Source organism: Falco peregrinus, chromosome 3, assembly GCF_023634155.1.
Source record: "Falco peregrinus isolate bFalPer1 chromosome 3, bFalPer1.pri, whole genome shotgun sequence".
Lineage (NCBI taxonomy): Eukaryota > Metazoa > Chordata > Aves > Falconiformes > Falconidae > Falco > Falco peregrinus.
In genome coordinates this window covers 72892376-74045808 of record NC_073723.1, presented here as the reverse complement: position 1 = coordinate 74045808, position 1153433 = coordinate 72892376, and the positions used below count along the sequence as shown (strand labels likewise).

The window sequence follows — 1153433 nt, the reverse complement described above, 5'->3', positions numbered from 1 at the left end:
AAAAGGTCCAGGTGCTAGAGGTTTGAGGAATAAACCCAAACCCTGGTTATTTTCTGTTCTATTTGTGTTTCTTATATTGACAATTTTTTGCATCAAAGTTACAGGTTAGATTGCCAGGGATTGTCATGCTCAGAATCTTGACAAAAGTAAGATGCAAACTCAGGAATTTACTGTTGGAATAATTAAATACTAATATTCAAAATATTAAAATACTAAACCATTAACACACTAAAATAAAATGAAAATAAAGTCTAATGAAATAAATATTATTAGTCTTTTTGCAATGATGCTAACGTTTATAGTTCTGATTATATTACAGTCAAAATGATATCTATGATATTTCAAGTATTTCCTTCTTTCTATGACATTACTCTCACCCCTGACTCCTCTGAGTCCCTAAGGCCAATGCCTAAAGTTTTGGGGAGGAAAGCCGTTAGCCCAAGAAATCAGCATCCCTAGTTCTTTGCCAGGAGCAGTGTGCTGGTGATGGTGGTATTGTCTTCCTCCTGACATTAGGATCTGCTTAGAGCAACTTTCTGTGTTTACTAACCTGCTCTACACCTTGCTCTATATTAATTGTTCTGAAAGTCCAGGTTACAGCCAGATTTTGTATATTCTTATGTATTTTAAGTATGTTGAATACTTGTCCTTTTTTTTCTTTGTTATGACTAAAGCAGGTTTTACTCAGCTCCCAAGGTGACATTCCTGTGATGAGTAATTGCTGGTCGTAGGTCAGTTGCTTGTAGACCTGAGTCTACAGTGTCATCTTCTCCCTGTATTTTCAGGATGTCTGCTATCATCCCATGTTTTTACTCCTCTATGCTGCATTTTATTCCATGACAATGGATCCTTCATTCCACATGAGTAATTATCTGTTATTACTGGATATTAATTACAAACTGTTGAACAAAAGCAACTACGCAAAGTCAAGCAAAAGCTAGAACAGAGGAGGGTAACAATTACCTGGTCATTAAATGAGCTAAAACCATTGCAAGCTAAAACCAAATCTCTAGACAGGCTACAACAAGTCAAGGCAAAGCCTGACAGGACCTGAGGTCTAAAAGAGGACTGCGGCTTCTTACGAGTAATAGCAGCTCCAGATTTACTGGGCTAAAAGGGTGCACTGAATAATAAAAAGGGAGCTGCTCACAACTGTTGAGCAGAAGAGTTCAGAATAGATATTGAACAGTAGTGCAACCACTACTTACATCTCTTGGAGCACTCAGTGAATCATGGTTTGAAAAAGCCACCTGGGAGAACAAGCACGGGATACACACTGGACTCTCTCTAGCTCCTTCTGGAGTATGATTTCTTCAAGACCATTCTGGTTTGAGGCAAGCAGTACACAAACTGAATAAACTCATGATTTTTGAAACATTTTCTCGTCCATGAACGTGTGTCCACCAAGAGCTCGTAGCGTCTTCATCTTGTATTTATTTATTTAGGTTACTAGCCTAGACTGTGTATTTAGCTTGTATAAGGAAAACAATGTGATTTCTGCTGCTCAGAAATTACTCCGGAGAGATTTCATTGTCTTGTAACACAGGATTATCATTGTTCTTAGCTTTCTGTGCCACGTACAAAATGGTTGAATCCTACCTCATTGTTCCTTATGCCCTTCCTGTACACAGAACAACCTTACAAACATGTGGTGTACTCTGCAGGATGGGGCAGAAGTGCCATTAAAACTTTGTGGAAACAGACACTATGATTTCATGTGTAAAACTCTAAGAGCTTTCCTGGTGCCATATATATTTCATTTTAAAACTATTAACAACATAGCTAATTACTTCACAACACATAGTGCATAAAACAGAATCTATGCCTCAAAACAGAAATGGAAGTGCATTTTATGACTAGTATTTAGCTTGTTTGATTAAAGCCAAGCTGTTCTTTAATTTTTGTGTCCACACAGTTCTATTTGGCCCAAGCAGGAATGCAGAAGTGTGCAGAACAGGCTTGCCAGGGCTCTGATAAAATATGTACTTGCTCATTTGATTCCTGGACTGCTGATTCAATGTCTTTGGAAACTCCTTCTGACAGCAAGCATCTTACTAAACATGTTTAAATGTATCTTGTGTATACAGATGGGTCCAGTGTATCCAACAACAACAGAAAAATAAATCCATCTACTGAGAATTGGTCACATAACTTGAACATGAATACTTAGTTGTTATTCAGTGTTTTACATCTGTGTGCTTTTGCAGAAATATTAACCACATTTCTCACTGTGGAAACTGAATCACAAAATGATAAACAAGTCATGCAGTGTCAACACACTAAGACATTTGGTAAAGTTTTTGGGACAAGCACCAGGTTTTACCCTCTGCTATGAGAACCCAGTAAGACAAAAATTGTCACTAAAGTTTCTGTAATTGTTTCTCTGAAACAGAGAAATGAAACAACAGTGATGTTTCATTCCATCCAGGAAAATACCTTAACCTGTTGACCATGCTGACTTTGGTTGACAGCATTCCTGCAGATTTCTTGTTCCTATCTTTTCAAGTACAAGAAGCATAGAAGCTTTAGGAAGAAAACTGGAAAAAAACCCTTGTAACTAGCAAACCCATAAAATATTATTTTAAGTATGTCCATGGTTAAAACATTTTTACATCAGACTCATGAGTCCTTTTCTATGTCAGAATAAGTTTTGTAAGCACTTCTATGTATGATATCACAATATTTTATGATTTATTCTAGAACACATTGACGTGAACAGAAAGGCCCTCAAGTTTCCTACAGGTAAAGAGAAGATTTTTGTTTGACCTATAAAAACAACTCCTTAGCAGACATATAGGTTGCTTGCTCAGACAAAATGCTTGAACACAAATCTAAAAATAACATAAAGCTACTGGAAAGAAAAAAAATCTTTTCAACATAAAAGGTTATTTATAGATCCCACCTGGGATTAGCAAAGAATTTCTTTCACATGTGAATCAAATGAAAGAAGAATGGAAAGTAATTAAAATATGATATATTACATAGAAAGAAGTTTAGAAGCATATCTGAAGCCTACCTATGTGAAAGACAAGGAGAAAACTGACACAAAAAATGCCTGTAAATGTGAACCTTGCAAGTAACCACATGTTACTACTGCAAAAACATAATTTACATTCAACATCTGGATTTTGTGAACTGCCTTCAAAATAAAAAAGAATAATAATATGAAGTGGTGAAGTATAGTCTGGAGCTGCAATTCCATATCTCATTTTTCTTAACTTCTTTTTGGCTTTCCAAGAGAATGCTCTTCACTGCAATGCTAACATCAGTGCAATTAATTACGCAAATGAAACTCTTCCTACAGGAGTGAATCCTGTTGAAAAATCAGTGTATTTTTAAACTTGTTCAGTGCTTTCATATAAAGAATGAAAATTTCTGGACATACAGAAAGCATTCTTTCTGATAAGAAACTAAATGCTAAAGACTTCTTAATTTAGGGCTCTTTATAGTGACTGAAATTATCAAGTCCCTGTTAAAGGACATATTTTGCATATAAGTAAAACAATGATGGTGCACTGTATGATCACAGCTCATTCGACCTCTGATGGTTTTCACAGTTATATACACAATGACTACACAGCATGTGACTGGACTGCTCTAGTCAAGAATATGGGCATTCTGTCTGGAAGTAGAGGCTACTTACACTCCTAACAAAAGTTATGTAGTGGGAAGAGATTCTATTTTGTCAGAAGAGTAAGTAATGTAATATCACACAATACCAAGCTATATAAGCCCTGCAGCACAATACCTACACAGAGATATAAATGTGTTTTTTTGATCAAATTTCCATTCTGTACTAAGACTTAGTCTAAAATTGGCATTTGAAAGCAGACCAAACAATAAGACGGCTCCAGAATCCAGGATTTGGAAGAAAAAAAGAGTTTATAAATATTGTATGTACAGTGGATAGTCTGGCATATTTCTTCATAAGACACAAAAAGTTAAGAAAAATGGGGTTTTATCCTTCAGGTAATGATCCATAATTTTCATATACTATCTCTTTATTTTCTGTTTTTTCTTCATAGATATATTCTCTGATACAGAAATGGGGAACTGAGCAAAAAATGGTGTATACTGTTACTTTCTTTTTTTTTAATACAAGTAAAATTAAATAAGAAGAACATACCCTTTTTGGACACTTTTCCCCTAACTTTTGTCTTTTCCACAATGGCGAGATTTAATGGGCCTGGAAACATTCTGTACAGTAGTTTAGGAATTCTTTTAATATAAAAAAAGACAGAAACTGTGTTTTGTGCCAAATATGCTATACACATTTGATTTTTTTTTAGATTAATCTGTAAATAAAATATTTGTATGAGACTGTTTTAGTATAATGCTTTATTTGTGGTTACTTTATAGCAAGAAAACATCTAATTTGGGAAGAAATGAAAAACATTATCGTGGTAAGGTTTTCTTCATTAGAGTGTTTACAACTGCAGTTACAATTTCTTTTCACACTACAAGTTAATGTCAGGCTCAACCACCTTCTTTCATAAGGTGTAATATCTTGGTCTGTGGCTGACAGAACTAGCATCAATGATTAAGATACTACACCATGTTATATCTATACTGCACCTCTCAGAGAACCATACCTGCTTTCTAGACCACTTATGTCTAAACCCAAAGGTTAACTTTGTGGAGGTCTCTTGATGTCCTGGCTCCACCATAGCTCCTAGAGGTCTTATTTACTCCAGTTACCATTGCAAATGCAGATGGGGAAAACAAAGATTTTACAGTGGACCCAGACTGTCCAGCAGAGGTATCCAGAAAAGCATTTTTGGTGGAGGCTTCCTTGAGCTGGTACCAGAGGGTCTCCAGCCCTCTGAGTATTTAAGCAGTAATGAAAACAGAAGCCTACTGTGGCCTTAGAACCACCTTCCAGACTACGTAAAGAAAAAGTATATACATCCATAAATCATAGTGAAAGAAAGAGAAAGGTCTGAACCGATGTATATAAAGGTTCATACAAAATAGGCAGAATACATACCCCTTCATCCTACAGAAATCATGCAAAAATGACCTATTCCATGAGAAAGTATCCATGCCCTGCCCTATGAGAAAATAAAGGTTTTACCATTCAGGAGATCCATAAGTTCAATTTTCTTTTTATGGAGAAAACTCCAGTCTCACAGGTTCAAAATATCTTTTGGAGCCAAAGGAAGTACACACATTGTATTTATGCTACTATTAATTGTTCTCATCTGGACGTAAAAATAGTGGTCTAATTATGTCTGCAGCAATTGTCAGTCTGTGGTGGGTTGACCCTGGCTGGGCAGCAGGTGCCCACCAAGCCACTCTATCACTCCGCTTTTCAGCTGGGCAGGGGAGAGAAAATCTAACAAAAAGCTCATGGCTCAAGATAGGGACAGGGAGATAACTCAGTAATTACTGTCACAGGCAAAATAGACTGGACTTGAGGAAAATTAATTTATTGCCAATCAAATCAGCGTAAGGTAGTGAAAAATAAAAAAAAAATCTTGAAACATCTCCCTACACCCTTCCCTTCTTCCTGGGCTTAACTTCTCTCCCAGTTTCTCTACCTCCTTCCCCTAGTGACACAGAGGGGTGGAGAATGGGGTTTGTAGTCAGTTCTTCACACATTGTTTCTACTGCTCCTTCCTTCTCAGGGGGAGGGCTCCTCATGCTTTTCCCTTGCTCCAGCATTGGGTCCCTCCCACCAGAGACAGTTCTCCATGAACTGCTGCAACCTGTGTCCTTCCCATGGGCTGCAGTTCTTCAGGAACAGACTGCTCTCGCGTGAGTCCCCCATGGAGTCACAAGTCCTACCAGCAAACCTGCTCCAGCATGGGCTCCTCTCTCCACAGCTCCTGACAGGAGCCTGCTCCAGCGCCAGTTTCCCACAGGGTCACAGCCCCCTTTTGGGTGCATCCTCCTGCTCTGGCATGGGCTTCTCCACAGGCTGCAGCTGGATATCTGCTCCACCGTGGACCCTGATGGGCCGAGGGGGACAGCCTGCCTCACCACAGTCTTCATCAAGGACTGCAAAGGAACCTCTGCTCCAGTATCTGGAGCATCTCCTAACGCTCCCTTTTCACTGACCTGGGTGTCTGCAGAGTTGTTGCTGTCATGTAGTCTCACTCATGTCTCTGACTGCAGTTGCTGCTGTGCAGCAACTTTCCCCCCTTCTTGGATACATTACTCCAGATGTGCTACCGCTGTTAATGATGGGCTCAATCTTGGTCAGCAGTGGGTCTCTCTTGGAGCTGCTGGCATTGGCTTTATGAGACATAGGGGAAGCTTCCAGCAGCTTCTCACAGAAGCCACCCCTGCAGCACCCCCACTACCAAACCTTGCCATGCAAACACAATGCAAGGTCACAGAATTTTCTGCTAAGGAACATTTGTAGTATTTAGTAAATCAAGTGAGCACAATAGTATTTACTGTATAAGGATATTATTATAGAAGCAAATAGTTGAGAAATAAATAGAAACATTGATTTTTTTTTTGATGTTTTTTCTATAGCATGAAAGGAGACTTCAGCTGAGGAGAGGTATTGAAATTCTATGGAGACTGTGCTATACAGTGACAGAAACAGGACTAGTGCTGTTCAGTTTAGCAGAGACATGCCTGTTTACTTCAGAACGAAATGGCCATTGGTATTGTTTCATGCAAATTTACTGATACTTGTTTGTATAAAGAAAAGGAAGAAGGACATAAATAAAAGACTATTATTTACTATTATTAGCATAATATTACGAAGAACAACATGTAGTGGGACTGATCATAGCCTTTTTATTAGCACACATTTCAGAGATATCCCAAATTATCTTTTAGTTGGTTTCCTTATTAATTCAGCTAGAGAAGACACATCATTACAAGATTAAAATGGCATTATTATTGCTGGGTGATATGAAGCTTACTGGAAACAATAGTTGTTGTGACAACAATCACTGAAAAAGAAAATTAAATATGTCTAAAAGTACTACTGATAAGGCTGTAATCAGAATTCTCTTTTTAATCTACATTATAATAAGTGTTTTTTTCTTTCATGTTGCTAAATCATATAAATATTAGACTAAATTGCACCAGCATTAGTGCATTACTGCAGTGCTTCACTTAAATGAAAGTAGGAAATATTACTAATTTTCCAAATATGGTATATCAGATGACTCTTGGATATATTTATCCACATGATTCATGAAAAAGAAAGTTGTTTCCAGCACATAAGAACGATACAGACAAAGAAATATTTTGCATTGCAAATAAAAAAGATGAAAATACCAAACACTTCCATCAGACTGACTGTAAAATCATGACTGCAAAGTATGATATGCATTAAGCATAATTATATACAAATGCATACTTTGAAAATGAACATCAAAAGTGTGTTTATATTGCAGTGAAATTAAGCACATGTCCCAGTTAATATTAATAACTTCCTTGTTAGACGAGAGTGTTTTTATTTTAAGAGCATTTTATTGTGCAGTCTTACCCACTGAACTGGATTCTCTGTTATTACAGCTCTTACACCAAAGCCATATAAGCAGACCAATGTTGTGGTCAAAAAAGCCTTCCTGGTTTATCTGCCACTGCCACTTCAAAATGGGGTATTACAGAATTATATATGTGGTCTTAAAACAAGGTCCTCTTATGTGCACTATTCTAGCTGATAGGCACCTGTAGAATGTGAGGAATACATGCATCAGAAAATGGAATAAAATCAATCAGTGGGACAGTAAAGTAGAAGTTGAAAGTACTGAGGAAAATGATGGAGGAAAGGTGCTTTATGATACAGAAAGTTTGGAGTTAAGCATTAACACACCATTCACAAAGTAGTTTTCTCTATTTATTAAATGGAATTATAGATTTAAATAGGAAAAATGAATTTGTGGGACTACACATTTAATCAACTGGGCAAAAGCTGCTGAGTGGAGATCAGAGAAGCACCAAATGCAAGAAACACAATAGGAATGTGAGAAGTCAGCTAATTCACACTAGACTGGCTAAAAACCATGCAGGGATGCTGAGGCTGTGTTTTTAGAAAGAGTTGATGATTCCTGGACAACTAACGATTCCTGGGCCAAGCTGTGCAATAATTGCCCAAGGAGAAATATTTCACCTGGTTCTGAGTCAGTCCATAGGAAAGTGTCATAATGTTGTTGTCAAAGAGCCACTCTGCCATATTAGATACCACATACTTTGTCTCAACAGTTTTGTGTGAATAACAAGAGCTGAAAAATCCTCTACTGTCATGTGATATTTAAAAAAGGGAACAACATAAAAGTGAGAGAGCTACTTAAAAAGAAACTAAAAGGAGCAGCTAAAGAAATCTTAACTGGAAGTCTGGGAATAATTTTGGAGCCTCATGTTGGAGGTACTAGATAAATGCATACATTTTCAGAGATTTTAGAAAGAGCAAAAAAAAGTCAGCATGGGTAAACAGCAGAGCACAGAAGTCTATTAAAAATAACAAGACATCCTTCAAAAATATGAAGTTTGATCTAAATAAAAATCCAGAAAAGAACATGAAATTTGGTAACTTAAATGTAAAAACATAGTAAAAGCAGACAAAAAAAAAAAAAAAGTAACAAACAAAACCAAAACCTAAAATCTTATCAGGAGCAGAAAGTCTGTCACATAGTCTAAAAGCCCAACAGACAGTCAAGGCATACAAAGAGTGCTTGGATGAGATGACAACCTAGTAGAAGAACTAAATTACTATTTTGAATCTCTCTACATCAGCTAGCTGTTTGAAGATTTTTTTTTTTAAGCCAGAACTGTTTTTCACAGAGAAAGCAAAGGAAAATACAAATATCAGATTTAAATGTCAGGAGTATAGCTTATAGGACAACTTGACAAAATGAATGATTTTATATCACCAAAGTCAAATGCATTCTTCCAAGAGCTCTGCTGAAATTTGAGGAAGAGATGGCTGAACTATGGATTGAAGTACGTAACTTCACTCTTAAAATTGTCTTGCTACCAGACGACCAGAAGGAGACTTCCTCTGGAGATCTAGGACACTACAGATCGATAAGCCCATACTCTGAATGAAAGCAATAGACAATAAGACAATTGTCTGGCTCTGGAGGCTCTACAGAGACTCTTAAGGAAACTAAGCAGCCATGGTATAAGAAAGAGTTCAACCTGGAAAAATAACTAGCCATAAATTAGGAGACAGTGGAAAAAATGATTATTTTTCACAGAGAGGTGACCAGTGGAATTCTGGATTAACAGTCATGAAAAGGAGATGGAAAAGTGACAAAGTTTGCTTATCGTACTGATTTATTCTGGATCTTGAAAAGAAGAGCTGGCTGCAGAGAATTGCAGAAGGACTACACAGCACTGAGGGACTGGATGATAAACTGGAAGATGGAATTTAATGCAAACAAAGGTGAAGTGAAGCGCATATGAAAAAACAAATCTAATTTTATGAAGTTCCATAACGATGGGTTCTAAGATGACTGTTCTCACTCAGGAATGAGATCATTGATTATAATCGATCGTTTCACAAAACCATCACTTCATTGTTCAGTAAAAGCTAAACCCCCAAATGTTAGGAATTAATAGGTAAAGAATAGAAAACTAGACAGAAAATGTTAGTATGCTACTATATAAATCTCCAGTGCACCTGCACTTGAGTGTTGTGTACATTTGACTCTCCCATCTGGAAGCAGATACAACAGGAAGTCAGGAAAATGTACAAAAACCCCAGCAACAAATGATGGCAGAGTGAAGTCTATTCAAAATTGCGGAACAGTTTCCAAGTGACAAAATGCTAAATAAACTAGGGAGGTATGATGGGATCTCTAAGCTGGGAAGTGGTGCAGTGTAGGGACCGCTTCCCCTTCAGTCCTAGAACTATATGTAATCAAACAAAACCAGCAAATGACAGGTTCAAATAAAGAAAAAAAGACTGATCTTAACAAAATATATAAATTAGCTGTGGTAACACCCAAGGTGAAAGGCAGTGGGTCTCAACTGTTTGTTTGAATGCAGAAAGCATTGGTAGGAGATACAGAAGAAAATGTCACTGGAGTCTGTAAGGCATAGAGATACCACATCTACCTCCAAAGGTTTCTTAAGTATATAGTTGTTGGGTGTGGGGTGAATGTTCAGGGGAATTTCACAATATACTTGTCATCTTCCTCCAGTTTTTTCCAGGCATCTGCTTTTGCCTACTGTCAGAGACAGGATACGGGATCAGACAGGCTTTTGGTCTGATCTAGCACAGCTGTTCACATGTTCTTATTGATAAAACTCACTGTTCTGTATTATGAAAAATAAAAATATTTGATTTTTTTAAACTATCCACATAATAGTCAAGAGTATATGCTAAACTTCTTTGCAAGTGAGCTTGAAAGCCCTTCTCTTGATCACATCATATACCAAATGCAAGAGTTTTGTAGTTGCTGTCTTGACTACAGAGCGCTGCTATATATTAAGATTACTATAAGAGCTTAAAAGTGTGCTCATTGTTATGGAAATCTTTAAAACTTAGGAAAGTTTCTAAACGGATTCTAAAGGGTTTATCTTTTAAAGTATTTGCAGGTCTGTTTTGGTGAATAGTCAGTATATTTAAAAAAAAGTGAAAAGAAACAAGACTTTGCAGAAGCTTTATAATGAACTTTGCAGAAAAAAGTTTTTTATGTATTAACCCACTCATTCAGCTACATGAGGGTCAAGCAAGATCAGACTTCTATAGCACAGGTGCCAATTAGAAGTGATCATGTCACTGCATCATAATTAGTTACGATTTATCTGTTGAACGTTAATAATTGACTATATGTGTCCTCCTGATCTGGAACAATTGTAATGCCAAATGTTTTCATTTAGGTCTGCCTATGCAGGTAGCAGTTGTGTGACATTACCTACATACACGTCAGAAAATAGCTTTATTTTTAGATAAAGTTTCAGAAAAGAGAAATTTTCTGCGATCAAAAATAGCTTATGTTTGTGACATTAATTTCTCATTTTAGTAACCCATAAAAAAGCTCCCTTTCATCTTTCATGTTTGGCCAGGTGACAGTTCCCTGATGCAATATAGTAGATCCCATATTTTTAAGGAGAGGTAGTGCACCAGAAGATGAAAATTCAGTTCAGTGGTCCTATTGTAATGAGGAAAATGTTTCAAGGCAATAGAATTATTACTTATATGAAACTCCTTGTACATACAGATCAGTATTTAAATTTTTAAAATGAATTCTCTAAAATTTTCCAATTGCATGAAAAGGTCTGCTTTTAAGTGACATCATTAAAGATGATTTTATATATGAAAGAGGGGACTGTAAGGATAGGACCAGTGTCAATGAGGGATTTTAATTACATAGTTATTGACTGGAAAACAGTTATGCAAAATCCAAAGCAGACAGTGCAAGACAGGATACTACTGAGCTTGTTGAACTGTCTGCATGGGAAAAAGTCGTTCTGTCATAATTTCAGGGAACAAAACTACACATAAAACTTGTAAAATATTTAAAAAAAAATATATAGCATGGGAAGTCTTGGCAGTTATAAAGGTTGGGTGGGTAATATTCTCCTGGAGAAGATTCTAGCTGCCTGTCACAGGCTGATGTTTTCTGAAAAACTTCTTGACTTCCAGATAACACCTTTAATATCTTCATCACGTATGCCCAGTAAAGCTAATAGTTTTCAAGTAATATTCTCTAGGGCATTTGCAGCATGGACAACAATAAGTCTGGAAGTTTTGCTTTGCCAGCTGATGAGAAAGTAACTCAGAAAACTGTGCTAGAATGAAACAATGTAAGCCTCTTGGTTGACCCATAGTCTCCATTCTGCAACAAATCTCTTCTCAGCCATAGAAAACACTATTGTCTGCAGAAAACAAAAACATTTAAGATATTGGAAAGAAATATCAAATAGGAACATGCAAAGAAAAAGTTAAGGGTTTCCAGAAGTTATCTGGAAATCAAGATTACATTAAATAGCAAATTAGCATGAATGGTCACTCAAGCCATCCTTACTACCAGCCACTGTCAATCACTGTACCCCCAGTTTAGATTTGAGAGCAAGAAGTGCTTTTGAACCTGTCATTGGAATGTGAGGTCAAGAAGAATTGTCACAGAGATAGAAAGGGTATAATCTCCAGCAGTGAAGGGGGAAGACAAGGAACTGCAAGTTGTAGGATAGGAATACTATCGTGGCTTGCTGGAGTGTTTTAAACTTTGCATGAATTCTGTCTATTTTTGCTTTGTATTTTATAGATAGCATGCACCCAACAAAGCTTCAAAATGGCAGTTCTCTCACCATTGGGAACATATATCTCTAGGTTTGGTTTCTCATAGCCTGCATTGAAATAAACCAGTGTGTTTCAGATGTTTCTGGATTGGCACTTTCTTTTTGTTGTTAGGAAGTCTGATGGGGTGTGACATTTCCAAAGAGATTTTGTTTGGATGTTCTCCAATGCAGAGATGAGCTCTACTGATACACACTGGGAAATAATCCGAGAAATGGCTGCAGAGTCTACAACTGAAATCCATCTCAGCTAAATCTAAACAGGGGGGAGCGTTACAGGGGTCAAATGTAGTTATGTAGTATGTAAAGAGTAGAATGAGCAAATAATTGAAAGGCTTTTCAAAAATATATAAACAGTCTGGTAGAAAGACAGACTGAGGAGGGTTTATACAAATAAGCAGAAGAAAGTTAAAAGGATAATTAGAGGAGCAAAGAAATAATATTGAATGTCAAGTTGTATGGAATATTTCAATTAAGGGCTCTTCAACTATATCTGTAATAGAGACATAGGTTCAAAGGTTAAGTTGTCCCATTAAAAACAATGATAGGGGATTGAAGACAGGGCACAAGGAAATGGCAATTTGTTAAATATTATTTAGCTTCTGTTATTACAGCTGAAGAAGAAGATGGAAAACTGCTTGGGAGAAGAATTGCATATCTTAAAAAGGTAGGTCAGCTCATAATAAGGTGCAGGTAAAATTGGAACTAAATGAGTCATTTGGCTGCAAACGTACATTTCCCTGGTGTCACAGAAGGAGATGTAGGAGATACAGGAAATACTTTCTAATTAGTTATAAGTTAGGGAGATTCTAGCTTATTATCAACATTTTTTTGTACATAACCCTTACCCCAGGTCTCATATAGCACTGCTGTAGCACAAATACCTTTACAATCATTTTCCTCGTGATTTACAATTGATTTCCTCAGCTCATCATGGGCTCTTATAAAGGGAAGCAGTAGAAATTATCCAGGTTAGTGGCATATTAATACACCAAAATATACCACTCAGATCCAGGGGAGGAAAGATGCAACAGAAAAGCAGAACCAGTCCAAACCAGTACTGAAGAACCATATGGAAATAAATTTGGGAAAATCTAAGATTCTTACAAAATATCCAGAAATATATTTCCTCAGATCATATACCAGCACTGTAAAGAAATATTAAAGCTTTGAGCTGGAAGAGTATCACTACATATAAATGAATACACTAACAAACTCAATTCATAAACTCTGAGTAAAATTCGAGTATCATATTCAAAAGAACCGGAAATGTTCATATGGCATAAGTTTTAAAATAACACTACAGAACAAAAGCAGCATACACACAGTATAATGAGAAGAATCAGAATATTCTTACAACAGAAACAAATAGGAATAATATACAATGCACAGTGACTATAAAGTCTAAAATACAAGATGAAGTTTCTGTGATTAAATCCTTCTCGAAAATAGAAGTTCAGGACCTTTTATTTCCAAAATTCCCTGTTCACTATTCTCTTAAAGATGGGCGTACAGTCAAAAGTATCTCCTATTAAAACAGTGGCAATTGAGAGTGACTACCTGGCAATTTGACTGGGTAATCTTTCTAAACATTATTTTTTACAGTGAAGGGTCAGGCCTGTGGAGACTTTCACAGCCTTGATTTGGCATTTTCACTTTTAATTGCTTACAGGCAAGATTGGCTTGATCAGCCTCTTCTCTATGAGAGCTATTATCAGCTAAACCAGTTTTCTTTGGTGATTTTCATCTCCTTTTTGTATCTTTCCACCAGCGGAAGCTATGAGCTAAAACACAGGAGAGAGGAGTCTTTAGGATGCAAAATGAAAAATGGATGGCTGAAAAGCTGTCCAGAAACCAATCTTCCCCTAATTATAGGAGTCTAGACAACTAAAATAACAGATACAGCTGTGAATTGGAGAAAGAGTAACAGTCTTTTTCGCAGACACTATGGAAAAACTTTCCATTAGCCAGTTTTGGGGCTTTGGGGTGAGCTCTAGAGGTCTCTCAGAACAGGAAGCTTTTTTATCATTTGATTTTTCCCTTTGTAAAAGATCACAAAACAGAGAGCCACATTAAGAATATCAAGCTTCATTATTGACTAAAACTCTTCATGTCTCAGATGCAATACCAATAGATTAATTTTCACTTCAGTCCTCACAACTATATATCTCTTGCATATTCCCTGCCAACTCTACAGCAAAATATACCTGCTTCATCATGAGACTTGATTATTGCAATTTCCTCTTTAAAAAGCTCTCATCAGATTTGTCACATCATCTCTGAATATAAGAACTCAGCTGCTATGCTGTTTTGATGAATTTAAAGTATATTGTGCTTATCCTCACTTTCATACAGTAACTGCCTCTTAAACAGCTGATTTACTACAAAATGCCACTATTTTTTAAAGCTCTTAGTAATGTGGGCCCTGGCTCTGTTCTTGAATCTCATTTTGACAGGTATCTGTGCTGTGTGTAGCTCCTATTATTTAAATACCATACTGTCACTTCTTTGGAAGATGGATGTCTTTTGCACTGTTTGCTTCAAATTTAAGGTGGTTCTAAATTATGTCGTGGTGTATATTTTTATGTCTTTATGTTATTTTCAACATTTTACAAATGCCCTGATGGAATGATGGGAAAGATATCAATAAATTGTTGTTATTACCATGGTAGCAATCATTTTTGTTATTTCAGTACTTTGGGCGCAAAATACATAGTCACCAATAACCTGTTATATCTATTACACCTATACAAAAAGTTTCTGTATTTTAACAAAATTCTCAATAGGAACAATATATGCTAAAAGGTAAGACTTGAGACTTAAATCAGATTAAAGCACAATTCTGCTTTTATCATAAAAGGAGAGGGAAAAAAAGCCCTTGAATTATTTTCCTTTTTCTTGCTACATATCTCAAGCTATTACTGCCAACCCATCAAATGAAAACTGCATCTTCTAGAAGCTAAAATTGAGAACACTACAAGTCATGTTGCAGTTGACATGAAAACAACCATTGCTGGCATATCTTGTATTTTTACAGCTGACTATTCTCTCCCTGACATTTTTAGTAAAGTTGAGCAATATCCAGATTCCAGCCTTGATACCAGTCGGCACAGCAACATTCATCTTAAGATGACATCTGTTGAGAATTTTTCAATAACTTAATGGTTATAAAGCATGTGAGGTGGGGGATAATAGAGGGATTATGACATAAAAATGCTAAAGCCCTTGTGGGGGAACTGCTGCACATAAAGTTTTGATTTGGTAATTCAAACTAATGCAGTTTGTAGTCCTCTAGAGAGAGGGCAATAATGGTGCACAATATGCTCTTGAACACTGATGCATAACACATTGTGCTAGAGCCAAAAGGCACTGTACAAAATCATTACGGTGCAGAGAGAAGTAGCAACTTTGGGAGTTGCTTTCACAAAGATCCAAATGCACAGGTAACAAACAATGCTGTTCTCTTTCCTATGTTCCTTAATCTATTCACTTAAGTATCCTAGGAAAACGTGGCATTTAGTGTTAACAGGGTAAAATTATAAAGCTAATAGTACAAAGATCAGTGTCAGGCAGTACATATAGGCTTAATTTTTTTTTTTTTTTTCAGAAGATGGGTTGAGCAAGATTAAAATTTAGGATTGTTTGTCTTGAACGTAATGAAATAAGGAAGGTAAGGATTTGGGCAAAGCTAGAAAACAGACAAAATTAAAGACCTCTCTACTCATAATAGAGCAAAATTTATCAATAATAATATTTTACTGAGGATAAAAGCGAGTAAAGAGAAATACTTAAAATGGAATACAGAATTATTACATAATTTATAAAAATCTTGTGCAAGGTATGAAGGATAGACTTTTTTTTCCTTTTGCCTATTTTATTATTGTTGCAATTGGTTTATTTAATTTACATTGCATTTGCTGCTAGATGTAATGTGGAACATAACATTTAGATGAGAACACAATTTTTTGATTACTCGTCCACGACTTCTGGCAGTGTGAATTTAAGGTGACAAAACCAATCTGTTTGAATGATAAATTTTCTGTACTAGGACAAAGCTAAATAAATAATAAACACTTTACCATATTAAAAAATTTTTGAGAAAATGTATGTATAGATGACTTTTCAGTTCATAAGAACCCTATGAAGTTTGGATGACTCCATCATTCACTTCCTGTAAATACAGTGATACCTTTTTGGATTTTCTAATATGAGACAAAAGTTTAAGAAAAAGATCTTGTCATTTAAAATACAGTTCTCCATAGAAATCATTTAAGAGAAATAAGAACTTTTGTGACCACATAGATGGTGATTCATTTCATCTCCCTTTTGTCACCCGAAAATCAGTTTTCTAGTGCAAACTGGTATATTTGTCTCACCATACCTAATGGCACCAACACATGTAAAAACGACAACCAATTGCATCCCAATATGCTTGTCCAACTCAATGGGACCAGTCAGCCTCACCAGGGCCTACCTCTCTTGACTGTCTTTAAAGAAGTAGCCCAGAGAACTAGCTTACCTAATTCTGACCCACAAAGATGGGTGGAAATTCGGTTTTAATGACCCAGTAGGGAAGCTGTGGAAAAAATGGAGAGATTCACACTCCTGCATGCAGTCCTCTAGTCATTTCAGACAGCAATGGTAAATTTTGGCTTTCTGCTGCTGCTCCAGACAGTTGTGGTTTTCTTGTAAGCCCTACATCATAGCCGCCATCCCTGCACCGATGTGCCCAGCAACTGAGGGTTTGTAAAAGGAGTTAGATGCTGTTGCTACTCCCTTTTTCATTCATCACAGGTCTGCGGATCCTTTGCAATAAGGGGAAAACCGGTCTGTCCTCAGCAAGGGATCAGGCTCTGAGGCCCTGCCTAACTTTGAGTATAATGTCTAGTACTACAGCATTAGAAAGAATCCAGTGGATCTGTGCCAGGAAAGCCTTGCACTTCACTGTGGCCTGATCTCTACTGCATGAGAGCCTGTTCCTCCTTCAGCATGCTCCTGAGCCATACAGGTCTGTGAAAAAGTACATCATACCTCATTGTGCTCAAGAGACTCGTGCTTTGCGTACAGTGTTAATGTCTTGTTGGTATCCCAGAGCATACAGCAGCCAGCGTCTCCTCTTTTGCCATTCGGCTATACTCTGACATATTTTTTCCTCACATATAGCTGGTGAGAGTAACAATTTTTCAGGGTGTTTTCCTTTCCAGTTTCTCCCATCTTTTCCATTAGGAGTGTGATCCAAGATTTGTTAAGCGAATGAAAGGTTTTCCATTTAAAGTCAAAGTCTTAAATCAAGCTGTTTGCTGGGAATTTTCTTTTTCAGCTGAGGTGTTTTTAAGTTTAATCATGCCTCTGGGAGCAAGAAGCTAGCAGACGTATATCCTCAGAAATGGAGGTGTTTCTTGTTAGGGTATTATCCAACAATACAGCCAAAAAGGATTTGGGGCTCACAAAATCAGTGTTCTAATCAGCTTTATGAAGAAAACCAGAACTGATTTGGAGTAAATTCAGTCTGGGTTGAAATGTACTTGTTTGAATGTGTCTCACATAGCTTCTTCCCAGCAGGATCTATGTTGGGTCATGTACTGCCCATCACAAACAATGTGCTCTGTTATCATGAGCTTACTTCTCATCTAGAGCAGAACAGTACTAGCACATTTGTCTGGTAAAGTATAGATCTTTGTGACTCTGAAGTCATGACATTTGAGACATTTCTTGAAGGCACAGTTCACCCTTTGCTATCTTGAAGCACCTGGAAAGCTGTAGGAACATAGGATGTTGCAAACCTGTGAATGGTGGACAGTATTTCCTCACTCATGCCTGGTACACAAGTGGCAAAGGTAAGGTTTCATACCCACTGTTTCCCTCTTGTTCATGAGGACAGAACTCCAGGCAACAACTGCAGTCCTTCTCTAGGCCTTAGCCCATATGTAGTGTGCATGCAAACCAGAGGGTGGAGCTTGGACAGTGTACATGCTACCCCAATCATTCAGCAAGATAAGTGATTTAGCCCCAAAAGAATAACTTCCCTTTTATCCATTTTTCCCAGCCTACAGGTTTTGGGACATCTATCTGATGTCATGGATAAGATTCATATTATCTTTGTAAATAAATCCTTGTGATACAAATTATGATTTTTAAAAAAAATATTTTGTGACACATCTAGCAGTTAAAAGACTCAAAAGTCTGCTTCATGCTCTAAAATATAATGGAGGAAATTACATGGAATATATGTAAATCTTTTTATGTTTTCTTTATATATGGTATCGTAATCCCTAGAATGAGAATCTGCTGCATTGTTCCATTGCCAAAGTGATGTCTACAAATGAGGGCTCAGGGAATTGCTGCAGGCTTTCTGATGAACTGAGCCAACAAGCCACTGTGGACACAAGCCTGAGTTTTTGAATGAAGAAAGAAGAGGATTTACACATGCAAAGATATTTGTCTCTCTTCCCTTTCAGATTTCCAACAAACAGCCCCTCCTTTCATTTACTGGCAATAATTGGAAATAAAATGGAAAACCTAAAAATACTTGCATGCTCCAACACTTCTCCATCTTTTCCAGCTACATAATTTGTTCTTGTAAGAGATTGTCTTTGCAGTTGTCACTGATTAGTTAATTAATGCAATAACTTGAAAATTCATTATTTTAACCATCCTATAAACACTTCTAAAAATATTTAAATGCCATTTTGCAGGCAAATTAGTTGTGAAACTATCAGTTCAACTTTCAGTTAAAATTTTGTACAAATAAATATATTCTATATGCTATGCTTTTCAAAGAATGTTTGATCTAATAGCTTCTAAAGACGGAATCTTGTTTGATTTCCTCGTTGTTTAATACCTAAAAGAATAGTCTGAAAAAAGGCAAGAGATGTATTAGTTTGCTGAGCTACTTAGCATTAGAAGACTCAGTATTTTGTGAATTACAGAACAAGATTCAGTTTAAAGGATGATTATTTTTTTCCCACCGATTGCCTCCCTGCTTGAAAATATTAAATGGCCTTAAAGTACCAAGGAGTTTTAAGAATTTTAAATGAATTTTAAATATGTAAGCCTTTTTAATGGAAAAAAGGAATAAATTCAGTATACACACATATTCAAAACCAGCTATTTAATGAGTGTTATAACATATCTTATACATATTAGTGTTATATTATGATTTGAATTACACGGGAAAAAACAAAGAAAATAAAATAGGACTGTCTCTCTCCCTAGACACCTTCTGTCTGTGTATAGCCACCTTATGTGCAAAGATTTGAAATATGTGGCTCTATGGCACTTTGCACCCCTTATCTTTCCTCATGGAATTTGATAGTATATATTTAGATGCTCAGATACCAGCACAGAGGAGAAAACTTTCCTGAATAGATTTCTATAACTGTTTGTATACATACAGCCATCTACAGATGCTATCCACAGATTTTAAGAAATAATTATTTAACGTTAAGGCACAGCAGTCAGCAATAGCTAGGGAACTTTCAAGATCATGACTGCTGAAATAATTTCTTGTACACTATAAACAGTATTTAGGTGCTTCTGAAAGAATAAGAGATAAAACATTTATTGCAATTTTACATCACTTTCATGGTGGTTTTTGAAATGAAGTGCTACCTATGCTCTAGATTCCTTCCAGTTAACCATAATGAAGAATTCCTTTTCAGAAATGCGTATTTTATTATGCAATAAAGCTATATTTCCTGAAAAATCATTTGTTACTAACAGCTGTGCTTTGCTAGTCCACTGTCTGAGGTGAATCCAAGATCAGTTATGGTTTGAACATAATTGTGAAGTGTAAAAGTAACTGTTTTTTTAAAAGCAGGGTTCTTGCTGTAGTTAATATTCATGGCTTTATAACTGAGGTGGTATATTAAGAAAAGTTTGTAGTTAAAACTTTGCAATGGAAAATGTTCCCCAAGTCAGAAAGCAGGACCCACTCTATCAAGTTATAATTAAGCAACAATCCCAAGAAACGCAGTCATTACCAGCATTTAATGACTACTTTGTTGGTTAACAGCTCAACGTGAAGTTGAGGATTGTTAACACTCTATCAAACTTCTTGTTAAGTGTGCTAAGTTTTTATTTAAACACACTTGGATCGCAGCTGGAAAGCTGTGGGGGGAATAGGGTGTTCCCGAGTGGCTAATGACCAATTTTTTTCCATCACTCAGAACACAGGGCACATTCCTTTATGTTTATATAATAGCTGTTAACTACAGATGGCTGGTGCCACCCGATTTTGGTACTTTGTGTGACCTTAGCCATCTACTGTATGTTGATGTCCTTTTGCTGCTGGGCTTTTGTGAAATAACAGAATTTTATCTTAGAGTCTTTTGGAGAATCCAGCCAACAAGACATAATAACTATCACAGAAATTAATAGTAAGACAAAAAGTGTAAGTAGCTTTCCAAAAGCTATGACAGTCTCTGATGAGGTCAAAAGAAGCTGCAGCATAATCACTTCCGAAAATTATGGAAGTATCGTGCAACTTCCTTGAACTTGTATGAATGAAGCAGCAATATTTTACCTGAAAAAGATTCACCTAATCTCCCATTGGCAGTAATCAACAGTAAGTACAATTTTAATTGGAATCAGGTTTATTCTGATGGGCTAGAAAAATAACTATTTCACTTTGTTGGGTGGGATGACTGGAAATTAATCTTGCAAAGTCTACTGAGATAATTCAGCCTAGGAACATCAGCTGAAAAGCAAAGTCATACCTCTGAATTAACTGCAATTTTTCTTCTGAACTGCCTACAACAATCAACCATTTTCCTTTGTTGCATGCAGTAGCAGAAGTGCTGCTATATTTATGGTTTACCATGACTTCCTGGACAGGTAGCAGCATTTTCACTGCAACTGAAGAAGCCTTAAATCAGTGGCATGGGTCAAACTTACCAAAAAGCAACAAGGTAGAGGGTAACAGAAGCGATGTCATGCATGGGTTTGTTGACTTTGTTGAAACACCCACGACAGTCATGGAGTCAGACAAATTCCGCCTAATCAACCCGATAACTTATTATCAAAAGGATCTATTTCTTTGTCACGTCTGTCAGAGTAATCCGGAATTCATTATCATATTAATGTCCTGACTGGGCTCCTCTGAACCTCTGAGTTTTGTTTGTTGAAGAGCTTCCTGGGGCGTTTGGAGAAACAAAGCGCACTCTCTGGAACATGAGGCATTCAGAGCAGCGTACAGATGGGCCCAGGCTCTTTGTTCCTCTCTGCCTGGGAGGCTGTTATGGGAAGCAGCCAACCTGCAGTCTGTCACAGTGAACATTGTCAAGTCATTGTGTACTTTTAATTGTTACTATGTACATGGAATCTGAAAGGTCGCTCTGGATATATAGTACAAGTGCACAGAGCCCTTTGCCAGACCAAACAGCTGTCCTGTGGTGTTCCCATATTCAGCTCCAGTCACCTTTCCCTCATTGAAGGATCCTTCTGACAGAGCAATTAAAACATACGATTTATTTACTAAACAGTCAATAAGGAAATCTTAGAAGTGCACTCTTTCACCACTTCACTGTTTCCCATGTGGCTGTCTTAACAGGTCCTTTTATATTTAAGCAATTATTTCTGCCCCAATGATATTACAGACCCGGCAAGATTAATTAAAGAGCCGACAGCAAAGTACAATAACAACCTCAAAATACAATCAAAGAGGTCAAATTGTATACCAAATTCTGCTCTTAGACATTCCTAGATAAAATAAAGCTCCCTAAGTTTGTCTGGCCTGCAAGAGATGAACTACATTCTTTTCTTTATTAAAGATATGTGAATATTTCTTTAGAAGACCTTGTGCAGATTCTCATTTTTATCTGCAGTATAAAAGAATCAGTCTTAAAGGAAAACTTAATTGTATATGGTGTGAATAATCCTTGGCTGTAGAAGCACTACTCACCAGGGAGTCTACAAGCCATGTTCAGTCTAGATATGCTAATATTTGTTTTCCCATCATGCACCTCAGCTTTTGTTTAGGAAAATATGAATGCTTGCTAACCACAGCTGAACACTAACATGATGGTATTTCTAAATCTTTGCTAAGTAAATGTGGCTTAGCAGTATTGTTATGTAAGTGGATTCAATAATTAATAAATAAAAAATATTAGGTTTAAGACACAAATGCGAAGAGATTTCCAGTTTCTGACCACTCTGCTTATCTCAGATGTGCACGATATGAAGAAGCCATACAAAATGCATTGTGAAGACCATGGACATTCTCATATGGCCATGCCATATTGAAACTTGATAATGAATAATTTGCATGCTGCGTATATGTAAAAAATAATGTGTGTATATAAATTCATATTTATACATGTGTATATGTGGGGGGAAATACTACATTTAATGTCCTTAAAATAGAATTTAACATTAAAAAATGAGAGATAATGAATATAGATAAACTTTAATCCAGCTTCTAAAGTATTATATAGAGAGTTCATCATGATTAATGGTACTATATAAAATTCTGAGGGCATTGCACTGCTGAAAATGTACATGTAATTGTATATCAACCAGGTATTCTTTAATTTGGTACTGATTTCCAGTTCTTTTTGGGGGTGAGGTCCTTTTCCTCTCTCTCTTCCCTGTTTGTTTTCTCTGCTGGTTTCCCCTGTTTGTTTTCCCTGTTCCTTACCCTTATCTTCACCTTATCCTTTTTTTTTTTTGCCTTGAACATAGAACACCAGAATATCTGGTTTAGTATTGTAGCAACATATGATAATGAATATAACCTTCAGAATTTTCCAATATCTATTTCAGAAATCCATTTACGACAATGAGATATATTTTTATGATATTATTGTTAGTTTTGTTATTAGTATTATTGTTATTCTCCAGTGCTTCCTAATGATCCTAGTTATAGAAGTGAAAACAGTGAGACTTACACAATTAAATTTGTGAAATTTATTATGATGAAAGCCTTTCCAGCTAACGTTACTAACATCCATTTAGCTAACTGCATATCTGAGTCACTCTTTGTTTACATGCATAATTGTATATATTCAGTGTTTGTTTAGGTATCAGTAACAGCTCAGCTTCATTCCTTTCCTGCACCCGTTGGATGAAGATCACTAGCAGATCACCTCAGCTTGAAAATCCTTTTCATTTCTCTGAAAAAGACTGAAAACTCTTGCTTTCCTGACTTAGGATATAAAACAATTGGTCTGTGACTCAGATCGCTGCAGGTAATTTACTAGTATCACAGAGAAAGAATGAAACCTCCTATAGAATCTCCAACACTAAGTGCTACAATGATCTCCCAAACTGGGGTTTACACCTTAGTTTACCGTAATTCTTACTCCAGTTGCATAAACAAATGTTTCCGAATAAAGACAAAATACTGTACTCCTCAAAATGGGATTGTGCCCGAGTACTCTAAAGAAATCTTTAGGTGGCCATAAATAAGCCTATGTTTTGTTTAGAAGTTCTCAGTGTTGATCAAGACAGCTCTGCAGGCACAGAAGTCTGCAAAGGACAATGCAAAGCAGGCTAAACCAGAACCTTATGCAATGGCTGAAGAGTGTTTTTTAGTGATGCGTTGGTACTCAATGCACTTTTTACAGACTTACCTGGGACTATTTGCTTAACATTTCGCTTTTTCACAAAACAGAAGCAGAGAGAAGTTTGGCAAACAGCAACTACACACATCATGAGAAACAATTCCATGTTGTGGCTGTTTTGTTTCACCTTAACTTTTCCCCAGAAAACTCCTGTGGGTGAAAACTTACGGTGAGCAAATGCATGCTGAGGTTGATACACCTAGGGCTCAGTCCGTAGGACACCTTACTCAGTGGAAATAAGACATTTCACTTCTGTGGAAAAGTCCTAATAGTCCTAATTGTTTTTTTCCATTTTTTGGAACATATTTTGTGGTAGTCTAGAACCATTTCAGATCACCCGGTTTTCTTGGGAGGCTTGATAAAAGTCAATAAAGAACACTTGTGCTTAGACTATAATGGTACCTGCTACAATAGCCTGTTTATACATTAGCATAGCCTTAAATTCATGTTGGGACTGCTCTGTTGTTGGAAGCTCATAACTATGTTCTTTAGCATTTTTTTACAAATGGCTTTTTTTTTTTTTTTCTTCCCCTCCCCCCAAATAACTGTACAAAGAATGAACACTATGAAACAGCTACCTGGAGGTCAGCAGCGGTACTGCTGATTTGCCATACTGCTTCACGGGAGGGTGTAAGTACTGAGGACGGATCCCTGGGTGTGCTGCTGACCACGGGCTGCCTCCTGCACCCCCCATTCTTCCCCTCTGTGCCTGCCCCCAGCGGACACTAGCACTCAGCTGGCACTCCACTGAGCCAGTCTGGGGGCAAACAGAATGCCAAAACCCTGAAGGAATAGGTTTCTTTCAGTTTACTCCACTGAGCTGTCCCTCCAGGGAGCTGGATGAGCACCACTGCCAGGGCAGGAGAGGAAACAGGCAGACATAGCCAGGGCCAGGAGGAAAAGCAGGAAAGAGGGAAGATCACTGTTTGGTGGCAGTCAGCTGTCAGATCAGATTAGCTGTATCATAAAACAGCGTGTTATGGCAGACCTCCAACTCCAACATAAACCTAAGGTTGCAACACTTGAATGGGATGAGGAAGCTTATTTGTATGCTCCCACATTTGGGACATGATTCCATCGTGTAGTGGATTAGTGAACTGATCTATGCATAAAGCAACACAAAGCAAACTAAAGCAAAATGTACAAAAAGGGTGGTTATCTTGAAAACCTTGGTTTTGAGATCCATTTTTCACTGCTACTTATGGTATTGGAGTGCCACAAGGGAAGAGAAAATGGGGATAGGGATGCCTTCAACCAGTGCTGCCACCTGAACACCATTACTGTAAAACCAAAGTCCAAGTCCATCTGCTGTTATAAACAAGTAGTGGTTTGGCTCATTGGTTAGGTATGTCAGTTGTATGACTGAGTATATTTCTTTGGTTAATGCATCAACAAATAGTTCACTTTATCTAAAATTTTACTATACTTGAAAAACAATTAATGAAATGGGCTGAATTTCTTAAAATGAAGTTAACTTTTAAAATTATTTCAGTTGAGAACAAATTATTTGTATGAACACTGATGGACATGCATGGTCATGATGATGGACATCAAATGATGATGGACATCAATTTTCTTAGTTCACTGACTAAATGATAGTCACCTTATGGATATACTATAACTCAATAGAGCAGACTCTATAATGTATATTTATTTAGTTAATGTCAAAATCAATATTAAAAGTTAACTAATTGTGCAAGATATTTTAAAATATCATCCAAATAGTACCATTGTAATACTCTACTCAAAATTGATTTTTTTCTCCTTTCTCATTCTCACTTTTATTTTAATAAATAAGGTACCAAATTACTCTGAAATTAACCTGATTTCCCAAGTACATGAGAAGGTTGTACACAATGCATTTGTTTCAAAAAGGGAAGAATTATATCTAAAAAAGTATAAGCAAAAAGCAGAGAATATGTTGGAATATGTTTGTAATGCTGATGCACACATGGAATAGCAAAGAAGTTATTGACCACTTTAGTGGTATGGCTTTTGAGGCACTAAAAAACCTCATCAGCCAGTAGCCCTTCACCAAACATTTCACATCTGCTTAGAATAGAGTCTAAAAGTTCTGAAGCTGGTATTGCTTGATCTTACAAAATACATGGGTATTTTTTCCATGTTCATGCTTAATCCCAACCTGTCTGGCTAGCAGTGCTATCACTTCAGTTCCACTGGTTTGGTCTCCTGTATCACAAATCTTCTATATCACAAATCTTCCTTTTGTCTTGTTCATTCTCCACATAAAGTAGTTTGCTTTTTCCCCCTTTTCAAATAGCCCACATCAAACATGGTCATCTCTCACTTTAGTTTTTCAGCTTCCCGCTTGCTCCCTACAGACAGAGCTGGATGTCCCTCCACATGTGCATCCACTTGGTGTGGAATTTACGATTATCCCACAGCAAGGCAAGGCGGGGTCAGTGGTGTTCCTGCGTGAAACCAGGAGAGGAAAGACAGCGACAACATGTGATGAACTTCTGGGACAAATTTCCTTTTCAAGGAAGCAGAAGAGGAGAGCGAGCTGTGTATTTTACTGTGCAAAGGAAAGACAAAGAACCCAGCTCTGGCTAGCTAAGAGTGAATGACAAAGAGGAGATAATCTAAGGTATATATTCCCCGTTAAATACTTCCCGTGTAGATATTGAGGAGAGATGGAAAATACCCAACCCATGAACAGATCAATAAACAATTCTGAAACTATGTTCCTGATTTTTCCTTACCCTTTTGTCACATTAGCCTTTTTGACTTTTGTTTTGTAAGAGTTTGGACTACAGTATACTAAAAATTAGGGGGGTGGGGGGCAGATCATTATGTATTCAGCGTACAGCTGCTTGTATTTTTATTCTACACAGTGGTTTAGATCCATGGTGGTAAAATAATAATATACAGACTTACACATTTTCAGTTAAAGATTAACAACCAGACTTAATAATTAGTGCAGAAAAGCTAAGGCAAATACATGGTGTAGAAATAGATCCGTCAAATACTCATCAATTACAGCAATTTACAGTTGAGGCATGTTCTGAACAAGTATGAAAGATTCTGATATTCATAACACTTTGTGTTGAATAACATTGAATCATATTACTTTACAAACATTTCTTACCAGGATTTCAGAGCTAAAATGTATCACTGTGACCCCTTTCCAGAAGACATTCTAAGCTATTGTATAATATAAAATATTGTACCATCCTGAAAGTATAAATAAATAAAAGAGATTTGTTATGCTAGTCACAATGCTAATGCACAATAGTCCCCACTTTTCAATTTACTGATTATTACTTTTCCAATTTATCTAATCTTGAAAATCAAAGATGAATTCTTTGCTGAGCATCCACCCTCTCATATTTTATTTAACTTCACTGTTTCTGCTTTGTGTCCGCCAGCTACTGTAGTTTCATTTCACTCTAATCCATTTGCTGCCTCAAAAAAAAAAAAAAAAAAAGAATAAGGAAAAAGAAAAAGTAGATAGATATAAAGACACAGAGAAAGAGAGAGGGGGAGAGAGAGAAAGAGAGAGAGAGGAAACTTACAATGGACAAAATATATCAATTAAAAATTAGGATAAAAATAGACTTTCATGTGCAGTGCATGTCCCTGAGCTAGATTAACATTGCTGTGAGCATGTTGCACTAGTCAGTTCATTGCCTGAGGAAAGTTTGCAGGCAAAATTCATCTGCACAGCTAGCACACTTGAAAGACTCAGGCATAGGGCTGTGTTCATGGCCTGACAACAACAAAACACCTGCTTGAAGTTGAGACAGAATAGCAAGCTGGATGGAGTTCAAAAGAATTGAATGATAATCACACCCTGATTAACAAAAAAGTGAATTACTGTAGTCCTTTGTCAATAGCTGGCCTATTTGCATACTATCTTGCAATGCCCAACAGGTTAGAACTTTTTAGTTACACATGGTCAAACATTAAAAAATGGAAGGAAAAAGCTTTACGCTGCTGTAAGTCAGACACATTGCATGCATATTGTGTGTGTTACATCTTCTTAATGCTATCTAGTCTGATGTTGGCAAGTGCAGGGAAAACTCCACCAACTGTCTTTCCTCCTTATCCCATTTCCCCACCTTCCGAAAACATACTAGGAAAACAACAAACACGGACTATAATTTTGTTTGGCTCAAGTGTTTTTAATGTATTTGACAACAAACAACTGTATATTAAACTGATTTGTTTCAGCAGATGAAAGTGAGTAATTTTAGATTCAGTCCATTAGAGCTACTCTTGGCTATGTGAGCTTTGTGAGGTTTATCAGCAAAAAAACCCCTGTAACAATCTACAATGCCAGAACATAAAACATGGAATGTACTACCTTAATTTCATACTGGATGCCTTTTGTTTCATAATTGAGTTTTCTGTGCATACCCTGGGTTTTATTTTAGATTAGTTTCAAAACCGAACGTTGTCATGATAAAATGAGCACTTCTATATTCATATCTTTACATTGCTAATAATGTAGTAAGGCATGACAAAGTGGAAATAGAAAACATAATAAAGCCAAATTAATACTGGTGCTTGTTGTTTTCCTTTATATTGCAATCTAATATTATTCCATATGTATTTATTTAAAAAAAAAATAATCTTTGTTTGCTGCACTAGAAGCAAAGTCCTGCTGGACCACATCTGTTGGACTTTATATCATGGACATTATTCAAATAACAGGCAAAGCACAGATTAGCAGTGGTGTATTTTACACATCACTTTCCCTGGCAACACCCCTCCTTTGTAGGAAAGAGTATGACAGGAAGTGACCTCATGGGATCATTTCCCTACTGTAGTTGAGATCAAATATGTCATTGTAAAAGTGTCACTTGTCTAGCTTGTTCTTAAAAACATTCACAGCTGAAAACTATAGCCACAGAAGATATTTTCAAAAAAACCCACCTAAATCTCCCTTATTCCATTTTAGATGCACTTTCATTTCTGCCTATAACTTCTTACACTCCTCATCTTGTACAAGGAAAAGAGATTATTCTGTTTCTTACTCCAGTAACCTATTTACTAGGAGATTAATGATTCGTCTCCACTTTCTTCTGCAGCCTGATGAAGACTAGTAGCTTCAGTCTTTCCCCATGGATGATGTCTTTAAAACCTCTAAATTCCATGTTTCTTTCCTGCATATGATCTCCAGCTGGTCCTTTTAGGGCTTAGAAGTAATAGAGTAGAAGGATGACTGCATGTGTCTTGTGGGATATTCTCCTTCCTTTTTCTTGTTTAATAATGATACAGTATTGCAATTCTGAACATAGACTAATATTGTTTTGCTGTCTACTGTGACATCAAACTTCTTTCTGCAAAATTTTTATGCAACCAGTTTTCTTTCCATATTGGTTTAACAATGAATAACTACCTCCCATGTTGTATAAATTAAAATCTATTCTTTTTTCCAGAGATTTTCTAGTGTTTCAAGACAATTTCACATTGTCTTCCTGTTCTCTGAAGCTTTCCTGGTTGCATTGTTTCCAGTCACTTAATAAGCCTTCCATCATCTACGTCACGAAAGGAAATCTTGAAGAGGACAACAGATGATCTGTTTGATTTTATCAGTGAACCATAATCTTTGATATCCTTTTTTTTACTAACACCATAGCATTGTTTTATAAAAGATGTCTTTCTAACTGGCTTAGGAAAATGCCATGGCCACAATGTTAAAGTTTTCTAATATAAAAAAATATGGCTACTGCTTCTGCTTTGTCTACAGGGCCTACTACTCTATAATAGAAGGAAATTATTTGCTGTTGACAAATCCACGCTGGCTGCTACTACGTTTTTTGTTAGCTTCCAGGCTACAAATAGTTTGTTGGATCATTTGGTTCAGTAGTTTTCTGAACATTGAAATTAAACTGGTTGATGTATAATTCTCTTGTTCCTCCTTTTAGAATGTCTGTCTCATTTTAGAGATGGGCAGTCCATCTGCACTGTTCCAGTCTTCAGTACTACTTCTATCCTTTATGTTCTCAGAGATCATTGCTAACAGCTCTCATACTGCTGTAGTTGAACTGTTCAGTAATTTATGATGAGGTATGTGGTCTGCATGGATTAAAGTATCTGATTTCACCAAGTATTGTCTGCTCCTGTCATAGGTTAATATAGTAGCCTTTGCTTGTTTTTTTATTAACTGTGTTTCATTGATTGCCACTCTCTTATTTCAGATTATTTTTTTAAGGGAGACTGAAGCAGCTAAGGTTTAGACACCATATAGTAACAGCCTTCCCTCATGGTCAAATGAAATCTTAGGTGATTTTCCTATTATTATTGGTATACATATACAACCATCACAATCTTAAATGTAACTTATTTTTTTCTCGTTCTTTAGTTTTTTAATTTTATATACTTGAGTTATCTTTTGTACTCATCCTTAGTAAACTGACATGTCTATTTTCTGCATACTACTTTACTATCTTTGAGGTTGATAAAGTATTCGTAATTTAGTCAGCTTAATCTCTTAATCATACTTCTCTTTTTTCTCTGCACTGGGATAGTTCTTACTTGTGCCATTACTATCAATAATAAATTTTAAAAAGTTTTCTTAAATGCTTTTTTTTTCTTTTCTTGCTTCCCATAAGAAATTCCCTAAAAACACTCTCTGAATTTACAGAGTGTATTGGGTCTGGCTGAGCCCCACAGCAGCCCTCATAGAGCTGTGCCTGTACTGGTAGCTGGAAAGGTGGTGATAACACAGCAGGGTTTTGGCTGCTGCTGAGCAGCGCTCGCACAGCACCAAGGCTATCTCTGCAACCTTCCTGCCACCCTCACCAGCAGGCTGGGGGTGGGCAAGATTTTGGGAGAGGACACAGCCAGGACAGCTGACCCAAACTGACCAATGGGATGTTTTGTACCATATGACATCTGCTGTGATATAAAAGCTGAAAGAAAGAAGGAAGAAGGAAGGGCACGTGTTATTTACAGTGTTTGTCTTCTGGAGCAACTGCTATATGTACTGAAGCCCTGCTTCCTGGAAAGTGGCTGAACATCACTTGCTGATGGGAAGTAGGGAATAACATCTTCTGTTTTCCTTTGTTTCCACGCACGCAGCTTTTGCTATTGCTTTATTAAACTGCCTTTATCTTGACACACAAGTTTTTTTCATCCTACTTTATTCACCCCTCTTCTGCTGAGAAGGGGAGTGATAGAGTGGCTTGGTGGGCACCTGGCTTCCAGCCAGGTTCAACCCACCACACAGAGGTCTGACTTCTTGCAGTCCATTTTTCCTTCTATGTTCTTTTCCTTTATGCTGTCTCTCCCTCCCTCCCTGCTACCCTCCTTCCTTTTCTTCAGGATCATAAGTGTATTCATTTTATGGTCACTCTAGCACAAGTTGATTTCTATCTGCCTATTCTCAATCATCTTCTTCTACTAGTTAATATCAGATATGGAATCTCCAGTTGTTTTTTACAAAATATCAAAATTTGACATAAAAATATCAAAAACGTCATGAATATACACTTAGAACTGGTTTTCAGTCTGTTATGATCCCCAAAGAGCACATACTCACATGCTCAAAGAATGGTCAGGGTTGGAAGGGACCTCTAGATATCATCTGGTCCAACCTTCTGCTAAAACAGGTTCACCAGGGCACCCTGCTGGCTCATGGGCAACATGCTGCCCACCAGCACTCCCAGGTCCCTCTCCGCAGAGCTGCCTCCCAGCAGGCCAGCCCCAGCCTGTGCTGGTGCATAGGGGTGTTCCTCCCCAGGTGCAGGACCCTGCACGTGCCTTTGTTGAACTTCATCAGGTTCCTCCCTGCACAACTCTCCGGTCTGTCCAGCTCTGGCTGAATGGCAGCGCAGCCTTCTGGTATGTCATCCACTCCTCCAAGTTCTGCATCATCAGCAAACTTGATGAGGGCACACTCTGTCGCTTCATCAATGTCAATGATAAGTTAAGCAAGACTGGACCCAGTACTGACCCCTAGGAACACCACTAACTACAGGCCTCCAGCTAGAGTCTGTGCAGCTACTCAGAACCCTGAGAGCTCTGCCATTCAGCCAGTTCTCAATCCACCTTACTGTCCTCTCACTTAACCCACACTGCCTGAGCTTACCTATGAGGATGTTATGGGAGACAGTGTCAAAAGCCTTGCTGAAATCAAGGTAGAAAACATCCACTGCTCTCCTCTCATCCACCCAGACAGTCATTCCATCATCAAAGGTCATTAGGTTAGTCAGGCATATTTTCCTTTTGGTGAACCCATGTTGATGACTTCTGATGACCTTCTTTTCCTCCACATGCTTCAAGATGACCTCCAGGACGGCCTGTTCCATCACCTTCCCAAGGGTGGAGAGTGGCTGACCGGTGAGTATTTTCCTTCGTCCTCCTTCTTGCCTTATTCAAAGATGGGAGTAACACTGGCTTTCCTCCAGTCATCAGCCACCTCACCTGTTCTCCATGACCTTTCAAAGAGAATGTCTGCCAGCTCCCTCAGCACTCAGGGATGCATCCCATGGGGGTCCATGAATTTGTGGGTGTCAAGTTTGCTTACGTGATCTCTAACATGATCCTCCTCAACCAAGGGAAAGCCTTCCTTTCTCCAGACTTTCTCTTTTGCCTCCAGGGTCTGGGATTCCTCAGGGCTGCCCTTGGCAGTAAAGACTGAAGCAAAGGCGGCATTCAGTAACTCCACCTTCTCTGTATCCTTCCTCCGCAGGACACCCATCTCATTCAGCAGCAGGCCCACATTTTCCCTAGCCATCCTTTTCCTGCTGATGTACTTGAAGAAGCCCTTATCATTGCCCTTGACCTCCCTTGCTAGATTTAATTCCAAACGGACCTTAGTCTTCTTTGTCACCTCCCTGCATGTTCTGACAGCATTCCTATATTCCTCCCAAGCAGCCTGCCCCTTTTTCCACATCCTGTAAACTTCCTTCTTCTGTTTGAGTTTTGCCAGAATCTCCATGCAGGTCTCCTGTCCCCTTTCTTTGATTTCTTGTTCGTAAGGATGCACCTATCTTGAGCTTAGAGGAAGTGGTTCTTGGATATTAGCCAGGTCTCTTGGACCCCTCCCTTCTAGAGCTGTAACCCACAGGATTCCTCCAAGTAGGTCCTTGAAGAGGCAAAAATTCTCTCCTGAAGTCCAGAGTTGCAATCCTACTTATTGCCCTGCTTTGTCCACGCAGGATCCTGAAGTCCACCATCTCATGGTCACTGCAACCAAGGTTGCCCCCAGCCTTCACATCTCAAACCAGTCCTTCTTTGTTTGTGAGTACAAGGTCCAGGCACCTTGCCACCTGTGTCAAAAGGTATCAATGTTCTGCAGGAACCTCCTGGACTGACACATTCTCCTTCCATCCAACAAATACTGATCTACTCCACAGTATAGCAGCTTCAACACTATAACATCTTCAACATGAGGCCACAGGAACATTCCCTTTCAGTGTGATGGTCCTGGTAAGTTCATAGGGAATGACTCTGTAGTCCTCAGCATGGGGAGAAAGTTAATCCAAGTTCTTTTTGACTATCTGGTAAGTATTATAATAATGATACTATCAGATTAGTGGTCAATCTCTTAAAAATCAGATGCTCCAATACTCAGCAGTGTAACTCCCATACCCATCATGGTTTTAGGCTAAGATGCGTATTTTCACAATGAAATATACAATTATTTATTGACCCATGACCTTCCCTGACTCATATGTTTGTCATGAACTTTATTAATCTTTAAATGGAGTCGTGGATGGAAGCTTTAATCCTGGAATTTGTCCTAGGAGATAGACAACACTCCTACAGTGTTGAATCTTGCCCGTTTGATGATGTCACTACTTCGTTCCTTCAGTTCAGAGGAACTATCAGCTTAATTTGAAAACAGCCAGTGAGAAAGTAAAATAAAATCTAACTTTAATTAAAAGTCTGGTTTTGTGATGTTAACTAAAGTTCAGAAATATTAGGGATGAAGTATCCGTATCCAGAAGAGTAGTATTCCACTGCTGTGCTTTAAAAAAAAACAAGATATTCAGATTTGACTTGAAAGCAGCTAAGGTGTCTAAATACCTTTAAAAGCCAGGCCTTATCTACAGTCATGGATCATACCCTTTTCATTAACCTCTGTCGTATCAATCTAGTTGTTCTGATCTCTCAGGAACCACTCTGTAGTTTCCACTGAATCACGTGTACTTCATCTTGGTACTAGAATGGAAAATCAAGAACTATCTATAGTGCATCACTTTTCAGTGTACCTAATATATATTTCGGTTTGACTAGGTGATAAGCTTTTTCATCTGCAGTAGCTAAAAATGAAAAAAAAACATCAAATGAGTCACTTTTAAAAGGTGTCATGGTTTAACAGTGGCCAGCAACCAAACACCACGCAGCCAGTCACTCACTCCCCTTCATCCAGAGGGATGGGGAGGACAACCAGAAAGGAAAGTAAAACTGAAGGGTTGAGATAAGAACAATGTAATAGGTAAAGTAAAAACTGCACATGCAAGCATAGCAAAACAAGGAATTCATTCACTACTGTCCATTGGCAGGCGGGTGTTCAGACAACTCCAGGAAAGCAGGGCTCCGTCACATGTTAATGGTTACTTGGGAAAACAAACACCATAATGCCGTAATATCCCCCCCTTCCTTCCTCTTCCCCCAGCTTATATACTCAGCATGTTGTCATATGGTATGGAATATCCCTTTGGCTAGTTTGGTCAGCTGTACTGGCTGTGTCCACTCCCATTTTCCTGTGCCCCCCCATCCCTCTCATTGGCAGGGCCCAAGAAACTGAAAAGACCTTGACTTAATATAAACATTACCCAGCAACAACCAAAAAACATCAGTATGCTATAAACATTGTTCTCCATCACATCCAAAACATAGCACCGTACCAACTACTAAGAAGAGAATTAACTCTATCCTAGCTGAAACCAGAACAAAAGGATTATATAAAATTCAGAAATAGAAAGTCCAACTACTCTGATGTATGGCAGGAAATACTTGTTTACATTTTTTCAGATGTCTGAGATTTTCTCCTTATTTTTTCCAGCCATAGTTTTGTTAGAGGTTAATAACATGCTGTTACAAAGAAGGTAGAAATCCATTATTTTTCATTTTTGTTTTGGCAATACTTTTTTGATTATTAGCAATTTTCACATAATATAGAACCATCTCATCAGATAATAGCGCAGGCCAGAGCCTTTTTTTTTGATACTGCTCTACAGTGTCAGTTTCAGAGCTCAGCCAAAGCTTCTGAACAACATTTTAATGGTAAATGTTCCTTGAGGACACGAACAAGTGAATATAGCACAGGTAGAGGAAGGCAAAGATGAGTGTCACAACTCCATAAATACCTAAATGCAGAGATTGCTCAGGTTTCATAGTTTGGGGAAGGAAGTCAATAAGGAAAGCTTGTGAGGAAGAGATGTCAATAAAGTGTTAGTGACTCCTTCCCCATAGCCATTATTGTCATGTAGCATTGACATTATTTAATGTAATTTAATTTAATGTCATTCCTACAGTATTTAATAATGGGTTGGAGGATAATGAAGATGTATCTACACATCTGTGTTGCTTCGGTGACAAGCTGGTCACAGGAAAGTGTGCTTGGAAACATCCAGTAGACATGTTAGTGCTGTTATATTGATTGTAGAGAACTATGTTTTGAATCTTAGCATATGAGGCCATTTAAAAACCAATGGTGTTGCACTGTAGCATAGGATTTCCAGACAGGACAAATAGGCTCACCAAACATACCTGTTCCATATCACATCAGGTCTCAAATATCCAGCAAACTCATCAGTTTTCCAGTTATTGTCTTCATATTGACATTCTAGATTGGATTTATAAAAGAACATATATTTCACATTTTGAGATGTTGAAGCAATAGTTTAAGCAATAAGAAAGAAAAAATGATAGAGCATTTACACTTGCATGTTTTGTGTAACTTCCCCTAGCTCTTGACCTATATAATTTTATTTTTAGGAACCTAAGTGACGATTTTCATCTGTTGGTGCCTTTTCCACAAGTTTTTTGCAATTCTTTAAACAAAATAAAACAAAACAGGCTTTGACAGTAAGACATGGCTCACATGCCTGTTGATTAGCTTCATGGTAAGATTTTCCTCCTCCCTGACCAAATCATCCTACTAATGCCACTTTCCTTGACATTATTTTGGAGTTTATAGAGCAACTGACTTACTGGCAATCAAATGTGTCTAAAATTGGTCATATCTACTGGACAACTTTTTTTATGAAATGTACCGAAACATCTATGTGCAAAAATATGCCTCAGGTGAAGAGGAGCCCCTTTGCTTCAGGAACCCTTTCAGGAGCTGAACTGCTGCTACAGCAACACACCCCTGTTCTCCAAATGCTGTGTATCTTTTATAACTACTGATAGCCCTAGAAAACCATGACAGTAGAAAATTCTGGAGAAAACATGGCTGCTGTGGGGCTACTAAATGATAGTACTGCCAGTATCACAACAGGCATTATTGCTAAACATTGCAAGGCCTAAGGAAAAAGAAGATACCTGTACACACTCTGATGTACACTCTCTTGAATAGTCATCTCACAGAATTGTTTCCAGTTTGCTTTCCTGGCCTGATTTATTTCCATTAAATACCAAAGGCTCAAGTATTCATGTGAGATGGCTTGCTTTGCAACATCTATTATTGGATTTTACTTGGAGCAGTGGCTGTGTTTATTCAAATGGGTTGGAATTATCCTAATGGATGTGACCCCTACTACCGGCATTATCAGATTCGTGTGTACACTATTTTTCCATCACTTGAAGCAAGTTATCCTTGTTTCCACTGCCTGCAAAAGGTTTTGATTTACAACCAGGCAGGTTTTTGCAGACATGATGGGTTTGCAGTACAATATCTGGATAATGTAATTTTCTATTAAATAGCTTGGCTGAGAGCTTGGTGGAATGATTCAAATAGGGCAGGCTGAAGATGAAGCTTTTAACTGGTCAGCTTTTCCTCAGTTTCATCAGTCTGCCAAAACATCTACATTTCCCATATGTAGCCATTTGGGCCATATAGCACACTACTTTGTGCCTGTTAATTTTAAACTGTTGATGCTCATTCCAGATTTCACCTGCACTCTGCAGTTTAACTTCTGTATTTTGAATATTTTGGCTTGGGGAGACAGAGATAGTCTAACCATGAAAACCTGGACACTTGAAGCACTGGCCATGAATATTTTTCAGACTGCACAGCTTATATGATCCCTTCTGCATCTGAATGGTATCTACTAATTGACTCTTCTCTTTTAGACACCCTAATCCTTGTGAATTTTCTTTTTTTTCCCGTAAATGGATGAATCAGTCACTCATGTAATAATATTCACAGTATGAAGGGGATAGCTCCTTTGAAGACCTTGATTCAGCATGAGTCTGTAGACAACTGTGTACTGCCTTGTCATGTTGAAGCTCAAGATCAATTTCACAGAGTCCAGAATGAGTTTTGTCCACACTGGACAAAGATCCAGTCCCGTTTTCTGCCAAGGTCCTTGCCTAGAGACCCAGATGGCGAGGCGTGTAAGGACTAGGCATGTAAGTAGAATATCAAGGAAAGTGTGTGTCAGAAAAGGCTGTGCTGGGAATGCAAGGTCTGACTGGGAAATTAAATTCTACTTTCTTCTGCACCAGGCCAGAGGCTGCAGCACAAACCTCCTGCTGCCACAGCAAATATTCTACCACGTAGACTATATGCCTTACTTAGGAACTCTGGATTACTGTAGCCAAATAAACACAGAGCCTGAATTTCCTTGACATAATGTGGACACCTACCTCATCTAAGCCTGGTCTGAGAACTCATATATTTAGTGTTCCAGTTGTGCAGAAAGACTTGAAATGCTCTTACCTATTCTTTTGGAAAAACACCAGAAGAGAATAAATAAATAGCTTCACTTCTGAGTGACACATATTTCTATACTATTACAGATTAATTTATTAAAATCAGTGAAATAATCTTCTTCCTCAGCAGGCATTCAATATAAATAGTATTCACATCTGTATGTTGGACTCCTGTTGGTTCATTAGGCACAAGTAAATGTATTTTGTTGATATTATTATGAATAAAAGGCTCATAATTACAATTGTGACATCTATGAAAATGCATGCAGGTGTTTAAGGCAGCTGATAACAGTTCATATATTAATGTACCATAACCGCATATCAATTCAGTAGTACGTCTCAACTCCAGCATGGACATGATCCCAGTTCCATATCAAACTATTAATTGCCTTTCTCAGTCCAAAAGCTTTACCCTTTTTTACCTTCTGCATCTGCTTGTCTACTTAAAGACAATCCCTACCCAGAGTTCTGTAATTGAGAAAGGTATCTGGAAAATAAAGTGTGAGTTTTGAGGAGATCTAGGAGATCAATCAGAATTTTCTAACCTGTTACAGAATTTTTTGATGAATTTCTCTATTAGAATTCTGAACAAGGTTTTCCCAGCTACTTCCATATGCTTTCTGGTCATAATACCCTTTCTGGAAACAAAGTAATGCTTATAATGGAGAAATGCATGACAGATTTTTTTAGGTGTTCAGTGTAAATTGCTGTGTGAGAATTATTCACTTGAATGAAGAAAATGCACTAATTTTCTTTATTTGGTTATATTCAGACTAAATTTACATTGTGAAGTTCCATCTATTTATGTCATGACTGAATTCTAACCTTTGCATGTGAAAACATATCAGCAGTCCAAGTAAACTTAGGAATTTTCTATCATCACATAGTAATAAACTACAAATAGTGCCACTACTGTGGAAATTTCTTCTACCATAGCATGACCATATTTACATGAATGCAAGAGTCTAAAACAGGGGTCCTCAAACTTTTTAACCAGGGGGCCAGCGTGCAGATGAAGTGGCAGGCAGCCATCTGCGGCTGCTGGGTTTTCCCCCCAACCCCTGGCAGGGGTGGGGTGGGGGGGTGGCGGGTTTTTCTGTAAATACTGGGGGCCGGATTGAGGGCCCTGGGGGGCCGTGTCTGGCCTGCGGGCTGCAGTTTGAGGACCCCTGGTCTAAAATGTATCACTACACCTCCTTACTAACTTTTTAGGTTTTGACACCTGAACCAAGAATAAACTGTTTTAACCAAACAGCTAGCAAAACCCACTCTTTTTTTGACAGACATAATACATAGGAGCTATACAGATAGTTTCACAGTTCTGGGAAACTATACAAAGTGATTTCATTCTTGAAATTTTTTATTCTAGACATGCAAAAGCTCTTAAGTTAACAACTGAAACGAAACAAGGTATAATGATAACACTGGCCCACAGATGTAATATTTCATAAGGAAGCTAATTGTTTTTCATTCTAATTTCTGTAGAAGAAAACAGGCTTAAAAAATGCAGGCAGTAGCACCAGACAATCATAGACAAGAGTCAAGTGAAAATAAATTGTTTTCCTTCAGATCAATTCTCACAGCCCATCCACATAATAAACAAGAAAAGCTGTAAAGAAGAACAGGAATCACTCCTGCCAGGAAAAGTAGTGTTTTCACACAATTTCCTTGCTGTTAGTCCTGCAGCAGAGGGAATTTTATATTTACTTATATCACAGTTAATATTCAGACAGTTGCAAAAGATGCCACTTGACCACCAGTACACACCTTGCACTTAAAAGGAAAGCATTCATAAGGAAAACAAATTAGTCACCATTTTTCCTAAAGGAACTGAATCAAACAAAAACAAAGATAGAAGTAAACCAATCTGGTTCTTCTGGGATTGATATAAATAAATAATAAAACCTCTCTCTCACTCTCTCTCTCTATCTCAATCTTTCTCTCATGCTACCTAGCTATTTCCTTAAGAGGTTTGTGCATCTGGTATTCTATTCTCAGTTTCATTGTACTTGACTTTAGAAAGCACTAACCAATCTAGGAAGAAAACATTTTAAAAGAGTTATTTATGCTCAAACTTCAGAGGATAAAGACAATGGGAAGTGCAAAAATCAACTCAAATATCTTCAGAAATAATTTAACTCTCATGTCACTGCTGACTGACAGCTCTAATAAATTCTTACATTTTGAGCAGACGTACATTTCACATGCATTTGCTCTCCAGTACTGAGCAGAGTGGAACATCTATTGTCAAATGCATAAAATAACATTAGAAATGCAAACTTAATGTAGCCAATGGTAATGTGTTATTTAAAACTTATGAGCCTGAATACGGGCTTATTTTCTCCAAATTGAAATTTATAGTTTCATTTTAAAGTGCTAACTTGAATATTGATAGGCTTTAGGCATGCTGTTATAAAATGGGAATGAAAAACAAAGCAAGTAACTATGAGGCATAAAGCTTCTATTATGGTAATATATGGAAACTTACATAAAAAGTGGATCCTAGTTACCTGTACTAATAGCAAAAAACATACAGGAAAATTTGCACAACTGGTATAGGGAAGTCATACTTTCCTGCAATATATGTCAAATCATTATATATTCTAGGTTCAGAATTACAATCTTTAAACATCAATGGCTAGAGCATAATTTTGAAAATGCAATTGCATCAGAAAGCAGGTGATAGTTTAATCTCTCGTTACTTTTGAAGCTTTCTTAGTATTTTTTCTCCAGTTCTACTCTGATTAGTAAAAATAAAGAACAGAGACTGTTTCTTAGGTGCTTTCTGGCACCAGTTTTTCATGATACTGCATGGTTTACATGGCTATAGGAAAGCTAATTAAATTTACATTAAACACAATTTTCCTTCAATTTCATAATAAAAAATACCTCTTTACTATACCTTGGTTTTACAGGTAGTCTAAACCACTGAAGTTTGTTTCCGCTTCATCTATTTAAACATATTTTTGAGCCATACACAGGTACTTCAAAATGATGCAGCATAGTTGCTCAGGGCATACAAAAATACTAACTTGAAATTCTATAGTACTTGTAATCTCTTAATGCAAATATTTTGCAAAGCAGTAAATAGCTTAAAAAATATCCCTGGTGGAAGTATTTATAATGGAAAATTCTTATGATGATTAAGAAAATTATGCTTAGGAGTTATCTAATTTTTCTAACAATCACAGGTTTTGGTCAGTTGCTGAATTAAGAAAAGAGTTTAGTCTCCGAAAGCCAATGCATTCAATTCAGTCCTGCAGGTGTGATTCTTCATAGTAAAAATGCTAACCTCCTTAAAATAAAAACTCAAATCCAATCCTTCATTTAGGCATTAGAAGAAGGTGTAGTAGGGCTAATCATGTGCTAAACACTCTACTCTCCCAATCAAAAGTGTTGCTGGAAGTAAATGCAGTAAAATTGTTCCATTGCTTTAGAAACAGCAGAAGCATCTCCATCATGCTGTGGTGTTTGGGTTTTTTTTTTAAATGAACCTCAAACATGTCCTCTACACAATGGAAAGGATCATTGGGTCAAAGAGTTTGCTTTCCATATCTTCTTCTTCAGTCTCCGTACAAGAAATAGCTTGTGACCGTCTTTCCCCCTTTTGTTTATGGATCTTCCTAACACTTTTCCAGGTTGCTTAAGTAGGCCTGTTTTCAGCTTCATAGGTCATTCCTGTGTGCTTTCTGAAGCGTGCCTTAGCTCTACTCCATAGTCAAGCTCCTTACTAGGAATATGCCTATACTTTTATCAGCTGCTATGTCAATCTATTGCCGTATTGGTTTGGGCAACACAGCTTTCTCCTTTCTCTGAGCTTGGTCACTGTTCAAGTTTGTGGTTTTTTTTTCGTTTGTTTGTTTGGGTTTTTTTTTTCATTAAGGAGGCAGATTTCATGAAACATAGGTAAGGACTTAGAAGACATTCTCTTAAACAGCCCAGCCCAAACAAAACCAATATTAGTGCATCAGCATCTACACGACGTAAATGATATGTGTGACGGAAGTACAACAGTCAAGTTCATTCTTTAGTTATGATTTGGATGTAGCTGGGCATCAGGTGTCTGCAAGCCCATTTGATTCACTTGAACCATTAATTCAGTCACCTGTATAAGTGAGATATCAGTCACCTGTCTAGATGGGGTAATTGACTGGGTAATTGAAACTAGGTAATAGGTGGAACATTTTGAATTAGGTATTCAACTGTTACAGAAATCAAGGTAGCAATTTTTGGTCAATTGTAGAAATTCCTCAGGACAGATCCTGCTGTGTCACATCTGATTAGTATACTTAAACGTTTTGATTATCATGTGGATGGAGTGTCCCGAAGGCTGCCCTCTGATTCCTGCTGCAGAAGTGATCAAATTGTACGTACATAAGACATAAAAACCTAAATATTCAATAGAAGCAGTTGCTGCATGAATGGCATCTAGAAGAGTCCTTTCCCTGTAGTTAAGATAATGTAACAGATATTTCGTATGTAGTTAAGACAGGGGGAGTGAAGTAGGGCCATAGTCGGTTGAGGAACCCTCCCAATCCAGCTAAAGATGCTCCACATGCAGTGGAGATTCTGTTTACCAAGGAACAGCTATCAAACATCCTGTTCAGGAGATTTGATTCCCCATATGAACATTACCCTATACCAAGGCTTATTATCTACTGTCTGTCATCTATTATGCTAGTAACACGTTAAGAAGGAAGGTATATTAATACTATGTTTTACAGTGTGGGTGCACACAAATCCCTCAACCAGTGTAACTTTAAGACCATAAGAACAACAATTACCATACATTTCCTTAGCACACAGCATGGATTCAAGGCCTTTTTATGGTTTAGGATAAGATTTCTCCAAATGTGGACTTACCCACGTTTGCCTCATCACTGGTCACATTTATTCCACCTAGTGATAACCTGAATTGTTTCTTATCGTTAAACTATTTCCACAAGTGGTTCTCAAATCATTTTACAAGATGTAATTCACTAAAGGGAAAGCTTGTGTAATGTTATGGTTGTGAAAATGCTTAATTTAGAAACATACACTTTATTAAGAAGCCAGGTGTCAAATCTATTAAGGTCTGCTCAAAATATGCTTTTCCCACAGTGATCATTTTGAAGAAGAAAATACAGACAGGAAGATACTCTAGGTAAAGACATCATGTTCAGGAAAGTAGTGATGAGTGTCTTTATTTTGTTCATGCCTTAGACATGCTTTAAATATTGCAGACTACGTCCAGTATCCTATCTTTATTTCTCAGAGCTGCCAGCTCAACTGAGCACCTTAAGGTAAATTATCAGATAGTTGTATAAGGTGCCTTACTGTATTCATTTATTGGCCTCCAAATCAATTAATCAGGTTCCTATCTGGGAATTTTATGAGAACGCGCTTTTTTTGTTGTTTCTTTTCCTCGTAATTTTTTTCCTTCTGGAGAAAAGAAGGCTCCAAGGAGACATTATATAAAGGGGACTTAGAAGATGGAGAAAGACTTTCTACCAAAGTCTTCTTTCTATCAAGGACGGGAAAAAGGGCCAACAGTTTTAAACTGAAAGAGAGCAGATTTAGATTGGACATAAGGAAGACATTTTTTATGATGAGGATGGTGAGACACTGGAACAGGTTGTCCAGGGTAGTTATGCATGCCTCATCACTGGAAGTGCTCAAAGCCAGGTTGGATGGGGCTTTGAGCAACCTGATCTAGTTGATCATCTTCAGGATTTAAATTATATGTGTAAATTTTTTTGTGCTTTGAGCAACCAGATCTAGTGAAAAATGTCCCTGCACGAGTCAGGGAGTTTGGACTAGATGATCTTTAAGGTTCCCTTGCAACACAAACCATTCTATGCTTCTATGAAATTTTTGTATGATGTTAAATCTTCACCTGGGACAACCAGGTGCTCTATTCACAGACCCTGCAAATGTAAGTACTCAGCTTCTCTCATTATTCCATGGAGTCTTCACAGATTTAAAAGGCTCCAGAGCTCTGAAAGGATGCTCTAGTAAGCTGAAAGTACCTAAGTGTGTTAGGTTTGTGGAAAGAAAACCTTTCTGCTAAGTGTTTGCCAGAATGTGATAGAAAATAGTGGGAAATTGTTCAAAGGGTCTAAGAGTTAGATGGAATAATTAGAGTTTATTGTTACTTTTCAGTTGAAGCATTTTACCCACAATATTATGTGTACTTTTTGGTCTGCTGAAACCTAAATTAGTAATTACAATGTTGCCACTTGGTTTCAGTGAGCTTTGATTTGACTGCTATTGCTGGGAGATCTTTATCACTCAGGCTGTATCTGATAGAACCCAGTGGAGACACCTTCTCTAGAATTTCAGATAAGAGAGCTAACATTTCTGTTTCTCCTTACCCTTTCTAGGTTGTTATCTTTTATTAGTACTGCACGGGCACTGTCAGAAACTCTGAACTTTAGCAGTGATCTATAGAAGCCCAGGGAAATGTCTGCTATCACCTTGGCTTGGTCTCTGCTTGCCATAGTTCCAACAGAATTCAGTCTTGTGTCAGGGCCAATAGTTCTCCTATTTTTGATACATAACATTGATTAAACAACCACTAAGCTAACAGCCTGAATCTTAGATTTTGAAAAGCATAGCTCGCTTGTACTGCAATATGTAAGGAATGTTTGGTTTTAACACTGATAGAGACAGATGCTATAAATAAGAACAGGTTCTAAGTGGGATTAAGAAGTTTGCTGCATTTTTAATTTCTAATTCTAGTTCATATAGAAAAAAAAAAAGAAAATTCCTTTGATAAAACCTTTTGAAAAATATGTTCTTTAAATAGCTAAAATACATATAATGCATACTTCGTAACAATGAATTAAAAAAAAAAAAATATTTGCTTACCCTAAGCCAATGGAAAACAAGCTAACTAACTCTAATACATTATAACTGTGATTTGTGTAGCTGGCTTCTTTCATGACCTACTGAAATATTTATAGTGGACAGAGAAAAGAGTCAGTCACAACTGCAAATTCCTGCAGCTGGGGACATCTCTGTCACTGTGGGCTTCACTGAGACAGCTCTGCCCTAATTTCATTTGACTTTGAATATGTGTAAATCACAAAGAAATGTGAACTGACTACAGACTGAGAAAATCAGCAAAGACAGAAAATCATTTCAGATCACAGTGTTATCAATATTTTACTTAGGATTAGATAATTTCTGCATAAATGTATAACTAGATTCAAGAAATTTATACAATTTTCTTAAAACAGTGATGAATACAAAAAAATACATGTAGAACTTAAGCATCGTGTTTGTTCATATTGATTCACATGACATGAAAGAAACAGTTGTCTAGATTTACCATGGGTGGACAACCTAAAGCTTTTATATGGGATGTTATAAATAATGTCTAAAAACATTTATAATATGTGCTGCTTCCTATCTGCTGTATACTAATATTTTGTGGAATCATACTTGGAATTCATTAACACTGACATGACTGTGACCTTGGATTCAATGATCAATGTCATGATACCATTAAAGTCCTCCTTGATACCCAGAAGCAAAGGGTATGCTTTGTTCCAGCCTCAATCATCTTCTGAAATCCCCATGGCAATGGCTCAAAAGTTTGGGGTCTTTTTATGTTTCTTTTAGTTTTAAAGGAAACAGGAAGTAGTCTACAACCTTGACCTTTGACAGGATGAGTTCCCAATTTGATTAGCTCAAGGCCAAATAAGGCCTCTTCATATCACAGTCTTATCTGGATATATTGTTCTGTAATAAATTTTCACTTGACTAGAGGAAAGCAAAATATCAAAAGCAAGCAAACAAAAATAATCAGCTATTATTCATCCTAATGGCCTAGGCTACCTGAAGGAGTGCTTATCTGTTGTGCTGGGCCACTTTGTGGATGTCAGCAATATCTGAGATGGAAGGGGTAGTACAGGAAAATATTTTAAGAAATGTCCAAAGGTTTTGATCAAATTAAAAAGTCTAAGGCATACTCAAGGCAATCAGCTTCAACACAGAAGTTCAAAATACAGAAAAGGAACAAGTTGGAGTGTGAATTTTTTGGTGGTTTTTTTTCTCTTCTTTTTTTCCTTTTTCTAAGGATGATTGCATATCTACTTAGCAAAAATGATCATTGTTTATCTTGTCATCTCTGCACACAAGGCATAGTGAACCTCCTAATACAAAATATCATAAATTAATAGGGAATTTTGCCATCATTCTTAGCCATCTGTCAGGTCTTATTTATATTTTAGAAGTGGTTGCATGTTTTCTCTCTCACAGCTTATTTTTATCATGGAATTTTTATTCTGTGGTAATATTTAATCTTTTCAATATTTTCTGTAAAAAGGTCAAAGAAATCCAGCTGTGTTGTCAAGGGGTAAGTGAATGCCAAGGCAGTGCTATGTGTGCCTCTGTATTACTTTTTTCTGTCTGTGTCTCAGCAAAAAAACCTCTGTGAATGGATACACAGAAATTGTGCTTAAGGAAAGCATTAGGTGTCTCCAGAAAACACTGCTGGGTTAAACCTCACATTAACTGTATGCAAAACTTTGATAAGTTAGAATTAATAGTTTCCAGTCAACTTTCAAAGAGGTAGTATCACAGAAGTTTTCCAATTAAAAAGAAAATTAATGCATACAGAAACCATTATAAATAGCATCAAATATAGCAAACCATATTTGAAATACTTTGATTAGATTTTAAACAAAACCTGTTGGTAGGAATTACTGATGATAAGATGTCCCTCAAAGTTCCTCTCTTAATCATGATTACATATATTCAAATATAAAGTGTTAACATAATATTTATATAGCCATATTTTAAGTACGTTACATTTAAACACGTTTTCCTCTCATGTTCTTTGGGAGCTGAAATCTCAGGCTCTGTATATTGTAGATTGTCGTTGCTTTAGAAATTGAGTAAAAAATCTCTCACCAAACAGCAGGCCAGCAGTCTTCACCGCTATTGGAACTCTCAAGTTTGCCCAGCTGGCCTTTACTTGCAGGCAAAAGCCAAACGTAACCTGAATTTTATGGCATGTAATGGAGGTCTCATGCTCACAACAGGCATCTCTTTCTGTCCTGCATGGAGCCACTGGGGAGTCTACAAATCTGGCTTTTGCTGATGTGATTAAAACTTTTCCTCCTTGCTCAGAGTTTGGTGGTGACTAGGCATGTCCTGTCAGATGGTTCAAGCACAATGAAATCTTATACAGTCTCAGAAGCAGCTACTGAGCCACTCCAGTAACTGTCATACAGCTATTTCTGGATCTGCCTGAGTCCTCCTAGCAGAGCAGAGCAGACCAGAGCAGCACTGCGCACCACATGTGTGCAGAGAAACAGAACATCCCGGCTGAATACTGTGTCTCTGCCCATTGCTTCACACACTCCCTTTCTTTGGGATCAGGCATATGGGTTACATTTCCATACAGTACCTTTCCTTACAATAATGCTGCAAAAAAAATAACAATGCCAGTGATGGGGATCCCTTTTGAAATGCAAGAAGCAATCTTTAACCATGAGCGTAAGCCAATTTAAAAACCCTCTCACTTCTTGCTTTTAAAGCAAACAAACAACAGATTATTTCCAGACCATTTTATTGCTTCTGTGAGAGTGGGCAATGTGACTTCCATCATCACCCATTTTTTTAATTTGTGATTTTGCTCTTTAAAAAAACCCTCTATTTTTTGTTCCAGAAAGACCCTTCTTTATGGGGATATGAGTCTGGATGGTGTAAAAAGCCTTGGTGCTGGAATGTCAATTAGCAAGTATAACTATTGGTTCAGCAACAGCACTGCAAACCTACTTGATGCCCAGAAGCAAGAGGTATCGCAAATAATATATTTGTCACAATATTGCCATGTGCAGAACACAGGAAAGGCAACCTAATCTCTGAGTTGCTTCAGCAGTAAACTATATTTTTCCTAAATCAATGCTCCCTGTGGAATCCTCTCTGTATTCCGTGTTGATTTGTTCAGCTTAGACTGTTTGAATTTCCTAATAATGACTGAATAGCGGATGAGTGTTTTTGATAACTTGCTTGAGAGTTATCTTGGCCGTGCTGGTTAGAAGTGTAACAGTCTTCTGAGCTGCACAACTTCTGAGTTCTGCACAACCAAATTTAGGATGACGATTGTGATGGTGACAATTTCTCAGCTAATCTTTTAAAGCTTTCTCTGAAAAAAAAAAATTGAAATCTAAATAAATAAATAAATAAATGAATAAAGGGAGGGAGGTGGGAAAAATAACAGCAGTGTTCAGGCCTGTAATCACAGCAGTGGCTGCCCCTGTCCGTGTCTAATGTAAGGGTTATGGAATATCATAATCCCTTCTCTGAGCTCCTTTACAGCAGCAATGATGACTAAATTTCTTGTGTCTTATCACACTGTCACAGACTGGAACTAGGAGAAGGAACTCTGAAGAAAACACAGCATGAAAACTAGAGACCAGATGATCAGATTAGCTGCTATTGGATTTGTTAGCAGTGCCACAATCTGACTGAAACAGGCTCGATTCCGAGGCCCACGGAGATTTAAACCATCAGCCCCCGCCCTTCCCTTATCCCTATCACACTATTATTTATTTTTTTAATATATATCCTCCTTCTCCACATAACACACATCCTTTTTCCCATTTTAAGTCATCTTCCAAAAGGATGAGGTTAAGAGTTAACACTTCACAGGTTCCAGTGCTATCAGATGAGTTGATGGATTTTGAGTAAGAGGATCCATCAAAAATACCACACAAAAAAATCCCCAAATAAGACTGAAAAGCAGCATTCCTTTACTATTTAGTGAGATTTTCTCCATTTTACAAGGCTTCTGCAATGGCACTTTACAGACATCTGTTACAACGTGTTCACTTGTGCTGCCTACATGATCCTTAATGTAGATCGCATACCACTCACAGTTGTACAGTGGGAAAAACACAGCGAGCATAGACCAGCCATGGTGGGTTAGATCCAGGCCCAGTGATAGTGGGTACAAATCTCACAGCAATTACATAAAAATTTAGTCTGATGATGTGTAGCAGTTACTGGTTTATATAACCAAATTGAATGTTATGTTGCTTACAGTAACAGTTCTTATGTTCATGTACATATAGTACACATTCAACTTTTGATCTCAATTTAAGTTGCAAAGGAAATCAACTAGAATGTTGTAGAGCATCCACTACAATATAGGAAATACAACATACAAAGGAGAGTTTAAGGAAATCTGCAAGAGGATGTACTTTCATAAAACATACAAAAACTTGTACAAAAGAAGCTTAACTGTACAGTCAAAGTGAAAAGCTTTGTGTACAAGAACAACAAAAGTAAGTGGAGTATTCAAGTCTTGAATTCTGCAAAGAGATATTCATAATACACAAAAAGGAACACCTGCCTAAGTGTTTGCACAGTTGGGGTTTTAGTTTTCAGTTTAAGATGCAAAACATGTTTCCATTCTTACTATTGCCAAATACAATATTTTCCAAATAAATCACCACAAAGAAACAAAGACATATTGAAGTCCAGCTCTGTAACTATTCTGATGAAATCCTGCACTCACTATAGTGGTAGTTAGATACATAAAAGAATTGCAGGGCCAGGATAATATTATAGTTGAGTGATAACTCCACTGTGTTTTAAATTAAGAATATTTGAGCACCCATAACTCTGAAACCTGTATTTCACTCTCCTTTGAAAATCAGTATGCTTCCTCAGTAGAATTCGTGGTTCCAATTTAAGGTCACTTCAACGAGGGTTCTCATGTTACAATGATACTATAAACTTCATGAGATATTCATTTATATAGATATGGATTTATTGAGAAGGCATTTCAAGGGTTTTGCTCTTTGAAGCTGTGACAGAAATAGATCCTTCATTTGCTTCCTGTCTTCTACCAAATATTCTTCACACCTAACAGTCAAAACACTAAGGAACTTTATGTGTATAATCTACAGCTTAGGCCCTTCTTGCTGTCTGTATTGATCCATGCAAAACTATTCATTCATTCATTCAAGATGATGTAATTTTTTTTTTTCAAGAGGGTTTCTTGATATGCTGATAAGACTTCACCTAAAATCATTGTCTTGACCATCATCCATCCTTGTGTATACAACCAGCACTTCCAGATACTTTGCTTCCATTAACCATTATTTACCCAATGACAGATAGGTGGGATAAAAACATTTTTAGATACCATAATGTCGAATAACCTAGCTGGAGTTCTTTTGAGTAAGCAATTGCTATTCTGGAAAGCCACTTCACACTTACTGTTTTACATTTCCATGACAGCTAATACCGTTTTTTTTGTAAATGTAAACTGTTTTGTTTTTTGAGATCAAGTAATATTCATACAGTCCTACAATGCAAGATGGTTTGAGCAAATGGGTAGATTGAATCACTTAGAAGCTTTGCTGGAACAGCATGTACTCACCATATTTACTAGAGATAAGAAATTTGCTTTTTCCCAGATCTTTGTCTTATTCTGGTATATTCTTTAGCCAAGCAATAGTGTCAGCATAGGATCTGGAGGACTAGATTTTAATATTTTTTTTTTTTTTATTTTAGATCTCTTTAGAAACTGTCATGCAACCTTATGTAAGCCAACCTTGTTCCTATATACAAATTACATTTGTGAAAACTTCCATAGTCCATCTGAAAACTGAAACAGTGCATCACAGCAAAGCCCTCCATAGCCCAAAGACCTACATTTATAGGTTGTTGAATCTGAAGTAAAACTTTCTAAGATTAAAATAAGCCCCAAATCTAGAAATTTCCAAATCTTACTACATGCTATCATGTTTAAAGCCTTATCTTTCCCAAACAGCTCACTCAAATTTACAATTAAACAAACTAGTTCTCAAATGTGCGATTTACATAACTATTAGTTTTTTAACTTTTTTTTTTTTCCCTAGAAAGTGTCTTCATTGTTTGACAATGCCTTAGCCAGACTGAAAACACAAAGACTGGATTTTAACAAAATAATGAAACATTTGGAGAAAGGCAAAAGTAGAAACCTTTGTCAGCCTTACCTGTCAAGTTATTAACTTTAAAATTTTAGGATTCTTTAGGATTAATTTTATATCGAAAACAAAATTTGATCAAGATTTGCATTGCTTATGTTAGTCTGCAATAATGTAAGGAACAGTTGCTTGATTTCTGCAACCTCCTTTTTATATCTGTGATGAATGTGGTAAAGAATACATGATTGCCCAAAAGAACACATGAAATAAAAAAAGGACACCTTTAAAAACTGAGGCTAAAGGGACATCACAGGAGAACTAATATCCTAAAAAGCTCCAAATACCACACATTCCCATATTTTAATATAGAAGATGTTAAAAAAATCCAAAACACTAATTGCACAGAGAAAATAAATAGTAATAAACTTTAAAATACTGCCTTTGTGATTAGTCTGTCCATCTCCTTTTAACCAGGATTAGATAGAGTCAAATATAATAAGAAACTTTGACCTTAGTATCTGTCACCTTGACCAAAACATATGTAAAGAAAAGAAATGCATGTACAAGATACTACTATTATGGTAGAGTAAAGCACGTAAGGTTTATATGGAGCTGTCTTCAATCAAAAGAGTAAATTTATTTGTCATGAAAAATAAGTAGATGAAACCATATTTAGCTCTATCCAATTGTTCATCCAAACTACAGAAGCCTAATGTTTTCACACTTGATATTTTCACAGTATACAGACTTTGGAAAACAACACAAATGCGGTATCACATATTAAAAGAGTAGTCACATATCGTCTTGTAAAGTCATAAGAAATATCCACAGCTGTTTTTTCTAACACAAAGTGAAATGAAGCCTAGCTCAAGCCATTGTAAACATATAAAAAAAATATCTGTAACCTAAAATTCGGAATGTGTAAAGTGTCATTACTCCAAGAGTGAACAGTGTTATTGTTCTATCATGCTTATCTTCCCTCTCATGGGAGCAGGTTGGAATTAGTTACAGGTCATAGAGCTACTTGAACTTGTAGTACCATCTCCCACATCTGAATAATAAGAATACCCTGACCACAGAGCTACTGAGTCAACCTCTTTAAGGTTCATTTTTTCTTGAATAAGTAAATAATGTTGAATTACATATAGAGAGTGAAAATTGAATTATTTATAGAAATAATTTCTTTAACAATAGATGTGAGAAATATCTTCTGTGTCTTTCAGCATAATGGAATAGCTATATTGAATATAGTGGCTGGAGCAGACATTAATTGCAGCGTGTCACAGTCACAGTCATTAGGCTAACTTCACGTTGGACTTCTTGGGCCTGAGAACAGTCCTCCTTGGACAGATTTTAGCTGTTACCTCTTTCTTAGGATGGAAGCACATATTTCCTCCTTTCCCGGGTTGTGTCCTGGACATCAGACTAGATAGATCTATCAAACTTCATCTCAGGAGGTTCAGCTGTGATTTCACAGGAGAAACACCAGTGAGCAGACTTTGTAACACTGTATTTTTATTAGATGAGGAGAAAAACTTTTTAGAGGAAACCAGCTGTTAAACAATGGATGAAACAGTATTCCTTTTTAGTTCATGCCATACTAGCCTGTATCCTGGCCACCTGCCAGCAGCTAGTAAGGTGCTTTCAAATGCCCTGTCCTCACCCCAAACTGGCTCAGAATCACTTTGCAGCTAATCAGTGTCCTTTAGTCTCTAGGACTTCACCTTCCATAAGGTAAAGCTTCTAGGCACCTACAGATGAAATAAACACGCCTGTAGCTAGTAAACTGGTCCACTGCCTTTTCAATACACTGACATTCTTCTCTGAGCATCCACCACAGCTTTTTATTTTTTGATAAATATTTTCATATAGAAAGTTCTTGTAGCCCACAGAAAGATAACTTTACAGTAACACACACTGCCACCACCACCACCACTCTTTCTGTCTACTATTATGACAAGGTCATAATGAGACTGAGGCACACAAAAAACCTCTAGCCCACTAACCTGTCCCTGCCAATAGCAATAAGTGGCTGGCTAGGGAGGAGCACAAAACCAAAATAAGTTTTTAAAGGTACATTAACAAGTGCTTTCTCAGCTTTCAAAAGCTTGCATTTTAGAGATTTCCTGAACCAGAAATGGTGTTCATGTATTTACTAACCCTCAAAGGATTTCTCTTTCATCAATTTTTCCAGTGACCCCTTGCATTTCACTAAACTTCCAGCACCCGCAACATCTAATTTATTCTCAGAGAGCACTACCTTTAGACCCCTGTAGACACCTATATTGAAAGTAGTAGTTTAAATTCTCTTTACAGTTTATAAAGAACGACTGTAAAGAACAGACTTAAAGGAAGTCTAGACAACTCAGAGTCAAGGTCTATGCTGTGAACATCTAAGTTAGCTAAGATGAATGCCAACCTTCCTGCCAGTTACAGTTCTACTGGGGCAGTGTCAGATATAGCAAAATTAATCAATCTTCACAACAGCTCCCAGTTCCCAATAAAATACAGGTTAAACTTCTAGAGAAGTCAATATGGAATTTCAAAGATATTTATAAATTCCATTGATTCAAAAACATAAAAGTCCCTCTTCTCTGAAATTATTGTCACTACATTAAAAAGATGGTATCGATGTTCACAAAATAAAATCTTCCTACAAGAAACCTCCAGTTGAATGGTCACAGCCTATGCCTCAATATTCAGTAATTTGTCATATGTTTTTATTTCCTTATATAAAAACAACAGCCTATTTTATCACATGTTCAGTTCAAACGATCACAACAGTACAACATATCAGTTACAGAAGAAGAGCTCTAATAGCATGTTCCCAATGTTTGGCTAGATTTACATAACCAATATAGGGGTTGCTAACATTGCCTGGACATCCATAAATTTGATTTTATAAGTGTATTTCTTCTAAAGAATAAGAAAAATATTATCCTGTAATATTTATCTATGTTAAAGTTTTTTACTTTCAAATTCAGTGCCTGGCAATCAATAAGGAATCCATTCTTCACTCCAGCAATGAAGAAACAGTTTCCTCATGTTAGAGCATAGTTCTACTTTTGCAGTTACTAGGCTGAGATAGCCAGGTTTGGCAGTGTCTGAACAAGGAAGTTAGTTTCTAAGTGGTGAACAAAGTTTATTTTTTCCAAGTTTTCAATTACAACTCAACCTGAGCAGGACATCTTTACTTAAATATCTTTTATTGGAAAATGTTCAAACAAAAAATCCCAGTGTTATTGTCCAAGTTTCTCTGAAAAATTTCTTGGCATGAGCTTCTGTTTAGTGAGCGTATGCAATATCCAGGTTACTACATGGTTATTACTGCTGGGGCTGTGGGGGAACCACCAGCCCTGGCTGCCCCTGCCCAGTCCCCTGGAGCTTCCCCCACCCCCACGGCCCAGGACCCTGTATCAGCCCCCCAGGCTGTCAGCCCCTGCCCCAGTGACACTGCAGCAGGGCCAGTCTCCAGCTGCCCGCAGCCCTGCCCTGCCCGGCCATGGGCCCTGCTGAGCCAAGCCCTCCCATGGGCCATGTCCCAGCCAGGCTCGGCCTGTCCCTGTCCCCAAGGATGTGTCCAGTGCCCGGGGCTGGGGCAGTGGGATGGGCCCTGGCTGCCAGGCCCTGCCCTGACAGGCCCCACAGACAGCCCCCACAGACAGCCCCCAGCTCCTACGAGGCACTGGCAATTATAATACCTAGTTTCAAGATTCTTCCCTAGTTAAATCCCCTAGTCCCTTTGATGTATATTTACAGGAATGGAACAGCCTGGCTAAGCAAAATTTTTAATCTTACTCCATAATTCCCTATTAATCTGTTCAGAAGGGAAGTTTAATTGAATATGGAGGTACTGTCTCAGGTGCCCAGGAATGCTCTAATACATCTGAAAAGATCATCAATATATTTTTAGATCCTCAATTTATAACATTCCTACTGTTGAATTGATTCAGCTCCTGAAATCTGGCTTTTGAGAGCTGGAAGACTGTACGTGCCCAACAGAAATGGTCAGCAGAGCTTTCCAAAAGCCACATGCCCTTTTCCAAGTAGTTTAAATGACTATGACCCATCACTGCCCTAGAAAGAAGCAAACCCACTTTTGTTTCTTTTTTTCCTCCTCTTTTTTACTTCACCCATAAGTTTCATGCAACAAGGCAACCAGATAAAATAATCTAAAGGAAGCGCAGAAGGGGAGAGACAGACCAAGGGAGAAAAAGAGAGAAAGTGAGATTAGATTGAAACTGAGAGACATTGGGAGAGAATGAGACAACAAAGGGAGAGATAAAGTAGACAAAAGAGAAAAGTAAGAAACATTGAAACGTGAGAGAGAAAAAGGGGAGGTGGGTGGGAGAAGTGAAAAAGAATCAGAGAAAGACAGAGAGTGAAATTGGGATAAAGGGGGAAAGAGACAGAGAGAGAAACAGAGCAAAAACAGGGAGATAAATATAATCAAGAGTCTATAACAATAATAACTAAAATTCAGGAAAAGATGCAAAATATGAAAAAGTAGAAAACATAATGAAGGCAATGTTAGTTGAAAATACTTCTGAAAAATATTTAGGCCACACCTTCAGTTTATTTATCTCTGTTCATCAGCCCATCTGTGTTCCTTATACACTTCAGAAAGACTTGTCTGCAAGGAAGTAGTCCTGGCTAAACCTTAAAGAGTACAACACTTATTTTTGCCCATTGCTCTCCTCCAAACCAGGTTGCTCAGGTTATTTTTAACAACATGAGGAGAAGTCCGTAATTTACCTCTCAACCTGCTGACTGCAAAGAGGGTTTTGTAAATTTTCAGCCAAAGGCATTTCTGAAAAGCTTGCATATATGATACACTTTATGCATTATAGTATTGCTATGGACATCTGTCAATTTTACAAGCTGACCTTTCAGGTTTCTGTTGCTTTTAACATGTAATAATAAATACATTAACAAGAAAATAGTAACAATTAATAAAAGTTAGAGCTGTTCAAGCTACTGGTAGTTATTGTGAGAGGTGGTAGAAAGAAAAATAATTGTGAGATTTTAATAAGTAAAACACCCCACACCTAACTCACAAACAAAAACAAATCTTATATGGAAGGAGCAACAGCACAATGAGTTGCCCACAGAAACTTTGTAAGTGGAAGTGCTTGCAATGAAATCTCACCTTTCCCCTGAAATCTCATCATATCTCTTCTGGAATGAGTATTCTCACTTCAGAAAAGTTTTGCTCTCATTTTTTTCACACAAACTTATTTCTGTGAAAACTTTAACAAATAAGAACGTATAAAGTAAGCTTAAGCGAGAAAGCCACACAGACTTGTCTTACTAGGGTGTTCTTTTGTCCATCAGAATTAGTACATGCCCACCTGAGAAGACTATCTTGGACAGCCTGCAGATCAGGCTATCCTGTAAATGCTATAAAATTTCTCTGTATGCCCAAAATACTAAAATCAGACAAAGAAGGAACACTTTATTCACTGTTTTAAAGGATCTCAATCTGTTTTTCTCTTACTGTATCCTGTGAGCTTCTGAGTAAGCAGTTTCTCATATTTTCTCCTTTGTAGCTGAATTTTGTAGCAGAACATAAGGTTTTGCCTATATGCAGTTCAAACATCAAATAAACTAAATGGGTTAGAAAGCAGTCTAATGAAAACTGTGATCCGTATTCGCTCTTCAGATTGAAGAGAAGAATCCACCAATTAGCTAAATTAGTTTTGATGGGTTCTCTGCCAGGGCTTCACCCATTTTGAAAACAACCTTGAAAATGTGAATTACAATCATTTGATCAGATCTTATATTAAGTTGTCTGCAGACTAACTAAAATAATAGATAAATGCTGCATCCATTGAAATCTACAGTAAGTCCCCAAAACCCCACCTGAAAGCTCTGGCAAGGGCACCTCATTCGTCTATCCTCAAATTTACCTTAAAACTTTAACTCATGTAGAAGAAATGGCTTAATTTATGTCAGATTTAGCTCTCATCCTAGCCAAGGAAAATATAAACTATTTCACTCCTGATCACTTTAGCCACAAGATCAATCTGATTTTCTTATTCCAAAACCCAAAACTACTCCTTTGCTTTTTTGGGAGACAAACTATTTCAAAGAAAACAACAAGCTAACAGATCTCCTGCTGATAATGTCTGAAACTAAATGCAGTTTTGGTGCAACTAGCTGCACAGAAACCAGTGGATACAGCATATCTCTGGCTGCTTATTTATTACTGAGCTTGTGTTCCTGAAGTATGAAGAAGAGCACAGGAGGTTACAAGTTTTTTTCTGTTACAGAAAAGTGCACTGTAAATTCTGTCTGGTTGTCTTGCACCAGATATACCACAAGCCATAGATTTTATGGGCCACTTATGTTTTTGAAACTATTTGAATTTTAGCTGTGCTCTCACCCATTCTTCTATCAGGTGGCCAAAAAGCAGACAGCTGCCAACTGTTGTTATATGCTCTGTGGCTTCTCCAGGTCACTTCTCATTGCATTAATTGCTAGCTCCCAGCCATGAAGGTGCAGTTGGTAGAAAAAGGATTAAAAAGACAGTAAAGAGGCTTATGGCTTCCCATCCCCATGGAAGTTGCACAAGGCACAATCAGCACAACTTCTGAAGCAGATCTGAAAGAGAGTGTCCAGGCTGTGAAAGCCTGTCAGAAATTAATTGTGTCTTGTCTGAGCTTAGAGTATGTAATTCAGATCTATCCTTGAGAAGGTGCTATCCTTTTGAAAGCAGCATCTGAAGTCCCAAGCCACATTCTGTCACAGAGAGTACATTCAGTTTAAATACTAGTTTCCTAAGAAACACAAGGAATTGTTTCATTAATTGTATTAGTATTAATTTTAATGCATTTCTTTATGAGGAAAACCATCAGCTTCTGAGTCTCCTCTTTGATAATGCTTCCTGTCAGTAATATCTTTGCTCACTGCTATTGTCACTGTATGTCCCAAATTCCCACATGTGTTCCAGTAGTACAGCCACCACTTTGCTACTTTGTGCTTCTTTAACGCAACAAACTGGTCAGTTCAACCATTTCTTGGCTGGTCTCCCTGAATAAGATTTAAAAGTATTTTGGTGAGGTTAAAGCATTCCCCAAAGGTTACATATTAGGCATAGCTCTTTATTGAGTGCCATGTGCACCTTATCTGTCCCTGGGCTGTTCAATCTGGTAATTAGGGTTAGAGGTACCCGCTCACTGTTGCTCTGTTCCTTCTTGCTTGTCTTGAGCTGTTGAACCTCCCAAGATGATATTCATAAAAGTCGTTGCACTTCCCCGCAGTGCTAGCAAGACATCATCTAGAAAGACATGTGAAACAAAGAACCATAGAACTAAGTAATTTCACTTAATAAATCTTCCTTGCACAATCCATTCGTAACTACTTGAAATTTGAAATCACCTACTTGACTGTCTAAGAAGATAGAGGCAATACAGTTTGATTTCCTTTCCGCCTGAGTCAAGTTTTTACTACAAATATTCAATTTTATGCTCTGGGTATCTATAGGAAATTCTATGTCTATGAACATACTGACCAGTAAACCTGTTTGCAACATTCTTTATGACAAACTAACATAAATGGACCATAAGAAGAGATGAAGTATGCAGAATTAAAATAAAATACTTGTGGAACTTTACTTTTTCAACTTTTACCTAGCCCTAACCTCACTTTGCCTTGATTATCACATTTTTTACCAACTATTTGATGAAATGAGTCATCAGTTACTCTTAATTAATTCCTAAATATATCTCATATTTCAGCTCAAATTCTGTCATTTAGTTCCTTTTTATTAACCATTAACATATAGAGATTGGATATGTCGTATACCCCATGGCTATAATATTTTCTACATGTTATCTTTAGACTAGTTAGTTTTTCAACAAGGTTTTAAAACATATTAAAGACTTTTGGTTTTTTGGCAGGTTTTCAAAGTTATGCAATGGTGAATGACTATTTTTGGGGTTGGGTTCTTTTCTTGCCCCTAGAAAGCCTCTGTGAACTGTTAAAACAGTGCCAAAGCTGAGTGAGCTCCAGTTGTCCCAACACTTGCCAAAATGTTTGTAGTGCACCAGCATCGTGAACTGAGAGAGATAGCCTCTCTCAGCAAAAACTACCATCTCAGCATAAGCAAGCTGATCGATAAGTTAATGGCATGAATCAATGAGAAAGATTTGGGAGAGATCTTAATTAAAGAAACAACTGCTGATACAAATTATGTTTCCAATGTATTGATGTAGCAGAGGGCATGAGGTTGAACGGAGATGAGTACTGATCAATGCCTTTAACATTTGCATTCCTTTTCATCAGAAACCAGCTCTCCACCCGTACGCATACAGGCGCACACACACACACACACACACATCTCGACCACCATCACCTCAGAAGGGCTTTGGTTTCTTTGTCTTTATTGATTCCTATAGCACTCCTCCAGAGGCTATTATGGTTTCCTCACTTTACAAGGTGAAATGAAGGTCTCCACAGACAGGATGATGTGCATTCCTTTAGACCTTCCTGGATACTTCTCAATACTTTAAACAGTAAGAAAAGCTTTGCCTCACTGTGATCATCATAACCTACAAGCTGTAATGTACAGATGTAATAAGGAAACCTAAGTATAACTTTGGCCACTTATAGTTACACCAAAAATAACGACAGCAATCCCTAACACAAAAGGACAAACATGTATTTGTGCATATATGTGTGTGCACCTGTGTGTATTCAAGATAGGAACAGACAAATAGATGGACAGAGGGAGAAAGAAATAGAAAAAGAGCATTCACCAGTGGTTGAACGGCACAAACATCCCAAGTCAATAGCTGGTTTCCCCAAGTGATTCAATCTGAGACACAGCTTAAAGAGACATCAATCTGTGATGTCAGCAATACTCAGCATATAGCTAATGGAGCTTCAAAAGATCAATATTCAAACCTGCCTTCTTTTCATGCTGGAAACTCACACTACTGCAACACCTCCTGCTAGATGCAAAATACATTTTATTTTAACCACTTTTATCACTGCTATTCACATTTTCTTTTAGATCAGATGTTGTTGTGTTTGTTTTGCCTTTTTTTTTTTTTTAATTTGGGAGGAGAAGAAGCTTTATTCCCCAGGATGCATAAAAGTAATTTAAACTTTAGCTCAGCTGGTAGCCATGTAATCCATCTTATTTTCCTGTCAGGTTTTATAATGAAGTCAAAAGCGATCCTAAACTGGTGACATAATAATCTAATGCTGTGTAGTAGTGATTATGTCAGATCCAAAAATACATTTTTACTGCATACACAAATTGAAGAAATAGAGCAATTTCAATTATCATCATCATAGTAACCCTGAGCAACAATAATAAAAATATCTGATAGGAGGAGAAAGAACTACGTTTATAGCTACTTAAATCATAACCAAGACTCAGTGAAAAGGCTAAAAATATGAAAAGACTGAAAAGTATCTTTTAATAAAATACCAATTTCCTGTGGCAGAATTGCTGGGTGTTTCATTAGTTGCTTTTAAGAGGCCATAGGAAAAGCATGGGAAACTAAAAGATTGAAGTCATTAGCGATATTAATATTATCACTGTTCTAAAATAATGTCCTATTTGAAGCTAAACTGTAGTATGCATCACATTTATTAGAAAATGGTTCTATTGACACATTGCAGTGTATATAAACTCTCTGAATCTATAATAAAATGATTTAAATATTTTGTGAGCCCACACTTCCAAATGTTAGTTCAAAGACTGTAGAATTGGAACCCCACTCTAATCAGGCCTTCCCATTTCCTCCTCCCACAAGAAATAAAAGAAAAACAAAACCAAGTCAAATTAAGTTGTTAAATGGTTTAAGGATTTGATATCTTTTGCTGTTAATTTAAAGGCCTGAGCTGCAGCTCATTTCTTTTCATCTTTATAGCAAAGCACAGGGTGACCCCAAGGGTCACTGAGGATTATCTCTGTGTCTTTCCATTCCATCTTACGTTATTAGTTTACACTGTAAATGAGAAACTGATGTCAGAAATATGCCAAACATTATTTATAAATATAGAAGAAGCCAGGGTGAAGTCTGATAGGTCTGTGGCTTAGCATGTAAAGGTCTCAACAGCAATTAGTAATTGAGATACATGCACCGTAAGGTGGAAACTGTCACCTGAAGAGCAGAAAATATTTTGTTAGATTGTTGGCAATTTATATGAAACACAGTTCTGAAATGTCAAACACTAACTAGATATGAAATGGATTGCTGACCCTGTAATTTTTTAAAAAATCAATTAAATTATTAGAGTAATTGCTACTCTTAAATTGACTCAAATTTAGTAAGAAGTCACTTTTTTTCTTTCCCATATATTTTCTTTAATCATAAAATACTGCTTTTTGGCAACTTTTATAATTAAGAGTTATAATTCTGCCAAAGTATTAGCCATACTAGTCACACTTGGACTTTTCGTTAATTAGCATTCAGGACAAATACCATACAACACAACACTGTTTCTCTATATTATCACAGAGGAGGGAAAATGGCCCTTTATATTAATCTTTGGAAGAACAGCCCCAAAATAGCCAAGGCAGAATTTAACATACAAAATCCTTCAAATAGTAACTGACTGTTAAGAAAGTGAGAGGGCAAAATAATTACAAGCAATGATACTTGAGGAGAAGAAATTGCTCTGGCATAGGAAAATCTACTGTACCTTTATCAGTGTTATTTAAAAGCCAATGCCTTTGTATCAGGGGCTTTATATGAAAGATATGCATTGAATATTTTCATGCTCATCACAAGTTACTAGAAAAATGTGTTTGATAAATACGTTATGTTTATGTGATATTGCCTTATACTGTATTACGCTAATAAATCAGAAAGCATGAAGGTCAAACATTTGAATAAAGATGCTGCCTTCGTAGCACGTCTTTCTTTTTAACTTAGTCTGTAATGAAGTTAGAAGTTAATGAAGTGCTGTGACACACAGAGGACACATACGCACACACAGACTTACACGGGGGCTGGACATCAAGGCAAATGCAGCAAGTGAGAGATGTCATATACCCTACTTTTATTAATGCAAAGAAACATGATGTATTGTCCATTACCACCAGGAAATAATAAAAAATTCCAACACCTAGAAACTTCGTTTATACCAAAAAAAAAATTAAATATCTCTAGCCAATCAGGTGACCAGGTCTTCCATTCAAATTTTGTTACAGTGTGTTTCTTTTATCATCCTTGTCTCTACCCTAGATCAATCTGCACATGAAGAGAGTAACAGAAGCCTCTGTTTAATAATTGCCTAGGACTTTTTAAGAAATCCTTGTTATACTTTGAATCTCATCTTACAGAACACGTAATGTATCATGTACAGAAATATTGTCCAAGTTTGTAGATTTGCAAGTTCATTTTGCTTTTTGTTTGTTCTAATGATTCATTCTCTCTCATTTCCCATCTCAATATGAATCTCTGTATTCCTGTATTGTAAAATGAGGAAAATAAAATAATTCCTAGTTCAGGATGAGCTCCAGGGGTAAGAATGAGCAACTGGGATTGGGGACAGAGAGAGCCAGAACTTCTTCACTCAGTTATGCTGCCAAAGCCAACGTCCCATGGCGCTACTGCTCAAGTATTCCTCAGTGTTTAACTGCACATTGTTCTCTCCAGCAGGGTCACAGCCATTCCCCTGGACTGTTAAGATAACTTTATAAAATCTCATTTTCCAGTTTTATTTTACAACTTTACTAAAGAGAAGTCAAAAAAGACATAAGGCATTGAAATAAAAAAAAAAAAAGAAAAAAAAGAAGTTGTTTGATTTGTTTTTGTGATGAAAAGATCACGGAATAGGTAAAAAGAAAAAAAAAAAAGACAAGTGTGCTCAAAATTAAAAGCTTCTGTGAAATCCATGAGGACTTCATGAAGTAATTTCATTTAGGGAGTGTGAAAGTAAGCGAAGATGAACTCTATTCAAGTCCTAAGATTTTAGCCTGAGATACTGCAGACATAGTTGGCAGAAAGATGAAAGTGGGGGTGGGCAGAAGGAGACTCAGAGTCATTGTTATCTACTGACTCTAAGTCTGCTGCATGGGTACTTCACCACCTAATTTTTAGGTGTCTCTTCCCAAATGTCCATGTGTGTGTATTGAGAACAAAGGTCATGTTTACTGTGCAGGGGAAAATGTGATTAAAACATCCAGCATACAGTTTAAGGCTAGACAAAAGATCATTTTAGGGATGGGAAAGTCCTGATTACCAGGAACTTGCACATTTTTACTCAATTTGCATATGATTCCCAGGATAACTGTCAGAGGAAAGCAAAATTATGAAGAGAACAGCAAGAATACCACCAGTTAAAAAACAACAACCAAACCCAAACAAAATGCAGCAACAAGTTGCTGGAAATTAGTGGTACTTAATTTAAATATCACTCTGAGGAACATTTAATATAAAAGTGTCTTCAATATACACCCATATGTCTCCCAATTACTTTTCAATTTGCACACTTATTGAGCTTTTGCCATAGTTTCTCCTTCGACATTCCCAGAAAACAAACTTGGCCCACTGTGAGATGGAATCCCATTTATTTCAACTGAGGCTATACACAAGACAAACAATTATAAATGATGGTTTCAAGATGCTGGGAGAAGATACAGGAGAATTTCTTTGCCTGATGTAATCACAACAGTAAGCACCAAAAGAAAAGAGCAAGTGCCTAGACACAGGGAAACAGAAAATTCAGTTCCTGTTCTTTATGTCTAAATTAAGGGTCAGCCCTCACTCACAGAGCTGAAGAAAAGTGGAGCAGGCCCTTCCCTATCCCTCATGACTTCAGTGAGCTCAATATACAATAGCAATATACAGGGCCATATTTGTAACCACAAAGTAAAATAAAAACACCTTATCAGTGGTATACAGTACTGTACAATTTGCCATCCTACAAATGAGGCTGAGGAGCACTCCCAGAGTAGATGGTTTTTCATGTAACATCTTATTACCTGTTACTTACATTGGTTTATGCAGCATGTTTCTTTATGCTCTTCAGGTAACCATAGTGAAAAGATGGCTCTTTACTCTGGCAAACTGCACTAAAAGTCCATCAAGGCATTGATGAGTTCACTGAGACTAAGTTAGAGACTTAATGTTTTTAAAGGACAGCCTTGGCAGCTGTAATACATGCTGCTAAGTTTCTGGAGCCCAGACTTTGCAAAGCGGATTATACATCTCTCCTATAGTCAGAGAAAGAACTATTTGAACAGTTGGTGGAATATCCAAGTCTTGTTCATTTGGATGGTCTTCTAGCCAAAGCAACCCCAACAAGCTTGAAAAAAATGATTGATTAGTGAAAAAAATTGCTTTCTATATGAACAGAGGCTCCTTGCCCCTCAGGATGAGTAACAAAAATCACTAGATTAAATGTCTACAAGTAGATGGCAGCACAACCAACCTGCCATGGCAGAAAGTAGGTTTCATCCATCTTTTCAGTATATAAAGATGCATAGAATTAAACCAGTTTCTCTAAGATCACATTTGAAATTGATTGTACTATGACTTAACTATCATATCAAGGAAAATGATGAGGGATCTCATGCTAGGCTATTATTGCATCAAAATTCACTGGAGGTACAAGGTTTCTTGCCTCATGCATTACGTCACACAGAATACTGTAAATGTCTGTCATTTATGTCATCCTTGTGTGTTACAGGCTTTTTTAAATGGCAAGAATATTTCTAGGAAAGCTTTTTAAAAGCCTCATTAAATTCAACATTAAATTGCTAATTTCTCTGCCTACGAACTTGTAAAATAAAATATAATTATTTAAAATGAAAAAAATCACAAAATGACATTTCTAAATGATCAAAAGCTACCATCTAAGCCATCTAGTGCATTTTTGAAATATTTTAGTCAGTTTAATTAATGGAATCTATCCTAGGTCTGCAACTATTCACTGCAGACTGTAAAGCAGTTAGCTACCCATTAACTATGTAGCATAGCATCATTACTTCTGAACATATGGAAAGATATTAGTTTATCTTTTCAGTGCATGCCTATGCACTGCATAGAAAAGAGAGACATACAGATGGTTGTTCACACCTACATTTACTTTCCTGGTACATAACATATACAGTATATCCCTCAGAAAGTTTCTGAATGTATTTAAATTGTTGAAAAGCTTTTCCTGTGTGAATCACTTTGCAAGATGTGAGCTGTGCATATTGATGGATGCAGTAAGTTCAGGCTGGCTACCACTATGCTATTAAACTAAGCAGAGCCAAAGCACAGGTTCAAACGCTCCCCAGACTGGTTTTCCCTTGGCTGGACTTGCATTTTTTCTGGACAGCACTCAGGCATACTTCAGATAACTGAATAATTAAGAAAATGTTACCAAGAAGCAGTATGGATAATGCTACTTTGCTTTTTGAGATGATGAGATATCAGCTGTGTGGACATGCGCTGTGCTGTGCCCCATGCCCTCAGGGATCTGAGAGCACACACCCAATCATTTTATTTACAAGCACAGAGAGCCCTTTGGGACAGTGCTAAGTACGGAAATTAAAATATCATCCACTTCTAAGGTGGGTAGTCTGACTCCTTTTCCTTTGGCTCATTGGCAAGGGGCTGTTCTAGAACTCCTTTGCTGTGAGCAAGGAAGGGACTGTTTAAGACGCTGCTTAGTAATAGTCAGCAAGTAGGCTTTGTGTGCTTACCTATTTGTTTCTGCAATAGTCACTCTGTAAAGTTACTTCTGTTTTTGTCTAGCATAGACTGAAGAAAAAGATGATTCCTGAATTTATTTTTAATGAAAGATGGGCTTTTTTCTTGGTGAACTTGTCAGAGGATGCCCTATTTTATTTCAGGTGTGCTCCAGAAAATGATCCATGTAACATATACTTATTTATCAATAAATTATAGGACATAAATATGTATGTGGCTATTGCTTTTTAATTGTTTAAGATACTGCATTATTTTTCCATTGGAACAGTGAATTAAAGCCACATTCTAGTAAAAATTAAATGCTCTAATAAAGTAGAATAGCAACAACTAATTAAAAAAACTTCTACCTAAATACACCCAAAATGAAGACATACAGAAAAATAATAAATCAATGCTGACACTAGAGCAGTAGGTATTTGATTTTAAATTTTGAACCACATACATAACTTATAAATTAATTCTTTCTTTTCCCTTGAACTCATTTAAATATTTTGAATGTCTTAAACATAAGTGTGCATTTCTGCAATTGACTACATATATATGTATATGTACTGTTTTTCAGACAGCAGTTGAAGAATTTTAGAGGTACCATATATCACATTACCAAAAACCTACGTGTCTTTTGTAACATGCATTTTTGGAACATGACTTTAAATGCTTTTATTTGCAGAAATTACTTGTATGTATACATGGAAAAAAAAGTAATAAATATTGTTAAAATTATCATCTCAGGGTTATTGGATTTTCCTTGGTGTTTGAAGGAGACAAAATAAGGCACTTTTAGTGAAAGAGTAAGTAATCAGCTCCAAATAGCCTATCAACATATCAGCCTAGCAAGGCACACAAAATGCAGGTCTGACTGAAATTGCTCAAACTACAAAGCTTTCTGACTGTCTCGAATGTAACAAAGGAGCATAAAAGGATTTTAAGCAACTGTGGTTCAGCTAATAATTCTCAAGGAGAATGCTGCATTCTGATTCTGAGACTGTAATAAGCATTTAACTGAGACAGATGTGAGTTCCTCCCTCCTGTTTGCCAGAGAATAACATGGATAAAGGTCTGGAAAGGCAGTAGGTATGTCTAGAGATTGGTAAAATAACTGTAGACTGTTGTTATTTCTCACTCTTCATTTCATGTTGATTTTTTTCAACAGTATAAAGTAAAACCAACATGACATGAAATACTATTGTACAGAATAAATATACTGCTCAAAGTGGAAGAGTTGTTCTTAAACAAGTTATATATTTAGCCATTATGATTCCTTAGAACTTTTCTTTCATGAATTAGCATCTTTAGTGTCTGATTTTATTGGGAACAGTCTGGGGACGCTTAATATGACAAAGTTTATTAAAGTCTGTGCTTTAAAAATGTTACTATACTTTGAAGTGTAAGGAACAAATATTCTCCCTCCCCTACCTCTGTAAGGAAAGTCATCCATAATGATGATCTGAATGACTAAAGAAAGCATATTCAAGGAGTATGGACTTTGAAATATTATTCTCTATTAAATCAGGGGCATTCTGTGACTTTTCATGTAATATTACTTATTCATAGTATTAGAGAAAAAAATTACAAGGTAGTCTATATTTTATCTTTTTGGCATAAAAGTGTGTCTAGATATCAGGAGAAAGCCCAGTTGGTTTTATGATTTATCAGCCTCAGTGTTTCAGTAAGGTGCCTACAAGACAATGGTATGACTTCAAATTTGTGCAAGCTGTCTATATATTATGCTGCTGTGAATAGATTTATTTTTTAGAAAAGGATATACTCCTACTTCCATTTAAAACAGAAACGAAGCTCATATTGATGTCTATTAGACACAGATTTGGATCAATGGCTGAGATTTTCAAAAGGATAAACCTGAATTTAAGCTTCTAAAAAATAATATTCAGTCATATAAACAAATGGCCTGATTTTCAGAACTACCAAGTACCCAAGAACTCTTGTTGAGATTAAATGTTTTGCAAATTCAATATTAAAAAAAAAAAACCAACAAACAAAACCTAACAGGTCAATTTTTTTTGTATATCTAAATATAGAATTTAAGAATCTAAATTTAGGCTCCAATTTTTAAAATTCTTGGCATAGGTTTTACAGACATACTTCACACACTATTCACACGACAGTTCAGAAGGTGAGATGAATATTATATCCTATATTCCAGTTCTAGATCTCTACACTAGTTTTTTCAGTCATGTCTGACAAATATATCTACTTGTGGCTGGCTTTAATACAAGTTATTCAAATAAGAATGCTGTAATAAATTAGTAAAAATTATAGTATTTTTCTGTATAAAACAAAATATTTCAATACTATTCCTCCAACTATACCAGCTTTTATCTCTGCATGTTACAAAATTATTTATTTGCTCCTCTAGTATTCTCATAAGTGTATAACCTATACAGTTTCCTTTATTTACACATATACCTAGCTGTCTATATTTAAATCAATATTAATATTGAAACCTATATTGGTATTGATACACACATGTATAGGCATTTTATGGAAAATATGAATTATCAGTGAATAACATTATATTCTCTGAAAGGTACTCTTTCCTGTATTTCAGATGGAAAATCTTCAGGAATCAAGAAGGACTAAAATGGTATAAAAGTATAGCCCAGAAATTATTTGCTTAATAAAGATAAAACTCCTGAAGTATGAACTATTTCAGTGAAAGTGTGGACATGTTTTGGCAAAATAAAGGAATCTGCAATTGTATATACACAAATAAATGTGTTGCAGTTGCTGTCCTCAGTTTCTTAAACATTTTCCTCCTGGCTAGAAAATTCCAAAGCCCTGTTTCCATGTGGTGATGAGTTCAGCTGTCTTTATGAGAAAGAGATTGATGCTGGGGCAAGAGTAAGAAACTTGCAGTGCCGAAAGATTATACTTGGAGAAAAAAAAACACCACTTGATTGTGAAGAACTGAGGAATTATTAGTTGAAAATTAGTGCAAACTTTTGTACTTTATGATCCCTCACATTTTATACTTTATTGATAATAGCAAAATTCTTAATGATGACTCATTCTTAGAAATGCAGAGTTTGCATGTGTAGCATATAGGTCGTACATTAAGAATGGGCTCAATATTTGCAGCAAATCCGTATTTGTAAATGTGTATCAACCCATGTGGCATTTTCTAATAACAACCGGAGAATGTGTATATAACAAGAGAATATTCAGAAGAATGTGGATACACTTAGTTGAAAAATTTTTCATACTTCAAGTGTCCATATCACGAACTCCAGTCTGAATGTTGAATTTAAACAATATTCTATATATGTGTTCTCAGTCATATGACCACTTTGCAATCCTTTTACAACAGAAGGATGGCTGAAGCTGGTTTTCATCAAAAGTATTTTAAATTGCCTTGTTAACCTAACAGTGAGATCTAGTGATTGCTCCTAAAACTTGGAAGTATAAATGTTCAAAATGTAGACCAAGACTATAAGAAACACTTGGGTCAGAAGTACGTTTTGATTAAAAAGTAAAGGTTCTGTGGGAAACACAATGTATTTGAGGCTGGATTTTTTTTCCTCAATTCATTGTCAATATATCATTTTGTTTCAGTTTCAGAAAACTGATTCAGTCTTGAGGGTTAGCCAAATGCTGGACTGATGAGTGACAGGTGATACTATGGAATGTCCATCCACAGATATGTACAGAATTTGACTGGACACAGCTTTGAGCCACCTGATCTATGTTGGCCCTTAGGCAATCTCCAGAGGTCCTTTGCAACCTAAATTATTCTGTGATTCTGTAACAACTCTTTCTTTAATATCAAAATTCCAATTCCAATTAATTATAGAGCAATTTGCAAAATTTATGTCTTTTCTGAATATGCTGTAGATTCTGGATCTAGCTATTTCTTTGATGTCTTTGCTCCCTACAAACAGAAAGGAAATAATATCTCGGGTAATGCTTTGAAGGTTTTTCGTCTTCTGTAAAGAAACGGCTTTATGAGAGTCTCTGGACAAGCTTCTCTGATGAGAGCAGAGACTGAATGAACAGCCTAAAGCAGCAATCAACTGAATCAACAACCTAATGGCAGCAATCAGTTCGCACAAGGGCATTTCTATAGCACAAAGAACACATAGATATGTAAAGATAAAGAAAAGGAGGACTCATCCTTTAGCACAGACTCCTGAGTAATACTTTCACTGAAAACCAGCAGGATCATTGCCATACGATAATAGGTTACACTCACACAATGTATTTAAAATGCCTACACTGCTCAGTGTATTTCATATTCCTTTTCTTCCATTTTCTTTATTCCGGAAACAAGACGACCAGAACATCAGTTCATCCAGAGAGTTGGAAGGGTTATTGTTGAAATGTTTAGGGCTCCAACACACCAGTTCATTACTGCAGTTTAGCCAAGTTAATGTATGTCAGCTGACCTTTGGAAACTCTTGTGTGTATTCCTAGACCACCAAAAATATGAGATATAACAAATTCCTATAATTTTCTTTCACTTATTTTTTAGCTAATACACTTCATCTCATATTTGCCACAGGCTGGGTGGGTATGATGACAATTACTGTGGTCACAGTTGATATATATCAGTTTATTAAGAGTGTGGATATGTCTGAATTCTGTGGGCAGAAAACAATCAATGACTCTAGGACTCAAGCAGGAGCCAGCTGTAACCTTTGGTTCAGTGTTTTGTAAAAATCACTTTGTTCCTACTTTAATTCTGTAACTTGAAATTGCGGATAGTATGGTACCATTTTCTTGCCAGTGGGAAATTTCAAAAGAAGGTACATTCCCTCATTTTTCAAACTGTTTGGAAGTAGGGTATGTCTACAACTATCTTTTTATAATTTGAGTAGAGCAGCATTTTCTGTTCAGGCTTTAAAGGCTGAATTTTGTTTAGCCACCTTCATGTGTTTCTCCCTATGCAGTAAATGCTTCCATTTTGGTGGAGGGAATTTCCATACATTCATGTTTCAAAACAAAAATGAAATGGAACCTTTGCTAATGCTAGAGAAGTATTTTCACATGTGCTTTAACCCACTCAATTACTTTTCAGTCAATGACTAAGTAAATCACCAGACAGATCACTAGGCTACTAGGTATCGATTTGCTTGCTAACCTAACTCATGGTAAATGAAGGCTGGCCTTGAGCTGGAGATCAGGGACTATTTTTTGCTGTACTTCTCTAGAGTCATGATCCATTCTTTGACCTTTAAAACGTAGCTCTAAAATAATATGTATATAATAAGTAAATATAAAATAAGTAAATACATAAATGCAATGGAAACTTATGAAAAGGATCATTGAGACAAACCAAAATTTGTAACCTGATAAAAGACTGGATTCTTATATTCTCTATGTGTCCAATATTGCAGGTTTTGCTGATGGAAAAGTCCCATCAACATTAGATCAAGCCTTATAATGGCACCATATTCGAAGTACTTAATTTGAGAGTCCTCTGGAGTCCCAATTCAGAGGTCACCCCTGCCATTTCAAAGGAGAATGCTACAGGGATGTCGACAGAGAATCCAACCTCAGCAACAGATTTTTAATGCTTTCTGCTAGTACATGTTTAATGTGTAGCCATAGCCTACAGAATTTTAAAATAAAACAAAACCACATATTGCACATCTAGAAGTAGAAATTTATTAATGGGATTTTCCCTGCATTTTTCCTGGTCTTCAGGCACTGGCAGCTGAGAAACATATACTATTCTTTTCAGCTGCATAACTATCCTGCTAGCGATTAATTACTTAGATACTTCTGAATAAATAGGATGTAAAGAAATACCTAACAAAAGCCTAATGCATCTCCAATGATGGAACCCTGTGCTATGCCTGAGATGAATATCCTTTTCAATTTTTTTTTTGAAAGACAAGCAGATTATTCAAAATTATGGCAATCAGATACTGGCAGAGAAGAAAAATAGTGATATGCTGAACAGAAACCACTTAAATGCTGTGAGTCTCGATAATATAATATTTCCACAACTGTTTCTGTTTAAAACTAATAAAAATAAACATAAAACATTCCCTTCTCCTCCTATCAAATTCATTACTTTGAGCGACAAAATGACAAAATGATTAGCTGTTAATAAGGCCCTGGTTTAAAAGATTGACTGACATTGCATTACTCATTTAATTTCCGCTTCTCCTAGGTTTTTTTTTCTTCCCCTTCCTCCAAGCACAGAGGGAATTAATATTATCACATCAAAGGCCTCCCTTTAAATGGGGGAGAAAAATCATTTAAAAGGACAGAGGCTGTGATTATTCAAACTAGGTTATTTGCACCTTGTATATATAACGATATCATGGTACAACTTCATTTTGTTCAAATTGCTGTCAGTCACTAATAGAAGAAATTTGCTTCCGTTTTATCAGTGCTATTGTGTTCAGTCAGATTTGTGGGTGTTGGACGGGGGGTTCAGGGTGGGCATTAAACATGAAATCTGATAAGAAGAATATGAGGAACGGGGAGTGAGGAAGGCACAGAGTGAAGGGAGACTGATTGTGAATCCAACATTCATAATGCAAGTGTTTTTCCCCTGCTCTCCCTTCATGGTTTTCTTCCCTCTGTGTGTGTGTTGTTTTTATTTAAAGACACAGATATAACACACTCTACAGTGCAAGAGTGAGCCCCTGCAGAATATGAGATTTAGCAATACAACTTTGTGGTCTAGTGTTTTATTTCCTTTCACTTTGATTCCTGACAGACAAATTATTCTAGGGATGATTTAACACCTAAAGATGTATGTCATATTCCATAAAATAGTTGTATCGGTGGGAAAAATTATGAGTGGCACAACCCTTGGCCTAGCAACGGCCAATGATCTATCAGCATTTAAGTCTTGGCAGATTGAATTATTCCCCTCTCTAACTGTAACTGTGTTAGGGCTTGCATGACAAACAGTCCACTTGTCAAATATTTATCCTTCCTCCTAAAAAAAAAAAAGGGGGGGGGGGGGGGAGATTGACCAGGAGAAGGAGGGGTAATATAAGTGGTAAAAGACCAACCACAGCATGAAATATGAAACATAAATCACTGGGGTCAGGGAGAGCAGGGGAACTTGGTTACTAAGGCTCCAGATGGATTAAATAACGCACGTCCTGAGGGAGGGTGGGAAAGCGAGCGCTAAAATAATAACAGAACAGAATGCTCCTATGTCGAAAGGTTTGAAGACAAGTCTTGTTAATTCAGAAAACAGCAGAGTTAAATTAGCCCAGGTCCCTGTGAAAAGTAGTGTTACATATTGTGCAGGAGAGATAAATTTTCACTCGCTCTCTCCAATACACTGGCCACTGACAGGTGACTGCTGTGAGTAGTTCATTAAAATGTCCAATTCATGGGAGACTTTCAAAATTTATAACGCTTCCTATAGACAACAGGGTCAAGTTCAATGAGAAAGGAAGAGAGCAAAGTAACTAAAGGAATTATTCACTAATTATGTCTAAAAAAACCTCTCGCAATTTTTTTTTTTTTTTAACAAGTATTAACTTACTTTTAATGCCTCCAGGTTTACAACTTTAAATCAGAAGGGAGATCAGAGTTCAACACACGTCCCTGTTTTGACTGTCCTCTGGATGGAAGATTTTTGAACATGTAAAACCATGTGCTATAGCCCTTAGTGTAAATGATTTTAGAAGACATAGGATCAGACTTCTAGCAGGGAATGTAACCGTGATGGTAATTTTAATTAGGGTTCATTTACCTGTAACCCCAGAATACACATTGAAGTTCAGTAATTGCAAGTGGGGTAGATAGTACTGCACATTATTAAAATTACCGGCCATCTGTGACAAGAACTCATTGCATGTAAATAACCTTATAGCATTATCTGGTATTAAATATCTTTTTCTAATGGAATACATGAAGCTAAATTGTTTTTCAGAATTTCAGCCTTAATAATTAAGCTATTCGAGAAATATTCTAAAATTTGGAAGATTATTTCCTTAGCCCAGGCTAAAAAGTCTTTCAGATATGAACCTGTATGTTCTACAGGATTTAGAGGAAGGACTGTAACAACAGCAGGAAAACAGTGCATGCTGTTTGTTTCCTTTTGAAAACCTTTCCAAATTTCTCTTTAGCTTGTGAAAAATATATTTCCCTATGCTAAACTGGGCATGCTCATCCATGCTGATGCATGAGTAGCACTTTTCCTGAAATTGCAGCTTTAGGCTGTTTTTTTCAGGTTTCCTGCATCTCATCATGCCTCTGCCATCTGCAAGGCCTTCTAGCATAGGGTTTAGTCTTGCTCTTAGTCCTTACATAGGTAATAATTATTGCTGTCAGTTTCTCCATTAGCTCAACCTGGAGTCCTAAGAAGACCAAACCCTAAAAAGCTATCTATAGAATGTTTTGAATTGTCACTATAAAAGGAATGCATTTTTGGCACTTCTGACTATGTGTTACCAGTATAAAACTGATCAACAACATGACTTTATTCTGAAAGAGAGAGAGTGATGGATTGTTAGAGCATGAACCGAAAAGCTGGGATGAAGAATGGGGTAATGGACTGGTTCAAGTGGGTGGAAGAGTCTTTTTTGTCAAGAGAACAGGAAAATGTGATAAATTGAAAATTATTAGGAATGAGATAGAAGAATAAAGTTAAAGGAAGGCTGAAGAAAGATCGCAAAGGAAATATGGAAGAGATTCACCGAAGATCTTGGAAAGGCAAAGACAAAATGTGGCTAGGCCTTTATGAAGGCTAAATTCAGCTAAGGACAAAGAGGTTAATTGTGAGTTGCTACCAGCATCAGGGAAAAGATTTCCAGAAATTTCCAGGGAAAGGTGAGCTACACTAAGGGAAAAGTTACGGAAGGAAGAAAATGAATAATCTCATGGTTAGGACTATGCAATAAAACTTGAGTGGATTTCAATTTGCAGATTAAGACAGCTAAATCTAGGTGTCTATATGTGAACTCATATATAGGTCTATATGTGATCTATATGCTATAGCTCCCCATGTACTCAGCTAAATAGGGTATACTCAATACAGTTAATGGAGACTGCAGAGGTACTTAGCTGAGCATGTACGGGTATCCCCTTCAGGGTGAGCTGATTAACTCTTGAGGCTCCATTGACTCACAGGTTGACACTGTCAAACCCTAGCTTCAGAGACTGTGACTGTGCTGTAGAGTTCCTCTATGTTCCTGGGCAAGAAATTTTAAAAGATTTTTTCATGAGATCACTATCTGCAATTCCTCAGGGGTTCTTGGTTAGATGATTGGAGACCCAAGGACTTAATTGGCATAAGCACTGAGAATTCACAGCTGCAAGTGCAGCCAACAAAAATCATCATTTCAGCTTACAAAAGGCTATCTAAAAATTCAGGCAACAGACCTTTCAAATTCAGCATCCGTATTTGGAAGTACCTTTGACATGAATCTCATTCCAATCCAGTTCCTTTTATAGGGGGATGAATTCCCTTGTGTTTGTTACATCCCTGTATAACAGAATGCTCAGCACTACAGATGAGACATGAAGGATGTTCATCATTGTGTGTTCAGAACAGCCTTGAATAGATAGGCATGTCCTGGAGACTAGACGCTGAATGGTGAGGGAAAAACAGTATAGAAAATAGTTATTTGTAAAAAAACATTATCAGTTTTATGAAGCAAAGGTCCTGTAGGAAAAAAATAAATAAATCTGATCATATTATTAACATCTTTATAATAATACATAACACTGACAGAGTAAATTAAGGTTGCATGAGCAATTTTCATTCTGGGTTTTTCTAATTTTAGAATGCTTGACTTTGCAACCTTAATAGCTTCTTTTAATATATTTTTATGTGCAATTATATAAAGTGCAGGACCTTTTGATTTATTGCAAATGAATATTCTTTGTCTGCTAGAGTAGTGTACATCATTAGTTCAAGTGGAAGAGCAGCATTTAGAATATATGTATTTAGACTGACATGTTATGGGTTTCTAAGGCCTATCTGACCATGTTAAAAAGGTCACGAAAACATGGGTGAGAAGAAAAAGGTGGATGTGATTCAAACAGCTAGCTTTTTTGATACATTTCTAAATTTGTTCATAACTATTCAGGGCATTGCTTTTAGAAATGAATTACCATGAAAGACTTTTAATTGTTATCTTATTAAAACATTACACATATTTTAAACCAGTTTCTGGAGGGGTTTTAGTTCTTTTAAGGTTGGCCCAATATAATGTTCAAACAGTTACCTAAATTGTATGAATAGTCTCATTAACTTCAAATGAAACTGAGTTAAAATTATCATTACTGCATTAGTGGAACAAGACTTTTTGATAGTTGTTTAAAAATAACATTTGTGAGATAAATCCCTGTATAGTGTCCCAGATCTTTTCATTTGTAGGTTCTCAGACAGCAAGGAAAGAATCAAATTTTTAAATCTCAGTAGCTTCCTTTGTCCCTTCATTTACTAAATGTTACTGAAAGCTCCTTATGGGTTTTTCCATAATTACTCCACTTGGGTATAGTATAGTTCCTTCTGTGATGTACATCATACTATCCTCACCATGCTCCACAGAATCCATCCACAAAGAGTAACTTTACTTCAGAAAGTGCTTACTCATGACACTAGTTCTCAGCAGCAAGTCTTACCCTTTATTTACCAGTGGGATTCCTGTGCTGTCAGAGGCAAAGTCTCAGGAAAGGAAATATGGCCCCCAAACTGTTCCATTACAATTTCGTCTCCCAAAGAAGGCCAGGGATAATGAATACCATCCCCATCACAATCACTATTCCACTCACGTTATAATGCATGGATCTATGATCTAAAAGCCTTTTATATCACTAATGAAAATAATTCAGGGGGAGAACAACGTTTATTCACCCTCTATAGGTACTTCACTTCAGCAAGACCACTTTGTGTGAACAGAATGAGGAGGGTTTTTACCTGGGAAGCTATTACCTTTATCCAGATGTACAAACATAAAAAACCCTATTTTTTTCAGATACTTCATTTTAGATCATTTTAGCACTCACGTGAACTGCAACATTTTTGTGTGGTTTCGTTCCAAACAGAACAAAAATTAGGCATTCAAAAAAATTTTACAAAATGGAAACTATCTCAGAAACGTAGAAACACTGAAATATTGCCTTCAATAAAGTTTTCTGTTTTATGTGAATATTAAATATACAGACTAAATTTATATATAAAATATAGAGACAAATATCAGTGCATATATATTTATAATATTAAAAGCTATGCAATAATCTGTTTCAGTGAAACACAGCAAAAAGTTTTTAAAAGTGCTCATTTTATCTAATGTAACACCAAGAGAAAAAAGTAACATTTTTTTTCCGTTTTCTATTTAAAAGTTGTGAAATTTACATACTTCCATCAAATATTTCAGTTTTATAAGCCTGCATCTTTCACTCAAAAACTGTTCAAACAGTATGCCAACTCTGGGAATGATTTTCTCATCCAAAGGGAGATAATAACCTGTTTTCACATTCATGTGGTCTTCACAGATTCTGTAACCTTTTTAAAATGAGAGAGATTGGAATTGACTCAGAAAGCAAGTAGAGTGTGAGAAGCACTTCCAGGGAAATTGAAAGACCACCTGTTAATGTCATGCTTTCTGAGGTGAGCAACAGTACAGACAATTTTTACAACTCTTTATCCAAAGTGCAGAAATAGCTACTAAGGATTGCTGTTGAGCATGATACCACTTTGCTGCTTCCTACAGAAAGAGAGGAATGAGGTATGGTTTTTTAATTTTGTTCAGTCATCACTAATATGTGAATAACAGGTATAGATCTCAAATATTTCAGAAATTTGAGAAATTGAGGTTCTTTCGATTTTTCTACAGCTATCTCAGTGTGGTGTGCTTTTTGTAGTAACTCTGGTGCCAAACATTCTTAAAAATACTCAGATTAATACATACATATTTGCTTTTGGTTGAATACCATTTATTCGTTATGCCAAATTTAAGACCAGCTGATTTTTTGGTAAGTAAACAAAACTCTTTTGGTTCAGATATTTATTTCCTTTGTACTTCCGGAAACATTTCTATCTGTAGTGGAAGTCAAAAGAACTTCTGACAGTTCAAAAGTAGCCAAACAAGAAAGACTCCAGCAGATGATATGATGGTGTTAACATCACTGGAATTATTCCTTCCAATTATACTATTCTCTGTTAAGAAGTTAATTAAAATGCAAATCATAAAAAAACCTTGAGCTTTTTATTGGTTTTTTGTTTGTTTGTTTGTTTGTTTTTTGTTACAATATCCACGGCAGCAAATATGAAAATGGTAACAGAAAACAGATAAAAGATTCTTTAGATTACACAATTCCCGTATTATTATTCATATATCCTCTGAAATCACACAGAAAAGCTCTGAGCATGTCTGAAGTTCACCTGACGGTTGGTGTCCCTCTACATTTTCCCCATCCAGCAGTGCCTTGGACAGCTGTGGAACTTTCCAGTGTTGCAAGCAATAAGGTTTCACAGGGAAAGGAGGTGGCTAATGTCAAATACAACAGTCTTTTTTTTTGTTTCATGGAGATAAAGTTCTGGAGCCTATTTTGTGCTTCTTACTGTTGTGCTTCTCACAAGAGTCACTTTTGGCATCCCTTGAATGAGCAGTGCCCCACTTCTACCCTATCTCCTGATTTTGCTGCCTATAGTTATTAGGTTGGCTCAGAGCTAGAGCTAGATGGAGCAGGAACAGCTTTTGTTTTGCAGGTTCTCTTCTCCATTTTAAGGCTCTGTCTGATCACTGTATTCTACTAACAAAAGTAGTAGGAAGGTCAGAGGTCAGTCTTACCAGCCTTGTCTGCCACAGGCTGCTATTCCTCAAAGAAAACTGTTTTCTTGAGTGTTTCAGGATTTATCCACAAAAGGAAAACACAGTTTCTGGAATTTCTTCCATCCTTGCATCCACTGCACAAAAAAAAGGAATTTTGTTGGTAATGCACAGATTACAAAAGACCCCTTATAGCTTTTCTGCTCCATAGAAGCATGTCAGAGAAAGAAATGAGAAACAATTATTCAGTGTGTTTCACAGCAAGACCTCAGATCCTATCACATCTTTTGAAGTCTGCAGCTTGCTGATGAAGCATGGTCCATTTTAGAGGAATGCAGTTCTGTAGGATGGTCCTAGCTATTAGTGGAAGAGTAGCACATACTGCCAAATTCAGAATTCTCTTGGTATGATTGCTATACAATTAACATACATTTATACCAGTCCTTGTTTGTTTGAGCTTTATTTGTAATAACAGCTGTATTTTACATCTGCCTTGAAAGTACTCTAATCAGATATTCACTGGAGCACAACCTGCAACAGCTTTGGTCTAGATGTTAAAACCGTACATTCAGAAAAGAAAGGTTACTATTTAGATAAGTTTATGCACACTCACATTGCTGAAAGAAATATTTATCCCAGGCAGGCATGTTCTTTTCACAAATAATTTCACAAGTCTCATTTTTTTAAAATACATTAACACAAAACATAAGTTCCTCAACAAAGAATATCTACATAGGAAGACTAAATTGCAGATCACCTTTGAGTGATCACATTTCTTTAATCCCTTTGTTTAAAAAACTGAAATTAACAGTTTTTTCTAGTCTAGGAAACTAACAAATAGCCGAATTACATATGGCTTTTCCTTCTGTCAAAAGAAATGCATGTACATATTAAAAATACCTAATGGGAATTTTAATGCAAGAATATAATTAATAAAAGGAATGATATTTGTATAAAACCAGTATTTATGCATCCTCAGTCAACTCTACAATATCTTTCATCCAACATTATAAAACCATTTATGTTCAATACTGATAAATGCACTACTTTTGTAAAGCTACATTTGAAGTAATATTTCAAAGCTGTACCTGGCAAAACAATAATAAATGCATTTTGATAAAATTTCAATTCTATTTTGGGGGATTTATTTCTAAAATGGTGGTATGCTCTCCACCTTATAAAAAATGTGTTCTGGCAGCATCTTCATCTGAATAGCAGCTTGAAAGGTTTTTGAAGTACTGCTGCTATGTCTGAAAGACTGTATCAGGACCTTGTTTGTCAGACTGCATGTTTGTCAACACTGATATATCAAAGAGGTCAGGTCAATAGCACTTCAGTATAAAGTGAGCAGGACAAAGTCAAATAGAAGCCCTGTGCCTTGTACCAAAATCAGATGGGAAAAAATGTAAAGTGCATTTAAAATGAACTGATTGTTTTTCTCTCTTCACTGAATGCAAGTGTATGTTTGTTGACCTGCATGGTGCTTTTTTAGATTAAGAAAATAAGGTAACTTTCAGCAGTATTAAAGTAGGAAAACATTAGAAGCAGAAGCAGAACATTTCAAAGTTTTGAAATCCTGTTCAGGTCTTCAAGCCTTGCAAGAAGATGTGGAAGTGCAGTGAGGTTGAAAGGAATGGGAGTGGAGGCCAAAATCACACTTCTTTCTGGCACAACATATTGCCAGACTGGATAATGCTCCCAAACAGACTCATGATCAAGTCTAGATGTCATATCCATCCCTCATTCAGGCATTAGCAATGCTGACTTTCTTTGCCCCTCTGTCTCTATGTGTCTCTTCAAAATCTGTCCTCATTTTAGGCTGTGATTACACACACCAGTCAAAGATGGTGCCTTTGATCAGTTATCATCTGCTTTTACAGATGGAGACAATGTGATTTGCCCAAGGCTGCAGAGCAAATCGGAAGCAGAGTCAGAAACAAAATCTGGATCTAGATTTAAAATAGATATGTTACCAGTAGACAAGCTGAGCAATAGACTTTGCATATTTATGCCATTTCAGCCAAATACTGCAAACATTATTTGATTTTCCAGCCTGAGAAATGTAATTACAACAATATGTTATTGATTTGCATGGTACATTCTGATGTTGATACTAAACACTTTACTGGAGAATGGATAATAGCATGACTGGGTAGATGGACAGCTGCCATAAACCAAAAAGGATGTGATGACATTTCTGCAAGGGAAACATCCCAGTGGATCAGAACTGATGTTTAGCAGTTTAAGCAAAAAGTCAAATGTTAGGACACTGAACTCAAAAGCCCCCACCTAGTACACTGTCACTCTGCCATCTGTCAGAGTGAGCTGGGCTAACACCAAAATAAAACAAACATTTACAGCTAATCTCTACTGAAGGTTTTAAAAACTATTCCAAGCAGTTATTTAGCTACAATCCAAGGACAGATCTTCACTACCACCAAATTAAGAGACTTTTTACACAGTGAGATCAAGATGGTTTTAGTTGGCTTAGCTGAAAAAGGAGTCCTCAGAGCACTATTATCTATGTTGGTTTTCTAATTCAAAAACAAAGCGAATGAAAGCCAGAGAAAGAATTTATTTTCAAAACAGGCGTGTATATGTGCTGAGGGCTGACACGGTTTTATCACCATTAAGAGAGCTGTCCTTAGATCAGCACTGCTTAGTCAGGAAAAGAAATCTGGCAATATATGGCATGCATATGTTTATATTTAGTGTACCTTAGCAGAGGGTTGACAAGATCTTCCCAGGAGGTTTACAACTTTGTGCCTACCACACCCCACCCCCCCCCCCTTTTTTCCCCCTTTCCTTGCTACATAAGGAACATTCTGTTTGGAGATATAAAATGGCAATCTCGGGTTTTAGGGTTTTTTTTTTCCTTCCCCCTAGGTTTTTGTGTTAAGGTCGACATTGCTTCAGAGTCCACCTATCACTTATAATCCAGTTGTTTCTAGTATTCATTATATTACTGCCTAGCAAAAAAAATTTTAAAAAAATCACCTTCCTTGACTCTATCTGTGAGTCCTACTGCTCATCATGAAGAAATTCAGAGCTGTTGAATGATGATAGGTTAGAGTGAATAAAAAAGTGCCTGCAACAACAACAAAATAATAAAAAAGGGGAAAAAAAGAAGTGGAGAAGAGGGTTTCTGAAGAATGTGGGAAAGATAAATAGGACTGATACTTTGTTTCATTGTCAGTAGCACTCTGGAGTTATTTGAAGCACTTATTTATGCACTGTAAGCAGAACAATACTGTAGAAGAAATGATTAAATACCAGCTCTCCGAGCAATAGACATCTCATTGTGGCAGGCCTAGACTCACCACTGGGTGGTTTTGATAAAGGCAATATGAGTTGATAACTGATACAGTTTGCCAGGGAGTCATCTGGGGATGCTGACAGCTACTATGCTTTAATAAAATCATTAGAATGTAAATGTTTTTATTGCAAAATAAAGAGCCTCCAGCAAAGTTGACACTATCGCTGCTCCCTCCACTGAATGAAAGCACCGATTAGCATTCAAATGATATAATGATAGTCTGGTTATCTTTATTAAAATTTTTCAAATCGAGTCTTCATTTTGCATGATTGAGTTTTAAACAAATGCAATATTCAGTAGGCTGGTGAGCTAGTCTGAACACTCTTGAAATAATTAAAGTGTGCCTTTTATTTTTTTAAACATGTGTTTCATAAGCAATGAATTGGATTTGCTATTTTAATATGACAATATCTAGTTAGCTTTGCATAAAATAGGGATGTTATAGCATAATTATTGAAAGGGTACAACTCTTAAACATATGTTTCATAAAGCTGAATTTAATTTTCTGGAATGTGACAATGCCAGTCAGCTACTGAAATAATATCAAAGGATGACTTGATTGTTTAGGTTAATTTCATGGAAAATCTTTACTATATCATAATTGATGGTAAATGATGTGCTTTGTGGTATTTATTTTCAGAGGAAACACAGAACTCATTTCGCATAATGTTCATCGATTCAGGGTTCAGACTTCACAGATGCAAGAAAATGAAGCATATTCTAAACAAATAGTTCAGACCTGGGTTTTCTGCAACATATGATCTAACACAAACTAGCAGAGGTTTTCAACTAACTAAGAAAAGCCTGAGGAAAACCGAAGAATAAATTAACTCGTCTAAGTCCATTAGATTGTACTCTACACAGGATCAATCAATCATTGATAAATATTTAGAAATCCCATAGGAGCTGATCTTCTTTTCAATACTTTTCAGCCTTGTCAACTTAGGCTAACCTTTTTCCTGGATTAACCAACCCTATAAAACATACTGTACTACAGATACCAATAAATATACAGTATTGTAAGCAAGTATGCTTTGGCTGGTTCTTGGTTATAAAGAATCCAGAGAATCAATGATGACATAAATGTTCCTTAAAAAATGTGTTCCTGAAATGGCTGTAGTATTGATTCCAACCTGAGACAGCTTCAGAGCTGATTTGTAAAATAAAAATAAAATCTGAATAGCTGACAAACTCTTATATCCATTGTTTGAGGAAGAAATGGGTGGTGTAGGTGCATTCTTACTTCTGAACTAGTCTTTTATTACAATGACTTTCTGAAGATGTCCGGGATGTTTTAGAAGATTCTAAAGAATCAGACATTTCACTGTTTACATTTCACGGAAGAAGTGCCAGGGAGTATCATCAAAAGGAGGAATATAAATACCTCTCTGTTAACAAAGCTAACGTGAGAAAACAGGAGTGTTAAAAAAATATCCTTTTAGCTCTTGTATATTAGAAAGTACTGGTACATAAAGCTGCATTTTTGCGTTATTGGAAAAAGACAACAAATAATTGAGGGGGTTTTTAGTGTTTGGTTTTTTTTTTTTTAAATTTGTGTGTGTTTTGTTGTTGTTGATATATGAGTTTGTGTAATAGAGACTTAAATGCAAAAATGGAATTTTACATGCACATCTATATAGACTCATTACACTAACCTGACTAAATGGGACCAGAATATCTTTAGTAGTAGCATCTAGGAGAGGACTAGGTACAGTTGTGGTACCTGCTGTTGAGGAAAACACCTCTCTTTCTACCCAAAGGATGTGGTTACCATCTAAAAGGACACAGGAAACAGTTCAGGCCAGAACATTCCTTCCCCTGAGCATCAGATTTCAGAACACTCTATAGAGCACCCTGCATCATCCTAAGAGAGGATGTACTGCTTTGTGCCTGGGGATTAATCCCAGAGAGAGAAAGCACTTCTCCTGTCTATTGCCAGTGCAGTCAGTCTGGTCCAAATGAGGGATACTGCAAAGGTCTTTGGAACTAACCTTCAACAAATGCCTTGTAGGCATTATTTAGAGTATTACTAGATTACTGAGCTGGAAGAAGAAAAGCTTTCCAGTTTATAGAATCTTACATTTCCACTCTTTTAATAACAACTTGTAAAAGTGAGAGCAAGACAGTAATGGATCTATGTAAAAGCCATTTCAACAGAGATTCTGTTGAATGACCAAGGGGAGTCTTCCCACAATCATCCACAAAATACTACTATGCACAAGTCTTCTTGTGGGGTAACTTACCATATTTGCACAATCACTTATGTTGGTACTGGGCGTATAACTCTTTTTTTTTTTTTAATTCTTTCAAATTTCTTCAAAAATAAACCAGATTTTTTTTTCAGGCAGAATTTTTTTCTTCACAGAAAAATACAAGTGCAAACCTGATACTTACACAAATTGGTTCATTTGGACAAGTATTTTACCAAAAGATTGATTTGGTTGTAACATGGAGTTTTATAAAACAGACCTAATCAGTGTGCCTGGTTATACTCAAGCTCTGAGAGGGGAAAAAGAAAAAAAGAAAAAATAAACATGGCTTTTTTTTTGTTATCCAGCCCAGGTATTATATTATTGATTCAGAGAGAAAATGTGCTGAGCAAGTGGTCCTGAATGGAACTGAAAGAAACCCTTGGGACCATTTATGAGATAGAATTTGAACTCAGTTAAAGAGCTATAGCACACACTGTTCTTCTTATTGACAGGGAAGGAGTTTACTCGTTTAGTAAAATCAACACAGTAACACCTGCCTTAGAGGTTTAGGAAAGAATACAACCCATATGAACTTAAGAGCTGGACAGACATGAGTGAAGCCTGAATAAATGTAGACCAGAGAGATAGACACGGATTTGGGTGGACATAGGCCTATACCAGGTAGAAAATCATAGAAGATTGGAGAATACTTTTAAACCCTCACAATATAATCATATGCAGCTCTGAAACAATTGTTTTCATTTCTTTACTGTCACAGAAGGAATAGTAGGGGAAAAAAATGTCTCCCTCCCATCATGCAAGTTTGTGCATGCATGTATGTTCACTCTTCATGGTGTGTATGCATAGTGACAAAGTGACAGAAAAAAGAAGAAAGGGGGAAAAAAATGACTATATGAATGGAAGACTACCTGAGTAAGAAAGTCTTTGGGAACTGTGACTTCCAAGAGGCACACACCTTTGTGGCTTTCTTATGGGCACTGCACTTCAGTGGATACTGGGGTGCTTTCAGAGTGCGATTGTTTGATTTCAAACATAAAGCGGTAGAACAACTGCTGCCTTTTGATGGCAGGAGATATTTTGTAAGCATGCAGGCCTGAGCAGCCAAAAATGAAGCTGTTAAAAATTTTCCATAGAAAAAAAGAGAAAGAAATAGAATAATAAAAAGAAAAAGACAAAGAAAACTCAGGGAGAGGATTTCCAGAAGAAAGAATAAGAAGAGCAAGACGGAGAGTAAGATTACTGTACAGTGTAAGAAAACTATGAATTTGCAAGAATATAAAAATATGGTAAAATGGTAAGGCAAATAATAGAAAATCAAGACTAAATTAGAGCATTAGAAAGGGATCAGTCCACTGATGTATTTCATAGTATTGTCAGTAGCACTATGACAGAACTTGCATCCTGACTTTTCAAAGTCTTTCCATGATAGATAGTATCAACCTCATGGAGGACAACACACAAACTGTGTATGTTTTTCAGATGCTAACACATGCTGGACAAAGTTCAACAGCTGCGTTCACAAGTGCGTGTTGAAAATGTGACTGCTGGCATATAGCGATTCAACTGTCTTGGAAACAACTGCAATATAGTTTTAACTGCCATCTTCTGCCTCCTCCCTATATTCTTCCTTCTGGCTCACAGAAGGTTATCAGACACACAAAATTCTCTGGACTTTAACTAAGAGAATAAAATATCTAATATAAATTACCTTTGACTGCTGAAAGACTTTATTTACAGCTGCTCAGAGCTGCATCTGGAGAGTTTAGGTAGAGGCTACGACTGCCAGATGGTGGCCAGACTTGCCCAATTAGCAATCTCTCTCATCCTGTGCCTGGCTTTGCAATGTTACTCCTCACATCACAGTTGTCTGACTCAAGCCAGTACCTCTATGCTCTAAAACAGTAAATACTAAAATAGTAGCAATGTTGTCAGGTGAGTCAACACAGAGCTCTGTAGGCTTGGCTCAGTCAGAAGATGCTCTTTGCTATGTTTTTTCTGTCTGTTGAAATTAATGATGTAGCTCTTGATCAGTGCAGCTTGTTGACAGTTAAGGCCTAATCCTAGACTGCTTTTCAAAGCAGTGGTATGTTTAAAAGAGTAGTGAGGGCTGGCCTGAGCGGACAGAAAAGTGAAAAAACAGAGAGAATGGGGGAAAAAAAGGGTTTTCTTAAATATATATTTAAGTTTCCAAGAAAATCAACAGTGAGGCTCGTGACATCAGGAAAACAAAGCATATTCAAGTCCAAAATTATCTGCTGAAATCTCTGCTACATATCAAATTATTAAAAAATTGTCATTTATAGTTGTAGCTGTGCTAAAGCACAACGTCTAGACCTACCTGCGCTTAGACTGCTACTTGTAGTTGGAAAAAAAATTAACAACCCAGGTTTTTCCAGTGCACAGTTCAGGAAAGGCAGAGATATACAGACTGAGTGAAAGTACATATCCTTATCAGATGTCCAGGAAACATTCCCTGTCCCACCTGAAGAAAGGACTGGTCTCATCCAAAAAGTCTAATTAAACTAGTTACATTAGTCTGGCTATGTTTCTCCAGGTGATTAGGAAGACAGGCTCTTGTATTACAGCAAGAAAGTGGAAAGAGATTGATGTTTGCATTTTGTTAGATAGAATTTCTTTTGGCTTTCTGACCTGCCCTTGGCCCAGAGCAGAGACTGGGAGAATGTTGGATTTAAGACACTTCTCTACAGTCAGGTCTCTGACATCACCTGAAAATCACTAAATCCTTGGCTGCATCATGTTGCCACCTCCTTTCAGGTGGAGAGGATAGAATAGAAAAGGGAAGGGTTGGTTTTATATGTATATGTTATATATGTATATGTAAGTGTGTGTGTATATATATAAAAACATGGGTGTACTGCAAACCCCATGAGGGGTATCCAGCATGTTATAGAATTCAGGTTTCCAACTCTTTTGTGCTGCAAGAGTGATTAAAAATGACTACTGATGGGGATTGAAGATATCTGCTCTCCTCTGAAAAGTCTGTCGCATACCAGCCTGTTATTATGCTCACATGAAAACCATATTCCTTCATCCACACCACCTTTATGACTGCTTTGATTACAGTTTTATAGACACAAGGCCCATAACTTTGCTTTGACCCTGAAGGACAAATAAATGCAAAATAAATCAATGTGAAATTCAGAGCGTGCCAGCAAGTTCCATCACACCGATTTGGAAAGCTCACCAAGTTTCAGCAAGTGCAATATATCAGTACACAATTGTACTCGTTCTATTATAAATTTACAATTAGTCACAACATTAGCTTTGAATTAATAAGAGATTAATATTTTTATTATTAAAATATATTTATTTTATATTTTATATATAAAATTAAAATATATTTATTATTTTTCTTCCTTTTTGTGTAGAAGCACTTTATTAGCACTTCTTTGCTTTTAACATAAATTATATTTTTAGAAATTGTGACCCAGGGAGAAAAATTTAGAACTGGAATGACCAGTTCAGAAAAGATAAACACCTAAAAAATTTGATCTGAACCTGATTAAAATACAAAAAAAAATGGGGAGCTTTAAAAACTGCTTCTGAGCCAAGGTTTTAATGTGTGTTACATATAACTGAACATGAAAGTGCTTGCTAAGAGCAACCATAGTTATTCACTGACATCACATAATTGATACCTAACCCAGGGACGTTATGCCCAGGAAAGAGGTGGGAATCATATACTTCTGAGGTCTAGATCTTTTCCTGCTTCTGTTCTGATTTGAAGTGTAGCCTTTTGCTGTTGCCCAAATTTGCTGCTCATGATAATGTCTTGGTCTGCATACTATGTGTTGTCACTTGACAAAATTGTTCTATGCCTCTTGTTTCTCCTTGCTCCCCATTTCCCTGGCCTGTAGGTAAGGGAATTACAACTTATTCCTATGCCCTGCAACCTGAGATTTAAGTATTATGAATGGTGATATAAAAGAGGATCTCATTCTCTTTTATTCCTCCCAGCATATGACCTCAATCTCTATCCCTTAGATAGCTGATTATCCAGATCCTCTGACTCTCTTATAATCCCTTTTCCTTCATTTCACTGAGACATGTCATGGAGTAAACCAGGATTTTCCTTAAGTGAGGTGAAATTATCTAGCTTTCTCAAATCACCAGTATTTATTCAGCAAGACTCTGGGTTGATGAAAACATGATTGTGATAAGCTGTGCTAAGGGTTCTGAATCAAGAGGTTTATTTACCTCATTTTTGTTCTAAGTAAAAACTTGTTTGGGTTTTTTTTTTTTTTTTTTTTAGTTACAGATATTTGAGGCTACTCATATACAGCTGTAAAAGACAGGAAAAATTAGCAAAGGACTTATTCTAAGTAGATGCCCTGGTTTTGGCTTGGATAGAGTTAATTTTCTTCTTAGTGGCTGGTGCAGTGCTGTGTTTTGGTTTTGTTATAAGAACAATGTTGATAGCACACTGATGTTTTTGGTTGTTGCTGGGTAATGTCTATACTAAGTCAAGGACTTCTTATTTTCTCAGGCCTTGCCAATGAGAACACTGGAAAGGCACAAGAAATCTGGAGGGGACACAGCCAGGAAAGCTGACCCAAACTAGCTGAAGAGGTATTCCATACCATGGGACATCATGCTGAGTATATAAGCTGGGAGAAGAAGAAGGGAGGGGTGTGTGTCATTCAGCGTTATGGTGTTTGTCATCCCAAGTAACCGTTATGCGTGATGGAGCCCGGCTTTCCTGGAGATGACTGAACACCTGCCTGCCCATGGGAAGTGGTGAATGAATTCCTTGTTTTGCTTTGCTTGTGTGCACAGCTTTTGCTTTACCTGTTAAACTGTCTTTATCTTAACCCATGAGTTTCTCACTTTTTACACTTACAATCCTCTCCCCCATCCCACTGTAGGGGGAATGAGCAAGTGGCTGTGTGGGGCTTGGTTGCCGGCCGGGGTTGAACCATGACAGTATATCAAGAGTGGGATTTGTTCTTCATGAGGGAAAGAAATACCACGGCTTGCAGGAAATTGATCAATGCCTTTTGAGACATATTGTGAACTTCTCTTCTTTCATCTTTACACATGGAAATAAAAGGACCTATCTGTTTCAGCTGGAGTTTTAGAGGTATGTTTTACAGCACTGATGGAGTTATTGGTCTCTGTGTTGGTAAGGAGGTGGATAATGATCTGAAAGTGTTTATTTTTACAATCAGCTTTTTGGGCAAACATCAGAAGTGGCCACAATCTCAAAACACAAGGTAGAACAACATAAATTGGTAGAAAAACACAGCATAATAGACCTTCTTATATTGTGCTCAAGGGGACTCCAGGGACCAGCCAATCCATACAAGAAGAATAGTGTGAGCTAGATGGGACCCAGTATGATTAATCACCAAAGCAATGCAGATTTAGCGCATTAGGTGAAAAGATAAATGTGTAAAACGCTGTGTCAGAACCCATGGAGTGGCCCACACGGTAATTCAGGGTCAGTAATTGAACTTCACTCTAATTATCCTGGGGAGATAATATTAACTTATAGTTGAGTGTGAAAGAGAGAGTCCATAATTCATCACTCGATGGGGCTGCTCATTGCATTGTGTTATTGAAATATGATGGCTCCATTTTTATCCTGTCATAATGACAACTGATGTGCTTATTTTCTTTCTCTGTGCCTCCAGGGGATGATGAAATAGTAAGCAAACATTCTTTCTGGTGAAAGAACAGCACTTTATCACACTGGCTTCAGCTCTAAAAAAGCATTCGCAAACTCAGAAACAATTTCTAGAACCAAGGCCAGGCATTTTCCCTTGAATTCATGTTGTAGACAGCTAACCTAAACAAAAGCCACTGGTTGTTCTTTTTATGAGATGCAATTTTTATTTCCCCAGTTATCAATCATTTCAATTTCTTAAATTTTTCAAGAACTTTCCTTTGCATTTTCAGTTTTCCTGGGACACAAACCCAGATGAAGTTAGTTGTGGCAGAGAGATTGCTGCACAGCAACAAGGGGTTCCATTTCACACCTACATAGCTTTCATTTTGTTCCTTTCAAAAATATCAGTGTTATCACCCTCAATGATTTTAAAATCAGATTCTGTTTGAGTTTGACTATATTTGGCATTTTAAAAGTATTTAAATTATGTCTGAGTCTGGAACTTCCTAGCGTTTGCAAACTTTTTCTCATCAAAGCAACCTACCAGACTACAAATCTATCAAGATTTAGGTCAGAGAAGTTTTCAACTGCAGATTTACTTTAGAGGTATAGAGCATATTACAAAACAAAACACTGGCTATTTCGTTCATATCACTGTATACCTTTTCCTAACTTATTTGAGCAGAAAAGTCAAGTTTACTGCACAGGAACCAAAGCTGTTTCATACTCATAATTACACATTTATTGTGTATGATTACATTAGGTTCTGACTTAATAGTCTGATGAGGCATTGAGAAGACATGGGTTCGACTGGACAAAGAGAAAGAAAATGTTTAGGAACTCTAATGAAAATGTCAGAAGAAATTAAAAGGAAGTGAAATTTAGAAAGAGAAATTCTTGTTACCAAATATGGAATGACAACTGCTGTGAGCACTGCTTACGTGACTTACAGTGCACTGATGACGCTGACAAGAGATTACGTGTTGAATTATAGACTACTGTAACATCATTTGTAATTGAAGACAAATAGATGTTTGACATAAACAAGATTCAGTTGGAATTTATAAGGTAAATTGCATTTAATACATAGATATGGAAACATCAGTAGATTTTAATGAAGGTTGTCTTTTTTTCTTCCTTAACTCTCAATGAAACAGTCTATGTCTTCGATTCACACTACAGTGTTGAAGGTGACTATTTTTCCTGACAATTTTCAGTGCAGGTTTGTACTCCCCGTGGAAGGCATTGAAGTTCTTCATATTGTTTTGGCTGGCAAAAATTACAAAGTCAAGAAGAAAATCTCAAGAACTCTCAAAAGCCATGCTCTGACTTAGTCTTTCCAGATGGACAAGACTGAAATGTGAGGGAGGATGGCTTGAGCACCTGGTTGCCACTCAGTGTCATCATAGTGAATAAGCAGAAAACTGTTTTTCCTTTACTCCCATGAAGCTGACGTCTGAACACTGTGCCAAGAGTCACTTGAAATGTATGCTGGTGGAAATAAAGTTGGCAATGTTGGGACATTGTTGACTATGAGGCAAATGTTAGATGGTAAGTAGAGAAACACAGCTGAATAGTATAAGACTTTGGAAAAAATTACCTTGCTTTACTGGAAGATAAAAAAGTGAAAGGAAGAAAGGGGTAATGTACGTCTACACATTGGCAGCTGCATTCACATTAATAGCTGGGCAAAGGTATTGAACATTATCCTGATGTATTCCAAGTATTTGATTCTCAGCACGTTTCTTGCTATGGTTTTGATACAGTTGAGATAGCTTTCTCTCAGAGAAAGCCCAGGTGCCATTCCAGGATGAGCCAAGGTCAGTAGTGCCCCCCCAATCTCCCAGTTATCCTGGACAACTCAAAGATTTCAGGGTGTGTGTAGGGGGATAGCAGAGGGAGGGTGAGGCAATAAGGGACCTCAGCCTCGTGTTTGTGAGCTGCAGAGAATTTCTGCGCACTTTTTGCTACTTTGTAGTAGTCTTTAACAAAAATGTGGAAGAAATGAGTAAAAGGTCTTTTCAAATTAAAAAAATCAAAATCCTGATATATGTCATTCTGACTCCAAATGCCTTAGCAGTACAAAGTTCAAATGTGTAAAGTGAAGGATGATTTTTGTTTTAGTCTGACTGTGGCAAAATGAAAACAGGGTGTTTGCTGAGCAATCTTTCAGTAAATGACTGAAATTTTAACACATGTAATCAACAGCAGTTTTCACTTCAGAACGGTGCAAAAGGATGTTAAGATGAATAACATCATGGAGTAGGTTGTCTTTTATGCCAGGTGCTACTTTGTTTCATATGCAACCCGTTTCTTTTTGGTATTTTATTGTCTTACACTAATTGTCACCAGTTATTTTACTTTAGTTTATTACAATACACAGGCCTTGAGCAGTCACTCCTTTAAAGACACCTTTCAATATAAACACTGATATTTGATCATCAAATCAATACACACAAAGTAGAAAGGACAGTCACTGTGAAACACAAGAAGACAGAACTGGCCCATGCTTATCAAAATGTCAGTGCTGTGTCCTAGTGGCAGGAAATACAACCATTATAGTAAAGGTGAAGATTTAGAAAGTGACTTTTCGACATTTAACACACCATGTGGACTCAGATTGCCCACAATATTTGCTATGCATAACACCAGAAAAAAAATAATGATTTTGACGACCAAGGTAATTATTTTCTCTAGATAGATTTTATTCTTAAATGTATATATTTTTCTTGAAATATTAAAAAATAAATATATGATACTTGACTATCCAAATGGGTCTTTTTAGCACTTTTTCTGTATTTCTTATAGTTGTTTTTAAACAGAAAAGCACCTTGTACATAAACCGTGCCTTTTTAATTTCCATATATTTTAATATCAAATTATTTTGGTAAAAGCTTTTTGACACTGTTTTATTATGCACATACTTTATGGGTGTGCAAAATTTGAACCTGTACAGTGAGGATATAAAAAGCTACAAATATATGTAAAAGAACACCTTAGTTCCCATAATCCAGTCCTGTTGGACTATCTAATTTGTGATCAGATGCTTTAAAGAAAAAGCACTAAGAGTAAACTTCCTTAAAGCTTTCCTAAGATTTCATATTAAGTTATGTATCCAGATATAATGGAACCTTTCTGAAGCATGAAATAATTGCACATAGCCTTATGTCAAATAAAAATGGTTAGAGTATTGAGTTAATTAAGCTACTGATCTGGACCAGCGGCTATGTTCATCATCTTAAGTTCCTGCTGTCTTTCAGAATAAGTGGGCTTCTGTGTATATCATCCATCTCTGGTATTTCAGGAGTCCTACAGTCAACATAAAAAAGTGAAAATAAAAGGTACAGCAGTATTTTCCACTAGTCTCCCAAACTAATCTCTTTTATCTTTTTTTTAAAAAAATGGCTACATTTACATTTACTGACTCTTGTATACAAGTCATAATGTCAAGAAATCCATTTGCTCTTTAATAAAACTTATCATAGTGTCTGAAGGCTTGATTTATGGACAGGTCTGTTGTCACCTTGACTGCCTGAACCCTTTTTTTTTTTTTTATTTTTTTATTGCAAGAGTTCCAAGACAGGTCATGATATTTATGCTAGGTCAGAATAATAATGTCACCAGGATCACGGTCCCTGACAATAGATTATTTGTCTCATTTAAATAATGAACGGCATTGGTGAAAATTGCAGACTGAAACTGTAACACACAAAGGACAGGACAACATGACTGTGCAGGATATGAAGAACCAGTATTGACACAAATCATGACCTTCTTGCTCCATTTTGCTAGCCAACTATCTTTTGTTATTGTTTTCAAAACAGTCTCCAGCAGTAACCAGGTGATCATGAGAAATAAAAATATTTTTCTTGTGCATGTTCTGACAAAAGAGTATTACTTCTAATAATTACAAGGGTGTACATGGTGCTGCTTTTCTCATGGCAGGGTAATTGACATGGTAAATATGCACATTATATACATATCAGATACATCAGAAATAATTTATAAGAAATAGTTTTCTCCTTGCTATCTGAAGAAAAGTCTTTTCAGCTCCTTCTTGAACTACTTCAGGTATCCAGATTCAAGGTATTTCAGATCACTGTGAAATTTAAAAGCATAAACAGTTACCCTTGTGTACACTTTAAGGATTGGAATATAATATCAGCATGCCAAAGCTTATTTTGCACAAAGGACACCTACCTGTTCAATGTCCAATTCATGAAATCCAGCAACCCAAGCTAGAACACTATTTTCCATCCACAATGAACGAGAAGAGGTAGGCACCTAAGAATGAAGTTTCTAACGTTGCATGGTGAGTAGGCAGGTGGTAAAGTCAGCTAATAGGAAGCACTGGCTTGATGCACCCCACATACTGAAGTCAAATGTCCTAATTTTGACAACTGCCTTGTGTACACCCATGCACAGGTGCCTCCATGTATGCACCACTCACACAGTAGTGACCTGCTGACCAGCTGCTGTGAGCCTAGGGCTCCTGCGGCAGCTTTCAGTGCTGCAGCCCTTTCATGGCATATCCTTAAACTGTTGCATTCTGCCTAAGATCACCAGTGCTCCTGCATTAGATGTTGTGTAACACCTCTTTAAAACCTGTGATACAGTGCAGTGCATACACACGGTGCTGAATGACTGGCAATATCTGTCATGTGACCTTTCCACACATGGCCATCTTTCCATTTGCCCCAGAGCATGCCATGTTTGTCTCAAGTCTTAAGATGTCACATAATAAGGTGATCTGGAAACAATGATGAGAGAAATGCTACACACTGCCCAGAGCTAGGCAATTGCACATGGTCCTGAGCTGCATGCCTCTAGAAACTGGGATTTATAGCTCAAAGACTTTGCTTGACATAGACATATAATTTTTTCCTTGCATATGGATAATTATATCCATATTTTCTTATGGAACATAGGTGGGTGAGCCTATGAACTCCTCAGAGCAAAGTGTTTTAACCTATCATGGTTAAGGAGTGAAATTTTCCAAAGAAGAACTAGGGTAATTAGTGTCTTTCAGAAGTAGTAAAAATTACCAGATGCTCCAAACATCCTATTTAAGCTGGGCCACAATGCATCAGGAACACAGCAAGCATGATACCAGAAGTAATATGTCAGATTATGCCTGTAAGAGGAAGCACTATAATATTTTCCAGTAAACTACTTAAACTGATGGAGAGCAAGCGTAGGAGCTAAACCAAAATTTTTTGGGGCAGCAAAGTCTTCTGAAAATTAATGCAGTATTTCAATATTGTAATGAGATTATAGTTATTACAGATACAACACTACCTATTAAGGCAACCACTCTTCCATTCAGCATTTAAGTGTTGTAACATGTAAGTAAAATGGGTCATCTGAGATTTTGGGTAGAAAGCCATACTACCTCATAAAATGAGGCAATAAGGTATGAAGCCTAACATCAACTTCAAAGTAACAAATTTGTCTGCAGATTTTCTCCAGAGGTGCACTCCTTCCCAGAACAAAAAAGGACCTCCCCAACCCGCACACCTAAAGATATGCATCAAACAAATCACATATTTACTATCTAGATGGCAGGTTTTGTCTTCATTCCTACCTAAATCTCTGATTGAATTTGCACTAGAGACTGAAAGATAAAGTTTTTGCCAAATGTACTTCTCAAAATACTCCATTTAATCTGTGTTTTTTTGAGTTAATACATTCTAGTGGGGATGATTTCTGTCTTCCAGAGGTCTCCAATAACACAGAAGGAAGGAGAGAAATCTAAGCCAAGAAATTTATCACAGTTCTGTCTTGGGAAGGCATGTGACAGTTTACTTCTAATGTGGACGACACATAAATTTTGAAGATTCAGAAAGACATGTGAAATAGGTCTGTGCACGACAATTCCAAGAGTAAGCAATCATGAAGAGGTATGAAGTTCATGGGGAACCTTGCATCCACCTTACATCTCTGTAACTCAAGACTTCACAAGCATGATATGCTATTTCCCACTTTCCTTGCTTTCTTTTTGAATAAAAGGGTAATTTTCACAGCATTTATTGAAAGAGTAGATGTTTCAAACCTGCATTTCATTTTTAACCAGTTGTAAGGAGGTTCCTTTAGATAATAAGTCAGTAATTCCTTCAGAAATCAATGGGAAATGCTCAGAGCTATTATTATCTTGACAGCATATTGCAAGATTAGTAGAACAATTTCACCATGTTTATAACTACCTCATGCTGGCATTTGATTCCCATTAGTCCTTAAAATGAAAACAAAGAAAAGTAGTTGCAGAATTGCTCTTAATATCTGTCTCTCAAGCACAAAGCATTCTATGAACTACACTATTATTTCCTTTAAACTAATGAGAAAGTTCCTGTTAAAGCAATGTAAAAGTTCAAATTAGTCTTAGGCAAATGGCATGAAAAAAAGTATGTGAAAAAAAAGTGATTCAGTTAACACTACACCTACAAAAAAGCACATGTGGATTAACTATATATGCCTGTGTTGTCATCCATATTTTATGGCTAAATTCCTAACCTTCAGGTACCTCATTTTGGGTGGAATTACACATTTATTTAGGATAATTAATATTAGTTATAGATCTGATTAGAAATGTGGAGACATGCAAACACTGACAGGGGGCCTAAATAATCTAATGTGATTTTCTGTTATTATTGCGAATCTTTTTATGTATAAGGAGCAAAGTGAGTGTGGAATTCTCTTTGCTTTAGAGAATCACAATAAAGAGTCCTTGAAGGCACCTCAGGAAGTCGTTGTATCCATTCACCTTGTCAACGCCAGGTTTAGCTACTCCTATATAATTTCTAAGAAATATTTGTCAAAATTGTTAATAAAATTTCCTCTACTGATGGATTTTCCAGAGGAGCCCAGTCTTTGCAGGTGCTTTGCTGCCATTGTCACAGAGAACTTTTCTTATCCCTGAATCCTCTTGCTGCAACTGAAGCTCATTCTTTGCACACTAACCCTCTTGCACAAAGTTAACAGGTCTATGCAACAGCTTTTCAAAATGTTCAAGACTGCTTTCATGCCATCCCTTCAGTGTTCTCTACTTTACAACTCTCTACCGTTTACCTTTTCCAGATCTCTGATTAGTGCTGTCACTCTCCTTTAGACTCCCTTCAACTTGGGATGCTTACATGGAAACTACTCAGAATGAGATTTCAGTATTAGCAGGTGCACCAGAAGGATTCTGTCAATTCTTTGGCCAGCTGCATTCCTATTAATGCATCTCAGAAGAGTATTTGCCTTTTTTTTGCACCAGCATAATATCATTGATTCATTTCCAGCATGTGACCTTTATAATACCTATATTTTTTTTTTTTGTGAAACAGCCCACACTACCATCCTGTATTTGAATAATTGCACTTTGGCTTAAAGCACAGTTCCTTGAAGTAATCCTTGTTGAATCCTGTTGTTTCAAGAATTTTTCTCTAATTTATCAAGAGTATTTTGAATTCTAATTCTGTTCTTCAAAATGCTTCATCCCTCCAGGTGGTATTAGCTGTAAGTATAAAGCATACTGTCTTCCACCACCCAGGTAATTAATAAAAATACTGAATTGCACTGAATTCAGAACAGATACCTGCAGAACTTCCCTTGTGGCAATGAAACACAGAAGCTCTCTGAGTACATTTTTCAACTGATTTGCGCCTACACTATAATAGTTTTTATTAAGTCCCATTTCTCCTGATTTAGCTTATTAGTGTGTCACAAAATACAGTGGGAAAATACTCAGAAAGGTCAAAACCAAATTCCTGACCTACAAGTCTGTCATCCTTTCATTAAATCTACATATATATATATATATAGGGCTAGAGTGTTTCTTTCCTTAGAAGTCCATGTTGGCTGCTATTTATCTCCTTATTGTCTTTCAGATGATTACAGATTGGTTGCCTTTGTGGTTTTTTTACAATAATAATTATATGTAGGTAACTGATGTGTACTTCCTGCTCTCTCTTTTCTTTTTTTTTAAAGAAATAAATCACTCTCAAATTTTTCAGTCTCAGAAATATCTGGTTAGGTTTTTTTGTGATTTCATTTGAAGATTATCAGATCCAAGAGTTGAAAATATCTGTCTTATCTAAGTACTCTTATTTATTCCTCCTTTGTTCTGGATTGACAATTGCTTTTCCTTTTTTTTTTTTTCAGAACAATTTTGCTAATAGCAAATGGTGGCTTATTTCTTTGATTTCTTATGAAGGTCCATAAGCCATTAAAATATTTGGCCTTCTAAGCATAATTTCTCTTCTTCTAAGCGTATCTTTCCCTCTCTATGAAGAAACTAACCAATGATATTCATAGTTTTCCTTTTACTATAAATATACTTTTTCCTCATTACCAATGCCATTTCTTGTAATTTGTACCTCATTTTGTGTTTGACATCTGGGATTTTGTCCCTATGTGTTTGCTCTGTGCTTTTAAACTTAGTAAGCTAAACTAGTTTTTGCATCCTGCGCATTTTCTCCATAATCTGAGATCAATAAAAACCTCACAGTTCAGAGGAGTTTCCCATCTGTCCATCTTTCCTTCGGTTAGTTTGTGCTTGTGTTCCTAAGAAAAGGCCAGCTGCACTGTACATCTTTTCTTACACTCACCTCCAATAGTTGTCAACCCTCTGAGTATATGTGTATTCCTGACAGCCTGATTTTTATTTAATTTACCCCCACCCCATGTCATTTTACCTCTTACCCCTATCAGGTCTTGAATACTTTTGGTTTATGGTTATTCACATTAAGATGACCTTTCACCTTTACATTCTTATCTGATGTCTCCAAGTTGGCTGGAATAATTTCTAACCTGCTGTATCACTTCCCCAACTCTTCCATTTCTTTTGAAAGCAAATTCTGTGCTCTGAATGATTTAGCCATTTCTTCACAGAAAGCCTTATCCACCTGAACTTCCTTACATTTTGGACTGTTGTAGATCCCAATCAGATAGCTCCATTGTTCTCTTCCCTGCCCATCTCTACTCAGAGATTTTCAGCAAGCTTTTCTCCTTTTATTTTCTGTCTCGGCAAGCGCATGCAGCCTTTATCTTCAAAGCAATACTCCTCCTTCTTTTCATTACCTGCCTTTCTTGTACACACTATTCCTCTTTCATATTAACATTCCAGTCATAGGAATTATCCTACCATGTCTTTATTATACCAATTAAGTCATAAACTTGACCATCTAGTAAGAATCTCAGCCCTTTTTTCTTCCCTATATTTCTTGCATTAATATACCTATAGCAGAATGTTTTGCTGACTCCATTCTAATTCTGATATCCTTATATTATCATAACAAAAGAGTCCTGTTCCCTTTCCCCAGTTATAAGGTTTCGTCCACATTATTGTTTCTTATTGTCGCTTGGCTATTGGCATTTTTCAGCTATCCCTTATATCTTTGTTAATCCTCATTTAAAGCCCTTCTAGCTGTTACTCCTCATTTAAAGCCCTTTTCATGACGTGGTTTCAAAGCTAAGTTTGGATGACAATAGGGTTTTATGCAAAGCAAATTATCAGTCAAAGTGATCCATTATTCCAGAAAGCATATTTTGATTATCTTTTTTTGGAGGTTATATATCTACTTTGGTTTGAGGCGAATACTCCCAAAGTTCTTTCATTCTGCTTTGTACCAGTTTTTAGAAAGAAATTCTACACCTTTTCTGTGTTCGATGCTTCAACTTCATACTGAAGTGCCTCCACACTGCTTGGACTTTCACTCTGTAGTTACTCCTCAATTCTTGCTTTTTAATTACTGAGTTGAGTCTCTTTTGACACCTAACTCTCAAATATCTCAGCATTATTTCCAAAGAAGACTGTGTCAATGTGAGGAATTTCTCCTTTTAAAGCTATACAAAGAGACCAAGTTCTCAGTTACACAGCTGCATAGCCATATTTAAAGAGAGAATACTTATGGATCTTCTATACCAATTACATTTGTATTATTATATATTCATTAAAGTATTTATCAATTGTGTCAATAAAAATACACATTTATATAGGTTGTTACAGCATACTTTTATGCTATAAATAAGTATTGCAACTGGCAAGTATTTTAAAAATTATTTTTCATTGTTGCTCCTTTGGTACCACATTTTCTTTACACAAACACATAGACAGAAAATTAGTAATTATTTTGCAAAACAAATAATAATTTACTCTTTAAAATGTCTCTATTGTACTAACTTGTCACTTAAATAATGTATCAGCAAATATGTACCAATACACAGCTATCCAAAAATACTGTGAAAGATTATTTTAAAAGTAAAGTGGATCACGTGGGTTTAGATTTTTAATAAACTTATCTTTTTCTCCAGGCATAAAATTTAAACAGCTTTCTAAATAGATGTCTTTGCAGAGATCAACAAGGATAATATATGCTATATACAGGCACTAGCCAAGTGAATATCACTAAGAAAAAATGGAAGAGGACAAGACAGAGTGCAAATAGCAATGTGTAACTGTGCAGCACCTGTTTTGATTTTGTTTATTCTTTTTGCCTTTGAATACAATCAAAGTGCTTCTTTTGTCTTTTTGTGTTTAAGATATTAAAGAACCAAATTAACCTTATGAGAAGCTATCACAAACCTGCATGTTGAAATATGCTGCAGCTGCAAAATGCTGTTTCACAGGGCTTATAAAATTAGTGACCTCTTTGGTAAAGTTAGTGACAAACACGGCTCGAAAACCAAACTTCTGCAGGAAAACCAGAAGTGACATGACAAAGGGCTGGCATAATGTCCAAGAAACCGTCTTTTATTGTATTTGATGTCTGTTCAGACATGTTTGACATGTCTGTTTTCACATCTCCTCTAATAGCAGCTGTGTTCTGATGAGGTATAACACCTTCAATTTCCAGCCTTTTATTTATTTTTCTTCTCACCAAAGTGAAAAAAATTATGACAATATAAAAGCATCCCCTCCATCCACTTAAACTGAGAGTCCAAATTTTACAGTCTTGACAGAAACTTCTGACAAAGTAATTAATGCTAAAGTAAATAGTTATCCAGAATGCCTGTCTGCAATAGGGATGCTCCCAATTGAGGCTTTTATTTACTTTACACTCATACCTACCTAACCTTCTTTAACCTACCCATCTATCAAGAAATTATACAGCTATGCATAGTGACTAGGCTTTAATCTAACAGGAATTTTGAAGCCCAGGAAAAAATGAAATTTATGTAACTTGCATTATGTTCTCATAAAGCTTGCAAATCAGTGAATGATGACACAGGTTTAACTGGTGAGTTTAAGGATCTGTTGTCACTTTGGAGTGTTAGTGCTTAAGTAAAATATCTGGTCATAGTGTCAGAACTTCCCAGGTTTCTTACCTGAATCAATTCCATCTTTCTGTATGTAATCCTGCTATGCAAATTTCTTTGTATAAAAAATTAAAAAGGACTTCCTAGTGCTGCTCTCTATGCAGGAAAAAAAGGCCATAGTAAAGGGAAGAATTTAACCAAATTCAATGAAGTCTTGAAAGTCTTGGGTATTTTCCTTCAAGCTGTATGATATTAGGAAAGTTTTGGTTGTCTGGTTGGTTCACGTTTGAGACTGCCCACTAAGGATTAAGCACTGTCAAAATGGAAAATAAAGCCAGTTTACTTCATTTTGCATGGAGCTTTTAAAGCTGTGGTCTAGGGAATGTGTTTTGTTAGCTTATAACCACCTGTCACTTCAAACTATATAAACCATTTGCTACGGAAAGCAATTAAACCAAAAATTCTCAGAGGATCATTTTAAGAAATGAATTATAAACAACAAGGGAAAGTTGATATAGACAAATATTATTTACATCATGAATCAAACTCACCTTATTTACAAATCTTAATACTGAAATTCTCTCAGATTTTACAGTTCTGATCAGATGCAGATATTATTTTGATTCTGAAATTATTTTTCTCAGTATATGTGTTCATTTATGGACATGCTTTTGTGACTTGAAAGAATGTGGTTATATATTTCCAGTTGGTTTTCTTTTCCATTTCTGTTGGCCTTTTACTTTGAAACAAGACAGGTCAAACTGGGAAATGATGAGTAATTCAAAACACTGAAATCAGAAGACAGTGAAAAGCCTAGATAGTTCTATTTCAGATAATTCAGGGTATTAGCTGTTTCCTCTCATTTAATAATTTGCAATTTTTTCCTTGGAAAGAGGCAGGAACTTATGTCCCTTCCCATTCTAGGATGACAGTTGTGAAAGTGTGACTTGAAAAAAAAAATAATGTGAAGATGTTTACATTGACATTTTTCTATTGAGATTAACAGACAAAGATGAACAATTTACATTAATACAGTAATGTGGTGACATTACCCCTAACATACGTAACACAACTGTTTTACATGGTTTGTTGCTTTGAGTTTACAGAAATAATTTTATCCTTAGATGATTTTGCTAGTGTGTTTGCTGGTATGCTTAGGTCTTACAGCAAACCAACCATTTCTAAAATAAATTTAAGACAACACCTTAATAATTTTATTTAAGTAGAAGAATTCTTTAGCTTCTTGGAATTTCGTAAAGTGTTTGTTGAAAAGACATATGAAAAGAAGCAAATAGGTTATGAAGAAAACAGTCTTCTCAGTACCATCATCAATATGCATGTTTAAGCTAATCACTTAATGTTCTCTTGATGTTTAGTTCCTTATGTTTATAAAGATGAGGGAGGCTTCACATTACACTTGGATTCTCTTCTACTCTTCCCATTCAGAGTCAGGTTTAGTTTGTTCCCTCTGACTGTGAAAATGTATAATAAACCCACCTTCTAGCACATTTCATTATTTTCAAGCTACATAATTTTTGCTATTAGTTTCAGTGAACGTCGCAATGATAGGTCATGCCAAAGTTCAAATAAATTTCTTCCCTTATTTAGGATTCCCAGCCAAGCCTTAGCTGTTAGGCATACATGTGGCACTTGTAAACAGAGGCAGAGCCACTCAGTGAATACCAATCGGTCTTACTGGGTTAGATATTTTTTCCTCCTATCAGTAAGTTTAGTCCTTCAGGCATGACAAGTCACATCAAGGGGTTTCATGTACTGCTTAAGCTCCTTAGGTCATTTAGATGTTCTTTCTACTACATTATCTTTTGACATGCACGTAGGGATAGCTTCTTCCCCTCACATCCCTCTATTCAAGTGAATATGGCTCACATTCAGCTTCTACCCATACTGTCATTAGAGGGATACTGGAGTTGCATGTTTGGTAGAGTCCTAACTTCTAACATGTCTAAAAATGTTAGAGATGACAGAAAAATGCCTCTTTTTGACCTCTGCAGCAAGCAGTTCAACCTTTTCTTAACAAAATGTGCTGGACTTCTAAAATTATAGAATTAATTGCCACGTTAAAAGTCACATCACCATCAGCTGAGTAGGATAATGTGTACAAGAAAATCAGATGTACCAGACTGAAAGTTTCAAAAATACCTATCTAAGTACTTGAGAATGAGGCAAAATGAGAAGAAGTGAGAAACATGTTGCTGGACAGAACATGAAGACTGGAAGTAAATATCACATAAAATGCAATTTAAAAATGAATGTGAAAACATTGCTCTATTCAGGATTCCATCGGTGATTCTATCCATTATTTTCTTTTTTTTACTGAAATAGTGGGCTTTACTAAACTGCATTGTGTGCAAGTCAACAGTATTTTTTATCAAAGAGCATGCCTGAGCAAAAAGAAACAATGGTGTGTCAGTGAAACTCTGATCTTTCTCCTATGCTCCATGCAGTTTTGTAAACCCTCTATGGCAAAAACTCTTTTTGTTCACTGTGCTTCCATGGTTAGGAAATTTAGAAAAACTGCATAACTATCATTTCTGTTCTTTCAGCTTCCCCCAAATCAGAGTATATATGTTTAGCAATGTGTAGCAAAATTAAAAAACAAAACAAAACAAAACAAAATACCCCCAAACAAACACAGAAAAAAAAAAGAAAGAAAAAAAAAGAAAAAAGAAAGGAGCAACTATGAAGGATCACAAGTATCTTGAAAAAATGTTTATCATTGTGTTAGGTTTGTAACTTACTACTATACAAGCCACTACTATGTCATGGTAATAAAACTGATGATGTAAACCTTGTTTAATAATTTGGTATTAGACACCCATTAATCTAGAAAATAATAATCATAAAAATAATGTGTTCAGGGTTCAATGAAAACAAACTTTTGTTTCTGATTGAACATAAAAAAAGATACTAGATTTAAAACTTCCAGTAGTACCATGTTCCCCTTTGAAAATTTATTTTTCAAATATTACTATTTTGAACATTTTCAAAAATATGTATATATATTCAATCTATATATAGTCTGGGAATAAGATGATTCAAAAAACATGGGACTGAGCAATGACCAATACACCAGCAGCAATATCTTAGAACATTCTGTATGGAAGGGCAATGTAATTTGTGTGAATTGCCTGGCAATACAACTTCAACTATAATTTCAATACTTTCCGTGTTAAAATTATTCTCTGTGCATAGGAAATTGGCCAGTTACATCTGACAGTTAAAACAGAAATCAAACTCTTTAGGTTCTACCTGCTCTATGTACAGAACACAGTCAGAAATTTCACAAATAGAAAGATTTTTTACAAAATATTTTGCAAATAGAATTTTCTAATCTGAATGCTGGTATAGAATATACCTTGATTCCTACCTGTATATTGTAAAGACAGAAAAAGAAAAAAATAAAAAACCACCAGCATATCATTTTGCCATAGTTTTGTGACTAAAAAAAATGCATATTTTAATATTCTGGAAAACAATTTAAATCATTTGAAGATGGTTTATTTGATGATGATTGTTAGATGCACGTGTAGGTCAGTGTGTTTGCTTGTCTACATGCACATGTACATGTGTGTGTGTTTGTGTGTGAATATATTTGCAAAGCAGGAAAACCTTTCCTTATATATTAGGGTTTTTTAATTCATGTTTGCAACAGAAGTGAAGGTATATGCCAGGATTTTTGAACTGTACTGGATTAATCTGGAAGTAAAATTCTTAGTGGTATCTGTGTACAGGAAACTCTGTTTCACACTGTGAGAGGGAAAGAAAAAAAAAAAAAAAAAGACAACTGTTAGCTCTGATCAGCTCTGCCATATTTTCCAGAAGTCCATGAACCAGAACAGCGGGTTAAAAGGAAGTTGACCTGACACATCCAGGTAGACTGAGAAACTGAGCTGAAAACATTTCATCTTGCAGCTGATGCTAGGTGAAGCATATATGACAAATTGTAATGGCTGCAGGGTAATGGATCACCTGTAAGGGCTCAGCATTCGCTTGCTAACTTGTTCACTCTCTCTCTCCTGCTTTCTCCCACATGCAGCAAGTAACTTTCCCTTCACGAGTCTTACGTCTGCAGGGAAAAATCACAACTTTGGCAAGTCATTCAGCACCCTCCAGAAATCAAGAGCACTGCGTCTTGACACGTATGTCTTCACAGCAGGACAGGCTGTGTGCTCAAGAGCCACAGCTGGTCTCTCATAAGCTCTCACTTGGTACAACACATGCCTGGCTGGCACTACTGATCATACCTCTAAAGAAAGTACTAACTGCAGCACTGTTAGGCCTGAGAAACCATTTCTACTGCTCTACCATCATGAGCTTTCAGTAGTTGTCATAGAAGAAGGTGCGTTCCCTAGAAATGAGGGAGTCCTAAAGAAAACTATGTATTCCTAAAATATAGCATTGTTTGGTTAGCCTGTGCTACCAGAGCTATACCCAGCTGGGTTCCAGCTCAAGGCTGAGCAGCTTACATGCTTTAGCATATAAATAGGTAAGCCAGACAGCAATATCAATCGCACACTCTTGTTCCTGGCTCAGTCTCTCGAACTGCCTGCCTCACAGCCTAGCTCCCTTTGGGTGCAATCTGTTGAGTCTGCCAGAGGGATGTCTGACATGGGGATCAGCCACAGAAAAGAACATCATATACAAGCAACTCAGAAATATTGCACCAGGTTTGCTTAGAGCCCCCTGAACTGTCATACCTACTTTAAATTTAGTGCTAGCTTCCACTTCTTATTATACCTAAAAACATAGCTTAAGTGCTGCAGTTTGCTGCATTTCCCTGTAATGGAAAGTATGGGTTTTCTGCACCGAAAGTCATAATTTATAGCAACTTAGTTAAACTGGGGTAGCTTAATGGGTAGCCATCCAAATAAACTTATCTGGTTTATCCCACACAACCATTTTCATATGGTACTATTTTAGAATAACAGATACATGTGAAATAAAGGCAAGTTAAGATTAAGCTCTGTAACAGTAACCACACACATAGTTTTCCTGGTTTTCCTAAGAAAGTAAGATTATGTAGAAAAAAATAAGGTTTTAAGAGATTCACATGGGTTCTTCTAAATAAGCAATTTTCAACAACACCAATAATATTTGCTGGTTTCCCTTCTTTTAACAACGTGGCTCCAGGTTTGTATTAAAGTTGTCCATGGAAATATTTCCCAGACAAAATGGGTTACAAACTAAGCATTTTCTTTTATCTGTAATAGTAGTTCCCTAACATAAAACAAAAAGTTCTGTGAGTATCTCATAAAGATGTTGAAACACATTCCAGGAATATTCTCCTTTTTTCCTCTCCTCACTTACTTTCTAGATATTGATTCTAAATGGCTATTGTGTGGATTATATTTTCTCTCTTATTTCCCAACAAATATATTTTCTATCTGCAAAACGTCATAGAGTAAATTAACTTTATTTTAAATCATAAATGAGGCTGTTTGTGGAGCTGGTAAGTTGTATGCAGTGCTAGTCACCATGAAACTAAATGACATGGCAGACATCCTCTGTTGACTTTCGCTACCTTGAAGCTTTTAATTTGACACAGCACAGGCTTTGCCTCTCACTTCCACCTATTCATAAAATCCATCAAAATTAGTGGTATTAGTCTGCTATAAAAGTGGTTTCAGTGAGACAAAATTATTTCCAGAATTTATAGTGAATAAGTTATGAAGAAAATTATTGTTCCAACAAAATGATTTTGTACTAGCTGAAAATGAATGCACAAGTAGCAACTGGAGATTCAGAAGAGAGGAAATACAATTTCAGGTTATCACTCATTGCTACTACCCTCTTTATCATCACATGCAGCCAAGTTGGAAAAAGATCTGCTTCCAGTATTTTCACATTATATATTGCAAATTTCCACATCATTTGCATCTGTAAAGAAAGCAAGAAGAAAAGCCCATCCAAGACAGAGTCAGTAACAAGACATATTTCCAATATTTAGATTTATTTCAGTTTAGACAATATTGGACTTCAACTCATAGTGAGCCTTTAGCCTAGGTAGTCAAATCTGGCATAAGTAGGTCATAAAGTAGGAGAAAATTACATTGATATTTGGATAATTAAAAGAAGCATAACTGAAATAAACCAACAGGAAGAGGTCAGGTTTTAGTAACCAGAAGATTAAAAAGAAAATCAGCAATCATTGGCTGTTGTTGAAGGTTAGGTTCATGCTGATTTACTAGGGCTGGCATTAGACCAACTATTTTACTTTACATTGGTCCTTAGTAGCATGTAGACAATCCTTATCAACTTCTGCAGGATCTGAAATGACAGCAAAGAGGAGAAATGCCTATCTTGGGTAACTGCTAACCACTGACAGTGTCATCACTAGCATCTATGTGTACCAATTTGACTTGAAGTATTGCATTGTGTTCCGAGGTTTTCAATCCTTTGATTTTAAGGAAGAATAGCCACCCTTACTCACACATTATGCTGTTCTCTCTGGTGAATAAGGTATTGATACTCCTGTCAGATAATATGCAGGATCTGAGAACAGAAAAAGGGAAGGCAACAACAGGCTTGTGATATTCTGTAGAGCAGTACTCCAGACTCCAGGAAGAATGGCAGCACAGCTTGGTTTTTTTTGTTTTTTTTTTATGATACAAAAGCCATTGCTGTGAAAAACAGTATGAATATGCTCTAATCAATTTCTTTGTCAAATTATTATTGCTTGGTGGAAACACAAGGCTGTAGCTGAAATATTTTGTTAAAATACTTTCAAATTGTGTCTTCATACAGAATTTCTGATGTCTGTCCTTGGTGTTTCCTTCTTATGCTGTCTTCTTTAAAACCTTTCTTTCCTGTTTTTTTTTTTTCTCTTCTCAATAGTATACATAATTTTTTACTGAATCAGTTTCTCCTTCCTATTAACTGATCAAGAATTTTTTTTAGATGGTGATGAAAGGTGGAGTAATGTAATTTTTACAATACCAGTTTGCTATGTGATATTGTGGTGGGTTGACCTTGGCTGGCTGTGCCCATCAAGCAGGTCTCTCACTTCGCCTCCTCCACACAACAGAAGGAGAAAATATGAAAAACTCAAGCACTGAGATGAGGACAGGAAGATCACTCACCAATTATCATCACAGGCTAAACAGACAACTTGTGGAAGAATACTTTTACTTAATGCCAATCAATAACAGAATAGGATAGTGAGAAATAAGAAAAAATTAAAAACACTTTCACCCCATCCTTCCTGTCTTTCCAAGCTCAGCTTCATTCTTCTTCTTCTGCCTTCCCCCATTCCTGCCCCAAGCAGTGCAGGGTGGATGTGGAATGGGGCCTGTGGTCAGTTCATAACACTTTGTCTCTACTGCTCCTTCCTCATGCTGTTCCCCTGTTCCAGCATGGAGTCACGCCCACAGGATACTTCCCACAGATCCTTCCCACAGGCTGCAGTTCTTCAGGAACGGCTCCAACATGGATCCTTTTTATGGGGTGCAGTCCTTTGGGCACAGGCTTCTCCTGTGTGGGCTCCTTTCCATGGTATGCAGCTCCTGCCAGGAGCCTGGTCCTGCATGGACCCTCCATGAGCTTCATCTTCCTTCAGGGCTTATTGATCTGCTCTGGTGTTGCATCCTCCATGGGCTGCAGTGTCCATTACTGCTCTGGTATGGTCCTTTCTATAGGTGGCAGGGCAACAACCTGCTTCACCATAGTCTTTAACAGGAATTACAGGGGAATCTCTGCTCTGGGGCCTGGAGGACCTCCTGCCCCTCCTTCTCTACTGATCTTGCTGTCTGTGGGGCTCACTCTTTCACATTGTGCTCACTCTTCTCTCTCACAGCTGCTGTGCAGTGTTTTTTACCCTTTCTTAAATACATTATCACAGAGATTCCAACAGCTTTGCTAATTCATTCAACTTTGGCCAGTGATGGGTCCATCTCTGAGCTGTCTAGAATGGACTCTGTTCAACATGGGGTCAGCTCCTGGTGTCTTCTCACAGATGCCAGCCCTGCAGCCCCCTAGGTACCAAAACCTTGCCACATAAACCCAATACAAATATGCATGACAGTTTTTGAAGGCTGTGGCTTGGTAATAAGGAAGAAGTGTGCCTGTTTGCCTTGTCCTGGCTGCTGAACTATAGGTCAGAGACAACCTGAGGACGCAGAGAACAAGGGAAAGAGAAAATGGCAACAAGACACAGCTGGGTGTTGCTTCTGTAGCACAAGGTGGGCAAAGCATGAGGTGGAGGCAGGCAGAAGCAGAAAGCAATGAGGTTTAAGTAATTCAGTATGAACTAGGAGATCTAAGCAGTGCAAGGACACTGATGTACAGACAGCCACCACAGCAAAGCATGGTGGATATCCAGGAGGCACTGCTAAGGATCCAGGACCAGTGCTAAGGTTTGTGCAGACCTGAACAATGCTGAGAACTGTTGATGGTTTAGGCAAGATTGGAGAGGACAACCTAACCCTTAAGTTAGTAGAAAGACAGCAGGATCATTCAAACTTTATGTGATCTTAGTCAAGAGTGATCAGCTGTTCGGCTTTAGAATTACCCTATTCAATTCACCATTTTTGTACCCTACTGAACCTAGCTTTGGGGATTCTAAGTCTTTAGTACGTTTGGTTCACTCATTTCTAGGAAAGTTGTGGGTTCCGTTAGGGAGATTAAAGTAGACTAAGGTCACAAAACCACGTGCTGTGATGCTGAAAAAATAGTCTTCATTTTATATTAGATTGTTTATTACTGAATCTCTTAGGATGTATTTTACAGCAGGATAAAAATAGATTCACTAAATTAAGAAACATAAAAGTAGATTGTAAACTGAGTTTCCCAATTTTCAGTTGTCAAACTATGAGAAATCCCAGGCCAAATGATCACTCAGCTTCAGTAGTTTAAATGATTGGCTATAGAGTATAATATAAGTGTTGCCAAGGGATTTTAAATATTACTTTATTAAAGAGAACATTACTGCTGATGTAACGATAAAACTAAACAAAACAAATTTTTAAAAATTCAACCCTTTGATAATTCTTACATTTTACGTGGGGTAGAACTGTTGTGCATATAACGCCAATTTATTCCTTGAAAAAGTAAAACAGTATTGAAGAGAAATTATATTGAGCACTTTTTCATTATTCTGCCTGTTGAATATCCTTGGCATGTTTCTTTCTCTCTGTTTTAGGAGTTTATGTACTTGAGTGTTCCAGATAAAGCACCTAAGTTCTTTGAAATCTGCATCTATCATAATGATTTTGAGCCTTTATGCTCTGGCTCAGCAATGAGGTGCTCAAAATCATTCAAGTAGACTTAGGTCATGTCAACACTAGGTTAACACATCCCACACACAATCCAAGAGAGCTTCAATACTGCTTACAAGTGGATATCTTGAACATCAGAACACAAGACATGTTCCTGAATATAAAACTTCTCTAGAATAACATAAATTCTGGATGTGATCTCAGAGAAAATATCTATAACTCTGCAAGTGGAACTAACACTAATGAGGATGATGGTTCATGTAGCTTGGAGGTGTTGCTGAAGTTAAAGTATATCTATGACTTGCATCAAAACTGCTTCCATAAAGAAAAAAAGATGGGTCACTGTCATAGAAGACTCTCTCCTGAGGGGAACAGAAGGCCCAGTATTCAGACCAGACCCACTTCTTAGGGAAGTCTGCTGCCTCCCTGGGGCCTGCGTTAAAGATGTGATAAGAAAGCTTTCTACTCTGGTATGGCCCTCAGATTACTATCCATTATTAATTTTTCAGGTAGGCAGTGATGAAGTAGCAACTAGAAGTCTGAGAGTAATCAAGAGAGAACTCAAGGCCTTGGGATGACTTGTTAAAGGATCAGGAGCACAGGTAGTATTCTCCTCTGTCCTTTCAGTTGCAGGGAATGATGAAGGAAAGAAGAGGAAGCGCCAGCAGATCAACACCTGGCTCCAAGCCTGGTGTCACCAGCAGAATTTTAGGTTTTTTGACCTTGCATCAGTTTACACAACAGCAGGCCTGCTGGTGACAAACAGTGTACACATATCTCAAAGAGGGAAAAGGATCTTTGCACAGGAATCAGCAGGACTCATTGAAAGAACTTTAAACTAGATTTGAAGGGGGAAAGGGATAAAGCCAGCCTCGCTAGAGAGAAACTTGGGGGCAACACACCAGTGTTTGAAGGATGATGTGTTAGCAAGGTCTGCCATCTCAGTGGAGGAAGGGGATGGAGATTCATGTGACAGCAAAGACTCAAGGGCTATTGACATGTTAGAAACCACAGAAACGTCTGAGGATGGTCACATAGAAATTAGGGTTTTGCCCTCAAAAAGATAGCAGGATAAATAGTCCAGCTGAAGTGCATCTACACCAGTGCACACAGCATGAACAACAAACAGCAGGAGCTGGAAGCCATTGTGGAGTAGGAAAACTATGATATAGTTGCCATCATGGAAACATGGTGGGGTGATTTGCATAACTGGACTGCTGCAATGAATGTCTATGAACTGTTCAGAAGGGATAGGCAAGGAAGGAGAAGCCATGGGGTAGCCCTGTATGCTAGGGAGTGTTTTGACTGTCTTGAAAATGGTGACAATAGGGTCAAATTTTTATGGTTAAGAATCAGGGGGAAGGCCAACAATTCAGATATCATGGTAGGTTTCTTTTATAGACCATCCAACCAGGATGAAGAGGCAGACAAAAGCCCAGCTAGAGATTAATCTGGCTACTGCAGTAAAAGACAATGAAAAAGGTTTCTATAAATACATTAGCAACAGAAAGGCTAAGGAGAATCTCCATCCTTTATTGGATGCAGGAGGAAACATAGTGACAAAGAAGGAGGACAAGGCTGAGGTTCTTAATGCCTTCTTTGCCTGTGTCTTTAATAATAAGACCAGTTGTTCTCTGGGTACCCACCCCCCTGAGCTGGAAGACAGGGACAGGGACCAGAATGAAGCCCCCATAATCCAAGGGGAAATCATCAGTGACCTACTACACCACTTAGACACACACAAGTCTATTGGGCTGGATGGGATTCGCCCAAGGGTACTAAAGAAGCTGGCAGAAGGGGTCACCAAGCTACTTTCAATCATTTATCAGAAGTCCTGGCTAACATGGAAGGTTCCAGAATCCTGGAGGTTAGCAGTTGTGATGCTCATCTACAAATAGGGCTGGAAGGATGATACACGGTACTACAGGCCTGTCAGCCTGACCTTGGTGCTGTGGAATGTTATGGAGCAGTTAGTCTTGAGTGCCATCACATGGCTTGTGCAGGACAACCAGGCAATCAGGCCTAGGCAGTATAGGTTTATGCTTGACTAACCTGATGTCCTTCTATGGCAAGGTGACCTGCTTAGTGGATGAGGTAAAGGCTGTGGATGTTGTCTGCCTAGACTTCAGTAAAGCCTTTGATACCATTCCCCACAGCATTCTCCTGGAGAAACTGGCTGCTCATGGCTTGAATGAGCATACTCTTTGCTGAGTAAAGAACTTGCTGGATGGCCAGGCCCAAAGAGTGGTGGTGTATGGAGTTAAATGCAGTTGGTGTTGTGACACCAGCTGTGACACCAGTCACAAGTGGTATTCCTTAGGTGTCAGTATTTGGGCCAATCTTTTTAATATCTTTATAAACATTCTGGACAAGAGGATCTGGTACACCCTCAGTAAGTTTGCACGTAACGCCAAGCTGGGTGGGCATGTTAATCTGTTTGAGGGCAGGAAGGCTCTGCAAAGGGATCTGGACAAGCTGGACTGATGGGCCAAGGCCAATTGCATGAGATTCAACAAGCCTAAGTTCCAGGTCTTGCATTTGAGTCACAACAACCCCACACAACGCTGCAGGCTTGGGGAAGAGAGGCTGGAAAGCTGCCTGAAGGAAAGGACCAGGGAGTGCTGGTTGACAGCCAGCTGAACATGAGCCAGCAGTGTGGCCAGGTGGCCAAGAAGGCCAACAGCATCCTGGCTTGTATCCAAAACAGTGTGGCCAGCAGGACAAGTGAAGCGATCGTCCCCCTGTACTTGGCACTGGTGAGGCCGCACATCAAATCCTGGGTTCAGTTCTGGGTCCCTCACTTCAGGAGGGATGCAGAGGTGCTGGAGCGTGTCCAGGGAAGGGCAACAAAACTAGTGAAGGGTCTAGAGCACAGGTCTTAGGAAGAGTGTCTGAGGGAACTGGGGTGATTTATTCTGGAGAGAAGGAGGCTGAAAGAGAGTGTAGATGTCGCACTCAGGGACATTGTTTAGTGGTGGACTTGGCAACGTTAGGTTGATGGTTGGCTTTGATGATCCAAAGGTCCTTTCCAACCTAAATGATTTTATGATTCTAGTTTCTAGATAATTGAGATTTATATGAGTAGGGGTGAAGATTAAAGCTCACCAGCTTTAGTTAGAAAAAGGCAGAAAAGGTAAAAGATGAATTACTGCAAATAAAAAAGAAAAATCTGCTGCTGTTTCACACATAAACTATTTTTAGTAGCCAAATCATGGTATTCACCATTTTAAAGTGAAGGAAGAAAGAAGGCATAAATGCTAACAACGTTGGGAACTGATCTCAGTATGATATGGATTTCAATAAATGAAAATAATAGCATTAAAATATGTTTGCATTCATAATATATAGGCTGAAATCAAATGCAGATAGAAGGCAGGGGCAGAACTTAAAATTCCCTTAATGGCAAGCCTTAGCTTACTGTGTTAAATGAGCTGCCTAAATACAGTACTTGTTTGTTTCAATGAAATATCAAAAGATAGTGACCCTGTGTGAACTCAAAGGCATTTTCCTGTTTTGCAATAGTACAGGCAGTAGTTTTTCCTAAATGGATGAGCTGGCCTCAAGACATAGAATGGTTGTCCAGAAAGAAGCATCATTTGGTAAGGAAGACCATGCAATGAAATGAAACATTTACTTCTTGCCTTCACTAAGAATCTTGTTCTGACATTTGCAACAGAAATGAAATTCAATCAATGTCAACCCCATTAGAAAACAAAGGAGTAGTAAATTTTCTGGAACCGCCAGTCATTTTAGGCACCTTTGTCAACAGAACTGTTAAGAGTAGTCACATTGATAATGTAAATAGAAAGATTATTTAAGTAAAAAAGGGGCAGAAGAGCTGAAAACTCAGATACCAGAGCCTAAACTTTTTCACATTAAAGGCATCAGTAAAGATAACTTTAACAGTAGCCATGTGAGGTTTACATTTTTTGGACAATCAGAGGACTTGTGCATCCAACAAACTGCTAAAGAAGTGACAAAAGTACTAATTATTATAGAAGTACTACCGGGAAGAAGTTTCAAGGACCAGGGGTGAAATGAATAGCCTTTACCGAAAAAGTTCTCCCAGTAAACTAGAGCCCTTATGGCATTTTTCAAGCAAATGATTTAGAGAGAATCTAAACAGAAAATGTGATTTATTACACATAATTTCTAGAAGGAAATACTAAAACAGGAGCAAGATGTGCAGGTGAGTTTTAGTGGGCATGGTGAAAGCAGGAGCAATCAGCGCACATATCAGAGGGTTATTTGAAATCAGGACTAACACTCCACATATCACGGTCACACCACATGCACATGACATTTAATATGTACTGTTGGCAGCTAGATAACCTCACAAGTGGTGGTTGAAAAGCCCATCTATGTTTAGGCTTTCTCTCATGGTTTGCATTTAAGTTGAGATTCCTGCAATACATGGTTACTCAGTCTCTCACTTTCTCAGAGACAAACTGGATAGCCAGTGTTTCATAACATGACTATTCTGTCAGATACACTTGATACACTTTCATTTTCCCCCAAAATGAAAACTAAAAATCAACAATAATGTCTTCATCACCAGCAGACAGCTGATTCAATAGTCCCAAAGTCCAACTAAACATGTGTTCCCCATTGATGGAATAAATCTATGGAAACATATAAAAATGGTGTTGAAGACCTAGCTCTTCTCACATATCCAACATATGTTTCCTGTACAAGGTGAAGTGGCTAAAGATGGAATTCTTGTTTGTGTCATAGCATTTTCCATGACATCCGTCTTAGAAAATGGCATCTTTTTCAGGTTGATATTATTTTCTTCTTAAACGTAGGAAAAACATATTCTGTAGCAACTCTACTGTCCAGTCACTGTTTAAAAAACTTTGAAGTGTTTTAAAGAGCATGATCAGCAGATACCAGGAGATCAATCAGTGATATTCTTCCTAAAATTTTAAAACTTTTTTTCCCCCCTGTAGTTAATAGAGAATGATCTTTCATTGTGGCAAAAAGAAATAACTAGAAAGATAAATCTGCATGACAGAATTATTCTTGTTTCACAGTGTAACATAATGAGAGTTGTTTCAAGCTGTTTTGTATGTTTTTGTGGGTAGTATTATTATTATTATTCATGGCTTTTGATCTTTTTCTCAAATGCCTTTTTTGTATTATCTGGCCATGAAGGAGGGAATAGCAAAATATCTGGAGAAACATCTCATGTTATCATTAGGTCAAAAATGCCAGAGGTGTGTGCATGGGTCTGTATGAGAAAAGTAAACTGGATACCAAACAGTACCTAATCTTATTCCATAGCTAAACGATTTTTTTCATTGGATTATATATAAAAAAATCCCTACAACAAAACCATTGTCATAATTATTGACAGGGTTAAAAAGCCCGGTGAGAGTACTGCCAGTCTGACCACAGAGAACTGAAAAAAAACCAACCAAAACAAACCAGAAGTATTTGAAACTGGTCTCTAGACCATAGGTAACCTAAATAATATTTTCTGTTGTTGTTTTAGATTGGTTAAATCTTGACATTTTATCATAATTTCCACATGAGATTGCCACCAATTTCCTAAAAGTGAACTTAAAATACATACGTATGTGTGTATATATATATGGATGTGTGTGTGTGTATATTTTCAGCTTTTATTTATCACAGAACACTTTTGTTGTATTATTTACTAGTCAAACCATATCATTAATTATTTTAGTAAAACCTTTATCTAAGGTTAGAATTTTCTCCTGACTTGTATTTCTTCCTATTTTACTGCCATAATTTATTCTTTGGTCTTATAGTAGCTTTGGGCATAAAAGTGTGAATTATCTGATTGAGACCCAGTAAAATATATCATGACTTTATGATTCAAAGTATCTAAGGAACTTCTTTGATTTTTCCCTCCACTGGGATTCCACTACACATGTGAACAACCTTGCTGCTGTAGAATGATGACAAACATTCCTGATGTGATTTGTCCAAAGCATCACTTTAGTTTATAAATAGTAATATACTGATCATACAATGATTTGTTCCTGTGAACAAAGCACTACTGTTCAAGATTCACAGAACTGTAGCTGCAGTTTCCCTTAACTGGCCAAGAAAACCGCCCTGGTTGCCTGAATGGGTCTTTACCATTACAATGTGGACTACATTACCAACCCCACCTGGGGAAAAGGATAGTCAAGTCAGGCTGTCCATATAAAATGGTATGGGTATGCAATATTGAAGGAGCTAGGTATGCCATAGATCAGGATCTTCCACCTCATTTAAATGCTGTCAACCAAAGAATAAATTTCAGCAACAGAATTCCTATTTCTTTGGCATATACAATAAGTTCTAAATGTTTTCTAAGGCTGTGGAGAAAATAAAAAAAAAAGAAGTGAAAAATAATTAAAAAAGAGATCTCTCTACTGGAAGAACAGCAAAATATAGTGCTAGAGGAGTAACAGGGTAAATTTAAAATTATTACTTGCAGTATTATTCATCACCACTTAATTGCTGCTAGTAAAATAATTGTGTATGGGATGATAGAAAATGAAATTATGAAAAGAGTTTAGTCTCTGAACACTACTGCTGTCAGAATGCCCTCTTTCAGTGCATATGTAATGTGTGTCTTCTAATGGAATTGTTTAGAAGACATACACGTGACAAGAAAAAGAAGTGTGGATGAAATGCATGTATATGCACATGAACACAAGAGATAATATAAATAGGTTTTGAATGTTAAAAAATGTGAAAGTTGAACAACACTGTAATAATGTTCAATCCAATAGAACTCCATGTGCATATTTATTTATGCACAAGCCTATTTGCAGATATTAGGCCTTATTCTGAAAAGTGGTATAATATGTTCTTATCTTCCCTATTTACCCTGTTAAGTGGGAACTTGCATATATATATGCTAATCTGTAGCATATATATTGCTATGTTTTTAAAATTAAATTGTAATTATTCAGCAAATTTAAATCATTGTGCAGATTTTGATAGACATAGAAGAAATAAATTTTAAAAAAACCATCTGAATATTAAAAATGTAAACAATCTGTTTATTTTTTCCTCATTAGCTGTGTGCTAGAAATAAGTGGCTGTAGCATTGCCTGGAAAAGAACCATATGTTTTAAAAAAATAAAAACATATCTTTCAGTATTATTTCTACTCTCAGAATAATTTGATGTTAAATGTTTTGAAATGCTAGAACAACTGTCCATTTGCAGACTCTGATCTGAAATACAGTATTTTCTGTACTTCTTTGGACAGACATGTAGAAAGTGGTTAGTATAATAAGAAAACAGTAAAGGGGGGGAGGGGGGGAAGCAAGCTATAAACAACAGCCCCAGAGGGAAATATGAGCAAAAACTGCTTGACATTCTTGAGAGTTTTCCAAAAACGTGGTGCAAGTTACATTGTGTGGGGTTTTTTTCCAAAATTCTGATATAATTACGGTCACCTTTCTTATTTCCTGCTCACTTAAAGAGAGGCTTTATAAACTGGATTATTGCTATTTCAGTTTGTGCTTGGTTTTTAAATGTACAGCATTTTCAGGTCTACATTTGAAGTATGGAAAAAGTACATATTTTCTGTATGATATGTTACAAGTATCCAGATACAATGGCAGTCTTGGGATTACTAAAGTTGAAATTTTAGACAGCAACACTCATTCTTGTGTATAACATTAAAAAAAAGGACAAATTAAGACACTTCAAAATTATTGGGCCATTCAGTAACATATAGGAAGGTGCAATTAATTTCTCTTATGCCTTCTGTGTAAACATGCACTCCAGAGTCATTAATAATGTGACTGATATGCTGAAGCTTGCCACAGTCACTGTGCAGCCAGAATCTTCATTTGCAAAAAGAATTTGCCTCCCATTGGTTATTTTAGTGTGGTTGAATGTATCTGGATGTAAACTGAGTACATTTTAATTAATCCATCTACATGATAGAAGCAAATCTCGAAAGATGTGAACAACAGATCCAGTTTGAATAGGTGTCTGGTTTCTGATAGTGTTGTAATAATCAGTGTGCAAAAGATTAGCAGAAACAAAAGGAAGCTACAAGGAGTAACAAGGAAGTTACATCCTTGACCTTCATTTAAACAGCTGAACCTGGGATGCCCATGTAAGCATCCCTGGCTGGTTTACCAGCTGCTGTAAACCAGCAACTCCACTGATTTCAAAGGCAATACATCTGTTTACGTTATCTGGCAGCCTCATTGACATAATCCAAAATTGCAGAGTGAGTAATCTGACACAAAACGTAGTATCAGAAATCATAGGCTTAGCATGATGGTATGGTCCCTTTAAAATCAGTGGTTAGACTCCCATTGAAATTATTAAGTATAAGTTTTCAAACTCAATCTTTAATTGAATTGCTACCATGAGAACTGCCAAGTCCAAACTTGGAGATTGTTTCTATAGCATTACAATTTAGACTTTCAAACATATTAGACCTGCTTACATGCAGACACAGACACCCACGTGAAAGTTTCAAATGCCCAAACAGAGGTATACTGAGCAATTTGTCTCTTGTTAAATAATAATAAAAAAATAATAAAAAAAGGCCTTGGTGAAAGAAAGCAGTTTTGTTTTGCTGACAAAACAAAAATTGGTATTTTCTCCTCTGCTTTTTCGCCTGTTCAACTCCATAAGCCTGGTTTTGCCCGAGCCTTATCTTACCACCAGTTGCTTTTCTCACTATTTCTTTCAGTCTCTGAATCAGAGTGATTTAGATTAACTTTAAAATAGCTTAAAACATTTCCTATATCCAAATAAAACTAGACACACTGAAAACTAGTTTTTAAGAAACTAACTAAATTAATTCAGTATGAGCTGAACTCACATTCATTCATCTCTTATCTGATTACTCATTAAGTTAGGCTGAAGTGTCATGAAATGTGCCCACTATATTGATAAATCAGCATTGCATCGTTTTAACTGAAGTCTCTTTTAAAGCTCACTGAAACTAGTGCAACTCTGAGAAGTCCAAATTGATCAATCCCAAAGAGATGCATAAAGGCACCTGTGTCAGCTATGTAGTGTAAAATCACTGTGAGTGAGATGTATCTGTTAACTTCGGACAACCACTGTATAGACTTTCACATCTCAGCCAGTTATCTAGATTCTCTTTGTAGTCAGTAAAGAGAGAGGCACTTTGAGGCCATGACTCATTTGGCTTATTTTAGATGCCTGACACAGGAGAGGGACTGTGCCCTAGAGACCTTTCTTTCCCTTCCTCAGTTACAAAGACAATCCATGTAAAAAGCTCAAATATAGATGCATTCTCAGTAGGTATCTAAATGTGAATAGATGAAGATATCCCTCTGAGTATAAATCAGGGTGTGGTTTCGCTGTCTTTATTATTTTGAGCTCTGCTTTACAGTATTTATTGCAGACAGTCCTTTCTAGGTGATGCTTAGTTTGACTGGAAGTAGCAAAATTTGGCTGTATAAATCTAGGTAGATATAGACAATGTTACCTAAAGCTAGACTCTGCTTTAGTGTACCTAAGTAATTTAGAGAACAGACAACATGCACTTATGTAAATGTAGCTGGATAAAAGACACTGTTTTCTTTGCTTTCTGAGATAGTTATTTAAATTTAACTTTCTGCTTTACATGCATATATAAATACTTGTATAAGCACGTTATGGTAGTGTCTACACAACTGTGATTGACAACCACCTTAAAATATTATAGGGAATAAATGGAAGTGTAAAGTATTTTAGAACAATTATTAAATTGTACTCTGGTCTTATATCTTACCCCTGCAAAATGAAACAGGTGAAATCATCTGTCATACACAGTCAACTTAAAAAAATCATTGTGTGTAAACTTTGTTGTACTTTCTCTTTTGTGATTCACATCACAAAACTGCTTCTATCAGGCTTTTGTGTGAAAAAAAATCTTGAAAGTTATTCCTACAAATTTAACCATTAATGTAAAGACAATAAAAGCAATTCAGAGCCTGGAAATGCCGTGCTTTATGCTACAGTACCCTAGCAGCTCAATCAAGAACATATCAGATCAGCTGCTTGCCTACTACTTTACTCAGGTTTATGATCATCTAAGTGGTTAGATTTTAATCTAGCGGTGGTGATATTTAAGGCTATAAATGAAACAGACCTTTTTTCCCTTAAAAATAAAACTTCATTGTGTATCATAGCTTTTATTATTTTATTGAAATACCATTTGGAAAACTTTCATTTGTTGCTGAAAAGCTCGTAAGTGAGATCAAGAAAGAAAGAACTCAGTCAGTTGTCAGCATGAATATGGAATTGAGAAGGCAACACCATGGCACTAGATTCACTGTGATCCTGGGTAATTATATGAAAGAGAGATGAAAAAATTAACCTATGTTCTTCTGCAGAAGTAGTTTTCTCCTGGTTTTGAAGCTAAAATCTACTCCTGCATTTAAAATCAGATATGATATTCTGTGTCAAATTCTACATCATGTAGGCAGGCAGATTTGTTGTATGTTGAAGGACAGTGAAAGCACAAGAATTTCTTTTGAGAATTTAGATCTTCTTGAGGAGAAACTTCACCATGGACGTGTTGCAGATAGTGTTGCATGGCCTGAATTGTGTCCAATTACTATAATGAAATCTGAAGCTCTGACTGATTTTGGGTCTCTTTTACTACTTACTCTCCACCTCAGACAAATACAAATAGCTTGGGTTTATTTTCATCTTTCAATAATGACTTTGCAAATGTGCCAGAAGGCTGTGCTACCATTCAGGGAAATCTGGACAGGCTAAAGAATTGTGTGGAGAGGAACCCAGTGTAATTCAACAAAGGCAAGTGCAGGGTCCTGCACCTGGGGAGGAACAAGCCCACGCACCAGCACAGGCTGGGGCTGACCTGCTGGGAGGCGGCTCTGTGGAGAGGGACCTGGGAGTGCTGGTGGGCAGCACATTGCCCATGAGCCAGCAGGGTGCCCTGGTGGCCAAAACCATCAATGGTATCCTGAGGGGCATTAGGAAGAGGGTGGCCAGGAGCTGGAGAGAGATGATCCTCCCCCTCTACTCTGCCCTGGTGAGGCCACATCTGGAGTGCTGTGTCCAGTGCTGGGCTGCCCAGTTCAAGAGAGACAGGGAACTAATGAAGATGGTCCAGCGGATCACTATGAAGATGAATAGGGTACTGGAGCATCTCCCTGATGAGGAAAGGCTGAGAGAGCTGGGACTGTTTAGCCTGGAGAAGAGAGACTGAGAGGGGATCTTATCAATGCACACAATATCTTAAGGGCGAGTGCCAAGAGGCTGGGGCCAGGCTCTTTTCAGTGGTGCCCAGCAACAGGACAAGGGACAATGGGAACAAACTGCAGCATGGGAAAGTTCCTCCTGAATATGAGGAAAAACTTCTTTACATTGAGGGTGACAGCATTCTGGAACAGGCTGCCCAGGGAGGTTGTAGAGTCTCCTCTGGAGACATTCAAAACCCACCTGGGTGTGATTCTGTGCAACCTGTTCTGGATGAACCTGCTTTAGCAGGGGATTGGACCAGATGATCTAGAGGTCCCTTCCAACCCTTACCATTCTGTGATTCTGTGCAAGGCCAATATTAATGTCATTCATAAATGCCATTCATATTTCTATAAATGAGATTGTCTATATGCTTGCATGATATGAACATTAAATGACAGACATTTTATCTGCACTTGACTTCAAATGCTTTGTTTTCAATTTTCAATGTCAGCAATGGTTAAGTGATGGTATAGGCCCTCTGGACTGCCAGATAATAAGGTACAAGCAGTATTTATGTATTGGTATTTATGAAGATCTTCAGATCTTTATGTGTGCAACACATAAAAGTGTACCAACAATCACTTCTTGGTAAAGAATTATACAAATTATAAATGATTTTCTATAGGAAATAACAAAATCAGCAAATGATAGACCTAGTTGGATGACTTTACCTGCCTCATTCCAGAAAGGTACGTGTACAATACTCTACTATTCACACTAGAAGAAAAGGCAAGAAGCATTCTCTTTGTAAATATTATATTGAGAAAGCAGATTTAGTTTTAATTTTGAATGACAAGTAAAGAAAGTTGTTTAATGCAAATCCTTTCCAAAGGAGAGCATACAACAAGACACAATTTATTATTCATCATCCACTTTCTGTACTTCATTTTATATATCTGCTATAGCGATTTTATGCTATTGTTTGGTCTAAAAATATGAGAAATTTAAATGTACTTGCAGGGATGAACCCCATCAATTTTAAAGCAATACTATTCAATTACTTATGTTGGTTTATATTTCTAAGGTTGCTCCTCATTGTATAACCACAGAACTTTCCATTTTACTACACCAGAGTACTGAGAATATTTTGCACAGAATTTGCAAAGGCACAGTTTGAAACCAGTAATTTAAAACCAGTAAGCTCCTGAAAGAGGAAAAAAATAGTTTTCCTCTTGTTTTCTGGGGATTCTTTGTTTAGATTTTTTGTTCAATATTTATGGAGCTCCTAGCATAATGTGGTCCTGATTTAGGACTAGTGCCCTAGAATTTGAAATAAATTTTGAAATAATACAAATAAATTGTCATTGCATCATATTTGGTAGAGAGAAAATGATTTTTACTTAGAAAAGGTGTAAAGCTTCCTACCTAGTAATAAAAGAGAAAGAAGAACCTCATTCTTCGCAGTGCTTTGTGCCCTTAGAGTATCCATGTCTCAGGTATCAAGGTCTGTCATGCATATAAGACTACAGCAAGGGCTCCCACAGGATAAACACTACTTAAAAATAAATTAAAAAAAAAAAGCTATCTAGAGGTAATTCTAATTATAGCAATGTGTACTGGAAATACCAATTTTACTACAATTCCCAGAATTCTTCAGAGGCTGGAATGTGTCTATGTTTGTCCAATAAGCAGAAAACATTACATTTTTATGGACAGATACTAAGGCTACTGTTTTTACATAAAAATATTTGTGGTGCCATATACCATACTCCATTTGACAGATACAGAAAGAAAAGCAAAATATTATGAAAATATACTACCAAATAAAAGAAAAAAGAGCACAGCCAAAACAGTCCCCTATTCTACTTGAATCACAGATTAGTACGGGAAAAAGCGACTGTGATAAATGAACCAGTTTTAATTAATCACTCTTTAGTTATATGGGTAGTCTGAAAAAGTGAATTAGCACTTCATATGAACCCTTGAGACATTTTTGCATCAGTAATGTAATCGAAAATAGAAAAAAATGGAGTGTATGTGCACATAATTTTATTTTTCTTAGACAAACATTTGAGTATTAACTTTCATGTATGTGCAGTCAAAGTGGTTGCAACTCTTTGATAAAGACCTTTTCTCTTCCTATGCAGACCTTTATTTTTATTCAGTTATTATTAGATTAAAATTTAGAAGGGACTACAAAACTCTTCTCTAGGATAACACTGCTTCTGCCAATGGCTGAAGATTCAAGCAAAAAAATTTAGTCTATGAAAGGCAGAAATGTGAATCTCCAAAGAATCTTCTTTTTCCTTCAAAATCCACTCATTAATAAAATGGAGGATTGAGCAAGGATTTTAAAAATTATTATTATTATTATTATTTATCATCTTTTTTGTCAAGAGACGATGATGTATTCTTTACTGAGTAATTTTGTCAGTGCTAAACAAAATAGTAGTTTATCTAAAAATCCTTCATAAGTTTTTTGAAACTACACAAATGTATATTTCAGATTTTTTTCTTACTTTAAACAGCAGAAAAAATTAAACAGTAAAACCTTCCTTTTTGCCTTTTACAAAATCAAGTGCTTGTATTTGAAGCCAAAATTAGCTAGTTGTCCCAACTAGATTTTTTTTAGTAATTTTTTATTTTGTTCATTTCATTCAATATGAGTAAATATGGCAGAATCTTGTATGAATTATTTGGTCTTTCCATTTCTACAGTTTCCATAATTAGTAGAAAAAATTGGGTTAGCTAGGAGTTGACAAGAGCAACAAACCATTTTGAAAATATGACTAGAAGTTCGTTAAGAAAAGTGTCTGTGATGATGGACCAAATATTAAGCAATGATGCATTGTGTCACAAAAATATGTCCTTACTTTCCTAGAAGAGTTGGTGTCTCTAACTTCTCAGAGTATTTTAGACCAGTACACTTGCTCTTTATCACACAAGTTCAACCATGGGGCAAATTGTCCTTAAAAAAAGACTCACCCGAGTACCAAAGAGATGTTCAGTCTTGAATACAGCTCACCTTTCTGTAACAAACCCCAAAATTTAACTCCACACAGTTATAATTTAATGTTCCAATTAATTATTTCACTAAGCTGGAAAGAAAAAATTGGAAAAAAAGGAAGATATTCAGCAAATTCAAGGTTTCTATGTTACACTGAATTCAAGACTCACCGGAATTTTTGTGGTAGCAATTGGTCTAGTTAGAAGATTTTTGATGTTCTAAAAGTTTATTTTATAGATTATTTACATGTATTTCCAGCTTTTAAAATAAATCATGTTTTATTTGTGTTGTAGGGTTAGTAAACTTTGATTTCTTGTGGTTTTTTTCTGCACACTGGAAATGTTTTCCATATAATTTTTGTGTGTTTACACTAGATATACCAAAATTCTATTTTTATACAAATTTTGTTTAAACTATTCTATATCTTCACCTACTGAATTGAAAAGCCTGCACATAATGACAAAATCTTTCACTATCATACAAGGCAAATGTGTTTTTTAAAGAAATCTTTCTTCTACAGGTCTTGCTTGCTGTTTTTTTTTAACCAACCAGAATACTAGTAACAACAACAAGAAAATACCTTATTCCTTAAAAATTCTCAAAATCCAGAATTTTGACTTAAAATATTACTGAAGGAATGATAAAGAAATTGTGGTGACAAACACATTTTCTACCAGGATTCACTCTAATTAGGGGAGGTTTAGATTGTATATTAGGAAAAATCTCTTCACCAAAAGGTTTATCAAGCACGGGACCAGGCTACCCAAGGAAGTGGTTGAGTCACCATCCCTGGAGGTATTTAAGATATGTAGATGAGGCACTTAGTAACCTGCTTTAGTGGTGGACTTGGCAGCACTAAGGTAATGGTTGGACTCAATGATCTTAAGAGTGTTTTCCAACTAAATGATTCTATGATTCATCACAGTACATGTTGACTAAAGCCATGTATTTCTACAATGATGTAACCCACTAGCTCAATGTCAGAATGGATTTGGATGCAATATAAAATGGCTTATGCTGTGAAGTTGCTTCTGCAACATAGGAAGGACAGTGTCACAGTGATTGATGATTGACCTTCCGTGCTGGACTGCTTTATATGTTTATGATGTAAGACTTTTGAAGGCTAGTGTTTCATTGCTGAAGTCCTGGCCTTTCAAATGTCTCATGGGGAAGCAGGGGAGCTTTATTGAGCCTTACCAACCAGGTATATTCACCAGTCTGCAGCAACAAAGATATTTATACTGTATTAATTCATCCAGTATAAATTCACAATATAAAATCAGTACTTAAAGCACATGCTTTATTAATTAGCTTCTAGTTAACTTTATTGTTTAATCAGTTACAAATACTTTAGCCCATCAAGATACAGTCCTGGCTCAGGGAGTATCCAATGCTTTCAGAGATCATAGTGAAGAAATCTGCCTGCAGTTTCCCTTGCTTTCTCTCTTTTCTCCTCCTTCCTTTGTATTCCCATAAAATGTTAATGTGATAATTTCACCAGCACAATTTCCTAATCAGTAAAATGTATCCTGAGACAGAGCTGCAGAGTTTGTCTGGTCTAAACAGTTTGCATAGCCTGAACTCTGCAGTCACACTGGGACTTTGCAATGTTGGGTTTGTTGGTTTATTTTGGCTCTGAGTTGATCATCACTGAATTCTGCCTTCTTATATTTTACAGTGGTGGGTTTCAGAATAGGACTTACTGTGACCCCACTGGAATTTCATATCCTTGCAGTCAAAGAAAAACCTCTGGCTTAAATAGGTGAGTTGTGACTGGTAGAGGGATGCAGATAGAGTTTTAGATCCCTCAGGTCCTACAAATAGGAGGGTTTTTTTTTTTTTTTTTAATCCTCTTTCCTGAGTAAGAAACCATGTCATGCTGTGTGTTTTGTTCCAGGAGTAGATGGGACGCTCTGGCTTTCTGTATGAATGGGGAATATGAGAAGAGGAAAAAGTGGCTGGATTAGATTTGGGCTGAGTAAATGTTGATCTTTCCTCACCTGCTCTGCACAAGTCTTCACCTCACTGAAACATTTTTATTAAATTTTAATCTAAAGCACAGAAAAGATTGTTGATTGTTGAAATGTCTAACCCTGCTCTAAGCTTCTCTGCTAGGCCAGATTATAGATGTTACCTGTGCCACACTGACATTTACTTTACTCTTTTATAGCCTAGATGTACTATGAATTGTCATAGAAGCCAAAAGAATAAAAAAATTGTGTGGTTATGTGTGACAAAACAAAGAGCCCAAGACTTTATTAGATGCTAAGAATTAACTGTGTTCAGAAGGTTCCCTCTGCATTTGTTGTTCCTGATGCCACTCTTCTGTGATATTGCAATTTGCTTATGGGAGGAGGGGGGAACTTGTGCTGAAACCCCAATTTAAGAGTCTGTCAAATATATTTTTGGGGGAGTGTAAGCTTGCATCTCACTCATGAGATCTTTGATCACAAATAGGTGGCCTGCCTCTTTTTTGAAAGTCATATACGATCAAAGAGATATTTTATTTAGAGATGCAAATGCTGCTGTCAAGCCCATGAAATACATACAAATGACAATTTTTACAGACCTGCATTGTACTTCAAAAGAGTGCTTTTTATTTAAAAGGTCATAACCATTTTGGTATCAGATACTGTTATTTGTGAGAGGAAGGTTCAGAAATCTTTTCTTCTTTTGGCTTAAACATCATATGAATATGTGTATTAAAGCAAAGCTGAATCTCTCAGAATGAGGAAATGAATTTTTTAACAGATGTTAAAAGGCTAATAAGTTCACAACTCTTAGCACCCAGTCAGAATGCCAGATTTTTATACTACAATAAAATTTTACCAGATTTCTGAAAGTATGTGATCTCTTGAAAAGAAAAATCATAAGAAACTTGGATCAGATGTCTATTATTTGAAAAACTTTACAGTCCACTAAAGAGTGCTTTTGGCAGGGAAGTAGGAAATGAGTTGGAAAGCATTAATAAACTTTCAGTATACTTGAAAACACCAGCTTATGGTACTTGATCTTTAAGTGAACTCCAGATTACTTCCATTTTTTGAAACCATAAGTAGTGCTTAGAGAGAAAGATAGTTTATCTAAGTAAAAAAACAGAAGGAGGGGAAAGAAAGTTTAGCTTGGACAAAAGCTAGAAAAGACAGAAAAAGTACTTATTTTTTGGCATTGAGTTTGATTAATACTTTAAGTGTTCCACAGAAAGAAACATAAAATTTCACTAGGATTCCATTTTAATTTCACTTACATGTTACTGAAGTCCATTTTACAATGGATTCATAACAAAATGTCATTAGTCTGGCACAGCAGCACAAGAAAGGTATGTCAACTAGTTGATAACAAGAAAAAGAGAGTGCATAAACTTTGGGGATCAAAGACTTGATTCCAGAACAGCAGTTTGTTCCTCTGGCTTGACAGGCACTGATTTGTTCAGGTATTAAGCCAGATCTACTTTGCTCCTCCATAAAAATGTTAAGTGGTTCAAATTCAGTACAAGGCTATGTAGAGCCAGGAAACCCCGGTGAAAATACTAGCCTCTGAAAAACACTGTTTCTAAAAAAGGTAGCAAACTTTGGAGATCAGCCAGAGACTTTTAAAAATTGGGAATTTCCAGAGCTCTTGCTTCTTTTCGCAAGAGGCTTGAAAGCTATTAATATAGATACGTGGGGTTTTTTTGTTTGTTTTTTAAAAGACCCAAACAATCTCACAAAAAAATCTCTCCTTTTATTTAACATACATTTCTCGAGACTTGACTGATTTTCCTAAAAGCTTTTTTTGGGGATAGGAGAGCATGTTTTATGTGAATTCAAGCACCTTAATTGAAAGGTGTCTATGAGTGTAATGAAGCCTTAATAATGCTGTGTTTTATCCAGAATGTTAATTAGGTGTTGTGTTGTATGGGTATTAACAAGAAATAAAAGCAAAAGTTTTAAAGAGTACATCTATAAATCCCCTGCCTTTCAACTTTCCTTCCTGTGATCTTTTTATCAGTTCTTCAGTCACATTAGAATTTTACAGGATCGAAAAGACTTGTGTTTATCATTAAAAACAAAACAAAAATAATTTTCTTGAGAACAACCTTTCTGGCTGACTATGTATGTCAATAATAAACAAGAATGAGATTAGGACAGCAGCTTGCTTTCCTTTTGCAAAGTGTCCTTAACTTAATGCAAATAAGACCATTCTCTGTGACTATGTCAAAGCAGCAGCCAAAGCAGATTTGAATAGATAAACTCTGTGCAGTAGAAGTACTTAGGTATAAATCTTTAAAATGCTAAAATAAACCACTTTTGTGTGTACCCTGATGCAATAGATATTAGCCTGCCTAGTAAATTAGATGCATATGACAATTTTCTGTACAGAGTAGGAGTTGCTTCAGGTGAACTCTGAAACATTTATAAAGGATTTGAAAAAACTTTCAGAAAATACTGTATCAGAGCTCCTCTGTTTTAAATGAGATGGGAATCCATTCTACTAGAAGGAATGATATACTGAACTAGTAATTTGCAATATTTGCAACATAGGAAAAGAAAGAAAAGCGTAGTGTAAAAGAGTTTTTAGGAGATGAAGAAAAATTAAGGGATGGTGGTGGTCACCATTTAGTCACTTCTTAGAGACTATTGCTTTTTGCTGTGAGCCTGAGGGGAGTCAGAGAAAATACTGAGCATTTTTTTCGACTATTCTTCAAATTTGTCCTGATAAAAAGATTACAGTCACCAGGGAGATATTTTGGTTAGCATGTTTCTTTTAAATTACAAGTTGCTTACTAAGGGTTTGAAATTTTGATTTTAAACTGATATAGGGAAAAGAGAGTTTTCATCTCAAATCAAGATTGTTAAAACATCGTATATCTGAAAACACAACTGTGGAGTGCAGACCATGCAGTTTTGTGTTTGTCCTCTGTGATTATTTATACTGTTACAGCAAACCACTGTCACAAAATTCTTGAGAGCTAGCATTTATGTGGGATTAAAAACCCTTATTTTTGCCTTGGCAAGGTCCTGCATGTTTAGTACCACTGAAGTCAATGGAAGAGCAGACTCCTAATGGACAAGTTGACAGTGACACATATGATTAGATAAAATGGTACAAAAATCTTTGGGACAGACAGGCAGGCAGGCAGACAATAGGGAGGGAGGGAGAGACTGACTTAAGAACGACTGCTATTGGAAAAAATACCAGTGGTTTAATTTGGATTATAATTATACCTGACATCTCTTCTTGCCATCTTAATAGCATTAGTGTAATTTTTTTCTGTGCCACTTTGTGAAAATCTGACTTTCCAAGGTTGTGTGTTCCTGAGGCATCGCTTACTAGAAGGCCAAAAATGTATGAATGTAAAAAAACAAAAAAGCCTCCATTTTTTTCTTCAGAATGATAACTGAACCCAGAGGTGACCCTTATACACAATTGCAGTTATTCAGGTCTAAAAAGCCAGCAAATTCCATGTAACTATATCTTCCAGCTTCAACAGTAGGGCAGACTGTCAGCTCCCTCATCTGTCAGCACTTGTTCAGGCGAGTAAATGAGGACTGGTGCATACTACCAATATCTATTTGCTACAGGATGTGCACTCAACAAAGTCACGAAAAGGAGTTTCAAGCAAGGGCCAAAAGCAATCAGTCATTTTCTCCTGTCAATGATAAGAAAAGTGACATAAAAGAGAGAGGTGCTTGTCCCAAAGGTGGTATCAGTAGCAAACTGTCACCAAATAAAAATAGTTAGAATCCTAATGACTATATTAATTCAATACAAATAAGCCAGGTTCTAGTTAGCCTAGCATTTCCTCTTGCTAGGCCTCAGACAGGAAAAACAGATGTTTTACTGCTCAGAGGACAAACTATGTGCAGCTTTGGGTGAAAAAAAGAAATGCTCAAATGGTGAGATGCTCAGCACCATTTTATCTCCTTGGAGCTGGAGTCCTTGAAAACCATGCTGTATCTCATCAAACTAGCAGAAATCTTCCTGACTTTTTCTTCTCCATGTTGTGAAAGACTCAGTTACAGCTAAAGTCCTGCCCATGCTCAGTATATATTTAATTCTTCACTGGTTTACCAGGCAATGGAGATCTGTGCCATCACCCAGGGAGACTGGAGGAGGGCAAGACAGTAGACAGGGTGCAATGCAGAGGAGCTCTGCTCAATGAGCAGTCTCTTCCAGCAGTGAAACTGGCTGCTCATTGAAAGCATGCCTTTATACCACCCAGCACTATAAGCTGAATCCCTCCACAGGGAATTAAAAATTAACAGTAAAAACTTACTGCTCTGACCTGATATGATTTTATAACAGTCTTTTATCATTCAAAAAGACCACAGAAGGTCCAATACAGTGGAAAATGAATTTAGAAGTCTTCAAATCAGGAGTGGATTTGTAGGGAATGACTGACTAAGACTCCACTGATCCTGCCTCATCTGACACATTGTATGACCCCAATCACGTTATGTACTGCTGTACATCTCTTCACATCAAGACTGAAGATGTATCTGGGTCTGTAAATTGACTGTGCTTTTCCAATGTCATATGAAATGCTTGATTCAACTTAATCAGGTGTGTGAAAAGGAAAGATGTCTTGATAGTTCTTTTCAAGCCTTTATCCATACAGTGTTATGTTCTAACATTTTAGAAACATTTTACATACATAAATATAAAAAGGAGTCTATTAATTCTATGACTTTTATTTACATATTTGCAATCCAAATACTAAATAAACCCATACGGTTTATGGCGATGTAATTCTTTCCAGAATAGTCCATTGTGATGTCACATGGAAGTGCCAAAACAACTATGCGTGAGCTAACAAAGTATTGAAAAAGCATGGAGCTAGATTAGTTCAGCCTGCTGCCCATATTAGTATATCTTGCATCTCTATCAGGCCAATCGTCCAAGGAACAGCACTGTGATACTGTGACTCCAGAGCTTTGCCATGGGGGTAGGTCACACTGTCTTTTAGTTGTGTACATTCAGACCTCTTCCCACAATACTTACTCATCAGCAGAGGATTAAAAATGAAACTTTTGCCTTTCCGTGTGCAAATATCCATAACCATTTTGTTTAAAGTGTAGAAAATATACCACCCAGAAATTGAAACGATTTTAAATATTTGAGTATTCTGCCCCGCCCCCCACCCGCCCCCCACCCCATTCCAAAATAATGATATCTTTCTATGCTAATTCTTAGTTAGAAATCAGTGAGTATTCTCATATTAAAGTCTGTCATAAAGGTGTTGTCTATACTGGTAATCTGTATCTGGAAACATGGTTTGATAAAATATATATGGGGGGAAAGGTTCTGTAGTTGACATTAAAACAAAAGATAAAAAAAAAACCCTCCAGTATATTCAAACTCCCCTTCTCCTAACACTTTTTCTTATGCTGTCTTTGGAACATTAAAAAAACCCAACACCAAAACATTCAAGTGATGCTTTCAGTAGTGGGTGCTCTATTGAACTTCCATTCCTCTTTCATTTTCCCCTGTCAGCTTCTTGCACTGATGTCAGTAATTTACCTTAGATTTGACTTGCTTCTCACCCTGCCTTTCTGAACTCTCACACAAAAGACATTTAGAAAGAGACTATGGTATAGTGATTTCATTCAACCTAGATGTTTGATTTCTGCAGCTCCTTCGGATCCAGCTTCCAAAGCTTCCACTCTTCAGACAGCTCAAAGAAAGGATGCTTTTACTTTACAGCCTGTTGCCATTGCCATGCTGAATATAGATGCTTCCTGTTGTGTTTCCCCTTTCAACCTACAGCACTTAGATGGCTCATAAACTACAGGCCTTTTGTATCCCCCAGGCTTTTCCTTCACAGGGAACTTTGTGGTTGACTTGTTGCCCTGATCTGAGATGTTGGCCACCTGAATATGGTAAGTAGCCCCGAAGAGGGGATGAAGGTTACTATTTAACTGTATTTCTCAAAACCTAGATCCTCCAGCGACAGAAATAAGCACCACCACAAGCATAGTACCACTCTTCATTCAAAATAAGTTGTTATATTTGGGGCACTCCATGTATGGTCTAGAGGAACCACATGAGAAAACAAGACCTGAGGCAGACTTTTGAAGGACCTTTTTCCCCCTCACTTTCTTTCTGCCAGACAGAAAGAAGCAGATGGGCAGCCATTTATCACACTGTCAAACCAGCAGATGTCTTCAGGATCTGCACTACTCTGGTGAAGTCACAGAAGATAAAAGGATCCTTTCAAGGTGGTAAATTCTTCAAGGTGTTAGAGGTTTGCCAATCACTTCATAGACTGGGCAATTCCCCTTTTAGGGGGTTGTGAGCAAATGAAGTGAAAGGGCAGACTTTGTGATCAATTAGTCTTATCATTTGCATAGTATAGCCAGCCACTTGGAATGAATTTTTTAAGACCTTTAGAAAGATATCCCCTTGAATCTACTGCAAAACTGATAAGTTAGTCCAGTAGTAACAGTTCCTACATAATTTCAGGTCTGATTATGTCTTCTTTTACTACCAAGAAATAGATCTTATTCTTTCTTCACTGGAATGAAGATCAATTTACTATTGTGTTTTCACATCTTATGTGGATAAGCGCAGGCTTAGCTCAGGTCACCTCTTAAATTTTCTCTTTGATAAGCTGAAAAGACTTCTGGAGTCTTTCAGCAGCAAGAATATTTTCCAGTCTTTAAATTATTTTCATGGCATGGCTCAATCCTCTCTGAAAGCTTTCCAGTTTATCAATATCCTTCTTCTGTTGTGGATGCAAGTAGTAAGTACATGGCTGCAGTAGTCAAACTACCAACATGAAATAATGAGGTAAACTTACCCACACGCAGTTATTGCAAATTCACCATTTATACATCAAAGAATTGCATGGAATTGTTTTGGCTACTATGTCACGTAAATGATCATCCTATTATTACCCACCATGATGCCTAATTTCTTTTTTGAGGTTGCTACTCTAGGAACAGATCTCACCATCCAGTATGACCTGAATTCTTCTTAGATATTTGAGTTTGTATTTTACCATACCAGAAAATATACTACAGATGGTTGTGGTCAAGTTACCAGCAAACCAGAGCACTCTGCCTAAGCAAGCTGTTCTCTTCATTATTATCAAACCTTCAGTTTTCATATTTGCAGTCGATACCAGGCATAACACTTCCTTTTCTAAGTATTTAAAGTAACCCCTAAATAGGATAGGGCAGGCACTAATCCCTGCAGTACTCCTCCAAAGATCCATGCAGTTAGTGATAAAAGCTGGACAACGGTTTCTTAAAGAAAATACTCTGCATTACCACGTAAGTGCAAAGACTATATACACATAACAACAGATTGTATTATCTTTACAGATTTTAAAAAAATGTCCCACCAAGATGTTATGAACAACTTTGAAGAAAAGGCAGCATGTCCCTGAAAGAAAATCATACAGAGAGGAATATCCACCAAAACCAACAATAGCAAATTGGTTCATGAGTTGAGCAGCACTGTGAATAATGCATAAAATGTTCTTGACAAATAGATGCCTAAAGATGTACTAGAGGCTATGAAGACCAGGGTAGGATATTAAGAAAAGAGGTACCTTCTGCAGTGAGGCTAAAAACATAGAGTAAGTGTGTTTGATCGCCTGATAACTAACCAGGGATACCTCACACACCTTCACTCACCAATGTCCAGATCAGCACTCAGTATGCTGATTTTTACAAATCAAGTTTATTAACATCTTAGAAAAAAGAGGATTAATTTTATGAATGTGTTTATGTCCTTTTTTCAATTAGCTTTTTTACTAATAAAATTAATCTAATTAATATTCATTGCTCTCATTTATTTATTTCTTTTTATAATTTATTAATTGTCTGGGGGATTGCCACATTTTTATAGCTGCTTTCACTTATCCTTTAAGCTAAGTTGCTGTTTGCTTTGAGGTTTCACAAGGTCGAATTTTTTGCTGATAACATTTTAGATAACTAGTTCAAAAATATTAAATAGTTTGCAATAATAATTTAGACTTTTCCAACTGAGTTCTGTCTCTGATTTGTCTCATAATTGTTTTCAGCTATGATAAACTGACTTTTTTAAGCACTAAGCGTATATCTCATTGGTATGTCTTTTATTCTGTTTGCATACAGTAGTGAAATCAACTTGTAATCATTTACACCTAAGAAACCCTAATTTTTAGTTCTGTGATCAGGTCGTTTTTATCTGTCAAGTCGAGGTATAAGGCAGAATTCCTTTGTGTAGGATGAAACACTCTCTAAGTTAAGAAATTGTCATCTATAATTTTTAGAAATCCCTAGGACGTTTCAGTAATGGCAGCCTGAGAAACCCCAGCATATGTTGGGCAGATTGAACTCCTCCCCACCCCCCTTCCCTTTCCCTGATAAAACAGTTTTTCTTCCTACACATTATAACTAGGTGCTGGAGGGCAATCCACAGTATGGAGGAGAAAGAATGTAAGAGGAAAAGAAGAAAGTAGATAGGTAGATTAATTATCCTGATAAATACTGAACCAGAAAAGGGGATGCTAGAAATGGTGATCAGCTCTGGTCCTAGATTTTTTGCCCCAGTGATCTTCTTCCTTTGCTTCCTCTGAAAACTTTTGGAAGCAGAGCACCCACATTTTGACAGCTGTAGCATACACATTGTCTATTTTTTGTCTCCTAAAGGTGGAAGGAACAGCAGTGTACCACCACAGAAGATATTCCAAACCATTGAAGCATCTGTCTTTAAAAAGCACATAAATAATACATTTGTTCTGAATGTATACATGTAATACTTTACTATATTGTCACATTGATTCACAATTCAAAATGGTTTGACTTAAGGTGATATCATTTAAATTGGAGCTGGGTGTTTTTCTTCCCCAGAATTGAAATTATCAGTAATGAAGAGAAGATGGTGTTTAATTGAAATTTAGGAACTTGGGGCCCAGACCTCATTCCAAACATGTCCTTTTCTATTCACAACAGCCTTTCATTTCACTCTTTGTTGTCTGTATCATTGCTTTTACCTTTGTTTCCGATATCACTTTACCTTCAAAATTGCATTTCTAAGTGTACTAACAAATTAGAGTTCTGGGGGTTTTAGTGGGTTTGGTTGGTTGGTTGGTTTGTTCTTGGTGGATAAACAATTATAAAAATAAAACAGGAAATAATAACCCAAAATAAAGAGAACAAATACATCAAATACCTACGGAATTCAAGTTGTCTAGGCCTGATTGATAAACTACATCTGTGTCTATTCAAAGATGTATAGGTGAAGCAGTGGTAATCACATTAATGAGATCTTGAAAATTTGTGAAGTATTGAAGTCATGAAGTATTGAAAGGCTGGAAAACTGAAAATAATACTTGGCATTGATTAAATAGATAAAGAAGATTAAGAAGCCATAACTCATTAAATTCCATTCATGGAGATGGGATTCATGGGATATCTGTCAGCTTGAAAGCACCTAGGAAAAGGAGTCAGCTAACATGGAGCTGACAGGAGCAAATTCAGTCAAGCCAACTTAATCTCTGTAAAAGCAGAAGAGATCTCTCAGTCAGAAGAGACAATGGACATCTCATATTTGGGCTTCAGTGAGGTTCTTACACAGTGTCTCATGTTGTTCTCGGAAACTGCCTTAAAAAACATAGCAGCACTATAGCTTCAACCTTAGTAGGATAAGTAGGTTGATGGCTGGAAAAGCTACCTCAATCAATAGTTCACTATCAAAGTAAAAGGTAGTAGGCTGTGCTGGTTTTGGCTGGGATAGAGTTAATTTTCTTCATAGTAGCTAGCATGGGGCTATGTTGTAGATTTGTGCTTGAAACAGTGTTGATGATACAGGGATGTTTTAGTCATTGCTGAGCAGTGCTCACACAGAGCCAAGGACTTTTCTGCTCCTCACACCATCCCACCAGTGAGCAGGAGGGGACACATCTGACCTCAACTGGCCAAAGGGATATTCCATACCATATGGTGTCATGCTCAGCATATAAAGTGGGGGAAGACAAAGGAAAGGAGGGACATTAGGAGTGATGGCAATCATCCTCCCAAGTAACCATTAGGCATGATGGAGCCCTGCTTTCCTGGAGGTGGCTGAACACCTGCCTGCTGGTGGGAAGTAGTGAATGAGTGCCTTGTTTTGCTTTCCTTGTTTGTGCAGCTTTTGCTTTGCCTGTTAAATTGTCTTTATCTCAACCCATGAGTTTTCTTACTTTCACCCTTCCAATTCTCTCCCACACCCCACAAGAAGGGGAGTGAGCGACCGGTTGTGTGGGGCTTAGTTGCCAGCTGGGGTTAAACCACAACATAGACCTATATAGTGGGCTATCCTGTACCTACTAATCCTGAATCCTTTCTTTAGCAATGCTGATGACAGAATAGACATAATCTTCTGATAATACCAGGCTCAGAGGGGTGAGGAATATGTTGGACAAAAAAGTTTGTAAGTAAATATGAAATAGCATATACTTCAGTAAGAACAAAGCTGTATACCACTGAAACCAAAAAACACCAAGTGATCTCTAGGAGATGCGCAATTCTGCATTGCACAAAGTGACTAAAACAGACCTTGCTTACCTTTGCTTGCTAGTTTTTTCTGGATTAGGCTCATGTCATGACACTGACCTGTGCAGATGAATAACAAGGAATTTGCTTCTTCATATTTCCTCCTAATTTATTTCTACTTCTATTTGAATAATCGAGACCCATTTTGGTGATTTATATCTCTAGAAGTAGGAGCGATTGTTATAAAAATTCTGTGTCCATTCCCTGAGAAACACTAAAATAAATCAAAAAATACAATCACAAATACAAAACTATATTGGCCAAGTTTGCATAAAAAGATTTATTTTGAAGTAAGCCACTTTCTTTTAAATGTTTGATGAGTGTTGCTGCAAGATGATGCCTATTTGGAAGCACATACTAAATATACTGAATATATATTGTGAAAGAAATATAGCTGTAGATAGTTTATCAAACCCATTAATTAGAAATAGAAACAGAGAAATTTGGAGACAGGATTTTTCCTAATAAAAAGAATCATCATTTGGGATTTATGAATAAATTTTAAGAATAAAAGGATGAAAATGATAGCTGTATTTGATAAATTAAACAGTTCTGCAATAATATCTACATAATTTTTAAAATATCAGGAAACCTGTGCCCTGTTGACATATTCCAAGAAAAAACAATATTCATTTCCTTTTCTTTTTATTAAACTTTTAGTTCTTGAACTGTGGACACAGATCATTTTACTGTTTATCAAAGGTCACATGAAATTGTGTGTGAAACTAAATGCATTGTACTGGCTTTAAATTTTCAATTAGAATGGTATGTTTAAATTGAAAAATAATATCTGAAGCATAAGATTAAATGGAGAAATGATAAACAGGCAAAAAAACTTGCTAATAAAATTATTAAATTAGTATCGAATTGTATATTCCTTGAACATTGCAAAGCTTGGTAAGTAAAGCAGTTGGTGAGGGTTGAGTAAGTCCTCCCTTATGTATATCAATTGGGCATATAGAGGGGGAAATTTCTAAGAAATGAGAAAAATCCAAAGAAAGAAGACATTAAAAAATTCTGCAAAAAGACAAGGTTGTGCAATTTTTTCTTCAAGTGAAAGTGTGAAAAGGTATTTACATAAGTAATAAAAAATAATAACTTTGCATAACTATTATATTACCGATCCATCACTGTGTAGAAAAGGGCATTAAAGTACTGTAGTTCTGAAAATATCATTTAGGATAGAGAAAATCCTCTATGATTTCAATTGCAAACGTATTGCACCAGTAGTTCTTTCTGAGACTTGAGACATAATGTGCACAGGATGCTTGCCATGTTGTATCTGAGAGATATGTTCTGACCTCCGAGTCCTTAATTGAGAAACTCCATGACAACTCTGACAGCAGACCTGCGTTCCACTCAAATGCAGGAAGTCTCACTCGGAAGCTTTACTGGAAGCAGACTTGACTATAAATGCAACAAATAATGTTACTGTTCAACATTTTAATTTCAGCTGACCCAAAGCAGTTGAGCATCTCCCACTCTTGGTGGCATTCGGAGTAATGTTCATTGCATATTGATGTTTAATGTATATTGATGTATAAAGGAATGATGTAGAAACTTACAAAGAAAATACCAGAACTTTGTGATATTATCAGTCTCCCGCAGTGACACTTCATGTTAATTTTATTCCATAACTGCAGTAGCCTAACCTCTACATCATAAACTGTTTTTAGTAGCCTTATGCTTAAAAAAAAAAAAAAAAAAAAGGCAAGAGTTTTGCGCTGTGATTGACAATGAATTTACTGTAGAACAGAAAGAGCTGGATCATGCTTGTTCTGCTATTGCTACTTGCCTCAAATCCCTCAGATTTCAGTGTTACCAATTTGTTTCTTCTCTAAACTGTGAGAGATCAGTGTAACAGCAGTGTGCATTTCCTAGAGAGCTCTTTCAAGACCTTTTCAGACTGTCCATCTCTTCTCTTACACCTTTCCCTTGCATGTTCAAGTCCAAATATTTTTCTTGACCTTTTGGCCTGTAGCTTCTTGCCACAAACTTTGTGGAGAAAACCTAGAGCTCTGGTTCCTTTTAACCATAGACATGATGTAATTCTGCCTACATTACTTCACTATTTTTTGCAGTATATGCATGTATATACATATTCTGCTTAACTAGTCATCTGGGGAAGGATGTGAGATCATTTTGTAAGATTGGACTAGAATGGAATTTAAGGTTCGTTTTTATAAGCTAATGGGCAGCTGCTGTTAACTCTGTATGAGGAACCAGTCCCCAGACATTTGTCTGAATTTCAAATCCTTGGGGTACAGTTTGAAATATCTATGTATATGCATATTTATATGACTGAAAAGGATAAAACAACAAAATAAAATGAAAGCTAAGACGGTATAGAAGTACACAGTGACTGCAAGCACTTCTGGACTTCCAAATATATCCATCGAGCCCATAGGCACCACAAGTCTGCAGGGGCCAGAATATTTGGGTATTATTAACATAACCATTCATTCCAGAAACTAGTCTTGGCTGTTATAAAATCAAGAAAAAGGGTTAAAATTTCAGAAGCCTCTTTAATTTGTGGATTTCAAAAAGAAATTCCAAAGTTTTAAATGACATTCATTTTAATGTCCCAAACAGGTGATAAGCCATAGTAGCAGCCTATTAGCCAGTTTTTTATAGCTACAGTCTTTATTGCACTCCTATTACTCACATGATTGCAGTACATGAAGAAGGCAATTGGTTTCACCTTATTTCTCAAGTAGAGGAAAGGAAGGTTGAGAAGCCATCATGCATTACAGTTAACATGGCCTTTCTCTGCTTCTAATCTCAATGATGCATGTGCTGAGAGCACTCATTTGTGTAACCAGTTCAGGCATTTCTCTGGTGGCTGGACAAGCAATACTGTAAGAATCCAAGTACTCTGCATGTGATAGGGCTCATAGATATCCATTGGTTGCAAGACATTGACCTTGTAGCTCTACATTTAGACAACACTCAACCAGACAACAATAATATAATTTCATTAAAAACACACTTAAATTTTCTGGGGTTTGTGTATCCAGAGGATTTTTGTTAGTGACAGAAATACAGTAGTTCCTTTTTCATTCTTCAATATCTCCTTTGCAGTCCAAGGGTCTATCAGGAAGACAATGTTCCTTTCAGAGATTTTTTGCCTTTATCAAGCCTTTCAGATGTTTGTAGTGGAGCTAAGATATGCTTTAAATAAGGAGTTCCAATAAGCTTCTTACAAAACAATTTTGACTTAAAAAAAATTACTTATGTGAAATAAATTAATTTTTAACCCCTACACATCTAATACATTTATATATTAGAAATTTTGTTGAATTTTCCAGTTTTTACTAGTAAAAATCTCTACGGTTGAGTGCAGAACTCATTTTTTTCCCCAGACCTTCATATTAATTATAAACTCTGTATAGGAAGTCCTAGGAGCCCTCATTCTAGCTTTTATTTAAATTTCCTCACAGCCATATTTTCTTTATGATAATTCTCAAGAATGTCTTAGTGAGGATATTACATTTTACAAAAGCTATTTTAACATGAGTGTAGGCAGCAATGATACACTTTATTCAAGCAAATTAAAAGAAGAAAGCCAAAATTTGCAAGTAGTCTTAATTTCATTTCACTTTTAAGTAGGAATCTCAGGAGTAAACAAGTTATTTCAGTAGAGCTGGCCTAAATTGAAAAGGCTCCATATGCTAATTTTAAAGGTGCTCAAAGTAACCAGACATAATTTCAACAAGTCTGTCATTAGCCCTGATTTGTTTCTCTTGGTTTCAACTGCCTCGATTAATTTCTCAGCCTGTCAACTTTTATATAAAACAAGTTTTGTCATAAGAAAATATATTTTCACCCTCCTTTTTCTTCACATACATGGGGTTGTGGCTGTTAGGATATTTTTTTCCTTAAGTCTTCTGAATTCTGTTCTAGTGTTCATTCAGGGAAACATGAGTTTCTCTTCTGGAAGCACATGACAGTTACAGAGTCAAAGCCTGTTATTGTTAGTATAAACACCTTGATTCTAGACCTCTCAATCAACAATATTTTAAAAGAAAATAAACTTTTAAGAGAGAAATTTATACAGCAATCCGGTCTTTATGTCCTTTCTCATAAGAGTGAAATAAACCATTTATCATTTTTTTCAGATCCACTTCACATTCTTTTATCCCCTCAGTTTTCCTTCGTTTGTACATATTCTTCATAACATATGGATGGATGGATGAATGATTAATATGCTGTATATTTTTCCTCTCAACAAGGATCAAGGAACTGGAATTCTTTTTTAAAGTTTAACCTATATTCCTCATGCTATGTTCTCTCAGTTCTAATTGTAATTTGCCTATATATTGAATAGGTAGTGTGCAACATTATTCCTGAAGATTTCTGACAAGGATAAACCTATTGTGCAAAACAACCCCCCAAACAGCAGGAAGAAACACATCTCTGGAAGCTTGCATAGAATGGACTGTGTTTTGAGAGCATAATTCAGGTCTACCAAGAAATTATTTTGCATCTATTCTTTTGAGCTTTTAAGCTTCCTTCATTGTTTCATGAGATTATCTGTGAAGACATTGCTGTGCTCTACCTTACTCCTGTTTAATCACCTACAGACCATTTTTTTCATATTTAGTTCAAAATTTGAAAAATTCATCATAACCTATCAACAGAAAAAAAGAGCTATAAGGGAAGGTGAGAAATTCAGAACCCACATTCTTAATAAAGGAAATAAAAAATCACAAGGTAAGATTGTTAAATGTGTTGTTTGAAAAACCCTACTCAGCCAATGGAAAAAATATGGAAAAAGATGTAATATTATCCAAAGAAATCTGTGTTGTCAAAATGTAAATAAATAATCAGCATAACACATTCACTTTACAGCCTCTTCCATCTGTACCATCAATACATAAATTCAAGATTAAACTCCTTTGTAATACCTGTGTTCACTAGAAGAGAAGCATTTCTTAATATCAAAGGAAAATTCATGTAGGCATTTTAACATATTTGGATGTAAAACAAAATTATTTTCAAGCATCCATAGTTATAATTATCATATAAAACTACATAAGGAACAGCTGATGAAAATTGTATAATATTTGACATTCAAACTCTTGAAAAAGAGGAGTTTTGAGATACACAGTCTAATGATTAATTAATTAAAGGTAATAATCTTTATGATCACATCTTTAAATGTATCAGTTACTGGCCTCAAAGTCTTCACATCGTCTTGGTACAGCTCATTACTATACAAAAATCTTAGGGAAATCTTAGGGGAAAAAAATGAGTCAAATTAAAGAAATATTTAGTCTCCATATGAAATCAATGTTTAGCTTTCATAATACATTTAAAATTTTAATTTAATTCTTTTTTTAATTGAAGATTTCTTTGGCTCCTAGAAAGAAAAAGGCAAGGGATTAAAATTTGGTGGATCCCATGTGTGTAATTTGTAAGGCTTAAGCCAATACCTAAAACTTTTTGAAAAAGTTTTGTAGTCAAGCAAGGAAGCTTGACCTTCCCTATATTGATTTCTATCATAACATTCTAAAACTTCTAAAGTATGACCTTTCCTTATTCAAAGTTAGAAATATTTTAAAACTGTCAACATTATACATGGCAAAATAACATTAGACATTGCAAAATAAGGTGCTCATCATTACATAAAAGTGGTACTGCAGAAGTAAGTGTATGAGAATGATGTTAACAATGTTATGTAAAGTGATGCTAGGAATGTGGAATAAGCATACATTTCTTATTGTTAGTTCCTGAAACATGGAAATAGTATAGCCGCATACAAGTTAACATAATGATTTTCTGGCTTGTGCCCTGTGGGAGGAAGTACCTTCTACAAGATTTGTGAAAACAGTTAGAGCCATTCTTGAAGGTTACTTGATCCAATCAAGGTATAAATCTTCTAGAACCTGAATTTTCTTTGACTTTCCTGACTACCTTCCCACACTTCTGTAAGTTTTAAAAAAAACACAGGCATTCACAAATAAGGTTATTTTTCTTCCATGAGGATTCCAGGTGGTTGCAGTATTACATATGTAAATACACTTCCACACCTTAAGCCTATAACTTCCAAACATCCAAGCACCTTCTCACATAGACCTTCTCATGTTCACTTCATGATCTCTACTTGTACATGGCTTTTTAAAATTCAGAGCAATAATGTAATCTTAGTAACTATAATTCCCAGGGTATCTGTAGGCTAGAACTACAGGTTCAGCCCTTAAGCTTGCTAAGAAAAGGTATTTTTTCTGATGCTTCTTAGTGCCTTGTGATTTGTCTTCACTGGAAACTTCTGTTACTGCTTGCACCTTCAATAGCACTTCTCAAGGCTATAGTGTGTAGTTCTCCCATCACAGAAGGACTCAAAGTTGTGAGATATTAGAAAAAGCAGTTGGCAGCACCTCATTTGTTCCATGGCAGGGGGTTTGTGCCATAGCAGCGTGCAATCAAATGCCTTTGATTGTTGTAATGGCTGAAAGCAGTTCCAGTTCCTACATGAGCGAAGAATAAATATTTACATTTTTAACAAATATCTCTTCTCAGTTTTCCTCCTTTGTCAGTGAATAAGAACATGTGAATACAGGTGATCTAAAAGTTTATTTCAAAAAGGTTGGGTACAACTATCCTAAACCACAAGGCTCTTCCCTTCCTACAGTTCTTTCAACCTGTGATTGAACGGGACAAAGCACAAAGCAATCTTGGAATAGTAAGCATAACTGCACCTATCATTTCATGGGATGGAAGTATATTTATGCATGAAAAAGTTTGAGGCGTACAGGCGAAACTGTCAAGGTGTGAATGTGCGCACAAGTGCTAAAGAAGGTGAACTGGTCTATTTGTTTTCTCAAGCTTTCCAGAGCTGTAATGATTACTTTTTCATCAAGACACCTTTATACTTGGGGTTGGAGAAAGTAATAAGAGACTACTGAGAACCTGTTAGGAAGCCCATGTTACATGGCTCTAGTATTTAGAATTGGTAATAGAATCATCAATGTTGGAAAAGACCTTTAAGAGCATTAAGCCCAACTGTTAACCCAGGACAGCCAAGTCCATCCCTAAACCATGTCCCTAAGCACCGCATCTACCCATTTTTTAAACACCTCTAGAGATGGTGATTCCACCACCTCCCTGGCCAGCCTGTTCCAATGCTTGACCACCCTTTCAGGGAAGACTTTTTTCCTAATATCCAGTCTAAACCTCCCCTAGTGCAACTAAAGGCTGTTTTATCTTCTCCTATTGCTTGTTATCTGGGAGAAAAGACCTACCCATACTTGCCTACAACCTCCTTTCATTTAGTTGTAGAGAGCAATAGGGTCTCTCCTGAGCTTCTTTCTCTCCAGGCTAAACCACCCAAGTTCACTCAGCCACTCCTCAGCAGTCTTGTGCTCTAGACCCTTCAAAAGTTTTGTTGCCCTTCTCTGGTCACACTCCAGCACCTCTACATCTACTCACTTCAGGAGGGGCCCAGAACAGAACACAGGATTTGAGGTGCAGCCTCACCAGTGCCGAGTGCAGGGGGACGATCACTGCCCTAGTCCTGCTGGCCACACTGTTTCTGATACAAACTGGGATGCTGTTGGCCTTCTTGGCCACCTGGGCACACTGCTGGCTCATGTTCAACTAGCTGTCAACCCTCACTCCCTGGTCCTTTTCCTTCAGGCAGCTTTCCAGCCACTCTGTCCCCAGCCTGCAACATTACACAGTGTTGCTTTTTCCTCCCAAGTGCAGGACCTGGCACTTCTTGTTGAACCTCATACAATTGGCCTCGCTGTCTATGCAAATAGTCATAAAATTATGAATGCATTTAAAAGTTTTATTCTCTATAAAAAACAGAGGACTATGAAATAAAGCTTACACAGACAACCTGAATGTTTACACAGACACTGAATATTGAGATTCACACCCATAGCCTTTGATTTCTATCTTAGATAAATGCTTCCAAGATGGTGTGAAAGAGGTTCTTCACCCAGGAGCATAAGCAAAATAGCTTAACATCCCTTTGCACCAGTTTGGAGTGGGCAGTATGCACCCTGGAAAAGAAAGAATGTCTTGGACAGAGAGGGTGTGTGTATGCAGTACATGTAAGTAGAGAGAGCAATGGGGATAAAACAGAATAAGACTTTCTCTGACGTGGAAAAAGTAGTAAAAGTTCAAAACTCTGAGTTTCAGGCTGAAAAAATGCTAAAAGGATCGGTTTACCTTAGAATGAGAGGCAGTACTCCAAAGCTGCTCCAAAAGGCAGTATTCCAAAGCAACAGTAGCAGGGGACAGCCTGTCATAGGAATGGAGAAGTTATCCTTCCAAAAAACATCTATTGGTTGGACCCAGTAGAGCATTCCTTACATACTTTAGTCTTAAAGAACCAACAGAAGTGATAGAAATAAACATCCCTTTTGTAATTTTAATTGTAGTTGCTAAGGAGCTGGGTACTAATTTTCTTTGAGGGCTGAAGGACCAGACATTTTCTTTCTCTTTTCTGTGAGGAACAGCTTGAAAAATCTTCCTGGGCCATTACCAGGTCTTGTATATGATACTTGTTAGAGAAGAGGTAAAAGAGTAATGTATATGAAAGAGTAACAGAGCTGAAGTAAGAACAAAAAAATTAAATCGAAGTCTAACTTGAAGGACAGGCTCCTTGATGACACGTGTCTTGAAAAGTCATAATAACCACAGTGGAGATTAAAGTCCCTCTTAAAACCAAACCATATACTGCAAAACTCAACTCCAAGAACATCAGCACTAAGCAACAGATATTAAACAGCATAAGATAACAACCTTTATTGAATCTGTAAGGTGCAGCAGGTTTCAGGAAGTGAATTTGGTAACATAATCCATCCATCTCCATATGTGTGGCTGGAAGGTAAAATACAGTTGCTCTACTCTGTAAAAAAATAATTTAACAATGAGATGGGTTAGTTTTATGAATCATGGAATCCTTTCCCACTAATTCATTACTCTACTCAGTGTGTATTAAAAACCAGTTTCCACAAAACAGAACTTTGCCTACATTTTGAAAGTCAAAACATTTCATTCCTAAGATTGGAATAATTTGATTTGTAGTGACAAAGATTTTATGTCGCTTTAGATTTATAAGTGAAACCAGCTGAATTAAATGATGTAAATTTGCAAACAGATCGACTCAAAGTAATTACTTCAGTGTGGCTCAGCATGGCCAGACTAGCTCTCCCGTGTGTTGAGTCTTATCGGATCCATGGGCATAGACCCCTGTAGAAAGACCTTTCAAAGTCAACGGGACTTTAGAGTCCACCCAAGCTGCTGATTTCTGACCTAAAAGACAAATCTTACACATACCAAAAAATGAGCTTAAAGTGAGAAAAGGTATCCCCATATGTCCTAAAGGACAAAGGAGAGGATATTTACATTAGGAAACTGTGGCAAGGGCTGAGGGCTGATGAGCACAAATCAGAGGAGCAGATAGATAAAAAGCACTTACAAATCTCAATAAATTATGGAAGAGGGAAAGAAGTTTTTGGACAACTCAAGGCATTCAAGCTCTAGCTGGCTATAAATAAGAGCAAACTACAGTTATGATCAATATAGTTTCTCTAAGAAGTTTCAGATGGCAGTTTGACAGTCTGTTTATCAAAAAAAAAAAAAAAAAAAGGGATTGATTACCACTATTCCAGAAGTCATTTATATTATGCTCCTTTTTGCTATTACAGTATTGCTTACATTTAATAATGCATTGAAACTTAGATTTAGTTTGGATATTTAAAGGGCGAATCATAGGTTAAGGTTTATTATCAAACATTTCACAAGTGGGATGCCATATATACAAATCTATTTTAGTAATTTCATGGAACGCTTAACCTCTCTGAAAAATACATGTTCTATGACTGAAAAAACCACAAAATTTGGAAAATCAGGTTTCTAAAGCATATTTAGTTACATCAGTTGGAATCATCAAAAATAGGGTTTAAAAGACATGCTGAAAAACCACTGCCATAAAGATTTAAGTCTGCCTAACTGGTAAGTCTAGACTCATTAAATGTCAAAATACTAACTGTCTCTTATTTTCAGAACACAGAATTGTATATTTTTCATGTCACAGATGCCAGAGGTGAAAAGCAATTCAATTCCAAGCTGGCATAATATTAAAAAGAACTGCTGCAGAAATTTCAGGAACAACAAACCCACTTCAGGCCTAAGGGAAAGCCTGCAGAGAAGTGTCCTAACTAAAATTTAAAAAGAGAGGCTTTGAACTACAACATGGAAACAAATATGGACATTTTCTGTGATCTCAAAAAACAAGGGAAAGAAAGAGAATAGATTATTCCAAAACAGAAATAAGGTCCTGGCACCTCAGCAATAAAAAGCTCACAGGACCAAATATGTTTAGTCTCTTCCCTTCATGTTTAGCTTCAGTTTTGCCTAAGAAAATGTTATCCTTTCAGATCAATAAATCTTGGTAATGGCCTCTGCAGAAGTCAATTTCCACTTTATTCTATACAGTAGGGAACACAGTATGAGAGACTCAAAGATTTATAAAGCATATTGTGGTGTTGGGAAGAACCGCAGGTTAAGTGCAGATCTTACCTCTTGAAACTTCAAAAGCCAGTGGAAGAGGAATAAGGGAAAATGAAGGCTAAAAGGAGATGCTGATCGAAAAGAGTAATTTAAGGTCTTTCTTAAACTGAAGGTCAAAAAAGCCTAACAGTGGTTCATTAGGAAAAGAGCCCTGAAGTGGGTTTAAAGCTGTGATAGTAATCTTTTTTTTTCTGTGCTTTTTCTTTTGTTTCCTCTTTTTTTCTTCTTCTTTTTCTTTTTCTTTTTTTTTTTTTTTTTTAATAGGAGTCTTTAAACACTGAGCAGTACTCCCAAGCCTTGGCAGTTACTGATAGGACAAAGACCAACAACCAGTCATGTAATTAATGACTTACCAACATGAAGTAAGGGCTTCACAATCTGACTTCAACTTAAATGGCACATGTTTACCTCCTCTGGTTTATCAGGGAGTATCTGAGGAAATGACCAACCATATTAACATCAGTAGAGAGAAATTCACAATACTGCCAATAAAACTGCCAAAATACAGTTTTAAGCCGACTGGCTGGGTGATGTAAGTTCTGACATATAAATCAAGCTTTAATGTTATCTGCCTCATCCTATATGTTGTTTTCATGTAAGGTGGAAAATGACATCACAGAACCACAGCAAAGTGTAGTCTTGGGTCACCCTACATATGGGGAGAATGGTCTTGTTGAGAGAGGATTAGCTTGGATGAGCAACTGTCTATACAATTTTACTGCAGCCTGGCTGACACAGTTCAGGCACAGTTGCACAATCTGTGTAAATGGATCCTTGCAGACATATTTGGAGTTTCTTCTGGGGCAGATCAGGGACAGTAAGCAGTACTTGTGAGGCCACACACTTCGGAGTGAGAAGAGAGTTTAGCTGTGTAAATGGACAGTGTGCCACCACACACTGGATCAGAGAAAAGATGCTGGTCATTTTATTTGCAAGTATAGGTGAGCTGTGTTGCCAAAGGAGTGAGGGTAGCATCAGATGGGTCAGCCAGAGTAAAAGCCTGGAGGCTTTAAATGGTATGTACTCAGAAGGAGACCACCTCTCTCCAGAAACCACACATAGAGCACCCTTCTAAAATTGCCACTTTGGGTATCTGAAGGTAGTTTTCTGGAGCTTTACTGAAAAGGCATCAACTACAAAGCTGAAGGCGGAGGCTTAGGTTTGTAGCTGGTCTGTGGCAGATTAAAACTAAAACAAATAATGCTACCTGAGCCCATCTGAATGTTGTCGCCTGCACTGAGGGTTAGTGAGGAGAAGTAACAGTGGTGGGCTCTTTATTTCTGTTTCTGTTGGCCATAATTTCCCACAAGAAGCAACAAAGCTTTTGAAAGGACTGTAGTGACCTGCACACCCCTGCTGGGGTCTTGCCTCTCCTCCCTCCCAGCAGTACATCAGGTGAGCCAGGTCAGAGCTAACAATGCAGGTAGCATACAGGGTAGTAGAAGGCCAAATAGGAATGGAAAGGCATGATTTTGTTGGCTTCCCAGATGGCACGTGATTGTCCTGATATGTTGAAGAGAAATCATTAACTTATTTCATTAAATTTACTCTAAGAGTTTAGAACTCACTATGCAAGTCTTATTCATGTGAAGGAACAGTTGCGCACATGAACAGTCCTGTTAAATTACTGATGGGTATATTCACATATGTGCAAGTTTATTCATATTGTCAGGCTCTTTTAAGCTATATTTGCATAGAGTATTATGAAGAATGTCTTTGCAATTCCCTAAAGGGAATACATGCACTTTCATTTTTGGTTTGCAGGCACACAAAAGGGAGTGAAAGAAACAGTTTTCTGTGGGAGAAAGTTATTATTTTACTTTTTAGTTTTTTAATCCAAGAGCACTTATCTTATTACTTCTTACTAATCCTAGATTCTTATTGCTGAGACAAAATTTTAATTGCCATCATACTTTAGCACTGTAGTATGACATGTATTTCCATAAAGGCATCATGAACCATTATTCCACAGAGCCATGGAAGGCTTCCTGATGGCTCTTCAGAACAGTTTTGTGGACCATGCTTAATACAGGCAGACTTTTTAGGAAAACCTCCAAGTATCCTGATGGACTATCCAAGGCAAAGGCAGCAAAGAACTGAAAAGACAAAAACGTTGTCTTACCTTTAAAAAAGTAAACAGACACTTTGGTTTTGTTTTTTTTCTGTCACAGGTAACTTAACCATGATCAACTGACTAAATACCACTGGCAAATTACAGCATTTTTTTTCCTAATTCACAGACAGTTTGTGATAGGATTGTGTAAACAATATTAGCTAGAAAGTGGAGAAGAAAAGATGTTTTAGAAACAATACCTCAATTTTACTCAAAAAGCAAAAGTTTTTCCTTTTTTTATTACTCGAAGAGAAGCTTGGAAGACTGCTAGTGGCTTTCAGAAAGTTATGAGCATTTGGAAACAAGAAGACAAAATTAAAAGAAAAAAATTGTCTCATGTACAGTATGAATTCAACCCTTTTTTATTAAAAAAGTAGTTATCATAACAATTTTCACCACTTGAGATATTACAACTTGCTTAACACTGAGCAGTGATGCAAGACAGGACATAAAGAAAAACACGAATGCAGTTAGTTTCAGAAATACTGTCTTACTGTTCTTGACATGCCACCATTATAGAGAATAGACAGACCCAGAGAAAGCATTCAATATAGAAGGACAAGGAAAAGAGTAAAGAAAACCAAAAAGCTATAGAAACCAATAAAGAAGTAGTTGAGAGAGATATACGGACACTAAATGATGAAAACAGGAATTAATCTTGTATTAGCTTACACATTTAGGAAACTAATAAAATGTTCTAAAGATGTCAGTCATACATGCCCACTTTTGCAATCACAGTCGGAAGGGGGATTGCACATCATTTTAATTGACGTTATGAAAGCAATATGTACATTAGTAATTTTGTTTATTACTGTACTGAAGTACACATTTATTTCTATACTGCATATAAGCCAAGAAGAGGTAAGACCCCTTCTGAGGTATGAACTGAACCATGCGTTATGTCCAGAGCTGAAGGCAGTCTCTTTATTCAAATGTTTGCAAAGACAGATGAAGAAGGATAAAACATACATAACAGTATAATCAGTATGATGGTGACTCATGTCAGCTAGCTAGCATACTTTTGGTGAAAAGAAGATGAATAATGAAAAGGGAACTAGTTAAATAAAACAGATTTAGACAGAAAAAGTGAGAAAATTGAAGAGGAAGATACAGAGATGAGGTGAGGAAATTGTCAGATTCTGAGTCTGAATAAGGGAGTAGGCAAACAGACAAACAATGCAAGAGAAGTTCTAGTCCAAACTGTAGTACTCATTTTGAGTACTTAGGAAATCCATAAAACTCTTATAGTTTCTGGGTGACTTTTCCTTATTTTTCCCCCCCCTGAATATTACAGGAGTGGAGGATATGTCATATGGATCCAATCACCTCCAGCAATGGTACCTTCCCTGTGCAGTGTAACACAGGAGAAAGCATAAGGAACAAGCCACAGCTGGTACTATTTTATCCTTCTCAGTGTTCAGTGCTATTCAGATAATTTTTAGGTCTTTTCACAATCTATATAGAAGTAAAAGGATTAAGGATTCTGGATTTCCCTTTCATAGAATCATTTCTAGAGGAATACAGGGATGATCATGTAGGTCCCCTGTAGAGCATTAGATCAAAAACCCATAAAGGGCACTGGCATTAGAAAAATACCTTGTAATGGGGAAAGAATAACTTGGGTTAAGGAGGAGAAGTAGGTGTCAGGTTTGCTTTCATCTACTTAATACCCCAAAGATTAAGGAGTATGCTTCCCCTTTAGAAGAAGTATAGAAAATTACAGTCCCTCAAGGAGATTCCCCTTGTGGAGTAACACAAGACGCCTTTTGCCTTCTCCTTTGTGAGGCTGGTGACAGCAGCACCAACTTAACTTATATTTTTTTGTTCTGCTATATCGTTCCACTATAAGAATTGTCCTCATCTATGTTCCATCCTAATTCTGTACTGCAAAAGAGCACTAAAAATATAAATTAATTGTTCTGTAAACTGTATTTTCAAAGAACCTCTGAATTTTACTGAATGCAGAGATATTTAAACGATGCAGTACTTTATCTACCCTTTTCTCTCTCTTCTACTTTTCCAGCAAATGAGAGAAGCAAGCAGTAGTTTCATTTGGCTTTAAAAATCACTTAGTTTCTAAAAAGTCAAAACAATGGAAACAAAGTCTGCTGGTCATGAAAAGTATATATAAAATGTGTTACAAAAAGTGTCTACTGCTCACTAGCTTACTTCCAGAAATAGCACAGAAGGCTGAACTGTCCCATTTTCTCACAGTTTTAATTCATTAATCGTGTAATTTTTCTTCTACTTTGAAAATTAACTTATTTCCTTTCCCACTTGTATTATGATGTCATACCACAAACTAGCTATGACAGAGCATCAACGAAATGATCAGATCACCTAATCTGTGATCTTGACAGCAGTGTGAAGAATGTTTTCACGATCCTCTGTTTCTACTTAATATGCAATGGGGATTGTCTGACATTTTGTAAATGGTATTATTTTGATTTCCAGAATTCTGTTCAGTGCTAGTATATCTGTCCCCAAACAATCAACAATACAGCTGTTTTTCCATTTGCATGTATATTCAGATGAAAATGTTTGATCTGGATGGTTTTGTAATCATTTTGCAGAGTCTGTTGATTTGGTTTTTGGTTTTTTTTTCCCCAAAGACATATGGCCAGAGAAAAATGAGTCAAGGAACCTAAATCTTTCGATGGTGTTTGTGCAAAGAAACTGGTTATCTTTCGTTGGACTATTTGAACACCATGTGCCACACTGAACATCACCTGCTTATTCTTCCTTGCTCTAACTTTGCAAACCACTATCTGCTTCAAACAGAAGGGGAGTATTGAGAAGCCCTGTATTTAGATTTCTTGTAATATGGTATATCAGCAGGAGCAGTTCCATCACTCAGCTGGAGCTCTGCCATTTCTTCAGTTGACATTAGCTGGAGAATTTCTTTTCTCGAGAGGCATAGAGTCTGAAAATTACTCTTTAGGTATGACCCTGATGTCATCAGTCTTCACTGAGGTGAAGTCACCACTGGTTAATTATAAAACGTGGATTGAAAAACTTCCTGACTTTAGACAAGACACACAGAAATATGATCCAAGTTTGGAGCATATGCTTCATCATTTCTAAAGAGTTTCAACAAAACTTTCATTTTATTTCTATTTTCAGCTTACTTAAACAGTGATATAGTCACACACATATTTTCTTTCTTTTCGGAAAAAAACTATTCCACTTCCAGAAGGAGGATTTGAAACATCTGCTCTCCCTGGAAAAGCATGTTTAAGAAAGTATGATTTTGCCTAATTTCACAGTCCATTGGTGATTGCCAGCACCTGCAATAAACACTGGACAATACGCTTATCTGCTCAATTTGATGAAACCAAATCAATCGAAAATCCAAATTGAGGTGCCATAGAGTCTTAAGTAGAAGTCTCCTGCTACCCTCACATGGCTCCCCATTCTGACTGATGCTTTGGGAATGTGAGGCAGGCAAGCTCACAGGTCGATGCTGAAAGGTATGACCCTGCTGGCCCCATATTTTGAAACATGCCAGAAGCCTGTGTACAAATAGCGCTCTTTTCCTCACTTCACAAATTTCAGCAGTTTAACAAGTCCCTGAAGTGAGGCGGAATGCAAAGCTTCATCCAAAGCATCACAACAAGGAGCTGGAAGCCCTCTGGAGATCTGCAGTCCGCCAGTGCCTCCACTCTGCTGATCTTGTCTAACTGTGCTGAATGAAGGTCAGCCTTTCAATTAACGCCTATTCCACTGTAGCAAATTGTTTTTGTTTTTTTTTTTTTACTGTATTGATATGATATAGAAGATTTCTTTTTATTATTAATAATTTAAAGGTTCTGTCTTTATTCCCTTATCCAATGGCCTGCTTTAAAGCATTAGTAGGGAATACTAAAAGGGCTACTTTCGCATGGGAGAGGCTGGTGTAAGAAAGAGTACCTATAATAAGGCTCAGCATGAGGCATAGGTAATCCCTAGGTATGTTGTGATATTTGATTTGATTTGTGGTCCTTTGCAAAAGAGGAAAAACATGCTTGAACCTGATAAATGTCCTGTAAGAGAAACAAAAATGTCTATTGGCCAGAGGACAAAATTACTCCCAAAGGGATATGTTGCTTTAAGAAGGAATATTTTCCATATCCAACTTCTTTCTATTAACAGGACAAGCTAAAGGAAGAGACAGAGAAAGGTCAGATTTAGATGATTCTTCAAGCTTCTTCTATTTAGTCTTTAATAATGCAGAATAATAATAAATTTTTATAAGGAACAAAATTTTCCCAGTAAAAACTTCATTAACTATCAGCAGGTTTAGAGTGGTTTAGTTAAAACACTTCTACCTTTATGTTTATCAAACATTTCAACAGAATTCAGAACTTTTTTAAAATGTCTTTTTTCATTATAAATTTTCCTGGGAAGAGTCTATATTTCCATTTATAGGTTGATAGCACCTAAAATTTTGGTATCCTGAACTTGCTTGTCTATAGTTAAATCATTGCTATGAACAGCACTGCAGTTAATACAGCATATTTTATGACTTCATTCTTCAAGGCTTGGACCAATATTGGCAGGGGATATCTTTAGTAAAGACAGTAGATGATGCTTTTCCAGTTCTATTTAACAAAAGGGATATTTCTTATCAGCACAAACTTTACTTAGCATTCAAACTCTTGCAATGTGCTGATCTTCTGAAAGAAAAAGGGAGGCCAACAACTTGAAAATTCTTAGCTTTGCTCCATGGGATTTTTTTGTTCTCCATTCCTTCCTGTTTGGCTTCAAGTACCTTGTAGTTTGTGTATATTAAGTCACTACATTTCTGGATGATAAGTACTGATGCATCCAATAGTGTAAATATTTTTTTTCCCCTAAGACAAGCCTTCTTGTCCACTAGCACAAACAATCCTTTTGATTTTTCAGTGTCTTTGCTCATATGGTCTTCAGTGCCCTCATCAAATAAGAATCCTAGGTTCTGCCTAAATCAGTTTCCCAGGTATTCTGATTTCTATTTAGGAAACCTTCAGCTGTATCTTTCACATGTAAAGAACCTCCCCACTATTTGCAGAAGTTTAAATCTATTGAGTGAAGATGGAACTAGCTAGATATCAGTAAGACTGATACAGTACAACAGAGACATCTCACATAGAATGTGAATAGGGTCCTGAAAGTGAGAAAGCCTTCTGAAGCTGACAAATGAAGGAAAAGTCTTGAAAGGCATCTTTATGATTTGCATAACTGAGCTATTTTGACTACCCATTAGTCAAACTTTAAAGTGGAGAACCATCTAGATGTTTTTAGTGCACAAATGTCATAACACAACTGGTGATAAGACAACATATCATAAAAGAATATAGGACTGACTGAAGAAGCCATGTACCTCAGAAGTGAGATGTCTAGTGTCCAGAAGAATGCCAGTCATGTCACCCCTACAGTAAACCAGTATATTTTCACCTTTTCATGAGCAAAATCAGGAACAACATATACCATGAATTATTTAACTAATAAATGTGTGTCTGTAGGAAAAGGCTAAAAAAAGGGAAGAAGTGCTTGAAAAATGACAACATAAAGATATCTTTCATATCTTGTTATGGCTTGAATACTTAAATCACTATGGGAAATGAAATGATACTGCTTGTCCTATCCTCCTGGTGAAAGTGGCTCACAGAAGGACTTCATCACACACACACACACACATAAATGCACAGAGAAGACTTGCACTAATCTTTCTTGTTATCGCCAGCACTGAAAACACTACTCTTCCTTTTATTCTCTTCGAAATATACTGCAAGCAGCTCCGAGCTTTTCTCATTAACCTTTCTTTTCTATACTTATCAGCATCTTTTCCACATTGTTGGGGCCATTTTCCAAACAATTGTTTGAGGGGAGGGGAAAAGCCAAAGCAATAATGGGCTCAGGGTCACAATTGAAACTGCTCCATATAATAAGAAAACCTGAAACAGTAAACTGAGAAAGAGAGAGGGAAGGAGAAGGATAGAAAAGAAAATGCTGACTTGGGTCAGGGGTCAGCTCTCTGATCTCATTGTCAGCGCCTCTGCCTTTTGCGTTATGGAATTTGTCTTTCATTACCCTGTCTGCCACTCCTGTCAATACACCCTGAAAAGACTCTTCAATAGGAAATTGTAAAGTTCTGGTTGAGGTAACAGGGGAAACTGCCTGCTGAAGCTGGCTTGTGACTCACTGCCACTTCCCGGGCCTCTGGTCTGGTGCCGATCTTTCCTCAGCATCACCCAACAGAGCATCAACCGCGACTGCGAGGGAAGGAGGGTTAAGCAGCACCCGCCCAGCAAAACAACACAGGCAGGGCATCCCCACTGCTTGAGGTAATGTGTAACTTTAATATGTGAGCCCCTTGGGTGCTACAAAGGTAAACAATGAGGGAACGTATATTAATAAATAAGGATATAAAAAACTAATTTGTTTCACCAAGAGAAAGAACATAATGCTCCTCTGAACCAGGGAACAGGGTAAAATGAAAGCTCTGAGTGTTTTACGTGTCATACACCATGAAGTTATCTAATAGTAGTTTAATCCTTCTAACTTCCTTCCTTTGGGGATTTCCATCACTGTTAAGAAAGTTACAATCACCCTGACATTTGTATTATATCAACCTATACTGAAGGTCTTTTCAGATGAGTAGTCAATTATCATTGGGCACTGCTGAATGTCCCAAGGAGGAAATTTATCCTCCGCTTGCATGCTCCAAGTGTCCAAACCAGATAATTTGGCCATTAATATCCCATTTTGAAATGTCATATTTTCCTTTCTATTCAGTTTATCCTTCATTTTTAGCTACACTCTATTTAAATTTATTTTATTTAAATTTCTTTTTTTTTCAAATTTGCAGTCTTTTCTTCCAAACAGGTATATTCTTCTCAAATTTGTGACTCAAATCCAAAACTAGTTATATGACTGGCGAACTTATAATACCCGTCATTGGAAAAATTCCCTTCAAATAAAGACCACACATCTACTCTTAGTTTCTGAATTTCTGGCAAACTGTACTTAAAGCCCCCCCCCCACCATTCCTGCCCCCCATCCCCCCACCCCTCCCATAAATAAATAAATAAATTATTCAGAGATGGTCTTTAGACAACAGTGAATTTCAAGATTTCAGTGTCCTTGCAGGTAAATGCAGACCTCTGAAGCCAAATTTTAGTCCCTGCACAGTTCTATTCAAAAATATACTAGGATATGTCTCTTTTAGCTGCAAAATCTAGAAACAATTGTCTAAGTTTACCAAAAAGAGCTGTGGCATGGCTTTTGAATCCAATCTTATACAAGAGGGGAAGGAAAGGGAAGGGAAGGGAAGGGAAGGGAAGGGAAGGGAAGGGAAGGCAAGGCAAGGCAAGGCAAGGCAAGGCAAGGCAAGGCAAGGCAAGGCAAGGCTCCAGCATGGTGCCCCTCCCACTGGAGACAGTCCTCCATGAGCTTCTCCAGCATGAGTCCTTCTCAACTGGCTGCAGTTCTTCACAAACAGATTCAGTATGGATCCTTTCCATGGGCTGCAGTCCTTCAAGAACAGACTGCTCCAGCACGGGTACTTCATGGAGTCACATATCCTGACAGCAAACTTGCTCCAGCATGGGCTTCCCGCAGGGCCACAGCCTCCTGTGGGTGCATCCCCCTGGTATGAGGTCTTCCAGGAGCTGCAGGTGGATGTCTGCTCCACCATGGACCTCAGTGGGCTGCAGGGGACAGCCTGCCTCACCATGGTCTTCACCAAGGCCTGCAGGGGAATCTCTGCTCCAGTGCCTGGAGCACCTTCTCCCTTCCTTCTTCACTGACCTGTGTGTCTGCAGAGTCATTGCTCTCACATAGTCACTCCTCTTTCCAGCTGCAGTTGTGCAGCAGTTTCTCCCCACCCCTGCCTTCTTAAATATGTTACCCCAGAGGTGTTACTACCATTGCTGGTGGGCTCAGCCTTGGCCAGCAGCGGGTCCACCTTTGAGCCATTGGCATTGGCTCTATTGGACATTTGAGGAACTTCCAGCAGCTTCTCACAGAAGACACCCCTGTGGCTTCCCTGCTACAAAACCTTGCCACACAAACCCAATACATTTGTTTATTTAGGAAGAGGAGTTAACAACCCTCAAAGGGCCATGGGAAACTCTCTGTGATGGGGAAATTGAGACTGGACTTTTTTCCCTAAAATTTACATGTTCTAGATCAAAGTGAAATTAATTTTGGACAGCTCTATAATCTTTGTTTTATGTGAAGTCAGGTTAGATAATCATAAATAATTTTGTATCCTAACAAACCCCTAAAAAGAATGGAGGACCTGATCCAGCCTGGAATTTTTGAAGTATGCCTTAGAAAGGAGAGCTCTCAGTTCTTTTTTGGACCCCTGAAAACCTTCTAATTGCTCCCCATCTCAGATGTATCCAATATGGACAACCATTTGTGCTTCAGAAATTAAGCCTCATAAAATAGTTGTGTAGTACTATCTCCTGTACTTACTAAGGTGTAGTTACTGGAGACTGCTCATAAGTAGGACATATTGTCCCACTTTCATGGTCGGGTGTATTTGGCAAAGCTCAGTATCTGAGGAGGCTTATATAATAAAGTCCCTCAGGGACACTGATGTAAAACAAATTAAACCAAGTTTCTGAGAAAAAGTAAATGGTACAAATCACACACAAGTCATCCCCCGTGCACCCCACCCCCCCCACCCACACCCCGACTAAGGCAAACTTGATTATCTGTTATGAAGTAGTACCAAACTTTGATACAAAGATGAACTTTGGAATGTGGAGATGTGGCTATTTCTTTTCTTGAGATACCCTTATGTGCTTGCATTTGTGTAGGGAAGTGTAGCATTTTATCTTAGAAAAAAGCATTTGACCCATTTATTTGTATCATACTGGTAGGTAAAAAGTCTAACTCAACTCAAAAGTCTAACTGTGCCATTTCAGTACACAAAAGTGAATTTTACTTACAGCAACCCCACTAGCCAATTTACCAACAGATGCTGTTTTACAGGGAGATCTATTAAATGAATTTGTCCTTCATTAAGAGACACTATGTTATAAAGTTTACCCCAATAGCTTTCTAAAGCACACTTGCTCCCAATTTGGTCGAAGTCCAGTCTTTGCTATAAAGTGCAAAATACTTGGCTGCTAACTAAAAATATATAGCAAGCAAGAAACACTTTTTAATTAATAGAAAAGAAGTAGTTGTATTATTAACAGTGGTACTGGGAAAAAGTCAGTTTTATTTTTCCTCCTATATTATTATTATATGTCTCCCACTGCTGGCATTTTCTTTGAAATAATCGTCCTTTTTCCAAAAGGTAATGGATACTTTTACCTTCCATACTTTCCCTTTATGAGCATTTATAAGCCTCACTGCACATACTTTATTCAACAGGTAAGGTTCTACCTTATAAAAAAGCAATTTAGCTTTATAGATTTGGCAATACTGAACACTTGGTTAAATGAAGGGTGCCTCATTTAAGAAATGGCATATCTGAAAGGGCCTGTTATCACAGTTTTAACTCAGTGTAAAACCACCATCCAGTACACTACTTTGATATGGATGGAAACTATTGCTTCTGGCATAGTCTCACATTGGTGAGTGCCTGGGAATCTTTGAGTATATGCTTCAATTTAGCTGGAAAAAAGTTGGTGTATATCTTCAGGATGAATTTTTTATTTGAAACTGTGTTCTTTTGTATAGGAAAACATTTGTACAGAAATTAGATACATTATTTACACAAGTTTTTAAGGTATATTGCTTTCCAAAATAGGAGACTTCAAAGGAAGCATTTCTAGAACAAGATTGAATCATAATGAAATTTTACCATATTAAATGTTATGCTTTCTGTATTCCATTCTTAATCAATCTAAAATTCAGACATCCCAAAATTGTTTTCATTTGAAAGACAAACAAGTCAGAAATAGCAGAAAGCTGTAATTAAATATTAGGTTTTATAATGTTAATGAGATTAATATTTTATAATAACCCCAGGTTATTTTATATTAATTTTAAGTTGGCAGAAAATAAAATATGCAAATACTAGGGCATTTGAGGGTCACTTTGTCAGCTATGCCTATCGTCATTTTTTATTAGAACATTAACTGATTGACTTTAAAAGATAATCTGTTCAACAGACCAAGAGTACTTTTGCACAATTTTAACCTTAAAAAAAGACTCTTATTTTCATTCAGCACACAGTACTTTGAGGTACCTTGTAAAATTCTGCTTTTTCCTGCTTGCTTTTTTTTTTCTTTTTTTTTTTTTTTTTCTTTTTTTTTGGCAGAGGGTAGTTTGAAATTACTGTAACTTTATTTTGGTTTTAGGGTTGGGGGCTTTTGGTTGGGTTTTTTTTGTTGTTTTTTTTTCCAGAATTAGGAGGTGGTTTTGTAGTGTGTTTGTTGCCTTGGGCTAGAACTTCTTTGTCTCTTAGTGATGATTTAATTCGAAAAGGAACAGATGATCTTAGATCTTAGCCTTCAAGGTAATAATCTCTCCCTATTTTTGAAATGTTCCCAAGATATCCAAATACCTTTCAGCTGATTTTTCCTGGTGATCCTTTAGCAGTAACAAAGTTGGAGAAGTTTCTTACAACTCTCTATTATTGTATTTTGTAAACAATCTATCTACTACTTCTTTAGAGCTGTTGTCACCCATAATCCTCTCTTGTGTACCATTGACAGAGTGACCTTCATACTCACTGGCTCATCCATCATACAATGAACTTTTCACTCCACACCATGCTCAACCCTTCCTAGTAAGGAAAACCTTTGTCCACATCCCACTTTGCCATTCACTAGCAATTCTGTACTTGTGTGAATGTGTATCAGAAATGAAAAAGAAGGAAGTGGAAAGAGATCACTAGTTCAGCACCTTTGAAAGTTAGTACAGATGGTTACCTTTAAAGCACATCTATCATTCTCATTCGAAGTTCTTTAGCTGATAAGCCACCCCCATTTGTGCTCCCCATTTGACAGAAGATACCTAGTGAATCAGTAACAGTGAAAAACTAATTGCCATTTGAGAAATGCACTTCCCCTGTATTGCAGGATGCTCTGTGCATTTGACTCACGTGTCCAAATTTAAGTATCCCACTGAAAAGAGTTTGCTTTTAAAATCACAAATAAGTCTTTAAACGAATCATACTGAAGAATACAGATAAAATGATATTTCTTATCTTTTGTAATTGGCAAAGTTTGTTTTCAAAGTTACTACACAGAATGCTATTAAGGACAGGGGATTAACCCTGTTCAGGCACAAGGTCTTGTGTGCTCTGGTACTAAAATGTTTCTGCCTTCTCTAGAGTACAGGTTAAAACCTTCAGTTTTGGTGCAGTTCTATTTGTATTTCATTCTTATTTTTCTCTCATTTTATTAATGAGGCACTTAACTAAAATCTAATCTCGGGTTTTTAAAATCACCTCTCCAACTACTTATTCCATATGGATATAGAAACAACACCATTTTGAGTGTATCAATAACTGTTTGGTGCCCCTGACAAAAAAAGAAAAAGCCTAAGAAATATTTATTCTTAAGTTAACACAATGACACCGAATAGGAAGAAGGTTATTGGTTTCCCATTACTTGTTATTGTTTTACCATTAGGGTTTTTATTTTATTTTTCTAGAGATTTTCAGAAAAGGTATAAAATAATATACCCTTACTTGTTCTTTTATATTATATATGAGAGAATAAATCATGGAGAGACCTGACGCTTAGAAAAAAGGAAGAGAATTATCGAGCTGTATTTAACTATGGCATGATATACAGCAAGCTGTATAGCTGATGTAGAAAACTAAGGATTGGCAGTGGTGTATCACTGAAATTGACAGATTATGAATGTAAGTAGACTTTGTTATGTTTAAAGTCTTCTTTCATTTGCTTCATGAAGAGACAGTTGGACTCCAAACTATTTAGTATTTCTTATTTTAATAATATTCTAGTAATATTCTATTTACTATTCTTTATTGCAATTATATGCCAGCAGGTATGCTCTAGAATTCCTATATACAAAATACTACAAATTACTACTTACAAAGAATTTCTCTGCTTTTATTAAAAAAACCCAACAACAAACAAACAAAGAAACAAAGAAATCCAACAATAACAAAAAAAAACCAAAACAACCCACCAAACCTTTTAGACTAAAATCCATGACTGGAAATCTAATTAGGGTCTAAATGCCCTGCAAAGTGGTTTCTTTTTTTTTTTTTTATTCATTGCAATTGAAAGAATATTTCTATTTTTTATTCTAGAATGTTGTTGTTTTGCTGATCCCAGAATCATGGAATTGAACTCTCAGAGATGTTTACATAACCAAAAATACAGACTGATGCAACTTGAGTAATTTGCATCAGAGAAAGTAAGTCATTACAACACAGAAGAAAGAAGTATCTAACTCAAAAATCATTCACTTGCCAAGGTTTGGCCAGAACTTACACTCAATCACTGATATTTTCTCCAGTTTTGCCTCATAGGTGCGTCTGTGAAGCTTCCAAACCTTTATCTCTCAGTTGCATAAATTTCATTGCCAGAAAGCTTTATAGTTTAGAACTTGTGCCTTTTAGTTTTAAATAGAGAGAAAATACAAGGAAGTAAAAGATATTTAATGTAAGCCCTAAGCAGCAGCAAGAGCAATACTAAACTGAAGTTGAATTTGAGTGTGTATGTTTGACAGAAGCTGATTTTTTTAAACTTTTTTTTAATGACACTCCTTCCTGTTTGGTTTGCTGTATATGGATGTCATTATATGATTTTGTCATATATGCCTGGGGAGAGCTCTTCCCTCCTGTTAAGGGTAAATATATAACCAGGTTTGCTACAAGTTCATAATAAACAATGGCAGAGATCTGCAGAGTGAGCTACACTAGGATAAGGAAAATTACCCAAAGTAAGCACCTCAAAACTACAAATGACTTTGAAACATCTCTTTAAATTGTAAATTTTTAGGGCTAACTTCCACTTTGGTAGGATGAAGCCTTTGCTGCCCACAGAACAAAAGGACCTCTTAGTTACAGTTGACCCCAGTGCAGAAGATATTCCTCATTTCTAAAGATTAGCTAAACAAGGTGCTGTCAAAGTGGGCATGATCTACAGGGCATCATGCAACTAGGAGGAGGTGCACAATACCTGTAAGAGTAGAGTTGTTGCTTCTCTTCAAGATGACAAGCACTTGTGCTCAACTGAATGTTCACTTGCCAGACTTTTGGGACCCTCCTGTCCAGCTCAGAGCCTCAATATACACAAGAAATCAATTTGTACCTCATCAATGTAGCTGTGAGGTTAGAAGTCGGGATTTTCTTCCCAATATGTTAATGCCACACTAAGAAATACCAGAAGTATTGTATATCACCTAAAGACCAGATTTCTTTTGCAATGTCTACAAACCCAACAGCTACTGAGAACCTTAGCGTAACTGTCAAAATTAATCTCTTTATAACTGACAGAAGTCAAAGAGGACTTTATCATTGGATTTCCATTCACTTACACAACCTGCACATGGGATGAGTAACAGACAGAAATAAAATATTGTTGCATTTCTAAAGGGAATGAGTGCAACAGGAGACCAGCTTTAAGTACGAAGGAAAACCTTTTGCAAGTAGAAAGCACAGTAGCAAACAGGTTGATTTAATACTGTTTTTGCTGTTTTTCTGCCTTGTCTCTCAATCTTAAGTCAGCTGAGCAGCAGCTTTCTTAGTGGGAAAAACAGGAGGAGGTCAGGCGGAATGACCTCCCTATTTTGTCTCCCAGTGGCCTGCCTCCCATTTACTACACCTTTTGACATCCCTAAGTAGATATCTCTTTAAGTGTTCAGTCAGTAAAACAAACTGAAATGCAGGCGAAGGAAAGGGGGATGGGGAAAGCAGTATACACTGTAGGGTTCAGATTGAATGTAAGGCGCACACAACCCGTAAATGCTGATTCTTACTTCTTCAGCCATGGATTAGAAGCAGTCTATTATTCCACATATTCAAAAAATCCTAATTTATAGTTTACTTCTAAACTACTGCAGTTTTCAAACTGTCACTGAGTGTCCCTTGGGAGATACAGGCCATATTCTAAAACAAGCTCCGGAGTTCATTTCACAGGCTCTATTCAGATTTGCTAATTCAGCAGTAGTATTTTGGAAGTTATTAAAATTGACTTGGCTAGTGAATGAAGAATGAGGGTTGTTGGTGTGTACTGTACTTAATGAATCCATGCAACGCATATATGAAAAATCAAACCATTGAGTAGTTCTGGAGGAACATATGTGAGATGTGTGACAATGGGATCTTATGGCTTAGAGAATATTACTTCAAGACTGTGGTGGAAAAGTTCCAGATGCTCTGTAAAACTTTTAAGAGCTTTTTTCAATTTATAAATTGCACATTTCATATCTCTTACTAGTATCCATTAATTAACCAGTTTAAATATTATGTTAAGAAAAGAAATGTTTAAATAAATATCAGATGCAACCCATGCACTTTAAATAATCAGGACCATGAATTTCAACATCCTTTACTGTTTGGAAATACCTGTTTTCATCTATAATTCCTGAAAAAGAAAGCTGAGAGATGTAATAGGGATTTAAGACTGCAATCATTGGTAAAGCATTTTACAAGAAAATGGTTTTAAAAGACTCAAATAGGACTATGAGCCATGCTCAACATCTCAAAAAGCTGATGAGCATTTAGATTTTCAGAATTCTTATTAGTTTCTTCTCTGATTGTCACGATGTTAAAACTATTCCAATTTCAATCAGTTCATTCCAACATCCATAAAAACTGGAAGTTTCAAGTATGCAAAATTTTTCATGGAAGAGTAAGGATTTTAGGAACATCAGACTCACATAGCTGTAATAGGGTACATATCTTTATTTCAAGTTTAATTAATTTGTGTGTGAATGAAATTTCTTTTTTTAAAATTTGAAAACTGAAATTGTCTTTCATTATCTTTTTCTCAATTTCCCTGTTCAGTTTCTCATCCTGCAGATTTTAAAGCAACTTCCTAGGTAGAAAAACTACTTTTTTCTAGTAATTTGTTATTCATTTTAACACAAATCAATTCCTACTCAGAAAAAATCTCTTGGTACAAAAATTATTAAGCTATTTTTTATATCAGTGAAATGTACCATTTTCTATTGCTACACATACCACCTGGTTTGTGAAAGTAGATATCACTACTGGGTCAGATGAAATAATTAAGAAATATATTTTTGGCAGCAAGTTGAGCAAATATGAACAAAATACAGAGATATCTGGCTTCAGATCTGCTAATATAAAAAAAAAAATCAGAAAAAGTCAACAGCATCAATGATACTTTTAAAGAAATAAATAATTCACAACCCAGACCTCTGCTAAAACATGTGCTAGCACATGGCACTGGCATGTACTGAGAGAATGCAAGGCATATTGTAGACCTGAAGATTTTATTTCCATTGAAATTAAATCTCTGGATAATGGATAATAACATAAAAAATGGGACAAAAGGTCCTACCCGACTCTGGTCAAAACATTTTAACAAACTTTATTTTTCAGATATATGCTTCTGTGGCAAAGCACAAGTATTTCTGCAATGACACATGTATTTATAAAGCTTTTGATGGGAAGATTCCTGAGTTTCATAGCTTTCTATTTAATCTGGATGTTTTAAAACAATCTTCTTCAGGGAAAACACAGCATTTTTATTTGCTTCATGAAATCAAGCAGCTGCATCAGCGTAATGCTCTCACCTATTAAGTCCTTCCAAAAGGAAAGGTATTTTCGCTCAGAATCGACACTGTGATGACACGGCTCCCTAAGTGGGGTTAATCAGGATCCCATGTGCAGGCATAAATAGTCCAGAACAGCCTCTCAATATGCAAACATTCCTCTAAAAGCAAAGACATTGAATTCTCATGGTTAGGCAGCTTGACAGCAGTCTCAATCTACATTTTATTCACCAGAAGATTCTTTCTCTTAGATGTATCCTTTCTGAAGAAAGGCAGAAGAATGGAGGAATCAGCCTCTGCATCCCTAAGAATTGTGTATGAAATTCTGAAATACTAGAGCATGCTATTGAAAATATGACAGGATACATAGTCTAGACACTGCAGATAAAATGGATCCCAAAGTATTTAAAATCCTTTTTATTAGGTACTGTCTTCCACTTTAGTTGTGTTAAAAGAGTGAATTTATGTTATATTAACTTTTCAAACTTTTGATGATGATCTGATCATAAAAATTTTGGTCTTTTTTTGCCCACATTTAACAAATGAAATTTCTTTGCACATTTAGGCAATTCTGTTGCACATTTAAAGAATGCTCTATTTTCTTTTAGGAGTAATTATTTTAAGTTTAGTTTACATAAAGGAGATGCTAGTAACATATTTCTCTCTTCAGTGGTTAACACATTTCTTAAACTGGCCTTCTGAACTTGACATTTTCTCTTCAAAATATCCCATTAATTCCTATTAGGGGGTTACTAGTAAAGAAAATTGCATGTTAACTTTTATCAATCTGTATGAATAAATGTTAACCATTCTCAGTTAAAAGCTCTCCTTTTAGCTCCACTCAAGTGAAAACACCTAAAGCAGTGCACACGTTGGCAAATCATTCAGAAGATTAATGCACTTAGGCCTGTACAAAGAGTCAGATATGTGTATTAGCATTATAGATTTTAATTTGAAATGATGTCAGTCTTCTCTCAGCTGCATTGTCGTGCAAGGACTGCCATCTGCTTATAATAATGAATCTGACAATCCACGTAAATGTGATTTGCTGCTCCTGTTGCCAACATAATGGCCTGGATATTGATCCTAATGGTGGAGCAGTTGCTGCCATTTCATTCAATAGAAGTGGGAGGACAGAGTGCAAGAGTGAAATTTCCAGGACTTCTGCTGGAATGACAGCTACAGAGCTGTGGGGTTTTGACTATGAGAGGAGATGTGGATATTCCTCAATCTTAGTTTTCTCCTGGAACCAACCATAGAACTCACGAGTTCAGAAATGAAACAAACAAAAGTGAGTATCTGTAAGGAAAAGGAGTTCACAACAAGAAAGAAATAAAATGAAAAACTCCCCCCCACACCCCATCCCCCACCATACAGATGTTCATTTTTGCTCCAGTTGTTAATGACAATCAGGATGATAATGGGGGGAGGGGGGAAGTGTTGTAATAATATCCACAGTGTAAGGCAAATCTGGAGCCTGGCAGTGACTTTCCTCTGCGCTGTGAGAAATGAGACATCTGAGGTGCAGCGTTTTGTATCTCTGTCTAATTTCTTCATGAGCACTTACACACTTGAAGAAAGGCATTTGATGGCAAAAGCTGAGTGCCATTCAGAAGTCACAGATCTCAGAGGGAACCTTCTCTCCAGCTAATAGTAAATGCAGAGATTTCATGCCTGTCATTTTTATCACCGCAGTGCAGAATTGCAGGTGTCCCTCAGGATGGCTTTCCTCCAGGAAATGGAACCCAGTTTCCTGGGAAGTGCTCAGACTCAGAGATGTCTAGAAGAAGAAAGGGGCTATTTCCCTAAGCTACAACAATTACTGTGTCTAAGTTGATTCTAACTCCACTGTTAATGTGATTTCTGCGGAGCCCGACGGTATTACAGTACCTTTATAAGAGGGTGCACAGCTGTTTCCATGACAGCCAGAAGAGGCAGGGATGGAAAATGCCATTTGAGATAGCTCAGAAGCGTTTGATTGGTACAAGACATAAGGTCAGCAGCTTTAAGGACTAAACTCCTGTAACACTCAGGCTGATGTTCTTTAAAAAGTGGAGTTCACAAGTATTGGCATGTTAATTATTAATAGATTTTAATGAAAGTAGTTAAAAGATACCATTAATTTTATCTCAGCCAGTTCCCAGACCAGGCAGTGTCAATGACCAAAATACTAATCTCCACAGCTATTTGAAGTGGTTGCTCACACCTACACTCATATTTTACAGCATACCCGTGTGATATATGAAGCAGCTTATATATAAATCCATTCCATAACCGTTCCTTTACTCTGAACAGCTTTAACTACTGATTTTTCAACTTTCATTTCTAACCTTGTAGATTGTTATATTTATAAATGGAACAGACACTGCTCATTTCAAGATATCCCCAGCAATCCATCATCTGCCTGTCATTTGATCTCCTAGGACTAGAATTTTGAAAAAGTGTTCTCAAAGTGTAAAACTGCCAACAAGTAAGAGCTGCAGCATGCGTATGATTTCTGTATTATTCTATCAACACTAACCACACTGCCTCTTGATTTAATATTGTAAATCTTAGAATACCTTGCATCCTCTGCCTTACTTGAAGGAATAGGCATTTATTGTTTATTTCACACAGAACAGTGCAGCAGTGAGTAAAAGCCCAGTAAGAGGCATAGAACCTATACGGAAAGGAAGGTAATGAAAGAAATAGAATAAAAGAAAAAAAAATTCCCAAACCCATGTCCAACAAGCTTACACAAACAGCATGGAAATTTACCAGATCAGCACAAAACTTACTCTCCTATCTTTTATCTGATGACTGGTGATAATGAAAAACACCAGTGATACTCAGTTGACAGCCGGAAAAACCCACCTGCCCTGAGGCAAGTAGGCAAACAGAATTTGGCAAAACCATAGAAAGGCATTATACTCAGATATGTATGTAAAACTGAGGTGACTTAGTACTAATGACAGGCTTTTGTGTGACTGACACAGTACATCTCAAACTGAAACACTTCTCAGAATGGGGGAGAAAACTGTTCTCCCACCTTCCTTCCTTTTATTCCCCTCCAGTGTTTCTGCTCAGGTAGCAGCAAACAAGCACCTCTAAACACAGGCCCTTAGGTCTGACACTCAGTCCGTTCACATAGTGAACTTTCCTTTTTCCATGCTGAAGACCTGCTTTCCCACAGATGTTCCCCAGTGGACTCTTCCTAGAGATGCATTTCTGCTAGTTTTCTTTTTCTGAGAAGAAAGTTCAGGTTAAAAAAAAACAAAAAAACAAACAAGTTAAAAGTAATATCACTCCAGAATTTTGCTGTGTGGAAATGGTTAGGTAAAACCTGTTTGCAATCAGAGTGGATGCTTTCAGAGGATGTGTATTGAATCTGGATGCCCTCTATCCTCTTTGCTTTCTTCTTCTTCACTGTTTAAGCTCCTATCAACTACCCAGTATAACTATCCAGATGCATATCTTTTATTTTGATACAACCTTCTAAACTCCTTTGTCATAGGAAGGAAAGCAACCGTTTTGGTGAGGTACAAATCAGTAGGAAGAAAACTTGTGTTCCAGTCCAGTTTATGAGGCTGTAGATGTGTAAACTGCAGAATCTCATGACCAGCTTGTTTGTATCTCAATAAAAATACTTTAGGAGGCACAGTTCTGGGAAAAAGGAACAACACGAAACCTGAAATAAATATCTTTAAATCTGAGGAAAGAAATATATTACTTTGAACATCTATATAATTTCTTTCAGATTATAGCAATAATGTTTGTATAAGCATGTGCATGTATATAAATAAATAAATAAATACTCTACATACATAGCCTACCTATATAGCAGATGCTAATTTATAGCTTGGGAGTATACGTAAAACTAGATAATCCAATTTCAGGAAAGAGCACTGTGAAAACTTTTAACATGGTGACAAGCACACATGACTTCTTCACATATTGCCAAATCTTCATTTCAGTCCAAAAGCAAATATTATTGGAGAAAGAATAAGTGTTCAGATGGGATTGGAACAAGTACATCTGTGCCAATGCAACAGGCACAAGTGATGTGCAACTCTAACTATGAAGATGGCCTACAAAATCTCTTCCAGATGACAACTGAATGTAGATTCACAGCAGCACATTGTCCACACTGAGGCAATACCCATAAGCATCCACATTTCTCAAACTTACTGTTTCAGGCAGCATCAGCATCATGTCCTTTTAAATTTTTTTCTGAGAAATGGAAGAACATCAAGAGACCTAGAATACTATCTTGCAAGTTAAAACAGAAACACAGATTTTCTACCTTATGTGCAGCAGGAGGGGGTCTGGACCTGTGTCAGATCTGAACTCTGCCAGCAGTCCCCTAAGGGGCCACAACTGAATAGACTTCATTTGTCTGACAAGAAAGGACTTCATTTTGGAGACACCTTTCAAGGCTTCTGTCCAGGAGAGTTATGAAAAAAATCAGTACATTTTTCAATTGTAATTGGCATTTTTTGTGATACATCAGTAAATACATGGTATATGACTATACCTCCAGAGCATCTCATCCAACCTTGCCTCTTCTTCAGTTTAGTAATACCCCCTTTTTAGTAATTACAGTTAAAAACACTGAGTGGGCAAGGCCCATTTTTGTTTACAAGTATAAGCAGCCAAGAAAGTCTTTCTGCAGGAAAAAAAAGGAAAAAAAAATGTTTGTCAGTGTTTCTTAATCAGCAGAAAGAGAGCAGCTGTCAGCCTGCCGGAATTCCGAATTTAGATGAGCTGTGAGGCCACACTTCTGCTACCCCACATCTGGTTTGGAAACAAAGAACAACCTGTCTTTGGTTGCTCTCATCTTGTAAGTACAACTACCGAACAGGTAATTAACATTCCATGATAAGGCCTTAGTTTTGCATATCTTCATTTCTACTGACTCTTCCACAGTGTCTTTTTTAATTTTATCCTTGGAAGAGGAAGAGTGGTCCTTCCCTTCCTCTCTAAAATGTTTAAAGATTAATTTTCTTTGTGAAGTACACGATAACTAATAGCAGTATTTTAAAGACATCTTTCAAAATCAAGAGGTCTTGGAATGTATTGGTGCTATATAGTGAGAGCAGTTTTACTCATTCATTGTTGTGCATGAGTTCAGTTGTGCTGTCTATAAACTGATGAATAGAGATTCACCTCCACATAGGAATGAGACTTCTTTTGCTCTCTGCTCCCCATTTCATCTACAACAAAGTCCAGGCACAGAAGTCATTCAGCACTGCTGTCTAAGGCCATGCAGTGAATACTGATCTTCATGGGTGGCAAACAGATGGAGAGGAGAGACTCTTGTCCTACTCCCTAGCTCGAACACCGCATAAGGCCAAGACAACCTGATCCTCTATGATTTCAGCCCATGAACTCATTCTGTGGACCATGGATTTTTGAAAGATTTTGAAATCCAAAACTGCAGCAGGCAGCACATATTAAGGTAAGACTACACTGTGCATAAGATAAAGGAAATAAAAATCATAAAACTGGATTTGTTCTTTATTTAAAACTCCTGATTGATTCATTTTTTTCATCTGGGATTTTGGGAAGTGAACCGAAGTACATCGACATATCACAGTTTTGTAAAGTGTTTCTTAACTCCTAGTAAGGAGACTTTGGTTATATATTTTCACATAAAAATGCTTAGAAAAAGGAAGATTCCTAGTGAGTCAGCCAACCGATGCTTCCCAGTTGTTTCTTTGTTTTATTTCACTTTTAAGTTTTTCACAGTCCTTTTCTGCTTAACTGTCAAGTGAAAGATAAGGCTGTCATACTCTGTGAATAACAAAAGAAATATAATTTTCCTACACTAAAGTGGAGTGGCCTTGTGCTACTGTTAAATTTGCCCAATAGCAGTTAGCTGCAGTAAACATTTTTATGGCAATAGCTGGCAAAGAGAAGAGAGCTTTCTGGGTTTTTTTGTTGCTGCATTTCTCCGAAACAATGGCAAGACTTGACATTGTCTATTCAGTGTAGAAGATAGGCTGTCAAGTAAAGCAAGACAAATGTGATGTCCTGACTGATTATTTCCTTAGATACTAAATCAATGAGCTTATTATCACAGCAATTACATTACTAATGTAAACAGATGCTATGTGTAGACAACTGGTTAACAATAAGGTAGGCAGAGTGTACTAATTTTTTTCTCTTACACAAAAAATTATTTGGAGCATGTTATATCACAAATAACATTTGATCTTCAGTTCATATGTATCAGTGAACTGGATATATGCTATATCACATGATTTTACATGTAGGAGATATGTACTGTAAAGAAGTAGTAATTTTTCACGTAATTAAAGTTGAACTTGTGTAATCTTTATTATTACCAACAATGTTTTATCTATATCATTCTATAAAATTCAGGGATTCTGAAATAAAAAAGCAACACTAAGGTTCTGCCTATAAATTAACTCTGCCAATTTAGTCTCAATGCAACATGTTATGTATTTTATAATTAAATCAAAGAAAAAAAGCAATATCCTGTATGTCTAAAACTATTTTCACATAGCTCAACTTGAACTTCCATATTTCGTAAATAGTTATCTCTAAATTTCTAAACCCTTCTCAGTTCTGGTCATTGTATATGTGCTTTAGAGAAATCTGGTATGCATAAAATAAATCATTATAAATATAGCAGCATTTATAATTATATGTCTTTATATTAGAAAGTAGTTCCTTCCTATAAAACAATTCAATCAGCTTTTAAGCTTCCTGGATACAATAGTGTATTCAGGATACATATAGTATTCAGCCCAAAATGTCATGAGAAATCAGAGTGAATTGGTGTGTGATTTCTCTAAGAAAGGACCATTAACCAGCATTCAAACCTGATGGCAGGGTACTTCTACACTATACTGTGTCCTTTTAATTCAAAAGAGTCTAGCATATACTAATAACGAAGATATGGAGCTAGTCTAGATAGAGATCATGTCAGAAAACATTGCTTCTCCAAGTGCAAAACTTTTTATGGGAATGCTGATCACTCCACAGAGCCCTCACCACCAAGAGTTTTGACTCCACTAAATGCAGACAGTGAGAAACTTCAGAAATACTTTGTTTCCCCGAATAGGATTAAAACCAAATAGCAGATAAAAAATTCCTGCAATTTCTCTTTTCATCACCGCTATTGAATATATGACCGTGAAAGAAGCAGTCGTATTTCTCTCTACTCTCCTATAGATAGCATTTACATGGAAAGGTTCCTGCTCATTATCACGTTAAATTATAAACCCCAGTTATTTTCTAAGGTGTTTTTGAAGCAGCAAGATCTTTTCTGAGCCATTTAGGAAGGCTCTTCAGAAAAACTGCACTGTTTTTATGTGCTTCATGTTCTATAAAAAGCTGAGTACTAATTGAAAATAACCAAAAAAGAAACGTTTCCCCAAAGGTCTAGGTTAAGTAAACCATGAGCTTGAACAGCAAAGAATGAGCCAAGAGTCCCTACTCCCAGTTTTAGCCACAGGAAATTTTCCTCTGTGAGCATCGTAATAACTTATTTTCATGAGATCTTGTAATGTTCTAACATGTTTGGAAGTAGATCATTTAAGATATTTGCATTCTACAGATCCTATATATATATATATATATATATATATATATATATATATATGTATATGTATATGTGTACCAACAACCTCAAAGTGCATTTTGCTGCTCTGGTGTCTGCTTCTATACCAATGGAGACAGGAGTACCGTCACTGCTGCATCACTGAAAAGAGTGGGTGCAAGGTTAACCTCTTAGCAACAACACACTCAAAAAGTTGTTTACAGGCAGCATATGATTCTTAGTCTTGTCACCAAACTGCCAAAATATATCTTCCTTGGAAAATGGTCAAAGCCATTTTTCATTCTTGGAGCCTGATTTCCATGACAGATATCAGTCCTGGCCATTTATAGTCATTTGTATATGTTGCGCTAAGTGTATCACCTTGCAGTTTTCATTCAGAAATAACCCATTTTTGTTAAGTTAAAAAAAATATCTCTGTAAAAAACCCATACAGATCAAGTAGAAAATGTTGATGTGTGAAGGAAAGCAAGGCTAAAATACAGTTTTATTATGGAATATCTAATAAATAAAAAAATAGCCTTAAATTGAAAAATTAGGAAAATTATAAACGTACTTATTTTTAGTAGCAAAAAAACCCTAACACCTTTGTATGCCTTTGAAAACATCAGGGAAGTTTCAGGTAAAAGACTGTATCAAAGATTACTCAGACTTTTCTCAAAATTAAAGAAAAAACAATTTGTGGAAGTTCAAAATTCATGAAGACTTCTCTATGCAATAAATAAACATTTTACAATATAATTTGCATTTATTACATGTGGCAGATACATTGCAGTTATATCTATTTTAATATCTGTTAGCTTTGGTACACAGTATTCGTCTCTGTCTTCAGACAGATGTTCTCTCCCTCCCTCCTGCAAAATTTAATTCTGTTGCTTTTGAAATACTAGAACAAAACAACTCCTTTTTAAAGATAATTTTTGATGAAAAATAATATGTCTTTGTTTAAAACCACAAACTAGGCATATCATTAGTTATGGTTTCTGTTCTTTGTGACTGAATATCTCATTGACTTTCCTTATACTGGTCTCTACTGTTGGGATGCACTGCTGATCCAAAACATGTATGAAGAAGATGACAGAGCTTTCAGTTCCTCAGTTTACTCAGAAAATAATGATCAGTTTGACTCAGATTACTAAGGAAATATTGGTGCAATATTTAGTTGTTACTTTGTTTTAAAATTCAGTGTAATTTGGAAATAAAATCTTGGGGGAGGGAGGTCAAACTCCTGCTCTCTCTTTCCTGGCATTTTTGAAGTCTTGAGAAAAATGTTCTGGACATGAATCTTCCCTTTAAGGTAAAGAACCACTGTTTTCAAGAAGAAATGTTTATAATTACTGGTAGTCATTATACCATATGCGTTATTCTTCATGCATATTTCAGGGTGCATTAATTTCTGATGTTATTATATAGGATACTATATGCTGCAGCCTTGTAACTTCGATGTTATGACAAGAGGGATAAATTATTCCATAAGAGCAAACTGAAATCAAAGAGTTTTGCCATATTCTAGCACATGTGGAATCTCTGTTGCTGTGTTTTCTTAATATATATTCATTTTACTAATGGTAAGCAGCAGCATCTTTATGTAAAAATATTAAAACAAACAAAAATCCCAATAATTTAAAACCCCCATAATTGTTACATCTCCCAAGAAAAGATGCCACATTTTATAGACACAGCTGACTGATATTTTTTAAGAAATGGCAGTATTTATTTATTACTTTTATCAGTAGTTAATAAATAAGATAAAGTTTTTTAGTTCTGTGGTTTTAATTTCTTTTAAAATCATGTATTATTACATTGAACGTAATAAATCAAATGTTTTGCTATCTCATCCACTATCCGAGCAGTTCTATTGATCGGTGATGAATGAGTCCCCAAATTGCCTACTGTGTGCTCTATTCATGCACACTGGAATGCTTGTTTTAGCTACGCTTATTGTGAGACCAAAAAAAAAAAAAAAAAAAAAAAAGACAGCAAAGCTGCAGGTGTGGGAAAATTAAGAAGCTTTGCCAAGGAAGGTCAGAACCTTGGATATGCTGAACAGCTCTAAAATACTCTTAGAGATTAACTTAAGGTGTGAGACAGCTGCCTTGCATTTTCTTACTGTATCTTAACCCAGACAATTGCGAATCAAAAACTAGAGGTCTTTTTAAAGTTGGATCACATACTGAAGAACAATAGGAAATCTTTACGTTGGCTCAGGCAAAAATGGTAGATATATAGAAAGGGGATATTTCCTTTCTTGCCTTGCATTGTACCTATGCTACTCAACAATGTGTTTATAAAAATAAGCAGAAGTCCATTTCCTCATGGCTGGTTTTCTACTTAGTTCTTTCACACTCTTCCAAAGGCTTTTAGCTCATCACCGCTCATGGCATTGTAACCTCAGTGCAGCACTGAACGCTCTTTGTGCTCAGAGATGACACACCAGGTCCTATAAATGACACAGAGCTGAGCAGGGTTTCAATCACATTTGCTTAAGTGTGCGCAATAGCAGACAATTGGCAGAGAAGCTGATTTTGAAGCATGGCTTCAAGATACCTAAAATATGTCTCACTTTGCCCTAAAGATAAATTCCATTTCAACTTTTTTAAAAGGACAGCATTTAGAAAATAAAACTGATTAAATAATATTCACCCTTTATTTTCCCGTGGTCAGCACAATTGGGCTTCTCTTTTGTGCTCACAGTCAGGAAAAACAAGTTGTTTCCATTGATACATATACAGGCAGGAAAAAAAAAAAAAAAAAGGTGGTGTGCTGTCTGTTTTCTAGGATGTATTTCTCACAGTTGTTGGAAAAAAAAAGGTATTCAGAGCAAAATGCTCTAACATGCATTTTAGAAACTGACTGTAGGAATCCTTGTTTAAAAATGTTGAATCTAAAATAAAAATAAAAATATAGATTAGCCATCTTTTTTTTTCCCAAAATGGCTGATTTTAACAAGAAGCAGTGATGGCTCATGGCTTCTGGAAACTTGGCTACTAATAGATCCTTAATACAGATTTTAGGCACCAGAACCTATCTCTCACCAGTCTTCTGCTTTCCACCATTATTTGTCCCTCTAAAATCTTAAGCAACTAGATTTAAACTTGTGTTTGATTTAAAATAGAATTTCTACACAGTATTCCTCTCACTCCAGTGTATTTTGGGTATGGAAATGATCCATACACTTTTGCATAACACATGGTTGTAGAGAGACTGAGAAAATGGTAGGGAGAGCTTGAAGCTCTTGAAAGGAAAAATATAAAAATATAACTATCAAAAAATATTATAAAGAAAATTAATTAAGATCACTTAAAAGTATAGAGTAACAATAGCAATAATGAAGCCTGGAGGAACTAAAATCAGGTCCTAGTGGTCAAAGTTTTGGATTAATTACAGTTTATTGCTGACAGATTTTCAGACTTTTTTGCATTTGTTTAAATATTTCTTTATGGAGCTAACCATCCCAATTACACATCCAGTACAATATGCATATACATTTGTTATAACATAAGCTTTAATTAAGACTAAATTCCCTTGCAGTATTCAGTAATCCAGTATTTTCTGACAAAAACTGCAGGGAAAAAAATTGAAAAACTTAAGTAAAGAGATTCTGTTTTTCATTTACATGGCATTTGCATTTCTAAAAAATTCAAAATGCTACAGTGTTTAGAAACTACATTTGGTGATCCATGTGTAACAGAATTCATGTTTTACATTATATATATAGTAACAAAAAATAATTCTAATATCACACACCATGCTTAGGAAAATACAGAATAGAAGTCAGAAACTCCTGAGTTTTACACCTGTCACTGGAGTTCTAACTTTTACAACTGAACATCTTGCCCGCTATCCTTGACAGGTTGAGGAGAGATTTGACTCCTATGCCTACCCTTCATATTTGCTCCAGCAAATGACAAACCAGACAGTAGGTGCTCATGGAGCCACAGTCACAAACAATGAAAGCCACTTCAAAAGACAGTCATGATACTGTATTTCCTACTGTTATTTCAGAATCCAGGTAAAACATGTTAAGTCCTAGCTCAAGGAACAGTGTTGCTTGACTTTCAAAGTCCAAAGTTTGATTTGTCCAAGCCTAGATTACCAGCAAAGCCTCCATGCACTTCCTACAGCAACCAAAAGGTGTTCACGGTCAGCCTACTGACCCTCTGATGACTAAAGGCAGGACTGATGCTGTGGAATCTTTTACCAGGTTGGCAGGTATGATGATCCTTGCTTTACACAACTTGCTTTGAGTCACTGGTTTGCCAAGGTGAAATAGTTCTTGTAAATAACTAATATTCTTAAAAACTTAGGTTTCACTTTCTGTTGATCAAGTATTCTGGCTGTCCGGCTTCTGAAGGAGATAATGAATCAGAACCAGCTAAAATTCTTATATTTTTATGTTATTGAAAAAGTGATTCCACTGTGGAACATTTAACAGTTAAGTTTAACCATGCACAGATGCAGCTGCTACTAAAACAAGGAAGAGAATTCATTCCAGATAGTCATTATGCTAGAGCTTTGAAGGCTAGGGAGGAAATGAGCGTAGAGCTTCTAATAAAGCATTTACAAGCCAGTTAGTTATGAATTTTGTGCATTTCTAGACTGGAAAGACTGGCTACTATAATAAGACATTCAAAACAGCTACACTGTATTATGCATACATAAAAATAACATGAAACTGCAGTTTTCACTGCAGTATTGTACGTCAGTATTTGATAAATAATATATTTAATATTTTATATTTAATATTTAATATGGTAAAGTTGTACATAGAAAGGCATATTCTGCTGCATTTACCAGGAAGGAATGGTTTTGCCACTCAGGGATGCATTATTTATTTATTGATCAGAAGAAGGGACACGTGAAACTGTGACTTTCTCAAATGATCCATTTTTGCTACCACAGACTGAGCGCTGGACAAATGATACCACCCTCTCTGAAATCAGCATGGGATAATTTAACGATAATTTCAAAAGATCCGTGGAAATGATCTTAAATTAGGAACTTTGCTCAACGTTCAGAGCAGTCTGCAGAGGATTAACTGAAACCTGAAGCAGTGAGTGCCAGTCGCAATGTCATGTGGATTCTGTGTACTCATTTCCATCCCAGACTGCTGAAACACAGAATACTATGGGCAACAAAGTCATTACCAAAATGATTTTAGATTTCCATAGCATTTGTCTCCAGTCAGAACCAGTGAACCTCTGAGTGAGTAATAGGAACACCAGTAAGTAGCCTTGCCCACAATACCAATGAATTTGCTTTAGTCTCAAAGACATCCACATTTTAATCCATATTCACACCATTTCAGACTTTTTATGAAGGCAATGGAACAAAAGGTCTTAACCTGAGAGACTATTTTTGTCACTTAGCCAGCCTGGCAAAGAAACTTGTTCTGTGTTAATTAATCTTACACCTGGAGCTGGAAGGAACAAATGGATATAAGTAGTTTTTTTTTTTCCATAGTATGCTCTTCAAGTATGCTTAAACAAGACAGAATAGTTCGCACATTTTAATTACTAAAAAATGAACAAGGATGGAGTCACACGCTTTAGAACCCTCAAAACCAACATATAAGTATTAAACAATTTCCTTGGTCTTAATACCCTGTATTGCCTTGATTCTTTCTCTTTTATTTTTTAAAGCCAAACTCAAAATGTTTTGTTGTGTTGATCTTATTTTCAGTGTAATTTACTTTCAAGCTGATTTCTGTTTTAAAGTTCTAACTTAGTGAAAAAGCAGCTACCACACAATAAAATCCTTGGGAAGAAATGTGATTTATGTAGATGAGTTTGTTAACAAAATTTACACATAAATGAGAACATTTTTTTCCATTCCGGTTGCTATTACAAAGAAACACTGGGAAGTAAATTATCTGTAGAAGAGTACAAGATAAAAAATGTATTAAAAGCTGTAAGAACGAAATTGAAATGTCAAACATAGTTACTTATAAAAAACAGGTGATAGGCTTCTTGTAAGCTACCTATTAAAAAGAGTAATCAAAGTAAACTAAAATTACTTTAGTTCTCCCACCAAACTGGTGGCTCAAATTCTCTGCAGGTTTATTGCCTGTTTGCAGAGTTTCATTCACTTTGAGGAAGTGCAGGCTTTCTGAAAGTTAAGGCTATATATGACAAGACTCTTTATTACCCACATACATAACATTTGAATTCTGCTACAGGTTTTCACAAAACCCAAATAAATGTTTCTTAGCACTAAGATTTTATGCATGCCATAACCATGATGTCCTGTAGCCTGCAGAAGAGGGAGATGTGGTGTAAATGGGGGTTTAAAATCTGCAAAAGCCCAGGAAGCCAAAACAGGGAGATGAGGATGTTGTGACTGAGGCTGCTCCTGGCTGCAGGACACTCTTTCCTCAGGCCCCCTCCCTCCCACACCCCCAGCCCACTTCCAAGCCACAGTCCCACCGCCCCTGATCGCCTTCTGGTGGGGTGGTGACGCCTCCTGCCCGGGACCTGCGGCCTCAGGACAATGGAGCTGGGAGCGTAAAGCATAGCGCTGTGACTGAAGCCTCCTCACTGGCAGGCCTTTTCAAGCCAAAGGGAAGTAGGACCACTTGAGCTGGACATGGCTGGCTTGTCAGTTCCTGACAACAAACTGTGTTTGGTACGCAGTGCATTCATGGGCAGTGTCATGCTTTTGTCCAGAGCCATGCCATCTTTCCCCGGGTCGGCTTCTGGCTTTTGCGGCCAGGCAACTGTGTTGGGAAATCCACCCAAGCAGAAAGGCCCCCCCTGGCTGGTGATTTCTCACATTTAATTACTTGATTTTCTTTTCCTGCAGTCAGGAAGAAAATGGAATTACATCACACGCCATGTAGCCTTGGAAAAGGACCGACTGTTTCTAATAGAGCCGCTGGTGACAGGCACAATACATGCGGTCCTTGTTTCACATTGGATATTAGATCCTCCAAACAAGTCTGAGTGCTCCTGCTCGGAGGATCCTCAATAGGGAACAAAGGGGACCAGGCTTCTCCTGTGTCACTCCCAGCACCCCACGAAAAGGAAATCTTCATTTAGGCACACTTCACCCTTTTTCATTCTTTCCAAGGACCTTCTGAGACTCAGCAAGTGGTTCTGAGACTACCAGTTTGCTACGCAGAACTTGTGCACTGTTATTCTAATCTGCCCATCAATACTTACTTAAATGCATACGTTGACCAGTTCACTTGACTGCATATGTGCCTGGCTGTAAATTTACAGTCATTGAGAAATATGCAATGGGCCTGAGATACTGGGCTGAGACTGTGCAGTAATGACAGTTTATGAAAAATTAGGTATGTTTCCCACAGGCAGACAGATAATATTACGGATCTTATGCAGATGCTCCAGTACTATTAATATTTGGAAAAAACCCCGCAACCAATCAAAAAAAACCCCCACAAGAATGACTATATTTCATCAGATCAGTGGTGTATCTCACTGTCTGTAATGGCAGTCTGTAATGGCAGTGTGTTAAAATGGCCAGGGAGAAGTATGGGTATGTAGAGAAATACCTCTCCAGAATACAGCATATGTGTTAAAAAACTACATAGTAGTTTATCTCTAGAATACCCTACTGTCTTGCAGTGATTGTGGCTTAATGATTTTGTGAACCAGAGTATTTAATAGCCTTGGATGGACTTCTCTCCTATTGATCTTGGCATTACAGGCACAATCAGGCATTGTCACACAAAACCTCTAAAAATATTTTCCCCACACAGCTCCCAGTTTCAGGGAAGATGCATGCCTGAGGAGCACCTGGGTACACCTTTCTTCCCAGCACACATTCATGCTCATCACTGTCAACATCGAAGTTCAGTGCCCGTGTTTCTAAACAGGTTTTCAAGGTCTGAGGAGAGGTTATATCTTCCAGATGCTAAAAAATGAATACATGGTCCTAAAAGAAGCTTTTCCCCAGCAATCAGATTTAAACTAATCCAACCATAGGAAAAATGTAGGCAAAACCCATCTGCGTTAACTGCTGGAGAAGTTCAGTATCCATGTTAAAACATTTCTCCTCTTCTCCTATGAATATCATTCTCTATGTGTGAACTACATAAGATGACAGTTGTCCCTTCATGCCGTATGTGGACAGGAGGCCACAGAGTTACCCTACACCAAAAAGCAGGACCAGATGCAATCACAGTCAACAGCAGGGTACAGAGGAACACTTGTGGCAAGCAGGCTTCAGACAGGGAGCATCATCAGGATAGGATATAAGGAAGAGCAGATGGCATCAGCTGATTTTACACATGAAATAAAAATCACTGGACCATCATCGCTTCCCAGATGATCCTGTAGATGAATTTTCCAGAGAACTTCTTACTAATGCTAAAGACATTAACACATAAATGTTGTATTATCCCAGTTATTTATTCCAAAAAACAATAGGCCTCTAGGACTGACAACATCTATGGTAGATACACTGTGTTCTTGCACTGAGAGAGGCAGAAGTCTCTAAGCTTTCACTGAGAACTTTTGGATTCAGTATTAGTGAGCAATGTAGTATGAGTCCATATGGCTGGTGAGGCCTGAGCTGGAATTCATAGACATCATTCACTGTACTGCAGGAGTCAGGTCTTATATATATTTTAAAATAGAGTTTGTTTTAATGGTATATTAAGCCACTGATGTCAATAATGAAAGAGAAGGGACAGATGTGCCTCAGCAGATCAACTAAGCTTTTTTAATGTTTTTAAATTATTTGTTCTGTTGTAGACCTACATTACCCAACAAAAGAAAAGCATATTTGACTGGTATAAATTCTAATTACTCGTACTAAAGTTAGCCAACAATACGAGTTTCTCTTTCCTACATGTATTTTGATATGCCTCTTAACATTTTCATTCTGAACTGGAATGAAACACATAATTTTGACATTTGAAAACCAGTGGCTGCTTTCATCACAACAATAAAATATCAAGTTTACAAAGAATATTTAAATTTTCAAAATAATAATTCTCTAGAAGATAATTACTACAAAAAGCAGTAGAAAAAACACATTAAAATAGAGGTTTAACAGGAATTTATTACTAAATGGGCTTAACATAAAAAATACATTTGCCAAAACCAGATGTTTTGCCTGAAAAGAAAAAGAAAACAAGAAATTTACTTTCTGGTCAGCTTGTCAGTAAGGAAGAGAAATCCCAGTATGTAAAACATACAGAATTGAACACAGAAGAGAAAGTACTGCACTTCAGATTGGTTCTCCACTCTAGGCTACCCACAATCCACCCAGCAAAAATGTACAAAAACCTGATCAGAGTGATTGACTAATGGACCTGGATGGCTGCACTGTTAATACACAGTCACTCTTGGCAGCTGAGGCAAAGCTGGACTGTAGGTATCTGTGTTACAAGACTGTGCCACCAAGAAACCTGGATTAATATAATGTACAAGTTTTAAGTCTAAATCATGTTTAACAGTATTCATGGGCAACTGCTTCTCCTGGTGCAAGTGATCGTTCAGTAGAGTGTGTAGTGGCTTGATAACCCACAGTTTTGAAACAGTTTAGGAGATGGCACTTCACCATATCTTAAAGGAGAAGTCTGTTGAATACAGTGGGCAAATCCTATAGAAAGGAATAAAGACTGCCCAGCAAAAGTGATGAAACCGCATTAGCTGTTTGGGGGAAAGGCTGAAGGTGGATAACTCCTGCACAGTGTGTCAGAGCAAAAACTGAAGATCATGTTCTCCCAGAAGGGAGATGGGTGCTGGATGAGCTGAAGAATTCCTTAATAAGAGAACTGATTAAAACTTGCTCTAGCTGCTCTCTCTACAAGCCTGTGCAACTCTAAGATACAACTCATAATCAGTTACCTTTATCTCCTGAAGATCCATGATTTTGACAACTCCTTCAGCTCAACATTCCCAAACTTTCTAGTCATTATATCAGACACGAGGCTAAGTTAATTCCTTACTTACATTTATTCTGTTTAATTTAAATTGATTTTTGTGACTGTGGTCTGTAATGTAGAGATACCATTAATAACCAAAAGTTGTACTAAAGAATCCAGTCTTGAGATTGTCACATACCTGGAAGCATCACCTAAGCCTCAGATTAAAAAAAAAAAAAAAAAAAAAAAAAAAAAATTGGCCTTACATGTGACAATCTTCCTGAATTATTTTAACATACATATTGCTAAGTCATGGTTTAGCCAATTTTTTTGTCCTCCTTAAGTAAGTGTTATTTTCACAGTAATGCATGACTTCAAAACAGCATCAAAGGGCACAGTACTTTCCTGACGTTTACTGTAAAGGTGAAATTGATATGTTTGAAATACCACAACTAAACACAGATACTGGGCTCAACACTAAATGAAGCCCACACATCCCAAATTAACAAAGGTAGCATAGGCTCCATGCTTGAGCCAGACAGAAACTCAAACTATGTTTCCTGACTACTTGTTTTAGGCAACACTCTTTTCCCATGATCACAGAACTCCGACTATTTTGATTCAGTATTCACATGTAAAGAACATTTGTTAATTGCCCATTTTAACACACAGTGAAATGTGCGAGCTCAACACTACTGAAGACTTAAAGCTGGTTTAACATGTATCAAGTGGGTGCATAGAAAAGGAAACTTCAAAACTGAGGGATTCTTTTAAGTGGTTTAAACTTATCCTCTAAGCCAACTTTGTTGCTAAAAAGCTGCAGAGGTTTAAAATAAAAATAACACATTCTTAGCCTGTTTGCATTTCCTATTTAAAGAGCTTGTTCATCTTTAATCTTAACTCTTTAGCTCCAGAACCTTGAATGGGGGAAAAGGACAGACACTATACCAGAATCCTCTGCTCTATCAACAGATACATGGGAATTAGAAAATAACCCTCTGCTCATTTGCCAATAGCCTTTGCAAGTCACCTAATTAGATGATTAAGTCATTAAAGGGATATGCGCATCTGAAAAGCCTCTAGTCAGCCTCTGAAATCAGAGGAGATAAAGACAAGACTCTTATTTCTTTTTTCTCTTACACTGAAAAGGTAATTAATCCATTTAACTCTGCCTAGCAGTGCTTTTCTATAGTGAAAAGGAGAGACAGAAGCAGGATAGCTTTTCAGAAACATGCTTTGAAACACCAGAATGACAAACGCCTCTTTCTTTTGCATGCCATGTGAAGAGGTTAGGCTTAGCCCCCAGTGGTCAAAATTATTTAGAGAAGAGATCAGCAGCAGTGTATGTAATGCTGAGTTTGGTATTTGGGACATTACTACCTGTCCATTTGAGTTTTTGCAGCTCTGTACAAAGTCTCTCTCCAGAGAGATAAATAAAATTCTGGAGAGAAAATTACTTTGCATCATTCACCTCCCCCTATACACGCCTCCCAGTATCAAACTTGGGTACTTGTCACTTGCAGGATAAAGGGTGACTTCCAAACAGTAACAACGATGTGCTGTGATTTCCAGGCCTCTACTGTGAAACTGGAAGTAGTGTGTTGGGAATGACACACAAACATGTGTGCTGCCCTAGCAACTAAAGAAAGCCATACATTTCAAGCTGCCAGCTACACTGCAGATAAACCAGAGCTTGCATGCTCAGAATTGGTAAGATCTCCCTCTGTGTAAGGCTTGAAGTTTAATTTCTGTTAACACATTTTCATATTTGCAACATGACACAACTATGAGAAATGAAGGGAAAATGGCACTACTCAGTCAGCAGCAAGAAACAGAGCTCAAAAACTCCTTAATCCATGATGCTGTTGTAGGGTCATGTCAGATCAGAGAGCACAACCCGTGTTGCAATATCTCAGCCTCACCACTTTAACGGCATGAGAGGATCTGAACACAGGTGACAGTGGACAGAGGTCTCACATTCTGCTTTGCAATTCATCTCTCTAGAATTAAAATTGTTGAATGAGGTAAACAAAGAAAGAATATTTCCATGAGCATGAAACAAGACACTTTTTCTCTCTTCACTACTCTAAAATTTTTCCTGGATCTGGCTATCGAAATCCCAGCAACAGGCAACATCAAACATGGAAAGAAAATTATTGTGTCTAATTGCCATTATCCCTCTAAAATCTGACATCTCTTAAGTAAAAAAAAATCTGGGTTTAGGCCACATTCTTACATTCTCACATAGTTTTTTACTTACAGTGCTCTAAGTTAAATTAGAACATTTTATGATTTCCACAATAATTTTTTGAGCAAGTTCAACACTGATCTATTCTGTTATTTTACTGTGTGTAACTCTGGTAGTGATTCAGTACTGTATCAAATGCAAGGAAAGACAGAGAAATCATTTTGAAAGATTTAGTACACATTTTAGCGTATATTTTACTAGCACATTTTGATTGAAATCTTTGGTGACATGTAACAGAGAAAAAAGACCTGATGTACGGACAGACAACACTTTCCAGGTTTTGTGACCAAACTATTGTGATGTGTCTCCATATATACATACTTTCTTAGGAGGAAAAGTGCAAAGAATGAATCAAAATCTTCATGAAATACTACAGATCGTTACAAATCCATGAATTGTCAAAGAAGTCCAAATATTTCATTTAAGAGTCAATTGGCACCTTGATATCAAATAGATACACTGCCAGGATGTGTTCCTTTAGGCAAAATGATTTTCAGTCATCCTTAGTTGACAGCAATTTAATAATAATACCAACATGAATTATTAATTTCTAACAATACTACAAATACCTTGAAAATTTCTTGTCAACCCTTGCCTAGAAGGCAATAAATGAAACTTTCCCCAGATAAACTGAAATATAGCTCTTAAGCCATTATTTTTTTCTGAAAAATGCAAATGGATGTAACAGCTTTAACTTAGCAAATGTTCTTTATTCTATTCATTCTTTAATAGTTTGTTCTCACTTAAATCCTTACAGTAGCTTTGCTTTTTCCTTTGTTTTTATAGTCTATATTTGGTATGCACAAAAGAAAATACCATCTTCTCACCTTTTATGATTACACAACAGTTTTCATTCTCTCCCACACTAATTAATGGGACTCACCATATTTTAAAGTCATGTTAATTTCAATTATAAAAACCGGGTCAAATGGCAAAGAAATATGTATCTTGAGAATGTCCTGGCCTAATAATTTTCCAGTTTCTTAAAAAAATTAACCTGTACAGGAATGGCCACATCATGAGTAGATCAAAAGGCATTGCATGTTATTTTAACAGAAAGGCCCTCAACAGACAAACACTAATCTCTATGCAAGTTCATTACAGTGTGAGAAACCAGGAAAAATAGCAACAGAATCAGTTTTTTAACTACATAAGCTATTCTTTTGAATTCTAATCTGATATATCAAAATTATTTCCCCTCATTATAGAAAGAGAAAACATTGCTTCAGAACTCAGTATATCCTAGCTTTGCAAGGAAGGGGAGCAAAGCTGAAAAACCTAAGGCTACAAACTCAGCCTTTAGCAAAAAAAACCCCTGCCAGTGTCTTACTTGAGTGGCCCTTGAGAAATCCATGAATAAACACTTTTTGCTCTTATACACAATATTTCCTTCCTTCTCTGTCACAATTTGAATTACATACTTTTGACTAAAGGCAATAACAATACCAGGAAAGGAAACACATTTCAAAGGACATCTAGATAGTAACCTCTCAGTGGTTGAAAACCTTCAGAAAAGGGTAACTTGCAAATGTAACTAGTACTATACCATTAGGCAAACTAATCCAAGCTATCTGTTGAAGTAAAGATATTTGGTATCTTGCTGAAAATTTCTAGTCGTTAGCATTCTATCTATACTGAAGAATTATTTTTGTCAGGATACTGTTGCATATTTAGTTATCCTAAACTACTGCTGAAACACTCTTAGTTGCAAACATTTCATGAAATAGTATTTCATTCAGAGGTGCTAAATAGGTACTTCTTCCATAAAATAGATTAGCCATTCATTGCTCAAGAAAATGTAAGACTATGTAGTGGAATGAAAGAAAAGAATGTAACGTAAACAGAAAAAGTTGTCAACAACTGTTGTTGCAAAATTGTTACACAGAAAAGAGACGATACTGTCAGTAATTAACAGGTAGGAATCAGCTTAAGATTAGAAAAACAAGATGACTATGAGGGCAGGAGAATTCTGGATGACAGCTAATTGAGCAGTGAGGACTTCAGGAAGTAACATATTTGTATAAAATCCACTTTTAGGGCTAAGGTAAAGATTTAATAACATATAGTACATCTATACATTCAGCGCAAAGAATAAGTGCTACCGAGTTAGCACTGAAAATTTCTCTTGTCATAGATTCCCTTCTTCCTTTTATATCTTGTCAGCCTACTGTTGCTGAAACCTTCTTAAAGGAATAGAAAGTTTCTATTCCCCCAGCCCTTTAATTTTTTTTTTTATTTTATTTTATTTTTTTTTTTTATTTTTTTTTTTTTTGCCCCAGCTGCTTCATTCATACCTCCTATACACTAAGGGCTCCCCCTGTACACAAATTCCCATAATGCAATCAGGTAGAGAAAAGACTACACACAGAAGCTCAAAGAGGGTTTTTTTTCAGTCAGTTCTATGTTAGGTCTTCAATGTTTGTTGTCTAAAGTTTTTTTGCTAGTACAAAACCATCTAAATACTGTCAAAACTGTAGTCTTCCTGGCTGGCACAGGTCATGAGAGCAAGTTTGATGTAAGTAAGCTTTAAGTATTGCAGTCAGAGCTAAACAGTAAAGCTTAACACTTTCCAATGCAAAATTATTTCCTGCATATTTTCCCACATGACCTTTTCCAGACTCAACAGTAGACAAGCACCAGGTCATGCTGTGAAGAAGCTTAAGATGTTAGTGCCCCACTGGTCTGTTCTTCCCCAACAGCAAAGTCAGCAAAAGGGCAAAGCTGACCAAGTAAGAAGTTTGGCTGCCTAGCGTCATCCCACCACCACTGGTGATGTAAGCCCTGAGATTTGCTGCTGATGCAGCTGAGGTGCAGATACATGTTCCCATTTTGTAGCCGGGGCAGTACCTCCCAGCTGGAGAACTCAGCTAGGGACTCAAAACTGCTGCCTATAAATTCATTACAGGTCGTCTTTCAATACCGTAACAGAAATCCTCAAGTTAACAAAATGGCCTTGCAAAGGAATTTTCAGAGCGCATTGCATCCTACTAAAAAGCATATCCATTGACTTTCAGTATTATATCATCACTCTGAAGTCAGTTGAATGATTCTCATAAAAGGCCAAATGCACAAATGTGAGACTTGCCAGGATTTACTTTAGGTATTTATGCACTATGAAACAGAGTTACCAATACCTGCTTTCCAAGACAATGTTTTGCTCTTTGGATTGCACGGGATATAATAGCGAGAATGAATGGAAAATTACAGGTTGTTTCTATCCCAGGATTTATCCCTACCCAATTGAATCTTGTTTTGCTCTACAGACAAAGCAGTAACTTGAAGAGAAATGACCAGAGCCTTTTGGAGCAAAGTAATGCTATCTCAAACAATCCTCTATCAGACCCTGGCATGCCCCCTCTGCTGTATTCTCTCCTGAATTCAGCAGGAGGCTTCCAACATGACAGCTGATCTACTAGACTTCCTACTGAACGAGCCAGAGCTTTGTATTGGAGAAGCCTCTTTAAAGGTAGCTGTGAGGAGCCTGCCAGCCATGAGCTGCATGCAGATGAAAGTGAATAATGCAACATGCAGCATGCAGCAATATTCTGCCAGTACTGATTCCATCTACACAACAAATACTCATCATGTGCACACAGACGGCAACCGAATCAATTATAATCTTTCAAGAAGGATAAAAACAAAGACCTATGTTTTCAAAGCAAATGTCACCAAAACAGCTAAAAAAGACAAAAGACAGATAAAAATATGAACAGAAAAGACCTCTTGATTACTCTTCTCATTGTAAACTGCATGGTGAGGGGATTTTTTTCTCCTGTTTGAAGAGTCACAATAAAAAGTCTGAAGTAAAAACAGTGTTTAAGTTTTCATCTTTGAAAGGTTCTACTCTCGGTAAGAAAAGAGCTGATAGTATTTTAACATATAGGGATCAAACTAGCAGTGCCACTTACTATCAGAAAATAAAATACATTTGAAGGATGCTATTTTCAAACTTTCCTGCCCTAACGAATAATGAGTTTTCTAGTGAATCTAGGGAAAGTAAGTACTGACTAATAAAACCAGAAATGCCAGATGACTCCTTCCTGGTGGGGAAAAATAATGCACTAGCCCACATTTACTGCTTTTCACCTATTTTTGAAAGCCAAGTTCCTTCGACATATAGTGGCAGTACAGCTTCTACCACTTAAATACATTTGATAATTGATATACAGAATACACATACAAAGTATGTGTTTATTGTACACTCTAAGGGGAAGAAAGCTTAGATACAGAATGCACAATCAAACATCTAAGACCTGCCGAATTAAAACATTGAGTCTCACAATTCTTTTATTATGTAGCATATTAAGTGGTGCTACAAACTGCTTACACTGAAGAAAAAAAATTCTACATTTTATCTTCAAGATTCCATTCTCACTTGCCTACATAGATTAAAATAAGCAAGCAAACATATACGCTAAAACACAGTTAAGTAATTAACTCAGTTCATACTTTCTACTCATTCCCTGCTCCCAAAGCAGTTACTGCTGCAACTGATAGCACCCTCTTTGGTTTGTGGAATGAATTAGGTGCTCCTTCAGAGGGAACCAAGACCACATCCAGGTTAGTTGTTATTTGAAGGTCTTGTGCCCCACAGTGGTCATGTCCATCTTAGACTAAAAGTTTGTCCTAGCTTAGAAGGAAATGTATTGTAGTCCTGTGTAAATACTGCTATTTGTTAATTTTATTCAGTGTGGAACTGAAGTAGTCAAGTTGGTGTTTGAATGTACTATTTATAAGCTTGTCAATCAACTTTTCTGCAATTCTAATCTAAATAAAAGACACCAAAAAATATAAGTAATGTTTCATTATTACCAAAATCATTATGCATCAAGTTCATTAATGAGACACGAAAGTCCTTTTCGCCATTTAAGACAAAGCTGATCAAAGTAAATTTTTACAGCTACACTTAGTTATTGATGAAATATTACGTTGCTGTGAGAAAAAAAACAGAAGTTGGACAAGTTTGAACTCTTTTCTACCAAACACCACCTCCCTTCGCAAAGACAATTTCGAGATGTCCAGATATGTCTAAAAAATCATACCAGAAATTGAAACACTTGTTTTTCTCAGTTTCAGTGAGATTACTGGAGCCCATCGGGCAGGATATGGCTGTGAATCATAGTCTTACAACATGAAAAATAAAAAGTAAGTCACAAAGACTAGAGCAGACATGCATTTTGAAAAATGCCTTTCATTATGCCATTTCCCTCTGATCTTTATTATATTTGCCTACACCTTAACAAAAGCCACAGAAATATGTGAAGTAATATGAATTCATGATGAAGGAGATGAGTGAATTTAACTGTGGCTGTTCACAACTGCAAAGAACAGTGTTCTTTTCTCCCTATTCAGTGCCTCTCTGGAATGGAAAAATCTGTCTCTAATTTTCCATTTACCTTCAGTGGTAGATTAGAAAACATTCCCAAGTGGAACTGTAAATCGTTGACTGCACTCCTTAAGAAAGCTAAGATTTTTGGTTTCTTTCAAAAAACAGTTACCCAAGTTTATAGTGCAGAGAATTGATTTTGTCACATTCTAGTATGTGCCTAATCTGAGGTATTTACTGGACGTGTAACAGGAATTAGCAAATTTCAAAATAATAATGAGCATTGGGTTCCTAACTGAATCAAATGTTCAGCTTCATGAAATTATTTTATAGGCTATAGCTTGCTAGCACTGCCAAAGGCTGCTTCTTTCCTCAAAGGCATCACACATACACACACTCCCTTTCCAGCAGAAATTTATAAGATTTGCTTGCACATAAGGAAGGGTCACTGTGCAATTTTCTTTTAATATAATTTGAAATCCTTCAAATATAACTTCTCATCACACTCTAGGGAACATAACAGTTTTGGCAAAGTCCAAAGAAAAGGTAGAGCTGAAGAAGAAAAAAAAAAAGAAAAAACAACCCAAACCCAAAACACTAATTTCTGCAAAGTGGTTTGCTGTGTTTTCTTCTAAAACGGCAGTAAGTACTACCAGGCTACTCTGAGATATTTGTTTTACAGTGAAAGAAACAAAGTTGTACAAATAAATACCCTGAGAATATTTTGGGTCAGAATTATTATTTGACATTCTTCCCAAATGCACACATTTAATTTTGGAATCATACCTCCTATACATTAATTTTTCCTTGCTTGTATACCAAAGCATAAGAATTACATAGTCATTCTAAAGCTCAAGTTATCACTATGCATAGAATTTAATAATATTGATTCATAAGAGACTTTATCTTACATTCACAAACTTATAAGGAAGCCTGTTATCTATTTTTGAATGTCTGTCCTGAGAGACATAAATACTATGTTTCAACAACACTTTACAGACAACCAGAAGTTGTTTATTCTAAATGATTTCCAAATAATCACTCAACAGCCAGCTAGTTATTCTAGGATAGAATGATGTAACTCACTATTTTTAGTGAGCATATCACTTAAGTGACTACGACCATCAGAACTCTCCCGGCAAGAGGGTGTGATGATTTGGTTATCTATCAGAAACTGCATTTTCAGCAGGTTAAAACTGAGAGAAAAGGTACAACCCAGCAAATATGGCTAAGTATCAAACTGGAGGCCGGAGTGTCCTGTCCTGTTCAGACTTCTTAAAAGAACAAGGAAGATCAAAGGAGATTTGGGATGCATACATGCTGGGCATCTTACATCTTTTGAACGCATAAGAATGCCCACGCTTTAGAAAATGCTGGTGCAGCTCATCCTGTTTAAGGCACGTATATGCTGCTGTCCACTCTTGGCATCCAAAAGCTCTGAATGCCTTTCCTCAGAAGTCATGTTTATTAAATAATTTGTCCAACAATCATGCTGTTGGGCTGTGAGATCATTTCCATGTGTTAGGGCTGCAGTACTGTTTTTGGAAAAATCTCTTGCATTTTTCCCCAACGTACACTACATACCACACAGAAAAATGTGATTTGTGTCCAGTTAGTGAGGAGGGTAGACTTTGTTGTTCCATCCTGTCCTGGTCTCTTTCAGCAGTTAAAGTGGAAAACCCACGGCAACTTCATTCCTACCTAGGTGTGGGTTTCCTCCTAAAAGAATCAGAACAGCTAAGAGGGTTGCTGTATGGTTAGGTCTCAATACAAAGGAATGTACCAGAAACTAAAACTGAAAGCATGTCACAGAACAGACTTCTCTGAGATGATAATTGTGAGTACCAGATGAGCACCTGGTCAGTTTGCTTACTTTAGGATCCTCTGAATCCATGCCTATTTTGCATACATCCCTAAAGTGGGAAAGATGTTGGTTATATGTATCCTTCTGCTTTGTAATGGTGCTGTAATGTGCAATAATCAAATTGCCAGTTATACCTGCTGACAGTTGCTTAAAATAGGAGATGAATGGACTTCTGGCAAGTAGGCTAGGTAATGGTCTGGTGTGTACATTTGAGAGAAATTTCAGGCAGCACAACTTTTTCTGCAGTTGCTTTGCATCACTGATTCTTACATACAGTATGCAAGAAAGCCAGCTAGATTACTAACTATTCCATCCAGAAATATTCGGTTCAGAAATCTATGTCTTTGGAGGAAAACTAAATTGCTAGTGACAAATATTAACTTTATCTGTCCTTTAACTCATCTTTGCTCTAACTCTTTTGATTGCTTTGTTTGTTGCATCTCCTGCAAGGAATACTAGTTCAGATTACTGCAGGGCTCTCCTTGCCTAATGATTTGCATAGCAGTTTGAGCTGGTTTGTAGACCTTTAGATGTTGTTTACAATATTCAATCTTTCAAGTAGAACCCAAAACTTTGCAAAAACATGCTTCAGAGCTGTAGTTTAGGAGAACATAAAACTACCACAAGCCCGTATGTGAGAACTGAGAGTCAAGCCAACAACAATGACAAAGAGCGTCAGGTAATATGATGCCAATATTTTTCTTGATGCAAGCACATATAACCTCTGGATCCTAGAATTATGTTCCATTTCCTATACTCCTGCTTTACATCTTTGTATGGGACAGTTAGTCAATGGTCTATAAACCATTAAAATGAGGGATAGTCAAACATTCAGGAAATGGATGGCATCTCATGCTAAACAGTAAAGACTGATCTTTCTGCAGGGTTTCAGGAGTTCCCAAGTCCTTTTGGAGCTAATTTGGACTTTTCCATTGGTGGAGACATGTTATTAAAATTTTAAACTCCTTCTTTCTGCACCCACTTTGTGTTCAGATGAATATAGGGGAGAAGGAGCACTACAATATTGAAGAAGCATCTTCCCCCACCCCACCTCAATCAACACACAACATCCTCTGCTTTGTTCTGCTTCTTTCCTAAAGATTCCTGAGATTCTGTGTGCTTTTTTTGTCTGTGGCTGAGCTCTTAACTGATCTTTCAGCAGAAAATATTTTGTCCTGTTGTTTTTCAGGGTGCCAGAGCCCATTTCACCTGGACCACACATGCATCATACAGAGCACTGCAAAACAGGAGAGTGGGGAAGAGCAATATAAACCTCAGGATGGGCAGCTGTTTCATCTCCATGAAGAAGTGTTTCAAAAATCTTTCCTGAAGGGAGAAACCCCAACTTTGTTCTCCTGGCTATAGGGAAGAAAACAGTGCTGGTGTAGAAGCCATGCCTCACTTGGAGGCTATTCTTCCCAAGAGACTGCCTCCGCAATGTGGTGTTTCTGACCACAGTCGATATCTCTCCTCGCCCACTCCAGTGAAAATGTGGACCCACTCCACTGTTTATTTACGGGATGTTGTGATGTTACATGACACAGTCAGTTTTAGAAATGCAGGATAAAATACTCAGAGCTTCCTTTTCATGTCTCCTTCCTTTGCAACATGTTTCCTTTCGCAGCAGGCAGAGTACAGAATGATAGCAGATCAGATACAAGAGCCAGGTGATCCCCTGGCTGATGAGGGGGTTTGCGTTGTCATTGCAAGCACTGATGAGTGACTGAATGCCTGGCATTTCAGAAAGAAGCCTGACTCTTATTTTCTTTCCTCACATTTGAAGGAACTTCACAGTATTTGACAGGTCTTAAAACTGTGCATATCTGCTGCCATGTAAGAAGCTTGCCTGTAATTTAGATAGATACAGTAGATAAATATTACCTCAGTGGGGTTTACTAGAAGTCTTTCTTAAATCAACAGCTATGCAGTGTAGTTAGAACTATATGCATGCAGAGCAATTTTAGGCTTTTTGACATCTTCACAAAGCCAGTGGTGGATACCCATTTTCAGACTCTGAGAATGATTACATGATATCTTGGCAGACCAAGATGACAGTATGCAGCTGGTAAGCTGTTTCTAGCTGTCATAATAGGTAGTGTTTGAAAAGGAAAAAACAAAGGCTTGCTTTAATGAGGCCTACAGCAGCAGCAAACTGAAGTTATAAACACATTTGCTGCTATTTTGAAATCTTCAGTGAACTTTTTTCTTACTTTACATTTCTTTTTTAAACACATTTTGCTGTCTGCCTTTAAAACTTCAGCCACTGCTGTATGCCCTCTTGTGTAAAACTTGCTGGGAGAGATTTAAGGGTTATTTTTTGTTTGTTTGTTTTTGGGGTGTTCTTTTTTATCTTTATCCCATGTCTGCTTTGAATTTTTCCTTGAAGAAAGAAACTGTTTCCTCTAAATACAACCATTTGGTTGAGTGTAAAAGTGTTAATTGGGGTATTTATTTACTCTGCCGAATTAAATTCCACAGCGATTCTAAACAGAGCTTCAGCAAATCCAGTATTTTTTCTTCTGAAAGCCTATGCAGGTGGCGTCAGTACTGGATATTCTGTTTACAAATCATTAATGAAGTGATTGTGGCTTTTTTCATTTGCTCACACTTTTGAACTGCTCAGAGCGACACATTCCTAAATAGGGAACACAAGAGTAGAGAGAAGCACACAATAGCCTTATTATGGGGGCCACACAAACACTGGTAGTGCTGAGGGTTTATATTAACCCAATCAATTAAAGATGTACGGAAAGAGTTCAGCTAGTAGGGGACTGGGAAAAAACGGTACACAGCAATGAGTTGCTAGGCATGCTAATCTGGACTCTGAAATTTTCACTTAGTGCTATATCTGAGCTTTCTTCCTGCACAATAAAAGGTCCTTTTCAAAGCTGAGAGTCCTTAGCAGTGCAACCATTGGAAGTCACTGCATTCTCTGAATGAAATAAATGCCTTGCTTTAATTTCTATAAGGCTTGTGTAAATTTCCTTCAGTACTAAACCATTAGAATTCTGAAGGAAAAATGCATATATTAGGCTATACTGTATCCCTATTGTGCACTAAACATCAACTCATGCTACTGATATGGAGTTTAAAAGCTTAAATAAAGTGCGGAGCTCCTGCTGGGCAAACAAGCTGAACTGGCCCAATGAAGTAACCTTTTTGTTAAGAATTCTCATTTGAATAAACAGCATGGTAGAACTGCTGAATGCAGATGGCTTAAGTGTTCGGGTTCTTCTGGAAGAAAAAATAAGTCTTAGTAGTTTTAGTCTTTCATGAACTAAATCATATTTTATGAAGGACAAGCTCTCCAATTTCTCACAGATTGTACAGTAGAAATGAAAAGAGTTAGTAGTTAACTGGCTTATTTTAAAGGCTGAATCAAGGCAAAGTAAATAAAGATTGTATTCTGTAATTCTCTTGCTGTATGCTTGTCTATGCAAATACACATACACACTCACGCTTAAAGACATGGCTCTAAAAACTATGTAGGGTTTCCAAGGAGTAAATGAAAGCTCTGTGTTTAGGTTTTGCACTGGTTTTGTGTTCTGCACTCATCTGTGGTACTTTTTGATTTGAATGCGATATCAGGAGCCTATCAAGAGCTATGAAAGAATTAGCACAGCACATAGTCAGTCTTAGAATGGATGCTTTGCTTCAACTTTTATTGCATTCCCTATCATTTGCTAGGTAGATATTTTCCCTCCTGTCAGCAGAGTGCTGGTCCTTTTTGCCTCCTTCATCTCTGAAAGTGAGCAGGTGGTGGGAAACTCTACTGATCATGCAAAGAGCTCATAGTCCCTTTTCGGATGGAACATAACAACTGAGAGATACAAACATTAATTTGGGATACCATTTAATGGGATGCCATTGTGCAAATGAAACTGAGAGTTGACTGCGCTCAGCTGTCCAATAGATACCCCATTCTCTGCATCTTTTATAGAAGGTGAATAAGCTATTAACTGTTGTGTGAAGCATCAATGAGTGGTTTCTACGGGCTTTTTCCTCTTGTACCCTAAGGACTGCATTGGTTTTAATTGTTAGTGTTGGATATAAATTTTTCTGAAGGGATATTTCTCTGATCTGAGATAATCTGAACAGAAGCTTTTGCAAGAAAGTGTTAAAGATATTGAGACGATTCTTTTGCTGCACAAAGTGACTAATAGGCAAATATAAAAGAATGAGGAGGGGGAAAACTAAAACATCTGTCAAAAACCTATCTTTGAAAGAGTCTATTGAATACAGGCAATGTCTTCTATTAAAAAAAATAAAGATGAGGAATTGTCAAAAGTTGTGGAGAAGAGAGGGAATATTGTCAAAAGTCAATCAGGTGAGCTGGTTACATTTATATCAGGAAAGACTTTCTAATAATCAACATCTGTAAAACCAGATGTCTGTGTGTTGGAAAAGAAGAACTGTGCACCAAAACTCTTAAGACAGAACTTTCCTCTGGCAGCTTTGTTGTCTTTTGGTCCCATAAAGATGAGGTAAATTTCTACTGTGTTGTAAATGGCACTAGTCTTTATTCATTAATTTTTCTGCTAATCTTACAGCATTTTAAATAGTTCTGTAGGTTTATGTATTTGAACTACATATTGAATGTATCCTTGGCTCTCCTTTTGTTTCTAATATATTTGTAAAAACATTTTTTTATTATCTTTTACGGCAGTGGCCAGCCTGAGTTCTAGCGGGGCTTTCACCTGTCTAATTTTCTCCCTGCATAATCTAATGACATCCTTATAGTCCTCCTGACTTGCCTGCCCCTTCTTCCAAAGGTGGTAAATTCTCTTTCTTTCCCCAAGTTCCAGCAGGCTGTTAAACTTCACAAGGTTCTTGTTAGCCCACTCTACCAAACTATGCAGGTGTTCCTGCAGGGTGGCTCTCCCTTCCAAAGTGTCCACTTCCCCACTCAATTTGGTATCATCAGCAAACTTTGTCAGGGTGCTTAAGCCCATCATCCAGATCACTTATGATGATATTAAACAGTGTTGGGCCCCATGCTGATCCCTGGGGGACTCTGCTTGTGACAGGTTGCCAGTGTGAGAAGAAGCTATCTACCACCATCCTCTGGGTGCAGCCTGTCAGCCAGCTCCCCACCCACCACCACACAGGTCACTTGTCTATAACATAACACGTCAGTTTCTCTAGGAGAAGGATGTAGGAAATCATACTGAAAGCTTTGGAGAAATCCAGGTAGACAATGCCCACTGCTTGCCCTACCTCAGCCAATCAGGTTACTTTGCTGTAGATGGCAATCATATTTGTCAAGCATGATTTGTGCTTGGTGAATCTGTGCTAGCTTTTCCCAATCACATGCTTCATGTGATATGTGATAGCCCCCAGGAGAATTTATTCCATAACTTTCCCAGGGACTGAAGTAAGACTGATGGGCCTACAACTTCCGGGTTCCTCCTTTAAGCCCTGCTTGAAGACAGGAGTGACATTAGCCTTCTTCCAGTATTCTGGGATGTCCCCCGATCTCCACGTTTTCTCAAAGATTATGGAGACCAGCCTAGCAATAATGGCAGACAGCTCTCTTAAAAGCCTTGGGTGAATGTTGTTAGGGCCCATCAATTTGTAGGGGTCAAGCTCCTGTAAGAGTTCATGTACCGACACTTCCTTCCTTCACTGATGGTGGGTCTGTATTTGCATCAATCTGGATTTTTGTTCCCAAGGCCCAGGGCCCAACAGTGCTGGTTAAGTCAGAAGTGAAGAAAGTGTTGAGAACCTCTGCCTTTTCAGCGTTGCTGGTGACTAATTCACCTCTCTTGTTTAACAGCAGGCCAGTATTTTCCTTCTGCTTTCACTCGTTGTCTATGTACCCGAAGGACCCTTTCTTGTAGTTTTTGACCTCTCTGGCCAATTTCAATTCAAGATAAGCTTTTGTTTTTTCTAACTGCATCTTTGCACACCCTGGCAGTGTCTTTGTAGTTCTCAATGGGTATTTGTCTGATTTTCCATCTCTGGTGTGCTTCTCTTTTGTTTTTGAGCAGGCTCAGAAGCTCACAGTTAAGCCAAGGGGATCTCTTCCTCTATCTACTTCCCTTACATTTAAAGGGGATAGTCTGGTTTTGTGCTTCCAGGACAGCGTTCTTGAAAAACTCCCAGAACTTGTCAGCCTCTTTATCCTCCATGGAAGCTTTTCACAGAATCCCTCGTAACTGATCTCTGAGTGAGATGAAGTTTGCTCTTCTAAAATCTAAAACATGTCTTAGTACTAACCTTCAGCATGCTCAGCAGGATCCCAAACTCCACAATATTGTGATCACTGCAGCCAAAGCTATCATAACTAAGATATTATAAAGGTTTTCTTGGTTTGTGACTAGCAAGTCCAGCAGCACCTCATTCCCGGTTTGCACATTTAACATCTGTATGAGGAAGCAGTTCTCTATGTATTCCAGGAGCTTGATGGATGACATGTGAGCTGCTGTATTGCTCTTCTAACAAATGTCTGGATAGTTGAAGACACCCATTAAGAGCTAGGTTCTGTTGACTTGAAGCTTGCTTAAGTGAACCGAATATTGCTTCATTGGCCTTATCCGTCTTGGTTTGGAGGTCAGTAGCAGATGCCTACTGTAAGATTGCCCTTGGAGATGACCTCTCTGGTCTTGACCCAGAGGCATTCGATAGGGCTTCCACAGTCACTGTAGCTGACTTCTATACATTCAAGGTTTTCCTTAACACAGAGCATGATGACTCCTCCTCTTCTTCCCTGTTTACAAAACAGCCTATAGCCATCCATCATGATCCTCCAGTCATGTGAGTTGTCCCACCATGTTTCAGTTATTCTTATGATATCATAACTTCCTGACTGGCCACAGGGCTCAATTCCTCCTGTTTGTTCCCTGGGCTGGGTGTATTGGTATACATACACTTGAGATGGTTGGTCTGATTCTTATCTTGGGAGGTAGCTAAGGAACATTTGTTGCTGCTCTGGTTGGCCTGATTTATTCCCCAGTTGGTTGCAATGGCATGAGTTTTGCCACTTTAGGCCCCCCCCCCAGAATCTTTCAGTTTAAAGCCTGCCTCACCAAGTTGGCCAGCCTGTTGCCAAAGATTGCCTTGCCTCTGGCTACTCACGTGACTGCAGAGGTCTTTCTAGATGCTGTCCTGCCCTTCTCATCTCCTGAACTGAAGGCAGCCCCAAACTCCTTCAAGTCTCAACATACCTTCATACAGGTATGGCATGCTGTAAGTCTACTGGCATATTTCATCCAAAAGTCTTTGTTCCCTGCTGCTTAGTGTGATTATGTCTTCCTATTTAACAGCACAAGACAGGTCTTAGACCTCTTGTTTTTTCACCTGTGCTTAGTAGGGGAGCAGAGCTATACAACTGTTCTCCTCCAAGTTCAGAACACACATTTTCTGAAATTTTGATTCATTTTGCATTTGCTTTAAAAGCCAGCAGTAACAAAGGTCTACAAAAGAACTGAGGTATTCAGACATTTAAGTGCTGTAGGGCAGAATGCAGATCATTGAGAGTCACTCTCACCTTCCTGCTAGCTCTGGAAGTATGCAGCATATGCTACACTTGAATTATGGAAATATGCACTGGAGGAGGACTCAAAACTCAAGTCTTTTCCCTTACAGATGGAAGTCCGAATCAGTAGGCAGCAGCCTTTCTCATGAATGTTCCCTTATCTGCTGGCCAAGGCACTTGCTTTGGAAGGTGCAAATTGAAACTCTTTCAGACAAAGCTTAAATTCCCCAAACAGAAGATACTCTAATCCCTGAGTTACTATATGTAGGTTGGTATATGTCTACCTCCATTATAAAACTAAAGAGCATTAAATTTGAGACACAATTCATCCTTTTTGGCATTTTCCTGGGAATATGTTGGTGACTCTGCTAACAAGCCTCAATATCTGAATACCATATTTAGACATTTCATTGGCCTAACACTAGTGCCTGATTCAGAGCTGTTTGCTTCACTATACATTAAAAGACATGTAAAACCAAGGTACCATGATACCTAATAATGTTTTATGGATCTATTTTCCCCACCTCAGGTTTGAATCCATCCAGACTAAAAAGCATAATGACTTAACTCTAATAACATATTGAGACATTTCAAGTAATTCAAAGAAATCTGAGAAATGCTAAGTCATTAAACTAAGGTCAAAGTTTCTGATACTAAGCCTATCCGGGGAAAAAAGAGCAGCTATTCAGTACCTCACTTATTTTCACAGTCTTTGGTTAAAAAAACCTAGCGAGAAGGAAGCAGAGCTCGATTTTGATGCTCAAGATGGGGGTGCTGGCATATTCCTTGTCCTAAGAGATGCTTTGATTAGACTGAGCCATCCAGAAGGTCCTACACAACATATCTCAGAGCTTTAACATGGTAGATACCTCTTTCATGTGAAAATTACGATTCTGCTGTCATCTTTTCCCTTATGTACCTTTTTTCTACTCTTCTTCCTGACCTCTATTTTTCTCTTTTTGCTCCCTAAATGTATCCCTCTCTTGTGTTGCTACCATAACTAAAAGGACACAGAAGGAAGTTGTCTGGCCATGCAAACAAATAACGAGGCTTTCAGATGTCAGTGCCTCAAGGACTGATACACAAAATGCCACTTGGGAGACAAAGGTAGCCTTTCAGAAGATTTCCCATACTGATACATACTGCCAGAGAACTGTGTGACAGCAGGACTCTTAGGTAGGGCAAGCATTGCTTCTCTCTAGTAAGAATTATTCACCGTTTGTTGCATGTGTCCAGAGGGACATAAATTGCTTGTTGCTGCGCACAATTCCGTATTTCTAACCACTCAACAACACTTCACATTTCTAATTCTTTCCCTGTTGCTCCCTCAAACATGGCTGCCACCACTTTCTAGCAGGCTCTTCACTGGTACATAATGCTAGAACATTTGATCTAAGAGGAACTATGTGCAAAGTAGAATAAATTTGGACAACTCCTTCAATGATAATAGATTTTACATACCCCCTTGGTATAAAAGTAAACTATATTGATCTGCTACAGAACTTGGGAAAAGTCAAGTATTATTACAACGTTATTATTATTGCAGAGAAAGTAAAAAGATTTAATCTTAAATATATTAACACAGAGAAAATGAAAAACTTTCTGAAAATGCTTTAACAGTTATTAATCACTACATATCAAACCATTCTACAGCAAAGGTGCACTTACAGACTTCCATGCCATCTTAACCTGGAATAAATTATGGAATGTGACACCAAATAATTGTTAATTAAAGTCATCTGACAAGTGGTCAGGACTGTTATGAGCAGGGTCAGATATCAAAGGAAAAAATGAAACACTTCACAAATCTGGCACTTTTGCAATTACATCTATGAGACTCTCCAGAATAACTGCCCTTTTCTTTCAATCCAGAAAAAATTTTAACAGGATAAGGAATGGAGTATCTGATCTTTCCACAATCATTACTGTGAAGACATTTTTCCATATGATTTGCATTGAGATGCAGCAAGGGCTCACTACAAATATTTAAACTAGGCAAAGCTTGGGTTCTATTACAGATTGAAAACTCTAACTTGTTCTTGAGACTGTGGACAATTTAGGGAGAGCCATATGATAATGAAAGAGGATATCATCCTTTCACCTATGAATGAAATGAAACACCTCCTTCAGTACTGTTGTCAGTCTACCAGCAGGATAATGGAGAATTTGCTGATGAATTAAATGCGGTTTGGAGATAAGCATGAAAATGTGCAGAGACAAAGAATATATGCCTAATAAAAGTTTTGGCATCATGTAGAAATTCAGGTCAAAATGGTAAATTAAATCTTCCTTGTTTAGGTTTAAATTTGACAAATATTCAAATCAATGATTTATTGAAAAATAATTTATTACTTAAGAGTTGTATTGAAATAATTATTAAAATGTGTTGCAGCACAAAAGCATGGGTTTGCTTCCAATGCAGCACAGATACTACGTCTGGGAAACTTCAAAAGAACTTTCCTTTCTTTAGTTTCACAATGTGGGGCAGGTGGGTCATTGAACTTCCATTCAGGAGAAAGAGACCAAAAAACTAAACACATACAGATGGAAGGAAGAAGCTCAGGAATGAGGTAGTGACACGAAAGTGGCAATTTATCTGGACACATGATGCTTTCTTGAATTCTGGCAAAAAATTGCATTAAAACGAAATGATATCAAAGGACGCTAAGGAAAGATTTGATTAAACCAATTAATTAGGTGAATAACACAGACCAAATCCTAAATTAATTTTAATAAGAAACTATTTTTTCTTATATGTTCAGAACATAATTCATATGTTGTGAAGAAGAGGAAATTCAAGAGGCCCTTGGAATTATTCACACAATGATAAAACAGAAGAAGAGACATGAAGTTGGATAACTTCATGTTATCAAACGGATACAACTCATTAAGTATTAAAACCTAAGCCAGTCTCCCAAACAACCTGGCAGAAGCCCTGTTACTTGACATATGTGCAGCTCAATTCCACCAAGTTCTCAGACCTGAGGAGCAATGCTGTCAGGCTTTCTGATGTATCTCTCTGCCAGCACACATACTCACCTTTAAAAATTACTTCGTACATTTGGCCTTGAAACTTCTCAGCCCAAAAGGAGATGGCCTTTAATATATAACTTGCTCTGGCTGACACGTGTTGCCTGGTATGAAATTAAGGAGTTCACTTTCCACCACCTACTTTTCTATTTCTGAAAACACTATCACTTGTTACCAAGCATCCCATAACTGTGTTTCTAACAAATATTACACTGATATTTCTGTCCAGCTACATGTCCTGCAGGGCTTCTGCAGTCTTCCGATCAGTAAAAATGTAATAACATTTTCACATAGTCAATATTTAATTCTGTAAATGCAACTGGTAGTTGTAATCTAGGTTATTAACCACAAGGTGATTTATGATGGAGGCAGACAGTGGAGGGGTGCAGAGCATGAGGAAGGTCCTCTGGTGACAATAAAAAAGTTATAAATTTCATAGCTCTGCCTGAGAAATGTATTTATATCCTATATTAAGTATAGCTTTTTATAAATTTTAATGATCCATGTTATTAATGGTGCTGTCATCATTACTGCCTGTGCAAGAGTACAGTCTTTTTTTCCCCTCTTATACTTTTCCATCAGCTGAAGGTCTTATATATTTTAAAAAGCTCTTATTAGCATTTTGCCAAAAAATCTTTAAGAGTTATAAGTCTATCTTTGTTTAGTTGAACTGCAAAGACTGAAAGGAATATTTTGCATAAAGTTTTAACGGCCAAGGCAAAGGTTGGGCTAATTGGACAGAAAACAATTGCTTCTCTATCATGTTTACAAAGCCTAAGTCAATATATAGGCATAAAAGAACCACCATATCAAAAAGATTAATTTATACATGAAAATTGTTCCTAAATAGTGTAGAATACAGCGTTGGGGAACTAGAAGATAGTTATATATCAAAGATCCAATATAAATATGTATGGTACCATGGACTTCATGCATGGTGAAAGACACAGAAGTAGTATTTACAAAACCCCACATTTTCACTTGTTTTAGATTATTTTAGAATGCTTTGTCACACTTGGCCAAGTTTGCCAAGAGAAGGTAATCTATGGCACTGCCTGATACCTGAACAACTTTCCCATTTATATGATCTTCATACAAGAATATTAGAAAGACAATAAGTAGTTTGGGAAAGGATCAACAGACAAAAATGAAGAAGAACAGAGCAGAAGTATCACCATTCCAGCTCTGAGCATTTCTCATTAGTCACCTCTAAAAGCAGAAGCAGACTCCTACAGCAGCCACCTGCTTTACCTCTCCCAGGGATGGAGGCAGGATTTGTAAGACTGTCAGAAGTCAGACAGCAGCCAACAGCCCTCCCACTATAGGAAGCCAACAGAATAAAAATGATACACAAACATCTTATCTGTGGACAACGAAGGAAGGGACAGAGTTCTGGCAGATTTGTTCAGTAGGGAAGAAACACAGCCACTTATGGTTGTGTATGTAAGTCACATAGGTCCACTGACTTATAAGCATAAGTATTTTTAATCATAAAATTGTGAAAATAAACCATAGCCTTATGGGCTATCAGACACTCTGATGCTTTGATGATAGCAGCTGTACAGTTCAGGTAGCCAAATATGTAATTGGAGCAAGGTCCTGTGGTGTCATATACCTGATGGTTAGTTTTAAAGTATTCACCAAAAAAGGAACAATGAGCACTATCATTGCAATCTCTAGGCAAATATAAGTACCTGCTATTTTATAGGTATTAGTATCAATTATATTTTTTTCAAGCATGAAGACAGATTTGCAACACTGAGCCACTATTTTCCACAATTATTCTTCTTTTATTTTTGGCCTCTATTTTGATGCAAACTGTTTCAAGTTGATACAGTAAAAGTGATTTTCCCCCTCGTCTTTCAGCTAGTTACCTTATTTCTGAGATAGAAAACATGAATATTGCTAATTAGTAAAGCCAACATTCCACTGCAAATAATGCATTTCACATTTGTAGCTCAACTTGAACTATTTTCTCACCTCAGTACCTATAAGTTATAGCCTAAATACTATTCTTTTCCTATTATAACTCTCTCTCAGATTGGCTTGAAGCGTTAGATACTGAGCCTAATTTGAGGTAAGCCGTGAGCAGAAAATGTAAATGCTAATCTGAATTCAAAGGATGAATAAGGAGTAAGACACTAGACAAAGTGATTTCAATGAAGACAGAAAAGAAAATTTAAAGACCACAATGGTAAAGCATCACTTGACTGATCTAAATACAAAGTTCCATCATCCAGAATCCTGGGAGAGTATTAGAGGCTTACTCCAAGTTTGCTTTCATAAGAGAGGAATTCCCATGCCATTCATAATCTAAGAAGAAACATCCTCTCAAGTGCTGAAATAAAAATCAGTCTTCTTGCAGCCTAGTTCTCTTCCTTTCTCAAGCAAACTCTGCTAACTGTATAATACTATTTTCCTGTAAACTCTTAAGGAAATTATTTCAAATACACTAGTATTTTCATTCACCAGAAATGCCTCTTAAAATCAGCTATTAAGTCCAAAGAATGAAAAGTGCAACTCATTTTTAATACAGACTTTTCCAGAATTCTTTCTGACAAATAGGACCTGCACGAGACTTAATATATGTTAATGCTTATCCCAGTTTCTGATGATTGTTTATAGTAATGTAATAAAGATGTCGAATACTATTTTGGGGAGACTGAATAACACTGATAGTTAATGACTAGGTCATAGGCAGGATGCCTCAGCTCATAGTATCTGTCACAGCAAGATTAAGTAGGAGAAAGACTATGAATTACTAAGGAATAAGTCTGTTGGTATACTTTTCTAAATCAAACTTTTTACAAAAAAGTTTACCTAAAAGTCCAAAAGCAGGCAATTGACTGGTTCTTAAGCAAAGTAAAAGGAATTTGGCATCAGTCTGGCTTAGAAAAAAACCCTAATTTGTTCTTCACGATAAGTCGCTTTCAGAACATAACACTATGCAGTGTAAGAATGCTAAATAGTGCTTTTCTGATTCATGAATGAAAAAAGCTTTTATTCAAGGTGATTACAGAGTACTCTATTGATTTAAGTAGTGGGTATTTACTCACTTTCCCTTATATGACTACAAAACGGGAGGTTTTCCCTCCAGCTAACAGCATGATCTCAAAATGTAAATGTACAGTTCCAGGACATCTGCACTTACTCATAGAGGCTACTATCTTATTTTATGGAGTAAGCAGGCAAAAGAACCAATATCATAGATAGAAAGCTGATGTGCTACTACCACTCACTCTGAAGTTAGATAAAGCAAAGCCAGGCAGGAGCGATGATTCAGCAATGGAAACAGGAATGTATCTTGGTGGGACCAGTTCATTCTACCTGAGTTTTGCGTTTTAGCTAACTTAAAATATAAGATGAGATACTGATTGATACACATTTGAAAGCTGAGGGGGGAAGAAGCAAAGAGAAAAATGTTTTCTCAGTTGAAACATCATATGAAGATATTCTAGAAAGAAAGCATCAAACTGTGAAAACAACAAAAAAGGAAATGTCAGGGAACCTCATTGTAATTCTAGAAGCCTTCTTTGAAAGCTTCTGGTAGCATTTTTAAAAGTTAGCCTAGACACACTCACCATCTCAACGAGAGGCAGGAGGCTTCTTATTCAGCAGACAGAGAAAGCAAAGAAAAAATGTGATCAGCAAAAGCTGACTTGCTTACTGGGAAGCTGCTGAAAGTACACAGTGGGAAGCATCAAGGAGAGTGTGACTTGAGCCGATTTATGAAGGAGTTTTCTGGGAAACAGGTGAACCTCTGATACTCAAAGCCATAACCTTTTTTTCCAGCCAGCCTTTACTCATAAAGCATAGGTGTTGGAGGAGGTTAGTGACACCCTCTCTCCTAACACTGTCTTGGTCACAACAGTGGTTCCTAAACACACTGGTCCACTGTAAACTATGCTTTTTGGTGATCACTGCATCCACTATCAAACTTGTTTCAAACACTTGCATGGCCTTGATGCAGAGCCAATACTATGGCCTCGTAGTTGGCTGGTAACCATAGGGCCACATCTGGAGGGGCCTCTGGCAGAGGACCCACCCAAGCTGTAAAAGACTTCCATTGCATAAGAGAATTGAAATCTGCACTTTCCTTCTCACTTCTTTCCACCGTTTTCCTGTACACTGTACCTATCCTGAAAGAAATGGAAACAAGATTCTTCACATTAGTGAAAAGCCTTGTCTGCTGTGGTTTTCTGTAGAATTCTCTTCCATTTTATCTGCTTCATCATTCCAGATAAAAAACATTTTTCTGCAGGGAATAGTTCTGTATTTGTTAAGAAAGCAGTTACATTATTTTGGGTATTGCCACAACCTAAAACATTATCAACATCTTTTTGAAATAATTTTACATATATGCATACGTTAAAAGCATACATATATTTTCAAGCTCCAAAGGACCTTCCTTTATGATAATGAAGATCTAGGGTGACTTCCAGAAACTACACAAGAAATAGATGAAAAGTGCCAGATCCCCCATTGGCAAGTGAAAAAGGACTGCCACAAATCTTCATCCTCCCATTAGAATGATGGAGGAGTTTCAAGACAAAAAAAGTATAAATGGACTGAACTAACTCATACACACTGAGGGCTGAGGTGAGTGAATACTTTTTATTGTTAATGTAATGGTTTGGAGGGTTTGTTTTCTTTTAAATAAGTAACTGGAAAGAATAGTGAAAATGACAAACACAAGAAAGAACCGACTATATTAATGGAAGAAGAAAGATCTGGAAAAGAAAAAGGCAGCCTGAACACAAAAACCTTGTGGTGGTCCAGAATGACCCTGTAGAATATGTGCTGAATCTCCCTTTGACTTTGGAGTCACATATTTGTGATATTCCAAGCAACAAGAAATGAAAAAGATTTTAAAACAACCAGTGGACATACAAACACATCAGCTGTCCACATGCCTACTATCATCTATTTTTTTCTCTGCATTTCTTGCTGAAATCCATTTAAGTTCCAATTCTGCAAATACATGCTTAACATTATGCAACTACTGAGATCCACTGGAGTCTGAAATGCTGTATTTTCAGATAAACTAAATTACTCATAGTAAAAGCAAGATCAGGACTTGCAGCTATAAGCTCTTTACAGCAGAAATCTTAAATAGCAACCCAGCCCTTGAAATTCTGTATTGACTCAAAGAGTGGGACTAGGATAACTCCTCCAAATTTCATTCCTACCATTTTTAAGCCCTACTTCATCCTAAGATGCATTTTATAAACAAAATAGCAATGATAAAAAATGGCTTTTGTGGGATGTTCAGCATCTCTTTCCTAATACCATTCTGCGCAGCTTCCAAGTGCGTTTAAGATTTACTGAGAATTTATCTACTGCTTCCACTTTACTGGTCACAAACATGTGACAGGCCTCTTACTGCCCAAACAGCAGAGTCTTCAGACAGAATGACCACTGCACAGGTGTGACAGACAGACCTCCTTTTCATACTCACAGAACCAGAAAAATGAGAGAGTAATAGAGATCACTGACTAGTGTAATTTCATTCATCTTCACTGTTCTGCCAGTAATAAGCAGTTGCTCTATAGACCTTTGTAGGAATCAATCAACACATTGGCAGTCCTGCAGTCTATCATCCAATTGAAAATTTTGTAGTTTAAATGAAAGGTGTCCCATGAATATCTGAGTTTAAATTTAACAGAATAATAGGAAAATGCAAGATGTGCAATTAAAATTCAAAATTTCTGCTAAATTTTAGTTTCCCAGATGTAATTTACAAATAAGAACTATAAGGGAATGTTATTTTCTTGTATTTTAGTACTTTTTATTCCACCAAGTGTTTTTTAAATTATTCTTTTACTTACACAATTTAGAGATTTACAATATGCTTAAATGTGTGCATTTTTAAAAATTGAAGCTAGTCAATACATCGATTCCAGTCATGGCTGTGACCCCATTCAAATCAAGTCAGACAATAAAAATACACCTGAATTCCAGGACAGATATGTCTGAACTCTCTACTGCTTCACATCTTTTTGTAACAGAGACCTCATTTTGCCTTATTTCAAGTAAGTATGAACAATTAGCTTTGTTATAATCATGAAACAGGAACGTTTCATCTTTACATAATCTGAATGTTCCAGGAAACATCACAGATGTGCAAAAAGAGATCTTAAAAATTTAGTTGTTTTTTTCTTGACTAATTTTTCTCTCTTTATGATATAAACATACTGAAAAAGACATATGCTGACTTTTTAAAGTCTAATCAACATTAACCTAAAGCTTCATAGAATATGCTTGTTCTTTGGATGTTTCAGTAGGAAAATAACTGGAGCTTGATTCTGCAAATCTATCCAATGCTACTAGGGTCAGAACACCGCAGTTCTGCAACCCTAATCATCCAAAACAAGGAAGCTACATAGGTTCAGCAAGGTAATAGTGCCTACTTGCCTCTTACCTGACATGCATGCATTCAGACCTAGGCATATTGCAAGCCATGGACAAAGACAGTGAGAAAACACTGAGATAAGCAACAATTCTAATCTAGCTATTAAAAGCAGTCAGTTTAAGCTCAAGTCAACCTTGCACTGATCTTAAAGGAACCTTGTGGTAAATAAATGTGGAATCTGATTCAGTTCCCACAGTAGAATAAGGTAGGGTATAATCTCTAAAATCAAGGGATTTATATGAATGGAAATGCAGTGCCTAAACATAAATAGATGTTTGAGAAAAATTTGTGAATGGACTCAGAAGATACATTATTTTGGCTACATTGAGTAAAATAAATGAATAAATTAATTAACTTACAGACATACTGTTAACTACATCCATTAAAACCTGACATCCTTAAAGTTTGTAGCAATGCATGGAATTTCGTGGGACTATTACAGGTTTACCTTCTGATATTCCTAGATATGCTCACCCAAATATGATCTCTGGAAAATTCAGTTTGCAAAGATGTAACAAACCTCATTTCCTCAGCAGCCTGTCTCTTCTGAGCATCCTTCAGCTCCTCACAACTTCTACATCAGAAGCCTGAACATATATTGTGCTTAGAGAGCAATTACTCAGGCTGTGGGAGCAGAGTTTAGGAGGCATGCCTATCTGGAGAAAGTGAGAAGGAGTATCAGAAGCTTGGCATGTGAACATAGCACATGAACAGGGAAAAGCATTGGTTTGGGACTCTTGGCTCAGAGTTTCTTCACTGGGTAAGGGCTTAAACCTCAGGACTAGATCAGGCTGTAAGCTAGTATTTGTCAGCAGCCAGTGCCAAATAAAACTGCTTTTGAAAGAAGTACCATTCTTTGCTTTTACTTTGTTGCCATTGATGTAAATAGCCCTTTTTAAGCCTCATCTGTGGGCAAACCACTCCTAGTTCTATAACTCATATTACTGCAAAATGAGTCAAAAATGGACACATTACTTCTGCCCATATCATTTAGCTTTTTAATATTTTCAGACCTCGGAAGCAGGTCTACAGTCCCTGCAATTCCAGCAGAGCAGTTTTGCAACTTTACCCATGGGTTGTGTTACACATATGAAGCCACACTGTTTGTATAAAGAGCAGAACTATGGAGGATAATCAGCTCTTCCATATGAAGATTCTGAACTTATCTTGAAGGCAGAATCCATTTTTCTAGCTTGACACCTCAGTTTGATTCTGCAATGGGACTTCTCCGGTAGAGTAACAACTCTTACCACCACAGGAACATAACAGCTATAGAAAGTCTCGTGCTGGATCAGCTGCAACAAGGAAGCTACTAACTGCAAAAGCAGCTCTGCTTCATAGTAGAAGAATCTGAATAAAATGTAGCTGTGATTTTTTTTCTCTGCAACCACTCTTTTAGACTTTTTTTTTTTTTCTGCAATTCTTCTACTGCAACAGTTGCAGGAGGGCCTGAATGAAAACTGGAATGTGAGCAGCAGGAGGACAACCCATTAAAACTGGCAGAAGCAGAGCCCCTGGGTGACTATCTGAATGTTTTATAATATCCACAAAATGAAAGAGGCATTTAGTACTATTATTTGTACCTATAATCAAAGCAATAGTAAATGTAACCAAATCAAATCTACATAACTGGTCCTGCCTATTAATCAAGACATTATTAGAATGCCCAATATACTTGTGAGAACATGCTGTCTTGATAATTATGATATTTGCTCCCTGGTATTAGATAATATAAGGAAATTAAATGGTTTGGAAACCATTGTCTTCCATGTGCTCTGTAGGTGTGTATAACACTGAGAAAAAAAATATTAACAGATCTCTAGTATTACAAGTGTAATTCTTTATTTGTCTTTGCAACACCATAACAATGATGTAGTTTATCAAAGTATATGAATAAACAAAGGAGCTCTTACAACATCATGGGCAGACTACATGTCAGAAATCATCTTTATTGATCACAAACACTGGAATAAAAGGGAAAGTCAGAAAAAGGTGTCATCTTAAAGGCATGTTTAAGCATTTTAAACTCTGAAAAACACCAGTGCTTGATTCTGATAATAACACATTCTTACTACTATGTAAAGTCTCAGGCAATTTTCATAAGAATTTAACAAAAGAATATAAAACCTGGTGTACTAGATCAAACCAGATGCACAAATTATATCTGGTCTCTCATTGGAACAAGAAATGGACGCCTAAGCACAACAGAATAGTGCCTGCACAGTAGTACTTCCCACAAATACCATTCCAGCTTTGAACAATTTTCAGCACGAGCCTTCTGAGCCACAGGTAGTATCCTTGTACTTAACAATCTTTTTCATTTTCATGCTCTTTTTCACCCTTTTTCATTCACTCAGCTGTTCAGATCTTGAATTCTTGCAAATAATTTAGCACTAATAGCTTCCTCAGGTTGAAGTTCCTCAGACTAGATATATCTTGTGACAATGTCACAGACATTTGCACCATTTGTTTTGAAAAGTCCTAGGCCACTTCATGCTCACAGCCCTAGATCTTGTATTGGAAGAATAGGCAAACAACCAAACCTTATTCACCTTCTCCAGGGTTTCACAGACATCCTTTGTATCAAAAGCTCCTTTTCTCTGGGCTGAAGAGTACCACCCAATTAAGCTGTTCTTTATGCAGAGCTATTCCATGTATTTGATCTTTTTTTTTGAAATGAAGAGGTGTGACAGAATTTGACTGTTCAGAGTGTTCCAGATGTAGAGTTTTGAAAGAAGATACAATGGACATCTGTGAAACCCTGGAGAATGTAAGGTTTGCTTATTTGCTTATTTTTTCAATACAAGATCTAGGGGTTGTCAGTGTAAAGTGGGTTGGGATCTCTCCAAAACCTGTGTATTTACACAATGGTGTAATGTTTTGTGTTTTACCTTGTGTTCTCTTTCTGGTAAGCCCTAACATTTGATTTGGACTTATTGCACTACTGAGCACTGAGCAGACTTTTCACAGAACTGTCTTAAATTAAAAATCTCCTTCTGGAGTGGTAACAGTCATCCCAGACCTGAGGATCACATTGCATGTAACCTTAGGACTTTTCATACTGTAAATTTTCCCTAAGAAGTGAGCTAGAGTGATAAAATTGCTACAAGCCATACTTTCTACGTCACTTAGCTTATTCCAATGGCTTCTGGAGGATATCCACATTTTTAATTAATTTCTATTATAAGGTATAGCTCATCAGAAATCTGCACCTGTTACCCTTAATGCACTTTGGAACTGGCTTTGTTTCTTAGTGGTGGTGAGGTGGGTAGCACATTAATTTAGTATTCCAGTCAGGGGTAAGAAAAGTGAATATAGGAGGATCAGATTTGGGCCTCATTCAGAGAAGACTGTTGTAGTGTGTGTCATGAGAAGACAGTGTCGTCTTCTGAGTATTCACTCAGCTGCTAGCATTGGTTATGGAGCACTTATGAACAAGATCTGCTTTTCAAGTAAAGAAACCTAGAGAGGAACACACAAGCAAAGCATTATGGACAAATACAGACTAAACATTGAATCTTAGCTTGAGGGTTTTTTCTGCTAAAAATTAGTAAGTCCAAACAAATTCTACAGCACTTGGAAATAATTTCTCTGCATTAGGCACTTTTAAGAAGAGTAATACTTGTAGAAGAGCATCCAAAATGTAAATAAATTACATTAGTTCTTTGCCAACGTTATTGTTTAAAAAATCTGAATTTGGGGGAAGTATTTTGAAAATCTGATAATCCTTATGTGCCTCACATACATGAGGTTACATGTTTGTGCTGTCTTGTTAAGACACAGGAGAGAGTGTATTTGCCCGTGTTAAATGCATCATTGAACTTTACCATCCTGCACTCTGCTCACACTACTCAGGCCTTTCTCCGGCTATTCTAGCTCCCCTCAGAACAGTTTCAAACCTCTGTTATTTTCTGACAAATGTCTAAGGTGAAAAATGCAAACACCTTCAAAAGATCTCTGAAATAATCATAATGACAAAACCAACAAGATAAAATGCTAAGATTTATTCCTTGGTCAGCAGTGGGTTAATATCCCATTTTGCACAGGACAAGAAAAACTTCTGAAAAGTTCGTTGTAAATATTCAAAAACATTTCCAAACCAACATGACTGCAATACACAGGGCACAGTACACAACTGTGTTCAGGCTCATTCATTGCTCAAGAACCAGAGAGGAATGCGCTAATGATATGACTGTATTTTTCTTGCTCCTAGAATAATTATTATAGCTGATAATAACTATTATAATTGCACCTGAGTAATTGTTGAGGTCAAAGACACATTAAGAAAGGCATTGTATGAACACAGAAAAGCTGCCCCTGTTTTAAACCGCTTACAATTAAATTAAACAAGATATATGAAAATGATGGGAAGGAATAAAATTCACAAACTGAACAGCATGATCACAACAAATGTCAATCCGTGACTGCTTTTCTTGGAGGGGATGTGAGGCTATTAAGGACAGGCATGGCATATGGAAAGAAAAGAAGAATGCAAACAGCAGAAAAGTTAGGACCAGTAGTGACTGAATGAAGCTGAAGTGAAGGACATGAAATCATTAAAAATAAGTTCAGCAAAGGGCAGGGACACCCAAATGAGAACTGCAAAAGGTTTGCTGTGGCTATGTTCATACACATACATTAGGATACTATAAATCTGCCCACTGTGAAAATGTCCCAAGATGAACAGCTCTCACACTTGTACCTCATGGGCCGTTTGGGCATGCCCAGCCTGGCACAGGCACGCTGCCCTATACTTGAAGGGCTCTACAGGCCCCTTGGGCTACCCCACGTTTGAGAGTCAGTCATGCCTTCTAGCAGAAACACAAAGGAAGGAAAAATATGAGCAAGGAACTAGGTAGCACGCATCCCTACCGTCTGTGCCTGCTGCATCCTGCATTCATCATATTGCACACTGCCTGCATCTACTTCCATACCCATCTTTTTTTCAAAAGCCAGGCATGCCCCAAGCAAAGGAGCAAATGGTGTCCGTGAGCAGTGAAGAGGCTGAGGCAAGTGGTCTGTGAGTGTTTGTTCAGTTATGTCCGTGCAAAATCAGAAAGGTACTAAGCAACAGTAGATAGACCATTTCAATAATGCCACCTTGCCAAGGCTGTCCTTCACAAAGTCACCAAAAAGGGCCCAGATGGCCCCATCTCCACCATGCAGTGATGTTTATGGCCTGGACAGAGACATTTTTAGTGCAAGTCAAATGCCAAGATTGCTTCTATGTCTTGGCCAGCTTCCTAAAAGACAATTTCTCAGACTCAACTTCTGACCTTGAGAAGCCAATCCTATAACAAAAGCATCAGCTTGAACCTAACCCTGCCACAGATGGCTGTGGGCTTTGCAATGTCTGAGGGACATACAGGCTTCACATCACAGGATTTTGAAACTTGTATATTGCAAGGATAGTCGTGGAACGTAAAGAGCCATACTGCTGTTCCATTTTTGTCTGGTTTGTGACTGTTCATATGCAGACCAGCCACTCAGATACACAGATCCAGTCAGGCCAGGCCAGCATCTATTGACAGTGGGACAGGAGAACTGCACATCTAAGCAGGCACCAGAAAACATGCTGTAGGGTAGCTGGCAGCAGGTATGACAGGTTCAGAGAAGCATGCACCAGAAATGTGGATTGGGCCCCAAGAAAGTGAACGTTATCTACCTTCATTGACTAAGCAAATTTTAATTGCCTGGCAACATTAGTGACAATGATCAGCTGTCAGCGTTGGAGCAGGAATTTCAGTGGTGCAAACACTTTGTACATGAAATGCAATGAGCTTAGGTGAGGAGGAAGGGGTGCAGCAATGTCAGAGAACTGTTCCTTCCAGCAGCTTTTTGCTTCTTATGATCCATAGCTGCAATCCACTTCTGCTTCAACCAGCTGCATACATCTTTCCAAGAAAAATTGTCTTTGGACCTCTTTGTGGTACATTTACTTTGCTGCAGTTGAGGCCACCAAGTGATGTCCAAGAAGGCAGGTGTTTTCTGGATCTAGAGAAGTGATGTGAAAACTGTAATGCCAGATGAATTGAATTTAACTATTTCTAAGTCTCTCAGGAGACCTCATCTTCAGAATGGGTAACAAAGGACTCAAAATTAATGTGATCATGTCTCTGCTCCACGAAAAAAACCCACACATTCCCTGCATGAATTTAAACAAGATGAGCTTTTCACACAATGGGTAAAAAAACATGGCATCCTGAAAATCAAGTTGTTTTAACAAGCCATCCAAATTTTCCTCTTGTATTTCTGTAATGTTCTGTCAAGTGGAAAACTAACTCCACTAAAATTCAGGCTTTAGGAAAGAATTAGGGAGGTAATGGTAGCTGAGAGGATAGCAGTCTTCTCCATTGTCAAAGGGACGCTTCTTGAGCATTTATGCATTACTCTAGCCAATGCCTGGATCTCCTTGAGGGAAAACAATGCACTTAACTTCAAGTGAGAATGAAATATCTTGAACTCATTTAGTCTGATAGAAACTTGTACATATATTACATCAGATTTCCTCAAGCTGTACACCATGGAGCAGAGGCATTCAGCAGGAAACCTCTCATGGTGATTCAACACAGACTGCTGTCTCTGCTTTGTAACTGCTGAGGTGGATTTAAGAAGCTGAGAATTAATGGGTTGTTTGTCTTAATATAAGAAAGAACTGTGAAAGAAATCCCTGAAAATGCTACAGAGAGGAAGTCTCTAAGACTAATTCTTGAGACTCAAAATTGTTCTGTGAAAAAGGCCTAAGAAACTTGTAGGAAAAAAAGATTTTCTAAATGCAATACCTCTAAATGGCTTGTTTCATTACAATAATGTCAAGGAGTCTTTTATATGTTTTGATTACCACACAGTCAAGTCTTAAGAAAAATAAAACCATAGATTGTACTACAGTGTAGGTATTATACTTTTTATTTATTTTTTTTGTAGTTAATTCGTAAATTAAACCACATCATTTTGGCTGTCTTTTTGCCCCATTAAATAAAAAAAAAAAAAATAGTGCTGTGGGGTTTTCTTTCTCCAGACAAAAACCACTGCTCTGAATTGTCAAAATTGCTTCTGTTCAATAATAAAGATTGAAATTACATTATTTTGCCATAACCCTTAATAGAATATAAATGGCATAATAAGAACACCACAACAACAATAATAATAATAATTTCACTGTCTTCAGGTGTCTTTTTTAGGTTTAAAAAATAATCCATTACTTTTTTCAGTCAAGATGCAGAATTTGGTATCTTTTGGGATTTGTTTGGGTTTTTTTTCTTTTTTTTTCTTTGACATGGTTAGTCTTAAGTGCCACTGAATTTAGCATTACATATTCAACAAACATTTATTGTTTTTATGAAAACTGTAATTCTTGGCAAATTTTCTTCAATTATATCAACCATAAACACATGTTATGTGGGTGTGTAGTTATTTGGCTCATTTGTAGACATGGGTAATAAAATATCTGTATTGCAATACCTCTTTGTGTGCAGAGTATTCATGTTATTTCTTCCATTGGAGTTTGCTCATTAATCATGGTGACAGCTGATACTTTTTTCACTGACATGAGATATACAGTTGTTAAAAAATTTGTTATAGAGCTTAATATTGTCATTTATGATATGTGCAAAATAGAGAGAATGGAAAAACTAATAAGAAAAATATTGATAGCAATAGTAGATGTTTTTTCTCTCAAAACAAGTGGAGACCTCTTTGAAAGGCACTAAGGTGTTAAATGCAAAGACCACAGACTTTTTAAAATGCATAATGCATGTGTACTCAAGAAATTACCCTCTTATAAACTCAAAATAATTTATATGACACAAGCTATCTTAAAGGTTGCGAAGAAGCAAAAGTTCTGTTCTAAATAGGGTAATGTGTACATAAAGAAGTGGAATAAGTAATGTAACCAAATATGCGATGTCTTAGGAAAATATAACGGCAACCGAAGTATCAGCTGACATCTGAAGAAAGGGGTGAGGCTGTAAGCTGCGATCTGGTAAGGACACACCAACCTTATGGAACAGAAATAAAAATCGTATCTGAAAACAGAGCTCCCCAACTGGACAAGAAGAAACAACCATAGAGATAAAATCTCAGATTAACCCAGTTTAGATTTCACTTTGACAGGATCCACCATATTAAAGGTATTATATAATAGCATTACAAGAAAATAATGATAAAACATTTGGAGGCAGTGACCTTCTTCAGGGACCTGAGGTGGATGAAAACCAAGAAAAGTTTATTAAAAAACCCTCAATGAGTTTAAAAGAGCAAAAGTAAACTGTCAAAGGAAGCCTCAACGTCAAATTGGGAAAAACCCTGGCTTCTCTACGGAAAGGGGAGAAAGCAAACCAGAAGTAGCCTCTTTTCTATTTCAGACAAGTGCTTGTCACATGTATACTTGGCCACCCCAGAAAGAATTCAGCCTTCCTGGGCTTCTTCTGTGCTAGTACAACTATACATTTTGGGTCAGAATATATTTCCTTGGACATTCATAACTAAATTCAAACTGTTGACAACTCTCCAGCTTGTATTTTCTTTATTTTTCATACACATTAAGGTGTTGTTCTATAAGGACTGTTAGGGATGCCTGGGAAAATTAGTAGCAGTTTATTTTGTACTTTCTGTCTTTGAAAGTACTACCAGAAGGTTTCACCTGTTGCATAAAAGACTATTTCAATGCATCATGACCAAAGGAGGAGAGAAAGTCCCTGTTAAAGGAGCCAAGAACAACATAATATGCAGAAAGCCCCAGAGAAATTGTGTGTGGGCTCTAGTGATCTGGTAAGTGTATCAATTAATCATTATCAATTTCCTTTAGTTAAGACAATAGAAAGTTACATGCCCTTGGTGGATATAATGTTTTGGTTTTGGGTTTGGGTTTTTTTAAAGAAAATTCATATGTGTAGAGAGAGTTTTGACAAGAGGCTCAGGAGAGACACATCTTTCCTGTATGTAACAATATATGTTATTGAAGTTGCTAGAAGACTCAGAATATAATTTTGTCCTTGAACATACATGCTATTGCTGTTTACTTAAATGAGAGATATGCAGCACATGCCAGTGATCAACCTTGGCATTTGCAGAGAACTCCATCTAGGAAACCAAATGCTTGTTTCATAGATATGCTGCAGTTATTATTGTTGGAGAGATGTAGACACCAGAAGATCATATATGCTCTTTTCATTTTGTGTATTTTAGAAGCATAACTGGTCCATGATGTGCTTGAAGAAGCCCTATTAATTCTTCCTAGCCTCTCCTGTATTGAATTCTCATAGCACCAACTCTTACACAAAAATCTCTGAATATAAACATCTTTTGTCTTTCAGGATGATACACTGGCTTTCAGAACACACACTTAAATTTCTAGGACAAAATGCAGATACACCATGTTCCTCAAACATGAAAAAATGAGGAGAGAACAATCAAATATAAATCTTATGAAAGTCACTGAAATATAGTTCTGAATTAATCTTCTTTTTTTTTTTTTTTTGTGAAAGTCCAAGGTATTATTCTATTACTGTGGCCTATTTAATTTGCCATAAAAATTCTGACTGCATCTCTATTTCATACTGGTTTAGAACACCTAAAATTAAAGGGTTTTTTTTCTTGTTTTATCAAATTCCACAGTCCATCAAGTTAATATATTAATTTGCCATAAGACACAGAATACAAACAGTCATGTGGGAAGAGACTGGAGAGTATGTACAAGCAATTCATTTTTGAAGGAGAAAGGTTTAATTCCCTGGAGATAGTAAAGCAGGTATTTTGCAAGTAGAGGCATACTATCACTTAAATCCTCAAATACTTTTGTCTATTGTTTTCAAAAGTAGAACATGCATTAGCCCGTATTAATTCAACCTCACTGTGACCCACAGTGACATATCACTGTCCTTAATCTTTATAAATGGCTTTTGCACTCTGCACCATCAAAAACTTTCTTTTTGCTGATCAATACAAAGTGTATTTGAAAAGAGCATTATCTGCCTTTGAAAGGGCCTTCTGGACAATCAATGGTCTTCAGAAGCAGATGCTGATCAAGCAAGCATAGGCAACATTGTAGAAAGCTAGTAAATATTGATCTCAACTCTGAAAAGGAAATTGCCTTGTAGTTGCAGTGTCTGACTTCATTTTGCCTATAAGTTTGCTAAATGTTGGATTGGCTGATCCAGTAAACAGTATGGTGCGTCATCACTGATCACTGAGCTTGTACGCACGACATGCCTTAGAAGTTTTATGTGGTCACAGAATGAGATTAGCTTTAAACTAGAGTTAAACTTGGAAAATGTTGATTTCTGTTGTAAAAAAAAAAATCACAGTACTCATTGTCTACATGATTTCACAGTGGACTGAAGCAAGGAAAACCAAAAGCCCTGACACAGGCATGGTTTTTTTGAATCTGTACTCCTTAAAAAAAAGATAATATCCAAAACAATCTGCTTAATCATTTTTATGTGTCAGGGAACCTCCTGAACTCAGTTGGTTTGACAAAGTTACAGACTCAATTAATTTCCGCCTACCCCCCCCCCCCCCTTCCCCCAGGATTTTATTGGTAGGACTTGGCATTTCTGATGGCAGAAACAGCATTTTACAGTAGGCCTAGATCCAGGCAGCACAACTCCACCAGTGCAGAGAGGAGACACAAAGGAACCTCAAGACATGATCTAATCTTCCATGCATTACAATAAAACTTGAATTTTTTCTAGATTTATGATGTTGTTTATGACAGAAATCTTGTTTAGTACTTCCAAATTGTGAGAGTCACATAATTAGCTGTCAGAAAAGTGCACTGACCATCATTCTGTAAAAGATATTTTAGCTTACAGCACCATATAAATCACAGAAGGTGTATGGTCATATCCTGTGTCACTGAAGTCAATAGGACTTAATTGATATGCAGTGGCCTATCTGATCATGCCTTCAGATTATTGTAGGAAAGACTGCTCCTCACAAAACGTAGGGCAAAAATACACTGATTTCAGGTCTAAGATTTAGAAGTAACTACACTGGTAGAAGTGCCACAGTTATATGATCAACTCTTCTCACTTGTCCAGTCAGCTTGCTTGCTCTGGAATAAGAACTAATCCCAAAATCTCAGCAGACAGAGGATGGACCACTTATCTTTGAGCCAGCCACGATGCTAGGCAGTAACAGGACAATACCGTAACACCATAAGCATTTTCTGCCAAAGTTATTCTTCATCATGGCTCCTTGCTGCAAGAATGGGATTGGACTGATGAAGTCTATGAACAACACAGATACACTTCGAAATTTACTCAGTGGCGTAGGGATGTGAAAGGCAATGGCTGTTCCTCTAGCCCAGTCTGAGGCTAGGGGAATTCACTGGCCTTCAGCTCTCTGCAAATAATCTTTATCAAAAAGGCCCAAATGGACTTTTCAGAGAACACGTGTCTTCTACTTAACAGGAAAAATAAATTTGAAATGCAAAGACTCCTATCACAAAAGTTTATGACAAAATATTTTAGTCATTACTTTTTAACAGATTTGCAGATTAGTTTCTAAACAACTGTGAAAGACCTTCATTTGGACTCTCAAATGAATAAAGATATATGTCATTCCATGGGTAAATATTTTTTTTAGAACATTAGAAAGGTTGAAGTAAAATTTGTTACACCAAGAATTACTTTGACTCCAGAGTTTAGACCTATATGACTTGAAAAATAATAATAGTAAAATAAATAGAAAGGAAAATCCATACTCTTCCAACCAAGTCTGAAACAACTTGGAGCCAAATTTTCTAGACTGAGCCTCTAATTTTGCACACACAAATACAGTAATTAGGCATGAAACTGCTCATGTACCTAAACTTCTTATAGTGTGGTATTTGATCTGTATTAGGAGGCAAATCAGGGAGCTGTTGTGAAGTTTTACAGCCACTATATACTTTGGAGGGTGGGAAGAGTATCCTGGGCTGTCCAGATCATAGATGAACAATGGATTTGAAATAGGGTTATTTCTAGAATGTACGTGGAGCATAAAATGTGACAGAACCATATTTCTCACTGTCAGTTTGTGGGCAGTTAAGAAGAGTGCTTCGTTTGGGTTGACAAGCCATATGTGATAAATAGTGCATAGTTTTGTAGGACTGTATTTTCTCAGCAAGAGGTGAAGGCTTTGTCTTATTTTGGAAATGAAGTGGAATGACTGTGTTTCTGCAGAATGGTGGTTGGATGCCAAGGAGTATGGGAAGAGTTGTTTGTGAAACTTCACATACACATCGTCACCATAATAATGTCAACCACTTTATAGCATTATTGGCATTATTTTGCAATAATACTCAGAACCCCATAGGAATGTAGACCACACTGTGGTCTACATTTGTTCCTGTGCTGAGCAAACACATAATGAAATTGGGTTCTTTACCTAGTGGGAAAGACTATTGTTGTATCTTTGCAGCTGACTCAATGTATTAAAAATATATTACCAGAGAAAGGTCCATATAACTGCATTTGCCAATTACATACTAACATACATGGCTTAATTTATGTCTCTTTTAGCGCTGGTACTCATGACTGACTTAATACATGTGAAGGAAGCCCATCAGAGGGCTCTTAAACTATTTTAGAATACTAATCAGTCCCTACACACTACAGCTTTTATGCTGTTTACAGTAGGCTACAAAGACAGAAGCAAGCTGCAAGTGCAAACCTCAGCCCTTAGTCCTGTACTGTTACTGGCACCCAGCAAATGCAAATTTAAGGGAATTATGTGCTTGCTGATAATCAACCGCATGACTACACAAACGCTTAAAATAATAGCTGTAAATAAAAAATACGGTAATTCCTATTGCACATCAACTGCTGCTTCTCCCTAAAAGACCTCATCTTTCTAACTAAGCAGCACTATTCAAAAAACCCTTAGTGATGTCAGCACATTCAGAAGAGCTTACACTGCGCAGGTCAGAGAGCATCTCCACCACATCTCAGGCCCTTGCTGCACTGGGGTGGAGGCACAGGGCCAGGGTGGTAACTCCTCAGTTCTTGGAAACTGAAAGGAACAAGTGACAGTGAAGTGCAGCACTGTATAAGAACAACTGAGAGGAAGACTGCATCAAATCCAGGTACTGAGGTGGTATTTAGATGATCAGTCACCAACAACATAACCGAAAGCATGATAGCACAAGGGAAAATTGCCAAAGAAAACCTGTTTAAAAAGAAAGGACATTTTTGGTTTATGCAGTGTAATATGTCCATTTTAAGGATAACATCATGTCTGCAAGCTCCTAATTAAGACTTCTATTTCTTTGATCCTGCACAAAGTAAAAAGTGAAGCTCAGCATAGTAACTTCTTGTTTTAAACTAAGCAATGGGAATTTTATCCCCTGACATAAACGACAAAATCCTCTAGGCTTTTGCAGCTTGGTGAAAACAGCCAAATCTGCATTCAACTTGTTTTTCACATTTCCATCATTGTGCACAATGAAGCTTTGCAGAGCCCAAGGGACATGTGTTTAGCTGCCATTCTGCAGCACTTGTAGCATTTTAACTTCAAGCCTCTGGGAAAAAGCCACATACCTATTACTATGGCTTTAGAGTTTAAATTGTTAGTTGATGTGTCCTGTTTATCAAATCCAAAAAGCAGTTTGTACCTGAAAAACAGACCTGGCCCTGCAAGCAGAGAGGTTTTGGCTGGTTTGTTTTTTAAATAAAAGCCTAAAGAAGTGGCACTCACAAGTAAGTAATCAAGCATGTGTCCATCTTCTCTGCCTCTGAGTTGTTTTATACTTGTATTGACTCGTTGACATTGCAAGTTTTGCAAGGTATGGGGCTCACCTAGCTGACCTTCTGTATGAAATATGTTTATGAGTGTAAAAACACAGGGTAATCTCTTCTTCATTCAGTGGGGTTTTGTTCACATGTTTGGTCAATGTAAAAAAACCACAACAAACTAACAAAAAAACACAACCAAAACACCTCACACACACACACACAATCCAAAAAACCCAAACAAACCACAAAACCAACAAAAAACCAAACCAACAAAAACCCAACCCCGGAACCCCTTTCCATCTTCTCATATAAATCTCATTACACATAATCAAAGAGAAGCAGCATTTTGCAAGTAGTAAGCCATTTCACATTCTCTAAAGCTGTTGACAAAGAAATATATATAAATCTTACACAGAAAATATACATTTAATTTGATGTATTGCTGCAGACCAGTGCATTTCTGTAGGTTAGGACAGGTGTGTTGCTGATTTTCATTAATATATATAATCTGCCATCCATTTATTGCATATAATATAAAAGAAATAGTACCTGACTTACAGTGCAAAGACAGTTAATATTACTTTTTAAAACTAAAGAAAGGCCTTCATAACTGAAAGGATTAACATTTTTCTGTTTAAAATGCCTCTTCTTGAAAAGAAGTCTATTCTTACGAATGAGTTTATGTTCGCCAGTTAGACTATTACCCAGGGAACAAATGTTTCCTTGTAAGCATGAGACAACTTGCAACTCTTACTTTCCATTATTCGAAATACCAAAATAAAAGTAAAATTGCTGCAATAAACTCAAAGAAAATCTTGATAGGCAAGCCTGTTATGCAATATGTATTCCCTTCGCTGTTCTTTCACTGGTGCCAAAAGCATGTCACCCAGGTAATTTGTTTCAGACCCTTAACAAGACTTAGAAGCAATTATTATGAAACACTGACACAACAGATCTCACCAACAATTGAAGTTTGACAGCTTGTGAGAAAAGTCTCATGTTTATGTCATTGGAGAGGTGATCCTTGTATGACCTTCTTTCTCACTGCTGTGAATGATAAACTATCGTTTTCCAGTGGTAGTTCACTATAGCTGAAGGCCCAAATGTACTGTACTTGTAAAGGAAAATTTCAGCTGTTTCTCTGAATCAAATAAAACTGGAAACTCCTTTGGTTCCTTTGACTGATCTAGTTTAGGCTTTATGATATGCTCTAACTGGGTAGGGAGCTAAAAGCCTAACCCATATCCACATTGTGCACTTTGCAAAGGACTATAGAACAAACATAGAGATAGATGTGCAGAGCTAATGCACATGTATGTTCTGATTGAAGATAGCTTCACATTTGCTTTTCTAAGCAAACTGAAAGAACTTACACTGAGAGAGGGAGAGAAAGAACACATTAATATCTATTGCAATATGTATTTGTCTTGTAGAGTAGAGCTTGGAGGGCTAATTTACTGCTTTACAATCATTCCAGCACCTGCAAGCACTCAGATCAACTACTCTTAATCCACATTTCAGAGACAATTGGAAGATGATGTGGTAGGCAGAACTACATACTCATGCTGCAAGAGTTCCTAAAAACTGGCCTGAATTGGTCAAAGTTGCCATGGAGCAATGGAATAGAAATAATCTTCAGGCAGTGAGTTTAAAGCTCCCTGCGCTCCCATGCTTTGTTTGAACATCACCAGACAAATACAGTACTTATTTCTTTGCTGCTATGCAGCTTCTTTACTGAAGATTATTTTCTAAAAAAAAACCTACCAAGACCACAAATAAACACCCACCCACTCCAAAAAAAACAAACAACCCACCCACAAAATTTCTGACAGTTTTATTTATCTGTGTACTCACATTTTAGCTTCTTGATGGAGATGGAAGACATACAGAACTTGTATCCCTTCCCTGGTGTACAGCTTAGTTCCATGTTATACTTCATGCTGTACCAATGCAAGCCTCATAAGAAATTCTCTACTACCTACTATTAAGTCACACATTGGCCAAACTACAGGTCTTCCTAAAAGAATACTTCACCTTAAGCTTTTGATCACTTGGTATGTTAAGCATATGCAAGTAGAATAGTGTACATTTTTGCTTAATAATTATAAAAAGAGTAAGACTTGCTACACATTTGCTCTAGGTTACAGATTTCAGATTAAAATATCTTTTCATTTGTGTATTCTGACAATTTGCTAGCCTTAAAAACTTTCTGCTTCAATGAATAAATTATGCAGCTGATAATTTATCACAGGTGTTACTTCATTGGTGTTTCCACAATAATACCAATCTAACCCATGTTCAGCAGCTTTAATAATAGCTTTAATCTCAAAAGGATTTCTGTTTACATCCAGGTTTTTATCTATATTTCTAAAAGAAGAACATGGCAGGAACTTCTCTCTTCGCGTCTCCAGAAAGGAGTAAAAGTGAGGTCATCATGAAGAGTAGATGACTTGTTTCTGAATCTTGGATGCTCCAAGCAGCACTTTTGTTTCTCATACCTGCATGCCCTTGTAGTGAACAATGGCAATCACATTTAACTTAACTGCTACCATAGGAAATCAAAATATGACATGGGCCAGCTGACACCAGAGCACCAGTTATAACATGATAAAATCCTTTTTTAACCCAATATTTAAACTCTGATTATTTTTCCTCTTGTCTAGGATTGCAGATCAGAAGACAGTCTAATTGCAATCTGCAAAGAAACCAGCTGTGGTCACATGTAGGATTTTTCAGTAGTACTATAAAAGCATAAATAAATAATAATAATGAATGGCCATATTTTTGTTCTAAATATTTGCTAGTTGCAGAGGGCAGAACCTTAACATGGACATACATCATCAGAATACATCATTATATATTAATTGTATAAAAGTTACATCTGGTAAATAAGTTTAAGAATTCTGTAAATACAGCATGCATTGACTGCATTTCACCACATCCTTAAAAGGCGATTAACATAAGTAAGATTGTATCTCAGCTGAGAGGCAACTTAACCAATACATCACTTGCAGGTCCTTCTCTGCTGGACCTGTGGGACAGCCTGACCTGCAGGACATTCAGCTACAGCCTGGATTCTAGGAGGTGGGATGGAGCAAGGATGTGAAGGACTTCACATGCTAGAAACGTGTTGGCATCCTCTGATCTTGCTGTGACACCTGGACATTCAGTCACAGAGCTGGCTTTAAATCAAATTATAATTCTGTGACATTCACCTCTTGCAACGATATGTTTACAGTGTGCTTAATGCAACCATTCTTGTTCACCCTGGAAAACTTAGCACATGTGAAATCTATACAGCCCACACTCCAACATGTTTCATTAGACCAGGCCATCTGTTAAACAGAGAGGCATGAACTTTCGGAGTTGTCTTCTGTTTCTCCTTTTGTTTACATTTATATGAATACAATTAGCAGGCTTTGCATTAGAGAAGAACGGATAAAGGCAACAACTCAGCCTGAATAAAGGTTATCTAATAACCTGTGAAGTAATGGTGTGTGTGCCTGTTGTATCAAGAAGCTTCTGAGAGAGTTGAAAAAAAAAAAAAAGTTTGACAGAACAGCAAATTGGTGCAAAATATTGTAAAGTAATTTTCACAAAAATACATGCTGTGGTACTTCAGTAACAGCCTGGCACACTTCAGTGGCATGTTGAAAAAAAAAAACAAAACCACTGTTAGGAATCTGAATACCATGAAATCTGGTGGATTTTATCCACTTATTTTAGATAGGTTGGTACATACTCATTCAAATCCCTGGTAAGAATGCCCACAAATGACACAACTTGTCAGATTTATTTGCATTCTTATCCCACTGACTGCAAGGTCCAAGTGTTTTATTTGGGTTGGGGTTTTTTGTGGGTTTTTGTTTTTTCATGTTTTTTCTTTGAAACAAACACACACACCACAAAAAAACCAAACTGCCTTCTGGGTTCAAAGATCTCTCTCCAGAAGTGATACATATTGAGACATCTCAACCATGCTGCCCTATGGACAGACAAAGAAAGTATCTTGGTCTTCCAGGGGCATTAGCAATTACATCTTTTATCACTAATTGAACTTTAAGCAGTTCAGGTTTCTGTGCCATTTGCAGTTGCTTCCTTGATCCTAGGTATTCTTTCACATGTGGAAAATTGCATCATAGTATCAAATCTGAAAAATAAGAGGTTGTGTTTTCTATTTTCCTTCCCCCTAAAGATACAAGTCATAACAGCAGACTTTCAACCTTAAGGTTAGAGCAAGAGTTGTATTCTTCTTGTGCAGCACCTAAACCAGGTGCTGGACACAGCAAAACTTCTGACATTTAGGAGTTAATATAGCTAGTGTGTGTGCATGCACTAATTATGGATCACAGCATGCACTAGGATGCTAAGGAAGTTCAAAGAGAATATTAGATCCCTGACTCCAGCAGATGCACAGCTCTGGGGTATAAGAAAAAATGTGTGAGCAAATCACACAAGCTTCCTGAGCAGCTAGAAACAAACCTGGAATCCTGCAGGGTATTGTTGGATTTGTAAAATTGACAATAGCCTCTGAACTTGTAATTTAGTCTTGTTTTTCCTTACTATTAAGATTATTGTTTCAGTTTACTGAGCTCATTAAAATGTAAGTAGGGAAGAATGCAGGGATTCTCTGCCAGTATTTATGCTATAAAATATTAACCTGTTGACACCTTGCATTAAAATGGATTCATTTTTAGATAGAGCATAGTAGTTCTATCACCTTTAGTCAGAATAGCATATAATGCTTACATGAAGTACCTTGAAACTCTTCCTTCAGTTTTGTGTACCCAAACTCAGTTTATACAATATTTAGAATACATTTAACACACAAACCTTGTTGTTTGAAGACAACCAGATCAGGCCATAGAGCTGGTGGCTGATGTTGCCTTACAGCTGTTCAGGCAGAGCAAGGCAGGATAATTAAGGTTAGAAATCCATAGTAAAGAGCTCTTTCATTCTATGCAAACCACAGATTTTAAGGCCAAAAGCAGTTATTTTGTTGTACTATCCAGTTAACCTTAAGATAACTTCATACAGTCAGTAACAGGGCAGACAGCTTTATTCCCCAGCTGCAGTGGCATAGAGCTCATTTGTAGGGCATCCATTATCAGCTGAGCAAAACTGACCTAACTAATAACAAGTCTGCCTTTCATCTTGTTTTCACTGTGTGCAGCAGTTAACACACCTTCCAGAAAGATGTCCAGTCTTGAGCTGAAGACACCATGAGAACTAAAGCCACAACATTACCCTAGTAATCCATTTCAAGGGTTTCTCAGACCTACTGTAAAATTGTGCGCTTCATTTCTCAGATGCCTCTGCCTTGCCTCAGCCTCCAGCTATTGCTTCTAATTATGCCTTTCTCTACTAGATTAAAAAGCCTTCGGTATCCCACACTACCTCTCCTGACATTACTTTTACAGTGAGATCAAACCACCTCTGACACTCTTAATACAATAAGCAGAATGATCTTTACACTTCTTGCAGTAAAATGCTTCCTCCTGGGCCTTCTGTGGGCCTTCTCTTCAATTTTGAGCATCCTTTAAAATGCGGATATTAAAATTGAGTGCATGGATATACCTACGTATTTGTTCATTACTTCCCTGTTATAATATTCAAGGAGCATAGTCTCCTTTTTTGCCTCAGCTTTGCCATTCAAACCCTCCATTGTTATGACTAGTTGCTTCTTACAGCGCAACTCTAACTACTGTAGCTGTACACAGTGCTCCTTGACATGTAATTTTTTATGTCCTTCCCACCCCTCATAACTTCATCTTTTTCATGAATGCATCAAGACCTAACCACCTAGCCCCAGAACTGTTAATCTCTCTGTTATTCCTGTCAGATTATATATTTTTTTCCAGATCAAAGTCTTGATTATTACTAGACATGGAATCTTTTCTAGATAACGGCCCACTCAACAATGATCTTCCACTGACATTTCTGGAATTTTAAAATCTGTGTAAACTAAACCCATATAACACAACTTAGCAAAGAACACTGGCAAAACATGACACATCCATGTAGCACAGTTTCTGCACCAATCAGGAACCTGGTTATCTTAGATGTCCTGTTTTGGCTCCTGATCATCACTACCATGTACTATACTCCACTGAGTACCACACAAATGCTTTTTGCCCATGTAGCACTTCACTTGATGTTACCTCTCACGTGGGTGTTGCTGGCAATACTCACAGAATCACAGAACCATTAAGATCAGAAAGGACCTCTGGAGGTTATCTAGTTCAACCCCACAGCTCAAAGCAGGGTCAGCTACAACAGGCTGCTCAGGATACTGGCAAGCTGCATTTTTTAATATTTACAAGGACAGAGAGTTCAGAGCCTCTGTGGGCAACCTGTTCCAGTGAACAATCACCCTGGCAGTACTTTTTTTTTCCTTATGTTTAAGTAGAATTTCCTGTGTTTCAGTTTGTGCCCATAACCTCTCAACCTTTTAGTAGATACCACCGAAAAGAGTCTGTCTGCTTTTTTCTTTACTCTCCCTTCTATCACACTGAGATTTACTCCTGAGCCTTCCCTTCTCTAGTCTAAATGATCCCAGCTCTCTCAGCCTCTCATATGTCAGAAGCTACAATCCCTTCAGGATCTTTGTAGCCCTTCACTTGCCCTGCTTCCTTCTGCATGCCTAAGTCTCTCTTGCATTGGGCAGCTCAGAGCCAGACACACCACTCCAGCTGGGTGAAAAGAATCACCACCCTCAAACCTGCTGGTGAAGCTCTCTCTAATGCAGCGTGGCTGCTGCTGACCACCTATGCCGCAAGGGCAATTTGCTGGCTCACATTCCACTTGGTGTCTACCAAGAGCCCTGAGCCTTTTCTGCGGAGCTGCTTCCCAGTCAGTCATCCCCAAGCCTGTTTGGGTGGGTGCCTGGGGTTTCTTTGCCACAGGGACAAGGCTTGGCATTTCCCTTTGTTTAGCTCTGGAGATTCCTGTTGTTCCACTTCAGCAACCTCTCAAGATCCCACTTAATGGCAGTGCAGCCATCTGGTGTATCAAGCATTCTACATTTGCAAATCTGCTGAGGGTGCACTCTGTCCCATCATCCTGGTTATTAAAAAAGATTCTAAACAGTACTGGCCTTAGTATCAACCCCTGGATTACAGAACCAGTGACAAGACTTCAGATGGACATCATGCCTGTGAGCCCAACCCTTCAAGCACAACAGTTCAGACTGTTTTCCCATCCACCTCAGTGTCCTTTTATCTAACTGCAATTCATCACTTTGTCAATGAGGAAGTCACAGGTGACAGCACTGAAAGTTTTATTGAAGTGAAGATAGCAGCTACTGCTGTCTGCTTACCCACCAAGTTAGTCAACTAATCACAGACTATCGGGTTGGTCAAGCGTGATTTCCCCTACTCACAATCACCTCTTGTCCCTCATATCCAGAAATACCTTCCAGAATTATTTCTGCATCATGTTGCACATAATCAGTGAGGCTGACTAGTCTGCAGTTCTCTGGATTCTCTTCCTTGTCACTCTTGAAGATAGAGATAGCATTTGCCATCTTCCAGTTGTCAGGAAACTCCTTCAGTCACTATGACCTTCCAAAGATAATCGAGTGGCCTCATCATGACATCAGACGCTTCTCTTGGCATTTGTGGATGCAACCTATTGGGTCTCATAGACTTGTTTCTGTTCCATTTATTTAGTGTACCCTAAGCTGATCATCCACCAAGGCTAAGGTTTCCTTTTTCCTGACTTGCACCAACAGCCTCAGGGACTGGGGATTCCTGAAAGCTAATTTTACCAGTAAAGAATGAGGCAAAAAAGTTATTGAGTACCTCAGTCTTCTCCATGCCCTTTGTTACAAAGATCATATGGAAGCTGATCACATCACAAGTTGAAGAAATTTGCCGTCTCCTTTTCCTCCTTAATTCACCAACCAACCAAATATAAAGCTTCATTTTAGTAAATCAGACTGTCTAACATGCCAGAAATTATGTCATAATTTAAAATTCCAAGTATTGTTTTCATTCTACTGATAGTCTGGCATGTTCTTAAAATGTAAAGAAAATGAAAATGGGGAATAACAGGGAAAAAAGAGTGGCATTATGTAAATGAATTACAGTATTTGGGAAGCAGTGTTCTGCATTTTAAATCATCACAAAGCTGTGAGGTAAGCAAGGAAGAAACAGCAGGATGGTTATGCTAACATAAACATTATATATTTAATTTTTAAAACAAAGATAAAATAGCATTTTATATTCTGTGTCTTGAACTATTAACACAAATAGACCCTCACAAGAAAGCATGATGGATTTGAATCTTAGAAACAGAAACACTTTTGAGTAACCCACACTGAAACTCTTAAAATCACGATAGGAGTATCGGAACCACCATATTGTCAGCCAACTGGTAGAGAATTTTCTTTCCAACTAAGAGCAGTAGTGGGCACTTGGTGGAGAATTAAGAGAGAAAGGCATGAAAGGCTGGACAGTTTCTAGCATGTCTGGACTAATCTTCCTTGAATGTATTCACTCCTTTCTAAATTCTTTGATTAGAGAGTCCATAGCATCCTTTTTTGTGTATGTGGCTTAAAACTGCTTTCTTTGGGTGCCCTCCAAACCTTGTACTGAAATACTTAAAGTTGTTTTCTATTCAGTCTTCTCCAAGTGATTCACAATTTTATCAATACCTACCATATCCCCTTGTAGCTACCTCTTTTCAAATCTGAAGGTAATAGTGTCTTTACTCTCAGAGAATTTGCTCCATTCCTCTGACCATTCTTGTTCCCTTGGTACAGAAACTAAAAATATGACAAAATTCAAAGCAAGGAAGATATACATATGAACAAGATGCACATCATGATTTGTACTATGTAATCTAAGCAGAATGAAACAAAACATCATGTTGTAAGCAGGGGTTCAGGTGTATTCCACTTTTTCAATTTTGCCTTCTGTCTTTTTGTCTTTATTAATTTTGCAAATAAATGAGTCCATGTGACTGCATTCCTCAATATCCTGGTACGCATACACAGTTGCTGTGAGAAGGGCATTGTTTTCTAAGTCCACCTAAAAGTGTAACGTCTGGCTCTAATTCACTATTCTCCCATGAAGGCCACAGGGAGGATTACATTTCTTTCTTCCCTATTCCCTCTTTCCTAGCTAATGTCTGCTGCTGTCACACACTGCTGATAGCAGCAGAGCGAGATGGGTAAACCAGATCAAAGAGAAATGTCAGCTCCAATTTTTGTCCATAGCATTGTAAAGTAACAAGGAGTTAAACAGAGTCATGCCATTTTTCAGCATTTACATTTCATAGCTGGTACTTCTTTCCCATACATCTTGCATTAAACAGCTTCATAATAAGTAAAACCCGAATTCCTTACCCTCCATAGCCTCATCAAGTTCAAAAAGGTCTGAAAGGAGGTAGCACGAAGCTGAGTTTGGCTCTCTGCTTCAGAACTGACATCCTGCAGCGGCAGCACACATAGGAAGAATCTCCTTTCCACTGTGGATTGCAATTGCAATTCTTGACTCAGCCTTTACACAGATTTACTCTGGAAATCAAATGGGAATTTATTGTACAGAACAAATGCAGAATATGCAGCAGTGACTTTCAGGTTAGATAACTGAATATAATCGGAGAAGGGAGTTTTGCCTTTCTCTACAGCCAAATCTGCATTCAGTGACGGAAAGGCTGTCCTAGTTGCAAAATACTCTGTTAAAAGGAGAATCTATCACCACAGCATTAAAAATGTTACTTGATATTCACACAGTGAATAACTTCAAAAGGAACAGTAAAGGAAAATGAAAACAACCTCAGCACCTACAGTATTTAATGGCAGTGGTACTCAACCTATGGAATTCATTCTTCAGAGGCCTGTATAGAGCTTTTATCATGGGTCTGAGTGAGAAATCGCATGACATGCTGGCTCAGTTCTGTTTCTTTTCAGCTATTCTGCAAACTTGTTGGATGATATCTTTCACCATTTCCTTCCATTTACGTATGTAAAGTTTCTTTTTTACTTCTTGTAAAAACATACAATCTACCCAATCAATTACTTTGCCCTGTGACACAAATTGCAGAGTGCCTTTGGATTTTCTTAACTGTTTTTGATGAATGCATTCATTCATAAATTTTAATAAAATCGCCACACACATTTTTGTATTTTTGACTTGTGTGCCTCTTTGTGATTTTAAATGGCTCTTCGGTTGTTAAAGGTCGAGTGCCATTGCTCTAAGGGGCACATTTTCATTTCAGTGCATGAAGAGTTATGCATGTCAATCTTTAATCAAGAGGAAAAGTCCTCCTAATGCTTTCTGCTCACAAGCTCAATGCAAAGCAAAAGACACTTAAAACAGAATAAAAGTTGCAAGTTTTTGTTAAAAAATCTATTTTGATGTTTTCATCTAGCAAATCATTAATAACTTTATGATTAATGCTGAATTATTTTATTCTCTGAAACCAATGTCATTGTTAACATGAGTAGTTCCTAGAGAAAAGCCTGTGTCACCTTGTCAAGAAATAGTTTTATCACAGAGGCAACTGTTTTAATAAATAAAATTAGAATGGCAGCTTCTGATGAAAAGTTACAAATTAAGTTATGCACATGGGAAGCAAGTCTAATTTCCAGGAAAAAATAGTAACACATTTAATTCTGGAATGTAATAAACCCATGCATTTGAAAGCAGCATTTCCCCCATGCAAAAACAATAAGGAAACAGAATCTTGATCAAACTGAGATTACAGCTATATATGCATGTAAAAGCCCTAACCCATACTGTTAGCAGTCCTGTTGATTTAAACAGACTGAACAGACTCAAGAAGTCCATTCTTTTTTTTCGTATTTTGCTTACGCTCATGTCTATAAATTCATACAATTTCTTATTTACCTAGGAAAGGAAGATATTTTCTGTAATGGATTCATAATCAAGAAAAGAAAAAATACTTTGCAATTCCAGTGGTGTTACTTAGGTTTGAAAACCCAAAGAAATGGAGTATGTAGTGATATTTTTTTCACTCTTATTTGACTGGTTTGATATCTGTTCTTTATACAAATTACCACAGAAAAAAAAATTTAAATTTGCTTTCTAGTGTACGAAATATATGAAAATATTAAAATGCATGGGGGTTTTGCAAGTATTTATAAGAAAATAACACAGAAAGTTTCTAAAAAAGAAAGACAAGAAAAATTGTTTTGAAATACAGCAGGAAATTTATTTGGACTACTGACCTAGGTTTTGTTCAGATCAGTTTTGTGAAGTTACATTTTCAGTGGGAAAAATAACAGAATGATTAGTGCAAAAGTCTCTCGGGCCTCTTATAATGTTACAGTAAGATCCCCCTTGTTTTAATAGCAAAACCTGTTTTATTCTCTGGAGTTTATTTTTCAACCGGAATCTTTGGAGAACTGAAGGCAGAACAAATTAGTAGATACGACTCTTCCAGCATTGTCTACCTACAGAAAACTAATTTCTGGCAGGCTTTCTGAACTCATAATTTTGTTCTGGAATAAAGTTACTAGTAAGAGTGAGGAGCGTTGACTGAGGATTTTTTTTCTACCCAGGTAGATGGATACACATTATGAAATTCACTTCCTTCAGAGCAGAAATTACACTTTATAGCATAGCAAATATTAAAGTTAGCACAGTGCAAACAATCTTTTTCAGACTGAAAATATTTAAGAAAAATACTATAATATTCCCTCATAAGAACATCAGTTTTGTTAAATATGTTTAATTGGTGAAGTCTTCTTCATGTTTCTTAACATTCTTCCTAAATATTTGATATCATATCATCAAATACAAGTATTGAATTAATTTTCTCCACTGATGCTTTTGCACTTCTGTGGGAACAAAATTATTTTTTTCAAGTGCCTCACACAGCTTCCGTTGGCTTTAGTTCCCTCTAAACGTTGCCAACTCAGGCTACACAGATTTGGATCCTTCCTTTTGTACCTGTTATTTTCAGGCTTAATCCTAATTTCAGTGTTACAAAATTCAGAGCTATAAATAATCAGTTCATACTTTAACGGCAGAGGACCTCTGTTAATCCTCCAAGAACCACATCTTTACATGCCTGAACATATCTTCATACCTTATTTCCTGTTGTCAAGCTGCAATACCCAACACACAAAACATGCATGCAAGAACAAGCAATAAATACTAGTTTGCTAAACCTCTCCCTCTCTCTCTGGTGGGAAATGCATGTGTCCCGACTGGATGTACATGTGTTTTCCCATGTGAGACTCCTCTCTCTTAACAACAAACAATGCATGGCTGTCACTGCCATTGAGCTGACTAATCCAGGCAGCGTAGAAAACGACTTATATATCACAAAACAATAGGACTAATTTGAGTGACAATCACTTAAGCAGAGCAGTCTCTTAAGCGACATACTGACACACCGAGTTCAAAAGTGAAACTTAGTACTGCTTAAAAATAAGTGAAGAGTAATGATAACACACCCGGGGGGTGGGGGGATGGGGAGGGTGGGGGGGTGGGGGGCACGACACACAGACACATCCCCCAGATAAGAGAAAATACTGGCAGGTATTATAATTGCAAAGAAAATCCTCATCAACAGTGCTTTCTTATTCTAAAGATTATTTTTTTTTTTTCGTTTTTGCTGTATGGCTAACATGCTGCATTTGTCCCTTGATTACATTTTCCTGATGAAGAAACTAGTTTGGCATTCCTGTTCAGGGCAGATATCCCTTCCCCGCAAGTGACAGAAGCCATCCCGCCGTTTCGGCACGCCTCGCATCAGAGGAGGACGAATACAAGCTTCTCCCGTTCCTGAGCTCTCACTTACAGCTGCGGGTTTAAGGCCACAGCTCACACAGTCACAGCCCATCCCGATTTGATCCCCTCTTACAGGGCCGGGTTCGGGGAGACGCAGGGTTCCACGGCGGCGATAAAGGCCTATTCAGCGTGCGGTCTGACCTGCGGAGACGTGCGGGCCTGCGGCCTTCAGTGGAGCTCTTGCACCCCCTACAGCCCAACCGCCCGCAGTTCAGGGGAACGGGGCGGGGGGGGGTAACATCCCAACAACAATACGAAGAGCTAATAAAAATAAAAATCCACCCTTTAATGACAGTTCCTCACACGATTCCTGTCATCCGGCTCAAGTATTATGAGCTTATACTCTTGTTCTAAACTAGCCGCCTGATAGAGGGGTATTCTCGAGGCAGAGGAGAGCAGGGAGGCAGAACGCCCGCGCCGCGGCTGCGCTCCCCGCCGCGGGGCTGAGGCCCGGCCCGGCCCCGCCAGCAGCCGCGCGGTCCAGCGGGCAGCGCCGCGGGGCTCCCGCCGCCAGGACGCCGCCCCGGGCGGCAGGGTGGCGTGCAGCTAACCCGTGCTGCCGAGAGCCAGGCCATAAACAGAAGGCCGTTCGCAGATTAATTAGTTAATATAGAGAGGTTCTAAGCCAGTGTGAAACAAACAAACCAACCCACCCACCCCTAAGAAAAACTGCCTAAACTAAGTTAGCAAGGCCTTCGTAAGGCCTGTGTGGAAAAAATACTGCCTGGCCAAGACCTGATCCTTAAACCGGTACCTCAGCAGAGTGGTCACACAAAGGACAGAGAGGCTGGTAAAAGCAACTCTTCTCCTCTCACTAAATCTAAAGTAAGCATGGGGTATGTTGTCTACAGGAGTGGAACATTTGCAAAGACACCGCAAGGCCCAGCTCAAGCTGAGCTGCCTGTAAGCTGGTGGCTGTGGGGGACCTCCCCGGCACACACAGAGCGATCCAGCCGCTCGCCGCTGGCCAGCGGGGAGGCTTGCGTTGGGCACCAAGGCTGACTGGGGAGCAGGGTGGCCTCACCGGTTTTAGCACAGCTCCAATTTAGCAGCTACCTTGCAGGCATCCTAAAGCCATTACATCTGTAGAAAAAAAATATTTTAGAACTGTTCTGGATCTTCATGGTTGCACCACATAGATCTTGTTTAACTCGGCTGCAGTCAAGTTACTAGAGACTGACACAGATCAATATAGAGAGTATTGTACAGAGATAACATTAAAGCGAAGGGGAAAGGAACATTCTCCGAGGGGAAAGTTCAGCGTGAGGGCCAGCTGCCATTTTTTAGGCAAGTTAGATTACAGGTCTTCCTATTTGCCTTGGGCACCTCCCATCCCTCACCTAAACAGTAAAGTCTCTGCCATATCCATTTATATATGGGGATATAATTCAGATCAGAACTTTAATTTTATACAGCCAATTAGCAAAATTAGTTTCTCTTTCGCAATCTCAGAACAAGTCATTACTCCTGTCTTCCCAAATCCATGGGTTTCCTATCTGTCTGGAAGAAGTCAGGTTGTAGGGAACATGAAAGAAAACGGAGAAGGTCTCTCCCTCATACTCACTTGTTTCCTGCAGTGGAGCAGCTTTTTGCTTCATGATGATGTAGGGAGGCTGAGAACCACCAGAACACATCTCCTGGTGAGACAGCTGTAGGCGAGATCCACCACACTCCCAAAACTGGGTCTGAATGGTATTATTGACTGATACAAACCAAACAGCCAGTAGAAACCATCAAAGTACTCCATCTTCTCCTTACAGTCACAAAGACTGGACTTCACATAACGATAGTAGAAGGTTTTTCTGCAGCTAAATGGTTCTACATACCAGGGCCTTGGTTAAAGCAGTATAATCAATCTTCTCATTAAAAAATCCAGGAATGAGAACATTACCATCTCTTATCCTTGGCTTACTAGTACACAAAAATGTATAAAGGATTCTATCCCTCAAGCAGGCCTCCTCAAGATAACATTTCTTAATTAACACCTTAATTAGCACTGAGAGGGTATGGCCTGTAGTTTATTGGATCTATTTAGCTCTCCAAGCAGCTGCATTGCTTTTAATCAGCAGCAATGTTTCTCAGAAAGCAGAAAAAGCACTCCTGTTCTGAATATGCTGCAATATGTTTAATCATTTATCTCGCCATCCAGCAAGGGGAATGCTATGTAAAGGCCTGCTTTATACCTGGGCTTTTTCTCTTCTGTGAATACCTGGAGTTTATGTTTTTCATGACTGATAGTAAGAAATTAATCTCAACAGCAAAGGCTTGGGAAAGTGAAAACTCTTGCCTCAGTTTCACTGCCTATCCAAAGGTTATAGGGATTAAGGGTAATGTTCATGTAGTGATAGGGTCTTTACATGCTCAGGTGAAGGCAAGGGCTCTTCAGTCACCTGATTAAAAAATGAACGAAACGGTTTGTAAAATAATAATGCAACACAGCTTTTGTTTAATTTTTGGTTATCTCCAAATTAAATGGTAGACACAGCAATAATGTGTTGTTGCTTATATGAGTAAGTTTTTATTACGATTTGGGCTGTTCACTGCAGAGAACAGGGGGCTGCTACTCTCAGCTAAGTGACTTCTGCTCTACACTTGCTAAAGCAGGATTTGCCTCCTTGCTGCTAGCTTTGACAGGCTATGCTAGTTCTTAAATTACAAGTGAAGTAGCATGCTGTTGGTGGGGTGGCCATTTTCAGCAGAACAAATTACAATCTAAGTCTGAAACATAGCTCTTCTGAAATCAAGCAATTTCAATGGGAACAGAACTGAACTGTATTCCTGCTGATAATTCAATGTAATGACAGTCCCTAATTTTCCCAACCACTAGAGCAGTAAGCATGTGCCCTGGTAATTGTCTACTTTTGCAGCCAAAAAATCCTCCAAAGTCAGCACAAGATGTGCATATACAGTATGCAAGAGAGTAGCAAACAGGAACCTGAGAAGTGCTGAAAACAATAAGAGGCTAAAAACACTAAATGAATTTTAAAAATGCTCAAGATACTATCCTCTTCTGTGGCTTTCCCAGACAAGGTGGCTAGTACCTCACTGGCAATAAAGCTCTGACAAGTGTTAAAATCTATCCAGTCATTTATGAAAAAAGTTTCATTTATATTATATTTCAGTATCATTCTTCTTTCACTTTGGTTTATGCCACTTTCATTCAGTTAGCAACTGTCCTGACCAAATCAGGGTAAATGACAGAAACCAGGTAACGATTTATAAGGTTGGGTTACTAATCCCGTAGGAGTCTTACTTCAGCTGCCGTGCTGAGAAATTACCTCTCAATAGACCCACATCAGAAATACTGAAAATGTGACAGAAAACACCAAGTAAGAGGGCAGAAAAGAACATTTGAAAAGAACATGTACTGCTAGGATTTCTGTAACTTTAATAGCTTTCCACCTCAATTTTGGCCATCGTGAACTCAAGCTAAGAGAAAAAAATATATCTTTTTAATGAGTTTTACAACATGCAAGTTGCTTTATAACATATTACATAATGATGTAAGTGCCATAAAGAAGGTTGTGTGCTGCTCAGTAAAACGTATTAGATCATCAATATTTCTGGTTTCGTACTGAGGAATTAGAAATAATGATGAAGATTAGGGTTACAAGAATTAAAAAAATCCTTTGAATTGAACCATTCAGCCATCCCCTGGGAAATACTAAGGAATTTGTAGGCTGAGAAAATAGGTAAGTTTATAGGTTCTCCTTAGGTGAAAGAAGTCATGTTAACATCATAAGTTTTATACAAAGTTTCCATATGCTGTAGTACCCTCTCTGCTTACACCCAGCTTGCTTTCCCTCACACCCTTATTGTGTAGCCCACTTGGAAGCAGATTTATTACAAATGATCCATCAACTGTTACACAGAAGGAGGTCAAGCATCTTTGAGTAGCGTGATCCAAAAAACGAACATCCATTAAATCCTCCTGCAAGTGACAGGCCAGGAGAGTTTGCATCAGTAAGCACAGAGGCAAAGGAGGTTTGCAGAAGAGCAACCCTTTCACTTAATGTCATGTTTCCTCAGTCATCCATACCCTGCCACACAGCCACTTCTGCAGATGTTCTGTATTCCTGGAGAGGAATGCAGACATCTTGAGACTCCTCACTTCCAAAATGTTTGGTGCTTTGTTTTGTCTTTTTTCCCTGTGTACAGACATGTACTTTCAACTTCTGAAATACCTGTAGGACCGCTATGTACGTTAGGCAATCCACAAGCTAGAAGACGATCTTTACTGAATGGGTCTAGGAAGGAGTCTTGTATAATTTTTTGTCTGATTAGAGAAATTCAGTATTTAGCTGCTTCTGAAAGGGCAACTCATCGCCTAACTGCCCAAATGCAGCTTCCAATCTGGCACTGTGTGAGCTAAATCCTGCTGGCTGTCAATAGGACATAGATTTCTGTTATTTTTTTCTAATGGAACTTAGGTTTTAATGATATTGTGTAAAAACTAAACAGTAATTCTAAAAGGACTGAAAATGAGAGATTAATTAGTTGGCTAAATGTAATGATTTTCATCATATAAAACTCAGCATATACTAATCATCAATTACCACTGTAGGCGCACAAAGGAAATGCTGTCTCTATCTATGGTCCAAGGTCAGGAACCATGGCAAAGTTATATCAGAAACTGTGCTTACTTTTATAGTTAGAAAGCAGTCTCAGACTACCACAAAGAAGTTTATGAAAGCATGTGAGGTATAACACAGCCTGATGAAATTGTTTGCCTCCATTGTTTTCATTTTAAATAACCACAATTTCCAAAATCCTAAACTTTGTTTGGAGTGAGAAAGTAAATCAGCATAAAATTTTTGAATTGCTGATTCATGTGGAAACATGGGAAGAAAGGTCTAAAGCTCTCATTGTCTATCAATGAACAATTAACTTGATCAGGCCTGGTAAATTTTCCTGTTTTGATAAGAGGCAAAAGTGGCTTTTTGCCGTCTTTGAAGCACTGTATGTTGTGAGTCTCTAATTTTTGTGATGAAAGATGCAAAGAAACTGCAGTAGGTAGAGAAGTCTGACTGATGCTGCAGAAGCCTAGGCGTCTAAAAACATCAACTTACAGAAGACCTAAGAGGTGCACAGGAGAAATAAACATTAAGTTAGGAATCAGAGAAATAAACCTCTTTGCTTTCAGCAGGGAGTGCAGTCTCCAGGCTGGTATTAAGCTCAGGAAGATAAGACTGCTATGGATATATTCCTCATACATAAAAATTAAAGGAAGCAGGAGAGTATTGAAATGGCTATTTAATATATAGTGTGATTATAAACTTTGCACCTGGACTCACACATTTTCCTTCCATAGGTATTTTGCCTAAATTAAATGCAATGTAACAGCTACATACTATACAAGCTTTCACTGTCTCATTTGGGAAAAGTGAAAAAAGATAAAATTTACAGTTTATTAGAAGAGTGAAAACTGACTGGATCATTAGACATCTTGAGTGATTCTCCGAACAGGAGCTGTTCCATACCTCTCCTGCTGGTCCTCAAGTCTCAATAAAGTGAAAATCTGAATAGGTTCTTAGATCTGGAATGATGCTGACATTCAGGTACTAAACTTGATGCTGACTTCATTAACATTATCTTAGACTTGTTCATTTTGTTTTCATTAAAATCAAGATCCTCTAACACTCCAATATTTTGTCTTGCTGTGAAGTAACTGCTAAGCAATATAGGTCAGGAGCAATGCATTATTAAAGTTGGGTGACATGTCATTTCTCACCTCATGGTTGTAACCACTTTTATGGATGTACTCTCAACTGCTAAAATCCCAAGGGTATTTATTAATGGTGTTTACCATAGACCTACACCGAAGCTTTTGTCAAATCAAGCGGTAGGTTGAGCAAATTTGTGAGTGAGCTGGAAAGTTCTTGCTCCTGTGAGCTTATCCATAAGATAATATTAAAACAGTTCCAAGTCTTCCTGTCAATTTTCAGTGAGTTTCAGAAATGACTCATTATCTCCAGATGTCTCAGGATTTAATTTTTTAATATACTCTACTAACTATTCAGTACTAGGTAAAAACAGAGATTCTTTAGGGTGAGCTGAATTGCTACCGTGGCCTCCACTGGCTATGCTGGCTGGACATGGGTTCACTAGGATAGGATCTTCAGACACCTGCAGCACACCTAGAAACCTTTTTTGTGGATTTTCCTTCCTACATTTAGGAATCTTAACCCAGAGCAAAGTCTCACTAGAGGAATCGCAGAGCAAGCTCAGCATGGCTGAAGTTATACACTCATCTTCCCAGTACGGCAATGACAGAAAAGCCTCTGAGAACCCAGTCTGACAAATTATATTCATATAGTTCAGACATGATACGTGGAATGGTCCTTGTTAGGGAGTCTTTCCTTCAAAGACTGCATCGTGCTTGAGACATGTTGCATGGAAATAGATTTAGTTCCATCTTGGGAGAGCCAGGAAATGAAACGTGACTCTGAGATTAGTGAATCCTGCAAGTTATATGGTCAGTGTTCTAGACAAGTCACCTCCTACTTTGCCAAATCCCAGTGGCACTAAAGCAAGTGCTGAAAGTGGAGAACATTCTAATCTGAGAATATGTCCTGTACCAGAAGAGAAGAAATGCAAAGCAGAAAATTCTGACAACAACAAATATCCAGAAATAGTTTTAATAGCTAATCAATTAAGTAGTACATGGAAAAGGTTTCTTTTTTTTTTTTTTTTTTTTAAATTGCTTCACTGTCTCTGTGATGAAATATCATGCTGCAGAGTTTGGGTGGCTTCCATCTCAGCAGAAGGGGAACCAATGTTCTCTGAGACAAGCTGGCTAGACTAGTCAGAAGGGCATCCAAAATGCAATATATGTACTTGATGTTTTTAAAGGACCATTTCACAAAGCTGAAAATAATTACAAGACATATCAGGCCAGAGAAAGAAATCAAAGAGAAAACATAAATGGCAGTTTGGAACTGTTTAAGAATGTTTTACTAGATGTCCAAAAAGCCACAATTCCGTATCTGACAGAAAAGGCTATATGGATTTAAAAAACAGCCTGGTTTAGTGGGGAAGTGAAGGCAGCTATAAGGAAAGGGAATAAAAAAATAATATAGAAACAAGATGAAAGTAAAAGGGAAGAGAAATAGAGAGCAATGAATATAAACTAGGAACTGTACAAACCTGAGAGAGAAGAAAAGAATAAAAAAAAATTAAAAACATATCAATGACCAAAAGAGCTAAGGACAAGACAGAAGAGCTTGTCTGAAAGTAGCTTAAGGAATGAAGGGAATCCTAGTAAAGGAACAGAGCCATTATCAGATGGTAATGGAAGGTGTGTAAATATTAATACAGCAATGCTCTGTGTTGTGAGGAGAAACAGGGTGAAGTATTAATCATCTCATGATCATGATCATGACATATTTCCCATTCTTGTAGTAATGCAAGAGAATACTAAAAGGCTTCTGAAGCTGGGCGTTTTGAGATGAGTAGCTCTAAATAATTTGCTTCCAATCATGTGGAAACATTAACTTTCTGGATTATTACTGTTGCTTTTCGGTTATCCCATATAATATTGAGGTTTTCCTGAAGGCTAGAAGAAAGCCAGTGAGGCACTGATATTTAAAAAGGGAAAATGGGATGATGCCAGTAACTGCAGGCCTGCTGTCATGATAACACTGGAAAAAGATGATGGGATGGCTGATAGGAGACTTGATGTATAAAGAATCAAAAGAAAGTAAAAAACCCCTACTCTCAGTCAATATGGGTGTACCAGAAATAGATCTTATCAAGCTAACTTAATATATTTTTAATAAGATTACAAATTTGGTTGCTAAAGATAATCAAGTTAATATAGAGTACGGAGATTTCAGTGAGGCATTCCACTTATTACCACACAACACTTTGATTAAGAAATGAGTGTGGTACAAAATCAACATGTAATATATTAAATGGATTAAAAACTGGCTAACAAGTAAGTCTCAAAGTATTTCTAAGCAGAAATTATCATCAAATATCTGTACTTCTAAATGGGGTCTGAAAAAATAGTTTTACACTTTATTCTATTTATGTTTTTATCAGTAGTAGAGAAGAAACTTTGAATAGTAACTGATAAAGTTTGCAGATGGCACAAAAGCAGCAGGTATAGGAGATAATAAAGAAGACAAGTCATTGCAGCAGAATTATCTAGATTGCTTGGCAATATGGGGTCATTTTAATGTAGCCAGTTGTAAAAACCTACATGTATTCACAAAGAGTGAAGGACATATTTATGGGATGGGGGACTATACTGTATAAATTAGTGTTGATGAAAAGGACTCCTGGGGTGAAGGCAAGGTCAATGGGAGATAATCAGCTGAACAAGAGTTCCCAGTATGATGCTGTACCAAGATGAACAGAAAGTTGATAACAGAGCACTCTTTGATCTACTAGACAAAAGCATAATAAGATCAAATGGCTAGAAGTCAAACCTTAGTAAATTCAGAGAAAAAAATGTATTTCCAGTAGTGAAAGTATGTATATCTATTGGAATGACTTGGTAAGGACTGATTCTCTAGCATATGGCATATGAGGTTTTAAAATTTTGTTTGGTGACTTCCTTTTTATTTTATTAGAAATTCCTGCCCCCCTCAAAAAAAAAAAAAAAAAAAAAAGGAGAAGCACCGCCAAATAGGGGTGATAGGAGTGATTCAGAGGCAGCTTATGTTGCACAAAAGACCATACAAAATCATCTCATTCAATATTATTTCTGAATTCTACATGTACTTGGCTAATTCCTTTATTCACTTTATAACAATGGTGAGGCTACTATCATTCTGGTCTGATTTACCTTTATGAGAAGGATTTTGTTCTTGTCAGGTAACAGTAGTTAATGCAGTTCTGAAAAACCACCATGGTTAATCACAAATACCATATTTTCAGACTTGGGTGGGGATTTGAAGTGTTGTCACAGGTGCTACAGGTGGCATTGTTCTAGCAATTCATTGCAGTAGAAATTGAAAACTAGATGAACTAGATGAACTTTGATGAACCAGATTTCATAAAAACCCTTATGGCCTCTTTTTTTTTGTTTGGTTTTTTTGGTACATTTTAAAAGCTTAGCACTAGGACTGAGGGGTTTAGTTGGCTTCTTTGATCTGCTTCTTCAGTTCAAGTCCCTCCCCAAGTGCTTGAATAATGTGTAGGACCTAAGCACAAGACTCACAAGTCTTTTTAGTGTGATTTTTCAGCTTTCAATTCACAAGCCTGGGCTGTGTGACAGCAGAAGACAACTCGCTACCTTACTCTCCAGCCAGGAAATCCTGGATGAGTTTGACTGTGAGCAGGTCTTCCCAGAAATGATAGGATCTTTCCACTCTCTGTCCAAGAGTGACAGACAAGAAGCTCCTCCTTAGTTCCTGAGAAATCACAGTGCCAGCCCTATTTAAAAGACAGCAGCTCACAATCTTTTAGCATGGCTTCATCTAGAAATTTGAATCAAAATCCAAATTAAGCTTTTCAAATAAGGAATAAAGTTTTAATCAGCCACAAGTACTTTAAGTATTATTAAAAATCATGACCTATTTCCGTTATTAAAAACAAGAGACTGAAAGCCTTTCAAAGTCGTATTTAAGCCTCCTGCTGACATTGCTATACTGAAATATGATGGGGGCTTTATTATGTTGCTTGGCTGTGTGTTATGGGGCATTGCTGACGTTCTCCGTAGCATATAAAATTGAGGAAACAACTAAGAAATGTTTTGGTTACCTCTCAGACTTGCAAAGAGAAAGTATTAAAAGTGAGCAATTTAAAAAGTAATTTTTTTTCTTAGAAACAAAATTAAAGTTCTGTTCAATCTGCTATTTTGGTCGTCTATCTCAATAGAAGGTGAGGGGAAATTTTATTTCTGATATCTGGAATCAATTTGAATAGAAAAAAAAAATCTAGAAGGAAAAAAGATAAACAATCCTGACATTTCAGTTAGCAATCAGATGTGACATAAACACCGAACAAGATTCTGGGAGTCTAACCATACCATGCCTTCCTCTAATACAAATGAAAGGTAATCCACAATTATGGGCTCTAATTATTTAATAAAATGTTTATTTGTATTTCTGACTCTCCAGGTGAAATTCAATCCCCTGCACTTGCATGAAGCCAGAGTAATTGGGGGTCTGTGCAATGGCTGTGTAAAGGGACTGGTGGGGTGAAATTCATCCTTCCCAACCTGAGGCTCATGACTACTCCATGCCGCTCCAGTTCCCCAGCCAGCTGCTCTTGTCTGTGCCTTTGCAATGCTTCGTTGGGAATGGCAGTTGCAATCTCTCCATGCAGTTTGTAAGGCTTGGAGCTGTTTTTAGTGTCCTGTGAATGCAATTTATAACTTCTCTTGCCCTTCCTTGACTGAATATCTATCCAGAGAAAAAGATGCTCCATACTGCACAAGGAAGTTTAAAAATAGTAAAGAAGGAGGACATTTTCCTGATTGCACCACAGTAGATGACACCAGTGTGGTACACTGGCTTGGAACATCCTTGATTTCCAGGTGTCAGACATAAAGGCAGGTTTTTTACATTCACGCATAAATGGAAGGAAAAAAAGACATCTAAACAGAAAGTGACAGTGACATTTTTAACATGAATTCCTTCTCTATATGTGTGAAAGACACAAAGTCTTTCTTTAATATATGTATGTGTAAGTCATCATTTGTTTTTTATGAATACTTGTGAGAGAGGAAAAATGGAATGAATCTATATGGGCCTCTGTTTTTGTGTGCATGCGTGTGTATTAAAATTGCCAAAGTAAAGAAGAGCTGTGGAGATGGGTTGATTGATGAAGCTGACAATTTCCATTCACACTGTCATGTAAGAGGACATTTGAATCAAAACCACACCCTTTTGCAAGGGTTGCAAAGTTTTAGTCCATTTTCCTATAAAATGTGAAAGAGTTAAGGCAACATTTTGGAGACTTTGGTGAAAGTACTGGCCTAAGAAGTCAATCATATGGTATCAAGTCCACAAATTATAGGACATTCCTGTTATCTTGCAAGACTGAGACTTTCAGGCCAGGTATTATTTCCAGAGTCATGGAGAACGTCCTCTGACTTCAAAAACCCCATACAACAGCATGTGAACAATGTCATAGGGCTGAACAGTATCTTGTTTCAGCCCATGTGGAAGAGTTCTAAATTCACAAGATCAATGCTCTTGCAAATCTCTGACAATGATCTATACATTTGTATTCGGCAGTAAATAAAACACTTCTATCAGCCCATCAGAAGAAAACATTCAATTAGATAATTTCTTTTAAAGGAGACTTAAATTTAAAGCTCTTAACATAGATTCCCAATTATTTTTTTTTAAATCCTTCTTTCTCTATTAGAAAGAGTGAAGGGGAAAAAAAGTGATTGAGTACTTTGAATGCAGACTTTGAGCAGGCCCTTCTTAGGGAAAGTTGTTTCTTACTGAAAGCCTTGGTGATTGTCTAATTACTTCCTTTAGAGCCACTTTGAATTGAACCATAAGATTCCAATGTGTATTGAATTTAAATTCTACTTATGGGCTCTGCTTCCTTTGATTCTGCATTTCTAGCAAGGGGAGCTCCTTACACCACATTAATCATAATATATGGAAGGGCTTCTGTGTTTGCTTCTGCAGTGCACTAAGTTGTCCCTGAAGATAAAAAAAATCCCCCTTGGAAGAAAAATCTCATTCTAAATGAAGATTTAAATTGAAATTATTGGAGAAGTTAAGAGGAAAAGATATGCCCAGTAAAATTAGAACAAGCATTTAAATGGAAGAGGGTATCTTTAATTATTTTCTTCCTTGGCATAGCAGAAAATCCCATGATATGATAACTAAGGATACTTTGGAGGGTTAAGAGCCCAACAGCAGAAAAGCTAATGGGATTTTTTTTTTTTTTTTCAGATAGAGGTTAAAGTGATGGTACTGTAAGTAGGCTGTCAAACTATCTCAGCTCACCATCTGCTACATATTAATTTACAATAGAGAGATAGGTGAAGTGGGTGTTACTCTTCAGGAGCTATACAAATGTGTAACTTTCTCAATTAGTATTCACTTCAAATGAAGAATAAAATCCCAGGAATCTCAGACCACAAGCCAGGCAGTATTATGTTTAAATGGTAATAGTATATCTATAATATGCAGCTAGAGCTCCATTGTATTGCCAAGAACAGAGTCCAAAAGGCTAGGCTAAGCCATTTACCATTAACCTCCTGAGATTTCTTTGTTTTGGATAGGTATGCAGAATGAAATAGAATAGATGTGTGTTTCCAAAAGGCTTTTCTCTTTTTTTTCTTTTTTCTTTCTTTCCTCCTTTCTTTCTTTCGTTCTTTCTTTCTTTTCTTTCTTTCTTTCTTTCTTTCTTTCTTTCTTTCTTTCCTTCTTTCTTTCTTTCTTTCTTTCTTTCTTTCCTTCTTTCTTTCTTTCTTTCGTTCTTTCTTTCTGTCTTTTTCTCTCTTTCTTTCTCTCTTTTTCTTTCTTTCTTTCTTTCTTTCTCTTTTCTTTTTCTTTTTTTTTCTTTTTTGTCCTTTTTTCACAGAAATAAATGCACTTTTAGTTTGTGGGAAACTGTATTTTCTTTAAAAGCATTAATTCCCAGTTTTACCAAAATCAGATCAAAACTTAAAAATAATCTCTACTTTCCCCCATTCCTGTATGAATCATACACTAGTTGAAGAAAAATAGAGAACTAATTTTTGTGCATAGGGAGCCAGCAGCTACTCATAAAAGTAGGAAGAGTGTTATTTTTCTCACTGTAATGGCAGCACAGAGCCCTATCCTATATGCTGGATACATGTGGGGCTTACTTCCTTTGGGCTAATTCCCTGACTCTCTGAACGAGACTGAAAATCCTTCTCTTGATCTCAAAGGAAATAGTTCAAATGCTGATACAAGCACACTAGTGTGGAAATGTGGGCTGTGTACAGTTTGTAACTGTTGAAGATACCCGTTAAAATGTGGTGAGGTTCTTCTTTGTTAATTAAAAAGTTTGACTGTATTATTATATAATAAATAGTGTCTCCCTTTAAATTAATAGATATTTTCCCTGGTCTCTTCAGCATGAAATACTGGTTAAAAATTAGCAGTGCTTTAGTGAAAATCATGATTAGACTTAAGCTAATTGTAGCAGACCTGGCCTTGTCTTATGTAGAAAACTCCCTTAAATCTGGAAGAACGCTTTATCCCAAGTTAGAAGCACATTTATTTTCCTCATTCATTTGTTGCCCAAAGGGTATGGGATTTCCCACCATGCCAGTCTTTTTTGTCCCACAGTCAGAAGTTTCCCCAGACCTTCCCCTCCCACCTCCCTTGAAGGAAAAACACCAAATTCAGGGAAAAGTAGAGCTATGCTTTAGTTTTCACTATGCTGGATCTTCTGTGCAAAGCCAAGGTAACAACAGCATGTGAGCAACAGAAGGCATGGGACAGGGCTGCAACACTGTCTGAAGCAGGGAGCATGGGGGTACAGCTCTTCTGCAGACAGCAGCTGTAATGGTGTGGTCCACCTCGGAGGCAAGTTTCTTTATAACACACGGCCATCTCCTGCTAAACGTCCAGAGCAAAGGTGGTATGCTCAGCCATAATTTAAAGGGCCATGACATGAAGAAAGGGTTATGATGTTTAACTTATAGGCCATCCAAATGTTATAGGCCCAAGCAAGTTCCTATTAGCAATAACTCAAGTCCACCGAGGAGATTTGACATTCAAAACTGATGAGCACTAATCCCTCGAGCCTGCTCCGACCCAGCCACGCTCAGGCCACTTGGTAACCCGAGTGACCCAGGAGTCAAACCATGATAACCCTCTTCAATTTAAAGAGCAGCTTCTCCCCATCTGTCTGAGTTCTGACTCTGCACAATAAATTTCCCAAAGAGCATAAAGAGCCATCTAGTGTATATCAAATCAATATCATTGTGGCTTGCAGCGATATCTGAGGCTACAGTTCACAAAATAAACTAGGCCAGGGGCTGGATTTCTGCCCTTGGCAATCAATCAGACTCACTGGGTCATAGATTTTAGTGTAAATTAACACAGCAGAAACAATCACGCTCCCCAGATGATGATATAATACAGTATTTGCTTTTCTTTTCCCCCCCATTTCATTGCTCATGCTCGGCGGCTAAGCTGTACTGAACAAGAATAATAAAAAGCAATGATTAGAAAGGTGGTGGTAATCATAAAGCAGAACATTAATATTCTCCTGACAAATGTATAAAAAATGCACATAAAATATATACACAATATTAAAGGGGAAAAGAAGAAGGGAAACGGCATTAAGTCACTGATGTTTCAAGTACATTATTTTTGCTTAAGAATTTTAGAAGTGATCTTGTAAATCATTGCAAGTGGTTATCATTTTCTTTCATTACCAGATTTGAATCCAAAGATGCTAAATGCTCTGTTACTGTCTTCATATACCACTTCCCATGCTTGGTGTGGAGCACACTGACAGCTTCTTTCTCCACTTGCAGTTTGGGCTTTTCCAACATTTACCTGAGCATTGCCAGCATTTTTCCCTAGAGGAGTTTTAATTTTTTTCTCTTTAGTATGTCATTGTTGTAGGAGAAGAGGCACCTAATATTTCATGACACCCACCTTTACGTAAATCTCATCTTTTGAAATTTTTTCAGAATGTGCCACATATGAAAGCCTTGCAGGAATTACTATAATCTCTAATTATTCAATTGACGTAAGACAGTGTATTGTATTTTCTGTCAGAACCTCAGGAAGAAATGTCAATATTTTCAGCATTAGCAGGACATTTTTTGAATTATAAAGACCTATCTTCTAACGTAATTTTATATCATGCATCTGCTCAAAATATTTTACAGAAAGGAATGCAATACACATAAAGGAGACTAAGTAGGATTCTTTAATTTTTGCAAAGCCAGCTGGATGTTTAATTAATGCAACAGAAATTTCTGGTAAGCAACCATTTTATTCTTTAAGTATTCAAACCTTTACATTACTGTTCAGATAGTGTAACTGTTCAGGATGTATTTATTTGCAAAATATCTAATTAGATTATAGAAACAATATTTAGTTTGATATAATAAAGTACTAATCTGTGTACAAAAGCTACATGGTATGGATTAGAACTGTGTGAGAATAATAACTACCATGCTGAAGTGGTTTCTGTTGAATAGTCAGAATTATAAGATTTATCAAATAACAGTTATAAGCAGGAATTCATTTCTTAGATTAAATTTATCCACTATTTTCTGCCAGGGGCATAAAGAAACAGAAGCTTCAAAGGTAGCTTTCTTCTGAGATGATTGAAGGCAAACTATAGCTCCTTCAGTGACAAATCTACGCTTCTGTTCTCTGACAAAAGAAAGGAGCTGGATAAAGAGGCTGCGGAAGCGGAGCATGTCTTGTGCACTCTGGTGCGTCCAACTTAGGAAAGCTCCTAAGTAATTGCTACAAAGCCAAGGTACAGGATAGAACTGAGGGATCTGCCCCCACAACGATGCAACAAATACTCTGCTTCCTGTGCAGCAAGGATGCCAGCTCAACTACCAAAATACTGTCATTACAGGGCCTCATAGGGTCCTTCATGCTAACTGTGAAGGAAAGCCCTTTCTCTGTCTTAGTTCTCATTTTATTCAGTAGGTACTTCCTATGAGGCTGAGGACTTGTCCATGGTGAGGATAACATTTCTGAGAAAGAATGAGTGAAATTTACAGTATTAGTGACAGGCGACTGCATAGTTTGTGTAAGGTAAAGCAACCTCCTCCTTCCAAAAAATACTCAGAAGCAAAAAAAAAACCCAACCCAGTCTATAGGCTGAAGAAGTATATTTCCTTTCTTAATGATATTCCACCCATGAACAGCTGAGTTACAAAAACTTGCAAATTATTATTTTGGGTTTTTAGTTTAAATTCCTCAGGAAAACCTGGTTGTGTGCAACCATATCAGCTGGTGTGTTCTGACAGCTGCTAGATTGCCCGTTCTTCTAAAAGCTGGCATAGAGCAAGATCACCTTGAGATAACAAACACCTTCTCTGTTTGTTCATGGTAATTCTAATGTCTAAAATGTAGCATTTAACTCTGTTGGTGCTACATGGAACTTACTTTTACATACGAACTACTGATTTTTACCTCCTTTTTGAAAGCTTAAGTACTCATATGCAAAGAAATTTAGCTTACAAGATTCATAGGGCTCCACACTCCATCTCGGATGGAAGAACAAAGAAAATGCCTCAACAAATTTTATTTGACCATTTGTGAGGCTGTATTATGCTACAGACCTTAATTACTTATCAGCAGGGTATTTTTTCTTCAGACTGCTTCATTCAGAGCACAGGCTGGATGCACACCGGAGCAGAATTAAGATCTCACAGGGTACCATAAATATCACCTTGCCCAACTTGTTCTTTCTGGAGTTTGCCACCTAAGCATCATTCGGCTTACCTTTTTTTAAGTGCTTTACAATAATAATTTTATTGCATCCATATCTTTCCCTGCATTTTGTCAACATAAACTGAGTCTTCATTTAATGACATCTACATGAAACTGCTCTGCATCTTTGGAGTGCTACAATGATAGAAATCCTTAAATAGGAAGTAAATGCTATCTGTCAATATGCTGTGCTGCGAAACACAGTAGGCCATATGAAAGGTTTGCATTACATCATTCACGGGCTTTCCAGGCTTGTAATGTCCTTTCAGTGAACCTGAACTGAGTGTTAAGCTTATAACAAAAACTGAAACCCAGGGAGTTACTTGTGGTTTAGGATTTTTGCACAGCTTCAATATGCACATACTGGGAGTCATTGCAATAGGCCAAAGATGTGTTTCAGCCACTTGTGAGGTAGTAATGTTAATAGGTAAAAAATTTGCTTCCTAGCATAAAAATTCTTCATTCCTCCATTTTAGAGGTTTTGTGTTGTTTGGGGTTTGGGTTTTTTTTTGTTTTGTTTTGGTTTGTTTTTTTTAAATGAACACAGTATACTTATGCCAGGCATCTGTAATAGTTTTTTGCGGTTCTCCAGTTGCAGAAAACAGGCTTGTGTTGCTATGACTATAATTACAGATATTATTCTATCGGTGTGTCAATGTATGATTCTCTGCATGTTTGTATATCTGTGTATAAAAATAATGAAATACTCACTGGGCTAGAAGAAAGAGGGGAAAACGACAAACAAATCCTACAGTCCAATGGTCAGGGTACTCCCCTGGGATGTGGGAGAATCCAGTCGCAGTCCCTGCTGAGATGAATGTTAATTACCTACTGGAAGTAGAGCACTTCCAGCGGGAGAGATTAAGAGGTACCTATTGACTAGCCCATGGATTAAGTCACCTTTGTGGGAGATTTGTGTTCAAAGACAATTGGGGTTTGATCCTGATTCACTTAAAAGGTGAGCTCTCCTAGGCACTAAAGAGCTCATCTCCCTAATGTGAGAGAAACTCTGCTCCTGGCCATGGGATAACTTTTGACCTTGCAAGTGAGATGGATAGAAGCACACCTTGCTTTTTAAGCTTGTGAGGTCTTGAGCATGATACTAACATTACAGCTCACTTCTAGCAAGACCTTTCTTTGAAACTCTGGGGTCTTGGGAGTTTCTCTGGTAGAAACATACATGTAAGAAATGCAAATACTTCCAACGTTAAGCAAAGTGGTTGTGGGATAGCATAGAAGAAGGAAGGCAGGAGAGTGGGAGACTGGATGTTATATTTGGGTCTCCTAAAGAGGCAGATTTTTTTTCTGTATTCTCCCAGAAATTTATGGCAACGTAGTGTGTGTGGGGTCCCTTTTATTTCCAGTGTACACTTCTAGCCCTGTCTTCTCTGTTTTCCTTGCCGCAAGCATTCCATGCCTGACCTTGGAAGTCAGTTGTTTCAAGGGGCGTTTTCATGGGGCTTCTTTTGTGATAATGCTGCCTTGAAAGTCATCTTGGTATAAGGCTGTTCTTAGGTTTCAGTAGGCCTAAAAGCCATTGCCTTTGCTTTCCCTGGGAAAGTCAAATGTCCATCATGAAGGTTCCAACACCATAAGTCAAATGACAAGCTGGGGGAAAGCGTGTGCCAGGAAGCATTTATTCTTTCTCCCACATGGATGAACAGCAGCTGCCATGTGTCAAGGTCCTTTCTTTTTACACTCAAGTCAGAAAACATTCTTCTAAATTGCTTCTGTACTTTGTGCTCCATGAGCAACTGTTGAAGTCTTTCTCCAAGCCCTTCCTACCTGACTTCCAAATACAACTGTAGAGCTGTATAATTATATCTAATGAAACACCTTGATAAATATGTACAAATGGCAAATTTTGAAAACAAAATGGGCATTCATCTTTTTTCTTAGATTTGGCCTACAGAGGAAAACCTAATAAACCCAGACTGAAGAGCTGAATGGGAAATACAACAGAAGTCCTCATATTTCTACCAAACTACCCAGATATCTTTCCTCTGTGCATTTATTTTAAAATTCACTTTACCATTGAAAATATTTAATTGAATAATGGGAAATAGTTTATCTAAATTATATCTTTTGTTTCCTTTTAATCAGGAAAGTTATTTCTGAAATTACAAGGGGAGAAAGCTGCCAGACTGGTTAAAGCCAGGTAGATCTTTAAATCTTGAGAGAAAACCTGGTGCTATTAGATTTTAATCCTGTTTTCCAAACTTTAGTTATATTCAGATAACTCAAATACTCCTTAGGAAGAGAAACAAATGCTATGTTTCTTACAAGACCCAAACTTCCAATAAATCATTTGGGACTGAGGCAGTGAAAGCAATGCCAAACTGGGTTAATTTTGGGGTTGACCCCCATAGCTAATTTGACAAACGGCACTGAAATTTAACTGGTATTTTTTTCTATGCATGCCATTTTTGTTTGGTGACTGTAGGGGTTATTAGCATGGCTTGTTTCCTTCATGTTACTGCTTTTCATAAAGTTAACTAGTAGAAGTGGTGCCAAGAAAGAGAAAAAAAAACCAACACAAACCAATTGGTTCATGAGTTAAAGTAATAAAATGATACAGTATTAAAATAACAACAATCCTGGCCTTACTAAATTGGCTGGTGCAAAACTAGCTAGTTGGTTACAAACTGTATGCAAAAGACAAAGCAAAAAAAGAGAAAAACATATTTTCCCGTTGTTTTACTGAATGTCATAAACAACAACTAAAATTCTGGAAAGTAACGCTCTGCTTGTTTTTTTAAGTAATAGTAAAAAGCAGCTTAACTTAAATGGTATACCATGAGAAAATAATTTCTAATTATTTTAAGTATATTTGGATCAATTCATAGTAATCTTATTATCTTTCATGGTTATGTCAGTATTAGATTACTTTCATGTTTGTTTAAGCTATTTTGCTTTTTAGAATGTCAGTTTCAAAGGCAAATTGAGTACAGTTAAAATAATCAATGTCCTTTGTGGTTTCAGCATATGCAAATAACAACAGTTGAAAGGAATGTAGTGCTTTCTTATACAAACTATTAAGCTTTTACTGAAGAAAAACTGAATTATCTAGATAATTATATCATTCATTATTGCTACCTGCATATAGTCAGTAACTTACATCTACTTAAGAAAACTATAGTGAAAGAGATACTCTGTGAGAAAGAACAGTGGCTGGGCAGACTCAATCCTTGTACAGTATTGCTCAAAAAATGCTCATGTGAATGACTAGGATTAAACAACAGTCTGGTGCTGAAAAGATTGGATTTCACCTGGGAAGATCTGCATTCACTTTTTTGCTCTGCCACAGACTTTCTGTATGACCTTTGGCTGATTATTTCATTGTTTCTGAGCTTTGGCCCGGAGCTAAACAACGAAGCTGAGGTGTTTCCTTCCTCCTCTCCTTTGCCTACAGCAAGACCATAAGAAACTTGCAGCAGGGGTTATATCCACACTTTGCAATGTGCTGGTGTAGTACGTAGCCTGGTAGGGTGCCTGTCTCGGCTGCAGCCACTCTCGCAGGTTGTACAGTGAGTAATGATACTAATCCAACAGGCCGTCTGTACATGAAAGCACTCATTAGCTTCACTAAGATTTCCACCCGAGCCATAATTGCAGTGGTGAAGTGCTGACAATTTCTCAGCATGGGTCACCTTCTGAAATGTTTAATGGGAGTGAAAAATACCTGAGCTAATTGCTAGTGTCTTATTCTTTGTTGTTTTCTCTTCACTTCCTCCTCTTGTGCTTTGTGCCTGACTGTCATGAAAGGGAAATGGACATTTTGCTAGGAATCTAAGGGCTCAATTGATACAGAAGAAGCAATGGGTGTAAAGGGGTGGCAACAGTCAACAGGCCACTCTGTACTCCCAGTCTTCTCATTATTCAAAGTGGAGAGAGGTGCCTGGGGTATGCTGTGGTTCCTGCTAGTTTATGAATCTAGGATTTTTACTGGCAGAAGAAACTAAAGCATGTCAAAAGAAGGATGAAATGCATACCCAAGGCACAGCTGAACTTTTCCCAGATCCAGGAATACCAAAACACTATTGAGAATGGTTAAAAATTTTTAATAGTCATCTTACAGGTTTCTGCTGCTTCTCCATCTCAAATGTAAGCGATGCATGTCATTACAAGATACCATACCATCATCACATCACTGTGCACAGAGAGCATCCATGAGATAGCGCTTTGATAAAAAAATATATTAACTGACCTGCTTGGGTTTAAAATTATTTTTGTTAGTTGATTTTTGCAGGAGGAAGACACTTCAGATTACTATCTGCAAAACAGTAGCAGACTGTATTTTCTTAGTAGCCATCATTTTAAACTGCCTTAAAGTTTCAGCTGCCTTTGCATAGATCAGTTAGAAACTTTTTATACTCTGATAAAAAGATAGAGCCTTCTTCACAAGATCCACAGATCAGATTTACTAAAAAAACCCAACCAGTTTCTTATTACTGCAGTTCTTATTATTGCAGTTCTTATTACTGCAATACAAACATAATGTTGGTATGTGACAAATTTTATTGCTTATGTTCAGTGGTAATGCTGGTGTAGTATTGTGTTAGCAGACTAAAATATTTTTATTCTAGCAAGTTTCTCTCTTGGAGTTTTAAATTCTGGGCAGTAGCTCAGACCTCCAGACCATTTGGTAGTGGGAGGTAAACACAAGGAGAATATTTATTGCAATAGTTTCAGTATGTTTCAAAGAAGAAGATAACTTTGGGTTTGTATCCCATTTGCATTATTTTTATGAGCTCTGCTGTAAATTTATTTGTAGAGTTCAATATTTTCAGAAATATGCTGCATGTTGAAAGCTGCTGATGGAAGTAGGAGTCATCTTCACAGTCTTGTTTTGGATTCTTTGCTCAAGGGGACTTCTGATTCTTTAGCTGCAGGTTGGTGAGGCGAGTGTGATATTTCCCATCACTGCATAAGAATGGTACAAAATCTTCACTTCCTTTGTAAAAGAGGTGTTCATGTGTGTAAGAAAAATGTTTGGTAACTGTAGCTGTGTTTAGCCAAAATGTCCTGGTTTGCATCAAAATCACTCTCTTTCAATATTCATATGTATTCAGATCTAAGGTTTCAGGTCACACATCACTGGAAATAAAGGAGAAGGTTTCTATGTGGGCAGAAGATCCTCCCCTTCTGAGAAGGGCTGTGCAGTAACAGTAAAGCTACTAGAATCTGTGACTTTCCCAGATGAAGCTCCAGAGGGATTTCCTTCTCACAAAACTGGAAATGAGTGATTCTGTTCCCTTAATTTCTCACCCACATCAATATCCTGGCTAGTCTGCAGGAGCAATGGCCATGGAATTTCAGATTCACAGGCCTCCAAACATTGTCTGTGCTGGATAACAATGGAATAAGAAGGCCCAAAGGAAAATGTGATGACCTAGACAAATATCAAAACAAATGAAGATTTGAAACACTTAGCAGAAATAAACTACATATAGGAATCAAACTTAACTATGAAAATGCAAACTAGAAAATCAAAAAGGAGAGATTTTTAGAAATTGCATGTTCATCCTTTTTGCTGTAATGGATTGTAGGAAAATTATAGATACCATAAACTATACTTGAAAGGTCATGAGGTGAGACAGAGGAGGAAAATGTATGTGAAACTATCTGAAGAGAAGAATTTCCAATAGCCAGTCAGGCTAGAAACAGATAGTTATTACTACAGAATTCAAAATACGTAAATCAAAACTTTTTATCATAAAATATTTGAATATGCCAACAAAGCAATCTGAAAGTCAGAAAATACTGATTACTTTGTAATATCCTGCATGCAATTTGAACTTGTTTAGGAAAAAAATGCAATCATACTTAACCTGATATAGATGTTCTCAGGAAAAAAACCTAGAAGGGAAAATATATACATACAGAAATCAAAAGGGAAACTATATTTATTCTAATAAAAGATATTATTTAACTGCACACTTCAAGGCATCCCAAAAGGCAATCATGAAGCAGGGAAGAAAGAAAATGAATATTCTGTTATCTGCTTGTTCTATATGATAAAAAAGGTATTCTTAAAAGAGGTGCAGTGTTAGCAAGCCCAAATTCTCAGAAAACTTGAATTTATCTTTAAAACTACAGACTACACCAGTGCATTTGAGTGGCTGTACTTCAGTGGGACCAAGAACTTATTCTGTGTCACAAGCAACACCAATCAGCAGTAAGATTAAAAAAAAAATTAGCTGAAGAACAAAATAATTGTTGCCAATTCTCATTATTTTTTTGCAAACATTATTTATTATCCATTTCAAAGTTTATATCCCTGGTAGTCAGTTTTTTTCCTGAGAATCTCTCATCTGACAATTAAAAAACAAAACAAAACAACATTTGACATGCTGTAAATATTTTTCATTCTTTAGACTTTTTTTTTTTTTTTTTTTTACTTCAGTCTCATGAATTCTGAATGCTTGCATTTGACAATAAGGGAAGACTAAGAATTCTATAAAAGGTTGTTTGAAAAACAGAAGACTAAGAGGCTAGTTAATGGTTAGCATGTAATTTAATAATCAGCCTTCATTCCAGACAAGACTAACTATACTATATATAATAAATGAATAAGGGAATACCTGTTTATTTCAAGCACAAATTTTAAACAAGTGCAAGGAAATAATTTACTGCTTTTAAAATTAACTTGTGGGATTCACTGTTGCAGCACATTTTATCCTAAATAAATATTGAATTTATATGTATAATTATTATGTATAAAAGTATAAATAGCCATAAAATCATAATTCTATTAAGAATACTTTCCGATATTTCACTAAGGTACAACTAGGAGTGTTAGTTGCATTTAGTAAACAATGTCCCATTAGTCAGAGAAAGAGTGAAGTATTCTATTGTAATAGAATTCAGGAATTATTGGTGTTTTTTTATGCATTAAATGCTAAGCATTTATTGTAGCTAACTTCCAGTGCCCAGCCTGTGTTATTCCTGGTTTACTTCAATAGTACAATAAAAATAAAAATAAAAATAAAAATAAAAATAAAAATAAAATAAAAATAAAATAAAACTAAAACTAAAATAAAAATAAAAAGCAGTGTGTCAGATCATAGCATGTGTTGACTTGCGTTGTGAAGATGGTTATTCCTCTGTGCTGCAGTGGGTCTAGCTTAGAAAGTTTGACTAGAGGACCTCTTGAGGTCCCTTCTATAACCTAACTTACCCTATGAATTATTCTATGTTCCTTAGTCATCTTAACTAAGAATCCAAAGGCTTCATCCACATTAATGGTTTAGTTCAGCTCCTGAAATTTATCTCCCAGTTTTCTCCCCATTCCTGTGCTTTAGTTCACACTGGAACAGATGACCTGGATGAAACAAAACTGGAAGATGCACCCTAGGAGTGCACTTACAGAGTAAGTGGCAAAAGGGCATTCAGTCCATGGGACTGCACTGGATCTACTCCAGACTGAAACACACTGCAAATATGTACAATGAGGATGTTGGTCCTCACCACCAGCTGCTGTACTCTGCATATATAGCCCTATTGGTCTGTATTACTTGTTAATGTGGATGTAGCTAGGGCTGGTAGTAACAAATCCAAGACTCCAGACTCAGTGTATGAAAGAACCCACAAAACACAGATCAAACATAATTACAGTATCATCTGAAAGTGAAGCGGATTTACTTCATTAATGTTTTAGAAGAACTTCCAGTCTGCTTGTATACAGAAAAGTGCAAGCACCAAAATACTCAGTCATTTAACAGAGTTCAACAGAACCACAGAAATAATTTGGAACAATTTTACTACAAAGTTATACAGTTTTCAAAACACTAATTTTCCTTTTTTTATTTATTTCTCTTGGAAATGTTACAGACTTGGTGCAACCATGTATAAATAGAGTAAGTATCAAGTATAAATTTTCTTAACCTTCTAAAACAGACTTTATTTATGCAGAGCATAGCTATAAATATTATGAAAAAAATCAAATATTGGCAGCATTTGAAATAAAAATGCCTCATATTACCAGAAAGACTAATTGCGATTTCTGATGAATCCCGGATTTTTAAAATGGCCTAATCCACAGAAATAGATTACTAGAAATCATGCATAATGCTAGTAAATATTTGAGACTGCATACGTTCATGCTTCATCTGAAAAAGTCCATGATCAGTGTTGCTTTTCAAAAAGAAGCAGTAGTGCTGAACATCTTACTATTTCACCTCTAAAGTTACTGGACCGTGTCACAGTAAAAGCAATCAATATTGGTTAATAGGCCAGATCTGTGTTATTAGTATTCTTTACAACCTTGACATACTTCATTTTATGTACAGATTGCCTATGAAAACTTGGGCTTATATCTTGTCTAGACAATGCCTTACATGGCCATTCAAATTAATAATGTGCCAGAATTATCCTATGCTTAATGCAGCTGTGCTCTGTATTGACTCTGAAAATTAAATTTACTCCATGGTGCCTATTGACAGCTGGGTCTCAAGCATATTTAATGGATTTGAATGGAGTTTGGGCTATGGCTTATGCCTCCAAGCAAAATGTTAATAGCTAATAATTTTCATTAAAAGTCAGAAGGTTTATCTATAAACGTTGCATTTCTCAGTATATGAAGTCAGCATAAAAAGAAGTTTAAGATCACCTTTCAGTTCACTCAAAGCACCCAGAATGAATCAAAAGAAATGAAAAATAACTTGTTTTCTGTCTTTAAATGCAATTCATTGGCTTATTAACAATGTATTTGCAAATATGTGGTAAGGGAGTCCTATTCTAGTCAAGAAAAATAGCTTTACTTCCAAGAAGGCAGAGACAATACCTCAAGTTGCATCTGAACATAATGAAAAACCTCATACATAATATATTTATTTACAGCCCTGGAAATTGAACTTCTTTATTTATTGACAGCCTACATATGGCATAGGCGGTGCAAGTTTCTTTCACTGCTGAGCCAACATACTTTTTACCTGGACAGAAGAAACTACTTTTTTCTGAAGGAAATAGAATTTAGTCACCACATCCAGCTCTTCTTTGGGTTATCTATGAAATGTCCAAAAACGGTATAAGCCAGTACCAATTTTTGTGGTCACTTTTCTACTCCATAATATATTCTCAAGAGACACCTAACAGAAACAACTTTTACACACTAATATAAGACAGACTTCTGCCACTAAAGCCACAGGTAGACACTTATGCATCTAATTACTGGGAAGGTTAAAAGCCTCTTAGGTGAATAACCAACTAACTAATAATTTTTATACTTATTATCAAAATTGATTCTTTTTGTCTTAACAGCCATCAGGTAAGCAGGTAAAACTGAGGGAGTTTTTGCCACCCTCTGTTGTCCTCCCCAAAATAACAATTTCTTAACACATATCCTTAGTAGGTACAGTGCAAATGGCACTATTTGCTTCAGATAAGGCATAAAATCTACATGGGTTTTTCCCCCCTGTTCTCCAATCTTTAAGTCTGAAATTATGACTTTTTATTTTTAAAAAAGGAAAAAATTGAACATTTCTGCCATTTTAAAACACAAGAATAGTGAAAAACATGCTTTCTAACTTTCAAGTGATAAACTTTCTTGGACAGTATGACAGGGAAAGCATATTAAAGCTGGAAAATTAAAACCCAAGAGGATAGACCTTCATGTCAGGCTGCAAGTCTGCAATACATTTTGCACAAGAATATTTCCTAAACTTAGAAACAGTCAGCTTAGGAAGGACTACACTGGACATTAGCAGAAGTCAAAGCAAGCCTGACATTCAGATGCAAGTGCCACATGCTCTAGCAGGCTTTGTGAAGTCCATCAGCAGATATCCAGGCAGTTTACCTTACATGCAGCAAAATTGTTTTTATTTAGGACCTTCCAAAATGCTGTGTGTGCAGTACAAACCACTGAAAAAAAAAATATTTCTTTTTTTGCTTGTTTCCTCTCTTTTTGCTACAGACTCATTCACTTGCTATAGACGCATTCTATACAAAATTCTGGTAAGATTAGGAAGAAAGAAGAAAGTGTACCTATTATACATGTAATATCTGTACAGATATAGAACAGAGGAATGTTGTATGTACACACACACATATACATAGAGGTAAACATGCACATAAACATACAGAATAATGCATAACCCAGAGAAATAAAAGTGAGAAATGCATTACAAACAGAAAACAAATATGACACCTGGCTCACCTTCTTAGGAACGGTCAGAAACAACTGCAGTCTCTGACTCACATCACAGGCAGCAATAATTAAAACAAAAAAATGAGTAGCAGTTTGATGTGGAAGAATGTTTAAAAGATTAATCAGGGGTTGCAGGGTATAATGTATATAAAGATTAAGGATGGGCAGTGGCATACAGGTGAACACACTGCTGAATTGTAATTAAAAAGAAAAGCAAGAAAGCATGACATTACCAGCTGGCACATCCTCATAGTATCACTGTGTGATACTCCATGGTCTCAGGTGAGACTTGTGCTGTGAAAAAAATACACAAAGGCTTCACAGATAAACTTAATTTTCACATTTTCTTCTTTTGGATGGTTCATTTTACAGTTAAGCATTTTAGGGATTGATAATATCTTTAATTGGGAGGTTTTTTTTTAAAAAATAAATTTCTAGAAGATTCTTCCTCTTGGACTTTCCGTTGAACTCACTCTTGATGAGAAGGGGTTTGCCTCCATACAGAAGAAAATCAGGTTCTACACCATGAATGTTTCATATACCACAAGATTTGAGACATCTGACTGAATTTAAGAGCTTTTTAAGCCAGAGTCCCATGACTACATCCTCACCTTGTGACAACACAAGCTGACTACAGTTGTCATACCTTCCACAGCATTTTTTCTGCAAGAAACCACAAGAATAGTGTGCACTTTCTTACAACAGTGCTTAGATATGTCTTTTATCCTCTGACTTATTTTGATTGCTGGTGGTCCTGATATGCATTTTGCCTTTCCAACAATCTGCACAGACTAGAAGTCCAAAGACCACAATCCCATATGTACCTCTTTTCTACAGGGAAGCATTATTTGTAACCTGAAATGTATGGTTTTTTTCTTACATTAAACAAATCAAGAAACTATTGAAGTTGATCTTATTGGAAAATGAGTGACTTTTAACTCACGAATACAAAAGTGAATGTCTTTTGATACTCAAGGTGAAACACTAGCTTCACCTTTGGACAATATATTCTCATTTTGATAAAATGTTGATATTACTAATGGTGCTTCTTGATGCCAGAAGTTTCTCTTCCTGTGACTCTAAGCAAACAAAAGAACAAAGAGTGTTTCTGTAACACTGTCAGAACTGTCCAAATTGTTCAGTTATGGTTTGTCATTCTTAAGATGAAACCCAGGAAACTCAGCTTGTCCTCACAAACACAAAAGAGTCACCATTTTTCCTTTTTATGCACTTACCTTTAGAAATGTATCAAACCTTTCAAAATTGTCTCCCTTAAATTTTTGCCACTGCTAATGATGGATGAAGTACATCACATAGAAGTGAAAATGCATCCTGAAGGAGTACTTTAATAGCAGATTCCCCCCTGCAAATGTCAGCAGTTTTTTTCCTGCTTTCCTTTCTCTTTCTTTCCCTTCTCTCTTCTTTCTTTCCATAGGGGAAAAAAAAGCACCCTGTAGTCTTTTGGGGCTTACCTTGTGATAGAGCGATACAGCAGGACTAGATTCTATAGATTCCACACATTTTAAATGACAGGAATCGGGAGTCATATTTTTGGCTCATCGAAGTAAGCCTGCTTTCTAAATCTTACACAATAGCCATACTGTGACACTCTGACTTGAAATTTGCAGGGTGTATACTTTTAAAGTAGAGACAACTAAGACATTCCTTTTATGCTATTTTGCTCTTCCATAGCTACAGAAAACAATAGCTATGAACTTTTAATTAGTTTCTATAATACAGATCCTGATAACATCCACTCATGGGCCATTTTTAATTTTGAAATAAAAGAAACTAAGTAAAATAATTTCCTAATAGCTATAATAGATTCCGGTTTGCTAGAATACATAATCTAATGAACTACTGACAGCACTGAAAATTTTACTAATTGTGAGCAGGTTTTTCTTCCTACTCTCTACACCAAGCACAGTAGCGTTCTGCACAAATCAGGGTCTCCACCATATAGGAGAAGATGAAAATACTGGTGCAGGCTATGGAACAGAAGATGAATAATTGAAAATGCATCCTTGCCTCCTCTTTGGATGCTGTAATCACTTCCTCTTTATCACGAGATGCCCACTGCACAGCTCCGTTTTCTATTTGAATGTTACCTGTAAAATACAAGTCGGTTAGTAAACTGTGAAAAATAGTAAATACATAAGTTATATGCATATTTGATATGGGATAGAGTTCAATAGTTTTGGGAGGACCTCAGGGGACACTGATGATGCATGCAGCAGCACTCCAGAAAAACAGTGACTAAAACATATGTTGGTAGCTTGGATTTTCTAATGAAGTGTGTTTTTATATCCCTTTAAATCCTCCTAAAAATTAAGTATATTGTTTATAATTTCACCTGCATTACTTCCAATCTCCAGATGGATTTTATTTGCATAACAGTTCCCAGGAGGGCTTTGCTATAAAGAAGCCTTGCTGAACAAATTACAGAACTAATCATTTCTTTAAACAGACATTTGTAAATAAAGTAAAAGATCTATACAATATGTCAGATGTGAAAGGTTAGCCACTGTGCACAATAACAAAATAATTTAATTTTAAATAAATGACTTTGCCTTAATTAATTAGGAGGTGAACTGAGCCTCAACTCCTAACATAGTTAAGGGAGAATACTCATGCTTATGCCAAAAAGTAGATTGTAAAAAACATGAGGCTGGAAACCACTTTCCTTTTACTAACTAGTGCAAGCCTAAAGTTTCTTCAAGCATGGGAAGCTCTTAAGAGTCAGCTCTCAAGGTTGCTTTGTATTACTACATGACAGGAAAGTGGCTATAAAGACTACAGAATGGACACTTCAGTGCTTTATTTGACCTTTAGATATGGTTCCCAATCAGGAAGAAGAGCCTTCAAAGGTAGCAAGGTGACAAAATCAACAGGATTAAATCTCTAACTACTGGCAAGCATCTTGAGTGAAGTTCAACAACACATTTGAGATCCATTTTTTTCCCCAATAATCTCTGTAGTGGTCAGCAGAAGTATCAGATTTAAACCCTAATATGTAAATTGTTACCTATAGGAACAAAAGAATTGACAAAAATCCCCAGGGGGTATCAGTCTTGATTCTTTTCTACCTTGAAACTTTTTTTTGGAATCATTATCATGACTGTCCTTTGGAACTAGTCACAGTCCTGTAAACAGGTTCACATGCAACTGATGTTACTTCTAGGGACTTCCAGTAAATCCTGTAACTCTTCACAGAGGCAGAATTACTCATGTGCATAATTATCTGGGGGACAAATAATTATCTAATAATAGTTTCTTTTAGTTTGAGGTTTAAAGCATTAATTTATAATAGTAACAGTGTATCCCTTTTAGTGGAATATTATTGCAATTGGCCTAATATGTGGTTTTTATCTTTTATCTCCCAAGACCTGAGGGACAGAGGGAGGGGGGAAGAAGAGGGCAGAAAAACAGTAAACTGGTGACTGCTCTTATCTTTGACATGCTGTGAATAGACAGGATATTAGACTAATACCCACAAAATCACAGATAAATTATTATCTTGTCTTGATTACTACTGCCCTTTAACAGGCTCTTCCTTTTAGCCAAAGACATTAGTTCTAATTTATTTGACAAAAATTTCAAGGCCTTCTGCCAAAAGGAGAGCAAAAGCTTCATGAAAATGTTCTTAGCATAAATTTGGGACATCACTTGTAAAATGAGTCGATAAAAAGAAAGGTCTTTCTACTGAAACCAGAGGATCTCCCAACTTAAAGCAGTTCCAGTTTCTATATTTTACCATGTATTTATAATAAAGACTTAACTCACCTTTGATGTGAACTTCCTAGCAAAAGCTGAGGCTTAGAGACTGTCTATATTTTAAGCACTTAATCATAAAGTACAGGAGAGCACACTTCATACCTTCATATGATTTATTTCCTTACAGGATAACCTTTAGGAACAAGAAGCCTTTCATTTGTTCTGTTGTGTTCCTGTGCTAATTAATTTTCAAGAAGAGTCAACACTTTATTTCAGCTGCCAGGGAAATTATTTGCCTTGCCATAGGAAAATACATCACTGTATTATGAATCTCATCTGCTACTAGTGATATTCCTAACAGCCCAGGGTGTCGGTGGATAATGTCAGTTTTACTTTTTTACGTGTATTTTAAAAAGCATTTTTAAAATTTTTTGATCCATTTCTGCTGAGTGATATGTACTATCACTTTCACAGTTACACAGATTTAACTTGAAATGGTTAGTTTGGCTTGAGTTTTGTTTGGCTGGTTTTAACTTTTTGGTAATTCTAATGTCTGGTACATAAGAAACAAAAGCATTAAAAAGTATATTTTGCCCTTATTACTAAGGGTCTCTGGGTGAGGAGGAAGGTATGTGCAGGGGGATTCTCCAGTCCAGCAGTGGATTTGCGGTTACTGCAGTTATCATTTTCATCTTTGTTTTGGCTGGTTCCTGTTTTGTAACATTTCTAAGCGGTTTTGTGTGAAATGAGGCTATTGTTCAATAACAGGAAGCCACATTTTCTCTCCTTCTGCCGTAGCTTGTTTGGGCCCTGGTACAGGTAGTCCTTCTTCTATTCAAGCCACACTACATTTAATCTTAGATTTATGGAATAATTTGTGTTGGAAGAGACCTCAGTTAGTCTAGCCTTCTGCTTCAAGCAGGGCTAACTTCAAGGTTAGATTGCATTGATCGGGGTCTTGTCCAGCTGAATTTAACCATCTCCAGTCTTTAGTTTTAGATAAACAAAAATGGGAATTCTTCCAAAGACACAGTTTAAAGAGACATAGTGGCTACTTCAAGACAACTAATTCATTACAGTATAACTTCTGCATACGTACAGTTCTGAGTAGGACCAAATCAATAATGACAAGCACTTTAATTAATGTTACCTGAGCATTTTGCAAGTACTTGAAATTTACTAAGGGTCTAGAAGGAAAAGAGTGAACATTATTAACTAAGTAAAAAGTTTTGAGTAGGCTACTTTTCAATTTTTTTGCTCCTTCATTCAGAAGAAGCACTCATGAATATTCCCATCAAAGCAGTCTTTTCTCCAGAAATGATAAAATATATTTCTACTCTAGCCTTGACTCTGAAAAGACTCAGATGTCTCATTAAATTCAGAAATTGGGAGTAGTTCCACTGAAATAATCCAGCTACTAAAAATCCCTATGCAATTAAATCAAGGAAATAGTTTTGAAACCCTTATACTTTTATTCACAGAAGGTAAGAATGATCTGATTAGAAAATAACAGAAAAGTAGAGAGAGATATTCATTCTTATTTTCTAAATTGTGTGCAATCTTCTTTACATAGATTATGACATTTTCATCAGACTTCTGACACAAAGACCAAAATTAGGTAGCTGTAATCTTGGTATCATTTTTGCGTGGACCCAAATCCTCACTTATTTACCCATTGAAATTTCCATTCACCTAATTGGAAGCTCTCTGTGCTTAAGGAGTAAAAACTAACTGAAAAGTTCTTTTCAGAAAAAAATCTGTTTCATATCTAATTCAAGTCTTTATGAGTAAGAAAGGAAATGCTACAAATGCTAACAGTGACGTGTTAACATTGAGACTTGTAGTTAACGACTAGAGTTTTCGAAGACAATTGTTTAACAGCCTTGTGCAATAGGAAGCAAGAGGGTTTGGAATAACATTATTTATTTGGATTAAATGCCACATAAGTGAAATTTGCCTGAAGCAAAATTACACTGAATAGAAAATAGAAGCTGAACTGATTGACTTTAATAAATCTAAAGGTTGAACAATCAAACCTTAACTGAAGAGTACAGAGGAAACATTCATCCGGTTCTTTGTTAGAGATTCTTTTTAGAAATTTGCCAGAATAGTCATAATATGAAGGGTAATTAAGCAATCAGCCATTTCAGAGATACATCTGTAATAACTGCCAACAATGAAGTGTCTTATTGTGGACTATACTTCATGTAATTTAAGAAAAACAACTGTAATTGTAAGTAAAGCTTATGGCATCATACCTCATGTTTACACAGGTGTGATGTTATAACTTATCAGACTGAAAGCTTCCTTTAGCACAAGAACAGTAAAAAAATATCTTACAACATTGCCAGAACTAATTGCATGGTTAACAAACAAGTGTATTCACCTGTTCGGAAACAGCTCTGCATGCTCTGCATGCAATGTCTGTGCTCCATCACTTAAAGCAAAGTGCTTTGAGCGTGGAGATAAGGTTAAGCCCTTTTGGACTCTTTCGGCGGGTCAGTTTTCTACTATTGACAAAACTGCTACCATTGGGTCCCAAATACATGAATGGCCTATACAGTCTGTAGTGGGAATAGCCATCCCACTTTGTCTCCTTTTGTGTCAGTGTTTCTGGACAAGGAGAAATGTTCCTGTTGAAGGAGTTGATGCTGATCACACACAGGGATCCAGCCAACAGCTGGCAGCAGCAGCAGCCACTGGCATCACCAGATGCACTGAGAGGCCGCTGCCAATACCATTGTCTGGGAGCTGCCTGGCTGGGCCAGTCACAAGAAGATGGCAGCAAATCAGGAGGGGTTTCCAAACACTTCTCTCCTCTGTGCTTATTGGTGTGGGCTGGAATGGTAAGAAGCTGTTTTAGGGTGAAGAGTGCTTGCTGTCATGCAACCACTCAGTCACATCCCATTTCCCACCAGCAGGCAGCACCCACTTAGCCCATAGTATTCCCTCCTTCCACACTCAGCTTTGCTGGCTCGTGGTACACCTGATACAAAGAATATCTCACTGGCATCCTTCCATCTTGCTTGTAATTGTGTATACCACCTTCTGTCTATTTGTCACCAGAGGAATTCCCTGGACAACAACTTCAGTGGGAAAGGATTTGTATATTTTTTGCTGCTTTTGGGCCATGCTATAGAGCAGTTTTGAGCTTCTATTCTCATCTACAGTGGTAGAGCCTGGAGACATAAAAGGACATCTAGAAATATAATCTTTACATATATATATTAGCAGCAAGGGAGCAGAGGACTACTTTTGAAATCAGTATTTAAGGGAATCTCATTCACTGGCCAGTGCTGAAACAACATGGCTTTTTTTTTAGCCTGTTGACACACCATCCTTTTCAAAGGTAAAGCACAGTAATTGTGGCAATTACAGTAACTGTTCTTGCATTGGGAAACTTTAATTTTTGCAGAACCCTGGCCTTGAGAGTGTTGCCTATCAGTCAGCTGTCCCACAAGGGTAAAATAAGATAGTCTCCTCTTATTTCCAGAAATAAAATGTGGAGCTCAATACTTGTATATTTCCAGAAAAAAATAATTATAAAATACTAAATTAAGCACTCTGACATCATATGTTCTTGACTTCCAGTGATTGAAAGGTTGGCTGTACCTGATCTATGACACTAAATCCAAATACATAACCCCATGAAGTAAACATAAAGATTTTTCTATTATCTTCATTTTATGTGCAACCTTTAGGCCAGATTGTCAGCTACTGTACTTTAGCTCCTTTTCCCTCAATACAGTTTTATTGTTGATACCACACTGGGACTGTGTCCTTATTTTAAAATGTGTTTTCAGGGGTTTTTTGTTGCTTTAATTTTTATTTCTAAGTGCAGGAAAGAATGGAGGAAACTTATGGGGAGAAAGAGTTGAAGACCATTCTGATAGTTTGTTACTCCTGTCTGAAGTTCTTTTCTTCCATCTGTTTTTTTAAATTATTGTTTTGTAAATTTCATATCTTACATATATTATCATTAGACAAAGATTTAGCAAGGTAAATAACTCCTGTGTAATAATACACACACACACACAGAGATGTAAGTATTTGTCGCTTTCCAGTCTGTTACCTCTTTGCTCTCTGACCACTGCTACACCCAGCTTAGATTAATTCTAAGAGGTGCAAGTATAATGGAAAGATATGGTGTGTCTCGTAGCAGTAGGGTTGTGTATTTAAGGGACTCCTTTTCTCTGTGGTACTTCAGAACTGAACTGCTCAGGGAAAATTCTGAAGGACTGGCTCAATTATTGTCATTTTCATGCTATTATGAAAAGAAGCAATTTTCATTTAAAATTAGTTCTCTATTGATATTTTATCTGGGAGTCCAAATCACAGATTAAGAACCAAATATCTACAAACACAAAACAAGGGTGATATTTTTGCCACAAATGGTTTACAAGGCAAATCTAGGTACATTCCCCTTGCCAATGCCAAACTGACGGTTAAAATCTCAGTATTAAAGTTTGATCTTCCCACAATCCATCTTTGTGAAAAAGATGTGGCACATGGTTAGAGCTGACCAAAAAGATATTAAATACATGGGATTGCATCCCTTTTAATATATTGATTGTTTGTTTGCTCCTAATCAGGCAATTAAATCTTACAGTCTCTCACCCTCTCCTAAAAAGTCCTGGAGTACCAGCCTGTTGTCATGAATGATCTAAATCTGTCATGTTGTAAGGGTGGCATCAACTCCTAACATTAGAGTGCGAGAAGAAAAGGGTCTAATATTTTCATTAGTTCAGCCCGTTTTTTCCATGTTCTCAACATAGCTTAAAGGAATTCAAGGAAACTTAGTGGGGCCCTGAATCTAATGTGCAGTCTGTATTCCTAAACTTGGAGAGTCTCTCTTGGTGGGAAAAGGAGGTGAGAAACTGGAAACTACCTACAAAAATGTTAATAAAATTGTGGAAAGAAATAATTTGTTGTGCATATGTTGTTGTATGTTCTTTTAAAATATTTTAATAACAACTAATTGGCCAGTTAAATTAATATGGGTATACGGAGCCAAAAAATTCCAAGCATGTGAAAATAAGCGGTTTAACTACATCGTGCTGAAGTGAAGAAAGAGCAACTTGCTGCACACCATGAACTATGCAAATGCCAACAGTAACAGAGAGTGCATAAATGGAACATGAATAAAGGATCATAAACAGTAATTTTAAAAAATGTATAATCTATAGTGTTCTGTTTCAAGATTAGGCTAATTGAATGTGAAATGCCAGTTTAAGGGGAAAAAAGTGATAGATTAAGATTCACAAATTCTGAAGATAAGTGAGTTAAGGAATACTGGCATAACTGTAAAATAAATTTGACCAAAAGAGCATGCAGATAATCATAAGCTCCTTTATCTTCTGGACCTTTGGGTTTAGTGCTTTATTTTTTATTTTACTGTTTGAAAAATAGATTTTAAAGATTTACATACTTGCCCCAGAATAATATCTTAAACATGTCTGGATAAAATTATGTCTTAGAGGAATTCAGCCATGATAGGCCTTGTATTGAAAAACCTGCCATAACAAATTTTAATTCATAATTGTTATTGAATATCAAAGACAGATTTAATTATCACCATTATTGACCTGTTCTAAGCAAGTACTTTATGTTATAAATCCACACATTATTGCCAAAGAGCAGGCTGAATGCATAAATTCTCTGCCAGTTCTCTCAGCAGGTTCTTTATGCCACAGGAAAACTTCTAAAGGAATAAAATATGTCCAGCTTCCTCCGGCTCACCTAGCTATGCAGACACAGATTTGTCAGTGTTGCAGGCCCACAGCAAAATAAAATTATTATTTGGGGATTCACAAGAGTTAAATAAGTAAAAAATTGAAATATTGCATAAGCCAGATTAAAAATTCGATGGTGAAAAGGTGTTTTTGATTGGTTGTGGCACCGGACATCAATTACAGAGAAACCCTTCAGCAGCTCTGCCATTCAAACCCATCTGTTCCACAGTCATCTAAAGGAGTGATGACACTGTGTGAAAACAGGTAAAATGTGGGATTCTTTTTCTTTGCTGGAGAAAAGAAAAGGGGGATATAATAGCAACGATGACCTTGGTACAGGACATTTCCCAGGGAATTGATGACCGCCGTGGACCATCAACTCTCCCAGCTAGTCATTAATCCACAGGAAATGCCCTGTGTCTGCCTTGTTATTGCTTAATTCAATTATTTGTGGTTGTGGCATTTATTCTGTGAATATTTTATTGCTCAATCTGCTCTCTGTCTTACCTCTGCTCCTCTTAAAGTCCATCTCACTGGTGCAAACTGGCTCAGCTCAACAACACCTCCCATTTACCAGAACAGACTACAGTTTACACATTTCTGTGTGCCTATTTAATTAAGATATGATAGCTAGAATGGAGTAATAAAAAATGTACTTTTCTATCTATCTTAAGAATTTCATAAATTGTAATTACCGAATGATGTAGGTGGAATCAGGTTTTACTGGGCATATACATTGTATATATACAAGCACCATAAGAAAGACAATTGATCCTACTACTTGAAATATCATCATTATGCTGAGTGAGTTTTAGGTATGCCGGAATGGTAGGATGCCACAATAAAGGCAGGAAATAGGATGGTGTGATTACTTTTTGTTAGTCTGTTATTTTCTCCTGCCTTGTATCACTCTTGTTCTTATGTCTTGTTCTGAGGATGCAGCATGAAAAGCATTTCACCATCAGCCTTGTTTCTCCCTCAATACTGCAACTCGGTGTTTTTTCCTCCCCTTATTTCTGGCAGTGGGGCTGTTCTGTGGGGAACAGAAAGATAAAGGAGCTGCATTTTAAAAATCTACAGAAAAAAAACCACCCTAGTTTTAACCTCTGTAAACCATTTCACCAAACAGCCACACAAACAGTTGTATTAGCATAATGGAGGGACTTGTCTGGAGCCAGGAATAAGTGGTGAGGAGTTAAGGACGGCTTAGCCAGCCTGCCATGGAAAGAAACACTCCTCTAATTACACTCTGAGAGTTGTATTCTCTTCTCCACCACAGGCCTTCACAGTGCTTTGACTGTTTGAAGGAGCCATTAAGCAAGTCTAAATATAATCTATGTTTGTGTTACTACCAACATGAAAGAAAAAGGACATTTCTGAACCTATGAAAAGCATAGGTATACAAATAGAAATTACGAGACAACGTAATTCAATCACAACATATGCACAGAGGTCCATGGGATCAGATGCGATGCATGCAAGAGTGTTGGAGTCAGCCAATGTCATTGTGAGAACACTGTGCCATCTTTTAAAGCTCATGGCAACTGAGCAAGGTTAATAAGAACTGGAATAAAATTAATGGGAACTGGAAGCAAGCTCAAAAGAGTGAATTCAAAGCCTTGCATCTGATACAGAGTAACTACCCACACCCATGCAGGCTGGAGACCAACTGTCTAGTAAACAGCTCTGCAGAAAAGAATCTGCAGGTCATAGTGGACAGCAAGTTGGAGATGAGTCAGCAGTGCAGCAGCAAGGAAGAAGCAAAGATCAGCTGCATCCTGCTCTGTGTTACAAAGATTGCAGCCAGCAGATCTAGAAAATTTATCTTTCCCTGCTATTTGGTGCTTGTGGAGACTGCATCTGTAGTGCTTTGTCCAGGTCTGGTCTTCCCAGTACAATAAAAACACTGACTTATTTCAGCTAGTCTAGTGGGTGCACCAAAATGGTTTAGAGCTGGAGCATGTGGCCTATCAGGAGAAGCTGAGAGAGAGCTGTGTTTATTCAGTATGGAGAAGAGAAAGCAAAGGATGACCCTAATGCAGTTTGCAAATGCATTGAAGAGGGGATTCAAATAAAAGAGACAGAAGCCATGGCAGGGGTGTGCCATGACAGTCCAGAGGCCACAGATACAAGCTAAAACATGGAAAATTCTGGTTAGATATACAGAAAACTGTTTTACTGTGTGGGTGGCCAAATACTGGAGAATTCTGCCCAGACAGGTTGTGGAGTCTCCATCCTTGTAAATGTTCAAGACTTGGCATGATAAGACCTTTACCAAATTAGACCTGCTCTGAGTAGGGCATTGGGCTATATGATGTCAAGTGGTTCCTCTTAACTTAGGTATGAGTCTATGATTCCAAAGCCATATTTGAAAAAACATGAGGACAACTTTTCAAGCACACACACAAATGGTATGAATATAACTATTACTACGGGTGCTAGTGTGTCTCTTTCCCTTTGTTCACTAAAGACCATCCCCAGGGAGCACATCTTGAATTATAACATTTCCATTAAGTTCTGTGCTATCAACACAGTTAAAAGTTCATGTTAACACAGTTTAATAGCTTAAAGAAAGCTACCCTTGTAAAGCTAGTAATTAAATATATTGCCTACATGGATTGGCATGTTAGTATGCCACGTACAATAAGATGGAAAAAGTAGTAATGTTTTATATTTGCACTTCTGCTATACTATAAGCCTTCAGAATCTTAAGATTCAAAATGGTATTTTGGAAATGTGGCGGGAATTGTTTTTGGTTTCTTCTTGATATCATTTTCACACACAAGAAAATGCAGGAGTTATTTGCTAGGAAGTAACATTGCTTTGCATCAAGATTGAATAGTGTTAGAGCACCTAATTTCCTTGAGATCCTTTGAAATAGTGCCTAGCCTAAATTTTTGCCATATTCTATTGTTTTCTTACTACAGGCAACCCAAGTGATGGTGTCTCTCCCACCCAACCTTTTATGTTCAGAGGAGTCAGTGAACTATCTACAAGTCCCACCAGAAATTTTGTAAACCCTCTGCAGGTTTATAGATACAACCTTTAACTTCAGCATAACTTGGTGAGTGATAGGTCCAAGGATGATTGCCTAGCCCATTGCGTTTAATGCAGCTAGGCAGACAGACACCACAGGGATGTGTGATTGAGCTCATTCCCCAAAAATCTCGGTTGTGCCCATTAAAAGTTTATAATCTCAATTTTGTCATTTTTTCATTAATATCACTAAAGAGGCCATGAATCTGAAGTATAGGGTTGGAACTCAGAAGATTTATACACTGGTCCCAACTCTGTAACTGATTTGTGTGTGATTTCTTGCAACTCACTATGCATTTCTCAGTTCTGTAACTTGAGAATATAGGAAAAAAAAGCATTGCACATCCATATTAAGCTGTACATGCTTTACTGGTGATTTTTTTCCCCACTTTTTGAAATGGTTTTATTGTTTATAGACAGCAAGCCAGAAGGATAAACTTATGAAGATGCTATTGTCAGAACCAGTTTGTGACTTTGCTTCTCAAAGTGTTCAAAAATAAATGCAAAAGGCACATGTAAGTCAAGATGGTTTAGACACAGACAGACACATGACTGCCTATACACACACAAACGAAATAGTTCCTAAATTCTTAAATGCTGCACTCCTTTGATAGCACAACCATAGTTAATGTTGTGTCAGGGTTTCCACTATAAACCCTCTCTTTTATAATTAGGCAATAAAATTTTACCCCAGGCATGAAGTACCAGGTCTCAGCACAGCGGCTGACATTTTTATATGTACATGTTTTCACACACATAAAAAAAAAAAAAAATCAGTTTCACTACTTTAATACATGCAAGTATAGCTAATATAAAAAAAGTTTAAGATACTTTTCAGTTGAACATATATAATGCACATAGATGCATATATACACATGCATAACTCCAAACAGCTTCTCATTTCTGAAAGACTACTGAAGAAATATATAGACTTTTCAACTAGAAAACATTAATTACTTTTATCTAAAGAAATAATTGTATATGACCAGATATTTGATTGAAAGTTACTTTATTCAAGAAAATACAAGCCCTCCCACATGGCCCTACCTCCCACACCACCAGCAGGTCCCTCACCCCCGACATGATACAGTTCATTAAACACAGAAGTGCTTTGTTGCATTAGGGGGTTTAAAAGAAGTGGAAAGGTAGGCTCCTTGCACTTCCTATGAGAAATGAACATCAACTTCCTCTGAAGAAAATGTAAATGGATTTGCTTAATTGGACTTGGGGCACTGGAGCAATTAATAATAGATTGTGTCATAGTAAGGGCTTTGTTTATATTTAAAGCAATAAATTACAAGTATTAAGTTTATATTTATTCCAAGTTAAACTCATTTGTAATTGACATGTTACTTAGCCCAAGGCTTTTAAGATCTTTTAGTATAATTAAATTAATAGGGGGCTATAGATCACTGCATGATAAACAAACAGCATGGACTTTAATATGACAGATATGCAGAGAACAGGCCATGTAAGTAGATCATTATTATCGGGTTTACCTTCAGCAGAAATACAACTGGAATAGCAACAAAAGATTCAGTGCAAAGAACGGTAAGTGTGAGGATGGTTTCAAAATAAATTTTCTTTTCCTTTCCTACCTTGATTGTTAAAAAGCATATTTACCAATGTGAGGGAACATTAGTCAGTAAAGTAAGCTTCCCTATCCCACTGTTCCATCATTATTTTGTTTCTTCCACTCTCACAACAAATACTTTGGATTAAGTTTTCAAAGTGGTCACACCATGCAAGGTTTCACTAAAATTTTGGCCACTTTTGATTTCCAAGGGATCCTTCTAGTCCTTTGGCCTTCCATGTGATAAGGTTAAGCATACCATTCCTAACAGATCCTTGCTTGAAGAGTTAATAAAGTCTCTAATAGCTGTCATAGAGACCAGTGATGAAGATCCCACGCGTGCTTTGGTAACTTATTTTGACATCTAATAATCCTGGTTTTTGACATGTAACCAAAACTACTTCGTAAATACAGCCTGTTTCTTCCTGTTTACTGTGACCACGGAGAAAAAACAATTCTGTTTCTCTTCCAGCAGCCTTTGAAGGCTGTATGAGTCAAACACACTCCCTGTTCTTTTCTGTGCATTACACACATTAAAGAGCAGATAGCTTAGCCTGTCTGCACAGGAGCTGCTTTTCAGATCTCTGATCATTCTCTTTTCTCTCCTGCAGAGTCTCCCACACCTCTGTTGAAACGCCCCATGCAGTACTCCTCCTGAATTCTTACAAATGCTGAGCTGAGCAGAAAGATATACCGTACGTTTATTCGCTTTGCTCCTTTTAATCTTCCCAGGACAGCGCTTATCTTTTTCTCAACAGCATGACATTATTGACTTGTGTTCCACTTGTGATCTACTAATACTTTTAAACCCCTGTCTACTGGCCTGTTGCTCAGCTAGTTTGTCTGGATCCTGAATTTGTGTGGCTGATTAGGCCTGTCTGTCTGCACTGTTTCACTTGTGCCTCTTCAACTGCATTTTGGTTTTCTTCAGACCATGCTTTCAGTCTGTCAAGATCTGTTTGAACTGAAATCCCATCCATCAGTATAATGCAGTGCCTTCCATCTCAGCGCCACCTACAGATTTAATTAACTCTCCCTTGCCATCGTTCCGGTCATTAACAAAAACGGAATAGTGCCAGACCCCTGACAGTCATATGCAGAATCAGACTCATTACTTCCTTTCATTTTAGGGGTAGCCCATTAATAAATACTACTTAGCAATGATTTTTGTATTGGTTTTACACTGTCCTAAAGTACACTTTAAAACACTGTTCCCTTATAAGAATATAATGAAATACAGTATCAAAGTCAAGATTTTAGTAAGGCTAAAGTTAAGGTATATATGACATTTTCTTCTCCTCTGTCCATAATGCATCTTTGTCATAAGATAAATTTACATGGGCTTGACATGATTTGTACTTAAGTAACCCATGTTGACTGCTACTAATCTCCTTGCTTTTTTGCAGCCAAACAGTTTCATTAGTTATTCCAGTAGGTTTTTTAAGTTGAACAGTCTATAACTTTCCAGGGGTTTCCCCACTTTTTTTAAAGATGTGTAGCACGTCTCTTCTTTTTCATGTTTTTCATACCACTGCTGCCCTTGTAAGCTCTCAAATGTAAATGCCACAACCCCCAAAGTGGTATTTTGAGTTCTTTAAATACCATGGGATCAGACATTTCAGGACCAGCATATATCAAAACAATTATATTCTCTGACCTATTCCTTCTGTATACCTTGGCCTTCTGAGTTAGTTAGATGAGTCCTTTCAGCCCCTTATCTGACCTCTTTCCTCTCTGCTACTATGGGCATAACAGTATTCTCAACTTCCCACCCAAACCCATTAGAAGGCCAGAAACTAATGGTCTTCAAAACCTTTCTGCTGTAAGTGGAGCTTATGCTGACAGTTTATAATGTTAGAATAGATCTGTTCTTTTGGGATACTTTACCTTTGAAACTATCTGTTACCACCTTCTGTGGATCAAGTGGAGACAAAGGAATAATTTGTTAACTTATGAGGTCAGTCTTTGCATTAAAAATTTCCTCTGCTCCATGATAAAGCAAAGAATTCACAAATTTTACTGACAGGGTCTTCCTTCCAAAGAGTTAAAAATGGATGTTGTTTTCTCCTCTTGTTCCTCATAGACCTTCCTCCTTTCCAGCTTCTTTTACTTTTTGTTATTCCACATCAAGCTAAAATCCATTCCTTATTTACCAATTCTATTCTTACATACAAATGTGTGTATGTGCAATGATAAGATATGGAAATGTAGATATATATGTATGTGTATTTTTGTAAATATATAGTTATGAATATATATTTATATACCTTCATATATATATATATATATATATATATATATAACTTCAACTGTTGTCCTAGGGTTTTTTTTCTAAACTCTCCTTTGTACAGCTTGTCCCATATTAATAATTCTTTATTGGATCTATCTACTCTGGATGTCAGTTTAATTATGCTGAAGTCTGTATTATTCACTGTGTGATGTGAATACATCATCATTTTCTCAACTAATCCCAGAGTTGAGAAAGTCCTTCTCTTTTCTTGTATTCACTGTCCCAAGGAATGACCGTTCAAGGAACAGAAAATGACCTTTCTGTGTTGTTGCTCTTTCTGATCAGCTAATTGATTCCAAATAATAGAAAACATTTAATATTACCTTTTTATCAGCCTTATTTGTCTGTATCTGTGCACTAGGCCTTTTGCATGTTTGTGGGGTTTTTTATTCAGTAGGTGGCTAATGGTACATTTGTACCCATACATATCTTTTGTGTAGTCTTCTCTGGTCATAATTGTTAACTCAGAGCACTGACATTTTATCAGTATTTTTTTTTTATATATATATATATATATATGTATGTATGTATAAAAGTATGTAAATAATGTTATATATTATATTTTAGAGATTTGTGGCTTAAAAAGTTATTCCTATTTAATTTAGAACAAGGTATTATAGTACCTCATCGATTTTTGTCATTGACTATGGTATATTAAGGTCTTCCATTCTCAGGTGTTATAGCATCCCGAGTTTGAAATTTTTTGCATTAAAAACCTGTCCTTTTATCTCAGAATATTTAATCAAGAATTTATAGTGAAAGGCCGTGAAGATTACTTTAAACAAATAATCATTTTTTGTTCAAACTGTATTGGTGGAGAAGAAAAAAATTCAAAGATCAGAGTTACAAGCTCCTTAATTTGATGAGAAAAGATGCTAAGCGAGCAGACAAAATCCCTACATTCTCTACTACTAGAAATTAATGAAACAGATTGTTTGGTTTTTTTTTTATTTAAGGTTTAGTGGCAATCATAAAATTATCTTACAATATTATCAATACTGAAACTGAATGTATGAATATTCATTTTCTTTGGTTATGAAGCTTTACTAGCAAAGGTGAGGAAAAAAGACCTGGAAGTAAAGAGAGTTATCCTTTTAGATTTACCAGCTCCACTCATCATGTTGAACATCCATGTGCACTTTTTATTTTCTTATGCATGGTAGCTTTCTTGCACGGTAAGGTCTGTAAATATTAGCAGCCCAGAGAATAAGCATCCCCTTCTGGGATACACGTATGACATTCCAGCATAGATTGCTGTCACATGAAATAATTTCATATAACGAAATTCTCAATGAAATTACAGGTGACATTAATTACTTCACATGTGCCGTAGACACCAGTGTAAAGTAAATAGCTTCTGAATAAACAGAAATCTAGCTTTAAAAAAAACCAAACAACCTAATAATAGTAGAGTTGCCCTTTTCATGTGCTCAGAAACAGTGGGTTTTTCCCTTGCTTAGTACCAAAGTTATTTTTTAATTTCTTCACCTGACATGCTTAAGTCTCTAACCTTACTGAAATATACACCAGGCAATCATTTGCTTTCAAGAGAGTTGATAACTGATATGAACATCAGTCTAGAAGTTTTTTCACATCATCACCTCTTTAAAAGACAGCTAGTACTGCAAGTACTAATGCCCTAGTATTTAATTTTCCAAACATCTACACTATACACTGTTTTTTTGGCTAGCTAACCATTCCTATCTCTTTTAGTCAGCTAAATCGTTAGCTTTGACTGGTATTTTTCACTGATACAGGCTTAAAAGCAACCTGTGGCTAATTTGGTACCTAAATTTGCATTTAGTGCTTGATTTTGGTCTCTCAAGTTTGAAAACTGTAATTTAAATGACTTTGCCAACCTCATCATGTGATGATAATTGTTACGTTTAGGGCTTACTAGAATTAGACTTGGAAGGAAAAAAACCCGTCTCAGATATTGCTATGTTAAGCACTGACTCTCTAATTGTGACTGGTAACTGCGTAACACAGTGTCATAACCAAAACTAGTTTCTGGAGGAAATCCTGAGCCCTTGAAAGTTAATGGAAGTTTTGCCCTTTTTGATTTCTTGTGGATAACAGCAGCTCATTCTGACTCTGAAATGGAGATATAGGCATAGCTGCCACCTTCAAAAACTGGCCAAGAGCACACACTGTGTCTTCACTTTCATGGTGATCTTGTGTGGAGCCAGGTTCTGACATCACCTGCTAATATGCAGAGCATGGACTACATTTTAAAAAATGTCATTAACAGCATCAGGAATGTCTTCTCTTTTGTATGTTGGGTTAAACTGAGAAATACAGATAACTTGCTTTAGGGACTTCTGACTTACAGACCTGATCAGCATCCTTGCTCAGCTTAATTCTCCCTAGAAAATACATAAAATTTTGATACAAGCAAAGATGGGGAAAATATTTCAGCTGTGATGTTATACATCACTGTGTCCGAATGGAAAGATTTGCATCTATGAAAAATCCCATGTAAAACATTAGAGGATTACAGTAGACCACAAAAGTCAAACAATAAACTTACACTGAAATTGTTATATGCAATTTTCTATTAATATTTTCTTCATAATATTTTTAATGAAAAGATATTTTTAAAAGCAAGCAGAGAACAAACAAGGTGATTTTTCAAAGTGTTGCCAGTATGCCTCTGACTCCATCTTGCAGTAATTTAGTTCTCTAAATAATTCCAGTTGATGTACTCTTTGGAGCAAATCCCTGCAGAGAACAATGGGGTTGATTGTTTTGTTGACTGCAATTGTTTTATGTGTGGGTTGTTTCTCAAACCTCAGTGCTAGGCAGGGAAAGGAGTGGTTCAGAGAAGCCCCTCTAATGAATGGGTAACAGATGACTGTAAACCATAAGTATTAGACCCTTTCAGCATGGATCTTTAGGGACTCAAAATGTTAAAAAAAAAGACAGAAGAAAAACTGTGAACACATCCTAAAAGCTCAATGAATTCATTGTCTTAAACTAGGTAATTTGTGGCCAACCCCAATTTGGATTTTTAACATTTTTGGCAATGTGGTTGATTTTGCAATGCACAAATAGCTATACAATTTAATATCAAATGTACTTTGACATTTTGCAGAAGATATTAATACAGAGTCTCAGAATATATGATGGTGCTTGCAACATTTCCAGGTTTTTAACCATCATTCCAAGTAGAAAAATTACTTAATAAAACAATAAAAATTAATTAAAATGAGGAACACATTGCAGTAAGAGTTGCCTCAGATACATTCACTCCCATTCACAGCTATGCTCAGCCTACCCCTTTTGTTTGATTTTGATGCAGCATCTCCTGACTCCTGTAACAATTCCTCAGATGCTAAAGTATTTAATTAAATTCCTGCAGTTCACCATGATCACAGATGAGCTAATCAAATATAGGTCTATGAAATAAGATATCTTCTCTAGCCAAGTCTTCCCCACACAAAGTAAAATAGAAAACTATAGGCACTGCCACTGGTTGACAATTTTAGTGGAAATAGAATTATATAGCAAAACATCCCTGGGATGCTACCCACATTTTTGGTACTTTGTTCACAACTTAAAATTAGCTAGTTTCTACTGTGAAATCTTCTTTGGCAAGCATTTGCATTTCATATTGCTGGAGTCAAAGGCAAATCTTAGATTAGATTATGTGGGACAGTTGTCCCATTCTGTGCCTGGGAGTGGAGGCAAGCTAACAGCTAGAAGATCCAGACAGTACATTCTGCCTTACCTGTCTTTCAGACCTTGAAAACCTCATGAGACCAGCAATCCGTAAAAATGCCGTATCTTATTAGCACACCTGTATGCTCAAAATGATTTATTTTCTTTTTTTATGCATTAAATTGAGGCAATATTGAGATGAAATGTCACTTCAAAAATCAAGGTACTTTATTTTGCAAATGTTGAAACAAAATCTGGGACTTTGCATTCTTTTCTTTCTTCTAAAGCTGCAATTTTCATCAAATAAACAATGAGCCCAAAGAAACCTTTCCCAGTATCTAACATCTAACATCTGTGTCAATCACAGAAAACGCTCTTACGGTTCTTTGCATGGAAGCAAGCATACCCTATCCTCCTCCTAGCTTCAGTGATTAATGAAGTGACTAAAACGTTCAAGCATCTTAAGGAATGTGGACACCTAATCTCCAGTTATTTTAAGTCAACTGATATGTCCACGAGGGAGCTTTCAGCTCCGTACATGGCCGTAACTTACACATGAGCCTTTCTATGTTTTTCTTGATTTCTTTTCTCTGTGAAAACAAAAAGACTAATACCTGGAGAAAACAGCAGGATTTATAGTGCACTTTTTGAAAGGCTGCAGCACTGCAAGTGTTTGTTTTCTGCTTTTCTCTATTACTGGCTAATAATTGATCACTGGCAGTTTCTGTCCCAGTCTCTATTCACCCCGCTGTTATTCTCTTGCCCACTTCCCTGGGACTCTGAAGTGCACTGTAAAATGTCCGCAGATGGCCTTTACTGTTCACCTATAGAAGTATCCTAATTTCTTTTACTGAAGTTCGCAGAGTCATTTATTTTTACAGATACGGGCTTTGTTTTTCATCTTCTGCATTCTCTTGTTGTTCCCAGTACATCAATGGTAACTTCCGCACCTGGACTCACAGTGTTATGATTGCCATTCTCTCTAGCAGACCTGTTTCTCTCATTCTAGAAGGACTATATCATTCATTAGCTCCATTGATTGCAAACCCACTTGGACTCAGGAATTTGCTTCTGTAATACAGGCAGACCTTCTCTGTGGCATTTTTGAAGTCTATGTATACCAAATATACTAAGGCATCTCTTTGCCTCTGTTGAAGAATACCTGGCAAGATGAGGAAGTGACACTGAGAACTGTGCATATCATTTTGCCTTTATGACATACAGGATTTACACATCAGCAGTTCATCCTGCTCTTGAGTGGCTGTTGAACAGCATCTAATATTAGGGCAGTAATCAATGTTAGAATTCGAATTTCAAAGCAAATTAAAATGACCATCACAGTTTCCTGGTGGATGTCAATGTGTCGTTATTTCCCTGGGAATTATAGAGGCTGACGATTTCCAGAAAAAGCTTGGTTTGTGCAATCACAAGCCAGGTAAGGTCATAGCAGATTCACACTTTTCTGCGTATAGATGTATTTTCTTTACTGTGGTTGCAGCTGTTCTTGTAACTAGCTACCAATTAGAAGTACAATGCCCATGCCACTGGGGGTGGGTCCACGCCAGCAGTTTGGGGAACAAAGCAGAATGAAGAGTGATTCTGCAGGTCTCTGAAAGGCAGGAGGACACGGCAGTTTGTTGCCTATTATATCATCCGCTGTATCACCCCTGCTCAGCTAGTCATTTAGATCCCTGTCTGTCTGTTGCTCCTTCTGGGTCGCCATATGCACTTACATATAGGGACAGCATCCTAATTCTTGGCCTCCTTCCTTTTTCTTCCACTTTCCCCTTCCTTCTCTTCCCCTGTACCTTACATCTCCACACAGGCATACAGAGTCTCGCCTTACATGAGTAATATATCATTACCTTAAAATTCCTTCCCCTCGGAATTATTATGCCATTAATTCTAACACCCTGTAATTTACCATAAAATAATGCTTTAACTCCTGAATCTTTAAACAAAAGAGATGTCAGTGGTCTGCAGAGAAGGGCTGTTGGAAGCAAAAATAAAAACTCCCCATCCTAAATCTTAATTACAGATTTTATTTGCACAATGAAGAGTAAGATTTCAGTAGTCTTCTATTTGTTCAGAATGTCTTTATACAGGTTTTCACAGCAAATTAATTTACACAGGAGGATTTTGCTACAGTTGTGACTAGACTAATGTCATTTTGGATAATCTTTGTAATGTCTAAAACTTCAATATCTCCCTGAACAGCAGAAGCAGTATGAAAAAGAGAAACTTCTTTCCCCTGCCGTTTATGCAGTTATTTGCACTGGTCATATTAAGAACTGCAAATACCTTATTTGGTGGAATTAGCCTTTTCTGTTCAAGACATCTGAAAATAAAACCTTCATGTCTATGACCATGTGTTTAGGAGACTCTCCCAGAAGGGAAGAACAGGATAAGAAGGTGCAAGGAGAGGTAAAAATGATAACTGCACTGTTTGGCAAAGTATTTGACAAAGAATATACTGTAAACAGATGTTACAGTCTGCATCAATTACATATCAAATAGTTCAGAGAGTGAGCATTTGTACTAAGAACTCCTTTGATAGTTTAAGGCACACAGTCTGTTCACTAATTAGACAACATAACCTTTACCAATTAATTCCACTTTCAGTTGAATTAAATAATTGGTGGTAAAAGGAACTTTACCGACATTTTCAAATCACTAGGCTATTTTGCAACCAGGTTCTGTAGGAAGGTTTCTGCTGGTTGTTGGGTTTTTTTTATTAATTGCAGATATCTAGTTGGAGGAACTATCAATTTCTTGGGCTATCCTGGTTTGAGCATGAGGCTGGATTAGCAACCTCCTACGATCCCTTCCAACCTGAATTATCCTATGATACTGTAAGCCTGTAATAGAATATTATTCTATTATAGTTATTGTAGAATATACTAATACTGTATCTTTATATAAAGACAAATGTAACAGTTGCTATCCTCTATTCATGTTTTTCTGACTGTTGTTCGCAGATTGTGCAGCATTCATTAAAAATAGCTAAGAAAAATAGGTCTTTAATCAACAAACTTTGCCTGTACAAGGGTTCTTATCCATACTGAGCATTTGTTAGAGGCCTGCAACAACGTTTAAAAATAATGAATTATATCAATCCTATAGCTTTTAAAAGTAATCTCCAGTAATTTCTTGAGGATTTAAATAGCTTGTTAGGCTATCAAGATTTTGAGAAACTTGAAATAACCTTCTGCACCCAAACACTGCAGTATCATTTATTTTTAAATACATATAATTGAGGTCCTCATGAGAAGAGCTCTGCCTACTGGGAGCTGCTCAGTCCCTCAGACTGGTGGCTAAGCAAGACATTTACTGAAAATTAAGTCTAAACCATCAAGTCTCTTTTAGAAATTGTTTCAACATTGGCCTCTCATGCCTATCTATTACTGATTATTTGGTTTAAGCAATTTTTGTCTTTGAGAGGGAACACTGATACTGTAATTTTAGTCAGAGAGTTCCAAAGCACTGCGGTTCTTTTCAAGCCCACAAAGCTTGCTTCTTTTTCTTTTTTTCCTAATCTCAAAAAGCTATTCATCTTTTCCTTTTTCTCCTGGCCCATCTCTTCTGCGGTAGCTGCAGCGACTGGGCTGAAGTTAGAAGAATTTAGCTAACAAAGTTCAACAAGTTTATGGTGTTAACAACAGGAAACCACCACACTAATCTGCAGATTGCCTGCCTTCACATACAGGGCTATTCATAAATTTGCGTTGCTGTTTTCCTGCATTTCAGAACTTCCATTGTTTTATATGGGAGCTTGGAGGCTGGTTTAATTAAAGTGACCTGAATAGAAGTACAGTATGCCAGATGTACATTATAAATATAGAGCAGGTTATGTAATGGTAAACCATTAGTAAATATATGGGAATGGTTTGTGATAACTCATTGTTAACTAAATATAAAACCTAATTTATTTCACTGTTTTAATCTTACTACTTTTTTTTTAACTAGCACAAATGAACTTTCTTAGCATTTTTACTTTTTCTTTTTTTTTACTACAGCTTTCCTGTGGGGAAAGTCTGCTTCAAATTAGTTCATTCTGGTGAACAGGTACTATTCACTGTGAATAAGAACTGTAGCATCTGGGCTAGATACACAGTGGAACTGAGATGGTATGCTGCCGTAGTTGCTTCTGCCCACAACAAAGATATCTTAAAGCTATGATTTGTCTGCCATCTAATTGTCATAAAGGCAAAATCATTTTGTTTCAAAATTTAAAATCTCAAGGTCTTCACAGAATATAGTCTTGCTACAAAATAACTGCTTTTCATTATGTTGAGCTGCTGAACTGTATGGTCCCATGGTTCACCCATCAAGTGTTGCCTCTCCTAATTTACTTATGTGGCCAGCTCAATACAGAATTTTCAGCATCCTTTTACAGAAAAGGCAAGGATAGTGAGGTTCTCATTCCTACCTCTTTTTATTTTATTATTTCTTTGCTGGCATACCCCAAACACAACACTAGTTCCCTTTACCCTTCCCCTTGCTGAAACTCACTAAAACAGGGTGAGTGGAAGCCCCTGGTTCATGCATTCAGAGCTTCTTCATCTCACAGGCAAACAGCTCTTTGTGCAACCCTGGTTCAAGACACACAGCACTGGGTTTCATTGGGTTAAAAGGCAGAATGAAGGGTATATCCTTCAACTACCTGTATGCTACCATAGAAACAAAACTCAACCCAGAGAGTCAGTTACCGCATAAGTTGTGGGTGCAGATACATTTCATGTATTATTTACTTTTTTCTCCAAAAGACCATGAGCAATTCATTTAATAGTCAACCATTTTCAGATTTTGGACTATGCTAATTTCTAAATTATGATACTTTTTGCATTTCCTTTTAGACTATTTGTTCCACTTGACTAGCAAAGAGGCTTTAAGTATTGGAGTAACTTTTTATAAGCTACACTTTGTATCAAAATGGAAACATTTCTAACAAGAAACATGTTCCTACATATTCATTCAGTGCTTTTTCTGTCTTTTGCCTAATTAAGTTTCACCTGGTAGACATTTTCAAAGCTGACTGGGCAGGAGTTGTAGAGCAGACAAATCCCACTGTTTGCTAATTAATTTCTCTCTTCTTAAGATCACTAACAGAAAAATCAATGGTCATCTAGCACATGTGTTCTTTATAACCTGCCAGTGCTTTACCGTAATTTGTTGAAAGATTACCCAAACACTGTACACAAGAAGGTAAAGATATTAAAAGGTCATTACAAACAGAATAGTAAAGAATATTACAAATATTTCTCTAAGTGTGGGATTTTCTTCCTGAAGAACTTACACTTCACAGCAAATACACATCCTAGACTCCTGCAGAAAGCTCCCAAATTTTAACCTGCCTTTCAAGGAGTTTCTGCATCAGACAGAATATCTGACTAGCCTGAGAGAGTGAAAATGAGACACAACTCCTCTAGCTTCATCACCACAACTTGCTCTATGATTCCACTTGTTTCAGTGGGTGAAATAGGAATAAACTAGAGTAAGAAATCAGCCTGTCATGTACAAATTGTCTCTTAAAATCCACAAGAGGACTGGATGTGACCTAAAGAATGAGTCAATTGGGCAGTGATTTCCAAGTTTCAGATGTCTGTCTACATCATCACTCACATATCTGATGCTGCTTACTGCAAGAAATTTTGATGAATGATTTTAAATAATTTTCATGAGCTTTGGAAAACTGGATAGGGCTCCTGAAATTAGGCATAAAAGCTTGCATTTATTTATGTATGGTCTTCTAATACTACATATATTCAAATTGCTTAGAAAGCTGAACATGTCTTTTTGTTCTTTTTCTTTTCTCTGAATCATTTCAATTATAAGGAAAGGAATGTCCCCATCCCATTGATTTATTATAACAGATAAGACGCCAGTTATGTTAAGGACTTCTGTAAGACATTGCTGTTCTTTTAGATTCCTCATAAGCACCCAGCAAAAAGGGAGCAAATGGTGAATTTGGTGATCATGAAACTATAAACGTGTTGTTTTGGATAAACACAGTTTCAGTCATGACTCAAGGCAGGTGGGAGGTGGGTTGGAACAGCTCTGCCAAAACAGGCTGCCACCAGCTATAGCAGCCAGATTCTAAGGGTCTTGACAATGGGGGATGATGGCCAAGCTGGTCAGAGGACAGGGTATTTCAGCACGTTTCTTCTTCAGCCTGAAGCCTCTGCCCATGCTGATAGGAACCCCTCAGTGGTTATCTGTGCCAGTCTTTCCCAGCTGGATCTCTCTTGGAAAATATGCAGGTGATAGCACCTGCTGCCCACACTCCTGACTTGATTTAGATAACTTGAACAGGTTAAGCACAGCCAGAGGCTGCAGGGATGTACATGTTGCAGCCACCAGCTCTGGGCTTGCAGTGATGTTCAGAGCTTTCTGGGAATTCATTGATGCATGCAAACACTTTGGCAGTTGCATGGCTTAGCCTTGCTTGCTCTTCTTGTAGTTTTTGGTGCCTGGCACTCAGTGCATATGCAGGAGGTTATGGAGTACGACCATGGTCATGTTTGTGAAACAGGAAAAGAACATCACCTTGTGGTTATATATTTAATATTATTTTGAATATGATATTCATATGTAGTAACATATTGAAAACAAATCAGAGACTATCACTGTTCCCTGTAACAAGACACATGGGTCATTCTCGGTACGTGGCTTTTTAGGTGCTTTATGGACCTGCAGCTGCCTGGGCAGTGTGTGAAGACAGCAGCTGACTCACACCTGCCAGACTCATTGAAATCTTGTCTTAAATATTCTGTCGTTGCAGATTAATCCCTGATTTTCTTCTGGCTGGGGAGTCACCTTTTAGGTCCTGGAAGTAGCATACAAGAATGTTGTGGTCATCTATGACCATGTAAGATTCTTGTATTGAAAACCTGGAAAAAGGCAGCTACTTCCACAATTATTTGGGGTTTATTTGTTGTTTTGGTTTGGGTTTTTGTTGGATTTTTTTTATTATTTTTTTATTTTAAGTGGGAACAGTACTAAGCCCTCCTGCAAACAGCAAAAGTATACACAGTCCCAGAGCTGCTGAAAACCCATGGTAAGAACAGTCACTAGAAATGGTGCAGACCTTTACTTCAGTGTGCATTCCCTCTGTTCTAGAGGACAGATATGAATCTCTGTCCTGGGGGAGTATTGCAGGCAGTACTCTCTGCCTCACCGGGACTCTGTCATGTTACACTAGTATTTCAACATTTACCGAGACCAACAGGAAAGCTGTTGACACCACATCCTTGTATATTGGATCACTCAACTGGAATGAGAGAGACTTAAACATTGAATCTTGCTTTCCAAATATTCACTGGAGCAGTTCCTGAAGAAGACTCCAAATGCAAAACTTCCAAAGTGTTCACCTCATAATGCATAGTCCAATCTTTGCTCGTATCATCCCAGTCTACCAGTGGCACATGGGCCTGGTTTAGTACTTATATACAGTTAACAAAGAAAATAAGAAAGGGAAAGAGATAACCAAAAGCGTTATATTTCTAGTACTATTAGAGTACTAGTGACAGGACAAGAGGAAATGGCCTCATGCTGCACCAGGGGAGGTTTAGGTTGGATATTAGGAAAAAAATATTCAACAAAAGGTTTATCAAGCACTGGAAAAGGCTGCCCAAGGAGGTGGTTGAGTCACTCTCCCTGGAGGTATTTAAAAGACATGTAGATGTGACACTTAGGGACATGGCTGAGTGGTGGATTTAGCAGTTCTAGGTTTTCAGCTAGATCCTGTGATCTTAAGGATCTTTTTCCAACCTAAATAATTCTATGATTCTATTTTGCATATATAGAACTTGGTGTTCAAGATCCCACAAGTTTTTGGAGCATTTTACACTTACAGCATTGTTTTAACTGGAACAAAAAATGAAAAAAAAAGGAAGTAGTCCTACCCCCGGCACTGCCCACTACATCATATGATTGTATAGTGTCATGTCTTACCTAGAGCACAAATATACATTCCTCACAGAGAGAGGGCAGCCTATAAGAGGTACCTTGAGGGGATGATTAGTGTTAAGTGTATATATCTAACACACACATGCTTTGGGTTCCTAAGAAAACTCAGTAAGATCACAATCTTATCACACATGTCATCATTTTAAATTGACAGGCACACCACTCCTCTTATAATTAGAAGCTTTGAATCTTAATTTCCCAAATTCCCACATCATCAGGAGGATGAAATTTAATCTCCACATATGTCACAGTGGACTGAGCCAAGGGTTTGATATGTTAGGAGATTTGCCCTGGACCTTGTGTATTTTTAGGTGGAAGGAAATGGCAACATTTCAGTGTAACACTGTACTGTGCTTGCCCCTCAGGGGAGGGTTTATATGAAGATTGTTTCAGTAGCGTAGGGTCATTTTTGAAACTATCAGGGCATTGCTTTCTTTAAGATCACAGCATCTAGCAAGACCCCATAGATAGCAGCAAGTCAGCCTCTAAGACTCAGAAACGAAAGATCACTAGAACAAGTGAACTAAGTGGTGGTTGGTGGATGCTGCAAAATGGGAGACAGAAAAACAGTGAGCTAGTGGGATACCAAACTGGCTAAAAACCTGTTGCCTGAGAAACTATCAAACTAGTTGTCTGTGTGAAACTAAGGAGTGCAGACTTACGCAGAAGCAAAAGTGAGAGAATGACTGTAAATGAAAAGACATTTTTTTGATCCATAATAGAACACTGTTGTCACCCTGAAAACAAAAAAATGTGAATAATTTAAGCTGTTATTAACAACTTTTAACAACCTCTAATAAGGTGAACTTTTTATAATTTATCTGGGGAAAAAAAGTAGTCATTTTCATGAACTTTCCAGAGGAAAGCCAGTATGGGCGTTTACCTGTGCCTTGTCAGCTCTCCCTACCAAAATTATCTTTCTTCTTTGGTGAGTGAGCACTCTGCAATAGTACATGATCATGCTATCTTTTTCCACAATCCCATATGTGAAATAGCTACATTTTTGCCCGTGATTAATGAAATAAGTTCAAATAAAGGTTATGTGTTTAACTAAACCTCAGCAGCAGTTATGAGACATGCATATACTTTTTTTCCTCAGAAGCTACGTGCTGTTCTAATTCACTGATTGCCAAATTATGTCATCCAGCTGAAGAGAGGTTTTTTTGTCGATATTCAGGACTACAGAGATGTCTAATTTAAATAGCAAGATAGAGAGAAACTATTAATAAGAAGGGAAAAAATATTAAACTACAAAATATGGTTATCAGACATTGTCAATAAATCCCTCTATTAAATGAATAAATATGATCTGAGACTACCCATATAATTCTTATATGTAAGACCATGGTTAAATTAATAAATCTCCTACTGGTATAGATTTACTGCATAAAGAGGCAGTAGGCTAGAGAGGTTATACGATCTTCACCTCTTTGCATTATTTGGGAGAAAAATGCATGGGAATAAACTATTTTTACTTTTTCTTCTAATTTGCTCTCCTTTTCTTCTCTCTCACACCAACAGATATAAACCAGCCGCCTCATTGTTTTGAAAGGCTTGTCAACTCATGTCATTTGTTCAGGCATCTTGCTACCAGCTGAAGAATGCGTACAATTAAAATATGAGGGAAGAGATAAAACTTTCCCTGCAGAGGCTAGAGTGCAGCACAAAGGAATCAGCTGAGGGTTTTATGATAATAATTTTGGCTTATGCCTGCACTGAGGTCTGCAAGGCTGTGCAGAGCTACTAGAGCAAGATTTATATGAAGCTATTAAGCCATGGCAGTACCAAGCCTGGTGGGATCAAGGTGATCACAGCTCTCCCAGGGAATCTTTTCTCACTCCACATGTGGTCTCTAACTATTGGGATATTTCTGAAAGGATTTCAGCAAAGTTTGCAAGGTTTTTATTTGTACCAGAACACAGGGAAAATGTCTTTAGGATGTTGATTGCCCCATGCAACTCAGTCAGAACTTGGGCATAGGGAAGAAGGGTCACTGAAGAGCTAGTATCACTCTGACAAAATGTAATGAGAGCTGAACTGACCAGGGAAAACAGAAAAAAATTGACACTAATATGAAATCTTCAACCATGAGTCCTTTGGTTTTAACCAAAGAATCCTTCCTCGTTTGGGAGTGATAAAAAGAGCTATAAGAGTGCAAACACTGCAATGGTAGATTCAGTCTTTCACGTTTTAGAAAATCTTTGAATTTCAGTTTTGTCTGTAAAAATATTTGTGATAAGACCACAAATTCTTTACTGTAACTCAAAAGGGATAAGACAATAATGCGGGTCCAGAGGATGGCCACAAAAATGATCAGAGGACTAGAACACCTCTCCTATGAAGAAAGGCTGATGTTCAGCCTGGAGAAGCGAAGGCTCCAGGGAGACTTTATTGCGACCTCTCAATATATAAAGGGAACTTAGAAGAAAGACAGAGAAAGAGGCTTGTAGTGATAGGATAAAGGGAAACAGTTTTAAACTGAAGAAAGCAAATTTAGATTGGACATAAGGAAGAAATTTTTCATGATGACAGTGGTGAAACACTGGAACAGGTTGCCCAGAGAAGCTGTGGATGCCCCATCATTAGAAGTGTCCAAGGCCAGGTTGGATGGGGCTTTGAGCAACCTGATCTAGTGAAAGATGTCCCTGCCCATGGCAGGGGGGTTGGTTAGCCTAGGTGATTGAGGGAGGGGGCTATTCAGCATGAAACCCTAGCCATAAAATTCAGAAAGATAAGTTCTGTGAAATACTATGTGGTGCACAGTCTTACAGCCTGCATGTAATGTGCTATGCAAGTTAACGTGCTGAATTATTTTTAATTACTGCCTTTCTTAGGTGTGAAGTTAAGTTCCATTACAAACAACTTTTCTTTTGCCAGTCAAACCCAAACATCAACTGGAATTGAGCAATTGAAAAGATTTGCAATATTGTTACAGAAACTTAATGGAATGACAACCTGAAAACAAAATACAGTAGAATTTAAAAGGATGTCATCCAGGTAGTTTATCATTCCTCAAAATATTTTCAAAAAGGCATGCTTTCTCTCTGAACATATCAGGCAACTTCATACAAAATATTCTGTAAGTCTATAACATTATATTGAGTTGACCAGTGCTAGAAATATCCAGCTCAGCATCTACACAAAAGCAGGAAAATTAACAATTTCGGCAGAGACAAAGAGTGAGATGTATAATTGTTAACCCATATCTTGAATACAAAAACTTCAGTAGGTAGAAACATTAAAAACACAATTCCATACATATATATATATATATATACATGACACAATTCCATATTTTTTATATATATAAACTTAAATATTGATGTCATTGCTTGTTAAACATTGTTAATTCTTAAATGCTTTGTCTAGCTTCCCTTGTCAGTCCCTAGTCTCTACTCATTGAACATGAAATCAGAAAAAAAAATAGCAAATATAGACAATACACAAGATCTTTCACTTGACAACAGGGCTATTCCTATGCATAAAACTATTATAACTTCTATAAAACACTAGAATTATTACACAAGCACAGGATTATGGATTAACTCAGGGCATGTGTGAAAATAACCATGCACTGATCTGTAAATTTCAAAATAAAGAGAAAGCTAAATTAGATTATTTTCTAGATAAAATGCTTTATACATTAAAAAAAAGCAACACTTGAAAAATGTCATATTATCTAATAGCGTAATGAATTTCATTAAGTTTCAAACAACTTCCCCATAAATTTAAGTAATTATTGTACACACTTCTATCTATTTCAAGTGCATTTACACAGGAAGCATTATAAAGAACTAATCCTGTGTGATAACTGCAGTAAACATGGCTGAAGTTCACTATGGGTACAGATTTTTAATTTTATAAAACAAAATATTGAAATATTAAGTTCTTCACATGATGAATGGAAGAAGAAAGCACAAAAAAATCCAGATTAATCTCACTTTGCCAATTCATTTTAGCATAAACAAAAGTACAAGTATTGTTAAGGGGTTCTGTGCTTGGTCTTACAGAGCAGAAAGAACTTGCTATGTTCCATAGATTAACTTACCCATTTAAACATCTTTATATTTTTAATAAAAAATTACAGATTTCACTTGTTAAACACAGGCACATTCTAAGAGATAAATGTTCAAACAATTTCACTTGAAACTTGATTGAGACATTTTAAAGGAAAGGGGAGAGGTTTAAACCACTAGGTTGGATTAATATAAATTGATTTGTCCAAGGTTATTTGTTTAGATAATAGAGGTAATAGAAGGAAGGCCCTGGGTCTCACAGAAGTGATGCTCTGAGACGTCCCATTCCGTCATCATGCTCAAAGCAGGTTCACAACAGGGCATACTCCATTTAGGCAGGGAAAATTCAATTAGGATCATTCTGTGGACTCAGGGATCCCAGTGGGGATCAGGATAGGCAATATTCAGATTTCATTGTCTCACAACAATATACGCCAATGAAAGAAATTTTTTGCCCTGCCTTGTGCTCCCCCTTGTGTTTTCCCAAAGTCTGTTAATAGGATTTTGATATCAGGAAAGAGAAGATGATAATTTTTTTATGGTATATTTTATTAATTATACTTAAAATAATTAAAACTAGCAATAATTAACTACTATCAACAGTGAAAAAAAATTGCCAAACTTATCCAAAATTATTATTTTGGCACTGCATAATGATTAGAATAAAAAAAAAACATTCAGCATATACTGAAATACAAAACAATTAAGGAAGAAACATTAAAGGAAGCCCCAACAATTAAATAGTTTCTGGGATCAGGTATAATTTTTCCTGCATTGTGCCGTGAACTAAATAATATATGTCATCAGGGTCTGTATGTGGTAGCAAATACTCAGGAAAGCTGGGAAACACTTTAAGAAAACTTAAACATTTTAAATGTGCAAATACCAAAGTTACCAAACCTAAAGTTTCAAAATCATGAGCAAGACATCTAAAGTCATAAGGTTCACTAAAGCGCCGATTAAATGTGAAACTGTGTTTGATCTGTCCTTTGGAGCTTTGATGTCTTCTTACCCTCAAACTATGGATGCACCACAGTTACAGAGGTGTCAATTGTCCAAAATATAGGTGAGATGGTTCTGGTCCACACAGCAAGAGTTGTTATAGCCTGATGACCAACTTCATCCAGCTTTTCCAAAATATGAGTCCTAATTAATCAGTTGTTGATCCTCAGCTACATGAACACCATTTTCTTACCTGTAATTCTTTCCTTCCACTGAAGTGTTAGTGAAGGGAAGTCTATACTTGCAGCAGTTTCTGTTGGCTCCTTTTGCACAGGAGCAGCAAAGGTGTGTATTAAGACACACGTCCTGGAGGTAGAATTGAAATTCATGTGACTCCTATCAGCTGTATAGTAGACTTCTGTGGAGACTTAAGACACCATATTGAACACAACAGATGAAAATTAAAAACATGAAGGCAGAGAAGAAAAGCTTCAAGGACAACGTCCAAAGGGCATAAAATTAATAAACACTATTTTAAACACATGAGGAACAGGAAACTTCTCAAAGCACCTGTAGGGCCAGTAAGTAACCAAGGCATAGAAGGAATGTTCAGGGAAGATAATTATAGTTATAATAGGAAAACTCAGCAAACGTTTTCCATCAGTTTTCCCTGTGGAGAAGCATAGGAAGGACTCTCCAAAAGACCCCTTCTTTATGCAAAGTGTCTTGCTCATACTGAACTGCTGGAAGAATGTGGAACGAAAAGAACAAATGAAAAATCTCTCATCAGGATGATCTGATACCTGCTGCAGAGTTCAAGGAACTCAGGTCTCCAGTCTTGCTTCACAGAACTATTGTAGTCCTTTAAAAGAACAAGGATGATCACATAAGGATATGTGGAGAATATAATCTATCCAGGTTACCAAATTGTCTAAAAGATGCCAAAGAAATGAAACTGCTATGGTGCAATGTGAAGGTCCTAATCTGCATAGGTAATAGATTAAATAATAGGAATAAGATAGTAGTAGAAGGTAGACAGCATAAGAGAAATAACTCTGCACTTTCATCATATGCATAGGAAGCAAGTTTATCATTCAGTTACAAGTAAGATGATGAATAAAATTAATCTGTAACACACCCTGTCTGCCTCACCATTCACATATACAATTGTTTTTCAAAAAGTCATTGGTCTTAGCTTAGAATTGCTTAGCTCTACTGTTTACCCTTGGGAAAGACTTCCAAAACATACCAACATACATTCTGCACTTTAATTTAAATGCTGTCAAGCTTTAGGAAGCTGCCTTAGCGTCTCTGGTAGGTGTCTGCATTTGTGATAAAGGTAGAAGCCTTCGCTATGTAGGTTTCATTCCTGGATGTTGGGTCAATATCTGAAAAGAACAGAGATATAGCAGACAGATAACATTTTGTTTCTGTCAGTCTATTGGACCAGCTGTCTGCATAGCAGACTTTAGCAGATAAAGAAAACACTTCTTGTTTATTGCATTTTAATTATCTGGGAACTGAGAACCAGTCAATATCTTTAGTCTGCAGCTTTCTATGCCTCCATCCATATTTGCTCAATTCAAAGTTGCTGCTTACGTGTTTTCTTGTCCTCTGTTTTCATTTTGGAATTTCATTACAATTTATATATATACATATATATATAAATATAACTCGTGTTTTAGCAGTGCCATCATTTGCAGTCATAGAATCAGAATTGTTTACATTGGAAAAGACCTTTAAGATCATCAAGTCCAACTATAAACCTAGCATTGCCAAGTCCACCACTAAAGCTTGTCCCTGAGTGCCACATCCACAAGTCTTTTAAATGCCTCCAGGGATGGTGACTCAACCATCTCCTTGGGCAGCTTTTTGCAATGCTTGACAACTTTTTCAGTGAAGAATTTTTTTCCTAATATCCAACCTAAACCTCCCCTGGTGCAACATGAGGCCATTTCCTGTTGTTTTATCACTTGTAGCTTAGGAGAAGAGACCAACACCCACATTGCTACAGCCTTCTTTCAGGTAGTTGTAGAGGGTGATAAGGTCCCCCCGAGCCTACTTTTCTCCAGGCTGAACATCCCCAGTTCCCTCAGCAGCTCCTTATAAGACTTGTGCTCCAGACCCTTCACCAGCCTCATTGCCCTTCTCTGGATATACTCAGCACCTCAATGTCTTTCTTGTGGTAGACTGATAATTATGTGGAAAGACCTTAATTTTGGTATTCAGTACACAGCTAACCGCAGATCTTTGTTTTCCTTTGAAATATGTGCTGTTTGAATTTCATGTCAGTCAGACTATCAGAGCTGGAAGAGAAGATTTTCATAAAATCCTAGGCTTACTCTTTATACATTGAAGACATATGCAAAAATACAGAGAGAAATACAATTGCTTCCAAGTGTTTGCAAGGAAATTTGTATGTATATAGAGATGAATGTACGTGTATTTGACGTGTACCAATGGTTGTATGTGCATAACAGCAATTCCATGTTTTCATTTGTCCCAGCAAAAATTGGTGGCTTTGAGAGCCATGGATGTGAATTTTGTGTACATAGCAGTGCATCATCCTGATTGCACGAGCAATAGTTTGCACCTGTTGTAAGGGGAAGGAGCTTATATGACAGCACAATATGGAGCTCCAAGAGGGTGGATTACTGAAAATAAGCAGTTACACAGAGAATCGATATAAATTATTACAAATATGGTCATTTCAGTAGGAAGTCAGTAGGAAGAGTGAATGAGATGACTGAAACGATTTAATTCACATGAAAATTAATAAAATGGGACAAAATAATGAATAGTTTTAAAAAGACATACAGGGTACCTCTGTACAGCTTTTTTCATAATACAACAGCAAGGAGATATTAAATTATCAGCTGAAGATAATGTGAAGTATGACAAATCTGAAGGTGAGAAGTGGCATTATATTTCCAAGCAATATCATTAACTGATGAAATCCATCCATGCGTCAGAAGCTTCACAGGTCACAAAAAACATTTATATGAATAAGAGAATAACAATGAAATTATTTAAAACTCCATTCTCACACACAAAAAGATCCCAATTGCTAAGTAATTTTGCTTAGTGCATGTATTTCTCTTTTGAACATTTAAAATTTTTCACACATTAATAAACCAAACATGTTTTTTGTTATATAATTCTGAGAAAATTCTGGAGCTTCGCATGCTAGATGGCGTAACAAATTAAACAGGTAGACCTGTTTTCACATCAGTTGTAGCAGTTTCTGTGTTGCATTGCTACAGAACTCAGGAAGGTGGTCTTGAGAGTTATCTGCAGCATTTTTCAGTCTGTCCCATGATGTCTAGGAGGGACAACACTTGTTCCTCCATCTTTCCCCTAAGAACACAATTATGTTTTTGAACCTTCCTATGTTTTTGTCCCCACACATTTATGGTTAAAGACTATCAGTCATTACATTTTTTACACCTGCTTCCAACCTATCCCTGTCAGAGATGTATGAGAGAGAAGTGCCAAAGGAAAGAATGAAAACAGCAAATCGGACACTATTGTCTCCTGATTAAAAGGAGGAAGCAGAGTGCCTACTGCATGTGCAGGATCACCTTGCTCGAGTACAACATAAGATGGTGATATATTTATTGGATTACCTCGCTGTGGGAGCCAGAGATGCATTTTTCCCCCTCCTCACTAATGGTTTTGAGAAAGGACAAGGAAAACAAAGTGTGTTCACCTATTTCTGAAGAATTAGAAATTAGGCAGGGCTGAGGATAAGATAAAGCAGAGTGCACAACTCTACTTGTATGTGTCTCTCATAGAATGGACAATTTCTAGAAACTCTTCAGAAACAGATGCCTAATTGCATGACTGCTTTTTACTGTACCGGACAAATCTGGTGACCTAAGTGAGTTTGATGTCCTAAGCTGTATCTCCCAAGCCTATGGATCTTGAACCTGTGTGTTTCTGAACATGTTTGGTCCAAATGCAATGGCCATTTCAGACAGACTGGGTTCTTCAAAATACATGATTATTTCAGATGAAGTATAAGAAACTCCTTGATTCACTGAAGGAAGTGTTGACAATACCATTACAACAGTATTACTATTAGTAGTCTGGTCTATCCAAGTAATGGCTCACAAAAAATGATCAGCCCAGTGGTGTGTTGTCCTGAGCATTTTCTGTGTTTTGAAGCTGTTTTCCAGCTACATTTACAGTAGAAAAGCAAACAAGGAAAGCTCACAATTGGTAACACTACTAATTTTTTTTTTTAATTATATGTCAAACAAATTGAACATGTACATCTCTTATTTGGAAAAAAAGAAAAGGAGCCAGAAAGACTAGGCATGACACAAGCCAACAACTTAACTCAATAACCAGTCAATATTTTTCATCTCATTACTTAGAAAATGAGCCTGTATGACTGCCTCGCCTGTTTGTACATCTGGCAAACAATTGTCCCTCCCTCTAGAATAACTTTTGAACCAAGTGACCAATTTCAGTAAAATTCAGCTCAGAGGTTAAGGTCTCAAAGGTTAAATTCCTCCAAATTCCTTGAAAAGAGACAGACAGATAAAGCAAAGAGAAACACCTAAATTAGTGTCACCACTAAAGGGAAAATTGGACTCTGAGCTGAAATGGTTTTTGACACCACGGATAGAAATTCTATTTCGGATAGAAATGGAGTATAAAAACATTATTGTTCACCAAAAAAAAAAAATTATCTTGAAAGGCACTTTATATATGATTTTGAACATTGCCAACGATATGAGAACCATGGTGGTTTGCAGCTAATTCAGATTTTCGTTCTGGATCATTTCTATAGCGAATATTATAAAAGTTTTGTTAAAATTTTAAAAGACATTTTTTCATCTCCTAAAGCACCCAGTATTATTAATTCTCTTAATTACAGACACCAAGATATGAAATACAGAATTAAGATATGATGTAGGCAACAGAAGCTCAAGGTTCATTTCCTTTGATGAATAAATCATTAGTTATTTGATTAATAAATAATAATATTTTGTTACCATTTTTCTCAAGCACTTTAAAAAAACCCCACACCCCTCCCTGACATTGTTTTATTGGATATTACCTAACAGTACTCTTTTGGGTTCAGGAAACACTTTTGCCTAAATTTTTCATCTGGAGAAAGTGGGGCACATGGTGATTTAGAAATATATTTTGCCTCCCTGGTAAGTCATAGTTTCTGTGCTGCAAGTTCCTGTGTTTTTTCAGATGCTGTGAACAGAAGGAGGAGTGAAGGGAAGGATGCCCAAAATGTGAGCATTTGGGTTTTTTCTAGAAATGGATTTGTCCAGCCAGAGAAGAGATTAAGTGTGTAATTGCTCCATTTTGTGACTGCCATGGAATCATGGCAGCAATTCTACAGATACAAATTTTACTGAAAAAGGATATTTACGCCCTTTATGATTTTTGGCCTGGGTTCCCTTCCCACAATAGCTGAGGTGTATGTGGGAGTGTGCAGGGGAACAGTGCAGCCCGGAGTATTTCTTCTGAGGTCCCACAGGCAACAGTGAGTAAGCAACAGTAGTAAAGCACACAACAGTCTTGTCTTTCCTTTTGTTTTGTTTATTTAGTTCCTTAGTCATGGGACCACCTTGCCTTCCCTTTTTATGTTTTAGGTCCTGATCTTCCTAGCATTATTTTGAGAGACATCTCTGAAGAAGGATTAACACATTTTTCAGCCCTTGTAATTTAAAGGATCAAAAGAATTTCAAATAATAGAAGAGGGTGAAGAACTACAAAAATGTCTAAATTAAGGATACAATGTAAACATTTTAATTCTTTTTTTCTCACTTGAGAGAATCTCAGCAGAACTAAGAGAAAACTGCCCAGCAGGCCTAATGCTGCCTTACTGCATGAACTAAAACCATGAAGCTGGTAACAGCTTTCCAAGCACTCAGTCACAAGCCTATTGAACCAGTTTACCTGTAAGGATACAAAGAGTATTTCCACCAGATCATTCTAACTAAAGGTTGCATATCTAGTCACTTGGAGTTACATTTCCAAGGATAGAGTCTGGAGATGTCTGCTCATGTGGATATGCCTGGGATAGAGGAACTTCTCATGTCCCTCTAATGGGGTGAATGACAGTTTTCAGAATTTTTGCATTAAGCAGAATGTCAAATCTCAGATACCTTGTGGGACACATATATAAAATAAACATTATTTGCCAGTTTCTTGTCACAAACCTGTATCTTCTGTAGAGGAGATATTCTGCAGCTTACTGTACAGCTAATTGAAATAGAGAAAAATAAATTAGAATCTCTAATTAGAATGTTCTGAAAGATGCACTCAGGTCTGATAATGAACAGCACAAAAAGCTTAGTTTTCAAATAACTCGGGAGAAGCCAGACAGCTAAAAAACCCAGCACGTGTACTAAAGTTGTGATTCAATTTCCAGACTTACTGGCTTAGGATAAGTAAAACAAGCAAACAAAAAACAAAAACCCTCAGAAGCATTTTTATTAGACACGAGTTCTCCTTGGATTGTTACTTCTAAAATTAGTTCATTAGTGAAAATACTTTGATAACTCATCTCTTTGCCAGAAATGTTATTTTGGGAATTTTTGGAAAGGGCCTTTAATCAAAGATAAATATTGTAGCTTTTATTTGTTGGAAGTATCATTCTGACAGTGTTTTCTATTAAACAGTACCATAATTAAAGCAATTTTTTCATGTCCTACTACTGCTAAACATTTATAGTACTTTTCATGTTATGAACACTTTGAGATCTTATACAAACAGAAGACTGATAATGTCTTGTCCAAAAATATAATTATAGCATGCTACAAATGGCTTTATTAAAATGCATTTAAAAGTATTTCTGAACACATTGTTTGCATTCTTCAACCTTTCTGTGACCACCAGATCTAAATTTCCTACAAAACGGTTTTTGAATAAAGCAGAAATTTTGCTATGGATTTCAACACGATGAGCACAACCATAAGCAACTTACACATCTATTTAAATTGACTGTAAAAACTGGCACAAAAAGCAGTAATGTATATTGCTATTAAGGAAATAAACATAATAAAGACCTGTAAAAGTATTACAATATTTCTAATATTATATGTGCACTTCAAGCTGCAGCAATACCTGGACTAATTTTAAGCAAACTGTTTCAACTATTGACTGAAATCAACCTCACTGCAACGTCGTGGAGTTTCATGATAGCTAATTTATTTTGCTTTACTTTTACTATGTACAGCATAGGCGTACTTTTACTTTGCTGAACTTTTGGGTACACGAGTAAAAAGAACATTGTATGTTTGTGTATTCATATATGCTACTACGTATAAATGTCAAAAAAATATGCATGGAACTAGAATTTTGCATGAGAAAGCTTGCATCAAAGTGTGTTTCCATAAAGGCAAATGTTTTATTGAAAGATTTTTTTGTTTTAAGGTGAAGTTTTACAAGCTGCAGCAATGAAAGCTCAGTATATGAGGAAATGCAAGAAAACTACTAAAACAAAAATGTGTTTATGCAGGTTATATGGTTGCTGCTACTATTTGCATCTGTCCAATTAAAAGGTCACTTTAGAATGCTAGTGCCATACAATAATATTCTTTAAAGAGTAAATATATTCACCAAGGATATGTCATAACTTGATGTATTTAGGGATATCGGTACACTGGATTGTTTGCATAGCACATCTTAAACTTGGATTTTAGAATCACTGTGAGTAATAACTAGCTGGGAGCAATGTTATTTTGTGTGTTATTCTCAGAAAAACTGCTGAGTTTGATCATTAAATGAGCTAAGAAAAACTGCTGCCTTGGTTGTTTAATATTTTCAAAGTAGATATTCCAAAAGTGTACAGGACTCAATGGCAATATTAATTCATTTCTTATTACTATGGAATTTAATTGATATTATAGAGGAATTATAGATGGTAACTCTAGAGAAAGTATTGCTAGTTTGTTGTGCTTTATTTTTTTAAGTATATGACTGATATAAAATAAAAATGTGCTGCAAACAGACCAGAATTGAAGGGGTTGAAGGGGCAGGAGGAAAAAATTTTTATACCATACTGTTGTGTAGTTTGAATACTTTGCCAATAAAAAAAAAAAAATAAAATAAGAGAAGACACTACATCATTCCTGGTGATGCCAACTGTTTAGTGAGAGAACTGAAGAATATTGCATTTGGGAAAATTTATGAGTGACTGAGAAAAACTGGACCTACCAAAATCAAGAAATAACTTACCAGAAAAACTGATTTGCTCAAACAAATAGAATTATGATAAATTATTTTGATGGAAACCCATATGCTTTCCAGTCCTAGTAGTTGGTGGTATTTTATAATACTATTTAAATAGAATAAATAATTTTTATAACTGCTCAAAGTACTAGTGCAGAGAAAATGCCAGCAGCAGAAGCATCCTTCCTCCTCTGTAGCCCCTTTCTATTGCTTTCAAATGTGCCTACCAAGATTTTAAAGAGCTGAGACACTGTCAGCCATGTTTTCAGGACCCAGAGGCCACAGCATGGAACTCAGACACTAGCAGGTAAAAATGGGAGAAGAAATCATTATCATGTGATTATAGAGCAAAAGCTTACATTACTGCCAGACATCTTATGCCTGTGTAGTTGTCCTTCTGCTTTCCTCCTGAGTTCATTAGAGCACCCACAATACAAGGAAAAAGTAAATCTAATTAATATAAGCAGTCCTTATTCCTGATAATTTGTTTATCCTCTCACTATTCATCTCTCTTATGTGTTAATGTCATTTTTCTATTCAGATTAGACACTGTGACAGAAGCAATTTTTTTCTTTAGATTTGAACCATGTCTGGTAAAGGTTGGGAGAGAGAAGTAAATTTTGACAGACTTCTTAAAAAAAAAAAAAATTAACAAATTTGATATCTCTGCTTACAAGAAGAGGGGGAAAAAATCTTCCCAATGAGAAATCCCATTCTTCCATCTATTATTCCCCACCGTACTAGCTTACAAATACAAAACAAAGCTCATTTATGTTTTTGCTGACTCTTTACTTACTACTACTTAAATTAATAGGGGTATAGTACTATAATATTGGTTATTCTGCAGCTGTGATATTGAGAAAGAAAAATGAAGGAAAGATGTGGAAGTTGCCTGAAAAAAAAAAAAATAATAAAAAAATACTGGGCTCTTTTTGGTTTCTTTTTACTACAGCTAACCAGAGGACTTCTGGCTCCAAAATTGTTAGTCTGTGTCAGCTGCAACATCTTCTCAGAATATGGAACAATTTTCTTTGGAGCACTTTGGTATAAACTTTAATGCCCTTTTCTGGGGACTTTTAAAGGTTACTAATGTCACTAAATCACTGATATCTTCCTTCATTGCTCCTGACTCTGAACAGAATACCTTTCCTTTTAGAACAGTAGTCTTCTATTTAGCTAGAGAAACCATTTCCCTTCAAAACTGAGTTGTGGGATAGAGCCATACAAACTGCAGCCCAAAAGAATGCTTTGCATCCCAGCACAGGCACACAGGAGGGTCCATGCTAATATAGATCCTCCTACGGTCAAGATACTATTTCATAATTATGAGACCTCTACATCTTTTTTTAGCAGTTAGCAACTATAACTGAAGAAATACTATTTCATATACATGCATAGCCTACCAGTTCTTTCTTCCTTATTTAATTTTCTTTATCAACTAGCATTAGAAAAGATGATTCAAATTGCAATATTCTGCTGAAGAATTTGGTAAGTCAGAAGGGACACAGCTCAAACCTTGACTTTTACATGTTTACTTTGGCTTGTAAGCTCACAGTTTGAAACACTCCCTTTTTCTTCCTGACAGACAAAATTGATATGACATTTACTGTAACATGATTAACTCTGGTGCCATTTTCACAGTCACTTTTAGAATATATCCATACTTCTAAAAAAAGAACTGCAAGCAAGAGGATGGATATCATATAGCATCTAGAACAAATTAAAAGCATACAAAGCATAGTTAAAAATATTTTTGGAAAATTTCCACAACCAAGAAAGAAACTTTGTATTAGAAGTTCTGAGATATTCTACGTGTAAAGACAGAAATTATGGAGGTGAAAAAATTGCTACACTTTTCCATGCTTTATTTTTTATAGTTTTGAATTCACTAGTTAATAATAATACTGGATTTTCTTTCTCCCTCTTCCCTCCCTACACTCCCTCCTCTCTTTCATCCCCTTCAACTATATTCAAGGCTGCCTGATCAAAACAAATTACAGGACAGCCTTATAAATTAGTTACAGTAGACTAATGTCTAATGGTGACATGTCTGTTTTGCCATGGTGATGCTCATCCTCCAGAGGTAATGTCACCCAGGTTGTCAGACAAGCAACAGCATTTTCATAAATAATCCATGTGATGCTAATACAGGATGATTTGTGATGCCTTATAAAAAGTTTGGTTGGGTTTGATTGAGTTTCCCTCAAGATACTGCATAGTTAACACTCTGACCTGAACTGACTTGCCTGACTCTGATTTCTGAAAAGGCTACTCTAAAATACTGGTGTGCAACATGAAGGTACTATGTTACCCAGACACAGCTACACCGGTAATACACAGAAGACTGTAATATTCTGCATACATCTCTGGTAAGATTAAAAATTCACAAATGTGTTAAAATACCTATAGAGCTAAAAAATCTCTCTGACATTTTTCAAGCGTGGATTTATTGGGTGAGGAGAGAAAACAAAGGGAGTTGAATCTCTTTCCCCTGATTACCATGGCCTAATACAGTTTGCATGCTCCAGTTCACATGACACTGACCTGTCATTCAGCTGCACAACCCTCTCTCACCCCTCCTGCCCAACCTGAACATAGCTGACCTGGACCCAGTTTTACCTTTCAGAAATGCAAACATCCACACTGGTACTGAACAGCAGCTAAAACTAGAAAGGGAAAATACTTTGTGAGGTTATATACCTTATTTATAGAATATCACCTCTTTTTCAACTAAAGGCAAAAGTGCAAACACAGAACTGTAATATAAGTCCCTAACTGGTTTACAAATATGAGCCAGATACTTGCTGTAATACTTGAAAAATCTCAGGATGTTCCCCTACCAGAAATGTTGAGCTAGAGACAGCCACCAGCCTACATGTGTCTCAATGCAACTGTTTTAGTTCTACTGGTTGATTAATGGCTTCTGATTAAGGACATCCTGGGCTTTCCGAATGTGCTGTGGTTACTTCTCCCCTTTGTTTAATAGGATGTATTTTGCCAACATCTTGACATACTTCCCAGGAAATTACACTGGCTTCACTGTTGTCATGGAGAGAAGACCAATCCTGTGACAACAATGTGGCTCTTACTTTGAAAAGAGTATTAACTATAAATGTGATTCTTAGCATCTCTGCAACACTTATCAGGATCTGACTGAGGTATGATACAGTTTAATACTTAGCACTGTTTGATGGAAAGAAATTAACTAGATCTTTAAAAGCCATGACATATTTTCTTGAGGGTCAGACTGTATGTGTGCATGGGCATGAGAAGATTCAGACAGTAATGGAGAGGAAAGACAGAAAACATGTAGGAAGGTAGAGGACAAAGTGCTGAGCTTAGGAGGAAGAATTTAGTATGGACTGTCTTTACCAAAAGATGAGAATCAGGAATGCCTTCTCAGATTTCTTGTAATCTTTGTGGGTTTTTTAAATGCAAAGGCAACAATATAATGCCAAAATAAGAGAACAATTCAATACTGAGATCAAGCTACAGAATAACATCCAAGGATGCAAGGATCAACAGAACTCTCTATTTAATAAGAACAGAAAGAGAGTTTTAATGTTGCTGCAGTATGATCTCTTGGACATGCAGTTTTCTGAGTTGGTGGCATACCCAAGCCCCAGTGCTTCAGTCATGTAACTCCAATTGTTCCCCTTAAACCCTTACGCTTCACAGTAAGCTGGCAGTTGTAGTATTTGACAGCATTCCTGGAGAAACAGAGACTGTCTTTGTTAAAGTGCTGGTGAAATTTGTTCTTAAAAAAAGTCAATGCCTTTTAAAGTCCACAGGTTTTCTCTCTTATCTTCTCCTCAAAACCTTTGTGGAAACAAAGGAAGCCATCTTGGTAAATAAAAAGAACTCCAGTTTTCAACATCTGGACTCTATCGTGCCTCCCCTCTGACATTAAGGTGCTCCAAGAGCACTTAGACCTCATAAAGCAATTCATTGGTGAAAACAAAACAGTTTTTCCTTGAATCTGGAATGTCACTTCAATTAGATAATATCCACCTCAAAATCAAGACTGTTAGACTACTTTTCTTCTGGTGACTTATTCCAAAGGATGAGTGTAGCTCTGTTAAGCAGTCTGTGCCTCCAGCCATCAGTGCATACCTTCAAATTTCAATTCAGACTTCTGTTTACAGCTATGGTGTGAGGTGTCCAAGATATACAGGTTGCTCAAGCCAGTTCTCTGCATGACAGCCAGCTTCCCTTTCACAGCAGTGCAGCAGGACTACAGAGGACTTCAGAGGACTTTCTGTAAAGCAACAGTCCTTGGTTTAAGCAACATCTGATACTGTGCCTGCTTATTCCTCTAAAACCACCTACTCTTTTCAGAGGACAGACTGACACACCAGAAGAACGGCTGCTGAAGATTTTTCTTTGCTCTCTGTGGACAACCAGTCAAGCAGGCACCAGGTCTTTTACTTACCGGGCTGTTTTACAGCTGTAGACCCCTGCTCCTCCAGGGGGTTTTGAGATAGCAACTAGAAGGGACTGTGATCAATTTTTCATTAATTGCACTTTAACAATGATTACTCCTCTCTTGAACTCACAGATTCACAGAACAGTCAGGGTTGGAAGGGACCTCTGGAGATCGCCCAGTCCAACACCCTGCTAAGGCAGGGTCACCCACAGCAGGTTGCACAGAGTCACATCCAGGAAGGTTTTGAATGTCTCCAGAGAAGGAGACTCTGCAGCATCCCTGGGCAGCCTGTCCCAGTGCTCTGTCACCCTCAAAGTAAGAAGTTCTTCCTCATATTCACATGGAATTTCTTGTGTTGCAGTTTGTGCAATTTGGTACAGCTTGTGACAGCTTTTGCAAACATCATTTCCAGCTGGATATTTGTGGTTTAAGACATTTCAACAAGCACACTGTTATAGTCTTTTATTCGTAAGAGTTTATTAATATGAAGACCTTGTGAAACCAAAATTAAAGTTTTAATTACTTAAGGAGAAATTTTATGTACTAATTAAAGACATCTTTAAAACCAGATGTGCCCTCTCTGTTTCAATACAGGTATCTATTATAAAGGAAAACAGTAATCCCATAAATGTCCCATTCTATGATGTTTTCAGATGTTATTCACCCTTCAGACAGCAACCATGAAAATGCTGAGCAACCTGGAAAGATCTCACTTCCCACATACAATGTCAGTGCCCAGAGGCACTGCCAGCCCTGACTGTCCCTTCCCCCCAGTGTCCCAGGACCTTCCCCCACCCTGCCAATGGCCCAGGACCCCATTTCTGCATCCCCCAGGGCTGTCAGTCTCTGCCTGAGCTGTGCTGTAAGTCTCCCAAAAACAGAACATGAATGAACTTCCAGAAAACTGGAGCCGTAGTTAGAAAGGATTTTGGGGATGATGGTTGAAATGTTTTAGGGTAAGCTTACGCTCAAGATTCTCCTGGCAGTTATATACTGCTTAGAACAAGAGACTGGAAGATGAAAGCAAGCAGCCACTGTTTCTAAAGCTTAAAAACCATATACCAACATCTGTAACTGAGCAACATAGGAAACAGCTTTATACCACAGCCATTGAGCCAAGGAGCAACATTAGCTGCTGTTTCCTAGTCAGCAATCATTGGCAATGGATTTTCTTCCTTCTCCCAACGCTTTTTTTTTTTAGAGAGAAGTCTTATATTAATCATGTTCACAGAGAAAGTGTTCTCCTGCCCCTCATTAACATCTGTTAATGAGATGCATATTCACATGTCCCAGTATTCGTTTTATCCTGCCAATTGCATCAGGGCTCTGTTCTTCCCTGACATAACTTGAATACCTACCAGATGAATACTAAAACCTACTAATTTCTTTAAAAATTAGCTTCAGAAATGTCCTTTGTAACAATTAATAAAGTATGTTAGAAAGAACTAAAATAGTATTTTCCTGCATGGCACTTGTATGGCATACTCGCAGACTGTTGCAGATCTTCTCTTCTCCGTACTTGAATATACTTTGGATGGGATACTGTTTTTCAAGAGCCATTTTTCTCAGGCCTTCTCAGACTGAATTGAATACAAAGGCCCAAGGCACACAAATTATCCAAGCAGTTCATCTTTGTAGGAAACACAGGACGCAATTAAGGTATAGTTTCCTCAGGAAGAGAATACTGGCCGTGTTTCACAGGAAATTCTGCTTCAGTGTATTTTATTTCACTTGCCAAGTTTCATTCTGTATGTGAAATGGCAGCTGATCTACAGCAAGGAATGGAAAGTAGACATGATCCAACAGAGAGATTTGTTTATTACAAAACCGCTCATTTTTGTGAGAGGTATAAAGAGCATAAGATCATCTGTTTAGCAGACCAGTGCTTTGGGAAACACTGAAGCTAATATTTCTGAATATTTCCATTCAAATTCCTTGATCAGTGACATCTATTCCTGAATTTTATTAATATTTTAGGTGTGAAGATGGATGTCTTCCTACTCTAGAAGTGCAACCCCTCTTCACCAGAATGCCTAGATTTTCATTACACTTTTCTGAGTGGTCCTAGAAATTGTCACATTATTTTTTTAACTTTTCTCCCTATTCCTCTTTTAATCCTCTCCTTACACTTTTGTTTCAAAGTCTGCAAGATGGTTTCAGTGTGACAAATTCAGTGATCAAATATCTCTCAATCTGAGTGTGGAATTGCCAGAATTATGTTTAGTGTAAAGTTATACCACAAAATACCTCAGAGTCATTCAAATATAAAAAAATACTGACCTTTACAGTGATTAAGTGGCAATAAAAGGCAACATTAAAAAATCCTGATATTTGATGAAACATTTTCTGAAACATAAAAAGTGTTTTCACATTAATATCCAGCAATACCATCTTTATGATATTTTTGAAACTACCAAGCTATACCGCACCTTTTTGTAAGAAATCAAAACTGAAGATCCATACCATATTTATCATTCACTTGATGAGAGGAATAAAGCTCCTAAAGATTTGAAATGAGTTTGATAAACATAAGGAAAATAAATCCTAGTTTTTCTTAAATGACTTTTTAACCAACCAGAATGCATGAATTACTGGATAAAATTGCTGTAGCCTTCAGTATTATTGTCATTTGAGAAAGCAAATGATAGAAACCTATTTTCAGTTAGTTGTGTGCCAGTAGTTGTTTCAACGATGTAACCATGCCTTCTCTATTCATGAGTGAAGATAACTACGAACATTCCTAATCCTTCAGAGAAAAACCCTGCTGTCTTCCTGTTTTTGTTCATCCCTCCACAAACACAGACAGCTACCCCTCAACTCAGAGAAGTACAGTCAATTGTCTTGTTATGTTCCTTTTGCATTACAGATGCATTAGAGCTCTGCTTAGGTTTCATAATTGAGTTATAGCAGTCATCCACATATTAGATTCTAGGCTGAGCTTTGGCAACACTAAATAATAGATTGAAAAATACAATTATTGCTTACCTACAGAATTCCTTTGCTTGGGAGGTAAAGCATATCTATCAGAAAAGTTGGTTTTTTTTTTTTTTCCTCAGGCCTATTCAATAAATAAACGTTACACCAGGATTCTTACACAGAGTATCTTTGAAATGGGTTTTGTATTGATTTTTGTAACTACCCTGTTAGATGACGTTATCCCTTAGTGTGTCATGTTTAGATGGGTCTGCCCGGAGCAGGTCACTGAGGTGATAACTGTCATTTGGAGGGACAGAAAAGCAATCATAGCTTTTTCATTACTTACTGTTTTCCCCCTGCAAGTGTAGGATCATTTGACATATTATGGCTTCTGTGATTTAAGCTGCATTCTGAAATTAAGTGCTAGAATATCAAGCTGTGGGTTTAGAAAAATAAACTTCATGTCAAAGAAACCACATGCCCTGTAGGTCATAACTTAGATCCAGAAGAAGTAAGAGTCTCCAGCATTTAAAAAACAAAACCAAACCCAAACACACACCTCCCTCAAAAAATCCACCAGAAAAGTAATATGTTTTTATAAGAGGCAAAAGTATCCAAAATTGTTGAAGTAATTGCAGACAACACTTCCTATATAAATGAAAAGTTGAAAAGCAATTAGTTTTCCATGTTAAAAGAAAATAATTTTGAAAGTATCACCAATTTGCTAAAACATTCAGTAGGCCAATAACAGTTGAACATTAGGGTACAAAAAGAAGCCAAAGAGCATTTTTTACCAGCCTTCAGAAAAACTGCTGGGCTTTCCTGCAAATCTTTTCTGAGTGTGACCAAGTTTGTAGGAAATTCTAAAGTGAGTTTTAAATCAATCCGAACTCATTGTAAAACAAATCCGTATTAATGGGTAGTTGCTGACAGAAAATACAGAATATGGTAGTTATTAAACTGTTTTGATATAAAACAAGGAGACATGTTATACTTAAGCTGAGCTTTTGCAATTTTTAGAATTTTATCAAATACCAAATTAAAAAAACGATTAATTAGTTAATAAACTAGTATCCTGTACCAGGTATACTTTTATATGAAATTATTCGGGTGTTTTTTGAAAAACAAGGCACAAAGTCATCTTGCCTAATGAATCTTGCTCACTATGTAAGAACTGTTCATTGTAAGGATGAGACCTAAACTGTCAGGTTTGGGGTTTTTTTTTTCCCATTTATTCAGCACCTTTTTTGATCAAAATCATATTTCATTCACAAGTCAGACCATATATCCCTTGCATGAAACTTATTTTTACAATTCTCAGTCTGTAATTCTCTGAAAACTCCTAATACTGTAAACTATCATTATAGCAATGCTCATACATTACACTGCCATTGGATAAAATGCACAAACAACTCTGGAAACAAGGACTGGCAAGCAGTATTTCAAAATATCCTACATAAATGCCAGGTTACAGAACTTGCTTTCTCTTGTCTTCTTTCTCCCTCTTCAAACCCTGTAAATGTCAAAGGTTTTGCCATATAGTTTCAGCCCAAGGCGGGTTGTAGTCTGGTGGTTCAGGTACCCTCTAAAGAGCAGAATGTCTTGGTCTGAACAGCTTTAGGCTGAGGAATCCAGGCCACCCACATGCTGTGCAAAGGTTTTAACCATGAAGTTATGTCCTTCTACTATATTTTCCAGGAGAAAGTCTAATCTATTTCTCCAGAAGAAAGCTTAAAATTCTCTTTTATGATTCCAGAGTGGATGAGGTTCCCAGGCACAGTAGAGAGACAGGCATATGCGTATGTTCAAGCATGTCTGTCTGGGCTAGTCCTCAGCAGCTCCCTGCTTAGCAGTCAATTTTGATTTCATGCTGAAAAGCTTAAATTGCCATACCATCTGTGGGGACCACAAATCACTAACTGAGATACTACCAGACAGGGATAAAATTCTCAACAGGTTAAGAGTAAGATTAGCAAAACAAACCACCATCTCTATACCCTTCCACTTTCCCTAAAGTAAGCTAAGTAACTCACAAAATAACTTAAAAAAATATAGAGACAACTGTTACAATAACCTGTACTGATGTGGTTATGGACATTTTCTTCCCAGACTCCTAACCCCCCAAACTGATGAAAGTCATAAAGTATTGCTAGGCTTCATTTACCTTAAAATGTCCCACAACAGATTGCAGTCTTGCAAATAAAATTAAAGCCTTTAATAGATGTCATTTTACATTTTACATATGGGTCTGTAAGTAATGCTTCTTACAGATTGCTACCTCACATACCTAGGAAAAAACTGACCATAAATAAACCCACTTATTGTTTGAATACGCTCAGAAGTACTCTGTCTACTTGGTGCTGATTACATATAACTGGCCATAAAAATATAATGTGATCGAGTTACATACTTCTCTTTTTCTAGGATTTCTGAACTATTGTTGGATATTAGCACTATTTAAAGAACTACAGTATACAAAATCAAAAGAATAGTTGTTATCTGAGTTGAAAAGTAATCATTTGGCAGATCTCATAATAAAAATATTGAGAAAGAAATTGGTGGGATTATTTCTAGTGAATAATACTGGTCAGCGCATTCAGCAGTTCCATCATTCATAAGAAATAACTGATCAAGCTTATTGATGTCACAGTGATTGGTTGACTAAAAATAATGATGAGAATAGGTTGCTTATTCAGAGATATCCAGATCACGTAGCACCATGGGTGTATTCAAGTAACATACATTTTAATATACATTTAATACATTCAGTATTCAGCCAGAGGCATGTTTTGAGAGAGCTCAAAACCAGGTTTCTGATGGAATGCTAGTCACAATCTTATTAATTATGAAAGCATTTTTTTTTTCATTCAGAGGATAGTTTTGAATTTATTTAAGATTTAAAAGAACTTTTGCATTTTTCTCTTTCGTATTTGCAGGAAAAGATATTACTTGAAAATATTCAAAATCAGTTGTTTTTATTTAGTGGTTTTATCATTGATTTTCTTATGCAAAGTCTTCTGGCTTCTGGATGTCATAAAATTCAAATTGCAGGCACACATTTTTCCCTTGGAAGCAAATGAAATCATCTTAACATTGATTACTGCAGTCATTCTCTGAGATTCTAGAGGAGTTCTGAGAATCTAAGCTTTTTCAAGTGATTCAAATGAGCCTCACTAGATATATCTACTGTTAATTATAAGGAATTAATAAAAGATGTACACTATTCTTTTCAACCATTAATATGATTCCTCCAAAGGGAAAGTAAGAGACTATTGTGAAGGAAACTTTATTGTCCCTACAGAAAGATATAACTGTGGGTTAACTGTCGAGGAAGTATGACAATACTATCCTTTTTCCACTGACATTATATTTTGAAAACACAGAATATTAAATCAGGATACTATCAGTTATTCTTCCTTACTTAAACTGAAGCCACAAAAGGTATTGAACATTGAGTGAAATTGACATTTTTTAACTTCTCAGATCTCTTTCATAATAAAAAATCAGTTGGTTGGATGTTGGTTGTTTTTTTATTATTATTATTTTATTAAGCATACTTTCTTTTCTACCTTACTGGGTCATAGACTTGCCAAATGACTTCACATTTTATCATCTTAAATAGGCATTATTGCCTATCATGTTAAATTTCAGAGATATAATTCCAAAAATGTATTCAGGTTGTTTAAATTCCATGCATATAATTCTGATAGAGAAAAACTATAAGAATCTATTGTAAAAAAAAAATCCATTCAACCACAATGTATTTATAACTTGTCACAGACTATTAATATGCATCATCCCAACAAAGACTGTCTTTGTTCCAAACCAAAAATGGAAGAACTGAGTGAAGCTGGGAGGATTCTTGATCCAAAGGCTTCTGTTGTTCATTCTTAAGCCAGCATGCTTTCTTTTTCATGGATATACTTATTTACTTTTTCTTCTTTCAGGAATGTAAAAGGACTTTAAAGTAGCTTTAGCTGGGCTGCAAGATTGGGTTAATAAGATTATAACAAATCTTTTCAATTCTTCAGTCATCTTGCTTTAGGTTTGACTATGTGGTCTGAGGAAGCCTTTGAGCTTCAGCTGAAACAACTTTCACATTTCTCAAAATGCAAAGTTCTTTATTCACTCCAAGCTTCATTAATAGAAGCCAACTTCTAGAGAGTCATTAAATATTCACCATATTGCAGCTACTTTGCAAGTCTACTCTATCTTTATGACATAACTGACCAGATGACCCCATTGTGTCTAACTGGGTTCAAGAAAGTGGTCAGATAGATAGGAAGCATCAGCACAATGTACTCACAGATTGCTAGATGTTCCATACATTGAGGCGGCACTACACTTCTGGGAGCCTTGGGCAAAGGTTAAGTCGTGCATTTCTTCTTCCTCACATCCACACACTGTCTGGCTTCCTACTTAACTTAACCTAGCATCGACCATGTCCCATTCTTTTCCCACTCTCTGTCAGAAAATTCTCTAGTTTTTGAACAAAGTATGTACCCTTTCTAAATATGAGTAGACCGTTTTGAAGAAATATCAAATGTTTTAAGGAGCTTAGGTACCTTTACATCGTGCTCACCAGATAGTGCCCAAGAGAGAAACCTACCATAAAACCTAAAAAAAAATACAATAATATTATAGAGTCATCTTTATTTTACTAAAAATTCTTTATAATACAGTGACACCCCATTTTGGTAAAATCTTCTATTAAAACAATATTTCTTTTACTGACTCTACCCTTTTATAGTCAAGACTTTCCACAGAATTTGGTTCAATGCATGATTTTTTGTAATTAAAATGTTACATTTTAGGAAAAAAAAATAATAATTCTGTAAATATGTGTCATTCGATGCACCTAATACAAAGGGAAGAAATTAAATTGTTAGGAAGTCAGTACCAGTCATTCCAAACATTGATTTACACATCTGTTCTTAGCTTATGTTACTTTTGTCAGTAGTTGTGATACATAATACCAATTTCTAAAAAGTGTGACAGTTTGTAAACACAGGATACCAAATTTTTTAAATGGCTACAGTGAAGAGAAGTATCTGGGGAACTCCAGATCATTAAGTATGGCACCAAACCTGAGTAAACTTGTATAAACTATTAATAAAGTATAGAAACAACAAGGACACGTGATTCAGCGGGGAAGAAATAATCTGGTATTCATAGAGAAGCACCATGCTTACAGTTTAGTAATTATCTCTGTAGGACTGAAGGTGAGGGTGATCTGGTTGGCATACTATATTTGGATTTTTACAAAGTTTTCTACCACGTCTTTCGTGGTAGGCGCTAAAAGAAATTAAAATTTGGAGAGGTGACACAAACACCCATCTACATACTATGGAACAAAAAGTAAGATAAATGGTGATTCTGTAGAGGTAGGTCAACAATGGAGCCTGATAGGAACCTGCACGAGCATCTGCAATGTTCAAAATAGGCTAATGTTACTAAATTATTCAAGGTTCTCAAATTGGAATAGGTAAATGGAAACACCTAGTACAAATGTTCACTATTATTAAAGGGGAAAAATAGAGAATCAAATCAGGTGCCATTCTGCTTCCCACAAAGGGTAAAATAACACTGGAAGAGGTAGAGAGAAGGATGTGTGGCACAGTTTCCATATGAAGAACAGTTAAAGAGATAACAACTCTATCATCTGGAAGATAACAAAGGTCTATAAATTGATATATGAGAAAGTGATATAAAAGCAAGAGTGGCCTAGGTGAATCAAAATCATGAAATAGCCTGTTTAAAAAGGGCGGTATAGTATCACATAATGAACACAAAAGCAAAAGCAAAAAATCCTAGATATGTTTGTGGAAGAAAAAGATGCTGTTTCTGACTCACTGAGTCCACACATTGCTGGCAGCTAGGAGGGTACACAGAGGGAATTATCACTGTATGCTTCCCTAGGCATCTGCTGCTAGTCATCAACGAAGAAAGGCAACCAAGATAAGATGGACTCTTTCATCTGATCCAGCATGGCAGCACTAATGTTTTTATTCAGGAGCCCCTGGCATTACAGAGGCGAAACAATGTCAATTGGCTGATTAGCAGTATCTTGCAACAGGGAAAAGCAGATGCTCTTAAACTAAATTGCTTTATTTGGAATGCATACAGGACTGCAGCAGAAGTTCCCACAGAGATCCTGCAGACTGGCCAAATGCAGTCTTCACCACAAGTCCATGTCCAGCTTGGGGGATAAGGAGGGGAGGGAGGGTTATCACATATCTTTTTGATATACCCATCCAAGCTCACTGTAGGAACACCTATTTTAGAAACGAACCAACCATACAATCCTGGTATTATCTGCTTTTTCTTCTAAATTACTGACACCAAACTCACAAACTTTTAAGATCAAGGCTGTCTGTACACATGAAACAGATGAATGTCAATGTCCACCTCATTGTTTTACTAAGTTTAATGTCCTTCATTTATGGTCCTTGTAATTATAAAAATACTTTGACCCTACAGAAAGAACCTCTCAGAATCAAAGTTGATACATCTCCCCTTAGTTACAAAGAAGAGGTTACCAGTTGGGAGGAACTAAAAGGAGACAGAAGGAATCTAGTGCCTTTAAAAAACTTGTTAATGTAATTTGGATCTCCAGGGCTAGTACTCTGTAATCGTAAGGGTTTGGCCACTGCAAGGCATCATCAGAGATCAAAACCAAAGTCTTTGTGGTGGTTTGTACTTTAAGACTCTTGGATTTCTCTTGAGTGCAACTTAGCTCTGAATATCTTTGATTTAAGCATAGCTACTTTATCACTATAATGTTTTATTACCATTAAATGGCACATTTACTTTCAGCTGTAATTGAAGTTTTTCTTGTGTGGTAATATAGGATCTGGTTATAGGACTTTAGCTAAGATTCACAGTTTATAATTCATACAGCACTTTGAGATTTGCAAAAAGAGTCTCGTAAATCAGTTTAAAGAATAATAATGGAAGGCAATGGAATTAAATTATTAACGTTACATATACACTCAATTTCATTTCAATTGACTTTTCATCATGATGGCTTTTTCTTGACACATAAATATGAAGCTCTACAAAAGAAGGAGCTTTTTCGATGTTGTGAGGGAATGAGAGTATTACAAGAAAATTAGTCATTTATATAAGAAAACTTCAGCAAGTAACCAAGTAGTACTACAGGTAAAAGCAGATATTGCTCACAAGGACTGTGCAAAATAGTGAACTCTAATCATCTGTCTTCCTTGTTGCATTTAAGCGTAATCACCTGGAAAGTCTCAAAATGCAGGTAGTGTCTAGGCCACATGGTCTTCCAGCCTACAGGAGGTGTGCGGTTGTCAGTGATCTATATTGCCAAGTAAAAGACCTGCAGAGGAGGTCTCCAGACTGCACAGAGAGGATGAAAAAGAGACCACCTCCATCTTCCCTGACACCCAACACCTTCAAAAGCCTGAAACTTCAGCTGTAGTGGAGGGGCAGGAAGAACCTGTGTATCTTTTGGATAGAAAACACTTCCCTTGTGTTTTTTCACAGTAATGAAGTATTGGTAAAGACTGCCCAGAAGAGTGCACGAAGTCATATACTTCTCCCACACAGAAATATGTCGAAAAGCTTCTGGAATATTATTTAAAAATGGTGCCAGTACAATAAGCTTCCCATAACTGTGTCTCAGTTCTTCTAGGAATGCTAAATAACTGTTGCCAAACTCCATTTTATTCAACGTATGATAGCAGTTTCAAGAAATATACTAATTTTTCCAAATACATTAGATTACAACCATATTTAATGAAAAAACAAGTCTCTACTGATGTTCCTAAAGCTGAACTATTAAATAAAGTATCAGCGGTGTCTCACATTGTTACCTGTAGTACAGTTTATGAACTGTAAGACATGAATAAGTTAATCATATCTCTGTTGCCTCAATAACATGAATTAATCAGGTATTGAATGGATTCTGGAAGTGAATTTATTTTACTGAAATTGTATTATATGTTTGTATGGAAAACACTGAAACTCTGTTCTTGAAGCCAAAAAGAAATTAAAGTTTTAATAAGAAAACACACTGTAGCCTCACAGAATCATAGAGTGGTTTGGGTTGGAAGGGACCTAAAAGACCATATACAGTTCCAAGCCCCCTGCAGGGACACCTTCCACTAGACCAGGTTGCTCAAAGCCCCATCCAGCCTGTCCTTGAACACTTCCAAGGATGAGGCATCAACAGCTTCTCTGGACAATCTGTTCTGTCCTCTTTCAGCTTAATATCATTCCCCCTTGTCCTATCACTACATGCCCTTGAAAAAAGTCCCTCTCCAGCTTTCATGTAAGCCCCCTTTAGATACTGGAAAGATACTATGAGGTGTCTTGGGATCCTTCTCTTCCCCAGGCTTAACAACCCCAACTTTCTCAGCCTCTCTTCAAGGCAGAGGTGCTCCAGCCCTCTGATTATCTTTGTGGCCCTCCTCTGAACGTGTTCCAACAGGTCCATGTAATTTTTATGTTGGGGGCCCCAGAGCTGACCACAGTACTCCAGGGGGGGTCTTATCAGAGTGGAGCAGAGGGGCAGAATCAATTCCCTCAGCCTGCTGGCCACACTTCTTTTGATGCAGCCCAGGATATGGTTGGCTTTCTGGGCTGTAAGCACACATTGCCAAGCCATGCCATGCTTCCTGTCAACCAACACCCCCAAGTCCTTCTCCTCAGGGCTGCTCTCAATCCATTGTCTGCCCAGCCTCTGTTTGTGTTTGGGATTGCCAGCCTCATTGAACTTCATGAGGTTCACATGGACCCACTTTTCAACCTGTCAAGGTCCCGTTGGATGGCATCCTTTCCCTCTAGTGTGTCAATCACACCACACAGCTTGGTGTCATGTCATCAGCAAACTTGCTGAGGGTGCACTCAATCCTGCCATCCGTGTCAATGACAGAGACGTTCAACAGCGCCAGACCTAAACACCAAACTCTAAGGAACACCACTCATCACTGGTCTCCACTTGGACATTGATCCATTGACCACAACTCTGCGTGTGACCATCCAGCCAATGCCTTTTCCACCAAGTTGTCAAATTCATGTCTCTCCAGTTTACAGACAAGGAAATCATGCAGGACAGTGTCAAATGTTTTGCACAAGTCCAGGTAGATGACATCAATTTCTTTTCACTCATCCACCAACACTGTAACCCCATTGTAGAAGGCCACCAAATTTGTCAGGCATAATTTGCCCTTTAGTGAAGCCATACTGGCTGTCACCAATCACCTCTTTATTTTCCATGTGCCTTAGCATGGTTTCCAGGAGGATCTGCTCCATGATCTTGCTAGGTACAGAGGTGAGACTGACTGGACCTTAGATACCTTAGTCTTCCTTTTCTCCCTTTCTATAACTGGAAGTTATATTTTCCCTTTTCCAGTCAGTGGAAACTTCACCGGACTGCCATGAATTCTCCATGCTTAGCCACTTTATCTGCCACTTCCCTCAAGATTCACAGATGCATCTCATCACATCCCATGGGCTTGTGCAATTTCAAGTTCCTCAGATGGTCTTGAACCTGATCTTCTCCTACAGTGGGTGATTCTTCATTCTCCCAATCCCTTTACCTTCTGCAACTTGGGCAGTATGGCTGGACTACTTGTTGGTGAAGACTGAGGCAAAAACATTGAGTACCTCCTTTCTCCACATCCCAAGTAACCAGGTCTCCCGTTTCTTTCCAGAGAGGACCCACATTTACAGTAGTCTTCCTTTTATCACCAACATACTGATAGAAGCTTTTCTTCTTGTCCTTGACATCCCTTGGCCAAGGATCGCTCTAATTGCTCAGATTTGGCTCTATTAGGGCTTTAACTTTCCTAATCTGATCCCTGGCTGCTCAGACAACTCCTCTGTATTCCTCCCAGGCTACTTGTCCTTGCTTCCACCCGCTGTAGGCTTCCTTTTTGTGTTTGACTTTGTCCAGGAGCTCCTTGTACATCCATGCAGGCCTCTTGGCATTTTTGCCTGACTTCCTCTTTGGTAGGATGCATCGCTCCTGAGCTTGGAGGGGCCTTGAACCAATTTAGCACATAAAATAATCACAGTACACTTTTAACTATGACACAACCAGGGTTGCAGCATGGTTACCTCTGGACTAGCTGCTGATATTCTCTTCTCAGCGCATGTTAATTATTTAGATCTTACACATGGGCATACATACATGTTTCAGCTTGCACACTATATGCACACACAGAGATATGTATATATAAGCTAAAGACAAGTGGTATAGATGGAACTAACTTTAGAAATGAGCAGTAAAATTAAGAGTATGAAGAATATTTTGGAAGCAGCTCTGGTAAAATGGCATTAAGAGAAATAGGAAAGTATAATGAACCAGTAGAAGCACAATTAAAAAAATACAGCATTAAAAACCAAAAGAATTTGGCAAATTATATAGTAGCCCATATAGCTAAATCAGTCAGTTATTTTTGTTATAATCTGCAGTTTCCTTTTTTTGCTGGTACTGAGGTGTCTATGCACTGTAAATAGCTGCTTTTATAAACCAACGCACCTGCTTCATAATATAGCATTGGCATGACACATTTCCTCAGCAGTTTTAACCTAATTATTAATTTATCCATAATTCCTTGTGGTCACTTTTAAACATTGTTCTTTATGTCTTATATTACCTTCAGTATTTCACTAGTGATGTTTGTAGCTGCAAAACAAGTACATATATAGTGGTAAAGGATTTATATTTACAATGGGTTTCATTTAACTTGATAAAAGAAATTGACCTATAGCACATATTTGTTACATTGCTTTCACTTTTTATAGTTTTTTTTTAGAAGAGCAAAAAATAAACTTTAAATTATGTTCTATAGAACCTTAATATAAAATTACAATATTTTGGATCATGATTTACATTCAAAACGAAGCTTGCAGGCAGTCCTGCAAGGGAATTCACACTCGGACCCTAAAAGGAGATTGGCACACATGCCTGCCTTCCCCTAACCTCTCTTCCTTTACTGAAAAACAACTATACTTGGGAATCTGTAATATAGTTCAATTTTTGCTTTCACTTCAGAATACGTTTATTAGAGACACCTAAATCTGTATTTGCAAATTAAATCATATCAGCTGTATTTGTTCAAGTTCATATAATTAATATGTATTATTAATACTAAAATACTTAACTATTCTTTTATTTAGCTGTAGCCTTATCCTTCTACTTCTAAGTCAATATAAAAATCTCCTTTGACAGCCATGAGACCTGGCAGATGAATAAAATGATTCAATTCCTTCAGAAATAGGAACTGTTGCTTATTATAATGAAATGACAATTGTTACAACCAAGATACCATTTCTGTAATCTTTACTTCTAAAACCAGTCCCATTAACTGTAATAAAATGCATATATTAGTTTAAGTATTTTATAAATTATTATATTAAATATTAGGAATATATTGATTACTTATCCATATGCAGTGAAAAGTTTATGCAAACTAATTTGCATTAGGAGTGACCAAGAATCACGTTTTAACTTTCCTGTGTAATATTTATCTTATATGATAATAATTCACCTTCCCCAAAATAGGTAAAAATTTAGAGGCAATAATTAATATAGCCACAACAGCAATAACACATTCATCTATGCAAAGTACAGTTGTTTAAACACCAGTATGAACTAAATCTGATTTGCAGAAATGTCAGCATGATCTGACCACCTTACACTCTTGTGAAAAACAGCTGTTCAGCAGGCAACAAGTGGTAGACTAGCCAGTACTCACCCCTTGCCTGAGAGCTGTTACTTTATCATCGATGTGTGAGAAGCTGTGAATGCCGGTGAAGAATTGCCACACGTGTTAAGTATACATTACTTTACATCCCCATATAAAATTAATCAACAAATTATTTTGAGCAGACAATGGAAGAGCATCACTTTTTATTCCCCAAGACTGAGACACACTTTAACAAGATGTGTTGCATATGAACTGTGTGGAGTTGACCAAAAATCTTCCACCTCAAACCCTGTGTAGCTCAGCAATCTGGCTGAGTGCCTATCCCTGGGCAGACACCTCTGCTGTACCCTGAATAACCATGACACCCTTTGAAAAGAAACCCAGGGACATGAATGAGAAAGGAACCACTCCAGTAACATCTCCAGTCTGGGCAGTCCAAAAGCCGCATGTGTGCAGTTCATGGGGTAGTTATCAGCCTCACATTGGCAACACAGCACAGAGACACAACTCTCACAACTAATGTTGATGACTAAATGTTAAAAGAGAGCATGCACCTACAAAAACAGCCGCCACCTTGCCCCAGACATATTACAAGGTGATTAGACATAAACTGAAACCCGAAGGATACATTAATGTATCTCTATGTCCCTGCTTTCAACAGGCTGTCTTAGCTCAGATAGGGTGTTGTGGGAACACTAGTGACTGGAGCTGGCTGGTGTTAACTAATCTCAGGTTTTTGTATATTTAATTTTTATCAAACACTATGGCTTCAATTAACAATTAGCTCAAGACTACTTCTAAAACATCCATTTTTTTCAAATAGTCTCACATATGAGCAAGCAAACTGGTGTAAGATGTACAGATTCAATCCAGCTGAGAATCTGGCCCAGAAAGAGTGTCCAAAACTGAAAGTGCCTCTTCTGGTGCACCATTTTCCATAGCTGTCCATACGACTTTATTTTCTACAGTGTTATGTTATTATATATAGACACAGCACAGGTGCATACACACGAACAACCATGTGGATAAATTTCTGATGTGATATCAGGTGCCTTTCCTTTTGGTCCAAAGTACTGCTAGACACAGCTGATTCCAAGATATGTGCTTTCAGGAAGTGTATTGGAATAACCTGAAGAACATTTCTTCTGTTTCTGCTAATAAAGGAAAAGATTCAAGCCACATCTGTAATGCTGTATTTCTGAACAAGGTGTGCTTGTTCTACCAAGGGTATGCCAATAATTCAAGGTAATCAGCAGGGTACATTACAGAGGAAACCCTGAACCAACAAGCTGTACAAACAAAATAGCAATCAGAAGATTTAATGCATTTCTGATGTACATTTAAGGCATTGACACTGGGCCACAGATGTACATGTGTTGTGTTTTATCTTGTTGAGATATGGCCTGTGAGAACCTATTATAGCACATCATCACCCACAACTACTGGGCCCAGCAAAGGAAAAATTCCATCACACATTACTCCTGCAGATATATTAGAGAAACAAATTGTACTTGAAATTGAAAAGTCACAGGCTTATTCTGTCTTAATAAATTCCTGCCAAAAGGCTAAGTGTAAAACTAGAAATACTTCCCAAATGTTGTTACTGTATTATCATCTCTGACATCTCAAGGGCTGCTCAGGGGATCATCTAGATATCATTTCAGAGTTCTCACAATAAATCTGCTTTTTTTTAACCTGTGCTTGGTTTTATGTAGCCATTTCTAGTTTGCTGTACTTGAAATTTAACATCCCCTTTACAAAAAGGCAAAGGCTGTTTTATAACAAGAGCTTTGACGTTTTGGTTATCTGATGATACTATACACTTTTCAAAATCATAGATACACCTTCAATTGTTACTTTAACTTCTCCAATGACAAGGTCTGAAATCCCATGATGCATCTGAAGAATCTTAATAGATCTGATTCTGTCCCTGCACTCTCATCTTCCTATTCTAGATTATGCATTATATTTTGATCATTTTTTATTCTGTTATCAATACTTGCAAAGGCTCTTTTGCACACAAGCATTGCAACTCTTCCATATATCATTGTAGTATACAGCAATATTGTAAAGTTCTCAACTACATCTGTTATTTCTGTTACCTTCTTTTATGTAATTCTCTACCTCTCTTAATAAATATGAGGAGTTTCTATTATACTGTTATAAGGATAACAATATGCTAAATAAAATATGAGAAGAACACTTTTTTGAAGTTATTCCAAGAAAAGAAGTCTTTCACGTCAACCAGCAAAACCATTTTGTCCCATTTTATTTCTTCTTCAACTAAACAGAGAAAAGAACAGAAAAAGGCAGATGGTGTGCCTATGCCATTGATTTAATTAATCAGTTTCACTCTGAGCTCCTTCTTCTTTGACAGGCCACACTTCAGGACTGCCAGATATTTCCTGGGATGGAGCGATGAGGTCCTTACCCGGCAGAGCCCAGGCCTGGCCAAAAGCTAGCAGCACTACCATGTTTTTCTTATATTAGGAAAAAAGGTAAATAGCAATGGTCACCCTACTTTTTCTGTCATGTACCTGTTATGATTCTTCTTGTGCTTCCTTCCTAAAATGTCCCAGCATTTTTTTATATGAAAATGTCGGCAGTTCTGGATTTATGCAGTGTCATTCCCTCACAAGTGATGCTACATGACATAACTTTTCCATCGATCATTTATCTTCATCCTTGTCCATGTCCTTATGTGTTCTTTGGGAGGTGAGGAATGAGTATGGTGCTGTGAGAACTCTGAGTAACCAGGATGCCTTATCCAGTATCTTGCTTGTTTGGGAGGCATCTTTCCTCCTTTTCTTTCTCATAACTGTCATTTTTCCAACAGTTAAAGTCATACAGCTACTGCTAAGCTTTATATGAGTTCACATATACTGTTTCAAGAGAGTTTCAAACCTCCTCCAGTATATGTGCCTAATGTGTCAGTACGCAGTGATCAAAAATTTCTCTTTGTTTCAGTGTTTTGCAAAATTGGAACAGCACACTGCTGTTGCGTGCGTAGAGGCTCTGCCATACAATGCTTTTACATCAGCAATCAACAGGTAGGCTAGCCAACCACAGATCTTGAAATAATCAAGCAGCGACTTGTCATTTCAGCTGTGATGAAAGCCAGCCACTGTGGTGTGAGATGTGAAAGTGCACCGCAAAGAGTGATGATCTCATTTTTCTGGCATCTGAATAGGACAAAGAAGACAACCAGGTTTCACAGTTGTGCATCAGTGCCTCATAGTTTAAAATTCGTTAATGTTACCAGGCTCTGGTAAATGAATGAAAAGAAAATTGATCATTAAATGGTGTGATAAAATGTATGAACAAGACATCGAGATACCGGGAGCTTTCTATATACTGAATGTAGCAGCCTTATAAGCACAAGCTTACAATGTACACCTGCAGACCCCACTAAATTGTTTAGATTGCACACTTTACTGTAGGTCAGGGCTGTTAATCACCAGAATGCCCCAGGGCAGCCACATACAGCCTTATTTATGGGCAAATCAAGAAACTGAAATACTGAACCGTGCCTGATTAGCTGCACTAATATGCTACTTGTGGCTAATTTCTGAGCTGCTTAATTCGCAGGTGTTTGCCCCAGCCAATAAATCATGCTTTCTACCTCCTCTTTGCACTCATGACCTGCCATGCATATGTGCAGCCTGTTTAAGTGACAAGCAGGAAATAATTGATGGTGCATTAAATGACTCTAGTGTTTAGTGAACTGGCTCCACTTTGAAACAAGCTTTGCTACGTTCCCACTCCCAGGCTCATTTCAGATGTTATTGTAACCCAAGTCTTCTGCGCCACTGCTTGCAACCTTTCAAAGGTACAATGTGTACATTTCCTCATTTTTATTTGTTTTACTTGTAGAGCACACTATTTGCATAAGACATCTCTATTAAATTTTCCACAACAGCTATTCACCAATACGATGAAGCAGAACAAAATTCTACTGACTGAGAAGTTGGAAGGGAATGTACCAGGAGCCTTAGAAGCTCCAGCCCTGCAGTTTCCCTTTACAAATATTCTTAAACGAAGCTGTCAGTAGGCAGGGGTTCTCAGTCATGTTTTGTATTGATCATCGCTAACTTGATCGCTCTGATTTTTTTCCTTCAGATGAGAGAAAAGGTTCTGAAAGTTGAACTCACAGAAACAATCAACTCCTATCTCACTCTAAGTCAAAACCAGGCAGATTCAGATTCTTCCTTGTATCTTGACATAAAACCACAAAGAAGCTGCACAATTCCCAAATTTTAACTGAAAATGCTGTTGAGGGTATACTGGGAAACCTGAAACTAGGGAAGACCCTAACGTCTTCATCTGTCTTTTGGTTCATCCCATATAAGCATGTGGGTACCTGAAACGATTTTTATTTGGGGGAAAACTCTGGTCCTCAGCTTGCATTGCAGCTGATATGGTAGTTCCTCGAGGAATTCTGTATGAGTCACATATATCTTTTTTATATGGCTTATGGAGAATGTCCTTAGGAGCAAAGGATAAGAGGCAAGACCTGACCACTTCTTTTTACTTTAAGGAGTCTGTTACCATTGTCCATGATAAAATTCCTTTGCCATTATTCTGGGATCTAAGTAAAATAATTTCAAAGTAAAGAATTTCAGCAATAAGTAAAGATTCTGGTTTTTAATTTTTTTACTAGCCACATAGGCCTTATGTTGAGACCAGACAGCAGACACTGAAACTATTGGGTTACGAGGTTGTCTGCTTATTTGTGTATCACACAAAAAGCTTATTGGTGTCCTGCAAACCACATGGTTGCCAACAGTTTTGTGCTGACAGCTAAAAGTGGGGAATTCTGGAGATATTTTTTCTGGGCATACTTAAAAGCGATGATCCTAACTTAGCAAATTGTTACATTGTTTGAGGTACATTTACCTGAGACTTTCTCCTGCTGCAGCTAAGACCAGTAGAAAAAGTTCAGCTCTCCAAAAAGAAGGTAGCTAGTTAAAATTAAATTAAAAGGAACAGCAAAAAGGATAAGATGTCCACATGTGGAACAGAATTTTTTAAAAGATAATGTATTAGACATTCACAATAACAATTAATCAACCCCACCATCAGAAGATACTTCTCATACATTCCATAGGAAAATATATGGCTGAACAGAAAAGGTAAAAGAGGCAATAGCAAATCTGGGGGGGAAAAAGGAAATTATCCTCCTTAGTCATATCCAACTGAAGAAGTTTTTTTAAAAGCATAAAGTGAGACAAATTACATATAAAATCACAGGAAGGCACACAAAAAGAATTTTGGGGAATAACTACACAAAAGCATTAAAAAAAAAATTAGTAACAAAGCAAGAAACTGTTTTGATTTTTGTTTCCAAGTTTAATATGTAACCTATGAAGTGAACAGAAGGTCAAAGTTTATTAAAAAGAGCTTAAATACCCTGTAGTAGCCATGGGTGAAGATGCAATACTGAGTTACATGGACATTTAGCTTGACCTAATATGGTAATTTTATGTTCTTATCTTCTGAGGTTATAAAATGAAAGTTCTGCTGTCAGGGTGTTCTCTTTTGCTTTTACCTGCTTTCCTTGAATGTCAAGAGAGGATTTTTTAGCTTCTGTGGGACCTGTAAAGCCATGTTTTGCCATAGGCTTTCAAAAGAGTTGGGTTATGAACCAGATTATGAGACAATTTTAATACATTTGTAAATTTTAAGGCCAGAAAGAGCCATTATGTTTGCCCAAATTAATTTCCTTTGCTATCTGATTATAACACTTTTCCGGAGTAGTTTCTGAATTGGAAGGACTTATTATTTTCCATTATAAATGGTTTTGTTTAGATTTAGAAACTAGTAACTTAACCTGGAATATATTTTTATAATTTGGCATACTTTTTCAATTTTTTTAGTGGTAATTCAATTATAAAAATAAGAACTATGTTTGAGATATTGTGTTTCAATTTATCATAATTGATTTAAAGGAAGTTATTGACACAAATACCTAACAAATAAACGTAAGTCATAATGTCTGATCTGAAACTTTAGGATGAGATTTTCAAGCTCTTCTACATTAAATTATTACAAAATATCTAGATGACCCCAGTATAAAGAAATATGCATTTCAGTATAAGGGCTTGATGTTTTTCTACTATTTATTAACTGAATATTTCATTTTGGGTTTTATGCCTGATTTTCTAAGAATCCAAATCAGAAAAATAAAATGCATGCATATAAATTAATACCATTTTAATATAACAGACTACAGTGGTTTGACTCAACAGAGGGTTTTTTCCCTAAAATGGCTTTTGTTGGAAGTGAATGTTTGGGGTCAGCGATTTTTTTAGTTAAAATAGACTTTTCATTTGCTTTCTGCATTACCTAAAAATTTCACAACCTTCTTATTAAATATTTTCAGTGTGGTTTCTTGAGGATTAGAAAATAGTTATTGAAACTAATTGTTTAATCAAGACCATGGTTGTACGGGAAGAAAAATTAACATTTTCTATGACGAGTTCTGCAGATATTTCAGGTAAGTAGCACTGTTGAAGCGCATTACATTATTTGAATAAACAAGTGCAATAAATTTAAGCTTGATGATACGTCACAAAAAAAATAATAATATGAATGAACTGGAGAGGCAAAGAGTGAGCAGGTTTGTACAGAGCTTCAGTTTTTCATTTATAACCTGTTGGAGGAGTTTGCAAGAATAAATTGCTTTTTGGTCAGCTGAAATCCATGGGAAAACTCCAGCTGAATTGAATGGAGACATGTGAAAAATTACACATGAATGTTGTCAGTATTTATAATCTGACTTGATATTTTTAGTATCTTAGGATTTTTTTGTGCCAATGAGAAGTTTAATGTTCATTGGCTCAGTTCTTTGTTCTTTTTAAAGTCCAGGACCTTGTAAACATGATGAATTGGACATGAAAATTGTTTTCTGGAAACTAATCTTTAAACTAATTTTGTTGTTTGTTCTTGGAATTTTTATGATATTTTAAAGAATATTCCTGAAATGTTCATCAGGATTTTCACACAAGACTCAGATCAGGATAATGAAATAAATTCAGTTATTTTTGTTTGCACTTTACTTTTCTTTCCCCACTCATCCTGTTTAATAAAATAGATATACCTCACTCATGTCAACTTCATACTTAACAGATACATGACAAACTCTGACTCAAGGATCATCACTGGGCATTTTCAGACCAACTTGTCACACCTCTATAATTGTCTGGAAGTCTAATCTGAAGTTTCTGCTCTTTCAGAAATAGCATCATAAAATAAAAAGGACTTTGAAATTTCTTTAGACTGTCTTGAGTTTTATATGTTTGTGTTCTTTTCACCAATGTATTTTTCCTGATTAAAACTTTAGTGAATTCAATAAAGAGATTCCTCTGAACCTTCAAGGGTTGCGAAACAGTCCCAGGCTGTTACAGAAAATCTCACAAGTATAAGCTGAAACTACAACAAACTCCTATTTTATGCAGTCTTGGAGAGGTTTAAGACAAGGAGTAACATAGGCTTGCGATCACTATTGAGGTGTACACTAGCAACATTCTGATGAGAGTTCATTGAAGTTTCACTACTTCTTTCAAAGTGATGTGGTAGGGAGTCATTTTAAGATTGTTTGGGTTACCTTAATTGCTCCTTTCCATACTCATGATGCTCTGAATGTTTTGCAAAGTAAAATTACCCATGTCATTTTTGTGCTTTATTTTGCTTTTGAGAATAAATCTGAGAATACAGTCTAAAGACATCTGTGCTAGAAATAATCAAAAGGTATCTGCAATTTAACCCCATATTAACAAAGATTCTTATTATTTAATGTGAGTTTTGTGTGTTTCATTGGTCTTGAATTACTTTCTCAGTTTAAAATTCACTCTGTATTTCATCATATTGTGGATAAACACCAAAGGAATAATGTATGACAACTCAAAAAAAGGACAAAGGAAACGTATAATGCAACTTAGCAACACTGTGTAATTGTCATATTGCTGAAAAGTAAGCATCGGAGAGGGATATGGGAATGTCAGAAAACGTGGTTTCTGTATTTAAGAATTGAAGGTGTGCAGGCCTTTGCTGTCAGAATACACTTTCAGGAGGCAGCAATGAAAGTTTATATTACAAAGGTCACTCAGAGAAGAAGAATGTCAGAAAGTTAAGTATATCCTGGGAAGACCAGATAATAAAGAATATCTTTTTCAAGCTAAAACGATAGATTGCAAGAATGGTAAAATAGTGCACATAGCAGATAGATAGAAAGGGAAATCAAGACAAAAAAAAAATAAAATAGAAGGGTAATACAATATAAGTGAAGCTGTAGAAATCATAAAAGAAATGCTTGGAAACAAGAGTGAAACTTATTGAATAAAACAGAATTTATTCAGAGCATTCAGATGGCAAGATTCAGAAAAATAACCAGCAGAGTGGCATCTTAGCTGATTGCAAGATGCTTGACGAATACATTTTTAAAAATTGTCATGTGTTTTCATATAACACCATATGAATAATTTAAAAGCAATGCCAAGATTTATGAAAAGAGTATTATCAGTGAAATGTTAATGCCTGAGACAAGAAATTGTGGGGGTTCAGGGTGACAGTACAGTTCTAATTTATAAAAACTTACAGCATTTAACATGGACTTCTAAAGCCAGGACAAAATCTTTCTGGATTTCTACAGTATTAGCAAAGATGAAAGCCTGATGATATTTGGAAATTCTGTGATAGTTATCATTTAATACAATCTTTAGCAAACAGAATATGTATAATACTGTCAAAGCAATATCTATACTGAACAGAAGGCCTAATTATTTTTCATTTAATATTTCTTTTCCTTTGATGAGCTCATCATTAAGTGACCCTTTGTACTGAACAAGAAATGTTATGATGTCATTAAAATGTTGCAAACACGATCATTATGTAATGTTAGTCTTTTTGCCTTTGGAAAACCTGTAAGGAAGAACATGGGCAGGCAGGTTGATTGGATTGCTTGTGTGCCTGGCCACACCATGACAGACTTCTGGTTTCCTGTGGGAAGCACCTGTTGCACCTTGACAAAGAAACCCACCTGTGTGAACCATCTTAGGCTTTCCCATGACATGTAGAAAAGTTGATGAACAAGCACAAAATTGAGAGTTTTCTAGCACTTCACCTTCCTAGCCCTCATCTGTAGGATTACAACAGTTCCTTGCAGTAATGGGAAACGGTTGGGGAAATTCCTGAGAAGACACAAATGGGTGGCACAAAAATACAGACAGTGTCTGTTTAAAATTTATGAAACCATAACCATTTTCCAGCTTTATCTGCCTTATTGTCTCTTGTAGGGAGAAGATACTAGGCTGAATTGCCATGGTTGTAATATGTGTATAACCAAGACAATATGATCCTCAGGCACTAAACCAGTGATGCTGAAATCAGAAATGGTGAGCATAATCATTCTCAAAAGAACATTTTCATAGGGAACAACATCATTTTAAGTAAAATGATTTAGACAGTAGAAGTATAAATTGTGACCAGAAGAGCATAGATTATGGCTTCAAGCCTTTAAGGCAAATCAGGTTGAAGTCAACCTTTCTGCTAAACAGCATGTTTAACTATCTGTTCTTTGCAAACATACCAGAAGACAGACAGCATACTACTCTGATAATGTGATGTTTCCCACTTTTTCTCTACAAATATTAAAAGTTTGCTCACATCTAAAATCCTGCTAAAGTGCAAAGAAGCTCTGGGTCAAAAATTATTAACTAGAATCCCCATTTCCTCTTCCTCCATTGGTGAGCTAAAGAAATAATGCAAATTAATTTGCAAACTACATATAAATGATAGTGTGCTTCACAGTGACTTAAAGGGCATATTCCCTTCCCTACACATCATATGATGTGTTACCTACAATCATTTCTAATTTGTCCAGTACTTTATTTCAATTAAATGCTACACCATCTTTCACCTTGGATTATAGTTGATTCTTAGCTATAGAAATCACATACTTAATGAACATGGACCTCTCTTAGAAAATATTCTAATCATAAAATTTTTGTCAGCAATATAAAACTCACATATACACTGAGATACTATAAAGTCTGGCCATGGCCTGGACCATGGGATACCTCTAGCTACAGGAACACAAGCCTCGTACCAACCAACCAAAAAAAGACATCTTGTGGTGGACATGCTGACTCCCAAATGTTTGAAGATTCTGGGGTCATTACCCTTTAGAACTGTAACAACTGACAAAAAACCAGCTTGGAACAGGCTTTTCAGCTGGACCTTTCCAGAAGTCATATTGACAGGAGAGCAAGAAAAAGCACAGAGAGAAAAAACATCCATGAATCCATGGCATGGCCTTCAGGAATCTTGAGCTAGAAGCAGCAGTACTTAAAACTCTGTTCCTTCTAGACTGGAACCCAAACTATGCTGTGTAATCTGCAAAAACAAGTGTGTAGCATCAAGGACTGGACATGAGTAGGACTTTAAGAGAGAATTTCATGAAGGTCTGTCAGCTCTGAATAGGGTGAAACCTCAGGCTGTTAGTCTTGCTTGTCCAACTAAGACTTCTTTATGGGATCAATTTTTATCTAAAGATATGTCTTCAGCGAGTACATTTAATCATGAAAAGATGAGTTGGATTTTATGCTGAAGTTTTCACTTTTGCAATGTATTTTTGTAGTCTATTTTTAAAGACTGCTTTGCATATGCATGCAGACTATTACACAGGTACTTTATGATTATAAAACAAAACAAACACATTCTTTACTTTCTTTAATCTCTGCAGTGTGGAAGATTGGAACATTCCTGCTTTTAAGCTTTTCAGACTGCTGTATATCAGACATGACTACCAATAACAGTTGTGGCTATTTTTCTCTTTTCATTCCTTTCCAGTATGTTGTGTCAGATTTTGAAAAACAGCTCCTATTTTGAAACAGAAAACAATTGAAAACTCTTAATAAAAGAATGGCTGTTTTATTAAAATACTAGACTTGTATATTGCAGTGCAGTGGCATATGATATTAAGGGTGAGACTCAGGCTGATTAAGTAGTTTCTTTACAATCTTATATGGTTTCTTTTCACCACTGTGGTATAAAAGGTCTCACAAAAACTATAATTAGGCCTCAGGGCTTTTCTCCTCTCTGTCTATAAGTAGTTCTCTGATTTCAGCAATCATGATTTATTGCTATGATAAAATCTACTGATTTGTGAGCTGCCAATGTACTTGGTCATCTGTTCCTACACAAGTCATAGGAAATAGGAAAGGCAGAAACTACATGGTCACTTCATCCTTCTGCCTGCCCAGGGCTACCTCTACTGTTATCATTCATGACAGACACTTGTTCCAACTCCTTTTGGAAATTCCTGTGACGGAGATCCCGCAACCTTCCTGGCAGAACTGTGCACTTGTTACTTTAAGAGAAGGATTTTTTCTTCTTTTTGTTTTAATGCAGAGCACATCTTTCACGGAAAAGAAAAAAAAATGTTTATTCCCATCATATAAAAACCCTATAGTTATATCTTTCTTTCTTTAAGCTAAATAATACCATTTTAATAACCTTTTATCATAGGTCATATTTTCTAAATTTCTGATTTTTCTCATTACAAATTTGATTTTTACATTTTTTTACATTTTTTACATTTTATTTTACATCCTCTTTCTGAAAGCATGGTAATAACAAATTGAACATGGTACATCAGCTGGGGCCATTCCAACTCTGAGCAGGGTAGAAGTATCAGGTCACGTATTTTTCAGGATATATTCTTGGCAGCCCAAGGTGGTGATTGTCTTTTTGCAACATCACTGGCACTTTTGACTTAGGCTGGGGTCATTAAAACCCTCCAGATCCTCTTGTAAGCCTATATAAGACTAGTCAGCTTGTATTTGTTCTTGCAAGTATTTGTTCTTGCAACTATCTGTTCTTATTTAAGCACAGTGCTCTACTGATTCAGCATCTTTATCTTTTCAATTTGTCAGGAACTTTTTTTTTATTCTAATCATGTTCACTGATGCACTTTATGCCTCAGCCAATCTACAGATTCCTTAAGCATCCTCTCAAGTTCTTTACCCAATTCTCTAGTGACAAACTCAAACCAGGACAGATCCCTGTCAGGTCTCATTCACTGCAGTGCTCCATTTTAAGAATATACTACTAATAGCTATAAAATGGGTATAATTTCACATTAGATTCTGTGTGAGTAACAATTTAACCTAAACATTTTCCAAGCTTTCTTATAAGACCACAGTGCAGAATGTCTTACCATAAGACATATACATTTAATTTCTTTTTTTCATCTATAATGCAACAGTTTTTATATGATTTTCCTCTCAGATTTCCCTGATGGGTGTTTATTCTGCTCTGTTATCACTCACCTGTTTGCAAATTATTTAATGATTAGGTGCATGGTTTTGTTCTAGGAATGGAAGTTTCTGTAACTACGTTATATTTCCTACTTCTTCCTCTTTTTCTTGTTTATGTCTAAAGACCTGCTTTGCCATTTTCTCATTTGTGGAACTTCCACAAGGTCTCCGAGAAAATGGTTTCTGCTCTGCAACTGCTTCAGCCAGATCTGTGAGCATCACAGGGTGCATTTCACCTGGCTCACGTGATTTACAGCACCTACAGAACAGCACTTTCACCTAATCTTTCCCTAATGTAGAGTGATTTTTTTTTCACCCAGACAACAGTCAGTGTTACCTGTGTGATCACCTGGCTCACGTGATTTACAGCACCTACAGAACAGCACTTTCACCTAATCTTTCCCTAATATAGAGTGATATTTCTTTTCACCCAGACAACAGTCAGTGTTACCTGTGTGATCACAGCCAGTCCTTAAAAGGCTGTAGTGTTCTGCCTTGTGGTATGCTGCCATACTTTCCAGTAGCCTTCGTGTTACAGCACATCTGTAAATAGCAAAAACATAGAAGAAGAGTGGCAGAGTGAGCTGTTAGCAGACTAGCAGAATATGTTCATTTTCTCTAATTGACAAGCATATTATTTTACATTATTGTTTCCTAGCTTTGGCCTGATATATTTCTTACAGGTAAAGGAAAGCTCTCTCCTCTATCTCTTTCTATATGTCTGCTTTCTTTCTTTACTTCTTGTTCTCTGTCTGTTATTGGGAGTTACAATCTTGCATGATCTAATGAGATGAATGTTATGGAGTGAGAATGGGAAGCTCTGTGCTTTCACTGAACTAATCTCTACCTTGGTCTAAGGGGCTTATTTGCAGCTGAAAGTCCTGGCAGTCTAGAAATAAATGCCTTGTAAAGAATTACTTAATTTAGTTAATAATGTTTGAATCAAGTCATTCTTCATTTTCCATAAAACTAGAATAGGCTAGAAGTAATTCAATTATTTTTTACAAGTACTAATGAATAAAGTAAATGTGTAATTTCCAATAAATTACATAGTTACTTGTGGTGTGAAAAATTGTGCACTCAAAACAAGTAAAAAATGTGTCACTTTTATTTTTATAGTATGTCCTTTAGAAGAGATATTAAAGCACTGTTTACTTTATCCCATGGTACTCTATAGATTAATTTTCCCTCAGAGAAGCCATATAGTATTTTAGCTCTGTAAGAAAAAATGCCTTAGAGAGAATCATTCAGGTACCTTGTATAAATTCTTGAGTAATAAGAAAAAAGTATTTATGCACTTCACACATAGCCTGTATCTGTTGAAGAAACATATCCTTGCCCTGGTAAAGATTTGGGGGTTTTCTGTCTGAGGTTTTTTGCCCCTCTTTTAATTAAAATGCAAACAGGCATAATCCTGCCCTCTCAAACAGTGTTTTTCTGTTCTGAAGCATGTGGTTATACTTGCTTTTCTATGGGCAAAGGGTAGGACAGAAGATTCATAACTGGGAAACAGGATGAAATACCCCTCATACAATGCAATTCTTTTCCCTCCTGTTTTCCTTCCAAAGCTCAAGTAAATCTTTGTGTGTTCATTGAAATGACGAAGGACTTTATTTCATATTTTCAAACATAAAAAGAGGCAACTTAGAAGAGTACAGTACTTATAAAAATGTACTTACTGCGAGCTGGGATCCCTCTTGGCATAGCGTGGAAGCACTGTCTATGAGTAATGCATCCACTGATTGTGCTGGTGCACTGGGGCGGAAGGGGAGAATACAGAGATTCACAAAATACGTATCTCAGTAACCATAAATGAAGCAAATCCACTTTAGCTTTGCTGTGACCTCCAGGAAGCAGAGCATGAACTGCTTTGATTTATCACAAAATTGTAGCTTGCATCTAGAAATGTAAGTGTGAGATCATTTACTTAAAAGCTGTAGTCATCACCATAATCTTTAAGGAGCCAGATCCTGAGGCAAATTGCTGATGTGCTGATGTACTAAGGCCTAGAAAGCAAGTCAGACTACCGGGATTCTTTACAAATATGGCAATATTGACAGGCTGTAAATTGGTTTCTTTGTGTGTGCTGCCTAGCCAAATAACCCTTAAGGAAAGCGTGATAATAGCATGTCACCAAATACATTTCACCAGGCCTCTGTGCAGATGTAACTCTTCAGAATAAAATAAACCAGCTATGCTAGTTTTGAAGACAAGGTACTCTTACTTAGTTGTGAAATAAACCGCCACCTGGCACAATACAATCTCTTCCTCTGCAGTAGGCTTTGTCTACAAGACATGAAACCAGTATCTTCACAGATGGCTCTTGCTCCAGAGCAGAAGAGCGACAGACATGGACTTAGTGAAGAAATGTACTGGCCACTAAGACAACCCAGGAAAAGCCATGCCATGCATTCAGATAGGCATAGAGGAACAATGATTTGTAAGACCTCCAAGCTCTATGTTTCTGGGCCATGGAGGTCAACATAATCTTTGACAGAATTTCTTTAGATGTGATGTCGCTTTGGTCAGAGCGTTTGCACTCCTGGTAGACAGAAGTTAGAGAGTGACCCTTGTTTTGGCTCCACTGATTAATGACCCATCACCTTTTTCCAAGTATGCCTCATTACTGCATTCTGTGCTTTACAGCAAAATTACCCAAATACAGAACTGTTAGTAAAACATTAAATCGATGTTGAATGTGTTGACTTCTTACAATGGATGACTCTAGTATCATCCTTTCGGTAATCTAAAGACTAACAAACATAAAGCACACAGTGAACCAGCATTTAAAAAGGAAGCAGGATGACAGGATGATAAAATAAATAAAAAAACCCAACAGTTTAGGTCATTTTTCTCCCCAGTAAGCTGATTCAGAACAGAATCTTCAAAACTAAACAACACGTAATCAGTATGTGCAGTTATGTACTGAGTCCATATAATAAGTGTTTCTTATTGTTAGAAATGCCTGGAGTACCTTATCTTCTGTAATATGCTAATGACACATGCTGATTTCCAAAACAGTATCCACTGTAAGCTAACTACTGGCAGCTATAAAAATATTTACATAGAAGAACAAAACTGTGTGTAGTAATATACTTGCAAATTTATCTTACAGATGTCATTTCCAGACACAAAGACATGATAATTGTTTTCTAGCTAGCTCTAATTAATTAGGAGTATAAAAAGCTATAACAAATTACCATCAACATATTTGAAAGCATTTTAGAAATATATTCCTGAATTTTTCAGTCAATGTAGAAATATGGCAATAATTCTGCTCTTCATACTTCTTCTGAGATTTGTTTCCACAGCACACATTATACTTAGAATGAACTAAGAAATTTTTTTTCTTCTTAATAATATCAGTGCTTTCCAAGTTGCCAGTGCATATTTTCTAGTTTATTATCCTACAGGGAAAGAAACAGAGCTTCACAGCTATTTTAAATTTATTTTTACAAAAATGTACAGCAGAGTAAATCAAAATTGAACCACTCCACTCCCCAAAATTAAGAGTGGTTTATATATCCTGCATTTATGGCAAACTATTATAACAAACAGTTCAAAAAGGAATTAACAAATTCCAGAAACTGAACAAAAAGGGATCTGAATTAGCCAGTAAGAAATGGTGAGAACCATGATGCACCCAGTCCTGGGCAGAAGGCAGATGATCCCTTACCCAGCACAGGGATCCCAACAATTCATTCCTGCCAATACAGCTCTCTGGCCCCATGCTACCAAGTCACACACCCTCTTGAGTTCACCTTCTCTGAACCCAGGGTTTTTGCATTCAGGACTGATCTGTTGCCCAGCTGCAATAAGAAAACTGAGAATCAGTCCTTTCCTGCCAGCCTCATAAAGCCTGGTGGTTATGCTGCATCTCTATGTGACATGAAAGTTGTAAGCTTGAACCCATCTAGGCCAAGCCACCTTTTGGTCCATCTTAGTCACTTTTCATTAAAGTTCCATCAAGACAATTGAAAACCCTGATCAATGTAGAGGAAACTTAGATCAACCCACTGAAATCTATTCCTGAAAAGTGTTACTTAACTTCTAAGTGTTGTACTTTTTTGGTACTTTTTTCCCTAACAACTGTATCCATCCAAAACATCCACTTCCCAATGACTTTCAGAACATGCTCTGTAAATGTTGTTTTCTCATTTCCTCACATTACGTTCATAGAGTATACTTGTAGTATGCTACTATTTTTGTTTTAAAGTTATAGACATACAAGTAGCATTTATATTAAGTTTTGTGCAGATACAAATCTTGGTAGAAGAAAGCGTGACCAATACCAATGGAACAGTTTTAAACATCAGCCTGACTTCTTAACACACAGTTAAGCTTAACTTGTGAGGGCTTATGAAATCTGACATGTCTGAATTGGGAAATCAAGCAAAATTTCTTTTAGAATAGGGACATTTTATTGTGGAAATTGGCTTTTTATATTCCTGAATTATTCCTTTTTAATTTGGTTTATTTTTTTTTATGTGAAAGGTTTTGAAAAAAGGTCCCTTTCCCCCCCCCCCCCCTCATCATGGAGTTGAAAGACTTTGCAAATATTCCAATTTAAAAGCCATAATGAATAATGACAGGAAAAATGACATGACCACAATTTCAACATACTTCTTTCACCAAAAGAAGTACATATAACTTTGGGTACTCTGCTTGGGAACATATGCTGAAGATATTTTGTCCAGTGCAGTGGTGCCATACTTTCTCAGAATATTTAAATGATAATCATTATGTAAAAAGTCAGAAAACTATGATGTTCTATTAGAAACTAAGTCAGGACTCTGCCTTATATATGTGCTGTATGGAAATGGTGTATGGAAGCAGTTCTCATGTTGAAACCAACTGTCTAGGACTTGCCCTCCTGCCATTATATGGGTTCTGAGCACCTCTGAACATAAGAAAGTTACATTTGTGGCCCTTGAACTGTTCAGGGACATTAGCTGCACAAGAGTAGGAAAAATAAGTCTCCCAATGCTTGACCTGAAACAGGAACAGTATCTCACTTACACTGCTCAGCACAACCTCTGTCTGTTTGGTGATGCAGATTGTCTGGTGATGGTGATCAGGGAATGGTACCAGCAGGAGGAGGGAGCTGATCCTTCCGGGGAAGCTACATCTGAAGTGGTGTGTCCAGGTCTGTCCCTAATACAAGAGAGGTGGAGCTACTGGAAAGAGTCCAGCAAAGGGCCATAAAAATGGGGGTGGGACTAAAATATCTCTCTTATGAGGGGAAGCTGAAACAGCTGGGACTGTTCAGCTTGGAGAAGAGAAGCTTGGGGGGATCTGTATATAAATATCTGAGGAGAGGTGCAAAGAAGAGGGATCCAGGCTCTTTTCAGTGGTGCCCAGTGACAGGCCCAGAGGCAATGGGCATAAACTGTAACACAGGAGATTCTGCCTCTGAAAGCAAACATGCACTGGCACAGGTTTGTCCAGAAAGGTCTCCATCCTTGGAGATACTCAAAAGCTGTCTGGACATGGTCTAGGTGGCCCTACTTGAGCTGAAGGGTTGGGCTGGATGATCTCTAAAAGTTCCACCCAACATCAACTATTCTGTGATACTGTGAAAAATGTCTCAAGTCAGAATTATGGATATGTAACAAAACCAAACATTTCATGCCCCTCTCCTGGACTCACCCAGGAGGCCATCAGGTTCCCTTTACCCAGAAGACTTTTTCTTACAAGGCTATGCACTCAGTGTTCCATGGAGTTCATTTTTTTTATGTCCTTAAACAGACTGTGCTTTCTGAAGATTTCCCTCCATTTCAGAAGAATGTCCCTTCCAAGTTCTCCATCTCATGAATGTCCCCCATGAATAATTTCTCTTCCTGAAGTCAGCATTCCCCCTGAAGGCTGATTCATGGTGAGAGAGTCTTCCTCAAGTTGTGCTCTTCAGTGATTGAGGTCCCATGTTTATGGAAAGAAAAAAAAATCTTTTGAGAGTCTCAGGGCATTGATATCTTGCATCTCAGCAAACTGCCATGGGGTAGAGCATTCTGGTGTTATCTGTTAATACCAGAAGGTGCAGTCTTATAGATTTTTATGTTAAGATGCAAAACAGTGGCACCTGGTGACTCCAGCTTCTTGAAGAGAAACAGTATTTTTGTATTGAGACTGTTCCATTCCTGTATTCATCAAATCACTTTGCAGAGCAAGAACAGATCAGTTTAATTTTTTTGGCCCAGCTTGCAGCATAGCCATATTAATTGGAATTTTCCATGAAGGATTTATAGGGCACAGTTAAAATGAAATATACTTGCTAACACCTCTGCAGAGGAGTTTATATTAGAAAATAGATGAGGACTAACTGGGGTTGGTTCCCTTTAGAAAACAAATGTATATGTATGCACTGCACATTGCAAACCAGATAACATACATTGTTCAGGGTATGAATTAGACACAGAAAAGAAAACAAGAAGATCAAGAACTTAAATCTGTAAAGCTTCCAGTTGTCTTTTCCAGAAAAATAATAACGCAAAATATTTTTCTACTTGTTTTTCCCACACACACAAGCCAGCTACCTCTCAGCCACCGGGTGGTAAAGTTTCACTCTAAATAAAGCATTGATGGTATAAAAAAAACAGCTGCAAAAAAACAAATGACAGTCAGTTCTGAGTGTCAATCTACACATTTAATGAGAAACTCTGCTCAATTTAATGAATTCTGGTGCTTCAGTCTACCATCACTTTAAGTAGAACCTGCATACAGAACCATGTATTGTCAATTTGGGGCATACTTTATGGCAGTACAATACACCTCTGAAGGGAGAACTTCATTTTCTGAACTATTAACCATATAAGCAATTGCTACTAATTTACTGTGAGAAATGTGTGTGAAAATGTATGTGCACATGATTGACTTGGTGAGACAGCTTGAAAATATTAATCAAGGCTGAATAATTCTGTGTCTACAGTAGCAGTTAGATTAAAAACAATAAAAGGAAAAAAAAATACTATCACTTCACCAGTGTGTCAGGGGTGAAAGTCTAATTGGTTTGTAGTTGAAGATAAAACTAACTTCACTGTGAACTGACTAGTTGAAATTGGGGGCGGGGGGGATTAATTATCTCAGGCTTGACCTTTGATTCCTGAGTCTGATAGAAGCTGAAAAGAAGTACCCTTCCTCCAAAAGTGTATTTCATATATTGGGGGGGGGGGGGGGGGGGGGGGGGGGGGGGCAGAAATAAAAGGGAAAAAACTCCTTGAAAGATGCTGAACTGCTGAATGACATCAGAACGGGGTGGGCTGATTACAATGCCTCGGTCAGGACTCATTGTAAGTATACCGATATAATGTTACCTCTAACAAACGCTTACATTTATGCATGTGTTTTCAGCCAGAAGAGCCAGCATGAACAAAACAGATTATTTTAGGAATCCCTCTAAAAGGCTACCCTTAAAATTCTGCACAGTTACCTATTTTAAAGACAGTACTTGAAGGCTGGCTCTGAACATCCAAGCCACACTCATCACAGCCAGCCATGAACAAGCCCAAACCTCTTCCCCTCCACCCCACGCTCCCTCCCGTAAAGCCATCCTCGCACAGCTATAATGGACTGTAGCCCAGTTCCTCTCTGCGTGAGGCTGAGAACCGGCTCATGTAAATACAAGCTGGAGAATTTAGATTGTGTCACGTAGCAAAAACAATGAGTGGAACAAATGAGTCGAGCAGCTCGGAGAGCTGGAAATCTCTAATTACCAGACCCAGTCACAGACAAACACTGAAGGAGGGGCGGACTATTTGCACCTAGTGCCACTCAACCAGGGTGACAATAAATTTATGAAAGGTCAAAGAACTTTCCATATGTAAAACTTGCCGCGGGGAGCGAGGCGGGGCTGTCACCCAGCCGGGGCCGCCAGGCCCGTGGCGATGCTGCCACCTGCCGATGTCGCACCGTCCTCCAGGATCCTTCCCCGGGCTCCGCTCGACTTTCCCAGCCTCGATGTTTCTGCGGGTAATTTATACTGAATTTGTTCTCATCGCCTGACAGGATTTCCAGTTACTGGCTGAGATTATAACACTTACTTAGGACCTACCTGGGTCAATTTGGCATCTTCTTCTCTGCTGAGAACCCACGAGCCTGTGTGCCACGGCCGTGTCACTTGCTGCAAAGGCAAACATCAGTGTTAGACAGCTACTACTTGCCTTTGTTAAATATAGCCTCCTTTTCTAAACAGAGCTCTCGCTCCTAGTATTTGTATCCCTGTGGACTACGGTATACTCCTTGTGAACATGCCCCTTATTGCTTATTTATCAGACTGTGGAGAAATGGTTTTCTTATAAAAATGCCTCTGCCATAAACATACAAAAAACTTCCACATCAAGCTGTCTTAATGAAAACCCCTGTAACAGCAATGTCTCATTTATAAAACCTACACAAAGACATGTATAAATGTGCACAAATAAATATACACACAGAGGAAAACAGGATTAGTAAAAGGATTTTTTTAAAAAATTATAAATATAACCTAAACATATTCAAGAAATATTGAATTCCTCCTGCTACATTTTTTGGACAGTTCATGTAGCTCAAGCTAAAAAAGGGGGGGAGGGGGGGGTGGGGCGGAGTGTGGAAACATTGCAACGGCATTCTCATTGCAGCCTATGGATTGTTCTTTATGTTTGGGTATCGGGCAGGGCTCCAGCATCAAGAAGAAGCGCTGAATTATAGGATGAGCACTTTGGCAACTACTCCTGCTGCCCAACTGTACAGCAGTGCAAAAAAGCAGCATAGATTCTGCTGCAGCACTACCTGCACATCATTCAAGATTCATCATTCAAGAGCCATACCTGGACAACGAGAAGGGCTGCAAGAAGCAAAAATATGCTGCAAGGACAGTCCTCGGTGGCACAGGACTTCCCACTGTCTCTCCGGGGCTTTTGGGATGGCTTCCTGACTGGTCTGTGGCCTGCTAAGCTCCCGCTCCCCAGGGACAGCTTTGCAGGGGATTCTGCAATGCCTCGCTCACCCCACATCTGCACTGGTACAGTCCCATTGCTCGGGTTCGTCCACATCACTGGAGGGCTCTGTGAAGGAGCATCTGAAGCAAAGCTCCTTCCAAAGAATTGCCTGAGTAGGGCGATCTTCAGTTGAACTCTCAAAATTAACTCACCAGCTAAGTGTGTCCTGTGTGTGCTGCCCCTCCCCAGCACACATGCACAGGCGCACACACATGTTTTCAAGTAGCTGTTGAAAAATGTCATAAGGTGTTTTGGAAGGACTACCTTGACCCTTCTCCCTCAAAATCACACATAATTATATGTGTGAGACTGCTTAGACAGTGGCATCCCAAGTTTTCATTTAGCTCTGTTGCCTGCACTTTCCTGCATATGTGTCTGAATCTTCATGTTCAGATGCTGCACATGCCATCATTGTGTTTGCTTGTTCTACAATTACAACTAGGCCAGTCCTAAGTCACAGTGTACTTTGGACTTGCAACAGCAAGCTGCAGAAGCCAACCCACCTTCACATGACCAAGTGAAGGAAAGGCTCCTTCTAGCTGTGCAAGCAATTGCATCAACCTATGGTGACCACTGTGGTCAAACCCTAAAGGCAGCATGTGGCAGTGGCAACAGTACCTGTCCTCAGAGCAAATCCACCAACTCTCCCACGCAGTCAGCCCAGCACAAGCATAATTCTTGTTTCTTTGTGCCTGATTAAGGACTCTGCACCTGAATTTTAATCATGAGAAAATCGTGTCCAATACAGAGCAAGAGACAGAGAGAGGTGCCCTTGGAGGACCTTCTGTAGCAATTATTTGGCCTAAACCCTTGAATTTCTTACATTATGTTTAATCATTATAAGATAGATAGACTAAGGGTAACAATTCCAGCAGTGGACAAGCCCTGATGGTTAGCTAAGGTACCTAAGGGTGTGCATTTTAAAAAACATTTGCATAATGATGTGGCTGTTTAAAAATTACATAACAGTACAATTAAAATGCCAGAGAATGGCACAGTTGAGCTGTTGTTTAGGTTAGCTGATGTGATCCTGAATCTCTCTGCCAGCTGCTTTCTTCTCTGGAACTGCTTGCCCACTTGAAATGTAAAGACACACTTTTGCAGTGGCTCTCACAGTTTTCACTTTAATCTAAATTCTCTGGTGGGCTGCATGGTGCTTACTTAAAGAAATATTTCATACCTATAACATATATTAGCATCTTAAGATTTGCTGCCAAAACAACACCAGCATTTAAAGGTCACCTTTACTGGCTGTTATGAAGTTGTGGACTAAATATTGTTTATAAATATCTATGATAATGCTAAATGTATGTACAGAGCAGTTTTCTTTTTTATTAAAAAAAAAGAAAAAAGAAACCACAACAAACCAAAACAAAACAAATACCAGTATTCCCAGCCTCCTGCTAAACTTCCAGTATATCCTATTACTATAATCAAACTATGGGTCTGACTTAAAAATCTGACAACACTAATGTAGGTTTCAGCACTTCAGCTTCAGCACTGCTATATATGATTTAAAATCTGCATTTAAATACCTTTCACCTTTGACATCCACAAGTGTTGAAGAGAGTGCTTTTTTTCTTTTTCTTGCTGAGAAAATTCTTCCTTGTCAAATGTTTTAATAGAGCCACTAACAGCTGTCATGAGTCTTATCTGCTTTGACAATCATGATACCAAATGGAAAGACACAACTACCGTTGCCTCTGATTTTCAAGATTACAAAGGACTCAGACCAGAAGTCCAGAATTAAATATTTCCTTGTTCAGATAAGACTGATTTGTGAGATCAACTCTAAGTTTAAATTTTGTGTCTGGGTTTCATCCTAGTTCAAGACATGAAGTGGTGCTGGGAGGAACATGATGGGCAATGGAAGCCCACTCTATACTGAACTGTAATGGTGTTTCCCATTTCTAAAAATGAAAATGTAATGATTAAACTTGCAATTCTTGACTGAAAAAGACTATGAGGCACTTATTTGTGATCACTGATATTTGCTAAGAAATAAATTAAAATTAAAGGAAGGTCAAATGCAATCTCCTGTCTGTGCTTCAGAGAATTAAAGATACTGACCACTGAGAACCCTGCCTAACTTTAAGAACTAGGCTTCCTGCTGTCTATTAAAACTTATGTAAGATTAATGACAAATGGTAATCAAGAGTAATCTTTCAAAAAATTGCCAACCAGTGGAATTCTTTAGCAAAAACCTGCATAAACATAATTAATTTTTTGTAAATAAATAATTCTTCTTCAACTGAAAAGTATTTGATTTAATCCCAATTTCATTTTTCCAAAAAAACACTTTTCTACCATGAATTCTGAACTGCTGACAGGATTATTGTTATGTAAATGTCCTCATTTAATATTGAAATTATTTTTTTTTTCTAAGAAAGTTTTAAATTGAATCAGAAGCATCCTTTAACTTTGCCTACCAAACGAATGCAGCTTCTGTGATGGGCAAGAAGCATCTTGCAGTGAGCATATAACAAACTGTCTCCAAAGGGACTTTCATCAAGCTAAAAAGATAAGGTGGTTTTCACTTGCCAAAAATGCATTGTTGTTTTAAAGAAGCAAACAGGTATTTTAAAAATGTATTTTACATTTAGGAACCATATAAGAAAGGAGAATTCTTCCTCAGCAAGAAGAAGATAAATTAAAAGTTTGAAAGCAACTTCCCCACTCCAACACCCTCCCCCCCCTTCCCCAATATGTGTTGACTGACATGCCTTCAGCTTCTTACTGGTGCTATGCTGTTTATTTGCTACTTGCAAAGATAACAACAGGAAGAAGGTATGTGGAAGTAACTCTTTTTCTCAGTATAATAGACCTGAACTGTCCAAAGAACATAATTCTCAGATGAACAAATATGAAATAAGTAGGCTCAAGGACTTTATTAAACAGCTGAGCAGACATTTCACAAGGAACACGTGGCTGCAGGTAGAGACAAACAAAGAAAAAACATGTTTGCATTTCTTTAAATCCTGGATATTATATAGCTATGTTATAACCACTGTAATGTCACTTTCACATGACAGTTTGTAAGAACAGGCCATTATTCAGTGAACTGTGAGTAGGTCAGTGTATTTCTTTCATAATGTCAATATGACTCTTTCCTGAAGAAATGTACACTGTGCATCCATCAGGAATGGATGAGAACTTTGGAGTCAGGCACAGTGCTACTCCTTCTTCAGAAACTTGCACTTCTGAAGCCACACCTGCAGTAGAGGTCAGTGAGAGGCATATCTTGACCAACTGGTAACATCTACTGTACATAAATGGCACACATTTGTCAGCTGTTTAAGGCCTGTAATTGCTGGGCTACTGCATTAGGTAGGGAAGGAGGAAGACCAGGTCAAAAGCTTTTTTTACATATGATCATTTCATACTACATTTTATATTTGCTTGGGCTGAAAGCCAAGAGAATGGTCTCTTTTTCTTAAAAACAAATCAAAATTGCTTTAATTATCCCAAACATTAATACTTGAGACTGAAAACTGAAGTAGCAGGACAGTTACAAGAATCAGTAAAATGGCATTGTGCCACAGCTATAATGAGAATAAACACAACAAGAAAACTATTTTACCTTCTGGAAATTAGATGCCATGGACATAGAATGAACAAGATGCAGTCCTCTAACACACATGTATGCTACACATACACAAGGAAAGGTTTGCATGCAGATTTACTCTGAGCAAAAGGAAACATTTTGTGAAGGGTGTTTGAATGCTATTTATTCAATCTGAACCATACTGTTCCTATTGAGTAGACAGATTGGAGATATGTCTATTAGAAAAAAATAAAAATCAAACCAGTTGAAAGTGCAGCACTTATTTGTTCATCTCCAATACATATAAGATAATACCTTATGGATGATCTATGTACTGATCAAGAAGGGTTTAATATACTTATTACTGGAAACCAAATGCAAATAAGTCAAGAAACTGGACTAATTACATTGTTTTGCAGGAACCAAATGAGGGGAGAATCAGTTATGATCAAAAATGTTCTTGTTCTGCAAAATACACTATGATTCTATGCAATATTTTAAAGTTTGTTCAGTACTATGTAATGTAATGAAATGTTCTGTAGGAATACAGATCTTCTACTTCAGGTATTGTAAATCACTATTATTTTCAGTGGAGGCAGGATCAGGTTCTTAGAAATGATAACAAGCCAATTCTGAATTCTCTTATACTTACCAAAGATGGCCGTCATCTCTAACAGAGATGAAGAAATGGTAAGAAAATCTATTCATGTGCTTTAGACACTGGCTTTTAGCAGCAGGAAAAAAGATATCAAAGACCACTGCTTTACAAGCATATGCAAGAGCGGCATTATAGATTAATTTCCTGAACAAAGGCTTGCATGATCAGGCCAAATTGCTTGTGAGGCTTTCAACAAGCTTTCCGATTGCATGAAAATGAGGGGAAAAATGGTGTTAAAAAAGTATTTTTAAACCTGTTGCAGTATACTGACTGGGTTTGAATTAAATCGCAGACATTCAATGTCCCTGCATTAGTACTTTTTATTAATGGACAAAGAGCACTCCATTAAACTTCTGTTTCAAATCACACTACTTGTCATTAGACAATCAGAGCATGTTTTCTCTTTCTTTTGACCTTGGCAATTAACATATAAACTTTCAAAGCACTACACTCAGACCTCTGAAAAGAAATATGATATAGAACACAATTAGTGACATAAAGATGAAGGAGACAAATAAAGGGTATCTAAATATACAGAAATTTCCTAAAAATTTTTCCTGAAAATGAGACACTGTTATTAGAGATTAGACAGTTTAAAGTGAAAAGACATCTGACATTTGCATTGATGCTGTAGTAGTGTAGCTCTGACTTACAGTAGGTGTAATTAGAGCATTCAGTCTATGGAGGAAGAAAGACCTGTCACTCTGCAGCAAAGCCCCAAGCAAGGCAGGATAGCTAACAATGTCTTAGCCTTAAATTACGCTTCTGATTTGAAAAAAATATTGAAAAAAAACCAAGGTTTGAGGTGGATTGTGTAGTGTTAGTAACTGAACCTTTACCTGCTTCTCTGTTAATGTTATTACAGCAAGTTATTACATATTTTTGGAAGCCCAGAGGACAGCTCAAGATTCATCCGCTTGAGCAAATGCACTGATAGGATTAATTTGGAAAAGCATGATGTAAGCAGGCTCTTTCTAATAGAATGAAACCCATCAAGATACTCATAATTAAATTGATTAATTTGGCTTGCAAAGGTCCACTGTGCCATCTGATTTTGGAAGAAGACAAATATCCAAGATACAGAATATCAGTGTCATCTTTTCCCTTCTTTATTTGGGGTTAACATACTACCAGCTAACATAGGAAACATCTCAGACAAAAGCTGCTTTTCAGTCAAGTTGATTGAAAATAGTTGGAAATTTCAGTTTTCCTCAGTCCTGGACAAGAAAGAATTTCCACACATTGGAAATAGATTTGAATGTTCTGAAATACATGAAATGTAAAAAGTTTGATTCCTCTTCAACCTTGAAGATATTCCCTGCCACCCCTGCTGTTCTTAAAAACATCTTTTCTTCTACTAACAGAGGTTCAGGCAAAACAGATGAGGCTTTCACTTCTACATGACCAGGGATAAAGTGGATGATACCTACAATGATGCCTTCCGCTTTTCTTGCAATGTTATTGATCTTTTTGTCACCTGCCCCCAGAGATCCACTGGCACTATTTTGTCATTACAGTGCTTGCCGTGAGACAGAGAATGGATAACTTAATGCTTCTTTCTGAAATACCAGTCATTTTACAGACTTCAAAATGGAGAGTGAGACTGAATGTCGGAGAGTTTTGTGAAGGGTAAAGGATAATGGCCTCACACCTACTCCTAAAGCAAGCCATGAAGGTTTTGTCTTGTAGGGATCCCTAAATCTCCTCTGTTTAGAAGCAGCAATAGCTTTCCAGGGAAATGGAAAACAATACTAAAAATTATTGACAGTTTCAATTTGTAAGGACCCCCTTGGCTACAGCCACAACAAAAAAGAATTACTTGGGCCTCCTTTGCCAAATTCATGAAAATCCATAACTGAAATCTATGCCAGCAAATGAAATAAAAGACACATAACTAAAACCAATGAAATATAATAGAAAATCAGAGCTATTTGGCCAGTAATCAATTTAGGATTACCATGTAACAAGGCAAACTTCTTCAAAGAAGGCTTTCTCAATGGCTTTACTACTTCCGTTTAGTAGACATTGCATTAAACTTGATCATCATTTGAACTGCTTATGAATAATTGATTTAGGAATAATTTCACTGACAAAAATCTTGAAGTTCATTTTGCTACGGTTTGTGGAACATATTTATATCCATTTATAACAATGCTAATCGACAGCAATCCAGACTTTTGAACCCTTAAAAAAATTAATTGAACATTACAAACTCAAATACTGTCGATCAACATAATTTAATAGAGTGTCTTCCATAGATTACCTAACAAAGATCAATCATAATCACAGGACCCTCAACCGCTTCTATTCTCCTGTGGTTATTAAAACAGATGGGATTTTCCAGTATGTCTAGAAGATTAATGAATCAGATTTCTGGTAAATCAGAGTGAGATACTAAATTAGGAACAAGTAGTTCTCCAGAAGAACCCTCACCAGTAGCCTGTCCCCACATGCAGGTTTTGTCAATGGAGTACCACTTGGAATAACAGAAGCGTGTCCCCAGGGTGCAGAATTTTAGTGCTTCCAAGATCCCTAGAGGAGAACTGGACCTACGGGTGCACTACAAGACGAAAAAAATAGCCAATGGCAATCCTGAGATGCTATATGTTGTCTTAATGAAATTTTTATTATTGTTGTTGTTGATATTAATATTGCTATTGATATTAATAGTGTTATTATTGATATTATTATTATCATTATTATTATTATCATTATTATTATTGTTATTGTGGTTATTATGATTACTACTACTACTACTACTTTTGTTGTTGGAATTGATAACTGAATGTGACGTAGTTAGACTTTTAATGTGGTATCAGTTATGGACATGCAGATAGCTGAAAAGAAAAATGCATGTGTCCTGTAGCCCTAGACAGTGTCTACTTACATACACCAAGAGATTAATTACATTTAACTCACTGCAATAGCAAGAAAACAATGAGCTATTACAATAGCTCTGGGGTTTATGCATCTCTACATCAGAGCATGTTAAAAGTAAGGTATCTTTTCAGCTAATATTATTTAACTTTTTGTTGGCTTGAGGTGTGTATGTCTACCAAAGGAAGTAACTTTGCTTTCATAATAAATACATTTTCAATGTAAGAGAGCCTATGCATCGCTCTGTTGGACAGTAGCATACTGAAAATAACAGCTCACATGCAAATCAAAAATATACACACAAGTAGGAGAAGGGTCATCAATACGAGAACTGGTAACAGTACAGTACATTCTACACAATCAAGAGACATAGCCTAGGGTACCTGAGGTGATTAGTGTAGGGTACCGAGTCTACTTTTCCTCCTGAGTACAAGAGGTGTAATGTTCAGTGATAGCAATATACTTCCTCTTCATAGACCCTTCACATGATGATGAAAGTGGCAGCTGGTATAGAACACCTCTGGCACTGAGCATAAATTTTGGCTACAAAGACATTACTTTTTTCAAGGTTTCTTTTAAATCAAAGAAGAAACTGATGTGTGTACAAAGCAGTTGTTTTTATTACACATTTATCCAGAAATAAGCCTGAAACAGCAATATTACCAAATATTTGGAAAATTACAATGTTCCAAAAGCCCTTGTAGGACAAGGAAATTGAAATCCCTTCTGGAACAGTCCAATGAATCCTGAAAGAATCAACAGCAGAACATTGCTCCTGTCTTCCCTCCACCTGCTTTCAGAAAAGAGGCTACAGAGCATGAGGGAGCCACTGCAATGAGCATGTACATGTTTTGCTTTCCAGACTAGTTTGGTAATTCTCTCCCTGCCAAGGAGAAGAGAATACCTTCATGTTTCAGGAGTGGGGTGCAGCAGCTAGCAAGAGAGATCTTGATGGGCCAGCTTCATCAAAGCCATACTGCCACAGGTTCAGAATGTCAAGGACAGGTGAGGGTGAGGAGGAATCCTCTGCACAGAGCAAAACTGAATCTAGTGGCTCATCCCAGATGCAGATTTTCCTGTTCGATAGATGACTGCCAGAAAAGAAGCAAATCCCAAGTGAGTTACACAGTGAGGATGTCACCAGATTTCCTGGCTTCACTATCTCTTAAAATGACCTGAAGAAAGGTGTTTTGTTATCTAAGAAAATTAAAGCAAGTATTTATCTAGAAGACATAATTTCCAGAAGACTGTACCACCACCTTGTAAACCACCTGAACAAAGGTCCATAACTCTCTCCCACCAGTGCAAAGAGAGGACTCAAATGTCACCCAGACCAGTGAGCTTCAAAACAGAATGGTAATGGTCGCAGTGAGCTGGCTGCTTGGCGTGTAAGTGGTAAGGGAAGTGCTGGTGCGCAGCAGCTGCCCCCCTGCAGTGCCAAGTGCAGCACAGAAGTGTTCTGCTTCCTGCTTCCTTGGCTGAGCGGGCAGCAGTTGGCATTAGCTGGCAGAAGACAAGTAGCCAGTCACAAATTCCTAGGACTACCAGTGTTAAACTGAAAGGTCAGAACAGGTTGAACATTAATTTGTGATATAAAGGTATCAAGGAAAAAATCGGAATTTTGTTCCTCCTGTCCCTTTTAAGATGTTGCAAAGCCTCTTGAGCTGAGGCAGTTAATCATGTTTAGGACTAATACTGAAGCAGTCATAAGATTTAAGAATATCATCTTGAAAATGACAGATTTATACTGATGACGCATACTTTTCCTGTAAGGAGCTTCACCATTTCCTTTGGTGATGCTTGAAATGAACCAGGATCTAGAACCACAACCTCCAGTAAAGAAGTGGCATGAAGCTGTGTAAGTATTTATAGGATACTTTTGTCACATTTTCTACATATACAAAGAATGCTTACCTTGGTACCTACATATTCCCTTTTCTGCTGCATCCTATCTCCTTTGTCATGGTCTGGCACAAGAATCCAGTTTTGTAACACACTGAAGGTCATTGTCCCAGGAGACCTCTTAGTTAGTTGCGTGTAGGCAGTTATAGGGGCAGCACAGCAGTGGGGTTGCTCTTTCCTGAGACCCTCCAGAGAAGAATCCTGTTGTAAGAATGAAAATCACAGCAGCTGCTGGAATGTGGAGGGGTGGTAGCAGGGAACCATCTCCTAAAGCAGGCCTGAAGATACCATGGAGGGCATACAAGCTCAAATTTTGCAGCCCCTCTCAAAAGGCCCATTATTTACATATGAGACTGAAGAGGCAAAACAGAGTTGATACACACTGTGGATGACACGGAAATGAATTTTCTTTATCCGTTTGAGGCTGTTCTTCAAAATACATGGAAGCATATTTTGCTTCGTGTTCACTCAGACTTTTAATGCTACAACAGGATATTCAAACTGGTAGGAATTTCATATTCTCTTTCAAGGAAAGAAAAGTAAAAGTGAACAATTCAAGAAGTTACAAGACTTTTATTCAGGGAGTAATATGCACTGGCGTGGAACACCAGGAGAAGACTTGGATTATAGGTTTATCTGTCCCTTTTTGTGGATGACCTTGAAAATGCTTAGACAAAGCTAGAGAGAAAAGCAATTACATTTTTGAAATTACACACCACTGTTCTCATTCATCTTGATAAGCACTTTTAAGGAACCCAAAAAAGGCTAGAATATTGCTTTTATAAGAGTTATAGAGACCTTGGTTCTGCAGAAACAGTTTTAAAATAAATTTAGATGTACAAAGCTGAATTTTTATTTCCTTTGTGTTGCTAAATTGGCCACTTTTTTAAAAAATGCAGTTCTATACTGAGGTCTTTGGCAAAGAAAAAAAATGTACCAGACTTTATTTTCCCTTGTTCTGAAAAGATACACAGCAGCTCAGCTTATGTTGTGCAGTCATCCCTACTGTGCCACAAGCATCTGCATTCATCCTTTTCTGTGTGTTTTTAAGTGTGATTGAAGTGTTGATAGGAAACTGCATTTATAAAAACAGGATGTTATGCAAACAATAGGCACAAGATCTTAGCTATTCTTATTCCTGCTGGTTAAGCTCCCCTGTGTTCATTTAGGCATGATCTGTCTTCGTGTCTCTTTTACTTTCATTATTATCTTGCCTTACCAATTAGGTAAGGCACTGAATAGCCTGTTATTCCAGCCTGGGAGGGCTGGGGGTCAGAAGGAGTCATGCTTAATGTTAAGTAGCTGTGAAATGTTAGAGCCTGTAAATTCATCAGGACAGTTGGCCTAGCCCACTGCAGGGCAAGGGGTGTAAGTACTTTTCTGCTTGAATTGCGCATGGAGCGGCACTGGCTTTGAAATGCCAGGATCCACGCTGAGCCCGGCAAACTCTCTCCAAGTGCATAGCTCCAGCTTCAGCTCTAATAGCAGAAGCAATAGGGGTTATTTTTGGAAGCTCTTGGCAGTCAGATAGAAAAAGAAACTTCAAAAATCATTCTGCCACTTTACTGAGGACCCCCTTAGGAGTACTACTGGGAAGAAGTCTGTCGACCTGCCACAGCTAATAGTCACTCAGCAACCCGGCATAACCACCGCTCCAGAATCAATGCGCTGCAGCTATTCAGTAGTATCCCATCTGATGCTTGAAAGGATGGAAAATACGATATGTGACAGCTGCTTATGAGTGATAGTGATAATGAACAAAAAGCCTAATGGGTACTGGAATCTTCCTGCCCTGTGTACAGAAAAGGCAAGGAAGGGATGATGACTATTTCCTAGCATGGCTGCAGTCTTCGGTGGGCACCGTCCTGTGTGCCAGATTGGCATCTCCAACAGCTCAACCACAATTATTCACATGCCACCTCCGAAGCTGTGGTTTGGTACTCACATAATCTCTGCTATATCAACTACCAGACTGCTGACTGCACATCAAGAGGTTTTTCGCTTGTTGGACAAGAGAATAAGGGACCAACAGACAGAAAACAGAAAAGGGCCAAATCTGTTAGTCTAGAATTTGTGCAAGGGAAGCAAGAGCTTTTGTAATCAACACGCACAAGGCTGAAATCTAAGCAAGGCTAGTTTAGCTATGGAAAGAAAGGGTTTGTAGTATGGTGTTTTACCACAGGCTTCATTGGGAACTCAGTTGTATATCCTCTTGGCCTACTTGAAACTTAACACCCAGCAATATTTAAATAATTTCTGGAATTTTGGATTATTTCCTGAAATCCCATAGTCTCCCATTTTAATGTATAGTAAGACATTTCTTTGGCAAAGGCAACTTTGCTTCTGTTTACTGTATGTCTTAGAATCTCAAACTGTTGACTCCAAATCTGAATAGATTCTTACAGTTATACCTCACCTTCATGAAATTCACTCTTCGTTGTGTGAAATATAAAAATATGAATATAAAAATATTCACTTGTTCTGAGAGGGAAGCATATTTGTTAACGTGGCTGAAACTTTTTAAAATATGTCTCAAAACAGATGTCATTATCTAGTGTGGCAAGGTTCTAGAGAAAAAGTCTTCAATATAAACCAATAATGTATTTCTAGCATACTGAATGACGAAACACCTGCCCAAAAGGGAAAAAAGAAGACAAGAAGAAATTTCACCAGTACAGAGACTAATTATTAAAGAGATTATAAAAGCAGCAGAGGTGACTGCATTTGGGGTAGAAAGATGAGTTTGATCAAAGGGTTAGTTCTACACAAGTGCTGCCCTGACTTGTCAGGAGCTCTTCTTGACCTATTAAAAGTCCTAAGTGAGTATTATTTTATAAATCTTAATTGGAAAGACTCCATTAATATTCCTATGTATGAGAATAATCACTTAATATCTATTTTTACTAGTTATTTTTCACTCAAACTTCTGTCATTATCTTCTACTTTTTATACTGTAAGACCTTTTTTTAATCTTGGTTTAAGATACAGAAACACCCTTTCAAATGTTTATACACCACCAAGAAATATTTTCAAGGCTACCTCTGTTTGTGATTTTATCTTCATGCTAAGGGACTCAAAAGGTTAAGATTTTAATCCACTGCAAGGGATTTGCTGAATAAATATCTTGTTTGTAAGAGCTGGATTAAGACAGCACACTAAACCTACTCCATCTAACTACAACACAGTGAATCTTGTCAAGAAAATAAACTCTTCTGTTTATCCTTACTTATGCACAGATCTATGAATAACTCCTATAACCAGCTAGCAATCCTGCCTACATTATCTTGTCTGTAAACATGCTCTGCATGCTGAAACAGCTGAAAGGAACATACAGGATTAGGAAAAATCACAGAAGCTGAAAACATGTTTTAATGCAACCATGGGAGAAAAAAAATCCTCTGCTTCAGGTGAAAAGCTTATATTCTCTCTCATCTCCCCTTATCCTATCACATTGCCCAGAATTGCCCTACTTTGTCAGAGAGAAGCTATGATGAAAAGCTCCTTAGGATGACCCAACTTGAAGGAATACCTCCCACTTTAATTTCCCTAAGAACAAATAATTTGTTTGAGAAAAAAATGGTACGCTAGCACTAGTTAGAAAAAAAAATAAATATTATATCCGGGCAAATGAAACACAGACCCAGAATGGTTTGTGAATTTGTAAACCACTGCTAAAATCTTAAGTTTCACCATTCAATTTTTAGCCCAGGAGGTCCCAAGCATGTTGCAAACTTCGTCAGCTATCCTGTACCTGTACCAGGATTTTGTTTGGCAACATCAGCTGGAGAAGTAGTGGGCTGCTTGTTTAAGGACAGCATCTAGAATTGGCCTGCAGAGGAGCAGCCGTTTAACAATATAACGGAACGCGGCACAGCAATGTAGGACAAAAAATACATGGCCATATTGTTCTGCCTTCCTGATGTACTCTCCCAGTGACCCAAAATGGACTTAAACCAGAACACATTTCCTGAAATCTGCAACTTCTCAAGACTGCAATTACCCAGCTGTTCTCAAAAGGATTCTGTACTGGGATTTGGAGACACCCTGTGTCGCAGGACAGGCAACTTCATTCCAACTTCCCAGGTCCTACAGGCATCTGTCTTTGTTAGGTGGAATGAGCATAAAGCCTTTAATTTATACTATGATAGGATCTAACTTCTCTCACATTATGAATGTTAGTAACACCTCTGGTTTTGTAACTGAGCTAGGAGACTGTAGCTGTGGCACAAAAGGGTTGCTAATACCATTATTTTAAAACCTGGGTTTCTTACTGAGTCTGTTTGATAGAAGGCAAATGCACTTTACTGTTCTGTGCAGTCTCGAGCACCTCAGCCTCACCCAAGGCATGAGAGTGGCATAGTCATGTAACTTCACCTCTGTGACATGCTCTGCTGATGTGATATATTTAAAGGCTGCAGGATCTTGAAAAAATCTCATAAGAAAAGCAAATAATGGTATTAAGATTAATTTATCCTACTTTGTGATTGAGTGCATCAAAACCATTTCTTGAAGACCTTTACCTTTCCACAAACTAGCTGACACCCTGAGTCTAGACTGACTGGGGAAGGGACAGCAAGGAGATACTGACCTTCATTCAGAGTTCCAGGGACATGAAAGCAGAATACCCAGAAATACATTTCTGGGTATTGCTGCCTGCCCTTTTTGAGCAGAGAAGCCTAATAACCTGATGTTACCTAATAAGCTGATGTTACGAATATATAGCAGGCTCCAGAGAAGCCCTTCTCTCAGCACTGGAAGAAACCACAGGTTGCAGCTTTACATTTCTTATAAGAACTTGCCGCTCCACACAAAGAAAGAGGTGTATCATCCAAGGCTTAGACTCAGCAAATCCTTCACATCAAAGATGGAATGATCCTGCGCTTTGCTACCTTGAGACTGTACTTTTGTCCCACTCAATATCTGCTGACAGGAGGGATTGTAAGATGATGCTCTGCCTCCTCAAGGGTAACAAGAACTTGCAAGCAAAAGAAAAAAATGCTTCCTTGCAGCTCACCCAAAATTACCTGACTTGTTTGTCATTTGGTGGGGGAGGGAGGTGGTGAAACAGAGGAAAAATTTGGTCAACAGCAGCATGTTCAGGGGATGTATGTCAGTTTCAGCAAGCCTCATGATCCCTATGGAAAGATCTCTGATTTTCTGCCTTCTGGTTTCCAGGCTTCAAGCTCTTAGACCCCAGGTTTTTAACTTTTCAAGAAAAAAACATCTGCTCTTGACCAGTTGGTCACCCCACCATAGTATTACATGACATTAACCTGGGAACCCCAACCGGTAAATCCTAACTCACCACTCATGCAAAAGAAGATGAGGTGTTCCCTTCATAGAAACAGGCCTCAACTACCACTCATAGGCAATAATTTCTATTTCCTTGGGTACGTTTATGTTTCTATGAACAGGTTTTTGTTCTGGAGTGCTCTGCATGTGAAGGGTCAGATATACAGATGCATCCAGCCTGATGTTGTCACACATGGTTAGGTTGTGTAAGATCAGAAATACAGGCCAAGGTCCTTCACCCATAGTTTGAACATGGCTGCTGGCATTTCTGATGAAAACAGTCAGCTCTACATCAAAGCTGTACCACAAAGATGAAAGCCTGGCATAGTCTATCCTTAAAATCCAGTGGTACTATTTCGGCTTTACGATGCAATGCAGTTAATGTAGCATGGGACACACCACAGACAAGACTCCTGTATGGCATTTTTGGCAATTAGCAAAGTTTTGATGTTGCTGTACCATTATGTCTTTCAAAATACTATTTTTTACCAGAAAGGAATACAGTGATGAAATACAGCAAATTAAAACCAATGTTTGAAACCTACCTGTCCTCGTTGAACCCCAGCCGGCAACCAAGCCCAACACAGCTGCTCGCTCCCTCCCCCCGGTGGGGTGGGGGAGAGAATTAGAAGAATAAGAGTGAAAAAACATGTGATATAAAGACAGTTCAATAGGTAAAACAAAAGCCACGCATGCAAGGAAAGCAAAACAAGAAATTAATTCACTGTTTTCCATCAGCAGGCAGGTGTTCAGCTGTCCCCAGGAAAGCAGGGCTCCATCTCGTCTAACAGTGACTTGGGAAGACAAAATGCCATCACACTGTATGGCCCTCTCTCCCTTCCTTCTTCCTCCTCCAGCTTCATATATTGAGTGTGATGCCAAGTGGTATAGAATATCCCTTTGGTCAGTTGGGGTCAGCTGTCCCGGCTGTGTCCCCTCCCAGCTTCTTGTGCCCCCCCAGCCTGCTCGCTGGTGGGTGGGTGAGGAGCAGGAAAGCCCTTGGCTCTGTGTGAGCTGCTCAGCAGTAACGAAAATATCCCTGTGTTATCAGCACTGTTTTCAGCACAAATCCCAAACATAGCTCCATTCCAGCTACTATGAAGAAAATTATCACAGGCAAAGCCAGCACACTACCAAAGACTCCTCAGAACTAACAGTGGAAAGAAATTTAAAAACATCAGTACAAATTAATATCTCAACAGCACTGTTAAACTATAATATTTTAAATCCAGACTTTTCTTGCTTAACTTTCTACTGTAGAAGAAGTGCCAAAGGGGCAAAAAATGCCATGACCCTGAATTTCTGAGTGCTAAGAAAATGATTCTTCTTTCCACCTTTACTGGAGAAACCTATGCATTCATATGTGCAACCTCAGAATCAGATACATATGCAGTGTCTGTTTAATAACTGTTACAGCATTTGGCAACACTTAAATGCTTTTCCAATTAGCGTATTTCCCATTTACCTCCTTTAGGCTAAGTTATCTCCCAGGAAATTATCTCAGTAAAGCTGTTGTCATAATATTTCCTCCCCCAGTCTTCTGCTATACACCATTATGTGCTGTACACATACATGCACACACACACACACACACATATATATATGCTTTATTTCAATAGTGGTTTTCTTCTCTAGTACTTGGCAGAATGTCGTCTAAGCCCCCTCTTCTTATTTAGTTTTACAGTGGAGTAGTCTGACTGAAAAAAGACTTTTTTATACAAACAGTGAGATAAGATCATGATTTAACAGCAACTGAATGACTAATACCTCTAATTCCAGAAATGAGCATGAGAAAGAAAATTTATTCCATAATCAAAGTGTGTGAAATGCTAAAATTAAAATGAAACTTAACCACAGAAATTGCATAGCAAGAGGACTAGTCTGGACAAGGCGAGTATGAGCCCTCCTGTGACGGCTTACTGATTTTGACCTGGAGAGCAAATTTTAGGGAGAAAAGGATAACCAATTATGTATATTCATTCATTCTGCAGTTTCTCCTCTGAACCTCTGAGATTCCATAGTAAGACCTAAAATGTGCCTTTATTTTATGTCTCTCTCTTCCCTAAGAGGTGAACTGAGAATGTCTGCTTAACAACAGAAGTGCTAAATCTCATCTTTTCCTTAGAGTTCATTTTCTAACATATAAGATTAAATTTTTATGTTCCTAAATACAACTTTGATAGTGCATGGAAATGGTTTTCTGCTGCAAATTGAACATTAATGAGACCCAGCAGAACAGTTGCATGTAGAATGATCAAAAACAAGGACAGAAAGACAAAGATCAATCACGTGATCTTCAAAAACAGACAGAAGACAGGAGCTAGAAAGAAAATGTAATGCTACTAGTACTCTCTGGTAATTTGGTCAGTTTTAATTCATACACAAAGAAATATTAAAGGTCCAAGAAAGTCATCCGGAAACATCATCTATTTCATTTACCACACCTCTTTTGACACAAAACCTCAGGCCATAACTGAAGCATGCACTAACAGAAGTTTGGCTCTAATGAAAAAAGAAGGTTTGGAAACATACATAACTGTTACTCATTGCACATAAGCACTGCACAATGCCAAATGCACATGGTATGTTTTTTGTCTCAACCAGATCACTGCGTTTTACATATTGCCATATTCTGAATATTTAATCACAAAATCAACTATGAAACAAGATCCACAGATGTTCATTTTTTTTCCCATTCAATGTCCAGAAACAATTCCAGTGGATATAATTTTGTAAAATTAAGCTAAACTTTCTGTGTAAGATGCTGATTGGGAAAGAGAGTGGATAGGGAAGAAATTATTGCAAAAAAAACCCCATGTAATTTGCTGCCTGTAGAGCATGGACTCTAAAAATCTGAAAGATGAGTTTAGGGTTTTCTTCCCGTTTTCTCTTCAAATTCAAAAGAATCCAGCTGAGAAGTTCGTGCAAAGTTAGAATTACACCCCTGAGAAAGTATTTCAGATATGATTCTGCACACCTTAATAATATACATGGCCAGAAAGTTTCTACCTTTCTAAATGTGTAAAGAACTATTTTCTCTAGTAGCTATGGAAATGAAAACAGTGAACTCTAAATTTTTCTAATTTCACACTTGCATCTAAATGTTGAGATTTTTTTCTATGAAGACAAAGAATGGAGATTGCAACTCTCATCATTTCTCCTCCCTAATCAAATATCTTTTGCCATTTCTTGGAACCCCTTTCAGAGAAAAAATATTTTTACAATTTTTTTTTACAATTTATTGGTAAAACAAAGCAAAACCCTACAGTTCTTGTTGTTAATACGGAAAATACCCTCATTCTGCCTTATGTTTCATAAGGCACTGCATGATATTAAATATTTTTTTAAGTGTTGCTCTTGCACTATACAGTTGGAGGTACACAGATTTGTCTGGTAACTAAAGCATATTTTATTATTCACATTTTTTTTCTATTATACAATGAAAAACAATGTGTAACCACCAGAACTATCAAAAAGGACAATTAAATGATCATTTGGTATACAAACTGGGACATTCCAGTCAGTTAATTTGCTTTTCTACAAGAAGCATAGCTATCTGAATTTCCATAATGTAAAACCATTTACTCTTCAACTGAGTAGGAATTTCTGAACAAAATAACCCTGTGGCATGGTTTAAGGACCATTTCTACAGTAAAACATTCATTTTCTTAATATATATGAAATAAACATACAAATATGCCATTTCTCTCATCAGCAGAAGTAAAAACAGCAGATAGTGAGTTCAGCAAGTGGATCTCAAGGAATCTTTTACAACTCTGTCAGGATTTTTTGTTGTCTGGTCAAAAACATCAGCCACTTCTCCAATTATTTGTAAGTAAAGATGTAAAAAAGTGAACACTATTTAGTATTCACTGATGCTTCTACAAGTAAAATTATAACATAGATTTATTCATAAATTAAAGCACACTCAGGATATGTGTTAGTTTTATTCCCTCAAATAGTTTCATAGGATCAGAAGTCTCTTCTCATAAAAAACCTACCATTCTTAATAAAATGGTGGAAAAAATTATACTGGTGATGAAACACACACAGTTCATAAAGATGAATCACTACATGTACTGGATAATGATGTCTCAATTTAAAACAACAGAATTCCTGAAAGTTGTGATCATAAATCATTTTTTCATTTGAGCAGTATTTGTGGATTTGTCAGTATTACCAGAAGAAAACAAATGCTTTTTAATATGCAGTCCTAAAACTTACATGTAAGCATGCACTACCCAAAAACTAGAATCAGAGCTAACAGCAATATAAATGTTAATTTATTTCCAATCCTGTAGAGAGCTATTTTCTCTAATAGTTACAGAAATGGAAATGAAGTGATGTCTAAAACAAACATACTGCATTTTTCTTCTTCAAACACCAAGAATTTCACCTGAATAGTTTTGGATGAGTTGTCCAACATATTTTGGGAAATACATATTTGTGACATAAAAAAATGAACATCCCAAACAGAATGCAATAATACATTGGAGAAGGCCTTATAAAACAAAACACTGGAAACTTTGAGAATTGCTGAAGTAGGATTAATTCCCTTGGATCAAGAATTTGGGAATGCACATACTCTGATATTTCATATGTGGTTACACATGTATTATTCTTGGGTATTCAGCCTGTATGTATTGGCAAGTCATCCATTCAGCATTGACAAAAGAGTTATGGAGAAGTCTTTCAGAGTGATATTCTGCAATCTCTGGCTTGAGGAGAGATAGGATTTTCCCTCATCTTTCCCATCTATTATAAAAATCATATATTTCTGTGGAAAGAGATGCTACAAATACAACAGTCTATTTCATATGTCTGTGTATGCCAACACCTTAAATCGGGGGATTTTTTTCCTTAAATGCATAACTCTTTCATCACTCCCAAAATTCTGCTGCTCCTGTCTGCATCAATGGACCCAAGACATACTCGGTACCTACACTGAGGACGGTCAATTTCAATCTAAATGCTGGAGGAACAGGAATGAAATCACAGAACTGGGCGGGGGGAGAGAAGTTAAATACATTGTAAAAATAACATTTGCTGATCTATTGAACAGATTGATGAATGATTTAGGCTTTTCTACAGGTATGTATACATGCTTTCAATAGTATACATAATGATTATATTAATTTATAAAATGTCCATTGTGTCAAAATTTTTAGCTCACTGGAAAAAAATATTTTACTCTTGGAACAATTTTTCTGGTGTCATTGATTCCAAATATTACACAAAGAAAATGTGGCATTGTTCTGATTTAAGGCAGGTCATAGTAAAAAGTTTCGTGTTATCACTCAGAGAAAATGGGGCAAGAAACTTAGAGCAATGTCTGGATGCCCAGCATAATTTTTTTGGATCATTTCACCTCACCTTTGATGTGCCCCAAGAGATGAAATGCATGTTTCTGAGCAGCCTTACACATTTTGCACCAGAGTCCCATAATATCCTCCTTTCGCTCTTCCAGTCCTCCTGACACTTGTTTCTAGTCTGTGCTGTCTGAAAAAGTCCAGACCTTCCCTTCAAGATCATGAAGAAAGAGAACCTTTCCCTAGAGGAAAGCTGCAGGTTGGAAGAAGTCATGTATGAAATGAGGACTTAAAAAAAAAAAAAAAATCACATTCGTGAAGAGTTCTGTTATCTGAACAGGACTGCATTTTAACTGTGACTTTCACTCAGGGCATCTCTCCACAGTGTACCTTCCACCCACAGCATTGCTTCAGCAGAGTTTCATGTTGTCCTGACCCAGCAGCTTGCACCTTCCTAAGCCAACCCAGGTGAATGGAGTCTAATATCTGTGTTCCATTTGTGTGCAAATACTTCAAAGACACAAATAAATTCCACTGCTTTATTATTTAAATTGTTTGGAGCTGTGGCAATGGACAGGTATTGATTCACATTCAGGTTCTTTCTAGTCTGAACAGAAGTTCCAGTGCCAACTGTAAGCCACTATTTGTAGCAAAACTGAGATGCTCATTGAAGGCAATGACTTGAGGGGGGGCATCTCACTCTGAAATTTAAAACATACCACAATGCTGTTGTTACTGGCAATCTGAAATGCATCTCTTACCATTGTTTTCCTAGGGTTACCATCTGCTCTGTAGTGTTGGAAAGCTGGGGTAGGTGGAGAGAACCAAAAATCAGGCAAGAGGGCTTTCTTAAAAGATACCTATACCTGACCTATTCCCATGCCATTCTATTTCAGATTTTGGACATGCTCCAGTAATGTGGGACAAGTGCCTGCCTCAAGGCCAACTAGTTGCTTCAAAATATGAAAACCATTTCTGAATTTTCCCATAACTTTCAGCCTTGCCTAAAACCATTCAGTAACTGTCAACTTTTTGCTTTCTTTGTCAAGGCAGCTGCTCCTGAAAGACAACCTGAACCACCTTATGCCAGAGGATGGAGATATATTAGTACTTCCAGGCCAAGTCAATCAATTAATTGGTAATAACTACTAGAATTAATCATCCTTGCCTATCTGGCTTCCTTATTCAGAAACAAAGCATCAGTATCTCTTTCCTGCTGTCACTTCTGTTCATTTTTCCTATTTATTTTGTTTAGGCTTAGATGGCATTACATCTGAATTTATTTAAAAGTCAGGTCTCATTTTTCAGTATCTGTGCTTTGCCCTGTACCAGCACAGTTTAATGAAATAAGGTGCTCTGCTGGCTGGGCTGCATTTTTGTGAGTGGAAAGAGAAACTGAGAGTGTGTTTTAGGAACAGTGCAAAACTAGGCAGATCCAGTGATGCTATGGCTTCTACCTCTGCACCTGCCAGTATGCTGAAAGTGTGATGATGGGCTCTAACAGGTATTTGAAGTAGGATTAAAATAAGATGCCAAAAGTCACTGTTCCTTGCCAGTCATGCTATATTCATCACCCTAAATGCAAAGACTTTTTTTTGCATAGGCTGTCAGCAGCCACAGTAATACACTTGGTAATATTAATATAAATGCTGGGGTGAAATCTGTGAGGGTTTAGGAGAAAATAGATTTCACTGCCTCAAGAACAGAAACATATGTCAGACAGCTGGAGGTGATACTGGGACTGTATAGCTTCAGCTTTCCTGTTGTTATCTACTCCTCGTTGTTTATACAGTTCCTGTGCTACAAGTTTGACCCCAGAATGGAAATGCAAATACAGTGTATCCACAAAAATGGAGCAGTTACAGCCATTTTACAAATACTGTCATCCAAAAGGGTTCTTTTATATGAGTAAACTCTAGACATCTTTGTTGAACATGCAGCTAGTGTGGTCAAACTCACCCATCCAGTCCTGACCTCCTTCACAAGCTTTAGTTATTCTTCTAGATATTATTATTTAAAGTCTTTCTATGATTTATAGCACATTACTCCACACTTTTGTTAAGTTTCCAAAGCCAGGTCCTAAATAAAGACCAAAAAACACTTCAAACAACTTAATCCTTCCTAGAAAAGGCTGTTAGCATTCAAAGATGACATTACATCAAAAGCAAAGGTTAAACTCCAGAATGCATTCTTTGAATGAAGTAACAAAAGCTCTATTATAGCCTTTGATCACTTGAGCTCACCTGTAGGAAATGTTACACCTTTTTATTAAACTATTGAATTGTCTTTGCTGTACAAGTTGGAGACATTCTTGACAGGCTTAAAGTCGTTAACACCTCTGAGGAATGCTCAGCAGAGCCTATAATATTCTTTCATGTCTATGCATGTTAGCACAGCAACTCTATAGTTTCCTAACATCCCAGGCACTCTTTCCTCTTCATATTTGTGTAACAAATTTATTGAAATGAGCAAAATAATAGCACATTGGCAGAATTCTCTATGACACAGATGTGCACAGTAAAATATTTGATGTTTGCAAATAAAAACTCCTAGCACTAAATTAGCAAATTCATTGAATTACCATGACACATTTGTAAAATAAATCACCAGTTAATTACTGTAAAAAAAACCAACAACTTTGCATTTACCACTGCCCATTACCAACTACTGTATACATAGTCAATCTATCTTCCATTCATATAACATACGTTCATATTTTCATACAAATAGAAACACACACAATGCACTTTCCCTCCCTCCCTAGAAATATCTACTTATATATAAATGCATAAACATGCAAGTATGGCTTATTAAAATAAGATTAAAGATCAATACTACATCTTTTGTTTCTTTTCTTTTAAAGATTTTGTTATTAATTTATTTTGTTTTAGAAGCATAGCCAACTATATACATGCTTTTTCTTTAAAATAAATAAATAAATAAGTTTATAAGGATTTTCTTGCAATCCAGATTGCTATTTAGTTCTAATATCTTCAGTAATGAACACCTGAAAGCTATTTTCCCCCAGCCTCTGTGGATCCTTTGTTTCCTTTCATCCCTTTGGTTCTTTTGCAAAGCTCATCCCTTCATGCTTAAACAAAATTTTTATAGACTAGCAGTCCTACATGGATGCACTCTCTCAGACACACAGAGAACTAGAAGTTGATTCTTCTCTCCTTCTCAAGTTGTGTTATATATACATTAATTCTTACATGTCATAAATCTTTTGAATATTTCTGATGCACTTTACACTTCAGATTCTGAGACATCTGCTGAATAAGCACCCATATACATGAAGGCTTACTGCCAGACCATCGCTACATATACATACAAAAAGAATTCTAATTCTTACATAGCAATGAATGCTATGGGACAGCTGAGAAACATGGTGCAAACAACTACCAAATATAAATGGTGGTAGATTTTAAAAAGAACGTGTACCCTTTAAAAAAGGAAATGCACATGCTCTGTATTGTAACCAAAGCCCCACACACAAGCTAATGTAATCACCAAAAATTAAGTTTACATCCTTTTCTCATACTTGGCCTATGATTTTCTTACAGAACTTTTGACTTACTCATGCTTCTGTTCTTGGCCTATTTAGAGATAACTATTCAGTGGAGGCTTATAGTGAGCTTCTGGATCTTAATCCTGTTGTCTCGATTAGTCTCTTTAATGATTACACAGTTTGATTGCCTCAGAGGGCGGTGGAAAAGAATGGGGTAGAGGGAAGGGAGCAGTTTGTATAGTCCCCATTAGCTTCTGATTACAGGAAAAACAAGATAGTGTCATGTTGGCTGAGTTCAGTGGGGAGGAAGGCAACGTGCCTTAGAATAATTCTGTACAATCAAGAGATTAGAAGGATTAAATGTAACCAAACCTTTCCAAAAACAGAAGGATGAGCAATATGTTTTTAAATAGTAAACACTGGCTAATTTGTTGACTCATCTGTGAGATAGTCTACTAACACAGTGAAAACACTAGTAAGAATAAAGCAGCTGCCTATACCTGTTTCCTGGCAGAATCATGTGGAATGGATTTAAGATTGCTGTTCCTATCTTACTTTGTTAATGGAAGAATTATATCTCTCTCCTGCCCTGGACTCAGTTGAGCAATAAAAACTGAGTATTTTCTAAAACTGTGAATCTTTCTGTACCTGTGAGCAACCAGAATGAATGAGTAAAAGCTACCTCACTTGGACGAATTTTTCGTCATCAGTTTCTTCTTAAGTTTTGAGTGGTTTAGAACTTGTATTTTTCATAAAACTTGAAAATGGCTTTCATAACAATTCAGCCAGAAAAAAGGCCATAATTTCTTTGCTAATTTCCTTTGAAAAATTATACAATGCAAAAATTAGCCTAATACACATTTTCATTTTCCTATTTTTTATCCTTTCTTAAGTTAACAATTAACATTGTCCTTATTTTGAAAATAGCTCATTTTTTGCAGTATCACACAGAAATTCTTCTACTTCAAATGTCTTCAGTTTCTGGAGAATAATTTCATTTTTTCTGTAATCACACTGCTGTCTGATACAGAAAGCAAATGTCAGTCTGCCCAGAGAAGCCCTTTTCAGTCCTCACAGGAACTCTAATACTGGAAGTAATATTCACACTAGTGAAAAAACAGAAACATATCTGGTGCTATCCTCCCCTATAAGCTCATAGGAAGTGATGTCTTAAACTAAGAACAGCAGCTCCTCTGAATGGGAAAAAAAAAGTCCCTTCCTTACCAAGTACTTTAGCCTGTGCTGCTTACTCACTTTTAAAAGTCATTTAAACCCACTTATGTCAGGCCGCTCTTCTCTTCCAGTCAGAGCATTCAGCAGTGAGGGCTAACTGCAGTGAAGTATTGCAAGCTACATGATCCAAAAGAATATAAAAAGTAGTAGCAATTCCCCCTTACATGTGCAATAACACCCTAAGAGTGGAGGAGCTGTGGCCTGTCAGTTCCTATTCTCACAACATTGAAATCATGATGTTAAATAAGACTTTATAAGGAGTTTACACAATGGGTTTAAGACTATGTATCATGTCAACAGAAATCAGTAAGGCAATATCTGTAAGGAGAGAGAATATCTTTTATGAGGTCAGCCAAAGTAGCTAGAAAATGCAAACAAATTTCTGAAGTCCTTCATCAGATGAAATAGAGAAGTCCTTGGCTGCCAAGCATGTTTTAGCCCATGTAACTCCATTTCCATGTAACAGCCAACTCAAGGATCTAAAAATGAAGGTGAATGAAATTTCTGAATGAACATATGAAAATTCGAAGTTCACAGTTTATGTAGACATGTGGGCTGAAGCTCACAGCAAACTCAGGCACAGCCTGGAAAAAAAATTGAATTGCTCTTGGCTTCAGATACCTGGCCTTCAGTCATCAGGATGAGCCTCAGATTAGCATTCCCCGATTAGTTTACTTCATAAACTCTGTGTTTACCATAGAATCATAGAATAGTTTGGGTTGGAAGGGACCTTTAAAGGTCTTCCCATCCAGCCCCCCTGCAATGAACAGGGACACCAACTAGATCAGGTTGCTCAAAGCCCTTTTCCAACCTGACCTTAAACGTTTCCAGGGATGGGGCATCTACCACCTCTCCAGACAACCTGCTCCAGTGCCTCACCACTCTCATTGTAAAGAATTTTTTATGTCCAATCTAAATCTAACCCCTTTTGGTCTAAAACCATTTCCCCTTGTCCTATCACAACAGGCACTACTAAAAAGTCTTTCCCTATCTGTCTTATAACCCCCCTTTAAGGTCAAAATCAGGTCTCCCCAAAGCCACCTTTTCTTCAGGTTGGACCCCAACTCTCTCAGCCTTTCCTTATGAAGTAAGCACAGCCCTTCACATGAAGTTTCCACCAATGTCTCAACCAGAGGGCAGTCAGCAGCACTCTTCCCATTAGGAGTCAAAATCTGAGGTTTATTCAATTTGTGATAGAACATGAAATGAGTAGGGGAAAAAGGGGGGTTGTTGACACTCACAGGACTGAAGTTTCCAAATACATGCACCCTTCGTCTTGGGAGCTCAGCCTCATTTGGAAAAGTAAATATACAGGCAGTAGCTGAATCAAGGATCTGAAAGATCAATGGATGCTTTAACAAAAGGAAAATGATTATTTGCAAATAGTGACCCTAAAGTTGGATTGTTTTCCAGATCATTTGTTCAGCAACCTTTGTAATCAGTAAAGGAGTTTAGGGATTCTTTTGACATGTTATTCATCACAAGCAGAAACTAGAAAGTCATAACACTAAAAAAAAGTTTGTTGCCCTAGGCATGTTTTAGCTTACTGTCAGCTCAGTCTGCTCTAGTGTTTCACTTGTAATAGTTCCTTTGCTGTACTTACAACTAATAACAATAAAATATTAACAAAATAGTTCTGCTTGGTGGTGACTCTAGAGTTGAGAATGAAATGTGTTGTTATGTCCTTTGCTTTGTTTCAAGTCTGACAACTAATTTTGCTCCCAATACCACTGTATTGTTTCAGTGCCAAAAGGATCAGTGACAGCATTAGCACGGTATTCCTCACTGGTGTAAGAATAAACAGGCCAGTATGGTCTCTCACCCTAGAGGGAATTTGTTTTTCTTTGGTGCTGCTTCCTTCTCAGCTTGAACTCCTCAACACTTTCCAGCTTCCTCGCTGATGTTGTTAGAAGACATGGTGATACTTTTCTTCCTTGAGCTGCCTCACTGGCTGTGTTGAGCTCCCTTTCATCTCTTCCAGCTCCTTCTGCACTCATTCTGCCTCCGGTTTCAGCCCTTACAGCTGCTACAATTCAGTCTCCAGGGTGATGTTTACTTCAAAAGCCAAATCCCTCTCCTGCTCTGTACTACAACAATGGATGTGAAAGGTTCAGCAGTTCTCAGAAGTCACTCCCATAAAATCACCCCAAAATATCTGTCAGATTGCTTTTGAAAAATTTAAAAACATATATTTAAATGATTGTAATTACTGCTTGCTTATAATTGTGCCTACAGGTCCCAGCTGAGATTGGGCACCATCTCTACCGTAATAATAAACTCAATGCAGAGTTTGCAGTATAAGCTTAATCAGACCAAAGATAAGGGAAGCAGATACTATAAGTCTTACTATCTCATTTCATCCCAAGGTACAGCTGAGTTTGTTCAAAATCTTTGACAACAGCAGCAGAAGCATTCAGGCAGTACTATGAGCTTGACGCTGTGTATACTGAAATGAGTTTGTATCATTTATACTATTTTTCACAAAAGCTTAATGTGGTTCTAGTACTTACAGAATTATAGTCTATTTGTGTCAGCACTAGTGCCTTATGAACTAACAAGGCATATGTTAGGTGGTTTTCAAACATTTCATTTAAACTAAATTCTGTGTAAAGTTATGTTTAATTTCTTTAAATAAACTAAGGTCTATGTTTTTAATCCCTTGGGTGGTATCACATGAATGTACAAATTTATGGGCAAGCTAGGATAGATACTTAGAATGAGGGGAAAAATTTAAAAAGAGAAAATAAAATACTTGAAAAAGTCAGGTATTAACGACTGGCTAATATTGAGGTTCACTTTTACATTTTCTGTGTAATTTGTCATTCAAAGCAAATTTTGCCTCCAAAATCTACTTTGCAAACAATGTCACAAGATTAAACAAGATCTGTGATCACACAGTGATCCCCTTTTGCCCTACTGCTGTGGTCTTCACATCTTCAAGGTATTTCAATTTCCATAATTTGTCCTCTTAGACTTTTGTATTCTGGTGCTTTTTTAAAGTTAACACCAGTTGACTACAGATTGCAATATCCCCTGGCATTATAGTGGTGATATGATTCACATTACTACTGGCAGGTTATCTCCTGACAATTGCATAATTAACTTACTGTGTAATTACCATTGTTTCCAGCAACTTGCTATATGATTCCCACCTTGTTACCATAAAGTAGCACATGTTGGTTTTGACAGGGTCAAACCATGTGGTGTTTAAAGGCTTGTGAACTTTACGATGTCTGGAGGGCTTGCCAAGTTAGTTTGTCATAGCTGGGAGACTGAAGTGGGAGCTGAGTCAACTTGAGAGGGACCACCATACTTACATGGATAATTGCAAACCCTCTAACCTCCAGAACAGAATATTTTTGGGAAAATACATTTTTAAAAACAAATAAATTCTAGATACACGGAAGCTTCTATCAGTTAGGGAAATCTCGATGCATCTAGCTACACTAAGCACTGCTTATTGTCACAGTATGTTGTTTTTGAAGTTTCTCTAGGTGGCTCTTTCTTATATACTACAGTCCCCATACTTTTCCACATTGTCTGTTCTTTGCTCTTTTTTTCAATCCACTTATTTTTCCTTAAGATTTCTATTCTGTTTCTCTAGTCATTTTGTTCATTCACTCCACTTTCAACACAGGATTTTCAAGCCTATTCAAGAAGAGCTAAATGTGGTCTACTCATCCCACACTCTTCTACAGAGCTCAGGATAAGAAAAGTATCCCTAGTACTTCACTATAATCATAAGCTTTTTAAACATCAGTTGTTATCAGGGAGATCAGTGTTTTCATTTTTCTTATACACAGATTGATTGCTCAATTGTGTTCCAGCTCTGTTCAGTTTTGCTAAATACTAAAAAGAAATAGGAACTCCTTTCAGCTTAAACTGACAAATTTTCCCAACATCTCTGGATTGTACAAGCATTTAATCACCTATGACCAGACCAATCATTGACATAAATGCAGATTGTGTCTGCAGATCAGTAGCAGAAGCAGAGGTAGGACAGATCTGAGCAATCTGGGAGTCAATCAACTTGTTTTTTATGGAGGTACATGACACCTTTTGCTTCAATTTCTTATGCTGAAGACCAGGGACACCTATTCTAAGCCAATCTTGTAAACTTCCCAGAGAATGCTGAACAAATTACACTGGATATACCCATATTATTGTTATATATAAATAGTTAGAACTGAGTCTAGATTCAGATGAGACCAAAACACTTTTTCTGTTGAAGACTTCTCCAGCAATACAGGCCAGAAGGGTGATGTTCACTATTGTTTAAATATCTGCCAAACTGCAGCTTTAATATTAATGGCTTATTCAGGTCATGCCATTCCTTAATGTTTTTTTGTATCATCCTCTATGATATCTATGCTAATGGCCAAATGCTTTCAGTGAACCTAATTTCCAGCTTCGGTGAAATAATTTCTACACATCTAATTTAAAAAGTAGAACACTTAATTTAAACAGAATATACATAAAAGGGGTTTTTTTTTTCTCTCTTTTGCCTTATACTGCTATTGTTAAGCCTGAATCAGATATGAAATCTAAGCTAGTTACTGGGGAAAAAAATCCATTCGCATTCAAAGTTTAACGTTACTCAGCTTTCCTTACAATCACTGTAATAACACTTTATCTGGCTATTATGAGTGTCCTTGACAGAACATTCCTGGAGCTAATAATTTACAGAAAAAATCAGAAATGAGGGTGAAAGGATATGTATTTTTATATATATATACACACACACACATATATATATGCAATATATATATATATATGCAGGTAAATGTGTATATGTATAAGTATATATACAGTTGGAGTTGATTTTTTTTTCTGCTCTGGACATTTGCAACTTCTCACTGAAGCCATAAGAAGTTACTATAACCTAAGCAGGGAAATCAGGGCTTCTGGATGCAGTTATGTTTTTTAATTCTTACAATTACATACATTGGTTTGAAATTCTTAAAATAACAACCATTGTTGTATTCTGATTCACTACCTGCATTAAAGAAGATATTGCTGTCAAATATAATCCTACTCAGTGTTTATGGTGAAATCATATACCCAAGTGACAAAAACTTTCAGAAAGTTATGACTCCATTCAACTATTTACAGCTGCTGGCCTAATATACATTCTGGTACAACTTTTTTAACCTCCTAATGAAACCTAATACTGCAGATCGAAGTCTAGCTCCTTAAAACTGAAGCTTACAGGATACCTTTGTGGTGCATTAATCTTTTAACCCCTTGAGGCATACTGAACATCAATTACACAGTGCTGTTGCCCAGAGGTGAGATATGTGAGCTGAAGCTGAAGACAGACTACAGCAGCGATTCTCACACATGGATCATGAACAATCCATCTTCTTCAGGATGTGCGGGCAGAACAACTTCAGAAAGCCATCAGTGCATAATACAGTATTTGAGTGCATTTGCAGCTAAAACTAACTTGTCGTACAAGGAAGGGCTCGCAAATCATCCTGACCTTTCTGACTCCACACAGTCTGATGCGGAGGAGCACAGGCTATTAAAGAGCCTTGCCAGGTCCATACAAAAGGAGCAAAAAGGGACTCATATAACGGCCTGGATTTATCAGAGCATCCAGCTTAGCCAGAGGATGGAAAGTAAATAACACCACCAAAGTTGAGAGTTGCTGTTGGTATTGCTTACAGACAAGACAGATCCACTCTCAGAAAAAATAAAAAAAGAGGGAAATCAGTTCAAAAAACATTACATGAACTCCCTGCTATTGAGATTTCCCAGCAGTTCCAAACATCATAAAGTGATCTTTTCTTGCATAATAAGGCTCCTGTGGAAACTGCAATAACTGTATGTTTCCTCTGTAAGTTCTGCTACATGATAAATTTGTTGTTAAAATGTTTACAGGTTAAGATAGTAAGAGTCTTATTGGCTTAGGAAGTAGAAATCTGAAACATACAGAGTGGTTCTTACAAAATTCAGCATGCTTAAGGATGGATAGAACTGGTACCATCACCTTTAAGAGTACAGGAAGTACTCTTCCTGATAGAGGACTAGCTGCTTGTCATGAATATATGCACGCCTTTCACATGCAGCTACCTGCAATTTCATCAAGGCTTGCCTTGATGCTATGACATCCCACCTCTTTGAAAACTCACCAAAGCAGCTAGTTCAAGAAACCTCTAAAACACTGAATAAAAGATGCATTGACTGAATAAAGATAACAATATAGTAAATAAAGGATGTGTTAGAGTATGACAGATTTCACGAAGATTTTCACTGAGGCATCCTGTGGCTGAAAAAGGGGGTGAGTGGCCGGGAACCAACACTGGTGTCAGGCTCCAGAGCTAAGAATTTATTACCTGATTTTTATTGTTACTCTATTTCTATTTGACAAAATAACATGTACGTAAAGGAAGTTTGTGCCTGTCTGTGTTCAACATTGTACATGTCTTGATACCTATTGCACAGCTCATGAACTGTCAAAACTAGTACACATTACTAGATGATTTCTTTCTTCAGAAAATTCTGGGTACACCTCTTTGTTGCAAATTTTTGTTAAGGTTGGTATTTAATACTTGCTCAATTCCTTCTGTGAACAGGCTTACTCTGAACTTCTTAGTAATTCTTGTTTCATCTGACATTGCTATCTTCTGTGTTTCAAGAACATTTCCCATTTTAGAGATATCCTTTGATATAAGTAATGCTCTGTGCTGGCTGAATGTGTAAAGGCATAAATATTTCCCTAGCAATCAGATAGAAAAGCCACTACTATAAAAGCCCATTATCTTCTGTTTGCCACAAGTCTGACTATTGCCTGGGACACCCTTAAATCAGACGAGGTGCCTGCTCCTGCTCACAGTCATCAACATCCTTCAAAGGCAGAGGTTTTCAGAGAGAAAACCAGGGACCATTGGTTTGTGGGCCTGCCTGAAGTTTCTCAGTAGCATAGGCAAAACTGAATTTGTCATCTTTAAGATAAGGAATGAGTAACTTTGTTTTCATGCACGTGGTAAAATCCATATTTCATTGCAGCAAAGCAGGTGCCACCATCAACTCATGCTCAGTCTCTGCTTAAAACTGGCTGCAGTTATCTCTGTTTGCCTATCTTTTCTACTCTTGCCTTCATTTGCAGACTATCAGTATTTTAAATACGTGAACATGAAATATTTAGTCATTTCCTTGAACTGTATATCCAAAGAATTAAATGCAGTAAATAAACACCCACTTTATGAAAGCACAAACATTACACAGATTATAGCTCTTCCTAGATTCATTATGTTGCAGCTGCAGAAACTTGCTGTGCTTGTGAAATAACCCCACACAGTCACAACCTTTATCCAAGGAGGAGGAAGGCCAGATTGAAGTTGGACATTTTGCACACATGTAAATGGACTAGAACCTGGCAGCAACAGTGCTGGCCTTGCTGAAGTTTGTGGAGTCACTAGTTTTAGTAGGGCCAGGGTCTCATTCCCTCTGTTTTAGAAAATAATTGGAGTTGGCAGCATCTTTCACTGATGGAGCAGTAAGGGAGAGCCTTGGATCCATTAGCTCTTTATCTTCTAGATAGATAGAGCTAATCTTAAATAGGTTCCCTCTATAGTTAATGGATGCAGATAGACATCTCCAGAAGGTGTTTCATCCCACCTAGTTTTGATGTATACCAAGGAAGAACTGGGTTCAGGAGAGGTATGTTTTCCTGTGCTGATTATAAAGAGAATACAAATGACTAGTGCATTTAGACGTCTAGCTTTCAGATAGCTAACTTTACATTAAACAAATACCACTCTGAATAGATATTTAAAGGTAGATATTTCATAATGTCTCATGATCTCACTTCCAAAATTGCAATAAAAATGCAGAATAAACAAGTTATGTATTAAAACTGCTGTATAGATGCATACAAAGAAGATAATGGGTCTCTCCCAACACCACTAACTTTTCCTTAATATGCTAAATAACTTTTATTTCTTTGGTCAGTCAGAGTAAAGCATGTCTATGTTATGTTATCTATAAAGCCACACAGCTAGACATTCACAGAACGTGAACATAGACATAGACGCAGAATAGACATTCATTGCCTTCATAGACAGACACATAATATCTTCTCTGTGTTGCTCTCGGAACTTCTTACAAACATTAATGATTTTAACCTCCCTGTGAGCAAAATATAGCTCTATATAGCTCTAATTTCTATATAGCTGTTGAAAGTACAGCAGCACACACTGTGATTCTAGTGCTTGAGAACTGAAAAGTTTCATTTCATGTTCACCCTATGAATGTAAATATGAAACAAAGACCTTTGAAAGCTTCTTTCTGGAGGAAATGGTTCTTGGCAGCAGTGCCAAAATTGCAACCGTCTCTCATTTTTGTGCAGCCTGTGATTGGCAATTATCATATAACAGAAGATTAAAATCAGACATGCTGAGATAATTTAAAATCTCGTCAAATGAAGAAATATATTTCTAAGGCAGTTTGGAGGAAAGTTTGCAACTCAATGCATTTCCATCATAGTATACTATGCATAGTATAGTGACTGTATATTATAAGACTAGTTGGGAAACGGGTATCACCATTATTTTTAATATGTTTACTGTTCGAACACAGTGTTTATTCTGAATTAGAATCAAAATCAAAATTATTCTTAAAATCTTTTTATTTAAAATATTGTACCTGTCTGCTCCCTCATCTTACTCTGCCTAAAATACCAAGTTCTTCAAGGTGGGGTTTCTCCGCTGCAAGAAGCAGATAGTTCACAGGAGGCTGCTCTTTCTCCAAAAGTGACATTTCTTACCTTCCAGCTTATCGGAGAAGAATAGATAACACTGGCTGAAGACTCAAGACAAAGAACACTGAATGTCTGAAGCATGCAAGGAGTTACAATACAGGGCATTTCTCCCTCTCAAGTTAACTGTCTGTTGCAGCCACAGGGCTTTTCTCATCAGATGAGCTTACCTGCCTTAGCACTGTTTTTGGATCTCAGTGCCAGAAATACCTAGAAAAGTATCTACTAATTATCTGATAAATGTGTTTGTTCATGTCTTAAGTGCAGCTTATCTAATTGCCAGTGCCCTTCCTATTTTCCTCTAAGGGGTGGGTTTAGTTGAGAATTCTCCCAAAGAGCTTGCTTTTCATGTAAGTAATTATGTGTTTTGCTTGCTTGGAAGGGATATTAGCTCATCTGCCAATGGCAGCAAACAAAAAAAAATATTTTCAAGGAGATTCAGATCTAAAATAAAACAGAGGCAAAGAATTTTGGATTTGTGGTATTAGACTTTATAGAAATTAACATAAAGCTAACAGTGAGGCTTGCTAGAAAGTACTAGCAGATCTGTTACTGGAAGTGCTGTCTCAAGGGCATAAACTTGTAAGGCCGAGTCACTAATCAGCTTTGACTTGGCAGCCAGGAGATTGAAAACTTAATAAAAACAATATAACAAACAAGAAAAAATTAGATGTTATTAAGAGGGTAAACTCTTGCAAACTCTTGCAAACTTTACAAACCCCTTGGCAACCACTTCTAAATCTGAAATTCCCACTACTTGTTGGGTCCTACCAACACAGCTTCAAGGCCCAAGGTGTCCCTTTCTTGATGTTTTGTAAGTCTTCAGGAGCTACTATGAACCTGCAGGAGACAGAATATGGTTCAGCTTCTTACCAGGTCTCCTGGACTTGGAACAAGAGGAGAAGGACTCAATCCTTTTCATAGGATATGTAAGCATTAACTTAGGCAGAATATAGTTCAGCTTTATTCAATAAAATTGAAAGCATTGATCTGGATAATACTGAAAAATATATTTTTAACAAATATATATTGTATACAAAATAAAATAATGTTTACATTTATCATTAGAACAAGCATGTGGATGAATGGGAATGTTGAGAGTTATAGCAGTTCATTTGATGATGTCCTTCACTAAATGCTTTTAAAGAACCTAAAATTCAGTGGGACAATATATACCTGCACATAGAACCAAGGAAGCAATTAAAAGGCAGGAAGCTGTGAGCAGTTTTCACCGTTTCAAGTGGTTGTAACTGAAGTCTGACAAAGAGCTATGCCATGGATGGTGTTACGCAATGTAAACATTCTTGAAAGGGGATAAAATTTATTGTTGCTTATCAGGGCCGACTGCTAAGAGCTACAGGCTAACCTCACTATACTTATTGATCTAATGACAGGTGAACTTCAAGATAGATTAACATATAAAAAATGAGGGTATGGAGCTTTCCTTATTCCCAGACATGGGGATGGTCCCTTGGCTTACCCCAAGATTAAAATAGCTTGAGAATATACCGGGAACTTTATGACAATGTCAAGTCAGTGTTAAAAAACAGTTTGTAAACCAAAATAAATATACAAGCTAGGACTTTTCAGCTTGAAAAAGCAGTGACTGAAAACGATATGACATTTATCTATAAAATCAAAAGTGGCAGAACACAATGAACTGAGAACAGTTGTTCATCATTTCTCATCAATGCAGGAGCTAGAGGCAAGACCTGAGACTAGCAGATTGCATATCAAATACAGCAACAATAGAAGAGATTTCTTCATACAACCCATGTTAAGTTGTGTGCCAGAAGATACTGTAGCTGCTAAAATTCACATGGATGCAAGAAATGACCAACCAATCCATGGAAAAGAAAGCTACCACCCACTATTACAGAGCCCATGGATGTAATTTAGAAGGTCCTGTGCCATAATTTGTTGAATGATGAAGAATATACCTAATAAATAATATCACATATGCTCTTCTTATGCTGTTCCTTATGTTCCGTCTGTTGTGAAGTTACATTACCAAGTTAGAAAAAAATTATTAAAACCATAGAGCTGAAGTAAAATACAGGACTTGAAGCAACCTGGTCTGGCTATCAAAGCTAATCAAAACTACTTAAATGTCTTCATACAGTTTTTTACAAAAGCTGAACAAGTTCTGCTTTAAAACGTGTCTGATGGGTAGCCTCCACCACCCTTACAAAATCTTACTTATACAGAGGTTAGAAACCTCATTCTCAACCTTGAGTTGTTCCAAGCAAATTTATAAGCACTGGTTTTTTAGCTATCACTGTATTCTCAAAGCTCTTTGTCCCCTCAGTGTCAACTGTTTCTCCCTCATCTTCCCTTCATCCTTAATGAGCAACAGACACAGATCAATTATACCTCCTTCCAGACTTCATTTTGCTGGTTTAAACAAATACAGCTGTTAATGAAATTAAACCTTCAGAACTGATGAAATTGCCATTATTTTATACACTTTGTTAAAGCTAGAAATATTTCATTTTGATGACAGTACCTTTTTTAACGATGGCATCCTTCGGCCCTTAACGAACTGTGCAAAATGCAAAAATGCAGTCTGGCTGAAATAACACTGCTCAGGAACCACCCACACTATCATCTGGCATATCAGCAAAGCTAATTTCATCAGGGAAAAACAGGAGATCATATTTGGTTGATTTTAGTTTTGTGTTTCTTTGCTTTTCTTGGGTGTTACTTTCTGGCACCCTAAATGGAAAAAAAAAAAAAAAATTAAAGATAAAATGGAAATATGACAATGAGAGAAATAAAATAATAAAAATAATGTCATAAAAACATTCCCTAAAGTAAAAAATGTATTAGTAGCTAGTTAGATAACACAGTGATGAAACGCAGTTGTAAAGATCTGTATAAAATGGAATGTACAAGTAGTGTGAAAGGGTCATTGAGGACTAGCATGTTGCTGGAAAATACATTTCTGTGTGCAATACTGGAGATAACTGGACTTTGAATTTCCTTTTTTCAATGTCTTTATGTCCTTTTCAGCATGTGTGCAATAACTTTTCAATGCATGTGAAAATGTTTAGGTATTCTTAAGTACTACTGGTAGGTTCAATATTCTGCATATATCCATGTGCTTATGGCTTAATATTATTTAGCAATGACAGTCTTCCATCTTGAACATCCTTCTCATGCAGCTAGATACTACTCCTTCTGTTAGTACGTATGATACAGCCTCGTCTCAGCAAAACATATCATAATTCAGTATAATCTCACTGAAGAAGAAATCACAAGATTGATAAAATTCATATAAGACAAGCAATGATAGGAGATAAATGTATCTTTTTTTTTTGTTTTTGTCATCTCACCGTAAGTATCCTCATACATTCAGAAAGAAAAATGGGTGAAATAGAAGTGAATCAAAAGTATGGCCATTGTCCAACACATCTTAATAACAAAGAGGTAAATCTTTGTTTCTCACTGGACTTGACTTGTGCAAACTCTCAGATACCTTCATCTGACTATAAATGTACCTTTCATACACCTGGTCACCCTCTATACTTTTTTTTCTCTGGATAGACTGCTACTAACATTGTTCGCCACAAACCCCACCAAAGTATGAAATTCAATTTAGTAACTGTCTATTGCTAAGAGTATTGCAAAAAAAAGCCGGTATTCCTATAGGAATATATTTCAGCAAGATAGTACAATTTGATGTGGCTGTCTTATTTAGAAGATGTGTAATTTAACCATGGAAGTAAAGTATTCCCGGCTGATTGGAATTATTTACATCTATGTTATTTTGATACATTATCTGTATCACAGCCGATGTCTCACAGCAGATTTCCATGCAACTGCTGTCTTGTGAGAGGGGAGGCCAATACTGAAACAGAGAGGCGCCAGCTCACAGGAGTACAGACCTTCACTGACAAACCTCCACACTATAGCAGCCCAGTCATTGCAGTAACTTAGCAGGGTCTTTAAGCTTTTGAAAAGAGGTGGACAAAAGGTACCCTAAGCAAAATGGACCACTGCACTTTACTGCTACGAGTCTTTGTCCCAGTCACATGCTCCTTCCCAAAATGAGATAGGGAGAAATCCAGATGGCTTCTGTCTGAAGCACTATGGAGAAAAGTGTAAGCAATACTACAACCAGTTCTTTGATGCTCAGGCAATTAACTACAGGGAAGTATGAGGAGCCAATGGCAAGCTGAGGGAGAGAGATGTTCAAAGTTCCCTGCCACTGTTATGAAACATGCACACTCCTGCAAAGTACTTTTGCTTTAAATCTGCAAAAAGCAAAGACTTCCAAGTAGCCTGAAGGGAACTGTGATGAAACCTCCCTTTCCTCTTCTCTTCTGACCTACTCCTCTTCCTGCCTCCTTTCTTACTCTACTGCTTTCTCTTCAGCTAATCATCCCTGAAAATGAAACAAGAAAATAAGGCTTTTTCTTATTGCCAGGCTGGAATGATCCACAAATGCTACCACCAAGGGGGTGCCCCATCATTCTGGCCATTATTTATCTTGTCTTCTGTACTAAGATCATGCCTTCTTTTGGTAGGGAATGATATTTATTCCTTGGTGTCTAGAACAACCTCGGGTTTGTCTGGCTCCTCTTAACCATATAAACAATAAACCTAACTGTATGTTAAAAGATATTGTGAAGAACACACTTAACTTCCTTCAGCTGAAAGGCTTGTCTTCATCCAGTATAATCTGGGATGAAAAATGAAGAGAAGGTGAAACATCTGGTACCATGCCCCCCTCCCTCCTACATTATACTGTGCACTTAGACTATCTAAGTGAAGCAAGACCTGTTCCACCTGGCCAAGAACTTTTACTCTCTACTCGGAAGATTACCTTAAGAAGAAAGGTTTTTTTGTTAAGAAAAAAACCAGAATTAAGAAATCAATAAATGCCCAAATTAATCTTGCCCCAAATCCTATAATAATTGAATTTTGTGTGACATCCTGACTTGCTCTCAAAATTTCAGCAATTTAAGAAAGTGAAAGAATTACCCAAAAGGTAAGCTTTCTTATACATACAAAGTATCAGCAGATTCTTACTGATCTTATTTTGTCATTTGTGAAGCAGTACAGAATTCTGAGTCAGTGGTACTTGAGCCTTGGTTCAACAAGGGTGACATATTTGACCTGTCTACCAAGTCCTGTTTTTCTTCAATTTAGTTTTTCAGTGTATGCATTCAATATGTCACTTACTTTGTAAGACAGCAAGTGACTTTGCTGATTATCTGTCACAGACATTCATTAAACATTTAACAGCGGAACGACACAATCCTTGCTGTGACATTTTGTGTGGGATTCATTTGTTGTTTTAAATTTAGGAGTCTGTATTTAAGAGTCTACAAGTGAGATGGGCATTTGAGCTTCTGTTGGTGGATATCTATGTCTCAACATAGGGATCTAAAGCTCTTTGGGTTATCTGGGATGTTTATAAGGCAGATATGACACAGGTCCTATGGGAGAGTTGAATCTTTCTGGGATGGCAGCAAAAACCAGGCTGGGATACGTCAGCTTGTCTACAGTGACAACAGAGGCTTGTGTTTAGGCAACTGAATTAAACCACAAATCAGTGCAGTCAGTGCACTGAAGGTCCCTTCAGTCGGTGTCTATTTTTTGTCAACCGATTTGACTCTTTTAATTGGATCAAGGGCTCTCTTGTCCTCAGTCCACCCTTGGTGGTGGAGAACCTACCGAATTAGAGGGAATTTACAACATGTTTACATCACTGGTCCAGTGATGTGAATTTTGTGATAAACAGAGATCGATTGGGTGCAAAATACAAGATCTCAGTAAGGAACATTCAGAACAATTCTCTCCCTTTCTGAAACTGCTGAAATTCTAAGATCAAAGTAGGATGCCACATGGTATTCAATTATTACAGGATTTGCAGCAATTCTTATAGCAACACTGTGCAGGCAGAAAAAGGATGAAGTTTTCCTGCTTCTTGCTGAAAAGCTGGAACTTAAATTGCTTCATATGTTGAGACTGATGTCCAGTCACTTCACATGAAGCTTACCTGATGTTCTGACTGATTCTTATCACTCAGATTTTCAAACCACCACAACCAACCTTCATGATGGAAAAGAGACTGATACTTTGGCTGAGCAACAATGGCCACCTAAGAAGCAACTAGAAGCCTTAGTTGCAGGTATTTCAAAAATAATAATAATTGAAAAAGCCTTGTGCAAATAAGCATCCAAACCATTGATTTCTAATAACATTTGAGTGTCTAAATACCTTAAGCTACTTTAAAGATGCATGTATAAGAGCCTATCTCCCCTGCAGTTGCACTAACTACTGAAGAGAGGTGTAAGGAAATGTTGCGCTAGCTAGCAACACCAGAAGCAGTCTAGACACAGCATCCTGAGGTTTTTTGCAACTGACTTCCTGAGTTTCTCAGGCAGGTTTTGAGCCTGCAATGCTCAAGGCAACTGAAGTTACGTTACTTACACTAATTTACTGAGTTGACAGCACAGTTAGTTTAACTTATGTATAGTACACTCTTTAATTTCAGTAACGAGTTTCAACTCGTAAGCCTTAATGTTTTAAAATCAGTAAGTACCAGAGCTACAAGTACAGAGACAGTTAAATTATTTCACCATAGCAACACAAAAAAGATAACTTAAAGTATCCATGCCTAAAAGTAGTTTGAAGCCAGAGGCTTTTACCGTGTTTGTAATTTATTGTCACGTGAACCTGTCATCTTCTCTAGATGTAAGTTTATATTTGTGAGTTTTAACGTAAGAATTCACTGATTTAACATATAGTTAGACAGAACATCACCTAGCATGCTTTATATATATACTAAAAAATGTGAGCTATTACTTCAGTGCTGATATTAAACTGCTTAATTGCTCATAGTTATAAACCGCTTTGACCATTAAAGGTACGTAAGTTTCTTATCACTAAATTCAATAAAAACCTCATTAGTGACATGAAGGAAATCAGAATCAGGTTCTCAGTGAATATTTAATGGATGGCACTAGTAAGGTTAGCTGTGAACAAACACTACCCGGGAAAACGGTTTTTCAACTACATTGAATTAGTTTCAGTCAAATAAATATTCAGTTAAATTTTAGTTTCAAACTTTTGAATTACTTACATTTATTACTTTCATTCAGCCAGTAGCAGATACAGAGTTTCCATTAGATCTTACAGTTTGACTGGCAAACTAATAAAGATCTCAATAAGGATCTTCATTTTTCTATAGGATTTGAATATGTTTGCCTTTTTAAAATAATTTTGACTCTATTACTTTGATTTATTATTTCTTGCTACACCCTGTCTTGAAATCATTAATTTAGCCATCATAAACATGAGTATATAACCACTTTATTATAATTTCTGTTCTGATTAATAATCACCAGGCCTATATTTCATTGCAAGCAATCTGCATTTGTGAGAAACATGCTAAAGGACAAGCAATCCTGAACTGCAGTTATTTTACTAGCACATGTCTTACCATAATTACTTTGTTGTTTTGAATGCAAGGAAGAAAAATAGGTTACCACTTCATAATTATCATCTCTCTTTTCAGAGCAGAATTTGAAGTCTGGTTCCAGTCTCTTGTACTATACATGGACTAATTTTCAAATGCTTTGATAAACTTACCAAGTATACTTATGTACTGAAATACGAGTTCAGCTGCTTTGAAAGGCTGGACCTAAAGGCTTGATCCTGTACGGTGCTGGACTACACATACAGTCTTTACTTTCCTGCTGCCTCAAAGTAAATCTTCCCTACCACTGCAAAATACACTTTCATATTCACACACCCAGACAAACACATACACAACAGTTACCCCTTGTATTTTGTCCGTACTTTCTCTTTCCTTGAACCCCTGTATGTACATCCCTTCCCATCCCTTTAACTTTCTTCTGGTGCACCCTTCTAAGAAAAAAGTTCAAAGACTGAGAGGTTTAGCACTGTTTGGATAAGCATGAAATTCTAGTTGCTTATCCCAATTACACAAAACCTCTAAGTCTTTTGAACTCTCCCTTAGAAGGCAGCATGCAAAATTTTTATGCTTATCCAGGACACCTGGATTTTCAAACCTGAGCTGGAATTTTATGAGGACAGTCTCTTTCTCATGGAGTAGTACATGTACTAGAGTGAACACAGAAATAAGAGAAAAACACTGCTTTATAATGCTGGATTTACTGCTGTTATTTGAAAACTTTGCTGACCATCCTCCTGTCCTATCTTATCTTTCTGTAAAATGAAATAAATGAAATTACTTACCTATCACAAAAATGCTATTGGGGCTTTTAATTCATAACCTATTGCATATGCCTTACTGTACAGAACGAACATAATAAGGCTGTTACCTCTTAATGCATTTCAGCACCAAAAGTTCCAGACTGGCCAGTGCAGCAAAAAAAAAAAAAAGAAAATTAAGGAGAAAATTATTTTTTTTATTATGGTAACAGTATTTAAGTTTGTAAGTATTTAGGTTCTCATATATTTAATATAATCCATTTGGCTCATGATTTAAGTTCTGGCATCATAAAATGACATTCAAATCTCCCTTTATGACTTTGTAGGTTAAACAGAATCTGTGAGATTATGATTTACTTTTCTGTCTTGAAGCTGTCCTCCTGTTCTTCAGCAACAGTGTCTACAGACTGGCTGAGCACTTCAGTTTAAGCTTTCTTTACTATAGTTGTCATTGTTGGCAAAAGTATGATTCTGAGAATGGCATTAGAGAATATTATTGCAATGCAAGAACAAATGGTCTGAGTATTGCCCCACAAGAATGGAGTGATGGAGAGAGCAAGGCTTCTGCCCTTGTGGTACCCATAATAGGCATCTTAGCTGAGTTTCTTTCAGTGTCCCTGGTTATGACAGTACCGTCAGAAACATTTATGTTTCATACCTGTGGTTCTTATAAGAGTGCAGCAGACACACAGTAAAATAATGAAAGTGGCATTATTAACATTGAATGTCATAACACTTGACAGCTTCATGTAAATGAGGACCTTACTAGGCAAAAAAAAGCAATGAATGCTGCTTTTTCTTTAAAGTGAATTCAGGACTAAAATAACAACTGATCCAGGCTGAAACCCAGGAACACAGTGCCTGTGACACAGAGGCACAAATTAGCTTCTCTTACTCTGTCTGCTTTTTAGGTCAGGAAAGGGTAATCTGCCTATTTCAATATGAGTTGCATAATTCTCAGCAAAGCTTTCTGCTATTTTACCCTTTCTTCAGTTGTTTGGGAGGGAGAGGAAGAAAGAGACTGGAAGGAGGGGAGGGAGGGAGCGAGAGGGATGCAGGCTGGGCTGAGTGGCAGCATAGAACAGGACCAGCACTTGGGGTGCCCACCTTCTCCCCCTCTCTGTCAGAAACACAGCACAGGTGCTTTCAGACCTAAATGGAGCGAGTCAGAGCATTCCTCCCCTGTTGTCACAACAGACATAGCAGGTCCTCCTGATGTGGCTTCCAGCTTTGTCATCTTCTTGCCTTGTCAGAAGGTTGCCATCATTTAGAAAGGTACACAATATTTTGAAAGGAATAGGGTATAAAACACAACTCAATCCTTTAGAAAAGAGAGACAGAGAAGGGGAAGGGGAAAAACGAAGTGTCAGGTGCCACAGAGCGACTGGACAAGAACAACATGAACAAATAAAATAGCAAATTGATTGAACCTCTGCTCCTGTGAAGCAGGGGCAGAAAGAAATGATACATGACAAATACTGCCAGAGCAAAGCAGAAGGAGCAAAATGTACATTATGACAACGTATGAAGGCAGAGGATTAGGTGACACCAGCAAGGGAGAGGTTCCTTGTGCCCCCCCCCCCCCCCCCCCCGCACTAGTTATACATTCATGTAATACTGACATGGGAAGCTTCTGCTTTACTGTTAACTCCATATTAACTGCGAACATTTGCAGTAATGGCAACAAACGCTGCTTATTACTGTGGTAGCAAAGCCTGACAAGTTTCTTTTTCCCTTTCTTGGGCTTTTCTCTTAAACTGCATGTCACAAAACCCCCTTAAATATTCAGGTTGTCCACACCTCTTCCCCCTGACAAAAAATGTCCTTGTGGGGTGGGGGCTGCAGATTTTTTTTCCATTCTATTTTACAAATTGTTGCCCTGCTCATGAACTTGAAACATTTAAAATATTTGTGCTGAGGAATGAATGAACATTTACTCCATTAAGAACAAATCCCATTAATAGGTCAAACATCTATTATTTCATTGGGTATTTTGAAAGTACTAACAGCAGGATGTATAGTACATACTCTGTTATGCAAGTCAGGAGCTGGTTATGATTTGGCACCAATAGTGTCTAACATCAAACACTGAAACACACCATTCATTTAGAGAATTTCTCATGTTAAAAAATTGAATACACCACTCATTTAGAGAAAGCGAGATTAAAAAATCACACTTCTCATCACTTGAGTATATTTTAATGATTTTCCTCTCAATTTCTGCAGCAAATAGAAAATGAGATGCAAAGGTTTGCAATACTCTTTTTACCAAAGAGAACATTTTACTTGTTGCCCTTAAATGAATGTAAGGCTGTTCATGGCAATGTTTACAGTCACAAAAAAACATGATTGATCACAGCTAACCAATTCTCAGGGGCTTCAATTTGCAAGAAGTTGATACAGAACAGATTTCATTAGTAGCTACTGCCAAGATGTAGCTATTTTAGTTCTAATTTATGTTTTCTCCATTTCTTTCTTTTCTTTCTACGTTCAGTATTTTTGTTTAGACATCAGTGGTTACTTTAGGTAAGCCAATATGACAGTAATCACTTGCATACACAGATTCTGGAGTGTGATACACAACAAACCTTTTTCTACTGTAACACTGCCCAACAGGCTTCACTGAAATGTGCATGATGGCCAGCCAGCCTATCGACTGTTCATGGGAATGTGAGGTGTCTGCAAGTGTGGGTTCCCGGTGCCACAGGAAGAAGTCCATCTTTTGAATTGCCTCAGTCACCTTAAGCACTTCAGAGACCTGAGAAAAACGCCTCCATTACTTTGCCCAGTATTATTTCTTAAGAAAAAAAATAAAAAGGTAATTTCAGTGGAACTAATAGAATTTATAATAGAAAGGCTGAAAGCAAAGAAACGACTTTGTATTCACATGTTCTGAATTTTTAGTGCATCTCTAAAGAGTGTGTTGTCTCTCAGCTTTTAAAAAGACATCTCAATTTTAAAACTTGTTAACACACTTCTTGCAATAAAAATTATTGAAATATTTATTTTAAAATACCTCACATCTATTTTACAAGATATTTTAATGCTTTTTAATTAGAATTTATAATATTCAGAATCTTACTAGAATTGTGTGTTTGTTACTAAATGTCAGTATCACACATTTACCCCTTCTATCACATCAAATTTATTGCATGCAGCAAGTGATGCTGTATTCTTCAATTTTTGCTCTAGTTCTTAAAATGTTCGGTAATGTTACTAACATAGCATCTCTCTAGATTGTCTTCAGCTTTCTTGCAGATGTGAACAAGTGGCAAATACAGGTAGGTAATCTCATTCATCGTCTGCTTTAGCTCATCACTATGCAAATGTCTCTGGTCATTCCCTGCCACTACTAGCTTTCTTCTATCCACTTGTGGACAGGACAAAACAGACTCACATCAGCCCTGTAAATTAAATTCTCCCTGAAAGAGAAGCAGCAACCATGCAGAAGAAACCTGTAAAGAAAAGAGATGGCAACGCAGGCCTAATCCGGAGTCTTGCTGCCATAAAGATTTCTTTCAGTCATGGAAATCTGAAACTTCCAGAAAAATAGCATGTATGTAAAATGGAAGTGTTGTTCTTGTCCATTAGGGTTTGTAATAAGGAAGAGATTCATTATGTTTGTTTTGTTGTGGGTTTGTCTGGGATTTTTTATGAAGGTTAGTGGTTACATTGCGCCAGGTTACGTCTAATCATATATTTAGCAAAATAAGGAAAGCAGGTCAGCAACTAGATGGCCAAACAAAATAGGTGTATCAGTCTGGCTGTGCAGTGTTCATAAGAAAAGTGTCATTTATGATCTTTTGAGCAGCCTGACCTGCAGAAGGAGGATCCTACAAGGAAATAACTTGGCATGTGCCAGTTATGCAAGAATAGTAAGCACCTCTGCTCAAGGGTGCTTACAACTGATAGAGTACCCACTCAGATTATTATGGCACTGGTTACCTACACTTCATTCTCATTTGTAAATAAATCTCTGCCCACACAGGTGGCCTTCTGTCTGGCCTCTCCTGAAGATGAGTTCACTCCTAAACTCCCAGCTGAGGGTAACTGTCTTATATCACTTCCCTTTATCTTCCCTGTTGCAAACTATATCCTGAGGGAATTATTCAGTGAATTATAACAAGCAGCAGGAAACGCTTTGGTGTGTGATGCAGCTTGAGGTAGCAGTTTCTACTAAGGGAAAGATGGGGCAAGATGATCCTGGAGCATAACCTCCAGAGATACCAGGAAGGCACAGGAGAGCACCAATTCGTTAGCTGCCAAATAAAACAAATCCATTAGTCTGAAGGATATCGGTATCTTTCATTTCAGATGCCATACTGATCAGTCTCCCCATAGACACTAGTCTTCAATTAAAAAAATAATAATAATAAAAATTAATATTCCGAGGCAAGTAACACAGTTCAGATGTCTTACCTTTAACTTGTTTTACTTACTATGTTTTTATTTTTTTGTTTTTCCTTTATTTAGCCTTTTTTTAAAAAAAAATCACTCATCTAATTCACAGAACAAAGAAAACCCAGTTTTTCTTAACACTTTCTAATATTTGCTCCTCTATCCATAGCTGATGAATCCTGGCTGACAGCGAACACCATTGTAATTCCTAAGAACAGGACTGTAAAGCCAGGAATGAGCTCTACTGAAACCAATCAATTTGTTAATTGCTGAGAGGAACTTGACTTAATGTAACAATGCCCACCCTCAATCAAGAGTTTCAAAAGATTTTGTGTTCCTAAAGGGCTGTTTTGGAAAGGATGTTACCTGACTCAGAAATTACAGCAGGATGTTGGCAAGCTTTAAGTACTCTGGGCAGGACTTCAGCAGTCCAGCTAGAGCCTTTTCTATGCTCTCAGCATCTACTTGGCCACAACACAATTCCATTTATCCTGGAACATCAGAACCAGCCTAAGACAGGACCAGTCCAGACAGAAGGGGAGAAAATAGTAAGCTAACTACCCTAAGCACATGTAGTTCCTTAAATGGCTGTAGTCTGTCCTGAACATGATTTGAATCAACAATTTGAAGCATGTGGACAGAAAGTTCACAGTAATCTGCAGCTGTGTGACACACTAGAGATCTGAGAATTAAAGGGGACAGTCCTAGTATATGTCTAAAATATATTCTACTTATTATTTAACTGTTATATCCTATTTTCAGTGTACTTAATGCTGAAATAACTAGAACATTTAAAAGATGTTATCAGATTGCTGTATTAATTAAGAAAAATAGCAGTTGTTATATAAATGATTTAAAATAAAAAATATGTGATATTGTGACAAAAAAGGTAGTGGAAGAACATGAATGCAACCCAGCATATGTGGGCAACTAAGTCTGAAAGCAAAAGCAGATTTTGTAAAAAAAAAAAAGTGAGATTTTGTAATACAGGAATGTTGCAGGTATTTTATTACTCTTACCTATTTTGTGTAACTCATCAGAATACATAGAGAAAGCTAACACTCATTATAATGGACAGATACAGAATCTTAATCCATATAATCAAATTTGATTAAAGACTGGGCAGTAATACATAGAAATAAATCCCTAATTTTGACCTTTACTGATCTCTAAGTTGGTCATCACACTTCTTTACCATCTTCGGAACATGTATACTTCGCATGATATTAGTAAAGCTAGCTGACTTTCAAAAGAGTTGTTTTAATAACAGAAGTTATTCAAATAATAACTGTGTGTAATCTGTGTAATTTTATTATCCAGTTTAAGTATGACCCACACTTGGTTTTGGCAGTTTTCGAATGAGGTTTATATACCAGCTGAGTTTGAGGGACTGGTTGCTCTTACTTTCTGATGGCTTTTCATTCTTATCTGTGATGAAAAGGCCAATGATATACAAACAGGCATTACAGAGATGGACCATTCTCTTTTCAGTAGCTGCAGACATTTTTAGAAATAATTTTTTGCAATAAGCTAAACTTAAAGCTTACATAGAAACTCTGAGCTATTGGAGAAATTAACCCTTACACTTTGGATCATTTCATATCACATTTTTCATCATTAGTGGTGTGCCATGTTACTACTCCCTACCAAAACCATTATGGTGTGCTTTAAACAAGCTCCTCCAAGCTGAGAATGACAGACAGTCAGTGCATAGCACATTTCATGATAAGACAAGAAAACTTGGTCAAAGATATCCAGATCCTACTTTTTACAAAATGAAGTTTATAATGAGGTTGTAATCTTCAAGCAGAGCTGTGCAGGATCTCAGTCTATGAGGCTTTATCCTAAAACTTGTACTGAGAATTCCAAAACAAATTTGAAAAGTCTGCAGAATTAAAGGGCTATAAACTGACACGCAATGGATAGTGCTTAGCATACATCAAATGTATGTCAGCAATAAGGACTGCCACTCAAGAAAGAAATTTTGCTGGACGTTGCAAGTTGTCATCTTTAAGGCTGCAGTTCTGATGCAGACAGCTCATCTATTATGCTCCACAAGTCTTCAGTTTGGGGATATCTTAGTACAGAACTATCCAATTAATTGCTTAAAGCTGTAGTAATGTTATGCATGACAAGCAGGAAAATTGCTCTGATTAGGCAAAAGTGCAGAGTCAGACCTCAGAACAATGCAGTTGTATTTCCTCGTGAATACACAGGATAGAAAAACCAAGACAGCTCTTTGAGTGGATGTGAAATATGTACTTGATGCTTTCATTAAAAATCAAGTAAATGGCATTTTTATATCACCACTGTCACAGAGGGCCACCAGACCCCTTTTAATGAAAAAGAAACATCTGTTTTTGAATGGCGTGCTTGGAACAACATCTTTTACACTTTCCATTGGAACATAAACAAAAATCCTCTCTACTAGAAATACATGAAGAGAAGCAAGTGTACTTCAGCTAGGATCGCTGCAAATATATCACCATTTCTTTCTCTCCTACCCTTGAGAATGATCTCCCTTTTCCTAGGAATCTCTCTGGATATGCTGGTAGTAGAGACACTGCACTCTGACCGTTTCAGCAGAGCACAAATTCCAGTCCAGCTGCCAAAAGGGCATTAAAACTGAAACAAGTGAATAATTAAATATGATAGAGAAAAATGAAATCAAATCAGCAAAATGTCCTACATTAAGACAAAAAATCAGAGGAAGATTGGACATTCCATAAGCCAAAAATAACAGACACAAATAAGATGGCTCATGTTCTAGTTTCACCGGTTACAGGTACATATTCCAGCAGCAAGACAGAGGTCAACCTGGAACTCAAAGAAAACTTAAAATAAGAAATTAATAACATAAGAGAAATATCATTAATAACTGATTAACTTTGGAAAGCATCAGGAAAAAATAACATGCAAGTAATTAAATGCAGACCCCTGCATTTTGGAATTTCTTTCAGTTGAAGTCCATCGACCTCAGTCGCTAAGGCCATGAAATGAGAAAGGAAATCACCTAAATAAGCTGAAAAGTCTTAGTTAAAGCAGTAACAGCCAGGATTATTGTAATCATTTTTCACAGTCCTAGTAAACCAATTATTTATTTATATTCTTTTTTACAGTTATATAGGGATATACCACAGTTTGAAAGGTGTATCAATACATGTATGTACACTAAAAATGTACAGTAACTTTCTGACATTTTTCTGGACCAAGGACCTATGTAATAAGCATTATATACATAAAACACTATACACATAAACAGTAAATAAACAAGAAATATGAAGAACAAGAGAAAAGTGATATGACTTCAAAGTTAGGTCTGCTCTGAACAGGAGGTTAGACCAGACAAGTTCTAAAGTTGTCTTTCAGCCTCAACTATTGTCTGATTCTACAGTGGTGGGTTTTTTCCTATAAATTACAAACATCTTGCCTTGTGAAGCCTCTTGTGGTTCACCACTGGAGAGCAGCTTTGGGAACCATTGGCTGAGGGAAGTTGGTGTAACAGGGTCCCACATGATCTTACAGTTGTGGGGCTGATGGCAGAGATGATATTCCCAACACTTAGCAGCTGAAGAGTGAACACGTACTGCCTTCTGCCCATTTGACAGATTTCTTAGATATAATGCTTTACATAATTGTTAGCTCTTGCAATTACTATAGAACCAAAATAGTCAGAAAGTATGAGTGGAGCTATAAATTGCAAACACAGTGTTAAGCTCTTGAGAGATATAATACAAATGAGACAGATACACAAGACTTTGTGTGTGCAGTATTGGGGCTACAAAACAGTTTACAGCCACTCTAATGCAAGTCTTTTTGAAAAAAGTTTTTTTCTGACAAATGTTGGAAAAAGCAGGAGAAAACACAGTACAGATAGAAATTATAATTGCCATAGCACTTGGACAGAGTTACAAAAACTAAGGATGATGAACAGAAAGAACTGAAAACAGATTCCAAAAAAATGCCCTTCAGTGTATTTATGTTTGGGTTTCAAATCAAGTTTGTTCAGTTATCGTTTATTATAGAGATAAAGGGCTCAAAATTATGGAAACTACACCAGGATTTTCAAGGAAGTGGTAAAGAGAGCTAAACAGCATGTCAATTCTTAACTCTGCTGTAAACATATCCACACAACTCCATTCATCCTAAGAAATACTCCAATTAAATGCTACATCCACATTATGCATTTGGCCCATAGTTATATCTGAAGACTGTATTGATGACTTTTTCCCTGTGCTAAGCAACCATTCACACTCCAGGTGGACACAGAAAAGCTGTCAGAAATGGCATGTAGAGATTAGTGGAAATCAGGCACGTCTCTTTCTGGAGCCCTGTATTAGGACCAAAAGCAGCTCAGAAACTCAGAAGAGAGTTGACAGCGGACCCAGAATAATCCTGACCCTCTGCTGAAGTCACATTAACTACTTTTGGGTTTGCAAGACAGAGGATGAGACAGCACCAAGACAACTAGCCTGGGGACAGGCTTCAGGTTATTAAGACAGCTACGGGGTTAGCCAGGAGGGATACAAACTTCGGTGAATTTTCCTGAGGGGAAGGGGGAAAATGGGAGTTAAGACCAACCAAGTAGCCTGCCTGGTAGCAACTGTTACATGATGGCAGCCCTCAGCTAGCCAGAGGCGTCCATGAAAACTGCACAGAATCAGTTCTGAGATCCAACTGTAATGTCCATTTCTTGTAGAAATTAATTCCCCAAAGAAGAGAGGAAAGGAAAAAAAATCAAACATAGCAAATTTTTCTGACATTACAAAATGAAGTGCAAATCTTTACCCTTCTCTATATACTATCTCTGTTAAAATAAGTACTTCCTTGGCAGTTCATTTCTGATGACAGCCAAATCCCCAAATATTAGTGCCATGAATCATTATTAGATATTGAACCAGTGAAGAAGTACTGTAGCAGAATAAATAGTGACGTTGTTCTATTTCTTTGAGCTAGGTTTTTGAAAAAAAGCATGGGTCTTTTTGATAGCTACATAGATGTGACAGAGAAGCAGTATGGCTGAATAATGAAATAAAATGTTTTTCTATTACATACATTAAACCAGTTAATGCAGATGAATAGGTACTGCTCACTTGCTTTCCAGTAGCATTGGCTTGCAAATTATTTGCAAGAGGATGCTACATTCTCTCTTTGGTATGGATCCAGGAAAACTACTGCCAGATCACACCTCCTGGGAAATGTGGGACTTGGCATGGGATTTGGCACAAGACTTTACAAATGTCAGCTTTCCTGTAAAAACATCAGGTCTGTTGTCATGAAAACATCAGTTATGAGTAATTTCTTTTCTTAATATTACTAGCCAATACAAATAGAGAGGGGATGAGATGTCAATCATGTGCAGCCATGCACTCAGGACTTCATTTTTTGTAACACAAATGCCCAGAATAGAAATATGAATTTGGGATTTTGAAATGAATGTCCACACTTTGGATCAGTACATGTTGTATGTTAAAGTATATCTGCCCTGTACTTCAGAATACCTGTTATTACGAAATAACTGACAGTTAGAAGGGAAACAGGACTCAGGAGGTGGGTACTCATATTCAATCCAGAGTTGCTGGGTATCACCCTATTTCATTTTCTTTACAGATATTTTTCTCTGAAGAGCATGTTGGGTTTTTTAATTAATATTCTCTAAGAACATAAAGCACTAAAGAAAAGTTAGGATTTGATCAAGACAGTCATGGCAATAAATTCAGCAGTCTGATATATATTTTTTTTCCAGTTTGGCAAACAACAAGCTGCATGAGTGCTTTACTGAATCAGTACACATAAACTAAGCTCCTGTCAGGTCCAAACCTTTAAGCGGTTAACAAGTAATTCATTTCTAATATAGTGCCTAATTTGTGGGAAAGCAGAGAATACCTGCTCCAAGCAAATGTAAGTCAGTCATCTTTTGGAAGATGGCTAGTAAGTTTGAAAAGCCAGAAAAAACTTTTTTTCTGAATGGACAACTTACTCCATGAAGCAGCCATTCAATAGAACTTAGTCATGTCTGTCTGCATCAGCCTGCCAACACATAAACATTCAGCCCTCTGAGTCACATATATTTGCACTGGGATCTCCTCAGAAATCTCTTATTGATAGCAACAGCAGTTACATCTGAACCTTATGAAAAAACACTGCTGATGATCCCAAAATTAAACTTTGCCCATAACACCCTCTTTTCTCAAATTCCCCTTTTAATACAAAATTGACTTGAATGTATATTTTTATGTCTAGCCCTTGTGTAGAACAGTTATCCAGGAAGAGGTACACAGAACAAATATCAGAGGTAAAAGCTTCAGTATGGGACCAGTGTCAAAGTAGGTCAATTTTTAGGACTAACAGCCTTGACAGTGTCCCTTTAATATGTTGATCTGTTTCTGTAAAGCACATTAAGAAAAGTTTAGCGTGAAAGAGGCTACAAATGTGTTTGATATGATATGGCAATAAGTGTACATTTTGAGCATACTAAAGCTGCCAAAGTACATTTTAAACTGCTTTTCTTTAATAGCTAAGGGCCCAGTTCAATGAAAAAAAATCCGGACTTCTGTACACTGGAAGCTGCAGAAAATCTGGTTTTCTGTTACATCTGTGACCCACTGTATATATTTTCAAGGTGGAATCTACATCTTTCTTCAAGAGATAATGAATATTATTTGACTGTTTGGACCTCTAAGAAACCGCAAGTTGAGATCAGGGCTGGATGTTGTCCACATAAAGCTGGGCGAAATCACTTGCCTTGAGGATTTAAAAGTCCTGAGTACATTGTTTTCAAGAATACTGCTGAATCACGTCTCCTGCTGCACTGTATTACTACTGACTTGCTTCTGATCTCCATTATAGGCATGTGAATCTATCTATTTAATGAAAGTTTGATGCTGCAAGAGATATCCAGTCTGCATCACATTTACAGGTTTTGCTAAGGAAAGCACACTTGCCAAAGAAAGTTTTTTTCAGTAAAACTTATATCCAAAGAGATCTTACTAGGTTTTTTGTTTTCTTCTTTAAGACAGATGTTAATTCAATGGTTAATGCATACAAAAAGTGTCTAAATAGTACAGATAGTTCAGGGTGTGGTTCTCTGTAAAAAGGGTAAGGTTTTGAGGCAGTCTCAAATCTTCTAAAGAGCCCTTCCTAAATAAACTTCAGTGAGGAAATTCCAGGCTGCTTTTGGTTTTGTAATGTCTTGCGCAGCATCTTTCCAGAGTACTGTCTATTATCAATCACTACTCTTCTGAAGCACTTACTGATGCTTTATGACTATGTCACACTGGACTTTTCACTGTTGCCACTGTTGTACACTACTAAAATAAGCTGGAAGTACATTCAGTAGTTCTGTTTTACTGCTTTCCTTTTAAACAAGTTACCCTGTAGTTTTCACCACTTTTCTATCATCTCAGTAAAGAGTATAGTAAACATAGGTTGCATTTTAATAATGTTTTCATAATGATAAGCAGACAAGTTTTCAAGCACAGAAGCCCTTCTTCAGGTCTGAAATGGAAACAGCCAAACTTTAAGCACATAAGTTATACACACATACAAGCCTGTTAAGTGAGCACAATGAAATAAATTTATTTGGATAGCATTGCATCCAAACCATTTCCTACGAACATTTCTGGAGTTGCTTCCAAAATATTTTCAGAAGTGCAAACATTTAAGGAAAAGCATTAAAAATATGGCAAAGTAGCCTACTATTAGGACATACTTTAAAAACTAAAATCCCATCGCAAAGCAACTACTAAGGCTTAATGAAATGAAGGCTTACATTCTACAAAGTATCAAAGAATGGAAAGACATAAAGTATACATTAACACAATTTTTTTTCCCAAATAATATATGTACAACTGTTATTTAGCAGCAAACAAGGATCAAATAATTTTCCTGTGCAGAGCCACAATTAATGAAGTGTAAAACATGACTCATTGTGCAGCATAAATATAAAACAATCAGATCAACAACAGGTGCTTAATATCTCCTTGTGAACAACTCCCAAGACCTCATCTTCAACTAAAATATCCTTATGCTAGCTTTGATTTATGGCAATGTAGTGTTTCCTTTGAAATGGCGGGGGAGATGTTTCAGTTTCTTAGTTTTACAATAGAGTTTTGTCTCCTTGTATTCACTCTCAGCACAAGTAGATAATAAGCAGATAACAATATCTTGGCTGCCAATATTTAGTGTTTAAGTTAATTTTTTCATTATAAAATTATAATGATTAGAAATGTGTCCCTACACCGTCTCTTTATTCTTCCCAGAAACATGCCTCCTACATTGACACCACTTTTACAATGATGCTGTGATGGAATCTGAAAAAAAATCATTTTTTGCAAGAAAAAAATGGAAAAGGGCTGATTCATACACTAGTTTCCATATCTAAATACACACTGAGCAATCCCCAAAACCCTTCTGAAATTCTTGTTAACTGCAGAAACGATGATGCAGGGCTAGTTGTCAGAAATTTTCATTTTATCGTGCCTCTGTTTCTTCTCTTTAGGATTTTATTCTCCTGGAAAAGTAAACATTACCTGGCCTTTTTTTCCTCACATACTCTTACATTTTTTTTCCACATTTACTTGTTCTAACTGGCATACCCTCTATTTCATTGCTTCTTTCTGCAGTTACAACATATATAAAGAAACTTTTCATTTAGAATGATCGAATTAGGAATATAATATATTACAAAGGCTTATTTCTCTACAATTTCATCAGCAACATCTTAATTAGCAACAAAGGCAAAGAAGTGGTAAGGCAAGATTCATGTGCTGCAGGGCATCTCAAAACAGCTGCTTGATTGCTTGGTATTTCTCTCAGATCAGACCCCAGTGCACAAAAACATGATCACAACAGAACTCTGCACCACTCTGATTTAATGCAGGGCAGCAGAAAAACAGGTGCCTCATCCTTGCAACAAAATCCTTTTGCACTGAACACCTTTGATAAGAAACTTTCAAAAGCAACAAGTCTTTAGATATGTGGTCTTTTTAAGTCTTGCCTAGATGCAACTCACCGGCTTTTCTATGGAACAAAAATCTCTGAACTGAGATTAAGAAGTGGTGCTCTTAGCCACTGCTGATGTGTGAGAGTCAGTCCTGAAGCTGAGCATGCAGTGGAAGAAACCAGAAAGCTGCAGCAATGGTCTGCAGTATACACCTCTTCCCTACAGCTTTGTTAATGTGCAGCCAAGCCCAAATCGTAAATCAGCCCCAGCTAGCCAGAGAGCCCAGCTTTGCATATGGCTGCATCCAAAACTGGGAAGGTGCAGCCACAACAGACTCAGAGCAGTGGGAGAAACAATTTGAGTGGACACTACAACCCAGCAACACACCTGCCAAAGCAGGAACATAGCTACTGTTCCTACAACACTGGCAGGCAGCCTTGGATGAAGGAGGAAGCCATAGCCAAGTGTTGTTTAATTAATAATGCTAATGAGGTATCTGAAGCATCTCTACTTTCTTTTTCTTTGCTAGCAGTCACATACTGGCAGAGCTAAAGTTTTGTGCAGACATTAATAAATGAGGTACTGAGAAGCTAACTGCTGAGGGACTAGGGAGGGTTTTTGGTCCAATATCAGCACAGCCTTGCTGTAGTGACCACATACCTCATTCTCTTACAGAGGAAATTCTGCATTCACAGTTTGAAGACAGGAAGGTCAGATTTAGCACTATATCTGAATGCAACAGCTCTTGTTGGATAAGCCTTCTGATCTGAAATCATGTGAATTGGTGTAAAAGCAGCTTTGCACATTTGGCAGCCAGGAGCCATAGGTGAGAATCACTAAGTGCATCTAACCAAATATAGCCAATTAAGTAACAATCACCAGAAATTTAAAATAACTTTTTTTATTATTTCTAGGAACCATCTTTTCAGTATTGTGTTATGCCACCATTCTTTTAGCACAAAGATAACCCATTTATGTAATTTACAGCAAACAGGGAATAAGCTTCTTACAAAGCAGACTGGAGACACTACACACGCATTGACGATCTGCTACCCCAATCCCATACAAAATATGAGAAAATACATAATATTGCACCTTCTCAGCAAAAAGCCTATCACTGAGCCTGGGCAGACAAGAAAACAATCCCTGCTTCAGGGCGCCGCATTGCAGGGTTTCAAACACAGAAGAAACAGCATAATGTGAAAAGCAAGTTCCTAAGAGGTAGCACTATCTTGGAGCACAATACTTAATATCTGTGCACACAGAAGTACAAATAAAATAAATAAAAAAAAAATGAACAAAGAACACAGTGGTCATGAAATAGCCTACAATGAAATAAAAAAAAAAAAATCACAGTGAATGACAACAGCAGAAAGGAGTGAGATATTCAAGACTAAGGTACTGAAATAAATCCTTCCCATTTATAGAGAAATTTATACTGTATTATACAATATATACAAAATATTTAGGATTTGAGAAGGTAAAGATCAAAAGGCTGAAATTAGGTTTCTTTAACTGTGTTTATGAAAGGGTATATTAAGGGCTGAGATGCACAAATAAATTAGGTTTATGTAGTTTTGACATAAGCATCAAAGGGTAATGTAAACCACAGCTACCACTGGGAAACAACAGTGAGGAACCAGCTCCTGCAAGGGAGCGGTTTGGGAGATGTGAAAATTATAATGATCCCTTGATAAAAAGATATTGGGAAGAGCAAAGCCCTACTGCATTGTGTCTTCTGATACTTCAGATTGCAGCTTTGCCATGGTTTACTATAGTCAAAACGCAGGTACCTACACAAAACAGAAATGGAAAGCAAGCCTTGCACTTACTTTCACTTGAGACAGAGGAGTTGCCACATAAATTGCTGAGAACTATTTGGCCTCCAGAACTCACTTGGCCTCTTTTGACTCCAGGAGATAACAAGGCAAATATAAAAATTCAGACTCCTGCCAGGTGTCTGGAAGTACCTGGTGGAGTCAAGGCTGCAAATACTTGGTAACTTCTTGTTTTCACATCACTGTAAGTACTTGAACTCTTCTCCTCCGATCCTGGCATTCCACACACACACACACACTCCAGGTGATACTTCACTTGTTAAAAAAAGAAAATAATCTAAGATACAACTCTTTCAGCCCGTGTCCCGAGTTACTGGTCAAAAGTATTGCTGAAGAGATTCCAGTGTGTGGGGTACACTTAAAGCCACCATTTCATAACCTATGAGTGTAAGAATACCACTGCATTGCCCAGTAATAGTATAAAACATTATTGCTAAAAGTTCACACACATTTCCAGCTGCAGATTGATTCACTTGTGTTGGGAATTCCTAGGATTTTTAGTCATCTCAGGCTAGATCAGTCTACCTGTTAAGTGATCTTTTTGCATGGCTTTACAGAAAACTCTTACAATTTATTGTTACACACGTGTTTAGGTAAAATATTTTCATGTTCCTTAGCTGCTCTGAGATCCAAAATGCTAATTTTGGAGTTTCATTCTTTAATTCTGTCATTTCTAAACTTATAACTCCTTAGCTTCCAGACAAAACCATATTAAAAATAATTTTTACTGTGCGTAATATTATATATATATCAATCAGTTCCAATAACACAATTTCATGAACAGGAGGAGGCCTAAATTCATTGAAAAATATGTAACAAATAAAGCTGCCACTTATACAGCTGATTTGGTACAAACCATTTCTAAATAATTTCATAGCTTTAAATGAATGTGATGCCAATTTTCTTCCACTTTGAATATAACATAGTTACAATCAATGCTTTAAAAGTTAGCACTGAACAAAAGATTTTATATGTCCTTACAATATTTTTATAGATTGACAGTAGTTTAAGGACTTGGAATTAACTAAGTTTATGGTCTTGCTTTAAGTTATGCTTTTTAAAGTGATCAGAATGATCTTGGTCCAACCTGTAAGAACTAAAATAAGACTTTGGAAAAGCTGCAGATGGTAAGTGCAGAAAAGGAAAGAATTAAACCAAGGATTTTACTTGTTCTTTTCACCGAAATGTGATTTTGGAAATGGTTTGGGATATTATCCGGTCCATATAGATTCTCCAAATTCCTCTATTTCAAAAGATATTTTTTCCAAGTTTGTGTCATAAGAGAACAAAAGCAGTTGAGTATTATCAGTTCTAGCCATTTTGGCACTTTCATTTCAAGAAAATCTGCAGGTGATTTCACCTGGCACCTCTGCCTAAATCTCCATCCCAAAAAACCCTAGCTATTCTCTGAATTTTGCTAAGAGACACAAAAGGTCTATAAAAATTGGTCTGATAAAAATTAGAAGCACAAAGCACAAATAGAAACTGAAAAAAGGTATGGCTACAAAGCTATCATATAATATGTATGAAGGATAGCACTTGTAACCTACTAATGTTTATGATATTTTGAGTAGTTTAACAGCTGTACCACCTCTTTTGCTTTTTCCACTATTTAATACTATGACATATAAATAGCAGGAATTGTGACTGGGCCATGTTTATGCTGCCTTTAAATTTTTCATTCAGCTTTCTGTTTCTGCATTTGGTATGCAATAAAAATTTCTACAGTCATTCCAAGAGTTCAACATAGCATGCTTCAGTATTGCTACAGAAAACATTTTTATAAGCAGAGATCATGAAGAGATCTGCAACACTACAGTCTGTATTATCACACAGCCACTAATCATTAAAAATGCCCTGAAACTGTAGCCTTACTTAGAGCTTCTGGATATTTCATTAATATTTTCAGTGGAAATAAGAGCAATCATCTTTATTACTTTAATATCAGCATTTGCAACTGATATTTTCCAATAAAAGATGTATCCTTCAGGTTTGGAGAAAGGAGGCTAGAGACAGTGAAGGGAAAAGGAGATACAATGATACGTATTTACTGCATTTAATTCGTAAGACAAAACAGCAAATTTCTGATAGGAAAAGCAGCACTTGATGTGAAAATAAAAGAGAAACCAAGAAATAAAACCTGAGAATCAGGGAAAGTGTTTCTTTCTGCTTCAAATATGATATAGGAGTTAGCTGCCAGCAGTATTAAATATTTTGTGGTTTAAGACCTCTGTTTCATATTTACATTGCACAGTACTATGAGATTTTAACTTTCCCCTTGGAAATTACTCTTTTAAAAATTAAATACAACTAAAAATCATTTTGTATCACAGTAGCTTCTGAGGGTTAAAATTAATCCTGGAATTGCAGTAGGAGATGGAAACAGGCATGGAAGAACTATTAATTGTTGGTGATACAGTTTTACTGCTCAGGAGGGTTTGCAGGATTTTTTTGTCTGGTTTTGTTTGACTCTTAAAAAATTAGTTTGATTATTTTTTCCTTTTCAGGTTTCCTATTACTACAGTCTATAAGAGGAAGATCATTAAATAGTAAATGATTTTTTCATCAGCCATATGGTCACCTCAGAGATTTAGGAACCTAGTTTAGGCCCCATCTGTGCCAGGAAGAGTTTAGTGGCAATGTCAAGAACTCCATGCTGTACACAAGTGGACATGTAGCAGAGGAAACCTAAATCTGAGGTGACATAGTGCCATAGAGAGTTTGTGTATGGATCCAATCTCCGATGCTCAAATTCTGCCCTGGGTCATACAAGTAAAGTCAGACATATTATGGAAAAAAAGAAATTCCTAACTTGACTGATGTAAGGTAAGGAGGGAACTTCTGATTCATATTAAAATTTACCCCAATGTAAAATAGTCAGCAGAAAGAAATTGCCTTTTGGATAACTATGGTTCCATGTCTTGGTATAAAGAAGTTAGTTATTTAGCACTACCTGCTGAAAAGAATTGACTCTCTAACAGTCTTTGAGGTAGAAAAGTTGAAATCAGAACTCACCAATTTGCAGCATCTTGAGATTCAAATCAAAAAACCCAATCCTCTAAAATCAGGGCCCAGCTATGAAAAATTGTGTAACAGATAAGTTTCTAAATGAGGCCAAAAGTTTGGGTGATTACCTGAAATCACTAAACTAGAAATTAACTCTGAAAGTTTGGAATTCTATCTGAAGCTGGCATTGAAGAAAGTGGTTAGGAGTAATCTTTGGAAATAAAGCTTATCAGCACCTTCGTTCTAGCTGATCAGATTTGCAAATAAGGATGTAGATTTTATATAAAGCTGTTCCTTTTGGAAAATTCTCCACTTGTTCATGCTATTCATTACAAGCTAGAAGAGAAACAGGTTTATACTGCTTATGATTGCTTTTATTGATCCTGGGCTAGGCTGAAAATGGGAAGTAAAGCATAAGAAATAAGGTTTTGCCCTACTGGGCTCATTAGGAAAATAGGCTTTCGTTCATTCAATGTCATTCATAAATGTGCAGAAAGATATCTCAAAAAAAAAAAAGAAAAAAAAAAAAGAAAAACTTAAAATGTCTTCGTTTCTCTTTTCTTTTCAGTGAAACACTGGGAAATGTGCACTTTTTTTTTTTCCCAAATTTTAGAAATTCAGGAAAGAATTGCTCCAACTACAAGTAAAGAATTTTGTATAAAAATCGGCTACATTTTTTTAGATAGCATTCTTAAGTTTAAATGAAAGACCCATTACATTCATTGAGAACCATTCTATAATGAAATGTGCCAGGCAAGGTAGTAAGGGCAAGATTTTTTTAAAAAGTGGTTGTAATTTCCAGATGTACATTTTAGAGCACTGAATATGAGAAAGACACTTTTTTTAAAATATTTTTTTAAGAGAGCACATGGTCTCAATTTCCACACAAAGTTTATCAAGTGGGTGACCCAATTTGGGGAGTAGAGTCACTATATTCATGTCACTGTCATAAGCAATAGCAATAGCAATAGCAACAGTATAATCACTACGAGTAGTACAGAGTTACTAGTAATCATGTACTAAAGAACAGACTTGAATGGTTTCCATTTCCCGGTAGGACATACCTTGGTTGAAACAAATTGTGACCCTACTGAAACCAACGGGGTTGATGTGATACAAATCAGCACAAAACTTAGCAACATCATAGTATAGATTTAGTGAGAACTAGCTGTTTACAGAGTCAGAAGATTTTTTTCCTGTACCCCTTACAAAAAATTATTAAGGGTCAAAGGCAATATAAAGAAGTGTCACACTGTCTTTTCAACTATAGTGGCTCAGTTACAACTTATGGTCCTAGCTGGAGCAAAGGTGGCAGTGCTCAAGGCCAAGCCCCCTTCCTTAATTCCCTTTTAAGACTTCATAAATCAAAGGAGCACAACTAGAATTGCTGCTGTCCCGAAAGCACAAGAGCTATATGTGTCTTGCAAAAGGATTAAAAGTGGGTAGCCCCAGTGCATGTGTTCATATACAAAGCTTTCCACTATTCTATGACTACATGCAAATGGAAAATATGCTGCAATTCTATACTCACAGAAGAGAACTCCTGAGAGTTTATACACAGGATATGATTATTTCAGGTGGATTATCATGGTCTCCTGCAATGTGAAGCCATAAGTTTTTGAGTTTTAGATGTGGTTGACCACAGATTGACTTTTACATGATCTACTTGTCATCACATATCACACTTAAGAAAAAAAAAAAAGGCAGAAGTAGACTTCTATCTCCTTTATAAATTCTTAAAAATAAAAATATATTCATGCTATGTGTATGCTGACAGCTGAAACATCAACATTCAAGAAACAGTAAACAAAGAAAAAGCAGAAGATCTGCAAATAAGTTTGGAGCAGCTCTAGGTCTGCTGTAATTTAAATGTACTGTCAAAATATGTAGGGGAGCTGTGCTTCAAAAAGCAAGAAACAAACAAAAAAGAAGCCCCAAACTGACAAAGCTATTGGTGAAACTCACAGTGCTTTTTAGGTGAAGGTTCAGAAGTGCTCCACTGAACTGGGATGATCTGGGAGCTAGGTATTGCTCATGTATATGAGCCATTTCCCTGGTGAAAGGCTCTTATAGTTGCACATTGTTAATTCTGTTAGCCAGACATAGTGTTTCAGGATAAACAGTGATGGTTACACCTCAAGTTGGGAAAAGCAACTTGCAAAACTTGCACCTTTCTCCACTCATTAAAGAAGGAGCATACCTTAAAAGAGAGAAGTACTTTGTCTCCATCTACTTTGGGAATTAGAATAAGGACATCATCAGACTTTCTGACATCATTACAGCCCTAGAACGTGCGTTTTAACGATGCAACTTACAACAGTCTGTTGCTTGCCCTTTCCCAACAATTTTGTGATTGCTTCTCTGTTGCCCCTTACCTAAGTCTCTAACCTAAGCCATAGGAGCCCAACAAATGATTGTGACTCCATGATCACAAACTATCTCACACACTCTGTTCAAGGCTTTCTTGTTACAGGGTAGTACCAATTGTTTACATAGAAAATAAATATGTGCAAGAGAACTTGTATGGCCTAACATCCATCTGAATATTTTACCTCTCATCTGAGACAGTGGTCTACACTTCTTCACTAAGCAATGGTAGATTCATCTCAGGTTTCTTTGACCCTTTCCTGAAACAAATCCCACACTATCTCCTAATTACAGGAGTTTAATGAACTTAAATTTGACACAGTACTTTAAAATGCATTAGATAAGCTCCACCTATGCACAGTACAGTTTTCTTACTCAAATTCTGGATCTTGTTCAGTTTCCCAAAGCTGTTACACAGTAGATTTGGTATCCTGAGCGTGATGCTCCAGGGCTTCTATATCAAACACTTTGAGAAAAGAAGAAAGAGGAACAGAAGTACTTCCTTCATTCATGCCTTATATACAAATAAAGACAAGTGAAGGTGATCTTATCATGTTAACAAGTGAAAACAAACCTCAACTATGCTAGAGCAACTAAAAAACCCATTTTTTCCTTTTGATACAGCAATACGCTTTAGGCCAGTTTTTGAGGGCAAGTTAAAACTTTGGAGAGTGTTCTCACTGACGAAAAGTTTTTCAAGATCTTGGGCTCCATTGAGCTAGGTGCTGGACAGAAGATGCTGCATACTGCAGATCTCAGAAAAGGGAACATGGAATCTAACCTGAAACAAGATGCAGTTGTGTTACAGTTGTGTTTTGCCAGCTTTCACCAAAGAGAATAAAAACAAAACCTTTTTTTTTTACCCTTTTTGGATGCTATAGTTGTTATCTCTCTTGTTTTAGTCCTCTTTCATGTTTAAGAGTATGTGCACTGTAAATGTATTTAGTATGTATGTACACAGTAAATTTACTATTTACTAATTTAAATTTACAATTAAATTACAATTAAAAAGAAATCAAAAAGAAGGATGTCATACTTAGGGCAAAAGACATTTTAATGAGGTTTTAGCAATTAATCATTAATTGGTATTCATGCTTGAATTGAAAGGATGGACGGGTAGATGGAACTATGTCACCCATGGATCCAACAGCAATTGTTATACTATTTTCCTTTCCTCTTCATTTACCTAGAAAGGTTACACTAAAAAGAAAAAAAAGTAATATTTGCAGTAAGGGGACCATAACTTTTACCTTCTTTTAATGAACATCAAAACTGCACAATGAAAAACAACCACATACAAATACATTGAGGAGTAATGGAATGCTCCTAAATGCTGTGTCTCAGTGCACTAGGTGGTAAGAAATCCAGCATTGCAATAAGGGTGTCTTTTTGTAACAGAAAGATTACCAAAAACTTTTAAGCCTTAGATCCACAGTCTGAGATCTGAGGAGAAAATAAACTCGACTAATCTTGATTCCTGTTGCTTTAATGTATCAGTTTCCACTAACCGAATTAACAACAGTAAGTTGTCTTGTCAGCTTTGTTTCTATTTAAAGTGATAAGGCCTAAGTCCCCCATAGTTTTGAAAAATTCATTACCTTACAGCCTCAGACATCCAGAAAATCTTAGACAACTCACCAGAGTTCCAATGCTAAAAAGCTTTAAAAACATGGGCATTCATGAGTGAGATATTCCCAAGCAAGGCTGAGAAATTACAAGCCTGGAAATCATATGTAATGACCAAGCAATGGTCACTCAGGTAAGTGTTGGATAGCTGAGTACTGGACCTGCATGCCGCTTTATTCACAAAAATCAAGGAAGAAATACAATTTCATAAACAAATAAGCTGGTCACCACACCACGTTGGAAGGGATTTCTGGAAAATCATTTCCCTTCTTCTTTGGGACTTCACTCAAGCTTTGATATTTCATTATGAATCCTTACCAAATATAGGCGTGCGTTTCTACTGAAAAAGCAGACTACCCATCCAGAGCACCTCAGGATGCATGCCAAAGCAGATGCATAAACAAACACAGCTGACGAAGCACAGGCTCTTTGCACATCACCATAGGTTTTATATCATCACTAATGCTCCATTTAATTCACCTTTGGCTGCGTTACTATGGGGCATGTGGGGAGGGGGAAGAAAAATAAGCAATCTGTCATGGTTGCAGGGATAGCTGCATCCCTCTTCCCTTCCCTGTTTCTCTGAATACACCTTGCTGTCTCAAAGGATATAATTCTCTAATCCACCCACTCTGGATGGACCACTGCACAGCATGCACTTGCCTCCCTTTTCTGCCTGTGCTCTGATCTGGCTGAACACAAGACAGATCCAGAAGCTGGATAGCCATTACATTTGGCAAACCCCACTGAGACACTAACGGCTGCTGGCTCATGTCCACACAGGCAGATACTTCAGCTCCACCTCAGTATACAATATCATGTGCATCAGCTGCTCTTGTACAGCCTGCTAAGCGGATAACGGCACCTATAAAATTTCTGTTCAGAATTCCATGGTCAGCAGTAAATACATCAGATAAACCACCTGATTATTTAACAATGCCCTGACATACGAAGACCAAAATTTCTATGAAAGGTTTGAAAGTGAGAGTTTACATTCAACTCTACTGTAATTCAAGCCTTTCTATTCTTACAGTGAACAGTAAAGCAAGCTACTCTGGGTGCCTCAGACCTGGTTCCTCCACAAAACTTCCCCCATCATAAATTATTGCAGCCTCACTGGTCATCTGACCTCAAAGTCTAGGATCTACCCTCAGAAATAAGTCTCTGCCTGGGCTCAAGCAAAGCTAGCCGTTCAGTCAACTCTTTAATGCTGAAGAGTAGCTCACCTTGAGCAACTATTTCCTTGAAAACAACAGTTGTTCCCTCAGTCAGCATCTTTGCTAATGCCAGTGGACAGAGACAAGGTAAAGATTAAAATGCTTTCCTGAGCTGTCAGCAGACGATGTGACTGACAGGAGATATGCCCATCCTACCTTCCCTTTGATTTCGCTCTTCCTGACAAACTTTCCCGGTGAAAGGAAACCAGCCTTGGTACACACTGACTGAAGCACACAGAGCAGCTGCTCTGTTGCAGCTCTGTCCCCGCACCACTTGGGGCTAAAAACTGGAAACTTGCCTCATTTCTCAGCGGCAATTCCTTCCTTCCCCATCCCTCACACAACTAGGGTTTAAGTGAGTTAATGGCTAAAACACGGCTTTGAGACCCCACCTGTCAACATCATGATTGATGCTGTCAATAGGAATGCATTTTGCTAAGAGAATTGTCCTGCTGTACATTAACTTCCTATGTGAATTGCATTTACAAGCCTGAGCTCTTAACAAATCAATTATGTCCAAATATTTCAGTGCTCCTGAGGAGCCAGATCTGGTCCACTGGCTTCGGCCACCATTCAAACTGACAGTGAGGTGGTGTAGAACAACAGCAAAGTCAGAACAAGCTCACCAAGGTAACGCTGTAAGCACTTCAGCTAAACATCAAAGAGACCATCTCTTATCTTAAATTAACACTGAAGTTCCATATACATCAAATTTCAACAGGTGCTGCTTCATGAAGGAGATTTTACTTTAGGGAGGGGAAAAAAATGCCTACAACTTGCCAAGTCTTCTAACAGTCTAAAAGCTGACAAAAAAAATGGTGAGCTGTATTAAAAAACAACAGAAAAGATATGCTGGTGCATTATCACCTATGATCAGCCCACTGTGCATTGCTGATCCAGCTCAATGTTTGAAGCCAACAGCAACGCACTTTGCCCATTAGTGAGGCCCTGGACAGGATGACTCTGTAGGGGTGGGGTTATCACAGAATAATCACACCCTTGGGTACTGGGTACACAACCACATCTCAAATCTTGTAACACCCCAGAGGTGTGATTATCTGCTGTCATGCTTTAATTCTTAATTAAAACAAGAGCTGCAGCTCAGATAAGATCTGTGAGAGGATTATGGTCATTCTTGGTTAGACAAGGGGGAACGTGTATCTTTGGAATTAAAATTCAGGTGCTTGGGTGAACTCTGCAATGCTGAGCCATGCTTGAATCCAGCTCGTCTTAGTTTTCCCTTTGATATGATTTAACCAGGAGGCAGCACACACAAAAAACTGCAGTCCCCAGGAACCAAACACTGAATAACCCAATAAACTGCTCAGAGCTGTCATCATTCAAACATTTTTGTACTTTAATCACGTCTCAGCATTTTGACTTAAATAAAACTGTAAACTTTAAGTGTGCTTCTAATGATGTGAAAAGACTAGGTCTTGCTACTAAACATTAGTACAAGTCACAGCAGCCATAAAAATACTGGAGAAACGTCTTGATGAAATATGTACTAAACTATTCAACTTGCAAATATAAAGATGGATATACGGCCTGAGGAAAAATGAACATAAAGCACTTCTGAAATTTTTTTGAAACTTAATTTTATTTTTAACAAATATTAACCCAACTTAAGGTCTCTTTTAAAGGTTACATTTGCATTTACAAAGAACTTTCAAGCAATTTAACTACAATGAATTTTAACAAGGCAGCTTCCTGTCCTCACTGCTTACCTATTTTTAAATTTTATGAGACTCTTCTGGCAGAGTTTCGTAGCCATTAAGATGAAAGCCTGGATGCATGCATACTTTAAAAGTGGAGGAGGAGAAAAAAGAAAGAATAAAAAGAAGAAAGGAAAATAATCAATTTGGTATCAAATTTATTCCAAAGCCGAAAAGTGCATTTTTTTCTGATTGTGAAAGAAGACATGCAGGGAGGTCAAAGGTCAAGCAAAGAGGAGACAGTATTGTGTAGGAACTGTCACGCATCACCACCTATTTTGACATGCACAGGGCCGTTTGTTGTCTGTCGAACATGCAAATTAAGTGCCTGCTGTCATAGCTAGCCGATATCTGAAAGTGGAAAATGAGACCACCTGTAACCAGTGAATGGAGTGATGGACAAGCATTCAGAGCTCGTCATTTCCAACGCCATTCACACCACCTCCGAATTGCATATGACATGTAAAAATCTTTTCTTAATATTCACAACCGGGAAGTTTGGGGAATTATGGAGGCTTCAACTGCTGCATCTAATGGGTTCTCCAAGCAGACAGCTGTGACTGTGAGCTGGCTTGATAATTAGGTGTCCAGGAAGATTTTATGCTATGAATCAGTTAAAAGGGAGAAAAGAAAAAGAAAATAATGGCAAGCAAAACTCGCTGGAATGGAAATCATATTAACCCTTGCATGTCTTCCTCAGCACTTGGCTTTTACAATTCCTGTGAAGCAAGATTTGCAGAAATCAGGCACATAATAATTTGTCTTCTGTCTCTGAGTAGCACTGTCTTCCTACTCAGAAAATTGCACTCCAACCCTGTTTGATGCTTTGTTTTCCTGAAGAGAACTTAGAAGCATTAAATCTAAATATGCCAATCCCTCTTCTATTTGAAAGCAAAGGCAAGGCTTTATTTGAATTTCTAGTTAATATGGTGCATAGGATTTGAAGGAAGCATTCATTGTGCTAAAGTCATGTCCTGTCATGTGCCTGTACATATGAAAATCAAATAGTTTAGCTAGCTCTTCTGTAATCCTTTGTATGTTATCCCTACTTTTGTATGCGTATCTGTCTTTGTGCATGGGATGCCATAAATACTGCAGTCAGTGTAATGCCAAGAAAAAATGTGATCTTCCTGATTTTTACTCCTCCTTGATAAATAAAGCTGCTCTAAAACACTTAGGATAGTTTAGATGCATCCAGCTGCACAACAGGCTAACAAAACCTATTATTTTATTCAGGGCCTAACTAATTAATGTCAGTGTTCATTCCTAAATAAAAAATTAAGCTCTTCAGTCTGCCACTTCTGTATTGTGTTCTGAGAGCTATTCTGGCTGGGTTTCCTTTCAAACATAAAGAAAACATGCCTATGTACTGCAGACAGTCAGCATTCGGGAAGGTTATTCAACCCACTGAGGATGACTCAGAATTCAGCCATGGACTATTGTCCACCAATACTTCCAAGAATAGCTAGAAAGTTTGGGGACACCCATCTGAAGTCCTGCTACACAAAGATTGCAGCCCTTCTCCAAACTCCTAAGGAGGGAAGCCAGGCAGTCAGAACCAGAAACAGGTTAGTAACTGGTATGATAAACAAGCTTCTCTGAGTCATGCAATAGAAAATCTGTATTTAAATTGCTTGGTGTCTTTTTTAAAGCATTACAATTCTTTATTTACATTGGGCCAAGCTATAAAACATGGTAGCTGTTCCACCATTGCCCACAACATGCATTCACTGTGGCTACGATTCAGGTTTCTGGTGATTGCCTCTTCACCCCTGTGACAGGGAGAGTCTAGAAAAGCTGAAACAGGACTCGACTCATTGACCCGTCTGCCTGGGACTTGTTAGGGAGATTAGAAAAGGAAGGAATGAACAGAAACAGTGAATAGATACCCAAGGGAAAAGGAGCAGAAAAGACACTAGAGAAAGAAAGATTCTACCTGCACATGTTCAAAAGCCATCCCTATCCCATCTTCTCTTGAATAACGTGGCTACCCTGTCTGTTCCTCTGTGTTCTCATCCCATTTTGACCTGCAAGTTTTCTTGGAAACACTATTTCTCTGAAGTTTCCATATGCTTTATGGAGAGAAAAAGAAAGAAAAAAAAAAAAAAAAAGAAATAAGTATCTCTCCCATTTCCCAGTCACAAGTCAGCAAACCCCATCTGATGGTTTACGTCCCTAAGACTGTTGGGAAACAGATTAGGCGAACCTAAATCAGATACCACTCAGCCAGTACTACACTGCTAGGCACAGCTGAGAAGTGTGCAAAGGCATACCTAAACACAACCCTGAAATACTACCACTCTGTTTCCTTGTTTCTCTCACGCGTTCGTTTGCTGCTGGGTAGACAGAGTAAAAAAGGCGGAAAAACTGGCAAGCTTTCTGTTTCATCCTTTCACACCCACTTCAGAGAATAATCTTGTTTTTCTGTGCCTGAAATCAAGATCCACACAGGACTTGAAGACAGGCAGCGCAAGGGTGGCGTCTTACTAATAATATTCTAATCTACATAGAATAGAAAATCTAAACCACCAACAGTTAAAACAATCCATAAAATTTCCATAAAACAAAGTGCTTAGCCACAAAGACAGATTAAAGATTTCTTCTTCAAAATGCCTTCCAATTACTATTCACATGCAACACACTCACATGCCCCAGCAGTGTCTTTGCAACTGCGAGACTGTCACTGTGACCAGGGTTAAAAATATCCCTCATCTTTGACCATATTCCAGCCTTTTATCTTTTTTAACTCCCTATAAAGTGGGAGAGGAATAAGCATAAGCCTCACTGATGAGCTTCTGAGCCACCTCACTGCCTGCAAATATGTGTGCTGGCACAAGCAGGAAGGCAGCACATGGCCATGCAAAACAAAACCTGCAGCTTCAAGTAGGATTTAACTGGCATTGTTGTTGAAGGACTATGTAGCACGGATCTACGAGACTGTTCATCTGCCTACTGGGGAGCCAGGTGGGAGTCCGAGAAGTTGAGCTCCACTTCTCAGTGTGGCCCTAGGCAGTCGATTCACCTCCAGCAGCATAGATACACTAGGGCCCTGAGGTCATGACTGCTCTTAAGGGACAACATAGATAGTCAGTAATAACAACCATTCCCTTTATACGTACTTTACTTTGTTGCTATTACATGAATTAAAGCAAGCTTTCTTTTCTAAGTATTAGCTATTAAAATACAACTCTACAACCTTCAACATCTGGCAATGTACTTCTCAATATGGTTTACTCCAAGTTTCAAATAAGAGCTAATAATTTTCAGACATCAAAAATAGGCCACTGGATAACACAAGGTTGTTATCACCATTACGCAAGAAGTTAGAGATCAAGGTCTGTCAGAAAGCTCTTATGAAGGTGAGAGGGGAGAAGTGACAAGCCTTCAAGTCAAACCAAGGAGTGACTTGGGACCACAGCTGAGCAACATAACGGTGAGACTACCAAGTCTCATTCAGGCCTCACTTTTTAGCCAACAAGCATATTTCCTAAATTTTAATTTCACTGGAAATGTTTTGAACAGGCCACAAGCTGGCACTAAATATATTCCCAGCACAGGTCTGAGCAGCAGGGACAGGGGGCAGGTATTTTTAAAGAGAATCCTGTTTGCTAACATATTGCAATACCAGGAACCCAAAACAATCATATTTGAAATGGCCACCTGCAGTACTTCAGGCCACGTGTTGCCCACTCTTCCTTTGCAGTAAGCAACATGCCAAGCAGAACAACTGAGTCACCTGTCAACACGGGTAACAAGGGCAGAGTATTTGTGGAAGAAAGATCTCATGAACAAAGTTATGTAAGTCCTCCTACTCACTGTGGCAGGTCACGTTCCTTGGAGCAAACAGTCCGTGGGGTAAAGTGTTATACTGCCATCCTTGTCTGACTTGGACATGCCCAGGTCAATATAAGCCACCAAATACTCAACACTTATGAAAATTCATCCATTACTTGCATTCCTTCAATAAGTATTTTGCCACCTAATCTGAGACTTGTGTTTATGCAGATACTTCTTGTGGAGGTTTTATTTGGTTTTCTTAACTTATTTAACGTGCTTAACTTGAACACTTATCCTGTTGGTAGGAACACAATCCAAGGACCCAGAAGTTCTCTTTATTTTGGAGAGACTTGCAATGTAGGTTGGGCAGACAAATAAGGCCCTTCTCTTTTTTGTGATGTTTTTTATAGAAATCTGCTTATTCTGTCAAAAGAATCTGTCACTGAGAAGCAGTGTGACTGAAAAAGACACAGTAGACGACAAACTGAACTTTACTGAACTAGGTCCAACCTTAAATAAAGCAAGGCAATTGCTCCTTCTGTATGTATGGAATTTACCCAAATACAAGACCTGTTTATCATTCAAACAAAAGTCCATTTAACACTAACACTAAAAGCTAAGTGCAACTTAAAAGTGGTGTGGACACACTGAATTTTCCCTTTTCACAAGGCAATCTTTCACTCTAATTAAGCAAATGAAATAATAAAAATTTTCAAGAGATTTCTAGTAAAATTTCCAGGTTCTTTTACTTATATATTATATTATCATTAATATGTATTTAACAACTACCTGTATTATAAATAATCACCTGTACAGGAAAAATACTTTGCTTGTTTTCATACACACAATAATTAAAATATTCAGTTAGGCTTAATAGTTAAAAGCAGCACCAGGCAATTTTCCCTGTATTAATATGCACATGGTACTCCTTTTTTCTGATTATATCCTTCAGTTTCCAAGTTAATATACTGAAGCTTTCTAACAAAAGGATTTCCAACGATAGATCGTGCCAGTAATAAGGGGGGAAAAAAGTACAAACATGCTTTTCCACTCACTTTCTAGATAAGCATAATTTCCCATATCATTTTTAATTGATGGTTTTAGAAGTATTTTTCCATGTGACTAACTGTTTTAGAAATACTCTAACCACTCTCTACAGATTTGTGAAATACATACAAAAGCAACCGAGAAGAAAACAGTGTGACTATAAAATGTGCTATAGGAGAAAGTAAACAGCAACAAACAGCATACAACAAAAAAAGCGAGCCCTGTGCATTGTGATGAAGTCCTCAAACTGGAGTTTTATGATGGCAGCTTAAAGTTTCTTACATGCCCTTGTGCTGCAGCACTGAATGAGCCAGGGACAGCTGCACCAATTCTACACAATTAGTCAAGGTCAGACAGTGGAAAGGGAGGACACTCACTATTTGTCAAGGGAACAATGGCAGGAGGCTCGGCCTTTCTCCACCAGGAATGACTGTTCACTACATGCATTCAATCAGTGGCGAAATTATGCCTGGCCCTTTTTTTGTGTAGTAGAGAGGGGCAACCTTTCCAGACAATCGAAGTGTAAGAACTAACAAGGCAGAGCAACAGCACAAAACCAAGCTTGTTTTAAGTACTGAAAGCATATGTTCTTGACACAAATTAATGTTTTGACACTTGCAGAGGTGAAGGTAACAATTTCTACAAGCTTTGAGTAAAAACACTAAACCCACTTAAAACTCTTCCTTCATTCTCGTTATTGGAGTTGAGATTAAAAAAAAATAAAAAATTCCTGACAAGTTACTGACAGTTATTTTGCTTATTCTGAGGGCTTTTGCTGTTTTGTGTGTGGTTTTCTTTTAAACTTGTATTTTTTATAAACATACAAACATATTCAGGAAGAAAAAAGTCAAATGTTGGGCAAAGGCACTTCCCTCAACATAGGTAGGCAACCAGAAATGGAAAACAAGAAAAAACAAGCCAAAGCATCTGTCATTAACAGGAGGGGGAAAAAAGAAAAACACAACGTTCTTAAGAATGAGATTTTATTTTAGTATTTAACTATGTGGACTTGGAGCTGTATTTTGAGTTTCTTTATGACACAACATAAATACAGAAAAGGCAAAGAAGTAGCTATAAATAAGGGATATGTAGTAGTTTTGATACAGAACTCTCACAGTACTTCACTGGAATAAACCGGTTTGTGTAAATTCTGTCACTTGTATGAACAAATGTGGGGATACAGAATGTGCTTAAACTATTATGTGGAGAGTGTACTGAGACCACCGTTTTAAAAAGCATGCTATAAATTCAGATGTATTAAAAATTATTCACATTCACTGCAAACAATATTTAAGTAAGTTTATGGCAGTTCTGAATGCTAACAGACTTTAAAGTGTTTTATCATATTTGCATTCATCAAAGGCAAACAATTTTTAGATACTTAAGGCAGGAATTCTTACAATTAAGGAGTTTGAAAGCATTACTCTAAGTACGTGTAATTAAAAACATCAAAGGGCAAATATTCTTTTTCCGGACACCACCTGAAAACTAGATCACATTAGCTTTGGAAGAAAGGAATTTCTTCTTCAGGTAGTTCTTGCAGCTACTAAAGCTGCACAAGCCACACCTGCAGTTGCACACTACCATAAAAGAGGGAAGGATGGAAATCCATGAACTATTGTACCAACTCCTTCCTCCCCAATAAGAGGAGTAAGGCCAGCCACCACAATATCTTCCTCTTTCTTTGTTGCTGTCCTGCAGACACATCAAGATGTTTGAAAATGTGGGGGTTTTTAAATGCTCACCATCCCTTTGGTGTTCTTTTCCTCCAAAAATTTTTCCCCCTGTGACCTGAAGCTGCATCAGCCCTGCATTTAAGGAGCCATCTGCCCCAGCAGAAAAACTGATTCTGGAAAGATTCAATAAGGAGAGGAAATGGGAGAGATTTTACCTTGATCTAACTTCACATCCAAAACGTCCTACATTTATGATAAACATTTTCTTAATTATATCTGGAATTTTTAATAGATTAATTTTAGAACATCTTTCACTTGGAGCAATTTAGAGAAATCCCTTAAACTAGCCCAAATTTAGTTCTTCATATATCTAATAAAGACTGAGATTTGCATGTGTGAACTGTGTTTGTTAATTGAGACAAGAAACTAGTGCACTAAATCCTTAAAGGTACTTTGTTATTGCATTGTTTACAAAGCAAGGCATCCTTGACTGGTTTCTTTATCATATTTCCAGTGTCAGCTGAATAAATTAGGACAGGAAAATGTCAGGGTACAATGTACCTTTTCAAGCCATTTGGCTTAGTGAAGCAGGATAGATTCAGGCAAAACTACGTCTTTTCCAGTCTGGTGGCTTTCCAGGAAGTCAGTGTCTTTTTCTTCGTGTTTAGCAGTGCTTTCCCATCCTCTCTAGAAAGAAGCTCTGTGTAGTAGATGAAATTTGCAAATGGAAGTAACCACTAAGGTCACTTTTAGGCTGCTTGCCATGAACCTTCTGTATCAACAGGTAGAGTTACTGCTTCCTGTGATGAGAATTTAAACCTAAATTTTGCCCATTCTAATCTTCCTCTCCCCCAACCCAAAGCAGCAGCTTTGCATCGCCCTCCCCTCACTGGCTCTTATCTATTTGCTAGGAGGTGAAGACAGGCCACATGTCTGAAAACAGTGCTGATCAACAGAAAATAGTCAATCTCATCTAACACTGAACAAGGAAATTTATTAGAAAAAGAAGACAGAATTTCTTAAGCTATTCCAGTCTTTTCGCTAAATCTATCATAAATCAAACAGACCAAAAACCCTGCTTGGGAATTACTGGATCTGAGAAAGAACTTATTCAAATGAATTCATCTAGCTGAAGGCAACTGTTATTTAACTGCATATTTTGAATTTTCCGTATGAAAAACTAGATATTTCTATTCCATACTGACTTTTCACTTATTTGGAAGGCTGAATTTTGAAATCTCAGAGCACATTAGGAAATAATATTTTGTGGCACTATTGAGAGGGTTTTTTCCCAAATGTGTCTACTGCCATATCTAGTATCAGTACCTGACTGGTTTGCAAATTTTTGCATGCAGCCCAAAAATGGAGAAGTATTGCTTGAAACATTTATCAAGTATAAACTATGCAAATGATAGCATTTTGCATAAAAGTTTTAGCCACAGGTAAAAACAGAATAATGAAAGCTATACTAATGTTAAATACCTAGTAACTTACAAGCTATTTTTACAACATTCATGGAAAGCCACTATGTCACCTTTTCTCCAAATACCATTACAATCCAAAGAGAAATGTTTCAAAATGGAGCAAAATCTTTTAATATTATTCTCCCTGAACACTGTGGGCTGCAGAATGTTCCAACTGTATCTATTCAAATATACACATTCCTCACAATGAGTACACAAATGTTTTTACATGAATGCAGAACATCTCTAAAATGCTTTAATTCGTTAGCATTTTTTTATGATAGACACGTATTCTGTTTAAAACTAGGTCTAAATTTGATCAATCCATATATATCATATAGTAAATAATAATACAGCAGCTTCAGGTAGTTTATAAAACAGAAGTCACCGGTGGTGAATAAAATTCTATAAACAACATTCAGAATGGTATCCAACCTGTCATTTTGATAGTACATTTATGCTTTTGACAGGGAGTGTCTTCTCTTAAAGAGCTTAATAGAGTCATAACTTATGTATCACCAAAGTTGAACTGATCTATACAGACTGTCAAGAGAAGGGCAGATGGATAGGTAAATTAGAAAATAGTGAAATAACTTTCTCACTGCTATAACAAGGAGGGAAAAGAGGAAGAACCAGGACTCTGAGAATCATTAATTCCTTTCTGATATCACTCATAGTGCATTAACTTAGGTCCCTATTAACCCTTAGAGCTTCAAACACAGAAACGTCAACCAGAAAGACCTGGGCATAGAGCAAATTATATACTGATGCACAGTTATACTCCAAACACATTAACTCTTAATGCACATTAATGAACCAGAAGTATCACTGATTGCTGAATTTCTTCATTCTAAATGCTATGCTGTACTGAAAACCTCTGAAATAAAGTTGAAAAAGGACAAACTGATCCAATACCGAAACATTATGGACTGATCAAATAAACCACCTTCATTTAAACCTAATAAATCTATTTCTAATTTAACAATATTCGTTACTAAGAGAAAGCACTGATGCAGGCAAAATGCAGCTCACACAAAATTTGCATCATAAAACAAATTATCATTGGAGGAACTGGTGTTCTTTAAAGAGGAAAAGCACAGCTGAACTCAAATTGAAATAGGAACCTCTTTCTGGCTTTCTAAAATTAAAGGAATCATGATGACAAATGTGCACCTCTACAATACAGAACTTAAAATCTAAATATTCTCTGAAATTGTATTTGAACCGGCTACAGAAATTCTACTATGAACCTACCCAGATATAAAGAGAATTAGACTATAAAGCTGAAAGTAAATTCTTACTTTCATAATACAATTCATGAGCATGTATTACTGGACATCAGCAGGAATTTCTGCTACTATAAATCCTATTTTGTAGAAACACACTTTGAATAATTTCACTCTTATCTGTTAGTTGCCTGGAATACTTGCAGAAAAAGAATGACATAAAAACAGGAGCATCCATCAAAGCATCTAATTTAAAAAGCAATAGTTGAAAAAAATTTTGAATCTGCATTTACTGGTTATTACCTCTAACATCTGCTAAAACCAATGACTAAGATAAGACCTCAAATTCTGGATATTTGATAAAGGGCCTTGACTTTCAGAGGACAAATGCTCACCACTTTCTGAATCATTAAGTAGAAAATTAAGGGCTGTGTTCCTCCATCCTGGCAGAAGCATACCATATGATTTAGGTGATGAGTCACTGAGCTGGAATTTCGATGATCAAATATTCACAATGAGATCCTTGAGAATGAGCTACAGACCAAGACCAAGAATTATTCACAGAAGTTACCGGGTGAATAGTTTTGAATAATGAGCACATATGAGAGTCTTTGCTTATACAATCTGTGAAGAAAAAAGTATCAATTGTGGGATAAATTACTAATTTTAAGTTATGTATCCAGCTCCAAAACATATTTACTACATTATACTGTAAGCCTGACTGTAAACTGACTGTCCTTTGTATTTTCTAAGTGCAAAGTTTTCACAATAGCCATTCACTGCAAGAATAAGTGTATGAATTGAAGTGATAGTGCGAGTGCATTGTAGAACACAAAATATATTGCTTCTTTGGTCAAAGGTCAAACCTGGAATAGTAATGTAAACACTCACTGGCTTGGCATAGGTAAGAAGTCTTTCATAAATCTAGCAGAAGTGAAAGTTGTCACTAGTTCCTTTTTATGAGCTTGTTTGATGACGGTGGCCTGAGGTACCAATTAAAGGGAGTTACTTTATGACATTATTAGTGCAAAGTGTGTTCAAAGGTGAGCCTATTTGTCATGCCTGATTAGCACCAAGTATGTGAAAAAATTAAAATGGTAACAAACCAAGGAAAATCTGTTTTTAAAAAGATCCAGTCAAATTGATTTGACTTTCACTTGCTCAACTACAAATTCTAGTTCCTGCCAGCTTTGTTTTGGCTTATTGGGGTTTTTTTAATTAATGATTCAGAATATAATTTCTTAGAAACCCACTGGTACCGTGACAGCTATTAATACTACAGTGCAGATAATTTTGCTGGGTATTTGGGTGGGAGGTTTTGATTTACTGGAATCTCTAATCATGCTGTTATTTCACTCTTTGCTTTTCTCATTCTAAGCCACTTGAGTAATTCTCCTACCAGCTTGTGACTGAAAAAAAGAGCACGTAAACTAAAATCTTCATCCATTATACCAGGTGACAACTAAGCCTGCTAAGCACATTTTCAAGAAAATCTCAAAATTCCCTTGAAAAACTCCAAGGCTCTTGCAAACTTTTCTGGAGAGTTTAGAACAACATGTTTCATCCTGAAGTGAGAAAAACAGATGAAACTTTGACTTTGATATCCTGTAAGGGTAACCTTTTCCTAGAGTGTAATAGTCAGTGGGATTTTCCCATTTTCCCACTTCCTTAACTAAAGAAGTTTTGTTAACAACTCTCAAAATTTCCTGATTTTGAAATCTGAGATTGATCAAAAGTCAGCCATTTCAACAGTCTCCTATTTTATTAACAATCCGTAATGCTTTCTTCTCCTCCTAGTGTGGAACCAAAACAAAAAGCTACAACCAAATTCAATATTATGTCAGAAAGCTTAAGGACACAGGATGCATCTGTTGATTTAAATACTAACCCTCAATTTTTAACTTTTAAGTGCACTTAAGAAATGTGTTAACACATCCCTATTTATCTAAAAGATCTCTTACAACGATATCTAGCATTTAAACTCTGAAACTAACTCTTCTTGCCATCTGTCCTAAATAGGATTCAACAGAAGCCAAAAAAACCCTGCATCAAATCTTCATAGCTCTTTCCCTCCCTCCATAATATTAAAACCCAAATTTTCATTTCATTATGAATCCTAAATATCAGTCAGAATTTTGTAAGATGAATGGCATTTCTTAGGCAGTAACATTTTACCTGAAAGTATGTACTTGAACCTAGTCCAACATTAAAACAGCGGTTACATCTAATTCATCTTAAGGAACCAGGAGCATGTAGATACATTATATACATATCACGTACCAAGAATTTAGTCTCAGTCAGTATGTATGCAATGTATAGTTTCCCACAGATGCACAGATCCAGCACACAATGCATGTACTGGGTCCTCAGATCACTGGCTGAGATCCCCTTTACAGAGGGAACACACAGATCTTCTCAACAAAATTATGCAACTGCCCACTGCATAGCATTGAAAAGTTTGTTTATACCCTTCTAAAAATGCAAAAGATGTTACTGCTTTCATTAAAACTACTGCAAAAACAGACTTCTGCCACTGAACTGCATATGCAGCTCATGTCTTTTCACAGATTCTATGGGAAGAAATTTTGGCATGATCCAAATCACATTTTCAGCCTAGGGATTTTTTAATGAAAACCTTCTGAAAGTTAAATGTGCCTATAAATATGTATTAAGTTTCGCTGCCCAAAACTTGAAGTGTTTTAATAAATTGGGATTCCACTGTAAGGCAAGACAATTCTATTCAAATCCATTAAAAAAAAAACCAAACAAACAAAAACACACACTCAGAAGTTAAATAAACAAAAAAACAGTCATCAAAAAGAAATGTTTCTCCTTTGACAGAGAAGGAATAAGCAATGTTTATTTTAGATTTTACAAGTCTAGCCATATTTCTTAACTGTATACTTATGTATCTTCATAGCAAATTTTCCTAGGTTTCAAATGGTCATGAGTAAACTTGCAATAATTTCTCTTTCTTTACTCTCTCCTTGTCATGTACAAGCCGACCTGATACTTTAAAAAGTAGCCCCACTTGTGCTCAAACCCTCATTTCTGATTTTTATCCCTTGTTTATGTCTCTTCTTTACCTTATTTGTCATTTGTTCAGTGTGTCTTCCAAAGTTCCCATATAGATGTTAACAACAATCTCCCTTTACATTAAAAACATGAAAGTAAAAGGAAGTGTTGAGAAAAAAACAGTTTTCAGCTTCACCGCGTTAATTACAAATGACTTTTGGCTCCAATCTGGGTGTGAGTCTTGGAGCTCTTATTAGAATAGGAAAATGAAATACTGAGAAAAACTTTGGGGCCAGGTGAAGACAATGTACAGAAGAAAAAAATTAGTAAGGAACTGTGGGAGGCCTATGAAATCTCAAGAAAGTGTTGTGGAACTTCACCACTTAAAGTCAGGGCACGAATGCAAGATGATGAAAAACAGGTAATTACACCATTTTGTAGAAAGCTATCCCTTCTAATAGAAGGGCCAACCAAAAACGCAATAAAATAGTTGTATGGAATCCCACATAAGCCTTTTTATTATGAATTAACACCAATAGTAAAACAATTGATTCTTTCCTGAAAAGATTGGGTCACATTGAGTCACAACAGCCAAAAGGTTTACAAACCCAGAGAAAAGAGTTGACAGCAGCAGCAGCAGCAAAGTAATTTCTCATTTTCTTTCAAAGTCTTCCTCTTCTTATTAATTAATGGGAGACTGAACGTTGATCAGCTACTTCAGAGAAAATTGAACTGAGGAAATTTTGTTTTGCATTCTGGCCTGAAATTGTGGAGACTGTTGCCATTCTTGGAGGAGGAAGTCAAACTAGGATCTGCCTCTGGCGTTCACCAGCTTGCCTTTAATACTTGACATTTCTGCTATCCCATTACAGTGTTTTACCCCAACACCAACTCACTGGTGCTCTGTCATCAGCATTTTTCTCCACTGACTCCAAAACAGTCATATTGGTAAAATATGTGAGTGTGTTGCACCAGCATCAGAGTATTATTCTTTAGAAAGTCTATGGTAAAAATATTCTCCAGTGGAAGTGTTCATTAAAATATAAGTAAGATCAAAAAAACTGAAAAGCAGATTGAGATTGCAGTTCTCATAGAAATGCTGGGGCAACTCTAAAAAAAACTCATTGAAAAAAAAGAGTTTTGAGGGGATCAATGATATCCAAAGGACTGGGCCACAGTAAGTGTCCAAATAATGTTAGAAAGAGGTTAGTCTGTTAGGAAGTGGGCAATAGTTCGGCCTTTCTGCCTAACCTAAATATATACTTTTTTACTCTTTCTCTGTACGGGAGATGCTCTGAATGTTTGTTGTTCTATGCTACATTAAAGCATGAAAGCAAGTCTTCTGTTCCAGGAACTGCCTGTAGAGCTGGAAAGGATTATTCCTCTCCTTCATTGTCTGTGTAGAGGTCTGGACAGGTTAGAAGCATCAGAGACCACGTAATGGCTGAGGCAGGGTATTGAGCAGTGTGAGAGAGCACAAGCTGCAGCGAATGCTGAACATCATTCCCTGTATTGGTGTGATATTTCTTGATTAAATAGCAAGCATCACACCAAGCACCAAAGGTGTGCTGAGAAGGAATTATCACCATTATCATCTGATTCACAAGACTACCCAATACAGAGTAATACTGGGATTGTTTGGAGGTATCCTGCCTTATCAGTTCCCTAATATCGCTGAGGCATTTGAACTGATGATGTCCCAGTCGCTCCTGTTACTTGCTCAACATGTGCAGGAAGGCAACAGAGAAAATGATATTACAGCAATGTTCCCACTGTGTTGTGGACTGGATACCCAGGGAAAGATGACTGCAGAATGCTGGCTGCATCACTTGCACATTTCCCATACCAGCACACAAACAAACTTGATTTCAAGCTCAGTAACATCCCATGTCTCAGGACCTATGCACATTGCCATCCACATGCAAACATAGATCAAAGACTAATGCAGACTGCATACTTTAAAAAAAAAAATGTTCTGCTGAACTGTTACGTACAGGACATACTGAAGCAATAAGAATTATTATTTCTCTTCTTACACACTCTGTTTAAACACATAAAGGGATAATCAAATGTACCAATGTTACTTTATATAACATTTCATTACCCTATGAAGCCCATTTACTCAAAAGTAATTCTCAGACAGCTAGCTCTCGATCCACGATCCTTTGTTTGCACTTTGGCACTTCAGAAATCCAAAACTGCTCTGATGATTTTTTTTTTTTTTTTTTTTTTTTTAACATGCTAAATTCAGGCAGCTGGGAAATAGCCTAAGATAAAACTCCACGCTCCTATCTTGAAATTTAAAAATAAAGTTACCACCCAAAACTTACCCCAGCAATGCCTGCTGGCATTAAAACACAGAAAAGAACAGACAGTTAACTCTGAGCTTTGTGCTGCTGTACTCTTTTCTTTCAGGTGTTTTCAGTTCTACGAGACCTACCTCTTTCTTGTCAATTGCAAAAATATCCCAAAATTCTGTTGCTTAATGCTGTTAACATCCACTTTGAAATCTTCTAGAACTTTTTTTTTTCCCACCAGATTTTCTGTTTTCCAATTTTAGATTTACCATGGAAAAATCAAGAGACAAAAAACATAAAGGAAGTGTAAAATACGCTGTAGTACTTTCATTAGTTTGTTTGTGGTTTGGTTTGGGTTTTGTTTGTTGTTTTTTTTGTTTTGTTTCGTTTTTATCTAATAGGAGGCCTTATGAACCTATTCTAATCTTACAGGATTATCCAATACTTATCAGTTTAAACACTAAACCCTTGATGTCCTGTCTGCATTGTTGATAGTCAAGATGACAAAAATCTTGCCTACTTCATTGTGCAGCAGTTGACCTAGTCAATGTATTTATGACTTCTGTTGAACTGTAATTCAAATTTAAGTGTTCCCATTATATTGCAAACTCTGTTTGGTGTACCAAATGTTACAGGACTGTTACCAGATCAAGTGATATTTTTAGAAAAGAAGTAGTTTTATTGCTAAGAACATGTGATATGCTCTTAAACCTAGTTAAATAAGTTAGAAACCATTTTCAGATCTTGAAAAATGCAATTGGCAATCTCATCTCACATAGTATGGTGAAAGCTCAGAATCATTAGGAGAAACAAAGAACTGTTTACAATCAAACATTAGACTGCCTTCTGTCCTCTACAGCACCGGCTTCTGAGGAAAACACAGAAATATTCCAAGTTTCCATTGCTGCATATTCCACTTTGTTGTTTAAAAGCTGCAATGTTGAGTAATATTTAAACAAACAAAATACTTTGTTTTCAACTATATTCAGAAAATAACTCATTGTTTGATCAAAGAGACTTTTTACACTGCCACAAAGTTGAAGTTATCTGTATGTTTGTAAATAAAAACAATAGTAAAAGTAACACAATGGAAGAGCCATTTAACCTGTGAATTGCAAGGTTATTTTTGTAGCTGTGTCCTGTCTAACCAGTGCAGCAGATGATTTATGGTCTCCAGCAGAGCTTCATCATCATTGTTCTCACCTTTATTTCCATCATAGTTAATTAAAGGGAAGGTCATTGTCACCTTATGTTTTAAACCTTCTTAACATAATATATCACCCTGGGTATGCTTTAATAAGGGACCTGTGAAGGAATGCTGTTATAGGAAAAAAAAACTTTACAGCATAATCCATCCTGTTAACAATTACCCTTAGATTTACACATAATGAAAGTTAATAAGCAGACAGAATGAAGGCTACATCTTGATACTCATTCAAATCTTGATTAATTGGCTGTGTGATGTAATGGAATAAACAGTAGTATGCTTTTCTTGACTTCAGGCGTAAGTATGAGGAGTGAGATTCTAAAGAGATCTTCCCTTGAAATAATTTTAGCATACAAAACACTGTGCCAGTGGGAAAGAAAAAAAAAACCACCAAAAAGCAAAGCACATATTTTAAATATTACCAAAGAAACCTCTTTTGATGTTAGATGTACAAAATAAACCCCCTTTAAGTTGAAGATTGGCTCAGACAGATTACAAAATATTCAGACAATGAAGACAATGGTTCTTAATACAGTTTCAGTAGGTGTTAGCATTTTTAAACCCCCTGAGGGAAAAATTCAAACTGACTTGTAATTATCTACTAAAGACCAACTCTCTAAAACACACACAGATCTAGGGGGAAAAAATTAAATATATATTTAAATATTTACTCCAGAAGATCTCAAAAAATCTTCTATGCTTAATCTGTGTTAAACATTTTTTTTTCAACTATTATGCAGTTTACACAATCAGTCAAAATATGGGCTAAACATACATGGAAAATGTAGTTCCATAGCACTACTGTACTCGTTAGCCACAGACAGTTATAGAAAACCTGAATGCTGAGCCTTTTATGGCTACCGATGCTTATCTCCATGCTAGAAAGCAAAGCTGATTTTTATTGTAATATTAGCGGACTGTAGTATAAGCCACAGAAGAGACAATGTACAAAAATTGTGGTCCTTGTCATTTGCATGTATAGTGCCTCCTGTCCTCATGTAAATACAGCAGCTGCAACTTGCCTCTATGAAGACAACTTGCCTATCTGGAGGCAAGTTTTTACCTCAGCCAGCTGGCCTGTGAAGGTAAATCACAGACCACAGAATCGATCTGTCCACCAATAACTAAAAAATGGGATTCAGGGATCAAAGTCCTGCCCATCAAGTCAGCTGGAATCACTGATTTTTTCTTCCTTGCTATACACGCCAAAGCTGCTCTATCAGTGGAGAAAATAACTGGTCTATATGGGACCAAAAAAATAGCAATTCAAGACCTCTTCATCCTGGTTGAAGTGCTTCCAGTGGCTTCCAGTGTGGAAGCATGCATCTCTGACACATTAGTATGCTTTTAGAAGGTGGTTTTAAGATTTGCCTTATCCCTACTCAGTGGTCTGAGGAGTCAGGAAGCAATTTCATGGCTGCCCTGAAAGAGAAACTTTTATCAGCCCCTTTTATCAACCAGCTTAGCTGGAGACATCAGGAGAAAAATGGCTAATAAACTGCCACTTGGACAACTTGCTCTTGACACCGGCTATCCTTTTCAAAGTATACCTCTCCAGACCATAAAAATATGATAGCAACTCTATCTGGAGACAATATAAACACATTATTTCTTTATTTGTCTTGACTTGTGTCCTGGCAGCGTTAACAAAAGCCCTAAAGGCCTGAGATCCAGACCGGTGAGAACTTCCCTGGAAAAGTCACCAACCAGGTAAAGACAGCACGAAAAAGGGTTGCCATACACCCAGGACCGTGCTGAAAAAAATTGTAGCACCTCAAGAAAAACATATTAGCATATTCATGCAGTAACAAAACTCATTCATGCATGTGCAGCATAATTGTTGGAGTGGTAGATTGTGCACTGTATTCAGTCACCAGAGAAGTAGCCTTTATTTTTAATACACTGATGTAAAACTTTTCTTAAACACCAATAAATAATTTTGGTTAATAAAATAAATAATATATTGCAACAATACTGATCTTTTCAACAAATCCTGTGCTTATGTCTAGCCAGCACTTCAGGAACTCCAGGCTCTGTATTCTGCTATAGAGCAGGCAAAAAAGCAAAGCAGGGAAGTCGGCAAGGATGAATCTAGGTTTATGCTTCCTAATAATCTAGCTGTATGGCTTATTCTGCTGTGAAATTATCAGTCATACTCATTAGAGCAGTTCATTTTGCTTCAGGACAGAGGAATTTTACAGAGCAAAGTCTAAACCCAATGTTGTTACTTTAAATACCCAACTAGAGAAACGTAGCAGACTTCTCTTCATACACATTCATAAAGGGAAGAACCATGACCACAAAATGTAATCTACACCAGTCTGAACTGCTAGAAACCTGATGCACCACCAGATGTTTTAGTTCATGTCCCAGGCCTTCCAATAGTATTCAGTTTTCCTGTGTTATTGTACAAAATGAGATGTTTAGCTAAAGAATATCCGTTCCATAATCAGTGTATTGCTTTAGCTCCTCCTGAGATGCAAGGAGACCTCTTGAAGTCTTGAAGTCTTATCATTTCTCACTTGATACAAGTATTACCCATCTCAAACATTCATATGTCATGAATCACACAAAAGAAAAATTCATTACCTTGATGCCAAAATCCCACTGAAAAAAACTGTATTTCTGTTACATATTTGGCAAGCCTTCTGACCTCCCATTAAGGCAGGCGTGTGCAAGTTACTGTGCCAGCTCTGCCTGACATACAAAGATAAACCTGGTCCCTGCTTCAGAAGCTCCTGCCGATTAACAGGTAGCATAGAACTTAAAACTTCTTATCAAATCTAAGCTACTAATTAACTAATTACTAACTGCATGAAGCTTCTCTGCTTTTCATACACCCATCAAAGACCCACAATTAATACAACCTTCACAGTGCCTATATGGCTTTGCACCCCACCCTGAGAGCAATGTACTCACCCTAGCTGCACCTTCAGGGTTTCTACATTAACCTCTTCTCCTCAGGCTTGACATTAATGGGAAAGAGAAAGGATGACCTATACTCTCTTTTCACAATGACTTTCACTACTTGTCCCTTCTATGAAAACTAGGGAGCTAGAGGTGTCAGGCAATCAGGTGAAGAGTCTTTATGGGCACGGAGTCTGGCGCTTCTCTCCTCTGATGGTGCTTGCAGCAGAGGCCAAGACGAAAGTTATGCAACATGTCAGCTCTGACAGACTTCTTGCAAGGCGAGAGAGACGTTATGTTAGCAAACAATAGGATCCTGCCTCAGAAGGATGAGCAGTTCTATGCAGTCACATCAATCATTGTCTTCAGCTTATTTGAACTTTGCAAAGATGGATTTGTTCTGATGTGGTAAAAAATTATCTCCTCTACAAGCAGCTTTGAACAAGGTTCACAATGTCTGCTAACTACACACTTGACAAAATTTTCGTACCTCCACTAATCTGCAATAACTGATCAACCCTGACATCGATTATCCAGTAACAGCTCTGGTCTGTCTTCACGATGACTCTTGCATGGTTTCTCAATGTGAGATTATGAAAATGAGAGAGATGTCCTAAAAGAGAGACCTTGGGATACCCCTCATACAGGAAGTGTCCTCTACACAGTGAGCAATTCCCTTGGCAGTACCACCTGTCTCTTGGCACTTGGCAATAAGCCCATCTGCATTAGGAGGCTCTCCTTGGAAAGGAACAAGCAACCCAGGCTCTGACACTGCAGTGACCTGAGCCTTCAGAAGCAGCTGTGGAACAGACAACAGGAGGTTTTCTTAGGCCCTCTTCCAAATATCAGGGTATAATCCAAGCCTCCTTTTTCTCCTCCACAAATTAGATAATGACTAGATATTAGATACCTCAAGGAAGAACTTCTGTTCAGGTGGTCATCATCAGCAAGAATGGGATAAAATACAAACTGTGAGAGAAGGTAAGTCCTATTGTGCCCTAATTTATAGTGGAAGAAAGCATGAGATTTTTGGCCTGAGGGACTTGGAGTCTTTACTTGACACTGGCATTTAAAGTGACAGATGATTACCCAGAGATGGAAATAATGTGACATTAAAATATTCCCCAAGACATACGGCATTTGATACCCTAGCTCAAGAAACCTACTCAAAAAAAAAAAAAAAATCCACACTGGCTGGGAGGTAGCATAGGAAGCCTGGCTAAACAGTGGTTAAAAAAAAAAAAAAGCTATTAAAATTACTCTGTATCTATGTCTAAGACCAAGATGTGGTCTTAACGCCTAACAAAACCATATAAAGATTGGGTAGAAATCAGTAATGAGACTCACATAGGAACCGCAGTGAATGAATTTTACTTACTCTCATGCCTGCCTATCCTGATATGTAAGGTCTCATGATCAATATCATATTTGTAGCTGTATATCAGTCTACAGGGACACAATCTAGTATTATATATACCAATACATTCTTAACATTGAAAAAAGCACACTCATAACTCACTGATGACATCCATAGGTTATAAGTTAAGTTTGCACCCCTAAAAACTATGGCAGTTTATTTGTCCTCCCCTCCAAAACACACCTGTTTCTATTTCCTTCCAACACTTAGGAAATTCACACTGTTCAAAAGTACAGACAGAGAGTTCTTCAACACAGAAAAAAAATCCATCTGTCAAAAAGCCCCTACATTTTCTAGATTTTTATGGTTTAAAATATGACAACAATGCCACCTAGTAATAGTCTGAGAGTGTATTTACATGACTCTTTAAATTTCCCTGATTGTTAGGTTTCAGAAATCTAGCTGGTCTCACAGTTGCCTGCCAGTTCAGCATGCCCCTCTCCAACCATTTGCTGGAGACAAAAAGTTAAAAATTGTGAAACAACTGCAATTTTCAGCATTACACAATGAGGTTAGAGAATAGCTAGCAATAATACACATATATATTTCAAGTACTGTTTACTATTTATATCTTTATAAATCATGTATAGCATCCTGCTGTATTCATATTTTTACAGCATAAATTACATAGGTGACAAGTTGTGACAGTCATACAAAATCTGATTTTGTGACATTTTTCCACTTGCTGCCTTTGGTATTAAAAAAATCAGGTTAATGTCATTCTACTTCATATTTATAGTTCCTATAGAATGACATGGAGAAATTTCAGAGGAGGTTAGTCACATTGATATTCATTTGTTTTCCTACATGAGACTGTTTATATATAAAATCAGTAAATTTACTGTAATCCACATCTCAGCAAGCCAACACTGTTTATACTAATTCATATGAAAATCCTGTACACCAAGAAATGGCTATAAATATCCTCTTGGGGATTTCTAAATTCACCTGCCTTTTTCACAACTATTCCCATTTCTCTAGTGACTGAAGAGAAAACACATCAAAAATATAATGCACTATTTCTACTCCCCTCAAAGCAACCAGCATTGTGACTTACTTTAGTGAGAGTAGGACTAGGTAAAACCTTTCTAACTCAATGTAATTTGCAAATCAGGACTAGTCAGTTAACACTTTCCTATGTATAAATGTTTTCTGATTTGTTTTGTTTTTTTAAAAAAAAAACAAAACAAAACAAATGTGTCCAGATGACAGCACTCCAAACACAAGTCAGATTTTCCTTTTTCTTAAATCAGGAAAACAGCAAAGAACACTATGAATTGCCTCATATACTAGAAAACATACAATATTGCTTATGCTGCCAGTACCTCTTGTAAAACATGTAATAGCAAATACAGACACACACTAAAGAAACCATTGGGGTTTATTACTTACATTATGGCAAGCAACACATCCTGTAGACTTTTTCAAATTATGGCAGGAAGTTCTAGAGAAAATGATGATATAGTTGTCTGGCAAACTTGAACAACTTTCTTATTCTCAGAAGAAAACTAGATAGAAAACTATTTCAAGGTCTATCAGAGTTATCATAACAAAGACAGAACTAAAAAAAAAAAGCCATTACATTTGTTTTTCACACTATACTTGTTTAGCACAGATGATTGATCAAAATTTCAGTTATGACAAAACTTCCTTGGACATCCTAAAAAGGAAACATGCAAAGCACTTTTTTTGTTTGTATGTTTTTTGTTTATTATTCTTTATTTGGATGATTTGAGGTTTGTTTTGTTCTGGCTTAGTTTTAGGACGATTTATGATTATTAGGGCATTTTGTCTGTTTGCTTGCTTTCCCGTTTTTTAATATTACCCTTCCATACAGCATGTTATCCTGCATAATGCATGATACTCCTTGTCTGGAATGCAATTCCTGTTCCTTTTGCCCTGTGAGAAGAAGATTCAGGATTCTGTGCTAGCAGGGTTTTAGGGCTGATTGTCCAAAACAAGTTAGAAGAGGGAAATCCAGGACATAGACCTGCACAGGATCTATAGCATGACACAAAAAAAGAGACAAATAAAACCCCCTCATGGGCAGGAATTTATAGAATCATTTACTCCATTTTAGTCAAATGAACATTTCAGATTTAAAATATTTGCCAGATTTCATGTTAAAATAATTTTGAATAGCTAGCCCACTAAATATAATACATTTTTTCAGGTATTTTTTGAGGCTCTTGGACAATTTTTTTTTAAAAAAAAGCTTAAGTAGTTCCTATAAGATAACAGTATTTTTGTATATCTGGAATACTGCTCAGCACTGCAATAGTGTTTTTATCTTCATAGCAATACATTGTTTAAATTCATTTACATGCATCTTTTCCATTTCTGTTTTCTTGTAAAGCCATCAGGATGTTTTTCAGACCAATGCAATATTTCTTAAAATAGCTGTATGAAGAATAAGGTTTGAATATCAAGCAGAGCTATACTAAACCTTGCTGATATTCAGGTTACGAGTAACCCCTCTGTGCAGTTTCAATTAATTGGCAAATGTTGTCCTAGACTCCAGAAGGCAAAACTCATTGCTTAGTGAATACTACCAACCTTTTACTAAGCAAAACATTTCTTTTATTGTAAAATTTGTGATGTGTTTTTTGCATCTTTCATTTTCTTCTGCCAAAGACCGCTCTAATGGTGTCCTTTAACGAAGCTTCCTAAGGCACAGGCAAACATGTAAAATCTCCTCCAATGATGGGAAGCCAAAAGATAAGAGTTCTTGTAAATCCCACTGTTTCACTTTACTGTAGGTCTTTCGATATGCCTTTACAAAAAACTCTGCAGACCTTTTAATCTTTCAACAGGTAATTTCTGCACTTTCATAAAAGGCAATGGTATTTCAGCCCTTCCAACAAGTTTTTGAAGAATATGCTGGAACATATCTTAAATCACACATCACTCGGTCACAGTGTTTATTAGAAGACAATCCCTATTGAGAAGGTAAGTACCTTGGAAGAAATGCATTAAGTAAATGCAAAAGAAACTGGTAATGACTATGCAACATGTTAATCTGAAAGAACTACTATCAATATCTCATGTTAATTCTGTCTCAGAGGAGCACCTTCTTGTATGACTACCATATGCTTTTATCTTTTAAAAATGTCGACCCTCTCTAATGCCTATTAGAAGGATTTCTCCCAGACGTTGTGATCATGTTTCAAACCACTTATACTCTTGGACAGCCAAGGGACTGCGTTTGCTCTATCAGAAACCTGATGCTGAATACTCAATACTTCAATGTGTCAAATTCATGTACTAGCATGAATTAAAAAGCATCAGGCAGTGAACTAGCAAAACTTCAAGGAAAACACACAGTACTATTCTGATCTAATTCGTGTATCTCTGTCAAGCTGCCATCTTTCATTGGTTCAATGGAACATTACATATCACAAAATCCAAAACATACTACATTGGCTCAATAAATATTTTTAACTTCATGATGTTTAGATAAGACTTAGGTAAAAATCAGAAATTTGTATTTCAATTATGTTGGCTTAGAAAATAGAATTTGAAATATATTTTTTTCAACTTAAATTCTGTTAGGAATTTATTTTCTAATTCAAGGAGAAAGATAAGCCAAAATACAACAATAAAACCTCCAGAATTATAACTGTCAAAAATACTTCAAGACACAAAACCTAGCCTAAGTAGTACATAATTATGTGGATACCAGTTACTCCCCCTAAATTCTTACTGGTTTACACACACGTCTTTTCATGCACAGTGTTTCCTATAGTTTTCCTTTCTCTTTCATTGAGCACTGCGTAGTTGCCTGGCTCAGCCCCAGTTGAAGCACAAAAGCAAAGACTTGTACAAAGTTTTCTTCTCCTTTTTACTGTGCAACTGCTTAACTCATGTCCCCATGCATCCTGGTTGGAGACTTCAACCCTTCAGGCCTGGAGTGTGACATGGCAGAAATAGCCTCTCCCCCACTCCACATGGAGGGCATGAAATCCGGGCGGTCAGCTAGAGTTTTGTCTTCAAGGCCAGGATTTCACACAGCGTGTCCATAGTTGAATGACTGACACAAAAGAACTTGAAAAGTGCTACGCTCTTAAGATAGATGTCACGGCTGACGGTTATGGTATGGAGCTGTCAGCTGGGAGTGACAATACATTCACTGCCTAATATTCTGCTTTCTCTCCACCCCGGGGCTGGTACTGCCCAGCTTTCGGATAACTGCAGGCCAAGATTTGGCACTTAAGGAGCAATTCATGAATACCTGTACCTTCAGATATTTCATTGCTTTCCATAGATCACCTCTTCAAGTTTTGTGAGCTCTAGGCTAAAATTACAGGTTTGGAGCATGCTTTGTCAAGCTCGTGCTGATCAAGGGAACTGACAACATAATTACTTTATCAAGATGAGTATCTATTTGATGTTCTTTTAAGATTCTGCCCAGCTGGACTGCTAAGCAGAAATTTATGAGGTTTTAGAACAGATGTAACCAGGTTTAGAGCTACGGGGATCCTTTTCTTCCTCCAGATGTACATATACTAATGTACAAAAGTTTCATATTTATTTTCAGCTCGCTCTCCACCCACCCACCTCCACCCCCATGTTTCTTGAGCAGATAAGGCCATGGACATTTAATTAATTAAAAAAATGCCTAAAATAATATATTATGTTTGCAGTATTGGGGGAATTAAAAAGATTAATATTACTTTAAAATACTTTCAGCTCTACTATATACTGTTTCAGACTATAGTTATCCCCTAAAGCTATTTGAAAGTTGCCTAATCTTTATATTTGCCAGTACGCACAATGCATGGAAGGAATACAGCAAAATATGTTCCTAAGACTAAATGCAAACTACTTAAACAAGCATTAGGTAACCTCTTGATTTGAAAGGTAAAGTTTATTTCACTGTATGGCAATATTATGAAATTTAGAAGATCTATTTACTAAGCAAAGTGTGCATCTAAATACTATACTTTTAATAAAGATATTTGAGTAATTTTCTCCATGTAACAACTGCAGTCAGCCCAGATTCAGAGGAAGTTAAACTCACATTGTCATTAATATTTTATATGTGAATTTAAAATACTTTACCAAGAGAATCCCTGGGAGGAACATTTAAAATAATTGCATGCTTACATTAGTTAGTAGCAATTCAGAATGATGGTTCTCTAGCACAGGCTCTGAAAGAACTTTTATGAAGTTACGATGAAAGCTTTAAACCCATCACATGCACAACATTCACTGAAGTTTAATGTGATTAAAGGAAATTATTTAAAGTTATATAAATAATCCAGTATTATATATATATTTATCTTCTGTAAGATTCTTTTGTGGAGAAACAGAAGATGATCGCAGCTGGAAGATCTGTAGGAGGATAGGTCTGATGATTGAGCTTTGATTATGTGTTGTGTTTGAGACAGAAAGGATTAGTCCTTCACTAACTAGTTTACCATCCAGCAATCAAGAGGTGATAATTACATAAAGAAATCACTTAGTATAAGACTCAGAGAGACTCTATACAAAGCTCTAGTTTATTAAGGTAGACTTCCAGTTAACTAAACAAAAATGTATTCTGTGATAATACAAAATGCTAATCATACTGATAATACTCAATGCTAAAAACATAATTAAATTATTTTAAATAATTTCCTCATTTTAAATAATCTGGTTAAAGTATTTGCATTCAAATATTGACACTAATTCTTCAAATTCTTACATTCCTTCCCCATGATTTTTTCCCAAAAATAAGAGGTAGCTGGCTCTGGACACTGAAGGGTATTTGTTGAATACAAATTTGATTCGTTATATCTGGTGGGTTAAATTTTAGACAAATTAGTCTCAAAGTTCTTTCTAAAGCTTTTAATACTAGAAAGGTATCAGTGAGTTCAAATGTTACTAAGTTCTGAGCAGTGACACGCTGAGGAAGAGTCATTCAGAAGAAAAGCAGGATTATTCTAGGCCTGGGGTCAAATCTCGGCTAGAGTATTAATTCTGATGTAACAGCATGCTACATCTTGAAAGATATTCTCAAGAGATTTTGGTGGCATCCAAACTGAAACCAGGAAAGGAGCTCTTCCAATGTAGGAGGCAATGGTAAGCAAAGAAGCAGGGGTAGATCCAGATGAAGCAATTGAAATCACAAAGTAATCACCGAGCTCTGTCTCCACACAATTCAAAGGATACTTGTTCACTTTGTTTTATCTGATTTTCATTTGTTAGTTTCTGGGGTTTTTTAAAAGCAATAATTTTCCTTGTTATCTCTTTCCCTTCTCTGCTGCATTTTTTTCTTTACATCAAGTAAAGCCCCCCTTCCCTTCTGTCTTACACTTTTCACACCCAAGATTCTGCCACCAGAGGTACCTCTTTTCACTACTGGTAAATCTTTTTAGGTGACAAAAGAGGACTTCACAGCCCAAAACTCCACATATGAAAACCAGAATTCTATATTCCCTGAACTCCCATGAATAAGAGAAGGAGATCTTTTTCCGTGCGCTGAAGGTCAAAGACAACTGCAATGCAAAAATTTACAATGTGAATAATTACTCCCCCATCTCTTACTAACAAAAGATTTTTCTCTGAATTTGAAAAGAAGGCAAATAGAAAGGTGAATAAATAATAATTTAATAAAATCCTAGAGTTCTATGTGAAGGTTTCCCATTTAAACTCCTTTTCTTTTTAATATTCTATTAAATAAATTTTCAAGTCATTATATTATCTGAAATTTAAAAAAAATACTAGTTCAACTATACCTGTTTTTCAAGCACACTGTTACAGTGATTTTAGTAGAAATACATTATGTTTAAGCCTGGGCAGATTATGGTCTATTGTAAATGCCTCCTGTTCTATGATGGTAGTTTAATTCCAATAAAACACAAAACTGTTGTATACACCTATATTCAAACACAAGCTAATATGCATATTTGAATATTCAGCTTTGTTCTTTGCTGTGCCAAGCTCTTATTTATTTTTGGTTTGTAAACCTTTATGTGTGTAAGGAATATGATTAATTTGTCTGAGAGTTTAACTCTGATTTCAGAATTAGCCTGAATCAAATATTCTTATTTGAAATGTCATTTAAATTTCCATCGATATACTTTTTAGAAGAAAAGCCGAGTATGAGATCTTACCCACACACATTGTTTTCTCCCCTACACTACTGTAAATCAAAACAAAACAAAACAAAAAAGATTAGGTAGCCATACAAAAAAAAAAGGTAGGATTCCTATAAGACCCCATCTTGCAGCTATAAATGAAAAAACATATGAACGTGTTCAATGGAGCTGAAGTTTAATATTACTACCCAAATTCCATTTTATCCCACTGTCACTGCCACCAAAGGAGGGGTTTTATGTTGGAGATAATATGATACCACAGTATAAGCCCTCCTCAGATTTCAAACAGGTCAACTTGTCAAAGCTTTTTAAGGGAGCCAATTACATTAATTTTCCACAGCAGAGAAATACATATTTCATTTCCATCTCCCACTAGAGATGGGGCCCAGGGATTCTGTTTCGAAAGGCTCTTATCACTAAGTAACATTCGTACCCCCAAAGGAACCTTTGGCAGTCACTGGTCCATTGATATAATTGAGCAAGGTATGAGCTGTCTGACACTGCCATGGCATTGCTCAATAGTGCTGTGCACTAAGCACTCGGAACAATGAAGCTTCAGCAGACGGCCGCATTGTCAATAAATTTCAATTACACTAATTGCCAAGAGTTCAATGAGTGCACTTTCAAAGGGGAGGGGGAAGGACGGATGAAAGATTAAAAAAAGCCTATGCCTACTAGGTCTAAAGAATAGGATGCAATAAATAAACTGCAGCTTCTAATAGGGGTATTAATGTATTTTTTTTAACATGGCTTAACAAGATTTTACAAGCTGTTCAGGGATCCTGTTTTACATTTCTTTGTTGCTGTCTCCAAACAACCTATACAGAGACTCAATTATGTGGCATTATCTTTGGGGGAAGAATAATTTTCTTATTTTTTATGTTGTTCATGTTCTGTTCAGGATGGATAATGCATTTGAAAGCAGAATGCTGTAATGTCGGTTCCATGAGCAAATGAGGCTGCTTACTGAACAAGCATATAGCAACCAAATACATCACCTTACTGGAGTGACAGTCACATATTCCAAATTAATTAGAGCTACGCAGAAAACTTACATATACACGTGTGTATTCACTCCAATCACTATTAACATTAGACACACAGCAATGTGCACAGTATAGATATAAGTAATTGATATACTTACCGCTTACTCACAGATTTAGTGCCATGTCTGAACTTGCATTAAAATATTGTTGACTATTCTGAGCTAAATCTGAGAACAGTCGGTTTGCCTTATATGGGCCCAGACCTCAAACAATTTCCTGTTATTTTTAGTTTTGGTTTGGTTTGTAATACAGCCTTCTGCGTAAAAGGGGGCTCAAAGGAAAAGACACTGTGCTTAGTATATTTTCAAAACTTTACAGGAATTCTAAGACAGTAGTTAAATATTTAAACTAATAGCTATATGATTAAAAAGTATGAGAACCTACAGGACTGTTAACGGTTCCCCCTTCTGTAGGAACTGTACGTATGAATGAAGTGGATAATCATTTATGCCAGGGGAGACCTAAGGTCTCTAGCTCAACCTTCTGCTGGAAGTAGGGTCAGCTGTGAGGACAGAGCAGGTTACTCAGGACGTTATCCAGTTGGGTTTTGAAAATGCCAAGGACAGAGTTTGCCTAATCTCTCCAAGCAACTTGTTCCAGTCCTTGACTGTCCTCATGGTGAAAAAGATTTTCCTTACATCTGCTTGGACTCTCTTATGTTTCAAGTTGGATTTGTTGGCTCTTGTCCTCGCACGGTGCCTCCCATTTATCTTCCAATGAAAGTCCTTGTTCTAAACACTATTTAAGTGTGTAGACAGTGTGCAACTGTTCTAATGAATATACAGCCCAAAGATATACACAGGCAAGTATGGCGATTTCAAGCAAAGGATTTGAAAGTGAGCTTCCCCCAGTCCAGTCTACTGGCTCTTACTGGTATAAAAAAAAAAAAAAAAAAAAAAAGTGCCTCATCTTTAAAAAGCCATACATAAAACTTCAGAAAGTTTTACTGCAGCCCAAAATAGAAATCTCAAAGAACTCTGCAGAGGAGAATGACAGCTTCAAAATCAGTCCAGGAAGGAAAATGCACTTGTAGTTTACTATTATTCAAGATCTGTTTCTTTAATAAGAAACTAGATAACGTAATAAAGTCACTTTGGTTTGTTAAAATTAGGTCTTCAACATCTCAGTGCACCACTGCGGGTGACAATGAATAAAGCTGAAAAGGGCTCCATAAGACACCAGAATTTACAATACACTAGCTCAAGGCACAAAAGTTAGAAACAGTCACTTAATCTACACAGGAGTTTTTTTAACAATTTAGTTGAGAAACATGAGCAGATGACCTCAGCTTTCTGGGTAAAAAGAACAAATACTTTCTAGCAAAAGAGAGGAGGAAACAGTGGAAGTGGAAGACTGTTTCCTGCTCTGCTTGATTACATTTATGAGTTGATAGACATCTAAAGTTTAAGCCCTTTTTTACACCTCAGAGAGACCAGATCAAGATTTGCCTGTGGTCATACAGGAAAACTAAGGAAGGGTTGAGAGCAGGATTTAAACTTCTTGGAGGCAGTATTACCCAATCCCAGTATGTGGAGATTTCTGCGGCTGGCATGCTAAGCAGCTCAGGACCGAGAAACACCACAGCAAGCAGCTCAGGACCAAGAAACACTATAGCATCAGAATGAGACTCATCACTAATCCCACAGTTAATAAGACTACGTATGCAGACTAGAGGTGAATAAGGTATCGCTAAGAATGAAGGCCAGAAATGATGTCCTTCTCAGAGAGCATGAGGTTGTGGAGAATCTCCTGGACTGCTCTGGAATGGAAGAAATAATAGGTATTTCCACCTCGAAGAGTAAAGCAAGGCTTATACAGTAGAGTTAATAAATGACATTTAAGAACTATATCCAGCAAGCTGTGAAGATTCTAGAACACCCAAAGAATGACCTCAGATATCACAGTACCTCAAATAAAAAGCTGTTCTGTTTGGGGGTTGCTTTTTTTTCAAAAATTACTGCAAAAATAAAAGCACATTTTGATGTATCAGGCTTTCCCCTAACCCAAAGAAACCAAATTTCGGAGTATTCACTATCAGATTCCTCTTTCCCATCCATCTTTCCCCATTAAATTTCCAACAGCCAATCTGGAAGTGGATTTCAATATGAAAAACATGAAAATTTTAAAGATGCTTCTGAAAAAAAACCAGTGCTTGTAAAAAAGGAATAAGGACCAATTGTTTTTGCACCAAAACAAGGTGAGTACTGCCGTGTGCTAGCCACCTTGCACACCTGCAGATCTGCCTTACCGTAGTTTGCATTGCTGCTTATTTAAGGCAGGGTGCTGTGGCCAAATGACGCAAAGTTTGTTTCCCATACAGCTCACAAAACAGCTTGTTCAGGGTAAGAATTCTCTGCCAGGCATTTTTTTTTAACTCCAGCATTTCCTCAGTGATTTCAAAACTCTAAACCAAAGTAACAGTTTCAAGAGTTTTGAAGTGAAACATGGCAGAACAGTTAATTTTAAACTGTATTAGATGTTCTGATCACAGATTATTTTTGTTTACTGATGACATGATATTAATCTTAACAAAACCAAAAAACGTATAGATTTATGCAAATCAAAAGAAGAGAGCATCAGAAATGCTCTGTGCACCTTTGACATGAAAATCTACCCTGAAACAAAATCTACATTATCTAATGTACATATACTAATATCAAGTTACATATGTGTTTCCTGTTTTTCATAGAATATTTTGTTCATGGGTTGTAGGAATCTAATGGAGCTTTTTATACAAAATACCTAAATCACACATGAATTAAATTAACACTTATATGAAACAATTAATTTTATATTTAATATAATAATTCTGAAAAGCTATTCATCCTCTGGAAACTTTTTCTAGGATCAAATTTTGTGTACACTGTGAGGTACTCCACTGGCAAAACAATTTTTTTCTATTCAATACCATATTTATGAATGAGACCTGTGAGACATAACAAGTCAGGAACAATCTCTTCATTTCACTTCAGAAACAAAGATTTTTCCCTAGTGTAAACAAAGAAAAAAAATATTTGCTTGTGAAGTGTTAGCAAATAAAGATGATTTCATTTTTATTATTTTGGAATGTCAAACCCAAGTAATCATCAATAGTATTTATACTATCATTCCAGTTATTTATTCAAGAAAAAGAAAATTATTCTCTTTTGTAGAGAGGCATGCTTGATGCTATTTCACCATAACATAAACAGTGTGGTTTATATCAAAAAAGTTTGGTTGTGTGCTTTCTGAGCTTATGGCACAATCAAGTAAATTCATTGAAACAAAATATTTTTAAGCTTAAATCATGATAGCTTTGGAATACTAACTCTTCAACTTGAATTTATTTAATATCAGCTTTAATGTTAGTTTTTTAATTTACTCTGCTTTATTCTTCAAATTACAAAAAATGAAGTACACATTTTCCCGGTTCAACCCCATTTTGCAAGAGACCTCTGAGACTTAATGAGGTTGAAAAATTGGGGGTTTTTAGTAATTTTTTTGGTTCCTCCCACTTACACAATAGAGTGCTACTTCCAGGATAACAGGACCCAGCTATATGCAACTTTCTGCATAACCCTGCAGCATTTCAAGACGCTTCTGTTTTCCACAAGCATAAATTAATTTTATAGTATTTACTGTTTATACAGATTGGAATGAATGCTCTTTTTAAACTCCTGAATATTTACTTCATCTCAGAACTTATGTCTTAAAAAAAATATCTTGTAAGTGTTGTTGAAAACTCTGGGAATCTATGAGAACAGTGTCCTGTCCAAGTGTACTAGAGAACTATGATATATTAAACCTGACAGGATGATGTTCATTAATCTTTGAAATGTAGTCGGGACACTGGTAATTCCAAGAGGCATTACATTAAAATGAAAAGCCCCCTTATGGCAAATGAAGGTGGTTTTTTGTTTCCTGTCATCATCCATTTGTAACTGCCAATAGCCGCTAGTTAAATCAATGCACCTGATAAATATTGCTTGACCGAGGAAATCTAGAGAATCATCATTTCTTAGCACTGGGTATTTATCTTGTTTCCTTATTGCATTTATTTTTCAGCAGTAGTGTACTCTGAAAACCTGCTCATACCGTTTGGCTTTTCAGCAATTAACATAGGCCTAAGGGCAAATTGAGAGAGGGATGGTTTCAAACCAAAGCATATACTACGGCTGTTGCTTTACTACTCTTCCTTGAAGAGGATGAGGTTTGTGGACAGAATTTCTTGATTCATGATGTTTTTATTCAACATCTACCTCTCTCAGGTGTATATAACATTTGGAAGACTGAAACAGAAAAGTTCTATTTCTCATTCAACTTGGCAAAACCAAAATGAAATACCATACCTACAACACGACTTTAGCAATGGACCTATATCCCAGAAGCAGGTGAAGACTGGATCTAGTCCATCATTTACCCTTCCCTCATCCTTAAACCATTACAAAATTCAGGACAAAAAGAGGAAAATGTTCCACTGTTTGCTGTTTAACCTTTTTGCTACAAATCATAGTTACAATTTGTAAAGGAAATGCAGAAACTGAGTGGGAGCAAAAGACATGTATACTTGATAGAGTATATTGATACATACTTGATACAGAGATTTAAAAATCTCATTTGTTTGTTGCCTTTGCCTGTATTACCAAAAAATGAAGTGCAAATTTCAGGCTTATCCATATTTCTTAACACTAAATATTTCTGTCTCTTGCTCATAAAAAGGCACGATTTTTCAGAAATGCCCATTTACTTTGATTGTTCCATTGTTTTCTGTGTCTAGCCTGTGATCCATACATTTGGGCAATCCAAGGTTAGTGACCACTAGATTATAAAAGTACCGATATGTATTTGTGTATTTTTCTTCAGTGGTGAGATTCCCGAAGTATTAAAATGTTCCCTTCAGTGACATGCAAAAACCCTTACAAGCTGCTAACTTTTCCTCAGGGCCTAGGAGAAGCTATTTAGTTTAACCACAGAAAGAACCTCTTTTTAGTGATTTATTGATGACATTTGTTTGCCAGATAGACAAAGAAGCAGAGAAAGCAGCACTTTGAATGCTATTCTGAAGCATAGGGTCAGTGGTCTTCTCTGCCAGAAATTTCCTGTTTGATCTTGAGCAAGCTAATCTGAACACTAGCTCTCCACCTTTAAAACAAGCCAAAAATTCCACTTTACAATGCAGTAGTAGTGTGTAGATACAGATAATACAGAACATGAGGCACAGAGCTAGCAGCTTTGAGACCTGTGGAGATATTAACAATATAACACCTAAGCCAGATAATGTCTCAAGGGGAAGTTATTTCACAAGTATGGCATTTGACAAGCAAAGAAGTAAAACATACCTGACAAATTTATGAAGAGTTTTGGTCTACAGTTGGTTCTATCCAGTGCCAAATCACTCTTCTCTCCCAAGGGAGAAAATACATTAAAAATTAATTTTGCTTCATTTTCATAAATAGGTTTTGGTCCATGACCTCCACACCAATTTAGCTGGACATGATTTTATTTTGAGCTATACTCTTATCTGAGGTTTTATAGGCAGACTTCAGAATAGAATACTCAGAATTTGTATTCATACCCATAATAAAGTCTCAATCCAGTAAAACACTTAATTAATGCATAACTTGAAGCATGAAAATAATGTCACTGAACTCAGTCCAGCTGGCTACATATTTTAAGGTTGCACCTACGTATACACACCTTGACCAAAGTCACAAGTTTGCAAGTTTGCCTTGTGCTTTGATCCAGTTACACCACACCATGAAGGCGGCTACTATTTTAACTGAATAACCAGGAAGAAATCTTTCAGCACACACTGTATGGTTTTCCTGAAGACAAATGGCAGGGGAAAGGAGGGCACAGAGACTATACTGCTGCCTGGCACCACACAGGTATGAAAAGAAAAGCTGCCAGAGGACTGCTCTTGCTCTGTGCCCCACCCTGCACGTGACAAACATAATATTAACGCAGATCTCACACACAATGGCCACAAAAAGAGCTATTAAAAAAAAAATCCACCAACTCAGAAAGAGGAGAAAGGAAGCACTGATGTAGTTTGTCAAAAATAACCGATATCAATAGCACATGCGTATATAAATGCTCCCATTCCATTTCTGTATCACCTTTTAATATTATTTGGCGAAGTCTTACACTTTTGTCATCACTCCCATTCAGCGGGATTTATCATAACAATGGTCATCATCAGGAATGCTATTATTATCTCTGCCATAAATATAAATCTATAATCTCTGCAGTAGGCTTTAAGATCTGGCTTCAATACGAACAATACAAGCTTACTCCACTGATCTACCTCCACCTGCAAGAACTGAAGGCCAGTTCAGTGCCTCAAGAGCCAATTTTAGTGGAGATGCCTTTAGAAACCTAGCCCTGGCAGACTGGCATTTACTATCATTCTCACATCCTCATTTTCAGTAAGGAATAGCTTGCTCTTATGTTTGACAATATACATTTCACCTTTGGTAATTATTTTTCATCACATTATCATAATGTACCATATCCTAAGGGCAACAGCCCTTTGAGATTCAGTTCTCTTGGCCTCTCCCATTAATACAGGCCTACTGGCTGTTTTACAAGATTGAGGCTTGACTCACAGAAATACAAATAACATAAATTTAGGCCACTGGCTTTATAATCTCCCCTTGGCTCCCCAGAAAGGCAGATGACAATATTCTAATCTGTTTTCCATTATAATTAAGGCTCTCATTTAGTTTATGATTTTGTAATTGGAGTACCACACCTCAAGAAAAATCACAGGTCTTTTCCACTTCACAGGCAAATCTGGGAAATTCTGTACATAACAGAAGAGGCCATAGGCAGTTACAAAAAAAGATATTTATATAGAAGAAGAGACATGGTTCAAAAAGGTTCAAAATTCCAAGGTCATGAAAAGCATGTCCACACAGCAGAATTGAGCACATGTTAAAGAGCATTGAGCAAGCTCCGAATTGGTTTGTATCTGGTGCAATAAAAGAAAGCACTGCCCTATAAGCATAGCAGAATTAGCATGCCTCACTGTACAAGCTGTTTAGTCCTACTGACAGGGTCTGGTCTGTAGCCAACTCATTTGATACCAGCAATGGGTAACCCATGCCATGCCCCATGACATGATTCAAATGCGCTCATCACAGTAAAAATAGTTCAGGATTTACAATAAAGCTTCCCTCAGACTGGATCCTTCCAAGAAGGTTAAGTCTTTGTGTTGACTTTGGAGAGCAGTTTAAATTTCTTGGCTTTCACTGAGGGGATGAAGCCAACCGAAAAAATGGTTCTCCTTATAGCAAGGAGCGATGAGCAAGGGCTCTCAGCTAAGAAAGATGAGAAGCAGAGATAGGCCAAAGGCTGGACTGGTAATCCCATACAGAACGACTTCAGTTTTGTTCTGAATAAGGTATTTTAGCTGTTAACAACAGTGGAAGCCAGAAGTGTGTGTTCCTTCTGCTGTGAGTCATTAATGTCATTCCAAATCAGGAAAACTCCAGTTAGACCCTTATCAACCTAAACACACACTGTTAGTTAAAAAGAACATTTATAGAAAATGTTTTACTTTTAATCAGTCACAGACAGGACAACATAGGGTTCCAAGAAATAGAAAAGTGATGATACAGGAGGTTTTTTTCTCCAGAGTTCAGAAGAATCAGAGGACAGAGACTTAAGTCAGAAAGAGCAAAGCAACACATAGATAATCTAGCCCTTCATTCAGGGGCAATGAGGACAGGGCTGAACTGTACAGCAGCAGTTAGGATTACTGTATGTGCCAAAAATCATCACCCATCAGCATGGGAAAAACAAGCATGATAACAGCAGTGTGCACAATGAAGTCAGATTAAAGGACTCCCAGTCCTTTCCGGATGCCCAGAGCTCCTGGACTTCACAAGGACCAGGACCGCAGAGCTGTTGGAAGGTTATATTCAAAACAAGTGTCTGCCAAAAGAAGTACTATTGTAATGGCATCTCTGGGGGCATTTCTGACCTGCATTTTCTCAAGTAGCTCTGCTTTTTCCAAGCTGCTGGTATATACTCAAAGCTGGTGTTTAGTGAAGCAGATGCTATTGTAACCGACAGGTGAGCTGGCCTCTCTGTGGGAACACCGAGACGCACATCTTTATTAAAATAAGCCAACCCCTGTTATCACAAGGTTATTCCACGAGTCAGGACGTGGTCCCAACAAGGACAATAATGACAGGATTTGTACCATAAGCCTCTTCAAACACTAATTTATAAACTGGGATATGGCCTGCATGAAATAGTAGCTAACTGCTGTTTACTGTCAGGCACACAGTTTAACATTTAACATCCACACACCATATGTCACTTTCTGCATCCCCACCCTCCCACATATTTAAGTTTAAAAGAGCTGTCATTCTTTACCTAACTTTTGGGTTTGGGGAGGTGGTTCCATATCATTTTCCCTTTGGTTCTCAGTAGTATCAGATTAGGTATTACTTACATGAGCTATAAAAATAATTAAGAAAAGCTGATGTAAGAAGTTATTTTGATTTGCTTCCAGAGAACAGGTTAAAATCAACTTCACTTATACTACTACAGTGTTGACTAGCAGTCAAAGAACTACACCATGAAATTATTATGACTTAACTGCTAAGGGAGTATATTTTTACAAGAATTACGTGGTAAATATATTATCTGCCATACTGGTGACACAAGAGAGACCGCACATAACACTGAGAGTGTTCAAGGGGGATATGGAACACCTGTACCTATTGCACAAAGCCTGTCCTTCAAAGAAGCCCATTGCAGAGGTGGCTTCCACAGTTCCCAACAAAAACAGCCTTTAAATTTTTTTCTTATATTTCCAGAGCAATAGATGTCTCAACTTTTCAAATGGTGAATTAAACTGGCTACTAACAAAGACTCAAACTGAAATTATGTCACAGACAGGAGAGGAAAAAAAAAGGTTTGGCATTCTTGTACCCCTTTTTTGTCCCCTATTCAAGATAAAATATAAAAATGAGAAATAGGTATTTTAATTTTTTTTTATTGTTATTCTGCAACTTCCTAAAGCTGCAAGAGGCTCTGAAATTACAGAACAGTAAAAGAAAAAACAGGAAGAGACTAAATCACAGATATTATCAATTTCATTGCAAGAAGAAAGATAAGGATGAGAAAAAAAACACGTTGGGCCTGCATAATTTTAATGTTGCCATTTCATCAGTGTACAGTGTTTTCCAGAAATGGAAAAAAAAGAATCAGATAAAAGTTGCTTTATTTTATATCATGTTAAAGGTACAATTTTTGAAGTTTCTTCCATTTTGGTGAAACTGTTCTGACATTTTTCAGCACAATCTACTGACATGTTATTTGGCTTCATCAAACACATGAAAGACCTAGGAAGAGAAGAGAGGTTTAAAAAGGTTTTCTTAAAAGCAGTCAAGTATTTCCAAAGACTATTTGTATCAATAATGTAAGTAATACGTACTGTTTAAGCCAGAGCAGAAGTGGCTGCAAATCAGTCTGCATAACCCTAAAATCTTACCACCAACTACTGACTGAGCTGAACAGTGTTCAACTCAATTTTAATAAAGCTTAGAGGTCACATACCCCAGGGAAACAGTTGACAAATGGCAATTTTTGCCAGGCAGACCGCAATACCTGAATTTACTAAGGGGTAAAAATGGATTTTAAAATAAAACTAATTCAAATTTTACTAATTTTGCCAATGTAAAACAGTTTCATAGAAGCTGAACTTCCTTCATTCTTTGTGGAAGTTTTAGAAAACGATGTACCAAACTTAATACTGAGTTAATACTGAGTGTCTGAGCCATGTAATCTTAAAGCGGATAGGACAAAAAAGCACACTGAAGAACCAGAAAGTTTAGGTGTGTACACATGCTTCAAAATTCACAGAATGCTACAGTATCTGTCAATCTTATGTCATAGGGATAAGATGTTATCTCTCATTAATGAAAAGCCTAATTAGCACAATTATCTTGTGCATTAGGTGCGATACTTTAGAATTAATTCATATCACACAGTGGATATAAACACTCCAAAGTGTCATGAAATCCAGGAAATAGAAAACTTAACTGGTCAGTATTAACTTACTTTGCTATACAATTGCATAAAAAAAGTGATGCAAAAAATTACTGCACCTCTGTTTAGCTCTTATGTGGAATTTTAAAACTTTCTCAGAATTCTGCAGCCAAAATCGCACTCAGGTCTTAGTGACACATGGGCCGAATGAAGCTCTTGAAATACAGGAGTCTTAACATTTATGTCAAAGACATTAAACTTAAAGGTCAATAAAAAAATAATAATCAGGAATTATGGCCAAATACTCTTAAGAAAGGAAGAACAAAAGAAAACAATCACTGGCAAATGAAGTAACAATAAAAATTTAATTCATTTTATGATAGAAACATGGGTATAGCCACAGAATTCTAACAGATATATTTTGTAGTCAGAAAAACACAGTTAATCAAATATAAAGATATATTTTTCCATGGGTAAATTTTTGTAATATCCTTTTGATACTAGGTTTTGAAGTTGCACTTATCTTCCTTTAAGGATCTGAGAAGAAATTGCAAACTGGAAGCTACCCAAAGCTAAACTAAAGTGCCCAGGCTGGACGCAACCACCACATGTATGACTAGAAATATTCACCTCTACAATTGGTACTCCTAAATTGAAGGAAGCAGCACACATTTCCCTCCCTGTTTTTTTTAAAGTATTTTGCTCAAAGCATCCAAAAAATGAATACAACAAAAACACAGTCCTAGGAAAGAAGTCAGGACATAACTATCAGGGTGTAATGGTACTGAATAGAACACTTTGCAATACCTTTCAAAGAGTAACTAACAATTAATTCCCCTTGATAATTCCCCCCAGGAAGTAAATATTACTATTTTCCACATTATATCTGGAGAAATAGGGAAAAAGACTGAGGAACTCCCCTCTGGCTGGATATCATGTTAATGGTTTCTCAGAATCTATGTGGTGCCCACTAGCTCACACAACTACTTCATCACGATGACTTCAAATGTATGTTGCACCATCAGAAACATGAGCCTGACCTAGCACAAAATCATGATGCAAACAAACAGAAAATAAAGCCCACTGTAGTGGAAGTAAAACACAAACACAGACGATGCAAGCTAAGTGTTTTTCAGATATGAACACAGGACTTGCCATTCTGGCTCAAACTTGCTACCCACCAGGCCTAATACAGTTTCCAGCAGTAGCCAGCACCAGATGCTTCCATGAAAGATACAGGAAGCCCCCGCAGATGCAGGATAATCTGTCTCCCTTGAAGGTCTCATCCTAATCCCTTTAGTTATAGATTCCCTTAAATCCTGATGCATGAGGGGTTTTATCCCTTCAAATACTCTTTTTTAGCATTACTATCATAACTCTTGATATTCTTGCTATCCATATAAACGCCCCTTCCCTCTCTGAAGCTTGCAAAATTTTTGATTTCATCTTCATCCAGAGTCAATGAGTTCCACAGTTTATATAGGCACCTTCTGGTAAGAGCTTCTTTATTCTTAAGGGACAGGGGAAACTGTAGTGTCCTGATCTTTGTTCTCTGTTGCATTACTTTTTTTTTCCTTTTTTTAAACCATATACTTTATCACTCCCACTATCATCTGACTTCTCAGGTAAACCACCACTTCAGATCCTCACGACCCTAGCCTTTCTCTCCACATCTGGGCCTGTCCAATTCTGCAATATCTTTCTCCAGCATGGACTTTCCATTAATGCCCAATAAATTTTATATAACACTACACTGCTGGCTGATACAATGACTGTGCATGCAAGTATTTTAATTTTTTTTATATATATTTCTTAAAAAGAATGTACCTCACAGTTCCCTAGTCTGACAGAGTCCATGTGAAATTCCTTAAGGCTTCTCTGGCGTTGATTAACAAGTAACCTACAAAGAGGTTATCTACCAATAATGTGGTGTTGCTGCCTTATTTCTTCTTCCTCTTTCCAGATAACTAATAAATACATTACAAAACAGCCAAACTAGTACAGAAACTTGTGGCTATTAACCTTTTGCCACAATGAAAATGGACCATTTGTTCCTGCTTTGTCTCCTGCCTCTTAGCTATTTTTTGGCCCATTGTCTCACGGGTACTTGGGGTTTTTTTTAGGAGACATGAGTCCACAACGTTCCAAAAAATATGTGTGACTAGCCACAGAATCATGCAAAAGCTTATAAATCATGACATACTAAGACATAATAACAATTTTGTTTCTCCTGGTGTCCAGTTTCTGAGATAGACTGACTCATGATCATGATTCCTGAGCTTCTAGGTTGGTTTTTTTATAATTTTTTATTTTTTACAAAAACTTACCATTCCATTTCTTGACTTCCACAATGAAGAATCTGAAAGAAACAAAATCAGGTAATATGGGGCTTAAGAGAAAACCCCGACAGCTAGCAATGCTGAGTAGTCTCTCACCTATGACCCTGTCAGAAGCCTTTTGAAAGATACTCTTAACATCCCCACTATTCATTTGCTGACACATTCAAAGAGTTTTGTGACATTAGCCAGATAAAATTTGCTTTGCAAAACTATAGGATTAACTCTAAATTATTATCTTCCAACTCTTTTTTTCTATTTCAGTGGTACTCCAGCTAAATACACAATAAGCTCCTCTGGAACCTTTTTAGAGCATATGGTCAGCATTTCTACCCTCTCATCATCTGGCTAGTTAACCCATTTTTAAGCAAGGTGTTGGTTTTGTTAGAAATTCAGCTGAGTCATACTTCAAACTCTTTCAGAACTCTTGGATATATACCACTTGGGCATGATGACTGACTTCTTTTTAAATTATCACTCTTTTACTACACTTTTCAAAAGTATAGGTTGAAAAACTAGCCTGTACTTTAATAGAACCACTGAAAGAAAATAAATGTAAATAATCAAATATTCTATGTTAAAGGATATATGAATTGTATAGAAAACTTTTCTGAATTACTTCAACAGTGAACTTCAAGCACAAAGGGAAAAAAAAACCCAACAGATTAGAAGCAGAGAAAAAATACAAAATATTCATGGCAAGTACCATACCAAGATTACCTTAACAACTGCAGAAGCCACACATATGGCTACTTATATTTTTTTAAGCAGCTCACACATTTAGTCACATTTCCTCTAGCTACCTTTTGGAGAAGAGGTCTCATACTAGGATAGTATCTTGCTATCAGACCTAGATGAAACAAGTTTTATAACACAGCTTACAAAAAGTATGCACTCTTTGGAAAGACCCGTGTGCATTTACATTTTAAAATGTAAACTGTGAGGCCTTCACTTCTGCTCAGTTGACATTGTCCTGCTCCTTTGAGTCCCATGCATTTGTGGATCTACGAGGGAAACTTGGAAAATATGCAAGTCCCTCTATGAAATTCTCATACTAAAGTTTTGAAAAATCTTACAGGACCAGAGGGTACACAGGCTATAATCTGAGATGGTCTGCCTAATTCTGTTATCTGCAGCACCTAAAAGCAGACCAGTAAAAATGTTCTGCACGTTGCTAGTTGCTAGCAACAAGGAAGACAAGCAGGGAAGACAAGCAGATGAAGAAAGTAGGCCAGGATTTAAGGGGGTGGGGGGGGTGGGGGGTGGGGGGAAGACAAATAACAAATGTCTCAAGGTATATGATGTGGGATAGAAAACATGGTTCCTTTCTGAAATCACTACTCCAAATACTGGCAAGAAGTTGGGAAACATATCTTGCTCATTTCACTCGATAGATAAAAACCTTTCGTGTGACCAAGTACAAAGTTAAAGATTTATCTTGTGTTACCATGCTTGTTCCACCATATATTTGACATGTGGGTTCCAGAAACTCGAAGTTTCAAAGTATTTGAAAAGTGGGATTTTAAAAACAAGAAAAACAATTCTATTCTCTTATGAACTTTGACGTGGCAGACTGCATAAGTTCTACTTACCAAAGCTCACAAATCAAAAGGAAATCCTGCTGCTTCTGACTTCCATGCCAATCAAGAACTTCTGAACTGGTCATTCCAAACGCAAAACTATGAAGCATAACAGACGACACAGGCCAAGTCCAGCCATCTTTGTAAATCTCCTGATTTTGTACTGTATATTTTTCTATTGTTATTATGGTCTGACAAGGTCACCATACAATGCCATAGTGATACTGCTGCACCATTTTGGGAATGAATTGCTTAGTTCTCCTGCATCTGGAAAGCACACCACATGGGAAACATTGGTTTACATATAATTTTAAGGCAAAAGTTGATTTCCAATAAAGCCTGTAATTGCAAGAAGATATGAATTTACTCACAAATACCAGACAGCACTTAGAATTATCCAAGATATTTTTTGCCACAATAGTTATATTACAGTGCCATCCACTGACTTTCTCCTGCAAGTACATGCACTGACACACAGCTGCTTTTACATCGACTTGGCTTAATTCCCACTGAAGGGCCAACCATCCCCAGGCAGATATATTCCCAATTCATTTCCTCCTGCAATGATAACTGTGAAATTTACCCAGCTCACAAAGGAAGAGAAATAATTTCTCTAATAGCCTTAATGGGTTTTTAGAGACCTTGGCTAGCAGCCAAGAGAGACTTAGACATGGCTTTGCAGGCAGTATGAATACAGAGCTTACTTTCATATGTGCGTGTGTGCATGTGCACTGTGTGCATGGTTTATTGTGAGATACATTTCAGAAAAAAAATGTATTAATTGAACCCCATCAGCACTGATGCGCCCACCAATAGTTTTCCCTCACTGACATCAAGGGATATGTATGAAAACTAATTGTGCTTCAAAGAAAAGGCAAATCACAAGTCTGTTGTAGGATTAGGTTTTTCTTTAATTAAGATTGTTGAAATAAACAGCAAGAGAGCTGTTATGGAGTTTTTCATGTATACTTTAGTTCCAGTTTCTCTATTGAAATGTGAGACTATCATGTTATTACGAAGAAGATCAAAGAAAAGAATACACTAAAATAAGCCTGAAAAGCTTTCAGGGAATAACAAAAAAAAAAAAAAAAAGAGCCAAATCATTAAACTGTACTTAAGTAAAATTCCCTGAAATAGTCCGTGAAAGAAATGTTTTTAATATTTCAGTTACAAAGAGTTCAATAATAAACTCTTACAAATAGAATTTCATAGTATGTGCCTTACTCATACTCTCCTTCAAACAGAAGTAGAGCATATAAAGACAGATTTTAGAAGAAATAACATTGAAAATTCAGGGGCTGCTATAATTACCACGGTAAAATACATTTACTCACTTTTTGTTATAATATGTGCTATTACTGATAGTTACTAAGTCCTCCTGATCTGGCACCTCCCTGAAAGGTCCCCAAAACTCTGTTACCTCTTTGGTTACCTGTCAAGTTCAGCCACTTTGCTCATTTGGTGAAACACTGGCACAGGTTGCCCAAAGAGGTGGTAGACGCCCCGTCCCTGGAAACATTCAAGGTCAGGTTGGACAAGACTCTAAGCAACCGTATCTAGCTGAAGATGCTCCTGATTGTTGCGGGGGTTAGGGGTTCAGGGCGTTGGATTAGCTGACCTTTGAAGGTCCCTTCCAACCCAAACTGTTCTATGTTCATTGGCTGGCACATAACATGCCAGCACTGGAGGAGGTGTCCACGTACCAGCATAAACCACTGCAGAGACTGTAGAGCTTTAAAAATGCTGTAGAGGAGGCTCCATTTTTGTGACAACTCCTGTACATAGAAAAAAGGGACTGAGCCATGAAGAGCTTCACATTAAGAGCAGGTTAGGAAGAAAGGAGCCTGAGGAGTACAAGGGAAGTCCAGCTGGTTCAACTATTCAGTGGCAGTTGTGCATCACACATGTTCTTACAGAGAGTAAGGGCATCACAAAGCACTATGCTATGTATTCTACCATGCCTGTAATGAATACTGTGTGAACAGAGCTTTAAAAATCCTCCTCTGTGGTACACTGTCACTGCCTGCAGATGGATTTGAAACATGTTTAGTTACAACAGAGTTTTTAGCCACTGATGCCCACACAATAGGCAGAAGAAATACACCAACAATGCACTTCCTCAAATTATCTGCCATAAATACCTGACCTGGCCATACAGAAGGTCAGGAAGGAAACTGTGATTTGGAGCAGTTCAGCACGTACATGTCCTACATCACTTGCCAGTCTCTGAGGCCCCTCCGTCTCAATCTTTAGCCCCTTTCTCATTCTGCTGGTGACAATCACCCATTACATACGCTCTTATGTTTCCTATTACTACCTACATTGGCAATGGAGCAGCAGTTGTACTGCCTCCATACTGTGAGCTGGCTGCCTTCCCACATGTGAACTTTTTAGCAGCCAGGTACACAGTGAGCCAGGAGCCATCATTCAGACAAGAGCTGCAGAGCTTCACAAGCACCAACCACTATAGTGCGACTATTGCTGTTCAATAGTTGCCAATTGCTATATGGCAATATTTGCTATGGCTTCTCACTGTTAGCAATTAAAGAACATACCCAAGTAGCTCATCATCACAAAGTGCTACAGATTTCCACAATCTGTGATCTTTGTCTTTGGGTACAGTTGGGGAAATCTAAATGTCTATTACCATTATATCAAAGGGTTTTAGCACACTGATACTGATGCATGTATGCTTTCATAGCTCCTGCATGGAGGAGTTTTAATAAAGGCTATACTCTGTTACTTTATGAAAGCTGGAAAAAATTACTCCAGAAAAAAAAAAACGTTGCAACTGGGAAGTTCTCCCTAAGAAGCTGAGTTCTGGTTAATTTAACAATAAAAATGCACCTCCTTGGATTTCAGGTTAGTTCAGTGATACCCTACTGCAGGGTCCGGGTGTACTGAAAGTCTACTACATACACACAAGAAAATGTTAAGACACAAAGCTATAATATTTGGAAGGAGGAAAACTTTTCAACAAAGACAAGGGTCATGAAGCCTACATTTATGCTTCTGAATCCCAAGACATTGTCTTTTAACCTATTCCTTTTAGCGCTGCTAGAATAGACCGGTTTTATTTCAGCCAAACTTCATATCTGAAACCATCTTGATTTTTTTCAGTTTCAAAATGTGTGAGTTATTTTTCACAATAGCATTAGAAGCATGCACTAATTTTGTCCTCACAGAAAAGGAACAAAAGTCCAAATTCACCAGTTTTGCTTTAAACAAAAATTCTTTCTCAAACCTCTAGTCTCAGCATAGCAGAGATTAAATGATGGTTTAAGCTTGACTCTCTTGAGACAGGTACTTAAAGGTGTTTGAACATTTCTGCTTTATCCCTTTTCTAAGAGCTACAGTGCTAAAAAGAATTCTCTTCCTCAAAGAACACTGAGGTCTGACAGAGATAATATCAAAAATTTGCTGGATTTTAGCACTCATGAAAGTTGGAGACTGAGCATATGCCCTAGAAGCATGCTTTATATATGGATCTCCAGAGGCAAAGTTGCCACATGCCCACAGTAATTTTTTTTTGTTTTAATTTAATATTATTTCCAGCACCTGGAATCTCATATTCTGTTTTTCTTGCTTTTTCCAATATCCATTAATGTCTTTTGCTACAGCTTCTGCAGCACATGTATATCAACTGGCCAACATTTTACTGTCATCTTTAGGGGCCAGGAAACTCAAAATAACTTTAGCATAGCCACTAAGTGTAGTAGACATCTTACAGCGCCTAACCTGACAAAACTGTAAAATGAATAGCTGTGATTGGAACCTAATATACTGCATTTTAGGTCCATAACTTTAAATAGCACATACCCAGTACTGCTCATTGTTCAGAACTATTGCAGTCCCAGGTCCAGCCCTGCCAGCTGAAAATCTGGTGCCCCCAAGTACATCCAGACTGTTATTTGAAAGGAGCTCTTTGTTCAATTCCAAATTCACCTTCTATCTAGGTAGCAACCCCAGACATGAAGCCCTAGGCAAAGCAGAAGGCCATCCTCTAAAACACGCAGAAACCCATTTCCCTAAGGACTCTGGAAGGCTTAGTATGGTTAATACGCTGCCAGGCATACCCAGGCAAGGTTTTACTCAGCTGTTTGCAATGCCCAGGAGGTGGACAGAGTGCAGAACACATCATGTCACAATCACTTCTGTGGCCATTTATCAGAAAAGCCATATAGATTTAGCCAACAAAACTTAACTTTAACCAAGCAAAATCCCATTCAAACTTCTCTTGATTGTCATTCTTTTCTTGTTGTTCTTGTTGATAGTTTGTACTCTACCAATTAAGCTGTGTTATGGTTAGGTTTTCTTACCTAAATTCCCCACGTTGCATTGTCAGTTTTGTTCTACCTGGATAAAACACAACAGCAATGTGGATTTATACCTCTTCCAAAGAGCTAGTGGAGAGACAAAACCCACACACATATATAAATTCAAATTTATATGGTTGTCTCCACATCATACAAGCAGGGCAATTTTTCTTCTTTTATTTTAATTTTGCAACTAAATTAATCCATCTTGTCTAAGACTGTAGTTATACTCTATAGAGAGAGAGTATAACTATTCCACCTACATGGAAATAAACACATGCTGACCTGCAATATTATGTTCTCCAGGCACTCTTATTATAGTCACAGCAATGGCTTTTCCGGCATCATCTTACAGGAAAACTTTAGATCTTCCCTGTTTGGGGTCAGTTTCAGAATTATCCAAGTCCTCTGTTAGGACCTCTACCTGCATTACTTCTCCTTGAGCTTAAAATTTCAGCATAATTTTTTATCCTGTTTAATTAAGTAGGTGATACATAAGCATTTCAAATTTAGAGGAAATCTGACCAAACTAAGCATTCTATGCATGTTGGTTTTGCAGCAAACCCCTTAAAAGACTGTGGCTTAGAAGTATACCCTAGATTCACTTTGCATGCTCAGACTTTCATTACTATGTGTCAATGTGTGGGTCAGCCATGGCTAACAGCCAGATACCCACCCAGCTTCTCACTCACACCCCTTCTGTAGTGGTGCAGCAAGAGAAAGTGGGATGACAAATCTCCCTGCCAAGATAAAGGCAGGGAGACTGGTTACCAATTACCATTGCAGGCAAAACAGACTCAACTTGGGGAAAATTCATTTACTTTATGGCCAATTAAAACAGATTCAGGTAGTGAGAAACAGAGACCAACATTAAAACAACACCTTTCCCACGCACACGTCAGTATACAGGAGTTCCTCTCTGCCGCTCCTTCCCCTTCACACTTTTCCACCGCTCTCACTGTGGGCTGCAGTCCAAGAACCTGCCTGGGTGGTGTTTTCCACCTTTTCTGACAGAAGCTTTCCACGAGGCCCCACCACCTGGGCTGGGGGCCTGGCCGTGCCCTGCAGTGGGTGTGTTGGAGCCGGCTGGAGTCAGCTGTGCCAAACACGGGGCAGCCCTGGCCGCTCTGCATGGAGCCCAGGGCAGGTCCCAGCCAGCACCTGGCACCCACCTGGTACAGTCAAGATGAGAATTCACACATATGAAGGCCATAAGGGACCAGCCAAAGGCTCAGTCTAACACAGTGTTATGTTTTACTCATACATGCCCTGCTCTGGCTATAAGCTTGCATTCATCTACAAGACATCTTCCTCCAAAAGGTAGTCAGTCTTGATTTGAAGACTGAGGCTCAGACTGCACCACTCATCAGCTTACTTCATTTCACTGTTTAAGATGTGTGCTTTATTTTTCAGCTGAACTTGCTTGTTTTCAGTTGAGTTACTTGTTCTCATTAGTGAGAAAACAGTATGTACCACTCCCGGCACCTGTCTCACCAGCGCTACAAATACACTGCTTTGGGCATCCTGAAGTTCTTATAACATTCAGTCCCCAATTTCTCAATATTACTTATTACTTATACTTTACCAAATCTCTGACAGTGTAACATTGGTCACTATTTTCTCAGCTGTCAACAATTTTATTGTTTTTTCACTGGATTTGAACAGCTGAAATAAAGCCTTCTGGGTGAAAGGCTGTCACCTACGTGCTTCTAATCTCTTATTTTCCAGGCAGTGTTTGACTCAGTTCAGTAGCCACCTTCGCTGGGGTTTCTGGCTGTAGAGGACCATTCGTTTTTCTCCCACAGAGATTATGGGCTCACGCATTGTAAGAAGCGGCATTTTCTGTATACTACTTTATTTAGTTTATAATTCTTTACCAATGACTTCTCTGATGGGCACTCAGAAGTTGAAAATCAAAAGAAATATCAAAATCCCTCTCTATAATATTGGCACCTGTGGAGCTGGGGAGAATAAACACATCAGAGTGTTTACACAATAACCACCACTATTTTGTTTCTTTCGGCAAATATAAAACAAACAAAAATAGAAATGGTAAAAGAATCAGTAATGGCTATATTTAATAGAAATAAAAAGAAGAACTAAAAGCTTAGCCAATGTTAAAATAAGCAAGTTGTCCCCTACTAAACAAAGTCCCATATCATCACGTAATCTGCCCCCGAAGCATCCTCAAGAACTGCATACAGAAGTAGACCCACCAGCAACAGCATCCAATCCAGCACCCAGAGGAGAAACCTCCTCCCCACAGCAAGGATGCCAGAAAGCTCCCACACACTAACAGTTGCGGTAATATAGCGTAAGTTCTAAGGTAACACTCAAGACTGCTGAATAAAGCAGCTTGAAACTAGAGGTTTGGAAACCTTTACCTACTCTTCCTTGCAGGGATGCCCTTCCCTTTAGCCCTGATTTTCAAGCTAATAACAAACTCCTCACATGCACGAACCTTACAGTACCCTCTGGAGCTCTAAAGCAGCCTCTTACCACCCCAATCACCTCAAGGCTCGGCTGCGTGTCTACCCTCCTTTTATGCAAATCCCACATTTCTAAAACCCACCTCACATCCAGCCATCCTGACCTGCACAACCCCACAGCCTGGACACCTCTCCCAGCTGCACAACAAGATTACTCTGAAGGAAAGACACAATCTCCCCTTCATATATAGAGTTTTCCTGATCCTGATGCTGCTCAGCCGTAGGCCTGTTAACAAAACAGAGGACACAGTGTGTATTCAATGAGCAAAACAAATAGTTCAACCATCCATCGTGCTGTTCTTCACAGAATTTTAAAGTAATAGTAAGCAAGTGTGATGCCAGACTGAAGTGCATGTACAAATGGACAAGCTGTATGGGCTGAACGTTAAGAAACTGTATGTTATACTTCAGAGAGCATTAGGTCACCACAGTGGGGAAGGCAATATAATAATATTTGCGCACTTGAATAAACTTCACATGGGGCTTTTGGAAGTATCCTCTGGTGGAATAGCACCAGTCCAATGTTCAGTGCTTTAGAAATTACACCTTGCATTTTTTTATTTGTGTGTCATCACATCTGTTTTGCTGTTTCTTTTCTTTTAAATGTGTTCAATCCTTAATTTGTTACTGTTGTTTCCTTTTTCTTTCTTTTTTTTTTTTGGTACTTTCATTGAAGTATTTTTTTTCTGGTTCTCAGGTCTTGCAGGCTGCAGCACAGAAGTGGCGTCACCCACTCCTGGCGAGCAGTACTGTGTATGCCCTCTTGAACTCACTCCACGGATAGAGGAAATGAAACAGCTTCATATTACAGGAGGATGCACTTATTTAGAAGGACCCCTGTTTTATAATACAGAGGGCACTAACTAGGATGATTTACTAGTAAGTTTAAGTTCCTCTACACTGCTAGACCATAGTGGTATATCAAAGCACTGTCAAAGCAGAACTGAATGTCATAACCAGGAAACAGAGGCACAGAAGGTTTAAATGATTCACATCAACTTACACAGAAGAATAAACACAAAGCCAATTAAATAATGGTGTTCTAGGGCATTTAGATCAGATTGAGTCTTGACTAACATGTTCACACATCGCAGTATGGCCATTGTGTTACATAAGACACAGCCAAAATGGAGACAAGTGGGTCTGAGATTAAGAGGTTTGGCTTTTAGTGTTCCTCCCCCCAAATTCTGCCTAAAAAGTTAGGCATACAGCTATGGGTTTCTGGTATAGTTCATTTAGTAGTTAGCTGTGATGTTGAGCTCTTTATTGTATTACTAAATCACAATATCTCAATTATCTTCTGTTATTATACTGAAATATTATAGTATTCTTAACTCCCAAGTGACTACAAGAGACACAAAAATATGCTCCACTGTACACAGCATGAAAATTAATTGGCCTCCAGATATAGAACTGTATCTGGAGAAAAGGGGAAATGTACTGTAGATAATTAGGTCAGACTTGAGGGCCTCCTAAGCCTGCTTTTGACCCATAATATTTCTAACTCATGGACATAGTCACAGTAAAACTGTTATACTCCAGAGGGAGCACAGATTTAATGGTCTTTGCTCATCATAGCATTTGGGATTTTTTTATAGATAGTAAAAAACAGAGACCAAAATTTGTAGGAATGAGGATTAAAATCATATATTTATTTTGGCATCATAACTGAGCCTAATAACATTGTTTTGCATCTCAGAAGAGATGCTAATTTTAATACATTTTAATGGTTAACAGTACATGCAATGGTGTGACAAATACTAACACGTTTGTAATTCCAGATTTAATTAATTTGTGGAGTAAATATATTTCTCAAATCTTAAACACCTCACTTCATCCCTCTGCTTAACCCACTCACCAGTGCAAGCTCATTCAAAGTAATCTGAAGAGTAGAATCCAGTAAACTGCAACTGCTTTTCTTTCTGCTTTTTTTTTAATGAGAATGTATAATAAAACTTTAATTTGGTTCCATGATTATCTAAAATCTAACACACAGCGAGCCTACTTCCATGAACAATAAGGAGTGTGTCAGTGTTTTGTTCAACTAAGGAATTCACTTTTGAAGCAATCTCTCAATCTACCCAAGTTACTGCGTTTTCATTTTCCTTGTGTAGCAGTCTCCAAGAGTCTATTTGGATGAAACGAAACTGGAAGATGCTCACTCGCCAGCAGCACACCTAATGCACATCAGACGAGATCAGGCATTCAGACCATGTGATCAGCCTACAACTAGCCAAAAGTAACCCTGTGGAAATGTGTATAGTAGGGATGTTGGATGCTTTAGCACTAGAAGTCTGTTCCAGTCATGCTGGACTAATTTAATAATTAATATTGACATAGCCTGTGAAGGTGTGTCTATAGGCCTAATTTCAGAGGACTGTTCATCTTGACATGCTTAAGCTTTAACTAATAGGTTTGTAAGCCTACAGCAGTAGAGTGTTATGTATAACAACAGGACAACCTGGGCAGCTGGAGTCTGGCAAAGCATAGATCCATGTTTAAGTACTCTACTTCCCAGGCGGGTTTTATTGTATCAGTTTTATATTAATTTTAAATCCAGTTTTAGCAGTTATGTCCACAAGCTCTGACTGTTGTTCAAACAGACCGTGCAGTATCACTCAAACACACCAAATGCATTAGTCTCTCTATAAAGACTGGGCAGGACAAATCTGCACGGAATAGGAAGTGGAACATGAGAAGTCTTCTAAAATAAATAAAAACACAGTGCCGATTAGCCAGGCAATCACAGTCTGAACTGGCTTGGATTAATTAACCCTGCTGCTGTTCTGAATGCAGCAGCTTACCTAATGTAAGTACTGTAGTGAATGAGGCTCAAAGCTTTGCATTCCAGGGCTAAATAATGTAAATCCTATTTTACACACACACACGCACGCACGCGTGCACACACAGACATACACCTGCTAGTTCATACAGTTTCAGTCCCTCTAAATCTCATGGTCAGTGAACTGGAGGGGTCGTGTCTCTGACGCCAGCTTCTCGCTGTTTCTGAAATTAGCAAACCAGTACAGCACATCCTAATTCTTCCACATCTATAACACTTCTTTTTAAGAGCCTGAAGTGAGTTCCATGGTAAGTCTGGATCTAAACAACTAGAGATGCCTTTGTTTTTCATTCATTAAGAATCCAGTGGTTTCCACTGTCTTTGGAGCTGCTAGATACATGGCAGAAGTCCTGAATCTCCTGGAGGATGTAGCCAGTTTACCAAGAAAAAGATCAGCGAACAAAACATCTACTAAGGATTACTGCATGTAGCCAAAACAATCAGATGGTTTATCTGTGGAGTCAGTAGTCCTGAAAACTCAGTTTTCAGAAGATATTAATGGTATGTGAACTACTACAAAACATTCACCATTCCCTAGTTCACTGTATTAGCAAGATCTACCCAAATAACTGGGTTTCACATGGGTCTTGTGTACCTAGAGTTTCTGTGGCTGCTCAGTTGTAAGACTTAAAAATCTCTAACCTGATAAAAATAGAACTTCTCAGGTAGCCTTTTTCAAATGTATTATTCAAAGAGTACTGCTGTTATTCATCAAAACCATTCTTCAGCAAATAGCTTTTAGCAACATTTGACCAATTCTGTAGCTGGTTGAATATTGTTCACTGAATAAATTAATTAATGTATAATGGCAATATTCATTGGATAATTTATTTGAGGAATATTTTTCAAGTATTTGACAAGCTCCATTAAATTCCAATAAAATCTAAGACATCGTCTAATTAAAAATAATTAGAAGTCTGTTTACAAAAATTTCACTTATTCTTTAGTAATTTGTACATGCTTTATGGCATTTGACTAACTCTCCACTTCCCAAATAAAGTTCAGATAACCTAGACAGGAAAGCAGATTGAGGCTGCTCAGAGCTTTATACTCATATTTCACACTATTTACACACACCAAGACATAAAATATATGCTGAAAGAATCAATTCCTATATCTTGCAGGCCACAGTTAAGGTTTCTATCCAACTGTGCAATCTACATTTCAAGCCATTAATATAATACACAAATTATTAGGAAAAATATTAATTTATGAATTATCAACAGAAATAACGTTTGATGTAATATATAATGGGGCCTAAAATGTAATACATAATGGGGTCTATAATGGGGTATAAAATCCCCCACCCAGCAGCACAGGGGGACAGGGAATGGGGGCTGCGGTCAGTCCATCACACATTGTTTCTGCTGCTCCTTCCTCCTCAGGGGAGGCTCCTCACACTCTGCCCTGCTCCAGCCGGGGGTCCCTCCCTCAGCCTTCAGAACAGCAGGTTAGTTTGAGTCAGTAATACTTTTCCCTGTTTGTTTTGCTGAGTTTTTTTCACCTCACTTGTCTAAATGAGGGAAAGCTTTATGTTTCTCTCCTTATAGTGCCCCAATGAATGAGTCCGTACCCAGCTTGAGGGAAGTTTTCCACCACAGTTCTCTGAAAACTTCAGCTGGGCCTTACTGTAAGCTCAGAAAAAGCTGACTTGTTTTCCCAGTTCCACATCACAGCTCAGAAATTCCTCTCTACAATCCCTTCAGCAGCAGCACAGTAGAGTGAAGCTCCACAGAGGCTGGAGATTTCCTTCGATATACAGGCTGGCAAAGTCAAACGAGAATTCCGAAAACTCTGGTAAGGCCCTTCACCTTTAAAGTTGAGATCAGAGGAGCTGGCTTTTTCCCTACTCATAGTACTGACTCAAGCTTTGCAATAAAATACACAGGGCATACAAACAGTAAACATCCATATTTCACATGGCAGTTAGTCACAAAGGTTTCTTCCTTGCACAGCTCTACCCTACTGTGAGGAAAGAGAGGGGGAAAAATATCTAGCAAGTACAATCTCACAAATCAGCTCTGTGGTTTGCATTTCAGGTAGTTCAGTGTGCTGTTAGACCAGTACGAAGAAGCCTTTTTCTTCTTTTTTTTTTTTTTTTTTTGAATTTTGTGGTTAGCATAAGGATCCTGTGTGCTGCTTAAGGTTTCTTTATGTTTAGTGTTGAAAACATCTTTAACCAGCTTCTGCATTCTTCTGGCAAAGGTTTGATTGATCTTTTCAGCCTTCCTTTTATTCACATAATAGACAAAATAGAAGAAAAGTCTTAAAAGTAAGGCATTGTTTGATTGACAGACAAGAAATTAAAGGAATAGGGGGCAGAAAGTAGCTGTACACACTTTTTATAGAAGCTGAGTCACTGTGCAGATAGGAACAAGGATTCACACCCTAGTTCATGCCTAGCCCTGTGAGTGTGTATAGGTGAGTTTATAGCATGCCTACTAGTAAAGATTAAACAGGATTTAAGTGCTGCTCATAGTCACTGTTTGCTGCCCCATCACAGGCAGATATCTACCTGTGCAGGTGACAGCAAGTACAAAAGGGCAAGGACCAAAGAAGAGCAGAAACATGAGGAACTTCCAGATCAAACTAGAAAGCATTTCCAGTACCAGACAGCTGCTGAAAGGGAAGTCTTTTTCAGACCACAGCTTTGCACCAAGGTGTCCAAGGGGTTTTTTTCTGATATTTGCCTAAGTAAAGGAATTTCAGCTACTTCAAGGCAGGTGTTTTGCGAAAATAGTCCTAGCTTCTGCAGCCCAGCTATTACACTTTAATGGAGAAGAATTGCATCTTTGTGGTTAATGGATCAGTGGCTGAATAAATAGCCACTAACAATGGTTTATTTTACCACTAACTAGTATCATTAATTCTCTCTCCTTTCCAAAAGGCAATTCCTCGCTAGGAAGTCATTCACAGTTAAGTTCCTGGCGATTCTGTGTGCCTTGTCAGCTCTTCAAAACAGTGAAAAGCTACCTGGCTTTAACATTTCATAGCCTTGTTCATTAACTTAATACTAATAAATATCTGCAATCTACTTCATTATTTCATTTGTAAAAGGACATGGAACTAGAATCCATCTCTAATCCAAACCAAATATGTTACTTTCAGCAACAAGATGCTAGGCTGGCTTAATTTTGTACAAGTGCTGCTTAAGAAAATACACACTATCACAGAATTTGCCAAAAAGGAACAGGGATATCTGCAGGGATATATAATTAATTTAATAATTAATAGCCACCACAAAGAGTCATACTACCAAACTACGTAATCTATTAGCTCAAAAGAATAGTTTTGATGAACAGAGAATGAATTACAATGAAAGGTTAAACAGAAGTAAAAGTAGCTATACATCTTCTATTATTTGTGCTTGTTTTAAAATATCTATTTTTCATTTTGGAGTTTCTCATTCCCTTAGGTACAGCATGAACTTAAAAGCAACCTAGATTCTTCATAGGATTTTTAGAGTATATGATGGATCAATAATTTGTTGGTTTGTTTATGAAATATGCCAACTTACTGGGACAGAGTCATTTTTAAGAGGAAAGAAAGATCAATATATATGTGCATAGATTTATGGGTGTTTTTGTTACAATCAAAATAAGTCCTTCTGTTTAAAGAACTCTAAAAGGCAAGCTTGGCTTTTGTTTTTCATTGAAGTATTGGCTTGAGCAGGCCACTCTAATTCTAAATGCTATGAAATGCTACTTGTTAATCTTTCATTCTGTTAAAATCCTTTTGGAGTTTAAGTAGAGTAAGTTCTAAAAACACAAGCAACAAGCCTACTAAGACTTTTAAAACATTATGACAACTACAGTTTGTCCACTTCTTTAAATATGTGAAATGATTGCCTAGAACTATCAATCTTATCCATTGCTGCACTTTTTCTTCCATCATGTTACATTGATAGAAGTTTCTGGGGAGAAAAAACAGCACTAAATGGGAGGAACCAAGGGCTTAGACCCCCCTAATTCCTAGTTCCATCCCCCACACAGGGCCACAGGATTTTCCTAGTTCTTGCAGCAGCAATGCAAATGTGACAGGGAAAAAGATTGAGCCTGATGAGGAGATTGGAATCTCTGACCCCATGGCTGCAGGATGCAGTACACAGCACATGCAGTACTGTCTGTATGGGAGTAGGGAACTTCCTCGTCCGCATCAGTCTTGTGTTAGCTTTCAATACTTTCAGTGCCATGCCACTATCTAAAATTTAAATACTAACTTTACCTGTCCCTTTCACTTTCTGCTGCCAAATCTGAAGACAAAGAAGTCCCTCAGGGTTTTTATGATGCTAATACTATTATCCAATTTTTTGCTACCAGCAATAAACAGAACTAGCTATCCCCTGATGGCACACAACTCTTTTGCAGCCATTCTTCACAAATTAGCCAGATATTCAGACTGCATATACACGCATATCTGCCTATCTCACCTCTAGGGTTCACTTTGATTATTTTCATATTCTCGGACTCCATACAAACCATAATGGTTAGACAGTGATAGTGCTGTATAAACATCTAACCTTTACTAAGCAGATACAGAATTTGCCTGGCATAGAAGTAAGAATAGTCAGTCCTTCCTCTTCCGGGGCAGGCCAGGTCACAAGACAATTCTGTAAAATAATCCTAGGAAGAGGGATAACATCTCCTTCTTAAAAATGCTGAGCAAACCTTTTATATATGCAGCCTAAGGACTAGAAATTTTGTCTCCTAGGTAGTGTACTGTAAGGTGATCCTGTAAGTGGTGGGAATTTTGACATCTGTCTGCCATGAAAATAGGCAGAATCCATCAAACCCACCCTAGTCACTTAGCAGCTGTTATCTCACACTGACAAGTAGGCTTGATGCAAATCTCACTGTAGTCAGTTGTTCACTGAATCCTAGTCACTGGATAGTCTTCCACTGAACACAATAGATCTGAGATCCAGACTTTTCTATTTTGTCGCTGCTGATATGAATACATTCTAAATTTACTGAAAAAAATTCAGAACAATCTGGCCACTGGCCCCCTTACCATATCTGTTCCACTCATAACAGGAAAGGTCTGTCTTTCAAATCAGAGTAAACACTGTAATCAAAGACACACCATTTTTCCCCCCATTGTACACACAAAGGGTGAAGATGAACACATACTATCATGTACACATTATATAATAATAATAGAAATAGAGTATATATTGGAAGAAAATTAACTGTTATTCTATGGATAGATATCTGTACTAAGTGATAAGCTTTTGTTGTTTGAAAATGTCATTAAAGAATGGAATTTAATACTGCTTATTAAAGAAAAAATATACAATTGCATAGTTTCAGTCCTTCATGGAGGTTAATTTTTTTCCATGCTTTGTCCATAATTACAGTGTAATTCCACAAATTTTGCTTGGAAAACAAGATACCACAAAATTGATTTTTACTGCTTGAGAAACTAAGCTAGTTTATTGATCTTTCAATTCTTTGTGCAGTTTCAGATATCTTCCTTAAAATACACTAGAACAGCCACTTACTAAACACACGTAATTCAGCTGTTTGCTAGATTCTGTTTTCATCCTCAGTGAGCACATTTACTTTCACATTTTCTTTTTCTCACTTTCCCTCTCCCTGTTATAGCATCCAGAGATATCAAAGGCATCATTCAAGAAACAAAAAAAGAGAAATCAAGGAAAACAGCAAGATCACCTTGTTAAAAAAATTCAAACCATCTACTGAAACAAGAGGAAATAGCAAATAAAATAATTTAAAAAAAAATTTAAAGATGCTATTATTAATGTGTGTCTCAGAGTCAGTTATATTTGAGAAGCAGAACTGCCTTTCTTCAGTATTATGCCGAAGATTTCCAAACTTAGCTATTTAAACAACATATTTTAACTTCAGTATCTCCTTATTCTCAGAATTAAAACAAATGTGCAAATTATCTAGGAAATTCATTTTTCATTGTTCCAATGTACAATTTCATTACAGTCTCAACAAAACAGAGTTGCAGAGTTGCCTGTAACTTTATAAAAGTAACCAGAGGAAATTTACCTTTCTTGTCTTATTCTGATTCTTTGGCTGTCATGGATAACATTCTTGGTTGCTGTCCTACTGATTAAAAAAAAAAAAAGGGCATCAAACCACAACATTCACTTCTGTCAGGGCTGTCAAAAAGGTGGAGAAAATTACCCAAGAGTTCTGGTTGTTCTTTGAATAAAATTAAAATAAAATAACACATTTATTTCCTTCATTTGTATTTTTATTTCTTTCAATGTAGTTGTCCAAATCCAAACATAATTCCTTCTTGGGCTTTTTCTACCACTGTTGATTTTATTGCCTAATTTTTAAATTAATTCAGTGCAACTTAAAGAGATTACACGTAGCAGATAAGTACCCTGGATGTGAGTGACTATACAAGGGTGGCCAGCTTCAATGGATAATTTACATATATCTATTGTGCTCTATAAAATCATATCACACTAAGTGTTAAATATTAATAGTTATTAATCCTATTATGAATTCTGTTAACTGTCAGAACTACAGTGAGATAAGCAAAGTGTGAAACTGTATAACCTACTTTTTATAAGGGACCTGAAATAATATTCTATTAATAGGTAATAAATAATATTCTTCTCTTTTGTCCTTTATAGTTTAATTCACAAACTCACTCAGTGGTAATAAAAAAATGTCTATATCACCCCAGAAATTATATATCTAAGATACTGTGCTAACAGAAAGTATATATTGAAGATGTGCTAAATTTTGTACTTATTTATCCCACAAGTCTTCAGATTGTTTGTTGAATTTGAGCTGATTAAGATACACAGTCCCAAATAAATACGTTAGACTTCAATAATGTCTAGTTAATTGATGAGTCTACTTAAAACTACTAAACTGTTTACATTAGCTGTATTAGAGATATTGTTTTCACTTTTATTTTATGCATGACTGTCCAATGATCGAATACATTTATTCTATCAGTCATTGAACTATTCATCTTTTTTCTTAGTCCCTGTTATAGACAAAAATACTTATTTCAAGAAGCTCATGTGTTCTTTAGTATAGTAATACTCTGCTTTTCCAAGTTTCTACAACAGGAACAAATGATTCCTAGTAGTAATAATAGGAATAACCTAATCTAATGAAAGTCATAACACAGGTGTTGTTTTAGGAATTGTGTTATCATATGGAATGCCCAAGTAACGTGTTAACTGCTTTTGAACTTCCAATATGAAAACTGGAAATTACTTCTTGAGGATGCTCATTTACAGATTTCGTTGGATCTTGTTGAACTGAGTAGGAAACTTGTTTTTATTTTTTCAGTTTGCTAGGTAAGATGTTCCATGACTGAGTAGTTGTTGGCTGTGCTTAATGTTAGAATTTCTGAAACAATGGCTAGTTTTGTTAAAACTCTTGGAGATCAGATTACACTTCACCTTCAAAGTCCCAAAGGAATGAAATTCATTACAATTGTGAACCCATTCTTTGTGCATGTTGACAATGTCTTGAGAAAAAAAACCCACAGTGATTGAAAAGACCACACAAAACAATTTCAAAATGCTTTAGGCACAAACTATGTGAGTGACAACTACAAATTTAAGTGCTGTAATTCTTTGATTAATATAAAGAAAGTGATTTAGATTATTTTGATAACAGCCTTTAGGGAAAAATTGACACTTAAAGGAATATAAAATTTGAGGTTTGAATTACTCGCCTAAGATGTGTTTTTATAAATAACCTGTCACCTGTATTTTGTAGGGAGAAGAAAAAAGCTGAGTTACTGGCTTTTTACAAAGCAAACTACCTACCATATACTCCAGAAGTGACACTTACATTTTTTTTCTTACCATATCCAAAACCTCAAGAACTTTAAACATATAATAACTTATTACAGAACCAGAGTGTAGACATGATAAGAAAGCAAATTCAGCATTTACTTCTGGTTCACTAAAAAGAACAAAACTATGCTCTTTTCAAAAAAAAGTTTCCACAATGACTTCTCTTTATTAATAGCAGTTTTGAAGACTGGCTGCACAGATCAATAATATATAATCATTTAGTGCCTAGTACATTTAGATGAAATAAAATTACCTGTTTCAAGAAGTGCATTTTAAGCCCAATTCTGTTCATAGGTTCTACTTGTTTGCCATAATGGAAAACAATTTACATCACTTAGGCAGTCAAATAAAGAAGCAGACACCTAACTTTGAAACTTCTTGTTTTACCATCATTAATTTTTCACAAATAAAAATCTGGTACTTATCTGTGCTTTTAAACAACACCTTTTGCAAAACTCGGTATCTCCTCAGGAAGGTGATGCTGGGAACTCTGCAGATTTGCAAAGAAATCCAACATGCTATTCTCCTTTAGTTGTAAACCTCTGAAGCAAATGAACCCACATGCTGCCCTTCTTCACTGAGGCTTGGCCCCTAGAATTACTCTGCCACTCACTGTTATATCTACAGCCTGATTTTGTGTAAAAAGCTAAAAGAGAAAGGGAAAGATCTTGAAAAAGAGTATGTTCCTCCTGTATCATTTGTTTCCCTCTCTGATAATCCAAAAGATCCTTGCTTAGACTATGTTTCAGCTGTTAGACCAATCAGTGCTGATACCAAGTAACGTACACTTTAACGGGAAGCCAGAGACAGCATTTGCTGAAGTCATCACTTTCTCACTTTTGTAGCTACTTGCACATCTGTTTGATCCTTCAACTCGTTATTCAAGAAAATAATTCAGTCTTACTCAAATAAGATATTTTTAATGCATCTTCACACAGCAATTTTAATGGGAACTGTCAAATACATGATTGTATATTACATGATTATTAAAGAAACACAAAATTTAAACTTCTTTCAGCTTTCTTGGTGCACATAAGTACCAATAAATTTGGGAATTTGCAGATGTGCCTAACAATAAGCTCAGTCAAAAGTCATAGGTATTTTGTACCTCATTATTATTTTGCTTATAGGAACAGCAAAGTCAAATAAAAACTTATAGCATGATTCATTGCTGAGGGGCCTAAAAGACAAAGCTCACCTGGGCAACTGAAACTGCAGATGTCACAGGCTCCTCTGAATGTGAAGAATCACTGAGTCAAACAGGAATAGGAAGAAGAATAAATTTACCTGTGTCAAGGCATTAAAAAACCCACTTTTTTCTCTCTTCATCCTCCTCGGAAGAAAAGACATATATAGCAACAGCATTCACATAGAGGACATATAAAAAAACACAAGACAGAAATGCAGTCAAGTTTCTACTAAAGGAACCAACCTATTAGTAAGCTTATATCATCATTAATGTTCTAGGTGAAATTTTAGGCGAAAGTGTCACAAAAACTCCTATTCACAAGGGTTTTGCATATTTGGGATTGTCCACTGTGAAAAGGATTCTTAGGATAGGAGCATAGGTTCTTTGTGTAACTCAGGTTAGAAGGGACTAATCTTGTAGTCTTTTATTTGTACTGTTGATCACAAGTCTGACCTTCTGCATGCTCTGTTGAATAAATAGAATAAAAGAGAAAACAACAGAAAACAGAAAATAGAATGGAATGGAACGAAATGGATGGAAGATAGTGCAGTTGGAAGGGACCTACAACAATCACCTAGTTCAACTGCAACTTGCTCCAGTTTGTCAATGCCTTTCTCTAGATGGGGTCTACAAGTGCTGAACAGGTGGGAATAACCATTTTCCTCTGGCTATATTCCTGTTCATATAGTCCAGGACCTTCTTTTCTGCCAGGACACACTGCTGGTTTATGTCCAGCTTCTGCAGTGCTGTTCCCCTGCCACTCTGTCCGCTGCTTGTATTCTTGCAGAGTTCTCCCTTCCCTTACACAGGACATTTTTGAATTTCAAAAGGTTCCTGTTAGATACATTCTTTCAGCAGGTGCCTCTGAATGGCATCCCTGGCCTTTATCACAATTGGTCAGTGTCACCTGCAAGTTTGAGAAGCAAGGACTCCATTGCTTTCTCCAAGTTATTGATAAATGTGTTTAAAGGGAGAGGTTCCAAAATAAACCACTGCAGCTCTTCTTATTCAGCTCCTGGTAGGTTATGACCAACTAATAACTGCTCTCTGAGCTTGATCATCCAACCAGTCACTAGGGATCTTCACTGATACCCATGTCTTTTCAAAGAAGTCATAAAATCACAGAATCACAGAATGGTCAAGGCTGGAAGGTCATCTAGTGCAATGCCCCTGCTCAAGCAGGGTCACGTAGAGCTGGGTGCCCAGGACCACATCCAGACATCTTTTGAATACCTCCAAGTTGGGAGACTCCACAAACTCTCTGGGCAACCTCTGCCGGTGCTCAGTCACCCTCAAAGTAAAAAAGTGTTTCTGTCAGAGACAACCACCTGTGTTTCAGTTTATGCCCATTGCCAGTGGGCACCACTGAAAAGAGCCTGGCTCTGTCTTGTTTGCACCCTCCCTTGAGGTATTTATATACATTGATAAGATCCCCCCTGAGCCTTCTCTTTCCAGGCTAAACAGTCCAGCTCTCTAACCCTCTCCTTACATGACAGATGCTTCAGTCCCTTAATCACCATAGTGGGCCTTCACTGGACTCTTTCCAGTACGCCCATGTCTCTTTTGCACTGGGGAGCCCAGAACTGGATCCAGCACTCCAGGTGTGGCCTCACCAGTGCTGAGTAGAGGGGAAGGATCACCTCCCTCAACTTCCTGGCAACACTCCTCATGCAGCCCAGGATACCATTAGCCTTCTTTTCCGCAAGGGCACTTTACTGGCTCATGTTCAATATGGTGTCCACCAGAACCTCAGGTCCTTCTTTGCAAAGCTGCTTTCCAGCTAGTCAGCCCCCAGCATGTTCTGGTATATGGGGTTGTACCTCCCCAGATGCAGGACTTTGCACTTTCCCTTATTGAACTTTGTAAGCCCATTTCTTCAACCTGTCGAGGTCTCTGGATGGCAGCACAACCCTCTGGCATATCAGCCACTCCTTCCAGTTTTTGTCCTCAGAAAACTTGCTGAGGGTACACTCTGCTGCATCATCCAGATCATTAATGAAGGACTGGACCGAGTATTGACTCCTGAGGTATGCTGCTAGTTACTGGCCTTCAACTAGACTTCGTGCCTCTGATCACCACCCTATGGGCCCAGACATTCAGCCAGTTTTTGGTCCATCTTGCTGTCTTCTCATCTAGCCCACCCTTCATCAGGTCGTCTATGAGGATCTTGTGGAAGATGGTGTCGAAAGCCTTCTGAAAATAGAAAACAGCCTCACAAGAGCTCTTGCCAGCTCTCTCAACAACCTTGGATACAGACCATGGACTTGTATGGGTCAAATTTTCTCAATTTATCCCTGCTTCCATCTGTATCCACTGCCCTGAACCCTTTCACTAAGCACAGAAGCCAGGAATATCTTGTTGGTGAAGACCGAAGCAAATAAGGCACTGGGTGCCTCAGCCTTATCTGTGTATGCTGTTACTAAACTACCCATTCTATTCAGAAACGGGCCCACAATTTCCTTGTTCAGCCTTTTATTACCGATGTCACAACAGAAGTTCTTCTTGTCCTTCATATCTGGCACAGTGTCAAGTCCAGTGGAGGTTTGGCCTCCTAACACCTTCCATGAATCTTTGGGCAATATTTCTAAATTCTTAGATCACAGCCTGTCCCTGCTTGCACCATCTCTGTATACTGCCTGTCTGCAGTGGAGCTCTACCACGAGTTCTCTGCTTAGCTGTGTGGATCTCTTCACAGTGGTGTTTCTAGACTGAAGCACCAAATAGGTACAGGAGTTATACTGACGTGTTTATAATAGAATGACAACCTAGAAAAATCTATGTGTATCATCAAATGTACGTGTATCATCAAATGAACATAGGTAATGAAAGGATGACGTACTGCCCCCTTAAAAAAAACCTTAGCAGAACCACACAATCTAAATGAAAAGAGAGGTGAGGGAAATATACCTTAACTAAACATCTAATGAGGTACACATTTAAGATTTAACCTGTTGAGGAAAATTCTTAGGTCTGCCATTTTAAAAGGCATCTAAGGAAATCGGGCAGCTAGTCCCACAGCAATGCCAATGAAGCTGAATACCCACATATTCCTCCCTTGCAAATCCCAGCTCACACCTATATAGGTTTGTGAAAACTTTGTAGATTAATGATAACAGAAGGTTTCATCCTCACATGCTTTGAAAGACCACAATAAAATTTTAAAAATTAACACGCGATCTGACAGGGAGCCTATCCAGAGGACAGAGAACAATAGTGGTCACAGCATAATCACTAGGAACATGTGGTTGCTGAAGCATTTAAACATTTTGGCACCGGAAGCAACTTATCTGACAGTGTAAATAGTAAAAAGTACAGTACTGTTACCTCAAGTTGATCAAGCATACACCAAACTCCAGCATAATTCTCACAATTCATAGAGCTCCACCTAGGAGTGACCACACAATAAAAGATGCACATATTGTACACTATTCTACAAACAATTACCATCACAGAATAGGAAACAGGCATTTAAATTATTGTCAACACATCACCAGGACCTAGAACAAAAGGCCACTGAAGCTGGCCAGTTCCATTGACTTCAGTGGAATTTGGATCTATCATACTGCTGAAATATTACATATTTAGGGAGAAAAACAAGTACTCTTCTCAAGGAAACTACTGTTTCAAGCAGGCTCAACATGGCACACTAAAAAGAAGATAGAATGCACATGAGGATGCATATGTAATATGTATTACACACCTGCATATATATATATACACACACATACATCATTGTATTTATCTGATCAATATTCATGGCTTTTGTTCCTTTTTGCTTGAGCAGGATACTAAAACTGTAATCCTGTGTCCAGTCTACATTTGTTCATGGTCAATAATGAGACTGAAAAAACCAGCTAACAGCCTACATACATAAAATATATTTTCAGGTATTTTATAATTACACTAGAAAGCCAGGTTTGATAGGCACAAACAGGTTAATACTGAGAAGAGTTTGTTTAAATGATCAAATTTTGCTGTGCTGTGAATGAACCTGACGTTATCTCATTTAAAAACACAAAAGTTCTTCTGATTTATTTCAGGAGAGGAAAGAATTAGGACAGGGGTTTTTTATAAATATATATCCATTGTCAGATGATCTGTTGGTTGGTGCCAAAAGACTATTTGTTGGTAGCTAGCGTTTTCTAACACTAAAAACCAAATCTTTTTCCTGAAACTCTGAAAGAGACATATAAAAGTGGTTAGTAAAGGTCCCATGAAATAGGTCACGAAAACTTAAGGTCTCCTTTAGAACTCCTTTAATTCACCAAAGTCCTTAAATAAAACATCATCTATAATGAAGACTTGTGCACCAGCTGTTTTAAACTCCATGAACAAGAAAAGGTAAATCCACAAAAGAAAGCTAAATAAAAAAAAAGCCTCTGACATTAGTGACAAGCTTTTTGGAGCCGTCACAGTTGCTTCAAATGCAGCTTTGGAAGATCTACGGTATCACTTGGAGGCAACTCAGGCATCATATTTTCCACCCCTCCTTACATACTTAAAATATGATCAAATTAAAATTTTTGCCCAGAGATTTTACTGATGTACTGACAGAGTAATTTGAGCAGTCACAGAGTAATTTAGGTATGAAGGCACCATGGGAGGCCATCCAGTTGAACATATGGCTCAAGACATGCTTAACATCAAAGCTAGATCAGATTGCCTAGGGCCTTGTCCAATCACATTTTGAAGCTCTCTGAGGATGGGTATTTCACAGCCTGTCCAGGCAAACTATTCCTGTGCATTAATGCAGTAACAGTACTAGAAAAACAGTGGAAGCAATGGGAGCAATCTGACAGCCACTGGGACATTAAGGATTTCCTCTGCTTCCAGCAGTAAGTGATGCAGGGCTCCAGGCCATGCCAGACTGCTTAGACAGTGGGTTCCCAAGAAGTGGGCTACATCCAGGATCAACAGCACTTCCACAAACACTGAAGACTACAAGCCCTGCAACCACATGCAATTCTGGCTAGACCAGAAGCTAAGACAACTTTGTAGAGGTGGCCTAGCATGCCCTAGTCTGAAGGGGTAGAATAGTGTCAGTGATGCAAAAAAAACTGATCTAGAAAATTAGAAAACAGTTTATGTTGATATTACAGGAAACAAGAACCAGGTGGAGAGGAGCTGAAAAGCTGTGATAAGCCCCAGGTTCCCTTCAACTGGTCTGGATGTTACCATATGATGTAAAAGTGGGTGAAATCAAGGTGCTTACATGCTGGCAACACAAAAAAGTACGTTGGTCTCAATAAATGTATGTTTGAAAGAGATTCTGAACACATATTTAATGTTAGTCATGAGACTGATTTTCTGTTTTGGAGGAGAGGTGACTTCATAGTAGCTGATTGCCTCTTAATGATGTAGTTCTTACTTTGCAAGCAGCCCTATGACCGACACACACCTGGCTTTTTCCACATTCTTCCTTTTACTGCCCTTCAATCACACCCCAACCAGCTTTCTTTTGCTTCAGTTTTTGACTGATCCATCAACCTAAAATTAATTGTGGAACTGACTAGATGGATCTTGCTATGACCAGTTTACTCCAGTTACACTTTACACTATTTGCAACTTGTCTATTTAGATCGTCAACTCTGTGTTTGTACAGGGCTTAGCAAAATGGGGATCAATACTTGGCTGACCCTTAACCACTGCAACAATAAATATGATTGATAACAATGTCAGGCTTTTTCTTTCTTTCCTTTTTTTTTAGGGCGGGGGGTGGGGGGGGGGTGGAGGGGGAGGTGATGGTTATTAGGTCCAAGAACACAACAGAAACAAATTCTTTGAGGAAGGATGAAAACCACAGTGGTTCCCACTGCTCTATTCTCTCCATTCCACCTGCTGTTTAAATCCAGATTTACAAAGCCAAATAAACAGTCATTCTGCCTCAAACTTTGCTCACTTTTTTCACTGTATGAAAGATAAGCCACTGCTACTATACAGAGAGCAATAGTTCATGCAGACTCCAATATCTGATATCCTTTACTCCCAAAGTTACCTTTAGATCATTAAAGAATTTTATCAGCTAGACCTTTTGCACTCTGATACTCATCAAGAGGAGCAGGGAGCCTCCAGTGTCTGCACACTGATAAGAAAGTCCTGCTCAGAAAAAATAAATTACCATCTTCTGTCTTATTTAATACTTATTCCTTTTTTTGAACTATAGCCTGTCTCAGAGTGTGATCAACTAAGATTATTGCTTTTCATGCAAAACGAGATCATTATGCTGTCCTACCACCTTCTCATCCTGTATTTATCTGCTTATAATCTATTGTGCTTGTCATAAAATTACCTTATAAGCATTTTTAGACAAGTGTATTTATATTACTTTTTATAGAACTTAGCACTTTTTAATCAGGGCACTTTTATTATGAGTACTACAAATAATTTAAAAGTGGGGGAAAGAAAATTCATATTCTTTTATTTAAACAATTGTAACGTTTCTATTTGAAAAGGTGCTGAATGTTCAGGGATTGACAAAGGTTCCTTTGAGGTAAAAAGGAGTCAAAATCTGATAACCCCTTTCACTTCTGTGAGCAGAGGGGACCCAAATGAACAGCTTTTGACTGCGGATGGACCTATGGATATCACCTGCCTGCAATTAGGCACAATCACTATCACAGCAGGCAGTTACTATCACCAGATGTAATTTCTTGTGCAAACGTTCATATTAAAATCAGAAGTGTAAGCAATAGCCACTCTACCCAAGACTGAATATATGTGGTAAAAGTAGTTACTTAAGAATAACTGGGTTAGATTCATAATAATTTTGCCAGAAAGGTTTTTGCATAGGGAAGGGAAAAATGTATCATTGACATCTACTTTTTGCCCTCCATAACTAAATGCATTTTCACCTCTCTTCTCTATACCCTGATATGCTTATGATGTATTCCTAAAAAGCCCAACAGCTCACAAATTGATGGGTAGCAATTTTTCCCATGAAAATTACTGTGACGGAGGAGTGATGCAGGCAAGGACTTAAGAAATACATACATTCTAAATACATAGGGAAAGTGTGCATAGGGTGGGGGATGGAGAGGCAAGAGTCAGATCATCCTTATCATCAACTGAAGGAGATGCTTTTTTTTTGTGGCTGGCTTTACAGCAGCTGAAATCTTTTGAAATCATCCTTCACCAATCAATTCATACTGAGCTCTGCTAACTCTTGTCACTATGCTGTTTTTCTGTCCTTCCCTCTGGATGGTCTTGCTGACCTTGATTCAGCAGAGGAAGACGATGAGGATGAAAACATAGCTATTCAGAGAGCAAAAGCACTGACGCCAAAAGATTTACACTGGATATTCAGGACCACAGATGAGGTGGCTGAGTCTGACAGTGCATAATGTTCAGAAAGGTCTCAGGTACTGAAAAGCCAGCACCTTCTCCAGCAGGTGAGCCTGATGATCTTGCTGTATGTTTAGAATAGGGAAATCGGGGTCTAAATAGCATGGTGGCTGGGAGAACTAACAATTACAAGACTGTTAAAGCTAAGGAACCAGAAGTTGAGTGACTGAAAGAACTTTTAGCCAAACTGTTTAAATTTGGATTTTGTTTCTGCAAAAATTATCACATGTAGCAGTATCAACTTAAAGACAATGTAAAACTTTCAGTTGTCACACAATTTAGTACAATAATACTTACACTAAGGGTTATATTTTCTATTTTTGATCACCGCATTAAAAAGTAAAAAAATTCTTTAGATACAACAACCTTTCAGCATAACTATGTCAACAAGAAACAGAAAGAGAAAATAAGTCCATTTTTAATGTTGTGTAAGACTGCAGAAAACCTAAATATAACACCTGTCTGTAGTCAGATAGGCAATTAAAAAAAAAAAAACACAAAAAAGAACAAAAAAACCCCAAAACTCTCCCCTCAAAAATGCCCAAACTTGATAAAACAGATTGCTTAAGTCTAATGCCTTTGTGCAACATATTTAAGCAGATTCTTAAAACATGAAGTAGTTTCATTTGGTTTAGTCATGTAATCAATATTGTCACACTAGGCATTGTTGTAAGAAATAAACGGTACTTACAAAGAGGTACCACAGTGATACTGTGACAATGAGAAGCATCAAGCCCTGCTCTGGATGTTCTGACTAGGGCTGGTAGCATGCTTGCTGCAGGATATTGTCTCACAAAGCTTTGCACAGTTAATCATTTCTACTGGTTGCAGTAAAGGAAGGGATGCAGAATCCTCACACTGCCTCCACAGAATTTTCTCTGCTTTACTAGAAAAATAATACAGGTTTAAAGAGAGGAAGATAGCCATATTCCAACTGAATGCAAGGACTGCTTCTAGCTTGCTTTTACAATTGTGGCTTAGTGGCGGATACTTCCCTTCCCCTTCAGCTACGCCTTTCTTATGATTCTGGGAATACTCTGGCCTCCAGAAAGTTGACAAGCTAGAAAGCAGGACCCAAGCCCAACACACACAGCAATCAATGTGTTATGCTATCAATATAATTTTTTAAGCATAAGGTAGAAGATTCCTGACAACACAGTTCCAGTAGAGTCAGTCAGTCCAAAGATGGTAGAATATGACCACTGTATCCCTAACATGAATTCCTCAGATATCCACAGAACTGAAAGTCAAATTGTGCTGCACTTTGGTAGAAGCCAACTCTGCCCAGATCTGCCAACCAGAAAAGGGAAAGTGTAAAATGACATTGGCTAGACAGGGCAGGTATCATTGCCTGGGAGGGCTTCTCTTTCTCATGTTGTCAACATAAGCTTTAAATTCAGTGATAAATAAAGTGTGAAGGAGAGAGCTGTATATCAAGCCTGGGGAAAGGCAAGTTATAATGATTCCATATTAGCTGTTAAAAAACCTCATTCAAAACACAAGATCCAGGATTTTGCAGCAGTGCATAGTGTTTCAGGCTTCATAAAGACATATATTCAAGGTTTTAATTAGCACTGTGACAGTTTCGAAACTGCTGTCAATCAATCTTTGGAAAAAAAACCCACTTGTCAAGTTTGCATGCCCAGGGAGACTTAAATTGAAATTAAAGTGAATTTTAAAAGACTGGAAATAATTAGGACACCAGGAAAAAGAATCCAGAGAAAAAAGAAAGCTGTGAGAGGAAAAGTATGTTACTAATTATGCTTTCTACTTTTTCTAATTAATTCTCATTCCAGTCCCAGCCCACCTTTAATAAAATTAATGAATGATTATACAGGGAGTGTTATGCTGTTCAATATTTGGTTATGCAGATTTGCCACACCATGTGCACACACAAAAGCATGCTCAAATGACAAAGTGTGTGACCATCAGAAATGCAGCAGCACAATCTACACTATATGAATGCGATTACCAAACTCATATGTACAGTATATTAGCATATTCACGCAGCCCAGTTTCAAGTGCAAAACCAAAGTTGTGTATTCCCTAAAGCCCACTTGAGAAGATTACAGAGGATGTTCACATAGAGCAAAAGGGTATCAGCATCAAACACTTCCATTTTCAATCAGTGCAGTTCCCATGCAAAATCGGAAATCTGGGAGGACTGCAAACATTAGCTTGTGAAAAAGAATGGTGGGAAAGGCATAAAACTACTGTGAGACAAGCACCCAAATCAGTAAGCTAACAGAGACTGCACAAAGCAAAAGCAACAAGGTAGTGAAACATGGAGGAAAACCTGACATTTTGTTTTGAACAGACAGCTGGGGGAATACACCAGAAATCCTCACTGGAGAAGACAGGCGAGACATTATTTCACTAAGGGAGAAATTATAATCATTGTCATAGTTCCTGAAGCCACCACATTCATAATAACACATATATTGGAGTGAGAGGATGTGTACATATGTGGTTTATAGATAGAAACATACACAAAACATACAAAATGTCCTACGTAAGTATAAACAAAAACCTCTTTATCTACAAGGTCAGTGAAGAGATGCAGTGTCATTTGCATTTTCTCAAGCAACCAGCTGTGCATGGTGCATACCTGAAATGTCTGTATTGCTTTAAGGCAAAGATCCTGCTACTATTGTCTTTGCAGAGAGGTATAAGAAATAGAATGAAATTACACACCCAGTAAATAAGAATGATATCTATAACTGCTACAGCTGTCCTGAAATGCGGTTAATACCCTGTCTGACTCACTGAGCAAAAGTGGCATCCTTCTGCAATGTTTTGTACACCTGACAATTAAGTGGCAAGTAAGACAGGAGAAGGAAAACTCACATCCCAGTTAGCAAAGGGGTTCAGTTCCCATTCACTGTCCTACTTCAGAAGCCCTAGCTTTACCTTTAAAGGAATATGCAAGGTCACTCCAAAGTGATAGTTCGTAATCCTAATGTCAAAACAAAAAGGCTTTGATAAGGGTAAACTTTAGGTTACAAGATTTTATACTATAGACTCAGAGGAGCTGCTCTTGCATAGCTGCTTTGTGCATACATGAGGTTCTGCTTCTGGGAAAAAAAGGTGATGCACAGTATTCTGGAGAAGTCTATGTGCACTTTGTTCTTTCATGGCCAAGACCTCCACTAAGAAGGTAATATCCTTCCCAGCTTTTTCCCTTTCTTCTCCAAGAAAGCAAGTAGGGTTCAGGCTTGTTTAAATGTGAACCTAAATGCTAGATGATATTGACACAAGTCAGAGACACAGTCTCTTTCACTCCCTTCGTAATTAAAATCTTACTCAATACATGAAAATAAATCCAGGACCTCTCCATAGCTCACTAATACTTCTTGATAATTCTGCAGCTCACCCGTAAGATGAATGGGCAAGCCAAATCAGCTCCTGCATATTCACTCTTTTTTCTAAGCCAATTTTCTTGTCCTTGCTTTCTCTTTTATTTACCAAGGTAGAGATGCTGGACCTTCAAACAAGAGACACAACTGAACAGTTTCCTGCAATGCTCTCACTGAAACTGTAACTGTATTTTATCTCAGCTTTTAAACAAGAAGGCTATTGCTGTTTTTAACAGGCATCTAAGATATAAATAGCCAACGTCTACACTCTTTTTTCTTGAGGATCACATTGAAACAAGGAAACGGCACTAAAAAATGTATTTTATGAAAGTGCTGTTTTATTTCCAAAACACGCGAAAGTTATTGGAACATTTCTCTGCAGAGAAGTTCCACCTGCTTCAGAATGACTGTTGTTAAACATTTCTGCAAGAATATGGTTAGATGCATCAAAACAGCTATGTTCAGTTTCAAAAACTGCTAATACTTCAAACTGCCAACATAAACAGCTTTCCATGACTCCTGCCTGCCCTTATGCATCCACCGTTCTTCTGCTGACAAATATATAGTATTTGAAAATGTATTGCAAATTGAAATGATATCAGCTGCTTAACTTAGCCCTGTGCATTAAGGCTATATTTGCTGCTACTTCTGAAACATGCCCTGTGAGAAGTATGTTTTTAAAATATATATCTTTTAGCGTCTACAGTTTTAACAGACATGTCACTGCAAACAAGTACAAATATTGTGACACTTGAGTTCTTCATTAGAACAAATACTGATCTATACAGTTTTCTTTTGTGTATAGAGTAAAGCATCAGATAGCTTCAGAAAGTCAATTAAAAAGAGAGACGGTGCATCTTAATCACAGGGCTTTTCCTATCTATTTTTTCCAGTAGTTACTTAAAACCACTAACTTGAAATCAGTCACACGCTGTCTTCAGAAGTTCACTCAATCAAAGGGCCAAGCTCTGAGTAATCAAAGATCTTAAATCACTGCAGCTCCCAACATCAGCCACAGGAGGATTAAAAATCCAGTAGCCAGAACTCAATTCTTCGATCTAGCGAGCACCAGCGTATTATGAGAAGTCCCTAAAGCCCTAGATCACAGCCCAGCCTTTGCCTACTGTGGAGCTAAGTGGAAACCATCTTTAATTCCTTAGGAGATCCTATCTTGCCAGATGAAAATAGATATTGGACTCTGTGTGTAGGATGATTAGAAGAATGCAAGAGGATTAAACAAGATGCAAGGGGAAAGGCTCAGAGTGGCTCATTTACATGGTATTACTGCTGACAGATAGGTGTTAACAGAACAGAGCAACCTAAAGGCAAAACTCTATCTGAATTAAAGCTGTATTTATTTACTGAAGTTATAAAGGGATTAAGTCCTGTTTATTTTACCACATCCAGCACTGTTTTATCTATTAAGTGCTTTGATGCTTACTCAATTGTTCTGTGTCATGCATTGCACAGCTGTTTGGGGATGTGTTTATCTTCATTTAAAACAGAAGCTTTTAAATGTTTCAAACATAAAATATAGATGCTAATGGCAAGTTAAACATTCACGGCTGTCTTCTTGTCTCCCAAAATGGAGACATTTTTAAAACAGACAACAGGAAAAGTAAAAAGCACATTTATAAGTACTTTGTAGACTGCTGACAGGACGAACCTAGTATAGGAGAGTATGTATCACACATACACACTCGTGAACACAAAGGCAGTGTCACTGACACAAAGTCATTGTATTTCTATTAATTTCTATTTATTCAAAAAGCTTTAATTAGGCAGGAAAATTATTTAGCAAAAATTCCATCCATCCCAAACAATCAGTCTTTCTGGAATCAGTGAGTTTTCTCAAAAGCCAGTTTAATATCTCATAATGTAGCTACCATTTTACTCTGAATGAAACCCTGTAACAGCTGCTCCCAGGTGACCCAGTTCCTAGGGGACTAGAGAAACTTTCCCTGCTCTGCCAGCAACACTAGAAAAATCAGTTATTTGTAAGACCCAGTCTCAGCACTGCTTGACTGCTCTTGTAGCCTTAGCTGCCTCATTTACCATCACAACTTTGCACATGATCCTTATTATCTTCTGGGAACCTAAAAGCTAACTGTACCACTTTAGCTCACCCTTCCCTGCTTGTGCTCCAGTTGATCTACTTTGCTTCTCCTCTCCTCTTCCTGCTCATTGCAATAATGCCCCTTTGCAAATGTTTGTGTCGTAGCCTGAAACTAGCCAGCCGATTTTGCATGAAGTATGGTGAGAAAAGAGGAGATGACGAAGACAGAGGCATAGAGTCTCAGTTTCATTTTTCAGTCCCATACAGAACTACCACGGCTCAGTGCTCTTACGTGTTTGTCTGTGCTCATGTTCTCCACAAGGAAATATTTGCAAATCCATCAGGACTCACTTGAGTGCAATCACACTCTCGTTAATCCTGTCAGTAGCATCAAGAGTTTTATCTTCTGAGGCTACATTTTCTGGTTCCAGCTGAGACAGAACTGATATGCTAAGAGGCTGTGGGAATGGGCTTCTGCATGTTTCTTTTCAGCAGAGAAAAAAAAAGAGCGGGTAAAAGACAATGTTAAATAACTTCTGTCCCAAACTGTAGAAACATGTTGCTATTTCTTGTACAATCTGAAAACTCAGCTCCCTGAAAAACCACAGCTAATAACACTTGCCATCGTACCCTAGACTCATATAATAAAAGGCCCATTCCAGAGGAAACAGAGGCAAAGCTAAGTGCTTGTTAGGAAAAGCTTCCAGGTATTTCTGGAAAAGACTGTGCTTCTTTTCTCATTAAGGCATCTAACTCTTCTTTGTGGAAGGCTTATTATTCATAGGAAGATACCCATGCCATGATGGCCAGTAAAGTCTGTGCAAACACTTAAGAAGCCAAGCGCCATTCCCCAGAAAGGTTATCATCAAATGGACAAGAAAAACAAACAAGCAAGCAAGCAAGCAACTCCCCCTTTCCCCTCAAAAAAAAAACAAAAAAAAACCCCAAACAAACAGAAAAATGGATTGAAGATGTAAGTAAAAGATTCAGTCCTGCCTGGAGAAAGCACCTAGGAGCCTGCACGTCATGTAGGGCAAGTAACCCCCTGTAGGTATGAGTCTGGAGCTGGATTTTTATCTCCATGTTCATCACAATTAGGTCTTCCTTCCAGTCACCTGAGCTGTCCCTGGCTGTCTCAACATGCTCCTCAACCGTCCCAAGCACTTTTTGCAGAAATGTTCTCGACCCTGCCTGCAGTTGAAACATGACCTACTTACAGCTGATTTTGAAAGACAGTGTGACCCTGACATTGTTGAAGATTTTTTTTCTCGGTAGTGCAGTTCCTTGTATTCTCCTACAAGATCAGATTCTACCATTAATACTTTAGATGTGAATACTGGCCCTGTTACATCAGGTACACTATTATGCACAAAGGAAACAAGCTTGAAGTAAACAAGATTTCCAGGCATTAAATAATAATAAAAGAACCCAGAGACTTTAACTAGTCTTTTCATACAGCTTCAGTGCCTCTTAAAATAAATAGGTCAGTGTTGATAGAAAGACCAGGCTCTGATTTCATCCTTCTATATTTTCAGAATGCTTTCTAGCATCCACACACAATATGAAGAAAAACCACAGGCCTACCTGCTCCTGCTTCTCTAGCTTTAGTATTGATATTAATGCCAACAAAATTAGTAATTTGACAATTAGTTTTCCACTTACCTGAAAAGACATGAAAGGCAGAAAGAAAGTAATTTAACTAGATTATAATGTGGCTGTGACAAGTCAGGTTCCTGTCATGTTATAGCCTTCCAACTTTAACATTTTCATGTCTGCTTGGCAGGTTATTAAAATAAATGAGGGTGTGTTGGACTGCTGTTGCACTTTTCTCTAATGGGAGTTCAGGAATTTGCAAGCCGCTACCATAAATTGACCGATGGTGAAGTCTGAAAGAAGTTGGCTAAAGTGGACAATTAGGAGCATTTCTCCACAGCTGAGTGAAATATTCCTTGTTATTTTAATAATTCAGGCACAGGCTAATTTTCGGAGGCTGAGTTTGTCAAGGTAATGTGCCTTGTGCTTGTCTGCTTGTCATTTTTAACTCAATCCCACATGTTATAGGTGCAGTCTAGCTTACAAAACAGGCAAATCACTCAGAGTGGAATTTGCATATGGAATATAGATATATTATACTAAGGAAAAACAGTCCAAGAAGTCAACAGATAGCTGTGATAGGAATGCACATGATGATAAAAACTTTTGATGTTTGATAGCTGTTGTATCCCTCTTTATGCTGGTATAATTAAAGGTGTTATTTGGCACTATGCATACACAAATATGTATAATGTAAAGCATCATGTAGATTTCTTCATAAAGAGAGATGCTAAGGCCACAGGAATCCCATGTGGCATGCAGATGTTCTGGGTAGACTCAGTTACCTTTTTGAACTTAAAACACCTCAATGTTAAAAAATGTGTAACATGCAGTTAATTCCTTCAACTGAGAGGGTGAAGTCTCCTTTATAAAAGATGAAGCAGCTTGTATAGACATCATGATACCCAGCTTCCGAAGGCAAAGGCTACCCTACAGAGTCAGAATTTTGAAATCTCCAGTTCTCTTTCCTCTTCTATGTCACTTACCAGTAGCTTCTGAGAATACATTCTCACCATGCATTTTTCTCTCATTTTTTCAAGCTGGATTTCTGGCCTAATCTTAAAACATGCAGAAGCCTGTGCTGAGGTCCAAACTGGTTGAGAAGCTCTGTAACTTGCTACAAGCTTCCCCTGCAGATTTAAGACTTAGCGATGAGCCAGGAGAATTCATTCCAAGACAAAAAAAAATGCAAGCTTGCAGTAGATGAAGCATTTCTAGGACAGCTTCTTGAAAGTTAACTCAGATCTCTAGAATACCAGCCTATAATGAAGACACCAGGAACTATATCATCCTAAGGAACATCTTCACACTGCAGCAACCTTGAGGAAGGCACTGCATACCTTCCCTGACATGCCTTGCTAGCTTCATAACCCCAGAAGCCCATTATGATGACTGTCAGGGATGCACAGCTAGGGAAGAAACACTGTACTCATGAGAGTGCAGTTAGATGTTTACACAGAGGGTAAAGAATTCCAAATTACTTGTGAAGGCTGGACAATATCTGCCTTTTAGCCTTCTCCAACATGAGATCTATACACGCACACACATGTATGTGTATATGTATCCGGTTTATATATATATATATATATGAATATGTATTTGTATATATGCATTTATCTATTTTAAGGTGTAGCCAAATTCAATTCATTAGTGCCATTTCATCAACCAGATTTCTCCCTTGAGGTTATGCAAAAGAACTCTTTGCTAGAAGACAACACAACATACCACTTCAAGGTCCCCAGCCAAGAGAGTCGTGATGACACCTGATCTCTGGTACTGCCATTACCCCCGAATACCCAAGCAGCAATGGAGAAATACTACCATCTCCTACTATGAAACAGAACTGTAGGCAATTTTATTAACTGGGTTGAGATAATGGAGGATATGGATCCCCAAAGGCAACAAAGAAGAGCCCATTAAAACTTGCAGGACCATGAAAGGTCTGATGGAGAGAGTGCATTTAAACTTAACAGTGATGTGGTATGAATGCTTAAAATAATGCACCATGAGAGTTCCTGTTCTCAGGCTATTCCTAGAGATATTCTAAACGACCAAGAACAATCTGAATTCCAATATTTGCATGCAAACCAGGCTATCCATGTGTGAACATGAGCATTTATCATATATTATTCATTTCTGATTGCATTTTGAAAGTTTCAGTCGTTCAGTCAGGGCAATTGAGGTGGCCACTCACTCAGCATGAGGAATGAACTGCACAGAGTGAACAGCTGAAGCAAACAGTTTAACAATTCACTTTCAAAGACTATTCGTATAAAATTGCCCATGTGACAATGCATATCCATAAACAAGGAACTTGCACTCAGAAATTTGCAAACAGAATTAATAGAATGAATTACATGTTAGAAATTAGTCTGAACAGCTCTGATCTTCACACGAGGAGCAAAAGTCTTTATATCAGACCTAAGACATTGCTAAATAATGAAGTAGTGGAGACAAGGATTTGAAATCTACACACACTGCCGCTTTCCAAGAATTTAACTTCAGAAGCTTCAGAAAGAGGACCATGGCTTCAGTATCTGGACTTGAGGGAGGAAAAGGACAACATAAGCCTAAGACCATTCTCAAGGAACTTGCTATCACTGCAAGGAAACAATGAGCAATAGCAGTAGCCAGCAAAACTCATCTCTGGTCAAGCAGAGCACGAAGCACCCAAAGACAAACACTGAATCAGAAGTTAGACCTCCAGTTCAAAAGATGCCTTCAACAGGGAATAAACCAAAGCTGACAAATCACTGTGTTACTGAGATGGCAAAAATGTCTACAGTCTCATCCCCACAACTGTCATCCTATGGTACCTCAGGCTAAAAAATTTAAATCTTTCCCAGGAAAGGCAACAAAATGAGCAGAAGCAGCATGTAAGCTGGTGACTTCACTCTTCCTGCAAAAGAACAATGTCTCAAGAAGTTATTGAGGTCCATTTACTCATTTATTTCCCCTTCTCTTCAGCACAGTTTAGCAGAAAGCTCCTCTCCATTGTGTCCCCCTGGTCCTCTCAGAGGAGAAAGGGGAAGAAGGGGATAGCATTCTTGTTTGTGTCAAGCTTATACCAATGTAAGTATGATAGAGTTGTGTTGCTTTGTATTAGGTCACAAGGTCGAGAGGCATGACATCACTTCTGGTAGTATAGATTCCATGCCTTTTCAGGACTACATAACATACAGCCAATTACCTCTGAAAACAATTGGAGACTCTTGTCTGTTTGTGATTCAAAAAAAAAAAAAAAGGTACTTCTGTTAAAGACAAACAATGGAATCCAATGTATTTCAACAATATGAATTAAGTGCACTGAATATGGAACTTAAAATGTCAAGAACATTATACCTGACATTTTAAAGTTGTAACAACAGAAAACACAGTGTATGTTTGGACCTCAAAATACATTTTAGTGGCCAAGGCGAAGAAGAGACTTACCATTACCAGCAGCAAATTGAGACCAAAAACTAACCATAAACATTTCTACAATATTTAGAGATTAAGGAACTTATTCAGAAATGCTAGTGTTTGCCTAATTATCTGCATGTCTACTGTTGAGCAAATCTTGAGCTCACGCACACACCTCTTCAGTTAAACACTAGAGAGAATATCTTAACACTTAGAGAACTGCAGACATTACTTTACAGAATGAGACCACACTACTGTGTATGGATGCAGGTATTCCCCATATGTACATGTAAAAATATAATCTTTTAATGCAGATGTGGTGAAGGCCCTTCTATAAACTTATTTTTAAATTAAATTAAAATAAACTTAATCTTAAAAATGCTTACATTAAAAAAATTACATGTAGAACTGATTTCGAAGCAGTATATGTAAATTCTTATGTGCTGTACTATCAGCCTGGTTAATATCTGCACTTGTCTTTTGCAGAAACATACAATTGTTAATTTTCTTACAAAGATGTAGATTCAGAATCCTGAATTTTCCAACAGAACAGAGCAACTGCATTTCTATTGTCATGCTTTCCTCCTTTTTTATTCAGTTTAATTGCTAAACAATCCTGTTGTCTGAATCATTTTTGCAGCTTCACCTGATATTTAATGAACAGAGACTGCAACTCATTGAAACTCTCTCCTAAATGAAAGAAGATATGACACCTCTTTTTAACAGGGAAACTGTAGTTCCTTCAAGGATTCATTTACAAGTATACATAGACACAAACATACATCCAAGCCCATTTAATTCTGCATTGTTACGCATAATGAAGCCTGAAATATGTCACAGGGAATAAGCATTTGACATTGATAGATACATTTTACTATAAACCATATAGTATGGCTTACCTTGTACGTTTGTAACAGAAATGTTAAGGATAACTATCAGACAGGTTAAAGGAGCCTTGATATTTCTAAATCTCCTATAGAACACCAGCTTGCCAAGACACAAATGTGGACAAAAAGCATGACAAAAGCTTAACAACTTTTGTAAGTAATTATTTCTTATTAAAAATAAAAATATATTTTATATATATAAAAATAATATCTGACATTATCAGTGTATGCTCATCAAATATATATGGCACTTGAAGCAACTTTGTGATAAAAAAGGTTACATTCCTTCGTATTTGAGATTTTATCTACCTTGGTCCATTGTAAAAATGGTTGTCTGGCACCTAATAAGTAAGCCAGTAGAAAATGTAGAAATATGCTGAAATATATTTTCATATATTTCCCCCAAAACTCCAAGGTGACTGTAACTTGGTTTGGAATTCTCAATTCACTGTCTGAACATAGCAAATAAGACCGATTATGTGATGGTTTGTTATATCATGATGTATGTGGATGATAGCACACAATCACATTATTATACAATTATGTAACTATTAATATATACATAATATTGCATGTTAACATTAAAAAGAACCTTTCTACAAATAACTCTTCTCTTACTGTCTTTTCCCCTTGAGGAAGCTCTTACAGAGAAACCTACCCTTCCCAGAAAAGCTATAGTGATTAGTTCAAATAACTTGGACAGCTAAATAAATATTTACAGTATCACAATATACAGTAAAAACTCATTTCCATGGACCTAGGTGACCTCATATGGATTATCAATTTCTGCAATTAGTGTGTAAATAAACAAATGGGATTAAAGAAGTCAAGGATACTGCATCACAGAGTGTACTTTGTTCATTTATTTTGACAAGCACTGTTTTCTTTTAATTGTGAATAATAATGCTACCAATCATTTTATAAAGTATTATGGGATGTTTGATGAAAAGAACGTACTTTGAAAATATATCTGCAAGGATTCAACAGGGAGATAAGTTCAAAAGCAAATGTGATCTAACAATATCTGTTTTTTCAAGGGAGTTTTAACTTTTTTTCCTTTCATTTCATCACAAAATTTCATTATAAGTTTTAGTTTCAACAAACCACAAACAGTTTTTCCAGTTATCAGTTGCTGAGGCAATTTTTATTTTTTTTTTTTTTAATTTCACGCTTCCACATGCTTTTTCCTTACTTTACTCTTTTTCCGGTGTTTTCAAGGGTATCAGCTTAGTTGTGTAATGTCTGGCAAAGCAGATTCTCCATGCTTTGGCTTACCCACCTATAAAAACTGTGTAACATGCTGATTGTGCAGAATTAGTATGATGTTTAATCAATCTTCATAGAAGCACTCAGCTTCAGAATCCTAGTAGCATGTATGTAGGAAGCACTAACACATTAGATTTCCTATGTTTGCAGCACTGACAGAGTGGTAAAAATGGAGTGTAGTTCCACTTTTTAAATGTTAAAATTATTGAGTCATGTTTTTTGCATTTTAGAGACAGAACATGCCAGTATTTCTCCAAGCCAGAGCTGCCATTTTGCTAATGCAGCACTGAATATACTGGAAGTGTGTTAAGGTATAAATGCAGCTCTATAGTAGTGCTTCTGAGACAGAAAGACTGTCAGAGTTTTTCCAATATGTTCTATTTTATTTTTCTCCAGTGTGTAAAAATGTTAACGCTTAAGAACAAGACTTGCTATATCTCATCACATTGTCTTTTTAATGTCTCCCTGTTCTGAGCTATGTTCTTTATGACCAATTTTGTTATCAGATTGCTAACACAGCAGCTGCTTAAACAACTGTTAAAGATTAATTATTACCATTATTTCACAAGGAGTTCCCAAAATATATCAAATGCTAGATAAACTTCATAGCAAGATGGGGACTGTCCCCATGTTCAACTCCCCACCCTCCTGTCCATGTGATGGGAAAAAGCGTTCAGAAACATTCTTGGTGCACTGCTTATGAAAGTCAATGGCCCTACTCTTGCAACTAGAGGTCATGATTAGAAAGTTGGTAACACCGTACTGCTTCATAGACATGATAGCGATTGTAGGGCAGATCAATCAGGCCCTACTCTTGCAACTAGAGGTCACGATTAGGAAGTCGGTAGCACTGTACAGCTTCATAGACACGATAGCGATTGTAGTGCAGATGCTTATTAAGAAAAACAGCATGTTTTTCTCATCATTAATGTTGTTTTTACCTGCTAAAATATATCTCTTTACATAGATTTTTTTGGTTAGTAATATTTTAAATTAATGCCTTGTGTTGATCATTAAAGAACAGATTGGAAACTGAAGTAGCTATGCTTAATTAAGTAACTATTACTACCCCTGTAATGGGACATGGTGAGGCACTTTATCTGCTTTCTTTGCAGATTGTTAATTTAAACGGGTGGTATAGTGATAAACCAGTTAGAGTTAATCAGCTGAACAAAACTGTAGCAAGACAATGTAAAGATCATTTTAATACAGAAAACTACAGCTGTTGCAAAATATAATAATTAATAAACTTTATGAGAAACTAATTTCTGAAAAACTGGACATCATTCTAGAGTTACTCATGGGTAAAAGTCCCTGAATTTCTTCAGCATGACAGCCTGCAAAGGTCTCATATTCTAATGAAAAAGACTGAATTGTAGCAAAGGAAACTGGTACTTCTCAGCCTCTGTACCTGCAGTGAAAGCAACTGCAAGGGCCACATAGATAGCCACAGCCCCAAAGGGCTCTACTTTGAAACATAAAAGCACAGAAATGTTCTTTATGTGCTTTCAAAATTAATTAAAAATCTCATTACCACCTACTCGAGGTTTTAGTTGCCCACGGACCCTTAAAAAAAAACAACTGTGCTTTCAAATTATCAGTGCTGAATAGTGGGGCTTTGCTGCAACAAGGCTTTACCGTTGGTCAGATTCTACCTGCCTGTGCTGTTTCACCTTCCTCCAGAGGTCAGATCACACTACCCCTCCTCCATCCAACACCCTCTCCTACACTCCTCAAGGCTATTTAACCACTTAGCGGAACAAGCTACACCTGCACATCATCCATGTCAATCAACCCACTGCCGCTGAGGCAAGGCCACAGCTGCATGTTATCAATGCTGATCAACCCACAGCCTTCATTCCTCTACAGGTTTTTTGTACATGTTTTCTCAAACATTAACAGAAATTCAGAGGTTTGAGATTTATTTTTTTTTTCAGCAATACAAAATGGATAGTATACCGCTTAAAGGGCTAGGACCCTGGCCCTATTGTATGGATTAATGTCAACTTATCTGTAGTATGGCACCAGTTCTATCAAAGTTTAAAATAACTCTGGATGCCTTTCTTCTGTTTGGAATCAGAGCAGCAGTGGAGGGAAAACTCTCTTGTCTCAATATTAATGTCTGATTTTGTGAACTCAGAAGATGTCACTAAACATTGAGGGTATTGGATGCTCATTGTGATCCATTCCTTGGGAACGTTTGCCTATGCGTCCATGACAAACTATAACTCCAAGGACCCTACAGCTATTAGAGATCTCTCCAAACAGCACTTCTACATCAGAGCATATGGGAAACAAATGGAAAAGTATTTAACAGACAACCTTTTCAGACTCTATAATTCTTCTTGGTCTATTCACCTTGTGACCACCATAGCAATGTCTTGTTTATAATAGCTCTTCAACAAGTCACTGGAAATATATTAACACGAAATTTGGTCTTGAACTCCTGCCTCAGATTTGTTCAGTTTTAAACAGTAAGTCTCTTTAAAGTTGGCATATTGTAATCTGATTACTCAGGCCTGTAGAGCATGAAGAATTACAATCTGTAAACATGGTTTCTAGGTTAACATTTGGGGATCTCAAAGGGGACAAATCATTACACAAATACACTGAAATCAGTAGGACTGAACAGCAGAAATGATCTGCTGGATCTTAATGAAGTTTAATAATGGTCTGGATTTTAGGCTAAATAAAATCACTATGTCTGAACAGATTTTAAGCCGAACTCCATGGAGATGTGCTGGAGTTCCTATGCAGAGCCATCCACTTCAGATCATGAACAAATCTGGGACTGATATTAAACACTGCCACAGAATGAAATTTGTGATGTCAGGGATAATTTATACAAAACAGACCATGACTCACATAGTAGTTTTGATGTTCCATAGATCTATGCTAGAGAAGAGGATGAAAATATCTTTAATAAAATTATGAACATGACAAATATTGCATCTTTTTAGAATCTATAGGTAACAACTTCATAGCAGGGGGTTTAGTATTGTATGTTTTATAAAACTCTTCTGCTTAGAGGAATAGAGAAAGGAAGAAAGCTGGCTTATGTTTTTGCATAAATTTGCAAAGTGGAAGAAGCAGCACCTATGTTAAGGTACAGACATGAAAGATATTTATATACAGGTTTTTAAAGAATGACTTATCAAAGACATTTGCAGGAATATACACTGGGTCACTCAACCTGATAGAATGAGGACTGCAACATTTAAAATCTCTTCTCCTGAGTCCTCTCAAAGTTGGAGAGATGTTTAAAATAAACTATGAGGTGAGGAAAAATAGAAGAGCAGGTAAGCCAAATGTTGTACTTACCTGCCTTGTCAGCCTCCTTTGAACCAGCAGGAAGAACAGCCATGAACCAGCACAAACTCAGAATGCCACGGAGATGCAGATGTCTTTGAAATATCTTCTTCTTAAACATCTGTCTGGGCAAATGCATCAGGAGGGTTTCTCGTCTCAACAGCCCTTTACCAGCCTGACACTGATGTAAAAATTGCCATTTCCATGAAAATGCCAGCCCTTATTCAGGAATGTATCCAAAGTCCCTGCAAGCACAGAAAGCTCTGTATTCATTATATGCATATTGTTTGTATCATAGACCTGGATTATTTTTTGGTTTTAAGTTGATACGCTTCTTTGCTGATGCACTGTAAGAAGTACGAATGTATTATTCCTCTTTCCCAGCTGGAAACTGCTTTTTATTGTGAGTATTTTTTAATGATTATCAGCCAGAAAGGCAAATATTGGGTGAATCATTATTAAGCACAGTAGGCGTGACTTTTCCTATGAGTCCTATGGCAGTTTTGTTTTTGTTCAGGGATTACTCAAATCTCTTGATTTAAGTTTTTTAAAACATAGTGCTCTATCTTTTTAAAAGAAAATAACGAACTTTTACTTTTATTCTTCTAATCCTCATAATTTCACAGCAACACTGATCCATAAAACTCCTTCCTGCAGGGGAAGCCAGCTGCCACTGCACTCCTAATGCCAGGCAGAGATCAGTGAATGATGGCACGTTCCCCCAACCCCCAACTTACTGTAAGGGGATACAAACAGGCAGAATCACTCTGCAAGTCTCCACTGTAATGATACTTCAGAAGGTTGAAAAGGGAATCGTGTCTGAAAAGGTCACATTCCCATTCCTCCACCGTGGTGGTGGACAAAGCTAAGTGATGAACAAACCACTAGAATCTGCTAAGTCCATCTGGGGAGTTATAAAGAAATGGTGGGTTTACTCTCATCCTGGAGAAAGACAGAAAAGTCTACTGACGCTTCCCTCTGTGGTAAAAAGAGCTTAAGAAAACTTGGGTTTTGAAGCCATAACAGCACTCTAACATATCTTTCAATTTAAAATTACAGTCTTGTCGAACACTCCACAACTGCATCAAAAATCATGCTATCTTCAGATACAAAATAAAAAATTCTTATTTTCCTGCTTACATTGTGCCATGGGATCAGTCTAGCTACTTGCATTCATGAGGGAAGAGACACCTTAGGAATAAATGTGGTCTGTAGAGCAAAAGCTTCTCTCTAAGAAGTCATCTATCATAACCAACAACTGAATAGCCAGAGAAGATTCATAATTAATCATGCCTAACACTACATGGTACAGGTCACTCCAAATAAAAGGAAAGTTTAATTTATAAATTTTAAACTCCTCTGGTCCTGTCTTGATGTCCCTTTTCTGCTATTCCACAAGTCACAGATGAAAACAAGAATCTGATGTTTTGGCTCCTTGGGTCCTGTTCAAGCCTGCACAGAAATGCAGCTATTCTAGATGTTGAAATATTTCCTGGCATCAGTGCCTTCTCACAGCTAAGCACCAAATGTTGCCATGATATCTCCCTCTCTCCCCCACGCAGTATTTGACAACACAAAATGCTGCTCATCCAGACATGAAAACCATATATGGATGCAGCCTTCAAACAAGTGCTGAGCACTCCAAATCTTATTTCAGATCCAGCTGCTATACACATCTGTCTGTCAGTACTAAGCTAAAGCTTATTTATGCTTTGTCAGCAAGCAGACTTTCTGTTCCAGGCTTCCGCAATACCCATATTAATAGTCCACTGAATGCTGAATTATCAGAGGATGAGAAGGAAGCAAAGCTGCTCTAGTTGCTTGCTGCAGGGGAGAGGTGGAGAAATAGCAGGAAATCAGAACATTCAACAACTGCACATGTAGGTGGCTTCTCCGAAAAACATCAAAACAAAAAGAGAGAGGACAGATTAATTCCCTTGGCAGCAATCTTCTCTTCAGTTCCTCTAAAGGGAGCATGGTCTACCTCTTCATAATAAATTCAGTCATTCTCAAAACTTAAAATACAATTAATTCTCCATCAAATACAAAATACCAGAGGAAAAAAAAAATAAAAAGGACAAGAATACATGAATGACATGTATTCAAATCTGCAGAGCCTGGCAGAAATCATTTGAGAAGAGATGGCCAATTTTTCTGTAATCAAGGCATATTTGAGAAATTTAGCACCATTCCAGACTTCTGTAGGGAGAGTTCCTCGCCTCTCCTTCCTTGCTATCTCAATCTCAGCATGGCTGCTGTGCTTCCTCTACCACAAGAATGTGCCTGGCAATGATTTCTTAGCTCGGAATCCCTGCTGCCTCAGAATACCTCTGCTGCCTTATCTCTTACCACTTGCTGAGAAACTGGCTTCCCTGGTCAGGAATCAGTGCCTTGCAACATTTAGGAGTCAATGCGATCACTAAACCCCTCATTTTTGAGAACTTGGAGAGATTAGTAGAGTAGCAAAAGTGAAACAGAGTACCTAAAAGGAAGGGAAAGGAAGGTGGAGGGAACTACAAAACAGCTCTATTTCAAGACCCTAGAATGATGTTTTAAGCAATCGGAGTTTAAGCACACAGAAGACAAAGAATTTGCCAACACATCAAGAACATGTAGCATCAGTTCAAGCTACTTATCTTCCTTGATAGCATAACTGGTGTAACTGAAAGAGAGAAGCAGCAGATGTGATATATTAATTTCTCTAAAACTTGGTATTTTCTCTCATGATAGTCTTGTAAGTGAACCAGCAAAGGCAATGGAGATTGTTACAATAAGGTGACCAATCACTTGGTAGAAACCATGCACATGAGGAATATCAGTGTCAGATCAGGAATACGTTTCAGTTGGAGTAGAACATGAATTTGTCTTTGGCCAAATTCTATTCAACACATTAATTTAAAACCTGAATGGCAGAGGAAAAAAAATTACCAGTTTACAAATGTCACTAGTCTGGAAGGCATCATACCAGAGATAGAATTGGTATTAAAATTAACCTAGTAAGTCAGGAAGACATTCAATATGCAAGTGCAGAGAACTGTGGCCTGAAGAAGTGATGTACATAATACGATATAAAGACTAACCGCACAGCTAAGGTGTAGAGGTCCATAAACTGACAGACTCGACATTGTGATGTTGCTGTTGTGAACAGAAAATCTTTTTTAGCATATACTGGTAGGACTGTCATATGCAGGACCAAAGTGATGAAGATCATTCTACTCTGTGTTCAGCCAGCCTTGGCTGGAACACAGCACCCAGTTCCCAGCACCACAGTTCAAGAAAGCAGAGAAATGAGAGATATGCTCAGGAGAAAAATGGTGACAGGTTTAGACAACATGGCCATTGAAGAAAGGTAGAAGGGATTATGTTTGTTCAGTCTTGGAAAAGAGTACCGAGAAGAATCTCTAAAACTATCATAGGATTTGTAGTAAAACAAAATCATCAATTCTTTCATATTCAGTGAAAGGGAAACAAAAAGTAATCAGCTTCAGTGGAAGCAGGAGATACTCAGGTTAGCTCTCAGGTGAAATTTTAAGAAGCATTCCACTCTGGACAAAATTGCCTGAGATGCTGCAGAATCTCAGTCATTACAGCTTTTGAAGAAAATATTACATGGGTATCTGTAAGGGATGGGTTAGGTATATTTATCTATGCATGGAAAGGCACTAGCTGGCCTTCTTTAAGTCATTCCCAAACTTACATTGCTATGAAAGTTATTATCTGCTTTATTGATTTTAATTTAGGAATGCCATCAGGACCCTGGGCGCAGACTGCAAGGTGGGGAAAGGTTTTGCACAGCCCAAAGGCCAGGCTCTACAGTGCTTGACTCAGGACTTAAGAAGGACCAAAGCAACCAACAGAGAGAAGCAAGGGCTAGCTGCTCCACAAGAGCAGCCAGGCAGCAAGGCAGGCAGCAGCTTCATCAGCAAGGGCACAGGCACACAGTACCTAAAAAAGAACAGCAAAGCAGGTCTAGTGGCAGCAATCAGAAGTAACATCCCAGACTCTTGGATGAGTCCATAATGATGAAGCAGGTCCACAGTCAAACCAGGTGGTTAAGTCCGCAAGTCAGTGTCTGGCCAATGGGGTATGTGACCAAGAACAGGCATAGCTGCAATAAAGGTCAGGCAGCAGCAACAAGCAAGGATCTGAGCTTAAATATACAGCACTCAAGCAAAATGAGAACAAATTCCAACAAGACTTCTCATAGCTCTTTTCCACACAACTTCTTTCACAGCAGTTGGATCCAAGGCCATGCAGCTGGGCCATATCAGCACCGACATTGAGCCCAGGCTGCCAGTTGCGGAGGGGAGTGGGTGCATTCAAGACACCCAACATACTTAGGAAGCAACATGGAAACCAATGCTGCATTCATTTACTTTTCCTCAGTAGATACCTCCTAATATTTTTGTGGTGTAAATTCCTATTCTGGCAAAAACCAACATCTTTAGTTGTCCCTTCAGGGGTGCTAGTACAGTTGCAAGGTGAAAAAACTGAACCAACATAATATAAAAACCTGGCACATGTATGGATAATATTAATATACTAAAAATATTGCCTTCTTGGAATGAATACACATACAAACAGGTAGAAAATTATAACAGATTAATATAAATGTTTAGATTGCTGATAGTAATCACAATGTTTTTAAATGTTAATATTGTTTTAATAAGTTACATTTTATTAAATAGGTCAATTGTGAATGCATTCTCAATTGCAGTATCATTAATAAAATTAAGAGAGACAAGGTTTGCAGGTATTCTTATTGACAGAAAAAATGGAAGCACTTGAGAGTATGCCATCTGTTGACTAAAAATCATAATGTAAATGTGATTAAAACTGTATTAATAATTAGTAGCAATTCAGCAAATACTTCCTTTTAAAAAAGCTTCGTATATTTCAAAGCTACACCGTTACAGGAGTGGCATACCTGGATTTCATATGGGGATCAACTACATCCCTTTATAGTGGATATTTCACCTGACCTTCTAATCTAAAGCTTGTGCTTGCTACTTTACAGTCAGCTTTTCTTCAAGCCAACTTGTCAAACACATGGGTTGTATTTTCCAAATGCCAGCAATAATCTGAAGTATGATCACCCAGAATGCCTTATCTTCGGGAAAGCAAGAGGTGCGGTCACCCTCTTCTGTTAAGAAAACAGAAATAAGTGTTCAACATGACAAGTCTCAGATCTCTGAGACTCAGCTAGCCATGCAAAGCTTCTCTTATCAGAACCCAGAATTCCCCGTCAGCTTGGATTCCTCCCTCCTTTCAAAGAAAAAACCTGCCAGCTTGAACTGCCGCATAAGGCCTGGGCTTCCCCACAAACTTCCTCTAGAATGAGTTGCTCTTCCCTGGCCTGCCATGCTCCTACAGCCGAGTACTTTGCTCAAGTCTCAACAGAAGGATCAGCAGTAGCCTGATGATAGACTGGTAAGAAAAACAAATAGCAACTGCAGTAACAATTATAGTTTTAACTATAAGGAAGCTCCAGCACTGCTGAAATCAAGGGCCAAAGATGCAGAGCAGGATTTTAGTTTTAAGATGGTCTAATCTTTTCATCTTTATAGTAAATACGAGTTCTCCACTGTGTTTATTTCAAATGTTGCAAATTTAATGTGCTATTTGTTGGATAAAACTATGATTTTCAGAGCTAATCTAGGTAGGTGATGGAGGTGATGATGCTTTTGCATTTGCATTCTATCTGTCCAACATTAGCCTTTACCTAAACTGGCAAATGCTTGAGAAATTGTGCTGCCTGTGGTAATTCCTATCAAATCATTCAATGTATACAATATATGCAACTGAATTCTTCTAATATTCTACCATAGAATGTATAATTTGATAGGTTAAGTCAGTTTAGTTGATGATTAAAAAGGTGGAACTTGCCAAAATACACTGACTTGCAATGTTAAGAATGTGCCAAAAATTAAACCTAGAGTTTGGTGATAAATCAGATTATGAGGTGTCATGTTAATCAGTCATTTTAAGATTCCTCCACTTCTAAGTGCAGAGTAGTTTTGGATACTTTGGCATATTTTCATAAAAAGGCCTTTGTGTTATTAACAACATCCCAAGAGCAATGAGTGACTGAAAAAAGGCTCAAGAGTTGTGAGATCACAGTTTGTGGAGCAACAGTATCTGGACACAAACCAGTGAATTGACCAAATGTATTGAGGCAAAAAGGACAAATGAGGACTTTTCCCTTTAGATGTGAAACGTGATACCATTTGGTATATTAAATAATAATCCTCTTCTCAAAAAAATGCTTTCCAACAACAACAACAACAAAAAAAAAAGTGTTGTAGTTTTTCACATTGAAGTTACTTCCAGATTGTGGACTCTGGTTCTTCCCCTTATCTTCTAACAACCCTCATTTTCTTAAAAACTTACTGAAATGATTCCTCTGGTTCTTTTTGTTTAAAAAAAACATGCAAGATACTTTTGTTCCATGAAAATTACAAGCAGGTAAGAATTTAACAATTAACACTATGTTTTTCATACCAGTAGCACCAATTATATGCTGTTTAAGCTTATCATCTAATTGCACGCTAGTGCTGGCTTCAGAGATGGCATGGCATTGTCAGACTTGGGCTCCATTCCCCAGCAGTGGAATATTCAATTATTTGTTCTGACTCATGTAATTCCCTGTATTCCAAGCTTGTTAATGTCATTACAGGGCTGAAATAAAGTGATTACTCTAAATGAGTATTTATCCGATAGGCAATGCAATTCCTGACTCCTCCAGCTGACAACAGATGATTGCAAGTGTTCTTCTCTACTCCCTCACCTGCACCTCCCCCTCCTTTCCCTGTCAAGGAGGAAACCATAACATTGTGGTGCTCTGTGAAATACTGTCAGATGGCGTAAAATATATATAATAAAATAAAAAGAAGCGCAACCTTCCCCGGCAGAGTTAAAGCTAATGACCACTGCTTCCACTCCCAGTCAGTGATGACAGGTTGAACTAACTGATAATGGCATGCCTGCTGTTGAGCTGGCCACTTATGTTATTTCTCTTGACATGGTTCTGGGGAAGGCCTAATTTTTTTGACATTTGACCATGCAAATTTGAGTCCTGATACATTATTCTGCATTTACATCCTCCCAGTGTTGCTGTTTAAAATGTGCTACAAGCTCCTTGAGCTCAGCTAATAAAGGCCACAGAATGAAAGAAAGTTAAATATGAATGTAAGAAGAGACCTAAATGAAGGGCTAGCTTGTACATCTCAGAGATGACCTTCTGGAAATGAGCAAGTGGAAAATCCTTTTTAAAGCAAATGGTAAGAAGTGTAACATTGATTTCTTTTCTTAAAAAATTTTTTTAAAGATTCTAAAATATTCGCAAAAAGGAAAACATTAAGTTTTACACAGACATTTCTTCAGTCAGCAATTCAGCTTAGTGTATTTCAAGCCTAGGTTCCATTAATGACTCTTAGTAATACACCTTTCCCAAAGAGCCAGAAATTCATAGTGCTTCATTAATTATAAGGAAAAAATATGGCTTGTTCTCTCTCTCTCTTTCTTTTCACTTGCTCTTAAATTTTTCACACTGTTGAAGTCCAAATGTATTACCTGTGAGCAAACTCAACCTTTTTCCATCTCTTAAAATTAATTTGTATAAATTTACTGCTTATGAACAGCAATAGCTTGACAGCTCTGAGAAAAACACATCTTGTTTTAGCTACAGAGTGGGTGCAGGCTGGACCTGTGGCTCCTCAGCTAAGGCTTTTACATCAAACCTGAAGGGATCACATGCAGGAAGAGGTCAGCATTCAATGGGCCTTTTATGCATCTGGATTCAGGGAAGCTGTGTAAAACTTTCATTCTCACATTTTCTCTGTTGTCTTCTCTCTTATTGACTCTGTTTATTACAACAAACCTCTCGGTGCAGAAGCCAATATCCACTGAAGTCAATAGAAATTTTTCTGGCTACGTGCTCTGCTTCACTCTCACATAAAAACTCCAGCAATGAGATGGCTGCAAGAGGATTATGTTGCATCCAGCCTCCAGTGTCTGACATGCAGATAGCACCCAGAATGTATCAGATTTCCCTCATTCAATCACTCTGGAAAATAATAGGGTTTATAAAGAGAATAAATCATGACCTCTAAGCACAAATAAAACAGCAATCTACAATGAACAGAAGAACTTTGGGCACTGTGCAATCTGGGCCTCCAAGGAAGCCATCAACTCTACAGCAACTGTAGCTTGTTCTTTAATGATACTCATTTATACTCTTCCTACTTTCCTTGCAAGTTCCTCTGATTTCACGTGTTTGCCAACAACTAAACACTGCAACACAAAATGAAAGACACTGTCTGTGTGATATTGGTATGTTTTAGCTAGAAAACTTGATGTTAATATTGCACTGTATCTTGTTGCAATTACATTATACTATAACATACTGTTACCAGCTTAGGATATTATGTTATAAACAAAGCAAAGTAACAGCAAAGGGCTGATTCCATTTTCTTTTTAATTTCTAATATCTGCTGGTATCAAAACTCAGTTTTCAAATTCCTTTTTGATGCATATATTAAATGTGCAACTTAAATCTAGCCCAGACTGAACAACACTGGGAAAAAAGGTCAATGATCTTACGATTGGTCGCAAGCCATGTAAATGTGAAGGTTCTTCCTCCAGTTTTCAAATGTTTCTTTTGCAAAACCAACACCAGTGACAACTTGATCAGTCATGGAACTGAGGTCAAGGAACATGAATGATTTTTGTACTCACTCTAAACGGATGGTCCCTCCACAAGACACAGTCAATTTGCAGACATCTGATTATTAATCCTCAATATTGCCCCTCTCCTTCTTGGAATACCTCAGTGAGAAGGAAGCTATTTGTCCCACCTGTGCCCCAAGACTAAGGCAGAGTCTCTCACCATCCTCTTCTCCTGCCCCTGTGGCTTACACAGGCAACAGGGAAATGCCACACACACACCCCTCCTCCCCCTTGCCTTGTGGAGAAGCAGGTGACCAGCAGGCAAGTACCCAAACCCAGAAAAAAAAAAAAAAAGAAAAAAAAAAAAAAAAAGGGAATAAAGCAGTCCAATTAATTGTCTGCATATGTGCATATGCTCGTGCATATGCTCATTTTGCTCATTTTTACCCGAGTATCATTGCTTCTCTTGTGATACCTGCTGTTTTTAAAATGTTTCTTCAAGCTGTCTGGAATAACCCAGTTTCTCCTTTCCTCCAATTTTAAAGTAACCCGATTAAAAATAAGTGGTAGATTTATAGCATTGTACTGACCAGAAAGTGCATATCATTTAACAGCAACAAATCAAAAAAAACCAAACTGGATTATGTATTCACTGTGCTAGATAGTGTTGTGAGTGAAAATCAAGGGAAGATGCTAATGACGTTTAAACAGCCAATAACTAACTCAGAAATCAACTAGATTACTACCAGAAACCCACCCCTTGGGCAAATATCGCTATCTCTAGTTGGTGAGAAAGTGTCAGTAACAGCACCAACATCTTAAAAAATCCTGTACAGCTGTCTAAAATATGTTCTCATCCCGCTAAAGCATGAATCATCCTGAAAATCCCCCCACATCAAGTGCTGCTTCATCCCACAGCAGCTGAGGCTGCAAGGGAAGCCACATGAAACAGCTGACTATGCAATATCCTCTCACCAGTTTCCTCAGTCAAACTGTAGAGGATACAATCTAAGGCACATATTCCAAATCAAATAGCATTTCCCTCTGCAATACTTTAATTCCATGAGGACTGATGTCTGAGATACAATTTGAACATCCATGTTGGACATCCATGCTACAATTTTTAAAATGACAGTGTAGGCATAAGAAGTCCCAAATTTGTTTTGTAATTTTCCTTTGAAATCTCAACAGATACCTGCAACATTTGCTTCACTAAAAGGAAATCACATTTTAGCACTGTATTTCCCTGGAGGGAAAAGTCATGAACACCCTAGTATTCATCACCAGTCTGTTTTCGTAATCCAGTAACACAATAACCATGAATCCAGTAATACAGAGGATAAAAGATCTGAAGTAAACAGCCACTGTCTTTTTAAAGAACTGTGGTGCAGACAGTTTTAAAACACTGCAGAGTGTGTTTGGGGAAAAAAAGATCCAAAGGCACAGCAGCATGAGCAGAAACTGGAAATGGGGAAAAGGACACTGGCCAAAGCTATAAACACCTTGAAGATTGATGATTCTTCCCATTTACTACTGGAAAAAATTTCCACTGAGTGCCAGTGCTGCTCAGTAGTTAGTTAGAAAGGTTGATGTCCAGCACTGTAAGCTCAAGGGTTTCTAGACCTACCCAAGCTGTCTCCATTTCACTATTGATATTTCTCACCTAAATACTTTCCAGGGAAATGAAGAACTAAAATAAATGCTAAGACATGACAACAGAATGGGATCCTATTGATCCCTTAGTAGAGAGTGTAAACATGAGAGTTGCTATCCTGTTTCAAATACATAAGGCCCCTTCTCAAGGTCAGTTTATTACACCACTCGTACACCTTTCCAACAAAACAAAAGTTAAAACTTGCAAAGACCTTACAGTTCCAATCTAATTAGTATACCATATAACATAATACCACATATTGTATGTATGCCATGTATGCCGTATAACTATCTAATTTGTATATCATGTAATATAGAACAGCACTGCACACAACATGTATGTGGTTTTGGAACCTGAAGGCCAGGAAAATGATGATGTGGATGAAAGCCCATCCAGGCTGGAGGAGTTGCCTAGGGAGAGCTGGTCAACCTCGTGCATCACGACTAGCTCTGCTAGGAAGAGAAGAAAGGTGGTTGTCATCAGCGACTCCACTATTAGAGGAATGGGGGGCCCAATGTGCCAACTGGGCCCAACCAACATGGAAGTCTGCTGCCTCCCTGGGGCTCGGGTAAGGGACATTTTTTGAAAACTCCTTTGTCTGGTACAGCCTTGATTACAACCCATTAGTGGTCTTCCAAGTGGCATTGATCAAATCCAAATGACAAGAAGGCTGAGGACAATCAAGAGAGACCTCAGGGCCTTGGCGCAACTCATTGAGGGATCAGGAGCACAAGCAGTGCTTTCATCTATTTTGCCAGTTGCAGGGAATGGTGGGGCATGTAATCAGAGGATCACACAGACCAATACCTGGCTCTGGGCCTTGTGTCACTGGCTAAATTTTGGGCGTTTTGATCATGGGCCAGTTTACACAGAAACAGGCCTGCTGGCACCTGTCTCAAAGGGGGAAAGGGATCCTAGGTCAGGATTTAGCAGGGCTTATCGAGAAAGCTCTAAACTAAATTCAAAGAGGGAAGGGAAAAAACCTGAGCTCCTGAGACACGAGCCTGGGGGCAACATGCCAAGGTTGGAGGTGAGGCGGTTAGCAAAGCTGAAGTGCATCTGTGCCAATGTCCAAAGCATGAGCAAGAAACAGGAGGAGCTCAAAGCCACCTGCAGCAGGAAGACTACGACATAATCACCATCATGGAAACATGGTGGGATAACTCCCATGAATGGAGTGCTGCAATGGATGGCTACAAACTCTTCAGAAGGGTCAGAAAAGGAAGGAGAGGTGGAGGGGTAGCTCTGGATGTCAGGGAGTGTTTCTACTGCCTAGAGATGGATGATGTTGACAGTAGGGTTCAGTGTTTATGGGTAGGAAGCAGGGGGACAGCCAATAAGGTGGATATCCTGGTAGGAGTCTGTTATAGACCACCCAACCAGGATGAGACAGATGAAACATTCTACAAGCAGCTGTGAGAAGTCTCAAGATCGCTAGCCCTTGTTCTTGTGGGGGACTTCAACCTATTGGATATCTGCTGGAAATACAACTCAGCAGAGAGGAAACCATCTAGAAGCTTTCTGGAGTGTGTGAAAGATAACCTCCTGACACCGCTGGTCAGTGAGCCAACTGGGGAGATGCCCTGCTAGACCTGCTGTTTACAAACAGGGAAGGACTGGTGGGTGATATGGTGGTCACAGGACATCTTGAGCGTAGCGATCATAAGAAGATAGGGTTTTCAATTCTCAGAGACGTAAGGAGGGGGTCAGCAGAACTGGACATCTGGAGGGCCAGCTTTGGCCTGTTTAAAAAGTCTAGTTGACAGTCCCTTGGGAGATAGTTCTGAAGGGCCAAGTGGTCCAGGAAGGCTGGACATCCTTCAAGAAGGTAGTCTTAAAGGTACAAGAGCAGGCCATCTCCATGTGCTGAAAGATGAACCAGCAGGGAAGACTGGCCTGGTGAACAGAGAGCTTTGGCTGGAACTCAGGGAAAAAAAAAGGAGAGTTTACCACCTTTGGAAGAAGGTGTAGGCAGCTCTGGAGGACTATAAGGATGTCATGAGGTTATGCAAGACAAAGATTAGAGAGGCAAAAGCCCAGCTAGAACTCAGGCTGAGCACTGCTGTAAAAGATAACAAAAAATGTTTTTACAAATACATTAGAAACAAAAGGAGGGCCAAGGATAATCTTTATCCTTTATTGGATGTGGCGGGGAACATCGCCACAAAGGCTGAGGAAAAGGCTGAGGTAGTTAATGCTTTCTTTGCCTCAGCCTTTAACAGCAAGACCAGCTTCCCTCTGGGTACTCAGCCCCCTGAGCTGGAAGGCAGGGATGAGGGGGAACAGAATAAAGCCCCCACAGTCCAGGAAGGAACAGCTAGTGACCTGGTGCTCCACTTAGATGTGAACAAGTCTATAAGCCTGGAATGGACCTACCCAAGGGTACTGAGGGAGCTGGTGGAGGAGCTTGCCAAGCCACCCTCCATCATTTATCAGCAGTTCTGGCAAACTGGGGAGGTCCCAGAAGACTGGACCTTAGCCAGTATGGCACCCATCTACAAGAAGGGCAGGAAGGAGGATCTGGAGAACTACAGGCATGTCAGCCTAACCTTGGTGCCAGAGAAGGTTATGGAGCAGATCATCCTCAGTGCTGTCATGTGGCATGTGCAGAACAACCAGAGGATCAGACTCAGCCAGCATGGAGTTATGAAAGGCAGGTCCTGCTTGACAAACCTGATCTCCTTCTATGACAAGGTGACCTGCCTAGTGGAGAGGGAAAAGCTGTGGATGTTGTCTACCTGGACCTTAGCAAAGCCTTTGACACTGTCTCCCACAGCATTCTCCTGGAGAAACTGGCTGCTCATGGCTTGGACAGGTGTACTCATCACTGGGTTAAAAGCTGGCTGGCTGGCTGAGCCCAAAGAGTGGCAGTAAATGGAGTTACCTCTGACCTGCAACTGGTCACAAACGGTGTTCCACATGTCTCGGTATTGGGGCCAACTCCGTTGAGTATCTTTACTGATGATCAGGATGAGGTGATTGAGTGCACCCTCAGTAAGTTTGACACCAGGCTGGGGAAGTGTTGATCTGCTTGAGGGTAGAAAGGTTCTGCAGAGGGACCTGGACAGGCTGGACCAATGGGCCAAGGCCAGTTGTTTGAGGATCAACAAGGAGAAGTGCTGGATCCTGCACTTGGGTCACAACAATCCCATGCAGCACTACAGGCTTGGGGAACAGTGGCTGGAAAGCTGCCTTGCAGAAAAGGACCTGGAGGTGCTGGTTGACAGCCGGCTGAACATGAGCCAGCAGTGTGCCCAGGTGGCCAAGAAGGCAAATAGCATCCTGGCTTATATCCCAAACAGTGTGGCCAGTAGGACCAGGGCAGTGATCATCTCCCTGTACTGGGCACTGGTGAGGCCACACCTTGAATCCTGTGTTCAGTTTTGGGGCCCTCACTGCAAGAGGGACATTGAGGTGCTGGAGTGTGTCCAGAGAAGGGCAACAAGGCTGGTGAAGGGTCTGGAGCATAACTCTCATGAGGAGCCGCTGAAGGAACTGGGGAGATCTCATCTTGTCCAGTGGCTGGGGAAACTGGGGAAGTCTCATCTTCTCCAACAGCTGGGGGAATTGTTCCCTCAGCAACGCATGTTCCCTCAGCTGCTGGAGAAGACGAGACTCAGGAGAATTTAGCCTGGAGAAGACAAGACTCAGCAGGGATCTTATTGCTCTCTACAACTACCTGAAAGGAGGTTGTAGGCAGATGGGGGTATGTCTTCTCCCAGATAACTAGTGACAGGACAAGAAGAAATGGCCAAGTTATGCCAGGGGAGGTTTAGATTGGATATTAGAGAAAAATTCTTTACTGAAAGGGTGGTGAAGTGTTGGAATAGGCTGCCTGGGAAGGTGGTGGAATCACCATCCCTGGATGTATTTAAAAATGTGTAGATGCAGTGCTTAGGGACATGATTTAGTGATGGACTTGGCAGTCCTAGGTTAACAGTTGGACTTGATGATCTTACAGGTCTTTTCCAACCTAAATGATTCTGTGATTCTATAAATTGCATGGGCTCTCTGTCTTCTCACAGATTCAATTTAGGCTGTTTCTACAGACAATTACTTTAATTACTAGCATTTTCCTGATTTTATCTCAGCAAAACCAAATTTTTGTAGCCATATTGAATAACAGCTACTTATTACACAACTTATCACCTTTTTCCAAGTGAAAATGACTTTATAATGAGTAATATTAATGTTGTTCATATTTATGCATTACATAGATGTATACATACTACTGCCCTCTGTAGAACAGAATTACACCACCTGAAATGCTCTCTTTCAGGCCAGGGTATGTTTTTAAAATATATACAATAAGTTTAGAAGCATTCAACTGATAGCTATGTATTCACATAACTTGAAGCATACATTTCATCCTTTTCTTAATTAGGACCATGTTTTATGAAATCACATTACATCCATTCATATTTTCACATTACAATTGAAAAGTATTTAGCCAGCAGCTGCATCTTTAAAAACACATCTTGAATTACTTAACAGTTATTAAAACATAAGAAAAAGTCCCAAACTAGGACCTCTAATGATAAGTAGAATTTCAAGGCTGTTACAAGGATTTTCAAATAAACTCATAAAACTCACAGATAAGTGAGCACTAAAGATTAGCTCCCTATTTAGCCAGGTTATCAATAACAAAATCAGAATAACAAGTTCAGTTAATGCCTAAAAAGAGAAGACTGGTCTATGTAGAGGAAGCAGGGAGATCCCTTCCAAAAGCCTCTATTTCTCAAAATCCCATCTCTTTACAAGATTAATACAGGATTAATATCAGTGCAGCTGTATTTTTGTCACTTTAGCTAACCACAAATATTCTGCTTCTACATGACATTACCTTAATGCTAGCTAAGTATACTTGCCACGCTCTGGGGTTATTTGCTGTTGCAATTTTAGCTTGCGTTCATACTTTGTCCCAAGCAATAAATAAAATAAACCCTACCTGACTAAAATAACTTTTGCCAGAGCCATTTTGATCTTGCCTGTCCCTACTTGCAACTTCTGCTACCTTTGCAGTTTCTGTTATTAATATATATAACCTCGATTAAGCAATAGAGTTAGGCCACAGGCCTTCTACTCTGTTAGGCCTTGTGCTCTGTTAGACTACAGCCTTTATGTTCAGGTTACAGAAGTGATGTAGATTTTCCATTTTTCAGAGAATCTATAAAGTAGCAGTTAGTTAATTTGGAGAGAAGAAGGAACAGCAACATACAATGCCAAACTATTAACTAGAAGGCATAAAAATTGTTTAGGGCCCAGCCTGAACCAACAGAGAACAAATTAGCAGTGAGAAGCTGAGCAGCAAAGACCAGACACATGACCTGAAACAGTGAGAATGCATTCCCGACAGGGAGGCTACAGTGACAGAAACTGAAAAGGATGTGGTAATACAGAAAAAATGATAAACTCTCAAGAGACTCCTGTTCAAAATACACTCCCTGGTTGCTGCTTCTAAAAGGAAAAATCTACATCAAAAGCAAGAGAAAGACCACAGGCTGCAAGTGCCCTGAAACACAGCTCAGCACTGTGGCGGGAAATACCCTCCTGGACTATCCATCAAAAACTCTGTCCAGTTCTCCCTGCCCTTGTCCTTGGAAGCCTGGAGAAGATTGGCCCTGGCAAGTCCCACACTGCTTGCTACTTGAATTGACACTCATTTACTGCTGCTGCTTCTTTACTTACACTACCTGCAACACTCTACAAACAGGAAGCAGTATGTATTGAACTTAACATGAAAGGAGGAGGGGGGGCAGACTTCAGTGGTAAGTGGGAAGGAGGAGAAGGTTAAGTAGTGAAGCACACACTCAAAATAACTTTGGGCAACTCAATGGTAGCTGCAATAAGGCATCACCAACACTTCAGACAATCCTGAAGTAGCTCTGCTATAAAATGACATCCTGATACAGGAGCCATGACTAATTCTTAGCAAACCTAAAAAGCTGCTGATGCCATTTTTGTGTGGAACTTGAACAACTGGACCCCCTAGGAGATGAAGCATGGGAGCCAGCAATGTGATGCAGAATATGCCACAGCCAGAGAGTATTTCAGTGTTGTCAAGAAGCAACTGGGTCAAACACAGCCTGATCTCAGAACAATGTGCTATCAACAGCTATGCCTATCTTTCTTGAAGAGTGGCTCTCAGACATTCTTCCTGTGTGGTGTTCTGCTTACCTCCCATGTAGCTGTCATGTGCCTGATCTTCCCCAGGTACAATGCCTTACTCTACTCGGAGCAGTTTCCACTGTTCCCACAGGAAACACAGAAATTTGGACATTTGTCCTGGACTACAGGTCAGCACAGAGGCAGTAGCTTGGACTATTTGCCAGATGACCAGAACTCAGTCACAAATGACTACTGCATGCCTGCATATCACAATTTGGATTTGCTATTCAGGAGCAAAGGAGTCACTATGGGCACAGAGTTCAAACTCAGTGAATCCACAATATATCAGATTTGCTGCTCACACAGAGCTTGCATGCATGGTGAGCCTGGCATGACCAGTATGGCAGAGTCATTGCATGTGTACAGCATTATGTGTGTGCAGGCACATAGCTGGGTGCTAAGCTATTGGACAGCTGAAGTCCCAGCTACAGTACAGCCAGGCTGCAGGGCCATTTGCGGGCTCGCTGGCTGTACGTACAACTGACTTGAGGGTAGCAGTAGGACAGCCCTTTGGAGACACTGTGAACTTACCTGTGAATCTCAATGTGTTCCTGACCACAACCCTGCAGACAAAATGGTCGCAGAGGTGTAGAGAGTAGCAGCTGCCATTGCAGGAAACAAACCAAAGTGACTTCTCTATCAAGAAAAACAGGGATGGAATATCTGTGAAAGAAAATATCAAATTGTTATCCTCTTTTCCTAAGTTTCATGAAACTGCTTGAATACATGGTGGCTAAATATCCTTAATTTTGCCAAGGATATCAAGTCTACAGAAATGTTATGTCACTCTTGACCTTGCAGTTGGAAATGACAAAACAGCAAGCACAACAGAGCATTGTTTAGTCATAATTAGGTTGGCCCAAATGAGTTGGTCTATCTATGCAAACCAGTACTACGCAGAGAGAATGTCCTGAAAAAAGTGTACTTTCATTACTCCAGCATGGCCCTCTGCCTATGCCAATTGCCTCTTTACAGAGCTAATTAGAGCAAAGCACATTAATCCAGACACTCTGCTTATCTTGCCAGCTGCTCCACTGAGATGCAGAACACAGTTGTGTCCTCTCAGCCAGCCACAAGACAAACACATGATGTCTGCTGTGGAAAATTCATTGTTAATAGCCATTCCATAGCTGGCAAGCTCTTATTTGTTACCAGCCTCATGGATTGACTTCAAAAGATGACGAAATGGTCCTTGCAAAGCTAAGAATCTGGCTACATATTTAAATGTGACAAACACAAAGGTGGATGTATTGACAAGACCTTTTCATGGAGACAAAAGCAGAACAAGCATCAGGGAAATGAAGATGGCATCCAGTCTACCCAGCTGATAGCAGCTACGTTGGGTGAGTGAGTTCAAATACTCTACCAGGGCATTCACATGAACCAGGAAACCAAATGTTAGTGAACACAAAGTTGTCATATATGAGTTGCAGCCTCTTCACTAGTATTTCTGGAGTGAGAAATACACTGTCCTGTTGGGAGTGGCAGAGGTGGGGGATATAAATTCCTTTCTCATAAAATAAACAATAGAATTTGCTCAGAATTGGCCTCCATATTTGGTTAGACTTTTGGAAAATGCTTATATTTTTATATAATGGAAGAAATATAACTCACTTTGGTTTCCATTTAACTCACAACTTCCATTTGAAAGTGGCCCTTCTACTAATGTCAGTATTGTCTTGTATTGTTTCAGAAGTCAGACTGACCATTTCATGACTTTGCTATAGCAGCCATACTTTAAAATTTCTATTTTAGAAGTGGGGAAAACTGCTTATTCTTCAGTAATAAAACTGTACAGCATAGCAACATTTTAAGATATTGAATTCTACACTGTAATTTTGAGTTTGTACCTTTTAAAGTCTTTGGATGGTACATAACATTTGAAAGCATTTTTTATTTTATTTTTTTTTTAATTCTGTCCTTGCAGTGCTAGTTTTCTGATAGTTTTCTGAGGATTAGGCTGAATCAAACTCAAGGCTTCTTTTTCTCCAAAAAGAGCTGGAATCTGGTCTGTAGCCTCATTTTCAGTAATCTGGAGCTGCTATCAGGCCTTTGATCATACCAAGCCTTACAGATGGGAAAGTTCTACTTTAAAATTCCCCATGTATTTGGAGATGTCAATGAAGTTCTTTTAAAGTCAGAAGTGATTGCTCTGTTTGTAGCTTTGCTAATACCAATTACAATGGTATTGTCTCCAGTCAGAAGAGGGTATAAAGAAACAGCTAAATGAACCCTTCTTATTCCCCTACCCATTCCAGACAGTAAACTACACACAAACACCTAGGCACATAAACAGATGCACATGCAGGCCACCCTGCTTCTTTAGAAGGAATACATTAAAGTATTTACACTTTGAGATAATGAAGGAAATGTAAATACAGCACTCTATTCTTTCAAGAAAAGCTTTCAAAATGCACATACTCCACTCCCCCTAAATTATGGTAGAGGATGGATCATAATAGCTGATGTAATAGGCAAGAAGGGTGAATGGAGCACAATCCCCTAAACTCAATAAAATAAGCAATTACTCTTGTTATCTGAATGGCTCTGTCAGTGGAGAAGTTGTCTGTGTCATAACAGAATCTAACAAAGCCTGTTGCCTTTAAGCATCAAAGGCTTTGGCCTTATTATCTTTCTAAGATGTGCATGTATAATAAGTTTTCCCAACAAATGGCGAGGAAGCGTCTCTGGCAAAATATAAAATGGTGATAAACTATGTCCAAATGATTAATTCACAGAAATTCTCCATCACACTGCAGCTACATGTGCCCGTCTCTTCTGTTATGCCCTTGGAGATTTTCATACTAAACGTATGTGCATATTTTTCATGGCCACTGATATTTGAATTGCAGCCTGCTCCCATGCAGAACATAAAACACTTCAAACTGCATAATGCTGACTAAATTATAAGTTCTCCAGTGGCCCGAGGTAGCAAGGGCCATAATAATGAGTGTGCTTAAGTGGTTTGTGTAGATTTTTTTCCCCTTTAATTTTAATGCCCTGACTTGCTGCTGCCTCTTCTAAAGCTAGGGATTGTCTCATACAATCATAACAACAGGGAAATAGAAACTGCGTTATGCTTTGAAAAAATGTAGGATGCAAAGCAGAAGCTTTAGTCATCAAGCACAGTGATAGCCGATTCAACCCTGTTGGTCACATGGAATAGAAAATGCTTTAGTGACTTTGTCCACACTTGTAATCATATTTGGGCTGGTTCATATATAAAGACAATTCAGACCACATTTACTGGATACAGCAAAAAGCTGCAATCCTTCCAATTACATTCATATTGCACATGCAAAAGAAAAAGAAAACCAAAACAACAAAAATACCAAAGCCACACAGCTGAAATCTCATTTTATTAAAATGATAATGAAACCAGGTGAATGAAGCCTGCCAAAATATTGAGAACTTTACTCATGGCATTACAATAGGTCAAAGTGGACATCTGTATGGGCTGTAATGAACACTTACTGATTCTGGTATTGGTTATTTTTCTTGGTTTTACTCAAAAGACAAATGGATGAAAATGCTTACACTGCAGCAATGCTCACTTCCATGGTAATTGGAAAAATATACACAAACACTGTACTAATATCCACAGATGTTTATAGTCAGGCAGATAAAAAGAGCCTGGGCACATATTAACTGTTTGCCTCAACTTCCCCCACCTTTTAATAGAGACTATTTTTGGCCAGCACATCGAGAAGCAAGGAGCTATTGACTTCACGAACCAGTGCAAAGACAGACTCGTTGCAAAATCTTTTTCATGTTCCCCTCTTTTGTCCCACAATGTTTCAGGGAGCTCATTTCTACATTCCTTGCTTTACAGGATTGAGGCAGATGTTTAAACTCACTTCTTACAGGATTCTGACTGACCCCTATCTGCACCTAACCACTTCATCTGGTCTACAGTCCAAGGCCCTCTTCGCAGAGGACTGCAATCTGATGTAGTTTGAGTGCTCCTATATCAATAGAGCTATGCAAATCTTCCTCTGGCACTGGTTTTGGGACCTCTTCCTCATTGTGAAAACACAGACTAAAATTCTTTTGTAAGTAGTGTCAAGACTTAAATGGAAGGACTGAACACATGGACTTCTGTCCTACCTCCAGATTGCTCTAGAATACTGATGTGGAGCTCCTTGGTCAGTAAGCCGTAAGAGCAGCTCTGCTGGCATAGCAGAAAAAGATCTGCAGTGGCTCTGCCAACTGCCTACAAGAGGCGAGAACTCCTGACGCAGCACCAAGACCTCCCAGAAACTACTGTCTCTTCCCTCCGGCCTCTCTTATACATAATTTTTCATAACTGAGAGTAATAAATAAATCTATCCTTTGGGTGTTTGGGATTTTCAAAAATTTTTAAAAATCAAAAAAAATTTAAAAGTTTTTTTTTAAAAAAAGCCATTTTACTTACTCAAAGAACGCCCAAAGTGAGACAACAAAACTACTGGTTAGTTTTTAGAAAGTACAACCCTATTTGTTGCAGTGTCTTGACCTTCTGCAGCTCTTTTCCTCATTTTAATTTTACTTTGTGATTCAGGTATTAGGTTGTAAATAGAGATTAGAATTCTTTATTTAATCTGTCTTCATACCTGAAATAAAAGCATGGCATTAATTCACAGAGTAACAGTACGGCTGAGGTTGGAAAGGACCTCTGGAGGTCACCCTGTCCAACTCCCTCTACCCCCTCCAGCTCAAGCAGGGCCATCTAAAGCTGGCTGCCCACAACCATGTTAAGATGACTGTTAAGTATGTACAAGGATGGAGACTCCACAACCACTTGGCTCTGTCTTGTCTACACCCTCCTTTCACATATTTGTACATGCTGACGAGATCCCCTTAGTCATACTTTACTGGACTTTCTCCAGTTTTCAGTCCACTTCACTCTTCTGCTCAGCCAACCCATTCTTCATCAGCTTCTTCATCAGAATCTTACAGGAGACAGTTTTGAAAGCCTTACAGAAACTGAGGTAGACAGCATCCACTGCTCTCCCCTCGCCTACCAAGCCAGTCATTTCATTGTAGGTTATCAGGGTGGTCAAGCATGACTTCCTCCTGGTGAATCCATGGTGACTACTGATGACTTTCTTGTCTTTCGTATGCCTGGAAATTGTTTCCAGGATTAGCTGCTCCATCACCTTCAAAGGGACTGAGGTGAGGATGATTGCCTGCAGTTCCCTGGGTCCTCCTTCTTGCCTTTCCTGGAGACAGGAGTGACATTTGCTTTCCTCCAGTCCTCAGACAGTTCTAGTCACCATGATCATTCAAAGTTTATCAAGAGTGGCCTCTTAATTACATCAGTCAGCTCCCTCAGCACTCATGGGTACATATAAATAGGGCCTATGGACTTAAATACGTCCAGTTTGATTAACTGTTTTCTAATGTGATCCTCTTCCAGCAAGGGTAAGTCTTCCTTATTCCACACTTCCCCCTGTACTCTGGGCCCTCAGATTTCTGAAGGTGGGCCTTACTAGTAAAGACTGAGGCGACGATGGTGTTCAGTACCTCAGCCTCTTCCATGACACATGTCACCAGGGCCTTTCCACATTCGGCAGCAGACACACATTTCCCGTAGTCTTCCTTTTGCTATTTATGTACTTTGAGAAGCCTTTCTTGTTACCTTTAATATCCCTCTCTAGATTCAATTACAGATGGGCTTTGGCTTTCCTAACAGCATTTCTGCATGCTCAAACAGTGTCTCTCCTTTTTATGTTTTGCCAGGAACTCCTTGTTAACTTCCTGTTCATTGCAACGGACTGCTCTTGAGCTGGAAGACATGATCCTTGAATAACAAACAGCTTTTTCGGGCCCCTCCTCCACCCAGGGCCTTATCCCATGGGAGTCTACCAACAGGTCCCTAAAGAAGCCAAAGTTGCTCTCCTGAAGTCCAGGGTTGTGATTTTGCTTTTTGCCCTGCTTCCTCTTCTCAGGATGCTGAACTCCACCATCTCATGGTCACTGCAACCAAGTCTGCCTTCAGCCTTCACATCCTCAACTAGACCTTCCTCATTATGAGGTCCTGCAGAGTACCTGTCCTCATTGGCTCCTCTATCATTTGGGTCAGGAAGTTGCCCTCAGGATTGTGTACTGTGGTGTTTTTCCAGAAGATATCAAGGCGTTTGAAGTTCCCTATGAAGGCCACAGCCTGTGAACATGAGGCTACTTCTGTCTACAGAAGGCCTCATTCATTTGTTCTTCCTGCTCATGCCACCTATAGCGTGCACCTACAGCAAGGTCACCCTTATTGGTCTAATCAGTAACCGATACCCATGAGCTCACAGCTGGTTCGTCATCCATCCCCTAGGCAGAGCTCCAGCTGTTCTCTCATATAAAGGGCAACTCCACCACCTTGTCTTCCTGGCCTGTATCCCTCCATTGCAGCACTGCAGTCCTGTATGCAATCCCACCTTGTCTCTGTGATCCCAACATCATAGGCCTTCAGCTGCACTCAGATCTCTCAGCTTCCTCATGTTTATTCCCCATGCTGTGTGCATTAGTGTACACAGACTTCAGAGACACCCCAGGATGCTGACTTCCCTGTAAAGGTCTGGGTTTTTCCATAATGATGCCTTGTAAGCACTTCCTTGCTTATGTGCAAAAGCTTGAGGTGACCCCGCATAAGCCCTGTTTTGTTGACTTTGCTTACTATCATTTTTACCACTGTTAATATTAAACAAGCTCCTGAAAGCCCAGTAAACAGGAAGGTGCTTGGTGTCTGAGCAATTATTTTGGCCATGAGTATACATGGCTACCCATAAGTAATGACATAGGTATTTATTCATGATTGTTGTGCAGGCTATACCACAAAAAATAGGCAAGACTGACTCTGCATGCCTGATTTGATTTCAAGGGGGATCAGGCATATTTCATAATTTCCTGAAACATCTATCTGTATATTTTGGTACCTTAAGCTGTCTGAATTAATTTCCAATTCCTGTAGGCATAGCTAGATCATCTATTTGGTTTTGTAGCTTTTCTAATTGTATAATCTGTTTGATACATTGCCTTTACTGGTAAAATTAAGTCAGGCATATATTTTAACACATAAGAAGTCAAACAGGTGTGATGGTTCATCAACCTGAATTCATGTCACAGTGATTCTTAAAATGCAAAAGCCCTAAAATTATCCTATTCAGATTTGTGAAGGCCCTTGCTTTACAGAAAAAAAGGAAAAAAAAAAAAAAAAAGGTGGTCATCTGGCTTCAATCTGTTTCTTTGTTTCTTTCTGTAGCATAACTTGTCCCACATTTTGAAGAGTTGAAACAGCTACTGTTTGGTAGAGTGAAGTCTCTTGCTCTGAAGTGCTTGAGAGTGCTCCAGGCCTGTAGGCACCTGCAGCACAGCAGTCTTCCTGAAGTCAAAGGTGCTTTGCTCAATCCAAGTGGACAGCTAACCTTCAAAGAGGGTTTCTGGGGAAAGTGCCAATTTTGATTTGTATCCTTATTCAGAGGCCAGTGAGCTGAGAACTCATCTGTGGCTTCAGACAGATTTTAATTTAACACTACTACTACTACTACTACTACTACTACTACTACTACAAGAGAATACTCAACTCTGCTGATGGTATGCCAGGTAGCCATCCTACATATCATTCTTTTGAGGCAGGCATTCCAGCTCTTAAAGCTGAATAAAATGATTCCTTTATTGTACTGAACTTTGCTTATCACCAGAAGTTTTTCAGACAAGGTTTGAAAATAAAGGTGTGTTTTAGGAAATCTCCTTTACAAGACAGTGTGTAAAATAGTCAGGTTTCATTACATTTTAATGAGCAGGTAAGCTTTGTTTAGACCTAACTTCAGAAGTGGAATATTTATACCACCTTCCACAGTGAAACAATGCATCACTCATCTCTTGGGCATTCATGTGTGAATCTTGTCAAGATCTATTGCGGAGTTTTCAAGTGTCATTTTTAGGATGAAAGATTCTTGGAGAAGTATCTCACAAACAAACTTTCAAGAGCTGATTGATGTTTGAGGCATCTTGCTGTGAGTAAGACACTGTAGTTTGTTCAAATTAGTTTACAAGATTCCTCATTTCAGCTCATTAAAAGCACAAATGCTGGATGCTAACAACTTACGGAAGGCGATTTTTATGTATCCCTTTGGACACACCCTGTGCTCCCTAGCACTCCTAGGATTTAATATGTGATGAAAGGTTCAGTTTGGAAAAGAGAAGACTAAATTAACCATAAAAAGGTGCAGTACTTCAAAAGGACATTTATGACATGCCTCTAAAATTCTACCTACACTTTATGTTTTAATTAATTTCTAAGTGAAATACATGCGCATTTTTCAGCCCTACTGAACTACACATTTTCAGCACCTATCTCCACCAGGTCTTCTGATAAACTAGATCTACCCTTTTCTAAAGCCAAACTTAGTGCTTATCATTTGGATAAACAGTCATAAAACCCAGAAACATATTTTTCAAGCAAAATGCTGCACAAAAATGGTCAAACTGAAAAGCTTATCCAACAAGGCCCTGTTTGTGTGGTTCAGCCTCCTTGTTAAAAGATTTCCTTTCCCCATAAGAAACAAATTCAGCTTTCCTACCAAAACCAGCCCTAATGAAACACTTATCAAGACCAGCAAATGAGCTGATAACTTGGCAATGTGGCCACCTGTCAGTTAGGCACTGGTCCAATGTTTTTGGACCAATTTCATAGAGGCCGCAGAAAAAGCATTAGCTTGCAGTAACTTCCAGGTGTAACTGACATGGAATGAATAGATCCAATGTCCCAAAGGGAGTAGGTTGCTTAAGCTACAAAATTTTAGTCTCCCCATCTTGGAGCATCATCTCTTTGGAAGCTGAAATTAACTGGACACATTTTCCCTTTCCTTAAATTACTCTTGTTTGTTGTTGTTCAGAGCACGATTTTAAGTCTGCATAAATAAAATACATGCCTGTATGTTAACCAGGAACTGGGCAGAAATATGAGTGTAAACTGGTTCCACTCATGGCTCTAAGTAAATATAAGCACTGTAAGACCTACTTTCTAGCTTCTGTGTACCACCCAGTAAAACCTTTGGCCTGGGTCTGTGAGGAATTATCCACAGCCAAAAGGAAGACACAAAAGCTGGGTACTTAAATTAACCCCTTACACATGCCTGAGTAGTTAGGCACCTCATTCTTCTTAGATTTACATTACAATTACCTAATAGCCCTCCAATTTTTATCTAAAAGCCAGTCAGACCACTCCTCTATCCCACATCTTGCCACCAGCTGAATAAATGTACTAGCTACAGTTCTTGTGGTTCAAGAGACACCATTGTCACTACAAAATTTTCCTATTTGCATAACCGAATACTTTCCAGAGCAGTTTGGCCCTCCCTAAGAAGACATTGTTGAAAGACATAAAAAGGAATTATCACTGATTACATAAATATTCTATTGTTAGAATTACATACAGCATCTGCTCTTTATGTGGTTTAATTCAGTTTGGAGACTGCATCCTTCTGACAATGAAGACAGGTCATGGAGCTTTAGTGATGAAAATGAGCACCTTCACTCCCCTTAATTTATAAAGTATTTAAATCTTTGTACTCTTGCAAGAGCTGTCACTTGTGTTATTTGTCCTTCTCTTTTTAATGGATAGTTGTAGTTACCCTATGTTAATCTGAAATCTGACACGTTCTTTTCCAATTAAGGACATCTAATGGGAAAGTTACACTTTCCCATGATGCCTGCTACAATAAATCCTTCTAATTATTAATGTATCCAGGCAAGTGACATCTCATTATTTTGGGTGACTTCACAAAACCATTTGACAGGAAATAATGATGACTCAACGCCAAACCTAAATTTAGAAGAATTTAAGCAGATCAGAGATTTTTCACTACCATAAAAATTTTTGATTCATATGGCTTAAACTAATATATACTCAGTTTGGAGGGTTTAGATGAGCTAAATTTCTTCCCACTGCAATGGGGATGCTGACTGCAATGGAGAAAACCACTAGTGTGTTTGGAGGCCTATGTGAGAACATGCCGTTCCTGTCACGTTTCCCTTCATTGAGCTTTCTGTACCCTGTTTCTACAGTAAATATATATTGTAAAGACTGGAGCAGAGAATGCACAAGAGCAATTTTAGATAATATTTAAAATTTTGTTTGCCACTCACTAGCCAGTATTATTTTGTGGGTTCTCCTTTCCCGTACGTAAACAGGGGGAAGCTTAGGTCCCCGCATCTGTTTCAGAGTGTTTTGTGACTTCACCCAGCTTCCCCCGGCGCTGTCAGTGCATCAGCTCACATGCAGCAATTGCGTTAAATGGGAGAGCGACTGCCAGAAACACTCAGGCAGTGGCATTAAGCAGTTATGTCAGCTCAGGTTGGCTCCTCAGCAGCCCTCTCCGACTAAACTCAGGGCCTCTGTTCAGGGTACAGCAAAATAAGACGTTGCAAATGCCTTATGAGACTGTGTCACCAGCCAAGACACTGCTGTGGCTGCCAGGTCAGCCAGCACCGGGTCAGCATGGCCTCCCCCCTGCTGCTGACCCACAGCACCTGGCTGAAGTGACCTGGCTTCCCCGGCCTCCTCCCTGCTCCTTGGGGCACACCCCAGGGCTGAGGGTCGCATCAGCTTTCTCCGGTGTATTTTGGAGACCCAATGTGTTTAAACTGCCCACCGCACTGGAGGGGAGGGTTTCATCCCCACTGGGAAACATGGGCGCTCCCCAAGGGCCATGGCACAGCAGCTGGCCCAGGCAAGGCAAGGTCAGGCAGGGAAGCCTGTTTGCTCCACAGCAGTTTGCTGAGGAAAGGGCCACACTGGCGGCCAGCTACCCCCCAGCTCGGGCCAGCTACCCCCCAGCTCGGGCCAGCTACCCCCCAGCTCGGCCAGCTACCCCCCAGCTCGGGCCCGCTACCCCCCCAGCTTGGGCCAGCTACTCCCCAGCTTGGGCCAGCTACCCCCCAGCTCGGGCCAGCTACTCCCCAGCTCGGGCCAGCTACTCCCCAGCTCGGGCCAGCTACCCCCCAGTTCAGGCCAGCTACCCCCCAGTTCGGGCCCACTACCCCTCATCTCGGCTCGTTTCTGATGGCGACTGCCGCGGCGCCAACGCTGAGTCGGCAGCGCCCCCTGGCGGGCGGTCGCCGTCATTGCGCTCATCCCGCCCGGGGCGGGGCCCGGGGCGGGGCCCGGGGCGGGGCCCGGGGCGGGGCCCGGGGCGGGGGCCGGGGCGGGGGCCGGGGCGGGGGCCGGGGCGGGGGCCGGGGCGGGGGCCGGGGCGGGGGCCGGGGCCGGCGGAGGCGTCGTGGGGCGGCCCGGCGCTGAGGGCGCCGCCGGTAATCTCATTTAATCTTTGATCATTATTATCACGGTGCTGCAGTGCGCTCTCTTGGAGCTTTCGCTGAGGGAACGTTAATTTCCGTGATTGTCAATAGCCATGAATAATTCAAGGCGCTGTCTGGGAGGCTGAGGTGCCCCTGATAAGGGTATCGAGAGATCAGAGGAGACTCAAACTTTTCGAAAGTGAAGGGGAAACTGTTAAACTAAATCTCTGACGCGCGGTCTGCCTGTACCGGCTGGAGCTCGTGTAGCAGTTTTCATCCAGAAAAAGCTCGAAACGCTGCATGCGCCCACCCTGGAGCGCGGCCGGAGTGCGTGGGGAGCTGGCAGCAGAGCGATGGATGGAATGGTGGGGTTGCACCCCACCTGTGTGGAGCTGCTGGAGAGCTGCCCGGTGGGCTTTTCCCAACATGTCAAGCTTTCCTTTCATGACATGAGGTCGGGGGGGACTGGGCAGCACAGCATCTGATGAAGCCTTTCATTATGGATCCGTGTTACGAAGGGACCTCAGGAGGTCTAGTGCTCTAGTCCAGCTCCCTGCTCAAGGCAGGGTCAGCCAAGAGGCAAGAGCAGTCTGCCCAGGGCTTCATCCTCTCAGGTCTTGAGGTCCTGAAGACTGGAGAATGCACAGCCCTGTGGGCAACCTGCTGTGCTGTTTGACCCTCTTCATGGTAAAAAAGCATCACTTAACATGCAGTCTTGTTTCAGTTTATGAGATTTGCCTCCAGTCCTCCCACCCTGCAACAGGGAGAAGAGCCTGGCTCCATAGTCTCGATTACTTCCCCACAGGAATCAGGAGGCTGCTGCTTTCACTAGCTGCATAGCTACCAGAAGGTCACACAAAGCGCTCTTTTCCCCATGCTGAACAAGCCCCACTTCCTCAGCCTCTCCTAACAGGGCAAGAGCTCCAGCCCCCAACCATTTTCATGCCCTTTGCTGAACTCACTCCAGTTTATCCATCCTTCCTACCCAAAACTGGATGCAGTTGGGGTCTAACAAGTGCTGAGGGGGGTTGTCACTCCTCTCAGCCTGAAGCTACTACAGCCTAGGATGTTGTTGGCCTTCTTTGCAGACACTCTATACTGCTGTCTTATGTCCACCAGGCTCCCCAAGTCCTTTTCCACAGAGCTGCTCCCTCACCACCCTGCCCGTACTGTTAATCAGTGCTCTTCCTTCCCAGGTGCAGGACTCAGCATTTGTCCGTGTTGAATTTTGTAAGGTTTCTGCTGGCCCATTCCCACACCTGGTGCACTGGACGGCAGCTCTGTCCTTGAGCATATCCACTGGTCCCCCAGTTTGGGATCACCTGCAAACTCAAGGAGCAAGCAATGCACCACCTCCTGCAGGTCATCGATAAAGACAGGACAGGTCCCAGGATAGACCATTGGGGTACTCCACCTACTACTGGCTGCCAGGTGAAGCATGAACCATTAACTACTACCATCTGAGCTTGATCATCCAACCAATTTTTTACCTGCCTAGTTGTCCACTCATCCAAACTGTGGTATTTCACCTTGGATATAAGAACACTGTGAGACACAGTGTTAAAAGCCTTGTTAAAGTCAAGCTGCTGTCCTTGCATCCACAAATCTAGACATCTTGTCATAGAGGGCAGTCAGGTTGGTCAGGCAGTTGGTAAATTCATGCTGACTCTTCCCAATCAGTTACTTCTCCCAGCTCTCATCATGAATCTTGGGGAAAAAAGCATGATCTAAAGCCTGGGGGATGGTGGTGTTCCTGTCTGGGCACCAACACACTTGCAAATGTTTTTATAGTGTTTTTACTTTCTCATTTCAAAACCCAGAAAATATTGAGCAGGTTAAAGAGCCATGCCCACGCTAATGCCAATGTTAATTCTTCCTGGAGCTTTCTGTTGTCAGTGTTGGTCACTGCACAACCAGCTAAGGATGAAATATTAGTAGCTGTCTGTTGCTGGAGGGAAACTGGCAGAAAATTGATTTACTCAACATCACACAACGTGTCTGTTGTCAAGGCAGGAGCAGAACTCAGGATGCACTCCCTCCTGGCCACATACTTATCCCCAAATTCATTACATGACAACTATTGCCAAGAACATACTCTTCCATTCAAACCCATGAGACAAATAAATACTTCTTCCATCCAGTGACCTCAGCCTGAGGTTTCATCACATTATAAATATACATGTCTAATTTACAAATTAAAAAGCTACACAATGGTGAATGATCTGGACTGCAACATGCATTTGGCTCTGATGATAAGCACAGGGAAAACAAGCTGATTGGAGAATATTAAAAATCCTAGGGTGGCATACTGAAAAAAGCAGGTACATGAACTGAAAACTGGCAAAAATAGTTTTATTGGAAATGGAAAGTAAAAATTTTTATTTGTTTATTTATGGGAAATTTTTAGATGTGGGTGGCTTTGATTTAAAATATGTATATATTATACACCTCTCATTCATATTTTTAAACTTTCTATGCAATTTTTAATTTGAAAATACAAAAAGCACAGGAGAGTGTCCTTCTTCTCTTTTTCCCTTCCTGAATCATCCTTGCTCCATCTAAGACACCACTGGTGTGTCTTTGCCAGAAGTCCCCTTAAAGGCAGAAAACAGAGAACCTAAGTTTTTCTGTGTCTGTGTGGAAGTACACCAGAAGGAATCTAGAGTAACATTGGGAACCATGTATAGAAGGTTGAAAATGGCATAACATGGATTCCCATCCTATCATCAGCTCTGGCCTCTGTATTTGCTTTTTCCTTGGCTTTTCCTGCCTGTGAGGAAGAAGCAAGTTGCAGCAGAAAGCCAAGAATGCTTTTGTGAAATGGCTGTGTGACCCTTCCTATACTGCAGGTTGTCTCCAGGAGACAAAGAAGGTGTTAGTCATGCTGTGCTTATGCAAAGTTCTTCCAAATTAATTTAAAATACACACATGTACATAATGGCTAACATATGACAAGGCTATTCCTAATTTCCACATAATAAACAGGCTAAATAAGTTGCTTAGTTTTGTTGTTATATCCAGCCAAGTCAGGGTTTCCTAGTGGGGTGGTTTTAAAGTTTTCTTTTGTCCTTTTTGACCCTCATCTCTATATATGAATTGTTCTTTGTGTTGCTTTGATCCAACAGAAAAGAAAGGCAATAAAAAGCAAGTCTGTTATTAACATTTGCAATACTTGTTTTATCAAATTATTACTTATCAGATTAGAGAGTGGCAGGGCCTTCCAAGGTGCTAAGCAATGGCACAGTGATTGCCAGCAGGGAGGTGAGCTCCAGCAGATTAAAGTGGTATCTAAAGCAACATGACAAACACATTCTTCAGGTACTTCAGGTACAGCCTACTTGCATACACATCGTGCTTGCATAGGAATGATGCAGTCCAACATGGTGTGTGGGATGCTCCATTTCTAGATTATCTCAGCCCAGTCTGTGTTCTAGTCACCTCCAGTTAAATCCAGAGTGGCTTGGATTTAGTGGATTTACACCAGTACAAATCAACCCAGTATTTGGCTCTCTAGTTCGTTACTTGTCCTGATTTCAGCTGCAATAGAGTAAAATTTCTTCTGAGTAGCTGGTGCAGTGCTGTGTTTTGGGTTTAGTATGAGAATAAACTGGTAACACATGGATGTTTTTAGTTGTTACTAATGTCTATACTAAGTCAAGGACTTTTCAGTTTCTCAGGCTCTGCCAGGGAGAAGGGTGATAGAGCACAGGAAATTGGGAGGGCACACAGCCAGCACAGCTGACCCAACTAGCCAAAGGGATATTCCATACCATGGGACGTCATGCTCAGTACAAAAACTGGGGGGACCTGGCCGAGGCCTGCTGATCACTGCTCAGGTACTGGCTGGAAACTGGTCAGTGGGTGGTGAGTAATTTTATTGTGCATCACTTGTTTGTTGGGTTTTTTTTCCTTTTGGATTTTTTTCCTCTCTCCCTCTCTCTCCTCATTACAATTGTTATTATTATTGCTGTTGTTATTATTATTAAAATAACCATATTTTATTTTATTTTAATTATTAAATTGTTCTTAACTCAACCCACAATTTTTATCTTTTTCCCAAATCTCCTCCCCATCCCTTTTGGAGAGGGGTGAGTGAGCGAGTGCAGCAACTTAGTTGCTGGCTGGGGTTAAACTGCGACACTTGTTCACTGGAAGGTACAAAGGGACATTTCTTTTTTGTTAGAACTTCTCAGCAAGCATACTTACCACAAGTCGAAAACCATAATTATGTTTAAGCAGTCCTATCGCAAAACCCAGCACATTTAGGAGCTGTCACAGGGCACTGCCTAATCCAAGAACACCACTGTCCTCTAAACTAAGCAACAAATGGACAACACTGACGTTGTAAGTCAACATCTTTGTCTGATTACCAAGGTTAACATTTCAGGATGCTTCAGAAGGTGCATCTCTCCTCAGGTGGAAGAAATAAGGAAGAGCTTGGCTGCAAGTAAGTATTGCTCTGTGAAAAACAGCACCTGGAGTGACTGGCTTCCCTCAGAGTTGGAGCCAGGTCTGCTGGCTGGCTGGCTGAATCAAACTACTAGTCAACATGACTCCACAGTCTGTTATCTGGATAAAATCCAGGAAAAGACCTGTGGCTACACTAATAAAAGGCATTCTATTATTGCAGGATTTGCTACCTGTTTCTAAATCTAATAACTTGTTTCCAAACTGTGCATTTGCTTGAATGAATTTGTTTTATTGTACTCATCAGTGTGGTGAGTGCCAAGAGTGATGTTAGGTCAACCTAGGAAACACAGGGTATTGCAGTCTTCACTATGCACTAGTTGGTTTTTTTTCTCAGAATATTCAGAGCCCATCAAAGTCTCAGCATTTTAAAATAGACTCACCCACTGCATGATGATGCTGGGCTTGCTTGAATGCTGACAACACAAAAAAAGTGTTGGCAAATTTTAGCTGGAACCTGTTCACTTACTTTTTCCAAGGAAGTAGAACGGGGACCCCAAAGTTGATGGATCACTGTGTAGGCTAAGAAGCAACAAAACACGCCTGAAGAATGGGAGCCATAGATACTGTTGACGTGCAACTAAAATGATGGATGCTTAGAATATAGCTGACCAACTACTATGAAGTTCACTGTAAGAGAATGTCCATAAACCACCAAGGGACTAGCAGAGGTGTATGCAGAACACCCATGGTGTTGTCTGAGGGGGACATGTAGATGACAAAATACCTTTACACGGCATTCCAAGAGATGTTGTATGATATGACTCCACAGGACTAGATGGGATGCAGCTACAAGTACTGAGGGAGCTGTCTAGTGTCATTGCAGGGCCACTCTCCATTGTCTTCGAGAGGTCATGGCAACTGGGCAAGGTTCCCGAGGACTGGAAGAAAGCATATTTCATACCTTAAAGAATGGCAAGAGGATCCAGGGAACTCAAACCAATCAGCTTCACCTTGACTGTGGAGAATGAGAAGGAGAAAATAATCCTGGAAATAATCTCCAAATATTTTAATACATTGCTTGGGAGTAGTCAGCATGGATTTACAAAGAGGGTATGTCGTCTGACCAACCTGATAACTCTTCTTGACTGTCTCAGTAGATGAGGGAAAAGCAACAGACATAGTCCTGGACAACCAGCTCTAGGTGGCCTGCTTGAGCAGGGAGGCTTTGGACAAGATGATGTCCAAAGGTCCCTTCCAGCCTCAGCCATTCTGTGAAATGAATCTGTGGCATTGTTAAGGACTACAGGTTGTGTGTGTGCCTGACATACACAATTAAAATGCTCAGCAGGAGAGAAGTGATACAATGTATTAGGAGCATTATAAACTGGAGCTGTATTTTGTATTCTGTGGCCCAGATGGCTGGAAAGGTAGACCTCTGCATACACCAGTTAATTACCAGCACAGATAATGATGCTTTCTGTTTGCTCCATGTCTGAGTAAAGGAATGTGAGCAATAGATTTTGAACCAAGTCTCTGATAAAAAGTGCGTGCTTTGGATCCAGGAGCTGCTGAAGAGAGTGAGTACCAGGGCATTCAGTATTAATTCTGAATATTCAAGAAACAGCCTAAAGGAGAGGCAGATCCTGGAAAGAAAAGCAGTAATCACAATCTAGTAAAAATACTATCTGTGCTTCTATCCCTAATTTTTTTCAATTTGTTTTCCTTTTATTCCCTCTTCCCCTTCTTAGGACAAACTGACAGCAGGGAGTGACTTGTAAAAGACATAAGAAATCTGTTGAGAGCAGCTGAAGTCAAGCCCATGGTGATCAAATCCATCGCACTTCGCTGGCTGCTCTCCGTACAAAGTGATTTTGTTCCGCAACTCAGCAAAACAGAAATCTCTGCTCCAGCTAATTGCAGGCCACCAATTCTGCGGTGTTACAAATCACTTAGGCTTACTAAAGAGAAGAACTCACAGCCACATACCAAGTAAATGCAGGAGCACAGAGTATTTTTAGATCATTTGTAAGAAGGTGTCTTTAATGGGTCTGTTTTTCTACATTCACACCCATTTATCCCCTTCAAGAACCCTGCTCCAGTACAGCACTAGCCACTCCACCAACAGCCAGATACGGCACTCCTCCTAAGACCAGACAGACCTATTTTGAGAGTGTTGTACATACGTACTGATGAGAACTGAGAGGAATAAGAAGCCAATTAAAATGCAATAGATGCACTGTGGGGAATATGGCAATCATACTTCAAAAATCTATTTGCTTTTGATTTTATGACTGCGTGTTAACTCCACTAAGTTTTAATGCACACTGGAATGCTGTGAATGACAAGTGGCAAAAAACGCTTTGAAACAATTCTTTGCTGTGACACTTTAAGGAGGACATTGCATTAACAGTTTATTTCAATAATAGAAACTTCTGAGAGACTGGAAATTAAGTATTTCAAATGAGCTTTAAATATAGCATAAGAAGTTTCGGATTTAATGGACAAAGGCTGTTCCCACTAAATGTACCCTCGTACTGCCAAGAGGGCTTTGAAAGAAAATAAAATCTAGAAGTGGCAAGTTTGAGGCTATTAGTGTCAAGAGTCAGACCAGCCAAGCAATTCTAAACTAAGATGCTCTTGGTATTAAAGAAATCCGTTTGCATGAATTTTTATGTTCCACTTCACTCTGGAAACCAAAGTTGTTCCCTTGAGAAGCTACCTGGCTTCTGAGGCATTTGCTGAAGCGCGACAAATAGTAGAGATGACTGCTTGAATAATTTCCAGATAGCAAAGTATCTTTATTTAAAATCTGATCTTGATTAACGCTCAAAGTGCAAGAAAAAAGAAAATTAAATTCAAAGAACCTTATAAAAGCTTCTTGTAAAATAACAGTACTCCTCAGCAAAATTAGACATCTTAGGGTTAAAACCCACAGATTGGTCAAGTCCATAATTCTAGACTGAGTAAGAACAAGAACTGTTTTTTGTAGTGTTTACTTCTTCTGCAAAACCCAGAAGGGATCACTTTTCATTATGAGGTAAGCAAATTTGCTAACAAAGATTTCACTTTAAACTAATAAGGAGGACACAGAAAATGAACAGCAAACGGGAAGCAGCTTTTCACCTTTGAATGTCTGTGACAAATCAGGACAGGCCAATGAAATGAGTGTCCCCATCTCTGAATGGTCTCTTTGTCCAAGTGACTGCAACAAAGAAACGGACCAGAACCTACACAGAGCACTCTGTCTGACACCCGCACACGTGCTGTGGATGCCTGAGGGCATGCAAGTGCCAGTGGGCATCTGGACAACTGCATCAAGCTTCTGGTCTGGTCTGGCCGGACACTGGCTGAGGCCCTGGTGACTGCTGGCCAGACCTCCACTGCCTACAGTGGAGTTTATACAGCCACCCATGTCAGCCCTTATACACAGACACATAAATGCAGGTGTCAGTCTCAACCTTACCTCTTCTCAGAGCCATAAAACCCAGCCACTGGTAAGCAACCCATTTTGTTTCTCCACTTACAATGGCAGCTAAATCGGGCAGAAGGCACAGACCACCTTGAAGAAGTGCGTGCAAAAGATATGAAGGGTTCCTAAACTCTAAACCTGTGTTCTTCCTATGTTAATAAAGCTAACCCTTCAGCCAGTGGCACTTGTTGATAGGACAGTCTGAGGAATCCTTTCTGCTGTTGTGTAGATGCAGAGCCCACACTTGTGCACCAGTAGGTCTCCTTTGACAGTGTTGTGTTTCATTTAAATCTCTTTGATGCTTGTTCTTGGATGCACTTTGGCTAACATTCCTAAATGTATATCATTATTTATCCTCAGTCACTATATAGCTTAGGAATTAGTAAATAAATAGATCAGCTAGAGGAACTAAAGCCTAACTCTTCCCCATCCTAGACCAACGTCTTGCGGGGCCACGCTCTGTAAACCTTGGATTATTTTCTGCACAGCGAGATAAAATTCAGAGGAACGAAGCACAGCCCTACATTGCCTTACAGTCTTGAGGTTAATAGTCTTCCGTGCAATGGTATACATGAATTTGAGCCCTCTTAGATCTTACAATGCATCTCTCAACCTTGCAGTGTTTTTCATGCTGACCTGTTGTTCAATATCTTATCGAAAAGGACCTTTAAAAAATATGAGTACCTTAAAAAAAAAGTGAGTACTTCTCCTTCCAAAGAATAAGGCACACAAGCTCTTAACAGAAACAGCTGAAGCCTTCTCACTTTGAGGTTTCCCTATTAGCAGGCTTAAGGTGATGTTTGGATTGCCACCTGTTGCATTAAAAGCACAAAACTGTACAGGGAAATTGTGCTGCCATAAGGCCCACAGGCACTAGGTAGGAGGTGAGATGTTTCAGCTCATTCCAGGGCAACTTACTCCCAGCTACACCGACAGGGGCTCCAAGGTGCCACTGCCTGGTTTTGGCTCAGAAGCAGCAACTGTTTCCTAGTGTTAATAAGAAGCTGCAACTATTTCTCTGCTGCATTTTGCAGTGTTTTAACCAAAACTGCCCACGTGCTTCTTCAGAAAAGGACAGGGCCATTAGCTTAATGCTATATGGTTTGCACCCAACATTTCTGTAGTCTGCCCTGCCACGTCATCTTTAGCAGCAACTCTTGAAAACTGTGAAAGCAGAAATCACGTATATTTACCCTAAAGCTGAAATTAATCCTGAAGCACAATTCTGCATAAGGAGTGATTTTCTTGGGCACAAGACAAGCCAGAAACATAGAATACCATCCTAAATGTTGAGTGTTGCAAGTCTGTTGACATATATGCACCAAAAAAGAAAAATGGAACAGAAACTATTTTGCATACAGCTACACTGTTAACACCTGAAATGCCAATAGCATGACCACCATGGATGTCAGGGTACCAACAGGCTCCGCTTGCCCTCATCAGCAAGCAAAAACCCTCTTTTTTTCTGCAAGAGCCCCTTGCAACCTCTTCTCCTCTTCCTCCTGGGGATTTAGCTACCTGTGTTCAAGGTCTGCTCTGATATGGCACAGCTGCATGCAGGACCTGGTGCAGCTCAGCTGCTCTGCTGTGTGCTGTCAGCAACCTGCAGCAGTACCACGGATGGCCAAACCAATAAAGCCATCACATTACCAGCTGATACACAGAGGCACACCTGAGGGACAGCAGGGCCATCACCACTTTCACTGGTGCTGTTATCTCTGCCTACACTACACCCACTTCTATACTTATTTTCGCTAAGTAGAGCAAGGAGGGTGGAAAAATGTAAAAGCTTTAATTCTGTACAGAAGTAATTACTGGAGATTCCTCTGCACTGGAGTTCCAAGATCTTCTTGACTTTACCAGCATCAGTACTCCTGGACTCACACTGAATTCAACCAGTGGTAAAGTTAAGCATTTGTGTCAGAGGTTTCTGATGACTTGTATTTTATTTGCTCAACAAAAATCTTATTTAGTAAGTAGTAATTATTCCCACTCATAATTACTGTAACTATGAGTTATAGTATTTCAAAATTATTTTCAAAAATCAAGTTATAATAATGTATTTTAAGGATTTGCTAGTGTTACCATTCAAAAAAATCCAGCCAGTATCAGTTAAATGGTTTTATTCTCAAAACAATCAGCAATATAAAATATTTTAACACTATTTCTGTTTAAATATTGGTGACAGATTATGCATTTCCTTAAATAAAGTGCTATTTTTACAAATAGGTGTTTCATATTTACTTTTACTGCTGTTGTAACCTCTTAATACTGAATAGATAGTGTATTTTGGTTAATGAAGAATGCAACATTACTTTTCCTTTATATTCCTTCTCATGAAACCATTACACCAGGGGTTCTCAAACTGCGGCCCGTGGGCTGGATACGGCCCCCCCAGGGTCCTCAATCTGGCCCTCGGTATTTACAGACCCCCCTGGCCAGGGACTGAGGGGGGAAACCCAGCAGCCGCAGATGGCTGCCTGCCACTGCATCCGCGCGCCGGCCCCCTGGTTAAACAGTTTGAGGACCCCTGCATTACACTTTCAATTTGGACTCCTTTATCTGTATCTAGTCAATAGAAGCATATTCCATTTATAGATTTCTCCATGTAGAAGCTCTCGTAATTTGTGGTGGTTTTCATGCCTTCTTCCATGCTTCTGTTGTTCTTTACTGTGCCCATGTAGGCCTCCTATGGGTTCTTCATCTATAGGCAAGAGCAGAATGAAAACATGAATCTTCTTATATAGTCATTCTTTCTTCATGCTCTTTTGACTTTGTTCTTCTCAAATCCAGACCACTGACACCTTGAACAATTCAACACTTAGGTTGAACTACAAAAACAATCTCTTTATTATTTTCCTTGATTCTTTGTAGGATTCAAATTCTAAGCACACTACTGCAGAAAGTCCTATACAGGTGTAGTTGGGAATAACTTCTCAAATTTTCATTTGTACACTCCTATTTACTCAGCCAGATGCTGAAGTTCACCATAAGAAAAACACCCCACTTTTTTCCAGTAGCTACCTTTTAGGAGAAAGAGCTTCTTGTGGTTTTATAGAGCAGCCATGTGCTGTAAAAGAAAAAAAAATAAAAATCTGAAAAACAGCAACCAGCAAGACTCACAGCTTTAAAGAAGTAATTCCACAACTAACAGAAACAGGCCCACATTTCCCAATACCATCATTATACCGGACTCCAACAATTTAACTCTGCAATTCATTTTTCTCATCTTAAGCCCTTCTCTGTATGCAGAAAGTATGAAAAGTCAAAGTCACGTGTGAAAAGGCCATCTACTGCCACAAACCTTTCTAGTATCTCTCCCTTCTCAATGTGTACCTTTCCAGCAAGTGACTACCTGAATTCTGTATGATTTTTATTTACAAGTCTGTATTGGTTTTGCTCCTATTTTTACTTCTGAAACTTTGTAACTCCCTTCTTTGGATAACTTCCATTTGCTATTATCTGAATCCCAAAGTGTAAAGTAAATATATAAACGACTCCCCACTCTTCCACTTTATTGTCCCATATTTTAAAATATCTACATAGGCACGTGTAAGTCTGTAATAATATGCAATATAATATCATACATAAAGCAAAACTGGAAGACCGCAATTTCTGCAAAGATTGAATGGCATAATTTTCTTTTTTCATCATAAGCATAGTTACTCTTCATTTCACTTGTACCTGGAAAATATTCAGTGTATTATTTTGGTATCTAAATCCTTTCTTTGTTCAGCACCACTGCCAGATGTTGGGGTGTTCTCTTTTCTTCCCACCTAAGAGAAGTGTTATGTTTAGGTGGGGAAGAGCAGCTGGATGTCTATAGCAATTGATGAAGCTCATCATTTTCTTTTAAGCGTTTTAATGAACTTGATATTAGAAGGTAAACTAAGCTAACTGCCAGTTAGCTTTACTTCCAACAAATCTTTCTTAGCTTTTTTCTCATAATGAGGTTAAAAGAAATGCCCTAGGAGAAAAAGATTGTGTCCTTCAGACTATTTTTCATGTAATTTTTGTAGAAAAGGGAAATTCTGTTACAAGCCCCAGACTTCGGCAAGGGAACGCCATGAACTGTTTCCATGTTTTAATCACAGATCTAAACCGTAACACTTCCTTACATATGTATTATAACTAGCACATGGGATTTTACTTTTACTCTTAGGGAAGAAATCATTTCAGTTGGTTTGCTCCCTTTCCCCCCCCCCCCCCCCCCCCCCAGAGTTTCATAGAATCCACATGAACTTTTTTCAGCTTTTCATTTCCGATTTGGCAAGTCTTTGTTGAGATACAGCTCTCTCTCCTTTGGTGTCAGTTCTTTCAATTAACCTGCAGACCACTGCCAGATCTGTTCCATCCATTAATTATCCACTTGATGACTGCATGCATATTGCCCTCCCCCCACCCCCTCCAAAACAAACCCCTAAACATTTAGCCCTGCCAATCAGGCATTCAAAAAAGTCTTGATTTTCTTTTTTAGCAGAATCATGTAAGCAAAAAAGTTCACCTCAAACTACAGACATAAACATTTCCTGTGGTGATATGATTTCCTAAATCCAGTTTCCTCAGAAATCAGGAATTCATGCTGCCACATTGAAGTTGGAATCCAGACAAAGGAGGAGCGTTTTGTTCCTCAGAGCAGTCATCTTGCCTCATGCCTTCATCGGCTGGTCATCTGCTCTAAATTCAAATGGTGAAGCAGCAAGCTAATTCTGGGTTTGTCTGACACAGTTCAATGGGTTATAAAGAAGTAGTATCTTCCTAGTAGTTTCTCTTACCAAGGACAGAGTGATTAGCATGCATTGGCAATTTTCCAAGCAGTATTTTTTCCCCTTGAAAACTACCAAAATGTCAAAAAACACACATAACATTCACTCTTGGAATGAATTAATTTTGGAAGAATTTTCTGAAGGTCACTGATTATTTTCCATCAAAAGAAAAGATGGAAGCAACACTCTCCACGCCAGTACTGTTTGCCTGTTCAGAACAGGGACAAGAACTATGGTGCCCCTGAATCCAATGGCTTACAGGTCCAGTAACCACTGGATTACTTATACAGTAGCTAGGGCAGTCATCTGCCTTACGCAGTTCAGGCAAGGACTGGACTACGGAGCTCCCAAAGCCTGACCTAGTATCAGTGGCATGGGCTGGGGAGGAAGCAGTCTCAGCATCCTTCTGCCAGAAAATAAATGTTATGTCAAAGCCTGTTATTTTTTCCACAAAGCAGAATCATCTCACTCCCAGCCCCAGGGATGACACAGCAACTGATGTACAAAGGAATCTTTATCCCAACAGTGAGCTTTATTATAATTGAAACAGCTCATCTGCCAAAACCCAACAAATACTCAGCAACTTTTCTACAAGTTCCTGTAGTGAGTATCTCAGTGAGTTCAAAAGCAATGACCTCAGCAGGAGATGCTGAACCAGAAGCTAGCTCAGGATACAAGCCAGCAATTGATTATGAACTGCCAAAAAAAAAAAATCAAGAAAAATGTAGTATCTTCCTTAAACAAGCCTTTTGTGTGAAATTAGTTGTAACATCAATCCTCTACTTCTGATGGCCTTGCTTTTTATTTTTTCTGCCTCCTGTTTTCCTTCAACTGCATTCCTTAGAAGTGTAAATGTAAATAATCACTGCAGATCTCTTTTCCATTCTAGGAACGCTCATCTAGATGGTTTTCTATTTCTGTTGCCTGCCATCTCATACCAGCTTTGACGAGCAGCAACAGCTCCTGACCCAGTGGCAGCAGGGGAGGGACTGAGCATGGGCAGTGTAGACTGGGGCATTTTCGGGCGATCTGAAGCTAAGTGGGCATTGGAGTGTCTAGAAGCTGTAGACATTCGCAGGCTTGGTGATGATAGTCAGCTTACAGACCTCCCACAATTACAAGCCACATTTCCAGAAAGTGAGGATTTAACTTCTTTTCCCCTGCTTTGTTGTTTCTGAGTCTTTGGATATATCCGGATTGTATTTCATTATCTTCTTTACATCCCTGTAGGCTGGAAACCTCATAAAAGCAGAGGTACGCTGGCAGCCACTCCATTTTAGCCACTGAGCTTTTAAAATGACTCAAAATATTGAGGAAATCACAGCAATAGGTGTGAAAACAGTGATACTGACACAGCTGGAAGAGCAGGATGTTTCTATAATCCTGTGAGCTACATCTAGCTTTCTAAAAGCATGAACTGGCTTTCTTGCTAATGGTATCCACACAGGCTCCTAGGGAGAGCTGTAGAGAAACCAGTGGTAGTAGACTATGCATACAGCACAAAAATTTCAGATATTACTTTTCAAACACATCACAGGAGTTAAGAGATACCATGATGCCAATCAATGATTAGACTGTAACAAGCTAGAAAAGTAAATTCACATCAGAAAAACTGATTGTATTCACCATGGAAAAGCTTGGGAAGGTTCCCATTTCAGAAGCCTTCTTTATGTGGGAGTCCAAGGTATCTTAACCTGAAGTATTGGTAAAAAAGGTTATGAATACACAAAGCAAACAGTAACAAATTGCTAAACCAGATGTTCTAGAGGAACACACGGATTAGGCAGTTGAACTGCTGAGTACAGAGCACAGATTCTTCTTTAAATTGCCACATAACTGAGAAATTATAACAATGATGCTAGGTTTTTTTAATGGTTCAAGAGGAGATCCAGGGAAACAAGACCAGTGAGATGGCCAGTAGTACCAGGCAGATTAGCATAAACTATACCACAGAATCTGAAATTTTGTGGAAAACAATCAAATAGGGATTTGAAGTGTCTTGCCTCACCAACCTACTGGAATTCCTTGAAGGTGACAAGAGTCTTGTAGATAAAAGAGGTCCACCTGATGCCTGGATTTTTGCAAGGCATTTCACAAGGTCCAAGGTTGGGTCTTAAGACAATAAGGAACCAACAGGGTAAAAAGAAAATTTCTTGTGTGGATAAATAATCAGTTAGGAAGGCACAGAATGTAAGGTGGGAGTAAACAGTGATTTTTTTCACAGCAGAGAAATTCACCACTAGCATTTCACAGGGATCTGCATGAGGACTCAGTATGCGATTTTGAAAGGGCATATAGACTGAAGTGACAAACTTTCCTATGTTATCCATGTAAATAAAAAGAAAGGCAAACAGATGACTGGCAAAAGGACTTCATGAGACATCAGTGCCCAAACAATAAGATGACAGACAAAATCTGATGAAGATAAATATGAAGGCAGGCATATGGGTAAAATGATGTATGAGTGGTTATCTAAAACGACAGGCTCTGAGCTCAGACTCAACAGATGAGCTGGGTTATAAGTAGCTCCAATTAATATGAATTCAGACTCGTTATAGCCAAAAAAGCAGAGGACTAGAAATAACTAGGAAAGGGCAAGTGAACTTGAAGTAAAGAACACAACTAAAAAACAAACACCACTGTCATGTGTAAATCTACAGTATGCCTACCTCTTGAATATCGTATTCTAGGCTGCTATCTACAAGTCAGAAAAAATACAGTAGAAAAGGGGTCAGAAAAACTATGGTATAAGGAATGATGAAGCAGCCGGTAAGTCTTCCATCTGGAAAAAATATGAATGAAGAAGAGTATCACAGATATCTGTAAAATCACCAGTGGCATGGAGGCAGTGAAGAGGGCACAACTGTCCACTGTATCTTCTGATCCAGCAGGATGAAGCAAAAGAGTCAGGACATGGCAAGTTCACAGCAAATGAAAGCAAGGAGCTCTTCACACCATTGTCAAATGAGACTGGATGAAAAAGCTGAACACAACTGCACGGACCTTGGATCTGACTTGGTACAGCTGCTCTTACATTCTAAAATACTACATATTCCTGGAAATTACTTCAAGTTCCAGAGACTGCATAAGGGTCCCACTGCTACTTTTTACAATAAAAAGCAGCTTACCTGGTGTAGAAACTTCTTTTACCTACATGTTCTCTTCCTCTTCCTTCTCAGTTAGTGCTTCTGTTGCTGTTTCACAGCCAAATTTATTTCAGGGAGCTCTCACACACAAAAACTGAAAAGCTACATCTCTGATGGCAACCTCTTTGAAGCATCTTGTCAACTGGTCAGCAGGAGCAACTGTTGCCTCCATTCTTACCAAAGGATGTTCTCCCCAAATCTGTGCCACCATTACTGTCCTCTGCAGTCTTAAAGACACTTTAAGTTCAGCCGTTAGGCTAAGCAAGTTGCTTGGAGTCACGTTACATCCGTATGCTGCTTCAGTTCTTGAGTAATTCCAGTTCACTGCACCATGTTATCAAATCCCAAATAGCAGCTTCTGCTCACCTAGCAGTACCTACAGAAGAGGCTCTTCAAGTTGGGGATGTTATCAAAAGACATCCAGAAGTTTCTACACATACTGATTACTCTGAGAATGGGAAGTAAGCTGCACAATGCATACAGTGACACCTGATAGCGGCTTTCAACCAAGCACACTACACAGAATACAGGAAATATCCCACACCAACTAACCAACCCAGCAACATCCAGTTTTCCCCAAGACAGTAGTAGGACTACAGATAGCACCTGCTTTCACGTATCTAGAGATATTCAGCTGACTGAGATTGAAACAGCTAGGACTTGCCATTGTTAAGGCCTCCTAAAGCATATAATAGCTGAAATATTATTTAACATAATCACTACACAAATGAAAGGATTTTGTGAGTGGATGCAAGCAGCAAAATAAGCAACTGAAGGAGAGTAAGAGGCACTTTAACATGGTGAATTTCTTGAGGCGATTCAATGGCTTTCATGTTCCTCTTAAAACTTGGATCCAGAAATACACACATGAATATGTTTTGCCCTATTCCTTAACCTTGAGTAACAGATGCATATCTGCTTTCGGCTCCGGGGGCTGGCAGGACAGAGATTTGCAACTTTTATATCTAGGGGTGACTATAGTAAATGTATTCATTTGTTACAGGTCAGCAACACCTTTCTGTACATTTTGGTTATAGATAGTATACTTTGAAAAGCATTTCCTCCAGCAATGGCTAGCAGTTAACACTGGTGGCTAGAACAGATGTATTCCAAAGAAACTGACCATAGACAACCATATAAAAATACTACCTATACAAAATAATTAAATGCATAGATAGATAAATACACAATAAACACAGCTATCTAAGCCAGTATACTAAACTGTAAACCTTGAATATACTTAATCTACTTGATCACACTCAAGAAAATTGTATCCTATAATGAGCATGCAAAAGTAAATGATGTATGATACAGAAAAGCACCTCTCGCTGCTATATATACACACTAAAACCAGTACTCTATACTATAGTTTGCTATACTTACACCCGTTTTCTGTGTTTAGTAATGCATAACAAAAAATCTTATGCGTATCTCAGGTAGTACTGAAGTGTGTACAGAACTCTTACAGATATCTCTACCTTGTTACCTTGAAATCTTCTCTACAGTCTCAGCAAAAGACACAAACATTGCCCAGATTACTACAACCATTAACCCAGAAAGCAGTTAACCAGCTTATTTGTCACATTCTGTCTTCTAGCCAGTATTACTTTTAAAGTATTCAAACATTTTTTCAATTAATTTCAGGTGCTACTTACACTGGGAATGACCTGGAGGTCGTGTGTTACTAACACTACTTTCAAAGGAAGAGTGGAAGTTGTGTATAGTTTCTTGTAAAATCTGTCTCTCTCGTCCCTGTAAAAGCACAATAAATTAAAAGACAGTATTTTTAAATTTGTGTTTAAAAAATGAATTTATTAAGAATTCAAAAAAAGAATGTGTAAATATGCGTGTCTATGCCCAGTCATAGTGTACTATTACGAATAGTAACAAATCCTTACCTTTCAAATACGCAGAAAACCTTTTAGTAATCTTTTCCTGAAACTACCAGACAGCAATAGAAACATTTTCATTATTTTCTTCACAGCTTTACAGCATGGAGCGTATCCACCTCCCCTCATTTTTAGCCTTGCTGCTAACATCATTTGCTGCTGCTGATCTTAACTTGGGGAAATTATGTTTTATTTATCCAAGCTTCCATTATTAGAGAGAGAATGGACCTCAAAACTGAAAAAGCAGCTGAAAGGTGTCAGCAGGCCTAATTAAAGAGATGCTCCAGTCTACAATCCCTCTGACAGGAACACTGCTTACTGTATGCCATTATTAGCAAATTTATGTCAATATAAAATAAAAAGACAATGAAAGTGTAAGGAATGAGAGAAGTGCTATTTACTTAATTGCAGAGAAATGAAGAACTGTTAGGCAAAACAGAGGAGGCCTTTCCTTTTACATTATGTCCTCTAGCTGGGCTATAGAAGCCAGATGATTCTTTTTAGCATCGCTGAAATCAATATTCAGTAACTGCAGTATTGCCAGTGTTTATGTTACCAGTAGTTTCTGATAAAATTTCCAATACTTTGTAAAAGAACTGTACGGTCCCTGAACTAGGAAAGAGTTAATGAAAGAACAGGGAGTACCACACAGGAAGATATTTTTCACTAAACAAATACATTGAACATTTTGTTTGGGAAACATTCATTTGGCTTTTCCAGCTAACATCTGCAACTGAATTTTGAAATGTATGTTGAATTAACAATATAAGCAAACCTTGAATTAATTTACTAAGTACAGTACTTCAAAATGTACCTTTCCTGCATTCAGTTCAGAAATAGCTGCCAAAATTTGCTGCCTTGATCCATCAGTTTTAATACCTAGCTCTTTCAGATCACCATCAGTAAGTGTAAGAAAGGCTTCCATATCCACCTGCACATAAAAAAAAAAACAAAAACCAAAAAACAAGACAAGACAAATTTACCTAGGCAAAATATTCACTATAACAGGTTAAAAGTGGTTTGGTTTTTTTTTAATTGTACAGACTTACTGTAAATATTGTGCACACAAAATTTTTGAATGAATTAGCAGCACCAAATTGTATCCACTTTACCATTCTATTGTCAGGTTTTAAATTCAATTAATTATCATAGCATATTTGAAATATTAATAGATTTTAGATTCTTCTTCCGAAAAGCTCTATCAATTCAAAACATATCCTCTCCACAAAAATTCCTCTACTTACAGTAGCAGCTAGATGAACAAGCCTAAGATTTCTCACTTTTCACCACTCCGTGCTGCGCTCCCCCCCACTCCCCCACAAGTACTTTTGGCATTTCAGAATATTTTGTGTAGTGTTCCAGTGTCTCCTGAGGAAAACCTAGGGTTTGTTCATATATCAGTTCTTACTATATCAACACATCCATAAAGCTGTGCTAAGAACAAACATCTAAAACTTTTTATATACATACAACCTTCACACACAGAGCATGTTAATTTCTACCTTGATGCTCCCTTGCCTGTCATGTAGGGGAACAATAACAAGCCCAGTGTATTGTGATGCAGCTAAATAATCTGTGCTCATGTGCTGAACCCTGAACTCTGCAGCACTGTGAATTTATTGCATGTCCATTCACTCCCTCTGTCCTTAGTCAAACAAATATACAATTATTACTCATACCTGGTAACAACTTAAACATTGTATTTAATTTTACTTATTTTCAGCAACGTTTCCTTTCATTGCATCCTACAGGCAAGTCACTGTCACAGGCCTCATCTACAATGATGCTTAGGTTCCCCAATTTCTCCTGTTGCTTATTCACAGTGGATAAAGAAGAGAAAGGAGCTATCTCGGTGACTCACACCCTGCTTTCTCCATCTGCAAATGAAGCTCCAGCTGTGATTCCAGGGATGATACAGTATGTCCTATAAACTGTTCAGCCACATTGGATATAGAAATACAAATAAAAAGCAGAGTGTAAAAACAGAGGGGGAAACTAGCTATATTAAAATTGTAGGTTCAGTGTACAAAGCACTGATACTTGCAGTACCCTGGAGAATGCGACAAATACTGTTTGGTCCATGTTTCAACATCCTCTCTGCAACCAAAAATGGTTGTAAAACTTTATTCTGGACCACAAATCTGATGCAATGTGTGTCACACCCTACTTCTTCTAAAACAGTAAAAGGATAAATGTTTTTAAAAGACATACCTCTTGTTCCTCGAAAATAGGTTGATATTTCTCAAGGGACAATTTTTTAAGGATGCCAGTCAGCTCATCTGTAATAATAGAGAAGAAAACACACACACACATCCCCATGGATCAGGGAAAATTTTAGTGATTTTTAGTTAACTTTATTTTAGTTAACTGCCAAAAATATATATTAAAACATACATTCCACACTATAAAATATGGTAAGAAAAACCCAATCACATTTACTCTGCATCAGAAATTACAACACTGGCTTGCTCATTGTGTTCTCACCTATTTCCACATGCTATAATTCTATGTAATCTTACCTTGCTAGGATAAAATCTTTCTCTTGTATTGCCCTTTCTTCCTCATTAAAAGGATCTTAAAAAACCCAAACCACTAAGGACAATTTAGGCACTTCAATGCCTATAATGCAGGTGCTCAGCCCCAGATGGCTGCCCCAGAGCGTGCAGGTTAGACAGCAAAACTCTTCAAGGAGGCAATGAACTGAATGGTGTATTTCCCTGTCATGATCCAGTAAGGCAAAGTGTAGAGGCAAGGAACCACCCAGCTGCTCATTCAAAACACTGATACAAGGGTATATCTGAACCTCCCTTCCGTAAGTGCCCGACATCCAGGCATCTTGAACACAGATAGCTGAGCTAAGATAAAACCTGAGCAGAATTCAAAGTTTCATAAGCTTACCCTCCAAGGCTAACAGCACTGGATACTGGGATTCCTCTCAAAGTCTCATGAAATTAAAAGTTTGAGGACCTGATAATGACTCTTCCCACACATTTAAAATGTGATGAGCCAGTTAGAAAAGTTAAGCGCAGTTTTAGAATAACCCACCATCACCTCTTTACTACACCCTACCTCTCTCAACTAAGAATTTGTTTATTTTTATTGCTTTGCTGTCACAAGAGACTAATTTTTTTTCCCCAGAAGTACCAAAGTGGTCAGTTAAACTAAGGAGTCAAAGTCAAAGTGAAGAATATGAATGATTGTATTACACAACCAAACTGTATTTAATATTCCCGATATAAATTATTTTTCTTTGTAAAGACATCACTATACCATTCCCAAATATACTTTGCTTTTATTTCACTTGTCTTCTGACTGTCCCTTTTTTTCCATCATCAGTAGAAATGTGAAAGAGAACCTCACCCTAAGCTTCTCAAAAGACATCAAAATATCTTGAGACGGACACACTTTTCTATGCACTATTCTGGAAGCCTCCTTTACACAGAAGAGCCCACAGAAAACTGAAGTGAAAAATTCTAGTTGAGCCTTATTTTCTGGTAGGGTTTGGGGCTTTTACCTCTAGGACAATTAAATTGGTATGATTAACATGGTATGTGAAGGTTGGCATGGTTTCAGGCTAGATGCTGTAGTACCCTAATTCAGGTTAATCCATGGCAAAAGGTAACCAGCTTCAAAAACATAGCACGAGAACTTTACCATGCAGTTTGATGAAAAATATCATCTTACAGAAAGAAAACGCAAGTTTCCTCAGAAGCCCTTAGATACATTATTACCCTTTTTTTCTTCTAGGTCGTTAATTAGAGTTCTCATTTTTCATCACACTAATGTGCTTAAATTACAGGTTGTGATACGGGAAGAAACTTTCAGGGTCTGAACCCAGAGCCTTGCTGTCATAAACAACTGTAACATCTATCACTTTTCACACACAGAAACAACGCTTACAGCTGTAGACCTTTCATGTTTTCCTCTTTTCCTCTTTCAGTTCCTGCCTTATACGTTTAAGTTTAAACAAAACCTGAAACCTTTCAGTTTTACAACTCATGCATAACATATTGTTTTCCCTTTGCTTTTTCACTAAGTCTTTCTTTTGCTCTACTTGTATCTTGCCTCTTACCTATATCCCTGGAGAAAGCAAGGGTTCTCACAGCTCTTATGACTTCTGCCACATTACTTCTATTTAGCACGTCTTTTGTACTACTCTGTAGTAATAAGGTAAGATTACCTTTCTCCAAGTTTTCAGAGCCTCCTCCTTTTACTCGCACATGGTTTCGTCTTTCATGATTCTCTACATCACTGGTTCTCAAAATAGGGACAAGCTGTTGTTGATGGTCCACCAAGTGGTTGCCTAAAAAGAAACCATTCACACTTCTGAGCCCTGCTGCCTACTGTTCCTTCACAGCAATATTCAATGCAAATAATTTTCTAATTCAATTTAAACTTACTTGGAAGAAAAAGAAAAGTTAACATCACTTATTCTTCTGATTACTGCTGGGCCTATGAGCATTTGTACTGTTGTTGATGAATCAAATCACAGTAAGAGAAGGCCTTGGAAGTAAATGACCACTTAAGTACAAAAGCTTACAAGCACAAAGAACGCAGAACTACTTAGGCTTCTGACAATCTAGCTGTCCGCTACAGAGGAAACTCACTGTATCATGGCACATGGTGCAGTCACAGTCTGGCTTTACCAGGTAACATTAGAACAGCTAATAGGTTGGGGAATTAGTCTTGTTATCCAACAGTAAGTTCTCTTGCCTTTTATTTCTAAACAAACAACTCATCAAAGTATGAAAATATGTTATCAAGCCGTTACTATAAAACGGCACTAACTAAAATGCAAAAGGATTTTCTCCAGCAGTCAGTAAAGTATGTTACAGCTAAGCCATAAGAGGACAGAGAACAGGTCAAGTACCAGCCCTCTTTAGTGTTGAATGGAAGTACAGTGTCAATGGACAAAGTCAGCACAAATGAAAACAAAACAAAATCAATACGGACACTTCAAAAAAACCAAAAATAGTACAAAGTGCATCTTGCAGAAACCACATAAAAAGTACCTCCATCTCTTATTTAAAAGATTCTGAGTCATGGGGGTTTTTCACTTTTTTTGAGATGTTTACAGTAGAAAATAAAGAACTGATAACCAGTTTCCAATGCAGTAAAATGACTTTTTTAAATAAAGTGCTCTAATTTAGACCCAAAAGTTCGATTTAAAAGGTATAACCTTATTAGAAGAGGAATAACATTATTATCCTTTCTTATAACCTAAAGTTAAAATTATGGTCAAAATAAGACTGTTTTTGCAATTCTAAAAAATATATGTGATACAGCTCTTAAAAATCAATTGCATGTAGCTATGACTTGCTATGAATCAAAACTGTATTTCTGTAATGATGTGCTTCAGTACATTTATTACAAAAAAACAAACAAACATACAAACATTTTCAATCTGGAAAAAGTGTATTTTCTACTCTCAGCGAAGGGTGAAAAGCAGAATTTAAGACAGAAAGGAAAGGAAGGAGGCCACATAAGAGCGGTCTACATACATGTTCTATGCTTGCTTTGAGATGACTGACCTCCCTCTAAATGAAAGGGATCACAGCAAAACAGCCAGTTACTACAGGAATGCCAATCTCTCAGTAAGAAACACTGAAATATTTTTTCTAGAAAGAAAGACAGCTTTCACTTTCATGCAGATACACACTAATCCAGTACAGTTTAAACACTCTGTGCTCTTGACTGATTAATCTCCTATAATTACAGTGACCTACTCACCGTCTTCTGTAATAGTACCACTGCTGGAATCATTGCTCTTGGCCTGTCTGTGAGAAGAAAAGAGTGAGGACTCTGTGTTGTGAACCTTAGGAGACTGGGAGGGCGATGGGGAAGGTGTGAGAGTTGGAGATGTGCTTTTAGACGTAGATGAAGTCCCAGATGGAGGTCTTTTGTTCATCTCCATTTTTTGCTGTAGTTAATGATACAATAATTTCAGTTTTAAAAAAAAGTATTTCTCTATATATAATGCTTCAGTATTACTTAAGTTGCATACCATCTCTGCAAAGCACGCAGTCACCACTACAAGCTTCTGCTTGATTCATAGTGAAATAATTGGAGCCATACTGATTTACCCCAGGTGACAGTCTGTCCCTTCAAATTCATCAAGAAAAAGACATTTCTCATGGCTGTAATTTCGGAATAAGAAAATTATTTCTTATAAAGCAATGCTATATACAAGCACTACAATTATTCTTTTTATAAAAGATGAAATTACTTTTGAGCCTGAAAACAGATCTTTTTTATTCAGAGATTTAATTAAATAAATGAAGCCTCAATTAAAGCAGTTCAAAGTGTATCAAATTCTAATTTAAAGTAGCACTTCATGCTACCAGAAGTTTTGGGTACAATTAAAACCCCTGCTGCACTGGCATGAAAGTTTCCAGTCAACAGTTAAACTTGTTATTATGTAACAGGAGTTAAATTATTCAAAATTTATTAAATATTTTGCAACTAATACATTTGGAGGCATGGAAAACGGGAAAACAGATGAATTAGAAAGAGGAGTAAGAAAATGTATGTATGTAAACGAGTCTTTTCTAAAAAAGTTAATGTATCTCTTATCTCCTAAATTCCTCAATATACTTATCACTTCACACATTTCAATGTTTGCATTATATGATCTAAGAAGTCATCTTAGGTGATCTTTTCCTGGATTCCTGAATTCAGAGTTTAACTTTAAATACCTTTTGTCAGTCCAGCTGCTACCAGAAAAACATAAGAAGAAAAATTGATCTGGATAACAGGGCAAGAAAGGAGAATGACAGGGGTTGCTGCCTCTCTACTACTTTGCTTCTGTGCTATGGCATAAATGGAACTTCTCTTTCTAATGAAAGATATGCAGATTAAAATGATAAAGACTGATCTGAGTGGCAACATTCTTCCACTCTCTATCCTATGCCAGAACGTACCACCTCCTTAGCCCTGCAACGGACTGAATAGAAGTAACGTAGCATGATACAAATTTGAGAGGTCTCTGGAAAACATCGTGAACTCATTTCAGTTTTCTGCCCCAAATTTCCCTGTATTCTGTTATTGGACATTTGTGTTTCAGAATGGTCTTCCCTCTCTAGCACAATGTCCGCATTTATTTAAATTACATCACCCTGTAAATTGTTATTCAGTTTTTCTTTTGCTTTCTTTAAGGCTTGTATAATCCCACCCCTCACAGATAACTTTTGCAAAATTCATCAGTGTAACATCGCTGCATTTTTACATCAGCTATTTCCAAGATTAGACAGCATGATCCCAAGGGAAGGGCACAAGCATTTCCACAAGGGATACAGTTCTTAAATTTTCAGCATTTATGTTGTTGATTACAACAACAAAGTAGGTTGTTCAAGCTTTAGCAGCCAATGTGGATCCATATGTGATTGTGTACTCCCAACAGACACTGATCTCCCAAAAATCACCTCAGATGTGTGATACATAAACATCTATAGCAAGATCCACACTAATTATTGGTGGATACACTGAAATTCACCTAGACATCTAAGCAAAGGGCACTGAAAGATCTGTTGCCTTTCCAACATACTGGCATCATTTTTATGTGAAAATCTTTTCAACAGTATGATGAACTGCCTTCCCAGAAGATGATCTGCAGGGCACTGTACTTCATTACTTCTTTATTCCCTAATGTCTTCCACTATGAGTGAGAAAATAGTACTTAAAACTTCTTAGTGGCAGCACTGTTGTAACAACAGGCCCCAAGATCTGCAGCCCAAAGCTCACAGTCACAGGTGTTATCTCTTACTAGGCCAACTAATACAGTGGAGAAAAGTAAGATTTTTCCAGGCACTCAAGCAACTCTTCCGAAATTATTTCAAAGATAAAAACAAGCTGAGAGAAACTACTCAGGTTTTAATTAGAAATACATTGGTCAGACCAACTCTTAAAGAAAAAGGAGACTTCAATGAGGGAAGAGGACAATGAAGTGGCTTTGTCTACAGGCAAGAGACAGATCATTTATAACCCAGGGAGCAGTTATGTGGGACAGAAAAGGAGGAAAGATTATCATGTGCCAATGAATCAGTATGAGTCCATCGCTTTTGGGGGTCCAGCGGAGTTATAAATTTTAGCTCCCATTCTCATCTTTGAAAAGCAACCAGTATGCATTCTTTCTCTTGCTCTCTGAAATGTAATGTTTCCCTGTGTGAAAAAATCCATGCGTTTTACAACAGTGTATCATATCTTCTGTTCCGATGCTGCTTTCTAACTCGTGTCTCTGCAGATTCTGAAGATTTAAAATCTTAATCCTTAAAAATTTTGTAGGAAGCAGTTGTTAAGTTCCAAATCCACGCACAAAAATGGGAAAGTCATGAGGTTAAAGCTATTCCAGGAAATTGGTAGTTAAGTCAGAGCAAATAACATGGCCTGCCCTCAGGAGCAAAACCTGGCTTTGGTAATGACAACTTAATGTTCGTACCATTTAAAAATAACACCTTGTGAGGCAGCCCAGATATACACATACGGTTGTCATCAGCAGATCCTGGTACAAATTATCTCACGTTCTGCACTCAGGTTGTGCCTTTGCAGTGAAACTAGCTGTTCCACTTTAGAGTAAAGCCCAGGAATAACTAATATAAAACATGGGACTCAAATCAGGTCCATAGAAAGAAATGAGTAGAAATCAAAATAAGAGTGCAGATCTACCCTAAGATCAAGTATTACATTTATTGTTTTTAAATTAGAATAAAATTAATAATAAAGCAAAAATCATGGTTTATTATCAGGGTTGACCTTTTGTGGACTTTTAATTAAAAGGAAGTCTCATGGAGTTGAGAAGTTTCCACTACTGTAACAGGTGTTCATTCATTTTAGGCTGTGCAATGTCTCCATGACTAAGACAATTTGGAAGTACAAAAATTTACATTTCTCTGTACCTTTACAACATGTCCATTGCCAACGATTTGAGCACACTGCAAATCAGACAGAGTGGATGAAGGAGTTGACTGGACCGGACTATGCTGTTGGTTGGGTTTCTGTTCAGGTAAGCCTGCTGCTTTTCTTCTTTGGGCTGCAATCTGAGACAAAACGTTATCTGCACTGCCACCTATGAAAAAAACAAAATAAAAACAGAGTCAAGGAAATCATCACTTAAAAATATTTGTTAATTCTTAATTCACGTCTCTCTACCACTCTCTTTTAAAAACTGACTGGATGAAGGGAGAGAATCTTAAGGTTCAGACCTATTCAGCACCTTTCATGAAAGGGAACAAAAAAATCAGCCACAGAAAAGAGAAGCCAGCCTTGTCTATACACACACAGAACTGACTTTCATAGGCTTGGATATAGGTTCCATGAGCTGCTTCACCATACTGTCTTTAGAGCTGCCAGACCACAATGCTTGCTGCTTTGTTTTTAATTGAAAACAGATTTTTATTTTTAAGCAAGCAACATAGGTAAGAGACAGCTCAATGAAACATATGTTGCAATGAACAAGTGTCCACCTGAAACCATCATGGGTGGACTCAATAAAATCAACATGTTTTTTCTGAGGCAAGGACTAACCTACTCTGGAGTCTAGTCCTGTTCCAACAAAGTTTATAGAAGTTTTGCTTATACAGCAGTAGGAGCTCTCAGAAAAGGTTTAGTACTGTCATCACAAACACTAATTTTTTAGCTGAACCAGTTAGAAATTACTTTCTTATTAAAAATAAAAGCAGCATGGTACCTGATCTGTTATGCAGTTCTCCTCCATGCCTGTTAATTCCCGGAATGTTATTGGATCCACCAGAAGAATGAGGAGAATGGTTGAAGTTGTTGGAATTTGAAGGAGATGCAGGTCTTCTTGCAAATGTTGGTAATTTGACTGGTCTAGTAACTTTGCTAACAGATGTCTGCAAAATAAGAAGAAAAAAATTTTTATCTTTCTTCTTTAAGCAAAGCAAAGATAAAACTTCAACTGCTATTTTACTCATTGTTAAGTTCTGAAACTTCCCCTGAAGAAGAAAATGGGTATCAGAAACACTCTTACTTTACATATACATATATATTAAATATATATTTATGTAAATATATATACACTGAATATATATATAGTCCACAAACGAAATGACACCATAATAAAGGCATTAACTCTCCTTAACCTTTGGCCAACAAAAAATAAGCATATACAATGCACCTGAGATATAATACACACAATATTACAAGCGGGGGGTGGGGTGGGGTGGTAAAAAAGTGACCATATGTGAAACTTCTTTCCTGCATAATCACGGTTTTGTCTCTCCCATCTTACTAAACAGCTACCACTTCTCATCTATCATATCCCTGTTTCTTACTAACTACGCTGCAATAAGTGACATGAACTTTCTCTCCAACAACTGCATTTTCATATGCCCTTCAATCTAAACATCTACAGGTACCATTTTATTGACTATTGTTAACTAAGGCACTAATGATCTTGCTATACACTAGCCAAATCCTTAGCCATATCCACATCCTCCTTCAATTCTTTTCTTTTAGACCACTGGCCACTGCCAACCATGTGACATATGGCTCTTGCAGCTCAGCTTCTTCAGGTTTCTTATCCTGTTTCTCAAATCAGTTCTTCAAACTCTGACTTAGTAGGTTTCTCTCCTCCCTACTCCCATAGGAAAACCCTTCTTTCCCCACAGAAGGATCCATGTATGACTAGTCCTCCCCTAATTACCCTGCTCCTCACTTTATGTACAGGTGCCAATAATCCACTTACGTTATTACAATCAGCCTTTTTAGGATGATGAACACTTACCTTCCTGTGGTATAACACTTCCTTTCTAGTATTCCACCTCATTCCACCTAAATCACCTCTACTCATATTAAGATAACTTCCACTTAAAAAAAGAAGACAGAAAAAAAAATCCTCCTAAAATGTCTTCATTGTCCTATTTCTAGAACTGACGTGAAATACAGTTCTGGACTAGTAAAATAATGTCAGGGCAGTAAGCACTTCTTTCCTCCTACTAACTATGAAAGCAAAGGCTGTCCTGGTTGTTCTGCTTCCTGTCTCAATACAAATTGAGTTAATTTTCCTTTTGGTTTGCATTTTCACTAAAAACATCACAGAAACCTTCTACAAAAAATCATAATTTATTCAGACTTTTTTCCCTTTTTAAAGTACTTGCACTGTAAGGCTCTACACCTTCAAACCCACGTGATCACTAATTCCTACAATTCTATCTATTTCTAATCCTTCAGAATGTTAGATCTGTATATTTATGTCTTACTGATACTTCTTACTTCTTCCCTCCCCCTAATTCCTAAAAACTGAGAAACTTTCATTGTTTTCTTCTGCCCCTAGTCTTCCTCCAAATCAGAGCAGTTTCTGCCAAACTCCAATGACTGTACCTACTTTGGCAACTAGAATATATAGATGGAACCTCCAGCCCCTTTAGCAGTTCGCAGCAAATTCATCAGGGCTCAACTTTTTTCGGGTTAACGGCAAAGAAATTGTTTTATTTCATACAAAACTATTGTTCCATTTATGTTCCTTCCACAGAGGTGTGTATTCTTCCTAAACAGCTGAGCTTAAAAGGACAAGCCACTACTGAGACACAAGATTTAAAGTAATTTCTAGGCAGAAACACCATGTGCCTCACCAGTCAGCATGGCCTGGACGTAACACAGTACTTGCACATGTTTTACTTACTACATCAGAGTTCCCACTGCTGTTAAAATCATGCTTGATTGCTCTCTGTGGCCAGGCAGTTCTCATCTGTTCACCTTTGCCTTCTTTGCTGAGTCGTGTTCGGTCAGAATTCCAAAGCTCAAAACTTGAGGGTGGTAAGAAAGGAGGTATCACTGCTTTCAGTTTATCACTGGGCAGCCTGGTAAATGGAGCACTACTTCTCAGCTGGGAGAGGGAAAAAAAGAACAGGAAAAAGAAAAGAGCCTCTTCTTAAGAAAGATTACTGAAAGCTGATGATATAGTTTCAAAATTGTAAGTTAAATAGAAAGACGGAGACAAATGCATTTTTAAACAAAATAAAATGGAAATGAGAGATAAAAGTAGTATTTGTGAAGATGTACAACACATAATAAGAAAGAGAATCCAATGGACATTCTGGCACCTCAGTATGCTCATTCATTTAATACAATGAATATAGTTCATCAAGTGGCAGAAAACGTCTCTTCCTTCATTGGACTGAATCTTGATTCAAATTGTTTTTAACAGGAATGTTAACAACTGATTTCCAAAGAAATAACAAGGCAGTCCTCTCTGTATTCCCAGGACACCTGGAAACAGTGGACAACTGTCAGCTCCTGCTGTATGTGTTCTCCAGAAAGAGAAAAAACTAAAACAACTGATTTGGCTTCCTGGAGTTCTGTCTTGTCAGTCATATCAAAAATTTCTCAATCTTCTTAAAAAAAGAACATAAAGGATAACCAGGTAATGACATCTTGAGGGAACAAGCTGTAGGGGAATTTAAAGCTACAGCACAACAAATGAAGAAACAGAATAATACAAATCAATATTCCAAATTAAGTATTTAATGGTTGCCTCTACTAATAATTTCTCATTTTCGTGTTATACTATGTTCCATCCATGTTTTCCTCACAGCATACTGCTTGGAACAACTAATTAGTTGCTGGCATCTATTTACTAATTCATTGCTAATCATACAAAGGTATGGATAACTCTTGAAACAAGTCAGTACTTGTGAACAGCTTCTATACCATACTACTTGTAGTACTTCTAGTCTAAGAACTACTGATGTATTCACAGCCTGTCAGTTCCTGTCTAGTGACTATGAACAAATGACAGCTCTCTTCCTAATAGTGAGTTGGACAGGAGGTAAAAAAAAAAAAGGGGGGGGAGGGGGGAGCTGCATGACCTTCTCAATTGGTCTGAACACACCAAGAACACTGTGACATACCATGGTTGTCAGTAATTCATCATCCTTTCCTCCTTTTGCAGTGTTTACACCTGAAAAATATATAAATAAGCTTTTATTATTTACACGCTCCTACTTTTGTCCTCAAGAAGAGCTTACTATTTTCAAACATTCAACAGCTTTACCCCCTCAGAAAGCACACAGAACCAAGTTTTCCAGTGACACTGCCATGTACCTAAATTCAAGTTAAGCCAATAGTCTAATTCACATCAGAAACTGGGAGGGGGTTTGCACGGAGAGCTGTACAATTTCAATAGATGTGCTTTACGATTTGGGCTTTTCCAATACCTCTTCTCAGAATTATTTTTTTGTTTCTTTAAATAAATTGGTTTTCATTACATAAATTAGTTTATCAAAGATACCAAATACTTTTGAGTGACCTGTTTCTACTATTCAATTTAATGGTGCTTGCTACAGGACACTAATATAAAAATAGTAGCATTTTCCTGCTTAAATGATGCTGCACTCAGCGTTCAGCATGATCAACAGTCAGGAATACAAACACCTCTCTGTTTATATACTAAAAATACATTATGTGTCTTTTCAGTTATATTAAGCCAAATAAAAACTAAATCAGTAAATTAGAAATAGTATCATCTTGAGTATGCCACAAGAGCTCACTTCCCACAAGACAACTCTGGCTTTACCGCTAGCTTTGTTATTTGTGATCCAAGCTGTAGCAGCATCAAGGTTTGCAGAGGTGTCCGTATCACCCTTTGAAACTGCTTTTATGGTGGAATTTAATGATGGTTCAGGCTCATCAGGAAAAGGTGCAAACTGATTGGAAGGAAATCCATGGCGTAATGTCTGAGTCAACTTCAGCTTGCGGAATCGATTGGACATCCTGCTCCACCAGGACTAGATTGATAAGAAGACACAACAATTTAGTTCCAACTAAAAGAAAAAAAGAGGAAAAGAAACGTACAATTAAATAATCCTTACAGCAGTGATAGATCTGTCAGGGAGTTTTTAAGATAAACTACAAAAGCAACATTAAAGTGGTTTGCAATTATCAATGGATCCTTAGTACCTTCTACTACTTAATTATGAGGTCTATTTCTAGGCACTGAAATGCTTCAGTGCAGACTCTTCCTTAAAAGTCTTCCTTTTGCCTTGCCATCTGACAAAAAGAAAGCTAGCTGAACACATGCTACGTTTCATAAAACCAGGAAGCACTGTCAATGAGGAATTCGGAACACACCCCCAAAAAATATCCCAGTTACATACTAGATCCAAAGCACTTAGCAATGACTTTCTCTGCTTCAAACATTACAGGAAATAATGCATTGGTTATCTAAGACTGAATATATTTACCTTTAGACCTCCTTTGTCATCTGGCAACATTGGGACATTTAAGGATTGCCTACTTCTGGAACAAGGCAAAGACGATCTATTGTTCAGCTTACTCTTGTCTTTGTCTACTTGCATGCATGCTGATGCCAGTAACCGTACAAGCTCTGTGTCTAAAATAAAACAAATTAAGAAAACCTTTAGTCTGTTTTGCTTTCCCAAATTATGACTGATATGCTGACACTTCCCCTATAAATCCTGTAAGGGAGTAATTGATTTAGCTCTCAAATGCAAAAGCAGATGAATCCCCAAAACCTTTTTTCCTGACCTGTTTCCTATACCTTCTTCCCACACAGTGGGCTAGTGTCTTACCATCACTGCTCTAAAAGGTATTTATCAATATAAATAAGCATGCTATTCTGTCAGAATCAGTCATGTGTGACCAAGTGAACTGCCTTCTCTTGCAGTTTGCAGAAGCTGTGATGCTGCCTTTCCTCACCTGACACAGAAGACAGTAGAGAAAAATGAATGTTCTTTCTTCAAGTGTAGGTTGCAGAAAAGAAGCTTGAAATTAAATCCCAAAGAGAAAGGAGATGTTCAGCCTGGACAATGAAGGGATTGAAAAGACAAGGCAAGAAACAAGGTGGACAAAAAAGGTAGAAAAAAAAAGAAGGAAGAGGAAGAAAAAAGAATGTGCGTGAGAACAGGACAGGAAAGCAAAAAAATCTGTAAATCTGTATTTCATACAGAGGTCAGGAAAGACTTTCAGGAGGGCAGATAAAACTGACATATATATATATATACACACACAGGTAACAAGACAAACCACTCTGTCCTACAAGAAGCTAGTTATAAAACAATTCACTGTATTTATTTTCTAAAATTGCATACTATTAGTCATCTACTTTTGATAAAGGAAAGGTATCTGCTAGTGACCAAAAACACCGTAATGAGTAAATACAGAGAAAACAAACTAATTCCATCAGCAGTAGTGCTGGCTTCAGACAAAAGCAATTCAGATACCAGGCAAGGTTAACAATAACAAATTATATTACAACAAACACTAAATGTGTTTCATTGAAGTCTCCCCAAAACATGCTGCCCTTTTCTAAAGCATTCCCATTAAAAAAACAAAAACAAAACTGAACCCTGAAGTGTGATTTACTTTCAGCCTTTACAGACCTAGTTGGGAGGTTCAGCCAGGAGTTCACTAGCTTTGTTCTCATTGCACTCTCTTTATCCTGCCCCTTTACTGCTGTTCAGAGTGGAAACTTCTAGCTCCAGTTCATATCTGTGCTAATAACACTACAGAATACCTGGGCCACCGCTGTCAAATGCCACTGAACTGGTTCTGGTGATACAAATGACACAGTTTGAAGCATCTTCAAAAACAAACAAAAGAGGAATGCACAAAATCTGTTATCCCATAGATGTATACACTTGTCTAACCAATTAACTCAAAACCCACCATTTTCAGGCAGTATCCAGCTTGGACCTCGAAATACACTTCCTAGCAACTTTAATGTATTTTCTAGATTGGAAAGGATGTTTATCTGTTTATGTTGTACATTTCCTCAGTGCTCTTTGAAATAACATACCTGGATCATTCAGCAGCATTATCAGGTCAAAAGCTGTGTATCCATTTTTGGCACGAAGATTGACGTCAGCTCCTTGATTTAACAAATACTTTACAATGTTTTTGTTTCTTTAAGGGAAGAAAAAAAGGCATTGCTCATGTTAAGAAAACAAAACCAAACCCCTAATACTCCATTTTCATCCACTTATACCAATGCTCCTCAATTAGAGATCAGAGTTCTTACCTTTTCTATAGCTAACCAAGTCTCAAATTTATTCACAAGCCATTCAGAAGCTCCCATGATTCCTTTGTTAGTTGCAGTTTACTCACTATGAATCACACTAATCAACATGCACAAAGTTAGCCTAAAAACCCTAATGCGAGTAGTAAGTTTCTTAAGCTGACTCTTTGGAACTGACTCTGGAATTTGTTGCCAAACACCTTCACAAGCAAATGCCATTAAGGCCTAAGGCAAAAAAAGCAGATGGAAAGACAAAGGTCAGTCCAGTACTCATCATACACCATCATTCTTCCATTCAGTACTTCCCATACAATTTCATATTCAGAACAGGTAAGAAATTGCATACAGAAAAGCTGAATTGACTGAAGATAATTCATAAACTCCAAACAGTACTTCTGTTAATTAGAGATATAAATTATACAATTGAAAATGCACATTATCACTTCCTTGAGGTGTTTCAAATGCAAACCAAATCAGCATTAAATGATAACAAACACAGATGCCTTCCAACAAAAGCTCATAAAAGCTAGCTGCACAAAAGGAACTCGCCATCCCATTCCCATTAGCCTCTCTCCCTTCTCATACACCTGAATAAATAAACAGGACTTGCCTCATGAGTTAAAAACAATACTGTAATTCAGCCTACAAAATATGTGAACAGACAACAGAGCTAGGAAAAATACATTTAATACAAAACTCCTCTTGAGCAGAGACTGACTGTATAAAACAAACTCCAACATGCATAAGCAACATAGACCAAAAATGTTCTGAAGTATCAACAGGTCACTGCGAATTCTAATACTGAGGCTGACAAACCAATCTCAACCTCTCCACTTCAGAGCATTCCTTCTTATTGTAGAAATTTTTCAGTTCTGAACTCACTCCAGATAAAGACAACCTAAAATGGAGGAAGAGTGTTTCTCCTCTCTTAACAAAAATTCTGTTTATCCCTACCACAGCTCCTCTGCATACTTCCCATTACTTTTCTTCCTTAAAACTCCATGATCCCGCCATCCTGCTTTTCAGTACTGCACTTTGAGGGCACAGAGACACATCCTTTAGCACCCCTGGCTCACACAGACCTTGCCTACTCCCTCCTTCAAACCAGAGACGCTCCACACCACTGCTGCTCCTGAGAAAGGGCTAGCTGAGCCGCTGCAGAGGCCAGAGATTTCCAGTTGTTACAAAAACTCACAACTGTCCCATGCCAACCAAGCAGAAAGGCTAGAATGCAAAGTATAGAATTAGAAGGGTAAACATTTATTCATGCGCATGAGGTGCCCCAGCCAAGTTGGGGCACCCCAAATGTGGTTTTACAGAGGCTTCTTGTATACTTGTGTGCATTCAGTGATTAGTCACATCTAATGTGTTTCACTGAAGTCTCCCCAATGAGACTGCACAAACAAACAAACAAAAAAGAAAGAGAACACAATTCACGGAACACCAACACTACCAATCATAGTGAAAATCATTATTTTAGTCATGATCATCATAGTACTAATCATAGTAAAACTTTGCAAAGCAACTGTATTTCTGCAGCTTTCTTGCTGCTTGTCTCACTGATCCAGATGTCCCTGGAGTCAGTCTTGCTATCACTACTTATCTATGGAGAGCTTTAAGTTTCCAAGAAGCCAAGTCCTTACTTCCAGGGATGGGATGTCCTTTTGGTCCTTCTACTGAGCTGGTGTCCTTTAGTTGTTTTACTTAAGCATGAACAATACCAAAGTCTCCAGTAAAATTCCTCTACTTCAAGTATAAAGTATGTTAACAAAGCTAATAGAATTTCATACTATAAAGACTAATTGATAAAGGGAACTTTCATAACACAGTCCTCCAGGAAACTGAAAGGGCCATATCCGAACACATGCAGCACTCTGCTGGCATATACACTTCCACAGACAAGAGAAGTGCCCATGTACCGGTAAGGGGACATGTCAGCAGCTCTTGCACATCCCATCACCACCGGATGCTTCTACTGTAGCTGTGCACTGGGGTGGCTCCTGGTAAGTGAAATGGCCACACTGGGAAAACTGAGTTTTAGGCACTTCTGTGAAATGCCTATCCCTACTATCAGCATTGCATTGGTGAGGAAGCACAGAATCTCATCTTATGTAGGTACCAGGAACTAATTCAGAAAAATTTTCACAAAGCAATGACCTGACCTCCTATTTTTCTCCTTGGTTGTGCTTTCATAGTCCAGTGAGATCTGCTGGCTAAAAATAAAGGCTGGAGCAGAATATCTGCATTTGTACAATTAATGCGAACATTACTAGGAGTGAAGTGAATCTTCACCTTGCTGAGACCTTCAGCTACAACAGAGAACAGTTCACCTTCCTAAACCAAATATCCTGTATTCAGACAATGCCAAACATATGACAGACACTATATTTGAAGTACCAGGCCAGTTTTTGGGGTCTGACTCTTAAGTGCCTACCTGCATTTAGAAAGTACCTTTAGAGAAAACAACATCCAGTTCCCCAGTGGGCACATTTCAGAAAATTCCATGAAAACTAAAGGCTGGATAGGGGAACATAAAAATGGGTTTAACAGTGGAAAGTATGGCACATAGAAGGGTGATTGCCTTGAAGTTTCACAACTTGATGCAGCCTACAATCCTAGCAGGGGGCAATACCATCTTACAAAACACTAAAAAACGTCAAAGGATGGAAGTTGAAATGAGCACCAAAACTCTTAGTGCCTGCCTGGAGCACTACATTCCCAGCACTTAATGAGCCACCTCCAAGTTCCCAAATGTGCCACTCATTCTGAAACCCAAAGAGCATTCAGATTTGCTCTGAAAAGCTGAAGGCAGTGCAAGAGTCATGGAAAACTGAGGTCATAAGTCTCTCAATTTCTTGTAAGACCCCTCTGCTTCCAGAGTCAGTGTCAGAAAGATTTATTCTATTGGGATGTAAGAAGAATGAAACTACTTTACTGCTAGATCCAAAGACAGCATATATCTTACCCATGGTATGTGGCCTGCATTAGTGCTGTCCAGCCATGAACATTATCCTGTTTGTCAATATCACCATTTTTCTCAACAAGGAGCTGAACAAGGGGCAGCTGTCCAGTTACAGCTGCAATCATTAATGGAGATGCTCCATCAACATTGGTAATATTGACCTGACTTGGGTCTTCATCAACGATCTCTTTAACCAGCTGGAAGTTTCCTGCAAAACAGTGATAAAACATAATCTACATAAGCAACAGAGAACTGCTTAGCCACTGAATTAATATGTATTTTGCTTTGCTGACACTGGTCTACATGTAGTGGAATTAAAACAGAAAAAATAAAGTACTAGAGCAACTGCAATATATTTGTACTGATCTTTGGTCTTCCAGGCTATATAAAACTGTGGCATAAGCAGGAGGCACTGTTTTCCCGCATTTTCCCTACCTGTACACTTATAGTACAATCCCGTTACAAGAATCATTTTCTAAAATGAACAACTAAGCTTAATAGCTGTATAAACTGCAGTGCATCCCACATGTGAAGACACAAGTAGGCAATATTTCTATTAAATTGTCATAAGATGATGTCATGAAAGGAAAATTGACGAGGCTGAGACACTATGAATTGTGCTTCAGCAGGATGAAGATCCCTGTTCCATTTCCATAGGCTGAAATCACAGCAAGCAACAATTTCAGAATCAAAGACAGTGGGTACAAAGGCACTCAAAAGATAGTGGAGGCCACCCCTTGCCTTAAGTAGGCAGAACAACACCCTGTGTCACACTAACCTGTGAGTCCTTTCAAAGGTGGTTCACTGATTCTAAAAACCTCTACTGATACAATTCCACAACCTCCCAAGGAATTTATCTATTCCAGTCCTCAACTTTTCTATATTCAGAAAGTGTTTTTTTTAATTCTGCCTCCAATATTTAAACTAAATCTCCAAGGCAAAAGTTCTCTACTCCTTGCTCAAGCGTAACGTGTTATTCCTGTCATCTTTCTAGTTCTTGAAACTTGAACATAATGTTCAGGTTCCCATATGAAGAGGCTGGCAGTCACCAAGTTCATGTCTAGATTACGAAAAGCAGTATAAAATATGCTACTGAACATATTTTAACTAAGTTGTGGGCTTTTTTCTAAATATTAGTAGAACTAGGAACAAGCAGTTTTTAAAAATGTATGACATAGATAGGGTTATCTTAAGCAGAGATCTTAAGCTCACCCACCTCCCTTACTTTTTTGATGACATATGCCAGGAAAAAGAAGGCAAGAAGTTAACAGGAAAAAAAAGACCTTTGTGACCGAATACGTACCGCTGCAGGAACAGAGTAAAAAGAAGCAAGTCATCAACTGCCACGCAAACGGAAAAAATCTCACCTTTAAAAAAAACCTTCAGATGGTAAACTGCTTCAAGACATGGGCTGCCTTCAACTCAATCATAGGCATGAACACTTTCCTTGGAAAACCAGTCAAAACCCCAGACAAACCCTGCAGGCAGCTGAATGCACTTGCTGAAACCAACACCCACCCAATTTCTTGGAACAGGGAAGATACAAAAGCACAGGACTACATTTTTTATGTCCCTGTTTAGCAAAAGGCAGCAGGTGGCTTTAACACAGACCGGCAGCACAGAATTTGTTAAATAGAAACCCTGGAACCTACAGAGATTCCACAATTGTTTGAAATCTGGCCTGGACACTTCTTAACCTATTGAGTTGCTTTTTAGCAGCGTTGCTATCTGTAGCCAAGTATTTCAGAAAAAATCAAAAGGAGTATGCCACACAATATCCATTTGGCTCATCCACTAAGACTACTTCTGACCCAGCACTAACATTTCTAAATCTCAAACTAAAAGTCACAGCAGTGCAAACAGGCAGATGAACTCTCTAACAGACCTGAGGCCTTCTCAGGAAGAGGTTTTGGCAGCTTACGTGTGAAGAGTTGACATTTAAGAGAGCGCTCCTGGTACTGCTGCCTATCACCTCTTTCTTGTCCACTATTATGTCTGCCCATTTCCAGGTCTGGTAGCCTGAAAACCCTGAAGCTCCTAGAAGATGACTTACAATGGTTACTTGAAAAGCAACTGTTACACTGGTGTACAAAACTCAGGATATGAACTGAACACTAAGGCCAGGCTTAACCATTTAAAACACACCTCTAACTTCTCAACAGGAATGCAGCAACAATAAAACTTGCAAGATAATTGTTGATATAAAGATGCATTTCTGAAATCCAATTGGACAGATGTTCAGAAAAAATGGATTTTCCTTCACAAAATCCACTCATTTGCAAATAATAATAACAAAAAGAAGATCCATCAGAAACTGTGGAAGTTGCTAACTCAGAGGTCTCTTCAGGGTGCAGGTCCCTGTTGAAAGCAAGAAGGTGAACCACACCAAAGGCTTTACTATTATGTTACAGTCAGGAGTAGGTACATGGGCAAAAAAGCTGGAATGAGGGGCAGCTGCACTCAACTCTAAACCTTACTTATTCTGTATGCACGTATCACAGGCAGGAGGGGGAGACTCAGCTTTCAGAGCAATATGATCAGATTTTCTATGCCACAGACACAGAAAGCACAGCAACAGTAAGGATTCGGTCCACTGCACGTGCAAGGCTGTACTACCAAAGTTTTCTCTTTGTCTGCGGTATCTTAGTCCCAAGTAAGGGCACGCTGACTGAAGAAGTGATTCCCCCTTAGGTATCATGACTTCATTAAACATAAGATTTCATCTCATATGGGAATTACATCTTCCAATATTAAAAATAAATAAATATTACATAGATCAATCAGGAACTTTGCTTTACTACTGAGTGACTATTTTTTTTCAGACTGTCTACATAGGTAGGAATGCCAGCCATAGGCTAAATGTACTATCAAATAGCTGAAAACATTTAAAAGTCAAAATACCAACTATAAATCAGGTAAGGTTCAAACACTGAATCTCTCTAACCTGTCAAAGAGATTGCAAACAGTGTGGAGTTTTCTGACCTGCGACATTATCAGGAACCTAAACAAAAACTGAATAAAACCATTTCCCATGTCAAAGCCATCAGATAGCAAGTCTCAGGCCAAACCCTTCACTTCAGCACTTTTTCCTATGCTGGAAAATCCAGGGAAATAGGTAACCAGAAAGCAGCTTGCCATCCACCAGGAGCCTGGAACAATAAATCAACAGGATGGCACTGGCTCTTTCTGTTTGCCACAGAAGAGTTTTACCAGTTGTGTGCTCATGGAAGTCACTCTTGGTCATGGGAGAACAGGCAAAATCTAAGACACTTACTCTTTTCTTGAGACAACTTTCAAGAGCAATTACAATGCTCATGTGGAATAGAAGCCAGCATATTCTTTGCACCAACTAGCACTTTTGTTTTCATACTTCAAGTTTATGAGGAAGGAAAAAAAAAATCATATTAAAGGTAGCATGGTCTTGCAGTAACTGGAACTACAACATAACACCGTTTTGGCATAAAGGGCACAACCAGAAGTTGATAAAGATTTTCTCATATTGGAACGTAAAGGAAAATAAACTGCAGACATAAATGTATTTTTAAAATTAAAAGAAGAACAAGGAAAAAACAAAGTCACATGTAAAAACAGAACATGTCTTGGTTTCCCATATTAGTAAACAAACATGCTCTGAAGTTACAAGAACTGGACACAGCGCAAGAATCCTCTCAGTACCTACCCAATTTCAAAGCATGAAAGACATCAGGTTGCCTCTTTTCTGTATCTGGGAAAAATATAAATATTTCCATTAGCAGCCATCAAAAAAGCAAAAAAATTATAGTAATTTTTTTATAGCAGAAAGTATTAAATTTACATAAAGGTACTATAAAAGTTACATTTAGACATACATTTAATAAGAACAAAGAAAGCATTGATAACCTGTTTATTCCCTTTGTGAAGAATCACTCACCTGTATGGTTCTCTGTGCAGAGCTAACTATAATATACAAACTATAATAAAGCACCAGTATAGGCTTTTGCCTTTTAACTTCCATTCTCTATCAGAAGACTGTATTTGAAACTTTCGTGTTTCCTGCCTGGAAGACTAAAATATCAATTAAGGAACCACAGGATGGTTCTGTGGTCTGGTGTAATCCTCTGTACAACTGCAAACACTCAAATAATACAGGATTATTTTGAAAGGTGACTCAAAAGGAGTTTTACAATTTTACAAGCTGTTCCACTTTTTTTTCCTCTTCAGTATTACCAGGTTAATTTGTGAAGGTCACAAAAATAAATAGGGATGATTGAACTACACACCTTGGTATCTGTGCATTAATCAATATCCTTCAACTCCCAGATCACCATCCCCATAATAAGAACAGCAATTATTATAATTTTTAGTATTTTTAGTGAAGAATCATTCCCTTCACGTCTTCAAAGTGCTTTGAAACTGCTGATACTATGTAAGATGAGGAAAAAATAGTGACATGATTTTGCACCTTCCACTCAAGCCAGAAAAATATATCCTTTTCCATCTTCCAGAACACTACTGACACTACAGAATCAATGGGGTAAAAAGATTTTAAGGAAAACAAGGAGACATTGAGAGATTTCCTGAGCTGGATGCTGCTTTTTTTATGGTAATACATAAAAGGTTGATCTTCATAGCTTGACTACAAATGAAGTAATTTGAAAATGCTGAGCAAAAGCCTAGAAAACCATAAGAACCTTTTATTTAAGACTGGGAAAGAGAACAGTGGGTCCTACGTTTTCTCCTGATTCAGAAACTGCTCTTACAGAAGGAACTATGTATGAGCTCACCATTAGAAAACTGATTTCAAAAGAGTTGTTTAGGACAACCAGCGCCTGTACTTGGCATGTGAAAAGCCCGTACGAAAGGCAGCCTCAGGGAGCAGGAGACCACAAGGAGATGCCAGAAGGAAGGGGGTTCCTCCAGGTAAGCCAAAGCAAGAACAGAGGCAGAACACAGGCAACACCCAGGCCATTTTGGTTAGTTCTGACTTTGCTACTGAAAACAGCCCCGAAAAGAGAGTTGCTTTCTTTTGGGATGCAATTTGCCCTATCTATGGCAATGGGATCAGAAGACAAGTTCCTTTTCTGCTGCCTTCTTTACAAGAGAAAGGGTGGGGGTTTTTCTTCCCAGAATACACAAGACTTCAGTGCTAGGAGACTGAAGCTATGGTCAAAAATGAATGCAGAAATTTGTCTGGAAGCTTAACATTTTTACCCCTCCTCATCCCTATTAGTTACTACCCTTCTGCTGATGGAAACTCCCCCTCAGCAGAGGTGATAGGAACATTCATCTGCTTTAATCCACTCTCCTAGCTTAAACAGACTTCTTCAATACCCTATGTTATATGAATACAAAGACTTTCAATCAGGCCAACTCTGCCTGCACATCCATTCTGTATGTGCACTGTATGGGCAAGGTATAAAGCACTGCACTAGTGAACTGCACTGATTCTCTGTGTGTACTGTAACTGACTGATGTCTATTCCTCAGAGACTGATCATGAGCAAATGTCTACAGTCAGCCGGTTCTGTCTGGCAGCATGGCTGTATGAAAGCCCTAGCTCCAACTTAACCTATGAGCCAACATCTAAGTTAACACCTTCTCCAAAGCAGAAACAAATGTCAGATTTTTGTCCTTGCTTCTGAAAGTATCAGAGAAGCTTGGCCTGCAAGAATGACACCAAATGTGAATAAAACCCAAGAATTTTGGGGATTGTGGACATGTCCATATGGCAGTATAATGTAGACATAATTAGGTAAGATTTAAATAAGCCTGTCTCATATTATAAGTGGCAAAGAGCTTACAGTGGGCTATTCTACTCTACAGGCTTTCTGCCACCATGGCTGGGTGGGCGGTAGCACCTGGAAAAGGTTCTTTCTAGGCTAGCCACATCCTTAGACTTCATAGCCAAGAACTCCAAAGCTGAAGAATCCAGATGCAGCTCTTCCAAACTGTCTTGTTAAGCACCTCCCACCACTGATCTTCATCATAAAGAACAAACATCTCGAAAAGTGTCCCCAGACAGCCACATACAGAAGTAAGATCTCAATCTTTGTAATGACTTATTGATGTTCAAATGTCCAACATGATGTCCAAATCAAACTGCCTGATTTCAGGAACAGATTTAATGTATTTTTGTTAGCATAAACTTCTGAAGAAGGGAAGAGAAGTAAATCCACAATACTTTAACAAAACTAGCATAAGACATTCTTAATATTATTTCATAGAACCGGCTAGAAAGAAAAGCTAATGTAGAAAAATATGTGGGAGTGATAACCGCAATAAGTAAAAACTAAAAAAAAATTAAAACCTAAGTTCATTAACATTTCAAACTGGCAGGTGACAGCAAGTAGGTTTAACCTTTATCTTCAATAAAAACAAAACCTCTAGGTAATTACATCCCAAAAAATTGTCAACAGAATACAAATTTGCTTAGTAGTTAAAAAATGGAAAATTACTGGTAAAGACAGACAATATACCACTCTTTCCTTTGGGTTGAGTGTATGGTACTGGACATACAGGTTAAGACTGAAGGAAAAATTTGTAGTCTGTTTGCTCACATCTTTCTAAGCCTTCAGATTCCCTAGTACAAGATACTACCTCTGCCTACAAAATCCTGGATTTCTTACACCCTTCCATGCTCATGGCTAAAGTTACATGACCACCGCACATTCTTTAATTACAGTCACAAAATGCCTCTTTATCACTTGTCTCGTTCAGTGCACATAACAAATAAATTACAAGACAAAATTAAAAAGCATAAAAGCAGCATTTCTTAACTTCATTTTAATTGAGGTTTGCATTGAAATAATGTTATTTTAATCTAGTTTTGTACATATACAAACAGTGTGTGTGCCTACTCTGTGTGTGTGCACATAAACAGGCATATTCTCATTTGAAGGAAGGAGATTGCTTATAAATTTTAAGTCCTGAAGTCAACTAAGTATTCCCATCTCCTGCAAGGAACATAAAAGTAGGGCACATGCCGACTTGTTATTCATTCACATTAATACTTGGTTTTCTCAGAATACACACTCCACTATCAAAGGGCTCTGAGGAGGTTTCACATATTCAGAGAGAGGTAGAAGAAAATGTTAGGTTAACCTCATCTGGTTTTCTGCAAGTCACAGGCCTTATATGTGACACCAAGTGAAGACAATCCAATCAGGAGGTTTCGAAAGGCATTTAACCCTTGATTACACCTCTACTAAGTCACTTCAGGTCTAAGCTTCACTGCAAAATATAGTGTCTTATTTCCCATTTGAATTCTTCTAACTTTAAACACAGTTTTTTTCTTTGGCTGCCACATAAAAAGGCCCTCCAGTATTGGGCATCCTGTGCCCTATGTGGACACTTTATTAATCACACCTCTTAATCACCTCCTCATGAAACCAGACATTTTCAACTTCTTCAGTCTCTCAGGTTTTCTCAGTCTATGATATCCTTTCTGTGATATCCTGGGGTTTTATGTCCCTTTTTTACTGTGATTTCAAGTAGGCCTTTGTAATTTCTTCTTAAATGAGCAACTGGATCGGGTGGTTTAAAAGTAAACATTTAAAATACTTTAAAATGTTTCACATTATTTTTATTGCAGGACAGGGATCTTGTCACGTTAACGTGGAGATAACTTGCTGAAGTTGTGCATTCCTCCCGCACTTGAGGTAGGTGTACTTATTCCAACATTTTCAAGAGTCTAGTTACAAATTATAAAGAACATCATGTACATACAAAATAACTCCTTCGATTTCTAAATACACAATCAAAACTTCAAGAAAGTGAAACAAAAAAACTAATGCTCCATACCTGTCTGGGATCTGATTGTTGTGAGAGATTCCAGGTAGTCCTTCATGTCTTTGTGTTTGAAGCCAACAGAGATTTCAAAAGGTGTTTTATGTAGTACATTCAGGTGATCAGGATTGGCACCTTTCTCCATCAACTGCTGTGCCAAGCTCACCTTTCCACTAACAGCGGCCAGCATTAAAGGACTCCAACCCATAGTCTTCACAGCGTAATTACAATCCGCTCCCCAGTCTAATAACAGATGTACCACTGCCTCGTGTCCATGCTGAGCAGCTGCCATTAGTGGAGTGATATCAGGAAGCTCATCTCTGCTGCTGTTAAGCACACTTGTGCTAAAATGATCATAATTGTCTACAAAAGCTCCAGATTCCAGCAACAATTTCACCATGCTGACGTGGCCACCTCTGGAGGCCATTGTGAGGACACTGGCTCCTAACTTATTCTGTGCATTGAGATCAGCACCATTCTCCAGCAATATGTGAGCCACACTTATGTGTCCAAACCTTGAGAGAAAGAAGTAAGGAGGAGAATTAACACCTTGGATGGCAGAGGCTTCTCAAAAGAAAACCGACATACTCTGAACACAGAAAACTGTTACTAAATCTACTGACTAATATACTGTGAGGGACTACACACATACCACTGAATGTGACAGTGGTCACCTTACTGGAGGGGAGCAATGAACAGCTGAGAACTGTAAAATAAACCATTCCACATGTACCAGTGACCATGCTCATAAACCAGGCACCTATTTAAAAGGATGTTCTGGTAAAGCAGCAAGGTGCTAGCCTCATTTTCAACTGCATAACATCAACATGTAACTTCTATAAACCACAGTGTCACTTTCATCCTCTTATTTCCAGGCCTGTATCACATTCAAGAATCAAAGGCAGTTTATTTGCAGAGATCTTAATTAAGCACCCTCATTACTATTGAACAAGTAGAATAAAAACTACTTCAAAGGGTCAATGCTAAAAAAAAAAAAAAGAAAACAAAAAAGACCTTTTCATGAACTGGATAGCCAGACTTTGTATTTGCATCATCCCTTGCTTTCCAGTTGTGAACTATCAATGTACCCCCACAATGGAAGAAGGCTCAGGCAAGGCAGGCATGTGCCCACAAAGCTCAGAACAGAAGAGCACAGCCAGTGACGACAGCTGTTGTAAACTAAGCTGAACTTCTCTCAATGTAAAAGGGATTGAAGGGCACCCTTTGTTTTAGAGAAACAGCTCTATCAGCAGAGTGGGACAACTGTCTGTGTGAATGGCCTTCCCTAAAACAATCAAAACTATTATCCTCCTGAGTCAGTCAGACCAGCATAGGGGAAGTGTCTACACAGCTCAGCCCAACACAGAGCACCAAAACTGAGCAACCCAACAAAACAAATTTTGAAGAGAACATGGGGCATGAGCTGGCTTCCAGCCACATATTCTTCCCTGGCAACTGGGGATGACCAGCATCATAACGGTGAGCATACAGGGACTACTAATGGGCGTGCTGTTTGTCTTGGGTTCAACTGTGTGTTTTGGCTGCTATATTAGGCTTGTGTCATGATTTCAGGAGGCTGCTCTATCACTAGGCTAAACTAAAATCCTATGTAACATCAAATATATTCCAATAAAGAAACTTGGTATTAAAGCCTCCTTCAGTAGAGTATCTAAAAGAACTTTGTCAGAGTATTGAACTCTGACACCAGTTTCACCCGTAACCCAGCCCTGATACCACTTGACTATCAGAGGCCCTGGTAGTTTGCCAGTAAACAAAAGACAGTCATGAAAGCCATACACCCAACCAGCTAGTTAACCATGAGAAAACGGAAACAGTTTACCATTCTTCTGCTGAGGAATCCCACATTTCAATAAACATAACAGATTGACAAGATGGGTACTTTGGGCTTTTGTCACAGATACCGTACATTACTGTGTGCTTGTGCAGTGTTTAACACCATCAAACTTTGATCCTGGAAGCAGACTTTCTACACTGCAGCAAAGCAAACGTTAGTCGAGGAAATCCCAAAGAACACTACTAAAGCAGACACAAGACCCCTAGTTTCCTTTAACGAAGTACAGAGTTGCAGGCTAAAGCTTTGAGGACCTGTCTAGTCCCTAGGTCTATCCTGGTAGCCTTCACTCCATCACCTCACTAGAGCCTGCAACTCCTGTACATGACTAATTTTATGCATATATGTATCTCCTGTCCAGTTTCAACAGGACTAACCGCAGCCAGAAAAACATGTACATAGTTTGAAACCTACGTCTGTACAAAGACTATGTTTCCTTTTTAGTTATCCATTAAAAAGAAAAAAGAAACATGCTCTTCCACTCCATGTTTTCTCCCCAGGCTTCAATGATACAGTACTTTTCAAATGGCAGCAAGTAATTTCTTTCAAACAGTGACAGGGCTATAGCGATTTGAGTTTATTGTTTTTAGAGAATGAGCGTACGGTTTTCATTAAGGAAAAAAATATCTAAGAGTGTTTCTGCAATTTTTTTCCTTGGGTTTTTTTTTTTAACCTTCATAAAATAACAAAACTGTTGAACCTTGTCTTCCTTGTTCTTACTGGGAAACCAGCTGTGTGACTCATTCTTTGGGAACTTTCTATGGGCTTTAACCAAAAGGAGAAACACTGACTTTGAAACAGACTCTTTCCTTCCAAGTATTTTAATCTGTTGTAAACCAACGGGGGGGGTGGGGGGGTGGAAATCCACCAAGAAACTGTTCTCTTCTCAAACATTCAATTCTTATAGGAAAGCGCTGCCCTCCAACCTTGCAAAACACCCCTGTAAACCTGAGGGGTACTTGTATATGTAAAGATAATCACAAACACCAGCATCAGCGATACGGGGACATCCCACAACCCAGCAGTGGGTTACATGAAGCGCAGCACCACTGATGCAGAAAACAATTCAGTTTTGTCATTAAAAGCCTCAGCAATGATTATCCATATCCTCCAGCAACCCACTTAGGAAAACACAGAAAAGCCAAGTGGAATGAATTCTTTCTTTCTGCTTCAGTATGTTTTACGTCTGAGGTCACTTCAACAGGTAGGGCAAGACACAAACACACCAAAAAATATGACAGAAAAAGTTAGGGGCATGCGCATATCTTATTTCCACAGAAGGAAAAGATGGAGCAGTGTTTTCATGTTACCTCTGGGATTCTGCACTGGCTATACCCAAGAGAGAGCATGAACAGCTTCGATTACCACATCTTCAATATGGAAAGAGAAAACCTAACGCCCCAGCGTAACACTCACCCAGATTTAACCTCGACGACCCCTCCCCACCCCACCCCCCCGGGAAGGTAACAGGTGGCCACTCGGACGCCCCCGGGGTAACGGCCGCTACACGGGTGAGTGACCGCGGCCTACAACATGGCGGCTGCCCCCGCTCTCCCGCACGCCGGCCCGCCTGCAGCCCCCAGCGCTCCCGGGCGCCCTCCGCCGGCCCGGGACGTGTCATTTTGAGGGCGGAGGAGCCTGGCGGCGGCGGCGTACCCGCCCTGCAGCTGACTAGGCCGATGCCCCGCAACGAGGCGGGATGGCGGCCAGAGACAACCCCCCCGCCCGGCCCGATCCCTCCCCTACCTGGCCGCTTGCATGAGGGGGCTCCATCCGTAGTGGTTCCTGCTCTGCACCGAGGCCCCCTTCCGCAGCAGGAACCGCACCAGCTGCTCGTGGCCCCCCGCCGCGGCGAACTGCAGCCCCGTGTTGCCGGCCTCGTCCGTGCAGTCCACGGGCACGGCGGGGGCCGGCGGGGCGGACGGTTCGCCGCGGGGCTCCGCCGCCGCCTCCTCGGTACCGCAGGAGGAGGGGGCCGCCGGGTCGGCGGTGCCGCCGCCGGGCAGCCCCAAGAGGCGCCGGGCGGTGTCGCAGTCGCCCTGCTCGCAGGCGCGGAGGAAGAGCTGGACCTGGGGGGGCACTCCGCACTCCCCCATGGGCAGCGCCGGCCAGCCCTGAGCAGCTCGGCCGCCGGCGGCTCGGCGGCCGCCGGGAAGGGAGCGGGAGGAGGGGACTCCGCCGGCGGGAGGAGGCCGGCCGAGGGCGGCCGCTGCGCCCCGGCCGCTCTCACACGGCGGGGAGGGGAAGCCGGGCTGGGCCGCACGCCACGCTGCTGCAGCCGGCGAGGGGCCGCCGCGCCTGGGCGGGAGGCGGCGGTGTCACCGCTCCTCGTCGCAGCCAGCGCCTGGGTCACCACAGCTCCTGCCCCTTCCCCAGGTGCTTCCTGTCATCCACTCGCCTCCGGGCTGCCGCCGTTTGCCTTGCCGCGTTCCCGCTACCATTACTGACTCCCTTACAAAGAAGCGGCTCTGCATTGTGTGTGTTTCTGCCTGTGGTCATCGCAGCAAGCCTTGCCTGTAGGGCTGCAGGGCGTATTCCCTCTTACCCGACGCAGTAACCCCTTTTTCTCGCTTCACAACGGGATTTCTATGGCCTAGCGTGGTCCCTCTGTCAGCCCCACTCTGCGTTCACGATACTTCAGCCTTACTTACACCTTCCTACTTTCTTTCAGCTCCAAACCAGCCTCTTCTGTCACAGAGACACAGGATTCACAGTTGAGTCATTCCCCAACCGACACATTTCCTACCCCCTGAGAGCACTGATCAGTTAGTCATTTAAGCATAAAATTTGGATTTCTTGTGATCTTCAGCTTCAGCCTCCCAGGCAACTTGAAATCTTTTCCAGGTTATATTGATTTACATATAAAGCGAGGGGAAAAAATAAAGCACCGATGAAGTAATTCTTTAACTGGAGTTGACCAGCCACTTAAGAATAATTGTGTCCTGTCCCTGTATGTTTGGGCAAGTCATTATCTATAAAAATCGGTGACTTCAATAATAGAACATGGCACTTGCTACAGTGGTGGAGGTTTTGGGGACAAGATGACTAGGAGAGGCTATGGGGAGTGTAGTGAAACCACCAAACACCACTAAAAGGAAGCCATCCCCTGGTTTGAGGCATTGGCATCCATATCTTCCAAGTTATATGGCTTTCTGCATCTGGTCCACCTGCAAATCCAGATTGCCAGACCATCATGGCAAAGGGCTAAACAAGTTACACTTTGAGAAAGACTCCAGCAACCAAGAGTTCTGGCTGTGTTTATGGCCACTTAAACCAGTCCTCTGGGAGAGTACCATTCACAGCAAAGAAAAAAAATACACCTTTGCAAATTTATCATTACAGAAGGAACAGGACAAATCCCTAGACAGGGTAATTATTGAGTGATCCTTCCTCCTTCATATACCATGTGTTAACTCATGTAAAATACAAAAAAATACATGAATATGAAATGTATTTATGTTAAATAATTTCCTTAAGCATAAAGATGCTTATAGTGGCCATCATCACAGGAAAGATGCCTGGCTAGGTAGACTTTTGGTCTAGCCAGTACAACCATTCTTACATTACGATGGTATGAGGAGCTTGCCATCACCAATAAACCTGGACGGTGTAATTCACTGCGTGTAGATTTCAGAGTTTGGAAGAAGCAAATGGCAAGAGTGATTAATGCAATATATTATTCATGACTGAAGAAAACTGGGTCATACTTACCATATCAAAGTGCATGCCTGGACATAGTCAAATTAGTGACAGGATCACTCCAGTTGATCTTTGAGATAAGCTACTGAACATGTTGATCATACAAATTTATGGTATGTAGCTGGTGATTACGCTATCAAATTCTACTAATGATTTGAAACTCCAGACAAAGATACCATGAATGTAATTAGAAGCTAACAGCAAAATATGCAAGTCTTATTTTAAGAAACTCATAACTAAGCAATAGGAAGTATTTGTTGAGATTTACAAAATGAGCAAGGAAATTGTGCTGAATTCTGCTGCTGTCATCTGATGGTCATTACTATTCTCAGTCAGCATCCTAGGCCTTCATACAGATAAGATCATACAGTGATTTCTGTCTCTGATTGAGAATCAAAACATCACGAGGCAAGGGAAAAATAATCAGATCTCTTCTGAAATGAATGAAGTGCTATAGAATATTCTCATGCTGATGTAGTACCAAGCTCTCTGGAAAATACAGGACTCGATTTCTTCACCAATGAAAGAATCAGCCTAACCCTTTCAAACTGTTCATTAGGGTAGGATGATAGAGAAGGCTTAGGTTTGAAGATAATACAGGAGAAAAAAAACAACCAAGATTCTCAAGTGCAAATTGTGCATTAGTTATTGGGAAGGTTTGTCCAAACTGCATCTGGTTTGACCAGTCAGTGAAAACAGTGTTGCTTTTGACAAGAAAATCTTTCCTGTCACCGATGCGTTAATTTGTATAGGTCAGTGTTAGATTGCTCTGACGTGAAAATAATTTGAAGTGGCAGAGAAAAACCTGATGGATGGAAAAATTACTGTAAAGGACATGAGAAAAGTACAAGGAACAGAACAGGCCCACCAAAAAAAACCAGAACAGACAAGGCAAGAGCAAACATGTGACGTCAGCATTTGTGAATCTTTCCTAACGGAAGTCTCCACTGCAAATGATATCAAAACACCAGCAGGGAGGTAAATGGGCCAATGTAAGCTTTATTAAAGCTACTCATAATACAAGGTGACATAAAGGAGAGAAACATAGTCATTGTTCTCCAAGACACAGAACTCATCATCTGCAAAACGAAGCCTAGGAAACCATTATGGCATTTAATGTAACTGTGCAGTTAGTAAAGTATAATACAACAAATGTGCAGTGATGTAGAACTATGAATCGGCCAGGTAACATAACAAGAAATTCTGTTGCTCTTACAGTAATAATAGGATGTAACATATTTGGACATATCCTTATACCATGACACACAAGAAAATTTCTTCCTCATATATAACTCAGGATCACATAATAATGAAGACTATAAAATCAGTATCATAATCAAAAGCATCTCAGAAAGGGAAAAATGCAAGTAGTCAAGGAAACTGTTCCAAAGAAATCCAGAAAACTAGACATAGCTGACTCAGTCATAGTCTTCATTATGAAGACCGGGGATGATGGCATCTCAATTTTCATGGCGATTCAAGGAGTAAAAGGCTTATTTTCTACTGTAAAACCTTGCTGATATTAATCACAAGGAAGTCATACTTCTGAGAAAAAGAAAACTGAAAATTTTAGCATGTGTTTGGTGTGAACACTTTTATCTCTGCCTTAATGAAAGGCAGACATATATTAGAAATACCATCATAGAAAAGCAGATGCTTCTCCAGTATCATTCAATTCATATATCATGGAATCATAGAATGGTTTGGGTTGGAAAGGATCTTAAAGATCATCTAATTCTAACATCCCTCCCATGGGCAGGGACACCTTCCACTAGACCATGTTGCTCAAAGCCCCATTCAGCTTGGCCCTGAAGACATCCAGGGATGGGGCATCTACAACTTCCTGGGCAACCTGGTTCAGTGTCTCACCACGCTCACAGTAAAAAAATTTCTTCCTAATATCTAATCTAAATCTACCCTATTTCAGTTTAAGACACTACCCCTTGTCCCCCCAGACCCTTCCCTTCTCCAGGCTCAAGAACCCCAACTCTCTCAGCCTGTCTTCAGAGGAGAGGTGCTCCAGCCCTCTGATCGTCTTAGTGGCCTCCTCTGGACTTGTTCTAACAGGTCCATGTCTTCCTTATGTTGGGGCCCCCAGAGCTGGTATACATTAACTTCGGTCCTTTCAGGCATAGAAACAGAAATAACCTTGAAAAAATTACTAAAAAAAAATATGTTGTAAGTGCCTACAGCATAGGATGACTAAGAATTCCACCACGTAATATGCCCTTGAGTTCTTGGTTCAGAATTGTAATCACAGTATATATAGCTGGTCTCTATTTTGTCTACTATAACCAGCTGCTGTAACTTTCAGAGGAATTTGCTTCATTTATATTTTTCAGAATAAGCCATAATTTTGACCAAACTTTCAAAAATTATTTGCAACACAGTATTTTGATTCACTGTGTCTGCACAAGAATATATGAAAAATCAGTTAGGTTTCCAATATAACAGACCTTCAGTAACGTGTCACATCATACCATGTTCTGTGCACAGAACTGCAGTTTTGTTGTAAGCTTGCTAGCTGTGGCTTCCTTTATGTTACAACATCTCTTCTACTGCTTGTAGTTCATACTTGCTCTTTAGCTAAGGAGAACATTTATATACCAGCAATACATAACCAATCAATGCCTTTGGCATACACATCCTTCCTACCTTTAAGCTATCCTAGCTTGCATATAACTTTTTAAACAAGGTATTTTGTATGTGTGTGTACGTGTATGTGTATCTATATATGCAGACATGCATACGCACATACATGTACTAGAGAGTCTGCAAACTGGTACAGATTAGGTCTTGCCCAAGTAATCCACTGAATGCTGCCTGTTTTTATTAGCACGTCAGTATGAAAATTTCTCACAGCATTCCTCAGTCTCATAGAAGATCCATGAAATAGCTGACAGTTTCTATCTCACTCATCAAGACGCTGTTTTTAATCTATTTTATTTTTAGGCCACTGTACCCACTGTTCTTCCTCTCGACTAAACTCCTGATACGCTCTGCCTCTGACTGTGCATCCAGCTTCACTCTTGACCCAAAGCCCACCCTGTAAAACAGGGGCCCGGCTGAAGCACCAAGGACCTCAAAACCTACCCTTGCGGCACCCCGCAGCTGGGAAAGTGGGGTGCAGCACATTTCATGTCTTGCTTGTGCTATGCAGCTGTCTCAAATAAAGACACTGTCAACACAAACACATGAATAAAAAAACCTGTGGCACTGGTAGGACAATGAGCTGAATAATAATATTGTAAAAATACAGGTACAGTTGTGCTGATAAGGAGAGAAAGAGCAGCCAAGGTGGGAGCTGGGGGGGACGGGGGTGGGGTAGGGAAGACTGTTTCTCAGCAGGGCAATGCTATTTTATGCCCAGGTAAAGCAATTGGTGCACAATGACCTGTAGGTCCAAAGCTGTCTCTAGTGGGTATGTTTTGTAATTTGTCTGAATCTTCTCTTTGAACAAATTTCCTATCTATCTGCAAATTTGTCCATCATGCTCCTCTGATACTCCCCCCCCCCCCCTTTTTTTTTTTTTTTTAGAATATGTAAGTGTTGGCTGTTACTAAAACTAGGAACGCTGTTTTGGAATACATTATTTGTCACTTTCTTCTCCCCTGGAAGTATGTATTTAGGAAAATATTTGAATTTCAGGTTTATCTTAAATGCAGTCTCTATCAGCTGATACTTCACACCCCATTTCTATTTTAGAATTTTGCTTTATTTTGACACAAAATGCAGATCTAACAAAAAAAAATCCAAAGAAAACACTGGATGAGGTATATTTTAAAGCTTTGCAAAATATAATACCTCTATCTTTTTCTGTTATGTATATGTCACCACTACAGAATAACTTTAAATAATAGTAGATGTGTAAAATAGTTCGTCCTTACTTACCACTTTTTTTCCTTGCCTGTAGACCAAGTCTTCAATAAGCTTATGTCTTTTAGGTAAACTAAATATTGTCTGCAATTCAAATGGATATTTCAGTGAGCAACAGATTCTATCTTAATTTCAGTTTTTACATTAGCTATAATGTAAATCCTTATGGACAATTGCATATTTTTTAGTCATCTTCTCTTAGTGCTTTTTGAAAGGTTTAGTTAATATTTTGTTTCTTTTTTTTTGTGAAAAAGTACAATTTTACTTTTTAAAAATAAATTCTTCAAATGTATTAATTATTCCACCGATCTCCTGTTTTATGATGACTGAGGGCACAATAGATCTTTCTAGATAAATAATTATGGGTTTTATATGACTTGTCCAGTTACTCTACTTATTTCTGACTGAAATTCCTGAAGTAATGGAGTTTATAGCTCACTAAACATTCTGACTAATCCTTAAAAAAAATCTCAAAACCATTTGTTTTAACTTCTGTTGTTAATAAACCTGAAAAAAACACCAGAATTGCTTAAAAGGAACTGTTACATGAAAACATTGCTACAAGCTTTATGGATAGCAGGAAACTAATTTGCCATATTAATTGTCGGTGTTGTTTTTGGTTTTGTTTTTGTTTTTTCTCTGGGGCTTATTTTTACATACAAAGGAGAAGTTTTTGTACTTTAAATATTTCAGCGCAGAAATTTCAGTCTTCTGATCTTAACTGAACCCCACAAACTTTTAAAAAGGTTTAGAAAAAGTGTCTTTGACTTCACATTCTTTACATCTCGTTCAAACTTGTTTGTGAATGCAACTGATTTATTCTTAATGATTTTTGCATTAACACCATTATGGTACTTTCCTTTGCTGAATTTCCTCAGATTTATGTGCTTGGACATCACCCCTGGGGAGCTACCGTTTACTGGTGTTACTTTCCATTCTCACTGCAATGATGATCACAGAACACCTTCTCAGCTACTTTGCTCTAAGGGCATTATTACTACTGAAGAGCCACCTCCCTTACTTTCCTACCAGCTGTAACGTTTCTTGCTTCTCTGGAAGCAAGCTGATGCTCTCCTACCTTTTCCTCTAAGCCCTTTTTTCCTTTTTAAAATGTGACTGAGAGGAAGCTATGTTGGTTATCTTCAACAGTCTTGTCTGATCTTACCCTGTCTGCCACTGATTGCAGCATGCCTCCTGCAGTCTGGTCGCATTCTCTTCTCAATTTCCAATTTTTTAATCTTAAAATTTGTTTTAGTCCTGTGATCACATTCTTGTGTTTCTTCCATATTGCTATAATACTTAAAATACTTAAATAAAATAGTTATTTTTCTAATACTTAAGAACCCCTTCAGCAGAACTCTCCTATTTTCTTTCTCACTGTTCTTAATAAACACTCAGTCCTACGTTTTACTCTTTACATCTTCCCAGTCTTTCCCAATAATTTATTTTGGGAGTCCAGGATGATCTCCTTCTCTTTTGATTCATGCCAAGAAGTCCTTGTTGGGCTCCTCATGCTTAATGTTTCTGTTGCCCTATTCTAAGTAATTTGCAACCTTACACAAAGGAAAAAACCCAAGAATATTTGTTCCAGACAACCAGATCTAAATCAGCAGCGTGTTCCAGAAATCCTGGCTGTATCTCTAGGGTTTACCTCATGCCCTGGCCAGAAACTAGGGAACTCCTGCTATAAACAAAATACCAATGACACCAGTTGGGCTTCCTTTGTTCAGGAAGAATGGCAAGCAAGGAGACAATGCAATCGCTGGGCATGCAATTACTAGTGCCACCTAACTTCAGACTCAAAGCTTGCTAGGCTTGGCTTTCTTTATATACAGTGCATGTTCTCATGTCTAGCGTATTGGTACTTGGTAGTTGCCTACAATGCATATTTAGACACACATACTTTACTAGTATTATGCTTAAGTTATTCCAGATGGTATGTATGCTTTGAAACTAGATTTTATGCATATATAGTGATCTGTGATGGGTAACTGTACAGCTGAATAAGAAATAATGAAATTATATGTATGCATACACACACATTCATCTGCAAATCCACCTAAACTACTTCATTTATGCTAGTTGGCCAGCACCAGGGTGACTCATTATTATTCAGCACCCTTCTGTCCAGAGCAAGGCCTCCATAGTAGCTGACAGCCTCTGTGTTTGTTGTCACATACAGTATTTATTATCATGTAAAAACAGCCCATTGCTGTGTGCTGTGACCCTGTCTGGTAGCGATGAGGTTCTCCTTCCTTAGTGCCAGACGTGTTTTCATCCACTCGTCAGCAATGCTGGTGAGCACCACCCAGTACCGCTGACCTGGCTGGACTCCCTGTCTGGGGGTGACCGGAGCCCTCGGCAGGGCTGATCTTGAGGGCCCTCCAGCAGCAGAGGGTAGTGCAGTAAACAGCCCCTTCGTAAAATGCGTACAGCAAATGACACCTCAAACCCAGAGTTTCAGCTCCTGCTTAACCTGGGAGATGAACAGAATCAGTTCACGTTACACTTACATCAGGGCTTTTCAAATGCAGAATCACAAATTCTCATGTAATCTTATGGCCTCAGGATCGCAAGTTCAGACAGATGGGGCTGCGTTCTGGTTAGGGGTGGACAAGCAGTACGGATGTGTTGAGTATGAAGTGAATTAGAAAGTTTTGACTAAATGCCAGTGTTTTTTCCCGTAATTCTGTCAAGGCATGCAATGGACTTCCCCGTTATCTGGATAATACATTCAGGATTTTCACTTGTCTCCTGGATTTCTTTCTCTGAGGCCACATTGGCTGACATGTTTTTTTTCAGCCAAGCACACTGCTTTGGTCAGCAGAAGCTCCTGTCATTACCTCCCACGGCTTCTTGGGCCATATTCTGTTACTGCTGCAGCACCTGCTGCTCTGGGGGCGGCAGCATGGACGAAGCCTGGTTTCCTACCGATTTGTTCCTTCAGCCCCAAAGCTCTTCCGAGTCCCCCCATGGCAAGTGACCTCCCTCGCTGTCCTCCTGCAGCCCCAGCTACCCGGCCAGGAGACAGCAAGCCTCGGGGCTGTCCCTCCAAGGGCCCAAGCAGCTCTCTGCGGCTGTGCCAGCCCTGTGCCAGCCCAGCTTTCCCGTGCCGGGGTACCCCTGCGTACCAGCCGCACGCCTGCCTGCCCGCGTTCGTGAAGGTCCCTCATGCATCAGGGTGACCAGACCACCTCCTCCTTGAAGGGTGACAGCCGAAGTGTACCAGGGGGACGTGCCTTCTCCCTCCTCCCCACACCCCTGCAGCGCACAGCCAGCGGCACCGCGCTGGCCCTGCTCCGTGTCCCCCTGCCCCGGGAGCGGCCGGGCGAGCCCTGGGCCGGCTCAGGACCATTGCTGGCTCCGCCGGCTGTGTCCCCGGGGAGGGCCCGCAGCAAGCCGCAGGCGTGTGCCTGCCCCGGGGCTGCTGGGGCGCTCGGGGCCGAGCAGCCTGCCGACCACCGCGAGACCGAGGAGCGTCGCTGCCGGGGCCCGCCGCGGCCCGGGGACAGGCGGGGCCGTGTCCCCGCCCGGGGGCGCCGGCGGCAGCGCCCGTGCGCGGCTCTTCCGCGCCGCGCCCCTCCGGGCTGGCCGGCGGCGGGGCGGGGAGGGGGGCGGGGCCGCCGGCGGAGGAGCCGGGCGGGTTTCCTGGCGGGGCAGCGCTAGCGCGGGCCGGTGGCGCGGCGTGGGCAGGTCCGTGAGAACTTCGCCGAGTCCGCCCGCGGCGGAGGCGCGCCCGTGTCCGCGTCCGGGAAAGGCCACCCGCGGCCCCGCCGCCTATGCTCGGCATGGCCGGCCGCCTCGGGCGCGGGATGTGCTGGGGCAAGCGGGGCCGGGGCAGCCGCGGCGGGGGCGCGCTGCTGGCCCTGGGGCTGCTGGCCGCCGTCGGCTTCCTCGCCTGGCGGCACGGCCCGCCGCCCCGCCACGCCGCCCGCCGCGCCCCGCCGCAACCGCCGCCCGCCGCCGCCGAGCTGCTGCGGAAGCCGGTGTACACGAAGCCGGCCCTGGACCCGGGGGCGCCGGGCGAGCTGGGCCGGGCGGTGCGGCTGGAGCTGAGCCCGGCCGAGAAGCGCCGCCAGGAGGAGAGCATCCGCCGGCACCAGATCAACATCTACCTGAGCGACCGCATCTCGCTGCACCGCCGCCTGCCCGAGCGCTGGCACCCGCTGTGAGTACCCGCCGCGCCACCTGCCGCTGCCCCGCCGCCGCGGCCGGCCCCGGCGCCAGCCGGAGGGTGCTGGCGGCAGCGGCCGGCGCGGGGGAGTCGTGTCAGCTGCAGCTCGCTCGGAAACGTGGAGGCTTTGCAAACTTGAGACACGCGCACGCACACCCCCCTCCTGGCCCACAAGCTTTCAGATCACAGGGTTTGCTCACAAAGTTGAAGCCGTCGGTGACTTTGCCTGGCTCCCGCTCCTCCACAGGGCAGGAGGAGCGGCGTGGTGGTGCTGTGTGCCGCGGGGGAGCGGGGTGTTCCCCCGGGAGCGCTGGCGGTGGTGGCAGCCCTGCAGCAGCGCCATGCCGCCGCGGCTGCTGTCCCCGGCGTAGGTCCCTAGGCAGCAGCGTACCTTTCCAGTCGCTCCCGGCTTTAAAAGGCTTAAAAAGCGTAAATGTTATGCTTCGCAGACTTCAGCTTTGCATTGTATTCAAGCGTCTTACGCTACACAGTATAAAGCAGGTTGTTTTATCATCAGATTTACCAGAAGCGATGTAGAAATGCTCACAAAAGATGCATAACGTTCTTCTGAACTGGGACTTTGTTGCTGGATACTTAGCTGCTGGGTCAGTTTACACTTACAGATTACCTTTCCAGTTGTGATATTAATGCCAGGTGATGGCATGCGCAACTGTAAACTAAGGATTAGATACCATTCGGTGAGATGATTATAGTTTACAGGCAACAGTTTGGCACAGTGGTGAAGTCAGTGCCACACAGCGGGTCTGACTGTTTTGGCCTAACACAAATGCTCTGTTTAGTTGAGTGGTTCATCTTGGCGTGGGCTGTCCTGTGAGTAACAGCGCCAGTGTTGCAACAGGTTTGTATGGTGTGGTAGCAAAGAGCTGTGGAAAAAGCAGGGCTCCGTCTCTACTGTGCATTCAGTTCACATCAGTGTGTCATGTCTGGTAGTTCACCCAACCCTAGTTTTAAGTGCTGAATCTAAAACATTAATCCTATGATAGCTCTCAAAAAATTGCAGTGCAAATGCAAGGCCTTTTTATTATAAATTTGAGCCTGACAGTAGGCTTGTTTTCCTTAATAATCTTCTGTTCTCCCCTTACGAGCAGTCTGTAGACCACAGGCTAAAAAGGAGTGTTCTAGTTGCTTTTCTATGGGAGGAATTTAAATAATTTCAAGAAATTATTTTGGACTCCTGCCATTTCTTTATGACAGGATGTTAGAGGAAATGGGAGATGACAGCTGTTGAGCAGGGGACGTTACAGATGCACGTATGGAGATTCTTGAAATGAAAATAATGTAAATGGGCAGATGGATTTTGCTACAGTGACACACCCTTGAATATTTGGATGTTGAAATGACAAAATGTATCCAAAACAAAAGGATTGCAAAGCATCAGTGACATATTCTCAGAAATAATTGCCTTCTGAGGCAGGGGCTGTGTTGTACTGTTGTAGTATCTGCTGGCAGGTGCTTCATGCCTTTTCATACAGCCAAATCTAAATTATGGCAGAAACATCACAGAACAGCTATCCAGCTCACACAGCAAATGTCAAAAAACTTCCCTAAAGGCACTTTTACAATGAAGTCATTAACTACCTCTCTTAAGCAAGATCATGTAAGAGATCAAAGTTAAAAAATAAAAGTACTGAATAAGGTATCACCAAGCTTGTAGTGATAGAAAATTCATTGCACCTCAGTGTAAGATTAGAGGCTGTACAGGTTGAAATGTCAAGTCTAGAAAAAATATGATTTGGTTTTTCTATTTTGAGGTTGGTAATGCTTGACCATTCATGATCTTTAATGAACATTTGGGTGATGGGTAGAGGCTGCAGTGGTAGGAAATAAGTAGCAATGGTAGACTTCAGCTAGATTTCAGCAGTCCACAAAAATGATGTAAAGGCTAAATTTTTAGATGTGATCAATGAAACAGTTTTGGTACCTGAAGACAAGAAGGTGACTGTTTTTTTTCAGTGGAGTCCCAGAGGAGTAGAGACCAGGGAACTGTGTGCTGGCAAGCCCTGGATCCCTTCCAGGCATATAGTTTACAAACTGTGTAAGGAAAAGAATCAGTAGTAGATAGGTAGGTATGATCTATTGAGAAAGAGTCAGCTTGGCTTTTGTCAAGGATGACGTGTCTCACAAACATATTTGAGCTCTTCGGAGGCTGTAATTACGTGGATAAGGAAGTGTGGCGTTATTTCCAGAGGCCTTTGATGAGTTCCTTAAACAGTGGTGAAATAATGTGGAAATTCCTTGCATTTATAAATAACTGGGTGAAAGCGGGGAGGCACTTGTTTTATTTATTTATGTATTTATTTATTGGTGGAGGGTCACTGGTAAAGTCCCACAGAAGTCTCTTGTTGGTCCCAGTGCTGTTACAGCATGGCTTCCATAAAGAAGTGACTAATTTACAACTCTTTAGCCTGGAAGGCAGGGTACCGAGAGGGTGCCTTTTGGTGAGCCGCTGCAATGCTGGGTTGATGCATAAAATGGATAAAACAAATCCTGGCCCCTCCTTGTCCCAGAAATCCATTTACTGTAATGGATAAGGAAGTCCATCTACTAGAAAATTCAGTTCAAGTATTCATAAGATATTGACAGATACTATGCTTGGAGACTTTATTCTGGGCTATGCACTTTTGGTCAGTTTCACTTATATACTTATGTGTGTAGAGGCGAGTCTGGAAATTTTAGATACCAGGAAAATGGGAGGATGAAAGAAAGGGCAATAAAGGGAGGCAGTATCCCCACCACCTGGATGTCCCACTGTTCCTTTTAACCTTAATGTCCTCCCACACTTATCAGTGAACCCACTCTCTGCATGTGAATTTGTGAAAATCACAAATATTTGAAACAAGTGAAAACCAGAATTTTGCCAGTAAGGCTCTAAATGTGGTCTGCAAAATTGGGGATACAAGGTGTTGCTTTATCAGAAACGGATAACAAAAAACTTTTCTGGCTGTCACATGTACATCCTGGACCTGCTATCAGACCAGAAATGTGGCAGTAGTTATTTGCTAGTACCTATCTCTGGTGATGCCGTGCAGGAGGAGAAGAAGCATAGTTTGACTGAGATTACTCCCCCAAAGAATGTGGTGTTTGATTACATTTGACTATGAAGCCTCTATAGATGTTATTTACTTTATTACAAAGTTTCAACTTTAGATGCTTCTACTTACGTATTTCTGCCAGTGTAGATATTCAGAAGGCCTTTATTCCTTCTTATTCTCACAGAAGTGGCTTTTCTGTGTACATGTGTTTATTTCTGGGAACTGATCCTGTTTCTATTGAAACACAGACCTGGAGAACTCAACAACTTCTGTTGTTTCCTTTAGACAGTTCCTGCTTCCTTTAACTGTCTGCACTTGAGGTCAGCAACTGATAATGTTGTGTTTCATCACACAGAAACATCAGTTTTATGGGTGGCTATGGTTGTGTGTGTGTATGTATATATATGTGTACGTATAAACAAATTACATAAGCATATATATAAAAACAAACTATAAAAAATGTTCTTCGGTAAAACTTTATGCATAAAAGTATAAGGAAATTATTAACTGGTGATACAGTTTGTACAAGGTTAGAAGTGAAATATGCTGTAGGGTCAGGGAATGATGATGGTTATAAGGAACCTCTGGGGTGTGCAGTCCGACGTCCTGCTTGAAGCAGAGCAACTTCAGTGTTTGTGTCACTAAAGGTCATCCTTGCCCTGTCAAATTTGGAAAGTCTCCAAGGATGGAGATTCAACAGCCTCTCTGGGTACCTCTTTCAAGACTACATCACTGCCCAATTGAACTCCCTGTACTGCCCCCCCGCCCCATGTTGTCTAGATGGCCCAGGTTGTCTTCCCAATGTCTATTCTTCATTTCTTGAATTCGTACACATACAGGAAGCAACAGTTATAGCAAGTTTAAAGCAAGCAGGCATCCTCCATCAAACAGTGACTTGCTGAGAGCCCTGTTGGGGCTGATGCCCTGTTAAGCGCAGCGAGATGAGCTCTGGGCGGTGTGTTTTGGCCACTGCTGCTGTGCAGGACTAGGCAGGCAACTGATGGGGTCTCCTAGGCTTTTGCAGCTTGTTACAATGTGTAAGAAATACATTTCCAGTTGTTCTGCTAGAGTTCTTTTAAGATTAAGGATTGTTCTCAAGCATTGTTCCTGATTTTGGACATTTTACCTTCTTATTTCAGGGATGGTTTCTGTAAAATCACACCAGCCTTCTTTTGGCTTGCTCTTGTTTCAAAAGGAACAAAGCAGGGATAGGCACTTTTGTGCTGGCTCAGCATTTTGTGTCGTCTCTTTCACGGTAGAAGCCTGAATCACAGGCTTCTTGTGCTTGCCTGCAATACATGAATCCTTGTGCTTGCAAGCAAATGGATTTATAAGTCTTGCTTGTCTTTCCTTACCTTGCAAATGATTTTGGGTAGCTACAAAAGCCCCCAAAATATTGATTGTGGTCTGCATAATAATTAGTAGCTATTTTAGATGTTTGTTCTTTAATTGTACGTAATTTTCTGTGTTTTGAGAGAAAGCTTGTTTATATATATGTTTTATATATATATTTATATATATCAAAAAGTATCTGTGTGTATATATTTGAAGTGTCTGTATATTGATAGGTAGATATACACAAATACTTAAATTCCTCTGTCACCATCATTTATGCCTATAATGTTATTTATTTTTTGGGATATTGTCTTTGAATTTAGTGTAACAATCTTGCACTAAGATTTTTCCAACTTTCAAAACTGCTTTTCCCATCTGTTCCCAGATTTGAATGTGACTCTCTTACAGTCCAGTCCCACTTGCTACCATGGTGTGTTTTGTTTACTAGGTTGTAGGCACCAAATTATGCAGGCTCCTCATCTGATAGTAATTTGCTAGCAAATTCTCAGAATAATCCTGGAGACTTGATTTTAATCCCTCTTCTACTCCAGAAATCACAGCACCTGGTTTTGATGGGCATGCAGCTCCCAGGAGGTTTAAGCTGACCCTATTCTAGGAAATGGTGCAGCAGCTGAGCGTTTCCTCCTCAGCCCACCATGACTGCCTGACTTCACTCAGGAGCTTCTCTTTCATCTCTTATCTAAATGTGAAATAACTGCAGTGATTCTTTTTGCAGTGGAGAGCTTACCTGCAGCAGCTTGACCTTGCTGGCGCATCCCTTCCCTCTGAACGTGCAGCTTATTGTGAGCTCTGTGCCCAGGGCTTGCTTTGGAGTAGGTTTTGTTTTTAAATAAGCAGGCTTGCGTTTTATAGCAGTACAAAGTACAGCAATGCTTCCACAAGTACTTTGATATTTAGGGTATTTTACTATTTTTGTTTCCTGTCTTCTGTAAAAATGTGTCGGTTTCCTTTGTCATTCTGCTTTCATTTAATAGTCACCTGCAAACTTCCAGAAGAACTCACGTGATTAGTTTTTGACTGCTTTTCTTTACAGCTTCTGGTAGAGATCTTCAGTTTCCACTGACATCGGTATGAGTACTTGGTTTCTGTTGATTTCATTTTTAACCTGGCAAAGTTTCCAGATCAGTGACAGTAACCACAAATTATGATTTTTTTTTTCTCTATTCAAGCAGTGCTTTTACTATATATGATTGTCTGTAAGAACCAGGTGTACCCACACCTTACTATTAGTGATGGTTACAATAACTTCTTTCAGTTACTGTATTGCTTTGCAAAATGCTTTTCTTGTCCTGTATCGAATTACTCACATCAAAGTAAGTTTCTGAATGTAGGTGTAGGAAATAGTATGGCTGTGTGCAAATGTTAAGTGTATCTTACTACCTTGGAAGAAAATTGCAAACATGAGTGAGCATTTGAACAAAATGAAACCGCTGTTTCAATTCAGCAAAATAAACCAAATTGTTTTTTCTCCATGGATGCATGCAGAAATGCCTTCTCATCTGTGTATCCAGAATCTGGGTTAGGTAGGAACTTCTATTGCTGCCTTCTAAAAATTTGCAATTAGAAGGATCTATGGATTTCTTAAATTTGTGAATTTTAGGTATAGATTTAGTCCAGCCTCATAGGTGGACTTCCTAGACAATTTTTTCTTGATATATTTTTAATCTGTCTTAAAACAGATTTGCTTTTTCCCCCCCAAACTTTTTCACAAATATTTTCTTTTAGTTCAGAGTTACCAGCTTTCTTCCTTGCTTCTCACAATGTTTTTATACTAACCAGTGGAGCCCTTTATTATCTGAAATCTTATAAAACGATGTTTGGCAGTCTGTCTTGCCGAGACCTTACTGTCACTGAGAGAATCATTCTTTACAACAAAATAATCTGGAAAACCATTTCACAATCTAGCTAGCCTCTGTTTTCAGAGACTTGGTCATATCATGGTGTCTTAGACCGTACTGGGGGGCTCTCTCCTAATGTGATAGGTTTCAGGAGACACAACTTAGGGAGCAGTTGCCTGGGCTGCTGGGCTGGGTCTGGGTCATGGGGAAGTGTGGCCCAGCATCGCTTTAACTCACACTGCTTACGTGTTTCACCCTTGCCCCGAATAATACAGCCATTCTGGCAGTTATCAGCACCTTGCTGGTATCTGCTTTGCTAATCGGATCAAGACACACCTTCTGCAAATGTCAGTGCCTTTTTCTGCAACATCCGAACGCACGTGGGGTATGTAGGTGTGCAGGATAGGGTGCAGCTGCTCCATGCACAGATAAGACTTTTTTTTTTTTTTTTTTTAATGTAAAAGAAAAAAAACCACAGAACTGGTTGGGTTCTGTCTCTCATTAGCATTGGATGGTGTTTGGAAGAGATAAGAATAATCTGGTTTATCATATCCTTTAATTCCACTGGAAGTGTTGCACTTCTGTATCCTAGGTTTTAATGTAATAGGGCTGCAGTGCTTTTGGCTCACACACTGGATTTTATCCATAGGTTGCTCTCCCCTGAGGAGGAGTGAGGAGCAGCTGTTTCAATGCACATTCAGCCTGGAGTAGGTAACACAGCCTTGGTAACTCTGCAGAGTGGCTAAGAAACCAGCACCATGACCCATGTCATGCTGCTGAGCTTGGGATGCTCATGGATGGACCTGCTGAGCCCTAAGCTGCTGCTGGGAGCAGGAGGGATGGAAGAGGTAGAAAAGGGGGGAGAAGAGGACCCAAGCACTACTGTGTCCTCTGCCGTGGCTTTGGGAGGGTGGGAGAAGGAGGTGTTTTCTCTTGGGTGAAGATACCTGTCTATGTATCTAGGGGTGAAGATACCCCTGAGTCCACATAGCCGCCTCTGCAGCTTATAGGGTGGGAGTGGAGAAGGTGAAACTAGATTGAGGTGCCCAGTTTCTGCCATTTGTCCACATCAGCTGTATCTACTTGCAGCCTACAAAAAGCCACGTTTGAGCATGTCTCTGTTTAATTTAATGTCTTAACTCTGTCCAAATTAAGAAAAGGAGGTTGTGTTGTGAGTCAGCATGTCCATGTCCCACTGTAGCGAACCCAGCAAGCCTGGTTCCTAGCCCACTGCGTGAAAACCAGCCTGAAGTTGGAGTCTAACGGCTTTTGCTAGATGACATTGTGACAGTGCATATATGGCAACGCCACGTACTGTAGTCTGTTTAATCAGATATAGCAGTGACACGTGCTGTTTTGAACTTCCTGAAAGAAGCTACACAATCTTGAACTAGCCTGTATTCTCAGGCACTCACATAACAACTTCAAAAGCAAAAGTTAAAAGAGTATACCTTTAGAAAGCATTAGATGATTTATGAACAGATTGTATTCTTAACAAAACTTTGAAAACTCACAGGATGTTTCATATTTTTTCTTAAAATATGAGTAACTGTGCATATGGGACATGAAATTTGGAGATTAAAAATATGTTTTCCATTTCTGTATTGTTGTTGCAGTTGTGGTGAAAGTTTTACATAGAAGTATGCTAGGAACCATTCCTAATTAAGTCATTGCAGCATGCCTGGCATGCACACATTCATGGTCTCTCCCTGTGTATAGATGTGCATCTCTAAGAGAAACAGCTCCTTACAATGAAATAAATTGAGTGATTACATTAATTGACATAAATGTTCTCCAGAATAGCCCATTCAGTTTTGTATAGGCATTTCCTCACTGAGATCTCCTTAGTTTCTAATAAATAACCTATTGTAAAGCTTGCTAACAGAAGACTTTGTAGTATAGTAGATTTCAAGATTAAATTATTAAACTTGTCAGCCATGTAATCTTAGCTAGACCATGACTGCAAATGCAGTGTAAAAAGGTAAAACTGAAATCCTGCAGGAATGTGGGTGTGTGATGATACACCTTTACATGCTTTGCTTCAGTTTGTGTTTTGTGGAGTTAAATGTTTCCGTAGATGCTGTAGTGAAAGATCCAGGAAAGATGGTGCACGGTGAATGTGGTTTTAAGTTTGTGTCTGGGTACATAGCAGCATTATTCTCTCTCTCTCTTCCCATCTAAGGATTTAAAGATTAATGGATTAATATACTTAGAATTTTAAAATGTAGACGTTTGTTTCAGTGTAAATTGATAAGCAAGTAATGCCGAAAGACAAATATTTTGTTTTATACCTGTCCTTTAAGCCACAGTGTGCCTGAGGGAGACGGAGGACAGTGCAGAAGCAGGCTTGCTGCAGGAGCAGGGCAGTCTCCCAGCTCACTCGCTGGGGGTGCTGGGGGCAATCCCAGCCACGTTTTCTCTCCGTGCAGCTCTGCTTGTGCATTTTCTGCTGGGCTGCAGAGAGCAGGAGCCATCGGAGGGCAGAGCCTGAGCAGGTGTTGCACCTTTGCATCACATTACCTGCTATCATTGTTATCCATTATGTATCAGTGTTCTTCAGTGAAATCAGAGTTCTGTTTAAAACTTTATGCCTTTCTTTTCTTGGCTCTAAAAAAACTGCTCACGTGTACTGGCAATAGGTTTTTCCTCAGTGGCTGGTACTGGTATCTGGTAACTTTTTCCAAAATCAGCCTGACCAGAGATAGGTGTACTTTTCTGGAGAAAATGAACCCATTCACCATGAACACATTTTTACCTTAGGTGGGTTTTTTTGTCAATATATATAATTATTATCTATGTAAATAGTAAAGTTCCTGTGGTTGAATAAGATAATGAGAGTAGTGGAAGACCGTGTCAGACTCCAAATGCTGGTGCTTTTGCATTCGTGGCCCATGCTTGGAAGTGCTGCCTTTACAGGCAGCCCATTTCCTCATGTCTGTGTTAATGTTTTTGTGAACCGTTTGGTAGTTATGATAATTAGGTTCAAGGTGATGTATCGGACAGCCAATAGTACAGACTACAGGTAGTTTCCTGTCATTTTAACTTTAGCCTTAGAGAAGTTAACTAGAAGTTAACACAGAAGTTAACTAGAGAAGCGCTCTATTTAAACCTCTGTAGACAAGGGGGAGGTGGGGACCCACAAAGCCCGTTTCTTTATTCTAGGTGAACGGCTTAAGGAGGATGGGCTGAGTCACCTTCTTGGATCCATCTTTATGGATGCTCAGCTGGAAGATGGCACCTAGCTTTTAGATGGCTAACATGAGTTGCAATTAATCCTGTCTTAACATGATCCCTTATATTGGGAAAGGCCAGTGTTACGCATTTGAGGGTGGCACTGAAGAGTGCCTGAGTCAGAAGCCGAAAGCAGCTGGCAGTATAGGCAGTATAAGTATCTTCCCAGTATCTGCAAAACCATATTTTGGGACTGCTGTCACCGGTTTGTATACCCCCTGTCATTTTGATGACATACCGTAACTGATACACATTTGTTTTTCTGAATAACCTGAAGTAGGAGTGAAATGATTCACTCGGGAGGTAGGAGCTTGGGTATTTGGCTGACACATGGAGAATAAAAATACATCCTGAAGTTTGCAAAGGTGAATACACAAGACTGCTAAGGTGGTTCTGTTGTAAATAGGAGTTGGGAAATGGTAAAACTGAATTAAAACTACTAGGCTTTAAGTCAAGTTGCATGCTTGTAGTGTCTTTTTTGAAGCTTTGTGTATCTTGTGAAGTGGTAATGTTTAGTGTCCATATGCATGCCACTTAACTGTTATTCAGCAGTACTTCTAAGCATTTCCATTTCAGGGATTCATTTGGGGTTTTTTTTTAAGATTTTCTTACAGTATTCTTTTTCCAGGGTTTAAATGCCCTGAGTTTGTAATTTCCCCAACGGGATTATTTTTTAGGATTTAGAAAAAACTCTTTGAAATTTCTTTCAGTACGGAAAGGTAAGGAAAAGTATGCTTCATTTAAGCAACGATATTTGAGACTGCTAATGGTTGAGATCTCGTAGCAATCTAGTAAGGAATGTGTGTCTTGGAAATAATTTCTGAGATAAACATGCAAATCTGCATAGAAATTGAATAACTAATTTTTGTCTTATTTTTTAAAAGTAAAAGTTACAAAATTTTGGTTAGGCTATACACGAGGATTAGTTTTCACCAAAATAGACTTAATATAACAGAAAGCTGAGACGTCAGTTGTGCTCTGTGTATGTCGGTATGCAGGGTTTCTTTCTTCGGCGGGCGGTCAGCCTCGTCCCGCCAGCCCACTGGGGGCTGCAGGGGCGGCGGGCACGGCTCTGGGCAGCCTGCCCTGCTGCTGCCCTGTGAGTCACTGCACTGCTCTTGCCTGCTGTCTTCCACCATGGAGCTAGTAAATAAACCACACTTTTTAGTTTTGGCCTCTTTCTTGACTTCAGAAACCTAAGAAACGTGCTCTGGTATGTTCCGTAGGAGGCTGACCCTTTTCCACAGTGTAGGGTAAGCTCAACGCAGGAGGTGGCAATGCACAGTGAATCGCAGACGGTTTGGGAATTGCCTTCCCCTGTGCCAAATTGTGTGTCCTGTCTCTGGCATGTAATTTTCAGTCAAATCCATTGAAGTCTTTAATCTATAATTAGGCTTATAAGCTTCTTTAGACCTTTTGGATTTCCCTTTTTAAATAATGGAATACAACATTATTATCCTGTGAATCTTTCTGACATATTTTCTAGAGAAAGCTTTCCTGGAGGTTTTCTATTTATTTCTTTTTTCCTTCAGTTTTCTACATTGGAAATGGGATCTTTACCTACCCATTGAGAAATTAACTGAAATTAGCTGGTACAAGTAACTGTGATGTATGAGAAAAAAAATCTCCTGGCAGTAGTGAGCATAAATGTTTTTCAATAGGGTAAAGTAAATATGTATTTCTAGAATTGGACTCATACAGTAGGTTTTACAGTGTTTTAAAAAATAATTAAAATGTCACTCTTTTTTTTAATGTGTTAATACATGAACATTTGGCAAAATAAATCACTTCTGTTACCAACTGCTGGTGTGAGGCAGTTCTCTGTGTGAATGCCCTTGTTTGCCTCAGGACAAGCTACAGCCTGGAGGGATGGGCATCTTTGCATTTCACTGTATGTGTAACGTGTATCTACCTGTCTATGTATATCTGTATGTGTATATGCATATGGATCATATACAGTGGGCAATGAGTGTTGTTTCGTAGCATCCCTTGCATTTGTTTTGTTTGAGGAGCAAGCAGTGTTCTGTGTGCCTCCTCTGCCCAAGTGTCATTTCTCGTTGCTTCCTCATTTTCAGGTATTTGTTACAAAAATACTCTACAGACTTCCCCCCCCCCCTCCCCCCCGTTTTAATTTTAGGAATATGCAGATTCGGATTTTTTTTTTGCTTTCTGTACCACAGTTCTTGATAGATAGTGCCTAATCTTCAAAGAAACCTATAAGAAGTATTTTTTTTATTGCAAACAGAACAGCATTAAATAGCCAGTAAAAATATTCTCAATGTGCTGTAGGTAAGCACTTTTCTTTTAATGTCTCTTTCTGGGTGTTTTGGGGACTTTTGGTTCCCCTACATTGACCTAGGGGATTTTGCCGTTACGTTTTCTACTGATCAGTTCTGGTTTCCCCCTTTAGCTCCCTGTAGTATGGGCTTTGGAGGAGTCACTGCTGTTCTGTTTTGGTAGGAGGGGTATCCTACCTGCTTCAGTATCTGTTGTGACCAGGCAGTCCACAGAAGCTGAAGTATGTCTTTCTGACCCTTACAAGCCTTGGTGACTCCAGGCAGTAAGCTGGAGACATAAGAAAATTCAGTTATCTCTAAACCATTTCAGTTGTTTTTTAACAAAACTGCTTACGCAGAATGCTCGAAGAGAAGGGGAAAAGTAGTAATAAATACCGTCTTTATTTTAAAATTATTTCAGGGAAATCCTTAACAATTTACATACACTTTTGGCTCAACTATAAGTTTCTTGGCATCCTTACATTCGTTTAGGGAAGTTCATATATATGTTTATAGGAAATACATTCTGGAGCTTAATCCAAAGGTTTGCAAACTTCCTGGCTCTCCATAGAGCCAAAACCATGCATTTCTATGTCTCTGTCTGTTTTTTGCAGATTTCACTATTACATCTTGGCAGTTCTGTGGTCTTCCCAAATTTTGCTTCAGTGTACATACATCTCAGTTCTGTTGCTATTTTTTTTTCCTTTATATGTTGCTGTTCCTTTACAGTTATATTTTTACTGTCTAGCACTTGTTTTATTTTCCAAAGCACAAGTTATCAGTAATTTATGCTACTGTTTCTACTGCACTTAGGTTTTCTTTTTATTTTGGTTTTTTTCCCCCCTGTAATTTGAGGCATGTTTTGGCCATTGCTTGATCTTCTACTTGAGGTAATAATGTGCAAAACCAGCTACTGCACGTACACCAGCCCAGAATGCCTCCTATTATTTTTCTGTTTAGATTTTTTGGGGGATTGCAGAATTTTAGACATAGTGCTGCTGCAGAAATGGGACTTCTGGAAGACCAGCTTCCTGAAAGTGCTTGCATGACTTTTCTTCGTATGTACAGTTCTTTTAATATCCTTTAGATGTTCTTGCTTACAGTTAGTAAATAGGATACAACATCTGCATTTGAGAATAGTTTTCTGAAAATTAACAAATGGTTTTGCACTTGTACTAAATGTAATCCCCTCCCTTACAGATGCCGAGAGAAAAAGTACGATTATTATAACCTGCCGAAAACCTCCGTTGTGATAGCTTTTTATAATGAGGCTTGGTCAACGCTTCTGCGAACTGTTCATAGTGTTCTTGAGACATCTCCAGATATACTTTTGGAAGAAATTATCCTTGTAGATGATTACAGTGACAAAGGTAGGAAGAATAATTCTAAATAATGTTGATTGTTGATGGGTGGTTTTGGTCAGCCAGTCCACAGGAGAAAAAGATACGCTGTTTAGGTAACATACCATAAAATTATACAACATAGGCATTCAACTGGAAGATAGGTTTTCTTGTAGTGTGCCAGTGAAAAAATTTGACTTCTGGGCCAAATTTAGTTTACAGTGGGGAAGCATGTTTGCTGTGTTGTAACATGGGTGCTTGGATGTATAGATAACCTACAGCCTGATGAGAGCATTTCAGGTTTCCTAATGTGAGCAAGTTTTGATTGCTCCGAGGTTGCCCCGGTATGTAGTATAGCAAGAGTTACCTGTTTATCTGTTTTCATTTGACTTGTGGGACACAAAGACAATTCTGGCATTTTCTGCCACAGATTAATTGTGTTAAGAATAAAACTTTTACATGGAAAAAGTTTTATGTAACATTTGAGAAGCACTTAACAATTTGGAAATTGATTAGAGGCAAATATGAAGCATTCAGTTTCTTAAAAATAACCGTGATATGTGTCCATCCACGTGCTGGTTTTTTTTTTTTTTCTTGACCTTTCCTAATGTGGACAGTATAGCAGAATCGGAGTTGAAAATGCTGGTATCTTTAAGGCTGTAAGTAATATGTTACTGAAAAAACAGCTTTCTGTAGCATGATGTAAACTAGTTGTTCCAGAACTATATTCTTCCTTTCTTTTTTTGTTTGTTACAGAACATTTAAAGGAGACTTTGGAAAACTACGTGGCTGGCTTGCGCAAGGTGCGTCTTATCCGTGCCAATAAGCGCGAGGGGCTGGTTCGAGCCCGGCTGCTGGGGGCGTCTGTGGCAAAAGGAGACATCCTGACGTTCCTGGACTGCCACTGCGAATGTCACGAGGGCTGGCTGGAGCCACTGCTGGCAAGGTGAGGTTTTGCTCTGGGCTGCTTTTCTCTCCCGTTGCAGAAGCAGAAGGGACAGTTCGGCACACTTCTGCAGTGGAAAAAATGACTCTTCGCAGTCGTTTACTGAAGGTTACCTTAGTCTGGTCCCTGAGGCGCTGCGAATGTTTGTCTCCTGGCAGTGGGGTAACAGATGGAAGCGTGGAAGATCAGGAGGTGGATTTTTATTTTCTCCCAAAGACCAGTCTGCTCTTTTTCTTCAGAGAAGGGAGAGTTTTGCTTTCAGGAAGAAGAATCCTCTTTGAAGAATCCAGCTTTGAAACTACCTTGGGAATGATGAGCTATTTCTGTCAGCCTGGGTGGTGGAGGAGAAGGTCTGGAAAGATGCGTGTCCTGAGACAGGACTGCAGGGCAGTGTGCATGTAAGCAGACTGGAAGATAAGTCAATAAAATCAGCCTTCCTAGGCCTGAGCAAATCTGTGTTTCCAAACTGGTTCTAGTATAAAGCATCATGGAGTAGGATGAGGAGGAGTTAATGTTATGTCAACAGTGATTTTTTCTTGGACACCATCTGTCCTGGGACATTGTACTTTACAGCTGTGTAGGTTTTTTTAATCTGTACTGCAGATGTGTTGGGCAGTTCAGAAGACTTATGTTAATTAAAAAAAAAAAACCAACACCAAACCAAAACCAAAGAAACCCCCCCTAACCCCAGCAAAAATCCCTAAACCGCAGAATACTAGCTCTCTAGTACAACTTAGACTATTTATGATGTTCTTGAAGCCTCACCCATGTGTGGTCAGCAGCCATACATGCACTTTTCCTACTGTTGGTTCAGCTGCTGGTATACTTTGCCTCAGCACCTTGCCACCCCCACCTCACATGCACGAGGCTGTATTGCCTTTGCACCTCTTGCTGACAGCTTACATCTTTACCCCTTTGGATACCAGTAGCATGTACGGATAGATGCAGTACCTGAATCAGGCCTCCCGGATATTGTGTATAGAAACCCAGCTCTCTGTAAAACATAATTAGAAAGAAATCCTTTTCTCAAGGTCAGTGGTTCCATTTGCATCCTATAAAGTTTCCCACCAGGTATTGTAGACTTCAAAGAAAGACCAGAAAAAACAGCCCTACGCAAACTGGGGAAAGATTTCCAAAACCACATGCTATCTTGAGGTGTGCAAGTCTTCCTTATTCCTAGCGGAACTTGTGTTCTCAAACTCCCCTTGTCCATTTGAAATTGTATCTGGAATGATACTTTAACTTTTTTTTTTTCTCAAAATTGTCATATTTACCTTGTTTCTAAATTTCACACCGACAGCATTCCAGATAACTGTGTATTCACTATGAGCAGTATAGATAGTGTGAATAAAGGAAAAGTGGTAAAGGTAAAATAATAAGCATGATTTTAATGACTGTCCTCTGAAGAAACTACGTAACTGTGGACAAGATTCTGTAATTTCTTCACTTCTTTAGCAAACCACTAGATGGCAGTCTTGAGGAAGGATTTGGATAATTTTGCGTCTAATAAATCGCCTGTAAAAAGTTAGCCCTGGATGCGTCTTGGAATTTTTGCCCTTGCTCTAGATGCAGACGTACATCTCTAAGGGGATGTTTGCATGGCATATCTGATTTAAATGTATGGGAGCAATGCAAGTGTTGGCATTTTATGGTGCAAACATAGGTGCATTTGTAAGCTGCATATGCATTGGGCCATCTAGTTAATTCTTAAGTTACAGGACGGGTGATGGCTTTTCACTTACCTGATTCCTTTCATAACTGAAATCACATGAAAGCTACTTAATTTTTACTCCTTTTCCTTTACAGAAGCAACAGAACATTTTTACATTTTACTGGAATTTCTTTTTCCTCTGTGTACCTATCATTCTAGTTGCTTTGTACATAAGTTTTGTGCAAAACAGGAGATAATATCTGTAAAAGCCATTTTGTGTGCTCTACCAAACAAGATTTCAATGGGTCATCATTGAGAAGAAAACAGCTGTGTTGCATCTTCCCTCCAGCAACAAGAGTCTTGCATACTTAAGGCAGTCTTTCCCAGCTCAGACAATACTTCTTTGAAACCGCTGCTGCTCTCTGCTGCATTTAACCACCACAGACTGCTCTGATTTCAGAATCAGAACTCCTTGGTCAGCTGGCAGGTTTTAAGCTTAATCCCATGAGGAACTAGCTTGCCTCAAATGATAGATGCATCATATCTTTTCCCTGTTCGCCAATATAATTTGTTCAGTTTTCCTTATTCTCTGGAATATGAAAATTGGAAGATGCAGGGCTAGAAGTACAAGCATCTGAAAGTCAAACAAGTCACCTTGTTTCACTGAACTAACGGGAGATGTCTAAGAGTAGTGTAGAGAAGATTGCCAAGGAGTGATTTAGGGGAAAGACCTTAGCTTGAGCTTGCATGCTTGAAGTTCATCTCTCCGAGTACTGAGAGATGCCTCTCCAGAAGTTGCGGTAGGGGCAGAGGGTCCCACTGACTTTTGTAAGGGCAAATGCTTTTGGAAAAGAATCTGGAAAATGCTGCATGGTATTGAGAAATGGGAGGAAGGGGCTTGTCTCCTTGCAGAAGTAGACCTGCAAGAAATATCCTAGGCTCTGATATATGCTTAGTGTGATAAAAATCTTAACTACCTTAGATCAGGATTGCTGATAGGTGTGTCATTCTGCAGTACTATCTTGTTTCTCCTTTTTATCTCCTGTTGCCAGGGTTTCTGGAGGTCTCCTTCAGGTTTGTTTCACTGTTCACCAATTCCCATGTTACATGGAGGTTTTTTTGTTTAAGCTTAAAACTTCTTTTTGAGTTACTGTTGTAGTGCTCAGTATAACTTTCTGTAGATGATCACAGTTGCAAGATCAACCATGACTTTTAAGAGCCAAGAGGCTAGCTAATTTATTATTCATCTTTGCAGAACTATACAATCAGGCCGCTCTCTCGATATCTTAAACACTGCTACCTGTACAAAACAAAATAGACATTGTTGAGAATAATGGCAGCCAAGGCAGATGCCAAATGTGTTCTCTCAAGCCATCTGGCATACCTCGCTCCCACTGTCCAGGAAGATCGATGCTTGGCCAGGTGCCTACAGCTGAGTCCATCCTGTTGCATTTTCAGCAAGAAATCGGTGGTTATTCTTGTAGCCATTATTTCCTTGTATTGCAGCATGAGTTGAAAAGGAGCAAAACTCTTGTGTTTGGTTATCTGTAAACATTCTCTGTTCTTGACAGTTCTAGTTTTTGAGAGAAGTTTCTAATGGAAGTCACCCTTTTCTTTTAAAAACATGCTAGGATTGCGGAAGAAGAATCAGCTGTTGTGTGCCCTGTTATTGATGTTATTGACTGGAACACATTTGAATACTTGGGGAATGCTGGTGAGCCACAGATTGGTGGATTTGACTGGAGGCTGGTCTTCACCTGGCACAGTACCCCGGAAAGAGAACAGAAACGGCGCAAGTCCAAGACCGATGTGATCAGGTTAACTTTTTATGTACTTTATGAAACTGTGAACGTTACAGGCATTTTTGATTTCACTTGGAAATGTCAGGTGCTGAAAAATACTTGAGAAATGAGCATATTACTAAAAATCATGTGTTTTGTTTAGTTCCCCTTTTTTTCCAAAATAGGTCCTGGTCACCATGCTCCTGGAAAAGTATTGCGCTAAAAGGTGAAATTCCTGGGTAATCTTCCATATGGAATCCTTACTGCACATGTAGTTTCTTGACTCCTGCAGGCAAACTCCCACAGATGCTTATCATCAAGCAGAAAGGCTGTAACTGATTAACACTCAGGGATGTCCTCTATGCAAAGCAGAGAGATCCGCATTGTAAAAAATGTACCATGGTCAACGATGAAAGAAGGAAAAAAATCATCAACCAGTAAGAAGGCAAAAGTAGTTTTGAAGGCTGTCTGTGCTGTAGCGATAGTGGTGGTTCCTTGTGCTGTTTTCAGAGGTGAACCAGTTTGCCAGTTCTTTCTTGGGATGAAATGATGTAACTAAACACCAGTTTCTCTCAAGGTCTAACTCACAGGAGCTCATCTCAATGTCTTCCTTGTGGGTTTTGTTTTTTGTTTTATTTTATGATGCATTGCAGTCAGTAGGTATTATTCGTTGTCCCATGCTGTATTTTTAGGAGAGGTAGAGGTAAGATTACAAACAGTGCATCTAGAAAATGGACACTGTAGACAAAATCCTGGTAGCTAAGGGTCTGTTGTGTTCAACCTGGAAGCTGCTGTACTTCAGCAGTGTGTTGTAAGAAATGAAGCAGCTATTTGGCATTTTTTAATGCCATGATTGTGTCAGTTCTTGCTTTTATTTATGATCTGTTACCTTATGGACTACAACAAATACAGAATGATTAATTTTTCTCAGTCTTTTCTAGGTTGTTTATCATGATAATAATACCCAGTACTTCACAAATATTAATCAACTTATCCTCAGTTAAGAGAACTTTTTCTTTTTTCAAATGGAGAAAGTGAGGCAGTAATTTATTTTTTCTCAGCATATATTAGTCCACATCCTCCTTAAAAAATGTTTTTAAAGCCTTTAGTTTAAATATGACGCTTTTCTTCTCCATGCCAAGAAGAATTGTCTTTGGCATGCCAAGGGGAAAATGATGAGAGATGAAGCTTCATGGTAGCCCAAGGACTGTGAGCTTGGCAGGCGTCTGGAGAAAGCAGCAGCACTGAGAGTGGTGTCATGAACAGCTGTGTTTGGAAAAATGAGATCTGGAGTGAGACAAAAGAGCTTGACTGGTTCTGGAGTTTGTTTATTTTTTTTCTTGTCTCAGCTCATCTGATTCCGTTCTTTGAAACAACATATGACAGTGTAAGACAGTGTTGCTTCAAAAAGATGGTTGGTAAAATTAGTTTTGATAGATTAAGAGTAACTGATCACAGCACCTAGCATTTGTTAATATTGCAATTTGGTAAAATTTATAAAGTGTCAGCTGCACTTAGTTCCAACCAGCATAATATGCTTGGCACTTTGAAAAGGGACATTTTCTAAGACTGCAAACAATTAGGAACAATACTGAACAAATACAAAATTTATATATATGTGGACACACTACACTACTGAAAGTACATCCCTTAAGTATGCTGTTGCTCTGGGCCTTGTGGTCTTCAATGAGGGTCTGGTCTTGACCCCTGTTATTTTTATTTTTTTTTCCCCTCAAACTTCGTAAAAATTAAAAAAAACAAACAAACAGATGAGCAGATTTTCTTAGAAAGAAAAAAGTACCTCTTTAGAGGCTGTATTTACTTAATTCTGTTCAATTGATGTCTGAGAGTTTTTCCACTTGATATTAATGGGATCAGGAAAGTTGTTATTATATACTAAAGCACAAATATTTGTTTACTTTTTACTTAAGTAAAGTATGTGAGGGTATTGCACTTAGAATTTCAGAGACGACTAATATAATCTGGCCACAAAAAAGCTTATGGTCTACTACGTGAAAGTAAGAGACTAATCATTTACTAGTCATAAAGACACTGATTGCAAAAATTTATATTAACACAATGTTTATCTTCTCTGATTTTATTATATTTTCATTTTAATATGTTCTGGAGCTTGTTTCAGGTACATTTAAAAATTGAATTTAAATGACCTGATGATAACCAGTCAATAGCTGGCTGTTACTCTGTATCCAGAAAAGACTGAGAAAATGGAAAATAAGAAGTTACTGAATTTTTTTATATCCGTTGCATTGTTTTGTTATTTTTTTTGCTTTTTATTCAATTCAGAGCTGCTATTCTCTTTGATAGGTCTCCCACCATGGCAGGTGGATTGTTTTCTGTGAGTAAGAAGTATTTTGATTATCTTGGTTCGTATGACACAGGAATGGAAGTCTGGGGTGGAGAAAACCTTGAATTCTCATTTAGGGTAAGTGGCTCAACTGGAAAGTTTTTTTTTTCCTGAGAGTAAAGACAAGTTGCTTATTTCTTTCTTCACACCCTTTTACTTAATGAGATAGCTGTAATGTAAGCAAGTGTTAAGAAGAGAATATTTTGGGAGATGGTTATATGAATCTCTTTTTCCTTGTTCTCACACTTAGTTATAGCTGTATTATCCATCAAAATAGCCATTTAAAACCAGTTTTTAAAAACATATCCTTGTTTTGAATGACAGAATAAAATGTAAGTAGTGGTGTGTGATATTTGCAATGGAGTTTACATTCTGTGGCTTGAAAAAGATCATTGGAAAGAAACATTTATAATTCTCCTGTGTGACTCAAGGCTCTTGCCATGGTTGATCGTGAGCAGGAGGCAGCTGGTGGCAGTTACCAGTGGGGCAGGACAAGGCAGCCCTGCACTTTTTTTAAGGCTTTATTCTTTCTCACTTCAGGGAAGGTTTGTATAAAGGTTATAAAAGGTGATGGGGAAAATCTCCAGAAACTGTAGAGCTGTACCGCACCAGAGGGTGGACCAGTGCTCAGGTGTGAGGCAGATGGGTAGCTGGAATGGATTTATGGCAGGGGAAGAGAGAGGAGATAGAAGACTGGTGAGCAAACTGTTCTCCTCAACTCTGCTGTTACCTGTGCTGCTGCTAATTCCCACTGAGCACAGGCTGCCTGTGGTTTGCTCTGTATCACACTTGGCTTGCTGAAGCAATGCAGCGGTGGTGTAAGAGGTACACTGCAGGGCCATTTTTGGCTTGCAAGGAGTTCACAACTTATCATCCTGGATTTCCCGTGTTTTTCTACTCATTATCAGGTGTGGTTTATGGTCATATTTGCATTTCTCTGTGTGACTGGATTGTGGGACGGGAGGGTTGATTTTTTTGTTTGGTTGTTCTTTGGTGTTTTTAACCAGGTGACAGAAGACTTCAGGGATAAATGGTATTTTAATGTTAAAAAACCCATGTTCTTGAGAAAGGAGGCATTGGCAGACTCTCACTTGATGTCTGCCTGTTAACCAGAGGAGCATGGAGTCTTCTTGGCTGCTGTTTCTGTCTTCCACTGCCTGTAGTGCAGAAATCCTAGCAAAAAGGGCACAAAAATAAGGAAAGAAAAGGATCAGGGAGGATAATAAGCACAGACCTAGAGCTGACATGGTTTCTTTCTGGAGGGGGATTTCTCAGCTGGAGATGCTGTTTGATCTGAATTCATGACCACCTCCTTTCTCACACAGGGAAAAGTTCCTGGCACGCAAGTCCAAACACACAGCCTACTTGTCTCGGTCAGTAAATTCAGCATCCCTCTACCTGAAGCTCAAAGCAACTCGCCCACCTCCATCAGCTCTGTGAGCTTCTGAAGTCTCCCAGCTGACTCCAGTTCTGGTGTAGCCCACGTTGATGTGTGCGTTGCAGTGGGTCCCCTCTTTCCACGGGAAGGGATTTCTTCGTGGGGTAATTGCTTAGTCACGGGGTCAGGAGCTGTGAAATAGCTCTGGATGAAATTACTGTTATGCCTCTTTTTAAGAGGCTGCTCAGGGAGCCAGAAATAGCAATAGAGGTTCATGCTTGGAGGCCAGAGAAATAATTGTGCTCTTCGTCAGTCACAACCCAAGGCAGTTTAAGCTGGAAAGCAGCCTGGTGGCGGATGCCTTCCCCAGCTAACTCTGGCAAGGGAAAATTGTTTTCTTGCTTACTGAGGGATTGGAAGGGGTAATGACAATGAGGAAATCATGCATTTTTGGGTGCAGATGCTTGCTGACTGGGGCTTGCTGTGTCTCTTATTTTCTCAGCTGTGACGCTGTTGCAGCAGCAAATAAGCCTAGATAGGAGAGTGTCAGTTTAGCAGCAGGCTACATGGGAGAGCATGACACTGTCTCCCACAAACGTAGCGTAACTGTGGCAAGCATGTTGGATATGTGCATCTCCTGAGCAAGACTGGCTCTTGCAGGCACTTCTTTGTGCTGCTAGTGCACGTGCAACCGGACTAAGAACCCGTGAGCTGGAGAGAATGCTGCTCTTGAAAGCAGTACTGTGTGCTCTGCCTCTTAGCAGAATTTTGTACCCCCAAAGCAGCAAGCTTGGGAACAACAGCCACAGTTGACGCAACTGGATATGACAGGATCTACTTCATGTTGTTGAAATGTCTGCAGTCTTCTGTCACCCTGGTTGCCACAGATTTGGTGACACCGAGATAGTTGCCCCCTAACCGGTAGGAAGTAGCAGATGGCAGTGGTTTTCTTCTCTCTGAGATGGATTGTGGGTGCTTTCTACAACTCCTTATAGAAAGACTCGGACGGCCCTCTTTGAACAAGCAGTTCTTGGCTTTCTGTTCCTCATGTCTCTCTTTTGGGGAGATGAAGCCTTGCAGACAGGACAAGCCTGAGCCCTGCCCTGTATGACACACTGGCCCTGCACTGGCTGCTGCTGCTTTAGACCCAGGCTGTCATTGCCATTGACCTCCACCAGGTTCTGGCAGCAGGTCTCATTTTTGATGTTACCGGTTCTCCTGAACCAGGTGTTTGACGCCATGGGGTGCAGCACCATGTATGAGCAGTGCCTTTACTCCTTCAGCATGGAGAAATGTGACCACCTCATGGGCCGGAGGAGGCATCAGAGGCTGGCTGGCACACGGGAGCTCAGCAGGAGCAGCAGCAGAGTCCCCTGCAGCTGGCGTGCTGGAGGCTGCTCACGGGTGTGCTGCCGTGCCCGCAGGGGCTGAGTGGGCACGTGGGTGCACCAGCCCGGGGGCTCAGGGCCATCCGCTGGCAGCCACCGGCGTGCAGGCTGTCCTGCACCGGGCTGAGAGCGGGGAGGTGGCTCATGGCAGGTGGGGGAAGCATTTAAATGAGGAAAGGAGAGCGGCCAGCGTAGGGTGCCTGCAGGCTGCAGGTGGATCGAGCGACTCTTCTGGGAGGCCAGCAGTTTGGCAGAGCAGAATGTGCAATGGCCGGTGAATATGCCCGGGCATGTTAATTTTACTAGTGCAGATTGCCAGTAGGATCTGGGTGTTTGTACAGAACGTGATTTCCTGTATTTGATTTTGAGCCCCTGTACTTGTGCTTCCTGCAGTGACGATTTTTGTGGAAGAGAGCAGAGTGCTGTGATGTTGTTTGACTGTGTTGTTCTGGCTGCCCACAGTGCTCAAGAAGGTCAAGAGGGATAAATCCGTGTTAATTCTGTTGTCACTGTGATTTCTAGACCTGCCAGACCTGCAAATTAGGAGCAGGGATACGGAAAAACGCTGTAAATTATTGTTCTCATCTCTGAAAAAAACCACCCTCTCCTGATGACATGAAGGGACTTGTCCTCAAGCCTCCTCTTTCTCATGCTTTGATTTTTCTAAGCTGAAGAAATTCCCTGTGGTTTTGAGAAGCACAACAAGGACAAAGCTTCACCTAAAAGCCTGATGACTAAGAGAGATGAAGGCTGTGTGCTGAATGCAGGATGGAGTCTGTGTGCCTTGATTTTTTGGATCGCTTAACGCTATTTGGCTGGGTAAAATTTCACTTCATGGGCATAATGGGCATTGAAACTCCACTTTCTGAGGGATGCAAAACACGTCCTTTCATTTTCTCTCTCCTGTACATGGAATGAGGGGAACCTGGATGCAGCTTTCCGCCCTCACCCCCTGCCCCATGCTTGGTCCTGCTAGTGGCACTGCAATATAAGTTTGTGCCTGGGGTTCAATGCTTGATACACCTGTAGTCTGTCCTTCAACCCACCATCGTGGCATGAGAGAAAACCACACATGCAAAAAGGCAAAATTATTTACTGTTAAGTCCTTTCTTCTGTTGGAAACCTTACTGTCTGTGAGCCCGGATGATACATGCCTCTGATCGCTTGGAGTCGTCTCTTTTCTCATCTTTTTTTTTTTTTTTTTTTTGTATCGTTTCTTCCTGTATGTATCTGGAAATCTGTCTTGCAGTGGGAGCAGCTGGGATGGGTTCATGTGGCTGGGTAGGCCCCTCTGCCCACCCAGCTCCCTCCCAGCAGATGATGCATGAGCACCACACTGTGGGGTGCAGCCACCAGCCAGCAAGCAAAACAGCAGCAGAGAAAGGGGCAGGAACAGAGTGTTTTCCACAGTTTGTCTTTGTTCAGGGGATAGCGTCCTTTTTCTTTTTTTTTTTTAATTATTTTTTATTCTTCCAGAGAGTCCTAAAACATTAGAATGCAGGTGGTAGAGCTTATAGAGCTTTACTGTACATTGCCCCGGCATCAGGTCAGTTGTCCAGAGACCCTGGCAGGGATGGAGATCCCAAGGAGAGATTTGAACATTTACTGTAGCTTTTCATAACGCCACTATCTGTCTCTGAAAAGAAAAGAAAAAAATGCTGATAGTCTGCATGTATCAAGATGAAAGTGAAAATAGAAAGGAATGTCACCTTGTTTTCTTCTTGTGGTGAAGGAATAGAATACACTTCTATAATGAGAACTGCCAGGTAGCCAGACCTAGTAAAGAAACATATTTTCATGCATGTCAGCTTGCAAAATATTAAGAAAATCTAATGTGGTTCTCTGCTACAGAAGAATATTCTCCGGAGTCACTTAGTTTGCATTTAATAAACAACTTTAATTTCTCTTTTGAATTCCTTGCTTTATTTTATGTCTGTTCATTTGTACCTGATTATATAAAGAGGTCAAAAAGTTTTCCATCAAAATAAAAATAAATAAATCTTTTGAGGAATTGGTTAGCTGAAATAATTTTTTTTTTTTTTTTGTAATAGGAAGACAGGAGAAGTTTTGAACTGTTTTAATGAAAAGCAGAATTTAATGAGCATTGTTTAGCAACCTACAGTTATTTTTTAGGGAAATTCAGAATTTTAATTATTGAAAATTCAGCTGCTGTGGATTTCTCTTTGTCAGCAGTTTAACACAGGTACGGTCAGTCTGTTTTACTCCATTTAAATCAGACTTTATCATGGAAAAGTAGAAGAATGTGCTTCCTTCTTAACTGTACATTTTTACTTAAGTAGTCTTTATGGTCCATTCCTCACGTCTTGTTTAAAAACAAGACTGATCAAAACAGTAATGGTCAATTAAAAAAACGCTTATATGGTATATAAAAAATACGGAAACTGTTAAACTTTAATAAATTAAATTTATGGTGCTTAATAGTTGCTGACAAATCTTGTGTGATAAATTTCAACTTAAAAAAAATTTTGGATATAGAAATAATGATGTAAGGAAGCTATTGTTTTGAAACAAATCTCAAAAAGGGAGAACTTAAAGTGAAAGTGGATAGCTGGTTTCATAGCAATTTCAAAATGGCAGTAGTATAACTTACATGTGAAAATATGCAAATTCTTTGAAAGATCAGTACATAATTCTAGATTTCTTGTATAATTCCTTTAAGCATCTTTCTGTTTATATGACAACAAAAAGCAACAAAAAAGGAGAGAAACCTCACATGAAAAGCAAGAAATTAAAGTTTTAAGTCCAGAAAGTAAAGATATCCAGTGCTTCCTGTAGCTGAATGATGAATTCCTTATGCCTTTAAGGAAACTGTTTTAGAAGTAAACTTATATATTAAGAATGTTTACAGGTTTTTTTTTTTAAGCACAGTATTGTGCCACGCATAAAGGTTTGACATCATTATCCAAAACCAAATCAGTGGAGGCAATGTTCATTGATTTCTAAATTAAGAAATTTGGGAGAAATCATTAGTAACTTTAAAGGGAAAAAAAAACCAACCAAAAAAGCAGTCTGTAGACAGCATCCATCTTATGTATGCTGAAAGCCATCATCTGTAGTGACTTTCTAGATCCCTAAAAGTCCCAGGGAGAGAGGTGGGACATGTCCCATCACTGATGTCTTGTTATTGTTAAGTACCAAAGTTTTATTTGCCAACTCACAGCTTTTGCTCCTGCTGTGTTCATGTGTGTGTCATACAAGAAGATTGTCAGGGAGCAAACCTCTGCCCTTACGCATATCCCACCTAATTTCCTTTGTCCTCCATTTACAAAGTGCCACTTATGCAGGTTTGAATACGTGAGGAGAATTAGCTTGCTGGAGTACCAGTTCTCAGAAATCTTTTACAGAAAGTTTATCGGAGCCATTGGTGACAGCCTCAAGTTAGTTCAAGTGCAGCAACGTGTCCTACCTTGCCTCCCATCTGACTGAACTGCACAACCCTTGTTTGAAGCACCCTTCAGGAACGGGGTGTCTGCCACATTGTGGTCGCACACGGTATTAAATAGGAAGTGCCTGTCTGTGCTTTCCTTTCATTACCTCAAACCTGAGATCAGAATGGATCATGCCAAAAGTCCATGATTTTCAAAGGAAAAGAGTCTAATTTCAAAAATATGCAGAGTGCTGAGGCTGATGTATCCACTTGGTGGTCATTTGTGGTCTTTATTTGGAGGGCCATACGTTTCCTGACCTGGGGAGCCCAAGACACAAGGATGAGCACAAGGGCAGAGTGACTTCTGCTAATTCCATGCTTGGGTTCAAGTACTTCCCTTGACAGCGAGTAGGAATATTGCTTTAGATAGAGGAGCTTGTTTCACTAATGTTGGTTGGACCACCACGAGTCAGAGAATTACTTTGCCTTTTCTTTTCATGCCTTGGGTCTGGGTTTTCAGGTCAGTTTTCCAATGAAAAACGTTAATTTTATTTTACGACCCAGCACCTGTGCCTGTCTTCTGAAATGGTGAACGTAGAAATGGGAACACATCTTTGGTATCATTCTCCAGTGATATGACAAAACAATGAAAGTTTTGTCAACTTTCCAGTAGAATATGGGCAAAGAGTTCTGGTAAGCAATCAGTTGTTGGTCATCGGTTTCTTTCCAAGGTGACTAGTCGCATGGTTAAGGCAGACAAGGAACATGCCTCTCTCTCCCTTTTTTTTCAGTGGTGCCTGTATACCTTTAATTGTAGACCACAGTGAGACTTGCAGAAATATTGTGGACCGCTTCTTATCATGCCTTCAGAGAAAGTAAAGCTAAGAAAGGGATAATTGCACACCAGATAAAACCAGAGATAGCGTTATCTCCTTGTTAGTCCCAGTGATTTGCTCTGTGTTCACAAGGATGTCATTTTATCCAGCTTATTCATCAAATGAGACACAAAATTATTCTGTTGCTTGTAGTATGGTGTGATATTCTTGAGAAGATATTAAATTTACAAAGTCTTATTATGATTATATCCTTCTGCTTGCAAAGATTGCAATTAATGATGCACAATGTCAATTCTTTGCTCAGATATGGCAGTGTGGAGGAAGTCTTGAGATCCACCCTTGCTCCCATGTAGGTCATGTTTTCCCCAAACAAGCTCCGTACTCACGGTCCAAAGCTTTGGCAAACAGCGTGCGTGCAGCTGAAGTGTGGATGGATGAGTACAAAGAACTTTATTACCACCGAAATCCACATGCTCGCCTGGTGAGTTCAAGTCCATTGTTCTTGGAATTTCAGTAGAATTTGAGTTAAATGAAATAACTACTAATTAAGCTAATATTTAACATTAATTGCTTTTTATGTTTGCTTATTATTTCTTCTGAAAGTTTTTCTCAAATATAGAATAAATGTGTATATCTAGTTAATTGTATTTTTTTTAATTTATGGGTGTTTTAAAATAATTTAATTATAAAAATCAGATTTTTTTTAAGACTAGAAGGCAGCCAAATCTGTGTCAGTATTAAACAAAGGAGTGAATAAATGAAGGAATAAAGTTAAGCAAGGTAACCCAAGTAAAGAGGAGCTGTTCAGCCAAAAATGTGCACTTCTATGGAACAGCTGATGCAGGATTCTATCAATAAAGAATTACAGAACAAAACACAATTAATGAATGCTAATCAACAAGTTTCAATGGTCAGTAGATACTTCAGTGAACAGCATGGTAATAATCTTTATCAAAATTACCTGTCTTGTGATAATAGTAAAACTTCGGACTGATGTAAGACAAAATCAATTTTTCTGTCTGATTTAGTGCCGCACAACGTTTGATTAAAAAAAAAAAATGTAGAAAATCAATATTGCAAAGATTAAATTAATTAAAATCAGTCCTAGGAACTCAGATGAAAATGTTGCTAGTAAGATGTTTGAAGTATCAATTCTGGGTTTTGTTGTTTGGGGTTTTTTTTAATGTTAATACTTTTATTTTCCATGAGAAAGAAAATACAAGATAATTTGTTTGCCAGATTTTTCAGGAGATAAATACTGTGAAAACTGAGTAGGTTAAAACAGCAAAGCAGTGTGCAATTTCACAGCTTGGATATATTTATTGTGAGGGGCCTGTAGGCTGGAAGACAATAATACTGAAAAATCCTCACAGTGTCTAGAAATGACTTAAATGTACCTCTGGCACGAAGCCCAAAATTCAGGCCTAAAAGAAAGAAATCTCTGCTGTTGCTTGTTTCTGGGAGTGCGCAGTCTCCCCAGGCACTTCTCTCTGCACGGGAAGTTTTGCAAGTGGCTTTCTGATTTTGTGCATGGGGAGAAGTGGGCTGCTGAGCATCTACCTCTGGCGGTGCTGGACCAGAGCTTGGGGACCGGGCAGGGGGACAGGGAGCTCCCCACACCTTTGAGTGGCCCACCCCCATAGACATGCTGGGGGAAAAAGTGCTCTGGAAACCATTAGGCTTTTAAAAGATACTCTGGAGGGCACAGGGGAAGCTGAATTTAGTTAGTTTCCATCTCGTGTTCCTTTGGATTAAATTGGGTAATTGGATTATTATAGTCCATGCATTTGTAATAATTGTTTTACTTTAACATCATAAAATCCGTTTAGGTTTTATTATTAGTCTGACTTTGAGAGAAATACAGGTTTTGTGTGTCCGAAGGCAGGAGCTCACAGGCAACGCCATGCTGATTCTGTTTGTCATGTGCAAAGAGAAAACAGCAATAAATGCTGACAATTTTTCTTGTAAAGTTCTGGGCAGCTGATATCTATAATGACAGGACTTTAACCTGAAAGGATATATCTGTGTTAGTATGGGAAGTTTTGCACATTGGCTTATTGTAACACAGTGGATGTAAGCTGAGACACGCCATTTTTCTGTATGTATCAAAGCTGCCACCAGTGCGCTGTGGTTTCCATAGCACTCTGTACACCACTTGTTGCAGCATTTGAGTTCAGACACTTTTACTTCATCTAACCCAAATATTCAGTTCCGTAGCATAATGGAAAAATGATTGATGCAGTATTTGGTTCTGTGGAGTTTCACTTCAAGATTAATGTTCGGACCTCAGAGCTAATATGTCATGCTGTTTGTTTATTCAAGCAGGCACCTCTGTCTCTATTTTACATCCTCTTTGTGTTTTCAGTGATATTTCCACAGCTTTGAGAAATGCAAATATATTTGTGGTTTGATGAAAGAGTGTGTCAAGTAACCTGCAAAAATCTGGGGGCTGCAAGTGGTATCTCATGCGTGACTGAAGTCCCTAGTCAATATAAAGATAGATTTTTGAAGACAGACATAAAAAGATGTGAACTCTGCTCCGATCTATAGACAGGGAAGTCTGCAATGAAAGCTTTTCTCTGGAGTTTTAATATTTCATATTCCCCACCCCCTAAAACTATGAATTTCAAAGGAAACATTAGCAGATTTTATGAATTTCATCAGTTAAGTGTAAAACTGTCTGTACAGGTAATTTGCAAATAGACGGTAGATTAATTTAAAATTCTTAAGATTCATTCACTGCTTTTGAGTTTTTCAATTATCCAGCTAAAGGAAGTTTTATTTTCCAATACACCTCAGTTCCCAGCAATCTGTGTTCAAGGGCTTCCTTACTTGCAAATTCGGGGAGTTTTCTCAGATGAACTGTCTTCTAGCATATTTAGAAGTTTTACGTGCACCGTTCCAGTTCTTTTTTGTCAACATCTAACAAACGTCAGGATAATGAAATCAAATCCAGCACCCAAACATGGGGATTTTCCTGGCTGGAAGTCCTACTCCTCACTTAAGCATACGGTTCCTAATAATGTATATAGATAATTTAGAAGAGAGCATCTGTTCTGGTTGGGGTTTTTTTAATTTTTTTTTTCTTTTTTTTTTCCTTTCAGGAACCATATGGAGATGTGACAGAAAGGAGACTCCTTCGGGAGAAGCTGAAATGTAAGGACTTCAAATGGTTCTTGGAGAACGTGTACCCAGAGCTTCATGTACCTGAGGACAGACCAGGCTTCTTTGGAATGGTACGTGGCTGCTGAGGAGGGGCGTCCGTGAGGTTCTGAGCTTTCCCACTGACTCAGTATGAAGGTGTTTTTCTGCCAAAATCATGCTGGGATTTTGGTAGAATTCAGTTAGAATTGGTAGCCTTTAAAATGTGCTTTCTATTAGACTTTTTATTCTAGGGGATGCTGTTTATGAAGGAGTTCTGTGAGAGGGTAGGAGAACAGGCAAAGCTGCTGTGAATTACACCTTCCAAGTGACATCTTGGGAGTGTTAAAGGCAGCAAAGGATGACTTTTTTATTTCTTGAAATGTTGCATAGCAAAAAAAGAGAACACCAAAGTGCTTTAGTTTTTAGTCGTCGACTTGCAAATAGTGTGTGCTTTGAAGCATGTCTTTCCACATTTTATCTGATGAAAACTATGATGCTGTGATGATGGGAGAGAGAGCTGGTGTTGTGTGCTCCCAGATCACACAGGATTCTGTATGTCAAAACCAACCTGTTAATTTTTAATCTGGAGGTCCATTTAGAGCAGCACAGGTTCACAAGCAATTTTTGTTCGTTCAGTATCAGAATCCTCTTCTCCTTTTTTTAAGAGTCAACAACTTTCTATGCTAATTGCAGCTTACAAATAAATATAAACTATAGCTCCATGTATATCACATTACCGTAGTCTCATTTGGAAAGGACGAAGGTGGAGATGATGCAGCAAATACCTGCTTCCTCTGAAAAATCAGCAAATACCTGCTGCCTATCTTACTAGGAAGACCAGACTGCACCTTTTTGCCAGGCAACGATGTATGAAATACCTTCCTGATTACCAGTACAATGCAACTTAGAAGTACTTTTGCTGGTAACTCGATCACTCTGCAGATCTAGCTGAGCTGCATTCCCACACAGCTGCTTTGCATCGAGCCTGTATCACAACAGTCTTGTCTTGCTGCCATCTGTGATTCAGTTAATCAGTCTCTGTAGAATTGCCTTCACTGGAGGAAAAAATCCTGATCCCTGTGGGCATACAAAACGTACAGGAACCGATTCTCCCCACAGTCTTCCCTAACAGCTTTGTTACCCGCTGAATGGAAAGATCCTGATGTGGAGATGCTGCAGTCTCCCATGGGGAACTGTATTTCCTGGGGGGAGCTGTAAGAGCTCCCATAGGGAGTGCATCAGTTGGCAGCAAAGCCCTTGGGAGCCTCTGAGAGAGTAGTCACCCTCCTCCAGTTATCTTGGAGCTTGCACCTGAGCTGGCGTCTCTCTGTGATCACCGGCATGAAAGGTAACAACCACCATTACCCAGTACCTTGAACAGACCCCAGTACAGCTTTGGTTTGTTGGGGTTTTTTTTGTTGTTTTGTGCTGGATTGCTAACTGACAAGGTCAGAGACAGTTGAAGCAGTAAGATGTTACCAGACTTACCTTCTAGGAGCATTTCAGTAACCTTATCATCCCCTCCACCTCCATCCTTTGCCCTCCAAAAGAAAGCCTGGACTGGTGGCAGTGATGGTGCTTCAGCCTCCTGGGGAGGAGAAGGGATTTGTGCAGTTTCTTTCATAGTGTAACTGCACGTGTCATCCTTAGGAAAGGTGTTGACAATACCTAGAAATACTTCTTGTTCAGAGCTGCTTGAGGAATCTATGGTGTTATTTAGGTGTGCTCTATGTATTTCTCTAAAAACAATTCTTAAAGGTTGTCATCTACTCGTAGGCATAAGAATGCACCTTTTTTTGGCAGGAGGAATTTAAAATGTGATTAAAGTACAGTTATACTCTGAGAAAGTGACAGTGCAAAAATGACACCTACTGATTCGACTGATTTGTGGATATTGAGTCCCATCTGCTAACTTCAATGAATCATTGATCGTGTTCTTTACTCTTGCCTTAGCTGTGTAGTGCTTTTCTGGTTCACAAAAATACTGTGTTTAAAAGTGTTGGCTTTGCTAACAGCTCGGTTTAGTGTGAGGCTATTTAATTGTTCAAAGAGATGCAAAGGAATATGGGGATTTCTGCCTCCCTTGAAAATCTTTACGCTGAAGTTGAAAATCTTTCTAAGATTACCCATAGGTCAGCCATATGTTATTGAAATAAATGCAAGAATTGAGCAGCCTTCAGTGCCATGCACTGACAAATAGACACACGTGCTAATTTTTTTTCTCTTGCTATGTAGATAAAAATATCTATACTAAGCTTGGCTGTCTAAAAAGTTAGCGGCCTAAAACTTTATTTAAGTATACTGAATTTTGAATATTTTTGCTTGAGCTATGGTTGCATTCTTATAAACTGCCTGAGGCATAGAGATGAGGGAAATAACTTCTTTCTTGTCCTTGGGCTACATGCAGCTTTGGAACTTTGTGTGGGACACGAACTAACCCTTTTGGCTTTAGTAATTTATTTGGGGGGTGGGAGGGAGCGAAGCTGGTAGGCATTTAGTGGGTTAAAATAATAATACGTCAGCATTTCCAGAAAGGCCAATGTTAATCCCTTTTAGGTTCTTGTGTAGAGTACTAATGTCTGTCTTTTTGTGGCATAGCATCTGATTTGGCCTTCCTTGAGCATGCACTTACCGGCAAAGTGTATACTGTACTTCTGCAGCAGAAGTGTGAAATCTTAAAGGGACTTGAACCCCAGGTCTGTGCAGACTGCCCACCTAGATACCCCAGACTACGTCTGCTGAAAAATCTTAGCTGCCCTTGGAAGGGACGGTGTGGGCACCTTTAGGAGGAACTTTGAGCCATCTTGTGTGTTCAGTATTAGTACCGTGACATTGCTGCATTGTGCAGCTGGGTGAAGACAGAGGAACTGGGCAGCCCTGTGATCTTGTCATGTTAGTGGTGACTATGGAAATGCATGGCTGCAAAGCACAGGGGTAGTCAGGGTTCCTTTCCCCTCAAAGGTGTAGTAGGTATTGCTGGCGTTCAGGGTGCATATCTGCGGATAAAGATTATGGTCAGTCAGTGAATTTGGCTTTGAACTTGGCATCCAAATTGCTTTTAAAAGACAGTGTCGACACAAAAGTCAGGATTTTCTCTCTCCTTTTCTATGTTTGGTCACTTGGCAGTGAGACCATATTGTGTTTTGATACAAGAAGTTTTTCTTTGTTCTTTTCAAACAGTTTGTAGCTGATCTTTCTTCCAGCTGAATGTGAAGCAACTAAGCTGATACATGTCTGTTGTGACGAACTAGCCAATGGCTCGTTTCACCACCTATCCTTAAAGGCATCTGTGACTGACTGAATTAGTTGGAAGATCGAAAACTTGAATTTTTCTATTGGCAGCTTCCTTCCGCATTTTGCCCTGAGACCATCTCATCCTCAATGAATTTCCGAATGCATAGACATAATTTTCTTTTTAATTTAGACCAGATATAACCTTAAAAAACCCAAACAAACTCGAGAAGAGAGATTTTAAGCCTTTAAAACTATGAGTAATTTTGTATAGCTTTGACATGAAAGAGAACATTTTGTAAATTACCTAAATAACACATGATGTATAGAGAGAGGCTTAGAGAAGCAGAGATCTTAGCTACGTGGCTTAAGATATGCCATCAAAAAGGCTATTGCATGTCTGGTGTTACAAGTTGTCAGAGGTATCAGGCTCCAAAACAGCCGCCTCTAGGGTATACCTCTAAAACTGCATTGTAACACAATTTGTAGAGCTGCCACTTGAGTTGAATTGGTACCCAAGATTATAGCTGACTAGACCTGGTGATCTGATGCCGAACACAGGAAAATATGCACCACTCTGTTGGCTGTACAGCCTCTGAAAAAGTCTTGAGAGACTTTTTTTTTAAAGGAAGCAGGAGAAATTCAAGTGTTTGATACAAGTGAACAAACACACCATGGCTTGAGATGTGCTTGTATGTTCATGAGCCTCCCAGGGAGATCTGGACTTGCTAGGGTGAACAACTGAATTCCAACAGCAGTATCTCATAATTGATTCCTTCTAAGGATCTTAGTCATCAGCATCGTATACCCATTTTAGCGTTGCACTTACTCAGCTGGGGCAGAGTTAATCTTCTTCTCAGTAGCTGGTGCAGTGCTGTGTGTTGGATTTAGTATGAGAAAAATGTTGATAACACATGGATGTTTTTAGTTGTTACTAAGTAGTGTTTATACTAAGTTAAGGACTTCTCAATTTCCCAGGCCCTGCCAGGGAGAAGCCTGGAGGGGCATCAGAAATTGGGAGGGGACACAGCCAGGACAGCTGACCCAAACTATCCAAAGGGGTATTCCATACCATAGAATGACATGCTGGGTATATCAACAGGGGAGAATTACCCAGGACTGTTGATCACTGCTCTGGGACTGGCTGGGCATCAGTCAGTGGGTGGTGAGCAGTTGTATTGTGCGTCACTTGGGGGTTTTTTTTCCCTTTTGGATTTTATGCCTCTGTCCCTGTCTCTCTCCTTCTCGTTATAATTGTTGTTGTTATTATTTTATTTTAATTATTTAATTGTTCTTGTCTCAACCCACGAGTCTTACCTTTCTCGCAGATCCCCTCCCCATCCCTCTGGGAGTGCGGGGGAGTAAGCAAGTGGATGCATGGTACTTAGTTGCCAGCTGGGGTTAAACCACGACAGCTTAAGAAGATAACAGAAATCAGAGGATATTTATTTTTTTTCCAAAAAGGGTGATACGAAAATAGCATACACTCAGTAAAATCATTCCTTTTGACTGCTCAGATTACTTTTGAGGTAAAAAATTATACCTGGTCAGTACCATGAAGCTGTTGGCTTGCTGAAAATTCATAACTGTGTCCCACAGTACCACAATGCATCAGCACCAGTGCCACTGAGGCAGAGTAAAGAGGATTCTGATCTATTTTGTGGATGAAGAGGAAGATTGGCTGTACTCCACTGCCCGTATTTATCAACTAATGTAATGAAGTTTTAATGTCAAAAATCTGTTGTTGATGATTTGCTTACAGTTATATGAAATGGATTTTATTTAAAAAAAACCCAAAACCTAATAATGATTTGCAGAATGCCATCTGTATTGTGTTGTTATATGCAAGTGTCCAGATGTCAGGAAACAACAGATTTAAATTTCTCCAAGCAGTAAGGGATAGAGGTCTGAGGTGAATGTCTCAGTAGTTGCTGTTTACTACCTGTCCCAGCCTCCAAACAGAGTGGTAACTAAATGGAATTGTAGAGTACAACCGCAGCATTTCAATAGGAGGCAAAGAAGCAGCCAGTAATCCTGCATGGGCAGAATTTCTTAGAACTGACTGAACGATGTGTTTTAATGGCAAGGTGATCAACATTTTTTCTTGCTTCTGTTTCTCTAATGCAGCATTCTGCAAGAGAATCAAGGTAAGTCACAGAGAAAATTTTGTTCTTATTGCATGACTTGTTTATGGTAGATGTGGGAACAAAGATAGCTTCAGAAATGAATGGATGATTGCTGTTTTGATAGAGCTGTAGCACGTAAAAGGAACTTGAACTGTGTATTCTCATTTAACAAGAGCATTATTTTCACATATTTTCTCATACTTTTTTGTACCTTGGAACGGAGGGCAGATATTTTTTTTTTCTCTTTACCATAAATGATTCTGCAATCAGATTTTCAAATGTGATTATTTCCAAATCTTTGTCATTTCAGATCAGGTCATTTAACAGCTTAGAGTATGCACTATTCCCGCAAAGCAGGTCTTGAATACCTATTAGGCTTCCTGATGAAGTGTGGGTATAAAAGAGCATCTACTAATGTCTAGCATCTACTGATGTCTGATAAAAGAAACTAAAAGAACCAGGTTGAAATACAGACCGTGTGTGTTTAGGCATATGTCTGCACGTATCACAAGCATTTCTGCATGAGAGAGAAATGTGGTAGCATCCTGGGAGTACAGGCTCGCTTTTAAGCCACCTGAAATGAAGCTTAGCTTGGTAATCTTCTACACAGATTTTGTTGTCTGTATTTGGGCATTGAGTAGCACGCATCAGAGAGTTACCATAGTTCTGTTGGTGGTGGTGCATAGCATTTAAAAATAGGCTATTTAAAATTCCAGGCCATGTGCTCAAGCACATGCTGGGGGCTGACAGTGAAGAATGCATGCTTGGAGCGGCAGCGAAGACGTTGGGTTGTCTGGAAGGGCACCACAGATAAGGGCTTTGCTGTGTTTATCTTCCCTTGGGGCCGGTAGACAGTCAGGCAAAGTCGTACGTTACTGAACGTATGAATGAGAGACCCTCTGAGCCTGAGGACAGCCGCTGACAACCACCAAAACCAATGTATGTTTTTAGAGATACAATTACTGTTCTTAAGTGGTTATGACTTTAAGTTGACGTTTCTTGATGTAGCATGTAGAAATATGAGAAGCTTATTGTTTGGTTTATGTAGTTCCATGGTAGTGTTAAAAATCATCTGTAGAAGACACTTTTATTTCCTGTTTTTCTAAGTGTAATTCTTGCCTAGTGCTATAAAGTTAAAAAAAAAAAAAAAAAAAAGACTTCTTTTGACAGTTTGAGGAGGGGTGCAATGGTCTAGTGTGTTCCCATAAAACAAGCAGCGCTTTCTGTAGAAAGGGTTCCCAGGGGTTTTCTGGTAAACTTGAGCACTAAAACTAAGGATGAATTTTACCATACGCCGAATTCAGATGTTAGTTTATCCTGTACTGAAAAATTACACCAAATGCATAGTGGAAACATGTTCAGAGAGGAATGAAGAGGCAAAGCCTGTAAAGATAGGGTTTCAGTAATCTGTTTATACGTTTGGCTCTGACAGGAGAGCCTCACAGCCCCCGGCAGCCCTGCAAGGGGCCCCAGGCTGGCGGCTTGGTCGTCTTCTCCATCCTCCTGCCCAAGGCATCGCTGTTGCCTTGGGCGGGCAGCCCAGGCATGCAAGGTTCTGAGAGCTTGGCTGTCGGTCAGTGGGAGCGTGCGCAAGGCAGTGGAAAGAAGACATCGGGTAGCAATAAAAGTAGACATTGGGAAAGCAAAATGTATATAGAACACCGGTATTTAATTTTCCAACTTGTGTGGTTTGTTCTGTGGTGGGTTAGGGTCCTGCAGGGTTTGTCGTGTTTGGTTGGTTTTAGCCTTCTGCAATCCCTTTGTGCACATTCATTCTCCAAGTTAAGAATTGAGGATACATTTATCACGACTAGGGAAGAGGGGTGAAATTACACCTTGCTGAGCTAACTCTTCTGAGATTTACTCTGCTTACTCTTTTTGTCTGTGATACAATTATACTCAGTAACACGGTCATTCAGCTCAAATCTGTGTTTACAGAACCTGTTTCACTCTGTAATTTTTAATATTGTTAAATGGCTAATACTAGGAGTCAGTAATTATTATAGCATTGTTTAACCTATTTTCAGTTACTTTTGCCTTCTGTTAAGGACAAATCCTTGCTAATTAGCCTGATGTTTTTAAAACCAGGTCACAATATTTTCAAATTTAATCTAAAAGTTACACACTTGTTGTGTCAGAGATCAGCAACAATAGTAAAGAACGTTTTATATCACACTTTAATGTCTCTTTCCAAAGTTACATCTTACCCACTTTCATGATATCTGGTCTTAAAATCTGTCTGCTTGTTCAACCTCAAAAGAGTACTGGAGTCCTTTTGAGAACAAATATTTCTAACGTCTCCCATCTGACAAACTGAGTCTTTTCATAAGAAAATTGAACAAGTAGATCCTGGGGGGGTGGGAGCTGTTCTGCATGAGTTACTGGCTTGTTGAGTTTCAGCACAGCTTTTCATAGTTCCTGCCTGCTTCATGTGAAAATACACTAGAACATGGTGTCATTCCTGGGGGAAGTCATCGTGTCTGGCTGCTTCAACACCCAAAGTCAAGACGATCCCAACAGTTTTATTTCCCGTTAGTCAGAGATGTTGCCATTGGTTCCATTTGATCTATTCCATTTTGGTTAGTATGTACAAGCTCTGAGATACAAACCTCACAGCCCAGCAGCATGGGTGTAAAGTGACTACAGAATATCTTCCTTACTTTAGTTTAATACTTTAAACATTCTTTTGTTTTGATTAGCTGAAGAATAGAGGAATGGCAAACTTTTGTTTTGATTATAACCCTACAAATGAACATCAAGTAACTGGACACAGGATCATACTGTACCCATGTCATGGCATGGGACAAAATCAGGTAAGATTCATGTTTTATTTTCATTTTGACTAACACGATGGTTGTAATCTAAAAAAGTACAGTAAAAGCATTGCAGTAGGGCTGAGAGAGTATGTTGCCACAGTGAGTTGACCTTAGGTCTAATGTTGAATCTTGCACTGAATGCTTTTAATTTTGATGTATCTTAAGGTCAGACTTCCTTCGTTCTGATGATGTGTCTACCCAGACCAGGGAACTCATGCATACCCTAAGTACACCTTTCCACAGAGCTCATTAGCAGCTATAGTGCTTATAGTCTAGTTTGGGCAGACCAGCACATCTTTGAGCTTTTTGTCCATGTCTTCAAAGCCCTTAATAGAATTGCAAACCTCACCTAGTTCTTCATGTGTCTGTCATGATACCTTTTCCTTTTGGTGCTTGTCTAACTGCACAAGAGGTTTTAGATGGCATTTTGGAGTACAGTTTCTCCTGTACTCCACTGTACAGAAATGCCTCCTGGGCGTGGGCTCCAGAACCCTGGAAAGCAGGGATCCATTCTAACACTTTGATTCTTGCTGTCTTGATTTAACTTCTGAAGCTGAAAATGCTTGCTGGTGTCTCCTCTCCATACTGATCAAAACTATGTGCAGCAGGGGTTAGGTATGATACCTGTAAAGGTCTCTGCATAATGCTGTGGTAAAAGTGTTGTGGGGCGCTGTGTGGCAAACTACAGTGGCTGTTTCACATGGTTTTGAGTGGCCACCTAGAACTGAGGCTTAGTGCTTGATGGGTAGCATGTAACATATACTTACCTATCTAGCCTGATTTTTGTTTTCTAACCCAGATTAGACTATATGGCATGCTCCTAGTGGGGAGGGGTGGAGGAATAGGTAGGGTCTCGTTGAGAGTAAGTCCATAGCCCTGTGACAGTTTGGGTGGCTTGACTGTTCGTTTGGGATTTTTTAAATTAATCCAAACGTTCAGACAGGAAAGGAAAAACAGGTTTGGAAGAGAATCAGAGATGTGGCAGATAAGCATTATCTTTCTGAACCCTGCTTTAAAAAGGTGTAAAAACTCAGGGAGTAAAAAACAAGTCTGTATTGAGGAGAAAGCTTATAATATGAATTGCATTTTAAATGAAAAAAGGAAAACAACCACCTGAGCACTGTGCTTCGTATCTTAAAAAGAAGTGGATTTGTTTCTGATAGCAAGTTTATTGCCTTAACTATTAGAACTATTGTTTAGTAGTATGTATTAGTTTCTGGCTCGTTTATGTCTTAACTTTCCTGGTGTTTCTGTCCCAGAGGCCATGATGCTGGGGCGGGGAGTGGGGGGTGGGGGGTGGGGGGAAGGTTTGGGGCAGGAGGAGAATCTTGGATCATGAAAGCCAAAGGATCTCAGTGCTGACAGATGTATGTCAAGCATATTAAGCCACACCACAGCCACCCATTTGACTCCCTCAGTTCAGCTCCACACCCAAGTTAAGCATACTTCTATACACTTACACTGAAGATAAGTTAATCAGATAACCTAGTTAAGCCACTTCCTGATGAAGAAGAGTTGATTGCATTTGTAGATTAAGAAGTATTTCATGCATAGGATTGCATGCTTACACAAAAAAGGTATTTATAGATATTTTTTTCCCTTGTATGACAGATTACAGTGAGGAGAGGGGTTGAATCTTTTTGTATTTCTCTGAGCAAAACGTTTATTTAAATTTTATCCCTTCCAGCAAGAAAAAATAAAAGAGATAGGATAAAAGCTGAAAGCAAAAGAGAAATACAACTCAGAGATGAATTATCATGAGATGGCATTATCCTTTGTTTAGCTAGCACTAAGAGACTAACTGAATTGACTGCAAAGATACCACATCACGGGATATTCATGCCCTTGTGCCTCTGCTGATGGTGGGTCCCGGCGGCGCTCGGAGCTGCGCGGTTCGTGCTCCCTCTGCTGGCATCTGGGGCAGCGGGAGGAAGAACGGAGAAACCACCTGGCTGCGGGATAAACGGATCGGAGAAAATACGAGATGACACAAGAGAGTTGCAGAGCCTGAGGAGGGAAGGCCAAGCACTGGAAATGGGCAAAACACTGTTAGTGAAATGAGCAAAAAGGCATGGGAGGGCTGACAGGAGCCAAGGAGAGGGGGCCAAGGTGACAGGGAGCAGAATTCTTGGACAGAGGTAGGGCAGCAGGGCATGTGTGACAGAGGAAGGGTTAGTTAGGAGCTGCAGGGAGGGATTGTGACGCGCAGTATCGCTGGACACCTCTTTAGTGGAAAGGGGCAGGGGGACTGAATGTGGGAGTGGAGAGAGCAGCTGGCAAGTGGGCATCAGTAGGAATGACAGGTACTAGTTGCAAGAGAAGTGAACAGCAGGGAGAACTGTGGGTGGGGGAACAGAGGGAGGCTAAAATAAGACAAGATGTAGAAGCACAAGTGAGATGGGAAATGGAAGTCAGGACTGCTGAACTTGCACCTCCTTTTTGTGGCTCACAAATAGCCATGAAACCTACCAGCAGGACATTTCTCTCAATTTCATTCCCGCCCCCCTGCCCTGTTGACAGTAGTTCTTAAAAGGTAACAGGCTGCTCCTGGCGGTGTGCATTCCTTAGCCCAGTCGGCAGATGACAGTGGCAGGACCGAAACAGTCAGATCTCCCACATGTACATCCACTGCTGCCAGCTGATGGAACTGATGGTGACAAGGTTGGTCATCCTCTAGCTGTATCAGTGCTAAGGAGAGCAAGGCAATTCACCACAGTTTCACACATATTTGCTGACAACAGGCAGCCCTTAACTGCTGTTTTGCCCTTGGAAGGGAATCTGCCATCCTAATCCCAAATTCTTCTGCCAGCTCTCCTCCAGTGGGCTCTCATCACTCCGCTCATTACCTATATACAGCTTTAGCAGCAAACCCTCATTACAAAGCTTTGCTCCAGTCCCCTGCCCTGCACCACATGTCACAGACGGGTCCAGTTTCCTCCCTCCATGCTGTTTAACACTTTATTTTCTATGCTGGCTGGCTCCCAGTCTTTCTCTAATGCCTTGCTCTGTCTCTTCCCTTGCTTATTCCTCCCACCAGTTCTTACCCACACTAGGTCACATTTTGCTCCTTTGCACATGCTTTTCTTCTTTCCTGGGTAGCTCTCATTTTTAATCCTCAAATCTTCTCCTTCTCATCCCTTCCTCTAGTTGCAGTTTTTTCTACCACTGAACATTTTCTTCCTCACATAGTACTCCCTGCTGGACATTCACACTGTCTCATGGTATAAAGGAATGAAGTTTACTGAGCTGTACTGTGGTGAATAAAGTTATTCTAAAAAAAAAAAAGGATTTAACATTAATGAAGATTAACTTGGTCGGCCATATGTGCCTCACACTCCAGTGCACCTATCCTTCGGCATGATATGCTAGTGGCAGGTGTCTGTTTATGAAGGGGACAACTGCAAAAGCTCTTTTCACTGGAAGCAATTCTCCACTTAAAGTGACCTCTGAATATCTGTGTGCACTGTGCCAAGAGGAGAGTTCTGTGCTCTTGATTATTTATGAAGTCCAGCACCTGCTTCCATTTATGTCCGAGTAAGTAAAACCGGTCTCGTGAAACTAAGGTCCCTGGTAATTTGTTGCTATTTTTTCCTTGAATCCATGACCTAAGTAAGAGGGTTCGCTTTAGTCCTTTTGAGTTGCTTTTGTGTAACCAGTAAGAAAGGTATCTGTGGGTTGTTTAAAATTAGTGTGTTCATTATAACAAGAAGGTGAGGATACAGCTGTGGTGAAAGAAGGAGCTCAGTGTGTATGGAAGAGAGGCAGAAAATCAAAGCACTGGCTACTTGGTGCTTGCGCCACAGGCTGCTGATGTTTTGTGCAAGTGCCTGCCCCAGCAGACAAGAATGAAAGGCTTTAAAATTCAGTACGAATACAGCCCCTTGCCCTTCTTGGTGTGGCTGGGACGCACACCAAGCGCATGGTGGCAGGGAGCCAACGCGATGTGGTAAGAGGACGGGAAACCACTCAACAGCCGGCTTTGACAGTACCCCCCCAGTATTCCCATTTGCATCTGATAATTTGAATAAAATATGGAGAGGCAAACAAAGAGCTTAGCAAAGCTCCTGGGTTTTCTGCGAAAGGGGTATCAGACCAGGTAACCTCTCTGCTGCTTCTGCCTGTCAAGTGCAGACTTCCTTCTGTGTGCAGAATAACAATGGTCAGTCACAGAGAGGGATGAGAGTGCGGGGATCAGTTTGAAAATGCTTCCTTTTTGCCCACAGAACCCACTGGGCAAGGAAAGAGCCCTAAAAAACACTTCACCTTTTGAGGTGGAAAAGATTTATCTTGTGTATTACTGGAGCTTGAAAAAGCCCAAAGTCTGAGGTATTTATTCCATTTGAAGCAGTATAGGGTAAAGAACTGTGTAATGTTCATTGGGCAAGGAGGCAGGAATGCTTGGTTGCTAATACTATAACCCCAATCCTTAATGTTATCCAGAAGTCAACCATTTTGTTTGCTCTTCTCCAAAATCTGGTGCAAGTCCTTGAGAGGCCATTTGGGAAAGATGACAGTAGTAAGGAGCACTCTGATCTAGGTAGCTGTTCCATCTACTCTTGGTGCACCTAGTACAATCAGCAGCTTGCAGGCTTTAACTGATACTGAATACATGGCTAAAAAGAGTTGTTACATCTAATGAATCCATTAATGACCAAGGCTCTAAGTGTGGTCTTGTAAAAGTGGCAGCTGTAAAAATGTGTCCACCCAGACACAAACAAGTAGGAGTGAAGTTTTTTCTTTATTGACGAGTCATAGGCTTAAAATGAGTGCCCTTATAGCTCACTGTGGTGCCCAAAGCAGCCGGCGTTCCGTGTGCCAGCCAGGTGCTGAACCTGGGAACTAAAGCCTGAAGGCCAGGGAACAGCCTCTGTCTGTTAAGAGTTAATAATAATATTTTAATAAATGGGCAATATTATCACAACTGATGATGATGAGACATTTCTGGCATAAAGCAAATGGCATAAAGGTAGCACAGCCTGCGTCATAGGAGCAGGCCCCAGCAATACTCTCACTTCCCTTTGGGGCTTACCACTAACGAATGGTGGCAAACAGGTTAATTGTGGGGGGGGGGGGGGGTCAGTCACTTGCATCACTGGTGGGGCAAAAAAAAAAATATAGCCATGAAGCACTACAGGGGGAAGCACTGGTCTGTGTACAGCTGCAGTGACCACCTCGGCAGAGAAATTCCTGAGTGTGATAAAAGGAGAGGCAGATTTCATGAATCAACTGCTATCAGTGTAGTCTAGATCAGGGCTCTTACAACCTGGAAATGGGTGACTACAGACTTTGTAATCACATGGTCCTGTTTACATTAAAACTCTGCTTCCAGTTTACCTTTCAAGGGTAATTAGCCTTGATGGTCGTTAAGGGTGGTTTTGTGGCAAGTTCAAGTATATACAACACTTCTGAATTGGTACAGCTCCCTTCATAAAACCTTACAGTCTCTTTCTCCAGGGGTGAAACAAAACTTCTGTCCCTCATCCTTGTATTGGTTTCCACTAATGCAGCTATACTATTGGTAACAAGCAATTTTCTGATGTGTATAAAAACCTTCCTCTGCTCTACTGAGAATAATCTGAATTGGATCTAAACACACATCCATGCACTATAGTAATATAAATTATTTACAAGTGTGCTAAATACAAACAACTTTCAGGCTCTGCTGCTCTTTAATGAAGTCCAAAATTTGGCAAATGTCCATGATAAATATACAAATTTTAAGGAAGTCTTCAACCATAATTGCTACAGAAGCCAAGATGTTTTAGAGCATGCTCAGAACACCTCTGTAGAATACTGTACAACAAGCAAAGCTAGTAAATTGTCTTTATTAAAGTTCTGTTCATGTTTAAAGGCAGCTGTAGCTGATTTGCCTCAAATAATGTCTTAAAATGTTATATTATAAAATGTTCATCACCATGCATCTTGAATACTTTGTAACTGGAAATGAACCTTGACAAAAACTGCACTTGAAACTATGCAGAGAGCTACTCTTTAATTAAAACTAACATTGTTTTGTGACAACTGAATTAAGAAGGCATGATGTCAGACTATAAACTGTTTTCCATCCTATTTTTAAGGGTGATCTAGAATGTGAAAGTAGAATTTTATAGTCAGATTTTTTTAAGTTCTTTAATGCTGGAATGTCTGTTTTCCAGGGCATTTATTCAGCACTTCATACATTTTAAGTGCTACTAGAGTAAAGCAGTGCTGTGATGAGATTGATTTTCTGTAAAACACTGAGCAAACGGCAGAAGTTAAGGCTCCTGGAATACTTCTGGAAGAATTTCTCTCCACAACAGCAACTTCAATATGTTGTGAACTTAATTATCTTAGTGTGTCCTCTAAGTACTTTCCTGTGTACATATGAAGTGACTGTTGTCCTTTGTTTCTTCTCTTGGATTTGTAGTTTTTCGAGTACACATCCCATAATGAAATACGTTACAACACTCGACAGCCAGAAGTCTGTGCAGCAGTCGATTCAGGGACAGACTACTTGACAATGTACTTGTGTCAAGAAAATGTCCACAGTATTCCTGAAAATCAGAAATTTGTTTTGAGAGAGGTAAGTGTGTCTGCTTGGTTTTGGGTTTGGTATTTTGGGGAGTGGATGGAAGGAGAATTGTTGAGGGTGGTTTTTTTTTTCTTTTTATCTTACTGCTGGCACATCGTGTAGGCTACATTGAATAGATCTCTGGGAGAAATATGTTATCTTGGCTTTTAATATCTGAACACAGAACCAGGGTAGCAGCAGTGCACAGGTGAAGAGTATGCCAGTCAAAGTACGGAAAGACAAGAGGAAGGAAAGTGCCCTCCTTAATCTCAAAGGAGTTGGGAAGATTGGCAGAGGTCTGTCTTTGCCCTGTCCCCATCTAGCACTTTCTGTGGGCTGCTTGGTTCTCTCTCACATCTCACCCTACTGTCTTCTCCTGAGAACTGATGTGCCTTCATATATGCCTTCCCCAGCCAGTCTCATGGCTATGGTCTGCTTCTGCTCTCCTTTCATTGACTTCTTTTATTTCCCAGTGTTGTACCACCATATCTCTCTGATACTTCACATACCACCATTACTTTACACTCTTCCCTGCTTTTGAGCAGCTGCTGCTGCTGCTTTGCAAAACCCATCTCTCATGACCCTCCCTGTGCGCAGCAGAAGTGCTCCCTGAGCTTTTCTGCAGTGTAATGTGCAGTTGTGTAATTTGATGCACTGTCAAAAAATACCTTCCACCCTACTCCTGCCCCAACAGGACACATCTTACTGGCTGTGGGCAGTCGGCAAATCTGTACCTCTCTTCTTCAGCCTTAATGCCTACTCCCAAAGGAGAGGAATACTGAGAAATATGGAGTATATTTAATAAACATAACGTGATCTTAGAAGACTGCGTTTACTAGTTTTTATCTCTGAAGGAGTTCCTGGATGCCAGAGAGAAAAAAATATCGGATGAAAAATGATGGCCTTGTTTAGGTTCTGGAGTGTTATTATTTAGCTAAAGGAAAAGGTCATATAATATATCAAAATGGTTTATTTACATAATGTGTCTGCATAATGCATCTAAACTCTACAGGCTCCGTGGCTGACAAATTTCATGCTTAGATACTACCATCAGTGATAGGTGGCAGAGTAAATTCTAAAGAAAAATATGAAAACAACTGTCCGTTCACTAGATCTAGTCCAGACTGAAGCTCACAGTGGTATTTACTAAGTAAAACAAAATATTTAAAAAACTGACTTTATAAATGATGTTTCATTTTTAATGCTGACTTTTAACAAAATTTTTCAAAGTTATATGCATTAATCCCTAAGATGACATATATTGAATGACCCTCAGTCACTTCAGGAAATAATTAAGAAAGCACAAGTTTGGAATACATAAATTTCCACTGCATTCCTAATCATTAGCTTTTAGCATCTGATACCTTAGGAATTATTTTAAATCTTCTTTCTTTCTTGTGATCACTTTGTGCCTGTGGGTGATTTGAACATACTGCTCTGCTCCAGTTCCCCTTCTTCTGTTGTATTAAATCAAAATCACTGGTCCCCACCTTTCAAGGCAAGCGATGGGTGAGGTGTCAGTACCACATTTCTCTTGCTTTGTGCAGAAAAGTGTCAGACACTGGAAAAGCTGTCCTTATGGATATATCATAATCAAAGATTTGAACAGCCTTCCCAGCAGCCTGGCAGGAATTAAGTTCTTACGGGCACTGAGTCAAAAATCAGTGAGGCAGATATTGATTACTTCACTCAAAAATTTGAATTATCACAATGGAAACAAGAAAGTAATTCAGGAGCTAAGCCCATGAGCAAGCCCATGGGCAAGCTGCTGGGTATCAGTGGCTGCAGCTCGAGGCACAGTTAGCGCAGCGCTCCACACAGCAGGAGGAGCAGGCTCGCAAAGGGGTCAGGGTTATGCTCTGAGACAGGGTGTTGGCATTTTTCTTTTGAAGCTGCTGGAGGCTTTGGAAATGGTTACAGGTGGGAATGTCACCTGGGCCAGAGGAATGGTTCTGGAGCAGGGCAGTTCTCCACAGCTGGCTATGCCGCCTTTTTGCAGGTCGCTATCCCAGTTGACAGCACTCCCAAATTGGAGCGAGGGACAGGAACTGGAGATGAAATGTTCTTGGAGACTCCTGTAGTAGGAGACCCTGAGGCCTCAAAATGTGTTCTTTGGGAAATTTGACTGTGGAGGCCTGTCAGACCCTACACCTCAGAGGCAGCTGTGCTGCCCTCCAGCCAGCAAGCTAACTCCACACACATCTGCAGGCACCAGGGCATGCTTAGATATTTTTGCCTTTTCCGCTAAAAATATACCCTGTGAAGAAAGGGGAATTTTTTTCCCTAAAAATGTATTCAATAACTACACTTAACTAACAACATTTACGTTTTACTTGTAAGATGTGCAATACGTTGGTGAATTTGGGTAATGCATGTACTTGGCTTTGGTTTTCTCTGCCCATGTTCTGGTGCAGTAACAAAATGCAATGAAAGTGAGTGAGGTTGGCACATCATTTACAGGCTTAGATGTCAAAACACCAATCACTCTGAAGCACTGTTAGTGTAGGTTTAAAAGCAGGATCTTCTGACAGAATTTCAGACATCCTCAAGTTGGGCATTTTGACTTCACTGCATGGCCCCATGAGAAGGGTATGTGTGATATTTATTTGTTACGAATGTCTTCTGTTACTTTTAAAACACAGTGATATGCCTGTAATTTTTAAGAACTGAAAAGCAAAAATTATTTCTGTGTTTTGCAGGATGGTACCTTGTTTCATCTACAAACCCAGAAGTGCGTACAAGCTGAGTCAAATGCTTACAGTGGTAACCCAGCACCATTGTTACGACCGTGTACCAATTCGGACTACCAAAAATGGTTCTTCAAAGAAAGAAGTTGATCCAGATGTCTTCTAGGATATAGCTGAATACGAAAATGTGCTCTTTCTAGCCAGCAGTTAGTCAGCCTTTTGAAAATCACATAAGTGATATATTTTTGTATGGAAAGAACTGCAATTAGTTTACAAGCCTTGGGTTTCGTTTTCTGGAGCATTAAAAGGCACTAAGCATTGAGAGCTACGTAAAGTGCAGTGTGGTGGTTATATCATTCCACAGAATCTGATCCTCTTCTCTTTGTTTGGCAGCTACATAACTGCTTCTGAAGTGTCTTAGGTTCTTTTCACAAGTGACAATATATTATTTTAATCTGCTGTATGAAAGTAAGGCGGTCAAAGTAATTGCACTAATGTTATCTGCCAATAACTTAAAATGTTTATTTTTCTATTAAAACATTCTGCAGTTGGACCTTTTAACGGATAGTAGTTAATAATTCTTGTCTTAAATACAAAGAAGGTAAATGTCGGCCAGATTCTCCCATAACTGACTACCACAAAACCCTCACTGAAGGCTGTGGATTTGCACATGAAGGCAGAGTAGGTCTGCATGTTTTTGCACAAATAACAATCTAGATGCATATGGATTGCACATGCTTGACAATGCTATACGTTAAATGTTGTGACAATTTAAGATGCTCATGGCACTTGACGAGTTTCTAATTATGCTTGAGTCTGAGTTTGGAGTAAAATGGGGATTTTCTCATTTTTCTTAAAGAAGTAAGGCAACAATATTCAAAGGTGATGCTCTGGGAAAAGCTATTTGGATTCACATGGATCTAGCTATATGGCTGTGTCCCAGAGTGCACAATGTACTTTATAATGATTTTCAACATGCGTAAAACTTGCAAGATCAGACCTAGCAATAATTCTTTTGACAAATTTCAAAATTACAGTTAGAAGAAATAAATCTAAGAAACTGTATATTTCATTAAATTTTAAACATTTAAATAGTTCATATAAAAACAATTATATGAACAAAAATGGTTTTGTATCTAATTGATATGATATGCAGCTGATGTATTAATACAAAAAGAATTGTCTTTCAGGTATCACTTGCATTTTGTCTGGGAACTCCTTTCCTGATAAGTTTGCCATGTCAGCACATACAAGCCCTATTGAAAATACAGGGTTTAAGCTTCACCAGGTACAAGATGTTTTCTGCCGTGGTATGTGAGATCCGCCTTACCCAATCAGACAAATAGCATATGTAGCAATGTATTTGGTCACTGACCGCCGTTATTACAACGCCGATTGAAAGGGTTTCAGGTCATAAGGAAAGTTTCTTTCTGTGTCAGCTGGAGTTATGCTGGCATGCAGAAGCATGAAAGTGCCAGCCTTTTTCCCCTCAGAAGTCTTGGCATCTGTTTCAGTTAGTTTTGGATGTATTTCATTATTTTTGCCTTTGTTCATGTTTTCTATTAAAAATGTACAGCTTTTTGTGTGAATCCTCATAACCTTATGCCATTTTGGCATACCTATTTATATGATTAGGTAGGGGGTGGGGGGAGGGTTTCTGCCTGTAAGTGATGCATATGTGGCTTCTTTGAAGGTCTTTCTAAACCCATGTAGTTAGAATGTTTTTGTGAGCACCTTTGAAGTTTTGTCTCTGTGGGCTGAACTGATGAAATTGATACTAGAATTGATACTAGAATAAATGAAATATTTTGTGATTCAGAAGAGTGGGAACTGTCTTTACAACTATTTTTTTTTCCTTATGGTCAGTGTTTTTGTTTTAATAATTTCTCTGATCTCTTAGGCTGTGATCCCTGCAGCACCTGGGAGAAGACAGCTTTGTTTTACGCTCTCTCAAGTTCCCTTTCCTGCACTCAGTAATGCTTCTATTCAACTGTTAGCAGCAGCAGTGAAAGCAGCACTTTCTGGAGCCACAAATCACAAATGGGTGGCTGCACGAAAGAACTGTAAGAGCTCCAGCAACACAGCAAGAATTTTCTGTTCATTTCTGGTTGGCCTTCTTGACTGTTGATTGAATTAAATTAGTAAGTTAATGAGGGGCCAGCTATTACAAACACAGACAAAACTGTTATTGACCTCCATGGTCCATGAGGTTTTCTTAGTTTTGGGACTTCAAGATTTCATTGTCAGGTGGCATTGGGTAAGTGAAACTTAAAATTGGATATTGTTTTCCATACGACTTCCAACTCTGCACTTGTTTAGAGGGATGTGTTGATGTTTTGAGCTTCTAGTTACATGTAACTGAGCTGTTTTCTCATAAACCAGCAAACCTGCTAGCCTGGGTTGCGTACTTGCTAAGCAAACACATGTTGAGTTCAAAAGCACACACTGTATGTAGCAGTGTCAGCAGCTTGCTCCCCTTATGTTGGCCTTTTAGTCCATCTACTTACTGTGTTTTCTTCTTGATCTCCTTTTCTTCTTCTTAACTCACTGGAATCGTATTAATGTCTGGGTTCAGGTTTGGAGGGTGAAGGCCTCCATCAAGCATCCGAGTCCTAGTGCATGTCTTCCAGCTTCCTTTGGCAGGAGGTCAGGTTACCTGCTGAGGAACGGGCTGTGGACTTTGGGCTTTTCTTGAGCAGAGAAGGGGCTGGATGCCTCACAGAAATGCAAAAATCAGAGGACTTCAGTCCTAGAATGGTACTTCATCTGGTTATGGCCTCCTAGGGCTTACTTTGAAAAAGAGAGAGAAACGCTTTCCACATGGTCCAAATCAAGAAACAGCAGGTCCCCCCTTCCTTAGTATTCATCTTCCTTTTATATTTAAGAGTCGTATGTTTCTTTTCCCCTTTGCCACTCACTGTGTGAAGCACCCATAAAACCAAAACTTGCAACTCAAGCTTATTGGTAACTTTAAAGTAGTGGGATGCTGGCAGTGCAAACTGGGAAATCTCAAGGCTCCTTCCTCCATTTTGTGCCATCACTGTTCAAAACAAGAAAGGACATTTTTTAAATATAGAGATTGACTGAACAAATTGTCCTAGGAAGGTATCGGTCCAGCGCACAGTACGCCGTATAAAATTCTAGGATAGAGATGAAGAAATCTGTCTTCCAAGTGGATTTTATTCCTTCCCTGTTGCCTAGCTGCAAATACAACCCCTCCCATGCTTACTGCCCTTTTTTTAGGCATTATACTGGATCAGCGTGATTTGGTGTTCTCCTGGGTTCCTTCCATTTCCCTGGCCTGATGCTCCTTGGATGTCCCTAGGTATGGGGCATATTTGGCACAGTTGAGGCACAAAAGATTAACTCTGCAAAATGTTTTCCTGGTTTTCCATACCCTGTGCTAAATGTACCTCATGAGGGGGATAGTAATATACAAGAAGTCTTTAATAAATTACCTGATAGGATTTTCATCAATGTGAGAATTTGGGGCTGTAAGTGCTAACTGAACTTGCTGGGTTTTTTGAATAATTAAAAAAAGTCATTGAAAAATGCTTATTTCTTAGTCTTTGTATTCCTTTATATAAAAAAAAATAATAAATAATTGCAATCCAGATTGCTGTCTGGTGCTGGATTCCTTTTTTTTTTTTTTTTTTTTTTAATTAATTTCTTTGAACTCATTAGGTAACTATTTTGCTGCGTTTCTTTTCTTTTATTCTGCCACTGTTCTCCTTTCATTTAAACATTCTGGGTCTTCAGCATGGGCTAGAACTTCCTGGATTTTCACTTCAACAGGAGACAGTATATGAATCTTCCTTCGAAGAGATAAACTACTAGAACCTCTGTATGTGCTGTCTTGACTGAACCATGGTGATGGAGGATTGTTACAGCTTGAACAAAAACCCAGGAACAGCAGTCATCATTGGATATTTGTTGGGCAAAATGAATTGGAAGCAGTATGTCCTGCTAGCTCTGCTGAAATAAAAGACTCAAAGCTGTGTTCAATTTTTGTTATAGGAAGTTACAGTATTTACTGGAAGGGGAAATTCTTGCTGGTTGGTAACACCAGGACTGATGGGATTTCGCTCCTATTCCCTGTGTATGAAAACGGGGGCAGTTACACAGTGGTAGTGCTGGGTTGGTAATTCTAAATCTGATGTTCTTTTAATTTCATTTAGCTTTCTTAAAGCCTTTAGTTTGGGAGATTAATTTGAAGCTGAGCATTGTTCTCGTACCCTGATATAAAGATGTAGCAGTCAAGATGTCTGGAGCAACTCTAGGGTTAGGATCGTGCAGCTGTCTATATACGCTTGCAACTGTGAGGTTTTTGGCAACGTTTGAGAATGCTGTATAGACTCGTAACAAAGATAAAATTTTGACAGTGCTAGAAACTTAGCTGAGAGAGGTGTGAAAGTCCTTGAGAGGGAGGGAAGAGAGGGATAGCGGAGCTCCCCCGGTTCTGTCAGGGTGCTAGCAGTTGACTGCAACAGCAATAGCTGTGTTTGAACTGGAGCATTGCAGTATTCTTCCACTCCCCATTTACAGAGAAAAACAATTACGTATGTATATGCAGTACTAAAATTACTATGCCTAGATCAACAGTTTTCAATATTTTTTTTCCAGTCCATTACTCACTGACATTTATATGAATAGACAAAGCCTGTTTAGACCAGTCCCAGTCAGCGCTGACAGGAATGACGTGGCTGTAAGATGACATACTTTTAGAGGCTTCCAAGACTTCCAAAGGGAGTTGGAGACAGAAACAGGGCAGGACCTTCTCAGTGACTTCTATCTTCAAAAGCAGTAAGAAAGTAAGATGGAGGATGCAGGAAGTGAGTCACTGGCCTGCTGGGCAGCGTGACATATTTCATGTAGCATCAGACCATCTCCCAGAACGGGAGAAGGCTTGCGGCAGATGCAATTTCTTTCTTGGTGGTGAGGGAAAAATCAGTTTTCTGGGTTTCCATGGTCTGAAGATACTTAACTTGCAGCTGAAGAAAAAATGGTCAAGGGAGTCATACCAGTACAGATACTTGGACCTGAAATTCGTGAATTAGGTAGTCTGTGACAAGCAAATATAAAGAACAAAAATGTTAACTGTGCATACACTGTGAGAAGACTTAACTAATAACTGAGAGAAACTGGAAATGAACATTAGCAGGAAGATACCTGACATAACTGGTTTTATAGTGGAAGGATTCACGTGATTGAAATGCTGGAGTGGGTACTATGTCAAGATGAAAGTGACATTTGATTTTTGGGCAAAGAGAACAGGATTTACAGGCTTTGTGAACTGATATTGTAGCCAACAAGGCATAAACAGATCAGAGGGTGTCTCGTCTAGACCACCAAATAAGAATATAATGCCTTTTTGCATAACAGATACAGGATATGTGCTACTTCAAGGGATTTCATCCTAGGGGATGCACTTTACCAATTTATGGGAGCAAAACATTCTGGGAATTTCTAAGAAAAAAAAAAAAAGGCAGCTGGGCAGGTGGCTGTGTCTGACACAATCTTTAATAAGCAGTTTGGTGCAATCATCCTTTAGGCTTCCTTTTATTTAAAATGAGCTGCTACCTGGGCATCTGTTATGCATAAACATAAGATAGTACCTATGAAAGAAGCAATTTCTCAGTGCCGAGAATTGGAAAGAAGCAGGGTTTGCAAAATACATGTATACGTGTACAACATGAAAGTTTTTGATAGGATTGCAAATTAAATATTTTAAAGTGTCAGGAATAAAGTTCTTTGTTAAATCTAAATTTAGCCTCAGTGCATCTATTACACTATTGTCTTTAATTACATGATTTTCTTGCCTCATGTTCCTGTTTTTTTTTTTTTACAAAATACGTGGAAACTGTCTTTTTCATGCCTCACTGAGTATACAGGAAGGATTTTGAGAGGCTTACTTTGCCTAATCCTCATTGTTCAATATATGGCCTTATTTACTTCCCCATAGTAATATCTAGCCTGAAAAATAAAAGGTTATTTTCTTAGCTTTTTCTTATGTAACTGGAATGTTACAGTGTCTTAGTGCTTGCCAAATATTTATTGCTCTATCTTTACAGTATGACCGTTAAGATAGAGCATCCCTGTTCTACTGACAGGGAATGCAGTAACAAAAAGATGAAGGTCACAAGTACCACATTATTAAATGCTGTAATTTGAAGTGTAGCTTTGCTCAGTTTAAATGATATCCCAGACTTCTGCAGTTCAGACACAGGAGCTGGGATTCATTTGACCAAAGGTGATCACCTTCAAACCAGAAATGTGCATGTGGATGAACTGTCGCCCCAGGGCTCCTGTTACGGACAGAATAACGCACAGAATGATGTATAGAAAGGATCTGCTGCCAAGTGCCCCCAGAATGTGGAAGGTAAATCTTGGTTTCCCGGGCCTGCTTTTGGAACTGGTTTGTGCTCCAGGGTAAGCATCAGCTCCATGAGATAGCACTTCCCAGGTGTGTTTGGCTGACCTGGCTTCCCCGGAGCGCCGTGCTGGCACCGCTGGCGGCTGGGCCCTTTCCCCATGCCTGGGCAAGCCCCCAGCTGTACGCCGAACAAAGCTGTGCAATAACTCTTTTTGACCCGTGTTTGGAAAGAAGCAAAGAGATGCATTCGATTCTTAAAATAACAAAGGGACATTTGCTGCTGCATCAATAACAAAGAAGGATGTCAAGCAGTTGCCAGTAATATTCAAGGTATTAACTCTGTTGTACCACGTAACTCGAACTCAAGCTTTCTTTCAGAAAGACCAAGTTCTCAAAAACTGGGAAGTTGCTTAAAAAAAAAAAAAAAAAAAGCAGCTTAGAAAACTGATGGCATTCCAGAGGGAGTGTGAGTGCATGTGTCAATATACTGCCAATATTTTAAAATGACAACCACAGTGATCCAGGTAGCTGCAGTCCTGGTAGCCAAGTACTGGAGAAAATCCTAGAGTGATACGGGATACAAGCAGTGAAGAATGATTTTCTGTGAGACAGACTTTGACAAACAAACTGGTTATCTATGGCAGATCAAGTTGAGAATGGTGAAACATCATTTAGCGTAGGAAATTCTGATTAAAAATAACATTATGCATAATCAATAAGGCACCTATTCCTGTTGGCATCCTAGGGAGGTCTGTTCCTGGTGTCACGATAATCAATTTTCTGGAGGAAAATAAGTTACTGATACATTTGCAGGTGACAAAGAAACTGCTGGACAGGCCACTTGTGCAAATAAAGCGGAGTTTGATTTATCCTAATGCCAGATCAGGTGCGCAGGAGCAAAGAAGGATAGGTCATGCTTGTAGGCAGTATGGATTCAAACCATGGTGTAGATTATTCCACAAAGAGGCAGCCCCACAAGGACAACAGACTGGCTGGTTGGGATTAGCTCTCCTGACCTGCTCGGCCCTTGGAAGCGGCTGGTGCCGAGGGAGGTGCCGAGGTCGCTGCTGGTGGCCCAGGACTGACGGGTGGCAGAATCAGAAAGGCCAGTTCACGCACAGAGTGGAAAAAGGAGAGGTGCCCTGGCAATGCCTCCAGGAATGATTTCTGAGGTGAGGAAAAGTCGCTCTGGTTATTTTACAAAAGCAAAACCCCAGTGATTGATCTTAGCCCGTGCACGTGGGAGATCACTGGTACAATGTCCCCTTAAGCTGATACAGGCATGAAAACCTGCGGCTGGAGGCTGGAATAAGACAAATGGTTACCGAGTATGAGCTACACCTCTCGGCAAACTAATTAGCGATCAAACGGATTTATCAAGAGATGCCGTGGACTTTTCATTACTGATGTCTTCAAGTCAGCACTGCTGGATGTCATTCCAAGGGAAAGGCCGTAAAGCAGTGAGTGTTAGGAGATCATGGGTGGAGGCCATTTAGCCCAAGGTCACGATGCTCTTAGAATTCATTAGTCCACAGTGATTCTTTCCAAGTTATCGCACAGATGCCACCGTCACGTGTGTGATACGGATTAGATGTATTACGCTGATCTTGCAAAGGTTTGCTGTGAGCAACTTCAGGAGAATTACGAGTGTGTGTAAGAAGCGAGGTGCCTAAGGCAGGGTTAAGGAAAGTTTTGCACTTGCCAGTAGCGCCTCCTGAGTGGGATCCACCTGCCTCGCAAGGCACAGCGACCCTCTTCCCTCGCCTCCTGGGGCTGCCCAGCCGGCTGCAGGCGAGCGGTGGCTGCTCGGGGACTTCGCAAGCCACGGCCACGGGTGGGCAGTGTGCACGTGCTTGCCGGGGCGGGGGCACGCTGGGAGCCAGGCGGGAGCCTCGGCAGGTGTGTGGGGTGCGCCCGGCACCCCCTGAGGCGCGGCGGTGCCCGCGGGGGCGAACAGGCGTGGGGAGGGCTCGGCGCCCCCGGCAGCCCCGCCGAGTTCTGCGGGGAGAGCCGCCGCGACCGCCCCGAGCGCTGCTCCCGCAGAGCGCCCGGCCCCTGCGTGCCGCAGCGCGGCCACGGCGCGGGCCGCGCGTGTGCGTGTGAGTGCGTGTGCGAGCGCGTGTGCGTGTGCCTGTGCGCGCGGGGCTGGCGGTGCCCGGCCGGGGTGGCGGCGTGTCAGCGCGCGGGGGCGCGGGTGGGCCGCGACGGGGCGTGTGCGCGGGACCCGCCCGCGTGCCTGCACAGGCGAGCGCGCGCGGCAGTGTGCGCGCGTGTGCGTGTGCGCGCGCGACGAGGCGCGCGTGGGGCGGGTGCGCCTCCGCGCGGGGAGAGCGCGGGCCGGGGCGCGCGGCACCCGCCGGCCTCCCCGTGCCTGCGGGTGGGCAGCGGCCGCGCAAGCCACCTCCCCGCGCCCACGCGGCCCTCGCGCTCGCGTTGCGAGCCCCGCCCGCGGAGGGTGCCCGGCCCGCGGGCGCTGGATGCCGGTGCCGTGAGGGGAGCGCGGCCCGGCCCGGCCCGGCCCGGCCCGGCCCCGCCGCACACTTTGCTCTGCCCCCGGCCCCGCGCTGCGCATCCCGCTCGGCGGCTCTGCCCGGCCCGAAGGGCGGGCGTGGGCGGCACCTCCCGCCCGCGGCGGCTCTGCCCGACCCGCGGGGCGCCCGCGCCCGCTGCGCTGCCCCGGATCCCGGGGAATGCGGCACTAGCACCCCCGCCCCGGCTCGGCACCACTCCCCTCCTCCGCCTCCCCAGCTCTTAGGGGGTGGTGGTGGCTTCTTTTGCTCTTCGGCATTTTCTGCTGGAGCATCCTTTTTTTTTTTTTTCTTTTTTTTTTTTTTTCTCTCCTCCTTTTGGAGGAGGAGGAGGAGGAGGGGGGAAGGAGGGAGGTGTTCCATGAGGGCTGCTCGGGCCACCCCTCCGCCCCTCAGAGGTGCTGTCCCTCCCTGAGCGGAGAGGGGGGAGAGCAGCCGGGGAGGCAGAGGCAGGTCCCCCTGCCTTGCTCTGCCGCCGGGGAGAGAGGAGGAGGGTGGTGGGGACCGCGACTCTGTGTGCGTGGTGGTGGTGGGTATTTATTTATTTATTGCTCCTGGTGGTTGCAGCTGACAGACCTGGGAAGGAGTAGGCGCCATTGCCAGAAGGATTATTGCCAGGGGAGGGAAGGGGGGGGACGACGACAGCGAGGAGACCCCGAGGCTCCCGGGGAAGCAGAGAGCGGCGGCTCCTTTCCTCCCGCCTTGGCTTCTGCCGCCGGGGGATGCGCCCGGACTGAGAGGGGCTCGGCTCCCTTCCGCCACTCTGTCCGTCCCCCCACCCTCAGTCCTCCTCCTCCTTCTCCTCCTCCTCCTCCACCCCCCCCACCCCCCCCCATCCAGCAGCATGCATCCCTCTCCGCGGAGACCGGCCGTTGCCACCTCCAACCCTGCCATGCTACTGCTGCTCCTGTGCCTGGGCTGGGCGCCGCCGGGCTGGGGCTGGCCGCGGGGCAGCTCCCGGGGGGCGGCCGGGCTGCCCCCCAACGCCACCACGCCGATCTCCATCATGGGCTTGATGCCGCTCAGCCAGTCCGAGGAGGACCAGAAGAGCAAGATCGGCCGGGGGGTGCTGCCCGCCGTGCAGCTGGCCATGGATCAGATCCGCAACGAGTCCCTCCTCAACCCCTATTTCCTGGACCTGCGGCTGTACGACACGGAGGTAGGGACCGCCGCGGGCCCCGCGCCGCCGGGCGCAGGGGGAGGCGCCGCCGCCCAGTCCCGGGGCGCTGCGGGTGCCGGGGCGCAAGGGCAGCGCGGACGCCCGGGCCGGAGCTGCGGCTGCCGGCGGGGCCGTACGCGGCGCCTCGGAGCCCGCCCGACCCGCCCGGCCCCGCAAGCGGCCGGCAGGTGCGGAGGGACCGGCGGCGGGAGGGAGAGGACGCGGAGCTGGCGGGCCGTATCCTGCTGGCCCTGCGTATCCGGAGCGGCTGCCCCGGCCGCCGGGGCTCGCCCTGCCGCTCCCGAGGGCGCCTCTGCCCGGCGCGGCCGGGGCCGCTTGCAGCGCGGGGGTGGGCCCGGGCGGGTGCCCGGGTGCCGGGGGGTGCCGGGGGTCCGCTGCCCTTGGCACGCACGTACAGCGGCGGGAGGCGGGCTGCTCTCGCTGGCGCTCCCTCGCCCGGCAGAACTGCGGCCGCATCCCTCTCCCAGGCGCTACCCGCTCAGCAACAGATGCACGCCGGCCGCTGGACTCCCCCTCCCCGCCAGCGGGCACACGCTGCCAGCCCGGTTTATCCCACGCAGCGCCGGGACGCGAAGGGCAGCGGCCGCGGCCGCAGCTGGAGGAGGAGGAGGCGGCAGGGAGGCTCTCGCAGGGTTTCGCCGGGTCTCCCTCCCCTCCTCTGGCTGGCGCGACGGGAGCGGCTGGGCGCCCGCCCGGGGGGGCGCGGCGGGCCGCGGAGGCGCTGCTCCCCGCAGTCACACCCGCAGCCCCTTCCCGCGGGGCGCCCGGCGGGGGGGGGGGCGGGGGTGCCCGCGGGGTGCCCCGCTCCGGACCGGCGCCGGCGGGCGGGCTGCGCTGGGAGAGGAGCCCCGCGCCGTGCTGTGCGGGCAGGCGTCTTTCCTGTACACGGCAGGGAGCGAGGCAGGGAGCGAGGCGGGGGCTTCAACTTGGTTCCCACCACCAGCCACCCGCAACTGCATTGGGTTTCGGCCACAACTTCAGTAAGCGGGCGTTTGCGGCGGGGACGCGCTGGCTCAATACCGAGGGTTGCCTGAAGATGGCAGTCGTTCCTTGTGTAATGCTGGGGCCGGGCGCTCATTTCCAAGACAACCCCCGGTAAAGCAAACGGCGGCTGAAAATCTTCCCCGCTGTAATTTAAGGAAGCCCCTGCCTTCTGCCCTTCGATTCCCAGCGTCCGAGGAGAGCAAGCTGAGAGCAGCAATGACGGGCTGTACTGCCTCCTGATAGTGTCTCTGCCCCCAGATTCCTACAAAAGGCTCTCCTTCTAGGGCGGCTGCTCTTTATTGACAGAAATTTGTCATAGCGTATTTTCAGAGACCTCTGAGCAGAAATCCACGGAGGGCAATATTGCTGAAGACGTCATTTAGGACAGAACATGCTGCCGTCCTGTTGTGTGAACAACGCTGAGATATTGAAAGGGGATACTAGCGAGATGACCCTAGAGTAGCTGTTTGTTTCCTTAAAAAAGATGAATCTCAGGGAACTCTGCAATCGTAATGAAAAGAATTATGGGGGATTTTCTGAATGGCATTACCTGTTTCATAAAGTGAGGTACGTGTTAGAAAAAAAATCACAGTTCTCCTAATCCTGCTTTCATTACATTATGCTGTTTAAATCCTCCCCTTGGATGGAATTGTTACAAAAATAACACATGCATAGGAAGGAGGGAAGCCTGGGCAAGATCTTCCTTCTTCATACAGTAATATCATAATCAATAAGGTGCTGCACTTCATTGCAGTCAAAATATTTCAAAGGTCTTCATACAGATTTCAGGTACTGACCTAGGTACTTAGCATTAAAATATTCAGGGCTGGGGGAGGGAGGGGGGGGAACGGAACGAACCCTTCTTTACTCTGGAAAGAGTATCAGTTTCTTAAAAAATGCATTTTTACTGTTTTGTACTCTAGGGACATAAAGAATCGGTCATGTTGCCAGCTTACTGTGTAGCTTTGAATGCTTTTAAGCAATTAATAAATGGATGGTTATGGAATGCTAAGTCAGGCAAATGTATGTATTTGGAGAATGGTTGGATCATTATTGCATGCTTAGTAGTGACAAGTAAATAACTTAGTGTTCATGAAGAACGCTAGATTGACTGCACCAGGACAGCACAGACTAATGGCTGGAATAGCCATCGAATACATGATGGCAGTGCAAACTTTTTCACTTGGTTCAGACATTTCCTTACTCCTTCAGTGCACTTACGGTAAGCAGAAGGGTAGGTGGCTCACCATGCCCACTTGGTCCTCAGCCTATTTTCTGAGGCCACCAATAAATAGACATGCCTGAAGGGCCTGGATCCTTATCATTGTGTAATCGCAGACCAGGGAGTAGTTGTGCCTCTCAGGGCTTCCCAGGTGGTGCTTGTGACATTGTCAGCTCTTGAAAAAGAGAATGTAGAGCGTTGAACGCATGGGATTTTTTAATAGCTTGAGAAATAATTGTAGTATATTTATAATGCTTAGGAAATATATGGCAGTGATTCAGAAACTCATATACTCTCTCTCGTGATTTTCCAAAATCTCCCGTTGTCGCAATCTGATGTTTCTATTGCAGTTTTGCATAATGCTTTAACAAAAAGCTCTCAAAAATAATAATGACAATAAAAACCCCTGGATTTTTTTTTATTATGCATACAGGTAGTCGTACAGAATATTTTAGTTTGCTTGATATTTCTGGTTTGTATAACGAAGCATTATAATGACTTAATTTCTGACCAACCATCTGAAGAACTGCAGCATACCTTCTAAGTTTGTTGTTTGTTGGCACTTGATCTTGCTAACCTTTGAGCCCATGAGCAGCAGCTCTAGTGTTTTTCAATGCATTAAACTGAATTAAGCACTTAAGTACAATCCTTAGTCTACGTCTTAAGCAGTTGTGATTGTGTGAATTACACCTTCATTACAAAATATGACCATAGGTTATAGCAAGTGCATAAAAATGCAGAGGCTTCTTTCTTGAGTATTTTTGATGCTTAAATGTATTTGGAGTGTGATCCTGATCCAGTTCGGTGAACTCTGTTTTGCCACCCCATAGGCATATCTTTATCTATTTGGGCAGTCTAGTGTAGGCTCAGTCAGTAAAACAAAGCTCAGCCAGCTGTAGGCATTTGCACAACTCAGGTCTTAAGTTAGTGACTTTGTGCTGTTCATTTCAGTGAAAGCGGGAGCAAACTCTAGATGAGACTCTTAGGCAAAATTTTGTAATTACGTTATTTCAGAAACTAGAGGATTTATAAAGTGATCATCTGTAAAGAGTCTCATCCCAAACCCACTGAAATTAATGGCAGTAATGCACTGATTCCAATAGCCCTTGGACCAGCTCCTAGAAGTTAAGGGTGCTTGATAGTTTATGGCTTTGGATCAATAACCATGATATAATATTTCTTCTTTTTCCCATCCTTGTGACTGTAACTTTAGTTCGTTGAAAATGCAGAAAAATGTTTTGTGAAATAATTAAAGAGAAAGCTTTACACACACACATGATGTAGTTCACAACTTCATGTAAATCAGGAAAGATGATATGTGCTTAAGCACCCTGACACACATCCGTTACAAGAAAAAAAGCAGCATAACCCTAAAGTACAGGAATTAATCATGCTAGTAGACAATATTATCAATTTCAACAGCATTTAATTTGCATCAGGCAAAACCTGACCATACAGAAACTAGAGGAAGAGGCACAGTGTCAGAAGACAAGTGCTTTAATGGAAGTTGGATATCTGCCCTTCTGCATCTGGACATCTCTCAAATATGGAATATATTTTCTGATTTCTTGTAGGAGCAGTGCTGGAAGTGCTGCACCGACAAGCCGAATTTGTTTTGAATCTAAACACGTGTAGTCAAGAAAGCTGTGTGTGCAAGTTAGAATTCTGTCATTTTTTCTGAAGATCAAAGTGAGTCTTGACAAGCTGAAAAAAATATTTTCAAGAAGTAAAAGTGGGGTATATTATCACAAAGAGAGAAGAATATTCATACCATTGGGATGAGATTATTTCATGTTCTCTTAACTACTACAAATAAATTGTGGTAATCCTGATATAATCTCATCTTTATGTGATAATACTCTCTAATACCTTTAAATAGCAGGTTGGCATAGAAGGATGAGCTCTGGAAAATGCACAGGACTCCACAATATCTGAAGGAAAATGTGACCTTACTGACAGTTAATATCTATTTGCCTTCTCCTACTCTGTAATTAAGTAGCAAGTACCTTTGCTAATTTATCTGACAAGAAGTTACAGCCTAGGTACCAGTAGCCCTTCTTATTATTTTCTATTTTACTAAAAAATTGTGTGTATTTTCAGTAAAAACCTCCTCCCTCAAAGTTTAAGAAAGTTGTACAGGCTGTGCACCAGTCTGGGTCACACCTACCAGCTATTGTAAGTTTAAAAAGACTCTAAGCCTCCAAATAAAGATGCCTTTTTCAAAAAGACCAGTCATGAATTGTGTCAATGAAGTTGACTCATATCTTCTTCATGCAAGTGGAAGTAAGTCATATTTGCTTATACTAAGGATGGGGAACATATTCTGGAAACAGGAGAGTGGGTTTGTGCCAGTGGTGCAAAATAAGGTGTCTGTCCAGGAGCGTGAAGCTCAGTGTTCAGTAGAACCTGATGGTCCTCTGAGAGGAACAAAGGACTCCCAGTTTCCATCTGACAAACTCTGCCCTAACAGAATTGAGCAAGGGCACCCCTCCCATGCTCCCCTAAAAGAAGTGTGCACAATGTGTTGGTTAGGGCCTTTGCCTTAGGGCGCACAGGTTCAAGTCACTCTGACAACAGCTGGATTTGCGCGGGGAAGTATGGTGTCCCGAAGCCAGGTCAGGACTCTGGGAGTGAGGCCTGACAGGCTTGTGAGTACTTTGAGTAGTAAATTATCTGGAACCTTACTTTAATTTTTAAAGTAGTGCTCAAAAAGGGACAGATACAGTGGTGGTGTGGTCGTCTGAAGAGTAACAGTCAGCTAAATACACAGGAGATGTCAGGGTCTGAGAGAGGGTACAGGTTACAGCAGACTGAACTGGCAGACATTTGTTCTTGTATCGTCAGATGAGTTTGTCAGGCATATGTTGAAGTAGTTGGGTAATTTCTTACCTTTAAATATTACCAAGTACTTGTACTGTCTGATGTATTCAAAGGGTGTAGCATTAAAATGCAATACACTACGTGCATGGATGATGATTACTGTCTACTCTGCTGGCAACGTTCTGCTTGGGAGGGACATTTTTCTTTAAATAGTCACTGTCCCCTTTGACTTTCGCATAATACATAATATGGCTCCATTTGTGGCATAAGCTCTTTTTTCTTTAGAGTTTTGTAAACTTGGAGGGAATAATCTGAAAGTTAAGTGTATATGTTAATTCTATGCTGGCTTCTCCGCTGATGCTAAGATGTGGGTGGGGAGAGGAGAGAAATCATGTATTCACTGCACCCACTCCTCTGGATGCGGATCCCAGACCTGCAGAATGTATATCCTCTAAATACCTCTGCGAAGAGATTAAAGCCAATGTATCATTTTCTGGCATATGTCTTGCAATTTCATGTATAACTTATCCTATGCATACTGCAATGTTATGCATAACACACTGTTATGGAATCTTTTGATTCAAATGCCAAACATGCTCTGTCAGCAGGGAAAAAATATTTTTTGAATAAACCCAGGAAGGAGTTTCCATTTACATTTGAAGAAAGAGGGGGAAGGCCCTATCCTCTGATATGGTTATCAACCAGAGCGAATTACTCAAGTTTGTAGAAAAGATGGGGTGTAATATCCTGGTGATAGCTGTGAAGAAAATATTTGCGATAGGAAAAGGGTGAGGAGGGAGCTAGAAAAGAGAGATTTAATGATGTAATTCACACAGAAAGTTGTCAATGTAATATTTATATTGTTTTAATTAAGTACACATAAATATTTGGGATGGCAACATAAATAGCATCGCATATCAGGGCTACAAAACACCATCTCACATTAATGATCCGAGCATGATGACGCACGTGTGTCTCAAGCTTTGTTTTCTGCTTTTCAGTTTCATTGCTTTATGGATGTTTTCATGGCATATGGTGGAAGAACAATGCATTTGAGCAAACTGCAGAAGCTGTGAGCTAAACAACTCTTTCATGAAACTCAAGTGGAGGGCATTGCTATCACAGGAAAGGAAATATTTTACCTTAGGAAGAGTTGAACCATTGCATATGGAGGTCTGGCTCAGGGAGTCAGGTGATGGAAGTTAGCAGAGGAAAACCCTTTGCAATCCATTTTGGCTTAAATAACCTTTGGAGCAGCTAGGGCTAGCAGAGACATACATTAAGGCCAGTCAGCACAGGTCCTTTAGATGTGCATTGATACCCAGCAGCCCCATATATCCCAGGAGCTCTATTTCAGACTGTGGGATCCCAAGCTGAGAGGGTACAATGCACATACATGACATTTTTTTTTCTCATTTATTTTTGTACTAGGAATCCTGAAACTAAATCAGTGACAGAGCCTGAAGCTTTTCAGGAGCCAGATGCACTGTTCCCGTATTTGTGGGTCTGTCTGAGCTAGAAATGAGATTTGCAGACTTTAGTGGTCCCTGGCTCCAGCATTGATGGACCGGTAGCTTGACTCCTGAAGCAAACTGGTTCAGCCACAGCGTTGCTCTGACTTAAGGAAGGTAGTACCCTTAAGAATAGCTGGAATATATTTTCAGTCATGTTGTGTCTCCCCTTGCCATGCCACTGACACTTTGAGGGCTGTTTTCTTTGCTAGACAGGGATTTCTCTATTTGCAGAGGATTTTGCTGTGGGTAAGATCTGCTGGATTTGGGGGCTGCTTGATACTGCCTGCTGAGTGGAAACAGGACATACTGTCTGGCAAACATATTTTTTTTTTTAGGTTTTCTTTTTTTCCTTGTGATGGAACAACCATGTAATCTCATTGCCAAGTCAGTGATTGAGGTCCAATTTCTGTGCCATTAGTTTTTCATTATCAACGGCCTTTAGTTCTATTTTATCCATAGTATTTTCCAAATAAGTGTTCTCAAATGTGAAAATGAAAGCTAACAACTTAAAGGCAAATATCCACCTTCTCTCTGAAAATAATAGTCACAAAGAACGAGGAATAGAAGGGCTAATTCAGAAGGGCTGTCCAAATTGTTGTTACTGAGGCTCCTGAGAGATGAAGGCCCAGGTAATGGACTAATTGCTTTAAAGTGAACATCATGAGTTTGAGGGATAGGATTAGAAAACGTAGGTTTCCTACTAGGGCCATGGTATTTCTTTTAAATAATTAATGAGTTCTAAGATCAGAGGACCATTAGGATTATCCAGCTCTTACAATATAGGCCATATATTTCACCTGGGGACTTCACTTGCTGCACTGTGAACTAGGATATGTACTTTAGAAAGCCCTCTGATCTTGTGTTGAGGATCCCCCAAAATTCTCCTCCCTGGAAAACTTTTCTCAGTGATTTGCTTGAAATCCCTTTAAAAGTCCATTGCTATTCCCAGCTTAAACTCTGCTGACCCTGTAACCACTGAAGCTGTGAGTGCTCAGCTCCCAGGTTTTGCACACACTGCTCTCCCTGCAGTCCCTTCCTCTCTGCGGAGCCCGGCAAGACGGCTGTGCAGGATGACTGAGGCTTTTTGATTTTTTTATGCCTATTCAGGGCAACCAGCCTTGTATGAAGGGCTCTGATGGACTGGATCCTGCTGGAATCGGAAGTCTTCTTCCCTTCTTCAGATGGTCACAGACCATACATGGCAACCTTGTTAGTTTGCTTCTTGGCAAGCTGGATCTGCTGGATTCGTGTGCTCCTTCACAGAGTAGCTGGTTCTGCAGAATGTTTTTTAAGTTCTTGGCTGAACCTCATTTTCTTCTCTACACCCCTTACATTTTCTACCATAGTGTGACCATTTTACCACAGTCCCCATTAGAGGAACTCATCCTGCCTGCCGGATTAAGTTATTTCCAGAATATATGTTTTTTAAAAAATTAAAGAATTACTACCATATATATTTAAAAGAATGTATTTGCTCAATCTTTTAATTTCCTTAAAGTAGTTATGTATTTTAATTTACCATTTACCTACGATAGGCCTCTGCTTCTGCTGCAGCTTCACTGAACTACAGAATTATGTGAAGACTCATACACACAATAGGTGTCTAAGTAACCATTTTACATCCAAAATCTCCAGGGAGAAGTATTAAGAGGCCCCTTTTGGGATGCTAATTAACTTCCTTTCCACTGTTTACTGCCCCTGGTTTCACAGGGAATTTAATGTTTTTCTAGCAAGGAACACATCTTTCTTTACAAATTTTAGTCTGTATAAAGTGACAGTTTTTGACAGATTAACAAAATCTAATATAACATTTTTCAAGCATTTTGATTATCAGACTACACACCCTTGTGTTTCTTAATAGCATCATACAGAGATATTTTAGTGTACACACAGAATATAAAAATAATGAACTCTGCATTTCTTTGGGGTCTTTTATATAATTTCAAGGTTCTGTAAAAGCACTTTGGGTTTTGCTTTCCCTTCTCACCTGTGAATTTGGAGAGCTCCAAGTATTAATAATTTACAGGAGGCTGACTGAGATAGAGAGCCAACTTCCTCTTTCTTCCCTTCCATTTTCTCCCATTCTAAAAATTATAAGCGGGACCAATTCCATGTTGTTGGTGATAATCTAATCTGGAGGGATGTGCTAGTGGCAGGAAGACATTATGCAATGTAGTAAAATAAGTTAAATAGCAATAGATACTACCATGCAGAAAGTGATACAAAAAGCTTTGCATTCCAGATCTTTAAATTTAGCCAAGCTCCCCTCTGCTCCTGATTTCCTGCTGTGAAGAATGCTAATGGTATCAGCTGCTTTTTTTTTTTTTTATTAAAAAAAATGTTTCAAGTTAGGTCCCTGAACCAAAGATTTGCTTTGCAAAAGCACCAAGTGATTTGCATTTTCTGTCAACAGCAGTGGGAATTGCTGAATGCTCAGCACTTTAGCAAGCCAGCCCACCTATGAAAATGCAACGTGCTTCTATGAGGAGGAGACCTAGAATTGCCACTTTTAATTAAGAACAAAGGCATTCATAGTTGCTTGCTTTAAAGTTTCAAATTGCCTGGTGGAATAAAATGCTGATTTTGTTCAGCCTTTGGGATGCAGATCCTTTCAGGATTGGTTTCAGCATTATCAGAATTAAATATCCTTTAGAATTGGATTATTGCATCTCAAAGATCTTGTTGCTGAGAAATATGCAAGGTGCAGGTATTTTTTAAAACAACAGCTATTTAAAAAATAAGGTTTTTTTGTAATTAACATATATATGGAAATGGTATGTTTGATCTTGGCAAAAATGACAGCTTGTATGATATAAACAAAAGAAGTGACATATGTCCCTCGGGCCTTGTTACTCAAGGCAGGTCTATACAGTTGCCACAATTATGTCAGTCGTGGGTACCAGGAGGTGTTATCTCAATATCAGCAGAAGCCCTTGGTGGAGTTAGAGCAGCAAACAGCTCTTTTTAACTGATCTATTAAAGGTTATTTCTTTTAAAGGGGATAATTTGCTGGAAGTTAGAATGTGTTTTTGTTGACCAAGGAGTTAAAAAGTTTGGTATTATTAGAAATCATTTTTCATCCATTGTAGAGCATGTTACAGATTAAGCGGCCTGTGAACGTTAAAGTAGATAGACCAAGCTTCCCTGCCCCGCTCCCCCCCCCCCCCCCTCCCCCCGGCCCGAAGGTGGAGGGGAAATGCATTCCTGTGGCTTTCTGCTTTCTTCTGAATCTTTTACAGCTTGTCATCTTCATTCTCAAAGTGCTGCCACTAGAATTTGATCTGTTGCTTCAGAAATAATCTCACCAATGCTGTATATACTAGTAATTTTATCTCTTTTCTTCAAGCCTTCTGTTCAGAATGGAGGAAATGAATTTGATCTTTGTGCTGCAATGCTGAGGAAGAGGGAAAAGAAGCAGAGATGAGATTTTCAGGCTACATATGAGGAGTGAGACACTAGAATTTGTGGCAAAAATGAATTTTCATTTGCCTTCTCCAGATGAATCTTGCTACCTACAAGTCAATCTGGTCAGTCTTGCTTGGCAGGGCAGTTGGAAGTATTAGTAGCCTGGTCATTTGGGTGGTGCTCTGGGAGATAAATAATTTTAGCTGAATAGCCAGCTACTTAAAAAGCTGGGATATATTAGAGGAGATAATAGTGCCTCGATATTGAAGCTGCTCTTGGCATAGGGAGAGGCTTGGTCTTGATATAAGAACAGGAGTTGCCATCCAAAATAAATCACAATGTTTTCCAATATATTACTAAGGTTTCTTAGGATGTGTGAATGCTCTGTACTCTAATTACACTGAGTGATTAAGCAGCAAGAGCAGAGACACGTGGGACAAGAAGAATGAATGATAACCTACTTTGAAAAAAACTAACGTTTGAGGCTGGGGTTAGAACATCCTATAAATGTTAATGGGTGTTACTCAAGGCGGAGGAAGTTTTGTGTGGGATGTCTGAGGTGACATACGGCTTAAATATATAGTCAGCCTTTAACACAGTTAATACAGTCTATAGTCAACCTTTTACATGAACTAATAACTCTTTAAGTGATTTATGGTTCAGAAATACTGATCATGGGATTGAGAACTCAATTTAAAATGCTATAAAGGCAGAGGATAATGTGGTAAGGAGGACAACACAGGAAAGATTTCTCCTTTTGCCTTTGAAAAGTATTGGCTATAGGCAATAGGTTTATGCCAGGTGTTTGGTGGGTATTTTGCTTTTTTAAGTTCTCAGAGACAGTGCATCTATGAGGGAGCACAATTTCCTCCTACAGTTTCCCTCTCTGAAAATTACTCAGTTTGTGCAGATCTCACAAAGGAGATGCCAACAGTGAGTCATCTGGTCACCAGTTCTGTCCTAAGGCTTTCAGCTAGCTCTTGCAAAAGCTATAGTGATCCTTACTGTGCTGAAGAACAATTATTTATCTTTGGTAAAGACTCCCAAAATAGTGCTGAAGGCAGGGTTTAAAATGAAATGGTCTTCATTTTCTGACACTGAAGTCAAATTTCAAAATTAGTACTATTTCAAATAATTGTGGGAATTTAGCTTCACGTCTGAGAAATACGTATAAGATGCAGTGAGTTGATTTATCAGATCAAGATTTCACAATTTTTATGTTGTGGTAGTAAATTCTGAGGCTGTTGAGTAAACTGAGTTGAAAGACACTGTCTTCAAATGTGTGATGGGCATACCAATCTGCTTTTGTCGGCATTAAGCCTCAGGAGATGTTATTTTAAACCTGAAAATTGTATCTGTATGATCAGTCACATGCATGGCAAACATGGCTGGTTTTTTCATCAAAATGAAAACAAATGGGCATGTTTTGACACAGGTGTTACAGGATCAATTAGCCATAAAGATACGATGTAAGAAACAGTCATCTGGTTACATAGGTGAATGTTTCTGTCAGATAGCAGATTTTAAGGAAGCAAGTAACACGAGGCTGCACGAGTACATGATCGTGCTTGTTCCTTTGCCAGGCATGGGTTAAATGCAGCAATGATGAGGAGACCCAAAAGTAGCACAAGGAGAAAAAAATATTGATCTAGGTTGAAGTCAGTCATATATCTACAGAATGAGGTGGTGCTCCCTGCAATATATGTCCTTAAAATGTATGTCCATCCATATGATGCTGAAAATTATTTCATAGCCTCTGATACACCATTGGTCTCTCATGGATTTAAAGCCATTGGGTTGGGCAATGCGGGTTGAATGAGGTGTGGTGGCATATTTGGTTTCTGAACACAAAAGAGGATACTGGATATTCAAACCACATTTTTTTGTTACCTAAATGTGAGCCAAAGCTATGACTCGTGGAGCCCCATGTTCCCACTTAGTTGATGTAAAGATTTGGGCATAAGAAGAAGAGCAGTGCAGAGCACCTTAGCTGCTGAAGTTTGGCAATGTGAGTACCTCCCACTTGCCCCCTCTCCTCTCCTTTAGTGTAGTCAATGCTGAAATAATGCTGGTAAAGAAGGCTGGTTCAAGGACTGTTCATCAACAAAATCCTGTTTAAGCCTCTAAGAAAGGTATTAAATGGGATTTAAGCAACATCTTGGCCTACACTGGCCCTCTGCTCAGGGAAGAATTTCATCCTGAGTTTAAAAGATGTTTAAAAATATGTTTTCAGTAATCACATTATAGAATCATAAGACTAAGCATCAGAAAATACCTATTAAGTCATTGTGTTAAATTGTTGCTATGCCGGACTGTGCTACCGGAATGTGCTTCCTACTAGCATTGTGCCTAGCTGATGTGCTAAATTTATCAGTATAGGGAGTTCCATAACAAATTTTGACCCTGCTGCGTTTGATTTGGTCATAGCCTTGTACAGGACGAAAAACAGTACCTCCTGCCCGCCATGAAGGGCTCCATACAGCCTTGCTGCTTTCTGACTATAGACAATGGTGATGAAGAAAAGCAAGGTTATGCATCAGGTATTTCTATTTCCCCTTGTATTTGTGTCCAAGAATGCATGGAGGGGAATAATAATTGATTGGGCTCTCTTCTTGCCCACCCAGTTGCAAGTGAGTTGGCAGACGAGGCACTGTGGACAGTTAGTAATAAATTGAGCGTATCTCCTGCTTGGGGCTATTTGCTGGGCCCAAGGCAGACATTTATTGCTTCTTTACTCAATATTATTTTGCTCTTTTACTTTTATTTATCTATTTACTCCCATGCCCTCATGTTATGCAATATACAGATTGTAATTATAAATTAGAATGTTTATAATTAGACTTTATTTGGAGATTTTCTGTAGAAGCTTTTTAGTTCATGTCAGTTTCAGAATAATGTATTGACCTGGAAACTGTATTTTGAAAATTAAAATTAAAAAAACACCCTTACTTTCTGCAGCAAACTAATACTTTGTTTTGAAATGTCAACTATTCATAAAATAAATTGCCAAGCTCTGAACATGTAATTTCAAATTTGATTTATACCAAATTAAACTTCTGCCTGTGAGCCCTTCCATTTGTTTTCCTTTCAGGTTATTGAGTCATGAAAACCTTTGAGGTTTTGGGTTTCCATCCCAGCTTGGTACAGGGTGTTTCTTTTGAAATCTTTTGAATTTCCACAAGATGGCAAAACAATTTGCTATTCAGCTGCATGTGTAATGACACTGTGCTGAAAGTTGGAGCTTTTTTCTTCTTGAACAGGCATCTCCCAGGCTAGATGTTCCTCATCTCCCTGTCCCTGGGCTTGGCTCTTGTGTTTCCCTCCCTTGCCTTTGATAGCATTCCAGTAGGTGTAGGGGGCTTTCTGTGCATGGGGAGAGCCGGCTGCTTGAATGGAGGGAAGGGATCACCCAGGTGTCTGCTTACACCAGAAGAGTGACATTGCTGCTGTGAAGGGAGCAGGGAGGACGGTGCTTGCCTGAGGGGTGAAGTAAACTGCTAGTGCCAGGGGACAGAGGTTCAGGCTCTTCTCTGGTGTGATGGTCCTGTTTATGTTCCCTTCTCACCCTGGTCAGTTTTGATTTTCCTGCATCTCCCACATTACTATTTTCTCTGCATTTCTGCATGCGCAGCACCTGTTCCATTCTGTAGCCTGGCATATTACTTGAAAAACTGCAAATAGTGTGATGAAATTACTTAGCTAGCTACAACAATATGTGAAATGCCTGTCAAACGCTTGTACATGGGAGGAACAGGCTTGGATTCTGTATATGCTCACAACTACCATTGCTTTTCAGGGCTTCTGAGAAAAGCAGAGTCAGGCAGAGGATATACAGCTTACAGCTGATGCAGCTTTTGCACTAGAAGTGCATGAAATATCAAAGCTCAAGACTGCATGTTCCCTGTTTGGTCTGTATGAAGCCAGTTGAAAATGTGATCTGTTCAAGATTAAACAGACTAAAGCAGTCTTCTGACCCGACAGTGTACAGGTTGCTGCAAATATGAGTTCAGTATGCAATCACTTCAATCAGTCCCTAGAATATCTATTTTCAAAGGAGTCATACTAGTTTGTTTATCAATTTTTCACCTATGGATGAATATTTCTGCTATAGAAATGTTTAAAATGACACATGTTTAAAATTAGACTTGGCAGAGCAATTTGTCTAGAGATTATTCTTGTGAAGTATTGATTCACAGCACTGCTGTGAGCTGGATTACTGTCCAAATTGGAAAGCCAGCCGTAGAGAGGTCTTTATCCTTTAATAACAATTAGCTCCTTTCTTAGAGGGGCACAGCTGACTGAAGCAAAGGAAAGCTGCAAAATGTCGGGCAACCAGGGGATCTAAGGCCTGCTCTTCAGGGATGTGGGCTGCAGGGGAAAGGAAGGAAGAAAGAGATATGCACCAACAAAGATGGTTTTCTGGAACTGGAAACTAGACATACTGGCGCTGTTTGTGTTACTAATAATCAGGTGCTCTGAGGAACTGGATCGCACCCGCCTCCCCCTTCTCGGGCTTTCACCCACCAGCTGCCTGATTGATCGGACAAACCTAACAGCAGGCGTGTTGCCCGCCATCCATTTAGCCTTGAAACATTTATACAAGCATTCGTGGATGTTGAAGAACTATGAACTCCAAGTATCATTCCACGACACGCAGGTAAATGGATGTAGGTGTAGAGCTGTGTTAACGTTTGGGCCTCCTTTGTGAGCACAGTTTTGGAAGCTTGTGACTGAATCCTTCCCTGGTGGCTCTGCCAAAATACTGTGAACATGGCTTTCTGGAAGAGTTTGGGCTCTCAGGTGGGTGCCTGACTGTGACAGTGATCTTGCAGTGGAATCATGCCCTGCTGGTTCTAGAAGTAGGAATAAAGAGCGTGGGAATTAGGAGGGATGGCAAACACCTATGGCTCTCTGGGTTTCTGAGGTACCCAGAAAGCGTTCCCCAGATCCATGGCTTGCTGAGTTGCTCTGTTCTTCTGCATTCTGTTCTGTGTCTTGCTCTTCCTGCTTTCTCTGGTGACAGCTCTATAGATTGCCGCCTTCTGCGTGAGTAGGAGAGAGGTCGGTGCTGCGCCATCACGGCAGGGTGTTTGTTTTTATAAAGCCTTGCTTGCTGGTTTGGGGAAAAATTAAGAGCTGATTCAAGAGGTGGGGGTTCTCAGTAGCTAGATATAAAGAGTATTAGTATCTTTCGTCATAATACTTTCAAATTTGAGAAAAGCTGTGGGTTTTACTTTTTCTTGTAGGACTCAGATAGCTCTTTATCTTCTGTGCAGAAATTAAATCAAGACAATTAATTTCTAAGGCCTGTCTTTTAGGCTGGCCAAAATAACAGTGACAAAATTAAGAGGAGGGACTCACATATCTGGGTGATCTGGAACTGTAAACCTGTTCTTAAAGAGATTTTCACTGGTTTGAACTTATGTCTCCAGCATTGGAGGCGTGTTGTGGAGCAGATGCTCTCAGACTCCTCATATGCATTTACAGGCATATGTGCATACAGGCTCCATATATAGTAGTAAACTGCTTAATATTTTGAAGTTGCAAAGTAGTGCATCTCAATATATTTGCTTATCTATAAACCTTTAAACATGGACTATACTGTAATGATTAAGTTATTAAAATTTGACATTATTACACCAATAACAGTTGCACTGCATTATGTAATGGGAAGAAGGTATTATATGTCTTCTTTTGATGCTCTAGAAAATTATCCAAGGGAGAAATTCTAATGTAATTTTAATTGTGCATTTGGTTCATAAGCACTTATGTATAATTTTTGAAGTGCTTTACATATAACAAACATCATTCCATATGCGATAAAGTTACTTGAGGAGATCTTCCATGGTTAATAATGTAACACAAATCTATCAACTGCATATACTCATTGAGAACATTCTTGCTTGTAAATTATTTTTAATACAATTTACTATTTTATTTATTTGTTTATAATTTCCAACTGGAAATGTAATTATATGCAGTCCTGAGAAATGCATATGTCTTAATTTCTCATGTAAAAAGGTTAAGATGTCCAGCTTAAATAACTGAAAAGTGTAGATGTGAGTTTAAGTGATCAGCAATTAAAACCTACTCGTATTTTCTCAGATTCAGTGCTTTTAATCCTGTTTCATTTGGGCTGGGGGTGTGTAGGTGGTTGTTCATTAGTTGTGTTTGCATAGTTTCTAGTTCTAGGAGCAGCTCCAAAATATTTTTCCTCACATAAATGTTTAATAGATTTGAACTACAGAATGTCAGCTCTGTTGCACTGACCTCTACAATTTGAATTGAAATACCGAAGTAATCCATAATTCTCTTTTTGAAACAACCCCTGGAAAAGACATGTCATGGTGGGTTGTCAGGGATTAACAAAATGTGGGGTATTAAGATTTCTGATTTTTCTTCCTGGTTCTGAGAGTAAAGCACACATTCTTGAGTTTTAAATACTGATTATAGACAAGCTACAGAGGTCCTTGAATTTAATAGTTTGTCAGGGACAATATTGATGTGCCTCGGTTTATTAATGTTGTGAGCCCAGATGTGTCGTATGTGACCTTATACAACCTTTCAATTAATTTTCTTTTAAGTAGAAAATACAGATACTTGGCTTTTTGGATGTGAGATCTTTCAGGAGTGGGACATATAACTGACTTTTTGGCATAGTTAACTAGGAAGAGTTACATCCAAAAATGTTTGTGTTGCTTTTGCTGAAGTAAGGATGGAAAGAGATCACTTCACCCAATATGTGGTCTTACACAGGGCTTCAACAGTGTTGTAGCTTCATTCATGAGCACAGGGGAGCAGGGCTGTACTCTGTCCTGTGCCCCTGGATTCTGAATCCACATCCTCTGCCTCCCATGAGAGAGCACTGCCCTACTGCACAGAGGGTGTTTTGGGGATGGTTCTCAGTCTTTTGCTTTGGTACTGTTTTATTTCAACTAATTAAGCTGTCACTACTCCAGAATGCAAATGGTAACTATGAGGCATAGGAAGCACTCTTGCAACAACTGTCTGAGTTCTTTGTATTAAATGAAGCTGTTTCAGCAGGAGCCTTTGGGAAAGCTTTCTTCAGCAGTGTACTTTATAACTTGGTGGCTTTGGCACTGAGCTGAGAACTGAATGCTTTCTTTGACTGATTTCTTTCAGGTCTCCTATGATTTCATGTGCGTTTCCTAATTACTGTGTTGTCAATTCCTTGGAAGTGGGAATCCCTTGAACAGTCATAATGTAGCACTTTCACATAAAAAGATGCTTAAGCATTCACTGAGAATGAAGAGCTAGTGAGTGAAAATGATCTTCCAGTTTGGTAGTTGGCTGCTTATCCCTCAAAGAGTACATCTGTGTCTGTAATGTTTATTTATTTATACCAGAAGGACAGTGTTAACAGGACTGGTATGTCTCTCGCTTTAATCCACCCCAAGCAGCCATATCTTGGAGAGGGGTGTGATGTGTTTCCCCCCTCCAGCTGAAGCAGCGCTGAACTTGGGTTTTGTAGAGAGCCCTAATCCTTGAAGTGTTGGACAAAGTGTGTGGGAAAGCAGAAGAACTACTTCTGCAGATTTGTGAAACCAACCACGGAGCAGCTTTTTGGTGTAGTGGTGAAAATTATGCCCTTGAGGTTTTTACCCATGGGGGTAGGCAGCCAGGTATAATTGATCTGTCTGTGTATCACTTTATTTCTGTCTTTCACCATATGACTGACATATAGAGGCTCGCCTTTCGTGCCATCCTCAGGGTGACCAGGTTGATGGATTCTTACAGACTTAGGCAAATCTAAAAATAGTTATACTGGTGGATAAAGAACAATAATTTTGTCCTTCAAAGTTATTCTTCTATTATTACCTAGTTTTCTGTGAGTAAGTAGCCAATACAAGGACTGTAAAGCCAGTGCTTTGATTAGTGATGATGTTAACAGGAAATGTTCATGTGCTGTAACTGGGACTTGGCTTAGGCATACAAATAGACCTAACTACCACTGGGATTTTCTGAGTAGTGTTGATTTGCACTCAGATTGCTTGTTGACACCTGGCTGAGTCTATCCTAATGTGTATCATCTCTGACAGGGATGATACAACATGTCCCAGTCTGACTTAAAGGCTGGTTGTTGTCTTTTCTTTGGGAATAAACTGGTTCATTTCTAATGGAATGACACAGTAACATGATAGCTGTGTGTTGGCTTATTTAAGGCATACCCTTTATGTGATGAATAAAAAAAACCCAACCACAAAACAGCAGTGGAACAGTCAGTGAAAGTGACATTGATAAGCAAATTATTTCTACAGTGAAAATTTCAAGGTGTGCTTGTTTTCTTATCCTACCTAAACAGGAAAAAAAATTCTGCTTCAAGCTCAAGATGCAGTAAACTGAGGTTTTTTGGATTGTACATGTATAGGAATTTCTGTTAAAAAGCAAGTAAAAAAACAGACATTTTGCAATGGCATTAACATACAACATCATTTATTAGAGTATTATTTCATAAACAAGAAAAAATAGCTATTGGTTTTCTTGTGTGCAACTGCATATGCAGATCATTACGTATGATCTGTAAATCCTTCTTGTACATTCATGTTTTCTGAGATGCTCTATGAGACCACCTGCCAGGACAGGCATAGGAAACAAAAGTGTCATGTCATTCACATTTGGTAAAGACTTGACATTTTGGAAACTTGTGTAAATTGGTGTCCCAGGAAGTTATTACAAGGCCATGTGTTTAGTAAGTCAGTTCTTGACATCTAACATTCACATGAGCAAGGTATTTTATTTTGCCTCTTAGAGAATACAGTTTCTCAATACAGTATCGTAGGCATGAACATCGTGAACCATAAAATACTTGTCAAATGCTAATTTTAGCTTTCTTAAACTGCCATATCACTACCCCTATTATTAGAACTGTCTAACTGAAAACAAGAAGAAAAGGTGTTCTGTTATCTATATTTTTTTCCTCCAGGAAGTCTTTATTATGATTCCTGGCAATAGCTCTTTGTTTTCTAAATCATGTATTTAAGAAAAGGAATAAGTAGATGAGCCTGGGTAAATTCCTTATAAGCTATTCTTGTGAACTGCCACAAAAGATACCCAGTTTCAGTTTTATTCTGTTTGACTTTTCAGTGCAGCAGAGGTTCAGAGATGTACAAAGGCTACACAACAGTTGCCTTATGTTAACCCTTTCTAAATGTTATTTGAGCTAATTCTCATATAGCAAAAAGAAATGTAGTTCTTATGTTTTGGCCCCAAAGGACTCACTCTTTATTCATTGATGTAATTCTATCTTTTTACTCTATCTCCTCAGTGTCTCCATTTATTTCAGGCCTTTGAAGTTGCTTGGTATAATATGCCTTATACATATGGATGGTGTATAGGCAGACATCTGATGTGAGAAAAATGACTTGTGCTTGGCATTTTTTGTTTTCCTGTTGCTGCTTCTGAGCCATAAGGAGTCTGGAGCAGAGGAGTCAGTTGGTGAATCCAGTGAGGGCTGACAACTCAGGAGAGGGGTCTGGTGCTGTGAAGCCAGGGGTGCTTCCAGCCATGTCCAGGGCAAAAGGGCTGTGCTGAGACAGGGCTTCATCTGACCTGGGTTTGGAGGTATGAGCTGGGGATATCTCCCTTCAGCTAGTGTGGCGGGGTTTCCTGTACTGTCAAGAAGTAGGCACTTCTATGTGGAGAAATTAATCTGACCTATTTTAGGTGACTATTTTAAGATAAAAAGACTTGTTTCCTAGAGAAAGCTTAGCTCTCTCTGTGAAGTACAAAGGGAGCCTCGGCTGGTTAGTATGGATGTAGATGTCTCCTACGTGGAGATCTGTGTTGCGTCAGCTAGAGCCTACCCTAGGTGTCTGTGGGAATTTTAATGTAAAAAGATGTAGTAACAATGCCTTTTCCATCACCTCTGTCTTTCAGTGGGATTGCAGCATATGGTCGAGAGAACTCACTTCCCACCACCCCCTCTTCATCTTTGTCTGTTACAAAACCTCCTTCTTTGGTCTCTCGTGTCTAGCCAGAAAACCTGGAAACCAGGTCAGCAAAGCCATACCGTGTGCTGGGAGCTGGGGTGGTGGCAGCACTGTGGCCAGGAGTGAAGAGCGGGAAGCTCCTCCATGCCACTCCCGTGGGCACCCAGGCCACCACTCACCGGAGCTGATGAAGGGCATGACTATGGCGTGGGTATGCCTCCCCATTCACAGCTTCTTCATAGATTGTATTTTGTGATGCTGGGGAAACATATCCTGCGCTCTGGTCTCGCTTTTAACTCTTTTAACTCTTGTATAAGGAGAAAATTGTGAGGAGAACTATTCATGCAGAGCACAATTTCTTTCAAAATCACAATTGCTATCACAAAATTGCATTGCTATCACCAAGCCTTAATTTCAAAAGCCAAAGGAAGGATAGTTTAGACAGTCTTGACATAACTTTTGAAATTACATGCACTTACATTTGCCTTTCAAAATTAATTTCAGTTGAGGTGGTAGAGAGTTTTGAACTAGATCACACATGAAAATTCAAAATAAAAAAAAAGTAAAAATTTAAATTACTCTTTTTATGAAGGTTAATCATCTCAGTCAACACAAAATGGATTATTTCCAGAATTCTCTTTGATAGAGAAATACAATGTTTGTGATTTTCTATTTCTAATAGCATCAAAACCCCTTGCAAAATTCTTCACAAAATCACTTTCTCCTGTTCTGCACCTCCCTGCTTATAGTCTCCTCGTGGATATTTTGCTTGTGTGATATTCTACACAGATATATATTTTGTAATGTTTATTGTGAAGGTTTCATAAAATGCCTCTTTTTGCATTGTAAAATGAAAATGGAGATCTATCAGAATAATCACATTCTGGAAAAAATAGTGCATTTTACACTTCATTTAGGGCAACTTCACTTCAGGTTTTTATGCTGGTGTGTTGTGTTTCAGTGAACCCAGATCTCTGGTGAATACTATTGTTCTTGGAGCAAATTACATGATTTTGATTTGTGACTTGTGCAGTCAGCCTCTAAAGAAATATCACCAGTAATGCCTCCATTCTGCTGTCATTCTCAGACACATCTTGCAATTTTCTTAGCTTTCACAGTAAAGCACTGATAAAACAATGCAATGCAGGGACCTGTTTTCCTTCTGAAGGCAAGGAACTAAAAAAAAAAATAATTGAAGTTCTGGATCATTTGCAATTAGGCTAAAGTGTGGCAGCCTGACAAACTGCTCTGAGAATGGTGAACTGCTGGACAACTCATACAGTGTCAGGAGAAGTAAACCAAGGTTTCTTTCAAAGTAAGTAAAAGGTGGTCAGACCACTTGTCTGATTTGAGTAGTTCCACTGAAAGATTAAACATTCTGGTTTTGCATCACACTTAAAGGTAATTTATTTATTTATTTATTTTGCACAGACAATCTTTTAAAATAAAAATGTTTTTCACGTTCAGGTGCCATCTATCTATTTCAGATACCAGCTGACACCATACCGCTAAAAGCATTTTCTTGTTTGACACAGAGGCATATTAAATATTTTAAACATACAGAAGGACTCTGCAGTAAAAAAAGGAATGAAGCACTGTTCTCTGAGGCTCTTCATAGCTAGTTTTTCTGGTGATTCTCCAAATCTTCTATGTCTACCATAGTCAAAGTATTTAGTCGTGCTGTCTGTTTCCTCTGTCTGTGGCTTTTGCCCTCTTTACCACTGCAGGGATTGTCTTGCTTGCTGTTAGCATAGGCGTTATCTGGGCTCACATCCTTACTGCTCCAAGCTCCTTTCTCCTGCCCATGACCACTGACTCTTGAGTGCTCTGTGACATCTCATCTGCCCACAGTAAGCAGGAGAGGCAGGGATCCAAGAGAGAGGAGTCATCAACAGGAGGCTGATGAAATGTTGTGAAGAGGAAGTCAGCGTTCCATGGGGTTTTAAAAAGAGAAGAAACAGAAAAAGGTGTTGCCCTAATATCTTATGAGCAGTTTCCAAGCACAGGCATCCTTTAGGAGTGCATGCTTTGGTATCATCTAAACCACAAGATATTCAAAGACCCAAATGTTTTGAACAGAGTGCTATATTTGAAGAGGTAGGGTTTGAAGCTGTAGTGAGGGGTGTTAACTCCAGAGGTATTTAGCAACAGAAAGATGAGAGAAATGAATTTTATTCACATTTTTGTTTGGAATTGGCTTCTTGTTGCTGGGTGGATCCAATATTACTACAGTACCTTGCCATAGCAATATATTTCATGGATTGCAGGCTGGAATGGAAGATTTTCTGAAAATGTTATTAAATGCATTATTTAAGGAAATTCATGATGGTTTTGTGATTTTTTTCTCAGTTTTGTGATTAAATGCTGCCCAATTAAATATGTGTTCATTTTTACTGTGAAGGGAGGGATGTTGAATTGCATTCACCGTTTTGTTCTAATGATGTTCCAATTCTGAACCAACACTAACAGAAACAGGAATTCCTCAATATATAAGAAAACTCACAAGAAAAACTGACAGGTAGCTGGAATTGGTTTACAATATTTATGTGGTACCTATTAAATTATTAAAATTTTACTGATACAATCAGTTGTGTAGGTGCTTGTATTACAATGGGAAAAATACTCTTGATCCAATTCTCGTTTACACGAAAGACTGTTTTACTGAATCCTGACAAGGTCAAGGTGTCTTAAAAAGGTCTGATCTTTAAGTCTGCATAGACAGAAACCACATCCACAGCCAGAAGGATGAACTTCAGTGTAAACTTCTTTCCACAAAACTTGGAAAACAGTATTAATAAAGTAAGACATTTAAACTGTGGAGTGGTTAGAAATGCAGTGAGATATAAAAGTCAGAGGGTCATTTGTCTTAAGTGTGGTGTCCTGCTAGCTGAAGTCATAGTGGTGCTATAATACAGGCATACTTCTAAGCCAAGTGAAGTGCCAAGCCTTTATCCTTGGGACTAAGATCTATTTATTAAGAGGTTGTATAGAGAATTTTCTGTTTGTGAAAACATGAGAAATGCCTCTCCTTTGTAGCACAACCTACATACCAAACAGAAGAGGAAAAGCAGATGACAGAAAAGCAAAATGAAACATGTGGGCTGTGAAAAGGATACTTGCAGGTAGATATTGGTTTATCAGTAATATTTTGAATACAGTAATGTTGGCAGTGATAGGCATGGTGGTAGAAGTGTTAGTAATTTTGTTGTGCTTATAAAAGAACTGCTAGTTCTTAGTTTCTAATTTTTGTTGTTACTGCTGTCTGTCCTAACTTGATCGAAACCTGCGAGTAGATTAATTTGTGAAATACAGTAATCTTGACTTCATTAGCCTGAACTTCCATGGACCATTTCCTCTATCCATCAAGTGATTCCTATGTCAGCTTTACCAGTCTCCCTCAGAACTGTAATTTACCTTTTTGAAAGATGTGCAATTTTTAGTCGGAGTCTTCCAAGGGTGAAGAATTTACTGCATCTTTTGCAAAGTTTTACCAATAGGCAATTTCACATATTATTTATTTCTGGTTAAACTTTGCTGATTTCATATTTCAGTTGTAATATATAATTCTGTCTCTGTTAGATTTAAGATCATACTGTCTTCTCTGTATACTGATTGAGAGAAATTTGAAACCCATCTCCCTGATAACATAATAACTGATTAGCATGAGAAACTGAGGATATTTTAAGATTTCACAGTGTTTCTTGTATCAGTGAAAGTTTGTTAATCTTTATTTACAGAACATTGCATATATAAATATGCAATTCTCTCAACAGAAATGATACGATAGACACATTGGGTACTTTGACTTTAAGCTTACTAAAAAGCCTGTATCTGTAAACATGTGTACCTATGTAGCACTATAGGAGAAGATGTGGGGTTGTGGCTAGTTCTGGATACAAAATCAAAATGACATTTTTCTTCCTTCATGTTTCATCTCTCCTGTATAAGAGCTCTTATGGTTTATAGACATTTCTTCAAATCTCTGGAAGAGAACTACTAATAAGATTGCATAATTTGAAATTACGGTATTTCTAAAGCTCCCATTACTCCTTATTTAAACAACTACTTTCTAATACACTTAACTTGTAGGGCTTTCTGCCTTGATTGTTATTGAGAATACTGTCATTCTTACTTTTATCTATGTACTGCTAGTTTAGCATTATAAAGTTCCTAAATACTTCCTCTTGCTTCTTAAGACCTGATCCATAAGTGGGATGTGTATGTACGGATAGCACCCATCAAAGCTGAACTGAACTAAGTGATGATGGATACAAAGATGATATCTGATTCATCACACCTATTCTTAGATATGTGTGTCTGAGCTGGTCAGCCTTTATAGTCAAGACATTTAGGTGTATGCTTTAAAATGAGATGAATCCTGTTCTAGAAGAGTCTGTTTCTTTCCACTGTCTAACCTATATATTTAGCATAACTATCTAAATTTGGTCAAATGAATTGCACTATGTATCCAGGCATATAGATAGCCATTTGTTGTTTTTACTGTTCAGATGCATGAAGATCATTTGCTTGTTGATTAGCTCCTTTGCAAAGTTGTGTATTTATGGTTTTCTTACTCCTTCCTGTTCATGAACTGATCTCTTAATCCAGGAAATACCTTCAAGCCTGTGTTTGTGGTATTGAAATGCCTGGATGCCACCTAGGTTTTTACATGAGAGATCATCCATTTAGAGTCTGAGAATTAAACCCTCTAATGGAAATACATCTTTGCACCTGAAGGACTGCTACCTCCCAGCATCTGCCTATGTAACCTAATATGCAGATTTTGTGTTTGTCTAATTTTCTGCTTCCAGTGCTGCTTCTAGCACTGTGTTCAGATTTGTTTTTGTTATTGAATATCTTAATTTTGCAGGATGCTTTTGCTAATTAAGGATTTTACAGCTTTGAAAATTTAATGTCTTTTGTTATTTTCAAAACATATTTCTAAACTAAGTTCCTTGCTATTATTTCTTTGTCTTCGTTAGTATTCTCAGTAGCACCCAGTTTAATAGCATCAGCAAATTTCCAGCAAATTAACCAGTTGTTTATTCCTTCCATATAAAAATTAAAATGTTAAACAGGACTGTTCTGACACTGATCCTTTGACAGTCTAATCATAATCAGCTTTCCCAAACTTAGCAATTAGTTGTTTATCATCACTGTGGTACTTCAGCCACAGTTCAGACTATCCTGTCACACATATGTAATCATATATAATTAATTTGGTGAGATAATATAAGATGATATGCTAAATTTCAAATATTCTAAGTGAGTTCAAGTTTAGTTTTCAATTAAAATTTTCACTCAATTGGCAGATGCATCAGGAAAGCAAATTCATTGAAATTAAAGTGCAATGCATAAAATATGAAATAGAAAAATGTGGCTACAGTATTAAACAGACATTAGATAAACCAGTGATAAATCTATATATGAGCTGTACTCCATGATAAATATGAGTACAGGAGTAATAGAAGGGGTTCAGAGATGGGTGATGAGGCTGGTCAGAGGCCTGCAGATGCTTCAGTGAGAAAAGACCCTTGTGCAGTGTGGATCTGATTGAAGCCCCATGCTGCCTGATTTGAAAAAGGAGGTCAATCCCAGGTATCACATTCCAGGAGACTTACTCAACTAAGTTCTCTGGAAAAAAAAAAAAGCACCAAATTGTCTTTTTTTTTTTTTTTACTGTTGCATTTTTCTTGGGTTAATTAAATATTAATTGGCCCAGACATCACACGTAGAACCCCATGACCGTGGTTTCTAGTTTCACTGGAGTACCCACATAGATTCTCTGTATTGCCTGTCTTATCTGAGTGTTAGTCAGTCTACTTCTTTTATTCCCCAATGCATAATGCCCAGGAGAGTCACACCCAGACAGTTCTGTCCTGTACCAGTTCCTCTAATTTTTTTGAACTGATATATAAAATTGCTGCTTTCATTCCTATTTCATGTAAAAGTTGCCCCAGATCATCCTTTCCTTTTTTTGACTCAGGATTGCCCAAACATGGCTTTTTTAGAGCATAAGGAAATGTGGGAAAACTCTGTGTCCTTGAAATGGAGCTGCTGTCTTGGAGCCTTTCCATAGCATGCAAGAAAAAACCCACGTAGCAGAGAGCTCTGAAGTGAGTGCTGGAAGCAGTGAGGAAGGTGGTGTGATGAATGGTCAGGAAGCCACTCTAATGCTTTCATTTAAAAATAGACTTGCAGTCTCTTGTGTGGTTGCAGAGTAAAACTTGAAAAGGTAATAGGAATGCATTCAGAAATCAAAAGGCAAATAAACAATAAAAATTTATTATGATTAAGTTCCGCTTCATGATAGCTTGGAGCCTGACTCATGACTTTTGAATTTCTGTAACAGATAATACTAGAAAAATATGATTGGAAGAGTGGTTGATGACTGGAGGCAGGGCTCTATACAGAGGGAACTCAACAAAATCGGGTTGAAAGGAACCAATCTGGGGCTCTTGGGTATAAGACATTGACATAATGGCGTGAGTCCAGTGGAGGGTTACCAAGGTGGTTAAGTGGTTGGAGCACACGATGTACAAAATTTTTTGTAAAATTTAGTTTTGAAATACTATGTGTAAGGGAAGGCAAAACAGATGATACTTGGTGAATCACTAGTATGAAGGTAAAGTGCAGCTACTATACTGAGCTATCATCTCTTCATCTCATAGGCGGCTTGCAGCACTCATGTCTGCTGAAGGTACAACACGGAAGGGTACAAGCAGCTCAGGATGTTTCTGGAGGGCATTGGTGATAAATTCCTACAACACAAGTGATCAGAGAGCTCACATGCTGATGAAGTATGGGCTAATGAAGTGGACAGTGAGGTGGACTGAAAGCTGTCTGAACTGACAGGCTCAGAGCGTAGTCATCACCAGCACAAAGTCTAGCTGGAGATCAGTCACTAGTGGTGTACCCCAAGCCTCAATACCGGGGCCAATATTGCTAAACCTTTTAATTATTGATCAGGATGATGGGACAGACTGTAGCCTCAGCAAGCCTGCAGATGATACAAAACTGGGGATAAATGGCTGTTATACCAGATGGGTGTTCTAGAAGGATCTTGACAGACTGGAGAAATGGCAGACAAGAATCTTGGGAAGTTCAGCAACTGGAATTGCAAAGTCCTTCCCCCAGGGAGCAATAACACCAGGCACCAGTACACAGTGGGACTGACCAGCTAGAAAGCAGCGTTCCAGAAAAGGCCTTAGGGATCCTGGTGGACAGCAAGCTGACCATGAGCCAGCAATGTGCCCTTGCAGCAAAGGCAGCCAACAGCCTCCTGGGGTGGCTGCATTACAAAGAGTGCTGCTGATGGGTCAAGGGAGGTGATTGCTCTTGTCTACTCAGCACTAGTGAGGCCACATCTGGAGTGCCAGTTCTGGGTACCCCAGTACAGCAGAGATATGGACTTACTGGAACAAGTCCAGCCACGGGCGACAAGGATGATAAGCATCTCTCGTGTGTGGAGAAGCTGAGGGAGCTGGGATTACTTAGCCTGGAGAAGAGAAGGGTCAAGGGAAAACCTGTCAATGTTTATAAATGTCTGATGGAAGGGTTTAGAGAACAAACAGCTAGACTCTTCTCATTCATTCCCATTGAGAAGACAAGAGGCAATGGGCATAAGCTGTTACACAGAAAATTCTATCTGAATATAAGATTTTTTTTATTTTGCTGTGAGAGTGGTTGAACACGGGAACAGGCTACCCAGAGCTGTTGTATAGTCTCCATCCTTGGCCATACTCGAAACACAGTTGGACACAGCCCTGGACAACTTGGTTCTTCTGACCCTGCTTTGAGCAGTGGGGTTGGACTAGATGATCCCCATAGGTCCCTTTCAACCTCATTGTTCTGTGGTTCTGCGATTGTGTAGCAAGATAAGCTAAGTTGAGCTTGAGTGGAAAGAACTGAAGGAATTTCAGGAATATCTGGGTATCTGAAGTATTGGCAAACTAATAATTTCCTGCTTAGTCTGTGGTGAAAACTACTGTATAGAAACCAAGAGTGAGGTTACCTAGTTGTACTATTGAATAGGAAACCTGAAAGATAATTGGAATTGCTAAGTATTGAATATTTCACTTAAGCATGTTGTTACTCCACTCACCTTCCAGCTTAAAATTTGCAAAGTCTTAGTAATGTGAAATAGTAGAGCTTAAAAAACCCCAACACCTAAACAAATGGGAAGACAAGGGAGAAAAGTGCATGGTGAAATGAATACAAGGAGGGACATTAGATTCTTATAATCCATACATAATTTGGGTTCTATAAGAACAGGAGACATGAAAATGGATTGATATTAATGAGTTACGAGAAAAACCTGCATTTTGCCATAAATGTTTTGCAAAAGCACAGTGAAGTAAATGAGTGAATTGTTCACTGCTCCTGCACTGTTGCAAGTCATCTGGGAGATAAAGAAGTTCTTGTAATAACAGGCGGATGGAAAGGTCTCCCCAACAAAGCAAGCAACCTGAGAAGAGTTCTGCGTTTCAGTATGGGGTTAGTTCCTCAGCCTGCCAAGGAGGTAATTGTTTTGCAGCTTTTACAAGTCACTGATCATTTTAACATAACTGGAACCAGTCAGCAGTTGGGTTCATCTATTACATTAAACTTGACTCAAATGTCAGTCTATATGTAAGATTAACAGTGGTAGAATCACAGTTACTCATCATGAGGCTCCAAATGTTTTCAGGGCAGAATTTTTAAGATACATCAGGAAAAAAACTGTGGAAAAAACTTTATTATTTGAAAACAAGGTATTTTATAAGAAAAAAAAGAGAAAAGGACTTTTCTGGTTATTATGAAAGAGTCTCCAGTCTGGAAGTCAGGGTTGTTCTAAATCTGAAACAATATATAGGGAGATTGTTCTTACATATTTATTGTTTCTGGCAGTAATAGCAGGAGTAGGAGTAGGAGTAGCAGCAGCAACATGTAGTCCTGGGAAGAAGCAGCTGTCAAACTCTCCATCATCCTGAATCATCAGATGGGTACGGTTCAGTTCCTCTGTACGGGGGGGCTACAATACCGGCACGTGTCGGTTTGCAAGCAGTGGCTTGGGTGAATACTCCTGTGGGCTTTCTCATAGGTCACAGAAGCCTACAGTGTTGTACAGTGCTTCACAGATGGCACTGGTAGTGCCATCATCTGGTATAATCCCAGGTGGGATCTGACACTTCTTTTGTGGGGCACTGCAGGATAAGGACTTCATAATTGGTTTACACAAGTCTGGTAGGAACCTGCGCGGGCAGTGTTTGGAAGGTCAGACAGGGGTGTATCAGTGAGACACAAAACACACACAGTATCGTGTGAAAGAGATTCTGCTGGTGTGACCAGAGCCTGAAACCCATGGATGTACCCTGTTCGGTGAATGCCCGGTCCAAAACAGAGTCTGTGGGAATGGTGGCTGCTTTGTTTCTTTATTGCAGTCTCCATGTGTTACAGGTCCGGGAACTGACTTTTGGTGGTATCCTGTAGCTTCAAGTTGCTTTTGCAGTAGGACTTCCATAGCCATTGAAGTGAAGTGACTATTTTAGACTAATATATTTTAAATCCGTTTGAAAGGAAGAAGCAGGCAAACTTGGGGTTATAACCTGTGAATGTTTCTGTTGGAATCTAAAAATAAAAATGCAACATGTTCTTCCTATCTGACAGCTGCACAGAAGTTCAGGACAGGATCTATAAATTTGTGTTGAAGCTTTTTCCTTGGTGCTAGCTGGCAGGTGGAATTAGAGGAATCAGAAAAACGATCTGGAAAAATAGGTACAATTTAATACAGACAAGTGCAGAGTTCCAGCTTTAGCAGTGGCCAAATTTAATAAATACTTTCCTTACTTGTCTTTAGGTCTTTGATGCATGTGACTTAATTTGGCAGTTTCCCTCAGTTTTAGGTAAAGGGTTCAATATATCTTTGTTCATTACTGACAAGGGGACTTATTTTAACAAAAATGATCAGAGAGGGTTTGGGACCATCAGTTCTTTCTACACCAATTGTCACATATTTACATTGGCTGTAACACATCCCTAAATCTTTATGAATAAATATTTTTATTTATTTTTTATATATATAGTCAAGATCTCTTACTTAAATGCATCAAAATCTTATAAGAAGAAGTCATCTGATAAGAACAGGGACCTGTAACATTCACTTAAATGTAAAGTGTGTTTGAGAAATGGTCATATGAAGGGCTTGCTACTTTTTTCTTTGCTTATCTCTTTTAGGACTCATTTCTGCCACTTTTTCTCAGTTCTTCAGTGTGGTACAGCTCATTCAGTGAAGATCTGCTTTTCTTCCTGTCTTACCGTGCATGAATTCACATATTAACATCTGGCAAATTCTGCCAGATGTCACTGAAATTGTTTTTTAGCTTTAGTGCTGGAGATTTTATCTTGGCTTCAGATACACAGGAGGTTTTTGATTGCTGTGAATCTCTGTCCTGCTGCTTCTATATTCTCCACGCACAGGGTGTTCTGTGGGGGAGCTGCCAAAGGAAGGGAAATGCCAGGGGTATAAATGTACCTGGTGCATCATACAGAAAAACAAGGCCATGTTCCCTCTCCTTTTTTGTTGTGAAACAGCTAGGAAGAAGATAAAAAAATATGGGACAGACCTTTCAACCTGTGGAACTGAAAGTATTACATATAGTAGGTTTTTATCATGCCAGGTGTAGTGAAACATGGAAATGTCTCAAAACCGTTCATTTCTAGATCATGAAAAAAAAAAAAAGTCCACAGTAGGGGGCTACGCTTTTGTCTGTTTATAGGGTGATCATCTTTTCTGCATCTCCTGTTCCTTTTGCCTCTGACAGCAACCTCCCACGTTCTCACTCTGCTTATGACTTGGTATCCTTACTTTTCACTGTATCTGCTTGTTCTATCTAGTTTTTGCTTTCCTTCTCTATACCTTTTCTTTCACACAGTGCCATTTCACCTTGACCTCGTAATTAGCCAAATAATGTCTAGAAGTTTTTCTATTCTGTGCATAAAAATAGTATCAGGAAATTAGCTTGCTACTTAAACTGCGCCACTGCCCTGCAACAGCCTACTGAATCAGTCACTCGAAATATTACTGGAATTATTGGCTGTTGCACTATTCCTAAATGAAATACAAATCTATGTACTTTATCTTCTCATGACAACGGTAGCTTTAAATTATACTTTTAAGCATACTTTACTGTAGTTTATTTTGGGTAAATGGTTTTCACACATAAATCACATCATTGTTCCTCCAGCCAGCCTTATTGTAAGACAGAGTTATAAATATTAGCAGATACGGTGTCACTGAAATTAGAGGTGGAAGAAAACTGTTTTGCTGCAGTACTGATCAGGTATTGATCTCCTAGTTGAGGATATTCTGACAATACAGAATGTCATGCTTACCTCTCAGTAGTATCATCATTCAGATCCTTACACCTAATCGTCTGATAGAAGTTACATGCAAAAGTATTCTATTCCATGTGTAACAGACAGCAAAATGTTACGTCTTTGCTGCTGGTAGAGGATTCAGAGCTAACATCTGGAATAAAAATGCCAAAGGAAGTGGCTGATCTTTCAATCAAAAGAGACAGATAATTTTTGGCAGCAGGAGGCTGATTCTGGATGATCATGTGTTAGAGTTATACCAGCGACTTATTTAAAAATTACCAGTCAGCCAAATAAGCAAATAAATAAAAGAGATGTCATTATGAAATCAGCTTCAGGCACCTAACTTAGATTTTATGAAATATGAGGTGGAGAACAAAAAGCAAAGTCATTGTGAAAGGCTTACATGCGCCTTGGTGAAGAGAGGAAAATTAAGGGGTGTTTTGTGTGTAATACCAGCAGAAAGTAGAATTAATCCTAGAAGATACTGCACACATTTTACACAGCAGCAGTTCTGCAGGGATTCAAACAGACTAAAGTGACATCACTGATTCTGTGGTAAGTTTTCATGTCCCGCAGACTTTTCTTAAGAAATCGAAGCAGTGTCATTGCTGTTCAGAAAGCTATGTGGTCTTTGACTGGTGTAGTAATAAAACATGTAGTCTAGCCTCTCTGCAGATCTGATAAGAAAGAAAAAAAAAAAAAAGAGAATGGGTACTTTGATGTATGCAGCATGGTGTCAGAAAAGACATAAAATATATGCAACCTTAGACTTTGCAACCTCTATTTCAGTCTTCTTGGCAGATTTGGATGGTAGACGATATGCTCCCTGCTTGTATTTTTTCAAGCTCCCTGATTTGTGTATATTTAATAGCACACTACTATCAGAAGGTTATCAAACCTAATGTTGTACTTATTTTTTTCTTGCCTTTGGAGTGATAAATTGGGGATGGAGGAATGGGAAAGCAAGTGAATTTGTCTTTCTGCAATCTGAAGTAAGGTTCCCTACTATCCATTTGTACCCTGCAAGGCAAAAACACTCCCTCACCACACTGAATCTGATCTCCATGGTCTATTGAGCAGATAGATGCATCAAACAGTTTTTATTCATTTACTGGGAAATATGCTAAATATTTCTGATTTAAGTCTGTACTCTAAATCTATATGCTGATTCTGATATGCCTAGGTGTTATCCATGCAATACATTAGCACAAAGCAGACAACATAGCTTGTCAATCACACTGATATGCATGTTAATCACTACTTTCCTAGATTCCTTGTCATCCACAAGAAATGCCTTGATGGCATTGGGACCAGCGGCATCAACACCAGTACAACATCCAACTCAACATGCTGTCAAAAACCCTTCTCATCTTCCTGCAGCTCTTGCTCCAAACACTCCTTCCCCTTACCCCCACAGAACAAGATCCTGATGTGAGATCACAGGACAAGACCAGGCATCTGCGCATCAGGTCAAGAGGAGATGTAGGAGAGGCATCAGGTATGAACAACTCTCCTGCAAATAATCCCTCTTTTTATAACTGACACTTTAATATGCCACGTTCATCATAAATGGATTAGCTGCCGTGACTGAACAGACTCAAAGAATATCTGAACTGTGCCTGAGAGCTGGTCGGCTCCACCAGAAAGTGACTCCAGGCTACAAATCTTGCACTTCATTACTCCGAGCGGAGGCCAAATGCAGCAGTTAATGTGATGGTACAGAGAGGGTGTTCCTGTCCCACTGGCACGGAGATGAACAGAGACTGTATTGCTACCAGAGACTGATGGGTCACAGTGGGGCACAAAGCGTGGTTGCCTTCTGCTCTGCCTTGCAATTGCTTTGAATGCCCTCATAATCATCCGCTCCGCAGGACTCTTTCACTTCTGTTGACTACCACATTTCCTTGCCTTCTTTCTTTCTCCAAAATAAGCCTTCAGGTCCATCTGTGGGCTGGTGAAAGAACATCAGTTTCATCCTTTGGAAAAAAAAATCCAGGAGGTGTCACTTGAATATTTTTCCTTATTTAATCAGATACAGTAACGCAACAGCATTAATTCAGTGAAGCATACTTTAATAATAACCTACATTCTGTAGTGGTTTTGATCCAGCTGTCTGAAAACACTTTAAAACATTAATACATTAAATTTAACACTGTCCCTCTTGTGAAGTAGGTAGACATTATAGCCTTAATTTTACAGATGAGAAAACACAGGCACAAAGAATTTAAATGCCTTGCCCAAGGTCAAATGAGAGATTCCTGCTAGAACTAAGAAACTGGAAAGAGGAAGGAACAGCGTGCTTCCATTAGCACTGCAGCAATCTATCCAGCTGCTAGCTTTTTAATGGAATAAAATGTATGCATCAGTGTAATCTACATACATTAACAAATGTATTTGTTTATCTTCATAGGTGTAACAAGGCACTAGTATAAATGACTTCATAATCAAGAACATACTTTTAAATTGAGACACTGCATCAGAGTGAGAAGTAGACCAAAGACGACATTTTGACCAGCAAGTTTGTTCTTTTTTTTCAATGTTACAACCAAATCATCTATAGCATTATTGTTTTTTCTTGTTTCTTTCATACAATTTATACTTTTGATAAACAAATGCACTAAATAAATGAGTCTGTAACCCTTGCAGTGGCTGACACAAGTTAATACGTGTCTGGACTGCTGCCTCTGGAGATGAATGGAAAACCAGTTCTTGGGCATTCCTGCAGTGGTGTTAAAACAAACCATAGGGCGGTACCAAGTTGAGGCAAAAGCTTGATTAGAGAATGCTGTCAGGACTTTGGGTGTTTTCCCTAAGAAAGAAGAAGGTCTGGAGTGCTGTTAGGGGCTGCTTTGCAAGAACAGGGACCTCTGAGACGTGCCTGGATAGGTCTGGAAATGTTAGCCAGAATAAAGGATGTGTAAATGGATTTTTTTCTTCAGAACTTTTCAGGGTAAGCTTCTGATTAAGCACGCCAGTCAAGGAAGAGCCATACCATGGGTCTTAGGATTTGAAAGACCCTAAAAAAGGGTTTCACCATGTTATTTAGGAGTAGTGCTGATGGGTCTGTGCTGTGTAGAGATGTTATTCCTAGGTTTCAGAAAGAGACTGATAACAATGTCAGAGAGTGTGGGCTGAGAAGTGACCTGCCCGAGTAGCCAAGTAACAGCAGATGCAGACTGTCACACAGCAAGAAGGCAGGACATGGACAAAAGAATGATTATGCATCTCAGGATAGTAGGTAATGAATGATACTTGTCTCTATGTTGCCTATTTCTAATCTTACAGTATCCCTTAGCTCTACCTCTTGCAGTATGTTGGGATGGTACCTTTCTGACTGGCCACTTGGACAGATAGAAGAATGGGTTTCAAGCCACTTTACTCCGTAAGCCTTAGTGCTTATCTTCAGAAGAGTAGGACAAATCTCCGTGCAAAGCAGGTCTTAAATAAAGTTCATTTAACAGTAATGAGGACTGAAAACAAAAAGTTTGATTTTAGCGTATTTTAGGTTTTTATGTGAGAAAGCTATGGTAAAAAGAAGGCTTATATGGCCCACAGAGCTGAAGTCAGTTTTCCATTTCTTTAGTGCTGTATTCTCCCCATTGCATAGCATAGAGGGTGTATGTGTAATCTAACTTCTCTTCTCCCTGGGGCCAAACAAATGATGTTCTCCTAAAGAGATTTTCTTTGTAGCTTTGGAAAATCACTTTCTTCTCTTCAGCTGTTCCATCTTGTTACATGTCCTAGAAGTACTTGCAAATTTCTGATTTTCCTCCCCTCCTTTTCCTGTAATCAGTTGCCGCCAGCCACTTCCGTAAGTGCGTATTAGCTTGTTGTCAATTTGCCCAGCTTAATCTATGTAAATACATATAAATGCTTTTATCTCTACTCTCTTCCCCTTCCCACTTAATTTCTTCTGAGATTCTCCATATCTACTCTGATTTGTGTTGCATGCAGCTCTGTTCCCAATTTTGAATAGATAACATGTGCTTATGCTGTACATCTTTGCTGCTACCCGATACCTGCATATTCTGTATGTCTTTCAAGCAGTGCCTGTTGCATTCATTTGCCCCTGTAGAGAGGTTTTAGATCTTTTTAGGAATCATGAACAAACCCCTTTGTCAAGCAAAAACATCCCACTAGATTGATTTTCCCTTGTTCTCTGTGGAGAAGAGGACCAGAATAACATAATACTTAAATAGAAAATACAGTCTGACTGCATATGCAGCAATTAAAATTCTGGCTTCCGAGATGCAAGTAGCAAAATCCTAGCTCCTCAAGCCAAAAGACAAAAGTCTTGTCCAGAAAAGTCCAAGCTGTGGGTTAGAGAGGTGGGAGAGCTGGAGAGCAGTGATGCTTCCAAGTTTGGACCTAGGTACATTTCTAGTTATCATTTACTCTTCTGCATATTTTTTCATACCTCTTCCCACTTGTTAGTCTATCATATGGTGCTCCATAAATGTCATTTGTCCATAGTCCATCTCACTGTTCTTAGTTATATAAAACCACCTCACGCCAGGGCCTTCTTCCCTGAATCTTCCTTCCTTCTTCAGCCCAAATCTCTGGCAGAACATTAGAAATGGGAGACCTTCCTTCTTGGTCCATGTAGCTAATGAATACTTTGTCCCAGACAAGCCTTATTCAAGGGGGTGCTTTACGTTGCTGCTCCTGAACAGCACTGCAAGTGTCTTGGACTGAGGGTAACATTTGTCCTCGTGGTGTCACTGATCAATGGACAGAGAGAAACACCGGTTAAAGCAAAGCAAAATGAAAACCTCTGAAACGAGCAAGAAAGAAAAAAAGAACTGATCTGTGCCTTACCTCTTGCTTCATTGAAAGAGGCTTCAGCTTCCTGCTGAAAGTTTATATTTTATGTAGACTGATGCATAATATGAGTGTGATTTGTATGCTGTGCTAGTCGATGATGAACTGAAGCCCCAAGAAAACATCATCAAGGTGTTTTCTTTTCTGGTGCGAAACAACAGATTATTTTTTATAATCTGATATGCATAGATTGGCTTAATCTGTATTGATTTTTATATAAAGATCTGTACAACAAAGGATACTTCTCCTCTTCCTCAGGAACTAACTTCACATCACCTTTCACAGTCCTACATCTCCATAGAAATGGCTTTCATGATGGAAAATCATGGAAAGTGTTACCTAAATGAAAAATACAGAGGGTTGCCAGATAACTTAGAAGAAGTCCTTAGTTTTTAAAACTTATTTTAGAAGGTCCAAGTGTTTCTTTACCCATAAGGCTAAAATTATAGACAGAGAGTAGATACGGCAGCCAGAGGTTTATGCAGAGGCATTTGCTACATTGCTCTTACGCACTTCTTTTGCCATTTATAGTGCATTTGATGGTGTATTGTCTTCCCACAAATATATTGGTATGTCAGGTGATATAATAATAGTATGGTATATGCACGACATAGCTTACTATATTGTAGTGTTTTTTATAAAATAAAATGGAATAGTAGTAATATTAAATAATTGTGTCAGAGATGGCTTCAGACCTTCAAGCACATTTAAGGAACTTGTTTAGAGTATTTTTTCTGGATGTATATGTGAGCTAATGCAGAAGGATAGCTCAAAGGTGGTTATGATTTTTATCTTTGACCAGAACTAGGTTTCCTTTTGTATGCGGTTAGAATGCTGTATTTTGAAGGTGTTGTGGTCTCCAAAATGTTGTAATTTAAAAGACAGGTATTGGAGAGCCAAAATAGGACTTTCTTTACCACTAAGGGGAAACTCTAATTTCTCAGTCACTCAGGGGCTGAGCTGATGATGCAAGGAGAATGGGAAGGATGTGGATAATCTACTGGTTATCAGGAAGGATGTATTTTCCAGATGAAAAACTCAGGGTAACAGAAGGCAGGTCTGATAGTACCAGCAACATCCAAAAGTGCATCATTGTGTCCTCTTACCAGTTAAAATATTTCCAGGAACAATTTATGCCGGCTCCTGCCCTTGGGGGCAGTAGGGCTCTCCTTTGCAGTTCCTTGCCCAGCTTCCTTTAGGTCTGTTTTGGAGCCTGGATCTTTTGGCATCAGAAGTATAAGCTGACTGAGTTGCTAGAAGAGCAATTACAGCAGCAGGTTGCCATGCTAGGCTCTTGCACCAATTCATCTGCCAGCAGTAGGAAACTTGTCCATTATCTTTCTGTTTTAGGAATGTCCGGGATGTCTTTTTTGAGAATGTAGGTTTTAATTTTGATCTCAGAGTATTTTCTGAGTGGTTCAGTGTGGTTTTAAAAATTGAAGTCTTTTCAGTCAAGCTCTTTGCCAAAGGGAAATCTTTTCCCCAGTTGCTCTCTGCTGTTTTGGGAGCAATTTCAGTGCAAGCGAGGTGTACCATGGACAGAAGTTGTCCTTTCCACAGGCTGCTGTTCAGTGGTTGTTGTCTGGATTGCAGAGATCCAAGCCCAGACACACAGATGATGTCGAACTAGAGCTGGTTTTCAACATTTTTTCTTTTCCTACTCTTTTGGTTTAATGCAACCTTAATTTTAATAAATGTATAAGAAAGATAAAGTGGAAATTATAATAAAACTTAGATCAAAGGTTTTGGTAGAAGATAGAAGAGTGGTTTTGGCAGACATTGTAGCATAATGAGACTTCACAGATTCATTGTGTCCTGTGCTCTGTTCTCAAGACATGTTATTTTAAAACAATAACAATCTTTGTGCTGATTTATTTTAAATTGATCTGTTAATAATAATTTCATTATATGTTACCAGATTCTAGCATAATTTTGTATTTGCACAGTCTGATAAAGACCATGTATGCTTTTGCTTTTGAGATGGATAATTTAAAATACAAAGTTTAGTGTGTTTGCTAAGGCAATAAGAAATGCAAAATGACATGTGATGTTTGACAGTTAAGAGAATACTGTCACAAAATTAAACAATAATAATTTCAAATGCAATAGGAAATATGATCCAAAACATTCTCCTCTTCTTGCAGAAAGACATGATCCTGGGTAGGAAACCATGTAGAAAGAATCTTTGAAGGAATTTGTTCCACATAAACATATTTTACTTTTCCCCTGACAAGTTCTTTGAAGATGCCTGTTTTAATGGCTGTTGAAAATCTATCGAAGATCTGGAAGATAATCAGCATTAACAAACTTACCTCCTCTGTACTTTTGTAGGATTGTCAAATACAATCTTAATTTGCCGCAGGCGTTGTATGTTTATTAAAAGTGACATTTTCCCATTTTCCTCCAAGCAGATGGCTCATATGTGCAAAGAAAACTAAGTTAGAGAACAGAGACTGTATGTAAAGCCTTAATGCTCCTGAGTTGCAATATTTCTGAATTTTCTTAAAGTCAAGACCTGAAACAGACTCTTTCAACTGCTACCTGTGTGGCAAAAGTTTTTAATTAAAGCAACATGAACTACCTGCTTAGTTCTTGGGTAACTAATTTTCAGATCACACACTTCATCTCTGTGTGTGTGTAGGCATATACTTATATGTATACATATACAGATACACATATACATGCTTACAAACTTCCCACATGCTTGACAGTATTTTTTCCCCAGAAGCCACATTTGCTAACCTTAGAATGGGTTGAGTTTATGTTGTAGCCTATTGCTTTGTTTTATGATTAAGACCAGATGCAATATATATTAAACTTGATAATTTTATCCTGGACATTCACTTTACAAATCTAATGTAATACAGATAGGCTTTTTTGAGCTACCCTATGTAGTCTTATACATACACAGGAGGAATTAGTGAAATTAGTGTCTGTGGGCACTCTGCAGGGGATTCAACATACAACAGTAATTTGGGTTACAATGCCTTATAAAGTCAATAGTAGTAAGAATTTTTAGCACAGATTTAAGCTGATGCATCGTTCCAACAAGCAAAAGTTTTTGGACTTTTGATCCAGTAAGTATCACTGGCAGATCATAAAAGTTTGGTTAACACCTCCTTCTGAAAAATCCATTCATCTGTCTGGGAAGAGTTTGCCAAAAGTGCCTATAGCTTGATTAGCCTCTTAGCTGGATGGCTAAGTATAACCACAGGACTTGATGCTAGCTAGGTCATTCATCAGAGCGAAGAGGTTTAAATACAAGACTTTAATTTCTTTGACTCTTTCCTAACTAATCTCATGTGATATGCACATCAGGTGCAAGTGTCTAAGGAATATTAGGGGTAGTGATAATTAGTTTTTTATTTGGATATCTTCAAGTGAATAGCAGCAAAATTGACCAGAAACTTTAATTTCTTGGTAAAACTGTGAGTAGTGCATGAGCTCTTTGCAGAATCAAGAACTTGCTCTTTTGGTTTTCATACATTCATTTGAAATGCTTTATTTGCTTCAAAAGGATTAATCTTAATAGCTTTAAAAATGAAAGCCTAAAACTAGCAGGAATTGTTGGCTTAGGACCTACAACAGGGAATTAGTGGCTTCCCACTCACCACTAATGAGTGGATTTTTTTAAGCTCTGTTTATTTTAACAAGCACTGTTGAATACAAATTCTTTTTAAACAAGTTATTTTAGGGAAGTTTCTCTGCTTGATTTCAAAAAATATTCAACAACTATATTAGCAAAATGCCATTTGCCCAAATGGCAGCATAGCTCCCATCTCACATTAAAAAAAAAAAAAAAAAAAAGCATCATGCTTAAAGAAGAAAGTATATAGATTATTAGCAACTACAGACTTCTGAAAGGTTACTTTCAAAAATGAATCTTTTCTTAGCATCAGGTACTTTTTAGGCAACCTAAGATACCAGTACATGCTATCATGTACTGTCATTCTATTTTCAATATAATACACAAACATTAAGGTGGTTAGTAAAGTGATATGCTGATACTGAAGACTGTGTGCCTTAAGAATATTAGGGAAAAGATTCAGTTTTTGGGGTAGCATAAGTGTTCTTCTGTAAAAGCTTCCACTTACACACTGGTGTTATTCCTTTTTAATGCTGGCAAAAAGAAAAGAAATTTGAACAGAATAAAAACAGACTAATAGGAGGGGGAATCAGATCCTGTATTTTAATATATGAGGACAGAAGTAAAAAAATTTTTTGTTTCTTGGCTTTTGGGAATTGACCGGTAACACTCTTACTGTAGGGTTTTCTTCCAGATATCCTATTTTGAATCCACAATGTGTAAGAGTCAACTATTTAGCCAAGCTTAAAGAGATCTTTTCGTTCTTCTACGGCCTCAGTTTTTGTTTTAAAATTTTATTTTTTGTCTCTGTTATGAAATGAAAGTCTCTTTTTTCCTGTACTATTTTCATCTTCTTGACCTCATGCCTTTTCCCTCTCATGTTTTTCTGCTTTTATATTTTTGATGATGTTCTTTTCCACCATTTTCATTCTTGTGCTGTGACACTGGTGCATGCTGTTTCTGGCATGCAGCGTGACAAGACGAACATTTCTGGGTAGCTTTGGTCAATGTGGCCACTCCAGGCTCAGGCAGGGGTCCAAGCAGCCACCTGAGTTGCAGGTGAACTCAGTTAAGCCAAACCTCAAGCAGCCAGCCACTTGCCCCTTTTGTGGACATGCTTTGGTGTTGGGCTGGGATTCTTAAATAAGGGCTTGCATCTTCTTTCTTTACATACAAATTAAAAACAAATTACTTTTCACTGGGAAGCAGACCTGTGCAGCTCTGGCCATCTGCTGCTGCTTAGCAGGGGAGCGATTCTTGTCGTGGAACAGTGTACCAGAAAGGTCAGCTAGTTTTAGTTGCTCACATTACTCCATTGACAAATTTACCTGTAATTGTCTTCTTCCACTGCAACAAAATAAAACTCAGTTACAGTGGGCAATGGTTTGCTCCATTATCTGTAGGATAAAGGTGGGATAATTTACTACATTTCTGTTCTCTACTATATTTGCCTATCAGATTAAATTGGGGAAAAAATTACACTGTGATAAAATGTAGCATTAAGTGGATTGTACTCCAGGTCCTGTGTCATCCAAGTCGATATCTCGTTTTGCATTTCTGAAGTGATATATACTATAAAAAAGTGTTCCTTTGGTGTTTTTGTTAAAGTGTGTATACACATGTACACACAGAAGAGCTGATTGTTGTTTGTCACTGGCAAAGGTGTATCTTGGGGAAATAAGGGTCCAGATCATTAAGAAGATATGTAGAATAATTATATATATAACATATTAATTATGTGGCATATATTCACTACATAATTTTTTTTTTTAAGTTTTAATTATTTCATGCTACCAGAAAATGTTGAAAGGTGTTCCTGCCTGACAAGGAAGAGAATGTCAAGCTTGTAATTGAAATAATTCAGGTTAAAATTGCAATATTTGAATAATAAATAAAATGTATGGAAAAGGAATCATTTCCAGGCAACATGCAATTGTATGAGTATCTGCAAATGTAGCACTGATTTTTTTCTTTGTTTGTCCCTTGGCAGTTTCCAGCTGAACTGCTATGCCTCAGACTCCATCATTATGTCTGGCAGCTGCAGTGCAACATGGTTTTAGAACTTACTGTGATTTCAGCAGTGAAGCACAGCAAGCACTTTACTGGCCAAACAATAATAAAAAAAGCCAAAAACCTTGAATTGAGATATTTTCTGTATCCGTGGTAATGATGCTTAGTAAGGCAGGAAGCCTCCATTACATCGTCATTACTGACAGTTCACAACCACTTAGCCAGCCACAGGATCAGCTCCCTCACCTAGCACCACTTTTTTCCCAGTTTCACCTGTGCTTCTCATACAACAGTCAGCTCCCCCAAGATTTCTTTTCTGAATCTCAAATGCCATGGTGCTGGAAGGAAAAAAATAATTTTAAAAGTACAGAAGTTATAAAAAAGTGTCCATCAGGTGTGGATATGGTTTCCATCAGGTCCCTTGAAATGGTGACCTTGCTTGATCTCCCAAGATGAGCAGATTCTTTCCTTCTCCCCCTCAAAAATGTATTTTCATGTATATTATCAACACTCCTTTAGATGGACTATAGCATGAAAACCGCTGGATAGCCTAGACCCTCAAGTAATGCATAGAGAGGCTGTGTTGTGCAAAAGAAGCAGCACATTCGGGAGGTGTGGGGGATATGACAGACAGTAGCCAGAAAGGGTTCCAAAATATACTTTATTCAAATTTTAATACTTCTGGCATGAAGGTTTTTGTTCTGTACTTATGCTTTGCTTTGTTTCAGGGGGTAGCACTTGGGTGATATATTTGAAAATTATGGACCTTTTACTTACTTTTCCAGGGACAGGGCACAACCTTCTTTTTTTGTTTTCTAGCCATTTTCATCAATAGGAAATGTGTACTGTTTGGAATTTCGGGTTCTGTTGTTTTGTTTTGTTTTAAAATCTGAACAGCATATAGATGGCAAAGCCATGGTGTGACTGCAATGAAATATAATTTGTGTCTCCCCCCCACCCCCACCTTTAAAAAGAACAATGAAAAATCAAGCAGTTGAGGGTAAAAAACACAAATAAGAATTGGCTTTAAGTGTGAGAGTAGACCACTCTACTTTACATTAGATTTACATCTCTACATTACAGAGATGTAAATCTCTGAATCAGTCTTCAGAGAATGTACTACCATTGAAAGCTATAAATATGTTTTAATTCTTTCTGAACGAGGATCAATGTGAGGAGGCATATAACTCCAGTTTCAGTTCAGAACAATTTTATTCCATTTTAATTTTAAACAGAGTTATTAAAGTTAGATAGTGCTCACATCTCGAAGTATATCTTTAGGGTTTGTCAAAGGTAAGGTACATTTATATTTCAGGTGTAACTACTAGTCAGGCTCTATAGCACCTTTTATGGATTTAAACATTCCCTTGGGTCCCTTCCTAACTTGTGCCATTAAATGAAAAATTCAAACAAAAGCTGAACTGACTACAGCAAAATGGTTAAAATGGCTGATACGTACAGAAAATACTAAAAAAATATTTAAATGAAGCATACTTCAGGAGACATTTTCACCACCTTTCTTAACGTATCTGCAAGTAGGTATTTGTAGTATAGTTAAATTTTAGGTAGGGGTCTGTTTTAAAATATGATAGTATGGGCTCTGTCCGGTTAGGCATGTACTTCATTAGAATTGTAGACTTGTTGGTTTGAAGGCACCTCTGGAGGTCATCTGGCCTAAGTCTCTGGCCCAGATAGCACTGTTGCCCACACTGCAGTGGGTCAGCTGAGGCTCAGTCAGCCAAACCTCAAAAGCCTCCGGTGCAGAGGCTCCGCAGCCTTGCTGGGCCACCTGTCCCAGCGCTGCTCTCATGAAAATGGTATTCGTGATGTCCGGCTGAATCTCCCAGGCTGCAGTTTGTAGCTATAGCCTGCTGTTATATCATCTGCCAGGACTGTCATCTTTGTAGCTCCTTCTCCAGTACTGTTGTGCTGCCAGTTAGCCTGCTCTCCTGCAAACTAAACAAACCCAGCTCCCTCAGCCTCTTCATGCTGGGCTGTGCGCTGCATGCTGCTGACCAGCCTGGTAACTGGGCTTGTGCTGGAGACTCAAAGCTAGATAGAGTATTCCAGATACAGTACCAAACAGAAGAGAATAATATCTTCCCTCTTACAGTCTAATTACATCTAATTACATTACAGGCTAATTGCGTCATGTCATAGTGCTTGAGGAATGTTTGAGAAATATGGCAAGATATTTTCTAAAATAATGCTGTTCTTTCAAGTTCCCCAGAAGATGGGGTATGCTTTCAAGAAGTCTTACCAGCATAAACAGTACTACGTAGATCAGAGAAATCAGTGCATGAGCCTTCTTTATCAGAGTCATAAAAAGTGACTTTAAGATGCAAGGGCGGTTTTACTTAAACTGAAGTTGAATTTCACATGTGATTAAGTTGCAGAAGGAAAGCGACACGGAAGGTGATCACAGGCTAGTTTCAATTTTGCTTTCTGGCTGTGAACTCACAAGATGAGTGTCTGCAACATACACATCTCTTGCATTGCTGTTTGCAGGGAGAACAGCACAGGGGAGATCTGTGACATCTCTCTGCACGCAGAATGCCTTCCATCTCTTCCAAAAGAGAGGTTGCGAGTCTCTGCAAAAGTATTGACGATGATATGAGGGATTTGCTTCACTACTACTTTTGACATCCATTTTGTTTGTTTAATTAAATGGTAATATTGTTTTTTAAAAAGTATTTTTAAAACAGAGATGATTAATTAATAAAAAAATAGTAAGTAACTGCAGAACCTATCTTAATTCTGTGCAGTACACATAATTTTTAAGGATATTAAGAAAACTGTAGATGCATCCTATCGCAAACTTCATCTGTAAGTCATGTGGTATAAACTGTATTTGAGCACAATCTGTTCTATAACTGCTTCTAACCTCTTTATTTTCTTTGTAGTCCTTTGTCTAGTTTGACATTTACAACAGCTCTCATTTTAATAAAAAAGTGGAAACATATTCCCTTTTTACTTGCTCTTTCTTTCAATTCAACTTTAAAGGATATTGTTTTCCTGTAGAAATGTGTTTGTTGTGAGCAACCAGATCAGAACTGGGGTTTAAATAGAATACAACTTGTCATAAAGAGGCAGGGTCAAGTCTGCTTGCAATTACAAAATGGTTTAGGACTCCAAAATGCTTGACTTTTTTATGTTATGATAACAAGAAGGGTCCTGAAAAGAGTTCTTTTTCATGTGATGTAACTTTAGTAACCAAAAATAAGTTTCTATCCCAGAAATCTTGTTCTTTTGGTACGAGATGTATAGTAACAGTTGCATGTAGCCAATGTGGTAGAAAAGCACAAGCAATTAGTGAAATAAAAAAAGTTAAACAGATTGACAGGTGCATAAGGATTTGTAAGTGTCTGTTGGGACAAATTTAATGGAAGCATTTGAAAGTGTACTTTTGTGCATAGATGTTTTTCTGTAACAATGTATGGTTGTATGAAGATTTTTGTAGGGAAGATGACAACTGGGCATAAAAAGCTGCTGTTGATGACAGGGAGGAGACAAGACTTGTTGCATTGACTGTATATTGAATTATTTGAGGAGTTATAAACTGTAACACCACCAAAGGGGGAAACCCCCAGCCCCATATTTTATACAGTGAATAAAGTAACATAAGTAAGAGTGAGAAGAGGAGCAGCCATAATAATTAAAAAAAAATAGCGAAAAAACCCCATGCTTGATGACAGGAGGGTGGAAGAAGAAATTGTACTTAAGACTTCTTTTACCCCCTCAGAATTTGGAACAAAATGTAAAAATTTCCATGTTTACAGGGGAAAATCTCTCCCCCCTCCCCCACCCACCTGCACCCCCCATGCACACAGAAAACATAATTTTCTGGAAGACATAAAATAGATTTTTTTACATTAGTGAAATTTTATTTATCTTACTATGTGACAGAATACTCCAGTCAAGTCTCACATCCTGCAAAATTCAACATGACATATAAACTTACATACGGAAAAGAAGTAACTGAATGTCCAAGCAGAATCAAGAGTTTGTTTAAGAGGAAGAGAAGACTGAGTTTAGAGTAGTTTTGAGTACAGCAAGCTGCAGGGTAAGGAAAGACTAGAATGGTGAAGAGGTAAGTGTTGGAGCAGGAGAGAGGACGGGATAAGTTCAGATTGAGTTTCTGGATTGGATGGATGAGGTGGAGGGGTTGGTAAAGAAAAATAACTATCTCAGTTGCACTGACAGACTGAAAAAGTAGTAGTAGGGAAGGGGGTGAATAAAAGCTGGCTGGGAGGCTTGACTGATGGTGTATTTCATTTGGAGTGCTGGGTTTTTTTTTTTCATTGTTTTGGTTAGTTTTTTTATTTCCTTCCTTAAATTGGAAGGACTTGTTTGGGCAGGACCTTGGTGGAGATGGGAGGCTGCTGCTGTTGGGGTGGGTGAACAGAGGTCTGCCCCGAGGGAGGCTGGCAGCAAGGGGCAGTGAGCCTGTGGAGCAGCAGGAGCATCCAGGAGCCTATGGGTAGGAGGAGGGACCAAAGCGCCAGTGACAGAAATGGCAGCAAAAGTTTCCTAGACACAGAGAAGGCTGGGCACGGTTTGCTGCAATTCAGAAAGTCACTGAGTTGGCCAAGACCAGGCTGTGAATCAAGAACCTGTCTGCATTTGTTGTTGTGAGAGTAATAAAACTGAAGCAGGCCCAGAAGCTGTCTCTCTCAACTAGATGATTTCCCACGGTTGAGGGCATCTGTGTCAGGCTATTATTTCTTTCCAGAATGTAACTCTACAATCAATATCTTGTATTAACACTTCCAGTACTAGTTATGAAAATAAAATAATTTAAATACGTAGTCAGGAAATTGTGTCTATCATCCCTTTTTCTGCCATATAAAATAACCCATTTTTTGAATGCTTGATATGGATTCTACCCAGGACGCAGCAGTCCCTGTAGCTTTCAGACTAATCTTCCCTTTCCCCTGCTCCAAAAGGCAGACAATGCAGCCCAATTAGACAAATTTGAATACACCGGCAAAAAAATTAATATAGCAAAAAACATCTTCAGATTCAAAATACTGATGCTTCCTATGCAATAGCAGTTACTGATATTTAATAATGTTTTCCTTCTGAGTTTTGCTTTTGTTGTAATATTGCTTTCTCAATTTATTCCTTGAAATCTCCACTCAACAAAAAGCCTTCTGGTTTTTGACTGACTGTTTTCGGTGGTCACTAAAAGTGCTGATTTCTAACTCCAGCAGCTGGTGAAAACAAGTGACTTAAAAAAGGGTGACTGAAAACACTCTTCAGATAGTTTTTCAAGATTACATTTTTTTCTTCATAGGAAGCCCAAGACTGGTAGTTCGTTTGAAATGCTGGTCACAGTACCGATTTCGTTACTTTTTTTGAGATAGGGCACAATACAAATGTATTCTGCACTTCCTCAAATTGTAATGCTGTAAGCGAGGGTAACACAGCTTTTTGATTTAAGAGGCTACTAACATCTTTTAGCAAAGACTCTTGTTACAGGAATACACTCAAGCTGTGTGTTAGCTAATGAGCTTGCTTCATGCTCTGAAGCACAGGCACTGCACTTGTGCAGATGGGGCAGCCTGGTAAAGTACATGGAGCCCTTTGCTCAGCTCTCCTTCCACCAGGAAGGCATGGCACAAGAAGACTGAGGGGACAGTGCACCATTGGGCCCCATCCCACCACTTTTAGGAAAGGACATGGGTTGGGTGGAGATGGATGCATCTGACAAAACCATTTACTGCTTTTTCAGTGCTTCTTCATACAAAAACACTCAATCAACCTACCTTTGGCCATGTAAAACTTTTTCTGTTAAACAAGATTGAAAGGGGAAGGGAGGAAAGATTATACCTAAGAAGTTTTAATTGCCACCTAATAAGATTTTGCTGGTTTTGGGGACTCAGTGTATTGTTGCTTTCCATTTGGAAATGTACCAAAGCCAATCTCAAGCTACATTTGCCTTTCAAAGTATCCTGACCACTGCCTAACAAAGGAAATTGGCCTGAGCAGATCTTTGGGCTGACCCAATGGCTCAGTTCTTACCAAACTGCTGGTGGGAGGGACAGGTGAATCTAGTTTGCCAAAGCAGACATGGCTTGTTTTCTGTTGATGTTTTGGGATTTTTGTGTGGTTCCCTCCCCTCCTCCAAATCTAAGCAAGTGTTTATTTGTAAATGTTTATCTTCTAGGAGTGCAAAACACTGCTACGTTGCCTGTTTTTTTCCTCCTTATCATTTCAGCATCTCTTTGAAAGTATATGAATAAACATATCATGCAAATTAGTGTTTATAAATCCATAAATAATAGTATTTGCATTACTGCAGATGGAAATTTTGAGGTCAAATTACAACCATTTAAAATAGTTTTATAAGCACCTCTTCTTTATCTTGACAAAAATAACTCATTTCTGGAACAATGACTGTCATGCCAGCCACTCAACTATTTTAGATCGCATCAGAAGGCAAACCCGTTATTTGCTATACCCCACGTGGCTAATCCGTGCAAATGCAACAGCAAAAGTTTTCTTGGTGGCAATCCTATTGTTCAGAAGGCCAGCCCTTGTATGACATCTTTCTAACACTGCTTGTACAGTGTCTGAATTAAGCAGCGATTCCCTTACTAGCAGAAGCAAACATGATGAGTAAGTTACATGGGAAATGAATTCAACTTGCATAAGCTTCTTACTCCTTGGGGTGGAGCTGTGAAACAAAGAAGAAAAAGTAATTGTACAAATAAAGATCTGGACATCAATTTTAGAGTTAAGAAATTAAAAGCTGCCAGAATGCAGGGAGGGAGAAAAATGAGTGAGGTAATAGTCTGATGTCAGTACTAGAGGCATATCCAGGCCCATGACTTTAATAATGACAAATGTCTGCCGTATATAGAAACATTTATGACCTCATGCTGTAATGTAGGTTGTCCTTTATAAAAAACCTGGATACATTAGGCAAAGCCTTGAAGTGATTTGCTTGAAAATATCATTTGGCTATCACCCCTGCAGAAATATTACAACAGCAGTGTCTTTGGAAGAAGAAATCAAACCAAATTGATAGCCTGGGGGAAACAGAAGCTTTAACGTAAGATCATACAATCTTCAGATGGAACCGACAGTGTAAAAATTTTTACAGAAACACAGGTAAATCCATAGCTACTGACTCACGGATTTTTCACTTCATATGGAATTACTCCTGACTGAAAATTGTTAAAAAGCAAGCAGTCACACAGGCAAGACACTCTTGTTAGATGCTTCCCTTCGGAATGCTTTCAAGCAACAGTTTACAAAGAAAAATTACTTTTTGGCCTTCTGGATGCCTTTTGGCTGATACACCTAGCTTTGAAGGACATTGTGCTTTTTTCCTAGTGCCATAGCAGTGCCAATGACATTAGTTTAGTTGCACAAGGCCTCAGGGGGGTTAGATACAAAGACAGATGACACTAGAACGTTTGGCTGAGGAAATTCTTGATTGTAACCTGATAGCATAATGAACAACAGAAGGTGTCAAGTGTTATTACAGTTAATGGGCCTCAGTTTTCTTGTCACGAGCTTGAACATTTCTGGTGCTCTTTGCAGCACAGCTTCCACCATGACAAGGCAGAAAAAAAATTTGTCAGGACTGCCAAAACCCTGGGATTTGGTTTTGTTTGTTTTTTTGTTGGTTTATTTTTTTTTTTTTTCATTTTGTCCCTTCCCCCAGATGGAGAGGAATAGGTAAGTAGGAGTGTATCACAATAACAAAGCCTGTAGAAAGAATTAGTAAATTAGAGAAAAACACCAGCAGAAGGCAAAGGCAGCTTTCCAGTACAGCTCATGTCACACGGTATATGGACTATCTTGTTTATAGCAAATGAAGCTTTGAAGCCAGCAGCAGCTGAAAATGTGATTGCAAGCATCAAGCCAGTCGTAGCAAATCAAATATTACTATGCAGAGATAGCCAGATTCCTGGGACTTCCAATATTCTTGCTAACCAAGAATGCAACTGGCATCTGAAAAGAGAGGTAAAGTGCGAAGGGCACAAGACGACACATATGCAAGACTGATTTCTAGCAACAAAGAAGAAATGACAGATTCAAATGTACAGCTAACTGGTTCAGCAGCTACCTAGCAATATGGGTTGAGACAAGGTGACCAAGATAAGGCAACAAAGTAATTCCAGAAAATTTACCAAGAGAGATGCAGCCTGAAAACTATTAACAAAGTTACAACATCAAATCCTGTAAAGGGTTGAATAAAGCAAACTGTAAAGCTTTTATTTGTAACTGAAAAAATTTAACTGTATTACAGTAAAAGCAATATGAGAAATAATAAGTATGTCCTTTATGAAAGCAATTACTGTAAAGGACAGAAGCCTACTAGCATAAAATAATGCTTTGCTGTTCATTAGTCTGAATGTTTTATGCAACTGCTATTTAAAAGATTTTGTTATATCTAACTATGAATAAAAAGGGAATTAATAGAGATTGGAAACAGAAGGAGCAAAGATAATGCAGCATCATGTGGTTTTATAAGCTTCAAATAGCTACTTGAACCAAAAAAGAATTCCTCTGAAAATTTTACTTTCAGTATTTTGCCAGAAATAAACAGTTTTACTACTGTGATTCCCTATTGCTTGTGGCCAGAGGCACTGGCCAGCACTTAATGATGGAGACAAGAGATTTATAGTCAAGACATAAATACAATGAGTAGCAGCAAGGTTACATATAATGGAAGTGCAAGTCATATTCCTCTACAACCATAATTCTGAAAGAATAAAACACTAAACTGTTGTCCGTAGGGAACAGTTTGAATTATTCCTATGGCCTGGTTATGAGGATAGTTTACTTACTAAAAGCCTTGAGCCCTGGTAAAAATAATGCAAGAAAAATAAAAATCAAAGCATGGAAGTATCTTGAAGGCAATCATGAAATGAAGAGCATCACCTGGAATAAAATCATGGGTGAACAGTAAAGTGGTCTAAAAACCTCTACAGACTTTACATCCAACTAATATCAGAAGTTGTTGGGTTTTTTCTGTTTGTTTGTTTTTGTTTTTTTCCCTCCCCTCCTTGTAGGGAGACAATAAGCACAGGAGCTTTCCCTTGGAGCAGCTAACTGGGAAGGACTGGCTTGTCACTGTTGTGTGTTAACCAGGAGCTTCTGTGGCTCTTGAATTCTTGAAGCTCACAACTGTCAGGTGACCCAAGTGCAATTTTTGTGTTGAAGCAAAGCCACACACCTGCAAAGTGGCACAGGTGCTGCTGTGTAGGGTGCGTCCTAGATGCTGCCAGCAAGTGGCCAACAGGGCCGGCTATCCAAGCTCCTGCCTCATGGCTCACCACAGCTCAGGCCACTGCTACTTTGCAGTGACATACAGAAGCTGTTCACAGACAGGAATTTTGAATTCCTTCCAAGAGCTTGGATTAACTCTTTTCAGCCTGCTTCTTCACTGAAAGAAAGGTCAGATGGTAAGTGATGGCTCCTCACAGAAAGAGAGCCAGCTGGAGTCCCTGCAGTGCTGTTGCCTGCGCAGCCGCAGGGCTGGCTGCTCTGGGTGCTTCTCCACCTCTCAGCCAGGGCTCCTTCAGAGAAGACACCTTTAGAACTTCCCCAATTGTCAAGCTGTATATTAACTGAATTCAACCTGAGTTTGTAAATAGTTTACTATTTTCTTTAAAAAAAAAAATATAAAAAAACACAACCCAGGAAGCCTTCACAAAACAAACAGCTATCTTGCCTAGCCTTAGTCACAGCTGAACAGCTGTGAAGAAGCATTTCTGCTAATGCAGTGCCAGTCACGGCAGAGAAACACAGCTTTTCACAGGTGGCTCTCATTTTCTGGGTTGCTGACTTGAGACCTCAGTGTTTGATTTGCAGAAGCACTGAGTACTTGCAGCTGCAGCTGAAGTTAATAGTAGCTGGGCTTTGAACATGAAAGAGTATGGTGAAACAAGTCTTCTGAAAAAGCAGTTTTCAGCACTTTCAGACTGAGCACCCAAAATTAGTAGTAAGTATGTGGTGGTGTTTTTTTTCTTTTTTTTATTTAACCTTTCTCTCTGAGCCCTGTTTTCATGTTAAAGATGATAAAATTTGTGCTTGCTCTAGGTATGTTGTGAAAATAAATCTATTAAAAGTATGTAAAGCGTGTAGGTGTTGTAACAGTGAATTTTTGGAGGAATCACAGAAGAAATCAATTGTTTGCAGTATGAACTCGAGCTTGCAGAAAGAGAATTAATGGAAGTAGAATACAGTAGAGCTGTGGGCTGAATCAAGTAGGACAGGGCAAAGGGTAGATATCACTTTCTCTTCACTCTGCCTTGTTCTTAGAATCACATGCAGTGGTTTAAATGTATACTGAAAACTGTAAGGTCAAGTACATTCTGCCCGTGTTGTGTAACTCACTTCACTTAAATTACTACTACCTTATCATCACATAAATGGGAAGGAAATGACCTTGAAGGAATGAAGTCCTTCACCGCAGTGCAGAGGTCCTATACTGCCACGGGCCGTCATGTGGTCTGTAAGTGCACACGGAGTATTTCAAGCAATTAGCTCTCATTCAAGGGGCCTGCAGTAGTACCAGGTAAGCATCACAGTCAAGGCCTTAGCTTCAGAAATTGGTGGTAGCTTATAAATAACGGTACTGTAAGCACATAAAACATGGCATAGTGGTTATTCCTAGCTTCTGTGGTTTCTGATGTTTTTGCTTTATTATCAGGACACTGTAGTGACAAAGATGCATCAGAGAGTCAGTGTTGTGGCAGTCTAATAAGGTCAGCTCCTGTGATAGGAGGAGAAAACAACTGTGTGTCTGAACTGCTAGGTTTCTTTTATTTGTTAAAATGTTAGAGGGGGAAGAGTGACCTGGCAAAAGATAAGGATTCCTTGAAGTTTTGCTTTTTCTTTTTTCTGTATAGCTGTTGCTGATGTAAGAGGTGCTAAAGCTGATTCTGATTAATATCTGTGTATCTAATTGCAGTCAGCCTGTTTGTAATTGTTTGTGCTTAGGATTTTATGGCGGATTTGCATTGTAATTAGTTTAGGAGTTGGAAGGTAAGTTTTGATGTATCTGCTTGTACTGATTTAAGATTTCCCCTGGCTGTTGAAAATTACTGTCTTCATTACAGTCAGAAGAATGAGGCAAGTATCTGTGGTTCAGCCTCTATATTTCTTAACTCAGACTGAAATGCTGATGAGAGTGACTTTCTGGTGAGAAACAGACTGTCAACAGGAAAAGGTGAAGTGCAAGCTCACACCTTGCTCTCTCAGCTCTTTGCTAAGAGCAGAGCGACCGTATTCAGTGCTCATGCTAGTACCCAGGTGTCAGACTCCAATGCTAACTTTTAAAGCTCTTGCCCACTCTCCTTGCTGTCCTTCTAAGGCTTTATTACTGCTGTGATATCAGCCTGCAGATTGATGCAGTGGCTTTTTTACCTCCATACATTATCAATACAAAACTCATTGTGAGTTTAGTGCTCTTCCTGAACCTGATACCTGATAAAATACGATGTCAAGAGAATGCTTTCTAAAGCTGAACAATTTTTCATGCTACTGACTAAACAATTCAAATATCAAACATTGGGAGGATTTTGCAGTCTAAGAGGTTAAACTCAATGTTATCTAGTACATAAAAGATACAATAAAAAAAATTATGAAAGCTTGTGTAGGTACCTTTAAGCCAGTGAAGAAAACTATTTCCAACATTGGAAATGTGTCCCTGAAAAGATAGTAATTTTTTTTTTTTTTTAATTAGCAGCAAACTGAGTGTACTTCAGCAGTTTTCTGCAGAGGCCACTGTAAACTCTGGATAACCATTCTGAGTCCTTCTAACTTTCAGTGCTTCAAAACCAGGATTTTGTTTCCCTGGATTTCAGCCTTGAAATGATTCCAAGCATCACCCCGTGCAGCAGGATGACAATACCTGAAAACTGGGACAGCACAGTCACAAGAAAGATTGCATGCTTTCAGTAAAGTGCAAGTGAAGGAGACTTTCTAACTCCTAGTAATAATCCTACCTCAGATAAGAAAAGCTGGAAGAATTTATTTTCTCATTACTTTGCTAAGTTATATTCTCTGAAATGACTCACCATCAATTCATCTGGTTTGACCTGATTCAAATTAAAGTAGAGGCTCATCTGCCCTGATCCGATCAGAAGCTACATGGCTCTCTATGGTTGTGGAAGCTATAATGGTTGTGGAAAGGAAACAACATCTAATGATTAACAAAAATACCGTATTACACCTACTGCCTTGCTTGGAAATGTGTATAACATTACGTCAGCCTGTGGCTCCTTTATGTGCTGGCTTTTTTAATATAAAGAATCCTTGTTGCACCTCTTCCTATAAACTTTCTTCAAATCCTGGCTGCTCTCATTCCCATTGTTTCTGCTTTTTGTTGAGGTATGTTCCCTAAGAGACTTTCATACTGGCCAAATCTGTCAAGGTTTGAAGGTCAGTCACTAGTAAACCAAGCCTCATGGTTCTCACTGGTTTCCAGTCCTAGCCTGTGCTCAGAGCACTTACTGGGGCCCTGTAGCGTTGCATTAGTGTTTCTCTACATCTGCTTGTAGTTGTTGTTGGCAGGCATCTGGGATTCGGTGAAGGATGCTTTTTAGTACCCTGTCGCATCTCCACAGGTCTTAAATGTTTTCGTTTACCTTTTTATTACTGTTGGGTTCATAAGCTAATTTGCTGTGGGCTATAAACAGTGAACGGTGAAACAAGGTGCAGTACGGTACTGCTGCCTGCTCCTTTGGTTGGTGAATCTTAGTTCTGCTGTTCATTGTCTCTTATCCCAATTTGCCTGTGTAACAATTTCATGAAAGCTGCGTATGCTTTGCCATTAAACTGGCTGTAGTGTGGGAAAAACGTGAGATGTTAAAGTCATTCTGGTGGTGTTAACTCTGCAAATCCCTGACAGGCAAATCGGAGAGAACTGGGAAGCAGTTTGAGAGGCTGTGTTTTCCATGTATCTGTCCAAATATAAATGTGTCAATTGTAACTGTCACTTCTCATAAGTGTTTGTCCAACCTATTCTTAAAAACCTCCTATGATGGAGATTCAAATCCTTTTCTAGTCATTTATTCTAGCTTTCAGGGTTGGGCCGGGGAAACTTTCTACACTGAATCTGTAATGCAAGACCATGTTTTACTGCTAGCAGACACGGAGGAGACAGTGATACCCACGCTTCCTTTAATTTACCACTTACATACCTAAAGACTCTGAATGATAACCAGTTTTCACTTTCCAGGGCAAACGGTCACAACTCCTTTAAGCCTTCCTTACAAGCTATACTTTTTCTTCTGCTTGGTCCTATTACTTGCCCAACAGCCAGCTGTGGAGGGTCTGGGTATTTAGTTTTAGCAGCCCAGCTGGACATGCTGGTAAAGACCTTACTAGTGCCACACAGAACAGAAGGACTTCTCTCGTTGTCTTATGGACAATTATATGCCTTCTATGGTGCTTGCTTTTTTTGCTAAGTATACAATACATAATCAGCTGAAAAGAGATTGGCACCGCTCCGTGCGTGCCCCCCCCCCCCCCCCCCCCCTTTTTTTTTTCCTGGCACAGTAATTTTATCCTGCATCTATGGATCTGAAAATGTAAGAATTGCATTTGTTCTTACTGAATTAGATTAGAGACCCATGATTTTAATGGGAACCCCTAGAAGGTTAGCCAAACTAAGATATTCAGTAAGGATAACTATTTTTTCTTCTTCTTGTTTTTTTCTTTATAAAACAAACAAAAAAAGTACTAATTTTCAATCAGTCGGATGTTGGTTTTGCTGGGCTTATATATTATTTCTAACCCATTAAAGATGAAGTGTCAGAAGATCAACTCAAAGTATATTTGCCTGGAGTCTAAAATTCAGGTGAGGACTTGAGAAGGCTTTGCTTTCAGCTGGTTTCACAGTGAAACAAATGGCATTCACAGATCCATATCTGTACAAGTGCACATGGATTTGTGATGTATTTAAGGCAGTAAGGCAGGGAATAGACAATGTGGTTCTTCATGAAACTCTTCATAGTGAGAAGAGATGTCTGTTCATCCTCTATTTAAAGCAGTGCATGTATGTTGGCTGAATTGCTTCAGACCAGAAGTTATCTCTGTTACACACTTGCAGACTAAATCTTCTGTGGCTTTATTTGATTTAAAAACCTGCTGACAAAGTCCAGCCTCTGAGTCCCAGCCGAGTAACTTTTGGGGTATGGTACTCATGAAGTCATCTGGAAATTCTGACTTCAGGCTGTCAGCACTGAGACCTTAGCAACAAGTATCTTAGTTCAGACTAGCAATTTATGGAATATTTCAGAAAACAGTTTGATAACCTGTCTTTCAAAACCAATGTATCTTTTACTTCATTTTTTAAATAGATCTTTTTCTTTTATAGAATGCACCCCCATATGTGAGGTGGCATTGTCAAAAATAACATTACAAATTTATTGCCATTTTAAGTTGGTTTTTGTCTAGAAGATGAACTAAGATCAGCTATTTGTTGCCATTTACTGGACAGCATCTTTAATCCCACTGAGCCACTACATAAGCAAAGACACAAAAATGCAAATGACCTTGAAGTTTTTTGTCGTCTTCAGTGATTTTGCTGGTGATGATTCTGATGTGCTACATGAGGTTCTTGGATCACTTGCAGTGAACGTGCAAAACCCCCTAGTAATCCCAGTAAACTCATTATTTCTTATGCAGGCAAACAATTATTTTATATATATATATAGGCATTATACATATATTTATATAAATAAACAGAAATAAATGTTTGTGTTTATCTTGGCTGCACTAACATTTTTTGTGTTGGCCTCTTAGCATTGATAAAGCAATTTATTGCCTACCTCTGTGAAGATCTCTGCACAATATGGCCTTCCTTTTGCATTTTACCACCTTCTAGAAAATAATTCCTGCATTTAAATGATCATAGTGAAACAGACTTTTCCTTATCAGCTATGCCCTTGGTATACCTACCACATAAAAGCTTATCTGAACCCCTGAGCCAGGGTAAAGGAGGCTAAACCAAAATATGCGAAGCATTTAACTGGGAACTGGGGGAGCCTGCCAATGACTCAGAGTTCTCCTTGCCTAATCTGCCTTACTAAACTCTACATTCAAATTTTAAGTAGAAAAATACATATGAATCTGCAAAGATTTTGTAAAGACCTATAGTTATCAGCTGTGGATCTCGTAGCCTTAAGGAGAGAGTCCAGCCTTGCTGGTAACAGGATTTAAGGTGGGGAAGGAGAAGTGCTAGCAGTTGAGCAACTTGTGTAAAATAATCCAGTAACTCAGGCAGGAGTAAAGCTGTGTTTTAAAAATCTTGGTCTCAAGTGTGACAATTTAGTCCTCAAATCATGCTGTGGTGCAATGATGTACTTGGAAACAAAGTAGTGCTGATTCTGAAACAATACCAGCTAATAAATATGATGGGAAAAATGTTTGCATAGCTAGTCAGTGTATTGCTCAGAATGAACAACATGTGGAAAGCTGCAAAGACAAAAAAAAAAATAAAATATGTAGGGGCATCTTGCAGATGGTAATTTATGTAAGGCTAAATTAAGCCTATGTGGTAAACTATGGGTGGAATGGAGCTGTATACTTCTCCAAAAGATCCGTAAGAATACATGATTTACTCTAGTTTCCAGTAGTGACTTCCCAGTTTCTAATGTCCCTGTTTCAAAGATGAGTTACTGCCCCTCCAGTCTTGGCATGACTTGCTGCATGATGCATTAAAAAGCAAAACTTGTGCTCTCTCCTTTCTGTGGTGGTGTGCTAGGCACACCTGTCTCTCGCCCTGCTCCTTTGTGCAAGCTGAGGTCAAGGCTGTAGGTGAAATCTTGCTCCTTGGTTGCACGCGTTTGGGACAGGTATGATCCATCCTATGCAGTCCAGGTACCGCTGTATGAAGTCTGGCAGCTGACTGGGTACCCTACAAACACAGGAGCTGTGTCTTCCGCCTGAGAAAGTGGAGTAGCTTTTGGAATGAAATACGATGAAAATCAGGAATAGCGCATACCTGTTTGTTCTAAAAAGCAGAACTCTTACCTTAGTAGACCTAACATGATGTGCAATCACTAATATTCACAGGTAGAAATATGATACAAATGGAAATTTAAACAGGAAACATAAAGTGCTGAACCGTTTTCTTTCTACCATCCTAATCCTCTGACTAACCTTTTAATTTAACATTTGTTTAATAATTGGATTAAGCAGAGTAAAGAAAATTTTTGCTTAATGGAAATAAGTAGAAGCAATGAAGTGAAACATTTAAAAATAGCTCAGACAAAAAGCTTTAAATTACATCGTGGAGAACGGTGGGAAAAAGATAAAACTAACATAGAGTTGTCTCATGCTTGTTCATGTACATATGAAAAAGGGCTCCTTTTTTTTTCTTTTTCTTTGTAAGATCTCTGTATTTGTGCAAGATTATACCTCAAAATGAGAATATATGCTGACTGGAAATTAAGTAGATTATCTCATGAGGTCCTTTAGTCCTCTGATTCTAAACTAAGTTAGGTATGTTCTAGAGTATTGTTTCTCTGTGTTAAAGTTTTAATCTATTTAAATGTTTCTATCGATTACAAAAGCAGGTGAATATAAAACTGATTTAAACTCAGTGTTCTGTCATAAACTAGAATTTCAGAATTATGGGGATTGGATGAGATTGGTGGGGTTTATTTTGTTTTCAGTTTGTTCAAATAGCAGTGGTGATTACCTGATTATTTTGTCCTGTGAGAGATAAAAAGCAAATGTCTTTTCAGCACATGAGGCTTTCACATAGCATTAAGATGTGATTTCCTTCTAGTAGCTGGCCTGTAGACCTAGTGAAGTTTTCTTTGATCCAATCAAGGTAAGTTGCAAAAGTGAATAGACATAAGCTTTATGACATCTAGAGATGTAGCCTGGATGGCAACCTGGTAAGATCTAACCAGATTCTTAGACTAGTTAGAAATGTGAGGGAGAAAAGACCTGTATACATATTTTTTCTTTTTTGCTTTTCTATATGAAAGAACAGTTTTCCTTTGAGACACAGAACGAAGAATGCAATATGTAGAGAGATTGATAAATAACTACTTTCTTCTCAGCCTTGTTTTTATGTGGAATGTAGTCAAGTAGTAAGATGTAGGTAGTTCCTATCCTCTGTATAAGGTCCACTATCGCCTCAATGCTGCTGGCACTGCAAAGTTGCTGATTATCATCACAACTGGTCTCGGTCAAGAGCCAGTGATGAACTAGATACAACTAGTCTGCTAAAATATTTGTGTGGTTGGTTTTTTTTTTTTTTTTTTAATTTGCAGTTGTATAAACTATAAGGTTCAGTGAAAGATGTGTTCCTTGCTGCTGCATAAAGCCAAGTAGCCACCAAAGGGAAGGCAAGAACTTAGATTTCCATTGCCACAAAGAGTTGCTTAGTAACTGCTCTAGCACAGGGGAGATCATTTAGTGTAGTAAAGAAATACTTGCATGTCTGTTGGAAGGTAAAACCTCAAAGAGACCAGCCAGACTGTCTCCTATGTCAGGCAGCAATAGAAGTGTTGCGGTGAAGGGTGAAACTCCTATATAATGTTCAAAGGAGCGCTAGGCTGTAGGAACTTGCAGATGAGGGAAGTCTATATTCCCCGTGATCTGGAATTCTGATACCTCTCTGTTAAGGAGGGATGAGTATATCAACAAATCAACAGAAAGAAGTTTTTCAACAGAATATGAAGCACTTCTTTTGTGTTTTTTTTAAATATTATTTATTATTATTTGGTATTCAGCAATAGGCTGATTTTGTTCTAACTGTAGCTTCATTTTTATATTTGGAAAAATTATCCACATACATTCCAAATATAAAAAGCAAAACCTTTAGCTTCTAAACAATTTATGTTTCTAGTGGATGTGTGAGATCTAATTACAGAAACATACACATGCTGCTCTGTACTGAGATTTTGTAAAAATCTGACTACTTCTGTTCCTGTATCTCCTGATTTGTTTAATCTGAATGCTTTTAAGAATAGGAACTGAGCATGCTTCCCTATTTCATTTTTACATAATTGGAGCATACTTATCATTATTTAGGGATTTGAGTCCCTTAAAATAAGTTGTTAAGCAACTTTAAAGCCTACATTCTCAAAATTTCAGGGGAGAACTAGACATGTGAATCACTTCGATATTTTTGAAAATACTGCTTCAATCCTCTCTTTCATCTTGTAATTTTAAAGGATTAAAGGCTTGACTGTCCTTTTGAGTTGCAAGCCTGCATTATCACTGAAAGTAATAGTGCTCTATTTCAAGATGCATAGAGCTATCTATGCTTAGAAGACTTCTGAAAGCATGCTTGTAAACTAGGTAGATGTAAAGACCATCCCGAGAATCGGGATGACTGTGGAGACCCGGACAGCTCCAGGAGTGCTGGTTTGGGGAGCTACACTGTCATAAAATTTTTAAATTTTTATTTCCTTAAAACAACTTTTGCAACTGTTTCAACAGATCCTGTTCTTGGGTGTAGTAGCTGATAAACAGAGAAACTCCAACTCTTTGGGAAGAATAGAAGGGAGGAGACTGGCTTGGGGCTTGCTTGGTCTGAAGTACCACAATAAATACACTCTGATTAAAGGTAACAGAAAAATTATTGGTTGGCTAAAAGCACTCAATTTTGCTGTCAGAATAAGATGACGACAAACATATGTATATATTGGGTGAAGAACAGCACTCCAATGTAAGTTGATATCCCACTGCACCCCGGCTGCTCAGTAGTGCCAAAGTAGTATTAATGTTTATGTATCTCTCACTAGTTCCTACTGTTGTGTGTGATGTTATTGAAACATTCTTTCTCATTCTTGCTCTCTGCTTTCCCAGAATTGGTTGTGCTGTTAATGGATGTATTTTGTATCCAAGCGTATCGTTAGTTACAAAGTGAGGCAGAGGTCTGTTAAGGCAAAGTATTGATCCAGCGATTTCGTTGGCAACAGCTCTTCTCAAGCACCCTGCTGCAAGGCCCTGAGCACAGTCTATCTATCTCACTTTTGTAAACATCGTCTGACCGGGACTTGCTTGCTTAGTGTCCTTCACTTTTACAGTTGCCTGGTTTACCTCTCCTTTCTTAAAGATAGTTCCCCAGGTAGTGTTTCCTCCTACTGGCCTGTTGTCACTTCCTTTCCCTGACGTCTGTGCTTGTCCCATCCTGCTCTGCTCCCTGGTGCTCTGCGCCTCACCAAACTTCCAAAATGCAGCATCAGTCTTTCCATATACCGCTTCTCCACAGCCAGCCTTCCAACTATAGCTTTGACTTGCACTAAAACAAATTGGGAGAGAAATATTTAGCTACCTTGATTTAGTCTATATCCCAAAGAATATTCTTAAAACAAATTGTTTACCACTTTACAGCAGTAAAGAAGTTTTATTGAAGAGTGAGAAATTGTTATACTTCATATGATGGATAGAACTTCAAATCACAAACTAAATCTCATCGTAAATGCCTTTATTTCAAATCTTCATATTGCTTCTGCTGCAGAGGAGTCATAAGTTTGCATGTTGTCTGCTACAGCTCCATGCAGTATATAAAGGAGCCTGGAAAACCTCCGTATTGTATTATTATACAACATGCAGCCATTAGATATCATTAAACTCTGGCTGGTCTCTAAAAATAAATCCTTCCCTATAGACATTTACAAATTGTGACAAAATGCCTCTTGATTTCACCCTTGATAAGATAAATGGCAGGAGATCTTTAAACTTATTAGGCATGACCACCTACTGTGACCTGTATAGGTTATATTCACTTAGTAAGTTTATAGGTTGGATTAGTGAGGATGGTCGTAATTACAGTATCCTGTCCACAAAAAGGATGATAAATATCCCTGCTTCCAGCTACTATGCTGGAGAAACAAAAAACAGTAAAAAATGTTGGCTAGATAACATTGCAGAGGGGCTGATCTTCTGAAGGGCAGCTTTTATTTCAGAAATCTTTCTGGAGGAAAGACTATAACATCTTATGGAGACTCATTTTTTTTCTTTCTGATCTCTGCCTGCTTAAGAAAGACACAATCTTTCAGGAGACAACAAAGACTAGAGTCTCACGCTGACCAAAACTTGCTGATGTCTTGCAGCTATTTTCCTATGACTCTCTTTTTGAATGCTGCATTCTTAAGAGGCCGATAAGGAAATACAAAATATCCAGTGTCCTACATCTGCCACTGATGGATTCTTTATCTGAATGAAAATGCCACTCTATCGTATGAGAGCTTTAATTTTTCCTTTGTTTGCCTCCATTTATTTAAACAAAAGGATATGGAAGCAGCATATCTTGGCAGAAAGGTTGCAAACTGTATATTTTAGTATTTTGTTTTTTTTCCAGCCTCAGTTATCTTTATAGCTTATATTGACTTTTCTTGCAGCTAGATATTTCTGGCTGTCAACTGATTTCAGGCTAACTGATTTGAAAGTCTAATAAATTTTAAACTTAATAATAATCAGTTATGTTTTGATGTTGGGATCTGAAATCAGCTAACAGCAATTTACTTATGTTTTTAATTCAGAGTGAGCTACCATAGCTAATTGTGTTCCTTCTTTGTGTACAATATCAGTGGGATAGTGGCTATAGACATTGGGTGTAATGGCAATGGATGTAGCAATTTGAAGAAGGATTTAGGGATCCCTTGAACAAGCATCTGTAATTCTTGAGTGTATGAGTGTCAAGCAGTAATAGAACATTTTATAGCTATTCTTAATTGAACATTTAAGACCTTTACTCCAAGAGTATACTCAGTTCCAGTTTATCCGTTCAGCAAAGAAGCTGGAAAGGATTCAGAGTTTAAAAAAAAAAAAAAAAAAGAATGTTATGGCATTTGGAAAAATAACTTTAATAAAATAAATAGACTTATTTTTCCCCTCATGTTAAAGAGTTGCTTAAGAAGTGACCTGATCTCAGCCTGGGGCAGGATTGTGTTGGAGACTGTTGTGCAGGGTAGAATTGGCTGTAAACAGGCAGGGAAGAAACTCCTGTTGCCCAAAACACCAGTTGCCTCCTCGGTGACTGTCTTTAATGTACAGGTAGGTCTTGATTTGGTAGGAAACTCCCAACTTTAACAAAATCCATTAAGAAAATTATTCCATATCCATTAAGAAAATTATTTCATATTTTTGTTTTGATAGCAGTCAGAGGATTTATAGACTACAGACAGCATAAGCAGGTTAACAGGCATGTAACATTAAACAGTACGTTTCTACCCATGCAAAGATTAAAAAAATATAAATTACAAGCGATTGCTGAAATTAAGAAACATCCTCTGAGACGTCTGTCATCTTAATTGAAGTGCCATCGTGAAGAAACTTTTTAGGATAAGGTAATTTTTTAATACCTGTAAAGGGTATGTTACAATGCCGCAAATTCAACTTAATGATTGGGAAAACAGAAACTTCCTGAAGTTCTGGTTCTGGTAAGGAACTAAAACCCCAAAGCCTGTGAGAACAGCAACTCAAAACTCAATCTCCAGCAAATAAATTATGTGTAATAGGACATCCAGTTGTAGCCTGGAAAATGTGGCAGGAACTTAATTTGATGCCTAATTAATAGATCTTTCTGGTTCTATCCAGCCATCTCAGCCTACTGAAGAGAACAGCACAGATTCAAGAATGCTCACCAAATTTCCAACTTTCATACTGTGTAAATAATTTTTTATAAATTTCTGATCAGCTATACCTGAATAAACACAGAGAAGGCATCAATAATGCCAAATACCTATGGGCAACACCTTTCGTGGTGATTGCTGATTCCTAAATCAGAAAAAAAATGGAATTGAAATTACTATTCCACTCAGAATTTTCAAGGCTAGGTTCCAGCCTTGTAATGCTGTATTAGTAAACACTGAACAGATGCATTGCAGCCCAAATTATGTCAGAGTAGAGGTCCAACGTTCACTGTTTATGTGGGCAAATTTTTTCTTTGTGATATCTACTATTAAAATAATTTGATCAGAGATAGGGTATGTTTGAGTAAGGTCTGTCCCTGATGTATAGAAGATGGTATCTTTGGGACAGTAAAGCACATCTGTGACAGTGGGTCTCAGAAGTACAACTTAGAGGCTTGTGGAGCAAGTAAGGGGCTACATTTTGAATGAGTGTGTGGGAATGGAAATGAGTCAATTTGGGAGAAAGAAGTTATTTTTTAAATAACCCAGAACCATAGTTAAAGAATCAAAATCTGAGCTGGAATGTATTCTGTATAAATTTACACAAACACTTTCCAACCCTTTTTTATGCATTGAGGCAAACCATGTACTTTTCCCCTGTTGGAATGAGGTCAGAAAATTTTCAGAAGAATGTCTTCCAAGTAGATTCATACGAGATGGGGGAGGAAGGAGGGCAGGCGGCGGCGGCTGCTGCTGTCACATTTGTTATGAGCTGTAGGTGGTTTGCCCTGTTCCCCACCAGCAGGCGCAGGGATGCGGTGGGGGTCACATTTTGGGAGCGGTATATGCTTGCTGGCTGCCGCACAGCACCACAGCTGCTATGGTTTGGCTTGGGAGTCTGCGCTGGTGGTGTGAGAAACAGAAATGAAAAAATAATGCAGATGGCTTTTATCAACAGCAATGAAAACATCTTAAGTTTGTCCACTGTTTCCATGGTGACCATGCCATCATGTAGTCTCCCTGGGTAACAGGCAGGAGGAGGAGAATGCTCAGTCTTGAAACATATAAACCAGCATATTCTTATGAGAAACTGTTTTGCTCAAGCAGTGAATAGATAAGTATGTTTTTTTGAGAACTGCATCTGTGCTTGCACTTGTACAGTCTCACAATGATGGTGGCTCTGTTGATGGGACTGTCAGCTATTCAGAAAGCCATGTGTGAGAAGTAAGCCCCTATCACACCAGGTGGAATTATTCAGAGGCTTGTGACACCTGGATAAAAGGCTAATGTGCACATTGCATCCTTTCTGGTTTTGGGTGCAGTCCATGCATATTCTGAAACTGTGTGACTGTGAACAACCTGCACTGGGGGCTTCTCTGAGGTTTGTCATCAGTGTCTGCTCAGAAGACACCCACCTCTTTATCATGCTGATAAATTATTCTGTGATACTGTTTTGTTTCAGTTTTGTGTTTTAAAGGAGGAAAAAAAAAAAAGGGGTGGGGGAAGGTAAGGTATCTTCTTCTGACAGGACTGGACCTGGGTGCTGGCTGCTGCACTCTGAGCTGGGGAGATGTGGCTGCTGGCAGTGTAGGCGGCACACTGCCCTGTTCTTGGGGAAAGGGTGCAACTGGGGAAACTCTGGGTGCACCTGGGAGGGTGCCATGGAGGAGCAGTCATGCATGGCAAGCAAAAAGCTTTGCTCGCAGGGGTAGACCAGCAAGGCAGGACCCAAGGGTTTCTGCCTTGAGACCCCAAACTGGCTTTGGTCGTATCACCATGTGCCCCTGCTGCCTCAGTTCCTTGTCGGTCCTGTCTCTTTGTCCCTTTCTTCTTGCAGTTAGATGTGGGAGGGGTGCGAGGTATGACTGAACCTTATTCTATCAGATTTTCAATTTGTTCTTTTTCTTTTTGACTGTGGTTACCTGCTGCCCTGGCTTGCCCTTGCAGGTGGCAGCTCAGGTGGCCCAGTTCCTGGGCACAAAGCATTCTTATTCAGCTGGGAGCCCAGAAGGACACTCCATGAATATGTGAAAGGCTGGTTTTCATTTACATGAGATTATACATACACAAATATGCAGTGCATATTTATCATCTGCATCTGCAAGACACGTGTACTGTATCTAATGGATCCTGTAAAAAAAAAAAAAAAGGTAATTTTTTGCTTTTAAAAGGCAAGCTCCCAGGAAATGCTCTATTTGTGGATTCCCATGTCCACCTCTGTGTACCTTAGCTTTGTAGGAGGCGCAACTCCAACAAATTCTATGGACCCAGTGGCCACTGTTGACTGAGTCTGAAACGGTTTGACCTTCTGTTATTCTGAAAATCATGTTTATGTGCAAAAAAGATGAATTAAGCATATACTTTGTATAAGTGCAAAGTGCATGGCTTTAGTTATTCTTAGTATAACTGAGATATGAGTCTGTTATTAGTTGTAGGAAAGCAAGACCAATAATGCCATTAAAATTGTTATGCAGAAACCTCTTGGGTGTTGGCCTGTTCCTGGTGTTATGCTCACACACCCACTCTTCCTCTGCGTCCTGGGGTTGGACAATAAGGTTGGTCTAGCAGGATCTACTCTTGGTAAACCTGTGCTAACTCTTCCCAGTCATCTACTCCTTCATGTGCCCAGAAATGTGTTCCAAGAGGACTCACTCCATTATTTTCCCAGGTTTGGGGTCTGTACTTTGCTTTTTCACTCCTTTCAGGATCTTAAACCCTGTTTCAGGGTCATGACAGCCAATGCTACCACCAATTGCCACATGCTCACTCAGTTCTTCTTTGTTAGTGAACAGCAGATCCAGCTGTGCATCATATCTGGTTGGCCCATCTTGTACCTAAATCAACAATTTATGTCTGGCACCCTCGAAAAAGTGTCCTCAACTACTTGTGTCCTGCCATGTTGCCCTTCGAGCAGATGTCTGGGCATTTATAGTCCCCTGTGAGAATGAGGGTGTGATCCAGAGGCTTCCTCAAGTTATTTAAAGATGGCTTCATCAACTTCCTCACTTTGATTGTGTGATGTGGTACATACAGCCTGTAAACTGCAAATATCCATGATGTTCAGCAGCTTGAATTGCATCCCAGGGCCCCTGTGCACACCCTTCATCTGGCAGCAGGATTCAGGATGTGGCTTCTTCATCTGCACTTCAGAGCAGGTTTCTTCTCACGAGACTGAGCAGCAGGCAGTATCACTCACGTTGTGGTGAGGAAATGCTCCGCTGCCCCTGTGGGAAATGGCAGCAAGGTATTGTCTGCTGTGTGGTGAAGCTTCCTCCCAGCAGGCCCTGTCTTCTGCAAGAATTGGTGCCAGTCATCTGGCTATTCCTTGCAGTCCCAAAGCTTGATTCTGAGTTAGCACCTCTCAAGTGCAATCCTCCCCCTTGAGTGTGGAGTATGTTCGTGTGGCAAGTAAGCTGGTCTAGCAGTACTGAGTCATGTTTGCCAGCCCATCTCTATGCTCTAGAAAGCTGTGTAGAGCTGTTATAAGTAACACTTCACCTGTTTTTTAATTTTTCTTTCCTGTCAGCTGCAAACTTCACCAACAGAGATTTTTGCATTTGCTTTCAGGAACGGGTCCGCCGCCTTGATGACCTTAATCAAGGTAGAGAGGTTTGAGATCTGGCAGACTGTTCATGTCAGAGCATGGCTTGATTGATGGCATAGCTGAGGCATGCTCATTACTCAAAAACTGGATGGTTGGATCTGCTTGTCTGTGTCGCAGGTACTTTCTGAACACAGAAGTTGGTAGCTAGAAGTTTTTGAGAAGATGTTCATATGCGTGTATATATATATATATATGATCTCTCACCTCCCTAGCCTAACAAACAGAAAATCTGAAAATGCAGAATTAAGGTATACTTTAGTATCAAGCCATCAGTGCAGAAAGCAACATAGACTATGACATGGCAAAGGTGGGGACAGTGGAAGAGGTGTGAGTAATTTTCATAGGTGGAAAGGAAGAGAGATGGTTGGGTGGTCCCCAGGTATTCTTCTGTGGTACTTAAATTACTAGCTGTCCTGTTATAGAGAATTATGGAAAGAAGAAAAGCTCCTTGCTGTGAGTCTACAGCAGGTGAGCATCTTAATGCTGAAAGCCTTGCCGTTGTGATGACTGTCTCTAGTTTGTTTTTGGTCTCTCTTGGTGCAGGTCTTGTGACTATCGCTTGTTTTGATCTTCTTTTCCTTACTTTAAGTCATCAAACACTTCATAAGATTTACATTTGCATGAAAAAGAATATTTGGGACATATGAAAGGTACTGCTTCCAGCCTTCATGTGTCACCTCTACAGAGCTTATGAGAAAAGAACATACATATTATGCTCTGGAGTAAATATATTGCCTGCTATAAGCAATCAGTAAATCTCAGGCAGACCTGTCTGTGTTTGTCTTGCGTATCTTTATTGTGATGTTCAGCAGTTTAATAATTTGTCACTGAATGGTCATGATTCCTTGCTGCTCAGTCTCCACCGAGATGCTTGTTTTCAAGGAGATCTGGATTTTGGAGGACTTTGCAGCACTTTGGGAATTAAAACTGTAAGTGTAGGAGGAAAAAGGGGAGGAAGTACTTTGACCTCCTGTCTGACAGCTTTTACAAATACAGTAAACTGGCATGCCACTTCTAAATAACTATTACTTTCCCAGGTTATGACAGCAATTAAGATTATGTTTTCATCACCCTTAAACTTTGCTTCTGTATGTAGGCTTTGACAATAAAGCTAAGCTAAGAAACTGCTGCCTTTCAATTTTATTTTCCAGAAAATCATGAATTAAATGCTAAAGTACTTAAGGACGTGGTTTAATGATGGACTTGGCACTCCTGGGTTAATGGTTGGACTTGATCTCAAAAGTCTTTTCCAACTAAATGGTTCTATGATTCTAAGATGTGGTGAAAAACTCTGGGTTTACTCATTGTTGTGGTTGGACTGGTGTAGAATGGCCAGGCTACTTTGGGAACAGTGTAAAGGGTTGTGTGTTTACTGTCTGCAAAGTTACAGAGGAAAGGCTAGTAATGCAACTACAAGGAATGTCACACTGGATCACAATGATACAATTTTTTTTAGATGGGACGTTGGCTTTGTAGATTCTTACCTTGTGCTGAGTGACAGTAAGAAAACTTCTTGGAAAGTTTCATGGAAAATTCTCAAGCCTCCCACCATGATTATCTTCCTCTCTGTATTTCTGTTTTAAGAGGTCCCACAGAATCAATTAAGAGGGAAGTTGATTTCACCTTCCACACTGGTAGGTGTGTCTGCTTGGAAATTCAAAGCTATGATTTTACTGTTTTGTTGTTTTATAAAGCCAGATAGTATCATCCAGGATTTTGATGGTAGTAAGCTAGTCTTAGTGCAAATAATAGGAAAAGTTCTGTAAGTACTCAAAGTTAATCTTAAATGTCACTGGATTCTACCCCTCCCCCCGCAAAAGAAAAAAAAAAAATAATCCTGGTATTCTGTAATTGATAATAATTCAGTAACCTGTGAAGAAAAGGGGTAGCCACGGTGGAGTTTTCCTTAAATGTGTAGAGTGCAATTAGAAATTACATTTTCCTGTGAAAAAAATATTTAATAAAGCCTAGCGTCCTGGAGATTTGAGTCCTCTGTCCAACTGTCTGATCTCTGCATGCACTGTCGTAAATACAATTTCAAGCTTTCTTAGTGTCCACTGTGACTTTTGATTTTTGTCCCTGTTCAGCCTCAATAGTGCTGCCAGCCTCCCTTGTGCTCCCCAATGCCTTGGGAAGGGGCAGCTGTGGCTAGTTTGCATCTTCCTGTTATTTGTTCATTAGATTTCATCCAACTTAAAAGCAATCCTCTGGGACTTCTAAAAGGGTGAAGGGTTATTATGAAAGGAGAATGATGGATAGGAGAGGATGAATTCCTGGAGGTGCAGCTTAAATCCAGGCTGAAAACAACTGGTGCGTTTAGGAAATCACTCAAGAAGTGGCAAAGCAAAGAGCAAGACGTGGTGTTTCTTGCAGCTTTAGCATTCGGTGCCTGGGGATTTAAAAACAGCTTTCCCTCATGGTGGTGGTTTGCTGTAGGTAAGACAAACCCTCCTCATGTGTTGTGCCCTCAGTCTAGGGGAGAATCTGCACTAACAACCCTGCTAGGTATTGACGGATTGATCCTCAGGGCAGGATTCAGACCTTGCTGCTTTTGGGAACAGGGTGATCCTTTCTGGGTTCCAGTCACATTCAGCACAAAACCAGAATTTTTAAACAATAACAGACACAATGAACAATAAAGAGGAAGGTGAAATAGCACTAAAAGGAAGATCCTTCACATTGAAATAGTGGTAAATTTTAAATTCCTCTTAAAGTGAGAGGAAGAGTCAAACCCAACAGCTCAGGGTAATTCTTTAAAAGAAGGAATCTGTTAGAAACTGTTGGGGCAGAATTTAGGAAAAAATTAGTATGGAAAAGTTGTATTTGTACTTTATGGATCCCAAAGTGTTAACAGAAGTGGTATAAATGTGTCTAAAAATACACATTTATTAAGGATGTCAGTGGAGCTGCATGAGTTTTCACCAGGGCTGCCTTCCTTTCATATTTATAAATCTTGCCTGCTTGCATGGTCTCTAAAGCAATTTGAAATTCCTTATTTGCATATTTATTTCTTAACCTTAACGTAGCAATAAAATGTATAACCATCTCCATTTTGTCATGTATTTCATGCCTGATTTTAAATTAAAGGAAAAGAACCAATTCATTAAACTGTAAGCTATGAGAACCGCAGGGATTTTTTTAATGAATTTTCCAGTGAGTGAATTTGTTTCTGTGATTTTAACTGCAGATATATTTTGATATGATCATGAAACATGTTAAAGTTGGTTTTTTTTGCTGTATACGTATAGAACCAATATCGGATGTATACCAGATAATTCTGCATTTAAAACAACATGAGTCTGCTTCTGCAAGAACTGCCATGTCAATACTTCATTAATAAATACTTCTATGAAGCTGCTTTGTGATAGAGAACTTGTGTATATCATTTGCCAGGATGAAGGGCTAGGGGAAGATCCCCTCCACTTAAAAAATCCTTATGAAATCATTCATAAATATTAACTCACTTTACAGGAGGAATGTATATAATATATATATAATGACAGCACACCTATTCAGCCAACCAATCCTGTGATTATGACTGGTATTATAAATGAGATTTTTCTAGAAGTAGATTATTACCAGAAGACAAGATAAGAGAAATATTTCTTCCCTTTATGAAACTTCAGTGTCCATAAAAACACATCTCATGGAAAGGCTTATATGACAAATATAGAAAGTGTAAAATGAAATAAATGCTAATATTGTACCTATGTAATTCATCCATATGATCTCTATATGGAAAACATCCACTAAAAATTATCAGTAATACTGGCATTTTTTACAGAAGGGGAAGGCTGAGTGATTTGGGTAGTTTTCTTGATTGCAGTATGCTGTGCTTATTCCCTTTGGGAAGAAAGAACTGTGCTTAAATCTTCATGTGTTTGAATCATACATATCACTTAAGTATACAAATTGCTTTGCCAGATAACAAATAAAGTGTTCTAATAATGGTGCTTTAAAATTAAATGAATCAGTTTAAACTTTAGCATTTATATAGTATTTTAGTGCTGTGAATATAAAAAAAAGTTACATCACAATGTTGTTTTCTCAGTCTCCAGTTCTTCCATTTCATGCCCTCTTCTTGTGTCAGGCATATTAATCTCCCTGAATGTCTTGGACTTTAGGTTTCAGCTTGACGTGATTCAGAATTATTACTGTTATCATGTATGAAAGTGTAGTGTTCCTCACATACTGGGCCAGATCTGATCTGCTTGATGTATCTATATACTCTGAAAGGTATTTCAGAATGATTGTTTAAAAAGGAAAGGAATTTTCCATCTTTAAGGTTGCAATGAAAGTCATTAGCCGTGATCCAAACATGTTCCGTTCAAAGGTGGAATATTAAAAATATTCAAAATGCTCAAAACAGAATGTGGAAATAAAAATTATCAGGAGTTTAAGTTCCTAATCTCATCTATTTCCATTTATTTCCATATTGATGTAGTTGGCAAAGAAACAGAAGTTCTCTCTGCACCTTTTATTTTGTGGGATAAATAAATCAAACTTATTTAGCCTTCCCCTAAGATAGACTTTCCATTCCCATGATTATTTTAGAAGCCTTTCTTTGATTAATTCACAGTGCAACAGATGCATTCTTGAATGTTGTTATTTGAGATGCACATGGTAGTCCTTCTTTGGGTTGCCTTCTATGTCTGGAAACATTTTGATAAATAATTTTAAAAATTATATTTGATGTTTTCACACCTAAATGTGATCAGTTGTTACGTTCAAATATTTGTCAGTTTCCAGCTGATGAGCTCCAAACTTAAAGCCTGTAGTTCTGTTTTATCCATTTTAAGTGTATGTCCAAGCTCTGCTAAATTTTAGTGTTTCATTATGTTATTCCTTAAAGTTGTAATATGCGAGTGAATATCTAGACTATTGAAATAGGTGAAATAAGGCAGTTCAGTTTGTTAAGGAAACTTACACATACTTCATATTACATCATCTGGTAGAAAAACAGTAAGAGCTTTGGCTCCGCTCTTTTGGCTAGTGCAGAGCTGGTGCTGGTCTCTGTGGTGAGCCCAGGCAGGATGCTCATCGGTGTCAGCTGAAAGATTAAAGAGTAAAACTCAAAAGTGACAAAACCCCAATCTACCTTCACCCTCTCTTATTGTGCTGCTTCACGCTTAGGGAAAGCCTAAGCTGGAGGAATGTGGCTAAATATGTGCTGATGAAGGCAAAAAGGTGTTGTGATTACTTGAACCTAATATTTCCTTCTGCAAAGTGGACCTGGTAACAACATTTGTAACTCAAGGAAGAAAGCAGAACTGAAATATAAAACTGCTATCCCAACTTTAGAAACCACTTTTAAAGTAAGAAAGTAACATCTGCCTCTGTGTGTACGACGTGGAGCTCCCTAGGTGGTGAGTCTCAAGGCACAAGAGGAAACCTTGAAGGCACCTAGACATAAAAGCTTTCTTTTGGCGTGCCTAAATACAGAGTATCCCATGTCTACACTGTTGGGTTTCTCTGTAGATTCTGCAGACTAAGTAAATTACTTTTCACCTACATATACAACATGTACAGATACGTTACGTGGTACAGTTTTTAGCTCTGAGCTACAGCAATGTTGTTACTGTGCCTGCTGCAGTCAGAAGTGTGTTTGCATCCTGCTAAGCCCAGTCTGAGCAAACCAGTGATGCTCTGGGGCAAAAAGCACGGAGCTACTGAGCCAGTATGCATAGTCCCAGTACAAAGGCAAGGCTACACAAGATGGACTTTTATGCAAGCTAAATTCAAAAAAGCTAGCTTGCCCATATGCCATGCAGCCCTTTGCTGCAGGGCAAAATGTTTGCCTTCAAAGTAAGGGAATCCTGACCATCAATCCCAAAGGAGTTACTTGCCTGGGTGGTCTGCCTGCCGTGGCCTGTTTCCTCCTTCAAAACAACAGAAATGTCAAATTGCTTACGTAAGATCTTTCTTGTGCCATGTTAGGTTTCTTGCATTCATTTTGGAGGTAAAGGGGAGGAGGAGAAGAAAGTGTCAGGCTTCTTACAGTTGTAGAAGAAGCACAGTAGAGTCCTCTGCTTAATTTTGCTTCACCAATAGGAAGGATTAGTTGCAAGAGCCAAACTCCCAAGGTCAGATTTAAACTCGGCAGCATAACTGAATATATTAACAAGGACAAAATCTTATCTGTCATTGCAGCTATAACCAGGAGACTGTCTAGTCCTAAATCTTAATATTTATATGTGTCCCAATGTCTAATAAGTTTAATGCTCTCAGTGTCTACCTCAAACAGTACCTCTACTCTAAGGATGCTTGCCCATGCTAGCATGTCTTCAGAAAACTAGAATTCCCATTAATTGAAACAGAAGTATGATAGAGGAACAAGAAAACTAGAAAAGAGGTAGATGGAGACAGAAAGAAAGAGTGATACTGGGGGTGTGTGTGTGATGTGTGGAACGAGAGACTTCAAATGCTGAGGACAGGAACTGGGGAAAGAGCGTAACTTAGAAATGCAAACCTTAGATTTCTAAAAAAATATTGTTTGGTTTTGGTTTCTGATGTTCTGGAAATTTTCAGGGATTTGGGGGCTCTTCCCCCCCCCCCCCCCCCCCCCCCCCCCCCCTTATAAAGCCCTAGTCTACTGGTGATCAGGGTCCTCTTATAATATGTCATTTTGGAGATGCAAAGGTAACAAAGATATCTAATGCTTCTGAAAATTTGGATTTAACAATTAAAAAATGCCTAGCTGCAAATTCCTCATTTCCACTTTGTGGAAGCCCCTAGGTTCATTCCTAATTTCAGTTATTTTTAAGATTGTAACAACTTCTGTGTAACAAATATGTGATCTCACATACTAACTGATGGTGACTGACCTGGGTCTTTTTTGCATCTGTAGTGTTTCCCGTTGTTATAAATGACTCTAGTCAGGAGTGCTGCATCAGATCTCGACCTTAGTGCAGGAACAAAATGACTCTTAATAGTGTGCCAGCATGAGGAAGAAGGTTGTAATTTAGAGACCAAAAAGAGAACTAAAAGGTGTTAATTATCTCATCCCTTTGTACATTTGTCAGTTTAACTGGCCACTATAGTTTTCATGCACAAAAGAACCCTGTCCCTTTTCCATTTTGTTACCTAATGCCAAGTCATTGGTGTGGCTATGGTCTTTTGTTGTAGTATAACCTCAGTTCCACTTTTTGTGAGCAAACTGAAGAACATTTTTTTCTGGTTTGTAAATCAAGATGTTTTAATCCAAATGAGTAATGAGATGATCTTAATCTTATTGAGAAAATATTTTTTAAAAAAATTACATCCTCAACTATAATAAAGCTGTTTAATTGTGTTATCTTGCATAATAACTCAGTAAAAGGTGAAAATACATGATGAAAATTAATTAAATTTTAAATGAAAATGTCTGATCATTATGATTTTAAGTGAAAATTATTCTTTTTGTGACAAGTGACGCTAATGGGAGACAACTTCTTTGCCTCTCTTTCTGAAGCAGCTCTGTGTGATTCAGCTTCTATAAATTTCTTTTAACTAGTTTATAGCCCTTAATGTGTTGCTCCAGTACCTATGTTCTCTGGCTATTATTTTTCATTGTAGGTATTTTAATCTAGAGTTATGGGACAGATTTATGCTGTTAGATGAATAGAGTCAGAAGTGTATGCCCAAATTTTTTTTTTAGTGTAAACTTCATGTAAAACTGAAAGTAAGCTCTGCCCCAATACTTTCAAAACAAACTTGAAGTGTCCTTTAGTCCATACGTAAAGGAAAATTGATACTCCTGTGAGGAGAATGAAGAGAGCATTTTTGAAGTGATATAACCAATGTTGGTATGCATTACTAATAAGCTCACGATTCATTCTGTTGGGGGAATGAGAACAGGAATGAACGTACAGTACTGGAGAAATGGGAACTGGGGATTGCAGTGGGGCAGTAAACAAATCGGAAGTAGCAGACGTGACTCAAACACGAACATGTTTTTCAACTAAGTCGTGCTGTGTTTAACTGTAGATCACGGATACAAGTAGTGTTTTTGCTCCATTTGATGAATGTTCAACATCCAGTGTCCTTGCCATCTGGGTTCCCTGTCTGACCTCTCACTGGTAGCACTAATCTATAGCAACTTCCAACCTCTAGCTTAGTGTTATCTAAAGTACTTATTATGAACTTATATACCTTAATATAATTTGGAATTAAACCAATAGGTTGTAACAGGGAGAAATGTTTTCTGTTACAACAGTCTTATGAGGGTGTTGAAAGCTGAAGCGTGTCAAAACTTGTTTGCCTTCTGATTTTTGCTGGTTACTGTTCTCCAGTGGAGTGCGCATGGACCTAAGCATCGCTATAAACTTGAGGAGGTGAGACACAATTACAACAAACTTCTAAACAGAGCTTGGCAAATGAAAGAGATGTGGTGTTTGTTTCCTGGCCTTTGCAGTGGTGTACCTCCATCTGTCTCTGGGGAACTGAGTTTCTCATTGCTATTTATAGGTAGAAATAATTTGTTTAAGTAAATGGAGATAATAGCAGCGTAGTTAAGATTCACATAAAGGCATCAATTTCAGCTACAAAGTATCTTTTCCTTTTATTTGGAAAAGTGTTATTGCTTGTGTGCAGACTAGAGCTGTCATTCAGGGGTGTCTTCGTGTGGCTGCCTTCAGGTCAGCTGAACAGGCATGCAGAGGTCGGTGCACCTCTTCAGTGCTTAAACAAGATCAGAGCAATGGTGTTAAGAGAAACAGTGGAGTTCATCAATTCTGCTCACTTAAATCTATGTGATATTATAATTTGACTTCAGCAGTTTGCTAGCATTAGCCTCCCTCAGCTTCACTGTGTGTGTCTGGCAGCTCCAGAACCAAGTGCCTGAGCCGTATGTTCGAGAGCAGCATGGCGATGCGGAGGCATCCCCTGGGTGGGAGATGGAGCAGTTGGAGGCAGCTGTAGGGACAGGACGAGGAGGCATCTGGAAGAAGGAAAACATTATCTTATCCTCTGTTTTTACTTAGTAGATCCAAAATACAGCTGTGACAAATGTTTTTGGGACAGCCGTTGTAACAGGTAATTCTGGGGCTGAGCCTAGGAGTTTTCCAGTGAAAGTGCTCTGTATTTCTCAATGCAGCTCGGAGGACTGCTGTGAGAAGGATTCTGCTGCTGGCACTGAGGCGTGCACAGTCTTGGACACTGCATTGTTTCTGTCCTTAATTTTAAGGATTAAAGGATAGATGTCTAGGTCTGCTCAAAAGATTAATGTAGAATTAATATATGGCACAGGTGTAACATATTAATCAGTACAACTTTACGTTTAATTTTGTAAAATTCTGACCATCAACATTAGCATGCTGTAATACTGCATCCTCATTTTGTGCGGCATTCATTGTAAGCAAACTGGTTTAACGTGTTACATTTATAGGATTAAATGACAAATATTACGATTTTTCTAGACAGATTTTTTGATTGCAGTAAAGAACCAAATTTTCTTTGAAGAAATTTCTTGCATGGGTAGAGTGGAGTGTAAATAGCCATGCTAGTAAAAACTTGCCACATAAATATGGCTTAAAAGGCAGAGATTTATTGTGGAAGATTTGGGAGGGATAATTCTGTGCTTCCTTGTTTTATTAGCAATAGCCAGTGTGGTATGCAATCCTGTGCCATGGGGCAGTTATATTTCTGCTATTGCACAATTCTGTTGCCTTCTGGAAAGACAAAGTCTTGAACTACTGCAGAAGCAATGTGTGTGCAATCTTGCCATGAAAGCACTCTGTTGCATCTTTGAATCATGCAAGTTTAAAGTTTTTAATGGGTACCACTCTATCCTATATATACTGTAGTTTTAGTGCAAAATATTGCATAGTCTCATTATTTTAACCTGAAGTTATAAATATAGTTGGGGGCAGGGGGAGGTCTAAAGCTTAAATTGTAAAGATAAGTTAGTGGTCAAGAAAAATATAGTTAACTCCTGACTCGAGAAGTAGAGATTTTTAATTTTTCTTTTTTTTGTTTGTTTGTTTTTGTACAAGGCTACAATATTTAAGATGCATTTAATGAGCAGTTGTATTCTAACTGTAAAATAACCTGACTTCAAGAAAGATGGCGGAGAGCAAAGTATTAGTTCCAGTTATGAAGTATGACCTTTCACTGAATGATTAAAGGTGTTTAGAATGGCTAAAGGGTAGACCAATCTATTGATATGAGCTTACTTTGCCGGGATGTAAGACAATTGATAGTGGTTGAAGATCAGTCCCTGCAGGCCTAATTCTGGTGAATTCCTTTTATATTGATGCTTTGCTTATGCACTTTGTATAAGCAGCAGCACCTGTGTTTTGGAGCATATGCCACCCTTGGGTTTTGTGTGCAGCAGTGCTGTGGTTTTGATTTGCAGCTTTTCTCCAGCTGAAGAAAACTAAGGAGCAAGGAAAGATGTAAGAAAAACAAAAAGAGTGCCCCAACTGAAATGCCTGATCAAAACATGGATGAAATAATCTAATATTCTGCTAATGTATAAATAAGCTTTTTCTGTGATTGCCCCAAGGGTGCTATGCGATAGGAGATGAGAAACTAAGTGATTGCTCTGTTATCTATGGGAGTAAAATTGACTTCCAGAGTGAAAGAAGTGAGACGGTGCTTTTGGAGAAATTATTCATTAAGATGTCATCCATATTTAGTATTAGGGTAAAGGAGTATAAAAAAAAAAATGTAATTTGCTGTTGGGAAAGAATCAGGAGACGTGTTTTTGCTACAGTTTGAGTAAGTTTGTAATTGTGAATTTGGATCTACTCACAGAGGTGGCAGTATTTTTTGTGTTACTGAGACTTGTTAAATGTGATCTGATATACATGGAAATCATAGTGAAATCTCTGGAGATGTTTAAATGTTGTACAGAGAGAGGGAAAAGTAATTAGCATGCATAAAAATTTCTGAAAGTGAAGACACATGAGTAAATGTAACCTCATTTGTAGAATTTGCAATTATGCATATTTATATATTCAGAAAATACTGTACTTGATAGCCATTGAAACTGCATAACTGCTAGGAATAAAAGAAGTTGAAATACAGTCAATTTTATACTGTAAATAGGAAGAGATCTACCTATTAACGAATATTAATAATTCTTATGATAATACTGGAATACACAGAAGGTTGTAGGTCAAATACAAGCAATACCATATACATTTATTATAAAATTTAGAGGTATTTCCCTATAAAATAAAGCATGTCTGCTGGCAATGGAAACACTTAAGGGGGAAAATTATGGACACAGCCTGCATCAGCTGTTGTCTTTTTTCTTTTTCAAATAAATTAGCCTTTAAAGTATAAACCAACTGTAGGTAATCATAAGGTGTATCTCCGAACTTGCTGAGAAAATATTTTTGAACTTTGGCCTATTTTATTTTGGTGCCATTCAGATGGCAGTGCTTGTAAACACTCTTTGAATGTTCTCATTGCTCAATGAGCATCCAAGTTTTCTAGATACTCCAGCTGCCTGTGAAGCTAAGGGTTCTGAGCAGGAGAGAATCAGGGTAATGTTTGAGGCTGCACAAAATTAAATTTCTCACCTGTGCTACAAGCTGAACCTGGAAAGGACAACTGTGCTAGAGATTAAAGCTCTTCAGTTTTACAAACATGCTGTCTAAATAAGCACAGTTGTTATAGTAAGACTGTCAAAGCTATAAGAATGTTTATTTTCATTATTCACCACTGTATTTTCTAATTCAGCTTGCTATACGTACACCAAATTAAGAATCCCAAAGGCTGTTCTAACTTCATTTCATCCTGCTTGCAGGATGTTTTGCACCTTTTTACTATGGCTTCTTGCTGCTGGCAAAAAGCTGTAGATCTGTCTAGGTTTCAGACTCTGTGACAGTTTCTCAAGGTGATGACTGTTATTTTCTTTGGGTGATTTGTTTTTGTGGTTTTTGGTTTTTCTTTTTTTCCCTTTGTCACAGCACCATGACCTCTTTTCTAATGTAAGATTTTATAGAACTGTATACTGGCTGGCCCTTGAGTTTAAAAATAGTTTTCCCCTAGATCATTTCTCATTGCGTATTTAGGTGTAGCAAGGGTTCCTAGTGATACAGTACCAGGTTCTTTCGATGATTAAAATACCTTAATACTTATGGCTTACAGATGAGCTATCAAGCAGTTTAAGTACGTATTTCTTGCTCCTCTAATTTGATATGTAATGAACCTGACACTTTTCAGGATTTCAGTGCTGTACAGTGCTCAGCTTCACACATATCTTGGAGATAAATCCTAGATTCAGGGAGGAGAAGAATTCATGGTTGATGGCTTAATTCCTTTCTTGTCACGTGTGGATTAGCACAGAAACTGGACTGTTAGGCTAAGTAATATGGAGGTGTATTTGTGGATTGAGTGCAAGAGATGTCATCAGAAAGCCTTGTTAAATCATAGAATTGTTTAGGTTGGAAAAGACCTTTAGACCATCAAGTCCAACCCTTAACCCAGGACTGCCAAGTTCACCACTCAACTGTGTCCCTAAGCACCACGTTTACGTGGTGTTTGTTTGTTTTTTTTTTTAGTGTGGGTTTTTTTTTTTGGTTTTTTTTTTTTTTTTTACACTTCCAGGGATATTGACTTCACCACCTCCCAGGGCAACCTGTTCCAATACTTCACCACCTGTTCCATGAAGAAAGTTTTCCTAAATGCCTTTATCTTATGACATGCTAAACAATTTCATGGATACTACTGTTGCAAGTTTTGAAATCCATTTATTTGTATTTCATAACTATGTTATTGAGAGGTGGCAAGGTAACACAGCAACTACTTAGTTTGGAACAATAATCTGTAGGTGTAACATACAAAAATAATATTTTAATAAGGCCAGGAACTGGGGGTTTGTGTGGAATTTTTATGATTATAGCAATGTGGTCTGATAATGTGAAACTTTCAAGCAGCAGGCTTAGTTTTTAACTTATAACTTATTTTCATTGCTGACTGAATGAAGCAAATGTGATAAACTCTGTAAGGAGATTTCAGTGGTTTCTAATGTACTCCAGCAGAAAATTTTCATCAGAACAACAACAACAAAAAAAATGTGCTCTGGTGTCTTAAGGGCTGCTCCTCTGCTGAATGAAAACATCCAATTATAGAAAGCGGAGCTATTAGGGCTCTTTCCAAATAGAAAAATACATCAGGGAAAGAAATTTATTATCAGAAAGTTTCAGGTGTTGATGTTGTTTTTCCAGCTATATGCAGGCAAAAAGATTTCAAAAATGGAGTATTATAGCAGGGCACAGTCATTCATGTCAGCCTGGTGTAAATGAATGGAGTTTTGCGTGTTCTCAAGCCCTGTTAGGAATGGTCACATCACTGTGTGTGCCAAGGTCTGGTGCCTGCTATAGGGTTTAATAGTTTTGCCTAATTCTATGACTACGTGATGTTAAACATTATCTCCCAGGCACAGAGATACTTCTTAACTGTATCAGCAGTTTTTAATGCCTTTGCTTGCTTGAAAGAGTCTTAATTGCTTTGTATGACATGTATCATTTTTTTGGGAAAGCTATGGTTTTATTGACATAAAAATCATTGCTGTTGTGGACTAATTTTAACTCTGGCAGTGCACCTCCATGTGCCAATGATTGCAGTGGGTTTGCATCTGCTTTTCTCAGGCCTGAAGTTATCACATTACCCCTGCTCCGCCTAACATTCACCTTGTTTCATTTCATATGTGTTATAAGAAAACAGATTGCTTTCCCCAAATTATTAATTCAGGATGAAACTTCAGCTGAACTCAGTTGTTTCCTAAAGTCTTAGGAAATTTAGGCACATGAATAAATGTATGAAAGCTCCAAAGACAGAATTGCTTCTCTGCCAAGTCACTTCCTTGTGATTAAAAGATGCTGTCATTTAATTGAAATAAATTATTGCTTAAAAATCACCACCAAAGACTCAATAAAATGACTTCTAGGATTAGCAGTCTTTTGAAGATGACAATATACCCCTGAATAAAATCCATATTTATTTTATATGTCAAATTAAATGAGACTACTGAAGAGGTTTTGCACTTTGCCCATACTTCATTTTGTTTCCATGGCCTACTTTTGAACTTGAATTAATGTAGTTAGAACCAAGTCCTCTGAAGACAGTGAAATTGCTGTAGCAAATAACTGCTGTAAGGAAGAGGAGAGTCATGCATGTATCTGTAATATTAAAATAATTCCTCATGAAATGGCTTTTACAAAGAGCTATTGAAAACCATAACTTAAAAATTGGGCCACAAAACTTTCAGAAATGCTGCCAGAAAAAGAAATCCCTGTTAGTGTTGGTAGTGTTAGTGGCTACCACCCACTGCCAGTGGGTGTCATGTATGCAGTCATGGATCCAGTCAAAGTTACAGGTTTAATCATCTTTTAGTCAAGCTGAATGTAAGTGGAATTTAAATGTCCTTCTTCACAGTGATAGCTAGGTGTGGTAGGAAGCTAGATGGATGTCTAGTAAAGCCAGCTTATTAGTATATAATAATAATATTTTTATCATATAATTACATATTCTATTAAGTTATCGTTATATATTTTATTACTGTTATTATGTGGTTTTATTACAGTTGTAAGCTGAAGGCATATGTTGGAAGGCTATGCGTGTTGTGTGAGTGCTGAAACCAAAACACTAGTAGAGGAAGAATGGGAAATCAGCGAGTGAGCAAGAGAAGAGGTGCGAGTATGCCCTTAGTAGATGCAAAGACATGCCCTTTGCTATGAAACAGACTGGGTAGGCAGTCTTGCAGTTATCAAGAGCACGCTGGCAGTGCAGCCAGCCCAGTGAGGGGCTTGCCATTGCAGAAGGAGTGACTTCTTGTGCCTTCCCTGTGCCACCCTCCCCCCGCCTGCTTGCCCTGGTTTCAGGACTAGCTGACTGAACTCGCTGATCAGGGTGGGAGTTGTGGGGGGTCACCTGTGTGCTTCTCTTTTATAGCTTCAGGCTATTCACAGTGGGACTGCATGACTGTCAAAACCAGAAGGCCAGGGCCTCTTGTTCTCGTCCACAGCAAGATGTTAGTTCAGCTTCAGTCCTTGGGATAAGCCATACCCTCAGCTGTGCTAAGGGCATGGGTGGAGAAAGCGCATGTGGATTGCTATAACAACTTAGCTTTCAGCGTTTTTCTGCTCACTGTAACTTCAAGTTTTTCAGTAAGTGTGAAGACTTCTAAACAAGGACTCTAGAATAATAAATTAAATTAAAAAAGCAGCAAACTCTCTACCTTCATATGGGGTAACTTTCACCCTAAACTCCAATATATCTCCCCATGGATGAGTATGGCCATATAGACTGTCCTCAAAGGAGATCTTAGTGACCTGAAGAGCTGCTTCTAGTTTGCCCTTTTGAGGACAGGCTCACGGTGGTTTTATTAAAGGTCCCGTGTTCAGCAATATTCTCCTCGCAAGCTTGAGACACCAAAGTAGCAAAAGGTAGCAGAGCCGTGAAAGCAGGAGCATAGATGATGCCATTTCCCAGGTGTTCGTGATCCAACAGAAGGCAGAGAAGACTGCAGTATCGTTCGTTTCCTGTGGTGGTGCTATCTGGTTCCTTCCCAGCCTGGTCAGGGTGTCCCAGTCCCAGTTCACTCCTTGTGTACCTCCTGTGAGCCACAGAGGTGGCAGAGTGACCTGCTGCAGCTCTGACAGTGAGATTCAGTTTTTTGACTCTATGAGGCTCCTTCTGCTGCTCAATCTATTCTCACGGCATCTTAAAGACAGCTAAATGGAGTGGTGAGTGACAGTAGTTCACCTCACTCATTCTCTATTCATCACTTAGGTGTCAAGCGCCAGTTCTTGTGTAATTTCCTTTTGCCTTCCCCTTTTTGTTTTACCAGAAAAGATTTTAGCATGGGCTTTGAATAGTAGCAGTAGATTTATTGGTCTGGATGCATCTAATCTTTCTAGTGTTTGTTGACTGTTCATAAACAATGTTGTGCAGCAGTCTGCAGTGGAGTTTTTGGTACCTTGAACAACTGAGAGTGCAGATTTCTGACAAGACAGCATCATGTTTAGCAAGGAGAAACTTAAAATGCAAAGTAAAAGTCTTTACCTCCTGAGCTAAGAATAATTGGTAGTAGAAGTAAAATATTTTCCTCTGTGTGTGTGAATAGGATAACTTTGCCAGTGATTAATCACTACAGTTAACTAAAAATGTTAGGAATTGTAGAAATTCATCTTCTGTTCTGAGCCCAGAAGAATATTTGTTCTAGTGTTTATTGCTGACAATATTGGGTCTAGCAATGAATTATGATCCTATACATAACTTTGTGGAACTTGAATCCACTGTATTAGCAACCAAAGGCTGGATTTTAGCCAATTCACAGTCTATACAGAAATAAAATGCATGGCCTAATGACAAACTACAGGTCAATATGAGAATCAGGAATGCAACAATATCCCTTCCTCTCTTGCAGATAATAACTCAGGCAAAGGACTGCATACACTGCAGTTTAGCAGACTGAGTTTTGATGCTGGGCTTACTGCACTCTTCTGCTGCCCATCTGCTGACTGGCCATACTCTTTACTTGTCCTTTAATTAAAATTTTTAAAGAGCTCAATCTTAAGTTTTTAAGTTGTTCTACCTGCACAAGGTGGGTGATGGGAAGCTGGTTATTCCTGATGGACAAGAAAGTGCTAGTTATTCTTTCTCTCTGATCTTACAATATTTGCTGAACGCTATCGGGGGGGATGGGAAAGAATAGTACAGAAACTATTTACAGCTGCTAAGTTCTCTGCTGAGGTAATTGGTGACAGTCCCAAAGGTCCTTGTATTAAAGCAGCTTTGTACTAGCCTGTGGGTGAAGGGCTTGTATCCCACTCTCTTCATGGTCAGTGGGCTAGGAGAAAGACAAGGAAGAAGCAAGAGAAGGCATCTAGTGTGAGATACTTCTGGTCTTGAAGCTCCTAAATAATCTTTATGGGTAATTTATCAGTCAAATATTGGTGTGTAATATTAATATACTCTCTTGAATGTAAATGTCATGAGTATTTGGGACTGACATCTCATTCATGTTTATTGGGAAGCAAAAAAAAATCATATTGATAGTACTATATAAAGCATAGGGATAGCATGTGCTGCTTTTCATCTCCTTATACTAAAAAAAAATAAATTCAAATGCAAATTTACTTAAAAATACATTTTTCCATACTGATACTTCAGTGTGTTGGACCACTTCCTTTCTATTTGAATGCCAACATTTGAGAATGCTAGATCTGAAAAAGCCTTGTGTAAACTACACTGAATAACAGAGCATACAATAATGAGGCAACATACATGATGTTCTCCCAAGTGAAAATGATACTGAATGCTCAATTAAAAAAAAAATAAAAATAAAAATTTGGATGTCTCTTAGCCTTGCCACACTGCTAATTTGGATTTCTATCTTATAAAAGTATTTCATCAGTTCTCAAAAGTCTGTCGCAGAAGTGGTTTCTCAGAGGATGTTTGCTGTGTGTATGTCTGTTGTAGTAGCATGCCCAGCCTCTTGTACTTATTTAGACACCTAAGGCTGTACCCTTGGAGGAGGGATGCCAGTAGTGGGTGGGAATGCAGGACAGAAGTATTGGTAAGGTACCAGGAGTGTTGGGTTAGGTCTCAGCTCAGGATCAAGTATTAGCGGAGCTGGGATACACAGGAGATTGTATGGTACATGGGAAAGCATCTAGAAGAAGCTGTATAGGTAGATAATTCTACCACTCCAACAGGAAAGATTATTATTATGCCTATTTTTAATTGGGCTCTGTAAGTCAGCTTAGCCCTGGGGCAAAAGTATGCAGAAGGGATGAATGAGGAAAGATTTTTCAACAGGGTGTAAAGGAGAAGGATTGGAGTAAAAGTAACAGGGATGTCTCAGGGCAGAAGCGGTGCTAGGGTTATGTAGTACGCAGGGAAGAGATGGAAAATCTAGGTGATAGTACATTCTTGCATACACAACTTTCATCTGCGATTCCCCTTCCTATTTTAATCAGATGGTAGGCAACAAAAATAAGTTTTTATTTGATTACCTAAAGGAATTAATTAAAATGAGATCTGTCCTTAAAGGAAAAGGGCTCACGATCACAATTTAGATGAAGAATATTTTAGCGTAGATTCACTCAATGATATTTTTGTCTCGCATGATTGTTTTGGGTTCCCTTACCTTTTCAAATTTTACCATCTCTCTGTTCCCACCCATTTTGCTACCCCAGACTAAATCTTCCCCATACTATTTTACCACCTCCTAGATCTATAGAGTATAGTACTTGCGTGAAAGACAAGATCCTGATGCTGAAACACATGAATTACATTTAAGGTTGTTCTCTTGCAGCTGCAGGCTATGAGCAGCAGTAACTCCGCTGTGAAACAGTGTGCACCCTACAGTTGGGTAGTGACATGATGGGGAGAAAGGGTTTGGTTCCACTGGGTGTAGTGTATGTTGGCAACTTCTGGGGCTGGCTCAAGGAATATTCCTGAGAAAAGTAATGAATATATATTAAGAATGTTTATTCTAAATCGGACCCCACTTTTCCCCGCTGTATACCAAGATCAGTAGACGCCTTCTTTCCAGGAATATAGCCTAGACAATCTGGTGTTTTCTAGGGGAAGTTGTAATTACCTTAAGTCATAGGTACCTTAAATAGTTACAGTATTTCAATGTTTCATTTAAATGATTACAAGGAAAATTACTGTCATTGCTTTCACTGAGCTTTTGCAAACTCTGACTTGCAATGAATTATTCTGGGACCTGAGCAAAAGGTAACACATCCTGTGCTTGTGGGCTAAATATTGTCATATTGCATTTTTCCTCACCTGTTTGACGTCGCTGGGTGAACATGAGATGACTGCGTAAAAAATGAAAGAACATAGATATCACTTGCTTGACTAAATGATGTTTAAAAAAAAATTTTGAACTAGACAAATTAAAATTCTTCTAATTAGAAAAATTGCAGCAAACCAGTCTGACGTTAGTACATCAGATGAATGCAGCAGATGATACCAATTGTTCAACTATCCATAGCAATTTGTAAATAATGTTCTTTATGCTAGCAAAGAACGCATCACAATGGAAATGTAATTTAAAGAAGCAAAACAAGAACCAAGATTTCAAATAAAATCTAACACGAGAGCCAGAGATCATGCTGTTCTGTTAAAATTATCAATGCCATTCTTTCTCAAGAATTTTATGTATGTTCTTATTGCTGTCTTAAGTAAATGCCAGCCAAAGTAATCTTCAGCTTTCCCAATGCAAAGTGATTCTTATTGGTGGTGGAAGGGTGTGATACAAGCCTTAGCCTAGAAGCCTAGCAGTCTAACTGCACAGCTTCATCCCAAAAATGGGGTGAAGACCCCTTATTTTTCTCCCTCCCCCCAGGTGCTGCTCAAAATTTTGCAGACCTTGTTGCATCAGTGCTGGAATACTGCTGGATTAGCTAGAATTACTGCTGCATTGTAGGCTGCTGCAACTGAACATGGTGTTGTGAGGCTCATTTTGCCTGCCTTTCTTTGCTTCAGCTGTTGTGGCTACTTGCTTTTGAAATGCCACAAATTAATTTTAATTGAAAAGGACCTCTGGGGTTCACCTAGTCTGCCGTCCTGCTCAATGTAGGGCCAATCCTGAAAATACATCAGGTTGCTCAGGACCTTCCAAGGATGGAGACTTTCCAGGCTCTCTAGTTGACTAGTTCAGTGCTTGATCACTTGGTTTGCCCTTTTCCCTCTTAAATCTAATTAGAATCTGTCTTGCTGCAACTTGAGACTGTGACCTCTTGTTCTTTCATTGGGCATCTATAAGAGGGGGAAACACAGATGGAGTCAGACTCTTCTTAGGGACTAGAAGGCTGCAGTTAGAGACACTGGTAGCCTTCTCATCCTGAGGCTGGAGGAGCCCAGCTTCCTCAGCTGTTCCTAATGCATCATGTGTTCCATCACCTTTTCAATGGCTCTCCTTGGATTCCCTCTCCTTTATCAATATTTCTTTTGCATCTGGAGGCTTCAAAATGAGCACATGACTTGAAATGCAGCTTTAACAATGATGACTAGAAGGGAATAGTCTCTTCCATCGAAGAGCTCTGCTTTTGCTAATGCAGACCGCAGTTAGCACTCACGCTGCTGACTTGTGTTCAAATTCTTGTTCAGTACAGTCCCCCTTTCCTTTCTCAGTGCTACTTTGTTAGTCCCTGGCCTGAACTGTTGCATAGGGCTATTCTCTCCTGCATGCAAGACTTTGGATTTGCCCTGATGAAATTCATGAGGGTGCTGTCAGCCCATACATTTGGCTTGTCAAGGCCCCACTGAAGGGCAGCCCAGCCCTCCAGTGTACAAATATAACGGCTTGGCTGAGCTTATGTAAATGAGTTATGAGCAAAGCACTTCAGTTTGCTGTTCCAACAACTTCCCTGAAGGGGAAGGCTGTGTCTTTCGCAGTCCTGGCAGGGTGAAGTCTTGGCCCCTGCCCTTTCCTGCTTGGCTTCACAGTTTGTGGGGTTGCTTTGATGTTCCCTTTAGCTCATTCAGCTTTTGCCTTTAGGTACTTTCTGAGGGGTTCCTAAATCATTACTGTAACTTACTGAATTCCAAGCTAATATTCTCTGCTTTGCTACCTTCTTACAGAATTAATGACATCAAAAGAGAGGCTTATGTTTGCACATCACCGAACCCTTTCTTCAGGGATCAATGGCATCAAGGTGTTACTGCATTTAGATTCAAGTCTAAAGAGTTAGTCTGACAAGCCCTTGCTGGCAGGGGTTGGAATCTGCATAAAAGGAGAGTCAGCTAGCTTTGACCTTTGTGTTCAGAGCATTAGCTAGTGTTTAGAGCTTCATGTTTATGTCTCTTCTCACCTCGAGGTAGTTCAGTCCTGCCACTCAGAAGAGGTTTTTTATCTGCCAGGCCCAAGGTGGTCTGGACAAGGTGCGCTTCTGCTTTACTGCTAAAGGTGTCCTGAAATTACTCAGAGTAATGTTTCTAATTTATCTCAAATAGATGTTCAGATAGAAAAAAGGTTATCTTCTATTCAGGTCCTTGATGGCTGGTTTTGTGGTTTATATTAAAAGGAAGCAAAATCATTCCACACAAAATAAACATTTTTCAATAAGCAGAAGAAATATCTTTTTGAAGACATTACTCAATTGTAAATATTCTCTTAAAGTTTGAAGTCCCAGAGTAAGTAATGTTAATAGGAGTGCTCACAGAAATGGTAAGGTTTTAAAATGGGGCTTAGTGGCAAATGGCAGGCAATTACATTATAACAGATTAAAGCCGTGCCAATACCACTTCTGTTTTATTATTTCTAAGTAGAAAGCAGTGCTGTCTGCATTCTTTTGCACAATCTGGCACAATCTGTGTGTCATTTGATGCAGATACCTTATAAAAATGTGATTTCTTGGGGAAAAAACGGTTGTCTATGCTGAACTAATACTTCATATCAGATTAACTTACACAGGTCTTTCGTAAGACAACCGTGTTGTTTTACGCACTTTTTGATTAAATGGCCTTTAGAATCATAACATTGTACTTGCTGGACCCTAAATATTTCTAATTAAGAACGTATCCAATATTTGCTGAAGGTGGGAAAATACAGGAACTAATGCTGCTAAATGCTTTTTGAAAAGGCTAAACTAGGATGTTAAATGACGTTGCAAGGTGTGTGTGCAAATTCACTAACAGTGATAAACAAAGGATTGCATTAGAAGACAAATTATTTCTGCTCAGTGAGGAATATGGGGGTGACTGGTATAAGTTGCTCATAATACACCTGGTGGAGTTAATGCACAAACAAGTTGAAAACCCACCTAAATGACTCTAAACAGTCTCTTAAATTGTCAGGAGACAAGTTAAAAGAAGAACTAGTACTTTGTTAGCTATGATCTATCTCTGTTTTCCATATGTTGTGGTATAGAGCAGAAGTACACAGCACTCAGAAGGTGATTATCAGTACTCTGTGTACCAAATAGTAAGTACTGAATAGCCTTTTTTAGGTTGATTTGAATGTTAAAATACAAACGAGACATAATTTTTTCTGAGTAACACTGCAAATAACTTTTATAGTAGTCTAATTTTTTAAAAAAATGTTTTCTATTGTGATCTTAAATAATTATGTTTTTATTTGTCTTTAATATTTATGGTTGAACTGTTCATGAATAAAGTAAAGACATAGAAGTGATTACGTGATGAAGAAAGCAGTGGGCAAATTTTCTGTTTTCCTTCCCTCAGCAGAGTTTTGTTATCATGGTGAATTTAAAGCATGAGGAGTTCTGAAATCTGGAGGTGTAGTTGTTTTGTCATATCTGCATCTAACTTGATATCTGTTGAAGAGCTTAAAGCAGTGAATAAGTGTGGTTAGGGGAAACATATGACGTGCTGCCTTCCCCCCCCCCCCAGACACATGTTTGCATGCTAACACACCATATGCCACCCAAATCCATGTTAATATTGTGCATTTTATGATTAATACATACCTTTGCTTGTCTCTCTTCTTCTTTGGTGTGGGTATAAGTCTCCTATCTTCCAACTCCTATAGTAGCTTAAACTACATTTTGAGCATACTGGATGCTGGTGCTCACTCGGTCATCAGTTTTCATCTAGCAGTCTAAGTAGAAGGCATTGAGAGAATCTGTCTGTGCATGTTCTGCTGGATTTACTGTTGCTAGGGAATACAGTTTTCTGTGTGCCAGAGGAAGGGGCTGTTCCATGGGCTCATAAACTGGCACCTGAGATGTTATTTATCACCATGTGCTTCTTAGCTCAACAAGTTGACTTGTGCTTCCAAGTCCGTTTGCCACAGAGATTAGTGGGGTGCGTTTTTTTTCTATTTACTTGCTGGTTTCCTTTTTTTTTTTTAGGATTAGTACGTAGAAGTCTGCTGGTAAGCTCCTGGTCATGAAGCTGAGATATGGGGTGTTTGAAAAGAGAATCGCCTTTTGACTACTGTATTGTCATTCACCCTTAAAACATAACAGTCAAATAAGTGCTGCAGGAAGGTCTGTGGCAACCAGCGGTGCTGTTGTCCTCCTCTCTCTGTCCCTACCCCTGCATGCACACACTGATACACACATGTACATATACATCCTGTTGTGCCAAAGTGGAAAAGATGGTGTTGACTCTTACTCACTTCAGTGTGAGGTCAGCAGGCTTATATTTGAACAGCTATAAATATGGGCTGTAGTTTGTCAGCTTGCTTTATCTGAAGTGGGAACCACTCACGTAGACTCTTCTCACTGGGCTGTGGAAGGGTAGTAGCCAGGTGATGGTTTCTGACCACAGCCTAAGTGGAAAACATTTTCCTTGGTGCTACTGTGCCATCTGGTCTACGGCGCTGGAGTGTGTCTGCTCCTGTATTTTCTCAACACCTTGGACTCTTGACAAAGGCTTGTTAGCATCCATTCTTGCTGCTGGTTTTGAAATTGGTGCTGTGCCTCCCTCCTGCACCAACACTTTCCACAGCTGTCAATTCTTACGCAGTTTCACGTAACCAACCGAAAACCTGTTTAGCTCTGTTTTACTGCACCACTACTTTGTACCAGAAGACTTCACAAAGTAACCTCTTTTCTACCCTTGAGGCACTCTGAGTTTTGTATTTAGGTAAAGACATTTGAAATCTATTCAGGTATTCAGAGCCCTGGTTCATTTTGAGAATGGTTTCCTTGGGCAGGGTCATTGTCAATGTAATATTTCACCTGGTCAGGATTTGCAGATTTTGCTTCAAATTGTTGCCTAAAAAATAACCAAGAAAATTTCAACTCATTCACACCATTTATTATGCTGTCATAGTAAGAAATAAAATTGATCTAGAACTGTACAGAGTGCATTTTTTTCACTTGACAGTGTAGTGTCAGGCGTGCTTGACAAAATGATTAAAATAATCCTATTACTGTTTTATACCATGTCAACCTGTTAGGATTTTGGGTGAAGGTCAGTACTTATTTGGCAAAGGAACGTCAAGAATTTGCTCAGTTCCTTGTGCAATCTTAAAGCAGTTTAGCTCTGCTGGAGTACATAGTGTAACAAACAGGAAGCAGTATGTCTCAAGGAGCTTGATATTTGCACGGTGGGGTTCTTTTTTTGTTTGTTTGTTTTTTAAATCTGTGGGCAAGTTGGGACTGAATCTGGCAAAATCATGGAGATTTTTAAGGCAGGGAGGTCTCCGTAGACAGATGGAAAAACTGATCTGTTTGTCTATCCAGGTACTAAACTAGACTGAGAATTTTCTGCTATGATGGTTCAGTGAAGACTGTAGTCGTTTAGAGTTTAGTAGAGTTTAATTGAGCCATTACACAAGTCAAAAAAGTCAATTTATACAGCCATGAATATTACTCAGGCACATGAGCTTTGCCTACAGGGTAGCAGTGCCTAGCAGAGTGTTATGTGCCAAACTAACGGCAACAGTGATGTGCTAAATAAAAGCACGGTGTGAAGGTAATTGGGCAAATGATAGAGGATTGGGTGGTTTGGAACTCCTTCATGGTGTGTCAGTGAGATTTCTATAGAGTTTGGTAATACACAACCAGCAGGAATTACTAGTTCAGTGAGACACGTCTGAGGGAGTTTGTGTTGGGATTTTATTATGAAGGAGAATAGCATGCACAGAGACAAAGCTCTCTCTTGGTCTGCAGCTCTTACAGTTCACCTTGGGTGGCAAATAGGCAAGGAGTTGATCAGACAGGTTTGTCATGACTGTGTCAAAAGCATGTACTACATTTAGCAAACTAAACTAGGTAACTAAGGAAGAGAATTAGGGTGACCTAATCGGGGTGAGATGGACAAGCTAGTGGGTCTTAGCTTATGGTATGGAAACTGCAAACAATCCAGAGTTGCACTGAATGTATTTGCTTTAAAAATTCTGGGAGGTTGATCTGGGGCTGACTGCATGTTTGATCTATGCCCTCTGTGGGCATTTCACCTGCATACAGCCCAGCTCTATTTCACTTTTGTTCCACATGTCCTATTTTTTCTGGAGCATAAGGAGGCAACCCCCAAGGGTTGATACGTCAAGGTGAGTAATACCCTGCTCTTGGCAAGCTTAATTAAGATTCTCTGTAGGTGCTCCAAGGGGGTTTTGGTTGTTCTGCTTGCAGAATTCCCATACTACGCTGTTGAATGCGAGTGGTGAGGATTTATTTGGCAGTCTGCTAGCCTGTCTTGATCTTGCAAAGGAATAGCTCTTGTTAACGGGGTTGCAATTTGCAGCATGGAAGCAATAGCTTTAAAGCCAGAGAAATTTAGTGTCTATGTGTGAATGTGAAAGGACCACAAGTCAAACAGATCCATCATTCCATGTTTTTGAAGTAGTTCCTAATCTCTACTAGTTTCCAGGACTGTAAAACCCAACTAGATCAAGGTGAATCTTAAATAGGGAAAACCCAAATTAAGTTGGGCAAATTATTAAATAAAAGTCTTGAAGAAATGCCTGCAATAACCCCGCCTGTGGTGTTCATGAAGTTTGAATCCTTTCAAAATGTATTTCCATTCCAATATCTCCCTGTACTTTCAGGGCTGCTCCTTTTCTTTCCTTTGCCTCAGAGGCTCAACTTTGAGTCTGCTCCTTGTTCCAGCTAAGCCTATGACACCTCAGGTTTGTGTTAGTCTGCTGGTTCCCTTTCAGAGTCTCTGCTGCTTCTGCCTTCCTGCCCCTTTCCGCACCCAGGACATGCTTGTGTGTGTGGGAGGTGAGGAGTGCACCATTTTCGCACAACGATGTCACACATGGTGATACCATTTGTCACAGTGGGTTTGAACGAGGAGCACATTCAGTTTCTCGGGTGCTGCAGATCACTTTACTGCATTTAAAAAAAAAATATTTTAAAAATCCCTCTTTTCCAAAACATTCCCAGTAAATTGTTTGGACTGTGTCATTCTCCTGTGAATAACAGAATTTATTCTGACAGTTTGCACTGCATGAAATATGGTGGCCAGTGGGATCAGGAGAGAGTCCGAGTGCTGTAGGCATTGCAGGCATTTTCCACCTACTGGAGAAATCCGCTGTCAGGCACCACTAGGGCAAGGCCAAGTCACAATGGCAAATTATTGTAGTCTGGTGCTGTGTTAACTTAAGCCAAATTAAAACATAGCATGAATTCCATTTGGCTTTTATGTGCTAACTTAAATGGTGGCTTATCCAAATGATCACACGTTATTCCTTCTTAAAAAAAAAAAATTAGCTTAGCAGAGTTGTAGTCAGTATAGACAAAGTTCAACTCTTACATCACAGTAAGATTTTAATTAAAAATCATAGATCCATGATGAAGACTATTATACCAGATTTTCTTGACCTTTGGGTCAAGAAATTTATTTTTGCTATTCTTAATTCATTAAGCCCTTTTTAAACTCTTACTTTGTCAGTTGTATTGTTCTTCTGACCTGTGCCTGTGTTTCCAGTATTCTTGTTTGAGAATTAAGATTTAAAAAGAAAAAAAAAAATCAAACAATGTTGATTAAGAAAAAAATATGCTGGGAGCTGCTTGTACCACTTAGCACTCTTCATGAAGAACATAAATCTGTAAAGGAAAAGAGTCTAATCTTATTTTCCAAAAATACCAGATGCTTTCTGACCTCTTATTAAAATTGAAATATATTCTCAGAATGCCACAGACATCCTTGTGATAGCTTAAGAGAACTTCTCATGTTTTCCAGGAAAGTGACTTTCAGAAGCTATAAGAACAATTCTGAAGTGCCTCAGACATCTGTGCCTTTTGTCATCCCCAGTCAATGTTTATTTGGAAACTTCTGTGGTTGTGTGCACTGGGAGACAGGCCCTGTTGCTGTGTGACCAAGGCACATATGGGAGATTTTATTTCAACATGATGCTCTTAGCCAGAAAGATACTGAAGAGCTCTTTTTCCATATCTTCTCACACTCGGAACATGTCTTATTTTAATTTCATGTCGAAAAAGAAAGGTTTTTTTGTTGTTGTGTGCGGTTTTGGGGTTGTTTTTTGTTGTTGGTTGTTTGGTTTTTTACCCTTATGAAATCAGATTCTTTTTCAGGACCAAGTAGGTCATGGGGAAGAAAGAATTCATATAGTACACTTCCCCCACAACTGATTCTTGATTTGCTGAGGGCTAAGTGATTTTTCAAAATATTATTGCACTCCTATCTTTGTTTCAGTTGCAGTTTATTACTCAAGAGTCAGATGCCAGGCATACTATGATGTATATTGCTGTTATTTCAAAAGTTTTTGCGCTAGTGCACTTGCATTTTCTTCCATCTACATGAACTTCCTGACTGTTATTTATAAATCTGGATTTTCTCCTTCTATATTCTCCTCTCTTATTTCAGTCCTTCCTTTTATTTGCTGCAAAGAGCACAGCTGCAGTTAAAAGGAATTTCACATTTTCAGTACACAAAAATTTTCAGTGTACTGAAAAGAAGCAAATCAACAGTTCAGAGATGGTGATCCTTCCCTGCATTAGGTGATTTTTCTTTCTCCCAAAATGACCTGAGGGCAAAAAAAAAAATAATCCTCCTATTAAAACCAAGTACATAGTCAACGGTAGACATAAGAAAAGGAGAACACTGGTAAAACTTGACTTTTTAAAGGCAGTTTCAGAAAATGTATTTTAATAAACATAGAATGAAGTACTTTTGTATTAAGTTTTGATTTATGATTTTGATTTTTGATCATGCTGAATGTCATCTCCTCTGCAGCGCTCATACTCTAGATCTGGAAAAGAAACCCAAATATCATATTTCAATGACGCATCTTTTCACTTCTGTGACTTCTTCCCTATATTCTAAAAAGCACAGGGAATGGAATGAAAGGAAATCTGACCAAAATAGTCCAACATATGAAAACATAGGCTATTTATGGTAGTGTAATAATAAATGGTAATGAATGAAGGGAAGAAAAGGAAAGACGAGGCAAGTACAAAATTGAACAACTGACATTAGTGACTCTGTGTTGAGGCTGCCAAAATTATCTCTCTTAGCTCTTCATTTTGTACTTCAGCTGCAACCAGCAAATGCCTTGTCAATCTACTACAGCACATGTCTTTATTTCAAAATGAGAGGCAACAAAATAGTAAGTAGTTTGCAACAATAAATTTAAGTGATAATGATCTTGGGGCTCAAGCTTCTGAAACAATTAGCACCTTATAAGGTTACTTAAATGCAAAACCAAAACTGATTTCCTAGGGGACTTTTAAAAAGCCTTTTGATGTAAATAAAGGACAGAGATATTTTCCTCATTTGTTGTATTTTTTTTTTTTTGTTAGAAGTCATTGTAATGTTGAGCTTCTTTGGTAAAAATTGGAAAAGCTGGAGAAAACTGAGCTAGCTTATTCTCAACAACAGGACATGTCATTTGTTTCCTAAATGTCTTTGAATATATTATTTTCCTATGCTATTCCTCTGGACTTTTAAGCTTTTCTATAGTTCCTCTTATTTCCGTGAAATGTAACAGCAATGGAGCAGTATAGATTATGTAGGGAGGAAGAAGTAGTGAGCAAGGCATTGGTCTCCCTGTTAATACTGTGTGTACCAAAGTATATGATAAATGAGCACTGGAATGTCATAGAAAACAATACAGTACTAAATTTTGCTTTTTACAGATTTGTGCTATAAAATTGAATGTGAATGTCCACATGCAGCTTTAAGGATACTCAGAAAAATGTCTAATTGAAGATGACGTTGTGTGTGTGTGTGAACATTGATCCATTTTAATCTATGGTGCTAATTAGAAAACATCTGTAAAACTGTGTTGTGTAATATTGATGTGGAAGTCAGAGTTAAATGAAATGGACTGTATGTTATGGGTGAGCAAATACAGTGTGGATGTTATAAAATCCCCTCTGGCCCGGGAATATTTGAATCAACACCAATTTGACTCTGGTTAGATGATGGGTCCAGTTGCAGAATAATCTAGCAGAACTCAGTAACTTATACTGTGGGATCTGACTGATTGCTATTGTTGCACAATAGGATCTCTCTAAGGTCCAAATGTTAGCTTTCTCTTAGTGATTCAGAATGAGATGTTAATGTTTTGAATTCATGTTCATCATCTTACAGGTGTCCTGGCTAATGTTACCTGAATTAAGAATTCCATTGCTGTGCAGCCCTAGAACAGCTCCTGCCTTTGATTAGTGGTACAGCCAGGAAAAAGAATACGGTGGATCCTATCTAAAATTACTTAGATGTGGGATCCTCCCCAGACTACAGGGGGATATCTGCTCCACCGTGGTCCTACATGAGCTGCAGGGGGACAACTTGTATCACCATGGTCTTTACCATGTGCTGCAGGGGAATCCCTGCTCCAGTGCTTGGAGAACCTCCTCCCCCTCCTTCTTCACCGACTTTGGTGTCTGCAGGGCTGTTTCTCTTACATTTTTTTCCCCTCTTCCTCTTTCACAGCTGCTGTCAGTGGTTTTTTACCCTTTCTTAAATGTGTTATCATGGATTTGCCATCAGCGTCACTGATGGGCTCAACTTTGGGCATTGGTGGGTCCATTTTGGAGCTGTCTGGAGCTGGCTCTGACTGGAGCTGCCTCTGACAGACTTGGTGGCAGCTCCTGGTGTCTTTTCACAGAAGCCACCCCTGCAGCTCCCCTGCTACCAAAACCTTGCCACATAAACTCAATACATTGGCATTATTGAAAGGGAGTCACCTTCCTATCACAAATACACAAAGTGCTTCTTTTGATGGTCTTCTGAACTTCTGTCTGTGTAACAGTTACAGATAGGAAAGGCTGCAACTTTCTTTGCAAAAGACCTCAACTTCCAAGCTGAATGCAAGTTTACTGTGAAAAGAGGAAGTCAATTTGATCTCTGCTATTACTGCATATTTAATTGTCATGGAAACTTAGAGTCAGTTTTTTATTACACAGGATTTATCTATTTGCTACACTTCAACTCCATTTGATATTGGAGTTCTTAAATTGGAATCATCCAGTGTAAATGTTATATACTTGGAGAACTAGTAACAAGATGGAAAACGTAAGTCAGATAAAAAAAAATTGGGGGAAAAAATGGAGAAAGTATATGTACTTCTCTTATAAGGAGAAACAGGAAGGTTTTGTTTGTCTTGCTGTGTGGACTCAGTTCCCAAATAGCGAATGAAGAAAAAGAAAACTATGTGGAGAAAGAAGCTGAGTCTTCACAAGGTTTTTAGACGGCTTCTCAGGAAGGTGGCACCTGAGGCAGAATGTAGGCTGTTACAAGCACCAGTACTTTAGTGGTAGCACTCTGAACTATTCCCTGTGCAGCAGGCAGGATCAGAAGTTGCTAGGTAAATTGTCAGTGTGCCAAGAGGTGTCAAGGTGAGCGGTTTGATTTACTGGAAATGTTTCACTGAATAGATTAAGTCCTGCTCTGCTGTGTCCACTCCTGATCCAAAATGAAATCTGATTGCTAGTGGTTAAAAGGTGATAGATAAATAATATACAGAAGAGCCTGCAGTTAACTTCAGTTCTAAGATACAGAAGTCTGGTGTAGTTGTTGGACGGGGTTTTTGCATTTTTTTTTTTTTTTTTTCAGGCCAGACTTGGTGCAAGTACTCTGTGTTGTCCTGGAACAATCTGATTGCCAGGACAGGCCAAGCTTCTAATCCTACATCCCCAGAACAGTATCCTAGATGCCAAAGATCTGTGATTCAGGAGTTTCCTGAGAAAAATCACTGTCTCTCTAAGACGTTTTGATCTGTGAACTCGTTCAATTTATTTTCATGTATTTGTGAGCTTTTTAACATTCATAACATCCCTGGCAAGACGTTTCACTACTTCACTTACACCTACTTTGCACAGTGTGAAGAAGTTTAGAACAAATGAAAGGAAGTGCTTTTTCTTTCAGTGGATAATTACATTGTCACCAGATGTTATGGTTGCCAAAGTGGTGGTTCCAAGAGCAGTTGAACAAAGTCACGGAAAGAAAATCCATTTACAGCAGTTAAATGCAAGAATATAATCTCTGGCTTTGAAAGTACTGATACTTGAAAACAGAGAGGGTAACTCGGGAAAAGCATGCCCTGCCTATAAACCCAGGCAGAGGATGTTAACCTGATTGACCTTTGTTGTAGCTTAGAGCAGTTGTCCATATGTTCTTCACTTAATTGCCTGTATTGCTTGATGACTTTGAACAAGTGAATGAAAATCAAATGAAAACCATTTTTGGCATTCCTCATCTCTTAGCTCCTTTCAAGCTGATAGTCTAATGCACAGTTGGTTCCTGAGCAAGATTTTGCAGAGGATAGGAATAAGGCTTTGTACCTCTGTCCCCTCTGTTCAAGGAAGTCTCATCGTATATTTATGAGCACTTGCTTCTCTTTCCAATGATATTGACTGCAGAGTGTTGCTGAAAGCTCTCATATCACTTGAAAAAGTTTGATATTTCATTATGCAGATGACAGCTGTTGGCTATTCCCTGTCATCATAAAGGATCTCTAACCTCAGTAGTCACTAGCTCAATAGATACCAAAATTGTTCCTCAGGTTTATTTTTATTCGGACAAGTAGATTTGTGCCAGAATATAGCTAACTGAGCAACAGCTGCACATAGCTATCCAACAGCTAGAAATTTAAATATAATCATGCATCTGACCAGTGCATTGGTTCCCAATAGTTCTCGTTGCTACACGATTCTAACGAGATCAGTTAAATTACAAGTATCTGCTCTTCTGCTAGCCCTGTAATTGTTTGAACCTGTCAATGTTATAGGAGTCAGCAAAGCTTTATGTATCAGACCCATATGAATTTCCATCCTGTGCACTAATGATTTGCAGTGTTATACCTGTGGATGTGAGGGTTTGAGTGTGTGCCCCGGTATCTGTCTGCCAGACAGCTTTCCTGGCAGTCAGCAACCCTCACGAGTCAGTTCTGCTGCTTCTCCTGACATCAGTGATGTGTGTCCTTCACATCGGACATCCTTTCTCGGGGCTGCAGAGGGCCTTTGGATACAGCGGAGGAGGTCTCACTTGTGCATTGTGCTGCCGTGCTGTTCTCTCCAGAAAGGCTTCTTGTCCTTGTGCATCCCTTACACTTCAGGCAGTGCTTCTTCCCTGTGCATTCAGATCCTTTTCTCTGTGGAGGAGGATAGTTTTTATCTGGCAGCCTCTCCTCTGAAGAGGATTCAGTAAGTTTAACACTTCAGTCCCCAAACTCATTCAACTCCTCTCCTATGCAGCAGTTCATCTGGCTATTTTTCTTAATAAGTGGTTCTGTTTCCATGGTAATGGAAACTATGCCTTTGTCTGGTGTCAGCTGTGATATTAATCCATCTTTGTTGCACTGAGAGGTAGTGCCCTTCAGACCTTTGCTTGGTGATTTTTCTGGTATTTCTCTTTATGAATTGTCCATATAATCTGTGTCAAATCAATGTGTTGAGGTACCTATTAATGAAATAATTACATTAAACGTATGTTTGCTATTTTATATGTGGCCTATTACTGGCTTTTGGCCGAGACTAAGCACAGCAATTAACATGTTTGGGGTGAACAGTTCTCAGCCCCTTTCTCTGAAGAAAATTGTAGCATCTTCCAAACGACATGTATTTGGAATTCCAGTTACAGTAAACCTACATATCTCCAATGAAAGGTATTGCAGCCATCCTCTGTGCTCCAATGTGTGGTCGAGATCAACAGCACAGTGTGGATGTCTGTTTTTATATACAAGTTGAAAGTGAGCTGGCTGCGGTTTGGCTCAGCAAAACAGAGATGTTGATGACAATTTAGGTGAGAGAGCAAAACTAGCTTGCAAAAGCAGTGTTGGCTCCTTTGGGTGGTATTTTTTATCATTTAAGTTTGTGGCTTTTTATGAGGGATTCTTTCCCCTTCACTGCTGTTAGTCATGCTCCAATTAATAAGCCAGTCAGCTTCTTGTCAGCCACATGTGGCCAGGGCTTCCTAGCCTCTGCTTTTATAACGTGGATTTTGGCTTTTGGATTTTAACTAGGTCTTTTGTTGTAATGGAATTAGATTGCTGCATGGTGTTGGTTCTGGACCTAGTTGTAGTCACTTGGCATCAACAATTCAGGAACTCGTTTGGTGGTTACGTGGTGGGAATTTCAGTGGTGTTTGTGCTTGTTGTCTTTCAACAGTATTGCCCGCTTTCAGGGTTATGTTTGTAGAGTTTGGCAATAGATCATGATCAGCAATGGTGGCCTTCTGGAATCTCTGGAAAAGTTAAGCTGTTAAAAGGGCTCCAGGAGCTCACTAAGCGTATGTTCCTCAGACTAGAGGCAGGAGGAAACCTTTTCTAACTGCTCACCTGTCTGGCTTCGTAGGGTTATTGTTTTTATCTGAATGTTTATTTTTTATTGCTTGTGACAGACTGTTCTGTTGCTTGCTGGGAAGAATGTTATACACGGGGTATGTTATGAAATGTGACATTAAACAAATGTGAAAGTCTGCTTTCTCCCATCTTTCTCGCTTTTCCTTTTATTTCTGTCCAGTTGTGGCCAGCCACAGTATTAAGTTCTCTATCTCTGAGCCCTACTTTGGACTATTTTGGCAGTTTTGCTAAAGGAGCAGGTTGAGTACTGTAATTATTTGTGGTGGCGTACAAGAGAGAGGGACTAGTCGGGAAGAAAGTACGAAGATGAAAGCATGGTAGGCTTTTAACTGAAACACATTGAAGAGGGATCCACATGTTATTGTACATGCTTCGGATTGATCTGTAATGTATCTTGGCAGTGTGAACTCTTTACTTTGAGAGAGGTGAATAAAGCTTTTGGCATGCCTCCCCAAGAGAATCACTGTGTGATTGAAAAAGGGTAGTTGTGCAAGTATCTTCATAAACATGAGAAGATCAAATAAGAAAAAAAACCTTTATCATAATAGCAATTCTGGACCTCCCAGCAAATTGACCTACTAGGATCTGTTACTGCGTAAGTTACTTTACTGCAGTGAGAAACAATTTGTACGCAAATAATAGTTAAAAATGCATCAGTATTTTGTGATGTAATGGTGAATTTTAGTATGAATTTTACTTAAGATAACAGACTGTAGGTCTTATCATTTAGACTGCCGAATTTTTTCTCCATAACTTTTTATGTATTTAGCTCTTCATGGGCTACAGCTTCTGACTGTTCTTTTGCTATCAGCATCCTCCTTATTTCATATATGACAGGTATCACTGACTAACAGTTTAAGAAGAATACATTTAAAACGTCACATCTTGCAAAAAAAATAAAAAAATCTGGTTTTAGGCTGGTATGAAAACCAGTTCAACAATCTTTTTTTTTTCTGTAGCTTCAAATGGTAAGGTGGATGAGGGCAAAGACTTGGCTAAATGTCATTTAAGTTCAGATACTTAAAGCTCTAGTGTCCTTGGCTGGTTATCAAAGTAAAAAAGTAGCTGAGCCTTCTAGTTGCGCTTGGAATAAACTGGTCTTTAACTAGGGGGTGGAGGAGTAAGTATGGAGGATGCTGCTTGTTCCAGTAATCACAACCTTAATTCCTTTACAATGTGAGCTTGCCACCAATCTGTCAGACTGACAAGGGAGCCTTTGCTGTACTGAATGTTTTGAGGTGTTTTTTTCTGTAAGAAGGAAAATGTTGTGCTATATTATGCAATTTCAAAACAGTCTATGTAGTGAAAATCTGTATCTGTTTGAATAAGTGGGAGCAGTAATTCTATTCTTGCAGATAGAATGCAAATAGAATAATTTTTCTTTTAGCATATTAATTCAATAAGGAGATTAATAGAAGCTTGCAAACTTCTTAGTCAAAATCTTTATTCTCTCCAGAGAATGCAAGACAATTACTACTTGGATGCTGATAGTAAATGAACTGTTTTATTGAATTCTCATAATGAAATATTGGAGGCTGGTGTATGATAGTTTTTATAAAGACTATATTTGAGGAAGACTTTGTAGAGGAGGCAAAAGAGGGCAGAATATTTTGTTTCAAAAAGAGAGATAAAGAAGTGATTGCTGGTGGAGCAGTGGCAGCTACTGTTATAGCCTTTTGGCACTCCTGACTTACAGTGTGGTTTAGAATCAAATTCTTAACTTCAGGTACATAAGCTCAGGAATTAAGCTATGACTACTTAAGTTATTATGAATGATTGATTCTACTTTATTCAAGGATTGATATATCTTTTGCAATACTGACTAGCATCACCCTCTGTTTCTCAATTTTCAATCCTGATCTTGATTTATGCTAAAATTATTTACACCTGAAATGATGACAATTAATTCTTAGTCTTTTTAGAGAATTATATATATATATATATATATATATATATAAAAAGACTGTTATTTAGAAGGATAACACAAAGTCTATCTACTATATATTTTTGCACAGAATACTGAGGTTGGACCTTAAGGAGAGGTCACTTAGGAGTCTTCATTAGAGACAGAACTTTCTTTACAGAGACCATCAGTAGTGTCAAACTTTCCTCCAACTGTGGAAGTCCTGCTGACATCTGGTGTTACATTCCAAATTTTACTTTGGGAAATTGTAGCTTTGAATGTAGAAAAAGTTGCAGTCAATCATTTTTTGTTTGGGCTTTTTTTTTTGTCAGATGTTGGTATCAAAATTCAGATCTTGCAGCTTTGGCTTGGAAGGAAGACATAGGGGTTTTGAACAATGTAAGGAGGGCTTTTCCTGTCCTTTTACTATAGTGCATTAGAGGTTCAGAACAGTGTGCTCCAGTTTTTCATATTTAGGTTTCAGAATGTTGTATATTGTACAGTTCTTACATCATGCAACCTCTGAAATTTTTCCTGCCCAGTAGTTTATTTCTTAGCTAATTATGTTACTTGTGACATTGAATATTGCCTCTTTTTTTTTTTTTTTTTTTTTTTTTTTTTTCCCCAGTGTGACAATGCAAAAGGACTCAAAGCCTTCTATGATGCAATAAAATACGGACCTAATCATCTGATGGTTTTTGGTGGTGTATGTGCAACAGTTACTTCTATCATTGCTGAATCTCTGAAGGGATGGAACTTGGTTCAGGTAAGGCATCAAATGGAATATGTTCAAATGCTGACTATCTTGTATCTGTGTGTCTTTTTAAAATTTAAAAGTTAGTATTTGATGCTTTTCAAGCTTAACATTTTGCGTAATTAGTATATTGCAGTTTTAAAGATCAGTGAAGTTATATGTAAAGAAGAGCAGTTAATTCTATATAAGAGAAATTCTATAATTTTAAGGCTTGGCGTTACGCTCAAAACACTTGTGAATATGGGCAGCAGTCATGCATCAAAACATTGATTAAATAAAATCAACTTAATATATCTCAAAAAGCAACCTAAATGAGATTAAGTTTGGTCATGGTAGGCAAGCATATCTAGGACATATCCAACGTTAGTGGAAACAACTTGTAAGGCCTTAAATTATGGTACAGTGTGGTCTTAGTCTTTACTCAGTCAAAATGCAATAATTCCTATTAACTTTAAAAGTGTTGGAAGTGCACAAATTGTAAGTAGTAACTGGGTATGTATCTCAGTATTTGACTCACAAAGTACATTTATTCCCAGCTGTTGTTCTTTCTGACTTTATTAAAGGTCAAGTTTGTGGAAAGGTTCCCTCTGCTGAGGAATCAGAATTTATTAATACTAATCTTTAAAATGCAGATAACAGCATGATTTTCTTCATTTCTTCAATCATCTGTCCAGTGATGATCTTTGGCTTGATAGCTGTTCATGCAAGGTAGCCAGCCAGTTCTGCTTTTCAGATGTGGAAATGGCCTGGCTTCCTACTCTATATTCATGTTGCCCAAAGATAAGTTTGTGTCATTTTTATTAAAATAAACCAAATATTTTATGGCAAAATAATAGTATATGACAATTACCTGAGGTTTTGGTTACAGGCAGACTCCTCTTTTCCACCTGGAATACTCACTGAGATTAGAGCAGAATGAACAAATGAGGCGTAATTAAGGTTGTGAAGAAGATGATGATCAGAGTACAAATGGGAAAATCTTAGGAGGATAATTAAAGTGGCTTGTTAAATGTATTTGCAATGCTTGTCATATCAGATCTTTTTTTCTTATGCTTCAGGATTTTTTTCTAATGTGGAAAACATCAGTTCTACTGTGGAAACAGAATAATAGTGTATCTCTGGGGAGTACAGAGAAAGCAACAGAAAGCTTGAAACTATCATTTAGTGCTATTTCTTAAAAATGGCCTAATCCATGGGCTATAATGAAGTATATGGCTGGAGCTCTGGATTTTTTGGGAATCTGTCACATGGAACTTCCAGATGATGTAGGGTGTTTTAAGGAGTTGAATTTTGTTATGCTAAACCCTTTTCATTTGAAGTCAAGTTCTGCTTGCTAAAGTCTGAAAATCAATTTATTAATGAAGTTGCTTAGTCAATAAAGAAGGGCAATTAGAAAGCTTCTGTTTGCTTTTAAATGCCTGAATTTGTCAATATATGTGCGAACTTATACAATGATATGAAGCATTGATACCAGACAGCACCTATTTCTTTGTCTTTAACCTCTACAGCTGTGACTAAGTCTTAAACATTATTAATGATATCAGTACATCAAGGGATTCTTTGCTGCTTGGGCTTAGTATCCTGCAGGCACTAGATAAATTGTCACACGGCGTAACTCCACTTTGTGTCAGGTTGACTGTTGATTGACTGCATGATGGAAGAACACAAACAACAGTGTGGCTGGGAAGCGTGGTAAGGCTTAGTGGATGGTATAGCAGCAAGGGAAACAGTCTAAATGCAGTTTGTGAAAGTGTTATGTCATTCGGTGACAGCAATATGTGTATCTGGAAATCAGCAGACAGCATGTATAAGTTAGTGGGGAAGCGGAGTACAAAGCCTTCTACGCCTCAGGATCCGCTGTCATAAGCATCTTTGATTAAATGCATAACTTGAATAGAGGGAATAGATAGAAATCTGTAGTTCTCAGAAGTGGAGCAATAATACTCAGTCTGATAAAATACAAGACTGTCTTACCTCAAAACTTGAAACTTCACCTCAAGGAATCCCAGCAAAATCACAAATAGTTACATGAATTTGTGATGATGACGAAGTCATTTTATGTTGCAGTCAAGAAAAGGGAAAACAGCATAGAGACAAACAGTAACCTGACATTGTATTATTGAATAGAGGATTTGCAATTGGATGTCTGACTCCATCACTTTGTCCCTGTGCAGGCAGTCACAAAAAGAAATATCTTAACCCTAGCAGGAACATTTGATTTGATTTACACAGTTGTCATGTGGTTGAGCAAAGTGATTGCTGTCTTCCGTATATAAGAAATGCAGAATTATACTGATGGTACCAGGAGGAATAGGGAAGAAAAGAAGAGTAACAGAACATAACAACTGAAAAATTACTTTCCTTGGCAAATACAGTATGAGGCTGGCTACCTGCAAAACTTTTCTGAAAGCCCTTTAGCCCTGAATTCCAAGTTTCTGGGTGACTCCTTTCCTTCTGTTCAGGGGAATTTTTCTTTTCTACTATTCTCTGCAGTAAAAAGTATCCAAAAGCAAAGAACTAAACAAACGGCAAAGAATACAAATGTGCTGGAAATTATCATGTTCCATTTGCTACTTAGGCAACATTATAATAGTGACGAGAGGGGGGAAAGAAGAAAAAAAAAATTTGCAAAGTAGCTTCATTCTTGCCTTAATGTATGCTGTTGATAATATACTGTCTTTTTGACTTAACTGGTTCATTCAGGTCACTGATGGCCTGCAACAGTGTGAGATATAGAAGACTATCAGAGGCTGGGAAGAGTCTCGCTCTGAAGGTGACTTGCCTTATTTCTGTACCATATCTAAACAGAAGGTTCCTTTCCTCCCCCATCTTGACAAATTTTGATTTACTTATGATCAGGAACAGAAAGGGAGATTCTGTTCTCAACTGGCTGCCTTTAACTGCCGGCTGATTTAATTATCTCTTACTGTAAAAAAAAATAAAAAAATAAAATGATTCTTTTAATGGACCGTTTTGTATCTGTGGAGAGAGCAAGTTGTTTTAGTCTGCAAACACGTCATCCTTAAGGACTTTCACTGAGGTATGCTGGGTGACACAACCTGCAAATTGTTTTCTGAACACACATTCATAGTAGGACAGATGCAGACACCCGTTCCTTAGCTGCTCAAATGAAAATCTTCCCTGTGAGTAATCTCCATGAGCCGGCAGTCCTTGCTTCGTTGACAGTATGAGCATGGGCTGGAGGCTGCACGTGTGGCTTTGATCTCCGGTCTGTGGTGTGGAATCTGTTTGAACCTTTGCTATTTTGGTTAAAATCTGCCAATAATATTCCGTGCATCTGACAGTGGGTCATAAAGGCATGAAGGTATAATACTGGGCAGTTGCTGTGCTGTAAGGGGGATATTTCAATGTCAAATTATTCTGGATTCATCTTATCCCCATTCTCTTTGAATGTGTGTTAAAGGCAATTAAAGTGAAGAAGAACCATTAATAATATCTACAATATATTGCAAAAGACCAGTTGTATGTTTTTATTTTGTACAGTGAAGCATTCCTGCTAGTAACCAGTTAGTGCAGAACAGAGATGTTTTGCAGTTCAGTTTATCTTCTATTTCAGGATATCCATAAACAGTTTATCTCTCCATTTGAATATTTTACAGTGGCAAACGCATGTAATTGTATAGATTTCTGTTTCTCTTATTTTCCATTGTCATCTCACACGTTTCCTAATTGCCATGTTAATATATGCATTTAACCAAGATGAAGATTTTGACCAAACTGGTCATCTCTCTTCATTTGTCAAACTCTTTGGGAGACTTGCCTTTTTCTTTCTTTGTGCTGTTTACATTCTCTTAGAGCCTGCTTCATTTACTATTTTCTTTAACTCTGGAAATAAGCCTCTACTAGAAACAAAATGTAAATATTAGTGCTTCCTTGGAATATCCTCTGTTTCTACATAGTTAATGTAATGTAATCTCATAACTGCTGGCTTTTAGACAAGTAACTGCTACAGGTGATCCAGTGATTAGATCATAATGACATTCAACGTAGAAATCTTGTTTTGGATTCAGCATCTCATGTTGGAAAGTTTTCTAAGAAAATTATAGGTACCCTAATCATGATGTATTACTTTGTGGGCATATTAATGTAGGGCAAGTTCATGTGTTGGAAAGGAGTGTTAGGAAGAGAATATTGCTTTAGTTCTCTAGCTCATTTAGTTGAGTATTAAAGAGCCTACCCTGGAATTTGTTTTATTTTCCTAGAGACCCACAGGTATTCAACATCCCATCTCTGAATTACCAGAAAGACTGCTGCTGTTGAAGGCATTCAGTGATGTTTTTAGCCCTTGGTTTCCTTTTGAAACAAAGCTGATGTGATTGCAATCGGCCAGTGGTCAGAAATTATTAGGAGGAACTGGCCGATTGCAACCAAATTTTAACAGAGGATTTCCCAAGGATTATTAGGTTCCATACATTTCTGTGAAAATGAAGACAGGCATCCAGATGTATGAAGGAGAGGCTGTAGCATGGGCACAGAGAACTTTGGGCCAGCTATGGCATGTGGTGCTCCTTGTCCAGCTACTGTCAATGGGAAAGGGACTGGCTGCGTTCAGAAAAAACTTAAAAAAAGCAGCAGAAAGGAAAGTTGAGAAAACTCAGAGGAGGGGTCAAGCCCAGAAGGATATAAAGTAGGAGCCAGGGTGTGTGTTTGTGTGTGCGCAGAAGCCCAGGACACGTGTATCTGTAGGAAACAAGGCTTTATTACCTGACTCTGTTACTCATAAAAATTCTTGTTAATATGGAATTTCACAGCTATGTGCAGGTTATAACTGGTGTGTTTTAACACTTAAGTGATGCAAGTCATCACAGAGGTTTCTATACTGGCCACTGAATCAAATTTCTCCTTGTTAATATCTGCATTTTCTAAGTCCTCAGGCTTGTTACCCAGAGCTGTGGCATGGACACATAAACATTTGATAAAAAATGTGTTTGGTGTTTTGTTGTTGGATTTTCTTTTTGTGGTGTTTTCATTTTGGTTTTTTTTGTGGTTGGTGTTTGTTGCTTTTTTTTTTTTTATAATCCTTGTCATGTTTGTTCCAGTACAGTGACTTTGTGCTACTTTTGCCTTCACTGCACAATTTCCATGTATTATTAGTTTAAGCAATGAAAAGAGCATTTAAACTAGTTTTTGGCTAAGAAGATTAGCTACTTCTATCTACAAGATGCAGGTGGTCCCACTTGAACAGGTCTTTCTCCCACTGGAATATGACCCAATGCACCAGAAGACTTGAGACTTTGGCTTCTTGGCCCACATTTCACCATCATAAGCTTTAATTTTCATTTTTAAAATCTTTTTTTTTCTTTGCTTTTCCAATTTTATCTCCTGGGATTGGAGGAATTTTATAGGCTTTCTGTACTTGCGTCATACTTTCAATAGTCAAAGTTTGTGAGGAGTAATGCCTCTTAAGGTCTTATTATATTAAAGGTGCAAACCTGATGACATTCTAGTCTTGCTTTTGGGAGTTAGCTGAGCACATAAGGAAGTTATACTCACTTCACCGTAGGAATGCCTGGGAGCTCCTGAAGAGGAAGAAAACACAGCAGGACTGACCTTCAGGCGGAATTTCATGTGAAGTTTCTCCTCATTCGAGAGAAGCTCTGGTGTATTTGGAGGGAGACAGACCTTTTAGTTCTGCAAATCCTCCCTTTGATACCAGCTGCCAGCAGGAGCCCTGCTGTTACTGATGTGGCCCTCCTGAAGCTCTGTGGTTGCTGTTGGGGAGGAAAATGCGTGGGGAGTTGAGACAGATCAGCGGTACCATACCTCCTAATTAGGCTGTGGCTGTATGTGGACAGATGCATACACGCCCAAGGTAGAGCAGACTTAGCCTTGGAAAGTAGTTATATATTCACCTTTTAACTTAGAGAAATGCAGTGCAGGAGGGGACACTAGGGCAGAAGACAATTTAGTGACAAAAGTTCTTTCACAGTGGTCAAAACACTGACCTGATTCCTAGTCCATTATTTCAGCTGTACCCCAGGGGAGATATTAGCATTACTTTGCTATTAATAGCAGAAATTTGGTCGCCAAAGTTTAAATTGAAATTTTCCAGGCTGAGGTATGGTAAGAGATGCACATCCTTTATTTCAAATGCATTGCAAGATTTAGTAGGACCTTTCTTTTCCTTCTTTCTGTTTTCTGCTTAAATGTATGAAATTGGTTTGTATGGCTTAACCTGGTTTTCCATCAGTTTGAAATTGGCTTCTATCCAGTATTTTTCATTTTATTTAAATATGATTAGCTGTTCTTTTTCATTTTTGTCTTGTATTTCTACTGTTGGAGAAAACAGTAAAACTACGGTATGCAGTCTGGTTTTTGCCTTTGATCTAACGTCAACAAGTTCAGTCGTTATATGAAGCATGAATAAAGGCATTTTAATACAGCTCTAGAGTAAAGTCAAAGCTGTTCAGGACTGAATCTGTATATTTATTCTAACTTTTCTGGCAGAAAAAAATCATATGTATTTTTTTTATCATTCTTGGATACCTTTCCGCAATAATTAATTCACTTCTGTTTAGTGTTGGATCAATAATATGGTTGATGGTCTAGGGAACAGACCCAGACTGGAAAGGGAATGGTGTGCAGTATAATTTAGGTTTGGGAAAACATTTAATTCTGATCAAATCAGATATTCCCTCTCCTCCATATACTCTTCCTTTAAATCTGAAAGGTCTGTTGAAGAAAAATAAAATACATAAAAGCCCTCAAACCCATAATGTAACATACAAGCATTGATGTTTTTCCAAACACAAAGCCTTGTCTTTTAATGCTAGCTTAATTTATTGGTAAGGTAAGGTGTTGAAAGCATCCAGCTTAATTTATTATCAGAGTAAATAATGTGTGTGTGTGTTTTTTGAAGGGCATCCCCCTGCCCCCGCCCCCCCCCCCCCCCCCCCCCCCCGTGATTTTTATGGAAGTGTACTGTCTCACTGCAAGTCTTTTTTCTTATGTGATTAGGATAGACGTGACAGGTAGAATCTTACTCAGTTACCAAAAGTTTTCAGTATTGCACCTTTCAGCTATTGCTGCAGCTTCCTTCACTGCTACAAAGGGTATTCCTTCATGTCCCCTCAGGCTGGTTTATTACTATTTGCCAGTTTTTCTGGAGGTGGTTTTGAGAGGTAGCTGGGTAGCTTTGATTTCCATCTCTGCCATCTCTTCTCCATCCTGTCCTGATATGGTAGGCAGACTTAAAGTTTGCATCTTTGGGAAATCACTTGTGGTTCAGCATCTTAGCTATGCTGGATGAGGACTGTGATATACACTGATTTCTTTTTGAGATTTGAGGAGGTTTTTATGGCACGTTTTCTAGTACCTTGCCTGATGTCTGTCTTCTGTATGGTCCAACCCACTGGACAGTAGTGCTTCTAAATTTCCTTCTAGCCCATAGCTGGTCAGCATGTCTTCTCTTGACTTCTGGTAAATGTCATACAATTTGCAGGGATGTACCTGTGTGACACTAACACACCATTAATGATAATCTTTGATTCTATTTGCAGTTCTGGCAGCCCAGAGAATCACCTTTTGATTTGTTAGTCCTATTGCTTTCATTGCTGTGACCCACAGTCTTTGCTTGAAAGTCTCCCATTGTGAAGTAGGCACATTATTATATAGTTTCTTGGCAGGTGCACCACTGAATTTTGAACTCCTCTTTGCATTTTAACCTCTGCCTGACTTTACACAAATCTTGGTTTTGTGTTTCTCATCTGAAAGCCAGCTCAGAGAAATCGGATGCTAATTGTTTGCACATAGGTACGTGATTTTTCTGCTTTAAAGGTTATATTGATTGAAAACTATCTTATTTCACTGAAAATACAATAACTTTGTCAGTTTTTGGTTGATTCTTGGCAATCATTATTAATTTACTCCAAAGTGTTGAGATTATAGTATTGTATTTCTTAAACTATTGCAAGATTTCAAATATTCTAGAATGTTCATTTCAAACTTCTTTTACCACCAGTTCCCCAATTGTGGTCCTTCTGATTGTTTTCACCATACCTACAGTTTCTGTAAATCTGGAGTTGGTTATTTCGGTATGCTGTTTGCCAGAGTGACTGGTTCAGTTTCTTTCTAAAAGATAGTGTCGATTGTGTTCTACAAGACCAGTTTGATGTTTCTCATCATCCTCATTGGAAAGCCCTGGGATTGCTTTCTCTCCAGTCCCTCTGACCACCCTGGCTTGAGTGGCCCTATATCAAGTAGCACCCTCCTGCCACAGCTGTTGCTGTCCTTGGAACATAGAAACCTGGCCACAGAAAGAAGGTAAATACAATTAAGTCAAGGCAAAATTGGTATGATAACAAATTTGTTGCTTCATAATATTACTCCTATGGTCTTAAATCCACTTCATTTCATTCTCTTTTACTGTCCTATTGTAGGGCAAGGAAAGCTTTCTCATGTGGTAAATTAACCCACTTTCCCCTGAATGCTGTTTTGGCAGCGATTACTTAATCACTTACTTTGAGGGAGAGCGTAATTCATACAGAATAGCAACAGCAGCTCCTGGGCATAGACTGAAGAACACAAAGTCATAAACCAAGCAATTGCAAAACAGAAAACACCTTTACATAATTTTGAAATTGAAATAATGTATTTATTGACCGTTAAAACCAGAAAAAGCTTAATTATGCTTAGTTGAAAAAGTAATACATTGCTGATATATTTTTATAAAAGTAAGCACTAAAGTACAAATCTTCACATAATAGAAGCTGTTCAAAGGGCCTGATTCTCAGTGCACTGCAGTGTGCTTGGTATGATTCATCTAATATTATGAGTGGTATGGCATGCATCTTGGTTCTTGGTATTCAGAGTACTCCATACCTGTAGAGCAGTTCCTGGGGACTCGTAGATCTCTGCCTGTTTTTTCCTGGCGTCAGTTGAGTTCTAACACAACTGGACAGATACAAGGCCTATAAAACAAGGGATAGATACATTGTAATTGAACTTAAAGTGATTTGGAAACATTTATTTACTTTAGACTTAGTTACCACAGATAGCAAAAACATACTGTCAGGGAAAATGGGTATGATCACTGCAGCTTAAGAGCCTCCAGGCTTTGTTGGAAAAGCACTTATAAATGCATACAAAACTGCTGCTGAAACAATCCGTAGTTGGAGTTAGGAAGGTTTGGTCCTAGGGTTACACTGAAAACAGGAACATATTGTACAGCTCTTAAGCATAGACTTGTGATAAGGCATTTGTCTTTTCCTTCTTGCTACGTTCAGGACTTATAGCTATAGAAAGCTTAAGTATCTGAGGTTTTTTTTTTTTTTTCTTCTTTTTTTAAACTGGAAAACAATTCCACAGTTTCACCTTTCTGGTCTTTCAGAATCTCTTGTTGACTCTCCTAACTGAAGTTGCAAATCCAGATTTGCTTTGATTTCTTGTCTTGCCTTGGTTTCATTAATTTTTAGGAGATTAGTAGCTTGAAGTTTGTGAACTCTGCATTAAGCTGTGACACATTCTGCTCCTAATTCTCAAAGGAAAGTGTATCCCCAGTGACGTGTAGTCCTTATCTTTCCTTATTCTGCAGAAGTCCATTAGACCTTGTTATCCTATAGACAGCTTATCACAAGCTGATTACTAAACTACAGCAGGATTGACAATATAACCACTATGAGCTTTGTGTTATGCTACAACACTAAGCTAGGAAACTTCTATGATTATTTATAATTGAGCTACTGTGAGGGCACAGTATGTATTGGATTGCTTCCTGAAAGTAAAAAGATTAGTGGCACAGCTTTTGAAAGGTTAATTCAAGTCCTTCAATATTCAGATGAGGGAACATCTGTGACTGGGGAGTGAAAGATCTCCAGTTCAGCAGTCGAAAGCATTGCATGAAGTGCTTGGGACCTACAACTTTGTATATATAATAAATTCATTATTAAACATTGCCATCTTGACATAAAGAAAGATGTAATTTGTTCTATAAAACAGAACAAGAAAGGTATTTGTCATAACGCTTTTGACAACAAAAGCTTGTTAAAGAATGATGATAGTCTCGATTTGAAATAGTCTACAGTTACAAAATCAAAAGCTGGATGCTGGGTTTTGCATTTGTAAACAAACTCCCAAACTGGATCCACTATTCTATTTAAGAATATCTGTAGCCGTAAGGAAAAGATCAGATTTGGGAAGTGGGATAGACTTGCATCATTGATTATAGCACACACACCCCCCCCCCCCATGTTATTAAGTTATACTCATGCTAAAGAGATTCTTTTCCTAATATCTGTTGTTTAATTTAAACACTCCCTGCCATTGTCAGAAGGGTTGGAACTAGATGGTCTTTAAGGTTCTTTCCAACCCAAGCTGTGTTATGATTCTATGGTTTGTTTAGGTAAGCAGATTTTTGTTGATTCTTTTTAGAAGGCTCTGAATGTTACTGAGAAAGGCAGTGACTAAGCAAGCAACAGAGAGCAGCAGCATTATGTTTAGCTCTTACTAACAAAATGAAAATGAAGTAATAAAGATATGAAGACTAAGGTGCTGATTCTGTCTGGTGTACCTACATGTGTGTCCGTATATGTATAGACACACGTATATATTTAGAGCTATATTAAACTGTCTTCAGTCCTTGTCTCTGTTGCTGATGGGGCATTGTTACAATTCAGATAAATGTAGTTGCAATCTTTTACATTTCATCAGGATGACTTTTCGTTCAGAAATGTGGTTGACGTGTAGGTGGTTGCTAGAGCCTGCTTTGAAATTTTTTTCCTCTGGCTTTTTGCTCTCCAGTTGGTTTTGCCCTTCACCTGTTTTGCAAGTTAAAAAAAAAATCTAATCTGCAAATCTGAAGGAGAAGAAAGGATCAGAACCGATAGTTTACTGTTATGTAAAGGTCCTGTATGTTATTTGTGGATATTGATATGGGAGGTCAGAAATACAGATTACAGGCTATAATCAGACCAGTCTGGAAGAAATTTGATTATAGAGATGGAAGCTTAAGAAACAATTTTTACCTGGCAAATTTCATGCAATCTTTTCAAATCCTTGTGTCTTAATTATTAAATTTCAGTAATGTTACATTTGCCAAGTCAGATAATGCTAAATGACATTAACATTAATGTTGATAATGAGTTCCTTGAGTTTTCAGTGTGAAAACTCTCATGACCAATGTGATTTTGTCCTTGCTTTTGGAATTCTTTCTATGTGATAAACTCCTGTCTTTATGCTGTTTTTTGCTTGGGAAGAAGAGAGAAAATGCAGACAATTATTTCTTGTGTTTTTCCTTTTTTAGAGCAAAGGGCAGAAAGGTGCAACTATGGGGCCCTGAGTTTCACTACCTGACACATCCACCTTTATTGATCAAGACCTTAAGCTACTGTTCTTGCAACTATATTTATCATAGAGTCACCTTATACACAGACTGTACTCAAGGTTGCATGAGGAATATCCTCAATTATAACACAAACCTCTCATAACAAATGTGCTTGCACTGGCTTGATTTGTCTCCTATTCACTGTGTAATGGCTAGACCACAATAAGAGATTTATTATTCTGCTCCTTATATTGCCTTAAAAGGTGGGGTGGGTTTCTTTTTTTCTTTCCCCACCCCACCCCATCCACCCCCTTCCCCCAATTAAATCATCAAGACATAAGACAACAGAACTGAGTAATAATCTTTGTACAAATGTTTCTGTTGCTTGCTTTCTCTGTTAGCCTTATTCTTAACTTTTCAGTTTCCCATTGCCACGAGCAGTTCTAGGAGGACTTAAAGGCAACGCATTGCCAATTAGTCATGGCTTGCAGACTGCTTATTTGAACTGTAGGCATTTATTTTTATGTCCAGAGTCCACATTTATTACTGCAGATGAACCAACAGGGTATAATTTCATAGTTCATTCAGTGGTCTAACTGGTTATCTGAACCAGGAAAATGAAACTTTAAATGTTTTTGCCCAATATTGTACTGTTTTACACACAGGTTATTATAGGATTTTAAACGCCTTGGAAAGACAGCTTGTGTCTCCAGTCACAAATGATTTCACACAGAATATGATATTCTTAGCATAGATGTAAAGGGGAGAGGGCACTGAACAGTAAATCTAATGATTCGTGTTTACTGAGAATAAGTGGATTGAGATTGCTACTTTGGAAGTCTTAGCTGCCTGTCTAGAGACTATGTACATCCTACCTGAATGTGTTCCCCAAAAGCTGAATTTATGAGATGTATGATCCCCGAAAGCAAACCTCACCTTCAAGTATAACATTATTGCATCAGCTTCCTAGATGAATAATGAAGTGTGGATCACATGAATTCTACAGACCTTCAGACTTGTCCACGTATGAAATGAATTTTGGTAACTCCACTGTATGAGGACACCTCGAGGCCCAATCCCGTCAGTCACCTCATAAACTTGTCGTCAGACTTTGCATCTGACCCTGCACTGCTCTGGAGTGTAAATGTCTTATTCTGTGTGTCATCTTGGTAGTCAGCCACAAGGGCCTCCATGACATGCTGGGCTCTGTCAGGAGGGATCCTGTCCCAGATGATACTGCTTGTGAGTTTGCCAGTATTTTAGAATGCCATTTCTACAGTCATTATTAAAAAAATAAAAAGAGAGATCAAAACAAATGTCACTTTTCTGAATTTTCATCAAGGTTATTGTGGCCAATATTGTGATTTTTGGGTTTGTACCTCCTTTGCTTTTGGCCTTTGAGGGAGGCGATTCTGTCTTGCTGCAAAACATCAAAGGTGCAGTGAACTGTCTAAACCAGTCCTAGCTCAGTGCTTATCCTGGTGAAATTAATGTTGAGGGATTGGAAGTGGTACTGTCTCAGCTGCTTGTTTGGTGATTGCTGATACAGCTAAGCTCTGTGTGAGTACCTGTGTCTCTGAAGGGATGGGCTTCCACTTCTCTTTGGGTGCTCTAACCAATATTTATATGGAATAATAAGCATACCCACCTTGCAACTTCACCTGAAAACAGAAGAGTGAAGAATAATGATGTGTACACATTTTCAAAGCATGCTTTTGTCCCAAGAGCATAGAGTTACAAAGTCTGCTGCCTAAGCCCTGTGGAGGGTGGGATTTCAAATGCAGTCCTCTGCCTGGTGTGGCTCATTGCTCTAGCTCTAACCACCTCCCCTGATGCATTTGTGTCTCATTCTGAGGCATTTAACTCTCCCTGTGTGCTGTACAGTAAGTTTAAGAGCCTGACTTTGTCTTCCATTCCTCTGAAAAAGCATTGATGTTCTCAGAGTATGTGTGTTGGCCAGGTATTTCTGAAACTATGTTTGTCTTTTATCGTACTGCAACTGCTCGCTATGTTTAATTGCCACATACAAAACTGTGGTTCTAATTTTAACATCACAATTGGCTATAATATGCAGAATGAAAAGTTATTAGCCAAATCCTTTTTCCTGCTCTGCAATCTAATAGTCATCTGGAGAAATCTCTTCCAAGTTCTTATAACAACTTTATAGGCTCAGTACGGAGGAAGTTGTATGCCTCTACTGAGGTTTTAAGCTAGAATTATACATAAAGACGGACACACAGATTGAGGGGAAAAAAAAACAACCCAACAAAAAAAACCAAACAAAAAACTCTTTATGGAGATTCAACCTGATTTTAGAATGCTTAAATGTACAAGGCAGCCCCCTTTTTGTCTCGGGTGGCTCTAGGTGCTGGATATGTATGACTTTGTTTTTGTGCATCATATCTAGATCTGCTCTAGTCAATGCAGGTTGCTGTCACTTAGCAGCAGAAATAGGCCTTAACAAAAGACACTGTTTTTCAAGACTTTTCCAGCGGATAAGATAGTAAAGGAGATGCTGGTGCTTATGACTGTTAAAACAACAGTCAGAACGCTTGCCCAGAAATTTGAAGGCTTACCATTTTACTGTAAGATAGTCAAAATAACATCTAAGTGCCATAAGGTTACAAAGTCACTGTCCCTCACATGCTGTTTTTCTAGTCACGTGAACCTTTTAAACACTTTGGTGTGCAGTGGGGCACCGCTGACATGAGGTAGGAGAAGACTGCCCAGGGTAGTTATCACCTTGAGCTTAGGACGATGGTAAAGACAGCCCTAGTGCCTCGAGCTGAGGGTGGTTCCACATCTACGTTTTGTTTCTCTTGAACAAGACTTACACTGTTGTACTGCCTCTAAAATATGAGTGCTGCTACGCTCTGGCAATCTGTGTGTGTAGATAAAAATAATGAACTGTAGCCAGCTGCTTTGGCAGGCCAGGTATTGGTGCCCACCATCCTGTGGTATGCATGGAAGTAGGGATCTGCTGCTTTGACTGATGTGCTTGGCCTTTGCAGAGGGAGAGGATTTGGCACTCACCGTTACCCTCAGCATTCCCGTCAGCTAAATACGTCCTGTTTAGTATATGGCTTGGTTTTGGCTGTGTTTTTGCACTACCATAGTTTCCAGTTCATGTTAGAAGGAAGCTAAATCTGCACAGAGTCCAGGATCCTCTTCTGGGATGCAGCTCCCACAAATTGTACTCTGCAGTGTTTAACTTGTGGGTACTGGGATACTTAATTTCACCTATAACTGAGTTTGTCTACACTGTGCTACCTGAAATTACCTTGTACAATATAAATGTCTGCTAAGGATAGAACCAGAAATTAGCCAGTTTATGGATGATATAGCTTTGGGCTCATTTTCAAAGATTCTCAGTATTGTAGAAGAACAGTCAGTCTCCTGTTCTTCTGAAGATGTAACTTCCAAGTATATGACCAATCTTGTCAGCTTTAATTTTTCTTAAATATAGGATGTGACATTTGGTATTCCTGAACTTATATCTGGGTAGAGTATTGTCCGTTCTTCAGACTCAATTCAAGACAGGGCACTTTAATTGTCTGTCTTACAGGAACAAGAGATTGCATTATTTTATTATTTATATTTTTAATTTTTTTTTAGAAAGGGAAACCTTTCTAAATTATATAATTTAGGTATTGATTACACTCATTTTTTGGAACTTCTGAGTATGTATTTTCCAGAATCGCTACAGTGATTCTTCACCACATTAACACATATTTAATCACAACATTCTTTATTTGACCAAAAATTGCGGTCATAAGTCATAAGGAAGTCGTGGCATTATATACGAAAGTACTCTACGTGTACCAAAAATTGTAATCTTCTACCTCTTACAGTTGTGCACACAATCTAGAAATATAGGCTTTAATATTTCAAAACCTAGACATTAATAAAAATTAATGTTTTCTAAGCTTTTTTCCAAGGAAATTCAGAGAAAAGCATCTCCATATTTTGAAGATACTTATCTGTGTGCTGATTCCTAGATCCTATGCACTACTTTATGTATAATTTTTTTCCTATGGCAGTATCTATTTTCTTTGACATAAAAGCATTAAATTCTACATTGTGAAGGTATGCTAGAACATGTGGATCAGAGCTAAAAATTTTGAAGTTTTTTTATTAAAATAGGTATAATTTGATGAAATTGAGAAATACAGCTAGATATCATTTTTTTAAATTCTTTGTTTTTATTACTCTGTATGGCTTTCTGTCAGATGAAGATGTAAATTCTTAATTTTATGCATAAAACAGTTTTGAAAATGTTTTTATTTCAGGGAGAAATACCTTAGTATTACGGTTGGAAGTTACAAACGTTAGATGCTGAGGTCTTATGTCTATTTGACCTGCTTAATTTTTTGTTAGAAATATACTTGAAATATCTGCAGCCATAAAAATGGGAGCTATATTTGCAGTGCACAAGTAAGGTCGTCTTTAAATATATTCTCTGGTTTTAGCATAAATGCATTTTCTAGTCTGAGTACTGTAATGTTGGAACAAAGGAACTTCTGAGTAGATAGTAAAAAAAAATTTCTTTAACATAGGAGTGGTCAAACATTGGAAGAGGCTTCCCAGGGGTAGTGTGGAGCCTCCACCCTTTTTGATACTCAGTACTCCTGGGCCTGACTGCATGGGGCAGGCTGTGACCAGCAGGTTGAGGAAGATGATCCTTGCCCTCTTCTCATCCCTGGTGAGACCTCATCTGAAGTGGTGTGTTGGTGTGTCCGGATCTAGGCTCCCTGGTACAAGAGAGACAAGAGCATGTTCATATGAGTCCAGTGGAGGCCCATAAAGATGATGATTGGATTGTGGTGTCTGCCGTATGAAGAAAGGCTGAGAGTGCTAGGACTGTTTAGCCTGGAGAAGAGAAGGTCTGGGGGGATCATGTCAATGTGTAAAGATACTTGATGGGAATGAGTGAAGAAGGCTAGAGCTAATCTCTTCTCAGCAGTGCCCAATGAAAGGACCGGAGGAAACAGGCACAAACTGAAATGCGGGAAATTCCATGTCATTGTAGGGGTGACCGACCTAGAGAAACTGTGAGAAGTCCATCCCTGGAGAGATTTGCAAATGTGACTGGACAGGGCCTTGAGCAACCTGCTCAAGTAGCCTTTGCCCTAAGTAGGGAGGCTGGACCAGACAGTGTGCTGAGGTGTCTTCCTACCTCAGTTCTGTGATTTTGTGAATGTAGCCCCCAATCTTCATTTTGATATTTGTACTGTAGAGTAAAAAAAAAATTGAAGCAATAGCTGTGAAATTACACTGATGGGCTGAAATCACTACAGATTCCCTTATCAACTAACAATGATGAGTAGATTTTAAACCCGTATGCGTTTGTTGTTACTGGTTTTGGTTTTTTTTTTTTTTCTAAATCTTCATTCAGGCTTTAAAAAGCAGTAACAATGAAACAGAGCTATAACCTCTGAGTTGAATTGAATATGAATCCATGTGCAAATAGATATTTGTTTTTAAGAAGTATTGTAATGACATAAATAACATTAGTTTGACCCTCCTTTAAATAGGAGGTTGGACTATTTGATCTCATGAGCTCCTTGTTCTGTGATCCTGTGATTTTGAAATTGCTGAGCCACAGTAATTGCTGTTGTGTTAGGAACACTAAAGATGGTTTATCTTTCATACATTAGACTTATGAAAGTGTTGGCATTATTGACAATTGCCAGAACATAGAAACTTTTAATTCTGGGTTCATGTATTTCTAGATGATAGCAAAGTATTTGCAAGGTGGTCTCTTTGCTTATTTTTCACACACAAAAAACGGGTTTATTTTATTGTAGTGCTAGGATTCTATCCACACACCACACCCCCCACCCCACCCCCTCCTGATAGAGGGGGTAATGATTTCTCTAGTGATTGTATTGGGAGAGGGGAATAATCTCTAAGCTAAGGATAATGTCAGTCCTTCTACAGAGCTTTCCTGCAGTAATGAATTTTATTTTCTGTAATAGATCATGCATTACTTTTTCTTTGAGCTGTCATCAGATCCATGAAACCTTTAATCTAGTGCCATTTTCTAGATAAGTCCTGAGGTAGTTCCAGCAGAGAACTCAACTCCTGCAACAGCAGTGGCTTTCAAGAAAGCAAAGTATCTGTTGTGAAGTCAGTTTTAATACTTTTCTTGAACTGTGGAAATGATAGTACTTTACAAGCAGTTAAGTACAACTACTATCAAGTGTCCAAATTAGTGATTTGCACTACAAAGGAGTGTGAAATTAAAATAGACATTGACAATTGCTTGTTTTATGATCTGCTTTTGGGGCATATGGAAAATATTTGTTTGCCTCAGTTGCACATATGATAATTTCTGGATACAAATGTGGCCTTCTGTGGCTCGATATGGAGGGTATAACTTCTTGGTGAGTATACTGACAAGAGGACTGAAAAACTGTCAAAGTAAATGAGTTTCAGAAAACTCTCTGTGGCAGGTAGACATTAATACTAAAAGGTGTACAGCATGCAATGTCGGTTTATGTAGGCTTAAAATTATTCTGAAATGAGGAGAAATTGCTTTCCAGAAACTGTGCTGTACTGAAACCATACTGCTTCCCAGCTAATAATAAGCACTTTTCAAAAAACTGCAATAACAGCATTTATGTGCAGATAAACAGAACTTATAACATGTCTTGCCATAATACTGAAGTGTTAAAGCTATTGCTCTACAAGCAAAGTTCTTGGGCCTCTTAGTTAGTTACCAAACAACCCTAACAATCAAAAAATATGACAGGCAGTAACATTTAAAAGATCCTTCAAAAAATTTTGTCAAGCCCAACAGCCAAAGAGAGCAGGCAGAAATGTACAGAATTAACGTAATGAAACAGCGGCTGCCTTCAGTCCTGAGCAGAGACTGAATAAATTGTATGGCTTCCTCTTCACTACAACAAGGGTGGAAACTCAGGGGAGATAGATTGATGAAGTTGGTCAGAAGCTTGCTGAACTGAAAGTAAAAAAGAATACAGAGAAGAAAGTGTACCTATTTTAATGCAAAATGGTGATATTTTGCACGATTGGTCAAAATATCAATGGTCAAGACATTCTTTACTTGGTTGTACTTGAGTTTCAAATAAGAACAACTATAATTGCTCATCTATAAACATAAATTCATCCCTAGGTATTACTGAATCATTCTGGAAAGATTGACATGATTGGAGTGCTAAATTCAACAGTCACAGCCTCTTTAAGAAAGATCAAGTGGGCAAAAGTCAAGAGGGAGCACTCAAATATAGCATTTCTTGTTGCTGTGCCAGTGACCCCTTGAAAGAAAATGAATATTTAAGGGATTACTGTCAGACATTAGAGAAATATGAAGCAAGTAATCAGTATAAAGTTATTTCCTGATGTTTGCAGAAGACTATCATACCACACTGACAAACAAGAGATGAACTCATGATGTAGTTATGATATGTATAGGGGAAAATGAAGGTGTGATGGAGGACTTCAGTCTGTATGAAATATGTTACAATGTCAGCTTCTTGGGAAAAAAAAAAAAAAGAGAAGGACTATTGAACATAAACTTTTGTTTAAATTAACACAGTTTATAGTTGTGATTTGTTTAAAAATTTTGCTCCATAACCAGTCAACTACAGGCTGACCTGAAGATAAAAACCAACCAACCAAAAAACTAACTGGCTTACTGTTTGACATTTAATAAAAGCAAAATTAAAAAGGAGAAAGTGATGACATCTGGTGAAAAACAGAAGATAGGAACATTTGTGAACGTAACAAGGTCCTGAGCAATCTGATGTGATTTGCGCTGCTCTGGGCAGAGTTTTGCTCTAGAGGATCTCTTGAGGTCCCTCCCTGCTTAAATTATTCTGCAATTCTAAGATGGTAAGAGAAAGGAGAATAGCAATAAGACACTTAAGTATATTGGGAACCAAAGTAAATCTAACAATGATACTAATTCATTGTTAGGGGGATATAGGATTGTCAGTAACAATGTATAAACACTTGAGGTGTTTAATAGAATTGTACTTTCTTGTCTGTTTGGGGGGAACAGATGACAAAAAAAACGCTGCAAGCTTTTCTGCAATAACCTGTGAGGATGATGATTAGGTATTTGAGAACAAGTTGTTCTGAATAATTTCATATTTGTTTTCTGACAAATTGGTCGAAGAACTTTGTGACTGTCATGCATGTTAGTGGCTGGGACCACTGGAGAACTTCAAAGGAACTAGAAGGAAGATAACACTGCACTAGAAAGTTAAAAGACTGTAGAGGATAGTTTGAGCTGATATAGGCTGAAGTGAGTCCTACAAAATGGAACACGTGATACAGGTTTTTGACTAATAACAAGCAGACAGAGGGAAAAGAAAAAAATTACCCATGTGGATTTATGAAAAATTTCCTCCTGCCAAACTTGACTTGCTTTGAAATTATAATTTATATTGAGAAAAAAAAATAACTTATGAGTTAGTTTCTAAGTAATCGCTCATAAGACGTTTGCCTTGCAAAGGATAGGGAATTATAAGTAATGAAAACAAGTTACTAGCACAGAGTGATCCTGATTAGTGAGAGGACAGCGTGTCTTAATACGTTTCATACTCATTTCTTCTGGATCACATTCATCTCTTCTGGAGAGCAGTGTTCCTAAAAAGGGCTATAAACTTGGTAGATAATTAACCTGTCATCACAGTGTGATGCTGCACTCAACAGAACAGGATTCTTGGATGGATAGGCAAATAGGGGAACTTCTAGAAGGAATTATGTGTCCAGTTGTGATGCCCATATCAAAAGATATTCATAAATTCCAAAGTTTTCAGAGAACAGCTATGCAAATAGCTAAAATGTAGTTAAAAGATTTTTGTATAAGGAGAGAGTCCCAGAATTCTCTTCAGACTCCCAGAACAGATGATGGAGAAATTTTGCCACCTGAACTATGTAAAAACTTTGATAACCACAAAGAAAAATGTCAAGAATAATTCAAAGTGGAAGCTAGAAGTAAGGTATACATTTTTAAGAGCAGAGATATTTAATAGAATAATTTACTGAATCTTTCATTCAATTTTACCTTACTAGTAAGTCAAAAGCAAATGTTTTTTTCTAATGCTATGCTGTAGGTTAAAGGAAATGCAATTCAGAGCAGTCCTTTGGCATGTTATGTGTATGAGGTCACCCTAGATCCTCAAAATTATTCAGTCCAACCTTATCTACAGATCAGCTGAACACAGATGATTTTTACAGGAAAATTGAAGTGTTATTGTTTATACTGTGAAAGCATGGAAAATGACCTTTTGAAAAAAAAAACCAGAAAATCTTTCTTAGATAATGGAGAAAGCTACTTATTGTCTTAAATTGAGAAAAAGTATTAGAAGGAAATTATTCATCTGGAAATTGCATGAAGTAAAATTGTAATGGATATTAACATTTCATTGTACACAAGATAAAGTAATTGCAAAAAAAATAAATAAAAAGAATAAGCATGATTGACTGAAGTTCTTCACTGAAATCTTTCAATGATTTGGTAGAATGTTTTTTTTGGTCAGAAATCCACAATGAAAAAATCAAATGACTGTCCTGATTTTTGAGGACAGTCTAGAGGCAGGCAAATGTCTATCAGTAAAGGGACAATATCTGGCCTTTTCATGAAACAATATTTTCATTTTCAAATGGAAAACATATTCATGTGAATCTGTTTTCTAGGGGAAGATATGAAGGAAATAATGTTCCAAATCACATTAGCTTTGAGGGAGAAGAAGGAATTACATAAACGCATGTTTTTACCTTGCTCTTAAATGAAAACAGAAATAATCTTTTTAAATGTTTGAACACCGATTCATTAAATCACATAAAAAGATAGACTCCATTTCATCATTAGCAATTTTCTAGCTTTTGTATTGTGAGTAACAGTTTGTATCTCTGCCCCAAGACATCAGAGATGTAACAGATTGTTTTGCAGCTATGAAGGCATGGAAGTACCCTCTAAGGAAAATTATACTTGTGCTTTTCAACTGCATCTGGGCCCAGTTGGCTAGGACTCTAAGACAATACCTACATTAGCATTTTAGTTCAGATGTGGAGTGCAGTTTTGAAATAAATTGTACTACTGCCCCCACTTACTGTGCTTTTGTTCTTACCAAGGGGAGGTGTTGGAGTGCATGACTTAGCTTCCACAAGGAAGAACCAGGAGCCATGTATGCTCCAGGAGCACAACTATCTTTTCTTCCTCTAGAAACCTGCTCACCCACAGGACTACTTTAAAGCTAATGTTGTTGATGTGGTGGATGCTGGGTCCTCTGCACCAACTGTTTTGCTAGGCAGATCAGATTTTCTTTCTTTGCACTGCTTGCTGATGTTCGCGCAGCCTGACAGAACTCAAGCATCCAGCAGATCCTTTTTCCCTTTCTGTGGCAGGAGCAGCATAAGCTGCTGAGGAGGCAAGGGTGATGCCTTTGCTAGCATCTGTGCCTGGTAAATATTGCTCCTGAACAGCTGTTGGGCTGCTTTGTTTTTTTGCTTCCGCACCTTTAGAAGCCTGAAGAGTCATCTTATAACCAGAATCCTGAATGTTCACAGTGTGAGACATGAGACTGTATGGATGGAGTTACCACACAGAGCTTATCCCATTGGGTATCCTAGGCCTTTCACACTTACAGTGGGCCTTACAAACTTTTATTGAAGCTGCTGCTTTGTAGAAGTTGAAAATGATTTATTTACTGAGTCCAAAATCTTCAGGTCAGAAGAAGCAACTATGACAGCTAGTTTGACATCCAATTAAAACTCAGGCCAAAATTTTTCATCTACTGTACATCTTTGTACAGCCTAGTAATTTATGGCTGAGCTAGACCGCATCTTTATAAAAGACATCCATTTTTGATTTAAAATATTCTACAGAGAATCCAGCATACCCTTAGGTGAGGTCTTCCATTGATTAATTGCACTCACTTTTAAAATATTCCTAGTCAGACTTTGCTTAGCTTCAGTCTCTAGTCATTCATCTTCGTGCCTTTGTCTGTCAAGGAGCTGCTTGCCACTGAAAAAATCTTTTAATACGTAGGTACTTACCAACTAAGACTTTGGTGCCCTTGGGAAAACAGTTCAGTAAAGTGACACACATTTTCAAAATATTTTTTTTTTTTTTAAATAAACCAGAACTTTAAACACTTTGTTTTGGTTCTTTCCAATTTCAAGGAATAACAAGGAAATGAGAGGTACCTTTTTTGTTCTTTATATATAGTATAGTTATACTGAGCTTGCAAGAGATGGAGAGAGCTTTTTTTACCAAACCATGGCCGTGAGTTGAAATGAACGAAGTCTGGTATAGCATTCCTTTTCCTTACCTCACAGATGTCATCATTTTCAGAGAGGTACAAGATGGTTATTTTTAATTTTTTTCAAATCAGTTGTGTCTTAGAAATTTGTTCCTATTGCAGCTGCTACCAACTAAAGCTTTTTTTTCCCCCAAAAATGACAAAATTAGAAAAACCTCATGGGAAGTGTAGAGAAGGTGGAGCCAGGCTCTCCAGCCTGAGATGTACAATGATAGGACGAGAGATGATGGACATGAGTTGCGGCATGGTTAGATACAAAGAAATTTATTTTTTACCATGAGAATAATCAGAGACTGGAACAGGTTCCCAGAGAGGTTTTTGAATCCTTGTCCATGGCAACGCTCAGACTTTGACTGTACACAGCCCTGAGCTACCTCATCTAGAAGACCCTGCTTAAACAGGGAGTTGACATGTATCACCTGCAGGGATCCCTTCCACCTTGAATTGATTCTGTGAAGTAACACTGCAAGTGGGTTCACACGAGTGTTTCACCCTTGCTTTCATTAAGGGAAGCTGATAAGGGCTCCCTCCTCCGGGTTGAGAACTTGTGTGAAGCTGGTTGAAAACTGATGTATTTTGAGGTTTGGAGAACAACCCTAGAAATTAATTTCCAGACCAACTAAACTTCATTTCCTTAAGCAAGAAAGGCCCAAAATAGACAGTAGGTCCTCATGTAACCATATCACCTAAGCATATGCTGTATGTGAAACAGTGCTTTATTGAACTGATAATCTAAGTTGGCAGCTTTGTTGACATGCAGCAATAAACCACCCATGTTCTATACTGCTGGTTACTAAATCTCAGTTTAACAACTTGATCTTTTGACAGACAGTCACACAGGGGTAGATGGTGATGCCTAAAATTAATTCCACTGGTTTCTTTGTAGTGAGTAAATTGAGGCATGGTGTTTGCATTTATTGAAAATTACACAGAAAGACACACACTAACAATCAGGAAACAAAACTCGTTTTTATTCACTTGCAGTTTGTCTCCCAGTCCTCTCTAGCCATTACAAAGTATTGCCTCTTTCAGACAAGCCAATATACAAGCAATGCAAATTAGTAGCTAAGAGAAAAATGAATCTCTCATTTTAGCACAGTGTATTGTATCACAAAATTTAAACAAGTATTACCCTATTACCTAATTCATTCCTTTTAATCAAAGAAAAGATATGCCTGTCTTTGTAATTTTTCTACAAATAAACTGTGAAGTCTGGAAAGTTTCAAGTCAGGGAAGCCAGGCTGTCAGTGTTCAAATTCAAAATTGTCTCTAAGATTATACTCTTTTATAGGCATCTGATAAAAATAAACTTGTTACATAAGGTCCTGATTCAGCAAAGAAATTAAATACGTGTTTAACTGTTAGGTATATAAGTGAATGCAGTAGTATTCAGTTAGTACACACATGTCTTAATTCAGAATTATTGAATGTCAGGAGTCATTGTCATTGTTGGGAACAGAAGTGCATTTCAGGTCTACTGACCGTTAACAGTATGTCTGGTGGATTGGCTGGTTGGTTTGATTATTTGTTTTAGCAAGGTCAAGTATTTCAGTAGTTAAGGATCTGTAGTGAACTTACTTTCAACAAAATCTTCAACTCCCTAGGTAACAGCAGTGGTCATGCAAATCATGGTATTTGATCAAATATGGTTACTAAAAACCCCCACACATTCAACTCTTTTAATTCCATGACGTCTTTCTTTTCCTTTGTGCTCTCTGTCCATGTGCAATTATGAATCATGTTTCAGTTAATTATTGCTAATCTCATCTTTTCTCATGCTCCGTTTTTCCCATAATCTTTCAAGTTCACTGTGACTAAAGCTAAGGCAGTATTTTCATCTAAATTTTCATCTTTGGTCCCTTTTACATTATTAATACTGTTATTGACATCCTTCTTGTATGCAGTGTTGGCTTATTTGTATGTGGGAAGAAAGCAGTGGTGACTTTTTATGAAAGAGATGTTTCCGTTTTCTTATAGTATTCCCAAGTGAAAAATATCTTGAAAAGATTGCAATGCTTATCAATTTCTAGTGTGTTTTCTATGTGACTGGGAGTGTGATTCTTTTCTTGGTTTTGTGGTTTGTAGAGCATCATAGAAAGAGAAGCTGAAAACTGTTTACATGCTGGTTATACACAATTCCGTGTGCATGAGTGTGGGAGTAACTTTGTTTTATTTTTACACAGAATGATTTTCCAGGTTTTTTACTAGGAAAAATTTTGATTTTAATGTTGTTTTTTCATAAGTAAACTGGTCAGAATATGGTAATGAACATGTGTTATTTGAAGGTCTTTTAAGCAATTTATGAAGTTTTCCATACAGATAGTTTGAAATGTAGCTGAAGTAATTTGTATTCTGCTGCACAATGGCATCAAAGTCTCTGACAGCAACTTCTGTATTTTGCAGTAGCAGCCATTAAATTCCACAGCAATATCAATTTCCTTGCTTCTACCCCTTGCAAAAACACAAAATATGACTCATGGCTGAAAATAGTCAACAAATTTTATGTTGGATTAATATTTACAACAATTACTGTCACGTGCTCTCCAAACAGTATGGCCACATGTGTTAGGCTTTGATCACCAAAATCACAACACTAATTCCTGTCTGAACCTGCATTTTCCCGTGTACTAGAGAAGAGACTAAGCTTGAAGCCTCTTAGAGCAGCTTTTCTTTGTCATTTCCACAGGTTTGTACTACTGCTCTGTTCATTAGGTTGTTTTGAGTCTGTGGTGCAACGTCCAGTGTAAGAATCCCTGTGGAACAGATAGCTTAATTTACGTGGCAGAAGCTATTAGCCAGTGTTTCCAACTCTTCCAGTTCCCTCTGTGAGCCTGACACTAGTGTTTGCTTTCTGTCTTTTCGAACCATTCGTTGCAATCTAGTTAAAGTGCTCAGTGGACACAAGAGACAGATGCAAAGAGGAATGGCTGATTGCTTTCTCTACAAGAACTGGGAAGATAAAACATTACCTTCTAGCTTACACAACGTTTTGGTGTATTTACATTGAAATTGAGAAGGTTTGTCATCAGCATGGTGATGCTCTGGTCCTATCTCTTAATAAAAGCAGGCAGGCCTGTAACAGCAAAGGACTAGACTCTGACTCGAGGTCCTGTCCAGTCTATTTTCTGGCTAAACAGTGAAATCAGAAATCACCAAATCAACAAAATAAAAATGGAAAGAGGTGAGAAGACAAAAGACACCATTCAGTGTCAGTGACAATGCTGTAGTTTTAGCAAATAGGTGCAGAGTGCACATACCAATTTGTGATACAAATTTAGTCTCTTCACTGCTATTTAGCTTCTTTGTTGCCTGTTGGTTTTGGTGTGTGACTATAAAAAGAGGAATTAGGTACCTGCTGAGCTATAGTCCTATGTTATGTGACTTAATTTTTGGAGAAGGAAGTAGTTCTGGTGTATCATTCTATGGCAGAAGATGAATTGTGAAAGGAAATGCTTGTGATCTTTAAAAGGAAGAATATTCCTTTTTTTGTACTGAAGCCCATGCTAGAAGTACTTTCTTGAGCATTTTATGCTTTTGGTCATCTTCATAATATTAATTTTTGTCTTTTCAAATCTTTTTGAGCCTCTCTATAGCCCTCGATGTCACTGCCTTTTCCATTATATATTATGGTAGGTTGTTCAAGTCTGGTTTCCCTTGAACTTCACCCACATATGTGGAGCCTGGAATTATGTGACCTATAACTTCTTCTTTCATGTAAATGAAAGGGAGTTTTACTAACAAGTAATGCAGGTGTAGAAAGCTTACTACTTTCGAATAAATGTGATGAAATAGATCCTAACTTTATATACATTTTCCATATCAAGCATAGAGTCTTGTAAAGACTCACCATCAGTGGATTTGAAGTCATTTGAGTAGTCTTGGTAGATGAACTGAACAGATGGTTCCATGGTTTTAATAAAGCAAATGCAAGTAAATACAGAGGAAAGAAAATGGGGTTTACATTGAAGTCCAGCACAAGAGGAACTACTGGATTATCTGTTGTAGCTATATCACAGAAACTATATGAAGAATAGTTTGAGGACTGGAATATTATATGCATTGGAAGACCATAAAATTTAAACATATGAAAAAAGTACTGTAACTGTCTGGGAACATTTTGGTGATGCCCCCCCCCCCCCCCCCCTTCTTTTCTTCAATCTAGTTTCTCTGAGATCGAATAAAGATTCAGAGACCTTGATTTGTATGCAAGGAGTTGATTTATAATGTCTGCTCAGTCAGAGAAGGTCAGTTACAAAACATAATGTGATCCCTTGCTCAGCTACAAAAATTCAGATGTGTGTATGGGGAGACATCTTCTATGCGAGGGTCAGCTGCAGTTTCCCGAGAGCTGTGGGAGTTTTGCTATTGCTGAAAATCTTCCAAACAGTATATTCCAGGTGAAGCACAGGTGGCTGGAGGCTGGTGTGGGAGGTGTTGAACCACCTTCTCTAGCCTGCCTTAAATGAGGAGCTGGATGGTGTAAGGGGCTCATACCCTACACGTCCTCCGTGTTAGCCCTGTAGGGACTGCTTGCTACTGTGCCACTGACAGGTAGAGATGAAAGTTTGGAATTAGAAAGGGACATTCTTTTCTGCTTGTCTTTTCGCAACACCTTTCTTTTACAACTGTTGTGACAGCAGAGCGGGTGCATTGCTCCTTGTACTCCCCGCTAGCAGTGTTAGCGGCTTTTTAAATCCAAGTTGCAGTGGTTATTCTCTGTGTTACTTTCCAGTGGTTATACATGAAGAAGAAAAGCGTCTAGACTGTTTACTACCTTATAGATGAGGACTTTACAAACAGTGAATTATGTACTCTGTAAGGAGATTTAAAAGTCTCATTTCCTCTATGAGTTTTCAGCATCTGCTATTAAAGAACTGAGTGGTAACTATTACAAAAGGGTTAAGCAGGTGTTGCTGCCCTTCTTACAGTGAAAACAGAGTACAAAAATGGCTTTGTAAGCAAGCAAAAAGACTAAAAAAGGAAAAGCAACTTGCTAGGAAAACACTAGAAAAGGTAATGGATTTATTTTCAAAGGTTTTCAAGGGCTTCTTAGTAAGTTGGCTTATGATATATACCTTTACTTACCTTTACTTGCAAACAGAATCAAGTCAGAAAAGTAATATTGGCTTCCTGCTGACTGCTTAAGTATCCAAGCTGTTTAATTGATATCTATCATCTTTATCTTTTATTTACTTTAGTGGTAGTATATTTAGGATAACCAGAACAATGGTTGTTAGACTGACAGAAAAGTTACTGAAAGTGATATAATTTCTTTCCTCTAAGCTTCTAACTAATTTTTACTTAATTAACTGAAGTTGGAAGACATATTTTTTCCCAGTGAAAAAGCTACTGCCCTTGTATATAATAAATACATGCTTAAAAACACGCACAATTTTCTTACCAGATTTGTTTTGGCACTGTAGGCTAAATCGATTTTATAGAATGAGTTTCTGATAAACAAGCTTTGTCAGCTTCTTACTTATTTAGAGTAAGCGACTTTATCCTATTTGCATTGGGCTTGATTTTTCATGTTAGTTTCAATTGCTTAGATTTTTTTATTTTTCTTGAGAACAAGGCAGCATGTGTTTAAATAAGGTATTTTAATTTTTTGCTCTGTTGATTTTTTGCAGCAGGCTAACGAATGCATGTGGGTTTTTAATGTGTCTGTTGTTCTGACTAGAGAAATACTTTGCTTGTTGTGACATTTGAATTTCCTCTGAGAAAGTGACTGTAAAGACTGCGTATGACTTCCCTCCACCCTTTCCCCACCTCCCTATTCTACTTTCAGCATTAGTTTGAGGGAATCTAATTTAATTTCATTTATTTTACCAGAATATTCTCACTGTTTTTACCTGGGGATTTTAGCTGGCGTGACTGTTGAAATTAAAGGTCCAAGTTACAGTAAGATCCTGGTAAAGAAGGAAATCTTTATTGATGTGTGTGTTTGAGAGTTTTTGAGTATTTAGTTTCCATTATTCTGGTTCAAGAAAGCAAAATACAGTACAGTACTATGGTACTTACTGTAAGGCTATTTAAAAAGTTCTTGGAAAAATTAGATCCTTCTGTACACTCACAAAGTTTAATGTATGTTTGCTTTTTTTAAAATTTTGTTAAAATTATTTGGATTTAAATAATCAGATATAGATCAATGTAAATAATACCATGTTTATAATCGGCGAATTCTGATGGCCTTTGTCTAACACAAAGAATTTAGAAAAATTTTAATCATATATGCTTTCTAAAAAGTACTGGTTTAATACCAAATCTAGGTAAAATCTATCGATTGAGATGCTTATACATTTATACATTATTCCACGTATGAAAATGTTAATATTGATAATGATTTTTCTCTTTTTCTAACAGTAATCCAATTTTTACCTTGATGAAGTACGCTTGTTTTATGTACTCAGCTGTGTTTTCAAGTGATAGGCTCTGTCACCCTGATTCAAACACCTTATTTGTTTTCAGTGCCATAGCTTAATACTTGCAGTGGAAGTTTCCATTTCTGATATCAAAGGTACCAAAAGATATCCTCTTGACAATCAGCACTTTCTTTATAAAGATGATGAGCCCTGCTTGTGCTGAGATTCCTTTTAATAATCAGAAAACTCTGAAGTCAAGAGTATTTTTAACTGAATGCAAGTGAGAAATGTTTCATTTACCTTTGTTTCTCTGCAATGTTTGGTTAATGTTTACTTGCTGGAATGCCTTTAATTTCAGAGTCATAAAAGAAACCCATTTTTTATGTGTCTATCATTCAGTACCTGGGTATGTTAGAACCAAAATGTGCCTGCAACCTCACAGCTTTCTTCATGGTAACATAACACATCTGAAAGATGCCTGCTGCTCATTTATGTTCAAATACTTTGTTCAGTTTCTTCTTATTGCTTAATGAACACTTGTCTGTGTTATTAGACAGTGTTGATTATTCACTGACTGGTGCTGTCAGCAGTGTCAAAAGTAAATTTGCTAGCAAACAGTATAAAATGGCCCAGTATGCAGGATTTTGCAACAGGTGCCACAAATTTACACCCTTTTTTTTATTTTTTGTTGTGAGTAACAAAGTTCTCTACTTTCTCCTTCATGTCACCTCATCATGGATAAATGAATATTCTTTATAATGCAGTTACCTTAACTTGCCTATGAAAGCCAAGAGCTTATTATGACTTCTCTGCTCTTGCAGGTTCCAGACAAGAAGGTTTTTTTGTTCAGGAAAGCACAAACTGCTTGACTTGATGTCCAGAGGACTAAGCATTTATTTGGGAGTTTTTTGCACTTAAATATTGAAATGGCCTTCTCCATTAGAAACTGGGACTGAACACATCCTTGTGGGAATGCCACCTTCTACCTTTGCACACAGCCTGTGAACCATCCACTTCCCCTTACCCAAGACAGATTCCCCAGTGAAGTGAGTAGAAAGTTCTTAAGACAAAATAAATAACAGTATCTAAATGGACTGCTGGTACGCAGGCTAGATATCTCAGTGAGACTGAATGTCACAAAGAGCTGGAAAGCCAGTTTTAGAGCTTCTGTTTATCGTTTCTCTTTCTTTTCTGGCATTTTTAGCATTTTCTTTCCAGTTCATCCTGTTTCTCATTTACTTTTTCCTTCTGTGTTTTATTGCTTTTGAGAACTCCCAGCTGATCCTCCTGTGCTTTCAATTCCACTTCCTCTCACAACTGCTTTCCAAAACAGGATCATTGAACACTTAATGCTGGCACTTAAAATGAGTGAACAGCCCAGTTAGATTAACAGAGGATAGGGAAATTCACGTCTCGGACTTTTATTTTCTGGCAACTCAGGAAGACAAAAGAACATCAAACAGCTCCCGAGTTCTGCCAGGCGTAGCGGTGCAATGTATAATTGGGACCATAATGTCCGTGCTGGTGCTGGTGTCACCGTTTCCTGCCTTTAGAGGATAAGGACATTTGCTGGGGTAAAATTAAATAGAAGAAATGGGAGAATCTCACAGGTCTGACCTTTTAGATTTTGTGTGCGAACAAATAAAGGTAACTATGTAAGCCTTCCTGGGAGTAAAAGACAGTAATCAGCACTTCTGATCTGCTTTGTGGACGTTCACCAATGCATCCATACCTATGACTGGCTTCCTATGGATCAAGAATTTGCTGTTTTGCTCCTGAGTAGCACAGGGCATTGGAGGGAGCAGAGTCATGGTGCCTGGTCTCAAAGATAATAAAACATCACTAAAATGCCTTTCCTGTTATTTAGCTAATATGGCTGATACAGAAGGAAGGTGACTTTTCCAGCCAAGAAGTGTGGGGTTTCTTCCCCCCCCCCCTTCTTCCCACCCCACCCCCTGATCCAGCTTCCTATATTTCTGAATGATTTTGCAGTTCTAGTGCTTATGCTTAAAATTGGGGAGTTTTTTTAAAAAATCTCAAAGACAAAGTAATTATTGAAGCATTGGTAAAATACTTTTAAATATATATTTACTTCTATATTTATATAAAAATAAATAAAATACCCCTCCTCCTCAGGAAAAATGCTGTCAGGACTAGGATTTAAAAAGTGTGTTTTTCAGAAATTAGTCCCACTGCCACAGAACAAAGGTCAATACCATTACTTTTACCAGCTGGCATGTTCATAACTTAGTTTCAGGTCCTCTCCTTCCCCTGCCAAGTGATGATAATTTTCAGTGCTAGCCAACACATGGACATAGACTAGTCTTCCAGAGGTTTCACGCTGAGTGTGATTTGCTCTTTCCATTGCTTCTCATTGGCAGAATAGAGACAAATTGCCCTGTTGAACTTCTGAGATGAATTCTTACATTGGACTGTTTACTGTTCTCTGTATCTTACCCTTGCCTTTCATAACCTTCCTTTAGTCCCTCCCTCAGTGAAGGAGATGGCACAAGTTATTTCTGCCTACAGCAGTCCCTCAAAAATGCAAAGTCAGTTTATTGCTTGTTTTTTATTTAGACATCCTTTATCTGTGCAGCAAGGCAGAAGAAGTTCAGAGATAGTGAGGATATACAACCATAGCACAGGGGGCTATTTCAGCAAGTTGCTAAACACTGTTTGATGTCTAACATAGTCTCTCATTTGCTCAGGCCAGTTTGTAAATAATCTCCTCTAGGTTTAACTCTGGTTTTGAGTCAAGAAGCTAGTTAGATTTCCACTTAAATGTATTCTGTCTCACTGTAATCTGCATAAATTTCAGAATCAGTGGTCCTGAAAAAGTGTTTCCCATTTGAATTTTTCAGACTTCATACATGTATGCACACACACACTTTTCCAATTATTTTTTTTCCATACTGGGATGGTATGCGAGTCATTTAAAATTTCCCTTTCTACACCCTCTTAATTTAATTTTTGAAAGGTGCCATTGAAATTTATTTGCAATAATAATTTCATACTGGCATAGTATTTAATTCTTAGGGGTACTTCTGCAAGTTTGCATCACTTTATAAAGCCTAAACAGACCTTAACAGACCTTTGCACTAGAACTCTATAAAGTGATTTCTAATGGCTAGTTTGTTTAGCCATCAATAAATCTAAAATTATAAATATTTTTCAAACATAAAGACAAATTTCTAGTATTAGTTTCTCAGCAAGAATATAGTTTCACTTTGCTTTAGTCGCTGTTTAATAAAACATGTCACCTGTCTAATCATCATGAAAGAAGCCTTCCAACCTGCTGCTGCTGTCGCATTAACAGATATCCTGGTTTCTTTGTTAAACTCAAAACATTTTAGTAGAGCTTTATACCTGGGACAGTAACTAATTCCTCAAAGTAATTGCCCTTGTCCAGCTTTCCACACACCAGTTCAGCATGGAATGAGTTTATTAACAAAGGGATGCTGCTAATTTCTAATCCTTCTATTTTTTTTTTTTCTGTAGTCAATGCAGAAAGAGAGGGCAAGAGACTGCCCTCTAGAGAACAAGATCAGCTCCAGAGTGAGCCATTGCCTTCAAGAAGAGTTTCTCCATCGACTCCAGAAGGCTAGAGAAACTAAAATAGCTTGTGTAACTAGCCTGGATTTCTAACTCATTAGGAAGGCTTAATTATATCAACATGTTGGAGATTTTTCTGTGATATAAATTCACCTTCCATCTGCACAACCTTTTCATCCTTATTTTTTAGCTTTTTAGCTTCTAGTCAAAATATCTTCTCCATGAGTGTCTCAATTAATGTGGGAACATCACTGAAAACTGTTTCCAGATTTGTTTTTGAAAAACTTAGAGTTCATTTGCATGGGAAGCAGTAAAACACTACATAGCCTCTTACTGCATGTTGTTCATTTCAAAAGGGATTTGCAAGGAGCTTGGCACTCCTTTTAACTTGCACACCCAGTTGATAGTATTTAATTTAAAACAGCCTCTGAAAGTACCACTTAAAATGAAAGCTGTTTGACTCACATGCAGAACACCTACCTGTAGACCCATATTCACTATTATTTGGTAAAGATCAGCACATAAACCCTGAATTTTCTACAGTAAGCTAGGTATGATGTATTCTTAATACAACTAACTAGATTTCGCATACTTGATTTCACTTGTTCTGTAGAAACATGTATTTGTTCACATATGTAGAAACATGTGTAGTTCTTCACAAGTTTTTGCTTTCAATCATGGATTTTTTTTTTCCTGATTCACTTAAAATGAAATGTCTTTACAAATACACCCTGCACAGTTTTATTCTGTGTACCATGAAGTTTTGTTAAAAGTTTTCCCATACTGAAATGAGTATGCTATGGTGTGTATTTTTAATGGCTGCTCTGTTTCCCATATCAGAAACTACTCTTAAAAAACCTATTAACTTTATATTATTTTTTGTTGAAGAACCCAAGGAAATAAGTCTCTGTACTTTCAGCATGAGTCTTTTTTGTCATCTTTGTGCTGACTCTTTGTTTCTAGCTTGGAGTTGGAAAAGGCTGGAATTTCTGGTTGAACATGTGATTTTGCAGAACTGCTGTTTGTTTTGCTTATCTGCAATTGGTAGTTTTTGTTTGCTTATGATTACTTTTTTGTTTATTCTCTGTCATGCTGCACTTTTACCTGTGGAGTTTCCATTCTTCTCCTACAGTTAACAGTTTTGTTTTCATGTACATTTTAAGCCTACTCTTTTCCTGCCAACTAAAGTTTATTTCCCAAAGTAACCTTGCTATATTCAGATTCAATTTTGTCATAAATAAATTTCCAGCTAATACACTTCGATGTGATTTAGCTGCATTACTTAGTTGCCTACCATAACTCAGGGGCCTTGTGGTGCAGATGATTTCGCATAAATAAATAAAAGTGGGTTGTTTCCTGCCTATGAACTTCCAAATACCATTGAGTGAGTCACTCAGAAATTTCAAAAAGGCCATCGGTTTTTGGAGAGCAGATCAGAGAAACTTATACTGTTGCAGCAAGGAGTTGTGCTGAAATTAAATGGTTTATGAAGCTGCAGAATGTTACAGGTGTTTTTCCTGTGAGGTTTGTCTGACACGGGGTATTTCTTTTAGAAAGACTGGCAATATAATTTCAGGGAGATAAGAATGGGTGGATGAAAATTAGAAATTTAAACATTTTATAAATAAGAAATTTCACTGTTATTCTGAAACTTTTTTTGTTTCCATTCTTCTGTTGTATGGCAATGAAATATAAAAATTGGACACTAAAATAAGAATTTTAAGCTAGCCCAAAATAAGATTTTGTACAGAATTACAAATTTTGTTACTTTGCAGTTATTCAGAATAAGCTCAACTCTTATAATTCATCCTCCAAATTCTGTCACTCCATATAGTTGTTGTTTTCTGTCAATTTACTATTCCTACTGGTATTAAATGGAGACCTGTCATGTTTCTTGGGAGTGTGGGTAAGAGGATATAACCTCAACTGTCCTGGAAAAGAATTGGAAGGTAGAAAATAGTGCCTTTTGGGTTGAAAGATGCAAATAGATGTATTCTGTCTTGAAGTGCTCTATTTCTGTCATCATGTAATTAACAAATGAATATGGTTAAATATGGACTCTGTGTCTTGTCGCTAATCACAGTGCAGTCAGACTGACAAGTAACATCACTTTGGTCACCTGCTGGGCAGATATTCACTGACCTTAGTGACTGCAATGAGCAAAACTGATTCTATTTTAAGACCTAGACTGTAGTTTATGAAAGTGAAATAATTTTACTTTCAAACTCTTAGTTCAGTAAAGCGTATTGTTATAGGTATTCTCTTTGGATTTTTTTTTTTCATTTTAGGGGATATCAGAATTGGGAACTGTCATGGTTAGATGGAATTATTAGCCTCTCTGATGTACTTCATGAATCTAGAGAAAGGTCTTGTTAGATTCACGTAATTCATAAAAGTCACTGAATCTGAAGATTGTTGCCCAGTGTTGCATTGCAGGAGCTGAGGCAAGACTTTATATTTCATTTAGATGTATCCAAAAGTGGCTGCACATTTCTCCAGTTTACTGTTACTTTACTGAAGTATCTACAGAATGCTGTGCTGCATGTTTTCAGCTACTTGCATGTATTTCCATTTTAATCTCTAAAGTCTTGATGTGGATCATAGATTTACGAAAATCTACTTCCATTCCTGAGTTTCGTAGCGGTGGCATAATGAAATCTTTTCCTCTGCTTTTAACTTGTCCGTAAACAAAATGGAGATAGGCATCAATGTTCTTTATTACCCATTTTTATAATCTTATTTTCTTATGAATTTTTGGCTCTAGTTCCTCAGGTTGTCCATCGTACATTGTGTCACTTCCTTTTCTCATGAGTGGTTGAAATTCCCCTTGCTCCCTCAAGAATTTTCAGATGTCTGCCTTTCCCCTTTGCTGGACAGGGAATTTATCCTAGTGTCATTGATACTATGACCTGCTTTTGCCTGGATGGTTATGTTGATCTTTTTCCATTTGCAAATCTTTCTGCAGCAGATTTTGTTGGGGTTTTGCGTATCTTTAGTTCTAATCTGGCTACATCTGGATCAGTTCAACTTTTTTTTGAAACTACACCTCAGTGGAACATAACTAAGCCCCATATGATAAGAATAATTTCAGTCAGTATGTACTGTCATGCATACTACTTGCATCAGCAGTTTAATTTTGATATTTTATAGCTGCTGAGGTTTAATTTTACGATCTCTTTTAGAATGTAATATGTAATTCCAGTTTCCATTTTTGAATGAAATGCAAACAGAGAAAAAATTCACCAAAAAATCCTTAAGAGAACTACTTCAGGTTATCTGGGATAGGTTAGAAAATCTTGGATCAAACTTTAGAAATCCATCATTAAAAAGATGAAGCTATGAACTAAATTGTAACCTTCTGTATGGTCCAGGCACTTCTACTGAAGTACACGGTGAGGAGACGTGGTCAGACCTCTATGGAAGACGAGTCTAATACATATTTTTTTTTGGTGCTTATTTTTTCAGTGATTTAATTTTAGAGTGAGTAGGCATGCAGAGGTAGAGGGTGTTTAGACTATACATTTGGTCAGATGAAGATTATTTCTTTCATGTTAGAGGTATCCTTTTATGTGTCACAGGATAAGATACAGCAAACAGAAGAAAATATATTATGAGATACAAGAACAACATTCCAGACATTTATGTTATCTATAGATAATGAATAAAAAATGTTGACACCACTTGCATTTTCTATTTTAGCTGGTTTTAAGGGTTCATTTATAAGGAGCTTTCTGTCCTGTTTGGCTGACAAATACTGACGTCTGAATCTTGATGCAATCGACATCTTCTCTTACTAAATCATTCATGAATGTTGCACTACTTTTAGTCTCTTTATTCTGTCAGTGACTTTGTGGTAAAAATAGAAATAGAGCCTTTTGATTTCAGTGATTTGGTGCATTTGTAGTTGATGCAGATCATTAGCTTTTTAAAATGCGTAAGTCATGGACCCTAACTTTACAGTCTTCAGGCTTTTATTCTTTTGGTATGTTTGTGGTCTTATTTTAAAGGAATAAATTCTTTATTGTACTGAATGGAATCAATATTTCTACAGTAGATACATATCTACAGAACAGGAGTAGTTAAAATGGAGAGGATCTCCAAAAGGAAAAAGGAAAGATTATTAGCCAAACCCATAAGCAATTAAAAAATCTAATGTTATTCAACTTATAGAGGGGAAAAAAAGAGTAATATATGAAAATGTTAAGCACTATGGGGAACTGAGGAAGATAAGAACTGTCTCCCAACTCCTTATGTGACCTTCAATTAAAATAAATTTGTGTTTATAACTAGCAGTAAGAACTTAGATAGCACGTATCTTGAAGCATTAAGAACTACAGAGATAAAAGTTGGGAAGAATGTTAACCAGAAGAATATCTGTTGCTGCAAGTAAGCCTATTGTGGTGCATAAATGTTTCTGCAGAACTAGCTAATGCCAGAAAAACAGAGGGACTATGGTAGTGCATGCATGTTTATTTAAAAAAAAAAATCATTATAAAGAGAAGAGTTTGTAGTGGGAACAATGAATCTATGAACTTTCCTAACTTGAATTAGGCTGAGCAGTTGAAGAAAAAAATACCTCATTTATATCAAATATTTCTCGACATTCAAGAAACCCTTTTGGGCCCTGAAAAGCTCCATGACAAATATGACACATCTACTGCCTTGGTTTTTTTTAGAGAGGTTTGCACTTTTCTGCATTACAGGAGCTTTAGAAATAAAGCAAGCTGCAATACTGAGGCTTTGTACTCAATCTGTGCAAGAATTGCACTACTCATAAAAATTTGCTTTAGGATACCTTAGCAGGGATTGCCTTAAAGTTACTTGATAAAAATAAGGATATATAAGTAAAAGATAAAGCAACAGATAAATACTTACCAAATTGCATCAGGGTATGACAATACATAAAGTTTAGTTTAAGATCAGTTAGCTTTATAGATATTGAAAGTATTTTGTCCTTTTCCATTGTTAAACCACTTACCATGATGGCTTCTGTGGAAAATTGAACGTCTTTGGTTTCTTTTTTGAATGTATGTTTATTGCTAAATGAGTTTAAAATGCAAGTCAAGAAATGAGAATGCTTACATAGCAAGAAAAACAGAATTTAGATTAGGTTGCAGGTTTTTGCTCTTGAAGAACAGGCAGCTGCTCCTTAGTGATTTTTCTTTTTATAGAATTGAAAGAGAAGAAATGAGCAAACTCCAATGGAAAAACCTTAATTTGAATGGTATGAGAGTGTCTTTCACAGCAGAGGAAGCAATTTCTTACGTGAACTGTGTTTATTTTACTCAACAGTTCATTGATGAGAATTTGCCCTTCACTTGAAATTCTGTAAAACATCAATGCAACAACTTATCTCCTACAGAAAAGGCTGTAAAAAGTGACAGTTGTTACATATTTCTTTGTTCAAAGGATTTTCTCTTAGGGCAATGGAAAGGATCTGCTTGGCTTTGGATTAGGCCTTTGCACAAGGAGTGGGACACCCATGTTATAGAGCACTTCTACAATGAACTTGGATAACCAAGCATGTAGCTGAAAGAGCACATTTGTCTTCTAGAAACTTCTGTCTCCAGTTTTCTTTCCTCTATCTTGAGGAGCTGTGGCTCACCACTATAGTGATATCTTAGGCTGTCAGATGATGTACCGGAAAAAACAACAATGTAGTGCAGTGGAATTTCACATCTGCTAGGATTTTACTTCAACTGTTTGGTGCTGGACTATGATTTATCTTTTCTTAACCCCCACCCCCACCCCCACCCCCCGTGGAAGTGTAAAAGCATGGGAGAAGGGGCACATAAGCAATGGCCTGTTTTGTTTCTCTTTGTTTTTCTTCTTAGCTTTCACATTTGAAAGATCAGGTCTCTGAATATAAACTGAAGTGCTGATCTGGAGAATCTAGAAAACCATTGTCCTTTTCTCACTTTACCTGTTTGTTTTGTTTTTTTTCTGATTTTCTTACCATCTTCACAATTATTTATGTTTTTGTATCTCCACTGCAAACTCATTTGCATCTCTCACTGGTTTCCTTGGTGTCACCTTGTAGGAATCATCCCATGATTTTGATCATTTTTGGCATACTTTTGCTGTACCTACTTTGTTTCTGCTGTCTCAGTTTTTAAGTGGAGTACGCAAAAGAGAACTGGAAACATTCAGTGTTCTAGGCAAGGTGACATCATGGACATAAATACAGTGTCATAAGGATGTCCTCTGTTTTGTGCTATGACCTTTTTCTAGAAATCCTTAGTATTCTGTTGAAATGTTTTGCTACTATTGAATGTTAGTGTGATGTCTGCAGAGGCCTACCTGTCATAACCACACGTTGATTAGTGTTTTAATGCTCAACTTTGTATACACTTAATTAGAGCTGCAGGTTTTGTTTGGTTTTACTACATGGATATGGCTTCCCGTGTACAAATACTATTGAGGTACAGATGTGCCTCACTTAATATGTCCACCTTGAGTTTGCTCATCTGCCGGTAGAACATGAAAATATGGCACAATTTGATGTCTTATGTGGACAGAGAAATCTGCAGGGATTATTTGCCATTTTCATAAATTCTTGAGACCTCAAAACACTGACATAAAAGCATTTTCAATGTAGTTTATGATATTATATGAAATGCTGCATTTTTAATTTGTTAGCAATTAAGGTAGCAAAAAAACTCAAATCTGATGTAGATCTCTGAAGCTAGAAGGCAGTTACTAGCACAGATGTTCTCACCTGCTGCAGTCTTAAGTCTGAGGTTGACAACTGAACACTATGTGTAACTTTGAATACAAGTGTTAATAACAACTGAGACAGTAAAATGTAATTATTGCATGTTATTATACTATCACCTGTGCAGCTGTGAGGCGTAGACTGACTACTTTGCCACGTTCAATTAGAAGAAGATAAAAGTAGCATTGTAGTACCAAGTCAGTTAAATGAGAATTTAAATCACTGCAACTGAAGTAGCAGTTGTAAAGTCATCCCACATACTAGCCAACAAGACATATTTCAGGACTATCAAAGCATGGTTTTTCTGGACTTAGATCATCAAAGCTGGTAGTTTAGATGATACCTTACGGGAGTGTTTGGCCTGTCAGGCATGTGTGTTTCCTTAATGCTCCTTGAGAAGTGGTAGTCAGAAGAAATGTATTGTCCTGGCAAGTGGAACAGAAATCTGTCTTCCCACCTTGTTACCAACACTGTCCCTTTGCACTTGTTGTAGTACTTGTCATACTCTTCATTTTCTTATCCAGTCATTAACCAGTACTCCAACCAGCATGAAGAAGTGCATCCACCTACTACTCAGTTTGATACATTTTTCATTGCAAATGGTTCTTGTGGGGCTGCAGCACCTTCTGTTTAAAGATATAAGCCATAAAGTAGTGACATTGTCAACTGGCTTCTGTTCTAGAAAAGAAGTAAGTCACAATGGATCACTCTTTTTTGGTCAGAATTTATTTTATACCAATGTTAAGACTTTTAACATTACCTTGTAAAGATATGCTCTAGTCTTATGGTTGTTGTTTCTGGGTTGAGCAAATGCTGGAGTTACAGGTGATTGAGGTGTAAAAGCTCAAAAGAGAATTTAAATGTTGCTAAGATCTCAAAAATTTTAGTCATGTGTCAGATGACATTTTCTGTATGACCTATCTTTGACTAAATTGATTTCTGATAAAATAGAGATTTGGTTGGAGTAAATCAACTTAAAACACCACCTAGAAGGTCTTTATGGGCAAAGAAATCCATGCATTTCTACTGTCAACACTTAGACTTACCTCTGTGTAACTGTTGTGGTTTAACCCCAAGCTGGCAACTAAGCACCACACAGCCACTTGCTCACTCCCCTGCACCCAGCAGGATGGAGGAGAGAATCAGAGGAATAAAAGTGAGAAAATTCGCAGGTTGAGATAAATATAGTTTAATAGGACAGAAAGGCAATATAATAATACTGATGATGTTAAAAGAATTATACAAAACAAGTGATGCACAATGCAATTGCTCATCATTCACCAACCAATGCTCAGCCAGTTCCTGAGCAGCAGCCTTTGGCCAGTTTATCCCCCAGTTTATATACTGAGAATGACATCATATGGTATGGAATATCCCTTTGGCCAACTCAGGTCAGCTGTACTGGCTCTGTCCCCTCCCAGCTTCTTGTGCTTCTCCTCACTGGCACATCAGCAGCTGAAAAGCCTTGATTTAGTATAAACAGTACTTAGCAACAATATGTGTTGTCAACATTATTCTCATACTAAATCCCAAATACAGCACTAGACCAGCTACTCAGAAGAAAATTAAATCTATCCCAGCCAAAACAGGACAGTAACACAAGCTGTTTAATCCAGTAATCCTCATAACACCTCTATAGCTTCTGTTTTAAGAATGTATGTACTTCCCCACCTGCTGATTTATAAATTGAGACCAATTAACTAATTAGCCTTCTTTTTTGTATGGATTGGTAAGTTTCTGACATGTTGCTCCAGGGTTCGCATCTAAGAACTGCAGTCACTTCTGCAGGATTCACAGAGTAGTTGAGGCTGGAAGGCACCTCTGTAGATTGTCTGGTTGTCCTGGTTTCAGGAGCAGTTGTAGTGTCTCCAGCCTTGGAGACACTCAAAAGCTGTGCTAGTGCTTGGTCACCCTTACAGTAAAAAAAGTGTTTCCTGATGTTCAGATGGCACCTCCTGTGTTTCTGTTTGTGTGGATTGCTCCTTGCCCTGTCACTGGGCACCTGAAACAGTCTGGCTCCCTCTTCTTCATTGCTTTCCATCAGGTATTTATACACATTGGTAAGTTCTTCATTGAGCCTTCTCTTCTCCAGGTTGAACAGTCACAGCTCTCAGCCTTTCCTCATAGGAGAGGTGCTCTAGTCACCTAAATGTCTTTCTTGCCTTTTGCTGGATGCATTCCCCAAAGTCCGTATCTTGCAACCCAGTTTCTTCAGAAATGTTAATTTATTTTCAGTCTCTTATTTGATATTTACATGGCATATTCTAGTGAGTTCTCTTTCAGATTTCCATGTCCTTATTGCAAACACAATTCTAAAATCTGTACTAGTTTGATACTGACTGATGCATAAAGTTGGAATCTCTTTTCCATAATTCTCCAAGTACACAGCAAGTAAAATGGAAAATTACTGATCTTAAAATTGGGGCTTCATGTCAACCAAGCCACAACCATCCAGACTTGAAACTCAGAGTGTGTTTTCTTTGCTGTAAACAAAGAAATTGGACAGCTCCACCCAATTAATGTCAACTGAAAGAAAATAGCACTGTCCTATATAAGACTAGTCAGGAGTGCTTTATTTTATCAGAGTACAGCTTCTTTTACCTAAAGAAATTCTTTCTGAATCCTTCCCAGTCTTTAAACTGTGACCCAGAAAACAGTACCCATACCCCCCTACCAACAGCCCCCCCCATCTGCTGCCCCCCCCCCCCCCCCCCCCCCCCCTTCTGATTCCCACTATTAGTGCTTATTTATATTACATAGCTGGGTTTGCTGCCTGGGTCCAATGCACCCCCCTTCAGCTTTAGGTTTTTCTTTAGTGTTTAACACTCAATAGAATGTATTGATTCAGAATACAAATAAAAGCAATAACTTAATAGATTTTTTCCGCATATTGTTTATTTGAAACATGGGTACAATTTTACATGCTTCAGAGAAGAATAAAGGTAAACCCTAAATATAAGTGATTCTAAGCCCTAAATTCATAAATATATGTCACTGGCTGGGCTGATTAAAAAAAATATTTAAAATAAGCTTCATGTATCCCCTGGTTTTGAGTTTCTTCTGTTGTGTTCTGATGATCCAATACTGGCCTTTTTCAGGCAGCAGAATAGATTTAATTTCTCTGATTCTTTAACTCTGTTTTGCCTTTTTTAATTTACTTGTCTTACATACTGTTCTAGTTGAACATAAAGTGAATTCTGAAAGGAAAATCATATTTAGGAAATTTGTCTTGTTCTCAGGTGGAATAACACATTGAATATAGAAATGTTGTTAATTCGGGGGTAGTTTTTGAACACATAGTAGCAGTGATAAGACTTAAAATGCATCAATATTTATCTCATGCAATATCCTCACTTTAGAAATAAAATAAAATCCTAATTTTGACCTTCAGGACAGAGTACTCCAGGTATAGCAGATGGAACTCTGAAGTACAATTTGCAAGTGAATTTCCCCTTATCAGGGTGGAAAAACTTGAAAGATGCTCTCTTTAAACACTAGTTTGTTATTGTCTCTTTCTGAAACTTCCTTCTTTCAGTTAATAGAGCTAAGCTGTCACTTTGTTAATATGTCAAGTGTTTTCTTTTTATTTACAACCTTGGTAACAGTGTCCTAGAGAGTGATTTATTCTGATCAGCTGTCAACAGGATGAAACTGTAAATTGTGATGTGAAACAAAATAGAAACAGGTTTCAGATGCTGTATCAGCTTAAGAAATGTAGGTGCACAGTATTCTCTTTTGTTTCTACAAAGTAATGACTAGTCTTGTAACTTCTGCAAGTCTTCCAGTCATCCAGCCCAACCTATTCAGCCTGGTCCTTCCAGAACAGTGGAAACCACTGAGAGGGCTTGGACTCAGAAATCTACTGGAGTGGAAAGTGATTCTACAACAAAGTTATCTTCCCAGAAAATGCCATAACTTTTCTGAGCATCCCTGCAACCTATATGATATATCTGGAATAGGTGTCTGGTGGAGATATGTTAAACTACTTGAGGGTTTGTATCTCAAACCTCCATGGATCTGTAATCCATTACTGAAAGCAGAAGGACTAAAAATGTTGTAATACTGATAATAGGGGTTGAATTGTTTAAGTCTCTGTAATAACTAAGCGACCTCATTCTACATCAATTGCCAGATTTGATGACTCTGGGTTTTACAAAAATGTTTCAGTTCAGAGAAAGACCGACAAAGGTAACAGCAGCGTGATTACAGCCAGAGGGAGAGATCAAAGTGCTTTCAACGTCAGCTACTCTTAAGAACAAATGGCTAAAGAAAAAGAAATAAATCTGAATTTACCTAAATGTAGTATTAAAGACAGAAGTAAATTCAATGAATAAAATTGGCTTAATAGTAAATTCACCAGTAGAGTTGAGGAATATTTTATAACTGCTGTTTTTGTCCCCTGAGATGTGAGAGACAATCCATCTAGAAGACTGTAACTCTGTGTTGCATAAAGTTCCCTGCAGATGTTCCCCTGGAGACCTGCCTGCCACTTTTTCTTCCAACGCTGTCCTTTCTCCACACCAGCTGTGTGCTGGCAGCTCATCTTTCTGGTCAATGAGATTTCCCCAGTCGTGGATTCCAATGAGTCACAGTCTCTGCTCTCTTGCTCTTGGTTGGGGTTTTTTTTGTTTTGTTTTGGGTTGTTTTTTGGTTTTGTTTTGTTTTGTTTTGTTTTTTTTTTCTTATAAGTTTGACTGTCCTTCTGTTCCTCCTTAGTGCAGGACTAAGAGAGAATACAAAACTTAATGACTTCCCTCTATATCTTTCTTATACTTCACATTTTTTAAAACACTTTGACCTTGCCGTGTCGGAGGTCCAGAATTCCTAGGAATACTGTGACAAAGCTAGTTTTGGAGCATGGAATGGCAGAGCTAGTCAGTGGCTCTAAGTGTCAGCATGTAGCTTTCACCATAAATTTTTTTCCTGTTGTGAAGCAGGCTAAATTAGCTCAGCGTCACGCCGGCTTGATTTTAGTGTGCTGGGGACCTGAGCTAGAACTGCTGCCTGGTACTCCACTTCACCTGTTCAAAATTCTTAGTTCTGTGCTCTTGTGTATGTTGTCCACACTTAGGGCAATGAGGTCTGTCAGGTTATACCTTGTTTTGTGCATCTGAGAGTAGCTGTTTTCCACACAAACATGCACATGAGTCAGATTTAAATGTGTTAACAACAGATTTGTGGCATGCAGTATAAATCACAGTCCTTGCTCAGGGGTGTCTCTCTCTCTATTTTTTTTTTAATCCAATCGCATAATAGTCCGCTATCGTTTTTCACAGTTAAAGCTTCTTCTAGCATCACAGCAATTCCATATTGGTGTCTTTCTTGAAATTGAAATATACACATTTCAAAGTTGCTAAAATAATACTACAGTGCAAAGATTACAGTAAAACTTCCGTATTTTTTGTATCACTTAATTGCTCTAACAGCAAGGACGGAACTTCATGGAAACTGCAGATTTTTCAATATAAGCTTAAAAAGAGTCTGTTTAGACAGAAAAGAGGTTTGGCAACCTTTGCAATTACCAGTTTTAGGAGACTTTTGAGTATCTGCAGTTCAACATAGAATAAGACACTTGTGCCATTCATTAGCATTTGTATCTTTATATCTGATAATGTCTGATAATCATACCATTATATATATGTATATATCTAAAACCTTCAAAACAAATGCTGGGCAAATATGAGTCCTTTCAGTTGCATAAAGGTACCTAATGCAATATTTTGCCTTTTCTCTTATTTTGGTAGAATATATCTCTACATGGGCCGGAATATAACTGTTCCTCTCCCTCGCCTCATCTCCCAAAATCTTCCAGTAATGAGCCTAGTTTCTCAGAGCAGTGGCTTCTTATAAATAACATTTTCACTACAGTGAAGGAAAAGCAAGTAGCAGTTTTTTCCTGGCTAGTCTTGCCTTGAAACTCAAAGACTGTCTATCACATAGCACTTGATTTGAAGAAAGTACAGAGTATGCTTTAGGGAAAGTATGTTCTTTAAAATTTCGGAATTTTTTTTGAGTGGTTTTTGGAAAGCTCTTGTCATTGCACCCAGTAGTAACCAGATATTTCTGAGTCCTTGTGAATCAAACCCAGAGTTTTGTCACATCCTAGAGAAACTCCAGTGTTCACCAGAACTGTTCTTTTTGCAGCATGTTTATAATATTTTTCCCCCTAAATCCCCCCAAAACTTAAATTCAGAATCAGAATACTCCTAGTATTCTTGTCTAAACTTATCAGCTGATTTTATTTTTGAGACTATACATGTTATAATAGTGTTCAATTCTTCATAAAAGGAGACTGCAAAGTAAGAAATTTTCTTTCATGCTGAGTGAATTATTTTTAAGAATTGCAATTCTTTAAGCTGGTTCAGGAAACAACTCAACTGAAACTGAAACTAATTTGGTTTTTGAAGCTGAAAGTTCTCCTGGTCCTCTACTCAGTGTCATTATGTCCAAGAATGTCATGTCTTCTCTAAATCAGTTTAAAAATCCTGTGCATTTTTCCTGTGGTCTCAGGTATGAGTACAGTGCTGTAAAGTATAGTATAATATTTGCTTAATCAATGTGCCTATTAAGAGATAACTCACATGTGGCCTTGGAAGTACATACAAAGAAAGATGTTAAGTAAGGCCCTCTAAACTATCATGAAAAATGTACTTAGTGTCTAGAAAGTAAAATTAGCAAATTAAGAACTATATACAAATGCTTAAAAGAAACCATAATCAGGCACTGGAGCAGAGTGATGGTTTCAACTCAGCTGCACTTGGATTATTTAATCAAGACTCCTCCAGCTCCATTAGAAATAGGGTAAAATCTAATGTTATTCAGAAGTTCTGATGAATTCATGCTATTTTTTTGTTTTAAAATTCCAGTAGTCCATCAGCCACTTTATAAATGTGATGCACATTGTTCTATGTTACAAAAAAATGCAGAAATTGAAGACAGTCTTCTACATGGTCCTTTTTTGCTCTCAGCTCTTATTTTGCTTGGAAACCTTGGTAACAGTGAAAAAAATGACAAATACATTAGGAGATGGAGGACAGTTGTTCAAAAAATCTGAAAGTAAACAACATACAATTCAGTAAAGTTGTAACAGATTGTTCAAATGCTGATATGAATTAACTGTGCTTCTTCCTGACATAACAGAACATAAACACACACTTTGAGATCATTAACAAAAATGTTGTTTTTCTTGAAAGTGTATGTGTCCTAAATGAAAGTTACTGAGAATCCATTTTTTTTTTTTACAGTAGATCTCATTATGTTATATACTTCAACATCATTAAAGTACATAACCAATAGAAAACATATGTAAGCACAGAGTCACAGAATAGTTGAGGTTGGAAGGGACCTCTGGAGGTCATCTGGTTCAAACCACTTGCTCAAAGAAGGGCCACCTAGAGTCATTTGCCCAGGACCATGTCCAGACAGCTGAATACCTCCAAGGATGGAGACTCACAACCTCTCTGGGTAGCCCATGTCAGTGCTCAGTCACCCTCAAAGCAGAAAGTATTCCCTGATGTTCAGACAGAAGCACCTTTATTTTAGTTTGTGCCTATTGCCTCTGGTCTTGTTACTGGGCACCACTAAAAAGAGGCTGGCTCCATCGTCTTTGCTTCCTCCCTTTGGGTATTTATATATATATCAATGAAATTCTCCTTGAGCCTTCTCTTCTCCAGGCCAGACTGCTCTCTCTGCCTGACATGCTCCTGTGCCTTAATCACCTTCATGGCCCTTTGTTTGACTCTCTCCAGTATGCCTATGTTACTCTTGTACTGGGGAGTCCAGAACTGGATCCAGCACTCCAGGTGTGGAATGACCAGTGCTGTGTAGATGGGAAGGATCACCTCCCTTGACCTGCTGGCAACACTCCTCATGCAGCCCATGATATGATCAGTTGTCTTTGTTGCAAGGGCATGTTGTTGGTTCGTGCTCCCTTTGTCTTCAGTGAACAGGGAACTACTGCATAGCTGGTTTGAAATCTTCAGTTATTTATTCCTAAAAATCTAGGTATTTTCTGCTGAGACTGAAGTATAGATGTCATCAAAATGGAAAGGCTGCAAGTTGAACCATGATTAGTTAAGTTTGTAGGAAATATTTATGATGATGTAATAGTAAAATATTGTTTGAGCATGTAGGCATTTGACAGCATCTGCTGAAATATAGCATCTCCCCAGAAGGAAATTCAGGTAAGCGAAAACGTTTAATCTTTGTTTTCTAGTTATGCAGTCTTGGTTCAGTTGTAATAAAGATTCTGAATTAATCAGTAAGATCATCTTAGGAACAGTGATTTTTAAAGTCCTTATCATGATAGATAAGTTTGGGCATTTCAAAAATAACATTTGTATAGCAACAGTGCATGGCAATGCCCTCATCGTTTTTCTGTTGACATATCAAAATCTGTTGCAGTGAGCAAAACCTGATCGTGGATGCCCTTGGAAAACAAGGAGGGGGTATTGTAAAGAAACAGCTTGGGTGGGGGAAGGAAAAGGGGAAAATAAACTCAAACCAGCTCCTTACCACAAGCGACAAACAGGTTGTCATTAAATGACAAGCATAAGGACCTTTTTCAACTTCTGTTTATTAGCTTCCAGACACTTTTCAATCTATCAGTTACCATTACAAATTAAAGGCATAATTAATTATACTGTTCTGCTTAAACTTTGTGCCCAGAAAAGAGATTTCAAGTTGGGTTTGTTTGGGATTTTTTTTGGTGGGTATAAAACACCATTCCTGTGATACAAATTGCAAAAGTGGACTCTGAGTTAATGCTGTACTATAAGAATGAGACATATCCTTTGCCAAGCATAATATTTATAATTAAAAAGGAGCCTAAAATCATTCTTGCATAATTAACCAGTATTCGAAAGTCTTCTAGGAAAGAAGAAAAACTACATATTGAGGTAGGATAATCTTGGGAAAAAAATTATTCAGAAAAGGAATAAATAAATCACCAAACCCTCTTTTTGTTGTTGTTTGTTTTGTTTCAATGAGTCTAAATTTCAGAGCTCCTAATGACATTCTAAGGCATAATTTGAATTTACAGCACCATAGGTGACTAGCAACTGGCTGTGCCATAATGTGCATTAAGTGGGATGAGGTGTGCACCAGCAGCCTGCCTAATGCAACTGTTAGTTGCTTGTTGATGCGGGTTCTTAATTTCTGCATAGACTGAGCACCCAAAACTGCTTAGCGTGTCTGCTCCTCTTCTCCGTGTAAAAAGAAAAGAGTTGGTCCATAATTTTTCCCTTATCAGACATTAACAATACAGAGGGCACCGACGCTAGTACATTTCACATGTGCAAGTGACTATAATCTGGGTAGTTTGGTATGTTAATAAAACACATTGCAGCCCTGTGCATTAATCTTTTCAGGGACATATAAATCCTACATTAAAAGGGATAAAATGCAAGTGGGATTGTTTTTTTAAAAAAAACCCTGTAATTTAGCACTTCTATTAAACATGAAAATATGGCTTGAATATTAAAGTGTAGATAAAATCATTGTATTTTGAAAAGGTTGACTGGCACGCATTCTCACAGAAAATGGAAAAAAGAGTAACCACAACCAAAATTTTAGTAAGGTAAAGGTGTTGTTTGAAATATATTAGTTTAAGTTTACACTCACACGCTTATGGGTTGGGGCAATCCCAAGCACAAGCCCAGGCTGGCCAGAGACTAGATTGAGAGCAGCCCTGAGAAGGACTTGGGGGTGTTGGCAGATAAGAAGCTCAACAGGACCCAGCAATGTGCACTTGCAGCTCAGAAAGTCAGCCCCAGCCAAGTCCTGGCTGCACCAAAAGAAGCATGGCCAGCAGGTCAAGGGAGTTGATTCTGCCTGTCTGCTCTGCTCTCATGAGACCCCACCTGGAGTGCTGCCTCCAGCTCTGGGGTCCCCAACATGAGAAGGACATGGACCTGTTGGAGCGAGTCCAGAGGAGGGCCACAAAGATGATCAGAGGGCTGGAGCACCTCTGCCATGAAGACAGGCTGAGACAGTTGGGTTCTTCAGCTTCGAGAAGAGAAGGCTCTGGGCAGACCCTATAGCAGCCTTCCAGTACATAAAGAGGGCCTACGAGACAGCTGGAGATGGACTTTTTGCAAGGACATGTAGCAATAGGACAAAGGGTAATGGTTTTAAACTGAAAGGATAGGTTTAGATTAGATATTAGGAAGAAATTCTTTACTGTGAGGGTGGTGAGACACTGGACCATGTTGCCCAGAGAAGCTGAGGGTGCCCCATCTCTGGAAGTGTTCAAGACCAAATTGGATGTGGCTTTAAGCAAGCTGGTCTAATGGAAGGTGTCCCTGCCCGTGGCAGGGGGGTTGGAACTAGATGATCTTTTAGGTCCCTTCCAACACAAAAACGTTCCATGATTCTATGCCTTTCAAATTACTGCTCTACACCCAGTTAATAAGATAGTAATTAAACATTGAACAGAATATTACTTGAGGGCTTGCTTGAGCTGTTGCAGTAACAGCTCACCTTTTTCCTGTACCTTCCCAGCCTCTCAGGAGTATCACATGTAGGTTTTGTTGCTCCTTTCTTACTAAAAGCATTTACTCTAAGGGGAGGCGATGCAGATCTGTCCGGCAGTATGTTAGAGGCAGCAGCACTGTATGCCCTATGCTTGTCACACCGTGGGAGGAGGTCTACCTTCTGCTTGTGCTACCTGGGGGGAGAACTGTTCTCTAGATACCACATCCAGCACCTCCTTGCTTGGCTGGGAGGGAGGAGCAGTGTTGTGGCTGGCTCTGATGAAATAATTGTTTCTTTATCAAAGGTGGCAATGTATACAGGTACAGGGGTGCGTTTCTTGTGGAAACCACAACTTAATGGTTTTCTAATCTGTTTTGTTCTCACCACAGAAGCAGAAGGCAGCAGAAGAAAGATGCTCTGTTAGTTGTGGCTTATTAATCATCAGTCAAGGTCTCTCTGTCTTTCTGAAGTTGTCTTGAAATCCATTGCAGCAAAAAGGAAAGATTCCTGGGGACAGATACCTTCCCTAAGTCCATACATTACATATTTAAATTTTGCCATCTTGTGTGAAGTTGTGTGAAGAAGTTTGTCTGCCATGAATGATTGTTTGTAAATGTAATTTCAATAGAAATCCATTAGTACTTTAATCCTGTAGATGTAATTTCATTATTTTACTGTGAAATTAAGTTTTCAAGATCACATTTTGTCCACTTTTTTCTTGAAGTCATCAGTAATGCCCTTGCTCGCATCATGAAGGATGAACAATATGACTAGAGATTTATAGGAAAACAAGTACACACCCATTTTTTTCTGCAGTCTTTGCAGGGATGGATGTCACAGGCAGCATAGACTCCATCAGTGCACTGAGTGTTCAGTCATGATGTAGCACAAAGTACAGCATATTCAGTGCTTAGTGTTGCTGCACTTTAATGATCAGGGATTGGTGTTTATAAAGTGTTTGCAGTGTCAGGCTCTGTGTGTGTGTTATGTGTATGTATCTATACATAATTTCTGCAGACATTTATTTTGCTTCACCAGTAGCTAATGACAACACACAGAAGGATCTATCTTTGACAAATATCAGAAGCAATATGTGCCCCATATGCATCAAACTTGCAGGCTAAAGCAAAGCCTTTAGCATGACTTTGGCAGTCAGTTTTGGCAGAAAAAAATCCCAAATCCTAAGATGTCTGAAAGTTAAATATACTGATCTTGTTAGAGAGTTTTATGCCAAAGAGTATGAGATCTTGGGAGATATGGCATGTTGTGAAGTAAGATGTATTTTTCTGTTACTTGTTGACAATATTAAGTACATTGCAGGCATTAGGGAAATAGAATCACAAAAGGCTTCACCCTGTGACTAAATGGAGCTTGGGCTTACGGACAGTGTACTTCCTCAGCCTTAACTGGCAGACAACATTACTTTTGTCCACTAGCTTTAGTAAGGATTTATTTAATAAGCAAACAGGAACAAAAAGGTGGATAGGGAATATGAAAAGACCTATGCTACCCCCTGTAGAAACACCAAAAAAGCCCTGACTGTACTTCAGTGGATTATTTCTTTGTATGTGTTTATTAATTTGTATACATTTATACAAGCATCATCCTTGGTTTTGCTGTTTTTAATTAAAAATCTGGTTGCGTTTACTATTGGCCTGATGTGACATAACATCCTATGCAGTCCTGATGGCAACTCAGTAGGCTACCACACAAACTGCAGTAGAGCTAATGCCAACTCACGCCTGCAGGCAGATGGGAAAGTAAAACATGCGTGTTATTTCCAAAACACTTAAAAAAATAACTTCTCTTACACCATCAGACAAAAACACGTTAAAGAAAATCAGTCTTTTTACACATTTAGATAAATATGTTCTGTGAGACCAATTATATTGGGTAATGTATTTGAACAAATAGGCAGCAATTAGGGTATTTTTTTTTTGTATCTGCCACGACTACCAATCATACTAAAGTCATGTCAGTAGCAATCTTCCTCATTCTTTTTCTTGCTTAAGAAGAAATTCAGATTTTAAAAAAGCTGGAAGCTGAAGTAAATATTTGATACAATCTTTCTTTAACCTATTATATACATTCAGTTAAAGACTAACCAGTTACTGCTCACTAAGTACTTTAAAACTGTTGGCAGTTAGCATCTGCTCTTAGTATGGTCCTTGTGCCATGTTTCAGTTGGAATAGACTGACTTTTTCAATACCATAAAACCAAGACAAACAAGTGGAAAAAAAATCCCAAACCTGCTGTTTTGCTTCTGACCAAGTGGTGAAAATATAAATCTTCAGACATCTGTCACTTAAACTTTAAGATATATTATTTGACTGGCTCTCTGTATACAATTTATATTACAAGCAAAATTACAGATATGTAGGTTAAACAATATATGCAAGTGGAAAAGTAGGAAATTGAGGGGTTTTTTTGTACTCTCTACGTTACATTGGGTGTAGAGTGGAATCAGTTAAAATAATTTCTCATTCAGCTTTCTATTCATAGTTAGTATGTTTGTTGCTATTCATTTAACAGTTTCTCTTTTTATTTTATTTTTTTTAAATTTCTAAAGATAGCACAAAGTTTGCATCCCAGCTCAAAAAATGGGCTTATGGAAGTCTGTATGAGGCATTAATTAGGCCATAAGGATAAACCAAAATTTTCATACCAGGTTAGTGATCATCCTGAACTTGCAGGCATAGGCCTGAAAGGTAGAGCTGGTCACAGGATTCACGTGGTCATAAAAATCCAGTATTTTTCTGGTGTTTGGGCACTTTATTTTCTGATTTGTTTTGCAAGCCACTGGGACTATATATACTGTGGAATATTCAATGTTTACTAAAATTTTATTTTATTTCTATGTTTAACCTAATAATCACAATAGAGAAAAATACTCAATAATCATTATCTCATCACTGTGGCAATCCCTGTTGGAAAAAACTTGGAGTTAAAAAAATTATATCGGTATCATTACTGGCAAAGTTCTTTTACTAATCTGGTTTTAAAGCTTTTCAAAATAGTCATTGTGCAACCTGCCTTCTCCAATGCTTGGCTAGCAGATTTTTATTCATCAGGTCTAGCCAGAATCTCCCTTGCTGAAATCTGAACTCATAATTTCTTATTAAAAACAGAGTACAGATTCTTCTTGATGCCTTTATTGAAGAAGCCTTTTATGTTCTTAAACGTTTCTATTAGATCCACTGTCTCTTTCCTATAAAGTTAAAGCTCAATTTTTTGGTGTTTTCTGTACCTCTGGTCATTCCTGATGCTTGTCTTCGGGCACTTTGGTCCACAGCCTTTTTGACGTGTTATTCCCTAAACTGGGCCAATGTCCTTTTCTGAAAAGCCACTTATTTCCCATTTTATTTTTGTGCAGGTGATTATTTCTGCCTGCAGATGTGATACCTTGCCCATATTTCTATTGAATTCCTGATCTATTTTCAATTTATTTCTTCAGAGTGTTGAGATTGTGTTTATTAGTTGTAATGTTGACCTTTAATTTGCTCACAGCCCACCTTTACCTAGTGCTATCTGATGATTTAATAAGTATGCTCTGTGTTCAAAGGCTACTGAATAGTGAAAGCAATAATCCCGTAGTCAGACCGAGATAGCAGTGGAGTAGCAGTGACATAAAAAAAAAAGAAGTAGAAATCTCCAGAAGAATCTCCATCTCCTGATACCTCATGACTGTGCTCAGAAATAACTGTAGCATCACTGTCCCTCTAAGTTAGTTTTGCTTACTGATGAGTGGCCACTGGGAGGTTTCCCCTATTTTGCTGATTTCTCTGACAGGAAAGGCAATTTTGGAATTCGAAGCATTTAAAAATGGGAACAAAAATGTGAACAAACAGCAAGAAACACCCTGGCTTTTGAAGAAAAGTGGAAGAATGTCCTTGAGAAGCCCAGAAACTAACAAGCTCCTGAGCTTTTTCAGCTCTGCTGTTCTGTATTCAGCTAGTTAGTACAGCTTGAACCACCAAGGGCTATTTGAATTTTGAAGCTGTCGTTACCGCCCTAAAGGAAACAACATAATAAAGCCCAAATTAGCGCAGCTCACTGACCAATGGGAGAGTGCGAGGGGAAAGATGATAATGGGATAAGTGCTCAGACCCGATAAAGCCTGTGTTCATGTCTGAGCACAACACTTGAAGGTTACATGGAGAGCAATGAGAATAATTGTTAGACCAAAAAACTTGACCTGAAAAAGAAAGGCCAGAAGAACCGGAGTTACTCAAGGAGGAGTGGGAAGGAAGAATGGAGGCAAGCTTCAAGCATGAAGAAGGTGACTGCCAGGAGGAGGAGAGCAGAGGCAGGATCTTTCCTTCGCTTCAGTGGCAAAGTGCAGCTTAGACCCTAGGAACAACTTTCAAACTTTATTAGGTGTTGTCAGATTATCTAAGGAAATGGAGCAGTCTGTCTGCCAGAAGAGGCTTAGGTTCCTTCCAGCCCACTGTAGGATCCTCTGGCTTGGCTCCTGTTGAAATATCCTCCTGTACCTGACTTCATGCCCTGTTGTTTCTGCTGTTGCATGTTTAAAGGCTCTTCCTCAGCTTCTTTTTCTTCTGTAGGTGCATATGCATAATGATTGTATTTTTTTATCATGAAAAATAATTTTTAAACCTCTAGCCTCATTTAACAGGAAGTCTACGATCACTGATCAATATTTTTCAGAAAGTAATTTTTCTGATTGTTTCCCAAGCAAGTTTCTGCTTTATGTGCTGTACCAAGTTCCTATTCACAGCGAGGAAATACAAACAAATCTATTTTGGCAAAACAACAGGTTCTTTACTCCATCTTTACCCTTTCACAGCATTTATAAAACAAATTAGTATTCTACTATCCAGGTTCTTGGATTATCATTTTCTTCCTTCTGTGTCTCATTTAGTGGGTATAGTCCTCTTCCCCCAATGGGTGGAGTCTTTACTTCTTCCTAGAGATATTTTCCAGGTAATGTTATCTTTAGCTTTTATACTGACAGTCAGCACATACGCACCTCTATATGGATCTGTTTTAAGTCTATTAAGTCAAAATCTCTGTGGGTCTTTCTAGTAGCACCTGAGACATAAAATGGACAAAAATAAGCTTAAATTCATTTTAGTGATATTAGATGTGTCAGCTAACTTTTTTTTTTTCAAGGAGATGTTTTATTCTGTGTTCCTTCCAAATGTCTCTTAGGCACAGAAGAGCATTGCAGTGGCAAAGACTGAAATCCTCCAGTGGAAGATGTATTAGCGTACATTCTTCTGAATATTTATAAAGTTACCATTTCCCCTAGTCTGCTTCAATTGCCACATGAATTCATGCTTCTAGTTTTAAGATCACAATCAGCTGCTGTCACAAATCAAATTGAGAGTTCGTGGCCAAACCTCTCTGCTCTCAACATAACTAGTTAACTGATAAACTCTCCCAAGACAATAGAAACCCACTTACGGAACAACTTGTTACAATAATTTTGTGGGATAATTTGAACATGGGATAGCGTGTGTATCTAATGTTGGTTGTAGGAAGGCTCTGAATACCTAAAACAAAAGCTGCAGAAGCTGAATTTTCACAGGGACTCTATGTACACTTTGTTGGCATGTCCCAACTTAGCTTAGAGTTCTGCCAGCACCAACACTACTGCTGGTACATTGTAGAGCAATGAAGGCCGTGGGTTGATCAGTGTTGATAACGTGCAGCTGTGGCCTTGCCTCGAAGGCAGTGGGTTGATTGACATGGATGATGTGCAGCTGCACTTGTTCCCACTAAGTAGTTAAATAGCCTTGAGGAGTGTGGGAGAGGGGGTCAGATGGAGGAGGAGCAGTGTGGTCTGACATCTGGAGGAAGGAGAAACAGCACAGATCGTAGAATCTGACCAATGGTAAAGCCTTGTTGAAGTCTACTAGTCTGGTTGTGCTGCAACAAGTGGTACCCCGTGTGAGGCTGACTGAGTTGGACTCTGACTACAACAACTGGTGCCCAACGTAGCTGAGACAAGCGGGGGAACCTGTGACCCGTAACAGACACTGTGAGAGGTGAGCCGTTGCAACTAATTGATACGGGTATATTGCAATATTTGTTGTCCATTTTGACTCAAATTGCAACTTTTGGTACCCAACATAGATGAGGACTAATTGAGATGGGTACAGAAGAAGAAAATTCCACTTTAACAATGCTTATATATTTGAAAAAAGAAGTGTAAAGTATAACAAGAGGGCAATAAGAACTTTGCTAGGATGGTGCAAAGTAAATGATGTGCTAGTTACGCTGAAAAATGTCTCCAGTGTTCAGACATGGCAAAATGCTGGAAAATTGCTTTTTGAGGCTGCCTCGAGGGGCGATAAAATTGCAACAACCTTGCTAATAACATGGAGATTAGTCTTAGACCTCCTAGAACAATTAAATGTGGACAGGGAGACAAATTCTATATTTGCAATACTTATGGATATATTTGAAAAAAGGTGTAAAATATGACAAAACAGCAATAAGAATTCTGCTAGTATGGTGTAAAAAGTATGATTTGCCAGTTGCAGTGAAAAAGGTTTTCAGCGTTCAGACATGGCAAAGTGTTGGAAAGGTACTTTTTGAGGCTGCCTCAAGGGGAGACAAAATTGCCACAGCCTCGTTAACAACATGGAGATTGATCATGGGTTCACTAGAACAATCAGTTGTGGACAGAGAAATAAACCCTGTATTAACAATGATAATCAACCCACTGCCTTCATTCCTCTACAGTACATGTGCCTGAGCTGCTGTCATCTGAGTGGTGTCATACCTGGCTCCTGCTTAAACCTGTTTTTTTTGCATAAATATCCTGACAGCAGTGACCAGAAGTCATGCTGTGACAATGTCTGTGCCCTATCAGTGTGGTTAGGCCTATTAGGAAATACAATGGCTTCTGCAATTTCTTCCAAGATGTGACAAGAGGAGATTGGGCCAAGAAAGGAAGGTATGAATGCCTTGCATGGCTTGTGGTGGCCTTTTGCTGTGTGGTGCAAGTAGTGTGCCCTTCCTTGGTGTAGCTGTGGGCTTGTGATTGTGGTGATATCCTGTGTGGTGGGAGAGGAAGATGTGAACACCTGGAATTAAAGAGGGGCGTACATCCTGGAAATCCTGGCTGCTAGGCTTTTTATGCAGAGGACAGACATAATCTTGGTAGAAAGGCAGAGTTTCAAATCTGTGTTCCTGCTTGCCGTTTCCCTCTGGGTACTGACATAGCTGAATGCTCTGGGGTGTCTGACTCTTCTCATGTGTTGCCTGCCGAAAGCCAAGGGCCGTACACGTGTTTTGCGCCATATACCTGTACAACAGGATTAGGAACTGCTAGTCTGAAGGCATCTGTGTCTGTTACTCCTGTGTCTCCCAACTCAGGGTAACACTTCTGAGGACACTGGAAAGGAGGAGAAGCTGTGAATAGTTCTGGATTGAGGGTCTTCCATTTTGCTGTGATTTCCAGATACTTTCCAGTGATTTCCAGCAGACTCTTGAGGACTGTTAGAATTACTTTGAAATGACAATAATTTGTTGTTGAATCTGAAAGAACCACTGACACATGCAGGATTTGGGGGTGTGAAAAAAGTAGACTTTTTTTCATCTGCCAACCCTGCAGGATTCAACCTGCAGGTTCAGTGAGCTCACAAATAGGTTAACCATCCATGGATGGACATTTTCATTAATTTAATTAAGATACTTCCCTGATATTTAGGTAAGTGATTTAAGAAGGTAAGGGTTAACTTGCAATGGAATTTTATTATTTAGCCAAGGCGTAAACCCCCATGTTTTAAAGATCTTATTATTATTCAAACATGGTTATCGGGTTTCTAATTTGGTGATTTCTGGAAAAACATAAATCCACATTCACACTACCTTGTTAATTAGGGCCTTGTTGTTAGTAAGAGATTAACAAACTCAATTGTGTCATCACCCACAAGGTAGTCAGTGGGTACGTATCATCAGATCCTCATTTGTGCACAAACTACCTCATTTTCAGTCCCAGCTTATCAACTGCCACTGGCCGTGGAAGCATCGACTGAATAGAGCTGTCAGCCCTTAGGATCCAATAGCAACACTTGTGATGTTTGGTGTTTTACTTAACGCCTCGGTTCCTGCATTGCTGCTGTTAGGCAAGAATCTCTGTCCTCCCTGCAAAAACAATTTCTTTTCTTTTTTTTTTTCCCCCTAAATGAGTAGGTCAAGCTTGAATTATGAACCTCACAGAACGGGGGGGGGGGCGGGGTGGGTGCAGGGGAAGAGAATGCTGCTGTGATTTCTTTTTAATTGTATTTTCATTGGGGAAGGAAACAAGTTGGGGGGGTGGGGGTGGTGGTGTTTATGCTTGATGTTGGTAGCACTGTAAAAATTACTGAGGGTTTATTTTCCTGATCTGTTTATCTCCATCAGCAGTGGTAAACAAATTGTAATAGGTTAACTGTTAAAAATGGCTTCTTTATGTTAATGCATCTGTTAATGATAAATGCCTGGTTTTTTCAGTGCCAATCAAGATTCATCCCAGGTAAACCACTAGGAAGAAGTATTTTGCTGTATCTGTAGGGCAGTTGTGATCTGTCTTCAGTAGACAGTTTCTCTTTGTTTAAAAGACCTTCTGAATTGTAGTTGAAAATGCTTTAGTGGCATTATGCTGTGTCAGTGCTGTGCCCCATCCATCCATCTGGTGATGGGGGATTAACTCTGTGATAAACTTCATCGGCCATTTCTGTTGTCATAGCTTGGCATTTCAGGACTATCCATATACAAAGTGGCTTGCCAGATCCTGGTGTATCTTAGTGATTTTTCTCCTGTTGTAATGTAAAAAAGATACATCGTCTCTTCTGAGGCTACCTGGCTCTTGAAGGAGTGCTTTTAAAAAATTTCCATCACTGTAATAGGACATAAAGTCAAAGTCATAATGCATGCTTTTTGTTTAGCAGGGCCACTGTCAATATGGTCAGTTGTTTCTTCACCTAATGGGACCTCAGGAAAGTATTGACAGCCTTTAAGTTATGTGAACTCACAGGACAGTAGCCCTCCGGTTCTTAAACTATGATGTAATATAAAATTCTCAAAAGCATATTTTACACATGAAATATTATCTGCAGGATGTTTCTACTAACCTTTAAACCTTAAGCTGTTCAGCTATTATGTTTTTATAATGTGTAGGTCTAGGGTGGCTGTCGTTATCCTGAAATGTAACACAAACCAGTTCTCTCACTGTACTATTCGTATTTCCATTCTGGTGTGTCTGAATGTCTGCATCATCATACTACCCGAGTGCATTTTTCATACTTAAAAATAGACTCAATAACCATCTTCCTTCTCTGCCTTTCATTTTACAACTGCAGTAGCAGCTACATTTCCTGTCTCAATAGCACTTACGAAGCAATTAGGCAAATTTGGGACAGATCTTGCTACTGAATGCTAGACAGATTTCTCTTTATACTCAGTAGGACTTGTGCGTGTGAAAGCTAACAGATTATACCCTAATGGCCTGGTTCTTTTCCTGCCCCTGCAAGAAGTGCTCTTCTCGTTTTACACATGGGCCATTTGATTTGGTGCCACAAAATGAAATTAATGGATCCTCTAATTGGTCATTTGTGATTAATTAGTATCAAAAACTATTCATCTTTGTTGTACCTTCTGTTGTCTTCAGTGACTACTGCTCATAACTATACTGGTGAAGGAAATTATAGTGAGCAAATTGGAAAGATTTATGGAAAGTTAAAAAAAAAAAAATTAAAAAACCCAAGCCAACAACTACCTCCAACAGTAAAATTTTTCTGTATATCTGTAAAATCTCAATGTTTCAGCTAAATTGAGGGAGAAAATAAATATTTTTTTTACCAGGTAAAATTAATGAATCTTACCTAGCACCATGATTATGTACATATTAACAAAGCTAAATATCTGTAAATTTCCTTATAAAAGATAAATACAAAAGGGCACAGAAATCACACCGATCAATTTCTGTATTTATGCCCTGTAGTAAATAACAAAATCTAATAAATCAAATAACCTCCAAAACTGAGCATTATTTAGACCATCCCAATAAATTACACTTCCTCCACAACAGCCTAAGCTTTTCCAGCATGTCTCAGCGCTTGCTGTTATTCCTCCTCCCCTCTGCTCATGCGCAGACACACATCTCCTTTAAAACTGTTGTGAATCATAAGCGTGCTATATGCAGGTTTACTGCCCTCTTCCTTCTGAAGGATTTCAAACCCATATTCATCACCTTCTCACAAAGACCCCCTAAAATGTTTGTCTGTTGGCTGTTCAACAGTTTGTGGGAAGTTGCATATCCTCTTGTCAAAGCCTTTGTGTTTTGTGTTACTGAGGAGAACTTCGTTGCTGAATTCTGAAGGAAAGACATGCACTTTTGAAAGGAGCAGTAGAAATTATAAGGAAGGGTCATTGTGCAAAATCATGCATTTCAAAATTAATAACAAACATTTCTGCTACAGGCCTTGGACTTGAGCCACCTGTGACTGTAAACCACCAGTGTGATATGTATACAAAAGATAATTCAGTTTTGTCATGGCAAGGGGTTCTTGATAGGAACAGGAAACAACTAGTATCATAGTACACAACACTGGTAATACTTCATTAAATCATTAGAATATTCAGCAAAAAATTGGCCAAAATGTTCACAGAATTTAAACTGGAACAGTCCAAAAGAGGTGAATTAGAGAATGGAAGATGAATCTTGGAGGAAGAGATTGAAAATGTCATAACTTTTTTACTGAAATGATGATCAGAGTGTATGTGAATGTTTTCCAACTAGCTTTGAGGATATTTATCAAGGAGGAAGAATAATTCTGCTGAAAGAGCAAATGCATGTAGAGTGGCCATAAGTATTTAGGTTAGAAGGGTTTTTTAAAGTTTCTAAATGTCCAGAGAGTGAAGCTCTGGGACAGCCTACATCAAAGGAGGTGGGGGGGGCAGAGAGAGAGCATGTTTAATGGATGTCTGTAGACTGTGTTACTGTGTTTATATAGGGAAGGGATGAGAAACTGTAGACAGTTTGTGGTGAAAGAGCTAGGCTTTAGAATGTGTCATTGTCTGACTGGTAAACCAGTTAAGAGGTTTAGAGCTCTGTTGGTAGTGGTAATTTGGACAATTATTATATGAATATCACATAAATAATGATATTGCTTAAGGTTTTCTGCTAGGTACCCTCAAGAACAAGGAAGGATTTCAAGCCCTAAGATTAATAACTTTGGGGTTTTCTGCTTGTTCATTTATTTATTGCCTCGCTTTTCAGCGTTGGAAACCAGCTACAGAAAGAGACAGCGAGTAGGATAAGGCGTAATGGTATTCCTATTAGTAGGAAGTTCTTTTAATTGGTTTGTCCTGCTTGAGTGCAGGTGGCTGCCTGGATTGAGATCAGGATTGTGGCTCTTGCCACCTCAGGCTAGTGGTGACTCCTTCCCCTTCCTCGCCTCTGCCAGGTGAGACACAGCCAACTTCTTCAGGTTGTTACAGTATGAAGTAAAAGGTTAATCTCCATGAGCACAAAGGAGCAGAGGGACAATGGCAAGTGGAGGAACCCCAGAAGTTCCTTTGGGAAACAGAACACCCTCACCCAGCTGCTCACAGGTCTGCTGCAAGAGAGTGGTGGGCCCTGTTGTCCAGGTGTGAGACCCATCAAGATCAGTCAATGGGAGACGGCCTTGGGACCACCAAAAGAGGGAGGTTACTGCCTATAGGGTGTGGGAATCATTGTAGCATGTAGAGGAAGAGTGTCAGCATTGTGCAAGACTTATTATGGAATGTTTAGAGGAGGTACCACAAGTGATCAAGGCAAACTGGGGAGGAACAAGCATGGGAAATAGCATGGGCAAGGGGTTAAAAGAGGCTGGTTGTCTGTAAACAGGTTGCTGGTCAGTACACTTGTATGGCCATGCTCCATGCCTGACCACCATTATTTGTTACACCTTCTCATTAAACTTCATTTCTAATGAGTTTTCTGGCCGAGGGCTCTCTATTCTGTGCACATGTGTGCTTAAGGAGGTCTAAGTGCCAGCATCTGGAGTGAGGAACATGACTCCTGGGGCTCATGTGTCTGCAGAAGCTGGAGCAAGTGAGGGTATGTTTGCAGTGTGCAATCATCAAGCTAGATTAGCTGTTGAGCAGGTTAAGAGTCCTGGAAGCCAGGTACTGAAGCAGCCAAAAGTCTAGGCCAGATAGCGGAGAGACCAGAGGGTCTGAGAGCTGGCTTCTGGGGGGACCAGGAAGCCAAAACGACTACAAAAGAGGCCATGGGGACAGCTGAGAGACACCTATATATGTGTGAGTGTACGTGCCTGTGGCAACTGGAGACCAGAGTGCCCAAGGGAAAGTTATTGGGTAGGCGGAGGGTCTAAGGCCACTGGCTGGAGGGACCTGTGGTTTGCATCTGTGTGCCTGAGCACCAGCAGCTGGGGAGGGGCTGTGGGCCTCAGGGGCTTGTGTGTTCAGGTACCAGCAGCTAGGGAGACCTGGGTGTTCAGGGACAGCTGCTGGACGGATGAGTGTCCTAAGCCTGGCTACTTGAGGGGTCCACACTGTGTATATGTATATATATTCTTTTTTTTTCACTAAAGCACTTTCATCCTGACCAGTCAGAAGGGGAACAGGGTGAGGCCACTGCTGCTGTCTGTGTTTTTGCCAGTATTTGTGTTCATCTGTGTGGCTGGACATATGTATATGTGTATATTCTCTATGTAGGGAATAATCCACTCAGCCTTGCTACTGGCGAGACCTGGGGGCACAGAGCTGTAGCAGCCTTGCCTCTGTTGGGCCACTAGATTCAGCAACTCTAACAAAGGTCATTAGGAGTTTCACAGAATAAATTGCCTGTTTCTATGTAGGTCAAGGGCATTGGCAGTGTTTCTCATCTTTCTATGTTCTCGTTTTGTGGCACATCATTGCTGTCTCGATGGGGGTTTTACTACAAGTTTTCAGTTTAATAAAGTGTGTAGAGAATGTTCTGTGGCTTTGGGTTACTGGAGCATGTATTCTCTAGGTTCTTCTTACTACATGGTATCCTGCAGTTGCTGAACAGGGATTTAATGGTCAAGGTCTAGTTTTATATTGCAGTAGGCAGATTATACTGACTTTATGCCACCAACTAAAAATAGTTGCTTTTTAAGGAGTTGCATCACTTGGAGCTTCTGAGTTGATAGTGTACATAACCTCTGGAAAGAAGTAGAAAAGAAATGGTTGACCTCTCCTCCTTTTGGTACTCCTAACAATCAAATGTTCTTAGACTTAGCTGCTGTATTGACATCTATCAGCAGTGGATGACAAACTCCACTCCCGCTGTAGTACAGATAACACTCCTGTTCATACACAACAGCATGCCCTTCTTCCTGCAGGACGGCATTGTCGATTCACATTTAACCTTGTGAACTATTATATGCTCAGATCTTTTTTTTTTCCCCATGCAAGACTAACAAGTTGGGGTTTAGACTGGTTTGGTTTTTGTTTTGGGGTTTTTTTTATTATTATTTGGTGGGTTTCATTGTTCCTAAATGTGTCTGTTTCTAATTTCTTCCTACTGAATTTCATCTATTTTTTCCAGAGTGCTTCTCTCATTTACCATTGTTCTCAGTTCTACAACTGCATTTCTGTATCTTGGATCCCCTCTGAACTGTTATCTGCAAGTTTAATAGTTTACGTGTTATTTCATCATTTGGTCCCATAAGGTAGCAGAACAGGAAAAGACTGTACATCCTATGAAATTACCATAGCTGATTTTCTTTTGTAGTTTTCTAGCTAGTTATATACCCACTGAATAGTATGTTCAGTTCATATATAGCAGTTCAGTCTGCTTAGGATAGTTTAGCCTGCTTAGAAAATACCACGTGATAGTGAGATGCATGCCTTCCCTTGTTTCTTCTTCGGGTACATAGTTTGTTCTCTGCTGAAAAAGGTGATGTGACTGGTTGAGCATGATTTGCCCTACGTTTGTGAAGGAATCAGCAGTTAAAAAGAAACTGGAAAACAGAGTCAGTTATGCAGTAAAATTGTGTACTTTCAACAATCAAAGTTATCTTTAGGCATGGGGTTTATATCTTACTGCATCTGAAAGCATTAATGTTAATATCACATATTTAGCTGTATAGTACATAAAAATGCAAACCAAGCTGAACCGAAGAATTGTAGGATAAAATGTTTAAACATTTTAAAAATGAAATTAGGAAATTAAAGGTAATTCACTTTTTCTATAAAGAAAACTTGAATGACTTCACAGGTATTCTTTAATTTTGAGAGTTTGTCTTCTGCCAATAAAAAAATTAATTTTCAAAAACTTCCCTGTGAAATTTGCAGATATAGTGAATCTTGAAGTTAAGGATTTGGCAAGGGTTTTCCTGCTCTGTAGTAAAGTAATGTTAAAATACACCTTCATATTACAGGATTCAGGGATTGGATTACAGTATAGCTTTCATAATACATTGATTTTGAGAATTATTTCACTCTAATATTTTCTTGAACATCTCTTTATTAAGACATGATGCATCAAATCCACAACTTGTTTAAAAGACATTGAGCATTTTCCTTTTTATTTTTAATTCAGATTTAAAAAGAAACAAATCTACAGACATCTTCATGAACAATGACAGTGATGTCTGAATTAAAATTTTCTGCTCAGACTCTCGGCTGTGATAAACACTTTTTAGTATTCAGAAGCAGAGCCTCTTTCTGTGTTCACAGCATCTTGTGTTTTTGGCGGTGTAGTTTTCACTATTTTCACATTGCTCAAAATCTGTGTGACTTTATTTGCACAGTGCTGAGCCTGAGCTATGTACCCTGCTGAGTGAGGGATTTAGCTGCGGCACAGAGCTCTGGCAGAATATCTTCTGATATTGTCAGAATTACTTGTTAAACTCTATACGTGTTGTTGACATAGCAGCAGTGTTTTGAAGCACTGACTAATGCTTCCACAGTTGTAGGTAGTATCAGGCACTTGGTTATTATTAGGAAAGTTGCCAACATATTAGCAATGTTTGTATGCACAGTTACTATAGCCAAAGGTACTCTTTGTTGTTAGCCACCAGTGTTAGAAAGGTTCTTAAAATGTCTTAAATCTCCCATTACTGTAGCCCCAGCTGACTGTAGAAGCTAATAGCATTAGCAAAAAGCTCCTTAGAAATTATAAGCAACACCCATACGCCAGCATTTGTTGCTAAGTGAAATAAATTGTTACTAGCCCTGCCAGGTTGCTGGAACTATTTGTAATGGCTGTGAACTCCAAAGTAGGTGATCAATGTTGGTTTGAAGCGTTGCCGGCTGCCTGACAGAGTTTGTAACACCCAGGAGCTCTGAACTCCACGACTTCTGACAGCTGCAAGCATTGCTGGCTTCCTAGCAATACATGTAAGAGCCACAAACCCTGAAATACAGGATTCACAGCATCTTCTCTTTTGTCCATCTTTGCTTGGCTCTGGTGAAATCTAATTACCAAGATAAAACCTGAAGAACTTTAGAATGTCCATGTAGTTATTTTTGCTAGTAAATCAGCTGATAAGCTTCATTACGTGACAGTATTAAATTTGTATTTTGTGATTTACAGCTGTCCTTGCATTTTCAAGAAGGAAGGGGGCTGGATTCTCAGTGTGACTGTACCCTCTATTTATTGCCAGCGGGTGAGGATGGGCTTTTACGGAACCACTTATAAAATTCTTATCCTGGGAGCAGTTCCATGCTATTTCCTATCTTGGTATAATTGAAAGCAGCCCGAGGATTAGAGATTTAGCTTCCAGCTAAGAATTGCCAGAGTTCCAGCGCTGTGCCAGCAGCTTCCCACCCTCTGTTTGTTGTCTGTGTGGGATGCTGCAGTAAGTATAGGAAGACTTAGTAATAAAACATAAACCTTTAAAGAAGTCAGTCTGTATGCATACAAAAGGTCCATGTATAAGCCAATTGTCCTACAGTTTCTAATGTCATGTTGCTACACGGGACTTCTAAAGCATGCAAATAATGATAACATTTCTGACATTACCAATGGGATACACAAAATTACTGATTAATTTAGGATCGTAATAGAACAAGCCCCAGTATTTACCCGTGAACATCTACTTTTTTGTTAGTAGAAGGAATAGTTCCATTGTCTCTGCCAAAAGTGTGTTTACTACTCCTTGGACTGTTAAGCAACTGTACTTGGATCTTGAAATCCTGACTTTCTTATTAAATGCAAATATTGTTTAGTATGATAATGAGCACACTGTATCGCTCAGGTAATTAAAAGTGTTGGTCGTGAGTTTTTGTGAACTTTTACTAAGCCAGTAGTTTAGTCACCCTCTTTTCTAAGCAAGAACTATGCAGTATAAAATGAAACATGAAAGAAACAGGTTCAGACCAAAGTAGAAAAGATGGTTCCTCAAGTAAAGTATGGTTAAACTGTGCATCTCTTTGCTGTGCATTATTATGGAGGCCAAAAATTACAACTTCAAAAAGTAGCTGAGCTAGATAAATTCATGGAACAACAACAACAAAAAAAAAAGGCATGAGGAATATTAAATGCAAAGACATCAGAAAGATCCAAAGAAATCTGTGAGCCACATATTACTGGAGGTTGAAAGATTCCTTTGGGAATGTCTCTTAACAGGGCTGAGAGCAGATGTCTAGGAAAGAGCAGGTGCAGAGGTGAAGGAAACGGCGATGTGTATCTTTGCTTTGACCTGGTGTGGCCATTGCCCTGATATGTTCTTTGGCTTTTTTGAATCAGAGCATGTAGCCTGGGCACAGTGGACCCCTGCGCAGGTGCTTGCCTGCCTTTGCAAACAACTTGATTGAATAACTTTGAATTAATAAATTTGAAAGTTGTGTGGATTTTTCCCATTCATCTCGTAAAACTGTCAGCTCTCAAGCTTCATGAAGAGAAGTGAAGCAATAACAAATGTATGGCTGATTATCTTAGGTGAATTCTAAAGCTACTCTCTTATCTGCAGTTCTTAGATGGATGGCAGTTTCTGAGTGCAGAAGCAGTGAGGTAACTGCATTTGTGGGATTCGTGAATTTGCATTTGTGAAATCATGTACTGGAATTATGTGACTCAAATAGCACTGATTTTTCAGTGACAGCCATCTAAATAATGAAGGCAGCTGGCGATCTGAGCCTGAAATACAGCACAGTAACTGCAGAAACAATACAAAGGATTGAGGTTGAACAATGTTAGTTTGGATTTAATAAAGATGTTTTCTGTATAACTGTGTATGAATAATAGGGCTAGGGGGCATAATTCATGTGGAGTAATGTGCTTGCTTTACTATCAGTTTGTTGGCAGAGAGGAAAATAGAGGGGTATACCATACATGTTATTCTGCTTTAGAGCTTTAACTTGCAACTGCACCTTAGTGATTTTTAAGTCATCTTTATTACTGTTCTCTTTCACTGGTTTTATTTTTCTGTTTTAATTTACTTTTATCAAGAATAGTTTGAGAAGATGACAAGCATGTAAGCATTTAAAAATATATTATTTAGTATTTAGACTATAGGGATTGATACTGGGGCCAACAGTGTTTTAACATCTTTAGTAAAGGAAGGAAAGCAACTTCACAGTAAAGGCCCTGGGGCTCCTGGTGGACACCAAGTGGAACATGAGCTGGCAATGTGCCCTTGCAGCATGGATGGCTAGCAGACCTAGTTTGTACTAGGGAGAGTGTTACCCCCCCCTAGGTCAAGGGAGGTGGGTGAGTCTTCTCCTCATCTCAGCCCTGACTAAAGCACATCTGGAGTGGTGCTCCTCAGAACTAGAGGGATGTGGACATACTGGAGCAAGTTCAGCAAAGGGCCACTGCAAGGACGAAGGGATTTTGGCATCTATCATATGAGGGGAGCCTGAGAGAGTTGGGATCATTTATCCTGGAGAAGAGAAGGCTCGGGGGGGATCTTATATATGTATAAATATATGCATCTTACACTGTATAAAATCCTTAGGATTTTTTTTTTTTTGTAATACTTCAATCTTATAAGAGTAAAGACAGTGTTTGGCATTACGAACAGCTACTTCATTTCCAAGAATCCACAACAGGCATAACTCACACACTTGCAACAGGCTGTAGTTATGAGTCCCAGTTGTGCTTGACAGCAGCAGGTTGTGTGCGCTGCTAGTGCTGGGTTTGTGTGGAAGCTGCGAGGGGCAGAGGTGCTGTGGGGGCTGCCAGTCTTGCCTCTGTGCCAGGACATGGGGGCAGGTTGCCCTCTGGTATCTACACCTTCCCTGACTAGTGGTCTTCAGCAGCTGTGGGGAAGGGGCTAGAGAGAGGGATCACTGCAGAGGGAAGAGGCAGAGCAGTCTGGGCATGCACTACTTCTTCCAGCCATCTGATTTGTTTGGCTGCTTGTTCTACACTCACCTTTCTGCTTCACCTTCCCCGGGAACAGCTTCTGGCTCTTGCCTCAAGAGGAGGTGAGTTGAGGTTATGCCATGGCTGGAAGGATGGCTGTATTGCGCCTTTGTGTTGTGGGTCTCAAGAAGGAGGCAGATGTCATGTGCTGCAGGAGAAAGGGGAAAGGTAGGAAGGTGTATGGGGGAGAGGGGGGGCATGTGTCTGTTCCCAGCCCCACCCTGCAAAAACTGGAGTGTCCTCTCACTCTTTGAAAGCTGTTGTGAGACATTGCTGTACCTTCCTGAAACAAGCATGCAGAAACCCAGAAATACCCAGAAGGCGTAATATTCCTTTTGGAGTCGTTGCCCTCCCCTGCCACATCCTGACCAGCTCCCTTCCAGCCTGAATTGAGTCCTGCAGGCTCAGAACTTGAATAAATGTGTGGTTTTACTGGCAGTGAGAGATAGAGGCTGTCAATGTAGGAAAATTATATGTATTGATCTTTATGTGTAGCTTATGAGTTCTCAATAACATCAATAAGTAATAGCATGAAAATTTCTGAACTATTGTTATGCTCTCTATGTGAATACAGAAAACCTCCTTTCTATCAGCAATGGGGCCATTCCATTTTCTTTTGATCAATAACTTGAAAATAGACATCACTTTAACACAAAAGGGCTTGAAACAACTGTAATTTGAATGACATCCTGACACCATCAGCATATTTTACAGCCAACGTAGGGAAGGAGACTATAATACTTCCATATATTTTTCTTTTTTTCTGGCTCCACTAACTGAAAATATTTCCAGACCATATGTTTTGAGGCATTACTCTATTTTGCTTTTTTGGTTGTGGCTCCGACTACCTCCATGGAAACTTCGTATCTGCGGTGCACTGTTTTGTGCAAAGAATAGTGAGAAAGCCTTCTACCCATCTGCCTCTCTTCCATATTTTTAGCTGGCTGTCATAGGAGGATAATTGTGCCTGACTCCTCAAACCAAAAATGGATTGGATTTGGCTGTGGTATCAGTCCAGTGTCCTCTTTCCCTCAAGTCTGCCACAGCGCTTCTGCAAAGCCGTGCAGTTTAGCGTAGAAAGGGGTGGGTTAAAGTTGTAGTCCCTTCTCTTTGATTTAGTCATTTTAAAGTACACCTCCTGCTCTTTCAGCTGTGTTGCATTTGTCTTTTGGTAAAGCAGAGCATGTAGAAAACTGACAACAGAGAGTGAGTGCTTAGCTCCGTGACAGTGAGAGCTCAAGTGTCACGCAGCAGTTGGGATATAGCGGAGGTGTGTAGCATTGGCTTAATCCAACAACAAGTGGTGTCTGTGGAGGCTCAACAGCAGACTTTCGTTGGGCTTGTATGTACCACAGGTCTGCCTGCAGCCTTAGCCGTGTGTATGTACATACAAAAGCTTTAAAGGAGCAGATGTAAGTGTATGGGCATTGTTTTGTTTGGCTGTTGCTTGAAGTTTAAGGTAAATAGCTTGCTGGTGATAGAGGGATGTTATATGGACATGACATATGATGACACTAAATGCTTAATGACGCTACAAAAAAATCACTGGCTCAAATGGCAACGGTTATTCAACAAAGTAGACAGCTGGCCCATAAGTTTCTTTGGGCTGTTTATGTAGAAGTGGAAGTATTACGACATAATGGAAGATGTAAGGATTAAGACTATTTTGATGCACCTGACTTGAATCTCCAGGTATTTTTAAGATTGAGAGCAATTACAGTGAAAATTCACTTACCTTGATCCTTAGCACTATGGTAAGAATTTTTCCAGACAGTGAAGATGTGGATTTACTTGAACATTTAGTGACATCTGTGTTTGCCTTTTAGTATGATTTTTGAAGAATTAAGACACCATCAGCTTTACTAACCATTTAGTTTAAACTTTTAAAGACATCAAATAGCTAAAAATCATTAGGGGTTAAGAGGCAAAAGTGTCTTCTAAGTGCCTTACTGCTTCTTCACATGCTTAAATATCTATATAGATCTGATAATTTGTATGGGATTCATTTGTCCAAGTGCAGTGTAGGTGGCTGCATCTGATACAGTCACTTTAGTCTCCTATTAGTGCCTACAGTATTGAGAAGCAGATGCTTCTAGGGAGTGATTCATCTCACCTTACAGCTTATCCCAGCAAGTCAATACAAGTGATGATGTACTAATATAAATCACATCAAACTTGAAGGTTTACACTGCTGTAAAAAATACACTGGGAGGTAAAATTCTTCATGTAGACTTAAGAAAGGTCTTAGAAACATATGCTGTCCTCTACTTACTGTTCTCTCAGGTCCAAGTGACTGTAGACCTCCGTAGTTCCTTCATTGAACATGTGGACATGTAATTGCTCAGCTGGTTAGATGCCTGTGTTTGTGAAGTACTTGGGCTGATAAATGCAAAGCCAGGCTTTCAGCAGATTATAAATAATGCCAAGATTCCTCCTGTTCACTGCATCTGTCCATGGTGTCTGTCCATGTTTTGTTTTGGTCTGTTCATTGCTTTTTTTTTCTTGTAGAGTGTCTGTCTTTTTCTGCACTCTGAACAGCACCTCTTCTGTTCTCTGTTGTCATTTGTCCATCTATCTCACGGTCCCTTATCCATTTCTTGTGCTGTTGCTTATTTCCTGACAGGGTTTCCTCCTTGCTTTTTATCTTCAGAGCCTTGTTTTGGAATGGGTCAAGAGGTTATATTCAAGCTGGCCTTCCTCTGATTGCTCCTTATCTGTACTGTGGGAAGTGATTTTTCTACTCAGAGTAATGTGAATCTCTCTGCTCTCAGGAGTCCAAGAAGATGGAGAATAAACAATTACTGTGATAGAAATGAAAGCTGGCAATTCCAGTAACTTATGGCTAGTAAACTGGATTAATCTGATAATCAAATTAAGAAAAGAATGCCCTATTAATTTCTAGGACCTTCTGTGAATTTGCTGCGAAGATACTGTATGCACATTAGGAAAAAGTACTTTCATTTTCACTACTGCTCAGTGAAACAGAGAGGGGGCCTTGCACTTGTGGTTTACCTTCTCTTTTCTTACTGGATAAGTGATCATATATACCAGGAATCTCAATTCTCAAAGACATAGTTCTCTTTGAAACATAAGTTTAAAGGGGGAAAGATTTTTTTACAATTGCTGTTTAACAAACTTAGCTGTCTAACTTCAGAGAATTTCTGAATAACCTGCTTGTAAAAAAGACAGTGAATATATTTAATCTTATCTAGTTTTTCACCCAGATGCACAGTATATTAATATAGGTTGTTAGTGCAGCTCTTGATATGTGCTCTTGATAAAGCTGATGTTATTTTCACTGTGTGAGGTACTTCAAAATTCATAGTGAAAGTATGTTAGCGTGGAGTAAAGTGTAATTCCCCAGAAAAAGCCATCAAATCACCAATTTAATTTCTGAAACCTGTAGCTGAATATTAATGGTTTATATTTTCTGATCTGGAATTGCACTGGTTATCTTTGGGAAAGATGCTTTCCATTTGCCCTGCTGTTTATTCCATCAAGTGTTTGTCCCGTGTAGAGGGGCAGTAAAAATAGTAGAGATGTTCACATTTGGCAGAAATACATCCAAGAGCAGTGTTTGAAAAAGTCTGAAAGAACTCAACAGTACCCAAAGTAATAGAAGCCAAAGTCAGTAAACTTTGTTAGTTTAAACAAAGTTAAGTTGGTTAAAGTTACGACTGAGTAGACAAAGCCATAAGATATGTGGTTATAAAAAAAAAAAAAAGGCAAGCCCTCCAAACAAAAGCACAAATATGATAACAATTTGGTCAAAAATGTTGTATAAAAATAAATGGCAATTCAAAAAACTCTGGATTGCAAATGAGAAAGTTGAGAAGAAGCGACTTAAAAAATTACAGCTTAATCACTGTACATGAGAAGTGAGTAATAAATAATTAATTACATGAGATTGAATTAGCGAAGATGGTATTTAAACCAGCCTTCCAAAACTAATAAGCATTACTGAACTCTAATGCACGTACTGAGTTTTCATACGAGTTCCATCTCTCAAATCAATACAACTCTTGAAATATTTAAAATTAAACTGTATTCTTAAGCACTTTCCTGGCCCTGTGACAAAGGTCAAGCACAAAGATATTCCTTGCATGTGAAAACATAAGGCTGCATTGGGTTTAATACTACATACGGATGTGGAGTGTTTCAGTTCAGTTTTTATCTCACCTGGATGTATGTATGTTATGGAAAATATTGTAAGAAGAGTGAATTGATAAGGACTGTTTTCAGGAATAGATGGGATTGTTGTGAATAGTTTTGTGGAATAAGTGACAAAAGAGATAACAAGGTCTAGAAAAAACATTCAGCTTTCAGCCTGCAGGAACTAGGATGATGGCAGCATCTAAGGAAGAATGGTTGAGAGATCTAATTGAAGTGTGCGTAATCTTAAACGGTGTAGATAATGTTAAGGCTTTCTACCCAGCATGCATTCTAAGACCAGGGGCAAGTACTGTACTTAAAATCAAATGCAGACATAAAGAAACGCTTATTAAATTAATAGTAGCTGCTGAAGTGACCTGCAAGGCATAGGTATTGAGAAAAACATATTGAGGGTTACTCAGGCAACAATTAGCTGATGTCCTGGGGGCACTGGCACTGGGAGGAAATGCTTATGCTTTCTTCCACTTCCTCAGTCACATTTGAGAGGAGATTTTTGTTTTGCAACTGTGCTTGGACCAAGACTGTTTGCCTTTTTTTATGTTATAAAAATAGCTTATAATGCCTCATAAGATTTTTTTTTTTTACAACCACTCATAGTTATAGATTAGAAACCACAGAATACAGCTTTAAGTTGATAAATAGTTTTGTGATTTAGGTTGTCTCAGTATATCTGCATGAACATTCCCTAGTTGCATATGTTACTGAAAGGTTTTGTATAAGAGCATGTTGTTAAAGTCTGTATTGGCTGCAGATAAAGAAAACCATAAAGTATGTGTGATCTTGGTTATTTCTTAGAGGAGGATCAATGACATATTTGACATTTAATGCCAAATGTATTATAATCATAATTGTGATTGTCATTTCTTCTGAAGATTTTTAGTGGCAATGTAACCCAAGTTGCCCTTGCTGCTGGGCAAGCAGTACGTATTTTGCTGGCAATGTCTGTTAGCAAAGAAAGTTCCCTGATTTATTTTTTTTATCAGTTTTTATTTTGTCATCTCCCCTCCAGCAAGCCCTTGATTTCTGTAGCATAACCCCTCTTTATCCATTATTAGAGAAGGTACAATTCCAAGTGACTGATGTCAGACTACTCTCTAAACACTCCTGGTGGTTTGCGACTGCAGCATGTAGCCCTGAGATATCAGAAAATTTGCAGAGCTGAAAGAAAAGGCAAATTAGTCCAAGCAGAGTGCAGAATTAGTGCTGAAGTATTGCTCCCAGGACCTGATAAGGCAACTCTGAGCTGTGCTGCTCATTGAAACAGCTTCTTTATGTGTTACTACTTTGCATATTAAGGATGTAACCTGCTTTGGCTTGAAAAATCTGGAATTTCTTGCTCAGGTTTGAAACCAGAGAATGAAAAAATAAACCACTAATTAATGACTTAGGACTGTGGAAAAAATATTTTAGTAAGGATTTCAGTAAATTGTGAGTTAATATGGTGTGCTTTGTTTCTTCAGATGCTATTTTTCCAGTAAAAGAAATAAAAGATGGAAAGGACAGAATTGGGACTATATAGGGGTGTCCACTCCACAGAAGAACTGGGGAATTCTCATCTTAAATCTCACCAATGGTCCTTCTCCCCATTTCCAGTAGAGTGCAGGGTTTATTTGCTCACAAGAGCAAGCACCCCTGTATTGTACAATTAAGGTATCTTTCTGTTGGGATGTTTTTCCCTCCTTCTCATCATTTAGAGGGGGAAAAAATAATAAAACAGTTATTTAAAATCAAAATGTAGACAGAACAGCTGTAGTTTTAACATGTGTTAGCTGAATGAAATGTGACAAACAAACAATACTAATAGAATGATAATAGTTTTGGGCAGCGAGCCAGGAACATGCTGTTGTGAATAGGTCTGGAAATAATTTATTTTTTTAATGGATTATGGCAATATAGCCTGTTTTATCAAAGGTGAAATATTTTACAGAGTTGGTGGTTTTCACTAAATTTTGAGGATAATCTGTTGTAGACAAAAGGCAAGCAAGCTGGGTAGCCAGAGTATGAGTGTAGGAGACTGCTTGATTTGGGTTAAACAATAATGGTGTGACTGAAGCAGAGCAGGGATTTGAAGCTGAATTCTGGTATAATCCAGGCCAGTAGCCAAATGCTAAGCAACTGAGTGTGACAAAGATATACAACCCTCTTTTGCAATGCAGTTCCATTTATGAAAATGCTCAAAAGATTTTGTTTTTTATTCTGTTTAGAAATTAAACCAAAATTTGCAGCAACTTCTGTAGATCTGCCATTTAATTTCAATGCTCTGGTCAACCTCTAGCAGTAAGCAGAACACCTGGGTTAGCTGTAAATTATTTATTATAGATCTGAAAATACTTTCTGGAGAGTAGGAAAAGCACTAAAGGATTGCCAGATTTATTTCCTTAGTACCTTCAGACTGTGATACACCTTTTCAAATGAATGATCAAAAGAACTGTGCTATGAAAAAGGGATAGCAGTTATTGATTTTGCATTAATAGTGAAAGAATAAAGTTAAGCCTAATGCTGAATTTTGACTTTTGGGTGGGGTAATCTGTTTGAGATGATTCTGCCTCATGTTCAGCTGGCTGCCTACTGGAACTATAAACCTTAAAGTCTCTATCAACTTTACTGGCTGCACTGTTAGCCATTGAATTGAAGGAAAGTCTCCATAACTCCATGACGTACTTCCTTGGTATGTCTCAGAAGTAAGGTGAATGCGTTAGGTTTGTTAGGCAGTATTTATTAAAACTTGCAATGGATCCCAGTACTTGGTCTTGGATTTGATCTGTAACTTTATTCTGCTCTGAACACTAATAACTGTTCTCCATTCACCTGGAACGTTGTGCTAGGAATTCCTTTAACACATTATTTGCTACAAAGTTCTTAACTATAGGCTTTGGCTAGTGTGGACAGATGGGTGGACTTTTTAACCTTTCAGCCCAAGAAGCAGGTGAAGCAATAATGCTAGTGTCTAGATAGGGGTTTTTTTTTGTTTGTTTGTTTGTTTCAGAAAATCTGCTACAATTTTCAGCTAGTGTTTTTTCTCTTCATTACTTGAAGACAAAAAGCCCTTCAGCTGAGGATCAGTTCAGTCACTCTTCTTCAACATAACCCATAGACGTTATAGGAGTCCAAAATTTTAACACCAAAAGGCCGAACTTTATCGTCTGCTCTGACTTTCTGCATTCAGACATCTGCAGTTCCTACCAGATTGTCTTGGGAGTAGGTCAGGCTACCCAAGCAGGAAGCAAACAGGACTGTGTGCTCCTGTCACGTTGGTCCATAGGCACACATCTTTTAGCTGAACTACTTCTCATATGGATTTCATATTATCAAAACCAGTTTCTATCCTCAAAAATATTGATTCATTCAGGAGCCAGAATTGCTTCCTGAAATGTCTCCAGAACTGCATGCAGCTGAATATCAGTCTTATTGTGATTGGATTAATTCACTGGAATACCATCAGTGTGGAGGCGGGTGCCTTCCAACCTTGAGACCAGCTGGAAGTGCTTTTTCTGGAAACTCCCAGGTGCCAAAAGGCAGTCAGTGGAAGCAATTTCAGACACAGAATTAATGAAGGTAACAGCAGATGATATTGGGCAGGAGTATTTGGCAAAAAATCTGATTTTAAAAGGAACAGTAGTTCTAATCAGATGGGTAATATATTATGGATGATGAAAGGGATGTTCGTCTGTGAGATCCATTCTTCTCCAGTGTGTTTAATACAATGTGTATTTTTATGTCCTCATTTGGATGAGGCATCCTGCCCATGTACCAGCTAGTGAGCCATCATAGATATTCTCCCAGACTTTTATTTTGCTCTTGCAACTGTCATAATGAAATCCCATACAGAGTTAACAGAACATTTTTTAAATTATCATTAGTTTTATTTCTTATAGCACTGAAGTTTGTCCAATCCCATAAAATCTCCTGAATGTAAGTACGATGGAGTCTCAAGAGCTTTCATTCAAGTGAATATTGAAGAGTATTTATGACAGGTAAAAATGTAGCTGGCTTACCAGTGCTGGAAAAGCATAATTTCTTGTTAATATTTTCTTCTTTACTCCCCCTTCTTTCTTCTTTCAACTTATGTTAGTGCATCACCTGTGCCATTTGGGGATGGGGATTAGAGTATAGCTAGTAGGGAAGGTTGCCACTTTTATTCCTAGGTCTGGTTCAGAACCATCTCCTTTACTGTCCATATACAGGCATTTATCACCAGCAGCTGTGCAGGCAAATTGTCAAGAAACATCTTTGTTTCTTGATCTGTATTACTGTGTGTCGCTTTCACCTGCTTTGAAGATCTATGCAGTGCCTTTGTCAATGAAATTGCTGCACTTAGCTTCTTATTATGTTGAAATATTTTCCAAATATATAGGTGTTTGTGACCATCTTTTCAATTTTATTTCTACATACCTTTTCTTTAAATCATCCATCAAAGCTGGTTAGATGATACATTTTGTGCATTGGGGTGGAAGGAGCAGTCTAATATATCACTTTTTTACTTTACATGCTATCATGTATTTCTTAAGGTTCTCTTTAATAATCTTCTTGATTATATATATCACTATTTTCTTTGTCTAAAGCACTGTTATATTAAAATTTATTTATAACTTGACTAGTGGCAAAATCAAATTCAGTGGTATTTAGACCATACATCTGGGCAAATTGGCTTGTGTAGTAAGGTTACTGTTCATCTTTAAGTAGTGAATTAACATTTAACCTAAATATTTATATTTTATGTCTTTTAATGTTTCTTACAAAACGTCAATTACCATTCAATTAAAAATGCAATTTAACTGTTACACTTCAATCTATTCTCTCTCTCTGGGTTCAGAGTATAATGTTTCTCTCATTACATGACATCATCTAACGCTGTCTCAAGGATTGCAGCAGGCAAATCTTTTAACTCTTCATTATTCATTAGTTTCCATTCTGGTCCTCCTAGCTTCAGGGGCCATCAAGTCGTCACATGCCCACACTTGAGTATTGTTATTATTGGCACGAGCTTGTCAAAGCATTAGAGCTCCTGGCAAGGCACACAAAGGAAGGGTTTGTGGTGTCGCAAGTACACGTTGCTACAAATTATCATCTTCCTGAGTTTCACCCTGGCTATTTTCCTGTGATAAGATTCTGTATGTGCAACCCTGTACCATTGTAAGTGTATTTTCTGTGGAGCTCTCTGACATTCTGCCTTCTTTTTGGAAACAATTATTTGCATTTTCCTTTTTTTTTTCCTTTTGCAGAAAATAATTTCTTCTTATCTAAGCATACATGACATGCAATCTTTTGTTATGATAATAATAAATTATATCACAATCGATTGAATCAGCAGTGTATATCCTGTTTAGCAATGTTGATTTATCAGCATAATTTCACTTTCTAGAAAAGGTATAGGAAATACAGGTGATATCTGCCATATATAAAAAGCTCTCTACATCCAGACTAGTTTTGCAGCAACAGAGGCAGATTTAGATTTCTAGGAATCATTAATAAAATACTTGTAAAAAACACAGTACAGCCTAGGAAAATTGAGCTAGTCTCTCTGGTGCTCAATAAGCTAATTTTCCCCATTTGCAAGCACAAATCTGTTGTCTTAGCATATGATATTTTATTAAAGGGAGATTACTCTGTTACCTGAGGCATTTTTTTTTTCCTTTCCCCCCTTCGATTTATAATACTCTAAGCACACGGCATGTAGCTTTCTTTCACAGCCTTTTCCTTTGGAGAGGCAAGTAGCAAGAGCAACACCTCATTCTCCATTTGGGATTGAGAAAGCTGGATGATATGGCACCTCCTGCCAGATGTCAGGGGCCTCCTTTGAGCCACTGGGGAGCTTGTGGTGGGAGATGCTTCCAATCCTCTAGCCACTCTGCTCCACGGGCCACTCTGCTTTGAAGGGAGTGCGGTTTCCTGCCCTATGGGCTTTATGGAGCTACAATAACTTTGCTAAGGGTTTCTGTTATTGGTTTACTTTAGCTAGTACAGTCCTTTTAAATAAATGTGACTCCAGAACAGACCTGTTGCCTGAGATGAGGGTGACTGTTTACCCAAGGGATAGTTCTGCTCTTTTATTTTTCCCAGACTTCCGTACATTACAACAGTGACAAAATTTAAACATAAATGCTTCCTAGACGTAATAAAACAACTGAACACCAGAAAACTACTTGCCATTTCTGGTGGCTTTCCTTCCCTCTGCTGTTCCTGGGACAGCAGAGTGGTGCCTTCCAGCTTCCAGCCTCTTGACTTCTATATGGAATAATACACTCTGTATATGGTGGTTTTTGTTTCAGGTTTCTAATATCCATCCTCTCTTACATAACTCCAGATCTTTCCCATTGACTTTGTTAGTGTTGCATCCTATTTTCTTAAACAAATGCTAGAGCTTATCACCTTGCCATTCCAGCTTCTGTACTGACTTTCTTTAAGGGAATGCACTCTTACTTCCTTAAATGGCAGAACCCTTGCTTTACCTTGAAAGCACTTTAGATTGATGTCCTTGGTTTAAACTACCACACCTCATTTCAGCTTAATATAGGGTTATAGAGCAAGCTTTTACTCCCTTTCTGCAGAACTGTTACATTCTACACTTTAACATTTTTTTTTTTAATCTTATTCTGTCTAGTGTTGATTACAACCCTTCCATGAAGCTGTATGGATTTTCAACAAAATTAATGTTTTCCTGTTTCCTTAAGTATCATCATTCTGGAGAAAGTTTAATTTATCAAAACATGTGCCTGACCCCCAAACCTCCTTAATAAAATCCTTCTATATGTTTTTCAGCAAAGTTTACCAGTGCAAATTCCTTAACCTGGCCATCTGTCATATTAGGCTGAAGCATTTCCCATAATAGTTCTATAACATTGTCTCCACTTCTGACCTCTCCATTATCAAATTCTACTTTCACTCTCAGTGTGAAGCCAAAGAAATTTCCTTGACTTCTGCAGAATAATGCTTGGTTGGGTGTTTTTTTAATTCTGAAAGTAAAATTTGTCTCAGTGGCTTTTTCAGAATCGGGTATTTTCCAAGACTCTTTTTTTGAAGTACAAAACCGTCCTACATTTTGTGGTCTCACAACTCTTTACCATAAGACACTCTTTCACGCACATAATACTACCAGGTCCTTTCTATATAATTTTTAATGTTTTGTTGTTTTTCTATTTCACACCATTTCCTGAATTATACTGCTTCGGACTCATTCTGGAACAGTTATTCATTGCTTCCTTTCTGTTCACAGGGTAAGATAAAGTCATTAGCTGTGTTTCTGCTCTGCTTCTCCATTGCTAGCAATGAAGTACAACTGCTTGGCTCACTCTTGAGCCAGGTCTGTGTCTTTCAAACAGAAGAATCTGCACAAATACAGATATGAGTCTAGGCATAATACAAAATGTCAGGATAACCTACAGAGTTACAGTTATACCGGTGCAGGTAAATATCACTAATTAGATCTGATTTCCAGGTGCTGAAATCACAGGCTTGAAATCTGGGCTCTAAGGAAGTTGGTGGAAGTTTTGGCACTGACTCTAGCGGGGTTGGGACTTCATCTGAAATACTGGCTTGCAGCCACCCTATATGGACCTCTCCATTCACACGTGCTTTTGCTGCCATATGGCCTGAATGGAATATCACAGGGAGAACACGGTAGTAAGCTAAACATTGTATATGTAAATGAGCTTCAGGTGACATACTTAAAAGTCCTTTTGTACTGATTCCTTTCATACTGCCTGTATGTATTCACATTATTGATTATTTTTTTTTTTCTTTAACGTGTGGAGACAAAATGCATTCTGATGAAACTTATGCTAACTGGAATCCACTTATATAGTGATGACACAAAAGCAATAGAAATAATTTTAGGTGTTCAAGTCGTTCATTTTAAAATTTGAGCAGACTTAATTATGATATGGCAGCAGAACTTTTACTAAATTATGGTTTTTATGAAGAAATAAACATTTGTTTTTCAATACCTTGGTCTGTTTGGTTCTCATTTTGTACTATAGTTAATATTCTTATTTAAATGGTAAATGTTCTTATTTTCTATTTAAAAGTTGTAAACTTCATCTCTGAAATCTCCATCTGAGTCATAGCTGATGTATGTTTCCCTGCATACACTCACTTTAAGTTCAGAGGAAGTTGCTCACAATTTGTATCAAATTATAAGCAGATACTCTAAAGAAAGTTTTCTCAGGGATAACCTGAGAAGTAGCTTCAGTTTTTCTTACTGTATTCAAACTGATTATATATATATAGTGTATATGCATATATAAATGGTATTTTTTTTAGATCTACATACACATATACACACACAGAGCCTGTTTGCATATGCACACACACAATTATGAGATATTACCTGGTATACATCCACTGTGTCCTCCATTATAAAGCAATTTGAAAAAAAATAATTCTTTCATCCCTTCTTGAAGTTTGACTTTTGGTAGTCACCTTTAGTAGTTATATAAAATAATTTTCTTTGAAAGAATGGCATCCTACACCCCACAGGAATTTATTGCTGAGTTATAATCTCGCTTATAACTTGTTTATCTTACACTCTTTCTGTATGCAGCGAGGCAGCAATGTGACATGTGTAACAAAATGTTTTTAGCAATGCATGAATATGTATGCTCTGCAAATACAGTAATGTGAAAAATAGTACTTGTGGTTTGCAAAGAGTTATTTGAGCAGTAGGATTGCTATTTTTCCAGGTTTTTGACTAAATAACTAAAAGTTATAAAAAGAAATTCCTGTAACAAAACCCAGAACTAGATCTCTATGCCTTTCAGTACTGTAGAATAAGGCGAAGAAACTATGAAAAGTTTGCTATTCGGTAGGTTCAAGTTTCAAATTACTCATGAGTAAACAACTTTAGCTCTAAAATACAGAGGTTTTATGTTCAGTTAACAAGGACTGTACCATCTCAATGCATGTGTGGGTGTACTGTGTTGTGGTCTTATTTCACCACATAGATTAAAGTTTGTTATGAATGTTTTACTGAGATTTCTGTATAGCTGTGCTATATCACATACTTTTCCAGTAAACCTACATTATGTCAATTTATTAACATGATCTTTTTATTACCACTTTTTAAAATATAATGAGTTTTTCTTTTTCCTTTTCCCTCTTTGTGCCTCTCAAATCAATCTTGACTGCCAGTGATTATTGGGTTAAGTTCACTGCGTGCCCCCAGACCCTCATAGGGATGGTTTTGTGAAAAGTTAAATATTTTAAATGGCTTAACATCTATGAGAAAGAAGAAGAAGGAAAAAAATTAAAAATGGCTGCTGCAACTATTTCAGGTTATTCATCCATCTCTTGTGAGTGTCTTATTCTGCATCGCTTTGCCATTTTAATGAGACCAGCCATGGTATGTGTGATGCTTGAAAGAAAGGCCTCTGAACATATCCCACATGCTAAGAATTGTTCGAGCATGAAACTTTCCCATTTTATATTTTAATAAAACCTTTCTTCAAAAAGTAAATGAAGAAGAATGTTCTTTTGTAATTCAGATGTCATTAGTATTATATGAGCCTGGAGTCATCTAGTCTCATTTTACATGGCTGAGAAATCTGTTATGAGGAGTTTTCATCTTTCTTTAAACAATGAAGACAGGTAAGGTTTTGCTTCGTTGTTTCTCAAGAAAATCTGGGCACTTAGGATACTAACTTAGGCACTTTAAAAAAGTCACTAAAATGTCGAAGGACACATCTGAATTGCCTTGCTTATATCACAGATCTTTGTCCTAAAGCCAGCTCACAGCTATAGAGATGCTCCTCGTTACTAAGGCTTTTTGTACTTCTGATCAGAAAACTTTACCGTTCAATCTGTGAATCTGAGTTAGTTGAACCTTGCAGATTTTGCTTGTCTTACTTTGCTTGTCTTAGAAATAAATTACTGTTATTTCAGTGCTGCTCTTAAGGATCAATCACATTACATTCGATCCAAAACCATAATAACTTGAAAAGCGAGTCCTTTGCAGTCACCATGCTGCAAGCAGCCAGGCTGCTGAGAGGCATTCCTCTTCATGCTGGATTTCACAAGTCAAATTTTCTCTTTTTCAGTCAGATACACAGGTCCATCTACTTTCGTTGTGCATTGGATGCATGATGTTCAGTGTTACAAGGCTAGACAAAAAAGCTGGGTAGGTCTGCCTGGCAGATCTTTATTCTTTTTTCCCTTGAAATCAACTCTTCACAAGCTCATTTCTGGTTGCTAAATGCTATGAAGTTCTAGGTGAGCCAACCAGTATAGTTGTAGAAAATCCAGATGACAATATTACAATGCTTCATACTGTAATTACTTCATAAAATCTAATAAAATCCCAGTTGCTATAATAAAATTTTTAATTAATAAATAATTAGAAAATTATTCATTTATATTAATATACATTAATACATAAATTTTAATAAATAATCAAAGTATTTTAAAAGAATTACATGGCAATAGAAGGTCTTAAAATAATTCTCTAGCTTCTGACTGATGAAGAAACAGGTATAGTGTAAGCTGTCCAGTTATGTACAGTTTAAGTTGTTTGGGTTTCAGGGGTTTTAATTAGGAAAAAAAAGCCCTATATTCAGGCAGTTGTAGCAATGCAGTATGTTCTTTGTGAGTCTAAAATCAGAGAATGAGTTCTGTCACTGTCAAGCTAAATCTAGATTTCATAGACATGAAGAAAAAGTTAGAACTGTTATTTCAGATTAAACTTGCCTATTCTGAAATTCAGAAAAGGCTATCTAGCCCAAATATACTGAATGCTTGATTGAATAAAGTGTAAATTTAATACTATGATTGGATGTACTTATATAGGCTTGAATTCACCTACATTTTCTAACTCTTTATTGAGTTTGAAAGACTTAACTGTATTAGGGAGCATATTTTTTGATACTCAAATGAATTTGCGTTAAATCAGTGCTTTAAAAAAGAACCCTCAGCTGCTATGCATGGCTGAAAAAAAAAATGCTTGAGAAACACATTCCTAGAAACCTAAAAAATACCTGAGGGAATGACCACAAGTATCTTTGGAATAGGAGAATTTTCAAAAACTGAATTTGCAGGGGTCTATTCATAACATTGCCTGAAAATCATTCACAAAAATATGCTGCCTTTAACTTGAGCAGAAGAATTCAGGGTAGTTTTGTTTGCGTGCATGTGTGTGTTTGTGTGTGTTAAAAGGTTTCCTCTTTTCTTTTGTTATAAGCACTCTCAAACTCTGTACAAATTCTGGTGTTTTCAGATGTGTAGAATTAGCCACTGAGTCCCCTTTGATAACAGAAATCACACAGGGCTGCTTCAGTGGAGAAAACTGGGAGCCAGGCAAACTTCTGAGCTGTAGCCTTGGATGCCATAATTATTTTCTTTTTCTCTGCTACCTAAAACTGTTTTATTACCTGAAAATAGGAAGAAGTGCTACTAGAGGTTCACCTTCTAATTTAAAGACATACGAGTTTGAGAATATCCCCTTGGAGCTATTCTCAACTTTTATGAAGAGAACAGAAGGAAGTTGATGGGGACTTCATCATAGAGATTTACTTCCTTAGAGCTCTCCTTCTGTGCAATGTGTAAAATGCATAATCTCAGAGGATTTTGCACCACTGACTTTGAAAATTCCCTAGCTTAATTTGTAGCAGGCAGTTTGTAGAGCTAAGGTATTTCAAACAGGCCTTTAAAAATAAAGGGGTAAATGATGCTAGTAGGACTCCCAAGCTGTATGATAATTAAAATTCTAATGACTTCAATGCATGGATTGTGTCTTGTTGCACTGAGAAGAGCAAAATTTCTGTTCTGGCTGCCTGATGACTTATGGTGACTTTCATTTTTTTTGTTTGATTTTTTTTTTTTTTTTCAGCTTTCATTTGCAGCAACAACGCCAGAGTTGGCTGATAAGAAAAAATATCCTTATTTCTTCCGGACAGTGCCATCTGATAACGCAGTGAATCCAGCAATTTTGAAGTTACTCAAATATTATCAGTGGAAGAGAGTAGGAACTTTAACCCAGGATGTACAAAGGTTCTCTGAGGTAAGATTTACCTAATTTCCAGTACACAGAGAGCGCTACTAATCTCATGCGTCCAAGGAGCTAGTTCTTCTGTTAGTAGCAATTAAGTAAAAAAACCCCAACAGACCTACTGTTTCAGTCTTGTTTGGCTTTGTCTCACTAGGTCACATTTGCTGTACTGAATAAACTTAATTCCTTTTTGGGGTTTATTTGACTGTCCATATTAAAAACTACACATGCTTTCCCTTGTCTGTTTTTCATACTCAAGATCATTGCACCCAAGTGCAAAAAAAACAGTTTGGGTTTTTTTGTAGCGAAGTTTCCTTCATGCTCTTTGACTTGCCAAAATGTATGATTTTGAAGAAGGTTTGTATCCTGACATTGGTTCCCTTTAAAGAGAGAATAAATCTCATTTTATTGTGTTCCTTTTACGCTCTGATGTATTATAAGCATCAGTCTGAACATTGAGTGACAAAATGTGGTAGGTCTATGGCTGAAAACAGTGGAAGAACTTACTGAGAGAAATGACTGAAGTCCCCAGTGTTGATAAGATCACATACGATGCATCCTCCAGATCCTCTGAGCTTCACTATGAGCAACATTTTGGTCATAGAAATTGTAATAATATATAGACCAAGTGCATTAAGCACAGTTTTAACAATAGATTATTTAAAAGAAAGTAATTAATCAGAGCAAGACACGGGAAAGAATTGGCCTGTTAATTGATGAGAGGCAAAAGTAATAGAAGCATGCCAGTTTCGTGGTTTGTTTTTTTTTTTCCCTTCCTCAGCATTCATTAAAAGAAAAAGGCTGACTGTGTTATGAAGACTAGCATAATTAAAACTAATGAAGAGGGATAAGAACAGGTTACAGTCTGCTTAGATGAGTCAGATATTTTCAAATTGTCTGGCACAATTAATTCACTACAGACTACTTAAGAAATCTTAGAGTCTTCCCTTATAAGGGCTTTGAGAATTACAGGATAAAAAGTAAGTGAATTGTAGGGGGAGGGAAGAAACCTTTGTGTCTGTCTTTCCAAAAAAAAACACATAAAGACCCAGGGAATTACAGATCAGTCAGGCTAAATTTAATTCCTGGAGATACACTTGAGCAGATAATCTGTTTGGAATCACTCAGAAGATAAAAAGATGCTAAACAATGGCCAAAATGGATTTGTCAAGAATAAATCATGTAAAGCAATCTAATTTCCCTCTATGACAGGATAATAGGTCTCAAGGAGATGGGATAGATAAGTGTGATGTTTTATGACTTATAAAAATGTTAAAGGTGTTCCTAAAGAAAAGCAGGGAAACTTGGTCTTGAGGAAGATGCAGTCTCTAAGCAATATTCCTGCCACCAAGGTTAATTGACATTGTATCAATTGAATATTTATTTTTAAAACAAATGCTGAAGAAAAAAGTCACCAAAAAGTATGATATGATTTATCCTTGTTTGGCCTGGAACTATAATTTCAAAAAGTAGTTATCAGTGGTTAACTGTCACACAAGAAGGATGGGATTCTGTCAAATGGTTTTCTCTAGAAAGTGATAAGGTTTTCTCTAGATAGTGGAATAGAGAAAATGTTTATTAAATCTGCAGCTGAGACCTACTTGGGAAAAGCTGCAAGCACTTTGCAGAGGACAGGATTAGATTTCAGAAAGATCTTGACAAGTAGAGAAAGGTTTTACTATAAATAATATTTAAGTGAAAAAGTGCTAAATGGCTATCTAGGCAGCCAATCTCCAGAGAAGGATAAACGCTGTAGTGAACCACAAACTGGATAAGGGTCGAGAAGGTCAAACTGCTTGACCTACTGTAAAAAGTAGAAAGGAAGCAAACTGCTTTCATTTCTCCACCCCCAATGTAAGGCAGTGTTGACACATAAGACACCCAGAGTAAACTTCAACACTAGTTCTCATTAGGTGCAAGTTGGAACATCAGGTCTAGTATTGTCCAAGAAGGAAGTAGATCAGAGATGTCTATAAGGAAAGTTCAGTAATTTGGAAACATGTTTTACAAGAAAGATTAGAAATGGAAAACAGTGGAATAGTCTGGGTATGTTGTAGGTAGGTACCTTCATCATATAGGGTTTGTTAAGACAAGACTAAACAAACGTGACATAGGGCTTCTTGTTATTCCTTTGGGACAGAGGGATGGATTTCATGTCTGTCAGGGTCGCTTAAGAAATGTTAAAACTGCAGCTTTCAAGGACTTTTTAGATTGCTGCACTTGAGTTCAAAGTATTTCTATTTCTCCTGAAAGGTAGAGCAACAACCCTCTGTGTCAGACTGCAAACTCAATTTAGTGTGATTCATTAAAACTTTCTGGTAATGCAAGGTCCAGTTAAAATTCCTTGAATTCAGGTGATTTTTATAGAGCCTGTTGAGCCCAGAGTCTTTGACATTTTTAGAGCTCCATCCTTCCTTTTTCAGCTCCGTGCAGTTTCTCCCTTCCCTGTGCAGACAGTGAAAGCACAGAAAAAACTGGAGAAAATAACTAGTTGGCTGTACAGGAGCAATGAGTGATGGGAGCCACCAGCAGCAGAGGGGGAAGAATATGCCATGGCCAGGCAGAGCCCAGCCCCACTGCAAGGGAGGAGGACCAGCCCAGAGAGCAAGCCCAGGTTCAGCCAAGCATGCAGACCATCAGGCAAGGAAGCCCATGGCTGCGAGACAGGTCCAAGGCCAAGCTGGGAAATCAATCCCCAGGTCACAGTCATGTCTAGTGATTGTTGGGTGGGTCGATGGCAGAGACTGAAGACACAGGACTAAAGGTGTGGGTGGAAGTTCTAGAGGAGGAACCACTAGGGCCTGTTATTGACTTCCAGGTGCTGGTATAAATCTGTACATTGACTGAAACCATAATTTTCCCTCTAAAGGAACATAAGCCAAAACTATCCTTCTAACATTTTTTGAAAGTGACAAAATTGTTGAAAAGCATCTAAAACTTATCTCTTTGTTGTAAAATTCCACTAAGCTTAGGATGTGATTCTTCTTTTCTATACTCAAAATGCATTACAAACCAGTAGACCAGAAGTAACTGTCATCTCTGTTTACTCTCATATAAAGTGAAATAAGCAGAAATAAATGGGTCTTCAGAGAAGTCTGTGTAGTAACTCAGGTGGTTTTACTTTTAGCAACAAGACAGAGCAATTTTCTCTTTTATTTTTCCATCTCCCAGGAAGACTGTATCAGTTTGGCAGACCTCTTTAAAAAAAAAATTACAACAATTTGCATACCTATCTTAATTTCTTCCAGTTGTCATTCCACCTAAAAATATGTGGCAATAGATATTGCCTTCTTGTTCATGTTATATAAAGAAGACTTAATACAGCTATAATTTAGTCAACAGGAACTCAGATGGCAGCTGAAGAGATGCAATTAAACTTCTTTTTAGGGGGGCTGATCACTTTTTCTTTAGCTGGATCACTGTCTCCTGTCTCTCTGCAATTTGTACTATTATCTTATGTCCAGATAATTAAAGGTCATCTAACTTATGTGCAAGTTATCTGTCCCTGGAAGTCATAAAGCTGTTGCTTTGGTTTACCTTGTCTTGTAATGAGACAGTTGTCTCAATTGCTTAGATTATCAGTCTTACTCTGGTTTACCTCTGGAGGCCAGAATTACAGAGGATCTCTTGCTTCTGTGTCAGCCATTTTCCTTGGGAAACCTTCCTATGGAGACTGCGTTATCACACATTTCCTTTCACTTGGTGGAAAACCTCTTTCTTATAAATAAATGTTACATCTTCCTCATTCTTCAGGTCACACAGAGAGGCAAAAGCTAGGAAGAGAGAACAGAGATGTTTATACCAGCATGCTTTCAGTTCTTAAAACATATGGAAAATATCTGTATATCTGATACTGCTAGCATGGCTGGAGGCTTCCTTTCTTGGTGTTGCTTGGATCTCAAGGATTATGACTTTTTAAATGACCAGAAGTCTATGGTTGCCAATAGCGCAGATCACTGTTAGCATTCTGTATGAGTTATTCAGGTCTGTTTGTACAACCAGAAATGTCTCTTCCATTAGTTTAATGTTTGAAGTCTATAAGTTGTCTTGGTATAAGGGTAACATACAAATGTCTTCAGTTCAGTTACTTAACTAGGACAAGTTCATACCTCTTGTGCTCTGTGTCCTAGATTTTGTGGATTGCCGCCCTGTTCTCATCCTCTGGGAGAAGCCTCAGTTTCAAAAGTTAACAATTCTGTGGCAAAGGTTTATAAATGAGGTTACAAAATATTTTCAGGGTTTTCAGTTTTAAGTATTTGCTATGGTATATAATCATAGGGTAATTTAGGTTGGAAGAGACCTCATGAGATCGTACGGTCCAACACACTGCTGAAAGCAAGGCTAGCTTTAATGTTTATCACCCCTGAAGACTGTTGCACACAGTTCTCAGTAAAGTCCTGACCATGCCTGTTTCCAGTTCCCAGGTGAGCTTTCAGTTGATCAGAAATTATGCAGCAGTTGGTGCCTTCAATTTTGTGGCTGTCTAGCAGTAGCTGTTTGGGATTGTATTTTGAGTTAGGCAAACCAAGCAATATTCCTGTGGTCTGTTTGCTATGTTCCATGTTTTGGTGGGCAGAATCATGGAAATGAAATCATACTTAACTATCAATAACTCAAAATATTTGGAGCCACCAGTATTGTAGAAGATGTAAAGGCTTCATAATGTGACTGTGAAATGGAAGAATGTGTAATCCTGTACTGGTTTTCAGGTAACGCTGTATTTGTTAATCAGTAATTCTAGCTTACCTTACTTGAGAAATATGCAGGAAGGAACAGTAAAATACTAATTTTATTTGTACACACTTTTTGGTTCATAATATGTTTCAAACTGAAAGTTGGCCCTTGATTACACTGGTACGCCAGGAGGGATTCTGGCTTCCTTGTTTTGTGATAGGACACTTCCCTTAGACTGGCTTTGGTCATTTTCTTTTGCTCCTGTAATGTTAATTTTAATTCAGTGGAACTGCACTTTAACTTCACATTTGGTGGCATATTCATTATATTTCTAGATTTAAAATATATATATATATTTCCCTCCCACTGAGTATCTTGTCTGGAATTGTTTTTAAAACAAGTTAAATTCTGATCATCTCAAGTGACTCTTTGTTTTCCTCTGCTTCTTAATAGTCATCCTTTTATGTGATTTCTGTGCTTCTTCCTGGAAATATTGAGAACTCCTAATGCAATTTTATCAGTGTAGGTGGCATTTCAAAAAGACAGAAAAAATGAGAAGTGTGCAGTAAGCTAATGAAATATATTAACAATATGAAAAATAAAAGATGAAGCATTCTCTCTTGTGACTCTGTCACAATCTTCATTGAGTTTAATAGCCTAAAAATACCTTTGTGACAAAAAATAAAGAGGAAAAAATCCTTGTAAGTGGACAAAATAGTACTTTTTCTGGCTGGCATGATTAACACACTTAGGATTTCTTAAGGTTGTACTGCATTTTGTACACTGACATCTACTTCAAAAATCAGCTGGTTGTCAGGGTCCATTTTACCTAACTTGAAAGCATTAGCATCTATAAATTCCAGTTCTCATCCCAGAAAATGTAATACTGGAAAAAGAAGCCAATAGTATATCTCTATTCCTGTAGAGAAAGCAGGGCAGAAGTCTTATTACTCTAGAAGTTTATTTACCGTAGCCTTGCACTCTCACTGTGGAGTCTGCAAACTAGGACCCGAGTTAGTGGTCAGTTCTGATGAAAATTCGTTGGGTAAGCAGATGCAATGAGACAGTTACTGAGGGGCTGAGATGTATTAGGCAGGGAAAAGAAATACCTGGTGACCTTTCAAATTTCAGCCAAAAAGCAAGCTTGAGACACCAGTTTTTGATGGCTGTAGGTATACACTATGCGGACTTCAAGATGTGATTACGCTCTGCCTTCTCAGGCTTGGCTTCTGAGGAAAGACAGAAGAGCAGAGACTTCTACCCTCCATCAAAGTTTCCAACAGGTTTTAGGGCAGCAAGAAAAATACTAATTTTTCTCTAAGAATGATCTTGGAAGCATCAAATTCTCCAGGTAACATCAGTGTTTAAACTGGAAGTTCTGAATAGCACCTAGTGATTTCATCCTAGAAGGTGCCCTGTACCATCAACTTTGAGAGCAGAAAAGTGGGAGAGGCAGAAGATAAGACACAGCAGGCAGTAAAAGAAAAAGAGTAAAAAAAGTAAGCAGGAAAACTGAGACATTACAAATGTCACTGTTTAACTGTAGAACTTTTGCAAACTGTCTCTTCTGATTTTTCTTATTTTTTTAAGGTGTTCTGTCTTCCTCCTGTATTCTATCTATCTTTTTGTCTGTTTTCTGTGTAATTTCATTCTTTCCACAAAGCCTTTCAGATTCTTTTTACTGGTTCGTATTTTTTTTCTCTAAAGGAAATGAAAAGATCTCTGTGATGTCTTTCCTTTGCTGGTTCCACCCAGGAATTTCTCCCATCTCCCTGTGCTTAGCTGCTTTTGAGGAAGGAGCAGTCTTCTCTTGACATAGGTTGCTATAGTCAGGACAAAATAAACAGATAACTTCTGTCCAGTGTTCACTAATATTTATAAAGCTGACTGGTAATAAAATAAATTGTTAGATGTTATTTAAAATACTAATATGAAGGTTTTGAGGCAAAAGTTTTGGTCATTGTTACTGGACAGCTATTGACATGGTCTGTTCTTCCTGAGTTTGGAGGATGCTTGAGATGCCTTAATATGGCCTTAAATATTCTTTAAGGATTTGTTGAAATATATCCTGTATCAAACAAAGAGGGTTTTATTTGTCTTCATTGGTTTAAAAGAAAAACAAAAGCAAATTTTCACCAAGTGTGGATGTATACTTTGAAAGCTGTGAACTACTGATGTAAAAATCGTAGCAAAAGAGTCTATATTTAAACAAACTTCACTTGTTATGAAGAAATCACTTGTTTGATTGGTGTTTTTCATGATCTCAAGAAGCCCCAATCTTCTTCTACCAGAGAGATTTCTAGTGAATTCAATAAGCTGAAATATGGAGACTCTGTCCTACTTGTGGTTTCGAAGTTCTCCTGTAAAGCAAAAGCACAGGCATAGATGTGCCAGAGATCTTCATATTGCCCTATTGCCAGTTCTTGCCTGAATTCTGCAGCAAATTCTTAGGAACAACTTCAAGTTCTCTTCATCCTACGAATATGAATGAATTCCCCTGTTCTGTCTTACAATTCCGTTTTCCTAGAATTCAAGTCGATACATTTAAGATCATGACAGAAAGGCAGTCTCTGATAATGACTTCAACTAATATCACAAAATACTATTCATATAAATGGGAAACTGTATCTTCGCTAGTGTTTGTAAGTGGTTTAAGGAGGACGGATCACTGTAGCAATTTAAAATGGAAGAGACAGGCATTTCTTTCAGTAAGAAATTTCAGAATCTGAAAGGAAGATGTTCAGGCATATAAAATATAGGTGGTCACTTGCTGGAATTTTCGGAAAGGCATGCATAAGTGTCTTTTTGGCCTGTTGCGCAAATGTCATCCATGCTAGGAAGCTTTTTTTCATATGGCAGTAATACATTGTTCAATATTTTTCACATTTGCTTCTGTTCCCTAATACATTTCTTACGTTTTTTTAACTTAAAAAAAGAGGCTAGAACATCACTTGGCAGAGAATTAGCTATGCAGTGGTATTATATTGTTGTGTCCTTGTTAAAATCCAAGTGTCTTCAACAAAACCAAATCAGATTTAAGAATTTTTTAGATAACTGGTCGCCATTCTAGCATGTTTAAACCTTATATTGTGCATGTGTGATAGGCTGGTGTTTGCAATACAAGATAAATGAGTGGAATCATCAGTACCTTCTATACATCTAATACCTCCTGGCTGACAAACTCCATATATTTAAGAGTTCTCTGACGGATCTGATATAAAAATCATCCCTTTATCTGAAACAAAGACTGATCCAGACTCAAAGAAGAAAATTCCCATTTAGATTATATTGAAAATGTGTTCCAAGACAATGCTTGTTGTAACAGATGTTAGCATTGCACATTGAAATTTTATTGCTTATACCACAGCATTGTCCTAATTCTTCTTTGGGTTTTGCTGTGCTTTGGTGCTTGTTTTTTAGAAAATGAAAATAAAAGGATGAAATATGATTCTAAACAGTGATTTAACTTGCAAAAATTTCCCCCACGCAATAGTTTTGATTGAGTATCTAATTATCTTCCATTCATCAGGCAATTGCAGGATATTTTCAAATTAAAATCAGTGGTGCAGTGATGAAATTTAAAAGTGGGCACCATTGTGCACATGATGTAGATGAGTGCTAGGAAAATGTGATATTGTCCAAATCAGAAGAGAGTAAGCTCCCTTCACTGAAATAACCATTTCTGAAACAATTTATTAAAATTCAAGGTCTTAATTGCTAAGAGGTTAAAATAAAACCCTGGAAATGTCATAGAATGTCTTTTGAAATGATGAACCTTCCTGGAAGAGTATGCAAATTTAACAGAATCCATTCCCCGTGAAAGGTAATCTGCAAGCACTGGAGTCAAGAAGATAAAGCAGTTGTTAAACTGCTTGAAGTCAGCATGTGCAGGACTGGGGCCATTCCTTAAGTTTGATTTCAAAAATATGCCTGTCTCCTATCACTGTCATTATGAAAGATTAAAGCCCGAATTAGCTCAGGATGTGAGAGTAATTTTTAAGTGTTCCTGTGTGTTTTCCTCAGTGCTGCATGTTCACGGATACATTTATTTACTGGGATTTGTTTAAAAAAACTGATCTCTTCCCAAGAACTGTGGTGGTTTTTTTCTGTATTATTCTGGTTGTGTCCACCAAAATCTATATTGTATTTTCTCTGTCTTCATTATTGCTTTTAGATTGTTTTGCAGTGATTCAGGATTCAGTTTCAACAGATCGCAGAACCTCTTGTGCCCTGTGAGGACAGTGGAACCTTTTTGGGGCTAGAGATAGCTTTTCCCTAAGAAAAGTGTTTAAGAAAAGACATCAGTCATCCCTCTTAGACTTCAAATCTAGAAATGTAGAACATACATACTGTCACACAGTCAGAATTCTGCCTTCTTTACACATTATTAATTTACTGTGTAGAAAAAAAAAAAGTCCAAGATGAGGATTAACACAGCTCTTCTGAGACTTTTTCACATATTCTCAGTCATCCCCAAAACATGCATCTGCCCCATCATTAACACAATGCCATGCATCTTCTGATTATCTGTGCTGCCGTGTCGTACTGAGGATCTGAGTGAACTGGTGATGTAGACCACTCTGGAGCATATGGCTCAAGCAGGCAGTCGCCCAGAAAAGTAAGAATGTAAGCTGTTAACATCTGGCCAGTCTTTTGTTCATTTGTCTGGAGCAGCCAGATTGATCTCCACATAGTTTGGCTTCCAGTGCAGTTTCATGTTTTATTTACTCCCCCCCTTTAACTGCAGGCTGCTGATGAAAGTGGCAGTCCTCTCTTATCCCCCTGCCAAGTTTCTGCCTTCTCCATTGCACGTGATCTTTAGCAGTCATTCCACTGTCGTGGATCGGCTCATCTGCCCAAAGCTAAGCTTCCATTTGCAGGGTGACTCAGGCTCTGTGGTTATAATTTTTCTGCAATTCTCATGTCATTTGGAAAAGTGGAAACTTAACTTTCATGGAGACTTACTGGACATCACTCAAAGTGCAGAGTGAAGATTTTGTGTGATGGGAGTCTGAAAGCCAGTACGAAAACTTTTTCTATGGTTTTGAGAAGATCGTTCACCTCCAACATGAGTGAGTGGGGCATGTAGCAGATCTAGGTGTATGCTTGCCAGGAGAGTTTTTCCATGCTGTATTTCCTTTGTTTGCAAAAATGATGATAATATGATGGAAATGAAACAGAGAGAAGTTGTCAAAGTTACAGTGAGACTCCAGTGGTGTTCAAAACCTTTAGGAGTACTAAATTTAGTATGGTTCTTCTGGGTCCTGGTAAATATTTAGAGGCCATGGGATTATGGGAAAGTCATACGATTATGATATGGGAAATGGGGAGAAAGCAGAGAGAGAACCTTAGCTTAGGTTTGTTGCTTTTTATAGGAAACGGTCTGTGCACATTCAGCTACAGAGTAGAGGTCATTCATAGGCAATAAGTGCCCTGCATCGTTGAACAGAATGTCTTTTATCTGAGTGAGAAAGTGTCCTTGAGAGATGTGACCTGGTAAATTTAATAACATTCCTCATTACCACCCTTTTTCTTAAGAATTTTTATTTGCCACTGGCATATTCTGAGCCTGTTTGCTCCCAGTGACTGGCAGTAGGCTAATGGTGTACATGAAAATAACTTTCTAAACACTGTCATAGCTTGGAAAATAGTTCCAAATTGTGACTGACAGAAATCAACTTTGTTGCAGAGTAGTAAAATAGTTTGAGCTACTGACATGTATCAAAACTTCTAGATATGTAGGACACATCAACCAGACATTTCTTCTTTCCAAATCTTGTGCTTTAGGTCTTGCACTGAAAAGATTTCAAATCGACATCACAAGCCTAATGCCAAGTCCCAGAAAAACACTCTTTTTCAAGGCAGTTTAGACATAACTATGGATTATAGGAGCATTCTGAAACCTAAACTGTTACTCTAAAGCACAAGGTATGGCTTTAAATCTGTTAGCCGTATCTGAAGATGTCCATTGCGTTGTCTGAGGTAACTATATGCAGGACATCAGTAATGTTTGTAGTGTTTTCGTTCAGAGAATTCCAAAATGGTTGAAGTTGGAAGAGACCTCTGGAGGTCATCTGGTCCAAACCCCCTGTTCAGACAGGGACACCTAAAGCCAGTTGCCAGGACCATGTCCAGACAGTGTTTTAGCATATCCACAGACTCCCTGGACAACCTGTGCCAGTGCCTGGTGACCATCAGAGTTAAAAAAATGTTTCCTATTGTTCAGATGAAACTTTCTATGTCTCAGTTTGTGTCCGTTGCCTCTGATTTTGTCACTAGTGAAAGCAGCCTGGCTCCATCCTCTTTGTCCCTCCCTTCAGGGATTTATATACATCAATGAGATTCCCCCATTCTGAGCCTTCTGTTCTCCAGGTTGAACAGTCCCAAATCACTCAGACTTTCCTCATGTTGAGATCCTCCAGTGCCTTAATCACCTTCATGGCACTTTGCTGGACACTATCCAGTGTGTCCATGTCTCTTGAATTAGGGTGCCCAGAACTGCACCTGGCCCACTATCTATGGGCTCATCAGTGCTGAATAGAGGGGAAAGATCACCTCCCTTGACCTGCAGTAGCAACACTCACCTCATGCAGCCCAGATACCATTATCCTTCTTTGCCACAAGGTCGTGCTGCTGGCTTATGCTCAGTCTGGTGTCTGCCAAACTGCTTTCTGGCTGGTCAGCCCCTAGAACATACTGGTGTATGGTGGGTGTTCTTCCCTAGCTCAGGACTTTGCACTTCCCCTTGTTGAACTGCATGAGGTTCCTGTCAGCCATTTCTCCAGCCTGTGTTGAGGTCCCTCTGGACGGCAGCACGACTCTCTTGTGTATCAGCCACTCCTCCCAGTTTTGTGTCCCCAGCAAACCCGCTGAGTGCCCTTGCGGTGCACTGCTAGCTACTGGCCAGAGGGACCTGACCTCCATGTGATTGCCACACTCTGGGCCCAACCATTCAGCCAGTTTTCAGTCCACCTCGTTGTCTGCTTGTCCAGCTCATGCTCTATTTGCTTCTCTGTGAGAATCTTATGGGACAATGTCAAGAGCTGTGCTTAAGTCTAGGTAGATGATGTGCTTGTTGTGGTTTAACCCAGCCAGCAGCTAAAGTACCACACAGCTGCTTGCAGGGTCAGATGCTCCAAAGCTGCTGGGAAGCTACTCTGTGGAGTGTCATGGCCATACCCGGGACCATTTATGCTGGCTTGAACACAGTTGCCTCTCTCTTCCACTCTCTTCCACCTGCTGTGCTGCTGCTTGTCTCTGGGAGCTGTGCTCTGGGCCTGGCCCTTCCATAGGCCTCTTCTGAGCTCAAGCTGAAAGGGTTCTTGACCTTCTATAATCAGAAGGTGGCTGCAACAAAGGCTCCAGGCATCTTGGGTCAAGGGCATCTGGTCATGCTCATTAGAAGTGGCTAGAGCTTCCTGGGGCCCACACAGTCATGGCTCCCCTTATCTCATCGTTGCCTGAAAGCAGCAAGCACCCTCGTGTTTCTCAGAAGGTTCCTAGGAGTTCCATGATCATTCTGGACCTTGTCCCCAGAGGATCCCAATGCAAAGCCCAGAGTCTGCCGCACAGACTGCTGTGTCTGCATGGGATGCAGGAACAGCAAAGTCTTGAAGGAAAGAATAAAATGGTAGGCAGAGGGCAGGAAAAATAAATCACAACACAGTTTTATCAAAGGAAGGTCATGTCAGAGGTGGTGAGCTAATGGATTTCTTAGAACTACTGGAGTGGATTTTAATGCTCAGCTGCAGTCTTAAGTTTGTTGGTACAGTGCCCTGCGGGAGCTGGGTGGAACAGCGATAGTAGGACAGGTGCTGGGAGTTCTAAGACAGTTCAGGAGCACAGCCAGAGGGAAGACTGCAGCAAACAGGGTTATTCTCAGGATAGAGAAGTTAACAGTGAATTTTTTCTTTTTAAGGAGTAGACCTGGGACCAATTGTTTTCAATGTATTAATTCATTACTGTAGGGAGAACAATGTATAAACTTGTGAAAGTTGTATATGACACAGGGAATAAAGAAATTCCCACAACAAGAAGAAACAGATCGTCACAAAGGATCTTGTTACAGGAATCAGGAAATGAAGTGTAGAACTTCACAAGTGATAGGCTTTCCATGTGGTAAGCTCCCTAGAATTTCCAGGAATTTAATTTAACAGATCCCAGCTGTTGCAGGACCCTAAGACTTTGGTGAAACTTTGAAATTCTCTCCCTTTTAAACTCTCTTCCTTTGGTACATTGCAGCTGTAACCTTTAATGTTTTATTAGATATTTAAGGTTTGGTTCTGGAAAGTGTTTTACAGCTTACAGCATATGAAGAGCCTTCCCATGTGTGGATTTTTTTAATCTGTGTATCAACTGTTTGGTTGTCCTAGGCAGTCCCTTTCAGTGGTAAATTCTTGTGGATTTTAGACACGCCCCATTCTTAACAGGAATCTTCTTTCCCTGTTCTTTCCTAGATCTAATCAAACAGAATTAAAACCATGAGCTCTTTCTACAAGTAAAGATTTTCAATTTGTTTAATCAGTGTTCCATCATTTTGTGGAGGGCTTACTTCATAAAAATGTATTTTTTTCTCTTTGATAGAAAATACAGAATTAATTGAACTCTGACTATTGAAAATTTTATGATAATAATCATGCTGTTATGATATTGAAGATACACTTGAATATGTTGTAAGTTCACGATAATAATCACATTGTTATGATATTGAAGATACACTTGAATATGTTGTAAGTTCATTATGAACAATTTTTGCCAAATGCCTTTTTTTTACTCCAGATCAGACAAGCTACTAAGGCATTGTATTAGTGTTCCCTGGCTGAATGAATGCATGAGTGCCTCTAGCACACATATTTCTAAGCTTTGACAGTAGTCAATACAGTTAAAGAGAACTTGAGGCAGCACTTTCTGTAAATGTCAAAGGCTAAATTGCATACATGTTAAATAGGAGTTAAATTTACTTAAAATGTTATTTCAGTGGCTCTCAGCATCACCTCTAGAGCTCTTTGCAATTGCTTTGACACTAGAGGAAGCTTTAAGGATGCTCATAAAGCTAGGTCTGTAAAAGCATTTAGGTTCCCTTGTCTCTAGCTCCAGGACCTGTGGAGTTTAGTTGTTCTTCCTCCTTACACAACTGATGGATTAGTGGATAAATGATTTTTGGATTTATTCTCAAAATCAGAGTCAGAGATGACAGCATACAGACCAAGGAACTAGTAAAGGTAGTCAAGAGTCAGCACTAAGATGACAGCATACAGACCAAGGAACTAGTAAAGGCAGTCAAGAGTCAGCACTAAGATTTCTGTGTATTGTAGATCCTGCCACTTTCCAGGAAGTTAAATCCTTTCTCTGGGGCTCTAGAGATGTGCTTCTATACATGCAGGAGTCACATCTCTGAATCATTTTCTGGACCCCAGAATGCTACCGTCTGTACTTCAAAGGCTGAATGGAGGTCAGTCCTTTCTATTCAGAAAGCTGTGTCTGCAGATAATGATATTTTTGCCTTAGCCGTTCTTTCAAGAATACGCCAAGGAAGCGGAAATTCTCTTTTCTGTTCCCTTCTCTTTGAATCCTCTGAAAGGAATTCAAACTTACATCAGCCCACCACCAGGACGGAGTGGCACCTAATCAGCAGTGGCAGACATCTGCATCCTTTTCTGGCAGTGACTTCAAGTACTTTCACTACTGTAATAAATGGGAATGCAGCCCATTCCAGAAGGGTACAGTGTAGGTGGAAAACAAGGAATGTATCCAGATACTCTTAAACAGATGCATAACAAGAAATGCTTGTATTTGCTCTGCACTGCTCTGAGGGAGGAAGGTGGGTGGTGAATTCCTGTACTTCGTTCTGCAAATTACACGTGTATGAAAGGGAGGAGGATTACAGAACAGAATTAGATAGTGTTGTAGAGAATGTTTCACTGACAAAACTTTTTAAAAGGTTCAACAGGACATTGAGCTGGCAGTTTGGATGATGAGAAATGAGCAGATACTGGTCTTTCTTCTGGCAGAGACTGTTCTAGTCATTCCTTGGATACACAATTAGTGATGTGGTATGAGCAGGAGTGTCTTTACTCTGCCTTTGTTTGCAGTGTAGAGACATAGTGGAGATTTGTTCTGACACATTTTGCATCCCACATCTGAACAGGGGTTTCTAATAGAAACTAAAACTGCACCATGAGAGACAAGATGATATATGGCAATTAGCAGGTCCTAAGGCAGGCCAAAACTGCCTTAATAATACTCTGTGATCAAATGCAACTTGCCAGACAGGACAAACGGGTATCAGGGACTGGGGGAAGCAGTTAAGCACCTCGCCTGCATACTCCAGGATGTGATTGCCTTTCCTAAGAAGTAAGTAAACAAGAGTATTTAGAAAAATGTATTAGTCAAAGCATATGTGTGGGAGACGTGAGGCTGTGGCTTTGCAGTTATCAGGAGTGGTGCTTTGCATGGTGATTGCTGTAACCATGGCTTCCTACATAAGCAAGAATCTATCCATAAAACAAGCCTCCCATTCCATATAGAACCGTTCTGCCCCACGGTTCCTCTTGTCTTCAAGCGCAAGAAACACCAAACTGCTTGTTTGCAGTCACTGAGAAGGAAGGAGGAATGGTTTTCCCAGACCTCAGCTGCCCCACTTTCCCCCCTTGCTTTGTGCTGAACTCCTCTGAATATTGTTATGCCTCCAGCCTGAAAACTTTCCTTCCGTGATCCTTCTGCCTATTGAGGTCGCATGTAGTAGAGGTATGGTCTACTGTATCCTTCATCTATCTAAATTGATTCTGTATATGAGATACTAATTCTAAACAGAATGGGATTGCAGAATTGAGCTACAGCAACTTTATCAATGAAAAGTGCATCCTTTCATTTCCTCCAAGTCATTGTCAACATTTCTCAGCTTCATCAAGATGTCCACATGTCATTTCAGGATGTCTTCTCTCTCCAAGACTGTAAAATAGCAATTTATATTAGCATTAAAATCATTAGTTGGAAGATATAAGGGAGGAAAATATGTTTCAAAATGCTTAGAAAAAAATATATAAATCTGCATTTTTCCTATAGGGTGTTGTATCCAGTCCTGACAATCACAGTGAGAATTCATGAGCCCAGAGACCCCTAAGCTAACACTGATCCAAATGGCTATACTCATGCAGTGTGCTGCAAAGTTCCCAGCTTTGATCTATTTCCAGCGTACTGAAAAGTTATACTCCTCATAGTACTGGCGGTCGTAGGGCTGTCTGCATCATATTAGAAATGGTATGCCCTGGAGAAGGAGAGGAGGGAAATATATGAATTATCTTTTGATTATGATACACTGCAGTGTAGCCTTCAGCTCTTATTTTGCTTTCCAGTCGTTTTCCTCACTTTAGCTTTATTTCTTTAATTTCAGCCAGTATGATGTTGTGGTGTACTAGCAAACTAATTTGCCTACAGCCTAGTAAAAATCTCATTTTTTGCCTCTGTCAGGTCTAATGATTGCAAAAGTGTTTGCTCTTGCGGTGGTGGAACAGACAAGTGCTCTGTGTTACCCTTGTCAGCCTTCTGCAATCAGTCCTGAGGTCTGCCCTCAGACCAGCGTCACTTCGCTTGTCCAGCTTGCTGCAATGAAAAACCATGGTATTTGCTGTGAAGATTTCTGTGATGGATTCCATCACCCATGGTTTCACAGATGCTTTTGTTTATATGAATATCAGACACTTTAGGACAAATGCTTGTCCAAAGAAAAAGCAAGAACTTGTCAACACTCTCACCTGGAAACTACTTGGTTTTAGCTTCTTTTTTCTCTTGGATTTAATTTTCCTTTGTGCAGCAGTACAAATATAAACCTAAAGAAATCCCCCTGCCTTGACTCTCTTATTTAGCTTAAACTTTGTGTCCTTACAATGCTTTGCATAACTTGCTTGTTTAGTTTTTAGAATTGTAGGGTTTTTACAGTATCAACGTTTAATCTATTCCAGATGCTGGCCTCTTGGCACCTCCCTTAACCTCCCTTGTCTATTGTACCTTACTGAAAAATACAGTAGGACCTTGCTGTGTTGTGACATCTATTCTCATTGATCAGAGTATGGTGACAGTAATCAGAGTCAACAAATAAGGCAGTTCTGACTGAAATATGGAACATACTGGGGATCTGAATCCTGGATTAACGTATTTGCATAAGAAGAAAATGATAAAAAGCAATTAAATGGATTAATTTTTATTTCTCTCATGGAAATATCACTTCTGCTGAAGGAATGTTTAGCAGTCTGTGGTAATTCGTGATGAAGTGATTCATGTTTACTAGAAATCCAAGTAACCTTAAACAAGGCTTCCAGATCCTTTGATACTAGAAATTCTATGTCAATTTCAAATAAAACTGCAGACTCATACTGAATGCACATTAATTTTCAATTATCAGTATGAAAGACCTCTTTCCTGTAAAATCTAATGTGAGAATGAAAGAAAGGCAAGGAAAAATAATGCAAGTATTTTCAAATGACACAGTATGAATGCATTTCAGTCAGCAATGCAAGGAAGGAAAACATTCCAGCTGTAGTTACGCCTGTCTGCAAAGTTTTACTGATGAAAAAAGAACGCTAAATACAATTACCTCATAAGCAAATAATAAACTCTATGGGACCTGAGATTCCAAGTGTGATCCTGAGAAAACATCTGCAATAAAATTGTAAGTTCTCACCCATTTCCAAGAGAGCAAGGACTTTCAAAAAGGATTTTGTTTATTAAGACTGAGATTCTGTCAACCTCCATTACATGGTTTTGATGCAGTACTTTCTGACTAAAGCATTATGTACTCTATTTTGCAGGAGTTCAGACTGAATGATTGATACGTTTGCTTCTGGCTTTAAAATCTTGGTATTTTTCTTTAAAAAACCTGTTACATACCAGTGGATCTTAGTACAGTGTTGTGTAGTATAATGTAAAAATATTTTCCTGAGCTTTTATTGCTGTCCATGATGTCATGGTAGGGAATATCCCTTTGGTCAGTTTGGGTCAGCTGTCCTAGCTGTGTTCCCCTCCCAGTATCTAGACTATTTCCAGTTCACTGACTTTTGGGAGCAGGGAGCAGAGGACAAGCCTTGACACTGTGCGAGCACTGTTTAGCAATAACCAAAGCACTGGTAGGTTGTCGTTGTTTTAGCCACAAATGCAAAGCACAGCACCACACAGGCTGCTGTGGAGAAATTTGACTTCATAACTTCATTCCAGCCAGACCCAATACATCATGTTACTGCTTTGTGCTCAGGTCGCTGCCAGTAAAATGGAAGTCATCAGTGGTTTTCATCAGTGGATCTTAAATAGTTAAAAATAAATTGATATTTTTATTATCTGCAGGTATTTATTCTCATTTTATCAACACTGACATTGAGGTGCAGATAAATGAAGGGTATCTTTTTGGAGTGGGGATTAGAGTAGATGCCAGTAAGAAGTTCAAAGTATGAAAGTTTGGTTATCTGTAGCATGGAATCATTGTTTCATAGTCAAAACCCAGATATTTTCTTGGTTTGCTAAAGAAAAATGCTACAGAATCTAATTCATGTATGTATATTCCTGTTGTTTCCTATGTATTCATGCCCAAGAACACCAGGAGGGTGAGAAATTTACTATATTTTTTATCACTGTCCTAATGACTAGTGATACACATTAAAAAATGTGCCTTATTTAATCTTTAACTTCCAGTCACCATATTTTATGTAGTTTTGTCTGTTAGATTAAAGAGATTGGAGTTAGAAAATCTCCTTAAGTAGGTAATTTATCATGTACAGACTGTATCATCATGATTCAGTTTTGTCTTAATCCATCTTAGTGCTCATTTAGTCTCTTACTGTACAGTCTATTTCCAAATTGCAAATCAATCTTAACAGTTTTCCTCTGAATTTTGAGTTTTTTCATGGCATTGGTTTTAGTGGAAAGACTGGATAGAATTGGCTATCTTCACTCTTGGGAGAGGAATGTATAGAGACTCTAGGTACTGTAAGCATATGTCTTTTTTATAGGCATATGTCTTGAAGTGTATGTCTTTTTGCAGGTGGGCACAGATTCCCTTCAATCCATGCTGCAATCCAGATTGATGCTGGAAAACTCTGGACTGTGCCCAGCTAAAGCGAGTGGGGCTAAGGATCCCATAGAGCAGCAGTCTCTAAACAGAGGGTTGTGCACCCCTGAGGATGTGCAAGATGATCTGTTGGGGTGCAGGAAAAAGTAGTTGAACTTCTGTTTATAATTTTTTATCAAAAAAAAAGAAAGAAATTAAGCTTTACTAATATTTCATATACAGATTGACACTGGTGCATTTAGTCGGTCTATATGTCAGATGGTCCTGTGGAGTTCATGAGGTGCCCTGAGGAAGGGGTGGGCACTTCGCAACATGTAGACATTGACAGGGGCATCCTCACTCATTCATTCATGCTTAGCATATTGCCAGGTATTACAGTTTGTGTGTGCCCAGTTAAGTGGACTTAGGGATTATATTATATAGTTTTTACTAAACTACAGAATGGAAAAGTATCTTAAAAAGATTTCTGCAAAGAAACTGCAAATTGAAGATAATACCGATAATGCCGGTAGAAGCGATCAAGAGGAAAATGGGAGAGCTGATGCTTCTCCTGCCGGTACTATGAGCTGTTCATCAGCCACCTTATGGATAAAAACAATGGCAAACTAACGAGACCTGACAGGAAGATAGCCAAAAAGAAAGCAAAATTATCAAGAAGATTATTTGAAATATGGATTTATAGCTGCTGTTACTAATGATGAACCTCACCCTGTGCTGTATTGTGCCTGGAGACGTTAGCTATTGATAATATATGAAAACCATTACAATCAAAAAGGCATTTAAAAGTTAAGAATCCAGAACTTGAAGACAAACTACAATTTCTTCAGTGATGTTTAAAGTCCTGTGATACTCAGTCCAGTACTTTACATAAGTAAACATAATGATAAATCTTTAAAAGTAAAATCTGAGGTTTCTTACTTAATAGCAAAAGACAAAAAGCCCCACACTATTGAGGCAACACTTGTCCTTCCGGCTGCACTAAGAATGGCTGAAATAATGCATGGAAAACAATACAGTGACAAACTAAAGTCCATTCCTTTGTCAGCAAATACTGTTGAAAGATGAACAGAACAGTTGAAGAGTTACTGAAGAGTTGAAGAGACAGATACTAGAACAAGTCACGCAGTGTAGGAGATTTGATGCAGCTGGGTGAAAGTACAGATGTTTCTAACGTCTCAGCTTATGGTATTTGCTGGATTCTGCTTCAATAATGAAACAGATAATGTAGTACTTTTTTTGTGAGCCACTGAAGGAAAAATGTGCTGCAGAAGATACATTCTCAACAGTAAATGACTTCTTTAATAAGAGTAATGTTTTATGGAAAAACTGCGTGAGTGTGACCACTAATGGAGCAGCTGAAATAAAAATGTATTCCAGAATAAGATTACAGAGCTATCATCACATGTGAGATTCCTTTGCTGTGTCAGTCATAGGCAAGCTCTTGCAGTAAAGAAGCTGGAACCAAAAGTGCATGAAGATGCATGTGCTGCAGGGTGCTGTCAATGTAGTTAATTTTATAAAAAATAATACCTTTAAATAGTAGAATATTTAAAATAGTCTTTAATCAGATGAGGAGTGACCACAAAAATCTTTTGTACCCCACAGAGTTTCACTGGTTTTCTTACGTTGAAGTGCTTAAAGTTTCGAACTGGGAGAATGTTAACTAATTTTTCTCTTACAAAAAGACCAATGTTCCAAACTTGCTGACCTTTTCTGTGATGACAAGAAGCTGTCCATAGCAGATATTTTTTTAAAAAAAAAGCAAAACACCCACAATGTGTCCTTTCAATGTGAAGGTGACACTTTAACAATGAGTGAGAAAGTCACTGCTTTTTAGAGGAAACTTGTGCTATAGAGAGAGCATTTTGGAAACAGATGTTTGGAAATGTTTCGATTGTTATGTGATTTTGTTGCTAAAACCGATGCAAGCCAATCACCTGATAAAAGCTGTAGTATCTGTACATTTAACAAAGATGAAACTGAATTTTCTATCCTGTTTAAAAATCTTCTAAACAAGTGTTTCGGTGAGTTTTGAACTAATTTTTTAAATATATGAATATACAACACTTTCTGATTAGTTTGCAAGAACAACTGATTGCCATCAGGGAGGATGGAAACTTACTAGCCAAAATACAAAGAAAACCTTTGCATAATTGGTGGATTTGACTTAAAAATTAATATAATCATTTAGTAAGTGTAGCCAGTGATATGTATCCTCCATTTGGATCTACATATCTCTGTGAAGCTAAAAGCCAGTAAAACCAAGTATTGAAATTAACTGGACTTAGCATACAGCGATTTGAAGGTCTGGTTCTATGTGTTAAACCGAGTGTTCAAAAAATAATTAAGTGTATTAAATCACATTGCTTTAGTGAGAGCAAGAAGGAGTTTTTCTACCTCTAATAAATAAAATTTGCATGATCAAGAAAGTTTAGAGACCACTGCCATAAAGCCAGAGTTTGTTAGCTTAGTTCCCTGCTGCTTCTTATTGTGGTTTTATAGGTTGAAGTTCCTGCAGATTGCCTAAAAGAATGGGCAGAGCACATTGATACCTGCCTGAAAAATACCTTGGAAATGCTTACGGTAGACCAGAAACTCCAGCACTTTTTGTCTGTCATATATAATGAGTTTATTGCCACCTCTTTACACTATTAATACATCCAAGAAAGTCCATTAACCCTTTTTGCTAGAGCTGTAACATGAGAAATGATGTTTATATGTGTCATGAATTTTACACAGGTTCACAGTAAGGGCTTCACCCTTTATGTGACCCAAGTACCCCCTGAATCCAGCATAGCTTCTTTGGGGGAAGTTGCTCTGCTTCTGGATATCCTTGTTTTTGCTAGGATAAATAGCATTAGTAAAAAAGTCCTGTTCAGTTCCTGTAGGTTCTTTTCACACTGCACGAAGACACTTGCATGTCACTTCCCCTTGTAAAGCTGCAAATTAATCTATTAAATTATGTAGCAGTTTGGAGAAATGATTGAAAATTAAGAGGTGCACTGCACCATAAGATATTCTGACTTCCTTCATTTCTTTTCTCCTTAAGGACCATACTAGGAGTATCACATCATCTGGTGACCTAGGGAATTGAGTCAGGGAGAGGTGGGAGAGGAAGAGGGAGGATTCTCCTCTTCCTTTCTCTGTTACACGTTTTAGACCCAAATGTCAGTAGTAACTTCTGTGTTCCCCTTAATTTGATGTGCTCATATAATGTGGAAGAGAATCTCGTTCCATGTCAATAGTTTGATATTTAAAACATTTATTCACCCAAATTACTGGTGAATGGTCAGTACAAATGGTGAAATGTCCCCTGTAGAGATATCACAGTGGTTTCTTAAAAGCTGTCATACAACATACACTGCTGACATTTTGGAGTGCCCCTAGATTTATAGAAAAAATCTTCTCCAGATATTATCCACAAAAGTCTTTAAGCACTAAAATTAATAAATAGATAAAAATTAAAGAATGATTCAGATTGTAGGATCAACAATTCTAAATTTAAATATGCTTGCAGAACTTTAACAGAAATGTTCTGTAAAAAATTAGTATCTAAAGAAAATGAATGCTTTTCAACAGAATCCCAGTTTCTTCTTGCCAGAACAGATTTTGCTTGTATGAGCTACTGCGATTACTACCTGTGCTTCTAGGTCTCCTCCTTGTTTAAAGGAGGGAGGCTAATGTTACAGGTTATTAATGTTACAGCTTTTTTTTTAAAAAAAAAATGCTGATGAGCTATTATCCTTCAGACCAATGAAAAAACATGTAATGAATAGCATGGAATTTGTTTAAAACTAAAAAATAGATAGAAGCTGTTTTTAAGGACATTGTTCAATTCTGGTGAAGTCAAATTCATAACCGTTAATGATGCTGTGTGTTTTCTTTCCTCCATAGGAGAGCTAAAATAGAGCATTACATATGCTTATGAAGGTACAGAACATTTTTTCATGCCAGATTGTTGTTAGTTCTTGTGGGGATACAGAATAGTAAAGTCTGATTCCAGGTGTTCTGTGAATTCCAGGTACAATCTGTAATGTGAAAATGAAAAGGGCAGCAACAGTAACATGTATTAGCACACATGGTCAAGGAGATGATCACCAGTCCATAATAAAGAGACATAATTTTCACTACTTGAAGTTGCTAATGAGTTGCCTAAAGACACAGAATGAAATTGCTTGCTTAATTTGTAGCGTAAAACACTTCAAGTAATTCTCAGGTAACCTAGAAGATTTTGTCTTCTGGTTTCCATATGGAATTAAGGACTTCATCTCAGACAGTGCTGATAAACTGCTTATATTTTGTCTCATTTTCCAGTCATGGATAAAATTGGCTTTCCTTTCTTAAACCAAATATCTTTTATTAATGTGACCCTGTGGGATTCCTCTGCAGGAAACAAGAATGTAAAGCCAATGAAATGAAAAGATGCTACCACAGTATTTTAACTACGTTGCTGTAAGAATGAGTGCAACCACAGTAAGGCTGCTTAAGACAATAGGCCAAGATGCAGCATAATGTCTATTCAGAATCCCATTCAGAATAACATAAAATAATGTGCAGAAATTGTTTATGAAGGACTTGGTAGAAGATACACCAAGAATTATTGTGATTTAAGAAGCTTCAGAAAAAGGTATTGCAAGGAAGAAATTTCAGAACATAGTAGTCTGCCAAAAGAGAAGAGAAAGAGCACAAGCAATTAACAAAGACATTAAAGGGTTCAAAAAGATATGTACGAGATCCAAGGGGAAATTTCTTTTCTAGAAGGACTTTTTACAGGTAACTGGAGTACAGCTTCAGCTGACAATTGAAATCTCAGTGGAGGAAGTATGTGAATCAAACTGAGACACTCAAGTACAGTAAATTATCACCACCATATGGCATCCTTCTGAGGATTCTGAAGTAAATAAGGTGTGAAATAACAATCATACACCATTGCGGGGAATGTTGCTGCAAGGTTTTCTTCAATATTCAAAAAAATGTTAATAAAGCTTCTGTATTTTTTTTATCTTGGAGGACAGAGGGATAATCAGCAAACTCTGAAATAATGTTTAATCATCTAGCAGTGCTAGAAAATAGGATGAACAGGCTTCCCTTAACAGAGCCGCTAATTTGTCTTGTTTTACCTTGCTTTAACTTAGATTAAGAAGTGATTGTAATTTAAAGTTAGTATAGCATATATTAATTGGATTAATTTAACTAGCATGAGTTAACTAAGCTATTAACTATCTTGCTTATCTAAATTCCTGGTTTCTAAAAATAATGTGATTGTGGCTTCTACATGTTTTTAAGTTGCCTGGGTATCTTAACGGAAGTGGTTACTCTCCAAAACCTTCAGCAGAGGACAGTCATGTCTCATGATGAAAGTGTGAGAATCAGCAATGTAATAAATAATAGTGACATTATCAGTTCCTAGGAGGAAGGAGGGATAGAGAAAGAGAGAGTAGAGGCAAAAATAATAGTTTAGCCTGTAAATTGCTTCTCCTTAGGTGATAGGAAGTGGTGTAGCTCACCTTATGCCAGTGTGCTGTTTATAAACGTCAGCTTTTTTTGTTGTTGTTGCAGACTTTTAGCAACTTTCTCTCTCACTTCTTTTAACAGCCTTGAACTTGCCACTACATGTAAGGCAAAGGGGTACAACTTTGTGGGCTTCCACGAAAGTATAATTTGATTTTGTATCAGTACATGGCACCTTTTCAAAACACATTTAAATAGTCTTTTATTAGTCTTGAGTTTGCCAGCTTTATTTTTATTTTTACTTTTTTCCTGAGGCAATGAGTGGCATTATCACGCTAACTAAATGTTAGATATTAATTTTGCATCTGATCCACTTCCACTTCATGTGCCTTTCTGACATTTTCTAGGATCACCTCTCTACTTTTTTGGTTTGGAAACAGAACAGTAAAATCAAGACATTTCTTCAGGAAGCATTCAGTGGTAGGTAGACTCAAGTGAGGTTCCTACAAAGATTAATAGTTGAGAGATTAACAGTAGGGCAGAAGGCCACTCCACTGCTGTGCTTATCTGGTAACAGCAGTAGTCAAAGATGGGTGCACAGCCACCATACAGCTCCTACATGTCTGCTGTTTCCTTCTAGAGAGATTGCTTCCACAGAAGTCAGTGCTTGAGTGTCCTGAAGATTAGTGTCTCTTCCTCAAAGAGGTGATTAACAACTCTTTATTGAGCAAGTCAGCAAACTCTTGATTTTAATTTGCAGGTGAGATGGAGGGAAAATTGTGTTGAAGGTACACCCTTAATTTATTTTAAACCGTAGTTCATATTGTTGGGTGCACTGATAGCTCACAAAAGAGAAGGACGTGGATCCTACTGGTTATTTTTACTATAGCCAGATCATCATGTAATCTGGATCTTCAGCTCTTGCTTAGGGCAAATCTTCTGTTGCAGTATGCTTCAAGTCTATATAAAGGGTACAGACCCTTTTACTTTCATTTTCTATACTTTTTTTTTTTTTTCTGGTCTGTTTACTCTGGCATAGAAAAATCTTACGTTTGAAAATTCTTCTTTAAAAAACAGAAATTTGGAGCTGTTGAAAGTGGTAAAAAATCTATTGTCCTATTCTGTTTCTTTATTGAAAATAAAAATTGTGTATTACTTTCCTGCATATCCTTGTGCTGTCTGGAACAGGACCTTCATCTTTAGCCAGTAGAATCTGTTTCTTAACTCTCCAAATACTAGGGGTGGCCTGGTAAGCAGCTCCAATTTCTTAACACCTCCATGTTTTTATCTAAGACCCATCTTTAAGGAAATGTAGTTTCCAAGTGGTACAGGATGCTCCATCATGTGTATGGTTGTTTGGTAGAATCAAGTATCAAGGACTTATTCTTAAAGCAGTGTTCTTCCTCAAAGCTGTCTGTTCCACAACTGACAAAAATACTTTTAAGGGATTTTATTTTTCATACAGGTGAAGGCTGTACCAACTGCGTCCTACAGAAGTCTTAATTGTAGCATTAATTTCTCATTACAGGATGTATTCAAAGGACACAGGGAACAGTTTTACTTGAATGAATACCATAGGAGTCTTTGTGAACATTCACAACACTACACCAAAATGACAATTTGACAGAGGTTACTGCACTGAATAATGCATTTCCCAAATAGAAAAACTGTTGTGTTTGGCTGTCAATCAACAGTTTTCTGCATCAATCAACAATAAAATTTAACTTACCAAACATTCTTATCAGAAATGTTATAGCTCTTTGTACAAAGTAATGTAAAATGTACGATTTACAAATGGAATTCACAGAAGTCCTTTCTGTAGATTAAACCATGGTTGAGCATCTGGGAAGGATTTTTTTCCCCACATACCCTAGGTCGGGGTCCTCAAACTGCAGCCCATGGCCTGGATACGCCCCCCCAGGGTCCTCGATCCGGCCCCCGGTATTTACAGACCCCCCCACCGGGGGTTGGGGGGGGAAACCCAGCAGCCGCAGATGGCTGCCTGCCACTGCATCTGTGCGCCGGACCCCTGCCCTAGGTTATGTAGCTTTTCTGCTAGCCTGTGAGATAGCATGTGTATTATGTACTCCACATATGTATGGAGTAGTGTGAGGAGATCCAAATGGAAGAATGTTGTTGCCATTTTGAAGACTGCCACTACTAAAACTGTAGATTTCAACCTTCTTTTGGATTGTGGGCTTGCAAGCAAGAAGGAAAGAGATTTTCCTGTAACACTGACAGTATCTCAGTCTTTGTGGTTTTGTAACCCTTCCATTCCTCCAGTACATATGAGTGAGTACTGACTCTTGATGCCAGCAGTTATAGCCAGATTCATGCTCCTGCTTGGGAAAGTCTGAGCTGCTGATGATTTGCTGGCTCCCACAAGCAGAGAGGATGCAAGAGAAAACTGTGTTTCAGAAATATTTGTAAAATTATTTTGGTTTTCTGCATTATAAAAATGAATAAAGCAAAGATGGAATCCATCACGGAGAGGGACACACAGTGATGCTGAAGCATTTTAATAGAATGATCAGATCAGCAGTGCTTGCGTGTCAGAAGGTGGGCATTTGGTCTTGTAAATCAGTTCTTTCCTCAGACAATAATCCCAGTGATCACAGGAATGGTATTAGTGAGCATCTGAGCATGTAAGGCAGAAGAAAGTTAATCAGTATGTTATGCTTCTTACTTTAAAGACACCAAAATTATTTTTAACAATTAAACATTAGTGTGAAATTTCAATACATAACATTGTAAGAAATGCATTACTCCTTTAGTGTCATTGATCCTCAGTTTAGTTTCCAAATGGATTATTACAGTTCTCAGTACAATGTGCTACAGAATTCCAGTCTTAAGAAAATAGAAAAGGATGGCGCAATTTGGTAGACAAGTGCAAGTGAAAAATGTCTTTGAAAGTAAATGATACACAACTGAGAAAAAGAAGAGAAATTATTGTTTTAAATCCCCTGATTACTTGCCTCTGCTCAGTAATATCACTCCAGTTAGCATCTACTTTAGTTCTCTCATATAGCCCGAAACTATTTGGGTCAGAGGAGTATTTTTTCAGAAGGAATGAACATGGGGCTGAAGCATGGTTCACATGGTAAAAATTTCATGTCTGCTTATATTAGCATTATCATTTGGTGCAACATTATCATGTCATGATTTTATATGCCTGAAGTGGTGACTGTTTTAGTCTTTTCACCTGGAAGAAGCTATATAGACTCACAAAGTTTAAACCACAGGGGGTTTTTATACAAAGGTGATCCAAACAAAATTCTTTGGAGCAGTGCAAGTGGAAAGTAAGTTAATGAAATACTTCATTAAACTTCTCAAAATTTAAGCAAACCTGTGCCTCCACTCATAAAAAGCCTAAACCCCAGGTGTATTGGAATGAGGACAACTATTCCCATAGTTCAGGCATAGAATGAAATTAAATCTTAGCTTGATATTGCTGACCTTTCTGCATTTAGGAAGTCTGAGAAATGTTGATTGCTGTTTTGGAGGATTACTGAGATAGTAATAATTCCATATTTTTGTATTCTCACAGGTATGTTTTCTGTAATCTTCCCTTCATCAATATGTCATCTGATTTTTATATTTGGTAAACATTTCTTTCTTTTTAGTTTCCCACTGAGGCTTGCATTCGTAGGTTTCAGTTGATAACAACACTTACTCCTGGATACAGAGTTTTTTATAAATGTTGACGTAGTCCCATGAGTCTGATGTAATTAAACCATTAGTAAATAGCTATAGCTTCAGTAGAGCAACCGAGTGACGATAAAACTTCAAAATTGTCCCAGGTTTTCTGAAAGAAAAAAACCCAGATAAAGACTCCAAAGCTTTTCACAAAACTCATGGTTTGTACAAACCTCCTCTGCCAGCCAAGAAGTAGAGGAAGAACCTGTGTATTTTTTCTCGGTGGTTGGGTGGTCAGATGGGAAAGGATGCAGGGAAGTAGCCCACTCCTTCAACCTTGTGCTGAGAACATTTTATAAAAGTAAAGCATCTTTGGGGTTTCTAAGTTTCAGTGGATGCTTCTGGTACTGGAACACCATTTTGACACAGGGTTAGATTTTGATTTCGAGACCTGGCATTCAGCTATAGTTCAGCTGTCCGTCTGTACCTGAGAGCCATCTAAGCTCCATTTATAGTTAATGGAGAAAAGAGAGAGGCACTTCCAGGTGCAATTCATCTCACCTGTTTTAGACATCTATTTATGGATGAGGTGACTCATTCCTTAGAAATGCCCATTTATCTTAACTTTAGCAAAATCTGTGTAACACCTTTCCTAGTTAGTATTGGTATAAAAAATATCTCATCCATCATGGATGGAGAGACTGTAAATGTGTAAATGTTACTGTTGCTTTCATTCTGCTTAATCAAGGAGGATTTTACATGAAGACACTTCCTTGTGTAATTATAAATCGTAGCTCTTTTGGCACTAATAATGTTTTCTAAAACAATATTTAATTATCGTTCATGTTGCTTTGTTTGAATTATCCCTCTAAATGAATTCTGCTCAGAATTGTTTTGGTAAAGGGCTCTTTCCGAGTAATAAATGTGTGTGTTTGAAATACGTGTGCATTTAAGAATTCCTAATGAGTACTATACATTGTCCACCTGTAATAATGTAATCAGATGTCGAGTCCCTAATTTTTGGTTCAGTAATCAAACAGTGTATTTGCTACATGAAAAATACTACAGAAGTGTTTTTGAGGGTGGTGTAATAGTGCATGCTTCAAAAGAAATTCATGATAGTTTTCTAAGCTGTTATTTAGTCTTTTCTGTGATAGCATGAGACTTTCCATTTTGTTCTGTTCTTATTTCCTAATCTAGGCCAAATTCACCAATGTAAAGCAGATTTAATATGTATTATTTGTAGTTTTTAAAATACTTTAAATATAATAATTTTTGTCTAATCACATACTCTAAAACTTGAGCAGTTCTGTCAGAAGATCCAAATATATTCTGTATTTTGCATTCTATGTTCTAATTACCCTCCACACATAATAATACAGAGTGCTTTTACTTGTCTGCCTCTACATTCCCCCTAAGATAATTCATCACTCCTAGTAATTTGAATGCTTGCAGAAACTTTCAGTAGTTCGTTATTTACTTGCTTTAATAAACAAGAATTTCTAAATTCTTGCTTAATTACTTGTGCTTCTGGCATTGGTTTACAAATAATTGAATAATCTATTCTTAATATGGCCCCTATTTACTTGCATAATACCTGGCATGAAAAATACTGTTGTATAATATTACCACCTCCAGACTCTTTGCTTTTGTTCTGCTATTTCTAAGAGTCAAGTCTGATAAACTTGTAGAAGAGTGGTTGTCCGGTTTGTCTGGAAGCTGTCAGAACCACATTGCCTTCAGTTTTGTAGATGGTACCTCACTCTGAAGGAATCAGAAGTATATTTTGTGTATATTTTCTTCTTCAGTTTTGTTTATTGATGTCCCGTAAATCTTCATGTAAACTACTGTTATTTATTAGAGCATATATAATTAAATTTCAATCCTTGCTTATTATCTCTGGGATCCTTTCTGGCTTTGCACTGCATTATGTACTTTTTCCTATAAGGAATGTACCATGCCTTTCCCTCCTTGCTGTACTGTGCGTTTGCTTATCTTAGCATCCAGTCTTATTGAAGAGAGTTTGTTTCTTTGGACTACTCAAAGTCTTGCTGAACCTATCGTCCTGGTCATTAACATGCTTGTAGATTAAGCAGAACTTAACCTGTTCATGTTTCAACATAGTGCAGATTCCCGTTTCCTTTTCCTAGCTGAATTTTTATTTCAATCTAATCTGCTTGTATCTTCGAAAACCTGATTGCAAGTGATCCACCTCTTGATAAGATGGATTGATTGTATCTTTTTGTTGTAGATAAATCACCTTCTAACTCAAACTGTTTGTAAGTCACCTTAAAAACCTCTAATAAACATTCCCCCTACCATAAGAACACTAAATTCCTGTTATTTTTTTTTTACCCACAACCATTAGATTAACATCAGAGTTCATGATTATGTTTAGTTTCTGTGGGCAAAAAACATGAGAAGGAAATTTTACTACTTTAGAGAATTTAGGGGGAGAGCATTTTATATGTGGCTTTATAAAGATTTATGTTTAAATAGGTGTGATCTGTGTGGTAGTAATGCATATGTAGGATTTATGTGAAATCATATTTACCACGGTTACATTCCAGGCAGAAAGAAGAAAAATCAGCATTTTTTAATTGGAAGATGTAGTTATATATAAAAAAATAAAAAAAATACAATATCCTATTTTTGTTCTACCATTATTATTGTTGTTATTACTCCCCCTCCTCCTCCTCCCGTAGTCCAAAACTCTCAGTCTGAAACACTCAGGCACTTCTTGCAGGCAAGAGTTTCGAGTTTAGATCCATGTGCTAGAATCCTACTTCAATGAAAAAAGTTGTATTTTTCTTGAAGGCCTATGCTTTCAGTTTTCCCAAGTAAAAGCCCAATATCCCAAGGTTCCTTTTTCCCTTTCTCTCACCCTGAAAACCACACACAATATGTGATTTGTAAAAAATATCTGATTTCTTGTGAACAAAGATGGAAATCCAATGCATCTGTATTTTATTTCTCCTTTATGTAGTAAGACATAGTTAGGGTTTTAATTTTCCTGTAAATGGGACTCTTTCCTAATAACTAAAATAATATTTTACTGTTTTCTTTTGGTTTATCTATGGTTTATCTTCTGTTTTATGTTGTGTCTCTGCTCAAATTAAGGTTCTACATCTTCTTTTATTTTTGTAATCCAGAATGGTGTGTATATGAATGAAAGCATACCTCAGTTTTCTTCTAAATTCAAGGGCAATGACAAGTATCAGTATTTAGTATGACACAATTCCTCTTCTCCAGATACAGTATTTCTTGAAAGTAAGTTTCACTCAGAGTTTCTAAGCCTCTAAATGTGAGTGTTTGTTTCATTTATATGAAGATAGGGATAATTATGTTTGCTTGTAATGCATTGTATATGGTGAGATCTCTGTATCTTTACTAATCCCAGAAATTGTAATTTGGCCTTTACAGTTACAATTTATGTTTTGCCCATGTAATAAAGAAATATTTTTTTCTTATAATTCATGCATTTGTTCTGTACACATATGTTTATATCTCTGTACTGAAAGTCCTACAGCACAACATTTTAAAGTACATAGTATAAATCTCGTCAGAAGAAAATCTTAGTAAAATATGTGACTGACTGTGTAATCTGTCTGGTTTGACCAGTTCTCATTCATTAGGAGTCTCTTACAATCAACATCTGGTAGGATTAGACTGCCCTGAACAACAAGGATTTAGCTTGCAGTACTTACATGCAGCTTTAGTGAACCAAAAGGTCATCGGAAATATCTGTTAAAAGCAAAGTAGTATGATTAACCTAAAAATTATTAAATTTGTTTTGTAACTGCAGAGCTAGGATTAAATGAGTGAACTGTGCCTTTAAATGTGTGATCTGAAACCTAGTTTGAACCCTCGATCAGTGGAGACCCCTCCATCCAAACTACCGGTATTAGATTGACAATTCATGAGGAATATTGCCTTTCTTTACTATTTTCTTGGGAAGAAGGGATAAAATTGGCTTGGTAAAAATTAAATGTAGTCAAATGGATGTTATCTCTTTACTGCTGGTGAGCAGGTGCTTGCACTTAGAATCCTACTGAAGTGAGCAGTATCTATTCACCTCAAACAAAATCAGTATGTGTGCAGCTTTTGTACCCTTGTGAGGCAGGGGATCATTTATATATTGTATGCAGGGAATCATCATACAGAGATCAGATAGGAAGTAAAAAATGTGCCAAGAGCCAAAATTCAGTGTCAGGGCCCTGAGAGCACCAAAATCCCTTTCTGCTGCTGTCTGGCCCCCTGAGGCTGCCGTCCTGCACCACAGCCCAGGACCCCATTGCAGCTCAGCCTGGCGCCATCAGCCCCTGCCCCGGCAATGTGAGGGAGCGCTGCTCACTCTCTCCATCACGGCCGTGCCTGTCATGGACCCTGTTGGTCTGGACCCGTTTCCTGGCTTGTTCTCAGACCTGTCTTGTCAGTACAGACCTGCCCAGCAGTCATGGGACTGTCTGACCCTGGTTATTCTCACCAGACCCAGTCCTGTCCCAGACTTGTGGATGGACTTCCCAGCTTTACCTTGGACCTGCCTTATCACTGTGAACTTTACTGGAGGTGTAGCCTCATGGCTGAAACTGGCCCTTTTCTCCAAGCCTGTCCTGCTCCCCTTGCTGGGGTGCTGGCTGGTGAGGTCCCTGGTCCAGGGCTGGTGTTACTGCACGTGTGTCCCTCTTCCTGAGAGAGCAGCTGTCCCATGCTGCTCCCCAATATTTAATTCCTTTCCTTAAATCTACACCCATCCTTCCCGAAACAGACCACAAGAGTGTTGCAGTTTGGTCTCACCTAGGCTCATTTTTTTTTCACAGCCCATTTAGTCAATTCTATCTACTCTCTCAATTTGCTAGAGATTAAAGACATTAATTTCTTCCTTGGCAATGCAAGTTCTTGGTTCCTCAAAACCCCTGTATTTCTTCCTTCACAGGTGCAGGGTCAGGGACTTTGTTTGCCTCTCAAACATCACTGAATTTGATACAACAGCTATGAGGTAGGAAAGTATTGCTGCCATCCACTTCACAGAGGAAAATAAGCAACCAGACATGGCAGCAAATTTTAAAATCTTGTTTTGGTTATGAGCTGTATCACAGAGCAGCTATGGTGGAATGAGGGGTCTTGGCATCCCATCTTCTCTTGTGTCTCAAGGGCCATCCTTTTCTTCCTCAACTGCATCCCTTACACAAGATGCAATCCCTTCATTTTTTGGAGCTTGCTCCTGGGTAAACATATTTGCAAACCAGTAATCTATGAAGTTGACTGCATATGTAGTGGTTGACCAAATATGTAGTATGATGAAACAGTGATTTAATCTAGCTTTGTACACAGAGCAGTGTATGAGTGGTTTTTTGTTTGTTTGTTTGTTTTTTCTGTGAGTGAAGGACCATGGTCTTTAAGCAGTGGTTTGTGAAATTTCCCAGGTTTTGTTGTTGATCAGGTCTGGTAATTCCTGGCTTAGGAAAATGGAATATTGGTGTCTTTAAAGTGTGCAAAATTTACATAAAGAGACATAGAGCTACCACCTTCATTACATTGTTAGCAAGGGACTACAACCACATGGAATTACATTATTCTGTATTATAAATCAGTGCAAGATTTACTTAGGAGCTGCAGATCCCCACTGGACCTTAATGCAGTTTTGTTACAACTTTCTACAGCAGTTTCCTCCCGTTGAAATTATCCTGTTCTACACAATAAAGAAGCAGAAGTGTAGAATACAATTTTCTTTACTCAGAGTTGGTGGAATGAAACAATTACTGCTGAGATTTAAAACTGCTGGTACCACTGGTGGTAACGCTTTCAGGGACTGCAAGCATCTGGTAAAACAAAACATGCAGCATTTTGTATTAATAGTTTCACAGATATAATCCAAAATAGCAATATTTGCTACAGGAATTGGGAGCTCTAGAACTTGGAGTGAGGCTTGGCAAATTCTGACATTGGACCCAATTCCAAATCAGAAGATTCTGTAGTTAAAATTGTTTGAAAGAATTGAAGAATTTCTGATGGAAGAATACCACAAGTTACAATTCTGTGAGTGAGAATACTTAGAAATAAAGAAAAGAACATGAGGATAGTGGGAAAAAAAAGTATGGAAATACAAAACAAAGACTGGAAAATACCCCCAGACCAGGCACAAGATGAGATGTGTTAGACTAGTGGTCATAACGTTGAAAGGGCAGAAAAAACATTGTCTTCTAGAAAAACAAAGTAAACCTTGCAAAATCTTATAAAGCTCCTAATATCTTGTTGTGATAATGGGAAATAAAGCCCTTTTGGCAAAATCTCCACAACAGATGCATCTGAAAAGCATCTAATATCTGATTGTGGAAGTGAAGGGAAACAGTTTCCAACTTCTCTGGCACCAAATCTAATAAGGTGTGTCTTTTGGGAGGTTATTCAGTAGTTCAATGAAAAGTCTAAGAGCTCTGCAAGCTGCAGAGTATTGGCTTCTAGCAGTTGGGGAAGAGGGGTGTCAAAGAAATGTCTCAGTGGCTGAATTTAAAGAAGTTTTGCTTGGAAACAACTTCATATTGTTGCTTAGAAAAAAAATTCATATGGAATTGAATACCTCAATTGCAGAGTTCATGAACAAGTTCTGAAGGGAAGGAATCATGGCAAGTCCATAGTAGACAGTCTGAAGTGTAATTTTTATATTCAGGTGTCAGCCTTGAGCCCTCCACTGAAACCTATCCATAAGCTTTTGTCTATTTTAATAATATTTAATGTGTATTTTTTTCATTTTTCTCATGTTAATAATGGTCTGATTTGACTAAACATTATTTGGTGAATCAGCTGTTTTCTACACAGATCAGCTAAGTAATGTTAATCTAGTCTCTCTGAGATTATAAGAATGACTAGAAACAGCTTCAGTAAAAAACCAAGAAAATATCAGAAAAGCAAAATTTCTTATTTTATAGAACAAAGTAGGGCAGTCTGGGGTAGAAGCATATGACAAGTTGTATGCCTTTGGAAAGTACAGTTCTGCTAGCTAAGGAAAAATTTTACTTTTTCTAAGTAACATGATAATTTTAGTGAGCTTCCGTACTAGGTAGAAGGATATTGGACATTAGCTAAACTATGATCAAGAAGAGTCTTATTTTCTTTTGTTACCACTGATGGTTTGTTTCAGAAAAGCAATTTTTCTTTGTATTGATAAAGACCTGTATCATAAGGAACAGTTAATGGTGTTGCTGGAGCTAAAATATCAATCGTTCATTTTACTGGGATACTAGCAGAAAAAGGAGTCACTGCTGATCATTTTTGTCAGTGAATACAATTTTGCAGAATATGCTTAAAAACTGATTATAACATCACAAAAGGATGAAGGATATAACTCAGAACTTGGTGGACTGACCATTCTGACTGTCGCTTCTGTAAAATAAAATATTTTGTAATAAAAAAATCCTGTAAGTACAATTGTTTCTGTCATTGTAAAAAGCTATAATGTAGAAATGTATCTTCGTAATTTTAAAGCATGGCTAAAGGGTATTAAGATGAAGCAGAGGCCATGAAAGAATTAATTAAGGCAGCCAGTGTAGTAATGATCTTCAGGAAATACTTCATTGGTCAACCAAGAAACTTGGCAAAAACAGCTTAAAGGAAACAGCGAAAAGGTGGAATGCTGTTTGAGGATCAATTAATGCAGTTGTTACATTGCAGAAACCAGATTATGCTTCTTTGTCTTGAAGAAATTTGCAAAAGGAGTACAAAGATAGTTTTAATGTTCCTCTTTTTTTACCAAAACTGTGTTCTTATCTAAACCAGATAAGCAGTATACCAAAAAAATATTTTACTTGCATGGTAAACATAAAAGCATGAAATATACCCAACAGAACCACTAACACGCATCGATTAGGAGGATGCTCACAAACATATATTAAAGAAAGGCTGGAGGATTACTGAAAGGATGGGTTTCTCATGAAAGTAAAGCTGCCAGCAGAATGCAGAAGTCTCACCTGTGACCTTTCATACCTTATTGCTTCCCCTTGCTTTTGCTGTATACCTAGGCATGAGTGTGGCAGACTTTCAGCAGAGGAAATTTAGCAATACCTAGGTCTTATTTTTGCATGGAAGAAATGCCTTCTCATTATATGAATTTTATAGTTAGTTCAAATGAAGAACTTCTCACTCCTGGAGGACAGAGACCATCTTCTTTACTTGACCATGGCACGGTATAGCAAATATTTTCAGATTTTTTTGAGTGGACTGTGCTTATCTTTCAAAGGAGGTCAAGGAAAAAGAGGCTTAGGAGGGAGACTTAAAATATGTAATTCCAGTGACTCATACAGAGGGTCATTGGAAAGAATCTGTATACGATTTATAGACTTCTAAATTTTCCTGTTTAGTATCACATATATTTCTCTTCTGTGTATTGTATTTCCTGTATTTGCATTTGAGATACCTGTTTTAAACCGTGATTTGCTTCTCCTTTCTCTTACAACAAACAAATAAAAAAGACAAATAAGTGCAATGAATGTGATCATAATTTTATTAAATTAAAATTGGAGTACTATTCTCTTCATTTCAGTCTGTAACCACACTATGTCCAGCTCATTATTTTTGCTCATTTATTAGGAATACTAATGTGAAACTTTTTGCAGTCATGTGGCTGGAGGAAAACTGGCAGTGATTTAAGACAGAAAACCTTGAATTAGTTATATGGAAAAAAACCCTAAGTCTGTAAACCAGATTGCTTTGTATGTTCTCTGGCTTCTTTGTGCTATTAGGCAGCTCAAAGAGGACAGAATCTTGCCCCTATAAAAAAACAGGTGAAAAAATCTGTTTGTACATAGTTTCGTGTGTCACCTTTAAGCAAACCATACCACTTGCTGCCCTGTGATAAAATACACGCTCTAAGGAATGGGGAGGACAGAGTTCATTAAGCTTTACCAATCTCTAACTGATGCAAGCTAGTTCATGCTTGGACCAGCTGACAGTGGTTTCAAATCAGTATTCAGCACTGAGAATATGTAAGAATTTCCTTGATGTGTCTTTCCTCTTTATACAGCCTCAAACATCACTTTGGCTACAGGAAAGATTTTGGTCTTAACAGCAGTGGAAATACACAAGAATTTTCCATCCTCGTGATAGGAAGTGTGAGCCCACTGTGAACGTTTCATCACATAGGAAAGCACTTTATGTAGTACACCCATTGATAGTAGTTTATGTTCGTAGAAAAATAGTGCCTTAATGAGATTTAAGGTGAAATGGAAAAAAAAAAAATGTGTGTGCGTATATCATCATGGAGCTCATTGCTTGACATTACAGTGATAAATATAGTCCATCTGCTCCCTCCTCCCTGAGTCTCAGTTTACTAGTTTGCCTTTTTCTCAACTTCTAACAGGTGAGGAATGATCTGACTGGTGTCCTGTATGGTGAAGACATCGAGATTTCAGATACTGAGAGTTTCTCCAATGATCCTTGCACAAGTGTAAAGAAGCTTAAGGTATGTGCTGCTGATTGAGGAATAAAGAGAAAGTGGTGAATATGGCATGGCATTTGATTTAATATTTTTTTTCCTATGAAGAAGGCTAATGAGACAAAGTTTGCATAAGAATGATATACTACTATACTCCATTGCATAATAAGGTCAACAAATGGCATTTCAGGGCCTAGTCCTGCTTAAGTCAATGAATTCCTATGCATATAGTAAGTATTTTTATAATTCCCAATAGGAACGGTAAGTAAAGCAAGTTGTTGCTGGCTCAGAGTTTGTACCTAAAGCACCAGTCTTAGTGATGTATGTGTGAAAGCTCTTGAGGTTTGGAACCGAAACCCCTTTAAAGTAAATTATCATGTAGCAAAAGCACTGAGCATCTTTCCATTAGCATCATTACATATTTTAGATTGAATTCTTTGCTTATATCATCTGCATTATTTCATATGAATCATAGGGGAAAAAACAGGAAAATAAATTTGATAACAGAATAATTTACCATCCTTCTTTTATTATAATGATTTATTAGGTTCCTGGCATCTCATAAAATTAAAACTATATTTTAGTATTACCATGCAGTGCAACCAACAATAAAGTAGACATGGGAGATATGAAGGTTAAACTGCATATGAACATGAGAAAACGATTGAAAAGCAAGAGAAAGCACTTTTAAATGGTGAAGATCACATAATTAGCAGCATCAAATATGTATGACACACAATCAAAGCCACAATCCGGCAAATACTTTAAGATTTTTAAATCAGGTTCAAAAAAACTTAACAAATTGAATGTTATTAAAAAAATAAAATTTAAGCAAGGATGTCGACCCATATGACTAGAGCTAACTGGAAAAGGTCTGAAGCATGGTAAACTAAGTGTGCTTTATTCTTCTCACAGTGTAGAGATGCAAGCCTGAATGTCTAAAGTATAAATACGTAAAGACTATGTTCATGGGAAGCCATTTATGTCTGTCCAGTCTAAGCCAGTTTGCATTTCCTGTTTGGGCTTGAAACAACTCCAGTGTGTACTATCAGTAGAGTCCATATTTTTGACAAGGTCTTTAACCCCTGGCATCAGAAAAACAACAATTCTGAAGGCAGAGCTATCTAAACCAATGGATGATGTAATAAGAAGAAATGCATATAAGCATGTATTTAGGCTGAAGGTTAGAAGAAGCAATGAGATTCTAGCCTTCCTGTATATCAACAATATTGAACAGGGAGACCAGAAGACCCTAACAAACAATATATTAAAGTTATTGCTTGGTCTTTTCTTCAAAACAAATTACTACAACAATAAGTAAGCAAATATCTAGCCAATCACTTATTCTTGACAGCAATTTAAGGTTACTTGTCTTTAGGTGCACGTCATGCACAACTTAGCTATCCAATTCTAAAATTGTTCATTATTTCCTTCAAGATGTAAACCTAATATGGGTAATCTGGCATCTGCTTACTGTACTTTTGATTCAAACAGACATTAAATATATTTTATTTTTGTAAATACAGTTTAAATTAATGAAGTCAATGATTATGCAACACAAAATAGAAATATCTGATATGGTCGGCAGAAATTTATGTTTCATATTTTTCCCAGCAAAGCTTTAATTTTTACTGCATTCACTCCAGCCTCTTTGAATCACAGTTGTAAAGTAAATTCAGGCTTAAGGCTATCTTTAAAACTCATTTTTGAGTTCATAGAAAGGCATGTTGGAGGATATGCATTTGTACATCAACTTAAATGTTTAAAAATTCTAAGCATGCGTAGGCAAATTGTATGAGCAGTGACGCTTCTGTTTCCAACTTTCTTGTATCTTGCACATAGGACAAAAAAATTGCAACACAGAAATTCCAATTCAATGAAATTCAGTTTCCATCTGATTTCACAAATACAGTAGGTGTTTTGGATAGTGACCCAACACGATCCCTCATTCTAAGAGTGAAGTTAATTAACTTTTAGAATTTTGGGCCATGAACAAGTTTGGATGCAGCCTCAATCTAGGTGAGTGACATGCACACTAGCACAGACGTCAGCAAGCTTTGACAGCATGTTATGAGGGTGGGAGCTGACAACCTTTAGTTCACCTTCATCAGTGGTTCCATCGCTAAGGTCAGAGGCTTGTCTAATAGTTCTTCAAGTGGACATCCAGTCATTTAGAAGGCAGAACGTATGGATACCTCACTGACGAAGTTACCCAGGTTTGAGTAGATTTACTGATAATGTCTTGATGGTCAGATACATGGCAGAGAATAAGACAAAGTATCTGAGCTATTCAATTTAGATATTTCATAAAGAGCCTGCCAAGACATTGACTTTTCCTGGCAGATGAGATATTGTAGCAATCCTTCTCTGGAAAGCTGTATAATACAACATTGTGGTGTTATTCATTAGAAATGAGACAGATTAAAATCTGATCACAGAAGGAAAGCTCTGCAGGCTGAAAAAAAATAGCTGCCTATTCCAGCATAATGCGTATCACTCAAAAACTCTGAAAAGGCTAAAGAGTGCCTCATATCTGAGGCTTTTAGAAATGGCAGTGGAGGGGAGAAGTTGTTCTTCATCCCTCAGTGGAGCATCTTAGATGTTTTGATCCTCACTGTCTTCAGGTTTTATATTACTCAGCTGCCAGTAGTACCAAAGACACTTTAGGGGATGAATAATATCCTCACCTATAAGAAAGAAAGAAGAGAGAAAGAGAATAATTCATTTTTGAGGCTATAGTCTTCATTTATAAAACATGTTTTAATGGACAGTCTGCCACAACTGTGGGTAAATGAAATGTAACTGTTCTTCATTTCTTGTTTGAAGTTTAGTCCATGTGCGAACATACGTATTGCTTACCGAGGGGCAAAGCTTAAATGCTGATATTGCTACTCTAATCTCTGAAAAGAGTAAATATGACAGCTCACCATCTGGCAAATGGGCTAAACATCGGTCTTTTTATCTAAGTGCAGTTTTTGGGAGTTGCCTTCCCCCTGGGATGTTTTTAATCATCTCATAGATCACCTGCCTAGTTCCATGAATTAAAAACTCTTCTGTCAAATACGCTTTGGCTCTATGCAAGCAATTTACAGCTCTGTGAGAAAGGAAGAGTACTTGACACTTGCTGGGATCCAGTGGGTGACTTTGATCCCTACAAGAGAGTTACACTGTGTTAACTTGCATCGGTCCCATGAGGAAATCATACTGATTGATAGTCAGTGATTGAAGGGAGGAAAAAATTTTGTCCCAGGAAGCATCTGATGTATCTCTTTGCATGAGACTATAATATGGACGTATACCCTGACCCACAAGTGCTGACATGAATCCGGCTCTGATAAACTTCAGTGCAGACTTCATTGTCCATCCAGATGAAATCTCTGCAAGGGATTTGAGCTATGTCCAGTTGAATGAATTTGAGATGTCAGTGTTTTTTATGCAGGACAGAGCCAGCAGACCCAAGCCTGGCATCAAACGGATCTAAGCCTGTTTACTGTATTAAATGCAATTCTTCAGGAACAAATTTGGGAAAAATATGGAAGGGGGTGCAAAAAGGGGAGTTGGGGAGATAGAGACTAAACTGAACATTGTGTCATTGCGCAAAGGAAAAATGTTATGCGTGGAAGAGGAAAAGTTGTTGTATGGACTTCCCTAAATTAATTCCTTCCGCATGTGTTCTAACATACAACTCTTTGCTTACATGCACAGCATCTCACTGCATTGTGTTGATATCTGTGTGGTTATAAACAGGAGGAATCTTTTATGATAAAATCTAACCAACTAGAACTATATATTATGTTCCTTATGATGGAACTTTATGAAGCTGGACAAAGAAAAAGATACTCAGGCATACATTTACTGTCAGCTTGACTCTGTGATCCCTTGCTCTCCACCCAGCAACATCCCTGTCTAATTCTGGATCTTCAACCCAGTCTGAAGTTCCTTGCTTACTCAGTGCTGTGCTGCTTCTCTGATTTCTTATCTCCCTCTGAATACCTTTGTCTAGCCTGTAGTTCCATTTTCTTCTGGATTTACTTTCTGAGATTGCATTTGTCCTAACAGTAATTATTTGTCAAGCTTATTACTTTGCTATACTCGTGAAAAGTACTAATTGTCCCTCCCAAACTCCTTATTCAATAACGGTATCAAACCTACTGCTACTTCGCCAGGTCTTTGCTCCATCTTTGCCTAAAAAGTGTAAGTACTCATTACCTAAATTCCTTATGGGATCTGTCTGTCATTCCCATGTGCCCTTTTTTGTCTCACTGGATCCTACTTCCAGTCACTTTATTTACGGACTCTCAACTTTATCTTCTTGGATCTATCTCTGGCCAGTATTGAGCATAAGTGAATTGTGATTTTTTGCCACCCCTCAAAGGGTTAATACTTGGACAAATGTAGGGGAGAACTGGGGATTCATATTTCTGCCAGAGAACCTCCTTTTTTTAGCATATTGCACGTAAAAAGACGTGGAAAAGAATATTATTAAGGTTATTGAGTCTTTGGGAAAAAATCAGAATTTAACTTTCATTCACTGTAGTCTTCAATGACACAATACTTGAAATGGAGGACTCATGACTGACTGATTCTTTAACGGGGGTAACAGAACATTTCTTTTGATCTTCTTCGTCAGTTTGTGGTTGGATACCATCCAAATCTTTTAATGAATAGAGACATGTTAGTGTCCTCGCTTGTAGTGAGTGCTTCAAACCCAGTAATTTATGTGTTAACATGGAAGCTCAATAATTTAGGCAAAAGAACATTTGAGTATTGTGTCTTGGCTTGATCATACATCCAAAGGATGACAGAACATCAGGGATCATCAAGTTCTAGAGTCATAGCTGACCTTTGAACTCGTTTAGTGAAGCTTTCTAGTTGAGCATCAGGGATTTTCAAGAACTTGGTTTGGATATGGTTCTCACACTTCGGAGATTTCCTGATCTGGCATTGGAATCTCAGCCCATCCTGGAAGTGGAGATTCCTGCCTGACAGAAAATTCAACTTCCCTGAAATCCTTAGTCTGATATTGAGATGCACTATACTTCTTGTAGTGCTTTACAGTACAAGAAGGGTCATTGTGGGTAATGTACTCTGGGTTTTGTGATAATCAGTTGGAAACAACATCCTAAGGCATGGAACCACACACCACAGACACTACAGCTGTTGCACAGCCAGCAGGCATTATTCTCTATACCCTGCCTACAGTCTCTACTGCTCATAAACTATGAGGCCACACATCTTCTGGTGGGTTTTTTGTTGGTTTTTTTTTTGTTGTTGTTTTTTAATTGGTTCTTATCATGTTATAAAATTAAAAGGAATTCATTAAATTTTGAGTTTAATAATTATGTGCTGTGCCATTTTATTTTTTAACAAAACTTTGCTACTCTTTTTTCAAATATTACATCTGAAGTTTTATATTCAGAGAGGTCAAGTGATTCAGAGTCGGAGTTCCAAGAGTGACCAAAATTATTTTAAGATGTGAAAAACAGAAATAATAGGTGAGAGGGATTTTTGCTGCATAATTTCTAAATCTATTTGTTGTCCTTACAAAAACTGTAATACTATTGCTGTAGTTTGTGTAATTTGTTTCTTTATTTTTATGTGACCTGTTAGATTTATTTAAAAAGAATCTAATCTACTTCAGTAAGATTTACATAACTTTATCAATCTGCAACTAAATATAAAAACAAGACAAAAATAAAGACAAGCAGATTTCCTGAAAATGGACAGCTTCAGAATGAGCAAAGCATATTATGTTCTTGTGACTTATCCATGCTGAGTGATACTAATTTCATGCATTTAATTGCAGAAGCATTCTAGTATCTTTTTGCTCTGTCCATCACAATATTTTCTGGTGAACAGGAAATAAACATTGAAATTACCTAAACTGAAAATTTTTGATAAATTGATTTAATTAAAACTGAATTAGTTTTTTTTTTTGCTACTGAAATTCACACTGAATTATCTGTTTCTTTTTTCCTTGGAGAGGCAAAGAGCTGTTAGTAATTCTAACCAAGTGTTTTATAAAAGAAATGAAAAATCAGATTTGCTCAAGCTTTTGTGAGAACTCGGCTTTTTGTGATATAAAAGGTAATATTAAGTCATAAGCAGCTGTCTGTTCTATGTTATATAGATGTTAGCAGCAGTTTTTCACAGGAGAAAACTGTTAACGCTGGTCCTTAAGAAATATTTTCTTGCATATGCTCCTGAGTTTAGGAATATTTTCTAAATATATTTCTAAGTATGAAAGTAAAATGATCTCTGCTGACTTCAGTCATAGATGCTTGAAGTGTGATGACTTTCTTAATGTGTGGAGGTGGGAGGGAGGAGGAGAGGAGGGATTGACAATGTGTTATGGTGACTGTAGAGAAGATGTTGTACGAGTAAAACCTTTAAAAATTACTAAAATGGGCATAATATCAAGGCATTTTATTTCACTTACAAATCTTCAGTCTCTCAACTTTACAGCATTAGGTCATGTAAGCAGTGAAAAACATATTTTCAGCTGGGTTTAACAAGCAAGATTTTAAAATAAATCTTGCAAAGTATCAAAATAATATTTGATATTTTAGTGTTATTGAGTAGTAATATTTGACAAGATAAACAGTTTTATTCTTGTTAGTGCTACTGCTTAATAATTTTCTTCAAACACCTCAGCGGCTTTCTCTTGCAGTATTTCAATTTTTTAAAGGTATAGAAAAATGGAGTAGTTCTGATTTAATTTTGCTGTCTGCAGCTGTAATTTGTGCTAACTCTCTACACAATTTGAATGGCCAACTGAAGTGGTTTCTGGAAAGGCTGTGACTGTGTTTAACTGCCATGTATTTTATTCAATCTGCAGGGTAATGATGTTCGAATAATCCTCGGCCAGTTTGATGAGGAAATGGCTGTGAAAGTTTTCTGCTGTGTAAGTAAATATATTTAATTGCGTATCAGAATAAAGAATGTGTTACATTTGAATGTAAAGTAATTTGAGCATGAGCATTTCCTCATGGGGTTCAGTTATGTCAAGATTTATATCCTAAAGAGAGATTGCATATGCTTAGCTGCATTTCTGTTTCAGTAAAATACTTCGTACTTGACTGAAGTGGAATTTAGGCATGGAGTGCACAGTTAGCTTCTTCTTACTGCTTTCCTGTAGTGGAATTATATGCCAAATCAAGCTTGAGCATTTCTCTTCATGTCAGATCCAGTGGAACACTTGTATATTTAGCAGCAGATACAGAAAACTGTAAGATCTGAATCTTGTCCAGGAGTTGTGTTCTGGTGGTAATGTCTGCATTATATGGTTTTGCATGCTTCGCTTTGAAAGAGTAAGAAATTCAAGCTCTTCCTATACATGCTAACTAAGCAACCTTAAATAGTTTCTGCTACTCAAAATGTTGCTAATTGTACAGTTGTCATTCACTTCTGACTGCTGTACGTTTTACATGTTTTACATGTTTTGTAAAAAAAAAATATTTTTTGAATTAAAAAAAATACAGTAAGACCAGCATACATAAAATTCTCTATCCTACTATTTGTTTGTGTGTGAATGTCCTGCAAACATGCATAGCGTGGTTGCCATTGAAAGTAGCAGGATTAAAATGTAGCTCTTTATTTGTACCTAAAAAAAAAAAAAAAAAAAAATTCCAAACAGGCAGATTTTAGTGGCCTAAATTTTGTACTGGCATCGAATTCTTAGTCTAAATAACCAGATTAATCCTGTATGAGCCAAGAACACAATAAATATAATGGAAAAGCAATAATGATGGCATCTAAATTTCAGAGGTTGTTCTTTAGTGTTCACTTAGAGACAGTTGCCTATCCAAGCAAAGAAGGGAAAGGCAGAAGTTCAAAATCTGAGCGCTACATGTGCCTCAGACACATGTTGGCTCATACTCAGCAGCTGTCCTAGTTGCTGGCAAAATTTGGAAAGGAGATTGTAGAATATATTTGGAAGGAACAAAATCTGTTTGCATCCAAACGGAAAAGGAAAGTATTATTTTCTTTTTCATTCTTCTCATCTGTGATAGGTCTTTGCATATAGATCTTTTTGTTCCAGCATTTAAATTGGATTGACAAAGATAATCTCCCATTTTTCCATTCCTGGAAGAAAGAATTGTCCTTCCGCAGCCCAGCTCCTCCTCTGATCTCTTGCGGTTGGGCTGCATTTCCCCAGCTGAGGGGTCCCAATCGGAACTTTCTTCCAGCCGAACATTAGACAAGAGATTGGCTTTACTTACTTATCTAGTTGCCTTCCTTTACAATTATTTTCCAAATCTGTGTGCATTTGAGGGCACTGAAGAAGTCCTTGGAGGGGCAGGGTGTCCTCTTGTCTGCACCACTCTGGTCTGAAGGGTTTTGGATGTGAGATGTCTCTCTCACATGGACGCCCACTGGAGCTTTCTGTGGCAATGGTTTAGTACTAACATGGGAAGTGTGTGTAACTCGGAAAGGTTTGAAGGGTGAGGGCTGCTTCAAAAGTACATTAGTGTCAAAAATAGTAAGGTGGATTTTTCTGGAGCCTGGAGAAATCTGAGAGATCATGTATAATATAGGCTTGTATAAATGTATGTATATGAGAGTTTCAGCAGGAGACTGAATGCAAAGGAGGGCAGTTCAAAGTAGGTCATTTATATATTAATGCACTACAATATGTCAGTAAGCTTGTTATTAGTCATAAAATGTATTGTTGACTCATGCACTCCTACAGCTATGTGTCTAAGAGTACAATAATTTAGATATGCCAAGTTTTTTAACCCACTTCTCCAGGTGTATCTTCAGACAGGTTTTACTTGTGATTCCATTATATCTAGCAGGGTGTCTGAAATCAGCCAGAGAAAGGCTTTGAGTTTGTTAACGGAAGATGCTGTTGTACTACTGCAAGATTATTTTTTTTTTCTTCTGATTGTGGTTATAACCAGAATTTTATTTGCTAATGATTTATGTAGGTGGGAAAATCTTTAAAGTCTTCCTCAATTTTCTGTCTGGATTCAACAATCATGTGTTGTGAGGTGTCCTCAGGATATCCATCAGAGTTTATATAGAATCAGAATAATTGAGATTAGAAAAGACCTTTAAGATCATCGAGTCCAACTATTAACCTAACACTGCCAAGTCCACCATTAAACCATGTCCCTAAGTGCCACATCTACAAGTCTTTTAAATACCTCCAGGGGTGGTGACTCAACCACTTCCCTGGGCAGCATGTTCCAATGCCCGAGAACCCTTTTGGTGAAGAAATTTTTCCTAATATTCAATCTAAACCTCCCCTGGCACAATTTGAAGCCATTTTTTCTTGTTTGTCACTTGTTACTTGGAAGAAGAGATTAACACCCATCTTGCTACAACCTCCTTTCAGGCAGTTGTAGGGAGCAATGTCTCCCCTCAGCCGTCCTTTCTCCAGACTAAACAACCCCAGTTCCCTCAGCCGCTCCTCATCAGATTTGTGCTCCGGACCCTTCACCAGTTTCATTGCTCTTCTTTGGATACAGTATGCTCATTTTCATTTTGCCTGGCTATTTCTTCCCCCTCCCCCCAGAACACACACACACAAAAGATGCAGGGCACATAACTCAAAGATAAATGGACTAAAAGTCAGTCTAATTCAGTACCAAACTTTAAAAATGTGACAGGGCTAATTCAAGACAAAGTGAATGTTAGGAGATGTTTCCTACAATGATTTAAATAAGCTTAAGTATTCATTTAACACTAGTGTCAAAAACACTTAGCGATTTTAATTCTATGGGAAATCTTAGCTTTCTAATGTTTTCAGCTCAGTGGGATGAATACGATATTTTTCATGCATAGAAATTAGGGTATTTTGGTCGAAACTTAACACTTCAACGATCAAAATGGTCAACTGTGCTGGATAGACATCATTTTTCATTTGAAATTGAATTAACATGAAATTGCAACTTCCCAATGACAACGTCAGTTCTGCAGAAAATTTTATTTAAAAAAGATTGTTAGTGGGAAATTTTCCAACAAATTATCTTGAAGCCATAGAGATAAAGCAGCATAATCATGCACACATCAAGACTGACATAGCTGAGAACAATTATCTGTCTGAAGACAATTAAAGAAGATGACTATTATGCATAGGTCACTGCATGAGATTTAGGTGGCTCTTTTACTAAACATTTAATAATAAATAAAGCCAGACTTAATCAACACAGTTGATATGAAAGGAATGGACCCTATTCTCTTTGAGCTGATAAAGCTTTACGACTGAGTCTCTGTTTTGGAATTAAAGGCACTGTTGGTTTCTAATGACAGATGGAGGTTCACTGCAATTCAGAAGTTTACAGGCATTCTTGTAGGGGTGGGCTATAGGATGTGTCCATGCTGACATGATGGAACCATAATGGAAATTCAGTGGGGATAGGGTTTTTCAGGCCCTTTTAAACAAACTGCCAGTAATTGTTTACTACACTTAGAAATATCTCTTACAGAAATTTCTTTGCTGTAAATAAGCATCTCTTTATGGATACAAACCAGAATGAAAAGTTAAAAAAATAAAATAAAATTCAGTCTCACAAGGGCAAAAAATGTCCAGGATGGTTTCCTGGCTGCTTGACAGCAACTCAGGGCTTTTCAGCCTAGGTAGGACATGTGGGAAAGATTAGGGAAGACATATGACTGTTCTAATGGTACAAAGCATTTGTTAACCTTCTTTGCCTTGCTCTTGTGTGCCAACAAATCTTCCTTTTAGAAGCTATAACCTGTTAAGAAGTGGTCTGTGTGCATTCAAACAATTCAAGAAAGATCTACATATTTCAAGGAAATATATCTTTTAGGCATCAAGGTCATCTCCATTTAGCAGAATCAACAGGGAGGAAATGGCGGCAAAAAGCATTATTTCGAAATAAGTCTTCTGGCACACTGAAATGCCTGAACACTAACAACTGTGCTGTCACTAGAAAAATGACTACATGGTCATGGTGCTCCGCTTTGGAGGAGATGATTTGACTCCTTCTTTTGTCTTCCCCAGACAACCCTTCAGATCCTATCATTTCACCATATCTCGAATGAAGAGCTGCCAGCTCTTAAGTGTTGTTGTTTTTTAAAAACTAATTCTTGCAAGAATGTGCAAGTTTCAGTCCAGCCTTTTTGGGAATGATCCCTTGTTACCAGTATGGAATTCCTGGCTATTTTGAAACTTTCCATTTTCAGCCCATATCCCAGGACATTTACAGATTGTTCAGGAAACAGGCTCAGGTGCTTATAGAAACTGAAAATTTCCAATAGCTCCAATTTCAGAAAAGTTCACAGCCAATACTTTCTTGCAACACATGATTTGATACTTTATAGAGCAAGGGAAGCTACAGAAGATTGTCCTTCTCTGAAAGCACTATTTTGTGTCAACTTGTGTCCTCAGTGATTTGAAAACTGTCAGATAAAAGACACTATACCAATGAAAGGTCTTGAATGACCTAATTGTGTAATGGAAACTCTTTTAGACATCAGGAGGTATTGCAAGATGGGACTGCTGTTTTACTCGCAAGTGGACCTGGGATGCAATGTCATCATAGCAGGAGTGGAGATGGGCAGGAGGGCAAAAGCAGATGGATTTCTGCAAGGGTAGAATTAATGAGCGAGAGAGAGACAATTTATGTGGATTGTGAAATAAGTAAGATATGAGACGCAAGGCACTGGGTTTCAGACAGGAGCACTTTCAAGCAATGTTGTATACAAATGCATGAAATTTGATTTTGGCTGAACAAAAGCTCCTGCAACCAGGGGTCAAACAAATCTGCTTTGTGCACAATACATTTATGAACTGTGTTGGCCTATATATAGCCTTCAGGTATAATAGCCTTCGCAGATTTAAAGCCTAATTTTAATTTGGGTATTAATGTATTTAGGTGGCTGCCCTATTTCACATTTTTTGCCATTCATCTTTATTTATCTGGTAGGTTTCTGGTGTGATCTTTGGGATACTTTTCAGAATGGTTGTGTTCTGAATGACTAATATGTCCTGTTTGCATTCTCACATTTTCCTCCTTCTGTAACATTTTCTGTGAAGATGTAGCAGTTTTCCAGTTAAGAGCTCTAAGGCTGCACCACGTATTTCTAAAAATGGGAATTTTTATCTTATGTCTTGTATCTCCAGTATTGCTTATATTGGGAGCCAAAGAAGCATGAAACCTGCTGTTTTGAAATGGAGTCTGACTGAAATGTCAAAAGAAAAATATCTAGTTACAAGACAGTGAGAGAAACATCAGAGATAAAATTTACCGATTTTATCCTAGAACACTCCTTGCAATGGAATACACTATCTGTTGTGAATATATCAGCTCCTAGGCCCAACAGCATATGTGCCTGACTAATAAAGCATTTCTGTTTCCTGTTGTATGTATCTGCTACGTATTGAAAAGAGATAACCAGCATCTCAGTATCTTGGAGCAGAGCGGGCTGTATTCAGTATTCAAATAATAGGAAATTCCACCTGTAGAAATTTCTTTCTTAAAAAGAAGAAATCACTGAGATTTGCTTGCTTTATCGATTTACTGTTGATGCATGCTGCCTGTGGTCTCTGTTTTAGCAGTCACTTAGTTCATATTTGCAACATTGTGATTTGATGCTGCCTAGGATCCAAGTTTTCTTAATTAAACTTATCCTGTTTCATGGTATCATAGGATGGTATTAGGATGATAACAACTTAGTTTAAATGTGGTAGCATGGTGGTCCCACCACTCATGTAATAGTTGTGTTAGGGAGAATTTTCTGTGCAAACGCTGTGTCTTCTGCCAGTGTTCCTCTTTATCTCCCCTTGTTCTAGAATCCAATATTTTATTTTTCTGTTTCGGAAAAAATGTTCTATTAAAAGAAAAATAGGTTTTAGTAAATTCTCTTCTAATGGCCTGAATTTTAAAGACGGGACTTTTAAAGAAAGGAGTCTTAATTATGAGCTACTAATTATTCTAAACTATTCAAAATACTTGTGTATCCTTCAGTTACACAATAATTTCATTAATATTGGAAAAAATGTGAAAAGAAAGCAATTACTTTTATGTTCAATATGTCTATTACAATATCTATTACCTTTTCTATTTTTCTTTCTTTGTAGGCTTATGATGAAGAGATGTATGGCAGCAAGTATCAATGGATTATTCCAGGGTGGTATGAAAACCTTTGGTGGGAATCCTGGATTAATTCCTCACAATGTCTCAGCAAAAATCTTCTTGCAGCCATGGAAGGTTATATTGGAGTGGATTTTGAGCCTCTCAGCTCAAAAGTGACAAAGACCATCTCAGGAAGGGTTAGTATTTTTCCTTCATCTATTTTATTACACCATCAGTTGTCTCAGAAGTGTCTTGACACAGCAAAGCACCGAGGAGGGAGGTGAAGCTAAAGGGTTCCTCTACATAGAGAGCTGGCAGTCATCATGGTTAGTCTCATCCTTCCACTGGTTTGCAATTTTAAAATATTTGGAAATAAATTCCAATTCTCTACAGGGTAAGGAAGCAGTAAAGTCCCTTGCCTCAAATCTGTTCTCTTTCCCTGGTATGAACATTACAAGTTAAATGTACAGTAAAGCTGGAATTGCAGTCAGCAGCATCATGTGCTGTGTCATGTCAGGTTAAATTGTTGAGTGCAGAAACAGCAAACTTTTATGTTTAAACCTAATCCTGAAAATGTTTAATTTCATTGTTGATTTTTGTGTCTCAGAACTGTGGGGGAGGCAGGCAGGGGTTATTTTAAATATGTAAATATGTGGTATTTCCACACATTTAAAGTACATAACATTTTATCACAGAACAAATTCATGCAAGCTCTGGCCAACGAATAAACGTCCCTGGTTTTGCTGCTTTTCATCTTTTTTTCATCTCTCTTTCATGCCTTGCTGAGTGAGCATGCAAGGCAACTTCACGAAAAGGCAACTCATCATAAGATAGCACACCACAAAGAGCATAGTAAAACACAGACAAATTGCCACTCAGCTAATTTCATATTAAGCAAATAGTTGCTCAAGTGAAGGTTATTTGATTTGCATTATTCTATAAAGTGTAATAAGATCATTCATTTGCAGGGATAGAGACTTCCTCTTTGTCTGGTATTATGTCTGACCAGTATGCTGGTACCTTTGTTTGAACTGAAGCCTTTTGTACTAAACCAAAAAAAACCCCGAGAAAGTTGTCCTTCATACAGAGAAGCAGAACAACTGCTTTTCAGCCTGTCTCCTAGGTCTCCCTCCCAGTCTCACCATCAATCTTGTAAGTCAGGTAGCATTTGTTTTTGGAATTATAGTTTCTTTTTTAATTTTTGTTTTGGCAGCCGTTTCTGTATCAGTCATGCATGTCTTTAAATTGGAGGGTGCAGTTCGAGGTGTAGGTTAGGATGCAACTCTGTAAAACGTTAAGTATTGGAGTAAACCTGAAGTTTTTCTCCTCTGCAGACTCCACAGCAATATGAAAGGGAATACAATGCTAAGCGCGGTGATGGGCAATCCAGCAAATTTCATGGTTATGCGTATGATGGAATATGGGTGATTGCCAAGACCCTGCAGCGGGCAATGAAGTATCTGAATGCCACCAACAAGCACCAAAAAATTGAAGATTTTAACTACACGAATCACAAACTTGGCAAAATTTTTCTGGATGCTATGAATGAAACCAACTTCTTTGGAGTAACGGTAAGTCCTAAACAGATACTTGCGTGGAGGAGGGTTGTGATTTTATGTCAGTAGCTGAAGCAAGCATTAAATTTTAAATACTCTTGAAAAAGAAACACATTTTGTATTTCTTGTATCTTCAGAGCTTCCACAGTTCTACTTTATCTTAAAAATTAATGTTGTTGCCTTGAGACTCTTGCTTATTACCTGTCTTCTGATGCCAAGTGATGACACTGTACAGTTCCTAAGTTATCAGATTTTTAAGCATGGATGTCATCTGAAATAACAAGTGAGAGTGGTCTCAAGGGAACCGCAAGTGTTGCAAGCCGCAGTGACCATTTCAGTGACTGTTTTAGCAGTTGAGGAGTAGCTAGAATGTGATCTGAAAATGCCTGCTATTTCTCTCCATCATTTCATTTATTTTTGGTAATAGGTATGCTAATGACTCCAACTCCAGTGCCGTACATCCTAGATATTCTTACAACATACTTCAGTTGCCATTTAAGTTTATTTATAATTTGTATTTTTTCACAGTCAAGTGCAAAGCCTGTTGACTATGACTTAAAAAGAACTGGTCACATGTAGTAATAATAATATCATTCAGTTTTCAATTGCTCCGTTGCAAATACATAGTAAACCTTTTTTTTTTTTTTTTAATTGACATTGCCTCTGGTTTTAGAAGAGTAAAATGGGCAATAGGAGTGTGGCCCTAAAAACTCTTTATTCCTTAATTGCATTTGAGGCAACATCAGTCAGAAGTTAATGGCACATGTGTTCAGGAGGCTGTAGAGCCATACTCCTTCACCAAGAAAGACGAGCAGACTCCTTTTTAGGGGGAATGCTCTTCACAGTTTCCCATAACAGCAAGCAAGGGACTTACAGGGACACGCTTCGTTAAGCATGTACTTGGGCTGCAACATGGGTAGGCAAGGAAATCAGTTTTGAAGAAATATGTATTTCAGTTGTGCGCAGAGGGAGTGCTTTTAGGCACTTCCCTGCAGCAAGAGCACGCAGGAGGCTGGCGTCATTGCTGCCACTGTGCAGTTGCCTGTCAGATTCTGTCCCTATGTTAATTTAAATTGTCTTGGGTATCAATTAACCTCAAAACATGTTGAAGTAGAACTAAGACTGTCATACATGTCACAAATTGGTTCAAGGAGGAAATTCCTATGTATAGACATCAGCAATGAGTACAGGCTCAACTTTTTGGTGTCCTTAATTGCTGAAGAAGCCTATGTTTTGTATCACAGTACAATTGAAGCTAATTTAGGATGTGTTAAGTAAAAAACCAATCATATGGCAAGACAATACTAGAATCTAATTTCCTGTTCAATATGAATTTTGCTTTCTTTTTACATTGAATTTGACTGAAGGTTTCTGTAAAAAGAATTGGGTATCCCATTGCATCCATAGCAGGACTGGATCTTTAATAAACCTTTCAGTCAGTAGCAGCTACGAACCAGACTGCAGGGACTCAGACATCTCTGTCTTGAGTTATTCCAAGTACAGTTATCTCTCAAGGTGGTTGAAATTGTATATTGCTATGCAGTTCTCTTTTTTTGGTGTTTTTTGTTCTTTCCCTGTCTTAGCATTTTGCCTGCTGTTTAGTCTTGACAGATGATTATGTATAATTTCATTAGCACTGCTTAATTACCCTTCACTGCTTCCCTCCCTCCCACCAAAAACCCCACAACCCCAAATCCCCCAAAACCAAAAAACAAACCCCCTAAGATTAAGAAGGCTCTTTTTTGTTAGTTTCAGAGACACCAGCAAAACCTCACATATGAACTGCATCCCTTTAGGGAAGGAATGAATCAAAGTTTCACCAACCACATTCGGCCATGTTTACTTACTTTATTCCCCCAGGTATAATGCTTTTTAAGGAAATTACCGCACAATTATTCGCTGCATTTAGTGTTTGTCTGAAGCGCTTTGTAAAACATTTCTCTACCAAGTCATCGTGACAATGCACAGCCAAAATCTGGTATTTGCAAGGGTCATGCTTGTTCCTATAATACATTCACAGAAATATTTTAATCAGAAAAATATGAAAAGAAAATCTATAGCAGCTACACTTCCTTATGATATAATTGGAACAAACAATACTCAAGTTTTTCGGGTATGAAGAAGGGTTTTATAGCAGATATGAAATGTTTTGCATTGATATGTTCAGAAAGTTGAAGGAATAGATTGATTCTTGCCAGAAATATTTTTAAACTTTTTATTCTTCAGTCTAATAAATAGCTGTAATTTCTGACCTAATTTAAAACTCTCACTGGAACATAAGTTTTACATCTTGGAGTGCCATATCTCATTTTATTTCTTTCCAGAAAAAATATTTTAGTATAAAATTTTTATAATTTATTTTTAAAAACTTATTCTAAATAAGAAAAGGACATTACTTTATTCTAGAGTATCTGTGCCAAACATAAAATGAGTTTCTAAAAAAGAGGTAGTAAAAGGAAGGACCAAGTCTTACCAATATTCAAAACCCCATCCAATGATATAATAAACTATGTTGTTAGTTATTAGGTAAGAGGAGAAGGTAGACAAGAAGCTGTAGACAAGAATCTAAAAAGGCAAAATCTATTAAGAGGCATCTTTCTTTATGCTTTCTGTGAATATGATATAAGCAATACTGTCATGTCATAAATAATAAATCCCTTTACCCAGTTTTCATTTTCTTTGAAATTATTTATAGTTAACAACAAAAAAAAAAATTAATCACTGTTGAGTGCTGGGTTTTTGTGGAATTTTTTAAACAGTTTTAAAAAGACTTGCTGGGAGTGAAGTGTGCTAGTTCCTGATTACACAGAATGTCTTTTTTTTTTTTTTCCTTCTTGGAGACAATATTTAGAAAACAGTTTAGGCTATTGTCTGAGAACTTGACAGGACTAATCCTCTTTTTGTGCATCAGAAGCTCAGTACATAAATGTTGCTTGTTCTAATTCTACTGTCAGAAATCTATTGCTAAGAAAATTATAGCTATTCCTTAAATTCCTGAAGGTTTTGCTCTTTTTCTGGATTTTTTCTCTCGTGGTTCCTTCTGTTATTTTTCCTTCACACTTATCTGACTTATAGTCATGTTAATTGCCATATAATTTTCTCGTATATTTTGAACAGAGAGCAAAGTAACATACTTGGTGCTTTATCAGAAAATAGTAAAACAGTTATCTGCAACACTTTTTCAAAGGTAAAATGGATACTGGTTTACAGGTGCAAAAGGACTATGTAATGAGAAATGCAATATTTCAGACCTGCAGGGATGTTCCTACAGTTTTGTTAATCTGAATGTCCTAATTCTGCAGTCAGATCCCCTGACGCTGGCTGTTTTCAAAATGAGTAAGGCACTTTGTGGTTAGAACGGTCCATCTGCAACAACCAGCTTTCAGGACAGGATTCCTTTTGATTTGTGACTAGTTTGGCTTTCATGGCTTAGATTTTTTCTAATTCCTTGCTTATAAGAGCACTTACTTTTTAATGGGGAAGTTATTGAAACAAAAAATCTCTTAAAGGATTTTGGACTATTTTTTCCACTTAATCCAAATAAAACCAGTTTTGTAAACTGAATGCAACCGTGCCACCTTAATGGTTTATAAACTGCCAGATGCCTGTTTCCTTGCTAACATATCCTTCTTCTCAAACGGCACACATTCTTTTTGATAACCTAACTGTCAGAAAATGAAAGATAAGAAAAGAAGTACTCGCACAATTTATTTTGACACAGTTTAGATGTCTGAGGAGTCCCCTTATGTAGTTGGTAGAGCCACTGGAAGTAATTTAGAGCTGGAGAATCTACTGAGGTCTCTGTTGAAGTGTTACTACTTTGAATCAATACAGAGTGAAAATGTGATGGGAAACAAAAAAAATATATGGGATATCTAAATATATGGATTACAATTATACAGCAGTTTATAGCATACTTCCTATAATATGCCCATCACGTATGTGTGAAAGAACAAGAGAATTTTCCACAGAGCTAGAATAATTCTCCTAAAGCAAGATAGTTTGCCTGAAAGATTAACAAGAAAAAAAAAAATAAAAAAGAAAAATGTCTAACTTTATTTCGTATAATACTACTACCATAGTATAACTTGTAGGGTTGATAATTAGTGAAGAATTAGTGCTGTCTTCTCAGGTTAATGAGTCATATTTAGTGCATACTGAATGAAAAGCCATCTAGAGAAGAGAAGGAATTTGTTTTAGTAATTTTTTTCCCTTCCCCCCCTCCTTTGTAAAGGCTATGGGTGGTTACATAGTACCTTACAACAACAGCAATGTTTATATTTGTTATCAAAAAATGTTGGCTATATTTGGAAAGACATTATATACCATATTTGTTCTCAGTATGTTGAAAGTTTATATTGGTTCCATGGGGTATCCAGGTGGTAGGAAAGCCACAATGTATTGATGGAGAAAAATTTTATTTTTTTAATGCAAAAAAATGACATTAGTTTTAAAAAATACTTCCCTCTAATTTTCTAGTCACTTTTGTCACTGATGTGATGTCCTGAACGTTACCAATTCTCCCTGGTTGTTACAGCCTGAAGTCCTGTAACTGTTGCGGTAGGGTTTTCTGCTGCTTGAGTTTATTGCTGTTACTTGTGATTATAAATCAGGTTTCAGAATTTTTAATTTATTTCTCATCCTTATGGCCTTCTATTATTTGTGCATAATGGAAAATGTATTACAGTAGAGGAGAGAGAAAATTAAATACAGTGTTGTCTGTCTTTTTATGCCAACCAGAAACTAGCACAGTAGGATAAAATTCCATCACAGTACCTGCTGCACAATTGAAACCACAGCCATGAAATAGCAAGTCTGTGCCTGGCACCTTGAATTTGAATGGATCCAGTCATGTTTCATAACTGGAAAAATGCTTATTGATATGAAGTTAATTTTCTATCTTGATGCTGATTATTTCTGAAGATTGATTTTAGCAGCTTGCCTCCACTTTCCAGGCTTCAGTAGCCACTGTTTTACCGAAATCTCAGAGATATAGGAGGTGTTAGCAACAGAATAAGAACAGGGAGAAAATATTTATTTCATGTCATCCTGAAAAAATCACATACCCTAAGACTTAAATTAAGGAATACTTTGCTCTTTGGCAGACAATCAAATGGAATTAGCGTGGATTTCAGCAGACTGAATTTATGTTTAATTTGGGGTTCTAACAAACATTTCTGTAGTGGCATTGATAAGTGCAGTTAATTTTGCATGAACAGTTCTGAATAAAGCCTCAAGTGCTACTTATACCTGGAGCAAAATTTTCTTTGTTAGCATGGCTGAGGTAGGGCAGATAGTAAAATTATTGGGGGGAGGGCAGAAATTTTAATCAAGCAACTTCTTGTTAATCTACAATAGTGCTTTAAAAGTACATTTAATTTTATAAAGGGGTGTGTGTGGAGGTTTAGTGTGCAGTGGAATACCTAACACTATAAAGATACCTGTTCCTGAGAAATGCTTTTGAACTTTCCATCAAATTTGACTTGGTTTTAATTATGAGCATTTGACAATTTGCATTTGGCTATTATCCATAATTGGGTGATTTGAGGGAGTCTAGTACACTAGCAAGATGCATTATCAGGAAAACATATGTATGTATGTGTATATATATGTGTGTGTATGCACACACAGGCATGTGCTTACAACCCCACCTGACTGTTGGCCAGTCTCAGTTTTTTCCACACCTGACCCCACGGTTTATCAATGTGAACCTTGTGTTTCCTCTTGATTTTTCAGAACTTGCTTCCTGGTACAGGGTTTCTTCTGTAGCACAAGAAAGAACAATACTTGGGGACTAGCTGTGTGCAAGACCTCCTGAATCTTTTTATGGTTTTCCTGAACCTTGAACCTCCCTCAGTGGAGATAAACATGGTGAATCTCTTACTTCCTTACTCCCTCCTGACTTCTAGTACATTTTCCAACTCAGATGAGCAACTGAAAGCAGTACAGTGGGTTGGTTAAATAATTTGCTCCTGACATGGCCAGTTCATTTAGTAGACTCTTTAAAATAGCTGCTAAAGTAAGCCATCAGCAAGTTTGCATAGGGTCATAAACAATGTTTGCTCATTAGGAAAATTCAGTGCAAATGTCTTCATCTGCCAACGATGCAAAACTGCATACAAAAGGAAATCCTAAATTGTTAAAGTGAGAACTGAGATTAACTGTGACATTTCAAGATTAGCCCTCAAGCTAATCAGCAGCTGACGATATAATAGATACAGTTGGTGGCAAATAAAAAAAGGTTTTAGTCTGAAGTTGCAGAACACTTTTTATTGCATCTGTCATTCTAATAGGTGGATATTTGATGGAAATAAATAAACAACATACATTAACAGAAAAGCTAGTGAAATATTTTCTAAGATCTGGCTAATGTGTCTTACCTTCCTCTGCTCTATATTTAATTTTGTCTGTATCTAGACAGTGTTTAACATAATACATAATATGCACTAGAAGCTGCTTTTTTGCTGCTTAGGGTACAAAGAGTGGAAGTCCCTACAAATAATCAAGAAACAGCTTTGTTGAAGGTGATTGCATTGTCTAAGTGGTGGTGCAGGTTTGTGCTTCACAAAGTAGTTCTCCTTCAAGCTTCTGAAGAAACAAAGCACATTTCAGTAGTTCCACCACCCTGGTTTTTCTGAAGTGTGATTTGTTTTGTAGCTGCCTGCTTCCAAGCCACCTTTGTTTTAACTTTTTTGGGATTTGTTTTCTCTTTTTCTGTTTTTCTTTTCTGTATTCTAAAGATACTGAAAGAGGGGACAGCCTATACATGCCGGACAAGCAACATAGGAACTCTGCTATCTCTTGCATAAGTTAATTGTTTTTCCTGATAAATAGATGGCATTTTGTGTTCTAGTTAAACAGAAGTACTAGGTAGGTAAGGTGTTCCTTTGTCACCCCTCCAGCATGTAGTAGAAAAAGAAGGAAAAATGATATTTATCTTCTTTCATTGTGATAAAACCCTGTGCCTCACTTCACCAAGTTCTTTTTGACAAGAGATAGGAAACGTTGTTCATGTGCCTGTTGAAAAAGGGTGATACGAGAATATCTTACAGATACTTATGGAGAAGTGACCCTCTGGCAGTAAGCATACCAATGAAATACCATCTCTGAAAAATAATAGAAACCTGTAGTAGCTCTGTCCACCTATACCATGGCTTCAAACCGTGTCCATATCTTATGATCAAAGGCAGATGACACATGACTGTGTATCTCTGGTGATGATCCCATATCAGCAAGATAATGTGCACAACATGCTTCTCCTCCATATACAAGCCCATGGAAAAGAGTTAAGGATTTGCAATATATGCTATAAAAACTGTTTTGACAGAGACTCCTCTGCCATTATAATCCAAAATAAAAATGTGGTGCGAGGTGTGTGGTGTTGACATTGTTGCAAATTTCCAATTTTCTGCTTGTGAAATTTAGCAATTTCTGTCACTGAAACTGCAGCTGTACCCTCCCAAGGAATGACTAGAGCACTGCTGTTAAGGGAGGTGCAGAAGGAAAGTGAAGCATGGTGCAGAAGGAAAAGTCTTAGGTGCTTTAACTGCCCTAGGGCCTGATGCAGTTCTTGATAGCTGTGCTAGCATATAATGTGTCAATTAATACAGTAGCCTAGCAAACAACTGCAGGTTAAAATTATGTCAAGGCTCTTTCAAGTATTGTTGCCTGTAGAGGAAGATTGCTCCTTCCCCAAGAGAGAAATATCTTGAGTGCAGAGGGAACAGATGAAGAGTCAGCAGGGTCTGGGTTCTGGGAGAGGAATTAAATTTATAGCCATTTCCCTACCCACACACACACCTTTTTTAAAGAACAATGAGTCTAGAAAGCAACATTGCAGGAAAAGGTTTATTTAGGAGAATATAATGGGAAAGGAAAAGATTTCCTGGAAGGCTTTCATGTCATCTGCATCACTGAACAGTTCTGAGTTTTCAGTCCCCAGTGCCTCTTGTTCTTCTTCTGATTTGTTTGATAGTGTGTAGAGTTTAATGAACATCTTCTCACCTGACTGTGCTTTTCTTGAAACTGATTTTACTGTCCTTGTTGAAAAGCAGATCACTAACAGATTATACTTGTTTCATAGAAAACAGACGTATATGCATGGGCCATTTGTTTACTAGATGGGCCATGTAAGCGTGTACTAGATGGAGCGTGATGGTCCTGAAGAGCCAGCTAGGCTCTGTTATGGTTAACTGGCAGATGAGGTGTGAATCAAACAAGTACAGACTGGTACAGGCACAGCTGAACCGTGCCTCCAGGTGAGTATTTGCAGATGATGCAACGATGTATAGGTAAAAACCAATCAATCACAGACATTCCAGACTAACAGTGTTTTTCAGTGTTATAATTATTCCTGCATTTGGTGTCACTAAGAGAAGAAAAAAAGATGTATGGCAAAATTAGGGATGCTACTGCTTCTATGTCTCCATTTGAAATGACAAGCAAAGATCTTCCATGAATACTTCCAAGCCCTCTGTGGCTTGGGGATGAAACTCAGCAAACATAGTACAGCCTTCAGCTGCAGCATATTCTCAGTATGCACAGTGGTCAGAGCAGCAAGATTACTTATCCTGCATCAGCCACAGTCCACAAACTCCTCAGACCTTGCTCTGATTTATCTCCCTTCCCTCCTAGAAGACAGCATGGCAGAAGCACCTCAGTTTACAGTTGAGATGTGAATGCCCTTCAGTCATGACTCAAGAGTTAAAAACCGCTATGATTTTAGAGATAACATATTTTAGAACTGGTATAAAACTGAATTCCTGAGTGCTTGAGGGTATTACAGTTCTTGTTTTATTTTCCATGGGAACAGATGTTAACCCTGCTGCCTTGGGATCCTTCCAGCTCTGATAATTCCATTCTGTGTACCTAAAACTCTCACTGAGATTTCAGACAGATAAGGAAGTTATTATTTACTAGCTTTACACCAGGACTCTTTTGGGACAATAAATGCCATAAAGATGCAAAATTTTAGTGTCATTATTCTCACTTATTTTAGTATACATTGCATTTTATTATTATTTCACTGTACAGGCAAATTATAGTAAGATTTTACTGGTTTGATCCTGTTCCTGTATCAGTGAGTGGGAAATCGCTTAATTTCATCATGAGCAGGAGAAGGTGCTTACCTAGCAAAGTGCTTTAATAAATAATGTGAGGCTATGACTAGAAATGTTATTCCAAAATCCTTTTTGCTCACAGAAAATTTAGAAGCAACTTCTTCTGAAATGCTTTCTAGAATTAATGAATATATTTTAAGAGTGCTGATCAGTTGAGTGCTGTAAGTTAGTAATAAATGATTAGACACAAGAGCTTGTTCAAGCATATTTGAAGAATGCCTTTAGATAGTGTGCAATGTGGAATTACATGACTCGGGTGTCAACTGTGAGCGTTTAAAATAATATGGTGTATGAATTTAAAAATTAACATCTAGTGATGCCTATAAAAGCTGCAACTTCTAATACAGATCACGTAAATAAAAAAAATGCTGAATATTTTAGTGATCATTTATGCTCATTATAAATATTATTTTGGCACAACAATGTAATTCTTAACTTTTTGTCAGATATTTGGGAATATGAAATATGGAAAAAAGATAAAGGGAGAACTCTCAGAGAGTGTACACATAATATTATGAAGGTTGAAGCAATAGGAAGACTCATAAACCAGTTTGTGAAAATCTTAATAATAACTTTCTACTGTTCTTTGAAGAGCTGTTATCATACGAACATATTTTGCTTTATAATAAATACTGAGAGTTTAGAGAATGATTAAAGCACATAAATGATATATTTCTAAATATCCTGAAATCCTAGATCAGTTTTTAATTAATAAATTATTACGTATAAAATTAGTTCTAACCTGCTTATTTTTATCCTTTACATCACTGATTTGCATATTCTTAAGAAAAGGAATAAAATAAATGAATTTTTATGATAATTTTTGTACCACATTTACAAACATCTGTTGATTTAAGTTAATTGGACAACTCTTCATTGATGAATAGTTGCATGGCAAACTAATTTCTGTTCTATCTAGGCTACCCATCTGTGGACAATTTTTAAAAGCCTTTAAAAGGAGTCTTGTTTTTAATTCAGTGAAAGTGACCCACATTGATGTTATAAGAATTAGAATTTAGACCGCTGGGAATTTTTGTGTGCACCTAAGAGCAAAATTTTCCCTTGGGGAATATTTTGCAATGTGACATTTTTGCTTTCTAGCCAGCAAAAAAAATTAAACTTTTAAAACTCTATTTTAATTCTCTTCACATTGCAGTACTTCTGAGATTTTGGCTTCACCAATTAACATACTCTCCACTGCTGTTAATCTTTATGACAGCTCAAGGCACAAATATTCCTTAACTTGAATATAGCATTTTGCTGAGTTTGAATCCACCTATAATGTTAAAAACGGTTTTATTAGCTGACTTAGCCTGGAAAAGTTCTGAGGTTGTCAGGTCTGATGTTCAATGGATTATATTTTCATACATCACTGCTCCTCTTTTCTGGCAGTCATGTTTCCTATGATGAACTAGTTTTCTTCCTTGGAGAGGTGCTCCAGTTGCAAATAGGGTTCTTGGAGCCTGCAAGCATTTTAGTGAAACACGGGGAAATTAAAGTATTATAATGGCATTTATTGTAGACAAATGCACAGTACATTTTCAAATAGTTTTCTAGTATTTTTGGAATCAGCTTTTAAAACTTCTGGTTTTGTTACCTTCTGCTCTTCTTCCCACCATCTGCTCATGGCAGGTTGTTGCCTCAGCCATTGCTGTTGATGTGAGATGGCTTTTGAATTATCTAGCCTCTGCTAGAGCAATGTCAAGATAGCGTTCTTTTTTAAGATTTCGTAACACAGCAAAGATCTTGCACTTCTGTAGAGTATATGGTATGGTAGGACTTCCCCCTTGGAGTTCTTCACGTGAAGAAACTCATGGAAGGTGAGGAAGCCGAAAGTGTAGCAAGGCCCTTGCTGGAGCCCCTTCAGTCTAGGACGCTGTGACCTGCTTGTGCTGAGTCCCACCTTCAGAGCTGCCGTAGCAAAACAGGCAGTGGCCAAAGGCAGCACTTAGCAAAGTAAAGCAAGCTGCCTTGCTTTTTTCTTTTTTTTTTTTTTTTCTTTTTTTTTTTTTATTCCCAGCCACCTCATTTGAACAATTTGTAAGTATTAATGTTCTATAGGTTTTAGAAAAATAGTCTCAGGATTCTGCCTTCTGCATTATCACCCACTTTATATCTGGCCCGTAATGACAACTGAGGTAGTCAACATATAAACCCAAAGCACCGGGCAGGAAGCAGACTATTCCCTCATTTTGTTATAAACAGTTTTAATCAAATCTAAGACCCAGCATGCTATACTTGTTCAGTTTTTCTGTGTGACCATAATTTTCCCAGTTTTGTGATAATGACCTCAAATGCACCAAAATTATAACCGTGCCTGCTAACCACTGTCAGGAACCAGATTATTCTTTTAGAGCATGGTCTAAAAAGAAGTTCATACGTCTCTGTTCTTGATAGTTTTAGCAATATCTGAATTTCTATATATCCAGCCTCCAACATCTAGCCAAGCTTCATGAAATCTTAATTGTCTCTCCTAACAAGTCTTTCTGCCTCTCAACCAAGAGCTTGTTGGACTGCTTTGACAACATTTGATCTTGTGTATGCAACTAAAATAAGCAAATCTGTACCGAACTCTTTCGCATCAAGCCTTTTTGTCTGAGTGACCCTTCACCCTGAGCATAATCTGCACAGTTTCTGTGTCATGCCGCTCATGTAGTAGCAATAGGTGTAATAACAGGGAATCTAGATTAAAACAACCCAGACCTAACTAAAACAACATAGCTTAATTCCAAAGAGTGAATTTACAGTTAAGCAGTTATCATAGATCATGTAAGTAAAGCTGTCCAGGGCTGATGTTTCCTTGTCACTGCCGAGGACACTCTATGTACTGCATGGTGGCATGTAAAATTCTGAGTGTCATCATAATACTAACAAACTGAAAAATTTTCCAGACTAAATAAACACAAATCAAGAGATCGGAGAGAATGATTTGAGTGAAGAATTGTCCGTATACGGTATTTAAAAATCAGCAAAAACTACAGTGGTTTTCCATCTATGATGAACTGACATCTTTTTTTTTTGTCAAATCTATTATCAGTAGGCATAATTTAGCTATATAAGAGCCAACTCTTTATTTGGAAAACTTTGAAAAATACAGTTATGGATTGTTTTGCACCTTGTAAATGCTACACCTTCTCTACCTTGTAAATTGTGCCACAAAAACTTCCGGTGAAATTCTTCTGTCTGTGCAATTTCAATTCTGCCTCATTCATCCTAGCTGCTGAATTAGACAGTGGTTCAGTTGTGTTTGCTCATGTAATTTGAACGATGTTGTGCATAAGCAGTCATCATTATGAGTGCTGCAAAATATACAGAGCTAAGATCCACAGCTAGAGTCTGCAAAGAATATTGTCCCTAGAGTGTGAGACAGCAGCAGAGACCCTGGCAATATTCCCTTCCTCCCTCAGCCACGCTTGGTGAAGGACACGCTCCTGCTCCACACAGTGGAGGAAATAGCTTGTTGAATCATTTCTGGCATCTCAGGAGCTGGAGGTCTTGCCTCACCTGGCTGTCTAGTCTTGTGTGCCACTACTTGGCTTGCTTTCTGATGCGTGGTGGTGGTGGTAGTGGTGCGGCATCTGCCTGGTGACTGTGGGGCCACAACCTCAGCATGTTCCTGTTGAGCTACTTGGGTTAAAATGTTCTTCAGGAGTTACGAAGAGGGGAAGAAGTTACGGTGATCAGAGGTGCATGTCTCAGCTGAACGTGAATTCTGTGAGAGAGAGGTAAACTGCTGTAGCCTGGAGGCTCTCGTTCTGCTGAACTCAGATGTTTGCTGCATACCAGAGAACCATGTGAGCATCTCCAAAAGAGGCTGCAATAATATTTTCTAATTAGAAGTGTTAGACTTTCTTAACATTGAGTTTTCTAAGATCACAGTCACATCTTAGAGATACCGTTATTGGCACTTTTGTTTTAAATGACCCTGAAGCTTGGTATTTGAAACCCATAATATCTATATTGTCAGTTAATTTCCTTTTCGGGGGGTTGGTTGGTTTTTTTTCATAAATCTTAAATCACCACCTTTTCTTGGTGTCTGGCTACACATTTTCTTCCTCATCGTGACAGTTTCATTCATACAGAAGCAAGGCAAAAGTTCATAAAAAGCAATTATGACACCACAAAGTTTGATAAGAGATTGAAAATATAAATTGCCTCAAGTAAGAACACATAGATCGGTTAAATTGAATCTGGCAATAAATCAGTCAAGCTACACGTACAGCTGAGGAATAATTGTTTGCTGGTCCCTTTGGATGAGTGCAAAACAAACCAATGCAGCATTAAATACTGTGTAACATACTGATTGTTGCAAGCTGTGTGTAGACCTCAGCATCATCACAAAGCCATTGTAAGGAACTTTCCGTTGAAACCTGAAATTGTTTATTGATTTATGACTGATTTTTGTGTGACTTTAAAGCTACTCCTTTTAATGGAATTTATCCTATAGCCTGTTCTTCGAGTGCAGAGACTGTGGCACTGTGGAAATTTTGATCTCTCGTGGAAATTTGGTTCTCTTTGTATCTAGATAATGTTTCTGTTAGTTTCCATGTTGAAGATGCAGGTTAGTTTATATATATCAAAGGGCCATTATTAATATTCTAGAAAAGATTCAGTGCTCAGTTTTCAGCCTAATGTTTCAGACCCGTGTGTGTTAGTGTCAAGTTTTCCCTCTTGCAGAAAGCATTTATGGCAAGACAGACATCCTTTAGTGAGTATTTCCTGCAAGTGCAGTAGACCAAATCAAGCTTTTTCTCTGCTTTAGATCTGTTTTCCATAACACAGCTGTAGAGTCTCACGGGACACAGAAGGGGCTTTTTCCCCAATTTGAGGCAACCACTAGCCTGGGAGGGAAGGGATGGAACCTGGTCCAGAGCACTTCTAACATGCATCCCAGCGGCTCCTGAGTTACAGGAACAGGAAAAGCTGTGGCAAAGGGAACAGAAATCCCTGTAGATGTGGTTCAGAAAACATTTGTATAAGTAACTGTTAGGGTGATGAGTATTAAGCATACTTTCCCTTAAAACCTAAGTAGTGGCATCTGAGTTGTTGGGCTCATAAATTTCTGTAGCTGTTACTGCAAATAGATATACATGGAAGGAAGAAAGGATGGAAAAAGTTTTAACTACCTAACCAATTACTTCTTGTCATATCTGGGTTTTATATTTGGGCATTTGGGGTTTTTAAGATCTGGGCATTTTAGATTTACATATTTGTGTGGTTCATCAGTGAGTAAATGTCAGCTCTTTAAAATGTTCAGTAAAGATGCAGCTAAGCACCTGAAATAATACATTCAGGGTATTTTAGACAAGCATTTTGGTAAATTGGTCAAAGGCTTACCCAATGACAAGTAGCATTATAAAGAAAAATAAACATGGAAAATCCTAACACCATTTACAAATGTCAAACTGCCTATTTCTCTACTGTAAATCAAGGGAGCATATAATGTGTAACCAAATGTTTTAAAACTGTAGAATATTCTTTCTCTACTTCTTAATACAGATACTTAAAATTATCGGGGGCAGAATAGCTGAATTTCATTTTTTATTTCTGAAAAATATTTTCCCTGAGGCTTTCAAACTGTTTATACTGGTATATCTCTTAGGCTCTGATTAAGTGCAGTGCTTAAGAGCACACTGAGTATTAAGCATGTGTATTCCAAATGGACTGGTGAAGGGCTGTGTTGAATCAAGTCTTAAAAGAGTGCGTTCCTTGTTTTGCAAGGTAGATTCTGTCCCAGTAAAAGAAACATTTCCCATATAGAGTTACCATGTAGTATTCTGTCTTTGTGGAACTGTCCTGCAATATCCCAAATGCTAACAGTAAGGGAGAATAAAATTGTTATACAAAATGTATTATACAAGTTTTAATGTGCATCTCAGTGAAAATTAAAGGCATGTCAGACTTAGGTTTTTCAATAAAGCCATGCCACAGCCTGGGGGCTTGTCATGGCTGAAAATGCAGTTTGTGACATGCTTTTCACTTATCTGAGCGACGTGCAAAGGCAGTGCTACATAGAACCCAAACCACAACGCTAGCAGAGATATAGTGTCTTAGGCTTTTGCAGACTGCATATATTTTACCATCTTAATTATAAATAAGAGTATCAAATTCAGATAATAAAGTTACTTTAATAACTTCAGTGTTAGGTTGGCTTTATTCTTTGAGGTCTGCAAATGCTTTTTAAAATATGTAAAACCATGGACTCCTCTCAGTAACAAAGCACAGCTGTATGCAATGCAATCCCAATAAAACACAACAATCTTATTTTCTCTTGTGTCTTTCATACCAACTACATCTCAGACTGCTTTCCACAATGCTCGGTAATGCTTGGCAATCCATAGGAGAGAGTAGCCAGGAAAGAATCTGCTCCAAACGCCCTGTGAGTCACTAGCATAATATCCTTCAATAGTAGATCTCATACAGGAAGGGGAACAAGTGAAAAATTCTGAAACACAGCAAATCCTTCACACTTTAATGAGATTTTAGGAAGGAAGAAGAGGGATGGCTATATTTCTGTGCCAAAGTAAAGTTCTTTTTTCTCCAATTTTGTAAAAAGAATTAACTCATTGTGGTAAAATATTTAAGCTCTTTTACATTCCCAAGATTCTGTTATTGTTTCAATTTTATTTCCGTTACGAAAATGGGAAAAGTTACTTGTAGTAACCACAGCCTTTTAGGTAAATGCAACTTTAAGTTCATGTCCTCTTAACTTTTGTTAAATGGCAGCCAAAATAAGGCACAGTTTACATTCATAATTCAGACTACACTATGTTTGACTTAAACACTGATTGTAATTAATCAAATGGGCATGGTTTGCTTTGCAGAGTAACAATGCAGATGCTGTGGTGCACAGCCTTGAAGCCCTGCACACGCAATTTGCTCTTTACCACCACCTCTCTTCCACTCCAAGATGGCACTATCTTTGACTCTTATTTCTACACTTGCAATAGAATCCTGCTGGTCATGACCAAAGCTTGATGTCTTTAGTAAAGACAGATTTCTCTCTCCCAGCCTTCTTTGTGCTGTATATCTAATCTGCTTCTCCTGCTATAGTTCTTCCTTAATTACCTTTGCAGCACCTTGATGAAAAAGCTTTTTTTCTTTGCTGATTGCCTCCTTAAAATATTTGCAGCAATATCTCTTTTTACTTTTATTCAACCATTCTGTATAGATGGAAAGATCTTAATCCTCCCCAGGAAATTAATCCCTGTGTACTTAATTTGATTTAAATTCCTCTACCAATGCTTATGTTAAGAAGTTATGTGGCAGTGAGCAGGCCATTGATTTAAATGCTGTGATCTGAGAGGGGAAATAGTATTTGACATGCATGATGTTGGCAAAAGCTGCTTTTGTGTTGTGGCTTTCTGAATTTCCCTTCATTAATGCACATCTTTCTGCAGTGTCAGTGTTTGTAAGTGATGGGAGTTTTCTCAATACAAGTTATTCCTAAGCTTATTCCAGACAGGCACAGGCACTTTTGTTTCTCCTCCTCTGCATTTTTCCTCATTACCTCCAGTTTGCACATTAGTTTGTTTTTCATCTACCAGCTTTTATTGTAAACACTGACTATTTTTCTCTCCAGATTCCTGAAGCCTGCATGTTTGGTTAGCTTAATCTTGTAATTAACTGAAGGAGGGTAGTACGGATCTGGGTGGGAACTGCCGGCATTCTCCCCAGCCTTCCTCTGTGCAGTCTCTTAACAATCAGGGTAACAAGGATGCCTTTACTGACAGAGTATGTCCAGATTCTCTCACTCCAATGTTAATAAAGACAAGACCTGAGTGATATTTGATATATATTGTATTTCTAAAATGCGCAGTAATCAGCATGTATTTGTACTCACTAATTGCAGACATTTAACATTAAAGATACTAAATATTTCTTCAAAACTGGTATGTATCAAAATTTTCCCCAAGACTACTGACAATGATACTATTGACATTTATATGTTCTACTTGTGTCAGCAAAGAGAAATTGTAAGCTATTTTTATTTGGAGTCTGGGTGAAGTGGAAACCACTTTTTAAAACCCTCCAAAGCCAAAAATAGATTAGCAGGAGTTATGATAAAGTAACAGGAGTAACATCGAAGTTTGTCCCTACTCGTTATGTAGGAAAGCTGTATATTGAACGCTGCTTCTTGGAAGCTTTTGACAAATGTTGCTTTTACAATCCATTTCAAAAACAAAACCTGACCTGACCTGATTTGACTGTAGAGCAAAGTTTATAAGTTTAAAGATGATGTAACTTGCAAACCATCAGTTTTTCAAAGGCCATTGTGGTGTTTAGTTGTTGGCTGGGGTTAAACCACGACAGTCGTATGTCCCCATACTGGTAAAAGAGGTGAAAATAAGAAAAAATAAAACTTCCTTAGAAACCAGATGTGGTACTGTTTGCTTCAGTAGAAGGGGTCGTAATCTTCTTCAGATTAGCCATCCAGGACATGAAAGGGAAAGATGATTCATCTTAAAAAGCAGTGTCTTGTGATCTTGTTTCAGCCCTGATCTTCCGCTCTCCCCCCGTTTTGTCTCACTGTTTCCTTTTCACTTTTGTGGTATCAGCAAACTCATGCTGGGCAGTAAACTGAGCTCTGATGGGAACTGTGAGTCTGAAATAACTGCTCCCCTGACACTCACAAGGTTGTTTCTTGGTGTAGAAGTAGAGTAACCCAGCAGCAGCAGTCTTGGGCTGGTGTGTGTAAATCACCATACTGCACCCTGCAGGGGCAGCACTCGAGTTAAGCCTGCTGTGGATTAGGCACCCTCTCCAACTTTGCCTGAAGAGACACCTTGTGACAGGCGCTGACAAGCTACTTGCATGGTGAGATGGCTCTGTTTCGAAGGTCAGAATCAGCTCTAAGTGTTGTGGAGTGTGTTAGGCTTGTAAGGAGCAGCCAATCTGAATTTGTATTCTTACGAAAATGATCTGCGTGATCTTTCTTTTTAATGAATGGTGTTTCATGCGGTGTGTCTATGTCGTGGCTTGACCCTGGCTGGCAGCTAAGCCCCACACAGCGGGTCGCTTACTCCTGCACAGTGGGACGGGGGAGATAATTGGAAGAGTCTGAGATAAAGACAGTTAACAGGTAAAGCAAAAGCCATGTGCACAAGCATAGCAAACCGAGGAATTCATCAACCACTTTCCATAGGCAGGCAGGTGGTCAGCCATCTCCAGAGCAGGGCTCCATCACACATAATGGTTACTTGAGAAAACAAATGCTAACAATCCAAATGTGTGCCCCCCCCCCCCCCCCCCCCGCCCTCCTTCTTCCCCCAGATTTATATACTGAGGTGACACCATGTGGTACGGAATATCCCTTTGGTCAGCTGTCCCAGCTGTGTCCCTTCCCAGCTTCTCGTGCCCCCCAGCCTGCTCGCTGGTGGGTTGTGAGGAGCAGAAAAGCCCTTGGCTCTGTGTGAGCTGCTCAGCAGCAACCAAAGCATCCCTGAATTGGGAACACTGTTTCCAGCACAAATCCAAAACATAGCCCCATACTAGCTACTATGGAGAAAATTAACTCTTCTCAGCCAAACCCAGCACAGTCTGCATGAAAAACTTGCATTTGTTGTACATTGAAATGAATTGCCAGATTTGACAAAACTTGAAGGTTTTTCCTGGATCTGATGCTTGTTGAAGTACTGTGTTGAAGTGGGTTTGGATGAAATGAGAAAAGGAGGAAAAGCAGAACTAACCCAATACTTTATCCCTGTTGAATGTACCTTGTTTTCAGGAAATGTGCTGTTTATTTCAGTTGAGTTTCTGTTTTTATTGCTGGGTAAAAGAGGTGAGTAATCGGAACAAAACAAAATGCCTGAAGAGTCATGAAGGGCTTGCTATGACAGCACCCTTAGTTCGTTACAGGGCGGGCTAAAGTTGTGGAACGATAACATGTCTCCCCAGTCAGCACCATTCTGAGATACACCAGATTTGATTGACTGCATACAGTGACCAAACAATCTTGACTTGGCACACACAGAAGAAAAAAGTACAATTTTATGATAACTAATATCTATTGGCAAGAAGAAAATCAGGAGCAAGAGTTTTCTAGCATTTGATGTGCAGAAAATTTAAAAATAAAACTTCAATAGGAGGTTGTGCATTTGAAGCATGCTTGCTTGTCCTATCATGGATTCCTTAGATAAATTTGGAACTGAATATGGTTCATATCAAGCTATAATTGGAGATATTATTTTAGGAAACTGTTCCTGATAAAAAGAACATTTTAGAGGAAAACTCTGTAATACTAAAATAACATAATAGTTACTAGATTGTATTTTATGTGTTGGACTGATAGACTATCATAACATGGAAATTACAGTTATTTTATTAAATATAAACAATGAAAATGGACAATACTTTGCCATTTCCCTATTCCTCACCTGTAATACTCAGTATATTTGTGATGTGTGACATACTGATTTTTACATACGCTTTTATCTTGCACATTGTAAAAGTGGGAACATTTTATATCCACTTGACCATTTTCACTCAGAAGGAAATAAAGAGTTATCATAGTGCTCTACTACACGTGTCGGTTGTATAAATTAAACACTGTTGAATAAAGACAGTAGCTGGCTTCTGCTTTAACTTCAGGGGGAATATGTGACTCCATGTAAAACATATTTTGTTTGGGCAAAAAAGTTACAATGGCCTATGGTAGTTCACATCCAAAATAAAACGTCTTATTCCTGTCACTGAGAACAGTTAATAAGAAAGTGTCTCTTGCTTAGATGTGATCTACAATATTTAGTCCATTATGTTCCATGGGAATACTTCCATGAATGAAATGTTATTGGAGTGAGTAGTGGCCCGACTTCTAGGAATAAATCTTAAAGAGGTTAAAAGGCTTAGAAAACCTCCAAACTCTGGTCTTTAATAGTAGTGCAAGTTCTGGATAAAAATAGTTGTCATTTGGACACATTTTGACAAAAAAGAAAAGATGAATGCTGTCTTGAGAAAGAAATTTGTATTAATTAGACTTCACTGATGTCAGTAGAAAACTTCAGGTATTTTCTATGATGCTTTTGATCCAATATGGATTAGAATGACTGGAGACATAAATTTTCTCCCCAGACATCACCTTTCAATAGGATACTGATAGTCTCTTGGAGATTAGAAATAAAGAAGCTTGCAACTAGGAGCAACTTTACCACTGGATCCACTGCTCCTTGTGTGCACACCACTGTATAGGGAGCAAAATAAAGTTCACTCTTTAAAATGGAAGAATATGAACATTGTGTCTCTCTTCAAGAGTATGAACATTGTGTCTTTGTCTGTAGGACAGACTGTGTCCACCCTGGGAGATAAATTAGAGAGCACTGGAAATTGCTCCTGGCTTCAAGCCACAGAAATTATTCTTAGGGTTTAGTAGGTAAAATTCCTTCTCCTGAATAAGTTGAGTCAAAATGTCACATCCTCATCAGCAAATGTCTCACCTCTTCTATTCCTGTATAGTCCCCCCGCCACATTGCTGAGAGAACATTTCTGATGAGAAAAAAGGAAGAGCTGATAGATAAAGCCCTCTCTGTCTCCAGGGGTTACCAGTGCACATTGTCTGATGGCTAGTAATAGAAGAGAGAGAAATAGGATTGAAAAACAGTGCTGCATAAATTCTTTTACCTAACTTGGACGGTAACATAGCCCAGCACTGCATTGTAGCCAGCACCTCCTGGTACCCAGATCTGCATTGAAAGTTCCTAATCATTTCCTATGAGTTCCTGTCCAGAGGATAAAGTTTTTTTGTATTACCGTGAGATGCAGGCCTTTCCAGGGAAGTTGACTTTGTTTAATGCAGGGGTCCTCAAACTTTTTAAACAGGGGCTGGCACGCGGATGCAGTGGCAGGCAGCCATCTGCGGCTGCTGGGTTTCCCCCCCCCAACCCCCGGCGGGGGGTTCTGTAAATACCGGGGGCCACATTGAGGACCCTGGGGGGCCGTATCCAGCCCGTGGGCCATAGTTTGAGGATCTCTGGTTTAATGGCTTCAGAAAAACAGTCTGATATAACTGGTATCTTCCTATACATGGGTATTCTAAGCTTTTGATAACAAGATAATTTATATGCTAATAAGATTTCCATTATTGCAGCGATTGCTTTCTTGTTCATTAATTACGTACACTTTGATCAGTCAGCATTAGTACTGTGCATAAAATAGCTTTACAAATATTTAATAAATGTGTTCACGTTATTAGTGTTTTTAAAGATAGCTGTTGCTACAAATTAAGAGATTCCTTTTCCAGCTTAGAATATGAAGATAAAATATGATCTAATTTGAGAAGGAATTGTTTGTGTTAGCTGTTTTGCAATTAATTCTTTTTATGAGTGATAAAAAGAGAGTAGAATCTACTTTTAAGCACTGTATCCCCATTCTATCTGGAATTCAACATTGTCATATTACTGCAATGTATGAAAAACATCATAAATATTCATTGAATGCCAGTGGCAGAGAAGGAAATACTTTCTTAGTCTAATACCGCTTTCATGTGAGACATGGAAAAAGAGGCTTCTCATTAGTTATTTTGGGACATTTAATACACTGTAGGAATGCCATACACTTGGCCAATTAACATAGATGATTGATGACAAATATTTAAAAAATAAAGTAACTGATTTTTAAGGGCACCTGTGAATACAAGGTTTGCTGCTATTGTACAGAGCAGTGCAGTTTGTCAAAGTATTAAAAAGAAATTTAGTCCCATTCAGTTCAGTGTGAGTGTGTTGACTGAGATAAGGAAAAGGTTACGATACTGGAGATAGCCAGAGAAAATAATGGAATCTGTCATTTGTCTTCCTTCAGGCTGTTTAGACATTATTGCTGTCTTTCTTCATGTACTCCTCTCCAAGAAGCCAAGCGCCTGATGCCAGAATGCTTTAATTATGGAGGTGTCAACGTGAGCTTCAACTCATTGCACTTTTTTAGAATTTGTAGTATTGGATCTTTTCTAGGCAAATGAAGAATACTGCATCTTTAAACAATGGTTTCTTTGTTTTCCAATCAGGTCTCTTTCAAGTATAATGGTTCCTAGACCTTGAAGGTCTGATTTCTCAAACAGGGCTGAAGAAAGCAGCCAAAGTGATAAGATAACAGTTTCTATACTGACATCGACCCAGGAGGCTTTTGTGTGAGGTAACCTTTTCTTTCCCTGGGAGCAGAAAAATGGGCAAACAAAGGCTGGGCTGCTAGACTTCCCTTCAAAGATCTTACCTTAAAATCATTTCCGCATCCTCTGCAGAACAGGGTTTCAGGGCTTCCTGCAGCATGAGCTGAGGTCTGCCAGCAGTGGTCCCATCGGATTTGCCCTGGCATCGGCTTGCTGGGTTGCTAGAGCACATTGCTAGGGCTCTAAGAGCAAATCAACCCAGCTCAGCATGACTCAGGGGTGTGGGGCTGGGGTACTGCTGTTGAGACAATGATTTGGGAGGAAGAAAACCTCATCTTCTATTCAACTGAGTATAGTCCTTTCTGAATATAAACCAGGGAAATTAGTGTACATTTGTATATATTAGTCTCTAAAGAGTGCAGTTATGAGTCAATCAGAAATTATCTGTTCTTTTGAGTGATATTCGCCACCATCAGCCTTTTGATACACGCTTTTTTCCCACAATTTAAATATCTGAATATTTTCAGTATTTCAAAAAATGTAGAAAATTGGTTTTACATTTTCAAAAGAAAACACTTCATCTTTTCCTTTCAAATAAAGTATTTTTAAAACCTGAAAAGTTATTTAATTTCTTTTTCCATGTAAGAAAATTCTGTGGGATTTTTCCCTTTTTCCAGCATTTTTGCTTTTTCCTTTTTTTTTTTTTTTTTTTTTTTTCAACTAAGTACAAGTAAATATACCAACTTTAGAGTCTCTTAAGTATTAAAAAAATGAATTGTGTTCTTTTGCCAGATTATTAGAGGACAGACAGCCTTAGTCTCTCAATGAGCAAGTGACAGGATACAAACTTTCACTACACAATTAGTAATGCCTACATGTAGACATCATTTAAACTACATGTTAGTAAAACGTACTAAATCAAACCCAAGTGTAGAAGTTCAGCGTCTCTGTTCTTTGGACTATGCTCAATACAGTCAGCTGTACCTCATGGCGAGCCTGCCTGAGTGCACGGGAAATGTAGCAGAATATACCTGCGTTTCACGTAGTCATTTGATGGAGAATCAGAAGAGAAATAAATAAAAAAGGCAGCTAGAATATAGCTGTAGGAGAGGTGACCCCAGGCTGGACTGAAAGGGCTAGGAGAAGGGGCTCTTCTAGCAGAGTTTCTCCAAGACACCAGTATCAGCTCTTGAACTTATATTATTGAATATGTTTATTTTTGCCTCATACTAAAAGTAGGAGTGTTACTCATGCAACTTGTTGATAACATGGATTTGAAAGGAACTCTTAAGGTAGAGGAGAATTAAAATATCATATAGGAAGAGCTAAAGGATCTTGAGGGTTCCATTATGAGACACTGGAGGAAATAACAGTAAAAAATGCAAGAGTATGCACTGAGGCAACTGTCTGCTTTAGACATACCAGAGGCATTTAAAGAGAATGTCAGTATCCAAGGTTCAGACAGCAACAGCCCAGTATGGTTCCTCCTCAGTTTCCCTCTCAGAAGGCTGAAATTCAATCCCTGCCTCCATTCTGGAACATGAAGTTCCCTATACACTTTGTGCGTGAGAGAGGGATTTCAGACTGGCCAAGTAAAAGCTTGTCTCCTATATAATACCAGTTTTTGTGGTGGAAGGATAGCTAGGTTTTTTCCTCTCCCTGTGGCAGCTCAGAGAATACCTAGTATGCTGAGGAGAATTCCTTGTTCTTTGCATAAATGTCAGCCAAAAATTACCAGGGGAAAAGCTGTTTAGTCCAAACCGTACTGTGATCCTAAAAGTGAGTGTATGGCCAAAAACAAGAGGAACCTGAAAGCTAGAGAAAATCCTGAAATGACAAGAAGATTCAGGTTCAGAACGAGTCTTCTGATGGGAATGGTGGAGTGAAAAATTCCCCATGCTTAGTTTTGTAATTTCAAGAAAGGGCTTAGATATGAATGTGTCCCCTTGCAAATGCATTTATTGATTGTAACTCACATCCATTTACGAGTTTACTGACTTCATTCTGCCTATGCTCCTCTTGAAGCTAGAACTGAGAGCAGTACTTTAAAGATACCTGATGGTTTTTTTTTTCTTTTTTGTCCAGAAGCAGTTTAATTGTAGCTGAGGTGAGAAAGGGGATTCACTAGACAAAGCTTGGTAGTCTGGGAATCTGGTGGTACTCCCAGACTCAAACTGATCATGTTTTCCTGTGTAGATTTACCAGCTTACTCGCCTGGGTGCATCTGAATTAGTCTGCATGACATGGTGTAGGTATGATGTTGGGTATGAGAACGGGGCTGAAGGGGGAGAGATGTCCTAGCCCTTAGCTATTTCATGTCATTAATCGGACTTTGCACACTGCCTTGACTTAGAAGAAAAGCAAAAAGAGGACTTACTTTACTAATACCTTACACTTCTCATTTCCGCAAATTAGCTAGTGTGACTTAAGGGGTGACAATGAAATATTATCTGTTGCCCTTTTTTCATCTTCATCATCATGTCTCTAGGGGATCTTGAAGAGTTTACAAACAATGTCTTTCTTTAAAAATTACACTGTTTCTCTGTTAAGTGAGTGTGAATTCTAGATAATTGTTGTGGTTTAGACCCGACTGGCAACCAAGCACCACGCAGCCACTTGCTCGCTCCCCCTCACCCAGAGGAATGGGGAGGAGAACTGGAAAGGATTGTAAAAGTCAAGGGTTGAGATAAGAACAATTTAATAGGTAAAGCAAAAGCCACACACACAAGCAAAGCAAAACAAGGAATTCATTCACCACTTCCCATGGGCAGGCAGGTGTTCAGCCACCCCCAGGAGAGCAGGGCTCCGTCACACCTAACGGTTACTGGGGAAGACAAATGCCATAATGCCGGATGTGTGTCGTCCCTCCCCCCCCCCCCCCCGCCTTCTTCTTCCCCCACTTTATATACTCAGCATGACGTCCCATGGTATGGAATATCCCTTTGGCTAGTTTGGGTCAGCTGTCCTGGCTGTGCCCCCTCCCAATTTCCCGTGCCCCCCCAGCCCTCTCGCTGGCAGGGCCCAAGAAACTGAAAAGTCCTTGATTCAGTATAAACATCACCCAGCAACAACCCAAAACACCAGTGTGCTATCAACATTGTTCTTACACCAAATCCAAAATACAGCACTGCACCAGCTACTAAGAAGAAAATTGACTCTATCACAGCTGAAACCAGGACAGTATGTCTCAAAGTTTTAGTATGACATTGATTTAAATTAATTCTAGGCAGAGAATGTATTTGAAACAACAAAGTATTTCACAAAAGTTTTTAAGAGCAACCATCACAGTGGGAAGATGTTTAAATATCAGTAAACCTTAACTTCAGTGTTCCGAAAATGTAGAAAAAGTGATCCCAAAGTAACACCCTTACTCTAAGTATTGCTTTATGAAGTCTAAAGAGAGCTATATCTTTGAGAGCTCTCATGTATGCCAGCTGGAAAGCTGTTATGCTGTGTAGGATCTAATGGTATATGACGCTGATCACTCACAACTCAGAAACTGAACTGAACTTCTTCCAGCATCTTTGGATCTGTTTTCTGAAGAACATGGAGACTGCTGTCTTTCCTCAATAAAACTGCTACAAGGATATAAATAGAGAATTTTAAAGTGTCAAAACTATGCCAATTATATCTCACTGATTCTCTGCAGGCTGTTGGCACAGGTTAGAATAGGATTAAAATGGGCAGTGAAAAGGGCTGAATTTGATTTTATGTAGAATATGTTGGTTAGATCTCCTTCCTGCCAGTGCCAAACCTGTTCAAATCTCTGTGCCCAGCAACACTAATACTCTTCTCTGCAGCTTTCAGTCAGAATTTGATGCTGATGAAAGCATCACCTGGAGGGATGCAGCACTAAAGTGGAAGAGAATGAAACATCTACTTCATTATCGTCAAACATAGCTGTCTTCAAGAGTGCTTTCTGATATGGAATGCAATATAGACAAAATCGGAAGTTTTAAAGAAAAGCAATTCTGAGTCCTAGGATTAGAAATAGTTTAGCTTAGGCTTTTTAGCTTTACAGAAATATCTATCTTAAAACAGTTTTCAAGTAAAGCCAAAACTACAGCCGGGCTAAAATAAAAGGCTGTTAGAAGCTTTCTGTAAATTTAAACGAACAAAGATTATCATTGTTTCATTATGAAATGGAAAACCAGCCCATTTCAGTGACTGTCACTGGGAAATATATATTAGAAAGTTAATGTCCTGGACTTCGTGTGTGTGCCTTGAGCTGCCTTAATTGATTTGCCAAAGAAAGGTTTAAAATCCTCTAGTCACTACAAACATTTAATGAATATTGAATAAAAGGGTTTGAGTTCCTCTGTAAGAGCTTGTACTGAGTAAAGAGGGAAAATCAGTGTTTGTGTTCTGGGCATGGATGGCTGTTCACTAAAACCCCAAGCCTTTTAGCTGATTCCAAATAGTCTTTCCTAATTGGCGATCACCCTTCTGCCTGCAGGGAAATTTTTAGATGTATAGTAGCAATATAACACTGGGAATGGGTCTCTTATCGTAGTCTTTTCTCTAGCCAGTAGGAAGAATCATCCAAGACTGACAGGTATTCGTACTTAAAAAGAGATTTGTAAAGCTGTCTGGTGTTTATGCCTTTTTTTATTTTCCTTTCTCATTAAGGCAGTTTTGAATTAAAGTTCTCACTTAGTAATCTGAAGATACTGTGCTTAGCACTTGCACGTGAATAAAGCCAGTGTGCTCTACATTGGATGCAAAGACTTTGCTAATAACATAGGCTGCCAGCTCATTAGGAAGAACCTCATAAACAAAGTAATCTCCTGTGTCCAGCCAATGTGACAGAGCCTGGGCAGAAAGAAGTGCGTGGATAGGAGGTAATGGCTCTTGTTGTCTTTTGGGTCATCATCAGAACAAATGAAATATAGTCTGTGCATTTGTGCTCTCTGCTGGGATTAATGTAGTTTAAAGAAAATGGAAGAAATTACTTCAGAACATCGTCTGAAATTGCACTGTTGAAGAGATAGCACTGCTACTTAATGTGGTGTCCTTAAAAGGCTTTATGCCATCTCTTCTGATTCATTCTTACAAAAGCAGTGAAAAAAAAACAACACATGGTGGCAGAATATAACGTACTGTTATGCTGTTTCTAGAGACACACAGAGCTAGAAGCTGAAATCATCAGGGACTCAACCTCAAAAGAACAATTCTGAGTATCACCTAAGCAGTTCATATTTACTTTTTAATACACACTGAAAAGGGCTTGAGTTCCTAGTCCCAGTGCTTCAGACTGTTTCCTCTTCTGTTGCCACCCTGAAAGACAAGTTGTTTACATCAATGCTTTTATGCACATCTGAAAGCGATTGAGTCAAGAGTAAAGGAATTATTTTGCTCATGCTTCAGAGGCCAACTGCAGGTTTGGAGACTAGCTAAATGTTCAGGAAAAGCTTGCAAAAAAGTTTGTCAAGTATGTATGTTTCATTTTAATTTCTTTCCTGTCATGCTTTTAAACCCAAGACCGCTAGTTATGACCATATTTTAGGCAGCCCACAAAGAGCTTATATGGGCACTGGAAGAGATGGCTCACAGAGCAGAACAACTCTGTCACTGCATGAAAATGATATGGCAAGAAAGAATAGTAAAAAGAGCATCTAACTTCTTTGTCTTGTGCTAACCATAAGCCTAGCTGAATGTGTAAAAGCACATTAAATGAGTGACAAAGTGTAAAGGTTTCTTCTTTCTTCACCTGCAATGGCCATCAAGTGCAATACTGTTTGATCATGATTTCCTGGGTAGTACCTTTTTTTCCCCACCTTCACCTGCTTATGAATCGCTGGTATCTTGTCAGAAACATTATTCCGTTAGACTTGCTTCTGTGCATAAACCAAGAGTGCTCAGATGTTCACAAATCATCCTTTTGCTTGCTGTGCTGAAAAACAATGTTATGATTGTGCCGTCTCATTTCAGCATAACTGTGTAAAACCGTGTATACACAGCTAAATGCTAATCTAATACAGCAACTTAGTCTGGGCTTCTCTCTTGTCATTGTGCTGACAACAGCACGCTTTTGTGCAGACAGCTGATGGCAGAGGACGCTGTGAGATGGAGGGACAAAATTCCATCTGAAGAAATTCTGCACATTCCCCATCCAATTCCTGCACTTCCCTGATAAAAGAGATGAAGTTCAGCCCAAAATATGGTAAAGTTCAGACAGAAAAATATTAGTTAGAAATAGAGGCACTGTTCTACACAGCAAGAGCATCTGTGTTTTAGTTATGGATAGCCTTGCTCAGGAAATAAATAGGAAAATTGAAATAAAGGCGTAGAGAGTGGAAAGGGGGGTGGGTTGGGGGGGGGAAATCCCCTCTGCTATGGAGAAGAGACTGAATGGACTGGAACTCTTTATTTAAAAGGGAGTTAAGTGGTAGCATGATGAAATCATGGTGGTAAGACTTACGGTACTTTGTATTTTCACATAATCCTAGATGTGGATGGTAGGTACATAAAGATGTTATACTTGACCACCTTTTCCCAGAATTTGAAACTTAATGTGATGTTCTTCGCTTGCCATTTCTTCCAGCTTAGCTGTGGATTACAACTCAATCATTCCTATCATGATATTAGGAGATGCACAGTGTAGCCATTTTTTTGAGGAAACTTGTTTTTGGAGAAATGCTTGTAATTCAAGACAGTTCATTCTAAGGGAACCTGGAAATTTAGATTTTTTTTTTAATTTCTAGAAACTCTATTACTTATTCTATAGGCCTTTAAGGGAGATGCGTGCCAAAGCAAAGAGCACAACTGGTCAATGCCACAAAGAGCTTGTATCAGCTGTTGTTAGGATCTTCTCTTGGCAAATACGAGGCACCAAGCTCATCTTTTTTTATTAAAATTGCTGGATAATTTCACCCAGAACAGGTTTTGCCCTTAAAAAATAAAAAGAAGGAAAAAATTAGTAACTTTTATATGTCTTTCCTGTGTTCTTTATTTCCAAATGGCCTCTGTTGTGAACCTGTACATCTGCTTATCCTGTACTTCACTCATGTTGAAGCAGTTTCTGTAACCTATTTAAAAAATCATGCATGTTTACTGAACTCTAAGATAAAGCCGATTTTATATTTCCCTTTCTGTCTGCCAAAAGTTCACAGAAGCAGCTACATAAAAATATCTGAAGTGACCCATGAAGTCAGTAGACTGGTTCACTTCCCAGTCCTCTCTTTCTAAACAAAACAAATAAATAAACAATCCCCACTCCGTGCAGATTTCAGAAGTTCATTACAGGCTATGCAAAGGAACAACATGAAAAACATCACTGATTTTTCTGTTTTAGACTGATGTCCTAATAGTTTCTATGAGTGCCTCCTAGTTCTGATATTATGGGATTTGATGAATGCCGGTTCTTATTTTCCATCACTGTCACAATTACCAGGAGATTTTTTTTCTGGTCACTTCTGTTCCATCAATTTATTTTCCTTCTTTCCCACTTTATTTCTCCAAAACCCATGTTGTTGTGTTTGGAAACTTTCTCGTTCCAGTGGTACAGACAGATATTTAATGCTTAGAAGTAAGCATTTTGTTTTCCTGCTGTTTTATGCCTGCTCTGTCATAGCTAGAACACAAGTATCTGTTTAGATGGGAATGGTGGTATTGCTTCATTTAGAAAATGTTAGCCCAAGACCAGATTTTTAGCTGTGCTTCACACCTGCTTTTTGAGCTGCTCTGCTGCTGCTGCTCTCCAGACACCAGTGTTCAGTTACCCAAATCTTTCAGAAAATGTCATAAGAGAGAAAACAGGCAGGGAAAAGAAATCCCTTTGGATCATAAAATATTTCAAGTTTAAATCTTCAATCTTGAAACATTTGACAGAAACACCTTTTCTGAAAATAGTCTCAAGGCTTGAAAAGCACCAGTTACTGGGTCTGCTTAGATCAAATGTTCTAGAAACATTTTATCCACAGCAGTCTGAGGATGTAAAATCTTGGATTCAGAAGCACTGATGATTTTATGAAGCATTTTAATTTTTGTCACCCTCTGCCTCCTGCTCTCACTGTTCCAAAGGTGACAATTACCTCTTTATCCCACAGGGGTGACAACTTTATTGCTGTCTCCCTAGTATTCTCTGTTGCGCTGTGCTTACATCTCCTGTGCTTAGCTCTTTGTCTCTGGCTAATTGAGTGATGTAACTAGGTTGAAACCAGAAGAGCTGTGCACAAGCTGCCCTCAGCTGGAAGTTTGCTGTTTTGTTTCAGAAGGGAGGTTAGACTTGCAGAGCTGAAAGCTTGTTGGGTTACTCTCAACTATATAATTTGATGGACTAAATGATATTCCTTTTCTCAATAAACACTGCTGTCTTAGATGTGAGGATTGGAGGGTGGAAGAGGTTATGAATTACAGCACGTAGCTCTTCACCACCTAAAAGTTGCACAGCCAAGAGTCACAGAATGCCAGCTTGCTGGTTTTTGCATGTCAGGGAAGGCATGTCAGTAGCTAAGATATGTCCGGTAGCTACTCAGTCTGGTATGAGTAAATTGAGTGTAACATACGAGTAGTGGGTTCTGTGGATTGCATGGTAACGCAGAAAGGCTTTTGAAAGGAGCTGGGACTAATAGAGGGTGCCTCTCTCCCTCCCTCCCAGCTCTTTCTGCTGGCACCTGCATCTGGTACTGGAAAGCAATTCAGAAACATCTCCCCCACTTGCCAAACCAATACAAAATAAACCCCCAAAAAATCACAGAATACATTTTGCTGGTTTAATAGGCCACTAGAGCTCACATGGGGCCTGATGAATGCAGAGCTATGACCAGGTGGGTGTAGGAGGACTGTGCAGCTAGGAGCAATGTGGGCGGACAATTCCTGCCTGCCCTTTGGGTGTTAGCAAGCTCTTAGGTTTGCTGTCCTGTGATGCTTCACCCTCCTTGGCGCCTAGTTTTATTGGCCTTTGTCCAATAAGAACACTACGGGATCAGAGGTACACCTTGATTTCAGTAGGTGTCACAGAACTTAAAGGGACAGTTTTAATTGTATACTCATTATATAATAATGCACTCTGTTTTAAACTAAAAATATAACTTCAGTTGCCTTAGTTATCTCACTGCTTTTCAGGTGTTCCTGCATGCATTTATTTAAATGGTTTACTTTATATTAAATATCTAACTCAAGAACTCCAGAAGTGACTGAGTTAATTTTTGGAAAAAATACTGACAGTCACTTTTGGAACTGGTTAGACTGTGTAGGCTCAGGCATTTCAGGGAAAGCCACTGGGGATAAACACTATTATATGGGGAGATGGCTTGCCTTTAGGGCAGCATAGCCCAGATTCCTGGACAGTAAAGCAGAACTGAGGCAAAGTCCCTGGAATGTATTGGCCCATTGGAAAATACTCGGGGGACATGAGTCCTGAGGCATTTAACTGTCTTGCATCCAGCTGTGATGTGTGTGTCAACATACTCATGATCTCTCTTCTAATGAGGAGTATTTGTGTTATTAATTTAACTTGAATATCTAGTTATGACTTTTGAAGTCAACAGTGTAATAGCAAGTATAAGCTTAGTATTTAATACAAATCTGAATAAATAAAAAATTGTTTGGTGCCATGTGTGGAAGACTATTGGAGAGTGAAGTAAGGTCTAAAGCAGATCTTTTTTGTAGGTGTAGTACTGAAAATCACAGAAATAAATGCTACGTGTTTATTTCTCTGTTTATTATATTTGAGACATTTTGGAGAAGAAAATACATGGTAAATGAAATCATGGTCAAAGTGAAGACCTGGCCCTGTCTGTGAGAGCAGTTAAGAATCTTCTGAACTCTGATTTTATTGACTTACGAAGAAGGCTAGAGACATGAAAGAGAAAGTGTGTTGGCTGTGGATTTCAGTGTATGAGGAAGGAAAGAATTCTAACTTTGGCATGGGCCTATGTCCAGAGATGAATAATAATATTGTCAGTGATAATGCAAAGGAACTTCTAATAAATACTAGTGCTCTATAGCTCGAAAAGAGCTTAATGACATGTTCATAATATAGCAAAGATAATTACTTCTTATCCACCAGGAAAAAAATAAAGTATAATAAACAGCTGCTTCCAAGTGTAGACAAATGACTGACTGCTGTAAAGGCAGGGGAAGTCCCATGTGTAAAATAAAGAAAATGTTGGCTAATATTTTGTGAGTGCGAATGGATGAGTCCTGTGGACTTCTTATTCTGACCACAAATAAAGGACTGATGGCTAAGGAACATCAATTCAAGCAAAAAGGTGAAGATTGTACATCCAGGGATGGTAAAGACTGTCTTTTTAGTAATGACTTGAAAGGCAGTTATGCTGTATAATAAAGTACATGCAGGTAGCACGAAAATCAGTGTTAGGCTTGTAAAACAGAGCACATAGAAGAGAGTATGCAGAAGAAACAGGGAGATGATGTTCTATGTGGCAATTGTGAGACTGACACCATTGAAATGTTTGGTCCAGTGCTGGTTTTCATTTATGGTTGTTGTGGTTTAGCCCTGGCCAGCAACCAAGCACCACGCAGCCGCTTGCTCACTGCCCCTCACCCAGAGGGATGGGGAGGAGAACTGGAAAGGAATGCAAAAGTCAAGGGTTGAGATAAGAACAGTTTAATAGGTAAAGCAAAAGCTGTGCACACAAGCAAAGCAAAACGAGGAATTAATTCACCACTGCTCATGAGCAGGCATGTGTTCGGCCATCCCCAGGAGAGCAGGGCTCTGCCACACGTAATGGTTACTGGGGAAGACAAATGCTGTAATGCCAGATGTCCCCCCACTTCCTTCTTCTTCTCCCAGTTTATATACCCAGCATGACGTCCCATGGTATGGAATATCCCTTTGGCTAGTTTGGGTCAGCTGTCCTGGCTGTGTCCCCTCCCAATTTCCTGTGCCCCCCCAGCCCTCTTGCTGGCAGGGCCCTGGAAACAGAAAAGTCCTTGATTTAGTATAAACATCACCCAGCAACAACCCAAACATCAGTGTCCTGTCGACATTGCTCTCACATCAGAGCCCAAATGCAGCACTGTGCTAGCTACTAAGAAGAAAAGTAACTCAGCTGAAAACAGGACAATGGTAAAAGATTATAACACTGTAGATTTTTTTTGGGGGAAAAAAAGCACCAAATAATTACAGGAAAAGCAGCTGGACTCAGAGATGTATTAAAAAAACCCCACTCAACCAATCACATAAAAAAAACCCTAAACCGCACCCCTCTTCCCCAACTTAAGCTTCTATATATTTCTGTTGTCCAAGACACCTAACTTGCAATGTGCAACTAGTATTTTCCCTTGTGAGGTGGTTACACATTTAGGAAAACTGAGTAAAGCATAATCATTTAAGGCTGCATTATGAGTTATGCAGCTGCCATGGATCCCAAATATAGTTTATTGGGATGCTGTGTGCAGCAGTGGCTGTACATAGCAGCAGCAACAGCTGAGAGTACCACGCTGTGCAGACAGCTGATTCAGCTTCTCTTCCCCTCTTTGTTCACATCACTGTCTATTGGACAACAAGCCACACACTTCCAATTTCCTTCCCATCAACTTTTCAACAATAATTACTGATGTGAAGATCCTGTCCACAGCTCAGAGTTGGGCAGATCAGTTACAGAATTGGTATTTACTCTGTACTGGTAGAGAAAGGCGAAAAAACATATCTGTAGATGGTAGATTGAAGAAAATATAACAGGCGCTAAGATACCAGTGTGGGTTCTATTGGTCTCCACTGGGATGATCTGTATGTAATAGAGGAAGGGTTTGTTGATTAATTCACTATTTTAATGTATCGTAAAATACATGGTTTGATCTAAGTGCAAGTAGTCCACTCATGCACTTGATTTAAAAGTTTAAGGACAGTGATCATATTTTACGTCTCTCGAAGCAAAATAATTACTTGACTGGGAAATATTGACAGTACCTAAATATGCCTATGCAATGTCACCAGAACACAACAGAAGGTAAAAGGGGATTTTGTGTCTTGTATTCGTGATGGGTCACACCGTCTGGAGTCTGTACCAGCATATATGCTGGGGTATGTGGTAAGGTGAAAAGAAAAGACGAAATAGTACTAAGATTGGCTTTTGTAATGTCAGAGCTTAATGTGTGCATTAGTAATATCTATTATTAAAACATCCTCTACCTTAAATAAAGAAAAAACACTGTAAGTAATTTATGAATCTGAAGCCTAAAGAAGATAATTCTAGCTAAACCTTATGGTACGTTACCTCAGTGGCAAGGAAATTACTTGATGTGAGCTACAGAGTGTCATTGGATTATAACTCACTTCTCATGCCATAAATCTAAAAAAATGACTAAAAAGTCATTTCTACAAAACAGGTTTCTGAAACATTGGTTGGCTTATTTCTTACTATCGTTGCTCTTAGTTTATAAAATCATGTACTACAACATTTTATTATATATTTATATAACATTTTTTACCCCAAATGTAATTGCCTTATTTTTCATAAAATAGTGGTGAAAGCATGGAGCGATAGGTGACTCTCATTAGTTTCCTTCCTATTTCTGTTTTAAGAAATGAAGTTATTGCTAGTTATACAATTTCTCAGTATTCATGAGGAGTGCTCCTTTCTGCCATGTTGGCAGAACCAAATACTGCAACAGCAACACTACATCCATCTCCTGGGGCTGCCTGAAGTCCCAGTAAAAATCTAGGAATTTTTCTCACCGAGCACACAGGAATTTTAGTCTTGAGGGGTTTAAATTACTTGAGATGCTGTAGCCACTTGTTGCATGTTATGAAGCAGCATGTTCCTGAGGGGCAAAGAACCAAGTGGTATGGTAATGATGCCTGGGTAATATGTACTGTCATTCATGGATTGCACTAGAGATTCCTGCTTTGAGGCTTATTGCTGATATGGGGTTTGTTCATTTTACCTTTGAAAACAGATTTATTCATTGGATTACACATGGCATAAATAGCCAATTTCAATTTCTCAAAATTGTTCTTTTTCCTGTTAATATCTGCGTGTATAACATACAGACTCTGTAGTTTGTGAACAATATCCAGGACAATGTCAGACTTCATAAAATAGTATTTAGAAATTGTTATTCTTTATAATAACCCTTTTGACTTTTTAGCATTTTCCAGTAATCTTTAATGAAAGTAAAACACTGTAATTAAATAACTTTGCACATAACAATGACATTTTCACGAGTTGTTCCATAACTCTTTCATCACCATCATCCATATCTTTATTTACCTACTACTTAGATATACTTAGATAGTATAACCCACCAATCTTAGCAAAGGGAAGTTGATAAAAACAAATACTTCTAAATTTTTTTTACATTTATTCAGAACATTCAGAACTGATTTATGTTTTGGTGATAGTTTCAGAACATGCCAATGAGGATGTATGTGTTTAGTCAGTAGATGCGTATGATATTTGCCTGTCCGACTGAATGCTGAAAATGTGTGTGATTTTGCAAGCAGCATTGATAATACTGCAAACCAGTTACACTTGGAAACTAGAAAATTTCTTGAGCCGGTACATTATACTATCAATAATAGATGACAATTGTAGATGGCCATCACCATAGATCTCCTGTGAAGACAGGCTAGAAGAGTTGGGATTCTTCAAGAGCTGGAGAAGAAAAGGCTCCAGGGAGACCTTACAGCAGCCTTCCATTACCTAAAGGGGGCTTACAAGAAAGCTGGAGAGGGAATTTTTACAAGGGCAGGTAGTGACAGGGCAAGGGATAATGGCTTTAAGATCAAAGAGGGTAGATTTAGATTAGATATTAAGAAGAAATTCTTTACTGTGAGGGTGGTGAAGAACTGGACCAGGTTGCCCAGAGAAGTTGTGGATGCCTCATCCTTGGAAGTGTTCTAGGCCAGGTTGGATGGGGCTTTGAGCAACCTGATCTGGTGGGAGGTGTCCCTGCCCATGGCAAGGGGGGTTGGAACTAGACAGTATTTAAGGCCTCTTGCAACCCGAACCATTTTATCATTCTATGATAGCAGTGATGTTTGTGCTCCATGTTTAACCATAGATACCACTCTAGTAGACTACAACTTACAGTTCTATTAACTTGTAATAAAACAATAAAAGGAGATAAAGTTACAGTAAAAAGCAGTAAATTTAAAATCAAATTAAAAACTTATCCACACAGTGAAAAATTTAATTACAGAATTCTCCGATGCAGGTCACAGAATCAAGAATTTAGCAAGACTAAGACTGGGTTGACTATAGCTATATGTCTGCAATAAGTGATGCTTGCATAGCATCTTTATAAGTTTTTAATATTATCTACTGTTTTTTGCTTAAACCAAGTAGCCACTTAAACAAAGTAGCCAAGTGCATTAGGATGATGCTGAAACAGATGAAGGGATAGTAAAAACTGCTTCTCCAAACTAAAGGAGATCTGGATGAAGGCCGCTAAAGTGCACACATAAATCTGCCTGCTAATGTTTTAGGTTCTTTCCTGGAGCTGTGTTAGCAGCCACTGGATGAGACTTAAGCTTTACTGGATTTCATTAGGAGTAGCTCCCGTATCCTTCTGTAGCTGTCACCAGCATCTCTCCCATTACTGGTATACATGTCTCTTGCTCTCGTTTTGTCACATATAGGTGTTTTTGTCTTTTACTGCTTAGCACAAAGTTTCTTATATTTGTTGGAGGGTGTCATTTTCTGTTTATCAAAGGGAAGTTGTGTTTGGTTGCTTGCAGAAAACGTGGAATGGGTATGCTGTACTCTGCATCTGTTGTACAGTTCCTGCAGGCAATTGATTTCAGTAATTCAGATGGTTGTCTTCTGTGCATCCCCTTAGTGACCAGAAAGGGTTATCCAAAAAGGGGCTGGCTTGCACAGAGAAATGCATTGTAGCCTTAAATACCTATCATTTGTTTTCTCTTACCTTGATTCCTCTAAAACAAAGAATAATGTACATGATAATAATAAACCAAACTAGGGATGCAATAAAACAGCAATCTATATTGACAGCACTCAGCACTCCACTGTGGGTTCAAAATATTAAAGATACTTCTTAGCATAAATGAATGAAAACCTGTTCTTTCATACTTAATTATGAAATAGCTGAAGTAAGGAAGAAATTTAACAAGATCTTTTCTTAATGTAAATTGGAAAGATGGGATGAAAGATGAGAGTAATTTGCTAGGGATATGTGAGGAGGTTTCAGTGTCATGTAGCCATTATTTTGAGGAGTAACAATGAGTTGCAAAACAAAGGGTAGTACTGACTTAATGGCTTTACATTTAAAAAGAATTCTAGGACATGCATATTGGTGTAGTACAAAACCAGGCCACGAGCTACTGGTATCCATAATCAAGTAGAATAAGTATATAAGATAAGATATAAGTAGATTATAGAGCCATTTGGAGAACCATATGATGAATGAAATGGACAACGATTTTCTTGTGTGAGCTTTGATAACTCTTACATATCCTTGATAAAAACAATCACGGAGTGAAAATCAATTATTTGCTTATCTCTCATCATGTGAGGTTGAGTAAGTTACTGGCTTTATTGTACCTAAATTTCCATCCCTGAAAAGTGGGTGATAGCATTGGTCAATTTTCTAAGGCCATTTGAAACATGTGGAAGAAAACTTTAAGGAGGTGTAATTGAGTTATTTTAACCTTTGTTGAATCTGCTGTCTTCAAATTTAAACCTTACTTGGGTAATTTTAATTGTGAACGGAAAATAATTGCAGTGCTAACAAAACTATATTATGAGAGATTTATGAAACTTATAAGGCATTTATTTATCTTATTTAGGGTCAAGTTGTTTTCAGAAATGGAGAGAGGATGGGAACCATCAAATTTACGCAATTCCAAGGTAGGTTGCAAACAGTTCAATTTTCATTATAATTATGTATGCAGTTTCAAATTTGTGTTGCGTTTGTTTCAGGATGTTTTAAATAGTACAATTATTTTGAAAAACAGTTGCTCAGAAGATGCAGCAGAATACTTTGAAAGTTTTGTTACCTGCTTAAAATACTGTGTTTTTGAACCCTGAGTGCTCTGAGGTATTCCCAGATATTTCCAGGAACTTTTCTAGAAGAAAATCCACATACTTACAGAAACTACTGATCTGTAACAGCCAACAGCTGTTGGAAAAACTCTCCTGGTCAGCTAATCATCCACTTCTTAATACAGTTTCTGAAAACTGAATCTGGAGAGGAATTTAGAGAGAATTGTTGCTGCTAAGCTCTTTCAAGTTAGTGTTGTGCTTTCTAAAGACTCACTTTTGACATTCCACAACTGCTTTCTAAAAGTTGCTTCAGGAACTGGTCCCTCAGCATGCAGAGAACACAAACTGCTGACCCCATCCCTTGGAGGCAACACACTCCACAGTGCGACCTGCCAAGCCCGCTGCATCCTCTCAGCCTGAGCTGCTCCTGCAGGGAATGGTCTCAGCAGCGGAGACCACAAATGCAGCCATGGGGATTTGTCAAGGGTTGTTTGCAGCCCAGACAAGGTGCTTGCTTGGGAGAGTTTCCTGCAGAAATGGTGATTCATAGAAGACATGTTATAGTTCTCTCTGCAGTATATAAAATGCAATTCATGTTTTTCTTCCTGGGCTGAGGCTGAGATAAAACTGGAGATGATTGCATTTGGATGGTCTCATTAGAGTAGTGGTGAGAATGCTGGCAAATCCTTTTCAGACAATGCATGAGAAAGAAGCTTGCGCTGCCTTTGTCTTCAGGAGATCGCTTTAAACATAATCCTGCTGACCATGTTACAAAGGCTTATCCTTTAAACAGAAATTGTCTGCTGTATGGGCATTATTATTAATGAGCAGCAATGCACTTGAGGGGATCTGTTACTCATTCTAATTTACTGAAGCAATCTTGGGGATTGCTCTTGCCTTCACAGCTATAACTGATGCTATTACCTCATGTTCCCTGAAGCATTTCTGCCCACTAAAACTTTGCAGATGTCATCTCATGATAAGATAATTTAGAAATTCTTGCTCAACACTAATGATAAATATTGATTGCTTCCTCTTCTTCCCCCCACACCCTCCCATTTCTTCATAGTAGCGGTGTTTACAGCCACATGAAAGAATCATGAGAAAATATTGTAAGGGGATTTTACAAGAGGTGTTTATTCTTCAGAAGTCTGAAGGAGCCCTTATGCATTATGCCTAAGGCAGCTGTATGTACCTTTCTAGAGCATCTGAACAAGGAGGAAGTTTGGCACGTTCCTTCTGCACACTGAGGATGTGACTGTGGATTATGTCGAGGTGCAACATGTATCATCTGGACAAGTGATAGAACTCCGGGATACCTGATTTGTTATTTTCAACAATTCAAATTGAGTTTCTTTACAATGTTTTCAGTTTCACATCAGATTTACATCTATTTCAGAACTAATTCGGGCCCTTACTTGGGATTTGATCATTAACCTACAGGAAAAAATAACCAAGGCAGGAGACGGGCTGGGTTATCTCTCATGCAAACAATAGGCTGTCAACACATCTGAAGTCTGGTCTTAAGTTTTGTTTCATTTCTTACTAATTTTGGAAATGAATGTACAAAAACATATGAGAAATTGAAATAAGGAACAGTATAACAACATAGGTGAAACTTACCTATCTTTTTTTAACTATAAATGATATTTTTTCTGTTCTTTCATTGGTATTTTTTTTATACAAGGCTTTTACACTCAATATTTGTGGTATAATTGTAGAAATTATTAATTTGTTCAAAAGAATACTTTATTGGTTAGGAGGCTTTCTGAAACAGTCTCATTAACTTTAAAGAAATCTTGGACCATTGGGGAAGTTCCTAATAATGGAAAGAAGTTAATTAAGTCCAGTACTTAAAATGGTAAATGGGATTTTCCTTTGTCATTGTAGCTGTTAGGTGATATCGAGCTTAAAACCCATATAAAACTCATTCATTAATATTTTATTTTAGAATATGACACAAATCATGATGATTTCTAGGAAAAAAAGACCACATCAAAGATGTCTTGTAAACGCTTTTGTGAGATTAAATGTAATTATGAGAATAGAGTATATAAAGTGTATTAGTAACTTTTTATTCAAACATCATAATTGGGAATCATCAGTTTTAGTGTTCTATACCGCAAGAGTTATTTCTTCATCTGCAATGTTTTATAGTTTTGTTAACAATTTGAACGAAAATGCACAGTTATTACAAATAATTCAATGCAGAAAAATAAAATGGGTAAATAGATAATTGTATCTCAGACGTAGGATTCCTTGGCCAGCAATACTTTTCCTCATTTGCCAGGGTAGAAAATTTCTAGGTAGACTCAGGACCTTCATTTTCTATTCTTTGCTGGCAACTCTTGTGTTAATGAGACTATCTGCAAACATCATGGCTATGAAAAAAGCAGACAACCATGTCTGCCAGGGGCAAGGGAAAACCAGCCTGTGAGAGTTTAGAAGGTAACCGAGGTATGCCTGACGCACTGTGATGAAATTTTGAATAGCTGGTTTAATTTTGAATCTGGATATAGTTTTTCCCAAATTCACGCTAGTCATGTCTGTTTTTCAGCTTCTGTGCAGCCTGTTAGTGTTTCAAGTGGCCAAACAGATGGTGCCAGAGATAGCTGTGACCAAACTACTTACTGCTTTATAGATCATGAATACCACCCAGGAATGATTTAGTATGCAGCAGAGAATACAAAGCACATTTCATAGCATTTTCTTCCCCTACCTTACTGGCATATAAAGAGCAGTCTGTCAGTCTAGCTCAAATATCCAAGTGATGTTTGAAGCTGGCATCCTTCCGAATGAATGGCAATTTTTCCACGGGTGCAATAAATGGACTATTCTCTTTGTCAAACATGTAGTTGAAGTAGATAGCCAAAATCTTTTGGCTGGTGAAAGCTGAAAGAGTCCTGGCAACTGTTGTGTGCATATCAAGGAGCGGGGAGGGAAGCAACAAAACTGAGATTGTAGATTGCTGTGATACAGGACGCTGCAAGAACAGACACATACCTGTCTTTCAAAGTGTTTCACTTTTTCGCAGATCTTTTCTGATTAATCTGACTGGAGCCTAAATGGCGCCTTGCTTTCAGCCATATTCCTATTTCTGTCAGACATTAGAGAAACTCTTAAGAGACTTCTGTGCTGTAATAGGTTAAAAAGGAAAACTAAAGCTGAATTGTAAACAAATACCATTGAAATGTGCATAAATCACGCTTCTTGTAGATAGGAACAAAGTCTGTGGTACTGCCTGTTGAGAAAACTTGAAGAAAGTGAGTGGTCATCTGCTGTGTCTTTCTGGGAAGAATTTAAGAGTTTCAACTCATTTAACCGGGCAATATGATAACAACATTTGCTTGTGTTGAAAGCTGATCTAGGTACCGAGCAAGAATGAGAGCATGGCTTGTCAAGTGGTCTTCTTAGAAAAGGCCTCACTGAATTTCTTCAGTAAATGCCCCAGATATTCTTCTCTGAGTTTAATCAACAGAAATAGACAAACAAATGTCTACTCTACAGTGAAGAGAAAGCTACATGAGAATCCAGGATTTCTTAACTGGAGCCTCGGTTCATCTACTTAGTTCCTAATTGTTGTCCCCAGCTGCTTCAATGAAGGAGACATTAGCAATGCTCCAGAACCACCTACAGATACAACAACTTGTTCTCCAGGGTCATCAATCCAACCCTGGAAAAGTTTCCTTCTGTTATTCTAAGTATGATCCAGCAGAGTCTTAACTACTTTTGGTTCTTGCTTCCATATGGGTTCATATAAATAATAAGACTAATGTCCTCTGAATATTTTTTGTATATTTACACCTGTCCAGTATATACCACACAGAACCAGTCTTTGGATCTTCTTTCTGTGATAATGTTGAAGGAATACAATCCAATAAACAGAAAATATTTAATGACCACTCTAAAAACTCACATTTGAAATATCTCATGTCATATCTGGAATCCGTGGTGTCGAACATCCAGAATCAGTGGATTCAGATTTCTCTGCTTCTGCAGCATATTTACAAAGTGAGAATAAAATCTCCTTATAAATATCAAAATTTTTGAGTGACTAAGGAGTACCTTTGAAGAGCCATATATGAGCTTAGGGGAAAAGTAAATAAAGAATTTCAGAATTCTGTTGGCTGAGCAGAATCTGAATGGTGAACAATAAATAATCACTAGTGTCACATTGTTCATGTGATGAACAATAAAATATGTAAAACTGTGTGGTGTTTATCCTGGGCAGCTGCATTCTTCTGGAAAAGATCTTTCTGTCATTAAGGACTATTATTTTGCATGCAAAAAAGAGATTTAAGGAGTCAGAAATCTTGCTTCTGTCACATCCTAACTGGAGTACTTGACTGAAATCACAAAAGTGTTTGGTAGACTTGGTGTGCAGTATTGACTCCATTCTGTCTCCTTATAAATAATGTAGCTAGATTGTAGCTGTTCCTATCTTAGCCACCACTGTTTTTGTTAGCTTAATGATCAATTCATCCTGTCAAATTAAGCCTGTTTAACAGTACCCGTGGTGGCTTGTAGCAATTTTCCAGCACACCGCACACACAAACCTCCCCCCACCATGTCCTAAACAAGCTTTTTTAGCTCCAGGGCAGTTAGTGGTGGCTAGGTGGAACCTTTATTAGATCCCTCCCATCTGAAATCCCTCTAAACAATAGTTTTCTACATGCTGTCAGATGTTTCAATACCAGTTAGTCCTGATAGTTTGAACTGTGGTATACAAAAACCCACTTGTCTTATAACTTGTCATTTAGAGTGCTGATTCAGCAAATAATTTAGGCAGTGCATTTCAGTCACACTACCTCTGTGGAGTACCACTTCCATCTTTTGTTGGCAATGATGTTTTCTTAAGCGATTTGGGTTAGTATAATCTATGTGAAACTTACGAAACTACAAGGTGTCAGCAAAACTGATTTAGAGTCCCATTTCAATGACAAGGGTAGTCATCTAATATGGAGAGATGTGCCAAGCAGAGTGCTGACAGGGTGTGCCTTAAATCTGGAGTCACTGAATATTGTTATTGCTGATTAAGAAGATGACCTAGAATATGTAATTATCAAATTAAGAGTGATGTCTGAGGGAGCCAGCAAGCACAAAGGGGACTAGACAAGGATTCAAAAAGATATTAAAAAATTGAAGAAGTAATCAGGAAAAAACAGGATGCAGTTTATTTATGTCAAATGCCTGGCGCTACGTTGGGAGTAAACTGCTGTACAAATACAAAATGGGGAACAATTCACCACGCCATAGTTACACGTAAAAGCAACTAGGGGTTACCGTGGGTCACAGGCTGAACATGAATAAGCAAAAACATGAAGTTAAAAGAAGAAAAATCCTGTACTGGGGTGTAGAAATAATATCCTTTTAAACTACCCAGTGCCAAAAGGCTACAGCTAACTACTGTATCCAGTGCTCATTTAAGGAAAATGTGTAAAGATGACAGAATATTAAAAATTGAATTAAAAATTCATTACAAAAAGCAAAAGATCTAGGCTGCTTAGAGAAGACAAGAAGGTTGAAATATGTGACAGTTGCTGCCTACCTTCTAGAGCTGTAACCCACAGAAGTCCTCCAAGTAGGTCCTTGAAGAGGCCAAAGTTAGCTCTGCTGAAGTCCAGAGTTGCAATCCTACTTATTGCCCTGCTTCGTCCACGCAGGATCCTGAATTCCACCATCTCATGGTCACTGCAGCCAAGGTTGCCCCCGACCTTCACATCTCCAACCAGTCCTTCTTTGTTTGTGAGTACAAGGTCCAGGCACCTCACCTCATTGCCTCCTCAGCCACCTGCATCAAACAGTTATTATTAGCGCTCTGCAGGAGTTTCCTAAACTGTGTGTGCCCAGCTGTGCTGGCTCTCCAGCAGATATCAGTGCAGGTGAAGTTCCCCATGAGAACCAGGGCCTGTGATCAGGAGGCTCCTGCCAGCTGTCTGTAGAAGGCCTCATCGACTTCCTCTCCCTGACCAGGTGGCCTGTAGCAAACACCCACAGCAGTGTCACCCATGTTGGCCTGCCCCTTCTATCTTTACCCATAATCTCTGGACTCATTCTGCACCCACCCTAGGCAGAGCTCAACACATTCCAGTTGCTCCCTCACACAAAGAGCAACCCCACCACCTCGCCTTGCTGGCCCGTTTCCTAAAAGCTGCATAGACACCCATGACAGCGTTCCAGCCATGTGAGCTGCCCCACCGTGTCTCTGTAACTGCAATGGGGTCATGGCCCTGTGACAGCACACAGATCTCTCATTCTTCCCGTTCATTCCCTGCGCTGCGTGTGTTGGTGTACAGGCATTTCAGAGAGGTAACTGAGCATGCAGGTTTCCCGGGAGGGGTACAAGAGGATCCACCATAGCCACAGACACCCTTGAGGTGGCTTATTTGTTGTAGATCTTTGAATTATTTCTAGTAAGAGACCTAGGTAAAGTATGAAACCCTAGACTGGTGGTTAAGGGTATTTGTAAGGAGGAAACAGATTTATTTGCTCTTCCAACATTGGTTCTGTTTTTGTTTTCCTTTAAATCCAATGTATTATTTGAATGTAAAATGCTTAAGTAATCTTTGGGTCTTGGATCCCTCATTCAAGTGAGGATCATAATAGGTTATAGTATCAGGCCCTCTCAGCCTTTGTCTCTAGTACATCAATGTCAATTGTTTTCCTATGTTGTACAAGATTTTAGCAGGACAAATAGTGAAAGTCATTATCCAGATGTATATATAGCCTGGTCATAAATAGAAAGAGGTGAAAATTACAGTTCTTCTCAGGAAGCAAGTGAATTAAATCTGGGGTTCCCAAGTGTATGATGACTCCTCTAACCATTTATATTGAAATAGGTAACTATTTGAAAGGGAAGTGCTTCACCACCCCTTCTGCTGGTGTGTTTTAAAGAAGAGACTCCCGGTCAGTTCTTGACAGAAAGAGGTGATTCCTCCCTCTTCAACACACATACATACACATGCACACTAAAAACCCCACAACCACTGATAATGAAGAAATCTATCAAGAAATACTATCTACCTCCTGGAAAGACCAAATAGAAAAGTGAAACAATCCTTGTCTGCATACCAAGCAAAGGCATTTGGAGTGCAGAGGTTTTGGTGTTTCAGTGCCTAATGATGTAACACCTGATAATCTGTTTGACCATATTTATTTGTGTGGCTAGTGCATGAAGAATTGCACTACTGGGTCAGATAACGAGCTCTGCCCAGCTCAGTATCCACTCAGTAGTGGATACTGAGGAAAGGATACGGCATATGCCATTTATGGGTATCTGTGTCAGAACAGGCATATATAGAAATGATTTTTCTTTATTTTACACTCTGAGTTCCCAAAGGCAAGTGTTTTCATGACTTCTTGAGCTGGATGGTGTCTTTGGACCATCAAGTTTAACAATTGCATGTGGATTTATTTTCCATCAATTTGTCATATCTTTCATGAATCCATTTATACTTCTGGCTTTCAACACATCCAGTAGCAATGAGTTTCACAACATAATTATGCATGTAAAGATTAAAGCCCTTCCATCTGTTTGTTTTCTTCTTTTAAACCAGCTACCTCAAAATTTCATTGGGCATACCCTGCTTCTTTTAATGTGAGAAGCAATGAATAATTGTGTCTAGCTCGCTTTCTTCATATCATTCATGTCTTACAGATCTCTCTTATCAATGACACTCTTTTAGAAATGAGTCCTTGTCATCTATATAGTTTTTCATCACGTATAAGCTGCTCAATAATTTTAATATTCCCTTACCTTTCCTGATACTTATTCCCTTTTTGTGAGAACTTAATGAGAACCACACATCGCACTGAAACACCTACCTCCATACCTCACGCTGCTGAATGACCTTTCTGTGTTAACCGCTTTCCCAATATTCTGTTCTACCATGTTCATCATATTTTTGCCTATTCTGCCACCAGTGAGCACAGCACTGATGTTTTCAGCCACAGTAAGTCTAAGGTGTCATCCTGGATGCTATTAAGTAATTAGTACCAACCACTATGTACGTATATGTGAGATAATTTTGCTTATATGTTACTCTGTACCTTACTAGCATTGAATGTCACCTGTCATTTTATTATCAGTATCTCAGGCACCCTTATACCAGTCCTCTGTCAGATGAAAACATAAAGGAGATTATATTTTTTATATGTTTGTACCTGTTTCCCCCTGTTATTGTCAGGTTATTTTGGGCACATTTCCTGTTCAAAACCTCCTAGCAGCACTGTTTTCCCTGAAGCAGTTATTCCTCTTGTAATCTATTCTATTGGTACTATTTACTCATAGTAGAGTTTTTGGTTTGTTTGGTTTGTTTTTATAAATAAACATGGAATAACATATTGAGATTCAGGTACCTAGGTTCTGCATGTGTACTGTCAAACTGGAGGAAGGAAAGATAATAGCTAAAGAAGTTGTTTGGGGTCTTAGGGCATTGCTTATAAAGGAAGATTAATGGGATTAAGTGTGTGGAGATGCTAGAGTCGCCTCATTTGGAACAAGCTGTATTGTGTGGATATAAATTGCAAGGCCAGGGAGGACGCACTGAAAGGGTATGCTGATACTGCAGCTGCTGGTTGTCACAGCAGCTTATTTTGTTTTACCTGAGCTAGCTTTAAACAGGCCAACCAGGGTACTGCTAGCTGTGTAGCAACAATAACATTGAGCAGACTAATCTGGAAATCTGCCCAGGAGAAAATAAGCATTTTGGTAGGTAACCTTTCCTTTGGGAGCGTGACTATGGGAGAGCACAGCTTTGCAGCTATCAGCGTTCAAGCTAGTTTAAGGCTAGCTGTGTACTTCTGTGCTACCCAAAGTTGCAGGAAGCATGACAGAGTTGATGGGGGAGTTGAATTCAGTATTTTCCCCCAGGCATGAGAGACAGACACGTGTGAGGAGCAGGGGAGACCTATTTATCGCTGTGTGTCTGTGCCTGTGTTTTAAAGAGCAGTTCATCCCTTGAGAGGTGTGTTGGACTTTGCAAATAATTATTTCTGGGACAAACACACACATTATAGAAATAGCTGTAGTTTTTATAGATTCCACTTCAGTTCATCTGGCATACTCTGAGGCACAAAGTGTTTCATAGGAACCGAGAAGTCGCTGTCACTATTTTGTGCAAAAATGTCATAGGAGTTGACTTTAATACTAAGGAAAAGGACTAAGATTCAAAAGTAACAGCAAAGAAAAAAAGTTGGAAAGCAACAGAAAATAATTTTACAATGCTTAATCTCTATGAAAATTTGAAGTATCCAGCTCCAGAAAGTTAACAGAAATCAGTACCCCACTAAAGAAATGGTGTTTGAGAAGGACCTGCAAGAATTGCCAGCTGTCTCCTTCAGAGCTCTCCTACTTTTTATTTTTTTGCAATTGGTATTCAGAATCCTACTTCTACTAGAGTTAATTTGTCCAGATGTTTAATTTTAGGTGAGGTACAGTGCTGTCCCACCTTTTCACCACCCAGTCCTCCCCATCTTTTGAAGAAAGGCAATCTCTCTCGAGGGCTGCAGAGCCGTCCAGACCTGCTGCTCTCTGCAGAGCTGTGTGCTGGCAAGTATGTCCCCTCAGCATCTCAGAGAGACAGTCTTCTCTGGAAGGAGTTGTGATACAGCTACAGGAGGATAAAAAGAGACAGAAAACTTATGAGAAATCCATCAGATTCTGGTATATCTTATGGGAAAAATATTTCATTTGACATAATTAATAGAGAATGCAGTCTATTGCAATGACATTGTCCCTAACCTGTAGGTTAAATATTTCCCCAAGAGAAACAAACCCATGAAACAGAACAACTTTAATTCTTAATGAATGGAAAAGAAGAAAATGAAGCTTATCTAGGTCACTAAAGGGACGTAGATTTATTGCTTGACATTACAGCATTTGAACAGACAAAACCAGAATATTGTTTAGTAGTAGTACACCATGCCAGCTTGTGAAGGTTTGCGTAGTTGCAGGCTAGAGATACTGAGATAAGGTTATAATGCCTGACAGATTTCTAAGTCAATGGAAATTTATTACAAAGAATATTTGACAAAAATTTCCTTTAGGCACCAACCTCTGGGATGGTAGGCTATATTAACACAGTGTTATGAGAAAACAAAGATGACAAACAGACCTATCATAGATAAGGGAGATGAACAAGGAATGCTTTTAAAAAAAGCAGTGAAGATGTTTTTTTTCACTGTGTAGGTGACCAAAGGCAGTTGTGAATTGTATGCTGCAGAATCCATATAGGCATTCATACTAAACCTTTGAAAGCACAGGAACAGTATTAATCCACATATTAGCTTCTTACTACAGGTACAAAAAGACTAAATTTCTTTTCAAATTTACTAGCCCCCCTTTTTGCACCCTAATCATAGTTTCATTTTGTTCTGTCATTACAAGTGCTAATTTAGTTTCAAGCCATGGCTGATCATGCAGTCACTGTATTGGCACCTTGTTCTCTAAGCTGACATTTTAGTTTCTGTAAAAACAATCTGTTTCAATACATCATCACTGGAATCTAGTTCAGAAATTAAAGAGTTCTGATTCTGTAAACACAGTAATAGAAAATAAGCACATGTAATTATTAGTTTTAGGAGAAAAACTTTTGGATTTTGTTTACGTGATAAAAGTCTGACCTTTAGTAACACTCTATAACAGCACAGGTGTCATTTTCTGGCTTGAATCATGTAATCTAAAATAATGATATTATATTTGTTATACTTCTATGGTAAGCATCTCTCTGTTTATTTTCAGTGAATCTTGTTGACTTGCTTTAACAGGAATTTATCTCCCTCCCTATCACAAGAAACAAAATGGGGATGTCAGTTCAGGAAATAGTAGCATTCCATTTCTTTATTCCCAGTGATAGTATAAACCCTTTGTAGTTACATAAACTGATGGAGGGCAAGCTTATTTTTCAGAATTCCCTCTAGCAGACTCTGGGGGTCAAAAAAAGCTGTAGATAATTAGGACTTAGGCAAAACATCTTTAAAAAGCTTACTATGGACCCTAATGTCCCCTTGCCCCTGGAGCAAAAGGACTGGGTCATTCTTCCTGCTCTTGAGTTATTGGTTCAAAAATTGAAACTAAAGGGAGATCATGAATGTGGACTGCTGAAAAAAATGTCTCCTTAGAATTCCATCCATCTTGGTATTTGTTATCTGCAGCTGGAGTGCGTGTATAATTTTTTCCTTAAATGATTATGGAGGACAAGGGATGAATTCTTCATAAGTAAATTATTTCATTAAATTGATCTAGTACATCTACCTGTAAAGAAATTATTTCACCACAGATGATTTAGCAGTGATTTAGTTCAAACTACTGCCAGAATGAAAAATGCATCGAATTAATACTGTACGTGTAAGAAACAGACTCAGGCACAGGAATAAGGAACTGTCATTTGTACATAAAACTAAGTGCTATTTTATGTGATCCCTAACTACCGACACAAAGCTGTTTGATACCTTGCTGTGTTCTCACTATATTTCTCCCCGCTTTTTTTTAACTTCTATGTCATGGAGACATTTTTCCTTCTTGAGCTACTTTCTGCGTGTCCATTTCAGAGCTATCCAGGCCATGCTTGACCTTGACAGACACTGTACAGTCTTTGCTAGCTAATCCCTTGTGTAGTAGCATATATGTATAATAATCAATTTCTTTTTATTGTACCAGATTTAGGACTTGCCTTCTCTGACTAGGTGGGCTCAGAAGCCCCACTTGGCATGAGAAGCTCTGGCACAGCCTCCCTGTCCACTGCAAATCATCTTGGGGCTACCAGTAAGGGTTAGTTTGAAGGAGGAGGAAAAGAGCAATATCTCATTAAAAAGGTACCCCCTAAGGTCCCCCTGGCTAGCTGCATGCCAGCTTTTGCCCCGAGCAGGCTGGATAGCTTTTCCCTGGGAAACATATATTTCCATCTATCATAAAGCCATGATGGATCCTTGCCTCAATTAGAAGTATGCTACAGGTCCCAAATTAGTAATCCAGATTCCATGTTCTGGCCGTTTTTAAAGGTCAGGTTATTTATATACCTGGTGAGGCAAATAGCTCCGCGTTCTGCCCTGAACTGTTAAAATGGAAAGCTGACTATGTCAAGGGAAGCAGATTCCTGTGCTCCTCAGCCTGCATATTGGAAAGAACACGGTGTCTAAGATATACAGAGACCCAAATCCTTGAGCAATTTTACTCTTTTACAAGACTGCTTGTACCACATAGGTTACAAGATGGAGCCGCAGTGAGTTCGGTCTATTGCAGGGGTGTTGCACATTCATAAAAGCTGAAGCATGTCTTTGGCAGTCCCGGGTTATGGTTGGAATTGATAATCTTAAAGGTCTTTTCCAAACTAAATGATTCTATGATTCTATGTCCTTCTTGCATTTTGGAGAGAAAATAAGGAGAGGCTCCCTGCGCAGAGCGAGGGGAACTAAGTCTTCCTCTCATTCTGGCCCTTCAAAAGGTCAGTGCAGAAAGTGTTATAACACAAAGTGATTTTAACCTGACTTTGCTAATGTGACATTTGGAGCATGGTTGTGGCAGTCTGATGTGACAGCAGGCGAATATTGTGTTGTGTTAGTAAATGACAGAGGCCCTGATAAAAGGAGGAAGTTGTTCACATATTTAGTCTGTGCTTCCCCCCTCAAAAGGGAAAGACTATGAAAAGCCCCTGAAGTGTGAATCACAAAGGTCAGTAAATACACAAAGGGCTTCTTGAATTCAGAGGAGAGAACAACATTTTTGAAAAATCATTCATGAATTTTCTCATCCAGAAAATCTTAAGTTGGATTTAAGGTTGCAGTTGTATACGGAAGCTATAGATCATCAAAAGCTATGTAACTGCTTATATCCAGGTTTGATAAATTCAGCTGACAAACAAAGTGATAACCTGCAGCCAAATGCTAGATTATTGTCTCTGTGTTACAGGTTTGGTTTTCAGCACTCTAGGCCTATTTTAATCACTGAAAACCTCCCAAGTCTCAGGCAGCTTTAGGCCAGCTGATGATGTACTATGATAGCTAAAACCAGTGGTGCTCATAACTCAAACTGTGGGCTGGTCTGAAATTAGTGGGGCTTACAGAAGAATGAGTTCTGGGAAGGACTCTGGGCTTGCAGTTCATAAATATGTATACATGTGTCCTGTGGATATAGAGTGCCTTATTGATGCCATGGACCAGCAGGTAAGTCAAATATTCCATCCCTCTTCTGGGCTTGTGTTGGACTTATGCTTCTGTTTCCCTTATTGATTCATGTTTTGTTTTGTTTTGTTTTTTTTAACCAAAGTACGGTATTTCTTTTTTAGCCCTCTATGACCTATCTACATGTATGGAAGATGCTGACAAAATGTAAGAAATATAAAATATTAGGGGGAAAGACAACTGAGTCACAAGACTTGTATTTCCAAATCATTCAGGCATTTTGAAAATGCTACCCAAAATGGATTCTCCCTAAATGAAGCAAATCTGAAACCTACATGTTTTGTAAGATGAAGTAGTCAGATAAATGCTTCTCCCTCAGCTTCGTAACTGAAGACTTGAGCATGTAAGCAGTTTCCCAAGTTTTTTTCGCCTTAGACATTTGTTGTGATTGACAAAAGAGATCTTGCCAGAATAACAATAATGTTTTCTTGCTCTTTTCCTGAATTAAAAAAGAAAAAATGGTCTAGGTAGGAGCATCGCAAAGTTCCGCAGTTCTGCCTTGTGTAATTTGGTGTTGAGCTTTCTTAACGTGAGATCCTAAAAGGAATAAAAGTTTATCTTAAATGATCTGTCAGGTTCAATTTATTTGCGGTAATTGGCCTGGGGCTCTCCCATTTAGCAAAACCTTGGCTGCTTCTGCGTGGGCAGAGAAGCTGGAAGAAAAGGCTCTTTTTGCTGCCTACAGATGCACCCATACAAAGCAAGTCAGCTAGCATCCCTGGCAGGACTTCATTATCCCATAGGGCCATGGACAGATGTACTGGAAAAATAACTTTGAATCTTCGCAATCTGCATACATACCTCCATGCGTTGGGCAGCAGATACCAGCACAAATGCACGCTGCCCCTTCCGTGACAGATTTGAGGAATTACGTGCAGCATCCTTCCCTCAAACAGTGCTGCCGTAGCCAGGTATGGGCACCAGCCTCATCCCAGGAGCTGCTGCCAACTACGGACTCTTCACATGCATTAAAATTATGCTTGTTTGAACCACTGAATTTGCAGTGCTTTTTCTGAACTCCAGATAACTACAGGCTGTGGATACAAAGGACAATGAGAATAGAGATGATTTCTAGGCACTAGCAGTATGTGTTGCTCTGTGCTTTCCCAGCTCACTCATACATATACTAAAAGAACAGGTGTGGAAGTGGCTCGGCAGTATCCTTCATTACAAAATAATTGATTTCATGAATGTCTGTAATTTACACCCATTCAAGCAGTATTAATTCCAGGTGGCATTTATATTCTCATAATTTTCTATAAATTTAGGGTGAAATACTATGAAATGCTTTTTTTAAAACTAGGTATATTCCATTTACTTGCTTTCCTTTCATCTTCTTGGCTTTGCAACTATTATTAAAAACAAGCAAGAAAGGGGGACACAGGAGTAAGGGAGTGAAATGTGACATTTGCATGCCATAAACCAAGCACTAAAACGTCAGCAATTATAGGATCAAAGGTAAAAGCTCACAAGTATTTTTTTCCCCCTTCTATTCTTAAGTATAAAATGACTAATGCTGAAAATCTCTAGCATCTTAAAAGTTACAAGCAGCTAAGGAAAGCTCATTTGAGGTCCAGATAGAGAAACTGGAATACTCTATGCTGACTGATTCAATTTTAAGTAGGTGAAAGATTAGATCACGGAGTGGCTTTTCATCACTTTGCATGAAGAAAGTGAAAATCTGTCCCTGTTTTATATTGCTCAGGATGGAGATGGAAACAGAGTTGAAATGTTCCACATTAATTCAGTCAAGTAGTTTGCCACTTAGCGTTTACAAATAGTTCCTTGACTAGTACAGAAACAGGAAGGCTACACAAGGTGGGCAGAAAGGAAAAAAAAAACCTACAGGGCTCTTTGAATTTCCCCTCTGTCAGTCCTTTTTTATTCATCTTTGTCGGTATCCTCCCAAAGCAGAGGACTGCTAGAAAACTAGACCTTGAAAACTAGGTTCCATTCTTCCTTTGCTAAAAATGCTAAGAATTTAAAAATTTGTTAAATTTTGTATGAAAATTAGTGATATACATACACCGTTGTCTTAGATCCAGCATAAACAACATACAGTGTGCCCTCTGTCACAATCATGTGTGTGTTTTCCATGCTTTGTAGAGGGCCAGTCTCTGAAATATTGGTAAGCTCCTTTGTGCTTTGACTAGAATATTCTCCTGTGTATTCCCTTTTCTCAGATGATATAAGTTTACTGGGAATTGTCCTCATCTGAGATTTGTGAATTGCTGTTCAAGTTGCCACTGATTACCCAAAAAAGAGATGTCTCTGGCTCATAAAGGGCTAAAACAGGAGGAGAGCTTCCTGACTTGTACACGTGGTAGGTTTACCTTCCTATGCTACAGTTTAGTTGCCATTCTCAAGAACAGGATTTTTGTCTCTAGTCCATAATTATGAGGCTAGATAAAGACGTAAGGGAATATTTAGATTAAATGTCAGCCAAATCACTGGGTAACTACGTAACAGTCCAGCAGTAGAACAAGCTGTGAAGAAGGCTATGCCATCCACATTTCATTTTTCAGAACAGGCTAGCATTTTTTTCTACTAAAGATGATGTTAGATAATTAATCCTGATGGAGTGGCCAAGGACAAACAAAACCGAACAACAGATGTTTCTCCTTTTCATCTGGAATGATTCTATAAATTGTGCTGTTCTGTAGAAATCAATAGCTGATCTGTTAAATAGATAAAACCTAATCAACAGATAAAATATAAATGGAGCTGCATCACACTGAATTGGGTCAAATTGTATTGGAAGTGGGTCAAGCCTTTAGGAGTCCTTCCCTACTGTTGATTATAATGAGTGCACAAGGTTTTAAAACCAGCTTACTGGTTTTAATCAGCAATAGCTTATGGTATGATGAATTACTGCTGTGCATATAAATACTTTAATTAAGCAGTGCATTATTAAGACAGTGTAGTTGTACTGTTGTAAACTCTGAGCCTGATCCAGCAAAGTTCTGAGTAGATCCCAAAATGCTAAATTGATGTGGCATTCAGGACTTCCAGCACCTCATGCAATCAAACCTATAATCTGAAAGACAATGCATTGAGAGACCTCATTTTGCACATGGCTTAAATGTTCTTCTGGGGCTATATGGTTTTAATTTTTAAGGTATTGTTACACAGTCTACTTTGATCTCATTGCATATAATAAAAAACCTGAACTAATATTAAAAATACACACCCAATTATAGAAAATATGTTCTTGAGGCATATGAAATACAAATCCTTATTTCCTTGTAGCAATGCAGGGATATATCAGTCATGTGAAAGTCTACTGCAGTGCCTTCTCACAGGGGTACAAGTGCAAAAGGTATGCATAGAATTTAGTGTTTGCACAAGTGCCTGTACAGTTAATTACATGTCATTTGGAATGTTGCGGGGGGTGTGTGGGGTGTGGTGGTGTTTTTGACACATGCACAAACGGACTGTGATTGCCTGGTCAAAATGATCTTGTATGTCTGGATGATAAATCTGTTTTATTCTAATTATTCTAAAGTAACTAAATATTACGGAGTTCATTGAAAGATTTTAATTGTTTTACCCTGTTATGTAGGATTAAGAATGTAGATCCCCAGAGCCATTCCTCAGACATTTGCCTGATCTTGAACTCCCTGCATACCCATATTCACACCAGTATTTGCCTGCTCTAGACTCATGCTAAAATATGGCATCTCTAGGCCCTAGTACCTCAGCACAGAGTAGGCATTTTCTTACATTTCTTGATGGTCTGCAGTTCCAAGAAAGCACCATGTTGAGTGCAGCTTTGCTCAAGGCATCCCCATTCCTAGCAGGCAGAGCACCCACATGAAAGGTACATAATTCATATTTGGTTCCATCCTCTGCTTGATGTGTAGCAGGGATTTGCATAGAAATGTATCTTCTGAACTACTGAATTGTTCCTGAGATATATCTGGGGGACATTTCTAAGTCTTTCATGTTGGAACTTTTTTTGCTATGTATAAATAACTAAATATTAATTTACCACAAAGAAAGCGCAAAATGATGATCCAGGAGCTGGGGCATTCATCTAGGGTGAAGTAGGGCTGAGCTTTGATCCCTCATACAGATTTTTCAGAGAAGGAACTTAAACTCTTATTTACTGTATCTCAGAGGACTGTTCCTGTGACTGACCTAGGGGGCTAAGTGGGACTAACAGGAATTCTTCTTTCTTGTCACAAAAAATATTGGACCAGTTCTAAGATATAGTTGCACTGGTAATTATGTCTATAGTTGTGTTTGATCTCGGTGCCTAGGCTTTTGGTAAGCCTTGTCATTGAACCTCCTGGTCAAAGCAACTGGAAACAGAAGTGGAAATTTCTTAATTTGTATTTCAACAATCAGAGACTTTTGAAGTGTTTCATTACTAGGAACTAAACAAAGCTTAGACTAGTTAAAACAGAAAGAGATTTCAAGAAATAGCCTAAGCCCAAGCATAATCAATGGAACAGCAGTCCTCTTTGGCTGAGCTCAGTTTCTGTTGTTTGTGTGCTCAGCTCTATTTGTACAGGTTTAACTGACAGCAGAATTATTTTTTTTTTTAATTGTGAGCAAGTATTGTTTTCTTTAGTGGCCTTTTAACAAAAATTTCTTCTAAACATTTGTTCTTTAACTCTTTTCAAAGCTATGCTACTATCCATGACAAATCTCTGTGTAAGAAGGGAATAATTTATTAGATCTATGTTTGTTTTCATTCATCTTTCTTTTGCAAGATGGTCATTTCAGAAGAAATCTGTCTCACCTCTGATACCCATCAGAAGTCAAATAACTTACCCAGATATTTGCACCTGGGCAGTTGTCTTGGTCCACCTGAAAGAAAGATATAGGCAATTCCAGAATGAAACTCAATCATATCCTTAGTTATGTGTCTACAATAGACCAAGCAAATTGTGCTGTTTAAGAAGTGCTTGTTCCCTTCAAATTCTTGACAGGGAGCCTGAACACAGTAGTTGAGATACAGAAGTCTAGGTCATACTCATCAATGTTTGGGCAGATGAATCCCACCAAATCTTCTAATAAACAGTGTGGTGGCTATGAAAGGGACAAATTAGCTACAGTAATAATCATGAACTAAATCAAGCACTGTTCAGTTGCCTGTTGTGTAGGTTTGAATTCTGCAGTGACTTCTCATGTAATAAAGTTTAAATAACCAAGTTCAGACAGTATTTACGGCCCTTAGATATTACAAAAATACTTTGATGCTGCTGAAGAGTAAATCAAACAAAATTAAATCTGTAAATTTGAGAACGCAGTATCCTTGCTGAGAAAGACCAAACTGGATTCTTTAGTAATACCAATTAAGATTAAATTAAGATTAAATTCATTTTTGATTCCCCTGCCCCAGCACAGTAATTTGGAGAATGAAGCAAATCTGAAGACTAGTTCCTCAGAGCAGGACTATTAGGAATGTCACCCTTAATGACTTACTGTAGCAGGACAAGGGAAAAAAAGAAGCTTTAACACCCTAATTTATACTGCTTGGGTGCATAATGTTTTATTGCACATGCAAATTATGGTAAACTCAAAATGGTTATGCCATCCATAAACAAGGAAGCTTTCAGTGAGATTGTTAATTCCAGGCTGTATTGCACTTCTTACCCTCCCCATGGGAACTCCAAATGGGAAGATCCATCCACAGGTGAAAAAGACTTTTGTTAAGGTCTGGCTTCAGCCTTTAAGACTGGCTTTGAAGGTGGTTGGGAATAAGAATTTATTTTGAAAAATTGAACAATTTAGTTTTCTAATAGATAATGGTGTGAGAAATTATTTTGAATGTGTATTTATGATGCCAAATCTCAGTTTTACCTCAACAGTGTGGTTGAGGTAGGGACTAAGCAGTCTGTGAAATGGTGAGACTTTCTCATGTGTGGTAGCTTATGTCTTCAGCAGAAGGCTGTCTTGGCTGAGCAGTCTTGTGGGATGTATCATCTCAGGCTGATGAGTTCAGTGCCAGAAGGTACATTAGGAGCACAGAAATCGTTAGTGTCATACCTGGGTTTTGGAGACTTTGTGGGCTCCCTGAAGCACCTCCATAACTGCTTGTTGTCTTAGACTTGGTGAACAGCTCTGGCTGACTCTGTTCCCTTGTGGTGCCTGCTGCTCAGTGCAGTAAGCCAGTCCAGTTTCTAGTGGCCTTAATACAGGCTCCAGTGTCTCTCATTAAATTTGTTATCAACACAGAACATTTTGATCACCACAGCTCTGCAGAAAAAAAGAAAAATAAATTACTCTGTGTTTGGCTGTAAATATAAAAATTTCAGTCTTTCTTTTCTGCTATATTATTTTTCTTTTTTAGTATTTGTTAAAATGTACTAAATTTAGCTAAATGGATTAATCCTGTTTAATACCTGGGAAAGAGATCTAAATAATTAAAAAGTTATGTTTTGCAGTTTTTGTTTTTTCTTGGCAATCAAATAAAGTTGAAAGATTATTTTATTTTTAGTAAGAAAAGAAAAAATATATAATTTATGCAGTAATGAGTACTATAAATTGATTTCATTAATTCAAGATTTATTTTCACTAAAATCAAAAGACTGAGAAAGATTCTGACTTGATTTGGAGATAGTATTGTTAAAACTGGCTTTAAACTTTTTTGCTTTTGATTGCTATAAAAGCTATAGTAATATAATTTTAGAAAAATGCCATCTGAGCTGGCATGCTTTTAGCAAAAATTAGTTGTGATAATTTTGTACTTTATCTTCAAGAAGCTTGTTTTCTTTCTGATATAGTACTAAATTAGTCATACACAGATTCCTCTAAGAAAATGTCTAATGCAAGAAGCAGAAAAATTCAAGATTCTTCAAATGGGTTTTTTACCATTTCCAATTATGTGTATAGCGTTCTCTTGATTATTAAATTATACTCTGTGCTAGGTCAAGGTATAGTATAAATTATTATCATTTGTTTTAAGTGAATGGGAATTAGATAATTAAGAAACATATTGGGTTTCAGATAGCAGGTAATTTTGGTTTTAAGCTCAGTGAATGAGTTGGATGGGGTGTAAAGAAGGAGGCTTTTATTAAGAAAATAGGAGCAGGAAATTGGACCACTGAAACAGTTACTCAGTTTCTCATACTGAAATCAGTGGGCAGATTTTCACACAAACAGTATTAACTATTGAAAGTAACAGAAAGTTACAAGCAGACAGAAAGTACAAGCTAGATCATAAGATGAGCTTAGTTTTTGCTTTCAGTTGAATGCATTTATCTTTCTGTAGTGTAGGTTCTACAGCATTTCTTGTAAAAACCTAAGATATGGAAAGCCCCGTTTGAAGGAAATAGAAAGAGTACATCTGAGAACATCACACCCCGAGTTAAAAAAATCGTAGTGATTTTATACATTATCAAAAATGCAGTATCAGTTTGTTATCTGTTGATTATTTCATTTTTATAGGCAAAATCAGGAAACTCAATGGGCAGATTTATAAACAAAAATCACAAACTGAGCAGATACACTGTTCTGATTGGTGAATTGCTGCTTTTGAACTGGACCTGATCGAATAAGATCTGTAACTCTTTGGACCTTTTCTGGGAAACTTCAAAATGGTAGCGAGATGCCTGAAACAGTTGATTAGTTTTGAGGAGCTTAGACTGTCCAGATATGAGAAGATTAAGGACTTGATGGTAGGTAAAAAGGCCTGTAAATAATCTTTCTTTTGGGGGTATACAAGGATAATGGGCCTACATGGCTGTTTCTCAGGTCTCTGGTCTCTCCAAGACTAGCTGCAATAGCTTTTGGTAATGAAGCATGGCAATGCAGAGTCCTTTTCCTCCCACCATCTCTCTGCACCTCCTACCACTTGTGCCGTCTGGTACTTTGGGCTGTGTGGTTGCCCTACCTGACCACTGAGCTGCGCGTGTGTTGTTAGCCTGCTGTCTGGTCTCTCTCCGCTCTCTCTGTCAGTCTTGCAGAATATTTTTCAGTCCGATAACCTGCTGAAATTTAAAAACAAACCATGAAAAACAATGACATTCTGGCACAGGCTTTTTGTTGGCTTTATTAGGGACAGTTGAGGTGTATTGCAATATAAACATGATATTTCTGGTATATTGGATGGTGTGGTGTCAAAGCTGTGAAGGGATTCAGTATTTTGAGGGTAAGAGCATGAACTGGAAAGGACTGTTTTGTTAGTGGCTAGTCCAGAAGGGTCCATAAAATTTTCATGGTAGCTCTACCACCCATCACTCCCATATACACACACAAGGAACAGCAGAAAGCCCATGATGTGCTTGCTATCTTTGGATAAAACAGCAGCTTCAAAACCTGCCAGAATGACTGCTGGCACACTACACAAGAAAGAAAGAACCCAAGCGATGCAGCAGGTAGACAAGGTCTTGATAACGGTTGCAGAAGTGAGAATGGCTTTCATCCTGGTTGCATGCATTGCAACACTGTTATCCCCTACAGCTCAGGTGTGAAAAGTGTCTGCAGAAGCAGTCTTATCTCCTGAAACAGGCTGCGAAAGTTATAGAATATTTTCCATCCAAGTAAGAAACTTTCATTTCTAGGAATATATCCACTGCTGCGTGCCAGAAATTATTCAGCAGAGCAAGGAAAAGCAAGCTGCAGTTCAGTGTTGGTGCTGTACATGGGAAAATGGGGTGCTGCCAAACAGCAGTGCTCTCCCATGAGTGGCGTGGTTGAAAAGGAGCCAGCGACTCCTCTTGCAGCAAGACCAGAGCAGAGGATGCCGCACGAACACTGTTCTGTTCAGTGGCTGTGTTTTCCCCCATGTTTACACATGCTAATAATGCAATGAGGAGTAACATGGTCTAGATGAGTGAAAAAGTGATTTAAGCAGGGTGGGCTTTTGGCACAGGCAAACTCTGTCTTAGCACATGCAACATGTGCCATAAATACTGGCCCCTTTGTTGTCTCTTCTTTTTCCTGGTCCTACCAGGACCAAGACCAGGTCATCTCTGTTCCTCCAAGAAAGTCAGGAGGTGCTAGATGCTGAGGTGGTAAGACTCCTGAGGTGAGGAGAGCATCAGAAATAAGGGAAAGACTGTAGCTGGAACTTGGGGATGCCAGGTTTCCGAATATGCAAGTGAAGATCCAGGCACTGGTCTACACAAGAAGTGTGACTCTTTCCCTAGGTTATGTTCCATATGTTTCTGGCTGCTGTGTCCTCATGAGTTTTGACCTTTATTGTCTTACATCCCATTATTCTTGCTTAAATCAAAGTTATTTAAATCTAGAAACAAAAGATTTGTGCTAGATTTTTCTGTACCTATCCAGAACACAGGAAAGCAAGATAATATTTTTACCTTACACTGAAAAGCAATTAGTAAGAGGATTTGACTTGCATTGCTAGCTCCCAGTAATCTGTAAAGCTGGGGTCCTCAAACTGCTGCCTGCGGGCCAGATATGGCCCCCAGGGTCCTCAATCCGCCCCCCGGTATTTACAGACCCCCCCGCCGGGGGTTGGGGGGGGAAACCCAGCAGCCGCAGATGGCTGCCTGCCACTGCATCCGTGCGCCGGCCCCCTGGTTAAACAGTTTGAGGAGCCCTGCTGTAAAGACTATTGCAGTAGAATTGTACAAGTACGATTGTGTACAAGAAGGTGAAGAGAAAAAAAACTATACCTAAGTTTAAGTAGGTTTTTTTTTTCTAATATAGGTTTGTACAGAGGTTCTTAAAATTTGGGGCGTTAAAGATTTATGGTCTAATAGGTAAAGTACTTTCTTTTTGTAATTCAGGTAACTATATAAAATGCATGACATAGATTATGATTCTGCTCCATTCAATCTTTTTTTTTCTTCTTGAAACATTTTGTAATTTAAATTTCCATTGAATGCTGTGACTAGTGAGGGATTGGTAGTGATTTCTTAGATACATATGCACTGAGATACATACTTGATTCAAGTAAGATTTAAATCCCCTTCTCTCAGTTAAATCACTGTGTTTTGACTTTCAAACTTGTCACAATTAAAATTTGTGGGACAATTGATTTTTGTAGCTTATAGTAATACTTTTCTAACACTTTCAAGAGAAAGCTTTTTGAACTATTTTATCCTTGAAACTGTTTCTGGCCTTTCTTGCTTCCAGAACGCCTCGCGCTTTCATACTCCAAACAAACCTCAGCTTTCTTTACTCATCACACGTCTACAATTTTAACTTTATTTCAGGCAAAAGGCAAACCATGCTATAACAGGGAGATATATATCCCTTACAATTGAAACGCTAGAATTTTTCAAGCATCGATTCTAGTTGTAATGAAAAAATGATAACATTAGTTTTGTGCAGCCATTTTCCAGAGTTTAGTGCATCTTCACAGGTAATTCAGTCTTTTGTGCCCACCCACTTGTAAAGTCTCTAGCAGTCTTCACTGTCATACTGCAGTGCAGTGATACATGAGAAAAAAATGCATACTTCTGCTTTTCTAGTTTTAATCGGCTTTTCAAGACTTTTTGCCTTATATTATATTGCATTCCTACAGGCATAAATTCTGTCCTCTTGTAAAAAGTTAATATTCAAACCAAGATCATCACTGCTGTATGCTATCAATTTTCTGGCCAGAATAGATTCTTTCAGACTACGAGTGTTTTGTCAGACTGTTTTCTCTCAGTACCTGTAATACCACTTTTCATTCTGGAAACTCTTAGAAGAGTGTATTTAATGTTATGCACAAAAACAAAGCTATGCTTACACGTAAATGGTTGCGTTCTCTGGCTCTGCTTTGCCAACTTTATTCCAGAGCTGTCTGTCAGGTGTATTATATAACTGCTCTATATTAAACATTAAATCCTTTATTATTTAGAGTAATTATAATTTAATGGCTGTAGCTTTTCATGGGAGTTTTTTTCTCTTAATGCAGACTTGTTTTCTGTAGCTATTCAAACTCCAGATGAAGAAATAAAAGGAAAAATAAATCAGAATTTAAAATTAACCAGCACAACATAGTGTGTTGTAAAATATACCATATTTTAGGAAAATTTTGAAGCAGTCATTAAAGATGAAATCAGGAACTATCACTTCAAAACTCTTTATCTTAATCAGTCTTCTACACCACTTCCTTTGCTTTTAGTAAAATATGTGTTATTCCTAATTAGTACTGAGAGATTACTGTTGGCTCTTCTTCCTCCTTTCTGTTTTTTCCAGTGGATTAGTAATACAAAGAGATTACTCAAAACAGTTAAAGCAGGTGGAGGTTCACTGAAGTAGCAGGAAAATGTAGTTATTTCTCTGGAACTTTGACTTTTAACAGGTTCCAGTTGGAGTGTGTTCCTTTCCTCTTGAATACAAGATCAGTTTACAGAATCTAACCAAACCAAAATAGTTTCCTGTATGAGCCTTCTTTTGCAGAGATTATTGTAGATTTTTCCCCTCTAAGTTTTAACACAGTTAGGATTTAAAAGGAAAAAGAAATAGTTGTGATAAATGTTGAAGTTCAAGACTAGAATGCATCCTACTAAAATGTACTGGTAGTAACTGAAGGAAGTCAAAGAGCTCCACCAACATGAACAATATGCATCAGGGTGAGTTAAATTCTGATTTGACTGTTACTATCATGTTTCAAAACTGTTTTGGCCTCATCCTGACATACAAATCACATACACTTACATCCAAAAAAGAGGGTGTCAAATGGAAATTTGTAAAGTGAGAAATATCATTGTAGGGGCCTATTGGGCTGGGCTGGTACCCAGAACATTTCAAATACTGCACCTGTCACTTCTTTTGTAGATCAGCAGTCTCCTATGAGTGGATTCATCTGCTGTATCTGTCTCTTAGAGCCTGTGAGAACTGAGTAGGGCATGGTCATTTTTTCTAGCTGGTGATATTTCACACAGAGGTTTCATGTCTTCCAGTGCGTTAGGGCATGGGGCTGCACAGCCTCACCACCTGCACCCACAGCCAGCATCCCAGGCTGCAGGTTGCTCACACATGTGCTTATGGTCTCACAGAACCACTCCTCCTGGTAGGTGCACCAAACTTTCCAAACTTCTCAGGTAGCCTTTGGGGAATCATGAAGACAGGCAAGAAAGACTGACTTTGAAGAGGAATTTCCCAGCAGCCACTTCTGCTTGTAAAAACACTCAAAGCAGCACTCTCCAGCACACTTTTCTCACCCTATGAATCACTCCGTTCTTGGGTTAGATGGGTGCCCTGCGGTTCTGTAACATTTCTTGTTTTCTCACTCCCTGGTGTGCCATCCCTAAACGTAGTGGTGACAAGCCTGTCCCTGGTGGGGAGTGTACCTCCCTGAGAACAGGGAAATGCAATCTGTGATCCCGCCTGGCTCTAAGCCCCGAGACAGGCTGCTTCCTGGGGAGCTGACTGTCAGGGGAGGGCTAGAGCTTGAAAGGCTGAATGTCTCTGGCTTTTGATGGCTCTTTGAGTAACAGCTGTCTTGTTCATCTCAGCAGTGGAAGCTGGAAGAGTGATTTAGGTGTGCATAGCTACTTGGGTGCTGTTACAGTCTCCCCTATATCTTGGCGAGGGGTGGCTTGCAGATGCAGGTTATTGCACAAGTGGGCTTTTTGTTGCTCTAAACGTTTTTCTGGAATGCTTCCTCTACTCTTCCTGAATAAAGTCTCTGGAATAAACTAGCCTGGGTGAGTCAAAACTGCTTTTCCTGTACAGGAAACCCTCCCGGCAGTTACTGTATGAATTACAAGGGCTGAAAAGAGCATGGAGTTTGCAGCTTTGTATAAACGTGTTTAGTGCTGCCTCAGCTACCTTACTTTGTACCTTAGGATGAGGGCAGTGGGAATTCCGCCTTTGGGTTTGCCCCAGGATCATGAAGAAGGTATTCAAAGCTCTTTATGTGCTACAGTGTTTTCACAGGCCACCTGGTGTAATGGCAAGCATGGATATTCAAGGACGTAGTAGTTCGGATCTAACACACGTAATACAACAGCTGCTGCTCTCCTCCCATCTCAGGCATGGTAGTTGTGAAACTCCAACCTCTAAATAATGGACTCTTAACTCTGAAAAAGTTTAAGGGTGCAGTACCTAAGGAAGAAGCCAGAGCATCTTGTTTTCTGACCTCTTGGCTGGAGCAGACCCAGCACAGCCTGCTGTGAGGCTGCTCAGCATGTGCTGAGCCCTGCCCTCCCAGAGGAGGGGAAGCACAACCCTGACAGATGGCAAGGGAAGGCCCTAATCATATAACCGTAGGTATGCATCAAAATGTGTGACAGTAGAGCCTTTGTTTTGTCCCTGCATTGTGTGAGATTACCAGAAAGCAGGCATGCCTTGCGAAGTGGAGGGAAGACAACCATGTTGCAAGGTTCTCAGTCACTTTGTCCCATCTATGCGATAGCTGGCATGCTGCTCTGCTCTTGCCCTCTGGCCAAGCACCTGTCTTCTGTGATGGGGGGACATTTTTATTTCTGCCACGTTATGCATTAAAGTTTGGTTATCATGTAAGTTAGGAAGGGCCACCCAACCCTCAAACGGAAGACTGCATCATGCAGCTTGTGCTCTTTTTGGAGCAGCTTCAGAAAACATGGTGGCAGAGGCTTGGTGGCACTGTTCAGGTCAGCTGAAGTTGTCCGCAGACTGGACCTACTGTCAGTGGCTGTGCTGTGCATCACTGCACTGACAAGAAAAGCCTCTCTGGGGAAAAAGGTAACCATCCAGGGTTTTTGAAGTAACTGATTTCCTTTTTTTTATTTGTCGTCTTAACTGCAAAAAAATAAGTGATACTCTACATTGAATTGAATTTAAAATTTCAGTTAGATAAGTAATGGGTTTAGTTAAGTGTAGGGAAACGTTTCTTTCAGACATAGACAAGAAAATCAAATTAAATGCTAGAATATTAAGCATATCAGAAGAAGAAAAGGTCACTCTTGATATTCTGTCTCATTCAACCAGAGTGCGCAGCAGGACTGGAGCCAGGGTCATCTAGGTCCCCAGGGCTGGCTTTCCTGTCAGGTGGCCACCTGGTGGTGGCCAGTCATGTCTTCTGTCAGGTTTGTATGGAAGGTTTCAATGCTGAGCCAGCAGATGGAAACTGGAATTAGGCTACTGTCTTGGGTGTCTTGCATTTTCAGCTACAGATATACTTTTTTACCTGGCAAGTCAGAAAAGACTGACAGCAGGGCTGTTCCCAGTTGTTTCTTCCCTAAATGACACTGCTTGGTGAATTTGACTTAAATAACTTAAATAACTAAAAACATATCCTCTGTTAATCTGGTAATGATTCAAATCTTTCTTTTGCCAGACTCTCCTGATAGGGCACACCATGCCTACTCAGACTCAGTTTCCAGGGCACCAGAGAGATAATAATTGCATTTATTCTCCTTGCATAAGATATCCGGAAAAACTGCCACTCTATCATCTTGGGTTTCTTTGGAAGTCTCATAGACTGTCAAAATGGATACCAGCCTATGGTTTGCTGTCCCTTATCTTTGAATTAGTGCAGTGTCATGGTATATCTTGAATTACGCCTCGTGGTCTCTGACGTTTCAGCACTCTCAAATCAAGCTCAAGAGGCAATAAAACACGGCCACAGCCTCTCTTACTGGCACCTCCACCTCCTGTGGAGTTCTTGCTTCAGTTGTCTCTCTCCCAGAGAGACTTTTGACAGATGGAGCTACTGCTGGGCCCTGGGCTGCTGCCAGGGGGACTTTTCTGCATATCAGTGGCATCTGCATCCAAACCTGTCACTGCCTGGATGGCCCTTCAAACCTGGGAAGCTCCTGGGAGGTCTCCCAGGAAGCCAGCCCAAGCCTATGTATCTGCACAAGTTGATTTTCTGGCACACTGTAGAAAATGGACTAGTGTATGACAGTAAAGGTACTTAACGACACGCAACAATTAATAAAGTTGTAATATTATTTAATAATTGAGAAAATGCCTTCTCCTGGTGTGGCTGCCTGTAGTTTTACATGTGCAGTGCTATTTCCCGCTGTAAATTCTGAGTCAAGAAAAGCACTCTGTTTTTGGACTCTGCTAGAAAGAGGTGATTCCAAGTGATAAGTGAAATAAATACCAATTTTTGTTTGTAGACCATTGTATGTTTAGATAAATATTAATATTTTAAAATTTAATATTTAAAACCACATGTACACTTACGTTCTGTATGTACTGTATGAATACATGTATGTATGAAGTACTGTATGTACTTCAAAGAATAATTTACTTTGGCAAATAAACTCTCAGAATGAGAAGGATTTTCAAAACTTAATCAAATCATAAAAGAGAATGAACTATAGAACAGGAATAACCTTAGCTGGATTGAGATGTTGCAGTTATTGCCCATGTATGTGTCCTAAACTATAATCATACCGTACCTATTTGAATATTTGTATCTGTTAACTTCCTTAGTGGAATTAAAGGTAATTCGAATTACTGACGTATGTTTCAGTGGTTACATAGTTTGATTATGATTGTCAGTAAAGATTTTATGCTAGAAGTATTTAAACTAAAAAAATTGTGATCTCATATACAACCACATTTCAAACTATCAAGGGATTTATTAAGAACCTAAGAAACAGGAGCTTCTTTTTAGAAGAATTAATGTAACCTCTGTATGCTTGCTTCATCACACCAATCACTATACTTCATAGATAACCTGCCTTCATTACTGTAGATTTGTTTATACCTTTCTCAGTTTCCTGTATGAAAGTATAATGATAGTGTTAACAATTCAGATTTTAAGAAGTAATTATTTTAAACTCAAAGCCATTATTTTTTTATTTAATTGTATTTTATTTCATAGTTCTTTGATACATAATATATAAATACCTAAAATATTTAGGTATTAAATCCACATGAACTAAATTACTAAATTGCTATGCAGAGCTAGAAGCCAGTCTAATAAGCAAAACAGGAGACATGTAAAATCAGAAAGGTAAAAACAAAGGTTAAAATTAATCAGTAAAATTAATTTTTATAAGCTTTTAAAAATGCATATGCTTGAACTTTTTATGGAAAATTTTTCTTGGGCTATAAAATGACTAGATTTTTATGAGTTCAAGATACTTAATGACATTTTATGTGCTACTTGCTTACTTGCCTGCTATGTCCTGTTGGCTAAATACCATGACTAACTAGTGAAATAATACCAGGTTTAAGATTCTTAGTTTTTATCCTGGCTCTAAGGCTGACATACAGTGTTTGGCCTTTGACTGGTTTAACCTTTATGTCTGTTTTGCTTTATGAATGAATGAAAGATAGGACCTGAGAACTGCTATGAAGAGTAATTACCAGCTGCTATATGAGCTGCTTTCATAACTTAAGATTTCCTGTATATTGTGTGCACTGCAATCCAGGATTTCAGAAATAAAACAATAAACAAAAAATTCAAATGAAGGAAATAGTTATGCCAGAGTTAAAGATGAAGGTAATATTTCTTTGGGCAAAACAGTTTTTTTACTCTAATTGCAAGGGTAAAAACTGTGGTAATTCAAATCCTTGCAAAGGTAACATATTTTTCTTCCTTGATTCTTTCTTTTTGGCAGCTTCTGCTGACGAATAATCTTCTATCTGACCTGACATTTTCTTTGTTATTTGAACTGTGATTCTTTATCTCAGCATTTCTGTCTTTAAACAAAGAAATGGTTGCCTACAAGTGGATAGAAATTAAGGAAAAAAGCTTTGCTCATTCATTATTTATAAGCTTCTTTTGTGATTTTTTTTTTTTAATTGGAAACTTTCATCTTGTATTGGTTATTGCTGATATGTGATAAGGATAACTGGAAAGCTTCCCAGTCCTGTTTGACAAGGATATATTATGAAAATTAAGATTACATTAATTTGCTAAGAGTTTCTACGGGATCCTAAACATGAAATGTTTCTGTATTTATTCTGAAGGAAAATAGCTTTCATGACAATTGGTTTAATTTGGTAATATAGAGGTATTAAAACATTATTTCCAGCTTTTGTAGTATATCATCATATTGTGAAACAGCTTTCAAAATGAGTGACACAAAGGTAAGAGAGGTTAGAAGAGACTTTGCAGGCAATTTACACAGGACTGACTGAAATATGGAAAGTGTTCTCAGATTTGCCATCAGTTTGCAGTCTCCGGCTTAGGGTTTTCACTGCTTGTGTTCCACCCATATCCTTACTGGGACTTGTTCTCTGAATTCCCTTGGTTGCAGGATTGCTGTCACTAAATGTGGCACATTAGTTCTTCAGAAGCCTTTGCAGTAGGCAATAGAGGGAATGAGAAAGAAGAGCTAAGACATGTCAGTTACACATGATGGCTAGGTGACTGACAGTTTGAAGTGCTAAAGAAAAACATTCACTCTTTAAAAAGGAATGTGACCAGAAGCCAAACTGCAGAAAGGCAAGCCTCAGGACACCATAATGTAATGTGTCAGTGTACCCTTTGCCCTGTCTCTGGACTGAACCTGTCAATAAGTTGCCAATAGCTTGTGAATGGTGAACTTTCAGATAGGTTAGATGTGTCTTTGAAAGTGTGAGTACTTGTGCAGTGACATGATTTTTGATTCATATCTAAGAGATTGATTTGAAATTAAAATCTTTCCAAATTTAAGTGTCATTCTCCTCCTAAGGATCTTTAAGCATTTCAGGTGCGTATGGTCCATGCTCAGTTTCACCTATTGGCAGCCACTTGGGCATTTTCCAAAATTCTTCAGATCTGATGAGTAAATATTCCCTATAGCTGCCAGCAGTACTGTTGGGCTGTGAGGCATGGGTGAGGAACAGTGTGCAAGAGTTAAATGTTTCTGTTGTAGGACAAGGTTTAATAATATTGGAACCAGAGATAGGCTAAGTGCTGAATATGCAGCAAGATTTACTAATGCGCTAAGCATCTAATCATTGCCACTGAATTACAATGGTTAAGCAAGAGAGGCAGCTGACAAAGAGAAGAGATTGTTAAACTGGTGTCAGGGGAAGGTTGTGAGAGAAAACACTGGTAATTTCCTGAGTGAAGAAAAATTTTCAAGGAGAAGGAGACGTGGAGGCAGTACCTTATGCAGGGATGTTTTTTCAGGACAGAGTAAGACCTACATATTGTGTATGCTTTCAGCTGTAGGTTTTGTCTTTTTTCTGCTGCTTTTAAGTTGAGAATAGCCCAAGTGTCCTTTAGATAAGACACCTCAGTGACCCTTAACTTATCTGGAAAATAATCCATAGTAAATTTATTAAATTTACTTTAAAATTTAAATTTACTTTAAAATTATGTTTGTTGGAAAGTGGGTACTCATTACTTGCACATGTTTTCTTTGTAGTTTGCATGGAATTATAACTTTATAAAAAGCTGTAGTGACATTACAAAGTATTAGTCATGTTAAGCTATGGTAAGCTGTTTAGAGCTTTGAAGTTCTTAATTTTTATTTACAGCCATGTAGTTTGAGCACCATGGTAATGTTAGGGCAGACCTGTTAATTTGTCTTTGTTCTAGTGGCCTAGACATACTTTTTTACATTGGTATCACCACGTAGATGTGTAGGACTTAATGAATGCATTCACATATCAACATAAATCTTGTAATTTTGTAGGATTCTGTGTTGTTTCAGACTGCCCTTGCCATTTATTATAAGCATACATTTTACTGGTGATTATACTGCTGTAAACATTTTTATATTGGCTTAACTGCATCACCACTAGGTTTATCTGTACTGTTGCAGTCAGACTGACATACCTGAAGGAACTATAAGCTCTAGATTTAGACAAAGTCTTACTGTCATTAGGAGCTAGCCAGCATTGTCTACATAGAGGAAAATAAAGGAAATCCATCTGTCCCATCTCTTATACATTGCAAGTGCTTTCTCTCATCCTTAAACATCTCAGTCAAAACTATCTTCATGAGGTGTGAATAAATACATTTCTAAAAATGTAATGGAAATGAAATTATGACATACAGTGAAAAGAACTGAAATTAAGCATTAGTTAGCAACTTATCTGGTAATTCTCAGGGTAAATGGGTAAGTCATCCTGGCAATCATAATACTCTCGTGCATTTTAGTAAGTTTGTTTTACTCAGCTGATGTTAGTTGCAGGATTATTTTTGCTTTTATTCAACAAAAACATGTAACTACCTGATATGCAATTAAAAATCTGTTGTATTTTGTGAAATGTGACCCAATTTGTTAAGTAGTAGTTGCTTTTTTGTCAATTTTCTTTTTGACAGTTTGTCTGGAGTTGCTTAAAATAGGCTACAAAATTCCGTAATAAAACATGTAGAAGAAAACATTTTAATTCACCTTTAAGAGTAGTTCAGTTCTTTGGTGGCAGAAGGCCTTAATCTTGGCCGTATAAGTAATCTATTCTGTGACAATTAATTAGCAATAAGGATTGGTTGTTTAGGATTCTGTTAGATAGGCATAACTTTCAGTCACATACTTCTGGGCCAGTTGGAGAGTTGGGTTCTAAAATCCCACCGCTCCTGTCATGGTATTATCAAACATTATCTCACAGAACAGGTATATTTTCCCTTATATTTCTTTTCCACATTTTAACCTGAGTGGTTTGGGGGGGGGGGGGGGGGGGGGACGGGGGACGGGGAGGGGATGGGGTGGTGGTGGTGGTGTATCAATACAGTCTCTCTGAGTATGGAAAGATCATGTTAAAAATAATGAAAGCACTACAGAAAGAAGCCAACATCATATTCTGAATATTGCACAAAGCACTTTTTTGGTGTGTTTATTTGAAAGAGTTCCAATTCCTCCTGTCCTTTTGTGCTGAACACACAGAGATTTTGACAGATATGAACTACATGGTACAAACAGTATACTGATTTGAGTAATTCAGAATTTCCAAAGGGAACTTGAGGTAATGGCATATAGAAGAGTAGAGCCTGCAGTCCCATCCTTAGCTGTGTTGGCCTACGCAAGAGAAAAGAGGGCTGTAGTGCTACCTCCTTGCTTCTTCTAATTAATATTTGGGGGTGACTTTGTCACTGATCAGCGCTTGTGCCTGGAGAACCAACAGCTGTAGTTGTACTCCTTGCTGGCAGTACAAAAGAGCACAAAGACTGTTTGCATCTCCCCCTTAGCACCCCTGTAACCAAACTATGAAATGGGTAGTATATCCTTCCTCTCAATACAAATGTGATTTATTTCCCTCATAGACTACTTTCCACAACTGTAAGTACTTTAAGATATCAAATACCTCCTTGGCTTTTCTTGACTTCAGTAAGCCTTGGCATGCAAGACTTTTCTCTTTGTTGTTCATCAGAGCTATCGGGTTTTAGTGCGTTGCTGTAAAGTGGTGACTAGACCCAAACCAAGGTGCATGGCCTCCCCATTTGGTATAAGTAGATGCTGTGGACTTTCTGGCATCTTTAATGTTTTGGATCTACAGGTAGTAGCTGTCATGCAACAAACATAGATGGAACTGAATCGGTGAAGTTTTTAGCCGTAACCATTTTAGTTTTTAGATGACTACTGGGAAGATTTTATTGTTTAAGACTGTCAAGGATTTATTCATATATCTAGTTCACAGAGAATTTTCAGCCAGTTACAGATAGTATAAACTTATATTTACATTTAAGACTGGGTAATGCTGTGTGGATGGGCTTTGTGAAACTGCTGCTGGAGACCAGGGGCTTGCACTTTTATTCCTAACTAGGCTTAGGGCCCCACAAGTGGATCATGCTCCTTTGAAAGGCAAATCAGTTTTTAGAACTGCAGACTCCAGCTTTTGATGGGGGTATAACAAACATCTAGGTATCTCTACCAGATTTTCAGCCCAGTATACAATTCTGCGTAAACAATTTTAACAGTAAGAAGTGCGGTTTATGTAAGGAAAACTTTTGCCTCCTGTGAGCTGTCAGATTAATATTAATCAGCCTGTAGATTTTACTAAAATGGAGCTAGCTGCTCCATTCAGCAGGGCTGAACAGGCACAATCACTTTGAGTGAGAAAGGAGAAAAGGTTAATGTGGAGCTGTTGGGGGAAATACAGTCTTTTCAAATTTGCCATCTAGTTCAAGATCATCAGCTCCCAAAACAGTGTCACAAATAGGGTCATGAGCTCAGAATTTAAATGTAAATTGGGTTTTGCATGCCCAGACATAGAGGCCTGAAAGGAAATTTTTGGCTCTGCTGAACCAGCTCATCCAATTTAGCCAATGTGCTTGTGGTTTGTAAGTCTCTGATCAAAATGTAAAAGTTTTAGTGTAAAAGTGATAATTTAGTAAGTTCTTGCACTTCTAAGCCATACCAAAACCCCAACAGAAATAGCAGAAACTCATTGATGACAGATGTTATCAGAAGGGTGGGACAAATATGTGCTGGAGTTCCAGCTGCAGGGGCCAAGGCAGCAGCTGAACAAATTAAGTATCTGTGTTACTCTACTCCGTTAGGTGCAAGAAGGCCATATATGTGATGATAGTGCCAAACAGTAGATGCGAGTTAACAGTATAATTTTAGCGCAAGTGCATGTTGGCTTTATTTACGTGACATTGTATGTCTTGCAGTCAGGGTACTAATGAGTTGTTAATTCCCAGTCAGAATAAGAGATTAGATTCCCAGAGTATCAATTAATAAGCCAGTCTACTCCGTACTGGTTGGAGCCTGCCACTGTGAGTCCCCTGGGAAATGCTTCACTAAACAAGAAGTCCTAGTTGTTTAAATGAGTGGAATGTGTGATTTAGCCATGTCTGTTTTCCCAGCAAAATGTCCTGCATTGTGTGAGCCAGTCAGTAAGTGTGTGATCTTTAAGCTGGAGATGTCTGTGCCCGATAACAACAATTCCCTGGTTATGTAAATGAGTTCTTGAAAATACTTTGCATTTCTTTAAAGAATTAGAAATACTTCTTTTAATGATGTTAGCTGCCTGGCATTCTGCTTTAATAATTCATGCACTGTTCTTGCATATTTCTTTTCCTTTGACGTATTGTCAAAAAAGAAGGCAAAATCAGTTAAATAATTGAGCACATATGAACTGCCATAAACAATCACTTTTGTCTGTGTCTCTGCAGAAAGAAAGGAAGTGAAGGTGGGAGAGTACAATGCTGTGGCTGACACGCTGGAAATAATCAACAATAGCATCAGATTCCAAGGTAGGAGAGAAAACTGGAAAGAGGTACAGGAATGACATGGATAACTGCATATAGTTTGTAATACTGCGTGCTGGTAAAGAACTGTTTTAAGAGTTTTAATATCAAAAAGCTATGACACTGTGTGAAGAGAAAGGGAGCTGAGCTGTGCTTAAGAAAAATAGGAGAATTTTTTGATATATGTTTTGATATTGTGTACTTGTTTTTCATTCCAATGACCATGACAAATTCAAATTCATATATGTACACAAACGTTCTTTGATATTTCAACAAGCTGCAGATAGGTCTTCTATTTCATCTCTACCAATCAATAATGTTCTAGTTTCATCCCCAATTCCCACTCCCCCAGCTCGTCTCACCTGAAGGATGCTCTAGTGTGCTGTGTTTGCACACAACAAGGAGGAGGTGTTTGTTTTTCTTTGGGAGGTGTCTGTTAGACAGTTAGAAAATAGAATTTTAAAATACCAAGGCTAGCTTTAAAAGGGCCCATGTGAAACACAGCCAGAGAGGCTGTTCAGCCCAGCAGCACTCCCAAGGTCCACAGCAGGCATATAGCCTATGTTGCTGTATCTTGCCATCTTGTATCCCATGCTACACCAAAGTTAATGTGGGGACTTCCTCTGCCCTCACAACAGTTGGAGTGCAGGCATACCCACAGCTTTCTGAGCATATGATCATCACAGCCAGATGTCAGTTGAAATGAATTTTTCACGTTCTCTCCTGTTGAATATAGGTATATACATTATTTTTAAAGCTAATAAGTAAAGTCAGCTTAATGAGATCTGTTTGGTTTCCCCTGGGAGTGGTGGATGAGTACCAAGCTGCTGTATCCCATGCTCTACTAAACCTGCCTCCAGTGTCCCACCATCCAAGGTCTGCATGAGCATGACTGGAGTTTCACTGCAGTGATCTAATTCATGGCTGCATGTCCATCTGCTGGAGCTTTCCACCTTTCCTTTTGGTATCCTTTGCAGGACTTAAAAGAGCACAGCTACATGCACTTCTCACAACTGTCATGGAGAATGAGGCTTTGGGAATGAAGAGTGCAGAATCTGTCCCAGCTGCCAAAGTATGGGACCCAGCAGATTATTTTTGCTGCAAGGAGGAACTGATGGCGTACTTGAATACAAATTCAATACAATTAATTTCCAGATAATATATGCAGGATGAACCATGTAACAGGAGACAGGTTTTGTTCGTAACTCCATGCCTTCATAGACAGTAGAAGATGGGGAAAATCTCTGTTTTGGCTTTTCTCAGGATCAGACTCCTAGATCTTTTTCTGACCACATCTGGTGTTTCTTCCACCCATAGCCTGTCTTATATTTGTCTTAATGTGTATTATGTTACTCACAGTGAAACTTTCTCCATTTACACACCTTAACTTTTTATTGAGGTAGTATTTGATGTGGAAGACACTGGTTTTATGTCTTCCAAGTAGTATAAAAAACTTAGTAACTTTAAGTATTTAAAATGTGGAGTAGTAAATATAACCCTGTTTAAACCATTGCATAAAATTGCACACAAACGAACAATAATTCATATTAGAAGCAATAGAACTGAATAGCCATTGCACAAATAAAAAAAATTAAATTTTATAGAATCACGGGTTGTTTATATTTAATAAATACAAATCAGCAGTATATCCTGTATATTTTACATACAGCAGAGTGGGTTTTTTTTCCTTTAACATCGGTTCTTTTAATTCAGGCATGTGCACTGTTGTATTTTTGGCTAGGTACTTGTTGCCTAATTTTGTGAAGCGTCATGCATTGTAAATGTGTGCTCTGTGGTGGGAAAGGGAAATGGAGGAAATCTCAGGTACTTTTCTCCAATATCAAATTGGCAAATGGTGCCTTTACTGTCACTTTATTGTGATCACCTAAAAGGAAATTTTTTTTCAGAAATGTTGGGCATAAAGACTGAAGGATAGCAAATATCCATTGTCTGAATTGTTTCAGCTAAACTAATAGAGATAAAGCTATTTTATTGTATGAATCCTTGAACATTCTTCTAGGTGCAAAGCAGAAGAGTGAATGTGAAATTTAGCTATGGCAGCTGCCAGTCAGTTACTTACAGCTCTGTGGTCAGTGGGTCCACAGATCTCTGCCTGTGCAGCAATTTTGTGAAATGAAGCTGCTTGGCCCTGTGTGGTAGACGTAGAATCATAGAATCGTTTAGGTTGGAAAAGACCTGTGAGATCATGAAGCCCAACTGTAAACCCAGGACTTCCAAGTCCGTCACTAAACCATGTTCCTAAGCACCGCCATCTATACGTTTTTTAAACACCTCCAGGGATGGTGATTCCACCACCTCCCTGGGCAGCTTGTTCCAGCGCTTCACCACCCTTTCAGTGAAGAATTTTTCCCTAATATCCAACTGAAACCTCCCCAGTGTAACTTGAGGCTGTTTCCTCTTGTCCTGTTGCTTTTTACTTGGGAGATGAGACCAACCCCCACCTGCCTACACCCTCCTTTCAGGCAGCTGTAGAGAGCAGTAAGGTCACCCCTGAGTGTCCCTTTCTCCAGACCAACCAACCCCAGTTCCCCCAGCTGCTCCTCATGAGACTTGTGCTCCAGACCCTTCACCAGCCTTATTGCCCTTCTCTGGACGTGCTCCAGCACCTCAATGTCCCTCTTGCAGTGAAGGGCCCAGAACTGAATACGGGATTCAAGATGGGGCCTCACCAGTGCCGAATACAGGGAGACGATCACTCACCTGGTCCTACTGGCCACACTGTGGGGGATAATAAGCCAGGATGCTATTGGCCTTCTTGGCCACCTGGGCGCACTGCTGGCCCATGTTCAGCCGGCTGTCCACCAGCACCTCCAGGTCCTTTCCCACCAGGCAGCTTTCCAGCCACTCTTCCCCAAGCCTGTAGTGTTGCGTGGAGTTGTTGTGACCCAGCTGGAGGACCCGGCACTTCTCCTTGTTGAACCTCACACAGCTGGCCTTGGCCCATCAGTCCAGCCTGTCCAGATCCCTCTGAAGAGCCTTCCTGCCCTCAAGCAGATCAACACTCCTGCCCAGCTTGGTGTCAAACTTAGTGAGGGTGCACTCAATCCCCTCCATCCCAATCATCGGTAAAGATACTAACCAGAGTTGGCCCCAATACTGAGACATGTGGAACACCATTTGTGACCAGTTGCAGGTCAGAGGTAACTCCATTTACTGCCACTCTTTGGGCTCAGCCAGCCAGCCAGCTTTTAACCCAGTGATGAGTACACCTGTCCAAGCCATGAGCAGCCAGTTTCTCCAGGAGAATGCTGTGGGAGACAGTGTCAAAGGCTTTGCTAAGGTCCAGGTAGATAACATCCACAGCTTTTCCCTCATCCACTAGGCAGGTCACCTTGTCATAGAAGGAGATCAGGTTCATCAGGCAGGACCTGCCTTTTGTAACCCCACGCTGGCTGGGCCTGATCCCCTGGTTGTCCTGCTCATGCCACATGATGCCACACAGGATGATCTGCTCCATAACCTTCCCCAGCACCGAGGTCAGGCTGACAGGTGTAGTTCCCCAGATCTTCCATCCTGCCCTTCTTGCAGATGGGTGTCACATTGGCCAACCTCCAGTCTTCTGGAATGTCCCCGGTTTAAAGGGCTATTGATAAATGAGCTTGGCGAGCTCCCCTGCCAGCTCCGTCAGGTGGATCCCATCTGGCTCCATCAACTTGTGCACATCTGAGTGGATCAGCAGGTCAGTAACCATTTCTCCTGGACTGTGGGGACTTCATTCTGTTCCCCCTCATCCCTGCCTTCCAGCTCAGGGGGCTGAGTACCCAGAGGGAAGCTGGTCTTGCTGTTAAAGGCTGAGGCAAAGAAAGCATTACATACCTCAGCCTTTGTGGCAACGTTCCCCCACCCCCCCTGCATCCAGTAAAGGAGAGCTGATGTGAAAGGACAGGCTGAGGCACTGTAGGGCACACAAATCCCCTTCTGAAGGAAGGTGGTGATGGAAAAGACCTTTTGCCAGTCCCCTGCACCAAGGGAAAATTTAGTACGCAGGTAAAATGGAGTGTAGGAAGTAGGGGATGCAGAGCTTTATTACAGTTGTCGGAAAGTAATCTTTCTCATTAAACTGAGAAGCCTTTAATTAGTGGGAGCTGGCTGTCGATCAAGCACATGGCTTTAAACAGAGTTTTTAAGTTCAGGCTTTGAAGTCCACATCTGCAGGGATTTGTAAAGTGGGTCTGTCCCCATAAAACCTTTGCTGTTCATTTTTCCATATTGTTCCATACTGTAGAATCCTGATGGCACCAACAGCCCTCAACCTCCTGTACCTCCTGAGACTTCCCTCACCCTGCCCACAGCCCAGGATCCCATTTCAGCCCCTCAGAGCTGTCAGTCCCTGCCCCAGTGTTGCCACACCAAAGCTGGTCTCCAGCTGTGGTAGGTATCTAGACAGGCAGTTTGAATTTGCCCTGATAATAATCAGAATGTGCAGAGAACAATGCTTTCTGTTTTCTGCTCATTGGTCTGTCACTTGTTTCAGGGAAATATAGCTTCCTGGTAAAATTTACAGTCATAGTATGCATTTTAGTGTTTATTTACACTTTAAAATGAGGATAGTTAGCATATATTTTACAGGGTTCTGCATTAGGGTTTTGCTGTAGGTTTGTGGGGTTTTTTTCCAAAGAGGATGCTTACCTGCTCCAGAAATGCAAACCTTCTTATCAATCAATGTGACTAACATATGTCTGTCCAAGTCAATGATTTCATCAGCTACTGATGTGGTTCAAAATTGCTAAACTGAGGTATAGTACTTAGGAGAGACAAATCTTCTTATAGAAAATTTACATCTGGCTGAACTTTAAGCCTTTTTTTCTTCTTGTAATTCTAGGCCTTGAGCCTCCAAAGGACAAAACAATTATCCAAGAGGAGCTACGCAAGATCTCCCTGCCTCTCTACAGCATCCTCTCTGCCCTCACCATCCTAGGAATGATAATGGCCAGTGCTTTCTTGTTCTTTAACATCAAAAACAGAAATCAGAAGTAAGACACTCATGTTACATCTGTCACTACTTCTTTCATATTTAAATACCATGTTTATAGAGTCTGCCTCATATATATGTGTGTACATATATAAGGAAAATGTTAAAACTGGAAAGATTATATTTTAGAACTATTTAATTGAAATGACTGTGTAATATATTCACACTGAAACAGATTGTCTGTCTGTTAAGACAAGTTCTTTTATACTGTCTGGAAAGTGTAATTTTTTTATTTATGTTTGACTGTCTGCAATTAACATTAACTACCTAATTAATCCATCAGTAAAATAGGAGATCTTTATACTAAACATTCAAAAAACCTGAAACAATGCTAGACTTTATAAAATATCAAATAGTGTGCATGCCTATAGATTGCATGGAGTTCTACAAGAAGGTTATCTGTTTGCCTGATTACAAAAAGCTCTTCTTTATTGCTTTAATAACCTAGAAGTAATCACTTCCTCTTTAATGCACTATCACCTTTTGTCTATAGACTAATAAAGATGTCCAGTCCCTACATGAACAACCTTATTATCCTTGGAGGGATGCTTTCTTATGCATCTATTTTTCTTTTTGGTCTTGATGGATCCTTTGTCTCCGAAAAGACATTTGAGACACTTTGCACAGTAAGTAATTCCATATATTCTAGTTGAAGATAGTCTTACAGGAAGCTCTGCAAGAAATGTAAACAGAAAAGTTCAGTAGTTGGATGTCTCATTCCATTTAATCACTGATTCTTTTAGTCCTTTCCTGAAATGTTTTCTGGGACCAAATTCTAAAACATGCACAAAACTGTATGATTATTAATGAAAGCTTCAGGTACATTGGGGATTTGCTCTCACGCTAAAAGAGTAGATATGCTTTCTTGTTTTGAAATTATATAAATTAAGTTGATTTATTAAAGGTTATGTTCATAGCATGATGATTAATAATATCTGTGAAGCTACTATGTTTTCTTTGTAGATTTTTTTATTATTTTGGACTTCATGACTGCTGCTTGTCCAAATGTTTTTACTCAATCCTTTTGGCTGAATCTCCAAAGACTTCTAGTATTATTTCCAGACTACGCTATAAACTCACACAAGCCTAGATCCATGTAGAATATATTCTAGTTGAAGCAAAACAAGCAACTCAAACCAAATTAAATATGTCCATGCAGAAACTTGTAATGTCTTAATTGCTCACTGTAGTATGTAGCCTGACTGACAGAGGCCATTTCAAAGAAAGGGAAAGAACTTCACTGCAAGTATATTCCTTCCAAAACCAATACAAACAGCATTTAAATTTATCAAATATTTTCTCAAAAAAATTCAAGACTGTGCTTTGCCCATTGTCTAAGAATATCAGACTTGCTCAGGAGTTATCCTTACTGTGGTTTTGATCCTTCTTGAAGTCTCTAAAAAGTTGCAGTTCACATCATCTTTTTTTAGGAGTTTGAATTTCTGCTGTCATCACTGGAGAGAGAGAAACTTTACTTCCAGAGAATAATTCAAAGCATGAAAGTTGGATGCCTAAAGCTAGTTCGTGCAGATATATCCCAATATTTCAACTGAAATCCTCCATACTGACTAGAGCCATTACAGAAGTGAAGCATCATGTGACATGTTCAGTTATACCATTTCAAAGCACTAGAGACGTCTTTAATACATGCCAAGATGCACTAGACAAAGTATGGGTGAAAATACAAGATTTTCTGTGCACAGTCTTAGCTTCCTTAGTTGGGCCTGGACACAGCTGTATTTTAGACACCTAAATGTTAGCAGCAAAAGAAAGAAGGAGAGAATATCCAGTCTTCCAACAGCTAGAGTGCAAATCCTCTATATAGCTAGTAGAAAGAAGTGCCTCAAAGGCTGTAGAAGGATGATCCTGTTCACCTCTCCCAGACTGTAACTCTGAATACATAGGAGCCAATAGGAAGTGGAAGATGCCAACATCCATTTTTTATCCAGCAATTATCCCTTTTTTGTGAAACAGCTTCTAATGGAGCAGAAGTGTCATTAGGAAGTCAGTTGTTGATGTCAATCCCTATTCTTTTCTTACCCTCTGTTGCAGAAGAATCTGGTGGCAGGAGTAGCAAATTTTAGGTCCTGCTGTCTGCTCAGCCTGGAGGGCCTTGTGTTCAGAGCCCCTGACTGCACTGCCAGGCTGTGGACCATTGTATGACTAGGCTACAACCCTTTTCTTGAAGCAGCCAAGTACAGCTGAACAGAAGGAAAGAAAGTAGGAACCAGAGGTACTTACCAGCACAGAGTTGTTCTGGGGAACAGGTTTCCATCCAGATTTAGCTATATAAAAGTACATTTAAGTCCTCCTTTAAATGCGAAACAGCTCAGTCTTAACTCTGAAAAATGAACCAACATTCAAAATCCTGTGCCTCTGAGCGAGAACATCTCTGCTGATTTTTCCCTAATTTGTTTCTGAAAATGTAACTACTACTCTCATATTCTAAATGCAACAAAATTTAAGTGAGGGCTGGTTTGTTCTGTCTTATCTTACATGTCTCTTCTTTTTTTCCAATTTGTCACATTTGTCACATTACGTTAAGTCTGTCTGCCGAAGAGGGAAAGTTCTAGATGGGCACTCGAGTAAGATAACTACCTGACTTAATTGACCACTAAAAGAAAGGGGTGGGGGAGAACATTGTGTTCTTAAAGCCAACTTTGATTAAGAACTATCACCACATGCCTTGAACAGTGATTGATTTTTTTTTTAGCATACTTACATTTTATACCAATAGAGCAGAGTCTGGGAGATTTCTCCCCAGTCTAGGCTTTCCAGGTTCAGTTCAGAGCAGAAACATTTCTAATTGTGCTTTCCTGTGCACGGCTACTGATTTAACTTAGGAATCCCAGCTCTCTCAGCAATTAGTATTACACTCATAGGTGCAAGAAACCCTTCAGAAGCAACCTATCTAGCCTTCTGCTTATTAAAACAATTCTTACAAAACTTCTTCCTCCATTTATAATTTTGTCTGTGGGATAGCTTATGCTTCTCTTAGAATCATCTTTACATGGCCACTATTGACTGTGGCAATGCACTTTCCTTATATCTAGAAAACTGAATTAATGCTGGGGGATTCATAAATATGGGACACAAATCCATTCTTCTGTTCAGCAGCTCTTCTGCGTCTCCTCCTTTCTCCCCAAAACATCTACTAGCGCTGGATACAGCATATATATTCTGCCCCGTGTCATGAACATCTGTATTTTCATATAGGCAATATGCTTAGTGGTTTCATAAGGACTACTTACAGATACAGGTTCTTATAGGATCAGACCAACATAAATCTCTCTTGATCATCCATTTAACTGGAAATGCATGGTTTTGATTACCCATTCTAGCAATATTAAAGATTAGTTAAAAATTCCCATTTTAGTTAAGACTGTGGCTTAGTCTTTAAGAGAACCAGCTACAATGGAGGGTGATCATAAGAACCCATGGAGACAAAAACTTGTGGGTGTAACAACTACACCCCAGGCATGGAGAAAAGTCATGTCAGTGAAGGGAGAGATTTTTTTTTTTTTTGGGGGGGGGGGGGGGGGAGTAAAAATTTTGATTCAGCTTTTATAAGCGCATGAAAAACCTAAAAAGCTGTCATTAGTGTTATCCCCTCTCTAAGCCAAGTAATCACCCTCTTTGTCTTCTGTATTTCAGAAGCTATTAGATCTCACCTGAGTAGCAGTATGTATACAATAGCAACTTTATGTAATTAGGTATGTTACATATGATATCTATTTAATATTCTGGGTTTTTTTGACAACACTTATAGGAGGTCCTTAAATATTCCTGTGTCCACCCACAAAATTCAGGAAAAATGGTGTCTAAATTGTAGCTATTACATTCCAAATCTATTGTGTGTGCTTCCTCTATAGCACAGTATTGCAGCACTCTCCAAGCTAGCCAGCTGCAACAAGGTCTTTTACCACCACATACCAACACACTCTTCATGCCAGTCCCTCTGCTGCCTCCTGGTCTCTCCTCACCCAGGGCACACGCTCACCCTCTCTCTTCTCTCTGCTTCTTCCTCCTCTCTCTTCCCTGGCTGCTCCCTCTTCATTGGCTGCCCAACCCCTTAACAGAACCAGCCACAGCTGCACCTTGTCTACATCGGCCAACGCGCCACCCCTGAAGCCAGCCCACAGCTGTATATTATCAATGTTAAGTAACCCAGCTTCATTCCTCTACAACACAGTGTTTAGAGGGTGAAGTGCATTGGAATTGCTGGTCTTTTTGACTTTTCTACAACCTACATCTACTTATGGCATATGTATTATGCTGTAATATTTCAAGGACATTGAAACATCATCCAAAATTAGCCCAGTAACACTTGACAATTTTAAAGGATTTCTTTGATAAGTTGTACCACCATTTCCCACTCTGTAAAGTACTGGTTGTAGGAGGATTTAGTATATAAATCAGTATGAGTTGTGATATTATAAAACTCCAATTACATGGAATTGAAACTTCCAAAGCAGTGAATCCTGGTAAAGTGGTCAGTGTATTACAGAACCATTAGATCATGGCCTACTTAATAGCAACTTTTTTGGTTCTACAGAAAAAGGAGAAGCAATACAATATTTCATTAAATGCATATGTATGCCAAAGTAGAAAGTGCTTCAGATATGAGGGAGAGAGAAAGAATGAGAATGATCTATCTTTGTTTTTAATCTCAGAATTACCATGGTATCATAGCAAAAAAGAAGGTAGAAGTACGGGTGTGAAACAAGATGTGATGCCAACTGGAAAAATGCAAACAAGTGGAAAAATAAATGGAAGCATTTATTATATGGAGAGCGAGACTCAAAATTAGCAATGCCAGTGATACATCCTATGAATAGAGTTTAAGCTGACATACTAAATAGAGATACTTAAAATAGAGAGAATATTAGATATGATCATAACATTTAGACTGCTGTAATACATTCTACTGAGAATTTCACACTTTACATTTAAGACGAGTACTGTCTTCACAAGTTGGAACTGCTACTGATGAAAGGCTACGAAGGCCCTAAGGAGGAGCACAGCCTCCTCTGTTACGCATGTCCCTCAAGCAGGTAAATAAAATTATGTCCATATTCTCTGGATATAACTGGTTAGGTAGGGGCTGAAAAGAAGGTGGGTTTAGGTACTCCAGGTTGCAGCAAAATGCCCGTAGTTTCCAACCAGGAAGGTCTGTTGTATTAGATAGTGGTAGACTGAACAGCTCTGCTTTTGTGTCCTGGTAGTCCTGATGTGTAGCAGCACTTTCTCCTAGGGAGTATGCTGCACTGGGTGATTGCAATGATGGCAAATGATCTGTTTGGAATAGTTCAGTATAGGAATCACACTGTTCTGGGAGATATGTTTTCTGGAGATAGCAATTGTCTACCAGTCTCCTTTGCACTCCAGAGTTCTGCATAGTTGTTATATCACAGATAAGAGGATCTAAGTCTTGTAATTTACACAGACACAAAAATTAAGCATGCTTTATCTTATGTCATTAATTAGAATGATTGAGATGAATTGCCAAAACCAGGCAGGTATTCTGTGATTCCTGGTGATCTCACTTAGCCCTGTCAGTGTTTTGCCTTGGATCAAGTAAACAGTGTGTGAAAGTTTTTGCACACCTGTGGTGTTCAACGGTGCCCTCATCCATCCCAGGTTGTGCCCAGGTCTTCAGATTTCAGTCGGTTGCTCTCAGATATGATGCAGGCATTTGGAAACAGGCTTTGTATGGAATGAAGGAACCAAACAGCAAGGTGGGGTGGAGATACAGAAAGAGAGAGGGAAAGGGGAGAGATACCAGTGATAAAGTCCAGTTACCTACTGCAGTGTGTGACTACTGGACTTTGTGTTTCTCTCAACCAGACATCCTGAGAACATGTACATTCATGGCAACACTAGATGTTATAGACCTTACCTTCTTAAAAGTGTACTTTAAAATGGGACCTTTAAATGTCTCCAGATCTTCAGAAGCGCTTAGGGTTTTTCAGCTAATAGTTATGGATCATGGACACTTTTGACTCTGCATCTTGTAGCAATGTGAAAGGCAGGTTTTGTTCTTTTTTACTGATTTTTCATAGTCTTATGTCTGCCCTGCTGAGAGAACAGCTAGGCAGGGTGGAATTCCGTGGTCTACATTGCACCTTTTCTTGGGAAACCCTGAAACTGTGCAAGTTGAGGATTGCAGGGTGGTGTAAGAGTGGAGGGACATGATGAAAACCACATCCAACAGAGACTGAGAGACTGCAGTGAGGAGCAGGGAGGAAAACCAGGTGTGAGAGGTTATGGAACAGTTTTCTAGGAATGGGGGCAGGCTGCAGGGTGAGGCAAATCCTGAGTAATTTGCTAAAACTCTGAAAGTCATGGAGCTGGCCGAGAGCAGCTCTGGAAGTAGGGACTTGCTTTAACTGGTAAACAGGGAGCAGAAGATGTATGAACCTTCTATCTATTTATTTATTCCTGCTTTGTCTTGCCTTGTCACTTTGAGTTTTCTCTGTTTAACCATTTTGGGGGAAGCTGACTGAAAGGAAAATGTCTGGGCAGTGCCACCTGGAAGCTGTGGCTGTCTTGGTGTACTTTGGGCAACAGCTACTTGGACTAGACCCTGTGCTACCAAATAGCATCTAGCCTTGATATTTGGTTAGTAGTTGATGATGTATGTACTCCTTATTCATACTCTTTATGCTCATTAGGCATTGCCATAGATTTTGGGGTTTTCTCCCCTCTTGGGGCTTTATATTTGCCTGATACTTTTCCTCAAACTGTTTAATTTTGGCCAAGAATGAAAAAAGCAACAGATAGGCACTCAGTTTCTACTGAACTGCAGAAGGATTTGGACCTCTAATCCATTTCTTTGTCTCTGGAAACTGTAGCCTTTGTTTGTGTCTTTAGTCTGGCCTTTTAATTTTGCATGTATTCTTTAGTTTATTTCCTACTTAATTGTTTAGCTGTTAATTTTAATCTCCCTTTTCTGTATAATCAGTTTCATAATTGTCCTCACTATCATTCAGTCTGAGGCGGATTTCACTCCTATTTAATTCAAATGCAATTCTATTACTGAGTTTAACATGAGCCTGATCAGCTTCTATTTTAGTAAATGACTTTTTTTTTGGGGGGGAGGGGGGGGTAAAGCAAAAACAAAAGTTACAAGGCTGAATAGATCCTTGAAACAAAATTATTTCATATGCTGAAGCAAATACATGACAACCTTGCCAGAGATTTATTAAGGTAATATTTTTAGAACATTTTGTCTCTCCTTCAGTAAGACAACAGCTAGATTTTCAAGCCTCCTTATAGAATCAGGAGCAATTGTAATATCTTTTACACTACTCATGTATTAATTCTGAAAAATGGTCTGAAATATATTAGGAAATCACTACAGGAGATCTCACAGCATGTGAAGAACCACTGTACTTAATTTATGTGAAAACAGCAGGATTAAATTCTCTAATGTTATTGCCACTTATGTTTTACAAGAACCGTGTCAGTGCCACACAGATTCTAAAGAATGAGTTAAAAGTTGTGAATTCGTGTAAAAAAATGTTTTATATAGAAGAGAAAAGTAAAATTCAAATAGATGAACTCATTCTTTGTGGCCTGCCTGTGCTCACACTGGGGATTTTGCCATGGTTCATAGAAGCAGGGTCAAGCCCCAATGGTAACTTGTTGAGAGCACACATTTTTGTTCATCGTAATTATCCTTTATGTCCCCAGTTTGCCAGGAAAATAGAAGGTGCTTAATTTTCAGCTCATGAGTAGTCCACAGAAATCAACAGATTTGTCTGCTTAAAGACAATTATACTCTCCAGGGCTAAACCCACAGCATGGTGTATTCTTACGTTTGTCACTTTTAAGATGCCACCAAGCTGCTCAGCACTAAAGTTCAGCTGCAACCTAGTCCTGTGGGTACTGCAGCTTCCAACCTGGTACGTTTGCAAAATGGGATAATTATTGATATTCCCAAAATGAATCAAGCTGAGTCTCATAAACTAAGCTGGGGAGTGTCTCAGCTGTCAAGTCCTATGAAAGAAAGATTTGAATGTTTTTATTTAAAAGAAACCATTAAAATTAAGGTCTTGAGATTGTAAAAATTAGGTTTTCAGGATTCTTAAATCTGAGTGACTCCTCTGCAGGAACATAATCTAAATGTTTTTCTAACTAAAGAAGACATTGCTAAAAAAACAAGCTGTTTCATTATTCTATTCAAAGAACTGTTATTAAAAAAAAAAGTAACTTGGAGAGGTGATAAGAAGTTTGTAGCTCTTTTTGCAACACATGGAAGTTCTTTGTGTTGATATGTGGGAGTTTTGATCCTTCATTCTGTGTCTTTAATCCCATCTTGTTGTTTGCTTAGTATTAGCAAACTGGATTAGTATAGCAAATTTAAAGCTGCAACACAAAAAAAAGAGAATACGTAGTATACTCAGTTCAGAAGGTATTCTTTTTCTTTCAACTTAACAGGGGAGTAAAATACATCACTTTCTTGATCAGCTGCATTTGAAATTTTTATTATTGCTTTCATGAGCTCAATACCTTCCCAGGTGTTCATTGTCAGCTCAATACTGTATGGCCTTCTGAATGCATATGCAGTGATGTTCAAACATGGGAAAACAATGGAACTTCTTTAAAAATGAAGCTTTTTACCTTTCATCAATTCAGCCCATTTCCCAAGATAACCTTATTTTATAATTTTATATAGGATTTTATTAAAATAAATTATTTGAAATAAATTCAAATAATATTGAAGTTTATCTGAAAGTTAGCAGTACTCAAAATAGTGTTTTTCTTTGTTAGCTTCATTCTTAGAGTATATAAACGAGAGACTTTTCATTCTTTGTTCCGGATGTTTCTAATGTTTTCACAACTTACTAACTTCCCCTTACTAATTCATTGTTAGATGGCTTCTTTTATTAGTAACAAGTTGTAATATCAAATAACCTTGTGGGTCTGTTACACAGATATATAAATAGTAACCATTTCACCATTCACGTAACAAGATGATGGGAAAGATGCAGATAGATTTGTGTGAAGATATCAAATAGCAGCATTCAAAATGTAGTCTGGCCAGCATACTCTCAAGGTTGAAAAGAAATATGATTCAAAATGGATTAACTTTATATAAGGCTGTTAAGCTATCGGTGCTTATTATTATGATGGAAGAACAGTCTTACTTAAAAAAATAAAAGCTATTTAGGACCTTATGGATAAGTTTAAAACAGAGGCTTTTTGCAGCAAAGGGAAGTTGAAAATAAATGCTTCTACAAGATGTAAGGAGCATCTTGTTCATAAATGCAGTGACTGTTTAGCTGGACCTTACATTGTTTAAACACATTACAACATTTGTTCAAACACTAATATTTGGTGCATTTTTGTTTGTTTTAAATAAAAATCATATCTGTTCCAAGTCTGCAAAACTACCCTGAATGGTTTGTTTCTTTGCAGACACACTTTCAGTGTTTGGTGGTTGTCAGCTGTGTTGTCCACTAAATAAGTGATTTCTAGCTTTTTCTCTTATCATAATTTATGCACCTGTAAGAGGTTCTGTCAAGTAATTTATAGGAAGCACAAATTCCATGTACATACATCGTATTTTTAAAAATACATCCCAAACAAAAAAGGTGTAGGAAGTATAAAGCAAAAAGAAGTAGGAGACTGCATTTTAGCATCTGCATAGACAAACTTGATTGTTGTATACCAAGCCATATTATCTCCTTTGACTCTTGTGAGTTGTCTTTGAATGATGGATAACAAAAAAATTTGTAGGAGATATTCTGTTAGTTAAAACATGTTATTAAAAAAACCGAAATAACCAAGAAATAAAGGCAGATAATTGAAGGTATATCCTAAAATTCAATGAAAGCATGAGGAAATTTGTAATGATCTAACCTTTTAAGAAAAAGATAAACAGGAGCTATTTTTGCATGTTACCCTTCTACAGAAGCATAAGAATGTTGTCAGGTTTTGTGTCTAGTTTGGAGTAGGGACTGGAATGCAAGTTTCCTGTCTTCTAAGGAGGTGCCTTACCTGCTCATTTGGTCGGTACTCGGGGGAGGGCGATCCTCCTCAGCTTCTTCTTTCAAAATGCATTGTTAAAAATTTCCAGCATAAGAGAATTACTGATTGATTGTATAACATTATGGTCATGCTCTCCAGTTATTTCCATTGTGTTCTTTCAGATGAGTAGATTTTGGAGGTATAATACATTTAATGATATAAATGGGCAGATGTATGAATTTCAGAGGCTTTTGCTGTTTTGTAATTTTTTAATTTTGCTTTAAGTATAATTTAAGTATAACTAATGAATTATAGGAGACAAATTTGAGGTAATTTTCTTCAAAATTAAAAATTTATTTTCATCTGAAACTTACCATCTCATTCTTAGCAACAGCAATCTCATTTTGACAAAATTTCCTGGTATGTTTAAGCTAGAATGTTTCCAATATAGCCAATAGTTATATTATTCTAATTTGCACAATCCAGATCAGGACTACATAAAAACTTTTAAACCAAACATGCCAGAAATATTTTTTTCTGAATATCAGGTTAGAAACATATTATGAGCATAATTGAATTTAATACTATTCCCAAGAGGCAATTACTGTTTCAGTGAGAACAAAACAGTCTTATTAGAGACATGAAAATACCATGTATCTGTTTGCCAAATATGTCACTAAACTGTACACAAACGAGCTGAATACTTATTAATAACAACAAAAACGATTGAATGCTGAATATGGTTATCACGATTCAACTGATGTGAAGTCAAAAAAGATGTAACTCGCTAATATGAACATGTTGGCATGAAATATGTTTTTTAAATCACTCATAGTTGATCTACGTGTGGTTTTACTGAAGTTACTAGCATAATGATGTACGATAATAGTTAATGGGCAAAGATTTGAAAAAATATTTGAGTTAAAAATAATGCTTTTCTGACCTAAATATCTATTCCTATCTATTCCACCTTTTTTTTTTTTTTTGCAGGGGGGTTATGGATTTCTTTTTCAATATCCCATTCAAGAATGACACAACGTGGCAAAACTCATGCAGTTTGAATCTAATTGCAGTTGGTTACTGGTTTTATTAATATCAAGGTTAACCAGCAATCAGTGAACTATACGTTCCAGGGTCAATATCAGAAATGCAACAGATAAACCACAACATCAGATGCTAATAAAATGTTAATATATGCATACAAATATCTAAACAGTCTCCTGTATATTTTCCCAATATTTTTGAATAAATGCACATGCTGAGTTACATGCAGAGACCTCCCACTCACAGGACACGAGTTACCAGCCCAGCCTTTCTTCTGGGGGTGCAGGGTTCCCCTATACACACCTGTCCTGTAAGAGATATAGGCTTTGTACCCTTGTGTGTATCTCTGCAACCTGGCAATGCCCACACTGGTGAGACAGCACCTCTGGAGTTCACACTTCCACACTTGAGGTGTGTCCCCCTGCATGGGGCAGTGTTATCAGTTTGGGCCATATGCCTTCTCAGACAGTTTTTGGGTGTCCATTTGTATACACTCTTCTTTGCCAGGACCCAAACTGCTGTTTCTGTGTGTACCCTTTTCTCACTAATTCACCATTATTGACGATACATATCATATTTATTTATTTTAAGGAACTGTAGTAATTTTATGTCTCTTACTGTTTTATCAACATTTTTGGAGTGAATCATACATTTTTTTTCTTTTCTGCCTTGATATCCAGTCACTAATGCTTAGTAAAATTCAGAATTTCTATTCCACACAATATTTTTTTTTTTTGGGGGGGGGGGGGGGGGGAATCACTATTTGAATACAAAAATGAAAATTCTGAAGATTTTTGAAAAGGCAAAAACTAGATAACATGTATCTGGAAGTGGAACATTTTGATTATTCCTGATATTTATCTTAGATCCCAAGTTTTGCAACTTACTACAATGCCTAGTTTCTCATCGATATGCATGTCCTAAAGTTACAAATTAAGTTACAAATTAAAATCCCAAACTCTCCAGAAGTCAGATGTGAAGCTAAGCCAGTTTCCAATGAACAACATTGCCTTTAGGTCATCTAAAGATTTTTTTTCAAAATCCTTTCTCAGAATTTCCTAGTTTCTATAAATCAGGCTTTTATATCAAAAAACAGCTCTACAGGCCAAGGATGCATGGCCAACATGGCCAAAACAAGGATGCCTTTCCCTTTTTTCTAGCTTTGCCTTCCCTGTCTTTAGCCGTTCTCTCTCCCCCAGTTTTTCCATCTGCAATGTACAAAGCATTTTATTTTTACTTCTTTGCTGTCTTTTGTGCACTCTCCGTTTTTGACAGCCCAGTCCACGTGGAATCTCTAGAGGGAGCTGGACATTGATCCTCTTCCTTGTGATTTCTCAGGCTCTCAGATTCAGCTGTAGGCTTCTAGCTCCTTGTGGTACCTCTTGCATGATTTTCCACCTGCGCTGCTCTGTAGTCTTCAGCCCCTTTTTGGGGAAGAAAATGGTCTGTTCAGGGCAGAAAAGCTTTCAAACAGCCAAACCTCCAGGGTAATGAAAAGAGAAACTTCCAAGGAATTAGAAGGGGCCGCACTGAGCTTCCTGCAACCCTTAAAGTCACTGGCTTAGTTGAAACCAAGCCTGAAAGCGAGGACCTACTTTCAAGGATGCTGTGGGCAGGTGGGGAATTGCTCAAAAAGCTTTTGTAACTTGTGTTCTGTCCTCCCTGGTCAATATAAGGTTTTTCTATTAAAAAAAAATAAAATAATAATAAAAAAAAAGTCGTCATCATTCTACTCATTTTCATTCTAAAGACAAATCTTTGTTAGTTTTAAAATCTCTGCTTTTCTCTGGGAAGCTCACTATGAGGAAAATGTCTAGATAGGTCTATGCCAAAGCTGTGGCCAGCTCAGGGTCCCATTACTTCATCATTCTATGTAAGCTCACCATCTCCTTTTCCTTAGGCCAATATTGCAGGTGCTATCTTTGATTCGGGTCTTGCCCCAAAGGTCTGCCCACCAAGTCTATGTTCCTGTCTTGCCATTTTCCCCTATATGATAACTTAAGGTCAGTTTCTCTCATCTTTCCAGCATGCTCAAGGGCTGCATTAAGGGATGCATACGTTACATGCTATGGTTTCCTTTTATTTAGTCTGAATAACTTCTCTGCTCCTCTGTTCAAAATGTTGCTGTTAATATTGGCTCCCTGGATACTTTTACAGTCTCAGTCTCTTGGTTTCCTCCACTAGTTCCTTCCTGTGTCTGCACAGAACACAATAAAAGTGAGAAAAAAATACAGAATATTGTAAGACTTGTATTTTTATGTATGGAATTGATTGTTAATTCAGCATCCAGATTTGTTATAATTGGAGATGGGGCTGGAGGGAGGAGAAAAAAGGCAAGCAAGCTATGAATTAGGCAATTCTGAAATGTCAACATTTTTGTGAAGTTCTTTGAATAGTTTTTTGAAGTCTTGAAAAAAAAGTTGGCTGGAATGGTGATATCCATATTGTCTACTGAAAATTAAATGGCTTTGTCTTTTTTTATATATATATATTTTTAGGTCCGAACATGGATTCTTACAGTGGGATACACAACTGCATTTGGAGCAATGTTTGCAAAAACATGGAGAGTTCATGCAATTTTCAAAAATGTAAAAATGAAGAAAAAGGTGAGGGGAAGTAAACTCTTTTCTTGTTGCCCTGTAATACAACTCTCTAACAGTTTTGCTACATTACCTGGGTGGCTGTACTTGTGCTGACTCTGTTCATGTGTCACATTCAAAGATCCTGAATGGTTTGATATTGAGGCTTTCTTGGTCTCCTTTGTAGTCTCTTAAGAGTTGGAGTCAAGCATCAGCCCTTCAGTCTTTATAATGAGAGGTGGACAGTAGAGATGGCTGTAAATTTTCAAAGTTAGTTCAGATCCTCACTTTTATTCAGTATGTTTTTTATGCATCCAGAGGTGGTCTTCTGGTAGATTCATAGCTGTTATGAAATGTTTTCTGTATATATCTCTTTAGGATGCAGGCATTACACACAATTTTTTCATGGATTTGTAGGAGGAAAGAAAGGAAAATGCTGTTCATACAGCTTTCTATTTGTAATTTTGATTGAAATTGTGTAAGTTTACCTTAAGACTGCTTGGAATTGAACCACGCTAGTTGTCTCTGGAATTTTTGGTTCAGCACGTTTTCTCTATATTAGGCTTAGCTTAGGAGTACTACAACAATTCATGTCTGTATTGTTCATTTCATTTGCTTTTAATCAGATGGTTTTATTTTAAAATGACAAAGCTGGTGAATAGAAATCAATCTGATGGAGAAAACAGTAAGAGAAATGTGCATGAAACAGAAACAAAATTGCTATTATTATAGTGAGAAGTAATACCAAATGCAGTTCCTATAGGCAGCTGAATAGATTTATTCTAATAAGTGGTAAAGAGTCATTTACACCCAAAATAAGTAGAATAATATTCCAAAACCTTGTCAGATTTCTCAGTTTGTTTCCCTCTATATGTAGTCATGGAAGAACTGTATTACTACCATTTTTGTTAGTACTATGTTATTTTTTCCACAGTTGCAACATGTAGGGAGATGCTGTCACCACAAGATACACCTTTCCCTGGAAAGGTTTTGGATTTAAATAGACAGAGAGAGTTAACTCAGTTTCTAAAAAGATTTATGTCTCAGTTTATTAAGGAAATACATGACATGGCTGGAACTGGACCTAGCACTCTGGCACCTTTACATAGCCACCTAGTACTTTACTATTTGGTCATGCCAGATTTGCTTAAATGTGTGTTAATGAAATCCAAAATATCATTTAATGTAAAAAATAATGAAAACTAAATAACAAGTATCTTAAAAATAACTAAAACTGTAAGAAATTTATGTACCAGAAATAGTGTCTTTGGATGGAGGAAAGTGGAGACCACCCTTTCTGCACCTGTGCAAAGTGGCCACATAATATATCAGTTTATGCTAGCAAAGTCCAGTATATATTTTTAAAGTATCTTACACTACCTGTATTAAAGACTTTTAACCAAAGCTGAGTCAGTATTTTACCTTCTTGAAAAATGAAATTTTACATTGCAAATATATTTTCAGCTATATTGGTAAAAATCTTTGTAAATTAGTGAAGTTACATACTGGTGGGGTAACACAAAAATATTTACTTGATAACCTTTATTATCCTAAGAATTTTATCATTTCTACAATACATATTATTCCAAATAGAAATAAGCAGGTACTTCAGTGGACTGTCACCAAGTATTTGCTTTATTGTTTTTTAGAAAACATTTCATTTTAGAGCTTCAAGTTGCTACTCGATATTAAATATCACTGTCATTTAGTTAAATGTAATCCTCAAAGTCTGTATAGTGGCTGTTCTTCAACAGGCTCATCAACAACTGCAAATTGCAATTATTTATTCACAGCTGTTTGTTAAAAATTACTTAACATCAGTTTGAAAGGCACTGACCAGTATAAGGGATATAAACTTTCAGACACCTGGATGCTGACCTATGAACTACTTCACTGTAAGTGATACTGAAAACATCAAGGCTATTACAGCATCTTATTCAATATTCTGGAATTCAGAAAATAACACATTTTGTTCTGTAAACTTTAAAGGATCATAGCCACAGAATTATCTTGGTTTGCTTTATTTGGATTTTCCACTCCAGAACACAAACATGAATCATAAGGCAACAATTTTCTTAATGCAAACAAATTAGCTATACAGGGTAAATGTTTACTAGTCCTACTTTTTCTTTGATTTGCCAGGATAGAGCATTTTTAAGAGTTGATTGAAAAACATGGCATTCTTTACTTATGTCTTACAAGGATATTTCCATTTTCAGCAGATGTAGTTTACAAAGTATTTTGTATCTATGGAAGCATAAGCAACAGAAATTTTCACAAACAATAACTAACTGATAAATAAAGGTAGTCCTGTGTGAAAAAGCACATTCATGTTTCTTGAATTAGCTGTGCCATGACAGCACATGACGACACACAGCAGTTTCAATACAAGGAGTACAAAATTCCAAAATTATTTAAGTACTATGGAGCCTATTAATTGGGATCGCTTCGGTTTCCACCTGTATATGACAGTAAAATCTGATATTTATGCCTGTCGTCCTGAATATTTTAATCAGGAAAATTTTCCAAACAGCAAAATTTCTTCACAGAGTGGAATAATGTCTGTGTGGCTTTTGAAAATACTGGTTCATTCATTTCATGGAAGTGGGTATTAAGTAAGGGAGAGAAGAATATGGTGAGTGAATCTATTTATATTCATCAGATAGGGCAAAATTTCTTCTAGACTTTTACTGGACACTTATCTTTGTGAAGAGATGAGTAGATTTGTGTCTCATTGTGAGAAAATATATAGAATTTTAAATAATAATACACTATAGCTCCATTTTAGCTCAGTGGAGAGTGTAACTAAATGATTTAGAGTATCTTGAATTAGCTGAAGATTTTTATTTACTTCTGTTTATAAAGCTCTCAAAAATCTCTTCTTTTTTCACCCATTTATACATCTACTCCTTTGTTATTGCAAAAAAAATAAACAATAAAATTCAGAATATACTCCTTCTTCTATCAGGCTGCTAACTGAGACATTTTGCAAGATTCCCAGACCTCTGTTACCATCTTTGATCTTGCTAGAGCTCAAAGGAAGCAAATTTTAAATGTATTCATTTTAGCTGGATCTGAAACAGAGGGATGCAAGGGAATCAATTTTTGTCAGATGGAAATGATAAATCAGTAGGGAAAAATAAATTAATTTTGAGTTTTTAAGAGGTTAGTAGAGATAATGGAAAGTAGAATGGAATTAGTATCAAAAATAACTGTAACACTTATAATTGAGGTGTAATTCTGATACATCTTTCTGTTGATTTTGGGCTGCAGAATGTCTTCTGCTCAGAGGACGGCAAAGTTTTTATGTTTTCCTTGCCAGCAGGAGGACTGCCAGTGGGTAAAAGAGGGAGAAGAGAGTATCAGTGGCAAGAGAGCCTGTAGTGGCCTGGGGAAGCTTTAGCTAGCTGAACCATCTGAAGAAGCCAGTCTTTGTGGTAAAATTTAGAAGGTTGTGAAGCTGTCTTTTTTGATGGGAACTGCATGGTCAGGTTTTAGGGGGCATTAAAGCAGTCCTGCGTAGTGACTGCTCCTGCACAACTCCAGTATGCCAAATAAAGACCATTCACTTTTGACAAATACCACCATAAAAAATCCAAAGCAGTGATATTTAAAGATTCCATAAGCTTTATATATTCTGTTCCTTCAAAAACAAGTATTTGACCATTTGTAGGTGGACACAATAAAACACGATGATCTGCGTCACAGTGCTGCATGTTGCAGTTAGTATTTGAAAGTACCATAGTTCTCAGTTGCCATTGCTGTGATAAGCTTGTCTTACCTTTACCATAGTACATTCTAGCTCTGTCTATTTGTAGTTAATCCTTTAACTGTGACATCAGGGGAGGGATGATTTATGTTTAATTTTCACCGAAAATATTATCAATGTACTTAGTTATTGCTACCACTGTAGATTTCTGGTGGCATATGTTTTTACATTGACAATATTATTGCAAGGTAAATATAGAATATAATTGCACAAAGGATGTTTAACAGCATCTTTTCTTAAGACTTGTTTTGCTACGGCTTTGCCAATATTATTCTACTTGATGATATTTCATAAGCTTTTCTCTGTTCTTAAATTTACTGTGTGACTGCAGAGTTCTCAGATATTAAAGGCTTAAAAAGCTTAACAAGTACTGAGAAAAGATACTGGTACTATCCAGGGTTAGAAAGCTACAACCAACCACAACAGAGAAAAATGACTTACCAGTCCAGCCTGACTTAGCTATGTCTGTCAGGCTGCAGTCTGGCAAACTAATCTTGCATTCAGCCTACTAAATCCTTAAAAGACTTCTGAAGAGAGCAATGGTCTTCATGCGTTGCAAAGATGGGTAAGAGATTGCACAGACTGCTTTGGTGACACTAGCAGACGGAATGGAGACTGGTACTGCAAGGGGAACCATGGGGCACAGAGGCTGGGAGCAGGGAAGAGGCTGAGAATGAGAAATCAGGTTCGCTGCTAAGGGCTTTGGAGGAAACGGGAGCCTGTCCAGATAAAAAGAATGGGGAAGAGCCTGGGATTATAGACTGGGAGAAGGAGTTGAGGAGGGAGACTGAATTTGGATTAAAATTCTGACACGTGAAATAACATTGAAAGCCAGGAAAGAGTTGAATGGGGCAAGGAGGATGGTAAGAAGTGGTCAAGAAAGCTGAGTATAGTGGAACACAGAGCCTGAGTTTGGGATTCAAGTGCCAAACTCTAGCTGAGGGACTAGGTCTGCTTTAAAATTAGATTAAGATTGAAATTTAGAGGCAGGATGGGAGACCTGAGAAGTAGTGACATAGACTGGGAAAGAAACATAGGAGTGGGAAAGGAATAAGAGGCAAGAAAAAGTTGTAATTAGGTGTGGCCGGAATGGTTGCCACAGAAGTTTGGGCAGAGCATAAAAACTGAACACAGGATTTCAGAGTTTCCCTGTTGTTTTTAATATTACTATGTATCTGTAAAACCTAAAAGTGAACTCTGTTCCTTGTCTTCCTGCTATGCTGTTGTACAGCTTGTGATAGCTACTAGTTATTCTTTTAGCTCAAGCTTATGAGGTGTGCAAAAATCTAAAGGTTCCTTTTGCTGGTGTGTGAACCTCACTGTAAATTATTTCTCTTTCATTTTGTTTAAAAAGAATGGGCTCATGAAAATGTTAAAAGGCTTATGTTGTGGCTAAAAAATCAATCATTGAAAACCTACAGCTTGCTAGGATCTCTACAATGTACATTTGTTCCTCTGCATGCATTATTAAGTGCAGCCTTAGTTTTCTACAGGATGCCAGTGTCATGTAGCAGACACAGTGAGTGCTCTGGGCAGGCAATAGGGCTGTGTAATAAAAGGGGCAGTCTTCTGTTGCAGTCTTTTTCCCTTAAACTGGAAAAAAATACATAATGAAAAAGGTAGTAGGAGTTTTGAGAAAGGTGATCTCATGTATAAGATAGTTAAGAGACGACATGAAGAAAAACAATTAATTGCCAGAATTATGTGTTATGCTTTAGAAGTCTCTCTGAACATGGTTTTTGAGAAGCAAATTTACTACCTGAGTGAAGCAGAGCAAGAATTCTCAAACTTTTTAGCTTGTTGCCTTCCCACTCCATTTTTTAACACAAATGGCCAACCCACCTCAATTTCTATACTTAATGGTCCATAGACAGAAATGCATGGAAGACTGGAAGGGGTAAGACACCATCCATATCTTTCTGGGCAGCAGGACACACGGGTTGCTCCAAGCAGCCCCCAGTTCTGACCCCTCCAGTCGGGGTGGGCAGTGGCTGGCTGTGTGCTCTCACCCCGTGGTACCAGCTGCAGCGAAGCTGTCAGTACCTGCAACTGCACAGAGTGCCCTGGGGAAAAAAAAACAGAGAGGAAAAGGCAGTTGGATGCCACACACTTAAAAGTTTATGTGCTGCTGCCTTCTCCTCACAACTTGTCTGTTTATTCTATCCCCATCCCTCTGTGAGAAAGTTTATAGGATGAGTGTAATCTCTAGTTGTAAACTTTTCTATAGGTTTTTCAAGCCATCTATGGAATTTAAAATTTATTAGAATCTATAATCTTTCTCACAGAAGTCCTAAAGAGGTTTTAAAAGAGATACTCATTATCTCAATAATTTAAAGATAAACAAGGCAAAGTTTTCCAGATTATATTGACAGAGGGATTAGGTCAGAACCTCACAGGCCATATATTATTTGCTCACTTAAATGCCTTTATAGATGTAGTTCTGTATTAGTGTGGATGTAGAACTTATTACCTAATCAGTGTTTTCTGTAACTACTGCTAGAAAATATTTTTCGAGGTCAGTTTTCAGATTGTAAATATTTACACTTTCCCGGGACATTTATTTCAATCTAGCTAGAGCTTTTTGTGTGTATAACAAAAAGCTATATGCTGGATTTCCCATACATACATAGCATGCACCTGTATTTCATTAAGTATATATTAGAGACCATAAGTCTGAAAAGGAGATGTGTCAAGGTCCAAAAATTTGCTTTGGGTAACAGTAAAACAATCTATAAGGGACCATCTCCTGCAAATGAACCAGCACATGGATACCTAAAGAAATGTTCTGTGTTATTGTTCAGTCTTTGAGAGTAAGCAAGACAGTGGTTTGAAATTTGCTTGTTTGGGATTTTTTTTTTCCTTATGAATATTTACCACTGGACCAAGTAATCCATGATACTTACAGTGCAGCATAAATTATTCAGGTATAGCTTCATGGGTTATTAATATACAGATATAGTACTTCCTAAAGCAACACAAGTGGAAACCAAATTATCTGATTATTTTTTTTTTTACTCAAATAGCTGTAACTATAAATTTTAAGTCCAAAGCTTTGAAAATAGTCAGTGTAATCCTAGAATCCATGTTTAGATGTAAAATAAGCATCCTGTTTGTCATAAAAGCTGATCAGCCAAAATGCCAGCCGGGGAACAATAGGAATCACATTTCTAAAATTTACATTCATATAAATATGGATTGGGGAGCTAAATCTCAAGCTTCTGTCACAGAAAGAAGTTGAGCTAATGAACTGTACATCTAGGAGAAAAATCTGCTTTTGGAGTAATTTATGTATGTAAATTTCTGCATGGTACAGTTTGATAAGGCTAAACCTCAGTAGCAATGAAAACAATGAAAACTCTGTGTGAAATGTAACTGCTCATAAACAGCACTACAACCATAATTTCTATGTATTATGAGACTAATGGATGACAGAGAAATAAAGAACATGTCGCTATACAGTATGAAGCAATTTATTCCTGAATAGCTTGAAATTGGATTGTAAATGTAATCAAGTGCATTGATGTCCCCAGCTATTTGGTAACAATGTAGTATGCTTTCCCACAGAATTGTTCATTAAAGAAAATATTAAATTCTAGGTATTTTAATGTTATCTCAAACAAAATCAGAACATTTATTCCAGACCATTCAAATCCTTTGTGCACTTTTTTCCCGAAGATTGGGATCCCTTTTAACCCTAAAGATGAGCATTCACAGCCGTGGTAGAAATTCCTCCACACTTACCGCCGTGCAATCTTGGGCTCAGCAGATGCATTTCTCTCAAAGGTGAATTTGACCTGCTGTGTTGATGGGATATGCAGCTCTCTCATGACAGCATATCTTGCTTTACTTATGGTAGTTCCAGAAGTGAACAGAATGTTGAGGTTTGTTTCTAAGAAAGTTGTCATAGTTTAAACCCAGCCGGCAACTAAGCACCACACAGCCGCTCGCTCAGTCCCCCCCTCACTCAGAGGGACAAGTAGGAGAATCAGAAAGGAATGTAAAACTTGAGGGTTGAGATAAGAACAATTTAATAATTGACAGAAAATAAAAAAATAAAGAGCAATAATAATAACAACAACAACAGTTATAATGCAAAGGAAGGAGAGTGGGAGAGGAAGGAAATCCAAAGGGAAGGGAGGAAAGAAAACAAGTGATGCACAGTACAGCTGCTCACCATGCACTGACCGATGGCCAGGCAGTCCCTGAGCAACGATCCCCAGGCCCCAGCCAACACCCCCCACCCCCCCACCCTCCCAGTTTACATACCAAGCATGACATCCCATGGTGTGGAATGCCTCTTTGGCTGGTGGCTGGTTCAAGTCAGCTGACCTGGCTGTGTCCCCTCCCGATTTCTTGTCCCCCTCCAGCGTTCTTGCTGGCAGGGCTTGAGAAATTCGTAAGTCCTTGACTTAGTGTAAACATGACCCAACAACAACTAAAACCATCAGTGTGCTATCAACATTGTTCTCACACCAAATCCAAAACACAGCACTGTACCAGCTACTAAGAAGAAAGTTAACTCTATCCCAGCTGAAACTGCCCTCCAAAACATTGTATAGCAAGAATGGTTGGTTCTAATGCTGTGAAGTCAAATTTCTTTAGTGCCATTTGGTTTTTAAGACTACAATGTTTTTTTTATTTTTGTCCTTTCAAGAGTTTTGTGAAACTAGCCATGTTATATCATTCTGCATGCTCCTTATGGTTGGATCAGCAATGTTAGTAAAACAATCCTCTCTCCAATTCTCTAATGCATTGTAGCCATAACTAACTGTAGCCAAAGCTCAGGCTTTCAAAGATGAAGATTTTTATTTTTTTTTTAATTTGTCACTGAATACCTCTCCTTCTCTAACCTGTGTAAAATTTTTATCTTCTATCACCCCTAGAGAGCATCCCCCTAGGATGTTCCCCCTTTCTTTTACATGAATTGGAAGAGAGGCAAGATGTCTTCTAATCAGATAGCTTCTCCTGGCAGCACGGCATAGATTCAACACATCCACATTTGCAGTGCAGTTATTGAGAGGGTCAGTTTGGCCAAAGTTGCTCTGAAATTATCCTAAGCATGAGTCAGAAAAGAAGACACGTTCTAGAAATAAGCGCTTTAGCAGGCTAGTGACTGTAGCTATTTAATTCTCAAAAACAAGCTTTTTGATCATTTCCGATTGTCCATTATTATCAGTAGTACCATGCATTCCACTATCCTGGAAAGCAGTAAAAATCATCAAGTTATTAGACTGAAGGGGGTCACAGCAAATCCTCACAGAAAACATTTATTTTTAAGTTTATAAGTAGATATACAAATCTTTCATCAAATTAATCAAAATACCTCTGAAAAAGTAAAATGTCTTAAGCTTAGCTATTTACTGCCAGTGACTTCCTGGTCAAAAAACCTTGCTACTGCAAAATACGCTTTTAAAGTGTTAGCATTCACTCATTAAAACTAACGTAATTGCAGTGTGAAGTGTTCCCAATACTAATCATAGAACCTATTATAGGAAATACTCATAATAGCTGTTCAAAAAGACCATTGTAGAGCTATTGGAAACAATGGATAATGTGTTTTCAATACTTCTTTTTTCTCATTCTGTTACACAATAGAAATTAAGAGTGTATTACAGAATAGATCTCTAAAATATTAATGGCTTTAATAACTCAAAGATAGATATCTCCATCAGCCCATGTATGGCAAAGTTCACCTATCTACTACTGACTGCATCACCAGCCTCACAGCACCATCCCACTTGTGCCGACCCACTAAACATAGGGGAGCAGCCCTAAGGTATCTAGTAATCGTACTGTGAGAAATGGAAGGTTAGTTTATGCAACAGAGACACTATCCTGAAGGCAAGTTTAGGAGTGGTTGTATGGTCCCTTTTTGCAGCTTTGCAGACTTTATAATTTTTTTCCCCCCAAACTCTGTTATTTTCTCACTTTCCCCTTCAGTTCAGAGGGAGGACTTCTATCAGCATGATTTCTGTATGTACCAAGGAGAGGAAGATTGGGTTTCAGATTTCTGAGAGCTTCAGTAATTGCTGTCAGTGCTGTTCATTTAATGGAATAAGGTCTAGGAAGCTTCACAGAGGGATCCTTTAAAGAGGGTTTCTCTCTACAGATTCCATTCCAGGAGTCAGGGAAGAGACAACTGAAAAAAAAGTTACTGAATAGCATTAAGTGTTTATCCAGCTAGTGCCAGAGGCAAGGGACAGATCTGTCAGCTAGACTAGAAAGGGTTGATCTACCTAAGAGAAACCAGAATTGCCTTCTTAAACAGAAAAAACCCTAAATTTTCAAGGAAAAGAAAATGTATCTGAAAACCTATAACAAAATAAAAATACTCCCAGCCTTGCTATGCTTCTATGAATGCAATTAATAAAAACCCCAAACAAATAAACAAACCACCAATATTTACCAACAGATCTTCCTTTAAATTTAAAGATATTTTATTCTGAAAAAGGGAGGTAAAGTTCCTGATAGCAAAGAAACTAACTCTGAAAAAAAAAAAAAAAAAAAAAAAGACAAGAGGAAATTAACTATTTGATCCATGCAGAAAAGCTCTTTGTGGAACTCAGAGAGTACAAAGCTAATGTTGCATCCTGGAGAAGAGAGTAAGTCTTTACGTAAGTCTCCTTGTTCATGGTTTAGAATGGAGCTCAGCTTTAAGGTCCCTGTCATACACATTTGCAGAGTTGGTTTCTAATAAGGCAAGAAATAACAAAGTTTTCCTATGCCCAAACTACAAAGAGGAAGCCGAATGTTGAATTACTGTTTTTTGCCAAATTGCCACATGATCCCATAAACAGGTGGAGGATAGCGTCCTGCAGGGCACAATGGAAGCAAATGAAAAAAGCTGCACAAAAAGTCTGTGAAATAATAACCACACGGACAGCTGAAGTTGCTGTGGCAGGTGGTACAGCCTGTGATAATTCTAGAAAATCCCCAAGGTTTTCATGAGCAGAAACTTCATCCCAGAACTTCAGACAGATTTTATATCTCCTATGATCAAACTGCAAGGTCTATAAAAGGTAAGGACTTTGATCTTAAACTTGTCTTCATGGTCACAAGTTTTCAGAAAAATTTTGATTTGCTCATACAGCGATGTTCTGAGAAGAAAATGGCCTACCAGTTTCTGTTCTGAGTGAATTTGTTTTGAGGACAGATAGCTTCATATCCAGATATATAGTCCAGACTGGTAGCAATGGCATTTATAACAGTGGGCAGATCTGCCAGGATGAGACAGATTCACCTATCCAATCACAGATGGTAGAAAATATTACTCACAGATGCTGCTGTATGAGAGCTTGGCTTCAGCAAGGAGTCAGCAGCACTCACAAAAAATGGATTTTATTAGCTACCCTGCATTTCTCCCAAGGCTGATCTACTGTATGCTAGAAGGAAGATAAAAAGGGGAAAAGCAAGGATCTTCCTCTGAAAGAAGAATATTATATTTGATTGTAAGGAGCCTCCGTTGCTCATGACTTTCTTCTGTCAGACACAGAAATTGTTGGATTCACAAGATCTGAGTCAAGACTCCTTCAGTGCATCTGGTGTTTCCCAAGGAGTCGATGTACTGAATTAAGGACTGCTGGTGTGTGGGAGTGATGGCCGGGCAGGGGGAAAGCTGGGCTTTCTGTGGGGGGAGGGTGGAGATCAGCAAGCCTCTTAGAGATGCTGCTAGTGACACACCAATGGCATTTCTCAGAACAAGTTTATGTTAGGACGTTCTGCTAATCACTGTCAGAAGTGAAAAATAATTGAATCGCAACACCTCGTTATGAAATGCTAGCATTTTGGTGAAGAGTGCTGCTGCAGAGCTGCATTACTGCTGTGGCTTTGCCAGGGACAGACCGTGGTGGCGATGGCTCCATGGGGCAGCCTCAGGAGCCCCGCCGTCAGCCCGCTCGCCCTGCATGCAGCACTGGCAGCATGTGCAGATCGCTTCCTCAGATTATCTCATGGGCTTTTCTTTTGCTTGCCTTCCTTCTGGCTGTCTGGTGGACGTAAGGGATTAATAACACCTGCTGCCAGTGACAGCTGCTGTTACGCGCCTCTCCCCTTCTGTCCAGAAAAGGGCCATTCACAATGTAACACAGGAAAAAATGCTCCAAGAGGTATCCAAGGAAGAGCTCCACTGTTAGCTGCATTTCTGCTTTGATTTGTTCTAATAATTACCCGCCCCCCCAAAAAGGTTACCAAACTTACATGTGAACTAAAATACCAATATTGACCTACAGTAGTGCAGGGTCAGGTACAAATAGAAGATGCACACAAGCAGGAAAGGGCAATTAGCGATGTGATTCTGAATAGGACGTGTTAATATGAGATTTCTTTTGACCCTGTTAGTGAGTGGATTATCAGTATTACTGCTTTTGATAGTATCCTTTTACTCTTTTGCTTCTGGCATTACTGTACCACTTTGATTAACATTACTGAGTGTTGGCAAATCTGCATCTTACTCAACCCAACTTGCAATGTCAATATAATTGGTATCAATTTGGAAGGCAGTGGGCTAGCTGTCACATGCTTTACCTGTCCCTGGTAAAACGTTCCCTATTTTCATGAGAAAGATAAGGCATCGTTACTGATGTTATGGGTTTTTTACAAGGAACTTTTATGGTTCAGTAGAGCAGAAAGAAACATTTCTGGCAGATTCTTTTCACATAGCTTTAAATTTCTCAAATGCATATTTTTAGGTGAAGTAAATTGTTTATTAACACCTCTCTGGTCGGGGAGCAAAGGGAGGGGAATATTTCAGAACACTAATTTCTCTGATCCTAAATTGTGCCCAAGATATGTGGAATGAATTGTCCTTTAAAGGCTCCTGTTTCTGCCCATCGGCTACTGAGAGAGGTTAGACATACAATGGTTAAACAGCCAACTTTAGTAAAATAAACCCCATCCGTTGAAAAAGAAAGACCAACTGAAATATGCCAATAAAATAATTTATCTAGCCATTTAAGAGGGAGAAAAAGAAATTTGGGTTGAGGGTCTACATTTCATCTAAATTCAAATTATCTTTGGACTTGATTCCCCATGGTTTTCTCTTCTACATCTCCACTCGCACCAAGAGCAGCACTAGGTATGTTTTGACAAGCCCTGTTTAGAGGCATTAGAAAAGAGATAAAAAATGTATGAGCTTTTTCTGCAGAGGGTAACCTCAGTGATTAACAGTCCTGTTTCAGCTTTGCTTGCAACTTGGTAAATGACTAAAAGGTTAGGTATGGTTATGTTTTCCCAAAGAAGACAAGGGACCAAGGTGTGTCTGAGAATCTTTGCTTAATACCTGCTTTCCTTTTAGCCTCAGGAGGAAAGACATTGCAACAGTCTTCCTCCTCCTTGTGCACCTCCCACCAAGACAACTTTTCCTTGAAAAGTTCTCCTTGCCAAACCATCCGGCAGTGAGACATACCACCATGAAAGCTTCACCTTTCCCCTCGACTCACCCTCTCCAGGCATGCCTGTGCTATCTCTGATGAGATGGACACACTGCCTTATCACTGCTGCAATACTTTATTATGCTGCAAACATGTGGAAAGCATCATTTTCTGGTCCTCTATGATGATGGTGGCTACATGGATTTAAATAACTGGTCTCAGGAGATGAAAATAATGCATCAAGTCCTTTAAGTCATTCTGATTGCTAGCCTGTTTTACACTCATTTTACTCCAAATGATTTATAAAATGAACTAGCAGATTAACAAAAAGCGGTGCAAAATATTGCAGAAACACCTTTCAAAATGAAGAATATATCTCACTAAATAATATGAAAACCAAACTTTCTGAAGTTCCTCTTGCATTATTTCAAATCATATTCATACAATTCAATAGGTATTCAGTGCAAATACAATTTATTCTAGGAAGGCATACCACCCTCACCTGTATTGATATTAGCTCACACTTCTGGCTTTTTAAGGCATTTTCAAAGTCCTAACAAGTTCATCAAATTGAACTGAAATAATTGCAAGTTTATTAAGCTGCTCAGGCTTGATATTTTTGAATATTTAATTTGGATTAAGCCAACTGTTTTTGAGAACCAAAACTAGGTGAAAATATGTAGGTTTGTCCGTGTTGAAACAATTTGGCAATGTCTTTTGAATATTGGATGAGTGTTCATTAGTAATAGAAGTACATACTAATTTAAAAAACATGAACATAGGTACAAGAGGACTGACACAAAGTTAATTTAAGCCTGATATTTGAACATGCTTAGAGCCTTGCAACTGAAATAATGTACTTGCAGTGTATTTTTTCTGTGTTGCTACTGTGTAGCAGTAGAAATAATATAGATATTGCATGCAGCTATACAAGACTGTAAAACATGGTTTTGCTTGTTATTTTTATTAGCAACTTGTTTTCTTTTTTGAACCTAAAATCCATGCAAAATTAAAAACGTGTTTTAAGTTGCGTGTGAATAAAATCTTCTAATCTTGATAATATTTAAAAAATATAACATCCCTTTCTGCTCCCTGGGTAACAGAGGCAAATGTTAAACACATACACACAAAACCTCAAAAATTAACTTATCTTTTAATACCTGGCAAGTGTGTCAACAGCAGTGATCTCCAGAGGTCCCTTCCAACCCTGACCATTCTGTGTTTTCCACGTCCGAGAAGGTTATGAAGAAGTGAACACTATAAATCTTAGTGAAAACTGTCTGAACTCCTGCTGCTCTGACAGATGTAATGAACACTTTTGCGCATTTGCATACATAAACACCATAGTGACTCTCTAGAATATGAGGGGGTTATATTTTCCAGGACTTAATATTAAACCTGGACTTCAATATCAATATTTTAGAGTCCTCCCAATTTCTTTTTAGAAATTGGAATGCACTTTAGATACTTCTAACAACCAGGAAACAAACTAAAATAATTTGTGTCTTCTTGCTTTTAGCTTTTGATATTTCTGAAACTTTTATTTGTTCATTGTTAAAAACCCTTTTTATTAGCAGCCTGTGTTTTTCTCCCTATATAGGACTAAAACTGTACAGGGATCTATCTATGGCTCATGGGAATCTCCCCCCCTTTTTTTTCCCTTTTTTTTTTTTTTTGTCTCTCCAGATCATTAAAGACCAGAAGCTACTGGTGATAGTTGGAGGGATGCTACTGATTGATCTTTGCATCCTGATTTGCTGGCAGGTTGTGGATCCTTTGAGAAGGACAGTGGAAAAGTATAACATGGAGGTATGTCCTCAAGCCCAAGTAATACTTATGGTTGCATATCAGTATCTAAGATTTCTGTAAGAACAAGCTAAAGTTGCACTAGGTTATATGAAAGCAGGTCAAGCTGTGTATTTGGGGGGAAGCAGGATTCTGTTTTGTAAAAGCAAATACAAATTAAGTAACTGCAACCAAAAGAAATTGTATCTGTAGTTGAAGGTGCCACATTTCTGTCACTTGTGAGAGATTTTAGATGAAAGTGTTGTAAACACAGGAGAGTCCTCTGCTAAGACTCTCTATTAGAGTCTGTTGCAATAAATAATAGATTATCAGAACCCATTAGCAGATTTCAGTAAGAGCTCATTCAAGATAAGTGCAGAAGGGGTCACTGCTTAGGCTGCATTCTTTATGGAGATGTTCAGGAATTATGTTACCTACTGCTATATTTATTTTCAGTAATAGCATGAGCATACACACACTCCGTGATTGTTCCTATTTTAATGTCATTCTCAGAAAGGTCATGCTAGAGATTTTCATAGGGAGGAGGTAATAACTTAATGCCAGCTGTACAAATCTTCCAGCATTCAGGTAGGTTTCTAGAAGAAAAGCTTTCTGGACAAACTGACAGCAGGAAACACAGCAGCAACAGTGCAGAACTAGGATATTAAAAAAAAATCTATCTGTATGCAGATTAGCAGCATTTGAGAGTTTATTACCTCCAACATGGAAACTGGTAATAGCTGAAAACTAGATTATTTGAGGACAATCTAGAAGTGTTATTCTATTCTTCAGTATTTGGCAATCAGTAAGAAAAAGAATGGTAATTTTCCCTTCTGATGTTAACATTTGCAAGAAAAGATATATTTTATTCCATTATTTTTACTTTGGTCTTACTTTGCAGTGTAGCTCTGGAATTTTAGTAGAAGTATTTACTTTTTATTTGAATATAATTTGTATAAGGTGTTTTAGAACGATGCCTCCTAAACTGCAATGGATGCTTTTCAATCATTTTAGAGTCTGAAAACATACTTCTCGGTCATTCCCTAGCATTTGAACGTTTTTTTAAGAGAATCCCCAGTTACTATAGTTGTCAATAAAAAATGAAAAATGTAACAGAAACTTGTCTTGTGGAGACACTTCTGCTTTGTGTTTGTAGAGCTTGAAACAATAGCAGCTTGTCGATAGACTTGTTTGCTTCACTTCTGCATTTACTGCATTGCAACTGATATTTCGATTGCCAGTGTTGTTAATGGTTTCACTGCTCATTTAAAACCAAATATATTATGACGGATGAGTAGTCACAAAATTCAGTTGAAATAATGCTCATTTCAGTGCTGTGGGTGAATGAGTTAGAAGGACTTTTACTTTTTTCCCTGATCAGAGGGAAGCCATAAATAAACATCCTGACATCTGGTCTTATCAGAATTACCTTAGTGAAATTTCTGCAGAGAGCAGCAGTAACTGTGAAGTTACCAAAACATAAGTACCATATACTTGAAAAATAATGTTTATTCCGGTTTTAAAATCATTGCAATTTCCATCTGAATTATCAGTGTATTCCTTGGTCGTGTAGTGTATACCACTAAAAATTCAGTGTGTTTGTCCCACATTCGGTGCTATCTAGTCCACAGGTCTGCAAACCAGTTGTCTGAACTTTGTATCAGAACTTAAATTCTCTGGAAACTATGCAAGGCCATGTAAACTCACATTCATTGAATGCACACACAAGGATGTGTAATATTTTGAACACTCAGGATAGAATTCAGTTAAACTGACTGTAAGTGCTCTTAGCTATTATTATAAATTCCCAGAATGTTTTTTAAGCTAATGGATTTGAGGAGGGAAGGAAATAAAAGTATTATGCAAGCAAATTTAGTCATTTAAATCCTGTACTTGTTTTTATCTTGTAAAAGCAGTGAGGTGAACTGCAGTTTGCTTTCCTGAAACACACCTCTTCAGGTCCCAGAAACTCCTGAGTAAAGGCAAATGACAGTTGTATTTGCTTGTTAAATTAGATTATTATTGTTATAGTTTGCTTTTTTAAATTTTAGGGAGGTTAAGTGCATTCTCCAATGGTGAATTCTTTAATTGGTAGTTGAGTTTGCCTGAGCAGGTATTACCTTTTGCATGTTTGAAAAGCACTTACCACCATAGTAAACACTACTGGAGGCCAGTTTCTGCCTTATTTCAGCAATACTCTGTCTCATATATTCCTTGTCCCACTTGCTTCTATGAAATAATTTTAAAGGCGTATTTTCTTTCAGTTAAAGTTGAATCAAGTGATAGAGACTAAACTCAATGTAGGCTCCAAAGTTATGAACACAGTCAGTCATTCTAGCTACTGAACTGTTTGAGTGCTGTTTTAGCTATGAATACTCATCAGCTTCCTATGTAGATGTTCTGCATTTGGCTACCATAAGGTGGTCCTCTCTTAACTGTGTCTCAATAAATAAGTCTATCAAAGTAACCAAGACGAGGAGCCTAAAAACTGGCAGTGTCCTTTGCTGTTTGGCATTATTCACAAAATAGTTTATTTGAATACCAACGCCAGTGAATTATCAAGCACTTTTTAAGAATTCAGACTCCTTTTCCAGAATTGTTTGTAAAGTCAAGCTATATGTGCCTTAAAAGCTGAGGACAGGCAGTCTACATCTAAAAATGCAAAGGGAAGTGAAGGCACTGGTGGTGACTCTGCCCCTGACAGAAGTAAGATATCAGATGGGATGCTGGGTCTGTCAGCTTTCAGACTTGCTTCTGGCATCCTGACTCTAAATGTCAGGCATCCTTATGAAAAGTGCATCTATGGCTTCCATAAGAGACTAAGTTAAAAGTTTTAATGGCTGAGATGTAAAAAGCATCTATACCATCCTGTAGGGCAGTTATTTGATATATGATACATAGACAATGTAGTCCTTGGATAAAATCAAACAGGTTACAGGTAAAGGCAGGGACCACTTTAAAATTTGCTTAGCTGTATGCTGATCTGCAGAAGAACTGTAAGTTTTCACCCATGTGTACTTTATAAAGAGTACTGTAGGCTTGATTTTCATATAACATAGAAGTATTTTCTGACACAAAATGTTGCTTAACTTCAAGCAGCAGTGTAAAAAATGGGAATTAATGATATAATATCTCCATTTATCTGGTTTGCTTGTTGCACTAGCTGTAACATTTCTCTTTTTGCTAATGTTTCAGCCCAGTGAAGAGACCAATTGCTTTTTTCTCACTAGCTTCTTCCTAGGCTGAACTTGGAACTTGCTTTTTTAGATCGCAATTCACCTTCTTTGTTATAGTCACAGTGCTCTGTGGACATGATCAGATTTCGAGTAGGTTCCTGCCAGACTGTTTCTCCTGGCTGTGTCAACTGGAGTGCATCCTCCCTCACCATCCTGCCAGCTGGGTTCTTGGGCTTGACAGGCCATGAGGAATTACAGTGCTTTTGTGTATGCAGCTGTGGAAGAACTTTACCCCAGTGGCAAGGCTCTAGCACCTTTTCCCAGCCATCTGGGTTTTGTTCTGCTTTCTTAAGATGGCAATGTTTATGTGCAAGGGTGCTCTTTGTGTTTTTTTCTACTGCCCAACAAACTTTGTTTGCCAGTTTCAGTGAAACCTGACAGAGCAGATACAGCTTTTAAGGATGTAGCACTTCTACAGATTTGATGGAAACAGCCAGCTGTGGGTTCTGGTAGTGTATCCACCAAGAGGAGGGTTGCAGAGTGAGTTTACCCCTCTGTATAAAGACAAACATTATAAATTACATGCTATAGGGGAGCTTCATACTTTATTAGATGCAAAGAATCCAGCCACAAGACAAAAAGTATATAGGAAAGCAGCTTGCTCTAATTTCAGTTGCTCACTGATACACCTGCATTGGAATGAAACCACAATCTGAAACAGCAAAATCCTTTACAAAGTGGAATATGTTCTCCTTGTGCAATAGCCATATCACAATTCAGTTAGGTACTTACTGCAGTTCAGTAAGTCTGTGTGTAAACATACAGTCACACTCACCTGTTGCTCATAATACAATGGTGTAGTAATTGTTTGGCTCTAAAGTTTAGCTTGAAAGCCTCTTACTTGTCTTCTCCCAACACAAATGTCTATGACACAAATTGAATCACTGTGGCCTTCAAAGGTAACCAACGACAATGTTCAATAAATAAGAACTTGTATACTAAAGGAGAAGTACTAGACTTCATAATTCCCAAGCTAAAAAGATCTTGCATTAGACTCAATAGAAATAATACTTTGCATACGGGATGCCAATATTTCTAGTAGAATTTTAAAACCTGTTGATCTAGGGCAGCAACCTTTGCCTTTCTTGATGTCTTAATGCCAGTTATGTAGTTACCTCTGCAGTGTTTCCTCTTATGCAACCTTATGATAACTTTACCTTTATTTAAAAATAAACTTCATTCTGGAATCTGGAGTACCAGTATTTAAGGTTTCACACTGAATTGTCCTGGGATGGTAATAAACATGAAATGGAGAAAAAAAACCCTAGAACAAAGTGCCATTTTAGAAGATACAGAAGAGAAAAACAGATCGATGAGACACATCCTATTTGGCCTTCTAGCATTGATGTAGAAATAAAATGTGGAAACTAAGAATGCCCAACTTTATATGAGGACATTGCTATAACAAAAATGTCAATATGCAGGAAAAATTGAGTAGTGCAGTCTGTTGAAGAAAACTTGGAGTCAATTCAGATTAATGAATTAATCATTGCAGTGAGTGAGGCAGAATTAACATGCATTCCAAGTGTGTAAGTATGCTATCGGACACATATTGCTAACCAACAAGTCAGGTCAGCTTTGACTGGTATGTTGAGGGAGTCATAAACATTGCAAAAGCAAAAAATGGCTGTGTAAACTCAACAAATGTGATGCCCAGACTAACTTATTTAGGAGTGGTGACTGCTTTGTAATTCAACAAATTAGAAAATCCAAAAAGACAGAATTAACCCTTGAATTCATTCTGAATAGCATACAGAATCTGTTCTGAAGCGTTGATATCTGAAGGACTTTTCTGTAACTGCAGACAGATCGTTCTTAGCTTTGATGGCTTTGAAGAAGCAACAACCAAAAAAGGTCAGTGAAGTGGTACTCAGCTTCAGAAAGGGGAGCAACATAAAACTGAGGAAGCTTCTTAAAGAGACACTAAAGATGACACTGTAGAGAGTTAAATCTTTGCAGGTGGCCTAGAGAGTGTTAAGAATATCATATTGGAGAGACAGAGTAAAGGCATGCCATGCAGCAAGTAAGACTTGAAAAAGAGACTCAGCATGATGAAACAGCAGGAAGACATCCTTCAAAAAAACAAAGTTGTATCCAAATGAGGATAGAAAGGTTCATAAAGTCTGGTAAGTTAAATATAGAACACAGTAAAGCAGTCTAAAAAAAAATCTTGCAAAAAGCAAAAAAAAATTAATGATAAATCTTTCTCTAAATATTGGTAGCAAGCAGTTTGCCAGGGAATCTTTGGGGACAGTATTTGATCAGAATATAAGAGCATTACTTGCAGAAGACAAGGCTGTGTAGTATGATTAAATGATTGCTTTGCTGCTTTATTTAGCAAAATTCTTTGTGGAAGAGCTTGTAGAGCTTGCTGTGCTAGAACCCTTCTGATGAACTCACCGAGGAGTGACTGAAGTTGCCGGTAGGAATAGAGAAACTGATCAGAAATATATCAGTGGAAACAGACTATTCTCCCAGACTTTCTAAAGCAATTCAAAGGAGTAATAGTTAAACTACTGACAGCAGTGTGTAATCATTAGCTCAAAACTGCTTTGATATCTGAGTGAAAAATTGCAAATGACTTGCCATGTTTTCAAGATGGAGTGGAAACCTCAAACTTGTAAGTTAATGTCTGTAGCAGTCCAGCTTATAAAAATCATAATCAGGAGTGGAATTAGAAGTCGATATGCTATGTTGAGGAAGAGTTGACATGGCACTTGTGAAGGAACAAGTCATGCAAAAACTCAGTGAAGTCCTTTGAAGAAGCCAGCAGGCATATGAATGGAAGCTGACACAGCATGCTAGGTCTCCGAAAAGGACCCAGCAATTTCTTTCATCAAAGGCTGTCATGGAAATTAAACAGCCATGGAATAAGAGAGAAACTCTCAAATGGATATAAAATTCTTTAGAACAAGGAAACAGAATTAAGAAATAAATAAAAGTTCATTTTCCAGGAAGGAGGGGTGTAGCCTGCAGATTCCTTCAGGACAAGTCCCAGTCTCTGTGCTGGGACCTGTGTTGTTCAGTGGAAGAGGAAGTGAATGGTAAGATGACAAAGGTTTAGTAAGTTATTCCAGAAAATGGTCTTTCCTGATGGCAACTGCAGCAGCAAACCTAAGGATTATTATCTTGTTTGCCATGTGAAGTCTTACTGATGAAGAGAAAAATGGGAGCTTAGGTTTTGATTTTAAGTTCAGCTGAAGGAAACCAATAAATAGGCCAGGTAAATTCAGATGTCTTACATCTCTGTGGATAAGACTTAAAACAATTACAACTGCCTAAGTTTTTCATTCAAATAACTAACCCAGAACAAAATCACAATGTTAGCTGACTTGACACAACTCTGTGATGCCCAACAATGTTGAGTATATTCTTGGTGGATGGATGAAAGTGCAACAAGACTGGAAGAAATGTTGTTCCTGGATCTCTGATTGTCTTTTCTGTGAGACTGCTCCTAGTGTAGTACCTGAAGAAATGAATATTCCACAGATATTATTTGGACTGTATGTGAATGCAACTAAATATATGATTCTAGAAGTTACTCACAATCGGAATGCCAGGCCACTGATAAGTGAGAGTTTGTGAACATAACTGAGAAGTGAGATAAAGAAAACTCAGGAAGGAGTTCATATATTAGGTGTGAAAGAAAAGGAAGAGTAAAAGTGACGTGTGGAATCAGAATCCACAATCTCATCAGATTGTAAAGTAGGTATGTTTATTCAGCGGAGGGTGGGGGTGGGGGTGGAGTCGGTGACTCTCACCAAAGCCGTGCGTGCCTGGGGCAACAACTTGCCTCAATTTATGTAATCAAATGTTGCATATACATAAGACTTCCAAATATGCCTATACATATTCATAACCTGCTCCCGCTTCATATTAAAATAAGTTCCAAGAAGTCATTTCCATAAATCCCTCCCAGCTGCGCTTGCGTGGTGCCTCTTGGTGGGTGTCATGGGGGTGAAAGCTTGGTAGTCTCCCTCACTCTGAAATTTTTACCTTCTCTCTTCACACAGACTCTGGTGTTCATTGGTCCTTGTCCAAACTATAGAGTTGGTTTTAGCTAGTTCTCATCATGAACTGTCCTTCAGGAGGAACTTTAGGCTCCTTGCTTCAGTTAATTTACACAATGATTAGTAAAACAAAGCATTATTTATCAACAATGATCTATGTAATTGTGAGCAATTAGATCTGCTAAAATTTCTTTAACCTCTTCCCTCAAAAGCATGTCCAAAGTGAACATGGTACTGTACCCAAATAGTTAGACTAGTTAACTAAAAGCAGAGGCCACCATATATAAATATTTTCTTTAGGACAGCCTTTTGTCTTGTGAAATAGATTTTTCTTTACATTTTTCAACAAAATATATGTGAAAATTGGGATTTAATTGCACAGATGTAGATCGAGTATAATTTTCATAGAAAATTTTACTTAAGCCATAGATTAGTTGCCTACATGCTTTTCCAGGGCTCTTTTATGTTCTTTAATACAATTTTAAAATATATTTTTCATTATTATTTTTTTCTTTAATATTCATCTTCAGTCACAACAATGCTGCTGTAAGAACTGGAAAATACCCTGGCCCAAAATTATATATGGAGAAGGGTGCGTGCGTGTGTTTGCATACACATGATAAAAATATGGGAGTTGCATAGGTCTGGAATTGGTAAAGATGTCTGGTTCAAATTCATGTGCTCAAGTAGATTTACGCAGATTCTTCGCCGTTTTGAAACAATCAGATCACGTTCTTTTCTCTTTCTGCATATGTATATATGCATAAACAGATGTGTTTAGGGAGCGTTGTTTACATTGTGCTGTTGGGCTATTCAGTCAGCTAACAGCTGGCTTAGTGAGAACTTTGTCAAACGTATATTATGAAATGAAGAATATAATTGGCTGAAGTATTTTCTGAGGGTGTTCAGCCTAATGCAGGTCAGATCTTGTTAGTCAATTTGTTCTCTAAATATCATTACACCCATCTGTTTCCCCTACTATTTTTTAAATAAATTTAATTTCTTTCCTTCCAATTTGAAATATTACAGACTGTGGGAGCCAAATGTCTCCTGAAATCTGTAGCCTGCTTTCAAACCCTGCCATTGTAGCTCACAGCAGGCGGCCCGCCAGCAGTAGCTGAAACTGAGAACTCTTACTTGCATCTGCTGGAGCCCACTGGTGGCTGGCAGCCATTCCAGAGAGGAGGAAAATGAATGGCCATTAGAGTCAGCTGTAAACCTTCCGCCGACCCAGAGGATCTAGAGCAGGTCCAAAGAGAGAGTAAATATTAAAGTGCAAAAGCTGCTTTACTTCTCTTTCTCATTTGACAGCAGTTTCCAAGGAAACGGAACAAAACGTGAGAAGTGGGAGCCAGCAGCTGAGATTGACTCAGCTGGTAGCTAGTCCTGCTTCTGTTCCCATGGAAACACGTATCAAATTGGCAAAAATAAAGAAATAGGGCAGGGTCAGTTCCAAAATGGCAGGATGAATGGCTGCTGCTTCAGCTACTTAATAAGATGAAGCTTACTAGTATTTATTCCTCTTCAGTAAGTAATTCCAATTCTGGTTCTGGCTCCATTATTCACTTCCCAATAAATGCTACTTCCCAACCTCAGGAACATAGGAACCACTGTCATTGACAGGGCTTGTAATTTGTCTTGTTCACTGGCTTGTTTGCAACAATGACTGGCACAAATACTTTCAGAGGTGAGTGCTGGAAACATGTAGTGCAGATCTGAGCCTTCATCTGTCATTGATAAATTTTCAGCCATTGTTCATAATGAGTAGTGACTTCAAATGTACGATTGTGTATATCTCATAACTGTTTTATATGCTCACTATTTGAATACTTTTGTTATTCCCATAAATGTCAGTTGGTTTTGACTCTTGCTAACTTTTTACAGTCAAGTGTAACTGCTAACTTGGCACTGTGTGAAGAACTTCCTTTTTCGGTTTTGGAAATGTTGCTTTTCCATCCTATTGAACATATTATTTTTCTTTTAGGGGACAAAAGAGTTGGATCTTCCACATCTATTTTTGCAGTACCATTCATTATACATCTGTGTGTTTACTGTACAACCTTATTTTCCTCTTTTCTCTTTGGTAGACAGTCTCTATCTTATTAAGCTCTTTTTCCTATGACATACAAACTCTAAAGCATCCTTTTCAGTTAGGATGACTAATATTGCATATTTTAGAAGATCTGTGTAATGGTTTTATCTATTATTTATCCTGTTCCTTATATTTAGTGTATTCTTTTTCAGTGTTGTACACCATTAAACAAAATTTTGGACTTTACTGTCAAAGTGATTCCCAGATCACTTCCATGCACTAATTAAGACCCTGAGAAAATGTGTAAGTAGTTCCCCTGGTTTTAGGTGAAAATGGCTTTACAGTTACAGATATCAAATTCTATTTGTCATCATATGGCCCACTCAGTTACTTTCCTCACAGATCTTTAGATTCAATTAACCTCAGCATTTTCATCTGCATATTTTCCTGCTTGTGCTGTTGAGCAACACTGATTTTAGTAGGGAATTACGGTTCTTAGAGTGGAAGTATTACTCTGGAATATAGAAGCATGATACTGTGTTTTTTAAACCTGTAATAGTTGTTACTTGTACTGCTGTTATGTAGTCACATTTCTGGCATGTTGCTACTACCTTGCTAACACTTTGCTGTAGCTCCTCCGTTTCTGAGGACTCAGCTACCATAGGTACCCGACAGGACCCATCCTTTCCACTACATTTGGCAATCCAGATTATTTTTCTTTCTTCCTTTGGGATTTTGAGGTATAATCCCCAGTCCTAAGAGAAACAGACTATTGGACAAAAGGAAATCAGATGGCAGATATCTAGTACCAGTAAAGTCATTACATACATGTGGATTAAAAGCAGCCATTTACCACTTTTGGTAACAACACTACTGAGATTGCTGTGTATAGCATGAGACTACCAGTAAATGATTTAAAACCTAATCACTATCAAAAGCAACAGGCATAGCATCTATCAGTGGTATCTTGCTGGTTCACACAGAAGACACTGTGACAGTTTTGTTCATTTGCTGAGGAGGCTCAGTATGTGTTAGATCCAATAGCACTTCTTCACTTTAAACTTCAAATACATAGGATACATTTGTTCAGATTTATTTCTCTGAAGGCTGAAGCCAGAGCCAAACTTAGCATTGATTTTTATGCTTCCTTATAAGGCTGCAAACAACTACAGAATTGGTTTAGGACAACACTGATGCTTTTTGGCAGTCAGTTCCTGACTGCCAAATAGCAACATACCTGGCTTTAGGATATTTCAGCATTTGTTCAGCAGTGCCACACTTGCAAGAGTTTAGCAGCTCATCTCCTCACATGTTTTCCTTGATCTTTCAAGGATAAATCTCTGAGAGATCTCTGGACACATTTTTACTTGAACTGCATATTGTGTCAAGATTTGGGGGCATTATAATCCAGACAGGAATATTTTTCACTCTTTTGTCAGTGATTTGAATTGTTCGTAATATCAGAAGCAAGAAAGACAAGGAAACTCTCCCTCCATCAAACACCACAGCCCGATTAAGAAAAACTTCCAGAAGACAGACTCCAGGAATGTATTCATCTTCCTTGTTGCATTATATCCTGGGTAGTCAATGTTCAGCCCTTCTAGCCCTGTAACATCTCTCTGTTGTTTTGTGGAAGCGAACACCACTGTACAGGGAAAGACAGACTTTAATGCCTATGTCAGGAAGCAGATGCTGATGCAGATTAAATGAAGCATGATGAATTACTGCAAGAATATGCTGAGACTGCAATAGAGACCAATAAAATCCTTCTATCAGACTTCTCTGAAGATAAAAAATTCTATGTTAAAATAGCTATTTAGGATAACAAATCATCTAATGTAATTAATGATTCTTTGGGAGAAGAATACTCCCTTGTTCCTTCAAATGTTTAATAGATGGATACTGAAAAGACACACCTAGGGTATCCTGGTAAGCCTTTAAAACTATATGTCTAGTCATGAGCAATCTTATTGAGAAGGCAAGCCTCAGCTTTTATTAGAAGTAATTATAGTCAGCATCGTTCATCTGGAATGTCGTGACTGGTCTTCTGGCCAAGACCTTGTAGTGAAACGCTTTAATGGCAGCAATGGATTGGTCCTGCTGCGCATGGGGATAAGGAAGCATCTAGTCATCTGCCACAAGATCTTTAGGCAGTGCTTGACCATGAAATAATGCTCTCATCTAAAAGGTGCGCCTTGGCTTTGCACTGAAACCACTTTAGTGCTGCTCAAACTTAATAGATACTGATATACTCAGTGGCAAAGTGCCACATGGAGCGCTCCTGTTTCTAGCATACACAGGGAGACACTCAGTGAACTAGCTAGACAGCACGGGCATACACACAGGTAATAAGCAGGTGGCAGAGTGCTGGAAACTTACCCATGTAAACCAGACTTTATGCTGGTGGGGAGCGGGCCTGAAGAAGAACTTCCATACACAAAGCCATTCACTTTATGTCTATGCACTACAGGTCATTTCACTTACATATTTAGTTCTCCTGGATTTCTCACTGTTGCTAAGATTTCTTACAGGACAGCAGCCATAAGTAATACTATACCGTATCTGTACCCAAATCTTGAAGACTCTGTCCCACCCTGGCAAAGCAATGCAGTCCTAGTTGTTTGTACCTTATCATCTGTAAAAAAAAAATCTCAATTCAATATATTTGGACATGAGAATATAGATATTCGGAAAAACTATTTAAAAAACCTGCTAGTCCCAGCACAGGACATTTACTGCAAGTGCCTTAGTCCATTCTGTTCTTGGGTTTCCCATACAGCAGTAAATCAAGACCTTTGTCTGCCTGTATTTTATGTATGTAAAGATTGCTTCACTTTAGAGGGTAAAGTTGTTTCTTCTGTGATAGGCATAGTCAAAAAATTCAAATGTATATTTCATATATAAGTGAGAAAAATCTTTTTGGGGATCTGCCAAACACTAGAATGAGCTTTTCTACAGAAATTGCAGATTATCACAAATCTCCTCACTCCTATAAAAGCAAGGATTGTTTCTGAATTAGCTCTCTCCAGCATTAATATCCAGAAGTATGTGTTTATGCATATGTGTTTTTATTTTAAAACATCCTTCTGTATAGTCTTCTCTCCCTGGAGAAAAGAGAAGAAACACGTAATAGCTGTTAACCACATTGTTAATGGGACCAATATGCATTAGCAGTGCTTCAGTGAAAGATATATATTCTTAAAAGCTATAAAACTGGGGGCTTTTTGCTTTATAATGGCCTGAGTCACCCTACAGTCAACTTTCCAAACTGTCTTTGTTCTTAGACCTCCAGCAGCTGCATGTGTACTCTGGGAAGTGCATGCCTTCTACTCCCTCTTGTAAGGCTTTCTCCTGCCTGTGTCCATGAACTCTCATGCTTACCAAATCTTACATCATGCTCACTCTCACTACCATAATCTGCAGGTCATTGATAAAACTGATTGTGTGAAAGGACAGCAAACTCGTGGTTTGGGTCAGCACAGTTTTGGATCAGTACCTACAGGTGAGCAGCTATTAAAGACTGGCATGACCTGACTGCAGGTGGCCATGGTTTAGGTACTTCCAGGCTGGTGTTAACATGCTTGTGGACAAGCTTCCCAGTAAGACCTGATTTAATGGTTTATGGTAAGAATTGAATACAGATGTTTACTAACTTAATTATGTGGAAGTGGTGGAGCCAGCTCCTAGTGAATGAGGGTGGGATGGGGCCTAGGGTGAAGGTCTTGCAGAATTTGGGAAGGTGATACTGGCCAATGTAACTGAGAGTCAGAGATGTGGAGGGGACCCGGGAAAGTGCTGCTGACACTGATTGTATGCAAAAGAGATGTGGAAATAGTACCTCATAATGGGAGAGACCAACTCCTCACAGCTGTAGCTGCCTGGCAGCCCTCCCTGTCTTGTCTTTTTTTGATGGTAGTCTACACAGCACACGTTGTCTCCTCTTTGTATAAGCTAAGTAGGCAGCAAGAGTACTGCATTTCAAGAGTGCTTCTATGACCTGTAGCAGCTGCCTACCTGTCCTGCACCACTGCTTGTGAAGCCTGTGTCTAAGTCCATCTAAGTCTATCCCTGTGTGAGGGCAGTCATCTCACAGTTTGTATAGGTGCTTCTTTGTATTCCTAGACATTGTTCTCATACCATATCCCTTACAGCCTTTAAAATATAGGAGCAGTGCTTACTACCCTTCAGCCCTCTGGTTTAAAAGCAATTTGCATGAAAAGACTTTTTTTTTGTCAGTTTTTGTCAAACTACATTTTTTATTAGCTTATTAAACAACAGTATTATTTCTGGGCATACGTCACATAATGAATACTTAATGTATCATTTTATTTAAAATCTTCTGAATCTTGGTGGAGTAGTTAATTTCTGTTACTTGAAAAGAATGTTCAGGTGTAGAAATTTTGTCAACAGGTTCTTCACCAGAAAATGCTGAAATTTACTTCTTTTCTCATCTTTACCTCTCACCTAAGTCCAGCAATGTCATGGATCCAATTTTCTGATTTTCAGGTACATTTAAAGAAACTCAATGTTGTCTTTTAGCTGTTTGTCTCTAAAACCTGTATTAGAAATCCTATTTTTTCCTCATATCATTTCTACTCTAATGTAAAACTTTTTTGTAGCAAGTTCCTTACTATGATTATATTATAAGAGACTCCTTGTTATCTCAAATAACACTTTGGTTTTAAGTGCCATGGTGTACTGATTTCTTTAATATTGTCATTTTATTCAACAGTTTCCATTCACTCAGAGATATTTTTATTGCTTTCTCACGCAGCATCTGACCCAAGAATGTTAGAGATCAGAGAATCTTTCTAAGCGGTTGATCATTCTTTTATTACTATGGCTACATCAGGTTAGGGTTTATGAGGCTAGAGTACTCATTTTATGGAAATGCCCTTCTTACAATTTAAGATCATTATGCCTGCTTTTTTCATTAACAAATAAAATATTGTGTAATTCTTGGCAGTGTGGAATAATCTTTTTTGATGTGTGTTACAGAATTAGATACTAGAAAAGACACATATTTTTGAAAAAATGCTTCTCTAAATTTTATTTCAGTATGTTGTATATAGATATACATATATCTGTATGAATGAATGTATGTGTTATTTGTACATATATACATATATATTTAATGACTGTTGATGTTTCAGTTCTGGTATCTGGTCAGGAATAACTCTGATGGCCACATGTCCACTTAAATAAGTCCTTTTTTTTTTTTTTTTTTTCCATTTTCTATAACTTGATGTACACCTATTTTTTCCAAGAGGCAGAGAACAGGGAGTCTGTTTTGCTTTCTGACCATCTTGAATGTGTGGGCTTCTAGCTCATGGAAGTTTCAAGAATCTCTTATGGAATGGTAGAGGACCTAAACATCATTGAAACAACTCATGGTTCTGATTGTGGTAGGTGAAAAGCTGGATATCTGCCCTGTTACATATTTCTGTGTGCAGGTTACATCTCTGCAGAAAAGGAATCTTGATCTTACAGCTTTGATTAGTCCTCTCTCAGTTTGTGGGACTGTTGAAAATAAAAGTGGAACAGAACACCTACATCATAAATCTATAGGGCTAATAATAGATAGTAATTTACTATGGAATTTTCTATTTGGAATAATACTGTTGAGCTAGCACGTAACTTTGTGCAGCAGATGAAAGCAAAATGAAAATTCCTTGCTCCCAACGTCAAGGTGTTCTTCAGACTTGTTATATAGGTTGAAGGCATATGTCTTTAATGATTTCATTGGGTCTAATCTTACAATAATGCTGTGAGCAACGTTTTGAGACAAAGTGTTTTTCATACTCTTCATTTGCATATACTAATATAGAAGAAAAACCAGCCAGTTAAAGCACTGTGGAGGCACATTCAGGATGGAAATGTGTGTGTGATGGCAGATCATCAAACAAGATTATAAGAAATGGCATTACAAAGGAACTAGACTGGAGCAAGATGGAAAAGATCACTTCAGGAACAAAGGTGTAATAATTTGGGTATTTTTCCTAATTTGACAGTGTTTGGGTTTTTTTAATAAATTCATAAAATTTTAATTAATCTGAAATGAGAGTAATATCAGAAATTATCAAAGTAATTATTTCAGCTGCTGAAATTATGAACTTTGACAAGTAATTTCCACAAGTCACTGTGACACTGATTTCATAAATTGAAATCACAAGCAAGATTCCCGTTTTCAGTGAAAATTGAATAAAAGGTAGAACTGAATGTAAATAAATTCCTGGTCATGGTGACATCTTGATACAATAGGACATAGTTATAAGAAAATGTCATCTTGATGCTCAGTAGGAGTCAAAAGGCAAACCAAGTGTAAGGAATTCTAATAAGTAGAAAACAAAACATAAAGCAATACTATGCCAGTTTATAAATCCAGTTATACCTCACTGTATACAGCTCCAGGACACTTCCCTACCTTCGATGGAAAACATACAGAGCTATGCAGATGATTGAGAAGTGTGGAATAGCCTCCATCCAAGGAACAGACTGGGGTAGACTGCTGACTGGAAGAGAGATGGATGAGGACAGGGAAGTATAAAATCTTCAGTGGTGTAGAAAATGTGAATAGAAATGATCACACCTAGTCTATTCAAATACAAGAACTAAGGAGCATGAAGTGGAACTAGTATGCAGTGGAAAAGGCCAGTTGCATCACGACCCCCAGGGCTTTTTCTGCAAAGCTGCTTTCCAGCCAAACACTACCCAGCCTGTATGGGTTGGGTATCTTTGGTTCTTCCTTTCCCGGAGCAGGACTTGACATTTCCCTTTGCTCAGCTCAGGAGATTCCTGTCAGTCCAGATCTCCAGCCTCTCAACAACCCACTGAAGAACAACACAACCATCTGGTGTATCAATGCCTCCTCCTACCTCTGTATTGTCTGAAAACTGGCTGAGGAAGCACTCTGTCCTCTCATTGACATCATTAACAAGCAGTATTGGGCACAGTGCTGATCCCTAGGATAAACCCCTCGTGACTGGACTCGAGTTGAACATCATGCTGCTGGGTATCATGTCCCCTGAATCTTGCAGTTCAGTCAGTTTTCAGTCCCCCTCAGGGACCACTTGTCTAATCCCTACTTCATCTCTTTGTCTCCGAGAATGTTATGGGAGAGTGTTGAAAAGCCTTGCTCAAGTGAAGATAAACAGGGCCCACTGCTCTCCCCTCATCTACCAAGCTAGGCATTTTGTCATAGGTTATCAGATTGGTAGGACTTCCCCTTTATAAATCCTTGCTGACTACTTCAAATTGCTTTCTTGTCCTTAATGTGTTTGGAAACAGTTCCCAGTGGGATTCCCTTCATCACTGTCACAAGGATTAAGGTGAGATTGGCTGGCCTGTAGTTCCCTAGATCCTTCTGCTTGCCCATATCAATGGTAACAGTGATCTTTGGATTTTCCGGTCCTCTGTAACCTCCCCCAGTCACCATTGACCTTCCAAAGATAATCAAAAGTGGTCTTACAATGACATCAGCCAGCTCCCTTAGTCCTGACATGGATGCATTCAGTTGGATCCCACAGATTTGTGTATGTCCACTTGATTTAAATGTTCCCTAACTTGATTGTACTAACTGAGCATAAAACTTCATTGCTCCAGACCTTCCCACTCTTTCAGGGCCTGTGATTCCTCAGGGTAAATTTTAACAGTAAAGTCTGAGGTGAAGAAGGCATTGGGTACCTCATATTTTTCCGTGTCCTTTGTCTCCAGGTCCCCTGCCCCATTCAGTGGCAGGCCCTCATTTTCTGTAATCTCCCTTTTCCTGTGGAAAGACCTGTAAAAGTCATTCAGGTTACCCTTTCTGTCTTTCCCAAGATTTAACCTCAGATGGACTTTGGCTTCCCTAATCCCATTCCTGAACATTCAGTGTTTCTATATTCCTCTGGTTCCACCTGTTCAGGCTTTCACCTCTTGCACAATTCCTTGTTAAGTCTGAATTCAGTCAGGAGTTCCTTGTTCCTCCATGCAGGCCCCTTGCTGCTGCTGCTTGATTTCCTCCATGTAGGATGGCCCATTCTTATGTTTGGAGGCGGTGATCCTTGAAAATGGACCAGCCCTCCTGATCTGTTCTTTTCTCTAAGACCATCTCCTATGGGATCCTTCCAAGCAAATCTTTCAACAAGGCAAAATCTGCTGTCCTGTAATCCAGGGTCGCTATCATGATATTTGCCTTTTTTCCTCTTTTCAGCATCACAGACTCTACCATCTCATGGTCACAGCAGCAAAAGTTGCCACCAGCCTTCTCCTCCTCCACCACTTCTGCCTTTTTTTCTAGGTAGCCTGTCCAGAAGACTGCCTCCTCTCATCAGATCATCCACACCTGTGTCAGGAAGTTCTCATCACTGCAGTCCACAGTTTTCCAGAATCTCTGGTTTTGTGTGTTGTCTTTTCAGCATGTATCAGGGTGGTCAAATCCCCATGAGAATAAGGTTCTGCAAACATGAACCTTCTTCCCATTTTCTGAAAATGGCCTCATCAACTTCTTCCTGATCAGGTGGTCAGTAGTAAACACTGACCACAACATACACCGCTTTGTTCTGCCCTCTAATCTTAACCATAAACTCTGGACTGGCTCATCATTCATCCCAAGGCAGAGTCCAATGTATTCTCACTTTTATCTCATGTAACAGGCAACTTTCCCTTTTTCCCTTCCCAGCCTGCTCCTTCCTATTTATTTGTTGCAGCACCCCAGCCGTGGGAGCCTTCCTACTACATCTCAGCACACAAACCACACATTCCACGTGTTTGTTCTCCACGCTACATGCATGCTTTGGTGTACAGGCACTTCGAAGAGATGCTTCATCATGCTGACTTCCCAGAAAAAGTGTGAACGCTTCCCCCACTGTTCTCTTCACCCCTGTCCTCCTGGCATTTGCATGCATATGCTTCATGTGGGCTTCCTTCCATCCTGTTTCGTTGTTTTAAAGCTCTTTCTTGTCTACCTCACCCTGCCTTGTCTTTTGCTGTTTGAGAAAAAATCAGTGAGCTATTGCCCATATCTGGTGAAATTGTCAGATACCTTTGTTTCTGAAAACTGCCCAGTGCTTGATTGAACTTCACTGTGCTTCATTGACTTACAGAAACAGAAATGCTTTGTGAAATCAAAAGTCTTTCAAGGTTCAGTACAATTATTAGACAGAAAATCTGATTTCCACAAACTTTGTTATTAAATTACAAATAATGTTATTTTTTTTAAGTCAGGTCACCTCTGATAAAAAAAATGACCTCATAAAGGAACAGGTACATGCAAGAAATGTTGTGCTAGTAAAAAAAATATGAAAACCTCTGTTATTAAAATAGTCTAAAAAAGTAGAGCTTGCTTAATTTTGCAGAATTGATGCCAGGAAGATATATGATTACTATTTCTAATATATGGAATGTTAAAGAACAGGAGAGGAGGTGAACTATTCAAACTGTATGTCAGTGCTGACACATGAGAAAAATAGTTAAAAATTGATCATGAGTAAACAGAAGCCAGAAATTAAAAGATGTTTCTAAGGCACTTGATTAGTTGAATATCTAGAATTGCCTTGGTTTAGGGGGTAATGATTTAACATTTGAAATTCATAGTTTAATAAGTATATGAAGGAGACTATATGATATGGAGACTGGACCCATGCTTCTGTGTTTAGGAACAGGGCCCCAGATTTTTAGAAAGACCTTGTGAAAACTGCTTGCATTCCTGTTACTCTCCAGTTAAAGGCTGGCTAGCTTCATCTGGATTTTGTGGTATTTTTTCAGCCACAAATGGCTAACACAAGAGAGAGAATACCACAGCTATCACTGCATCTCCTTTAAAATGGTTCATTTGCCTCAGGCTTTAGGATTTAGCTGTAATGAAGATGAAAGATTGATGGCTGACTGCTGACCTACTTTGAGGAAATGAAAGAGCAGGTGGCATGCTGCTGACTAGGAAAGTAAAAGGCTGTACTAAATGCAGAGAAACAAAAGCATGGCTAAATAAAGTCTCTTTTAGATCACAGCTACTTTTCAGTAGCCCTGTGTGGAATAATACACATCTGGGAACCTCAAAACCTCTTTTATATATTTAACCTATTTGAAATAATTATTTTCATTTTACATAAGAGTGCTGTGTGAGTTACTGTTAGGGCTTTGAATCTAACAAACTGACACAGTCTATTGTAGAAACTAATAGGAAAAGCTAAATGAGGTAAATTAAAAAAAATATGGCTTAAAATGTGACAGATTTGTGTCAATGCTTGCCACAAACCGTTCCCCAAATTTTGTTTAACCTTTGGTGAAAGAGAGCTATGTTCATCTAAACTCAGAATTAAGGTGCTTCCAACTGTGCAACAGAAGGGTTTAATAGATGGTGGCAACCAGTCCTTCAGCAAAGAGCTGCCACCTTTTAACTAGGAGCAGTGTAATCTAATTTCTGTCAGGAACTTCATACATGAATCAGAAGAAGCTAAAGGAGAACATTTCAGTTTCTTGCAGGCAGTCCTGTGTTTGAAGCAAACTATAAGTACGTTAATGAATGAACCTAATGCTGACCACCACCACATATGGCCACAACTTCTCATGACTTCAAGTTTATAGAAAATGGCATCATTTTTAATGTAATTGCTTTCATTACAAAGCAATTATCTTCCGTGGTTTAGAGCAGGTAGAGAAGAGCCATATTGCCTACCTTGAGGTCTAATGGGAAATGGACTGAGCTGCAAGCCAAGAGACTGAGTTGTAAGTGAACATCCTCCACTTACATCTTGCATTTCTGCACTTCCAACAGCGCCCGTTGTTAACTACGGTATCATGCTGACATTCTGAAGTGAAAGGAAACTTTAAGAAAAATTTCAATAGGTCCCTCCGTGTTGAGCTTCAGATGGCAACAGGGGCCTAGTACGTCATTTAAGAGGCCCAATTCTCATGCATTTGGAGGAGAGTCAAAGGTCTATGCCATTTTTAAATCAAGTCTGGCTCTTACTTTCCCTTCAGCATATTATTATAAAGGTTAAAGAATGTGATAAAAAGCAACTTTGTAGATCTTTAGACTCTTGGTCTTTTTACATGGAGAGCTTTTAGTCTAGTCTGTGGGTGCAATTCAAACATGGGATATACCAAGCTATTAGGCTGTCCAATCTGTAACTGTTCCCAAGACCTTTCCTTCTTTAAGTCTAGGAATAAAATCCGATTTTAGCATCTGACATTCAGCCCATATTCTTAAATAGCTCAGTAACTCATTAGTCTTTTTTGTACTATCTTCCTTTATTTTCCAGTTTTGAAAGCAGAGACAACTAGAGGAAGTGGCCGCTTATTATTTCGGTGATGTTCAAAGCTTGACAGTGATTTAGAGGGATAAAGGGAACAAACATGTATGTGTGTATCAGGAAAAGTGCCAAGTGTAGGTACTGAACTTTTTTTTTCACCCTGTAAAAAATTCTAGTTAGAAGAAAAATTACAGTTGTTTTTTATATTTCTGGTGGGTGAGAGAGAGTTGCAGGAAGTTTTGCCTTTGTATCCAAATAATAGAAGGCATTACATATGGGTATCCTGTAAAGGGCAAAATTTAATTCCATCAATTTTTTCCTCAAAAGAAGTTTGTTTTCCAAGTTGTTGTATTAATAATTATGGTTGCCTTAGGGTGTAGGAACTGTGCTATCGAGACTTCCTTTTCTCTGATTTTCATGTACCTCACCAGGTGTCTGATAGCTGTTCATGCAAAACAAACTTGTTTGGTTGCAGTCCTACATCCTGGCTTGTAAACTTTCCATCATATGTCTGGACCATCATACATTTGCACAAAACAGATTAAGAACTACATATTCATCTTTTTAAAACAATCTAATGTTAGGATGATTCAGAATCTTTTAAACTTTTCTGAATGATAAGGCTGCCTATATACCCTAGTCTTATTGAAAAACGAGAAGCCCTTTTCTATTGATTTTACTTGACCAAAAACATGCGAAACAGAAGTGACGGTGTGAGTGACCTAAGGAAAAAAAGGTAAAAAGAGCAGAAGACTATTCTTCTTCTGGATCAAAGTCCCAGAAGCCAGCAAAGAGAACAAGGCAAAAATATGTGGCTACTGGTGAAAATGAGTGTGTGTGGACATACCTAAGATACATCTATAAAGAAATTACCAAGATAACTCTTCTCTTGTCTTAGACACAGAATGCAAAATAGTAACTAAATAGATTCTTTTTAAAAGGTTAATGGAGTCTAGCCATTAAAATTTCGGGGTTTGGAGTGTGTTTTGGAAGTTAGGACTATTTATTGCAGTTAGTAAACATTAATTCAAATGAGGACTCTTGCCTTCAAAGATAAATTCAGAAAATTGCATGGAGAAGTGATATCAATGTTCTTCTCCTGTCTTAGAAACACCCTGCACCTATGTGAAATGGATGCTATTTTCCTTTTGTATGAAATCAGAATCTGTGAAAATTTGCTTCATGTCTCTGTATACCTAGATATAATTTACATATGAAGTTGAATTTACGTAAAGGTATATTCTAAAGCGGGCATATTTTGTGACAACTCTAAATTGATTTTGACCTGGCTTTAGCCATTTCATTCACATCAGAACTTCAGAACTCCTGCTGATATACTTTTTTCACCAGTTTAACCAAAGTATTTTTAACTTATTTAAATTAAGCCAGTGATATTTATTATGTAGGGAAGCCATGAACTTCCAAGATAGCAAGTTACCTGTCACAAAGACAAACTTTAGGTGAAATAAGTTGAAGAACTGGAATCTTGTCTATTAGAGGTTGGATTAGGGTCTATTACTGGTTTGTATACAAAGGGATAAAAGGTATGACTTATGGAAATCAAGTGAAAATTTAGTTTGCTTTGGGAATCAGTTTTTTCTTGATATTTCCAACTGATTTATTCATCATAAACAATTTGTGGGATTTATGATAGGAGTGGTCTATAAAAAAAAATCAGTAGTGATTTAATTATTTTTTTGCCCACATTTTTGGTCACTACCTTCCTTTTTCTTTTTTCCATGTTTGCCTGAGTCTTTCAATGAACAGAACTGTAGCTTTTTCTCTTTGATGTGTGTCCCTTTTGATTAGAAGATCATCAATTATTTAGATTGTTCCAAACCTTGCAGCCTAATACTTTGAACATAAGACTGTAAGTAGAGCATTTTGAAGATCAGTGTTTAAAAATAGGTCATGTTTTTCAAGAGACCAGCCAATTCAGTGCTTTAAAATCTGGAAAATCTCCTGATTAACATTCAGCATTTGTTAGCCTAATATGGGCTTCTTTTTAAAACATTAGCCATATTATTTTCTCTATTTAGAAAAGTCACCTAGCCTATTCATAATATTTAATGCCAGTTATATTGTTAACAGAATCTGTTAAAAACCAAGAACAATTATATTTTAATGGTTTTGCTGGAGGAAAAGAAGGTATTTTCCTAACTTCCCTTTAACATCCAGTTCATACAGTTTGGGGACCTTATAAAATTACCAGTGTTGTTTTGCTATGATAATTATTTGGTGCATGCTCTTTATTATTATTATTAATAGTAATAATAATATTTTGCATTTCTGAAGCACTTTTCATCTGCCGACCTCAGTTCTTTTTGCAAACAGCTAATTAGACTTCAAAACACAGTAAGTGGTGTTATACCCACTTTTCTGCAGGGCAGTACTGGAGGGCAAACCATGCTGCCTCTCAGTAGGCGGTCCAGGATGCTTGAGAGGATGAGTAGGAACCCCCATGAATATGCATTGTGAATTAATATGCCATGAGGGAAGTTTTCTTACTTATTCCCACTAATTAGCTCATGGCCTGATAAATGAGAAGGACAGAAATTTCAAACTGTTCCCTGCAACTGCATGCTTAAAAGTTTTCATCTTATCTTGTCATATGGCAGTGCAGTCATGGCAACAGCAAAGCTTTCCGTGGTGGCTTCATATGCCAGAGAGTTCAAACAAAATTAACTGCTTAGAGTTATTTTTGTATTAAATGGCATTTTTCATCCTAACCTGTTTAAATGGTGACAATTCTATTTCTTCCAGCTTTAGTTCTTTCTTTAGTTTTGTCTTGGTTTTTCAAATAAGTGCTGGCCAAGTGCTTTCAACAGCGTAGCTCCTGATACTCAGCTAGTTTCGGTGGCTTTCCAAGCACTGTGGTGTTTTAAGGAGTGGCTGTTCCAAATAGGTGTATCAGCAACTTTCACCCCACATAAATCCTAATACAGAACTAGTTATCTCATCAAACGACACATTCAGTTTAACATCCTCCTTTTTAAATAAGGAGGATAAACTATGATGAAATGACTGGCCTGGTGAACGAGAGGAGAGCAGTGCTTATTGTCTACTTTGACATTAGTAAGGCTTTTAACAGTATCTCCCATAAGATCCTCACAGAGAAGCTGTTGATGTAGGGTCTGGATGAGCAGGCAGGGAGGTGAACTGAAAACTGGCGGAATGGCTGGCCCCAGGGGGTGGTTATCAGTGGCACAAAGTCCAGCTGGAGTCCACTAGCTTGTGGTGCACCCCAGGAGTCAATGCTGGGTCTAGTCCTGTTCAACATCTTCATTGTGATCAGGATCATGGGCCAAGAGTGTACCCTTAGTAAGGTTGCGGATGACACAAAACTGGGAGGGGTGGCTGATATAACGGAGCGTCATGCTGCCATCCAGAGGGACCTTGACAAGCTGGAGAAATAGGGTGACAGGAGCCTCGTGCAGATCAACAAGAGGAGGTGCAAAGCCCTGAAGCTGGGGAGGAACAAGCCCATGCAGCAGGACCAGCTGGAAGGCAGAAAAGGACCTGGCAGTCCTGGCTGACACCAAGTTGAACATAGGCCAACAATGTCCCCTTGCAGCAAAAGCAACTGATAGTGTCCTGGCTGCATTAGGGAAAGCATTGCCAGCAGGGGAAGGGAGGTGATCCTTCGCCTCTACTCAACACTGGTGAGGCCACACCTGGAGTGCTGTGTCCAGTTCTGGGTTCCACAGCACAAGAGAGGCATGGACATACTGGAGAGTCCAATGAAGAGCCATAAAGACGAGGGGACTGGAGCATCAATCCTGTGAGGAAAGGCTGAGAGAGCTGGGATGGAGAGAGACCTTATCTGTGTGTATAAATACCTGAAGGGTGGGGGCAAAGGGGATGGAGCCAGGCACTTTACTGTGGCACACAGTAACAGGACAAAAGGCACAAACTGAAACACGGGAGGTTCTGTGTGAACATCAGCAAACACTTTTCCACTGTGAGGTGACTGAGCACTGGCACAGGTTGCCCAGGGAAGTGGAGGAGTCTCCATCCTTGGAGATATTCAAAAGCCTCGTGGACACAATCCTGGGCAACCTGCTGTAGGTGACCCTGCTTGAGCAGGGGGGTTGAACCAGATGACCTCCAGAGATCCCTTCCTACCTCATCCGTTCTGCGATTCTTTGATTCTGTGAAATAAAAAGGTGGATTTCCTAAGATTCTAGCTCAGGGCTGCTTGGGATTTCCTCTCTGCTACTAATTTTACCTTGGTTGCCATGGAACCAAAGGCAGAGAAGCAGAAGACGTCCAGTAATGAAGCCTACAAATAGCTTCTCAAGGGAATGAGGATCCGAATAAGGTAAATTGATAATAAATAAACCAAAAACTATTGTTCATTTAATTGTATGTTTGAGAAAATAACAGAAGTATGTCTTTGAATGCAAAACTGTCTGTATTGGTATTTTGCATCTTTTTTTAATATCTCCAATTTCTCCCTGTTATCTTGGATTTATTACTAGTATCACCTTTACACAATAACACAGTTTTATGTTTTATGAAATCTTTTGTGTGCACAAAGAATATCAATAAGACCACTAAGACTACCCACCATTTAGGGCTTGTTTTAAGAGAAAATTGAGGCTTAGATGGTGGCCCTACACACAGGTGTATTTCACTGTATTTTTTTTTACTTATGTTTTTAAAAAGAAAGTATTCTCTGTTCACAAATATTTTTCCTGGAGACTAGGTAGAAGACCATTGTAAAATTAAGTACATCATTAACATGGCCAGCACAAACTGTGACGTTTATTGTACCTAATGTTTAGTATTCAAAACAGAAAAGAGTAGGGTAAAACTACTGGTAGGAAATCCTGTCCTTAACACCCAGAGTACAGAGTGGCCTTTTGTTGTCTGCACCCCATGAAGCAGCTCCTCGTAACATAAGTTGTGTATTTTTGGTCTCTGTCTTTTTATACTCTCTTATGCTGCTGATTCAGGCCCTGACTTTGCAAGCTATTCTGCACAGCCACCAACATGTGCTCAGTGGCTGAACTGTGGCTTTTCTGAACACATGCACTATTCCTTTTACCACCAGATTCTGTGTGAAGATATTGAAGATTATTTGGGGAGAGGTGGTGTTTTTTTCTTTTCCTTTGCCTTTTCCTTCTCTTTTTCCTTCTCCTTCTCCTTTTTCTTTTTAATTTTCTTTTTGGATTATTTGTATTGCTTCTCTTCAAGAAAAATAAATATTCATTTGAGACAGTCCAGGTGAAAGAGTACTGCTTTAGGGCTCCAAGGTGAAGTACAATTACAGAGGGCAAAAAGATGAAGGTGGCATGTTTTAAAGTCAGTAACTACTGGGAAAACCCCAATGAGAGGGTGTTTATCAAAAATTGTAATGTGTTATAAGGAAAAGCATTAGGAAACTGGCCAGCAGTCTGAAGTATTTTGTATTATTCTTTTTTTTCTAACTAATTTCTAATAAGCAGAAACTCTTAAGAACTCAAAAAACTGCTAAGAACCCCAGTAACTGGAAATTACACGGATCATCAAAAACAGATTATAGACTCTGTGAAAATCAGTCTTCTGCTGATTTGTTATGGACCTACATCAAATCTGGGTGAGAATAATTTACTTTATAATGCTAGAAAGAATGGATTATCCCAAAAGAATGTCTCCAAGGTCTTCAAGCTACAGAACAACTGTAGCCCCTTATGTGACCTATTTTCTGTGTTTTGGTTGGTACAGCTGAACAGCTGCAGACCCTCTGATTGATTTCCTTCTCAGTTAGTTTTGCAGAGTAAAGCTGTTGGCTGTGTAGAGATCACCATTTTTCAGGCTATCCCTAGGCTGCAGTATTTTCCTCAGGAATACTTCTGATGGAATGAGGGCTATAACAGTAAGTGATATCACCTGCTGAAAGAATAAGCTGAGTAATAGAAATGATCAGAGAATTTTGTATAGGCAAACTACAAATCCATCGTTTTCTTTTCTTGCTTGTTGTTTTAATGTAACAGATATCTGTTATCAGGACTTCTTCTCAATAGTCAGCTATATTGGAAACACACAAAAAAACCCCCACTTCTGTGTATTTTGACTTTTTAAAAATTTGAGAAGCATTTGGCACATATTTTTGTATTGGCAAGAAGAAGTGGTATTTTTCCTTTCTCTTTAGCATTATGGCACTACCTGTGGCTGTCATAGCTGGGGCACTAAAGTAATACATAAACTTTTAAGTTATCACATGTTATCTAGCCATAAAATATACTGGGTGTTTGGAGGGCATGACTTCCTACTTCAAAATTCATCTGATTGCAGATGTATCTGCTGAATTCTTCCTATAATGTAGAGCAAGTACAATGGCACTCGGTGCAGGAGCTCAGCCTGGTCAATACTCTTCCCAGAAGCCTCCAGGCTCTTTGCTGTAGCTCTTCTGAGGCCAAAATATATTGCTGCCCTGAGAAAACATGTTTTGAAGTGACTTGTGGAAAACTTTTATCTTCTTACGTGCTATTAATATACTACAAATTTTGATTTTCCACTGGGTGGTTTTGTTATAAGAAGTCTAGCCTGCTTATACTCTTCCCACACTCTTTTTTTGATTCACCAGTTCAGCAATTAATTATGCACCCTGACAACTTCCAGATCAGATGTCTCCTGTGAAGTCTGCTTTCTCCCTCTTTCCCCTGGTTTTCCTCCTACACACCTCCTCCCCAGGCTTGTTGCACTGATAGAAAGAGGACAGGAGGAATGAGCAGAGAGGGGGGGATCCATTTTTCAGATAGGAGCACGTGGGGAGAAGCAGGCCTGCTGCCAGTTATCAGAAGTCAGACTATCACTGTCCCTATAAGCTACATCTGCTCCTGAGTTAGGTTTGCTGCAGCTGTGGACTTTGGTGAGCCAACATAATGAGTCTCCTTTAAACTTCTCAGGAAAAAGGAATTTGGCCCTTTGGGTTGATTATTGTATTTGGCCTTGAAGGAAGGTGGAATCTGAAACTTTATTGTTTGAGATTAAGGGTCTTGGATTTTGTTTGCTTCTTTGAGTGGAAAAAAATATGATAGTACATGTCACTAAACTGAAGGAACTATGGATTTTGCATACCTAAGCACTGAAGAGGACTTAGCTTCCAAGCCTCACTTTACTTCATAACACTTACAGTATGCATTTCCACCTCGACATACATCTGCTCCTTTTATGTTGTGTCCTGGTTTCAGCTGGGATAGTTTAATTTTCTTCTTAGTAGCTGGCACATTGCTGTGATTTGGATTTTAGTATGAGAACCATGTTGATGACACAGATGTTTTAGTTGCTGCTAAGCAGTGCTTGCCCTTAGTCAAGGACTTCTTGGTTTCCCATGCTCTGCCAGTGAGGAGCTGGGAGGGAGCAGAGCCAGGACAGCTGACCCCAGCTGGCCAAAGGGACATTCCATATCATAGAATGTCATGCTCAGTACATGAACTGGGGGGAGTCGGCAGGGACTGCCAGTCACTACTTGGGGACGGGCTGGGCATCAGCCAGCAGGTGGTGAGCAATTGTATTGTGTATCACTTGTTCTTTTCCTTTGGGTTTTATTCCTCTCTCCCTCTCCCCTTCATTACAGTTATTATTGTTATTGTTGTATGTAATATGTAATTTTGTCATTAAAAAAAATAATATTTCAACTATTAAACTGTTCTTATCTCAGCCCACAGGTTTTACCTTTTTCTGATACTCCTCACATCCCACCAGCAGGGGCTGGTGGGGGGAGTAAGCAAGCAGCTGCATGGTACATAGCTGCTGGCTGGGTTAAACCACAACAGGTTGCAAATATCAGACAAAATTGCCTGCTATTTCTTGCCTCCCTCTCCCAGATACAATTTGTCCTAAATGGATTTCTATTCCAAAAAACCACTACCACTAAAGGAACAGTGAGGTGTGTGTTCACCGCATATGCACAGTCTTTCCAACTGAACCCCAGTGAAACACACATAAACCCAGAATATGCTCTAAGCCATTTTATTGCTTATTTGGGCAGAATTCTTTTTTCATGGACTTGTCAGTTCTGCTTATCTTGAAACAACCAGATCCTTCAAATTGTCTTCCTTTTGCTGCACACAGTTACAAGACTAATAGAAATATAAACTCAAGTTATAACCATGACACAACTTCTGTTGAAACTGATGAAAATGTATTACAGAAATTAGTGGCTTTGGACTGATCCAGCTAAGTATTTGAATGTTCTTCTTCCCTCCCCTTCATTCCATGTTTTCCTCTTTCTCTCCCCCTCTCTCAGCGTCTATTTTGCATTTCCTCTTTTCATTCTTTCAGCTGCCTCCTTTTCAGATTACTCCTTTCCTCTTCATTCATTCATTTTTAACTTACTACATCTCTTTTCTCAGCATTTGCCATTGAAAGCTTGCATTTACTCCTCTTTCAAGGAAAGATTTTTTTCTCTCCTGTGCTGAGGACACACCTGTGTTTGGTTAACTAAAGTACTTCCTTTTCTGCTACTTTACCTCTGTGTCTAGTGAGGTGTGCACTGATTTTGCCCAGCTGAATGTTCTTTAATGTGGTTCTACAGCAAAAATGTTAAGATCACTGCTACAGGGTTTATTTATTTATTTTTATTGCTGCAGCTTTGAAGCTGACCATATTGCTGCAAAACAAGCTAAAAAATGCACCCCCTATTTTCTCCCTGCAACATCTACATCCAATACAGATCAGATCTTTATTAACCTCTTAAACTATCATTTTTAACCTCTTAAACTATCAATTTTTTCTCTTGTTTCCCCACCCCACCCCCAGAAGCCTGCCTTTATGTTAATATGGTTAACACTGAGGCACATAGATGTGCACCTACAACTGCGTAGACACTGGCCTTCTCACAAATTTCCAGCATCTTAATAACAAAAAAGAAATAAAAAGCTAATAAAAGGAAATCATCTTTAGGTAGTGAACAATACACATTCTTAATAGAACTCCATCATAAATGTTCATACATGCAAAAAATGCTGGTTTGGAGACAGTTCTAAAAGGGCACTCTTCCTGTAGTTGCACTGTCGAAAGTGCACATACAGGTATTGGAGCAGACAATGTACTTGTTTTTCTAGACTACTCTGCTCAGTACAATGGTTCATTCGGATTTCAACATTAGTATTACCCTTCTCCCAGGCACTTTGCTTGAAAGCTTTTCCAGCCGTTGGCAGTTGTCTGACCCAATCTTCACTTCCACATAAACTTTTATACAAGTTTAACGCCTTCCCTGGGCCTTTGATTTGTGTGTCAGCCTTCAAATATATCTTCTTGTGCTGAAAAAAATATACAAAATACTTGATCTCCTTCAAATTGAGAACCCCAAAATAAGCAGCCGAAAGAAACGTTTCGTATGACAGCCTGTCTCCTACAGAAAACAGAGCCGTGAAGTGCATAGACAGATGGCTGCTGCAGGCAAAGCATATTCTCAGTGTGTGATAAATCAGATTTTTTCATAAATATTCTTGGTGGGTTTTTTTTTTTCAAATTGCTGTTATATAAAGATTATTATTAACATTGAACAATGGGCTATCGATTTCATCCTCACTGCTGAGTGGGAGAACATCGTAATTCACTTGAGACTCCTCACTGGCAAGGATCTCCTGGGAGGCAGGAATGACTGGTTTGTGCTCCAAGAAATATCCTACTTTTGGAGGTGACACCCAGATTATAAACCATAGGGCCAACCACCTTTGACAGTTTTAGCTGTATTCTTTCCATTAACCTATACATGCTTATTATTAGAGTCCAGACATCTGACACTTCAGGAAAATCCTATTGATCCTGCCTTGAAATACAGAATTTTGTGCTGCATGCTGTTATCAGCTCATCCCAACAGTAGCAACATTTCTAAACCGGTATGATATTTTATGGTGCTTATCTTTTTCCCTTTACTCAAGTCTCCTCTCTCATTGTTGCATATTTTTCATCCACCAAACTTAAGCACTGACAGTATCAAATTAGTACATACACTGTCTTTAGTGTGAAATTTTGCACAACTGCATCTAATATTTTAATAGTTGAGTTGACAAATATAGAAAATTTGCTTAAATAAAATGTATATTGTGAAAAGCTGGGAACTATCTGGATGACTATGCCCTGTAATTATAAATGCAAAAACCCCTACATTTTTATTTTCCCATAAGGAACTTGCTTTTCCATTGGTCTCTCAAACTTACAACACAAATTGTTTTATCCAACACTGCACGCTCAGAAAGTGGGACCCTGTGGACTGTTTTCCTTTGTTCCTTTTCTGTTCTTAATAGTCCCCTTGGCACTCTAATACCTTTTGAAAGAGCCATGTCTGCTTCTCTAGCCTGGGCGAACTGTCAGACCTGACAGACTGCTGAGCTTCTTCCCTTTAGCCGTCCAGGCCAGGTCACAGACTGGGGGGGGGGGGGGGGGGGGGGCGGGGGGCAGGGAGGGGGAAAGAAGAAAAAAAAAAAAAGTGGGAAAAATTGACACTGAGTCTCCATCCTGATAAAGCGGAATCCTGAGCCAGATCTGAGTGAGAAGCCAGGAGGAAATGGGTCAGAAGAAGTAGCATAAAACAGAAGTGCTGTTAAGTTCATGACGGTGAACATGGTTAATGACCACTGTCAAGCAAGGTCAGTGCTTGTCAGCCCTGTTTGATATCCCAAGATGAAAAGCCTGTTGCCAAAGACAGTAACAGTTGCTGACCTAGGAGTCTAAGTTGTGAGGGAAAGGACCTGTCACCTACTGGTGCAAATGTAATTGTATTTGTTTATAGTACTGTCCTTTATTCTTCTGGAGTATCTGTTTTGTATCTTCTGCCTTTCTGTTGTTGCATGAACTAATTAATCATCATCCATCCACCTCATTTCAATAGCGGGGTTTTTTAAGCAGTGCTTGGATTTAGGTTTTAAGTCATGACTTTTCGACTTAGAATAAGCTGTACTGGGTCACAGGAAAGTTTCCTACAATATTCAAGCTATTACAGGAATCCAAATCACATCTGTAATCTTTCAGGGATAAAAGTCCTATCCTTTAAATACTCTTTGTAATGATTTTGATCTTTTCTAATGCGGGGGGGGGGGGGTGTGGGGGGTGTGGGGAGGGGTGTACATAAGGTGTATGCAGTAGCATTGTATGCATGCACTAAGATAGAATCTTCCAAACATCACCTTTGTCATTCTGCCCTTAAGATGAATTCCTTTCCTTAGCTTTTTATTTCTATTTTATGGTTAAGATCCTGGAATGTTATGAGAAGGACAGTGTCCTCCCGGTTGTCAGTGCACATCTGCATGCCTCATTGCACAAGGAGAAAAGTAGTTAGAAGCACACAAGTGAGAACTAGGAAGAATATAGACAAAGAAGGGCAGCAGTGATGCTGGTTGGTTATGGTAACTGGCAAAGATGAATGAATGAGAACTACAACTCACAAGTTCTTACATTTAGTAAAATATGTATGTTTTAATACATCACTTAGGGGTTTTGATAGGCCTAACTCTTAGAAAGCAAGAATATTCTGCCCGTGTGTTCAGCACTCTTTGCAGTAGCATATAATCCTGTATCAGTTTCTGAAGTGCTCTCATAACCAAAATATTGGTTCTTTTTTACCATTGCTTTATTTTATGGGTTTGCATGCACTTTTTTCTAGCATGTCTTACTCTGTTTAATATTATTTGCTGTGCAGCCTTTGAGGCAGGCTCTGGCAACCTTGTATGTATGTACTCAGCCCAGCTATTATAGTTGTCTAATTCAAACTTCACATGTAAGTTACGCCATAGTTTGCACCTCTGCTATTTACAAAAAAACCCAAAACTACCTTTCATTATTTGTTTGGTATTTCCTTCAGTTCTATCCTTTCCTTTTTCTCAATTTCATGTTCTGATAAGACAAAATACTTAGACTCTTTCTGGGGAGCTTTAGCAATATTTATACTTTGCTTAGAAATCCCTGCCCCTTGGTCTGCAGACACTTAGGTTTCACTTAGTGAAATTTTCACTAAAATTTTGCATCTCTATGAACTGCACGTAAGTGGAAGTTCACTACCATGTTGTGCCTCAGGCCTTTCTCTACATATACCCCTTTAGATACTCAGTCTAGTGTATGTCATCAGAGCAAGTCTAATATATACAAGTAGAATGAGGTCCTCTGAAAACACAGCAGTGTCATATGCTTTTGTTAAAAAAGTAGAGGAGCTGTTCTTGGTTCAGCCACCCTAACTGGGATGTTACCCATCAGCCTACCTTTAGTACTGTGCTACCTTTTTCTTTCTCTTTGTAGCCCAAGGTATCCAGGACAGTTTCTGTTAGGACCCACAGTAGTGTCTGCAGGTGGGACTGCAAGTGTGATGGTGGTTCAGGTTCTCAACATCTGCAGTTCCCTGCCTGTGTCCTCAATAAGACTTGTTATACAGCTGGGGATTAATACAGCTGCCCTGTCTGGGTGTCCCTGTCCAAAAAGTGTGGAGTAAACTCTCCACAGATTTTTTCCTGAAGCTAAGAAGATGGTTTACTGTACTGGAGACACTCCAATGCATGACTCCCCAGCACCACTAATTCTCTTCTGGGGGTCCAAAGCTGAAGGAGGGTGGGATTTCGGACACAGCTCTTTCGTTAGCTTTTTTACTTGGAGTAGTGTTTGTGGCCCACTGCTCAGCGTGCTGCTGCTTTGAATCTCATGTGGAAGAGTACCATAGAGGGTGCAGGCAGCTGACATGGGGCTGTGGATTGCACTTCAGAAGCAGATGCCAACCACTTCAAAGTCAGACACCTCAACACCCGGTCTGACACTGTGCCTGCATCCTTTTGCGTAACATACCCTTAAATTTTTAATCTGAGACACACAGAAACCAAATGCTGAAAGATGTCGCTTGAGTCATCTCTTTCATCTACTGTGTGTTGCAGGAATGCTCTTCACACTAAATGCCTTGGTTCTGTCCACTTCAGCATGCAGCAGGCTGAGGCAGCCCCATCCAGTCACGGGTTCGGTTGTCAGGCAGGCTGGCAGGAGGCCGGGCAGGCCTTCTTCGGATGAGTCACTTGGACAAGCCAGTGGGCTCCAGGCATGAAGAATCCCCTGTCTTCTTTTCTTGTTGAGTCATGGGGGCACTACCTGTACTTGTTAATCATTACTGCCCACCTCTGCTCCCTTTCTGTGCAGGGTCTTTCTTTGCATGCTGGTGCTCAGAAATATTGAACATGGCAATGCTCGCCGGACTCAGTGTACAATATCCTCCAAAGTCATCATAGTTCCAAGACCATTTTACAGCTGGAGATACCTCACTTTTCATAAAGTATAAGCCTTTAGCAATCTGTGTCTTCCCTTGTTTAGTTTACTTGTAAACAGTTTTTAGGCATACCATTAATATAAATATGAATAAAAACTTTATTGATGTTTATCCCTTTTAAATTCTTGCAGGTTGGTATCCAGGACACACTTCTACTTAATATAACTGTGCTAATTATCTTTATTTCTATATTCAGTACTAAAGTCCTGCCCATCTTATGATCATTTCTCCTCTTGTTACACTGCTTTTCCTATTTCGTCAACTGTTCTGGCTCCAAACAGGGAGAGCCATAATCTGATGATCCCATCACGGCCTTTCTAGAAAGTGTGATGCCCCATTACAAACAAGCACAGGGATGAAGATTTTGTTAATATTTCATTAAAACCTTTTATCTTCTTGGTTCACTCTCCCCACAGTTATTCTCTTAACATTATGAGTTTCTGGCATACAGAATTTTTATTGGCATTGGTATTACAGGTATCCTGAGGATAGTTTTACCTTTTTATCCCCTTGTATTTCATGCCTGTAATCATCCTCTGCAAGTACCTTAAGTCTGCTTTCCCTTTCCTTTTGTGGGTATGATAACACTTCAGAATCATGTGTCACCTCCAGATTTCACATACATACAAATTTTCCTATAATACCATGTTGTGGTTTAACTCCAGCTGGCAACCAAGCCCCATGCAGCCACTCACTTATTCCCACCGCAGTGGGGTGGAGGAGAGGATTGGAAGAGTAACAGTGAGAAAACTCGTGGGTTGAGATAAAGACAGTTTAATAGGTAAAGCAAAAGTCACACATGCAGGCAAGGCAAGACAAGGAATTCATTCACCACCTCCCATGGGCAGGCAGGTGTTCAGCCATCCCCAGGAAATCTGGGCTCCATCACGCATAACAGTTACTTGGGGAGACAAATACCATAATGCCAAATGTCTCCCCACTTCCTTCTTCTTCCACCACCTTATATACTCAGCATGACGTCCCATGGTATGGAATATCCCTTTGGCTAGTTTGGTTCAGCTGTGCTGGCTGTGTCCCCTCCCAATTTTCCATGCCCCCCTCCCCCCCCATCCCCCCCCCCCAGCCCTCTTGCTGGCAAGGCTAAAGAAACTGAAAAGTCCTTGACTTAGTGTAAACATGACCAAGCAACAACTAAAACCATCAGTGTGCTATCAACATTGTTCTCACACCAAATCCAAAACACAGCACTGTACCAGCTACTAAGTGGAAAATTAACTCTGTCCCATCTGAAACCAGGGCATATCATTAAGAAGTGCATTAGTAATATGATCCATTTAAATTTTCTGTGACAGGCAATACCACATGCTTCAGAAGATGGTGTGAAAACTTCACTCAGATACACACAAATCATGCCGTTATGTACCCATATAGAAAGTTTATTTCTTTGCCATTGCAGTCTGTGGCTGACTTACGGCTGCATTGTGCCCTGTCACAGGTCCTCTGTCCTTTCCAGCTGAACTTGCGAAAGGGATACCTGCAAGTATTTAGTTCCCAGGTCTTACTGAACACTGGTGATGGTTGTGTTACTAGTTCCTTTGAAGTCCTAGAATTTTGTCATTGCAGTAACCTCTTTTTGTAGCTTTTTATTCCTGCCCACCCCACCGTCCCACACACCTGTTTGTGAAATTACAGACATCGTTATCTGGTTCCATCTGGAGCTGTACGTTTCTGCACAGATGTTAATGTCATTTTGATAGTGTAATATCTGGGTTCTGAATGAGGACACAAATATTTTCTGGGTAGCTTACTGAAGTTCTCTGTTCTCTGCCTGGAGCCATACTGACCACACAGTAACACACAGCACCTCTGAACCTGTATTTCATGACAGAAAAATAAAGAAAAGTTATTTGAAAGGAGATTAAGTACCAACAGCTAATTTTTCCTAGGAATGAAAAGCCACAAAGATTAATAGTTTCTGGTCTGAGGGAGTACTAACTGAAGAAAAGGCTTAAACATGAAACTGATTTTTGCTTGGGACCTTTTTTTTTTTTATCTGACCTATAAATCAAAGACTGCCTGCACTAATAATAAAAAATTTCCCATTCCAAATTCAGCAACTAGAATTTTTACATGGAATGACAAGTATGTATTTTACTATAAAAGGACTGTCATTTTTAGTATAGAGAAGATAAACTGAGAGTATTTTGAATATTAGTGCTTTCCCATCAAAATAAAATGCAGGGGGGTTGTTATACTTTGAACTATACTGTTTTTCAAAGACTAACACTTCCACTTTAAATTTCTGTAAGTTTTAGATTTAAAATTCTTTTCAAAACGGTGAAAAATGTGAGACAATTACAGATTTTCAAATCTCGGTATTATTCATAAACATTCTCTTCATATGGGAAGTACACTTCATATTTGTCAATGTATTTATTTGTATTAGTATTCCAAACAAAAAAGTTACAATTATGATTCCAGCTATTTTAAGGTTGAAAATGTACTCCCAATGCTGACTTTATTTCTTAAAAAACCTGAAGGTTATACACAGTGAAGCAGTAGGCTGTGAACCAAACTCAGACATTGGAGTATGTGTGCTAGGAAAATGTTATTCAATTTAACAGCTAAAGATGTTTCCTTACCAGAGACAGATCTAATAAGACCTTAAAGGATGTGAGGCTAGATTTAGATAATGTATATGTACGGAGGGTAAGATGTCTTTGCGAGCAACAGTCTCTAGCAGTAACGACAATTTCTTTGGATGGAAAATGGCAAGACGGAGGTTGCCTCATGGTGCAGTGACAGGAGGGCGCTTCAGTGCCTGGTGTTTCAGGCAGACACTTCTGGGCTCACCACTTACCACCCGGCTGATCTGTTGCCTTCTGTACGGATCATATCCCTTCTCACCAACTAGAAATGCTGTGGTTGTAGACAGGCTTAGGCAGAGGCAGGTTAGTGCACACATAGTTAACAGTGGGCTGTAACCAACCACTCTGAGCTGCGAGATCTGATTTTTTAGGAAGATAGTAGTACACAAAATTAGATTGATATAAAATTAATTGGATCCTGTTATTTAACAAGCCCAGCTTTCTTTGTTTTTGTGTAAATTATGACAGAAATGTCTGAATATGTTTTCTAGCAGTTAAAAAAACCAAAACACTAAAACATCATATAAATTTGAGACTTGCTACCAAAGTTACTGGCCACCATCACTGCAACACATCACTGGCAACCTAACCTACACGTTTTATAATTGTCTCACCGATTGAAAGCGATTGTTTCAGTAACTCCTTTTTTAAATAATAAAGATTAATTAACACCCACTGCTCTTCACAGAAACATTTAATGAAAGTTATCAAGTGAGTTCTGACAAAACAAATAAAGGAAGATAATTTATTATTTCCAGAAGTGTGTATTTACAGACAGATAAGTTTAGTGATTTGCCTCAGACCTTAGAAACTGATCTCCAGCACCCTAGTTGCATATGATAGGGTGGGTTATTTTTCTTCAGAGTCCAGCTGTCTGTTAGGTACACACTACATCTTTCACTGTTGTTGTGTTCAGGTGGTTTTGGGGATCCTGATTGCTGCCCACCTTAAAATGTCACTAACTGGCTAAGGAGGGTACAACTTCAGTGTTTACCTGATATAGTAGCTACCCAGAATTGTATAAACGCAGCGCTTTTGCCCTGGTTTATCAACCTCTGAAAATGAAGGTCTGAAATAAAACTGGTGATGTATCCTTAGCTACAGGAGAACTGAAAGTCATTTCTCTTACAGCACAAAGAGAGGACATTTTTTTTTCCTTTGCAGCATTGTGGGATGCTTGGACTGAGTCATTTCTTTGATGTGTAAATGCACCTTAAGAAGGACATTAAATATTTCAAGTAATTGGTATGAACATGAAATCTCTCATTAGTGTCTGCTAGACAGCTGCAAAGTGCAGATAAGAAAATACATGTGCTAGTACAAGAAAATATTCCAAAATTCTTGAGGGACGCTTTCTGTCTAGAGCTGCCCCTCTTGTTTTTACCCATCCAGTGTATGTCTATGCAGCCTGTGTCTAATGCAAAAAATTCTGGTTAAGTGGAAAAGTAAAGCACTGTCTATGTTAATCTACTTGCCACAGAGGCTTTTCCTTGCAGTGACATGACATCCAGGATCTAGGCTGCAGACCAAAATTTTTTTCCCACCTACTCGCAGGACATAATTTGAATGCCACTTATTTAAAACACTTTAATTTGTCACATTTTGATTTTCAAACGCATTTTCAATAACATCCACTGAAGTCCATTCCACAACTGATATGACTGTCTAAAATTAAATGACAACAGTAATTAACATTCCACTTCATGGTTAATTAAAATAGATTATATACTAAGAAAACACAAAATTCATATCGTAGAACTAGTTAATCAGACTTCTCAAAGCTGCTTTTATGAGGTCTGTTGCTTTCATAAGTTTAAAATCTGACTGTTAGAGGAATACTGATGTAAAGATCTGGGACTGTTTCTAGGAAAAGAGAAAGTTTACTTCCCCACACACACTTCTGACAGTTTCTGAGAAAATCTGGATTTATAAAATCACCTTTACCGACATTGAGCAAGTTGTCATTAGGAATTAAGGAAGAGCCTTGGAAGCAAAAGGAATTTCATAGCAGGTTGATTTTCAGTATTCATTGTGTTTACTTACTGCACTAAGTGAGAGAAGAGCAGTCAAGTGTATACTGCCAGTATAACCATATTGAATAATCTAGTTTAATGGGGAGACCAGAGAAGGCTGGAAATAGAACTTGAGTCCTTCAGAGATCTGGATGTTTTCCAGATACATGGCAGGGAAGAGTGAAAGACTTTTTTTAGTGATGCTCTGAAAGCAGGGTAGTAGGTTGTAGGCAGGTGAGGGTAGGTCTTTTCTTCAGGTAACTAGCAACAGGACAAGAGGAAATGGCCTCGTTATGCCAGGAGAGGTTTAGATTGTATATGAAGGAAATTATTTTCATGGAAAGTATGGTCAAGTTTTGGAACATGCTGCCCAGGGAGGTGGTGGAATCACCATCCCTGGAGGTATTTAAAAAACATGTAGATGCAGTGCTTAGCAACATGATTTAGTGATGGGCTTGACAGTCCTGAGTTAACAGTTGGACTTGATCTTAAAGGTGTTTTCCAACCTAAATGATTCTGTGATTCTATGTCCTTTGTACTGCAGAATACCAAGGTAATGAGAGTAGCTCGCTCTATTATCTGCAGTTGTGGCCTGCATTATGCATTAACCATGATTTCTTTTACCGATTTTTTTTAATGCACAGATTTCTCTGAAGATTACCTTCTTTCATGTAGATTTAATAGTGATGAAAGAGTACCAGTTGGCAGTTTTGGTGAATGAAGCTTTATGTCTACAGGTTGGGATTAAAGCAGATTTTCTTCTGCAGTGGTCTGCAAGCAAACTAAAACAAGGAGGCAGGGGGAACTTCTGTAGGTAACAGGCATTTAAATCACAATGATTTGTGCAACACTGGCTTTCCAGTATGCATGCAGACCATGCTGATGGATAGGGAAGCTGAATGTGACAGCCAACGAGGTCACCTCTAGAGTCTTTTAAGCAAGAATGGGTCTAGCATCCTACTGAACTAGGCTGCAGTCCAGTAGATACTATACAGAAGAAATGTTCTATTGCCAGTGAGACCAAAAGAGAAAATACTACTTTAGTGTTACTTATAAATAATGTAAATTTTACAAGGCCACAATAGATATCTTTAGGTAATCAAAATATAGAGCAATGGTTGAGCTAAGGTACTCCTTAGGTCAGCCTTGTTGCATTTATGTGTCTAATACCCTGGGCCATTGTGCTGGGTCTGGCTGAGCCCCACAGCAGCCCTCGTAGAGCTGTGCCTGTACTGGTAGCTGGAAAGGTGGTGATAACACAGCAGGGTTTTGGCTACTGCTGAGCAGCGCTCTGCTGAGCAGCGCTCGCACAGCACCAAGGCTGTCACTCCAACCTTCCCCCCCTGCCCTGCCCCCAGTAGGCTGGGGGTGGGCAAGATCCTGGGAGGGGACACAGCCAGGACAGCTGACCCAAATTAGCCAAAGGGATATTCCATACCATCTGATGTCTGCTCAGGTATGAGAGCTAAGAGAAAGGAGGAGGAAGGGGGAGCATTTAAGATGTTGATTTTCCAGAGCAACCTCTACACATACTGAAGCCCCTTCCTGGGAAGTGTCTGAACATCGCCTGCAGATGGGAAGTAGAGAATAACACATTTTGTTTTCCTTTGCTTCCGTATGCACAACTTTTTCTGTTGCTTCATTAAACTGCCTTTATCTTGACCTATGAGGGTTTTTTCATCTTATTTTCTTTGCCCCTGTTTTGCTGAGGAGGGGAGTGATAGAGCAGCTTGGTGGGCACCTGGCACCCAGCCAGGGTCAACCTGCCACAGTCATAAGTAGTTTTTCCACTTTTAGATCTCTCTGATATTCAAAACAAATGTTTTCCTGTAGTGCTATAAGAAGAACCATAGCACAGCATCTAGTAAGAAGTACAGTCATGAATGATGCTGAGATTGTAAATTAGATATTTGATACCTGGGTCATCTTCCTCAATCCAGGAACAAGCAAGCTATAAAAATACCTGTGGTGCTAACTATTGGTTCTAACTATTCATCTGTCTCAAGTTATCTTAAGTACATAACAGCATTAAGTTTAACTCAGAACATTTTTTTCTCTTCCTATTAGTTTGAATGATTGTTGCCTTTTCAGACCTGATGACAAGCTTATAAATCCATAGATTTATTTGATATTTTCCAATAAATCTAACAAAATATATCATATTCTTCTATACTTTTCTTATGTGATTAAAACACTAGAGCTGGAACAACAAAATATTGCTTATCTTCTAACAAATTTGTTCTGTGGTGCAGTTTAGTAAGGGAAAATATTTGTAGATGCTCATTAAGGTCCTGGGGTTTATGCCTAACTGCCTAAAATATCCTTATGTAACCTCAAGAGTAAAATGCATGATATGTACTTACTCTTGAACAATACCACGAAGAGGTCTTCCTTGACTAATGTTAAGGAGACCGAATGTTCAGAAATATTACCATACGTAAGTGGGAGACCTGGGACTGCACAGCTCAGTGAACATTGTTCTGAGCTATAAATAGCTTTAGGAAAAGGTATCAGATTTTAAAATGCCCAAATACACACAATTCATAACTCTGTTGTCTTGCATTACCGCATATTTTTAAGGGTTTTAGAGCCTGAACTAACTTCTTTGCTAGTTACTGCAATCTGGGTTGCTTATTTTCAGATATAATAATAAGATGAATTCAGAAATACTTATACACAGAGGAAAGATACAAGTTAACTAGCTTTTTGATCTGGCAAACAAAAACCCCATGATTTACTGAGTGACAATCAAAATTATCAATGCTCACATTAAGAAGCAAGACAGAACATTTTAAATACACCAGTAATTAATTAGGCCATGCTGGTCATGTAGTGAATTACTCTCTCTTTGCAATCTTCAATTCAAAACTAGATAGCTTTCTCCAAAATTTACTCTAGGGCAGATCATTTTCATTTGCATAATAAAAGAGAAGGTTCTTTCTGTGAAGGTATCACTGAGTAAAAGTTGTCTCATTGATGCAACAAGGCAGATTATTTAACTCTAATGGTCTCTTTTGGCCTGAAAACATATGGCTTCTGTGATTTGAGCATCAACATAGCATTCATCAGCCCAGTAACAGAGTTTACATATATGAGACATACTGATTAATATATAGAATTTGCCTGTTATGTTCATTATTTTGATGAGACAGTTGAGAGCTTACATAACTAAAGTTAAAGATGAATGCCTACATTGGTATGATTTGTAGAAAGACAGGAAGATGACAGTTTTCTTTGCTAGACTAAATGTAAGATACCTAGCTTACTCAAGTAAGTCTGTGTTTTACTCTGTTTTTCCTCATAAAACAAACATAACTGATATTTCCATAATTGACCTGAAACTATATTGCTTGCTAATGAAATAATTCAGATTTTTACAATGTCTTACATATAATATTTTTCATATTTGCTGATTTTGTAGACTTTCATTGTTAATAAGAGTTCACAGTAATGAATTCATTTCAGTATGTCACCTTGATCTTAGAATAAATTGGGAAGGAAACCTACCTTTACACCCTTGCAACTGTAATTCATTATTGCTATGAGCTTGTACTGTGATTCAGTGATATTTTCCCTAAAGGACTTTATTGCAAATGATGAGTGTGTAAGAACTGAAGTTGTACTCCAGATATTATCTGACATGTCTTAACTTTTGCTTGGTAGTGTTTCAAACTTCATAGCATTAATTTAGCTGAAGGGATAAGCCTTGAAGTTGGGGAATTTTGGTATTTATTAGACATTAACCTCATGGATACCATTATAATCTTGCATTTCCATATCTGCCAAAAACATTCAATGTGGTGTTTCTTCAATCTCAGAGAATTATTTACTGACTGGCAAGAGGTAGGAAACTTGAAATTAGAGTGCTCTATAGCATTCAAACCACAAAAGACATAGTGATACAATTCTGTTACTGTGAATTAGTCTCTTTCTAGTCATCCCAGAATACCGAAGTTTTCTTGCCATTCTGTAATCCCTTTCTATTTCATCTTCTCAATTAGGTTGATAATTATTTTCTATTTTTCATTATCCTGATACAATCTGTGAATTTTTGCACGGGGAATGTCATACCATTTCAGGTCTCTACAAGAAGGATATATCTTGTTTCTAACTTTGGTTCTAAACTAAGAAAGTATTTCAATATGTTGTACACCTTCAGCATATGGGTAGTCACACTGAAGTCAACAGGTGACTCATACTTAAAGAGTAGCATATGGTTAAGTGGTGAGGGTTTTTTCCAGATTTGAATCTAAAATCATGCTGGAAAATCTTGAATATAACAAAACTGCTGTTATTCCGCTGTGTGGAAGAGCCGGACACCTGACATATCTCCACGTTTTCTGTCTGTGTGCCATGAAACTATATTTTGTGGGATTTCTTTCTATATATGTGCATGAAGTTAGAGGAAAAACTGATGTAGCATGATCCTGTACAACCACAAGCAAATTATGTAGTCTTCACTATGTGACTAGAAGGCTGAATGAACAGTTCTACTAATGCTTTGCAGAAATAATCTGAGTTCTTTGAACACTGACAGAGTAATCTCAGGTTTTGGTACAATAGCCAAGGTTTTGTTGTGTAGATACTACACAAGATTGTATCCCATCCTGTATTTCAGGTTTATATCTTTGTACAGCTCTGCAAAGAGTTTCTATTCAGGTCACAAAATAGTGCTAGGTTTTCAGTGTGCATTTCACTCATTAAGTGAAGTGGCTAGACTCAAATGTGTCATTGTTTGCTGCTTCTTTTTCATATGCATTCTTTATATGTAATTGTAGCAGATAAATGAGACTGTATTAGGGTAATCTATTTAGCATAATTCATTCATTAAATCGGATTTTTTTGTGTGTTTTATATTGCCCATCTCTGTGATGGAATGCAGACAGACTTCTAGAAGCAGAGTCAAAATCCAGCTGTGTTCTTTCTGTCTTGGATTTTAGCTAACCAGTAAATTTTTATTCTTTGTCATTTATGTGGAGACAGGTCCATGTAACAAGAATACTAGGAAATCCTCTTTTTTGGTGAGTTTGCAGTTACTCACTGCTGTTTACTTACTGTAAAGACAGTCTTTCTCCTGTTTGAAAGGAGGCAGGTAGCTGCAGAGGAGGATTCTCAGTTCTGTATCTAACCAGCCCAAAGGGCCTACTGTACAACTTTCATACAAAAGCTGACACATCTGGGAGGGGTTTTTGGTCAGGCACAGCTTAGCTCTTTTTCTAGTATAGCTTCCACCATGGAAAAACATTGAAATGCCTTTTAGAAGCACCTCACTTGCCATCAGCTGTGTTCTAACAGATGGTCTTTGGGCAATTTACTGCCACCAAACATCCAAGCCTGATATCTGCTGAGGCTTTCCAGATCTCTAACAGAAGTGACAGAATGACATTTTGGCTGCTGCAGCGTGCCACCTAAGTTATTAACCTAAAAGAAGGTCAGCAGTGATTTTAAGTTAATGTGTGAGTACTGAATTGCAGCAAGTATATTATCTGTTTTGCCATGTACGCTACAGTGGCAATAAGCTGTGCCAGAGGTAAACAGCCCAGATTGGTGACCTCTTGAATTTTCATGAATTCCCAGAGACCACAGAGAGACTGTAAATCCATCATTGACTGCACTGGGAATTTAAATGTCTAACTTACTTCGATACTTAGGTACTTTGAATCACACTTTGTTTGAAATAATAACTAAAAACCTTCATAACCCTAACTCCCTGCCCTATGCTTTTAAAGCAGATGTTTGGAATCAGCCCCTTGTGTCACGTGCATATTGATATTATATTTTTGCAGTTCATTGATTTTGTGTGTATTTTGCCCATCACCTCACACCTTTGCAGTTACCTCTTCTGTAGAAACTTGGATTTTTAAATGAAATATATGAACTTTTCCTGTCATAGCCACTATTTTATTTACACTTAAAGAACAGTAAGAGATAATTCCTTGCAGAATCCATGCCAAGTAGATCATGTTAGCGAGCCTGGTCTCTCAGGTCTCTTTTCATTCTGCTTAATTTATCATTTCAGCCCATTTGCCAGGTTTAGATGTGAGGTTTATTGGCCTAGAATTGCTGCAATCAAGCCCTGGAGTTTTTAAAAATACAGGCGTAACTGTGGTTGTGCTTAAATAGGACTTCATTTCTGTAACTACTTTTTAAGTATATCTGTTTCCAAAACAGACTTTTTCCTCCCCAGACTACAATATTTAAGGGATGCGGAGGAAATATACACTGAAGTCCCAGTTGGTAGCTAAGGGTATCAGGTACTTAAATCTCTCAGATTCCTTTGCAGTCTTACCCTTACACTGAAATTCTAGCAGGACAAAGGCTTCATATTAAGGTACAAATTACTGTACTAAGGGTGACTGTGATCTGCCATTTTAAAAGGTGTTTGCTGAAGAATGATTTATTGTAGAGGATGAATCCTGAGCTGAGCATCCAGGGTCCCTGCAGCAATATGCTGGTTTCACCTCCACACTTTTCAGCGTGCCGCGTCCTGTCATTAGGTCTTCAGGGGTCCCAAAAGTGCTGCCATACCTGAGAGTTCAGCTAAGCAGGGATGTGTCACTGTCGCTGACTCATGTGTAGGTCTTGGTTATTGCATCGAGAGTTTACTTCACTCTGATGTTCTGCTGAACACAACAGAACCAGTAAATACTCTTCTAAGTCCAATGGATGTTTTATTACATATGAAAAATCTGCTGTTATGAATGAGTGTAAATCACATCATTTCAGATAGAAAAGTATCACATCAAAATAAAAAGTCCTTTATGGTGGATCCTACTGTTCCGTTGAGCTGTAAGAGATCCATGGCTGACTATCTAAATGCTGTTCCTGTTGTAAAGAGAATGTGGAAAATCTTTTATGTCATTTAACTGACAAAAACTGATCACAGAACTTTTACTACAAGACTCAGCGTATCCAGATTCCTGCAAGAGCTGAGGCTCCTTGCAGGTCATAACTGAAGAACTCTTACCACAGTAATGAACAAACTTAAAACAAATTAATGATGAAGTGTTGCAGTTTGGACAGTAGATGTTATTTCATTCATCTTTACATCAGCTGTGTAGTGGCTATTCAGGCACAGCAGATTTTAAATACACCCTGTCCCTAACCTCAGGTGATGGGTAGGGGAGTTGGTAGTTGTCAGTGGGAAAGCTCTAATGACCATAGCATAAACCTGTACAATATACTATTAAGTATTGTTATATATATATATAATTTATATTAAATATAAATATCATATATATATATCAAAATGTTAATTTCAATAATTAAAACTAGCAGATTAAGTTAAAGTACAAGAAAAACCCAGCACTCGCTCACATCTGTTGTTTTCAGCGCAGTCGTGTGGACATGCCTGATGAATTTAGCCAGAACTGACACATTACTTTTGTAGCTTTTGATCCTTGTCTCTAATGCTAGCTCCTTAATATTTTAGCTCAGCTTATTCTGAGAGGCCTTAACCATTCTTATTATTAGTTTACAAATATTGCGTCAGTGTTAAATCATTGAAGTAGGCAAAAAACTTCGGCACTAAAGTATAAAAGGGAATATTTTGCTACGGGTGCTAAATGCTTCTTATGTGCAAACCATGAATGCTGTAAATTGCTGTCTATAATGTTCCTACATATAATCCATTTAAAAACTATGAAAATATTTTCTTTATGTCCTTAAATGGGTAATAAAAACTTCATCTCTATCACTGTTAGCAAAAAGGCAGAATAGCAGTGACCCTTAGGACTATTTATTTCAATCTATTCTGATTAAAGAATATAAAAGAAATAAATATTATGGAAGGATATCTTTTACTAGCCAAGGTAGTGCTCATCCCTCTGTCTGAGATGGCTGGTGGACCAATATACCTAGTAGTGTAATTGCTATTTACTTGGATAAATATCAGTCTTACATTTCTCTTGACCTTTTAGTCTATTTAAAGCAAAAAGGAAATAGATATTTATTATTTGCCAGCAATTTTTTCTGTCTCATTTCGCTGCCTATGTTCTGGAATCCAGTGTTCTAGGCAAACTGACTGCATTCATTCCATTCACCGTTCTGCCATCTGTGAAGTAATTAACTTCTGACTTACAGAAAAAAAATCAAGAATTACAATAATTTTGTTTGTTTCTCAGTACCCCTGAAAGATAAGTAGTAATATTATTTCTGTTTAAGCCAGGGGCATGTGTGAACATCCAAAATCTGGAAGTTACTTATGGCTTCCTTTACAGTAGCCATTTCAATGTTATTGTAGCTAAAATTTTACTGTCGTTACTATGAAGACTGCTACAGTGAGCTGTATTTCTGCATCTGGGTTGAGTGTGGCGCTGAAACCTAATATGAGGACTGGATTAAATAGTTTAATACAGACTGACATCCTCCTCTGCCAAACTGCAGCACCCCTAGAACCAAGATTTACAAAACTGTTTAGACATTTGAAATGTTCTATGTGTTTTGGGGTAGGAAAGAAAGGTATTATCATTTCTGTTTGTAATTTACAAGCACATTTATATTACTACTAATGCTAAGTGAAGATGCTGCTGACCATCCTTACATAATATTAGTTTTCGGTTAAAAAGAAAAACACCTTGCAGGCCTGTTACAGTGCTGATTGCATTAGAAGAACACAAGCCATGTTCTGTTGTGCAAAAGAGCAGATTGCTGACAAAACATCTATTTACATGCTCTGCCTATACCAATTCACAGTCTGATGAACTAGCCTGAAGCACTCAAGTTCACGCTATAGAGAAACCATGTAATAGCTACCCGTCTAGGTTGGTGCACTGATTACCTTTCTTCCCTGCTGTTTTAATCCAGTTGAGTTGACACAGGGTGAATTAACAGACATGGCAGAACTGTGCATGTTGCCTTTACCAGTGCTCCCACACTTAATTCAAGTGTTGCCCCTTCCAAAGCAGGGGTGGCTAGATCACACATGAAGTTTGCAACCCAGAAGATGGAAAAAAATTATAGTCTGTATCAGACTGTTTTCTGCAGTAGTTTAGGGACTGCTTCAGGTGTGGTTCAGCCATCCTTTGGCATGGATATACAACAGCTCCAGGCATCCTATTGCAATCCTCTCTGAGTCAACAATATCAAGACTACAGTCTTTCCTTTAGAGCTGCTAACGTTGCAGAATACGTTCCCTGGGGCGGTCATTTCATGGCCTTTTCCCTGCAGTTCTTTCTGTGGAGAGTCTCTTGTGTCAGGAGCGAGCCTTTCAACCAACTCTCTCATCTGACTGCCAGTGATATTTCACCTATCTAACAAGTGAGCTGAACAGACTGTATGGATGATAACTGAGGAAGCACGGTTTCAGGCCAGGGGTGGCAGCAATTTTACCTGAAATAGGGTAACAGCATAACAAACTGTCCGTAAGCCAGCTGTCCTGGAGAAATGAAGGCAGTGCTACCAGCAAAAAAAATAGACAGAGCCAAACAAAGATAGGGTAGGACTAAGTCAGAGAACAGATGTACTAATCCATGCTTAGGCTCCATCAGATGGGATTTGAAACTGCTGTGTCTGTCAAAGGCCTGGAAAAAAGAGTGGCAGAGCCCGTTTCTGCCTTTCCACATATTGCAGAAAGGAAAGGATTCATCCCAGTTAACCATCAAAGCACAGAAGCATCCCAGCTGCTCATCTCTGCAGCCCTTGCAAATCCTGTAAATAAACATAGGTAAACTGTTAAATGAAACAGGTTACATATACTTATTTTCAAACAGGTTCTCCATCCCAGATGCTCTGAAAATTGTCCAGCTATGTTCAGCATTTTTTTCTGAGGGGATGGGAAGGTTTGTAATAAACAGTAGATAATTTTTAGTTTGACATCAGGTTTTAAATGGCTGGTGAACTCTATATTGCCTGCAACAAAGTTTTATTTGCCTTCCAGCAGGCCACAGATTGGCAGCTTGTTAATAAAGTTTAGAAATGCAGATTTGTTTATGAGGATTATCTTACAGCTCCATCTTGCCGTTTCAACTGTGCATTCAAAATATATAAATATATAGATATGTATAGTGTACTTGAGAAATATGAATGTGTGCCCTGGAACTGTTGGAATCCAAAATCTGGCATAGATTAGCCAGCATAATCTTTTGTCTCAGTTTTCTCCCCTGTGTCATAAAAGTTATTTATTCATACTCCTGCACAGCCCAAACCAAAGTAAGTTTTTTCCAGGGATTTGGTTAGTCTTCACATAGTGCCTTCAGAAGAAGAGCTCATTTCTGTAACGTCTTGTGTAAGATGGTCCAATCCCCCCAATTTCTACAAACCCTTCGGCAGTTTAGTCCTTTGTAATATTTTAATACCTGAAACCATTTAGTACAATCAGCAAACTTTAGTAATGCACTAAAGTTCTCTCTTTATAAAAATATGTAAAATAAGTATTGCTTATATTAACTCTGAAGGGTATAGCTTTTTGACCTTCCACCCTGATGAATAGGGTGAAAGTGGCAGTTTTCTGCTGTTGTGTGCTCTAAGCCAGTATAAAACTAGACACATTGTCACTCTATCGATTTATCAGCTATACTTTGGGCACCCAGGAATGGGATTGGCTTTTTGGGCAGAGTTTACTGGGAGTGCTGCAGAGATGTTTCACACAAGAAAAGTACCCCTAGGTACATCCACACTTGAGAGAGAAGAAAATGTTCATGCTTCTTTTCGTTTGTTTGGTTTTGGGTTTTATCTGATAGAGCAAATGTTAAATTTAATAATCTCAAATTATATCTATCAGTGTCTTACAAACCTATCAACTATATTCTCAGACAGTTTCCCTGGCTGTGAATTAAGTTGGTTCTATATACACTTCACAAGATTGTCTTCTTAGGAGCAGTTTTGCTATCTATAGAAAAAGAGTCTGCTTTTAAGAATAACTTGCATAAACAGTAGGTTTAATTGCACTGGATTATGCACAGTGTATTCTGAATATATGGTAGAGCTAGCTCAATATGCAGAAGTGCCCAGAAAATTCTAGCTGTTAACTGTTAGGGGTTGGTTTCATCTTCAGTATTTAATCAGTTCTTATTGGCCAGCATAGCATGGCAGAAATATATGCACATTCAGTGTAAAATCCTATGTATGCTGCCTATTAAAATAGTTGTTACCAGTCTTGAAGGTCTGAATGCTAGATATTAACATCAGTGTCATCTAGTCTATATTTTACCCAATAAACCTTTTCAAGTCTTTACTATTGAATATCAGATTATTGTGTCATATGTAGCGATCTGTACAGTCTTGGGTCCACTTCATTATTGCTATCATAAACCCAAGGCTGCTTAGTTCTTAACCATTAGTGCAATGGCAATTAAAGTATCACACACCCCCCAAATGTCCCTCTTGAATTATTGTGGTAGATGAGGTATGACACATTAAATACCATTATACTGCTATAAATTAAAACATTTATATATGTCTTTATTCATTTATGTGTTGGTTGTTTTTTTTATTTCCTTTCAGCTCAAGTTTTCTTCTCCACCATTGCAGACAAGAGGCTTATGCTAAATTTTGGGCAGCTAAAAAAGCAAATGCACAAAACCCAGTCCGAACTTTGAGAACATGAGACAAAAGTTTTTATGGTCGACAGCCACAAATTTTTAACACTTAAGAGAATCAAGAAGAGTTTCACAGTTCAGAGGGAAGAATTGGTTTTAGCTCAGAAGAATCATACAGTTTACACTGGGATTGGGCAACATTGCTCTGGGTAATTCTGTAGTCCTGTAGCCTGCCCTTACTATGAGAGTTGCATCGCACCTGTCTGCACATTACGTATCAGCCACAGTTTGGCCCTTTGCACTGGTACATCTCTTACTAGCCAGAGTTTTGTATTTACTTCACAGATCCAACCAATCCAGCTTGAACCCATGGCTTACCTATTTCAGGAAAGAACAAATGCAGCACCTTCTGCATTTCTACTAGTTTTGCTATCTGAGCTTGTGGTAAAGTTGGTGAGTTTCACCTTGGCCTCTTGAAACCTTTTTGCTCAGTAGAAATCGCTCAATGTGGAAGTCAGATTTTCTTTAGAGTCCAAAGCTGTTGACTTTCAGAGTTACAGTGTAAGACTCATTCCTTTACTCAGGGAGCAGCAAGTACCCAGAGACCAAAGCTCAGTCTTGTGTAACCAGAGACTCGGTGGACTATTCAGTACGCTGTTCATTCTGCTGAGAGGGTGAAGCCTGCCTCTTTGGAAGCTGCAGAATAAATATCCTCTTCAGTAAATTCTTTCACATTATTCCTTTCAATCCTTGAATGAAATACCATCTGGTCCTGATGACTTACTGTAATTGCATCTCTAATTGCTCTGTAACTTCCTCCTCAGAGAGTTCAATCTCTATGAAAGACGTATTCTGATTTACCATTAAAATTGCCTTCAGTATAGCAACTCAGTTAGCAGGACTCTCCTCTTTCTACATCTCACTGTATCCAAACTGTGTAGGAGGATAATGGCTACCGTAAGGTAGGGTTTTTCTGGCCTAGAGGAATCCTGCTTTGGTTAATAGAGGTGTTTTTCTTGGAAAATATGTTACAGATCAGATGAGTAAAAGAAGGGATGGATTGGGAACTCCTTAGCATTGAAAAATCTGATGTTTATTATCAGTTCTGTTGCTTACATCTCTCTAGACTCAGGACTGACACTATCATTGTCAATCACATTGACATACCTTTAGTGTGGAATGCTTTCCTGCATTAAATGTCTCTGTCCCTGTTCCTTAATGCTTTATTCTGAGGTTGCTCAGTCACACTGACTTGCCCTATATTTTCAAGAAATTTTTTTGATGTGCTGAAAATAATGAAAATGCATCAATGCATCAATATGCATGCATCTTTCTGGCCCTGTAATTATATTGTAATGCCTCATGGCTTATAGATACAGGTTGCTGAAGCATTTCAGTTAATGACAGATGTCACCAAAAGGTTGAAAGTTCTTTGTGAAAGCAAAACATATATTCTTTGATAGACTTCAATCCCACACTTCAATTAAAGGAACAGGTAAGGGAAAAAAGAAAACCTTTTTAGATCCATGAACCAGTAATGAAGATCCTAACACAAAATCATCCTGCAAGCAGGGCAAGACACAAGACATCTTCTCCTAAGAAAAAGCAGCATGTTTAGCCCTACCTCTTGCTTCCACATTTTGGAGTGGCCATTTCTTCTTCTCCCATATCTGAAATCATTTGCAAGTAGGTTTTGTAAAGCAATGCCATTTAAAGTAATGACATATCTTACTTCCATCTCAGAGCTACCGAAGAACTTTCTGTTGGTAGCTGTATCACTTCCTACTGTACATCCAAGACAAAATGTATGTAACCAGTACAGCTCAGTCAATTTCCCCATGTGGATCTTCAGCTCAGCATGGTGACGTTGACCTTGCTCATGCTTATTAAGATCTCAGGGATTTTTTGCAGCTCTTGAGTTCAGCTCCATTCTTGGTTCCATAGGAACAGCCTTGGGATCCTGAGAAGATTCAGTAAGATTTCAGGTCAATATCATCAATGTGGTCAGCATAAATCATTGCATCACAATGGGATTAAAATCACTATTCCACATTGCTTCTTCACCTGAGGCTGCTTCAGAGCCGGCTCTCAGTCCAAAGCAACGTATGGACATTTATAGTATCACTTCTCTAGCGCTGTCTTCACACAGGGTTGAGGAGTATACACAGTTTCAGAATCATATTTCCGTCCCTTCAAATGTATGGTCTTAACACATGCCTCAACACATGCAAACAGAAGGCATCCTCAGCTGTCCACTCTTCCTGAAAATGTGTTGAAACTCAGACGATCCAGTTCACCTGCAATGATTCTGTTCTCCTAAAAAAGAAGTTGCACTTTGCATCCTGGCGGGCTGCACTATGCATGTGACATTGGCCATATTCGCCGTGTAAGGGAGCAATTTTCAACCTTATACATTCAGCATGAAATAATTTGCACAGCACAGCACAGCAGTTACCAGGTGTAAACAACCACCCACCAGACTATTTTAAACAGTCAACAATCCCCAAGGTGCCAGGTAATGTGAAAGGCCAATCCAGCCAGTACAAGAAGGAGAATGAGTAATGAGTTGAAAACATACCATTTTGCGCATAAGAGGCCACGCTGCCGGCCCTCTCTGAGATGCCCTTTGGCATCCATGTAGAAAAACATGTAATATCAAAGTCCAAACCTATTTGCTGTTAAGAAATGACAGTTGTTATTCAAAATGTTTTGTCTGTGTGGACCCTGTTATCTATTTTTCTTTCTCTCTACACCATCACCTTGCCGTGCTTCTAGGGTGACTGAAAGTGATAGATGGTATACAAGCTTCTAATGTCTCTGAGATGAGACATTTGAAGTCCTTAGATGTAAGCACCAGCCAAAGAGTAAGAAAGATATGAAAGTGTCCCTACATACAAGGGATACATAGAGACAAATATTTCAGAAAACTGTTTTATAGTAAATTCAGTGAATATATGAAATGCAGCTGCTTTGGTTGGTGGGAGGAGGGGTTATATAGAAATAAAGTGGCTTAATTCCTTTTTGAAGTTCTCTCCCTTTTTTGGCGTCTGTGCACGTGCAAATCTGAGTGTTATCTTTGCAATTGTTGTTGTCTCTCCTGTTAAGCTATACCAGTGCTACAAAGACATTTATACTCCTGTCATTATTCTAATTAGTATAATGAGTTATCTATTGTATTAGTTAGAAAACCCTTCCCTAACTAGATTAATATGTTTCTGTGATTTGTAAGACCCTAACTTCTTCTGGATTCAAGCTTAAAAGAATCAGCAAAATTATTTTCAAATTGTGAACTTTATGGCAAATCAGTACATATTAATAGAGCAAATTTGTTTTTCCAGTACTGTGATTGTCCACTATTCATCTTTCTTTTTGTAAAGTATTAATCATCCATGCAGGAAATTCAAACAGTACTCATGTGATAGGTGATAAATCAGAAAACATTATTTCTCTGTTGTTTTGATAAGTGGCTCGCTATTTGTTTTCTGGTTATTTCTGGTGTGAGGGAAGGTGCTGGCATTTATCTGGATTTGTTCAGCAAATGTTGGAATGGAATATTTTACGTTGAACTGCTCAACACCATGACAGTTTAAAACCTATGAAGTTTATAAATAATTCATATTTAATAAAGAGAAGAATAAATGCTGGCAGAAATCTAAGAGTTATGGACCCTTTATTTTAAGATACAGAGCCAAACCCCATGATTTGTCTTCAGGCTAGAATAATTGAAATGTCATCCAAGATCCATGCACCTTGACCTCTTTTGCTGAGTAACCCACCAGTTGCATGACAAGGGAATTCGAAATATTACATGTTGTTGGAATGGGGAAGTGCAACTAGAGCTAGGTATTTGTATCAGCAAAAATGAGAGACATGGCTAATCTACCAGGAACAAAAAGCTATTCTACCCACTTCAAACAGACCAGCCGATCAGACACTGTATCACTGGAATGGTGATAGAGTTCCAATCAGTTTCTCTGATAGTATGATGAATTCTGTCAGACTTTTACAAGCAAATGACATGGACTCACCAGACTGGGATTTGAGGAGAAAAGTGGATTTAATCCAGAAGTAACTGACAGCATGAGAGATTGAAAGGGTCAAAGGAGGGAAAGCAGAAAGTGCTTTCTTAGAAAAGTAATTTTTTATTCAATATAACTAAACCAATCTAGATGAGCCTTCCAGAGAGTCAGACTAGATAAAATATTCAGACAAGCTATTTTAATCTGGTCTCTGTCTATACTGTATAAATCTGTTTTTAATCTGTGTTCCCTCACCCAATATAAATAATATAAGAGTAAGATTGTATAGATGAGATGAAAATACAAGGCCATAATAATTCCCTAATGGTCTCAAATCCAGCTTAAAAATTGAATATCTGAATTCTGAAGCCATTTTCTAAAACTGTTGTGTCTGCCATCTTACCAGTAGCTCCTATGGGGAGCTAAAGTGGAGGTGTTCCTAACTTAATGGGGAAAAGCATTTTCCTGACTTTTGAGGCAAAAAGGGGTTTTCCCAGAGACTTCACACCGATATATTCTGATACACTCACAGGGTTGCTAGAGGCATGCATTTAACCACACTATTATTAAAAAGAACAATACGGACCATTACATGCAGTCGGTTAGCCAGAGCAGCTCTGCAGAAGCGAATATAGTAGGAATTCTGGACTAAGAAGAGTGTTTCCAGCTGATGTGATTGTATTTTGTTCCATACTAGCAATATTGGCCTCTTCTGCATCACCTGAAGTCAGTCATCAGAGCAAACCAACTAAAAAGTTGTTTTTTTCTGAGAGATGACTCCCTTTCAGCGCAAAAGGCACACCAGTGCTCCAGCAGTACTTGTCTGCAGAACTTTATTGTAGACATATCCAGAGATCCTTTCAGGTATTACTTTGCCTTATTTAAAGAGATGTGAGCCGTGACCATGGCCTCTCCATGCTGTGATGGAATAAAGGAGCAAAAAACTGAAGGTGAGACACCACCCCTCCACACCAGCAATCTCTGGGGCCAGAAAGACCAGTTTCTCTCTTTTTCTGATATCTGCAATGCTAAAGCTGCAGTTTGATGCTTTCTACAAATAGCTTGGATTCTTGTGCATAACCATCAGTGCAGCCAACTTCATAGACTGAGTTATATTAAGGTTGAGCAAATTTTGGTTTAAGACTTGAGGCTCCATGATGAGAAGTTTGGGCCTACAGAATAATATTACTGATCGCCTTCTTTGGTTCCTAGTTTTGTAATGCTGGGCTGATATGCAGTATGAAGAACAAAATCTAGAAGGTCAACAGACATTAAAAACCGAAATTAAACATAAGAAGTTCAAGCACCTTAACTGGAACTTGAGCAGAATTATGCAATTAAATCTAAAACTGCTGAAGACTACTGTGCAGCTGTTACCTAAACCATTAACACTCCATTTGTTGCTTTAAAATCGTCCAGAATGATAATGTACATGATGAGTTGCCTCAGTCTTGGCAGGGTGGAGCAAATTCTTACTTTGCTTTACCCCAGTACTTGGAAAGAGAGCTTAACTTCTCTTATTAAGATTGAGCAGCTGAATCCAGGAATCATTAGGTTTAAATCACTCTGACAAACCTAGACTTCAAAAAAAAAAAAACCAAAAAAACACCCACCTCTGTGACAGTTGCCCCTTCCTTGTGAAACATAACCCTTTATATAGCGCAAGATGATGGGGAGCTTGTCTGCCCAAGAACTGGACCACCAGTTTAAATTCCCTCCTCAGGATTTAAGCTCCCAGTTCATCTATCAATGCCCTAATCACCAGGCATTGACTCTTCTTTGTAGGAACATTTGTCTGTCTCCTGGAAAATTATGTCACTTTGCATTATTGGATTGGAGACTCAAACTGTCTTTGCAGATGTTTGATCCCTAATCTCAAGGTTACTTTGTTTGCATTTTATTCAACGAACCAGGAAGTAGTTCCCCTCTCCCATGTCAGCGCTCTAAGATACCAATTTTTATGTGGAAATGGTAGACCGCTTCTTTTGTTAGCTTCATTTTTAAAGAAAAGCTCAGAGGTGTGTTTGATGAGTGGATTTTGTGCTAGAGAAAAAAAGAGGAATCTGGTTGATATGTCTAAGAGGCAAGATTTAATGATCCTGCTATTCTATTGCCTAACTCTAGGCAGCTTTCCACTCAGGATACTAATTGTTCTGGTTCTCATTTGAGGATATCTCTCTGCATCCACATATCTAATCTAGCCACCAGACCCGTGAAGGCAGATGCCTGAAAGATAGCCATTCCTGTCCTTACTTTTGGGATCATCATTTATTGGATCCAGCCTTGAGAGCACATTGCTCTTGGGCAGCAACAAATTAACTTTATGAAATACAGTCTTTTAAACTCCTTCTTATCTATCTAATATATTGCAACCTTAAAAAAGAGAAAGAGTCTGGTCTAGAGAGTTAAATTTATCATGACATTAATCTGACTATGTTTTTACTCTGCTTAAAGTTTAATTTGATTCTTTCTCTCTAATAAATCTCATTTTAATTAAGACAACCCAAAATAAATTATAGGGACTGCTACTGGATGCTCGTTGAATATTTCAGAGATAAGCGAAGTGGACTCCTACCCTCAAGTGAACCACAAATAGCATGAGGGTATGAACACTGATGGGCATGATATGGCAAATTGTAATATGAACTATGAGGGTCCTACCAGTAGATCTTAGCTAGCAGACCCTGTACAGAGAGCGACAGAGCATGTCATTTCTATAGGAAGTACATAAGACATACTGTCAATCCTATTTAGTTGTTCGGGTTTTTTGCAGTGGCCATCCATGCGAGTACTACATGTCAGACGTACATAGCATAGCTGGAATAGCATGTACAAATTCACCTACAGATTTGGCAGTGTTGCATTACAGCTGAGCCAGTGAATTTCAACGTTTATCCATAACAATCTGGCCATCCCAGTCAAGCACTTTAGCACTTTTCCTCTCCTTAGAAGAAAACTATTAGTGATGCCAAACTATACAAACAGCACTCAGTTCTTCTTTATAATTTGCACTGGCTTGAAATGGAGTTGTTCAGATATACTTGAAGGCAGAATTGAGTCCATAAAGGCCCCATTTCTGCAAAGTGTGGCATGCATGCAAATAAGTCATCTTTCAAAGATTCCCATTGACTTAGAGTATTAACTCTATGGCCAGATGTACAGTTTTGTGAAATCAATACCTTTGACAAGAGGGAAGGTTTTTGAATATGAGATGCATGACTTTTCACAGCCATTAGAAATGACTATTTAGTAAAAGCTCCTGTATTTGGGCGTTAGAAATTAAAAAAAAAAAAAAAAAAAAAAAAGCAGTATTTTTTCTTCTTCATAAAATATGACTAGATACATAGTTCTTCTGATTTACTAGCAGATATTGCCAGCTATAAAGCAAGAAATTTCTTTGACAGTGCATGCTGTCAAAGAACATTAGTTTAATACTCATTTCATACTCTAAAACTATCTTTTTATTTAAAAGTGTGTTGACCATTAAAGGTTCATATGTCCTTAGCAAGTTTATTAGACTCTATGAAATGTGTAAGTGAGAACAAAAGATTTCTATTTCAGTATTGTGCAGCTGATGCTGTATATTGTAGTATAATTAAAATCAGTTACTGAAATAGTAATAAGGTCGCAGTTAGTATCTCTATTAGGATAATAAACTTTTTTTCCCAAAGGGATGAACTCACAGGACTGGGGTTTTAGATGAAGAATGCACAAATTTTATAAAGCAGTAGCAAATGGTAGAATAATCAGTAGAATTGTAAAAAGGTAAAGCAACAGCAACTGATTGTGTTATAGGTTGATGCCATCCAGTGGTTCAGTAGAGCATTGAGGGACAGGTTTTGAATAGTATCTGGTACAAGATACCATTTACAGATCAGGCTACAGAATTGCTCGTCTCTGGTATTATCATTCTTATTGAACCTGATTGTGTTTAATGATTATGAGTTTACTTACTTTGTAACCTACAGTTAGGTAATACTCTTCATATATGCTTTGGCCTATATACACAGGCAACACAGGCTTGCATGTGTTGTGTGTCTGTGTGTACATACACGCACATACATGCAATAGTAACATTATATAGTGCAGCTTCCACATGAAAGGGCATGCCTCAGAAGAGTACAGTTATTAAAAGAAAAAGCAGCTAATTTTTGCTGACGTAAATCAGGTTAAAAATATGTGCTCCGGAAGTGGAGAAATTGTTTTATTTCAGAGCTCTTCACAACAATAAACTTTCTATCTTACTGGGTGCCTGTAAATGGAAGACATACTAAATTAGCTGTGTGCAGTTCTGAATGCTGTTAGAAGTAACCTACCTACACCATCATAACAATGCTGCAATTTATTTGTAGCCTGTATTTAGAAAATAAGGAAATACCAAAGGACTTGGTGTAATGTGGGTTTCAGATTGATGCATTGCATTTCCAAGCTGCAGAAAAATTGCCTGTAGATGTTAATTTTATAGTGTTCAGTAAGCAGAACTGATATTCTGATTAGTTTCAAATTAACAAATCAGTGCAAAATTTTAAAAAACTAACAAACCAAGAAATCTGCTTGCTAGTTTTTTATTAGGTACAATGTTCCTCCAAAATATTATTTATTCTCTTTTAACAACTTGAGTTCTTCAGTTTTATATTAACAGGATTGCTGATTTAAAAAAGAAATACACTTTTCCTCACAACAAAATACTCCTCTAGAAGAGTACTGGTTGCATGAAAATCCATTGTTAATCACCAAATGAGTAAAGAACCAAATAGCAAGACACTTGTGTCAAAGAAGACTGGATTATGTCCTGGGTTTGTGTTGATTCAAAGTGAATCTCATACTTGCAGGAAAGTGTGAAAGAAGAATACAAGGCATAATCTGAATTTCCATAGTTGAAGAGTTCTTACATCAGGTGGAAACATTAAAAACAAAACAAAACAAAACAAAACCAAACCAAAACCAAACCAAACAAACAAACAAAAAAACACCACAAAAACCCACCAAAAATACAGTGTAAAAATCAGAAAGAAGTAAGAAGTATCAGTACTGGTTATCTCAAAAGGAAACGCATTAATTTCAAACTTCTCTAATTCCATCTGTCTGCATTGTTAATATCTTCTCCTCAGCATCTTAGAGATAGGAATAGGGTGAGCTGGAGGAGAGGAGTGGATTTCTTTTAATACTGATGGAATGTGTATTTTTCCAAGGTGTATTTCGATTCAGAAAGTGATCTCTTCATGTTAATATGGGCTGCAAAACACAGTATAGTTGTTCTCGATTACATGGTGTGCAAAGACACATGAGTTTGGCAAACCTGATTCAATCTTTTCAGACATTTTCCCTTAAAATAAGCAGGAAGAAAATCCATGTCTTCTATTCATAAGTATGTTTATATGGTATAACAGTTTACTGAGGGGATTGAAGGAGGCATTGAGGCTTGTTTCTTTTTTTGAGAATGGAGGTCAGGGCTAAACAGCTCTGAGAGATCAGAAACAGCTCAAGCTACTTTTCCATGCAGAAACCACTTCAGGAGTGCTCTGTATTGGAATGCCTGCAATTCCCTGTGGAATGACAAGTGATAGCATCAGCACATAGTAAACACACTTTGAAGTGCATTAAAGGAATTACTAGATTATACTGTCCTCTGTGGAAATTGCATTAATTTCAATATTGCAGATTTTAGTGGGAAGGAGTGTGCAGTTACGAAGGAGAAAATTTTTTTGTGTGTGTGCTCCCTTTCTTCTTCCATAAATAGCAGAAGCAGAAAGAGAAAGGAGAAGGCTGAGAAAATGCAAAATGACTGAGAAATAGAGTTATCCCACTTCAGTTTTGACAGGAATGTAAAGGGTGTTGAAAACAAGCCGGTTTTCTGGCAGTCTGTTTCATAGGAATTCCTGTCCACTAACAATGATTAAAACAGCAACTAAAACTTTAAATTCAAGTTACCAAAAAAGCCTTTTGAGTACTTAATTGTTGCAGCTTTTCTGTCACCTTGAGTGCCAAGCAGCACGCAGTTAATGTCACATGAGCCTTCTCCTAACTTGTGAAGTCCACAGCGTTTCAAATACAGACCTAACAGGGAAGTGCCTTCTCTCATTTAGCAATTACTACTTTTCTCCCTAATCTCAGCCACAGGCAGTTAAATTTTACTTTGATCAACTGTCTTGTCTTTATATCACTTGTCCGGGATCTGAAGAGAGAGAAACATGACTGAGGAAATGCTTGTGAACTGGCATTAATGTGATTTAACTCATTTGAATAAGTTTTGGATTAAATTTGACACTTCATCTGTAATTTTGGATAGACAGTTTTCATACAGTTAGGATGGGAAAGCATGAACACATGGATTCACCGCAATAGTTACAGGTGTCCACATATGTCTGTGCTCTGTGGAAGTTGTAATACATAATTCTGTGCTCCATTGTGTATTTATGTCAATTACTCCCCACCTTCTCTAACTTTGATCTTCCCTTTTCTTCTGAAATACAAGAAGAGCAATATTGGTTGTTACAACGTGCTAAAAGTTGACAAATGGCATGGGTAAGGAGAGTAAAACTGAAGTTGTCTCAGGGCAAAATGCTAGCTGCCTGTCACATCTTCTGCAGAGACTCTGCTTCTCTGGTACCCTCAGTGGCTGCAGTATGGAATAATGATGTCGATAGTGGATTTTGCCATTATTTAGAACTTTGTCAGACTCTTTAGGGCTTTATAGGCTTAAACTTTCCCTTTTAGTTCCACGCAGGAGCTCACTGGAGGCCAGTACAGTGGTGCTGAAGGTAGCAGTGTATCTTAACTCCTACTCATCCTTCCCTGTAAACAGGTTTCAACACCTCAGGCATCACGGGCAAGCCCTTTCAGAAAAGTGTGTGATGGTGGCCTTCTTTTGGCAAATCCTGCAGTGGAGATGAAGCAGTGTGGGGGAGTGGAGCAGTCTCCACATTAGAGTGCAGGAGCAGCCTGGCCAACCAAAAGAAGGTCCAGTGTTACAAAAAGGAGTTTCTCCTGTTTAAAAGAAGTTGCCGATAAAAATTGAGATAATGTTATCTCTGACTTGGTTAACTGTGTAGCACATGATGCTAAATTCATCCAAATATTGGACAATATGTTCCACTAGTCCAGCAGCTTCAAACAAGAGGAAGCTGTAGGACTGTGTACCACAGGAAATTCCTTGCCTTCCCGACTCCATCCAGAGCAGTCCTGGGAGTCACACAGTAAGTGGACACCATTCTGAGTAACGGTTAAGACCAGACAGTTCACAACATGATGGTCTAGCCTGTCATTCAAAGCATCCAGATTTTTTTCAGCAACTTTAAAGTGGTTTGTTACTGATGGCTTTTGTAAGAATAACGCTTGTCAGCAATATTGTCCCAAGGCTGAAGCACTTCCTAGTTTATTATTTCTCACAGTCCTTTGCTGCACTGCATCGTACTATAAGCTAATTAAAACTGTTGTTCCTCAGAAGTTAGAGATTCCTCATTCCATGTTTATTTAATCAGGTTGAACATGGAGAAAAAAATTGGAGGTAAAAGTGGATCTTTAACTGAGATTGCTGTAGACAGATCTTACTGGATTTCTTGTTTAGTCCTGTCAGGCTGGAACGTCCAAACAGTGAGACGGTTTGAATACCTGAACACTTGTGATGTGCAAAGGCAATTGGCAAAGGAAGGATGAAACATGGTGGTTCTGTTTTGCTAAGTGTTGTTAGGTGTTTGCAGACATGCCCATAGCAAACTACGTTTGTTTTGCTTACTCTGGTGTAAGGATCATGAAGGAAGACCTTTCTGAAGAGGACTTGGAAGGAGAGTAAGAAAAAGGATTTGTGGCCTAATACAGAGAAAGAATTCAGAAATGCTTCTGTAGAGTCCTTAATACTTTTTCTCACAGTGTAAGAAACAGGCTTGGAGCAGGCACAATTGCAATAGTAGAAGAAATAAAAGGCAAAACCCAAATACAAAAGCAGGGACAGAGATACATGACTTCTTGTTAGAATTCATAATTTAGTTAAAACAATGTGTAACATTTACAATCACATTGTAACTCGTTGACTTTGAACTTGGGCATTCAGGAATGTTTTGACTACAATAGAAATTATCATGATTTTGTGGATTATTGCTGATGACAAAAAGAAACTGTAGAACAGTCACTCTGCCTTCAGTAGCCAAAAAGTTATGAAACAAATTGTTAAATAATCAGTTTATAAAGCACATAGATGATAAAATAACAAAGTGATATGAAACAGCCAACATCAATTCATCAAGAACAAGTCAGGTCAAATCAATCTGTTTTCCTCTTTGACAGCCTAGTAGATACAAAGGAAGCAGTGGATGTGATATATTTGAACATTAATAAGGTTTTTGACATACTACCAGTTACATTCTCACAAGCAACTTATGGAAATGTTATGGATGAAATTGCCATCTGGTGGGTGCCCCCACCTGTTGCAGAAATGTACTAAAACATAGTTACGACAGTTCAATGTCAGATTGGGAAGATGTTTTATATAATGTGCTTTACAGATTTTTCCTGTGTTTTGTTCCAGTTTCATTAATGAGCAGAAAATGCTCATCAACAGTTGTGATCTTTTTTCCCAGTGGTAAGAAGGGAATATTTTGGAAAAGTTTGCTGCAAAAAAAAACAGAGCAGATGTGTTGCAATGTTTACATGTAAAGCATGGGAGATAGGAGGTATTTTATTTTACACATGGCATTTTAACTAGTGTTATTTTGGATGCTTGGATTTCAGGAAAAGGTAAAAAAATTGCTGGGAGTCCAGAGGAAAGTCAGAAGAGGTATGAGAGGTTTATAAAATGGCTTATGAGGGAGGTCTGAGAATTTTCTGGTTTGTTGTGCCTTCTTTGTTCTAAACTAAAAAAATATGAGAAAGCTTGTCATAAAAAGAAGAGTAGAATATTAAGATTATTATAATGACAAGAAATCAGAATTTCTTCCTATCCCCACCGAGTATAGGACAAAACTAACGAGCTGAATTTACCCAACAGAGAGTTAAGTTAGACGCTAAGAAAAAGTAAGTGTAGGGACAGATTGTGCTGGAACATGCTAACTGTGCAGTCTGCCTCACTGGAGATTTCTGAGGACATGTTAGATGAATGTGTAATCAAGAGTGAGCTGGGTATACTTCGTCATGTCTCAGAGGTTTCTTTCAGCCTAGCTTTGTGTGATTTCTACTTAGTAATGCAAATGTCTGAAATTAGTATTTAGGCAGATTCTAGAAAATAGCTCTTAGGTGGATTAAGGCAAAAGCATCTCTGCCAACAGACAGGCGGCAAAGCCTGCTGAGGAGACCTGGAAGCTGGGAGCAAGGGGGTGAAGGGAGTTGATGACCCACAGTCCATTGAGGAAGTGATGGGCTGCGTTGGCAAGAAAGCGCGAGGGGTATGGCCGGCAAGGCAGAGCCTATGAATGACAAATCAGAGTGAAGGAAGCCCACTTCAAGCACATGCACATAAACAGGGAAGTGCTAAGAGAACAGCATCATGGAGGGAGCTCTCATACTTTCTGAGAAATCAACAGGCTGGAGCACCTCTCTGAAATGTCTTTACACTACGGCATAGATGTAGCATGGAACAAAAACACAGGAGGAATCAAAAGCGTGTGTGCAGTTCCAGGACTATGCCCTTGTACAGACATGGTGGGAAGGCTCCTGTGGCCAACATGCTGCAATGGATGGACACATGCTCTTTAGAAAAGAGAGGTGAGAAAGGTTGTGGGGACATTCAGCTTTTTGTGAGAGACTAGCAGGAATTCATGGAGCCTTGCCCTGGGACAGTTTATGGGTTAGGATTAGAGGGCAGACCATGTTGTCTCAGATGTCTACTGCAGGCTGCCTAACTAGGAAGAAGACATTGCTGTCTTCAGACAACAGGAAGAAGCCTCACATTCAGAAGCCCTGGTTCTCATGAAGGACCTAGTGTGTGCTGAATGGCAACACAGCATTAAACAAGCAATCCTGGGGGTACATGGAATGCATTGATGAGAACTTCCTAGCAGTTGTCACTGGTGATCCAACAGTGGTCAACACTCCATTGGACTCGATGCTTGCAAACAAGGAAGGGTTGGGGATATGAAAGTTAGGGGCTGTCTTGGCTGCAGCAACCATGAGGCAGTGGAGATCCCAATCCAAGAGAGGAAAAGGTAGCAAATAGGAGAAGCACAACTCTGGATTACAGGATAGCAGACTTTGGCCTGCTGAAGGATCTACTTGGCAGGATCCCAGAGGAGATGATCCTGGAGAGAAGAGCAGACCGGGAGGGCTGGCTGGTTTTCAGGGATCGTCTCCTCCAAGCATAGCAGTGAACCATGCCAACATGGAAGAAATCAAGCCAAAATGGCAGGGAGGCTTGCACTGATGAAGAAGGAGGAGATCCTGAATCAACTCAGACCTAAAAAGGAATTGTAAAAGAGGTGAAAGCCAAGACAGGTGCAAACAGAGGACTATAGAGACACCCTGAATGTGCAGGAATGGCATCGGTAAGACTAAAGGCCATCTGCAGTTGAATCTTGGGAGAGACAGAAAGGACATGAAGGACTTTTACAGGTCCATCAACAGCAAAAGGGAGATTGCAGAAAATGAGGGCTTGCCACTGAACGGGGCAGGGGACTTGGTGACAAAGGACATGGAAAAGGATGAGGTACCCAACCTCATCTCAGTTTTTACTGCTAAAATTTGCCCTGAGGAACTGCAGGTCCCTGAGATCAGTGGGAAAGTCTGGAGCAATGAAGCTTTACCCTCAGTTAGGACAATCACATTAGGGAACATTAAACCAAGTGGACATACACAAATCTGTGGGACCCAACTGAATGCATCCATGACAACTAAGGGATCTGGTTGATGCCATTGTGAGGCCACTCTTGATTATCTTTGGAAGATCATGGTGACTGGGGGAGGTTCCAGAGGACTGGAAAACCAAAGGTTCAATAAAGGCAAGCAGAAGAATCTAGGGAACTACAGGCCAGTCAACCTCACCTTAATCCCTGTGGAGGTGATGGAGCAAATTCCCCTGGGAAACATTTCCAAACACATTATTGTGTTTCAGGCATTTTCCAATCCTTTGTAGGAGAATACAAAACTTTTTTTTTATATTTTTAGTGTAATGCACAGAGGTTACATGTCCACAATGTTGAGGCTCTATTCGGTTCAGTGATCTTGCTAGTCAAATGTCACTTACCCTTTTCTGTATCAACAACAAGCAGACTATAAATTTTATCATCTCACAAATGCTGATGAAGCTCCACATAGACAGTATGTTCAAAAAACCACAAAAAAACGCTACTTTGTAGTAGGGATCAGATTTCCAAAAAAATGCCTCCTTATTCTGAGCTCACCCATATCTGCATGACCATCCTAATGCCATAGTTAGGCACAATAAAGTGGAACCATCTGGGACTGGTAGATATTTGTGAGAGGGAGTGAAGTTGAGGTTATCTGGGTGCAGAGTGATTGCAGTTGCAGAAGTAACAAATTCATTTTTAAGAGAAAACTTTTCAGTAAGTTGAATTTGCAGAGTGAGAAAATTAATTGAGAGCATGGGTAATTTTCATCTTTCCATCCAGCAGGGACAGAAAACTAAAGGGAAACAGTGAATATAATCAGAATGACAGCAAAAAGAAACAGTCACTCATAATTGTTCTTGGTGACAGAATAATTTTTTCAAGAACCTGATCAGAGGTGTCTGAAAATGAGTTTCAGTAGCAGTGAAAATGTGAGTGATAGCCAGTCAACTATATTTATTATGACCAAAACATTTACACAATAAGTCAGACACTTGGAGGGGACAAATCCATATTCCTAAATTTAAATTATTTTTAAATCAATAATTAAGATATAGATGAGACACACACACACAAATTCTGTGTCTATGCAAACCCTGTACATTATGCTTGATGCAAACCAAAAAAGTCACCTTTGTAATTCAAGGGGAAGAATTATACAGCTTTATTAAGCAAGGCGCTTCAGCGGATCTCTATTGAGGCTGTGGGGAAAAAACTGTCTTGAAAAAATTAAGGTATTTTAACACTTGCATTTGTTCCAAATTAGCATAAAATTAAAATATATAATTATTTCATAGAACAACATGACTTTTCGTAACAAGCTTGTTTTCACATGCATGACGATCATGGCTGAGACTGCCTGGTTCCTGATTCTGGGGATGGTTCTGCATGGGTTACGGTGTTTGCAGAATTTAGTGCTGTTCTGAAGACTGCTAATTAGCAACTGACCTAAAGGAATTCTTTGCCAAACTAGGCAGAGTGCAAGAAAACTACAGCCCTTTCCCACACATTTCCTCTGCTAGGAATGGTGGGATACTACTCTATTTGTGATGATAATGAACTGCCTTGTACCAAAAGAGTCCCTAGCTGGCAAAAAGTGTCTCGTTTTGAAATCCTCCTACTAGTTGAATTGTGAAAAGTAAGTGAAGCAGATCTGATAATCTGGCCCACATGACTCCTTTACAGAGTAAACATTATCAATGAACACTTGATTTCCTGTATCCTCAAGGAAGATTGCTTTAGAAGAAAAGACTGCTCATGAGTGGCTTTTGATAGCCTCTTTTCAAATGCTTATCTTCCTGGATCAGCAGGCAAGTCTTGTCTGTTAGGAGGGCTCCACTCTATCTCCTTGTTTGGGACACCAAGGGTAATTCAGATGCATCTGTATCTCCATTTTCATCATGCTTGTTCTGCTGTAAATATCAGTTTTATTGGCAGATACAAGCCTCTCTGATACTCCTCTGTTGGCTGGAGATGTGAAATTCCCCAGCTTCATTTTTTATAAGAGCATCTCCCAGAGATATAATAAACAGCAGCAGGGATTGGAAAAAGCACTTGGTAAGTGCTCAAAACCCAGCTTTGTTCATTCTTTGTGGTAATTTGCTCTAACATTTGCCACCTAGTAGTGCTTACACTACAGAACAGTGCTTCCTACATGATTAGCCTTTCCCACTATTAAAATATTGCATTCTTTGTGTTTGACCTGATTGTAAGAATTTCCACGTCAGGCTGTTGCTGGTATTCTTTTACATTAAAAACACTGGGACTATGTTTCAGGCACTCCAGAATCTAAAAAAATAATAAAATAAATAAGCTGTCACTGTCAAGGACAGAAGACAAGTTCAGTCATGAAAAAGATGCCGTTTCTGCACATTAGGGGTATCTGTATAATCTTTGCTGCTTGGCACAATTATTCTGCAAATTGTAATGCTTTAATTGTTAAAAAATATGTCTTTAATGGCTAAAAATAGCTGTCTTTCTGAGTGTAATGTTATGCATTTCTGCCCTATAGAATTAGCCTTGCAGAAAAATGCCTCAAGGCAAAAAGAGGCAAGTCTGAACTTGACCCACATCCAGAGTTTTTTGTGAAGATGAACCCCATGGGCTGTTGAGTGGGTAACGATTTGAATTGCAGAAAGTTTTTTCTTACTCTGCTTTTCCTCATGGCAATGCAAAGCAACAAGAAGAATGAATGCAAAAAATGCATCAGTACATCCATATCACAAATATAAAAGCACTAAAAAAGCAGAAAGTGAAGAAATAATACTCTGCCTTCAGAAATAATACCAGGTAATACTAAAGATGGTTAAGTATGTGTCTATAAATCTAGCTGGATTTTAGTCATAGAAAATAAGAAAGATTAGCCTACTACCTTGCAGTTTTCATGATGTTATCATGAGTTTCATGCTTTTGAGAGTTTTCTTGGCTTTCTTATATCCTCTCCTGAAAATTTTTGCCTTTATTCAAAATGGTTTCTTTGTCCTATTAATTTCAACAAGATACTTCTCATGATTAACATATCTGTCATGGCCATACTTCTTTGAAATTAGAAGTGAAGTCATTCCTGACATTACACAGTCTGCTCTTCATTGCATATTTTAAAAAATGTGGGATTGCTGCTTTGTTCGTTGTCCCCTTAATTATCCTTAGGGTATATGTAGCCTTCTCATAAAAAAAGATTAAATGTATTTAAAATTTTGTTTAAGTGCCTGTGAAGTCAATACCATAAATATTTTACAAATACATAAACTAAGATCAAAGTAGGGATGAATTAGGGTCATAAGTGAAGTTGTTAAGTGCTATATTTTGCTTTGGCCCTTGCTCCTTAAGGTAGAACAGAGTATTGGGAGAGAATTCCTGTATTTCTTTAAAATTCTGTCAACTGTAATTCCATAGAGTGGGCTCGGGTGTATGTGTGGAAACACACTTGGTGCTGGCAGAAAGCATGCTTGGGTCGCCCATGCTACCACCATCTGTGACATATGCGCTATTTGGCAGAGGGATTTCTTTGCATTTCCTAGGAGGCAGCCCCCATCCATCCCTTTGCTGTTGCCATGGCCACATTCTCTCTCATCCTTGAGTGGAGAAGAGTGTGATCCCGTTTCTTCCCCAGGAGATTGCCTATGTACTTTCCACTACCTTGTGTGCAACATCAGTGTGCCAGAATGATGATTCTTGGTGATATACCCAATAAAATACAGCAAGTTAATGAGACTTTAACCACAGAAGTGGGCAAACCAGAACTGGTGATCAGCTGCAGGCAGTTTGTGCTCCTCATTTTAGCATTGACTTTAGGGTTTTTCGTACTTTAAAAAAAATAATGCAAAGGTGTATTTATAAACATATACTCCCTCTAAATACGTAGTTATTATAGAACACATTATACACAGAGGACAGATGCAGGTTTCCCTGGGTTATGAAATTTGAGTTCGAAGTTTGAGAAAAAAGAGCAGCACCTGTGAGCTGGTTCAGGGATTATCTCCTCATACTCTCACCATTTTAGCTTATTTCACAGCAATCCCATAATATCAGTAAATATTCCTATTTTTCGTAAGAACAGCTTTGGTTTCTCAGTAAATGAATCTCTTTTTGTTAGCTTGCTTTGGTGATAACATTTTACATTACAAGCAGCTGCTCTGTAAAGACTGAAATGAGGACTATGTGATAACCCCACAAAGCAGCAGTGCCAGGCTGTGAAGTGCTCTTTCTTTGTCTGGGTGCCAGCATTATGAAGAATCAATACAAAAAGAAAAATTAGGATGAGAGAGAAAACAAACATAACTGTGTCTCCACTGCTGTTGCTCTCAGACAAAGCTTGTTTCTCAGTGTTAAAGCCTTGTTGGTAAACAGGCAGAGGGGAAAAGCTGATGTCATGCCGTGAGGTATGAAAGAATGAAGCACTCCGAATTTAGGACTGTGTGTTCCTCTAAAATGGTGAAGAAGACCAAGGTCATTTAAAGTTAATGAAACAGGAACTGTTCTGCTGTGCCCTTCAATTAAAGCAGGACTTGGGTACACATGAAGATGATTTTCTCTGCTCCATCCTTTTCAAGACTCTAACCCAGTAATGACATCTCAGTTTAGCCTGATGACTTTGATAACCATTGTTATCTCAGGTATGCAGGGCAGGGAAGAAAACAATATCTTATAAATGCCTGCCACCATAATAAAGTGACAATATATTCCATGATTAAGGAATGGCAGCTTATTTCAGAGAAATCATGGAAACAGTTTCAGCAGTCATGGGTAGAAAATATTTCAAGAGAATACAAGTTTCAGCCAGGGAGCAGATCACATGATCCTTTAATTGGGATACTAATGGTGCACAAGACTTTAAGTGTATTATTTTTTACAGTAGATAGGCATCCAGCAAACTGAGACAAACATCCCATTTGCATATACTTTGGGATATGGAGTTGAGTAAGGAGGGGGTTACAGTCTTTCCAGATCCAGAACAATAATGAAAAAGCAACAGCCTTAAAATGAATAGAAGAATTGAGTGTGAGGCTTTTGCACCATCTCTGAGGCTGAGCATCTGTTCAGCAGCTGAGGTGGATATTTAGGTTCAAAAGCAAATCTTAGTAATTTTGGATATGCACAAGCCCCTTTCTTCTATGAAAAGGGATTTTTACAGTCTGCTGTTCTCCAGAGCAGAGAGCCGCCTGGTGTGGGTGAGCAGCAATGCTTTGCTGTGATCACATACAGAACCCAAAATACTCTATTTGCAATGTTCCTTTGGTTATTATTCTGAGGATTTCTGTTTGCAAAATCTTCATGGCCTCTTAATTTTTTATGCTGTTTTTTTTTCTTCATTTTGTTTTTGTGTTCAGTTTTCTAGGCGTGCAATTGTACTTATTCTCTGCTAAACAGTATTCACTAACGAGGCTTATTGTTATGACAGAGCTGGACAAACTGTTTTAGCAAAAAAAACCGGGAATGACTTTGAAGTGCAAATTCACTTGCTCTGAAATATCTTACAGATGTAAACCCAATTCACCAAATAATTTCATGTGGAAAAAAAAATGCTTCAGCCAGATGCATGCTTGAGCTAGACAAGGGGAATTAGTACTTGCCTGCCTGCTGACTCAGGTGTTAGAGCACCGTGGCAGACTGGATGGGACTTGATCCAGTTCTGTTAAAATCCACCCTCTGCGGGACTGAGGGCTGGATGTGGGCTGAGGAGGTGGTACCGATAATCAGATTACATGACATTCTAAACAAGGGCTTCTGCACTCTTTCCCATTGAGGTTGTTTCTTTATTTATTAAATACTGACATAATTATACAAAAAAAATGAGAGCAGTCTAAGACTGATTCTCCAGCCATTTGGCTGGGATGTTTGCTGGGTAGGCAGTGTATGCATCAGTGTTCACATGAGTTAGTATCTATTAATACACTTAGCATCTATTAATAAAGTGAAATAACGTAACAGGTGAAATGCAAAACACACTGCCCATTATAGCAGCAGGGTAGGGCACTTTCTAGGGAGGCAGGAACTGGGAATTCAGATTCCCTCAAGCAGAGGAGATATCTGAGCTTGGAGATCCTGATCTGTAAATCCCTGAATGGTTGAATGAACCCATCCTTTCTTCTTGGTTTGGTGAGTCCAGGCTTTATTTAGCTTTGTTCTTTTAACGAGTTTCTGAAACAGTCTTTCCTTTAAAAGCAAATGAATATTTTTTTTTGACATACAATCACTTTTTTAGGCACAGTGGGAGAAGTGGGAACAATCTATATGATACACATCAAATGTGGATATTTGATTCAAACCTTGTTTGATTCAGCTATGTTTAATAAAAATCTTACAGCCTTAATTCCAAGTAAGGAATGTTTTATTAAGTACTTGCATTCCTACTGACATTTCAAAAAGAACATTCGGAAAGTGCTGCACCTCTGTTTTGCATCAGAGTTTAGAGAGCGTGTTGGAAATTCAGGCAGTGAGTTTTCTAATTTCCAAGTCTTGCAGGCAAACTGAAGCTTCTTTCAGAATTTTGAGGAAGTTTTATCTCTTGGCAGGAAATAATGGCAAATAGAGTTATTCTGGTTTTGATTGTTTTAAATTGTCACGTGTATGTAATTAATTAAATAAGCAATGCAGAACTGTTATGAGAGTTGAGTGTGCTAGATAGTGTAGCTCTTTCCTTGGAAGAGAGATTGGAAAACCACTTATTTATATCCTTCTGCCGGGCAATCCACCTTTCTTGCAGTGTCTGGGAGAGCTATTTACCGCATCCTTTTCCCATGTCACCTCATCCCCTTCTTTATAACAGTTGCATTAAACTCAGTCTGGGCCTGCATAACACACACCCTGCTTTCCTGAGGCATCAGGTGGACTGCATATCCTGGGATCAATCGCATTGCACACATCTGGCTGCTCTGACGTTGCTGCTCATTCACCATAAAGGTCTAGTGTACATTTTCTGCCTGCGATTCATCTCTTCGTTGGTCTCAGGAGCACATGGGGCAGCTGTGGGCTGGATGGGTGTTCTGGCAAGGTGCGCACAGCCTCAGAAGCACAGGCTAAGCACCCAACTTGTAGAACAAAAGTCAGTCCAGAGTTACTGTCCAGCCTCTTCAAATTTCTCCTTTTTTAAAATACTGATTCTTCAACATTTTTTTTCATATTTTTGGTCACATTTTTCTTTCCTTAATTTTTAAAAACACATTCTCAGTTTAATATACTTTATGTCAGAGACATTCTAATCTGACTGTCAGAGTAACAGTGACCTTAGTTCCTCCACTTTGTACATGAGCTGCTGTTCTGTCTAGAAAGTCTTTCAACAAGGCACCTCATCATGTTAGAAAAAAAAAATTGTTAAAGAATTCACCATGCCCTTTCATCATGCTTCAAATTATATAATCTTGTTGCTAACTATTTTCACTGTAAAGACAATGAAACAAAAAATTGTGTTTGGTGGCATAAAATAGATGATTTCTTATGTTGGACATCAACTTTTAAAATCTTTATCTCAGATAACATCCAACCCATGAGAGATGCTTCAGATTAAACCTTAACTACTTTGTACTTTTCACCTGGTTTGTTGTGTGCCTTTTGTTGCAGTTCTGTCTTACAGAATCAGCTACTCACTGTGAGCATTCAAGTAGAGTTGCTGATTTTACAAACACACAGATCCACCTGTCAAAACCATAATTCACATTAAATGGAGGTTGTAAAATTAACATTCTTTTGTGAGCTGGGTCACATGTGATCTTAAGTCTGATGAAGCAAGAAACTAGGACAGAGCCAGTTTGTGGTCCTAACATTTCTGCTGTTAATGTCTAAAATACCTGTGATTAACATTTCAATTGGCATGCCTCCTGTATCACTGGTGATTCAAAAAATTACAGTTTTGTTTGGAATACCATTTCCTTGGCTTTTAGAGTTCCTGTACTGTTACAGAAATTGAAGCAAAGCACTATCACATTCTGCACATCCATGAGCTTTTTACTGAAGCAAGTTCATCAGAGGGCCACCAACATGGTGGTCACTGGAGAGCACTTGACCTGAGAGGAGAGGCTGAGGAAATGGCTCTTGTTCACCCTCAAGAAAAGGAAGCTTCAGGGTGGCTTAACATCAGCCTTCCAGTACCTATGAGGGCGTTATTGAGAAGATGAGGTGAGCTGCTCCTCAGAAGTACAGAGTGGGAGGATGAGAAACAATGGGCACCAACTGAAATGAGAGGCTTGGCCTAGATGCAAGAAGAATCTTTTTCTCAGTGAGCACAATCCTGTGTTAAAACAGCTTGCCCAGAGAGGTTGTACAGTCTCTGTCCATTTTAAGGTCAGACTGGATGAGTAACTGGGTCTGATTTCATAGCTGAGCCTGCTTTGAGCAGTCGGTTAAACTAGAGACAGGTCCCTGAGGTTCCTTTCATCTAGAATTTTTCCTGTGAACCTATGATACATTGTTTTAAAGGAAAACTGTCTATCAGTATGTCAGAAACATACTTAAACACGATATTGACACAGTAAGAGTCACATGAGAAAGCCTCTAAGGTTTAGCCATCTCAAGAGACCTGCAACAATGTCATGCTAAAGTGGATTTGTTCTGATAAAGGAGCTTTGCTGTGATTATAACTAATGATCCTTAAAGCTGCAGGAGAATATTATTTCCCCTCCTTGTCACAGGCTTGGAAATTTCTACAGCAAGGCTGACATTTGGAAGGAAGAATTACAGTCATAAGAAGTTCTGACAGGAGGAACTTGTGAAGTATCTTGTTCATGTGTCACATTGGCTATGCACTGGAAAGGGTTCCTTCTGCTTCTATCATTCTTTCTAAAGAATTTAGCTTAAAGAATCTAAATCTTTAAGGCTCTGTAGCCTTTGATGGAGTTATTTGCATTTTATTTAGATGTAAGATTTAAGTTAAGGGGAGTTGTTTCTGCTTAGTCGGAGTGGATTCTTCAAGACATTCTTCAAGATTCTTCAAGGCTGTCATAGTTTTCTCTTCTATCCCAGCCCATGGGGTAAGGTCCTATGTGAGGTGTGCTTACAGATTTCATGTACCGTTGAGTTGCATATTTAAAACACGGGTACTTTTTGGTGACTGCAGAATAAGCTCTAAACATAACTTCCCTTTTCTGTATGCTCTAACTACACAGTATAGGGAAGTTCATTTCAATAAAGTGCTTCCTGAAGGCTTCTTCTTCTTGATGTTGTTTTTCTGAATTAACAGAGACTTGCTTTAAGGTAGTAAATCTATACTTCTGTTGAGGATGAATTTGGTCCTGGATTTATCATGTCATTAATTTAGCACCTATGAACAAAAACGATTAAAATCCAAACTGAAATATTCAATGAAATATAACACTAGCATAGCCTCCATCTAATTGTAAAATGATGGGTTTCTGCAAAGATACATGTTCTTTCCAGGCATATAAGAAATATTTAGCTGACAACCTCGGTATATAAACCTTTTCAAGAATAATTGCTTTGAAAATTAAGAGAACAGTCAGAAAGTATGAGTCAATACATCCAGTTGTGGAAAACAGAAACTAAATATATCCTACATGCTCTAATAGTCATATATGAAGAAAGTAGAAACTTTCAAACACTTTTCTAGGACAAACCTCCCACTTCCAAGTATGAAGCCTAGAGAGAAATGTAATTCTAATAAATGTGTAGTAGTCAATGAGAAAACCTTTGGAGTTTCACTTTTCAAGTACAGCAGAAGGTGAAATAGCTTGCCTTCAAATACCTTTTAGGTGTTTTGAAAGAATACGAGATTACCATTCCTTTCAGACATCACAAAACAGCAAAGCATTCCTGTGCTTTGATTTTCTGTAAAGCACTTTGTGCATACGTACATTATACTGAAATACTCTCTTCTCAGGAATGCTTGAGAAGTATGAAATGCAGCAGAATTTGAAAATATACAGACTTGAGTAATTGCATACATTTTCAAAAGGTTTTCTTACAGTATCTCTCTCTTTTATCACAAGACACTAAGTTCTAGGTATATCACAAGAGAAGATGTATTATGTAAACTGGTCATCCAGGCAATCATTACTCTACTACTAAAAATGCATTGTGGTATTATCTTACATTTTAATAGTGGAAGTTAGAGGATGGTGCTTTTGTTCTGCTACTTTAATTCAAAAAGCAGCTAACAGTTCAGAAAAGGCTGCCTTCGTACATCTGTTGGTTAGAACTTAACAGAAAAATTCGACCTAACAGTGGAATGCTTCAAAATCAGTATGAAGATCACAACTGCTTAACAAATTTGAAATTTGTCATGAGTATTTTGGTAGCAAAATTTACAGCTGGCTGCAAGTTAATCAGTTCAGTGAAACTGTGAAACAATTTAAAAGGACTGAGGAAAGGGCAGCAAAGAGAAACATAATGTAAGAGTTTCCATTTTGAAGAGCAATTTTATAGCTGATAATGGCAGCTGTCTGTGGCACACAGTGATGAGAGTGGAAAATGTAGGAAGGCAAGGACAGAGAGATGAAAGAGAAATTTCAAATAATAGGACAACAAAAATAATAGAAAAGGTTAGTTCAGGTGCTTTCTAAAAACTCAGAAATGACATAGGAGCTTATATGATAGCAGTATATAAAATAATGGTGAAAAAGGCCAACCTGTGAGTACTCTTTCTAATGTGACATAAGCAAACTGCCAGTAGAAGCCTTAATTTTATCAATACATTTTAAAAGATAAAAGGGTGTACTCTGTAGACTGCATAATTAACCTGTTGAATTCACTTGTGTAAGAAATACAGAAGAAAAAGGTGTAGTAGAAAAAAATAATAACAGATCTGACTTTTCTACAAGTAATAAAGATTTTACCACTCCTTCAGAGAAAACCAAAAATTCCAGCAGCTTGGAAAAATGATTTTTTTTTTTCCCCCTGGAAATATGGTTAACTAGCAAGTTTTGTACATTTTGCAAAACATCTCTGGAAGCAAGATACCAGCTAACTGGGCTTCTGGTCTTTTATACAGTGACAGTTCCTTTTTCTTTGCTGTGATGCAGTGCAGATATATTAATTAACCTAAAAAATGTAAAAACAGTGAGAAAAAATATATCTTCAAGTGCAAATTCACACCCATCTCTGTGAAAGGTGGGCACTACTTCAAACTATCAACAGCAATAAAGACGACCTGATATTTTTCTGTAATGTTCTATTTAAAGTCCACTTAATTGAAATAAAATGTTCTTTACTAGAAGCAATAAATTGTTCATGTAAATGAAGTAACTCTGCTACCACAGCAGAAGCTTGTGCTGCTTATATGTTGTCAGGACACTTCTGGGTAGATCATTCCCCTCCCCCTGCCTGCCTGCCCCCAACCCCACCCCCCATTTCTCAGAAGCACTTTAGATATCGAAGTGTAAGGTTGAAGCTTCGTTTCTGACCAGGTTTGTCCTTGATATTAATTCAATAATTTTCATTTATGCAGCGAAAAATGTTTTGCAGCAGTGGATCTTACGATGCTCAGTACAAAATACAATCAAAGCTGTTGATAACCAGGGTAGTAGATTGGCATAACTAATATTGGTCTGATAACTAACTCAGGATTCCAATTAAGTCCTCTGGAGTGTAGTTACTGCCTTTGTGACTTTGGACGACCCATTTAATCTTTCCCTTTCACAGTCCCCCACCACTAAATGGGACAATTGTTCCTTTCTTCAAGATATATTGGAGGTACTCTGGTGTTGGGATAAGGAGTGGGAAAACTTCAGTAAAAGATGTGTTTATTTTTTAAAACCATCAATATTAGGGTATCATTTCTTCACTCTGTAGGGGGTTTTAAAAAGGAATTATTTTATATTACTTTATAACAACATGAATGGTAAAATGTCTTTGTCATTTTTGTCATCAAAAAATAATTCTTGTCATCCTTACAAAACTTCTACTAAAAATGCATGGGTTTCCTCCTCTTTTTTTGCCAGCCAACTGAATGATGACACAGATAATTGAGCAGTTTCATATTCTACCACATGTAGTTTACCTCTAGTCAAGTGTTGTCCATGCATGAGAAGGAATACAATGTTAAGGACTTAAAGTCAGGATTAGCTGTAGAAGCTGTCTTCATCCTCAGGAAAGAAATTAAAGGCACTGACTGTTGATTGAAGAGATGATTTCAGAAGGTCAATGTAGACAGTACACATGCATCTTCCTGTCACCATCTTTTCAAAAAGTGACTAGTATATGAATGCATGACAGCATTACTCCCATTTAGAAGAAATTGTTTGTTTCCTGTGCATAAGCAGGCACTAGAGATAATTTTATTTTAAAAGTATAAAGAGATCTGTAGATGGTAGTTCAGAGTGTTGATGACCATGCTGCCTCTTTATTTTATTACCTTCTTGGTTCTTTGAGTCATACAGTGATTGGACAAGAAATGTTTAATTTACCTTGACTTCTACCACATTTTGAACTTGTTTTTATCCTTCTTAAAGCCAGCAAAACAGCTGGCAGGATGGATTTCTGTGCCACATGTAATGAAACGTTAGACCCAATATAGAAGAGGATTAGAGACATGCAGTGGCCAGTGATTTCTGTATTCCAGTACACCATCTCAAAATTTTTCAATCTCCTTCCTAATTTGCATACCCTACCACTGGCTAGCTGCCTTCCTTCCTCCCATTTCCTTCGCTGCTGCTCAGCCACGTAGAGAACCAGGTCCTTTTTCACATACTTGCACCAGTTAATAAAATTCCTGACCTAAAATTAGGTTTTAAAGTGCCTTATTTCTGCATCTCCTATCCTCCAGCTGACAGGTATACATCGAGGTGTAGGGTACACAAGGAGGTGACAGTTTCTCTCATGCTTCCTCTTCCCAATTTGGGTACAAGGTTTTAAACACTGCTGTGCTCCGGCAGGTTAGAGTACTTAAGTGAAAGATGCTGGTTCAAGTTTGATGATGTAGAAGAGAGTTTGGAGCCTATCTCTCTTCTGTCCTGATAGATGAGATTTAGGGTGGGGGGAGGAAAGAGGTAAGGGACACCTCTTGTTGCCACAAGCTGTGTTTTACACAGGGATAGGTACTGCCTAAGCAGCTTTACTAAATCAGACCCCACAAGTAAGCCAGTTGGGAAACATTTTGTGGTAATACTCATCATAAGACAAGCTACAAGTGAATGGATGCCCTGAGGTGCCATGCATGCGCCTAGCTGCAGAAGCAGGGGTGCCTACTAGAAAGGTTTGCAGAGGAAAACTCAGGTGTCACAGGGATCAGATGCCTACAGAGCTGGCCTGCCATAGGTACTAGTGATATCAAAATGATGGACATGCTCCTGTCCCCTTTCTAAATACAGCCTTGAGCATCTTTGTGACAGTTATCTCCACTGTTCTGTTCTGTTCCGTTTTGCTGTCTTTGGTCCTGGTAAGGATGATCTCATAGAATGTCCTCCATCTTACACATCTAAAAGAATTGCCTGCTATGTATTCCTGTGTCTATATACCCATTTGCTCTTCATGTTCTAATGGCTGTGATTGAGATGGATTTGAATGTTCATGATAGATATAAATAGGAATTGCATTGTATCCTTGTCTATTCTTCTCCATGGAAATTACTTTTAATTACTATTTAAGGTTCATCTGTAGTTAGTGCTAAAATGAACTTTTCCTAGCTTCAGGACTGAGAACTGAGGTGCAAATAAACATGAACTGAAATAATTAAATCAATTACTACCTTGGTTTTTTCACTGTTAATCTGTGTAGCCTTTATAGTTTCAGAATAATAACTTCCAAATTCATTTTAAATGAAGTAATTTTTTTTTGGTTGAGATTCATGCCTTCTCAGTACACAGAACTAGGTCTTGCTTGAGGCAGTCATTTAATTTGTAAAGAAATTTCTCTAAACTTTGTTCCAATGTGACTTTTGACCAGTTTGTGTGTGGAAAGCTGAAATAATACATTACTGACAGTTTATTAACTTCAGCTGCCATTTATCTCCTTTGGTATTATATGTTCAATACTTTTCAAGATTGAGAGGCTGTCATTATAACCTGCTATGTTTGTATTTCAGATGGGCTGAATACACATGCAGTTTTGAAGTTAAACATAATAGCTTCTGTTTGGTTTGGGGAGCTCTGGATGCAGTGGGCGATTATTGCCAGGTTTCTGTAGTCTTGCTGTTAACATCCTTCCCTCGAACATCTATTTCCCTTTCCCACATGCTGTGAGTAAAGGATTGCCTGTCACTCAGCCTCCCATGGGCTGAGCTGCCCGGGACCTCACAGGTGATGTGGCTGCCTCCCTGGTGCTTCCCAGGTTTTGTCAGCCTTGTAGCAACCTGGGTGTTTGATTCTCACCTCTGCCACCAGAAAGGAAGGAAATTGTAAAGAGGGAATGTGCCCACAAACACCAGGGATGCAAGGAATTAAACTAATTAGCTACATGGAAAATGTTCAGAGCTAAGGAGGGAATCTCCTTTGGAGAGGAGAAGATGGACAGTAGCAAGGTAAGCAGAAGAAAAGGAGCTGGTGATAGCAGACACGTTGGCTGTGCATTGGCAGTATTTGTTGCATGGTGGTGTATTGTTCATGGAAAGCCAGCATAAGCCGAAGCACTGCAGGAGGTATGTCAGAATACAGGGTCAGGACCCCAAATTGAATCTAAATTCTTAATTGCATAGATGCCTCATAGGCACCTAAGTACAAATTAATTTTCTCACAACCTCATAATAGTTTCCATTTGTCCTTGCAGGCTTCTGAAATCCTAGGTCTTACACTTTCCAGATGCACAAGTGCCATTTCTAGGGAAGAACTGCCTAAGCCCTGTTTGCTGTTGAGCAGCTGGGCTCCTCTGCCTCCACCAGGGTTCACAGACTGAACACTCCTCCATCTGACCTGTTTGCACTCTTGGAGCCCACTGTCAGCGTTAGAGGACTCAAAACAAATCACAGCAGCAGTAGTCTCTTTAATAATCTGTGGGAATATAGGATGAACATTTATAGATTTTTCTCTGGGCTTTTATCACATTTCTTGGAAAAGTACCTTGGCCTTTCTGTTTGCGTGATCAGGAGCTGAGGCTACCACATCCCTTTAACCAAGTGCTTAGTTTTTATGAATCCTTGTCTGACATTGTTCCTCCTCACTACTCCATTTTTACCTAAAAATAAACACCAGATCTTTAGGTTGTAACAGTTAATATCCTAGGCCCTTGCTGCAAACCTCACCCATAGTCCCCGCTCCAGAGGATATTGCAATTTACAACAGATTGAGCATGGAAACCAGAGGAAATGCCTTCCATTTTGAATCTTTTTTTGAAATTTCTATCCACAAATTGAGCATAATTTCCAATGTTAACAGGTATACATTCACTGTAAGTCTGACAACAGTTTGATTGTAATGGTAGGCTTTATTTTTGAAGCCACCTTTTAATTGGAAATCTAATCCTTGCTGCCTGACTGAAAGGTGCTGCCATTTATGGAAGTATGTAGCAGCTCCACTGAAGCCACTGGAGTTGTACTGGGGCTGCTGAGAATACTGTTGTCTTTAGAACTGTATAAATTTATTAGGAAAACTGTTTGATCTTGAAAGTTAATTCAGCAAGCTAAAATCACCCTTCTTCTAAAGCAGATAATTACATTAGGGTTAAATTAATTGATTTATTTTGGTGATTACATCCTGGAGCCTGCCAGGATCCTGAGAGTACCTCTGTCTCTACTGCCTCACTTGCTTCCTAGGATGAAAGTGAGGGGACTGGGAAGGAATGTGCGAGCTGCAAACAAATGTGCCACCACCCACTTCTCTGTTATTTATTGCTGTTTACATAGCAGCTCAGGTTTGTGTGACATATCAGGCAAGTAAAGCGTCAGGTTGCTGCCTGACAGAATAGGAAGCCTGATTGTTCACCACCTGGCTTAGGCATTACTGCTTGCACAAAATGAAGGTGATGTCTGCGTAACCTGATGGCAAATTTAAATTCTTCATTTGCTTACTCTCTGTTAGATTTGTGCTTTATGCAGACTGTCCATGGAAGTATACCAGTATAAAAGATGCACGCTGTACCAGCTGTGGTCCTGGAACAGAAATCAGATGTGATGAAAGTCTGATATTGTGACAGCAAAGGGGCAGGAAGAATAGCTTACAATTGTGGGATCCTTTTCAGAAATGACATTCAGAAAGGCAAAATGCAGATGAGAAAGAAGTGAAAATTTGCAAGGAAAATCTTTCCCATACCTCCCTTGTTTTCCTTTCTTTATATATGTTTCCTTTTTTTACCTGTATTGTATTTTTATTCCTACTTGAAACTCTGATTTTTTTTAAAGAGGTTTAAGGTTCCCCATACAGAAGTATCAGTCATCACTTCATTAATGCTGGGTGCACCATAGATCACCTCAAGTCCCCTTAGTTTTGTTCCAGACTTCAGCATGCAGACATGTTTGTTTTACCTATCTGTGTGTTGTTATGAACACTGGTTGAGTATCAGGCTTCTGGTGACCATGTTCATCCTTTAGACTCTCCTGACAGTAAAGCATCTGTGTAAAAGACTCAGAGGGAGAGGGAAAGAGAGAGAAGGAAAGAGAGAAGGAGAGGAGGAAACACATCTTTGATCTATTCCAAGAGTGAAGAACATCTTGGTTGTGAATTGGACCTTATTAAACCCCTGCATCTATCAATCAAAAACACTGATTCTGAGCAATCAGGCTTCATTAGCTCCATTTGATGCAGAACTACTTGTTTAAACACAGAGTGAGATGGAAGAAGTCATAAAAGTCAATCTGGTAGATGATCTGGTAATTTTCATTGAAAATGAAATTGTAGAAAGTCATATGAATGTGGCTAAACACAGCCTGGGAAATTGTTCTGAGAAGAATATACTCTGTATCATAGGAGAAAAGTAAAACATCTTCAAATCTAGCAGTTGCTATGGAAATGCTTAAATTAAATGTAAAGCATGCATAAATTTTCAATATACCCAGCACTTTGGGAATGGGGGACATATGTTAGGGGGAAACCCATATACATGAACACCAAGCGGAAGATAAGACATGGGATTTTTTCTGTGGATCTGTGCATGGAATATCTGTACTTCATTTTGAGTGCACACCAAAGCCCACACTTAAATACCCAACTATTTCTGGGCAAACTTCAGGACAAGCCAGAAACTCGCGCCTGAGCTAATTGTGCCACCAACTATCTTATCTTCACTTGCAGCACTGCAGCTTGGCCAGCTTTGGGCAAACAAGCTGAATATGAAGTTCCTTCTAGAAATGGTGGTCCTGCATACCACCACAGAAGATCACAGTATGTGGTTGACCCTAGCTGACCCTGTGTGGAGCAAAAAGAACAAAATGACTTCCAGAGGTGCCTTCTGACCTCAACTATTCCATGGCTCCCTGAAGCTGGAGTGTGGGAATACCCTGATATCGTCCTTCCAATAGTCTGTCCACCAAGCTACAGATGTTCTTCAGAAGATGTAGATGTAAAGCAAAATAGATAGGAAAGTACACTGGGCTAATCCATTCCCTTACCCCCATTCTCTGTGCACTGTGGATTTGGCATAGACTAAGGATTTGAAAAGTATGCAGTCTGCATTATACTCCAAAATTTGCCAGTTACCTCTTTTGACCTTAAGAGGGAATCCTTGGGGGGCATGCTTTTTACTAGGTGTTCAGATCGTTGGCTGTGTATGCTCTATGCACTACAAAGAAGAGAGCACACCGTGGCTTCTTTCCTGATCATCTTCAGTAAATTCTGGGCTTGTTGCACCTGCAAAGGCATACCTGCACATCCTGCAGTATCACAAGTGACTGGTTGGATGCAATACCTCTAAGGAACTACCGAGAATCACTAGTGTTCTGTATTACAGTATATAGGAGCTACCTTCACAAATCAGATCAGGCTTACCATGCAAGACACTATGCTATCACTATTTGACAGAAGTTAAAAAACACAGATCTAGTGAGGGTATAGCTAAAAAAACCCTCCAGGTTTCTGTCTGTGGTGATGCTGTCATGGCAAATGTCTAATCAGCCTGAAGACAGCAATTTACAGAAACATTCTAAATCTCTACATGCTTGAAAGACAGCTTTTGTAAGGTGGTTTGGTTTTCTGTTTTGATCTTCTTGTTAAATTATAGTTCAGATTTCTAATGCAAATTCAAAGAGAAACTGAATCTTCAGCTTGCAGCTTCTTAAACGTCAATTTCCTCTTTAAAAAAAAAAAAAAATCCATATCGGAGAAACATTATATGAAGCTATAGACACAAATACACACGTGTACATTTGAACAAGCGAGTTATTCAGTTTAATCTGTCTTGACTTATGTTATGAAGTAGCTTCCCTCCCCAAGGAACTTCATGTCTGTCTGCATCACCATTTTGATTTGGGAATGCACTTCTGGAGTAGTTCTTAGATATGAAGACAAGAACTGGTGTCCTTTTCAGTGAAACTAAACCAAGTGTGCTCCAAAGGCGTGCCTGATGTGCTCCATCCACTGATGGGTACTCAGACCACAGGACTTTCTCTGAATAGGTATGTCCAGCCCAGGAAGTGATACAGATGGTGATTCAAAGTAGTTGCAGTTGTAGGAACCTGTCAAGCTTGAAAAACGGGAAAGATCACAGGCATAATCCTGACTACACTAAAATGAAAAATAAGATTCCCATTCACTTTAGGGAAGGTATATTATGCTTGGATTAGGCATTCTCCCTACCCTGGCAGATGGTTGACAAGAATAAACAACTACAGCAATTGATTTTTAGATACAGCCACTGGATCCAAAATCATAATATAGTCTTAATTCCACTTATCTGCAGAGCTAGAAAAATACGCCCTCTTGCACCCTTTAGTAAATGGACATTAGCCCTGGTGGACAGTCACATTAATGGATAGCTTTAATAACATCATATCTTGTTTGTTTGCCACTGTCCATATGCACAAAATTAATTCCTCTGCTAACACAGCCTGCACCTACCTGTCTTTTAAAGCCATTTAAAACACTATTCTGTACAAATGAGAGTGTTCATCATTTGTTAATAAGTGGCATGATGATGGTAAGAAACTATATTCAGTCATGTCCTTCATCTGTGTATTTATTATTTCTATTTTTATTGTTTCATTCGGATAATGCTGGAATACTAAGGATTGAAGATAGCCATTCAGATGTGTAGATAACCCCACATCCTGTTCCAGGAGATGCCAGTAAAGATACTGCTATGTCCATATAGGCAGGTGTTTGATCAGGGAATTTCAGGTATATATTTCTATTAATTCTCCACCAAGTAAAATATTCTAGCAAAAAAAAAATAATCTGGAAACAACAAACTGTACACAGTGGATTTGACTTCAGTCTGTAAGCTACATGCTGTGTCTTCGTAACCTGTGGCATTGGCAAATGATTTTAACCATAAAGTTAAACATTACTGGATTCCTTTGAGACTATTTTGGCAAACATAGAGCATATTAAAGAGAGAATCAGGAGTCATATTTGTGAAAATATGTTGTTAATAGAAATTAAATGATAAAATCTGCATTATAAGAATATACTTTGTAATTAAAAAGAACATATTTACACAGCTAATATAGATTAGAGAATATTGGAGGAAGCTGTTATTGCTTGTCACAAGAGACACTGCTCCTCAGGTTTGGTTTAATTCACATGAGAATAATGTATATCTCGACGTTTAGATTCATGGTTGCTTGATTCAATCCAAATTGCATACTGTGACTATTATTTTTGGAACAGTACTTGAGAGCAGTGTATTTAAATATACTACATTGAAAATTAAAACCTTTTATTTAGTTGTAATTAGCAGACTTTATTTCTTTGGGGGGGGAAAAAAGTATTTAAAGAACAATAAGAACTTAATATGCCTCCATAAAAATTTAAATGCATAGGGCCAGATTGTGACAGTTTGCTCCTACAGCACTAAAGTACTATTTAATGTGCAAATTAGGTAATGTGAACTAACTGCTTTTGAAGCACGAGATTCAGATTTTCTTGTTAATTTTCCCTTATACTTTATTTCACATGTTGTCTTAATTACTATAGCGAGAATTATTTGTGGAATATGATACTATTTAATTGAGGAAGGCTATCATAAACTGTAAGAAATTGGTTCATGTAACTTGAAACTGATAAAAAGTTCAAGTAAAAACATGAAAACTCTAATATTCTGAAACTTAAAGTAAGAGCTTGTTGGTTTTTTTCCCTGAAAATAATAGTACAAGTGCTTCAAAACAACTGTATTTTGGTGGTGCTTTTAAAATTTTTCATGAACAATAGATGTTCTAATCCCTAAACTGTATGCCAGCAAACCATGTCACTTATTCACCCTAATATATAAATCTTGGAGTTTTAGCAGTTTAGCTAAATCATGATCCACTCAAATTTTGCATTTTTTCATTCCATTGATGATATCCTAGCACTGCTCAGTGGTGGATACACTTTTTTGTTCATAAGTGTATGAGTAACTGTCATATTTCTTTCCCTGTCCATTCTTCCCTGGGTGGGAACATTAGATGGAGGTTTTTCAAGCTAATAGACACTGCTTTTGTTAAGTCAAGATCAAAACACTGCACTTACATTTTGCCTCGATAGGAGTTCCTGTTTCTAAAATAATAATAGAGTTTCTGATTTGTATAGAGGTGAATTTCATAGCCTTCAACTACCTTCAAAGAAAGCAGTTTTCCATTTCTAACCAATAATTGCTATTGTTTAATTTTTTGTATTGAATGCCTGATGTATTCATAAATTAATGTCAAGGTGATTGTGGGAACATCAGGCCTTGTTGCCATGGAAATACACACTTATTTACACAAACACATTTCAAAATGAAAAATCACTTTTTTAAAGGTTAATGAAAAGATAAAATTATTTTTTTAATACTGATCAGGTTACGGAAATAATTTTTTTTTAATATGTTAACTGGGGGACCGTGTATGGAATTGGTGCTGAGTCAGTTCATACCCCACTAGCTGTCACAGTGGCAGGAGATGCTTTATGTATATACACACACACACACACACACATATATATATATAGATATGTTTAGTGGGAGCATGGGAACCTGGCCACTTTCCACTGTAGCTCCCGCCTTCCTTCCTTCTTAGTTTGGCAGGCAAAAGGGAATATTTTCACCACTATTTCAATTCTTCCCCACAGTCTTCTTGAACCAAAATGGTCTGATGTTTCAGTTGTCTTAAGTTTTTAATATTTTCCTTGTTCCATAAGATCTCAGCATTTCTCCCAAGGTTTATTTCTATCCTTGATGTACTTGTGAGACTCTTTATTTCATCTTCTGATTAATTTACTCAAAGTCTGTTCTGCTATATAGAGAATCAAGTGATCAAGAATTGTCACCACTGACACTTTTTCAAGCCTCAGCTGAGCTGTGAACACAAGCTCAAGCTTCAGTTTCTCACTGGTAAGGAAAGCTTCTTCCAGCAGAGGAGCTAAGTTGTCTAAGCTTGCCAGGTTGGATCATTTGGGTCTTTCCATAACTGCTCCAGAGATCCTCGGTGTGGGTTTATTTAGGGGAACGTTAACTAGGAACTCTGTAGCAGAACATTCTGCATTTTTGTTAGCTTCTCAAAGCACATCAGCAAAATGAAGATATCCTGGGGCTGTACTGCTGCTGCTTAATCTCACTCAGCTATTTAGGCTGGTCCTGCTCGAAGGAAGCCTTCTAGCACTGCAGCACGCAGGCCGGTGCAAAGTGCTGGAAGATTGCAACTCCTGCCTCTCCTACAGTCGCGTCACACTGCTACCTTAAAGGGGATACAGTGGCAGCGTAAGAAGGTAGCTCAGACTGGAGAGGTTTGTCCTGGAATGTGTGACAGGCTAGTGGTGTAGCTGAGTGCCGCAGAGGAGGTGAATGCCAGGTCAGACAAACCTAGGTGACACCAGCCATCACCATTCAGAAACACGCTGCTTTTCTTGCCTTTGTGCTGATACTGCCTGCCTGTCTGTCCTTATCTCGTCCTCTGCCTGTCTTCCAGTGAGCAGTGAAAAATGGTATGGAAGAACAAAGGCACTGATCCTCTTGCTGCTTCTTTTCAGTGCCTTGTTCTCAGAAATGAAAACTTGGGTGTAAATGTAAGCTGTCAGAGGTTGTGCTGAGGAGTTTTTGAGGGCTTTCATGTCAGCTCTAGAAGAATTATATATGCTCACCCGCTAGAATAAAATTATGTAATAAGCATTCCTAAAAAAATAATAGGAGGAATGATAAAATCCTTACGTACACTCTATTAAAAAAAAAAAAAAAAAGTGTGGATGGATTCAGAGGACAGTGGAAGCACTTTACCTCAGAAATAACCACCTCAATGAATTCTTCAAGGCCAGGAAAGATTGCAAGCTTTGCTGCCAATACTGGATCCTGGAACAATGCTTTTACAATGATGCCTGATAGATCTGTACTTGGAAGATGCTTGTAAGGAAGATCACCTGTATCTACCAAGACAACTTAAAGGTCACATGACAAAAGGAAAAATGCACAGCTATAGATATACACTGTGTAGTTAGCTACAGAGAAATATTTACGGATACATCAGAGAATGGTTACAGATCAATGCTTCCTATAATTCTTTAGTTTGAAAATAAGCATTTTGTGTCATCCAGATATTTTAATACAAGAATTCACTGAAGAATAATCTTATAAATAAGCAAATGTACTAGTTATGTCAAGAAGATGTAGGAATTGCAAGGTAGAATGAATTCACAGTTATCTGTTTGTACTACATATATATCAAACATATGCTTCAAAAGCCAAAAAAATCCACTATTATGATATGAAGCTTAACAATTTAAAAAACAATTCTATGGAAATATAAAATGCATTTTATGGTTGCTAGGTCTTGTTTCACATTGGCTTGCTTTCTTATCAACTGAAAATTCTTCTGTTGTATGCCAGAGCAAAGGACCTGCAACAAAGTGTGTGGTAGACTTGTGTTAAATGAAATCTGGTCTGACAGATGCTGAAAGAAGATAAATTATTTAAGAAAAATGTTGCATAAAAGTTTTACTGATCTGAGAGAAACAAAAAATTCCCATGACTACCTGCTTTGTTCTGAGTAACATCAGCAGAAGCGGCAACACTGAAATAGCTATTTATAGAAAAAAGACGTAATAGAAAAATCAAAAATCTCCATAACTGCTCTTCTTTTTTGTGTTTTGGAGGCATGTAACTTTCAAGGTAGCTTAGTGCAACTATTACTGGTTCCTACGTATGTCAACTATTCCTATGTTATCAGGAGAAATACTTGGTAAATAAATTTTCAAGGTTATCTATTTTGTTTTCTATAGCTTTTAAACTATTTTCACATGTCTCTATTCATTTAGAATAAAGAAGAGAGAATTGAGAGGCTTTATGGCATTTGTGGTTTCACAGATACACTTTGGTCTGACTTAACCTTAGGTGTTATGGTGGTTATTAAACCTGGATATGACTCCAGGCAGCCATGATAAGCGCAGTGCGCTCCATTCCATTCTGCAGAATTCAGGAGATCTGCTGGTATGACAGTTCAGTGAAAAGCAATGAGATTTTTTAAAGGAGGTAAAACATGTTCATAGTGAAAAACACCAGGAACTCAATATTTAGCCTATCAAGGGCTACATTAAGAGTTTACTCGGCTAAAATCTGTAAATACCAACAGAGGGAAAAAATTTTATTACATAGCCTTTCAATTTACTAGACAAAACATATTAGGAACTAAGGGAACCTGAACTAAATTCATTTTTAGAAATGAAGAGCAAAATTAGGTCCAATTTTTTTGCATTGACTCAGCAAGGGTTATATAGGTTCATGGTCAGTGAATGTTTTTTCTAGAAGAGATGTTTTATTTCAGGCTGGAGTTAATGAAAAGGAAATCTATATCCTGTGTTTTGCTGAAGATGAAACAATTATCAAAATGGTCTTATTAAACTGTAATGCCAATATAAATATGGAATCCTAAGCCTTATTTCAGATTCCTTCTTTAAGGCAGAAAAGGTGTTGATTTAAGGTTCCAAAAGTATTTTTAGTTTGCCAAGAGCTATGTCTTTCACAGCTGAAACAGGACTCTACCAAAGATGAAGACATACTTTATATACTGTTAGTCACCTTGTACTCATCTCCAGTCTATAGGCTTTGCTGGCATTACTATGCCAGTAAAAGTTGTAAAGCCATGTGGTTCATTCATTAGTGTCCTTCTGCTTTAATATACTATCAATTATACTATCAAGTGTGAATCTTCAGAAGTAACCCATCAAGACCATGGATTTACAACCTTATTGCTGATGATATTCCTTAAGTATTGAGATATTTTTCTCAGAAAACATTGAGTAGTCGTAAGATTTATATACTTGCCAGAAAAAGGGAGTCTCAGTGAGTTTCCCCATGCAGAATAGTTTTGGTGGAAAAGTGTTAAAATGTTCCTATTGACCTTTGTTAACTAAAGAAAATCCCTTAATTCAGAATTACCTTTCTTTTCAAAATGGAGTTAGGTTCTATCAAGTAAGGTTAAGAGTTTTAAAAGGTCAAAAAACAAATTAAATCTTTTGAAGTAATCAAAATATTTCTGTTGACCTGACCTTTATTTATTCATTCATCTATTCAGGTTTTGGATGATATTAGGTAAAAATGTTTATATCTGAGACATTGCTAGTGTTGCAAGGTGGGAGAAAAAACATTGAAATACTCAAAAAGCTTATGACAGGCAAATGTTTTCATGTACTTCCATATATTAAGATGCACCTTACATCTGACTGTCAACAAGAAACAGAGTTTATTTTAATCACAGCAACTTTTGTGATGGGGAAGTTGAATAACCTAATTCTAGAGATACTTTGGAGGAGATGTAGGTGCTTCTGCTACAACTATTGTGATGTAATTATGAGAATCTACTTATTAAGCTAATCTTAGCATTTAAAAACTAAATATTTGATTATTTTTTTTGAAAACAAAGGAAAGACCTCCACTTAATACAACAGTTTCTAAATGTGTCTTAGTGCAGACATAAAACTAGCAGCAAAATCCTCCAGTAGTGGGTTGATGGACCGTCATCTAACCATTTTGGATGGTTAATATATGTCTATTTATATATATATATATAAAATAATAGTGCGGAAATTAAAATGTCCTTCATGTTGAGAAGTATTCCTTTTTATTTGCCATGGCCCAGAAACTATTCATTTGTCAGTGGCTGTATAGGGGGACAGTGGTGTCCATTGATATTGGCCTCTGAAGATGTCATAAAACGCTACTTTATGCTTCCCTCTTCTGCCACATCTCATATGTATGCTTTAAAATCCTCTTAGGGAATGGATTTTTCACTTTCTGCAGGAAGATAGTGTCCATTTGTTGTTGTCACTGCAATGCAAATAGGCACAGTAATAAATATTGTCAACATCCATAAATCAAAGGAATTATAGCACTAAACAGCAAATATAAGGCAGTTATAGAGATGAGGTTGTTGCCCTTCTTGGCCCAAATAGCTGGGCACAATTGAGAACCTGAGAGTTTTTCTTGTTGGGAGGAGCATTTGATGATAGTTTCCATTAGCTGTTGGGTGCAAATCTGGTTTATTGACAGGAACAGAGCTAAATCCTGTTGCTCTTAAGTTCCACAGAAAGAACAATAAGTCATAGCCTTGCTTACAGCTTAAAGCCAACCCATTAGCAAACTATGCACAGAAAAGGTCTCTACCTTGGTTCCTGTCGGGGCCGCACTAACAGTTTGTCTGTGGCTGTCCTCTGCATCTTTGCTTTACTGTTCTTCATGCATTTGCCATACTTCTATATTAATGCTGCCTGTTTCCATTACCGTAATCAAGGAGGTACAGAATTGTTCCAGCCACCAAGAAAAGTGGCTGGCATGGCCTCCTGCATAGCAGGAAATCTAGCTAGGAAAGGAAAAGCTAGAAGAAACTGCAAGTCCAGCTTGTCAGCCACGATTCTGGGCAGCTTCACAGGAAAGGAGAGGAAAACATCCTTCCTCAATTTGTGAAGCTGAGACAAGAAGTACACATTTCTGGAAGAATCAGTGCAGCACAGGGGCGTCTGGGTAGTTACAAAGGTCTTCATTCCTTTAACCTGCTTTTCTTTCATACCTTGCCCTTTTGCCCTCCCTTCAAAGAAAAACACGTTCTACTGCTGAGAATGCTTTCTTAAGTCTTTGTAACACTTGTCCCATGGCTTCTGTGCACATATGCAGAAACAGTTCATTATCCAGTCCCTAGGTATGTAATTGGGGAAATCATATGATGTAAAATTTCTACTGAAGAGATCACTGAGTGCAGAGTGGGAAGACTTAGTCACAGTTGTTTGAAACACTCCATGATACAAGAGAATTTTGCATTTTCCCTTTCACTGCTAGTCTGCATTTGTTTGCAGGGATCACAGGGGTTTCTTTACTGAGTCTAATCTATTATTCTGTATATTATGTTAATGCAAATAAATGAAACTGCTTGGATTAGGGGATGATAATAATAAAAATACCAAATCACTGGGAACATTTTGGCTCTCAAAAGACAGTTTCATTTGAACAGAAATGAAGCACCACAACAGCAAAATAAAAATCATTAAGTAAAGTGATGTTACAAATAATGCTGCCGAGACGTTTTCTTTAAGAACAGGTGTATGGACACATTTACAATACAAGAACATATAAATAGGTCTTCTGGTGTTTTTTCATCTTTAAATCATGCTAACTTACAGTACTTACTTAAGTACTTACTTATTTACTTACTTTTGGTTTACTGCTTTATGGAATTATTTGTACAAGAGCCAGATGGGGAGCTAGAAAGTAGATTTGTTTTAAAGTTATTATGGTGTGACTAGTGTGACTATCACTGTGACGGTATTTCCAGACCTTATTGTTTTGGGGTAGTAGGAATTACAGTGGTGTATCTCTGATGTTTTCTTTTTTTTCCTCTCTCTTTCTTTCTTCACTCCCATCCATTTGTAAATTTAGACTTGTCTTCTGTATTTCTAGCGAGATGAGTGATGTAAAATAACTACATTAATATCCTTTAGGCCCCAAAATTTGATAATACTTTTTCCTTGGTTTATATGGTACATCTTTTTTTATGTCTTAGAAAAGTAAACTGAAAAATAAGTGACGAGATAAAAAATAGGGATATATGTGTTGGTATTTCAGCAAATGTCATTTCATTGTGTGATGACTTCTAGCTAGCCAACCATTACAGAATTACTGTCCCATGTGTATGCTATGCTAAAATACCACTAGGAGTGAAGATTTTTTAGGATTTACAATGTAAACAGGATTTCTTCTGAACTGTTGGAAGAGTTTAATTTTTGAAGTTTTTGTGATGCCAGATAATATCTGAAGTCTAGTCCCTTGGCTGAGGTGGGGAGCTTAATTTCAGTATAAGAAGAAAATTAATGAAGCAGAAAATACACTGTATTCACTGTGGATAACCTAAAAATATCCTTTAATTCACCTCACAGGAGCAGGGGGTGTATATTCAGATCTACGTGAGAAACCTTGCATTCCAAGACACTTCATACCTCAGCTCTGTGCAAATCCTCCTCTGGATTTGCACACAGCCACTCCTGTTGAGGGTTTGGGAAGAAGATGCATACTGTGCCCAAGGCTGGCTGCTGTCCCACACAGTTCCCACCTGAGCCTAAGCAGCGGGGTTATTTAAAATAATACTGCCATAGTGCATTGCTGCAGTACTCATCACCACTGTGGAACCATTGGAAGTTTCAAGAGCAATCCTTAGAAGTTTCGTTCATTAACATACCTGAAATGGCTGGAATCTTCTCTATTACAAATTAAGATAAACTGTCTAAAACTTTCACAAAACACAGAGCAAATTATTATGCTTGTTTTGCATGAATTTGAATTGCCAGTAATTTACCTTTAATCTGTATAGTTAATATAAATAAATACTGCTTTAAAAGTTAATCACAATCTAAAAATCACACCTCTTCAATTTAAATAACTTTGCAGGGGAACATTGTAACGAACTGCAAACCTAACTTTAAATGTGAGTTCAAGTCATTAGATTTATTAAAATCTGATACTTTTCCAAACAAAAAAAGATTAAAAGAAAGTTCTCTCCAACACTTTTCCAGTTTTTAATTAAAATTCAGAATTAGAATTTTAGAAATTAATAATTCTAAGTAGAAATTTACTGTAGAAAACTGCTTCAATCTCTTGAGCAATAAAAACTGGAGTGAGGATATTTATATTCATCATAGTTATCAGAAAGAAAGATGTTTTTTCCAACTCAAAGAAGTATGGCTCAATAAGATTAATTCCTCTCAGATTTCCTAGGCATTTGTTTAACCTTCATATGAAAACCCCTCCTTATCTACAGAAATGACATAACAGCTCCCTTTCCAGTAGCTCCATGAGCATTAATCTATTATACTGGTACAAAGTAAGTAAATCCACAGATTAGGAGCTGAAGCAGTTGTAACTATTTCATGAAAAAAAAAAATTGTCTTCAATCTCAGATTATGGAAAAAAAATCAAAAAAAGCAGCATTCTTAAACTTTAGATCCTTATGAGAACTTCTTCTGTTCAATGAGAACTGATATAGTATGCTATCTTGATGCAGTTGTGTATTAATAGTCATTGTAACAGTCAACTGTAAATGTCCTTACAAATATTAATAATATTTAAACAATTTGAAAAAAACGAATCTAATTTCAAGTCTGAAATAATTTTCTCTTTGGGACCTGCATGAGAGAGCATCAAGTACACACACTGGATGCAATATATGTGATTGCTCAGAACCTCGTCCATACCTTCTCCTGAGGTCAGAAGATTCATGTTTGTCATCTGTCTTGCAGGAGTCATGAAGGGGCCAGGTGTAAGGATAGTCATTTAGTTGAAAGCCTGCTCTTATTAACAGAATCCTGCATTCCCCTATTAAAAGCTGATTTTCTGTTCCATGATCACATTGTCCCATGACTCTGAATCAAAGAAAAATACATTAAGAAAAAGTCTTTAAATCAATCACTGTCCTGGATCATTAGACTATTACAGAAATGACCAAACTTCCGTATTAATCTTGAAGAGAAATGAAATTGGTCACTGGACTGCAAGAATTCAGCAACAGTTTTGTACTTGGCTGAGCTAATATATAACATACAATGTGATTCATAATGTATCTGAACCTAAGCTCAGATATAAACAAAGGCAAACAAGTTTTTATTCTAAAAAGTTTTAATTGGAAGACGTTCCAAGTGAGCTACCCCAGCTTAGTATTGTGTTTGCTATTTTGCATTTGTGGAAGATGTGACTACAGAAAGTAAAAAATATATAAAACAAAAGGGATCCATTTCCTCAAAAAGCTCTTTTTTATATCACAGTTGTTTTTCTCTAAAAATACCCTCAAATTACTAAGTAACTGAAAAGTAGACATCCTGTGATCCTTCTGTTTCTCTTTTCATCAGTAATTGAGAGCCTGGCTGCAACACACTGCATCTGAAAACTTTAAATCCTTTTGTGGAACATCTTTCATACAGATACGCAGTTTAGCACAGAGGAGGGCCTGTTAGAACATGCCAGTAAATTTAATTTCTTACAGAATATATAGTGTAAACTAACTATAACTGTCCTTGGGGGAAAAAAAAAAAAGTGTATTTAAAAAGAAAGATGATCTTCTCATTTAGCAAAGTCTGGGTTTTCAGATAAGGAATCACCGTTAAATGTGCCAAATTAAAAATGCCAGAGATGTCTAAATCATGCTGCAGACTAGCAATAGTATACAGTCATTATGCCAGTTAGATGGAAGTCATTTAAAGGGAGGATAAAGCAGAGAGTGGGTTGGTATACGAAGACCATTTTAACAATGTGTCCGAAGAGTATGATCTTATGTTTTCCTATACTATAGGAACTTTACAGTGTATTTTAAGCCTAGTAAACAGAAATTGCAACTATTTACCTTATGTTTCATATCCATCTTTGGAAAAAACTGAGGCCTAATGTTCTGATTTCCTCACTGGTAAAACTGCAGATGCAGAAATGCCAAAATGTCACGCTGGAAATCTGCTGCAAAGTTTCTTAGAAAGCTTATTGAGATTGTCCACCTGTGAGCTGTGTTGCACAGCAGCACCACAACGATCATCTGCTGTACTGGCAATGGGAGCTGGAAAGGTGACCGTGTAGAAAAAGTAGCCTAGGAAGGTCAAGGATTTTGGATACTGCGCAGTGGCCCAGTCTGTTCTTCACAGACATCTGCTGGATGAAATGCCTAGTGGAACATACACCCATCCTCCTTTTAAGACCTATGTGGAGCTATAGAGAAGAAATGGCAATAAAGACACAAAATAAGTCAATGAAACATTAATCATAATACAAATATCTCCCCACTGTGTGTTGGTCGTTTCCTAAGAGATCTTGGCTAGTATAATAGCCACTAAGAAATTGTACTTACAGATGAAAAAAAGGAGACAAGAGCTGTCTTTATGGGTCAAATAACATCATGCCCAGAAGGCATAGGTGCCTCAGGGTGGTTTGCCCTATCTTCCCACACCTTAGCCTGGGACAAGGAAAGCTGTCCATTGCACTGCATGCATTTGTTTACTCAAGGGGAGCCAGATCCTTAAAGGAATTGGAGATAATTATTCAACAAAAACTGCACTTGCACTTGAAGCAGCCTTGCTTCTTCCCTAACATGGGCCACTCTGGAAAGCAGCTTAAACTGAGCCTGTAGTTCTGTATTGCAGTTCATAGAGACATGAAGGGAAGAGAAGTCTCATTGCTGCTCAGTTATTTAGCAGAGGTGTAGGAACAGAGGAGGCACTCAGCAGTCCTATCATTGCCCTTGCCAGAGTCCCTCCTGCAAGTTTCCCTGTGGTGTTTCCATGTGCTTTTAAGCCTCACTCCTCCTTCTGGCAGTACCACCTAAGCCATTGCTCACCTATTACGACAAGGATCTGCCAGCCCACCAGCAGACTGAAATGCAAAGAAAATGATAAGGCAACAAAACCACAGAGTTGACTAATAACAATTTGAACGTGCCCAGAGAGGGGATATAAACATTCTGTAGGTAATCTGTTTACTAGTTTGGGTTGCTTTCTAGACCTAGCAGATCTCATGTAAAACAAGCATTTTGCCAGTGATGATACACAACTCTTGGATGAAGTGAACAGATTAAACTGTTTATGTTCAGCTGCTGAAAACACTCCAGAAATTGAGGTCAATGTCAGAAACCTTATTAGATTTCAAAAGAGGTAGGAAAGCTTCAGCCTATTCACAAGACAGGAGGTCTTCAGGCTTTTGAGAATGACATCTGAAGGACATTTAGATTGTTTTCTATAAAAGGAAAGGGCAAATTTCCAGTACATATATAATCACTGGTAGCATTTATGTTGTCATCCTCTCTAAAGCAGTAACAAAGTGCACAAATGGTGGATGATTAGAGAGGTCAGTGAAGTGCTCCATTCAGCTGTAATTGTAGAGTTTTTAAAAATTCTTTTGACATCAGAAAATATCATATGTTTTTTTAACCCAGCTTTTTGCTATGATTAGTTAATTCATGCAAAACCAGTGAAGAAACAGAATGGCAAATTAAAAAACAGGAATGTCATTTTGCAGTAGCAATAAGTAATCAGCAAAATCAGTTCACTGTAAAATTACTGCTACCTGCTACACCTAACTCCACACACACAAGACCTCAGCAAATTTTTCTTTAAAATACTACTACCTTGCAGATCTGGAAAGTGCTTTGAAAGAAGTACTGCCCCATGTACACTTTTGCTGATGCTGCAATCAGTATTCTCTCTTTTCCTACTCCCCCTAGAGCAAGTCACAAGATTTCCTTATCTCACGTAGAAAATCTGAATACACAGTTTTATTTAATTAACATAATTTTAAAACTATCATTGCCTTATAAAATCTGACAAACTTCATTACAAAGGAAATGATGCAACTTCTTTCTGTTTAACAGTATTTGAAAACAAGTTATGTTTTCCATTTTGTCATTTTTCTGCCTGGGTCTCTCAGTTTTGAGAAATGAATGGACATATGCTTTTGAATTTTGAAGCAAATTTTCATTAGAGAATAACCACATAGTGAAAATAAAAATATAATCTGCCACTGACCAAATAGGAGTTCTCATTTCAGTAATATTCTTCAAAATAAGGAATTGTCCATTGCACCAGGTGGAAGTCTACATAATTTATAAACTTTCTTGTTTCACAGAAGTATGAAACCGAAATAGATGGAATACATGGCAGGAAGGATGTAGAGCTGGAGAAATAGAGTCCTGTGCTGACTCCCCAGTGTGAAGGGGGGGGGGCGGGGGGAGACCAAAAAAAAAGACATTCTGATGATGACAAGTTTATACTTGATGTAGCTTCCATAATTCCATAAGGGATGCAACTGTTAGCATACTGTAACTCAAAGATGGAAAAAAAATAATATAGCAAGCTTAGGTGTAGTTTGGAATTTCAGAAAAAATGTCTCTGTAGTACAGTCCTGTTCACACATCAGTTAAACATTCAGAGCTGTATTTGAATGATTTGTCATGTGAACTTCACTTCATACCAGTCAAAAATGATGTTGAACATAGCAAGTTGTAACTTTGACATGAAAGGGTACTTTCCCTTCAGTGCACCTAAATTTTAGCATTGGGCTTTTGTCATTGATGGGGAACAAAGAGATATTTCAACTGGTCCCCGGACAAACATTTGTAGCACCTTAGATGTTGTGATGCCACTTCATGTTTGCAGTCATTTCAATTCTTCAGCTAATGGTTGTTTGCTTGCCATTAGCAACCGTTAGGGTGGAGTCATAAGCTCTCTGGGAAAGTTAGTATCACCTTCTTGGTGTTTATCTTATTTTATTTTAGGACACCTTTCTTCAAAGTAATTTTTTCTCCTGTTCAGAGTTTCTACAGAAGTCCACGATAGGAAAAGGTTTTAAATGTTAGTGCCTTGCCTATTGCACAATTTGCAAAGAGAATTGTGAATCCTTTGACTGTGCAGTGCATAGCACAATGTTGTTTGTTTTTTCCCCCCACTGTGTCTACCTCCTTATTTGTTACATTATTTTTTTACAGTGCATGAGGTCAGGGGCAATGCCTGACATACAAAAAGACTGATGGAAGAAACTGAGCTGCAGATTAATGCTGTGACCACTGAAATCCATAGCAAAATTCATACCAGCATCAGGGGCAGCAAGAATAAGCTTTAGGAAATTATTCAGACCTCTCTGAAGTCCTTCCACATACAATTCTATGTTTCAGTTGGTGAAAATAGGATTTTTCCATATTCCATATAATAATTTATACTTCTGCATGAGGTATTTCACATGTGTTATTCATCAAAAAGGGAAATTTGAAAGCCCACTGGGACAACCAGATACAGAAAATTATGTCTGGTTTGATCTTAGTTTAGTTGAAGTTCAGATCCAGTGTTTCAAAGTAGAAAGGAAAAACAGCCTTTAGTATTTCAGTGCTTTCTATAAAGCAAAACAGACTGTAGGTACACACAGCTCAGAGCAGCCAACAGGAGTATTCTGTGGTATCTAACTAAAACAGGATCTCTTAGAATCCCATATGAGAAGCACCTTGTGTTCTTATACAATGTACACCATTAAAAAGCAGTTTGACCAAACCCTAATTGTGTTCTAGTTGTAGAACGCATAGTCGCTAGTACCCGTTTGCTCTTCATGTCAACTGTTTTTCCCTGTTTAAAAAAAAGAAAGAGGTGAGGGGGTGGGGGTGATTCTTCCAGGTTTCTCTGTTGTAATTACAGCTTCTCCCTCATACAAACAGTCCCAACAGTCTAAAAGTACTCTTGATTCTTCACTTTTATGCAGTCTCCTTTTCAAAATAAATTGAAAGCTGCAAAGCTTCCAGTGGCATTAAATTTTGCATATACATTCACTTGCTGTAAAGGACGTTTTTTCCAGATTTTTGATGATTTATACTTTCTTCTAAGCTACTGCTGTAGTTTCCATAGTGAATGGTCTTTGATTTAGCTCATGGCTGTCAATGAAAAAAGACCTGAAACACAGCAGTGCTTCATACATTGTTTATCAGCCATTTGCCAGTGACATGAGAACCGCAGGTGAAAGGGTGGCTTTAAGTACATTTATTTTCATGCCTATGCATTCAAGCTGTTTACCTTGTAGAAAAATTAGGTGTCTTAGAGCTGGTAAGTGTGACTGACACTGTTAAAGACAGAGTGACTTCAGACATTTTCTTTCTGGTTTGCAGTAGAGGTGAGCTCATCTGGTGGTAGCTATCATGCAGTTGTTTCCTCAGATCTTTGCTTTTCACTGTATTCCTTTGCAGGTGCAGGGGTCTGCATCGTCACAAGTTGCTTTAAAGTTGTCCACTCTGTATTCTACACATCCTCCATCTACTAAGAATATGTTTAAGTACCTCTGAGGTGTGAATATAAATGAAATTTGAATCCAAATATTTCACCTTTCATTTTTGCAGCCGGACCCTGCAGGCAGAGATATCTCCATCCGACCGATCTTGGAGCACTGCGAAAACACTCACATGACAATTTGGCTTGGGATTGTCTACGCCTATAAAGGGCTGCTGATGGTAAGCATAGCTTGTTCTGCACAACACTGACTTCAAACTGCTGATAGGCATGAACCAAATTATATTTGTTTTTCTGATGGCTGGGAGTGAGTTCAAACTTCCTTGAATACACCTTTTATAATTGGACCTGCTTTGAAGTTCATTAGGTGGTAATATATGGATATAAGCATACCTAAAATAATTAAGACATTAATCGCCCTTAAGCTGAATACTATAGATATACCACAAACCAAGGAATTCAATAGTGAAAAGATGGGTCTGTGAATGAGACAACTTTATAAATAAAGAACCCAAATCATCTCAATTCCTTTGGATTCTCCAAAAAGGTAGGACTAGGTTATTCTAGATGCTTGCCTCTGAGTTGCAGATGTCCTTCAGGAAAAGCTGCAGGAGACACATGATTGATTCAGTCTGAATCAAAATAACCCTTTCGTCACTGAGGCCCATCTCCACAAAAAGGTTTACTTACTGAAATGGTCTCAGGAACCAGGAATCCTGAATCCTCATAGTTTAAAAAAACAAAAACAAAAAACCACAAACAAAACAACCTGTAAAGGTGACTATTAGTGATTAAATCTCCTAAGCCTGAAGGCTTTAAAAACATCTGGTTTTGACAGCACTGACCAGCTGAACAGCTATCTGAACAGAGCCCCATCTGGATCCTAAACCTAGATAAACATTAGTTTACACTGCCCGAAGGGTTCAATCTGTTCTGTGTATTTGTAGCATGCCTGTTCGTTAGGACACCCGTGAAAGACTGGGTCAGCTGCTTCCACTTGGCCTGGTCAGTGCTGCTGCCCTGGGGGAAGCTGGGGAGAGGGAGCTGCTGGTGGCCGGAGCCTTCCCTCTCCACAGCGAATGGCTGCTCCGCTGGGCTGCAGAGTCCTGCTGCTTTTCATGCTGCTTTTTTCAGGCTGAAAGATCTTTAAATATGAAATATGAAGTTCAACAGGAAGGGATGAGAGCTTTTCCTTTTAATGCGAAACAATAGCTTTGTGACAGACTGATCTGCTGCGGAGTGCCTTCAGGCAGAGAAGGCACTAGAACCATGTGCCTCCGGTTACCAGATGAGAGCTCTGATCCTGGAGCTACTAGCTGAAAAGAAGTCTTCCCACCTTCCCATTTAAAAAAAAAATAAAGAAAAAAAAATCAGCTTTGGGTGTAGATGCTTATTTTTCAGAGAATGTCCAAGCAGGCTGTGAAATCAAGAGCTAGGACATACTTGATCCCACAAAGGGATTAGTGGTTAGGAGAGATTCCACATCTGAGCACGATCTGAGTAGCTCTGGATTCAGAGTAACCTCAGCATGTAACACAGTATTGAGGCATTTGTGTTTTGAAGGCAAGGATGCCAGAAGTTAGGTGTTCTGACATTGACCAGCTTTGAGGCCACAGTTTGACAGTAAAATCTAACTGTCCATTGGCATAAAACATCATACTTTGTGCAAAAACAGCACATCACCCAAAACTTACCACTACCTTATATGTGGAGCTTCTTTACACACCCGTGAACTAGTCCAGCTCAAAAAACATTTCTGCAAGTGAAAGGGAACAAGGGCTCCTTCAGGCTATCAGAGCCCCTGCACCCATCTGCAGGGCCCGTCTGCAAGTCCCTGTGTGGAGCTGGGAGCTTCTGAAATTCCTATTCACATTTCTTTGTTTGATTCTTCCTAATCTGCAAAGTGCCAGTTTCTGATTTTGTATCTTTGAAGCCAAATCTTCCAAAAAGGTACAGCCAAACTAGAAAGCATAGCTTTAGTAACCAGTTGCTGACAAGGTGTTTAACTGTATTGCAGTAATTACGTTGTGTGGTGATGGATTGTATCTCTTAGGTCATTTATTTATCTTTAGGGATGAAGTTCTTAACTTTTCATCTCTTCTCTAGTATATTATTTTATTACTGCTTTGACATATCTGTCAATAAATTCCTGCTCTTCACCTGGGAGAGTATTTTTCACTTTGCATATTTAAATTTACAAGATTTTTATTAGATAATTTGCTAAAAGGAACAATGTATTCCATACTTTTGTTACTTTCCAATCTCCTTGTATAGAAATTTTGAACAGTTCATTTGGTGTTCCTCCAGGTAGAATTTACCAGTGTTCCTCATAAAAGTACTTAAGACATTTTTCTCCATGGTTCTGTTTGAAAAGTAAACAAGTAAATGCGTTTGCTTCACTCATAGCAGTGGAAATGAACAAATCAAATTAAAATTCCTTTAAAAATAGTGAGACTCCAACAAATAGTGGTGATTTGTGAGACTGAAATGGTGGTGAATTTTTTGCAAAAATAACTTCAATAATGTTTCAAATTAAAAATTAAAGAGGGAAAATAACATTGTATATTTTAAAAATACATTATCAAATAATTTTCTTTGACATTTCTTTCAAGATTGAGTTGTGCTGGGCAGTAACCAAACTGCATTGGTTCTCACTAGTCCTTTGCCCTAGACTGGTTTGTTGGCATGTATGTTGGACTGTTTCCTACACGATATGTGAGTGTTGAAGTTTGCAAATGCCATTTAGCATTACTCACTGTACTTATTTCAGGCACACAGTGTTTCATAACTGCCAGTGAAATATACACTTTTTATTACTCCAGTGCCCTTTTATCACACAAATCACTACATATGAAAAAGAAGATACTCTTTGGAATCACGTAAATAATTGCTATGGTGAGTTATATGAGGACAGCAGGATTGATGCAATTTATTTTATCACCAAGGATGTTTCTGTGCGCCGCACGCCACACATACTTTACCTTCAGAACAAAACCCAGAACCTCTCATGTTACTGTATCATTTTATAAAGGTTTATCTAATATGAAATTCTGCAGTTTGTAATAATAAAATACTTATCTCTAATTTAACATACTTTATACTAAAGAGCTAGTATTGCTAATTACAGTACAATGCAATATTTAAGGTGAAATGGCTTAATGATTTAGTCAGCCTAAAATTATTTACAGTGACCTCTTGCTATCTCAAAATGGGAATACTTTAAGTTGGGATAACCTAAAAAAGTACTTTTTTTTGGCTTGAAGATATAAAGCAATACTGTCTATTCTGATGACTTAAATGCACTGATGCAGTGAATCAATCACTCAGGTTAGGGCAGAGCATGAAAGGGCAGGATAGGGAAGGCCAGGCAAGGCAAAATAAGGGAAGGCATTACTCGCCAGGATGCATGGGTTCCTTCTGTATTAAGGTGAGCTAACATTAAAAGTCAGATTCATGATTCTTCAATTGCCTTTGAAGGGGTGTGAGGAAATGTTTACTAACTGCATGAAGGCTTCTCAGTTACTGTATTCAGATTCCCAAGGACCAGTGACCAGAGAATAATAATAAGATGACCATCCTAAATCTTGCCATTGTCATTGTGTTAGTCTTCTTAGTGACCCTGGGCAAGTCCCACCATACATAAGAGACCCAGTTATTTTCCCACCTCAGGTTCAGCTTCTAAAATGCTACACACAAGCTCAAGGTCTGGCTGTGTGTACCTGGTGACCATCAGCTGCAGTATGTCTAGGTTTTGATTTTTGATGATCTAGACATGGTTGAAAAGTACCTTTACTTTGTATATTCCAAAGGATGATAAAAATTGCACTATCTTACTTAAACTTGCCAGTGGTACATTACTTGTGATTGCACTAACATCTTTCTGAGGGTCATGAATTCTTTTTCTGATCTCAGCCAGAAAAATACCAGATTAGGGATGGATTGGACTCCTCTAGAGCACTTTTGATTATTAACCACAAACACTAGATTTGTCTACAGTTTGATTCTCCTCTTCCTGATAAGGCATTTAATTAACATTAGACTCAAGGTGTACATACATTGAAAGTTTCTTTGTGTTGCTGACATATATTACAGTTACTTATTTTTCAGCTATCGAGAAACAGGTTTTCAAGGCCAAGGTATATTTTCAGTTTGGCTGTTGTGCTCCCTATCAAATCCTAATTTTACCCTCTAAGTGTTAAATGAGAGGTTTTCAAGCTACAGCTAATATCAATGTGAAATATGGGACAGCATTAAGTTAGGAATTTTTGAAAACCTATGCTCTTATTTAGTAGCTTCCCATTAATAGTTACACATTGAGATCTATCACCTAGATTTCAATCAGTTTAAATTTGTTGTATGGATTTTGAAACATACTATTTTAAATAGCAATACCACGCAGTATTAAGACAAACACTACTGAGAAATCCACGTAAGCTGCATAAATATAATTGTTTTTATTCAATCTTGCAATCCTATTAAAAAAAAAAAACCAAACATGTTGAATTGTGTCACTACTTTTTTTTTTTTTTTTGTCATTTATTGCCCAAGTTCATGTATCAGCCATTTCATTAATTTACTTAGGATAGAAATTACCGTAATAGCTCTGTAGTCACTGAAGATGTTCCACCTTCTCTTTTCCCATATGGCCTCTTTATATCTGAAGTGCAGCTTTGCCAGAACACCAATAAATATCAACAATTAAGTCCAACAGTCCAGACAACTTCTAAATCAATTCCTAAAACTCCTGCATGCAAGTTATTGGATCTCTCTGATTACAACAGTTTGTCTTGGCAGGGTTTTCAAGAGCTCTCTTACTGCTGGAATAAGCTGCAGTTCTCTATTTTGGCAGGACGTGAATGGATTGTTCCATCTCTATATAAATATAGAATAAAAATATTCATTAAGTATATCTTATTATGTATCATTACTATTGAATTTGTCATTTTCCAAGGAATGAATCATTATTAGGATTCTTTTCTCTCCACATACATTTTTAGAAATCCTTATGAATTCTGTTAATGCTGCTAGCCATTCGTTTTCTACTATATATCTAACTTTCCTTTCCACTATCTGTGTTTTAGAACTTTATTTCATAATCATTATTATGAATTTCCTCTTTTTAAACTTGTGTTACATTCAGTCTAGTCTTCAGCCAGTTTTATTGCTTGTTTGTTTTAAATTCCACAGCAACCAAAATAATTTATAAGGTAAGGAAAGCTTCTTTACACTTAGGAAGTTTAGGGCAGATTGTTTACAGCACATACTTAAGCATCTTTCAGTTGGTATTTGTAAATATTCCTGTTGCTTCCCCTGCTCCCATCTCCAATAGCTTCCTTCACTTTGATGGCTAATCCACAAACATGCTCCTCTCTTGGTGAGCAGGAGGGGAGAGCGTCTTCGTCAGGGTACATTGTCCTTACTAGCCCAAAATGCCTCTTCTCTGAATTCCAACAGAGGTTGGTTACATGACAGACACTGGTAAGAAAATACCCAGCCAGAGTCCAGGCAGTTTTTAGTCTGCACAGAAGCAGAAACTTCAAGGCTTATAGCGTTCAGGTATCTACAGATGGTACTGAGGGCTGGCCTGACCATCCTTGCTGGATGCTGGATGTAGATTCCCACCTTAGGTGCTTAAGCCCTCTCTGTACAACTAATCCAGGAGCTGCTTAGGAACAGTACAGCTGTGGTGTGTAACATGCACTCCTCATTTTTACTGTTTTACTATATTTACTCAATATAGACTGCATATAACAGAAAAAAATTTCACTCCGAGGGAAGTGGAGCAGGATGCCCAGGGAGGCGGATCAGCCTTCATCCTTGGAAGGTTTCAAGACCAGACTGGATAAAGCTATGAGCAGCCTGGTCTGACCTCAGACCTGAGCCTGCTTTTTGTGCAGGAGGTCACACCAGATGATTTCAAGTCCCTTCCAATTATCTTATGATAGTGTATCAACAATATGTCTATTCTCAATCTCTTTATCAAATTGATAAATTTTATGTGCAGAAAAATTGAATAGCTTCCAGATTATGTTAAAATTCCTGATTATTTTCTGAAAATACCTTTAATTTTTAACACATTTACTTGCGTTCTTTCCTAATTCCCTTCCTGATCGAAAAGAGTACTCGGAAGGAGCGACTCCTTCTTTCGCAATTAATTTGCATGATTCCAACTCATACTTATGGTGGGTTTAGCACCAACCCATCTGTCCCATCTTACAATCATTAAAGAGGAAGATAGTTAAGCTTTGTGGTGGGGGAAGGTAGTTTGTAGTGGTACCAGATATTTGTTTTAGCTTTAATAAAACATTGACAGGGTTTTAGCATCCAAAACATGTTACCATATGGTTTTGTAGGAAAATTTTTTCCCTATGACCGTAAGAAAACTTCAAATATATTCTTAAAATATTGCAGATATTACAGTATTCCCTTACATGTCTCTTGGCATCAATTTTTAAATAGCAGAAATAGATTTAAATTGTAGCATACACTTGTTTTTATCAGAGATGTTTCATGGTTTTACAGTGTTGTGATTGTGGTAATCTTATGCCAGAGACCATATAAAGCTATTCCAAATGGATATTCGCTAATAACCAATTGCGTATTTGCTTCAGCTTAGTTACTATAATGTGTTTCATGACTAAGCAGAATTTTCACAGAAGAAATTCAAATACAGTCTGAATAGAAGGAAGGGGAAATATTTTATTAACCTGTTGATTTGGGAGGCCTGGAGTATAAAGTGGAAAATTATTTGTGGATGCATGTCAGTGCCCATAGCTTTGGGCAGCTGCCTTTCCATCTTGCCCTGGGCAGGACCCTATGAAGTGCCCTGCATCATGAAGGACTTTGCCAAGACTTTTATGAAGAAAGAGCCCTTCAACTGAATAGCTGAATATCATATCTTGCATTAAAAAATATTTAGCCATTATCCTAATGCTCAATAGAAATATTAAGCTTCCCTTTAACACTGTCTATCCAGAGCAGCTCTGTGAAAATGAACTAAATACACTGCCGACTCATACCGGATCAGGGGAGGGACCAATGGTTTAACATCTGATTGTACTGTGAAGGTAGGAGAACTACAAGGATATAGTTTGTCTTTCTGTCTGCTAACCTTATTTGGTGTGCTGGCAATTAAAAAGAATCACTTTTCTATGCATCTTCCTGAAAATGTCTCAGTACTTTTTACTGTCCGATTCTCTAATGAAAACCTGAAAATCAAAATGCTTTTTTTTTTTTTTAACTTTTGAAAATTCTCATTGAAAAAAATCTGCATCATTTTCACTGAAATAAAAATGTACTTATGTCTGTGATGATCTGGGTTTAATAAACGAACATGAGTAGGGAAACCCACAGGTCCAGCTCCATGGTTACTTCACACTGAGAGGCCTTTACAGTCCAGAGTCTGGAACCACCTTTGTTTTAAGGGGTGGCAGGAGGGGAAATCTCCCAGTAATCCAGATAGGAAAAAACAACCAAACAACCCAAAAAAACAAAACAAACAAAAAAATTCCCCAGATGTTAGATCTTTGAAGTAAAGGCTTGCTTTTTTTCTTTGCTGCAGCACAGCAGGGCTGTGATCCACAAGTGAGCATGGTTAAGGGATACTGCAGGACAGTAATTAGCTGCAAAGCCGGAGCCTGGTCCAATGCATAATCTTTCCAAAACCATACCCTCTAGTTATTGGCAAGCATGCCTTCTGACAAGATTGGACACTTTTCCTCTGGTATTTGTTTGCTCATTTCATATCCTCAGTATAATTTTCTGTCTTTATCTTGCTTTCCTAATACTGTTTATAAGCCATGTTCAAACTATAAGCAGACATGACTTTGAAATGAAACGTGTAGACAAAATGGTTTAAGGGCAGTACAGTGAAAGACAGACTACAGGAGAATAAATAATTTCCTGCCGGTAGCTGCCGTTCTATGCAGTCCAAGAGCAAATTAAACACTTGATTATATTAATATGTGTTGTGGGTCGGTAAGCAATTGTCACTGTGTTTAGCAGTAGTTCTGGTGAACAAGATTTAAAATGAACTAGCTAGTAGAGTTTTGCAAAACAGTGTTTATTGTTTTCCAACACTTCAGCTACAAACACTTTTGTCATATTCCCAGCCATCACAATTTGGTCAGGTCAGTACAAGATTTTTAAAAATTAAAGTTTGCCTGTTAAACTCTCTAAACACAAATATTGTATTCTCCATAGTCCTGTTATCCCTCTAAGATTTTAATACAAACTTATTTCAGTGACCAGGATTCTATCTCTAGTCACAGTGGTATAATCCTGTTGTCTTCAGATACTGTTTTCCACAAATTTTTACAATGGTTGTCTCACAGCCTTTTTAGCTGTAGTGACAACACAGTTTAAACCCACCTTTTCAGCTGCTAGAAAGGTAATACTCTAAATCAGAGTAGTGTCAAATGGAAGCTGTCTAGCCTCAAACAACAGATAAAACAAAGTAATCTTGCCTGCACAGTCCATACCTTCAGAGAAAACCCAAGCTAACATTTTACACCACTTTCTACATGAGCAAGATGTGTACTTAGTAGACCAAAATGGGTAAAGGCTTTAAGTTAATGACTAATGATGTAGGAAGCATTCATAGTTGTATTCTCAATGTGTTTCTGGTTGAGATCCCCAAAGGGACTTACATTAGACTGTTAGACTTGACAGTAGACTGTTGTGTTCCTTAACTTTCAGGTAACTGCTTTCTGTAGGAGAATGCACAGCCCTAAGTTACTAATACTCCTGTGATGCACAGGATCCATCAGGAACCTCAGGACAGGAATTGTAACTGCCATCAAGGAGCTGCCTAAGCGAGCTGGTATAAAACAGCGGGGACAGATGTGTCCTATCCCTCTCTGAATCTATTACATTAGCGCTGCTAAGAGCCGCCTGCTTCCATCCTGATGTGTTCATGCACACCTTCTCTAAAGACTGTTTAATCAAAATTCTCAGCAGAGATCGTAACTAACATCCCACGCAAGTGCCCAAGTAATGAAGATAGTCAGCCTCTCATTACATAAAATCTGACAGCTCTGAAAGAAGTTTGAGAGCTCCTTCTGAAGACAGCCTGTACTCTGGGGCTAGGGAGAACACCCCAGGCAAAATCTGGAATTGTGCCGTGTTGTCCAGACCTTAAGCTGTGCAGTGGTCATCACCAGCATGATTGTCTTGAATGAAGACGGCTGCTGCTGTATTTTGTGTGGGACCCAAGCTGGCAGACATGCTCTGAGAAGCCTTTACCAGCTTGAGCCCTCTAGGAGCAATAGGAGGAGAGACAGCTGCATTGCCAATCCCAGCAGGCAGCCTTAAATATCAAATAGTCCTTAAACTGCACAGCAGTGTCAAGACTCAGGTGTCCCCAAGCGTAATGAGAAGTGTGATTTAAATAGCTGGGCAAGACTAATGTTTAAAGTTTAGGTACTAGGAGTAAAGAGCAGCTGAACTGGGGTACTGAGTCCATGTTTTTAACTGGAGGTCATAAGTTTCATATTTAAAACTTGTCAAGTAATCATCACTAACATCTGCATCACATTCCTCAACCAAGCCATTTTCAGGATTTTTGCCGTCTTAAAAATGAATTTTTAATTTGTGCAGATTGGCTGAGACTCAGGAAGGGGGACAATATGAAGGGCAGGTGGAGGGAAGGTGTCATGTTCCCTCAGGAAGGCTCTGTCACAGAGGCGAAATCTTACCAAGCCAACAGAGCCCTGCAGGCACCTGTAGCAAGCAAACAAGGAACACCTCTGCAATCACCACTGTCCTGGCAGCAGGTTGCAGAAAACTCTCAGTTTTTATCCATGTTTGAGTCTCAAAGATGAACTGTGACTTTTAGAAAAGGAGAGCTCACTTCCTGAGGCAAGCATTTTACCCAAAATGCCAATAAAAATTAAAAACAATGCTCTCAAATTTATAGTGCATTATTCTGAGGAAACCCACTCCCTTTCTGTAGTTATCATATAAATAAATATCTTCCTTTCATCTGGAAGATACTTAACGATTTTTCACGCTGTTGTCAATTATAAATGAGAATGGGCCAAACCATAACCCCCACAACACTGTTCAAATGATCTTTTTCCATTATAATTGATATTTTAGATCGCTTTATAACTGCTTCAGCTATAAATTCATGCCCATTATTTGTAATAAGTGCTGGCCTCATTTAAGTATGTTGGCTGTATTCCCGGCATAATGCTTTTGGAAGGGAATGTGTTCATACTGGGCGAAGTGGGGGAGAGTGAGGGATGACCTACAACCCTAAAAATCTCATTAATAATTAATTGCAGCAGGAGAAGATAGTCATCTACTCCATAGTTAATTAGGATCTCATCCCTTTAAAACATGATGCAGACATACACGTGAGGATTCCTTCTACCCCTCAAAACTGCTCAGCCCAGAGCAGCCTGTTTGTCAGTTTAGGGGCTGGCAAGGTGTAAATCTGCAGCACAGCTGAGCTGTGCAGCACCAAGAATGCAGAACAGGCAACGCTGAGATGGTGGAGTGTCCGGGAGGAATAAGTTTGTATCCTGAAAAAAGGTATCACCAGGGTATATCCCCACACCAGCCAGGTCAATACAGTGGACAATTTGCTTCTGCGGAGCCTGTAGAGGAGTCTGTACATTCCCCTGCTCTGTCTGTGCATGGTGCCAGACCCAACAGCAGAGTGCTGCCTGCATCCTTCCTTATTGGAACTATCATCTTGGTTACCTGAGGAGCTCTGAAAACATCTTAGGGGCTGAGCTGCTTCTCTGGCACAAAGCTACCGAACTCAATAAACAGCTTACCCACCTCAACTGCCCCACCTGAATGGCTCTGAGACCCCTCACTGCTCCAGGTAGCTGTCTACATATACCTTGACCCCTCAAGAGCAAAAACCTCCCATGCTCCACCTGCAGCAGCCACTACTTTTCGTCAAGCACTTCTTAGGCAGCTGGGTAGGGCAGGAGAAGGGGCAAGGGACCAGGGTGAGGTGTGGGCTCTAGTCCTGCTAGAGATAGGTAAAACCAAAGTGTTAGGCCTGCAACAAGAAGACAAGGGAGTGCCGTGGATAGGACCATGTTCTTCAGGTGTGTGTGGAGGAGACAGCGTGGGAACGGTGCAGAGGAAGGCTTGGGTAAAGATTGCAAGGGCAATGGCTGCTGCTCTTGCTGGGAAGGGCCACCCCTGCCTACATATCTTAATAGATTGCAGCAGTGACGGCAGCATTGAGAAGGTGGGTGAGCAAGGGGCTTGCCTGGACTAGGCAGCACCTCCAGCCTGCCACACGCCATGGGCTGAGAATGGATGCCTCATCTGCCAAAGCCTTCCAGCCAGGTCTGCTCACGAACGTGTGGCAGGGTAACATATGCGCTGTAGGCAAGAGAACAAAATAAGCTAGCAGACAAGCTCAGCAATGGGAGGGCAGGGCTGGCAGTGCAGCAGTAAGTCCTGGTATGAAGTGCCTGGGTGAGTAGGTAGGTGGATGCAGCCTGCTGGTCCCTGTCTGTGGGAGTGCAAAGTAGCTGAGTCACAAATGGTTGGGTTTGTTGCCATTGTTGGCTGAGGAAAAAACTGAGCAAATAAACAAGGAAATTTGCAGTTATTAACATCCAGTTGTTACTACAGTTGAAAGCATGTGAGGGCAAAACTGAGTTTGGACAGCAAACATAACTCTGTCAGTTCCCTACTCTCTTGCGCTTGACTGGCAGCCAGTGTTCTTCTAGTCCAGGTTATTTGCCTTTGAAATTTTTTATGGTTTTTCCCACAGGAAAAAACCAGAAGGCAAATTTTTACTAGGCAACTGCAATTAATCCCCATCATCACAGACCTCTGATTTCCTGCCTTGCCACATGGGTTGCAGTCGTAGAAAAGGAAAGATTATCTCCATCCATGACATGCAGTGGACAGATGTGGTGGTCTGGGAGGAAGGATGTCAAGGTCAATGGGAGTGCGCCTTTTTTCTTTCTCCTTCTTGACTGTCTCTGCAGTGTGATCAGAAAAGCTAGAAAACACAGAAACCATGTCTTGGGTCTCAATAATGGCTCCTCTCTCTGTCCTTCCCTTCCCCTCGATGCCATCTGCTGTCTGCCATCCTTCCCAGGGCACCGTACACTCTTATTGGGCTTTGCCTAGACTGTAGGCTGGGTTACCTATTTACAACATCTTGAGTTTGCTTGTGGTTTTACTGCATTGCCAGAATTTCTCTGAGGAATGCAAAAGCAAGAAAATAATCCTTTGCAGCACTTCATGTTGTAGAAAAATCTAATTAAATTTCAAGGGATGAAGACAGCTTCCTTACACTAAAGACTTTCCCCTGCTGAATCACAAAAGCATATTGGAAATAACAAAATACACCAAAGAAAAAAGCAAACAAAAAATTGCCACAAAATGTTTTATGCCAGAAATCATTAGACAACTGCAATTGAAAGGCCATTACCAACTCCCACTATAATAAAAGACTTTATAATTGCAGTCTGAACAACTAGGGTGACACTTTCTACATTGTGTATTTATCTCCCATGGGACATATCTTGGCACTGCTGTTTATTAATGTAGATGATAATCATATAATGAATGACTGGATTGATAAGAGTATTTTGAGAACAGCTGCTAAAAATAGTTAAAAGAACAGAGCACATTATATCTTTACTAGAATCCTTGAAAACAAACAGGAAGAGCTGTCTTTAAAAATTAGTAAAAGTATAAAATAGTCATAGCATTTAGAGAAATTTGTTCCCATCACAAGTAATTCCAGGCTTCATATTTTTCTTGTAAGAATCAAGAATCCGTCCTAGTGAGCAAAACTAATCACATGGGTAATTAGCTTTTGGGTGAGAGGTAGGTGTATATCTCTGTATTGTAGTATCACCTGTATTTGTCAAGTTAGAAAACATACCAGTTTTAAATGAATGTTTTTTCTGGATGCCAGCCAATTCCTCTTATAATTGTCATCTTTTTTCCTTCTTTTACCATTCCAGTTATTTGGGTGTTTCCTAGCCTGGGAGACACGGAATGTCAGCATTCCTGCTTTGAATGATAGCAAGTACATTGGCATGAGTGTATACAACGTGGGGATAATGTGCATTATTGGTGCTGCTGTTTCATTCCTTACTCGAGACCAACCCAATGTGCAGTTCTGCATCGTTGCTTTAGTCATCATATTCTGCAGCACCATTACTCTCTGCCTTGTGTTTGTACCTAAGGTAGGTGAATTTGTTTAGCGTGGGTCTGGATTTTTTTCCCTTCTGTTTTGTAATGGTGATTTAATGTGTAAACGTTCATTGCCTTTTCAAGTACAGGGGATGTGTGTGACTCCTAACTAAACCAAGCCCATCTATAATCTCTTGCCTCTGGAAGAGGAAGAACAAAGCTTCATGAGATTTTGGAGAAAGCAGTCTATGCAGAGTGGCAGGAGAGTGAACATGCGTGTTTCTAATGCCTGTATCTTTACTGAATCTTTGCCTGGGGAAACACAAGTTATTTTCTGTAATTTCAATGGAATAGTCTCCATTTCCAACTTGTAGGAACTTTCTAGAAAGCGTGATCAGTGGGGATTCAGGAGGGACAGGTCCAGTTGTCTACTCTGCCATGTTTCTTGTGTACCCTAAGCAAGATAAACAAGATCTCTGCTTCTATACCTATAAAACAATAAGACCTTTTTAGTTCACTGGCATGCTCTAAGGCAAACTGTGTTGAGACTTCTAAGGTGTTCAAGTATCGTGGTACAGCAGAGTTTATCAGTACTTCAGAGGAAAACTGCATGTATGCTGCAAATGCTGACACTGAAGATGTATTTACTAATGGGTATATTAATGGACTAAGTAAGGCACATACCGGGAGGCATATGCTTTCATTTGGTTTTGCTCTTTCGGGCTCTAAGGATGTGCTTGTTGTGCATTGTTGGAAGAGCTGAGAAGACACTTACCCGGAGGGGTAGAATTTGATCATTTCACTTGTGCATTTAAACCTTAGACATGAGTATGACAGATCTTGAATGAAGGCAAAACTGGTTTCTACATAAGTTTACTTTAGAAAAGCCTCGGGTTCTGGAGAATGTATTTGGCATTTTGAAGTAAAATGTGTAATTATATTCATTTTAAGTGACTTGCATAAATCTAGCTTATCACCCTAAATCAGATGCGTACGCAGTTGGATGTCTGGAATGTTTGCAAGGCAAGAGTCAAGATGCAGGTTCTTTCACCTCTGGAATCTGTTTTTAGGTTTTTCAAATGAGTAGTGATAAAAAGGTTGTGACTCTTTACTGGTCCACATTCAATAAATGTATGGAGCAAATTACAGTGAATAGGTTCTAGTGCTAAGTGGCATCCCTGGTGATGGTTCTAACAGGGGCAACAAGAACTATATGTGTAAAAGAAACAAGAAAATAAATTTATCTCATAGTGTTCCCTCTGAAAGAAATTAGAAGCACATGCTAGCAATAGAAGCTGACTTCTGATCTGCAAAAAAGAGAATTCATTCTCCAGGAACAACTAACCAGCATAGCATGTTTTTACAAGTTCTGCACTTCACCTCTCAAATATTAAAAAACTGTACAGACATATATAGTTATATTTTTATTCTGGACCTTGGAGAATAATTGTAACTTCATTCTAAATTAAGGGAACATTCACAAACACAGCAATGGAGAGTACTTTGAAATACTGCAAGATTTAAGTGTGTAAGCTGAATGAAAATGCATATTAAAACTCTGATGCCAAAAATACCTCCACAGAATGTCAGAACTCTCTTCAAAGAGAAAATATTATTAATGCTGTGACATGCTCTTCTGCCCCTTTGCTTTCATGCTCCTTTGCCCATCCTTCTTTTCTGCTGCCACAGTCACTGAAATTACTTTTCTATTTCCTTTTTTAACCCCTTCATCTGCTCTTCTTTTAAACCCCAGTTACCCTGCCCTCATTTTTCCTCTCAGTTCTTTCTACTCAAAATACAAATATGAACTGTAGCCTTCCAGCATGAAGTAATTCATCTTATTCCATGTATTGTCAGGTTTCCAAATGCTTAGCTATTTTGTATTAAAAATGATCCTCACCTAAGGTACAAAAATAAGATGCTGAAGCAGGAGCTGGAGTGCAGCACTTCCAGTGCCCATGCAAGTGCTTTCACAGCTGGAGTTCTTCTTGCACTCATATGTTTTGCCCTACATTTCTTCTCACCGTGGTGTGCCACAGTTACAGCAGGACAGCTGGCAAGCGCTCTTTCCTGCAACCTGCTCTAGCACAGGCTTCACAATAGCTTGTCTGGACCCCTCAGATGATTAGATCCAACACCACCCAGTCTGTACATCTAGGTAAGATGTTGGTGCGAGAGAAGCACCAAATCTCTCCCCTTAGCAAGTATGTAGTGAATTAGTACAATTTTGGTGACACAGGAAGATTGCTAGTGAAATACTAAAGCTGTGGCTTATCAAGTGCAGGAGAAGCTAATGAAGACTTGAAGACTGCACCTTTTCATTTATTACACTGTGGCCAGACAGATGCAAGCAGTGATGTGGGTTTGGGTCCGATGAGTGCTTCTACTTCTCTGCTCTACAGAGTAAAACACATTCCTTTTAACTATTCTGCAGCAGTCTCCTGAGCCAACAGTGCTGGAAATCCCGTTTTGCCCCACAGTCTTTTTATAAACATGAATAGGCAACTATTCAACAATGTAAGCAAACTAGAGAATGAAACATGACATTTTCCCTTTACTTCTTGTCAGCTCTACTAATCTTATTTACTTATAACATGGTGATCACTGTATTTCTCCAGTTAAATGTCCACCTCGTTCACTGCCATTTTGTTCAGCATCAAGCACCTCAGAAAAACATGAGGAAAATCCCATAGTGGAGTAAGATAAATCAGGGGAAAATGATCATCGCTGTCCTCAAATACAAAAGTTAGTATCTATTATACTGCATCCTACTTAGAGTAACTGTTGACATTCTTGTTATCTGATCAAAATGTCCAAATATTTTTAAAACTGTCATAGATTTCTGGGTTCAAGCATATCTTGTAGAAGTGGTCTGCAGAATTCAAACATACATTATGTGTATTTTTCCTGTTAGAAGTTAACTGCTATGTCTAATCATCTTTTTAAGGGTGAACATATCTGTAGTACTTTTCAGCATACTCATCACTTCTTTAAAAGAAGCAATCCTAATATGTATTCTCCCTTCATGAAGTGATTTTCTCATGTTTATCCATGTTTATCAAACTTCCATGTCCTTCCATTTTTTCTGTTCCATTCCTTTCGAGACAGAACATTGTGCTCACTTCTAGTCGCACACCAAAAGCATACCATTGTTGGCTGCAACAGCATTAACACACTGATTCTGATCTGGTTTCCTGTAGAGCAGCAAGGCAAAATCAGTTCTAGGGGCCAGGATTAAAACATTAATTTTCTGTGTTGGTAGCATTTTTTGTCTGTTTGCCATTGACTCTTTATAGATATTCAGCACTGACTCTGTCAAAATTGAAACTACACAGATACAAGGCAGCAAGACACAAACTCCACTGACTTTATGGCTAGAAAAAGCCGTAAAAGCTCATCTAACCTCATCCCTTGTACATGTGAGCCAACAACATGGCTCATGGACTTTTCCACCTAATCCATATCATGTGAATGAATTAATTAGAGCATATGTCCTTGTGGTAAAACATCCAGTCTTTAGCTATAGACTTCCAGATGAAGATGAGTCTATTGATGGATGGATATACTTCTATCTTATATTCAGTTTGAACTTAGATGACATAAAATTGAAGAGCTTTTATCTTGTAACACTTTTGCCTGCTAATTTAAGAAGCCTTGTAATTACCGTTCTTCACCTTTAACTTCATTTTAATGCAGTTTTTGGTCTGAGAGTTAGACACACCAGTCATTACAACCAGCCTAATTAGAATCAAAGAAATGGGGGAGGGGAGAGGCAGAGGGCTCTAGGAAGACTCAGTTACAGCAGGTTACTCAGGGTCTTGAGCAGTTGGGTCTTGATTATCTCCAGGAATGAAGACTCCCCAACCTCTCTCAGCATCTATACAAGGATTTGACTACACTTACAGTAGAAAAAGGTTTTTTTCTGATGTTTAAATGAAATTTCCTGGTTTTCATTTTGTGCTTCCCTTCCTTTCGCAGGGCACCACTGAGAAAAGTCTGGCTCCATCCTCTTTACTCTCTCCCATCACACATTTATACACACGAACGATGTCCCCTGATCTCTTCCATCTCAAGGCTAAACAATCATCAGCCTCTGCTTGTATCATAAAGGCTCCAATCCTTTTCAACAGTTTTGTGGCCCTTCATGGGGCTTCCATCAGTACACCCATGTCTTTCGTGGGCTGGGGAGCCCAAACCTGGACACAACACTCCAGGTGTGCTCTCACCAGGGCTGAATAGATTGCCCCCATTGGCCCAAGGCACTGTGGGCTTGTGTTCCACTTGGTGTCCACCACAAACCTCAGTGCCTTTACTGAAAAGCTGCTTTCCAGCCAAACACACCTCAGCCTGTTTGGGTGGGCGTTTGGGGTTTCTTTCTCCCTAAGGGCAAGACTTGGTATTTCCCTTTCCTCAGCTTTAGGAGATTTCTGTTGGCCCAGATCTCCAGTCTTTTGTCATCACAGTGAATGGCAGCACAATCATCTGGTATGTCAACCCCTCCTCCTCCTTGAGGATCATCTGCAAACTTGCTGAGGGTGTGCTCTGTCCCACCATCCAGGTCACTAATAAAGTTGTTAACCAGCATTGGTCCTAGTGTGAACCCCTGAGGTACAAGCACTAGTGACTGTCTCCCACAATCCTTTGAGCCTGGAAGTTCAGCCAGTTTTCAGTCCATCTCCCTGGCTGCTTACCTAGTCACTACTTCATCTGTTGGACTGTGAGGACATCATGAGAGACAATGTTGAAATCTTCACTTAGGTCAAGAAAAATAACTCTCTCCCAAGGGACCTGTGGCAGGCCCAAAACCACAACCCAAAGTGGCATCTCTGTTATTCTGCACAGATCACACCACCTCACTTAAATACAAATGGAAATAATGACATGGTGTTGAGACGCTCATGATGTCTATCTTCAGAAGCTTTTATCAAAGTACAGCCCTAGTCCTCTAATCATTCTTCTAGCACAGAATAAGAATTTGTTCTTCCTTTAGGGGATCTCATTGCATTAAGCAGACTTTAAGAGATACATCCTCCCTTTGAGGAAGCTGTCTACCAGCCCAGACACCTCACTGAAGAAAGCTATCAGGTTGTTCAGGCAGGATTTCCCCTTCATAATCAATGATGACTGCTTCTAATCACCGCTCTTAATGTTTGAAAATGGTTCCCAGGAGGATTTGCTAAAGCATCTTCCATGGACTGAGGTGAAAGTGACAAGGAAGTATTTGCCCAGATCCTCCTTCTCACCTCTCTTGAACACAGCTGTAACATTTCCTTTCTCTCAGTCCTCAGCAACATCTCCCAATCAACATCACCTTCCAAAGGTAATTGAGAGTGGCCTCACAATGACATTGGCCAGCTCCCTTAGTCTTCAGAGATACACTTTATCAGGTTGCATGAACTTGTTGTGTTCAAATGCTTTAAGGGTCTGGGATTTCTGAAGGCAAGTTTTAGCAGTGAAGTCTAAGGGGAAGAAGGCCTTGAGAACCTCAGCCTTCTCATCTCCTTTGTTACCTGAAAAACGAAATTTATCATCTTCAAGCATCATCCTGATCTGCAGACTTGGTCTGTAAATACATATGGTGCTTCAGCATCTGATCGGTCAGATCTGTCTCTAGCAGGAGTTAGGTCCTTATTTCATGCCACCCCAGCTGCAGAACAGGTTCATTCTCTGAAGAACAAGAGGAACCAGTTCCAAAATGGGGCTATACCACAAAATCTGGCTGTGCTACACTTACAAAATGATGGCCTCTTCTCTCTTTCCAGACAAGTCAACAGCTTTGGAATTACGATGCCATGCCTATGCTCTCAGGGCAGGGAGCTCCTTCAGCTTGGCCTGTATAGAAATATATATATTTATGCTGCTTGGCAAGTAATCATAAATTCTGTATTCTCTAGAGTAATCTGAGTAGCTCTCTTCTCTGTGCCAAACAGCTAGTAGCTTTCTCTCCTCATGTTGAGGTGATATTTTCACATTGTCACCGAGTGTTAAATCTCACTTATATTTGCTTTAATTAAGTATGTTTAAGGTTAACCTTTTTGTAAGTGGCTTATTTAATTTATTTGAACAGATTTGGTTTATTTTGAGTCACTAAAACCTAATGAGTTTTCTGTTATCTCCAGAGTGCAATCTCCCATGAATTCTTTCAGTTAATACTCCTGCTTCATGCCTCTCTCTGCTTGAGTGTTACTTGTAAAAGTAGGAAAGGAGAAATTTCAGATGAGACTGTACCTGGTAAGAGAAGGGCTTAGTGGATTTTTTTTTCTTAAGGAATATATCCTTCAAAAGTATAAAGATATCAATGAAGGAAAAATATATGTTTGATGAAACATTAAAATATATTTTAATATAATTAAAATCCAGTTAAATATGCTTTAGATTAGTTTTTCCTAATTTTATTGAACACTTCCCTTTGCAACATCATTTTGGTTCAACCTGCTCAGAAACCATCTCAAGTATTGCACATGGCAAGCAGAGCTGACTTTCCAGAATTTTGTAGTTGAAAGTCAGAAAGGAACTCTTGGTTTGCTTTTCAATATTTTGAGATACAAAAGAAATAGCTGCAAAATTAAAACCATGGATGGGATTTCTTAGGATTTTAAACCTTTCAGCTCATCACACTGAGGACAAACCCAGATGCAGCCACACAGAACAGACGATTTCAGTTCACTCAAAATCAAAAGAAAGAAGATTCAAAAACATCAACATCAGTCACCAGCGTCAATCAGGCCAGCACATCTCGACTAGAAGGACTGCAGTCAGAGAACCACCGCTTGAGAATGAAAATTACAGAGGTATTGTTTATTGTATATACTGCCTAGGCATTTTTGTTGTTGCAATTCTCTAATCTGCTTAAATGTTGACTACTTTTTAGAGGGAAAAAAATTGCTTTCCCAGTAGAAAAATATTGAAATCATAGAAAACAGATTATTTATATGAATAGCCAATTAATACAGCGAATACATGGTAGGTGTGATAAAATGAAAATGTGCCTTAGCAAATTAAAATGAAACTTCCCCTGTTTATTTGTAACAGGCAAATTACCCTGCTGCTTCACACGGGTGTGCTGAGCAGCACAGAGCAACAGCTCTAGAACTGCAACCTTTACCTGCAAGCGTAACAGAGACGTGCAGCCCCAGGGGCACAGAAGAGCTACCTTTGTTCCTGTTTATGGCTGAGCTCAGAGATTGCTGCTGCTGTTATTTCTCAGCCTCTGTGAAAGTTCCCACAAAAACTTGCTAGACAGTTTTTTACATTTGCCACAAAAGAGAACTACATATTTTCTTAAGGTGGAAAAGATCTTTACGATCATGTGGGCTGACCCTTTTGGCACAAAGGCTGTGAAGTTTCTTCAGTCTCTACCAAGAAAAAGGATAAGTGCATGGAGTGCATGAATTTCCGTAGAACTAGAATATGTATGTTTTTCATTGTCCATCCTTGCTCAGGAGACCTCAAACAATTACAAATCAGCCTTGAAGACTGCCTATTTTGTGTGACAAGATAACCATAACTGATCTATGTCTTACAAAAAAATTAACCTGTTCTTGCCTAGTCTGTGGAGTATTCTTATACCTTGAAGAAAAGGTATTTTGATGCAACCATTGTTTCTTCATCTTAATTAACAACAATTGCCTAGGTAACCAAAAGGTGTTTACTCAGACTACCAAAGACTCCAAAAGCAGAAGTTACCTCTGCCTTGTTAAAGAAATTTAGTTCAGCTTTGCCAGGTCTCTTTCATGTGAGAGCCTTGCAGTTTTTAATAAAGGCTCAGCTGGCTATACTGGCTATTTCAGTTTCTATATTCTGCTGTAGTTTTTTTTCTGCTAAGCCTCCCAACTCACAAGATCTCAGCCTGTGCCTGGCAAGGCTCAGGACAGTGATCACAGGTAAGGCTGGTTAGGGCAATTGAGCCATATCAGTGCACACAGGGCCCTGCTGATCTTTCTAGGCTTTGCTTAAACAGATCAAATTAAATCCTCAGAACCAGTAGGTCCAAATAAGAATTTCATTATCAGGGGGATTTGGAGAATACCCTACTATGGCTAGCAGCTAGACCTCTAGCTTATCTACCTTGAGTTGCTATGTCCCAGTTCTGTAAGGAAAAAATGTAAATCTAGATTCAGCACTTCTAAAATTCATTTAAGCCAGTAAGGAGTGGGGTGTACTCTGGATATCGCATCCTGGACAACTGTTCACAGAGAGTATCCTAGATCACCATTAAGATGTTTGTATCTGGTTATTTTCTACTGGGGCTGTAGCCAATTGAATACAAGTTACCCTCTGGGGAGAGCACCCCGTGTTCAGCTCAGTGCTAAAAGCTAGGGGTGTACCAACCTGGCATTTCTGCTGTGGCTGTGTGCTTCTCTCCCTGTCCCTCTAGTCTTAAAGGATGCTTCTGGGGAAAGAGAGGACTGGGATTTTTGTTTCTTCCCCCTCTTCTTACTTCCATTTTGTTCCCTTTTGGAAAATTATGTTTGCAATGGCAGTTTAGTGCTAGCTATCAGATTACACAGTTATTACACTTACAGAAGACACAGAAAAAAATGAAAAACACTGGAGTAATTGTAAATTCAGGAAAGCGTGGAGCGTTCTTAGCCCCAAAACCAAAAACTGTGAGTTGGATTTTCTTCAAAATTTCACACACACACACACACACACACACGTGTAGAGGAATGAAGGCAGTGGGTAGATTGGCATTGATAACATGCAGCTGTGGCCTTGCTTCAAAGGCAGTGGGTTGATTGACATGGACAATGTGCAACTGTAGCTCGTTCCTGCAAAGTGATTAAATAGCTCTGAGGAAGCACTGGATGAAGGATGAGTATGGGAGAAGGAAGGACTTAGATGTAGCAGAGAGAAGGAGCAGGGTGGTCTGGCCTTGGGAAGATAGAAAAACAGCAGGGATGGTAGAATCTGACCCGTGGTAAAGCCTTGTTGCAGTTTGCTAGTTTTGCTTGTGCTCTGAAAATTGGTGCCCTGTGTGAGCCAAACTGATTTGGACTTCAAACCTCAACACACATGAACACAAACAAAAAGTCTAATAAGGGTGTGTCTGTCTAAGAAAAGTAAAAGGAGTAAAAATAATCTTTAGGACAAAGTAACATTCCTGGTAGAGTTGACAGCAGTCAGTCACATGGCTGGACATGTCCCTAATGACATAGTTCACTTATATTCTCCTGTATGTTTCATAATTTGATTGACTCAGCAAAGTGGTTATAGCTGTGTATGCTGTATTTGTATGCACAAATAATAAACATTTGAGAGGTTATCAGGCTGGGCTTCCTAATGCCTATTTCTTTCTAATTCAGCTGGATAGCTGAATTGCTTAACATGTCAACTACTAAGATTATTCTTCTCATATGCCCTCTGCAACATCACAGCTGAATGTGGTTTGTTACTTATAGCATGATTTTTAGAGGTAGCATTGTAGTGCTATAAGAAAATTCTATTTGGCACAGTGTGGCAATTGCATTGCCACCTGCCTTCCAGCCTAATTATAGAAAGCTATGCAGTTACTGCAGTTACCTGAAACAATGAGTCGCATTTTTAGGGATTCATATTCTTTCTGTTTTGCAGCTGGACAAAGACTTGGAAGAGGTCACAATGCAACTTCAGGACACTCCTGAGAAAACAACATACATTAAGCAGAACCACTATCAGGATCTTAATGACATTCTTAGTATACGGAACTTTACAGACAGCAAAGGTGAGAGCTAGTAAAAGCCATTAGTAGCTTAACCTGCCAAGATTTTAAATAGCAATCTTATTGGATTGGTTCAAGAGCACTCAGACCTCTGTAAGATAGAGCTTTAAATATTTTGGTTGCTTTACAGAAAGCATGCAGATTCACATAGTAAGCTATATGTTATAACTATGTATATGTATAGTTATTTATCTGTATGCATGTCTTCTGGTTTATGTCCTGTGTGTATAATACACATGGTAAAGTGGGGAACTTTCAGAAGTATACTTGTGTTCAGAAGTCAAGTTTTCTGTGCTGCATGGAGAAAGGAAAGTCACAGAATGTTTCAGATCTTGTGAGTTAATCAAGCCAGCCTTCAACAGTAGGAAGCCCAGCTTAGTATGTGCTTGTCTGTGCAGGACATTCAAATCCTGCTTTTGGAAACTGCTGTCAAGCACATAGGACAGAAACGTAAATATTTCAGTGCTAGTTTGGACTCTAAATGTAGAGTTGAAGGCACTCATGTATGAAAATTCTTCCCTAGGAACTGGTAAAAAAGGATTTAATGATGACTGTAATATTCCTAAGTTGTTTCTACTGTGTCTCTTGCATTGCTCCCTGAAGAAACACATGCAAAAGAATTGCTTTCATTAAAGCTATTTCACTTTTGGAAAGCAATAAGATCTGGTGTATAGCGCAATAAAGTGGAAGCCAGGACACCCAGCTTCCATTTCTGACTCTAGAATGGTTCTACTTTGTGACTTTTGGCAAATGAGTTTGTACAGCTGAATATTGCTATGGCATGTGAAAAACTAGTTGCCCTGTGTTGGGAAGTCATAGACTGGCATGTTTGCTGCAATGCTTGGCTCAGGCTTCCTATTGATGTGGCAGTGTAACCTTGGTTAAGTGGAACAGAAGCTACTCCTGTAAATACAGTTGTTGAAGAATAATTTTAGAGCAACAGCAACAATTCACATATGCTTTTGAAATATATTGAAATTTTGGTTGGATAAGGTTACTTTTTCATGTGCCTTTTGTTTTTGCCTGTGTATACACTTGGTTGTGTAACTTGTGGCAAAAAAAAAAAAAAAAAAAAAGGAAGAGCACCATAGAGTTCCCAGTGTCCTTTTTAAAATTAAAAAACAGAAGGGGGGAGGGGGGGGGAAGGAGGAAAAGGAAAACGTAAATAGCTGCTGGAGGCGTGTGATTGTTGGGCTGAGATCAGCAGCAAGAACTAACATCAGTGAGTGGGATGAGGCAGTTTTACCAAGTGTTTGAAAGGAACACAGAGAATATTCCACCCATGTCAGATGCTCCAGGAGAAATGATAATTCATGAATAGTACTTCAGGCAGAAAAGATACATTACATTGTGCCAAATGCCCATCTGAGTTTGGGTATGTGAAATAAAAATGATTCTTAAGAGATACGTCAGGTGTAAATTTAGGATGGGATACTTCCCAGAGCAGTTTGTATTCCATTAACAGTAGGATGCTGGCAATGAAATCAAGAAGAAAATATAACCTTTCTGCACTTGAGACTATATCTACAAAAGATATTGATGCCTAATGGCTGCTTTAAACAGAAGCATCCAAGATTGTGTTCCTAATTTTTCCCCAGTACATTTCCCCAGCTTCTACATTCCTGCTGCAGGATACATATTTAAAATCACCTGTAAATACAGAGCCTTAATGTAGCTTGGAACCATGTATTATTTCATTTATATCCTGAACCATATATCAGGATTTACAAGGTAGATATTCTTCTGCATACTGAAGTTGCTGGACGGTTTTCTGAACAGACCTACCACATCAAGCTCCACGCAAAAAGAGAGGGGTGAAAAAAGAAGGATGTTTTTCCTTGGCCATCTTTATATTGGAGCATCCATACACCTGGGAATGAGGAAGACCTGGATCCCAATTTGAAGCAGGTGTTTGAAGCTGGTGGAGAATGCCCCAAGCATGAGTATTATGGACTATCCTGATCCTTACTTGAGTGACATCAAATATTCATACTTCCAGCCTCTGAGCCACCCTGTTCAATGACCCTAGCTAGCCTTTTTCTGTCCCTCCATTCGTGTTTCTTCTGCCTCTTGTTTTCTCTTTCCCCACTTCCCTGTTCCTTAGCTATATATCTGAATCTCTTCTCTATTTCTTTCACCACATCCATTCCCAACAGTCAACCTATGTGCTTAATTTAAATTTGCCATTCCAATCAAAATAACAAGGCTTTGGAGAATTCATGCTGCTGAGTCACTGCTGCTTCTGTGCAGATGCAAACAGACATCTCTTAAATGATACTTAAAAAAATTCTGGCCCTTACAGCTACAGGAAAGTTAACTCTGACTGACATAACTATGCTTTCTGTAGCTATGTATTTCATGTAACTTTCTGTAAACGATAGTACAGAACCTTGAAATTATGCCTCCCTGATGCTACTTGAGTGAAGCTTTGGGATTGTAAATACTTTACTAGCATGACCTAGAAGTGACCATGTCTCTCACCTCCACCATGCAACTAGGGAAGCCAGTCCAATGTTGTTTTTAAGGTGATGACAAGGTTTGTGCCTACCTTGGACTTTGTAAAAAATATGAGTGGAGAGTGAGTAGGACAGTGAAGAGAGATGCTAAAAATAGCAGTTAACTTGGAGCTAAAAATCACAGCAGATCATTTGCCACATTTGCGTTGTCAACACAGCTGAATCCTATGTCAGTCTTTATAAAATATGTTGCTGTTCTGAAGGAGTTCACATAGAGAAAGCAATGTCGTGTATCCCCATCACTATTGCTTACACAGATTCAGGGCACTGCACTTCAGAGAACAGATAATAGCATGGGACTTATGCAATGCATCCCGAACAAGTCCTAATCAAACTTTAATGTCATAGGACACTTCATTAGGTTTCTGATCTGTAAAAATTGTCCAGAGTTAAAATTTCTAACTCCTATAAGTGCCAAAGGAAGTTATTTCATTGAATGTGGAGGGAGGCAACAAGGAAGGCTAAGGTCTGCTTGGAATTAAATCTGGTGAGGGAGGTCAAGGATAACAAGAAGGGTTTCTTCAAGTATATCAGCAGGAAAAGGGTGACTAGGGAAAACGTGGGCCTGCTGCTGAATGAGGTGGGTGCCCTGGTGACGAAGGACACAGAGAAGGCAGAGTTACTGAATGCCACCTTTGCTTCAGTCTTCAAGGCCAAGGCCATCGCCTTAGTTTCCCACACCCTGGAGGTAAGAAAGGAAGTCTGGAGAAAGGAAGACTCTCCCTTGGTCAAGGAGGATCATGTTAGAGATCACTTAAGCAAATGACACGCACAAATCCATGGGCCCCAATGGCATGCACCTCTGAGTGCTGAGGGAGCTGGCAGATGTTACTGCCAAGCCACTCTTGATCATCTTTGAAAAGTCATAGAGAACAGGACAGGTGCCTGAGGACTGGTGGAAAGCCAGTGTCGCTCCAGTCTTCAAAAAGGGCAAGAAGGACCACCCAGGAAACTACAGACCAGTCAGCCTCACCTCCATCCCTGGAAAGGTGATCATCCTGGAGGTCATCTTGAAGCACGTGGAAGAAAAGAAGGTCATCAGGAACAGTCAACATGGATTCACCAAGGCAAAACCATGCCTGACCAACCTAATAACCTTCTGTGATGGAATGACTGGCTGGGTAGACAAGGGGAGAGCAGTGGGTGTTGTGTACCTTAACCTCAGCAAGACTGTTGGCACCATCTCCCATAACATCCCCATAGGTAAGCTCAGGCAGTGTGGGTCAGATGAGCGGGCAGTGGGGTGGATGGAGAACTGGCTGATGGCAGAGCTCAGGGGGTTGTGATCAGCAGCGCAGAGTCCAGCTGGAGGCCTGTAGCTTGTGGTGTTCCCCAGGGGTCAGCGCTGGGTCCAGTCGTGTTAAACTCCAGTCATCGCTGACTGGGACGAAGGGGCAGAGTGTGCCCTCAGCGAGTTTGCTGATGGTACAAACCTGGGAGCAGGGGCTGACACACCAGGCGGCTGCGCTGCCATTCAGCCAGACCTGGGCAGGCTGGAGAGCTGGGCGGTGAGGGACCTCATGAAGTTCAACAAAGGCACGTGCAGGGTCCTGCACCTGGGGAGGGACAACCCCACGCACCAGCACAGGCTGGGGCTGACCTGCTGGGAGGCAGCTCTGTGGAGAGGGACCTGGGAGTGCTGGTGGGCAGCACATTGCCCATGAGCCAGCAGGGTGCCCTGGTGGCCAAGGAGGCCAGTGAGATCCCGGGGGGCATTAGGAGGAGGGTGGCCAGCAGGTGGAGGGAGGTGATCCTGCCCCTCTGCTCTGCCCTGGTGAGGCCACATCTGGAGTGCTGTGTCCAGTGCTGGGCTGCCCAGTTCAAGAGAGACAGGAACTACTGGAGAGGGTCCCGTAGAGGGCTATGCAGGTGATGAGGGGACTGGAGCATCTCTCTGATGAGGAAAGGCTGAGAGAGCTGGGCCTGTGTAGCCTGCAGAAGAGAGACCGAGAGGGGATCTTAGCAGTGTCTACAAATATTTTAAGGGTGAGCGTCAGGACGATGGGGCCAGGCTCTTCAGTGGTGCCCGGTGACAGGACAAGGGGCAACGGGCACAAACTGAAACACAAGAAGTTCCTTCTGTATATGAGGAAAAACTTCTTTACCTTGAGGGTGACATAGCTCTGGAACAGGCTGCCCAGGGAGGTTGTGCAGTCTCCTTCTCTGGAAACCTTAAAAAACTGCCTAGATGTGACTGTGCAACCTGCTCTGGGTGAACCAGCTTAACAGGGCGTTGGACTAGGTGATCTGTAGGGATCCCTTCCAAACCTGACTATTCTGTGATTCTTTCCTTCCTTCCCCACCACCGTCATTTACACAAAATATGGATTTGGGTTAAAAAATCTAAATTACTTTAGCCAAAATAGGTAGACGTGGCTGCACACTCCTATAACAGACTGACATCAGTGAAGTTTCCTAACTTTGGGATTCCTGGTTCGTTACTACCAGCAACACATGTAACCCAGGAGAACTGTGCTGGCACAGGAACTCCTTCACAGCACATTTCAGTACATCTTATTTAAGGAGAGGTATTATCTGAGACACTCCTCTCTTATTCACAAACAGTGTCCCTGAGACATCTACAGCAATTGGCTGTGTAAGAAAAGCAATTAGGAGAATGTGGTTTGTAGTTTATGGTTTGACTGCTTTTTTTGCCTTTTTTTTTTTTTTTTTTTTTTTTAATGCAGGTTTTTGTCTGCATTGCTGGATAGGTTTGTGTGGTCAAGCAGTTCATGTGCTCCATGGACTGTAGCTTTGGGACCTCAGGTGGCTTCCCCAGTTTAACTTAAAAGGCCATGCCCTTAACTTTATTTGATAAGTTCCTCAGATGATTTTGAGTCACTGTGTCTGCTAGTGACCTCATCTTTATGCACAGCACAACATTAGCTTCTTCCCTGGCATTTGTGGGATCTGGTCACCTTGGTGGAGCAGCAGAGCCACATTACAGCCTGGGCTTGAGGAAGGGATGGGCTGTGGGTGAGACCAACGCTTGGCTCAGGCAGTTCCTGTAACTGGCAGCGTTGTTCAGCAAGGAGAGCCAAGCTTGGAGACTCGGCTGAGTATTCCAGCTTGACATTTGGGAAAAGGAGGACAAATGCTTATAGCTGTGATGCTGTATAAAGATGAAGGTTGTGCCACACAGCTCCAGGGAAGAAATACCCTGGCACAGGCACAAACCAGAGCTTCCCAAAAGGGCTCCCTGCACCCATGTAGCCAGTGTGCCAGAAACAGGAGACACTTCATGAAGGTAGAAGTTATTTCTGCTGTGCAAGTTCCTGCAGAGATAAAAGTTACTCAGGAGAAAAAAACATAGGGAAGATAATATGTGGTTGGGGGGTGTGTGTAATTTTGCTGCGCTTGGAATCTTACTATCTTACTCTATTTGACTTCTATTTGACATTTTATTACATGAAATTATTTCTACATGAATGATTCATAGATTTTAAGAGCTTCATATAAAGCCATGCCCAGAAGAAATCCTTCAGAAGAATCTCCATTTATTTCTACCTTTGCCAGTACATTTCAGAGTAGCATATTAGGGAAATTAATGAATTACAGTGATTCTATGGAAGGTACATAAGAAGCAAGAGACAGCCTTGCAGTAGTCCCTCACTTATGAACAAACCCTCCCTCACTTATGAACAAACCCTTATTGCAAGTTCTTTCTCTGCAGGCACCTTTGCTTGCTCAGAAAGCCTTTTCTGTTTTGAGCCAGAAAACAGTTTTTACTCATTGCTGTAAATGGACTAGGAGCATTCATTTACATATCAGATATGCCTACATACTGTCACTTGTCACCCCACTCCAATGTTTCCTAGTGTTAGTTTTTTCCCATGTAAAAGCAGCTCAAAGGAAAACAGATCTCAAAGGCATTTTGCTCATAAATACGAAGCAAAACAGAGTTCATCTGTGATAGAGGGGGGAATATTACCTCTATGAAGTTGGTGTGATTCAAGCATTAAGCTTAAAATTGAAACCACAGATTCAAAGGAAAAGCTTTCAGGAATAACTCCTTTAAAGGACTGACTGCTGTTTTAAAGAAAGTATATATTTCATTATATCCCTTGTATATAGAGATATATAGAGATATGTATACTAGTTTCTATGAAGCCTGGCAAATGGATTCCAATCCTGAAGCTGGAACTTGTTTCTGTTTCAACAGGGAGACCAAACTGCCAAAGGTTCAGTGCCCGCCCTTCCTTCCACAGAAATAAATCTGTAGTAAAGGGAGTTTCCTCTGATTTAAAGTAGTATAAATCAGAGGGGAATCTCGCTGGCTTTTCTTTTTAAAATATCTTCCTTTCAAAACATAACTATCAGAAATCATGATCTAGACTGCTTTGTGCTGTGCACTTAGTTCAGGAGAACTTTTTCTGATATACCCAGCAGATGATGTGATCATTTTAATTTTGTCTTTTGTTTTATTTTCTTTTCATCCTATTAATGAAAAGCAGAAACTGGCTAGTCATGTTTCACAGTCCAAACAACAGAACTGTGAAACATTACAGTAGATGTTAAAAATCTACCTCTAGCTTTAAAGTTTCCAGAGTTCTTTAGTAAATCAGCAAGGTTACCTCTGCCAGCTGTTATAATTTGTTATTAAACCACACATACTTCTTTGTAGAGCATAAAATACGCTTTCTAGCAGACAGAAAACAGCAGTGGAATTGAAAGATGTGGGGTGAAGAGCAGTTCTGCCATCTAGTTGTAAGCCATCAGAGGAATAATGCCACTAAAGTGTAGTGATGAAGGTGTTCAATAAAGTTGCAGTTTACAAATGTCAACAAAACAAGCTTCTAATTAAAGAAATACAGTTTCTAAAACCTTGGAAGAAATTGCAGCGGTGGCAGTTACCTGGTGTTTTCTGCCTGCAGCTGAACAGGAGTTGTTAAAATGGATGATGCGTTTAAGCCAGCCCAGGTAATTTTGACAGCGCAGGGCACAGAGTGATTATACGATTATAGGTGCGGCAGGTCTGAAGTGTCACCCCTGGCAGAGGGAGAGATGAGCAGCTGGGAGCAGCAACCTCCTCGCTGAGCCTCTCCACAGCCAGCATCAGATGTGCTCTTGCAGCTCAGGGCTTTGTAATTGAAAGTTGCTTTTCCGCTGCAGGTAGGCAAAAGTTCTGAGCTAAAGCCTTCTGGCTCTTGCCAACAACTGGGCAGCAGGCTTTGTTTTCTAATGAACTCATCAGTGAGTGCCGTGCAAGGCCCTTGAGATCTATTTGTCTTTTCTCCCAGCGGTTTTCTGAATGGGAAGTGCTCAGGCATCACTTATTCAGACTTCTGAGTTCCTGTTTGAGGTCTACAAAGGTAAAAATTACTTAGAAAGTGCTTCTGGGTAATGTAAATTCAGTACTGAAGGTAGTTAGATCATCCTGGTGCAACTTATTCAGTAGCATCTGCAGTGGCAGACAGTACCCTAAGAATGAAGGGCATTTTTCAAGTGGCATACTTAATGGACAAAGGAAGAAAAGATGGGGAAGTACTAAAAGCAATGCTACACTTTCAGGGGAAACTGGGAACTCAGATGTTTGCAGTTACCCTTATTTTCTTTCCATTGTTCAAGTATATAAAATCAATTTCCTCCATCCTTAAGTTTTTTTTAGCACATATGGTAATAGTGTTTTTCTTTAAGCTCAGGCTTCTGGAAGCATATCACTAAGTGAGAATCTTGCTGTTCATTATTTAAATGAAAGGTAAATAAAAAAAATAATAATAAAAAAAGAAAGAAAAGAAAGATATTCTAGTTTCCATAGCTGCAGAATAAAAATCTTAACAGCTCCTTTCCCAAAAAGCTTAACAAATATGAATTACCCAACTTTTCTGTATTTTGAAAGAAGCATAGGAAAAAGAAAAACATCTTGACATTATGGCAGCTTTATGTGGATTTTCTCTGTATTTTATACATACACATTAAGACTTGTATATGGTAACCTTGATACAGAAATTTATGCAGTGTATTAAGGGAGGGAGAGTCATCTGCAAGAGTGGTAGAAAAAGATCTATTAAGAATAACATGCAGTGATATACGGGCAGTTGGTGTTGAGGGGTGAGTAGGCAGAGAATGTATGATTTCTGCTCTACTTTAAACTAAATCCCCCACCTTTTGGCAGGGACCATCTCCTTTCTCTCTCTCTCTCTCTCTCTCTCTCTCTCTTTCTCAACTGAAAGCACAATAAAACCTTCAGGGGCCGACAACACATTAATATATGAAATCACATGCTCTCGAAGCCCAACAGTTGCATATTCCAGTCATTTGTTGAAGAATTGCATCTTCAGTGGCTTTGTAACAGGTTAAATTGCTTATCTTGGCCAAAGAAGTTGGAAGCCTAAGACAGTTAAATAATAAAGCTTTTCCATCCCTAATTACAAGGATTACTCAAATTTTAACTTTGGTCTATATCATAAAGTCAGCAGTTTTCACTGTCAGCTTAGATCAGCTCAGGATTGAATGTTGGTTTTAATCATGGAAGTAAAAAATGTTCTTTTTTATGTGTCTGTTTATAGATATCACAAGGCTTGTATGCAAATGTCAAGCTCGATATACATAGAAATGTGATATATGGAAAATAAAAACTGAACTCTTGTGACAGCAAATGGGACACCAGCAAACTTCAGGCTGTCCTGAGATGATAGACATCATTGCTTATCTTAGCCACTGTCAGATGTGACTCTTTGTGACTCCCTTCACATCTAAACCATCACTGAATCCTGTCATATCTTCCTTCCAGGCACTCTTCTTGCTACAGCTGGTTCCTTAGCTCTCTTTTACTGACATTTTCTGGCCCCTGCAGAAGCAGCTTCATGTGTTCTGGTCACCTTCTTTCTCACCCAGACTCTTCTCTTCTATGCAACATAAGTGAAAAATTCCATGTCTGTGATCCCCATGCCTGTACATTTTTACATCATTTCTTCATGAGTCAGATTTTTCACAGCAGAAAGTGAAGGCAACAAAATAACGCCAGGGATGACCATGCTGAGAAAGCAATTATACATTTTGGAGTTTGCCCTCAAAATATTCCTGTTTCTGCTTCCAGCTTCTTTCCTCACTCTTTGTTTCTGCTGCTTGTTTTGTCCCACCAGTGCTCATTGATAACATACATATTCCTAGCATGCTGGGACCTCAGCAGTATTTGGGGCTTCCGAGTATTAGTAGAACAGAAAAGCAGCTTAAGCCTTCAGTACGTACTGGGTTTTTCATGCTATTTTCATTTTCTCTTCACTATTTTCCTGCTTTTTCCCCTCATACCTGTTTTTACGTTCAAAACCTCCAGTGTCCATTTCAAGAATTTACCTTTGAGTCCTCTTCCATGCTGCCTTATTGCCTGCAGCAGTCACTGTTTCTCTGTGTGTGTGGCAAACTGTCGGTGATGGATTTGGAGCTGCTCTGTAATTATTTATGAAAACTGTGCAGTGTCCTCATTACTTAGATGTTTTCCATGTGACTTTATTTGGCTTAACAGGAGGAGACTTTGGAAAAGCAGCCAGGAACAGAAAGGATCCTCAGCAAAGACAGCCTTCCTAAAATGGCTGTGTTCGTCTGTGTTTCACAGGGGGACCGATGCCATAGCCTTCAGCACAGCTAGCCAGGGACTCCCGGGACACCCAGGGGAACCAAGTGAAGCTACCTACAGGGAAATATGCAGAAAAGAGAACAGCAGGAGAAAGCTTAATGAAATCATTAGCTGTCTTTCCTGCAGACAGCCTATGGACCAGTGCAACTGGTATAAATCGTATTTCTGTGCTAAATGATAGCAGATAGTTACATGACAACACTCAATTGCTTATGTGATTGCAAGAGTACCAAGGTTTTGTACATCAATGAGATTGTAGTTTTTCTAGGAAAAGACTTAAGAGGTTTTCTTCGTATGAAAAGGTAACAATTTCTGAGTGTAAGATAATATGATGGTGCAGTTACACTAATTTTTTACACGGCCTAAGACTAGGTGACAGGGCATGATAGGGCTACACAGAGGTGGGAAACAAGGTTTGGTTTGTGTTTTTTTTTAAAGGGGGGGGAGAAGCAGAGGAAGGACAAAAGATGGTTTGTCCCTTTTCTGTTTCTTCATGGTAGCTCCTATGAAGAAGCATGTAATTGAAAGCAGAAGCGTATGAAAGACTCACAGGGAAACCTGAGACTGTATTAGAGTACAGGCAGGCAGAGTTTACTTTGTGGCATTATGAACATCTGAGAAATTTTAAAATTAAACAATTTTAAAATGGTCATTTTGTTACAGTACAGTAAAATTGAATTTGTTGTCCTTTCAGATGGTGAGAAAGCCATTTTGAAAAATCATCTTGATCAAAATCCACCAGCACAATGGGGCTCATCAGACCCTTCCAGAACAAACAAAGATCCTATAGAAGACATAAACTCTCCAGAACAGTAAGTATACATCATTACTTAATGGTACAAAAAGAGACACCCCTTGCTTTCTCAGGTATGCATGTGCTTGGCGTGCACACTTTCTACTTGTTTTAGCCATAAATTCCACCCTGGACAGCAGCTCTTTTGCTGATAAGACATTCATTTAAATTACTACATTTCATCAAAACCCATATTTCTCTTTCATACATTTTTGTGGGAAGACCTTCACTGTAAACCCTTTCAGCCAGCTCCAGCCACAGAGAGAGCCTGTACCATCAGCAACAGATGTGAATGGCACCTCCTGAAGCACCAGTGGGCAGCAACATTGTACTGTAATGCCTCCCTGCCACCAGCTCACCGTCACCACCAAATTTAGAGGATATCAGGGGCATTGGATCCTAAGGTGCCCCAAAGGCAAACTAGCGTACTTCTTTTTTCTTGTCAGAAACATCCTTAACATGATATCTAAAGCTGTTGTAGTGAGTTACAGGACAAGCTGTGCCCAACCACCAATGTATATTAAGGAGAGAAGAGGATGTACATATGTGCACACACTTGTCATGACTGTTGTCAAAAGTCCAAGTCCTTCCACACATCAGCCAGAGGAGTTCATGGTGTACATAGCCATTTTGTTCTTTCAGTCTTAAGCTAGCTGGAAGTAAAAACAGTCTGAGGGCTTTTCATTGTTACCATAGCAGCTGGACCTGAGTTTTGGCATAGGAAAGCCTGAACCACGTAGTTTCCCTTAGAAACAGTGCTGTGGCTATAAGGAAAGGATGGCACAAAGCACTTGCTAGATTCATGGAGGGGAAAGAGTTCTATGGTATCAGCTTTTCTTTCCAGGAATCTATACAATAAACTCACATACTATCCTCTATGAGCTCAGCAGGGCCTGCTGTGGGCCAGAGCTTAGGGAAGCACCATGCTTGCTTGTCCCTGGGTCAGCTGTTTCTCCACAGCAGCCTAGTTACACGGGCACCACTTCATCAGGATCCGAGTTAATAGATGTCAGACTCCTGTTTTCTACATGGGCAACTTAAATGCTTATTTAAAAACAGAATAAATTAAACAAATTACTAGAATGAGTCACATGTTACATCAGTGACAGCAAACCTGATTTCAGATAGCAGTTAATGCCTTGTACTACCTGGTGCAGGAAAATAACATGGATTTCTGACTCTGTCCTTGCACTCAGAAAAAAACTCAACCCAAACCAGCACAGGAGCTAATCCACACACACACATGCACCAAAAAAGGCCCCAACTAGCTGAATATCTGGTTATTTCACAAAAGCAGAGCTCTTGCTGAGAAAGTTCTTCTGACTTTATGGGGTCAGCAGCATGTTTTAATGCATAGCTATTATGCCTTTTTCCAGCACCATTTGTCAGAAATAATGTAGTCTGAATGCAGTCTCATCTGCACGTGGCCTCCTTACATTAAGAGAGATGCTAAGAAAAACAGACACTCAGATAATCCAGTTCTCCCGATAGAGATTCAATACAGAAAAAAGATAAAACCATTTGGTGATGACAGAACTTCTTCTAGGCTAGTGGTAACTGATGAGAAGACTGAGATTTCCTAAAGGTCTTAAAGAGTGGGCCAGTACAAATCTGAGCAGTCACTGACATTTATGGAAAGAAATTAATAAAGGCCTGCTAAATCAAAACAGTGTCGTTCAGCACTGGCACAGCTGTGACTGTGCCAGGTCTAAAGATCAGTGTCTCCCCAGAGGATGTGTGGGCAGTTTGGGTACAAGACTCACACCACCCAGGCACACTGGACCTGCCAGAGAAGGGAAGTGTAGTTGTCTTCGGGACTAGGGTTTTGTGATTCTCTCTCTTTTACAAGAGACCGCCTTTTTCCAAGGTTTGTGCTCTTTAAGAAAATGCTTCTGCACACACAGGCTTTTTTTTCAACTTACCAGGCAGCACTTCTGGCCTTCCATGGTTATTTACAGAAACATAGAATGGGTTGGGTTGGAAAGGATCTTAAAGATCATCTAGTTCCAACCCCCCAATCCAGCTGGTAGGAGGAGGATGGGTTGAGGTTCCCCTTCCCCAGCCCTCTTCACCAGCTTGACAAGCCTATGACCAAGGATGCTCTTCCCCTTCTCTGTCAGATGGGACCCATCAGCCCCCAGTAGACCAGGTTTTTCAAAGTGAGTCCAGTGGTCCGAGTAGCAGAACCTCTGCCTGTGGCACCAGCCCTGTAACCATTTGTTGATGCCCCAGATTCAACTGGCCCTTCCAAGCCCCTTCCCTTTGACAAGGAGGACTGATGAAAAAACCTGCCTGTGCTCCATTGTCCCTTACCACCACTCCCAGAGCTCTGTAATCCTTCTTGATACTCCTCAGGCTGCTCCTGGCTGTATCACTGGTGCCCAGTGGGACAGCAGCAGTGGGTGATGGTCAGTGGACTGATGCTGGTCTCTCAGTGACACCCCTGTCACGAGCCCCTGGTGAGCAACAGACCTCTCTAGAAAGCTCTAGAAAGTCAGGCCAGCGGACGGGGGCTCCGTGCCCCTCAGAAGTTGCCTGCTGCCATCACCTGTCTCCCTTCCCTAGCGCACTGGTGTGGCTCGGGGCAGGCCGGGCTGCCTCACTCCGCTCCAGCGCCTCCTGCACCTCCTGCAGGGCCAGGGCTTTCCTCGTCAGCCTGCAGGGCGGCCAAGTGGCTCTGCAAGGGCACCTCAGGTGTCAGGGGAAGGATTTTCCTCCTGCAGGTCCTTGATGTTGGGAGCTTCCATTTTCTGCGTTATTGTCCCCGCTCCCTTCTGTGTGTGCTGGTGGGAGAGGTTTTGACTATTTGGCCATGGGCTGTGGGTCCACTGCAGGCTGCGCTTGGAACCAGCTGTCTGACCACTTCTCAGCATCCCTGAGGTGACGCAGCCTCCTCACCACCTCCTGCAGCTCGGCCACCTCTGCAGGCACTGCTCCAGCTGGGCACCTTCTGCAGGCAGGTCCCTGCCCCCGGAGAAAGGTTGAGGCAGTTCCCGCAGCCCGAGGCCTGCCCTGCAGCCGCTGCCTTCAGCAGCTCTGTCTGGGCAGAGGTGTTGTCTCTGCCGGGGTAGATGGCACAGACCCCCCTGCTGCTGGGGCTGCCGCCATTGCTCTCAGATGAGTGCCCACCATGCTTGCCTTGAGGGTCAGTAGGATGAGCACCCTTGACCTGTGCAGATGGTCACAGAATGGTGTCCAGTTGCTGGGCTATGTGGACTTCAAGCCTCTCCACTTGGCCAGTGGAAGGTCCCTTCTTCAAAGCAGTGCCCTCCAGTGCCAGCTGCTGCCCCAGGCTCTGTTTGCCCGACCTGCTGGTAGCACCACCCAGGGCTGCCCTTTGTGGGAGTGGGGGGCTGGCCACCATCACCCCGGCCCCACTCACACCTCATCAGCTGCTCTCACAGGAGAGGCAGATCTCCCCTACACCCTAGGGTCTTCCAGCTTGGGAAATCCCCCCTTACTTATCTTAAGGTTGCATCAGTCAGCTTATCTGCATGGTGGCCACACAAATCTATTCGATATGATATCTTCTGTGACCCTTAAAAGATATTCTTCTGTGCACCTTCATTCCTGCACATGGTCCCATCTCATCAGTGGCTTACAACCATTGAATTAGGTTTTGGCACCTTAAAATTTATAGTGTTCTCATTTTAACAGCAACAATATATAACAGTCTTCCAGATCTCTGAGTGAAAATGATGACAGATTTCTGCAGGACCCCACTAAAACCTGCCATTTTGATAGAGTATGTCCTATATGTGGTCATTTTTGTAGCCTTTAAAGTAGGTAACCGCTGTGAAGCCACCTGGATTTTTTTTTTTTTTGAGCTAAGGCTCGCTCTGCTTTTAGCAGCATTTAAAAGACAGTCAGATACCCTGCTGGAGCCAGTAATGACAATTTTAGTAACAAAAAATTCTTATAAAAAATGTTGGTTACGACTGGATTATTGCATTATAGCCACATGCCTTGGCATAAACATGCTCTGTTATTCAGTTTCTTCACTGGCAGTGGTTCGTATTACTCTATGTATGGTCCTATTCAAATCTGTCACTAAAATAAGGTGGATTTAGAATGGTTTACTTACTAGTACAACATCTTGCTTTACTGCAGTCTTTTAGAATTTCTCCAGCTTCCCAGCAGTTCCTAAAACTCAACATTAATGGGCTGAAGAATCAACTGAAATGATCCCTGAATGCTTAGACACAGTTTACACACTCCCACAGATCTTCAGATGTTTCACTGTAGCAGCAGTTGTCTCAGTCCCCCAGCTTACCAACAGATCTCACCAGTGGCTTTCTATAGCAGAACCAAAATATTTTTCGCATGACTCTGCTCCCTTTGTAGCATCGTGCATTCCCATGTGTATTGTATTGTATTCATATGTACATTGATACTGGAAGTCAAGTTTTTACTTTATTTTAATTACCCCTAATAAATGGCATTTCTGTACAGAGCTGAAGATATATGCCCTATTCTAACACAGTAACCTGATGAGTAGCTGCTCTGTGTGTGGTACACCACCTTTTCTTTCCATCTCCTTCAGCGGTTGCCTATAAGACTAAAACCACTAATACTAACCATTCCCTCCCCAACATACTTGACCATATATATGTATATATATATATATATATGCTTTGACTTATATATATTGTATGGACAACTTGAAACAAATTTATATAATCACAGAATGGTTTGGGTTGGAAGGGACCTTTAAATATCATCCAGTCCAGCCCCCCTGCAATGAGCAGGGCCATCTTCAGCTAGACCAGGTTGCTCAGAGCCCCATCCAACCTGACCTTGGATGTTTCCAGGGATTGGGCATCTACCACCTCTCTGGGCAACCTGTTCCCATTTTTTTCACCACCCTCATTGTAAAAAATTCTTCCTTATATCTCATCTAAATCTACTCACTTCTAGTTTAAAACCATTACCAATTGTCCTAGCGCAACGAGCCCTGCTAAAAAGTTTGTCCCCATCTTTTATATAAGTCCCTTTAAGTACTGGAAGGCTGCAATAACATCTGCCTGGAGCCTTCTGCAGGCTGAACAACCCAACTTTCTCAGCCTTTCCTCACAGGAGAGGTGTTTGATCCCTCTGATCATCTTTGTGGCCCCCCTCTGGACCTGCTCCAACAGGTCCATGTCGTTCCTGTGCTGAGGGCTCCAGAGCTGGATGCAGTGCTCCAGGTGGGGCCTCACGAGAGCAGAGTAGAGGGGCAGAATCACCTCCCTTGATCTGCTGACCACACTTCTTTTGGTGTGACCTAGGATTCAATTGGCTTTCTGGGCTGCGAGCACACATTCCCAGCTCACATCCAGCTTCTCACCCACCAGTACCCCCAAGTCCTCCTCAGCAGGGCTGCTCTTGATGCCTCCATCCCCCAGCCTGTATTGCTATCAGGGGTTACCCCAAAAGCATTGACAAAATGTGGTAGGAGTGGGGGAAGGGAAAAACCACTGATATTGAAGAAAGAAAAAAAATTACAGAGAGTGAGGTAAGGTACAAGATTTACTTTCAGTTAAGAAGAAAATGGCACATTTGTTTGGATTTTTTTACTTTTTTTGTTTTGTGTTCCTCCCTAAGAGTTTTACCTAAACTCTTAATTGTGTGCGAGTCTCCAGGCTACAGTCCTCTGCCCCAATTCCAGGAACCAAGTTTTCAAGTGAAAGTAAACTTTAAGTACAGTTAAAGGAAAATTTGCCACCCACTGCAGCCACCATTGGCATAGTCAAATAATCATGCTTTGTCCATGGTATGGCTAACACTTAAATGGGTGGGAAAAAAATCCCATTCACTGGATTATGCAACTGGATTCTCTTGGAATAGCTTCAAAAAGCTCTTTAATGAGAAGTCTGTAACAGTAGAACAAAGTAAGCATTTCCACTGGTGGGAAAATAAGCGCAAGCAATTCTGCGTTTGACCCTGCAACAAGAGACAGAATGACAATCCACAGCGTCAGGCTCATAAGGATTCAGCACATGGAAGCAGCGAGCCATGCCACCTCTGCACTTCTTGGGAACGAGGCATGATTTCATTGATAGCACCAGAAACTGTCAGGCACAGTAGCAAAATAACAATGAATGGATTTTCTTTAGACCCAGAAATGCATTGCCAGCACTACAATGATCAATGCATCAACACTGTGATTAATATTGCATCAAACTTTTAAAGGGAGGTTGGGGGAGGGGGAATGCGAAAGAGTTTCCTGACTTAGGCAGACTACAAATGTTTGCGCTACATCTCTGTATAAACAAGCCTGAATTTGTAGTGAAGAAACCAAAGAGAAGCAGCATTACATTTCTTTCCGTTTGAATTTGAAAGCTATACTGCTTGGTCCCCAAACAGTGCAATGGATGCTTTGGTAGCTGTCTCCGCTTCCTAACACAAAGCAAAAAAGAAATGTTTTTTGAATCAGAAAGGCTGTCCAAAGGCAAGCTTTCAAATGTATACTTCTTATAAAGGCCTGTCTATGCACAGTCATTGTATCAGTCAACAGGGAAACACAAATTTGAAACTCTATTGTACTGATACAATGCTTTGTATGGGCATTTTTCTCCTGGGATCAAAAAGCCAGTCTTTGGTTCAGCTCTGTCACTTTGACATCTGCCTTCTCTTTAAAAAGTGCTTCTGTGTTTCAAGAGTGAATGTCTTCAAATGGGGAAGCCATACTGGTATGGTAACATCTTAATCACTGAAAACATCTCTAACAAACCTCAGCTGGATTTTGATTTTGTGAAAGGTGCTAGTATATCCTCAGCGTGGGGGTAGCAGAGCCCTTGTCTTATGGCACCATGCTCGTCACAAAAAGTGGTGAGTTGGGATATCTGTGAGCACAGTTTAGTATCCTTTCAAAAACAAACCAAAACCAAAACAAAAAAACCCAACAAATCATGGCGTCAATCTGCTTGGAAAATTGAATAAAGAATGCTGGGTTCCTAAATACTGAATTTTGGTGTGGGTGGTAGGTTAGACTGCTTTTAGCGTGCCAACTCCTCAGTCCCAAGCACTGTTTGTGGGAACTTGAGAGCATCCAGCACTTCAAAATCACAGACCTAAACTGCAAAAAGGAACTACTTGGAAAAAACCCATCAGTCTGAATTCTCTTCCTCCACACACCTGCGTCTGCCTTAGCTGGAGTTGCAAAAATGCTGTCCTTAGTTCTGACATCCTTGTGCTAAATGATGCATGGCTAAATCTCAGCCTGTGATCTCATGCATGTCTATGCAGTTAGCCAGCCGGGGCTCTGAATGGAATAGATCACTTTTCAAGGGGTGGGGGGTTGCTAAGCCATATGCCCTCATTGCAGACTTAAGGTTTTCCCTTTTTCTAGTATCAGCAGTCTGACAATTAAGCTGAAAGTGCCTGGGAATTTCAGAAGGTTGTGGGATGCTGAGAATGCATCCTTAGATTCCTTTGTTGTATCTAGCCTGTCAGAAAAATTCCCCAAGGGGAAATAACACTGTGGTGGCATAGCTCTACAGCAGCGAGTGTAATGCTCTTGGCATTAACCCTCTCTATCACAGCAGCAGGCACAGAAAATATCCTTGCAACAACCTGCAAGCACATCGAGCATGTAATGTATTACATTTTCCTCTTGGCTAACGCTCCTCTCTGTCTCTCTCGCAGCATACAGCGTCGGCTGTCTTTGCAGCTGCCGATTCTTCATCATGCCTACCTGCCATCCATAGGAGGAGTTGATGCTAGCTGTGCCAGTCCATGTGTAAGCCCCAGTGCCAGTCCTCGGCACAGACACGTGCCGCCCTCCTTCCGAGTAATGGTTTCGGGGCTGTAGGAAAGGGAGATCAGTGCTTCCTGAACTGCTTTTAAGTACTCAAATGACTGGACTAAACATCTGACCTAGAACTCTGCTACAAACATGTAAGTAACATTGGCTCTTACCACGGAGGAGCTACTGCTGAGGCCGTTCATCACAGGAGTGCCCGTGTAACTCGTGTGGGAAGGCAAAGGAGAAGGACACAAGGAGTATGATCTGTAGCCTTATTCATGGAGTTTTTATTTCTTCACATACAAGTCACTGAAAAACGTTTCTTCCCAAATTTCTACTAGCAACAAGGAGGCTGGGAAATACGGATCTTGCAAAAAAGACACTAGGGAAAAAAACCCAACAAACCACTCAAATGTCACTGAGCTTTATGTGGCTGCTGAGAACATGCAATTCTATACTGTATCCATGTAAGAAAAGTACAATGGTTGAGCTATACCATATTTACTGAAATAGATACACTCATTTTCTCATTTTTACAAGAGTTGTGTTAAATTGCTGGAAACATTCTGCACTGGTTAGTCTTGCTTGTTTTCATTTCAGGGACGATGTTTGATAGGAAAGGAGGACTGTGAGAAATGATTCATCGGGTGTCATTGAGACTCTGCAGTGCTGTGAGCAGGGTCACCTCTAACTTGCAGCTGTACATAAAACCCAAGCAGAGGCTGAAGCTCCAAGCTCTGAGTTGTCACCAGCTGGAGAGCTGCTAGTTGGAAGCAGAGTGCTTCACCCTTCTCCAGGGATGATGGTAGTGACTGCTGACCATCTGCAGTTTCATTTTTAGCAGTTTCTGCACCTATTTCAAAATAAACACCACCAACCATAAGGTACTAAACTGTCTGGAAAAGTCCTAGGGCTGGTAACTCAAGAAGCTGAGTAGTAGATGGGTAGTAAAGTCTTAATGTCACAGGACGGATTGTTTTTCATAGTTTGTTTGAATTATGTCACACATAATTACAATCAAAATAATGTAGTGGACTTGGGGGGGGGGAGGGGTAGGGCACAGCACTTTGCTGCTGCAGGCAAACCTGCAGAGCACATAGATGTGAATATACACTGTTTGCTTTGTACCTGCGTGTGTGACAGTGGTAGTGGATAAGAGAGAGGACAAATCAAATTCACCAACAGAATATTTTATCTGAATCGGAAGAGGACTGTGAAAAAACAATGGGTTTTACACATTAGCTCCATCCCCTGAACCGAAGTAATTAGGAGGAACTGTAGTGGCATATTATCTGGACCAGCACTGGAGCCAAACCCTCAGGCACAGGTGAGATACACATGCAGCTTCTTTTCCAAGGGACTGGAAACGTGGCACCTCACTGCCAGGGCTGTTTGCTAGGAGTATGGGGCGAGGGGGGGGGGGGGGGGGGGGGCGGGGAGCGGGGGAAACACATGAAGCTCCCACTGGGCTCTCAGTTTTCTTTGACCAACACCTGTGCACCTCAGACCGAACCTTTGGAATGACATTCCTACAAAGGTTTAGAAATCAGCAGTGACTGAAGCACAGCTGAAGAGGTTCATTAGCTGAGGGACTTAACCGCAGCTTTGACAAGCTAGCATAAATCTCCATTAAAAATAAAACACACCTCATAGTGGCCAAACCCAACATGAATATGTATCCGAATCTTACAATCAGGAGCATCACAAAATATTTCACTTGGCACATACAGTAAGAGAGGTTATGGAAATATCTGTAGCTTTTAGAACAAAAACATGTAAGTATAAACACAGATAAAATAGAACTCATTACTCTGTTTAAGCACTAAACACTGACGTTGTCACTCAATGTGTGTTGACAGTATTCTCTTGCTTTATTAATATCATCAGGGCCTGGTTTATTTTAAAAGGAATGTTAATTTTTAAAAAGAGAAAATTACAATATTGTATATAATGTATACACAAAGATCTCTGTAGAAATATTATTCCAACTTAGCAGGAAAAAAAAAATCAGAAGTATTGGACCATTGGAGGTGAGTGTGTGTGTGTCTGTAACTTCGTGAATACTGACTGTGTGACGTTTATTAGGTTTAAACCATGCAGTACATTCTTTGTCTCAATGATACTGTAGTTTCTCCCATAACATTTTTTTTTTACTTTACTGCAGATAACAAGACCAACCAAGTGAATATAGCTATTTAATGTTTCTGTTCTTTTATACTGCAGCAAAAATGTACTGTAAATTTATGAAGAGGCTGTGCCCCAATGCCATTTTCCAATGATGTTAGTGCACAAATGCTTTAAACTAGACTGGAACTGCCAGAATAAAATGTAAATGAAGAATTTCTTGTATAACCTTATACTGCATGAGATCAATTTTTAATAAATTGTTGCAAATCTGTTTTTATGAATAAAATATATAAAACCTATCTTCTTGGACTCAGTGCTCGCTTCCCCCATAGCAAAACCATTTTAATGTGTGTGTGTGTGTGTGTATATATATAAACATTCTATATATAAAAACCTCCCTGGAGAAGGAGGAATACTATTACAACACCACATTATAATAAAAAGTCAAAATGTGCATCCTAGTAGTTGGAGGGTTCATATCTAGAGAAAATAGATAGACAAGCTTCTGCCCTGAAATACAATTACTGCAGTATTTATGAGTGTAGTCTAAGCCCTTTTTCAAATGGGGAAATAATCAAACATATGCTGAACATTTACATCCAAACCACACGTAATACATCCACTATTCTCTTCTGCACCACACTGAGTGTGAATTCAGGAGAAAAAGATTTTACTATTTCACATAAATTACTGAAGTTGAGCGAATCTTCTAGCTCTATAGTAAAGTCTCTGCTTCAGCAAATGAGAAGTTTCAGAGAATAATCACCAATTGCTTCATGAAGGCAAACACTGAACCTCTCCATGCAGTTTCTCCACCAGCATGTGGTGGGTTTTGTGTCCTAAACCGGGTTCTTTTGCACCCCAGAACCGGAGTAGTGTGGGAACGTGGTGCCAGCTAGAGGAAAGAGCATTTTTAGTTGTTTGCTTTTTAACAGATGCCCGCTCAAGGCAGCACAAAATGACATAAAGCCCAAGAAGAGGGAATTCAGAACCACCAGAAATGTGTTTTCTGCAGATTTCTGATGCAGCTTAGTGGTCCCACCGAACACATGCAAAAGAGAAAATACCAGTAAGGAGTTAACAGCATGGATTGTGGCTCTCAATGCAGAATACCAGATGGCAGGAGAAACTCAGATACATCAAAGCTGATTCAAGAAAGGAAAAAAAAGTCTAGAATTACTTTAATGTGAAACGTATATTCAACCAGAAATTTTGGGAGGATGTGAACAGCTCAGAGTTGCACAAGAATAATGGGAAACTAGAACAAAGCAAAACATTGCTCTAAGAGGTCAAGAAAAAAAATGAGAGGTCAGGGAAGTAAGTTTGCTTGAACTGTTGAGTTTCCACAGTCACAGCAAATACACTTCCTATAAAATCACAAAATTGCTACTGAATTCATGGAAGATTACTAATGCAGCCCTTTTTTCAAATAATTAATAAAATAGACGTTGGTAAGGCAAGAGCAAGACAGGCACTTTTTCAGCTTTCTCTTTCTTTTAAAAGATATAACACCTTTTCTTAAAGGTTTATAATCAAATTTTTCTGGCCTTTTCAGAGCTTGTTTGTTCATTACGAATCCCAGCATGGTGTGCCTGTTCTCCCCAAGACCAGATTAGCGTTTCTGTTCCTTTCTGCTCAGGCTTGCTTAGCTCTGGAAGCCAGCCCAGCAAGACCTGTCCCAGCACTTCCACAGCACCCTATGGATATCAGCAGGGCTTTTCTGTGCCCTCATACCACAGCCCAAAGAATGGACCAGTGTGCTGTTCAACGAACTGACTCTCCCTGTCGCTGACTTATTTAACAGGGATTTTCTTCTCACTGGCTGAGGATACTGACAGGTTTGTTACAGTGGCTTTAAACATCATGATTTTTATCTGAGCTCGGTCTTCAGTTACTGACTGCCTTTTCCATCTCTTTAGATGGTGAACAGTACTTACGGCCATTACTTTAATACGCATGAATACTATTCATGAGTGCACTTTCAAGAGCACTCTGTCTCTTGAGCTGATCGGGATTCTGCCAGTGCGCTACTGCATTCACCACTACTCACTAAATGACATTGCAGAGGAGCAACAGAGGGTCTAGGGCTGCACTGCAAGAGTTGGGGAGGAGGTGGCCGGAGCCCATGTTGGGCTGCTGGCAAGGGCAACCCTGGGTGGCAGTATCATCATGTCAGTGTTGCCACAGACCTCTCTTGCCTGCAGGCATTTTGAGCCACCAGCTTTGCAAATTGCAACTGGTTTAAAATCTCTCCCCTAGTAAAGAGGCACTGAGGTGGGCCAAATGAACGGAAAGAGTGAAGAGCAGGCAGGAGAAGAAAGGTGGAAGAGGCATCTCCAGTCACTGAGCACGTCCTTCACCAGCCCCAAGAAAGTGGCTGCTACTGATGCCATCAAAGCCAAGCACCACACAAGATTTTAAACAAATTATTGAGCTTTAGAAGCTAAATTCAGTAGAGATCAAATAGATCTGAGGACAGGAGCAGGAGGTGGGAGTGCCAGTTATAGGTACCAGCAGCAAGCAGTCTCTGGGCTGGCTCACTAGCAGAAGCACAGCAGAAGGGAGCTCAGATGATCTTGAGCTTCAGGAGAAAGGACAGACACCTTCATGAGTCGGCAAACACAGGCTTTAACTAGAACTGAGGATTTTTATCTCCTGAGAAGAGGTTGTGCAGTAGGAGCCCTGTACCCACATGCGCTGGGTGCAAATTAAGTTGAGAGAAGTATCAACCACATTTACAACCTACAGCTTTAACCATATCACCCACCTACCTATTACTGCAGTCAGCAGTGTGGGACGGCTGCTTGAATAGGGAAGCTGCCACTGGTAGCAAACTGCCCCACAGACATGAAGTTGTCCATTCTGGCAAGTTGGTTTGACTGGAAAATAGTGTGTGTGTTGCTGAGAGCACTGGCCACGGCAGGACACCAAGCAGGCACAAGCAGCTCAGCATTAATGGCCTGGAAAACACCATGAGGGCCAAGGCAGAGACACCCATGCTACCTCCTGCTTTGGGAATTTTTCATGCATCTACGTGCAAAACCCATTCTGAGGACATAAACACACAAGCCATTCCCAGCTCAGAATTAATTCTCCTTTCCCTGCCACACAGTGCAAAACCATGAGCCTGCGCAACTGAACACCCCCTGTTTGCCTAGGCCTACGGGAAAAGGAGCATGAAACAGAAATGAAAAACTGGAAAAGAGTGGGCAGGAAATACGTGCATGGCTTTGTACTCATAGCAGTTACCCAAGTGGCTCCTACTCTGCCGGGTCTTAGGGTACTCCAGTATTTCCAAACACCAGGGACCCCTCCCTGCAGGCAGAGGGGTAGAGACATCGGTTCTACAAGAGGGAGGAACCTCACATCCTCAGCAAGTCAGTTAGCTGACATAATAATTAGTCCACATTATTAAGTCGTCTATCAACAGGTGATACAAAGCTGCACAAGCCTTGGAAGAAGAAAAAATTCCTCTCCAGCATATAAACATCCCTCTTTGGGAAACCTTGTGTTCCTATTACTTTGGACACATCTGTACAACACAGCACCAGCACAGCTGTTGCTACTCCAGAGAACAAAACTGTTCCTCCAACCAGAGCAACCCTTCATTTTATCCCCTACTAAAAGACCTGCTGAGAAAAGCAGACTGGCTGAGCATAGGTCAGCTTCTCTTCAAGAAAGGTAAAAGGAAGCAAAGTCTTAGTTGCTCATTTTAAAGGCAGTCACATTTCCAAAGTTGTTGACTCTCTCTATGATGAGTGGCAGGTGGAGGGACACTAACAATAACGAGGGGGCAAGGACAGGAGCTTCACACTAGGGCTCTGGAGGGAGGGTGACAAGATAGATAATGGTTAAAGGTTAAAAATTCCATAATCCGCACAACTCACCTCACCTCTAAACACAGGAAAGAAATCCTCTTTGGTTTATACTTAGGTCACTGAAAGACACTCTGAGCAAAGTAGCAGAGCTAATGGGAGAAAAGGGGGAAAAATACCAAAACAACGAACACACACATGCAAGAAGATGGCTCGAGAGTCATAAGATGCAACTGAACAAGGAACTCAGCTGCAATCAGTTCTGAGGAAGACACATCAGTGTCAGCATCAGATATGAGCACCCCTAGCAAAAGATAGTCACTGTCATCCCACAAAACTAGCTGTACAAATGAAGCTGTAAAAATTGTCAGAACTGAAGCCAACACTATCACTAACTACCTTGGTGTTGCTGGTAACTAAAATGGGAGCGACTTTCCTCCAAATTTTGACCTCAGCTTCTAGTAGGCTCAGAGTCTGAAATTTAATTTAGTACTTCGGTAGCTTTTGTTAGTACTGGAGGGCTGCAGGAGCATGAAGTTTGCAAATTACCAATCCTTATGAAAATTTTACAGAAAATGGTTCTTACACACACAGAGAAACATGTTTTTTCACTGGACTGCCTTAGTCAGGGTGTGGGGAGAGGGCATATCTCACACTATGTATACACATTTTACTGTTTTTAGAGGCCTCCACAGAACTTCCCATTGTGATTATAGACTCTCCAAGTTGAAAGTACAGCTGAAAATCTGTCATACTGCTGTTGAAATAAGAAATGTTTCTCTAATAAGTGCCCCCATTCTTTGAGGACCTTTAAGTCTTTTCCCTCCCCCTCTCCTCAGCTGATATTCTATATGTACTGCTTCATTTCAGTTCTAAACCCCAAGAATTTATTTACCTAAGAATTAACTGACATTTGAACTTAAATAAGCAATTTATGATGATAGTGAAGCTCAGCATAGCGGAAAAAAATGCATAAGTTGTTCCGACATGTTCCGTGCAAACAAATGAGAACAGTACTTGCTACAGTTCAAAACTTTCAGGGGTATTTCGCTGGGACAAATTAAAACAATTTCAAAACAAAATCCAGTAAATGTATCCCAGGTTTAATTGACCATTGAGTTAGAGGACAAAGTCAGCCCTCCGTTATCCTTGAGCGGCCAATTCAGGTTGCCACAACCTGGGATCAAACCTGACTGCTCCACCCGCTGGGCTTTGATTGCTCACTGCTAACTAAAGCTGCCCTCATCGCCACAAAAAAAGGCTTGTAAGTTTTTGAAGGTGAACAAATTCACTGTGAAATTCGGAGTAGCAGATGTGACTTCTCCATAGAACATTTCTTGCTTTGTGTTAGCCTACCACTCCTCCCATCCCATTATGCTCCTTACAATATTGGCATTTGATATAAAACTACTCCTATTAGGGACAAGCAAAATTGTAATGAGGGTAGAAAGTCATATGAAGACATTCATTTAATGGGTCTGTGCCACCGCATTTCAGTATTAGGAGTGGTGAAGCGATGAATTCAAACACATCTCCCGGTGTTGAGCATTGGGTTATTTGTTTTCTCATGGGATGTGCGCAGTTGCATTAGATGTCCACCAATTCCTCTCAACAGAAGTTTTCTTCGCACTTTATTCTAGCCTGATCCCCAGGCAGCAAGACTCATTACTCCTCTCTGCTTCCAGACTTTAACAAACTCTTCTGGCTGAGTCTTAAATATACCACGAAGGTGAAACCTCTCCATCCTCCTGCACCTGCTCAGCGCTTAGGCAGGCAGTGGCCAGGATGTTCAGCAGACAGATCCTCTGCGAACGTTTCCCTGCAATGCAACATGCAGAAAGGCTGCACTGTTGGACACACCCCTCTCCTTTTCTTTTCAGCTTTTTTAACAGTTTAACTCCATGTGCTATTTCCATTGTTCTTTGTGTAGTTTTTACCAATGGTGGAACATCTGACAAGCTCAAATCCTTCTGCAAAGCCTGTCAGTCCTTACTTGAGAAATCATTAGAAGCAAACACTTACTTCAGGAGTCCCAGATGTGACAAAAATAGTTTCAAGAATTAAAAAGTGCCTATTTTAATACAGTCTCCTTTTAAATAAGCTTTCTATTTTTTCCCAGTGTACGTCAGCAATCATCAACCACTCATTGTCTTCTACAAAGAAGTGCGCACTCAGCTCCATTTCAGACCTCACAGGCATGCTTGCATTATTTTTTCATACCCCTTATTTTCTACCCCTTTTATATACATATATACATATATAAATATATATGGTCATGTTGCTGATCTACTGTTTGTTTGTTTTCAAGCAAGACAGAAACAAAATGAACTTTCCCATATGGAGAACACCAACGACAGAGCACTCACGTCTGTGCCGTACAAATGCTCAAGTACAAACTGCTTCTCCTCATCCAGCATGCAGAGTGCATAGCTCAGGCTGCGCGGGTAGAAGCTTAGAGCTTCAGACAGATAAAGGATAATAAAATGAGCTTGGGCCTCATTAACTTACCCTGTTGATGTGAATATTAACATAGATTAAAATTCAAGCTCCGAAAAGAAAACACAGTCCCAGCCCTCATCACAGGCAAACTGCAAGCAGTAATAAATTCCCTGAATTAATTTAGTTCCTCATACTCTAAAGCTACAGTAGGACACTCTACATAAAGGCCTTCTCCACATGGTTTTTAAAGTTTTGTAGCCAAATGCAATTTCAAGAATTAAATCTCTGGTTATGCACTTTACTTATGGCTTTAATGAATACTCTGCTGCTCTGGCTGCATACACAGAAAGAGTCTAGGAAGGCACTTTTCTTTCTTTCAGGACCTAGTTCAGCATGATATGCATGAAAACGTTTATGAACGTATCAGAATTTAGACAACCTTGCTCAACTTAATTTAATTGGGTATATTCAAAATGATGAAAAGATGTTTCTCGTTAATTTCTCTCTCTTTCCTTTACTGATACTCAATTCTTTTACTCTGTTTCAAGTAGATGTTATATTACCCTCATTATGATTACACTACTAGCACTACACTAGTCATGCAAATACTCTTCATCTACTTTCTCTTTTCTACTCCTATAGGGGAACAGTGTTTACAGTATACTGTTTGTACTTAGTAAGAAAAACTAAGGTGAAGAAAGGATTTGTTGGGTTTTTTGTTACTTACACTAAAAACTTCATGTTTATCATGGAAGTTCAAAAAGTGTTTAACACCAAAACAAAGGGAAAGAGATTTACAGAGATCATTAGTTCCTCCAAAAGTCCTTTCCAGTCTTAAACTGGCCCTTTGGTACGCATTACCCTCTCCCTGGGGTAGGAAGTTCATTATATGCAGCAGTCGTCAGTGATCCTCAGCCCAAAGCTTTAAGCCATCTTTTAGCTCTGTTAATCCTAGTCACCAGCTTATTATTTAAAAAGTACTTTCCTCAGACTTCACTGCCTCACTTGACTCCCATCATGAGATTCCTCTACTACACCACATGAGACTGCTCTCTTCTTTCCTGACATAGCTGGCACGGTGAGACACTGAAGCTGGTTTTACCCTCAGCCTTCCCATGCTGAGTGTACAAGCACCCTTGGCCAGGGGCATTTTATTCATTATGGAACTGCCCCTCCTCTTGGGGATACATCTCCATGTTTCTCCACTTACATGCCATGTTGTAAGCTGTACCGTGTAAACTGTGGTGGTCTAAGATAGGTGTCTGTTCCTGCCTCTGTGACAGAGAAGCTTCCTATCAGTAGCTCGTATGTCCCAGTAAGACAGCATTATGCCACGAGAAGGGTAGAGTAGCCCATCATATATTTTCCAGGGAAGTATTTACTTAACTGGCAAAGATATTTTTTGACATTTGTGGTACATCAAGCAACACACTGCTTTGTGTACTGTAGTTTTCTTTATATCTAATACACAGATCACTGGCTTAGCATACAATGGATGCCTCTTTGCCGATGACAGTCCTCTGTCATATATACCTTCTTCCTGGCACTTTTCCTGATGCAATTGCTGTGGGCAGAGTTGCACTTCCCTGAACACAGACCTTTCTGCATAGAAGCATCCCACTATCTGCGAACTTGCTTCTGCACTTCCCAGGCAGCCATTTGGCTACCCATAAATTACATTATTCTTTCTTACCCTATCTACCTAGCATCCTCCTCGCTTTTCTGCAGTCCTGTTTGTGAGAGTTTGTGGCTTCCGTACCTAAGAAGTCTCTTATGCATTTATATGACTATTCACTTTCCTTTCTTTGGGCTTCTTTGGTGGCCAAACTTGTCCTCACAGCTGCCAAGCACATCTGGACACCTAATAATTTGCCAGACTACTGGCTGAGCCCTTCTTTTGCAGGTGAAATGGCATGAATCCTAAGAAAAACTTCTGTCAAAGAAGTAAGCTAAAACTAGTTTATCAGTGTTGCTGTTCCCAGTGGCAGGCTACAATTGCATTTACTGGTGGATGACTGCTATCAGGACTTAACTGGGTTGTGTTTTGGGCAGTTCTGAGATGGGTTTGCCTATGGTTGCAGAATTACTAAAGGGCTAGGAACAACTGCTTAGCTGGTTCTTCTTTTTAGCCTGAAGCTGACTGCAATTATAAGGTTTAACTGTATACAGTAAAGGTCTAAGAAAACACCGTGACCATCATGTAACTAGTTCAGCAACAAGGAAGAGTGGCCAAACAGACTGTTTAGGAAGATAGGATAACCCCTCTAAGCCAACCCAGGACTGGAGGAACTCCTCCTGGTGAAGAATTTAGGTGACCAACAGCTCACCACAAGCCTTCTCTTCTGGGGGAAATCTGGAACTGTTGACCTTTAGGGCCCAGAAGGGCACAGGAAAGGCATGCACAAAAGCCTACAAAAATTTCTTGGTGTCTAATGCAACAAAGAAAAAGTGATATTTCTTTCATCTCAAATTGTGCAATCACCCGAAAAAACATGTGTTTGCTGCTCTTTTCCCATCCCCCAGCATTAGGACCAGAGAGCAAGAGGGCATGGACTTCACTAGTGCATGTGAGATACAAGGTATTTTCTGCACAAACAAGTCTATATCCTCAGAGTTACATAAACTGAATGATTCAATGCTCGCTAAAATCATCATAAAAAAGACTGACAACACTGAGAAGCATGTTCCTGCTTCTGCCTCAGCATTCACCATTATTACTCGTATTTATGCCACCGTAAATTCATCTTAGGTTTACTCTATGGAAACAAGTTCATCTCGTATATAAGGCAGAGCAGACTGTTGCCTTATTATGATCATTTTTTAATCAACACTCTGAACATGGGCAAGTATCCAGAAATGAAAATTTTAAAAAAAGAGAACAAGGGACTACATGAAGAAGGAAGAAGAATGTTAAAGTTTTACCCCTTCTTTTTCCTTGAGAGAAAACATTTTTATGCTAGGTTTGTAGATCAACCTGAGCAACATCTCAAAATAGTAAAAACAAAACAAAAAAACCCTACAAAAAACGGTGACAGTGAGTTTTCCAGCACTTACCCCTCCTCCCCCAGTTGTTATGCTGGTCAGACCAGCCACCAGACAGAAAACATTACTTGCTGAGGGAAAAGACGATTCAATAGTTATTTCATATGGTTTCCCAGATGGAAAACCATAAAGCAGGGTGAGGGTTTACTGCAAAACAAAACAGTCTGGAGAAGGGGGAAAACATATGTATGGATGCATATATTAAAAGCAGTTAGTATTCCAGAAAATTATAAGGAAATACAGAATGTTTCCACATTTTTTTCCCAACCAAAGCATTACATCAGAAACTATTTTCTGGACATATTGACAAGTTGCGTACGTACACACACTTTCATTTTCTATTGCAGAATTAAACCTCCCTGCTGACAAATTTAGAACATTGAAGAGAAAATTTAGAACATGTGCAGAGTTGATATAACCCATATTCATGAGCTTACAAGAAATATTACATAAATATTATTTTGATTTATCAGGTAAGTAATTTTTGACAGGATGTTCTGGGCTCCTTTTTGTAAATTGTTGTTACTTTGGTAAAGCAGTAATGTGGATTGAACCACGCCAGCAAATAGTTAGGATTTCCTGTATTGTTACTATGCAACATGCCAAGATTTATAGCTAACTTCATCAATAGGTTTCATTGTCCTGCCTTTATACATTTTCCCTACTCTGTTGTTGGTTTTTTAATCATTAACTTCCAATTGACATCCTTGGGCCAATTCATTTTTAATTTAGGAGTGTGAAACAAAAATAGCTCCATGAGTCAAGAATTAAACGAATGAGAAATGAGCATATGGCAAAACCCAAGCCCTTTTAGCTGCTCTTTGAATGTACTGTGATTTATAATGGTGAGGTTACGTGGTAAAGTTTAGAGTACAAAGCTTACTAAATAATGAATACGGTGCTTCCATATAATTTTGCTGGCAATAACCCCGAGCAATTTTAATTAGCTTCACCTCTCCTTAACAGCAAGGACAGTCTGGATGTGCAGCCTTCCTACAAAAGTAGAGTTCTGTGAGTTCTCTTATCTAGATTAAATTTTTTTGCTACCAAAACTCAGCTTTGCAACTGATTTACCAGAGGTGAGCCTGGATTTGTGTCATTTCTGTTAGATTATACAGTTAAAGAATCATCCCCACCACGACAGCCAGGGAAACTCCAATAACCCAGTGAGGGAAACAGAGCACCCTGACACTGCTACTGCCCAGGCACCATTGGAGAGCACTCACATCAGCAAAGGTCTGTGTCCACCAACACAAAGGAGCAGAGGAGTGATGACAGGCAGCCAAACCCCAACATCTTAATCAGATACACCCAGACCCACCACAGGAGGATGCTCAGCCCACTGTTCTCGTGGGAAACCCATCATCAACATGAGGTTTGGTAGGAGAAGCTCTCCAGATCACCTTACAGACTGAGAGGGAGTTACTGCCTTAAGGTTGTGGAATTCTTTGCAGGATGCAAGGGAAGAGCACTTGGGGATTTTGCAAGGCTTACTTCAGGTTGTTTAGAGGAAGGACCAGAGGAAGGGACAGTAAGGGATCAAGGTGGTTTGAGAGGAATAAGCATGGGAAAAAAAGTCAAGAAAGGGGTAAAAGGAACTGATTATGTGTAAACAGGTTATCACTCAGTACACATCTCTGGCAATGCCCTGTGCCCGATTACTGCAGCCTGTCCTCTATTCTCATCAAACTCCATTTCTAACTACTTGCCAGGGTGAGGGGCTCTCCACTCTGTGCGCATGGATGTCACAACGTCAATATGCAGGATGGGGGATCATGAGTCACAGAACCCATTTGTCTATGATGCCAGCAACTGGAGAAACTGGCATGCCTGCATGGGTGTGTATACTGCTGTGTAATCACTACCAGATGTGGAGCCGGAGTAGCTGTTGAGCAGCATAAGAAGCCTAGGAGCCAGGTGTTGCAGCCAGAAGTCTGGGACAGATAACAGAGAGACCAGAGAGCATGAGAACAGGCTGCTAGAGGGACCAGGAACCCAAAACCAGCTGAAGGAGAGACAGTGGCATCTGGGGGTCGACTGAGACACCTTTACATGTTTGTGTCTGTGCCTGAGGCAGCTGGAGAGCAGAGGACCCAAGGGCCAGCTTCTGGGTTGACTGAGTGTCTGAGGCCAGTGGCTGGAGAGACCCGTAGCGTGCAACTGCATGCCTGAGCACCAGTGGTGGGGAGGGGCTGTGGGTCTCATATATCCAGGTGCCAGGTACTGGGAAGACCCGGGTGTCCGTGTCTGGACAGCCTGTCTCTAAGCTCAGCTACTGCAGGGGTCCATGCTATGTACATATATTTTTTCCACTAAAGCACTGTCATGCTGATCAGCCGGAAAGGGAAACAGGATGAGGCCACTGGTGCTGTCCGTGTTTTTGCAAGCGCTGTGCTCTTTGTCCATGCCAAGCTGTGCAACCAGCTGTGTGTGTTTGTGTCCTGCATGCCTGCAGGATGTACCTGCTCAGCCCCACTGCTGGCTGTGGCAGGGGACACAGAGCTGCAGCAGCCTCACCTCTGTCTGGCTACCAGATTTGGCAACTCCCAACAATTTCCTCCTCAGCTTGCAGCTAAAAGGTGCAAAAAGCCTCCCACATCATTTCCTCAAGGAAGGTTTAACAGAACATCTTGGTGCTACTGCAAGGTCAGAGTCTCCAGACAGCAGCAACTGCTAATCCAGCAGGTAGGTCACTCTGCCACTTGTCTGACCTGGTGGAAGCAGTGAGACTTGTGTCTGTTACTATCTGCTTTCTGTGAGACTTGTGTCGGTTACTATCTGCTTTCTGAAGCCTGGTGTTCACCTAGATTATTGACCTCAGCTGCAGTCCCCAAAAGGCACCACTTAAGCAATCAGCTAGGGTTTCATACTCTTTGTCCTTAACCGCTTCACTGCTGCCACATGGAAAATTCACATAATTTATGTTCTTCTGCCCCCTTTCCCCCTCTGCCCCACTAGCCAGCTTCCAGCTTGATTTGTTTCCCCTCCACTGCTGAAGACTTCCGACAAATTTCTTCAATGAACTCAAGAGATTGCTGTGACACCTAAGGAGCAGTATGCCACCTTTCCGCTGCCTCTGCCTGCCGTGCGGATGCCTGGAGAGCAGACCTCCTAGCTCAGTTGTGCAGCACAGAATCTCGCCTGCTTGCAGCATCAGAAAATCTGAGGAGACAGCAGTAAGCAGAAGTAACCTGCCTCAAGACCAGAGACCAGGTGATCAGATGATGACTATGGCTAGATCTGCCCAAAGAGTTTTTAAACTGTCCTTCCTTGAAGCTCAAGACCTTTCCAGCCCCAACACTGGATACAACGAGTATCCCTAGTGCATGTGGATTACCCCACAAACAAACGTGTCGCAAAATGCAACACGGATGGTCTGTTCTCTGCCTGTCCCAGTTTTCACTTACTTTAAAGGAGGAAAAAACAAATAGGTTGAGGGTTCTTTTTTTATTTTTAAATAAGATTTAATGAGATTTCTGTATTATTACCAGAAGCATGTTATAAGAAACATAAATCTGACCTCGTAGCTCTCATTACCTTCTGCTGTCTGGTAGAAATTTTTGGGGGCTTTTTCCAGTCACTAAGGAAATGAGAAAATTGGACCTATTCTGTTTCAGTATACCAATTTGCTACAAAAAGTTGATGTTCTTAGACAGCAGATGCTTGGAGTTTTGCCAAATGGGAGAAGAAAATTGACACAGGTTTTCTGTTGTTATTACAAGACTACTGTGTATTTGTAGGTCTATAACATATTCTCACCTCTGCAACAGTCTGTCAGACAGCTGGAAGATTTCTAAATTACATGAAAATACCAGTTTTAGGTTCTGTCACTACAGATACTTAGAGCGGCCAAATCCAGAGAACAGAGCAGAAGTCTACACCAAAAGGATGAGCCAGATGGGAGGGCTCTACATGATGGCAGACCCCACAGACAGTCTGACTACACAGCGAAAGCTGAATGAATTACTGAAGTAGTTTTTCCTTAGACATCCATTCATGTTTGCTGTGATATATGTAAACCCAGATGTTTTCCCTTTTTGTATTTTAAAAGAACTCTTATCACAATGGATAAAACAGCATATACATTTAATTTCTTCAATAGCTGCTGGTGAATCATGCAATGGTTCCAGCTACTTCACTGGGGATGAGAAACATCTAGTAAAACTAACAAACGAGAAACACCATGTGGCAGAGGGACTTATAGGTCAATTGGTGCCTTGTTTTCCAAAACCTTTGTTTTCCAAAACGTTTCCCCCCTAGCCTAACCACCTCCAAATCAAGAAGTGTTAGCTAGCAGGAGATGCTCAGGTCATGCCTTCACAGCCAACGCTTTCTCTGCACAATTACAACACTGCAGGAGCGTACATGCAGGAGGCTGCTTTGGCAGGCTAGGCATCCTCAGAGCAAGAGGCTGCCTTAGCAGGAGGACAAGGTAACCAGGCCTTAGAGTTGCTAAAGCTGTTTTATTTGATTGTACCTCCACTGTCATTTCACTGATGACTGTATACCAGATTGCTTGAGCCTTTAGAAAGGTAGCTTCCTGGAGGCAGCAGGATCGCTTTTGCAAACTTACGGGGGTCATCTTTATTTTGAGTACTTTTGAAACTCATGGCAAGAAGCGGCATATTACCTAGTAAAACTGCAGACAAAACTAGCAACAAAGAACAGAACACATACCTGGAGAAAGCGACTTATTCAGTATAAGACAAAAGCTACCAGCTACGAGAAAACCAGTTGAAGAGGCTGCCCAAATGTATTTAAGGGATTTCAGTTTTCAGACCCACTTGATTCTTAGAGTAGTCTGTAGTCAGACATGCAAGACAGAGGTATCTAAAAATCACCAGTCATTTCTGAAAACTTAAGGCAGGAGGTCTCCCTCCCAAGAAAGGGAGGAAGCGCTGTCTCTAGATAGCTTTCTAATTTAGGAAAATATGTTCTTTTTATACAAAGATGTTGGCAATCCTACCTAGCTCTTATCAACTCTTGTTTAGGCTTTCTAACAAGATACCACATGGTGTCTTTAGCTACAGAGTTAAAGAAAGTTTCTGGCTAAGTGGCTTACTGACAAAGTTGTCTGCTTTTAAACTGTGCATAAAACAGTTATTTAAAAAGTCACCCAAACCTCTGGGCTGAAAGCTAAAATATAAGAAAAGAAGAAAATAACCACACATATGCTAACATCAACCATCATCAGCCATTCATGAACCCCACTAAGTCTCACCCATCAGCCTCTCCTGATCTATCCCACCCTTCACATCCTCGAAATTTTGCAGCAAAACCTTCAGATGCACAAGTACAGTCCCTGGAGGACGAGCACAAAAGCTATTTCCAAGGTCAAGGTCTCTTCTGTTTAAAATACCATGTGTCTCAGCTTCCTTCAGCTAAGCTGGGAGATGTCAGCTTTAATGCTTCAGGCAGTTGTAGTTGTCACCAAATGACTCAAGAGAAAGCTGGTCTTTAAAGTATTTGAGAACTTTAACTGCTTTCTGGAGTACTTCAATTTGCAACAAAATGAAATGAACTCAAGGTCAATATGTAATGCACAACATGGGGTTAATCACAATTTAACTGATGGGCTCCTTCACACAAGGAAAAACAGCGCATTTGGAAAAACAAGGTAACTAATGACTAATGGCAAGGTAACTAACAGTTGTATTGGGTACTGATTGGCAGAAGTAGGGCTAGTTCATTTCTGAGAGGTCTTCACTAAAAGCTTACACCTAGAAATCTGGAAATTAAATTGTACTTTCTGAATGTAGAAGTGGTGTTGTCAAAATGAGCTTTGAACAATGGACAGGGAGAACAGGGGAGACAACACATCAGTATGGAAAACCTGAGTCAATCCTAAAACGCAGAGCATTCACGTCTTCGAGGACAGCAGTAAGAGCCTTGACCACGTCCTCTTTCAGCCCTGCTCCTGGTCACATCAATTCTCACTTTAATGCCTAAGTACAAAAAAAAATCCATGTAAGGGACAAATCAAACTGTTGCACAGAGTAAAATTGCCTTTCCCAGCTAGGTAAGGAAGTCTTATCAGACTTGGTGCTTGTCATGTTAAGAATGGGGGGTATCCTCGAACCCTTCATATTTGATCAGCCTGTCAGTTTCCCAAGTAAGACGAGAACTTTGTGTCCAACCAGCCCGTCCACTACCTGCGTTTTGACAGCCCCCTGTATCAGAGCAGGGTTTGACAAACCTTTTCAGGGACCCCCGGGGGCTGGCAGCATCACTGAGTCAAATCCCTTGTAACAACCACTCAGATCTCTGGAAGTTTATACAAAATGAACTTCAGCTGAAGATTTTTATTATAGAAAATACGAGTTTGTGACAGAATAAGGTTTGAAGATTGCCAGTGATAGCATGTTGACTGTAAAGCAAGATTAAAACAATACACCTAATAAGAGCTAGCATGAGTTAGTCACAGAATAAAGTTCTTACACAATAGGCATCCCTATAGGGGAGAAGACAGGTTTCAGCCCATTGACTGATCCCTCAAGTTACGATGGAGTCTTCCCTAACTTCTCCTCTCATTTGTCCGTTTTTTATACTTCATAGTGTATTGCATATTCATTATCATACACAGGATTGGTTACAAGTCTCTTGCTTCTAATGCAAATTAGTACACATCCTCAGATAGCAGTGCTGAAGTTCTTTACTAATTACACATGCTCCTCAAGCAGGGTTTTGCCCTCTTTTGGGGGAACTATTTGAGTCGGAGGTCACAATCTCCCACTACCATAATACTCTTTGTACTATTTTCAGCTAATTTTCTGTTGATGTCAGTGGATTGCAACACCTTATCAGCCTGTGTCCTCTTACAGCCATAACTTTCCTCACTTGAAGGCTTCTTTCTGCATAACTTAGATGATGGTGTTCTTTTCACTATCTGTTCTCTGTTTCTTATTTCTGAAGGGTAACTCCCTTGATTAGAAGTCCCTTCATTCGTAACAACTTTGGAGGGTGGGTCAGCTTGGCCTAACTTTATGCACAATTTGTATATAGTTAAACACTAAATCAGAGTGTGGTCGTTTGGGAGTTTAGACAACAATTCCCCCCGCCCCTTTGGACTTATTTCAGTCCAGAACTAGTCCATTTTCTTTACATTTAGGTAGAGCTTGAGTGGCTCTAACTGTACATATTGTTGTTAGCGATTAGTATCACATACCTAGTGAGGTGCAGTAGACCTTGGAGGTGGGCAGCTTTGAGATGGAGGTGTGTGTTAGTATTTCAGTGAGATTATTTCATCCGAGGAAAGCAATTTCGCCACAATGTTTGGCTCAGCAGCGGGCATCTTCTCATAGATTCTTCATGTGGTGACTACTATGTCAGCTGTGTGGTACCATCAAGTTCCCAGTCCTGCAGGGAGCACAACAGAGCCTGGCCGCTGGGTCTCCAGTCCACTCCACACTCCGTTACCCCTACCAGCAGGTGCTGAGCTGGCAGGGTGTGTTGCTTAGGGAGCTGTGGTAAAGCAGACTCCGTGCATGCCAACCATCCTGAAAGCGACAGCTGTATTTTACCCTAACAAGCTTTCTGTAATACTACACGTCTGTTATGTTCCGGTTTTCTCCAGTTCCCCCCCAAAAGGGATTTTCCCACAGTGCTCCAGGCTGCTAATCTTGATGATCTGACTCCTCTGTCCATCGCCAGCTAGGATTGCTTTGGCCGCACCTGCTGCTGTTATCACGAAGCGCACATGCCACAAGTCTTGCACTGCAGTTACTTTCCCTGCTCCGTATTGCTGGGCCACCCTTCACAGCAACCCCGTCATTCCTTAGATGGGTTGTACTATGCTCCTTGTGAAAGCCACAGAGACCCTGAGTGCAAACTCTCTCTTCCTTTTTAAAACAAAAGGAAAGATGCCACTTAAAGAGACTTTTTTCCTGCAGCAGCTTCTCCCAGGCAAGCAGGTTGCTGTCACTGACTAAATCAGTACTGGACCCTAGCCCACCTCCAGGTACACTGGGCACAACCTGGACTAAGAAGTGATGAACAGGGACACAGCCCTGAGCCCAAACAGCCCTGAGCCTCCCAGGCAAAGACCCCAGGACAGAGGGGAGAGGTGATATCCAGAAAGGGTTTGGACTCTGCAAGGAGTGAAAAGGGCTGGGTTACTGCTCATGTGTTCAGCTTTCCCCCCAACGCCCACATCGCTCTCCCGGCTGTGGGATGACAACCCACCCAGGTTCAGTTTCCCTTCCTTACCAAAAAGAGGCCCCAGCAAAGTGGCTTCTGTCCTGAGCACTTCCCACATGGAAACGGGAGGCCCCTTAATAACACAGATACATTCTTCTAACCATGTATAAAGAGGAACTGCTAAGGCCAGCCCTACCCGACCCACGCCCTGCCGCTGCTGACACCTGGTGAAACTGTACAGACTAGCCAGGTATGGCTTTCCTCTTCCCCATCTAGGACCTCTGTAGTGCCTCTCCATCTCTTCCCTCATCTCTGTCTAGCAGAGAAGGGCATTTTCTTCTTCTTTCACCACCCCTTTTGCCTGATTGTTGGTTTAGGCATTAGTTTCTAATCCAAGCCCAAACTGGAAGGGGACAGGTACATAGTGGGTATCTGAATAAATGAAACGCTCAAAAGAACATCAGGATTTTGAGATCTCCATCTCAGAAACAATGACTTAAAATGCCCTCAGGGTGCCAGCCTGTCAGCTGCCTCCGCCAGGACCAGGTCTCTCAGTGGGGCAGGGCCAGCACTGCTGTTTCTGTGGGTGGGGGCTGCCACTGCAGCAGCAAGGCTGCACACCCTTCCCCACCAGTCCCCTCAGCACTAGAGGGGTGGTAAACCCACCTCCACGGCAGCCACTCCCAGCTTCCTGTTGTCCTTCATTGTCACCATCATGGTCATTGCTACTGCCTGTCCCTTCCTTCATCTGTCATTAAACCACAGACATGGTAAAGCAAAGGACTCCTCATGCCTGCAGAGAGCAGACTTGCTGTTGCTGCTTTCACTGTCCTGCCCCCTAAAAAAAAAAAAAAAAAAACAAAAAACAACCAAAAAACAAAAACCACCACAGAAAAAACAAACAAAAAAAGACGTTGACAGATGGAGAAAAAGCATTTTCTATCCTCTTCCCCTTGCTCCTTCACAAACAAGGAATAGCCCGATCCTCCTCTTCACAGAAAACCTGAGGTAAGAAGGGACCTCTGGAGGCCATCAAGTCTAAACCCATAGCTCAAGCAGGGCGATCTAGAGCCAGTTGCCCAGGAATGTGTCCAGATGGCTTTTGAGTATCTCTAAGAAGGCAGACCCCACAACCTCCTTGGCACCTCCTGTACCTGTGTTTGATCACTCTCACCATAAAGAAGATCCTCTTGATGTATAAATGGAATTCCCCATATTTCAGTTTGTGCCCGTTAGCTCTCATCCTTCCACTGGGAACCTCTGGAGATCACGTTGAGGCAAGGCCTCTGCTGTGTTAAGGGTACTTGCTCGAGTCGCCGCAGAGGACCATGTCCTGCAGCGTGGCACCTGCACATGCCCCCCAGCAGACCCTGTCGGCTGCCTCTGTCAGCACCACTCCTACCGTCCCCCTGTATTTTCAGCTTCTCCTAATTAAAAAAAAAAAGTCAGCACACAGCTGCCTCTCCACGTCCATTTTTCCCTTCCTCAGTTTCCTTCCTTGTCCTGTTGCCTGGATTATTCCTGTCTCTGCAGTGCCTGTCCCTCCTCTACTACACCTTCCTCCCTGCACCCTACCACTCACACCTCTGCATGGTCTCTTCTCCTTTACTCGCTGCACCCTCACATCAGCCCCACCATCTCTTACTGACAGTTCAGGGCAACCAGAGGTGAAGTTATCCTTACTCTCAGGCAACCCAGGTCCTCACAAATCTTTTGGAAATCCAAGAGGATTATACTGAGCAGCCCAGCCTTACCCACCCTCAGGGAACTCGGATACGTTTATGAGACAGGACTTTGGCACAAAGTCACACTAACATTTCTGTTTGTCATTTTTACTGCCTGTCCACTAATTCTCTTATTTTTATAGCTTCTATTAGTTTTCCCAGCACAAGTGTCAAATTTACCAGCCTACAGTCTCCCCTTTTTCCCCTGGAAATGATTTTAAAAAACAAGCATCGTGCTTGTAACAGCCTTGTAACAGCAAACTGGTTTTAGACAAGAGGTTGCACACTGCTGCATGCAAATGAGCTCTTGCATCCTTACATTCTCCTTTAGGAGACCTGGGTGAGTATCTTCCAGGCCTGGTGGTCAGGCAATACTCATTTTGTCTATTTCTTCCATAACCTCTCCTGCAATCACTTAAGACTGGGCAACTCAAGGTGCGACTTCTCCGTGATGTGCTAATCAAAGATGAACTCTGCTGTCAGGATCCTTTCCCCTGAAACGTCCACCCTTTTCCAGATGGTGGGAATGGGGAGCAAACACTCCACTCTCTCACACACCCACTCTGGGCCTACTGAAAATGTATTATTTTTTTTTTATGCCCACGCTCAGAAGGAAGAAATAGAAGTGCTGCAATTCCAGTATACTCATTTTTTGTGAATTTATACAACCTGCTGGCTTTCTGCTTCCCCCACCCAAAGACTCAGAGTGCCAAGCAAGATGCTTTCGCTGAGGCACGCTGGCCTCAGATGCTGCATCTCCCCAGGGATGTACAGCCCAGACCGACCGGGCTGTGGGCTGGGATACAGTGCAGGCAAGTCCTCTGCATCAAAGATTAAAACTTAGCTCTTACATAAAATGGTGGTGATTTCCTCTGTCGTGCAGAGGATGCCTTTGTTTAGCTCTGAGTCCTGCCCCAGAGGACTGCACAAGTGAGATGTAAATCCATTCTTGTTCCACCAGCAAAAGAGGTGGATCCCGCCTGCTCTGTTTCAGAGGACCGGCTCTTGCATGTCTTTGCACATTTGCATTTTAGGGTGTTTGGTGAGTTTTTTTCTGCAGCCCTCACATCACCTTAGCTCACATCTCTCCTTACTTAGAGGGCTGTCACAGTTTTGAAAAGGCCCAGCTCCGCTCCATGGGCTTTGACAGCAGAAAAAGCCTCCCTTCCCGAGCCTCACGCTTACAGGAGAGCCCATGCAGACTCTTTAAAACATGTATCATCCCACTGCCTTTTATCGAGGAGGACTGCTGTGGATTTCCATTGCTTCATTATGCAAAAAATATGTAATCAAATATTCTGCCAACCAAACTGGCTGTGAAAATGAAACGTTACAAGTGACCCTAATAAAATTTAACCACTATGTTTCTCATTCACTTGTAGCAAAGGTACAGCCATTGCCAGCTCTGATCCCTGACTACAGATTATGGAAGCAAGATTCCTGGCATACTTCAGCCGTTTGTACATTTTTAAAGAAAAACAAACCAATTCATTTGGTGCAGAGTGATTCAGATATAGGATTCTAATCAGCATTTCTACAGTCTTTCAGGAAAACAATTGTTTCTGCCTAAATGGACATAAGCTTGCTGCTTGGATGATAATGCTGATGCGATTTCACATTGATTATCAAGGACTTTTACTGTGGCATAGCTGATCAGAGGAGAAGTGGGCTCATAGGTGAATCTGTAGCTGTCTAGGTGGTATGCAAAAGCATCTTACCTCCTTACTTCTCCATTTTTAATGGAGAATTAACCAGAATTGTTACATATAATGCAGCAAGACAGAATAAAGAAGTAAAAATACTAAAAAGTGGTTTATGCAGTGTAAGCAGCAAGGTGGTGATGAGACCCTAGAGGAGCCTGCTGATTGATTTTATTGTTGGAGAGCAAGACAATCTCATTGCCTCTTGGCACTGAAATTTTGCCTCAGCATTGCTGAGGAGGGAGGAATTGCTGATAGCACAGCAGCTCCACATAGCATCCGTACTCCTTGTGCTTGGGCAACAGCATGGGCAGCAAAGCACAGGGATACCACCAGTGTCACCAAGACCAGCTGATGGTTAAATTCAGTACATCCACAATAACCATCAGTAACCACTCTCAGGTAAAGGCTCTCTCAGATTAACCACTCTCTCAGATAAAACCACTCTCAGATTACATAGAACAAAATTCTGTCAGGAAAGACTTCTTTTGAAAAATAAGGGCAGTGGTTACTGGTCCTACATCTGATCCCTCACCACATTGCTCCTGCCCTCCTCACTTGGACTGGGAGCCCATGCGTGGCTTCGTGCCAGCCTGCTGGGGTCAGTTTCAAGTATTTAAAAGCCTCACTTTGAGCTGATTTCTATCAATCACCTCTAGCCCTACCACAAATGGAGAGTTTTAGAGAAGGTCACAGCCAGTTTCTCACTAGCTCTTAGTCTCTGCCTCTGCTCACCTTCCCGCCTTGCTCAGAAGTGCCTGGTGCTGGGCTGCTCCTCTCCCTCAGCACCAGCTGTCCCAGTGAGAGGCAGGTTTATTTCCACAACATTACCTCCCAGGCTGGGATCCAGGACAGTTTCTCCTCTCTCTAAGCACAAGGGAAGAAGGAAAGAAGATGTCTCCTGAGCAGTGTGGAAATGCAACCAATGCTTTTCACCTTGCACGTCTGGGATTTCAGCTTCATGTCTAACATTGCCTACTAGGAACTCGTAAGCACACACCCAACACATTGGTTTACGTCAAATAAAATCCAGGTACTTGTTTCATCCTCTAAATGGAAACATTTTTGTACTTTCCTACAAGAGCATTAATTGTTTTGTAACGTCAATATTCAGCTTCTTTCCCCTGTTAGTTAACAGTGTTTCTGGAAATGCTCATTCATCTGCTGTTTTGAAGGACAGATAAAACACACAGCAGCAGCAGTCAGGGTATATCCACTTATAAGCCAAAAATAGGACACTCTCCTAGCAGTAAACTTTCTTTGTCATTTAATTTTGCAGTTATATTGATTTATTTTTTCTTAACAGTTTAGGCCACTCTTTGCGTAAAAGGTAGTTTAGAAAGGTACACTATATTGGTTTACAAATAATTTGCTAATCCACTCCTCTATACCAATTTCTGTGATCTTTGCTGTCTGTCACGCTATATTACACAGGGACTTTAAGCAACTATCCTAATTCCAGAAGAAATCAGACAGCATTGCCAAGATACATTCCTTCTGTCCACTCCTGCCATTCTCAGCATCACTGAATTGTCCAGATTCATTGCTGCAGTTCTTTTCAAAATCCAATTTCACAGTTTCCGTTGGGCTCCTTAGATGCACAAGTGACTTTCCAGTCAACACTTAGGCACAGAAAGTCATTCAGCAAGAACACCCAACACATTCGGTACTCCTAATGAACACACGGCTTTTAACCTGCCCTCTGGTAGCTTTACCCAGTGGATTTAACAAGACTTTTTCCTCTTTCAAAGCCTGCAGCAGCCTCCCCAGAAATGCAACAACACCTCCACAGCCACCCTGCAGCCAGACAACCCAACTCTGCATAGAAATGCAGGATAATTACAGCTTCATTTCAGCAGCAGGTGCAACTCATTAACCCACAGGCGCTTTGCCATCTCCAGGGGAGCAAAGGCAACTCGACTTCACCAGAGAGAGAGAGGCCCTGTGGGGAAAGCACTGTGAAAAGCTGTGCCTGGGGAAGAGGTTTAAGCCGCGCACTGGGCCTTGTGGCAGCTACTTCTGTTCTCTTTCCTCTCGGTCTGTCTCTCCCCATAGCCAGGGACCCTCAGACCTGCCAATTTCAGCTCGGTACCTGAATCATCCTCAGGTTTTCTTCACCTAGGTAGGTGGCAGGTGGGCAGGCATATTACTGGCCAAACACGGACAAGTGGTGGCTGGCACCCTCGCAGCCAGACTCTGAAGCACCCGAGCCACAACTTCCCTTACGCACGCTCTGCATTGCAGCTTTATCCTTTTCCTGATCACCCTGGTGCTGCATTTAAATGTCTGATGCACTCCACGTACCGCTCATCCACTGGGCACTTACACCTGGCCCTTTCTGGAATTATCCCAGGTGTCAAGGACCCTTGTCAGCAAAATACGGTGTGTATGTAGCAAGTTGTGCTGCCAGCCTGGGCCAGGTCTCTTTGTTTTCATTCATCTACTGCCATTAGCATTACTCTGCCCATGACAGGAACATGGCTTTGTCGCCTCTGGTTTTGTTTAGTTACTAATAAAACCAAGCAAGGCTGGAAAATACACTTTTTCACATGGCCAGGAATTGAACGCAGACTAGCTGCTTAACCAGCAAGAATGCCATCTTATTCTTTCAGGTGCTTTTTCCTTAGCCTAATTGCTAAGGTCTGTTTTATATTTGATTAATGTTACTTGGTTTGTTCAGGCAATTTTAACTTGCTTGTTCATCCCTCTTCAGGTAGGAGGTGTCCTTTGAGAATACCTTCAAGTCTGTAAGACCAACAGTAAGGAAGTCATCGTTTTTAAATAAAGCATCTTATAATCACTTAGAAAATAAGTATATAAAGTGTTTTGAAATTGCAATCAGATAGTCCCTCTACTGAAGCAGAAATCTGTTGGAGGAACAGGGATATTGTCTGAGGGAAACCGAGAAACAGAAGTCTAGCGACACACTGAAAGTTTCTGAAGGAAAAAAGACAAATAAAGCAAAGTTGATCTGTATGCAATTCAGCCTCCCGGAGGTCTGCATGCATTACCCTCTACATCTCCTTCCTTCCTTAATTATCCAGCCAGCTTCAGTGGCTCACAACGTCAGGGTCACCAAAGCCACTTGCTAGTAACCTGATTGCCCACAAAAGACTCAGAGTTGCCTATTTTGATTATTATTTCATTTTCTTTCAATTCACAGCCAGTCCATGGTGAGGAGGGCTTCTTACTGTCTGTCTGATGATCTGGAAATGCACACCAGTGAGTGAAAATAGCTGTCACTCTGAAGAAAGTACAAGTCCAGAGCTACTGGTCACTCGAGGACCCCCAAACATTAGTGGGAGCTGTTTCCTCATATGTGCCTGTCCCAGATGTCCCCTTCTCCATCACCCCTAGGTGATACTTCAGCTTCCTCTGGTGAAACTGTCTGAAAAATATTGCTGAGCAAAGATCAAAAAGAAGCAACAATTAAGACTGGGTGAGGGCGATGCTGAAGTTTAAAGGAGAAATTCTGGAAGACATTCAGAGAGAGAAATGCAGAGATGATGGGCATGCTGTTTTGCAACACCAAAGCTCTTTCTGATGTGTGATTTCGCACGGCCGTAACTGGCGGAAAATTTTCAGAAGACCTTTTCAAGATGAAGCAAATTTCAGAAATACTCCAAACCTCCTCAGGCACAGCTCAATCAACCTCGAGTGGGGGGATGAGAAGGGGAAGATTTAAAAGAATAATGGAACACGGGCCAGTACCTCTCCCTTTGCTTTCTAGCTTTTCACTACCCACTTGTCCGGTAATAGCAATGCTAAGGCTGCTACTATTGCATGCAGCCAGTTTTCTCTGGGCCCTCCAGATCTGGTTGGGATTGACAGCCTTACGCAACCGAGCTGCGGGAGCCTGTGAAGAAAACACCGTCAGTGCTGAACTGGCAGCTCAGTGCAGGAGGCAGAGCTGGCAGAGATTTAATTTGTCTTCCTTGCACAGGCACTTGCTTGCTGCAGCCACCACCGAGGTCCCTAGAAGAAGGGCTGAGACGTAGAAGCACATGTGAGAAAGAGCAAGGTTTGGTAGCTGGCCAGTAATGCTCCTGTTGAAATATTCAGGGAGAGAAAAAGTTATATTCCTTCAACCACCTCTTTTTTTTTTTTTTTTTTTTTTTTTTTTTTTTTTTTTTTCCTTCCTGAAACTTGATCTCGGTGGTTTTGTGTGAGAACCACTAGCTACCTAGTAATGCCTTTAAGATATTTAAGGTCTCATCCTCCTGACATAAACACGAGAAGGATATGGATAGTTTCAAGGTGTTAGGGGGAATGGAGATTGCTGCATAGAAATGGTAATGCTCTCATTCACAAGAACTGGTGAGGGCCAGCGAGATGTGTCTTTTAATGAAAAAATGTAGTACCAACAAATATCTGTAACACGACTCCAAAGAGGCACTCAGAGTGGCTTTTAAATAATTGAAGACTGAGTTTAGATGCTGCTGAATAGCGATGCTCTGGCTTTCAGGCTAAGTTTTCTGAAGTTTACTACAGAATCCAATGATGGAGTGCATTCTAGCTTGAAAACAGAGCTGAGCAAGCATCAGGCTGCACTGGGATCAAAGTCTGTTAATATTTTAATGTTTCTAACATGATGCAGAGTGCATGAAAAGTCTAAGCCTCGGGGACCATCCTGCTTAACTTATGCAGTGAGTCACTACCAAAAACGAAAGCTGCAGTTCTGCCTTCCTGATGGCAGACTAAATTCTGGCTATGCTCAATAGTCCAATACTGATCACTAAAACAACTTCTTCTTCCCCTTCTATATTTTTAACAAAGAAAACAGAAGATTAATCTGGTTGAGGACAATAATAGGCAGTCAGGAAAAGCTGTTGAAGCTGACTGTCATCAGCCATACTGCTTTTCAGTAGAGATAAATCAGATCAGCATTTGACAAATGAAACAGTCATGCTGGTGCTGGAATAATTGCACGCATTGTCAGAAATGCAAGTGAAGGCCCTTCAAACATTGTCTACTTAAGGTCAATTCTGGTCTATTTCAAATAGACATCTACAGAGCAAATGATCTAGTGAAAAGCAGCATTGTGAGGTATGAATGGGTAACAGTAATCACAAAAAAACTCATATTTGCAGTGCACTTGTGAAGGACTCAACCGCTGGACAAGCAGCAGCAGGCTGGCCGCCCAACAGCGGGACACACCGGTGGGTTAGGGAGAGGCCACTCAGGGCTCTTCTTTGCCCCTAACAATCCCACATACAAACAGGCAAAGCACTGGCTCTCCAGCTCCATGGGCAGAGGTTTTAGGACAGGAATCTTGGCAGTGAAAGGGTCATGTAGCACAGATCTCTTCCCTGTGTAGGGAATTTTTTTGTCAGCCTTAGCCTGCGAGCCTTAGCTCTGCAGTAAGCAGAATGAAGAAAAGTCCAAAGCTCCAGATAGCTTTGGACACTGAAAACCACTGTGCCATCCATGGCACATTTTGGCTTCCTGGCTGTCCCTGCTGCCTCTTGTAATTCCATTTCACTCAGAGCAAAATGTCAAGGTGAAATCCAGGACAACTCATTTGTGGCCACTCAAATAGTAAGATAGTTGATGAGAAGTGCTGTGCTTATCCTCCTGACAACAAACTTGCTGCACGTCAGAGATGTCCTGGGAGGCATCCCCCCCCCCCCCCCCCCCCAGGGAAGTCCATATGGATGACCCTGCATTGCAATTGCTACTGCTTTCCCGCTCCCAGTATACAACACTGGGCATTAGGGGAAGGTCTGTGCAGTGGGCATTTGGATGCAGTTCCTGCTTCTGGTCTCCCAAATCAATGAGCTGTCTCACCCTGCCATGGCTGCTGCCCTGCAACATTTATGGTGGTGGGATGGAAATGGAAGTGCTGGGTTTCCATGGTTAGGGTGGGACCTTGTCACTTTTTGAAGTGTCTTGAACGCAAGCAAAGACTATTTGGCTTAGTCACCAGCTCCAGAACCACCTCACTTGTACAGCTGCTGCTGGCCAAGCTATAAACTGAATTCAGCTATTTTAGGTGAGCTTTAAGCCTCAAAGAAGAAAAAGGGAAAGCAGATTGATGTTTTCCTATATCTGATAAAGCAACAGACTTCAATATATCAGGCAGTATTTTGACCTCACAAAGAAGTAAAAATTGTACAGTTCCACATATACTGGTATAACTAGCTTTTACCTCATTATAAAAGACTATAGACAGTGATACAAGTTTTTACTCTAGTTTGAAAAAACAAAAGAATCTGATGATTTTTTTAGAGCTTTGCTCATCCCATCACAAAGCAATTCCCCAGAAGGTTTCACTAAGAATGATAAATTCTTCTGTTTGTGTCATGAAACACTATCACATCTCGGAGATCTTGCAACACGACATTGGTTCGGTGTTCATAAAACACTTCATAGCAGCTAGACAAGCCAAGGGCTTTTGGAGACAGAATGGCACCGTGTAGGGGCCAGCTAATCCTGTGGCAACCTGGAGAGCACTGTTGCCTGAAGCTTTTAAAGAAGCACCAATCATTGATCTGGGCCTGCAGTGGATCTCCCAAAATAGCCTGGTACTCGCTATCCTAATGGAAAAGAGAATAGCACAGCCAAAACCCTGCAAGCATCTGGCACCAACATGCCTCCACATGTCGTGAATGCCTGCTAGCAAAGCTTCATATGGCCATTATCCTATGAAAGGTTCATTTGCATATCTGTGCCACTTGGGAGGTGAATATTGTTTATATTAGCCAACAGCCGATGAGAAAAAAGAGACCGCCTGCCCGGGACATGGTGTGCTTTCTGAAGCCGAGGTGAATTGCCTGTCTGCAGACACACTGCCACGAGACACTTTAAACTGCTTTGAGATTTGAACACGGGAACAGCATCACAGTCAAAGCCGTAACTCTGGCCAGTTTCAGATGCTACCCTGTTGACAAAATATTGTACATGCTTAAAAAAGGGTTTCCACCAGCCTACAGTACAAGGAAGCTGTCTGTAAGGAAAAGACCCCAAAGAAGAACAAGCCCAAGCCCCTACAACTGGACTTGTCACCACCGCTAGCTGATGGGCTGGTGCAGAATATGAATCTCGGATCCAAAAGCATGTCAGCTTCCATACTGACCTCTGAGCCGCCGCACCAGCAGTGCTGTCAAGAGCTACTGCTGTCACAGGGTAAGCTATGTCCCAGTGACTCAGAGCGCGCATATGGCACCTTTAGAAGAAAACATACGAGAGCTTCTTCAAAAGCATATGTTCACCTTTCTCCCACCCCCACACAGAAGCACAAGGTGCAGAACAGGCTCCACACACACATCATCGTCATCACCACAGCAGAGCACAGTCTGCTCCCAGGTGGGACAGGGGTTTTGCAACCACTGAGCCCTTGGGCAAATCTCAAGACTCTGTGACATCTTCCTTTGTTGTGGTTCTGCCACACTGAAGTCGTGCTCAGGCTGGGATCAGGCAGTTTTGCCTGGTTTGGGCTGGCTCTTCGCCTGTGTCTGGGACACCAGTTCCCACCCCCAATAAAACAGCCACTGGGGGAGGAGGGGACAGGGACAATTCTGGGCAATGTTTTTCTAACACATGTTTCCTCTTAGAGGCATATCAAAGCCAAACTTTAATTTGTTTCCTCAAGATGTATGGAGACAAGTGGGTACTACCTTTTTACATGACTTCTCTTAATGGTTAGTAGACCACGTTTTGGTGTCTTACAGATGACCAGTCAACCCCACCACCACCATAACAGAGCAAGTCTCTAAAATAAACAGCACAACCTTGCAAGGCTTTCCTTGCTTTTGGAGAACTTCTTTTAGCTGCATTATAGTGAGTGAGTTGTGGACAAACAAGGAGGTGTTTCAAACTTCGTTTACTTTTTAAAAGATCTTCCTGGTTAACAAGGTGCTGCCATGGAGAAAAAAAACAAACCAAACCACGAGTCACTGCACTGCTCAGTAACTCAGCAGGGTACAATAATTCCCTCCGATGTTACGTAAAAGACAAGCTGAACAGCTACAGCACTTTCCTCTGGACTTAAAAAAATCAATGATATCAGTTTTTGTTTTATAATCTGTAAAATCCTATGGAGACTTTTTCCTCTCCACTAATTTTGTTGGCAGGGTTGATTGGAAAAGGTTCCTGGCACCCGACACATCTGTTGGGAGGTCTTCCACGCAGTGTGAGAACCCCTCTCCTGTCGTGGCTGGGAAGGCTCTCACCGACCCACAGAAGTCACTCACCAGCCTCCTCTATTTTTACTGAGCCAATAAAGGAAATTCTCACCACCGTGACTGACTGATTCGACAGACCTGCAAAGACGCAGGAGGCATAATGTCAGCTGCTGCACTGACATCCGCAACATACGCTGCCAGTACCTTCAGTCTGGGGTTGCAGCTACCCTGTTATTTTAGTATTAGGTTTATCCTTTAACAGCAAGTGCTAACCGTTCCACCCCGTGCGGCCATTCTGAAGCCTCTGCAACTTGTCGCTGCAGACCAGAATCATATTAGAAAAATCAATTTATGACTTAAATGAGGAAAGAACAAAACAGTCCAAGGACAAGAAACTACATTCTATCACAAATACCCAAAAGACAGCATCTAAAGCCTTAAATGCTTCAAATAAGAATGTTTTGACTTGTTTCAAAACAAAAAAGAGAATGATTTGCCAGTACTTTAAATAGACAGTTTAGTTGACT

The 1153433-nt window shown here is 38.6% G+C and overlaps 3 protein-coding genes across 8 annotated transcripts; 2 read left to right on the top strand and 1 right to left on the bottom strand.

Moving 5' to 3' along the window:
- Positions 1-530708: 530708 nt before the first annotated feature.
- Positions 530709-569284, bottom strand: ANKS6 (ankyrin repeat and sterile alpha motif domain containing 6). Of its 5 annotated transcripts, XR_008746507.1 has the most exons (20): positions 568718-569284; positions 565135-565634; positions 561036-561080; positions 557360-557564; positions 554176-554282; positions 552602-552750; positions 551935-552145; positions 551270-551319; positions 550042-550245; positions 548086-548251; positions 547295-547464; positions 544134-544323; positions 542584-542706; positions 540615-540682; positions 539218-539334; positions 538170-538266; positions 535381-536890; positions 534995-535062; positions 531627-531672; positions 530709-531306 (listed from the first exon to the last, which is right to left on the bottom strand). XR_008746507.1 is itself a non-coding variant. In XM_055799981.1 (18 exons), the coding sequence occupies exons 1-18, from the start codon at positions 569065-569067 to the stop codon at positions 531303-531305; spliced, it is 2802 nt and encodes a 933-aa protein (XP_055655956.1). In that variant the 5' UTR covers positions 569068-569283; the 3' UTR covers positions 530709-531302. The 5 variants fall into 5 exon arrangements, 1 of the variants encoding a protein (XP_055655956.1); XR_008746506.1 differs by having other exon boundaries at positions 530709-531672; XR_008746509.1 differs by lacking the exon at positions 535381-536890.
- Positions 569285-578183: 8899 nt separating this feature from the next.
- GALNT12 (polypeptide N-acetylgalactosaminyltransferase 12) lies at positions 578184-627922 on the top strand. The gene is made up of 10 exons (XM_055800268.1): positions 578184-578714; positions 591675-591844; positions 592571-592760; positions 596043-596228; positions 598518-598635; positions 605852-606028; positions 608652-608783; positions 616748-616861; positions 623271-623426; positions 626114-627922. Exons 1-10 carry the CDS (start codon positions 578326-578328, stop codon positions 626249-626251), a joined length of 1770 nt encoding a protein of 589 aa, XP_055656243.1. The 5' UTR covers positions 578184-578325; the 3' UTR covers positions 626252-627922.
- Positions 627923-635363: 7441 nt separating this feature from the next.
- On the top strand, positions 635364-1123205 carry GABBR2 (gamma-aminobutyric acid type B receptor subunit 2). Of its 2 annotated transcripts, none has more exons than XM_055800671.1 (19): positions 635364-636161; positions 738693-738830; positions 822789-822959; positions 860117-860218; positions 867030-867095; positions 873243-873434; positions 874572-874808; positions 912727-912787; positions 947952-948032; positions 952870-953020; positions 953513-953645; positions 966537-966644; positions 981441-981563; positions 1080472-1080582; positions 1093318-1093542; positions 1100098-1100280; positions 1103063-1103192; positions 1113976-1114093; positions 1121701-1123205. In XM_055800671.1, exons 1-19 carry the CDS (start codon positions 635847-635849, stop codon positions 1121864-1121866), a joined length of 2811 nt encoding a protein of 936 aa, XP_055656646.1. In that variant the 5' UTR covers positions 635364-635846; the 3' UTR covers positions 1121867-1123205. The 2 variants fall into 2 exon arrangements, with proteins under 2 accessions (XP_055656646.1, XP_005242623.2); XM_005242566.4 differs by lacking the exon at positions 635364-636161 and adding an exon at positions 650440-650784.
- Positions 1123206-1153433: the final 30228 nt, after the last annotated feature.

Coding starts and splice junctions, on each gene's coding strand:
- ANKS6 (XM_055799981.1), bottom strand. CDS start 569,067: ATGGGGGAGTGCGGAGTGCCCCCCCAGGTCCAGCTCTTCCTCCGCGCC. Junction 552,751..554,175: donor AATGCTGCTGAATGATCCAG/GTATGTTATTTC, acceptor GTTTTATTTTAG/ACACAGAGCTTGTACGGTTA. Junction 531,673..538,169: donor ACCTCCAGGTCATTCCCAGT/GTAAGTAGCACC, acceptor TTTCTTTTACAG/CACATGGCTGCTCTATAAAA.
- GALNT12 (XM_055800268.1), top strand. CDS start 578,326: ATGCTCGGCATGGCCGGCCGCCTCGGGCGCGGGATGTGCTGGGGCAAG. Junction 608,784..616,747: donor GACCAGGCTTCTTTGGAATG/GTACGTGGCTGC, acceptor TGTTTTGATTAG/CTGAAGAATAGAGGAATGGC. Junction 623,427..626,113: donor AGAAATTTGTTTTGAGAGAG/GTAAGTGTGTCT, acceptor TGTGTTTTGCAG/GATGGTACCTTGTTTCATCT.
- GABBR2 (XM_055800671.1), top strand. CDS start 635,847: ATGCATCCCTCTCCGCGGAGACCGGCCGTTGCCACCTCCAACCCTGCC. Junction 948,033..952,869: donor CAATAGCATCAGATTCCAAG/GTAGGAGAGAAA, acceptor TTGTAATTCTAG/GCCTTGAGCCTCCAAAGGAC. Junction 966,645..981,440: donor ATGTAAAAATGAAGAAAAAG/GTGAGGGGAAGT, acceptor TTGTCTCTCCAG/ATCATTAAAGACCAGAAGCT.